The 1,113,697-nt window shown below is 38.6% G+C and overlaps 5 protein-coding genes, 5 long non-coding RNA genes and 1 other non-coding gene across 81 annotated transcripts; 6 read left to right on the top strand and 5 right to left on the bottom strand.

Moving 5' to 3' along the window:
- The first annotated feature begins 39,405 nt into the window (after window positions 1-39,405).
- Window positions 39,406-177,801, top strand: LOC147374562 (uncharacterized). Its single transcript, XR_015162909.1, has 3 exons — window positions 39,406-41,185; window positions 44,252-44,359; window positions 175,729-177,801. It is a non-coding gene; the product is annotated as an uncharacterized LOC147374562 (long non-coding RNA).
- Window positions 177,802-214,984: 37,183 nt separating this feature from the next.
- On the top strand, window positions 214,985-401,082 carry LOC147374561 (uncharacterized). 6 transcript variants are annotated; one of them, XR_015162890.1, is made up of 8 exons: window positions 215,005-215,145; window positions 372,474-372,545; window positions 373,414-373,524; window positions 385,448-385,530; window positions 391,715-391,795; window positions 392,824-392,976; window positions 399,500-399,648; window positions 400,397-401,082. It is a non-coding gene; the product is annotated as an uncharacterized LOC147374561 (long non-coding RNA). The 6 variants fall into 6 exon arrangements; XR_015162887.1 differs by lacking the exon at window positions 399,500-399,648 and having other exon boundaries at window positions 214,985-215,145; XR_015162892.1 differs by lacking the exon at window positions 372,474-372,545 and having other exon boundaries at window positions 215,038-215,145.
- On the bottom strand, window positions 375,253-402,158 carry LOC147374560 (uncharacterized). 12 transcript variants are annotated; one of them, XR_015162895.1, is made up of 12 exons: window positions 402,032-402,158; window positions 399,869-399,941; window positions 399,487-399,634; window positions 392,711-392,769; window positions 392,090-392,183; window positions 389,674-389,909; window positions 386,076-386,461; window positions 383,604-383,860; window positions 381,318-381,362; window positions 380,376-380,497; window positions 379,495-379,622; window positions 375,253-377,595 (listed from the first exon to the last, which is right to left on the bottom strand). It is a non-coding gene; the product is annotated as an uncharacterized LOC147374560 (long non-coding RNA). The 12 variants fall into 12 exon arrangements; XR_015162896.1 differs by lacking the exon at window positions 386,076-386,461; XR_015162893.1 differs by lacking the exon at window positions 402,032-402,158 and having other exon boundaries at window positions 399,869-400,403.
- Window positions 402,159-403,760: 1,602 nt separating this feature from the next.
- On the bottom strand, window positions 403,761-449,910 carry LOC147374559 (uncharacterized). 4 transcript variants are annotated; one of them, XR_015162906.1, is made up of 6 exons: window positions 449,131-449,910; window positions 409,824-409,924; window positions 408,657-408,728; window positions 408,404-408,552; window positions 404,251-406,730; window positions 403,761-404,007 (listed from the first exon to the last, which is right to left on the bottom strand). It is a non-coding gene; the product is annotated as an uncharacterized LOC147374559 (long non-coding RNA). The 4 variants fall into 4 exon arrangements; XR_015162907.1 differs by lacking the exon at window positions 408,657-408,728 and having other exon boundaries at window positions 449,131-449,414; XR_015162905.1 differs by lacking the exon at window positions 403,761-404,007 and having other exon boundaries at window positions 404,226-406,730.
- A 1,889-nt stretch (window positions 449,911-451,799) lies between these two features.
- On the bottom strand, window positions 451,800-840,262 carry CRPPA (CDP-L-ribitol pyrophosphorylase A). 34 transcript variants are annotated; one of them, XM_086397547.1, is made up of 13 exons: window positions 839,802-840,262; window positions 828,422-828,698; window positions 827,273-827,345; window positions 824,618-824,667; window positions 795,532-795,681; window positions 723,137-723,241; window positions 718,941-718,986; window positions 671,754-671,851; window positions 633,956-634,030; window positions 633,406-633,498; window positions 599,282-599,413; window positions 540,787-540,871; window positions 451,800-454,502 (listed from the first exon to the last, which is right to left on the bottom strand). In XM_086397547.1, the coding sequence occupies exons 1-13, from the start codon at window positions 840,056-840,058 to the stop codon at window positions 454,303-454,305; spliced, it is 1,641 nt and encodes a 546-aa protein (XP_086253673.1). In that variant the 5' UTR covers window positions 840,059-840,262; the 3' UTR covers window positions 451,800-454,302. The 34 variants fall into 34 exon arrangements, 27 of the variants coding, with proteins under 27 accessions (XP_086253673.1, XP_086253675.1, XP_086253683.1 ...); XM_086397549.1 differs by lacking the exon at window positions 540,787-540,871 and adding an exon at window positions 501,467-501,487; XM_086397557.1 differs by having other exon boundaries at window positions 840,189-840,262.
- Window positions 840,263-881,517: 41,255 nt separating this feature from the next.
- Window positions 881,518-885,707, bottom strand: SOSTDC1 (sclerostin domain containing 1). The gene is made up of 2 exons (XM_086397546.1): window positions 885,433-885,707; window positions 881,518-882,921 (listed from the first exon to the last, which is right to left on the bottom strand). The coding sequence occupies exons 1-2, from the start codon at window positions 885,635-885,637 to the stop codon at window positions 882,506-882,508; spliced, it is 621 nt and encodes a 206-aa protein (XP_086253672.1). The 5' UTR covers window positions 885,638-885,707; the 3' UTR covers window positions 881,518-882,505.
- A 47,964-nt stretch (window positions 885,708-933,671) lies between these two features.
- Window positions 933,672-1,014,439, top strand: LRRC72 (leucine rich repeat containing 72). 11 transcript variants are annotated; one of them, XR_015162878.1, is made up of 9 exons: window positions 933,672-933,882; window positions 964,936-965,005; window positions 984,955-985,036; window positions 985,740-985,850; window positions 995,914-996,003; window positions 997,256-997,408; window positions 1,002,557-1,002,584; window positions 1,004,994-1,005,068; window positions 1,014,297-1,014,421. XR_015162878.1 is itself a non-coding variant. In XM_086397536.1 (9 exons), the coding sequence occupies exons 5-9, from the start codon at window positions 985,829-985,831 to the stop codon at window positions 1,003,603-1,003,605; spliced, it is 459 nt and encodes a 152-aa protein (XP_086253662.1). In that variant the 5' UTR covers window positions 933,683-933,882; window positions 951,013-951,086; window positions 964,936-965,005; window positions 984,955-985,036; window positions 985,740-985,828; the 3' UTR covers window positions 1,003,606-1,003,671. The 11 variants fall into 11 exon arrangements, 9 of the variants coding, with proteins under 9 accessions (XP_086253657.1, XP_086253659.1, XP_086253661.1 ...); XR_015162877.1 differs by lacking the exon at window positions 1,014,297-1,014,421 and adding an exon at window positions 1,005,162-1,005,339; XM_086397536.1 differs by lacking the exons at window positions 1,004,994-1,005,068; window positions 1,014,297-1,014,421 and adding exons at window positions 951,013-951,086; window positions 1,003,440-1,003,671 and having other exon boundaries at window positions 933,683-933,882.
- ANKMY2 (ankyrin repeat and MYND domain containing 2) lies at window positions 1,007,310-1,050,006 on the bottom strand. 4 transcript variants are annotated; one of them, XM_086397527.1, is made up of 11 exons: window positions 1,049,759-1,050,006; window positions 1,041,195-1,041,259; window positions 1,034,999-1,035,137; window positions 1,032,044-1,032,142; window positions 1,025,760-1,025,920; window positions 1,020,479-1,020,693; window positions 1,019,464-1,019,599; window positions 1,015,209-1,015,337; window positions 1,013,153-1,013,282; window positions 1,011,510-1,011,745; window positions 1,007,310-1,007,532 (listed from the first exon to the last, which is right to left on the bottom strand). In XM_086397527.1, the coding sequence occupies exons 1-10, from the start codon at window positions 1,049,823-1,049,825 to the stop codon at window positions 1,011,558-1,011,560; spliced, it is 1,329 nt and encodes a 442-aa protein (XP_086253653.1). In that variant the 5' UTR covers window positions 1,049,826-1,050,006; the 3' UTR covers window positions 1,007,310-1,007,532; window positions 1,011,510-1,011,557. The 4 variants fall into 4 exon arrangements, with proteins under 4 accessions (XP_086253653.1, XP_086253655.1, XP_086253652.1 ...); XM_086397529.1 differs by lacking the exon at window positions 1,049,759-1,050,006 and adding an exon at window positions 1,048,873-1,049,214; XM_086397526.1 differs by lacking the exon at window positions 1,007,310-1,007,532 and having other exon boundaries at window positions 1,010,535-1,011,745.
- Window positions 1,015,331-1,019,179, top strand: LOC147374555 (uncharacterized). The gene is made up of 3 exons (XR_015162879.1): window positions 1,015,331-1,015,519; window positions 1,018,607-1,018,726; window positions 1,019,031-1,019,179. It is a non-coding gene; the product is annotated as an uncharacterized LOC147374555 (long non-coding RNA).
- Window positions 1,050,007-1,050,434: 428 nt separating the features above from the next.
- On the top strand, window positions 1,050,435-1,112,683 carry BZW2 (basic leucine zipper and W2 domains 2). 6 transcript variants are annotated; one of them, XM_086397520.1, is made up of 13 exons: window positions 1,050,435-1,050,536; window positions 1,067,417-1,067,481; window positions 1,073,680-1,073,863; window positions 1,077,820-1,077,996; window positions 1,084,393-1,084,496; window positions 1,085,917-1,085,982; window positions 1,089,556-1,089,691; window positions 1,093,629-1,093,738; window positions 1,098,292-1,098,462; window positions 1,100,511-1,100,657; window positions 1,102,099-1,102,237; window positions 1,111,339-1,111,461; window positions 1,112,219-1,112,683. In XM_086397520.1, exons 3-13 carry the CDS (start codon window positions 1,073,749-1,073,751, stop codon window positions 1,112,245-1,112,247), a joined length of 1,317 nt encoding a protein of 438 aa, XP_086253646.1. In that variant the 5' UTR covers window positions 1,050,435-1,050,536; window positions 1,067,417-1,067,481; window positions 1,073,680-1,073,748; the 3' UTR covers window positions 1,112,248-1,112,683. The 6 variants fall into 6 exon arrangements, with proteins under 6 accessions (XP_086253646.1, XP_086253647.1, XP_086253645.1 ...); XM_086397521.1 differs by having other exon boundaries at window positions 1,050,435-1,050,552; XM_086397519.1 differs by lacking the exon at window positions 1,073,680-1,073,863.
- Window positions 1,054,877-1,054,948, top strand: TRNAG-CCC (transfer RNA glycine (anticodon CCC)). Its single transcript has one exon. It is a non-coding gene; the product is annotated as a tRNA-Gly (tRNA).
- Window positions 1,112,684-1,113,697: the final 1,014 nt, after the last annotated feature.

Here is a 1,113,697-nt window from a genome sequence, read left to right as displayed (position 1 = left end):
GGTATGACGAGGAAAAGTTCAGAATATCACATGACGCCTCCCATTGTCTAAGACACATGAACTGCCATCGTGTAAAGGCAGAAGTTCACAGAGCTCCAGTGTCTTGAGATTTTCAAACACACTGTAGAGCTCAATGCTGCCTATTCTCCAGCTGATATCATTTTGGGAAATATGTTATTTAACTAACTGTGAAAATAGCACATTCAAATTTCTAACATGTAACCAATGGAGTTTTCTTTCGTTACTTGATAGTGAATGTATGGCACAAGAAAGCTTAATATCCCTGTGCAGTGAAGAAACATTCCCTCTCTCCCTTTTCCTCTCCTTCCTCTCCCTACCTGCTCCATCTCTGCTGCTGCTGCTAAGTCACTTCAGTCGTGTCCAAATCTGTGTGACCCCATAGACGGCAGCCCACCAGGCTCCCCCATCCCTGGGATTCTCCAGGCAAGAACAATGGAGTGGGTTGCCATTTCCTTCTCCAATGCATGAAAGTGAAAAGGGAAAGTGAAGTCGCTCAGTCGTGTCTGACTCTAGCGACCCCATGGACTGCAGCCCACCAGGCTCCTCCATCCATGGGATTTTCCAGGCAAAAGTACTGGAGTGGGGTGCCACTGCCTTCTAGCATATGACTTAGATACTGTTATTGGTATCTTTATTATTAAAATAACCTTGGCATCATAAGAGTTTAAGCCAGGCTGAATTCTTTGAAATGTAAAATGAACAACAAAAACTAGGGCTGTAAGAGAATTTAGAACTCATCTAGTTTAATCCTCTGTTTAAAGAAGAATACAAAAGGTATAGATGACTTGTGAATAATCCATAAGTTAAATTAGTTGTAATTTACTAATGGACTGTGACAAAATTTAAATCCCAGATAGTTAACAAATCTAATACAACATTTTAAAACAGCACTGATGTTTGCTATTATTGATTATCAACTTTAAGCTCTCATTATAGGGGCTTACTAGGTGGCTCTGTGATAAAAAAATCCACCCACCAATCCAAGAGACATGGGTTTAATCCCTGGGCCTGGAAGATACCCTGGAGAAAGGAATGGCAATTTGTTCCAGTATTCTTATCTGGAAAATCCCATGGATAGAGTTGCCTGGAAGGATATGGTCTGTGGGGTCTCAAAGAGTTGAACATGGCTAAGCACTCATATATGCAAAGATCTGAAGAGGTCTATCTCATTTTTAGTTATATTCTGTTTGACTGAGGAGGAATAAATATGAATATGCATGATATTAACAAATATATGAATCCTCAAATGCTAGATTAAATTCCTTTACAAATGATAGCATGCTTTTATGTTGTGCAAAAATTTTTATTGAAGTATAACATATATAAAAAAATAACATATATTTTGGTGAGAAAATTGTTTTAAGAATTTCCTTAAGATCATAGGCCCAATATCATTCTTTAGCCTTAAATGTTCTGATGGAAAAATGAGAAATATCAATTGAAATGTTCATTACTCATCCTGCCATTCTCTCCAGAGCCCATGAGAGCTTCATCCAGTCAGGCCATAAATGGCAGTCAAAGCAACATGATTCCTCAGCTGGCACTTGTTTTTGCTGAGGACTTAAATGTGATCACGGTCCTTGAAGAACTGTGATATCATGTAACATTGACATGGTAGCCAAACTCGTTTACAAGGGCATATATATACAACAACATGAGCTATATGATGTGTGTATAAAGGAATTTTATCTGGAATAATGAAAGTATTACTGGAGCAATTGCAACGTATTGCTTAATTACCATTGGTATCAGTTCAGTTCAGTCGTGTCTGACTCTTTGCCACCCCATGGACTGCAGCACACCAGGCTTCCCTGTCCATCACCAACTCCCGGAGTTTATGAGTCGATGATGCCATCCAACCATCTCATCCTCTGTCATCCCCTTCTCCTCCAGCCTTCAATCATTCCCAGCATCAGGGGCTTTTCCAATCAGTCAGTTCTTGACATCAGGTAGCTGAAGTAGTTTAGGCTTCAGCAGCGGTCCTTCCAGTGAATAACCGGGACTGATCTACTTTAGGATGGACTGGTTGGATCTCCTTGCAGTCCAAGGGACTCTCAAGAGTCTTCTCCAACACCACAGTTCAAAAGCATCAATTCTTCAGTGCTCAGTTTTCTTTATAGTCCAACTCTTACATCCATACATGACTACCGGGAAAACCATAGCTTTGACTAAGCAGACCTTTGTTGGCAAAGTAATGTCTCTGCTTTTTAATATGCTGTCACAGGGAGGCCTGGTGTGCTGCAGTCTATGGGGTCACAAAGAGTCAGACACAACTGAGTGACTGAACTGAACTGAACTGAACTAGGTTGGTCATAGCTTTTCTTCCAAGGAGCAAGCATCTTTTAATTTCATGGCTGCAGTCACCATCTACAGTGATTCTGGAGCCCCCCAAAATAAAGTCTCTCACTGTTTCCATTGTTTCCCCTATTTGCCATGAAGTGATGGGACCAAATGCCATATTTGATTTTTTAATGTTGCGTTTTAAGCCAATGTTTTCACTCTCCTCTTTCACTTTCATCAAAAGCCTCTTTAGTTCTTCAGTTTCTGCCATAAGGGTGATGTCATCTGCATATCTGAGGTTATTGATATTTCTCATGGCAATCTCGATTCCAGTTTGTGTTTCATCCAACTCAGCATTTCGCATTTAAGCATCCCTAAATGTCTTCTTCCCTAATGCTATTACTGCATATTTTACCTCTAAAATGCTAATTTTTCACGAGCACGCTTTTCAGTTGGAGAAAAATTCAAAGCAAAATGTGTTTATGTTTGATTAAATTACAGAGTTAATTTGGCTATTTGTAATGTGACTCATAATTTCTAAGTGGTTTCAGTTAACACATACTTACAATCTTGGAAAGAACTAATCTGATGATTGAGAAAAATGGACTGCCCTAATTCATAGCAAAATATATGTGACAAATATTATTATTTTATTGTCATCTTAAATTTTTAAAGATTTTTTTGTCTAACAAATGCTAACTAAAAGCAATTGTTCATAATATTCTTCTTGTAAAATACATACTACCAAGACACTATTATGATTTACCTTTAGGGAAAATGAATAGCAAATAACTTCTACTGGTGATAAATACATCTTGAAGTCATATCATCTACTATAGCATCAACATTACTATACTTTAAAAGAATATCTTCACACTGAAATAAACCATACGTAAGCAACGATTTTCTCATAAAATAATTTTGCTATGTAAAAGGGAGAGTTTGACCCATGATTTCTATGTATATTTTACTGTAAAATAATGAAAAATCCAAAAAGTTTATGGCAAAAATTGCAGTTTTAAAGATGAAAAGAAGCTCAAGATTCCATTAGTTTAAAAGTGTGTTAGAGAAAAACATATCATTTTATATTTTCTATCTGATAAATCTCATAGTATATTTCTCTTTTTGACTTTTTTGTTCTAATAAAAAAGTTTATTATATTTTATACAATTTCAGCTGTAGGTTAGTAGGAATATTTTTAAAAATACACCCGACACAAGGATGGGAATATGTGGCTCTAAAATAGTCTATATATTTCACTTTTAATAGGTCAGATATGGCTTAGATCCAAAGGTGAGTGCAATAAATTTACACTATAAAATTTGCCAGCAACTCAGCATTTCCAAATGAGGTGTCAAGAATATGAATATACACCATTTGTTTATTTTTCAAAACTTAAGATTATGTTGCTATCAGATAATAAGTCTTCACTGAAAACTTAAACAAGTGTGACATTTAAGTACATGTTCTACATGGGCTGCACAACCAGACAAACCAAGAGTTCAATGTCTGCTCCACTGTTTACTGTCAAATGACTTTGAAAGTTAACCTCTGAACTTCAGTGTCCTTCCTGAAGAGATCACTTGTATTAGGATTAAAAGAGATTGAGCATAGGAAAGATTTGTATAATATTTGGACTTTATTTGTCAGTCATGAAATTTTAGTTCTCCTCCTTTATTTTTATATTATCATTATAAGTTACATTTAGTCATCAAAATAACGACAGTGAAAACAGTGATTTTTACCGATGTGTTACATATATAGTTATGTAGTCACTCAGTATTTTTACAGGTGTATCTAATTTAATTACCTAATTTAAAATCTCATTTTGCAAGACTTCTACTCTTAAAAGTACATGTGTATACATGCTTATGTGAATGCACCCAAGATTTTCAAAGTGTTTCTTAATAAAAATATTTTCCCCTCTACTTTACGCATGTTAATATGAACATTCATAGAATGAGCTACAAAATTCAGATTAGACCGAAAAGATGCGAACATTTTTAGAAATTTATGTTTTTATGAACGCATGCTAAGTTGCGTCAGTCATGTCCGACCCTTTGCGACCCTATGGACTGCAGCCTGCCAGGCTCCTCTGTCCTTGGGATTCTTCAGGCAAGAATACTGGAGTGGATTGCCATGCCCTCCTCCAGGGAATCTTCCCAACCCAGGGATCAAACCTGCATCTCTTACATCTCCTGTGTTGGCAGGCATATTCTTTAACACTAGTGCCACCTGGGAAGCCCTTTTTTTTTTTTTTTATATATATAGATGGCTACAAATGTTTTCTTAGCATCATAGACTTTGGCGATGATATAACCAATAAATAACATTAACCATGTGCTATAAAAGGAAATTACACTTTTAATCAAAACATGTAAATATTAAGCAAGAATGGTTAATCAAAATTAAGTGAAAATCATTTTTCTATGTTTACGAAGACAAGTATTACTAATTTAACTGAGACAGAATGTACTTACAAAGCATGCATATTCTACCATTGTGCTATGCTCCATCGTTCAGTCACGTCCAACTCTTTGGGAGCCCATGGACTGTAGCCTGCCAGGATTCTCTGTTCACGAGATTTTCCTGTAAGAACACTGCCCTATTTTCTTCCAGGGGATTGTCCTGACCCAGGGATTGAACTGATGTCTCCAGGGTGTCCTACACTGGCAGGCAGGTTCCTTACCACCGATTCACCTGGGAAGGCCATACATTCTACCACTATGTTTCGTGAAAATGAAAACCACCCACTGAATTTTACTAATTTAATTCTATAGTGGAAAAATACAGATTAAACATATACAATACATAAAAGCTCAACAAATGTTGTTCAGTTGCCCAGTTATGTCTGATTCTTTGTGACCTGGTGGACCGCAGCACGCCAGGCCTCCCTGTCTCTCACCATATCCCAGAGTTTGCCCAAGTTCATGTCCATTGCATTGGTGATGCCATCCAGCCATCTCATGCTCTGACTTCGAATAAAAATAAATTTCTATCATTTAAAAACAGGAATTAGTGCTTAATTTGGTAGGCACTAAAGGATGCAAAGATTCTTACATTTGCCACATTTGGTTGCTTTGATTCTGGACTGAAATAAGTGACAATCAGTTAGGGTTAAGTAAAACATTAGAGATGTTTTTCTTCTGCTTTACCTTTTCAAATTTGATCTCCTTTTTAATTTTAAATATGTTATATGCAAATAATTGCTCATTCTGAACTAAAACATTTCCGTTTTAAACACTCCTCTAGTTTTACTAGAAAATTGTTAGCAATTCAATAATTCAGCTAAGCCAGACATGAAAAAAGCCCAAACAGCTCCAAAGAAGTACTTATCAGAAAGGTAATATTTTACAAGTATAGTCAGATTCCTGTCCTAAGAAATTTGTTGTATTTTTAGCAAGACAAGATTCATAGACAGGAGCAAGCTAAATAATAACACAAGAATACATAAAAAAATATATTCTTCTATAGGTTATGAATGTAAAAAAAAAAAAAAACTTTATGTATTGGAACTGCAAAGGTTCTATGGGCTTCCCTAGGGGTTCCGTGGTAAAGAAATCGCCTGCCAATGCAAGAGCCACAGGAGATGCAAGTTTGATCCCTGGGTTGGCAAGATTCCCTGGAAGAAGAAATGGCAACCCACCCCAGTATTCTTGCCAAGATAATCCCATGGACAGAGGAGCCTGGTGGGCTACAGTTCATGGCGTTGCAAAGAGATGGACATGGCTGAACATACACCTATGCAAAGGTTCTATAGGAAGATAAAACAGCATAAATTTTAGAGAAGTTTGAAATTTCATTTAAGGGAATGCTTATGTGTTGTTTGGACAGCAAGTTAGTAAGAATAGTCAACTGATTACTTTTTAGGATCAAGAAAGTAGTTATTAATAGTCATGGTGTCCATCCTTTTGGGACTAGGAGAATGTTGTTGTAGTTGACAGAACCAGAAACATCAAAAAAGTATTCCATTTAGAGGAAGGCGGTGAGGTTTATATTAAATACAAGGTATTTGAGCTGATTATTGCTTTCTGAATAGATCCCTTTATTAGATGAACTGGAGTATGCATTAAAGGTAAGTATAAAAGTGAGGCTTAGTTGCCAAGTGATCACTGATACTCTGATGATGAATGGGTTTCTGACAGTATAGGAGGTAACAATACAAAAATACCCATTCAGCCTTGATAGTCTCACAGAGAGAAAGAAAAGAACTCAAAACCCTATGGAAGGCTTATCAGATGAAATATTAGAGAGGTTTGTAGCAAACACAGCAGATATTCGGAAAGCCAAGAGAAAAGAAAGATTTTATGAATGGGTGATGGCTAGTTTCAAATAGAGTAGAGTTCCTGTGGAAGATAATAGATGAGAAAAGACTCAGAGAAGAATACAGTTAATAGCACGGTGAATGTTTCTGCAGAATATCCCTGGATCTGGAATGCAAAGGAAAGAAGGGAGTGCAGCAGTTTTCAAAAATTTGTAAATCACTCAGAAAAAAGAAAATAGTGCAGTTATCTAAAAGACAGGCAAAAGTAGTGGCAGTGCTTTTTTTTTTCCCTCACAAAGAAACAATTTTTTAGATGTTAAAGTAGGAGGAAAGAAGCTGATTATATTGTCATTACTCACTACATGTCAATATTGATTGAGTGGGTAATTGAGCATTAGTTGGAAACAGTAAAATTAAGCAAAAAATAATACTTCTTGGAAGTCAGAGAGGGTGACTACAAGTAAGGAGTTTATTTAAATGAAAAGAGAGATAGAAAGAAGTATACTACTTGTAAAATATATTTTAAAAGTCATATCTTTTCTAAATTTGGGATGGGATTGTGGAGTTTTAATAAAATAATTTGATATTACAGAATATTTATTAAAGAATAATAAAAATTTATAAATAATAAGAAATATTATTTGGAGGCCTTGGTTTACCTTTTCCATGTAAATTTTTCTTTCAGCCTTACTGCTTGAGGATGCTGAAATTTGATATACAGTATTCTGCTTATGGGGCTTCCCAGGTTGCCCTAGTGATAAAGAACCTGCCTGCCAGTGCAAGAGGCCCAGTAGATGAGGATTCAGTCCCTAGGTGGGGAAGATACCCTGGAGGAGGAAATGGCAACCCACTCCAGTATTCTTGCCTGAAGAATTCCATGGACAGAGGAGCCTGGTAGAGGCTACAGTCCGTGGGCTTGCAAAGAGTTGGACACAACTTAGCGACTAAACACAACAAAATATGTAATAATGTAATCAAAATATGAGCATCAACATTCTGACCAATAAGAACTTGGTAAGGAGAGACAACTAAGCAACTCTCTTATTAGGACCTCAGAAAGTGTTAAACATGCAATTTTTAGACATTATCAGAAGAAAGTACTTTGGACTTTAGGTCAGAATTCTGAAGACTCATGCTTTTACACAAATTTATAACTTGTTTTGTCAACCTTAAATTATGCTTCATCACTCTATGAAATGATCAAGAATTGACCATTAAGTTCAATAAACCTAAGTTCAACTCTCCTGTTTGCTTAAACTGAAGCTAGCATATTTTCTCAATATTATCTTAGAGGAAACAGGAAGACACATTTTGGATCTTTGAATTCTTGCATAGCACATATAGGTCACTCTCTTTCTTACTTTATTTTGAAATACAAACCACTCTCTTGAAAGACATATTAATCTACAGCTTCAATCAACAATAAAGTAAATGATAATAATTTAAATGCTTACAGAAATCATCCAAAAAGTAGGAAAAGATATCTAACACAGATTTAATTTTCTTCTGGGAAATAACCTCAGAATTACAAGTATTAGATATCTAATTAGGTTGCTGTAAAGAAGCCTTTTAAAAATTACTTTAAAGTAGGGAATGATTAAGTTGTGAGATCAAGAATATACATTTTTAGGAAAAGTAAAATAATGTCAATATTTTGCAAATATTTTGCAGTACATAAAAAGTGAGACAAAATTTCATGAAAAACAATTTTGCTGTTTTTAACAGTTCTATTTCTCAAAAGCATAGAAAGTGAGTATCATGTACTTTTGAAAACTATCTTGAAAGATTAGAAAAGTGGTCCCTGTATGTATAAATGCACTGGTGTCAAAATGTATATTAAAAGTGCAAAAATAATTGTGTAAATGCATTCCTAGGGCTGTTTTAACAAACTACAACAAATTAAGTGGTGTAAAACAGCAGAAATTTATTCTCCCAGAGTTCTGAAGACTAGTAGTCTGAAATCTACTATTGAAATCAGAGGTCACGCCCTCTGAAAGCACTAGGGAAGGATCTTTTGTTGCTTCTTCCTACCTTCTGGTAGGAGCCAGCAACCGTTGATGGTCTTTGGTTACAGATACATCACTCAAGCCTCCATCATTATGTGGCTTTGTTCACTGTGTCTCTTTTTTTCTTATAAGGAGACCAGTCATATTGGATTCAGAGCTCACTCTAATCTAGTATGACCAATAACATCTGTAAATAACCTATTTTCAAATAAGATCATATTCTGAGGTACCAGGTGGACATGAATTTTGGAAGGATACCAATCAATCTAATAGCAAATGAAAGCATTCCGTAAAAGTGGAGTGGAAAAATAGCAATATGTCTAATAATATTTTATATATTGTTTAATTTAAGCATGGTTTTGAAAACAGAAAGATTGAATAATATAGACAGAAATTCAGTCACATCTTTAGGTTCCACTTCTAATTCAAGTTCTCTTGTTAATTCCACCACATCTGCAGTTACTTCCTCCACTGAAGTCTTAAACTCAAAGTCATCCATGATGGTTGGAAACAGCTTCTTTTAAACTCCTGCTGATGTTGATATTTTGACCTCTTCACATGAATCATGAATGGCCTTAATGACATCTAGAATGGTGAATGCTTTCTGGAAGGTTTTCAATTTACTCTGCCAGAATCCATCAGAAGAAAGGAATTATGTATGAAATTCCTTTAAAAAATGTATTTCTTAAATAATAAGACATGAAAGTCAAAATTACTTCTTGATCCATGGGCTGCAGAATGGACGTTGTGTTAGCAGGCATAAAAACAACATTAATCTCACCATACATCTCCATTAGAGCTCTTGGGTGACCAGGCACACTGACAATACTGACAATATTTTGAAAGAATTTTTTTCCCCTGAGCAGTAGGTCTCAACTGCGGGCTTATACATATTTAGTAAACCAAGTTTTAAATACATGTCCTGTCATCCAGGTTTTGTTGTTCCATTTATAGAGCACAGTCAGAGTAGATTTAGCCTGATCCTTAAGAGTCCTAGAACTTTCAGAATGGTAAATGCGTACTGGCTTCTACTTAAAAGTTACCCACTGCATTTGGCCCTAATAAGAAAGTCAGTTCATCGTTTGACACTTTGAAGTCAGGTGTTGACTTCTCTCTAGCTATGAAAGTCTCAGAAGGCATCTTCTTCTAATAGACAACTGTTTGTTTAGTCTACCTTGAAAAATCTGTTGTTTCGAGTAGCTACCTTCATTGGTTATCTTAGCTAGATCTGGATAATTTGCTGCAGCGTCTACATAAGCACATGTTGTTTCACCTTGCACTTTGAGATTATGGAGATGGCTTCTTTCCTTAAACCTCATGAATGAACCTCTGCTAGCTTCACACTTTTCTTCTGAGGCCTACTCTCTGCCCTCATAGAATTGAAGTGAGTTAGAGTCCTTTTCTGAATCAGGCTTTGCCTAGGGAACGTTTTAGCTGGTTTTATTTTCTATCCAGACCACTAAAATTTCTCTTGTTGTTTAGTCATTAAGTCGTATCTGACTCTTTGTGACCCTATGGACTGTAGCCCACCAGGCTCCTCAGTCCATAGGATTTCCCAAGAAAGAATACTGGAGTGGGTAGCCATTTCCAACTCCAGGGAAGCTTCCCAACCTAGGGATTGAACTCCCTTCTAATGCATTGGCAGGCGGATTCTTTACAACTGAACCACCAGAGAAGCCTAAAACTTTCTCTATACAGGCAATGAGGCTGTTTTACTCTCTTAATCATTCATGTGTTCACTGGAGTAGCACTTTTCATATCTTTCAATGACTTTCCCTCTGCATTTGCAACCTGGCTAATTGTTTGGTGCAAGAGGTCTAGCTGTCAATCTATAATGACTTTTGACATACCTTTCTCACTAAGCTTAATCATTTCTGGCTTTTGACTTAATGTGAGAGACATGATTCTTCCTTTCACTTGAACACTTAGAGGCCATTTTAGGATTACTATTTGGCCTAATTTCAATATTGTTGTGTCTCAGGGAATATGTAGGCCCGAGGGGAGGGAGAAAGACTGGGAACAGCCAGGTGGTGAAGGAGTCAGACACATATACTTATTAAGTTTGCTTATTAATAATAAGTATACTTATTAACTAAGTCATTTTGTCATAGTTCATGGCACTCCCAATAGCAACATTAAAGATCTTTGGTGATAGAACACCATAAGCAATATAATAACGATGAAGAAGCTGAAGTTGAACGGTTCTATGAAGACCTACAAGACCTTTTAGAACTAACACCCAAAAAAGATGTCCTTTTCATTAGAGGGGACTGGAATGCAAAAGTAGGAAGTCAAGAAATACCTGGAGTAACAGGCAAATTTGGCCTTGGAATACGGAATGAAGCAGGGCAAAGACTAATAGAGTTTTGCCAAGAAAATGCACTGGTCATAGCAAACACCCTTTTCCAACAACACAAGAGAAGACTCTACACATGGACATCACCAGATGGTCAACACCAAAATCAGACTGATTATATTCTTTGCAGCCAAAGATGGAGAAGCTGTGTACAGTCAACAAAAACAAGACGAGGAGCTGACTGTGGCTCAGATCATGAACTCCTTATTACCAAATTCAGACTTAAATTGAAGAAAGTAGGGATAACCACTAGACCATTCAGGTATGACCTAAATCAAATCCCTTATGATTATACAGTGGAAGTGAGAAATAGATTTAAGGGCCTAGATCTGATAGATAGAGTGCATGATGAACTATGCAATGAGGTTTGTGACATTGTACAGGAGACAGAGATCAAGACCATCCCCATGGAAAAGAAATGCAAAAAAGCAAAATGGTTGTCTGGGGAGGCCTTACAAATAGCTGTGAAAAGAAGAGAAGCAAAAAGCAAAGGAGAAAAGGAAAGATATAAGCATCTGAATGCAGAGTTCCAAAGAATAGCAAGAAGAGATAAGAAAGCCTTCCTCAGTGATCAATGCAAAGAAATAGAGGAAAACAACAGAATGGGAAAGACTAGAGATCTCTTCAAGAAAATTAGAGACACCAAGGGGACATTTCATGCAAAGATGGGCTCAATAAAGGACAGAAATGGCATGGACCTAACAGAAGCAGAACATATTAAGAAGAGGTGGCAAGAATACACAGAAGAACTGTACAAAGAGATCTTCACAACCCAGATATTCACGATGGTGTGATCGCTGACCTAGAGCCAGACATCCTGGAAGGTGAAGTCAAGTGGGCCTTAGAAAGCATCACGACGAACAAAGCTAGAGGAGGTGATGGAATTCCAGTTGAGCTATTTCAAATCCTGAAAGATGATGCTGTGAAAGTGCTGCACTCAATATGCCAGCAAATTTGGAAAACTCAGCAGTGGCCACAGGACTAGAAAAGATCAGTTTTCATTCCAGTCCCAAAGAAAGGCCATGCCAAAGAATACTCAAACTACTGCACAACTGCACTCATCTCACACACTAGTAAAGTAATGCTCAAAATTCTCCAAGCCAGGCTTCAGCAAAATGTGAACCATGAATTTCCTGATGTTCAAGCTGGTTTTAGAAAAGGCAGAGGAACCAGAGATCAAATTGCTAACATCTGCTGGATCACTGAAAAAGCAAGAGAGTTCCAGAAAAACATCTATTTCTGCTTTATTGACTATGCCAAAGCCTTTGACTGTGTGGGTCACTCTAAGCTGTGGGAAATTCTGAAAGAGATGGGGATACCAGACCACCTGACCTGCCTCTTGAGAAACCCATATGCAGGTCAGGAAGCAACAGTTAGAACTGGACATGGAACAACAGACTGGTTCCAAATAGGAAAAGGAGTCCGTCAAGGCTGTACATTGTCACCCTGCTTATTTAACTTATATGCAGAGTACATCATGAGAAATGCTGGACTGGAAGAAACACAAGCTGGAATCAAGATTGCCGGGAGAAACATCAATAACTTCAGATACGCAGATGACACCACCCTTCTGGCAGAAAGTGAAGAGGAACTAAAAAGCCTCTTGATGAAAGTGAAAGTGGAGAGCGCAAAGTTTGGCTTAAAGCTCAACATTCAGAAAACGAAGATCATGGCATCTGGTCCCATCACTTCATGGGAAATAGATGGGGAAACAGTGGAAACAGTGTCAGACTTTATTTTTGGGGGCTCCAAAATCACTGCAGATGGTGAATGCATCTATTTAATTAAAAGACGCTTACTCCTTAGAAGGAAAGCTATGACCAACCTAGATAGCATATTCAAAAGCAGAGACATTACTTTGCCGACAAAGTTTCATCTAGTCAAGGCTATGGTTTTTCCTGTGGTCATGTATGGAGGTGTGAGTTGGATTGTGAAGAAGCCTGAGCGCTGAAGAATTGATGCTTTTTTTTTTTTCTTTTTAAGAGAATTTTATTTGAGTGGTTCTTACAAAGATTGTTGCAATATGAAAGTCATTTGTTTGATAGAAATATCAAGCTGTCTTGTCAAACACACTGAAGTAACCCAAAAATATATTTCAGAGCTCACAGAGCTTAAAAAGAGCAAAGATTATATGCAACCAGACAAAACCTATTTCTGCATTTCCTATTTCTTGCTCAGACTGCTTTGAATTGATGCTTTTGAACTGTGGTGTTGGAGAAGACTCTTGAGAGTCCCTTGGACCTCAAGGAGATCCAACCAATCCATTCTAAAGCAGATCAGCCCTGGGATCTCGTTGGAAGGAATGATGCTAAAGCTGAAACTCCAGTACTTTGGCCACCTCATGCGAAGAGTTGACTCACTGGAAAAGACTCTGATGCTGGGAGGGATTGGGGGCAGGAGGAGAAGGGGATGACAGAGGATGAGATGACTGGATGGCATCACTGACTCGATGGACGTGAGTCTGGGTGAACTCCGGGAGTTGGTGATGGACAGGGAGGCCTGGCGTGCTGCGATTCATGGGGTCGCAAAGAGTCGGACATGACTGAGTGACTGAACTGAACTGAAATAAATGATGGAAAAGCTTGAAATATGAGAATTACCAAAACGTGATACAATGACCAAAGTGATAAAATGCTGTTGGAAGAATGGCACCAACAGACTTGCTTGATGCAGGGTTGCCACAAGTCTTCAATTGGTAGAAAACAACAGTATCAGCAAAGTACAAGGACGTAAGGCATGATAAAGTATGCCGTATTTATTCTCAAGCAGTTTACCAGAGATGTTAGTACTTTGCCCAAGTTTGCAGGGTTTTCGGAGACAAGGACTATGCTAATGTCCAGTACTTTCAAACTGCAATCTGTGTATTTATGATAAAGTCTGTGTTGATTTTCTACTTTCTCTAAGTACTTTCAGCTTTTGTAATTGATATTATGGGACTGAAAGTGTTTCACAATAGTTGTTTCAGTTATCTTTCTCCATAGATTCCTATGGGAAGCAGCAGATTAATACATTTGGGAGCCCAGGGTTTAAGACCCTAGAACTGTAGCCTGGCTTAACTAAATTCTGTTCTGTGACATTGGGCACGATATTTTATCGCTTTGCACCTCAGAGTCTTCATCTGGAAAATGAAAAAGTATCAGAAGTATCATGGGAGTGAGAATTTAAAGAAGTAGTCTTCGTCAGGTAAACAAAGAAGTACCGGGCAGGCAGAGAGTAAGTCCTCAGTAGTCGTCAGCCATTGTTCTGTACCTCCTATTGCCCTAAAGCATTCAGCATGCAATAAGCATAATTTGCATACTTTCTCCTTTGTAACAGTTCTTTGAAATACCTGATTTGATATATAAGCTGCCTTAGTGTTGAGTGTATAATTTAACTTGAAAATTAACTGAAATATTATATCCCAAGTGTTATTTTAGTAAATTTGAAGTCCCTGATTAACAGTTCTTGAAGAGGTGGAAATATACATAATTTACAATATTTTTTTAAAAAACTTGGCTTTTAGTCACATTCTTTCAGATGTACCAATTTTAGCTCTGCTACTCAAACTGTATTAAATTCAAAAGTATAGTAACATGACAGATACAAGGTCTTGGGCTGGATTTCAAAAACACCATCTAATTCCACTGTGTTGGTAATGCTAAATAAAAGTCAATATTTAATTGTGTGAGATATGTGCAATATAAAGATATAGAATATAAAACTATGAAAACTAATATATGAGAAGAAATATACCAATGAAGTAATGCTATCTGTATTTCATTAACTAAAGGTAACGAAAGTTCCTATGAGGGAGAATTCCTATTTAAATGAAAATTGCATGAGAACTAAAAGTTGGGAACTGAGGTTATTGAAAATTATACACAATATTTTATACCTTTTGAAATAAAAATTTATCTAAGATGAACTATATAACTGGATTCTCTATCAAAGTTCACACACTTATAACAAGTAAAAATAGGTAAAAGGTATTTCACTTCTATTTACCATACATGCTCAACAGAAAAATTTCAGGGTCTACTCTCCTTGAAATTCCAATGAGATTTAGACAATGCATTTTCCTGGCTGCATGAAATCTTCTGATTTACAATTTAGAATTGTTGATCCTTATTTTACACACAGAGTAACTAGAAAACTTGAATAACTTTATTCCTGTAGTATTTGCTCTGTCAAAGTTAAGTTCATGATGAAAACCAGGACCAACCAGGCAGTGTTTCATACTCATCTCAAGCCTTTCTCATTTAGACAGTCAAATATTTCTAAGAAATAGTTTATTCTAGAATCTTCCATTTCTCTTAGCCATAAAAGTCTACCCATTGTCAAGTCTTATCAGTCTTAAATCCTGTCTTTTAAATATTCTTTTTCTTCCATATCATCTCTATTGCCAGTTTTGTAAAATAACTTCCATGTTCTTTTGATTCTAGTATAGGTGTCACCAAACCAACCTACATACTTACAGCCTGAAGAATAAAATCCAGATTTGTTTATAAGATTTTTTATACATATATAAAGCACACGAAAAATGCATACAGAAAGATCCCATTTTAAGGTAGAACAGTGTTATTTTCTTCTTTAAAATCCCCTTCCTAAATTGCCACAATACTTCTTGTCTTCAAAATAAAAAATCTTTTGCCTTGATTGACTGATGCAATGAGTTTGCTGCTAGAAAGTTAGACTCCAAGTTGCTTAACAAGAAGGCTATTTTGAATTTCAAATCATGTGGAGTTTAGAGGAAAGGGGGGCTTTGGGCTGGCAGGTACCTCAAAGGTCAAGCCCTGCTTCTCAGGTTTTTTGGCTCTACTTGTGTCAGTTAATTATCCTCAATCTGACTCCTTTCATGTTTGCAAGAGAGATCCCAGTGGTACCTATAGAACACAAGTCTCACCCTGCTTAGAGAAAAAGTGTTTCTCTTTTCCATGGAGCAAGGAAGTTTCTCTTTGATTTCCTGTTTAGACCCATTACTCCTAGGCCAATTACTAGAGGAAGACTGAAATTACTGATAGGTGTATCACTATCTGGGCTTCCCAGGTGGCACTAGTGGTAAAGAACCTACCTGCCAAAGCTGTTGACTTAAGAGAAGTGAGTTTGATCCCTGGGTTGGGAAGATCCCCTGGAGGAGGGTATGGCAACACACTCCAGTATTCTTGCCTGGAGAATACCATTGACAGAGGAGCCTGGCGGGCTACAGTCCATTGGGTCACAAAGAGCTGGACATGACTGAAGCAACTTAGCCTTCACATATCACTATCTGGAGTATAATGAATATTAAAGAGTCAATCATGTATTCTCTTCATATAACATATCTAACTTTTAGATGTTATAGTCTCAGTTTGCCTATACATAGTCTAAATGCTAATCACAATAAACTACCTCAGGTTTCCTAAATGCGCTTCCTTCCCATTAGGTACTTTCCCACTTTTGCATTCTTTAAAGGTTAACTCAAGTCCCATCTTTTCTGGATACGTTTCCTAATTCTACCAAGCTGACTTAAGAACACCTTTCTTATGATCTTGATTACCTCAGCACAGTATTTCACCATCTCTTGCACACTGAGATTACCTGGAGGATAATTTCAAAATACTGATGAGTGGAGACCATGCTCAAATACTCAAATATCCTGATTCAGTTGGTTTGGGAGGGAGCCTGGACATGGGAAATATTTTAAAACTTCTCAGTGATTCTAATGTGAAGTTATGGTTTAGAATCCTGCTCTAGTATATCACTTGCCCTCTGTGATAGTTACTACAAATTTGTTTTTCTCTTCTTGGCTGTGAGCTTTTGCGGGTAGGACTAGTTCTTCACCTTTGCAACTCAAGCACCTAAGAAAGTGTCTGATACAAAGTCAGTACTCAGAATCAGTTGATAAAAAAAGGCTGAGTTTTGAAAGACAATCATTTCAATTCAACTTAGCAGTGATTAGCTGAACCTTCTACTGTGTGCTGGACTCTGTTGGAGATATTGGTGTACAGAAGTAAACAATACAGTGCCAGCCTTGAGGGAAACGTAATTCAAAGGGGTGCTCAGAAATGAGCATACTGATAGTAGCTTTTTAAACTACTCCACAAGAATAACCAATAATCTCAAATGACATCAACGTGTCATTCTTTCCTTCAATCATACTCATTACTAAAAGTAACTGAATGCAAAATTTTAAAAAATAAGGTCTTACAAATATATGACTATGTAAAGGCTAACTATAAATAGTTCCCTTTCATATTTTCTTTATTTAAATATTTAATATATGTTTCTATTTTTATCTTAGCTCCAAAATAAATATACCAAAAAAACCCCTCTACTAAGTCTTACTTTGGCTCAGTATTCAAGCAAAGGCAGGTGTTCACTAAATAGAATGTGAAAATTAAAAGCAGTCTAACTGCAGAAAACCCTTTGAGCCACAAGTTTAAAATTTTTAATGGTTTTACAATCTTCCCAAGCTGTCAATGGAAAAAAGTGGCTTGACATTGAACACATACCAAGTCAGTAGCATAACTATTTTACAATGTCTGATTGGCCATTGAGAAAATAGTTTAAAATTCAATCCATGTGATGGAAATGCCACTTAGAAAAAGACCATTCATATTGCAGAGCTGCAGGAAAACTGTGGTTGTAACAGTTCCCTTTTCATTCAGCAACAGGATTCTTAAAGAATTACAAATGGAATGGTTCCTAGAATATTACATATTGGGTATTAGTAATATAAATTTTACCATCATAAACTTCATCATTAGTAAGAAGGAAAAAAATATTATTTTTCCATCCTATGGGTTAAAATGATTCCTCACATTAAATGAAGATTCTCAGGTTAATTTATGGGTTACCCTCTGGCAATGTCCATTCATAAATCCACTAGGATATTTGTACAGTAATTTAACTGAAATATACTGAACACTAGCTGTTCCTGTTTCTCACAGTAGATGTGGTTTTCCTAGTCATCCGTCCAACTTCCATGAGTATTAGTCGTAGATTCTGAATTCTATTTGGAAGTCTATGAGTAGATACAGATGCATTAGTGATTATAGGTTGCTGAAACAGAATTGGTTGCTTCATAGGGTTAGTATGTTGAATAACCCTCTATACCCCTTCTGTAAAAACAAATGAATATAATAAGGAACTAAATCAAATGGTGAATTTTAAAATTCAATATCTGCAAGGAAAATTGTTATGAAAAGCTAAGTAGACTTAACCACATTTAGATCAGATTCATCTTATATATCTCAGTACTAGACAGTTCCGAGGCCTGTAAACTTTTAAATTTGTGTTAATTTCAGCTACATGTAAACTGCCTAGTTTTGAGAAATCCAAACTAACTGATTTTCTTTTATGCCTATTTTCTTATCTACTTTTGGGCTTTTTTGTTCTTGATTATTAATAGCAGTTTCCAAAATGAAAAGGGGCAAAGAAAGAAAGCATTACAAGTCAAACAGGATTCACCATATCTTGGTTATCAGCTCTGAAAATAATTTTAGTAGAAGATTAAAATTAGTGGATAAAATTAAAAATTCAGATAATTTGTGTATTTTTAAGATCTCTTTTATCCATTTCCTGACCATTGCTCACATCAGCAATTAGTCCTACCAGATAATTGTCTGTTTATATAAAATGAATTTATATAAAATTCTATAAAATAAAATTAAACATTAAAATCTACTTTAATAATTATATGTTGATAACTAATAAAAATTCCTGTGAAGTACTGAGAGATTTTCAAAGACACAAGAGTTATGAGGTGATGTCCTTAAAGTACTTTGAGACCTGGAAAGGAAGCTAATTTATAGTTACATACATTTTCTGATATAATTTAAATTTAGTTAGTTCCTTAAAGAAAACATACCACTAAGGTTTCATTTTGCTTTTTAAATGGACTTTTTTAGGTTTACAGAAAAATTAAGCAGAAAATTACAGAGCACCCATTTAACTCTTGTTTCACACACACGGAGCTTCCCCCATTATCAATATGCCCCACCAGAGTGGTACGTTTATTATAACTGGTGAACATACATTGACACATCATTATCACCCAAAGTCTGTAATTTACCTTAGGACTCATTCTTGGTGCTGTACATGCTATGGGCTTTTACAAATAGGTAATGACATCTGTACACCATTACAGTATCACTAGAATAGTTTCACTCTCCTAAAAATCCTCTGTGCTATGCCTGCCCATCCCGCCCTTCACATAACCCTGGCAATTAACCACTGATCTTTCTTCTGTCTTCATAGTCTGTCCTTTATAGAATGTCATATAGTTGGAGTTATACAGCACAGCATCTTTTCAGATTGGCTTCTTCCACTTAATATACATTTAAATTTCCTCCATGTCTTTTCACGTTTTGGTAGCTCATTTCTTTGGGGCACTGAAAAATAGTCCAATGTCTGGACATAGCACAGTTTATGTATCCACTCACCAATGAAGGACATGTTGGTTACTTCTGAGTTTTGGCAATTATAAATAAAACCGCTATAAACATTTGTGTGCAGGTTTGTGTATAGACATAATTTTCCAATTCATTTCAGTAAATATCAAGTATTGTGATTGATGGACCATATGGTACCATGTTTAGTCTTCCAAAATGGCTATACCAGTTTGCAATGGTTGCTTACATTCTTGTCAGTATTTGGTGTTGGCAGAGTTTGGATTTTGCCATTCTGTCATATAGTTGTAACTTGTTGTTCTAACTTTCAATTTCAAATGATATAACGTGGAGGGCCTTTTCACATGCTTAGTTGCCATCTTCTTTATATATAAACTGTTAGGGCCTGCTATGCATGCATGCTTAGCTGCTCAGTCATGTCTGACTCTTAGCAATCCTCTGGGCTATAGCCTGCCAGGCTCCTCTGACCACGGGATTTTCCAGGCAAGAATACTGGAGTGGGTTGCCATTTCCTTCTCCAGGGCATCTTCCTGACCCAGAGATCGAACCTGGATCTTCTGTGTCTCCTACGTTGCAGGTCGGTTCCTTTACCTGATGAGCCATTGGGAAAACTGCAGGCTTCTTTGGACTTTCCAGGTGGCACTAGTGGTATCTTCTTTGGGGAGATGTTGGCTCAGGTTTCTGACCTATTTTTTAGTTGGCTTGTTTACTTTCTTAGAGTTTTAAGAGTTCTTTGTATATTTCAGATCACACTATTTTATCAGATATGGCTTTGGCAAATATTTTCTTAGTTTGTCTTATCTTACTCTTTTGACATTTTCATTCACAGAGAAGAATATATTTTTTTTTCTTTAAATTATAATGAAGTCCAACTTCTGAAGTCTTTGTTTCCTGAATCATGCATTGGGAACTGCAACTAAAAAGTCATCAACATACTCAAGGCCATCAAGATATTCTCCTGTTATCTTCCAGGAATTTTATAAATTTACATTTTATACATTTAGTTCTCTAATCACTTTTGGGCTATTTTTTGCAAAGCAGGTAAGGTCTATGTCTAGATTCATTTTCTGCATGTGGATGTTCAGCTGTATTAAGGTTTTAATGTTTGTATTGTGATCTGTGTATTTGTGATAACATCATTTAAAATTTCATTATATTTATTTACAAATATATTGTAAAGTTAACCTTTAGGAGGAGCTATGAAGGCAAAATAATAAATAATTATAAGCACAGCATTTATGAAATGAATATCCCTTATAAAGGCATGAGACATAAGAAATATAATACTTCTACAGAAATCAGCAGGAACATTGAAAACATTTCCCTATTATATTTTAAATTAAATCTTACAGAATTATATTTTCCTGAAGAAATAGTGAACAGTGATTTCACTATCCACTTGGGTAGTAATAGAAATCATTTATTAGATTAATTCATAAGCCAAACCTAATTCATAATGTTAAACCTAAGCCAAAAGAAATGCCATCTGTAAACAGGATTGGTACAGTTCCTATTTTAAAAACCTAGTCATTGTTTTATATAAATGATTGGAGAAAGGAAAAGCAAGGATGATAAACATCTAACATATTCATTTAACCTCTAATTTTAACAATTTATATGGCAACCACTATATCCCCATTTTAAGCATTACTGCTAAAAAATAGAATAGTATAGAAGCTTGCTTTAGAAGTTAATTATTCAACCTTTAACAGTGAAAATGAATGCACAGTTACCACAAAAATATGTGTGGCTTAAAGGGATTTTAAAAGTGATTATCTGTTATTGTAAAATATTAAATGTCTTTTCCTCAACAAATAATATCCTTTTTATTGTGTACTATTAAAATCAAGTGTTGAAAAGTCAAAAGCAGTGGTGTGTGTGTGTGTGTGTATGCATATGTATGCTATTTTTTCATGTATATGATAAAGTAAATAGAGAACTTTCTTTTCAGCACTTTGAGAATTACATCTTTACACCTCTTCCTAAATCAAGGGCACAACAAGATGGTGTTTTGTTTTTTTTTTTTAAGATGGTGTTAAAAGTGATGAAAAATACCCAGGAATGAGGGGAACAGAAATCACTGACAAAAACTTATGTGATATAGAGAAGAGAGTTAAATATGTGTGTAAAGAAGTTAAATCAATCAAGTTTTTCTTGGATATAGCTCCATGCACACACTATTTCAATAACTTGTTCTTTTGGGGGGTATAAAAGAACATATTTTGTTTTTTTCTCTTAGGTATGTTATTAAAATAAGCAGATTTCCCCTTTCTCTTTCCTCTCAATTTCTGATCCATTTTGCAATCCCCCACTGATTCCATGTCAGCATGGTCTGTTTTTGACTAGACAAATAGTACACAGATTTATTCCTACAGAAACCATCTCTGGTAAAATCATAGAGTGTCTGCTTAAAAAATACCCAAAAGTTAACTGCGTGCTTTCCACTGGCCAGAAATAACTCACAGTAAATGAATCCACAAACTGGTCAATGGAATATTATAACCCTCTTAGGGGAGCCATTGTACTATGAGAGAAATTTGAAGCAGTGAATCAGCCTTTACTACACACACACACACATACACACACACACTGTGTATGGTATTAACTATGGTAACAAAAGGACTGTAGATCTGTAAAAAATTTCCACTTGAAGCCACATAATGCTATCTTATATTTCTTTCATTTACACTGTAACATGGTGATAACTTTTAAAATAATTTTCACTTATTACTGTTGCAACACTGACGAAGATCTGGACTGCAATAATTTCAAAATAAGAATGGGCTGGTGTTAGATAAATATCTAAGAAGATATAAAACATCTTAGATATAAATCGGCATGGATTGAAAGTTGGTAATATGGGATATGTGTTGCTTAAACTAAATTCCAGAACTTATTTCAGGGGAAAAAAAATCTCACACTTTCAGTGCATACAGGGATTCTATATTTCTGAGATTAACTGTAAGAACTAATTTGACACATTTTTCACTAAAATCACTTTGGAATTTGGTGGCAAAGCTAGGGTTGCAAGTGTGGAAAAGTAAATATGGAAATAGAAACTTATAGAAGTAAAACTAAAATGTGCCACATGGGGAAAATAATTAATTTTTCAAGTCACAATCTTTGACCATTGTTATATCATGGATCTGCCAATGCATAGATTCATCGTGCTATGATGACATGTTGTGTTACAATTTTTGTGTTATTTTTGGAAGCTCATTTCGAAACTCTGTGATCATACTGGGAAAAGATCTAACGTGCCTGAAAACAAAGGAATGCAATTTTTAAGGAAATAAATGTACAATTAAAAGGAGAGACACACTCTCAATTTGCATCAATCCAATTTAAATATGTCCCTTAAATCTAAATGTCATAAAAATTAAGAGTGTTCCTTCCAGCCTAGGGAGTTGGAAAATCTTTTCCCCTTCCGAAATGATATTCCAGGGGATTTCCAGATCTTTCTACCCTATTATACTTGATTGCTTTCTATTTCATCACCTCAAAATCTGATGTTGCCTAGAATATCTATAGTGAAAGTCGCTCAGTCGTGTCCAACTCTTTGCGACCCCATAGACTATACAGTCCATGGAATTCTCTAGTCCAGAGTACTGGAGTAGGTAGCCTTTTCCTTCTCCAGGGGATCTTCCCAACCCAGGCATCGAACCCAGGTCTCCCACATTGCAGGCGGATTCTTTACCAGCTGAGCCACCAGAGAAGCCCCAAAGAATATCCATACACTTACACAAACATACACATGCTAACTACAATAACTGTATGGTTTTCTCTTTCACCCTTGTCGTATTTCCTACTTCATGTAAATCCTGGGCGAGGCACATTTCTCACTTCATCTGACTTCTGGGCTGGTTACATTTCTTCACCTCAGTTCTGAGTAAGGGCAGGATTTTACATGTCAGGATGGCGAGGAAAGCATACCCTTGCTTTCCACCCCTCCTGAGAATACAGATGTCATTCTCCTTCAGAGGTCATGCTTCCTTTGAGGTTCTTCCTTCAGAGGTGATGCTTCAAGGACTGTAAGGAAGTGATCAGATTCACTGCCCATTTGAGTGGCTCTGAGTACACAGGATCTTCCACAGGAATCTCAAATTTTCTGCACATTTTACAACTGTTATTCCCATGTGTTTGTATATCTCTACATTGTTAATGGGGAAGACAAACAGGGAAAAAGGGAAAAGAGTCACAAGGAGATATAAGTGGAGAGCCTTTTACACAGTCTCCTAAGACAGCTTTCCTTCCAAGCCATATTTCCACTTCCTTGGTCCTTTCAGAGCCCTTGTCCCAGACATGGAACCACAAACGGTTCATGAAATGCAAAGTATTGCAACTATGGCAACCCACTCCAGTATTCTTGCCTGGAGAATTGCATGGACAGAAGAGCCTGGTGGGCTATACAGTCCATGGGGTCGCAAAGAGTTGGAGATGACTAACACACACACACATTTCAGTTGCATGGCTGGGGTGTGACTGTGGCATCTCAGGACAGGATTGTGACTGAATTCTCCTTATGTTTAATATTTTTTTGTGATTTGGTACAAAGTTATTCTTTATGTACAATATATAGGCTAAACAAATACTGTGGGTCAGGTTAGAAATGCAACCAGCACTGACAACACTGGTTTTTATTCATTTGCTCAACAAATATCCATTAAGCACTATAAGGATGTATTCAAATTTGCAAGCTAATGAGAATATAAGGATCATAAATTTCTTAAATTGGCAATTATCTGGAATTAAACTCTGTATGCTGAAGTTATTCCTTTTGTCCTCTTCTTGAAGATGTTACAGAATAAGTTTTATTACTTAATCACCACTAGAGATTTAATATGATTTCTCCAGTTAGATGTCTTAGGGTAAGGTAGGGGAAGGTTTTTTACTTTCAAAACACGGGTAACTTATACCCTAATTTTTAAAAGAAATGAAAGATTGTCTGCCCCTCTCTGTCTTTCTACCTATCTATATAGACAAATAGATATGCATATCAGTTCAGTTCAGTCGCTCACTCATGTCCGACTCTGCAACCCCATGGACAGCAGCACACCAGGCCTCCCTGTCCATCACCAACTCCCAGAGTTTACTCAAACTCATGTCCATTGAGTCAGTGATGCCATCCAACCATCTCATCCTCTGTCATCCCCTTCTCCTCCCACCTTCAATCTTTCCCAACATCAGGATCTTTTCCAATGAGTCAGTTCTTTGCATCAGGTGGCCAAAGTATTGGAGTTTCAGCTTCAGCATCGGTCCTGATGATTATTCAGGACTGATTTCTTTTAGGATGGACTGGTTGGATCTCCTTGCGGTCCAAGGGACTCTCAAGAGTCTTCTCCAACACCACAGTTCAAAAGCATCAATTCTTTAGTGCTCAGCTTTCTTTATAATCCAACTCTCACATCCATACATGACTACTGGAAAAACCATAGCTTTGACTAGATGGACCTTTGTTGGCAAAGCAATGTCTCTACTTTTTAATATGCTGTCTAGGTTGGTCATTACTTTTCTTCAAAGGAGCAAGCATCTTTTAATTTCATGTATATGTATATACAGAGATCTTTATATATATATATATGTATATATATAAACACACTTAGATATATATTTTCTCTATATACAAATGTATATAGTTATAGATATCTATACTTATATCTAGTATTTATCTAATACTTAATACATGTCATAACTTCTGTGTAGAAATATCTATAGAGAACCTTTCATTTATTAATAATTAGGATATTTTTGAGTCCAGTCTCAGGTACAGAGAAATAAGAGGCATTTTATTGCTAATCATACAAAGTCAATTTCACATCTATGATAACTACTACATGATATTTAAAAATCTCTATATTATCACAGATAATATCAGCTGGGGCTTCCCAGGTGGCGCTAGTGGTAAAGAACATGCTTACCAATGCAGGAGCCATAAGACACGAGGTTCGACCCCTGGGTTGGGAATATCCCCTGGAGGAGGGCATGGCAACCCACTCCAATATTCTTGCCTGGGAATCCTGTGGACAGAGGAGCCTAGCGGGCTACAGTCCATGGTGCTGCAAAGAGTCGGACACGACTGGAGACTTAGCATGCATGCATGGATAGTATCACAAAAATAGATTAAATTATTTAATTTACTATTACTTTAATAATTTTTTATCAGTGTGTATTTTAAATTAAGACACTCATAAAGACTGAGTTGATTTTAAGAAGGAATGAATGGATGAGGAAAAAGAGGCTTCCCTGGTGGCTCAGTGGTAAAGGATCCATTTGCGATGCAGGAGACCTGGGTTTGATCCCTGGGTTGGAAAGATCCCCTAGAGAAGAAAAGGACATTCCACTCCAGCAGTCTTGCCTGGGAAATCCCATGGACAGAGGAGCCTGGCAGACTGCAGTCCATGGGGTCACAAGAGTCAGACACGACTTAGCAACTAAACCACCAGTACTACCAATATTGATATAGTTGAAGGTATATAGTCAGGCACTTAGAAGTACTAAGGAGAAGCACAGAAATTGAAACTGTAATCAGAAATCTTCCAGCAAACAAAAGCTCAGGTCCAGACGGCTTCACAGCTGAATTCTACCAAAATTTAGAGAAGAGCTAGCACCTATCCTATTTAAACTCTTCCAGAAAATTGCAGAGGAAGGTAAACTTCCAAACTCATTCTATGAGGCCACCATCACCCTAATACCAAAACCTGACAAAGATGCCACAAAAAAAGAAAACTACAGGCCAATATCACTGACGAACATAGATGCAAAAATCCTTAACAAAATTCTAGCAATCAGAATCCAACAACACATTAAAAAGATCATACCTCATGACCAAGTGGGCTTTATCCCAGGGATGCAAGGATTCTTCAATATCCGCAAATCAATCAATGTAATACACCACATTAACAAATTGAAGTACTAAGGAGAATTTCTACTTCTTGTTCAATTCTAATCAACAGTTTGGATTTTCAATTTTGAATATCTGAATATATAATATCTTAGTACATAAGTTTGTTTCAAAGACATTTTGACATTTCTCATAACAGTTTAAATTTTTTATATTTTAATATTCTGTTTCATACATTGAATCACAAAAAAGATTTCTTTGAATCAAGGTGAAAATAAAAGCCTTTTATTTTAATAAACCATATGTACAAGATTATCTTCTAAATTCAAGGTATTTAACATAGACAAGCCTATGATTTGCAAAGTAACAATCTAGCTATAACCTAACTGTAACTACATGCAGATAGTAATAACAAGCTCTTTTCTTGACAATGATAGTTACTTGCAGTTTCTAAATGACTGCATATTCCCCCTTTTAATTTCATTTATTCAGTGACATATTTCCAGTTATCTTTTCCATTAAGTCGGAGAAGGCAATGGCACCCCACTCCAGTACTCTTGCTTGGAAAATCCCATGGATGGAGGAGCCTGGTGGGCTGCAGTCCATGGGATTGCAAAGAGTCGGACACGACTGAGTGACTTCACTTTCACTTTTCACTTTCATGCATTGGAGAAGGAAATGGCAACCCACTCCAGTGTTCTTGCTTGGAGAATCCCAGGAACAGAAGAGCCTGGTAGGCTGCCATCTCTGGGGTCACACAGAGTCGGACACGACTGAAGCAACTTAGCAGCAGCAGCAGTTTCCATTAAGTATTTTCCATAATTTTAACTTTCATATGATTCTTAGCAGTGAATATAAACCATTTCACACTGCAAAACATTTCTTTCAACGTAGCAGATGTTAAGGATGACATATTTAACTCAGCTGCACCCATACATGGAAATACATTTTGAGCATTTGGGTTAAAGTTGGAAATAAAGGTAATCTACAGAAGGAATGAAAATATTTTAATAACATTATTTACTTTAGATGATAAAAATACTTTTACATTGTCCCTTTTTGTATTTTCATATTTTTGGAAAGAAATAAATACTTAGAGATCTCCTGGAATTGAATTTTTAAAATTAAGATATTAAACTACTTTTAAAATAAAAAATGTTAAAATGTTATATATTAAAATTATAGATTTTAATGTCCCAAATTTAGAAGGATTCTTGAGTGCCCCATTTATACATGGCCTATTATTAAATACTATGTGATCCTCACAGAGAAAAGAGTTGTAATCTTGAAGAATATTCCTTATCTATATAAAATAGGTAACCAGCAACCACCTCCTGCATAGCACAGGGATCTATACTCAATATTTTATAATAACCTATAAGGGAAAAGCATCTGAAAAAGGATATATATATATATATGTATATATACACACAGACACATATATTCACCATATATATAACTAAATCACTGTGCTATATATCTGAAACAAACATTATAAATCAACTATACTTCAATTTTATTAAAATTCAACCCCCCCCCAAAAAAAAACAAAATCTTTGAAGCTAAAACTTAAACAAAAATAGAAAAAAAATTCCTTATCTGCTTTTAATATGGAATGCCAAAAACTATATATTTAAGAGGGTCTTTATGGGATTTTTTTGTATAACCGTTAGGAAATGGACATCCTTAGGTGTCAGGCAAGCCCTGTTAATTTTGCAATCCTTTGAACAAAGACATTTTGCCAATTATTATATATGTACATTACATTAAAATATGTATTTTAAATATAGAATATAAAATAACAGTGGTAACTCCTTCAGATAACTACATTTTAATTTCTAGTAACAGAGTAAATCTAGGAAATAAACTTGTAAGAGTGTTTTGTTATTGTTGTTGTTATGAAATAACCCATAATATGTAGATGTGGAAAATCCCTATTTTTCCAGTGGTCAGATGTTTTGAACTTGTGTTGACTGAACCATGAAAATGGCTGATTCTAACACTCTATTGCTAAGGAAACTGGACCCGAAAGGTGTATTTCCTTGTTTTGTTCTTCTCCACCCCCCACCGCCCCTGCCCCCGAATTACTTGCTTTTCCTACAAACTTCATAATCCCTGCTCTTATATTTTAAAATTATTCATTGAACTGTCAAACAAGTGAACAAGACAGACTTAGCCAGTTATGTGGCTAAAAGGTGATAAAAAAGAATATTGTACAACATAATTTATAATAATTTGGCCCTGCATGATTTTAAAGGTTTAGATATTATGGAATTTAAAAGTTGAATTAGAACAGGATACAGTTATAGCTGCTGCTAAGTCACTTCAGTCGTGTCCGACTCTGTGCGACCCCAGAGACGGCAGCCCACCAGGCTCCCCTGCCCCTGGGATTCATCAGGCAAGAACACTGGAGTGGGTTGCCATTTCCTTCTCCAATGCGTGAAAGTGAAAAGTGAAAGTGAAGTCACTCAGTCGTGTCCGACTCTTAGCGACCCCATGGACTGCAGCCTACCAGGGTCCTTCATCCATGGGATTTTCCAGGCAAGAGTACTGGAGTGGTTGCCATTGCCTTTTCCGACAGTTATAGCTACAGACAAGAAATAAAGACCTTATTTCCTAAAAACTCACTACGGCCTATATGATCCACTATTGGGATGCAGATGTTGGGGGGAAAAACAAAAAGAAAAAAAAAAAAAACTTAAGAAAAATTGGAAAATATGCCTAAGTGTTGGAGAAGTGGAAGTCTATCAGAAACATCAGATTTAGACATCTTAATTATCTGCAACAACAGTCAACCAAAAGCATTTCACAAAATACAACAATGACATTTCTGAGAATTACTTGGAAAACTGATTCTTAATATGTGCAACACTGAAGAACCTTCCCTCAACAGATACTGCAAATATGGAACATGCTTTTGAAATTCTGAGGAAAGACTAGAACATTTTCATCCCAGACAACAAAGCACACCCTGTTAGCGCCACCTACCAGTTGCAGTTCAAACTGCAATGGAAGAAAAGATTGTAAAACAAGGCCTCTGGCTATAAATAACTCACTTTCTTAAACTATGTAATATACAGCTATGTCTAATATGAAATGCTTTATTTTGAACTCATCATTTTATACTTTTTATATGGCCTCATAATAAATGATGTAGGTGGTTTCCAGTTACCCAAAAGTATGTAGTCATATTGTCTATGGATCACTATATACAGATCTATGAAAAACACAGCTTTCTAAGCTAATTACTATGGAAAAATTTAATTAATTTTAATCAGGGCCAGTGTTTTCTCCAGGACAATATAGTGTTCACACTTTGTCAACGTCTTTCTAACTTGGATGAAGTGTCATGGCAGAGAAACCTTTTATATCTTTCTGTATCGCTGGCCTTCTCATGGTATTCCAGGGTACAGAAAAATTCTAAATTTTTTATTCCAGTACAAACTTGAGCTTTACATGTAAAGGCCTAAAGGTTAGCCTTTATTTTTCTCTTGTGGTACTTGAAAATAATTAAATGAAATTTATTACTAAATCATTAAAGTATTATCACAAGATATTTTTATATAGTCATTTGGTTTAGAGCCTGCAGAACAGGAGGCAGTATTCTAAATTTTGCCTTGGAACACTGCTTTAGTTAAAAGACATTAAAGTCTCTCATGGGCATGTGGTATAGGCTTTTCTTTCCAAAACTAACATTCAATTGGCTTCATTCTCATTTCCTACCCTCCCTTTCTTCCTCTTCCTTTTTCTCCTCCTCCTTTTCTGACAGAAGCAGGGAAATTATTTGAGCATTTTGAAATAAATGTCCTTTTGGGGCCCAACATGTCTCTCTTTTCACTACACAATTAGAAAAGCAGAAGAGGCTACGTAAACCCTGAGAACCAGTCCAAACTGTGAGGCTAAAGGGTAAGCAAGTTTCCAAGACGAAACACAAATGCTTCCATGGATAATTGAATTGGCTTTGGCAATTAAATCTATACTAAAGATTCAAAAAGACAGTTTGCTTATAAGCATAAACGTACAAAGTTGTACACATTATTGCCTCAAAGTATTTCTTCTTTCATACATAATCTCCATTATGTATTATAAATGAATGAAAAGAACATTTGCTGGATCATAAAGTTCTATCTGGTTGACTTTGTTAAAAACTTTATGAAGAATTTTAAAGGACTACAAATAATGTTCTGATTGTTTTACTTTTGGGAAGAAAGAATATTCAGTTAGCACTTGTCCAGACCTCAGCAATATAAAGGCCTTTTCCTTTTTGGAAAGGAAGCTTTTTTATACACTTGGTTGACTTCACAAAAAAACAATCTGGGACGCAAATGTAGGCAATTTAAACTAGTCGTTCGGGTGAAAATCTTTCTGTCTTCATCTCACTCAAAATATTACCTAAATGTAATCTGAACCATTTAAAGTAGCTCTACTTAAATCGTGTTATGTTTTCAGTAGTAAAGACTGATAACTTGATAGTTCCCAAGGGTTTGATTCTTACAGTTTAAGTATAGAGTTGACATTACATGCTATTTTTCTGAAAATCCCCAGGGCTATAGTAGAGATGAGATAAGTAAAGATATACGGAGCTGTTTAGAAATCTGGAGCTATCTTCAAGCCCAGTACTATTGGCCAGCATCTCTATAGATTTATTCATTCTTACATTAATATAATCTTAAAAACTGGTAATTAGAAGTAGATAATGAAACCTTGGCCTCTTAGTTCTAAATATATATGTATACATTATTTGTACTGTGAAAATGTCATTAAATATACTTAGTAGGTGTTATTTTTGGAGGTTAGGAGTTCATCTTTTCATTCTAACACAAAATTAAAATTTTATTACCAGAAAAGCTCTTAGTTCAGGCCATTACTTCTTCTCTTCCAAACAACTGCTTCATTCCTTGTGTCCCTAACTTCAACCACACATTCTTAAGTTTCCCTGAAGATAACCTTTCCACAGTTATCACATTGATCTTTTTAATGTAATTATCCCACCAGTTCAGTTCAGTTGCTCAGTTGTTTCTGACTCTTTGAGACCCCATGGACTGCAGCATGCCAGGCTTCCCTGTCCATCACCAAATCCTCAAGCTTGCTCAAACTCATGTCCATCAAGTCGGTGATGCCATCCAACCATCTCATCCTCTGTCGTCCCCTTCTCCTCCACCTTAAATCTTTCCCAGCATCAGGGGCTTTTCCAATGAGTCAGCCCTTCGCATCAGGTGGCCAAAGTATTGGAGTTTTAGCTTTAGCATCAGTACTTCCAATGAATATTCAGGACTGATTTCCTTTAGGATGGACTGGTTGGATCTCCTTGTAGTCCAAGGGACTCTCAAGAGTCTTCTCCAACACCACAGTTCAAAAGCATTAATTCTTCGGTGCTCAGCTTTCTTTATAGTCCAACTCTCACATATATGCATGATTACTAGAAAAACCATAGCTTTAACTAGACGGACCTTTGTCAGCAAAGTCAAGTCTCTGCTTTTTAATATGCAGTCTAGGTTGGTCATAGCTTTTCTTCCAAAGAGCAAGTGTCTTTTAATTTCATGGCTGCAGTCACCATGTGCAGTGATTTCAGAACCCCCAAAAATAGTCTCTCACTGTTTCCATTGTTTCCCCATCTATTTGCCATGAAGTGATAGAACCGGATGCGATGATCTTAGTTTTCTGAATGTTGAGTTTTAAGCCAACTTTTTCACTCTCCTCTTTCACTTTCATCAAGAGCCTCTTTAGTTCTTCTTTGCTGTCTGCCATGAGGGTGGTGTCATCTGCATATCTGAGGTCATTGATATTTCTCCTGGCAATCTTGATTCCAGTCTGTGCTTTATCCAGTCTGGAATATCGCATGATGTATTCTACATATAAGTTAAATAAGCACGGTGACAATACACAGCCTTGACACACTCCTTTTCCGATTTGGAACCAGTCTGTTGTTCCATGCCGAGTTCTAACTGTTGCTTCCTGACCTGCCTACAGATTTCTCAGGAGGCCAGTCAGGTGGTCTGGTATTCCCATTTCTTTAAGCATTTTCCACAGTTTGTTGTGATCCACACAGTCAAAGGCTTTGGTGTAGCCAATAAAGCAGATGTTTTTCTGGAACTCTCTTGCTTTTTTCAATGATTGTATGGATGTTGGCAATTTAATTTCTGGTTCCTCCGCCTTTTCTAAATCCAGCTTGAACATCTGGAAGTTCATGGTTCACATACGGCTGAAGCCTGGCTTGGAGAATTTTGAGCATTACTTTCCTAGCGTGTGAGATGAGTGCAATTGTGTGGTAGTTTGAACATTCTTTAGGATTGCCTTTCTTTGGGACTGGAATGAAAACTGACCGTTTCCAGTCCCGCGGCCACTGCTGAGTTTTCCACATTTGTTGGCATATTGAGTGCAACAATTTAATAGCATCATCTTTTAGGAATTGAAATAGATCATCTGGAATTCCATCACCTCGACTAGCTTAATTCATAGTGATGCTTCTTAAGGCCCACTTGACTTCACACTGCAAGATGTCTGACTCTAGTTGAATGATCATACCATGGGGTTTACCTGTGTCATTAAGATCATTTTTGTATAGTTCTGTGTATTCTTGCCACCGCTTCTTCATATCCCACCATCACTGCATAAAAAGACACACTGGTATTCAACAGCAGTTCCTCATGTTAAGACTTGCTCTCCTCACTTCTCCATCTCGAATCTGAAATTCAGCCACACTGAACTGATGCCAATTATTTTAAAGGCCATATACTTTCTCTCTCAGTCACTTACTCCTAATCCCAATATCATATATTTAGGACATATTCATATTTTAGTGAGGGATAGCATTTTACTAAATGCTTACTAATTCTATCTACTTTTTTGCGTGGAGGGGTACACACAGTGTGGCTTGATGGATAGTAATTCCCTGACTAGGGAACAAACCCTGGCCCTCGCTTGTGAAAGTACAGTCCTAACCACTGGGAATCTCCTGCCCTCTATCTACTAAAAGAGCATGTCTATGAGGTCTTTCTTGACCTCTTCAATGCTCTATTCATCTATCCAAGTTACCTACTCAAGGGTACTGTAACCACTTCTTAAGTAGTTTTCATGAGTCTATAAGATTTTAAAGGCGGAAACATACTAATCCACTTAGTTATCTTTCAGTTCAGTTCACTTCAGTCGCTCAGTCGTGTCCAACTCTTTGCCACCCCATGAATCACAGCACACCAGGCCTCCCAGAGTTCACTCAGACTCACATCCATCAGTCAGTGATGCCATCCAGCCATCTTATCTTCTGTCGTCCCCTTCTCCTCCAGCCCCCAATCCCTCCCAGCATCAGAGTCTTTTCCAATGAGTCAACTCTTCGCATGAGGTGGCCAAAGTACTGGAGTTTCTGCTTTAGCATCATTCCCTCCAAAGAAATCCCAGGGCTGATCTCCATCAGAATGGACTGGTTGGATCTCCTTGCAGTCCAAGGGACTCTCAAGAGTCTTCTCCAGCACCACAGTTCAAAGGCATCAATTCTTTGGCACTCAGCCTTCTTCACAGTCCAACTCTCACATCCATACATGACCATAGGAAAAAACATAGCCTTGACTAGACGGACCTTTGTTTGCAAAGTAATGTCTGCTTTTGAATATGCTATCTAGGTTGGTCATAACTTTCCTTCCAAGGAGTAAGCGTCTTTTAATTAAATAGCTGCATTCACCATCTGCAGTGATTTTGGAGCCCCCAAAAATAAAGTCTGACAATGTTTCCACTGTTTCCCCATCTATTTCCCATGAAGTGATGGGACCGGATGCCATGATATTTGTTTTCTGAATGTTGAGCTTTAAGCCAAACTTTGCACTCTCCACTTTCATTTTCATCAAGAGGCTTTTTAGTTCCTCTTCACTTTCTGCCATAAGGGTGGTGTCATCTGCATATCTGAGGTTATTGATATTTCTCCCGGCAATCTTGATTCCAGCTTGTGTTTCTTCCAGTCCAGCATTTCTCATGATGTACTCTGCATATAAGTTAAATAAGCAGGGTGACAATATACAGCCTTGACGGACTCCTTTTCCTATTTGGAACCAGTCTGTTGTTCCATGTCCAGTTCTAACTGTTGCTTCCTGACCTGCAAACAGATTTCTCAAGAGGCAGGTCAGGTGGTCTGGTATTCCCATCTCTTTCAGAATTTTCCACAGTTTATTGTGATCCACACAGTCAAAGGCTTTGGCATAGTCAATGAAGCAGAAATAGATGTTTTTCTGGAACTCTCTTGCTTTTTCAGTGATCCAGCAGATATCTGCAATTTGATCTCTGGTTCCTCTGCCTTTTCTAAAACCAGCTTGAACATCAGGAAGTTCACAGTTCACAGTTGCTGAAGCCTGGCTTGGAGAATTTTGAGCATTACTTTACTAGCGTGTGAGATGAGTGCAACTGTGCGGTAGTTTAAGCATTCTTTGGCATTGCCTTTCTTTGGGATTGGAATGAAAACTGACCTTTTCCAGTCCTGTGGCCACTGCTGAGTTTTCCAAATTTGCTGGCATATTGAGTGCAGCACTTTCACAGCATCATCTTTCAGGATTTGAAATAGCTCAACTGGAATTCCATCACCTCCTCTAGCTTTGTTCGTCGTGATGCTTTCTAAGGCCCACTTGACTTCACATTCCAGGATGTCTGGTTCTAGGTCAGTGATCACACCATCGTGATTATCTGGGTCATGAGGATCTTTTTTGTACAGTTCTTCTGTGTATTCTTGCCACCTCTTCTTAATATCTTCTGCTTCTGTTAGGTCCATACCATTTCTATCCTTTATCGAGCCCATTTTTGCATGAAATGTCCCCTTGGTATCTCTAATTTTCTTGAAGAGATCTCTAGTCTTTCCCATTCTGTTGTTTTCCTCTATTTCTTTGCATTGATCACTGAGGAAGGCTTTCTTATCTCTTCTTGCTATTCTTTGGAACTCTGCATTCAAATGCTTATATCTTTCCTTTTCTCCTTTGCTTTTTGCTTCTCTTCTTTTCACAGCTATTTGTAAGGCCTCCCCAGACAGCCATTTTGGTTTTTTGCATTTCTTTTCCATGGGGATGGTCTTGATCTCTGTCTCCTGTACAATGTCATGAACCTCACTGCATAGTTCATCAGGCACTCTATCTATCAGATCTAGGCCCTTAAATCTATTTCTCACTTCCACTGTGTAATCATAAGGGATTTGATTTAGGTCATACCTGAATGGTCTAGTGGTTATCCCTACTTTCTTCAATTTAAGTCTGAATTTGGTAATAAGGAGTTCATGATCTGAGCCACAGTCAGCTCCTCATTTGTTTTTGTTGACTGTACAGAGCTTCTCCATCTTTGGCTGCAAAGAATATAATCAATCTGATTTTGGTGTTGACCATCTGGTGATGTCCATGTGTAGAGTCTTCTCTTGTGTTGTTGGAAAAGGGTGTTTGCTATGACCAGTGCATTTTCTTGGCAAAACTCTATTAATCTTTGCCCTGCTTCATTCCGTATTCCAAGGCCAAATTTGCCTGTTACTCCAGGTGTTTCTTGACTTCCTACTTTTGCATTCCAGTGCCCTACATTGAAAAGGACATCTTTTTTGGGTGTTAGTTTTAAAAGGTCTTGTAGGTCTTCATAGAACTGTTCAATTTCAGCTTCTTTAGCAACTGGTTGGGGCACAGACTTGGATTACTGTGATACTGAATGGTTTGCCTTGGAAACGAACAGAGATCATTCTGTCATTTTTGAGATTTCATCCAAGTACTGTATTTCAGACTCCTGTTGATCATGATGGCCACACCATTTCTTCTGAGGGATTCCTGCCCACAGTAGTAGATATAATGGTCATCTGAGTTAAATTCACCCATTCCAGTCCATTTTAGTTCGCTGATTCCTAGAATGTCTACATTCACTCTTGCCATCTCTTGTTTGACCACTTCCAATTTGCCCAGATTCGGGGACCTGACATTCCAGGTTCCTATGCAATATTGCTCTTTACAGCATTGGACCTTGCTTCTATTACCAGTCACATCCACAGCTGGGTATTGTTTTTGCTTTGGCTCCATCCCTTCATTCTTTCTGGAGTTATTTCTCCACTGATCTCCAGTAGCATTTTGGGCCCCTACTGACCTGGGGAGTTCCTCTTTCAGTATCCTATCATTTTGCCTTTTCATACTGTTCATGGGGTTCTCAAGGCAAGAATACTGAAGTGGTTTACCATTCCCTTCTCCAGTGGACCACATTCTGTCAGATCTCTCCACCATGACCTGCTCGTCTTGGGTTGCCCCATGGGCATGGCTTAGTTTCATTGAGTTAGACAAGGCTGTGGAACTAGACAAGGCCTGACTAGAGGTAACCAGTAACAGTTTACTGAAAACATGAATGGATGACTGAATAAACAAACAGATCAACTGAACAACTTTAGAAACAAGGAAATTGAGAGATAGCTTGATTTAGAGACTTGCCTGAGACAACTTGTTGAGGAAAAACTGCATTATAATTTACCAGATGACAATTATTATTAATCATGCAGTGTTCCTCCCCTTCTGATATCTTGATAGTAGTACCAGAAAAATCTAAGTATCAATATCATTAGTTTATAACTAAATCTTAGCTACAATAGGCCAGTAAGAATAATATGTTATTTTATAATTTCTTTGTATTTCAACAAACTATGTACTTTGGCCAGCTGATACAAAGAACTGACTCTTGGAAAAAGACCCTGATGCTGGGAAAGACTGAAGCCATGAGGAGAAGGGGACGACAGAGAATTAGATGGTTGGATGGCATCACCAACTCGATGGACATGAGTTTGATCAAGCTCTGGAAGTTGGTGATGGACAGGGAAGCCTGGTGTGCTGCAGAGCATGGGGTTGCAAAGAGTCAGACACTACTGAGAGACTGAACTGAACTGAATAATTTGAATATAGTGAACTCTACCTCATGCCTAAGGTGGAGAACAGCTTTGGCAGCTATGATTGAGTGACAGCCCTTTTTATAAAATAACTACGCTGCCCACTTAGCCCTCTTCTCCACAGTTTCTTGAATACTTGAGTTTTCCTGATTTCCTCCAGTGACTTTTTGTTGTTGTTGTTGTTGTTAAGTTTGGAGAAGTACAGCCAGCTGGCCAGAATCTGCTTCCCATGTGTTCTCAATAATTTTTATTCCTCTAAGGGCTAGCCTATGCTCTCAAACCTAACTACACATAAGAATCACCAGGGTAATTAAAAAAAAAAAAAAAACAGGTAACACTATAAAGAAAGATAGTGACTAAATTGTTCAGGGGTGGCTCTTGGGCAATAATAGGTTATCAAAACTCCTATCTGATTCCAATGTGTGGTTAGACTTGGCCAAGTCCATTCTTCACTTTTCCAGGTGGAATACCAGAATGGCCTGACCTTTAATCTGATTTGCACATTTCTGCACACAGGAGATGATGCATGCCAATATATAATGACTATTCAAATGCAGAAAGAATGGTGCATTTGAAAAGACTGTTCTGTCCTTGTGTTTTAGTTTGGGAATGTAGCTTGTCAATAATGCCTATGGGGGCCAATGGGAAGATAAGGAAGTATTGGATTTCCTACCATCAATGTCTGACCTTGTCTTGGAAAGAACATACTGGAATCCTTTACAGATTTAGTTTTGGAAAGCCCCTCAGTTTCTCCTGGAAGTTGAGGCATGTGATGGAAGTGTCTGAATACAGAACAAAGAACCATTTCCCCTAATTTCTTTCCAATTCCTGCATATCTTTAAACTCAGTTCCCTACGGAGAAGGTAAAGGCACCCCACTCCAGTACTCTTGCCTGGAAAATCCCATGGATGGAGGAGCCTGGTAGGCTGCAGTCCATGGGGTAACGACTGAGCGACTTCACTTTCACTTTTCACTTTCATGCATTGGAGAAGGAAATGACAACCCACTCCAGTGTTCTTGCCTGGAGAATCCCAGGGACAGGGGAGCATGGCCGGCTGCCGTCTATGGGGTCGCACAGAGTTGGACACGACTGAAGTGAGTTAACAGCCCATTCCCCTAAACTCCTTGCACTGAATATGTGACCTGAATAAGTCCTACAGCAATGTTAAATGTTTAAAAAGATACTGTTTGTACGCAGCCCTCCAGAATCTTCAGTCATGGGATTCTCCAGGCAAGAATACTGGAGTAGGTGGTCATTCCCTTCTCCAGCGGATCTTCCCAACCCAGGGACTGAACCTGGGTCTCCCACATTGCAGGCAGATTCTTTATCCTTTGAGCCATAAGGGAAGCCCAGTATTAACACAGGAGATTAATGAAAAATGAACAATGAGCTATACTAAGGAGGCAAAATAGAGAGATAGTAGCACTCTAGTGCTTTGTTCTGTGCTAAGTCATGTCCAACTCTTTGCAACCCCATGGACTGTTGCCCCACTCCTCTGTCCATGGGATTATCCAAGCAAGAATACTGGAGTGGGTTGCCATTTCCTTCTCCAGGGGATCTTCCCAACGCAGGGATCGAACTCAGGTCTCCTGCATTGCAGGCCGATTTTTTACCATCTGAGCCACCAGGGAAGCCCCCCTCTAGTGCCTTACGACTACCTAATCAGTGATGATATCAATTCTGGTGTTGGTAGAGATTTAGGCAAAGCAAACTGCAACTAAGGTACCAGCCAATTCACCTGTCCTTTCTATGCCTCCTTTTCAGAGAAGTTGCTGTAGCTCATAGTATCTGTCGACTGAGCAGGGGGTCTGGAGAAACCCCCACCTCTGGCCATTGCTGACTGGACAAGAACAGACATTTGATTTAAAGCTACTCAGTTTATTGGTTGGCTACTGACCAACCGGCTTCTCTTCCAATCACTCATACTAATGGTGTCGGAGATATGAGGAGGGTTTTGGACACTGAAACCTTAAGGTTATACATTCTGTGGGCTAACGACCAATCTCACCAATGTGAAATTAAATGTTCAATAGTTCCAAATTAAATGTACAATGAATTGGGTATTTGGATTAAAGAGTGACAGAAAATCACCCAGTGTAACTCTCCATTGATATGACCAGGAGCGAGAGGGGAAGCTGAAGGGGACTGGCGTGCTCACCCAGCTCACTGCCCCCAGAACCCCATTGGCCTGAGCGAGCCGGGTCACCAGGACCCCACCCCTGCCGAGCCTTCCTGGCACCCACACCCCCTGGCCAACGACCTCAAGCTCATAACCCAAACCACGAGCTTCCACACTCTCCAGGCCTCTACACGGCACACAATCAGCCCTCGTGCCTCTGTGCCTGAGCACCCTTGGGCCACCTGGGCCCGAGGCCGCCATTTTGCGTCTCTAGGTCCCCCGGCTTGGTGCGGCGTCTGCTAGTAGGCAAGCGCCAGGCCGCCCCCAAGTGGATACCTGGTTAGCGGTCGAACGCTGCCAGCTTTCACTTGCCACCTCCTCGCAGCCTCTGTCTCTCATCGTCTCTTCTCTCCAGGCAGCTTCAACGGAGCTGAAACAGCCACTCCTGTTCCCAGCCACTATGCCGGCCCGCAGCCCATCGCCGGCACCGGAAACTCTGCTGCCTCCTCCCATGTCCTCTTCCCACTCAGAGGGACTAGTGCATTCCAGACCCCCGGCAGCCACGGGTCCTGTTGTCTGTGCACCATCAGGTTCAGTACCCCTTCCACCTTCATTGCCCACGAGAAGTATTACTGGTTCTCTCATGCCACGGAGCACGTGAAACGAGCCAGGCGCCACAGGATGGAGTGGTGTCCCATATACACAGCCCACTTGTCTCTCCAGCTTGCTCATAGGAATACAGAGAAGGGGCAGACCCTTGACTGCTAGGATTCTTGCTTCTGGAACATCATCAAGCACAGGTCTCGGTGGAAGGGTCCTCCTGGATCCTTGGTTCATAATAAAGATGTTCCGTTCGATGAACCAGCCTTAATGAACAGAAATTTTAGAGCCGTTCCTGGGGTTTTGATGACTCTGGTTGCTGGGAATCCTTCTGTGTTTCCTTCGAATTAATTTGGGAAATTCCCGTATTCATTTTTACCTCAGCTACTTTGGGTTCATTAACACTGCCCTTAATTACGGAGAAGGCGATGGCAACCCACTCCAGTGTTCTTGACTGGAAAATTCCAGGGACGGAGGAGCCTGGTAGACTGCCGTCTATGGGGTCTTACAGGGTCGGACACGACTGAAGCGACTTAGCAGCAACAGCCCTTAATTAGGAAAATAATGAGTTCAAGAAGGTAAATATCTGTACTTTGATTTTCTTTTGGCACAAAAAGATTAGGTTTGGATTGACAAATGTTCAAGGAAGGCTTTTCACCAGAAGATCAGAGTGGAACGAACCATAGGTTTATGGAGGGAGGAAAAAAGCAGGAGAACTTGAAAAATGAGAAAGGCATTTTGAAAGTTACTGGTACTTCATATCAGTAAGATCTTTCTCATATAAAACATCATAATTATTTTTTTCATGGCTAGAAATATTTTTTGATACTTTTAAAAGGCTACGTGGGTACACTGGTAAGAAATGCGTAAAAAAAAAAAAAAAGAAAAATGCTGTCATTTGAAAGAATGGTGATGATGGTGATGATAACAATTATTAATTACATGCTAGGCTCTGAGCCAAAACCATAAGGAACTTCATATGGAAGATAATGTTGAATTCTAACAGTAGTTTTATTAAATAAAAGTTTTATGAATATCATGCCTATTTTATGGTTAAGTAAAGCTGAAGTCACACAGAGTCCAAAATGACTGAGCGACTAGACACAGCATACCACAAAACTAAGCTTAGATTAAATCCTGTGTTTAAAGTCATATCGCTGGAATGTGGTTATGCAAATTCTGAAGGAATTGAGTCTGTTTAAGAGGCTGTGATCTTAACCACTCTGCTTTTATACTTGGAGGGAAACTTTCCTCAGTTTCTTGAGTTGGAACATTATCGGGCATAGTGGCAAAGCAAACAATCTAGAAAGGGAGAGGCTGGGAGTGTGGCTGTCTGACCACACAAAAAGCTGTAACATTTTGTTACAGCTGTGTTCTTGGCATGCATAGAGACTTTGTAAGATTTAATTTGAAAAAAAGATGATCTTGACACGTCTCAGGAACTTGATCAGGAAAAGAAAGGTAAGTCAGAGGACCACTTCAGTAATTAGAACAAAATAAATATAAGGGCTTGGGTTATGGTTGTCCAGGTTTGTGGAAGTTGGTAAAGGAGAAAAAGAGTTATTGACAATTTTAAATTTCGAGACTAGTGGACTGAAATATTATGGTGCCCTGGGGAGCAGTAGGAAAATTTGAAAGTGTCCATTGTTTTCTATGAAGGAAGGAAAAATAATTTTATTGGTTGTTAATTCAAATTGCAAGCAAAGATGTGAGATAGATCTTTCTTTTGTTCAGGTGAATTGTTTTCCTCTTCTGTTCTAGAGAAGTCTCCTGAGTGTGGGGCTCAGTATCTCACTTCAGTATTTAAGCTGGTCTTACTGTGGTCTTTGTCTTGTTCTCTGGGACTGTGATATTTCCTCCCTTATCCATATTTCAATAGCTGGATAGTATACTATTGTATGCCCTAATATCCTGTTCTGTTTCCCACAAGGATCCAAGTTTATGGAGATCTGTAGCTCAATACAATGGTTGGAGTTTCTAACCAGCAGTAGCTCTTTGGTGCCGACTTTATATATTGTTGGATCCTTTCTTACTGACTGGTATGCCTAGTTCTTATGATGTTGTATTTTTCTTACCATCCACTATATTAACTTGGTAACTGTTCCTAGATAAGCCTGAATATCATACATACCTATCTAGTTTCCAGAAAGCAACTATTTCTAGTGGGGCTAATTCTACTTGGGTCACAGTCCAAATATTTTTGTTCTCCCATTGGTACAGAATTCCTTGATTTTATTTAACAGATCAGATATAATGTGTTGCTATAAACCTATAGGTTAGTAGCCAGTGTACCGGTGTTTCCTTCCTCTTTTTAAACTTGTAGTCACAAAAAAAGGAAACCACCAATAACCTTAAATTCTTTTCTTTTTTATCTTATACAGTGAAAGTCTTTCTTATGTTTGACTTGACCAATTCTGTCTCCCAAATGTAACCACTACAGAATTTGCTAAGTGAATCTTTTCTGATTTCCACACATTGATACATATCTGCATATGTACTCTGATACATTTATTATAGTCATTAATTAGTTTCTTTGTTTATAAAACTAGAATCATGGTATGTATGTGGGTTTGGGCATTTTTATCCACTTAATTATTATATGTAAGCTTACAAATCAATATCTCATTTCATTTAATCATTTTATAGTACTCCTTGAATGAAGGTACCATATTTTTATTGTTGTTGTTATTTTACTGATGTTGAAACTGCATGTAATGTTTGCAACCAGTATTGTTCTGTGTGAGAGTGTGAATTGTGTGTGTGCTACTTAGGCTAATATAACTGAAGAGTAGATTCTTAAAGGCTAAATTATTGGGGCAAAGAGTAGGCAAATTTTAAAATTACATACACATTCCCAGACTACGCTTTAAAACTCCTATCTTTTTGCACCAAATATTTGAGTGCCCTTTTACCACAGACTTGCCAACATTGAATAATATCAATGGTTTGATTAGTTAGGTAGTTGTGTAAAAAAATATAATATTATTTTAATTAAAGTAATGAAGATGAGGATCTCTTTATGTTTGCTTAGACATTAATTTGCATCATCATTTATTTTATTCACTTATGTGTTTACTGAATTTTACTAAGTTGTTTTGGAAATTATTTACTAAGTTCTGTCTCCTAGATTTTACTAAACATTATAGGCAAGAGCTACTCTTTATTAATATGCTATTTGCAATTTTACTTTGTGTAATTTATTAAGATAAATACATTTTTCTTTTTGAATGCAGTATTTTAAACTTTGCATTTTAAACAGTGGTACCTAGAATGGTTAAAAATGCATTAATGTAACAACACTAGTTTTTTTGGATTTTGCATTAAGCAAGGACTACATGAAGAGATAGACTTCATTTATCTGAATGGACATACAACAATAAAAAACTCAACCACATGCACATACTCTTTAAAAACATGTAAAATATATCAGCTTTGTACAGTCTGCTCTTAATAATGGCAGTATGTTAAAGGAAATTTTAAAACTACTTAGCAGACATAAATGAAATATTTACAAAGAATTAAAAAATTGAGATTATGCTTGCCAGAAGTATTGTGGTATATACAGTTCTTCATATGCTATATTTTTAAGGCACAGCCAGTTTTTAGCATATTTGTGAGAGACATGTATAAACAAATTTGCTGTGTTATTTCCTTGCAAAGTATTGTTTTACAACTTCATATTGATTATGAATAGAATAGTGATTACAGTGACAATTTAGGGCTAGATTTACAGGCAACAATAAGATTTCAGTGAATGTGTTTTTAAAAGATGAAGACTGAGGCCTTGAAAGAGAAATAGAAGATGAGAAATTATCATTTCTGGATCTGGAGAGAGATGCTCAAGGAGCAAATCCCAGATTACTATGGGAATCAAGATAAAAGATATCAGACTAGGGAAACTTTCCTTCATTCATTTTCTCACCTTTCTTTCAGCTCACTTTCTTTTAATTCCTCTAGGAAAAGGAAATCAGTGGTAGAACTGAATATATGCCTCTACCCATGTATCAGTAGACATCTATATTATTCTTCTGTAATTTTTTTCCCTATGACTAAATCAACTGGAAACTTCCTTCACCACTCCAGATGATCTTGGGTTATGAAAAAGACATCTCTTAAGAGAATTTCAGAGGAGAAAAATTCTTGCTGTCAGAGAATTATAACCAGCACAAATGTCCATTGTCTCCTAAGTATGTAGTTGGTGTGCAGTCAGTTTAAACACTATATACATTAAAATCAATCAGTATCTGTGGATTGGTGAATGATTTATCCGGTATTTCTTGTGTATTTATGATATGCTAAAGAGTACAATGGTGAGTCAAACCAGCAAGTTTCTTTCATGAAACTCAAATATATAATACTATATAAAGAAAATAGTGGTATGGTATAAATCATGGTCTTTGGAGTCTCAGATATTTAGTCTTGTCCCAGCGTTGTCCCTTACTAGCTATATGACCTTGGACAGTTGATTTGACCTCTCTAAGTGGTCTTAATTATTTTGTCAGAGATTGTTTCCTCCTGTTATTCCAGAAGGTATAATGGGAAGAACACTGACCTAGAAGAATCTTGGCCTGTTGGCGTCCACTCCTGCCCCCTTTCTCCTACTCACTCTGGGCCTGGGAGAGAAGATTGGATAAGGTAAGCTACTTCTTAAGCTTCTTAAGGAAGCTTTCTTAAGCATCTTCCATTATTTTAGGATGCAAGAAATCTGTCTTCACACTAATTTCACATTCATGAGGTACAATTAGCTTTCCTGCTGCTGCTGCTAAGTCGCTTCAGTCGTGTCCGACTCTGTGCGACCCCATAGACGGCAGCCCACCAGGCTCCCCTGTCCCTGGGATTCTCCAGGCAAGAACACTGGAGTGGGTTGCCATTTCCCTCTCCAATGCATGAGAGTGAAAAATGAAAGTGAAGTCGCTCAGTCGTGTCTGACTCTTAGCGACCCCATGGACTGCAGCCTACCAGGCTCCTCCGTCCATGGGATTTTGCAGGCAAGAGTACTGGAGTGGGGTGCCATTAGCTTTCCTAGAGTTTCTCCATTCCTTTGTTTTTCAAGTTCTCTTGCAAGACTGTAGTTTTGAATCAAGGAACAAAGTATGTTGAAAGTTTTAAAGTTTCAAAATCATTTATTTACGAGAAAAGACCTTTGCCATTGGATTTCAAACAACGATAGGAGTGGTTTTAAGAAACGCAGTCTACACTATAACTTATTTCCCAAGGGCTCCAAAAGACAGACCTCTCCTTCTAAAACTTACATTTTTGGGAAAGGTGGAGCTGAACTCTCATCTGTAGAAAACATCTGTCAGAATACATGACTCATTGCCAGAAGCCCTCTTTTGGAATCTTTTCTTAATAACAACAATGTATAACAAAAAGACGCTTTGTATTTCAGTAATGCCTTTATTTAGACCTCCTTTCCAATCCATTTATAAACATGTCTAAGAAACAGGCTATGTCTAGACTACCAAACAAAAAAGGCACGAAAATCGAACAGGAAGAGTGTTGGAGCATTGCTGAACTGCTGTGTTCAGGAGTTTGAATATTCACAGTAGTTTATTCCATTTATAACTTTCATAAAAACGCTAAGAAAAAAATACAAATTTTACAGCAGCAGATTTCATTTAAATCCTTCTCTATAAATTTGGATGCATGTAAAACATCTTTGTTAATTATGATTGGGGCTGGTAATCTAAAGAAATGTAGGCTATGCCATGCTTACATACACAAAAAAGATAAACACAGATATAAGAGTGTCTTAAAGTAGTTTGCTGCTAAGTCACTTCAGTCGTGTCCGACTCTGTGTGACCCCATAGACAGCAGCCCACCAGGCTCCTCTGTCCATGGCATTTTCCAGGCAAGAGTACTGGAGTGGGTTGCCATTTACCCATTGTTAAATTGTAATATTTTCTAATTGTTGAATTGGGGGACCTCTTCATGTATTCGAGACACAAGTTTTTTCTCAGATACATGTCTTAGAAATAATTTATCCTAGTCCTTTGATTGCCTTTTTGTTTTTGAAAAGCAAAAACAAAAATTTAGTATTTGGAAAACTTTAGTATTTCCACGTAAATTTGGGAAACAAATTGTAGATTCCTAAAATAAAGTCTACTGAGATTTTGATTGGGATTGAATTGAATCTAAAGATAAATTTGTGGGAATTCCTTGGTGGTCCATTGGTTAGGACCTGGAGTTTTCACTGCAGTGGCCCAGGTTCAATCCTTGGTTGGGGAACTAAGATCCTACAAGCTTCACAGTGCCACCAAAAAAAAAAAGATACATTTGCAAAGAGTTTATGTCTTAGCAATATTGAGTCATCCAAGTTACAGATTCAAGATATTTCTCTGTTTAGTCTTCATTTTATCTCAGGTAAGTTTTGTAATTTTCCGTATAGGTCTTATATCTCTTCTATCAATTTTATACATAAATATTTCATATATTTGATGTTATTAAAAATGACATTTTCATAATTTTAATTTCCAGTTACTCACTGCTAACATAATAGAACTGTGATTAATTTTGTAAATTGATCTTGTACCCTTGCAATCTTATAAATTTATTCATTAGTTCTGATAGCTTTTTCGTTGATTTTATAGGGTTTTATATACAGATGATTGAGATGATTGCCTTTTATTTCTTTTTTCTATCTGAATGCATCATCAGCTAGAATCTCAAGTATAATGTTGGTAATAAAGAAAATTATAACCACCTTGCTTTGTTCCTAACTTTAAAGGAAAATATTTTCTCTTTCACCATTAAGTATGAGCTGGTAGTTTTTCATAGATGTCATTTATCAGATTGCAAAAATTTTATCATTATTTACATTTGAAATAAATGTAAATTTGAAATTTACATTTGAAATTCATCAGACTCCACAGAGCACACACATTTGAGGGTGGTGTTTAGAGGCAAAGGATAAGGTACAGAATGAAAAAGAAGATGCAGGCAGGCAGCATTATCTGAGCGAAATTCCACAAGGGAGTTCTGGTTCCTATGCATGTACCACACGTGTACCATGCTGTGTCTCCAGCTTGAATTGGCTGATGTGTGCAAGGATTGTTGGCTCCAGGGGAGTTCCCTGAGAAGCTTTCACTGGCCATTTAATCTGTCAAGCAAGCTTGTCAAAGTGGGTATGCTAGCGGCAGTCATCAGTAAAGAAAATGAGAAGATCATCAGAACAGTTTCCGACCTTAAACAGCACATCATATAGTCTGCTTCCTTTATCTGGTCCTAAAGTCACAAAGCAAGCACCCAGGCAGTCTGGTGAGATAAAGAGCTTTTCCAGTCCAATAATAAACCAGCTCATTGTCTTCTTATTATTGGAAGTTCACTTCTGTTCTTAGTTTGCTGAGAGTTTTTATCAGGAATTGATAGTGTATTTTGTCAAACACTTTTTTCAGCAGCTCTTCAGATGATCACATGGTTTTACCTTTTAAAGCTATTAATAGGGAGAATCACATTGGTTAATTTTCAAGTGAAATTACATAGGCACTCCTGAGATAAACCATATTGCTCATGATGTATTTTTCTTTTTTTACATATTGTTGGATTGAGTTGCTAAAATTTTTTAGAAATGTTTACATCTATGATCATAAAAGATATTCATCTCTAGCTTTCTTTTGTTATAATATTTTTATTTGGATTTGGGTCAGGATCATATGGTCATATAGAATTGGGAAATGTTCCTTCTTCAATTTTCTTGAAAATCTTTTGTAGAATTTATATTATATTCTCCTTAAATGTTTGGTAGAATTTTCCAGTGAAGCTGTTTGATCTGGAATTTTTGTTACAGGAAGATTTTTAACTAGTAATTTGATTCCATTTAGGGCTATTCAGATGACCTGTTTCTTTTTGAGTGAGCTTTATTGGTTTGAGTGTTTAAAGGAAGTTTTTCAGTTCTTCCAAATGGTCAAATTTATTGTTTTAGAATTTATTATATTCCCTCATTTTTTCAGTACGTTTAAAATTTGTAGTGACATCACCTTTCTTGTTTCAAATTTGGTAATTTGTACCTTCTCACTTATCAATCTGGTTAGAAGTTTTTATCAGTTTTATTGGTCTTCTCAAAGAAGCAATTTTCACTTTTATTTATTTTGCACTTTTCTATTTCCATTTATTTCTGTTTTTCACAGTTACTGTTTCATTTCTTCTGTTTTCATTGTGGTTAACTTTGTTAGATTTTGATAATTTCTGAATATAGAAGAAATGCTCGGTTATGTCTCACTCTTTGTGACCCCCTCCAACTAGCCCACCAGACTCCTCTGTCCATGGGATTTCTCAGGCAAGAATATTGCAGTGGGTTGCCATTTCTTCCTCCTCCAGGGGATCTTCCCAATCCAGGAAGTGAACCCACATCTCTTCCATCTCCTGCAATGATGGCATTTTTACCACTAAGCTGCCTGGGAAACCCATAGAAGAACAAACTACTGATTTGATAATTTTCTTTTATAATATAGATATGTAGTGCTGTGATTTCATCTTTTAGTGCAGTTTCAGCTGCATCTCAGACTTTTTGATAGGTTGTGTTTTCACTTTTCTTCAGTTCAGAATACTTTTTTTTCATATATTCTTTAACTTATGGATTATTTAAAATTTGGTCTTAGAGTTTACAAATATTTTGGAACTTCCCTAGTATTTTACTGTTACTAATTTAATTCGATTTTGGTATGAGAGCATACTTCATATAATTTGAGACCTTCTATATTGAGACTTCTTTTATGGATCTGAATAAAAACTTTCTTGGAAAATATTCTGGGTGTACTTGAAGTAAATGTGTGATCTGTTGTTGTTGAATGGAGAATTTCATAAATATCAATTAGTTCATGTTGACTGGTAATTTTGTTCATGGTGTTTATATCCTTGAGGAAATTCTTAAGGATGCTGAAGCTGAAACTCCACATTCAAAAAACTAAGATCATGGCATCCAGTCCCATCACTTCATGGCAAATAGATGGGAAACAGTGACAGACTGTATTTGGCGGGGGGGCTCCAAAATCACTGCAGATGGTGACTGCAGCCATGAAATTAAAAGACACTTGCTCCTTGGAAGAAAAGCCATGACCAACCTAGACAGCATATTAAAAAGCAGAGATATTACTTTGCTGACAAAAGTTCACATAGTCAAAGCTATGGTTTTTCCAGTAGTCATGTATGGATGTGAGAGTTGGACTATAAAGAAAGCTGAGTGCCAAAGAATTGATGCTTTTCAACTGTGGTGTTGGAGAAGACTCTTGAGAGTCCCTTGGACTGCAAGGAGATCCAACCAGTCCGTCCTAAACGAAATCAGTCCTGAATATTTGTTGGAAGGACTGATGTTGAAGCTGAAACTCCAATACTTTGGCCACCTGATGCAAAGAACTGACTCATTGATTGGAAAAGACCCTGATGTTGGGAAAGATTGAAGGCAAGAGGAAAGGGGGATGACAGAGGATGAGATGGTTGGATGACATCACTGACTTGATGGACATGATTTTGAGCAAGCTCCAGGAGTTGGTGATGGACAGGGAATCCTAGTGAGAGAAACTAGATTAGTGATTTCCTAGAGCTTGGGAATGGTGCAGAGTGTTTAGAGGAAAGAATTACAAAGAGGCCAGTGGGAAAACACTTGGAGTTGATGTATCAGTTTAACATCTTGATGGTGATGATGGATCCATAGATAGATAAATATTAAACACTAATTGTGAGCCAACTATATTAGTGAGAAAAATCAACACAAGGTATTTCATACTAAATTCAAAGTAGAAAGTGGAGGAAATCTTAATTGTAAGAGTTCCAAGAATTCATCATCTTTGAGACTGGGACAGTTACTGGTGGTATTTTAGAAAGTGTGACTTAAACTGTGTCTTGAAGTTAATGGTTATGTTCATGAAGAGAGTTATGGTTAAAGTGGACCCTGATTTTGGATAGTGATAAACATTAGTAATTTCCTGTAACTTTACACAGAAGGAATGTCTCCATATGGTACAAGCAGAAAACAATTGTATTCTATTTCCCCTTTGCCTGTTCGAACTTTTCCGTGGGGCTCATTTCCTGTTTTCGGTTACATGTAGGGTAGCCCTCATGTCTTGTCTAGTCTTATTTCAGTAATTAAAATGTCTAGACTCCTGTAACTGGCAAAACCTATGTCACTGAGAATCAATGATCTCCTCTCTCCACTTCCCCTTGTACCTGTTCAGGTGTGGGTTCTTTAGTAAAAAAAGAAATAAGCCTTCAGTTTCTGCATTTTTCCAAGTCATTGCTTCTTTCTTTCCAGCCTCTCCCCCCACAACCTGCCAGCTTGCCAACCCACATTTCTGCCCTCTCCAGCGATGCTGGAAGAAGAGAGTTCAGAACAGATCAGATCAGTCACTCAGTTGTGTCCAACTCTTCGCGACCCCATGAATCGCAGCACGCCAGGCCTCCCTGTCCATCACCAACTCCCGGAGTTCACCCAGACTCACGTCCATCGAGTCAGTGATGCCATCCAGCCATCTCATCCTCTGTCGTCCCCTTCTCCTCCTGCCCCCAAAGGCAATACCTAGTACTGTCAAGATCTCGTTTTAACAAGCATTTAACTGTTTACCTTATGGAGTGTTCTCCTGCATTTCTGGTTACTCAGGTAGTGTATCTTTTTGTTTGTCTCTTGCCCTCAGCTCAGGATTCTTCTCTCAGCCTTCTGAAGATACACTCATTTGGTTGGGTAGTATCAAACCTGCAGATGGTCCCTTTTAAATCCATTACTGGCCACCAGCTCTTTCTCGTTTGGCACAACTCTAGGTATAGGACACAGCCCATTTTATTGCAGGGATGTGTGTGATAGCTACCTCACTTCCTTCCACCTCTGTCTCTCCATCCTCCTATATTTCTCAGGCACTTGAGTGCTCTTCCTTCACTCCAGAGCACATATATCAAGGTCTCCAAATGGTTAGATTAATCCCCCTCTTACTGAATTCAGTTAAGAATAGAATACCATCCTTACTTTTCTGACACTTTGAGTGGAAGGCAGGAAAAAAAAAATGCCATAGGAGTTTGACAACTATATCCAAGGAAAAAAGGTTATTTTCTCTTAGCTTCTTCTTTTTTAAAAAATTTTTACTTATTTATTTTTTGGCTAAGGTAAGTGGCATGCGGAATCTTAGGTCTCTGAGCAGGGATCAAACTCATGCCCCCTGCAGTGGAGCGCGACCACCAGGGAAGTCCCTTTCTTGGCTTCTTAAACCTTGAAATGTTTGAGAGTATTTAACTAGGGCTTGTAAAACAGTTTTCATTTTTGTTTTCTTTGCCAGTCTGATGTAGGCAGTATTTCACCTCAGTGTGGAATGTGGAAGCACTTGCTCGTTATTGTTTTCTTCTTGGAATTTGAAATCTCAGCCAGAACTGAAACAGAAAGGTTTCCATTTTGACATTCTATTAGAAGACTATATACTGCCAAGGGTAGGTTGTAATTGAATTCTACTGTCAGAGTCTGTGGTTCTTAGAATATAGGATTGCAAAAGGCATCATTTATAAGCATCTTGAAAGAGGTGTGACTAGAGTTAGGTTATTTAGTTTTTTGTTGGTTTGCATTTATTTTGGACTATGTCAAGATGGTATTAGGATTTGAATAACAAAGCAAAGTTTTGTATAACATTAAAAATGACAAAATATCAGAAAACAATCTTATTAATATAGTCATTTCCCATGGAAGCTATCAGAATAAATACTATTTTGAAAAATAGATATTTCTTATAATATCATAGATTTATTTAGCTTGACATTAAAATTATAATTTACTTCTTGCAACTAATAAGTATGATTGATTCTTTTGGGTATGGGATAATATGACTAAATGCCCAAATAGTTTTTATTATATCATGAATTTATCAGTCAAAGCTTCAGGTTGAAAAATTTATAACAAGTTAAAATAATAAAGTCTTGTGTACCCCAGTGTTCATAACAGCACTATTGGCAATAGCCAAGGTATAGAAACAACCCAAGTGCCCATGAACAGACATTTGGCTTAATACGATATAATATATGTACATATAATGGAATATTATACAGCCATATAAAAGAATGAAATATTGCCATTTGTGGCAACATAGACATAGAGAATACTAGGTGAAATAAGTCATGAAAAAACAAATATGATTATCACTTACATATCAAATATAAAAATAATATAAATAAATTGATATACAAAACAGAAACAAACATGTAGAAAGCAAACTTATGGCTACCGAAGAGAAAGGGATGAGGCTAGGGATAAATTAGTAGTACATGCTTAACAGATATAAACTGCTACGCATAAAAGAGATAAGCAGCGAGGATTTGCTGTGTAGCACAGGGAGCTATATTCATAATTTTTTAATAACTGATAATGGAAAATAATCTGAAAAATATGTATGTGTGTGTATATATATGTGTATAACTGAATCACTGCTGTACACCTAAAACTAATACAATTGTATAAATCAACTATACTTCATGTTTAAAAGGTTGTTGTATCTAAAAAGGAAAAAAATGATAAAATCTTTAAAACTATTTCATAAAATGGAGATATTAATGTGTAAATTTGTTAGGAGATGTGTCAAAGACAAAAATCCAGACAAGTAAGGTAAGTGATTTTATCTAGGCCTAATAGAGAGAGCACCTCAGATCTGAATATTAAAGTTACTGAGCAGAGTGGTTTTCCTCTAAATGTGTTTAGGTGGGAATACACAGTTTATAGGCTTCTCAACAGTTGCATAACACAAAAGAGAAAATACTTTTGGGGGAAGGTATGGGAACACAAATGTCTGAGAATGGTTTATTCTTGAACAGGATGTACTTGGGAAGATCTACTTAATGTTCTTATAGAAGATAGAGGAAAAGATTGCCTGAATCCTTTCTGAAAAGACTGATTTGAACTTGTTACTGGATATGAATCACATCACTGAACCTGTATGTGGGAGCAAAGTCGATGTGTGTGTCAGGCAGTATGGCCTTTTATAGGCAGGATGGCTGATGAGCCAAGAGAAACAATTTCTTTATCTGTATTGTTCGCAAATCATCTGGTAGATTTGCTACCCAATTCTGAAGTCCAGTGAAATATTATAACTGAGTTTCAAAAAAGCAACTTATGTCTACTATAACAAAGTTATGTAATACATATTCTAGCAGATCAGTGATGTTAATCATATCTAATTTAGTCATATGTATTTATGGTAAATGTAATGAAACATTTATTCCATAGTCACCACTAAATAAGGTCAGTTTTAAAACTCTTGAGAAAATAATATATAATATTCTCTGATTAAACACATATTACACAAAGCATGAACAGATCCCACCAAAGTATTTCCCTGTGACACTCCGAGGTGCATGTGATTTTTATAAATACTTTCTTGCATTATATTGAGTTCAAAATCAGTGACATATGTTTAACATTACCTGTTGAAGAAATTCCAAGTTTACTTTCAATAGTTAAAGTAAGCAGATGCTTAGAAACTTCTTATAAACTGTCACTACCTAACTGTCACCTGTCAGTGTTAACATTTTAAAACTAACAGGAATTCACTCACTGGCTGGAGCAATCCCATGAAAACCGTGCCCAGAAAAAGTCTGGGGAAATGAACATAAAAATATCATGCAGATGAAAGAAGATAAAAGGAGATGGACTACTAAAATTTAGAGAGATCTCAACTGACCCTTTTCCTGCTTTGTTTGCTGCCTGTGTAGGATGGCTAGGAGCCATCCTGGGTTCTGAGGAGGGAGAGGGGGTTTCTGCCTGCGATGGTAATCTAGAGAGGTCTCTTTTTCTGAACTGGCCAATACATGTGGCACAGTAAATGTGTATGTTGCCAGTATGCCCAGAGTTGTCGGGATGTAAGAGCCATCAATGTATCTAGATTCTGGAGTATCGTATCAGTCAGCTTTGGCTGCCAGTTTATACAGGATGGTGCAAATGTTCCAGCAGGTGGTTGGTAAGGTGGATTGGCTATCACTTCTGTGGTAGCTCAGCTTGTAAAGAATCCGCCCTCAATGCAGGCGATCCCAGTTTGATTCCTGGGTCAGGAAGATCCCCTGGAGAAGGGATAGGCTACTCATGCCAGAATTCTTGAGCTTCCCTGGTGGCTCAGCTGGTAAAGAATCTGCCTGTAATGTCGGAGACCTGGGTTCTATCCCTGGGTTGGGAAGATCCTCTGAAGAAGGGAACGACTACTCACTCCAGTATTCTTGCTTGGAGAATTCCATGGACAGAGGAGCCTGGCAGGCTACAGTCCATGGAGTCACAAAGAGTCAGACACAACTGAGCAACTTTCACTTTTCAGTTTTGTTGGGGTTGGAGTGATTCTGCCTTTGTAGCTGGGATATTGCTATAGGCAGATTGCTGCTGGAGTGGACTTTTCTAACAGCAGTTTTGGAATTCAACCTTTTCTTGCTCCAACAATTTTCTTCTGGCTAGATATATTGAACCATCTGTCACCCTCCCATCTAGGCAAGAAGTAAGATAACGGATCTCTGGAAGATAACTGAAGTCTTACATAATTCAGACAGTGGGAATCTCTTCTTCCCCAAACTCTCTTCCCATCTTAAACCTGGAGGAATGTGGATGTTATATCCCTAATGGTTGCTCTCTGCCAACCTGTAGAGTCTGAGTGAATCAAAGTGTTGGCTTTACCAGTTACTGGCTAAGCAACTCTTCACCCTTGTGTGCCTTAGTTAACTCACGTAAAGCAAGCAGAGCGATCAAATTTGACGATAAAGATTCTGGAAATGGAATTCCCAGCTCTACTTTCTGGCTTAATCATCATTGGCAAATTATGTAACCCTTCTGTACCTCAGTTTTTTCATCTGGAAAATGGGGATCATAGTAGTAGCTACCTCATGGAGTTGATATGAAAGTTAAATGAGTATAAGTACTTAGAAGCTGGCACATAATAGACATCATGGTGTTTTCCATGATGATGGAAGGTTGGAGAGTTTTTGATATAATAATTAGATGTCAGTGCATTTGTTGGCCAGTGTGATCATGTAAATCTTGCATACAGGTGAAACTTCAGAAAACATAAGTAGATAGAGAAATAGTTAAGTAATGTAACATATATTATAGATAATAGTATTTAAGTGACATTTCAGTATTTCCAATGGGCTGTTTTTTTTTTTTTCTAACTACTCTATGTTCAAAAAATGTATAAATAAATGTATCATTTTAAAAAGTACAAACTTGAAAAAAGAGAGAGGGAGAATTATATAGGGAGAATTAAGAATGAATTTTATAAAGTTAAAACTTATCACAGTAACATTTTAGATTTGAACAGGACTAATGGAGTGGTGAAGTGAGAAGTTTGGTAAATGTTCTCCACAAAAACAACAAATATCAGCAAAACCAAGTATTTCAGAACTCTCAAGATTAACCAAAGGCTTCCAACAATCTGAAGAGGAATGATTCAAGAAAAACTACCAAACTTCAGTAAAAACACTGGAGTCTTTGATGTTTAAGTTGGCCTACTCCCATCTCCCTGTCCACAGAAATGCAATTTAAAACCGCAATAAGATGTCACTTCGTATCGCCTAGAATGCCTGTAATAAATGAGACGGACAGTAACAAATGTTGATGGGAATGTGAAGAAACATGCTGGTGGGAATGAAATTTGTACAGCCACTTTGGACAGTGGTTTGTCAATTTTTCAAAAAGTTAAAGTATCTACACAAGAGAATTGAGCACATTTGTCCCCACAGGGACATTGTTGTTCAGTTGCCCAGTCATGTCCAACTGTTTGTGACCCCATGGACTGCAGCACACCAGGCCTCCCTGTCCCGCACCATCTCCTGAAGTTTGCCCAAGTTCATGTCCATTGCACTGGTGATGCCATCCAGCCATCTCATCCTCTGAGGCCCTCTTCTCCCTCTGCCCTCAATCTTTCCCAGCATCAGGGACTTTTTTTCAGTGAGTCAGCTATTTGCATCAGATGACTAAAATACTGGAGATTCAGCTTCAGCATCAGTATTACAGTCCTTCCAATGAGTATTCTGGGTTGATATCCCTTAAGATTGACTGGTTTGATCTCCTTGCTGTCCAGGGGACTCTCAGGAGTCTTTTCCAGCACTGCAGTTTGAAGACATCAATAATTCGGTTCTCTGCCTTCTTTAAGGTCCTGCTCTCACAGCCGTACATGACCACTGGGAAAACCATACGGACCTTTGTCTTGACTAAAGACCTTTGTCAGCAGAAGGATGTCTCTGTTTTTTAACACACTGTCTAGGTTTACGATAGCTTTCCTGCCAAGAAACAACCATCTGATTTCATGGCTACAGTCACCATCCACAGCGATCTTAGAGCCAAAGAAGAGGAAATCTGTCACTACTCCCTTTCCCCTTCTGTTTGCCATGAGGTAACAGAGCCAGATGCCATTATCTTACTTTTTTTTTCTTTTAATATTTAGTTTTAAGCCAGCTCTTTCACTCTCCTCCTTCACACTCATAAAGAGGCTCTTTAATTTCTCTTTGCTTTCTGCCACTAGAGTGGTGTCATCTGTGTATCTGAGCTTGTTGATGTTTCTCCCGCCTATCTTGATTCTAGCTTGTAACTCATCCAGCCCAGCATTTCTCATGATACGCTCAGCATATAGGTTAACCAAACAGGATGATAGCAAACAGCCCTGTCATAGTCCTTTTTCAATTTGGAACCAATCAGTTTCCATGCAGAGTTCTAACTGTTGCTTCTTGATCCTCATACAAGTTTCTCAGGAGACAGGTAAGTTGATCGGGTATTCCCATGTCTTTAAGAGCTTTCCACACTTTGTTATGATCCACACAGTCAAAGGATTTTAGCATAATCAGTGAAACAGAGGTAGATGTTTTTCTGGAATTCCCTTGCTTTCTCTATGATCCAATGAATGTTGGCAATTTGATCTCTGGTTCCTCTTTCTTTTCTAAACCCAGCTTGGATATCTGGAAGTTCTTAGTTTGCATAATGCTGAAGCCTAGCATACAAGATTTTAAGTATGACCTTACTAGCATGGGAGATGAGTGAAATTGTCTGATGGTTACCACATTCTTTAATACTACCCTTCCTGGGATCTGGGATGGGGATTGGCCTTTTCTAGTCTATGGCCACTGCTACATCTTTCAGCTTTGCTGACATATTGAATGCAACACCTTGATGGCATCATCCTTTAGGGTTTTGAATAGCTCTACTGGAGTTCCATTGCATCCACTAGCTTTATTAACAGCAGTGCTTCAAAAGTCCCACTTGACTTCACTCTCCAGAATGTCTGGCTCTGGGTGACTGACCACACCATCGTAGTAATCCAATTCATTAAGATCTTTTTTTGAGGAGGGAATGGCAAACCACCCCAGTATACTTGCTGTGAGAACTTCCTGAACTGTATAAAAGAACATAGGAACATGCTCACTGTTAAATTACTCATCATGTCCCCAAACTGGAAATCTGGTGTCACTCTTGAGGAAGAAGTTGAATTGGCAACAGGAGGGAGGCTGGGTTAGTGCTTCTATCTGACTTGGGTGTATGATTCAGAGCTGTGGAATCTAACTATGATGCCAGAGCCTGAATCTCTCTTGGGGGCCTTTACTTTTCATAGATATAGTTTTACTCCCTGTGATCTATGGTTTGGCCAGCTTCTCCTTGTTTGAATAGAAGGAGCTGAGAGTCGTTAAAGGGATGGGGTGAAACAGCAGCTGTGTATTGAGTGGTTACCCACCACCCAGTGCTTTGCATTCCCTCAGTTGTTCTTCACAACAGCTGTGCCTAGGACCCCTTTGCTCCCATCTCCCTCTTGCCATAACTTCTGCTCATTTAGATTTGAGCAGAAGGAGGCTCAAATGCCTCCTTCCTTAGGGAATCATCTCTACTTACCCTCTACCACCACATTCAGTTACTCTTTACTGAAATAACTTTATTATATTTATTTCTTCTATGATACTTGCCTCATTTATTCCTTCAGAATAAATTCACGTTAATTATCTCATGTATTTGCTTGGTTATTATCTATCTGTCTAATGTGACATATCCATTCAATGAAATACTATTCAGCAGTAAAAAGAATTGACATTTGCTACAACATGAAGAACTTTAAAATATTATGCTAAATGACAGAAGCCAAGCACGAGAGAGGATATATTGTCTACTTCTATTTGTGTGAAATATCCAGAAAATACCAATTTTTAGAGAAATAAATTAATGGTTGCCTAAAGCTGAGAACAGGAATTAGCCATAAGTAGATAAGAACAATCTCACTGGAGGAATAAAAATGTTCTCAAAATGATCCATGGTGATGATTCCACCAGTCGGTAATATTAATAATCTTTAAAATTTATACTTCAAATGGGTGAATTGTATGATATGTAAAATATAGCTCAGTAAAATTTTTACAAGAATATTTTAGGCCAGCTTTTCCTCTCAGCAATCAGGGCATACTTTGCTGGGTATATACTCTGGGACCAATGGCCTGGAAGTCTGATTGGACAAAGAGCCAGAGTTTCAATTGCTAATAATTTGCAGTGCCTGGTACTGAAAGCAGGGATAGAGAGGAGAGTGTATGAAACAGTTTCTTGGAAAACCTTTGGATGAAAAATCCATATAAAGAAAAAAATGGAATAAAAAATTCTTTAAAAAAGAAATTATTTTTTTAATTTTTATTTTGGATTTTTATTTTATACTGGGACACAGTTGATTAACAATGTTGTGTTAGTTGCAGGTATATAGCAAAGTGATTCAGTTATCCATATACATATATCCTTTTTCAAATTCTCTTTCCATTTAGGTTATTACAAAGTATTGAGCAGAGTTCTTTGTGTTATCAGTAGGTCCTTGTTGGTTATCTATTTTAAATATAGCAGTGTGTGCATGTCAGTCCCAAACTCCCAATCAATCCCTTCCCCCATAGAAAGGGGGTTTTGGACGTGAAGTTAAATTGCTGGACAAGAGAGAGTATGTGAAAGAAGATTTGAGGCCAAATTTAAGAATCAGAACTCAGACACAGTTTTTAATGATAAAGAGATAGCTAAGTGGCCTTGGAGCTGTGTGTAAAACCAAGCTCATAGTCCCTCTCTTCCTAGATTTTCTCTAAGGAAATAAACATGGATGGGTAACCAAGGAAAAAAAACAAAGTAGAACTTCATTGTTATAAATAAGCATCTTTTATCATTGAAGCTGAACTTTAGGAAAATCCAAGTTACAATTGCAATATTTGTTTATTGAATACTACTGACTCCCATACCAATAGTATCGGGAAGGCAGAAGTTCCCTAGTCCTTCTCCTAGAGAAATTACTGAGGTCCTATTATGTGGCCCCATTGTATCTGTTCAGGCATTTGTTCAATAAGGATTTATTAAGCATTTATTGTGTGCTGGGCGCTATGCTAGTTGCTGGGGATACAATGGTGAACAAAACAGATACAATCTCCTTGCCCTCATGGAGCTCACATTCTAGTTGAGGAAGACAGGCAAAAAATAAGTAGACACATAGAATGAGATAACTGCATGTATTTCACCTTTCTCCCTTAACAGGTGGTAGGATGATGGCTCATAACTATTTAAAAATAACAATTATCAAGCCAGTATTACGCTTCAGGTAATCTAAGCTCTTGGGATATACCAGTAAACAAAACAGACCTCAAATGTTGCCTTCGTTGAGCTTGAATTCTGAAAGGGAAAGAAAAGCAATAGCACAGAAGTAAATACATCAGGTATGTCGTATACTAATGGTATTGGAAGACGTAAACGTAGAAGGGCATGTGCACTGCTGTGGGAAATGCGCTGCAATCATAGTTAGGGTGGTCAGGGATACTTCAGAGAGAAAGTGGGGCCGCTTTAGGTGTTGCTGACCAGGGTTCTTGGCCTCCTTAATCAGTAAAAATTGATAAGAGGCCAGATAAGAAATTCAGGCAAGGCTTTACTGGGACTCTTGCTTCAGCAGGAGGGAATGCAAACAAGATTCCCTTGTTCACTCCCAGGTGGTGGGTGTGGGGTGGGGTGAGCTAGTTCCTTATATGGGATGAGTGTAGAGGTGAGTGCAGAAGGAAATGGCAACCCACTCCAATATCCTTGCCTAGAGAATCCTGCGGAAGGAGGAGCCTGGTGGGCTGCCGTCTACGGGTCGCACAGAGTCAGACACAACTGAAGTGACTTAGCATGCGTGCATGCATGTAGGGGTGAGTTCAGGGGTTGCACTAGACGGGCAGCTTAGTTGGTCTTCCCACCTTCTTGGTGATTCTGTGTGCTTGGTGCAGTACCCTGCTTTTGCTGCTAACACCCTGCTTCTGCTGGGTTTTGGGTCTTTTTGTATCTTATTTTTTGTAATTAATCTCAACCGCACATCCATGCAGTTATTTTTAGTTCGCCATTACTTTCTTTGTGTTTTGCTGATGTAGAAGACCTTTTTCCAGGGGCAGGCACTTCAGCAAATGGTCCCAGGTCCCAGCCTGTCTCATAGGAAGGGACACAACCTTAGGTGAGTCATATTTCTATATCTGAGGCAGTCACCACAGTGGCTAACAGCTTAACACTACCCACCAACAGCAGTCTCAGCTACGTTGCCTAGTCCTTTCCTGAAGAGAGATCCAGGCCCATCATATAGTCCAGTGAGTGGACTGGACTATATATAAATATATAGTATTTTCAAACTATGGAATTACAGAATGAATCATTCATCAATTGTTATATATAGGTGTATGTATAGGTGTTTAAGTCCCAATATGGTCAAACCAGATGAGGACGTGATACCATTTTTCTTTTAAATCTATAGATGTATACGTCTATCTACTAAAGAAAAGATCTTAAGCCATTAGGGCTATACTACCTAACATAGGTTTTAAAAAGTGAAACAGTTATCAAAATAAACATAAGTAGAATACTTTAGTGCTAACTTTTTAGGTACAAAATATGTGTGTAAGAATTCAGAAAGTATAATAATAATAATATGGTGGAAAAAATCAAGAAGTGGATAGGTTTTCACCTGGGCATTTGCCATCTTTTTAATTCTTAGACTTAGTAAAAAATAATACTGTTGTTTTGTCTTCTTTTTTTCTCAAGTCCTTTATGATTTAAGCAAAAAGATGACAAAGTCATATGTATAAAGTTCTGTTTATTTCAAGTCTTCAACAGATTCTAGTTCTTTTACATTTAATCACAACCTGATACAAGGTAATTTAATCTAAATTGATAGTTATTTCATAAAGACTTTTCATGAGTGCATATTTTCAGAAATAGTAATAGCTATATTTATTTGAGTAATTTCTGTGTGTCAAGCATTATGTGGAACACTTTAACTATCTTAATTAATCCTATGGCATCCCTACCAAGAATATTCCAGTCTTAATTATCTTCATTAATATATGAGGAATCTGAGAGTTAGAGCCTCTAAATAATCTATCTAAGATTATCAGGTACTAAGCACATTGAAGATCCAGCCCCATCCTTGGGAATAGTTGCAAAAGTCATGAGAGCTTTATTGCAAATAATCCTGTCTGATGGCAACAGGTGAAACATTCCTGATATGAAATTGAGTATCAGAGATAGTAGTTATATATCAATGATATGAGTAGCACTCCTCAGTCTGGTCTCAAGCCCCAACGTCAGCTGCTGCTGCTGCTAAGTCACTTCAGTCGTGTTCGACTCTGTGCGACCCCATAGACGGCAGCCCACCAGGCTCCCCCATCCCTGGGATTCTCCAGGCAAGAACACGAGTGGGTTGCCATTTCCTTCTCCAATGCATGAAAGTGAAAAGTGAAAGTGAAGTCACTCAGTCGTGTCCGACCCTCAGCGACCCCATGGACTGCAGCCTTCTAGGCTCCTCCGTCCATGGGATTTTCCAGGCAAGAGTACTAGAGTGGGTTGCCATTGCCTTCTCCACCAACTTCAGCTCTTCACCTCAAATCTTGAATGGAACAGTCAATCACCATGTGACCATTCACTTTTTAAAAAAATTTTAATTGAAGAATAATTGCTTTATAGAATTTTTTGGTTTTATGTCATACATCAACAAAAATAAGCCATATGTACACCCATGTCCCCTCCTTCCTGGACCTCCCTCCCATTTTTGTGATGAGAAGTTAAAAAGCCAGGAGCTAAAAACCTGAGTAATGACATGAGAGGTGATAGTTATTTGGTAAAAACTAACAAAGATAATTCAGTTGCATAAAATTTCTTAGAAGAAGTATATGAGATGTGCTATGGAATAGGCTGATTCTCTGAAGATACATAGAAAAATCAGTCCAGCACCGGAGGAATGGAATGCAATGTTTAACACAAGCCAATTGCTGAAAATTGTCTTTGCAGAGAAATTCTGTAGTATGCAATTGCTTTAGCTGAAGCACATGGAGTTAATCATGCCATAATCGAGGGTTTTTTTCACTCTCCTTGAAATAATTAGCCACAAGACTGTAAGTGCATTTTTCATGTCAAATGGACAGTGGCTTCAAATAAATTGGAAAGCGGATGTGTAAGAGAGTGAGAAAAGAAGACTGACTTGAGGCATGAAAGACAAAATATCAACATCTCTTGTATAACCACTGAACATGTGTCAGCAAGTGTGAGGTCACTATTCACTGGAAATAGTAAAACTAAAATAGGGAGTTTATTAAGTAAGAGAAGCAGTAAAGTAGAGCTTATCTTGCCTATCAACCAGTAACTTGCAGAATATTGAGGACAGCACAGGGATTTACTTAACTCCGAATTCAAACAATATGAGTGAAGGTATGATAAAACTTCTAGAAAACCTAATGCTAAATATGATGTCTGCAGAAGAAGAACAAAAACCCAATTGCTTCCTTGATCAGATCAAAGTTGATGAGCTGTGTTCTGGTCAGCACAATAGTTGAGATAATGATGGCAGAGGAGGGTATGTTACAAGAACATTTATGTTCTAGAAAGCATAGATCTCTTATTCAAGACAATTAACCAGTAATACTAGGTTAGGTAGTTCTATTTTAGTTCAGAATATCAGTTGTATGACTTCTGCCTGTGGTCATCTGTATCTGAATTTTCAGTAAGGAGTAGTCATTGTATTTTTTGAATCTCAGTTGAGTTTCTGTCAGATTCTAGTTTCATGAATAAAAAAGAGGCACACTTCTGATTTGGTCATGCTAAGACTATTTACTGCCAAAACCTGTACAGTGTATCACCAACCACAAATAATAATAATATCAATTATAATAATTGCAGTGTTCTTGTAAGACAACTTTATATATCAACTCCTGTAACTGTCATAATACACTTTGAAATAGATCCTATTATATTCATTTTACTAATAAGTAAGCAGAGATGCCAGGGGGTTGGATGACTTTACTGCCTCACACAGCTAGTAAGTAGCAGATATCGAAACCCAGTTGTCTCTTCTTTAGGGTCTGTCTCTTAACCACGATATACTGTCCTATAAACTGTGACAGCAGTACTGAAACCACTTGGCTATCATACGTGCCACACTCTCCTTCTTGGATCTAACTAGAGGTTTCTCATTCACTACTGCTGACCATGGAGAATCTCTTTTTGCTTCTAGCATGCCATAACTTGCATGTAGCCTCTGGTGGAACCAAGTTGCTTTTCTTCTATATTATAGAACAAGGTCTTGGGAGGCCTAAATATAAGGTGAATGGAAATTTACCCAACTCAAAAGAACAGCATCCCATATATCATAAATAAGAATGCTCAGAGGGACTGTATCTAAGCTCTGCTTATATAAACTTGGACTAATGATTGAAAAATGTTTTTAAAAAACTCAAAAAAATGTTCTGAGCAGTTTTAAAATGAGTAATTGATGTTTGTGGTGTCCAGGGACAAATTAGTCATTCAGAAATTTAAGAAAGGAAGAAAAGCCCCATGGGTGTTTCTCCAAATCATATTTTTCTTCTTCTTTTCTTTCCTGTTGTCTCTGTTTATTGTAATGATCTGTCTGATTTTTGGATAGTTCCATTCTCTATGTAGCTAAGATCACTTAAGAAGCATGTGCATGTTATTGCATTTCCTGGGTATAGAAGCAGTCCTGAGGTTAGTCAGTGATACTATAAGAAGTTGGAAAGCAGAGAAGGTAGTCCTGCTAACCTAGGACTTCTCTCTCCTTATAGTCTAATAATACTCTGGATACATCCTCCTACATCTTAATTTTGTTTTTACAAGCTTAGCCATCCCATTATCCATGGCAGCAATATGTCATTCCTTGATTGTCTCTCTTTCTAGCCTAACACCTATTAGACTTCTATCTTTAGAATTAAATTATTTTAACCAAAATATTTAAGCTTCTGCCAATTCCAAATATTGATCTGCCCTAGAGAAATTGTCTTTTTAAACTCATCTGGGCTCATTCTCACTTTGACCTCTATCCAGAATCTCCTAATACTACTGTCATTTCAGCCACTATTTGTGTCCCGTTCTCATGGAGACTATTTTTCTGACCCATAACTTCATTGACATCTCTCACCCCTTGCTCTGTCCTTAGGCCATAAGCCCAACCTAGAACAGCTATTATTTCTGAGGGTCTCTGTCTTTATGCTCCTTCACATAGTAGAAACACAAACTCTTATTTTCAGTCAACCATGATACATTATTTGATGCCCGATTCACTAATTTCCTTTTTGAGGGTCTTTTTGTGATGCACATTACTTGGTGTATAGTGGAAACTCAAAATATGTGTTGAAAAGGGGAAGAAAAGAGGTGGGAAGAACATGAAGTCAAACATTCTTGTGTTCCAACTTCAACTTAACCTCTTCTTAGTTGTGTGAATGTGAATGAATAAATTAAGCTATGTGTAACTCATATTCCTCTCTATAATGGGAGACTAATAATATATTTCATGTAAATTAGGAAGAGGTAATAGTTTTTGCCTTTAAAAACACAGTAGAATATAGTTTAAGTATTGGAATAAATAAACTGAATTAAAAAGATGTACATATCATATGTAATTGTATATGATTTATATCATATATAATTGTATGTGTATATGATATATGTAATAACTGGGATAGCAGCTAATATGGAAATTTAATATGTTTCAGATCAATGTCTTTAGTACATTTGTTTTCTTAAATACCAGAAAACTGATACATGATAACTTGCCCAAAGTAATGTATATATTAGCAACATTATTTTTAATCAGTTAGTAGTATTTTACATGAAGTGACAGGAAAGCCAGTATTTACTATTTGTATTTTTTTAATTCTTAATTTTAAACTAATCAATGCAATTTTTATCTGTCATGCATGCATTAATTTCTCTTTTTGTGCAATAAATTATACTACTTTTCTAAGTATAGAAGAAGGAATATTAAAAAAAAAGTTTGAGAAAAGTTTCAGTTACTTTGAACTAATTCTTGATTACAATAACAATGCATGATAGAAGTATGGATGCAATATATTTTACACTGTCATGTTTCAAGGTCTCCCTAAAATGTTATGTAATTTGGCTTATTAGTTGCACTGGTCTATTTCACTTGTCCTCACAGCAAGCAAGGTATTGAAATAGGAAATTATTTGAGCCAAGTAATTTCATTGGAAGTAATTCAGTTCAATAGTAGTTTTTGAGTCTCTCCAGGACAAGTCAAAATACACCTTAACTTACAAATATCCAAAGTCCTGACCTTTTGATTTTTCATAGCTTTTCTTTATTGACATGAGTTATTCTTCCCGCCCTTTTCCAGTTAGTAATTTGGATTCTTTCCTGAGGAGGATTTTTCCATGCACACCACATAAAGCTATCCATCAGCTTCTTCCCATGGTTAGGTTTTTATTCATCTTACTAACACCAGTTTTTGTTGGAAACAAATCAGAAAGTCAGGAAAACTACAAATGGAAAAGATATGACATGTCAACCAGTATAACTTCCTACAAACGAGATTACTACTTATAATTTACTTTGTTTGTTTTATCATACCTGACACCATCACAAGAGCACCGTTATCCTTTAATCATAAAGTGAGAACATTTTTCTTGTTTAATGCTTAGTGTAATACTCAGTTTTATGTTTTCTCCCTTCCCAGAGTTGAAGGAAAAAATGAAGAGAAATATTTTGGCCGCATGATTCTCCTCCCATCCCTGCCCATGCCAAGTCTTTTCCTTTGAGCCCTGAACTGTTAACTCTCAGTGTACTCAGAGCCATTACTAAGCTAAAGGGGATTCTCCCCACCAGGGAAGAAAGCTATTTATCATTTACTGGAGAAGGGATAAAGAAAAAGTATCCAAATCTATTCTCTGGTTAAAAATGGCTAGCACCACGATCCTCTTAATTGCTATCTCCCTCTTCCAAACTTCCTTATCTATGACTCTCAACACTCTTACCCAATTATTCAGGCAACATTCAAGTAGTTCATACCATATGGCAAGCATTTTCCTAAGCATAGGGTTTAAAAAATTGAAATTCTGTAATTCTAACCCTAAAAGTGATGGGAAAAGAGATGGCAAACCACAATTACATACTATATGTAAAGTGATTTAATGGAGGAATGCACAAGAAGTGGTGAAGATATAAAAAGACATTACCTCTGGGATTACAGAAAGAGCTTCAGAGAAGGAATGATTGGTTTTGACTTGAAGAATGACTAGAAGGAATTCATTAGACAAGCTGGCCAAACAAAGGGAACAGAGCATGTAAAAATTGAAAGCTGTGAGTGAATGCAACACTCTTGGCACACAGTTCTGAGTCATAGGATGCCTGGAAGCAAATAGTGGATTTGGAACCAAACGTCATGATGTCTTTGATTTTTATTCAGAAAAATTTGATCCAAGAGTTTGGACGGTTTAAATTATAAGGGGTATGTCAATCAAGTTTGCATTTCTAAAACTTTATCCATCTTATTGGTATGGATCTTCTGCAAAGATCTATTTAAAATGTTTAGATGATGGTAACCATATTCTCTGGTGAAAAGAAAGGCAGGAAAAGCACCATGGAATGGCCATGTAAGGAATTCTGAAAATCCTTGCTTCCATAAAATAATGAAAATTAACTTTTCAAAACTCTAAAAATTGACCAGAAGTCTTACAACAATATTAGGAGCACTTATTTATGAGAAATGGATGATGTGGGAGTGATTTCAACAAGAGGCTATATAAAACATTCCTCATTGTTTCCCCCCTTCAACAACAATTTGGCATCCATCCACAGACAGAAGTAGCCCTGAGGGACCTGGGGATCCAGCACCATACACCAAGGCATCTGAGAAGACCCACCCTAGCAGTGGGTATTAGGTATACAGGCTTTATCTTGGTAGTGGACCCTGTAGTGGTATGTGAACTGGCTGCAGGTACTCTGTACCCCTCTCTGTGTTCTCTCCTAGAGAACACTATGTTAGATAGTTATTCATGGATAGGTGAGCTTTTATGGAAGTCCAGGAGAACTGCTGGCACTTAATTGGAACAGCAACAACAACAAGTTTGAAACCATTCAAGAGGGTGAGAGGAATCATTTGATTTTATCTATATCACCCCATTCCAAGGTGACATTCCAGTGCCAAGAGAGAACATGGCCAGAGATTTTTCCCAAGGAGGAAAGGAAGAACAGTTGAGTGCCCAGTTTTCCCAGCAGGGTGAATGGAATGCTGCCACAGAGGGCCATTTCTCTCTCCATCCAAAGCACCATGTGTGAGCTACAGCAGTTGGAGACAAAAAGAGGCTGGGAGAATGACAGGTAGGACACTCAGAGAGCATTAAAGGGACCTGGGTCCCACCATGAACTTTATGAGGAAGCTACCTGTAAGCCCCTGGGGATGCCTCATCTGTATACATCCTCATGGCTGATGGGCACCCGTGGTTCTGTGTTCCTCACCCACATGTTTGTGGCCCACTCCTTGTGCATACTCCAAATGGTGGCATAAGTGACCTTTGGTAGAGGACTAGTGAGCAGAAAGCTGACCTGAGTCCCCAAGTCAGGGAGAGACCACAATAAGATTAATGGCTGACTTTTCATCAGAAACAATGGAAACCAGAAAGCAATGAGATGATATTTTCAAAATTCTGAAAAAGACTTACCCAAGAATGAAGTATTTTACAAAAACATCCTTGAAAAATCAATTCATTTTCAGACACTAAAACTAAAAGACTATCATTAAGCAGACCTGCTATACAAGAAATATTAAAGGAGGTCCTTCAGGCTAAAATGAAACTAGGTAATAACTTGCTTCAATGTGAAGAAGTAAAAACCCTAATAAAGGTCATTACATAAATTAATACAGATTACAGTATATTTATCTTTTTCATAAATCTTTTGTCTGATACAAAAGATATGTATAAATCAGTAATTAAAAATTATATTTATAGCTTATAGAGATTATAATGTACAAAGATGTGATTTGTAGGATGATAGTATCACAAAGGAGTGGAGAGAGGGTGGAACTGTATTGGAGCAAAACCTTTATATAATACTAAAATAAAGTAGATACTTACTGAGCTAGATTGTTTTAGTTAAGATGTTAATTGTAATCCTAGGGCAGTCAGAGAATACATCAAAAAGTAATGAAACATAAGTTATAAAATAAAGTTGCTCAGTTGTGTCCAACTCTTTGTGACCCTATAGACTATAGAGTCCATGGAATTCTCCAGGCCAGAATACTGGATTGGGTAGCCTTTTTCTTCTCCAGGGAATCTTCAGTTCAGTTCAGTTCAGTTCAGTCGCTCAGTCGTGTCCGACTCTTTGCGACCCCATGAATCGCAGCACGCCAGGCCTCCCTGTCCATCACCAACTCCCGGAGTTCACCCAGACTCACGTCCATCGAGTCAGTGATGCCATCCAGCCATCTCATCCTCTGTCGTCCCTTTCTCCTCCTGCCCCCAATCCCTCCCAGCATCAGAGTCTTTTCCAATGAGTCAACTCTTCGCATGAGGTGGCCAAAGTACTGGAGTTTCAGCTTTAGCATCATTTCTTCCAAAGAAATCCCAGGGCTGATCTCCTTCAGAATGGACTGGCTGGATCTCCTTGCAGTCCAAGGGACTCTCAAGAGTCTTCTCCAACACCACAGTTCAAAAGCATCAATTCTTCGGCGCTCAGCTTTCTTCACTCTCCAACTCTCACATCCATACATGACCACAGGAAAAACCATAGCCTTGACTAGACGAACCTTTGTTGGCAAAGTAATGTCTCTGCTTTTGAATATGCTATCTAGGTTGGTCATAACTTTCCTTCCAAGGATTAAGCGTCTTTTAATTTCATGGCTGCAGTCACCATCTGCAGTGATTTTGGAGCCCAGAAAAATAAAGTCTGACACTGTTTCCACTGTTTGCCCATCTATTTCCCATGAAGTGATGGGACCGGATGCCATGATCTTAGTTTTCTGAAAGTTGAGCTTTAAGCCAACTTTTTCACTCTCCACTTTCACTTTCATGAAGAAGCTTTTTAGTTCCTCTTCACTTTCTGCCATAAGGGTGGTGTCATCTGCATATCTGAGGTTATTGATATTTCTCCCAGCAATCTTGATTCCAGCTTGTGTTTCTTCCAGTCCAGCGTTTCTCATGATGTACTCTGCATATAGTTAAATAAGCAGGGTGATAATATACAGCCTTGACGTACTCTTACCGACCCATAAATTGAACCGGGGTTTCCTGCATTGCAGGTGGATTCTTTACCAACTGAGCTATCAGGGATGCCCTAAAATAGTATGTTATAGTAGAAAATCTCTAACACAGAAGGAAGCATGGAGAAAGAGGAATGACATCAAGAACAGAATGAACAACATAAGATGTATGGAAAACAAGTAGAAAACAGGCAACTGCAAATGCTACTTTGTTCGTAATTGCATTAACTGTACATGGGCTAAGCTTAAATAAAAAAACGGAGATTTGCAGAATGGATTCTTTAAAAAAAAAACCAGCTGTATGCTGACAATAAGATACAGAGACATTAATTCAGAGGCAAAAATAAATTGAACGTACATGATGAAAAGATAAGTACCATTCAAACAGAAACCACAAGAGAGCTTGAATGGTCATACTAAAATCAGACAAAATACACTTTGAGACAAAGTTTGTTACTAAAGACAAGGGGAAATATTTTTTTGTTGACAAAAGAGTTTATTCAATCAAGATGAGAAAACAGTTACAAATTTATATACCCACTTAAGAAAGAAGAACCCCCTCCAAAAATGAAGCACACACAGAATTAAAGGGAAAGACATACATTTCAATGATATATTTGGAGACTTCCATACCCCCCTTTCAATAGTGATTATATTAACTGGGCAGACTATCAAAAAAGAAAAACAGTATAACCCAATTAACATTACCCACATCTGTTGATCACAGTCCAACATAACAGAATACATGTTGTTCTCTAGTGCACATGGGACATTCTCCAGGACAGATAATATGTTAAGCCCTTAAAAAAATTTCCACAAATTTACAAGGATTGAAACAAAATATGTTTTCTGACCACAAATGACAGGTAATTAATAGAATGATGAGTTCAAATCTGATATGATCAAAATATGAAGTCATTTTTTAAGCAGAAAGAAAAATTATGAACATTTGCTTTTAAGGAAAATTAATTTAAAAGTTTAATATTCAGTAGAAAAAACTATATAATCATATTCATAATGATAACTGGTAATGTACATAATCATATTAGATTGACCAAATTCAAGAATGATTCTAAGCACCTCATATTCATGAATATATTTTATCTTTCAGAAAACCTATGATAGAAGAGATAATATTATTATATTTCCATTTTAAAGCTAAGGAAATTAGGATAATGAGTAATTAAAACTTGTACAACATCACACATACCATAATTTATCAATTTATCAATACACATCAGGGTTGCTTCCATTTAAGAGCTATTAAGAATAGAGTTGTTATTAACATATGTATACGCTTGTATTTGGAACTCTGTGCTCATAATTCAATTCCTCTGAAACTCATACATTAAAATGAGATTAAGTGTGAAAAAGATTTATTGGCAAAAGTGATTATGAAAGATAAAGGGGAGAATCAGAGAAGATGGAATAGATTTCAGACCACAATTCAGATCTGATAGGAGAGGAAGGAAGGATGATTGCTAAGGAATTGTATCAAGCTACATGCTATTCTAACAAAGCTTTGGCCGAGTTAATGTAGGCCAAATTTGTTAACGTCATAAATCATATTAGTGAAGTTTCTTTGTAGTCTTTATTTTCTGATATTTTCTAATCATGAAAGGCATTACATTTTATCAGTTGAATTTTTGTGTCAACTAAAATAATCATAGTCATTTTTCTTTATTTTGTCTTCCCTGGTTGCTCAGCTGGTAAAGAATCTGCCTGCAGTGCAGGAGACCCTGGTTTGATTCCTGGGTTGGGAAGATCCCCTGAAGAAGAGATATGGTACCCACTCAGGTATTCTTGGGCTTCCCTTGTGTCTCAGCTGTTAAAGAACCCACCTGCAATGTGGGAGACCTGGGTTCAATCCCTGGGTTGTGAAGATCCCCTGGAGAAGGGAAAGGTTACCCAGTCCAGGATACAGTCCATGGAGTCACAAAAAATCAGACATGACTGAGTGACTTTCACTTTCACTATTAACATAGTGAATTACATTGATTTTCAAATGTTGAACCAGCCTTGTTTTCCTAAGATCATGATCCATTTTCTGATTTTCCTGGAGTATGAAAATCACTTTAAAATCTTGCCAGGTGACTCTTAATCACATTGAAGTTTTAGAACAAATGAGACCCATTTGTATACCTTCCATTTTCCTTTTCTATGGCTATAAGGTATACCGAGATAAAGTTATGAGTTCACATCAAAACGTCTAATTCATATGTAACAGAACAGTTTATCCAGCTTTCTCAATTGTGATATTTATAAATCCTTTCACATGCAGTGCATAATATACCCATTATCATTTATTTCTTTATTTACTTAAACATCTTCCCTGAACGTGAACAGTTTTTCATCCCTCTTGCTGTCACATCATGCTTGTGGCTACCTCATCACCCCATTGAGCTGTGACTCCCAAGGCATTGTCTACCCTCCTCCACACCAATGCTCTGTTTAGCTTTCTTGGGCTTCAACACCTTACGCTAGACACCTGCTCCGTATGGACATGATTCTCACCTTGCTCAGGCTCTGACTCAGGGCCACCTACCTTCTTGGGTAGAAACCCTTGTGAGCCCACTTGGGCTCCAGCAACTTTTGCAGGGCTGTGCTTCTACATGCATATCCTCCTCACCTTGCTTGGATTCTAACTGCCCACTCTCTTGGACATACTCTTTGTCCTTCTTAGGCTCTGCTGTCTCACACTAGGCTGTCTCTCTTCAAGAATACACTACTCACTCTGCTCTTTCTCTCCCTGCATTGGAACTCTGCTGTATGTATTCTTTCCTCATCCCACTCAGGCCCTGATACTGTAGATGGAGCAACCCTTCTAGTGGGATGCCCTCTCACCCTCATTAGGCTCTGATATCTCATGCCAGGCCAATCCGCATGTACATACCCTTGTTAACCCAGTAGAACTTAGACAGTCTTTCCAAGGTATTCCCGCCACATGGGCACTCTCCTCACCCCATCTAGATTTTCTGACACCCCTCTCTGAGCCTCATGTTTCACATTGTAATGCTGACATAGTCAGTTACCTTGATCTGCCTAGTCTAAAGCTTTCAAGACTAAATTATTTATTAAGATAAGTAAAGGGTAGAGAAGGCAAAGGAAGGAAAAGTGGAAGAGACAAAGAGGAAAATGAAACACTTAATGTAAAATTTTAGAACTAGAAGGAGGAATCAAAGTTGCTCTTTCTATGCTAGATGGAGTCCTGCCTTATAAATAGTCCTGCCTGAAAATAGTGTCACTGGATATACTGTCTGTGAACAGAGCTATCAATGTTAATTAACGGGGCCTTGGAAGATGCTAATTTTTTAAAAAAAGTATTGACATAAAATTCGCTTAAGATGAAATTCACCAATTTAAAATGTACAGGTCAGTATTGTTCAGTATTCACAAACCTCTGCAGTCATCCCTATCATCTAAGCTTTAGAACATTTTCATTACTCCGGAGAAACTCTGTACCTGTTAAGCTGTCAGTCCCCTTACCCCTCTACCCTCTGACATAGGCAACCACTAACTTCCTTTATTTTCCTAGAGACTTGTCTTTTCTGAATGTTTCATATAAACAGATCTGTATAAAATGTGTTTTGTGACTAGCTTCTTTTGTTTAGCTTAATGTTTGTTTTCAAGGCTTATACATGTCATCACATGTATCAATACTACTTTTTATGGTCAAACAATATTTCACTGAAAGTTATGACCAACCTAGAGAGCATATTGAAAAGCAGAGACATTACTTTGGCAACAAAGGTCCGTCTAGTCAAGGCTATGGTTTTTCCTGTGGTCATGTATGGATGTGAGAGTTGGACTGTGAAGAAAGCTGAGTGCCAAAGAATTGATGCTTTTGAACTGTGGTGTTGGAGAAGACTCTTGAGAGTCCCTTGGATTGCAAGAAGATCCAACCAGTCCACTCTAAAGGAGATCAGTCCTGGGTGTTCTTTGGAAGGAATGATGCTAAAGCTGAAACTCCAGTACTTTGGCCATCTCATGCAAAGAGTTGACTCATTGGAAAAGACTCTGATGCTGGGAGAGATTGGGGGCAGGAGGAGAAGGGGATGACAGAGGATGAGATGGCTGGATGGCATCACTGACTCGATGGACGTGAGTCTGAGTGAACTCTGGGAGTTGGTAATGGACAGGGAGGCCTGGCGTGCTGCGATTCATGGGGTCGCAAAGAGTCGGACACGACTGAGTGACTGAACTGAACTGACTGAATATTTCATTGTAGAAATATGCCACATTTTGTTTATCTGTTTATCAATTAATGGACATCTGTACTGTTACGAATAGTGCTTCTATGGAATTCTTGTGCAGAGATTTGCATATACATGTTTTTCGTAACTTGTATTAGTCTGCTCAGGCTGCTATAACAGAATACCACAGACCAAGTGGGTTAACCAACAGCAGTTTATTTTCTCACAGTTCTGGAGGCTGGAATTTTAAGATCAAAGTGCTGGAAAGGTTGATTTCTCATGAAATCTCTGTTCTCACTTGCTGATGACTATCTTCTTGCTTTATCTACACATGGACTGCTTTCTGTGCATGTATATTCCTGGTGTCTCTTCTGCTTCTTTTAAGACAGCAAGTTATTTAGATGAGGGCTTCATTCCTATGACCTCATTTAGCTTTAATTACTTCATTAAAGGCCTTACCTTCAAATTGAGACCTGTTGATGACTGGGGCTTCAACATATGGAATGGGATGGAGGACACAACTTGGTCCATAGCTTTCTATACTCTTGCCCCCTCCAAGTTCATATTCTTCTTGTATGCAGAATACATTCACCTCATCCTAGCAGCCTCCAAAGCATCAACTCCAAGTCCAAAGTTTTATCTAAGTATCATCTAAGTCAAGTGTAAGTGAAGCTCAAGGTATGCCTCATCCTGAGGCAAAATTCCTCTCAAGGTAGGAAGCTGTAAAACTAGAAAAGTTGCGTGTTCTTAGAATTACAGTGATAGGACAGGCGTAGCATAAATATTCCCACTCCAATGGGAAACTGGGAGAAACTATAAAAAATGGATAAGAGGTCCCTTGCAAGTCTAAAAATCCTGCTAGGCAAATTCCATTAGATCTTAGGATTTCAGAATAATCCTCTTTGACCAGATGCTCTGTCCTTTGGCTCCACCACAGAGGTGACCTGTGGTCACAGGCCTGCGGGAATGGGGCCTCGCTATCAGGGCACACGAGGCAGCAGTCCCATCCCGTTGGCTCTGACTGGTAGCCCTACCCTCTCAGGCATGGCCTATGGCCTTGCCCTTGTGGCCCCAGGCAGGAACACGAATCAGTCCTTAAAAGGTATATACCTAGGAGAGGAATTACTGGATCATATGGTAACTCTGTGTTTAACTTTTTGGGAAATCGCTAGACCCTTTTTCCAAAGTGGTAGAACTATTATATATCCTCAGCACTGAATGAGGATTCTAATTTCTCCCCATCTTCTGCAATCCTTGTTACTGTCTGAAGCTTGTCATTTTAAAGGAGCTCTTGAGCACAGTCACTGCTATCATAGTTTTAACCACAAGCCTCCCTAACATTCTTTCCTCTGCCCTTTGCTGACTTGTTTTCCTTTCTCTATCATTCTTTCTCATCAAGCTTATGCTGGCAGACTCCCTGAAAGCAAAACATGAAAGGGACCTTATGAAGCTATTTAAGGTTTTTATTTATTTATTTATTTAAACTTTGTTTTTGGTAGTATGACATTTGCCATCACTTAGTTACTATGGTTTTGCAAGGCAAGCTCTCTGAAGCTGGTTAGTTTTGCTGACTCTCCAGTACAGTTTCCATCCAGACAGTTTCTGATTGCCTAGAATTTAGCTAATTGAGCTTCAGGCAAGGACTGTCTAATGTCAGACCACGTAGGTACACCTTAGAGAAAAGTACATTTTAAAAAATCAGTATAACTAATTGATACAATAGCATAAATTAGGTAATTGCTCAGTAATTTGTGCTGTTTACCTAGCAAATTAGCCCATAGTTTTAAAACAAATTTATGCCCTTGTAATAACCTTTTCACAGGCACCAATGTGGGACACGTCTAAATACCAAGGGAAAAATAAATGAGGTAGAATAAATATTTTTTTATTCAGTTAACTGTGAATTTTCTTAATAGCCCAAGTAAAACTGGTGCTTCTGGTGTCCAGCTGTGTAGTCCTTGTCTGTGATTTTTTTAATGGTGTTGTTTTGGTTCACAGTGGTCACATAAGCCTGGGATATCCTTTTTTAACTTTCAGTTGAAGATTATCAATATCAGACTGGAATTACATCATGAAGGATTATTGACTGATTCACTAGAACTGGTGCTGTAATACTTCTTCAACGCATACAGTGCATTTACTGTGAAATCAGAGCTTCGGGGATTTTCTGAATACAGATTTTTCTATGGTAACAGAGAATATCTTGTCATTTTATAATTTTTTAGACTAAAGTAAGACCCAAGTGAAGAGAAAGTCAGCGGATGCTCACAATAGGAGGAACAAATTCCAGGCCACAACTAAAGACATTATAAATGCCTAAAATTACTCTCTTTATCTCTAAGGCAGGTGTTTCAAAACTGGATGGGTCCCAAATATTTTTATTTTATTTTTGGTTATTGTTTTTCTAGAAGTTGAAAAGGATGTTAAAGATAAGGCAGGTGTTAAGATAAAATTCCTCACTAGGAATGACTCATCAACAGCCAATCAGGGGTTCTGTATCTGAACATGACCAGGGGGTTGGCCTGGTCATGGCTATGAAAACTCCCTTCAGTCCAGGAGAAAACAATATTTTTAAACAAAAGTTTGAAATAATTCCCACTTAAGGAAGGAGAAATCTCCATAGCCACTTGATAACACCATTTAGATAACAAAGAAATGTTACTGTTACTTTGTCACTATAAAGTTAGCAGCTCTGATTTCAACCTTGCCTTTTACATTAATGTGTATTATATCTTTAATATTTAAAATTTTATAGGATGATAAATCTCTTACTACATCTAAATTGAGCTTATAAAAATGAATTATTAAAATATGTTAATAAATGATCATTAGCAAAAAGAAACAACCATAGAAAGTTTAAGGTGTTCAAGGCCAATGTCTTCCAGAGATACACCAAGTATTTTTTTCTAGGAAGAAAATGGATTAACAAATAGTACCAAGAAAGAAGTTTATTGGCCCCTTTTGTCATTTACCTCCTTTGGGAATTACGGCAAGGAACAGTTGCCCTTGTTAACCTGTGAACATTTTTCACTCCCATAGGTCACTGACTCTGGCTCAGGGGTCCAATTTTCCTTTCATTCATTAACTACATTGGGAAGCAAAGTTCCTAACCCTTTCCAGTCTAAATGTGGAACAATCACATCCCCTCACAATCAACTGCCAGTGTGCTGGAACCTTTACGTTTCACTGTGCTCTTGCAGTGACGCAAGTTTTTAACAATTGAAGGATATTAACTCAAAAACTTGTTTTCTAATTGGAGGAGCTCAAGGGATTTCAAATAAATGAGCTTGTATAAACTGGAAGCTTGTACATGTGCCTTTCCAATTATTTTTGTTCAAATTGGGGGAGAGGGCACTGCTAATCTCAGAAAGCAGATTTAAGAAATTATTTTAGCTATGAAACCAACTCAGGATAACAAAACTGAGCAGCTGTGAATTGTTTGGATAGCTGAGAAGACATAACTTTTTCTTTTATCTTAGTAAAGACATCATATATTCAAAATAACATAACTTAATTATTTAAATTTGTACATTTTTGTTGATCCTCTAGATTATTTCCTATTATTAGACCCATTGGAAAGAAGAAAAACAAGTGCCTGTTTAGTTGAATTTTAGACTTTTACCAGACCTTTTTCACCTTCCTCTCACTTGCATAACTTAATTGTGAATTTAGAAACCACACAGTATCCATTTGTAACAATTATTGTCTTTGTTAATAAAAGAGACGCTAAGAAATCTATATTGTTGGCAGTGTGAGGGACTGTGTTCCCACGCTGTTTGAATTAAATACATTCCTTTCTGGAGATTGATGGGAATGCATTTAACAGAGCTTTCTAGGAAACTTCAAACTGTATGCTAGCACGGTGAGTTAAAGAAATTTGGTTTGGAAGTATGATGGGGAAATCCTCTGTGTTCTCTGTCATTTCCTACTCCCCGCTAGACAAGTGAGTAAGAGAGAGAGAATGGGACATGGGGTGGGATGGTGATTCTAATGGTTAATTAAGCTTTTATTCAGATAATATTAGATATTTCTTGAACAAGATTTAAGCACGTAAAATCTGTACTTGATCTTCACAAGGGAAGATATTCTTTAATAAAATATTTGATCATTCAGGAATAACTTACGTAAAATGGTGTATTAATATATGAATATATTACAAAATTCAACATTAAGAACTTTCCAATTTTCACACACACACACACAAACACTCACACACATACACCATATCTCCTAAGGGAAAAGTGTCTTACCCTTAAATAAGACTTTTTTCAGTCAGCTCCTGGAATTGAGGCAGTTACTGGGTCAGTTGATAAAGAATGCACATTGGGGTGTAAAATTGAAATAATTAATTATTCATTTAGCTTTTTAAAGGTTTTTTAAATTACAGAAGTAATTCATAAAGACATATCTCTTATAAAGGATTCACACTATACACAAGACATGTGGGCAACCAGTTCTGAAAAATAGATTACCAGTAGTAGAATTTTTAGAAAAGAGGATATCTGTTTTTCACTCCCTTATTTTTTCTCCATTTATTTTGTAATATACTACAGATTACCAATTTACAGTTTCACAAAGTATATGTGAGAGTGCCTGTTTTTTATAACTATATTAAGATTCAATATTATCCATTACATTGTTTTCAGTATTATGGACAAAAATATTTTTATTGCTTTTTTGATTTACTTTTCTCTAAGTGAATTTGAGCTTCTTTCAATTTATTATTGATTATATATTACTTTTAATTTCTTTTTTTTTGTATACTTGTGTTCTTTAGATTGTATTTTTCCATTTACTTTTATCAGAGCTCATTACACAGTCTCAACTTGAGATAGTTGCATTAAATGGTTTATTTGTTCAACATATATTTACTAAGAGCATTTACTATAACTTGTCAGTCACTGTTTTATGTCTTAGGAAAGCAGTAATAAACAAGACAATCCAGTAAGGGAAGACAGATTTAAGAATAAACAAACAAATGGATACCTAAGATAATTACTGTGAAGAAAGCAGATTATAAAAGAAAATTATACCAGAAACTCTCATTGCTAGTGGCAACAGAAAATGGGACACCTACTTTTAAGATAGTTTGGCAGGTTTTTACAAAACTAAACATACTCTTACCAATGTGATTCCACAATAATGATCTTTGATATATACAAAAATTAACTGAAAATGCATGTCCACACAAAAGGATGGAGGTTTATAGCAACTTTATTCATAATTGCCAGAACTTAGAAGCAATCAAGATGTCCTTAATTGGTGAATGGATACATAAACTATGATACGTTCAGAAAGTGGAATATTATTCAGTGCAAAAAAGAAATGAATTATCAAGCCATGGGAAGACATGGAGGAAATTTCAATTTATATTATTAATGAAAGAAGCTGAAAAGCGTACATCCTGTATCATTACAACTATATGACATAATAGAAAAGGCAAAACTATAGTGTGGGTAAAAAGACCACTGGTTGTCAGGAGCTGTGTGGGGGTGGGGAGGAGGGATGGGGATGACTAGGGAGGACACAGCCTATTTGGGGGCTACTGGAACTATTCTGTCTGGTACCATAATGGTGGAAACATGTCATTACACATTTGTCAAAACCTATATAGTGTACAACATCAAGGATAAACCATAATGTAAAGTCTGGACTGTGGGAGATAGTGACATCATCTTAAGTTTTACCACTGTGATGACTGTGCCACCACTCAGGTGTGGGGTGTTGATAGTAAGAAAGGCTGTGCCTGTGTAGGGACAGGGTGTATGGAAACTCTATACTTAGAGCTCAGTTTTGCCGTGAACCAAAAACTACTCTAAAATAATAGTCTATTATAACAAATTATAATAGGTTATATATTTATATAGATATTATATATAATATATATTATAAATTTATATTACAAAATATTACATTTATATACATTTATATAATATATATAAATTATATACAAATTATAACAGGTTCTATATTTCTTCTATTTTATTTGTAATTTTGCATTATTATATACACTAAATACTATGAGGTAAGAGTACCCGGGTGGCTCAGACGGTAAAGAGTCTGATCCTGCAACGCGGGATCCCTGGGTTAGGAAGATCTCCTGGAGAAGGAAATGACAACTCACTCCGTATTCTTGCCTGGAAAATCCCACGGATGGAAGAGCCTGGAAAGCTACAATCCGTGGAGTCACAAAGAGTCAGACACGACTGAGCGATTTCACTTTCACTTTTTCACCTTCAAGTTCTAACTTAAATTTGTTAGATGGATGAGTTTCCATATGTTTAGTTTCATAATGATTTGGAGAGCTTTTGAATTCTCACGTTCACATGGGTCAGTATATGGACTCTGTACTATCCCATTACTTATATGTCCATACTTATGACAATGCCAAGTAGTTTTCATTATTTTGACTTTATATTTCAACATCAGGATGCATATGGTATAGGTCAAGGATGTGGACTCTAGAACGAAACCTGCTGCTGCTAAGTCGCTTCAGTCGTGTCCGACTCTGTGCGACCCCATAGACGGCAGCCCACCAGGCTCCCCCATCCCTGGGATTCTCCAGGCAAGAACACTGGAGTGGGTGACCATTTCGTTCTCCAATGCATGAAAGTGAAAAGTGAAAGTGAAGTTGCTCAGTCGGGTCCAACTCTTAGCGACCCCATGGACTGCAGCCCATAAGACTCCTCCGCCCATGGGATTTTCCAGGCAAGAGTACTGGAGTGGGGTGCCATTGCCTTCTCCGCAAATGAGACCACACAGTTACTAATGGTATATATAATTTAGGCAATATGTTTAGTCATCTAGTGTCTAAAACAACTCATCTGTCAAATTAAGATATATTAGGAGTTTTAATTATGTGTAATAATATATATGTAAAGCTTTTAGACGAATGCCTCACATAGAAGTGGCATTTATTACAGTGTTTACTGATTCTGCGATTGTAGCTGTCATGTGATAGCACAAGGACTCCTCTTTATTGTTCTTAGTTTTCAATAAACGTTTGTTCTTTTAATTGAAGTTAATTTTTAATTTGAAGTTAAGTTTTAATTTGATGTTCTGTATTCTGTATGATTTTGGAAAAAAACATTTGTTGATCATAAAAAAGATAAAATTTGCTGTCTTGATTTCTTTTGTAACAGGTTGCAATTGAATATGTATATGTTAACTTGTATTGAATGAGTGTTTTTAATTTATGTTGAATGAGTGTTGTCACTGTATTATATCTTTCCCTACAGAAATAGTGAATTTCTTCACTATTATTCAGCTATTTACACCCATTGGTAAATTTTTCTCCATATAGTGATGACCCTTTTTGTGCTTATTCTAAGACTGTTATTATTTTGTTATTGTTTATGGAAGCCACTCTCCTCCTCTCATTCTCTCTCCTTAGTTTTTAACTTTTAATTTTTGGTCTAAAGGAAAATAAATAATTGATATTGATATTATGTAAGTTCACCTTTTCAGCTTCCTTATTAATTCTATTGATTTTTCAGTTGATTCTATGTATCCCTATTTTTTCGGGGTTACAACTGGTATTTTGAACTGCGGTACTGGAGAAGACTCTCGAGAGTCTCTTGAACTGCAAGGAGATCTAACCTGTCCATCCTAAAGGAAATCAGTCCTGAATATTCATTGGAAGGACTGATGCTGAAGCTGAAACTCCAGTACTTTGGCCACCTGATGCGAAGAACTGACTCATTGGAAAAGGCCCTCATGCTGGGAAGGATTGAAGGCAGGAGGAGAAGGGGATGACAGAGGATGAGGTGGTTGGATGGCATCACCAACTCGATGGACGTGAGTTTGAGTAAACTCCGGGTGTTGGTGATGGACAGGGAGACCTTGCGTGCTGCAGTCCATGGGGTTTCAAAGAGTCGGACATGACTGAGCAACTGAACTGAACTGAAAAGTTATTTTGAGGTCTTAATTCTTAGTACCTTATAATGTGACCATATTTGAAAATAGAACCCTTACAGATGTTATTAAGCTAAGATGAGGGTGCTGGCAAGGGTTGAAACCAGTATGATTTGTGTCCTTACAAGAAAAGCAAAATACCAGGTGAAGGCTGGGGATTCTGTGTGACTACAGAGGATAAGATGAGAGTGATGTAGAGAAGGAAAATAAGGATAGAAAGTCACCACCAGAAACTAGGAAGAGATAAGAAAGCCTGAGAAGCATGTCCCTGCCAACACATTGATTTTTCACTTGTAGTCTACAGAATTGTGGGAGAATCAGTTCTTATTATGATACATGTTTCTCTAGTTTGTGGTACTTCTTTATAACAGCTTTAGAACACAGATACACTTATGAAGACATATGACATGCAAATAGAGTTTTAACCTTTTCTATTTATACATCAGTTCTTTTTTATTGTGTGATTACATTGCTTGAGATCTCCCCACAGTGCTAAAGAGGAGTGGAGTTAATGGACAATAATCTTATTCTTGAATTCAATGAGATTCTTGTTATTAATTTGCTAATAGTATGTTGCTTTCTGGAACTTTTATTAGATAACATTTATCAAGTAAAAAAGTTTCCTTCTATTGCAGTCTGGCTCACAAATTCCATTAATTGATTTTGGAAATTTGGGGGAAACCACTTATTAAAATGAAAATCATATATTTTTTCCTTCAATATTTTTCTGCAGTGACTTGATTTATAATACTCCCTCATGCAGAAACATTTTTATGTTCTTGAAAGAGTTATTTATAATGCATTGTTATTTTATTATATTACTTGATTGAATTTATTAACATTTTATATAGGATTTTTCATAGAAGTTTATAAATACAGTTGACTAATAGTTAAGTTTCTCTTTTAGTGTTCTTTTGGCTGATTTGTTTCAGGATTATGCTAGTTTCGTAAAATGAATTGGGAAGTTTTATATCTAGATGTTTATATCTTTCCTTTTCTCCTTTGCTTTTCGCTTCTCTTCTTTTCACAGCTATTTGTAAGGCCTCCCCAGACAGCCATTTTGCTTTTTTGCATTTCTTTTCTATAGGAATGGTCTTGATCCCTGTCTCCTGTACAATGTCACGAACCTCATTCCATAGTTCATCAGGCACTCTATCTATCAGATCTAAGCCCTTAAATCTATTTCTCACTTCCACTGTATAATCATAAGGGATTTGATTTAGGTCATACTTGAATGGTCTAGTGGTTTTCCCTACTTTCTTCAATTTAAGTCTGAATTTGGCAATAAGGAGTTCATGGTCTGAGCCACAGTCAGCTCCTGGTCTTGTTTTTGCTGACTGTATAGAGCTTCTACATCTTCGGCTGCAAAGAATATAATCAATCTGATTTCAGTGTTGACCATCTGGTGATGTCCATGTATAGAGTCTTCTCTTGTGTTGTTGGAAGAGGGTGTTATGACCAGTGCATTTTCTTGGCAAAACTCTATTAGTCTTTGCCCTGCTTCATTCCGTATTCCAAGGCCAAATTTGCCTGTTACTCCAGTGTTTCTTGACTTCCTACTTTTGCACTCCAGTCCCCTATAATGAAAAGGACATCTTTTTTTGGGTGTTAGTTCTAAAAGGTCTTGTAGGTCTTCATAGAACCGTTCAACTTGAGCTTCTTCAGCATTACTGGTTGGGGCATAGACTTGGATTACTGTGATACTGAATGGTTTGCCTTGGAAACGAACAGAGATCATTCTGTCATTTTTGAGATTGCATCCAAGTACTGCAGAGTTCCAAAGAATACCAAGAGATAAGAAAGCCTTCTTCAGTCATCAATGCAAAGAAATAGAGGAAAACAACAGAATGGGAAAGACTAGGGATCTCTTCAAGAAAATCAGAGATACCAAAGGAATATTTCATGCAAAGATGAGCTCGATAAAGGACAGAAATGGTATGGACCTAACAGAAGCAGAAGATATTAAGAAGAGATGATAAGAATACACAGAAGAACTGTACAAAAAAGATCTTCACCACCCAGATAATCACGATGGTGTGATCACTGACCTAGAACCAGACATCTTGGAATGTGGACTCAAGTGGGCCTTAGAAAGCATCACTATGAACAAAGCTAGTGGAGGTGATGGAATTCCAGTTGAGCTATTCCAAATCCTGAAAGATGACTCTGTGAAAGTGCAGCACTCAATATGCCAGCAAATTTGGAAAACTCAGCAGTGGCCACAGGACTGGAAAAGGTCAGTTTTCATTCCAATCCCAGCAATGCCAAAGAATGCTCAAACTACCACACAATTGCACTCATCTCGCACGCTAGTAAAGTAATGCTCAAAATTCTCCAAGCCAGGCTTCAGCAATATGTGAACCGTGAACTTCCTGATGTTCAAGCTGGTTTTCGAAAAGGCAGAGGAACCAGAGATCAAATTGCCAACATCTGCTGGATCATGGAAAAAGCAAGAGAGTTCCAGAAAACCATCTATTTCTGTTTTATTGACTATGCCAAAGCCTTTGACTGTGTGGATCACGATAAACTGTGGTAAATTCTGAAAGAGATGGGGATACCAGACTACCTGACCTGCCTCTTGAGAAATCTGTTTGCAGGTCAGGAAGCAACAGTTAGAACTGGACATGGAACAACAGACTGGTTCCAAATAGGAAAAGGAGTACGTCAAGGCTGTATATTGTCACCCTGCTTATTTAACTTATATGCAGAGTACATCATGAGAAACGCTGGACTGGAAGAAACACAAACTGGAATCAAGATTGCCGGGAGAAATATCAATAACCTCAGATATGCTGATGACACCACCCTTATGACAGAAAGTTAAGGGGAACTCAAAAGCCTCTTGATTAAATTGAAAGTGGAGAGTGAAAAAGTTGGCTTAAAGCTCAACATTCAAAAAACGAAGATCATGGCATCCGGTCCCATCACTTCATGGGAAATAGATGGGCAAACAGTGGAAACAGTGTCAGACTTTATTTTTTTGGGCTCCAAAATCACTACAGATGGTGACTGCAGCCATGAAATTAAAAGATGCTTACTCCTTGGAAGGAAAGTTATGACCAACCTAGATAGCATATTCAAAAGCAGAGACATTACTTTGCCAACAAAGGTGCGTCTAGTCAAGGCTATGGTTTTTCCTGTGGTCATGTATGGATGTGAGAGTTGGACTGTGAAGAAGGCTGAGCGCTGAAGAATTGATGCTTTTGAACTGTGGTGTTGGAGAAGACTCTTGAGAGTCCCTTGGACTGCAAGGAGATCCAACCAGTCCATTCTGAAGGAGATCAGCCCTGGGATTTCTTTGGAAGGAAGGATGCTCAAGCTGAAACTCCAGTACTTTGGCCACCTCATGCGAAGAGTTGACTCATTGGAAAAGACTCTGATGCTGGGAGGGATTGGGGGCAGGAGGAAAAGGGGACGACAGAGGATGAGATGGCTGGATGGCATCACTGACTCGATGGATGTGAGTCTGAGTGAACTCTGGGAGTTGGTGATGGACCGGGAGGCCTGGCGTGCTGCGATTCATGGGATCACAAAGAGTCAGACACAACTGAGCGACTGATCTGATCTGATCTGATCTGATATCTATTTCCAACTTTATTTCTTATTCCTGAAAACATTTAGTGGTGTTTTTGCCTTTTTTCATTTTCTTTTAGTTTTCCATTTTATATCTATTTAATGTAGTCTTTAAATGACAGTGTTCAACATTTTGATCATGACTACTCTTTCTTTAATTAAAAAATTATTAGAATATAGTTGATTTACAACGTTGTGTTAGTTTCTGTCGTATAGCAAAGTCTATCTTAAAAATTGTGCCCATCTATTTATTCCTTTTTTAAACTGTTTTATACAGTTTTTTCCTACTTTCTTCAGATGAAGCTTGGATAACTTCATTTTTACATTTTTTTTTTTTTAGTAATCAATTTATGGATAAATGTTTTCTTTTGAGCTTGACTTTGGTCACCTCCCAAAGATTTTGATATTAAGCATTCTTATCTTTATTTCTAAAGAGATTCTTATTTTCATCTTGATTTCTTTATTATCCCAAGAGATGAAATCAGTCAGTTCAGTTCAGTTCCTCAGTTGTGTCTGTATGTAGACATACTGATTGTGATTATTAGATAACATGTATCAAGTTAAGAAAATTTCTTTCTATCTCCATCTAACTAGCAAATTCCATTAAATTCCATTTATTGTTTAAAACTTATTTTTAGTTTTTTAGTGTGATTTAAAAAATAATGTGAGCTACATAGTCTCTTCTTTTTGGAATCTATAGAGATTTCGTTTATCTCCTAGTTCCTAACTAATTTGTGAATTCTCCAACTTTTTAAAAAAATTTTTGTTTGTAGAATATGGACACACACTTTTTAAAATTATATACACACAGGCATGTCTCGTTGTGTCTTAAAATTTCTCTATACATTTTTAAACTGTTCTTCTATTTTTAAGACTATTTTTTAAAGTTTTTCTTAACATTTATTACCATTCGGTGTTATTTATTGGATTTATTTTGTATTTTGTTGGGAATAATCTACTAGTTCTCTTTTGAAAGGTCTGTAATTACGAGTTTTTGAGTATTTATGTTTTATAATGTTTTTACGTTTTCTTCTATTGATTATTGGTTTGGGTGGATATAAGATTAAGACTTAAATTCACAAACTCACAGTCATATTTTCCGAACTTGATGGATATTGCTTCTTACGCTATAGCATCTGCCTTTGAGAAGGAAGTCGGATTCAGGTCTAATTCTTGTTCTTTTGTAGGCAAGGTGTTGTTATTATTATTTTTTTTCTTTTTGGTCTCTCAAGAAGCTTTTAACTTTTCTCTTTATCCTCATAGTTTTACATTTTACCATGCATTTCAATGTGCAGTTCTTTCTTCATCCATTCATGTTAGGATTTTGTTGTATGTACATTTAAGTGTAATATGCCAAATTTTATGGAGGAAATTTTCTTTCTTTTTTTTAAATTTTATTTTATTTTTAAACTTTACATAATTTTATTAATTTTGCCAAATATCAAAATGAATCCGTCACAAGTATACATGTGTTCCCCATCCTGAACCCTCCTCCCTCCTCCCTCCCCATACCATCCCTCTGGGTCGTCCTAGTGCGGAAATTTTCTTTTATGTTAGTGATTATTGGTTTTTCTTCATACATTTGGTAGTTCATTATTGTAAACTCATTGTTTTATTTGATAATACTTGTTCAAATTTTATTAGAACTATTTCTGATTGTATGAATTTGTATTATACCAGTATGAAGTGTAATTGTAGTTTGTCCTCTGAATGTGGGGCTCCATCTCCTTTTAAAAATATTGTCCAGATACCTTTGCTTCCTCTAGTAACCAAATCAGGAGATAGAGGAAAGCTAATTTGCATGAATTACAGTTTACAGTTAGTAATCTGAATAGTGGTTAATTAGACAACAGTGGTTATCATTCTGCTCCATAAGATTCAGTTACATTACTGTCTTCCATGACAGCTTGTCTGTAAGTGTTTTATACCATACTAAGGAATAGCTTCCCTCTCAACCTGAGTCTGCCTGCTTTCTGTTTTTGTAGAAATCCTCCTAATTTATAGAAAAACTAGTTTCTAATCCACCAGTGTAGGGTTTCTATATTATGCATGGTACCCTTGAGTCATGCCCTGCATAGCCTGTTAAGATATGTATCATCGGGCCAGGCAAGCATTATTTTCATTTTCCAATTTGTTGAGATTAATTTATCAAATTAGAAATTGTTTTCTTCTCTGTAAAGATGAACTTAAGAAGCAAGCCAGAAGTATTTTATTAGTTTAACATCTTCTGACAGATCTCTTTATTGACTTTATCATGTGATTGTTGCTGTCATCTGTCACTATAACCTAAAGTCTTCTCTTTTTTTTTTGAGTAGTAAAGATAGATCTTGCCCTGTCATGAACATAAGACTATTACTACATGTAATCAGATAACATAAATTTCCCACTTCTCTCTCTTTTGTGGGTGTGTGTGTGTAAGTGATGGCAGTCCACTGTTTCTGAGGAAATTCAGAATATGTTGACTGTAATCAAATAATTATGATCTTTAATTTTGTCTAAAAATTAGTAGAAAGCTATTTGGAAGGAATGATGCTAAAGCTGAAACTCCAGTACTTTGGCCACCTCATGCGAAGATTTGACTCATTGGAAAAGACTCTGATGCTGGGAGGGATTGGGGGCAGGAGGAAAAGGGGATGACAGAGAATGAGATGGCTAGATGGCATCACTGACTCGATGGACGTGAGTCTGAGTGAACTCCAGGAATTGGTGATGGACAGGGAGGCCTGGCGTGCTGCGATTCATGGGGTCGCAAAGAGTCAGACACGACTGAGCGACTGATCTGATCTGATATGATTATGAAAGTTATTCAAGAGATGCAATAAAGGAAAGTAATTGACACTCCTAGTCTTTTCAGAAAAGCCATGGCTTGTTTGATGTCTGAAATGATTAGTTGACATCAAAGGCTTTGCCTGGCTTATGTCCTGCCAATAGTTTCATCCTGAGTACAATATTTTAGGAAAGATAAACGTGGTTTTCTAGATTATTAGAAAACTTTTGCTCCACACAACGAATTACTGAAGTGAACTTCCCTCCATACACATTTCATTATTCTGTAATGTTTGACCACTAGTAACTCCATCTGGAACTTTATCTAGTCCCTAGCCAAAATCCTCCTCCTTCTTAAAGATATTCTGACCCTCCTCTGAGTTTTCATTTCCTCCTACTCTACCCAAGTGATGAGCTCTAACCTCTTCCCTCCAGATGTCAAACCCACCTATTCCCCTGAGATAAAATATATACAACAATTTTGCTTCACTGCTAACCATTCACCAAGGGAAAACTGAATTTTCATATGTCCATCTCAAAAAAACCATCAAAAGAACCCACTCCCACTGAAAAGAATTATATCTCTTTTGAAACTTATCCTTACTCTACCAAATAGATAATTTTGAACATAAGAAATTATTTTAGTTTAAACTGTTCATACAGTTTTTTGAGTGTGCACACATGTGCAGACATACACCATATTCATGATAAATTATATCCAAATGACCATTTCTGTATATTAACTTATAAAAAATCATTCTATCATGTCTGAACTATTTGGAGGTAGGATTCTTCCATATATCTCATATATGCCTTATATTTTAACTCTCCTCTTTATAATTTCTTATAGTAATGATTGCTTATAACACTAATAGAATTATCTAGTGTTAGCAATAGAAGAGAACACAGAAATTATCTAATATAGCTTCTTACTCCCAGCATAGAAGCTTAAATCTAATTTTAGATGCTTACTATTTTATGATAAAAAACTATTTTATTATCTTTGATTTAATAGCCTCTTTTTCAAAGTAATGCATTTGCCACCTTCCAGAAATACAAGGATCTTGTTTATTTTAACCTGTTTAACTATCTCCCTTTATTTATTTCTATTTTGGTAACATTTTAAATCTGTACATATATATATTTATGTATATATATATACACACATATATGTATATATATACATATACGTGTGTATAGAATGTAGGTATATATATATATTTTACACTGTGTAAGATACTGTTGCCATTACTTTCTGTAGACAATATTCACTTATATTTACCCTTATATTTAATCTTTCTATTGTTTTTCAATCCTTCTTGCATGACCATGTTTTAATCTTCAATCATGTTCCTCTGCCAGAAAAATCCCTTTTAATGTTTATTTTAATGCCAATTTATTGGTATTGCATTTTTTGGTCTGAAAATTATATGTATTTTCCCTTCATTCGTGAAGCTAGCTTTTGCTACTTTTGTAGAGTTGTAGGTTGTTAATGATTGCTTTCAAAACTTTAAAGATAGCATTTCACTATTTTTTGTCTGCTGCAAAGTCTGCTATTATACCTTGAAAGTCATGAGGTTTTTTTCCTGGCTGCTTTTAAAATAATCTCAGATTTTGGTGTTAAACAGTTTTTCTAGCTCATTGAGAGAAGTGGTTTTTATTGTATATACCCTGCTTAGAGCTCATAATATTTAATACCTAACTTCTGTTGTTGCATTTTCTTAGTTGTAGAATTTCCATTTAATTCTTTTTACAAATTCTACATTTATATTGAAGTTCTCTATTTTGTACCTATTTTTCTTGATCATATTAATCATAATTCTTTTAAAATTTGTGTCTGGTTAGGTACAGTATCTGGGTCACCTATGCATTTGTTTCTCTCATCTGATTTTTTTTTCTCCTGATTTTTAGTCATTTGGTTCTATCTCTGGGATACCTGGTAATTTTTTATTACATGCTAAACTTTGCCTAAAAAATACTGTGGAGTCTTTTCTTACCAGAGATTTAATTTTTATCCAGCAAAAATTAGAATATGAGTGGGTTAGTTTGTTTCAGGTAAAATTTTTAAATAATTTTTATTTAGTTTTGAAAGCTGGCTTACTTCTGTTGTGCTCTTAAACCCAGGAAGGATCTATTACTAGGTCCTCAGTTTATGAGGGCCTCTTTTCCTTAGAGGGCAGTAAAGTAATTTTTTCTCTCTGTAACACTGGGATTTTAATAAAAATCTGTTTCATTTTTTAACTCCTTATCATCTGCTTTCTAAATGTCTTTTTTTTTTTTTTATTGTAAATATGGCCCACACAGGAGTAGCTTAGGAGCTAGGAAATCCCATAAGGGAAATAGTACAGAGACTGTTAGGCTCATTTCTCTGTGATTCTCTTTATTATCTCAGATCTTGGAATCTTGAATTTTGGCTGCCTTGGTGGTCTAGAATTCCAAATTTTTATCTCCTTAACCTAAGTATTCTTGCCGGGAAAATCCCATGGACAGAGAAGCCTGGCGGGCTATAGTCCATGGGGTCACAAAGAGTCAGACACGACTGAGCAACTGAGCATTCATGCATGCAACCTAAGTTGATTGCCAAAATCTTTAACCTGTTATTTTCTGCCTTTTTGTGCAATGCTTCGAATTACCAGTTGTCCCAGGGGGAAAATAGCAGTGGCAAATATACATCTTCCTTTGATGCATTTCCTTTCTCTCCTAGGTCCCCTTGTTTGTATGCCAGTTCCTCTGTTGGCTGTGTTTTACATTTGTGTTTTCACGGTTTACATTTTATTCAGCCTTTTTTCAGCAGTTAGCCTTAGCAGCTCCCTTAGTCAGATAAAACCTACATTGTTACAGTAAGAAGCATTCCAATATTTTTTTTAATATATTTTAAAAGTTGGATTGCAGGTTTATGAGTTAGATTAAGAAGATCAAGTTTACTACTTTTCTGACTCCCAACTGCAAGCAAGTTAACCTGAGTTTCTTCATATGTAAAATGAAGATGACAGAGTTGCAACATCACAGAATGTGAGAAAGTATAGTTGGTGCTCTATATCTATAGGTTCTATATTCACAGATTCAATTGCAGATCAAAAATATTCAGAAAAAATTTCCAGCAAGTTCCAGACTGCAAAACTTGAATTTACCGCACACTCGCAACTGTTTATTACATAACATCGACATTGTGATAGTATTATAAATTATATAGAGATGATTTAAATATGCAGGGAGATGCATATAGATTACACGCAGATACTCTGCTGTTTTACATAAGGAACTTGAGCATCTATAGATTTTGGCATATGTAGGGTAGTGGCAGGGGGTTGTCCTGAAGCCAACCCCACACAGATATGAAGGGATAACTGTATAAGAGTTATATACTCAGTGTGCTAATAAGCATTGAGTGTGGCACTTGTGAAGCACAAAAAAAAGTTACAAACATAAATATCAGGTTCTGCTCTGAAGATATCACTCAGCAGAGTAGAGATGTCACATTGCTTTTTAAATTAACTCTTGCCAGTGCTTAGCAGAATCTATTCAGTGATTGTTGCAAAGTTTACTAAGTTATATTTAATTTTTTTTTCTTTTTAAAATCTTTTTTCTATCTCCTTTCTGTCTTGTGGCACCTCAGTTGTTCTGCAAAAAATTTCTTTAGTATTACCTGAAATAATAGTATATTGTCTGTGTTTATTTGGACACCGTTTGGCGTAAGTTTTATACTGTTGTCTGTTTAACTTGTACTTATGTTTTCTAACAAAATTGTATGTCCCTGATGGAAACCAGGAATTTTGCTGTTACTGTTGATAATACTCCCATGAGCAGAGTATAGAGCACATCATTGCCATTCAGTAATTATTCGTTGAATTTAGTTGGGGCATGAGTTGAAAGAAAGAAACTGGAAAAAGAGATTCCCATTTCAGTTTAAAAAGTTGCAAAAATGTACTGGAATTCATGGTTCTTAAGTCTGTGATTTCAAGAAGATATTTCTGTGCTCTTTGATCACCCAGAAGATGTAAAATGTTAAGTCTAGTAAAAGAGATCATTTATTTCATATATTCAAAAGATAGGAAATACTCCAAATTACATATTTATTCATTTCAGGGACAAATTATGCCTTATAATAAAAAAAAACATTAGCTTGTACTAACATATGAGAGCCATTGCACTATAAAAATTGCATTAAAGTCTTTTGTTACTTGAAAACAATTGATCTTAACAGTTTGGTTTTATGATTAAAATATCCAGGCTCTTTGGTAAGAGATAATTCCAGGAAGGCATAAACTATGAAAGCCTCTCTTTAAAGGCCTCTTAGTTGCAGGTCCATTAGACCATTCTTAAGAAAGGCCTGGCTTGTTAAACTAAGAGACTTACCTGAAACAGAACTTGATCTTGCTCTGTCTCAGTTCTTTGTCTAAGTCTACTTTTGATAAGGGCTTCTCTGGTGGCTCAGTGATAAAGAGTCCGCTTGCCAGCACAGAATATTTGAGTTGAATCCCTGGGTTGGAAAGACCCCCTGGAGAAGGAAATGGCAACCAACTCCAGTATTATTGCCTGAAAAATCCCATGAACAGACGAGCCTGGTGGGATACAGTCCAGGGGGTCACAAAGAGTGGCGTGACTAAGCAACTAAACAACAATAACAGCTTTTGATGAACTCCATGTGATTATTGGAGCATCTTACATTATCTGCATTTGAACTTGTTCAGATCTTCCTTGCTTTCAGGTTCTTTCCACGAGGGCTCAAGTTCACATTTTCTTCTTCTGTTCAGTTCAGTCGCTCAGTCATGTCCGACTCTTTGTGACCCCAAGAATCGCAGCACACCAGGCCTCCCTGTCCATCACCAGTTCCTGGAGTTCACTCAGACTCATGTCCATCAAGTCAGTGATGCCATCCAGCCATCTCATCTTCTGTCGTCCCCTTCTCCTCCTGCCCCCAATCCCTCCCAGCATCAGAGTCTTTTCCAATGAGTCAAATCTTCACATGAGGTGGCCAAAGTACTGGAGTTCCAGTACTTTAAAAGTTCCAGCTTTAGCATCATTCCTTCCAAAGAAATCCCAGGGCTCATCTCCTTCAGAATGGACGGGTTGGATCTCCTTTCAGTCCAAGGGACTCTCAAGAGTCTTCTCCAACACCACAGTTCAAAAGCAGCAATTCTTCAGCGCTCAGCTTTCTTCACAGTCCAACTCTCACATCCATACATGACCACTGGAAAAACCATAGCCTTGACTAGACGGACCTTTGTTGGCAAATGTCTTAGGCTCCCTCTATAATTCCAGTAAGTACCTATATGGGTTAATAATTACCTAAAATTCTCCATAGAAGCTTTTTTTCTCTAGCTTTTAAAGGATGCCTGGGCCACACCATAGCCTAAAAAACCAAACTTTCATTTTAAAAAGATGAACCCAAACCTATCTGAGGGAAAGATATAGGAGTGCTATTAGTAGTGATTTAAACACTGCATACTATTCTCAGTTTAGTCTTGGATTTGGATTGGCAAACAGAGTCAAGATATACAGTCAACTTCACCCAACACCAAGTGGCTTAGCTTTAAGAAGGAACGCGTTACAAGAAAAAATATAGCATGAAAGCAATAGCATAGAACTCCCAGGCACAGTCTTCCGTTTCCTAATATTTCACGTTTGTGTTGTGCTTGCAGTTTGTGTTGTTCATGAAAGATGAAACTAAGCCATCCTTCCGGGGACCTGTCATGCTTTATACCTGCTTAGCCACTCAGCCCCTTCAGAAGTATGTGACGCTCCTCTTTCTTCCTATTCTCTGGAGCATCTGTGTCCATCATCAGTAGCTTCCACATATTACTTGGTAACAAGTGCTTGGTAGCTCTTGGCCTAACTAATTTCCATTTATTTTAGCTTCAGTATAGATAATCTGCTAAAGCAGAATTGTCCAAAGATTAGGTGTCCTGAGACCAGAGGAACGCTACAGAACGAACTGTTAACCTACTTAACAGTGTTTACAAATTTATGAATAATGAACAAAACTAACATCTGAAAAGGTCAATTATTTTGTATTAGTTCATGATATTCACTTAAGGAAGAACCTATCATTTAATGTATTTTTGGCATTGAACTTGTAGCTAATGCAAGGATTTTTCATTCTTTTAGCTTGCTAGTTTAAATACAAAATAGGTTTTGTTATTAAATGTTGGAATCATATTTTTAAAAGAATCCTGTAGTGACTTCACATTGAAATTATTATGTATTTTACTAATATTAGCACAGGAAAGGTTTGATAGCAAACAAGCCAGTATGAATGGATTTCATTGTCTAGCTATGTCTTTATGTTCAAAATATTTGTACCAAATGAAGCTCAGAATGACAAAAAGTTTCTTCTTTACTTCAGTTATTGATAACAATAAACAATGTGAGGCCAAGGAGTGAAATTCTGAGCTTAGTTTTCTAGATCAAAGTAAAACAATGTGATCTGTCATAGCATGGTTAACAGAAAAATGTTTCAGTACTAGTGACATTTGTTATATGTTTAACTAACACATTCATAAATTTTTTAGTCAAAATACTGGGCTTCCCAGTTGGCCAATCCTAAAGAATCCTCCTGCCAATGCAGAAGATACAAGAGACACAAGTTCAGTCTGTGGGTTGGGAAGATACCATGGAGGAGGGCATGGCAACCCATTCCAGTACTCTTGCTTGGAAAATTCCATGGACAAAGGAGCCTGGCAGGCTACAGTCCCTGGGATCCCAAAGAGTGTGACATGACTGAGTGAATGAGCACACACACACACCCACACAATGAAAATATAAAGTACCATTAACTAGTCAGCATAATACTGCGGTACTCTTATTGCAAACTATAAAACTGTTGTCAGTTTTAAATTATTCTTCCATTACAATCATTCCAAGAAAGTGCCTATGTATTTGAGTCTGAATATATCATTATAGACACCTGAATAATCTGCTCATCATTTGATCAGCTTCTTCTGGAAGTCTTCCTAGTATTTGGTGGCTGCTGTTCTATAAGAAGGGGCATATAGAAAAGCCAGTTAGCTTGCCAGGGTCCATAAGTGTTTTAAAGCTTGTATTTAAAAGAGGCAAGTGCCTACTTTGATTTTTCAAATTTCACTAGGTGATAATTTCTCAGCTATCAGAATTAATGAAAATTCAGGAAATATCAAACTTCAGAGGATATAAAACCTCGCATAAGAACATTTTAGAAGAAGGATTCAGTAACCTTCCCATGTGACAAATCAGGCCTTTCTTTGTACACATTAGAGAAAAAAAGAGGTGGTAGAAGGTGTGGGTCATATGGGAGGCAAAGTTGGATCTAAAAGTTTCTGACAGATGTATCTTGATCAACTACTGCCCCTGAATATGGATCAGTCTCATTTAATTAACCAATCCTTCTCACATATTTTGTAGGAATGGAATACATGATAGAGCTCTTGGCAGATGTGATCACTGAAAGAATGAATGGAAGTACAGAGGAAGTAGAGTGATGCAGGTGGAGCTGGTGCAGCTTCACATGCATGCTAAGCTGCTTCAGTCGTGTGTCCAATTCTTTGCGACCCTATGGACTATAGCCGTACAGGCTCCTCTGTCCATGGGAATTCTCCAGGCAAGAATACTGGGGTGGGTTGCCATGCCCTCTGCCAGGGGATCTTCCTGACCCAGGGATCGAACCTGCATCTGTTATGTCTCCTACATTGGCAGGCAAGTTCTTTACTACCAGCTCCACCTGGGCAGCCCAGATAAGGTGTATGTCCATCCATGACCCTTCATAAGTCCTTATTTCTGGAAGGTACTGACCACACGTTAAGGAATACTGTTCTCACTGTATTAACCTTTAGGACCAGCATCTGTGAAGGTGATTGAAATAGTATATTAGAATGTTCCCTATAAAAGGCAGGAAGGAAAATACCTCTGGCATAAGTAGATTGATTTTTTCCTTTCCCCTAAGAAATGCAAGTCTCACTTAGTTAAAGAAAGAAACATTCTCTTTTGTAAACATCAGCTCTAATGCTTTTTTGAACTTTTCTTACTTCTGTGTCACTTCTGTGTACTTGGAATAATCCTTTGCGTATATCCCATTTCTCTCTGTGTCTTTATTGAGAAAATACCAAATTCTGGATATAGATGAATGAAGAGTTTTGAAGCACTGGTGCTTTGTATAGGTAAACCTTTGGAAGGTCATGCATTCATTTGAAACAGGTCATGCATCTGTCCATATATTTAAATTTTTTTCGCTTCATGATCTATAGGTTTCAAAACAAATTGTACTGATAACACTTTTCATCCATTTTTCACACTGCACTCAGAAACACAGCTTAAACTAAAACAAAGGTGACTCATAGCCAAGGGAGTCTCTTCTTTTACTAGGTCTGTCCTCTGGAAGCACTTTCCCCCCTTCCCTAAAGAGCTTATGCTTTTACCAGCTAAACTTAAAATGGGTCTCTTCCATGTCCATTTCCTGCATATTTTGTTCTTGATCCAAAATATTTTTTATCCACCTTTCATGTCAGTATTTTAAAAACCCTATTGTGCCTTAGTGAACATGTTAAATTATAAAATAAGAGAAGAGTAAATGTGTAAACGGAAAACTCAGCAAGCAACTGAAGATCCTAATACCCAAGTGAAGTAGGTCAAAAGGTTACAAAGGAAAAGAATATGGGTTTCTGGAAAAAGGCTTAAATATAAACAGCCCCCTGACCTTGGGTTCAAATACAGAATGAATAGAATGGTTGGACATATTTATTAAGGCAGATGATTTGAAAATTTTAATCCTATGCTAAACTGAAAAACATCCAAGGAAGGCAGTATTTGAGTGTCTGCCCTCAAGTCCAAGAGGAGGAACCTCTAGGGATTTTCTGGAGAGAAGAAACTCTATTACAACATTTTCCTGGCCTGTAAGCCGTCTTAGGAGGAAGTGAACAGAGCCTTTTGCCCCAAGGCCAAATTTCAAGAGGTTGGACTGCCAGGACATCCTACACACCGGACAGAGATAGTGAAGCCAAGACTACCCACATTCCCATGCTTTTAAAAACTGAGGAACCTCAAGGGGGTACTTGATTTATGTGGAATAATTGGCTTGCCCAAATATATTTTAGAAAGAAAACCTTTTCCATCACCCTCACCTGGGACGGAAAACTGGAAAATGGGGGTAGAAGAAGAAGGGCAAAGATTGAATTACTCCTTGGCTAATGCATTAGGACTCTTGGAAAAGAGTGCAATGTTGGGAAAATAACATTGACTAGCAGTTATTGAGCGATCATGTAGTTTTAAATGTAGCATCTGCTCTCATCCTCACAAAACTCCTACTAGGCATAGGCCATTATTATATTAAATTATTATATTAATTTTTATAAATGAAGAACCTTGAGCCTAGATTGATTACCTAACGAATCAGGAAGCATGCTATGATCATAAAATGAACAGCTATTAAGTGATAAAGCCAGGACCAAACCCTTAACTCTCTGACTTAGCGCCTGTATTCTTGACAACCTATAGCATTGGATGAATGAGCCACTGCAATAAAGATAATCATGAACTGGGAAACAAACTTATCACATATATGATGTGTATGATTCTTTACTCAAAGTAATGAATTTTATGAGTAAAAGATGTCAAAGACTATTTGGAATCCACCTATAGGTCAATAAGCGCTTAGAGGACATAACATTACACTTTTCATATTTATTTATATTGTAAAATTTGTAACCTCTATGAACTAGCCCTACTCTATTGCCAGCTGTTAGCAATCTATTGATACTGAAACAATGAAAAGTAAAATTTTAAATTAAATGTCTACAATATGTTGTTTCCCATGCTATTGCTATGTATTCATTCACACACGTTCTCTCTCTTAATCTAATGCCCTGCTCAGTGGTTAGCATAAAATATGCATTCAATAAGTATTTCTAAAATAATGAGGTAGGTGGTATTTCCCTCATTTTGCAGATGTGACAACTGACTCGCAGAGAAAACTTACCAAAGACCACAGGACCTCATGTAGGATTCAAATTTAGTTTTTCTAACTTCAAAAACCATACATTTGGTATAATATCAAAAGCCACAAAATTACAGAAATATGTTATTACAGAAATGAATAAAACAAGTGGAAAGGAGATTTCACTTGTGCAGGTTTCCCTTTCATGGAACAAGAATTGATTGTATATGGGGATGTGGAAGAGTGTGGAAGGAAGTATTCTTGGCCACTGCTTCCAGGTTTGTTTGTATCATATAATATTTTTATAGCATACTGTGGGAAGTGAGGAAATAATTGTCAGCTGGAGTGCCCTGGCCACCCATGACTCTGACCAGCTTACCACATGAGCTGAGAAATGCATAAGGTATTTTTTAGATCTTGAGATGTTCAGCTTGGTTTAGGAGATACGGTGGGAGATGATTTTGGAAGAGTAGTTTAGAGTCAGATTATGAAGACTTTTATATGCCATGTATTAGGATTATAAAATCATAATGAATATACAGAAAGCTAAAATAGTGCAATAATGGAAAAAAGTATTTTATCTGATTTTTTTCCCTCAATCATTCTGTATATTTAAACCTACCTTTATAGCTTAGGATTTCTTACTGTGATGCAGTTGATATTATACAAAACCTCCCATAGAAATTAACTATGAGAACTGAATAAAATGAAATAAAAAATAAAAGAGCAACTGTTTAAATTGTTCTTGGGACTTCCCTGGTGGTCCAGTGGTTAAGACTCTACACTTTCAATGCAGAGGGCATGGGTTCAATACCTGGTCAGGAAACTAAGATACCACATGCTGTATGGTTCAGTGAGAAAAACTGTTCTCCAGTAACTAAGGCAACAAGAAAACAAGGAACCAAATTCCTAAAGAGAAGGGAAATTCTTTAAAGTGAACACTACATTTGTCTCCACTTTTTCATTTTGGCTGCCAATACATAGCCCTGAAATAGAAACTAATCACAAATCAGCAGCCTAGAAGTTGCAGAAGGACAACAAATTGGACTTTAGGATTACCAGAAGAGCCATAATTTGAGGGGTGAAAATCAGGAGACCTCTGACAATCTACATATAATTTCTACTCTAAGCATTTACTGATTTTGATCTATGGAGAACACTGAGATTCTGCTCAGAAGTTTAAAAATACAGTGGAGATTTTGAGAATCTAATGGTGACATAGAGACAAAAAGCAGTGTTAGACCCCCAAATAAGAATGATCCCATTTACTCAAGTCTTTTCCACTGAAATTCCTGCAAACATTGCATATAAGAAGTAAGAACAAACTAAAAATAGGCTAGTTCTTCCTGGATAAATAGATCTAATGAAAACTGTAATACTTTGAAACCAAAATCTACAAAATCAATTCAGTTCAGTTCAATCACTCAGCTGTGTCTGAGTCTTTGCGATCCCATGGACTGCAGCACGCCAGGCCTCCCTGTCCATCACCAACTCCTGGAGCTTACTCAAACTCATGTCCATCGAGTCGCTGATGCCATCCAACCGTCTCATCCTCTGTTATCCCCTTCTTTCCCGCCTTCAATCTTTCCCAGCATCAGGGTCTTTTTAAATGAGTCAGCTCTTCACATCAGGTGGCCAAAGTATTGGAGTTTTAGCGTCAGCATCAGTTCTTCCAACGAATATTCAAGACAGATTTCATTTAGGGTGGACTGGTTGGATCTCCTTGCAGTCCAAGGGACTCCCAAGAGTCTTCTCCAACACCACAGTTCAAAAGCATCAATTCTTTGGTGCTCAGCTTTCTTTATAGTGCAACTCTCACATCCATACATGACTACTGCAAAAACCATGACTTTGACTAGACAGACTTTTGCTGGCAGGTAATGTCTCTGCTTTTTAATATGCTATCTAGGTTTGTCATAGCTTTTCTTCCAAGGAGGAAGCGTCTTTTAATTTCATGGCTGCAGTCACCATCTGCTGTGATTTTGGAGCCCCCCAAAATGAAGTCTCTCAACGTTTCCATTTTTTACCCTTCTATTTGCCATGAAGTGATGGGACCAAAATCTACAAAATAGTGTAAGAGACATCAAAGTAAACCAAAATAAATGCAGAAAAAGACTATGGTCAAAGACTGGTGGATTCAGCATTACTAAGATGCTAATTCTTTCTAAATTTATCTGCAGTTTCAACATAATTTCAGTTAAAATCCCAACTTTAAAAAAATTAACAATTTAAATTTATATGAGTATGCAGACCATCAAGAATAATCATGATAATCTTGAAGAACAAGTTTGGAAGATTTATATTACCAAATACCAGTTATTTTATAAAACTACCATACTGAAAAGTATGTGAAATCTCTGGTACACAAATACATAATTTGACCAATGAACAGAATAGAGAGTCTAGAAGCAGACCCATTCATATATACTCATCTGATTTATGACCAAATTGCTGTTAAAATTCAGTAAAGAAATGATAATCTTTGCAGTTAGTAGTAGTAGATCAGTTTAATTTTTATGAAAAATCTAATTTAAGTTTTAATTTATTCCTACCTCATACTTCATATACAGAATTCAGTCACAGTAAATTGTAGACCTATGAGTTTTTGTTGTTGTTTTATGTTTTGTTTTGTTTTTGTTTGTTGTTTGGTTGCCAAGTCACGTCCAACTCTTTGCGACCCCATGGGCTGAAGCCCGCCAGTTGTCTCTGTCTGTTGGATTTCCTAGGCCAGAATCTGGAGTGGCTTGCCTTTTCCTTTTCCAGGGGATCTTCCCAACCCAGAGATCAAATCTACATCTCCTGCATTTCTAGCAGATTCTTTTATCACTGAGCCACCAGGGAAGCCCAGATATAAATGTAAAAGGTAAAAAACATAAGATCATACAAGATCAAGGAATATCAATATGTTCATTTGGTAGAAAATATTTCTCACAGTCTTCCTAAAAATAATTTTTTAAGTCATAAAAAAATCTATCCAGAAAGAAAAGTATTGATATATTACACTTTATTAAAATTAAAAGAAATTCTGTTGATCAAAAGCATACCTCTAAATGAGTGAAAAAGACAAGTCACAGAGTTTGAGAAGACATTGGCAATACATATATTTGGTAAAAAGCATGTCTCCAGAATTTATTTTTAAATACCTAAAAATACTTAAGAAAAGGGTGTATGTGTATGTGTGTTCATGCGTGTGCTCAGTCATGTTCGACTCTCGAACCCCGTGGACTGTGGCCCACCATACTCCACTGTCCATGGATTTTTCCAGGCAAGAATACTGGAGTGGGTTACCATTTCCTACTCCAGAAGAAAAAGGTAGTCAGTTTTATTTTAGTGGCCATAGACGTGAATAGGAATTTTGAACAAGATAATTTCCAGCTGTCCAATAAATGTATCTAAATTTGCTCAAACTTGTTAGTGATCAGAGAAATAAAAATTAAAATCACAAGACAACCCCAAGTTTTGGTGAATATATGGATCCCTGAACTCCCGTACACTGAGTGGTAATGAAAATTTTTACAACTATTTTGGAAAACTTAAAATATCCACAGAGCTTAATGTTTGCATACTTTATGACCCAGCAGTTTCACTCCTAGCTGTGTAATCAAGAGAAACGCAAACCACTGTACACCAAAAAGCAGGTTTTGGAATATTTACCACACTGTTAGTCACAATAGAAACTGGACACAAATCTTCATCCACAATAATTTTTGTATATTTATATGATGGGATATTATACAGAAATAATAAAACTGTATGCAGCAACTAGATGACTCTTATTGATAGATGAGCCAAGATCCAGACATAAAAGAATACTTGTGTAGTGTAACTCTATTATTTAAAGCTCAAAACTGGCAAAACAAATTTCAGTTCAGTTCAGTCGCTCAGTCGTGTCCGATTCTTTGCGACCCCATGAATCGCAGCACCCCAGGCCTCCCTGTCCATCACCAACTCCCGGCGTTCACTCAGACTCACTTCCATCGAGTTGGTGATGCCATCCAGCCATCTCATCCTCTGTCGTCCCCTTCTCCTCCTGCCCCCAATTCCTAATGGTTAATATTTAGGGATATTTTAATGGATAGACTGTTGGGGAGGCTTTTTGGATTCTCTATATGTTGTGTTTTTTTCTTCTTGTTGTTACTTACATAGATTACCTTTGACAAATATTCATCGAGCTGTGCATGTCAAATGTGTGTACTTTATGTGGGTGACATTTCAGTAAAAATGTAAATGTATCTTTATGCATAGTGTACAGAAATTCTATACATTTTATTATACATATATTTAAACCATTCCCTTTTGGCTGAGTGTACTGCTATCACCCTAAACTAAGCTGTATAAACTTGCCTTGTCTTTGGTTTCACCTTCCTATGCACATCTTTCTTTCTCTTCCCTTCCTTGATCCTCATAGGCCATAAAAACCTGAAAAAAAAATAAATAAAAATAAAACTTTACACTTTTAGGGCTCCTAATTCTGTATATCTAAAATATAAAGTTCATGCTACTTTGCTTCAAACTTTCTTTCATTTTATTAAACCTTTTCTCAAACTGCTGCCACTCTGCTGCTGCTGCTGCTAAGTCGCTTCAGTCGTGTCCGACTCTGTGCGACCCCATAGACCGCAGCCCACCGTCCCTGGGATTCCCCAGGCAAGAACACTGGAGTGGGTTGCCACTTCCTTCTCCAATGCATGAAAGTGAAAACTGAAAGTGAAGTCATTCAGTCGTGTCCGACTCTTAGCGACCCCATGGACTGCAGCCCACCAGGCTCCTCCGTCCATAGGATTTTCCACTGCCACTCTAGTCTTCCTTAATATCACTTTCATTACTCCTCTAAACAAAAATTGTGACAACATTGTCAACAATAAATTTTAAAATATCTGCTTGGTTTTGAAGGCAGAAACTGTTCTCTGCCTGTCCACTCGTATGTCTGGTAGCTCTTAAGAACACCCATCTGTCCTATCTGCTGGTCCAGAATTCTCGTTGTCCCTGCGATTTCCACATATTCCATTATGTCTTCTTTCTCTCCCTCTCTCTCTCTCTGATTTCTGCTCACTGTTCATGGCCCCAATCAAGCCTTCTTTCTCCAATAAACATCCCTCATTGGTATGCCTATTTTCAAATACTTTACAGATAGAATGGTGTAACATTATGCTGTCATAATTTGCTCTACCTGTGACCATTATAGCCTCCCAAGAAGGTATCAGCTTTTTAAGGAGAGGAAATATGGGTCTTCATTCCATATCATTAATTTGGCATGTGTGGTCTCCTGATGTAAGGTATTTTCCCCGTTTCCGAAATGTGATTGACATATAGTCCTACATAAGTTTAGGATATACAGCGTAATAATTTGACATATATATATATATCAAGAAATGATTATCACAGTAAGTTTAATGACCATCCATCATCTCACATAGATACAAAAAAAGCCCAAAACAAATCTTTTTTTCCTTGTAACGAAAACTCATATTCTCTTAACAACTTTAATACATATCACTTTCATACAGAAGTGCTAACTATCATAAAGTTGTACATTGCATCTCTAGTATTTATTTATCCTATAAATAAATACTGAAGTTTGTGCCTTTTGACCACCTATCCCTAACTCCTCTTCCCACCTCCTTTATCTGTGTATGATTCATCTGCTTGAAGACTCAGTAAGATTCTAGAGGCCAGATTTCTAATTACACACTTTATTTCCTCAAAAGATGAGCCTAATGTCTTGCATAAAGAAAACCTTCAATACATACTCATTAATTGCTTTTTCCTGATTCTTTCAAAGAAACAGATAGGCCATTATGTTATGGATACACCACAGAATTTTCCTTTATTAAAATCTTCCAATCCACTCACCGTCTGCCTAAAATCCTAACTCTCCATTATTTTTACAGGCTGTATAGGATCTAGGCCTTGCCTTGCTCTCAGGCATTTCTGTCTTTGCATCTCTCCTATTGCTTCTTCTCAGCTTTTTTTTTTTTTTTTTCATACTGGAATATAGCCGGTTAATAGTTCAGGTGCACAACAAAAGGGCTCAGCCATATATATATACATATACATATATATAGAAATATACACACACATGTCCATCCCCCCCTACACTCTCCTCCCATCCAGGCTGCCACATGACATTGAGCAGAGTTCCCTGTGCTATACAGTAGGTCCTTGCTGGTTATCCATTTCAAATAGAGCAGTGTTTGGGATGGACATGTATACACTCCTTCTCAGCCTTTATTCTTACTCTTCTCTTGGCCTGGAAGTGCTCCTCCCCAGGTCATTACAGTGCCTAGTTTTCACAAATGTTACCTTCTTAGGGAGGTCATAATCCATCTCATCACTCCCTATAAACTATTTTCTTTTGTTTGTCTTCTTAACTTTACCTGTTCTCACCCCAAATGTAAACTACTCAAAGGCAGAGACTTTGAGTTTCTTATTTTTGGTATATCCCCAAGCCTTGCAGTACAATATGGTTAAGAAATCTGAGTTGAATAAACATATGAAGAAATGAACAAATGAAATAAACACCTACAAATTACGATTAAATCAAAGATAGTAAGTCAGAGTGAATTAAAGTGAATCAAATTAAATTCAGAGTGAATTAAAGCAGAAGATCCTGAGGGATAGAGTAGTAGATCAACCATACAGGAAAAAGGCACAACCTCAGAATATGTGAATATAATTAATAAAAATAGGGTGAATGTGAGTTGTGGGCAAATTTTTCTTACAAAATGACAGGATAAATGGTAGTGTTTTAAAATTTTTGAATTCAGCCTATATCAAATACTGAGCTACATGGTAAAAAAAATTAATAAAGTTGGCTATTTATGTCTAATTTTATTGTAAAAAGCCATGCATCTGGGGGCCAAATGACTTAAGAACACATTATAGACAATAACTCTTTAATTATTTGACATAGGTGGAGACAGAAATCATTATCTCATTTAGCAGATCTTAAAAATTGAGGCAGTGAAAACAAATGTTTGTCTAACATTTCAACACTAATTTTAGAGTATTATGTGGAATTTCAGTTCATAACTGCATGTTTGTTCTTGCATCTACTACAAAAATTATTACCAAACTTATACTGTGAACATACACTTCAACATGGTGAGAGAAGCAGCACACTCCACGTTCTACAATAGATTTCTCTTCTGTAATCATGCAATTATGGGTAACCAGAAAGGCCATGAATATAGCACTAGGTCTTAAATGTGGGCATTTCCCCCATCAATTTATTCAAAAAGTGCTGTATTCATGGTCAGGGAATTGGTTCAGGTTCAAGAATGGACTGACTATGGAAAGACATTAATTCAAGCCCAAATTAGAATCTTAAAGAATAGTGCCCCACAAAGCAGAGAAAGTGGGTTTGTGGTGGCAAAATTGTAGCACATACCAATTTGATGACTCCTGACAAATCACATAGAAGCAGTTTCTCAAAAAATTGTATCAGGATTTACAAGTAATATCAGTGGTATATGATCATTTTTCCCCTTGTGTGTCACTTCCTACAGATTTATGTCTTTACTTTTAGCTATTTTTTATTCTTGGATATCCCAAATTCCACTCTCCTCCCACTAAGAAAGTTCCAGCCTTCGAGTTGTTAAAGTAAAAACAATTGTTGTTAAAGTGGAAAATGGAAGCAATTTTTATCATTGGCCCACCACAGTTTGGCTCAGTTCTTCAAGTCTCTGCTCTCGTTGAGAATGAAGCCAGACCGCACACTGAGGCTGAATTACAACACTTCAAAAAGAAGAAAAACACTAATGGAAAAAGTCAAATGGGTTTCCAAATGGGAGGTGGTAGACGGTGCAGAAACGTCCCAGCACAGCTCTTATGAGGAGTATACTTTGAATCCAAGGCCCCAACACGTAATCATGAGTTTGCATTACCACGCTGCTGTGACTGCAGAGCAGGAAATGTCCATTCAGCTGCAGAGTGTACTAGAGTCCATCAGCCTCAGTGGGAAAGCCTGTTGAGAGCCTTTCACCCCAGTTCCCGCTTTTTGTGAGTCGATCCTGACATTTATGAAAATAAAAATGAGGGCTGCATGGAATATTTTTTCTTTAAGATTATTTCAGCAAGTGAGTGAATAAATTAGGGAGTGAATAATTGGAAAGAAAACCTTAAGTTGGTAGTGGCAGAGACACTTCTGATATCTTGGACACAAAGGCTGCTTTCTAAGTCCTAGAATCCAATTAAGTGTTGATAAATCAAATTGTGGGAAGGATAAGAGTGATGATGTATTTTAGGGAAAAATCAGAAAAGGTACTTGATTCCTTCTGGAATATTCTCCATCATTTGTGTCTGGCCCAGGCACTTGTTGTTTTCAACAACAAGACTCAGCCATGTTTGACTTTTTGCGACCCGATGGACTGCAGCAAGCCAGGCTTACCTGTCCCTCACCATCTCCCAGAACTTGCCTAGGCACTTAGGGTATAGTAGTAAGCAGAAGGAAACACTGTCCCTTCCTTCAGAGAGGCAGATCTGAATTTAAAAATGGCTACACAGATCCAAAATTAGGATTGCTGTGAATGCTAGAAAAGAGAGAGACCCATTAATATGAGGGTGTATAAAATGTGTGACTTGACTATAAGATTTTTCAGAAATTATAAAGGAGTTAACCTATACTGCGTGCCAATCACTTTCAGAATCATGAAGACTTTTATATCCTAAACACAGCCAGGCTGAGAAGGGTTTTCCAACACTGTATCTTGCTCAGACCTGAGAAAGTTAGGGTCATTTGGTGAGACATGTATGCTTTCATGGCTCTTTCACAAATATTATGCAAACTTTTGAAAATCTGGACCAAATTTGTGGAAGAGCACAAGAGCTCAGGAGTTGAGGAAGACGCTTTAAACTCACCAGAATAAATAAAAGGGAAAAATAGAGGAAAAAAGTGAAGGAAGAAAATGGACATTTTTAAGAAACTAGGTGCTCTGTATAAATTATCCCGTTTACTCTCCTCCATATACTGTGGATGTTGAGTGTAACTATCTACATTGTGTAGATGTGGAAACTGAGGCCTCCAAGAGTTCAGTAATTTCCTGACTATGACAAATCCAGTTAACAGATATGCTAGAATTTTAACACAGGTTGCTGGCTTCAGACTCATGCTCTTAATTTTTCCATACACAGTGCTTCTTCTCTAAAGAGAAGGCCACTAGGCCTTATCAGTGGATAAGATGTGTCATTCTAAAATAACCTCTGCCTCTAATCTAATTTAAATTAAGGGGAATACTCTTGAGAATTCAATGCAATTGCCATGATTCTAGGAGAAAATTTCCAGAGATTTGCCTTAACTCTGTGAGTCTTTGATACCATTGTTTTCTATCAATCTAGTCATGCCCTGACCTTTTTCTTATGAAAATAGATTGCCGGTCCCCTAACTATAGACATAGGCTCATAACCCAGGCTGGAAAACTATGCCTGGAGAACAAGTTTCTCTTCTGTGACACAGTATTGATCAATATGGCAGATATAGTGATTTGGTTCTGGTACTCAAACATAATCCATTCTTCTCTTCTTGACTCTATCACAGAATTTGGAAAAGGTGAACTTATCTTTATCCCAGTCTCCTGTGAGCTAAAAGTAGCCATGCAGTCCTTTTCTGCTCAATGAGATGTTTTTTTGCTAAATAGTAATTCTGTGAAAAATGTTGCTTCCTCAGTGAGAAAGAACAGACTATGTTGGCTTATTCCTTTTGCCTATTTGTTCTCTTTCCAATATGAAATTCGGTTGTAATACCTGGAGATGCAACAATTCTGTAACCAACAAGTGATGAGGACATGAGCCAACTTTGAGGGTATTTGGACAGAAAAATCGAGAGAGGTTGGGATTTTGAGTCACTTGCCTGGCTATTGACTATGTTCCCTTGGTTTCGTTACTGGGAAAATTCATGATCGTCTGATTGTTTCAGCCACTACTTTAAAAAAAAATCTTTTCTGTTATGGCTTATTACAAGCTACTGAATATAGTTCCCTGTGCTATACAGTAGGATCTTGTTTATCCATTACATATATAATAACTTGCATCTTAAGCCACTATGAGTCTAAGTGAACTCCAGGAGTTGGTGATGCACAGGGAGGCCTGGCGTGCTGCGATTCATGGGGTCGCAAAGAGTCCGACACGACTGAGCGACTGATCTGATCTGATCTGATGAAGATATCTTCTGTTTTACTGCCAAAAGCACTACAGACATATAAAGTCAGAGGTGCAGTCATAAAACCAGCTGGCCAGTAGGAAATCTTCCTCAACATTTTTCTGCTTGAATCAGAAGGGTGATACTCTTTTGAGTGCTTTGTCTGAAGGGAGTGGTCATGTTCCCTCTGATTGTGGCCACTCCACAGAAACAGAATGGACCCCCCAAAAAACTGAGTGTAGATGTCTAGATTGATGATGCCCTGTAAACCCAGTAAGGGTAGGAAAAAACTAGGGATAAATCAGACAAAAGATGTGCTAGACCTGTACAAAAACTACAAAATTTTACAGGAAGTAATTAAAGAAAGCCTAAATAAATGGAGAAACATACACTGAACAGAAGTTGGAGAATTCAATATTTTAATATGTAAATTCTCCCCAAATTAATTTACAGACTCAAACCAACAACCAAAATCCCAGAAAACTATTTTTGTAGTAAATGATAAACTGATTTTAAAAATTATTTAGAGCCCCGAGCACCTAGAGCCTGTGAGCCACAAGAGAAGCTACTACAATGAGAAGCCTGTGCACTGCAATGAAGAGGACCCCCTGCTCACTGCAGCTAAAAAAGCCCGCCCTAAGCAGTGAATCGGAGAAGGCAATGGCACCCCATTCCAGCACTCTTGCCTGGAAAATCCCATGGACGGAGGAGCCTGGTGGGCTGCAGTCCATGGGGTCGCTAGGAGTCGGACACGACTGAGAGGCTTCACTTTCACTTTTCACTCTCACGCATTGGAGAAGGAAATGGCAACCACTCCAGTTTTCTTGCCTGGAGAATCCCAGGAATGGGGGAGCCTGGTGGGCTGCCATCGATGGGGTCGCACAGAGTTGGACACAACTGAAGCGACTCAGCAGCAGCAGCAATAGCAAGCAATGAATACTCGATGCAACCAACAGATATCTCTCTATAGATATAGATATATAGGCTCAATACGTATCATAGAACTAAATTTGAACTTAAAAATATAAAACTAGAGAAGAAAGCATAGAAGAAAAGCTTTATGACATTGCATCAAGCTATTGTTTCTAAGATACGACACTTTTGCAGTGGATGGGTAATAGTATTTCATTGAGATTTTAGTTTTCATTTCCTTATTGATATGAAATGTTAAGTATCTTTTCATGTGCTTGTCATTTTTGTATCTTCTTCAGTGAAATGTTTGTTCATTTTTAGCCCATTTATAATGTTTTATTTTGTCTTGAGTTGTATGTTCTTGTATTCTAGATACAAGACATCAGATCATTGTTTTGTAAATATTTTTCTCAGTTTGTGGCTTGCCTTTGCACTTAAAAAAAAAAAAAAAAACAGTTTCCCTCCAAAACTAAAAATGATGAGTTGGCTTTATTCTAGGGATCAACTTTATATATCCTAAGAAACCTTTAATTCCCACAAGGTCATGATAATTTTATACTGTTTTCTTCTAGAAGTTATAGAGATTTACCTCTCTGTATGGATATTCAATTGACTCATCATCTGTTTGCTAAAAACACTGTCCTTCCACTCTTCACTTATCTTGACATATTTGATAAAAATTGATGGTTCATATGTATGCATTTCTGGACTCCCTGTTCTGTTTCGTTGGTTTGTTTGTGTACCCTTAATGCCCATATCACAAGTTTGATTACTGTTGTTTTGTTGGTTAGTCTCTAAGTTGCATCTGACTCTGCTGCAACTGCATGGACTATGGCCTGCCAGGCTGCTCTGTCCATGGGATTTCCCAGGCAAGAATACTGGAATGGGTAGCCATTTCCTTCTGCAGAGGATCTTCCCAGCCTAGGGATCAAAACTGCATGTCCTGCATTACAGGCACACCCTTTACCACAGCTGTTGTTCAGTCGCTCAGTCCTGTCCAACTCTTTGTGACTCCATGGACTGCAGCACGCCAGGCTTCCCTACCCTTCACTATCTCCCTGAGTTTGCTCAAACTCGTGTCCATTGAGTCAATGATGACATCCAACTATCTCATCCTCTGTCACCCGCTTCTCCTGCCTTCAATCTTTCCCAGCGTCGGGTCTTTTCCAATGAGTCAGTTCTTTGCATCAGGCAGCCAAAATATTGGAGCTTCAGCATCATTCCTTCCAATGAGGATTCAGGGTTGATTTCCTTTAGGATTGACTAGTCTGATCTCTTTGTGGTCCAAGGAACTCTGAAGAGTCTTCTCCAGCACCACAGTTTGAAAGCATCAATTCTTTGGTGTTCAGTTTCTTTAAGAAGATCCAACTCTTATATCCACACATGACTACTGGAAAAACCATGGCTTTGATTATATGGATCTTTGTCGGCAAAGTGATGTCTCTGCTTTTTAACATGCTAACTAGATTTGCCATAGATTTTCTTCCAAGGAGCAAGCATCTTTTAATTTCATAGCTGCAGTCACATGTGATTTTGGAGCCCAAGAAAATAAAGTCTGACACTGTTTCCATTGCTTCCCCATCTATTTCCCATGAAGTGATGAGACCAGATGCCATGATCTTCGTTTTCTGAATGTTGAATTTTAAGCCAGCTTTTTCATTCTCATCTTTCACTCTCATCAAGAAGCTCTTTAGTTCCTCTTTGCTTTCTGCTGATAAAGGTGGTATCATCTGCATATCTGAGGTTATTGATATTTCTCCCTGTAATCTTGATTCCAGCTTGTGCTTCATCTAGCCTGGCATTTCATATGGTGTACTCTGCATATAAGTTAAATAAGCAGGGTGACAATGATACAGCCTTGACGTAATCCTTTCCCAATTTGGAACCAGTCTGTTGTTCCATGTCCAGTTCTAACTGTTGCTTCTTGACCTGCATATATGTTTCTCAGGAGGCAGTTAAGGTGGTTTGGTATTCTCATCTCTTGAAGAATTTTCCACAGTTTGTTGTGATCCACACAGTCAATGGCTTTAGCATAGTCACTGAAGCAGAAGTAGATGTTTTTCTGGAATTCTCTTGCTTTCCTATAATCCAGTGGATATTGGCAATTTGATCTCTGGTTCTTCTGATTTTTCTAAATCCAGCTTTATATCCAAAAGTACTCAGTTCACATACTGCTAAAGCCTAGCTGAAAGGATTTTGAGCATGACTTGCTAGCATGTGAAGTGAGTGCAATTGTGGTAGTCTGAACATTCTTTGGCATTGCCCTTCTTCTGAGTTGGAATTAAAACTGACCCTTCTCAGTCCTGTGGCCACTGCTAAGTTTTCCAAATTTGATGGCATATTGAGTGCAGCACTTTAACAGCATCATCTTTTTGGATTTGAAATAGTTCAGCTGAAATTCCATCACCTCCACTAGTTTTTTTTTTTTTTGGTAGTAATGCTTGGAAAAAACTCTGATGCTGGGAGGGATTGGGGGCAGGAGGAGAAGGGGACAACAGAGGATGAGATGGTTGGATGGTGTCACTGACTCGATGACTGAACTCCGGGAGTTGGTGATGGACAGGGAGGCCTGGCGTGCTGTGATTCATGGGGTCGCAAAGAGTCGGACACGACTGAGCGACTGAACTGAACTGAACTGAATGCTTCCTGAGGCCCACTTGACTCCACACTCCAGCATGTCTGGTCTAGGTGAGTGACAATACCATCATGTTTATCAGTGTCATTAAGATCTTTTTTAATACAGTTCTGTGTATTCTACCCCCGCCTTCTTAATCTCTTCTGCTTCTGTTAGGTGCTTACGGTTTCTGTCCTTTATTGTGTCTGTCTTTGCATGAAATGTTCCCTTGGAATCTCTAATTTTCTTCAGGAGATAGCTAGCCTTTCTCATTCTGTTGTTTTTCTCTATTTCTTTGCATTTTTCACTTAAGAAGGCTTTCTTATCTCTCCTTGCTATTCTCTGGAACTCTGCTTTTAGATGGGCTTATCTTTCCCTTTCTCCTGTCTTTCGCGTCTCTTCTTTTCTCAGCTGTTTGTAAAGCCTCTTCAGGTGATGACTTTGCCTTATTGCATTTCTTTTTCTTGGGGATGGTTTTGGTCACTGCCTCCTGTACAATGTTATGAACCTCTATCCATAATTCTTCAGGCATTCTATCTACCAGATCTAATCCCTTGAATCTATTCATCACCTCCACTGTATAATCCTAAGGGATTTGATTTAGGTCATATCTGCATGACCTAGTGATTTTCCCTACTTTCTTTACCACAGAGCCAAGCTTTATTAAATTCTTGAATTCTGGTGTGATAACTTTGGCTTTTACACCAGCTGAATTTCCTTTTAGTTCAGCTGTACATTTCTAAAGAAAATGCTGTCCTTTTGTTCAACTTCCATTTCTTTCTTACTGTGATCACAAATTCCAGCCACCTTGGTTTCTCCAGACTCTGATGTCTGTCTTTTAAAATCTGCACTCCACAAGGCCACCAGACTCCTTCTGGGCTCATCCTTCCTACCCTGAGGCCTGGAAATTGCTTCCAGGAAGTACACTGGAGAGTTTACAGGACTGCCCTTGTTTGTTTCCTTTCTCTCAGGAGTCCCAGGTCTCTGCTGTCTGTTGTTCAATGTCTGGAAACATTTGTTACAAACATTTTACCCAGTTTTCTGTTTACATTGAGAAGGCACTGCCTGCAGCAGTTAATCCTTCATGGGCAGAAGCAGATTCCTGTCAGTCGTTTTAATTTTACCCCTTCTAGTGGATGTGTAATTTACCTTGCTGTGATTTAAATAGCTCATGATCTTGAGCAAATTGTCATGTGCTGGTTGTTCTTTCATATATCTTCATTTATGAAACGTTTTTCAAATATTTTGTTCATTTGTCTTATTAAGTCGTAGGATTTTTTTTATACATTCAAGATGCTCTTGTCATAAATATATATTGTAAATATTTGTAAATGTATTTTACAAATATATTTGAGATATATTGTAAATATCTCTAGGTCTTTGTCATTCTTAATCATGTCTTTTGAAGGGCAGAAGTTTTTAGTTTCAATAAAGTCCAATTATTGATTTTCTTCTTTTATGATTCATCCTTTTCCAGTATCAAGAAACCCTTTGCCTACCCCAAGGTAACAGTTTCTCCTATCTTATTTTTCTATAAGCTTTATAGTCTTAACTTCTATGGTTGCATCTATAATCCACTTAAAATTAATTGTGCAAATATAATGTAAGAATTGAGGTATATGTTTTTTTCAAATCCTAGTTGTATCAGGATCATATGTTGGAAAGAAAATCTGCTCTTATTATTACTTTAACATATTTGTTAACATTGATTAACCACATATGTAAGTATGTTCATTTGGGGGCAGTCCATTTTTTTCCCTTGATTTATATATTTATTATACTTGAAGTTAGGTAGTACAAGTCCTTCAACTTTGTTCTTTTTCAAACTTATTTTGGTTTGAAAAAAAGAACAGAATTTCACAAGAGCAAACTTGAAGTCGTTCATGTCTAATAGCCAAGAAGGAAAGAATTGGGAAAAAATTAAATAATTATAACATTGAATTTTAAACCATAAAATAAATATTTATGTCCCCATACTAATATAAGTAAAAATTTTATAAATGTGTATGGGGGGACAAAAGCTCTTCCATTTGGATTTTCAAGTAAATATAGAAAGGATGAGGGAAAATTCTGTAAGATTTTGCCATAAGTGAGTACTGAATTATGTCATCTTTTAAGGTGAATTATTTAGTTTGTGAACATACTGAATTAAGTGGTTGATCATTAATGTTAAAAAAGCAATATACTGATATAATAAATATTATGTATTGTTGTTGTTGTTTAGTCGCTAAATCATGTCAGACTGTTTCCAAGCTCGTGAACTGCAGTTCTCCATGCTTCCCTGTCCTTCACGATTTCCTGAAGTCTGCTCAGACTTATGTACATTGAGTTGGTAATACTGTCCAACCATCTCATTGTCTGTTCCCCACTTCTCCCCCTGGCTTCAGTCTTCCCGAACATCAGAATCTTATCCAATAAGTTGCTCTTCACATCAGGTGGCCAAAGTATTGGAGCTTCAGCATCAGTCCTTCCAACTAATATTCAGGGTTGATTTCCTTTAGGATCAACTGGTTTGATTATCCTTGCTGTCCAAGGGACTCTCAAGAGTCTTATCATCACCACAATTTGAAAGCATCAATTCTTTGGTACTCAGCCTTCTTTATGGTCCAACTCTCACATCCATATATGACTACTGGAAAACCATAGTTTGACTATATAAACCCTTGTCAGCAAAGTGATGTTTCTGCTTTTTAATACACCATCTGGATTTGTCATAGCTTTTCTTCCAAGGAGCAAGTGTCTTTTAATTTCATGGATAGTCACCATCTACAGTGATTTTGGAGCCCAAGAAAATAAAATCTGTCATTGTTTCCACTTTTCCCCATATATTTGGGGAAATGATGGGACTGGATGCCATGCCAGCTTTTTACTCTCCTCTTTCACTCTGATCAAAAGACTCTTGAGTTCCTCTTCACTTTCTGCCATTAAGGTAGTATCATCTGCATATCTGAGTTCTCCCTTGATTCCAGCTTGATTCCAGCTTGTGATTCATCCAGCCCAGCATTTCCCATCATGTACTCTGCGTATAAGTTAAATAAGCAGGGTGACAACATACAGCCTTGTTGTATTCCTTCCCCAATTTTGAGTCAGTCTGCTGTTCCGTATCGGGATCTAACTATTGCTTGGCCTGCATAACAGGTTTCTCAGGAGGCAGATAAGGTAGTCTGGCATTCCCATCTCTTGAAGATTTTTCCACAGTTTGTTGTAATGCACATAGTCAAAGGCTTTAGCATAGTCAATGAAGCAGAAGGAGATGTTTTTCTGGAATTCCCTTGAAACGTAAATAAATCTATAAGAACAATATATTTTATAAACACATATATATTATAGTATTATATATATATTAAGTTATAATGTATTAATAGTATAAAATATATTGATACCTCATTAATATATTTATGTTTTAATACTAATAGCAATAGCAATGATTATATTAATAATCATACAATGTAATATATGTACTTGATGTAATGACTTTATAATAATTTTTCCTGTTTATCATGATAGATCAAAATATAATTTTTCTGATATTAATATAGCTATTCCCACTTTCTGTTGGTTAGAGTTTAAATGTTATATCTCATTCCATTCTTATCCTTTTAAAACAATTCTAAGTAGATTTCCTGTAAACAGCTTATTGTCATATTTTGCTTTTTATGTACAATTTGACATCTTATTCTTTTAATTGGATTGTTTAGTCTATTGATATTTAATATAATTATCAATATTTTTTGTATAAACAGCATATTTTTACTAGTGTTCAACATGATACATTGACTTTGTGTTTTATTTTCCCTAAATTAACAGTATTTTTCCATATTCTATTTCCACTATTATCTCATTATATAAAGCATATTTAAAAATTTTTTTACCTTGTATTATGATTTCATCTATATGTATTTAACATCTCCAAATTTATGTACATATAGAAATCTTACTATGATATACTTTGATTTCTCCCTCCATTTATTTTTCAGTTGTTTTCATACATTTTTCCTACATGTGCTACAATTCATTGTTATTACATTTTATTTAAGCAGTTAATTATCATTTTAAGAAATTAATGTATTTTATATCAAAACCAGGTAGTTACAATTTCTAATTATCTTACTCTTATTTGTAGGTACAGTATTCATGCTGTATTTCCTCTTGCCAAAGAACCTTCTTTAGTATATAGTGTAGTACAGGTCTTCTGGCAACAGCTTATCTCTCTTTCATCCTTTGTTTTTCTTTACTTTCAGATGTTTTTATTGTGTTTACATTTTTTCAGTACTTTATTAATATGATATCATTGTTTACTTTCTTATGTTTCTTAAGAGTAGTATGCAGCCATTTTATTCCCTTGTATATATGTGCATTTTTACTTTCTCTTCTTGAAAAATTTCCCTTTGTTGTTGTTTTTTATTTGATTATGATATACTTTGATATTTGTGATAGGCAGAATAATGGCACTCCAAAGATAAACACACTATAATACCCAGAAGCTGTGAATATGTTGCCTTTTGTGGCAAAGGAAAGTTAAGATAGCCAGTGGAATTAAGGTTTCTAATCAGTTGACCTTAAACTAGGGTAATTATCATGGATTATCCGGGAAGATTCAGTGTATTCACAGGTGTTCTTTAAAGTTTAAGAGAGACTAGAGAATTATGGGAAGATGTGATTATAAAGGAAATTTATAGGAAGATACTTACTGCATTAATATGCCTGGAAAGAAGGGGCCATGAGTCAAGAAATATGAGTTGCCTCTCAGAGAGGGAAAGGGCAACAAAAAAATTCTTCTGTAGAGTTTTCAGAAAGAAATTCAGCCTGCTAACACCTTAATTTTAACCAAGTTAAGTGTGTGTTAGATTTTTGATATACACAATTTTAAGATAATAAATTTGTATTGTTTTGAGCCACTAAGTTTGTGATACTTTGTAAAAGCAACAGTAGAAAAATGTCAGAGTATAACTTTGTGTGTCTTCCTCTTTATGCTTTATTTATCTTCATGTGTTAGTGGAGTTTTTTTTTTTCTTCTTCTTTTTTTCATTAATCTTGGAAAATGGTGGTTATTTCTTTCAATCTTTCTTACATTTCTCACTTCTGGGACTCAAATAACACTGATGCTGCTACTAAGTCGCTTCAGTCGTGTCCGACTCTGTGCGACCCCGTAGACGGCAGCCCACCAGGCTCCCCCATCCCTGGGATTCTCCAGGCAAGAACACTGGAGTGGGTTGCCATTTCCTTCTCCAATGCATGCAAGTGAAAAGTGAAAGTGAAATCGCTCAGTCGTGTCCGACTCTTAGCGACCCCATGGACTGCAGCCCACCAGGCTCCTCAGTCCATGGGATTTTCCAGGCAAGAGTACTGGAGTGGGGTGCCATTGCCTTCTCCCAAATAACACTGATACTACCTCATAAATCCCTGAGTATTCTATACCTCTTTCAGTCCTTTTCCTATCTGGACATAACAGTATTTTTTTTTTTTTTTTTTTGTAGTTTCAATTGTTGTATCTACATACTTACTGATCTTTTCTTTTGTGGTGTTTAATCTGGTAATCTCATTGAGGAACATTTTTAACTCATGCATTGTATTTTTCTAAGTAGTTTTTACTTTCTTTTCTATAGCTTATATTTATTTTCTCATATGTTTATGGTTTCCTTTAAATACTTGAAGATATTTCTGATAATCCTTTTAAAATCATTATCTGTTATTTCATCTTTTCTGTTATTTTGGAGTTTGTTTCTATTACTGGTTATGGGTAATAATTTCTTGTTTCTTCACATGTCTCCTCATTTTTACTGGATGTTAGGCACTTCTAAGTTTTATTCTGTTATATTATAGGTCTTCAGAAATCCTTTTCAAATTGGTAGACTCTGGTCAGGCTTCCCTGGTGGCTCAATGGTAAAGAATCTGCCTGCCAACGCAGGAGACACAGGTTTGAGCCCTTAGTTAGGAAGATCCCCTGGAGAAGGAAATGGCAACCCACTCCAGTATTCTTGCCTGGGAAATCCCATGGACAAAGGAACCTGGCGAGCTATAGTGTATATGGTGTCACAAAAGAAACACATGCAACTCTGGTCTGGCATATAGTCTTACTTCTTTTGTGGCTTGCTTTTAAGTTTTTTTAGTGCAAGTTTAGAGTAGTTTTACTCTAGGGATGTTTAAAAGTCCTGCAAATATGTTCTTCTGCTGTCTTTCGATTGTCTTGAGTATTCAATATAATCTCTCAATTCTGGCTGGCCAAAACTCAAGTCTCCTAGCCTTGTGCAAGCTCAAAATACTTTTTATTTTATTGTCTCAGCTCTCTCTCTTCCTACACTAGTGGAGATTTTTCCTATCTGCTTGGACCTTAGAATTCAGCATCAGAATCAAGAATATTCTATGCAGATTTCTGGGACTTTTTCTTTGTATAGCTCCCTCTTTCTTAAACTCCAGTCTTCCCTGGTGGCACAGATGGTAAAAAATCTGCCTGCAGTGTGGGAGACCTGGGTTCAATTCCTGGGTTGGGAAGATCCCCTGGAGAAGGGAACAGCTATTCCCTCCAGTGTTCTGGCCTGGAGAATTCCATGGGCAGAGGAGCCTGGCAGGGTACAGAGTCCATGGGGTCACAAAGAGTTGGACACGACTGAGCAACTTTCACTTTCACTTTTTTTCCTTAAACTCCACTTTGCAGTTTTCATCGCCTTCACCTCTCTGAAGTTTTATCTTTGCCTCTTCAGATAGGCTACCATTATATAGCTAGGATTCTCCTCCCTACACATCAGAAAGTGTGATTCTCCTCCCTATGCATCAGAAAGTGCTTCTAGAGAGAAAACCCTGGGGAAGGAAATGATAACTCACTCCAGTATTTTTGCCTGGAGATTCCCATGGGCAGTGGAGCCTGGCAGGCTATGGTTCATAGGGCTGCAAAGAGTCAGACACAACTGTAGCAACTTACCATGCATGCACACACGCACTGTGTATAACATGGATAAGCAAGAAGGACATACTGTATAGCATGGGGAACTTTAGTCAATATCTTATAATAACCTATAATGAAAAAGAATCACTTTGCTGTATACTTGAAACTAATAAACACTGTAAATTAGCTATACTCCAATTCTTAAAACATTTAAATGAATAAGAATTTAATACATATATACATTGCAATTTTCAAGTTTGTGTAAATATTTTATCAAATAGTTGATTATTTTTTCAAGAGATAGAATTTCTAATATATGGGAAAAATTGACATTAAAACAATCTCCCCACTATTTTATATGTTTAATGCATTAGTAAATATCATAGTTTTGATGTCTTCTATAATCTATTTTTTAAATGTGTATATGAGTTCTTTTTGAAGCTGACTTCTGTCAGTGTAATATATTTTGTCATAATGTAATGTATTTTTAGCCTTGAATGATTTTGCTGACTTCTCTATTGTACCTTTCTGTCACAATAATAAACATTGATATTGAAAATTAAGCTTTTCCCTTCATTTTATTAAACATAATATCTTACATTTTAAAGTATTTTTATATTATTAGAATTTTTGATATTACCCTAAAAATTTATCTAAGTAGCATAAAATGCACATTCTGTTAAGTAATTATTAAACATTTACAATGAAGAATTTTTTATGAAATGCATTTCTTAATGAGATTGATAGATTTTGTTTGTTTTGTTTTAGGTTGTTTTTGTATCCTTGGATGAACATTTCTATTAGAATATAAAGAGTCTCAACATTTATTAGCTGCCCATTTCTTATTTTTATAGAACTAAGCCCTGAGGAATCACATACTCATAAATAAGAAAAGTGCAATGGAGGGAATTTTATTTTAACCATGTCATTCAATTCTTTGTACATCTTCTGAGTCACGTGTCAAAAATGACATGCTGATTTATCATTAAAAGTTACTTTTAATGATTCATAAGTGTATAACTAGATTATAGTCTAGGGTTTCACAGGTGGCTCAGTGTAAAGAATCCACCCGTCGAAGCAGGATCCATAGGAGATGTGGGTTTGATTCCTGGGTTGAGAAGATAACCCAAGGAGGAAAAAATGGCAACCCACTCCTGTATTCTTGCCAGGATAATCCCATGGACAGAGGACCCTGGTGAGCTACACTCCATGGGAGTTGCCAAGGAGTCAGTCTTGACTGAGCAACTGAGCATGCACACACAAATTATAGTCTACTTCAGTGTTCCTAATTATAAAGAATGTGGAGCCATCTAGTCTGCAAAGAAAGACTTGAAAATGTCAGTTTTCATTCTAGTCCCAAAGAAGGGAAGTGCCAAAGAATGTTCAAACTACTGCACAGCTGCACTTATTTCACATGCTAGCAAGGTCATACTCAAAATCCTCCAAGCTGCACTTCAACAGTGCATGAACTGAGAACTTCCATATGTACAAGCTGGATTTAGAAAAGGCAGACAAACTAGAGATCAAATTGCCAACGTCCTTAGGATCATAGAAAAAGCAAGAGAAACCCAGAAGTAGAAAAACATCTACTTCTGCTTCACTGACTACTCTAAAGCATTTGACTGTGTGGATCACAACAAACTGTGGAAAACTCTTCAAGAGATGAGAATAACAGACCACTTTTCCTGCCACCTCTGAGAAACCTGTATACAGGTCAAGAAGCAACAGTTAGAATTGGACTTGGAACAGCAGAGTGGTTCCAAATTGGGAAAGGAGTATGTCATGGCTATATTATTGTCACCCTGCTTATTTAACTTATATGCAGAGTACATCATGTGAAATGCCAGGCTGGATGAAGCACAAGCTGGAATAAGATTGCAGGGAGAAATATCAATAACCTCAGATATGCAGATGATACCACCCTTATAGCAGAAAGCAGAAAAGAACTAAAGAGCCTCTTGATGAAAGTTAAGAGGAGAGTGGAAAAAGCTGGCTTAAAACTCAGCGTTCAAAAAATGAAGAACGTGGCACCCGATCCCATCACTTCATGGCAAATAGATGGGGAAACAATGGAAACAGTGACAAACTTTCTTTTCTTGGGCTCTAAAATCATTCCAAGCTCCAGGAGATGGTGAGCATGCTCTGGGAGATAGTGAAGGACACGGAAACCTGTCCTGTCCTGTCTATGGGGCTTCCCTCATAGCTCAATTGGTAAAGAATCCACCTGCAGTGCAGGAGACCTGGGTTTGATCCATGGGTTGGGAGGATCCCCTGGAGAAGGGAAATGCTACCCACTCCAGTATTTTGGCCTGGAGCATTCCATGGACTATATATAGTCCATGGGGTCACAAGGAGTCGGACACAATGAGTGACTTTCACTTTCAAATCATTGCAGATGGTGACTGCAGCCATGAAATTAAAAGATGCTTGCTCCTTGGAAGAAAAGGTATGACAAACCTAGACAGCATGTTAAAAAGCAGAGACATCACTTTGCTGACAAAGGTCTGTCTAGTCAAAGTTTTTCCTGTAGTCATGTATGGATGTGAGAATTGGACCATAAAGAAAGCTGAGCACCGAAGAATTAATGCTTTCAAACTATGATGTTGGAGAAGGCCCTTGAGAGTCCCTTGGAAAGAAGGAAATCAAACCAGTCAAGCCTAAAGGAAATCAACCCTGAGTACTTGTTGGAAGGACTGATGCTGAAGCTGAAGCTCCAATACTTTGGCCACCTGATGCCAAGAGCCAGCTCTTGGAAGAGTCCCTGATGCTGGGAAATATTGAAGGAGGAGGAGATGACAGAAGACAAGATGGTTGGGTGGCATCACCGACTCAATGGACAGGAGTTTGAGCAAGCTCCAGGAGATGGTGAAGGACAGGGAAGCCTGGCGTGCTGCAGTCCATGGGGTTGTGAAGAGTCAGACATGACTGAGCGACTGAACAACAAATGGTTATTCATCTTCATTGATGTCATAACTCCAATATTTTGAAATTTTTTCAGCTCCCTAGATGTTTGAACAGCATTGAGAGTGAAAGTGAAGTCACTCAGCCATGTCCGACTCTTTTTGACTCCGTGGACTGTAGCCTACTGGGCTTCTCTGTCCATGGGATTTTCCAGGCAAGAGTAGCAGAGTGGGTTGCCATTTCCTTCTTCAGGGGACCTTCCTGACCCAGGGATCGAACCCAGGTCTCCCACATTGCAGGCAGACGCTTTATCCTCTGAACCACCAGGAAAGTAAAGCATTAGTTGTGAATTAAAGAATTAGTTGTGAGTAAAAGAAAGATTCAATCTTTCTGTTGTGATATAGATCAATGGAACAAAATAGAAAGCCCAGAGATAAATCCACGCACATATGGACACCTTATCTTTGACAAAGGAGGCAAGAATATACAATGGATTAAAGACAATCTCTTTAACAAGTGGTGCTGGGAAAACTGGTCAACCACTTGTAAAAGAATGAAACTAGAGCACTAGTACATCATGAGAAACGCTGGACTGGAAGAAACACAAGCTAGAATCAAGATTGCCCGGAGAAATCTCAATAACCTCAGATATGCAGATGACACCACCCTTATGGCAGAAAGTGAAGAGGAACTAAAAAGCCTCTTGATGAAAGTGAAAGAGCACAGTGAAAAAGTTGGCTTAAAGCTCAACATTCAGAAAACGAAGATCATGGCATCCGGTCCCACCACTTCATGGGAAATAGATGGGGAAACAGTGGAAACATTGTTAGACTTTATTTTTCTGGGCTCCAAAATCACTACAGATGGTGACTACAGCCATGAAATTAAAAGATGCTTACTCCTTGGAAGGAAAGTTATGACCAACCTAGATAGCATATTCAAAAGCAGAGACATTACTTTGCCAACAAAGGTGCGTCTAGTCAAGGCTATGGTTTTTCCTGTGGTCATGTATGGATGTGAGAGAGAGACTGTGAAGAAGGCTGAGTGCCGAAGAATTGATGCTTTTGAACTGTGGTGTTGGAGAAGACTCTTGAGAGTCCCTTGGACTACAAGGAGATCCAACCAGTCCGTTCTAAAGGAGATCAGCCCTGGGATTTCTTTGGAAGGAATGATGCTAAAGCTGAAACTCCAGTACTTTGGCCTCCTGATGCGAAGAGTTGACTCATTGGAAAAGACTCTGATGCTGGGAGGGATTGGGGGCAGGAGGAGAAGGGGACGACAGAGGATGAGATGGCTGGATGGCATCACTGACTCGATGGACGTGAGTCTGAGTGAACTCCGGGAGTTGGTGATGGACAGGGAGGCCTGGCGTGCTGTGATTCATGGGGTCGCAAAGAGTTGGACACGACTGAGCGACTGATCTGATCTGATCTGATCTGAGAACACTTTCTAACACCATACACAAAAATAAACTCAAAATGGATTAAAGATCTAAACGTAAGACCAGAAACTGTAAAACTCCTAGAGGAGAACATAGGCAAAACACTCTCTGACATATATCACAGCAGGATCCTCTATGACCCACCTCCCAGAGTATTGGAAATAAAAGCAAAAATAAAGAAATGGGACCTAATTAAACTTAAAAGCTTCTGCACAACAAAGGAAACTATAAGCAAGGTGAAAAGACAGCCTTCAGAATGGGAGAAAATAATAGCAAATGAAGCAATAGACAAACAACTAATCTCAAAAATATACAAGCAACTCCTACAGCTCAATACCAGAAAAATAAATGACCCAATCAAAAAATGGGCCAAAGAACTAAATAGACATTTCTCCAAAGAAGACATACAGATGGCTAACAAACACATGAAAAGATGCTCAACATCACTCATTATCAGAGAAATGCAAATCAAAACCACTATGAGGTACCATTTCATGCCAGTCAGAATGGCTGCGATCCAAAAGTCTACAAGCAATAAATGCTGGAGAGGGTGTGGAGAAAAGGGAACCCTCTTACACTTTTGGTGGGAATGCGAACTAGTACAGTCACTATGGAGAACAGTGTGGAGATTCCTTAAAAAACTGGAAATAGAACTGCCTTATGATCCAGCAATCCCACTGCTGGGCATACACACTGAGGAAACCAGAAGGGAAAGAGACACATGTACCCCAATGTTCATCGCAGCACTGTTTATAATAGCCAGGACATGGAAGCAACCTAGATGTCCATCAGCAGATGAATGGATAAGAAAGCTGTGGTACATATACACAATGGAGTATTACTCAGCTATTAAAAAGAATACATTTGAATCAGTTCTAATGAGGTGGATGAAACTGGAGCCTATTATACAGAGTGAAGTAAGCCAGAAAGAAAAACACCAATACAGTATACTAATGCATATATATGGAATTTAGAAAGATGGTAACAATAACCCTGTATACGAGACAGCAAAAGAGACACTGATGTAGAGAACAGTCTTTTGGACTCTGTGGGAGAGGGAGGGGGGGATGATTTGGGAGAATGGCATTGAAACATGTATAATATCATATATGAAACGAGTTGCCAGTCCAGGTTCGGTGCACAATGCTGGATGCTTGGGGCTGGTACACTGGGACGACCCAGAGGGATGGTATGGGGAAGGAGGAGGGAGGAGGGTTCGGGATGGGGAACACATGTATACCTGTGGTGGATTCATTTTGATATATGGCAAAAGCAATACAATATTGTAAAGTTAAAAAATATAATAAAATAAAAAAAAAAAGAAAGAAGGAAACAGGGAAAAAAAAAAAAGGCGGTATGAATTCCTTAACTATAGTCACTTTCTTAAATAGATGACTTTAGGGAAGACCGTAGATTGAAGTTCAGGATATGGAAATATGCACTGTTTTTGAATCTATCCATCTATTTCCATGTATTTACTTGGAAAATCTTCATGTACGCTATGTGGTCACGGGTCACAGGACCAGAAGGCTCTGGGTGTGTGCATCAGGACATTGTACAATATAGAGTGTACGATCTTTACTCCTCTTTCCTATAAGACTACCTTATTTGAAAACAAAAGACTACACAGTTAACTCTTTAATATACTATTCTTTTTTTTATAAATGAGACAGATGAAGCTCAGAAAAGTAATGTAGGATGTCCTGTTTCATGGGTGGTAAGTGTTGGACCTAGAACTCAAACTTGGGCTTCTGTTATTCCAGAGGCCATACTCCTTTTATGTATACTGTCTTTCAAGTGGGCAGAAAAATAAGTACGTTTGACAAACTTCATAAATGTAAGCTACTAGCTAAGAAGGTATTCACTAGAAGTGTACATAAAGAAAGAGAGAAAAAAACAAAACAAATTAAAAACTTGAGCTTGAAAAATGTGGAGGATTTCTATACGTAAAAACAAAGCAAAATAAGCTAGGGAACAGTACAAAGAAGTCAGGAATGTGTAATACACATTGTAGGGGAAGGAGACAAGGGGAAAAAAACTATATATGGAGTTTAATTGGACAACAGAGAAAATTGGCAAGTTGCTGTTGAGTGGAATATGGAAAAATCTTAATGACTCAGTCCTTAAGAATTAGGAGTCACTGATGGGTCGGAACAGGGGACATGATAAAAATCATGTTTTAGGAAGAATTATCTGGTAGTTGCCTGCAGTATAGTTTGAAAAAAGCTTTGACAAGACTACCTAAGTAGGCTGTTGTAATAATCCAGATGTGAGATTATAATGGAATAGGCTACAGTGTTAGCTATGGGAATATAAAGGGAAAGACAAATACCAGAGACAGTAAGAAGAAGGAAATCAGAGACTAGGGTAGATATTCATGTGGGGAATACTGAAATATTAGGCAAGAGTAACTGCCGTGGGTTGCTCAGACGTTTTAATGCAAGCTTAGGGCTCTGGATATTGTAAGTAGTGAGGAGCCAAAAAATTTTTTGAACATGAGAGTAAGAGTGTTTAAAGGATATTAATAGTGAAATAAGTATTTTCTCTTATTTTTCAGCAATAGCATTAGAATATACTTGTAAAATCTAGACATAAATAAAGCCTTAATTCCATAAATTATGAATTCCGTTCCTCAAAGGGTAATGTAAAGTTACTTATGTGTCATATTAAGTCACAGCCAGATTATTATTTCTTGTGTTTTGTGTTTAAAAGGTAGTGTAAGATGGTCAGTGAGACTTTATGATTGCTCTGGAATTGGCTTCTATCAGGAGACGAAGAGAATATAAACAGTTTGTGCTTAGACACATCTTCAGACAGTAAAGCTTGTTTAAGCAACGGCTCCTACTCCCAGCCCGTCACCACAAAACATGCTTCTTCCTGTCTGCTCATAAAGCCTTACTGGGAAGATAGTGATGAAAGGTGGTTTAGGGGTGGCAGAGTGAATTTGGTATTTTCCTAAGAAGATTGTAAGAGATCTGAATTTTTAAAGCAATTTAAATTTTTAAAGTAGTTTCACAATTTTGATGATTTTTAATTTAGATATACTTCCTAACTTCCTGACAATTTAAGCAATATTAGAAGGAAACTGCTAACTGTCCACAATTACAGGTTGTTTACATTTTATTTTATCATCATCATCTATCAATCACCTGAAAGTTGGAGATAATGAATCATTTAACCCTTAAATACTGCACTGTATGTATATTTTCTAAGACATCTGGTTCTTTTTAGAATGCGCCAGGACCAGCAATTTGTCCCTAATTTTCAATTCTAGTGATAAAATCCAGACCAACTGAAAAAGTCCCACTCAAGATCTTATTATGAAAGCATTCTTTGAAACATTTTTCTTAAAAAGCAAATAGATAAATAGTAATGTGAGGTAGATTTGTTATAACAGCTACTTACTGAGATTTTAAAATGTACTTGGCAATGTATTAGTCATTTTGTATTTGTAATTTGTTCCTCTCATCATATATTTCTAATCATGCTATTCTTCACAATGAACTTATAATGGAGGCTCTATTTGGACAAAGTAGACACAAATATGAGTTCACTGAATAAAGAAAACTGGAAGTGCTATAAATTAATATTTGATAAATGTAATTTATGCCCCTTTATGTTAGAAAGGATACATTTATATCCTATTAATAGAAAATATCATTAAGTGATGTAGAGCATGTACAATTTGTAGAAGACTGTATCAAATAGATTCTCAAGTTCTTATTGAAAGTGTTCACTTTGAGCAGGGAGTTTGGGTTGCTTTGTTTTTATATTTCCTTTACTTTGTCCTAGGCTTCTTCACTGGGTACCACTGAAGAAGTTTTTTTTTTTTTCCTTGAACATTAGTAGCTTTTTATTCTAGAATGTTACAATTGACTACTTGTTCACTTCTCTTCTGATGCCCCAGTGTTCATTTCCATCTTACTGTTTGTTCCGTTTCCTTTTCCTGATACTGTGTCTAGGGAAGCCTTTGAATCTAGGGGAAAAAAGAACTCAGAGGGTCCAATAACTGCAAAATTATTAAATCTTTTAAATAACCCAGAGTAGATCATTCTTAAAATAACTTCCATGTTAAGATTTGCCTATTCATTTCTTATAAATGAGAATTAACACATGATTAACACATAAAATATGATTAGTTTAGTGTCTTCTAAGGGTCATGCATTGTTTTGTCATTTTACATAATGCCGTTTAATCTTCAAAATGATTCTCCAAGGGAGTAATATAGCTAATAACTGAGAAAAGATTACTATTGAAAAATCTGTGATAGAATATAAATAAAATATTATATTATAATTAAATAAGCTACTAGAACAGAAATAATATGATAGAATAAATCTAAATAATAAAATAAATAAGAATATCTCAGCATTTGGGGCCCATTTATAAAATACTTATTTTGTTTCTGTTACTGTCGGGTGTCACTTTGAGAAAAACAATACTTAAAAGTTGTTTGAGATGCTTTTCCTTTCCCCACCTTACTCTGTATCTTCTCTTTCTGCCCTCTGGAACAGATAGTATGGCTGGAGCACTGGCAACCATCTTCGATCATAAAGAGATCTTGGAAATGGGAATCTTGTGCTAAACATGGTGGAGCAAGAAAAAAATAATTGCTGGTCATTAATGATATTGTGAAACTTCCGTATCAGCCTAAATCTCCCTAATCCAGACTTTTTCCATGTGGAACAGAAATTTAATTCTCCCTCTTGTAAGCAACTCTGTGGTATCATTTTTGGTTTTTCTGTTATTTAGAAATAAACCCAAACTCCTAACTTTAAGTACTTAAATATTCTGTATTATTTAGGTGCTAGGACCTTGTTTTACCATCAGCTGTATAGACAAAGTAAGAGCTGTTAGGCGTGGTAGAAGGAGATTAGATTTTTTGTTTCAGACTTTGCTGACTACAATATAGTGGATAATTTGGAAATAAACAAACAAACAAAAACCCAGTACTGGAAGCAGAAAACCAAATAGATTGTTAGAATCATCCAAGAAAAAGATAATGAAGCCCAATCTAGGAAAGTTGTGGTTGGAATAGGAGGAAAAGGAGAGATTAAACAAATACTTAAGATATAAAACTGCCAGGAGTGTAAGATTGGTTGGAATTGGGATGGTAGAAACTAAAACCTCTCTGAGTTTCTAAGACAAGTGGTGCAATCAATAGAGCCAGTGCACACTGGAAGAAGATATGTCAGTGGAAAAGTTGACTTTCCGAATGTTGAATATTAGTTATTTATGTTAAAGCCAAAAGGAGAGACACAGGATGCAACTGGATAAGAAGACGTTGCTATTGTTTAACAGAGGAATTTTGACTGGCAGCGTGTGGTAGGGTGAGAGATGGAGGGGGCAGGGGTGAGAACACAGATTATCAACTAGAGAACAGATACAGAGTGGGAAAATTAGTGAGCAGGTAATATAACCCTGGAGGTTCTCAGGATTAAGAGGTTGGTGGAGTAAAACAAGTGTCCCATAGGGGAGACAGAGAAGAAAAAGTGAATGAGAAACAAATGGATCCAAAAATCATTTCAACAAATGTCAGGTTGGAGTGAATAATAAAATGTGCACAGTACAGCAGATCATCACTGGATTGGGCAGTGAGGAAGTCATTATTGTTAATGAGCAGAATTCTGGTTGAGTTGTTGTTGGGTTGGGGCAATATTGCAGTCGATTAGGAATGAATGGTAAGTAAGGGTAGTTGACCATTCTTTAGAGAAGCTTCAGTTCAGTTCAGTTCAGTTTGGTCGCTCAGTTATGTCCAACTCTTTACGACCCCATGAATCGCAGCACACCAGGCCTCCCTGTCCATCACCAACTCCCGGAGTTCACTCAGACTCACGTCCATCGAGTCAGTGATGCCATCCAGCCATCTCATCCTCTGTCATCCCCTTCTCCTCCTGCCCCCAATCCCTCCCAGCATCAGAGTCTTTTCCAATGAGTCAACTCTTCGCATGAGGTGGCCAGAGTACTGGAGTTTCAGCTTTAGCATCATTCCTTCCAAAGAAATCCCAGGACTGATCTCCTTCAGAATGGACTGGTTGGATCTCCTTGTAGTCCAAGGGACTCTCAAGAGTCTTCTCCAACACCACAGTTCAAAAGCATCAATTCTTCGGCGCTCAGGCTTCTTCACAGCTTAGATGAATAGTAAAAGGAAACATTGAGTAATAGTGAACAAAATCTATGATACATTAGAAGGTGATTAAATGATAGCTGTTGTTTAGTTGCTAAGTTGTGGCCAACTCTTTATTAATGCTTTTGAATTGTGGTGCTAGAGAAGACTCTTGTGAGTCCCTTGGATTGCAAGGAGATCAAACCACTTAATCCTAAAGGAAACCAACCTTGAATATTCATTGGAAGAACTGTTGCTGAAGCTGAAGCTCCAGTACTTTGACCACTTGATGCAAAGAGCTGACTCATTGGAAAAGACCCTGGTGCTGGGAAAGATTAAATTATTATTAAATAGTGATGCTATCAAAATAGCATCACTGACTAAATGGACATGAATTTGAACAAATTCCAGGGGATAGTGAATGACAGAGGAGCCTGACACACTATAGTCCATGGGGTTGCAAAGAGTTGGTGACTTAGTGAATGAACAACAACAAAAATGACAGCTGATTTAAAAAAATAAGAGGATTGAAGTGTCATTATTAAATAATTGACAAGAACATTTGGAGTGGCATCAAGATAATGCTCACATCCTTGGTCTAAAGAAATACAGTCTTGGCTTTAATTGCTTTAAAAAGAGAGCAGCATCTCAATACACATTTTAAGTTCTATGTGATAATGGATGAGATTATTAGATAGGAAATATTAGATATTCAAGGTGTTGTTGTTGTTCAGTTGCTGAGTCGTTTCCAACTCTATGCTACTGTATGGACTGCCGCACGCCAGGCTCCCATGTCCTTCACTGACTCCGAGTTTGCTTGAATTCATGTCCACTGAGTCGGTGATGCTATCTAACCATCTCATTCTCTGAATAACTAAATTTTGGTTGGATTTTGTATCAATGAGAGAAAATGAAATAAATCAGGAAGACAGTGAGGCAAATGATTGGTCCACTAATATATTTTCATACTTCTGCTGGCGACTAGGAAAATGATGTACCAGTCACATCTGTACTTTTTCAGCCAGCCTGCAGATCCAGGAGTAGACTCTGAATTAGTTACCCCGAAGCCAGCAAGCCCATGCAAATGTTGTAACTCACGTTTTTGAATTTCACCATTTCCCAAAGCAAGTTGACCCAATGATCTATATTTAGTGGTGATTTTTATTCCCAGATGTTGAAAACAGCTTCTTTGCTGGCACTAGGTCCTTGAGGATGCATTTTCCCTAAGCTTTAAATAGCATACTTTAGGGAATTAGTATTACCCAAGATATAAAAAGATTAATAAGGATTTAAAGTTAAATAACCCCGGTAATTCCTTTAATGGATATGCATCTAAACTGTTTCCTTGGTTAATATTATCGCAGCTTATTTATCACCGCATTCCTAGGAGATAACTCTCTTAAGTCTGTGACCATAGTGTTTCAGTCATAATGCAGTGCCGAAGCCACAGGCCTGAATTCTTGGCACAACGTGAGCAACCTTGCATAAGTCCATGTGTGAGCATTTGGAGAGACTAGCCCTTTCGATACCCTGTGTAGTTTCTTTTTAAAGACATCTGAATTTTATCTGTGTCTTTCTGGCTTTCATTGAGAATGTTTATTCAATTCCATGTGAGAGAATTGAACTCTCGACAAGGAGCATGATGAATTTTCTAATTCAAACTGGGTACCAAGAGGTGGCCTGTCATCATTTTCCTTTTGTTGCACTGAAAAAAAAAAAAAAAAAATGAGTGAGTCTCCTTGAGCTCACTTCCCACTTCTGTTTCAAGTTCCCCCATCAAGTCATTAAACATTCTCTGGGTTTTGTCAACAGCCTGGTAAACATCCAGCGAAAGAATCAAAATAAGATCGTTTATTTAACATTCTTCTCCTCCAACTGCTGATTAGAATAAATAGTTTGGATAAAACTCCTATCTGATCCAACAATCACAAAAAGAAAACATTTTAGCTGTTGGGAGTTTAGATTGAGTTAGAAATACTTTAAACAGTGAAGAATTTTTTTTGCACACTTTGATATTTTCTTTATCTTCAACTCATCTTGTTAAGGCAATGTAAAAGCTAAATATTAATGTTGAAAAACTATTGAGAAAGCTTCTTAGCATTTAAGTAAGAATGTAGGCACTGATTTCCAGAACAAGCTATAGACGGGAAAGCCTCCGTGTTCCATTATAAGTAACTGAAGGAAGTTGAGTCTAAATAGCTGTTTCTGAAAACTACCTGAAAAGTCTGAAAAGACTACAGGTGAGATGTGTGCTGATTCTGTTTATCTCTGTTTAGAGAAGCCAGTAACAGCCAAAGGGGAAAAAATGTTTCTAGTTATCAAAAAGACTTTTAGACTTCTAGAATAGCAGATTATATTTTTAATGTAGCATTCAAGATTCTATAATTGTCCACAAAATCTCCTCCACCTCCACCTCCTTCCAACTTTGTTCTTATCAATTATCCCGTGCTTCAGATAAAATAGTATAAATACAGGCCCCACAGGATACCACACACTTCAGTGCAGTTCTGTCTTTCACAGCCCTCTGCCTCAGATGCTCTTTTCACTCTTTAAGGCTGATTATAATTCTAGCGTTCCTTCTGAATGACCTTAAATGCCACCATGGAACATTATCTTTACTCAAAATAATGATTGACTGACAAACTATGATTCTTCAGACTTGGACATTGGGCAAATGTTTCCTGGAAAAGGAATAAAATGAACCTGGCATTTTGAGAAAAACAACGAACAGTAATTGTGATAAAATTAGAGCTGTCAAAAGAAAGTGAGGGTTTTGGAAAACTTTTATTTACCATCATGAATTCTGTCATTTCCCAGTCCTTTAAACACTTTTGTGATGAAATTGGTGAGGACGTTAATGAATGTGACCTTTCGATAATGCATAATGAAATATGCCAGCCTTTGGAGGAGCAGTCTATGTCAATGATCTGTATCCAGAATGATGAATATGTGATTAAAAAATCAAAATCACATATGAGTAAAGTGTAAGAAAAACTAGTGATTTTAATGTGATGAGGTAAGAAAAGTTGATTTGTGTGATTTCAAGTTTTATATTTCAAATAACTTTTAAGAAACTAATACTTGTCTGGTTTTGGTACAGTATCAAAGAAGAATATTTGCAATTATCTGGAAATTCTCCTCCCTTTTCCAATTATTATCTGTGGAAAAAAAAACAGATTTTCTTTATATACTTCAACAATGAAAAAATACTCTATAAATTGGCTGCAGAAAAAAAAATGTAAGAATACAACTATCTTTGGTAATGACATCAAAGAGATTTCTATAAATGTGAAACAGTGCCACACATTTCACCAAAATTTTTCATATATGGTTATTTTTCAGAATAGCTGCCAGTAAGTATGTTTTATTGCTGCACGTGTTAATTTCTCCATGAAAAATGTAGATATGTAAGAAATCCAACTTTGTCAACTTTAGCCTGGTTTATTTTCTGTAAGCAAGCAAATTATTTGGTTGATGAAGAATAAATACATATATTTCCTAGTAGTCTCATTGAAATTCAAGAATTTCTTAATGGTTTTAGGTTTAATACAAATTATTTTCACCCCTTTCTTCCCATCTAAACTTGGTTATAGGAGGGGAAATGGGGATAGAGCCGGGCAAGTGCTACAACACTCAGTGAGGCAAGAGTGTTAATTTCTCAGTCTTGGGTGAAGGGAAATAAGATAACTATATGATGTGAGGAGAGCTATGAAAAGCATATCCACTGGAATTTTGATATGCTATCATCACCACATTGCTTTAAAGCCTAGCTTGAAGGATTTTGAGCATAACCTTACTAGCATGTTAAATTGTTGTAATTACTTACACTATAATTATTTCAGTGATGTTAGTAATGCCTGCCTGTTCTTTTGTTTGGTTACATTTACCTGTTCATTCTTTTTTTTTTTTTCTTTTAATTTTATTTTATTTTTAAACTTTACATAATTGTATTAGTCTTGCCAAATATCAAAATGAATCCACCACAGGTATACATGCGTTCCCCTTCCTGAACCCTCCTCCCTCCTGCCTCCCCATACCATCCCTCTGGGTCGTCCCAGTGCACTAGCCCCAAGCATCCAGTATCGTGCATCGAACCTGGACTGGCATCTCGTTTCATACATGATATTTTACATGTTTCAATGCTATTCTCCCAAATCTTCCCACCCTCTCCCTCTCCCTCAGAGTCCATAAGACTGTTCTATACATCACTGTCTCTTTTGCTGTCTCGTATACAGGGTTATTGTTACCATCTTTCTAAATTCCATATATATGCGTTAGTATACTGTATTGGTGTTTTTCCTTCTGGCTTACTTCACTCTGTATAATAGGCTCCACCTATTATATTCATCCACCTGATTAGAACTGATTCAAATGTATTCTTTTTAATGGCTGAGTAATACTCCATTGTGTATATGTACCACAGCTTTCTTATCCATTCATCTGCTGATGGACATCTAGGTTGCTTCCATGTCCTGGCTATTATAAACAGTGCTGCAATGAACATTGGGGTACACGTGTCTCTTTCAATTCTGGTTTCCTCAGTGTGTATGCCCAGCAGTGGGATTGCTGGATCATAAGGCAGTTCTTTGTCTATCATTATCTTATAAATATATTTGTAAAATAACAAATGCCAGGTTTTTATTTTTCTCAAATTTCAACCAAAAATTTAAAACTTATTCATGTATTTTTACAGTTAGTATCTAAGTTTGGACTTAATTATGTCATCCTCTTTGCTTTCTGTTTTTTTTTTTTTGGATGTAGGCTTTTTCCCCTCTTGTCTTTTGCTGTTTAAGCATGTTATGTTTTCTCTGCACAGTTTTTTAGTAATATGGATATTTTATTTTTAGCTTTATTGAAATTTAAATGATAAATACATTTTTAAGATATTTCAAGTTTATGACACTATGACTTGATATATTACATATACATGGTGAAAGGATTTCACACTTCAAGTTTAATTATCAAATTTATCACATTACATATTTACCTTTTTTTCTAGCAAGAACATTTATGTTCTAACTTTCTTAACAAATTTTAATTTAACAGTACAGTGGTATCAACTACAGTTGCCATGCTATATATTAGACCCATTATACTGTATTAATCTTATAACTGAAAGTCTTTACTATTTTACTTAGTTGTCCTTACTTCCCCCCAGCCCATAGCCCCTGGCATCCACTTTTCTACTTTCTGTAAGTTTGACTTATTTTCCACCATATTCCGCACAGGTGAAAAGTGATACCATGCAGTACTTGCCTTTTTCTACCTCATTTCACTAAGCATAATATCCTCTAGATTCGTCCATGTTGCCAAGACAGAATTTCCATCTTTTTAATGGCTGAATAATATGTCTAGTGTGTGAACAATCCTGCACTTAATATGGGGCTACAGATATCTTTTGGAGACATGGTTTTGTTCCCTTTGGATATATACCCAGGAGAGGGATTTCTGAATTCTATAGATAGAAGGATCTATTTTTGTTTTCTTAAAGAAACTCCATACTGTTTTCCACAGTGGCTGTAGCAGTTGACATTCTCACCAATGGTGTACAGGGGTTCCTTTTTCTCCACATCCTCATAAGTATTTCTTAACTCTTGTTCCTTTGATGATAGTCATCCTAATAGATATAAGGTGATGTCTCAGTGTGCTTTTGATTTACATTTCACTGGCGATTAATGGTGTTGAGCACCTTTTCATGTACCTGTTGGCCATATGTATGCCTTCTTTGGAAAAATGTTTATTCAGGTCCTTTGCCCACTTTTTAACTGATTTTTTTTTGCTATTGAATTATATGTGTTCATTTTATATTTTAGATATTAACTCCTTATCAGATATATGGTTCACAAATGTTTTCTCTCATACCATAGGTTGTCTTTTCATTTTGTTGATGTTTTTTCTTTTTTTGCTGTGCAGAAATTTTTTGTTTTAAAGTAGTACTGTTTGTTTATTTTTACTTTTTTTTGGCTTCGATTTTCATGCCAAATCCCCCCCCAAATCATTCCTAAGACCAATGTTAATTAGCTTATTACACATATGTTTTCTCATAGGAGTTTCAAGGTTTCATGTCTTTATTTCAACACTATAATCTATTTTGAGTTGATTTTTATGTGTGGTATAAGATAGGGTCTGGTTTATTTTGCATGTGGCACTATCCAATTTCTCCATCACCATTTAATAAAGGAAATATCCTTTCCCCATTGCATATTCCTGGTTCTTTTTTCAAAAACTGACTATATATGTAATGGTTTATTTCTGGGCTCCTTATGTTAAGGATCTGTGTGTCTGTTTTCATGCCATTACTATACTATATTGATTACTGTAATAATTAGTTCTGTAATATATTGAATATTGGGTAATTGCATTATTTTCCAATCTACCATAACAGGTATTTGGACCATCTTTACCAGATAAATGTGTGAGTGGCAGCCTTCCTCATCCCTTGTATATCTGGTGATGTCTACTTCCTCACCTTGCACATAAATAAATTTGGCTGCTCATAGAATTTTGCCACAAATCAAAACCATGACACCATTGTTTTCTGGCAGATGAACTTTTTTTTTTTTAATCTGGATGCTTGTAGTATTGAAAAATTTATCGTGTGTGTGTGTGTGTGTGTGTGTACTCAGATGTGTCCGATTCTTTACAACCGCATGGACTATAGCCTGCCAGGCTCCTCTGTCCATGTGATTTCCCAGGCAAGAATATTGGAGTGAGTTGCTATTTTATTTTCCCCGGGGGATCTTCCCAACCCAGGGATTGAACCTGCATCTCTCGGGTCTCCTGTATTGGCAGGCAGATTCTTTACCGCTGAGTCACCTGGGAAGCCTGAAATGTTTATCATCAGCAATCTAATAATTTCACTCATTGAAAAAGTAGCCTTTTGGTGACGTTTGTGTGACTGTTTCTGACATTCGCCTCCACAGATTTTGCTGTTCCTTCAGGGTATTTCCAGTGCACACAGTGCTTTAGCCTTCTGTCACCTGCCATCAGAAATGTTTCCGTGAGCTCCATTAGCTCTTCTTCTAAACCATTATGCACTAAAATTTTAGATTGGAAGTTGGCATTTTCTTACTCCCCTGAGACTGGTGGTATTTGCATAATCCCATCCCCATTTCTCCTCCTCTAAGTTTAGATGAGAGAAAAGGGATTAAAGTAGCTTAATATTAAACTCAAATTCATTTTGAAATCTCTCTAAAATATTGATTTCATCACTTAATATTCCTGGCTCAAAAACTGTCAGCACACCCAACATGCCTATTGGATAAAATGTAAATGTTGCAATTCATCATCCAAGGTTGGTCATAATATACTTTTTAAATAGTCTCTCCAGTTCCACCTCACGTATCTCCTCAACTCAGTTTTTTCTCCAATGAGATTGTTTTCTCATTTTTTTCGAGTTAAGCTATACAAGATTCTGCCCGCCCATGCCTTTCACACTGTATCACTGGTCTGAAAGGCCTTGTATCTTTGCAGTAAATTTTATTACTTGATTCCTAGCTTGAGACTTCCTTCTTCATTGAGCCCTCTAAAACCATAGTAGCTTATTTAGCATTTTCTTTCCTGTGTTACTCATGTTAGTGGTTAATTGTGTTGATTATTTTATACATAGAATGAGGAGTTGTCTCATCTCTTCTACTTTGATAATACCTTAGAAGTGGCACTCGGCAGTAATACTGTTTTATCTTCATTTTACTGCCAACATTATTTATATAGTAGTACTTAACAAATGCTTGCTATGTAAATGTGTAAACAGGGAAAACAAAAGAAGAAAGACCTAGTAGTTGGTTTTCATTTTAAGGTACTTTACACATCTTGGAAAAAAGTCTAAAATTCTCATTGAAAAATTCAGCTGAATTAGTTTATTCAGTAGTTTCCACAAAAACGTTTAAATTGGTATAGAAGAAAATTAAGCCACATTCAGATGGTATTTTGAATAACTCTCAATGCTGTCATTACTAGGGAGAGGTAGTGTTATTGTATCATGGAGGAAGACTGTTGAAATAGGCTCTGAAGTGAGGAACCTTGAATTCAGCTCTCTACTCTTTCACTATCTGATGGAGTCCTCGTAGGCTGTTTTCTAATTCCACTTGAGTCCTCTTGGGAAGTCTTCTAATTCCACTTTACAATTTTTTCATCCATAAAATGGCAGTAATAATGGTTCATGAGTGATATATCGGGAAATTAGGTGAAGACTTCAAAATTATTTCTAGAAGTACATTGTCTACCACATAGGAAATAATAAAAGTCTTATTTATTATGTTTCTATCACCCTAAAATATATTAATTCATCTGTTGTAACTTGATAAGACAAATCATATTATTACCTTAATCAAAGATGCAAAAACAGAGAGACAAGAAAAGTAATTGTCCAAGATCATATAGTTTTTAAAAACTATAGCGCCATGGGGTCATCCGAATCTTTGCGACCCCATGGACTGCAACCTGCCCAGCTCCTCTGTCCATGGGATTCTCCAGGCAAGAATACTGGAGTGGGTTGTCATTTCCTTCTCCAGGAGATCTTCCCAACCCAGGGATCAAACCTAGGTCTCCCACATTGCAGGCAGATTCTTTATTGTCTGAGCCACCAGGGAAGTCCCTTAAAAAAAGTAGTAGTACCAGACAAATCATATTGGGTATGTCCAGAGCTCATACTCTCGACTGCTAGGCTAATCTGTAAGGGGGGCTCCCCAGGAGGCACTAGTGGTAAAGAATCTGCCTGCCAATACAGGAAACAGAGGAGATGTGTGCTCGATCCCTGGGTCAGGAAGATCCCCTGGAGGAGGGCATGGCAACCCACTCCAGTATTCTTGCCTGGAAAATTCCATGGATACAGGAGCCTGGCAGGTTACAGTCCATGGGGTTTCGGAGAGTCAGACATGAACTGAGCATGCACACACACAGGCTAATCTGTTACTAAGATGTATAGAGATTCTTGGTATCTATTCTTACCCATCTTAACTCACATTGGCAGTCAAATTTCATGTAAGTTACATGTCTACTTTTGCAGAGCTGGTGTAAGCCTGTTGGGATGTTAATGGGAAATGATAATCCTCTATTTCTCTTGAGATGTGAACACGAGATGAGGGGATTTTAGAAAATATATCACATTGGTACAGAAAGTCATAAAATCTCTTTTCTGGCAATTTTCAACAATATTATTTGGAATGGTTAAGCTATTTCTGGATGAATTTCACATTTCATGGTCCCTTTTGAGCCTTATATTCATATAATTTGATTTTATAAATCCATTGATATATGGTACAGATAAGTTTTCCTTCATGTGGAAATGAAATAGCTAGTATCCTAAGCGGAAAAGAATTCATATTTCTAAATTAGGCTTCTGTTTATATGTATTTTTTTTGAAAAAAAAATTAATTTGATTATATATACATTTAAATTAGACTGTACCTTTTTTGTAGTTAATAAGATAACTGCATTCCAACAAGATTTTAAAACATTCAAGCTGCGAAATCTTTGTCATGGCTATGGTAGATTCTGTACATTTTAGTTAAAGTAATTAAAAGGTCGTCTTAGAACATTCATAGCGTAGACATATTAGGAGAGACAGAAGCAGTAACAGAGTAGGGAAGAAAAGTAAAGTAATAGGATAGCAATGGAAGGGCAGCTTGCTGGGCTTGAGATGCTGCTGAATATGTATGTATCCTCGCCTCAGTGTCCATAGCAGAACATGATGACAGTTCTAAAGGCAGCTCCCAAGATCTGCCAGACTTTTGGAAGTGGATGGCATGAGCATGAGTGGGTGTGTGAATGTTTTTTCCTAGCTGGACAGACATTTTCCTTCTGTTGCCAAAGCCTTGTTGTTTGTGTGCGAGATGAAGTCCCTGTTCCCGATGCTCCACCAGGAAGCAGTAGGAACACACAGGGAGCCAACTCCTATTTGGAAAACCAGACCAGCTCTTGGAAGGAAGCCTCAAAATATTGAGTTAATTTTTGTGAAGAAAATCATTTTTCTGTGGTTTGTATATCAGTTATTTAAATATCCTGAAACTGAGGTAGGGAGATAGCACATTACAAAAACCAAACTGAAATGACCTTAAATGCTCATTTGGACCGAGCCTTGTGATACTGTCAGAAAGCCAACAATAAGAAAATCATGCAGGATGGTGGCCAATCAGCTTCCTGAATGCAAAGAGAAATATCACAGTTTTGCACTTGTGAGGCCATTCCTACATTTTATCACCTTTCAGTGATGAAATGTTTCTTTACAAATAGTGAATATAGACACATTTGGGTTGAGATATAAAAGAGAGGAAAGAAGTGGGAAAAAATTGCCCTTTAAGTACTTTAACATCAGGCACAGAGAAGATGTCAATGAATACTAGTTCCTTTTCCTTTACAAAAATCCTCTCGATAACCCTTAAATATAAGTATTATACCCATTTTCCAAAAAGGAAACTAAATCCCACCACTTACAAATGACGGAGCTTGACTTGGTGTATTTGACCACAAATGACACAGACAAGCTTTCCACAACATCAGGATCTTTCTCCAATTGTACTGACTTTCCTATAACTATAGCAGAGATCCTTTTTTCCCTATTTAATTGGTGTAGTTTCTTCTCAAAATGTCTGATTTAATGAGGAAAACTTTCTCTCCCAAGCCATTATAAAGAAGTACTTAAAAGTTTGGGCCTCCAGAGTTAATCTGAGTTTAAAGACAAGTTCTGTCAACAACTATAGTATAATCTTGGAAATTACTTTAAAAGTCTCATGTTCAGAACAGTGAAAGGACATTAAGAACTAAGGAAATTTGAATGAAGTGTGGACTTTAGTTGAGAATAATGTATTCGTTCCTTAACTGTAACCATACTAATGTAAGATGCTAATTTTAATGTTCATATTACTTCTGGGCTTAGGGTATATGGGAACTCTCGCAGTTTTTGTGTAAATGTAAAAGTGTTCTGAACTGTGGTGTTGGAGAAGACTCTTGAGAGTCCCTTGGCCTGCAAGGACATCCAACCAGTCCATTCTGAAGGAGATCAGCCCTGGATTTCTTTGGAAGGAGTGATGCTAAAGCTGAAACTCCAGTACTTTGGCCACCTCATGCGAAGAGTTGACTCATTGGAAAAGACTCTGATGCTGGGAGGGATTGGGGGCAGGAGGAGAAGGGGACGACAGAGGATGAGATGGCTGGATGGCATCACTGACTCGATGGACATGAGTCTGAGTGAACTCTGGGAGTTGGTGATGGACAGGGAGGCCTGGCGTGCTGCAACTCATGGGGTCGCGAAGAGTCGGACATGACTGAGCCTGAACTGAACTGAACTGAAAAGTGTTCTAAAATGTAAAATTTGTTTTTAAAAATGCTGTGTTTCTCCTCTTGGTTTTCTTATCATAATTTGATGAATTACATACATGTATAGTACTTAGTTCCTGGTAAGTGTGAATATGCAAATAAGTGTTAACTATTTTTTAGCGTTAGCTATTTGGGGAAGATGTTTAGGAAAAGGCTTCCCTCATAGCTCAGTCAGTAAAGAATCTGCCTGCAGTGCAGGAGACCCGGGTCCAATCCCTGGGTGGAAAAGAGAGTGCTTTTGGTAGAGAAGGAAATGTTTTTTATTGGGCATCTTTATAGTGTGGAAAGAACCAGTAGTCAGACTAAAGGGTTCCTGCCTTCCTACATCAGAAGTTTGTATAGCAAAGTCTTATCAGGGATGTGGTTTTTAAGGTCAGCAAGTATCCTTATATCTTCCAAGAAGAATCTACCAGCCTGCTTCTCTCCAACCTGTCTCCAGTTACCAATAAGTGTTAGATAAGATTGAAGAGAAGAAACACATGAGAAAAATTAAACTAAGCATTAAAGAGAAGCACATGAATCCCACATACAAGTTAGGGATATTCTGCTTAGAATGGATCCAGTGTGACTGGTTGAACTGTGTGAAGCTCCATGTTGGAAACAGTATTCTGCTGCCTAAATTTCTCAGTTACCAGCTGCCAATCACCAGATACCTTTACCCCTCAATATTTGGCTGTATTGCCTTCTGTTACGATTTCCTTACATAGGATGAAAAATTCTGTGTCGTACCAAAGAAAGAAAGCATATGTGAAAAACTACCCCGTGAAATGAAACTAGGTGTCAGATGAAAAGAATGAACTAAGATGAATATCTGTGAATCATCTTGGGAAGCTCACCACATAAATTTGGGAGACAATGTTCCTGTCTTCTTCTTAACATGGTACTCATTTCATTTTCTAGTGTAAAACCAGATCCCAAGAGCAGTGAACTCCTAACTTCAAAAGATTTTCCTATAGCTGAAATTATACATCGATTTCCCCCAGTCTTGAATGTGCATCTCTAATAAATGTCTAGACCTTTGAACCACACTCAGTTGTGTAAAGTTATAAAGGAGACATACTACATTATGCCTGCACATGGCATTTGAACTCGATAAGGGCCAGCAGTTCTGTCTACCACTGGGTAATAAACTCTTGCATTCTAAAGTGTGAAAGTCGCTCAGTCGTGTCCGACTTTTGGCGACGCCATGACTATACCATCTATGGAATTCTCCAGGCCAGAATACTGGAGGAGGTAGCCTTTCCCTTCTCCAGGGGAGCTTCCCAACCCAGAGGTCAAACCCAGGTGTCCCACATTGCAGGTGGATTCTTTACTAGCTGAGCCACAAGGGAAGCCCAAGAATACTGGAGTGGGTAGCCTCTCCCTTCTCTAGTAGATCTTCCCAACCCAGAAATTGAACTGGGGTCTCCTGCATTGCAGGCAGATTATTTTCCAGCTTAACTCTCAAGTAAGTCTAAATATGTCTTCATTTTTTAAAAATATAAATGATTGCTTTAGTTCAATAATCTTTAATGCTGGCAATACTAGAGGGACTTGCAAATTGCCTCCTATGTAAACTATAGAGATTTTTATTTAGTTGGGCTTGTGCAGACTGGGAATTAATATTTTTTAAATCTTTCTAGTTGATTCTATCATGCAACCAAGATTGAGAACCACTGTAGAAGTAGATCAGCTTAATTAATGCCTTTTTCCTTTAGCTTTTCATTAGTTAGATTCCTCACATATCCCAAATGGTACTAAGTTCTGAGGCAAAACAAAATAAGCGGCCTCTAGCCTCTAGGATTCTGAAATCAAATATGTTTGAGAAATGCTGTCTACTGTACTTCTTACAGGTTTCCCAGAGAGCGCTAGTGATAAAGAACTTGCCTGCCAATGCAGGAGATGTAAGGGAAGTAGTTTCAGTCCCTGGATTGGGAAGATCCCCTGGAGGAGAGCGTGGCAACCCACTCCAGTATTCTTGCCTGGAGAATCCCATGGACAGAGGTGCCTGGAGAGCTCCAGTCCATAGCGTCACACAGAGCTGGACAGGACTGAAGCAACTTAGTACACATGCACCTTCTTCTTATCCCTTTCTTAAAGAATCACTGTGCATTTATTAAAACTACAGGTTGTCAGATTTTCTGTTGAATATGAGCAAAATCCCAGAACTGTGGGGCTGTCAGCAAGCTGATGGAAAATGGACTTTGGGCAGACATATGTGTCATTTACATGTCTATAGGATGTGTTTAAAACCTGCCCTACCAAAAAATGAACTAATCTCTAGAGATGACACTGAGAATAACGTGGGTGACAGTCTCCCTGGCCTAATTAAGGACATCGGTATCAAGTTTGTGTCAGTGGAAAGCACATTAAGATCTTTAAATAGTACCATCACAGCTGTTGTCCCCTTGCTTGTCGATCTGAAGGGAAGAGAAAATTTCAGAAATGTTATAAATAGTAGAAATACACCTTAGCTCTCCTTGGATCTGTGCAAGGAAGGAAAAGTAGTGTCTTCTGTCTGCAGTGTAGGACTCTGCATACAATCAGGACCAACTGCTGACAGATTTCTCCCTCACTCCACCCTTGGAACCGGGCCAGAAACTGGGCTTCAAAGTATATCTAAGTGAAAGTTCATTTCAGCTTTATCAACAAACATGACTGCTGCCAAGTCATTCTGAATTGCCCTTATATAAACAACGTTTATCTGTTATTTCCCTTTGAAAATAAGTATTGTGTTTTTTGAATAAGCCAATAAAATACTGTTTTTCTTCGTGATTCCTGACATATTTGTTTATACGAATTCCATCAGTAAAACCTACTTTTGAAGGTTCCCCAAATTGGAAAAACATTTCGTATTTTGCCTATGAATGAGAGTACGAGTACAAAAAGGGCTATTCTGCATAATGAAATATTCAACATTACCACATTGAATATTACTATTAATAAATATGACCACAAAGTATTCCCCTCCTTTCAAACTTTAGTTTCCTCTTTAGTAAAATGGAGTGGATCACACCTACCTTCGTGGTAATGAGGATAAAGTGAGAAAATATTCACTGTATTTAACAGCTTTGAAAGCCATCCTCTGTCAGTGGTTTGCTACCCGGCGCGTGACAAAGTCAAGTCTGTGCTGTCCTACATTCAGTTTGGCAGGACCCCGTTGGGGGTGGGGGAGATTGTAGTACACTGGAAAAAAAAAAAAAGATTAGTGCAATTAAGCTTAAAATAGGAGCTTCTTGAGTCTGCATTAGACTCAAGGGCAGAGATAACCCTTTCAGCTTCCTCTACTCTCAAACTCATTGAGATTCATTCTGCTTTTAATTAGTGCAAACAAGTACAAAGGGTTGTGTTTCTTTCTCCTTTTAGGTCTTGCTCAGTCATGTATGATTCTTTGTGACCCTATGGACTGTAGCCTGCCAGGCTCCTCTGTCCATGGAATTCTCCAGGCAAGAATACTGGAGTGGGTTGCCATTTCGTCCTTCAGGGGATCTTCCTGACCCAGGAATCAAACCTTCGTCTCCCGCATTACAGGCATTTACTATCTGAGCCAACAGGGAAGCTCTTTTAGGTCTTTACTGTTTAGAATCAGTGCTTTCCAAACTAGTTCTTCCAGAGCCCAAACACTTCCTCAGAAGTATTGGCGGGGGACAGAGAAGGAATGATCGCAGGTTCAAACAGATGCTTCCTCTTCCCACTAGAGCAGCTTTACTCCTACTCACTTATAATTACTTGCCCAGAACAAGATTTCTGGAGAGGAAAGAGTTCTTTAGCTCAGTAAACGTGGTGACCATTGCTTAAGGAATCACAGGAGATGGAGCACTGCCTAAAATGAACCTTCCTCCATCCAAAATAATAAGTGATTAAGTGACCTCCCATATTGAAGGAGTATGTTAAATGCCAATGCACATGTTAAATTTTGTTTCTGTTTACCTCCTATGTGCTTTCAGATGCTTGTTGTCACTAAAAAAATGTTCTTTGTTTTCCTACTGCTACTGCTACTGCTAAGTCGCTTCAGTCGTGTCCGACTCTGTGCGACCCCATAGACGGCAGCCCACTAGGCTCCTCTGTCCCTGGGATTCTCCAGGCAAGAATACTGGAGTGGGTTGCCATTTCCTTCTCCAATGCATGAAAGTGAAAAGGAAGTCGCTCAGTTGTGTCTGACTCTTAGCGACCCCATGGACTGCAGCCTACCAGGCTCCTCCATCCATGGGATTTTCCATTTGTTTAAAATACAGTATGTTAAATGTCATTTTATTGGAACATGATATTCAAGCCATCGCTCTGGACATTCAGCACTTAAAAATGTGCAGAAGTCAGATCAACAACAGATATGACTACGTGATACGTTTTCATGGGGCTGCACATGGAGTCTTTAATATGTGCTCTGAAAGTTTTTTATTTTTAAATTGTTGTTAATCTTTTAAAGATTATTTCTGCATAGCAGTTTTTTTCATATTTGCTAGCAGAGTAATTCCAAATACAGAGAGACACTCAAATAAACAAACCGGACTCCAGTAGCACGTCATTCAATGCAAGGATGTGAAAGTTCATTTAATAAATATGAATACAGTGAACTGACCTATTAGACATGTGCCCTACTAAAAGGTATATGAATCTCAAATACTACTGTTCAGGCACTACTGATGCTTTATTTCAAAAGAATTCAATTCACTAAATTTGATTCAGATCAATGTATAGATACTTGGACTGATTTCCCAGATAATCACAGGTGAAAAGGATTATGTTTGTTGTCAAGTCAATCTAAGTAGGTTTGGCAGAAGGTATGATTTATTTCTCTTTCACTAGAAGCAATGGAAAGAGAAAATATTTTTCTTTTCTCTCTTTTCTTTCTTTCTTTTTTGCCTAAATTAGTTCATCACTCTAGAGAGAGCTAGAGGAGAATGAATAAAGTCTATCAGTTATTTCAGGAAGTAAATTGTACTTTCCGTAGGCTATCATAAATAGATTTTTTCAGTGTTACTGAGGTTACCAAATTAATGAAAAACATTTTGAAGCCCTAATAGATCTCCCCTTTGCCAAAGTTTGTTATGAAGTGTAAATTGGAAGGATCTGACTTGAAATAGATATGTGAGGTTCCTTCAGGGATATGTAAGAAGATACCCACTGTAGCATCTTTTTTAGCGGTAGTGATTGGAGTCTCCTGGGACTCCACCCAGGAGAAAGGCTAGCTAAAATGTGGAGGATGCACAATGGGAGATTATAGAGCAGTTAGATACTATGGATCAGATAACGTGATGCAATGTAAACTGACCTTAAAGATGTGTGTGCTCTCACAGTCACACAGTCGCGTCTGACTCTGCAACCCCATGGACTGTAGCCCTCCAGACTTCTGTCTCTGTCAATGGAAATTTTCCAGGCAAGAATACTGGATTGGGTTGCCTTTTTCTCCTCCAGGGGATCTTCTTGACCCAGGGATCTAACCTGAGTCTCTTGCATCTACTGCATTGGCAGGCAGATTCTTTAGCACTGAGACACATGGGGAGTCCTGTAGAAGATGTAGTAATGGTAAGTGCGAAGGACAGAAGAGAGTGTGACACATAACACAGTACTGTGTAACTATGTATGTAAACTAAGTGTCTCTGCACCCTAAAACGCAGTATGTATTTTGCAAAAGTACATGTAAACGTCACCCCAAAATGTGCATTGATTGAAAAGTAAAGATTATTTCATTCAATCTTGTGCAACCACAGGCCACTGAAAAAGGGTTCATGATGTTAGTCCTCCATCATGTGTTAAGAAATACAAAGACTGACCTCCAGGGCTATCCGCTGGTTAGGGCTCTGCCCTTCCAACATGGGGGTTCAGGTTCAATCCCCGGTTAGGGAGCTAAGACTCCACATACTATGTACTGTGGCCAAAGCAATAATAAAGACAAATATAAGGGAAAGAAGCAGACAACTTAATGCTCTGTTATGCTTTTTCCCTTTCTTACATATAATTTTTTTACAAGAATTAATACTGTTTACAGGACTCATAAAAAGGTCAGGATTATTAGCTATCTTGAAGTTAATTTAATCATTATTTCTGATATTAAAATTCTCCTTATAGCATAGCTTTCAAGTGCTTGTCCAGAGTCCTCTTCATTTTTGAAGGAGCATGCTTTTTTGGAATGTACAAATTTATTCCATTAATAGGAAAACCAATAGCAGAATGAATAAGAATAATCTGAATTAGTATCTCAGGGTCTAAAAATTTGATTTTTTTTTTTAGTTTAGTATTTTTTATTGAAATATAGTTGATTTACAGTGTTGTGTTAATTACTGACTGCTGCTGCTGCTAAGTCACTTCAGTCGTGTCCAACTCTGTGCGACCCCATAGACGGCAGCCCACCAGGCTCCCCCGTCCCTGGGATTCTCCAGACAAGAACACTGGAGTGGGTTGCCATTTCCTTCTCCAGTGTTAATTACTACTGTATGGCAAAGTGATTGAGTTACATATACATACATTCATTTTTTAATATTTTTTTCCATCGTTATCTTAAACCATTGAAAATAATTCTCTGTGCTATGCAGTAGGACCTTGTTGTTTATCCATTCTATATCCATTCTATATACATCTGCTACCCCTAAGCTCCCACTCCATCCCTCTTCCAACAACCCTTCTTTAAGGCAACCACCAGTCTGCTCTCTATGTCAGTGAGTCTGTTTCATTTTCACAGATGGATTTATTTGTGTCATATGTAGATTCCACATGTAAGTGATATCATATAGTATTTGTCTTTCTCTTTCTGACTTCACTTAAGTTTGATAATCTCTAGGTTCATCCATGTTCCTGCAAATGGCATTATTTTGTTCTTTTTAACGGCTGAATAATGTTCCACTATATATATATGCACCACATCATTGGGCTTCCCAAGGACTCAGTGACAAAGAATCTGCTTGCCAATACAGGAGATGAAAGTTCCATCTCTGGTTTGGGAAGATACCCTGGAGAAGGATATGGCAACCTACTCCAGTATTCTTCCCTGGGAAATCCCATGGACAGAGGAGGCTGGTGGGTTGCAGTCCATGGGGTTGCAGAAGAGTTGGAAATGACTTAGCAACTAAATAATAACAACAGACACATCTTTATCCATTCATCAGTTGATGGACATTTGTTTCCCAGTCTTGGCTATTGTGACTAGTGTTGCCATGAACATAAAGATGTGCGAATCTTTTTGAACTAGTTTTGTCTGGATAAATGCCCAGGATCTTACAATAATTCTATTTTTAGTTTTCTGAGGAATCTCCATACTGTTTTCCCTGGTGTCTGCACCAACCTACATTCCCACCAAAAGTGTAGGAAAGTTCCCTTTCTTCCATACCTGCTCCAGCGTTTCTTATTTGTGGACTTAACGAAGTCTGTTTTGACTGGTGTTAGGTGGTACCTCGCTGTAGCTTTGATTTGCATTTCTTAAATGATTACTTAAATGATACTTAAATGATTGAAAATTTGAATTTTTAACAAGCTTCTTACCCCCATATCCACCAAGTGATTCTTATGCTCATGAAAATGTAAGAACTACTTAATAATGAAGCAACAATAAAGTATGCTTCACTCCACTCAAGTTCATATTCATGCTTGTGTGCACGCTCTGTCGTTTCAGTCATGTCTGACTCTATGACCCCATGGACTGTAGGCTACCAGTGTCCTTGTCCAAGGGATTTTCTTGGCAAGAATATTGGAGTGGGTTGCCATGCCCTCCTCCAGGAGATCTTCCCAACCCATGGATCAAACCCACATCTCCTGTGTCTCCAGCAATGTAGGTGCATTCTTAACCACTGAGCCACAAGGGAAGCCCTTGTTCCTATTTATAAAAAACATTTAAGATGTCTAGTGGTGAGCTACTTTGTATTTTTCCTGTATACTGAGTTCACACTTTGTTCTTCTTTTTAATTGTTCTAAGACATCAAATTCACAATGAATTTTAAAGTAGAGGAAACAAATTTATTAGCATTTTTAAATCATCGTCTTGTTATTGTTGAAGAAGAATTCAAAGCCATCAGGAATAAACTTAAAACATGATTAAACTTATGTTCTTCTGTCTTAAATATCCCTATAGTTATCCTGTTCAAAAAATCCTTTTCCTTTCAGTAATGTCAAAGTAAAACAAACAAACACTCATTCACTGGCAGAATTGAAAGAAGGCATTAGGGATAAAATAAGATCTGGCACTAAAGTTGTGTTTGTCACATATGCATGTCTCTTACTAAGAGAGACTACTACTTAAGGATTTTGAACAAGAGCAACACTATTTTGAAATCTGACTTCTGAAGCCAAAATTTTTTGCTGTGTGCTAATAAGAGGACCACTTTCCCCTTGTCATTCTCTCTTTTGTAAAAATCTGAAAATTTACACTTCATGCTAAGGGGAAAAACATAGGAAAAATCCACACGTTTTCGAACCACAGTTTGTTGAAATGGACAATATATTATCGGACATATAGAGATCAAGTTATTGTGGTTTTTAAGGCTGTTATCTGCCTCATTGATTTGACTTTGTTAATTTTAGAATTCTGGCAATGATGCCGGGACTGGGGACTTTTTTTCCTTCTATTCTCTCTCCAGAAGCTCAAAGAAAACCACTCATACCGCTGACATAGACACACTGACTACAAACTTGCACATGTGGGTGTGTGCATAAGCACGAGTGCATGCGCCGTGCAAACACACACAGCCTGTCCCTCTGAGAATAGAAATCTGTTCCTTTGAGCATTACAAAGAATACTAAGGGCCAAACCTCTTAGGGCTGGAAAATAGCTTATGTTCTTGCCAGTGAGTTAAAGCCGGAATATCCCCTTTGTCATAGCCAAATTTATGACATGGATCAAAAACTATAAAAAGCTATGTTGCATCCTGCCATTAAGGAGAATTAATATTTTCAGTGGTATGTTAACCAACGTTTTTCCAGTGTCTCTCGTTAAAAGCAGATTGTTGACTTTTCATCATGGTGTGCCAAACATTTTCATTGAAACCCTAACAAGACTTTCATCTTAGAACCATTATTTCTTAATGGACTTGGATGGGGCAACATAAAGGAATGGCTCTGCTTTGCAGCACGGCGGCATTCGGCGATGGCCATCATTAGCGTGTTGGGCCTTGCTGAATCATTACACATGTAGACATTTAAGGCATTTCCAGTGTGACTTCATTTTTTCCCTTGAAGCACGCTTCATGTTTTATCTATTATGCTTAAGCATCATAGGTTCTTTTTCTACTTTTATGTATCTTTATTATGATTCTTTCTGTTCAGATGTCCTGTAAAAAATATAATAAATCATTCATACACCCACAGAGCTTTTTTTTTTGTTTCTTTTTTTTTTTAACTAAGAATATCTATCTGTGCAGTTTTCTTCTATATTTAGGAAAACAGTGCATCGTTAACAACCTTCAGCCCCAATAATTTTTTAGCAATGAACTACATGACATCAATTGTTCAGATTCCCCAAATGTATATGTTCTCTTATATCATTGTCTGGATGTGAACTGGAAGTGACTATACCATGGCAAAGGAAGTCTATAGCCTAGATGACAAAGGGTGCTATGAAAGCAGAATGGACCTTCCATTTGGCCAAGTTTGGAAAATACATGATGTGAAAATGCTTATGATACAGCCACTGAGCTGATGCTGATTTGCTCTAATTTGCTCTAATTTCTAATCTCTCAAATACATATTCAGAGTCAATGACAATTACACACCGAGATGTAAATTTTAGCTTTTGGCGTGGGTTCTCACTTCACTGTGTTGGCCTGAATGTCTGTTGAGTGTTTTATGATGTGGTCAATCAAACTGTAAGATATGGCTATACACCACACTGCTGACTCCGAAACCAGCAAGCTGAGAGTCACCTGAAGTTAGCGCTCAAAGTCCGATAAACTTCTGAACTCCAAGCATGTGTGGAAGACGGCCATTTATGCAGGAAATAATGCTTCATTCTAGAAATCTAGGTTTTATTGAGTTTAATATGCCTCCCAAGAAGTTTTATGATTGGGAAACCAGCATGAGTTAAATATATATTACAAAATCCTTTATTTGGAATATAAGTATAGCTATTCAGTTTTTATTCCTAGGAAGCAAAAATCAACCCACTTGCTCTAAATATAGCATTTCAGTTCAGATGCTGCTGAATGCAAGTAACAGTTTTTCACAACGTAACTCGATTGAACAATGAAAGGTCATCCATCCCAGGTAGGTAACTGAGTAACTCAAGTTTGCAGGGTTCTGGTCAGCACTTCTGCCATTGGCTTTTCCTCTTACTTCCAAGACTATTGTAGCTCCAAGTATCACTTCCTCACACAACAATATTCAAAGCTAAAACAAAAGTAATTGAAGCTTTCTACTTACCTTTCCTTTTTCTCAAAGAAAAAATATTTCTCAAAACTGAATAGATTTCCCTTTAAGGTTTTGTTTATGTTTGTGTTTAGCAAGTTATAGCACTTATGTAAGGTAGATGCAAATATTTTAAAAGTTGTTTGAAGGAAGCTCAAATGATTCAAATATCTATTGTGTCCAAACAGACATGCTATTACACTATTTAATAAATTGTGCAACTTGGAGACTAACCAGAATAGATGTAGTGACCAATCAGAATGGTCAGGTGTATGACTCGGGGCCTATTCAACTGAGAACTGGCTGAATTGAGTTGTTTTTATTTTGCCTTACTAAATGTTTAGATTAAAGGGCTTTAAAATAGAAGGTGATGGAAACCCATGCTGTCATTACCTCCACCAGACTGTCAATTTTTTATTGTTATTCATTCACTAAATCATGTCCGACCTTTGTGACTCCATGGACTGCAGCATGCCAGACTTCCCTGTCCTTCACTATCTCATGGAGTTTGCTCAAATTCTTGTGCATTTATTCAGTGATGCGCTCTAATGATCTCATCCTCTGCTGTCCCCTTCTCCTTTCACCTTCAATCTTTCCCAGCATCAGGATCTTTTCCAATGAGTCAGGTAGACAAAGTATTGGAACTTCATTCTCAGCATCAGTCCTTCCAATGATTATTCATGGTTGATTTCTTTTAGGATTGATTGGTTTGATCTCTTTGCTGTCCAAGGGACTCTGAAGAGTCTTCTCCAGCACCACAGTTCAAAATCAACTCTTTGGTGCTCAGCCTTCTGTATGGTCCAGGTCTCAACATCCATACATGACTACTGTAAATACCATAGTTTTGATTATAGGGACCTTCATCAGCAAAGTTTGTCATAGCTTTTCTTCCAGGGAGCAGGCATCCTTTAATTTCATGGCTGCAGTCCCCATCTGCAGGATTTTGGAGCCCAATAAAATAAAATCTGCCACTGTTTCTGCATCTACTTGCCATGAAGTAATAGGATTGGATGCCATGATCTTAGTCTTTTGAATGCTGAATTTTAAGCCAACTATTTCACTCTTTTCTTTCACCTCATCAAGAGGTTCTTTAGTTCCTCTTTGCTTTCTGCCATAAGTGTGGTGTCATCTGCATATCTGAGGTTGTTGATGTTTCTCCCAGCAATCTTGATTCTAGCTTATGTTTCATCCAGCCTGGCATTTTGCATGATGTACTCTGCATATAAGTTAAATAAACACAGTGACAATATATAGCCTTGATGTACTCCTTTCCCAATTTGTAGCCAGTCTGTAGTTCCATGTCCAGTTCTAACTGTTGCTTCTTGACTTGCATGCAGGTTTCTCAGGAGGCAGGTCAGGTGGTCTGTATTCCCATCTGTTGAAGAATTTTCCAGTTTGTTGTGATCCACACAGTCAAAGACTTTAATGTAGTCAATGATGCAGAAGTAGATGTTTTTTCTGGAATTCCCTTGCTTTTTCAATGATCCAACGGATGTTGGCAATTTGATCTCTGGTTCCTCTGCCTTTTCTAAATCCAGCTTGTGCATCTGGAAGTTCTGTTGAAGCTTAGCTTGAAGAATTTTGAGGATTACCTTGCTAGTCTGTGAAATGAGCACAACTGTGTGGTAGTTTGAGCATTCTTTGGCATTGCCCTTTTTGGGATTGGAATGAAAACTGACCTTTTCCAGTCCTGTGGCCACTGCTTGCTGGCATATTGAGTGCAGCACTTTCACATCATCATCTTTTAGGATTTGAAATAACTCAGCTGGAATTCCATCACCTCCACTAGCTTTGTTTGTAGTAATGCTTCCTAAGACCCACTTGACTTCACACTCGAGGATGTCTGGCTCTAGGTGAGTGGCCACACAATCATGATTATTGGGGTCATTAAGATTTTTTTTTTGTATTTTTTTGTGAGTTTATTTTTTTGTTTTCTCTTCTTTCTTTAAATTTTAATTAGAGGCTAATTACTTTACAATATTGTGGTGGTTTTTTGCCATACATTCACATAAATCAGCCATGGGTGTACATGTGTTCCCCATCCTGACTCTCTCTCCCACCTCCCTCCCCATCCCATCCCTCAGGGTCATCCCAGTGCACCAGCCCTGAGCACCCTGCTTCATGATTCAAACCTGGACTGCTCTTCTTAATCTCTTTTGCTTCTGTTAGGTCTGTACTGTTTCTGTCCTTTATTAAGCCATCTTTGCATGAAATGTTCTGTTGATATCTCTAATTTTCTTGAAGAGATCTCTAATCTTTCCCATTCTATTTTTTCCCTCTGATTCTTTGCATTGTTCACTTAAGGCTTTCTTGTCTCTACATGGTATTCTTTGGAACTCTTCATTCAGTTGAGTATATCTTTGCCTTTCTCCTTTGCCTTTCACTTCTCTCATTTTCTTGGCTGACAACTATTTTGCATTCTTTCATTTCTTTGGGATGGTTTTGGTCACTGCCTCCTGTTCAATGTTGTGAATCTCTGCCCATAGTTCTTCATGCACTCTGTTTATCAGATCTAGTGTCTTGAATCTGTCACTTCAGTTGTATAATCATAAGGACCATCAGTTTCTTGAGGGCAAATAGTATGTTTTACTTATTACTGAATCCCTAATATTCAGCATAGCACTTGAAACTCAGAAGGCACTCAGCTATCTGGGGAATTATTAATAATCAATGACTAGATGTAGTCCAGTCACAGAATATCTGGATATGCTTACTATGAAGTTGCAGTTCTTTTTTTTTAACTCTTCTGTTACATTCTTTAATTTTCAATAGTTTCCTTTCTTTAAGCTCTTTCTGTGTTTTTATGGAGTATAACTATAGTTGGTTAGAATATTTTATTCTTGATATGATGAAATGCCTAACCATTTTATTGCTGATATAATAGAATTTAGTTACTCTGTAATTTTTGAAAGGAAGTAGAATTTGCTACCCGAAAATATGTCTCTCTGGGATAAGGATTATTTTAGGCTGATCTTTTTAAAGAAACAGCAGACCTAGAAAAAACCCTGAAAAATGAATAGAAGTTACTACTTTTGTAAGAGATATTTACATTTATAAGGGAAATCTTCATTTGTAGGGGTGTGTCCTTCCAATTTGGCTTCTCTCCTGGCTCAACTGGTAAAAAATGCACCTGCAATGTGGGGAAACCTGGGTCCTTCCAATTACTAGGAAGAGGAAGATGACTATATCTCTAGAAACTCTTATCAAAGGAGAGGGCAAGGACCTCAATCTGTATAACGACCTTATTCTTATTTACTGTGCTTTGCTTGATAATCTTCCATAACTGGCTCTCTGCCTCCCAACATCTTATTTTGTCTTTAGCTGCAGACGGTATTTAAGGAGATGGGTCATTCTGGGGAGTTACCAAGTTGAAACTTGACACTTTCTAGTGTGTACAGGAAGAATACATGCTGGTATACTTTTGTTTTTCTCCTGTTATTCTGATGTTCTTACAAGGCATGCCTCAGCTGAGAACCTGGAAGGGTAGAGGAAAGTTACTCTTCATCTCCTAAACGTTATTTTTGAATCAAATATGTGTATTATAATTGTTTCAAAGTAGGTATATTCTTCCTGGGACATATTTTGTTTCTACTATGATGGTGATTATGAGGTTAGAAATAATACTGCATTTTATGTTTTAGTACAAATTATTTGTTTTATGCTTCTTCTTTGGGCAGAGATTTACATTAGGTGAATTTCTTAATTTTGCAAAGTCCAAAATATACGTTATCTTTAAGAAGTACCTTGGCTAAGCATGCAAATACTGTGTGTCTTAAAATACATACAAAGGGAAGATTATGATAATAATATTATCTTAAAATCATATATATATGAAAGACTATGATTATTAAATTAATTCCTTGTTCAATAGGTCCAAAAAAGTCAGGGTACTTTTAAAATTTATACTTGAAAAAAAAAAAAACAACTGCACCAAAAGATAGGAAAAGCAAAACTTTCAAAATGTGCTTTTGAACCAGTGAACAATATTAATACAATATTTGAGGTGCTAAAATACTTTTAATTATTTCAGAATTCAAACTTACTTACTTATTTTGCTTACTTGAAATTGCATAAATCAAAAGTGCCTTTATAATTCAACCCAAATGGTATAGTACTTCAGTCAGCTGGTGGAACTGATTCAGGACATTAAAGAGATGCCTGCAAAGTTATAAATCGCTATTCCAATCGGAAGTGAAGAGGTTAATAATTCAAGATTCCACTGAAAAACCGACTAACAGAAAGGTTTCCAGCGAGATGCATTCGTTTGGGGTTTGTTCTCTTTTTTTCCCCCTCTACTCTCTCCTCTCCTGCTCTTTCTCTCATCTCTCTCTCTCCTTTTTTTTTTTTTTTTTTTTTACTCAGTAGGGGTTTAGAGAAGATGTTTAGAAGGGAAGGAGAGGGCTGGTTGCTGGCCCCCAGCATTCCCCCGAGCCCCGTTACGGAAGGGGGAGGGCTTCCTGCCCAGGCAGCCATCTGTAACATTCTGTGAACAGCAGGAACCCTGGGCTGCTCCAGTCAGTAAGCCAGGGTGAGGATTCTGTCTGCATGCAAAGAAAAGCCTAAAGGATTTTCCCCTCTTACTTCTCAAATTCTCTGTGCCTCTTTTCTTTTACCTGTTGCTGGTGAACAATGGAGCTGGCTTTATTAGGAGTTGCTCGTATAAATAAAATAGCATCTCAGCAATGTCAGGCCAGTACTGTTGAGGAGACTGGTATCAAAATACCCAGCCTGCCTCCTGGAATGTGCTGGCAGCAAGCTGGCAATGTCATCATTCAGCTAATGTCACACTGTGGAACTCTTTCTGGATTTAGTGGACGTGTGTCTGATGTTCCCTAAAGTTACTGCTTTCTAGGCTTGAGTCAATTAGAGCTGACTTTTTGGAAAGTGGTGTCATTTAAAACCTATTTTATGAAAGTTATTTTTGTGCCTATAATTTGGGGCTCACACGTCTGTTATTTCCTCCAGTCCTTGGCATGCACAATATGCTGCCTATGGAAAGCAGTAAAGAGTGACAATGGAAAAAATAACAAGGGCTTTTTTACTTTCAACATCTGGAGAAAATGCATTTAAGGAAATGTTAACAAATAGGTACAGGAATTGATAAAGTAAAAAATATACGTGCTTCCTTATAGAGGCAAAAATAATCAGAATAGATGGATATTTTTAATAATCAGTTTTAGACAAAGAATACATTACAGTTTAACAGTGAAAACAATCTTATTTAAGAAGATTCCTTTCACATCCTTCCCTGGGGTCAGCCACATGACTAATGTCAAGTCCCCAAAGCACATAGGCACAAAAATATTTTCTCAGAACTAAGGCACAAGGATTCCCATTTTCAAATTTTCCTGTTTTCCACTTGTCAATAAAGTTTTACTATTATATTTAGATTCCTGGCAGCAGTCTAGAGAAGCAAGCAAATTCTACCGTAGAATATGACACTTAAAAAAAAAAAAAAAAAAAACTCAAGAAGAAGCATTCCAATCCAGAGATAGATATTAGGATGAGCAATGTAGCCATAGTGTTATTGAGGAAAAAAATGTACACATCTGAAAGTATCCTATCTTTATACACCAAAATAACTTAAAGACAAAATATGCTTCAAGCAAAAATAAATCATCATGAATATCTACTACAGTCTTACTAAAAAAAATAGTAGATAGATTTCAGCATAGTTTTTCTACCTCCCTTTTTTCATTTTTATACCTTAAAGAAAGCATCAGTAAATATTCCCATCTGGTCTTTTTATTTTTGATGCTACATCACAGTCTTATGGTAGTATAGGCTAATTTATAAAGATATTGCATCAAAATTTGAAAACACAAAAATTCAAATTTAAATAATTTAAATTTATTAAAATAATTAAAATTAAATAATTTAAATCTTTTTTTCCTAGACTTAGCCATTGTTTAGATGAGAAAAAAATTTCCAGATCAGTATTTGGAGAAAAAATACGTCTTGACAAAATATTGTAACAAAACTTATTAAAACCTGCAGAATCAGATCTGTAGAAATGTTTAAGTTTTAGAAAATAAGTGGATTGCTTCCAAGTGCATAGAGTTAGTGCTTAAGGGGTTAGAATGCCCTTGTTGGGGGGGATGGGGGTGGGAGAAGCACTTCCTAAGACTGCTTTAATTCCTTTCTTGTGTCCAGTCATCCTAATGTCAGTATCTAGCATTAAGCTTGGAGTTTAAATGTCTCCGAACTTTTTTTTCTTTTTAATATTACAAAGGAAAAAGCCAGTTCCATCATCAGGAGTGTGAGACTGCTGTAGCATACCAGGAAAAAACAAATGATTACCATTTTATGACAAATAATTACTGTAAAAAGGAGGCTGCCCTGATTCATACAACCAGTGTTTCTTACCTGTCGTAAACCACCTAGGAATCCAACTAGCTGATGAATTGGCAATGAGAACATACTGTCCAGGATAAGCATGGTCCAAATTCTTGCCACCAGAAGAATGTTTTCTCCATTAAGGTAGATGTCACTTTTTTAAATGAATTAAAAAGTTGAATAATATTACAGTCTGGATAGGAGGTCCTGGGATCCATTTTGCCTCTTCAGGGAAAATATAAATATGTTGAATGTTATACAGTTCCAAAGTACAAGTCTCAGTGAACGGTTTTACCTTTGTCGGGTCTACATTTTCCAGGCACTTTTTATTTTATATAACTTATTAGTAATGACAGCACAGTTTTCTTCCATGTATTGACTGTTTTCAATGGCTATTCAAGAGAAATATTATTGTGAAAATCTAAATTAATGAGAGCCCCCATTTTTCTGGGCTAGAGCAAGATGTTCTTGAACCTTAGCCATATAGGTGCCAATAAAAGGCTGTGAAAGTTGTTGTGGAGACATCTACACCTGCTTAACCATTTTACACTGCCCCTGTGGTTAATACACAAAACCCTTGAGTCCGAATAATTATCCCTATTTTTCTGATAAGGAAACTCAACTTCACAACATTTTTTAGTCATTCCTCTAGTAAACACAACTTGAACTGCTTCTCTCTGACTTCTCAGATGGGCTACATGGTACTTCTCTATTTTGACCTATCCTTGGCTAAAGAAAGATAATGCCCCATAAACTGGCGATAGGTTCCTAGAGACCAAGAACCCTGGGGTTTGATTTATACATTCCCAGAAACTAGCACAGTGAAACACAAATAAGACCCTCAGTTCGTATTCGCTGAATGAGTGAGTGAAACAAACTCAATAAAGAGTTTAATTGCCGTGTTGAAAAGCTGTAAACTGCCTTGCATTTCATTAAGCTATTTCCTTCAAATTTATACTCATCTTTGAAAGATACATTTATTGGGTTTAAAGTGAAAGTTGCTCATTTGTGTCCGACTCTTTGCATGACAATTTTTGGAATTTTCATTTTATTTAGCTCTATTCCTTAGAATTGATAAGGTTAAGAAAAAAGACTTTTTATCTATATAGTTTAAAAATATAATCATAGCTCAACATCGCTAATTAAAGAAGTACACATCAAAGCTGCAGTGAGATACCATGTCACATGCATTAAAATGGCTACTATTTAAACAAAAGACAAAATAACAAGTGTTGCTGAGGATGTGGGAAAATTGGAACCTCTGTATACTATTGTTCAGAATGTAAAATGTCACAGCTGCTATGGAAAACAGTATGATGTTTCCTCAAAAAATTAAAAATAACATTACCATATGATGTAGCAATTCTAATTCTGGGTATATGCCCAGAAAGTTGAAAGAACTCTCAAAGAGATATTTGTACATCCATGTTCATAGCAGCATTATTCATAATAGTTGAAACATATAATCATCCCAAGTGTCCATCAACAGACAAATGGATAAGCAAAGTGCCATATACATACAATGGAATATTATTCAGCCTCAAACAGAAAGGAAATTTTGACATGTGGTACAACATGGAAGAGACTTAGGGACATTATGCAAAGTGAAATAAAGCAGCCGCCAAAAGAAAAATAATGTGTGATTCCCCTTACAGAAAGTAGAATGGTATTTGTCAGGGGATATATGGGAGAGACGGAATGTGGAGTTACTATTTAATGGGCACAGAGTTTCAGTTTTACAAGATGAAATGAGTTTTGGAGATGGATGGTGGTGATGGTTGAACAACTGTATAAATGTACTTAGTATCCATGCACTTTACACTTAAAAATGGCTAAGACGGTAAAGTTTAAATTTTCTGTATTTCACCACAGTAAAAAATTTTGGAAAACAATATGATTAGGGAAAACAACATTGGTGCATATGTATAAGCCCCTTTTGGGGTTCTACTCAGCATTACCTCTCTCATGTTTTTTATTTTATGATTAATATAGGGGCTTCCCAGGTGGCACAGTGGCAAAGAATCCACCTGCCAGTGCAGGAGACAGAGGAGATAAGGGCTTGATTCCTGGGGCAGGAAGAGCCCCTGGAGTAGGAAATGGCAACTCACTCCAGTATACTTGCCTGAAAAATTACACAGATAGAGCAGCCTGGTGGGCTACAGTGCATGGGGTTGCAGACTCGGACACAACTGAGAGATGTGCGTGTGTGCACACACACATTTTAATATAGCTGAGTTTTTTTTTAGAACTTTTTATTTTGTATTGTCGTTTTAATAATTAACTGTACTTTTTTATTATGAGGGAGAAGAAGAAGCTCTGTGGACCTTCATTAATTATTTAAGTGAATCTGGCATCTTTCAAATTAAAATAACCAGTTTATTCTCAGAGAGTTTTATAGAGCCAGAGCTTAGGTATTCAGAGGAAAATATTGCCAAGGAGTCTTAAGAAAACCAAGAATTGTAAGAATATCCAGTTCCTTAAAAAAACAGTACCACCGTAACATGAATTATTTATTAGCAAAAATTTTTAAATTATTGATTAAAGCACAGGCATAAAAAGACAGCAGCAGTTAATAAGCTGGACTCTTGCTCCACATTATATGGATACTGTGAATTGATTTTGGAATTTTAGCATCAGCAGTGAAGCTTCCATGGTCCAGATGATTCTTTATCTATTCATCCACCCATTAAAATATGTATTTTTAAAATTCACTTAGCAAATATTACTGATGACATTTGCTATACTAGCCCTGAGTAAGTAGGAGGGAATACAATTGTGACAAACATGGATATATTGAAATACGCATTTTTATAAAATAAAAATTCTGAAATTTAAAGTTATGCATATTGTACAGACTTTTTAAAAAATTTATATGATCCAAATTTCTAACATTGAATTAGAATGTCTAAAATATAGCACTGTAAATTAATTGACAAAATTTGCATATTGCATGCTTTTACAAGTGTTTACAAGTGGTAGTTGTCAAATTTACTCATTTATGGTTTAAAAAGATCTTTCATGGTTTTTGCTCTAAGCTGTTTAACGAGGTCAGTAAAATTCTCTCACTCTGAATTTTTTCTTCTGTGACTAATTATATAATTATATAAACTCACATATCAAAGAATTTAATTAAAGGCACCATTAAGGATGTGGAGATAATGTAGATAGAAGCCTCAGCAGTTATTCAGATCCTGAAGCATGCTTTTAGTTGTGGGACATGTTGTTTTGGATTTCCCTAGTGGCTCAGATCGTATAGGATCTGCCTGCAGTACAGGATACCTGGGTCCAGTCCCTGGGTTGGGAAGATCCCCTGGAGAAGGGAATGGCCACCCACTCCATTATTCTTGCCTGGAGAATTTCATGGACAGAGGAGCCTGGCGGGCTACAATCCACAGGATCGTAAAGAGTTGGACACAACTGAGCGACTAAGACACACACACACTGTTACATATTTAGAAGTCAGCAAAGTCTGTGTGGTGTACTGCCTTGGTTTTTCAGGAAACCCCTGGTGTCAGTGCCAGCAGCCTTTCTTAGGTGGCTGTAGGGGCCTTGAATTTCAAATAGAAAACTGAAGAGAAAGAACCTTAGCTGTTACAATTTTACACCCAAATCAGGTAGTCCCCAGAAGCCCCAAGAAATAACCAGGTAAAAAAATTTTAAAGGTCAACTCAAGTTCCTGTGGTCATGCATGTGAGAGGAAAACCTTCCAATTTTTGGCTTTAGTTTTAGGCTGGGGATATTTAGAGAAGACACACTTTACATCTCTCCCACTTTGGTGGTTCTTTACATATTCTTGTGTGCTTAGATACAGTTTCTCTAGGAGAACTATAAATGTCTTTATGGCTTGAATGGTAAAGCTTTTGTCTCTGTGGAAGTTCAGCAGATATATTAATAGAAGATGCTTTCATACAGGCAGCATAGAGCAGAGGAGGTTGAGAACCGAAGTAGCAGCATTCACTGCTGGCTTCTGATCACATATGTTTGGTAAAGGGTAACAGGAAGGCAATGGCACCCCACTCCAGTACTTTTGCCTGGAAAATCCCATGGACGGAGGAGCCTGGTAGGCTGCAGTCCATGGGGTCACTACAATCGGACACGATTGAGCGTCTTCACTTTCACTTTTCACTTTCGTGCATTGGAGAAGGAAATGGCAACCCACTCCAGTGTTCTTGCCTGGAGAATCCCAGGAACAGGGGAGCTTGGTGGGCTGCCGTCTCTGGGGTCGCACAGAGTCGGACACAACTGAAGTGACTTAGCAGTAGCAGCAGCAGCAGCAGCAGCAACAGCAAGGAATTCCCTGATGGTCCAGTGGTTAGGACTTCTGGCTTCCATTGCCGGGGCCCCACAGTTAAATCCTTGGTTGGGGTGCTCAGTCCCTGATTGGGAAAGTAAGATCTCACAGGTTGTGCAGCATGGCCATAAACAAGATAACAGCAAGTAATTTGTTGGAGGAAAAAAAAGATATGGCTCTTCATTGGGAGATGCAGATGAGTAGTTTTGAAGCTTCAATTGGTTATTAATGAAAGCAGTCATTCAGAGCTTTCAAGAAGTAACCAGTACCCAGTTTTCATTTTCTAATGGCTAGTTCTACCAAGAGTTTTGCAGGAAAACTAATCCTATATTGGCGGGAGCATAAAGATGAAAGGGAGATGTTTGGAATATGGGGATTTATTTCCCTTCTTTCTGGCTCAGATCAATCTTGCTGTCCCAGAGTGGTTTTATCCCAGCCAGGTAGCACCATCCAGAAGTGGCAGTGTGGAGTTGGGTTGGGAGCAAATGACAAGCTCCTCCCACAATACATACATTATAATGCTTTTCTTAAGTCAGAAGGAGAGGTGTTGAAATCTGATGTGTAATCTGATGTAATCTGATTATAATCTGTAAGGCTGTAATCTGATGTGGTAGTGATAGATTTCTCCAAAAAATGACACTCATCTTTAAGGCTTCCCAGGTGGCACTAAAGGTAAAGAACCTGCCTGCCAATGCAGGAGAGGTAAGAGATGCGGATTTGGTCTCTGGGTAGGGAAGATCCCCTGGAGGTGGGCGTGGCAATCCACTCCAGTGTTATCGCCTGGGCAATCCCGTGGATGGAGGAGGCTGGTGGGCTACAGTCCATGGGGTTGCAAAGAGTTGGACACGACTGAAGTAACGCATGCTCACACATATTCATACTTGATTTAACACTTGCAATATTTAGGCTATTATAAAACAAGTTAAATTGTGCGTATATTTTAGTTTATCCAGCTTATTACATGTACATATTGTGTTTCATGTATTTAAACATTCAGTTTCTTCTACACATGGGATATCCATTATAACAGTATTACCTGAAGGTGGGGGTAGGGGCAGGTGCCCTGGTTGGTGGTGATAAACTTATAATTATGATTATGCTACAATATGGGTAAAGCAACATTGTGAGCTACTATAATTTTTAACAAGGTAATTTTCATATTTGCCTAGTGACAGCTAGCGAATGGGATTATGAAATTTGTAAGAAATGAAAACAGTAATACAGAATAAAGTAACTTTTTTAGCATGGACTTAACATGACCTTCCCTGCCCTTCCCCACTGTTTCTTTGTACACTCACATGTTACCCCATTTGATTCCCACAACGATTCTGTATTAGCCCCAAATTATGGATGAAGAAACGAGATTTCACTCAGTAATACTGGAAGCAAATGAAGCTAGAACCAGGGACTAGAAGTCCAGGAGTCTGTGGGCTACTCACCAAGTAGGCTCTCAATAAACACATTTGTCCACAGAGACTGAGGGTTGCTTCCTGAATGTTCTTGTTTTCCTGAAGGACCTTTCAGCAAGAACTGTGCTAAAAAATAAATTGGGGCATCGTAATTGAATGCTCTTGTGTTGCTGTCTGCTCATTGTCTCTCTCTTAAACAAGAACACATGGCACATCCATTTCTCAGCAGCATCACAGAATATCACTACCTAATTTAGGCTCCATTCAGGAAATAAATAGCAGGTCCTAATAGGGCCTTGGGAGGCGCAACTACATGTGTATACATACCAGCGTGAATGTACATAAGTCCCTTTGCTCTGCTCAGTCACAACAATTACTGTGAAAGCTTCAGTAACTTCATTTTGGCAAACAGAATGATAGGTCTGTGAACCAAATGTTAGCCTTAAAAAGTGTATTTTTCTGTTAGATCATTAGGTTTCTTTTTTCTGTACTTAACAGATGTGTGGGAACTAAATGGGTCTGGAGTCACTGATATTTTATGAATATGAAAAGCACTGTCCTTCCTGTGAATAAAAACAACCATTATCCAGTTAATTGATCTAAATAAAATATTTTTCAGCATTAAAAAAAAATATTTCCTAATGCTCTTAATTTTACTCCTTATCCTCTTAATCTCTGGAAACCTGAAAATAAAAGCCTATGAGGCTATAAATGAGAGAAAACCCTTACTTTTGAATTTTTCTCCACTTGCCTGTAAAACTTGACTCATGTCCTCTTTGAGGAGGAGTGAGTGGCCAAGTTTGCAGCCCCCACTATTGTAAATAATACTGTAACGTGTACTATGTCATCACACACTAATCACTGTATGGAATAACAGGAAGGGACTTTGGCGATTACCTGATTTAATTCCCTTACTTTATAGAGGAGGAAACCAGGGTCTGGAGAGGGAAGTCCCCTGCACAAGGTCACACATATAATTAGGGGCAGACCATGTTTATTTATATTAATACAATTCACCCTTCACTGTTCTACAAGCAGCTGGTGGCTCTGTGACAGGAAAGGGGAACAAAATAGCACTGCTGCCACATACACAAACTTCATTTATTCAATTGTTAGCAAATATTTATTGAGCCTTCTGGCATGCTAAATGTTGGGGATCCAGAGCTGAACATACAAGCTGAGATCCCAGGAGACAAAAGCAATTCTCTGCTTCCATAGGCGACAATCAAAAGTTGTTCCATAATAAGCAAAGGCCATTGAGGACTCTTCACTGCATATGGGTATGGCTTAAAGATAATGGCTTCTAACACACAGAGTAAGAGAATTCAAGGGGTGGTACATTAATATTTCCAAAATTAGTAACAGCTGCCCCTTTCTGTAAGTAATGCGGTCATGAAAGATAATACATGAGGGCAAAAATAGAGTTGATGCTAGAACACTAATTCATGAACATCGCTGATTGTTAAATTGCAGTTTTCCTTAGGCTTCCTATGCTCTAAAATCATTTTTTAAATATTCTTTTAAGCTCTGGAATAGAGATCACGAGATTAGAACTTTCTGCCCTTTGGTAAATGTTCTCAAGAAGTTTAAAAAAAAAAATGACAAAAAAAGTTACACTCCTTTAAGAAAGTCAGACTACATAAAAGCCAGTGTCCCTTTCAGTTAAAACTTCTATTTCACGAACTATTTCACTTCATCTTTTGTAGAAAACGTTTTTATCATTAAAATTAAAAAACAAATTGAAACATATAATTTGAGTGATTTTTTTTTTTTTTTTCTATAACAGGGTTACACAGAATGGAAGAATCAGAAATACATTCCTAGAAGGTAGGGACAGTGTCTAGGATATCTGTGTAAAAGGTCATGCTGTTTAGTCGCTCAGTCATGACTGACTCTCTGCGACCCCATGGGCTGTAGCCCCACTGGGTTCCTCTGTCCATGGGATTTCCCAGGCAAGAATATTGGAGTGGGAATCCTTCTCCAGGGGATTTTCCCTATCCAGAGATTGAACCTGCATCTCCTGCTTGGCAGGCAGATTCTTTACCCACTGAAACCCTGGGAAGCACACATAAAGGCATAAAAAACGCTGAAAAATAGTGAGCACTCAGACTTTTGGCATATCTCAGGTAGGAAGGATTCAGTATCCTGGAGATAAAAATGAATAGAAAATATGGTTAGCTTCACATAGAAGATTGCCTTACTCATGATGCATCCAGTTAACTAAACATAGAAGACAAAGTGGCTCTGATTTCTAAATCTAAGTGGTACAGGGTGCTGGGGAAAATAGATCCAGTTTGAAATGCTTGTTCTGTCATAGTTTCAGTAAGATTCAAAAACATTAGAAACTGTGAAGATGAGGTAGCAAAGTTTTATGTTTTATATTCCTAAATTCAACTATCCTTCAAAGTGCAAATTTTTCATTTAACTCTAAGCAACATCTTAGAAATGATACCGTCTATATCTCCTGTAATTAGGCAGGATGCATTATTTACCCAATCCTGCAAATCCTTTGTCTGGTTTCCCTTCATTGAGATTTTCTACAGCCAGTTGTTATTTCTCTTAAAGACAAGGACAGTTAACAAAAAACAGATTAGAAACTGAAGTTCTTTAACTTCTTTAAGTTAACTGAAGTTAAAGAAGTGACAGAACCAAAAAGGATTTGCTTAATTGCTTACTTGATGTCAAAGCAGGCCTTGGGCCCTAAAGAGGAAAGTGAGTCTGTTTCCTAACAGGTAATTACTGGGAGGGTATTTTCAGTGACCATCCCACTGCCAGAAGAGTCAGCAAATTGGCAGCCGGCTTCTTCCATCCCTCTCCTCTGGTATTTCAGCAAGATAAGGTGGTGTGAGATCGGTTACCCCCTTCCTCTTGCCCTGGGCTTTCCATCTTTCTGTAGCAATCAAGGACAGTTCCTTTCCATGTTTCAACATCAATCACCCCTCACACGCGCCTCCCCTCTTTAGAAATCAGTGGAATCTGCCTTGGGTTAGGAAAGTTCCAAAATACTTCCTAGCAGAATCATGGAAATTAAAGATGTGGAGGACTTCACTGGATCATCTCCTCCATCTCTTTCCCATTAAGGAGTTTTCCAGATGGGCAACTTTTGTACACTGGATGCCTCCTCTCGTTTCTGCACGGCCTAAAGTCAAATTGTGAGCATCCAAGTCTAATGTGGAAAGGTGAATAAGGCCTGCATTCAATAATTTCATAGACAGAAAAGTGCCTTATCCCAAAGGTGTTATCATATTACAACAGCTTTTGGATGGAAATAGGTGACACCTCATCAGAACAGTTACGTGAGAGTGCTGTATGGTCTTCCCAGCTCTATGGCCTGACATTTTTTTTTTTTTTTTTTTTAGCAGAGAGCAGTGTTTGGTTGCTGTGAGCACAATGGAACCCATTGGGAACTTGGCCTTTTCATTTTCTCTCTCTCTCTCTCTTGCTTTCTTTTTTGTTCTAGTTTTCTACACATAAGAACCGTTCTTTCAGGGTTTTCCCCCCTCCCAGAAACCTCCTGAAAGATAGGAGTAATGCCTAATGGTACATAGATAAATATGCAGGAGGACATAGGTCAGTAATAGGTATCATTTCACCAGAAATTTATTTCAGACTCTTCCCCTTCATATATTTCCATCAGCTTCACACGATGCTGCCAAAAAGTGGTGTGAATTTCTTTCTTAGTGTTAAATTATTAAAGAACCACCTTAAGTAAGTGCCATTGTGGTTAGAAGACTATGGCCACATTAAGGCCAGAAGAACCTTCTGATTTTTCCTTAATACAAAAACCAAACTTTAATGTCAGGTGAGGTGGAATCCTGGCTTGCTTTTCCCTTAACTGAGTAAACTTGCATGAGTTATTTAGCTACAGTCTCAATCTAGTCATTTGTGCAATGATTTTTTTAATAAGGCAAAGTATATGTTAAAATATCTGGCCCATACTAAATGCAAAATAAATAATAGATTATTTTCTTCCTTTTTTTTTTAAAGGTAATTAATCTAAGAGACCTGGAGGAATCCCCAAAACAGGGGATAAATGTGAAAATGTTTTTCCCCGTCTCATTTTAAGGAAAAAAACAAATTAATTCTACATTTTTCTGGTAGCAATAGTGTGCTTCTGAGTACACAGTTCCTTGATACTATTTTTTAAAAGAAAGAAGAAAAAGAAATCTTGGCATTCATTATACAGTTGGCAAAAGCAGTTAAAAGAATTTTAGATACTAAACTTTTTAAATCCTCAGTATTCCATGATGCTCTTGCCCGTGACACATTAAAATATACCTTAAAATATTAATAACATTAGAATCATCAGACATATCATACTCATGGGTCAAAATGGTAAAGTCTCTTAGTTGCCAGTAGCAGGAAACAGCTTGAATTAATAAGCATAAAGGGCAACTTACAGGAATAATTTGGGGAGTATATTTCCTTGAAATACTCTTCCCTCAGATACTTCATTTTAACTTTTCTTCCTCATGCTGTTATTCAAATCTTACTTTCTCAGTGATGCTGTCCATGATCTTCCTTAATAAAATTATGATCCCCTTTACATCCCCAATCCTACTATATATGGATTTATTTATATTGTTTATTTCACGTCTACTGTCACTAAAGGTAAGGTCCACCGCAGCAGAAATTGTAGACTATTTTATTTATTGCTTTTGCCTTAGCAACTAAAATGGTACCTGGCATACAGTGAGAACTCAGTAAATATTTATTGACTAAGTGATTCTGAATCTCATGGAATCTGAGAAAGAAATTTTTTTTTAATTGGCTTCAGAAAAAGCCAGTCATGTTTTTTTAGAAGCAGGAGCATTTAGATTTTTCCCTTTGAAGCACTGCCATTAACATGGAAGTCCACTTTTATGGATAGAATGTGTCTTCTAACATGTCATTCTGTGTTCATTCTCTGTTAGCAAACCAAAGAATGCATTTGAAGGAGGGTATGACTGACTTGCCTGCCATTATGTCAAATGGCACCTCAAACATTTCTGCTTAGATTCTGGAGAAGTGGCCAACACTCAAACACTTACCAAGTAATATAAATGTGTGACGCCAACTGTATGTGGTCCACTAGAGAGCCGTGTACCCTAGAGCTGTACTTCAGGGGATAGTGTACTGAAGCAGAGAATAAATTTCCTTTTTAAAGGGTGAAGCCCCTTTTTAGTCTGGCTGAGTGCTGTGTTGGGCCAAAGCCCACTTTTTCCCAGACATTCTAATTTTCAAAAGAAGTGGCAAATATGGATCTTTCTATAAATTCTCCCAATTTCAAAATTGTGGCGACTACTTAAAATGTGTTAAAATACACTGTGAAGATCACGCAAGGCATATGGAGAGGACAGATGTGGTCAGCTTGCCCTGTGTTTGTAATGTCCGGTTTAGAGTATCTTTCAGTTCTAGTTATCTGAATTTCATAGCCTAAGCCATTTTCATTTAATTGTATTTGTAACATTTATAAAATTATTAATAAAATCCTCCATTTCCAAACTAGATTTCTCATGCACATAGTTTTCAACTTTCTCCTTCTAAAGGATTCTCCGTATTCCCTTAATTAATTTAATGATTTCCTTTAGACCTTTCTAGTTCATTGCATTTATATCTTTCTTGAGTATTTAAGGGAAATAGGTGAAAAATACTGAATCTGCATCAAGAACATCTAGGTTCCACTAGTGTCTCACTAGTTGTACAAGCTTGAAGCCAGTCATGTAAGGTATTGGCACTTAGATCTATGCCTTTGGACCCTTAAAATGAGAATGACAGCACTAATTCCTTTATCTTATGTGAGGCCATGTACTTGAAAGACTGTACAAACTATAAACTGCTTAAAATGTAAGACTTATTCAAATAGAATAACATCATAGCTTAGTATAGCTGTTGAGTCCCACTGAATACTTTGTGTCTAATAGAGTGCTTTATTGCCAATAAAATTCTTTATATCCTATAAAACTTAGAATGCATAATTACATGGTTTTGTTGTTGCTCCTGCCATCACAGCAACATTCTGAAATGTTTTCCAGACTCTTTGAACTTTTTCTTAGGTTGTAATTTATAATTAACAGTGTTCACTTCAGTTCAGTTCATTCGCTCAGTTGTGTCCACTCTTTGTGACCCCATGAATTGCAGCATGCCAGGCCTCCCTGTCCATCACCAACTCCCAGAGTTCACTCAAACTCAGGTCCATCGAGTCAGTGATGCCATCCAGCCATCTCGTCCTCTGTTATCCCCTTTTCCTCCTGCCCCCAATCCCTCCAGCATCAGAGTCTTTTCCAATGAGTCAGCTCTTCGCATGAGGTGGCCAAAGTACTGGAGTTCCAGCTTTAGCATCATTCCTTCCAAAGAATACCCAGGGCTGATCTCCTTTAGAATGGACTGGTTGGATCTCCTTGCAGTCCAAGGGACTCTCAAGAGTCTTCTCCAACACAACAGTTCAAAAGCATCAATTCTTCGGCGCTCAGCTTTCTTCACAGTCCAACTCTCACATCCATACATGACCACAGAAAAAACCATAGCCTTGACTAGACGGACCTTTGTTGGCAAAGTAATGTCTCTGCTTTTCAATATGCTGTCTAGGTTGGTCATAGCTTTTCTGCCAAGGAGTAAGCGTCATTTAATTTCATGGCTGCAGTCACCATCTGTAGTGATTTTGGAGCCCCCCAAAATAAAGTCTGACGCTGTTTCCACTGTTTCCCCATCTATTTCCCATGAAGTGATGGGACCGGATGCCATGTGTAGTAGTTTATAAATTCATTTTGCCCTCAACCTAGCTCATCACATCCCTTTTCTGCCTTCAAATCAGATTCTAATTATCTTTCTGTAGTCAATTATCTCTTTTGAGTCACCCCAGTTATATTTGTCATATTTAATCACTCTTCCTCATTTGTTATTCATTTAAAAATACCTCCCTTGTTAATCCCTATCTTTAAAAATCGCATCAAGACATTTTTAGCTGCTCAAATAAAATGTTTTTCTTTAAGCTCCCAATTCTTCCAATGAAAAATTATCTCTTCTAAACATTTATATAACTTTATTAATTTAAAACTTAATGCATTTCACTTTGATAAATATTTATTCATGTATCACAGTAAGTACAATGATTCAGTCTTGTTCACTTTTGTAACTCTTACAACTCTTAAAATAGGAGTTTGTATATAATAGGTACTCAAAATAAATTGGATAAGTGGATTTTTCTTTAATTTTATTACCTTTATTTTCCTACATCAAAGTTAAGTGTTATTCTTTATTTTAATTGCTTTCCTTATATTCCTGCATGTTATGCCTGTTAACCTAAACTTAACTGTAGTTAACCTACACTTAAGACCTTGGCAATTAGGAAAAAGAAAACTTAAAGAATTCTCTCTTTTTTTCTCAGCAATATATTTAACATGTTGGTTGAGACTGTGTTCCAGCCTCAACCCCCAGAGAACCCTGACACTAACTTTTCTAAGTAGAGAAATGATCATTTATTCCTACACATTGCTTCCTGTCATTAAGCCATTTCCGTACTTAAGACAAAACATTTTCCATAATAACAAGGAAACCAAGTGTTTTTCCTAAATTGTTGTTTGACCACCTATAGCATACACACACTTACTTTCAAAGTTTTCTGAAAGTAGAAATTCTCTTTTGTCAATATCAGCTCTGAGAAATCCGGGAGATCCATCTATTTAATGTCTCTATTGAAAACCTGCTAAGTGCCAGGCACTATGAGACACATGAAAGGAAATCCCATTTAGCCCTTGAGATGCTTCACCTTTGCAATTGGCTACCTGCTTTAATATGAGTACAAAGGAGTAATTTTACCTGGTAGGGAGGCCCATGAAGGTTTAACTGAAGTGGACATTTAAGCTGAGTCTTCAAAGACAATTTACTTAGTGGTCAAGGATCAGGAGGTACATTCTGAGAAAATGGAACAGTGCGTGTTGAATCATGGCTGCAGACACCAGCACCCAGTGTGATGATCTGCATGCAGTCTGTCAAGCTCTTCTGGAGAGAAGCCATATAGCAGATAAGACCAGAAGAGGCCTGTTGCAGAAATCCTTCTGAACTGTGGTTGTTGTGTTTGTTCAATCGCTAGTTGTGTTCAACTCTGTGACCCCACGGACTGCAGCATGCCAGGCTCCTCTGTCCTCAGGCTCCTCTGGAGTTTACTCAAATGCATGTCCATTGAGTCAGTGATGTTATCCAACCATCTCATGAATCTGTGAACTCATTTTCCATGAGCACTGTGGTGGAGAGTCCCTGTTTTATCCTGTAATCAAAACAGTCAATGTTTGCAACCAAGGAAGAGATCGGATAAGATATATCCTATAGAGTACTGTGAATGCTGGGATAAAAGATGTATATGTGGAAAGTGAGGCTATTTGCAGATTATTTGAAAACTTTAGTTCGATGCTCTAAGCTGTTAGAGCAGCAACAATGAGGAGAGAAGGAGACAAGCTATATTGTTTTGAAGGTTTAATCAAATGAAATATACAATTATAACTTGACTTCATTCAGTTCAGTTCAGTTCACTTGCTCAGTCGTGTCTGACTCTTTGTGAGCCCATGGACTGCAGCACGCCAGGCCTCCCTGTCCATCACCAACTCCCGGAATTCACTCAAACTCATGTCCATTCAGTTGATGATGCCATCCAACCATCTCATACTCTGTTGTCCCCAGCATCAGGGTCTTTTCCAGTGAGTCAGTTCTTCGAATCAGGTGGCCAAAGTATTGGAGTTTCAGCTTCAGCATCAGTCCTTTCAATGAATATTCAGGACTGATTTCCTTTAGGATAGACTGGTTGGATCTCCTTACAGTCCAAGGGACTCTCAAGAGTCTTCTCCAACACTACAGTTCAAAAGCATCAATTCATTAGTAAGGCATTATCTTCGCCTTGTAGAGGCCACATTACATATTTTTCCCAAAGTGATATTTTTCTAGGAATCCATGATATTATCATTCTTTCCAGGTGCTGCCATCCTGATGAGTATGAGGATACAAATCACTAGTCTGAAGTTCGCAGGTTTGCTTCCAGTTTCCTCCCAATGGACACTATGTACTGGAAACCATTAGTCTTTACTACCACAAGTCAGTTAAGCATGACAGTTTGCACATTCTAGCCAGAACTTCCACCAGGGTCCCTGATGATTTATTTATATCTAGTCCATCAATTAAATATAGAACATACTCTTGATTTACTCAGTACAACTTTGTTTTTAGATTTTTAACTTGCCATTGTTATGCATCCCTTGCTTTCCTTTAAAAATGAAGATCTTATCCCTCCTTTCAGAAATCTCTGCTCATCCCTCATTTTTCATTCTAGCTTGCTAACAGGAGCTGTGGTTGAGTTACTTTTTAAAATATGTGACACACATCTTCCCTGAGAAGATCGTCATAGGTGACTCCAGGCTTCCTGTGTTCCAATTTCTCTCTAAATGCTCCTTCTTTTCTTTACCAGTGTATGCCAATAAGTGAGGATAAAGAAATATGGGACAGAATGGAATTCTGATACATTATGTATCCTTTACCATGAAATTAAAACTGTTGGGTCTTAAATTATTTTATTTCTTGTAATCCCAGAAGTTTAATAAAGGTGCATACCAGTTGTTCTACTTATTCCATATATTCATCCTGTTAGTGTTTTTAAGCAAAGAAAAAAAATTGGAAATAATCACAGTAGACTAAAATTTTATATTTAATGACTCAGCTATGGTATATCTAGATAATGTACTAAGTAGCCATTTAAAAATGATTATTTTAATCTGGTATTTTGACATGAAAAACTATAGAATATTATATAATAAAAAAAAACACATTGCATAATTAGATATGGAGTATGATTTGATTTTGTGATAGATTTCTTTTTATATGATACAATTTGGGTAATAGAATTTCAGTTGAATTTGATTTAATTTTTACTGTTTTATATTTTCTGGTGAAGGTTGCCCATTGCAGATTCAGAATACTTGCTGTCTTTATTTAGGAATCTTGTCCTCTGTTTGAGGTTTGCTAACATTTTCAGAATAAAATTATTAGTAAATCTTGGTAATACAAATGATCCGTGGCATATTTTAAGAACGTTTTTGTGAGATGTCGCTAAACAAAACACAGTAAACCAAAAACCCTTACATCATTTCCTCTGAGTTACTAGTCCTTGTCTGAGTAGAGAGAGACACTGGGTCTCCCCTCTGCTTAAGCCCAATCAGGGTTAATTTCTTAGATGATAATGCCACCATGACTAAAACCAAGTTGACGACTCCACATTCACTATTTCTGGGATGATATTTAAATGTTAGAGAGAGAGAGAGAGAGAGAGAGCATTTTATATATTAAATTTACATACATGTATTTTTTTTAGATAAAAAACTGAGTTTTTTGTCTTGCTTTGTTTTGTTTTTCCTATGCTTTTTGTTGAAAGGATCTCAGCTCCTCTGCTCTCCAGTCCAGCATACCAGGGCACGATTTGGCATTATTATTCCATTCTTAGAAAAGGAAAGGACAGTGCTGGGCACGTTGACATTCAGTTCTGTATTTATTTTCTTGGTGGCACGTATCCTGACCTTTCCAACTTGATACCTCGGGTTGATAGACTGTGTGCAGTTTTCTTTTATTTTCCTTTACTTTGGCAAGTCTTCCAGGGAAGAAAGGATGACTTCTTCCAGTATCCAGTGCGGCTTTTTTATGTTTTTCCTTTACAATCTGGAAAATTTCATTATGAAATCTGAAACATAATATTTATGCCACCAACACATTTTGCATGTTAATTTCCCAAGAAGATAAATCCCATTTTCTTACATTTCCAGAATCTCAAGGATCATGGGGCATCCCACACTTGCTCCTTGGATGTTCTACGCTGGTGCTCCATCTGGTTTTCTTTTCTAAACGTGTTCCCCTGAGATCGTCTTTAATTTGAATTGTATTAAATTCATCAAACTTCTTAATGAGCCTTGGGCCTTGTTCAACTTGTGTGGCAGTCCCTCCTGGATAGTAGCAGAGGAGAATCTTAACTGCCTTTAGTATCTTTACTTCTGGGCGTTCCCATCAGGTCTAAGCGCTGTTTCACATTATGTGGATGTCATAAATAACTTGTTTGAAAGGGTCAATGTTTTCTTATCTTGAAGAGAGTCAAAGGGCAGTTTGCATTTATCTAGGAAATGCACCTCACAGATGCTGGTCTTAAAAGCTCCTCAGGGGATGGGTGGGGAAATACTATTATCCTTACATAATTCTAAAACCCTGGGGGGTGAGGGGGTGGACCAACTGCACAAATTCTTTCCTTTCCTCTTCATCAAGGCCACAGCAAAAAGAAACACACACACACACACACACACCCCACTAGTAATTTCACTTATCTTACAGCTCACAGTTTCTACTCAGTAGTATGTACTTGTCTTGTCACATCTTAGCTTGTTTCCTTCAGGATGTTTTTCACTTGTATACAGAGTGGCTTGTAAGAGGTTTACTTAAGTACTATCTTGGAAACAGTTTCAAGTACACCTCCCCAAGTCAGAAGAGCAGAAGCCAAGGATTTTTTGTTTTGTTTTGTTTTGCTATGATGAACTGGGACTTGACTTAAGAAATTGAGCCCAAATTAGGTTTTAAAGAAAAGGATTTGTAACTGTATTCTAAAGGCCCCCTACACAGTCTACAGCTGTCTGGATCTGTTCCTGAATGGAAATCATAGATGAAGTCTGTGATATCTCCCTATTGAATTTTCAGTCCACCACCCAGTTTTAGTTCATGCTATCTGTTCCTTGCCAAATTCCACTTCCTTGAGACTGTAACCCATATCCATTGATTTATGTTGTAAGTCTGGGAAAATCAGCTTCTAAACACTAAAGAATTTGAATACTATCAATTCACCTTAAAGAACAGACAAATGCCTGCAAAATTCCTCTTGAAACAAATATTTTGAGATCAATTCTACTTTATTATTGACTTCCATTACTGAATTAGAGATTCTTTTTTCTTTAAATCAACTTTGTTGAGGTACATTTTCCTGGAATAGAATGCACTTATTTTAAATGCACGGTTTGATGAATTTTCATAAAGACATATGAAGCCATAGAGCTTCCGATCCAAGCAAGATACAGAATAGTTTTATCTCCTTAAAAATCCCCCTATGCCTCTTCTAGAGTGCAGCTAGTGAAAAATTCCAAAGATGAGACTGAGTTTGGCGGGTATTGGGAGTGGAAAGAAAGCCGGTGCAGCTGGCTTAGTGAAGAAGTGGAGAACAACATGAAAAGAGAGCAGAGAAGCAGGTGGGACCTGATCTTGCATGAAGTAAAGTTTGACTCTATGTCCAGTATAAAGAAGCCCTTGGAATCTTGTATATCAAGGAGTATTATGATCTGAGCAGCATCTCATTTTCTTTCCATCGCCATCTGTCCATTCCTACAGTTTCCACCTGGCTGAGATCCCCTACTTCATGCTTTCCTGATCCCATCCACAGGAATTTCTGGAATTTTTTTTAACCCCTGAACTTTTACATTACACATGTCTTCCGCTGTTTACACCATTGCTTCTGCTCTACTGTCTAGCATGTAAAAGGGATAGAAGGAAATAAAGAAGGAAGGAAGGGTGTTAAAAACCTATTGCAAACTGATCACAATACCAAATTATATATTTTATAATATATGACTGCCCTAATTGGCAATTTACTGCTATTTAGGTAGTTTATGAAAAGTGAGACCAAGCAGAAAAACAACCATTTGCTAAATGCATACTATCTGGCATTAGTCCAGGCACTATAGCTAGAACTACAGAGTAGAGCATTTGATTTAATGACTACTAGGCTCAGTAGATGCTGCTTGCTTTAGCAAATGAAGAAATAGATTCAGAGAATTAGCTTTCCCTAAGTCACCTAAGTTGTAAGAGTGCTCAGATCTTTATGGTTCCATAAGCTATTCTATTGGAGAAGGCAATGGCACCCCACTCCAGCACTCTTACCTGGAAAATCCCATGGACGGAGGAGCCTGGTAGGCTGTAGTCCATGGGGTCGCTAAGAGTCGGACACAACTGAGTGACTTCCCTTTCACTTCTCACTTTCATGCATTGGAGAAGGAAATGGCAACCCACTCCAGTGTTCTCGCCTGGAGAATCCCAGGGACGGCGGAGCCTGGTGGGCTGCCGTCTATGGGGTCGCACAGAGTTGGACACGACTGAAGCGACTTAGCAGCAGCAGCAGCAGCAACCTATTCTATTCCCCTAATACATACTGTCTCCTCAAAATTAGCATTTCCTTTCTGATGTGTTAGGTGTGTTAGTCACTCAGTTGTATCTGACTCTTTGCGACCCCATGGACTGTAGCCCACAAGGCTCCTCTGTCCATGGAATTCTCCAGGCAAGAATACTGGAATGAGTAGCAATTCCCTTCTTCAGAGAATCTTTCCGACCCAAGGAGAGAACCCAGGTCTCCTGCATTGGCAGGTAGATTCTTTACCATCTGAGTCACTGAAATAATGTGAACATTTTAACTATGTGAACAGAGAGAGGGAAGGGAGCTGGTACTGTTTATTAAGTTCCTAATATATGCTGCTCATTAAGCTAAGTATCTAAAATTTTATCTGTTTTAATTATTCCAGCTATCCCAAAGAAAGGCTGAGAGAAGTTAAGAAGCCTTCTCTAAGTCATGAAGCTCACTGGGACAGAGCTGGGAGGTGATTCAGCTGTGTCTGGTTCTGATACCCATATTCATTGCCTCTGATGAAGCCACCGTTTGAAAGAAAAAGTTGGCCTCACCTCCCTAGGACTAAACTTAAAAGGTATATAATATACTTATTGTGTAGAAACTTTCAGCCAGAGATGAAACAGAAAAATCTATTTCTAGGAACTGGGGCTGGGGCCGTGATGTCCCTCCACTTCTGCACTGTCTGTGAAGAAGAACGTGGTTGTCAAGTGCCCTAGAATAAATGACACGTTTTGATAGACGCACAAGAGGGTCCTGGCTTCAGGGCCCACAGCAGCAGAACAGGAAACGCAGAGGTTTCCAGGAGAAATGAAGTTGCCTTCTCTAGGGAGAAACAAAAAGGAGCATTTGAACAGGCAGTTGATCAGTAGGAAAACTGCAAAGTGATAAAAGAACTGGAAGTCACAAAAGCCCTTGGCATACTAGTTTTAATAAAATGGTTTGTCCCCAGCTACACTTTATTCAGTGAGTGCCTTGACATATGTTTCTAAGAATTATCTTTTAACAATGCAGGTGTTTCCACTGAGCGCCAACCCCTGTCTTTACCAAGGATAAAAGAATCCCTTTGGACTATTTATCTGATTGACCAATCAAGATGTGCATTTATTTCTTTCAGTGATTTTAACCAGAGTTTTCACTGCTTTCTATTGTCTCAGGTGGACAGAATCTGCTACAGTTTTGGCTGTGTGACTTTTTACTAATTATTCATTTGGTTAAATTTGAAGCCATAATTATTAAGTATTTTAGTATTCCCCAAAAATTCCTTTTTAAAATTAGATTGCTACTTGGTAAAAAAAAATCCTAACAATTCTGAGTAAAATATTAAATGTTCCAGATTGGTTTAGCATGAGAAAACACATCTTAAAAATGTGAAGAAAGTTAATATATAACATTTTGACTCTTAGAACTCTTATAATATGCTTCCATATAATTTATTTTGTAATACTTAGATTAGAATCTCCAAACTAGATCATATAAAGGGGGTATAACAATAACATGCATTACGTGATCCATAATATCTCCTTACTGTGAATATATTACAAGATGGCACAGAACCATATTAGCTATGAAAGTGATTTTTCAGCTGAAAATAAATATAAGAATTGCTACTGAGAATTTGTGGATTGAAAAAACACTGGTTACTCTGGCACCAAATTATACATCTTGGTAATGAAAAAGAATAAAAATATCTTTGCCTGTGTAGAAACAGTTTTGTCACATGGTGAGACAAGCATACTGAAATTTTCTCTTTTTTGCTACTTAAGACACTCAGAACTAGCATTCACCTGGTATTTTGTAGGTAATTTATGATTTCAGTACTACTGTAAAACAGCCACTTCTCAAAACTAGCGTAAATGAACCATATGCCCCAGATATATATATATTTTTTTCTTCTGGAGTCTATTGGGAAACTATTTGTTCAGAAGAGTATGAAGAAATTCAGCCTCACATCAGGGTCCTTGTCCATTGTGAGTGACAATAAAATGCACTAGGCCAGTGTAGATGTCATGTCTAGTGGTTTCTGGGGGAGGAGGGCTGTGGCGAGTAGGTAGCAGAGTCCTCTGACTTTGTGGATTGGGATAAAATGGCTATGACTTGTGTTTATTGCTTCTATTCACAATCTTTTGGAAATACTGTCTAGAACACAGGAAGAGAATGAGACTCTCTCATGGACTGCTCTATCATAGATCAGCACATCAGAGTCACAGTGGATGCTTAGACTGGGTTAATCAATTGTTCATATACTTTGAACAGACCCAAATTACTAATAATTGAAAGTAGCTAAGAAATTTAAAAATAGATTGATGTAATTTAGTGTTAAACGTTTCTGTATCCATTTATGTATTTACTTATCCTACCCAAAGAACCTTGTGCCTGCTACAGCTCCCCTAAACATGTTTGCGCTCTTACCTACTACCATATTTTGTTGTTGCTGCTGCTGTTCTGTTGTTTAATACAATCATTCTCCCTTTAGAGTCTATGTGTGACTTTTTTCAGATCTCTAGGTATAGGGCTGACCGTGGAGAATATGTCAGGGACTGATTGCCTAACAATCAATTAATAATAATTGTAAATCAGTTATGATTAACTGATTATATAATTGATTAAGTAACTGAATATGAATAATCAGTTAACAATCAGTTAATGGCAAAGAGAAACAGTGGAAACAGTGGCAAACTTTATTTTTGGGGGCTCCAAAATCACTGCAGATGGTGACTGCACCCATGAAATAAAAAGACACTTGCTCCTTGGAAGAAAAGTTATGACCAACCTAGACAGCATATTAAAAAGCAGAGACGTTACTTTGCCAACAAAGGTCTGTCTAGTCAAAGCTATGGTTTTTCCAGTAGTCATGTATGGATGTGAGAGTTGGACTGTGGCGAAAGCTGAGCGCCAAAGAATTGATGCTTTTGAACTGTGATGTTAGAGAAGACTCTTGAGAGTTCCTTGGACTGCAAGGAGGTCCAACCAGTCCATCCTAAAGGAGATCAGTCCTGAATGTTCATTGGAAAGACTGATGTTGAAGCTGAAATTCCAATACTTTGGCCACCTGATGCAAAGAGCTGACTCATTTGAAAAGACACTGATGCTGGGAAAGATTGAAGGCATGAGGAGAAGGGGACGACAGAGGATGAGATGGTTGGATGGCATCACGGACTCAGTGGACATGAGTTTGAGTAAACTCTGGAAGTTGGTGATGGATGGGGAGGCCTGGTGTGCTGCAGTCCATGGGGTCGCAAAGAGTCAGTTACGACTGAGCAACTGAACTGAACTGATTGCCTAGCAGTCGAACAAACAAAAAGCCTCATAAAAATGGAAATAAATCATATTTAAGAAACTCCTTTGCAATTTGTCATCCTACTTGTTTCCATCACGTTAGCACTGCTCAGTGAATTGCATATAGAAAATGAATAAAAATATTTTTGAACTATCATTTCTTGGCATTGTCAATCTATGAACAAGACAGTTTTTTTTTTTTTTAATTTTCCATGAAGGGAGAGCATTTTCAATCTGCCATAACATATGCTCACCCATCTTTACCTTGAACCTACAGCATTTCACACTATAGTGAGCATAGATGATTCCTTTTTGACTTTTTTTATGCTGCTGGCAGAAGTCTTCTCGCGTTTGCTTTGAATCCAGTCTTCAGTGCATCTCTGTCTGCTTTTGCACAGATCCAGGAGTATAAGATGTAGCTGAGTCCAGCCTGTCGCCCGTACACCACCACGATGTCGCGAGAAAGGGCACAAGGACCTGTCAGTGTTGGCTTAGCCTTCTGCCCAGCTGGCGCAAGGTCAGGAACTACTTTTTCTTTGGGTTTATTTGCGAACTTTGATGGTGTAAAACAAGGTTCATATCTGTAATAAAAACAATATTGTAGTTTGAAGATTCGCAAATCCCCAAGGAAGTAATTCCTCAAGTATAAACATTGCTAGTTGCATTTATTCACTTGATTCCTCTTTATATGTTAAAAAGAAAAACAAACCCAACAGCCTTTACAAAAAGCATTTTCAGAGTGGCTTCATTTTTCTACAGAACATCAGTTAAAAATCAATAAAAGGCCAGGATGACACAAGATAGTGTTTATTTTTAAAGTTACCTCTATAAATGAATCTTCCAATTTAACATTTTTATGTTTCTCCTTTATGGTTAGTCTTTGGAGAAAATACAAATTAAAGAGTTTTTATTCAGTTGAAATGGAGGCTTTCTTTAGAAGAATTTCTTTCATAAAGCATAGATCAAATCTAAGCTCATATTTTGAATATGGAAATTCTCTTGGTGATGAAAGTTATACCGAGAAAATGTGGAATGTGTGCTTCATACTTTATGTGTTCTTGAAAATACTCACAGTGCCAGTGAACTTCAGGATGATGGAGTTTAATGGGCCCTGGAGTCTGAATAGATCTCATTTCTTGGATTAGCATATGAACTTGCAACCAGAAGTGTGTGTAGAATCAGCACAAATCTGCAGAGAGTCATGGCTCTGGTGGGAAAAACACGTGTGCCAGTCAAAGGAGCCCCTGGCTGCTGTAAGTGATTGAGGAATTGAAAACTTTGGCTCGCTCAGTGTGACTGGGTGCTAGACAGGATTCCACTAGGAAACTTGTGCTGAGATTAGACTAGTTTGTAAAGGATGCCAAGAAAAGCAGAGTTGTTGCTGCTAGGGCAGACTGAGGCATGAACAGTGAAGTCATTGGACGTTATAAAATACTCTAAAAGATGAGGAATTATCTAATAAAAAGTGTTGTCTTTAGTCTTTGGACCTGCTCTTTTGTTTTTCTTTTTCCTTCTCCTCCCTGTTGTGATCAGTCATTGATCTCCAACTAGGTTCAGTTATTTGGTTTCCCTGGCACAGTTGTCATCTGGTCTGGGAATTATAATTAATTATTTTTGTGAAATAGCGACTATCTTGAAGCAATTCATTTATACTGGCAGAAGGTCAAAGCTTGTTTCAGAGTTTTAAGTGCCTAAAAAGTTGAAAAGTATTCTCTTCTCATGTCCTGACAATGAAAGCAAGTAGGTAGTATCAAAGGGAACTGTGGGGTTTCTGGCATTATTGTCCTTTGCTTTGGTAACAAGAAGAAAAAAGAATGACTTGGAAAGACATAGGAAATTTAGCTCTTACCTGGGTGGATCATGTCAAGTTTCGGTTTTTCCATTTCCCTGTATTTCATTTATTTTTTGGATAGCGTTGTAATTTTACAAAGTGGTTGTGAAAACACTGCTGACAGCTGAATTTACATCCCTGGGTCATAATAGTCACCAGGAGATTGGGTCCACAGTGAATAAGCAGCAAGAAATCTGGGTAGAGGAATGGGGCATAGAGATATTATGTTAAAAACTCATTTAAAATAACAAAAGACACCACCCAATCTAACTTTTTTCCTATCGGTATAGCCATAAGGTAGTTCAGTCCTCAGACACAGTGTGGGGGATATGAAAAAAAGTCATTCATGTAAATTAACATCTTAAATGCATTATTTTGTCTTCAAAAATCTTTATAATTACATGAAAAATATATTAGTATATTTGAAATTTAGAATTAAAAGCTGACTTACTGCCAAATAATGAGCAGGCTATTTTATTTTTGAGAGTTAGGAGAAGGAGAAAATCAAACTAATGAACAAAAAACAATTATTTATTAAACAGTACTTTGTTGATAGAAAATTTAGGAATTAAACAAGTCATATGACCTATAATCTAGGAGCAAAGAAAATTAACCAGTCTGTTCCTTTCAGATTTTTTAAGGCTGTGCTCCTTTCTATAAAGAGAAGCGAAACAGACCAGTGTTTGCAGACTGTCTGCTTTAAGTCAGATGTTTTATACGCACTATCTCATACCCTCTGAATTAAATGCCACTCAGGGAAGCTTTACAGTCATCTTTTTAATGAATAAAAACATGAACCGCAGAGGGAAAAAAAATAAATCCACTATTGTTAGTAAGTGATGAAGTTCAAATTTTGAACCAGATCTATCCACAAATTTATGTTTGATTTACTTCACTGGCAAGCTGGAAGTGGAAACCAATTAAACATTTTTAAAAACCTGTATTTTTGTCATTAGTACCATGGGAATGAAAAAAAAAATCAATTGGGGGAAAAAAAAAACCTGCTTCATTCACATTTTATTCATTCAGTGAGAGTAGCTTGAAGCAGTGAATGACCATGGCTGGAGCAAAGAACTACCACATGTGCCTGAGCCTTCTCTACACCATCCTCTCTCTCTGGAAGAGCCTGGTGCTTTTGTATGGTTTTCCTTACGTGGTGGGCTGGCAGGTATGGTCACAAGAGGAGACACAGGAGAGGCTGTGGCAAACAAAGTTTCATACAGTCACACGTCTGAGAGATAGGAGGGCAGGCAGACCACATGGGAAAGACACAGGATGGTCAGGAGCCAGAAGATGGAGTGAGGGGAAGACTTTAAGCCTGAGTCTTGACTGGGGACAGCAAGGCAGAGTAGAAAGTACAGTTTAAAGTTAGTTGGTTTGAATCCTTTCAGTGGGCTTTCTAAAGCTATAGAGGTGGTTCCTAGTTGCCTGGTAGTCAGGTACAGATGAGAGAGTTGGACAATAAAGAAGGACAAGTGCTGAAGAATTGATGCTTTCAAAGTGTGGTGCTAGAGAAGACTCTTGAGAGCCCCCAGGACAGCAAAGAAATCAAACCTGTCAATCCTAAAGGACATCAACCCTGAATATTCATTGGAAGGACTGATGCTGAAGCTCCAATACTTTGGCCACCCAATGCAAACAGCCAACTCACTGGAAAAGCCCTGATGTTGGGAAAGATTAAAGGCAAGAGAAGAATGGGGTGTCAGAGTATGAGATAGTTGGATGGCATCATCCACTCAATAGACATGAGTTTGAGCAAACTCTGGGAGATGGTGAAAGACAGGGAAGCCCAGTGTGGTGCAGTCCATGGGTCACAAAGAGTTGGATACAACTTAACAGCTGAACAACAAGGTCCTGAGGTGATTAAAGCAAAAGAATAAAGAGTAAGGCAAAGAAGTAAAGAGTAAGGCAAATAGAGGATGTGTTGGTTCTGGCTTCGTTAGTGTGCATTTTAAAGGCACACTCCGGGCCGAACTCTGCTATCATCTCTAAGAAGTGGCTGACCCCAAGAGGGGCAACTTCTCCCCAGCTGGAAAGTATTTTTTCTAAGATATCAAAACATTATAATATATAGAAAAATTTAAATATATACACTGTACTTGTTTCACATGCCATGGTTATTGCTGTCCCTTGTCTTTCAAGTCACTATCCCTTCAGGTCTTGGGTTTGAGAATATAGTGAACATCTTAACCATCTAATTGGCAGGCATTCTTCCTTCCACAATCCAGAGAAGCCTGAGTCAGTTCAGCTTTCTTACTTCCTTCATGTAACCTACATGACTCAAAAGAAAGGTAACCATACCACCCTCTGCTCATGAGTGAGCCTGAATTATCAAAGGTCCTGCTCTTCTTGATTAGTAATTGAGTCAAGTATGGGCATGTGACTTTATCTTGACACCCCCACCCCACACACAGGCCAAAATAAAGATTTCTGAAGGGTTCTAGAGAAGTTTTCATAGATCTGCTAAAAGGAATACAGAAAACCTCTCATGTTGAACACTTCTGACCTTAATGCATCAGGCAGCCACTGCATGAATGCAAGGGAAAGAAATCTCAGGATGAAACCAGCCCTGCCTAGGACAGAGCAGAGAGTCAGCACTCGTGAACTAAAGGTAGAGTGGAGCTAGGGACTGACCAGTCCTACCTCTGCATGTCCAAACTCTGGATGACCTCTCAGTGTTTAAGCCAGGTTGAGTTGGATTTTTCTATTGCACATATGGGTCTTTGCAAAGGCTTGCTCCTGATACAGAAGTTTTAGATAAGAGAGAAAAAGCTTAAGAGGACCCCTACTACAACATTGGTTCTGGTGTTTATCCAGGACTTCTACTATTTGTTAGGTTTATGTGAATGTAATTATTATTTTTGGACCATGAATTTTAAATCATTATAACTAACCTCAAGCACATCTTTATTAGTAAAAACAGGAACCATTACAGTCAACACATTTTCGCCAATGAGAAAGATGTTTGTTTATTTCTATAGTGTAAAGATCCACGCTTCAGAATTAGACAAACTCTTGGAAAAGAATTTCTGCCTCCTGCTGTTTGTGGAAGCACTTTCCCTGTAAAAGTTGTTGAGATGCTTGAAGAAGTGGTAGTTGGTTGGCGAGAGGTCAGGTGAATGTGGTGGATGAGGCAAAACTGTGTAGCCCAGTTCATTCAACTTTTGAAGTGTTGGTTTTCCGATGTGTGGTCGGGCATTGTCTTGGAAAAGAATTGGGCCCATTGTGTTGACCAATGCCAGCTGCAGGCTTTGCAGTTTTTGGTGCATCTCATTGATTTGCTGCGTGTACTTCTCAGATGTGATGGTTTCGCCAGAATTCAGAAAACTATACTGGATCAGATAGTCAGCAGACCACCAAACAGTGACCATGACCTTCTTTTGGTGCAAGCTTGGCTTTGAGAAGTGCTTTGGAGCTTCTTCTTGGTCCAGCCACTGAGCTGATCATCACTGATTATCGTATAAAACCCACTTTTCATCACACCTCACAATCTGATGAAGAAACAGTTCATTGTTGTTGCATAGAATAAGATAAGACAACATTTCAAAACAATGATATTTTGAGTTTTGGTCAGCTCAGAAGGCACCCACTTACCGAGGTTTTTCATCTTTCCAGTTTGCTTCAAATGCCATTGACCATAGAATGGTTGAGTTCTTTGGCAACTTCTCATGCAGTTGTAACAGGATCAGCTTCAATGTGCTTTCAGTTGGTCATTGTCAACTTCCGATGACTGGCCATTGCACTCCTCATCTTCAAGGCTCTCATCTCCTTTGCAAAACTTCCTGAACCACCACTGCACTGTAGGTTCATTAGTAGTTCCTGGGACAAACACGTTGTGGATGTTGCGAGTTGTCTCGCTGCTTCATGACCCATTTTGAATGCAAATAAGAAAATTGTTCGAATTTGCTTTTTGTCTAGCATCATTTCCATAGTCTAAAATAAATATAAAATACACAGCAAGTAATGTCATTAGCCAAAAAAAAAAACCCTGCGAGAAATGCACATTAAAATGATGTATAATATAACACTCATTTAAGACTGTATTCCTATATCAAACGGCAAAGTTCAACAGTGCAAAACCACAATTACTTTTGCACCAACCTACTAAAGAGCCTCTTGATGAAAGTGAAAGAGGAGAGTGAAAAAGTTGGCTTAAAACTCAACATTCAGGAAACTAAGATCATGGCATCCAGTCCCATCACTTCATGGCAAATAGGTGGGGGAACAATAGAAACAGTGACAGACTTTATTTTGAGGGGCTCCAAAATCACTGCAGATGGTGACTGCAGCCATGAAATTAAAAGACGCTTAGTCCTTGGAAGGAAATTTATGACCAACCTAGACAGCATATTAAAAAGCAGAGACATTACTTTGCCAACAATGGTCTGTCTAGTAAAAGCTATGGTTTTTCCAGTAGTCATGTATGGATGTGAGAGTTGGACTATAAAGCTGAGCACCGAAGAATTGATGCTTTTGAACTGTGTTGAAGAAGACTCTTGAGAATCCCTTGGACTGCAAGGATATCCAACCAGTCCATCCTAGAGGAAATCAGTCCTGAATATTCATCAGAAGGACTGATGCTGAAGCTGAAACTCCAATACTTTGGCTACCTGATGCAAAGAACTGACTCATTTGAAAAGACCCTAATGCTGGGAAAGATGGAAGGTGGGAGGAGAAGGAGACAACAGAAGATGAGATGGTTGGATGGCATCACCAGCTCAATGGACATGAGTTTGAATCAACTCCAGGAGTTGATGATGGACAGGGAGGTCTGGTGTGCTGCAGTCCATGGGGTCACAAAGAGTCAGACACGACTGAGTGACTGAACTGAACTGAGTGGAAGCCCTTCTGTCCCATCTTGCCTTTCAGGTATTGCATTAGAAAGAATGAGTACAAAGGAAATCATTTCCAGGAAACTGATGTCCCAGAATTAGGATAACACAATAGGAAATTAGTTGAGCATTTCCACTGTATCAGTCACTCTTTGGGGCTGTAGAAATATACAAAAAGCAAGAAAAATCTCCAATAACAAAAGTTACTAACAGTTTTAAAAGAGGAGAAAAACAATCAACAAATTAGCAAATACGTATATAATATGACAAAAGGCATGAATATTTTCATCCCAATGCAAAATAAGATTCTCAGTAAATATTAGAAAATGCTGTGAAGAAAATTAAGAGAGAATAAGGCAGTATAGAATGGCTGTGCACATGGAGAGTACTATTTGATACAAGGAGCTAAGGGTCAATCTTCCAAAGAAAGGACACGAAAGCAGAAACCCCAAAGACTGAGAGAAGCAGTCATGGAGTTATCTGGAGGAAAACTCTTCCAGACATTAAGAACAGAAAATGCAAAATCCCAGAAATAGAACCATTCCAGGTGTGTTAGAAGACTATCAAGAAGAACAATTTGGCTATCATAGAATGAATGACGGGAGTGGGAGAAGATGAGGACAGAGAGGGGACACAGAATTTGTAGGCAGACATAGGACATCATTAGCCACAATAAAGACTTCAGACTTTCTTGTTTTCAGGAGCTTTGTGTGGAGTGTGACATTTTCACTGCAGTGAAAAAACAGGCTCTAAGGAGGTCTGGGGGTAGGGAGACATGTTAGGAGGCAAATGCAGTAGTTCAAACGAGAAAAAATGATGAATTTGGAAGACAACATGAAGGTAGTAAGAAATGCCAGATTCTGAATATATTCTGAATATTACCGAATGATTGACTATGTAGTATGAGAGAAAGAAAGGCATCAAGAATTATTCCATGATTTTGACCCGAAAAAATAGAATCATCTCTTTTCTACGATGGTGCTAACTACGTGATGGACTACTCATGTTGGAGGTGGGTAGAGTTACAAGTTCAGAATAGCAGTTTTCAAATTCAGAATAGGTGGAAAAAATTCAGATTTTTATAGACTTTCACAGAAAAGTGTTGAGTAAGAGGCTGGGTATCCAGCTCTAAAATTCAGAAAAGAAAGTTAAGATTAAAGACCCAAATTTGAAAGTTATCTGAATAAAAATGTATTGAAAATTGTGGGACAAAATTAAATCATTTGGAGAATGAATGCAGATGAAGATGATTCTTGAGCCCATCAGTGTTTAGCAGTCAGGGAATATGAGCATCACCCAGGAAAGGACAGAAGTGGATTAAAAGAGGAGACCAGTGAGTTTTAAAATGAAAAGGATGATCTGGAGGCCAATAAAGAATGTGCTTTAATGAGGAAGAAATGAGCAAGTGCTTCAAACACCACTAATTGGTAGAAAAAGATGAGAACTGGAAAATGTTCATGACTGTCTGAGAAAAAGGCCAAATTCAACTTGCTTGACTTTTCTTTTTTACAGGTACCACTTTATCATACTTCTTTAGCATTTGGAATGCAGACTAATTAGACTACTTATTTTTATAGAGATTATATTTGATTTCTTTTTGTTCAGTCCCTAAGTTATGTCCGAATCTTTGCAAGCCCATGGACTGCAGCACACCAGGCTTCACTGTCCTTCGCCATCTCTTAGAGTTTTCTCAAACTCATGTATATTGAACAGTGATGCCATGATAGCCAATAAGTGGTGTGATTAACAAGCTGAAAGCAGCTGCCTCTGTGTTTCTACCTAGACTCCAATTTGATGAGTAGCTTAGGAGTATTCTGAGGGTCAGCCTGCAGTAACATGGGAATCTTGAAAACATGCAAATAACATCTCTGCCAAAGCATTACATCGCTCATTGCACATTAAGATGCACATTTTCAAAGCCACCAGAAAGCTGTAAAACCAATCTGATTGGCTTTAGCAATAGTTGAAGAAAGAGGACAGCATATATTAATGCTTTCTGGCAAGCCATTTGGAGATTTTTATTTAACTTTCATTATATATAGGTGTTAAATTATCAAAATACCTCCTGCCAATATGATAGGGTAAGTCTTCCAAACTAAAGCATTTCTACATCTGTGAAACAGCTGAATTTATGTCAAGTTTGTGAATCTATATAATTATAAATTTAATTAAATTCCAAATGATATTTTTATGAAGAATTCAGGCCTCCAAAATGAGTATTTTGCACAAACTCTCTTTTAAGATTAACAGTAAAATATTCAAACTAAAGGCTTTGTATTTTATTTTGTAGTAGAAACAATGTCTTTAGGCTGAAGAGAGCTGATGGAGTGCAGTACAATGAAAGGAAGGCTATGCTGTTAAATAGCAGTTAGCAATTAACCTTATGCTCTTTCTTGATTATGTCTATATCATAGGAGTTAAAGCAATGCCAAGTTTTTTTTTTAAATTAAATTTCAGTTCTAACTATACTTTGTTTCAATGAGATTTTTTTGTCTTCTAATAAACACATGATTCACAGAAATCTTAGTTTTCATTATGTAGTGATTAGGCATTAGTGATTTCTGTGACTACAGATTTGAAAAATACCTCACTGACACTGAATGAATTCAATAAGACTGTATTGTAGACAATATGTTTATTACTAATTAGGGATAAATGTTAGCTTCCCAGGTGACTCAGTGGTAAAGAATCATCCTGCCCTTACAGGAGATGTAGGGGAAATGGACTCAAACCCTGGGTTGAGAAGATGGAGAAGGAAATGGGAGCCCACTCTAGTATGCTTGCCTGGGAAATCCCATGGGGAGAGGAGCCCAGCAGGCTACAGTCCATGGGGTCGCAAAGAGTCGGACACAACTGATAAACATACCCAGGGATAATGCTAGTTTCTGAAGCAAAGAATAAATCAACATGTCCATGAAAATATATGTAATCGTTTTTTCATGTTCCAGACACTGTACTAAGCTCTTCATTTATAATTCTTAATTCCTCAGACGAACTCTGAGGGATAGGACTATTTTACAGATGAACCCTGTTTTAAACAATGGAAACTGGGGTCTGGAAATTTTAAGTAATTTGGTGAACGTCACAGTAGGTATGTTGGCTTGCCAGGCTCTTAAGCACTACTCTGTACTGGGCCTTGATGTACAAGTACAAATCTAAAGGTTCTTCTAAAGCTTCTGTACCAAAGGAGATTAACAATAAATCAATAAATTTATGCAGTTTTTCCACATAGTTATCTCACAGTTTCTTAAGCTTTTATTAATATTTTTTTCACAGTGATGAATAGCTCTAATAGATACAAATATTGTCCATTTATAAAATACAAGACATGTATGCATTTTATTTAATTTATTAGTAAATGAGGAAACCAATAAAATATTAGAACATGTTAGTAAAGAATCCAGAGAGCACAGATATGCGCAGTCAAAAGCCGCTTGCTGAAGCAAATGTGTGAAAAACTGAATTCTTGGAGGTGTACTAGACAATTTTACTTTCTAGGAACAAGAATAATGTTCTTTGCTACCCATTTCTACAAATTATAAAGTTATAAACTTGCTGAAAGATAAGAAATGCAGATAAGCCAAGGGTGTGCTAGACAAGACACCGTGTCATTTTTTGCCTGTTCAAAGTCTTTAATATCTGACAGTCCATTCATCTTGTGATCATAGTAATCTCAAAGATTATTCTTGAGCATAAAAAAGGCACAATTAGATTTGACCTGATTATTTACCCAAGTGCAACAAGAGTGTTGCTGCTGCTGCTGCTAAGTCGCTTCAGTCGTGTCCGACTCTGTGCGACCCCATTGACGGCAGCCCACCAGGCTCCCCCGTCCCTGGGATTCTCCAGGCAAGAACACTGGAGTGGGTTGCCATTTCCTTCTCCAATGCATGAAAGTGAAAAGTCAAAGTAAAGTCGCTCAGTCATGTCCGACTCCTAGCGACCCCATGGACTGCAGCCTACCAGGCTCCTCCGTCCATGGGATTTTCCAGGCAAGAGTGCTGGAGTGGGGTGCCATCGCCTTCTCCACAACAAATGTGTTAATGTATCATAAAGGCTCTTTGAGTTTGCTTTGCATTTTCTGAGTCATACATACAGCACTGAACAGCTACAAAGGCCATAAATTAACCTCTGCCTAGATATTTTCATAAGGAATCTCAGATTTTGTGTTTTTAAAGGCCTCTATTCTTCTATCCCAAGGCCAGGAAGCCAAGCCCAAGAATCTCACTCCACTAGATTTTACTGGCAATACCTAAACATCTAAGTGAATTCTATCTTCTGGAAGTCTCCCAAATTTTTAAAGATTCCTAGTCTGCCAAGAACTTACTTACTAAACTTTAGAATAAGGCTGGGACCCTGTAAGCCAGGTATTGGACCAGTTTTCTTAGGAGAAGTTTGGAGGCATTGGCTCTATACTTTTCTTTCCCCTGAAAGGCAGCCTGTCACACCTGATTTTTTAAGAGTTTCAGTCTCTAATACAATACCCTAGGCAAAAATCTTGGAGAACAGATTCTTGTTGTGGCTATGCAAATATTTTCATGAAAGGTAGGGGGTCATACTAAGTTTCTGAATTCTTGAAAGAGGGGGTAAGTGGGTTGAGTTGCATCTGCCTGCCCCTGCTGCTGCTAAGTCACTTCAGTCATGTCCGACTCTGTGCGACCCCACAGACAGCAGCCCACCAGGCTCCCCCGTCCCTGGGATTCTCCAGGCAAGAACACTGGAGTGGGTTGCCATTTCCTTCTCCAATGCGTGAAGGTGAAAAGTGAAAGTGAAGTCACTCTGTTGTGTCCGACACTCAGCGACCCCATGGACTGCAGCCCACCAGGCTTCTCCATCCATGGGATTTTCCAGGCAAGAGTACTGGAGTGGGGTGCCATTGCCTTCTCCCTGCCTGCCCCACCCCACCCCTAAATACCTCAGAGTTCTAACACTTGCGAATGTGTATTGTTTGGAAAGAGGCTCTTTGCAGATTAATTAAGTTTTCTTATTCAGTCCCAGGAAATGAATTCTTATTCTACTGTATCTTGGACTAGTAGCCTGATTTTATGGCACTCTGGTTTGAAAGTTGTCTATGTGAGCTCACCTTCAAAGCCTGTACCCAAGAGTTTATTCTTTGAAGTGTCAATCATTAATTAAGAATTTCAAGACAAGATCATCCTAGATTTGGTGGGCCCTAAGTCCAATGACTGATGTTTTTTATAAGAGAAAGAAGAGGAAGATTTGGGATGCAGACAAATTGAGGGGAAGGCGGTGTGAGGACAGAGGCAGAATTGAACTGATAGGTCTACAAACCAAGGAACATCAAGGATTGATTGCCAGCTGCTCTCAGAAACTAAAAGACCTGGGACATCTTCTCCCCTCAGAACCTTCAGAAGGAATGATTTTTAAACTTCCCACCCTCAGAACTGTGGAGAATAAATTTTTGTCATTTTAAGTCACCCAATTTTGTGGTCATTTGGTATGGAAATCTTAGGAAGCTAACACAGGTAGTCAGTAAGAACTAAATATTATTTATAAATGCCATATTTCTGCTTTAAATGCAGATTTTACTAAATTGTATGCATTATAGGTAGCTTAAGACGAAAAAGAAAGGGCTTATTTATATGTCCAGAAAATAGAAACTTAAAACTGTACCAACTGTATTCCAAACAAATAATCACAAGAAAATTACCTTCACCACTTTTCATATTCAGCTCTAGGAAATAAATGCTTATTCCAGTGAATCTTGGGTTAGTGTCTGACTTCATGAAGCCGTCTAGCAGTGTGGTGTGAAAGTTGTCTGTGTGATGTCAGTTTCAAAGCCTGCACTTGAATTTATTCTTTGAAATGTCAATCATTTAAAGTCTCAGAGACCTTTTGTGTCCAAGATACAACTTTGCCTTGCAGCTTACAGTAGGGACTTTAGGTGAGAATTAGAGTAAAATAAAACTGTTTAGAGACTTAATGACCTTTGTTATTTTATCACCATAGTCGATAATATTATCATCATAATCAACAATATCAAACAAAAGAAAGTAAAATTCGCTATGGGGGTATAGCATATAACTACTTTATAGAAATTTTGATCAATTTTCCCCCTTAGGGTAAAACTGTATTATGGAGAAAAAGGGCACTGACAAATTTCCAGGGACTTCCCATGTTTCTGAAATATTTACATTAACAGCATTTCACCCCCACATACATTATCTAGAAAAAGCTGAGTGTCTCTTCCGAACTGATAACTTTTCTATGCGACTCTTCCAATAGCAATAGATCAAATAAACGTAAAGTTGTCTCATATTTCTTTTTATTAGGTGATAGAACAAAGCTTTGTGATTTCTCAGGAGACCTCTGGGAAATCTCAAAAATAGTTCTAGATGTAAAATATATCCTGAAAATATTTTCATTCTTTCCTCAATTCAGGGACAGTTTTCAGAAGACAAAAGCAAAAGAGTGGTCACAGGCTATTTGGACACTTTAAGAAAATAGAATAATAGGTATCTGAGAAACGATTTCTAGTTACCTAGTTAATCAAAGTGACAGTAAAAGATATTAAAAAAAACAAATCTAGAAGATAATATCTGTAGTGGATAGCCAGTCCCTTTTGCAAAGGATCTTCCCAACCCAGGGATTAAAACGGGGCCTCCTGCATTGCAGGCAGATTCTTTACCACTGAGACATCATGGAAGTCCCATTTAATCAAAGTGACAGTAAAAGATTTTAACTGCAAATTTAGAAGATAATATCAGTCTAAGAACTTTAGTTCTTTAATAGCTGAGGAATCGTTATTCTTTTTTGTTTGTTTCTGCTTAATTAAATAATCAAAGACATAAGAAAGTAAACATAAAGCACAGAAAATTGTTCTGAAGAGGCAGTATGTCCTGTGTAAGCAAGATAACAGAGAAAGTAAAAAAAAAAATCCTTTCATAACGTAGATGAAGGCATGAATCAGTTAACCAAGGAATTTAGCCCATCAAAAGTGAGCAAATGTGACTAAAATTTTAACATGCTTCATATTAAAAGCTTCTTTTCAGATTTAGTATTACATATAAACCAGGGATAATTAATTCCACCATGCCAAATTTTGTTCTATATTATACTCTTTCAATATTCTGGAACATGCTGACCTTTGGTTGGAGGACAACCTATGTTCTGAGGACCCCTAGGGAATTCTTCGCAAGTCTTTGAGGTCAAAACTATTTTCACAATAGCATTAAGATTTTCTTTTTCAATTTTCATGCTCTCACAAGTGTGCGTCGGGGTTTTCCAGAAGGGACACAGTGTGTGATAGTGCAGTAGGCTGCATGCAGAAGCCGGTTGAGAACCCAGCTGTCATCTATTATTTCATATATTAAAGACATTTTTTTTAATGTGTAGCAAAGTCACTTTTTTAGCAAAAATCCTTTTTAGTAAATAGTTATTTTCATAAAAATATGTTCTTTCTCTTAACATGGTTGATTTACTTCTTCTGTCTTTAAATAAATGAGTAAATTTATATTTTAAAAATCCAACCATTTTAGGCTTGCATATGGCAAATATTGACAGTTATAACCCACAAAATAATGCTCTTTGGGGTTGACAATACTTTCTAATAGCTTAAAGGTAGAAGTGAAAAAGTTTGGGGAAAGCTGCTTTAGGAAAAATGTACTCCTTTTCCCTAAAAAGGAAAAGCGCAGAGTTGTGTTTTCTTTCTACTGCTCCCTGTACTGTCTCAACCACTTACTAATTATTACTTTTAACCATAGTAACTAACTTCCATATCTAAAGTCATAGGAAGAAACGCATTTTTTAAAATGCAGTTTGAGGCCATTCTTTTATAGAATGGACTTCCCTGGTGGCTCAGACAGTAAAGAATCTGCCTGCAATGCAGGAAACCCAGGTTCAAACCCTGGGTCAGAAAGATCCCCTGCAAACTCCAGTATTCTTGCCTGGGAAATCCCATGGACAGAGGAACCTGGCAGGCTACAGTCTACAGGGTTATAAAGAGACAGACACAACTGAGTGACTAACACATTCACTTCGCTTTTTATAGAATTGACATAAAATATGAACTATACTGATATTTAACATCTAGATAAGAATAAGTAAGTAGCTCAGGATAATTAGAGGACTAGACACAGCAGAGCACGTTTTAGAGATTAAAAGAACTTCATTAAAATCACAAGTTATCACGTAGAGAAATTCAATATTCACCAAGAGACTGGCTCCCTATTTTATGAATGTAGTCAGAAAAATCTAACAAGAGCACAGGAAGGACAATCAGAATGGCAGCCAAAGCAAATATGCTTTAGTTAGAAAGACTCATGTTAGACCCACTGAATAGCTGTACACTCCCCACCATCCCACACCTCTCCTAAAGGGATGGGAAGATCCAAATTTATCTAGGAACTCACTGAAGATCTAATGACAGAGAGAAGCCACAGTGACCTTCTTTGTAAAAATTATTTTAGCTGAGGTGAGTTTTATTTGTTTTTTGCTTTTCTCTGGAAAAAATAAAAATAAAAAACTTATTATCAGTCCTGTTTTTTGTTCTTACTAGGAAATGGTGATGCAACAGCCAAGTACAATCAGAGTCTAGTGAATGGAAAGAAAATACATATGGATGTGAAAAGTCAACTTGATTTGAGGAATTTGTAGGAAACGTCCAGGCTTCCCTGGTAGTTCTGTGGTAAAGAACCCACCTGCCAAAGCAGGAGATGTGGGTTCACCCCTGGGTCGGGAAGATCCCCTGGAGAAGGAAATGGCAACCATCTCCATTATTCTTACCTGGAGAATTCCATGGACGGAGGAGCCTAGCGTGCTACAGTCTGTGGGGTCGCAAAAGAGTCGGACAGGACTTAGTGACTAAACAGTGACAACAGAGGGTATGTCCTGTGCAGTCAAAGAAGACTCTACACAACTGCTAACGAAAGCCGCCTGTGTGTTTCTTAGCTGAGATAAACTCTCCCATCTTGGCTTGTGAAAAACTTAATCGGTTTTTAATTTTGACTTATAGTCATTTAATTTTCATGAACGTACAATGACACTGAGATACTGTGTCAAGTTATAATATCATATTGGAAAGTATTAGAATGAGACTCACTATAGGCAATGCATTGGACTAGAGATACTCACATGTACTGTTCAGGAGTGTAACTCTGCATCTTTTCTGGAAGACTATTATAGTCACGGGAGAAGGCAGCGGCACCCCACTCCAGTACTCTTGCCTAGAAAATCCCATGGACGGAGGAGCCTGGTGGGCTGCAGTCCATGGGGTTGCCAGGAGTCAGACACGACTGAGCAACTTCACTTTCACTTTTCACTTTCATGCATTGGAGAAGGAAATGGCAACCCACTCCAGTGTTCTTCCCTGGAGAATTCTGGGGACGGGGGAGCCTGGTGGGCTGCCATCTATGGGGTCGCACAGAGTCGGACACGACTGAAGTGACTTAGCAGCAGCATTATAGTCACATAATTAGGGCTCTTATAACTGTGGCAGTCCTGTAAATCAGCAGTTCTACTTCTGGAAACTTGCCTTAAAGAAACACTCAGATGTTATCAGTGTTAATGTAGTGTGCTAATAATAATAAAGAGATAGAAACAAACAGAACAAGCACCCATCCAGAGTTGGTTGAAGAAATTAGCAGTTCATCCATGTAATGAAACAGTAGTTACAAATAATGATATGACTTCATTTATTTCTTCATTCACTCAACAAATATTTAAATGTAATATTCTAGGAACTACTGTATAAATTGGGCACATAGAAATAGACCCAAAAGTCCCTGTCCTCCAGGAGCTTACATTCTAGCTGGAGAGAGAAGCAGGAGTAATGGTGCTAAGACATCATGTTAGCACTAAGGGGAAAAGCAAAGGAGAGAAATGGGGAAGCTGAGGAAGGAGCCCCTGAGAGAGTTAAATTTGCATCAAGAAGTGAAATAGCTGAGAGAATAAACCACATAGATATCTGGAAGAGTAGGATCCTATACAGACGGAACAGCTGATACCAAAGCCCCTCAAGAACAAGGGGTCAGCACGGGCAGAGGGGATTTAGCAAAAAGACTCAGGTGGTGAGGTCAGAGAGGAAAGGTCTTAGGTGGTGAAGTCAGAGAAGAAAGGAAGTGCCAACGAAGAATTTGGCCGTTTTAGAAGGAACAGGTAATGTGATTTGTCTTACATTATAATAAGATTACACTAATGGCTATGTAGTTAGAATGGACATGGAGCAACAGACCGGTTCCAAATAGGAAAAGGAGTATGTCACCCTGTTATTTAACTTATATGCAGAGTACATCATGAGAAACTCTGGGTTGGAAGAAGCAATAACCTCAGATATGCAGATGACACCACCCTTATGGCAAAAGTGAAGAGGAACTAAGAGGACAGTGAAAAAAAAAAGTTGGCTTAAAGCTCAACATTCAGAAAACGAAGATCATGGCATCTGGTCCCATCACTTCATGGGAAATAGATGGGGAAACAGTGGAAACAGTGTCAGACTTTATTTTTTGGGGTTCCAAAATCACTGCAGATGGTGACTGCAACCATGAAATTAAAAGACGTTTACTCCTTGGAAGAAAAGTTATGACCAACCTAGATAGCATATTCAAAAGCAGAGACATTACATTGCCTACAAAGGTCCGTCTGTTCAAGGCTATGGTTTTTCCAGTGGTCATGTATGGATGTGAGTGTTGGACTGTGAAGAAGGCTGAGCGCCGAAGAATTGATGCTTTTGAACTGTGGTGTTGGAGAAGACTCTTGAGAGACCCTTGGACTGCAAGGAGATCCAACCAGTCCATTCTAAAGGAGATCAGCCCTGGGTGTTCTTTGGAAGAAATGATGCTAAAGCTGAAACTCCAGTACTTTGGCCACTTTATGCGAAGAGTTGATCATTGGAGAAGACTCTGATGCTGGGAGGGATTGGGGGCAGGAGGAGAAGGGGACGACAGAGGATGAGATGGCTGGATGGCATCACCGACTCGATGGACGTGAATGTAAGTGAATTCCGGGAGATGGTGATGGACAGGGAGGCCTGGCATGCTGCAGTTCATGTGGTCGCAAAGAGTCAGACACGACTGAGCGACTGAACTGAACTGAATTGCTATGTTGAGTATAGATGAGAATGAGCTAAAGATGGAAGGAAAAAGACCAGTTGTGAGGTTTCTTTAGTTATCTAAGCAAGTTATAAAGGGGTTTAGACCTGATTGTAATGGTGGAGTGGGAAGTGGTAAATTTGGGGCTTATTTGGAAAGACAACAGCATTTTTATTAAATCAGATGTGGGCTTCAGTAAAATAGCTAAAAGATGACTTCAAGACTTATTTCTTAAATAACAGGAAGGATGGCGTTATTTTTTGAGATTAGGAAAGAGGAGTAAGTTTGGCAGATAATATCAGTCAGATTTGAACTTGAACTTTGAAGTTTTGCATCTTAAGTTTGAGATGCCTATGAAGTCACCAGATAGAGATGTCAAACAGTCACTTGTATATATCAACCAGGAATTGAGAGAAGTCCAGGATGCAGATATATAATCGGCAATGCATCCTGTAAATGGTATTTAGGGCTTTCCTGGGATCTCAGTGCTAAAGAATCCACTTGCCAATCAGGAGACTTGGATTCAATCCCTGAGTTGGGAAGATCTCTTGGAGAAGGAAATGACAACCCACTCCAGTATTCTTGCCTGGGAAATCCCATGGACAGAGGAGTGGTGGGCTACAGTCGATGGGGTCAAGAAAGAGCCAGATAAGACTTAGCAACTAAACAACAGCCACAGTGAAATGGTATTTACAGACATTGGATTATATACGAACACAAAGGGTACAGGTATAGAAAGACAGGAGAAGAGGTGAACGGACTGAGCCTAATAACACTGCAAATGTTTCAAGACTGAAATTGAGGAGAAGTCAAAGAAACCAAGGGAATTCCCTGGTTGTCCAGTGGTTAGACCTCTGTGCATTCACTGCTTGGGGACCCAGGTTCAATTCCTAGTTAAGGAACTAGAATCCCGCAAGTTACACGGTGCGGCCAAAAAAGAGAGGAGTGGGAGGAGAGACCAAGAAGCAGCAGCCAGAAAATAAAATCAGAAGAGGCTCTGAAAGCCAAATGAAGACAGTGGTTCAAAAAAAGAAAGGGATCCGCAATGTCTAGTAAAGATCAAGTAAAATGAGGAATGAGGACTGCACATTGAGTTAGAAGTTAGAGGTGATCTTATGGAACAGTCAGTGGAATGTTTATAAATGTCTAATTGAATCTATATTTAGGTACTTTTTTTGAATCCTACTTAAAATAATGTTTAGGGTATAAAACAATACATGTTTGGAAAGTGTAGTATGAATTTATTAAATATAAATTCATATCTATTATTTTTTTCTTAAATTTTATTCTGAGACTGTACATTTTGTACCCATGACTTTTATTCTGTGACTGACATTTGTGCCTCTTAATCCCCCTCACCTATTTCTCTAACAAGTAGGTGGTTGCTAGAGTGGAGGAAGGGGCAAGATAAGAGAAACATCACTGTGAATTTATATGTATATGCATACTTTGGCCACCTGATGTGAAGAGCTGACTCATTTGAAAAGACCCTGATGCTGGGAAAGATTGAGGGCAGGAGGAGAAGGGGACGACAGAGGATGAGATGGTTGGATGGCATCATCAACTCAATGGTTATGGGTTTGGGTAAACTCCAGGAGTTGGTGATGGACAGGGAGGCCTGGTGTGCTGTGGTTCATGGGGTCACAAAGAGTCAGACATGACTGAGTGACTGAGTGAACTGATACATGTTTAGTATTAAAATGCATATATAGGAGAAGCATGAAATAAAGTCCACCAAGATTATTAACAGGGTCTGTTTCATCGAGTGATATATTAAAGCCTTTGGTTTGGGGACTTTCTCTATAGCTTTATTTTTTCTGAATGGGTATCTATTATGTTTGCATTGAGGGGAAAAAAAGCAAAGGTAAAAAAAATAAGGGATAAAAATAAACCACAAAAAATAAGATAATCTGCATTACGGTAAAACTCTTGGTAAGATAAAGATTAAGGTAAAAAAGACTGTTGATTCCTCTTAAGCTAGGAAATGTTTTAGAAAAAAGTTTAGTTGTAAAATGCATTTGTATTTAAACACTTGAAGAAGTTCATAGAACTCTTTCTTCTTACACAGTGAATTATTATTTAGTAAAGAGTGTTCTTTCACTTAAAAATAAAAATCTGATTTCAATTGTTCTTAATGGTCTAAAAACAAGATGTTGCGCTTGAAAGCTAATAAGAATATGCATTAGAAAGTTGGAATTTTGTTCTTTTTTTTTTAATTCACTCTTTTTTATTTTCCTATAGCTCAGTAAGTGTTTAATATAGCAAGACTTATATTTTACGTGTTTTAATAGTGATACTTTAGGAAAACCTCAGTTTACCAAAAGATCCTCAAACATAATCATGACCCAGGAAGCAGCTGTATTCCATTTCCAAAGAAAAAATTACACCATGCTGAATTGTTTAAAAGAAGTAATATAATGGTGATTTTTTGTGTGTGTGATTTAGTTTGAAATACTGTGCCTAAAATGCTGAGCTTGAAGTCCCATAAAGCTTGGTATGCTTTGCAAGAAAGCACTCCCAGCTTAATTTAGGCCAGGCTTCCTTTTGCTTTGAAGGAACAAAAAAGAAACATTAACTGTTCCTGGCCTTCTCCTTAGGAATTGACACAACATTTCCTCAGCAGTCATGGTGATGCTCATAGCAAGCTGAGCTAATACTTAAATGAATAGATGAATGAATGAATGAACTGTGGAAAACTCCAAAAAAAAGAAAAAAAAGTAAGTCACCTTTTATCTTAACAGAATGTAAATGGAAAGTCTTAGAAATGTGAAAGCTTCCAGTCAAAAACATTTTTATTTCATGTGAGGCAGTTTTTTTTCAAAACCATGGTAGCTTCAAGCAGGCACCACAGTTTTTAGATTAAGCCTCATTGTGTTGTATCACCTGTCTAAAATCTAAAATGAGATAAATTTTAAAATATTCATATATTTATTCCTCAGTACAAGTAACATAAATGGAGATTCAGTCTTGCTCAATATTTGTAGTGCCTGTACTTCTTATTGTCTCTCACTGCAAGAACTACCTTCTTCCCTTTTCTTGTACTCAGTCTGAAAATATCTTTCCACTATCTCTATAATCTGAGTTTAGAATACAAATTATTGGTGTCAAATAATCAAATATCTCTTCTACTGATCTTATATAAATGAAAAGTTCAAATTCAAGAAGTAATCCTATGGAATACATGCTCTAGTCTACTAAAGTAGAAACAAAAATTATAAAGCAATGAAGTATAGATTTAAAAAATAATTATGGGGGACAATATAAAATACTTGAAAATATTTGATTGTTCCAAAGAATCAGAGAAAAGAAAGAACAAAAGAACAGAAAACTTGTTGGGACAAATAGAGATAAAATATATGGTAAAATTAAATTCAGTGCCAACAATTAAATGTAAATGGACTAAACACTCCTGTTTGAAGGCATAGGTTTTCAGAATGTTTTCAGATATATTGCTTACATTGATAAAATTGAACAAGTTGGAAGATCTAACTATCTGACTTTAAGTCTTGTTATACTGATAACAGTATATAAAAAAGTGTGCCATTTGGTATTGACATAATAATAAATAGATCAATGGATCAGAATAGAGTCCAGAAATAAACCCAATTATACACGGTTAGTTTCTTTTTGAAAAGATAATAAAGCTATTTAATTTAGTGAGAGAAAATAAAATCTCTGTGACAAGTGGCACAAGAAAAGCAGATAAACGTATGGGAAAAAAATAAACCTTGACCCAAATCTTACACCACGCATAAATGAGTTGAATTGTCAGCCTAACTAATGTAAAAGCTAAAACTATAAATTCCTAGAAGAAGAAAATGAAAGAAATATCTTTGCAAACGTATGTAGGCAAAGATTCATTAGAAATTTAAAAGATAAACTGGGCTTTATAAAAATGTTTAAATTTTCCTCAAAAAAAATGATCACATGAAGAATCAAGCCATAGAATGGGAGAAAGTATTCACAATTAGCATCTTACAAGAACTTGTAGCAATAATATATAAAGAACTCTTAAAAATAATATTCAAGTAGTCTAAAACTAGAAATGATCAATGTCTTTCCACAGATGAATGGATGAACATATAATGATATCATTATTCTACATGGCAATGAATAAAAGAGAGCTGATACAGAATGAGCCTCAGCTATATTATATTGAGCAAGATAAGTGTGTGTACTGTATTTTCCATTAATATAAAATTCTAAAATGTCAAAACTAAAGTACTGTAATGGAGAGTAGAATAGATGTTCCCTGATGGTGAAGGGCAGGAAGGAACTTTCCAGGTTAGTGAAAATGATTTATGCCTTGATTAATTATTGATTACATGAGTATATACAATTGTTAAGAATCATTAAATTGTACGCCTAAAAGCCATGTATCTTATTGTACTTCAGTTATACCTCAGTTTGTAAAATGTGATCCTGTTGAGGAGCTCTGGCTGCTGGGATTCATCTACTGGGTTCAGGGGTATTAAGCAACACATTCTTTATTTTGCCCAGGAATGCTAAAGGTAACTAACTCTACCAATAGACTATATGGAGAGAATATAATAACCCTTTATAGTAATTCAGCACATAGAGTTTTAAAGTAAACATAACTCTCCTTTGGCCTTAAAATAATATCTTGAGTTAAGTAGGCAAACATCATTATTCCAAGTCATAAATGAGGAAAGTGAAGCTTTTTAGCAGGACCTAACAGTAGAAGGAGAATCTCAGTTTTTCTGACCATTAGCCAGTCCAGCTCTCTGGACCACTCTATCTGTATAGACCATTGTCATTTTAAGGCATTGATTGATTGTCCAAATTCAACAGTCATCCACTTATCTCCTGGCTGGGCTATTGGGTTTTAAAGATGGACACAAGGTCTCAATCCTCAAGGAGAACACAGTATGTACTTACTCTGCTGAAGTCCATTGTAGGAGGAGATCTATTTTGAACACCTAAACAGACGTCATGGGGCTTCCCAGGCGGTGCTAGTGGTAAAGAACCCGCCTGCTAGCACAGGAGATGTAAGAGATGCAGGTTCGATCTCTGGGCCAGGAAAATACTCTGAAAGAGGGCACGGAAACCCACTCCAGTATTCTTGCCTGGAGCATCCCCATGGACAGAGAAGCTTGGTGGGCTAGTAGTCCACACGGTCACAGAGTCAGAGACAAGTATGCAACTTAGCACACACACAGACACTAAGATGTGAATGCATTTTCCACATTACCTGATATGTTGGAATTAGACATCTTAATCAATAATCTATCAAAGTGTATTTATTAGGAACACATGCTTTTGGACTTCAAATTCATCGTATATCCAACTCTTCAAACCCTGAGGGGTAGTTTCTACTGCAGCCGACCAACCCACTACAGGCGTGTCTTTATTTCTAAACTGAAAGTGGAGGCCTCAAAACCCCAGTAAGGAAACATTTGTTTTGGCCTTTTTTTCTTTCAGCTGTCATATATTCATTGAGAATATACGGACAGCTAGGTGCAGGAAGGATCCTGTTAAGTTTCCATAAAACCACCAACCCTGACACCGTAGAACGTTTGTTCCTTTTGTTGGTTTTCACATTCCCTGAAAATTGGAGGGGTGACTATAAGAAGAAAGGCTCAACAGCAGGGCGATGGGAAAGTTACTATAGAATAATTTGAAGCTTGGTTCTCCTACACAATATCTTTTATTGAATGAAAGAAATAGTTTTAATTTCACTCTGAAACAGAATGAAATGGTGACTTTACCAAGGATGCCTTTCAGCCCTAATTTTATTTTTCATTATATCTTGATATTTAGGATTCAATGTTTATTAATTTTGCACTTTAAAATTAGCATAGAGGGACTTCCCTGGTGGTCCTGTGGCTAAGACTCTGCACTTCCAATGCAGGGGGCCTGGGTTCAATACCTCATCAGGGAACTAGATCCCACATGACACAATTAGGAGAAGACTGCAACGAAGACCAGCACAGCCAAATTAAATATTTAAAATAAAATAAAAGTAACAGTATAGACTAAATATACATATTTTAATATTTTAACTTATTTGGACATATTAGAATTCATAGCTTATAATGTTTAAGAAAAGTAAGATATTTTGACATTTTATATGGCATTTCTGACAGATTAAAAATATCCCTAATTACTGTATAAATAAGGAGCCGTAGAGCAACTGAAAGCCTCACTTGTAACTTTAATGAATGTCAAGAGTAATTCTTTTTTAATATTTTAGAGGTGGCTAATACCATATTTGTTGTACATTTTTCATATATAGTATGGTTTACCATTAGTCTTCAGAAAAAAAACTTAAGACTATAAATTTTACCATAAAAATCACAGAAAATGATCTTGGTAATAAAGATTTAAATATTATTCAGTAAGAAAAGCAGTAGGTGTTAGAATTATAAGATTTAATCCGAGATTACTATGAATGTGTCGAGTAACTTGTTAAATCTGAAGAAGAAACTCTGATCAAAAGGATAACCAGTTTCCATTCCTAGTTTTGCCACTAAGTAAATGTGTGATACTGGATACAGAGAATTTTAGAATAATATGAAGGCCCAAAGAACTCAGTGAAGAAATTTTCTCCAGTGGCAAAGACCATTACACGATCCTACAGTCTTTGATCACTTATATTAACAAGGACTCATGGCTTCATGAAGCAGATGTTAATTTTCTGTAAATTATCTGAGATTACTTAAGTTTAAATAAAGTGGTATAAGTGTGCATGTTTGTTTTAATCTGTGCCCTAGAGATAACATTAATTTACAGAGTCCTAATCAAGACTACGCACCCCAGGGAAGTTGAACTACTACTTGGAAAAATTTCATCAGAATCCTGCACTACAAAATTATGGTGATAATCAATTCAATGGTCCTAAGTGTTGATCCCTGCTAAATGTCAGATGGTATGATAATTAGCCTAAGGAAAGTTAGCAGTGATTTTTTATCTGTGATAAGACGAGTATTGTATGAAACAATATGGGCTGATCACTCTGCTCTTGGTCAAAAGAGGTATAAGCATCTTGGATTAGCTTGGTTTTTCAAACTGGTCCCCTAAACCTAGGGCTGTGTGCTCACTCTGACTAGCAGACTACAATAACTTTGCTACTGAAATGTTGTCACATTTGCCTCATGGGACCCTTTTATTTAATTTCATTACAAGAGTGCCCAAAAGAAGAAAGAAACTTTGTCAAGTTTGCAGGTTGCATTCCTCACATGAGGGTGCCTGTTAATGTGTGGCAGAATCTGGCCTGCAACTTGCTTTTATCATAACATACCAAGCGGCAGTAAAGTGCTGGAGGCTATCGTATCTACCCCCCCGCCCCAAAATCCAATAATTATTTATTTCTAACTTTATTGAGATATAATTGACATATAACATTGTGCAGGCTTAAGGTGTACAATGTGATGATTTGATGTATATATTTATTGCTAAATGATTTTCACAATAAGAGGAATGCAATTATTCTGAAGGACTACATCAGTTTAGGTAAGTTCACAACAGCAACTCATTCTGTTTTTATTTTTGTGTTAATGTCTCAGAATACTATTTATTAATTTGCAAAGAGAATATCAAATTTTAACTGAGCCAGAACATGTGTATTAGCTGATGAACACATTACCTCTTCTGGTTTTATAGTTCCCTTAGGAAATATTCTTTATATTTAGCTGACATTGACTTCTGTAAAACTTTCATGCGTTTGTCATGGTTTTTTACCTTCTGGGCCACACACATGAGCCTAATCCCTCTAAAGCAGAACTAAATTTTTAAACACAAACTCAAAACATGACTTATTTTTTTATTTTTTTTTCTGTTCTGATTGAGACCTCATTTACCTAACAGTATAAAATTCAGTCTCAGTCCATTTGAGTGTTTACCCTTTCCAACTCATGTGAAAACCCTCGAGTCTCACAGAAGATAGTCCATTCAAGGAGTCTTTGCTGTGTTCACTTCATGTTTCTGTCTTCTAAATTGCTCACTGCTTAAGATCCCCTGATGAAGGCTGTACCTTGTCGTGGTCCCACAGCCCTGGTGCTGAGACAGGGCCTCTCTAGTTGCAGTAGGCTGTTCTACTCATATTCTGCTGCTTTCTTGGAAGACAGTATCTTGGTAATCCATGATATTTCATAGAATTACAAATCTTGATCCTCTTCTCACCATGGGAAAAACAGCCTAGCTCCAGGAATTTCTACCTCCCCAATCTGCAAGGAATAGGCCCTCATACACTAGCACACGTTAGCTTTGTCCCACAACATTTCATCATTCCCTTTGCCACGAGTCTTCACCACCATCTTCCCAGAGGCGATTACTGTTATAAATTTTTTAAACCATAGATTAGTTTTGCCTGCTTTAAAATTTGTATAAACAGAATTGTATAATGTGTATTATTTTCCTGTGTAAGAAATTCATTCTTTTTTACTGTACTATAGTAGCATTTCATTATATGAATATGCCACTGTTTTAGGCATTCTCCTATTAAGTTGTCTCCAGTTTTTAACTACTATGAAAAGAGTATTTGTGGATGTATATTTAAACCTTTTTCTTGGTTAAATATATTGGGGTACAACTGCTGGGTCATAAGGTAGTTATATGTTCAGTTTTATAAGAAACTGCCAGACCTCTATTGAAAGAGACAGTACCATTTTACATTCACACTAAAACGAATTCTTCTACATCTTCATCAATATTTGGTGTTGTCAGTGTTTTTGTAACTAACCATTCTGTTGAGTATGTAGTTGTATCTCACTATGGTTTGAAGTCCATCTTGTCTATACTTTTGTGTATAGACATACATAGAAGTAAGCCACAGTAAAACCATCACTTGTGTATTCAAGTTTGGGATCTTCAAATATTTAGAAGTATCCCAGTTGAAAAGATAAAGATAAATATTCAAGTCTATTCCTAACAGATTCACAGTTCATCCTTGAGTGTTCTGGCCTCTATTGTTTCCCACCTTTGACTTCCTCCCACCACTATGGGGTTGCCCATTTATGTAGGTTGTCCAGGTCAGGCATCTGAACTTTGTTCTTCCCCATGCACAGCATCCCTTTGGGTCTAGGGAAGTGCACATCAGTGTCATAATCTGGAAGCAAGCCGAGTGGGTGAGGAATTCTGGGATTGCAAATAGCTGCAGGGTGGGCCACAGGGGAGAATGTGGACTTTAGGTGGACATAGGCTTTGATCCCCTACCCAAATCCTTGCTCTGTGGGAGAAGTAAGGATAGAGGCAGAGACCCCTCTTGTCCAAATCTGAGTATAGTAGTGTGAGAACACCCATTTCATCTGCTACTGAAGTTGCACTCTATTACTTGCCTGAGCGATACCAATTTCCACCTCTTTTGCTGCAATGGCAGATCCTAAAGGGCTCTGTCATTTCCTCAGCCACCTTGGTCTTTCTACAGTATTTGGCTGAGATGTAATGTTTTCACAAGAAAAACGGAAACTCAAAACCAACCAACAAACCCAGGAAATGCAAAAACACATATATGGATGTTTACCTACCTCAGAGAATTGTTTGTGGCTGATACTCAGAAATACATTAGCGATATAGCCAAAACATAACCAGAGCAAAAGAACTCACAGCCCCCTCCCACACACACAGACACACACCCCCTTGCCAGATTTCTGTACAGATGGATCATTCAGAAATGCCTCAGAAATATTTATCAATCATAGGTGAATTGAACACTGCTTATATATATGGTGGTCACTGCTCCAAGGACGCTACATACACTACTTATTTAATCCTTACACGACTTAGCAACTAAACAACAGTAACAATTATTATCTTCATTTCAGATGTGGAAACTGAGGCATAGCCAGATTAAATTAAAAAGATTGCTTGAGTTTACTCGCTAGGAAGTTGCAAAGGCAACATTCAAAGCCAGACAGTCTGGCTGCCGAATCCACAGCCCGGCTAGGAGGCTGTGCTGGGTAGGTCTATGTGTTAGGCGTTTTATGAGGTGTTTTATATAGATTAGCTAATTCAAACTGTGACAAAGGTATAATTATCTCTGCTTGACAGATGAGAAAACAGAGGCTAACTAAGTTGCCAAAATTATAAAACTAGTAAATGACTGAGCTGGATTTTACTAACTTGTCAAAATCCTATAACTAATAAGTGAGTGAGCTCAGTTTCAAACTTGATTAAATTATATTTGGGCCACATAGCGTCTGAAGGCAATATGTAATATTTTTGACATTTTTTGTGTGTTTTCATTTTCAATTTATACATGGAAGAGTAAAATTCAATTATCTGGGCATTTCTTTTACATGGAACACCCCAGCCTTTAACAATACCTGATAAATGAGGTATTACTGTACCCTGCTACACACAGGGAAGATTTGACTTGATTTCCAGTCCTGCAGCCTAAACCAAACCCGGGATTTTGAAAGTGGTGCTATAGTTGGCATTAACTGCATTTGATTTTTCTCTGAGAGAAAAAGAGTTCCTTTTTGGACTTAAAAAAAAAAAGAACCAATATATCCGTAAATATCAAACACGTTATTTCATTTCAATATACATTTATGGATAAGATAACTTAGTGATTTCATATTTCCCTGTGAGTGCAATAAAATCTGAAGAAAATTAAAGGAAAAAACGTCTACACCAAATCATTCAATATGCATTCCTCGATGCATTCCACAGCTTGGAGCACATACAGGAAAGTATGGAAAAAATGACTGCCTGAGCTCTCCTACTTAGAAAGATTTAATTTTCCTTCTGAGCCCTTAGTGTGAGCATAGGTGCAGCATTTATTGTACATCTGTCACACGTTTTCAAGTTGCCACTGAATTGAGCATGTGCTCCTTAAATGTAAGAGAGAGTGAAAAACCAGGAAAGGTTCCTTAAAGAAAGCAGTGCATTTTCTATCCCTGAGAAATATTTGCACATTTAAGCATAAACAGAGACTATGCTTTTTACCCAACAGCTTTCTTTACTTCTCAGTACACTGCTTCTACGATAATGAGTCTTACCTGAAGACATGTTCATTGACTAATTATTCTGATTAAATTATGCTTTGCAAGCTTCAGAGTAAAATTCACTTTTTCACTGATCTTGAAAATACTAGAAGGTCTGAGCAGAGAGGTGTTCCACAAATGGGGAATCTCCAGTAGCACTATTGGGCTGGTGATTGGAAAGGAAGAGCAAACACAACTGCAATAAACCATGCATGTGGTGTGTGTGTGTGTGTGTGTGTGTATTAGTTGCTCAGATGTGTCCAGCTCTTTGTGAACCCATAGACTGTAGCCCACCAGGATCCTCTGTCCCTGAAATTCTCCAGGCAAGAATACTGTAGTGGGTAGCTATTCCTTTCTCCAGAGGCTCTTCCCAACCCATGGATCAAACTCAGGTCTCCTGCCTTGCATGCAGATTCTTTACCATCTGAGCCACCAGGGAAGCCTGCAATAAACCCTATGACTCCTTTAAAATAAGTACCTCTGTGAATGTTACTTCTGACGAGAATGCCATATCGATATGGATCTATGTTGACTAAGCCTGGTGGTGGTGGTGTGCTTAAATATTAGCGGATGATAGTGGCAAGAGACGGCATCCTTGTCTTGTTCCTAATTTTAGAAGAACTGCTTTCAACTTTTCACCATTGAGAATAATATTTGCTATGAGTTTGTCATCAGTTCAGTTCAGTCGCTCAGTCATGTCCGACTCTTTGCGACCCCATGAATCGCAGCACGCCAGGCCTCCCTGTCCATCAACAACTCTCGGAGTTCACTCAAACTCATGTCCATCGAGTCAGTGATGCCATCCAGCCATCTCATCCTTTGTCGTCCCCTTCTCCTCCTGCCCTCAATCCCTCCCAGGATCAGGGTCTTCTCCAATGAGTCAACTCTTTGCATGAGGTGGCCAAAGTACTGGAATTTCAGCTTTTGCATCAGTCCTTCCAATGAACACCCAGGACTGATCTCCTTTAGGATGGACTGGTTGGATCTCCTTGCAGTCCAAGGGACTCTCAAGAGTCTTCTCCAACACCACATTTCAAAAGCATCAATTCTTCGGCACTCAGCTTTCTTCACAGTCCAACTCTCACATCCATACATGACCACTGGAAAAACCATAGCCTTATGGCCTTTATTGTGTTGAGGTATGTTCCTTTTATGTCTACTTTCTGGAGGGTTTTTAATCATGAATGAGTGTTGAATTTTGTCGATAGCTTTCTCTGAATCTATTGAGATAATCATATGGTTTTTCTTTCAGTTTCTTAATATGGTATATCACATTGATTGATTTGCCTACATTGAAGAATCCTTGCATTCCTGGGATAAAGCCCACTTGGTCATGATGTATCTTTTTAACCTGTTGTGGGATTGTTTGCTAGAATTTTGTTGAGGATTTTCGCATCTATGTTCATCAGTGATATTAGCCTGTAATTTTCTTTTTTTGTGGCATCTTTGTCTGATTTTGATATTATGGTGATGGTGGCCTCGTAGAATGAGTTTGGGAGTTTTCCTTCCTCTGCAAGTTTTTGGAAGAGTTTGAGTAGGATAGGTGTTAGTTCTTTTCTAGGAGTTGTGGTACATATACACAATGAGGGGCTTCACTGGTGGCTCAAACAGTGAAGAGTCCACCTGCAATGCAGGAGACCTGGTTTTGATCCCTGAGTCAGAAAGATTCCTTGGAGAAGGGAACGGCTACTCACTCCAGTATTCTTGCCTGGAGAATTCCATGGACAGTTCATGGAGTCACAAAGAGTCAGACACAACTGAGTGACTAACACTTCACTTTCATTTTCATACACAATAGAATATTACTCAGCTCTAAAAAGGACCACATTTGAGTCAGTTCTAATGAGATGGATACACCTAGTGCCTGTTATACAGAGTGAATTTAATTCAGAAAGAGAAAGACATATACCATCTATTAATGCATATGTATGGGATCTAGAGAAATGGAACAGACGATCCTGTTTTCAGGGCGGCAAAGTAGACACAGACATAAAGAACAGACTTAGGGTCACAGTGCAGGAAGGAGAGGGTGGGATGACTTGAGAGAATAGTATTGAAACATATACATTACCATATGTAAAATAGATAGATAGTGGGAATTGGCTGTATGATGCAGGGAACCCAAAGCTGGTGCTCTGTGACAACTTAGAGGGGTGGGATCGGGAGGGAGGTGGGAGGGAAGTTTAAGAAGGAAGGGACACGTGGATGCCTGTGGCTGATTCATGTTGATGTATGGCAAAAACCATCACTATATTGTAAAGTAATTATTCTCCAATTAAAAATAAAATTAAAAAGAAGAGGAAGGATGGAAAAAACAAAACTGAAGGAGAGAAAAATATCCTTTAATAAGAATGGACTTCTTAAAAATTCTTACTTCTAAAATTCAAACTGGGAAGAGAAGATTTAAACCAAGAAAGAACTCACGAGGGAATGACTCTCTATTTCACGAGTTCTACGTATCATCACCATAAAAAAAAAAAAAAAAAATTAGTGGTCGTGTTTTTACTTCCCCTGAAGCCTCCACACCACTGTGCTATAAAATGTCAATGCATAGTGTTGCAAAATTTATCTGTTTGTTTAGCTTTAGAACTTGACTTTCCAAGAATGCTTCAGCAGTGAATGAGAGCCCATGGTGAGAACAGACCCCACACAGCTGCTGGCACCATGGGTGCCTGGGCACAGCCCATACAGAGCAGGAAGTTGCTCCCACATATTTGGCAGAGACTGCCGGGGCATGGAGCCACTGGCAACCTGGCCTCCCCAGGGAGTGAAGTGAAGTGAAAGTCGTTCCGTCATGTCCAGCTCTTTGTGACCCCATGAACTATAGCCCACCAGGCTTGTAGATCTGTGGAATTCTCCAGGCAAGAATAATGGAGTTGGTTGCCATTCCCTTCGCCAGGATGTCGTCCCAACCCAGGGATCAAACCCAAGTTTCCTGAATTGCAGGTGGATTCTTTACCATCTGAGCCACCTGGGAAGCCAAGAGATTTTTTTCCTAAATGTCAGGGTCTCCTTGGGAGGATGGGAGCCAACATTGCCAGAGGCAAGACTTAGAAATTAGCAGGGAACAAAGGGAGATGCGAATGGAATAAAAAAAAAAAAAAAAGATTATGGCTTCTTTGCCAGCACCAACAGTGGATGGAGAAATCCGCTAAGTTGCTGGTTTGATAGATAGGGACTTCAAGGTGAAGAGTATTTTTCTTTTGTTCAGTGTTTGAACTCCACCCTGCTTTGATTTGTGATTTATAATTCACTTTGTTTTTTAATTGCTGTTGTTTGTAGCTATTTTTGTTTAAGAAACAAAATCAAATCCAATAAGAAATGAAAACAATTGATTACCTTCCAGACTATCATAAAGATCGTATAGAAAGTATTTTTTTAATTAACTTTTAAAAAATGTTGGGAAGGCAAATACACTCTCTTGAAGTTCTGCTATATGCTAAAGAATGTGCTAGATATTTAACACATATTATCCTGTTTGGTGCTCATAATAACACAGATAAAATATTTATTTTTGGCTCTGCTTTGCTGATGTAGAATTTAAGGTACTAATCTCTGGTGACCTCAGCCTGAAGCAGATTGAAGTGGGGCTTCGGTTCCCCATCCAGAGACTGAGGTTGGGTCATGGCAGTGAGAAGAGCAAACCCTGACCATTAGACCAGTGGTCAGTGAAAAGGCCCTGGCTCTTTGGCTTTGTAGAAAAAGGATTCCCATAAATATGAAAATAGTGAAACAAGTAAAGTCTTTATTAGGAGGAAAAAGAGTATAGTACTTGTGGATAGATACATGGGCAGACTCAGAGAATCGCTGAGTTGCACCCTCATGACAGTTTAAATCACTTATTTGGGGCATTTCTTCCAGTTTTCCTTTGGCCAATTATTTTGATTTGCCTGGTTCACAGTCCATATTTTGTCTATCTCAGGATCCTCCCTTGTGTGGGCACGCATTTCTTAGCCAAGATGGATTCTACCAAAGAGGCCTATGGGTAGTAACCATCACTTAGCTTCGCTCTCCTTTTGACTTCCAAGGAGGCTTTCTGTGCATGTGTAGGTAGGGAGGTCTCCTGTCTTTGAGAATGAGGAGTGGGTAGTCTCTTATCTTCTATCTAGACAGGGCCCAGCCTCCCCTCTCAATTGTCCTGCCATTCTCATCTTGGAGTATTGGTCCACAGGGAATGAATCTCCAGTTACTTTACCCTGGCAAGGGGAGGACATCTACCTCCTGCCTCAATACAAAGAAATAAAGTGACATGTCCAGAGTGGCACAGCCACAAATGTGATTTATGACTTGACCCTTGTCCAACAGAGAGTTCATTCCCTGTCCTCACACTGAAAAGCATTTCCAATGCATTTCTCCTCATTGTTAATTATGAAATAATTTTGTCACACAATAATATCTTATGCAAATAAGAATTTAGATGTTTCCAAGAAAATCCCATTGTCAGTTTTACATTCTGACTTTAACAGATTTCTGTAGAGATGTAAGTTTCCAACCTATTTGGTTGTGTGGATAGAACTAAATGTTACTATACAGAATCAAAAGAGAATTGAATTAGGAGGCTCTATAGATTGTCGTCATGCACTGTCCACAATTGTCACTAGCCACATGGGGCTTTTTAAAATTTAAATTAAAGAAAATTAAATGAAATGAGAAAAATGTAACCTTTTGTAAAAGTAGCTACATTTTGAGTTCTTGAATAGCCCCACCTGGGTGGCTGGTAGCTGCTGAATGGCACACAGCGGAGTATTACCTACTCATCTTTGCAGACAGTTCCACTGAGCAGTGGTTCTCTATTCTTTACCACTTCAGAGTCCAGAGGAAGAAGCAGATTTCCAGAAAGTTATTGTTTGTATAATAAATACCTCTGGTGTGCTTTCTCTTCCAGCCCTCTTGTCCCCACACTACACTGTCATGTAAGTTTTTTTTTTTTTTTTAATATGAGAACAAAAGTAAACAATTATAGGAAGAACTGCAGGAAATTTATTTCTTGTTTGTAACATGCCGAAGTGAGGGGAAATGATACTTTTTTTTTTTCAGGATCTTATTGTGAACTGTAGGTTTGTTGGCAAAGATAGAACTCAGGTGCCCCAAATCATGTTTCTTATGAAAATGCTTTAAAACCTTGAGAGGCCAAAAAAAAAAAAAAAAGGTCCTATGAAGCTTTGATTAGTAATGTCTTTTTCCTAAATGTGAATATCTGTAAGAGTTTCTAATGTTTAAGTGATGGTCATTTAATAAGGCATTTTCTTTTTTTTGTTGTTTTTGTTTTTGATGCTTTTTATTTATTATTTTTTTTTAAATTCAGAAATGGAAAATTTTAATGTACATAAAAGGGAGCTTTTATCTAGTGATTGACTTTAAATTTCACTGATAGTCCTAAAATGTTATTCTCAACATGAAAAAAAAATTTTTTTACAAATATGTTTCCTTTCACATACTAGTAAAGCCGTTAAGAATGAAATGTTGTTGCCATTTTGTTACTGTTATTGATTTTAATAATGTAACTTCACAATAGTTATCATATTTTAGTTTAATTCACTGTAATAGCACAAATCCAGGTGGTCATGACATGAACCAAAGTATAAGATAAACTCCAAATATAGGCCAAATAAAGGAAATTACCTGTTTTACTATAAAAAGGTAAAAACATAAATCAAAAAATTTTTTTATAAATAATAAAGCTCCTTTCAAATTGCATTAGCTGCATATCCTTGGCTCTAAGGTTTGCCTAATAGCTATCCTGTCCATAATTTTTTTTAATTTTATTTTATTTTTAATTAATTTTATTTTATTTTTAAACTTTACATAATTGTATTTTCAAATGCCTATTTTGTGAAAACATAAAGTAATCCATTCAATTATGCTTAAATAGTGAAATTTAAAATTGAAATGACCAATATATTTTGTGAAAATTAAAATAATTTCCGAAACATTTTAAACCTTAATTCTCATGGTATTTGGAAATTGTCATTTCTTCACTGATTGTTTCATGTAAATAATCATATGTAGATTGTACACCTAAATCTACACTTTTTTTTTCATTTGGATCTAAACGTCATCAAAAACAGTTGAAACACATATAAACAGGGGTCCCCAACTTCCAAGATCTAACGCCTGGCGATCTGAGGTGAGCTCATGTAATAATAACAGAAATAAAGTGCACAATAAAGGAAATGGGTTTAAATCATCCTGAAACCATCGCCCACCCCTCCCCGCACTGGCCCACAGAAAAATTGTCTTCTGCAAAACCAGTTCCTGGTGCCAAAAAGCTTAGGGACCACTGCACTTAAGGACATTTTGAGTGAGGCTCAAAAGACTTTTCTCTATACTTATTGAACGTTAACACGTGGAATCACTTTTCGTATAGTAGTTACAGCTGACTTTAAATAATACCTCACCGAGTCTTTGTGTTAATACTTGCACTTCTGTGTTCTAAGTCATATTCATTTATTAAGAAGGATTCAAAGTGCTTTAGTTATTACTTTCCTCACAGTATTCTCCTGGTGTAGGAAAACAACTAGCTAAATTCTCAGGAGGGAAAAATCAAGCACAAGGCTGTGATTATCCGAGAACTTTTTCAGTATACTAAAACCTATAGCAACTTGGTTGTTAGGTAACCTAGATCTGATGGCTCACAAATGATCACAGACAATGTGTGAGCATGCTAAGTCGCTTCAGTTGTGTCGGATTCTTTGAACTATAGCCCACCAGGCTCCTCTGTCCATAGCATTATCCAGGCAAGAATACGGAATGAGTTGCCACGTTCTCTTCTAGGGCATCTTCCCGACCCAGGGATTGAACCTAAGTCTCCTGTATCTCCTGCTTTGGCAGGCAGGTTCTTTACCACTAGCACAACCTGAGAAGCCCCCACAAACTATGTAAGCCTCTTAACTTCCACTCTCGTAAAATCAGTGTTATAGTTAAAGGACCCTGACAGATATAACATTTATGACTGTGTTCAGTGTATATGTGAGTGCATTTATCATTTAGGATGTACACCAGAGCGAATTATCTCTGCTAGATTCTGTGACTGTGACATAGATTGGGTGTGGGGTTAGGTCCTGATATGATTATAACATTTAAAGATACAGAAGTTTTCACTGTAACCATCCTAGACCATCTTGTTCCACCATTAGGGATATCTCATGAAAGAAGTTAGACAAACATGATTTGAAACCATTACCCTTCAATTCAAAAGTTTCAGTGTTTTTTTTGGTTTTGTTTTTTTGTGGGAACCTGGTTCCCCAACTAGGGATCAATCTGTGCCTTCCTACGGTGGAAGCTCAAAGCCCTAACCACTGGACCACCAGGGAATTCCCAGTTTCAAAATTTTTAAAGTTTATTGCCCACACTGTCTCTGTCTCATCCAAGTTCTTATTTCTTTTAGTTTCTTTTAGCTTTCCTCTCTATTTCTTTTCTATTTTTCTAAACAGATTTTAGCAAATCTTGGCAATTGTCTTATGTTTAAGGCATACCATGAAAAATGGATCAAGAAGGCAGACCCTGTACATGGGTAGGTATGAGCTGGCCACCCAAGATGGCTGTTCTCTTGCTCTCTGCCAGTCCCTTCTTCTACCAGTACCCACTTAGCCTACACCCTACTCACCTGACTGACCTTCCTACATACTTGCCTCAGCCCTAGCTAATGACTGTTCTGACCTTTAGATCAGAGCATCGCCACCTGATAGCCTATTTAAGGGGCGGTAAGGGGCGGCGGGCCTCCACTAGTTTCCCTGGTAACCAAGGAGCCAACCAGATAGCAATTCCCCCTACAAGTGGTACCTTCCCCCTCCCGGCGGGACCGACGCCTGCTGCTGGGTCCTGCCCACAGGCCTCTGCCGCGCACTGTGAGGTGTCCCTCCAGGACCTTGCTTCAGACGTGTAAGTTTGACCTCTCTGTCACCGACTCCAGGCTGTTTCTTTGGTCTCAAAGCTGGGCAGGGACTGGGCTCGCAGGCCTGTGGGATGCAGCCCAACAATTGACCGCACAGCCAGGAGACCAAGGAAGCTGCTGTGAGCGCTGGGGACGTTCAGGAAAGGGAAGTTGTGGGGGCCCTGCACTAACACCTGGGGCTTGAAGGTTGTGTGTGTGGAGTGGGTGAGGGACCTGAGGACGACCACCTACTGATGTGGGCCCGATGATAGCTGTCCTTGATGAAAGGAGACCACCCAGAGAGTACAGAGGACTCAGACACCCTCAGGCTGTTGCAGAGATGTGGCCGCCATTACAGTGGGAAAAAGTGGCCACAGGTGTGGTCTGGTTGCTGCTTTTTATATTAGGACCGCTGGTGCTGAGCTCACAGACCAAGTGAAGCTTGAATGCTGATCATGTTCCTCAGAAAGTAAGGTGTGGGAATGGGAGGGAATGATATGTACTATTGTCTATTACTGTTATTTGTTAAACTGAATTGGTGATTTAGAAATGGAAAAAAGAAAATCCCTGAAAAATGACCAAGATGGGAATCTTGACTTTCTAAGACTGATTTCTGTATATGCCATGAGAGGAAATGAGCTTTCTGAAAGGAATTGGTATTTCTTTTCTTGTGTTTTTGAGATGTAAATCATCTGCTTGGGATCTCAGGGACTTTATCAGAGAAAGGAAAAGAGACTTATTTATTTATGGATTACAGTTTTACAATGTGTTAGTTTCTGGTATATAGTATATGTGTATTATATATATTCTTTTTAATATTATTTTTCTTTTATAATTTACTTTAAGATATTGAATATAATTTTCTGTGGTATACCATCAGTTCAGTTCAGTCACTCAGTCATGTCCGACTCCTTGCGACCCCATGAACTGCAGCACACCAGGCCGCCCTGTCCATCAACAACTCCCAGAGTTTACCCAAACTCATGTCCATTGAGGTGGTGATACCATCCAACCATCTCATCCTCTGTCGTCCCCTTCTCCTCCTACCCTCAATCTTTCTCAGCATCAGGGTCCTTTCCAGTGAGTCAGCTCTTCGCATCAGGTGGCCAAAGTATTGGAGTTTCAGCTTCAACATCACTCCTTCCAATGAACACCCAGGACTGGTCCCCTTTAGGATGGACTGGTTGGATCTCCTTGCAGTCCAAGGGACTCTCAAGAGTCTTCTCCAACACCGCAGTTCAAAAGCATCAATTCTTCAGCGCTCAGCTTTCTTCACAGTCCAACTCTCACATCCATACATGACCACTGGAAAAACCATAGCCTTGACTAAATGGACTTTGTTGGCAAAGTAATGTCTCTGCTTTTTAATATGCTGTCTAGGTTGGTCATAACTTTCCTTCCAAGGAGTAAGCGTCTTTTAATTTCATGGCTGCAGTTATCATCTGCAGTGATTTTTGGAGCCCCCTAAAAATAAGTCAGCCACTGTTTCCCCATCTATTTGCCATGAAGTCATGGGACTGGATGCCACGATCTTAATTTTCTTAATGTTGAGCTTTAAGCCAGAATCTTGCTATTTATCCATATTCTATATAATAGAGTGTATGTGTGAATTTCAAGATCTTAATTTATTCCTCTCCTCAAGTTTCCCCTTTGATAGCCATAAATTTGTTTTCAAAGTCTGTGAGTATTTGTTTTACAAATTAAGTATATTTTTATAATTTTTAAGTTTCTGCATATAAGCAGTATCATATGATATTTGTCTTTCTTTGGCTTAGTATGATCTCTAGTTCCATCTATGTTGTGGCAAATGGTATCATTTCATTCTATTTTTATGACTAATATTGAATATATGTCCCACATCTTCTTTATCCATTTATTTGTCAGTGGATATTTAGGTTGCTTCCATGTCTTGGCTACTGTCAATAGTGCTGCTATGAACATTGAGGTGCATATATCTTTTCAAATTAGAGTTTTCTTGGCATATGTGCCTGGGAGTGATATTGTTGAATCATATGACAACTGTACTTTTAGTTTATTAAAGAACTTCCATACTGTTTTTCTGGAGAAGGCAGTGGCAACCCACTCCAGTACTCTTGCCTGGAAAATCCCATGGACAGAGGAGCCTGGTAGGCTGCAGTCCATGGGGTTGCTAAGAGTCAGACATGACTTCACTTTAACTTTTCACTTCCGTGCATTGGAGAAGGAAATGGCAACCCACTCCAGTGTTCTTGCCTGGAGAATCCCAGGGACAGGGGAGCCTGGTGGGCCGCCGTCTATGGGGTCGCACAGAGTCAGACACGACTGAAGTGACGCAGCAGCAGCAGCAGCAGCATACTGTTTTCCATGGTAACTGCATCAATTTACATTCCCACCAACCTGGTAGGAGGGTTTGCTTTTCTTCACACCTTCTCTAGCATTAATTATTTGTAGATTTTTTAATGAAGGCCATAAAAGAGGATTTTGTAAACTCTAGTGGGAAAACTGGGAGATCTGTGTTGACTGTGTATGTGTACCTTACAGTATACATTATAAATATAATGTTTCTCTACCTCCGAGTGGCATGGCCAAGATCATTAGGCATAGAAGCAGCAAGTGACTTCAAGTTAGTCACTAGGGGCGAAAGAACTTTTAATACCATTCAGTTATTAATGGTATTAATAAGTGACTGGGATAACATTTTTAAATAGTATAATTGCTTTACACTGTTGTATTTAAGTTTCTACTGGACAACAACGTGAATCAGCTATAAGTATATATATATATTCCCTCCCTCTTGTGGGTTAACATTGTTGAAGCCTTATGACTTCAGGCGGTACTCACTTTGATTTTGGAGGGGTGCTTTTCATTTCTTTCTTACTCATTCACGTCTTTTACTAAATATTGAGGCAAAAGGCAGGAATGAGCTATTAAACTGGAATAGCACCATGAAAAGAAGAAGATGGAGAAGAATGAGTTGGTTTTTCAGTTCAGTTCAGTCACTCAGTCATGTCTGACTCTTTGCGACCCCATGGACCACAGCACGCCAAGCCTTGCTGTCCATCACCAACTCCCAGAGTTTACCCAAACTCACGTCCATTGAGTTGGTGATGCCATCCAACCATCTCATCCTCTGTCATCCCCTTCTCCTCCTGCCTTCAATCTTTCCCAGCATCAGGGTCTTTTCAAATGAGTCAGCTCTTCACATCAGGTGGCCAAAGTATTAGAGTTTCAGCTTCAACATCATGATGTCCTTCCAATGAATACTGAGGATTGATTTCCTTTAGGATGCACTGGTTGGATCTCCCTGCCGTCCAAGAGACTCTCAAGAGTCTTCTCCAACACCGCAGTTCTAAAGCATCAGTTCTTTGGTGCTCAGCTTTATAGTCCAACTCTCACACCCATACATGACGACTGGAAAAACCATAGCCTTGACTAGACGGACCTTTGTTGACAAAGTAATGTCTCTGCTTTTTAGTATGCTGTCTAGGTTGGTCATAACTTTCCTTGCAAGAAGTAAGCGTCTTTTAATTTCATGGCTGCAGTCACCATCTGCAGTGATTTTGGAGCCCAAAAAAATAAAGTCAGCCACTGTTTCCCCATCTATTTACCATGAAGTGATGGGACCGGATGCCATGATCTTAGTTTCCTGAATGTTGAGCTTTAAGCCAACTTTTTCACTCTCCTCTTTCACTTTCATCAAGAGGCTCTTTAGTTCTTCTTCACTTTCTGCCATTAGGGTGGTGTCATCTGCATATCTGAGGTTATTGATATTTCTCCCCGCAATGTTGATTCCAGCATGTGCTTCTTCCAGCCCAGCGTTTCTTATGATGTACTCTGCATATAAGTTAAATAAGCAGGGTGACAATATACAGCCTTGATGTACTCCTTTTCCTATTTGGAACCAGTCTGTTGTTCCATGTCGAGTTCTAACTGTTGCTTCCTGACCTGCATAGAGATTTCTCAAGAGGCAGGTCAGGTAGTCTGGTATTCCCATCTCTTTCAGAATTTTCCACTGTTTATTGTGATCCACACAGTCAAAGGCTTTGGCATAGTCAATGAAGCAGAAATAGATCTTTTCCTGGAACTCTTGCTTTTTCTATGATCCAGCAGATGTTGGCAATTTGATCTCTGGTTCCTCTGCCTTTTCTAAAACCAGCTTGAACATCAGGAAGTTCACAGTTCACATATTGCTGAAGCCTGGTTTGGAGAATTTTGAGCATTACTTCACTAACGTGTGAGATGAGTGGAATTGTGCAGTAGTTTGAGCATTCTTTGGCATTGCCTTTCTTTGGGATTGGAATGAAAACTGACCTTTTCAAGTCCTGTGGCCACTGCTGAGTTTTCCAAATTTGCTGGCATATTGAGTGCAGCACTTTCACAGCATCACCTTTCAGGATTTGAAATAGCTCAACTGGAATTCCATCACCTCCACTAGCTTTGTTCGTAGTGATGCTTCCTAAGGCCCACTTGACTTCACATTCCAGGATGTCTGGCTCTACGTGATCTATCACAGCATTGTGATCATCTGGGTTGGTTTTGGGGACCCACAAATGCCCAATTTTTCTGAATGAGGAAAAACTTGTATAGTAATAGCAATCATGATGGTTAACTTTATGTATCAACTTGACTAGGCCAGTGTGCTTAAATATTTGGTCAAAAATTACTCTGGATAAAAGTTACATCTAAATCAGTTGATTCTGAGGGAAGCAGATTGCCTTCCATCGGGTGAGTGACTGTCATCCAGTCAGTTGAAGGCCTGAACTAAAACAAGGGCTAACCTCCCCTGGCAAGAGGGAATTCTTCAGCAAACAGCCTGTCCTGAGTCTTCAGCCTCATAGCCTTTCAGACTTAACCGTACAATCAGCTCATGGCTTGGTGTTCAGCCTTTCAGTCCACTATGCAGATAGTTGGACTTGCTGGACTTCACAATTGCATGGGCTATTTCCTTAAAATAAATGTCTTCCTATATATATACACACAGCTTATAGGGTCAGTTTCTCTGGACAGCTCTGATTAAGACAGTAATGAAAGAAAGGTAACAGAGGAAATTAGCAATAAGAGACTATTAGCAATTTTTAAGTGGAAGAATGATAAGATTGGAGTCATGTTTCAGGAAAATGAATTGTGGTGAGATGTAAATTGCATGGAGGGATGAAGCACAGTAGAGAAACATGTGGAGGGGGATGTAATAGAGGTTAATAAGTATTTGAGGACATGAGTGGCACTGTAATAAAGAGACAGCATAGATAATGAGAAAACATAGGTGGTGACGCTTCAGATTCTGGAAACAGACTGATCACAATTTGAAACCCCAGCTTTTTCCTTTCCTATTTGTTTGAACTCAAATAAGTTCCAGAAAAGCTTTCATTATCCGTAAAATATAAGTAATTGTATCTATTTCCTAGAGCCATTGGAAGATTCGAATAAAGGCATAAATACTCCTGTAATGTGTAACACAGATTCTGTGTTTCTTGTATAGTAACCACTGAACAAATACTAGTTTCGGATACCCATCTCCCACATACACAGGACAGCTAGCACATATATGGAGAGTTAGCCACATGAGAGCTAGCTTATTTATGTGTATACACACATATGCTGGCTCTACATATATATGCTAGCTATCATGCATATATACATGCGTGTGCATATATATAAAATGTGTATAAAGTACGTGGCACAAAAGCAGCAGTTCAGATAAGTTAAAGGGAGGAGGGGGATTCAAGCTTCTGTGACTTGAAAAAAAAATGGTACTGTTAACAGGAATAGCAAAATCAAAAGCCGTAGCTCTTTTGAGGTAAGAGACAAGAAAGGATAATAAACTCATTTATTTTGGAACATGTTAAAATTCATTTACTAAATGAGACCTGAGGAAAATCTAAGTGGTTAGAAGTGAAAGTTTAATAATATGTAATAAAGCAGTTGGAGAAAAGCAATATCTTAATTCCAAAATAACTGGAATGAAACTGAAGATTTTAATTTATTCACTATGTATATTTCTATTAAGATAATATTAAGAAAGTTTTAATGAAATGGGAAAATGCTATATTATAGCCATTTCTTTCAATATATATATTAATTAAAATATAGTCAATTCCATGGTATAAAATTATAATTCATTAATTTTGTTTGCATTCCAGTAATCTTACAGATGAACCTCTGCCTTTTAAAAGTGGGTGCATGTGTCAGATGCCAAGTACTATGCTTTATTAGCACTGATATTTGAAAATGAGAAATCATGGTCAGATGTACATACATATGACTGGTATTGATTACCTACTACATGTCAGGCTCTGTGCTGTAGTTACTTCTTCCTCAGAATATCCCTACTGGTTTGGACTTTATTCTCTAATCTATGGATGATGCTCTCTTTCCTTTGAGGACACAAAGCTAATAAGAATACAGTTTAATCCGAACCCAAATTTGATTTTACAGCACTTAGATGTGTGGACTGGTTACCGGAAAGCCTTTTTTTTTTTTTTTAACCCAGTGGTTATCAAAATTAAACCTTTTTATTGGTCAGAAAAGCTTCAAAAGCTTTCTGTGGCAAAAGGTTTTCTATGCCTTTTGGATTCTGCTCAATCACAGAGGAAGTTGTAATAAAAGTTCTCATGGTAAGACACTTATTTCACTTTAGCTACTGTCTCCTCCCACCTTCTATAAAAAGTTTATGTACCACACAGACTATAAAGAACACAACTGAAGGCAGACTCACAGGATAGGGCTGAGGCAATCTGTGCTCTGCACACACTCTTCCTCTACACATTTGGAGGAAAGCACAATAAGACTTTCCAGACATCTGTTTTTGAGGTTAACAAAAACCGAAAACATCAACAAGACTCAAATAGCTTTAAAATCTTTAACACACTCTGCCATGTTGGAAACTACCTGTCAAAACACATTCTCTCAAAGCAACCTATTCCTCTTTCATATTTTATTTGTAAAATTATTCTATTATCCATTAGCCTAGCACCAAATCCATTTACTGTATCTGGGGATACTTTTTAAAGTAACATTGTAAATTGACATATCCTGTGTATTTATTGCTCCTTCCCATTTTCAAGCTCTGACGAAGCCCAGGGCCAAGGCCTTTGAAGACAGTCTAGAATCCTGCAACCAAAGGGAACATGTCAGGAAATGGGCTTCCCGAGGAGGCGAAGCTGCTAGCTGCTCTGTAGCTAGGCCACAGCCTGGCTAATGGGCAGCAGGCAAGTGACCACTTAGAAAAAGTACTGTAACAGGTGACCAAAAAGGTGACTGGAACTAGAACCCACTTTGTTCTTATTCCATGAGCACTCATAGGTCAATCCATTTTTTTCTTACAGGTGGATTGATAGGGATTTCACCTAAATCCTTAAACCCATTTCATACCATGCTGCTGCTGCTAAGTCACTTCAGTCATGTCTGACTCTGTGCGAACCCACAGACGGCAGCCCACCAGGCTCCTCTGTCCCTGGGGTTCTCCAGGCAAGAATACTGAAGTGGGTTGCCATTTCCTTCTCCAATGCATGCATGCATGCTAAGTCGCTTTAGTCATGTCCGACTCTGTGCGACCCTATGGACAGCAGCTCACCAGGCTCTGTCCACGGGATTCTCTAGGCAAGAATACTGGAGTGGGTTGCCATTTCCTTCTCCATTTCATACCATAAAAATACCAAAATAAATATTGAAAAATAACAGCACAAGCACAAACTTTTGAAATACTCATTAAGTAAGTAAAATCAAACAGAATATAAAAACCACTTTGTTAATGTCCCCTGTGGTTAATCACCCTATATGAATAGAAAGGGCAAACAATCTTACAAGGCAAATCCAGTAAGTTGGAAATATTTTATTCTTTTAGAATTAGTAAACCTTCTTTTGGTAACCACTTGTCTTTGCACCAGGATCAAAATTAGATTCACCTTAAATTTATTATTTATTAAACTATGAAAACCTTTGCATTAGTAAAGCTAAAGGCAGGACTGCCCCTAATGTTTGCAGGGCCTGAGGCTTGCACTAGGCATGTCTGAGAATTTTAAAGTTATATATCAGACTATGGGGCTTCCCTGGTGGCTCAGTGGTAAAGAATCCACCTGCCAGTGTAGGAGATACAGGAGACAAGGGTTTGATCCCTGGATTGGGAAGATCCCCTGGAGAAGGAAGTGGTAACCCACTCCAGTGTTCTTGCCTGGAGAATCCCATGGACAGAGAAGCCTGGCAGGCTACACAGTCCATGGATTCACAAAGATTGGGATATGACTGAGTGACTGAGAACATACACATATATCAGGCTATAGTCATGATCATTCCAGGTTCCCACTAAGGCCCTTAGAACCTGCTTTTGCACTTTCCCCGCAGCTGAAGTGCAAGAGGTGTTGATCTCCCAGGCTGCATCAATCCCTGTAAACCCCAGTAGCCACCTGGATCTGTTGACACAGGGCAAGGCAGAAGCCGGTCCAGTACCCAGGATGCCCGGGCAGTCACTGGAATTACCCAAGCCTAAAGCAGTTCTGACCTGGTAAAGTTCCCCCAGTGCCAGGATGGCAAGATCTCCTCCCACTCTCTTACTTTTCTAGCTCAGAATTTCCTGGCAGTTCTAAGCACTTCCCAAAGCTGTATTACCCCAGGACGGGGAGGGATGGTGTTTAGTTGTTTGGAGCATCCAGTCTGACTCAACACCTACTTGCAGTGATTTGAGTCAACCGGCTTAAATAGAAGCAGCTCCATTCCCTGACTCCCAGGGAAGAAACCGTGATTTTTCTCCACTCGTGTGACTCACTCTCAAGACACACATCCTGTGTGTGTATGTGTGAGGCGGAGGGGCGGGGGGTGTCCCATACATTCCTCCCAAATAATGTTATTGGTGCAATTAGTTATTGAACTTTGGAAAACCTTCCTTAAAAGATCAGAAAGAAAAAAAATTGTATTTTGGTATTTGAGAAATGTGTTGATTCCCCTATAGCATGAGACCTAGCCCTGGAGCCTTTGAAGGCAGGACTTGCTCAGAAGAGAGAGATCTTCTTCATGCACTTTAATGTCCTCTTCATTGCTTTTCTCCAGTGTCTAGTAATTCAACCACATCTGCCAGAAAAACTAATTGCCTTATAGTCATTGTGTGACAGTTACAGTGTTACTTATGATAACAGTGTTTGGTATCAAAACTTTCAGATCTTTAAAGGTATAGTATCTCATATCTCATCACATTCTTATGGGTAGATTGCATTTCAGTAGGACCAAAACTTGCCACTGAGGACCCTTCTTCCAGCAGAGATGCACCCTTCTGCACCCCATGTGGTTCTTGGGGCATGGTCACTCCAGGGGCCTTACCCAGGATCTGGTTTCTGGGTCCTGGGGCCATGATTTAGGATTGGACAATCTGAGTGTCTCCTGCCCTGGCAACATGACCGGTGGCAAACGGGGCTATTCAGAGTCCAGAAGTGCTGACAGATGTTGGGAAGAGTATGTTCTTTTTCTCAGGAATCCAGAGCATGTTGGATTAGGGCTGTCTGTAGTCATCTTGGTGCCTCATGAAAAAAGCCTCTGAAATTGAAGTCAAACAGAAGGAGAGATGAGAGAGAGAGAGTCCTCAGGATGGTGTTTAGATCCCTGAATCTAGTTGTGCCTCTTGGAAAAGCCAATACATATTTTTATTTGGTTTATTTTGAACTAGTTTGAGTTGGAGTTGTCACTTGTAACACAAAGCCAACTGAATAACAGAATTTCTGAAAGCAACAATTGATTCTGATCCCAGGCAAATCCGCCCAGATGTTTTACAACCACATCATTTAAAAAACTAAACCTATCTGTTTATCTCCCTCTTGACAAATCTGCCTTTCCTACTGTATTCCAAAACCTCTGACCAAAAGATATCACTCCCCTTGAAGTTCCATCTCCGTAAGTACTGCCACACTTTGTCCTGAATATTCGTGAATCCATCTTCTCTTCTATTGTCGCTGTTTATTCCATAATTTTTATTTTTATTTTTTTGCTGATCTGTTGGAAGAACCTTTTTCTAACTGGTTTTCTGTACCTCGTTTTGCCCCCTTGCACACTGTATTTGATCTTGTTGCCAGAGTGAGATTTGTGACAAGTACTTTTAATGATGTGACCCCTGTGTTCCATCCCACCCCTGCAATGCTCTCTCTCAATTGCTCATCATTGCCTGAAAGGTAAAGCTCAAATACCTTAACACTGGTTAGCTAGCTCCTTTATAATCTGGCTGAAGCCTGAACATTTCTAAGCTGGCCTCCTGCCACTGCCTCACAAATAATCTGCGGTTCATCCATAATAAATTGCTCCAGTTCCTTGGGCAGTCATTTGTTTGCACATACTGTTTCTCCTTTATCTGAGAAGGCCTTTATATTTGTTCTCAGCAGAAAATTAATATGTGCTTTTCTAGACTCAATCAAACCTTGCTTCCTTCTAGTAAATGTAATCTTTCAAGGATCTGTACAGAATGGAAAGTCCAAATCAGTCTACTTCTTAAGCTTAGGGTTTTGTTTGTATCCATTATTCTTAAATTCACTTAGAGAATCTGTGAGGTATGATCATAGAGGAATGGGAAATAGTAGAATGGATCTTAGAACTTTGCTGTGAAGCGGCCATGGTTATTATCTGCTGTTACAGAAGCCAAGGCAAATGTAAATTTTTAGTTCTTTTGATTCTGTACTGTTTGGTTGGCTTAGTGTATCCACGGGTCACACACTTATAGTCCTGTAATATAAACCCACAATACACATTGGTGTGTGCTGAAAGCATAGGGTCATTCCATGTTGTCTATGACCTTTTTATTTCCATATAGCTTTTCTCCCAGAGCCCAATTTGTGTTTCTGTCTCTACACCTCTGAGTTGGAGATTTTCCTATATTTGCATCAGTGTTTTACATTGGACATTTCCTCAAGGTCTCTGACTTGGATTCCCACTCCCCCTACTTTGGATTACTTTGTAAAGTATATATATATGTCTGTATTGTAACTAGCCCATTGGAACCCACCACTTACACGTATGCCCCACTCTTGGGTATATGGGCTCTTCTTAATACTGACTAGAGTTTCCTTTTAAGTCTGGTTAGCAGGAAATATGAATGTTGGCTTAGTCATGAGCAAGGTTTAAAGACCCAATAGTAATCACAAAATCCAACTAGATTTCTTTTGCAGTTACTTAGCGCTCCTTCCTTTGTCTTGTTTTTTGGTCTCCAAGTGGAAGGAAACAAAAGTTCCTGTTTATTTCTCTAAAGTGCCTGTGACACTGATTTGTTCATTTCCAACCCGAAGGTAGTCGAAGCCAGCAATAGGGTGACTCATCCATTTGAGATATTTTTTTCAGTCCATCTCAGCAAACTGACTTGTTCCGGCTCCAAAGCAACAATGCCTGGGCAAAGTGGTTTATCATTAGCTCCCAGATTGCGTGATGCCAAATGCTGGATTTTTAGAGTCATGGGTGTTCTGCAAAACCCTCAATGCCCAGGCGAGACATGCTGGATAGATTCTGTGCATTCTGGGAAATACATCAAGGTAATAATTACTTCCACATTTCCCCTCTTAAATACACATTTTTACTCAGGGCCACAGGTTGCCCTTACATACACCCAATGCATTTCAGATTTCTGTGTAATTTAAAGAAAAAGCATTGCTGAGGTGAGCCAAATTTATATACGAGTTCTTTGTATAAGTTATTTCAGAGCTACAAAGGCTGTGGACCCGTGCTTACATACAGTTTGTTTCCTTGTTATGGCTTTCTGCCATCAACTGGAATACCTTTCTTATAGTGCTTTAGCTCCCAATATGAAAAAAGGTTACTTATTTTTTTATTAATTTTTTAAAGAAAGACTCCTTATGTATGTTACTAAGAGGACTGGTTTACATTTTCAATACCCTTGATCTGGATATGGTAGGAGAGGTGATATGTTGGAACGGAAAATTGTGAATTGCAAGTCCAGTGGAAAGAATGGGATCGTTTTCTGTGGGGGCGAAGGAGAACGTATATAATTTTTTATTCTGTGGAAACTGAAGGCAAAATGTATTGAAACATATCTTTATGAATTATAAATAGAACTCGCTTCTGTTGCGCTCATTTATTCCTTGTAGGATATATATTGTCGTTTAGTTTCATATCATTTTGAAATCTTTCTCAGAGTTAACATTCAGACTATTACTCTCTGTTCAGTATTGATAATGTCAATTACATTATTCATCTCCACAGATTTTTGTTTCATTACTGTTTGGAAATGGCTTTAACATTGCTTTGGTCATAGGTCTTTCATATAGAAATAGTTTTCTCAGTTTTAAGTGTGCCTTCTAATTATGTTTGATTAAAGAACATTTGGGACTTCATTTGGGGGTTCTCTTTGTATATTGTTTTTACATTTTCCTAAAACCACTGACAGTTTATAGATATATTAGGAAGTCACTAGATTTTTCTGTGTTTCTTACTGTTGTCCATTCTTTCTATTAAAATACTTATTTAAAATAGCACAATATTTTGTCTGTGGTTTTGGGAACATTAAACTTAAGTGCATTCTGTGACTCAAATGTGTGTCTGTTCAGAGACATTCAAAAAGAAAAGCAATTGAAAGCTCAAGTGCAATGTTGTTACGTTTTTATTGAAAGGAATTTTTAAAAAGCCAGATATTGTGGTGCCAGATACATTACTTTAATGGTTAACTCCTTGACAGTCTGTCAAAAGGTAGAACTTGTATCTGGGATAGCTTTATGGGATAAACATGTCATAGCTTTCATTTTACTACCTCTGACTATAGAAAATTGTTTTAACTGATTAAACATGTAAATGGTCATGTGTTCAGTACCATCCATAGAGCTTTTGTGGAGAAAGTATACTGGATATATCATTTTAGGGTGTCATTAGATTGTTTGAATTTGCTTTAAATTAAAAATGACTTGAATATCTTCAGTTCAGTACAGTCGCTCAGTCGTGTCCGACTCTTCGTGAACCCATGAATTGCAGCACGCCAGGCCTCCCTGTCCATCACCAACTCCCGGAGTACACTCAGACTCACGTCCATGTGATACCATCCAGCCATCTCATCCTCTGTCGTCCCCTTCTCCTCCTGCCCCCAATCCCTCCCAGCATCAGAGTCTTTTCCAATGAGTCATCTCTTCGCATGAGGTGGCCAAAGTACTGGAGTTTCAGCTGTAGCATCAGTCCTTCCAAAGAACACCCAGGACTGATCTCCTTTAGAATGGACTGGTTGGATCTCCTTGCAGCCCAAGGGACTCTCAAGAGTCTTCTCCAACACCACAGTTCAAAAGCATCAATTCTTTGGTGCTCAGCCTTCTTCACAGTCCAACTCTCACATCCATACATGGCCACAGGAAAATCCATAGCCTTGACTAGATGAACCTTTGTTGGCAAAGTAATGTCTCTGCTTTTGAATATGCTATCTAGGTTGGTCATAACTTTCCTTCCAAGGATTAAGCGTCTTTTCATTTCATGGCTGCAGTCACCATCTGCAGTGATTTTGGAGCCCCCCAAAATAAAGTCTGACACTGTTTCCACTGTTTCCCCATCTATTTCCCATGAAGTGATGGGACCAGATGCCATGATCTTCGTTTTCTGAATGTTGAGCTTAAGCCAACTTTTTCACTCTCCACTTTCACTTTCATCAAGAGGCTTTTGAGTTCTTCTTCACTTTCTGCCACAAGGGGGGGTGTCATCTGCATATCTGAGGTTATTGATATTTCTCCCGGCCATGTTGATTCCAGCTTGTGTTTCTTCCAGTCCGGCGTTTCTCATGATGTACTCTGCTGCTGCTGCTAAGTTGCTTCAGTTGTGCCCGACTCTGTGTGACCCCTGAGACAGCAGCCCACCAGGCTCCCCCGTCCCTGGGATTCTCCAGGCAAGAACACTGGAGTGGGTTGCCATTTCCTTCTCCAATGCATGAAAGTGAAAAGTGAAGGTGAAGTCGTTCAGTCGTGTCCGACTCTGAGCGACCCTATAGACTGCAGCCTACCAGGTTCCTCCATCCATGGGCATTTCCAGGCAAGAGTACTGGAGTGGGGTGCCATTGCCTTCTCTGCATATAAGTTAAATAATCAGGGTGATAATACACAGCCTTGACGTACTCCTTTTCCTATTTGGAACCAGTCTGTTGTTCCATGTCGAGTTCTAACTGTTGCTTCCTGACCTGCATACAGATTTCTCAAGAGGCAGGTCAGCTGGTCTGGTATTCCCATCTCTTTCAGAATTTTCCACAGTTTATTGTGATCCACACAGTCAAAGGCTTTGGCATAGTCAATAAAACAGAAATAGATGGTTTTCTGGAACTCTCTTGCTTTTTCCATGATCCAGCGGATGTTGGCAATTTGATCTCTGGTCCCTCTGCCTTTTCTAAAACCAGCTTGAACATCAGGAAGTTCACGGTTCACGTGTTGCTGAAGCCTGGTTTGGAGAATTTTGAGCATTACTTTACTAGCGTGTGAGATGAGTGCAATTGTGTGGTAGTTTGAGCATTCTTTGGCATTGCCTTTCTTTGGGATTGGAATGAAAACTGACCTTTTCCAGCCCTGTGGCCACTGCTGAGTTTTTCAAATTTGCTGGCATATTGAGTGCAGCATTTTCACAGCATCATCTTTCAGGATTTGGAATAGCTCAACTGGAATTCCATCACCTCCACTAGCTTTGTTCGTAGTGATGCTTCCTAAGGCCCACTTGACTTCACATTCCAGGATGTCTGGCTCTAGATGAGTGATCACACCATCGTGATTATCTGGCTCATGAAGATCTTTTTTGTACAGTTCTTCTGTGTATTCTTGCCACCTCTCTTTATATCTTCTGCTTCTTTTAGATCCATACGATTTCTGTCCTTTATCGAGCCCATGTTTGCATGAAATATTCCCTTGGTATCTCTAATTTTCTTGAAGAGATCTCTAGTCTTTCCCATTCTGTTGTTTTCCTCTATTTCTTTGCATTGATCACTGAGGAAGGCTTTCTTATCTCTCCTTGCTATTCTTTGGAACTCTGCATTCAGATGCGTATATCTTTCCTTGTCTCCTTTGCTTTTTGCTTCTCTTCTTTTCACAGCTATTTGTAAGGCCTCCCCAGACAGCCATTTTGCTTTTTTGCATTTCTTTTCCACGGGGATGGTCTTGATGCCTGTATCCTCTACAATGCCACAAACCTCTGTCCATAGTTCATCAGGCACTCTTGTCTATGTGATCCAGTCCCTTAAATCTATTTCTCACTTCCACTGTATAATCATAAGGGATTTGATTTAGGTCATACCTGAATGGTCTAGTGGTTATCCCTACTTTCTTCAGTTTAAGTCTGAATTTGGTAATAAGGAGTTCATGATCTGAGCCACAGTCAGCTCCTGGTCTTATTTTTGTTGACTGTATAGAGCTTCTCCATCTTTGGCTGCAAAGAATATAATCAATTTGATTTCGGTGTTGACCATCTGGTGATGTCCATGTGTAGAGTCTTCTCTTGTGTTGTTGGAAGAGGGTGTTTGCTATGACCAGTGCATTTTCTTGGCAAAACTCTATTAAATAATAGTCTTTGCCCTGCTTCATTCTGTATTCCAAGGCCAAATTTGCCTGTCACTCCAGGTGTTTCTTGACTTCCCACTTTTGCGTTCCAGTACCCTATAATGGAAAGGACATCTTTTTTGGGTGTTAGTTTCTAAAAGGTCTTGTAGGTCTTCATAGAACCATTCAACTTCAGCTTCTTCAGCATTACTGGTTGGGGCATAGTCTTGGATTACTGTGATATTGAATGGTGTGCCTTGGAAATGAACAATCTTAACATGACTTAAATTCCAGCCTAGACTTAATTGGCCTGTTCTCCAAATGCAAAGTCCAGAATTGAATAGAATGTCAAGATTTATTTATTAAAATATCTTGTACCTAGAGAATGAAGAGAAAGAGAAGGTGGAGTTACCAAATTCTGAGTACTTATTCATTTGGGTTGATGCATCCAATTATTTCTAGTTCTGTAGCTCTTCTTTGGGAAAAAGGAGTCAAGTGGTTTCAAGCATTGGCTTTGGAATCACATCAAAAGTGTTCAAATACTAGGTTTTCTATTTGGAAGTGTTCAAATACCAGACTTTATATTTGATAGTCACATGCACTTGGGAAAATTGTGTGTCCTCTCTGAGCCTTAATATTCCCTGGAAAATGAGTAAATTTTAACCTGTATCATAGGACAATTGGAAGGATCAAATGAGATTAATGCAAGCAAATTATTTATCTTAGACTCCTGACACATTGTAAGATTTGTTAAATCATTCCCTAAGTGTTCGAGGTGAGGTGGAAGTTAGGGAGTGGTCGCTGCACTGATGAATGGCATACTAATACCATTTGCTAATATTCTGATGACAGAATGAAAGTGACCAAATTTAATGTAGATCCATCTGTATCTTGCTATCTCTCTTAATAATTCATTTGCCAGATCTAATAAACTCAGAAGTGAAATTGACATTCTGGACTACCCAAAGACAGTGGCAAGCTAGGGAATGGTGACTATCTAGTAGCTCAGTAACTTCCCACACTATTGATACTGGAGATGTTCATGACTGGGCAGATGAGCACTTGGCTTCCAGTGGGACCATATCTGTCAGTTGCTCTTGATCACAATGCCTGGGAAAACGGAAATGTGAAAAATATGTGTAGTGTGTGTAATATGTGTAGTGTGTGTGCAGATTCACAAAATTTGCAAGAAGATGCAAGTCTTGCCTATGTTTCCCACCAAAGGAAAATACAGTAGCTATCAACCATTGTTGTTGTTGTTCAAGTTGTCAAGTTGTGTCTGAGTCTTTTGTGATCCCATGAACTGTAGCCCACCAGGCTCCTCTGTCCATGGGATTTCGCAGGCAAGATTACTGGAGTGGGTTGCCATTTCCTCCTCCAGAGGATCTTCCCAACCCAGAGACTGAACCCAAGTCTCCTGCATTGGCAAGCAGGTTCTTTATTGTCTGAGCCACCAGAGAAGCCCTTCTCATGGTTTTAGAGAAATTGTGTTGGAAAGATAATTAACTACAAATATATTTACTGAGTCGCTTCCTTCAGGAAAGAATGCATATCATTCAGAGGGCTAATGTTAGTATAATATAAAAGTGACTGTCAGGACTGTCAGTGTCAGGTAAGTACCCAGAATGTTTCCTTAAACAACTCACGCAGTAACTTCTTCTGCAGGAAACCCTGGTTCAATTCCTGGGTCAGAAAGTTCCCCTGGAGAAGGAAATGGCAACCCACTCCAGTATTCTTGCCTGGAAAATCCCATGGACAAAGGAGCCTGGTGGGCTACAGTCCATGGGGTCGCAAAGAGTCGGACATGACTGAGCAACTAATAACTTATCTAAGTGGATGTGGAATGAGGTTTGAGAGGGAACATAGTATTATAGCCCCTTTTTCAAAACAAGTCTGTGCACACAGTCTGAGCTGTAATTTCATGTTTCTGTTTCAGTCTTTGTTTCTCAACTCACATTTTAAATTATTTAGATACAGGGGACAAGTCTTGTCCTTTTGCGAAGAACAGTTCATACCAAATGACACTGATTTTAAAACGTTTTTCTTCTTCTGCCAAAATGTTGCTACTGAGGAATTACCATCAACTTAGTTAAGACCCTCCAGTGTGAATGGTGGTGCTGAGTCACCCACACTCTCAACCTGATCCCCTTTTTGATCACAGCAAACTTTTGCAAAATAGCTGGGTGGAATGATGGTTAGAGGCAGTGAAACCATTCAGCTCAGACTGGGACTTGAACCCATAGCCTGGGGGCTCAAACCTGGTTAAAACCCAGTTTGGGAATTGAACCCATGTGGCCAGGACTTGAACTCAACCAAATCCCACAGTTTTCCAACTGAGATCACAGACCTAGTTTCAAGACCTAATGAAGTTCTGGTTCTTGATGTCTCATCAGAGGAAGTATTCAGTGGGAGACAAAGTGATTAGTTAGAAACACATTCCACAGACAGAGTATATGGGTCATCTCAGAAGGCAAGAGCTGTCTTGGGAGAAACACACTTCATAGACAAGAGTGTCTGCTCAAAATGTGATTGGTTAGTTTTTATGGGCCAGGTAATTTCATACACTAATGAGTGGGAGGATTATTCCAAGCATTTTGAGGAGGGGTGGAGATTTCCAGGGATTGGGCCACTGCCCACCTTGTGGTCTTTGGTCAGCCTTGGAAATGTCTTGGCGCCTCTGGGTGTGTCATTTAGCTTGCTGATATATTCCAATGATCATATACTGAGGATCAAGGTCTAGTTGAAGTTGACATGTCTGCCATCTTAGACCCATTTGATTCTAATTGGTTTACGTTGTATCCTCGGGCTATGTCATTCTTTCAAAGGTTGTCCCCTGTCCCCTCCCTCCTGTTTCAGCAGCATGCGTAAAATGCTACATTTTCTGTTTTCGAACATGTTTCTAAAGGGATAAATACAACTCTGGCATCATTAACACTGTGTTCAGTAGAACCACTAAGCTGTATGCTGAAATGTATATTTGAATTGGGATGAAATTCACAGTGGCATACTAGACATCTACACTCATTTACACTACACTCACTGAGTGTAGTAATATCTATACTCATTTGTGTTGATAAAGCCAAATCAGAATTTCTGTGTGTATTTTGTGCCTAAGAAGTTGGTGGAGCCCAGGAGATGATTTAGGAGAAAGAAACATGGGTTCTAGGCCTAACTGGGTTGTCCTTTACTGGATTAGTAATTTTCCTTTGTCTCAGTCTTCATTTCTGAAAAACAAGGGTTTGGGCTAGATGGTTGTTTTCCAAATGTACTGGATCTTAAAGAAGCTTATCGCGTCCTAGCCAGTCTTAAACATCGCTATTCAGCAGGGCTATAGCCTGTAAATCTATTATATATATATAATCAAATACTCCGAGTAACTTATATAAACACTGGATTAGGTGTTGTTTGACTTCCTTGCTCCCCACTTCAAAAAGAGGTATAGGAAGTGGTAGTTATCACATTGTTATTAATGTCCATTTACAAATGGCTATGCTGAGAGATGGGCCTATCAACAGAAAAATCTAAGAAATAAAATCCTTTAAGGACACATTATTTCACTTTTATTTAACTAAATGACAAAATATACATTCATTAGTACACACTAATACATTGAAACCAACCAATAGAACATGGTGGTCATTAAAAGCGTGTGCCATCTTGTTGAATGAAGCCAGAGGAGAGGGAAAACAGTTTTGCTTTTCTACCCTCTAGTCTTATGTGTATTTATAGAATCTCTTTGCAACATGGTATTGTAGGGTCTAGGAGCATGACGAAGTGTTATAAAAATCATGGAAATTCAGGCTTGATATGATCACAACTGCAAAGATTCTAAGTATGGGCCCTATTAAAGAGAAGAGCGATATAAAACAATACAGTTCTATAACACAGACAACACCCTTGCTCATGCTCAAACATCCACACACACAAGCACACTCATGCCCCCACAAATATGAACACATGCACACCCTCTTTGGAACACATGCTGTGTCACACTCTCAGTTCTGGATTGAGTTTTTAGTTGATTAAACACACGAAACTGAAACTATCCAAATAAACTCTCTTGGCAGTTATTGAAAGTCTTTTGAAGTAAGCCAGAATGCCTCTGCAGTCCATGTTCCCATATTGAATCAGTCCCTGTCACAGTGATAGCATGTTTATTTTTTATGTTGGAACGTAGACTTCTTTCATTGCACCAGCTCTACGAAGATAAAAATAAAAGTCAATAATGCAAGGCTCCATGGGTTTGAAGACCTCCACTGTGGTGAAAACTTAGGCTCTAATTCTTTTTCAGTCTATTTAAAAGATTAGGCTGCTGCTACTTTGTAGCATTATTTTCAGACTTTTTCTCTCTCCTCTAAGAGGAAAAATAGTTTCTTGCTCCTATGAAGCAGTAAAGCTTCTTAATACTTTGGTGATTCCCTCATTCCTTTTATGTTTCTGGGGCCATGTGGTCTGTTGAAGCTTGTCATTTGTAACAGGAACTGACTGGGAGAGACCCATGTGGGAAATGCTAAAGGTAATTTTGAAGATTTCCCCAAAACCTTGTTCCTTTCTTCAGTGCCCTTTACTGCTCAAAAGCAAAATATTTTGAAATACCAAATTTGGAACTTGAACTATAAAGTAAAACAAAGTGAAATATGTCCAAAAATTAACTCATACACCCTGCATAAAAGCACCCTCTTCCCCCAAAGTCCCTGCTTTGCATAATGGTATCAACTGAAGTCTTGGCCTCTCATCCTGCCCAGTTGTTCTTCACATGCTGTGTTACCTACAAAACAGCTCTTAGTTCTCATTCTCTGGGCTTGTCTCATGGCTGAGTAGGATTTTGTTGAATATAATCTGTTAATCTCCCTGCTTCCTCTTCCTCAAATCCTAACCCTGTTGAAACAGTCTTCTAAAGTATGAATCTGACCTTGTCTTTAGAAACTTTGTAACTAGAATAACTAAGGAATGTTCTTCTCTTATGGTTATCAGCTCCTTTATAACCTATCTTAGACTCATTATAACCTATCTTAGACTCATATGCTATGATTTCCTTTAGCCCTTATTCAACCCCTCAGCCCCCTTTTAGGGACACTGACCTTCTTACCATTCCCTAAATAGGCCCTGTTGTTGTCTGGACTATCTCCGTAGACATGGCATTCCCCTACCTCTCACATCATGACACCTGTCCCAGGCTAGCAAACTCCAGTTCAACCTTCAATATTCATCTAATGTCATATTTCCTATGAGGCTTCCACATTTCTCCCTCCTAGAGTACTCCATTCATCCTCTATTTCCGATGCAAATCGTGCTATGGCTAGTATAATGAGTTGAATGTTGACCCCCCCACCAAAGGTATATCCACACCCTAACCCCCTCCAGTACTCTTGCCTGGAAATCCCATGGATGGAGGAGCCTGGTGGGCTGCAGTCCATGGGATCGCTAGGAGTCGGACATGACTGAGCGACTTCACTTCCACTTTTCACTTTCATGCATTGGAGAAGGAAATGGCAACCCACTCCAGTGTTCTTGCCTGGAGAATCCCAGGGACGGGGGAGCCTGGTGGGCTGCCGTCTATGGGGTCACACAGAGTCGGACACGACCGAAGTGACTTAGCAGCAGCAGCAGCAGCCCCCTGAACCTCTGAATGCCACCTTATTTTGAAAAAGGCTCTTTGCAGACATAATTAGGAATCTTGAGATGAGATCATTATGGATTACACGAATGGCTTTAAATCTGATTCAAGTGTCCTTATAGGACACATAGAGGAGAAACACACAGGGAGAAAGGGAGACTCTGTGAAGATGGAGTCAGAGATTGAATTGACCACAAGCTGAGAAACTCCTGGAGCCACCAAAAGCTGTAAAGATCCCCCTGCCCCCCGCCCTGAGACTTGGGAGGGAGCATGACCCTGTCGACCTCCTGATTTCTGGCTTTAAACCTCCAGAACTGTGAGAGAATACATTTCTTTCTTTTTTTTTTATAGCCACCAAGTTTGTGCTAATTTGTTGCAGCAAACCTAGGAAACTAAGGATGGTTATTTATACATCTGCCTCAAACTAGATCTGGAAATCCTAGAGAAGAAAAAAAAAATCACCATAGATTTTTCTTCGTAATTAATAGACATTTTGGGAGTGGATTTAGGTTAATAGAAAAATTGAGCAGTAAGTACAGACTGTTCTCATACACCCCTTCTCCCCCAGTTTCTTTTATTATTAACACCTTCCATTTTTGGTATATATTTATCGCAATTAATGAGCCAACATGTATACATTATTATTGACTTAAATCCATAGTATGCATTAGGGTTCAGTCTGTGTGTGGTATTTTCTGAGTTCTAATAAATGTATAATAACATGTATCCACCGTCATAGTATCTTACAGAATAGTTTCACTGTTGCTGCTGCTGCTAAGTCACTTCAGTCGTGTCCGACTCTGTGCGACCCCATAGACGGCAGCCCACTGGGCTCCCCCGTCCCTGGGATTCTCCAGGCAAGAACACTGGAGTGGGTTGCCATTTCCTTCTCCAATGCATGAAAGTGAAGTCGCTCAGTCGTGCCCGACTCTTAGTGACCCCATGGACTGCAGCCTACCAGGCTCCTCTGTCCATGGGATTTTCCAGGCAAGAGTACTGGAGTGGGGTGCCATTGCCTTCTCCGGAATCGTTTCACTAAGAAGCTAAAAAATAAAGCCCTAAAATGCTCTGATGCTCTACCTATTCATCCCTCCCTCTTCCCAAACCTTGAAAACCATTGATGTTTTTACTGTCTCCACCTGTCTTTTCTAGATTGTCAGAGTTAGGATCATAGAGTATATAGTCTTTTCAGATTGTCTCCAGTCACTTAACAATATGCACTTATCTCTCTTCATAGCTTGATAGCTCATTTCTTTTCTCAGTGGCTGTTACTCAGGGTTTCTGGGTTGGTTCTGGGTTCTTCCTTGCTTTGATGTGATTGTGTCATATCCTAAAGCCAAAGGACAAAGTGTGAACTGATCATGAAAAGGACACAGAAACACCTGCTGTCACATGAGAAAAAGGAGCCTTAAACCTCCAAAAGGTGTATAACTCATATTCATAGGTTGAATACATTTTGAGTTTTACAACTGGTAACTTTGACTTATTTATAAAGCAGTTAAAAAGTGACTCATGTAATAGTTATGAATCTTACTTAGAGTCAGATTTTAATGGTTATTCCCATGGCTGAATGGCTAGGATCAGTTACCCTTTTATTTTGCCCTCCCACCATCTCTTATTTAAGAGAAGAGTATCCTTCAGTAGCATTCGGTATGTATGAATGAATGATATGAAGTGGAGGTTTTCGGTTCAGTTCAGTTTCTCAGTTGTGTCCAACTCTTTGCGACCCCATGGACTGCAGCACACTAGGCTTCCCTATCCATCACCAACTCCTGGAGCCTACTCAGACTCATGTCCATCGTGTTGGAAGATGCCATCCAACCATCTCATCCTCTGTCGTCCCCTTCTCCTCCTGCCTACAATCTTTCCCAGCCTCAGGGTCTTTTTCAGCCAGTCGGTTCCTTGCATCAGGTGGCCAAAGTATTGGAGTTTCAGCTTCAGCGGAGGTTTTAAGTCACAGTAATTTTAAGAGGTCTTGGAAGGAGAGATACTGGGTTGGCCTAAGTGTTCATTCAGGTTTTTTTGTAAGCTGTTATGAAAAAATCCAGACAAATGTTTTGCCAACCCAATACATATGAAAGAAGCTGGGTCCTGAGGTGATAGTTGTTAAAGGTGAGTGATAGAAATATGAGGGCTTGTTTTATTCTCTAAATTTGTGTATTTGAATTTACTCATTTGAAAATAATACTGATAAAGAGAATTTCAACATAATTTTAGGCAATTATATTAATTGAACAGAACTTTGATCTCATCTCAAAGCAGAATTTTATATGCTGAAAAAAATTCTAAAAGAACAAAAATTTTGTATGACTGAAGCTACTTAAGGATCTGAATGCAAAAAAAAATGTAATATACATACATATGTGGGGGGTATGTGTATTGAATATCTGTAATATATTCTTAGAAAACATATTCCAATATAGTAACAATAGGAAATATATTTGAATTATATTTATGAAAATACTGGAAAAAAATGCTTGAACAAATACTGACAATAGATAATACATAGCCAAATGGAAACATCTTAGGTGCCAATTTAAAGTCTAAAAAGCCAAGTATAGAAAATTTTTTTACTATTAAAGAAAAGTTTCAAGAAAGGATATTTGAGCAGTCTCATAAAATTGTCATCTTATAATATGATTTTGGGTGCAGTTTGTGATAATTTCAAGGAAGACAGAGGTAACAAATCTATCATGCAATTCATAGTAAGTAATTTATGTTAATGTAAATAAATAATTTATGGATACATCACAAATGGGAAGGATTCCTCTCCCACCACATTGGGAACTGTCTTTAATTAAACTACAAATTCATATCATTCCCTTCTGAATAATGAAAATTTCCCTTCAGAATATCCTGAAAATATTGAACTGGAAAAAAGAAAACTCATATTTTGTTCACAATTTCAAATGGTTTTCAGTGTAAAGTCCTAAAACATAAACTTATTTTCATCAAACTAGTATTATTTAGCTTTGTTTTTAATAAATATATGTATACTTACACTAAGAAAATTCATTTAACAAAAGAGCAAAAGAAAAAAATCCCAGCCTCTTGTTTTCGGAAAATATATTAGTAGATGGCTCAAACATAGAATCTTGGTTCCCCATAGGACTCCAGCCAGCCCTCCCAGTACCTCGAGCTGTGGTCTTCTGATGCATTCTCCCCATTGTTTGTGATAAATATTTCTGGCACACTTATCATCTTAGGTAAAGTAAATTGTTGAAATCTGATTTACTGCCGGCTTTCGGGTGAAAATGCAAAAGGAGCTGAAATCTGTGTTTTGGATTAACATTTTATTATTTGGTTGATACTTTTCTTCTGCTTTGTAGCAGTGTTGTGATTTTGCTTGTTTTTAAGCTTCTTCAATTTTTGCTGCATATTTTGTCATTTGACTAATAGGAAAATGTTTGCTTCTTAGTCATCTTATGTCAGATGATTCATTTCTTCTCTTTTGGTTTTTTTTTTTTTTGATAACATCAGGCAACTTTAGTAGTGTTTCTAAATTTATCATGCAGCTGTTTAAAAAAAAATTCCCACTGGAATTCTAGCATGTATACTTGGGTGCTGTAATGAATATGCCTATTTAAAAATTTTAAATTGATACTTCAATGTATACAGACTACATAACAGCATCTCTAAATCCATTTCCTGTCCCAAGAGTAAGAGTAGGCTGCAAAAAATGACTGTTGTGGTATGATTTTTATGAGGATTAGGATTTCAAGTAGTCACTGACTCATTTTTGTTGGTTTTGTTTCGGTGCTATAATAATTTTCCCTTAGTCCCACACCACCTTCCTAGTCATTCATTTAGCTTAAATTTATGTATTTATTCAATTAACATTTTGTGACCACTGCTTATTTGCCATGCACTAGAGGTCCAACCAGTCCATTCTAAAGGATATGAGCCCTGGGATTTCTTTGGAAGGAGTGATGCTAAAGCTGAAACTCCAGTACTTTGGCCACCTCATGCGAAGAGTTGACTCACTGGAAAAGACCCTGCTGCTGGGAGGGATTGGGGGCAAGAGGAGAAGGGGACGACAGAGGATGAGATGGCTGGATGGCATCACCGACTCGATGGACGTGAGTTTGAGTGAACTCCGGGAGTTGGTGATGGACAGGGAGGCCTGGCGTGCTGTGATTCATGGGGTCACAAAGAGTCAGACACGACTGAGCGACTGAACTGAACTGAGGTTAAACATTGGAACCGTGAAATGAATAAGACATGATCACTACATACAAGTAGCTCATACATTGTGAGGGACATCTTTGTTCAGAAGGGGAAAAGAAACTTGTGTTAAGACAAAGAAAAATAAAAATAACATCTTTCTCTGACATAGGCATACCTGAAATGATAAAACTGTAATATTGACAGCTTTGGGGGGAAAAGACTTGCGGAAACACTTTAGATTGGGAGCAAACATTTGGATTTAAACACAAGGCTATCTAGAACTGACTTAAGTTGAATGACAAGGGTTTCTGGTGACATTTTTTGCTGCAATCTGCAGGCAAATGGTGCATATTTATAGTCTGGAGGTCATCAGGTGGAACTGCAGGGGGTTGGAGTGAAGACGAGGAGGAGAATTAGGAAACATAAAGGGAAAGTGAAACTATTTGAATATTTAGAAGTTGGAATAGGTGAGCCCTCCTATTGTTAATAGGGGATAAGAATGACATGTGTAATAATGGGTATTCATCTCATGTATCTGATAGTGTGGTGGTGGCTAAGCTGTAAGTGAATAATACTATAAATATGATAAATGTTGTTACAAATTAGTAGATTTAAAACTGTTTGATTATACAATAGAATGGCTTTTATTCACCCTATATGAGCAATTGATGAATAAGCTATAATTTTTCATAGTTGTGTTTGGTACAGTCTGCCTTATTCAATTATAATAGTATGAATGAATAGTAGGCTTAGGATCATGGATAGTGAGACTTGGTATAACACTGACAAGGGTGCAAGTTTTTGTCATGTTAGTAAGATTAACCCTGCTGTTACTGGGATACCTTGTAAATTCAGGTACTCAGAAGTCAAATGGTGATATCCTAGTTTTATGGTTAGGGCTAATGTTATTACTGTTGGTACTGTTGGATTAAAGATTTTTGTAATAGTTCATAGGCTGGAGTATAATAGGTTAATGATAACAGCTATTATAAGTAATATTGATGTGGTAGCTTGTGTTTGAAAATATTTAGTGCATGCTTCTATTACCTCACAGGTTAACTTTTTTTAATATAGGAAAAATGGCTAGTATGTTTATTTTGAAACGATTCAGATAAGTAGTCACTTCAGTTCAGTTCAGTTGCTCAGTCGTGTCTGACTCTGCGCAACCCCATGGACTACTGCAGCGTGGCAGGCTTCCCTGTCCATCACCAACTCCTGGAGCTTGCTCAAACTCATGTCCATTGAGTCAGTGATGCCATCCAACCATCTCATCCTCTGTCGTCCCCTTCTCCTCCAGCCTTCAATCATTCCCAGCATCAGGGGCTTTTCCAATGAGTCAGTTCTTTGCATCAGGTGGCCAAAGTATTGAAGCTTCAGCATCAGTCCTTCCAATGAATATTCAGGACTGATTTCCTTCAAGATGGACTGGTTTGATCTCCTTGCTGTCCAAGAGACTCTCAAGAGTCTTCTCCAACACCACAGTTCAAAAGCATCAATTCTTCAACACTCAGCTTTGTTTATGGTCCAACTTTCACATCCATACATGACTACTGAAAAAACCATAGCTTTGACTAAATGGACCTTTGTCAGTAATGTCTTTTTGCTTTTTAATATGCTATCTAGGTTTATCATAGCTTTTCTTCCAAGGAGGGAGCATCTTTTAATTTCATGGCTGCAGTCACCATCTGCAGCGATTTTGGAGCCCAAAAAAGTAAACTCTGTCACTGTTTCCATTTTTTCCCCATCTATTTCCCATGAAGTGATGGGACTGGATGCCATGATCTTGGTTTTTTGAATGTTGAAATTTAAGCCAGTTTTTTCACTCTCCTCTTTCACTTTCATCAAGAGACTCTTTGGTTCCTCTTTGCTCTCTCCCATCAGGTTGGCATCGTCTCCATATCTGAGGTTATTGGTATTTCTCCTGGCAATCTTGATTCCAGCTTGTGCTTCATCCAGTCTGCCATTTTGCATGATGTACTTTGCATATAAGTGAAATAAGCAGGGTGACAATATTCATCCTTGACATACTCCTTTCCCAATTTGCAGCCAGTCCATCATTTCATGTCTGGTTCTAACTATTGCTTCTTGACCTGCATACAGATTTCTCATGAAGCAGGTAAGGTGATATGGTATTTCCATCTTTTTAAGAATTTTCCAGTTTGTTGTGATCCACACAAAGACTTTAGCATAGTCAATGAAGCAGAAGTAGATGTTTTTCTGAAATTCCCTTGTTTTTTCTATCATCCAACGGATGTTGGCAATTTGAACTCTGCTTCCTCTGCCTTTTCTGAATCCAAACTTGAACATCTGGAAGTTCTTGGTTCACATACTGCTGAAGCCTAGCTTGGAGAATTTTTAAGCATCACTTTGCTAGCATGTGAAGTGAAGTCGCTCAGTTGTGTCCGACTATTTGCAACCCCATGGACTGTAGTCTACCAGGCTCCTCTGTCCATGGGATTTTCCAAGCAAGGGTACTGGAGTGGGTTGCCATTTCCTTCTTCCCAGCCCAGGGATTGAACCCAGGTGTCCCATATTGCAGGCAGACGCTTTACCATCTGAGCCATAGGGAAGCCTAGCGTGTGAGATGAGTGCAGTTGTGCAGCAATTTGAACATTCTTTGGCGTAGCCCTTCTTTGGGATTGAAATAAAAACTGACCTTTTCCAGTCCTGTGGCCACTGCTGAGTTTTTCCAATTTGCTGCCATATTGAGTGCAGCACTTTCACAGCATCATCTTTTAGGATTTGAAATAGCTAAGCTGGAATTCCATAATTTCCACTAACTTTGTTCATAGTGATGGTTCCTAAGGCCCACTTGAGTTTACATTCCAGGATGTCTGGCTCTAGGTAAGTGATCACACCATCGTGCTTAGCTGCATCATGAAGATCTTTTTTGTATAGTTCTTCTGTGTGTTCTTGCCACTTCTTCTTAATATCTTCTGCTTCTGTTGGGTACATACAGTTTCTGTCCTTAATTATGCCCATCTTTGCATGAGATGCTCCCTGGGTACCTCTAATTTTCTTGGTGAGATCTCTGGTCTTTCCCATTCTATTGTTTTCCTCTATTTCTTTGCATTGATCACTGGAGGAAGGCTTTCTTATCTCTCCTTGCTATTCTTTGGAACTCTGCATTCACAGGGGTATATCTTTCCTTTTCTCCTTTGCCTTTCACTTTTCTTCTTTTCTCAGCTATTTGTAAGGCCTCCTCAGACAACCATTTTGCCTTTTTGCATTTATTTTTCTTGGGAATGATTTTGATCACTGCCTCCTGTACAGTGTCACAAATCTCTGTCCATAGTTCTTCAGTCACTCTGTCTATCAGATCTAATTCCCTGAATCTATTTGTCACTTCCACTGTAAAATCATAAGGGATTTGATTTAGGTCATACTTGAATGTTCTAGTGATTTTCCCTACTTTCCTCAATTTAAATCTGAATTTTGCAATAGAGAGTTCATGATCTGAGCCACAGTCAGCTCCAGGTCTTATTTTTGCTGACTGTTTAGAGCTCTTCCATATTCAGCTGCAAAGAATATAATCAATCTAGTTTCGGTATTGACAATCTATCTGGTGATGTCCATGTGTCATCTTGTGTTGTTGGAAGAGGGTGTTTGCTATGACCAGTGCGTCTCTTAGCAAAACTGTTAGCCTTTGCTCTGCATCATTTTGTACTCCAAGGCCAAACTTGCCTGTTACTCCAGGGATCTCTGGACTTCCTACTTTGCATTCCAATCCCCTATGATGAAAATGACATCTTTTTGGGGGGTGTTAGTTCTGGAAGGTCTTGTAGTTCATCATGCTGCTGCTACTGCTGCTAAGTCGCTTCAGTCGTGTCTGACTCTGTGCGACCCCATAGACGGCAGCCCACCAGGCTCCCCTGTCCTTGGGATTCTCCAGGCAAGAACACTGGAATGGGTTGCCATTTCCTTCTCCAATGCATGAAAGTGAAAAGTGAAAGTGAAGTCGCTCAGTCGTGTCCGACTCTAGCAACCCCATGGACTGCAGCCCACCAGGCTCCTCTGTCCATGGGATTTTCCAAGCAAAAGTACTGGAGTGGGGTGCCTAGAACCATTCAAATTCAGCTTCTTAGGCATTAGTGGTTGGGGCATAGACTTGGGTTACCGTGATTTTGAATGGTTTGCCTTGGAAATGAACAGAGATCATTCTGTCATTTTTGAGATCATACCCAAGTACTGCATTTCAGACTCTTATTCACTATGAGGGCTACCCTATTTTTTCTAAGGGATTCTAGACCACAGTAGTAGATAGAATGGTCATCTGAAATAAATTCTCCCATTCCAGTCCATTTTAGTTCACTGATTCCTAGAATTTCAATGGTCCCTCTTGCCAACTCCTGTTTGACCACTTCCAATTTGCCTTGATTCATGGACCTAACATTCCAGGTTCCTATGCCATATTGCTCTTTACAGCTTGCACTTTACTTCCATCACCAGTCATATTCACAACTGGGTATTGTTTTTGCTTTGGCTCCATCCCTTCATTCTTTCTGGAGTTATTTCTCCACTGATCTCCAGTAGCATATTGGGCACCTACCAACCTGGGGAGTTAATCTTTCAGCATCCTATCTTTTTGCCTTTTCATACTGTTCATGGGGTTCTCAAGGCAAGAATACTGAAGTGATTTGCCATTCCCTTCTCCAGTGGACCACATTTTGTCAGAATTGTACACCATGACCCATCCATCTTTCATGGCCCTACATGGCATGGCTTATAGTTTCATTGAGTTAGACAGTGGGAGCTGGTTATTACAATTATGGTTCCTGAGATAATAGTTGTTAGGATGATGATCATAATGATGCAGTTTATTAGTATAGGAAGGAAAGGATATAAACCAACATTTTAGAGGTATGGACCAGATGGCTTATTTAGCTGACCTTGCTGTTGAGTCATGTCTGACTCTTTGTGAACCCACAGACTATAGCCCACCAGGCTCCTCTGTCCATGGTATTCTCCAGGCAAGAATACTGGAGTAGGTTGTCATTTCCTTCTCCAGGTGATCTTCCCAATCCGGAGATCAAACCTGTGCCTTCTGCATTGGTAGGTGGATTCTTTACCACTGAGCCACCAGGGAAACCCCTTAGCTGATCTTTCTCTAGAATATAGTGTAATGTGATGGCATGAAGAATTCTGAATTAAGAGTTCAATTCTTACAATTCTAGAAAGAAGAGAATTTAAACCTTTAATATTTACTCGATCAAAGCAACTCTTCTATAAGACATACTTGTTATTTTTTGGAGGAATACTCGATGTTATAATAGGTAGTGAGACCTGTCACGTGCACAGGCCTAGCATTAGTGGTAAAAAGACTTTTGAAGTAAATGTGTTAGTTGATCATATGGGAATTGTGTCAAATTGAATTCATAGGAAATAAATTGTTAGTAGTAGTGTTTTGATAATTGTGCATCGTTTTGATTTATATGGGTTATGGAACTCTCCTAGAAATAGGATTCTTGTGAAAATGTTCAGTATGACGATGATGGCATTTTCTGCTGAGAAAAATACGGTGAATGGGCCTGCTGTATATTCTATGGCTAGAAGAATGGGGATAACAAGTATTAATGTATTAATTGTAAACATTGTGTTAGGAAGAGAATTTGAACCTCAGGCTATAAAAGTGTGTTTCATGCAGACACACACCGAGTGGTAGAACACACGCAGTGGGCAGGCAGTCCTCTAGTATCACTTACACTAATGTCATGTTTTTGGTAAATAGGTGGAGTTTATGTTTGCTGAGTTCCTTTTACCTTTTTAAATCTTTCATTGACTGCATGCTTGTGTTTAATAAATAATGTTGAATTGTATTTATTTATTGTTAATGCTCTTGTTTAATAAATGAGTTGTATTTACTGTTAATTATCAGTGTGGTATTAGTTACTGATGCAAAGGTATGCAAGGAGAAATACTTCTTGTTATTCGTATTAACTTTATTGCCTCTATCGGTCAATAGACTAGTCAAGTATAAATCTTGAACTTGATTTACTTGTTGTTGGTTTTAGGGTAAAATTACTGTTGAGCTTGAGGTGGCAGCTTCTAAGCCAACTATGGTGGATATGGAACAACAGACTGGTTCCAAAGAGGAAAAGGAGTACATCAAGGCTGTATATTGTCACCCTGATTATTTAACTTATATGCAGAGTACATCATGAGAAACGCTGGGCTGGAAGAAACACAAGCTGGAATCAAGATTGCCAGGAGAAATATCAATAACCTCAGATATGCAGATGACACCACCCTTATGGCAGAAAGTGAAGAGGAACTCAAAAGCCTCTTGATGAAAGAGAAAGTGGAGAGTGAAAAACTTGGCTTAAAGCTCAACATTCAGAAAACGAAGATCACAGCATCCGGCCCCATCACTTCATGGGAAATAGATGGGGAAACAGTGGAAACAGTGTCAGACTTTATTTTTCTGGGCTCCAAAATCACTGCAGATGGTGACTGCAGCCATGAAATTAAAAGACGCTTACTCCTTGGAAGGAAAGTTATGACCAACCTAGATAGCATATTCAAAAGCAGAGACATTACTTTGCCAACAAAGGTTTGTCTAGTCAAGGCTATGGTTTTTCTTGTGGTCATGTATGGATGTGAGAGTTGGAGTGTGAAGAAAGCTGAGGGCCAAAGAATTGATGCTTTTGAACTGTGGTGTTGGAGAACACCCTTGAGAGTCCCTTGGACTGCAAGGAGATCCAATGAGTCCATTCTGAAGGAGATCAGCCCTGGGATTTCTTTGGAAGGAATGATGCGAAAGCTGAAACTCCAGTACTTTGGCCACCTCATGTGAAGAGTTGACTCACTGGAAAAGACTCTGATGCTGGGAGGGATTGGGGGCAGGAGGAGAAGTGGATGACAGAGGATGAGATGGCTGGATGGCATCACTGACTCAATGGGCGTGAGTTTGAGTGAACTCAGGGAGTTGGTGATGGACAGGGAGGCCTGGCGTGCTGCGATTCATGGGATCACAAAGAGTCGGACACGACTGAGTGACTGAACTGAACTGATGGTGGTGTTTGTCTTTATTTTCTAGTTAAGGTTGTATCCATTTCTGAAAAGCTGTGCCTTTTAGATTAACATTTTAAAGTACTTGAATATTTATAATTTGTGGTAATTCTTAAAGTTGAACTGAAATTCTTTTCCTAGACAACTAACCATCAGCAGGCTTCTTAGGCTTGTCTCCGTCACTCACAGATTTGCTCACTGTTCTGCTATATAGATGAGTCTGTTCTAAAAAACTGGTCATAAGTACCTCATCAATTTCAGGATATTTAACTTTTCTTTGTTAAATGTTTGCAACTTAAATCGTTATGAGAAAGATACAAGGGGTAAACTTTGCTTTTTGCTACTTTTAATGTTTCTTTCACCATTCCCTTAGTTCTATCAGTTCAGTTCAGTCACTCAGTTGTGTCCAACTCTTTTCCACCCATGGACTGCAGCACACCGGGCCTCCCTGTCCATCGCAACTCCTGGAGTTTACTCAAACTCATGTCCATTGAGTTGATGATGCCATCCAACCCTCTCATCCTCTGCCATCCCTTCCTTCTCCCACCTTCTATCTTTCCCAGCAACAGGGTCTTTTCAAATGAGTCAGTTCTTCGCATCAGGTGGCCAGGGTATTGGAGTTCCAGCTTTAGCATCAGTCCTTCCAATGAATAATCAGGACTGGTTTCCTTTAGGTTTTACTGGTTGGATCTCCTTGCAGTCCAAGGGACTCTCAAGAGTCTTCTTCAACACCACACTTCAAAACCATCAATTCTTCGGAGCTCAGCTTTCCAACCCTCACATCCATACATGACCACTGGAAAAACCATAGCCTTGACTAGACGGACCTTGTTGGCAAAGTAATGTCTCTGCTTTTTAATATGCTGTCTAGGTTGGTCATAGCTTTTCTTCCAGGGAGCAAGCGTCTTTTCATTTCATGGGTGCAATCACCATCTGCAGTGATTTTGGAGCCTCCAAAAATAAAGTCTCTCACTGTTTCCATTGTTTCCTCATCTATTTGGCATGAAATAATGCGACCAGATGCCATGATACTTGGTTTTCTGAATGTTGAGTTTTAAGCCAGCTTTTTCACTCTCCTCTTTCACTTTCATAAAGAGGCTCTCTAGTTCTTCTTCCCTTTCTGCCATAAGGTTGGTGTCATCTACATATCTGAGGTTATTGATATTTCTTCTGGCAATCTTGATTCCAGCTTGTGCTTCTTCCAGCCCAGCGTTTCTCATGATGGACTCTGCATGTAAGTTAAATAAGCAGAGTGACAATGTACAGCCTTGACCTACTCCTTTCCCAATTTGAAACCAGTCTGTTGTTTCGTGTCCAGTTCTAACTGTTGTTTCTTGACCTGCATACAGATTCTCAGGAGGCCAGTCAGGTGGTCTGGTATTCCCATCTCTGTAAAAATTTTCCACAGTTTATTGTGATCCACACAGTCAAAGGCTTTGGCATAGTCAGTAAAGCAGAAGTAGATGTTTTCCTGGAACTCTCTTGCTTTTTCCATGATACAGCAGATGTTGGCAATTTGATCTCTGGTTCCTCTGCCTTTTCTAAATCCAGTTTGAACATCTGGAAGTTCATGGTTCACATACTGTTGAAGCCTGGCTTGAAAAATTTTGAGCATTACTTTGCTAGTGTGTGAGATGAGTGCAATTGTGCAGTAATTTGAACATTCTTTGGCATTGCTTTCTTTGGGATTGGAATGAAAACTGACCTTTTCCAGTCCTGTGCCCATTGCTGAGTTTTCCAAATTTGCTGGCATATTGAGTGCAGCACTTTCATAGCATCACCTTTCAGGATTTGAAATAGCTCAGCTGGAATTCACTGGAATTCACTACCTCCTGCAGAGATACAGTCAGCAGCTGGAAATCACTTCCACTAGCTTTGTTTATAGTGATGCTTCCTAAGGCCCACTTCACTTCATATTCCAGGATGTCTGGCTCTAGGTGAGTGATCACACCATCATGCTTATCTGCGTCATGAAGATCTTTTAGATACAGTTCTTCTGTGTGTTCTTGACATCTCTTCTTAATATCTTCTGCTTTTGTTAGGTCCGTACTATTTCTGTCCTTTATTGAGCCCATCTTTGCATGAGATATTCCCTTGGCACCTCTCATTTTCTTAAAGAGATCTCTAGTCTTTCCCATTCTATTGTTTTCCTCTATTTCTTTGCATTGATCACTGGAGGAAGGCTTTCGTATCTCTCCATGCTATATTTTGGAACTCTGCATTCAAATGGGTATATCTTTCCTTTTCTCCTTTGCCTTTTGCTTCTCTCATTTCGCAGTTATCTGTAAGGCTTCCTCAGACAACCATTTTGCCTTTTTGCACTTATTTGTCCTGGGGATTGTCTTGATCCCTGCCTTCTGTACAATGTCACAGGAGTGGTGGCTGCACAGTGCTGGAGTGGTGGCTGCATGGCACTAGAGCGACTGTGAGGAAATACCCCATGTCCAAGGGCAGAGAATCCCTGGCAATATGGTAGAAGGGGCAAAATTGCATTTAGAATCAAACCCCATACCTGCCAGAGATGCTCAGAGAGCTCAAACAAACCTTGTGCCCACCAGGATCCAGAGACCCCACAGAGACTGAGACAGAACTGTGTTTGAGTGTCTCCTGCAGAGGTACAGGCCAACAGTGGACTGTCGCAGGGGCAGGGGCTCTGGGGGCAGCAGACCTGGGTATGGCATAAGCCCTCTTGGTTGAGGTTGCCATTAAACTCAACCATAGAGCTGCCAGAACTTACATAGGACTGGGGAAACAGACTCTTAGAGGGCATAAACAGAACCTTGTGCACACCAGGACCCAGGAGAAAGGAGCAGTGACCCCACAAGTGACTGACCCAGACTTGCCCATGAGTGTCCAGGAGTCTCCGGTGGAGGTGGAGGTCGGCAGTGGCCTGCTGCAGGGTTGGGAACACTGAGTGTAGCAGTGCATGCATGGGACCTTTTGAAGGAGGTCGCCATTATCTTCATTACCTCCACCATAGTTTGGCCTCAGGTAAATAACAGGGAGGCAACACAGCCCCACCCATCAACAGAAAATTCATTAAAGTTTTACTGAGCGTGGTCCCGCCCATCAGAACAAGACCTAGTTTCCCCCTCAGTCAGTCTCTCCCATCAGGAAGCTCCCATAAGCCTCTTATCCTTCTCCATAAGAGGACAGACATACTGAAAACTACAATCACAGAAAACTAACCAATCTGATGAAATCGACCACAGCCTTGTCTAACTCAATGAAAGTATGAGCCATGCCATATAGGGCCACCCAAGACGGACAGGTCATGGTGAAGAGTTCTGACAAAACGTGGTCCACTGGAGAAAAGAAAGGCAAACCACTTCAGTATTCTTGCCTTGAGAACCCCATGAACAGTATGAAAAGGCAAAAAGATAGGATGCTGAAAGATTAACTCCCCAGGTTGGTAGGTGCCCAATATGCTACTGGAGATCAGTGGAGAAATAACTCCAGAAAGAATGAAGGGATGGAGCCAAAGCAAAAACAATACCCAGTTGTGAATATGACTGGTGATGGAAGTAAAGTGCAAGCTGTAAAGAGCAATATGGCATAGGAACCTGGAATGTTAGGTCCATGAATCAAGGCAAATTGGAAGTGGTCAAACAGGAGTTGGCAAGAGGGACCATTGAAATTCTAGGAATCAGTGAACTAAAATGGACTGGAATGGGTGAATTTAACTCAGATGACCACTGTATCTACTACTGCAGGCAAGAATCCCTTAGAAGAAATGGACCCCATCATAGTCAACAAAAGAGTCCAAAATGCAGTACTTGGATGCAATCTCAAAAATGGCAGAATAATCTCTGTTCGTCTCCAAGGCAAACCATTCAGTATCACAGTAATCCAGGTCTATGCCCCAACCAGTAATGCTGTAGAAGCTGAAGTTGAATGGTTCTATGAAGACCTACAAGACCTTCTAGAACTAACACCCCCAAAAAATGTCCTTTTTCATTATAGGGGACTGGAATGCAAAAGTAGGATGTCAAGAAATACCTGGAATAACAGGCAAATTTGGTCTTGGAATAAGGAATGAAGCAGGGCAATTAGTGCCATGCTACTGCTGCTGCTAAGTCACTTCAGTCGTGTCCGACTCTGTGCGACCCCGTAGACAGCAGCCCACCAGGCTTGGCTGTCCATGGGATTCTCCAGGCAAGAACACCAGAGTGGGTTGCCATTTCCTTCTCCAATCCATGGAAGTGAAAAGTGAAAGTGAAGTCGCTCAGTCATGTCTGGCTCAACAACCCTATGGACTGCAGCCTACCAGGCTTCTCTGTCCATGGGATTTTCCAGGCAAGAGTACTGGAGTGGGTTGCCATTGCCTTCTCCAATAGTGCCATAGGGTATTTTAAATTTCTATCTTCTATGCTTTAAATGTTGAGTAAATGTTTTATTTAGCTGGCTTATACTTACTCTTCCCTGGTGGCTCAGACGGTAAAGTGTCTGCCTACAATGCGGGAGACCCAGGTTCAATCCCTGGGTCAGGAAGATCCCCTGGAGAAGGAAATGGCAACCCACTCCAGTATTCTTGCCTGGAAAATCCCATGGACAGAGGAGCCTGGTTGGCTACTGTCCATGGGGTCGCAAAGAGTCAGACACGACTGAGCGACTTCACTTAATTCTCACAGAATGGAGAGTGTTGGGCTAGATTTAGTTCAAAGTACTAACAAATTACAAAATCTAGGTGTAAACTAGGTGCTTTATTAAAGCTATGATTTGGTTTATCAATTTGTTGAATCTCGTCTCTTACATGATTAGGAAGTTATTACAATACTTGGAGTGTGACAGACGGTGTGTGTGTGTGCTTTGTAGTCTTATTCATTAACCACTTCTATTCTTAATTTACTAAATCCTCCTTTGGTTTTTAGTTTTCATAAAATCTTTTGAGTGGTGAGAAATATATTAAAGTAGGAAATGTAGCCCATTTATTCTGACCCATAGGTTACACCCTAATCTAATGTCTTTATGTGTAATAATTATGCTTGCTTTTATCTCTTTTAGGATTTAAACTGAATGTAGTATGTAGACTGAATTAGCAAGAGTTGGTGAGGTTTATTGGGTTTCATTGATTATAGAGCAGGCTCCTCTAGAGTGGTGTGAAGCACTGCCAAGTCATTTGAGTTTTCAGCCGTTGCTAGTAATACTCTGACCAATAATGTTATTTATTATAATTATTTGAGTTGAGGGCTAAGCATAGTGGATTATCTAATCCCAGTGTGAGTCTTAGCTGTTGTGTAATCAGGAAGTATTAAAGTCACTTTCATAGTAGATTTTTATTTTAGTTAATGGCTTTTTACAACTTAAAGTTTATTTTACATCACTGTTTAACATGCTTTGTGCTGAATTTCTATTAACTTGGGCTAATCATTTGACCGCAGTGGCTGGCATGAAATTTACCAATGCTAGTTAGTATAACTTAGTCAAACGTTCATTTATGGCTTAATTTTTATCACTGCTGTTTCCCGTGGAGGGTGTGGTTAAGCAAAGTGTTATGAGCTGCTAATAGTGGTGTGCTTGATGACTGCTTCTTTTAATCTTAATGATTCAGAGGGCTTTCTCATGGGGCCTGGATGATTGGATGTGTAATTTTATTTAAAACTAGTAGAAAGGCTGGGCCCCAAACATATGTGTTTATGGAGTCAGTAAACTCATCTAGGCATTTTCAGTGCCTTGCTTTAGGTTTTAAGCTATGTTAACAAGCTGTTCTTAACAATGAGAAGTAATATGTTTATAGTTGTTTTAAGGGATTTGCATTGAATTAAATGTTAAAATTTTGATAAAAATAGTAGATCTAGGGAGATCTGTCTATATAAATGTTAGATAAGTATCTCATTGGTACAATTATAGTTAGTTGGGTCTAATTTTGAGGATTAAGTTATTCATGTTTATTAGGTAGATGGCTGCATTCTATGTATTTTTATTTTTTCCTTGTTTGGGGAGTTTGGAATGTATTATAGTCAGGTAGAGCATGGGATTAAGTGGGGGTTGTGGGGTTTGTTAGAAGGCAATGGCACCCCACTCCAGTACTCTTGCCTGGAAAATCCCATGGACAGAGGAGCCTGGTAGGCTGCAGTCCATGGGGTCACTAGGAGTCGGACACGACTGAGTGACTTCACTTTCACTTTTCACTTTCATGCATTGGAGAAGGAAATGGCACCCCACTCCAGTGTTCTTGCCTGGAGAATCCCAGGGGCGGGGGAGCCTGGTGGGCTGCCGTCTCTGGGGTCACACAGTCGGACACGACTGAAGCAACTTCGCAACAGCAGCAGTGGGGTTTGTTAAGCAGGTCACTTACCTGTTCAGTGTGCCTGCATGTGCACGTGCGTGCTCATGTGTCAGTAATTTCCTTATGTCCTGTAACCACTGCCTGAATAACAGCTTATGGTTGGTGATGTTGGTAAATAATACTAAAATCCAACTACAATTTATTTGGCTGTGTTAAGGCCATAGATGGCCATAGCTGAGTCACAGCATCCCTTTAAAAATGAAAAAAATACCAAATGCATGAAACCATAGTTATGTATGAACATGGGCTGATTAGTCATTAGTCCATCAAGATGTAGGATGCAAGAGGTGAAACAATAGGTGATTTTAGGTGAGATGCTCCTAGGTAGTAATAAGATGCCTGATAAAGTTGGCTTAAAGCTCAACATTCAGAAAACAAAGGTCATGGCATCCGGTCCCATCACTTCATGGGAAATAGATGGGGAACAGTGGAAACAGTGTCAGACTTTAGTTTTCTGGGCTTCAAAATCACTGCAGATGGTGACTGCAGCCATGAAATTAAAAGACGCTTACTCCTTGGAAGGAAAGTTATGACCAACCTAGATAGCATATTCAAAAGCAGAGACATTACTTTGCCAACAAAGGTTCGTCTAGTCAAGGCTATGGTTTTCCCTGTGGTCATGTATGGATATGAGAGTTGGACTGTGAAGAAGGCTGAGTGCTGAAGAATTGATGCTTTTGAACTGTGGTGTTGGAGAAGACTCTTGAGAGTCCCTTGGACTGCAAGGAGATCCAACCAGTCCATTGTGAAGGAGATCAGCCCTGGGATTTCTTTGGAAGGAATGATGCTAAAGCTAAAACTCCAGTACTTTGGCCACCTCATGGGAAGAGTTGACTCACTGGAAAAGAGCTGGGAGGGATTGGGGGCAGGAGGAGAAGGGGACGACAGAGGATGAGATGGCTGGATGGCATCACTGACTTGATGGACGTGAGTCTGAGTGAACTCCGGGAGTTGGTGATGGACAGGGAGGCCTGGTGTGCTGTGATTCATGGAGTTGCAAAGAGTCGGACATGACTGAGCAACTGAACTGAACTGAACTGATAAAGTTCATTAATACTTAGGAAACTGCACAAGTAGTGGGCCTGAGTGAGAGGAGGGACACCTGCCAATGTGTGTGATCTGTTGGATATGATACACATGTTGACTTGATTTGATCTAATGTGCTATGTACAATCAATAACAATATGTACTATGTAATAATAATAATATAGTGTGTATGTTTATAAGCATGGGCTAAATAATTAATATATGACTATAAATATTGGTATTGTGTACCATCAGTAGAGTAATGTTCATGCTTATAAGCATGGGGGATATAATTAATGTTATATATGTAATGTATTATGTACAGTATGATATGTATGTACATAATAATGTGATAGTCTGTGTATGCATGAATTACATAAGAGTTTATCCTCTACCCAACTTGACAATATCTTTCATGTCTTTTACCAGAGATCTTTTATGTTCCCAATCTATACCTTCTTCATATTTGAGTTCATTCTTTCCCTTGAATTTAAGTATAGTCTATAATCCTAAATTTTTTTTTTTTTTGGCTTAACATTCTCATTGGAGTTCCATTTCCATATCCAGCTGCCTTGATATTACCATCAGGCATGGCACAGGTGCTGACTTGACTGTAGACTCTTCTAGAACTTCAGCCTTCACCTCCTTATATCACAACGCCATCCATCTAGTTTTCAAGCCAGAATGCTGTTCTAGTCTTTCGTGACACTTGCCTTTCCTTCAATGTTCATGTCTTATCCATGGTGAAGTCTTGTGGATTTTGGCTCTGTCACAAATTTTCTTTCTTCACTGTTCTTTATCTGCACAATCATTGAAAGTTCTCTCTGGTTGTATTCTGGCCAGTTTCCAAACAATTCTCAATTTTGTCCCCCCAAAGAGATCTTTTAAAAAAGAAAAAAAAAAAAAGCATAGAACTGATGATGTTACTGTGACTTCTTAAACTTCTTGACTCTTTATTCTTTAAGACTTCCCATTATGTTACATAAAAATTTGAAATCCTTAACAGGATCCTCCATGATCTAGCTGAGACTTATCTCTCTAGCCACTTTCTGCCTTGCCTGCTCCACTTCACAATGGATTTTTTTAAGTTCTTTGGAAGGACATGCTCTTTCCTAGTATCTGAACCTTCACACATGGTCTTATTTTCTGCCTGAAATCTCTTCTCTCACTATTTACTTTAATATTTCCTTTTTATATGCTTAATCTATATATTCCTTCACAAAACTATAAGCCTTACTTTGAATTCTCCTGTAATAAATGCCACGTACTTCATTCACATCCCCTTTTTGTCAGAGGTGAAGTTGATGCTAGAAATAGCGGATGTCAATTGCTCACATTTGTATATTTCAGTGAAAATGGTCATTTGCAGAGGGCTATGCCATGTCTAATGTGGCTATAAAAATGTCTGACCCTTTGCATCAAGTTGAGACAGCTGAGCTCCAGATATCCATGTAGGATTTATTCAGGCCTCAGTTGCATGACAGGTCAACATCTCTGTCTGTTCAGTGCTATCTTTCCCACTTCTTCACAGACATCTCCATAGAGCTCTTCCCGGTACACACATACACAACTTTTTTTTTTTTCCCCCCCTCAGAGTTTGTCTCCAGAGAACTAAACCTAAGATCATATCAGGAATAGTCCTAGGAAGTCAACTATAAAGTGAAAACCTTAGTGCCGAACTGTTCAGTGCCTGGAGGGTAATAAGACACCATCATCAATGTTAGGATGGGCGTGGATAGCCTCTGGCATTCTCTAGTTCAGAATTAAGCATTCACTGGTGATGAACTGGTAGGGTCCAATATCAGCAATAATATTTTTGGTACATGGGAGGGATGAGCAAATTAGTTAATGGCAGTGCCTGTAGAACTGGACATGGAACAACAGACTGGTTCCAAATCGGGAAGGGAGCACGTCAAGGCTGTATATTGTCACCCTGATTATTTAACTTATATGCAGAATATATCTTGAGAAATGCTGGATTGGAAGAAGCACAAGCTGGAATCAAGATTGCCGGGAGAAATATCAATAACCTCAGATATCAGATGACACCACCCTTATGGTAGAAAGGGAAGAAGAACTAAGGAGCCTCTTGATGAAAGTGAAAGAGGAGAGTGAAAAAGTTGGCTTAAAGCTCAACCTTCAGAAAACTAAGATCATGGCCTCCAATCCCATTACTTCATGGCAAATAGATGGAGAAACAATGGAAACAGTGACAGACTTTATTTTTTTGGGCTCCCAAATCACTGCACATGATGACTGCAGCAATGAAATTAAAAGACACTTGCTCCCTGGAAGAAAAGCTATGGCCAACCTAGACAGCATATTAAAAAGCAGAGACATTACTTTGCCAATGAAGGTCTGTCTAGTCAAGGCTATGGTTTTTCCAGTGGTCATGTATGGATATCAGAGTTGGACTATAAAGAAAGCTGAGCACTGAAGAATTGATGCTTTTGAACTGTCCTGTTGGAGGAGATTCTTAAGAGTCCCTTGGGCTGCAAGGAGATCTAACCAGTCCATCCTAAAGGAAATCAGTTCTGAATATTCATTAGAAGGACTGATGTTGAAGCTGAAGCTCCAATACTTTGGTCACCTGATACAAATAGCTGACTCATTTGAAAAGACCCTGATGCTGGGAAAGATTGAAGGCAGGAGGAGAAGGAGACAACAGAGGATGAGATGGTTGGATGGCATCACTGAGTCAATGGACATGGGTCAGTAAGCTCCAGGAGTTGGTGATGGACAGGGAGGCCTGGCATGCTGCGGTCCACAGGGCTGCAAAGAGTTGAACACAACTGAGCAACTGAACTGAACTGAACTGAACTGAAAGCCTGTAGAAAGAGGTGGCTCTTGATGAGTTCCATTTGATTTATTGTCAAGAGAAAATGTTAGGCTCAGAGTAATTATTCCCCAATAGATCGCAAGATGTAAAGGCTGCAGGGCATCAATTGCATTTAAAGAAATCCTAATCTCTTGATGTGGGAGGAAGAGGTAGCAGAGGATCAGGTACATGACTCTATCCTAAAAATAACAGAACTGTAGGTGAGTTTGCATTCTCACCTGGCAGTCTTCTGCTCTAAGATCAGAGCCCAAATAAGAAAAGAGGGGACCCTAAGATACAGAATGAGGATTTCTAAATGAATCCTGTTGAGAACTTCACACCCCCAAATTCTCCTGAACCTGCTGGACCTGAAAAATTGACCATATACTCTTTGTTAGAATTCAGTGGCTCCCCTGGTTTGAGGACTATGTAGATGCCTCAAGACACTTTGCAAGATGGTGCTTCTGTCCCCAGTGATCTCCTCCCACCTACCATTGTAGCACCATTTCAATAACCATATCAAAAAGAAAAAAGTCAAATCCCAGCATAGCCTGAACAAGAATGAGCCTGATCTGCCAGGAAAAGAGGTAGATTCTATCTTGAAGGATACTGAAGGAACTGCAGGATCTAGCTGATACATATCAGCAAGAGCCGGGAGACAGTGGAACTGGATTGTGAGATGTACTCAGGGAAACAAATAAATCTGATCAGGAAAGATTATTGATGTGGGCTACTTTTCCAGAGAATAAAAGTCTGACAAGTGTCCTAGGAGATAGTACTAATACATGGCTAAGGTGACTCTTGAAATTTGTAAAAAATTATGGTCTTCCTTAGTTAAAAAGTGTTAGTTTCTCAACCATGACCAACTCTCTGGGATCCCATGGACTATCGCCCACCAGACTTCTCTGTCCATGGAATTCTCCAGGCAAAAATACTGGAGTTGCCATTTCCTTCTCCAGGGTATCTTCCTGATTCAGGGTTTGAACTCGGGTCTCCTGCATCGCAGGCAGATTCTTTTGTAAAGTATAAATGTCAGAAATGCTGTAGCTGGTAGTGGAGTAAGGGTTTAAAAAGGTCCTGGAGATAAACTTTCTAGAATAGATGTACTCCCTTAGGCTGGAATAGGTTCCAGGGGAGGGCCAAGGGAACCTTCCATTTACCAAAGCAGTTAGAAATGCCCAGTGAGAGGGGAAGCAGCATCATTGGGAAGTTCAGTGAAGGGTTTCTTCTGTAGACAGTAGCTGATGATAGAACATTCTGCTCCTGTTAGGGCTTCATGACGGTGCTGGTGATGATAGGATGCTAGAATGAGGTGGTTGCACTTCACTGTTAGAAGCAATGGAGAATGTACTTTATACAGTAAGGAGCACAGTGAGATCACAGGGCTACTGTGAGAGAGGTATGGAGAATGCTAACGAAACAGTTTTCGTGAAATGAGTGAAAGTCGTTCAGTTGTGTCTGACTCTTTGCAACCCCATGGACTATACAGTCCATGGAATTCTCCAGGCCAGGATACTAGAGTGGGTAGCCGTTCCCTTCTCCAGGGGATCTTCCCAACCCAGGGATCGAACCCAGGTCTCCCACATTGCAGGCGGATACTTTACCAACTGAGCCACCAGGGAAGCCCAAATACAATATTCAGTTCAGTTCAGTCACTCAGTCGTGTCCGACTCTACGACCCCATGGACTGCAGCACGCCAGGCCTCCCTGTCCATCACCAACTCCCGGAGTCTACCCAAACTGAAGTCCATTGAGTCGGTGATGCCATCCAACCATCTTGTCCTCTGTCATTTCCTTCTCCTCCTGCCTTCAATCTTTCCCAGCATCAAGATCTTTTCCAATGAGCCAGTTCTTTGCATCAGGTGGCCAAAGTATTACTGTAGACTACATAGGCATCCAAAAAGGGTATGTCTTGGTTTTACAGTGTAGACTAATTGAGGGAAGAGGCTGGATATATGGCGGAAAATACAGTCTGAATTTATTTGTACAGCGTGTTAATGCCCACTAGAGAGCATGAACCTCAGAAGAGAGACTAATCAAAAAGGTAGAAATAATACCTTCCCAGTGGTGCTAGTGCTAAAGAACCTGCCTGCCAATGCAGGAGACGTAAGAGACACAGGTTGGACCCCTGGGTTGATAAGATCCCCTGGATGAGGGCATGGCAACCCACTCCAGTATTCTTGCTTGGAGAATCCCATGGACAGAGGAGCCTGGCAGGCTATAATCCATAGAGTTACAAAGAGTTAGACACGACTGAAGCAATTTAGCATGCATGCAGTGACTAAAACTGAAAGACAGCCAGTTGCTGTCATTGGTCAGCCCAGTACTGGGACAAGGGGAGCATAATAGAGATGCTATGGTGGCAGAGAGGGAGGTTATACACAGGCAGTGTCTGTAAGGCAGTTCAAGTTACTGCCCCTGCTGTATGTTTAACTGGCCAAAATAGATGCCATTACTGAACCTCTGATATGATGCCAACCCTAAAGAAAACTAGCCAACCACTTCGTGGAGAGTTAATTGTACTTGAAATCTCCAAGCTAGAAAGATGAGCAAGTAAAATTCATACACTGATTATACATTTGCCTTTCCTACCCACAAAGACTTGGCCATCCTCTCTATCTGAAAACATACAGAAAAAATTTTTATCTACTGGCACAGCATCCTGCATGTCTATGCCTTGAACAAAGGACTAGCTTTATTAGAGACCAAGATATGGCAGTGGGCACATGACCATGGGATCCCCTGAGCCTATAATATATAAACCTCCCAGAAGTTACTAACCTGCTGAATGGTAGAATGGGTCTGACCACATATGCATCAATTTGGTTTGAGAGTGTATTAATTTGCTTTGTTGAGTTGCTAGGTCATGTCTGACTCTCTGCAACCCCATGAACTACAGCATGTCCTTCACTATCTCCTAGAGTTTGCTCAAACTCACGTCCATTGAGTTGATGGTGCCATCCAACCATCTCACCCTGTCGCTCCCTTCTCCTCCTGCCTCATCTTTCCCAGCATCAGAGTCTTTTCCAATGAGCTGACTGTTTGCATCCAGTGGCCAAAGTATTGGAGCTTCAGCATCAGTCCTTCCAATGAATATTCAGGACTGATTTCCTTGTCTCTGTGGTCATAGGCTTAAATAACAGACATTTATTTTCTTTCAGTTCTAGAGGCTAGAGGTCAAAGGTAAAGGCAGGTTTGGTTCCCCCCGAGGCCGCTTCCTTGGCTTGCAGTTGGCAGCCTCTTGATACGTTTTCACGTAGTTAATCTCTCTGCCCAAGCACACCCTTAGTGTCACTGTTTTTATTTCCTCTTTTAATAAGGACACTGAGTTGGATGGGCCTCATTTTACCTTAATCATCTCTTTAAAGCTCCTCTCTCCAAATATAGTCATATTATATGATACAGGGGTTCATGACTTCAAAATAGGAATTTGGGAAGTCAGTCTTAAAGGTAATCAACCCTGACTGTTCACTGAAAGGACTGGTGCTGAAGCTCCAATACTTTGGCCACCTGATGTGAAGAGCCAGCTCATTGGAAAAGACCCTGATGCTAGGAAAGATTGAGGGCAGGAGGAGAAGGGGGTGACAGAGGATGAGATGGTTGGATGGCATCATCAGCTCAATGAACATGAGTTTGAGCAAACTCCAGGAGATGAAAGACAGGGAAGCCTAGCGTGCTGCAGTCCATGAGGTTGCAGAAAGTGAGACATGACTTAGCAACTGAAAAACAACACAGTTCAGCTTGTAACAGAGAAGGAAGGGTTCCATCCTCCAGAACACAGTATATACCTTGGATGAAGGAACTTTATACATTGGTTTGTCTTCAAGATCTCAAACACTTGCACTAGGAACCAAAAAGTTGGAAGTATCAATAGCCCCAGTTACTATCACTCCCAAGAACCCAATAGGAAAGTTTGAGCTTCCTGTCTTACCAAGGACACAGTAAGAGCCCCATTCAACTTTCAACCCTCCAGTAACTTCATACTCTTCACACCAAGGAAAAATCAGGAAAAACAGGGAATCGCCATCCCAACAGGTATCTTGGCAAGACACCTATCCTGATCATGTGCAAAATGGGACTAAACATGTGTTGTGCTCAAGGGACTCACTGGGGTATGCCTCTGCTTCCATGGCCAGTTTTAATAATAATGAACAAGCACAGCAGCCATTGTCTGAGAAGAGCATGCTAACTAGGGACTCGGATCCTTCAAGGACAAAGATCTCATTCACTTTACCAAGAAAACCACCTAGCAAGCAAGGGGGTTAGCTGAGAATGAGGAAAACGTGGAATGTATGGTGGAGCAGATTGATGAGTATTAGTTAGTTACTACTAAGTGGTCACACTTTATTTTTTTGGGCTCCAAAATCACTGCAGATGGTGACTTCAGCCATGAAATTAAAAGATGCTTACTCCTTGGAAAAAAGTTATGACCAACCTAGATAGCATATTCAAAAGCAGAGACATTACTTTGCCTACAAAGGTCCATCTAATCAGGGCTATGGTTTTTCCAGTGGTCATGTATGGATGTGAGAGTTGGACTGTGAAGAAAGCTGAGCACCAAAGAATTGATGCTTTTGAACTGTGGTGTTGGAGAAGACTCTTGAGAGTCCCTTGGACTGCAAGGAGATCCAACCAGTCCATTCTAAAGGAGATCAGTCCTGGGTGTTCTTTGGAAGGACTGATGTTGCAGCTGAAACTCTAATACTGTGGCCACCTCATGCGAAGAGTTGACTCATTGGAAAAGACTCTGATGCTGGAAAGGATCAGGAGGAGAAGGGGACAACAGAGGATGAGATGGCTGGATGGCATCACTGACTCGATGGACATGAGTCTGAGTGAACTCCGGGAGTTGGTGATGGACAGGAAGGCCTGGTGTGCTACAATTCATGGGGTCGCAAAGAGTCAGACACAACTGAGTGACTGAACTGAACTGAAGAGGTCACATGAGGCAGCAGTGGTTCATCCTATGGCCCTTCTTTTGTAAGTTTCCCAGGAAAGGTCAATAAGAGCCATGAAGGAGTTATTTCCAGAGATGGACAACTAATTGGAAGATACAGGTGGATCTATACCACTTGGTCATGGTCGTGGTTTAGTCACTAAGTCGTGTCCAACTCTTATGACCCCAGGAGCTCTAGCCTGTCAAGCTCCTCTGTCCGTGGGATTTCCCAGGCAAGAATAGCAGAGTGGGTTGCCAGTTGCTTTTCCAGAGGATTTTCCCAACCCAGGGATCGAACCTGGGTCTCCTACACTGCAGGCAGACTCTTTGCTGATTGACCCATCAGGGAAGCCCATACCACTTGGTAGTAGACTATGATCATTACATGATGATTCCCTCAGATACCCCCTTTAGGGCTGACGCACCAACCCCAGCTGTTGGAAAAACAGACTGCTAAGAGCTCACTGATAGACCTTCACTGTGAATTTCTTCAGTAGCCACAGGGAGCACCTTCCCCTCAGTGATAAATTCTTCCAGGGAGGCAGTCGGTAGCCAGTGCCCATGAAGATGCAAAGCTTTGTTTCCTTCCCTTAATTTGGGATAGCTTTGAAGGACTGTCTAGCAGCTAAACCTCCATAGGGTCCACTGAGAGCTCAGGTGCAACCTCATTGTGGCCCAGCCTCTCCCTCAACCCGATCCTGCTTCATCAGTGTCTCCACAAGTGTCCTGAGAGCACTCCACAATGGGTCTTCTCTGTGAAGCCACCACCCTGAATGTTTCCAGGATATCTGATCTAAAACATTCCACCCTCAGCCTTTCACCATATATCTTAGCTTTCTTTCAGAGCAATTAATATTATTGGTAGTAACTATACATTTATTGGAGAAGGCAACGGCACCCCACTCCAGTACTCTTCCTGGAAAATCCCATGGACAGAGGAGCCTGGTAGGCTGCAGTCCATGGGTTCGCTAGGAGTCGGACATGACTGAGTGACTTCGCTTTCACGCATTGGAGAAGGAAATGGCAACCCACTCCAGTGCTCTTGCCTGGAGAATCCCAGGGACGGGGGAGTCTGGTGGGCTGCCGTCTGTGGGGTCGCACAGAGTCGGACATGACTGAAGTGACTTAGCAGCAGCAGCAGCATACATTTATGAGGATTCATTTATTTCTATATCAGCTACTAACATGATTGAGGGCAGGACACGTATGTAACTATTTTGTCCACTCCTGTAACCCCTTATATGTGGTACATAATTGGTACTTATTAAAGAGTTCTTTCTACCACTAATCAAACTGGATAACATGAACTGTTTTTTTAAGTCCTCTGTTAGTAATATATTCACCTTACACTAATAAATTCTTCAGTTTCTAGAAGAACTCCAAGCATGAAGGAATGTATCTGTCTACCTTGTGCAGGATGCTACATTCTTCAGGAGAAAATAGGACCAGCTCCAAGATCATGCCATGAGCTGTAGCCTCTCCTTGTTCCTCAACACTGTTTACTCATCCGTTTAGATTCCCCTAAATCAGCTCCTTTCTTTTTCCCACAAATAGCTAATTCGGCCTTTCTAATCTGCCTAAACACCTCCCCCTTCTCTCAACCTTGCTGTATCATTGCAGGGGACTTGAAGTTCTTGACACTACATCCATTTACAAAACATAAACACTGATGCCTATATCTGTGTCTACCTTTTTAGTGCCAGATCATTAGGAGTATTTTTTGTTTAAGGTTATCAGCACTATTTTTTATTGACTTATGCCAATTTTATTGACTTATGCCTGCTTTATTGACTATGCTAAAGCCTTTGACTGTGTGGATCACAATAAACTGTGGAAAATTGTGAAAGAGATGGGCATACCAGACTACCTGACCTGCCTCTCGAGAAACCTGTAGTCAGGTCAGGAAGCAACAGTTAGAACTGGACATGAAACAACAGACTGGTTCCAAAGAGGAAAAGGAGTACATCAAGGCTGTATATTGTCACCGTGCTGATTTAACTTATATGCAGAGTACATCATGAGAAAAGCTGGGCTGGAGGAAGCACAAGCTGGAATCAAGATTGCCAGAAGAAATATCAATAACCTCAGATATGCCGATGATACCACCCTTATGGCAGAAAGGGAAGAAGAACTAAAGAGCCTCTTGATGAAAGTGAAAGAGGAGAGTGAAAAAGTTGGCTTAAAGCTCAACATTCAGAAAACAAAGATCATGGCATCTGGTCCCATCACTTCATGGCAGATAGATGGAGAAACAGTGGAAACAATGTCAGACTTTATTTTTCTGGGCTCCAGAATCACTGCAGATGGTGATTGCAGCCAGGAAATTAAAAGATGCTTACTGCTTGGAAGGAAAGTTATGACCAACCTAGACAGCATATTAAAAAGCAGAGACATTACTTTGCCAACAAAGGTCTGTCTAGTCAAGGCTATGGTTTTTCCAGTGGTCATGTATGGATGTGAGAGTTGGACTATAAAGAAAGCTGAGTGCTGAAGAATTGATGCTTTTGAACTGTGGTGCTGGAGAAGACTCTTGAGAGTCCCTTGGACTGCAAGGAGATCCAACCAGTCCATCCTTAAAGGAGATCAGTCCTGGGTGTTCTTTGGAAGGACTGATGTTGAAGCTGAAACTCTAATACTTTGGTCACCTGATGCAAAGAGCTAACTCATTGGAAAAGACCTTGATGCTGGGAAAGATTGAGGGCAGGAGGAGAAGGGGACAACAGAGGACGAGATGGTTGGATGGCATCATCGACTCAGTGGACGTGGGTTTGGGTGGACTCTGGGAGTTGGTGATGGACAGGGAGGCCTGGTGTGCTGTGGTTCATGGGGTCGCAAAGAGTTGGACACGACTGAACTACTGAACTGACTGATCAGCCCTAATTTTTTTTAGGATAACATTTATTCTTGCCCCTTCCCTTCATAGATGAGCCTCTTGAAGAGGTGTTACGTTTACTATTTCTGTTTCTTCACCTTCCAGTTTTTTCCCATCAATTTCAGCTTCCTTTGTGGAGCTCATCATTCCACTGAAATTACTCATAACAGGATTGCCAACAGTCTCATTGTTAATATATCCCAACAGAATCTTTTTCAATCTTCGAATTACTAAGCCTTTCCTAAGAATATATGACACTTGTCCTGTCTCCTGAAATGCCCTCTTTCTTGGCTTTCATGACACCAGCTAGATTTGTGTTCTCACCACTGTTCAGAATTACCATCTGGCAACTGTATTGACTCCTTGTCTTCTGGGACTCCTCTAATTATTGGTGTTTTACTGAGTTGTTGGCTCTCTTCTCTCCACATTTTATGATGTTCAAAAGATAACCCCGTTCAGTTCCTTGCAATAAATAACATCCATACCTTCAGTGCCAATCTCTATGTGAGTGTCAAATTCAACATTTCCAAACTCCAGTTTGTTATTTTTCTCACTCACTTCTCCACTTTCTGTCACTACACACACACACACTCCATTCACTCAGCAACACAAATGAGAAATTTAGGAATAATACTTGACTATTCACCACAGAGTTTTGTGAATTTGCATCTAATTATGTTAGTGCCTCACTTAAATCCCCTCAATAATCTATATAATGCCCAAGAAAAACCCCTATTTTGTTTATAAGACTCCTATACCTTTCATGGGAGAAGGAAATGGCAACCCACTCCAGTGTTCTTGCCTGGAGAATCCCAGGGACGGGGGAGCCTGGTGGGCTGCCGTCTATGGGGTCGCACAGAGTCGGACACGACTGAAATGACTTAGCAGTAGCAGTAGCATACCTTTCATGAGCTGAACTCCCTTTCACCAGAAATATTTTAATCATTCCCATCTCTTGTCTAGAAAGGCAAGATAATTCTAGAGAATAGAGCTGCCTAAATTTGAATTCAAGGTGTACCATCTGTATGACGTTTGTAATCTGTGAGAGGAAAAATAATTAATTTGTCCATGTCTCATTTTCCTTTAATGTTAAAAGAAATGAATATAGTATCCATTTATGTATGCATGAGAATTAATTCATATCCAACATGTAAAAATCTACAGTGGGTGCCTGGTAAGTAGGAACCACACAACAAATGTTACCTATATTTATTATTTTTATTACTAACAGCAGTAGTAGTAGTATTCTGGACATTAAGTTTCTTCATGGAAGGTACTGTGGTAGGCATATAATATATCTTAAATGTTCATGTATGGAAAAAAAAAAAAGAGTTCTTTAGAAAACCAACTCATGATACTATGGAATATTTTACTTCTTTAAATGCTGAAATAATTGCAAAATTAGCACATTTCAAAGAATTTCAGTAAGTGTAAACTCTGAAACTATGACAGAAAGAAAATATTCTGTTACATATAAATTGAAAAGGGTCATTATCTTGAGAGACACATATTTCATGTGTAAAAGCTTAAGAAGCAAGTATTTTCTGAAAGAATCAAAAAGAAAATGAAAGTTAAGCCATAAATGTATCATGCCTTTTGGCATAGGAAAAAGTAAGTTTTGCAAAATAAAGCTCAACCAAAGCTTACTTGCAAACTTTCTTATTTAAACCTTCTGGAAGAGACCGAAAACTCAACAACTTGGCTTATCAAAGACTGCAGTCAATATAGCAAGGCTTAAGAAAGATTGGAATGAACAAGCTGCTTCACAGACTCGGAATGTTATTAGAGTCAAAGCCAGCCACACCATATGGTTGCTGAAAAATCCACTCATCAGGAAGAGCCATAAAATTGCACTGTATTTCTTGAGGCATAAAACTCCTACCTATTAAGGTTAAAAAAAAAAAAAACAACACTCACAGAAAACTTGGAAGGAAAGGGAAGCAAGATTAGAAGACTTCCAAAATGTGCTTAGAGTATTCATGCTGTATATAGCTACATGGCAGACAGCAAAATAGGTCGTAGGTGCTGCAGACATAATATCAATGCACAGAAACTCCAGGCTGTTTGTGAATTGTCTGTAGAAGTTACCAATTCAGTACTCACCCATGACTGATAGATGCCCTTCCAATGGCCTTTTCACCCACTTCATGTCCTGATTCAACTACTGCCATGCATTTCCTTTTATTCCACAAACTTTTTGGAATGAAGCAAGTATTATGATCTTTTTAATAAAACAACCAAAACAACATTTAGGTATCAAATATACATATTTCTAAATCAAGATAAATTTGACTCTGAGTAACAGGTAAAAAAATTCTTATATTGCAGATTATCAGGTCCCCCAAATTATATAAAATCTAAAATTATATAAAGAAGTCCTCCAGTTTTTTGGGGGGGTTGGATTTCATTTTCTATTTGTCAGTGCATATTGATCATGTGGGACTGGTCCCCTGAGGATGGGAGGGACCACTGGTTTCTCACTAGGCTGGAGAGAGGGCATTTTGCCTAAATTTACAGCTTCAAAGTCCACCATCTGGTCTCCTAGGGATGTCCTGAAGCTAGTGTCTTCTGAGGTCCTACTTCTCCCTCCAGAGTAGCAAGAATCATGCACTGTAACTGTAAGAATTAAACTATATATTTTGTTTCCTGCAGCCTTATTAAGTCTTATGCAATGGTAGAATTCTTCCCTATTCTTGAATGAAAACCTGGATGAAATCGAAGTCCCTGCAATTTATGCTGTTTATGTAATCACACACACTGTCTTGTTTCAGTTATTAGCATGTCCAGACCAAGATTCTAATTAATTAGCATGTCCAGACCAAGATTCTAATTAAAAACTTGATTAAATATTAACATGTTCTCTAGCCTGTATGAGCTTGAGGCTGGAGCCTGCAAAGGGATTGCAAGACCAACTGATACTTGAAGTCAACTGAACTCCTGGCCTTGAAAGTGAACGTGTTCGTTGCTCAGTGGCATCCACTCTTAGTGGTCCCAGGACTGAAGATTGCCAGGCTCACTGTCCATGGGATTCTCCAGGCAAGGATACTAAAGTGGGTTACCATTCCTTCTACAGGAGATCTTCCTGACCTAGGGATCGAACCTGGGTCTCCTACATTGCACACAGATTCTTTACCGTGTGAGCCCCAGGAGGCTGTCACTCCTGGCCTTGGTCCATAGTTAAACTTGACTTTCTCTTTTGAAGTACTTGCATAGCCTCTTCAGGGACCCTCACCTGTCTGTTCAGTTCAGTTCAGATGATCAATCATGTCTAATATTTTGTGACCCCATGGACTGCAGCACACCAGGCTTCCCTGTCCATCACCAGCTCCCAGAGCTTGCTCAAATACATGTCCACTGAGTCCATGATGCAATCCAACCATCTCATCCTCTGTCATCCCCTTCTCCTCCTACCTTCAATCTTTCCCAGCATCAGAGTCTTTTCAAATGAGTCAGTTCTTCAAATCAGGTGGCCAAAGTATTGGAGTTTCAGCTTTAATATCAGTCCTTCCAATAAATACTCAGGACTGATTTCCTTCAAGATGGACTGGTTTGATTTCCTTGCAGTCCAAGGGACTCTCAAGAGTCTCCTCCAACATGACAGTTCAAAAGCATCAATTCTTCAGTGCTCAACTTTCTTTATAGTCCAACTCTCACATCAATGCATGACTACTGGAAAAACCATAGGTTGGACTAGATGGACCTTTGTTGGTAAAGTAATGTCTCTGCTTTTTGATATGCTGTCTATTTTTATCATAGCTTTTCTTCCAAGGAGTGCCGTTTAATTTCATGGCTGCAGTCACCATCTGCAGTGACTTTGGAGCCCGCCAAAATAAAGGCTGTCACTCTTTCCATTGTTTCCCCATCTATTTCCCATGAAGTAATGGGATTGGATGCCATGATCTTCATTTTCTGAATGTTGAGTTTTAAGCCAACTTTTCACTATTTTCTTTCACTTTGATCAAGAGGCCCTTTAGTTCCTCTTTACTTTCTGCCATAAGGATGGTGTCATATGCATATTTGAGGTTATTGATATTTCTCCTGGCAATCTTGATTCCAGCTTGTGCTTCATCCAACCCAGCATTTCACATGATGTACTCTGTGTATAAATTAAATAAGCAGGGTGACAATATACAGCCTTGACGTACTCCTTTCCCAACTTGGAACCAGTCAGTTGTTCCATGTCCAGTTCGATCTGTTGCTTCTTGACCTGCATACACATTTCTCAGGAGGCCGATCAGGTGGTCTGGTATTCCCATCTCTTGAAGAATTTTCTACAGTTTGTTGTAATCCACACAGTGAAAGGCTTCAGCATAGTCAGTAAAGCAGAAGTAGATGTTTTCTTGGAACTCTCTTGCTTTTTCTATGATCCAGTGGATGTTGGCAATTTGATCTCTGGTTCCTCTGCCTTTTCTAAATCCAGTTTGAACATCTGGAAGTTCACAGTTCATGTACTGTTGAAGCCTGGCTTGGAGAGTTTTGAGCATTACTTTGATAGCATGTGAGATGAGTGCAATTGTGTGGTAATTTGAGCATTCTTTGGCATTGCCTTTCTTTGGGACTGGAGTGAAAACTGACCTTCCCAGTGTTACTGGAGTGTGTAGCCATTCCCTTCTCTAGGGGATCTTCCTGATCCAGGGATCAAACTGGGTCTCCCACATTGAAGGCAGATTCTTTACCATCTGAGCCACCCAAAATATACAATTTCCCGTCAGTTTAATTTGGCTTTTAAATCCTCTATTCTTATATTGGAATAGGTAAGTAAGATGTAAAGAGCAGTCTTATATTTTTCTCACCAACTGATCCCACTATATGAATATTAAAAACGAAAGCAAGAGTTTCACATAACTACACAGATCAGTAACTACTGAGAAATAATACATGCCTCTTATATATAATTTCCCCAAAGTAAAGATATCTATGTATATGTGTATACATTTTAAAATTTTGTTCTCCAAATATCGACTGCATTTGAAAGCTCTGATAATCTGTGCAATGAGTGATACATCTTTAGTGCTATTGAAACATTCCTTGCACATACCATGAACATTCAACAGGAAATTTAAAACTTTTAGGGAGGATAAGTACAACAAAACTAATAATTAAAATTAACAATCTGTGTTCATTCTCACAGATCCTGTGACAGGTGAGAGCTAACATCATTCATCTCTAAGTTTTCTTTCCTCTTCTTTCTCTTGTTTTTGTCAATGATGAGTGTACCTGAGTCTCAGTTGTGTGCAGTTCTCAGTTGAGAAATATAAAGAATGCAGTGAAGAATCTCAAAAGAGGAGCCATTTATTTTTCAGTTAACGAAAGAGAAAGACAAGGACCAATCTGAAATACTTGACTGGGATCCCAGAGTTGATACTTGCACCTTAACAGAAATTTGAAATAGAACCAAGTATTGGAATAGAGAAGTATGTAGAAGATGACAGTGATCTCAATTATTTGCGTCATCAGGTAAAATACTAAGTGAAAAGCCCATTGGAGAAGGAACTCTACTATAGATGAGGTTATTGCTTTGCTGTCTTATACATAAGTTATTGCACGGAAAAGGCAAATATTTAAACTGCCCATTGAATAAGTAACAATAACACTTATCTCCCAAAAATACGGTGAACATTCATTTAGTTCAATTCAAAATTATTTTTTAGGCCTCATTGCTTTAGGTTGTCATAACATTTCTCTCTGTGTGTGTGTGCATGTGTAAATGCAGTGAGAGCTCATTAATGGTACGGAAGTAATTCAATTGATGAATCAAACTGGCAATGTGGGAGGAAGAGTGGGTCATTGTAAATGTTGTACAAGGTATGATATATTACCTGTGAGCAGAAAATAAGTTCTCTACAACAATAGGAATGTGTTTGGGGTGTGCTGAGTGACAGTTTTAAATGTATTGGAGTGAACAGTAACTCATATAATGATGTGTAATTAAGAGAAACACAATACCATTATGTTACCATTTTAAAAATGACAGAGCTGAGAATGTTTTCTTGGGAGAACCATATTCAATTGGACATGTAAGCTGGGGAACTTCAGTACTGTCTTCACATGTTTGAAACTACCATGTGGAACAGGGGATAGATCTTTCTCTAGGTGCCAGAGGAAAATGAGCAAAAGGTAAAGGGAGATCATGTTTGGATCAATTATAAAATGGGTATCTCAGAAGGAAGGAGGTTCTCTGCCATCTGAGGTGTTCTGATGTGAGATGTTAATCTTGTCTGAGTTAGAGTTTCACTTGGCTCATGTTTTTGGACTCAAGACTCCCTGTGCACCTCCTACTAACACATTAGACTGATATGGAACATAGTCTAATAGGTTAAAGAGGCAAATGTATAGGAATCCGCCTTGGCTCCCTACCCTAATTAGGGATGCCATATTATCTTAGCCTTGGGCTAAGAGGAGTTGGTATCCAAGTCACAAAATTCTTTTGCATCTTAGACCTTTCAAAACAGATAACTTCCTCCACTGGCTCTGAATCAGCTCTAAAGAATCCTGTATTTCTTTGTTCAATTAATCCATGTCTTCCTTTTTTTGTTTTCAGTCATGAAACTATTCTTTATGGATTTCATAACTTAAAAATTCCTGTGATACATTGACAGACCAAAAAAGCACTTTCTCTTTTCAACATCTGTACTATGATGATTTATGACCTCTCTTTATTTGGTTTGCTGTCCTACATTTTTTAAGCAGTAGGTAGAAGAATGAGAATCAGTTCTTTGAATTGTACTGTATATAAATATCTGAGCTGAAGTACAATAACAGGTCTGTTGTGCATCACGAAGTAAAACCAGTAAGGTAAATAATGTAGCCGCATAAAAATATCTTATTATTCATATTATAAACACCTCTGATTTTACCTAAACACAGTCAAATACAGAGTAGCCATATTATCTTGGTGTTGTGCGTAGCAACCATGAAGCCTATGAACTTCCAAGGGTATCTGTTTACAGTATTTTCTAATCAGTAAATGGAGGTTAGCATTGGTTCATCATTAAATTCAGAGCATTATTCTATACAGATGGTGCTTTAACATTTTTTCCCATATGGTGTCATATTTATTTCTACAAAGGAAAAGTGATGACAGAATTTTTTTGAAAAAAAAGTTCCAAAAAAATATGTATTAAAACAGCAGTAGATTTCCCATTAAGCAAAGAATTCAGTACCTCATTTTTCAGCCAGCTGAAGGAGCGCCGAGAATGTACTGGCTTTGAGAAAGATATATCTTTCCAGCCAAAACTCTTCAGAGAAGTTCAATATGAATAATTTCCATTCAGGAATTTCATCTTTCATATGCCAGGTGTCAGGACTGTCAAATCTTTGGACTGTTTAGTCTTATCAAACCTAATAAAACAATCATACATAACCACTAGGAAACATTTTGTTGTTCTTTTCTTCACAGCATCACTTTTAAGTTCATCTTGGTTTACTAAAAACCAGTTTCGCATTCTTAGACATCTTGTTCAGATTTCTAAAGAAAATTTTCTTGAAAAGTATGTCAATATAAGGAGTTATTCAAATATACACATAATACAAGAGTGATATTCAGATGTTTATATATTGAATGTAAACTATGAGACATGAAGTTTAAATGGTATTCTTTCTGAGGGAAAAGAAAAATCGATGGTAGAAACCTTTTAGTTTTACCTTACTGACAGTTCATGTGGAGCTGGATGATGTTGGCTGGATATTTCTTTGTACCAAACATTTGAAATTCAGTACAGAAAACGGGTGTGCAGATTGCCTCCTTGCACCGTGATTCAGTCTTGTGACACCAGGGTTTCCCTTGTAGAACTTTGAGTTCAAGGTGTCCTTATTTTACCTACTTCCCGTAACTTGTAGTTCTACAAAAGAAATGGAGTAGAGAGAATTTCTCAAATGAAATATCTTAAGTGTCACCTGCAATTGGTATTGTTAAAATCAGTTCCTTGGATTAATAATATTAAAGTCTGTTTTAATTTCTCCAACAATATATTGGTAAATAAAAGGAAAATATATTTTTAGAGGGGAAAAAGTGGAAATGTTAGTCACTCAGTCGTGTCCGACTCTGCAACCCCATGAATGGTAGCCTGTCGGGCTCCTCTGTCCATGGGATTCTCCAGGCAATAATACTGGCATGGATAACAATTCCATTCTCCAGGGGATCTTTCTGATTCAGAGATCAAACCCAGGTCTCTTGCACCGCAGGCAGATTCTTTACCATCTGAGTTACTAGGGAAGCCCCAGGGAACTGATGCAGTTGCTTAATGTTGCTCAAGAACAGGATGAAGCATGATATAGGCTGCATTTTCATAATCCTTTGCAGGTTAAATTTCTCTGGATATATGAGGGGATAATATAAATTGCTCCTTTGCATACCTATCCTGAAATGGTTGTGAATGATCTTAGCAGTTCCTGGATTCCATTTAAGAAGGATGTAATAACTTTATTGCCTTCCCTGGTGACTCAGTGGAAAAAAAATCCCTCCGCCAATGCAGGAGATGCAGGTTCAATCCCTGGCCTGGGAAGATCCCCTGGAGAAGGAAATGGCCCCGCTCCAGTATTCTTGCCTGGGAAATCCCATGGACAGAGGAGCCTGGAGGAAACAGTCCACGGGGTCACAAAAGAATCGGACACTGAGAGACTAAACAACAATGGTAATTCTGTTGACCAACTGCCAAATGATGGGCCAGGTACTTTTAGACGTATTATCTCCTCTGACAGTTTCAGTTGCCCCTTAGGTCTGTCAACCAGTCCTGCTTCTAGTTAGGAGGAAGTCTAAGCCATGACTTATTTTCACATCACTGGGTTCACTAGATCTTATTTGTCTATAAATTATAGTTCTAAATTCGAGGATTCTGTCTTAGGTTTAAAACCAAGTCCTTGACTATTAATTCAGTTTTATTAGGTGAGTGTGTGCTTTATTCTTTCAATACTGACCTGATACTTGAGTTCATCCAAGAATACATGGTTCTGTTGGCTTTACCCATGTTTCTCCAGAGACTTGAATTCAATCCAATAGTTCTGCCTCTGGGTCTTGATGTTTTATTGCTGACAACGAGAATATCCCGTCATTAATCTGTTGTAGCCTCTATGGTGATATTTGTTACTTTGGAATTATAACTAATCACTAGTGGGATAGAGATACTCAGTATAAACCTGTATATTCTTATAGCAGAGCAATGTGTTTGAACATTACCTATCATATTTGCCATTTTTAAAAAAACAATAGAAAATCATCAGTTGTAGGAATTATCAAGGCAGCGTCAAAGGACAGTTTGTCATCTAGATCCCGAGGACGTAAAATCTTCAAAGCCAGAAAGCCTATTTCATCATTGTATTCTTTGTGGCTAAAATGGGTCCTGCCCCAGATGCCTCTGTCCTGTCTTGAAAAACCAGGCAGGTCTAGTTGCTGTATTCTAATCCATTCCAGTCTGCCTCCAGAGTTTGACTGTAGTATCCGATAACTGTTTTGTTTGTTTGTTTGTTTCTCAAGAGCCTTAGGTGCTTAAATTCTTAAAAGTATTTAACTCAGATTAGCAGTTGCAGAAATTCATGGCAGAGCAAAGCGAAAAGTAAAGAAGTTGAAGTGAAAGGGAGAAGAAAGAAGATGTAACTAAGAATATCATAGGTGACTTTGTGATTGGTCATAGAACTACATTGACAGATAATGTTTAGTTTAAAAAAAGTTTAGTTTAAAAAATGGATATTTTAGGGGGAAAGATATTTTAGGGGGAAAGTTTTAGGGGGAAAGTTTTAGGGGGAAAGTTTTAGGGGGAAAGTTCTGACTTTTTATTCATTTTACTTTTAAAATTACTTTTTATTAGAGTATAGTTGCTTTATAATGTTGTATTAGTTTCTGCTGTACAGCAGAGTGAATCAGTCACACGTTTAACATAGATATGGGCTTCCCAGGTGGCTCAGCAGTAAAAAATGCACCTGCCAATACAGGAGACTTGGGTTTGATCCCTGGGTCAGAAAAATCCTGTGACAAAGGAAATGACAACCCGCCCCAGTATTCTTGCCTAGAAATCTCAGAGGAGCCTGGCAGGCTACACTTCATGGGTCACAAAAGAGTCAGATACATCTTAGCCACTCAACAACAACAGTATGTATGTATGTATGTATGTATGTATGTATGTGTGTGTGTGTGTGTATATATATATATATATATATCCCCTCCTGTTGAACTGTGTTCCCATTTAGGTCACCACAGTGTATTAAGTAAAATTCCCTGTTTTATACAGTAGGTTCCAATTAGTTATCTATTTTACACATAGTATCAATAGTGTGTATGTGTTGGGGGGGTGAGGAGAACTGGGACATATATATGTCATCTTCTTGAAGAATACTTAATATGCTTAAATTAGATTTTTGCACATCAGTTCTCATGGTAGTCGATGTTCCACACCTAACGCTGCATGGTCATATCCATGTTTCGGCACTAAGTCTAGAATTTTCTCCCCAGTAGTCAAGAAAACAAGGAAATGAAGATGACACCATACAGATGATGTGTTCTTGGTTCATGTCAAATCACTATTTAAAATAAAATTTATATTTATTTATTTTTAAAATTTACCAGTTCGACACATATACTGTTGATAGTCGGAAATGTTTAAACAAAAACAAACTTATTCATAATCATTATGAAATAACATATAAAGTAAATATTAACCAAATGTGAAGGTAAATCACTATACTGCTTAACATGTACAGTTGGAACACAGAAATATGAATTATCTAAGAGAACAAATAATTTTAGAAATGCAGGAGAAATCATTTATTGGGCAAGAGAAATATTTCATGTATTTTTAGAGACTGTATTTAGTCTGCTTTGGTTAATCAACCATTAACTGATCATGCATCCAGATGCAAAGGAAAATATTTTGGGAATATGCCAACATTTTATAAATTAATGTATCAGTTCAGTTCAGTCGCTCAGTCGTGTCCGACTCTTTGCGACCCCATGAATCGCAGCATGCCAGGCCTCCCTGTCCATCACCAGCTCCCAGAGTTCACTCAGACTCACGTCCATCGAGTCAGTGATGCCATCCAGCCATCTCATCTTCGGTCGTCCCCTTCTCCTCCTGCCCCCAATCCCTCCCAGCATCAGAGTCTTTTCCAGTGAGTCAACTCAGTCCATAAAAGAATTCTAAGTGATAATTTTTACATGGTGGTATACAAACATTCTTGTAGCTTACAGAACTCAGCAGTATATTATCCTTGTTGAAAAAAAATATACTTGAGTCTCAATAATTATTTACTGGATTATATAAGAATATTTAAAGCCAGTGGTGATACTGACTGTGAAACATATATATATATACACACACAGAGAAAGCATTTTTCAGAAAATGTATGTGCGTATGTGCTCAGTCATGTGCAACCCGCCAGGCTCCTCTGGCCATGGAATTTTCCAGGCAGGAATAGCTAAGCAGGTTGCCATTTCCTGCTCCAGGGCTTCTTCCTGACCCAGGGATCAAACCTGTGTCTCCTGCGTGTGCTGCTTTGGTGGGTGGACTTTTTACCACTGTGCACCTGGAAAGTCCCCAGAAAATGTCCACATGTAATAGACATGGGATTGAAAGAGCATTCCTACAGAAGATAGTTAACAAGAGGTTTATATTAACAAATTTCTTAGCCACCTGTTTTCACAGAATTTCAGTCACATCTATATCCTTATCTACTGTCTAAAATCTCCAGCTTTTCACCAAATAATTTTAGTTGAAGTTTTCACAGAGATTGAAAAAGCTGGCTCTGTGAGACTGTATGTGTGAAACACTTTTAAAATGGATGCCCTTAACACGATTTTTTTCTATGTTTATTTTACTCATATTTTTGCTCTTCTACTATTTTTTTACACATATTTTCCTTCCAACTTTGACCTGTATATCCTGAGGTAACTCTCCCCTACTTCCTGACACTTTCAAGTCAAAACTCTCTCACTCTTTACACCTAGTGGGGATCATGGTTTCTTGTCACGAGAAGGTGTGCTGTGAGATTCAATCTGTTGCCACTCAACGTAAACATCTTTCTAATCCCTGGTGATGGTCAGAGGTCTCGGTGGCGTACAGTACTGTCACCCACACCACGGTGAAGCACAAAGAATGAACCTTCGTATTCAAACGCTTATAAGGACATACACGATGACACAGTTGTCAGTAGTACTTGTGAGAATCAACTTAAAAACAAAAATCTCAGCTAGTGTATCTTCAGGAGATTTTTTCCATGTGTAAAATCTCCACATGTGCAATATTCTCAGCAGGTTGAAAACTACATTAATTGTTCACAAAAAGTAGCAGTTTGATACTTTTCTCAAACTTAGTGTTGAATTATTTTCACTTGTTTGAAATTATTTTCCTACTTTATTTCTATATTTCTCACGCCATCCACTGTCGTACTTAAACCTTCAAAAATATTTCACAAATATTTCTATGTATTATATAAATACATTTGATATACATCTGTATATGTCCATGCGTGTATGCGTGCCTGTATACACACACACACACACACACACGTATCTACATACATACACACATTTTGGTGAATAGAATATTTGTGTGTTTCTCTGTTCTGACTAGACTTTAATTTCAAAGCCTGTGTTTTGAATAAGACTGTGAGTGCCCTATTTGTTAAAATTAATGAAATACTCTTCATTTTTTTGCATGTACATACTCCTAAATGATGATGCTCATTTTGTAACTACCTTCTCTACTATAAATTATCATTCCAGATGGCATTCCATTGTTTCAAAACAGATGCCACTTGCCATCTTTTAGGAAAAGATTGTATTTAATAGGAAGTCTGGGCAGTGTTTTTCTACAAAAAGGGAGAGAGGGTGTAGCTTGAGGAACAATATTAGGCTTTGCAATTGAATTGTTCTTCTACGAATTACTTCCTAAAAACTGATGTAAGCAAATAACTCTTCCAAGTCTCTAAGAACTTCTTTACAGTAGGAAGTAGCTCCACAATTTGCTGAAAATATTTTCATCTCTCCACTCAGGAAGTAAGGATCAAAAGCGATTATTATTTCTTCTTCCTTAAACACATCATAGGTGCCATGTGTCATAGAATACACACCCTAGTTCTGGGTGTGTATGCGTGTTGGGAAACACTAGCATACTCTTACAAAGAAGCATCTTCCTCCCCTCCCCCCTAAAAATGTTCTTAAATAAATTAAATGTAAAGATTAGTGGGAATAGAGACTTTTGTTTACTACAGTTGTCTCAGTGCCTAGTTCAGGGTCTCACACAGATGCTTGATAAATACTAACCAGATGAATGAATGAAAGCTGTTTATAGCTTCAGCTACCAAGCAATAAACTCAGTGAACTAAAGGACTCCAGGCTCTCTCCTCACTCACTATATCAGCCCCATAGGTAAGAAAGATCTCAAGGATATCACAGACTCAGTTTACCCTTTCAGGTGATAAGAATTGTCTATGTGGTGCCTGGGAAACACCAAATATGGAGATAAAGGTATATCTTTATAGATAAAGATATAAAGGCCGTATAGAACATAAGGGGAAAAAAACCCACACCAGACTGAGCCAGGTAGTGAATGAATTATCACTAGTCTGTTGTTAGGTGAAGGGGGTGGTATCAGTGTCTGAATCTCTTTCAGGGTCTATATTCTATCATTCTATGAGCATTTTCCCCACAGTACACACTGTTTGCTTATATTCATGGATGTTCTGGTGCTAACAACCAACAACGCTAGAGGAGATAGCATCAGTCCATAGGGTTGCAAAGAGTTGGACACGGCTAAATGGCTTAGCATGCATGCACGCATGCATAGTAGTTAAATTCTGGTTCATCAATAAGCATTTCTTTTTTCCATTTCATTTGGACTTTTCAACTGGCACCCACAGTGCCCTAAAAGTCGTGGTACTTTCTCTTCTAATCAACACTGTTGGTCTAAATGTCCAATAAACTTTATTTTTAGTGAAAATAAGAATGACATGTTTCAAATTTAATTTTACATACTTGACTTAGATGGTTTCCATAACTTACGTAAGGGCATGCTATATAGGAATTATGAGCACTTCACTCGCATACCATATACTGCAAAAAGAGAAGGGACTGCTTTTCTCAAACCCTTGGTGATAAAGTGGAGCCGTTCATGTCTCCTTCACTTCCACTTCAGCTTCTTTCATTCACTTGAACTCTGCTGAGGGCCTTTGTGGTGAGCAACTATTGCTTCTGCCAGCCCAGCATCCATTCACCTTCTTCTGATATAAATACCCTGACTTTCCTCAGGGAGCCACCCCTCCCCAAGTCTCAGCCCTGTGGTTAGAAGGCACCTGGCATCACTGCTAGATTCCAGACTGGACTTGTAACCCACGTTTGTCAGATCATTACATCACATTGATACAGCAGTTTGTTCAAGGGTAGGTGTGTCACTCAAGCCAAACTCATAAAACTCAAATCTAGAATTTTATTCTCCATGGGGTCACAAGAGTCAGACAGGACTCAGTTTCAGTTTTTATTTTCACTTCGTACATATACATATAGGTAAATAGAAAAATATCTGTGGATATGTATGCATGTGTAGACATGTGTGCATGCATGAATTTGAGTGGGGTTAGCATCAGTGACATCCTATTAGCAAATCAGTTCACTCCATGCCCAGATACGGGTTTCTAAATACCACTCTCTAATAAAGAACAGAGCTCCTGGGAGAAATGGTTTTCTCTAGATGTGAGGCAGGAAAATATGAAATAAGCCTGGATCATTATACAGTAGCAGAAGTAAAGGAATGTAGGGAAAAAAGAAAATGAAGGAGGTCGGCATATGGAAGGGCATAAGAGCCAAACTGAAGGATCTCCAATGGACAAAGTTTGCATAGCTTGAATAACAGAATAAGTTACTGGGGTGTTTGAGATTTAAACCCCCAAAATAAAAATCTGTAAGAATTTAACAATGTAAATAAATTAATTACTGCATAAATAAGTAGGGAAAATTCAATGACTCTCCCTGCAGAAGAGTTTCATTTAACAAATTGAAAAGTACCAAGAGAAATTAGAAACCACCATTAGGACACTACAGTAAAAATTGCCACAGGCAAAATCCAAAGGTGAATGCTAAAGTGAGTGGGACAAAAGTTTAAGCTGAAACAAGATATTTGCACAGTATTCCTTTACAGTACTTAATAATCACAAGACAAAAGTAGTTCCGAATGAAAAGTCTTAGCAGTTATGTCCGTAGCCAAGCGGTTAAGGTTGCCGTTACCAGCATTGATTCATGTAGCCCCTGATACTAGGTACTGAAAAGGGCACATCACTTCTGTGATAGTCTTTTCATTAATCCTAGCCTGAAGCCAATCATGAGAAAACATGAGACAAACCCAAGTTGAAGGGCTTTCTACAAAATAACCAGTACTCTTCAAACATGTCAAGGTCATAAACACAAGAAAAGACTGAAGACTACCCCACATTGGAGGAGACCACATAGGCATGAATCCAGCATAGGAATCCTGGATTATTAGATTGGAACAGAAAAATAGCAGTATTTTTTTTTAAATGATAGTATTTGAATAAGGCCTGTACTTTGGTTAATACTCATGTGTCAAGGTTAATTTCTTGATTTTTGATAAATGTTTTATAGTTATAAGATGTCACTGTAACAGAAAGCTGAGTGAAGGGTAAAGGGGACCACGCTGCTTTTGCAATTATTTTATAAGTATTAAATTTTCCCAGTGTTAAAAACAAATCAAACTTCTTGATCCTTTAACCAGTAGTAGACTATCAGTGCTATTCATCCCATGCTGCCAATTTGAGTTTTTTTATTTAGAACATTTCCTAATTTTCCCCATTTTGTTTTCTGTGATCATAGAAAAAACGTGGAAATACCACAAAGCATCATGTATGTAATTTTTAAAAAATTGACTAAGCTCTTGTATCAAACAGACAGCAGAGTCAGTGACTGTAGCTTAGTTCTCCATCCAGAAGAGCACAGCGCGGGGCTTCCAGGGTATCAGGCAGCTTTGGTCTATAGAGTGATTCAGAGGTCCAGGTTTCATTCATATTTTTTCTTCACCATCCTCTATGGGGTCCTCCCTGTGTGTTACCGTCATATCCAAGTTAGAACTGTTGGGAAGTAGAAAGAAAAGCTCAGGAAGCTCTGCCAGGACTTAAGAAATTATCGTGGAAGTGGCACGTGTCAGTTCACTCATATAAACTGGAACATCTGTCAGGATGTCTAGGAACAAAATCAACTGCAATTCTGTTGCTATGGAAGAAGAGAAGAAAGACTTTGGTGGTTGACTACCAATCTCTAATACAAGAATAAAGAGCATTTTTAGGAGATTCCCAGTTCAGCAATCATTTACAATAATGAGGAACTTCAAATATAGAAAAGAATCTTTAAGCAATATGAATAGTGTCATAAATATTAATGATAATAGCTGACATCTGAATAGTAAGTTATATTTCAAAAATGTTTTTCCTGTGAATTGTCGCATTTAATTCTGTGAAACAAATGTATTAATCCTAATTTATAAAGGAAGAAATTAGAGCAGAGAGAGATTAAATATTAAATAATGGTGCTGTGGGAATACAATTCTAGATTATCTGACCCAGCATGGGAATTTTCTTTATAGACTGTGTTTGGATACCTTCAGTTTAATTGTTAAGAATGGTTTGAAAATTCAGAGGTAAAGTTTCACCTCAGTATTATTAAAATCACATTGTTAGAAAATTGTATACACTGTTTTCAGGGAATTAGGAGTTTAAGAATGAGTCAGACTCTCCTTCTGAACGTGACCTAACCATATTTGTTCAGTTCATAATGACTGAATGTTTTATTTAGACCAAAGAACCACTAATTTCAGGCTCTGGTTAAAAGCCAGACCTCGAAGTCTCCTATTATTCCAAGACTCCATTTCCAAATATTTTATTTCCTTAATTTGTCTCATGCACTGGTTTTGTCCCAGGCAGTTCTCATTCAACTCCAAGTTCAAACAAGAGCCTTCAGTTTCACAGTCTCTCTTCTCTCCCCCAATTTGTCTTGGCTGATCGCCTCCCACTGTGGCCACACAATTTCTCTCATTTGCACAGTTGATGCCGTGAGTCACTGCTGTTGGCAAGGGAGTACTTGAAAGGTTACGTTCCTTCATAGAGAGTGTGGTTAAAGGACAGAACCCAGAGCAGAGGACCCCTCCAGTCCATCACATTCCGTGATCAGTCCCCTCCTTGTGAAGTGATAAATATCACTCCTATACAGCTTAGGATTCTAAATAAGTATTCAGGTCGTTTCCTTTCCTGCCCATGTAAAATTGATGTCAAGATTGCAATGAAACTGCCAAAAATGCCAGTTTGATTTTTCATTAATGGAAGTGTAGGTATCTGAACAGAGGAGCTACTCTATGTCCTTGCTCTGTGATAGACTAAGCCAACCGGAAACTTTAAGTGGAAGTCATAGTCTCTTAGCTTAAGAGCCCTATCTATACCTGTGGACTGTTAGAGAAGTGAAAGGACTCAGACATTCCAGGAGGAATGAGAGAGGCTCTTACTAAGACTGGACAAGCATTGTCTCCAAGTATCTCAAAGGCAGCCTTGAACCATCCTTGAACAAGGCATGACTCTGCATTACCTAATAGAGAAAGCCCGACTTTGGTAATTATTAGAAATCATATCTTAGCTCAACATGGAGAAAAATAGGTGTAAACATCAGAGATGTCTGAAAAGGGAATGTCTGCAGTGAGCTAGTTTCTTACCCCTTGGAAGGCTTCAGGCATGAGAGCAGCAGTTTGAAAGTCTGTGGTTAAGAGAGTAAAGGCTGGCCCACATGGCCTGGCTCTGCAAACTTGGACACACTGTCCTTTAGCATCCTTGCAACATAAGTGGAATAACAATGCCATCCATCTTAAATAGATTTGTGACAGTTTATATGGAAAGTACTGAGATGAACTTTTAATGATACTAAAGTTTCAATAAATATTGTAAATATTTTTTAAGAGCCAGAACTGGAGAAAAATCTGTAAATGGGAAAAATAAAAAACACATGGGAGACTGAAGAGCTACATTGAAAATTATAACCAATTTGTATACTCTCCTTAAAACTCCAGACAGTCTGCCTTCTGTATTGTCTTTATTAAATAACAAACTATTAGAGGGCAGAGAATGTATGAAGACAATATCAGTTTGAAGCAAGTCAGATGCGTTAGTGCTTTACTTTTCCACCAATGTGTCTTGGCTTATTAGTGGGCTGTGAATGCCTTATGGGTATGGTTACAGGGGATAACAAAATTTAAAACAATTTTATAACCATTTAAAATGTATATCAATTACAATTATTGCATGGATCCATTTCAAGCATCAAAACATATTAAAAATTTACATTTATTTAGCAATTTAAAGTTGTTCATTAAAACTTCTGCAAACATTAACTGAGACTTTTTATTACTGATAAATAAAGTACAGAAACTATGATGTTTCTCATCAGGCTTCACATAGATCACCCCGAAATTACTTCTAAATGATGCCAGTGTGCCAATTAAAATTGTTTTCTACGTGTCATGACATTAAAATGTATGAGAAGTACTTAACTGCATTTTTTTTTTAAATACAGTAGTCCTTTGATATATGCAGCAGATTGGTTCCAGGACCCTCCCTACTGATACCAAAATCTAAAAATGTTCAAATCCTTTATATAAAAGGCATAATATTTCCACATAACCTATGCTCATTCTCCTGTATACTTTAAATTATCTCGATTATTTCTAATACCTAAAACAACGTAAGTAGTATGTACATAGTTGTAAATACAATGTAAATGCTATGTCAGTAGTTGAGAGCGTGTAGCAAGTTCAAGTCTTGCCTTTTGGAAATTTCTACAGGTTTTTTTAAAACATATGTTTTCCATTCATGATTGGTTGAATCTGGGGATGTGGAACTTCTAGATACAAAAGGCTGACTGTAATCTTTTTATTTATTTATATCTTTTACTAAATCTCAATATAAAAATTATGATAAAACCAAGTTAATCTGGTCAAAACCAAATTTTGATCAAACTTGGCATAAGATTAGCTAGATTTTATCCTTCCAAGGGACACAGTTTGAAATTTTTATAGAAACCACACTGCAGTGATCTTTTATGGTGTGGGCTATGATCTCCTTTTGGCAGAAAAAATTTCCCTGATGAGTGAAAATTTACATAAAATTCAAGTATGACCAAATAATGGTCAACTCCATGCAAGTATGTATTTATGTGTAACTTAGAATAACTCTTTAAAGTGAATTATTATACCTTACTAAATGTAATATTTATAAATAAAAATAATACATTCCTCTTATTTACTGTTGGTTTTTTCTGCAATGAAGTCTGGCTCCCAAACACATTCAACAGTGCTGCAATCTTGCTGTTGACTGGTACTCATATACATGGGTTGGAAATTTGGTAGTGTCCAAGAAGGCATGATTTGTTTTAGTCTTGAGTTGAATGTATTTTTCAACTGCTTTCTTGCTTTCTAATAAATTCTGCTTTTAAACCACTCTGGACAAATTTAGCTTTAGACTGTATTTTATTTTTATTGTAATTGCTCCTTCTTTCTCCAGCAATAAGGAAGTAGAAATGGAAAGTTTAAGTGGACTTTGTGTACCTAAATGTATTATTATCAAAATAGTTTGGGAGCCAGTAGTACAGTGAAAGAACACTAAAACTTGAGTCAGAATATCTGACTCTTAATTGTTAAATTACTTTAGACAATTTAGCCCCATTGAATCTGCTTTCTTAGTAATAAAGAGAGTAACGGCATGCCCATTAACTCTGTTACAAACGAGAATTGAAGAATTGATCTGCTGTAGAAGCTTAGAGATGTGAGTTATGTCTGTGTCTAAATGTTTTTAATGATCAGTTTAGTCTTAACATTGTTATTCTGGATTCCGAAAGGGACTACCAAACAGAAGCCATGGTAAACAGCCTCCAGTAAAAACAAATGACATGAAACAGGCTCTCCTCCAATAACTTTCTCCCAGAGCATCCACTGACCACTAGCCAGCTGTGATGTAAGCATTCATTTATAAATACATTCAGGCAAAGAGTATAGTGACTAGACAGCCGCAACATAGCTGACAAAGTTTATTTAATCATTTTAACCGTTGTCTTGGATTTCTAAATCTATGATAAATGTAAATAAAAGCTAAGGAAACCAATCGAAGCCAAAACTAATGGGAGGTGGGGAATAAAAAGGCAAACATGGATCAATTGCAAAATAACAAGGTATGCAAACCAATGTCCAGGTACATATCTTCCTTTGTGATTCCAGAGTACTACAGAACTCAACATGAAAGACCAAGAATGGTCAGAAATGTAAAATATTTAGCAGGCATTGATGGATATAAACTTGAATACAAATATACCTTGAATGCAATTGAAAAACTGAGAATAGAAGTCATGGCACACACACGGTTATGATAGATATTGTCAGAATACCTCATGGGCCGACAGGCGCACTGATGTTCATGGCCAGAAGTCAGCACTTCTCCTGGTCACGCTATTCCTAGCTTGGGAAGCAGAGATCAATAAATTCCATGAGAATAGTGAAGATTAGGGTTATTTGATTAGACTCAGAAGCAACATAAATAAGGAAGTCTTCTACAGAAAACCTTGATGTTCTACCCCTTATCTCAACAGTATTGTCGATCCCCACCCCCCCAAAGCAAGCAATAAGGAGGAAAAGCAACATTACATGAGGGGTGGCCTCAACTATGCCAAGGAGTATTTGTTATTCTTTCTTTCCAGAGCTGTTTCCTCTGATGGGCACCAGCAGTGTCATGCAGGTAGATCTGTGAGAAAGTGCATACAGCCCAGGGAAACTTTCCAAGCACTGGTTGGAGGGGATTGATTTTCTGTTTTTAAAGAAAAGTCTGTCTCTCTGAATCTTATGTCCATTAACTTCAGGTTACTTACTCGACTTTCTCTTGAGGTAGTGAATAGTCTGGAGTTATCATATGTATTCCAAGGTTGTGTTCACAACATGCTGGGGAGAGTATAGGACTATCAGTTACAGAAAAATTACTTTGATTTTGTTATATTCATTGTATACATGGTTTTCAAAGAGCAAAAAGCATAACTTTGTGTTCATATAAGTAAATAGAATTTATTAAGACCAAAGGATCCTTAAGAACAGAGGTTACACTTACATGAGCTCATGGTGCTTTGAAACGTAAGCTAAATCAGGCTGGTAGCTGATTAGTTAACTATCTTTACTGTGTTGATAATTGACCATTGTTGCTGAGTTGACAAGAAATCTAAATCTGCAACTCAAAGGGGCTTCCAATATTCTGTTAAAATATTTTTGAAATTTAAATCCCAATGTTAAGAAGATAAATAGGTTTCTTGTTGGGGATACAGTTTGGCAGAGAATCAGTGTCTCTAGAGCTTTGGATGCCTTGTTGAGATTTTAGCTTCTTTTGTCCTTTCCCTGTCAAGCAGGCAAGCAGCTCTATATGTAACCACTTTAGTAAAGATGTAGGGCAGGAAAGAGGAATGAGCCACAGGTCTATGTGAATTTTTTTTCTCTCAATTTTTAAGCTCTTGGGAGAACCTAGATAATTTTATGATGAAGCTAAATCTTCCTTGGTATCATAGGCATGAATTTCTGAACAGACAGGGAGGATTGGTTAGACTGTGAATAAGAAGAGACAGACAGAGGGACCAGGGAAGCCACATCTTGTTCTTTAGCAGTTCTGCTGCAGAACCGGCTGGCAGGCAGGCAGGCAGGCAAGATAGATAGTCAGGTAGGTAGATAAATAGCTAGATAGCTAGATACCTGGCCGTGTTATCCCACTGGGTACACATGATCCCTGGAAGGTAAGTGAAAGGATCCTGTCACGCAAGCATGTACAGGAAGCAGGAAGGAAGCAGCTGAATTCTAAGAGCCTGTGAATCCTCTACAAGGGTCATCCCCAAAGACTGGGGTCAACATCTAGGATGAGTCACCTGTCCCAGGTTACCTAGGATTGCCCCACTTGTAGCAGGAAATCTTCTCAGTCTCAGACAAACCAAGACATTTGTCCTGTTCTCTTACCATTCCTCCCCCAACCTCAAACACAGGTTTTAAGTATATGGAACGAGGGAACAAGTCTAAGATGAGTATTTCAGAAAGGACTGAGATTTTAACCTGACCTAAGGAATGGTCAGATCAGAAATTAAGATTATGAAATCAAAAGGAATTATGGAAAATATTCTATTTTTTATACACCAGAGCTTGTGTCCTAAATGATACCTAAAATAGTTGAATACTAGAAGGAAAGAATGTCAGCAGTTTTCCAATATCACTAGCCTTAAATTCTATACTGAGCTAAAACATTGTGTAGAGTGACCAAAGAAATATGTCATAATTACAAAATTCAGAAACTCTCATAGCATTCCTGAAAAAGGTACTTGAAGAACTACTAGTTGATACAGAAATGAATCAATAGCAAAACTCAAGAATTAGAAAATTGTGTAATAAAAATCACATGAAAGGCTGTAGAGTAAAATTATGTCTAAATAATGTTTGTAAAAATGATAGTACAAGTAAATGCAAAAAAGGTGGAAAGTTTTTGAAAAAAAATTGACACAAGAATGATAATTCAAAGATAACTTTCATCATTTGGGCCTTTACATATTGTACCTTCATATACAAATTGTACCTTCGAAGATGGGGAAGTAAGATTATTTTTTAATTTTTTAAAATTTTTATTGAAGTATGATTTATAATGTATTAATTTCTACTGTAGAACAGATTTATTCAGTTATACACATGTATGTATATTCTTTTACATTATGTTTTATCATAGGGTACTGATTATTGTTTGTGCTGTATACAGTAGCATCTTGCTGTTTATCCATTCCCTGTATCATAGTTTACATTTCCTAAGCCCTGCCTCCTCCTCCGTCACTCCTCTAACGCCCCTCCTTGGCAACCAGAAGCCTCTGTGCCCATGAGTCCGTTTCTGTTTCACAGATACATTCATTTGTGTCATATTTTAGATTCCACAGATAAGTGGTATCATATGGTATTTGTCTTTATCTTTCTGATTTACTTCACTTTAGTGTGATAATCTCTAGTTGCATCCATGTTGCTGCAAAAGGTATTATTCCATCCTTTTGACGGCTGAGTAGTATTCCATTATATTTATGTAACACATCTTCATCCATTCTTCTGTTGATGGACATTTAGGTTGTTTCCATGTCTTGGCAATTATGAACAGTGCTGCTATGAACATAGGGGTGTGAATGTATCTTTTTGGATTAGAGTTTTCTCTGGATATAAGCCCAGGAGTGGGATTTCTGGATCATATGGTAATTCTATATTTGGTTTTCTGAGAAGTCTTCATACTGTTTTCCAAGTGTCTGTGCCAAATTACATTGGGGAAGTAAGGTTAAAAGCATTCTCAGTTGTTTTTTTTTTTTAATTTACCAAAAATGTCAAAAGATTTGTTAAGAGATTTGATTTTATAATTATAAATATATGGTAAAAGAATTGTCCAGAAATCATAAGTATATTATTTTAGATGAAAGAAAAATAAAACCAAAAAAAGAAATAGGAACATAATATAAATGTGCTTAGTTGGCTCAGATGAAGAATCTTCCTGCAGTGTACAAGACCTGGGTTTGACCCCTGGGTTGGGAAGATACCCTGGAAGAAGGCATGGCAACCCATTCCAGAAACCATAAATAGATTATTTTAAATGAAATAAAAATAAAAGGCAAAAAGAAATAGGAAGGTAGTATAAATAGGATACACAAAACAATTACTAAAGTAGGTCTGGTCATATTGCATATGATAATGGAGGTTAATGAGTTAAACTCCTTAAATTATAAAACTCTCCATTTTCTTTGAAAAAAAAAACTTATTATTGAACATATGCTGTTATAAGAGAAATACCTAAGTTCAAAGGTGTCTTTGGGCTGTCCATTACTGCTGAATCTTGAAACCCTATTGTAATATCACTAAAGTGATTATTTTAAAAGACACAGACGCACAAGGATACTGAAAGTAGGAGTAGAGACGATAGCCACAGGGCTTTGAAGCCTGGGAAACGTGAATGAGAGGCCATGGCCTGATCTACACCACAGAGTCTTCAAAAGACTCAAGAACCAATGTCCACAGGTACCACAGTGAGGGCGAGGCTGATAAAAGAGCTGTTGGATGAGAGCTATTTGAAAAGCAGTTGTCTGATCCTATCTCCTTTCCCACTCTTTCCCCTAACTGCCCCTCCTTCACCCTATTCATTGTTTCAAACTCCATGGAAAATTGACAGACAGGATCTCTGGATGGAGAGATACAAGGAAAAGTTGAGGACAAGCGTGATATGACAAAAGAAAACCCATGGGCATCAAGAGTACACATGCCAACTACATAATGAGACTTCCTCCTCAAGTACCTTTGCCTTTTTACGGCCCTTCTACAGCCAGGACTTAACTTCTGGGTAGGGCCTTAGAGGGTTTTTCAGTGGGAAATGTGTACAGCCCCAAAGAAGGGGAATAAAGGCACTGGCACAGAGATGACACATGGCCCAGTCAGATCCCCTTGCTGTCATCTCAAGAGCAGAGGTCCCATAACAAGCACAGGGCTTGTAATCAGCTTTCAGGCCCTTCAGTCCTAAATACAGTAAAGAAACCAGGATTAGCAAGATTTTATGAAAGCCTCTAATGTGAAAGGGAAGGGATTGAAACAAACAGAAAACGAAAACAATTTGGAGGAAAAGAAAATTGTGAAAAGTGAAGGAATAAAGAATATCATAATCAGAGAGAAGTACTGAATCTCAAACTCAAGTATATTAGACTGTTATTCAAAAATGGCAAATCATATCTATCAGATCAGATCAGTCAGTCGCTCAGTCGTGTCCAACTCTTTGCAACCCCATGAATCGCAGCACGCCAGGCCTCCCGGTCCATCACCAACTCCTGGAGTTCACTCAGACTCCCATCCATTGAGTCAGTGATGCCATCCAGCCATCTCATCCTCTGTCGTCCCCTTCTCCTCTTGCCCCCAATCCCTCCCACCTCCCAGCATCAGAGTCTTTTCCAATGAGTCAACTCTTCGCATGAGGTGGCCAAAGTACTGGAGTTTCGCTGTAGCATCATTCCTTCCAAAGAAATCCCAGGGCTGATCTCCTTCAGAATGGACTGGTTGGATCTCCTTGCAGTCCAAGGGACTCTCAAGCGTCTTCTCCAACACCACAGTTCAAAAGCATCAATTCTTCAGTGCTCAGCCTTCTTCACAGTCCAACTCTGACATCCATACATGACCACAGGAAAAACCATAGTCTTGAATAGACGGACCTTTGTTGGCAAGGTAATGTCTCTGATTTTGAATATGCTATCTAGGTTGGTCATAACTTTCCTTCCAAGGAGTAAGCGTCTTTTAATTTCATGGCTGCAGTCACCATCTGTAGTGATTTTGGTGCCCAGAAAAATAAAGTCTGACACTGTTTCCACTGTTTCCCCATCTATTTCCCGTGAAGTGATGGGACCGGATGCCATGATCTTCATTTTCTGAATGTTGAGCTTAAGCCAACTTTTTCACTCTCCACTTTCACTTTCATCAAGAGGCTTTTTAGTACCTCTTCACTTTCTGCCATAAGGGTGGTATCATCTGCATATCTGAGGTTATTGATATTTCTCCCGGCAATCTTGATTCCAGCTTGTGTTTCTTCCAGTCCAGCGTTTCTCATGATGTACTCTGCATATAAGTTAAATAAGCAGGGTGACAATATACAGCCTTGACGAACTCCTTTTCCTATTTGGAACCAGTCTGTTGTTCCATGTCCAGTTCTAACTGTTGCTTCCTGACCTGCATATAAATTTCTCAAGAGGCAGATCAGGTGGTCTGGTATTCCCATCTCTTTCAGAATTTTCCACAGTTTATTGTGATCCACACAGTCAAAGGCTTTGGCATAGTCAATAAAGCAGAAATAGATGTTTTTCTGGAACTCTCTTGCTTTTTCCATGATCCAGTGGATGTTGGCAATTTGATCTCTGGTTCCTCTGCCTGTTCTAAAACCAGCTTGAACATCAGGAAGTTTACGGTTCACATATTGCTGAAGCCTGGCTTGGAGAATTTTGAGCATTACTTTATATCTATAATTACATCTAATTTTAATATCTAATGAAGGTTAAAAACAGTAATTATTAATGCTATAAAAGGTGTGATGTACTTTCCCAAACCTTGTAAGAAAGAAACCTGAAATAGTAAACCAAGATACATGAACATTTATCTGCATTTTTGCCCAGAAAACCCAGTTCTAGAAAATGATCTTGTGTAAATTATTATACATGCACAAATGGTATAAGGACAGTCAATCTGAAAGTATTCAGAGTAGCAGAAAGTGAGAAAAATTCCATATGTACGTGGAAAAGTGGATGGTTTGCATATAAAGTGACTCAAATTGTTTTAGTTATTAGGAATCATGTAACAATAATTGAAGACCGAACATTTTTGTAATATAATTTTAAAACTTATAAGTTGCAATTTCAGCTTTGAAAAAGTTTAGGCATGTGTGCATATGTGTTTAGGTATACATATAATTAATAAATGCTAAGAAATAAAGAGGACTGAAAAGTATATCAAAATTTAGCTGTTTATTTCTGAGTAATGGGGTTATAAATTAAACTTATTTTCTATTTTCATATTTTTGTTTATGTTCTTCAAATCTTGAAATTTGAAAATAAATCTGAATATTTTAAATCTTTAAATAGAAATTTGAAAGCCTCTGCAGTTGAATTGGCAAGTGACAAGTATGGAATGAACAGTTGTCCAAAGCATTTGATTGCTATTATAGACTTAGTGTTCCTACTGGCAGAAGAAGCCCAAAATAACCAGTAAAACTTGTTCACACAACTGTGCTGACAATGATATTAATGCCTAGAACAACACAACAGTTCACTAAGGGAAAACCATGTTGGGTTCAGCTCAGAACCAGAGGAGGGTAAAAGTGAATGGAAAAAGATGAGATTGACAGGGAAACCCAATGCTCAGTTCAAGCTCCCTGCCTGGGTGGGCAGTTCGAGTGGGAAACTAACCTCTCCAGAATTGGGGTTCACTGGCTGCAAGTAGAACAAAGGCTTGCAGAGCTGGCCAGACTGAAACAAGTAGCTGTAACAGCGTTCTGCCCTGTGAGTACCACCCTCAACATAATTGGCCACCTGAACAAAGGAAAGCAGGGCCCGGGGTTCTCCATTCAGGAAGCAAATCTGAAGAGCAGGAACTGGAGCCATGTGCCAACACTTCCCCAGGATCAGAGGCCAAGAAAATAGTGTAATATCTGAAAAACAAATCTGGTCAGTTTCTCATAGGACTTCCTAACTCAACTATTTTTGAATTGGCAGTATATTTCTAAGGGTCTGAGTATTGGTTCTATCCTAAAACCATGAGGTATTGTGAGGTTACTTTTACATGGTAACAGACTTTATTAAGTTATATAACTATCATTTCTGATATTGGAAAGAGAGCTAGTCTACCTGAATTGTTGGAATACCTATTACTTTAATACAAAACAACAATGGTATGTATATACATACATATATACATAATACACACACGTGTGTGTCTGTGTGTGTATATATAGAAGATAAATAGGTTTCTTCTTGGAGATACAGTTTGGCAGAGAATCAGTGTCTCTAGAGCTTTGGATGCCTTGTTGAGATTTTAGCTTCTTTTCTCCTTTCCCTGTCAAGCAGGCAAGCAGCTCTATATGTAATCATTTTAGTAAAGATGTAGGGCAGGAAAGAGGAATGAGCCACAAGTCTTTGTGGACTTTTTTTTCTCAATTTTTAAGCTCTTAGGAGAACCTAGGTAATTTTATGATGAAGCTAAATCTTCCTTGGTATCATAGGCAGGAATTTCTGAACAGAGAGGGAGGATTGGCTAGACTGTGAATAAGAAGAGACAGACAGAGGGACCAGGAAAGCCACATCTTGGTAAAGAGTCTACCTGCAGTGCGCAAGACCTGAGTTCAATCCCTGAGTCAGGAAGATTCCCCTGGAGAAAGGAATGGTTACCCAGTATTCTTGCCTGGAGTATTCCACGGACAGAGCAGCCTAGTGGGCTATAGCCCATGGTGTCACCAAGAGTTGGACGTGACTGAGCGACTTTCACTTTCATAAAAAAATATATGTATACATATATATATGAAAAAAATATATAGGCTTCAGTTCCTTTTTTTCCACTAAGCATTCAACCACTGTTCTTTATATATAAGATATTGATTATGCCTAGCTATTGAGTATTTAAAGACAAGTCCCATGTGTTGTTTTTCAAATCTAGTAGGGGAGGGGATAAAATTAATATATACATGCTTTACTTATGTAATTATATATAAAGGGCTCTTATTAGTCAGTATAGCTAGGAAATTTGCATTAATTAAAAAAAACCTTGTTATATCAATGACTTCATGTAATAAAACTTTATTTATCAATCATAAAAATCTAAAGAAGATAAGTTTTTTAGAGCAAAACTCCACCAAATGGTGACTTAAGAATATAGACCAAAACATAGCCTCCAAATTTGCAGTCAAAAAGAGATGGAAGTGGCACGCTGGCTTTTAAATATTTCATATCAGAAGTGATGTTTGTACCAAATATGAGAATGTGTTTGTGTGTTGAGAATACTTAAGATCGACTCTCAACAAATTTCATTTATGCAGGACAGTATTATTAACTATAGTTATCATATTTATGAATTCATGTCATAACTGAATATTTGTACCTTCTCACTAGCTCTCCTGACTTTCCCCTGGCCTCTGGCAACCACCTTTCCACTCTCTGGTTCTATGAGTTCAATTTTTTAAAGTTCCACGTATAAATGAGATTATGCAGTATTTATATTTCTGTTTGACTTTATTTCACTTAGCATAAGGTCCATGTTGTCACAGGTGGCAGGATGTCCTTCTGTTTTATGGCTGAATAATATCCCATTATGTGTGTGTGTGTGTGTATGAATGAATATTTACACATATATGTACACCCACCACATGTCTTTATCCATAGCCATCTCTTGGGCTCATAAGTTGTTGCCATATCTTGGCTATTGTGAATTATGCTTCAGTGAACATGAAAGGGTAGATTCCTGCTGGAGATAACTAATTTTATTTCTTTTAGATAATGCTCAGAAGTGAGATTGCTGGTAGTTCAATAGTATTTCTATTTTTAATCTTTTTAGAAATCTTTATACTGTTTTCCATAATGGCTGCACCAGTTTACATTCCCACCAACAGTGTAAAAATGTTCCCTTTCCTCTACATCCTCCCCAATACTCATTATCTCAAATCTTTTTGATAACAGGTATCCTAACAGGTGAAGTGATAGCTCATGGTGGCTTTGGTTTGCCTTTCCCTCAGAATTAATGGCAACCCAGTCCAATATTCTTGCCTGGAGAATCCCAGGGACAGAGGAGCCTGGTAGGCTGCCATCTGTGGGGTCGCACAGAGTCGATCATGACTGAAGCGACGCAGCAGCAGCAGCAGCAGCAGCAGCAGCAGAATTAGTAATGTTGAGTACCTTTGTATATACCTTTTGGACATTTGTATGTCTTCTTTGGAAAAATGTCTATTCAGGTCCTTTTTCCACTTTTAAATCATGTTAATTTTTTATATTAGCTGTATATGTTTTTTACATTAACCCCTTATTAGATACATGAAATGAAGATATTTTCTCCCATTCTATAAGCTGTCTTTTCATTTTGTTTACTGTTTCCTTTGCTCTACAGAAGCTTCTTAGCTTGATGTAGTCCCACTTGTTCATTTTTGCATCTGTTGCCCATGCTTTTGGTGTGCTACCCAAAAAAATCATTAAAAAGACCAATGTCAAAATCTTTTCCTTGCATTTTTTGGTAAGAGTTTTATAGTTTCAGTTCTTATATGTAAGTTTTTCATACATTTCAGTTTCATTTTTTGTTTATGGTATAAGACAAGAGTCCAGTTTTATTCTTTTGCACGTGGATATTGGGTTTCCCAAACGCAACTGATTGGAGAGACTGTCCTTTCCTCACTGTGTATTCTTGGCACACTTGTTAAAGATTAGTTAACTGTATATGCATGGGTTTATTTCTGGGTTCTCTGTTCTCTTCTATTGGTCTAGTGTCTGTTTTAATGCCAGTACCTCAGGGCTGTTTTAGGCTCTGCAGTTGGTTGGAGTTCAGTGGGCCTGCTTCCAGGGGCAAAGACAAGTGTTTCTCCCATCAAGTCTCTGGGCAGGCAGGACTTCTGTGACACCATAAGTGAGAGAGGCTGAGGTTCAGTGATAGAGCCATTTCTGGATCTGCTATCAGATTGAGGGTGGCGGCCTGCCTCAGGAGGGATGAGTATGGGGAACAGATGGGCAGAATTGCCTCCAGGTTTTAGCTAAGAGGGGCTGGAGTCAGGTCACAGGACCATACCCAGGACCAATGTCAGCAGGCCTGTTATCCAAGGCACCTATCGGCATGACTCCTGACCAATGTCAGCAGGCCTGTTATCCAAGGCACCTATCGGCATGACTCCTGCTGGGTCCCCTGGTGGGTGGTCCTGGCAGCAGAGCCAAGGCCAGTTGGGGTTGCAGTTAAGCCAGTTCTACAGGAGACGGAGCTATTTTTGGGTCTATATCTAGGACCATGGGCATCCCAGTTGACTCAGTGATGAAGAATCCACCTGCAAATGCAGGAGACACAGGAGAAGTAGGTTCTGTCCCTGGGTAGGGAAGATCCTCTGGAAGAGGACATGGCAGCTCACTCCAGTATTCTTGCCTGGAAAATTTCATGGACAGAGGAGCATGGCAAGTTACAGTCCATGGAGTCACAAACAGCTGGACATGACTGAGTAACTGAGCACGCATGCATCCAGGACCATGATTGGTGAGTCAGCCACCTGTGCGTGGGCCTGCCTTCTCAAAATACCCCTCCTTAGTCTTGGACTCCACTGGAGTTTCAGTCTCCTGCGTGGGTCCCAAAGTTCCCACAAAGATACTTCTATCTGTGGATGGCTGCCAGATTATAGTTGCTGAGGGCACAAAGGAGCCGGAGACCTCCTATTTTGCCAGCCTGCTGAAGTCATCTCTAATTTCTTATTTTTGTATTTAACCTAATAGCCTTGAGTGGGGGGAATGTTGATTATTTAAGATTTTGTATTTATTAATGTAAATGAAGGGAGCTTTGCTTAGCACAATGCCAGCACATAACAAGCTCTTCATGACTATTTTGACCCATTAACTGAGAAACAATAGTAAGAAAATTATTCTGTAGCAAGCACAAAATTATAGCCATGTATGATATGGTTAACTGTTTAAGAAATTCTCTTTAAAAATAGTAAAAAAGAACTGGAAGAGATAAGTCATCTGGTAGAGATTCTAGAAATATAAGATCAGCCCTCAGGCCCAAATCAACCAAAGTTCTAATCCAAATTCAGAAAACAAAGCTATTTAAAAATTCAGAACCATAGCAGACATAACAATTTAAGTGATCTTTTTCACAGATCTTTCTATCCAAAACTTTGTAGGAATTTCTTAACAAACTTTGTTTCAATCTTAATTATGTCTTTTCCTACTTTTTTTCTTCCCTTTTGTTGTTAGCTGGCTCCATTTTTGTTTAATTATGCTACTCTTATATGATGATTTCCACATTAGATGAGGCAGAGCTACTACAGTCTGTGATTATTGTTAAGGTGGGCTGTGGCTCAGTGTTTCCATTCCTTTTTACCCTTCCCTGACCATTACAGAGAGAATGGTATCAACTTTAAAATACAAAACACCTGGGTTTAAACAAACATCTCTGCTGCAAAATTACTGTTACTGAAGCTAGCTACAAAGACATGTACTAAGTTTAGAAGATAAAAATCCAAATAAATACATTAGAGATAGATCACACAGAACAATGTGCCTTGAAACTTGGACTTCTCTGATTCTAATGACTTCTCTTACTCTAACAAAGAAAAATTCTGAAGAGAAGTAACTTTCATAGACAAGAACTGCTGAACAAAATCCTAAATCATTGCTCCTAAGTATTTATGTTTTGGAAAAGGGGATGGCAGCATACTCCAGTATTCTTGCCTGGGACATCCCATGAACAGAGGAGCCTGGTGTGCTACAGTTCATGGGGTCGCAAAGAGTCAGACACGACTAAGCCACTAACACTTTCAAATATTTATGTTGACAGCAGCCAGAAAACAGTTCTCAATTGGCTGTAGCTGCCAAAACAAAAACCCATAGAGGTTATAAAAATCCAGGAAATTCAGTTCAACTGTTTAAAGCATATTTGGAGATACCTACTAAGTGCTGGGCACCACTGGCCTCTGGAAATTAAAAAATGTGTATGGTATTTTCATGCTGATACTGGAGTAAGCACACCTATTCAAACCCTGATAGCAAGTCTGGATACATTACTGTTATCTAAAGAATATTCCCAAAGGCATTCATTTACCTTATGACTCAGTCAACATTTGTACTTAAATAATAATTAATAGTCATTTATTAGGCTCCCACAGCATTCTAGACTCTAAAATCCACCTAAATATGTAAAACTCTCACTCTCAAGGTGGTACTGGGAATAATGGTCCTACTTTTCTAATATCTCTCATCCCTAATTCTTTATCTGAAAAAAAAAAAAAAGCACTATGTACATTGAAATGCTTTATTTCATTATATTAAATGAAAGTTTACACATGGAGACTGCTGAGTGCTCCATACATATGCTACACTATTTGTCCATAAGTCTAGGGATTTCCTTTTCTTGGCATGAATTATAGGAGAAGTGCCTCACACCCGGACTGAGTGAGTTATTCTAGCTTATGGTGGTGTTGGAGAGAAAAGCACATAAACCAGAGGATGTCATTAGACCAGTGACAATGGAGGAGAAAATATCCAGCGTTGACAGCCGCGCTCACTTGCAAGCTGATGGGTGTCAGCATGCCGAGCAGTACAGACAGAATGGCTTAGGAAGGGGTTTGCTGCATCTGGCGAGAAAGGAAGTGTAACAGCAAAAGAGAACAAAATATTGTATGTCTGTGTTTGCTCCACCTAGGAAAAGCAGACACAATGAATCCACAGTATGTATAGAGAAGGAACTAACCACATGTATTAATACGGTCTTTGTGCCTCGGCTATAAAACAGGTTCTGGGCTTGTAGTTAAAGTGGCTGCACAGATGGGGCCTTTTCCCCTTTCTTTGCAATATTCCATATTCTAATTATGACTTGCACTGCTTCTGGCACGAAAGCAAGGCCACTGATGTGGCCCCCAGAGTAGGCATGATAAAAAGCCAGGCCCATGAACTTGTGTGACTGCTCTTTTCCACTTCCCTTCTCCTCCCTTGGCTAATTCAGTCTGGTTTTTTTGTTTTTTTGATTTTTTTTTTTTTTTTTTTGGACAGCATTTGGAATTCTTCAAGCTGTCTCTGGTTGCTTTTCACTCACTGGGAAAAAAAAAAAAAAGAAAAAAAAGGATCAGATCTTCAGAAGTAACTCTATAGTTACTGGCAGGAGAAGAAGCCCAGACTACTTAACAGTGTGGTTGGTATAAAACCCCACAAGCATGTGAAGTGCTAATAATTGATTACAGTAAAGAGGACTGTGTAAGAGCTAGTGGAATTGTCCAGTGTTCTATGTAAAATCCAAGTGCAAATCTCCATCAAGGGTGACAGGTTTCCCCACTGCATATGAGACTTTATTTTGGCCCTAAAGGTTTAGGTTTTCCATTTTAGACCGTAAAAGAATAACATCATAAAATTAATGAAGATCACTAAATGAGATAGATGGTCTAAATCGTCTTATATTTTTGTGATGGCTAGTAGAGTCTCGTAAGTTTTCTCTTCTGTACAAATTGATTTGAACTATCGAACATTAGGCGATTCATTGAACTGTATCTTAATATTCCATCAGATTCTTATGAAGAACAGTTTTTGGTAACCATGAGTCTCAAGCTGTATAGCTGTAAATATAGGAAAGTATCTTACACAATCGGTACTTAGGTTTTAGCTCTTTGAATATAGTAATAACATAATTCTTAGGTAAAGGGCCTTTCGTTTTAATGTTATTTAAAATACTTGATGCTTTTTCCCCTCTTTTTCTTGCTTGCAGTCATTTTCCCCTGATATATCAATACTCTGTCATTTGATAATCATAAGCATTGTTGTATTCATTCACTCACTCACTTTTTTTTTCAATAAATATGCACTAGTGCCTGGAAGTAGAGTAGTTAACACAGCAGAATGAAACCCATACTCTCCTAGAAGGAGATAGGTAAAAGATAAAATAAATATATAGTAAGCTAGATATTGACAGAAATTATAGAAAAAATATATAAGAGGAATAGGGAATGGAATTTTAAATATGGTGGCCAGGGAATGCTTCTCTGAGAATGCTGTTTATACTTCAATAGAAACAGACAAAAATCCATTCATGTGTATTTATGATAGAATATGGTTTTGCTGAGAAAATGAATGCAAAAGCTTTGAAGGCAGGTTATTCATGGAGTGTGAGAAGAGGAGCATAATGGAGCAACCAGTATAACCAGAATGGAGCAACCAGTGAAGCTGACCATGGAGACATCACCAGGACCAGATTGTATAGACCAATGTAAGGACTTTAGTTTTTACTGAGTGAGATGAGAACCCTTTGGAGGGTTTATGTAGAACAGTGACATGTTTGAATTTATGATTTGAAAGTCAGTTTATTGGTAATAAACTGTTGGAGTGAAAAAGGCAGAAATGAGACTATTCGCTGCAATTATTCATTCAAAAAATGATGCTTTGGACTAAGCTGATACAGATGAAGTGAATACAGATGGTTGGATTATAGATGTATTTTAAAGGTAGATTGAGTGGTACTTGGTGACGGATTGAAAGCAAATTATAAGGAGAAAAATTTAGAGATTTGGGTGTTGGCAAATGAAATGTGGATTTGTCATTTACTGATATGGAGAAGACTCTGTGAAGGACAGATTTGGAGGGAATGGTAAGAGCGTGATTTTGGAGTTGCTGAACTTGAAATACCTATTAGATATCTAAATAGAGAGATGTTGAGTTTAGAGAAGAGGTCCAGGATGCAGTTATCCATCTGGGAGTTGTCCATGGAGAAATGATTTTTGAAATCATCTAAAAAAAAGATGTGATACCCGAAATAGTGTAGGGAGAGAAGGCTTTGGGGTCTTAGGCCTGAATCACTCCAGTGATTCCTGTCAGGGGGATATAGAGAAACCCTCAAAGGAGTATTAGCTGAAGCAACCAATGAGGAAAAGAGAAAACCTGAAGACTGTAGTATCCTGTAGTCCACATGAGGAAACTTTTGAGGAGGATGGGGAGTGGTCAACTGTATCAAATTCTGATGACGGGTCAAATGAGATGATGAACAAGAACTGGTTTGGATTTAGTAACATGAAATTCATTGGTGATTAGACAAGAAAAATTTCATTAGTGTGGTGAGTTCCAAAGCTTGACTGGAGAGCCTGTAAGAAAGAAAGATAGGAAAAGAGAGAAGAATTGAGGACTGTTAATTTAGACAACATTTTGAAACTTTTTTTTTTTTTTTTAGATAAAAGGAAATGGAAAATTAAGTGCTAGCTGAATGGGATGATAGAGTCAATAAAATCCTTTTCTTTTTTCAGACAGGAGTAATAGTGCACGTTTGTTATACATGATCTAGTAGGAAGTAGAGGAAAATAAAACAAGAGGGACAACAATGTCTAGGAGAGTAAGCAAACAGTCTCCTGCCCGGTGGAAGAACTGTCTTTAGATAGGAACGAGTTTAAATCATCCACAGTCCAGAGAACAGATACAGGTCGGTGGTTAGTTGTTATGGTAGGACCTTGTGGAAGCGCTCTTCTGTTTCTATTTTATCTGAAAACAAGGTCATCAGCTAAGAGTTAGCATTTAAGTAGAAGTATCATGAGTTTGAGGAGAGAAGCAAGAGTAGGAATTATTTTTCAGGGAGAGTAAAAGAATGAATGGACTAGGGAAATATAATATGATTGCCAGGCAACATTAAGAGCCCACTTGAGATTAGAGGTCATAAATTTAAAGGAAGACAATCGTTATGGTTGTGTTTTTCTGCAGTCATATTCAGCTGTATGGGAACAGATGTGGAGTAGGCAGAGAGATGGATTTAACCATGGATTAACCATGGGTGAAATTCTGCAAGACAAATGTAATCAAGGAGAGAGAGATGGACGGCAGGAGAGAGGCAGGAAAAGAGAGAAGAAAGGGAGAGAGGGAGAAATTAGAATGATGGGTCATGGGATATAAGGTAGGTAAATAAGAAAGACAGTTCATAAAATCATAAGGGTGACAATTAAAAAGTGGTATAATCAATCGATTTTGGTCCCCATGATGTATAAATAAGCATGAACTGGAAAGGCAAAAAATAATAGTCATGGAGAGAGATTCCTGAAAATGCAATTTTGGGAAGTTAAGTTGCTGTTCAGTTGCTCAGTCATGTTCGACTCTGCGACCCCATAGACTGCGGCACACCAGGCTTCCTTGTTTTTCAGTATCTCCCAGAGTTTACACAAACTCGTTTCCATTGACTCAATGATGCCATCCAACCATCTCATCCTCTAAGTCCCCTTTTCCTCCTGCCCTGTATCTTCCCCAGCATCAGGGTCTTTTGCAATGAGTCAGCTCTTTGCATCAGGTGGCCGAAGTATTGGAGCTTCAGCATCAGTCCTTCCAATGAATATTCAGGGTTGATTTCCTTTAGGATTCATTGATTTGATCTCTTTGCTGTCCAAGAGACTCTCTAGAGCCTTCTCCAGCACCACAGCTTGAAAACATCTATTGTTTCAGTGCTCAGCCTTCTTTATGATCTGACTCTCACATCCCTACATGACTACTGGAAAAACCATAAGGAAGTTAAGAGTTGTTAGTAAAAAGAAAAGAAACTATATGGTCTAACCTTAGTACTGTCTGTCTTACATAGATGGAAGGTGATCATTTTAGAGAGAGGAGGGCAGGGCACCAAGAAGTTAGACTGAAGGAGCATCTGCATAGATTTTGAAATCAGCAAGAATTAAGACAGGAGTAGTTTAGGAGAGAGTGACCTTTATCTAAGAATTAAATTCCAAAAGAAAAAAAGGGAAGTGACCTAACAGCCAGCAAATGAGTGCAACAGGGAAAGGTAACATGAGCTCTCACAGCATGAGGTTTAAAGTGGGAAGAATTGATGAAGGAGAAAGAATTGCTGAGAAATACTGACAAGGGACAAGTGCATGACCCATGCACAGGCCCAGGGGTAGGAGAGTGTGGAAAAGAGCCACCTGTTAAGGGGACTCCTGAGGAAGCAGTGTCCTCAAGGAAGAACCAACTGCAGTTACAGGGGTGGTTCTCAGCCTTGGCTGCTCATCTCATAAATAGATTAGGTAGATAATAGATAGGATGAAGGGCTACCCCAGTGGCTCAGTGGTATAGAATCTGCCTGTGATGCAGAAGACACAGGAGACCTAGGTTCAATCCCTGGGTAGGGAAAATCCCCTGGAGAAGGGCATGGCAATCCACTCCAGTATTCTTGCCTGGAGAATCCCATGGACAGAGGAGCTTGGTGGGCTATAGTCCACAGATTCGAAAAGAACTGGACATGACTGAAGCGACTGAGCACGCATGCTCAGGTTGAAAGTGAAAGTGTTAGTTGCTCAGTGATGTCCGACTCTTTGTGACCCCATGGACTGTAGCCCACCAGGCTCCTCTGTCCATGGGATTCTCCAGGCAAGAATACTGGAGTGGCTTCCCATTCCCTTCTCTGGGGAGTCCCAACCTAGGGACTGAACCTGGCATTCCTAAATTGCAGACACATTCTTTACCATCTGAGCCACCAGATAAGCCCTAGATAGGATAGATAGATATGAGTTTGTGGGGAAAGCTTTACAAGTGAAACTGAAAATTATTTATTTGAAATAAGTCTAAATAGAACAGTCTATCTATCTAGACTGTCAGTCTATTCTATATAGTCTGTTATCTAGACTTATTTCAAATAAATAAATTTCAGTTTCACTTGTAAGGCTTTCCCCCAAAATTTTCATGGAAAATCTGCCACAGGATTAAAACAAGTAGTTTTTCAATCAATTAAATTCCATGAAAGACATTACTTACATTCTCTATTATGTAGTGAAAAAAGTATCCAGGGTCATGCACATAATCAGTTTTCATTATCCCAGAAGATCTAATCAAACATAATTAGGCAGGAAGTAATCTCACTTAAACATTCTTTTGGTATGAAGAGTTCTCCAACAATAATAAAGACTAATCCTTCTTCACGTGTAACATTGAAGATATGGAATTACGTGTGTCACAATCCAAGATGGCTGTGCTACAGCCACAGGAAGCCCGTGGTGCTCTATTGAGCTGGTTGTCCACAGTGCCTCTGTTACAGGCACTATACCCAAGGAGATCTAGATATACAGCAGCAATCTACCCTGTTTGTGAGAAAAGCTGTGTTTCTATGATTCCTATAAGGTGGTTGTTCAGTTGCAAAGTCATGTCTGACTCTTTGTGACCCCGTGGACTGCAACATGTAAGGTGTCTGTGTCCTTCACCATCTTGCGGAGTTAGGTCAAACTCATGTCCATTGAGTCGGTGATGCCATCCGACCATCTCATCCTCTGTCATCCCCTTCTCCTTTTGCCCTCAGTCTTTCCCAGCCTCAGGGTCTTTCCCAGAGAGTCAACTCTTGTCATCAGTAGGCTAAAGTATCGGAGCTTCAGCTTTGGCATCAGCGCTTCCAGTGAATATTCATGGTTGATTTCCTTTAGAATCAACTGGTTTGATCTCCTTGTATTATGATTTATAGTTCACTGTGAATTAATGTATAATTAGTGCTAGAGAAAAAGTTAAAGTGCTTAATTATAAGAGACAAAAGAGCCAATTCAAACCTTTTTAAGGCTTAATGTTTTATTATTTGAAAATGTATTCATTTATTTCTTCAAACAACAGTTTCTGAGTATCTAATATGTATGAGGCACTCTACAGGCTAATGGGCACATGGCAGTGAAAGAAACTCAAACTTCCCATAATTTACATTCTTCTTCACTCTGGTGAAGAGTCTTTTTATTCACCACCCAAAAAGCAAGATGTATGAGTGTTTCCAGATAAATAGAGGCGGCAGGGATTAACTTTAAATTGGATATTTCCTCCTAAAATTATTTCCTGATATCCCTTGTGAAAATTTAAGATATATAGGAGTCTTACAAAACTTGGAATGAAAAGTCGCAAACTCAGGGAAAGCTAGTTTCTTAGTAAATCTCTTGTGATGTTCGTAATTTCAAAAATCAGAAACAAATGTTTCTGTCACCCCTAACAAGTGAACAGAGGCAGTTAAAATCAACTCATATATCTTAGATTTTTTTGTTAAAGATGAATACTAAGAACATAGATGAGACTTTAAAAGAACAGGAGAGATCTGAGGGTTTAAAAATAAAAAATGTAGCCATAATTCCTCTGAGAGGAAGAGCTAAGACAAAATAGAGTGGTGTTGCAGAAAGAAATGAAAATCCCCAAGGCAACCCAGCAAAGGAAGAAGAGGTTCTCTTAAAGTATAAATGGGCTTTTGTTGAATTTTAACAAGCCCTCAAAGGACAGATGCCCGGAGATGTCTGAAGTTCTTCATTTAATGTGAAAATACTTTACACTTTCCTTTAAACAAAGAAATCACCCCACTGGCTAGGAGCCAGAGCTTGCACATTTTTTGAGGCACCACAGGAAAAGAAAAAAGAAAGAAGCCAAGCATTTCCACATTCCCCCTAGGGAAAGAATATGCCCGGGTCCCAGATTCTCATCAGTGGCAGCTCTGGATCCCTGATTAATGAGTCCTTCCATGCTCCTGGCTTTGCCGCCCCCACCGCTGCGCTCCAGTTTCAATTTTCACCCCCTCTCTGGACGTGGCTCCTCAGTGAAGAAAGCCCAGAAATGATGTGGAGGGAATAAAAGGGAAATGCAGATATTAGTGCTACCTGACCAGCAGGAAATTTGAACTGTATCCGTTGAGATGGCCCAAAGAGCTGTTGAAATGTAAGATAAAGTTTAGAACAGGATTACTATGCCATGGATTATTTGTGGGGGAGCCAACAGAGTTTAAACTAGAACTTTATGAGTCACTGTGGCATACTATCACTGTTTCACTCCCTCCTTCTCTGTATGGGGGCTTCTTTAAGTCACAGCTGCAGTGGAGGCTTTTTATTTAACCTCCTGAAAAGGACTCTGTGTCATTTGGGTGGCTGAGCTGGGTTAACTTATCTGTGGGTTGTGATTTACTTGAGTATGTGACCGTGATAATCGTAGATACAGATAACCATAGCAATGACACCTACCTATCATACTATCTGGGTTCTATAAATATAAGATAAATACATCTCCACAGCATGGAAATATGGCACAGAAATGGAAGATATGAGATGCTCACGATTCACTCATGGTCCCCCAGCCAGGGGGCTTCCCAGATGGGCAGTGATAAAGAGTCCGCCTGTCAATTCAGGAGACCTGGGTTCAATCCCTGGTTTGGGAAGATCCCCTGGAGAAGGGAATGGCAATGCACTCCAGTATTCTTGCCTGAAAAACTCCATGGATACATGAGCCTGACGGGCTACAGTCTATGGGGTCACAGAGAGTAGACATGACTGAGCAACTCACCGTTTCACTTTTGGCCTGTTTCTGAGCTGTATGACCTTGGACAAGTAGCAGCCTTGTTAAGACTCAATTTTCTCATCTATTAATCAGGGTGATAATAGTAGGTTTAAAGATTAAATGAGATGATGCATAATAGATAAAACATAATCTGTATACTAACATTATAATAAATGACGGCAGTTAATTAGATGTCAATAACATGCCCCCAAATAGTGGTTGCACCCCAATGGAATCTAAAATTTCCACTTGTTTTACTCCCAGAATATATATTAAAAGGTTGTTTTATACAGCTCAGGGATCGGAAGATGGCAGGGATATTTTTAGTTACAAGAAAGAATTGTGAAAAATAATTTGTGTGTGTTAATCACTCAGTGTCTGACTCTTTGTGACCCCCATGGAGTGTAGCCCGCCAGGCTTCTCTGTCCATAGGATTCTCTAGGCAAGAATACTGGAGTGGGTAGCCATTCCCTACTCCAGGGGATCTTCCTGACCCAGGGATGGATCCCGGGTCTTGTGCATTGCAGGCAGATTCTTTACTGTCTGAGCCACCAGGGAAGCCCAAAAATCAATTTGAGCATATCTAAATCCTGGAGGAGAAGGAGACAGCAGAGGATGAGATGGTTGGATGGCATCACCGCCATGATAGACCTGAGTTTGAGCAGGCTCTGGGAGTTGGTGATGGACAAGGAAGCTTGGCATGCTGCAGTCCATGGGTCACAGAGTCAGACACAACTGAGCGACTGAACTGAAATCCTGGTAACAAGCTGACAACATGAAGCAAATAATTAAACTTAGAAGAAACAGAGAAGGGGCTGTCCAGGGTAAATCAGAACAAGCAATGCCTTCTTCTCGTTTTCTCCCCGAATTGTCCCTCAGTCTTGGATTTCTTCTGGGCTGTTTAGTTTATAGTCGGTGTGTTCTTGGAGCAGCAGTTGCTTGGAGCTCAGCATTGTGGTTTCTAGCAGCAAAGGAAGCTTTGTGACTGGATCACTCTAAGTCACTCTATTTCAAGCTGCCAAAGACTCTGGGGTTAAGAAGAATGGTAGAGGACCTCTATAATTTAAGACTAGTTTTCTTTTTTGTTTTTTGTTTTTTTCCATTGGAGCGATTCAGTGTGCATTGTGTGCACATGTGTTCCAGTACAGATGGAGACTCAAATGACTGTCAGACCCTTTGGTGTGAGTTCAAATTTCCTGAAGGTGTTGGAATGTCTGTAAAACATCAGATGCCCTTCTGCTTGAGTTTTTTTTTTTTTTAAGTAAATATATTTTAATTCTCTGCTGATGTGAAATCTCATTTTATTTAGGGAAAGGTTTGACAGTGTCTTTGAAAAATTGTTCATTAAAAAAAAAGCTTTTGAGTTTCTGGCAGGTAACTGATTCTCATAGTAAGAAGTTAGATCTGATTTGTCCATAATCAAAAACCAGGCATTGTGTTTGTGTGTCTTCCCTCCCCTGCACCCCAAAATCAAATATCTTTTTTCTTGTTCCAATACTATTAGTCATATTTTAAAGAATTATTGGTGAGCCGCTGTCATCACTCTTACAATGCTTTTTCCTACTTAAGCTTCAGAAAGTTTTTTGTTTTTTTTTTTTCAGGGAGGCTTGGATGACTTTATCAGTATTCATGCTGGGGTTTTATTTCTAAGCCTTTGGATAACTGTAGAGTAGCTTCCTCCAGCTTCATTTTAAACTAATCGCGTTTGTCAAAGAGCAAAGAAGCCTCCGCCATAGTTGTGCCTTCACTAGTGGGTCCTGCGGTCGGCAGCTTCCCCCAGCTACTTTTGTAGCTGAGAATCAAAATGTTAAGAAAATGCTGCGAAAAGGATTTGGGGCAGATAGAATCCTCAGTTCATAGTATTTCTGTCCTCAGCCAGAAACTGAAAATACAAAAATAACCATCAGTTAAAACATCAGCAGCAACTAATTTACAGGTGTGCTGAATATGTAGCTGCTTATTTAACATGCCTTGAGGTGTGTGTACAGTTTCTATTTAACCAGTTATTCCCCTGCATAAGATCTCTTGTTCCCTGTCCCATGGCAGACATTCTACCATTAGAGTCACTCCTGTGGATTCCAAACCAAAGACTAAAGCAACGCCACTAGAATGCTCCTGTGACAATGTGATATATGATACTAGTTCACTCAGGATTGGCTTGCTCATGCTGTGGGAGCAAAGTACCACCAAGTCACTTAAAGCAACTTCAAGCAACTTAAAATGATAACTGTTTTATATTTTCTTATGTGACATGTCCATCATGGGGACAGAGGGCTTCTACTCACCACAGACATTCAGGGAATTTTCTCATGATCATTCCAAAAGAAAAAAGGATTCCTAAAGTGATGTTGAAGTTACAGTTAAGTACTCAGATCTCCAGAGTGACACACATCACTTATAATTACAGTTCATCTGTCATCACTGGTCACATGGCCCCCATGACCACAAACACGGGCCAGCAAGTACATCCAGTGTGAAATGGTAGGAACTTGACAGCATTTGTTCAGAGCACTAATAACTCTCGACAGTTACCTCAAGGGAGGGGTTCTGAATTTGGAAACAGCCTTTGCCTTCTGGCTCCAGGAATTCTCAAGATGAAGTGCTGGATGAGCTGGGGGGAAGTAGGAGCAAGCCTCATTAGGTTGAAAGCCTTCATGGATGGAAGCCACAGGGAGAGGATCATGTTTGTCTGGAAGCAAATAGAGGATGTTAGGCAAAAACAAGAGCGAGATCAATTTACTGTGCAACTTTGCTAATATCAGTTTTGCTTACAACTGTATTGTTGAAATCAAAGTCAGACTTTTTAATGTAAATATAACATATTTTAGACATAACACAAAATAATAAATACTGTATGTGAGATCATCATAAAAAATGTTATATATTTGTGGACTACTACAAATAACAAACCAAGTCATTCACTGTATGCTTAGCATCAAAAGAAAATAGCTGAAATTTGAAATGTACATACACTAAAGTTTATGTGTACAAGTTTCTAAGTTTCCTTCAGTTCAGTTCAGTTCAGTCACTCAGTTGTGTCCAACTCTTTGCAACCCCGTGAATCGCAGCACGCCAGGCCTCCCTGTCCATCACCAACTCCCGGAGTTCCTGGAGTTCAGACTCACATCCATCGAGTCAGTGATGCCATCCAGCCATCTCATCCTCTGTCGTCCCCTTCTCCTCCTGCCCCCAATCCCTCCCAGCATCAGAGTCTTCTCCAGTCAGTCAACTGTTCGCATGAGGTGGCCAAAGTACTGGAGTTTCAGCTTTAGCATCATTCCTTCCAAAGAAATCCCAGGGCTGATCTCCTTCACAATGGACTGGTTGGATCTCCTTACAGTCCAAGGGACTCTCAAGAGTCTTCTCCAACACCACAGTTCAAAAGCATCAATTCTTCGGCTCTCAGCTTTCTTCACAGTCCAACTCTCACATCCATACACGACCACTGGAAAAACCATAGCCTTGACTAGACGGACCTTTGTTGGCAAAGTAATGTCTCTGCTTTTGAATATGCTATCTAGGTTGGTCATAACTTTCCTTCCAAGGAGTAAGCGTCTTTTAATTTCATGGCTGCAGTCACCATCTGCAGTGATTTTGGAGCCCCAAAAAATAAAGTCTGACACTGTTTCCCCATCTATTTCCCATGAAGTGATGGGACCAGATGCCATGATCTTAGTTTTCTGAATGTTGAGCTTTAAGTCAACTTTTTCACTCTCCACTTTCACTTTCATCAAGAGGCTTTTGAGTTCCTCTTCACTTTCTGCCATACGGCTGGTGTCATCTGCATATCTGAGGTTATTGATATTTCTCCCGGCAATCTTGATTCCAGCTTGTGTTTCTTCTAGCCCAGCATTTCTCATGATGTGCTCTGAATATAAGTTAGCTTAGGTAAGTGTTATTATAAGTATTCTCAGAATTGACTAATATGGAAAACTATTTGCCAGGAAATCAACTTTTTCTGTATAGTAAGAGGCCACTTACAGTTTGTTTCAATCTTAGGTGTTATTGTTTTGATTAATTGTGCATTTTGTGGTTAATTAATTGTTCATTTTTGTATAGTCACTCTTTCAAACCATGAACCACTCATGAATACTAGATGGCTTAATTTTTTCTTATTTGTGTCTCAGGAGTTCATTCCTTTTAATGTTGCATAGAATTCCATTATTTGGGTACATGAAATTGTTTATCAAATGGTCTGCTGAGGAATGCTTGAGTTGTTTCTGGTTTTTGGTATTACAGATAAAGCTGCTTTGAACAGGTAGGTACAAGTCTTGTGTGGACATATGCTTTCAGGGCTCTTGGGCATATACCTAGAACTGGAATGACTGGGTCATGGGAAAGTATATTTTTAACTTTTCAAGAAATTGCCAAACTGTTTTCCAAATGATTGTACAATTTTCTATTCCTGTGAGCATCATATGAGAGTTCTAATTCCTCCGTATTTTCACAGACACTTGGTTTAGCCAGCTTTTTAAATTTTAGCTGCTCTCATAGATGCATAGTACTATTTCATTGTACATTTAATTTTAATTTCTCGAGTATTTACCATTTAAAATACTTCGTGAAGTATCTGTTCAAATCTTTTGTTTATTCTTTGGGTTGTTATTTGTAATGAACTTGCAGGAACTCTACATATTCCTGATACAAATCTTTTGTCTGAGAATGTTGTAGTTTCTAACCAGCTGTTTTTGCCTTTTCATTTTCTTAACTGTGTCTTTTGGAAGAAGAAAAGACTTAAAAAATACAGGCAATTAACATTTTAGGTTAGAAAGTAACATTTCTAAAGGGAGAGACTGTCCTCAAAATTGTATCACAGTCCTTCTGGGGCTAAAACATGAGGCATTGTTAAGGTATGAACAGTTCAGAACTAAAGATAATCATAACAAAACCCAACAACCATATCCATTTCCTGAGTGCTGAGGCTGTGCCAAGCAATGGAGTTGGCTACTTAAATAGGAAGTGACTGAGACAGAAGCCCTCCCAACTACAAAATTATACAAATTTTTATCTCTGCTAAAGCCAGCACATTTCTGGTAGTGTTTCATAACTACTCCAACAGCTTAAAAAATAGTGAGTAAAAAATACACAATGTATTTTTTGTGTAGTGTAAACATCTACTTCTCTGACTTTCTTTCAAATACTATGATACTGAGATGGAAAAGTTGATGCAGGTGATAATCTCAAAATGCGAGATCAAATTGTTTTGCATTCATGTCCCTTTTTAAGAATTGAAACAATGATACAGCATTATATTAGATAAGAGGGGTTGTTTGCTTTATTTTTAAAATATTTTTATTAATAGTTACCTAAGTTATTTTTTAACTATTAAACTAGTACACTGTGAAGAAAATCTTATGGGTTTTTTAAGATAAAATATGACGTTTCTGGAAAATATCATTTTTGTGTTGGGTTATTTCAGTTGTACTTGGCACAGGATTCTTTATTCACTGGCTTTTGTCACGTGGTTCTCTCCAAATAAAACAGCCAATAACTGAGTTGCAAGTCAAAAGGAGTTTCATGTTTAAGTCTTAAATGGTGGTAAAAAGCTACGTATGTACCCCTGCATAGGGTAAGCTCTAGCTTCAATGTGACCAGTTTCAATTTTCAAGCAAATGAACTGAGATTAAATAATAAAAAGAATTCAAACCATAAGAGGTAGAAAGTAGAGTAAATATGTATGTAAAAATGTGGGAAATATAAATTTAAATATAAAATACAGATTTAAACATAAATGTTAGTAATTATACTTGGTGTTAATACATTAAATTCCCTATCAAAGTCAAAGATTTTAACTGAGTTTATCAACAACAGCAACAATTCTATACTTATAATAAGGGGCACAGCTAAATACAAAGTTAAGAAAATAATTAAAAGTAAAAAAAATATTTGATAAGCAGAAACTAGACACACACAAAGCAACTAAAGTGATAATAATATTGAGGTATATAAGTCAGAAAGTGTTAGCAGAGATGAAAAGAAAATTTTCATGATGATAGAAGGTTCAGTTGATCATGGTGATAAGAGGTTTCAATTCTAAGTACCTAATTATATAGCTTCAATTTTATGAGAAAAATTAACCAAAATTCAGGGAAATGTAAAAAATTAATATGGAATAGTATACAAATTATGATCACTTGGCTATAAAACAATAAATGAAAATAACATAAACCACAGTGTAAAAATTTTAAAGAAAAGATGTCAAAGCCAAATCTCGTGAGATTTAAAAAAAAAATTACAATCAGGAAGAGATTATTCAAGTTCTGCTACGTTGGTTCAGTATTTGAAAGCCAGTCAGTGTATTTAATTTAAAAAATATAAAATTAAAAAAAAAAATAAATAAAAATCCTGATTTTCTTTATGCATTCAGAAAAAAAACTAGACAAATTACAATTACCATTACTTATAAAAACTTCTGTAAAACTGAATTAAAAAAACTCCCTTCATACTAAAGTGTATCTTCAAAAATCTATAGCAAAATACAAAGTCATAAAATATTAAAGGCTTTCCCCAGTAGTGTCCTGTTTACAAAACTGCTATTCTACTTTGTATTGGGTTTCCTAGCTGTTACAAGAAAGGAAATAAAATGTACATGGAATGGAAAGAAAGAAAAAAAATTGTCACTCTTTGCAGTCAGGAGATCCAAAATAATCATTATATAAATGATTAAGTGGGTACATCAGGGTTGCTGGATATAAGGTTGTATCTGGGTTCTCCAGAGAAACAAAATCGAAAGGAAGTGAGGAAGATAGATGGGTTGAGTGGGTGGATGGACGGTTGGATGAACGGAAAGGCAGGTAGGTAAATAGATGGATAGATACAGGGGCAGAATTTGAGAAAATGTCTTACGTAATTGTGGGGGCTGGCAAGTCTGAAATCTGTAGGTTGGGCCAGCAGTCTGGAAATTCGGGTTAAAATTAATGTTGAATTCTTGAATCTGAAATCTTCAGGACAAGTCATCTGATAAAGTTTCCGATACTACAATCTTAAGGCGGAATAACTTCAGTCTTTGCTCTTAAGATCGTCAACTGGCTGGATATAGCTCCCCCATGTTATGAAGTGAAGTGAACTGAAGTCGCTGAGTCGTGTCCAACTCTTTGCGACCCCGTGGACTGTAGCCTACCAGGCTTCTCTGTCCATGGGATTCTCTAGGCAAGAATACTGGAGTGGGTTACCATTTCCTTCTCCAGGGGATCTTCTTGACCCAGGAATCGAACCCGGGTCTCCCTCATTGAAGGCAGACGCTTTAACCTCTGAGCCACCAGGGAAGCCAAAACGTCATCTCTTTTACTCAGTCTAATGGTTTAATCACACTTTAAAAAAATAGCTTCACAACAGCATCTTGACTGGTGTTGAAAATAGTTGGGCACAATAGCCTAGCCATGTTGATAGCCATTGCAGTCCACCCCTTGTCAATTTGGTACCCATACACATCTCCTTCGAACATACTTAATTTCTAAAGACATTATTAAAGTCTTACTTCTACTTGGTATGATACAACAATCCTGTATGAAACCCAAAGTTCACTAACCCTTTCACCAGAAGATGATTCAAAATCCTTGAGTGACAGTCTTCCCTTTATATTCTGTAACTCAAATACTCTGATAGAAAGTTAATAAAGCTTAACTACTATGATATAAAGTCAATACATCTCATATCATGATAAGAGAGGAAAGAAAAAATGTTATGTATATACACAAATATATTCATAATAAAATAAGGAAGACATACTTGAAATGATTACAGTTGTAGGTTCTGCAACTGGTCATGTGGCCGTGACTGGTATTTGAAATTACCTACTCCTCCATCCCTTCTGTACTGTCTTAGCCCTCAGAAAGTACCTCAGGTGGTTGTGGTCTATACCTGGTAGCATGATACAAATTTTATTCCTGAAGGTTCTAAGCCATTAGTAATCCTGCCTCAATTGGGTTGTTGTAGTTTTCTATTCACTTTAACCACAGGGCATGGTAGTACTAAGAGATGCCCTAAAGCAGGAGTCCCCAGCTTCCCAGATCTAATGTTGGTGATCTGAGGTGGAGCTGATATAGAAGTAAATGTAATGGACTGGACTCGAATCATCCTGAAAGTGTACCCCCCTCCCCAGTCCGTGAAAAAATTGTCTTCCAGGAAACCAGTCCCTGGTTCCAAAAAGGTTGGAGACTTTTGCCCTAAAGGAACTTGTGCATTACAGATATATTCTTCCTTACCTCCATTTTATAACAACAGTCCAATTTCTTTTTAAGTTTGTATTTTATATTGGAGTATGGACTTCCCTGGTGGCTCAGATGGTAAAGAATCTGCCTACAATGCAGACCTGGCTTTGATCCCTGGGTCTATAAGAGCCCCAGGAGAAGGGAATGGCTAACCCCTCCAGTATTCTTGGCTGGAAAATTCCGTGGACAGAGGATCCTGGTGGGCTACAGTTCGTGGGTCGGACACGACTGAAGGGACTTAGCATGCACGCATAGCCAATTAACAATGTTGTGATAGTTTCAAGTGGACAGCAAAGGGATTCAGCCCTACTAACTTCCCTTTGGTAGTCAGGATCAGCCCTCCTAGCCAGTGTAGTAATGCCCATATTTCCCTGTTGATTCAGAGGCATGAGGAGCCCAAAGTGGCCAGGTGGCAGTCTTCACTTCCAATTCAGTGGAATCATGCTGTATTTTCTGGTGGAAGCATTCCTTCCTTTGGAGACCTATAGACCAGCAAAACCAGCAAGATGATGAGGATAGGAAGAAAAATTTTTTTTACTGATGAACCACTCGCAGTAATAGTGATGTCACCTCCATTTTCACCCCTTGATCCCTGGACCCACGGTCCTGGATATGGGAGAAACAAACCATATACTGAGCACTGACTTTCAAGATTCCTTGATATTTATATCATATTATGTATGTGCTCAGTTGCTCAGTCATGTGTGACTCTTTGCAACCCCATGAACTGTAGCCCTCTAGGTGCCTCTGTCCATGGGATTTTCTAGGCAAGAATACTGATGTTGGTTGCCATTTCCTACTTCAGGGGATCTTCCTGACCCAGGAATCAAACCTATGTCTCTTGTGTCTCCTGCATTGGCAGGTGGATTCTTTACCATTAGTGCCACCCTAATGGGAAACCCTATTATATACACATACATCTAAATCCATGCATACATACATATATATCAGGGAATCTTGAAAAAACTAAAACACAATAAGTTATGAACTATGATACCATTTCATATAACATATGAAGGCATACATCACAGTATTAGTTTACACACATATAAATAAGCGGTTAAGTATTAAAGTCTGAACAGAAAAGATACACAAAGTGCAAGAATAGGGTTATTATTAGACAAAATTATATGATTGGAGAAATGTCTAAAGGAATTTTAAATTATAAACTTATTTTTTAAAAATTCTGAATCAAATAAGGCAAAACATGACATTTTTCAAAAGGGGCACCTGAGTCTATCCTATGGACTGAATTGTGTCCTTCCAAAATTTGTGTTTTGAAGCCCAAAACCTGATATAATGATACTTGGAAATGGAGTCTTTGGGAGGTAATTAGGTCTAGATGAGATCGTGAGGGTGTGGCCCTCGTGATGGAATTAGTGCCTTTATAATAAGAGACATCAGAGAGCTTGTTCTCACTCCATCTTGTGAAGACACAGCCAAAAGGTGATCATGTGTAGCCTGGAAGAGAGATCTAATCAGAACTCTTACCCTACTGGCATCCTGATCTCAGACTTCCAGACAGCGGAACTATAGCAGATAAACTTCTGTTAGTTAGGCCATGTTGTCTATGGTATTTTGTCATGGCAACCCAGGCTAAGATAATCTTTATTACCTTATTCAGAATATAATTCCTTATGTTTGAAAACTCACTCCCTTTAAAAAAAAAAAAATCCATTGCCATGTTGCCCAAAGAGTTCATAGAAAAGCAGAATACTAGAAAAATTAAAAGTAAGTGAAAACATTTTTTAAGTTTAAGTGACTATACAAGTATCAGATATTGTAAAATCCTTTAAGGTAGGAATTATGTGTATATCACCAAAGCCGAGTGAAGAATCTGCCACATACCAGTGCTTAATATCTGTGACATACAAAGAGTATATCAATCAAACAGAAAGCATAAAGCTCCACTAACCATTGTTCTTCTGAAATCTCATAATAAAGAGAGGGGGTTACAACAACCACAAAAACTTATCTTTTCAGGGACCTATTATCATGTCACAAGTTTTCAAGCTTTTAATGCTGCTATAAATAACAGGGAACCCTTGGCCTGCTTAAACCAGTTTCCTAATATTCTCTTTTCACAAATTACTAATTCTGGCTTCTACAGTTGTGATTAAGCCCTTTCCCTTGCTTTTTCTAATCTTTATTTTTTTTTTAGACTTTTTGCTTTATAATGCAGTATAACTGATTAACAATGTTGTGATAGTTTCAGGTATACAGGAGAGGACTCCACCATACATATACCTGTATCCATTCTCCCCCAAACTTCCCTCCCATTCAGGCTGCCACATAACATTAGGCAGAGTTCCCTGTGATACACAGTAAGCCCTTGTTGGTTGTCTGTTTTAAATATAGCAGTGTATATGTCCATCCCAAACTCCCTAATTATCATTTTCCTCAGTCCTTTTCCCCTAGCAACCATAAGTTCATTGTCTGAGTCTGTGGATCTGTTTCTGTTTTGTAAATAAGTTCATATGTATCATTTCTTTTTAGTCTGCTTATAAGGGATGTCATACAGTATTTATACTTCTCTGTCTGACTTCATTTAGTATGACAGTCTCTAATTTCCTCCATGTTGCTGCAAATAACATTATTTCATTCTTTTTAATGGTTGAGTAATATTCCTTCATGGAGAAGACAATGGCACCCCACTCCAGTACTCTTGTCTGGAAAATCCCATGGACGGAGGAGCCTGGTGGGCTGCAGTCCATGGGGTCGATAGGAGTCAGACACGACTGAGCGACTTCACTTTCATGCATTGGAGAAGGAAATGGCAACCCACTCCAGTGTTCTTGCCTGGAGAATCCCAGGGATGGGTGAGCCTGGTGGGCTGCTGTCTATGGGGTCACACAGAGTCGGACATGACTGAAGCGACTTAGCAGCAGCAGGAGCAGTGTTTATTGAGTACTGTAGATTATAGAAGGTTTCCATCTTTGTAAAATATTTTGTGGATAGCAGAGATTTCTTTTTCCATATAATACTTCAGTTCAGTTGCTCAGTCGTGTCTATTTGAGATCCCATGGACTGCAGTACGCGAGGCCTCCCTGTCCATCACCAACTCCCGGAGTTCACTCAGACTCCCGTCCATTGAGTCAGTGATGCCATCCAACCATCTCATCCTTTGTCATCCCCTTCTCCTCTCACCTTCAATCTTTCCCAGCATCAGGGTCTTTTCAAATGAGTGGGTTCTTCGCATCAGGTGGTCAAAGTATTGGAGTTTCAGCTTTAGCATCATTCCTTCCAAAGAAATCCCAGGGCTGATCTCCTTCAGAATGGACTGGTTGGATCTCCTTGCAGTCCAAGGGACTCTCGAGAGTCTTCTCCAACACCACACTTCAAAAGCATCAATTCTTCGGCGCTCAGCCTTCTTCACAGTCCAACTCTCACATCCGTACATGACCACAGGAAAAACCATAGCCTTGACTAGACGAACCTTTGTTGGCAAAGTAATGTCTCTGCTTTTGAATATGCTATCTAGGTTGGTCATAACTTTCCTTCCAAGGAGTAAGCGTCTTTTAATTTCATGGCTGCAGTCACCATCTGCAGTGATTTTGGAGCCCAGAAAAATAAAGTCTGACACTGTTTCCACTGTTTCCCCATCTATTTCCCATGAAGTGATGGGACCGGATGCCATGATCTTCGTTTTCTGAATGTTGAGCTTTAAGCCAAGTTTTTCACTCTCCACTTTCACTTTCATCAAGAGGCTTTTGAATTCCTCTTCACTTTCTGCCACAAGGGTGGTGTCATCTGCATATCTGAGGTTATTGATATTTTTCCCGGCAATCTTGATGCCAGCCTGTGTTTCTTCCAGCCCAGCGTTTCTCATGATGTACTCTGCATAGAAGTTAAATAAGCAGGGTGACAGTATCCAGCCTTGACGTACTCCTTTTCCTATTTGGAACCAGTCTGTTGTTCCATGTCCAGTTCTAACTGTTGCTTCCTGACCTGCATACAGATTTCTCAAGAAATCCTGGGTAATTTCATACTAAATAGGGGCATGTGATCGCTTCCTTCTTTTGAGCTAATCATCCCAGAGAGGGAATCACTCCTACTTTGTATCATTCCCCAGAGGTGAACTTCAACTTCTCCAGGAAAAGTGAGCACATTTTATTAACCTGCACCACATGAAGTTTGGGAGGTTTTTTGGTTAATAGACCAACAAGCTGTCATTGTAGAGAACAACTTCTAGCCTGTGGGCCTGGATAAAATTATAGAAATGGAGCTATCAGGGAAAATCTAAAAAGTGTGGCTCCACGTAAGAATTGTACGTATGGTTCTCTCTCTCTCTTTTTAACATCATATGTGTTTATACTTTCACTAAATTTCCAAATGTGTTAATTCAAATTAGTCTCCTAAGTATTCCCTTCTGTCGGTAGCATTTGGCTGTACAGTAAAATGAGCAGCTGCCACAAAGCATTCGCTAATGCTCCCTTCCTCAGAGGGAGATTAGTACAAATTTAAGTTTGTGTTAATCCCCACCTGTAGCACCATGATCTCTGTTGGGTTTTGCTAAGTTTAAATAATTGCTACAAAAATAATTTGCTCTTATTTGCATAATATAGGACTGTAGCAACAGTTTCTGCACTATATTATTAACCTGTTTTGTGGTAAATGGTGTTTACTTATGGCCTTGGACATGTGGTATCTATTAAGTAACATCTCCAAGAATGGATGCTTTCTTACTTGTTAAATGGAAACCAAAATGTCAAAAATAATTTGGGGGAATGTAAAAGTAAATGGCAAATGCTGACAGTCATGAGGCTTACTGAAGTTACCAAAAATGCAGATTGCTTAGACATTAATAAAAAATAATAATAACAGCTTTTGAGGCTTGACTGGGACCATTTATGGCATGATTTCAACATCACTTAACATGACGCATTCATATTTTCCCAGTGCCATTTCCAATTACAGTACAATACAAATTTTATTAGTTGTCTAGTAATACTGTTGACTCATTGGAAAAGACTCTGATGCTGGGAGGGATTGGGGGCAGGAGGAGAAGGGGACGACAGAGAATGAGATGGCTGGATGGCATCACTGACTCAATGGACATAAGTCTGAGTGAACTCCGGGAGTTGGTGATGGACAGGGAGGCCTGGTGTGCTGCGATTCATGGGGTCGCAAAGAGTCGGACACGACTGAGCAACTGAACTGAAGTAATACTGTAGATAATTTAAAAAGGCAGTATATGCTTTTTAAAATAGGGACATTGATTCTAATTCTACAAGGCTTTGATTTAAGAAAAAAATTAATGAAACATTTTTATATAAGGGAAAAATAATTATCTTCCATGGTTTTATTATTGAGTTTTTCACTTTACTTCAATTGTCTTAAAAATGGTTTGTAATGGCCTAGCATGAACATAATGAACATGCATTAATTACAAAATGTTTTCAAATGTAAATGATCAGGATCCATTTGGGAGATGAGTGTCAAGTACTTGGGCCCAAGAATAAACCTGGTATCTCACCAAATGTTTTCTGCTCTGAAAACTGGCATCTCCTGTGACTTCAGATCCCATATCAAAAATGTTCAGTCATTCTTCTCCAAGACCACACTGCTCAGAACTCAAGCAAAAATTTCTTCTTGGAAATTGTTCCGCTCAGTTTGACTACCTCATTAATAATCTGAAAGAATGATGGGAACAGAAACAATGTCAAAAAATGTTGGTACCACTGCTAAGTAAAAACTTTTGAGCTATATCACCACTCAGCCCTTAATGTGGGTTTCCAGGTGGCACCTGTCAATGCAGGAGATGCAAGAGACACAGGTTCGATCCCTGGGTTGGGAAGATCCCCTGGTGAAGAAAATGGCGACCCACTCCAGTATTCTTGCCTGGAAAATCTCATGGACAGAAAAGCTTGGTGGGCTACAGTCCATGGGGCCGCAAAGAGTCAGCATGACTGAGCACACACACAGCCCTTAACATAATGGAGTTTTGTAACAGAATTCCAATACCGAAGGAAGTCTGGAGAAGTACACTGTATCTATGGATAGGTAGAAGAAAGAACTAGGGGGAAAAAAGAAAAAAAATCCTGAAACTTTGGATCTTTAATTCTCCAATTTTCATTGATAACTCATAAAAAAACCATTAGACATTTTTATCTTTATGTTTTATTTAATCAAACTAGTTTCAAAACTGAGTTTCCATCGTGCCAGGCTGATGGAGGATTCAGCCTGAGATTTCCTGGTGCTTCCCCTACACAGAGGTGCCAGCACTGAGAAATGGGAACTCTCTTGCACCAGTGCTAACAGTTGCAACAGGCTGCTGCATGGCGGCCTTGAGGTCTTGTTGTTCTCAGGAGCTCTGGTGCTCCACTTGAGGCATCTTCAGAACAGCTGAGAAGCCGAGGATCTCAGTGAAGTACCAGAGGATTGTGTGATCTCTTGGGTTACAGAAATACCCCATATTTTTCTTGTTCTTAGAGGCACAACCCTCTCCCTTGCCCCCACGGGTTTCCAACACTGTACCTTCACTGATTTTAGGAGGAATCTGCTTTATGTATGTATGTAGCTTCTATTAGGTGGGTACTAATGGAATTGCAGTTTCAGACTGAATTTTAAATCATTATAACTGGGCTCAAACACATCTTTATTAATCAAAATAGGACCCATTACAATCAGTACATTTTTGCCAATGAGGAATAAGTTTGTTTATTCTGTAGAGTGAAAATCTGTGCTTTGAACTCTTGGAAAGCAATTTCTGCCTCCTGCTAGTTGTGGGAGCATTTTCCTTGCAAAAAGTTGTCAAGATACCTGAAGAAGTGGTAGTTGGTTGGTGAGAGGTTAGGTTAATATAGCGACTGGGGCAAAACTTCATAGCCCAATTCATTCAAGTTTTGAACGGTTGGTTGTGTGATGTGCTATTGGGCATTGTCATGGAGAAGAATTGGGCCCATTCTGTGACTTATGCCAGCTGCAGACATTGCAGTTTTTGGTGCATCCCATTGATTTGTTGAGCATACTTCTCAGATGTAATGGTTTCACCTGGATTTAGAAAGCTATTGTGGATCAGGCAGCAAACCACCAAACAGTGACCATGACATTTCTTTGGTGCAAGTTTGGCTTTGGGAAGTGCTTTGGAGCTTCTTCTCTGTCCAGCCACTGAGCTGGTCATCACCAGTTGTTGTGTGAAATCCACTTTTCATCGCACATCACAATCTGGTCAAGAAATGGTTCGTTGTTGCTTTGTAGAATAAGAGAAGATGAAAATTCAAAACAGTTATTTGATTGCAGTCAGCTCATGAAACACCCACTTACTGAGCTTTTTCACCTTTCTGCTGCTGCTAAGTCACTTCAGTCGTGCCCGACTCTGTGTGACCTCAGAGATGGCAGCCCACCAGGCTCCCATGTCCCTGGGATTCTCCAGGCATTTCACTTTTCTAATTTGCTTCAAATGCCAAACAACAATAGAATGGTTGACATTGAGTTCTTCAGCAACTTCTCCTATCGTGAGAGGATCAGCCTTGATGATTGCTCTCAACTGGTCATTGTCAACTTCTGATGCCCAGCTACTTTGCTTCTCATCTTCAAGGCTCTTGTCTCCTTTGGAAAACTTCTTGAACCACTACTGAACTATGTTTGTTAGAATTTCTTGGGCCAAATACATCGTGGATGCTGCAAGTTGTCTCCTCTGCTTTACCACCCATTTTGAACACAAGAAAATCACTCTAATTTGCTTTTTGTCCAATATCATTTCCCTAGTCTAAAATACACATAACATAAATAGCAAGTAGTAAGTCATTAGCAAAAAAACATAAAGTGAGAAATGTGCATTAAAATGATGTATTAAATAACCACATTTATTTAAGAATGTATTCCAATATCAAATGACAAAGTTCAACAATGCAAAATTGCAATTACTTAGGCACCAACTAATATTTTTCTGCTCTGCAAAAATATCCAAGGAAAGGAACAATAAATATCAGCTACCCACCTGGAATGAAGAGACTGGGAATTTTTTAGGGAGTGCAAATGCTCTATAACATAAAAAAAAAAAAAATTCTGCAATAAAAATGAGTTAAAAATGATTGCCAAAAAAGTTTGTCAGGAAATTTGAATTTTTATGGTAACTGAGCCAAAATTTGAAAATACTTCCATCTTGCCCCTTCAATGCACATCATTCTAAGAAGTCTTAAAACATGTGATATATATATATCTATATAAATATATATAGATAGATAGATAGATACTTTTTTCCCAACCATTTTTGTCTGATTTCCTATGAACTCAAACTAAAACTGACTTTCTCACTCTCTAGACTCTCCTCTCCAACCTCTCTCCAATCCAGTCACTTCTGTCTCATCTTGTCTTCACTGGGGCCCGCAATGCTGAGATAAGTCCTGAGAAGGAGTACATCTTACATGTAGTGACTCTCAGTATTTCAGAAATACTGCTTGACAACAGCTAGATTCTGTCACTACATATTCCTCCTTGAGTCAGCTGGTGATGCTTTTCTCAGTGTACACTGTTACTGGGTCCTCTTGATTTTACTTTTGTCTATGAATTTCTTTGTGTTGGCATTTTTATGATGCAGTGCTCGGGTGGCACTAGTGGTAAAGAACTCACCTGCCAATACAGGGGACATAGGAGATGTGGGTTTAATCCTGGGTCTGGAAGATCCCCTGGAGGAGGGCATGGCAACCCACTCCAGTATTCTTACCTGAGAATCCCGCAGACTGGCAGGCTACAGTCCACAGGGTCGCAGAGAGTCGGACATGACTAAAGCGACTTAGCACGGCTACCTTACAGCACTTCATCCAGAGCCTTCTCTTGAGAAATCTACCTGCCTACATGCAGATTTCCCTTCATTTCACCCAGTACAACATCACATGAGTCTTCTGACAATAGTTTTAAGTTGGTGTCCTTGGTCCTGTGCAGTAGTGTTCATTCTCTCTCGTCAGAAGGATGACTATCATGCTTTTCAGCGTGGCATTTTCCACCCTACAGAAATATGGACCCAACTGTCTTTTAACTTATTTCTTCTTATACCTCTTTTAAAAATTCAGTCAATCTAGGGATACCCTATGTTTCCTTCTTTGCAACCCACAGGACTCTTTGCCTGTTTTCAGGGTATCCCTATTGCTTTCCTGTATCTGATGTTCTTTAATTCCAGGTCAAGACCTGCCTTCTCCAAAAAAAATGCTGCATATCCTATTGTACAAACCAGTGGCTTCTCTTGTGTGAAAACTCCCAGGTTTTCGTTCCAGTAGCCATTCTTTATTTCCTTGAGTATATTCCCACTTAGACTTGTTGGTGCTCTTCTTGGATTTTTAAATCATTCATATTATGAATGAAGTTTCATCTGTGTAGCTATAGAGTGTGGGCTTTGTATGGGAAACTGTGGTTCTTCTGTGTAGAGATCAGCACAGAATAGGGAACTGTTTCACCCTGCCATAAAGATGTTGAAATGAGTGTATAGCCCTGCCTCAGCCTAATGACAACGGCAGAGTTTAGAGAATATGCTTGTAGTGAAAATTAACATAGAACAAATTGTGCCTAATGTGTGTGTGTGTGTGTGTGTGTACTCAGTCATGTCCGACTCTTTGAGACCCTATGGACTGTAGCCCACCAGGCTCCTCTGTCCATGGGATTCTCCAGGCAAGAATACTGGAGTGGGTTACCATTTCCTTCTCCAGGGGATCTTCTCCTCCCAGTGATCGAACCCAAGTCTCATGGATTACAGTTGGATTCTTTACCACTAGTGCCACCTGGGAAGCCCTGTGTGTGTATATATGCACGTAAGTATGTGTGTGTGTGTGTGTGTGTATGGAGGCTTCTGGTAAGAGATGCTGATTTGATCCCTGGGTCAGGAAGATCCCCTGCAGGAGGACATGGCAACCCACTCCAGTATTCTTGCCTGGAGAATCCCATAAACAGAGGAACCTGGTGGGTTACAGTCCATAGGGTCACAACAGGACTGAAGTGACCTCGCACGCATGCACACATGCATGCATATATATCTATAGGTTCTATTACAAATAAAATGGCTAAGTATACATCATGACTTTTGGAGAGATTGGAGAAAAGGATTCCACATTCCTCTGGAACAAAGAAAAAGGAAATTTAACTAGTGTAGGGGATGTCTGGCCTCCAAGAAAAAGGATAAACCTTCCTCCAGCAACCTGAATCCAATCTAACCTAAAAAAGTATTCTGTATGCATGTAAACGTGGATAATGTTTGAACTATCCATTCATCAAAGCATTAAAACCCCGAAACTCATTTCTGCTCTCCAGAATGGCGCCATTGCACATTTCTGCTCCAGAATAATTCGTGTGGACGGATCTGGCAGCCAAACATGAAAGTGTGGGTGCTGAACGGCTGGCAGCTGGCCCAGCAGTTAACCCTGCTGTTTTAGAATGCCATAAAATAAGCACAATTTAATCTTTCCAAATCATTTGGTCAGTGGCTGTGATTTCCGCAGAAAATAACTTCAAAGAAGACAGGCACCTTTGTTGATGCTTGTTTAAGCAGCCTGAGTGCTAGTATATTTAAGAATAAGAAACAAAAAACTCAAAGCCTGTGATAGATTCTTAAGAATCTGAACCAACAGGGTATGTAAACCAGCCTATTGATTTTCCCTGGTGGTAAGGATGTGCTCACATTGATACAATTAAGAGATAATGTCATCAGCTAAAAGGTCATCACAGGTAGATTCATACTGCTTATTGAAATCTATCAAAGTGTGGAGTCTTTGCCATAGATACAGAGAACAGATTGGTGGTTGTCAGAAGTGGGGATTATGCATCAGTGGTCAGTGAAATGGTGAAGAAAGTCAAAAGGTACAGACTTCCAGTTATAAAATACATGAGTTATGGGGATGTGATGTATAGCATGGTGACTTTAAATAATATTGTACTGCATATTCGAAAGTTGCTAAGAGTATATCTTAAATGGTCTCATCTTAAAAGAAAATTCTCTAAGTAAGGTGACAGATGTTAACTCGGCTTATTGTGGTGATCATTTTGCAGTATATAAAAATATCAAATGATGTACACCTGAAACTAATAGAATGCTGTGTGTCAACTATACTTCAATTGAAAAAAAAAAGAGAGACTTTGTTATGGGGAACACAAATCAGTACATAAAATTGTGATGTCTATTAAAGTAATGCTCAAAATTCTCCAAGCCAGGCTTCAGCAATACGTGAACCATGAACTTCCTGATGTTCAAGCTGGTTTTAGAAAAGGCAGAGGAACCAGAGATCAAATTGCCAACATCCGCTGGATCATGGAAAAAGCAAGAGAGTTCCAGAAAAGCATCTATTTCGCTTTATTGACTATGCCAAAGCCTTTGACTGTGTGGATAACAATAAACTGTGGAAAATTCTGGATGACATGGGAATACCAGACCACCTGACCTGCCTCTTGAGAAATGTGTATGCAGGTCAGGAAGCAACAGTTAGAACTGGACATGGAACAACAGACTGGTTCCAAATAGGAAAAGGAGTTTGTCAAGGCTGTATATTGTCACCCTGCTTATTTAACTTATATGCAGAGTACATCATGAGAAACGCTGGACTGGAAGAAACACAAGCTGGAATCAAGATTGCCGGGAGAAATATCAATAACCTCAGATACGCAGATGACACCACCCTTATGGCAGAAAGTGAAGAGGAACTAAAAAGCCTCTTGATGAAAGTGAAAGTGGAGAGTGAAAAAATTGGCTTAAAGCTCAACATTCAGAAAATGAAGATCATGGCATCCGGTCCCATCACTTCATGGGAAATAGATGGGGAAACAGTGGAAACAGTGTCAGACTTTATTTTTTGGGCTCCCAAATCACTGCGGATGGTGACTGCAGCCATGAAATTAAAAGACGCTTACTCCTTGGAAGGAAAGTTATGACCAACCTAGATAGCATATTCAAAAGCAGAGACATTACTTTGCGAACAAAGGTCCATCTAGTCAAGGCTATGGTTTTTCCTGTGGTCATGTATGGATGTGAGAGTTGGACTGTGAAGAAGGCTGAGCGCTGAAGAATTGATGCTTTTGAACTGTGGTGTTAAAGAAGACTCTTGAGAGTCCCTTGGACTGCAAGGAGATCCAACCAGTCCATTGTGAAGGAGATCAGCCCTGGGATTTCTTTGGAAGGAATGATGCTAAAGCTGAAACTCCAGTACTTTGGCCACCTCATGCGAAGAGTTGACTCATTGGAAAAGACTCTGATGCTGGGAGGGATTGGGGGCAAGAGGAGAAGGGGACGACAGAGGATGAGATGGCTGGATGGCATCACTGACTCGATGGATGTGAGTCTGAGTGAGCTCCGGGAGTTGGTGATGGACAGGGAGGCCTGGCGTGCTGAGATTCATGGGTTTGCAAAGAGTCGGACATGACTGAGCGACTGATCTGATCTGATCTGATTATTGATCTAATAAAAACACACACTTATTTAGGATACTCCCCACAATGACCTTACTTAATTTATGATACCAATCTGAAGTACAGATTGCATCATTTTATCTTATGATGACTTCAGTTCAGTCACTCAGTCATGTCCAACTCTTTGTGACCCCATGAATTACAGCACATCAGGCCTCCCTGTCCATCACCAAGTCCCGGAGTCCACTCAAACTCATATCCATTGAGTCGGTGATGCCATCCATCCATCTCATCCTCTGTCATCCCCTTCTCCTCCTGTCCCCAATCCCTCCCAGCATCAGGGTCTTTTCCAATGAGTCAACTTTTCGCATGAGGTGGCCAAAGTGTTGGATTTCAGCTTTAGCATCAGTCCTTCCAATGAACACCCAGGACTGATCTCCCTTAGGATGGACTGGATGGATCTCCTTGCAGTCCAAGGGACTCTCAAGAGTCTTCTCCAGCACCAAAGTTCAAAAGCATCAATTCTTCGGTGCTCAGCTTTCTTCACAGTCCAACTCTCACATCCATACATGACCACTGGAAAAACCATAGCCTTGACTAGACAGACCTTTGTTGGCAAAGTAATGTCACTGCTTTTTAATATGTTGTCTAGGTTGGGCATAACTTTCCTTCCAAGGAGTAAGTGTCTTTTAATTTCCTGGCTGCATTCACCATCTGCAGTGATTTTGGAGCCCCCAAAAATAAAGGCAGCCACAGTTTCCCCATCTATCTGCCATGAAGTGAGGGGACCAGATGCCATGATCCTAGTTTTCTGAATGTTGAGTTTTAAGCCAACTTTTTCACTCTTCTCTTTCACTTTCGTCAAGAGGCTTTTGAGTTCCTCTTCACTTTCTGCCATAAGGGTGGTGTCATCTGCATATCTGAGGTGATTGATATTTCTCCCGGCAGTCTTGATTCCAGCTTGTGCTTCTTCCAGCCCAGTGTTTCTCATGATATACTCTGCATATCAGTTACATAAGCAGGGTGACAATATACAGCCTTGACAAACTCCTTTTCCTATTTGGAACCAGTCTGTTGTTCCATGTCCAGTTCTAATTGTTGCTTCCTGACCTGCATATAGGTTTCTCAAGAGGCAGATCAGGTGGTCTGGTATTCCCATCTCTTTCAGAATTTTCCACAGTTTATTGTGATCCACACAGTCAAAGGCTTTGGCATAGTCAATAAAGCAGAAATAGATGTTTTTCTGGAACTTTCTTGCTTTTCCCACGATCCAGTGGATGTTGGCAATTTGACCTCTGGTTCCTCTGCCTTTTCTAAAACCAGCTTGAACATCAGGAAGTTGATGGTTCACGTGTTGCTGAAGCCTGGCTTGGAGAATTTTGAGCATTACTTTACTAGCTTGTGAGATGAGTGCATTTGTGCAGTAGTTTGAGCATTCTTTGGCATTGCCTTTCTTTGGGATTGGAATGAATCCTGTGGCCACTGCTGAGTTTTCTAAATTTGCTGGCATATTGAGTGCAGCACTTTCACAGCATCACCTTTCAGGATTTGAAATAGCTCAACTGGAATTCCATCACCTCCACTAGCTTTGCTTGTCATAATGCTTTCTAAGGCCCACTTGACTTCATATTCCAGGATGTCTGGCTCTAGGTCAGTGATCACACCATGGTGATTATCTGAGTCATGAAGATCTTTTTTGTACAGGTCTTCTGTGTATTCTTGCCACCTCTTCTTAATATCTTCTGCTTCTGTTAGGTGTGTACAATTTCTGTCCTTTATCAAGGCAATCTTTGCATGAAATATTCCTGTGGTATCTCTAATTTTCTTGAAGAGATCTCTACTCTTTCCAATTCTGTTGTTTTCCTCTATTTCTTTGCATTGATCACTGAGGAAGGCTTTCTTATCTCTCCTTGCTATTCTTTGGAACTCTGCATTCAGATACTTATATCTTTCCTTTTCTCCTTTGCTTTTCACTTCTCTTCTTTCACAGCTATTTGTAAGGCCTCCCCAGACAGCCATTTTGCTTTTTTGCATTTCTTTTTCTTGGGAATGGTCTTGATCCCTGTATCCTCTACAATGCCACAAACCTCTGTCTATAGTTCATCAGGCACTCTTGTCTATGTGATCCAGTCCCTTAAATCTATTTCTCACTTCCACTGTATAATCATAAGGGATTTGATTTAGGTCATACCTGAATGCTCTAGTGGTTTTCCCTACTTTCTTCAATTTAACTCTGAATTTGGTAATAAGGAGTTCATGATCTGAGCCACAGTCAGCTCCTGGTCTTGTTTTTGTTGACTGTATAGAACTTCTCCATCTTTGGCTGCAAAGAATATAATCAATCTGATTTCGGTGTTGACCATCTGGTGATGTCCATGTGTAGAGTCTTCTCTTGTGTTGTTGGAAGAGGGTGTTTGCTATGACCAGTGCATTTTCTTGGCAAAACTCTATTAGTCTTTGCCCTGATTCACTCCATATTCCAAGGCCAAATTTGCCTGTTACTCCAGGTGTTTCTTGACTTCCTACTTTTGCATTCCAGTCCCCTATAATGAAAAGGACATCTTTTTTGGGTGTTAGTTCTAAAAGGTCTTGTAGGTCTTCATAGAACCATTCAACTTCAGCTTCTTCAGCATTACTGGTTGGGGCATAGACTTGGATTACTGTGATATTGAATGGTTTGCCTTGGAAATGAACAGAGATCATTCTGTCATTTTTGAGATTGCATCCAAGTACTGCATTACAGACTCTCTTGTTGACCGTGATGGCTACTCCATGTCTTCTGAGGGATTCCTGTCCTCAGTAGTAGATATAATGGTCATCTGAGTTAAATTCACCCATTCCAGTCCATTTTAGTTTGCTGATTCCGAGAATGTCGACGTTCACTCTTGCCATCTCTTGTTTGACCTCTTCCAATTTGCCTTGATTCATGGACCTGACATTCCAGGTTTCTATGTAATATTGCTCTTTACAGCATCAGACCTTGCTTCTATCACCAGTCACATCCACAGCTGGGTATTGTTTTTGCTTTGGCTCCATCCCTTCATTCTTAATGGAGTTATTTCTCCACTGATCTCCAGTAGCATATTGGGCACCTACTGACCTGGGGAGTTTCTCTTTCAGTACCCTATCATTTTGTCTTTTCATACTGTTCATGGGGTTCTCAAGGCAAGAATACTGAAGTGGTTTGCCATTCCCTTCTCCAGTGGACCATATTCTGTCAGATCTCTCCACCATGACCCGCCCATCTTGGGTTGCCCCACGAGCATGGCTTAGTTTCATTGAGTTAGACAAGGTTGTGGTCCTAGTGTGATTAGATTGACTGGTTTTCTTTGAGTATGGTTTCAGTGTGTCTGCTTTCTGATGCCCTCTTGCAACACCTACCGTCTTACTTGGGTTTCTTACGTTGGACGTGGGGTATCTCTTCACGGCTGCTCCAGCAAACTGCAGCCGCTGCTCCTTACCTTGGACGAAGGGTATCTCCTCACTGCCACCCCTTCTGACCTTGAATGTGGAATAGCTCCTCTAGGCCCTCCTGGCCCTGGGCAGCCACTGCTCCTTGGAGGTGGGGTTGCTCCTCCCGGCCGCCACCCCAAGCCTCAGGCGTGGGGTAGGTCCTCCCGCCCGCTGCCCCTGGCCTCGGGCGTGGGGTTGGTCCTCCCAGCCGCCACCCCTGGCCTCAGGCGTGGGGTTGGTCCTCCCGGCCGCGGCCCCTGGCCTCGGGCGTGGGGTAGCTCCTCTTGGCCATTCCTGTACCGTCGCAGCCTGGCACTCTCCACCGCTGCCCCGACCTCAGACGTAGGGTAACTCCTCTTGGCCGCCTCCTCTCGGGCATGGGGTCCTTCCTCCCAGCTTCTGCCCCTGACCTTGGACGTGGGGGAGCCTCCCGCGCTAAATGTGCCAGTCGCAGCTGCCCACACATCTCCCTTTAAGATATATTTTAAATTAAGGAAACCAAACTTGAAGTGTTCTAGAAGGAGGAGACCCTGTCATCATAGTTAAGTAATTTTATCATGGTCAGTGGAACTTGGAGACATGGTTCATTAAGACCATCTCACTTTGTCTTGATTTTTAAAAAATGTATAGAAAACCAAAAATATATTATGTTCTCACTGCATTTATCTGACTTAGACTTAAATACAGAATAAAGTAGTTTAAGCCAAATTTACTTTTAATACCAATAGTGAATAGTGATAGTGAAGTCGCTCAGTCGTGTCTGACTCTGTGACCCCATGGACAGTAGCCAAACAAGCTCCTCTGTCCATGGGATTTTCCAGGCAAGAATACTGGAGTGGGTTGTTATTTCCTTATCCAGGGATCTTCCCAACCCAGGGATCGAACAGAGGTCTCCTGCATTGTAGGTAGACACTTTACCATCTGAGCCACCAGGGATTTAATATCAATACTACAAAGCAATTTATTTCTTATTTACCTTATCATCAAGAACTAACATAGACGTCACATCACATTTTATGAAGAACCCTAAGTTGCTTCGGAGAAGGCAATGGCACCCCACTCCAGTATGTTTGCCTGGAAAATCCTATGGACGGAGAAGCCTGGTAGGCTGCAGTCCATGGGGTCACTAAGAGTTGGATACGACTGAGCGATTTGACTTTCACTTTTCACTTTCATGCATTGGAGAAGGAAATGGCAACCCACTCCAGTGTTCTTGCCTGGAGAATCCCAGGGACAGAGGAGCCTGGTGGGCTGCCATCTGTGGGGTCGCACAGAGTCGGACACAACTGAAGTGACTTAGCAGCAGTAGCAGCTAAGTTGCTTTTCATCAATTTTGTCCATTATCTCTTGTGCAAATATTCTGTTTTGCTTCCTTTCTTTATATTTTCTAGTGACAACTTTTGTCTTACTAGTTAATAGTTCTTTATGTAACTCACCATGATTCATAGATTTTTAGTTCCTTGATCTGTACCTTTTATATGTTCATTGTCCATCTATACTTATATTCTTTCCTCCAAAAGTAGGATCCATGGTTTGTCCTAATACCACCCTCAAATTCCTTGCCCTTGAATATTCTTATTTTGTACTTTTTGGATTATTAATTTCTATCTCGGGTTTACTGCAAACAATTCAATTCTGTTATTTTTCCTTGGCTATCATTGATTACCAGGGGGAAAAAATGGCCTAACTCTGTAGTAAATGGCATTACAGACATGACATTGGATGGAACAATCTTTATGCTGATCCCCATTTCACCCAGAGATTGTTGCAGATGTTTACATTCCTTAAACCTACACCATTCAGTCTCTGCAGATGATCTGACCATAGAATAAAATTTTCTCCCCTCAAATCCTGTGGGGAGTAGGGTCTTGATCACCCCACCAGGAGACCAAGAGACCAGGAAACCAATAGACCGAGAGAACTGTTAATACAAGTGGAGAATGAGGGACATCTGAAAAAAAGGTGGTGGATGAGGGGTATTACTCACTCTCCAAAGGATGACCCACTCAATAGCCTCAGAATACTCCTAACACTTCCTGATTCCTCTTGAGCAAAACCCTGCTGCTGCTACTGCTAAGTCACTTCAGTTGTGTCCGACTCTGTGTGACCCCATAGACAGCAGCCCACCAGGTTCCCGCATCCCTGGGATTCTCCAGGCAAGAACACTGGAGTGGATTGCCATTTCCTTCTCCAATGCATGAAAGTGAAAAGTGAAAGGGAAATCGCTCAGTCATGTCCAACTCTTAGCAACCCCATGGACTGTAGCCCACCAGGCTCTGCCATCCATGGGATTTTCCAGGAAAGAGTACCTTTCCTTAAAGACTGATGTCAACACCTCTGCTACTATTGGGGACTCACTTGCTTTCCACACAGTCTTTAGCATAGGAGCCTGAAGTAACAGATTAATAGCTGTAGCAGAGAGCTATTTTAGTGGGATTATCTTTGTGTCCATTGGTGGAAGGATTCTGCTTTGGGAACTAGAACCTGTCAATCCACTGAACCTAAATCTGTGGCAATGAGAGGCACAATTCCCCCAAGTATGTCACTGGAGCAAGGGTAATTGAGATCATGGCTACTTCCACTACTTGGTTCCCAAACTCATGTACTCTTCAGATGATGGTATTTGATTTAGAATGTACACTCATTCCTGAAGATGACGCAGTCCTGGAGGAGAAACCTTGCAGGGTATCATATCCAAACTTGTGCTTCAACTGTACTTTCTTTTTTAAAAAAACATAAAAAAGTTCAGTCACTCAGTCGTGTCCGACTCTTTGTGACCACATAGACTGCATCACGCCAGGTTTCCCTGTTCATCACCAACTCCTGGAGCTTGCTCAAACTCATGTCCATTGAGTTGGTGATTCCATCCAACCATTTCATCCTCTGTCGTCCCCTTTTCCTCCTGCCTTCAATCTTTCCCAGCATTAGGGTCTTTTCCAGTGAGTCAGTTCTTTGCATCAGGTGGCCAAAGTATGGGAGCTTCAGCATCAGTCTTTTCAATGAATATTCAGGATTGATTTTCTTTACGATTGACTGGTTTGATCTCCTTGCTATCCAAGGGACTCTCGAGAGTCTTCTCCAACACCACAGTTCAAAAGCATCAGTTTTTCGGCACTCAGCTTTCTTTATGGTCCAACTCTCACATCCATGTTTCAGCTGTACTTAAAGAGGCCAAGGTACTATACTCCTGAGCTAGTGGTTTCTTTGTGGTCTTATATGGGAAAGAACCAATGGATCCCTTGGTCATCTTTCCACTGCCACATATTTCATGTAATTATCAAAACATTTGGTATTATGTGTCAGTGAATAAAACACTCTGTAAATCCTCAGATACTGGTCCAAACAAAGCTCTGCTGTCATGGAAGTCAATTCTTTACCAAGAGTATGTGTCAATTACAGTTAAACTGAATTGCTTCTGCTTTCAGAATGGAATGGTCCAACATAGTTAACCAGAAGCTGATTGGACTTGTCAGGGTTCAGTGCTGTCCTAGGGTCTGGGATTAATACCTTTGCTGACAATTTGGGCATTTAGTAGGGGCAGTCACAAGATTAACACTGGTGAAGGGGAGGCCATGTTCCAGAGCCCCACTGTAGCCTCCATGACTTTACTCTTCGTGTATCCATTGTGCAGCACCAGGATGGACAATGATGAAGGCTGGGTGATGTTTACTGGCCAAGTCTTTTGATAAAGAGACTTGGTTGGTTAGTGCACCTTTTGTGAATAGTGTGTGTATTCTCTGATAGATGTTGACAAAAATTTATGATCTTCCCATTTTGTGCTTAGTCCATAGGTCCAAATACATATCACTTCTCCAGACCTCCTTCTCCCCAACTTCCCATTCTTACTTTTTTTTGCCCTTGACCAATGAGCTGGGCTATTTAGCACTGTCCATGAGTTCATTTGTCCTTGGGCTATTTCTCTTTCCACACAAAGTAAATGTTAACTTCACTCTGAGCTCTACCTCTTGGGAGAGTTTTCCTACACTATTTCCTTTCAAGGAAACCCCTGAATTGAGCTGTAGTGAAGTAACCACCCTTTTTCAAATAACACTAACATACTATACCAACACTTTAGCAAACCCATCACTGGCGGATAGTCTTCTCCATCTGCTGGTTATAAAAGATCTTCAGTGCTGCCTTAGATGTGACTTCGGGGAAATCTGCCCATGTAACAATGGTAGATAATATGGGGGCACGGGCTGGGCCACCTGTTCATGCATTTCCTTTTTCTCTGTCTTCTTGCTTATGTCTAACTCTGGATGTACCACTTCCATCTTACGATGACTGCTGGGTTCCCCTGGCCATATTAACTCAGTAATCTGAGAGGACTCAGTTCATAATGGCCGTCTTTGGTTGCTTGGTCTCTTGATATCTATTCAGATGCTCTATTCCTACCAAGGCCCCTCTGCATACCAGGAAGTATGTAGCAGGTGTATTTTCAGGAGGTGTGTAGTTCTTGGCAACAAATTGTATGACCTGTTCCAGAACCGAGGGGTCTATGTGAATATTCCCATCACAGATGCCACAGTCTGCTGTGATTCTCCCATCACAGGCATGTCTGGTACCACAGTACAGTACGGCTCAAGAGGCAGCGGCTTTCCCCACATCATGCCTGTTTCTGCTCTGAGCCCTGCTAAAAACTAGGAGCCTTCCATGTTACCCAGAAAATGTGTTGGAACATTACCCCTAGTGCTGAAGATGATGACTGCAGAATTCAGAGTGTTGTGCTTCTTTTTTTAATATTCTCTCTATTCCACACTTTCCCTAAAAGCATTTTTAACTTTCTACCATCTCCAAATTTTGACTTGGTGTATACAGACGAGAATAGGAAAAATTTTACCTCTTTATTAAGCACTTTCTTTCATTATGTTCCCTGGTTATGTAAGCAATACGTGTTAACTTTGTCATTAATTGAAATCATGGATATTGTCATGGCAAATTATAGTTATTTCATTACAGTTATTTGTATCCTTCATTATATTAATATTGTGAGTTATAGGCCTGCTTGTGAGCTCTTGAATTTTTATAGTTTATAAGTACATATATTACTGCATCACAAATTCATGAACTTTTTAACATATTTGACATTACACCTCAATATAGTTGATTTCCCTTACGTCTCTATATACTAATATTATATATTTACAAATATTTTTCTGAGAAGGAATCCATCAGCTTCTTCAAAATTCCACAGAGGTCTCGTTCATGGCATATATTTTCGGAACCCCTGCCTAGACCAGGCTTCTCTGTCACACACGCTCCTTTATGACACAGAGGCTTCAGCTTACATGGCAATTCCTCAGAGGCCTCCCTGACCACCCGCCCAAAGGAAGCCTCCTGGGCACTTCTAAGACACACTATCCTGTTTTTCTTTCATCAGAGTATTTATAAATGCCTTATGTTTCCTTGTTCACATGGCTGTTTGTTGGCTTAGTCTGTCACACTTGATCAAGTTGACATTTCCTTCTTCAATGTCCATTCGAGTATTTCAGGCTTATCCCTTGAGATTTCCTTCAAGGGATAAATTTCCTTTAAATGATCATTTTTCTCAGGTTTTTCCTACTAACACTTCTTTCTTCTCTAATTCATTTTCCTACCTGGACAGTTTCACTCACTCCCACTAGTACAAACATCACCAGAAGTGTATTACTCCCGAGGAGATGTACAAGTCCTCAATCCTGTGTCCCCCATCCTGAAATCCATAAAGTTCCCTTTTCCTACTAAATTTATTAGCAGCAAAACAGTACCTGAATTAACAAAATAGCCTTTATTGATCTCAAATCCTGTGAATATTCATGCATTTCACCAAGAGAACTCAAGGTTTGGTATGAGTTACATGGCACTGCCCAAGATTCTGCTAAAGATACTACTTTTTATAGGACATGTGTGTGTATGAGTCTTTCAGTCATGTCTGACTCTTTGCAACCCTGTGGACTGTAGCCCACCTGGCTCCTCTGTCCATGGGATTCTCCAGGCAAGAATATTGGAAGGAAGGGTCGAGGTAGCCATTACCTTCTCCAGGTTATCTTTCCTACCCAGGGATCGAACAGAAGTTCACATTGCAGGTGGATTCTTTACCGTCTGAACCACCAGGGAAGCCCTTTTATAGGATGTAAATAACATATTACTTTTCAACTCTGAAAAACTGTGACATTGGAAGGGCTGAGATCATTTGTCTATTTCTAAACCATCTGTAGATTTTAAAAAATAGTTAATATTGTTAATGAGGGATATTATAAAGATCTTTAATGAGATATATATTTTCTTAATAATAACCCGTATTTACTGTCCTATGAGTATCAAATACCTCAGTGAGATTCCTTGCTCTTCTGCTTACAAGCCACATCTCCAATCATTTCTCTACAAACATCCAGTTTTTCAGCTACATCAGGCTAGGCTTATGCACGTACGTATGCACGTACCTCACTTCTCTATTACTTCTGCCCCTGGAAAGTAAATCCTTCTGTGTTCAGTTTAGTTCAGTCGCTCAGTTGTGTCCGACTCTTTGCAACCCCATGAATCGCAGCACACCAGGCCTCCCTGTCCATCACCAACTCCCGGAGTTCACTCAGACTCACGTCCATCGAGTCAGTGATGCCATCCAGCCATCTCATCCTCTGTCGTCCCCTTCTCCTCCTGCCCCCAATCCCTCCCAGCATCAGAGTCTTTTCCAATGAGTCAACTCTTCGCATGAGGTGGCCAAAGTACTGGAGTTTCAGCTCTAGCATCATTCCTTCCAAAGAAATCCCAGGGCTGATCTCCTTCAGAATGGACTGGTTGGATCTCCTTGCAGTCCAAGGGACTCTCAAGAGTCTTCTACAACACCATAGTTCAAAAGCATTAATTCTTCGGTGCTCAGCCTTCTTCACAGTCCAACTCTCACATCCATACATGACCACAGGAAAAACCATAGCATTGACTAGACGGACCTTTGTTGGCAAAGTAATGTCTCTGCTTTTGAATATGCTATCTAGGTTGGTCATAAATTTCCTTCCAAGGAGTAAGCATCTTTTAATTTCATGGCTGCAATCACCATCTGCAGTGATTTTGGAGCCCCCAAAAATAAAGTCTGACACTGTTTCCACTGTTTCCTCATCTATTTCCCATGAAGTGGTGGGACCAGATGCCATGATCTTCGTTTTCTGAATGTTGAGCTTTAAGTCAACTTTTTCACTATCCACTTTCACTTTCATGAAGGAGCTTTTTAGTTCCTCTTCACTTTCTGCCACAAGGGGGGTGTCATCTGCATATCTGAGGTTATTGATATTTCTCCCGGCAGTCTTGATTCCAGCTTGTGCTTCTTCCAGCCCAGCATTTCTCATGATGTAGTCTGCATATAAGTTAAATAAGCAGGGTGACAATATCCAGCCTTGACGTACTCCTTTTCCTATTTGGAACCAGTCTGTTGTTCCATGTCCAGTTCTAACTGTTGCTTCCTGACCTGCATACAGATTTCTCAAGAGGCAGGTCAGGTGGTCTGAGAGTCCCATCTGTTTAAGAATGTTCCACAGTTTATTGTGATCCACACAGTCAAAGGCTTTGGCATAGTCAATAAAGCAGAAATAGATGTTTTTCTGGAACTCTTGTGCTTTTTCCATGATCCAGTGGATGTTGGCAATTTGATCTCTGGTTCCTCTGCCTTTTCTAAAACCAGCTTGAACATCTGGAAGTTCATGGTTCATGTATTGCTGAAGCCTGGCTTGGAGAATTTTGAGCATTACTTTACTAGCATGTGAGATGAGTGCAATTGTGTGGTAGTTTGAGCATTCTTTGGCATTGCCTTTCTTTGGTATTGTAATGAAAACCTACCTTTTCCAGTCCTGTGGCCACTGCTGAGTTCTCCAAATTTGCTGGCATATTGAGTGTAGCACTTTCACAGCATCGCCTTTCAGGATTTGAAATGGCTCAACTGGAATTCCATCACCTCCACTAGCTTTGTTCGTAGTGATGCTTTCTAAGGCCCACTTGAATGTCAAGTCAAGTGAGCCTGAAAGAATGTGGTCCACTGGAGAAGAGAATGGCAAACCACTTCAGTATTCTTGCCTGAGAACCCCATGAACAGTATGAAAAGGCAAAATGATAGGATACTGAAAGAGGAATTCCCCAGGTCAGTAGGTGCCTAATATGCTGCTGGAGATCAGTGAAGGAATAACTCCAGAAAGAATGAAGGGATGGAGCCAAAGCAAAAACAATACCCAGCTGTGGATGTGACTGGTGATAGAAGCAAGGTCCGATGCTGTAAAGAGCAATATTGCATAGGAACCTGGAATGTCAGGTCCATGAATCAAGGCAAATTGGAAGTGGTCAAACAAGAGATGGCAAGGGTGAATGTCGACATTCTAGGAATCAGCGAACTTAAACGGACTGGAATGGGTGAATTTAACTCAGTTGACCATTATATCTACTATTGCGGGCAGGAATCCCTCAGAAGAAATGGAGTGGCCATCATGGTCAACAAAAGAGTCTGAAATGCAGTACTTGGATACAATCTCAAAAACAACAGAATGATCTCTGTTCATTTCCAAGGCAAACCATTCAATATCACGGTAATCCAAGTCTATGCCCCAACCAGTAACGCTTAAGAAGCTGAAGTCGAATGGTTCTATGAAGAACTACAAGACCTTTTAGAACTAACACCCCAAAAAGATGTCCTTTTCATTATAGGGGACTGGAATGCAAAAGTAGGGAGTCAAGAAACACCTGGAGTAACAGGCAAATTTGGCCTTGGAATACGGAATGAAGCAGGGCAAAGACTAATATGAGTTTTGCCAAGAAAATGCACTGGTTATAGCAAACACTCTCTTCCAACAACACAAGAGAAGACTCTACATATGGACATCACCAGATGGTCAACACCGAAATCAGATTGATTATATTCTTTGCAGCCAAAGATGGAGAAGCTCTATACAGTCAACAAAACAAGACCAGGAGCTGACTGTGGCTCAGATCATGAACTCCTTATTACCAAATTCAGAGTTAAATTGAAGAAAGTAGGGAAAACCACTAGACCATTCAGGTATGACCTAAATCAAATCCCTTATGATTACACAGTGGAAGTGAGAAATAGATTTAAGGGCCTAGATCTGATAGATAGAGTGCCTGATGAACTATGCAATGAGGTTCATGACACTGTACAGGAGACAGGGATCAAGACCATCCCCATGGAAAAGAAATGCAAAAAAGCAAAGTGGCTGTCTGGGGAGGCCTTACAAATAGCTGTGAAAAGAAGAGAAGCGAAAAGCAAAGGAGAAAAGGAAAGATATAAGCATCTGAATGCAGAGTTCCAAAGAATAGCAAGGAGAGATAAGAAAGCCTTCCTCAGTGATTAATGCAAAGAAATAGAGGAAAACAACAGAATGGGAAAGACTAGAGATCTCTTCAAGAAAATTAGAGATACCAAGGGAACATTTCATGCAAAGATGGGCTTGATAAAGGACAGAAATTGTGTGGACCTAACAGAAGCAGAAGATATTAAGAAGAGGTGGCAAGAATACACAGAAGAACTGTACAAAAAAGATCTTCACGACCTAGATAATCATGATGTCGTGTTCACTCATCTAGAGCCAGACATCCTAGAATGTGAAATCCTTCTGTGTAGTTCTTGTAATATCTACACATCTCTGCGATGTTTTCGCTAGCCTGCCAAAGCAAAATTACTGAATGTCATTTGGGGACACTTCTGACTGAATAATTATTGCTGAAAACTCTTACCACATTAAATTGCAAAAATGCACATTCTAGTATTTCTCTTGCCACTATGTGAGGAGCTCCACGAGTATAGATGTGGTGATTTAGTCACTAAGTCATGTCTGACTCTTGCAACCCCACAGACTGGAGCCCACTAGGCTCCTCTGTCCATGAGATCTCCCAGGCGAGAATACTGGAGTGGATTGCCATTTCCCTCTCTGAGCAATGTCATATTCCCACGATGATGCCTAGCTCTGTTCTCACAGTATCTACTAGATAAATTTACCATTTTCTCCAGCTCCCTCCTCCCATTGCATTCCCTGTTGCTGTTAATTGCACTAACAGGTATCTATTCACTCAAGCATCAGTCCTTCATTCTCCCTCCCATGATTCTCTTTAAGCATAACATTAGTCACTCATGCACTTTGAATTCATATTCTCTAGCTCCTGTGACACTGCTATATGCCCTCATTATCTCTCACCAGCATTTTGACATACTGTCCTGTTTCTCTCCTTGTAAACTAACTTTCTGTACAGTCTGTTATTATTCTAAAAGAATGGTTTAATTGTGTTACATGGTAATTTGAGATGTTTTAAAATGAGCTTACCCATACATTAGTATTGCACAAATGTCCTTAGAAGCTGCCCCCTAGTCTACTATTCAAGCACCGCTCCTTGTCTGTCAACCCTGAGTTTGTACTTCCCAGCAAATCTTCTGTGACTTGAATCTTTTGCTTTTTCTGGTATGTAAGCCTCGATAATGGTCCCGTGTCAAGTTTCACCTTATGTTAAATAGCCAGATTAAAAGCTCACCTTTATAAAAATATTCTCCAAGTGGAGAAGATGGACGTCTCAGCTCAGGGAGAGAGAGAGAATTCACCCTTCTTCTGCCATTGTGTTCTGTTTAGGCCTTCAGTTGATTGCATGATGCCCATCCATATTGGTGAGGGTAGATCTTTCCTGTGTCCACTGATTGAAATGATAATCTCTTCCAAAAACACTGTCAAGGACACACCCAGAAATAATGTTTAGCCAGCTTGTCTGAGCATCCCTTATGGTTGTCAATTTGACACAGAGACTTAAACATCACAGTTAGAATTAAGATAAGGGTATCTGTTGTCACCGGTATTGTTTAATTATTTCATAAAGTAGTCAACATATAGTAAATGCATAAAACAACAAAAATGAAACAAAAATTTAATTACTTGTAGATTATATGATAATTTGTTTAGAAAGGCAAAATAGCTGTTGATTTTATTAGAAATTATACTAAATTTCAAATATTGGATAAATATTTGCAGAGTTAATTCTTTGACAAAGTGTTACATAAAAAACATATACTCCATTTACACAGTTAATAAAAATATAACATACCTACAAGTAAATTTTAAAAAATAGTTATTATCTTTAATGAGAGATATTATAAAGATCTTTAATGAGATATATATTATCTTGCTGAATAATAAAACTTTAAAATATTTAAAAGTATCCATATTTCCTAAATTAATGTGAAAATTTAAGAAATTTCCAGAGAAAATAGACTTTTGCTTCTCTTTGTTCTCAAATCAAACATGATAAGACTGAGAAAAAATTTTGAAATACAAGCAGTGAGTGTGGCCTAGTCTTGTTCAGTCACTTAATTTTGTCAAACTATTTGTGACCCTATGGGCTAGAGCACCCAGGCTTCACTGTCCTTCACCATCTCCCTGAGCTTGCTCAAACTCATGTCCATTGAGTTGGTGATGCCATCCAACCATCTCATCCTCTGTCATCCCCTTTTCCTCCTGTCTTCAATCTTTCCCAGCAGCATCAAGGTCTTTTCCAGTGAGTCAGCTCTTCCCTTGTAGCTTAGTGTAAAGAATCTGCCTGCAGTGCAGGAGACCCAGGTTCAATGCCTGGGTTAGAAAGATCCCCCGGAGAAGGAAATAGCAACCCACTCCAGTATCCTTGCCTGGAAGATCTCATGGACAGAGGAGCCTGGTAGGCTGCAGTCCATGGGGTTGCAAAGAGTCAGGCACGACTGAGCGACTAACATTTACTTACACTTTATAGCTCTTTACATCAGGTGGCCAAAGTATTGGAGTTTCAGCTTCAGCATCAGTCCTTCTAATGAATATTCAGGACTGATTTTCTTTAGGATTGATTGGATTGATCTCCTTGCTGTCCAAGTGACTCTCAAGAGTCTTCTCCAGCACCAAAGTTCAGTTCAGTCGCTCAGTCATGTCCGACTCTTTGTGACCCCATGAATTGCAGCACGCCAGGCCTTCCTATTCATTACCAACTCCCGGAGTTCACTCAAACTCATGTCCATTGAGTCGATGATGCCATCCAGCCATCTCATCCTCTGTCGTCCCCTTTTCCTCCTGCCCCCAATCCCTCCCAGCATCAGAGTCTTTTCCAATGAGTCAACTCTTTGCATGAGGTGGCAAAAGTACTGGAGTATCAGTCCTTCCAAAGAACACCCAGGATTGATCTCCCTTAGAATGGACTGTTTGGATCTCCTTGCAGTCCAAGGGACTCTCAAGTGTCTTCTCCAGCACCACAGTTCAAAAGCATCAATTCTTCGGCACTCAGCTTTCTTCACAGTCCAACTTTCACATCCATACATGACCACTGGAAAAACCATAGCCTTGACTAGATGGATCTTTGTTGGCAAAGTAATGTCTCTGCTGTTTAATATGCTATCTAGGTTGGTCATAACTTTCCTTCCAAGGAGTAAGCATCTAATTTCATGGCTGCAATCACCATCTGCAGTGATTTTGGAGCCCCCCAAAATAAAGTCTGACACTGTTTCCACTGTTTCCCCATCTACTTCTCATGAAGTGATGAGACCAGATGCCGTGATCTTTGTTTTCTGAATGTTGAGCTTTAAGCCAACTGTTTCACTCTCCTCTTTCACTTTCATCAAGAGGCTTTTTAGTTCCTCTTCACTTTCTGCCATAAGGGTGGTGTCATCTGCATATCTGAGGTTATTGATATTTCTCCTGGCAATCTTGATTCCAGCTTGTGCTTCTTCCATCCCAGCATTTCTCATGATGTACTCTGTGTAGAAGTTAAATAAGCAGGGTGACAATATACAGCCTTGACGTACTCCTTTTCCCATTTGGAACCAGTCTGTTGTCCATGTTGCACCAAAGTTGGAAAGCATCAATTCCTAGGGATTCAGCCTTCTTTATGGTCTCTCACATCCGTACATGACTACTGGAAAAACCATAGCTTTGACTCTATGGACCTTTGTTGGCAAAGTAATGTCTCTGCTTTTTAATATGCTGTTTGTCTTAGCTTTTCTTCCAAGGAGCAAGCATATTTTAATTTCATGGCTGCACTCACCATCTGCAGTGATTTTGGAGCCCAAGAAAATAAAAACTGTCACTGCTTCTACTTTTTCCCCTACTATTTGCAGTGAAGTGATGGGACCTGGATGCCATGATCCTAATTTTTGGAATGTTGAATTTTAAGCCAGCTTTTTCACTCTCCTCTTTGACCATCATTTAGAAGCTCTTTAGTTCCTCTTTGTTTTTGTGCCATTAGGATGGTGTCATCTGCATATCTGAGGTTATTGATATTTCTCCTGGCAAACTTGATTCCAGCTTGTGCTTCTTCCATCCCAGCATTTCTCATGATGTACTCTGTGTAGAAGTTAAATAAGCAGGGTGACAATATACAGCCTTGACGTACTCCTTTTCCCCTTTGGAACCAGTCTGTTGTCCATGTTGCACCAAAGTTGGAAAGCATCAATTCCTAGGGATTCAGCCTTCTTTATGGTCTTTCACATCCGTACATGACTACTGGAAAAACCATAGCTTTGACTCTATGGACCTTTGTTGGCAAAGTAATGTCTCTGCTTTTTAATATGCTGTTTGTCTTAGCTTTTCTTCCAAGGAGCAAGCATATTTTAATTTCATGGCTGCACTCACCATCTGCAGTGATTTTGGAGCCCAAGAAAATAAAAACTGTCACTGCTTCTACTTTTTCCCCTACTATTTGCAGTGAAGTGATGGGACCTGGATGCCATGATCCTAATTTTTGGAATGTTGAATTTTAAGCCAGCTTTTTCACTCTCCTCTTTGACCATCATTTAGAAGCTCTTTAGTTCCTCTTTGTTTTTGTGCCATTAGGATGGTGTCATCTGCGTATCTGAGGTTATTGATATTTCTCCCAGCAATCTTGATTCCAGCTTGAGCTTCATTTAGCCCAGCATTTCACACGATGTAGTCTGCATATAAGTTAAACAAACAGGGAGACAGTACACAGCCTTGTCGTAGTTGTTTCCTAATTTGGAACCATTCTGTTGTTCCATGTTCATTTCTAACTATTGCTTCTTGACCTGTGTACAGATTTCTCAGCAGGCAGGTAAGGTGATCTAGTATTCCCATTTCTTGAAGAGTTTTCCACAGTTTGTTGAGATCCACACAGTTAAAGGTTTTAGTCAATGAAGCAGATATTTTTCTGGAATTCCCTTGCTTTTTTCTGTGATCCAACTTATGTTGGCAAATTGACCTCTGATTCCTCTGCCTTTTCTTTTTAATTTTTTTTTTAATTGAAGGATACATGCTTTACAGAATGTTGCTGTTTTCTGCCAAACCACAACATGAATCAGCCATAGGTATACATATATCCCCTCCCTTTTGAACCTCTCTCCCGTCTCCCTCCCCATCCCACCACTCTAGGTTGATACAGAGCCCCATTTGAGTTTCCTGAGTCATACAGCAAATTCCTGTTGGCTATCTATTTTACATATGGTAATGTAAGTTTCCATGTTACTCTTTCCAAACATCTCACGCCCTCCTCCCCTCTATCCATGTCCATAAGTCTATTCTCTATGTCTGTTTCTCCATTACTGCCCTGTAAATAAATTCTTCAGAACCATTTTTTTTGTAGATTCCATATATATGCATTAGAATATATTTATCTTTCTTTTTCTGACACACTTCACTCTGTATAATAGGTTCTAGGTTCATCCACCTCATCAGAACTGACTGAGATGTGTTCCTTTTTATGGCTGAGTAATATTCCATTGTGTATATGTACCACAACTTCTTTATCCATTCAGCTGTCGATGGGCATGTAGGTTGCTTCCATGTTCTAGTTATTGTAAATAGTGCTGCAATGAACAATGAGATGCATGTGTATTTTTCAACCCTGGTTTCCTCAGGGTATATACCTAGGAGTGGGATTACTAGGTCATATGGTTGTTTTATTCCTAGTGTTTTAAGGAACTGTCTTTTCGTAGTGGCTGTATCAATTTACATTCCCACCAACAGTGTAAGAACGTTCCCTTTTCTCCACACCCTCTCCAGCATTTATTGTTTGTAGACTTTTTGATGATGGCCATTCTAACAGATGTGAGGTGATATCTCATTGTGGTTTTAATTTGCATTTCTGTAATAATGAGCAATGTTGAGCATCTTTTCATGTGTTTGTTAGCCATCTGTATGTCTTCTTTGGAAAAATGTCTGTTTAGGTCTTTTTCCACTTTTTGATTGGGTTGTTTGTTTTCCTGGTTTTGAGTTGTGTGAGTAACTTGTATATTTTGGAAATTAATCCCTTGTCAGAAGTTTCATTTGCTATTATTTTCTCCCATTCTGAGGGTTGTGTTTTCACCTTGCTTATAGTTTCTTTTGCTGTGCAAAAGCTTTTAAGTTTAACCAGGTCCCACTTGTTTACATTTGTTTTTATTTCTGTTACTCTAGGAGGTGGGTCATAGAGGAGCTTGCTTTGATTTATGTCATTGAGTGTTCTGCCTATGTTTTCCTCTAAGAGTTTTATACTTTCTGCTCTTACATTTAGGTCTTTGATCCATTTTGAGTTTATCTTTGTGTATGGTGTTAGGAAGTGTTCTAACTCATACTTTTACATGTAGCTGTCCAGTTTTCTCAGCACCATTTATTGAAGAGGCTGTATTTGCCCCATTGTATATTCTTGCCTCCTTTGTCAAAAATAAGGTACCCCTAGGTGCATGGGCACCTATTTCTGGGCTTTCTATCGTGTTCCATTGGTCTATATTTCTGTTTTTGTGCCAGTACCATACTGTCTTGATGACTGTGTTTGTAGTATAATCTGAATCAGGAAGGTTGATTCCTCCAGCTCCATTCTTCTTTCTCAAGACTGCTTTGGCCATTTGGAGTCTTTTGTGTTACCATATGAATTGTGAAATGTTTTGTTCTAGTTCTGTGAAAAATGCCATTGGTAATTTGATAGGGATCACATTGAATCTGTAGATTGCAATCGATAGTACAGCCATTTTCACAATATTGATTCTTCCTACCCAGGAACATGGAATATATCTCCATCTGTGTCATCTTTGATTTCTTTCATCAGTGTCTTATAATTTTCTGTGTACAGTTCTTTTGTCTCCTGAGGTAAGTTTATTCCTAGATATTTAATTATTTTTGTTGCAATGGTGAATGGGATTGGTTCCTTAATTTCTCTTTCTGATTTTTCATTGTTAGTATATAGAAATGCAAGTGGTTCCTGTGTATTGATATTGTATCCTGCAATAAATTCACTGATTAGCTCTAGTAATTTTCTGATACTCTCTTTAGGGTTTTCTATGTACAATACCATGTCATCTGCAAACAGTGAGAGCTTTACTTCTCCTTTTCTAATCTGGATTCCTTTTATTTCTTTTTCTTCTCTGATTGCTATAGCTAGGACTTCCCAAACTATGTTGAATAGTAGTGAAAAGGTGGACAAGGAAGTGGACACTGTTGTCTTGTTCCCAATCTTAGGGGGGATGCTTTCAGTTTTTCACCACTGAGAATGTTTGCTGGAGGCTTATCACATATGGCCTTTACTATGTTGAGGTAGGTTCTTCTATGACCATTTTTTGAAGAGTTTTAATCATAAATGAGTGCTGAATTTTGTCAAAGGCTTTTTCTGCATCTATTGAGATTATCATATGGTTTTGGTCTTTCAATTTGTTAATATGGTGTATCACATGGATTAATTTGTGTATATTGAAGAATCCTTGGCATTCCTTGAATAAACCCAAATTGATCATGGTGTATGAGCTTTTTGATGTGTTGCTGAATTCTGTTTGCTAAATTTTGTTGAGGATTTTTGCACCTATGTTCATCAGTGATATTGGCCTGTAATTCTCTTTTTTTGTGTAGTCTTTGTCTAGTTTTGGTATCAGGGTGATGGTGGCCTCGTAGAATGAGTTTGGAAGTGTTCTTTCCTCTGCAGTTTCTCTAAAGAGTTTTAGAAGGATTAGCTCTTCTCTAAATGTCTGATAGAATTATCCTGTGAAGCCTTCTGGTCCTGGGCTTTTGGTTTTTTTTGGGAGATTTTTGATCAAAGCTTCAATTTCAGTGCTTGTAATTGGGTTGTTCATAATTTCTATTTCTTCCTGGTTCAGTCTTGGAAGGTTGAACTTTTCTAAGAATCTGTCCATTTCTTTCAGGTTATCCATTTTATTGCCATATAGTTGTTCATAATAGTCTCTATAATCCTTTGTATTTCTGCATTGTCTGTTGTAGCCTTTCTTTTTTCATTTCTAATTTTGTTGATTTGATTCTTCTTTTTTTCTTGATGAGTCTGGCTAAAAGTTTGTCAATTTTGTTTATCTTCTCAAAGAACCAGGTTTTAGTTTTATTAATCTTTACTATTGTTTCTTTCATTTCTTTTTCATTTATTTCTGCTCATATCTTAATGATTTCCTTCCTTCTATGAATTTTGGGGGTTTTTTTGTTCTTCTTTTTCCAGTTGTTTTAGGTGTAACGTTAGGCTGTGTATTTGATGTTTTTCTTGTTTCTTGAGGTAGGATTGTATTGCTTTAAACTTCCCTCTTAGTACTACTTTTGTTGCATCCCATTGGTTTTGAGATGTTGTGTTTTCATTGTCATTTGTTTCTAGAAATTTTTTTATTTCCACTTTGATTTCTTCTGTAACCTTTTGCTAATTTAGAAATGTGTTGTTTAATCTCCATGTGTTTGTGTTTCTTACAGTTTTGTTTTTTCTCTTGTAATTGATATCTAGTCTCATAGCATTGTGGTCAGAGAAGATGCTTGATATGATTTTAATTTTCTTAAATTTACTGAGGTTTGATTTGTGACCCATAATGTGGTCTATCCTGGAGAATGTTCCATTTGCACTTGAGAAGAAGGTGTATTCTTCTGTATTTGGATGGAATGTCCTGAAGATATCAATGAGATCCGTCTCGTCTAATGTATCATTTAAGACTTGTGTTTCCTCATTAATTTTGTTTTGATGACCTATCCATTGGTGTGAGTGGGATGTTAAAGTCTCCGACTATTATTGTGTTACTGTCAGTTTCTCCTGTTATGTCTGTTAGTGTTTGTCTTATGTAGCGAGGTGCTCCTGTGTTGGGTGCATATATTTACAGTTGTCATGTCTTCCTCTTGGATTGATCCCTTGATCATTACGTAGTGTCCTTCTTTATCTCTTGTAATCTTCTTTATTTTAAGGTCTGTTTTGTCTGATGTGAGGATTGCTACTCCAGCTTTCTTTTGCTTCCCATTTGCATGCAATATATTTTTCCATCCTCTCACTTTCAGTCTATATGTATATTGAGGTTGAAGTCAGTTTCTTCTAGACAGCATATATATGGGTCTTGTTTTTGTATCCATTCATCCAGTCTGTGTCTTTCGGTTGGAACATTTAATCCATTTATGGTTAAAGTAATTATTGATATATATGTTCCTATTGCCGTTTTCTTAATTGTTTGGGGTTGATTTTGTAGAACTTTTTTCTTCTCTTATATTTCTTGACTATATAAATCCCATTAACATTTGTTGTAAAGCTGGTTTGGTGGTACTGAATTATCTTAATTTTTGTTTATCTGAAAAGCTTTTGATTTCTCCATCAATTTTGGATGAGATCCTTGCTGGGTTACAGTAATCTAGGTTGCAGGTTTTTCTCTTTCAGTACTTGAAATATATCCTACCATTCCCTTCTGGCCTGTAGAGTTTCTACTGAAAGATCAGCTGTTAAGCTTATAGGATTTCCCTTGTATGTTACTTTGTTGATTCTCCCTTGCTGCTTTTAATATTCTTTCTTTGTGTTTAGTCTTTGTTAGTTTGATTAGTATGTGTCTTGATGTGTTTCTCCTTGAGTTTATCCTGTATGGGACTCTTTGTGCCTCTTGGATTTGATTGACTATTTCCTTCTCCACTTTGGAGGAATTTTCAACTATAATCTCTTCAAAAAATTTCTCATACCCTTTCTTTTTCTTTCCTTCTTCTGGGACCCCTATAATTTGAACGTTCGTGCATTTGATACTGTTCCAGAGGTCTCTGAGACTATTCTCAGTTCTTTTCATTCTTTTTACTTTATTGTGGTCTTCAGAAGTTATTTCCACCATTGTATCTTCCAGTTCACTGATTCATTCTTCTGCTTCAGATATTCTGCTATTGATACCTTCTAGAGTATTTTTAATTTCAGTAATTGTGTTGTTTGTCTCTACATGTTTATTCTTTAATTCTTCTGAGTCTTTGTTAATTGATTCTTGCATTTTCTCCATTTTGCTTTCAAGGTTTTTGATCATCTTTACTTACTATCATAATTCTGAATTCTTTTTCAGGTAGTTTGCCTATTTCCTCTTCATTTACTTGAACTTCTGTGTTTCTAGTTTGTTTTACTTCATGTGTGTAGTATTTCTGTGCCTTTTCATTATATATATGTTTTTAACTTATTGTGTTTCAGGTCTCCTTTTCCCAGGGGCTTCCCTGGTGGCTCAGAGGGTAAAGCGTCTGCCTGCAATTCAGGAGACTCGGGTTCGATCCCTGGTTCAGGAAGATCCCCCGGAGAAGGAAATGGCAACCTACTCCAGTGTTCTTGCCTGGAATGGATGGAGGAGCCTGGTAGGCTACAGTCCACAGGGTCGCAAAGAGTCAGACAAGATTGAGTGAATTCAGTTTCACTTTTCCCAGGCTTCAAGGTTGAATTCCTTCCTTTTGGTTTCTGCCCTCTAAGGTTGGTCCAGTGGTTTGTGTAAGCTTTGTATAGGATGAGATTTATGCTAAGTTTTTGTTTGTTTGTTTGTTTTTCCTCTTATGGCCAAGGCTGAGTGAGGTGGTAATCCTGTCTGCTGATGATTGGGTTTGTATTTTTGTTTTGTTTGTTGTTTAGATGAGGCATCCTGCACAGGGTCTGTTGGTGGTTGGGTGATACCAGGTCTTGTATTACACTGGTTTCCTTTGTGTGAGTTCTCACTATTTGATACCCACTAGGGTTAGTTCTCTGGTAGTCTAGAGTCTTGGAGTCAGTGTTCCCACTCCAAAGGCTCAAGGCTTGATCTCTGCTCAGGAATGAAGATTCCACAAGTGGTTTGTTATGACATTCAGTTCAGTTCAGTCACTCAGTTGTGTCCGACTCTTTGCGACCCCATGAATCGAAGCACACCAGGCCTCCCTGTCCATCACCAACTCCCGGAGTTCACTCAGACTCACATCCATCGAGTCGGTGATGCCATCCAGCCATCTCATCCTCTGTCGTCCCCTTCTCCTCCTGCCCCCAATCCCTCCCAGCATCAGAGTCTTTTCCAATGAGTCAACTCTTCGCATGAGGTGGCCAAAGTACTGGAGTTTCAGCTCTAGCATCATTCCTTCCAAAGAAATCCCAGGGCTGATCTCCTTCAGAATGGACTGGTTGGATCTCCTTGCAGTCCAAGGGACTTTCAAGAGTCTTCTCCAACACCACAGTTCAAAAGCATCAATTCTTCAGCACTCAGCCTTCTTCACAGTCCAACTCTCACATCCATACATGACCACAGGAAAAACCATAGCATTGACTAGACGGACCTTTGTTGGCAAAGTAATGTCTCTGCTTTTGAATATGCTATCTAGGTTGGTCATAAATTTCCTTCCAAGGAGTAAGCGTCTTTTAATTTCATGGCTGCAGTCACCATCTGCAGTGATTTTGGAGCCCAGAAAAATAAAGTCTGACACTGTTTCCACTGTTTCTCCATCTATTTCCCATGAAGTGATGGGACCGGATGCCATCATCTTCGTTTTCTGAATGTTGAGCTTTAAGCCAACTTTTTCACTCTCCACTTTCACTTTCATCAAGAGGCTTTTTAGTACCTAAAACAAGAAACCAAAGATGAACCCCAGACAAATGTCAGTTATAAAATCAGGCAAATAATAATTAAAATAATGGAATATTCACATATATATATACACCCATGGGCAAAGTCAAAACAGTCCAACAAAAATAAAGTACAATAGATTGACCTGGCAAACAAAGGAAATCAAAAATTATATTTACCAGTTAAGAACAAAACTAACTAAAGCACAAACTGGAAAAGAAAACTAAAGCAAGGTGCCGGGGGAGGGGGGGGGGAATAAAGCAATGAAAATAAAACAAATATGTTGAGAGGAAAGAAAGAAAATAGATATGCAAATTTAAATAGAGGTAGATAAAGATTTATATACATTAAATATTAACTGCAAGGGGAAAAGAACAGTAAGAAAGGCAAACAAAGGAATAAATGTAGAAAAAGTATAATAGGTTTAAGAAAATTAAAAATTAAAATTATAAAAAAGAAAAGGAAAAAAATGGAAGAAAGAAAAAAGGAAAACTCCACAGAACTGCAAAGGCCCAATGTAGAGGCAGAGATTGATAACAAGAATAAAAAGTGTGATTGAATATACACATATACACCCAGAAGCAAAATCAAAACAGTGCAACAAAAATAAAGTAAAATAGATTGACCTGGCAAACAAAGGGAACCAAAAATTATGTCTACCAGAACAAAACTAACTAAAGCACAAACTGGAAAAGAAAACTAAATCAAGGTGCCAATTGGGGTATAAAGCAATGAAAATAAGACTAACAACTTTAAAGGAAAGAAAGGAAGAATAGATATGCATAGTTAAACAGAGGTAGATAAAGAAGATTTATATATATTAAAAATTAACTTCAAGGGAAAAAGAATAGTAGGAAAAGCAAACAAAAGAATAAATATAGAAAAAAATAATACGTTTAAAAAATTAAAAATTAAAATTACAAAGAGAGAGAAAAGAAAACAAACTCCCCAGAACTGCAAAAGGTGAACATAGAGGCAGAGGTTTATAACAACAATAAAAAATGTGACTGAGAAAAAAAGAAAAAAAAAAAGCTCAAAAGATTGGTTAGATTTTATAGTGCCAATAAAATCGACAACTACAACAGAGTAGGGGGAAAAGGGGAAAAAAAGAAAAGAAAATCCAACAGAATCTATAGAACAAGTCAAAACATAAGAATAATAAATGTTTTTCCTGAGTCACTGCTGTTGGAGTTCTTTCCCTCGCTGGGATCACAGTCCCTTGGATGTGATCCTTGGATGCCCTCTAACACTGTGCTGATCTCTCGACCTGCTGTGGGGGCTGCTCAGATTCTAATCTGCTCCTACTCCTCTGTGCTCTTGCCTCCAGTGTCCACAGCTATCAGAACCAGTGTGTTTTCTTTCGTGAGAGCTCTCAATGACCTTTTACTTATTCCACAGACAGAGTGTCTGCCTAGTTGATTGTTTGGATTTAATCTGGAACTTGTACAGTTGGTGGGAGGGTTTTGGGTCTTCTTCCTTAGTCACACAGTGCCCAGGTTTCGATTGTGGTTTATTTCCACCTCTGGATATGGGTCATCCACTGGGGGGTAGCTCCTGAGGCTGCCCTGGAGGACTTGGATTTGCCCCTGTGAGGGCCAGGTGCAGAGGTGGTGCAGCTGCTTGGGTCACAAAGGTTCTGGCAGCACCAGGTGCTCAGGGGAGTTGGCGGCCAGGGCAGCAGGAAATATAGTGCTCTAGAAGGGTATGGCAACCAGTGTTGGCCAGTATGATCCAGTATTCTTGCCTGGAGAACCCTCCTCCCTGTCAGAGAAGCCTGGCAGGCCACAGTCCACAGGGTTGCAAAGTGAGACACTACAGGAGTGACCCTGCCCACATAGGCACAAGACTTTTTTTGCCTGTGGCAGCTCTGCCCCAGTGAGAGTTGAGTGTGAAGGTAGCGCAGCTGCTTGGCTTGCGGGGACCCTGGCGGCGCTGTGTGCTGGGAAGCAGACTGCCTCCGCCCCAGAAGTTATGGCCCTATCAGAGTCTTTTTTCGAGCCTCTTGTAGCTGGCGATTAGAAGGCCTCCTTGGCCAGTCTTTCTCCATAGCTCCGCTCCTTCAGGCCCTTAGAGGGCTTCCTTGCCTGGGGTCCTTCTCTGTTGTTTGGTGCATCAGGCACATAGAGGGGGGCCCCCTGGGTGGGGTCCTACTCTGTAGATCAGCATGTCAGGCACTTCAAGGGGCACCCTGGGAGGGGTCCTGCTCTGTAGTTCAGTGTGTTGGGTGTTTGATGTGCCAGCCTCTCTATTGTTCAGCTGCCAGTGCCTGCATCTTGGGGGAGAGAGGCTATGGTGATGGCTCAACCCCATACATGTGACTCACCAGTATCCCCTCACTTTCTCGGCTGCCTGGCTCTCCTCCACAGGCATTTCCCACCACAATCTCCTCTCTAACATCCTCTCTATCTGTCACATCCCCTCGCAGTCAACAGAAGCCCTTGCCCTGGGATTGCTCCACAATCCCTAAACTCCAGCTCCCAGCCACTGTGCCATCTGGGGTATATAAGGCTGCGGCAAGGAATGTCTGATTCTCATTCCATTTAGGCTGCCACAGATCAGCTGTTTCACTCTCAACCTTAAATGTTTCTCCTCTGACTCAGACAATTGTCCCAGTGTGGGCATCAGACCCCTGCTTCAGTTCCCCCACCCACCGAGGGCAGGTCCAGTTCTACTAACACTCCCGTTTCCCCCCCTTGTTCCTTCATCCTACTGAGTTTTCCATATATCCTTTCCTGCTGGTCAGGTCCTTCTGTCCACTCTCAGCTGGCATTCTGCATGCACTTCTGTGTCTGAAGGTGTATTCCTAATGTATCCATGGAGAGAGATGTACTCCACCCAGCTCCTCCACCACCATCTTTTTCTTCCTCCTCCTCTGCCTCTTCTTAATCCAGCAAGAACATCTGGAAGTTCTCAGTTCACATACTGTTTAAGCCAACTTGAAGGATTCTGAGTATGACCTTGCTAACCTGTGAAATGAGTGCAATTGTGCAGTAGTTTGATTAGATTAACCTTAAATTCAAGCTGCTGCTGTTGTTTAGTTACTAAGTCCTGTCTGACTCTCTACAATTCCATATACTGAAGCCCATCAGGCTCCTGTCTCCATGGGATTCTCCAGGCAAGAATACTGGAGTGGGTTGCCATTTCCTTCTCCAGGGGATCTTCCTGCTCCAGGGATCAAACTAAAATATTTTCAAGGGAAGATAAGAATGCTGTAGAATAAAATATAGAATAAGATCTATTTATGACTGACAGGTAGTAAATACATTAAGAACACATGCCTAAATAGAGCTTTGGAAATGCACAGAGATGGTAGCAGTGGATAGGGAAGAGAGGGCTATGTGAGTGGAGGAAAGACAGTGAAAGAGGCCAAAGAAAAAATAAAAATTGCCTTTTAATCTTATTATGTATAACTGTACACAATTTTTTTTTAGATTGGCATGTACTGTATTGTTTTAGAATGGAAAAGAAAAGGGAAAAGAGAAATTGTGATAAAATTCATGTTTGTGTTAGAGTAATTAAACAGGTGTCCTCTGACAATTATTACAGTTTTTTAGAAAGTATTTGTTAGCATCAATAAATTGAGTAATGTGCATAAACATTGAGCCAATAGTGGTATTTTCAAAAATTATATAATAGCCATATAAATTTAAGTATTCAAAATTGTTTATGAGAGAATGCTCAATGAAGAGTTGTTTCTAATAGATAAAATTGAGAAACAGCTTAAACACTTTATCAATAAGGATTGAAATCTTAAATAACATGATTTATTTATTAAGAGAATACAGTACAAAATTAAAAATTTGAAGCATATCTCTGTGTATTGGACCTAAAATTCCATTTAGCTTTTGTAAATGAATAATAATATTAACATAATAATAGGAACTATTAGTATATACACTGTTGGTATATATATGTACAAAATTATAATATACATGAGCCTATTAACATATATGTTGTATATAAATATACATAATCTTTTTATATTTGAAAAGTAAGATTAAGGGCTCTAAATTTTTGCTCTCATTGGTAAATGCTTTCAAATGATGATTTAATACTTTTAATATCAGAAAAATAAGAACTTATCAACTCAAAACCACCTAAAGCTTTTAGATGTCTGCAAAAATTACTGATATAAACACAACTTGGTGCAATTAAATAAGTTGTCTTCTTTGAAAAAAGAAATTAAAATTAATCTAATGAATGTAAAACCTTATCAATTTAATATCACTTGTTAAAATATGAATATCCAAGAGCTCAAACATTGCCTGTTTGCACGCATCACACCACTCATTCAAGGTAACCTTCAAGCCTAAGAAGACCAGCAAATTATTCTCACTAAAATTAGTTGATCTCTCTGCGGACTTCCCTGGTGGCTCAGATGGTAAAGCGTCTGCCTGTAATGTGGGAGATCCAGATTTGATCCCCGGGTCGGGAAGATCCCCTGGAGAAGGAAATGGCAACCCACTCCAGTACTCTTGCCTGGAAAATTCCACGGACAGAGGAGCCTGGTAGCCTCACTTTCTGTAGACCTATGCATCACAATGCCCATTTCCAAAAATCAATGTTGTTTTCTCATTTAGTAACATAAAAATCCTTCTCAATGACAAGGTTTTTCAGCCTTCCCTCCTGTGGGTCAAAGTTAAGGATTTCCTCTTGCACAGAACTCTGAATGTGGAAATGGATGAACTGTATTAATATCAACCAACCCATCATCTGTTTGATTTGTACACTCAAACAATTAGAGCTTATAACCTCTTGCAAAAAACTTTATTTCCAAAAGATACCATGATGTTGAAATTGAAATTCACAGAGATAATATTAAAAAGGAATTAACTATGTTTTCAGAGGATTTTATCTTATATTCAGGCTTTGGTCATGACCCATGAACAGTATGAAAGGCAAAATGATAGGATACTGAAAGAGAAACTCCCCAGGTCAGTAAGTGCCCAATATGCTACTGGAGATCAGTGGAGCCTGGCGTGCTGCGATTCATGGGGTCGCAAAGAGTCAGACATGACTGAGCGACTGATCTGATCTGATCTGATAGTCTCAAATCACTTGTAATTTGTAGGTTAAAGAAAATCATGAAAAATTTTAGTTTAGTAATGTACATTCTAAATATGAGAAAACAAAGTAATTTATAAACTCTAATATATTTGAAGTTAGGAAATATATGTTAAGCATCTAATTTACATTGAATTGAAAAAGGCAATAAAAGTCTGATTAACATGATCTCCTTAGACATATGTTGAATAAAAGACTACCTTAATGATGACAATCATATTTTATGCTTTAATTTGGAGTTAATTGTGGAAGTTTTAGTGTTTTAGATATACAGTATTTATGCATCTTAAAAATAAAATAATTTTCATTTTATATGAAATTCATAAGAAGGCAAAACTCTAAAAACGTAAAAACTCTAAAATCCAAGCTGAGTGAAAATAACACAAGATTTATGATACATATGCATACTTGTTGGCGGTTCTGTCTTATAATAAAGTCAGAGGTTGCAAAGAAACATATATGAATTACCATTTCCTTTTGTACTTATTTTATATATATAAAACACATATGCTTATTCCATCATATATGTATGTATACATATAATACCTATATATACATATAAAATGCACACACACACCCAACACTACATCTCCTGGACTCTAGAAGCAGAATGGCACCTCTCAACCACAGTCACCCTCACTTAACATTTTAAAGGCACAGTTACTACATCCTTTAATAAGGCTGTTTTTAAATTTTGAATCATTTCCTCTAGCTTTCCATGGTAAAGTATATTTTTTAATATTTTATATATATAAAAAAACACTGAATGACCTTATTAGCTGCAGGCTATAAATGCCACAAAACAGATTTAGAAATTGGAACATACCCAGCATAAATGGTTACCAACAGTGAACGGGAAGGCATACAAAACAGGGCAGTAAAGCCACCACACAATATGAGGAAAATCATTAAACGATCTGGAAAAGCATCAAGATGGCTGGCCTCTTTGTAGTTCCAGCACAAAGACTGAGCCTTATTTCTAAATATTTTCCCTGGTGGGGAATAACAGCTTGAAAATAATCCCAGATGTATTCATTTGTGTAACCATTTGCTTCTTGTAGCATATAGGCATGGAAAAATTATTGAAGGCTTCAATTCTGGACTTGTATTTTTTTAAATGTCAGGCTTTTGAAAAATAGCACCATTTTTCTTTAAAACCGTTCATTTACCTGGAATGTTGGCCAGCAGGCCTATAATATGGACTTGGTTTTGTTAAGATTGAAAAAATGCCCAATGGCAAAAGAGGAATGGGCAATTTCAGTGGATATAACTAAATGTGAACCCAAACTCAAATGAGCAAATGTCCAAGCAGGGTGAAAACCAGTGCTTTTATGATTCTAAGCTAGCCAAGGAATTCTAGATCCTGTTAAAGAAAGAGCAATTTAGAGAAACAGTAATCTAGAAATTTTTCTTTAAAGATATTGAAAGCAGACCATTTGAAATAAAGTTTAAAACAGTTGACTTTACACTCAGGGATTTTTTTTTTTTAATCATCCTTTCATTTTGAGATGATTCTAGATGTTGAGACAAGAGTTCCAAAAGCTACAAGTCATTTCTGAAAATCAGTTTTAAAACACAGTTAGATGAACACATTTTTTAGTTCTGTCAATTGTTGACAAATTCACTTGAACTTTTCGAGTTCTAAAAATGTTTAAATTATCTGCTAAGTATTAATTCAACTTTCTACATTTGAGTAAATGTTAATTTTTTTTAAAGTAGTGTCTCTGATAAGGGTGGGGCAGGTATGTGTCTGTGTGAGTGTGTGTGTAGGGAGGAAAAAGGGGAATGAGATTTTAATCAGTGTCATGCTTTTCTCCTCACTTGATCAGATTTTTGTTGTTGTTTTAAAGATCAGTAGGAAATAGCTCACATTTTTAGACATTGTAGTGCTGAAGTGTTGTTTCATTATTATTATAAACTAGACTGTTGTTTAGAATGTGAAGTGGTATGTTTGAACCCATCATCCATTTGACAGATATTTAATGAGCACCTGTGTTATGCCAGGCAGTTTCGCAACCACGGTTTCAGCAGTGGCAAGGAAAACTCTTGTGGCTTAGATGGTGTCACCAGTCCAGGTTCAATGCACGATGCTGGATGCTTGGGGCTGGTGCACTGGGACGACCCGGAGGGATGGTACGGGCAGGGAGGAGGGAGGAGGGTTCAGGATGGGGAGCACATGTATACCTGTGGCGGATTCATGTTGATGTATGGCAAAACCAATACAATACTGTAAAATTAAAAAAAAAAAAATGTTAGCTATAAAAAAAAAAAAAAAAAGAATCTCCAGCCTACAGTGCTGGAGACCCGGATTGGATCCCTCCATCAGGAAGAGCTCCTGGGGAAGGGAATGGCAAGCCACTCCAGAATTTTTGCCTGGAGAATTCCATGGATAGAAGAGCCTGGCAGGCTACAGTCCATGGGGTCGCAAAGAGTCAGACACCACTGAGTGACTAACATACATAGACACAAGGAAGTCTGAGTACATCATTCTTCAGACGGCTTCTTCAGAAAAACTAGAATCATAGTCCTGATTATCTAAGGAAAACAACCTGGGACGAGAAACAGAGTATTTTTCTCATTGACATAACTCAATATATTTTGTAAATATGACATCAGTTTTCTCATAATTGATGTAAAACATTTTTCATCTGAGTATGTATAACTGCTATCCTGTAGCTTAGAAAAAAATCTCTTTGATTCAAGTGATCTCTTGCCTTGAGATATACTATTATCCACAGGATGATGACACCAGAAGGAATGGATTGGATTAATTTTTTCAAGCGAAAATAAGGAACTCAATCTAAACTATGTAAAACTCACCTCACTATGATTTATTGCTTTTTTCAAACCATTGAAGCTGCAAATAAAATTTATGATGGAAGAACAATAAATTAGGACTGGATAAAGGCATAATTTTAGGCCTCAAGTTCCTTGTACAGTTAGATTTTAGCACATAAAATGGGGAGCATAATACTAACAAGTTAATAAAGTCAGCCAAGTGCTGACATGTAGGAACATTTTTTTTAAAACAATGGGTCGGTCCAGTCAGCCTTGTTGACAACCTGAAATTTCAAAACCTTCATTACTTACATTCAATGAACATTAAAAATGTAGAAAAGTTCATAAATACATGCAGCAGAGGTTCACTGGTCTTAGAATATATTTGGGGAGTGGGGGTGGGTAAGTTGCCTTTAAAGTCAAAACTGTAAAATTACCACATAATAAAAGCCTGTGCTTTGAACGCTAATTGCCCATTTATTTAAAAAAGAGGGAGGGGAAAGCTCTCTTCTTACAACTATGAGAGTGTGATGTAGAAACTTTCTTAGGTTTTCCTGAGGTGTGTTTTATGTATTTTTGTCTTTACTGCGCTTTTCCATTTATTCTTGATTTTAATGTTACTAATATGCATAGTATCAAGAAGGCATTATGTCTTTGAAGATTCCTACTGTGTTTTAATTGAGAGTAAATTGCCTTCAATAAATGGGGCTTCCTACTGGCCTGGAAAGCTGGCCCACCCTAGTGGCCAGGCACAAAAGGTCGTTTGAAGAGTTAAACCGAGGCACGATAGCCCACTTTGTCAGCTGCCTAGAGGGAAGTTGTCAAGTCTGGGACCCTGCTGCTTTATTCCTATAACTGTGTTTTAGAAACACCTCACAAGTGGAATTGTGGTTGCCTCATCCAGAAAATGTGGAAAGGATTAATGTGGCATGTAAAACAAATCACTCCTGAGCTCAGCTGAGAAAGTGGGTATTAAAAGCACTGCAGTCAAAAGGGCTTTAGTGAGAGGGTCACGGTGATATACAGTCCGCATATGTTGGGCTGGTAATGCTGCAGGGTGTTTGGAAATGGTAATGGTCCATGGGTGTAAAGTCTTTCAAGACCTCTTAAAGGCACATGTGTTTCTTGAGCATGTCCTCCAAACAAGGGCCTGTTATGGGCTAGACTCACTGAAGCTTTTAAACTTTATTGATTGGTTTGTGGGATTCCAGGTTCACTTACTGCTTAAAAAGAGAAGGAAAGAAAAAAAAAAAAAAAACAAACAAACCTGTTGATAAACATGGGCAAGAATCCCACTTTAATCTCAACCTTATGAATCAATAAACAGTGTGGGATGTTGCCTCCTCATCGATTACAGTATGCACTGTTTATTTTTATTATGGAAGTGCTTGCTAGTTTTCCGAGTTAATGGCAATAGATCTGGGTTGTTCTTCTAAATCCAGGTGCTTTGTAGATTTATTTTTGAGGGGGAAGGAAAGGGAGACGTGAAGATTTCTTGCTATTTGAAATACGAACCATGCTCTTAATAAAAACTTGTGGGTTTCAAGTTGAGAGAGAACAAATAAACGTGCTAAGGGTAATTTCATAAACTGAAATGACTTTCTTTGGTATTCCCACTTTAGGAATCAATTCATTCAGAGCTTATATTATAATGCAAATATGTAATTCTAGCCACAGTTGAATGAATGCTTAAATAAATAAAATGCAGTAGTTTTCTACATAGCAGTAAACTATTTTTTTTTTGACCAATTCTCCTCTGTTTGGTTTATATTTGCTCTTTTTTATGGGACACTTATATTTTTTCCCCAGAAGGTTAGACCTCATCCATTCATCCATTTTTCTAAATAACCTACTCCAAAGGATCATGCAAAATCTTTGAAAAGATGAAAGCACAGGCAAAGGTTGCAATAAATAAGGAATGATGCATTTAAATAGTTGTCAGCACATGGACTCAAAACAAGCATGTGTTTTTGGGTAAGACCTGATAAAATATCAAGACAGGTTCGCAGGAAGTACTAGTTAACTGACCTAAAAATCTCATCAGTGAAACTAAACAAATAAAAATATTATGTGAGACTGGAAAAAGGCAAGGTAGGGTGCTTTTGTGTTTGGGTTCAGTGCTCCTGAGTTTGGCCCCAACTTACAACCATGACTGCAAATATTTTTTCACCAACTTCAAGCATGACGTTATTCGCTACCTTTGCTTTACTGAAGGCCTGGTAAAAGTCAAGATCAATAATTTCTCAGGACCATTTCCACTCTACACTGAAATTACAACCAGCCTGAGGGACAGAGCAGATATAAAATTTCTTGCCTCCTCTGTAAAACTCATAAAGCATCTACATTGCTTTGTTTTTTAATTGAACTTCCCGTCTTAGTCCCATTGACGTCACTACTCTCTGACAAACACATTTGACCAGGGGTGGGGAGGTGTATGGTGAGCGCCTGTGGTCATTGTATTGGAAATGAAGTGGATGTGTACAGAAAGAAGATGGAAATGTCAAAATAGCTAGGTGGTAAGAACAAGGGAAGCTGCCAACATCATTGTATTTGGCTGTGCAAGCATGGAATACTATGGCTATGACTACTTGATATTCAGAGAAGCAACTAATGTTGCTGCTGTCCACATGCCCAGCTGTGGCTGAAAAGGACACTCACAGCCTTTTGTGCAAAATGCTCTGTATAAGAGTCACTGTTCATGCACCAGTTGTTCTTACTGCCTTTGATCTTCAGATCCTTTTATTTTATGCGAACAGTCTTCATCAGCCAGAAGCAAGCATGAGTCTACAGCCTTATCTTCTCAATTTGCTTATAATTACCCCTCCAAGAAATTTCTGCCTTAGATATAAATGGAAAATGCTTTAGATATTTGTGCTCTCTGTTAGAAGCCACCGCTTCCATATGTAAAACTACTCAAAATTTTCTATTCTACGTTTAGCATTTTTCAAATAATTTCCTGAATATGGTAAACATCCAGAGGGTCAAAGTGCAGTGCCTATCTGTTTCATTTTATTGGGATAGTTTCTTTTCCTACTGGAATGATGATAGCAAGTGGATGATCTTGACAACCGTCTTTCCTTTGTCGTTAGGTATGTGTGAGTCTGTACGTGTATGTGACATTTTAAACTGGAAAGGGTTCCGGGCCTGAATGATAGATTCTGAGACATCTAAGCAAGTTCTGAGTTGGGAAAATCCCTGTGCTCAAGGGTTCTGACTTGGACTGCTTCCTCAAACGCACTAATTGGGGACCTGGACTGTGTTGAGCTTTGCAGGTTTCCATGTCTCCCAGACACACTGCACGTGAGGGCAGACTAACCCACACCAGGATGTGCTGCACACCTGTACAACAGATGACCAATTTTAAATGTGCAAAGAAAAACCTCCACAGAAAAACATGATGTTTCCTTCACATGGTATACATACAATTCAGACAGCTCAGGGGCTAAAGCATGCCATTTCACTGTAAGTTTTCATTGCTAAAGACATTTTATAGGGCTTAAATTTTATACAGTCCAGTATCAAGTAGAACTCCTAATTGCGTAACTTCAAAGTAGACATGTGAGCCCAACTTTAATATTATTTTAGTGGCAATCACTGCCCTTCCAATTGTTCCTATGAGGTCCTATATTAACATTATTATTGGGAATTTTATTTAACTTCAATTTTAGTGAGACCTGTGCCTCCTCCTTTGAGTAGGAGTTTGAACACTTGAGATTGAATTGATAGAGAAAATCAAGTCTGAATCAGTTTATAGCCCAGAGGTACATTGTGAATCCCATAAAGCATTGTTGCAGGAACCTGGTTAGTGTTCTGTACACCTGCTTAATGTTTTTTTCATCATCACAAATGTCAAAGTGCTCAGTAAGTCACTGGGGTTTGAATGACAGCCGTGCGCTAAGCAAGAAGTTATGTTTTTTCACTACCAAATTGGACCATAAATGATGAAAAAGAGGTCAAAAAGGAAGTATGGAACCATACAAATTTGAAAGGGGAAACTGCTAATAGCCATAAACCCGGTGCAATCAAAGGCTTGGCAAGTCATTGCAAATTACCTGCTCTGTGAATTACTGATCGCACTGCATTATGATATAGAACTTTCTAACTCCTTTCATCTGTAGCAACAGGGTTTCTAATAGCTCACAGATCAAAAGCAAAACACTGCCAGTGGAATTCTGATACAAATAAGCCAAGGTTGCACAAGTATAATCCATGTGAACAAAATTTTAATATACATCCAATATTGCTTTTGGTCAGTGGATTATTTAACATAGTATATGTATTTTACAAACCACACTTAAACCAATACAATACTTAATGAAAGGGAAGATAGGTAAGGTATGCCTGACTAATATAAAAGGAGGAGTGAACTCTTACACGATACTTTCGTTAGGGACTAATGTAAGTTGGTGTGCCATAAGCCAGATCTTGGCAGTCTTTCAGATGGAAGATGTCAAGTCCCTAAATCTTTTTCTTCTAGCCCAAAACTCAGACATGTGGGAGTCAGGGGTACTAAAAATTACCCCTCCAAATATTTTTCTTATTAGGGAAAATATCTGTATCAATAAGTTTCTTTTGAAAAATATAAAATGCCCGTTAATGGAGAAGTCTGGCGGTCCTTTGCATGCCACTGTAATCAGATTGTTTTCCTCCAGCCTCTTTGCTGGAGATCAGGGGTACTGATTAAATGGACATATTTATTCTACATAAAAAAGGCCCAGGGAAAAGAACACACACACAAAAAAAACCTTGAACTATCAGATACATTATAGCAAAGACTTGGCTCAAGTGTTGCCAAGTGAGATTTTTGCGCTGATGCAAAAATACCCTGGTGCCTGGGAGGTGAAGAGGAAGAAGCAGATGAAGCAGACAGCTGCCAAGGAGAGAGTTTCAGTTATATTGTACTTGGATTTTTGTACTTGATAATAACTGACAGAGTCACAATTGAAAATTATTTCCTTATTGGTTCTTGGATCTAAGTTCTTATGTAACCCACTGCAGTTTTTTTGTAAGGATAATTTTTTTTATTTGTGATAATTATTCAATTAGTGTTACTCCCTGCCCTAATGTTGAAAATACAGTGAAATGAGAGCTAGCATTCTTATAGGAAATGCGTGTAAGTGGCCACACTGAGATAAACAAAGAATACAAATTGCAACAGTTCTATAAAGAATATAAACAGATGGCCAAGAAAGGTATTCTTTAATATTTATTTTTATTTATTTATTTGGCTGTGTCGAGTCTTAGTTACAGCACTCAGAGTCTTTAGTTGTAGCATGTGGGATCTAGTTGTTGCAATGTGGGATCTAGTTTCCTGACCAGGGATTGAACCTGGGCCCTCTTGTACTGGGAGCATGGAGTCTTAGCCACTGGACCAGGAAAGTCCCTGAGAAGGTATTTGAATAGGGCTGCTCCCTGAGGGAGAATGGTCAGGAAACGCTCATAGATGAAATGCTGTTTAAGCTGGGATTGAGTCAATATGAAAAAGCGAGATGTGTAAAGAGCAGGGTAGATGGGAAAGATATGACACAAAGAATAATAATACAGGTCCAAAATATGTGAAGGGCCAAGGGTAGTTGACGAAGAGCAAGAAATACAATGTGGCTGGGCCACAACAAGCAGGGGAGAATAGATGATGATGAGGGCAGATGATGTAAGGCTGTGAGTCAGAGTGAGGAAAAGAGCAACATGTTATAACTAGCTATTCTAGGAAGAACAAATGATCTGCGAGAAAGCACTGAAGCAAAACCAGCTAGGTCAACATTGAGGTGCCCAAGTGAGATGACGGTGGTTTGGATGAGGGTGGTGGCAGTGGAGGAACACAGAATTTAAAGCAATCTGACTCTGCACCCGACAAATCCCCAGAGAAGTTGTGAAAGGCTTCCTGTCATTGTGGCACAGTAGCCCAACCTTCTGGTTAAGGTGTCCCAGTGAACGATACTCTACCCCCAATCTCCAGAGGGTCTGCCTCTCTCAACAGTACACCCTTAAAATTGGTGTGAAAGTTGCTTAGTCGTGTCTCTTTGCGACCCCATGGACTGCAGCATGCCAGGCTTCCCTGTCCATCACCAGCTCCCAGAGCTTGTTCAAACTCAAGTCTTTCGAGATGGTGATGCCATCCAGCCATCTCATCCTCTGTCGTCCCCTTCTCCTCCTGTCTTCAATCTTTGTCAGCATCAGGGTCTCTTCCAATGAGTCAGTTCTTCGTATCAGGTGGCCAAAGTATTGGAGTTTCAGCTTCAGAATCAGCCTTCTAATGAATATTCAGGGTTGATTTCATTTAGGATTGACTGGTTTGGTCTCCTTGCAGTCCAAGGGACTCTCAAGAGTCTTCTCCAACACCACAGTTCAAAAGCATCAATTCTTTGGTGCTCAGCCCACTTTATGTTCCAACTCTCAGATCCATACATGACTACTGGAAAAACCATAGCTTTGACTAGACAGACCTTTATTGGCAAAGTAATGTCTCTGCTTTTTAATATGCTGTCTAGGTTGGTCATAACTTTTTTTCCAAGGAGCATCTTTTAATTTTATGACTGCAGTTACCATCTGCAGTAATTTTGGAGCCCCCCCTCCAAAATAAAATCTCTCTGAAGTGATGGGACTGGATGCCATGATCTTAGTTTTTTGAATATTGAGTTTTAAGCCAACTTTTTCACTCTCCTCTTTCACTTTCATCAAGAGGCTCTTTAGTTCCTCTTCACTTTCTTCCATAAGGGTCATGTCATCTGTGTATCTGAGGTTATTGATATTTTTCCTGGCAATTTGTCTTTATCTTTCTGACTTATTTCATTTAGTATGATAATGTCGAATTGCATCCATGTTGCTGCAAATGTCATAATTTCATTTTTTTGGATAGCTGACTAGTATTCCATTGCGTGTGTGTGTGTATCTTCTTTATCCATTCATCTTTTTTATCTTTATCCATTCATCTTTCAATGGACATTGAGGTTGGTTCCATGCTTTGGCTGTTGGACATTGTGCTGCTATGAACAATAGGGGTGCATATATCCTTTTGGGGGGTACATTTCTTTATTGCAGTATAGTTGCTTTGCAGTGTTGTGTTAGTTTCTGCTATACAGCAGAATGAATCAATTATACGAGTGTATATATATATATATATATATATATACACACATATATATATATATATGCACTATTTTATATTTCCTTCCCATTTAGGTCACCACAGAGCATTGAGTAGAGTTCCCTGTGCTATACGGTAGGTTCTTATTATCTGTTTTATACAAAGATGTGTATAGATGTGTATACATCTATGAGTAGAGTTCCCTGTGCTATACAGTAGGTTCTTATTATCTGTTTTATACATAGATGTGTATAGATGTGTATACATCTATGTGTATACATAGATGTGATCCCAACCTCCTGATCTGTCCCACCTCCCCATTCTGAGGCGTGCATGTATCTCTTTAATTTTGTCTGGATATGTGCCCAGGAGTTGGCTTGCTGGATCATGTGGTAATTCTTAGATTTTTAAGGAACCTCCATACTGTTTTCCGTAGTGGCAGCACCAACTTACATTCCCAGCAACAATGTAAGAGAGTTCGCTTTTCTCTACACCCTCTCTCCAGCATTTATTTGTAGACTTTTTTAATGCATTTACAAATTTTTTTTTCTAATTTTATTTTTAAACTTTACATACTTGTATTAGTTTTGCCAAATATCAAAATGAATCCGCCACAGGTTTTGAAGTACAGCTAATTACTATGCAAATCTCTTTGCTCTGCTCTGATGCAGAGCAAAGTGACTCAATTGTACACATGTAGACTTTCCTTTTTTAATATCCCTTTCCATTATGGTTTGAATATAGTTCCCTATGCTATATAGTAGGACCTTGTTTCTTATCCATTCTATGGCTAGTAATTTTCATCTGCCAACCCCAAATTCCCAATCCTTCCCTCTCCTACACCACCCTGCTTGGCAACTACAAGTCTGTCCTCTATGTACATGAGTCTGTTTTGTACATAGATTCACATGTGTTATATTTTAGATTCCACATATAAGTTATATGGTATTTGTCTTTCTCTAACTTACTTCACTTAGTATGATTTCTAGTTGCCTCCCTCTTGCTACAAATGGGCATTATTTCATTCTTTGAGCAGCTGACTAGTACTCCATTGTATATATGTGCCATATCTTCTTTATCTGTATGGACATTTGTCTCCATGTTTTGGCTATTGTGAATAGTGTTGCTATGAACATAAGGGTGCATGTGTCTTTCTGAATTATAGTTTTGTCCAGGTTTATGTCTAGGAGTGGAATTGCTGTATCATATGGTAATTCTATTGTTAATTTTCTAAGGAACCTCAATACTCTTTTCCATAATGACTACACCAACTTACATGCCCTCCTGACAGTGGAAGAAGATTCCCTTTTCTCCACAACCTCTCCAGCATTTATTGGTAGACTTTTTAATGATGGCCATTCTGACCACTGTGAGGTGGTCCTCAGTGTAGTTTTGATTTGCATTTCTCTAATAATTAGTGACGTTGAGCATCTTTTCATGTGCCTATATGCCATCTGTATTATTCTTTGAAGAAATGTCTATTAAGGTCTTCTGCCCACTTTTCATTGGGATTGTTTTTTGTCGTTGTTGTGAAAGACGATTCAGATTGTCAGATGGCTGAAGGTTATCACTTGGCCTTTCTTGCAATGCAGTGTTTGGGTGTCATCATCTATCTTGTTGTTCAGTCACTAAGTCATGTCCAACTCTTTGCAACCCCGTGGACTGCAGCACACCGGGCCCTACTGTGCCTCACTGTCTCCTGGAGTTTGCCCAAGCTCATGTCCATTGAGTCAGTGATGCTATCCAACCATCTAATCCTCTGCTGCCCTCTTCTTTTGCCCTCAATCTAGCCCAGCATCAGGGCCCTTTCAAATGAGTTGGCTCTTGAATCAGGTGCTCAAAGTATCAAAGGTTCAGCATCAGTTTTTCCAATGAATATTGAGGGTTGATTTCCTTTAGGATTCACTGGTTTGATATCCTTGCAGTCCAAGGGACTCTCAAGAATCTTCTCCAGCACCACAGTTCAAAAGCAAAAGCATCAATTCTTTGGTGGTCAGCCTTCTTTATGGTCCAACTTTCACATCCATAGATGACTACTACATAGCTTTGACTATATGGGTCTTTGTTGGTAAAGTGATGTCTCTGCTTTTTAATACACTATGTTTGTCATAGCTTTTCTTCCCTCATCTATGAATCACTTCAGTGTCATTTAGGGCAAGAGGCTGCTGAACCAGGATGCCAGCCACCCCAGGCCCACCTTCCAGGGCTGAGTGACTATCATGCTGTAAACCTGAAACTCTGCTGAGGCCATGTGCAGGAAAGTTCTAAAGAACAGTCCCTGAACCAGGAAGCTGCCTGTATACATGCACGCCACCCTTTAGACCATGTAAGCTCAGTCATGCTCCCAAACAAGTGTAAGTTCTATGATGCACTCATTCCCAACAGGGAAATGGGAAGGAAGTGGAAGCAAGGAGAAATAATAAACAACTGGCTTCCCATGAGGATTGTTGAATTTTATCATGAACATATATTTTGGCTAATATTTACAATATGGCATGTGCTGGCCTCTTTTTGAGGAAAAAAATATACAGAAATGCTCCTAAGTTCTTTTTCCTATCCTGCAGAAATGGAAAAAAATAAGTTCAGAAAGCACAAGTTCACTACCTGCCTCCAGTTCAGTCGCTCAGTCATGTCCGACTCTGCAACCCCATGAATCGCAGCACACCAGGCCTCCCTGTCCATCACCAAATCCCGGAGTTCACGCAGACTCACGTCCATCGAGTCAGTGATGCCATCCAGCCATCTCATCCTCTGTCATCCCCTTCTCCTCCTGCCCCCAATCCCTCCCAGCATCAGGGTCTTTTCCAATGAGTCAACTCTTCGCATGAGGTGGCCAAAGTACTGGAGTTTAAGCTTTAGCATCATTACTTCCAAAGAACACCCGGGACTGATCTCCTTTAGGATGGACTGGTTGGATCTCCTTGCAGTCCAAGGGACTCTCAAGAGTCTTCTCCAACACCACAGTTCAAAAGCATCAATTCTTCAGCGCTCAGCTTTCTTCACAGTCCAACTCTCACATCCATACATGACCATTGGAAAAACCATAGCCTTGACTAGACAGACCTTTGTTGGCAAAGTAATGTCTCTGCTTTTCAATATGCTGTCTAGGTTAGTCATAACTTTCCTTCCAAGGAGTAAGCGTATTTTAATTTCATGGCTGCAATCACCATCTGCAGTGATTTTGGAGCCCCCCCAAATAAAGTCTGACACTGTTTCCACTGTTTCCCCATCTATTTCCCATGAAGTGATGGGACCAGATGCCATGATCTTAGTTTACTGAATGTTGAGCTTTAAGCCAACTTTTTTACTCTCCTCTTTCACTTTCATCAAGAGGCTTTTGAGTTCCTCTTGCCATAAGGGTGGTGTCATCTGCATATCTGAGGTTATTGATTAGGTGATAAAATTAAATGTATAATGACAGAGAAACAGGCATATTAAAGCAATGAGGAAAGATTACCATTAATTTTGATTAAAACACCTTAATATTTCTTTATGAAACACGACTAGCTGATGTTCCTCAGTTAATGAATTTGCATATTTAAAATACTATCACAACCATTTTATCAGAGTGTAACTTGTCCAATATTGAGTTGGAATTTGAGTTCCTCTGATTTTCAGTCTCTGTTTGCTATTTGTACTCATTGCTAAATTCCTGTTTCATATTCACAGAATATATTTACATATTTCTCAATGCATGGGTAGGCCCAATGCATATCCAGAGGTGTCAAGAAAATTAATCAAAATCAAGAGAGTATGTTTTTGTGTATCCATACACGTATTGCACTAGTTTTGAACAACAGTCTGTATTTTTTTCAGTGTTTTTCCACAGTGTGTATTTTTCTCTGAAAAAGAGAGTTTGAAAAGAATTGCCAGATCTGTCTTGGAACTTCCATTTTAAATTCAAAACAGATTCCCAAACGTCTACTGGGATATATCTCCAAATACGACAAAGAATGTGCACCTGTGATTACCTAAACCGGCCAAAGAAGGGCACCAGTGCCTCACATAAATGTTGTCACAGATATTTTTTATTTGGTTATAGAATTTTATCAGAAATCCCATGGCTCGGTGGAGAATTCTATCTGTCCTACAGGTCTACTTCTTGCCTTTAGATAACATTTTACAGCAAAAACCTGACATATTGCTTCTGTCACCCTTTGGCCACTAAAGGAACTTAAAACAGCACAATGGGTGAATAATAAGGAGACAAAGGGAATTTTCTGCTCTTTTGGCTCAGTCCATGCATGTGGTCATAATTTTCCAACTTTATGACAATAAAGGGAATGAATTTCTCTCTCCACTGCTCCTTCCCCAGGTGACCTTCCACTGTTAAGTTTAGCAGTTGGCCGTATGTATTATAGAATGGTTAAATAAGCTAAAGGGTGACGAACGAGATGGCTACTTGAGATTTACAAGGAGATAATGAATGGTGGAGAAAGAGTAGCGCGTTTGAAGGGCAGGTTCAGAGAGGCACTAACCAAGGTGGATGATTATCTTACAGTTTCTGAGAGCCAAATAGAAAACTGAAGAGAGCCTGACAAGTCTCAGGCTAATTTGTTCTGTTGTGTGCTGTGGCTGATAGGATAGACCCACATCAGCCTGGAGTAACTGCAATAAAAATCTTATTTTCTTCTTTATAATTGTAGGCTACACCTTATAGTCCTTTACCTGATTTATCTATGAATTCTCCATACCATTTGGATGGTTTTTAAGACTGAGTTTTCAAACAACTACTTACATGACACAGTGATTTTACTTGTATTCAGTATTGCTCAGTTTTCAAAACCAGGCAAAGAAAACAGTCACATTAAAAAAAAATGTACAAAAATACTGAACAGAAGGATGGATAAACAAATTGTGGTATGTCCATACACTGGGATATTATTCAGAAATTGAGGAACAAACCACTACAACCCCATTGATAAATCTCCAAAATATAATGCTAAGTAAAAGATGAGTAGTTACTATGAGTAATTACCATGTGGTTCGTTTGAATGACCATGAAAACTAAAATGCCTGAAATTATGATATAAAAACTGGAACAGTAATTGTCTCTCTGGGCAGAGGGCTAGGAGGTGAGGGTAATGTTGGATTTGGCGTAGTAATATTCTATACTTTGAAAGAGGTTTTAGTTACATGGGTGTAGAAACACATCAAAAATCATCAAATGATACACAAGATATGTGCATTTTGCCTTATAAGTTGAACAAAAAAGTCATTCAATATTGAACCCTGGTTGATAATATTCATAGTTTTGAGGTGAACAGCACTGAGACTGCAATTAACTTTAAAATGCATCAGAGTAATGATATAGATTAGTAGGTAGAGAGGTGAAAAGTAAAGAAAGCAGAATTATAGAAACTGGATGCTAAATATATGGGTATTCACTGCACACCTCTTTCAAACTCTATTTGGAAATTGCCATAATTAAAATATTAGAAAAAAAATTAGGCATCACTGTTTTCCTTTTTTCTTTGTGTTGCTCCCGAAAACTTAAGAGTTGAAATGAAAAAACCAACAAAAATATTGGCTACAGCTCTCTCAATGAACAAGGCTCTGATGTTCTGCTTGCTATTCTGTTTAAGCCAGCACTCCATGATAATTTAACATGGAAGTGAATGACTTCCTTACCCAGAAAGGACTATATTCTCACAGTGAAGAACAAGCATGCAAAGCAATGATGGAAGTGCGCTGGCCAGGGATACATGATGAACCTGCTATATGAGAGCCCTGCTCACAGACCTTCCCCGTGGCAGCGAGCAAACAGTACGGGTTCTTCCTCTACAAAAAGGGACAAGGAGATATAGTGATTAACTACAAGGTTTTGAAGTCAGGGGCATGCATCTAAGTTTGCATTTGGGCTCTCCCTGCCATTAGCTTTCTTTCCCTATCAATGTTATTGAACTTTTTTCCGTGTTTTGGTTTCATCATTTACCAAATGGACGAATTATTTGACATTTACTCTTGAAGGTATTCTGAGGAATAATGAAGTACTGAGGTTATTATTATCACACGCAGACACACACAGAACTGGAGAAGAGAGAACAGAAATGGATTAAGTGTGATGGAATTTAAAGAAAAGTAAAGTTTTAGAGCAGAGGATAATGACAAAATAAGCTAGAAAGAATCAAACTATCAGACTGCACAATTCCTGGTTTTCCCATGACTGCTTTTTTATTTTCTTTTTTGTACTATGTGGGTTACAGAAGTACTTTTCCCCCTTGAACATTAAAGCGGTGACAGCAATGATTATTCCTAAGCACAGGTCTGAATAAAAAGCCATACTATGGAATATTTTACTCTCCCTGCAAATCTCCTCACAACCTTCTCATAAATAAATGGGGCTAGAGTCAAGAAAACTATGTTAAATCCCTCCTTTACTGTTTGGACTGTTCCCAAATCATTCATCATGAATACAGGAGGATGGGGGCTTCTCTTTGGCATATATCTTAGGGAGGTCTGGCAGGGTTAAGGGAAAGAGACAAAGGAGCCTGTGCTCAAATAGCCAGGGTATTTTTGCCAATCTAATGCTTTTAAAAATACATGCACAGTATACTTTTGTCAGGAAATCCTCAGGATGCTTACAGTGAAGGTGGTGAAAATTGCTTAGGCAGCTCAAAATCGTATCTAGAGCTTTTTGCAGAACAGTGTTCTGACAAGTGAAGATGAGAATATCCATCTCTAGATCTTAAACTCAGTGACCCTGAGAATTGGCAGTAATTTTTTTTAAATTGGATTGGAATCGAGTAACTCTTTAAATGTGAGTGGTATCTATTTCCATTCTATCAGTATTTCTGGGCAAAGAGGATGACGTTGTACAGGCCAATTTGAGGGCAAAAATATCTTGGTCCCAGGGAAACTAGGCATGCTGTATAAGAGTCACAAAATTCATGATAGATTGCTCTGTGCAATTGCTCTTAAGGATTCCATGTCCTATTTTAAATCTTTGAAATGAAACTTTATGCCACAGGGTCGTCAATGAGAGGAAAGGGTAAAGGAAAAATATAAAATAAGGCTGAAGCAAGACAGCACATCTGTTACGGTATGAATGGCTCTTACAAATTCTCTTCCTTTCACTCAGAAACGTCTTATTGTTAACTGTTTTATTTGGGTGGGGTATACATTATTTATGGGGTTTAGAGTAGAAGGCCACCATGTTTTATCTTTTTCTGGCTTTTATGCTTGAAAAAACAATGCTAAGTTGTGGTTGTGTCAAGATAACTTTAAGTGAAAAGTACATTTTAAAATTTCTTTAATTAAACATGATCAAAGGCACCCTTAAAGCATTTGAATGAGCATTTTGCTAGTTATATGGCACTGTCTATATTCTTTTAACATGGCTATTGGCTCAATGAACCTGTTGTTGGTTCAACAGTTCCTTCTGCTATGAACGACCAAAATTTTCCACTCTTTGAAACTTAGTGTTTTACTATATACAGATGAAACACACCTGTTTCTGATATACAACCACTTTCAATTTTTGTTAACTGAAAAAATTCATGAAATGGAAAAAATCTGTGTACTCCTTTCTGGTGTAAAATATAATTTGGAGATTCATGTTGTTGATTAAAAAACAGTGAGCACCTACTGTGCGCAGAAGGCACTGTGGGATTAATTCAACAAATCTGAACATGTTTATGGAGCACTAACTCTGGGCCGAGCCCTCTTGCACCATCTGAAAGGTGGGTTATGAAAATAAAACAAAGCAAAAATACAGAGACAAACACCAGTAACAAGCAGGGAAGGAAGCGAGATAGAGTGTGCTGGGGGGTGGCCTGACTATTAGATAGAATGACCAGAGCATTTGGTATTGGGGGAAACAAGATTATAATGGGGAAAGGTGAAGAAAGATTGGGAAGAAAATGAAGGTGCAGACAATATAGTTCATTGTGGAATTTCTTTCCCAACAGAGGGAGCAACAAGGGCCTTGAAGTGGAGGAACACTGAACACTTGAAGAAGAGGCCAGTGATGCCATAGCTGAACACCTGGAGTGGGAAGAAGCATAGATGAGTTCATAGAGGTAACGGGGAGCCAAATTATAGTAGGTCTTGAAAGCCATTGAAAAGGCTTTGTTTTTACCACGAGCAAGATAGGAGCCTTTGGAGGGGTTGAATAAGAGAAAGCATTATCTAAGTTTTTAAAAAATTACTTATTTCAATTAATTTTTATTGGAGTATAGTTGCTTTATAATGTTGTTAGTTTCTGCTGCTGCTAAGTCGCCTCAGTTGTGTCCGACTCTGTGCGACCCCATAGACGGCAGCCCACTAGGCTCCTCTGTCCCTGGGATTCTCCAGGCAAGAACACTGGAGTGGGTTGCCATTTCCTTCTCCAATGCATGAAAGTGAAAAGTGAAAGTGAAGTCGCTCAGTCGTGCTCGAATCTTAGCGACCCCATGGACTGGAGCCCACCAGGCTCCTCCGTCCATGGGATTTTCCAGGCAAGAGGACTGGAGTGGGTGCCATCGCCTTCTCCAGCAAAGTAAATCATCTATACACATATCCCCTCTTTTTTTATTTCCTTCTCCTTTAGGTCACTACAGAGCACTGAGTAGAGTTCCCTGAGCTCTACAGTGGGTTCTCATTAGTTATCTATTTTATACATACTATCAGTATTGCACATATGTCAATCCCAATCTCCCAATTCCTCCCACCAGCCCCCTTCACGTTGGCATCCATACATTCGTTCTCCACATCTGTGTCTCTATTTCTGCTTTGCAAGTAAGATCATCTATACCATTTTTCTAGATTCCATATATATGCATTAATATACATATTTGTTTTTCTCTTTCTGACTGGCTTCTTATTTGCTTTGCTCCGTATAACACTCTCTAGGTCCATCCATGTCTCTAGGCCCAGCTAATTTTGTTCCTATTGGAACAAAGAGGCTGAGTGATATTCTATTATATATGTAATACATCTTCTTTATCCATTCCTGTGTTGATGGACATTTAGGTCTCTTCCTTGTCCTGGCTATTGTATGCAGTGCTTCAGTGAACACTGGGGTGCATGCATTTTTTTTGAATTATGGTTTTCTCCAGGTCTATGCTCAGTAGTGGGATAGCGGAGTCATATGGTAGTTCTGTTTTTAGTTTTTTGAGGAACCTCCATACTGTTTCTTTATAGTAGCTATAGCAATTTGCATTCCAGTCAACATTGTAGGATGGTTCCTTTTTCTCCACATCTTTTCCAGCATTTGTTGTTTGTAGATGTTCTTGATGATGGCCATTCTGACCACTGTGAGGTGATACCTCATTGTAGTTTTGATTTGTATTTCTCTAATAGTGATGTTAAGCATCTTTTCATGTGGTGTTGGCCATCTGTTTGCCTTCTTTGGAGAAATGCCTATATAAAAGTCTCCTGCCCATTTTTTGACTGAGTTTTTTTTTTATATTGAATTGCAGGAGCTATTTGTATATTTTGGAGATCAATCCTTTGTCAGCAAATATTTTCTCCCATTCTGAGGGTTGTCTTTTCATCTTGTTTATGGTTTTTTTTGGCTGTGCAATACCTTTTAATTATTCCTAAATCAGTATAGTTGCCCTGTTGCATACACACACACACAGTAGTATGTGTATGTAGAGACAGAGAAATCAGTCAGCAAGCCACTGAGTATACCAGATGAGAGACAATTATGGCTTGGGTCAGGGTCATAGACATGAAATGCCTAGAAGTAGATTCTGGATATATATTTGAGATTTGCAGAATTTACTGAAAGATTGTATGCATAAATTAAGAGAGAGATGAATCAGTGATTCTAAAATGTCAGTTGCCATTTATTACAGAAGAGAAGGTAGGAGGTAAAGCAAGTTTTGAGGGATGGCAATGGGGGCAGGGATTGGGATTTCTGTTTTAGACACATTTCACAGGAGATGCCAAGTGAGGAGGCAAAGTGCAGATGACTCAGCATGTAGGTGGGGAGAACCATCGGGAGCTGAGGTCAAGGTCCAGGCTGGACACACATATTTGGGAGTCATCAGCATTGAGATGATATTTAAAGCTGTAAAATTCCATAAAATCATCTTGGGAGTGAGTGGATATTGATCAAGTACCAAAACGAAGCTTTACTAAATAGTGAAGAATCCAGACTGATAAGCTAGAACCCAAAGAGGGGGAGGGAATGAGACACCAAGAAGAAATGGCCAGTGAGCGAGGAGGAAAACTGAGAAAGCATGAGGTCCTAGAAGTCAAGTGGCGAAAAAAAAAATGGAATGAGGATTATAGAAACAATTCTTAACCTTATAAAGATACAATGATATAAAAGTATTCCAAATTTAGTAGAGTAAGTGGTAAGTGCTACAAAAGATCTGTATTTCTGGCTGCTACAGTCGCTTACAAAAGGGATTCCTGACCCTCAGTTCATGAGAGGCCTGCATGGAGTGGGCAGCATTTACACCCAATGTTGAGGGATGTGTAGAAATTTGATTGGTAGAAGTGGAGGAATAGAAGACAGTTGTATCAGAGGGAACCTTTTACTAAGAAGCTCAGAGAAGGGAAAGGATGAGGTATATTTGAGGAACAGCGAGTAGTCAAGCTGGCCTGGGGTGGAGAATATCCAGACCACTTGCTGCACACATCTAGGGCAGGTTGCCAGGGGCTGATAAAGATGCTCAGATTTTGTTATGTGGTTTTTGTTTCTTTACCAACTCTTCAAAGCAATGGGTATAAGAAGTCTTAACCCTGAACCTTTCTTTTCAATCCTTTCTCCCAATCTCTCACCTACCAAATCTTGTCTTCTCATCTGTAAATACAGTAACAGTCATGCACAAACTCTATCTGTTTAGCAACTGTGGAGTTCTTGTTCTAAGGTAACTCTGGTAGGAGAAAAGAGAGTAACATGTGCAAAAATAATCACTGTAGTAGGAGTTGCTTCTGTGTTCCAATTCTGAAGTTGGAGGAAAAGGGTAGAGAGAGAAATAAGAATAAGATAAGGCTCATTCTTTGAACAGTTGCACAAATTTCTGAGGTCACTTTGCCTTAATAGCTGGAAAATAGAAAATTCATGCTATATATTTGGAATTTGGCCCAGCACAATCTGACCTGTGCCCCAGTGCCATGGAGACGAGAAAGTTGTGTTGCCAGCATCCAGATACAAAATTCCTTAAAAATAACAGTCGTCACCTCTGGGGCCTGATCAACTCATGGCACTGAAGAAAAAGAAACATGAGGAGGAATCACATGAGATTTTCTTCTCAGTAACAGACAGGAAATATATTAACAGATTCCATGCCTCAAAAAAATGAACATGGTAAATTTTCTTATAGATATTTTCATGTGAATTTTAATTTTAGGGTCAATTTCATGAGTTTTCCCCCCTCATCTTTGTATTCCCAGTGACTTAGTGGGATGAACTGAGTCAGAGGACCTATTATCCATTTCGAACTCAGTCACCAGTTTAAGCCCCCTGGTCTCTTTGCACTTCATGGGTCTTATTTGCAAAATTAAGGGAGGGGACACTGGTATAGAAGAAAATGGGAAAGTCATCCTAAATCTGTAGGATTTGGAGTCATACATATTTGGTAGCTACAGGATGCTGTGCAAACTACTGAGTGTCTCAATTTCAGTTGCTGAAACACAGATCGGAAAGAATAACAGCTCTCACCCAGTGCTGTGATGAGGATTAAAAGAATTCATGTACAGAAAACTTCTGGCACATAGTAGATCCTTGAATAAATACTCATTTCCTTCTTTCTCTTAATTTGACCATTTTAGTTCCAATATAACGTCAAGCACTTATTTTGCAGAATATTTTTTGAAAGAAATTACAGAATTTACCACTATTTGTTGTTTTGAATTTTTAAGAAATGGCATCCGCAGCCTCTACGTTTAGGGTGAAAAATAAAGAATTTGCCCGGAGCGCGTACTACATGAACAGTGAGGAGAAAACTGGTATTCCCCTCGGGAGATTTAAGATTATTTGGGGAAAAAAGAGGAAGGAAGGAAAGGAGGAAGGAAGTTAGTTGATAAATAGTTTTAAAGTCTATAAATTTAAAATAAACCAAATAAGAGAAAGAAGAGTATTTGTTCCACTGTCCTTCCCATTAAGATGTAGGTTAGGTACTGGGGCTGGCATGACACAAACATCTATCTTCTTCCTAAAATGGAAAAACAAATTTTATGAAAATGAGTGAGTTAACAGCAGGAATGTCAGCTCAGTCAATGACTCAATGCTCTTGTAAAAGGAAGTGTATACTTTACTACTTTGGCCTTTCTATATTTTTCTTATTTTGTCTGACTACATATTGCAGACATTCTTTTCAGTTAGCAAGTAGTCTAATTTGCAGCTGCTTTTATAAAACCAAAGCTTACCTCCTACAAATGAAAATGTTCAAGTCCTTCGATCTCTAGTATCATAAGGTTTGTTATTTCAGACATGTAAAACACCCAGAGCACGAAGAAAACACAATGAATGGCCACCATCCCTCAGCGCCATCCATTACTCAGCCTTTTCAGTTTTGTCATACAGTATGAAATATAAATGGAGAAAGAGAGGAAGGGAGACAAAGCAGTAATTTACGCCTGTCTAGAAAGTTTGGCACTGCAGCCCCAAGTACAGGGAGCCATTTACAGGAGAAAAAGCGTAACCAGAGACTATGGAAGTGTGGAAGGTGAGATCATCCACCAGCAGCAATCTTTCAAATTCATAGACACTTGTGGATTCATGAGGTGAGAATGAGCAGTGCAGAGGACTGTGAAATTCATTTCCAGTGTTTGACTTTGTTAACACACATTCTCAAGCTGTCTTTGTTATAAGATAGCGCTCAACTTCTTAGTGAAAAAAAATCCGTATAGAAAATATCCCCATTAATTGGAAATAATAATAGTGTCAAACATAAAAAAGACCACAGGACTATTTATGTAATTCTAAAGTATTATTTAAAAGAGAAATATATATATATATATTTATAAATACATATAAAATATATAATATATATTCTTTTAAATATATAATTATATATTTTATATATTATATAATTATATCTCCTATATATAATTATATGTGTGTGTGTGTGCATATATATATATTTATTTAGGAGAAGTTTGCACTAATCATCTTTTTTTTAAAAAAATCTTTACCTGAATTTTTAAATGATTAATTTGAATTAACTAATTGTAATTTATTTGAATGTATTTGTCTTCATTAAGAATAATCAAAACTTGTCTTGAAATGTCTTTTAACTAAACTTTTTTCCAAGGCAGAAATAAATCTATCAGTGATTTAATAGGACAAGAAAAGTAATTTATGGAATGAAGCAATGATCCATTACCTTTCTCACATCTTTCTCACAAAGCCTTGCATAGATATTATGTCAATTTCAAAATCAGAAGAAGGAAATGCTAATATATGTTAGTAGTTTCTCTAGAAACTGGCAAATCAAAATCTAGGAATGAAACGATGAGAGTGTGAAAGTGTTAGGGGGTGAGAGAGGGAAGAAGAGGTAGCATCAATTATAGCTTTTGGGGTCTGAGTGTGTACCAGAAAAATTAAAATAACATGTGTCAGTAAAGTGTCATTTGTTCTGAAGGACTTGCCTGACAATTCAGAGATTTTAAAGTAGTTCCTCTTCTGGTGTCTGCTTCCTGGTGGGTGAGGTTGGTCGAGATTTGTGCCATTATCCCCTTGCTAGGGAGTCTGATTTGGAGAAGGCAATGGCAGTCCACTCCAGTACTCTTGCCTGGAGAATCCCAGGGACGGAGGAGCCTGGTGGGCTGCCGTCTATGGGGTCGCACAGAGTCAGACACGACTGACGCGACTTAGCAGCAGCAGCAGCAGGGAGTCTGATTGGTGTGGTGCTGACCAGAGCCTGCCAGCATGTAGCGCAGGGTCTGCTTTGCTCTGTGGGTGTCAATGCGCCTGTCAGGGGTGGGGTCTTGGAGGAGAGGCCTCCAGGTCTGGTGCTTAGCTGTGTCTGTGATCTGCAGCGAGGTAGGCAGATTGCAGCACTCCCCTGGGGAGAACAGCCACTGAGTAGTCCTCCCCTGGAGCTGCTCACCTGTGAGTGTGCTCTGCTGTGTCCCCATCACCCGTTGTGCCAGCTCACCAAGTGTGCTGTAAACATGCGGCCTTACGACTACACATGATTAATCCACGTGATTAAATTAGGGGTAAGATGAGGAACATCTGAAAGGATAAGCAAGGACTTTAGCTGTCTAATCCAGAGCTTTTCAAATATTAAAGTGCACAAGTCACTTGGGATCTCATTAAAATACAGACTACGAATCAATTTGGGGTGGGACTCAAGATTCTGTCTTTCTCCTAAGCTCCCAGGCCATGCCAATGCTGCTGATCTGTGAAGCACACCTTAATTAGCAAAGCCTCAGATCATGACATAGGAAGAAAGTTTATCAGAGAAATTGCATCTAGAGAAGTCTGAATATCACATGATCTTTCTTAGCACCGTTATTCCCACTCAGTTCTTTGCAATGGAATCTACTCTAAAAAAACATAAACAAAAGTAACATATTCAAATAAACACAATATGATATTTTTACTAAAGCAAATAAATGCATTATTTAGCTCAGTTCTCAAAAGAGCCTGTGAACTAAATGCTTTTATTGGGTTGGCCAAAAAATTCATTCAGGTTTTTCCATAACCTGAATGAAGAAATCTGAATGACGTTTTTGGCCAACTCAATATTATTTTGACTTTACAGAAAAAGAAACAGCCTTGGGGAATTTAATTAAGGCAAAACCACATATGCAAAATTTAGAAACAGTTCTGAATTTGGCAAATCTTCACTCCAGAGCCTAAATATTCTAGTCAGTTTTACTACAATTGTCAAATTATGCTATTGCATTCTTAGTTATTTTGCAAACAAAGCACTAGACAAAAGAGACAGTAGGGATACAAAGATGTAGGAACTTTGGGATATACCATCTTCATTGACAGCTTCTAGAACAGGAGGGGCACAGGAATAAATTACTCTTGCCATTAGCAATCTTACATGCGTGGTGAATAGAAGAAGCATTGATGCAATAAATCATCTCTTTCAAGACCTAGAATGAATACAAGAAGAGAGTAAGATACTGGATTCAGCTCTGTAAGCTAAAGAATGGACAAAAATATTCTAGATAAGGACATGCTGGAGCCTCCACAGCCCTGAACATATGGGATAACCCTTAAAGCTCCACGTCTGAAAAAATAGCCCTTAGATTTTAAAATCCCTAAAGGACTTTTACAATATGAAGGATTTACTATATGAAGGGTATACTATTAAACATTTTATGCATTCTGTTATTTTTAAAGAGTATAATCCTTCCCCTAAGGTGTGCTGGCTCCAGGGTCTTTGAACAAGTCTAGACAAGAATTAACCAGGAGCCATCATTTTCATTATAAGTATGTTATAATTATGTTTGCTTATTTCACACTGTTTAATATACTCCCTCCTGTTAAACTACAGCAAAGGCCTTTAGCACCTGTTGCTTATTTCTGCCAGACTGAAAGTATTCCTTTCTCTTTATTATTCGTGTGCAAGGATAAGATGGAACTTGCCAAGAGTTGTCATTCTTGAATGCACCTGCCAAGTGTCAGATACTTTAATAGCTGAAATGCTTATAGCATATGCTGTGGTTGCTGCAGCTACCAACTTCCAGTGCCTGGAATTTCACAAGAGATGGAATACATGCAGGATGACAGATTCATTCCTTGATACACACGTATGTGACTATGTGCCCATGGGTATACACCACACTTATATAACACATCCCCAGGTCAGCTTTGGAGGAGAATATTTCTTAAAGTAATTTACTACCTTACATCTTCAACTTAAAAAAAAAAAAAAAGAAAGAAAGAATAAATCCCTTGGACTATACTTACTTATTTGTTGGCAGTTGCTCGACCAGACTGGCATCAGCCTGAGTACTAAAAAAAATAAAATAAAATTGAGTTTTGGCTTACAAGGTAGTACCCCACGTCCTTTTTTGGTAAGTTCTTTTCTGGTGATGCCTAATACATTCCCCACTCTTCTGTTAGGTCTTCAGTCTATCCAGATAAAAGTGAGGACTGCACAGCCGCAGTGATTGAGGGGCGGGGCTGGAATAGATGTCTTATCCTCCATACGGAGGTCCCAGTGGGGTGAAGATGGAAAGGAATGCATCCTTGTTCCAATTTACTGTCTCCTGCCAGTTCTGTCAGATCTTATCAGAGGTGCCCAGTGGAAAGGGGAGAGGGTAGAAACGGTTTTCTAGAATGCTGACATGGGACTAAAGCCAGGAAAGATGGAGTGATGATGGTTCTGCGTTCCTTGCTTTACCACATTCCCAAGGACAAGTGAGGCCTTCCACGCTTTTTTCCAGTTTCCCAGGAGCCCATGTGTTTCATGCTTACTTCCCCTGCCCATGTATATATAGCTGGCAGAACATTAACCTCCCTCTCCTTGACAGATATTTTAAAAAAATCTATGTAACATACAAGAAAACAACTCTGCAGCAGGAAGCAGTCTTATTTTATGAACACCCTTCCTCAGGTAACATCAAGATAGTACAGTTTAGACAATTAATTTTCCCTTTAGAAACACTAGAGTGCAATATTCCTGGACCTCTTTCCCTCTCTTTCTCCCTCTTTTGCTTTCACTGTACCTCTCTTTCATGTATGAAATTACCACTCAGAGCTCAAGCTGCTTGATAATTAAAGAATAAATTAGACATCTCAAGGTCTTTAATATTTGAATAAACATGAGTTTAGTTCATGAATAGCAAGCTTTCACAAACCAAGTAGTCAAGAACCTTGTTGGCATAGCACCTGAATGGAACCAAGGGCTCTTTCTCAGAGGTAGAATTTCCCATATAAGTAAGTCTACAAACCTCTTCACTGATAATTCATTATACCTTCTGGAAAGGGCTGTCTTGCTGTGTAGGGCTATAGTCAAGCAATTTTTCTTTTCCTAAGTTAACTTATACCCTGGTAAGTAATCCTTCTTGGATGTGAGTCAGTCACAAGGAGGATTTTTCTCAGAGGTTCCTGGCACATTTAATTTATAATTGATGCCACCGATGACATAAAAACAGAAGTGCATTATACTTAAGGACAAAAAAGATTCTTCAGGTATACTCAGAGTGAGCTCATTTTTGCCAGCGAAGAAATAGAGCACCTGCAGGTAAGTGGTCTATGTTCCCATGGGCTCTGCTACCTGTTAATAATAGTATTATTGGATCATTACCTAGGAAAACAACCCTAGGAAAAAAGTCAAAGCTCATGGCTTTCAGCAGACTCAGAAAAACACATAGGGAGCAGAGTTCTAAACTCTGCCTTTCAGAGCCTAGGCTGCTGATCAAAGAATTCCAAAGAGAATTCTGTGCGCTGTCACTGATAAAATTTAAAAGGAGATTAGAGACCTGTTTCCAGCCGGAATAATTTGAAAGCTCTGACATGTACCATTATACTGTGTGATGAACATTTCCAGAAGAATAAGATGTCTGTTTTGACCTGTGCAGTGTAAAAAAACACGTTGAAGAGAAGGACAGAGGATTATTTTTATACAGATACCAGAAAGCTGCCCTCCTTATTGAGAAAGTATGGCAGGCTGAATTTTTGTCTTTAGTTTCCTTTGTAATTTGAAAGTCCTCCCAGATAAAACTTTGCGGTATACAACTTGGTTTTGACATCCTGGCTTTTTGCCTCTAACTGTTTATAAGTCATGCAAGGAAGTCATCTATCTTGACCAATATGGCTTAGACATATTTTCCATGTTAATTACACATGTTTGGACTGACATTGCAGTGATACAATTTCATTGTTTAAAACAACAGAGTGGATGGCTCTTCAGCTCAACAAGTATAGGTAAAAATTCTTCCTAGGGTAGATGGAACAAGTCTGGAAACTATATAGGCACAGGCACTAGTGGCTGAAACCCCAGGGACTAAGAAGCTGATAATTCTGCAATGATCCCTTGTTTCAATTAAAAGCATGTTGGAAAACTATGACATAGTTATCAAAAAAATTACAATTATAATAATATATGTGTTAGACACTCCCACAAGATTGGTATCCTGAAAATAATCAGCAGTTGAAAAGGAAGCAGAAGCATTTTAACTCCGACCCAATGGAACTATTCACATTTTGGCTGTGTTTTTGAGCAGGACCTCCACATTTTTTTACACTCACCAGAACACCAGCAGTTAACCCCGTAATGGCCAACTGCTAGTTATTACCCTACATTTGGTCCGCAGCTGCATGGCTCTGCTCACTTTATTGTCGTTTCAGCCCTCAGCCCATTAGATGCCTGGTGACCGCTTGCATGCAGAGGGGCCTTTGGTTAACTGAATCCCCATCAGGATCACAGCTGTTGTAAAATATGCGGTGACAAAAATATCCATGTGCAATGCATGGCAGATAAATCTGCAAGCCAATTTAAGCAAAACCTGAAAAACAAATGAGGGCACTAGTCAAACGCTCTGGCTTCTGAACATTACAAACTACATTTCCTTTATTTGGGGGGAATATGTTTCCTAAAATGCCAGCATTCCCCTCTCAGTGTAACAGATGACTGGGGCTAAATTTCAAAGTGATAGGCCCAGTTAAGCAAAAACTACACTTTTCCACCTTCCTTCACTCAGCAGTAAGAGAATGAATGTCATGTTCAATTATCCAAACAGATTCCTGACTTTGGCATAATGCTCACATCAGCATTAGGTATTTATTCACAGTGTGCCTCCACTCAAACACCAAACCCGTGTTTCAGTTTCTTTCCGCCTGGACGCCTAGCACAGGGGTTGCATATGTGCAAGCGTGTCCTTCCACAGCGGCTGGCAACAGCTGAGCTTCTGGTCCGGCCCATCACACAGCGGGCCCTGAAAGTAGCCTGCAGGTAACTATGGTGGCTGTTACAGTGTCAACCCATTGTCCAGTTGTGACACTGAGAGACTGTGCTCATTCTGTTTCATATTGCTACCTGCAAGCTTTAAAAATAGGAAGAAGACAAGGAAATAAACTACCCCCCAAACAGGATGAAATAGTTTCTCAATTGGTATCACTAAATGTCACTCCTTTGTCATTTTGTCAAAAGTGAAAATCAGGTAACAAACGTGACCTGAGACTCCCTTAGGTCTAACTAAATTTAAATTCACAAAGTGGGAATTGTTTCTGGTTCTAACTAATCTAAAATTTGGTTTGTACCTGCATGTGTTGATTGAATGAACTCCTCTCCCACATGTATTCTGTCCATTCACTCAATTGTTGAGATGTTCCTTAACAGATTTTTCTCCTCCATTAACTTATTCTGACATGTTGTAAGTACCCACTATGTGCCAGGCACTGGGGATGAAACACTAATGAGTCACAGCTCCTGCATGCAAAGAATCTAGCATTCAGAGGCATAGAATCTCTCAAATGTAGGAGAGGGAAGATTCTTTTTATTCCCCTTCCACCCATGGACAGAGGAGCCTGGTGGGCTACAGTCCATGGGGTTGCAAAGAGTCAGACACGACTGAGCAACTAACCACAGCACACATGAATGCTCCACTTCTCTGCTGCCATACATTACACAAATGAGAGGGAAGAGCACCATTAGTTATTAAATACTTTAGCTGTTTCCCCAACTTGGTTAGGTAGGAGAGAACTCATGGTTATATTACCTATGCACTGATGGATGGCCTGTTGATTTCTTAGTAATGGTCATTGGGAAAAAAGATTTTTTTAAAACTTAAAACTAAAAATTATCAGTTAGATACCTGGAGCACAGCCAATGTTTTATGTGCAGGGAGTTAAAAAATACAGTGTGATTTATACATTCTATCTTTAAGGAATAGCCTTGTCAGGTCAAACAAGGTTATGACAAATAATTTAAAAATAGAATGGATTACAATTCGTTTATCTGTATATCTATGTATGATGGGAAGAAGTATGCATATGAAAGCTCCTGGTTTTCAGCATTGTCAAAGTAAACTTAATAATTAGTTTAGATTCTCATAGTCTCACGTCATGTTGCTCTATTTCTTGCTGTTTTTCAGAGGCTCCCCTCCATCCATAAGATAAAGCACTGGAAGGGCTGTGTGGGGTCCATGGGTGAGTGCAGCTCTGCTACACGAAGCCGGTAAGCTTACCAAAGATTTGATCGAAGTCAGTGAATTCCAAGCCTCTTTGCTCTATTTCTCCCTTGTGAAAGTGTGTGGAAGTGTTAATCACTCAACCTAGTCACTCAGTTGTGTCTGACTCTTTGTGACCCTATGGACTGTAGCCCCCAAAGCTCCTCTGTCCATGGATTTCTGCAGGCAAGAACACTGGAATGGGTGGCCATTCCTTTCTCCAGGGGATCTTTCCAGGGATCAAACCCACGTCTCCTGCATTACAGGTAGATTCTTTACTGCCTGAGCCACCAAGGAAGCTCATTCTCTCCTTGGGCCCATATTTTTCTCCCCATATTTCAGTTTTCTTCTTGTGTCTCCTCTCTGTTGATTAATGTTATGCTGTTATTTGAAGGCAGATCATGGTTCATAAAATAGAGGTTTTCTATAAAGTTAACAAAAATAACTTTATGGATTTGAATGTGAACTTCTATCTGACCAAGAAGACTGATAAGATACATCCCTTTACACTAAATATATAAACTTGGAGCCAAGGGCTAGGGATTTCCCCCACCTCTAGTGAAATCAGTTCAGTTCAGTTCAGTCGCTCAGTCGTGTCTGACTCTTTGCGAGCCCATGAATCGCAGCAAGCCAGCCCTCCCTGTCCATCACCAACTCCCGGAGTTCACCCAAACTCATGTCCATCATGTCGGTGATGCCATCCAGTCGTCCCCTTTTCCTCCTGCCCCCAATCCCTCCCAGCATCAGAGTCTTTTCCAATGAGTCAACTCTTCGCATGACGTGGCCAAAGTACTGGAGTTTCAGCTTCAGTCCTTCCAATGAACACTCAGGACTGCTCTCCTTTAGAGTGGACTGGTTGGATCTTGCAGTCCAAGGGACTCTCCAGAGTCTTCTCCAACACCACAGTTCAAAAGCATCAATTCTTCAGTGCTCAGCTTTCTTCACAGTGAAATAAGAAAGTATAATAGTAAACACTTTCTGAACTTGTTTCAAGCTTTTAAGAAAATTACAATAGCTCATTTCTTATACTTATCATAATAGAGGAGAAACGAATATGTGGCATTCAGTGTAGTCCAAAAATTACTTATTGTTGTATGCATGTGTGTGTATATATCCTAATAGCATATATACATGTATTACTATATACAAACATATATGTATATACATTATTAGATATTTTAAGTACAAAGGAAAATGAGATACTCTTATACATAAAGTTACTACTAATCACAGGAGAAGTAGAAAATGAGCCAAGAGCTTAATCATGATACAGAAAGGTTCTAAGCAGAAGGAAAAGTATCATAAAATATATATATTGGAGAAGGGAATGGCAACCCACTCCAGTATTCTTGCCTGGAGAATTCCATGGACAGAGGAGCTTGGTGGGCTATAGTCCATGGGGTCACAAAGAGTTGGACATGTCTGCGTGACTAACACACACACATATATGTATATATAAGGATGAGCACCTGGCCCATACCAGATAAGCTCTCAAGAGGCAAGCAAACTAACTCTTAAAAGCTAAATTTAAGAAATCAAAGAAAAAGGCATATCATAGACTCTTACTTCCAAGGAAATAGTTTATGAAAAGAACAGACGCATAAAACATGTTGAATTTTAAGGAATCACAAATTACTCAAAACAAAATGCAAGAGATGGAAAGACGGAAGAGACTAGACAAGAGAGCTAGAACTGATCAAGAGGGCTTTAGATACCAGATTAGTAGGGTCTGGGATTCATTAGGTGATGAAGATGCATTAAGAAATTTATGAAAAAGATCATGATGAACTAATAAGGGCCTATGCTAAGCACTATTTGCCATGAGCAGGAAAAAGAAACATACTGAATATATTCAGGAAATAAAATCGATAGGATTTCACATAGAAAATATAGAGGAAAAGCTGGTATTAAATGTGATTTTCAAGTTTTGTCTTGAGTTAGAAGTTTGTTGATAGATTTTACTACTTGAAATAAGAAACGGAAAAGGAATCTGATCAAAAGCACAGGTGGAAGCTGAAGGCGTAAATGGTAATAAGGAGTAACATATCCAAAACTACTGAGGCAGTAAGAAAAAGTAAAAATATAAATGAGTTTGTGTACTCATCAATTTTCTCTCAAGTTAAATAGAGTTTTGCAGGCTGGCGGACAACATCTATCTAAAAGAAATTTAAATTGAATCTGAAAGTCAACCCTTTTAAACTGAAGAAATAATCCATATTCTAGGAAAGAATGATAACTAAGAAAAGTATTTTCTAAGAGTTCTAACTACAGCATTTTTTTGTTTTAGAAAACATTACATCTGTACCATTACCTGAAACTAGATTGTTTTTAAGTAACATATTAGCTTTGCATTCCACTTAAAAGTGAAAATACTATGCAAAAGAATCTTATAAATATTGGAAATTATACATTTTATGAGCTATTATCCAACCGTTAATTACAAAGAAAATTTATAGGCCTGCCATTTATATGAGAGGGAGAGATGAAATGGTAATAATATGAGAGAGAGACAGAGAATAATATGAGAAAATATCTATACACATTTAATAAAAATGAAAGTTAAAATAATTTGACATCATTGTTTATCAGTTGGCAAAGTTGAACAAATGTAAGAAAACAAGCACTTTTAAATACTCTCAATGGATATAAAGAGATTTCTTATATAGCAGTTTAAAAATATAGATTAAAACCTTTAAATTTTACACACCCTTTTTATGAAGCATGTTATTTATAAATTGAGTATATTCAAGAATTAAGCTGTATACACATATATATGTATGCACACACACACATAGATAGATCGATCCCTGTTATTAAAATGAATACATAGCATTTGTGGTGGTTTTAATCAGTGTTTTTTATATTTTAAAGAAAACATCTGATATTCAAAAATAAAAAATGAAAATTGTAAGGTTTCTCAAAAGGACTTAGGAAGGGTATTTTAGTCATACCCCACAGAACTTCTAAAAATCCTCTTCCTCCATTTATCTTCCCTAAAAGCCTCACTACAGTTGGGTAGGTTCTCCCACTGTCTCTGATTCTCTATTAAAATTCTCCAAAACCTTTTAATATAATTAAGCACTGGTCATTTCTTCTCTGTCACCTCTTTTCTCCATCTTTTCAGATCAACTTTTTTCTTGTCTTGCATGTGTCTTCCTCAAGTGAATTAATATAGCCTCTTAAACAGTGCTCTCATTCATCCATTTCCTGGATCAACACAGCCAAAACCCCAAGCCTTAAATTGCCAAAACAACGTAGCTTTCCTCTTTGGAAGGAAAAGAGAAGGCTTTAGAAGAGGGCAGCTGAAAATATGTATATGTTAATTTTTGAAAATATGTCATAGAGAATTTATCATATTTGTTCTGTTTATTACTGAAAATATTTGACATTCTAATTATCTAACAGCAGTTGATTAGTTACATTAATTATGCTAAATTCATTCAACAGAATTTGATGACATAGCTTTCAAATTGTTCGTTGTGTGTGTATGGGTACATATGAAATATATTTAATGACAATGATATTCATAGATTAAATTTAAAATCACTAGTTTAAATTAGTTTCTGTAGTTAATCTCTCCATTTTTTATTACTGGCTATGTTGAGATATCAAACTATTTCAGTGATTGAGTGAGTGAGTGAGTGAAGTCGCTCAGTCGTGTCTGACTCTTTGCGACCCCGTGGACTGTAGCCCACCAGGCTCCTCTGTCCATGGGATTCTCCAGGCAGGAATACTGGAGTGGGTTGCCATTTCCTCCTCTAGGGGATCTTCCTGACCCAGGGATCGAACCCAGGTCTCCTGCATTGCAGGCAGACGCTTTAACCTCTGAGCCACTTGTGATTTTCTTTTGTCCTATGTTTTCTAAATATCTTACAACAAACATTGGTGATAAGATTAAAACAGTGATTTGCAAAGGTGGAAGTCTTTACTGCTCTAAATAATATGTTAAACTCAGAGAAATGAAAACGTGTCTAATTTCATCCAAATTGAATTTTTTTCAAAAGCCTCTAATTGACACTCATTTGTTATCATGTATGCTAGTAGTTCTAAAAATGGATAGATGTGAGTTATTTTTAGGACTAAATTAAAAAACACAGAACAGTTTCCAACTCTATTACTTTGCTAGGGCTGCCATAACAAAATATTAATACCTAACATAGGTATCTTGAATAGCATAACTTCATTCTCACTGTTCTGCAGGCTGGAAGTGCAAGACCCAGGTGCTGGCAGGGTTCATGTCTTCTGAGGACTCACTCCTGGGCTTGCAGATGGCTGCCTTCTTGCTATGTTCTCACATGGCCTTTCCTCTGTTCACGTGCATTCCTGTAATCTCTTCCTTTTCTCATAAAGGCACTAGTCCTATTGATCCAAGATGACCTCATTTAATCTTGAAAAAGTAAAGTGAAACTGTTAGTCGCTCAGTTATGTCTGACTCTCTGCAACCCCATGGACTGTAGCCTGTCAGGCTCCTCTGTCCATGGAATTCCTAATTACTGCTTTAAAGGCCACATCTCCAAATTTAGTTATAGGAACTTAGGGCTCCAACATATGAATTTTGAAAGGAATATAATTCAGACCATAATGCCAACTAAAATATACTCTCAGTTAAAATAAAATTCAACTTAAATTCCAGAAGGTGGATATGAAGATAATAATAGAAAGATACAATTTATACAGTAGCACTACTGTATATTTTAGTATATTCTAATTCTTTGAAATGTGTACAAAGTAATTCTGTTAACTAAGAAATATAATTAATGAAAAATTCCCTTTTTCAGTAATGCTAAAACTAGAACGAGTCTGAATGTATTTTCTCTACTTTTAATCTAGCTGTGCCATTACAAGGTGTCACATATACAACTGTGCTAACAGATATAGTCATCTAGAATGCATAGCTGGAAAGGAAATCCTCTACTCCAGGGAGTGCCTTAAAAAAAAATAGGAGGCCTACTCATTAGTTGTCCTTTGTTTTCTACTTTGGGTTACATCAAACTGACCAAAATTCCTATTTATTACTAGTCCATTAAAACAAAAGCAAAGTTTAGACAGAGAGCATTAATCAATTCATATTTCCATAAGCACAAAGATTACGTCAGCCAATAAATCACTCAACCAGCTGTGTCTTTTTTAAAAAGGATTTGTAAATAATCAGTTTGACTGAAATTAATTGCATTTTTTTCTTCCCCCAATCCCTCACACATACAACAGTATGAAAGTATCTGGAGACAAAAAGTAAGCTGAGATTCTGTCATAAATAAGATAACCAATTTGGCTTATACGCCAAGTAATCCGTGGTGAGATCACTGAGTCCTTAGGTATAGAGCAACAGCAAAATGTAGTACTAAGAAATGCGATCACAAAATTTTCCAAGGAGCATAGTTTTTCAATGTGTAAAAAGTCATCCATATATGAGGACTTTTTTCTTTTGTGAAAGCACCATCACAATGATTTTATTTACCCAATTATATTTCATAAACTTTTATCAGATAATTTACCTAAATGATTTCTGACTATACACTTGTTTGAAATGTGGGTTTCAAGGATTGGCTACATGAAATAGAAGTCACCTCATGCCCATGGCTTCTACTTCATTCATCAAGTACAAACATCAACATGGCAAAAATCCATGTCTAGAAACTTCCTAAAGAATGAAGTGTCTTTCCTCTCTAGAAAGTAGCAACATGAAAGATGACTGAGAATGGTAAGTATTCAAAACTATACCTTACAGTGTTAACTACAGTCACCCTGCTTTACTTTAGATCTTCAGACTTTATTCACCTAACAGCTGAAAGTTTATACCCTTTTACCAAGCTCTTCCCACTTTCCCCAGCCTTCAGCCTTTGGCTACTCCTTTTCAGTTCTCTATTTGTATGAGTTTTACTGTTTTGTTTTTCAATTCCACATATATATGATACCTTACAGAGCAGAATTTGTCTCTGCTTGGCTTTCACTTAGCATAAAACCTAAAGGTCCATCCGTATTTTCACACATATCATGATCTCCTTTTTCCTCATGGCTGAATAGTATTCATAGGAGTGAGTATGTGTGTGATTCTTGAATATGATGTCCTGCGTTTGCATTTTGCCTTGGGCCCTGAAAAATTAGGTAGCCAATCCTAAGAATATGTTATCCTGAGGATCCCATATCAATTCAAACTCTTCTCTGAACATCATCTTTAACTTCTTACCTTAGGTCCTGATGATACTGTTTCCCTTGTCTGACACAGAGGATGTATTTTTCTAGTACACCCCAAGTAGCACGTACCAGAAGAAGGTAAGGCATTGGTTGTGTATCACCCCCCTCCCATTTGCAGCTTGCACCACCAGACTAAACCACCCACTACATCTCCTTCTTAGTCTCATATTTTGACCCAGTTACTCCCTTACATTTACTCTTGACTCATTCTCTTCTCCAGTTTGGTTCATGCCATCATTTTTGGTAACTGTAGGAGGCCTATGGATGAACTATTTCCTCTGCCTGTCAGAGCCCTTCCTTACCTTCAGTCACCTGTTCCTCCGCCCCCTCCCAGCCAGTGATGCTGGCTGTATCAGCAGTAACTCACCATACCTGAAATCTTAAAATCAGTCACTCCCTTCTCCGGCTGCCACCTGCGTTCATTCAGTTTTCAGTCTCAGGTACTCATTTTGCAAGAATTCTTCATCTTCAATAAAACATCAAACCATTGACTTTACTTTTCATTCTTCCAACCTACATATGTTTCCTTTTCCCCCTTTAACCAGGCTTTTAATCCATGTTTCCTAGTTGAAATAATTCCCTTTTAAGTATTTTACCTTCTTTGCCTCCTTTTTTCCTCTAGCATCTTCCCCTTGAAAACCGTAAACATTGGCTGAAAGCATCTTAAAACTTTTTCATGCCAGCATCTGAGAAGCTAAATGTAATTGTAGAGTAACAACTAGGAGGAATAAAACCACCTCACATTTGTGCTAAAAATTTTATACAGATATTGACAGGGAGGTCTGGTGTGCCGCAGCCCATGGGGTCACAAAGAGTTAGTCAGGACTTAGCGACTGAACAACAACAAAAACATACAGATATTTAACATTTCATACAGATATTTAAAACTTTAACCATGAAAGCTGGGATAATTCTAGTTTTGAACTAGAGAATTCTTCTGTAAAATATATACAAAGACTCATTTCTTTTTAAAATGTTTAAATTGTTTCCTACCTCTTTGAGAATAGCAACCAAACATCTTCCAGGGCTTATAACAGCGCTTCTCTATCAACCTATGGGGAGGAGAGTTTGTTTTAGTTTATGCTTTTGTTTCTATTCTGTTTCAGCATGGACTAAGACAAGGTCCTACTGCCTATGGTTGGAAGCAATCTGCAATGTGAGATGCACCATCCAAGTTCACACTCACCTGAACTGAGTTGAGTCTAGTGATGAAGGGCTGGAGTCTCTGCAATTTGAAGCTGTTGTAAAGGTTTTACATTGTAAGTACTTTAGTCTATTCGCTACCAGAAGTGGTTTAACCCAGACTATTACTAGTGGTAGTCTACAAGTCCCTGTCTCTCTGACCTTAATCCACACAAACCCATCCACTTGTCTCCGACACAGCAGGCGGCTGGCTTCCTTTTTGCCCTTCAGATGAACTATCAGGCCTCTGGACTCAGAAAATTCTTTGTCCAGTTCTCCACAATAAACCTTATTGTTATCCTTCAGGTTTCAGCTCAGACACTGTCCTCAGAGAGGCTCTCCCAAAGGCCCCCTTCTCGATCAGTGGTCTCCAATTATTCCCTGAATCATAATACAGCTTATTCCCTTTATAGTATATTCTAGAATGTTAACATATTCTTAAATTTTTGTTTTTTAATGCATTATAAATTTTGAAATTAACTGGATTAGTATAATAAGTAACCATCCTTTGCTTGGCAAATCTACCCTTTCTAATGAAACCAGAATTAATAAACAGGTATGCATAATCTTTTTGGTAAAAACACATAAAAACACACACACCTTTTTTTTTTTAAATGGACTCATTCTCTACATATTACTCTAGAATAATTTTTCACCTAAGAATATATTTTAGACATTTCTAAAGTCTAGAGACCAACACTTAACTGTTTTAAGAAACAGTTAAGCAAGTATATACATAACTCAGGTAGAGAGAGTTAAGTAAATGAGATTTTTGGTTATGTTTTTAATCTGCAAGGTTTGTCGCTGTTTGTTTGCTTTGCTACTTCTCTGTTTCCTTTCTTCACCTTCATCAATTCACCCTCCCCCATGAGGATTCTTTTTAAAAGTTCAGTGCCTGCCATTTTTTATAGTGTGTGTTGTGTGTTGTTCTGGTCGCTGTAGTGTTGTGTTCTGGTTGCTTTTCTGCATCTTGCTTTTCTCACTCAACGACTTGTTGTCATAATTACCCCAAGACAAATGGCATAGGTCTTACTCATGGTTTCTAATTGCTTCTCAATAGCCCATAGTGTGACTGTATCATATTTTTTTCTCAGTTGAAGGCCATTCATTCTTTCTGATTTTTGCCTCATAAAAAAAAAAAAGAAAAAGACAGTGAATATTCTCATATGTATATTTTTATACCGTGGTGTTTTTACTTCTGAAGAATGTGGTTGCTTCTAGGTTGTGGTTATGTACATTTTTAAAGGCATTGTTAAAAATTGTTCTCCAAAAAGATGGGGATAATTTATCATTCCAGTAGCAAAGAATGTATCATTTCCTTTATACTGACCAGCAATAGATTTACTGAAATTTAAAAATTTTGTCAGTTGGTGATGGTAAAATGATACATATTACATTGTTATTTTAAGTACAGGAAATTTGAGTTTACTCATTTGTGAATTCCCTATTCATATCTTTGATGTAATTTTCTATTGAGTAGCTTGTCCTTTTCTTTACAATTTGTAAGGATTCCTCCTATATTATAGACATTAAACACTCATCATCATTGTGTTGCAACCTTGTTTTTTTCCCCGTAATTCTTATTATCTGTCTGCTGACTTTGTTAGTATAGTGAACGTTTGTCATGTCTGTGTCTGTTCTAAGATCTACTGAACACTCTTTCTGTATGTGAATAACTTTCTACTCATGAGTTCCGTCTCCTCAACTAGAAAGCAGAAACTCATTTTCACAGGTTCCCTTGCAACTAGGGTACAAGAACATGCTCCTATCAAATTCACCTGCACATAACTCCAAGGTGGAAATGATGAAAGCAAGACAGTGAACCGTGGCTTCAGTGTCCTACAGAGGCAGCAGAAGTATCTTCTCAAAAGTAGTTCCTTGGTAGAGTTTGGGCACTTTTCCTACAAAATTGATTTTCTGAACATGTTGTTTCCAACCAAGAACCCTAACTGATACTGATATCAGTGTGTATACAAAAGTTATAATTTTAATGTCAAGTGTATCTTAATTTATTTTTTCTGGGCTTCTGTAATGTTATACAATTTCCCCTTAATCCCTATATAAGTAGCCTTTATGATTTTCTTCTATTTTTTAAATTTTAAATCAATAGGGAACTACTAAATGTACATGTACACATATATTTATATTCATTTTTTGTTTGTGAATATTTATAAACAATTGTTGTTTAGTGGCTAAGTCATGTTCGACTCTTTGTGACCCTACCAGGCTCCACTGTCCATGGAATTCTCTAGGCAAGAATACTGGAGTGGCTTGCCATTTCCTTCTCCAGGGGATCTTCCCCACCCAGAGATTGAACCCATGTCTCCTGCTGAGTTACCAGGGAAGCCCAATTTATAAATAATATACTGTGTGGATGACAACGAACTGGAAATTCTTAAAGATATGGGAATACCAGGCCATCTGACCTGCCTCTTGAGAAACCTATATGCAGGTCAGGAAGCAACAGTTAGAACTGGACATGGAACAACAGACTGGTTCCAAATAGGAAAAGGAGTACATCAAGGCTGTATATTGTCACCCTGCTTATTTTATTTATATGCAGAGTACATCATGAGAAATGCTGGACTGGATGAAGCACAAGTTGGAATCAAGATTGCTGGGAGAAATATTAATAACATCAGATATGCAGATGACAACATCCTTATGGCAGAAAGTGAAGAGGAACTAAAGAGCCTCTTGATGAAAGTGAAAGAGGAGAGTGAAAAAGTTGGCTTAAAACTCAACATTCAGAAAACTAAGATTATGGCATCTGGTCCCATCACTTCATGGCAAATAGATGGGGAAACAGTGAGAGACTATTTTTGGGGGGCTCCAAAATCACTGCAGATGGTGACTGCAGCCATGAAATTAAAAGACCCTTGCTCCTCAGAAGAAATGTTATAACCAACCTAGACAGCATATTAAGAAGCAGAGACATTATTTTGCCAACAAAGGTCTATCTAGTCAAGGCTATGGTTTTTCTAGTAGTCATGTATGGATGTGACAGACTATAAAGAAAGCTGAGCTGAAGAATTGATGCTTTTGAACTGTGGTGTTGGAGAAGACTCTTGAGAGTCCCTTGGACTGCAAGGAGATCAAACCAGTCTATCCTAGAGGAAATCAGTCCTGAATATTCATTAGAAGGACTGATGCTGAAGCTGAAACTCCAATACTCTGGCCACCTGATTCGAAGAGCTGACTCATTTGAAAAGACCCTGATGCTGGGAAAGATTGAAGGCAGGAGAAGAAGGGGACGACAGAGGATAAGACAGTTGGATGGCATCACCGACTCAATGGACATGAGTCTGAGTGAACTCCAGGAGTTGGTCACGGACAGGGAGGCCTGGCGTACTGCAGTCCATGGGATCACAAATAGTCAGACACGACTGAGCAACTGAACTGAAGTATTATATGGAAAAAGAGAGAAATCTCTGCTATCCACAAAATATTTTACAAATATAGAAACCTTCTATAATCTACACTACTCAATAAACACTGCTGCTGCTGCTGCTAAGTTGCTTCAGTCGTGTCCGACTCTGTGCGACCCCACAGACGGCAGCCCACCGGGCTCCCCCGTCCCTGGGATTCTTCAGGCAAGAACACTGGAGTGGGTTGTCATTTCCTTCTCCAATGCATGAAAGTAAAAAAAGTGAAGTCGCTCAGTCATGTCGGACTCCTAGCGACCCCATGGACTGCAGCCCACCAGGCCCCTCCGTCCATGGGATTTTCCAGGCAAGAGTACTGGAGTGGGTTGCCATTGCCTTCTCCGCAATAAACAAACACTAGCCCCACTTTAAAAAATATGACTGAAGCTGCTGAGAAACATCATTTTTAATTTAATTTAGATTAATTTCTATTTAAATGTAAATAACATCTGTGCCTGGTGGCTACAGCATTGAACAACACATAATAGGGACCACTGGCATTTTTACTATATTAATTCTTCCACATGAGTGGACCCAACTTAGTTCCCTCTGGTTAAACAGCTAATTGTCATCTCTATTTAATAAATAAGTCTTTCTTTTCCCAAAGAGTAGCTAATGTGACCATATATGAAAGTTTCATATACACACATTTATTTTCTAGATTCTCTTTTTTTATGGATCCATATGGCTAATACCATATTGATATTATTATAGCGACTTTATAGTCTGATGTATAAAGCATATTTCACAGCTTCTGACTCTATATCTAACTTTCCTTGGCTGTTTCAGACTTATATTCTTCCAAGTGAAGTTTTATATCATTGTATCCAGTTCTAAAAACAACCTTGATGAAGTTCTATTTATTAGTGCCTCAAATTTATTGAATAATTGGCATTTTTACTATATTCTTCCCATCCAAAATCACAGTATATTTTTCCATAGTTTAAATATTGTTTTATGTCTTTTAGTAGTCTGTGAATAAGATTCATAGATTTTTAAAAATATATGTCCTTTGTTTTCTTTTTTTAAAGTTATCTATGAAAATATTATACTCTTTATTATAAATGAATATCTTTCCACTTTCATTGCCATTGCTTACAGATAATATAAACAAAACCTTTTGGTCTTAACATATTTATTTTGTTTTTATCTTAAATTCTCTTATCCATTATTTTTCATTGGTTCTGATTTTAACTAGAATCTGAATTTCTAGATTAATATTGTCATTAGAAAAAAATCTATTTTCTAATATTTATACTAATATTTTTTACTTAGCATTCCAAAGCAATAGCAGCAGTAGAAATTTACATCTAATTTTTCATATTAACTTCAATGAGAATTTTCTAACTTAATGATTAATTTTAGGTTTATTATTTTGTCATAATTTATTCCTATTAATTCATATAATTCTTTCATAATGTACTGGTATTACCATATAACTTTTAAATAGATTGAGGTAAGTCATTATACTGATGGACTTTGGGATATTACAACTATCTCTTATTTTACAAAGATCTCTGTATCTGTATTTATATAGGAGTTCAGGCTACATTTTTGTTTTTATATGCTAACTTCATAAGGTTTCATATTAAGAATTTTTTCCAGTGGATTGTAGTAACTTAAATAACATAGGAATTATCTGTTTTTTATGAAGATTTGATGTAATCCAGCTGTGAAAATCTGTGGTCTTAGTGGCTTTTATTAATGGCAGATTTTTAACCTTCTCAATAACTTTTTTGATTATTTTCAAAAAATTTTTACGATGATTTTAGGAATTTAAATTTTTAGAAAAGCATCTATGTCACCTATGTCTAAGGTTTTCAGATCTGTTGCAAAAGACTGTCTTCACACATACTGTTTTATTGTTTTATGACTATTTTAATCACACCTCTAATTATGTCTCATATGTCACTCCCATTCTTGCATATTTTGTTCCTTTCTATTCCCTTAATCAGGCTTCTTTTTCTTGCTTCTCAAATCTCACTTGACTTTCAGTATAGTTCAATAATTGTAGAAAAGGGATCTCTTAACTCCAAATAGTTATAATGGTATGCTATTACAAAACATTTGTCACTATAAATAACAAATTCTCTGGTTACCTTCAGTCTTCACATATAGCTCCATCAGAAAGTCTATTTCCATTCAGTAATAAAAGCTGAGTACCCCTGTTATGCGGGGGCCTATTACATGGAAGAGATGAGGCACAAACTGTATTTAGTAAATGGGTGAGGCAACTATTTGTTGGCAGCCATCAGAAGAGGAAGGGAGCAAAGAGAACGAGACAGTTTTTGTGTGACTAGGAGCTGGTATGGTAATCCCTGTATGCTGCAGACACAGAGCTAACTCTCAGACTATTTCTTAGGTTCTTCAGAAATCTCCATCTCTATGGAAGAGGAGGGTTGATTACCAATTTGGCTGGTTAATACTCCTTCTATAGTCACTGAGAATGCTTCAGGGTCTGGGCCTCTTCAGTAAATCTCCCTTGAGATCACATTTCCCCTTCAGAGAGCCCTGAACCTACAGATGATCTCATGTAGGCTCTTTCTCAGGCATGGCCCATGTATGGTATGGGTTGAATCATTCAGGTGTCTTTACTCTGAGAACTTCTAAGCACAAGAATCCCTGCCTCCCCTCTCCTTAGGTTTCCCTAGTGGCTCAGTGGTAAAGACTCCACCTTCCAGTGCAGAAGACGCAGGTTTGATCCCTGGGTGGGGAAAAGCCCCTGGAGAAGGAAATAGCAACCCATTCCAGTATTCATGCCTGGAGAATCCCATGGAGAAAAGAGCCTGGCGGGCTACAGTCCATGGGGTCACAAAGAATCAGACACAACTTAGCAACTAAACAACAACCCCTCTCCTTGGCTTGTCTGTCAGCTGCCAGCTAGTTACTCATTTGTGACCTTTATATTTAACAAACTGAAGTCAGAGCCTAGGCTCTTGTGTCTCCCCCAATCTGCCACAGAGTTACATAAGATTCTCAATGTTCTCTTTAGATCTGAAATGAAGAACAAAGTAATCCCCACCCTTCTGCCTTTATACTCAGAATTTCACAGAACTGCTATTTCTGAATAATCACTTTACTAAATTATAACCATGGTCCAATCTCAGAAAAATCAACCTAACTTAAGCAATTTTAAACAGCAAAAGACGAATTGGTACTTACCAAATTGTTGCAGGGCAGGAGAGCTCTAAGTGGGCCTGAAGCACTGACTCCCAGAGCACCATTGCAGAAAGGACGGTCAGGCCTTGGTCACTTTTGCCACCATCAGAATACTTCAGTTGATGCTATGCGCCAGTCTCTATTGCAGTTCCTAAGGATACAATGGTAAACAACATCGGACAATAAATTCCTGAAACAATGAAGTTTTACTTTTAGGGATAAAGTGGAAGGGGAGACAGGGAGCAAGCAAGGTACATGTGTAAAATATACATTTATGTTACATGCTGATGATTGCCATGCAGACAGATACCAGAGGCAGCATGCGATTTTAAGCAGGTTTTTACGATTGGAACATTGTTGGTTTTCTTAAAAGACTGACACTTACAAATATATCTGAACACTTTTTGAATAATCCTTGATATTTTCTGCTCTTGGGATAATGCCCCAAGTCTCTCAGCCTGTAAATGGGGAGTGAGTATTCAAATTCAGGCCTGGGTGTCTCCAAAGCACATGCTCTTTCCACAACCCATTATTTTTTAATAGTAAAATATAAATGATTTCTAGATTTGCCACATCTCCATTCTTTTATTAATATACATGTAATTAAGAATTGACATATATACACTACCATGTGTAAAATAGATAGCTCATGGGAAGCTGCTTGTATTCACAGCTTGGTGTTCTGGGATGACCTAGAGGGAAGGGATGGGGGTAAGGTGGGATGGAGGTTGGGGTGGGAGGCAGGCTCAAGAGGGAGGGTGTGTGGATATACATAGAACTGATTTGCTTCACTGTACAGCAGAAACATAACATAACATTGTAAAGCAATTACACTTAATAAAAAAATTTATATTATTTAGAGAAGTCATTGAATCTAAATAGATTAAGGCAAATGTCTTTGTGTCTTTTCTAGCCATAAGGCCATTCCTGGAAAGTTCTGAACAGCTTCCTCAATGCATAATTATTGCTCAATCTGAAAACATGGTGTCTTGAGTTCTGCCTTGGAAGATGCTAAGCAAGATGGCTGCAGACGGCTGGTGAGGTGTGTCTGGTGTTATCTGTACATTCTCCCAGAACAGCTCTAGTTCTGCCAATTTATATATTGAAATGCTCAGGAGTAATCACCATTCTTAACAGACTGGATCTTGTCCAGGCCCAGATTCTTGGACTTCTCTGAATCTCACATGATGGCCCCAGAATCAAATTCTATTAACTGCTAAGGACCACCCAGGAGTAACCTTTAAACTGGATGTAGACATATCAAATTTCCCAGAGCTCTGTCAAGCTAAAGTGGGTCACCCAGACCACACAGGCAGGACAGGAGATCTAGTGGAGTTTTGGTTTGGACTCAACTTCCAAAAGAATGTGTGATGTCTTCTCCAGTCTTGAGAAAACAAGCCAGAGCCTGTGCACTCATGGAAACAGCTTGGATGCGGTATATCCTCCCACCACTTGGCTTCAGTAACATGCGTGAGTATCAGCTGTCCTCATCTGAGCATCACAGCTATGAATCCTCAGCTGTGAATTTTCCTAAAAATGTTGTAAAAGCCATCTCTCCAATCTCGCCTACCCAGTAGATTAAAGAAACCTTTAACTTTGTTTCTTCTCAGTTGTCTTTGTCGGATTCTTGGTAAATTCTGATTATTTTAATCAGTGTTTGTATATAAAATTAACTAGGTAATTATATATATAGTGCATTATAATTTTTAGGTGATATTTGTTATATATATGCAAGATTGACACTGCTTATCATTCAGTTTGTTTCTGTCCTTGAGTTTTGGGAACAACACAATCAGAAATATCTACAACATAAAGATTATATCTTTATGTGAATTGACAGCAGTAAATTGGGATTTGATACTTTTTTTTAAAGCCTGATCATGCTAGTACAGTAGTTTTAATTTACACCTGGTTGGGTGTCTTGTACATGAGCAAAAGTGGAAAGTGATGAATGAGCACACTGAACCATTCTCAAGCTGAGAATTTTTGACCTTGTGAGTATATATTACTACTGCCATGTTCTAAGCCTTTCTACTAACTCCCTTGAGCAACCCCAAATTGATACTGTTATTTAAAAGAAATTTTTCTTGTGTAAAGAGATACTAGTATAGTTACACTGCAAGTCACCATATAATCTGATCTAAGCAGAGACATGCCTCTGAAAAACCCGGGATGCTGCTTTCCCTCCGACCATCCATCAACCCCATGACCGAGAAGGTAAGGCAATTCTATTTATGAGACTCCACTTTCCCCCAAAACCAAGAACAAGAGGGTTCACCAGCTTATAAAATATTTAAAATTTCATCTAAGATAGATAAACTGATGTGCGAATGATAGTTCTATGGAGAAGAGAGAAAAGTCTGCTAATTTGTCTGTTTCTTGAACAAGAGGAGGGGCTAACCCAAGAGTCGTTCATCAGCCACCATGTGGAATCACTTATGCCAGACGGGGCCATCAATTACATTGGAAAGCACTCGCACTGTACTTTCTAGATTGTAGGGAAAAAATGCTTATATAAAGTGAAAAAGAGGGAGCAGTAAGACTGTACCTGGTTGATCCAATCCCCCGAGTTCCTCCAATTCTATTACCGTAGATTGTCTTTCATCACCTCCTGGATTTTAACCTACAAGTGCACTGCAATACTAGCATCCAGTTACACATCCATTGGTGAGCAGACACATGAAGAAAACTCTCGAATTTAGTCATTTATGTGTCAGCGAGCAGGGAGCCCCACTTCCCTCATTGCCAGAAAACTTCCTTCTACACCACTGGAGTCATGGCCAGACATTTACAAGCCATTCCCTTTGGCCGAAAATTTGGTTTTAAACCCTTAATGATGCATCTGCAACTACTGTTTTATTGAACTAATTTCAAATGCAGTCATGTTTCCAGTAGTCTATGACAGTTTTAAAAGTTTGAAGAGACCAGGAGTTGGAGACAACAGTAGAGCAGATGTGTTTCATTGGGATTTGTTAACATTTTACTAAACTATGTTATAGAGACATTTCAGAAGGCAAGCATCAGCTCAAGCAACAACTCCTCCGTAAACACATATAATTCCATGTCAACTGATAAAATGAGAATACACACGCCACCAAACTCCCAGCCCAATATGCAAATATATGTGTGTGTGTATGTGTGTATATATATATATGTGTATATATATATATAAAATTGCAGAATCTGCCTGCAATGAAGCAGACCTGGGTTCTATCCCTGGGTTGGGAAGATCCCCTGGAAAAGGGAATGGCAACCCACTCCAGTATTCTTGCCTGGAGAATCCCATGGGCAGGTAGGTCAGGTAGGGTCACAGAGTTGGACACAACTGAGTGACTAACACTTTCACTTTTTTATTCATTTCATATATATATATATATGTGTGTGTGTGTGTTTTACTCATTACTCACATACACATACACACAAATACACACACACACACACACACACACATACATACCGAGTAAAACATAGTCCCGTAAGTGCCACAATAGGTTCAGGTTATTAATTTTAAAGAAAATATACTTACTCATTTTAAAAAATGAAGTAACCATTGGGCATCTGTTATACAGCAGACAGCCTTAGGTTTTTGGGATTCATCAGTGACTAAGATATGTGAATTCAAGGAGCTTCTGTTTTAGGAGAAGGAGGTGGAGGCAGACTGAAGTAAAAACAATAAGTAAACTACAAATCTTCCTAGAAGGCGATAAGCATGATGATAAGATAAATAGGTGGAACAGGACTAGAGAGCTCTGAAGTACAGGGACCGGGGAGGGCTGTCAGGTCACAGAATGTGAGCAGTCAGTGGACTGCCTGACAAGGTGATATCTGGACAAACAACTGAAAGATGTGAGGGGATTAGCAAGTATTTTTTAAACAACAAATTATGAAATATGAAAGCCTAAAAAATAAATTTGATAAATTATACAACAATCTGATAAACAGAGCTGAAAACTAAAGTTGTCAGAGAGCAAGAATGATGGTAAAAATACACTTTCCTCAGTTACTTCTCACTCTGCCTCCTCTTCTCTTGTGGCTCAGCTGGTAAAGAATCTGCCTGCAATGTAGGAGACCTGGGTTCTGTCCCTGGGTTGAGAAGATCCCCTGGAGAAGGGAAAGGCTACCCACTCCAGTATTCTGGCCTGGACAGTTCACTGGACTGTATAGTCCATAGGGTCGCAAACAGTCAGACATGACTGAGCGACTTTCACTTCATTTTCATGCCTCTTCTTACTGCTGCTTTTCCATAAGTCACATCTTCCTCATTTCCTGCTTTGCTCTTTTCTTTCCCTGACAAATTCATGTGCTTCCTTGCTCTTTATACAGGTATTTTTAAAATTTATGAATAATTAGTGGTGCTTCCAAGAATACATTATTATTTTCCCAGGAAACCAACATGACCACTTACCTTATTCTTGCTAGAAATATCTTTTTTCTTTATTCAGGTTGTGATCATCAGAATCATACATTAATAGTAAACTCTATGGCTCATTTAATGATTTTAATTTTGTTCCTCAAAACCTTGTCCTAAAAGTGAAAAGTCATAAATTGAAAGCAAAGTTCCTTAATTTTAAAGAAATTACAAGGTATATCATCCCAATCCAAAATACTCAAAAAAATTTTATAGACTGGAATATATATATATATATATCTCTCTCTCAAGTGAACAATGAAAACAAGTTTATATAAACAGTGTGAATAAACACAAACCGCAGTGTGAAAGTAAAACAAAGTCTGAACACAAATTGTCATGAAGTTTACTTTACTCACTAAGGCAGGCGGAGCTTCAAGGATGGCAGTTGGTGCTTATCTTCAGACAGGAATTTGACATCACAGTTGGATATACTGGACATATTAGTTTCCTAGGGCTGCCATAAGAAACTAGCACAAGCTGGGTGGTTTGAAACAACAGACATTAATTCTCTCATAGTTCTGTAAGCCAAAGGTCTAAAATTAAGTCCAAAAGTCTTGGCAAGCTTTCTGGAGTCTCCAGGGGAGAATCTGTCCCAGGCCACTCTCTGAGCTTCTGGAGATTCCCTGTAATCCTTGGCATTCCTTGGCTTGTAGATGCATCATTTTATTCTCTGTCTCTGTCTTCCCATGGTCTTCTCCCTCTGTGTCCAAATTCCCCTCTTCTTAGGAAGACATCTATCATTTGATGAGCATCCACCCTCCATTATGATCTTATCATGAGTTGATTACATCTACAAAGACCTACTTCAAAATAAACTCCTATTCACAGGCACCAGAGTTCAAACCTTGACCTTGTCTTTTTGGTGGCACAATTAAATCCTGGAAAAGGATTTCTTTTTCTTAAGACTGTGACAAAAATAAAGGCTAAACCTAAAAACAGTGGAACATGTGGAGACACATGGGAACATGTACAGAAGAGACTAAAGATTCAAAGGATGCTACATCTTCTCACCTGGCATACTAACACAGAACAACAATGTTTTGTTTCATCCAAACATGATGCTCAATTTGAATTTGTTGCAAAAGATATTAGAAATGATTGTGTTAACTAAGTGGCAACTCTGTCTCTGGAAATGTACTATTTAGTATATAGTTTTCAGTATATTTGGAAATGAAAAAAATTTCAAAAAAGTGTTATTTTGAGAAAAGTGAGCTGTTATAGTCAACACTGGTTAATCGTACAGTTATAACATGAAGTAAATCTGTATCTTCAGAGTCAGGAGCAACCCACCTGTAATCTAGACTTACAGTATATTTTCATAATAATGTACTAAAAGCCGTATTTCCAATGTATGCTACTTAGTTGGCACTTAAAATGCTTAAATATCCCTATAGTATATCATTTCTTCATAAAATGGAGGGGAAAAAAAGGTTGTTTCAATGTGGAGGCTGCAGTTTCATTTTTCTGATTAAGCAATTTGCACACCAACTGTTACATATTGAATTATGTTCCCTCAAAAGTATATGTTGAGGTTCTAACTCCCAGTATGGTCTCATTTGGGAAGGGTCTTTGAAGATGTAATTAAGTTAAGATGAAGTCATTAGGGCCCTAATCCAATATGAATGGTGTTCTCATAAAATAAGAAATTTGCATGGAGTCAAACAGTATGTGAAGATAAAAGCAGGACACCATGTACAGATGAAGGCTGAGACCAGGGTGAGGCATCTATAAAGAACGAACATTAAAACTCCTAGAAATCCACCAGAATCTAGGAGAGAGATGTGGAAGAGACTGTCTCTTACAGTCTCGATTGCTCATAGGGAAGACAGTAAGATGTAAGCATATCTCATAAGGAAGATGTAATAAACAGTTGGATGAGACCTCTGGAAAAGTTTATTAAGCTGACAAAAACCCCTCCTTTTCTTCTTTTTCAAAAACTGCTGGTATGGTCCTGAGGTCTAGCAGCCATGTGGGGACTGAGTAGAAGGCTAAGAAATTTATCCCAGAATCCCTGACACTCATGTGCTACTGAACTCAGTGACTGCCTAGCTCTATACTTTGATTTACAAATGTATAACCACATATATTTAAATCACACAGGTCTGTCACTAGAAGCCAAATGCAATTCTTCACCAATATAAAAATCTATCCGAGGATCTATCCATCCTTGGTTTCCCAGCTTCCAGTTAGCTTACTCTGAACTTGTCACACTTTACAATGCAGAGTAATGCACTAACATTCCTCATTTTTGTCATGAAATAAACACTTGACCATGAGAATATTATTGCACATTTCAAGGAACATAATTCTAATGAAACCACAATATTTTTTCTTTTGAGCATTGTTCTTATTTTATCAGGAAAAAACTTGAGAGATAAAGAAAATTCCCCCTCAAAAACTCTTTACGTTACTATGTTTTTTTATTTATCATGTTAGTAATCATTTTTCAGTGCCACAAAATGAGTAAGACCTAACTTTTTGGTGTGAGCTTAAGAGAGTTTTAAATTTTGTGGGCTGCCAAAAATATATGAAGATGGCAATGGTTATTCACTGAGACCTCTTCAAATAGCTTTAATAGCAGAGGAGTGGGAAAAGTGGAAATCAAGAAAGGAAGAACTTGAGGGATTCTTAAAAGTATATTAGTGTTTTTTGCAACCCAAGTAATGTCTAAAGCATAATTCTAAGAGGGATACTGGTAGGTGTGATATGGAAAACACTTAAAAAATATACCACAGAACCACTTACCTGAGGACCTACCTGGTACGTCTGTTTTATTGATGTCGTGTAAGAGATAAATGGAAGCCATTTTTTGCTTTAAATGATCCTTCTTTCCTTTCTTCAAAGAAAAAATAAAGAAAAAAGAGAAAGAGACTATCATCTGAATTCCTTATAAACTGAAGCTACAGCATTGCCTAAAGTTAAGCTTATGTAATCTTCAATGTCATACAGTTAAAAGTATGTGGTCAAATGCTTAAGAAAAAAAAAAAAAGAAAATGAGGTTTTAAGAGATTTCCCCATGCTTTCCTAGTTAAAATGCTTACTAAAAACCTATGCCTAGTTGCCATCAATTTCCCCCTCAAAATTGTATTATTTCACTTAAGAAGTCTTAGCTCTATTTCATTACTTGGCATTGTTGCTTTGAGGGTCTCATCTTCCATGTGAAGAAACAAGTCCATAATGACCAAGCACCTGAGATGCTTTGGATGGTTTGTTTTTTCTTCTTGGCTACAGCATCTAGGCTCCACAAGACTGTCTTAGTCAAGGGCCCAAGTAAAAATATTTTTAATTGATTACCATTTGGGGGCAGGAGGAGAAGGGGATGACAGAGGATGAGATGGCTGGATGGCATCACCGATTTGATGGACGTGAGTCTGAGTGAACTCCGGGAGTTGGTGATGGACAGGGAGGCCTGGCGTGCTGCAATTCATGGGGTTGCAAAGAGTCGGACACAACTGAGTGACTGAACTGAACCATTACAGAAAAGTCAACCAATAAAGACTTTTAGGAAAAGTCTTCCCGGGCTTGTAAGTCACTCTTTGGCAATCTTAAGCAACAACAGGCTTCACTTAAGAAATAATACTGTAGTTCTTGGCCAGAGGAACAAAAATCACAGATGGATCCAGACCTCTCATCTTTGTTTCCTCCTAGTTGCAGATTTTCAGTTTAGGACTTCTGATTCTTACACTGTTATAGGTGCTGCTTCTTCCCTTTGAACCATCATTCTCTTACCTTCTTATTTTCATAGCCATTATCCTTCCAAATCCTGTTTCTGAATGACATCATTATTGAGTTCTTTTGACACTTAACCTTGATACTGAAGTGTAACATCTCAAACGTGTGTTGCATCTTGGAGTATAATGAGATGTCATGTTCATGACCTTATTTCTAAGGAAGTAGGTGAGGTAGGAAGGATCATAAATACAGAGTCTGACACTGAGGAGCAGAACAGCTATTTATAACTCAGTATCACATATATACTAAGTGACAGAGCTAAGACTAGCATCCAGTTCAACTTTCTCATCGAGTTCTTCCATTCACTCTGCTGCATTTCCACACTCACTTTTGAAATGGGTACTTTTGCTCCATCAACTAGGAAGGTGATTGAAGTGACTCGTGGGAGAGAGAATTCTCTCCCAGTCAGACATGTCTCCAAATTGAATTATTAACATTGGTGAAAGTTTAAGAAGCTACTAAGGCATAGAAAAATGTCATTTTGAAATAAGCAATTTACATTATGATACTCTCGACATTTACCAAAACTATAATATTCAATGCCACTCACTGCAAATCTAACATAAAGCCATTCTTGAAAGCTGAACAAATGACAAATGTTTCCAGAGGTATCCTTGGCCTGAATTATGTGGTTCCCATAGGGAATTTTATGAATCCAGGTACAGGATGTCATAACAGTGTCTGCTTGGATCAGACAGCCTTGCTCCTCGATTTACAGGACATTTGGCTTGTATTCTTTGTTCCTTAATCTCGTCAGTTATTTCTAAGGAGACCTACCATGCCTCCGTCTTAGAAAATGGTCTTCAGGGTAAGTGAAGGATGAATATTGGTGGCAAAAATCCAGTTTTTCTCCTCTGTTCTTCCAATTCCTACTTCATTTTAGCTCCTTTGCTCCATCTATAGCCGTGAGACTCAGCCGAGCACAACTACAAAAACAAAGTCGAGTGAGCACACCCAGAGCCTAAATCAATGAAACCAAACTTTGTAGGTGAGGGTGTAAGCACCTGGAAGCTTAGAAAACCATGTATACCTGTATTTTCTCCTGATTGTTTTTCTGTTTTCCTTAGCCATCTGCATGGAACAGATATTCTGAGTGTATTCACTACAGAAAAAAAATGTAAAAACTTATCTTATATTAAAAAGTAATTTGCTAAGTCAAGTATCCCTTCAGTAACTACCAACTGAGAGCTTGTTTTGAGAGACAGTAATTCTATGATAAGTGCTGGGGCTATAACATGAACCAGACAAGTTCAGTCTTGCCTTCATGAAGCTTATAGTCTGATGGAAATGTACAAAAATGAAAAAAAAAAAAGTAAGTATACAACAGTGAGAATATAAAATTCTATGAGAAACTGAGAACAAAGCATTCCCATGGGTATATCTGAGAGTGAATGCAATCTACTCTATATCTGGTTTAACTCAATTCAAACTTTCTCCTACTCATAAGAAATTACATAGAACTACAAATAAATAAGGGTGATATTTTGATAAGGATAACCCTGTGCTTGCTATACTACAGAGAAAAATGTAGATCATTCTTAAACTTGAATCTACTAATAAATTTTTATTAACTGCAACATAGTGTCTTATAATGCTATGTGATGTCATCTTTCTAAATATGAAGAAATTATTTTGAACATTAAAGTAAAATAAAATGACATGCTGTTTTATGCTAATAATTTTTTTTTTAACAGTAGGACTTCCACCTTTTTTGTGTCTTAAATTGGGTGCACTTATGGGTGTTATTCCATGAGAAAATAAAACCACCAAAAACCATGGTAGGAAATAGGTAGCTACAGCTAATGTTCATCTATACTTTCAATAAATTATAACTTATTATTATTTATTACTTTTAATAAAGAAATTATATTCTATAAGATAGTGCTTTAGTGTGATCATGCAAATATATCACATTTTCAATTTATTCACTTAAATTCATTGCTAAGAAGCTATGCATGATAGCTTGATGCTTAATAATAAAAAATAATGAACTGGAGCACATTACAGATTACTTTCATAACTCAACCAAATTTACATACTGTTTCAATGAGAAATAACCAAGAAACCTTGGCAAGATTCTATACTGTTTTATAATGTCATCCAAGGAAAGAACTTGCTGTTGGTAGAACCCCTAAACTTCCACTGCAAAACTCTCATCTCTGAGTTAAAACACCTTCTAAAAATAATAAATAAATACCTTCTACAGGACTTCTCTGGTGATCCAGTGGTTAAGACCCTGTGCTTCCCCTGCAGGAGGGATGGGTTTGGTCCCTGATTGTAGATCTAAGATCCCGTATGCTACACAGTGTGACCAAAAAAAAAAAAAAAAAGAAAACCTTCTAATTTCTCCATCTGGTAAATGTCTCCTAAAAGGCTACCAATTCTGACAGTGCTATAGCTATAGCCAATCCTAGTTTAGAGCTGACAGTAGCAAAAAAAAAAAAAAAAGAATAAATAAAAAAAGAAACCCGAAACAAAACAAAAAACCCACCACACACATATAATTTCTTTTTAATATTCACAGTTCCCAAAAGAGTAGTTGTCAACTGTCCAGGGAATGTGTCTATGTGGGCCAAACCCACAGAGAACTAGTCTTATCTAGTATGTATTTATTTTACTATTTGTTATATCATAAATATAATCCAGTTTCCCTTTCTTCATGAAATGTTAATGTATGTGTTCTAATCTGAAGCTGGAAATCTCTATCATACCAGTGCTCAGAAAAGAATAACAAAATTTCATATTATTTCCAGATATTTTGACTTAATACATTTTTAAAAATCTACAATTTATAAATTCAATGCAATCCCTATCAAGCTACCAACGGTATTCTTCACAGAACTAGAACAAATAATTTCACAATTTGTATGGAAATACAAAAAACCTCGAATAGCCAAAGCGATCTTGAGAAAGAAGAATGGAACTGGAGGAATCAACCTACCTGACTTCAGGCTCTATTACAAAGCCACAGTCATCAAGACAGTATGGTACTGGCACAAAGACAGAAATATAGATCAATGGAACAAAATAGAAAGCCCAGAGATAAATACACGCACATATGGACACCTTATCTTTGACAAAGGAGGCAAGAATATACAATGGATTAAAGACAATCTCTTTAACAAGTGGTGCTGGGAAAACTGGTCAACCACGTGTAAAAGAATGAAACTAGAACACTTTCTAACACCTTACACAAAAATAAACTCAAAATGGATTAAAGATCTAAACGTAAGACCAGAAACTATAAAACTCCTAGAGGAGAACATAGGCAAAACACTCTCCGACATACATCACAGCAGGATCCTCTATGACCCACCTCCCAGAATATTGGAAATAAAAGCAAAAATAAACAAATGGGACCTAATTAACCTTAAAAGCTTCTGCACAACAAAGGAAACTATTAGCAAGGTGAAAAGGCAGCCTTCAGAATGGGAGAAAATAATAGCAAATGAAGCAACTGACAAACAACTAATCTCAAAAATATACAAGCAACTCCTACAGCTCAACTCCAGAAAAATAAATGACCCAATCAAAAAATGGGCCAAAGAACTAAATAGACATTTCTCCAAAGAAGACATACAGATGGCTGGCTAACACATGAAAAGATGCTCAACATCACTCATTATCAGAGAAATGCAAATCAAAACCACTATGAGGTACCATTTCACGCCAGTCAGAATGGCTGTGATCCGAAAGTCTACAAGCAATAAATGCTGGAGAGGGTGTGGAGAAAAGGGAACTCTCTTACACTGTTGGTGGGAATGCAAACTAGTACAGCCATTATGGAGAACAGTGTGGAGATTCCTTAAAAAATTGGAAATAGAACTGCCTTATGATCCAGCAATCCCACTGCTGGGCATACACACTGAGGAAACCAGAAGGGAAAGAGACACGTGTACCCCAATGTTCATCGCAGCACTGTTTATAATAGCCAGGACATGGAAGCAACCTAGATGCCCATCAGCAGATGAATGGATAAGAAAGCTGTGGTACATATACACAATGGAGTATTACTCAGCAATTAAAAAGAATACATTTGAATCAGTTCTAATGAGATGGATGAAACTGAAACCTATTATACAGAGTGAAGTAAGCCAGAAAGAAAAACACCAATACAGTATACTAACGCATATATATGGAATTTAGAAAGATGGTAACAATAACCCTGTGTACGAGACAGCAAAAGAGACACTGATGTATAGATCAGTCTTATGGACTCTGGGAGAGGGAGAGGGTGGGGAGATATGGAAGAATGGCATTGAAACACATATAATATCATGTATGAAACGAGTCGCCAGTCCAGGTTCGATGCACAATACTGGATGCTTGGGGCTGGTGCACTGGGACGACCCAGAGGGAGGGTATGGGGAGGGAGGAGGCAGGAGGGTTCAGGATGGGGAACACAGGTATACCTGTGGTGGATTCATTTCGATATTTGGCAAAACTATTACAATATTGTAAAGTTTAAAAATAAAATTTTAAAAAATCTATATTTATATAACTAGCTTCAAATAATAATTATGAACAACATTAAAAAATAGAAAAGTATCCATCAGTTCAGTTCAGTCACTCAGTCCTGTCTAACTCCTTGAGACCCCATGGACCGCAGCACTCCAGGCCTCCCTGTCCATCACCAACTCCTGGAGTTTACCCAAACTCATTTCCATCAACTCCGTGATGCCATCCAACCATTTCATCCTCTGTTGTCCCCTTCTCCTCCTGCCCTCAATCTTTCCCAGCATAAGGGTCTTTTCAAATGAGTCAGCTCTTCACATCAGGTGGCCAAAGTATTGGAATTTCAGCTTTAGCATCAGTCCTTCCAATGAACACTCAGGACTGATCTCCTTTAGGATAAATTGGTTGGACCCCCTTGCATTCCAAGGGACTCTCAAGAGTCTTCTCCAACACCACAGTTCAAAAGCATCAATTCTTCGGTGCTCAGCTTTATTTATAGTCCAATTCTCATATCCATATGTGACTACTGGAAAAACCACAGCCTTGACTAGACAGACCTTTGTTGGCAAAGTAATGTCTGCTTTTGAATATGCTATCTAGGTTGGTCATAACTTTCCTTCCAAGGAGTAAGTGTCTTTTAATTTCATGGCTGCAGTCACCATCTGGAGTGATTTTGGAGCCCCCCCAAAAATAAAGTCAGGCACTTTTTCCCCATCTATTTGCCATCAAGTGATGGGACCGGATGCCATGATCTTCGTTTTCTGAATGTTGAGCTTTAAGCCAACTTTTTCACTCTCCTCTTCAACTTTCATCAAGAGGCTCTTTAGTTCTTCACTTTCTGCCAAAAGGGTGGTGTCATCTGCATATCTGAGGTTATTGATATTTCTCCCAGCAATCTTGATTCCAGCTTGTGCTTCATCCAATTCTTTAAATACATTTCAAATGAAAATATTCTAATTCTTATATTGAGTAATATACTTTCTATGAATTATCTTCATTTGGTATGTGGTATATAACACATGCTTTAAAAAGATTTTTTAATTTGTTGAAAAAACAAATTATGTATATACTTGTATACATATATCTAATCACATTAGCATAATGTTAACTGTTATATTCTAAACATTCATATATCCAGTCCAATATAGAAACCAGCAAAAGAGACACTGATGTATAGAACAGTCTTTTGGACTCTGTGGGAGAGGGAGAGGGTGGGATGATTTGGGAGAATGGCATTGAAATACGTATAATATCATATATGGAACGAGTCGCCAGTCCAGGTTCGATGCACGATACTGGATGCTTGGGGCTGGTGCACTGGGACAACCCAGAGGGATGGTATGGGGAGGGAGGAGGGAGGAGGGTTCAGGAAGGGGAACACATGTATACCTGTGGCAGATTCATTTCGATATTTGGCAAAACCAATACAATATTGTAAAGTTTAAAAATAAAATAAAATTAAAAAAAAAGAAAAAAAAAGAAACCCACTAATCTACTTAAAACCGCACTTTCAAAATAATGAAAAATATTCATTTTTAATAGTTACTGTCTTCCCTTTACAAAAAACAGTTTCTAACTAAAGTTTGACTTTTAATAATTTCTAGCTTAAGGCGTTTGAGCACACATATTTGCTTTCCTTTCTTGTAGAACCCCACCTAAAATCACAGTAAAACAATAACAACAAAAACAACAACAATAAAGAATACACTCATAACAGTGAAAGAAAGTAAAGGAGAATTTTAAAAGAACAACAAAAAGTGGGTGCAGAGAATTAATTTTGTGGCAGTTGGGCAGCCTAGATACCAAAACATAACTTGCCCTGAAAATAGCTAAAAATGCTGGATACAGTGTACACAGCATCAGTTAAATTTGTGGGTATGCTATTAAGAGATAAGGATTAGGTGAAGCAAAAACTTGGCTTTACCTTGAAGATATTTGTTAAACCCAGGTAATCTTGAACTACCGTTTTCAAGATTTCACGTCATGAGAAACTTAAAATAGACCCCAGAGCCAAGCCAATATGGAACTCTTACAGATGATTTTCCTACATAAACTGGAGAGACATGGTGCCATGTTCTTGATTAATATATAAGTGAACACTGTCTTCTACAATCTCATACCTCCCCGTCCTCACCCCACCCCTCCAACTTCTAACACCACCACCTACACCTTTTCTGCTAATGATAAAAATAAAAACTGCCTGAATTGACACTTGGTGCTGGCAGAGGAAAAAAACAACTCTCTTTATAGCACTGAAACATATACATTACCATATGTGAAACAGATAGCTAGTGGGTGGTTGCTGTATAACACAGAGATCAACCCAGGGCTCTGTGACAACCTAGATGGGTGGAATAGGGTAGCAGGTGAGAAAGGTTCCAGACAGAGGCGGCATATGTAAACCTACGGCTGATTCATGTTGTTTTATGGCAGAAACCAACACCACATTGTAAAGCAATTATCCTCTAACTTAAAAAAATTAACTCTCTTAAGAATTCGTAAGTACAAATAGTTTCTCAATGAATTTTACAAATCAATGATATATCACTTAGAAAGCAAAAAAATTTTAAGTCATGAATTTATTTTTAAGTGGTCCAACATTAGTAGTAAGTACAGGCAGTCAAAAACTTCATATCTTTTCTGAGGGATACCAATCATACTAAGGCCTTAAAAAATTTGAACTCATACTCAAAATCACCAAACACGTAGGAAATCAGGCACCATGAAGGAAAACCAGAAGAATCAACACGTAGCAGAATCAGACAAAAATGGGAACAAGGACAACTGCTAGAAAATGATGATGGACATGGTAGATATGAGTCAGACTCTATCAATCATCACTGTGGATGTGATGCACCAATCAAAAGATAGAGATTGTCAGAGTGGATCTATAAACACAGATCCTGTATATGCTCTCTACAAGAAAGCCACGTTTAATATAAAGACAAATATAAATTAATAGTAAATAGATGGAGAAAAGTATACCATAAAAACACTACTCAGAAGAAAGCAAAAGTAGGTATATTAATTTCAGACAGAGCAGAACTCAGCAACACCATCAATCAATGGATTATAATTAACATGCATATGTTACTTCATCCAACAAAAAAATACTCATCCTTCTCAAATTCACATGGAAACTTCACCAAGATAGATGATATTCGGGGCCATAAAACACACCTTTAAAATATATTTAAAAAGACAGGAATCATTAAATGCCTGCTCTTAGACACAATGGGATTAATCTAGAAATCAATAACACAAAGACATTTGGGAAAGATAACTGTATTTGAGGAAAGCCCAAAATATATGGAGATTACACAATATATTTCTAAATAACATATGGGTCAAAGAAGAAATCTCAAAAGAAATTTAAGAAGATTTCAAACAAAATGAAAATCCAGCTTATCAAAATGTGTGGGGATGCAGAAAATGTAGTGCTTGGAGGAAAAGTTATAGTATCAAATGAATATATTAGAAATAAGAAAGATTTAAAAATCAACCATCTAAGTTTCCAACTCAGCAGACTAGGAAAAAAGAGAAAATTAAAACCAACATAAGCAGAAAAAATAAATAAATAAAAGATTTCCGGAGGAGAAAGGGACGACAGAGGATAAGATGATCGGATGGCACTACTGACAATGGATATGAGTTTGAGCAAACTCCAGGAGACGGTGAAGGACAGGGAAACCTGGTGTGCTGCAGTCCATGGAGTCACGAGGAGTCAAACACGATGAGCAACTGAACAACCTCAGCAAAGAGCATAAATCAATAAAATTGACTTATGGAATAAGGAATCAATAGAGAATATCAATGAAACCAAAAGTTGTTTCTTTACAAAGAGTCACAAATGTATTTTCATTAAAACAAATTGTATTGGAATGTAGTTGATTTTGGAGCTTCCCTGGGGGCTCAGTGGTAAAGAATCCACCTGCAAACACAGGAGATGTGGGTTTGATTCCTCAGTCAGGAAGATCCCCTGCAGAAGGAAGTGGCAACCCACTCCTGTATTAAAGCCTGGTGGGCTACAGTCCATGGGGTCACAAAAGAGTTGGACGTGACTTAGAACTAAACAACAATAGTTACTTTAAAATGTTCTGTTAAGTGATTAATAAAATTGATAGGCTTCTATCCAGACTAAGAGTAAGAGAGATATATACTACTATTATCAGAAATGAAAGAGGAAGCACCAGTACAGATCCCGTGTACATTAAAAGGGTAATAAAGGAATACTATGGACAATACTACTCCCAACAGTTTGAAAACCAAGATGAAATGGACCAATTCCATGAAACACACAGTTTGCCAGAATTCACACAGACAGACCTGGATAATCTGAGTAGATTTATATCTATTTTAAAGACATCGAGTCAATCGTTAACAGCTTTCAAAAGTAGAAAGCACCTGGCCCAGATGGGTTCACTGGTAAATATTTCCAAACAGTTAAAGAAGAAACTATACCAATTTTCTATTATCTCTTTCAGATGATAGAAGAAAAGAAAGTACTTCACTAACTCACTTTTGAAGCTACTATTACCATAATTTTGAAACAAGACAAAGACACCTTAAGAAAACTAACGATCAATATTTTTCATGAACATAAAATAAATACAAAAATCCTCAAGAAAATATTAGCAATTTGAATTCAACAATGTATTAAAAGAATTATACACCACAACCAATTAGGATTTATCCCAGATATGCAAGGCTAATTCCACTTTTGAAAATCAATATAATCTATCATATCAACAGATTGAAAAATAAAAATTACATGGTTTTATCAATAGATACATAAAAAGGCATTTCACAAAATAACACCCATTTATGATAAAACTGTCAGTGAGTGAGGGGGTGAACATCCTTAATAAATAATCTACAAAAAAAGCCCACAGCTCGTATCACACTTAATGGTGGTTATTTACTCCTAAAAGTTGAAAACACATCCAAACGAATACCTGACACATATGTGCATAGAAATTTATTCGTTAATTTCTAAAACATGGAAGTAACCATGATGTCCTTCAGTAGGTGAATGGATATGTAAACTGCAGTACATTCAGGCAATAGATTATTACTCATTACTAAATAGAAATGAGTTATTGGGCCATGAAAAGACTTAAATGTGTATTACTAACTCACAGAAGCCCATCTGAAAAGCCTACATACTATAAAATTTCAATTGTATTGCATTCTGGAAAACGCAAAATTATGGAGATATAAAAAGATCAGTGGTTGCTATGAGTTGAGGGAGGAGAACGGATGAATAAACAAAGCACAAAGGATTTTTGCTGCTGTTGCTGCTGCTGCTGCTGCATCACTTCAGTCCTGTCCAACTCTGTGCAATCCCATAGATGGCAGCCCACCAGGCTCCGCCATCCCTGGGATTCTCCAGGCAAGAACACTGGAGTGGGCTGCTATTTCCTTCTCCAACGCATGAAAGTGAAAAGTGAAAGTGAAGTCGCTCAGTCATGTCCAACTCTTCATGACCCCATGGACTGCAGCCTACCAGGCTCCTCCATCCATGGGATTTTCCAGGCAAGAGTACTGGAGTGGGTTGCCATTGCCTTCTCCGAAAGGATTTTTAGGGTACTGAAAATCCTTTGTATGATAACATAATGATGCATGTCATTAAACACTTGTCGAAACCCATAGAATGTACAAAACCAAAACAGACTTTGGGTCATTATTATATGTTAATATAGATTTATCAATTGTGACAACTGTTCTAGTCTGGTGGGGATGATGTTTGTTAACAGGGGAGGCTATGTGTATGTGAGGCCGGGGTCTATGAGAAATCTCTATAACTTCCACTCAATTTTGCTGTGAACCTAAACTGTTCTTGAAAAAAATAATAGTTTTTTTTTTTTAAAGAGTAGGCTTAGGGAAATAAATGTTTTAGATTAAAAATAAGAACAAGTAGCAGAACACAAAATTAGAACCTCCAAGTAGCTGTCTCTTTGGAGCAGGACTGTGGGTAGAAAAAGACGTGGATTAGAAAACCACTGTTTTTCATTATAAACCCTCCTGTACTAGGTGATCTTTTTCCTATTAAAATGAACCACTTTCATCTGAATTGATGGATGGGTAAATAAATCACAAAACTGATATAAAATGACTCCTGTGCAGAACTTTTATCGTTCATGTAATTAATTAACTTGTGGCTGCCCAGCCTTGTCTGACATCCTCCACTCCACATTGTTTTTACTTCTTCATCAATAGATGCTATCCCATATCATGAGGTATAATGCTATCTCTTCTTCACAGGAAGAGCATCTAATTAAACACGAGAGCTGAACTGCAGGAAGTTTCTTCTACAGCTTCTAAAATATTTTATAATCATCACTACATGTCAACTGAGCTGCATGTCAATCATGGGCAGGACCAGAAAGAGGCAACTGAAAGTCCCTGGGATCATTCAGCCTAATTTATAGCCAGAGCACAACTGGAATTTAGAGATCCTTCCAGAGATTCAGAGATGGCAGCTCAGCCACCTGAAGAGTCGTACACCCTACTTGGAACACACCCACAGACAGACAAACCAGTTCCGGGTCTGGGGTTCATTCAGTGAACCTGGCAGAGACCCAGGACTACCTAGCCCACCTCATCTCTAAGCCAGTCCCCTTCTGTCCCTAGTTAACCTTGTATCAAGTTCCCTTATTATTTTTTAAAGAAGCTATACAACTGGAGGAAATTTGGGAGGACAAAATCCACCCCGCTTCATGTAAGATCAGGAATGGCACGCTGTAAAACTTGTCCCCGGGTGAGGGAGCATATGCCTCACTGGGTGCTTTGCTACCTATGCTATCAAAAGGGCACAGTTCCCCAGACTTTGTTGGGGCTTCCCTGATGATTGAGTGGTAAAGAATCTGCCTGCCAATGCAGGAGACGCAGGACACACAGGTTTGATTCCCTGAACTTGGAAGATCCCCTGGAGGAGGAAATGGCAGCCCACTCCAATACACTTGCCTGAAAAATCCCATGGACAGAGAGGCCTGGTGGGCTACAGTCCATGATGTCACAGAAAAGTTGGACACTTAGCAACTAAACAGCACCATACTTTCTCAAAGAGCATAAACTCATCAAGTGGCCAAATACATTCTCTTCCTCCTACAATTAAAAGAAGGAAAAAGAAAAGTTCCAATCTTGTCTTCGTATTGCTATTTGTAATTCAGTCTCCTCTCCGATTTTCTTTCCAAGTGACTCCTCCCAATACATAGCAACCCAGTAACATGGAAATCCCAAACCACACCTTTCTAAAACTATCCCACGTTGGCAAACAGTGCAGTAGGGAACTTCACTCAAGGGATGAATGATATCCCAGGTTTGATTTTTCTATGTCATGTAATTACCTCTTCACATTTTCCAATGTCTTGTCTTTCCTATATATTTTCTAAAGCTTTACTTTATCAGAACTGAATGAATCTTACATTTCATATCAAAGGTATGCAAAGAAGAGAAGAAAGAAGAATTTCACAGATGAGGTTTCCCCAAAAGAACAGATCAGTAAGAAATCATTGCCAACCTCATGATGAAATATATTTATAGGTTTGGAGTATTAAATATACATTAGCACAATATAGTCACTGCAATGATAACCACAAATACATCAGAATTCATGTTTCACTTCACTGGACCTGTCTATGCTTTCCATTCTCACACAAAGAGCAGACTTTCAAAGAACAGTTCATCTAAACCTGAATCGTAAATAGTACACCTTCGCATTTAGTGACAAAATTATGTTGGCAAAATATGGTATTTTATCTCATGCATTTTAAAGTGTGTTTATGTATGGAGGACAGGTGTGCCCTTGCACACATGTACAGATGGAGTTAATATACTCACAAACATACATGGCATGGACACTGGTCTTTGTGCTGTTATGCCAGCACACTATGTGTTCTGTTGGCTTGGGCTCATCATTTCCTGTTCCTCTGCCTGTCACACTCTCCTGCAGTCAGCAACATGCTTCGTTCCTGCCACAATTTTATGCTTTGCTCAAATTTCGCTTTCCTAGTGAGGTGTTCCCAGATCACTGAATTTAAAATTACAGTTCCTTCATCCCAGCAGCTCCACAGGCTTCTTCCCTGTTGTACTGTACTGAATGGGCTTTCCAGGTGTCACTAGTGGTAAAGAACCTCCCTGCCAATGCTGGAGACGTAGGAGACAGGTCAGACCCTTGGGTCAGGAAGATCCCCTGAAGAAGGGAATGGCAACCCACTCCAGTTGTACTACCAGGAGAATTCCATGGATAGAGGAGCCTGGTGGGCTACAGTCCACAGGGTTGCAAAGATCAGACACTGAAGCAGCTAACACACACACTCTGTATTTAATATCTATAATGTACTTATCTCCTTTGTTTTCTAACATCAATGTGTCTGACACATCAAGATGCTCAAAGGCCTTTTTTAAAATACTTGAATGAATTTGAAGATGATGCAAAGAATGTCAGCTTGGTATCCTAATAACCTTGAAAGTGTCAGTTTTCCACCATATCAGTGGAACTATATGTTCTTTCCAATTGCCAAATGTTTTTTCTTTTTTCTTAAGAGATTTATTAGCTTCCCCCATTTTCAACTGTTCTCACTGGCCTTCTAGTCTGTCTTCATCCAGTGTTTATTTGACATTTCCTAGTTTACTGAGGACTACCTCAACAAAAGGGGTTTTCCAAGCAAAAAAATTCCCACACACAAAAAAAATCAACTCTGCTACAGTGAAGAAGTGAAATTGCCACAGGAGGTCATGTAAACAAAGTGAAACATATCTGGGAATTACAGGCGAGTGGTCCACCCAGGACGAGTAAGAAATTGGACTGCCCAAGGAATCCCCTGTTCCCCTTCCTCAGAAGATATGTCTCTGGCAGGGGTCCATCTACCCCCACTCAACAGGCAATCATTTTCCAGGAGAGCCATTTGGACATGTGGCTACTTTCCAGTCACTTGAGAAGTTCTCCAGCAACTGTGTCCTGAGATGTCTATGGCATAGGTATGATTTCAGAAGACAGATCTGCCTGAATTATTTCTTGCCTGGACTTGGCTGGGACTTTTTTCCATCTATTCTAACTTTTTTTGGTCTAGATTTTTATGAGTATTGAATAATAAGTATTTTAGATGTCTCTAGTAGCTGAGATCAAGTCTTAGACAAAAGACTTCTAAGACTGAAATATAAATAGAGAAGAGTTCAGGATGACATCATGGTGTGTGCACACCAGAAGTGACCACAAATAACCTACAATAACCTTTAAAATTAGTTTTTTCCTGACTTCATAAAACAATATTTTATTTGGCAGACACACATTGGCAAACTCTTTCAAAAGCTCTATTTGTTTTCTGTATCCAGGAAGACACAACCAGTGTTTTCATATAGGTTTCCTTCTATGCTGCGGTTTTGCCATTTTCTGCTTCTTTATGAGTGGCGGTTACAGAGTATTTTTCTTTGAGACATTTATTAAGAGTAACAAGGACATGAATGAAAAACCATCCTTATAACAATACAGGGTGGGTTTCTGCTTCCACATGCAGTGCTGACCAAATCCAAAGGACAGAAGTTGAATATATCAACAGTGATACAGTTGCTTTATCCTGAGGTTATATAATAATATGCAGCTGGATAAAAATATATTATAGTATATTGCAGGGAAACAGTCCACGTGTCCTTTGATGTGTTCATGGAACCCAAGATTAGAAAGAGAACATTGCATCATGACCTAGTTTTTTAAAAAGGGGTGGGGGGGGGGGTAATAAAACTATCCAAGACAAACTGAGGTATAACAGAGAACAGGAAGAGAACTTCAAAGTTATCTCATAGGTATGCCAATTGTTCTGGTTTTTAAAAAATGTTCCTATTGCAAAAAAAAGTGATATTTTTCCTCAATATTTGAACAGGAAATCCTTCTGAATCTGATTAATTCCGTATCACTCAGGTTTTCAAATTAATTCACATCAGTTTTTCAGACTTCTACTATTCCTCAGAAGACCAAGATGGGTGTGTATCAATCCTTTCAGATATAATAAAAGCCAAATTTATATTTCCCAAATAAACAGCACTTCTAGAACAAGTCACCGTATTTCATTTTCTTCTTTGGGTTCCTATTAATCTTTTACCCTTACACAGGCAAAAGAGGAAGGTTCCAATAATTAACCTTGTGCTGTTGACCTAACCAAAATTAACTGGCTATGCAACAATTTAGTTGTCCATATAAAAACAGGAAGAGAGATTTCCCCAAGTAACCCTTATTCACCATGAGAAAAACAGCTGGTGCTCTGTCTTTCCATATGAGCCTGTGGGGCATGGATGAAAGGCTGTATATGTCTGATATCCTCTCTTGTAAATGGGTGGTTTTTTTCAGTGGAAGTATGCCAACATTGAATTCCTGAGAATCAGCCCCCCTGCGCCCACCCCATACCCCAAAAACAGCCTGGTCAAAATATTTAGAATTATATCTTCCTACGAGGAGGTCTGTGAAAATGAACCAAGTTTCCCCACCAGCGTTATATGAATAATCACTGCAAAATAATAGTGGAAACCTACACCTTCCCCTGCTCCAAAAGGAGGCAAAGATTAATAAGAAACACTGCCTCTGACAACAAGAATCAAAGTTTTCCTACCAGACTTCTCTGTGTCCTGTTTTCCAGTAGTTCTGCTACATTCCCCATAGTACACTGCTGGGAGTTTTGATTTTTTATTTTTGCTACGCATGCTCACACATCTGTTGCACATGTGTGATCAACCGACTCGATTCTCGAGCCAAATGTCCTGTTAAATGGACAGAGTGGGCAGAGCATTCCTTTGAGAGTTAGATTCTGCCTCTGGTGGATTGCCTCCAAATGCAATGGTGTAATAAAGCAAAGAAATCTGCTCATTGGAATTGCATTGAAATGAACTGTGTCCTCCCCTAAAATACCATATGGTCGTGATCCCTGGAGGTACGGCACATAACACCTAGGTCTGGCAGACTCCAGGGGAGGGCTGTAAACGTCCCTGCGTAGTCAGCCTGTGAAAGGCAAGAGAGTTGACAAGAAGCATGCCGGGTGAAACCAGAATCCTATCTGATGTTCCTCAATCAACTCGAAATGAAAGAAAGGAAACTGAACAAAGAAATTCTAGCAAGTTGTCGTGGAGAAATCCTCCTTCTCCCATTAAATAGCCGTTCTTGGATCTCACCTCCAGGAAAAGTGAAACCGTATGGAAAGAAAACTCTTTCACCTGAGCAGTAGCCAGAGTTTCTTTGCAGCAAATTATCCCAATAAGCCTCAAGTGTACGTCTGCAAAGCAAAAGGCCGTCTTCATAACCAAACCTCTACCAGAGCCAAGAGCAGAGGGACCAAGGAACTGGAGATGCTGGGAGTCGTGTCTCTGCTCTGGGTGATGCTCTCCGTGAACCTGACCTTACTGCAGGTAGTAGCTAGCTGGCCACCTGCATGCCAGTCTGTGAATCCTCTCAAAGGACAACAGCCCCCACCCACCCACCCGTACAAACACCATTCCTTTTTAGCGGGGAGTGAAAGTGAAGGTAACTTTGATGGTGAGGTACTGATATGTCTATATGCCAAATAATAGAAGAGAATAGCCTATCTTATCCTCCACAGTAGTCAGATTAAATAATTTCTATGGTATAAAAGTTCAAGTATGGAGTTTAACCACAGTAAAACCCCTGTAGCCATTGGTAGTTGTAACATTCTCACCTATATCATCGGTTCAATTCCAGTTTTCATTTGTCTTGAAAACAGACACATTTTCCATCAATCCCTAATCAAATATGTTTCTAGAAATAGTATAAGAAATTACCTCAAGACATGAAGTTACTCCTGCCTGAAATTTTTTTCTATCCTAATAATTTGATGATAATGATATATCTCTGCTAATGGCATGAAAGAATTTCTAAAACCCTAGTTTCTTCTCATCCCTCATTTTTCTTTCTCTAGGAGCTTTAACAGTAAAGCTTCTATCCATATATCCAAATTTAAATCATAGATTTATATACCTGTTCTTAACTTTCCTGAAAATTCAAGGTTTATTTTTCATGTCAAATGTTACTTTGTGTTTTGATTTTTACAATTCCCTTGTGATTAATTTTGAGGAAGCTCAGTTATGATGAATTATAAAATACAGCTATTGAGTAATGAATAGTATTTAGGACATATTAGGGCAGTTTTATCTTAAATAAGTCAATAGTAGGAAATTAGTTAATAGTCACTCATTTAATCTTAACCAGAATCCAACAAGACAAGTATTATTCTCCCTGTATTTTACAGATGAGGAAATTGAGGTTTATCAGGATTTTGTCACAGGGCTAAGGTCAGGAGCAGAAAATTTAGCTGAGGTATAAACCCCATCTTGTGTTTACAGAGCAGTGTTCTGAAATGACTATTACACCATCATGGTAGAAGGGCTTTTGGTTTTATTTTGCTGTTGAGATTCAGACTCTAGAACTGTCATTTCAGACATGTATTCTCCAGATTCTAAGATCATGAAATGGGAAACTCTGATTTACCTTCACAATCTCACAGTATTTTTAGAAACCATCATTTAACTAAATTTTTTCCTTCTTCAAATCTGAATCTTTTCCATGACTAAAGTATGAATCCATACTTTAAATTCTGCCTCTAATAATATCTAAAAAGCTTAACTTTTCTTCCCCCAATCTTTTCTTTCACAGAAAAAAAAAAAAAAAGTTTCGTTAATCTTACCAGAAAAGTCATCTTTTTTCCTTACTTTCTAAAGGAAGGTACTTTGCCAAAAGTAGAGAGTAAAAGTACACAAATAGATTTGATTTTAAAATATTTTGAAAGAACTAAGCGTGTTTAATTGAAGTTTTCCCATCAGTAAGGCCTTTTCCTCTCTGAACCATTTTTGCTTGAGGATCTCTATGAACATTGCAATCACAAAAAATGGCTCTTGGAAATCGGGCAGCAGGCAGCTGACATTTCCACTGATACCCATATTTCAGAATAATCCCCATAATATTAACACAGATGTTTCTTTTTTTCATTAACTGTAGTATCTTCAGATTTGATACTGAAACACCAAATAAATGTCATTTCTTCTTTGTTGTTGATAAAGACATCAGATTCTGAAGCAATACTCCATTCATATATTACAACCCTGTTTATTGTTTCAGCAGAGGAGTTCTGAGTGCAAAGTGTGTGGGAAGAATATTTATCTTATTTTTACAGATCAGAAAGCTGATGCATAGAGATTAAATTCTATTTATGAAGTCAATGAAAATATCAACAGAACTGTGATGAGCCAAGTCTGCATTCCACAGAAGTCTAAAAATAAAGTGGATTTTCAAGTCGTAAGTAACTAGAATTTCGAAACATAATGTAAAATTAAAGAATTAATATATTCATGCCTTACATTTCAGCCTTAGTCTAGGTCATCGATATTTTATCAGACTCACCAGAAATTCCCAGCACAGTTTGCCAACTGATCTAAACACATGAAGTCCAAAGGAGTCATATATGTGCATACATATAAATATATATACATATTTTAATTTAGAGGATGTATTTCTCTAAAATGTATAGTATCACCTGTGTCCAGTAAATATAAAAGTGCTATATGCTTTTAGTTGGGGACAAGACTGCAGAAACACAAATTCTCACACTTCTCAGTCCAGTTCTAAAAGCAATGTCTGGTCATGTTAATAATGCTGCTAATCGTCCAGGATGTAAATTTGGGTGTAGCTATATTTCTTTTTGGATGTTTGGTATCTTTCTTGTAATCTGATTCTTTGCCATCCCCTAGGCAAGTGGGCATTTGTTCTTGTGGGCACTCATATCAATACTCTCTCTCTCTCTCTTGCTGATTTTAAATGGTTGGCTTTGTTGCAGTGAAAACAGAGCATCTCCAAGAATTTGAGAAATAAGTTCCTATTCAGACCCAGAATCATGGTCTGATCATATTCTCTAAAATTATTTCTGCAGTTTCACATCTGAATTAAAATTAAGAAATTAATCAGAGAGAGGAAGGAGGGAGGAAGCATAGACGAGAGGCAGAGGGAGAGAGAAAAGCAAACAAGCCCAAAATAAAGACTGTGAAGACTAGCCTCAGACAGCTGTCGCAGAGCCTTTCTAGTCCAACTGCTGTTTCTCCAGTTAGCATACAAAGTGCCGCGTGTGAAAACACTCGTGTATAAACAGGAATTTGAGCTCAGCAACACTCCTGCTTACTTTCTCTTCCTCTCCCCTCCCTTCTCAAAGTCCTTTTACTTCCTAATCTGCCAAATCAAATGCTAAATCAGGAGCAATAGCCTACAATTAGCCTTTTCAATTAAAATGGGGAGTTCAAAGTTGACTCCAGAGTGAGTAATTGCTTTTGAAAACCACAGCCAGCAGGCAGCTGCCAGATGATTACAACAGTTTATTTAACCTCAAAACATCTGATCAATTTTATTATCTCAGCAGAAGAGAGATACCCTGGAGCTCCGGGGTCTGAAATATACTACTCATCCTAGATGTCTGAGTGAAAATAAAAATTCCTGCACGCTATAAATATCCTTTTGCCATCACCTTGCTGAGAAAACAAATGCAAGTCATACTTTCTTCATCCGAGGCTAAGAAACTGAAGGCGAAAGCACCCTGCTGTCAGCTGGGGCAAGAGGAGGGGGAAGGGGACCAGGAACAGACCATTTTCAAAATTACAAGGTTTAAAAACATTCAAACATCCGGCTCTTGATGTTTGGGGTTTTCATTATCCAGAAAGGAGACAGAGAGAGGGCCGCCAACCTCACCAAAACAAAGAATATCACGTTGCGAGCATCCTGGTTTGGCTGCCTCCTCAAGGCCGCCGACCTTATTTTTCTGAACTCCGCTCGGAGGCTCCAGGGATGAAGACAACTAAACTCTGCCTGTTTTACACGTGGCCTGGGAAGCCCCCATTCCCCTGCCTCCACCCAGTGAGGCCAGAGCACAAGCACAGAATACATATAACTCTCCCGGCCTCCACTCCTGGGGATTTCTCCCAGCCCCTTCTTCCAGACCTAGCCGTCTATCCTGTCTCTCCAGGCCTTCCTCCCCGACCTTTGGATTTATTTCCTCACTGCTTCTGCAAGCCCACTGGAACCCACTGCACTAGACAGGTGGTGTTGACCATTTCACCTTCTCAGCAGCTTTGTTGTGAAGACTGGTTACCATACATAAGGTGCTGAGAGCCAGCCTGACACATAGGGAAGTGCTGTGTAAGCTTTAGCCTTTTGTTTTGATAATTCTCTCAAGATTGGGACCTGGCCTCTGGGGCAATTCTACCCACTCTGAGGCCCAGCTCTCAGCTCCTGGACATCTCAGATAGTCTGGATGGAGGGTTCACACAGCTGGGTACCTGGGCTGATTTGGTGCCCCTACTTTGGTGTCACCTTATAAGAAAGCTTTGATACCATCATGTAGCTCTCATTTTTCAAGCAATTTAACCACCTTGAACAGTGACCCCTAATTATAGTTATTTCTGAAATACACCATCATTTCCAGCCACAGAGGGGTAGCTAGACACTAATTTCCATCACTGAATTTGAGGAATATTAGTATTGAATCTTTTCTGCCCATTGTAGGAACTGCCAAGTTCAAAGGAAAACAACATTCGAAGAACAAGTCAATTTAGGAAATGTTCATGGGAAATAAAACCACTCATTTCAACAAAAAGCGACTTCAGTATCCAAAAAATCATGAAAGCACAATCTCACTACTTATTCTTTGAGTTTGAGATGATTGTGTTTTATGTCTAGTCCCCAATCCCATTTCACTTTTCCTTTTAGAACCATGTTAACATATGTGATACCTTGAACTCCTAGAAGTTCTTGTGTAATAATGTTTTGTGTATATTTTAATATGAAGTGCATTGATTAAGACCTAATAATCTATCAAGGTTATTGATTTATTAAAAGTTTGGTTCATTTTAAAAATTATTTTCTTCATTCCACCCAGTGTTCTCACAATATATTCATGTCATTTCCTGTACATCTAGTTTGTTGCTTTTAGTTACTACAGAGTACTCTAAAGTGGGTGCTCAAGTCATTTTTACCTCACAACTCAATTCCTGCTATTAACAACAACATTTTTAACATCCAATAGTTTATCTCATATATGATCAACCTGATCTAAAGTCATACAAATTTTACTAATGCCCTGACGGGATTTTTTTTTTTTTTTTGAACTCCAATCTTAAGCTTTCCACCTGAATTATCAAAATAAATGTTCTCTCTTTCACTTTCTAGTGAAGAAATACTCAGATAAATTAGCAGTTTTTGTTCTGAAATCTGATTGTTGGCAATCAACCTGTTTTGTTGATAAAGGTAAACATCCTTCAGAGACACAGTGATGTAAAACACAGACGTCTTAAAAGCCTTGTGAAACTAAGCCACGAATAAAAAGTAAATAATTAGCCAGCCATGTTTTCAGCATCTATAGCGTTTTAACTACAAAAACGTAGCAAATGCTAAGATTCTAAAGACAATATTCAAATTCCTGCATTGCAGCACTATTTGATATAATGCAATACTGGAGACAATTTAAACGTCAATAGGAAACTAGAGTCTAAATAAAATACAGGTTTTTATGCAATTATAAAAAAGTAATTCCATAAGTACTGACACAGGAATATTTTAAAAATACATTGTTAGTTAAAAAGAAAAAAGGTTACGGACAAATATTTTCCATATGATTCCGTTTTGTTTAAAAAAAGGCAATAGAAATACACGTGTATAAAAATACATACACACACACACACATATATATACATACTGGTTTACATGTGCTAGAAAATAAGATTCAAATTGCACCAGAGGGATAACAAAACCTAAGAGAAGGAAAAAAATTGCCTTTTAGTATGTGTCCTTCAGTATCAATATTTACATATTACATTTTTGGTTGTTTACAAGTATGTATTAATGTCTTATAAATTTTTCTAAGTATAAAACAACAAAAGTATAACAAATAAGGCTGGCTTTTGAGGAAGGTTGGATATCGGTTTTATCCATATATACAGTGATAGAGGAGCTGACCTGGCACAGCCTCATCCAGGCAAGCAGAAGTAGACGGAAGAAAGAAGCAAAAGAGCATATCAAGAAGTCACCCCTACCCCAAGTCACTTGTTAGAAGGCAATCCAGAATCAAAGTGACTGTTTCCACACTGACATATCACCTGCCAGCATTTGTTTGTTTTTTAATTGCAATGGAAAAGAAAAAGAAGACTCTTATTTTAAACAGAAGTAACATTTTTCAATGAACTAGAGAAGTTAGGAAAACTAAATTTTGTGACCAGTGATGCTGACTGTAAGGTGATTTTTTAAAAAATCTGTTAGAAATGCATTTCAAGATGCTAAGAAACTAAAATATATATGAAATATATGTGTGCTTCTTTCTTGAAGAAGATTATGTAAATTCTAGTTTAGAATATATTTTACCAATAAAAGGCTAATATCTCAATTTTTCATACATATTTTACTTTGGAACTTTTGATATTTTAATGGTTAATGTTTCAAAATAAATATTTTTAAACTTTTTATCTTCAAATATTCAAACATGTAAAGTCCAATCCAAAACAGAACTTGGAGACTAATGTAAAAATTTAATATTTTAAGTTATTTACAGAAACTTGAAAAAATTTAAACAGAAATATGAAAAAAAGAGGTAAATGCAAAGCCATCTATACTAGAATGAGAATGAACATGCTTTTATCACTGAAAAACAGACATTTTTAATTTTTCTAAGACAGGCAGGCTTCATTCTTTAAGGATGAAACATTTGATTTTGATACTGTGTAATCATGTCAGTTGTCCAGCAAAACATTTTTACCTTAAATGTCTAGGAAAGCTATAACACAAAGTGGTAAATTACAAGGAAAATATGGAATTATATCCATGGCAAATAAAACAACAATAACAGGCCTAACAAAATGTTCTACTCCATGTAGAACCAAGATGTTTTACACTGATAACCACAAATAAGTGATCTGGGTTCTATTTTCACCAGTCATTTAAAATTGTGAATTCTTTACCTACACAAATAAAAATATTACTGTTAGATACTAAACTAATTATTTATGAAGACAACTTTCCTTGCATATCAAAATATCCCATAATATTTTAATGAGAAAAACATTTTTAAAAGTATGAAACAGATTCTAGAAATTTGCACTTGAATCTTGCTTTGCTGATGGTTTACCAGAAGGCAACAATCGAAAGGAAATATTTATGATGTTATACTCCCTCTAGTGTTGGAGAAGAAAATGGCAACCGACTCCTTGCCTGGGAAATCCCATGGACAGAGGAGCCTGGTCTGGTGGGCATTTTTTAAAAGGCAAAGTTCAGCTATCTCCTTATACACTCCAGGGCACTGTGAGCTTCAGGGTTCACCTGATCCTCAGTGGGAAGGGTCTTTGCACATTATTGTCAACCATGCCTGTGATACAGGAACCTCAGAGACATTACTTTGCCAACAAAGGTCCGGCTAGTCAAGACTATGGTTTTTCCAGTGGTCATGTATGGATGTGAGAGTTGGACTGTGAAGAAAGCTGAGCGCCAAAGAATTGATGCTTTTGAACTGTGGTGTTGGAGAAGACTCTTGAGAGTCCCTTGGACTGCAAGGAGATCCAACCAGTCCATTCTGAAGGAGATGAGCCCTGGGATTTCTTTGGAAGGAATGATGCTAAAGCTGAAACTCCAGTACTCTGGCCACCTCATGCGAAGAGTTGACTCATTGGAAAAGACTCTGATGCTGGGAGGGATTGGGGGCAGAAGGAGAAGGGGACGACAGAGGATGAGATGGTGGATGGAATCACTGACTTGATGGACATGAGTCTGAGTGAACTCCGGGAGTTGGTGATGGACAGGGAGGCCTGGCGTGCTGCGATTCATGGGGTCGCAAAGAGTCGGACACGACTGAGCCACTGAACTGAACTGAACAGTAGCAGAGGAACCCTGTGTGAAGCCAGAAGATCTCAAGGGTCTTACTGTCGAAAGGGTGAAGCAAAAACATCTGAACAAAGCAGCAGAACTTAGTCTCAGTACAGGGACAAGGGGTACCTACCGTGTACCCTCCAATTCTCCTGATTTAGACGGCTTCATACTGAAAGTCACACCATTGTGTTAATGTCCTTTGAACAGAAAATCCCTCCGCCCTTTGGCCCTTTGCGCTAGCACAAAACCTACAACTGAGCAGGCGCTTCGGCTATGCTCACTAGCCCTGAGGACGATGTCCTGGGTTTAACGCCGGCGTGCACCAATACTTACTAATTCCCATGTATACCAACTGACAGATTCATTTGCCTTTCAGATTATCTGCTGCTGATAGAAGTGTTCTTGTGGTCAGAGGAAGTTAGGAAAGGTGTGAAGCGAAAGGATGTTTAGGACAGCTCTTAAGCTGTGTCATGGTGAGGAAAACCTTGGAGACAGGGCACTGTCGATGAAGGAGGGAAGAGACATATTTAAAGAGAAAGGAACACGGAAAACACATATTTATCTAGTCCAGATCCACGAAGCCGCAGAAAAGGAAGCTCAGCCCTCTTCAGAAGCAAAGTGCCACCTACCCTAGAAGAGAATTATAGGACTTTATCTACTGTAACACTTATAATTGTATCTACCTTATGTTTGGGGCAGGGGGGAAGCCTGACTGTAAAATCATTATACAACTCGGGAGGGGGCAGGTGTGAGGCAGAGAGATGTGGGGATATAGACAACTAGAGAGCAGTGGTTTTCTTTTTAGGTTAAAATGTTTGAACATACAGTGGTGTTTGTACAAGTGAACAACAATATAAACACATCAAACAAGCTAAGCAACATTTCTCAGCCTGGCCTGTGATGTCACCAATGCATGTATCCAGTTTTTACAAAACAATTTCTATGGTGCAACCCAAGGCCTATCCAATTTGAATTTCTAGGGATGCTGTGTGATAAGCAACAGTTCAGTTCAGTTCAGTCACTCAGTCGTGTCCGACTCTTTGCGACCCCACTGACTGTAGCACGCCAGGCTTCCCTGTCCATCACCAAATCCCGGAGCTTACTCAAACTCATGTCCATCGAGTCGATGATAAGCAACATGCTGGTCTTTAACAAGATCCCCAGATGATTTTCTGTACAGACGTAAAAGTATAAGAATCCTAGCATCAGGGACTAAACACACTTCTTCACAGACCCTTATAAAGGAGTGGGGGTGGGGGAGGTAGGCTCTAAGATATCAACTTTGGGGGCAATCATGCACAACCCAAGTTCCTTATATATTGCCTTTTGAAGGTTGTCATGCCATCTCTTGATTCAATTTCCCTTCTGTGTGTGAAAGGTATTTGGTTTCTTTGAATAATGCTGTCTAACATTTAGAGGCCATATTGAAAAATACTTATCTTTACATTCTAGGATCACCTTGAGCTTGGAGAAATTACACTCTGAGAAGCCCACAGTAAAACCGAGACAACAAATCAACAGTTTTGTATCCTTCTTTTGGCTAAATTAGAGAAGGTGCCAATATATTGCAAAGATAGATGTATCCATCCATCTGTATATTGAGCAGCTACTATATATAATGTATTATGTTCAATGGCATGAATACCAAGACGATAAGTGAAATTAGTCTGGTCCTTACTAATTTGAGTTTGTTAAAATTTCTGGAAAACAGCATCATGAAAATTTATAAGCTCATGTGAGAAAGTTTTGTTTTCAGGTTGACACTTGAAAATTAATTCTAGTTACATGTACATGTAAGTGCCTGTCAATAACAATATATAGGCCAAGACAGTTGCTTATTGTGCTGTTGTTTCATGGAAAAATTTATGCAGCATCGGTCTTTGTGGGCTGCAAAATGGTTCAGTGGTTTTCTGGTTCAAAAACAACAGAAAAAAGAAAATCTTCCTAACAAACATCACGCATCTCAGAAGAAATAGCCAAGAGTGTGGCCAAATTGATCATAATCCAAGACATCCTCTAAAGTGTAGCCTTCCTGCATCTTAGATAAACCATGGCAAAAATCACTTTTATTATTTTAAGAATCTGTCCAAGTGTCATCTTAGAAACTATATATTCTATGGTGCAGAGACTAAGGGAATCTTGGGGAAAAAATAAAAGAAAGGCTGAGCTTTTTTGTTTTGTTTTTTGCTGCCTTCTACTTTGTGTTAGCTCTTTCAACTACAGGTCTCCTATCCGCCACCCCCTGCCTCCGTGACACACTGCAGAAGCACAGTTCCTTAACCATGTCCCCATGACCTTCTCTCTCTGCTATGGGGGAAGGAAGGGTTAAAACTGTGATTCTCAAGACAAGGGAGAGGAGAAGAAGAAAGCAGGAAGAATTGTGCATTGATCCAAAAGTTATGCTTTGGTATAATTTCTCTCTTAAAAAAAATTTTTTTTAATAACAAAAGCTTCAGAGAGCAAACTTCAAATAAAACATCTTTGCTGGCTTGCTAGTTTTTCATTCTTGTTATAAGAAATTACCATAAACGGGGTGGCTAAAAGCAGCACAAACATATCATCTTAACAATTTTATAGGATAGACGTGAGGGTCTATAATTACAGTGTAGCCAGGCTGCATTTCTAGAGGCAAATCTGTTTCCTTACCTTTTCCAGCTTCTAAAGGACATCAGCATGCCTCGATCTGTGGCCCCTTCTTTTCAAAGCCAGCAGTGTTGCGTCATCCTGATTACTCTTTCGTAGTCACACATCTATGACTCTCCTCCTGGCAGCTATTTCCACTTGTAAAGACTACCATCATAATAACGACGGTAGTCCTTATTATATAAGAGCCGACCAAATTCACCCAGGGTGATCTATTTAAGATCAGCTGACAAGCAGTCTTAATTTCATCTTCAATCCTAATCGTCCTCTACGATGTAATGTAATGTGTTCATAGGTTATGGCGTTAGGATAGAGCTATCTTTGCAGGGGGCTGTTATTCTGCCAACCAACCACAACTGGTGAGGAAAGTCAAAACATGGTCACTACTAACCATAAGAAGAGGCATCCTTTTAAAGGGAGATGCAAAATGCAAATCACAAAAGTGTAGGAGGATGAAAGCGGTTCATTAGACGGGGACCAGTTAGGAAGGCTGGGCAACACCAGCTTAGTGTAATACTCACTGTTCAGGAAGTGGTTGATTGGGTGGAGAAGGCAAATATATTGATGTAGGTGCCTAGATTTTAGCCTAACAACTAAAATACTCTCAAAGCAAAAATTAAATAGGTATAACTTCAGATATTTTTCATTCCAGGGGTTTATAGTTGAAGGAAAATGAAACCTTTGAAATTTCTCAGCCTGTAGTTAGGAAAAGTGCTGTTGTTGTTTAAGTAGTGTCCAACTCTTTGCAACACCATGGACTGTAGCCTTCCAGGTTTCTCTGTCCATGGGATTTCCCAGGTAAGAATACAGGAGTAGGTTGCCATTTTCTTCTCCAGGGTATCCTCCCAATCCAGGGATCCAACCCAAGTCTCCTGCACTGGCAGTTGGGTTCTTTACCACTGAGCCACCAGGGACCTTTTCCTTAAATATGATGCTGTTGGGAGTACACTGATGCCACCAGTGGGGTGCTCTGCAAAATTCCAGAGAAAGCAATTTACATCTTTCATTTGTGCTGTTTCTTTCACTTTTTTGATGGTTATTGATCTTTCTTCATTTTCAAAATGAAGAATGAATTCAAAATGAAGGTGAATTCAAAAATGAAGGTGAACTCAAAAATGAAGGTGAATTCAACTAGAATATGAATTTCTCAGATAGGCATCACAGATGAAGGAATGCCAGTAGTCATAAATGCCCATGCCTACAGAAGCCAGGCAATAAAAAAAAAAAAGGAGGCAGAATGTGATACATCAAGAAGAAGTGAAGCACCTGACCTGCCTCTTGAGAAACCTGCATGCAGGTCAGGAAGCAACAGTGAGAACTGGACATGGAACAACAGACTGGTTCCAAATAGGAAAAGGAGTTCGTCAAAGCTGTATATTGTCACCCTGCTTATTTACTTATATGCAGAGTACATCATGAGAAACGCTGGGCTGGAAGAAGCACAAGCTGGAATCAAGACTGCTGGGGGAAATATCAATAACCTCATATATGCAGATGACACTACCCTTATGGCAGAAAGTGAAGAGGAACTAAAAAGCCTCTTGATGAAAGTGAAAGAGGAGAGTGAAAAAGTTGGCTTAAAGCTCAACATTCAGAAAACGAAAATCATGGCATCCGGTCCCATCACTTCATGGGAAATAGATGGGGAAACAGTGGAAACAGTGTCAGACTTTATTTTTTTGGGCTCCAAAATCACTGCAGATGGTGACTGCAGCCATTAAATTAAAAGACACTTACTCCTTGGAAGGAAAGTTATGACCAACCTAGATAGCATATTAAAAAGCAGAGACATTACTTTGCCAACAAAGGTCTATCTAGTCGAGGCTATGGTTTTTCCAGTGATCATGTATGGATGTGAGAGTTGGACTGTGAAGAAGCTGAGCGCTGAAGAATTGATGCTTTTGAACTGTGGTGTTGGAGAAGACTCTTGAGAGTCCCTTGGACTGCAAGGAGATCCAACCAGTCCATTCTAAAGGAGATCAGCCCTGCGCGTTCATTGGAAGGACTGATGCTGCCGCTGAAACTCCAATACTTTGGCTACCTGATGCAAAGAGTTGACTCATTGGAAAAGACCCTGATGCTGGGACGGATTGGGGGCAGGAGGAGAAGGGGACGACAGAGGATCAGATGGCATCACTGACTCGATGGACATGAGTTTGAGTGAACTCTGGGAGATGGTGATGGACAGGGAGGCCTGGCGTGCTGCGATTCATGGGGTTGCAGAGTCGGACCCAACTGAGGGACAGAACTGAACTGAAGCTTATGGAAAATTAGAGTGTGCACTCCATCTAAAAAGGGTGCTTACTGCTTGGACTGAGATCACTAGATTTGTGATAAAAAGACCCCTCATCTTTAGACAGCTGCATTTTTATAATAAAATTTTCCAATTTTCAAACAGGGGCAACTATTTCATATTGTAGGAGAAGCATGAGAAAACACATCTGTGAGTAATGCAGCTACAGAGCTTCCAATGTATAAATTCTGGCTCATTTTCTGGTCTTTCTAAAGTTAAATGCTACAAAACACCACTCAACATAAAGGGTAAACTTGATACTGCTCCTGCTTGCGAGAGAGAAGAACATACTTCTGTACTGAGTAGAGGGCTAGACTATCCTGCTTTAAAATATCACTTGAGTTCATACTTTCAAACACCTCTCCATTTTATTTTTATAATTTTCTATGAATCATAAAGGCCTTTAAATATGCTTTGTTTACTACTAAAATATAAAGCAAGTCCTTTCAAGAAACAATTTTGGTATCAGACAGCGGTGGGGGAAAATATTTGGTTTGTGATGAGCACAATAGGATCATTCTGGTCATTGCTAAGAGTCTGAATATCACGAAATATTTATAATAATCAAATGCTGAAAGTGTGCTCAGTGGCTCAGGCATGTCCAACTCTTTACAATCATATGGACTATAGCCTGCGAGACTCCTCTGTCCACAGTATTTCCCAAGCAAGAATTCTGGAGCAGTTTGCCATTTCCTCTTCCAGGGGACCTTCCCAACTCAGGGACTGAACCCGCATCTCTTTCAACTCCTGTGTTAGCAGGCAGATTCTTTATTACTGAGCCACCTGGGAAGCTCCCAAATGCTGAATGCCATGTTCAAACTGTCAATGTCAGTAAAATAAAGAACAAGCATATTTCAGAATTTCCGTGACAGAGGAAACCCTGCAAAACACACACTCACAAACATATGTAATAATGTATATCTGCATTCATAAAAATGTGTACAAATTATTTCCCCCACTGAATTGATCTCATCGCACGCACCACAGTCCAAACAAGGAATCAAATTCTACCACCAGGTGGAGCTTAGCTTCCATTAAAGCAGCAGATGAGTAAAAAAGATCGCAAGAGCTTTTTTGAATTCTTCACAACCCTGAGGAAAAGACTGAAGTAAAAGGTAAACTAGAGTAGAACCTAACTGCAAATAGTAAGGTGTACTAAGACGCCAGGCCGGAGCAACAAATGGTGGATACACTTGCTGGAGAAGCAGGGAGAGAGCTACTGTAGAGTGTGGGTCAGGAAGGCAGATGAGAAGGCCTTATATTAATGGCTGATGAAAGGAAAGAAAATTTGGGAGGCCCATTCAGTATTAAGCTTGCCTAAATTCTTTATGTGGCACTAGCAGTAAAGAACCTGCCTGCCAATGCAGGAGAATTAAGAGACATGCGTTCGATCCCTGAGTCAGGAAGATCCCCTGGAGAAGGGTATGGCAACCCACTCCTGTACTCTTGCCTGGAGAATCCCATGGGCAGAGGTACCTGGTGGGTTACTGTCCATGGGGTTGCAAAACGTTGGACACAACTGAGAAACTGACATTTTTTAAAAATAAAATTATTTTATACCTGTTACCCACATTTAATAGCCAAAATTCAAAGAAAACAGAGATATGTATAGGATGCTCCTATTCTTAAGGTGGTAAGATACTATAAGTTCTATAATAGCAGATATATAATAGCTTATATATGACATAAGCATAGATGTAGAAGAAATAAACATGTGTAAAACATGTAGTAATAGAGCCCATCAGGCAGCAACAGCATGTTCAAAAGCATAAGACATAAAAGCAGAGTGTGATCAGGAAATGGTAAGTGGTTGGCTGGCGTGGGTGGCATACAAGGTGTGAGTGCCACACAGTGATGAGGGCATAAACTAAAGTGAGGCAGGAGAAAAGAAGAAGAAAGGCTCAATCTGATGGACAGTTACGAGGCAGGCAGTGACACAGGGAACAAGTTTAAATAAAAGGGGGCACAACTTCAAAAGGTAAAGAGCAGCAAGTTCTGGGAACACTGACAAGACATGAACTTGGGCAACACGTCAAATTTGGGGAGAAAGTATAACCTCAGGTTTTGATTAAGTTTAATGTAACTAAATATAAATAGTAAGATATCCAAGTATAAAAATGTTGCTCAGAAGGCAATTAAAGATAGGACAGAAGCCCATGTGATGTTCACTGGTTGGGGGAGGCATTTGGAACAGACCAGAAAACCGCACTGAAATGCACAGCCTTCACCAGCATCCTCATTTAATAATGTGTAGAAGCCTAGATTACTCGTGTAATTAATTTTTGTTGTGCTCTTTGTGCTTTTGCCTCACCCCTATATTCAGAGCCAGTAGCCTGGATCTACAGTTTGTTGCCACAGGGATTATAGAAGGGAGAAAATTTGGAAGAGCCTAAAATTACAAGTGCTGCTTGTTCTGGTGTAAAAGCCAAACTCCACTAGATTTACCAATGATCCCTGGGTAAGGGAAAAGAGGAAGGGCCTTTGAGGCAAAAAGAGAATAAGAGAGCGACCTGAAGGTCAAGAAAGAGGATGATGGGACTCGAGGATCTAGGGACCTACAGTCCCAAGGCAATAGAAATACAAACATAAAGAAACAAATGGGACTTAATCATACTTACAAGCTATTGCACAGCAGAGGAAACCATAAACAAAACGAAAAGACAACCTACAGAATGGCAGAAAATATTTGCAAATGAAGTGACAGACAAGGGCTTAACTTCCAAAATATACAAACAGCTCATACAACTCAACAATGACAAAAAAACAAACCACCCTATCAAAAAATTGGCAGAAGATCTAAATAGACATTACTCCAAAGACAAACAAAGGGCCAATTGGCATATGAAAAGATTCTCAACATCAATAATTATTAGAGAAGTGAAAATCAAAATGACAATGTGGTATCACCTAACACCGGTCAGAATGGCCATCATTAAAGACCTACAAATAACAAATGTTGGAGAGGGTGTGGAGAAGAGAGAATCCTCCTATGCTGTTGGTGGAAATATAAGTTGGGTGCAGCCACTATGGAAGACAGTTTGGGGTGATGCAGAAAACTGAAAACAGCATTACTATAGGATATAGCAAGTCCATCCCTGGGCATATACCCAGAAAAAACAAGAATTTGTAAAGCTACATCCACCCAAAGTTCATATAGCACTATTCACACTAGCCAAGGAAAAGAAACAACTAAATGTCTATCAACAGACGAATGGACAAAGAAGACGTGGTACATATATACAATGCATTACTGCTGCTGCTGCTGCTGCCGCTGCCGCTTCAGTCGTGTCCGACTATACAGCAAAATTGTCTGTCCTGGATTGGGGTCAGGGTGGGGCAGGGGAGCAAGCGAGCTGGGTGTGGGAGTAGTCTCCTTTAAGTAGCAGTAACAGAAATATCAATAACCTCCGATATGCAGATGACACCACCCTTATGGCAGAAAGTGAAGAGGAACTAAGAAGCCTCTTGATGAAAGTGAAAGTGGAGAGTGAAAAAGTTGGCTTAAAGCTCAACATTCAGAAAACGAAGATCATGACATCTGGTCCCTTCACTTCATGGGAAATAGACAGGGAAACAGTGGAAACAGTGTCAGACTTTATTGTTTTGGGCTCCAAAATCACTGCAGATGGTGACTGCAGCCATGAAATTAAAAGACGCTTACTCCTTGGAAGGAAAGTTATGACCAACCTAGATAGCATATTCAAAAGCAGAGACATTACTTTGCCAACAAAGGTCTGTCTAGTCAAGGCTATGCTTTTTCCAGTAGTCATGTATGGATGTGAGAGTTGGACTGTGAAGAAGGCTGAGCGCCGAAGAATTGATGCTTTTGAACTGTGGTGTTGGAGAAGACCCTTGAGAGTCCCTTGGACTGCAAGGAGATCCAACCAGTCCATTCTGAAGGAGATGAGCCCTGGGATTTCTTTGGAAGGAATGATGCTAAAGCTGAAACTCCAGTACCTTGGCCACCTCATGCGAAGAGTTGACTCATTGGAAAAGACTCTGATGCTGGGAGGGATTAGGGGCAGGAGGAAAAGGGGACGACAGAGGATGAGATAGCTGGATGGCATCACCGACTCAATGGATGTGAGTTTGAGTGAACTCCGGGAGTTGGTGATGGACAGGGAGGCCTGGCATGCTGCGATTCATGGGGTTGCAAAGAGTCGGACATGACTGAGCGACTGAACTGAACTGAACAGTTATCTACACTTCGTGCATTTAAAATTTGGTTTAACACCACAATAATGTCCTCTAAGTAGCGTTCCCTGGTGGCTCAGTGGTAAAGAATCTGCCTGCAATACAATGCAATGCAGGAGCTGCTGCTAAGTCGCTTCAGTCGTGTCCGACTCTGTGCGACCCCATAGACGGCAGCCCACCAGGCTTCCCCGTCCCTGGGATTCTCCAGGCAAGAACACTGGAGTGGGTTGCCATTTCCTTCTCCAGTCAGCCATAAAAAGAATGAAATGAAATAATACCATTTGCAGCAACATGAATGCAAACAGAAATGATCACACCAAGTGAATTAAGTCAGAAAGAGCAAGACAAATACCATATGACATCACTTTTATGCAGAATCTAAAATATGACACAAATGAACACAGAACAGACTCGGGGACATAGAGAGCAGAATGGTGATTTCTTAGGAACTGGGGATTAGTGGAGGGATGGTGTGGGAGGCTGAGGTTAGCAGATGTAGTGTCTGTAGAGTGGATAAACAACAAAGTACTACTGTAGAGCACAAGGAACTATATTCAATATGTTGTGATAAACCATGATGGAAAACAATATTTTAAAAAGAATGTATGTATGTATACTGTACTGTGCTGAGTTACTTCAGTCAAGTCTGACTCTTTGCAACCCAAGGGACAGTAGCCCACCAGGCTCCTCTGTCCATGGGATTCTCCAGGCAAGAAAACTGGAGTGGGTTGCCATTTCCTTCTCCAGGGGATTTTCTCAACCCAGGGGTCAAACCTGCCTCTCTTTTGTCTCCTGCATTGTCAGGCAGGTTCTTTACCACTAGCACCACCTGGAAAGCAATAATATATATGGAGAGTAACAATGACATATATACATTACCATGTATATACTGAGGCCACACACACACACATGTGAAATAGGCAAGGACTACTGTGTGTGCTCATTCAGTCGTGTCCGACTCTTTGCGACCCCATGGACTGTAGCCCACCAGGCTCCTCTGTCCATGGGGATTCTCCAGGCAAGAATACTAGAGTGGGTTGCCATGCCCTCCTCCAGGGGATCTTCCTGACCCAGGGATCAAACCTAGGTCTCTCGCATTGCAGGTGGATTCTTTACCGACTGAGCCACCGGGGAAGCCCATGGACTACTATATCCTGAAATCAAATCAACATTTAAAATAAAAGGTGCAGAGTCCTGGTCTTATTTCTACTCCTGATTGCTGGCCCTTGAAGGACAGTGGGGACAGATGGCTGAGGACTAGATGAGCAGTTCTGATGCTCTGATGCTTCTTGAGACCCACCAGGTTCTTTGTACATCCCTGATGAAAAAGGAGCCTGAACAATGCCAGAGATTGACTTTTATTCTAACCCCAAAGGACTGGGGATTGAAATCAGGGGTGAGGTTGTTTTTTTTTTTTTAAGATATTTCTGGACATGTGTATTTGTAAATTGAGATTCCATCACATTACAGATGGCTCAATGGATTCTTGGCTGTTTGATTTATATATTCTCTCTTGATAAACCAGGCTGGAAATTTCTCAACAATTTATATCCCAAGAAATAAAGGCTCAACTAAAGGATTGTTGATACTGCTACTAGACAGAAGTTAAATTCTGTACCTGAAAGGGACCTTGGCAGATTATCATCACATTTAATATAAGCTAGAGTTAATCAGACAGCTAAAATTTAATGCTTAACCCCAAGGAGAGTACATCTTTTTTAAAATTTTTAATTGCTGTATAATTGCTTTACAGTGCTGTAGTTTCAACTGTGCAACATGGGTCAGCTATATGTATACACACATCCCCTCCCTCTTGAGCCTCCCTATTCCCCCTGATTCCCATCTCACGCTCTAGGTCATCACTGAGCACCAAGTTGAGCTCCCTGTGCTATACAGCATCTTCTCACTGGCTATAATTTTACACATGGTAGTGTGCAAATATGTCAATGTGACTCTCTCAGTAACTGTCCTGAGGTCCATTTTGAGGTCTGAGTCTCTATTCCTGCCCTGCAAATAGATTCACCAGTATCAGTTTCATAGATTCCATATGTATGTGTTATTACATGGTATTTGTTTTTTCTCTTTCTGACTTATTTCACTCTGTATGACCATATGACCCAGTAATCCCATTATTGGGCATAATACCTGAGAAAAAACCATAATTCCAAAAGACACATGCACCCCAATGTTCACTGCAGTACTATTTACAACAGCCAGGACATGGAAGCAACCTAAATGTTCATCAAAAGATGAATAGAGAAAGCATACATGGAACATATATACAGTGGAGTATTACTTAGCCATAAAAAGGAAGAAAATTGGGTCATTCATTGTAATGTGGATGAATCTAGAGTCTACCCAACATAGACAAGGAGATTACATCTTAACAGTGAACAGAGGTATATAAAGAAAATATTTCAATATAAAATGTAACCAGTAAGTGAACTTGACATGTGCATACCCAAGCAGAAGATTTTGCTGCTCTGTAAGAAACTTTAGGGAAAGGATTTGTTAGGGGCTAACGTGAAATCTTGAAGCCATAATGAGACAGGATCCTCTGACTCAAATTCCCAGAGGTGCTCTCCTTTAAGTCCCCATCATTACCTAATGACACCACTAAGTTCACTTTCATCATGTCACTTTCCATTTTGTCACAATTTTCATCTGTTTCTCATCTTTCCAGCAAAAGTGCCACAGAGAATGGTTATCCTGCCTTTTCTCTTTCTGACAGTGAAAGTGAAGTCACTTAGTTGCGTTCGACTCTTTGCGACCCCAGGGACTGTAGCCTACCAGGCTCCTATGTCCATGGGATTTTACAGGCAAGTGTACTGGAGTGGGTTGCCATTTCCTTCTCCAGGTTTCTCTTTCTAGAGCCTGCCTATCTCCTTGTAGAATTTCCAGACAACCTAGAGGCCCTGAGCGTTAAGAGATGCCCGATAACTAGGGAGCAGGATATGGTCTGCTATGTTAAAGTTCTCGTCTTAATACTAGGAGACCCACATCTGCTGCTAATGACTAACTCTGCCAGATGGCAGAAAGCCCACAGTAGAATGAGAATTAAAACAAAAATACACAATTGCATAAGTAGATTCTAAATATTTTTATCACCATGTCTATTACTGGTCATTTTTTATTGTTATTTAGGATAATGTTTAGATCCTATTGATGAGCAGCTATGTAGTGGGGAAGTAACAAATACAGGATGGCAGCACTGCCTGTACCACTTACAAGCTGTGTGATCTTAGGATCTTAGGGGCCTCAGGCTCTTCTGAGAAATAAGGAAAAGTTCTCAAGAAAGTTACATCAGGTATGCAAATTTTATCTGGCAAAGATTAAACACATTCAATGGTAATTATTATGGAATAACTAGTTGGTCTCCGAGATACTCTTTTATGATAATAAAGATCACAAAGGAAAAAAAGCAGTCTTTCTTTTACATACTTTGCCCATACTTATGTTACCTTAGAGTGTTGTAAGTTGATCATGTCTAAGACTGCAAAATCCAGACCTTGGGAAATGTTATCAGTACTCACACTGTTTTGTGTTTAACAGCAACTTAGACACGAGCATTTCTCTTGAAGAGAATGGATGACGGTACTATCGCCCATTCTGGGGAACGTCTAACTGTAGAATAAGAAATAAGCTAAGTCCTTTGGATGGGCTTCCCTGGAGACTCAGATGGTAAAGAACCTGCCTGCAATGCAGGAGACCTAGGTTCAATCCCTGGGTCAGGAAAATCTGCTGGAGAAGGGAATGTCTATTAACTCCAGTACTCTTGCCTGAAGATTTCCATGGACAGAGGAGCCTGCGGGCTACAGTCCATGGGGTCACAAAGATTCGGACACAACTGAGTGACTAACACTTTCACTTTCAAGTCCTTTGGGTGGGGATGCAGTAGACACTTCTTGCCCTTTGGTCCAGGAGTAACTGGACCGAAACATCCAATAATCTACACTGCTTCCAGTAGTGGCTCAGGCTCTCTGAGTGAGCTGGATGAGCATTTAAGACTGATATCCTGTACTCAAGGACAGTCCCTCAACAGGGATTGTTCAGACTACAAACAGCTGTGCCCAGGAGAGTGGTTTTCTCATGAAGGTAATAACAGCAGCATGGTGACAAGACGAAAAATAAAGGGTAAAAGAAACTAAGATACTTAGTCTAGAGCATGCACAAAATTGCTGGGGAGGATACTGTGAATCAGGTTAGTTTCTTACAGAAACCATGTGGGTTCATGTATTAATAATCTGGGTTTAGGAAAAAACAAAGCATGTAAAATCATTTTCACATCACTGGCTAGTGAAGTCACCCATGTTAAAGTTATGCAGTCACTTGAAGATTGTGTTGAATCTGCATTGCCAAGGAGTATTGTTAAATGTGTATAATTACAAATAAATACTTTTTTATTATGTATAAATATGTACAACATATTCTCTATTCTCCCAGTTTAAGATAAACTTTGCCTAATCTGTAATACCTAATCTCTACAACTTCTCCTTTTATGTGTATATAAAAAGTAAGCTCACAATGCAATTGTTCAGAACTGTTTTAAGATAGTGTTGACATAAGACTCTCTCTCTCTCTATATATATATATATATTTATATATATCTTCTCTTTTACTGCATTCTCATTCTTTACATACATGCACACAAGAAGAATTAATAAAGCTATCATATGGTGGAATTAAGAGAAAAGTTTACGCTTAAGTTTTAACTCTGGGTCAAAAAAATTGAAAAGACCACAATTTGCAATTCATACACTAAGATAAAGAATTGAGAGAAGAGAAGAGTGTGTATCAAAAGCGCTCCAATGGAAAAATCCCCAATCTAACTCTGTTTTATTCATGGATGTGTGAAGAGAGTCATTAAGTGTATTAATTATAAAGATAAATAATTAATGCTACATATATTATGTATGCTAAAAGAGTATAAAAAACTGGCTTCAGAACTGAAGGTTTGTTTGATATGAAGCAAAATAGTAAATAAATAGTAAAATAAAAATAAAGTTCCATTGAGGCAACACAAATAGGTTTGGGAAGAAGTTTTACTACAAATAATGCCATAATTTATCCAAATCTTTTAATATCCTTTAAGATTCCTAAACCAGAGCCAAGCATATTTGGTCTAGAGTTGCTTCTTTCTGCAATCTTATTATAGTATAGTGCACTTAATCTTAAATTCCTGATTTATGGTAGAATTTACGGATATTCCCACTGGGATCCTAAAGCTCTTAATTTGTTTACATATTTTGGCATTTTTCCAGATTTATGTGAACAGTAACAGATCCAAGAAACAAAGAAAAGGAAATGTCTTTGAATAGCATTCTTTTACTATCAGGTCATACATACCTCCATTCAGTAAAACAGGCCACTGAATTCCTGAACTGGGCAGTTCAATAATACATTTTTTAAAACTCAGGTGGGATTAAAGAGAATGATTTTCTATTCAAACAAGAAAAGCAAAAGGAACTATGAACTTAACAGGGTCTTAAAAACACACACACAGGATGGAAAAAGAAGTCCTCCAAACCAGAGAAAAAAATTAGTAACACACAGATTTTATCATCTACTTCCTCCTTCTCAAAGGGATGTTTTGTTATCCTCTTAGACTGAAGAGCTTGCTCTCAATTAAATTAAGGGCTCAGATGTAAAGAATAGAAAAGGAATAAAAAAAGAAAAGGAAAGAAAAAGCTGACATACCAACAAACCAAGCAATTTCCATAGCCCATTTTATAATGAGGTAGAACAAAGAGCAAAATGGATGGTGCCAAAATGGCTAAGCTCCAGAAACCTCATTCAGTTAATCCACTATATGCTTTGCCAAACCTTATCCAAATAACCCAATTATTACAGTCCAAAGGCTGGTGGAAATTCTTACAAAATTGGCCTCCATGTGGAATCTCAAATCATGTTTCCACTCAGGTCAAAAAGATCACTAGGATTGTCTTGTGGTAGCTTTGGCCTCTGGCTTAACTGCAATTGTGCAAAATGGAAAATGAGGGAATGCATCCAGGTAGAATTCTGGATGTAGATTTCCACTGGATTCTTTTAAAACCTCAAGTATGGAACAGTCCCTCCTAGTTGTAATCCAGTTCCCTGAAAAGTGTCCAAAACAGAATCAGAAATTCTGAATTTTCAAACTGTGTTTGGCTTCTAGTGTTCTGGGTGATCAGGAACCCTTAATCTCTGTATCTATATTTTTGGAATTGTCATATCACAAGGTTGATACAAACCACCTTACAGAGACCCTACAAGGATTAATTAAGGTTAAACAAAGAAAAAAATGCATTAGACAATTCAGCCTTCATCTATGCTTCTAAATAGACCCAGATGTTTTATTAATAACAACTATTCAGATTATTTGGTAGCATCTTCGCTAAATAGAGAGTAACTTGCATAATGCATTTCAGCTGTAAAGACTTTAAAAAAAAATATCCAACTACTTTTAATTCTATATTACTTTCATTAGCAACAGAAAACCTATTTTTTTTTCTTCATACACACTAATGTGTTAAAGTCAGATCTTGTGTTTTGTGTGGTTCAAATTTAGATATGAATCTTTTATGTGGTGGACATAATGTAGGTTTTAATAAAGGCTTAAGAGTGAAGAAAATAAGCTCTTTATATAATAGAGTTATTTAAGAACTCATGATAAAATCCTGCACAATATTATTTACTTTTTAAATCCTGGCAATCCAGTATCATCACAAGTAGTTGTCAGAATCCTTTCTCAAGCTTCAAAGTAAGTACCGTTTGTAGTATTTCATGTACAGATGTGAGAGTAGGACCATAAAGAAAGCTGAGCGTGAAAGAATTGATGCTTTCGAATTGTAGTGCTGGAGGACTCTTGAGAGTCCCTTGGGCAGTAAAGACATCAAACCAGACAATTATAAAGAAAATCAACCCTGAATATTCATTGGAAGGACTGATGCTGAAGCTGAAGCTCAATACTTTGGCTACCTGATGTGAAGAGCCAACTCATTGGAAAAGATCCTGAAGCTGGGAAAGATTAACGGCAGGAGGAGAAGGAGACGACAGAGGGTGAGATAGTTGAATGGCATCATCGACTCAATGGACATGAGTTTGAGCAAACTCCAGGAGATATGAAAGACAGGGAAACCTGCTGTGCTGCAGTCCATGGGGTTGCAAAGAGTTGGACATAACTTAATGACTGAACAACAACAACATTTCATTTACCTAATCAGTATTTACTGAGCAAGATAAACTGATCAATGTATTTCATCGACTGCAAAATTCAGATTTTAACTCCACATGCTAAAAAAAAGAAGTTCAGATTATTTATCCATTCACCAAATAATGTCAAACACATATTTGGGACATGGGACAGTCTCATGACAAGAGAAGACTTCCTACTTTCTTCTGCCTAGATGTTCTCTAGACCTTCCTTTCTCTTGCAAAGATGATGAATGGATTTCAACTTCTCTTTTTAGGTCTTGTTGAGGCACAAATATCTGCAATGCAACTCTAGTTCATCAAGGCAATATTTCCTTCTACTTTTCTATGTTACACTTTTGTTATCCAGGTACGTTTGATCATTCAATGCCTGAGGAAATCCCATAACTTCAGAGCTCAAAGACTGCCATCTCTGTGACTGATAAAATTTTTATGTGTGTATCAGTCTTTGGCTTCCCTGGTGGCTCAGTGATAAAGAATCCACCTGCCAATGCAGGAGATGTGGGTTTGATCCCTAGGTCAGGAAGATCTCCTGGAGAAGGAAATGGCAACCCACTCCCATATTCTTGCTTAGGAAATCCCATGGACAGAGGAGTTTAGTGGACTATAGTTCAAGGGGTCGCAAAGAGCCAGACACAACTGAGCAACTGAACAACGACAACAAATCACTCTTTGTAGGTTTACTGGCACATACAAACCCAAGGATGTTCTAAAATATTGTCTGTGTGGAGTGGCAATGGCCAAAGGAAACAGAGAGTACAGCAACACTCAAAGGTTTTCCTTCTCATATATATACACACACAGACATACACACACTGTTGTGGACGTTATTTTGTTCTTTTTATGAGTGACTGAGCGACTAACACTAATTTACTTAATAAGAATCTGCATGCATTGGAGAAGGAAATGGCAACCCACTCCAGTATTCTTGCCTGGAGAATCCCAGGGATGGTGGGCTGCTGTCTATAGGGTCGCACAGAGTCAGACACGACTGAAGCGACTTAGCAGCAGCAGCAGCAGCATGTAGCACAGGGAACTCTACTCAATATGCTGTAATAAACTATATGAGAAAAGAATCAAAAAAATAAGAGAGTGGATATTTGTATATGTGAAACTGATTCGCTTTGCTGAACAGTAGAAACTAACACAACATTGTAAATCAACTATACTACAATAAAAATGTTTTTAAAATATGCCTTTCCATGGGAAAAATAGTGTGTTTTATAATACTATATAGAATCATGCTTAGGAATAACAGCTCCAAAGTTAGATAGTCAAATCTGAATCTCAATTCTTGCACCTGTGCTTGAGTGACTCTGTTACTTAAAGTTATTAAAAACGTACGTACCTCGGTTTCTTCATCTTTTAAATGGAGATTGGTATGCTACTGAGGACGTGAAGTTATTATAAAGAAAAAGTTATGCACATGAAAAAGTACTAAAAACAGTTTCTGGAACACGGTAATTCACTCAACAAATGTTAGCTATTTCTATAATCAGTATCATTTTAGACCCAAGAAAGTTTAACTTCTTCGGGAAACTTTTCTATAATATTCAGGTCTACTTTTCTCCTTCAGTAACAACTAATATGGAAGGAGGCATCCAGAGAAACTTCTAAGACTTTGGGATCATCGCCCTAACCAACAGGTCTCCTTATAAACTATTTCCTTTAGCAAAATGTGTGTCTCCAGATAGATTTTAGACTTTTGAGATTAAAGGTACCACACACTACTACAGATTCCCTTTCCTTGCTTACCAACTGGTGCTCAATGAAAAGATTCAAAACTCAGTAGTAGCAAAACAAGAAGAAAAAAAGCCCATAGATGTTTATTGAGTTCACCTGTCTGCTGGAGGCCCTGCCAATCAGCCGGGCTTTTTCATCCATTTGATGACTAGCTGGAGGTCAGGTGATCAGGCTGTTTTCTTTTGGAGGCAGCAGGCCAGGCTGAGCATGTGCATCTCACGGTGGGGTCAGAAGTGGGAAAAAGCAAGCAGCAATATGCAAGGTCTCTAAGGTCTTGTCTCAGCAGTGCTCTGCCACTTCTGAGTTGCTCTGTTGGCCAAAGAAGGTTTTGTGATGAATTCCAAGGTCAAGAAGTAGACATAAATTCCTCCTGTGGAAGCTAAGTGGAAGGAAAGAGTATTTCTAAACAGCAATTCAACCCACCACACCCATGCAGACATCATTAAGAGGACACAATATTTTTCCACTGTGCCCAATTACAGCTTTTATATCCTTAGCTGCCAAAGTAATTGCTGGGAAACCTGCTAATTAGAAGGGAAAGAAGAAAAAAAGCTAATTAAGACTTCTGGTTTTGTAAATTTTTAATATACTTTACAGAATATAGCTGAATCTCAAATTCGACTTGTATGCAATGTAAAACATCATACTGTTACAGTTTGAGAATACTGTATTTATTCAGTTGAGGCTGAGTCAGTTTGAAAAACAAATACATATACGCTAATTATCAAACTGTCATTAGATTTAAACATAGCAATAATTTAGTTATCAATTACCTCTATTTTGTTTTGTAAAGAGAACATTTAAAATATTTAATAGTAATTTCCTACTTTTCACTTTAAAAGATATATACGCTTTCATAATTGTGAAACTAAAAATACATGAGAATATATATAAATGTTACAGTGCCAAACACCACCTATACAGCCACTTCTAGCCCACTTATTTGAAACTATATTAATAAATACTAAAACAATATGTACTTATCATTTATTCTGCTTATTTTTAATTAAACTTTTAAAATAATTTCAAATCTTTATCTTAAATGGCTTTCTTAACCTTTTGCTAAAATACTATAATTTATGTTTCTTTGATATAATTAGTTTCAACATTAAAAAGAAGTAAAATTTACATATTTAACTTAAGAAATGTAATATTGCAAATTGACTTTTATAAAAGAAATACTGCACACACATATATAAAGTAAAATTTGATAGTTATAATTACAGATGACCCTTGAAGATGCAGGGGTTAGGGGCACTGACCTCCCCAGTAGTTGAAAATCTGTGTATAATTTATAGTCGGCCCTTTGCATCCATGGTTCCTTCCAATCTGAACATTCAACCACTGTGTAGTACTGCAGTAGATACTACTGAAAAAACTCACATATAAGTGGTCCAATGCAATTCAAACTTGTGCTGTGCAAGGGTCAACTGTTCAATATAGAGCCTTTTCATGGCAAGCCAATGCAAAATGCTTAAAGTGGCCACAGTAAGAATGGCTTTGGGTAGAATAGGGATCTGACTTTTATCTGTAGATGAGTATTTACAACAAGTCATCTCTCACACTAAGCACTTTCTTGAAAACAAACTACCTACCTCTTAACAATGAAGGTCAATCAAACCACTGATCACACTGTGTTAACTTCCTAAAAAGGCTAACTTTAAATGGCATGTAATTAAGTAGCATACATTTAAAAAGAAAACCATCTTTCCACAAATTTTTGCAAGTAGAAAGCAATTTCAGCAATCCTCAGGCATACTTTACCATTATTTTTAAAGGCACTTTGGAAAATAATGTGAAAATGGACAGTTTTCATGAATGTATGTTTCCAGAAATGAAGATGAAAATAAACCTGTAAAGTTGCCTCTGGATCTCTTAACAAACACAGCTGATTTACCTTTCTCTCTTGGGGAATATTTCTCTTTGTTCCCTTTATCCTTAGCTATGATTTCTGTATGTTGAAAAGCCAAAAGCCTCAGGACTTTCCTGTGCTCACTGGATGGACAAGTCCCTTTGCATCCATTCCTCCAATACTCACCCAGAGCCTCTGGTTCATGTCCCACAGCCTCGCTGCTGGATGTCCGTTGCCTGCAATCATTGCTATATAGGAAATAAGCTTAAAACTCATTCTTAGTACCCAAGTTTAAGCCCTGTTTTTTGCTACTAAGCAGACACATGTCTTTGGAGAAGTCAGTGAAGATCTCTGAGCCTCAGTTTTCAGTAAAGGATGTGAGGAGATTTCTTTAAATTATTTTCAATGCTGTGAATCAGTTTTCAAATTATAAAGAAAAAAAGTAAATGCCATAATGATGATGGGGATTTCAGACCCAACTTAATATTTTATCTAAATCTCACACCACTAAATGTTTACAACTGCCTAGGGTAACGGCATACGGTTCCCAGGTAAACAAATGGTCGTCTGGTATAACGTTATACCAGAGAAGAATTCACCTTGGAACAAACAGTACGTCTTTCAACTGAACAGTCCATCGTTCCATTGAAATCTAAGGTAACACAGCCAGCACTCAATAGATACACTGATATTGTTTGTGCCAGAGAAATGCCCAGTTTCCCACCATGTACCTAAAGACATGAATCTTTTCTTTAAAAATCTTGATAATTTTTCCCCTTTTGCCTTTATGAGCACTTTCAAATTCTTAAAACACTCACTTGAAGACATCAACAGGAATATCTATGACCTTTTACAATGCAGCCAACCCACCCTAACAAAGAGAGTTCTAACCAATATCCACACAATGCCCATATATTTTTATCCTCAAGATTTTTAATTAAATGATTTATTTATATTTCTTAACATCCCAAGAGACGGAGAGAGAGAAAATGGTGAGCCCAGGAATTTAGATTCAAGCCTACATTCATTCAAACCAACACAGTTCACCTAGGAGAATGCATTGCAACAATTATTTCATGTCTTTTATATTCTACTATTATTTAAATATAAAATATAAACTCTACAACTACTAAGGATACTTGGGAAATAAAGGGAAAATTACTCAACATGTTAAGAAGAGACTGCACAAGGCAGATAATTCACAGACTATCTGTAACTGAAAAAATTTTATGCAACTTTCACAGTTCCCACATGGCAGGTTAAGCTCTGGCATAACCCTAGTATGTTTCTATAAAGTATATATATAGAACAAAAAGCATCTCTAATGACTGAATTCACAGAATTATAAAATATAAGGCAAAGGGAAAATCATCAGCATCTAAGATGTATATACCAGCGGGAATTTGAAGGAGTAAGAACTTAAAAAGGTAGCAGTTATTAAAATTATTTGATGTACAATCAACTAGCCTTTGAGTGGATCACAATAAACTGTGAAAAATTCTGAAAGAAATGGGAATACCAAACCATCTGATCTGCCTCTTGAGAAACCTACATAAAGGTCAGGAAGCAACAGTTAGAACTGGACATGGAACAACAGACTGATTCCAAAGAGGAAAAGGAGTACATCAGGGCTGTATATTGTCACCCTGCTTATTTAACTTCTCTGCAGAGTACACCATGAGAAACGCTGGGCTGGAAGAAGCACAAGCTGGAATCAAGATTGCCGGGAGAAATATCAATAACCTCAGATATGCAGATGACACCAACCTTATGGCAGAAAGTAAAGAAGAACTAAAGAGCCTCTTGATGAAAGTGAAAGTGGAGAGTGAAAAAGTTGGCTTAAAGCCCAACATTCAGAAAACGAAGATCATGGCTGCTGCTGCTGCTGCTAAGTCGCTTCAGTCGTGTCCGACTCTGTGCGACCCCATAGACGGTGGCCCACCAGGCTCCCCCATCCCTGGGATTCTCCAGGCAAGAACACTGGAGTGGGTTGCCATTTCCTTCTCCAATGCATGAAAGGGAAAAGTGAAAGTGAAGTCACTCAGTTGTGCCCGACTCTTCACGACTCCATGGTCTGCAGCCTACCAAGCTCCTCTGTCCATGGGATTTTCCAGGCAAGAGTACTGGAGTGGGGTGCCATTGCATCCGGTCCCATCACTTCATGGCAAATAGATGGGGAAACAGTGTAAACAGTGTCAGACTTTATTTTTGGGGACTCCAAAATCACTGCAGATGGTGATTGCAGCCATGAAATTCAAAGACGCTTACTCCTTGGAAGGAAAGTTATGACCAACCTAGATAGTATATTGAAAAGCAGAGATACTACTTTGGCAACAAAGGTCCATCTAGTCAAGGCTATGGTTTTTCCAGTGGTCATGTATGCATGTGAGAGTTAGACTGTGAAGAAAGCTGAGCACCGAAGAATTGATGCTTTTGAACTGTGGTGTTGGAGAAGACTCTTGAGAGTCCCTTGAACTGCAAGGAGATCCAACCAGTCCATCCTAAAGGAGATCAGTCCTGGGTGTTCATTGGAAGGCCTGATGTTGAAGCTGAAACTCCAATACTTTGGCCACCTGATGCAGAGAGCTGACTCATTTGAAAAGACCCTGATGCTGGGAAAGATTGAGGGCAGGAGGAGAAGGGGACGACAGTGGATGGTTGGATGGCATCACCGACACAGTGGACATGGGTTTGGGTGGACTCCGGAAGTTGGTGATGGACAGGGAGGCCTTGCGTGCTGCAGTTCATGTGGTCACAAAGAGTCAGACACGACTGAGCGACTGAACTGAACTGAACAACTACCAGTAGTTTATATACTTTCAGAAGACTAACTTGAGATTGACCAGTGTTAATTTCATGACACTTTCCAGTCTTCCTTTAAAGTTATTCACAAAAATCAGAACCCTTTTCAATTAATGTAAGTCAAAACTATATTTCATAAACCGAGGAAAACATACAATTTTAAAACATTAGAAAAGCAGGAGAGTCTATCTCCTTTAGGAATCTAAGGTAATGTGAGGCTATTGGTGAAGATACTCAGATCATAGTTCCCTGCTATCTCTTTTTTGTCAAGGTATGAAAAATCAGAATGCAATTCAAATAACCCACAGAGAAAGGATACTGTTAGAATTAACAATAATCATTAATCTTAATTTTAGTCTCATTATACAGTGATTTGCTAATTAACATAGAGATAATAGTTGACATTTTCTAAACTTTCATTCCTTGGACAATTAGCTGACTACTCATTATTTCTATTTTACCCTTTCATGCCTTTGTGAAAAGATTCTTTATGTGAAGGCCATTATTTTCCACTTGTCTGTTCTTTTCCAATTTAGGGAATTTATATTTGGCACGCATAAAAATGTTTTTAAGTTCACCTAAGCATCATATCCTATGAATTATAAAAGACAACTTCAACATTCTACCATATACAATTTGCAGGGAAGCACAAAAGAAATACTTGGGGGAATGTTTCTAAGAACACAGCAGGTAATTTCCTCCATGTTCTTTATGCTACCAGTAGTTGACCAATGAGTCCAGAATTTCTTTCTTTGATTAAGGCAGAAATAATGGTGGTGCCTTGCCTTAAACTTTCCCGTAGCTTCTGTTCCTCCTGAAAGAAAAGAAAACAATATTTGTTCTAGAAATAACTTTTCTTTTTAAAAGAATATTTTTTAAAGAAACTTCCCCCCAACTTTATAGAGATATAAACCTAAGTATAACATTGTATAAATTTAAGCTATATGATGTGATGATGTGATATACATATATGTATGTGTGTGCATATATATATATATATAGCAAAATTATTACTCAAGAAAAGTTTGTTATCACATCACCTCATATAGTTAACAACTTTTTGGAAGGTGGTTAATAACATTTATGGGCTTTCCAGGTGGCTCAGTGGTAAAAAAATTCATCTGCTAGTACAGGAGACATGGGTTCCATCTGTATGTAGGTCAGGAAGATACCCTGGAGTAGGGAATGGCAACCCACTCCAGTATTCTTGTCTGGAAAATCATATGGACAGAGGAGCCTGGTGGGCTACAGTCCATGGGGTAGCAAAAAGTTGGACACAACTGAGGAACTGAGCATACACACATAAACATTTAAAGATCTACTCTCTCAGCAACCTTGAAGTATACAATATAGTACTGTTAACTTTTCAGCCACTAGGCTGTCCGTTAAATTCTCTGAACTTACTCATCTCCTAACTGGAAGTTTGTATCTTCGGACTAACATCTCCCCCATTTCCTCCACTTCTCAGCCCCTGGCAGCCACCAATCACAGACTCAGCCCCTGGCAACCACCAATCACAGACTCAGCCCCTGGAAACCACCAATCATAGACACAGTTCCTGGCAACCACCAATCATAGACTCAGCCATTGGCAACCACCAATCACAGACTTCAGTTCAGTTCAGTTGCTCAGTCGTGTCCAACTCTGCGACCCCATGAATTGCAGCACGCCAGGCCTCCCTGTCCATCCCAACTCCCGGAGCTCACTCACACTCATGTCCATCGAGTTGGTGATGCCATCCAGCCATCTCATCCTCTGTTGTCCCCTTCTCCTCCTGCCCCCAATCCCTCCCAGCATCAGGGTCTTTTCCAATGAGTCAACTCTTCGCATGAGGTGGCCAAAGTACTGGAGTTTCAGCTTTAGCATCATTCCTTCCAAAGAAATCCCAGGGCTGATCTCCTGCAGAATGGACTGGTTGGATCTCCTTGCAGTCCAAGGGACTCTCAAGAGTCTTCTCCAACACCACAGTTCAAAAGCATCAATTCTTCGGCGCTCAGCTTTCTTCACAGTTCAACTCTCACATCCATACATGACCACAGGAAAAACCATACCCTTGACTAGACGGACCTTTGTTGGCACAGTAATGTCTCTGCTTTTGAATATGCTATCTAGGTTGGTCATAACTTTTCTTCCAAGGAGTAAGCGTCTTTTAATTTCATGGCTGCAGTCACCATCTGCAGTGATTTTGGAGCCCAGAAAAATAAAGTCTGGCACTGTTTCCACTGTTTCCCCATCTATTTGCCATGAAGTGATGGGACCAGATGCCATGATTTTCGTTTTCTGAATGTTGAGCTTTAGGCCAACTTTTTCAGTCTCCACTTTCACTTTCATCAAGAGGCTTTTTAGTTCCTCTTCACTTTCTGCCATAAGGGTGGTATCATCTGCGTATCTGAGGTTATTGATATTTCTCCCAGCAATCTTGATTCCAGCTTGTGCTTCTTCCAGCCTAGCGTTTCTCATGATGTACTCTGCATATAAGTTAAATAAGCAGGGTGACAATATACAGCCTTGACGTACTCCTTTTCCTCTTTGGAACCAGTCTGTTGTTCCATGTCCAGTTCTAACAGTTGCTTCCTGACCTGCATATAGGTTTCTCAAGAGGCAGGTCAGGTGGTCTGGTAGTCCCCATCTCTTTCAGAATTTTCCAATTTATTGTGATCCACACAGTCAAACGCTTTGACATAGTCAATAAAGCAGAAATAGATGTCTTTCTGGAACTCTCTGGCTTTTTTGATGATCCAGCAGATGTTGGCAATTTGATTTTTGGTTCCTCTGCCTTTTCTAAAACCAGCTTGAACATCTGGAAGTTCACGGTTCATGTATTGCTGAAGCCTGGCTTGGAGAATTTTGAGCATTACTTTACTAGCGTGTGAGATGAGTGCAATTGTGCAGTAGATTGAGCATTCTTTGGCATTGCCTTTCTTTGGGATTGGAATGAAAACTGACCTTTTCCAGTCCTGTGGCCACTGTTGAGTTTTCCAAACTTGCTGGCATATTGAGTGCAGCACGTTCACAGCATCATCTTTCAGGATTTGAAATAGCTCAACTGGAATGCCATCACCTCCACTAGCTTTGTTCGTAGTGATGCTTCCTAAGGCCCACTTGACTTCACATTCCAGGATGTCTGGCTCTAGGTGAGTGATCACACCATTGTGATTATCTTGGTCTTGAAGATCTTTTTTGTACAGTTCTTCTGTGTATTCCTGCCACCTCTTCTTAATATCTTCTTCTTCTGTTAGGTCCATACCATTTCTGTCCTTTATCGAGCCCACCTTTGCATGAAATGTTCCCTTGCTATCTCTAATTTTCTTGAAGAGATCTCTAGTCTTTCCCGTTCTGTTGTTTTCCTCTATTTCTTTGCATTGATTGCTAAGGAAGGCTTTCTTATCTCTTCTTGCTATTCTTTGGAACTCTGCATTCAGATGCTTATATCTTTCCTTTTCTCCTTTGCTTTTTGCTTCTCTTCTTTTCACAGATATTTGTAAGCCCTCCCCAGACAGCCATTTTGCTTTTTTGCATTTCTTTTCCATGGGGATGGTCTTGATCCCTGTCTCCTGTACAATGCCCCTGGCAACCACCAATCACAGACTCAGCCCCTGGCAACCACCCATCATAGACTCAGCCCCTGGCAACCACCAATAACAGACTCAGCCCCTGAGTGAAGTCGCTCAGTCATGTCTGACTTTTTACCACCCCATGGACCATAGCCTACCAGGCTTCTCCATCTATGGGATTTTCCAGGCAGGAATACTGGAGTGGGTTGCCATTCCCTTCTCCAGGAGATCTTCCCAACCCAGGGATTGAACCCAGGTCTCCCACATTGTAGGCAGATGCTTTACCGTATGAGCCACCAGGAAAGTCAGTTACACTAAGCTATGTCTATATTAGATAGGTCAACAAACAAACATTAATATCAGGTATTTACTGGTTTATAAAAAACAGTTGGAATAAATAAAAATTTTAAACTCACTTTTCCCCATTTTTCCTCAATCTCAGGAGTTAGAGATGGTCTAGATAAGTGCTCCTGAGAGCCCTGGTCTCAAGGCACAGGGAAAGAAAACCAAGTTCTAACAAAATGGCAGCAGGTTTAAACCAAATGGTGGCCAGACAAAGCAAAATGGCCATCAAAAATCACAACACAGAACACAGAGATGAAACACACATACAGACTTGGCAGTCTTCATCAGACACTCTCTTAAATATAAGAATACAGTCTTTCAGAAAATCTCCTATAGAGACAGAACTTCAGATTCAAGTACTAACAGAGTAAATGAAAATATCTCAGGTCTTCAAACATTTCAAAGAGAGGAAAGGAAGCCAGCCTGAAAGGAGGAGGAGGAGGAGGGGTGAGAGGGGGGCAAAAGGGGTGGCCTTACAGACATCTCCTGCCACCTGCAGATACCCAGGCATTATGGGACTTTACCCTGGGCCTCTAGAGAAGGGAGGACTAGAACTTGGCCCTACCAGAAACCACACCAGAACTCAGTCGCTGGCAACCTCCAATCATAGACGCTCTGTTAGTATGAGTTTATGGAGTCACTCTGCACTGGCTTGCTGTTCTTTGGGCTCAGCATTGCTAGAAATCAGACTGCAGCCACTGGCAGGGACTTGGTGCCCCAGATAAAGGAGAAATGCTTTTATAAGCACTTTTGTTCTAGAAAAAATATATGCTGAAAGTACCAAGAAAAGCACTGACACAATTTCAAATGCTAATACTATGAAACAAAAGGTTATTTTCCCTGAATCCAATATCTGACCAACTTTGGTTTGGCTTTTTACTGAAGTGTGAGCATCTCTCTGATGATGCAATTCTTTTCTTTTTTTTTTTAGTGTTCTTCAACAACAGACTGTTATAAACTTTGAGAATTGGTGTGGAGGGGGGAAAAATCTTCTTGTTTTTTGAGTAAATTATCAGGCAGATTTGTGAAATGAATTACCTCACAAGTTGCTAAAATGTGGGTTTTGCCTTTGAAATCATATTCTTCCTTAGAAATTCATATTCTATGAAATTCTGTTTTTTTTTTTTTAATTATTTAGGCTTCCTGAATGCATGAAGGGATGATAAAATGAAAGAAAAATGAAAGTGGAAACAGAGTTAATACCTTAAGGTCCTCGGGTTATGAATTGAGCTATATCCAACGGAGAGATCTAGTGACCAATTTCCACACTTTGGCATCATCCGTAATGCCTTATCCCAACATTCAATCCATATATTCTACTCAAACTGCTACTGTCAGCATAATACCTTGGGCCCAAAATTACTGAAACAATCTTGTAGTCTCTCTAAAGTCTGTCCTCTTCTATCCTATTTCCTCCATAGCAATGAAAATACTGATTATAAATAATAAAAATCTGATCACATCATAATTCTGCCTAAAATCCTTTGAAGGCTATCTTTTATTTTTTTAATTTAATTTTATTTAACTTTACAATATTGTATTGGTTTTGCCATATATCAAAATGAATCTGCCACAGGTATACATGTGTTCCCCATCCTGAACCCTCCTCCCTCCTCCCTCCCCATACCATCCCTCTGGGTCATCCCAGTGCACCAGCCCCAAGCATCCAGTATCGTGCATCAAACCTGGACTGGTGACTCGTTTCATATATGATATTATACATATTTCAATGCCATTCTCCCAAATCATCCCACCCTCTCCCTCTCCCACAGAGTCCAAAAGACTATTCTATACATCAGTGTCTTTTTTGCTATCTCGTATACAGGGTTATTGTTACCATCTTTCTAAATTCCATATATATGCGTTAGTATACTGTACTGGTGTTTTTCTTTCTGACTTACTTCACTCTGTATAATAGGCTCCAGTTTCATCCACCTCATTAGAACTGATTCAAATGTATTCTTTTTAATGGCTGAGTAATACTCCATTGTGTATATGTACCACAGCTTTCTTATCCATTCATCTGCTGATGGGCATCTAGGTTGCTTCCATGTCCTGGCTATTATAAACAGTGCTGCGATGAACATTGGGGTACATGTGTCTCTTTCCCTTCTGGTTTCCTCAGTGTGTATGCCCAGCAGTGGGATTGTTGGATCATAAGGCAGTTCTATTTCCAGTTTTTTAAGGAATCTCCACACTGTTCTCCATAGTGGCTGTACTAGTTTGCATTCCCACCAACAGTGTAAGAGGGTTCCCTTCTCTCCACACCCTCTCCAGCATTTATTGCTTGTAGACTTTTGGATAGCAGCCATTCTGACTGGCGTGAAATGGTACCTCATATGGTTTTGATGTGCATTTCTCTGATAATGAGTGATGTTGAGCATCTTTTCATGTGTTTGTTAGCCATCTGTATGTCTTCTTTGGAGAAATGTCTATTTAGTTCTTTGGTCCATTTTTTGATTGGGTCATTTATTTTTCTGGAGTTGAGCTGTAGGAGTTGCTTGTATATTTTTGAGATTAGTTTTTTGTTTTTTGCTTCATTTGCTATTATTTTCTCCCATTCTGAAGGCTGTCTTTTCACCTTGCCTATAGTTTCCTTTGTTGTGCAGAAGCTTTTAAGTTTAATTAGGTCCCATTTGTTTATTTTTGCTTTTATTTCCAATATTCTGGGAGGTGGTCATAGAGGATCCTGCTGTGATGTATGTCAGAGAGTGTTTTGCCTATGTTCTCCTCTAGGAGTTTTATAGTTTCTGGTCTTACATTTAGATCTTTAATCCATTTTGAGTTTATTTTTGTGTATGGTGTTAGAAAGTGCTCTAGTTTCATTCTTTTACAAGTGGTTGACCAGTTTTCTCAGCACCACTTGTTAAAGAGATTGTCTTTAATCCATTGTATATTCTTGCCTCCTTTGTCAAAGATAAGGTGTCCATATGTGCGTGGATTTATCTCTGGGCTTTCTATTTTGTTCCATTGATCTATATTTCTATCTTTGTGCCAGTACCACACTGTCTTGATAACTGTGGCTTTGTAATAGAGCCTGAAGTCAGGTAGGTTGATTCCTCCAGTTCCATTCTTCTTTCTCAAGATAGCTTTGGCTATTCGAGGTTTTTTGTATTTCCATACAAATTGTGAAATTATTTGTTCTAGCTCTGTGAAGAATACCGTTGGTAGCTTGATAGGGATTGCATTGAATCTATAAACTGCTTTGGGTAGTATATTCATTTTCACTATATTGATTTTTCCAATCCATGAACATGGTATATTTCTCCATCTATTAGTGTCCTCTTTGAATTCTTTCACCAGTGTTTTATAGTTTTCTATATATAGGTCTTTAGTTTATTTAGGTAGATAGATATATTCCTAAGTATTTTATTCTTTCCATTGCAATGGTGAATGGAATTGTTTCCTTAATTTCTCTTTCTATTTTCTCATTATTAGTGTATAGGAATGCAAGGGATTTCTGTGTGTTGATTTTATATCCTGCAACTTTACTATAATCATTGATTAGTTCTAGTAATTTTCTGGTGGAGTCTTTAGGGTTTTCTAGGTAGAGGATCATGTCATCTGCAAACAGTGAGAGTTTTACTTCTTCTTTTCCAGTTTGGATTCCTTTTATTTCTTTTTCTGCTCTGATTGCTGTGGCCAAAACTTCCAAAACTATGTTGAATAGTAATGGTGAAAGTGGGCACCCTTGTTTTGTTCCTGACTTTAGAGGAAATGCTTTCAATTTTTCACCATTGAGGATAATGTTTGCTGTGGGTTTGTCATATATAGCTTTTATTATGTTGAGGTATGTTCCTTCTATTTCTGCTTTCTGGAGAGTTTTTATCATAAATGGATGTTGAATTTTGTCAAAGGCTTTCTCTGCATCTATTGAGATAATCATATGGCTTTTATTTTTCAATTTGTTAATGTGGTGTATTACATTGATTGATTTGTGGATATTGACAAATCCATGCATCGCTGGGATAAAGCACACTTGGTCATGGTGTATGATCTTTTTAATGTGTTGTTGGATTCTGATTGCTAGAATTTTGTTAAGGATTTTTGCATCTATGTTCATCAGTGATATTGGCCTGTAGTTTTCTTTTTTTGTGGCATCTTTGTCAGGTTTTGGTATTAGGGTGATGGTGGCCTCATAGAATGAGTTTGGAAGTTTACCTTCCTCTGCAATTTTCTGGAAGAGTTTGAGTAGAATAGGTTTTAGCTCTTCTCTAAATTTTTGGTAGAATTCAGCTGTGAAGCCATCTGGACCTGGGCTTTAGTTTGCTGGAAGATTTCTGATTACAGTTTCAATTTTCGTGCTTGTGATGGGTCTGTTAAGATTTTCTATTTCTTCCTGGTTCAGTTTTGGAAAGTTGTACTCTTCTAAGAATTTGTCTATTTCTTCCACGTTGTCCATTTTATTGGCATATAATTGCTGAAAGTAGTCTCTTATGATCCTTTGTATTTCTGTGTTGTCTGTTGTGATCTCTCCATTTTCATTTCTAATTTTATTGGTTTGATTTTTCTGCCTTTGTTTCTTGATGAGTCTGGCTAATGGTTTGTCAATTTTATTTATCCTTTCAAAGAACCAGCTTTTGGCTTTGTTGATTTTTGCTATGGTCTCTTTTGTTTCTTTTGCATTTATTTCTGCCCTAATTTTTAAGATTTATTTCCTTCTACTAACCCTGGGGTTCTTCATTTCTTCCTTTTCTAGTTGCTTTAGTTGTAGAGTTAGGTTATTTATTTGACTTTTTTCTTGTTTCTTGAGGTATGCCTGTATTGCTATGAACTTTCCCCTTAGGACTGCTTTTACCGTGTCCCACAGGTTTTGGGTTGTTGTGTTTTCATTTTCATTCATTTCTATGCAAATTTTGATTTCTTTTTTGATTTCTTCTGTGATTTTTTGGTTATTCAGCAGCGTGTTGTTCAGCCTCCATATGTTGGAATTTTTAATAGTTTTTCTCCTGTAATTGAGATCTAATCTTACTGCATTGTGGTCAGAAAAGATGCTTGGAATGATTTCAATTTTTCTGAATTTACCAAGGCTACACTTATAGCCCAGAATGTGATCTATTCTGGAGAAGGTTCCGTGTGCACTTGAGAAAAAGGTGAAATTCATTGTTTTGGGATGAAATGTCCTATAGATATCAGGATCAGTTATAAACCCTTTACCTGGCAGGTCTTTTATCCTTCCAACCCTCTTCTTATCATTCCCTTGAAATCACTCAGTTCTCCAAGCTATGTAGAACGGTTTAAGAATGCCTATACAAGCCATTTTTCAAGCTTTCATCCCTTTGCACTAACTAATCCCTTTGTCAGAAAAGCTGTCCCACTTGCATCCTAGCCTAGCTGACCCAACTAACTCTGAGGTTCAACTCAGGTATCAGTAACTCTTAAAATCTCTTTGACTGCTGTTCTCCAACTCAATTTGAGTGAGGTGAATATTTACTTAATTCTAATAGTCTTTCTAGCTGACCATCTATTCCACCAGATGATCAGTTTCTTTCTTTCACATTTTTAAAAGACTTTTTACTTTGTATTGGGGTATAGCCAATTAACAACGTGATAGTTTCAGGTGAGCAGCAAAAGGACTCAGCCATACATATACATGTATCCATCCCCCCCAAACTCCTCTCCCTTCCAGGCTGCCATATAACAAGATCCGTTTCTTTATGCAAAGAATATTTTATCTTTGAAGATGAAAAATCTAGTTCAATGCCTTACACACTGTAGCACTCCATAAACTAACAAATTCAAAGCACAGGGAGCTCTGACTCTGATGGACATATATTCACCCTTTCCATTTGATTCATTTATTAACAATAACAAGTATTGGATTACTTTGTTTACTCCTGTTTACATATTTACCCAGAAGTCTGGCAACTGTGCAAACAAGAATGCTATCTTATCGAAGCCTTCCCACTACCACCATGCCTACACTAGCCCAGGCTTAGGTTCCTCATCTTTGATGATGATAGTTAAGAGATTATCTCGGCCCCAGCTACTCTTTTCATCAGTTTCCCTGATTGTGTTCTAAGAGGTGGAGATAGGGAAGAGGCACTGGGGCTGAAGAGTGGCTACTTCACCTCTTGTGAGTGAGTTTTAATGACATTTCAATAATGGATTTCAAATTCTGTATCAGTTTCAAGAATATCAAATCACACTAACAAATCATTTAAAAACCAGATATGTTTGAGCTTAAAATGTGATTCACAGATAGGAGTAGATATCATTCGTGACACACCGTTCATAAATATAGAAATAAGTATTCTAAAACAGAAAAAACTAGAAAACAACTATAGACACATATTTGTCACTCTTAATGATTAATTAGTTACAATGTTGCAGGGTATGATACACATCTATTTCTAAGTCTTATTAAATTGAGATATACAACAGATGATGATAATAAAGATTTTCCATTCAAAAATAAACAGGAAAAGGTGATCTGCATAGTCTCTTTGAAACCAGTTTACCCTTATAATGAAAGCAGCACAGTAACAAAGAAATGAAGGCGGAAAAAAAGTCTGTTTAAGATTCTAGGGCTAGAAAAATCACATTTCTCTATCTTGGAATAAATCTTCCATGCTCATTTTGATTGCTCCATAACTTACATATCTAACTAATAATGAATTTAAGTAAGAATGTTCTTTTAAAGATTTGCAATTGTTTATAGGCATCATTTGCAAAGATTATAATTTAGTGAAAAGAACCTATGGTATTTCACTAAATATTTTTATCCCTCTCTGCCTGACTCAATCATTTCATCTTTGAAAAGCATGGAATTTTAAGAGCTGATTTACACAAGATGGTGAGACAGACACATACTTAGAAAATTCTAGTAGGTACACAGATTAGATATACAAATAATTTATGGATTTCAAACTCATCTCAAAACTCCATTTCTCTATAGAAGTATTGATAACATAAGTAAAAACAATGCAAATAAAACTTTAAAATGCATTTTCTGCTGAAAGTGGATTTGCAAAACAGTATTTTAACCCTTGATGGAGACAAAGATGTGAGGGACATTACAGGTGGACATTTTATTATCATTCATCCATATTTACATATATATATATATATATATATATATATATAGGCATTCATTCCTTTCTGTGTTCCAAATATTACAGGATAAAAAGTTTAAGGTTAAAACTACACAAGCAAGGTCAACATGAACACTGAAAAGTCATGCTGATGATATGTATTCTTGATTTTTTTTTGAATACTTTTTTGATGTGGACCATTTTTTTAAAGTCTTTATTGAATATTTTACAATATTCCTTCTGTTTTATGTTTTGGATTTTTGGCCACTAGGTATGTGAGATCTTAGCTCCCCAAGCAGGAATCAAACTCATACTCTCGGCATTGGAAGGTGAAGTCTTAACCACTGGACTGCCAGGAAAGTCCCTCTTGATAGACTTTACAGAATCTTTTTGGTAAGGACTAAACCAAGTAAGACATGTAAATCACCGACATCTAACAAATATCCTATTATAACAGCTGCTAGAGATATTTTTATGGAGCCACAACAGCGTAGCTGATATCACCTACTCACTAATTCACCATACACAACCATTAAACCTGAAAAACTCTAGGTAAAAATGTTGTTTACAGATCTAAGACAGTAACCAACACATATTTACCGTCCTTGAAAGCAGAGACCATTGGCTAACATTCACCCCAGATGTCTTGTTAAGAGAATTTTTCAAAACTTATGAAGAGGAGAAATAGAGCCCAAGAGAATGACGGTCTCTCTGGATGTTAAAAACAGAGGTTACAATTTAAAATTGCCCAAGTGGCTCCTATTGGGAAAAAAAATCCTTGTTAGGGGAGAGTTGCAAAGAATTTCTAAAATTCTGCTGAAAAGTCCACTTGTTTGACCAGTTCCTACTCAGTGCTTGCATAGGAAGAGACTCCATGGGGATTAAAAGAGAATAATTGCTGGCAAGCTGGAAGGAGGAGCAGAGATTTCAGAAGCTGCTCTGTACTTAGGAGGAGACTAGATGTGATTTAGGCTGGAACACGGAGACCTTGGTGAATATTCATGACCTTCAGCAGAGATATCTGACTGGCCATGCCTACAGCCTAGGAATAAGGACAAAACTGAACAAGAGCTGCCGAACCTCCAGAATAGCAAGTTGATTTCCCAATAATACAAGTTCTTGCCAGAACAAATTTTATTCTTTGTAAGAAGCTAAAATAAGCCAGAACTACTTTTATAATGTATTATAACTAATGTATGATAGGCAGTAAAATATTACTCGACAAGTAAAGAAGTAGAACACAAAGCAGGGAAAAAAAAAAAGTTCAGTCGCTCAGTCATGTCCAACTCTTTGCGACCCCATGCCCTGCAGCACACCAGGCCTCCCTGTCCATCACCAGCTCCCGGAGTCTACCCAAACCCATGTCCATTGAGTCAGTGATGCCATCCAAACATCTCATTCTCTGTCATCCCCTTCTCCTCCTGCCCTCAATCTTTCCCAGCATCAGGGTCTTTTCAAATGAGTCAGCTCTTCGCATCAGGTGGCCAAAGTATTAGAGCTTCAGCTTCATCATCAGTCCTTCCAGTGAATATTCAGGGCTGATATCCTTTAGGATTGACTGCTTTGATCTCCTTGCTGTCCAAGGGACTCTCAAGAGACTAGACTGTAGGTACTATGGCTATAGCTGGGCATAAGAGAAATGAGGGGATTCAGAGCATGGTAGGATCTCAGAAGGCAGGAATGGTTCCTCAGGGAGACAGAATAAAATGATGAGAGAAAGAGGAGGAAAATACTGCAGAGTTCCAAGATGGATAAGAAATATTTTGCGACAAGAGATAACTGATTCTTAGAGTGGCATATCAGTGTGATAAGCTAGAATTTATATAGGTATTGTAAGGAAAGTGTGCACCCAACAAAAAAGTAAGAAAAAAGTACCCAAATTAATCAACAGTTTATTTACAATGTGTAACTCTTGTTGTTCAGTTGCTAAGTTGTATCTGATGCTGTTGTGACCCCCATGGACTTTTAGCCTGCCAAGCTCCTCTGTCCATGGGATTTCCCAGGCAAGAATGGGTTGCCATTTCCTTCCCCAGGGCATGGATCTTCCTGAACCAGGGACTGAACCCACATTTCCTGCATTGGATGCAGATTCTTTACCACTGACTCACCAGGGAATCTCTATGTGTAACATTAGCAACATTCATTTCTAGGCTTCAGGTTTACCTTGATTTATACTCAGCAGTCAGAGAGAATAAACTGTGAACATGGCACATTAATGTTTATATAACACATAAAAAACAAAAGCATTAATTTTTTTTAATTAAACAAAAAATGGGAAGATATATAAAAAGATATGTTAAAGTCTATGGTATTTTCCAAGTAGCACTAGTGGTGAAGAATCCACCTGCCAATGCAGGAGAGTAAGAGATACAGGCTCCATCCCTGGGTCAGGAAGATCCCCTAGAGGCGGCAATGGTAACCCACTGCAGTATTCTTGCCTGGAGAGTTCCATGGACAGAGGGGTCTGGCAGGCTACAGTCCATAGCGTCGCAACATTTCTGCTTAAATCTAAATTATTGTCATAACAGGAATTACTTGTTTTACTTTATCACTCTATTCACTTAATAACAATGTCACATTTTGGAAAAAATATAATAATTGCAAACACTATCATCTCATAAAATAAGAATATAACTTCTAGCTGGAAAATACAACATTCACTTTTTTTATTGGTTAAAGCTATACTATAAACTAGAAACTGGTCATAAAGTAGCCAGGTTTCTTAAATTACTGGAAGGGAAAATATCAAAATGTAAACAAGAGTTATTCTTGGATGACAGATTTATGGCTATTTTTATTTCATCTTTATATTTTGCATTATTTTCAAAATTTTCAGAATAAACACATTTTATTCTAGTAAGAAAAGAAAGCTTTGTAAAACTTACTTTCAAGACTATTTAAATTCAAGGAACTAAATTTGATTTGTTATATAAAACTGATAATTCATAATATTGTATACATTTTTAGAGAACATTTACCCCCACCAAAATACTCAAAATCTGTACAAAGAAAACATTTTTGTTTGAATATTGCAATTTTCAATAAAAGATCACCAAAAGAATCATAGCAATAATTTACAAAGTTTAGCTTTCTGCTGATTTAGAGGTTAAGAAAGATATAATGGAAGTCAAGCTAAAAGTAACAACAGAAAAATATGTACTTAATTTTATTCAGCAGGTTAGCAATTTCTCATTGACATCTTGAAAGAGTCTCTTACAGCTGGATTTTTTTAAATATCAGGAAAAATATCAAATAAAATATCAACATAAAATTGCTATTTTAAATTTTTTATATCCTCAAACTGAATTATTTAGCATTAGAATTCACCATGGGTTTTAACTAGAAATTTGTCATATTTAACTATTTCCTTATCACTTTGTACCTTCAGGATTAGGATAAAATATGTTATTTTAAAAACAGTTTTATTTTATATTGAAGTATAATTGATTTACAATCCATAATATATATATATTTTTAAAACCTTATACAACTTAATAGAAAAGAAAACAAACAACTCAGTTAAAAAATGGATACAGGCTCCAAACAGACATTTCTCTGAAGAAATAAACTGTGTTTAGATGAAAGATTCATGAAAGTTCTGATTACTTTTATCTTTTAAAAATATAATTCTCAATTTACTCTAGAGTGTCTTTTGAGAAATTTGTATGCAGGTCAGGAAGCAACAGTTAGAACTGGACATGGAACAACAGACTGGTTCCAAATAGGAAAAGGAGTACGTCAAGGCTGTATATTGTCATCCTGCTTATTTAACTTATATGCAGAGTACATCATGAGAAATGCCGGGCTGGAAGAAGCACAAGCTGGAATCAAGACTGCTGGGAGAAATATCAATAACCTCAGATACGCAGGTGACACCACTCTTATGGCAGAAAGGGAAGAGGAACTAAAAAGCCTCTTGATGAAGGTGAAAGAGGAGAGTGAAAAGTTGGCTTAAAACTCAACATTCAGAAAATGAAGATCATGGCATCTGGTCCTATCACTTCATGAGATGGGGAAACAGTGGAAACAGTGTCAGACTTTATTTTTCTGGGCTCCAAAATCACTGCAGATGGTGACTGCAGCCATGAAATTAAAAGACGCTTACTCCTTGGAAGAAAAGTTATGACCAACCTAGATAGCATATGGAAAAGCAGAGATATTACTTTGCCAACAAAGGTCCGTCCAGTCAAGGCTATGGTTTTTCCAGTGGTCATGTATGGATGTGAGAGTTGGACTGTGAAAAAAACTGAGCACCAAAGAATTGATGCTTTTGAACTGTGGTGTTGGAGAAGACTCTGGAGAATCCCTTGGACTGCAAGAAGATCCAACCAGTGCATTCTGAAGATCAGCCCTGGGATTTCTTTGGAAGGAATGAGGCTAAAGCTGAAACTCCAGTACTTTAGCCACCTCATGCAAAGAGTTGACTCATTGGAAAAGACTCTGATGCTGGGAGGGATTGGGGGCAGGAGGAGAAGGGGATGACAGAGGATGAGATGGCTGGATGGCATCACTGACTCGATGGACATGAGTGTGAGTGAGCTCCGGGAGTTGGTGATGGACAGGGAGGCCTGGCGTGCTGCGATTCATAGGGTCACAAAGAGTCCAACACGACTGAGCCACTGGACTGAACTGAACTGAACTGAATTAAGTCTTATCAGTACAACCCTGTACTTGGAGGGTTTTTTTGTACTTACTGTATCTTTTTTTTTCTCTTTTTGGTTGATGGATAGGTTTCCTTCCCGTGATTATATCTCTTATTTTCAGTAGTGTAAAAACTTTTTCAATGCAAAAATTCTCATGGGGCTCTTTTTTTGGTTGCAACTCAGAGTTTTATTTGGTAAACAAAGGATAGTACACCCCCCAGGCATGAGAGCAGGCCAACCCTGAAGAAGAGGCCTATATCTTCTGCCCACTTTTTAATTACAGTTTTATATTGATTTCTATGAACTGTTTACATATTTTAGATATTAATCCCTTATTGGTTATGCTATTTGCATATATTTTCTCCCATTTAGTAGGTTGTCTTTTTGTTTTGTCAAAAGGTTTCCTTAATCTGCAAAATCTTTTAGGTTAAATTAGGCCCCATTTGTTTTTGTTTTTTTTAATTTTTTAAAATTAATTTATTTATTTTAATTGGAGTCTAATTACTTTACAATATTGTAGTGGTTTCTGCCATACATTGACAAGAATCATCCATGGGTGTACATGTGTCCCCCATCCTGAACCCCCTCCCACCTCCCTCGCCATCCCATCCCTCAGGGTTGTCCCAGTGCACGAGCTTTGAGTGCCCTGTTTCATGCACTGAACTCGGACTGGGGATCTATTTCACATATGGTAATATACATGTTTCAATGCTATTCTCTCAAAACATCCCACCCTCACCTTCTCCTACAGAGTCCAAAAGCATGTTGTTTATATCTGTGTCTCTTTTGCTGTCTTGCATATACGGTCATCGTTACCATCTTTCTAAATTCCATATATATGTGTTAATATACTGTTTTGGTGTTTTTCTTTCTGACTTACTTCACCATGTATAATAGGCCCCAGTTTCATCCACCTCATTAGAACTGATTCAAATGCATTCTTTTTAATAGCTGAGTAATATTCCATTGTGTAAATGTACCACATCTTTCTTATCCATTCGTCTGCCGATGGACGTCTAGGTTGCTTCCACGTGCTAGTTATTGTAAACAGTGCTGCAATGAACATTGGGGTACATGTGTCTCTCATGCGACTTTGAAGCCTTTGGCAAGGTCTTTGAAAATCAAGAGGAAGAGGATTTCTTTATTGCCACAGAAGACTGGGGATGAAGGGGGTACCTCATCATTCACAGCAGCTTTTCTTTTCCCCTGCTCCAAGACCTGGGTTCTATCTCTGGGTTGTGAAGATCCCCTCGAGGAGGGCATGGCAACCCATTCCAGAATTCTTGCCTGGAGAATCTCATGGACAGAGGAGCCTGGTGGGCTACAGTCCATAGGGTCGCAAAGAGTCAGACATGACTGAGTGACTAAGCACAGCACAGTATCACCATCCCCTTCACAATTTAGATAGGCATAGTCTGCCACTCCAGAAGCAAGTGATGAAGAAGTAACACATTGCAAGTGTACAAGTGGTCGATTTTCTGTAATGCCATATCCTCTGTAATGCTATATCCTTACTGATCAACTATCTCTTTCAGTTTTCTCAAAGGACAATTTTCGGCAAAACTATACCCAGTGTGAAAAGTGAAAGTGTCAGTGGCTCAGTCATGTCTGACTCTTTGCAACCCCAGGACTATAGCCTACCAGTCTCCTCTGTCTGGAATTCTCCAGGCAAGAATACTGGAGTGGGTAGTCATTCTCTTCTCCAGAGGATCTTCCCGACCCAGAGATCGAACCCAGGTCTCCTGCATTGCAGGCAGATTCTTTATTATTTGAGACAATAGGGAAGCCATACCCAGCGTGGCTAAACTTAAAGTACTTTTTTAAAAGGCATATTTCTAAATATTAAACCCTATTACGCTATCACACAATCAGTACTTGAATAAAGAGATATAAACAAATTTATGGTATGCTGTTAGAATCAAATTTATAGTACTTTTGTAGGATATTGTCTCAAAGAATGGCAGGAAAAGCTATGACATCACTGTTCTCCAAATCTTTATAGACAAATTAAAAGAAATCTTTTAGATATTTTCATCTTCCATGAATATCATTCCTAAAGAACACAATGTACCTTGTTAAAAGAAAATTTATAATTTAAAAATATATATATAAATATAGGCTTTAAATTTCTCAAGATATTATCCTTAAGGAAGGGTAAACATTACATTTTCTCAGCAAATTTCATACCAAAAGCCTAATTCAATTTCCATGAATGACAAAACTGTCCTGAAATTCAAGTGGCTTATATTTTGATATTAATATCTTTCTGCCATCCACCCTTGTTTTGGTGAACTCATGTAAAAATTATCTAAATGCTTCAAAATTTCAAGCATTCTAAACAAATAAACTCTGTATATATGTCTGCATATGTATCCATCCATACCACACAAAATACACAAAAATCAAAACTGTATACTTTAGAAATACTTAAATTTGTGTCACATGTATAAGATAATTAAAATCATATCCCAATAATCAGAGGCTAAATTTCCTTTCTGCATACAATTTGCTGATATGGAAGAAAAAAAATCTAATGGTAACACACTGTCCCCTAGTGGAAATGAAAATAAATGCCTGGTGTTGTAAATCTCCCAAACTGCAGGAAAAAAAAGCAGTCATTAACTAAGAGACTGAGAAAAACAAAACAGTTCTCTTCAAATGAAAAGAATTTGCCTCTTGCTCGTCTGAGTGAAACACATGTCTCCTGAAAAATACCAGTGAAAACGTACTTGAGTTCACTTATGAACACGGTCACCCCATAGCGCTTCTCATCTCCTTTACTCTTCAGGCCTGGCACAAGGCCTTGCACAAGTGAAGGTGCTCAGTGAGTATTTGTGAAATTGGATAATTAAGAAAAAAGAGAGAGCTGGTTAAGAATATCCTATGGGGGCAGCAGTGTTACTCTGCTGAATGAGAACAGAGAATAAAGATTAATACAGACCCAGTATTAATACAGTATGCAGAGCTCAGAGCCAGAACACAGTGGGGTAAAACACGGACAGCCAAAAGCACCAGACGTCTGGCTTGAGGAACAAGCAGCTCATTATTATGTCAATTAATTCTAGATCTGGGATTTGTCACACTGTCATACTGTACTTTGTTACAACATCATTCACAATATCAATTCCCCAACCTAATAAAGTTGAAAAAGCTGTCTCATACACAATGTCTCTTTTAATCAGCAAAAATGTTTTGATCGCGTACAACTCACGCAACAGTTACCACGTCCTGCTAGTTTTGTGTTGTGACATCCCTCGCCAGCTGTACTCCAACCACTCTAAGTCTAGTCTTTATCATTCTGTAACTAGATCCCGCTACAGTATCCTAGCTGGCTACTTCTTTCTGCTCTTGGCTACTGCACTAACCTTACTAGAACAATCATTTTCATGGTATTACTTTCAGCACAAACTTCACCTTAGAATTCAAGATTATTCCCAATCAATCCTCCTGAACATACTTTCCCTCCTTTACTATATAGAATCGGCTTCTGTGGCCATACTGATATAATCATTATTTTCTCCAGTAAAATTGTATCCCAATAATTGTCTTTCTAATTCACATGAATTTTCTAAGACCTGGCTGCGATGACTTCCTCTTATGAAGTCATCTATTTTATTGCACATCAGTAATTTACATGATAACAGTTTGCCTCACAATCTCTTACAAATATTTTGTCAAGTTTGTGTATGTATAAGATCCCATTTTCTTAACTAAACTGTAGAAAGTAAAAGGCAACTCTCCCAAATTAAATTTTAAAATCAAAGTACTATGCCTACAGTAGGTACTCAGGAAACGAACTAGATGAATTTGCTAATTAATTCTATAAAGATCTGGCTTTATATAAAACTGTTAAGATATATTTGAAGCATCAAAATTTTTAGATAAAGATACATCATTATAGAAATAACCTCCTGAAAATAAAAATAAGAAAAAAAACCTTGTATCTATACTTGAAAACTGGAAAGATGTCAAAAGCAAGAAATTTACACTACATGATTTCTCTCCTATGAAAAAAAAAAAGCCTGGTCTCAGAGATAAGTGTAAGGGACATTAATAAATTTACACTAATATACCCAAGTCAGGAGGATAAAACAGACAATTATGTAGGTATTCTCTTCCTTGAGGTGGTTGCATAAGCAAAAAATCTGTAGACTAGGTGTTGGTAAGCAATGGGTACTATTTCTGCAGTGGGTACTATTTCCACAATGGGTGAGAAATGATAGGATGGACAAAAAGATTATTCATAAGGCTATCTTGCTGAATGGATGGCTCAGGTGTTAGTAGAAAAATATACTGATAATTTCTCTTAGAACATAAAGCCTGGGTAAAATTTTTCCATAAACTTTAGATTCAAAATTTTAACTACAAACTTAAATAACTAAAATAGCCCAATTCAAACACAACTTCTTGATAGGAACATGTGAGTGGGCAGAGAGAATTATTGTTAAAATAGTTCTGAGCAGTTAAAAAAGAAAAAAAATGTCTAGTTCATGACCATTAGATTTCAATATTGGTTTAATGTGTGAGTAGTTAGTATCCAAAATTTTACTTGTAAAGTTCCACAGAAAAGTATTTACCTTTGTATTAAAAACTGTATATTCTCATAAGAATGAAACTCCTTTCAATGACTGTATTTCAAGAAGTTCCCTGATATTAACATATAAGGTATACATTAAGATATGAATGGATAGATGTTTTTTTCACTAAACAGAATATGTAGTTGGGCAAGTTAGACAAACGCATAAACACATATATGCACTCAAAATAGTAAGCTATGAAGAAAACAACAGACCAGTTTAGTTTCAAAATGAATCCAGCATTAGGATTTCCAAGCACAAAGTATTTTAAAACTATGTAAAAAAAAAAAAAATTCCTAATTAACAAAAACTGTTCTAACCTGATCAGAATGGTGCCAACTTGTATCAGCATTGACTAGCAGAAAACTAACCTGACAAAGCTCTCTCCTACAATGAAGAGCAGAGTTCTTTTGCATGGAGAACAACACACGGTAGAATATTATCCATAGAGCTTCTTCTCAATAAGAAGGTAGACAAAAATCAGCAGATATGTGAAACGATTTCTAGATGGAAAGAACTTTTTGAAATCATTAGAATTAACCACCTTTCTCTGAAATGATGCAGCAAAGTGAAAACAACAAGATTCAAGAAGATGCTTCAAACACAGAGGTAAGAACAAAGCAGGAATAATTTTGTGTCACTCCAGATTTCATACAGATATTAAATAAATGTATTTGAATTAAATATCTTATTTGAAGTGGCATACAATCTTTTCTTAGCTAATTTAACTTAGCTAAATGGAATACAGATTTGAAGATCTATAGAGCTCAGAAGAATAAAAGAGTAAAAATAATGAGAAGAGAATCAAGATACCAATTAAAGAACTAAATTACATATATTACTAGGCATCCTGGCTAACTGTAAGAACCCAAAAGGAGACACTGTGGGATATGCAGGGCTCTGAAAGCATACCTAACAATTGCGTTTTTTGTTTTTTTTTTGTTTTTTAAAAAGAGTATTTTAAAACTTATCTTACACGATCATGAAATAAATGAGTAAAAAATAAAAATGAGACTCCTTTCAGTGACTGTAATTCAAGGAGCTCCCTGAGATTAGCTGTAAGTTATATATTAAGATATGAATAGATAGATGCTTTTTCCACTAAATGAATATGTAGTTCAGCAAGCTAAACAAACAAACAGGTATATGCACTCAAAATAATAAGTTATGAAGAAAACAACAGATCAGTTTAGTTTCAAAATGAATCCAGCATTAGAATTTCCAAGCACAAAATATTTTAAAACTATTTAAAAAAATTCAAAATAAACAAGTATGGAATCACAAAAATAAGTAAAGGCCCTCAAAGAAGAGCAGGCTTGAAAAATAAATAGAATTTACAAATAAAAATGTTACAATTTAAACAAAATGTCTCAAAAGATGGGTCAAACATATTAGACTCACCTGAAAAGAGAATTACTGAAACTGAAGACAGCATTGAAGAAATTAATCAAAATTCCTATCAGAACATATAAAGAGAAGTTAAGAGATTTGGCAGACATGATAGCAATGTTTAATACATAATCAGAAAGTGAGGAGCGAGACAATGGGGATAAATAATAAATAAGTTATTGCTAAAAAATTGTGCAGAATTTATAGAATATAGGCATTCATTCATAAAGGAAACCTACTGAATTTCAAAGTGGGTAAAAAGGAAATTCAACAAGTAGACAAATTTCAGGGAAACCATGGAACACTAAACATAAAGACATGATCCTAAAGCAGCTAGAGAGAACAACCAACACAGGACTAACAGTTACGTTACATGGAAAACAGCTTTTCTCACAGCAATAACAGTGGCAAAAACATGACATATTTGCAAACTGCTAAGAATAAAAATAAAAAAGTCACCAAAAAACAAAACTTCCTTCCAAAAATACCTATCAACCTAGAATACTTATACATAATACCCCACGAACAGTATTTATTAAATGAAAACAGAAGATGGACTCCCTCAGATAAACATAAAATTTTATTCCTAAAAATACTCTGGCACTAAAGGCTGTACCTTAAGTAGGAAAAAAAATAATTTCAGAAAGAAAATCTAATAGGTTAGAAGGTATGGAAAACAAAGAAGTAGTTCTAAAATAAGTCTGTAAATCTAAAAGAAGAAGTGTCTCAGGGAAAAAATGTAACATTTAAATGTGGAAAGTATTTAAAAGAACAAAATACAAGCGCTGAGCAAAAACACCAGCACAGGGACTTGCCTGGTAGTCCAGCGGCTAAAGACTCCACACTCTGAATGCAGGGCCTGGGTTCAGAACCGTGATCAGGGAACTAGATCCCACATGCCGCAACTAAGACCCAGAGACGCCAAATCAATTTTTAAAAAAGAACCCTAGCATAAAAGGTGGAAGGCAAGTGATTAAACAAAATGTTCTGAGATCCATGAAAGTTTTGGCAGATTAAAATATTAAGATTTTCACATAAATAAGGAAAATAAAATTTCAAAAAATCTAAGAAATAGTCCATGAACAATAGAACAAGAAACTTAAATTAGTAGAGGGGAAATGGGATAAAAGATTTCTAGGGGTTTTCAGGGATCTAAAGCCAATGGTGACTGTCAATATTTTCTCCAAAAACAATAATTAACAATGAAACGATTAAAACACAAACACACAACACTTTCAGTGTTGAAGGGAAAGAATTTCCAAACTTCAAAATAACTGGAAGTTAAGAGATAAAAACAGAAAACCACCGAATTTCAGTGAATAATTTCTCATGTGCCTCTGCCCTGTCTCAAGCCTTCATGGCAGTTAATGGCAGTCTGACAAAAACTTGAAGGAAGTGGAAAGCTACTATGAACATCTAAAACCATCAACAGAGAGAATAAGCCTACTTTAAGTGTAAAAACAATTTTTTTAAGTATGTAAAAATAGTAAAAAAAAAAAAAAAAGTAAAAAATAGAAAAAAGTGCATGCATAAAAACAGCATGACCATGAGAACTGACTTTATGCTTGAATGGAAGTGACAGTCCTCTCCTGGAAGAGAAAAATACAAAAAGGAAAAGAGAAGTAATCTAAAGTAGTTGAGAGGTAAAGGGGAAAATTTAGGATACTTAAATAACAGAAGATTCCCCCACCATTAAATAAGAAAAATTAACTAAAGAATCTGCATTTTGCTACATTGACAGGGAAGGCAGCAGTAAGTCAGATTATCTTTAAACTAGCCAAATTCACAACAAAGAAACAAGAGTGAACTTAATACTTCCACACAGAGTTATTACACGAAAGAAGGAAATTAAGATTCAGCCACCTAAATTAATGAACCACCCTATATGCCGAAAAACAGAAAAAGAAATGAGGCAAAAGACTGTAAGGTAACACTCCGAACTGCATAGAAATTTTTCTTGGTATTAACCAGGATGAATGTAGGGGTAATTCAGAATGAATTATTAATAACATCAAATGAAGTAAAATATTTTATAAATAAATAATAAAACTGAAGAGGATGAAAATGAAAATAACCAACCTAATTATCTTTGGAGAACACTATTTTCATTCTACATTTTAAGACAAAGAACTACATACAGCTATTGTACTCTAATTAGTAAATTTGTTTTACCAGAGATACGTGCTAGCAATTCTGAAATCACACTTATATGTTTCCAAGAATGAACAAAGTAGTAAATATACTGCTGATAATAAAAGCTAGATTCCTCACCCTTGAAGAAAAGGGTAACATATAAGGAAAGGGAGAGGCTAGAAAGATCCCATGCTATTGGACTGGAAACAGATGTCAGTGTGAACTCATGGTTTAGTGTAGATAAAGTATACATTACATACAAACATATGTATATAAATATAGAAATAAGTGTATAAAAATACATACACTTCCTAGCAATGCCTACTCAAAGGGTTTACAAATAACAATGCTCCAGGAGCAATGAGCACCCTAAGTGCCCAGATCTTGGTTTCTAAATACTATTACCTAATAAAAGAAATTTGCTTTTCTTTAAGAAATTGTTGATTCCAAGGCTGGGAGAGGAAACAAGAAAATCTTAAAATATCTTTTGGTTCTAAAGAGTAAGGGATGCTCAAAATCTGATGAGGACAGTAAGTAACATGAAAGTCCTCTTAATGACCAAATTTGGCACAAATAAAGCAACAAAATAATAAAGTTATTCAGCAAAATTCATAAAATAAAGCTAATACTCATGAACTGACAGACAGGGAGAGAGAGATGAAAGAAGAGAGGAAGATAGAAACTCTTCCTTATTGTAAACTTTTAATTATTAAACTTGGAAAGAATGATGGAAATAAAATAACCACATTTTGACAAGTATCACCATATAATTGTTTCTAGCAAGAATCAGGAGAAGGCAATGGCACCCCACTCCAGTACTCTTGCCTGGAAAATCCCATGGATGGAGGAGCCTGGTAGGCTGCAGTCCATGGGGTCGCTAGGAGTCGGACACGACTGCTAGACTTCACTTTCACTTTTCCCTTTCATGCATTGGAGAAGGAAATGGCAACCCACTCCAGTGTTCTTGCCTGGAGAATCCCAGGGACGGCGGAGCCTGGTGGGCTGCCGTCTATGGTGTCGCACAGAGTCGGACACGACTGAATCGACTTAGCAGCAGCAGCAGCAGCAGCAGCAGCAGCAGCAGCAGCAGTATGAGACAGGATACTACCTTACAAAACCACCAGGGGAAAAGGGTAAAGAAAACATAACACATCCTATGGGGTAAATTCCATTAACTAGAAACTTAAAACCAAGAGAGCCTGAGTAACTTTTCCAAAGTCACACAGACAATAACTAAAAAATACAGACTTAAAATCAGGATTAGAATGTATTAGAGTCCAAGCATGTAACAGCATCAGGGATAATCTTATCCAAGAAAACAAGCTTCTAAATGACCGAAGTTTTGACCCATTAATTTTTATGCTCAGTTTAATATCAAATTAAAAAGATAATCCCTTTTGAAATTTTTATATGACTCAGCAACAATAAGCTGGCTGTGTGGTCTAACACACAGCATGGTACGTATGCTCTGCCCCTCAAATAGTAAAAGAGTAAATAAATAAAAAACAACCAAATTAATTTATGTTTTATGATGTGAATATAAACTGATGAGAGAATTAACTCTCTTGGGTCAATAATAATAAAAAGTCTAACTTGAAAACTGGGATACTGATTCCAGAATTGGTAACATTCAGACAAAAGGTAGGTTCAGTGAATACAGATGGAGGTATAAAGGAAGTTCTGTAAAACAGATGTAGGGGACATAACACAAATATTCACTGAGTCAAATGTCACTTTCTCTTATAGTTTATGTTGTCACACATATACACATGGCAAAGGTTAGCAGGAAGCCTTGTCCATTTCAGGAACTGTCATGCCATAAAATGATAAGCCATAGGGAACAACATATACCAGAGTCACGTTGCTAAAGCAAAGGCAAAAATAAAAATTGAAACCAAAACATACATTGATTTGACTGTCATGCTTGGTTGGTTTTGGCATGATCCCTGGCAGGATCTGGTTTTTATTGAGACATGATGAACGTTTGCTTGCTCTGCCGACATGTTTTCAGTGAGGTGTAGAGCATAGGAAAGGCTAGGCAACATTTTAATTATTTCTCCAGCATTATAATAAACTGAAAAAGATCTGGGGAGAACACAAATAAGCAGCGCATTTAAAAATCTCCTGTGGCACCCTGGAAACCTCACAAAGGAAGCACTGACATATTTTCCATTCACCCAGCCTAAGGCATAAATCTCTGGTTTCCTGGATGTACTAATTTCATAAAGAATAATTTAAGTGTTATATAGAACACACACAATCAAAAGGAAAAGAAAATCTACAAAACCTTTCTTCCTTTTAATTGTTTATTCATTCTGATTGGGATTGGAAGACCTTTAAAAGACAAATAAGTGCCTGACAGCTATAAATAATTAAAATACTAGCAGAGAGGAATAATAGTTGCAGGGGAGAAAATGTCTGTCTGGCTTATACACATGTTCAATGAGAAGAGCAACAGACACTGTTGTGTAGTGAACACTAAATCATGAAAGTAAAAATGATCGATAATCATGATAGGAATATATTAAAAGACATTTAAAAGTAAACTCGAGTTCAATGACAGGAAGTTCTTACAAGTCATTAGGTACATCATTCTTATAAGAAATACATCCCTCTCGCAGAATGAAATACTTATTTCTGTGACTTGAAAAATGAAAGGAAAACATGCACTAAAAAATCTAGCCTGCTTAGTTTGTTTTGTTTGGATTCACGCATTTTACTTGGAAATAAGTTCTCATCAATGCAGGCCAAAGACAAAAAAAAATAACAACAGAGAGATAACCTAAGACTGTTGCTTACGACGGCATTCTGGATATTGTACTTCTCAGTTTTACAATAAGTCTTCAAGAAAGGAGAGCTTGGGGAGGTTTTTCTAATTATTAGGGAAGAAGCCTTGTTCATCATGTTCATGATCTTGATATTCAATACTGAGGGGACATCCTGATTTACAATCATTATGTTCATTCTGAGGTAACAATTTCTTGTATATTCATTTATAGCATATTATCTTTTTGCTTTTAACTAGTAATGTGCTGTTTCAGTTCAGCTCAGTTCAGTCACTCAGTTGTATCCGACTCTGCGACCCCATGGACTGAAGCATGCCAGGCTTCCCTGTCCAGCACTAACTCCCGGAGCTCGCTCAAACTCATATCCATTAAGTCGGTGATGTTTAGAAGGGATAAAGTGGATATTTTATGAGAGAAACAAAACAGATTTGTTTAATCAAAGAGTAAAAAGAGTCCCTTGGTTTTGACTAGGTACATTGCAATTTTTGTTTCTCATTTAAAATATTTAATCATTAAAAAAGCTGAAATACAGTTAATGTACAATGTTGTGCTGGTTTCAGGTATACAGCAAAATGATTAAACATATATATGTGTGTATATATATATATATTTTTCAGATTCTTTTCCATTATAGATTACTACAAGATATTAAATATATCTTGCAGTATATTCAATAATATCTTGAATATATCTTCTCTGTCCTGTAAGTAGGTCCTTATTACCATCTATTTTATATATTGTACTATGTGTAGGTCAATCCTTCCCCAATAGTGTAGAGTTTTCAATATCTCATAACATTAGTCTGTTTGTTTATAATAGGTTTATTAATCCAAAAAAAGAGATTTATGGGAAGACTGCATATAGGTTAATGCTATATTTTAATATGCTTGACATTTAAACACTCTAAGAAATGACAGTAAGCTTCTCAGTACAATTCGTCCACCCTTCTAAGCAAAATAATTAATGGCCATTTCCTGCCATTTGCTATGTTGCTAATTCCTAGGGTGTATAAAACATCAACAAACCAAGTTATAGAAGAGGAATATTGACTATAGATGAGCTATATTTGAGTTGATTCAAATTTCAGATAAGTCCGAAGGCAAACTAGTTAGACTCATAAGGAATGACTTGTTTGTAGAGAAATAAGACAGAATCCTCAGTACCTAGGGCTCTGTCCAGAAACATCCACTTTCACACCAACCACAAGAAGCCAAGAATATGTTTTAAAAATAACTGTTTTATAGGTCTTAGCAGAGGACTGCCCGACATGCTAGGCCATAGGTACCACGGGATGATAATGATGAACTCTAAAATATGGATCGTATGCCAAGCTGTATGATGCTTAAGAGACATGGGAAGAAATCCCTATCCATATTCAACTATAAAAATCCATGGGGTGGGAATTTTAAAGGAATACAGAATTTGTGGGCTTTTTTTTTTCTTTTTAACTACGTACAGCTCTCTCCATTTTAGAAAAAAAAAGCTTGACAAATTGAGGGACGAATATGTAAAAGGTTTACTCTGGCACCAAAAATCTGACATTTTTACTAATAAAAACCAAAAAATTGTGAATAAATTTGACTTAAACAAGAAACACTTAAACACTCTTGTTTAACACACTTCAATAAGAAAACTGCTAATCATCTTTTTTTTAAGAGCCACTCAGAAAGCGAATATCTGAAATGGCATTTAAAACACAATCTCATATTTTCATTGTGGAACAGGGAGCTGCTGCTGCTGCTGCTGCTAAGTCGCGCAGTCGTGTCCAACTCTGTGCGACCCCATAGACAGCAGCCCACCAGGCTCCCCCGCCCCTGGGATTCTCCAGGCAAGAACACTGGAGTGGGTTGCCATTTCCTTCTCCAATGCATGAAAGTGAAAAGTGAAAGTGAAGTCGCTCAGTCGTGTCTGACTCTTCAAGACCCCATGGACTATAGCCTACCAGGCCCTTCCATCCATGGGATTTTCCAGGCAAGAGTACTGGAGTGGGTGCCATTGCCTTGGAAGCCACAAAAGAATAGGAGTTCCAGTTTTTGAAACTAAAACATGATCTTTTAAAACTAAATAAACACAGAATAGAGTTTTGTTACTTTAAATATAGTAACTATTAAATTTATTTTTTGCTACTAGTAAGACAGTATCAAGAATAGTCATCACCCTTTACTCTGGGCCATTGATGTTATGTCAATTCATCTGAAAATAGCTGATCTATTTCATGTAACCCAATAGAATAATTCAGAAGCTCATTAAAAATAAACCTAGTGAATCAACAAAAGTGTAATTACCACAAATTTGAAGATAATGTGAGAAAGATAACAGCCAGGGAAGGATGTGATTTCAAGTATAGGATTATGAATAATGAGAATTATCACTGTGGACTCTGAAGACCATCCTCCCCAACCCTACCCCTCAAAATGGAATGTTGTTATAAGTTCTAAGTACATTTTAAATGAAATCGACTGATTATTTTTTAATTGCATGAAGTAACCTGTCTAATGGATGATGACTTAAGAATGTAACAGAAGAACAAAGCTCTATTTAATAAGGATTTTTCATTTTAATAAATCACTGAGAAGTGGGATCAAGCTGGTAACCTGACAGCACATGCCCCCTCATTTTAAATTTCTGCAAAGGTGTCCTGGTAGTGATGGTGGGGTTAAGTGTGCTCTGGCAGTGCACATGTGTACACACAAACACATATAATGGTGATACTGGAAAATAAAGAATGCCATGAAGAGACTAGACATTTTGGAGAATTTCTGAGAAACAGGAAAAGATGGAATTAGACTGGAAACTAAAACCAAAGATCCCAGTACACACAAGGTAGGGCTCTGCAGATGACAATGTGGGATTGATTTCAGCCGAAGATGAATAAATTCCAGGAGCAGAAAAAAGATCTTGGGCCAATCTTTGGGGGTAACTCTTCATTAACTATATTCCAAGGAGTGGACAGGATGGCCTGTCTCCTCAATCCCCATCTACATTAAAGAACTGGCAATAAAGATGGTTATTCACAGCCTAAAGAGATCATGTGGACACTTGATCCAGAGAAATGACCATGCTGTAGTTGGCAAGAAGTTCTAAAAAGAAAGGGAGTCCTCTATAAGGAAAACAAACTATCAGAAGTAAATGACATTTATACAGTAATAGTACGTGGGAACAATACTGTGTTAATTAAAAGTTGTGAAAATATGGATACAATGTTCTCTCATCACAATACACTGGAAAAAAATTCTTTATATTAGGATTTCAAGTTTGCTTTCATCATGTGAGAATCTATTTTGATGTAACATGTTATGAAATTAAATGAAAAACACAATAGGAATTTTTAATTAGATGCCAAAGGCATTTAGTACTATTCAAACATATCCCTGAGTAAGAATACAAAAAGGGGGGAAAAAGTGGGAAGAAGAAACACTGTTTCATCATATTAAGAATTTCTCTTAGAGGAAGCACAGGATAAACTGCATCACTACTAAAATGCATCACTGTATTGGGTTTCTTAATCAATATAACAAAAAAAGAAACATGAAGTAATTAAATGTTAGAAAGTAAGACAATCCATCTTGCCTTTTAAACATAAAAAGTAATCATTTGAAAATATAAAAGAACTGTTAATAGCCTGTAGCAAGTAACCAGGTACAAGATCAATCCATAAAACAATGTGAGTTTTCCTACATAATAGCAGTAACTAGTTAGAAAATTTAATATTTTAAAGTATTCCACTTTATAAAATTTGATAGCTCCCAAAACATTGACAATAATCAATTGTGAATGTAATAAAGGAAATAATCACTAATAGTAAAGATGAAATCCCATGAAATGGTCATAATTTACTCTTGAACACTGCTAGATAAAGCACTGACATTTCCAAATTAAAACAGACTAATCAATGACAAAAATTCAATTGAAACTCAGAATAATTAAATTGACTCTGCATGTGTAGGATGTTCAAAAAGAATAAATAACAAAAATCTACTAAATGTTAAACATTACTCATCCAGTAGTTTTATAGCTAATGTTACTAATTTTCTTAATTTGGATTTATGTTATTGACTGGTAAAAACAATCAAGTGTCAAAAGTTAGTTTAAGATTTCAGTTAAAGGGATAATAAACTTATGCAATATTTGAAGCAATTCTATTCTTCAACTACAACTAAATCCGTTTTGCTATTCTTAGGTGCTTTATGGGAAAATAATAGGCAACTATTCTTTTATGTATGTAAATATTCATCTCAACCTCTCTAAACAATATCAGCGACTAAGGTCATCATTTCCCTTTATTTTCCCAAAGTGAAATGTAGAACTTTAAGAAAGCAAATCCATAGTTGGGGGATCAAAAGTGTGTTTAAATGAAAAGCCTACTAACCTGAGTTAGAGCTAATCTGTGACTTGCACATAGATGGTAATCAGAAAAAAAAAGGTTTTTCAATATAAAGAGAAACCAGAAGACAAATAAAGTCAAAGGAATAACTTGGCAAGAATGCCAGATTTAGGCCAGAACATAAAACATGGGAGTTTTTAGTGACAGAAAGAAAAAAGGAGACAGACACTAACGAAAGGAAGAACTCAGGCCAGATTCCAGCTTGGAAGGGACAAGGGAAAATTAGAAGCAAATAATATACTACCTTAGTAGGATTCTGTAATGGACAGAATTAAGAAAAAGCCAAATTTGTTACATTTTCAACAGAGCATGATAGTCATAGAAAAATTTTTTAAGTTTTTATATAAAATAAGTTAACTGATCAAAATCAACACAATTCATCACTATAAATGCATGAATTTTTAAATTACTTTTAAATAAATTTGAATAATGATCATAAAGTCATGCTCAGCAGCCAATGAATAAAACTTACCTTAGTCCCATCTTTTTAACATCTAAGTATATTAGAATATAAAGTGTGATTTTGACAGGATGGTTAAGGTTTACCCGTTACTCATCTAAGAACTTTTGAGTATCTTCTCAATATAAAAATCATAACATAAAAGCATGTGATGAAACTGTATAAAAATGAATTAATGGTGAATTAATAGACCCCATTCTATTTCTTCTGACTCTATTTTATTTGATTTTACAGAACAATCATGAAAACTTGAGTAAAATTGGTAGCCTAAAGATATTAGACAGCCTTTGTAACAGATGAGGATAACATCTTGTTAAGCAACAATCAAATAAATGAACCCACAGCCTAACAGCTGAAACTCTATGTTATTTGGCTTCTAATGGGATTTACCTTTTATTCTTCATATTGGTCAGCGTAACAGTAAGTTATTATGGTTAGAAATATGATTAGTGAAAGAGAAGAAAGGAGAAAGATATAAGGAGAGGGGTGAGCAATTTAAAAGCATCAGAAAATAATTATTTTTACTTCATGACTAAATGTATAATGTGCAAATTATTCTCAGGCTTACAGTATACTTATAAACAAGAAACATTAGTATATATTGCTGTAATTATGGTAGCTAAACCATAAGAGAGAAAGCATAAAAGGAAAGGATTCAAAGTTTTAGCAATCCATCTAATTTTAGTTAGTACTACCAAACTCATTATTTTTGGGGTAAACGATCAGATCAGACGGTAAAAGATCAGATGGGAATTCCATGGCTTCTCTAGTGGCTCAGATGGTAAAGAATCTGCCTGTATTGTGGGAGACCTGGGTTTGATCCCTGGGTAGGGCAGATCCACTGGAGAAGGAAACGGCAACCCACTCCAGTATTCTTGCTGGGAAAATTCCATGGACAGAGGAGCCTACCAGGCTACAGTCCATGGGATCACGAAGCGCTGGACACAACTGAGCAACTAATACATACAGAGTGTTTCTGTTTGAGCATTTCAGTCATTCTGAATCTCTGATATATCAATATTCCAACTCTCAGGACCCATTCTTTCCAGATTGATGACCTAGTTTCATGTAAGATGTAAGATCTGGGACAAGAATGTGAATGCAGTCAAATAAATATTGAGCTTTTAAAAAGTAAGTATTTACATTCTACCTCAGATCATCTCAGATTCTATCCATAGCAAGCTTATAACACACCTCAGAAAATCAGTTACTCTAATCAAATTCTTGACAGACATTATGTGTGATAAGAATATAACAGTGGAGTTATGATAATGTTAAAATATTAGCTACAATATTTTGGTCATTGGAAATAGATAATCTGTTTTGAAAGGAAAGAATTCATTATTTTTCATTAGTAGTGCATATTGGGATATTTTGCAATCAAGAAAAAACATGAGAGAGAGAGAAGGGGAGAGGGAAAAGGGCTCTTTTAAATAGTTTCCAGAAAATCTTTAGTTATGCCTCAGAGACCATCCCAACCATCTCTGCTGTATGGTTAATTAGGAAATGACGTTATTCAGTTCAGTTCAGTTGCTCAGTCGTGTCCAACTCTTTGTGACCCCATGAATTGCAGCACGCCAGGCCTCCTTATTCATCACCAACTACCAGAGTTCACCCAAACTCATGTCCATCGAGTAGGTGATGCCATCCAGCCATCTCATCCTCTGTAGTCCCCTTCTCCTCCTGCCCCCAATCCCTCCCAGCATCAGGGTCTTTTCCAATGAGTCAACTCTTCACATGAGGTTGCCAAAGTTTCAGCTTTAGCATCAGTCCTTCCAATAAACACCCAGGACTGATCTCCTTTAGGATGGACTGGTTGGATCTCCTTGCAGTCCAAGGGACTCTCAAGAGTCTTCTCCAACACCACAGTTCAAAAGGATCAATTCTTTGGTGCTCATCTTTCTTCAAAATCCAACTCTCACATCCATACATGACACTGGAAAAACCATAGCCTTGACTAGATAGACCTTTGTTGGCAAAGTAATATCTCTGCTTTTTAATATGCTATATAGGTTGGTCATAACTTTCTTACTTAAGATAAAATTGGGTTTCTGAAGGGAGGAGATGGGCACTTAGGAGACTCTGTCTTGCATGTTTTATTTAATCCTCATAAAAAAATTAAACAAGTCAATAAAAAAAATCATAACTGTAAATTCTTCCTTCTGTTCTACACAGCCCATTAGTAAACTGAGGAATGGATTTCCAAAGTGCTAGGGTCAACTTCCTAACAGTGAACCCAGCCCTTACTCTACCAAATTGCAATAACTGGGAAGTTCCCGGGAAACTTTCTTCCTTTTGTATACTGCTGAGGATTAATTTATGGGAACTAAGTAACAAATTCTATATCCTATTTTTTAAAAAATCAGGTCGAAATGGGATAATATCAGGAAGGTATTCCTATGAGTTTGAAGTTTAAAGGTGAGGAGGTTCCCAACTTTCAGAATGGAGTATATTCCCTGTTTTTAGTTCTTTTAGACAAACCTAGACATCGTATTGAAAAGCAAAGACATCACTTTGCTGACAAAGGTCCATACAGCCAAAACTATAGTTTTTCCAGTAGTCATGTATGAATGTGAAGTTGGACCATAAGGAAGGCTAAGTATCGAAGAATTGATGCTTTCAGACTGTGGTCCTGGAGAAGACTTGAGAGTTCCTTGGACTGCAAAATCAAACAAATCAATCCTAAAGGAAATCAACCCTGAATATTCATCAGAAGGACTGATGCTGAAGCTGAAGGTCCAATACTTTGGCCGACTTACTGTAAAAGACCCTGATGTGGGAAAGATTGAAGGCAAAAGGAGAAGAGGGCAGCAGAGGATGAGATGGCTCAATGGCATGGCTGACTCAATGGACCTGAGTTTGAGCAAACTCTGAGAGATAGTGAAGGACGAGGAATGCTGGTGTGCTACAGTTCATGAGGTCACGAAGAGCCGGACATGACTTAGTAATTAAACAACAACATAGTTCATTTTAGTGAATTTTCAGTGAAAAGCCATATATATTTACCTAGGTATTTATTTAGCCCTTATACTCTACAAACCTGCCTAGGTAGGATTCTGTCTTCTGCTTACGTTGTTTCTAGTACTACTTTTTATGACATGGCCATTTACACATTAACTAAATATCTATTGTGTATACACGAAGCGCTACACAGAAAACCAGGAGGTATATAGAAATCTATTAACAGGTAGTTTCTGTTATTAAAAATGTATACTCTCTAAAGATTTTTATGATGAAATATATATATCAAAAATTTAAAGAATAAGACAGAAGTTAACACCTTAATATTCTTAGATACACAGCTCAAAGTTTGCTTGGAAATAAGCAGAAAATCAAGGAAACTGAAGTGTTTCATTCTGATCAAGTAAATGAAACTTTGGTTTCATCTGTTTTATATAAAAGTCCATCCACTCCATATTAAATAATTTTTGTAAAATGGATTTCAGTGATAGAAACAACCTTTTTAAACCAAAGATAATAGTAGATAGGAGGAAATAAATGGTTATAAGTAACATACAGATAATGATGCGTGCTCATTGGACCAACTGTCTCATAAAAGTCAACCAAGCCTTCTAGGACTTGAGCTGGGAGTTTAGAAGTACAGAGAATACAATTCCCCAGAACCAAAGAAAGGAAAATGCTGTGAGGACCCCGAGGGCCTAAAATCCATGCTCTATTCTATGGAAGACACCATCACAACTAACAAAAGCCCTGGGTTGGGATATTATTAGTTGTACAAGTTTGAAACTGAGGTCGAAAATTTAAATCATATACTCAAGACAATACCCATGGACAATGACTCCTCAGGTGATTTATTCAATGAGAGAACTACTTTGAAAAGAACCATCTGGAGCAAGAATGATGGAAAGGGCTTAGAGCAGCATTTCTTAATCTAAGCATTACTGTCACTTTGGACTGATAAACTGTTATGCGGGTGTGATGTCCTGCGCTTTATCTGATGTTCATCATTATCAATGGCCTGTACTTACTACATGCCCATAGGACCACATCCTCAGTTGTAACAACTCCACCTGTCTCCAAATATTGCCAAATGTCCCCTGGGGGCAAAATTCCCTCTGGTTGAATACCACTGGATGAGAGGTAGAGAGAGCAATTATCTTTAGATATAAAGTGAGAGGGACCTTGACTCAAGTGGTGCAGCCAAGACCTATATGGGTCTTACATACATAATGAAGAAAACATATACAGAATTCGCTTATTGATTCAAACTTCTAGTTTCTATAATGGAAAAATAATACTCAAAAATGGAAATTAGAGAATTTATATTTTAATGAGGTGAGTGAAAGAGTGGAAAGAGAGATATTGGGTAGATGATCTCTTCATATGAAACCTAAGTCTACAGAGAATGCTATGCTATGCTAAGTCACTTCAGTCGTGTCCAACTCTGTGCGACCCCATCACCAGGCTCCCCCGGCCCTGGGATTCTCCAGGCAAGAACACTGGAGTGGCTTGCCATACAGAGAATAATTAACTATAAAAACCTTTTCTGAACTGTTGACAGATAAAAATGAAAATAGAAGTAAATGATATAGAAATGATCTGAAAATACAGGCAATCCGGTCATTCCTAAACTTGCTTTAGTAAATTATGACTGAATTTCAGCTAGATCAGATACAAATTTACCTCTTGTCAAAATATCAGAAATGTTCCTAAAATGATGCACAAAATTAAATCTAACCTAAAGCAAAGCTACCATGAGACATTCCATATTTAAGTGAACACTGTATCAAACTTTTCTGAAAAGTAAAGAGGGATTTTGCAGTTCACTTATATACTGTTTTCAAAGTCTGGATTTTTACATTGTATTTCCTCAATACACTATTAAAAAGAGTAAATAAATTCCACAAGGTGTCCTTGGCCTAGATCTCAAAACCACTTTATTTCAATATATCTTCGCAAAGATGAAGAATTTTCTGCCTTTTGATGATCATGATTTTATCGTTATTGTTAGGTGCTTTTGGTAATGCTCACAACGAAACAGAAAAGCTGTATGTTTTCAACAGGCATAATTTCAAATGCACAGCCAGAAGGTTTTAATAAATTAAGACAAGTACAGTGTCCAGCAGAAGGTTAATCTATACCTCTGTGAAGACCCTTGTTGGACAGGTCCTTGAATACTTTGTGGTTAGGTAAGACTATTATATAAACTATATATTGAGCTTCATGCCTTGCAATTACGTTATGTTATTTGTGAAAGCTCTTTCAACTTATTTGGAATTTTGCTTTCTCAACTGGCACCAATTACATATTCAAAGACCACCAGAAATAATTCTTCCATCCCTTTTGGGATCCACAAGCTTGTTATGAACACCTAAGCAACTGTACAGGAACGTTATACTTTGATAATAAACAAGGCCAGGGAGATGATTTCTTCCATTAGAAAAACTCCTGCTCATAAATAATTCAAAAATAAAAAGAGAAATGATAATTCCACCAACATAGGCAACATTATCTGAAATCAGAGCCACCCTGCGCAGGATTTTGAATTTTGAAAGCAACAGCTCACACAAATGACTACTGCTTGCCCTGTCAATACATTCGTCTAACAAAGCCTCCTCCATATGAGCAACCGCAAACATTTATGACTTCAGTTGTTAATCTCCCATGAAAAACTATTTCCATACTATTTTTAACTTGTATATGGAAATGATTATCTGTTTACCTCTGAAGCATGAAAACTCTTACAGCACCCTTTATAATGTATTTATGTACCATTTTCCTTCTCATGTCCTTGTCAGAAGTATTCACATCTTCCTCCCAGAACAAAAGTTGAAAAGCAGGCTGATTTCTTTTTTTTATTTTATTATTAAATTATTTTTTTTTTTTTACTTTACAATATTGTATTTTCAATCGGCTCCTTTTTGTCTTCCAAATTCTCATGCTACTGGACCTACTTCTCAATAGCTTTTCAATTCTACCGTCTTAGACAAAAAATGTAGTTAGTTGTGTGATACTTGGAAGAGTAGATTGTATGGCAAATGAAATTCATAATTCACCTGGACCACATATGTATAAAATTAAGTATTAAATATTTTACTATGTTAGAAATTGATATTTTAAAAATATAAGAAGCCTTTTAAGACAATTATGGACCTGAATGAAGATTTCTTGAATGCCCTTTTACCAAGTGTTTTAAATTAATTGTCACTTAATAACCATATGATATGAATATTATTTTATCTTTACAGATGAGAAAAATTAAGGATCTCATGAAAGTTAACAGAGCAAATAAGTGATGGTCCTGTGTATTAAAACTAGTTCTATCTGAATTTCAAAAATAACATTTTTTCCTATGATTCCAAATTCTTTTCTTTCTGAATTTAAGGACTCAGTGACCAATGAGACTGACTTCAAATAAGTAGAACCTGAAATAGAGTTATAAAAGCAGTTAATGCAAATGATTATGGAGAAACATATGGTATTTATTCTTAAGGAAACTCATAGTTTCACTTTGGAGACACTTTTATTTCTATGGTGTCTTTTAGAGCTGTCTCTATTGCATCAAATACATGGAACAACAGCACTGCACATAGATTTCACAGAAGAAAAGAGCTATCCATTGTTTATTACAATGGAATGAGATAGGATGGTGAATTATATGCATAACCAATAGAATCATATTATTACTGCATATAAAATATAATAGTATAATTGCATTAATATTTTATAGACTATATATTAATTTTAATTATAGTATTAATATATAACATATTATATAAAGATACATATATATACATATATGTGTAAATCTTTATAGATGATAAATCTTCTCATTAACCACACCTCACTCTACCTCCATCTATAATGGATACCTCCTTTCTTCCATGAACTCTTCTCTGTGAAGTGCTGATGTTCCATATATTTGATACACACACATAAATATTACACAAATATGTATATATTATATATGAAGTATCTATACATCATATATACTTTAATATATATGTATGCATATATACTATTTTAAAATCACAATCTGTGAAAGCAATTCTTACTATAAAAGTATTCCCTATGTCTGAGAGCTCTGATCTCTATAATTGGGGCCAAGTTTGAATTCACTAAGAAAACCTGATTAAGACACTACTTTATTTATTTTTTATAGTATATACACTTTTATTTTATTTTTTTTTTACTTTAGAATATTGTATTGGTTTTGCCATACATCAATATGCATCCACCACGGGTGTACACGTGTTCCCCATCCTGAACCCCCACCCACCTCCCTCCCCATACCATCCCTCTGGGTCATCCCAGTGTACCAGCCCCAAGCTTCCTGTATCCTGCATCGAACCTGGACTGGCGATTCATTTCTTATATGATATTATACATGTTTTAATGCCATTCTCCCAAATCATCCCCCCACTCCCTCTCCCACAGAGTCCAAGAGACTGTTCTATACATCAGCGTCTCTTTTGCTGTCTTGCATACAGGGTTGTCATTACCATCTTTCTAATTCCATATATATGCATTAGTATACTGTATTGGTGTTTTTCTTTCTGGCTTACTTCACTCTGTATAATAGGCTCCAGTTTCATCCACCTTATTAGAACTGATTCAAATGTAGTCTTTTTAATGGCTGAGTAATACTCCATTGTGTATATGTACCACAGCTTTCTTATCCATTCATCTGCTGATGGACATCTAGGTTGCTTCCATGTCCTGCCTATTATAAACAGTGCTGCGATGAACACTGGGGTACACGTGTCTCTTTCAATTCTGGTTTCCTCAATGTGTATGCCCAGCAGTGGGATTGCTGGGTCATATGGCAGTTCTATTTCGTTTTTTAAGGTTATCTCCACACTGTTCTCCATAGTGGCTGTACTAGTTTGCATCCCCACCAACAGTGTAAGAGGGTTCCCTTTTCTCCACACCCTCTGCAGCATTTATTGCTTGTAGACTTTTGGATCGCAGCCATTCTGACTGGTGTGAAATGGTACCTCATTGTGGTTTTGATTTGCATTTCTCTGATAATGAGTGATGTTGAGCATCTTTTCATGTGTTTGTTAGCCATCTGTATGTCTTCTTTGGAGAAATGTCTATTTAGTTCTTTGGCCCATTTTTTGATTGGGTCATTTATTTTTCTGGAATTGAGCTGCAGGAGTTGCTCATATATTTTTGAGATTAGTTGTTTGTCAGTTGCTTCATTTGCTATTATTTTCTCCCATTCTGAAGGCTGTCTTTTCACCTTGCTTATAGTTTCTTTTGTTGTGCAGAAGCTTTTAAATAATTAGATCCCATTTGTTTATTTTTGCTTTTATTTCCAATATTCTGGGAGGTGGGTCATAGAGGATCCTGCTGTGATATATATAGAAAACTATAAAACACTGATGAAAGACATCAAAGAGGACACTAATAGATGGAGAAATATACCACGTTCATGGATTGGAAGAATCAATATAGTGAAAATGAGTATACTACACAAAGCAATCTATAGATTCAATGCAATCCCTATCAAGCTACCAACGGTATTCTTCACAGAGCTAGAACAAATAATTTCACAATTTGTATGGAAATACAAAAAACCTCGAAGAGCCAAAGCAATCTTGAGAAAGAAGAATGGAACTGGAGGAATCAACGTGCCTGACTTCAGGCTCTACTACAAAGCCACAGTTATCAAGACAGTATGGTACTGGCATAAAGACAGAAATATAGATCAATGGAACAAAATAGAAAGCCCAGAGATAAACCCACGCACCTATGGACACCTTATCTTTGACGAAGGAGGCAAGAATATACAGTGGAGAAAAGACAATCTCTTTAACAAGTGGTGCTGGGAAAACTGGTCAACCACTTGTAAAAGAATGAAACTAGAACACTTTCTAACACCATACACAAAAATAAACTCAAAATGTATTAAAGATCTAAACATAAGACCAGAAACTATAAAAATCTTAGAGGAGAACATAGGCAAAACACTCTCCAACATACAAGACACTACTTTGGAAAAAAGAGAACTGAAATTCAACTCTAGTGACCTGTACTGAACCTTTTTTATGTGGTTAAGGAGTGGAAAGGGCTTCCCTGATTGCTCAGTGGTAAAGAACCTGTCTCCCAAAGCAGGAGACTTGGGTTCTATATCTGAGTGGGGAAGATCCCCTGGTGAAGGACATGGCAACCGACTCCAGTATTCTTGTGTGGAGAATCCCCATGGATAGAGGAGCCTGGCAGGGTACAGTCCTTGGGGCACAAAAGAGTTGGACACAATTGAGCGCTAAAAGAACAACAAGGAGTGTAATGGATAAATACCAAAGGAGAGTTGAAATTTAGAAACAGCTAAACACAATCTCATGTTATTAGAATATGATTAAAAACACTATATAATATTTAAATTTTCCAACAAGATTTAAATCCAACAAGATTTAAGATTTAAATCTTATTCCAACAAGAGGTTTAACTTTCTAACTTCAACTGACACTATATTTGCGTTTTTCACTAAAATATTTGATTCTATTATTTCCTATAAGCATTTCAGAAAATGCTTGAGAAAACAGAAAAACAATTGGAGAGTAAATCTAATGAATAACGCTAAGCAAAATTTAAAGACAACTATGATCTTTGCTTTTTCATTACCATATTGTATGAAGTATACAAACAACGCATGATGAATTGTAAACTGCACATCTGCAATTATAATCTTGCATAAAAAATGAGCACTGAGTGCTGAATAAACTAGCAATGCTTTATTAAAACTTCAGGAAACTATCCTGTAGGAAACAATGTTTCACAACATAAGCTTTATTTATTTTTGAAGTGGAAAAAAAATATGTAAATTTAAAACAACAGTAAAACCAATATGCTATAAAAATATGCAACGTTAATAGAACATGAGCTGCCAACTGTTCATATATTTCTGACGTATTTCTCTAAATGTACTGCTTATAGCTGAAGATGTTTATGTGAAAACAAGATCACTATTTCTAGAGAATATCTGCAGTTTACCTCCTCTCCCTCACAATAATCTTTCAGGTAAGACAAATCACCTGCAAGCTAAAATACCTAAAATTTCTGAAGAAAAGGATTTGGCTATTCAAGAGCAGAACTGACAAAGGTACTATATTTTGGGGTGAGTGGAAAAAGTTAAAACTATCCTTGAGTATAGCCCAAGAAATATTAAATAATACATTTTCAGTACCTTCAAAAACTATTAACCAAGAATGGTTTAGAATCATTCAAGAGTTTTTAAGCGATCATCAGAAGTTATCCAGATTATACCCCAAGTCCACAGTTACCTGTATTAAACTGTGTTTCATGTTTTATCTTATATCACTGAGGTGTGAAAACTCATTATAACTGCAATCTTACACAAGCTCCAAAACATAAACACAAGGGAAAAAATATAATTTGATGACCTTAATATACTTTTCCCAGGGATTTATACACAGTCCCTGGTGGCTCAGAGGTTAAAGCGTCTGCCTGCAATGCGGGAGACCTGGGTTCGATCTCTGGGTCAGGAAATTCCCCTGGAGAAGGAAATGGCAACCCACTCCAGTATTCTTGCCTGGAGAATCCCATAGACTGAGGAGCCTACAGTCCACGGGGTCGCAAAGAGTTGGACATGACTGAGCGACTTCACTTTCACTTTCAATACACTTTTCTAGTGATAAAAGTGTCTAAATATTGTGAAATCATTTTTAAAAATAGAGGGTCTTCCTTAAAATGATGTTTTATTTGAATGGTATAGAGTAAGAATCATAGTAGTTAAAGAAGCTACTAAAAAATTTAAGGGACCTATTTACTCTCTTTCTGAGCGACTTCCTTCATATGAGAAAGTTGTCAGGTCATTAACTGAGGAAGAGTCAATGTAAAGTATTAGAAAGAATATAAGGAGGAGGAACTGACAATCTAGGTGAAGATCTGGGATGTGAAAACATTGTGACCTTTGGCATCTCATTTAGCTTCTCCAATTCTTATCCTAGAAGAGAGACAACAAATCCTAACTTGTCTACTGCTGAACCTGTCTCATCTACAGCCAGAAGTTTTCTAAAGTGCAAATGAGAGTTCTAAGAAAGCCCTGATCAAATACAACATTTTATGAAGTTAATGCTCATATATGTTTTATCACTGATTCTCTTTATACTACCATGGAAAAAAGTTTAAAAATAAATACTACTTTATATCATGTTTTTTTTCCCTAAGCAACTATTAATACTAAAGTGATTTAAAATACAAAGGTGATACCAAAATCAGATACTTTTTCTTTCTCTTGCACTTAGACTACACTTGTCCTTAGATCCATGGTGCCTGGCATATAGTAGGCACTTAACAAAAACTGATCCATAAAGGAAGGAAGGAATACAAGTTGTTACCTCTTGTATTACCCAGACAGAAACTTGCTATGTGCAATAGTTTAAGAGTTAACATAATTAAATATTCCCAACCTAGATACAGGCATAATTTTCTATTTTGGAATTCTAAGACTAACCATATATAGTTGCTGTGTTTTCCAGAGCAGAAAGTATGCTCCAAAATACAGAGAAGTGCCATGGCTACCAGACTTATATAGTCTGGTCAACTGTACTTCCCCCCAGACATAATTAGCTTAAAGTTTACTACTATTTTGCCATTATTAAAATTCTTTGATTAAAAAAAAAGTCAAGTAGAGTTAATGCTCTTAATAAAGTATACCCAAAGGAACACTACACAGGTTAGAACAAAATAATTAAAATGCATGTACCATATTTATGTCATTCATTAATTTACTATCATATGACTGGTTTTTAAGAAGCATTATCTTATTTCCTTTATTCATATAAATTATTATGCAGAGACATAAAAAATAAACTTTCAACCTAAATCGCCTCAGTTAAGAGCCAGGTTAGGAGGACAGAACTGAAACTTCTCTGGCCCACTTGCTACCCACAAAAGTTCCAGAAGGGACCTGTCAAATTTTTCTGTAGAATGTAAACCACAACCTTATATAAAACTTTTATCTCAATCTTGTAAGAACAGCCTTTTCTAATTCATAGGGAAACATTAATGAGGTTTTATATTTCCCAGCATTTCCTGTATATGTTTCAATAATCACATTATAAATTTTTTATAATAAAATACGCATTTATTATAAACTTCTGCCATTTTTAACAACTAAAATGTCTTCATATTTGGAATGTTAAGCAGTTAATAGTGCCTGAGAACTGTTCATTCATTCATTTTTTTAAACAGCTAGTATTTTAGTACCTAGTATACCTTAGGCACTAAAGACAGGTGTAAAGTATTTCACAAGGAAATGGAACCAAAGCACATTTTGGTTATTAACACCTAAGACTGGTCAACGAATCTTCAATTCCAAACCTTTGCTTAGTTGGTCCTCCTCGCTTGGTCAGTTAGTTCCACCATCTCCTCTTTCCACTTCAGCTGCAATCTTACACTAGGGGTCAGCAGACTACGGCCCTCAGAGCAAATCAAGGCTACCTCTTGTTTTGCAGTTAATATGTCATTGGAACGTGGCCATTTCATTCATTTGTTCTTTGTCTATGGCTATTTTGTGCTACAATGGCAGCATTAAGTACCCATAAAACCCCTATATCATCTTTCATCTTTTATAAGAAAACAATTTATAAAGAATATTTTGACACCTAGGCTTTAATTATACATTTTATTAAATATTTAATCAAGACTTGACATCTGAATTTTATGCAAAATACTAAGAAACAAACTTCTCTATATTTTCTTTTCTAATTTATGTAAATTAGTTAAGAAAATAGACTAAATGAGCCAACAGCTGTATGGAACTTTCGATATAGTAACCTACAAAGACTAACAAATCTAAAATATTAAACACAAGAGATTAAAGTAAGCTATGTAAATATAAATATTAAAATACTTCACTTTAAAGGGCAAAATAAAAAAGCATCATATGTATTCTACCTTTCAGTATAATTCTTATCTTTTCCAGGCTAGTAATTATCACAGTGTTAGGAAGATTATTTATTGCACTGCATCTGAAAATGCCTGATAAGAAAACCCCCAGGGAAGCAACTGTGTAAGTAAAATAGGCAAGCCTGGATCTTCCACTGAGTGCAAAGTATGCATGCACCTATCAACTGGGTTCTACATTAAATACTGGAGACCCTGGTGGCTCAGACAGTAAAGAATCTGCCTCCAAAGCAGGTTCAATCCCTGGGTGTGGAAGATCCCCTGGAGAAGGGAAAGGCAACCCACTCCAGTATTCTTGCCTGGGAAATCTCATGGACAGAGGAGCCTGGCGGATTACACTCCATGGGGTTACAAAGAGTTGGACATGACTGAGCAACCGACACTTTCACTATACTTAAGATGGAAAAGTCTTTAATGTCAAGAATAATGTTCTATATTTTATTAAACACACTGTATAGGAAAAGAAAGACTTTAAACATTGATATGTAAATTTAAATATGAATAATGATAAAACTGTTGATTTAGTCTTAGATAAACCATTCTTACAAAATAATCCCATTTCTTAAAGAAAAGTAAAATCCATGAGAAGAGTTTTCCTAGGTTTGTATTCACACACTGATATTTTAAATTTCTTTGGCTTCCTTCCTAGGCTACTCAAAATGCAACATGTTGGAGAAGACTCTTGAGAGTCCCTTGGACTGCCAGGAGATCCAGCCAGTCCATTCTGAAGGAGATCAGCCCTGGGATTTCTTTGGAGGGAATGATGCTAAAGCTGAAACTCCAGTACTTTGGCCACCTCATGTGAAGAGTTGACTCATTGGAAAAGACTCTGATGCTGGGAGGGATTGGGGGCAGGAGGAGAAGGGGATGACAGAGGATGAGATGGCTGGATGGCATCACTGACTCGATGGACGTGAGTCTGAATGAACTCCGGGAGTTGGTGATGGACAGGGAGGCCTGGCGTGCTGCAATTCATGGGGTCGAAAAGAGTCGGACACGACTGAGTGACCGATCTGATCTAATCTGATGTTATAAATACAAAGGTGTAATAAATCTCCTCTTAAGAATAATGTATAATTCAAAATTCCATTGTGTGTTAAATTCTAATGAGGTTTCAAGCACTTTTAGATTTTAGCATGTTAATGGGTTATAAAATCGCCAAAGAGGAATGAATTTTAACCCTGCCGCCGCTGCTGCTGCTGCTAAGTTGCTTCAGTCATGTCCGACTCTGTGCGACCCCACAGACAGCAGCCCAACAGGCTCCCCCGTCCCTGGGATTCTCCAGGAAAGAACACTGGAGTGGGTTGCCATTTCCTTCTCCAATACATGAAAGTGAAAAGTGAAAGTGAAGTCACTCAGTCGTGTCTGACTCTTAGCGACCCCATGGACCACAGCCCACCAGGCTCCTCTGTCCTTGGGATTTTCCAGGCAAGAGTACTGGAGTGGGGTGCCATTGCCTTCTCCGATTTCAACCCTAGCTCACCTATAATTTGGTTTCTTCATGCTCAAACAATGATTGTAATAAGATTTCACCAAACTGATTTAAAGATGAATAATAAATGCCTGAAATACATCAAGAAAATAATTGTGGTAAATATTTGTAACTGGGTAGGCTTGGCAGTTCTACACTTTAGTTCGATCTCCTATAAAAAATGATGGGAAAAAAACAATGTTGGGAAAATTTTTTAAATAATCGTCATCTTGTAACTGGCTGTGTTAATGTGTACAGAGCACTGAGAATAGTGCATGGCATATGGCAAGCGGTGTACAAAGTCTAAATCATGATCATTACCACCACTATCATCCCATCTTAGAAATAAAACAGCACAAACAAAACAAACTCATCTAGAGACAAATTTCCTCTCCAGGAGTGAAGCACTTGAAAGTAAAAGTGGCTGAAATGTATGCTTCTAGGTATTAAAAACCTGAAAATTGCCACTATTCAGGAAAGCTTTTATGCTAAGACATCCAGAGGATTAAAAACTTCTCTTATTTTGAGACCAAATACTGTAGAAAAATGAGACCAAAAACATGTAGCACAAAAATCTGAGGGTTTTTATGAGATCCATTTAAGGAAGAGGTAAGAAGGATGGTAAGTATTTCTCCGTGAAATAAGGTCTGTGCTGTGCTTAGCCGCTCAGCAGTGTCTGCCTCTTTGTGACCCCAGGGACTGTAGCCCGCCAGGCTCTTCTGTCCAAGGGGATTCTCCAGGCAAGAATGCTGGAGTGGGTTGCCATGTCCTTCTCCAGGGGATCTTTTCAATCCAGGGATTGAACTCAGGTCTCCTGCGTTGTAGGTGGATTCCTTATCATCCGAGCCACCAGGGAAGCCCAGAAACAAGGTCATGGCTACCTAAAGAGACCTACACATAGGTCACTGGATATGTAACATCAAACACTGAACATTTAATTCTAGGTGAAGTATTACAAATAGAGTGTACTTCTCTCTGACAGACGGATGACTACCTATAGTTTCCCTAGTCACATGCAAAGCACTAATGTATCAATCGCTCACTTAATGGTAGCATTGTGCCAATGGTATGAGCAATAGAATCAGATATGGTCAGATATTTTAGCTGTGGTATGCAGACAATTTTTAGAAAAGACATAGTAGGGGAATGACCTAGGAAACTACCCCAGCTCCTGCCTTATAATGATCACAGCAACAGTGAAGAAAGAAAGTGCGAAACACCAGTAGAGTCAGAATTCAGAGCGTTTAGTTACTGGCTCTATCTGGAACATGGAGAATAATTAGAAGTGATGCTTGGATTCAGGTAACTGGAAGAACAGTGGCTCCCCTAAAAAGTAGCAGTGACGGGAGAATACAACAGTTCAGATTCCTTATCTATAACACTGGAAGGAATGCTACATCGTGGAAATATCATAAAGCATGGAGGGGTGGGAGTTGGGAGGGAGGTTCAAGAGGGAAGAGACATATGTATACCTACGACGGATTCATGTTGATGTATCACAGAAACCAATGAAACATTGTAAAGCAATTATCCTCCAATTAAAAATAAATAAACTTTTATTAAAAAAAAAAGAAAGATAAAGCATGAAGACTAAGCAGTGTGGCATACAAAAACAAGGTTTCAACCTGCTGGCCAATACTATCTAAATGGAACTAATGGCCCTTGAGCAAGGTAACTATGGAAAAATTTGCAATCAAGGGCAAGTTGATTCATGTAGCTGATTTACAGTCTCATATAGTATATAAACTTTACATACAATTTGTTCTATAGATAAATGTCACAATATTCAATCATCATCTATTATACATAACTGAGTAAAATGGGCAGAACTTTTGAACCTCATCTAAATGTTCCTATTATAGTATGATTTTGGACACAAACATAGTTCTGTCGAGTCATTAGTATGTGTTCAAAATAAATGAGAGCATGCACAATTTTTACGAGAGCTACCATGAGTACTTTGGAAACAGGCTAGTTAGAATCAAATGGCACATAATAGTAGTAATCATAACAATAATGATAATAATTAAATAAAAAATAAACTTATAAAACTAAAGATGCTGAGAATTCTTCCTAAATCCCTCCAAATATAATAAAAATCTTACCAAACCTCTGTTGTTCTCTACCTGCAAAATGTAAAGAAGAAAATAAAGGGTTTAATTGGAGATTTTATCCTCATAAGGCCTCAGTACATCTGTAAATTTATGTCTGAAGACATTTTTCCAAATAACATTCCATGATGTATATAGTGTATTCTGTGATAAAAGGGAGTCATGGTCAACAAAACATGGGAAATAATGAATTAACCTAACTTTACTGCCTCCCTACCCAGAATCTTTTATAAGCCAATATAAATTGTGAGTCTCCCCAAGTGGAATACAGTACTATCATTGCGCAAATCAATTTGATCATGAAGTAATTCCCTTTTAGGGGAAGTGAGGTGGAGAAAACACTATTGGGAATCAATGCCTTAGGTTATTTCACATGAGTTTCAAGACAGTACTTCATGTGAGCTTCACAACAATCAGAGAAGAAGGCAGAGCAGATAAGGATCCAACTGGTGATAAGAAAATTTAAATTCAAAAACATAATGCAAGAAGCCAATAGTGAGATTGACCGATAGATTTGTTCAGTTTTAATCTAGCAACGTGGTTTTATTAACCAAGACAATTTCTGATCTCAAGGAGAATACCACCCACAAGCTGGAGAAACTAATGTCTATGCCAAATATGGCATACTCTTCTACACTGTAAAACAGTCATGGTACAGCTGACTTACTCTCAAACTTTGTGATATTAAGCTATTTGAAAATATCTTTTGTAAGTTAAGTCTAAATGGGGAAGCAGTCAAAGTTATTAAAGCATGTGCCAAATGAAGTTTTGATATCCCAGGAACTTTCTGTGATATCAAGACTTAAAATTCTCTTGGTAGAGACAAGAAGTTTGTGTGGTAGTTAGCCACACGACAGAGGAAGGCAAAAATAGCATCTTTCAAAGAGAAGTAACATTTCTGAAACGACAATCTACTGCTAGTTCTTCCACGACAACCTTCATGAGAGACCAGTTAAAATGCCTGAGAAATTATTAACTGCACATTTGCTTTAAGAGTCAAAATGCAGTTTGCAAATGTCTCATATTAAATCATAAAATATATATATAGTCATTCATTATCTTATGTAAGAAACCCAGCCCCAACAACAACAAAAAATCTTCCTGGGAACTTCAAACCAGAGAAAATAATCCATATTTTGTTAAAACACATACCCTACATACACAGACAGACACACACAGAAACACAGACTTCATTATGAATTTTAGGAATCTGAAGAATATACAAAGGATATGGAATATCTCTTCACCAAGATCATGATCTATAGAACATGACCCACCAGATTCAAGGTACTTTATTATACTGTTAATATCTAATTAATCTAGGTAGTGGCATATTTATAATCTTGTTACCATATTTAAAAATACATATATCTCCCTTATGGGCCTCCCTCATAGCTCAGTTGGTAAAGAATCCACCTGCAGTGCAGGAGACCCTGGTTCAATTCCTAGGAAGGGAAGATCTGTTGGAGAAGGGATAGACTATCCACTCCAGTATTCTGGCCTGGAGAATTCTATGGACTGTATAGTCCATGGGGTCGCAGAGAGCTCGACACAACTGAGCGACTTTCACTTTCACACTTTTCATATCTCCCTTTTGGGCTTCCCTGGTAGCTCAGATGGTAAAGAATCCACTTGCAGTGCAGAAGACCTGGTTTCAATCCCTGGGTTGGGAAGATCCCCTGGAGGAGGGCATGGCAACCCACTCCAGTATTCTTGTCTGGAGCATCCCCAAGCACAGAGGAGCCTGGCAGACTACAGTCCATGTGGTCACAAAGAGTCGGACATGATAGCAACTAAGCACACAAAGCACATCTCCCTTTTATACTCCTTAAGTTACATGACAAACTTACTTCATTTTTGTTTAACATTGTTACTTAATCTGCAAGAATTTAAAAAATGTTTAGTACACAAAGGTTTTTATTTAATATTATGTACTTGCATCTATTCTAAACAACAAGATCATGATTTAAACTTATGAGGTTAATTCAGTGCTCTGTGGTGATCTAAATGAGAAGGAAATAAAAAAAAAAGAGGAGATATATATGTGTAACTGATTCACTTTGCTGTATAGTAGAAACTAACACAACATTGTAAATCAACTATGTTGTTGTTGATATTTAACTACTAAGTCATGTCTGAGTCTTTGCAACCCCATGGACTATAGCCTGTCAGGTTCCTCTGTCCATGGGATTTTCCAGGCAAAAATACTGGAGTGGGTTGCTATTTCCTTCTCCAGGGGATCTTCCCAACCAAGGGATCAAACCTGAGCCTCCTGCATTGGCAGGAGGATTCTTTACCACTGAGCCACTATACTGCAATCAATACAAATTAATTTTAAAAATAAATAAATTTATGAGATTAAATTTTAACATTTTTCACATCTGTTTGTAACTTCTTATGTCATTAATATATAATACTTTCTTTCAAGCTTCTAACAATAACCTGTAAGTGATCCTTACCACTATTAAGTGCTTACACATTAGTTGCCTATTTGCTGCCATAACAAATTAACACAAATTTAGTGGCTTAAAACAATACAAATTTATCTTAAGAGTTCTGCAGCTGAGAAGAATAACACAGATGTCACTGGGATAATAGCTCTAGCAGAGAACCCATTTCTGTGCTTTTGACAGCTTCAAGAGTTACCCACATTCTTTGGCTTGTGGCCCCTTCCATCTCCAAAGCTAGCAATACCTGGTAAAGTCTTTTTCTCACTTCCTATCATTCTGAAAATTGATTCCCTCTTCCACTTACTGAAACATACACATTACCAAATGTAAAATGAGATAGCCAGTGGAAATTTGCTGTTTGACACAGGGAGCTCAAACCGAGTGCTTTGTAACAACCTAGAGGGATGGATGGAACCAGAGATGGGAGAGAGGTTCAAGAGGGAGAGGACATATGTATATCAATGGCTGATTCATGTTGATGTATGGCAGAAACCAACATAGTATTAGAAAATATTTATCCTCCAATCAAAATAAATTAAAAAAAAAACAACAACACATTGGGCCCACTCAGATCACTTGGCATGACCTCCCTGCTTGAAGGTCAGCTGATTAGCAATCTTGTTTTCATGTGCAACCTTAATTCACCTTTCCCATTTCAAGTATCATATTTACAGGTTGCAGAAGTTAGACCCAGGACACTTGGTGGGGAACCACTATTCTGCTTACTAGAGTCAGCCACAAACTCCTCCTTCGCATGCTGTCAATCAGTATCTGTCTTTAGGTGTTTCTACTTAGGACTTCCCTGGTGGTGTAGCAGTAAAGAATCTGCCTGCTACTGCAGGGAACACTGGTTCCTGCTACTGCAGGTTCAGTCCCTGGTCCAGGAAGATCCCACATGCTGCAGGGCAACCATGCCTCTGCGCCACAGCTGCTAAGCTTGTGTGCCGCAACTACTGAAGGTCACGTGCTTAGAGCCCATGCTCCACAAGAGAAGCCACGCAACGAGAAGCTTGCGCACCGCAACTAGAGAGCAGCCCTCACCTGCCGCAACTAGAGAAAAGCCTGCACAGCAATGAATGCTCAGCACAGCCAGAAATAAGTTAATAAAAAATTGTAAAAGGCATTTCTCTTTAAAGAATGTTTACTAAAGTCTTCAAATAATAGCAAAAGAGTAGATGGTTTGTTTATAGAAAATCAAGGATGAAAGCCTTAAGTGACTCAATTAAGACCTTCAACATAACTTATCATTTCAGAAATGTTAATAGAACACAATGAACAAATTTGAAATCATGAAACTAGTATGATCTAACAGGTGCCATTCCTACCTTCTCTCAAAAAGAAGCAATTCCCTGGCTTCCATAAAAGCATCTGCTTGATGCCTGCCACATGCCTCTCATCTGTCTCCTTTATAAACGCCCAAGGATTCACCTTTTAAATTAAGCCTTCTATCAGTAGCCTGATATAAATACACACGGTTACAACATCCCCACAGTCTTTTGTTCGTGACTCTGCCAAGCATAGTTATTAAGACTGATGTCATTTGTGCAGTAGCTGCTTAATGACCTATATTGAAAAATTAATCAAGTAACAGAACTTTGCTTTTAAGAAAAATAAAACATGAATTTTTCTCACCTAAGTTATACTCTAAGCTCCTTGATGGTCGGAACATGTTTGTCTTAGTGTATATCACAGGTTCCAGCACATAGCACGGATCCAAAAAATAATTGTTCGAAGAATAAATGAAGACGTATTAACATGTACCTTAAGCCTTCTACCATTTTTGTCCTTACTTGCCTAACACAATCTCCTAGAACTCGCATTATATAAATTTTGCTTTAGTTAAAAATCCAACATTCAGTCATAATTTAGAAATATTTACTGAGTGCCAACTATGTGTCAGGCTTGTCAGAGTCCTTATTAATACCGTGGCAGTTTAGTTCCTGCCTTCATGTCTATAATTTGTGGTCTTTCAGAATTTTCCACCTTAGTTGATGTTGATATCTATTTGATGCTGATATCTGTTCCAAGAATTATTTCTCAATCATCTCAAGCAGAAACGACCTGTCTTTTCCAGTCCTCAATATTGCCTATTCAATTCACCATTTACACTGCCTCACACAGAAATTATTTATATGAACATCTCATCTCTCCCAGTGCAATTTCTTATAAAGCCCCTCGTAAGTTATTGTACACACACAATAGTTGGACACATGTTTTTCCCTTAAAAGTATAACCTCTACAAAAACTTAGGAAGGATATTTTCTCATTTTCATTGACATAGTTATTTTATTTTTATTAACAGTGAAATATTTATGAATTTTGGCCAATAGAAAATATTTAGACTGTGTGATTATAAAGAAAAACTACAGTACTGTGGGTGAATGTACAGTCATTACTTATGTGCAGATAGATAATATTTATTTCAATCATCCCTATATACCAAAGAAACTACAATACACAAATTTCTCCTCCAAGGGCCAACCACTGCAATCTGTCTATACTAATTTATGTCTTTGGGCTTCCCTGTGGTAAAGAACCCACCTGCCAAGCTGGATACGCGAGTTCAATCCCTGGGTCAGGAACATCCCCTGGAGAAGGAAATGGCAACCCACTCCAGTATTCTTGCCTGGGAAATCCCATGGACAGAGAAGCCTGGCGGGCTGTAGCCCATAGGGAAGCCCCAGTACTTTGGCCACCTAATGCAGGGAGCCGACTCATTGGAAAAGACCCTAATGTTGGGTAAGATCAAAGACAACAGGAGAAGGGGGAAGCAAAGGATATGATGTTTAGATAGCATCACCAACTCAATGGACAGGAATAACTCTGGAAGGCAGTAAAGGCCAGAGGAAAGTGCTGTGTTGCAGTCCATGGGGTCAAAGAGCGTGACACGACTTAGTGACTGAACAACAACAATGATGTCTTTGCATTGGCTGACATTTGGAGCAATTGTGATATTACCAAGAGATTTATCCTATTATACCTTCCATCACAAGGAAAGTGAGAGAAAGCCAGTGCAAGATATACAATTAAAGATAGAATTCAAAATAAAATTCAAAAACTATATTTTATATGCCAATTTATGTTTTTCTATAAAGTAAATGGAGATTTGTAATATTTTGTGTCATTAATACAACAACAGTACAAAAATTTTGCACATGCATGATAGGAAGGAGTGGCCCTTGGTACAGTATATTTGAGCTTAAAACATTAAGTGACAATAGATGTGTGGGCCAGATTAGGTAGAATGTGCCCAAGAGAATGTGGCCACAGTTGGCAAGTGAACTAAGACTTGATCTGGAAATAATCATCACCTCTCACTCCTAAACCTTTCTAATAAGTAACACCATCTCCTCAAGAAAGGGTACTGATGCAGACCTATGGAGTATGGTCAGTTCTTCAAAAAGTGTCTTGCCAACTAACATTTTTAAAATGCTCCCCAAACCTTCTGAAATAAACAAGCCTGCCAAATACAATAAAAACAAGTTGATATGCTACAGTAAAACAAGTGGATAAGCAATAAAGTACATGAAAAACATTTCACATTATGCATAGGAGAAAACAATTTCAATGGTAAACAAAAATCAAATGCTGTCTCAGTTAAGTTTTCAAAACATCTAATGTACCCTTTAGGCTTGAGGCAATTTGTATCCAGAAAAATGAATACTGTCTGATAAGGATCAGTAAAATCTCAAATTTATTTTTAAAGTTAACTATTTCCAAGTTTGAAAATTCCTTCTATTTTATTTCATTTATACTTAATCCCCTGGAGAATGGCAACCCACTCCAGTATTCTTGCCTGGAGAACTCCATGGACAGAGCAGCCTGGTGGGCTACAGTCCATGGGGTCAGAAAAAGTTGGACACGACTGAGTGGCTAACATATGAAACCTACATAAAGGAAGAAAATGCCTTAACTTTTACACTGCCTCTCGATTCCCTGAGCTGCCTTTTGTAAGAGTCACTGTAATTGTAATATCATTGCTATAAGCAAAGGAAAATCAATAGCAGATTCAAGTCATAATTTCATACATTAACCATGAAACCAGATTTTAGAAAAACAAAGATGGAATTAAAAATAATTAGTTATATATGGATTCCCTGATAGCTCAGATGGTAAAGAATTCTTCTACAGTACAGGAGACCTGGGTTTGATTCCTAGATTGGAAATAACCCCTGGAGGAGGGCATGGCAACCCACTCGAGCATTCTTGCCTGGAGATTATCATAGACAGAGGAGCCTGGTGGGGCTACAGTCCATAGGGTCACAAAGAGTCAGACACTTCTGAACAACTAACACATCAACAAATGGATTATTTTACTAACTCGCCAAGAATCAATCATTGGTGATTTGGAAGGAACTGAGTCAATCCACATTCACCTAGAATTAATCCCAGGAATCACTCTTTTTGAATGCTTTCCAGAGAAGCCCTGAGTAGCCAGGCTGGGCTCTTGCTAGTCGAGATCACATAGAATGTAAAGGGTTTAAATGTTGAAGAAGTGGAAACTTCTCTTTGTATCCTATCCTGCCACAGCACAGAAAGAGAGCCCCGTCTATGATAGTCTTATAGAATGCAGGATCTAGAACAACATTCTGCAAGGAATGTGCAGGAAACATGCACAGCTCCTCTTCATGCTATCACCAGTGAAATGACCACTGACAGAGGAATGGATAAAGAAGTGGTGGTACATACAGATACAACAGAATACTGCTCAGCCATTAAAAAGAATGAAATGATGCAGCAACATGGATGGACACTGAAATTGTCATACTGCGTGATGCAAGTCAGAGAAAGACAAATACATAACATTGCTAATATGTAGAATGTAAAAACTAAAAAAAGACACAAATGAATTCATTCACAAGGACAGAAACAAACCCATATGAACTTATGGTTACTGGGGGGAAGGAGGGATAGTTAGGGAGTTTGGGATTGACATATACACATTACTATATTTAAAATAACTATCCAACAAGGACCTACAGTATTCAAAAATGGAGATGGGATAAGAGAATGATATAGCTGAGATGAGCCTGGCTGTGTGCTGATAATTCTTAAATCTAATTGATAGATTCATGAGGATTTATTACAGTACTCCTTCTAATTTGTGTATGTTTGAAATTTTCCATAATAATAAAGTTTTTAAAAATTGTATTACTACATGTACAGGCATTGTATCAATACTGAGGAAATCAAGGCCCTTATTTTGCATTCTCCATTTTTTCAAAATTTAGCATTCAGATATAACAGTGTTTTTCATTAAAAAGATAATATGTGGTATCCCTATATACTAAAATAATTTCTTAGGTTACCAGAATATTCATCAATTAAAAATTACAATTAAGTTTTAACTATATCTATAAAATCATTTGGCCTCCTAAAGAGAAAAATCAAGTATTACTAGAAGCTTAGTTTATCTTATGTAGAATTATCACTTGATAATTCTACATAAGATAAAACAGGTGCTATTTGATGAAGTATTTTATGCCATAACTATGTAAAATCTTGTATACTTAAATATTTTAATAAAATAAGTAAAACAATTTTTAGTGATTATATATTTATCACAAACCGTATGCTACACAATGTCAATGGGATATTTAGGGGACTAGGATTACTTGATTTTTTCCTCTAAGTTGATGGATACTCAGCAACTTTCTTTTTACTTTAGCACTTCTAAAATTTATTTTAACTAGTCAAACAAAACCTCTCTGTCTTATTAAAGATACTGTTAAGATTAATATAAAGACTTTTCGGTGGAGGATGTTGAAGTGATTCTGATGCCAAATCACCATTTTTAAGGATGCTAAATGCCAGGACTAAACCTGCAGGGATCCCTTGACACATTCTGAAAACACGAACCCTGGCTTTTTAATAACTTTTCATCTCATATTGAAAATCTGGTATAAATAAGGAAGCACATTCTGCCATTTTTAGAATTAAAAAAACACCACAAAAGAAAAAAACTATGAATGAGAGTTAGGACTGTCAGTAAGCAAAATTTCCTGAGTGAGCACCATATGCTATAAAAAAATACTAAGGATCCCATATTCCAATCACTAATAAGAAATAATCAACAAATAGTTGCTTTCTTAAAATTCTGTTAAAGACACAGTTCAAAGAGCGGTACAATAAGATAGTGTAAATGGGATGGGTGTGGTGTCTCAGCACCTACATGAAATTGCCTATTTGTTAATTTGTTGTCCCTTTCAAGAGAACAGTTTCATTCATAACAAATATAAGACAAAATAACTTCAAAAATTTAAAAATCACCATCTGAATCCATCAACTTGCCAAAACCAAACTTGGGAGCACTCAATTTTTGTTTGCTTTGCTTAATAATCTAGATATATTTCTTGTAGATTTTGAAGGAATAGGCAAAAAATTATAAACTGTATGATTTTTACATAATACATATACACACACATAATGCACACTGTAGTGGGTGCACAGGAAAATAACCACTATCCTGACCACCAAGAGCCTGGTTTTGATTTGTACAGCACTAATATTACCAATTCAATAAAAATCTAATTATATATAATGCTTTATTCAAAATATCTGCAGAAATATTGATTGGGTTTACTAATATTTTGTATATTAAATTATTTTTAAATTTCTAATTAATATATGCATCCTAAGAGAAGGCAATGGCACCCTACTCCAGTACTTTTGCCTGGAAAATCCCATGGATGGAGGAGCCTGGTAGGCTGCAGTCCATGGGGTCGCTAAGAGTCGGACACGACTGAGTGACTTCACTTTCACCCTTCACTTTCATGCGTTGGAGAAGGAAATGGCAACCCACTCCAGTGTTCTTGCCTGGAGAATCCCAGGGACGGGGGAGCCTGGTGGGCTGCCGTCTTTGGGGTAGCACAGAGTCAGACACGACTGAAGTGACTTAGCAGCAGCAGCAGCATTTGTATGTTCTTCTGCATAAATTCTACTCTGTATTTTATGGTGTACTTGTTATTGCCTAAATTCTCAAAATAATTGGATTTTACATATTTAGAAATTCAACATTTAGGGCAAAGGAACACTTCCTTAGTAGCCTGTCTTATTTATGTTTAGCTTTAAATAAAACAAACAATATACATTTAGGTTTATACACTAGATCTATTAGCCTACCAGAAAGATTTATTGTCAATTTCTTTTCATAATTTCTTGCATAAACTACCTATAAGGTATTTAAACTATTATAATATGAATGTAAGTCAGTGATCAGCAAACTATTAGTGAGTCAGATCTGGTTTTGTGGCCTATTTTTCTTCAATCTATAAGCAGAGAATTATTTTTATATTTTTAAGGGGTTTTAAAATAATGGAAAAGAACATGAGGCAAAGATTGTATGTGACCCATGAAATCTAAACTGTTTATAGTCTGTTTCTTTATTGAGTACATTTGATGACTACTAGTATAAATAATTTCCTATCATTCTTTAAAATTAAAAACCTTATTTAGTCAACTCTCAGAATTTATTTACTGTATAAAGCAAGGCAATCCCCTAGAGAAGGGAATAGCTACCCACTCCAGTACTCTTGCCTGGAGAATCCCATGGACAGAGGAGCCTGGTGGGCTACGGTCCATGGGGCCACATAGAACTGGACGCGACTGAGCACGCGCACACACACAAAGCAACGCAAACTGCAGGCAAACGGCAGGCACAGATGCATCTACCAAGTCATATTTCTTACCCTCACCACACACAAAGGACCCTAACTTGACCCATGCATCACAGATACCCAGCAGGTGCTACACAAGAGGTCTCACACTGACTTAGTTGTCTTTAAAATGGCCTCCTCCTCCTCCTTGCTTCTCCTGCTCAGAGTTCCTGCCTCCAGCTGCCAGGGGGGACAGCCAGCCAGCAGCAGGAGGGGAGCAAGAGAACTGAAGGAGAGCCAGTTTCCCCAAAATTGGACTTCTCAGAACCTTTAATATGCTAATGTGCATTGTGAATCTCCAAGAGGGGGATATGATATGCAGCATTCTTGAATACTTCTATTGACAGGGAGCCCACTACCTCATAAGCTGCAGTGAGAAGAGGAGTTTGTTATTTTAAACAAAGGCTGAAGAAACTGTAGAATTAGCAGACATAGAAAAAGTGGAGAAGGTAGAGGATGGAGTTGCAGACTCTACAGGAGGCTCTTAAAGTGGAAATTCAGGTTCACCAGAAACTGGTTGCTCAAATGAAGCAGGATCCGCAGAATGCTGATTTAAAGAAAAAGCTTCATGAACTCCAAGCCAAAATCACAGCTTTGAGTGAGAAACAGTGATCATGTATGGATGTGAGAGATGGACTACAAAGAAAGCTGAGTGCCGAAGAATTGATGCTTTTGAACTGTGGTGTTGGAGAAGACTCTTGAGAGTCCCTTGGACTGCAAGGAGATCCAACCAGTCCATTCTAAAGGAAATCAGTCCTGAATATTCATTGGAAGGACTGATGTTGAAGCTGAAACTCCAATACTTTGGCCACCTGATGTGAAGAACTGACTCATTCAAAAAGACCCTGATGCTGGGAAAGATCGAAGGCGGGAGGTGAAGGGGACGACAGAGGATGAGATGGTTGGGTGGCATCACCAACTCAATGGACATGAGTTCGAGTGAGCTCCAGGAGTTGGTGATGGACAGGGAAGCCTGGTATACTGCGGTCCATGGGGTCACAAAGAGTTGAACACGACTGAGCCACTGAACTGAACTGAAGTCATATTAGTTGCTAAGCCCTAATATACTATAATGAGTACTCTATTTTACTCTCAAAATCATCTTAGATGGCACAAGGGCTCTGGTACCCCAAGCTTTCTCCCTTCTTACCTTTTTAAGATCAGTACCCACAAATTATGTTTTCTACTTATATTGCTAAATAATTTTGGAATAAAAGAATCCTTTAAAAAAAAAAAATAAAATAAAATGGCCTCTTGTCACTGAAATTATGATGGACATTTTATGGAGGAGGAACAAGAACTTCTGGAAGGTTAAGTGATTTTTATCTAGAAAAAAATAAATTGTGTGTAAAATGTGCTAATTAACATTTTCACCTTAAGTAACAATCAGATCAGATCAGATCAGTCGCTCAGTCGTGTCCGACTCTTTGCGACCCCATGAATCGCAGCACGCCAGGCCTCCCTGTCCATCACCAACTCCCGGAGTTCACTCAGACTCACGTCCATTGAGTCAGTGATGCCATCCAGCCATCTCATCCTCTGTTGTCCCCTTCTCCTCCTGCCCCCAATCCCTCCCAGCATCAGTCTTTTCCAATGAGTCAGCTCTTCGCATGAGGTGGCCCAAGTACTGGAGTTTCAGCTTTAGCATCATTCCTTCCAAAGAAATCCCAGGGCTGATCTCCTTCAGAATGGACTGGTCGGATCTCCTTGCAGTCCAAGGGACTCTCAAGAGTCTTCTCCAACACCACAGTTCAAAAGCATCAATTCTTCGTAACAATATAGCCCCCTAATTTTGAAATTTTCGACTTTCCCCAAGGGATAAATTCAAGGTAGAGGTGAGAAGCAACTACTGGAATTGAAATATGGAGCATCACCAATTTCTTCCAGTGTTGTATTCTAATTATTTAATTAAAATAATGCCAATCTGAATTGTATTTTATGTAGCAGAATGCAGACATTTAACCACTCAACTCATAATTATAATTATAGACTTGCATTTGAGACAACCGTATCTGGAAAGCCTTTCATTGAGTAAATTGTTTAAAATTTAATGATATGTGGCTCTCAAGTGATTTATTACATTTAAGTAGTCCAACCACAAGTGGCAATAAATAACTTCATGGGGGTGGTGGCCTGCTGCCCACTACTTGTATTGGGGTGTGCCAAAACCAAATAAAAACTGTATTCAAGGTTTTATTTCCAGAACTTGAATATAAATAAATTTTTTGAGCACTGGCTAAATATTATAGTCTTGATTCCCCACATGAATTATATAATGAATGTGAAGGAATGCTTATAAGGAGTGTATCACATCTAAATACTCAGAACAACAAGATTAAACATTTGTCATAAGACTCTAAGAGTAAAAAATACATGCCTATATATTAAAATATATAAATAATCACTGATATATCCATTTCTTCTGAGACTCAATGAGTAGAGTAGAACTAGAGATTACATTTAAAATTTTCTTGTGTTTGAGACTTTCTAACAAAACATGCAAGTGTTTTTAATGCAGTTCTCTTTAATTAACACTGATATTTTACTATTGATTCTTAAAGTTTTTAAAAATGCTGTTATTGGTCTTGAACAGTAATGCACTGCTGCATGGTGTCCATTGTTCTATTTATTTCTTCTACCAAACCATGGGCCAGCTATTTATATCATACATAATCAACATAAATCAACTGCCCCCTCATTTTAATGGTACAAAGATGCCTCCAAATTATATTACTTTAATATCCAAGTGTGTGATGAGAGGACTCATCTCACTGAACAAACTATTGACCAGTTCAGATACTACAGAATTTCAAGTGTTGAGTCACATGATGAGCTCCTTAACAGATGTACAATAGAAACATGATGATAGATTTCGGGGAATTATAATTTAATAAAACCAAAGAAAGAAAGAAAGAAAGAAAGCTGAGGGCCTAAGAATTGATGCTTTTGAACTGTGGTGTTGGAGAAGACTCTTGAGAGTCCCTTGGACTGCAAGGAGATCCAATCAGTCCATCCTAAAGGAGATCAGTCCTGGGTGTTCACTGGAAGGACTGATGAAGCTGAAACTCCAATACTTTGGCCACCTGATGCAAAGAGCTGACTCATTGGAAAAGACCCTGATGTTGGAAAAGATTGAAGGCAGGAGGAGAAGGGGATGACAGAGGCATCACCAACTCAATGGACATGGGTTTGGGTGGACTCCTGGAGTTGGTGATGGACAGGGAGGCCTGGAGTGCTGTGGGTCATGGAGTCACAAAGAGCTGGACACGACTGAGAGACTGAATTGAACTGAAACAAACAAAAACATAAAGAGAAACAGAAAAGGGTTCTTTAACCTCAGTCTGAGAAGCAATACTCCACAGGATATGGTAAGAATATGAGGGAATGTCAAAGGGAGGGGGCAACACAAATAAGTGTGATTAAGATCAACATAGATAATGTATACGTTTCTTAAAGACTAAAATGTTGTTTTGTCATTAATGAGGCAATACAAATGAAGCTAAACTCTGTATACTCTCAAGTTACTGAGAAGCAAAAAGTACCCACTACATAATTAAGCTATCTGGAATCAAGAAGGGTGTCTGGGTTGGTTTACTGGAGCTTTGGCCAAGGTTCAGACTCAAAAATAGCTCTAGGGTCAGCACTCACTCTCAATTTATCGCACTTGGTTCATCTCAGTGACTGTCTTTGCTCTGAGTTAGACAAGCTTTGGGCCAGTTTTCCCCACACTTGTACTTTGCAGCCAATTTGTGTGTCTAGGAAGGCAGTGGCACCCCACTCCAGTACTCTTGCCTGGAAAATCCCATGGACGGAGGAGCCTGGTGGGCTGCAGTCCATGGGATTGCAAAGAGTCGGACACGACTGAGCGACTTCACTTTCACTTTTCCCTTTCATGCATTGGAGAAGGAAATGGCAACCCACTCCAGTGTTCTTGCCTGGAGAATCCCAGGGAGAGGGGAGTCTGGTGGACTGCCGTGTATGGGGTCGCACAGAGTCGGACACGACTGAAGCACTTAGCAGCAGCAGCAGGACAGACATTGGCAGCTTTTTCAAAGGACTGTGCCAAGGGTTTAACATCCTTTCTTGTGGTTTTCGTGAAGGGAAGAAAACCTAAATATGCTCCTAGTCTTGAGAGTCAAGTCTTGACCACACACAGCATCCTTCTGGTGACCTCTGTAACTTCACTTATTCTCCCCACCCCATCCCTCCCACCAGATGCTGGGACTTTATTCACGCCATCTTAGAAGATGGCAAAGGAACAAAAAGATACAGCATGACTCAGGAATGAATGTGTAAAATGACAGGTCTATGTCTAAGAAAATTCCATACTATGTCATGTGGAATATTTTCACTGCCATCAAGAGATGGAAGCTTTACGACGAAAAAATACAGTTCTGATTTTAAATTATCATAACAGTGGGTTTTTTAAAAACTTTTCTTGGGTGTCCTAGATCTCTAAGAATCTAATAAAATTTGTAGACCCTGTTGTAGGAATATGCACCAACAGATTCAGGACTTTCTAGGTCATTTGACAGAGTTAATGGATCACCTGAAGTAAGGTCAACAATCGCGATTTAAGAAACTCTGATCTAATTCAATCCTTTAATTGTATAAAGAGTACAATTAAGCTCTAAGGAGATAATATTTTTTGCCTAACACAACATAGCAAGTTAGCAGCAAAGACATACAAGTTTTTGTACTCCAAATCTAATGCCCTGAAGAGACTCATAAATTAATTCTTTTGATAACAAAGACTTCAAAGCAAACCACAGGAAGCTACTGATAAAGAAGAGAAATACTTTGAGTGTTTTTAAGATACGGGGAAATCTTTCAGAGCACATATCCTGTTCTTTTTTTTCCCTTAAAGAGACAAGAAGTGAAATTCATAAACTTGCATTTGTTACTCTGATTTGAAGAAACCGAAGCTAGGAAGATAAGCAAATAGGGTTAAAGAACCCTGAAGGACGGGGCTTCCCAGGAGGCACTAGTGGTACAGAACCCGTCTGCCAATGCAGGAGACCTAAGAGACACAGGTTCTATCCCTCAGTCGGGAAGATCCCCTGGAGGAGGGCATGGCAACCCATTCTAGTATTCTTGCCTGGAGAATCTCATGGACAGAGGACCATGGCGGGCTACAGTCCATAGCGTTGCAAAGAGTGGGACACGCCTGAAGTGACTGAGCATGCATGCAAGCACCTGCAAGGTGCAAGAGTTGGGGAAAGTCCTCATATGGGAACTTGATTCTGCACCACGTGTGTATTCATTTCAATAAAAGCAAGTTATCCTGAACATTATTGTAATTATATTAATCAAAGAACATTAATTAAGATTGTAAAGCAAAACATGCTTCGACTTCCTCTCGCCTAGTGCCCTCCCTAGTTACCATCACCTTCGTCTACACTGACTGCAGCTTAAAACCCAAGTCGCCCCAGGCTCCTCCCACTCCTTTGGCCCCTCATTCTCTAAGACTCATCAGCTCACCACTATGTGGGTCTCTTGACTCCATCACGTGATATCCTCTCCATCATTCCTGCAGGTCTCAAGCTCTAGCCACCTCTTGCCTGGCTTTGCTTTCTTTTCACTTATGTCTCTTTCTATCTCTATTTCTTTCCAATTCAACTACCAATCTGCTCTGAAAGAGCCCTTTCTACAAAGCAAATCTGATCACATTACTCTCTGACTTGACCCCTTTCAGTGGTTGTTACCTAGAAGCGTCCTTTAAAAACTTTTGTTGAACTTCTGAAATATTTCCTAAGTGCTATATGATAATAACATTTTCATTTTACATGGTTTAAGATAAAAAGAATGCTTACTTTAAATTATATTATCAAAGTTTATATAAAGAGTTGCATATGTTATATATGTATATATACATAAAGTTATATGTAAAAGTTATCTTATATCACCTTTAAACTCATTTTATACATAGAAAAGGAAGTTCTTGCTACTGTCATTGAAAAAAGATGAATCTTGTTTGTATTGCTGTATATTTATTTAAGAAAACAAGATTTACAGCATATTGCATATTAAAATGTAGAATGAACTTATTCTATTATATAATGAAAAGTAAATAATACTTACACCCTAAAGTTTCATCTTCGTAATTTTACCTTAATGAATTAAACCAGTCAATCCTAAAGGAAAACAGTTCTAAATATTCACTGGAAGGACTGATGCTGAAGCTCCCGTACTTTGGCCACCTGATGAGAACTGACTCCTTAGAAAAGACCCTGATGCTGGGAAAGACTGAAGGCAGGAGGAGAAGGGCACGACAGAGGATGAGATGGTTGGATGGCATCCCCGACTCGATGGACATGAGTTTGAGAACACTCTGGGAGCTGGTGATGGACAGAAAGCCTGGCGTGCTGCAGTCCATGGGGTCGCAAAGAGTCAGACATGACTGAGTGACTGCACTGAGCTTAATACATCAGCCGGCTTATTTTTTATGATGGTATGTCTTGTGCTGCTGCTGTTGTTCAGTTGCTGAGTCAAGTCCAACTCTTTCCTGCCCCATGGACTGCAGCACACCAAGCTTTTGTCTCATGCTTAAAGCTAGGAAGAAAAGAGAAAATATCCCACAATACCATTTGTAAAGACTCCTCCACAGTGATGAAAGTCGGAGGGACACGTTCACCTACTTCAGGGGTTTCAGAATCATTAAATGGGTCATGCTGGGTTACCAGCATAGCATCCAAGGTTCTTCTGAAGAGACTGCTCCACCTCTGGGTCCTTCACTCTATTTACGTCAACTAATTTGGAGTTCTCCAGAACCATGCCCTCGAATATGCCATTTTTAATTCCTGTAGTATTCCTGATTACCCTTTTAGTAAATGTAGACATTTCCATTCATCCTTTACACCCCAGAGTATGAATCATCTATTCTCTGAGGCCTTTTCTGAAACACTTTGTTCTCTTGCCATCCCTCTGTTACTTGTATGACACATTACTGTCAACATATGCATTTCCCTTCTGAACTCTTAATCGCTGGGTAGTATGACACTTACTACCAAACATGGTAGGGGGAAATACATATTTATGAATAAATTCATAAATTAAATGAATAGTTAATTTAGGAAAATAAAGCAACTGGAAAACAGAACAGGTACAGGTAGAAATTTTCTCAAGAAAATGTATTTTTCTTATCTAATGATATACTATTAATTTTCCTTCAAGCTTTTTTGAGGGGTAGGGAGGGGGTGGAGAAGATATCCAAAACATGTTACATGAACTTCAGGTATTGTGAGTGAGTCTACAACAATACAGATATATCTGGCATAATATTAATGTGGGACAAACCAAAATTTTACTTTTGTAACACCTCTTAGTGAGTGCGATGATGCTCTTAAAACACTGCATTTCTCGCTATACATTCAATTGTATATATGTCTGATATTGCTAAATGTCTACTAAGGACTTTCTCCCTGCTCCTCAATTATAGTAAAATGTGTCTGAGAAATGGATTCTGGCTGGAGATTGCATTTCCTAGATCCCTTTGCTACATGTATGTTGCTGTTCAGTTGCCCAGTCATGTCCGACTCTTTGCAACCCCATGGACTGCAGCACACCAGGCCTCTCTGTCTCTCACCATCTCCCAAAGTTTGCCGAGTTCATGTCTATTGCATCGGTGCATGTATGACCATGTGACTAATCCCTCATTGCTAACGGAACAAAAGCAAGAACAATATGAGCAACTTCTATTTGACTTGCTTCAAGGAAATCTCTGGCCCAAGGCTTCTGTTCTTTTCTTTTCACTTCTATTTGGAGTTGTTGCAAACAGTGACTTTGGAAGTTGGGCCCCCAAAATGGCAGAGGCACTGCCTGCATGAAATAGAGCTGCTAACACACCTGGAGGAGCCATCTGGACTGTTACCCAAGAGAAAAATAAACTTCTATCTGGTTTCAGCCACTGAATTTGAGATGTGTCAGAGCAGTTTAGAAAACTGCAAGTCTTTTATGGTTCTACATCTACGATATATGTTTATCCAATTTAAATCAATTCTCAAAGCAGGTCTTTTAAAACTAGCAAATGTTAGTATTTACAATGAGAAACTCATCTTCTGAACTGCAAACTTTTGGAAAACAAATTTTATAAAACCTGATCTAAAGAAGCTAGCTTTGTGTCTACATTTAGAAGTGAATTTGCTGACAAAAATAAACCAACTTTTATGCAAAATGGATATAATAAAATTTCCTGTTATGAGGCCCTACAGAAAGGGAAATACAAAAGAGCTAAGAGAGAGCTATATGGTGAAAACCCCAAATGCTGATGTTTTCCAAAAGTGGCTGGATTCCATTAAAAATTCTGAATTTGAGTATACTTCCTGAATCATTACATAAAACTAGGAAGACTGCCAGTTTCTTTTGTTACATGTGGGATAGTTAATTATTAATGGAATCCTAGTTTCTTGTGAGACAGAACTAAGAATATAAATATGAGGTAGAACCATTATTTAAAACCTAGTTTCCGCTAATTTTCATGTTGACTTCAGAATAAAAAGTTTCGGTTTGTTACAATCATACATATTTTATAATTCATTATAGAAATGAACTCTATAGTAAAGTTTCTCTTTGATTTTTATTGCCAAAGGGCACTCATGAAAAAAAAAAAAAAGGTCTGTCAGTAAAAATTAATTTCCTGTAGGAAAGTATTCAGAGGGAATTCTGTAGTGCTACAAATAAATAGGGCTTCCCTGGTGGCTCAGACAGTAAAGAATCTGCCTGCAATGCAGGAGACCCAGGATCCATCTCTGGATCAGGAAGATCCCCTGGAGAAGCGAATGGCAACCCACTGAAGTATTCTTGCCTGGAGAATCACATGCAGAAAGGTATAGTTCATGGAGTCACAAAGACCTGGACATGACTAAGTGACTAACACTTTCAGTTTTTCACAAATAAATGGGTAAAGAGATACTTTCTGAACATATATGCATATACAGTATATATAATATATGATATATATTATATATACTTATATGAGTTCATATACTTATATGAATATATATATATATATATATAAGTGTATATATATTTTCCAATACTTTGGCTACATGATGTGAAGAGCTAACTCACTGGAAAAGACCGTGATGCTGGGAAAGATTGAAGGCAGAAGAAGGGGATGACAAGGATGAGATGGGTAGATGGCATCACAAACTCAATGGTCACGAGTTTGAGTAAACTCCGGGACATGGTGAAGGACAGGGGAGCCTGGTGTTCTACAGTCCATGGGGTCATAAAGAGTCAGATGTGACTAAGCCACTGAACAACAACCATGCCCTGTATATCCCATGACTCTGGATGTACTGATGCTGTGCAGAAGCCCCTCTCTCTTTTATATCACCACCTTCTTAACTTCTCCTTAACATCAGCATGGTTTCCCATCATAAAACAAGAAACCTCTACGTGGCCAGTCTCCTTCAGGGCCTGCACTTCCTTCCTGCCCTCTTCACAGGTATCATCACTGTCTTCAAATTGCCACGTTCTCATTAGACTTCAGAGAAGCAATGGCACCCCACTCCAGTACTCTGGCCCGGAAAATCACACGGATGGAGGAGCCTAGTAGGCTGTAGTCCATGGGGTCGCTGAGGGTCGGACATGACTGAGCGACTTCACTTTCACTTTTCACTTTCATGCATTGGAGAAGGCAATGGCAACCCACTCCAGTATTCTTGCCTGGAGAATCCCAGGGACGGGGGAGCCTGGTGGGCTGCCATCTATGGGGTCGCACAGAGTCAGACACAACTGAAGTGACTTAGCAGCAGCAGCATTAGACTTCATCTTACTGCCATCTGATTTCCTGCTAGACTAACACCGTCACAGCCCTTGTCATGGTTACCACGTTCCTACATTTTAAAACAAATGCTTTAAGGTCCTTTCCTTACTTGACACTGAGAGTCTGAGAATTCCCTGCATTAACCTACTCCATGTACACCACTCACTCTGTAATGCATGAACATGGGACAGGGGTTCTACCTACACAGTCACAAGCTCATGGTGGCACTTGGAGGTGTGAAACCTAGCAAACTGCTTTTTCCTTTGTGTCTGGTAGGGTGAACCAATTCTTCCTTCCCTTGAATGTCCTTTTATCTTAGTGTCTAAAATATCATACTTGCAGCATGGTTCAGTTCAGTTCAGTCACGAAGTCGTGTCCGACTCTTTGCGACCCCATGAATCGAAGCACGCCAGGCCTCCCTGTCCATCACCAACTCCCGGAGTTCACTCAGACTCACGTCCATTGAGTCAGTGATGCCATCCAGCCATCTCATCCTCTGTTGTCCCCTTCTCCTCCTGCCCTCAATCCCTCCCAGCATCAGGGTCTTTTCCAATGAGTCAACTCTTTTGCATGAGGTGGCCAAAGTACTGGAGTTTTAGCTTCAGCATCATTCGCTCCAAAGAAATCCCAGGGCTGGTCTCCTTCAGAATGGACTGGTTGGATCTCCTTGCAGTTCAAGGGACTCTCAAGAGTCTTCTCCAACACCACAGTTCAAAAGCATCAATTCTTCGGCGCTCAGCCTTCTTCACAGTCCACCTTTCACATCCATACATGACCACAGGAAAAACCATAGCCTTGAGTAGACTGACCTTTGTTGGCAAAGTAATGTCTCTGCTTTTGAATATGCTACCAAGGTTGGTCATAACTTTCCTTCCAAAGAGTAAGTGTCTTTTAATTTCATGGCTGCAGTCACCATCTGCAGTGATTTGGGAGCCCCCAAAAAATAAAGTCTGACACTGTTTCCACTGTTTCCCCATCTATTTCCCATGAAGTGATGGGACTGGATGCTATGATCTTCATTTTCTGAATGTTGAGCTTTAAGCCAACTTTTTCACTCTCCACTTTCACTTTCATCAAGAGGCTTTTGAGTTCCTCTTCACATTCTGCCATAAGGGTGGTGTCATCTGCATATCTGAGGTGATTGATATTTCTCCTGGCAATCTTGATTCCAGCTTGTGTTTCTTCCAGCCCAGCGTTTCTCATGATGTACTCTGCATAGAAGTTAAATAAGCAGGGTGACAATATACAGCCTTGACGAACTCCTTTTCCTATTTGGAACCAGTCTGTTGTTCCATGTCCAGTTCTAACTGTTGCTTCCTGACCTGCATACACATTTCTCAAGAGGCAGGTCAGGTGGTCTGGTATTCCCATCTCTTTCAGAATTTTCCACAGTTTATTGTGATCCACACAGTCAAAGGCTTTGGCATAGTCAATAAAGCAGAAATAGATGCTTTTCTGAAACTCTCTTATTTTTTCCATGATCCAGCGGATGTTGGGAATTTGATCTCTGGTTCCTCTGCCTTTTCTAAAACCAGCTTGAACATCAGGAAGTTCACAGTTCACATATTGCTGAAGCCTGGCTTGGAGAATTTTGAGCATGACTTTACCAGCGTGTGAGATGAGCGCAATTGTGCGGTAGTTTGAGCATTCTTTGGCATTGCCTTTCTTTGGGATTGGAATGAAAACTGACCTTTTCCAGTCCTGTGGCCACTGCTGAGGTTTCCAAATTTGCTGGCATATTGAGTGCAGCACTTTCACAGCATCATCTTTCAGGATTTGGAATAGCTCAACTGGAATTCCATCACCTCCACTAGCTTTGTTTGTAGTGATGCTTTCTAAGGTCCACTTGACTTCACAGTCTGGGACATCTGGCTCTAGGTCAGTGAGCACACTGTCGTGATTATCTGGGTTGTGAAGATCTTTTTTGTACAGTTCTTCTGTGGATTCTTGCCACCTTTTCTTAATATCTTCTGCTTCTGTTAGGTCCATACCATTTCTGTCCTTTATCGAGCCCATCTTTGCATGAAATGTTCTCTTGCTATCTCTAATTTTCTTGAAGAGATCTCTAGTCTTTCCCATTCTGTCGTTTTCCTCTATTTCTTTGTATTGATCACTGAGGAAGGCTTTGTTATCTCTTCTTGCTCTTCTTTGGAACTCTGTGTTCAGATGCTTATATCTTTCCTTTTTTCCTTTGCTTTTTGCTTCTCTTCTTTTCACAGCTATTTGTAAGGCCTCCCCAGACAGCCATTTTGCTTTTTTGCATTTCTTTTCCATGGGGATGGTCTTGATCCCTGTCTCCTGTACAATATCATGAACCTCATTCCATAGTTCATCAGGCACTCTATCTATCAGATCTAGGCCCTTAAATCTATTTCTCACTTCCACTGTATAATCATAAGGGATTTGCTTTAGGTCATACCCGAATGGTCTAGTGGTTTTCCCTACTTTCTTCAATTTAAGTCTGAATATGGTAATAAGGAGTTCATGATTTGAGCCACAGTCAGCTCCTGGTCTTGTTTTTGTTGACTGTATAGAGCTTCTCCATCTTTGGCTGCAAAGAATATAATCAATCTGATTTCGGTGTTGACCATCTGGTGATGTCCATGTATAGAGTCTTCTCTTGTGTTGTTGGAAGAGGGTGTTTGCTATGACCAGTGCATTTTCTTGGCAAAACTCTATTAGTCTTTGCCCTGCTTCATTCCGTATTCCAAGGCCAAATTTGCCTGTTTCTCCAGGTGTTTCCTGATTTCCTACTTTTGCATTCCAGTCCCCTATAATGAAAAGGACATCTTTTTTGGGTGTTAGTTCTAAAAGGTCTTGTAGGTCTTCATAGAACCGTTCAACTTCAGCTTCTTCAGCATTACTGGTTGGGGCATAGACTTGGATTACTGTGATATTGAATGGTTTGCCTTGGAAACGAACAGAGATCATTCTGTCGTTTTTGAGATTTCATCCAAGTACTGCATTTCAGACTCTTTTGTTGACCATGATGGCTACTCCATTTCTTCTGAGGGATTCCTGCCCGCAGTAGTAGATATAGTGCTCATCTGAGTTAAATTCACCCATTCCAGTCCATTTTAGTTTGCTGATTCCTAGAATGTCTAGCAGCATGGTTACTTCTCAGCAAAACCACATTCCTTTGCCTACCTCTTAAATGTTAACTTCCCTGGGACTCTATTCTAGGCTTTCTTACATCCTATTAAATCTATGGTTTTAATTTCCTACTTATTGATAACACCTACATCCAAATCCTAAGAGTAATAATGATAATAGATAGTATTTCTGTTACTCTTACATTTTACCATTTTTAATGTGTGTTTTATCATCACAATTGCATGAGGAAAACACTATTTTTATTCCAGTTTCAAAGATGTGAAAAGTTAAGTTCAGAGAGATTTAATCTAACTGTCCATGGCCGCAGTGCTGTTTGGCAGCAGAGCCAAGATTTGGACCAGTAATTTGTCCTTCAAGTTTCCTTCGGATGCTGCCAACACTACTGCGTACCACCAGACTCAAGCCTATACAATAAGCCTTACCCACACTGCCTCCTGGACTTGATATACTCATGTATGACTACTGGGTTTTTCTACCTTTGTGTAGCTGATGTTTCAGTATTGACAATCATATGACTGGCTAGGCCTGCACATGTAAACATTTTGGTCAACAGGGAACTTCAACTGAAACCAACTAATCATCCCCTGGCCAAATAAGACCAAGATGAAGGTGACTGAGTTGGAGAAAAGTATGTTCCTACTTTATTTATACAAGTATGGCTTAAATGAAACACAAAACTTAAATATAGACATAATTCCAACTTTTCAAGTGAAAGATTGTGCCTTGGGGAAAATTCACGATGCTATACCTCTGCACAATTATTTACAGAAAATACTTTACATGAAAATGTAAAATACATGTAATCTTCATTTAAGAATGTGATTCACTCAGAGATGTTTGAACCATTCAGACCACATACTAACCAATCAGAACATAGCAATACCCAGATCAAAGGCCATTCACAAGATGAGATATGTATTTGCTCCAACCCTATAAGAAAGTTTTCAAAAAGATGTACATTTTAGGTACCACAGATATATGAAAAAGTGACTTATTCATGGTAGCTGCTGCTGCTGCTAAGTCGCTTCAGTCATGTCTGACTCTGTGCGACCCCATAGATGGCAGCCCACCAGGCTCCCCGTCCCTGGGATTCTTCAGGCAAGAACACTGGAGTGGGTCATGGTAGCTGGCAAAACAATAATATTTTACCAATAATAGGTATGCATGTAATAAAGGCAGAAATTCTTATCACTTTATGTTAAATGAGACCAGTGATAATTTGTGCCCTGTGCATAACTTCCACTGAGCTCTGATGCTCTACAGTTCCTTCAGTCTTGAATTCATTATACCCAGAATGGAACTCATCACATGTTCCCTTGAACCTGATGCCCACCTCATGTCAGGACTGCAGTGAAAGACTCCATCATGAAACAGTGGTCCAGTTAGAAACACGGGCATTATCTTTGGTTTCTCCCCCTTGACAACTTCCAAAATGCTTTTGTAATACAATCTCATGCAATGTTTTGATGAACGCAGTCCTGTGAGGCTGTATTTTATAAATGAAGACATTTATATTCAAAGAGGTTGACTTACCCAAAGCCACAGACCTAATAGTTAAGATGTTTAATTTATGGTACCTCAGTTAATATATTTGTATACATGTTATCAACCAGTCCATTCTAAAGGAGATCAGTCCTGGGTGTTCTTTGAAAGGACTAAAGCTGAAACTCCAATACTTTGGCCACCTCATGCGAAGAGTTAACTCATTGGAAAAGACTCTGATGCTGGGAGGGATTAGGGGCAGGAGGAGAAGGGGATGACAGAGGATGAGATAGCTGGATGGCATCATCGACTCGATGGACGTGAATTTGAGTTAACTCCAGGAGTTGGTGATAGACAGGGAGGCCTGGTGTACTGCGATTCATGGGGTTGCAAAGAGTCAGAAACGACTGAGGGACTGAACTGAACTATCTCATATAATCATTAGAGCATTCCTGTGATTAAACCCTTTTTTCTAAAATGAGGTAATTAAATACAAGGAGAGATTAAGTCAGTCACTATAGAATTGAAGCCAAGATTTGAACTCAAGTCTGTCAGGCTTAAAAAAGAAAGCAAAAATGTTAGTTACTTAGTGGAGTCCAACTCTTTGTGACCCCATGGACAGTAGCTTGCCAGGCTCCTCTGCCCATGGAATTCTCCAAGAATACTGTAGTGGGTTGCCATTTCCTACTCCAGTGAATATTCTTGACCCAGGGAATGAACCCACATCTCCTGCATTGCAGGCAGTTTCTTTACCCTCTGGGGGCCACCAGGGAACGCCCATCAGGCTTAAAACCTCCTCTTAATTACTCTTGCCCTCAGTAAATTACAAAGTAGGTGTCTAAATCCAATTTATTATCCCAGTAGGTGATTATCCCACTGACCAGCTGTCCCAGTGATGGGACATTTTCCTTAATTTGTGTCTAATAGCATTATAATAACAACTGTTATACTTTAGACCTTTTTCTTGAAAACGATTTTTAAAACTTTTGTATACACATTTACTTTTCCAGAGACCATTAAATCTAAATGATATTTTAGTGACTGAGAAATTTATGATGCATTTAAAGTTGTCCTTATTAAAAATAATTTTCCATAACAGAGCTGGAGTTTTCTTTATTAAAAAAAATCAGAACACAAAGAAAACCTAACAATAACCAGACTCTAGAAACAATAATACTTTCTTTACAAATACTTGGATAATTCTGTTTTCTTACCATTTCCTTTCTTGTCTAAAATAAAGATACATAACTTTTCTCTATTCATCTTCTGTCACATTCTCCAAGAAAAACCCATTCTGGATATTTTTAATTAATAAAACCAGTAAATTTTATGCATAGTACATATGAAAAAGGAAAAAGACTGAGAGATTAAATGATCTGTTTAAATTTTTAAAAAATGGACTAGCAATAGCACTAGGAACATAACATATTTTAATTTGTCTTGCGAACTAAACCCAGAGACTTGGTTTTTGACATCTGGGAAAAAGAACCACACTTCTGAAATATGTTCAGCCTTCATCAGTTCTAGGAATTAGATCAATGCCATAATCGTATTCCTGCCATAGCAGAGCAACACAAGACTATGCTATAAGCAGCAACTAGATGTATGGAACCATCACACATGGGAAGAAACAATCAATTAACTAACTTCCTATGTTCATTTTGCCAGATGGAACCCACGTGTAAATATACAATTTAAAATAACATTTTTTCCTTAGAAGACACTTAGAAGAAATTTTTGAAGATGCCATAGTTGCTTTCTTCTCTCCCTCTCTCTATCCTTCCTCTCCCAGCCACTCCAGTTAGACTGCTGTAAAAATCACTAGTGCCCAAACATGAAAAGAATGCATAGCTCATGTTGGTAAACTGGCTCAGGTAAACTTCTAGAGAGGTCCTGCCAGGTGTGCTGGAAGAATATCCTATAGACTGAGGGATCAGATTTGCCTATCTTCACATTGTATAATCTTCAGGATGAACAATGCCACGAGGTTCTAACTACTTCATCCTCACTCATTTCCTTCATTTAAAAAGTGCCGAAATCCCACACTACATTTTCTTTAATTGAAAGAAAGTACACCATTCCCCTGATTACATTCTGTCTGAATATGAACACTCTGTGGCTCCCCTTCATTCATCACCTCTTAAATGTTATAATATCTTTGTTTGTATACAAAATTAAACCTGTGTTTCTATTCAACAGGCTTTGTTAATTACACAAGTACAATTTAAGAAGAAAGATGTAACTGATAAACATTGCTCTATTTAAATGGTTCTTTTTAACAACACCAGAGCAGACAGTTGCATGAATGTCTCTGACCATTGTTATAGCCTAAGCCATTTTTAACAAACCACAGATAAAGGAGAATCTACAACTTCTGTGAGTTATCAAATGGTTAAAAATACAAGGCCTTCTCAAGAGCCTCCAGTGTTTCTAACTACTGTGCCAAGTTTAAATTCTTTGAACTACTTTTCAGGAGTCACAGCATGGCCTTACTAGGTCTCCACTGTTCTTTGATAGGAACAAACACCCCTTTGCTGAAGGTGTCATGCTCTTTTCCACCTCTTCACCTTTCCCAATACCCTTCTATTTGCCTATTTTTAACATAAAAGTACAGTCCTCAAATGGTTTGTTATCTCTTCAAAGAAAGCTTTCTCCATCTTTTCCAACCTACTTCCATCACCAACCTCTCCATGTTTATAGAAAATTTGTAGGACATAACACAAAACGGCATTTATTTATATACTGCTTCCTAGCTGATTGTGTTGGCAAAATCAAATCTTTTCATCTGATTTATAAACTCTGAAAGCACAGGGAATGTTATATATATATATATATATATATATATATTTTTTTTTTTTTTTTTTTTTTTTTTTGCGGGGGCGCGGTGGAGGGGCGGGCATTTCCTAACAGATACTGTCTATACAGTAGGTGATCAATAAACTCAAATTTTCTAAGAGATTAAAACATTTTCTGTCCCAGGTTTCCTAAGAAGGGTTATCCAGTCTGGAATAAAGGCATGGGGTCCAAATAGCCAAGTCCATTGCTTATCAAGGGCTTCCCTGGTGACTTGGATGGTAAAGAATCTGCCTGCAATGTGGGAGATTCAGGTTTGATCCCTGGGTTGAGAAGATCCACTGCAGGAGAAAATGGCAACCCACTCAGATATTCTTGCCTGGAAAGTTCCATGGACAGAGGAGGCTGGTGGGCTACAGTCCATGGGATCACAAAGACTTGAACATGACTAAGCATGCAGGTATATGAATTGCTTATCAAGGTGTTTCCATCACTGAGGTCATGTGGTACATGTTGGAAAAGGAATGGGCTAGTGGATATTCCAGGTTTCTACTTACTAGCTGTCTTACATAGGCAAGCAAGTTAATCTCTGAGCCACTGACACCTCTGTATAAAGTCAAGGATGAGTACACTTATATCTCACTGATTTCTTTGTTTCCTTTGAATATCCTGTGCATATCCTGCGTCAAGGCTCTTTCTTCTGCTTAAATATTTCTTCCCCATCTCTTTATCTAGTGCATATCTATTCTTAAACATCACATTCTTATAGAAGCTTTACTTACTTGCTTATCATTTTGTTTTGTTCAATGACTATCTTTTTTAGTTAACTGTACTCTGATAGAAAAGGCTTCTCAATCAAAGAGGACACTAATAGATGGAGAAATATACCATGTTCATGGATTGGAAGAATCAATATACTGAAAATGAGTATACTACCCAAAGCAATTTATAGATTCAATGCAATCCCTATCGAGCTACCAACAGTATTCTTCACAGAGCTAGAACAAATAATTGCACAATTTGTATGGAAATACAAAAAACCTCGAATAGCCAAAGCTATCTTGAGAAAGAAGAATGGAACTGGAGGAATCAACCTACCTGACTTCAGGCTCTACTACAAAGCCACAGTTATCAAGACAGTATGGTACTGGCACAAAGACAGAAATGTAGATCAATGGAACAAAATAGAAAGCCCAGAGATAAATCCACGCACATATGGACACCTTATCTTTGACAAAGGAGGCAAGGATATACAATGGATTAAAGACAATCTCTTTAACAAGTGGTGCTGGGAAATCTGGTCAACCACTTGTAAAAGAATGAAACTAGAGCACTTTCTAACACCATACACAAAAATAAACTCAAAATGTATTAAAGATCTAAATGTAAGACCAGAAACTATAAAACTCCTAGAGGAGAACATAGGCAAAACATTCTCTGACATACATCACAGCAGGATCCTCTATGACCCACCTCCCAGAATATTGGAAATAAAAGAAAAAATAAACAAATGGGATCTAATTAAAATTAAAAGCTTCTGCACATCAAAGGAAACTATTAGCAAGGTGAAAAGGCAGCCTTCAGAATGGGAGATAATAATAGCAAATGAAGCAACGGACAAACAACTAATCTCAAAAATATACAAGCAACTCCTACAGCTCAACTCCAGAAAAATAAATGACCCAATCAAAAAATGGGCCAAAGAACTAAATAGACATTTCTCCAAAGAAGACATACAGATGGCTAACAAACACATGAAAAGATGCTCAACATCACTCATTATCAGAGAAATGCAAATCAAGACCACTATGAGGTACCATTTCACACCAGTCAGAATGGCTGTGATCCAAAAGTCTACAAGCAATAAATGCTGGAGAGGATGTGGAGAAAAGGGAACCCTCTCACATTTCTGGTGGGGATGCAAACTAGTACAGCCAGTATGGAGAACAGTGTGGAGATTCCTTAAAAAACTGGAAATAGAACTGCCATACGGCCCAGCAATCCCACTGCTGGGCATACACACTGAGGAAAGCAGAATTGAAAGAGACACATGTACCCCAATGTTCATCGCAGCACTGTTTATAATAGCCAGGACATGGAAGCAACCTAGATGTCCACCAGCAGATAAATGGATAAGAAAGCTGTGGTACATATACACAATGGAGTATTACTCAGCCATTAAAAAGAATACATTTGAATCAGTTCTAATGAGGTGGATGAAACTGGAGCCTATTATACAGAGTGAAGTAAGCCAGAAAGAAAAACACCAATACAGTATACTAATGCATATATATGGAATTTAGAAAGATGGTAACAATAACCCTGTGTACGAGACAGCAAAAGAGACACTGATGTATAGAACAGTCTTACGGACCCTGTTGGAGAGGAAGAGGGTGGGAAGATTTGGGAGAATGGCATTGAAACATGTATAATATCATGTATAAAACAAGTTGCCAGTCCAGGTTCAATGCACAATACTGGATGCTTGGGGCTGGTGCACTGGGACGACCCAGAGGGATGGTATGGGGAGGGAGGAGGGTTCAGGATGGTGAACACATGTATACCTGTGGTGGATTCATTTTGATATTTGGCAAAACTAATACAATTTTGTAAAGTTTAAAAACAAAATAAAATTTAAAAAAAATTTAAAAAAAAAAAACAAATAAATATTTTCCAATTAAAAAAAAAAAAAGAAAAGGCTTCTTAGGTGACACCACTGGTAAAGAACCCGCCTGCCAATGCAGGAGACGTAAGAGATGCAGGTACAATCTCCAGGTCAGAAAGATCCTCTGGAGAAGGGCATGGCAACCCACTCTGGTATTCTCGCCTGGAGAGTCCCAGGGACAGAGGAGCCTGGCGGGCTGCAGTCCACAGGGTCAAACAGAGTCAGATATAACTGAAGTGACTTAGTGCGCATGCATGCACTCTGATAGAAAGCACAGATTGCACTGTGTAATTCAAACTACATATCCAGTACACTATATAAATAAGCAAATGTTACTTACTCAATAGTTGTTTCCTTTCCTCTTTCCTCTTATTATATTTGATTTGTTTGTAGTTTAGATCCTGTAAGTAACTTTTCTTATTCCTTGATGTGCTCTTAGCATTTGACTAATCACCACACAAAAATGTGAAATGAAGACACACCAAAAATATGCTATTTACATAAAGAAATCAACAAGGTCAAGCAAAACAAAAAATATGGGTCCATATCTCCTTTGTATGAACTGGCTAAGCAGAAGATTCACCATAATTTCAAACCTAGCTGCTTACCTGGACACCAGTAAATAGTTCTTACAACTGGATTTACTTAGATAATATTTTCTTAACCCACTAATATGAAACTGTTTAAAATTAAGTGTACAAAGATAAAGCATCTCATGATGGAATATGAAAAGGTTAATCTGGAAATCCTTCTTTGTACCTGAACTCTTGGAGCTTCCCAGGCGGCACTAGTGGTAAAGAACCTACCTGCCAATGAAGGAGACATAAGAGATGCAGGTTCAGTCTCTGGGTTGGGAAGATCCCCTGGAGGAGGGCACGGCTACTCACGCCACTATTCCGGACTGGAGAATCCCATGGACAGTGAGCCTGGTGGGCTGCAGTCCAGTGGGGTCACAAAGAGTGGACATAAATGAAGCAACTTAGCATGCACACATGTACCTGAATTATTACTAATAGGTACTACCATGGAATAGACTTCTACAATGGAAAACATATAAATATTAAATTAATAGGTATTGTTATTTTCATGCTTAGTATCAGTGGTTTGTCCCATTAAACCTGCATTAAGAATCCAGGGCTTTCCAGGGCTCAGTGAAAAGAATCCTCCTGTCAATGGAGGGGACGTGGGTTCGATCCCTGGTCTGGGAGGATCCCACAGGATGCAAAGTAATTAAGTCTGTGCACCACAAACACAACTGGTCTGTGCTCTAGAGCCCGGAGGCCAAATTACTGAGCCCATGTGCTGCGACTACCGACATGCCTGCACCCTAGAGCCTGTGCTCCCCAACAAGAGGACGCCACAATGAGAAACCCACGCATTGCAAAGAAGACTAGCTCCTGCTCTCTGCAACTAGAGAAAAGTCTACACAGCAACAAAGACCCAGCACAGCCATAAATAAATAAATATTTTCAAAAATCCGCATCAGAATCCAGACCAATACAAGTTATTAAGAATGAAGGAACACACACACAAATCATTGATGTAGTACTGAATGAGATCCGACAATGACATTCTCACTGAAGCAAGAAGACACTTGTTATTAAAACAAGAGAGGTCTTATTCCATTTAGTAAGAAAAAGTAGGGTGTTTACCTAAAATTAAAAACAAACCCTCGAAGGCTGTACAAATAAAATCTCCTGTTCAATTTTTTCAGACTGAAGGTTAATGCTAACCAGTACACCCTAAAGGGGGGAAAAAAAAAAAGTATACTACGTGGCTTTATTTACACAACTGCTAAAGAAAGTCAAGTTTCTCAGGAAACAGGTAGTGACGACTGCTCAAACAGTGACAATTAGATTTGGCTGGCAGTACCTGGTGGAGCAATGGTCCCTGAGGGGGCTTCTCAAGTAAAATTACAACCCCGCACAGCTAAGCACTTGCAGTCAGTGCCAACATACATGGAATGCAGGATTAAAGAAACTGAAACCCAAATCCCAGAAACATGACTTTCTGTACTCCTCAGAGGGCAGAATTATATCATCGTGCCTGCCTCACACAAATAAGAAAAGACCATGAAAATATAGCTTATTTCCACTCTAATACCTGGGTTACATCTTTCCTAATTTATAAAAGGCAAGATGTCATTCAAATGGATAAAAATATTACTGGAGCACATTAAAAGGTATACGTATTATGTGAACAAAAAAGAAAAAAAGGATGGGAACTCGCAAGGGAAAAATATTGAATCCATTCATATATGAAGAAATAAAAGTTTTTTTGAAAGATAAAACAATCTTTGGCTGCACACTTGTCTAACACATTTTGTCTAATAATTTCATAATTTAACATTGTCAATCATAATCTTAATACACTTGTAGCAAGATGGCAGAGTAGAATGACGTGTGCTCATCTTCTCCTGTGAGAACTCCAAAATTACAACTCACTGCTGAACAACCATCGACAGGAGAATGTTGAGTCCACCAAAAAGAGATACCCCATGTTCAAAGGCAAAGGAGAAGCTCCAGCAAGACAGTGGGAGGGGCGAAATCACATTTAGAATCAAACCATATACCCGCCAGAGACCCTAGGCAGACTCCAACAAAATCTTGCACACACCAGGACCCAGAGACCCCACAGAGGCTGAGCCAGACCTGTGTTTGAGTCTCCTCGGAGGTACGGGTCAGCAGTGGCCTGCTGCAGGGGCAGGGGCTCTGGGTGCCGCTACCTGGTCACACAGCCTGGGGCATAAGCCCTCTTGGAGTCGCCATTAACCCCACCATAGAGCTGCCAAGCAGACGACCCACAAACTGCAGAACAATTATACCAAAGAAATTCTCACACTATTAAGAAAGTTCTAAGACCCACAACAGATTTCTCAACCTGGGTATCTGCAAAAGGGACTGAGAATCCCCCGGGAATTTAACTTTGGAGGCCAATGGGATTTGATTACACAGCTTACACAGGACTGGGGGAACAGACTCTTGGAGGGCACAGACAAAACCTGGTGCACACCAGGACCCAGGAGAAAGGGGCAGAGACCCCACAAGAGACTGACCCAGACTTGCCTGTGAGTGTCCAGGAGTCTGCAGTGAAGGCGTGGGCCAGCGGGGCCTGCTGCAGGGTCAGGGGCACTGAGAGCGGCAGTGTATGTACTGGACCTTTTGAAGGAGGTCGCCACTGTCTTCATCACCCCCACCACAGTTTGGTCTCAGGCCAAACAACAGGGAGGGAACAGAGCCCCGGCCATCAACACACAATTGGATTAAAGATTTACTGAGCAAGGCCCTGAGCATTAGAACAGGACCCAGTTTCCCCCACAGTCAGTATCTCCCATCAGAAAGCTTCCATAAGCCTCTTATCCGTATCCCTCAGAGAGCAGACAGAATGAAAGCAACAATCACAGAAAATTAATCAAACTGATCACGTGGACCACAGCCTTGTCTAACTCAATGAAACTATGAGCCATGCCCTGTGGGGCCACCCAAGACGGTGGGTCATGATGGAGGGTTCTGACAAAACGTGATCCACTGGAGAAGGGAATGGCAAACCACTTCAGTATTCTTCCCTTGAGAATCCCATGAACAGTATGAAAAGTCAAGAAGATAGGATACTGAAAGATGAACTCCCCAGGTTGGTAGGTGCCCCAATATGCTACTGGAGATCAGTGGAGAAATAACTCCAGAAAGAATGAAGAGTGAGAACTAAAGCAAAAACAACACCCAGTTGTGGATGTGACTGGTGATGGAAGTAAAAGTCCAATGCTGTAAAGAACAATAATGCATAGGAACCTGGAATGTTAGGTCCATAAACCAAGGCAAATTAGAAGTGGTCAAGGAGGAGATGGCAAGAATAAACACTGGCATTTTAGGAATCAGTGAACTAAAATGGATTGGAATGGGTGAATTTAATTCAGATGATCATCATATCTACTACTGCGGGCAAGAAATCCTTAGATGAAATGGAGTAGCCCTCATAGTCAACAAAAGAATCTGAAATGCAGTACTTGGGTGCAATCTCAAAACGACAGAATGATCTCTGTTCGTTTCCAAGGTAAACCATTCAATATCAATCCAAATATATGCCCCAACCAGTAATGCTGAAGAAGCTGAAATTGAACGGTTCTATGAAGACCTACAAGACTTTTTAGAATGAACACCCAAAAAAGATGTCCTTTTATCATAGGGGACTGGAATGAAAAAGTAGGAAGTCAAGAGATACCTGGAGTAACAGGCAAATTTGGCCTTGAGTTAAAATGAAGCAGGACAAAGGCTAACAGAGTTCTGACAAGAGAATGCAATGGTCATAGCAAATACCCTCTTCCAACAACACAAAAGAAGACTCTACACATGGACGTCATCAGATGGTCAACACTGAAATCAGATTGATTATATTCTTTGCAGCCAAAGATGGAGAAGCTCTATAAAGTCAGCAAAAACAAGACTAGCAGCTGACTGTGAATCAGATCACGAACTCCTTATTGCCAAACTCAGAATGAAATTGAATAAAGTAGAGAAAACCACTAGGCCATTCAGGTATAACCTAAATCAAAACCCTTACGATTATACAGTAGAAGTGACAAATAGATTCAAAGGATTAGATCTGTTAGGCAGAGTGCCTGAAGAACTATGGATGGACGTTCATGACATTGTACAGGAGACAGGGGTCGAGACCATCCTCAAGAAAAACAAATGCAAAAAGGCAAAATGGTTGTCTGAGGAGGCCTTACAAAGAGCTGAGAAAAGAAGAGAAGCAAAACGCAAAGGAGAAAAGGAAAGATATACCCATTTGAATGCAGAGTTCCAAAAAGTAAGGTAAGAAAGCCTTCCTCAGAGATCAATGCAAAGAAATAGAGGGAAACAATAGAATGGGAAAGACTAGAAATCTCAAGAAAATTAGAGATACAAAGGGAACATTTCATGCAAAGATGGGCACAAAAAATGACAGGAATGGCCTGTACCTAACAGAAGCAGAAGATTTTAAGAAGAGGTGGAAAGAATACACAGAAGAACCGTACAAAAAAGATCTTCATGACCTAGATAATCACAATGGTGTGACCACCCATCTAGAGCCAGACATCCCAGAATGCGAAGTCAAACCGGCTTTAGGAAGCATCACTACGAACAAAGCTAGTGGAACTGATGGAATTCCAGTTGAGCTATTTCAAATCCTGAAAGATGATGCTGTGAAAGTGCTGCACTCAATATACCAGCAAATCTGGAAAACTCAGCAGTGGCCACAGGACTGGAAAAGGTCAGTTTTCATTCCAATCCCAAAGAAGGGCAATGCCAAAGAATGTTCACACTACCACATGATTGTACTCATCTCACACGCTAGTAAGGTAGTGCTCAAAATTCTACAAGCCAGGCTTCAACACTACATGAACTGAGTAATTCCAGATGTTCAAGCTGATTTTAGAAAAGGCAGATTAACCAGAGATCCAATTGCCAGCATCCACTGGCTCATCAAAAAAGCAAAAGAGTTCCAGAAAAACATCTACTTCTGCTTTATTGATTACACAAAAGCCTTAAACTGTGTAGATCACAACAAACTGTTGAAAATTTTTAAGAGATGGGAATACTAGACCACCTTACCTGCCTCCTTCATTCTGTTGCTTCAGAAACAACAGTTAGAACCAGACGTAGAACAACAGACTGGTTCCAAATTGGGAAAGGAGTACATCAAGGCTGTGTATAGTGACCCTGTTTATTCAGCTTATATGCAGAGTACATCATGAGAAATGCTGGGCTAGATGAAACACAAGCTGGAATCAAGATTGCCGCGAGAAATATCAATAACCTCAGATATGCAGATGACATCACCCTTATGGCAGAAAGTGATGACGAGCTAAAGAGCCTCTTGATGAAAGTGACAGAGGAGAGTGAAAAATCTGGTTAAAAATCAACATTTAAAAAACTAAGATCATGGTATCTGGTCCCACAACTTCATGGAAAATAGATGGGGAAACAGTGACAGACTTTATTTTTGGGGCTCCAAAATCACTGCAGACTGTGACTACAGCCATGAAATTAAAATACACTTACTCCTTAGAAGAAAAGCTATCAACAGCATATTAAAAAGCAGAAACATTACTTTGCCGACAAAGGTCCATGTAGTCAAAGCTATGATTTTTCCAGTAGTCATGTATGGATGGGAGAGTTGGACTATAAAGAAAGCTGAGTGCCAAAGAATTGATGCTTTTGAACTGTGGTGATGGAGAAGACTCTTGAGAGTCCCTTGGAATGCAAGGAGATCAAACCAGTCTATCCTAAAAAAATCAGTCCTGAATATTCATTGTAAGGAATGATACTGAAGCGGAAGCGCCAGTATTTTGACCACCTGATGCGAAGAACTGAATCACTGGAAAACATCCTGATGCTAGGAGAGATTGAAGGCAGGAGGAGAAGGGGACGACAGAGGATGAGATGGTTGGATGGCATCACTAACTCGATGGACATGAGTTGAAGTAAGCTCTGGCATTTGGTGATGGACAGGGAAGCCTGGCATGCTGCAGTTCACAGGGTCACAAAGAGTCGGACACAACTAAAACTAAAGTGATTCATAATCTAAAACTCAGAGTCAGGAAATGAATTATACCTAAGTGGATGATTTCTCATAATGCAGTAAAAGATTACTTCACTTTATTATTTTATAATATATTAAACATTTACAAGAGATCAGTGTTACTCAGATAACAAGAACATAGGTAGCCTAAGGATGACATACTAAGGCTTCAAAATTCAAGAAAGAAAAACGAACTTAATGATATTTAGTGTCCAGCTAACTGACAGTGTGACTCAGTTGCCGAAGAATAACTAGGTCCTGAGCCAAAGATTTTTCTGCCCCCAAATGCATCACCGTTTCACTAACATCTTTCTCAAGGATGGCATCAGGAAAGGAAAACATAGGGAATTCCCTGGTGGGCTGGTGGTTAAGAGTCTGCCTTGCAATTCAGGGGATGTGGGTTCCATTCCTGGTCAGAAAACTAAGATCTCACAGGCCACTGGGCAACCAAGACCTCATGCCGCAGAGACGGAGCCCTCACACTCTCGAGCCCGAGTTTCCCAACTAGCGCGCCTGCGGGCGGCAGCTACCAAGCCAGCGCGCCACAGTTAGAGAGTCCTGGTGCCGCACATGATGCAACTGATACCTGACGCAATACATAGATTTTTTTAAAAAAGAAGAAACATGGTCTTTATAAAAAGGAAAGTAAACCATAAAATTCACATGCTTCTTCTGAACGACTGGCTAAAACAAGTTTATTTGCAACAGTAGTCTTTTTGCCTGCTTAGATAAAGGAAAAGAATTCTCCTTAGATTCAGAAAAATGAGTAGGGCTGGACTGAGGGAAAATAAAGACAAAGACAAATGTTAATAATAAATTAGAAGCAAGTAATTATGACTTTCCCAGTAGAGATAATAATATACTTCTTTTAGGAAGCTTTGAATTTCTGTGACCAGCAGCTAACATGTCTAATTAGTCCATATATTAAAGAGAATTTTCACACCCTCAATTAAAATATGCTATTAGAACCAAATAAAATATGAAAGTATATATCATGGGTATCCTATAATGTAGGGTGTGATTACTTTTTTTAATCCTGTTATTTAAAATTTATTTCTTTTAGGTAGTCAGTTAATTCATTTTTGGCTTCTCTGGTGGCTCAGTGGTATCCACCTGCAGTGCAGGAGACTTGGGTTCAATCCCTGGGTTGGGAAGATACCCTAAAGAAGGAAACAGCAACCCGTTCCAGTCTTCTTTCCTGGGAAACCCCATGGACACAGGAGCCTGAAGGGTTACAGTATATGGTGTCGCAAAAGAGTCAGACACAAATTACTGACTAAACAACAACATTTGTGGTTGTCATTACTTCTGTTAACTTATGGAACTGATTCTTTGTCTTCCTGCTTAAAGAGTGCTATCTGCCTGCATTCTCCCATTTCCTTTGCAGGGGCAGAAAGCAAACAGGACTGTACATAACTTATTAGCAAATGATTAGAAACTGGCAGGCAGAGGAGAAATACTGGAACATTAGTAAACTTTTACTTTAGTAACAATTTTTTATTTTAGAATATATTTTTAGCTGAAAGGACATCATCTTTAAATCTCTCCCTACTGAGTATCAAGAGGCACCTGTACAACATCACCAAACACTGAAAATGTTACTCCTACCTTTTATGTAATTCAGCACTGACTGCCAAGCCCATTATAATTAAAATCTAATTTATATTAAAATTTAAACAATGAAATGTTTTGAGTATTTTTATATACTTGTCCGTTTTGCAGAATTTGCTTAATTTTGATTTAACCTCAAAACTTTATCCACCCCACTCCCCAACAAAGGAGAACTTTCTCTTAGAAATGGTGCTTTCTGTCAGTAGTCCTGTATGATTTTTTTCCCTTGCCAAAGACATTTAAGGCATGGTACACATTCTTAACTTTGGGCTTCCCTGGTGGCTCAGACGGTAAAGAATCTGTCTTCTGTGCAGGAGACCCAGGTTTGATTTCTGGGTTGGGAAGATCTCCTGGAGTAGGAAATGGCAACCCAGGCCAGTATTCTGCCTTGGAGAATTCCATGGACAGAGGAGCCTGGTGGCTATAGTCCATGGGGTCACAAAGAGTTGGACATGACTGTATAACTAACACACACCACACACACAATTTCTTAACAGGTCCACTTGTTCTGTGGCATCCTCCTGGCACCAACCCTGTTGATAATCCTGATAAAAATACTTTCATGTAGTCTACTTAGACAATAAAGGTGAACTCAGACGGTAAAGTGTCTGCCTGCAATGCGGGAGACCCAGGTTCGATCCCTGGGTCGGGAAGATCCCTGGAGAAGGAAATGGCAACCCACTCCAGTATCCTTGCCTGGAGAATCCCATGGACGGAGGAGCCTGGTAGGCTACAGTCCATGGGGTCGCAAAGAGTCGGACACGACTGAGCTGTATTGGTGTGCTACAAATAGTACTGCAGTTTCCCTCCTCTCCTACTGCAAACACCCTTTGAGTACCTTTCTTCACCTCCCTCCTCAAACTGGCAGAGGAAGTTTGCTCTTCTACACACTCTTATTTGGGTAAAAATGGAATTTGCCAGGCAAGAGTACTGGAGTGGGTTGCCATTCCCTTCTCCAGGCGATCTTCCTGACTCAGGGACTGAACCCACTTCTCCTGCATTGCAGGCAGATTCTTTACCGTCTGACCCATGACAGAAGCCCACATTAGAAAGGATTGCTTGCCAACTCCCCTCCCATCATAAATCAGAAAGTAGAGACACTGGGGAACTTCTCTGTAATCATACGAGGAGGAGTGGCCAGAGGGGACACTGAGAAGCCTGAGGGTCCATTGTTCTGTAACTGGGGCTGCAGTTAGGGTGGAAAGGGTGGTTACCAGGCAGTTGCAGAGGTCGGCTCCATCCTCGGAGTGTGGAAACTGAGGACCAAGCAGTGTGGCATGTGATACGAGGACTGCGTGCCTAGGGACAAGAAAGGGTAAAGAGCAGAGGACAGGAATGCCTTCCAACACATGGAATCTGAAACAGTAATTCTTCTTGCAATGACAGCCTCCTCACCCAAGAACACGATCATTGAAAAGATGGTGTTTGGATAGATGGTGTTTGGATATGTGACATTTCTATGTCAGGTTTTTAAAATAGCAGTTTGCTAACATTTAGGTGGTGAAGAAACCCACATTCTGATAATGTAGACAAATGAAGACCCCTTAATAGCTTTCCTTTTCTGAATTACTTATGTGCAGTTATACATGTTTTGACCTGTGGCACTCATATTTATCATGTATCACCTTCATAGGAGATCTAGAAAAGGTATGCAGGTGATGGATAAAGTATATTTAACCTGTCAGTCTCAAACCCAACTCATTTAAGGAACACTTCAGAGGAACGTAACAGTTCCTGGGGTGAGTAAAGACGTTTTAACAAGTATCAATATAGTTATCAAGCAGTCAGCAGTATACCTAACATACAACAGAAATGCTTTTCTTGCTAGGAAACTAAAACTGTCTTCTAACATTGAAATTCATGCTATCCATGATGTGCTTTGTTTTTAGCTAAAGAAATCCACAATGCTCTGTAGTACTATCTGTCTGCTCCTAATGCAATGTAAGTTATAGTGAAGTTAAAAAGTTCTGTCTTATTTTTTCCATTTTATCAGTTTTGGTGGGTTTTTTAAACTATTTTGTCTACTATTGTACCTTGTAAGTCTCTAACATTAAATATAATGAACAATAAGACATTTCTAAATAAACTAATAAACAGATGTTATATCTTAAGCAATACTGCCAGGTTTTTAGGTTAAAAGTACATGTAATATTCTTAGGTAAATCAAAAGATTACCTTCTCTACAAAAACTACTTACAAAATGGGCATATATGCATTGGAATATCTCTGTAACAGACAATCCATGAGTTACAATAGCTCTACTTAATCACACCCTATGAATTTTACATCCTCTCTTATTATACAAAAACATGGCAAACAAACAAACAAACGCTGCTTTTATGTAACCTAAAAACTACAAAGATGAGCATAACAAAGTTTGATTAAATATTTATTGAATTAATAGATGAAGTTAAAGCTAGGCTGCCAATTTAACAAAGTCAACATAATAAAAAGATGTAAGAAGGTGGTAACTGAGATAAATGTTCTTTTCAATGGCAACAATACAAAAATCAGGCAAAGTGAATATATACTTCTAAAATAGCAGCAGTCTTGGCAATAGCTTAAATTCTTAGCTATAGAACCAGTGAAACACTGCAAACAAACTTTCAGTTAAAGTAAGTTATGGCTTGATAGCAACATCCTGATGTAACTCAGAAAACTGAGTTATATAATAATTCCAAATGTAGGAGAAAATGCAAGAGTCATGATTGGAAACCTTCATCTTACAGAGTAAGGGTGAGCAAATCCTTTCTGTAAAGAAGGATGTCATAAGTATTTTGTTTTATGAGCCAAATGATCTTTGTTACAACTACCAACTCTGCTCTTAACATGCGAGTTGCCATAGGAAATACAAATGAATGAACGTAACTGCATTTCAATAAAACTTTAGTTATTAAAAACAAGCACTCTTCAGATCTTGCCCATGAGCAGTGATTTACTAATCCCTATTCAAAAATTTGCTTCCAACTAAAATCAGCTATACCTCAGAAGTCACCAGTCTTTCATGCATATAATCACAAGGAAAAATTATTAAATGAAAAAGAGAAACTGAGTTTTAAAGAGTCACACAATTAGAGGAAGATAATAGTACCCAGTTCTAATTTTATTTTTTCCCATGAAGTACCCAAGCAACTACAAAGTCCTTAAATTGCATAATTTTAATTTTTAAAGTGGAAACCATGGATGTTTATATGGAATTCTTTAAAGAAAAAGATCAATGAATTTTAATTATTTAGAAGACATATCTTTCAATTAATACATTCCAAACAGGATTTCAAAGTAGCTCTTACATTATTCAGCAAAAAAATTCAGGTTAAGGACTTCCCTGGTGACCCAGTGGTTAAGAATCACCTGTCAATGCAGGGGACGTGGGTTCAATTCCTGGTCCTAGGGGTTTCCACAGCTGCGGAGCAATGGGTCTCAACTACTGAGCCTGTGTCCCAGAGCCACAACTACTGAACCCCGGGAGCTCCAGAGACCATGCTCTGCAACAGAAGTCACCACAATAAAAAGCCTGAACACCACAACTAGAGAAATCCCACGGGCAGCGATGAAGACACAGTGCAGCCAAAAAGAGAAAGTTCAAGTTAAGATCAAAATAGTCTATAACATAATATTCATTCTACTTGGTTATGGATAAAATAACTAAGTTGTAAACATTTCTATACATTTTAAAAACAATTATAAGATACACTTCAGGTCTCCAACTGAGACAACAGGAGATAATTTTTGTTGTTTTTTGAACATCTGGGAATTCTTTATAGTTATACGCTCATACGGCTTGGTGGAAATGTACTGTATTTTTAGGCAGTAAATGGAAACCAGTGGAAATGGTTTTCACAGGCACAGTTTTAACATTAGAGTGAACAAAATGGATTTGTAAACATACATAAAGGGAAACTGAAAAACTGGAAGAATTTTAAAGCCTGATGTTGAGAAATCTGAAACTGCTCAGTTTTAAATATAACAAACTCAAATCACAGTACTCTCTAAAGTATCCTAATTTCATCTCCATTTCTACTGAAACTACAAAGAATTCCATTAGGATAATAAAATATTTAAATCGAAGAAACAGAATGACAGCTTAAACAATGGGGAAAATCATTTTGCCTGTTACTATGAGTCATTCTGGACTAAAAGTTATTGAATTTTTTTCTAATCAACCCCAAAGCTTCTGAACTTTGACTTCATCCAAAACAATACTATGTCTCAAATCCAAGGTTTATACAAAACCAGACTTTGCTTTAACATAGGCAGTTGTATCATTTTCCATATTCTCATTATTGGAAAAATGAACTCACCAATTAGGTGGAAGTTGTGTTTTTTATCCTAAAAGTAAATTATCCTAAAAAATCCATATATAAGATTTACTTAACAGATATATTTAGAATTTCTACAATGTACACAAATTTCATATAAATGTTTCTTATGAATATTTTCCTTTATCCAAAACTCAGCAATAGGGCTTCCCAGATGGTGCTAGTGGTAAAGAACACGCCCACCAATACAGGAAACTTAAGAGATGCAGGTTCAATCCCTGGGTCAGGAAGATCCCCTGGAGAAGGAAAGGGCAACCCGCTCCAGTATTCTTGCCTGGGGAATTCCACGGGCAGAGGAGCTTTGCAGGCTACAGTCCATAACGTTCCAAAGAGCCGGACATGACTGAAGCGACTTAAACACCCGCATGCACACATAACAAAACTCAGCAACAGCAATCGAAGTCTTTACCCTTTGGACCTACAAATTCACAGAAGTCCCTGAGAGCCAAGAGTGCAAAGAAACCACACAGATGACAGAGGGGGAGAAAGAGAGTCCCCTCTAAACCTGTGTATAATGTCCTGGTAAACTCTGAAAATTGCACATGTATATACTGACTCTAATAAACACTGCAAAAGATTTGAAAACTGAACTTTGATGCAGAACACTGCTCAGGTCCCAGACTTTTCCCAGACTCACATGCGATGGCACACATGTGAGATGACTGGATAACACTGCAAAAGCTTCAAAAACTAAACTGACTTTGAAACCACAGCCCTCAGGAGGCAAGGTAGGATTTGCAATCTGAATACAACTAGATGGATACACTGTCAAAACAAAACAAATCAACATTTTTGGCAGCATTTCAGTGGGATACAGAATGCCACAGTATAATACTTAAAATATACTGAATGCAATAGAGAATTTCAATGGATATGAATTTGAGAAAACTCTGAGAGATAGTGAAGGAGAGAAGAACCTGGTGTGCTGCATGCGGTCCATGTGGTTGCAGAGTCTGACATGACTTAGCTACTGAACAACAACAGGAACTCAAGAACTCAGAGAGGCAGAAAAATCTCAAGAACTGTCAAGACAAAAGAAAATAAATAGACACCAACATCAAGATGACCCAGAGGGTGGAATTATCAAAAACTTTTAAGCATGTATGACAACCACATCCCATAAAGTGGGAATAAAAACTCTCAAAATGAAGTGAATGATATATATCTCATCAAAGAAACCATAAACTGCAATTCAACTAAAACACAGGCAAAGAACTTGGACATAGTTCCAAATATGTGCAGATGGCCAATAAGCACATTGAAAAGATGCTAACCATCAGAGAAATGAAAATCAAGACCAAAGTACGACACTAATTACATCCATTAGGAAATCTATTAGCAAAAGATTAATAAACATAACAAGTATAGGTAACGATATAGAGAAATTGGAATGCTTGTGCACTGTCAGTGGGAATATAAAGCAGGGCAGCTGCTAGGAAGAGTGGTGTAGCAGTTCCTTAAAAAATTAAAAATATGATCCAGCAGTTTTATAATGCTTATGGTTATAGTACACCCAAAATGACTGAAAGCATAATCTTGAAGTGAAGTGAGTGAACTGAAGTCGCTCAGTCGTGTCCAACTCTTTGCGACCCCATGGACTGTAGCCCACTAAGCTCCTCCATCCATGGGATTCTCTAGGCAAGAATACTGGAGTGGGTTGCCATTTCCTTCTCCACGGTATCTTTCCGACACAGGGATCGAACCCAGGTCTCCCGCATTGCAGGCAGACGCTTTAACCTCTGAGCCACCAGGGAAGCCCATAATCTTGAAGAGATAGTTATATAACCATGTTCATAACAGTATTACTCACAATAATAAAAGGTAGAAGCAACCATCAACAGATGAATGGATAAATAAAATGTGATATATACCTACAACGAAATATTATTCAACCTTAAAAAGAAAGGACATTCTGACACACACTACAACATGGGTGAACCTTGAGACATTATGCTTAGTGAAATAAGCCAGTCATAAAAAGAATACTACTGTATGATTCTACTCAGACAAGGTAGTTTACAATGGTCAAATTGATAGGAATAGAAAGCAGAATGGCTGTTGCCAGAGGTTCAGGGTAAGAACAATGAGAGGTTAATATTTAATGCATTAGAGAGTTTCAGTTTTCCAAGATGAAAAATGGAATGCAAGGATGGCTGTACAATAATGTGAATATACTTAATGCCACAGAGGTGCATACTTAAAAATGGTTAAATTTTGTGCTGTATATATTTACAACAAATTTAAACAATAATTAAAATAATTTTTAAAAAGGGAAATTTTGTAATTTAAAAAAACAAGAAAGGAAATTTGGTATGGATGGTGGTGGTTTAGTCGCTCAGTCATGTATGACTCTTTGCGACCCCACGGACGGTAGCCTGCCAGGCTCCTCTGTCCATGGGATTCTCCAGGCAAGAATATTGGAGCGGGTTGCCATTTCCTTCTCCAGGGGATCTTCCCAACCCAGGAATTGAACCTGGGTCTCCTGCATTGCAAGCAGAGTCTTTACCAACTGGGCTGTAAGGAAAGACCTTGGGGTGGATGAGTTCAACTTAAAAAAAAAAAAAAAAAATCAAGGTCAGTAGAGCAAAGACTTACTGTGGAGATAGATTACTGAAATGTTGAAATCTGAACAAAAGAAGGAATATGACTGAATCATGACAGTAGAGTCTCAGGAACTTGGTGGTGGTGGTTTAGTTGCTATGTTGTGTTCAACTCTTGTGACCCCATGGACTATAGCCCTCCAGGTTCCCCTGTCCATGGGATTCTCCAGAAAAGAATACTGGAGATGGTTGACATTTCCTTCTCCAGAGGATCTTCCCAACCCAGGAATCAAACCTGGGTCTCTTGCATTGCAGGCAGATTCTTTACCGACTGAGCTACAAGGGAGGCCACCCAGAAACTTGGAGGACAATATAAATATGAAATCTGACATGCGTATTCTTAGAGCTCTAAAAGAAGGAGAGAAAGAGACTGATGCAGAAAAAATATGTATATTTTAGAAAAGAATGACTCTCTAAAACACTTGAAACTAGCACAATATTGTAAATCAACTATACTTCATTAAAAATGTTTTTAATAAAATATAAATTAAATTGGAATGCTAACAAATTCTTAAACAATCCAAATTAATGTATAAAAGAGTAAAAAGAATCAAAAAATGATATTCAAACACAAAACAATTATAAGTGGTAGATGCAAGCTTGGCCATGTCAGTAATTGCATTAAATATAAATGGTCTACACAAACAAAAAAGAAAATAAAACAATTTGGATTTTAAAAAATAAGTAAATAAAATACTGCCTACAAGAAACCAATATTAAATAAAATAATATTGTTAGGGTAAAACTACAATGAAGGGCAGAAAAAAATCAACCATGAATACACCAACCAAAAGGAAGCTATAATAACAGTATTAAATCCAAATAAAGACGACCATGTTTTGTTGAGTCAATAAGTCATGTCCAATTCTTTTGTGACCCCATGGACTGTAGTATGCCAGTCTCCTCTGACCATGGGTTTTCCCAAACAAGAATACTGGGGTGGGTTGCCATTTCCTTTTCCAAGGGATCTTCCCAACTCAAGGATTGAACCTGGGTTCCTACATTGCACATGGATTCTTTACCACTGAGCCACCAGGTAGAGGAAAATTCCCATAAACAGGGCATTACATAGCGATAAGGAAGTTGATTCACCAAGAAGATATATACCACATCCCAGGTCCTCAAATAAACTTTAAATATTTTGAAAAATTGAAATCATGTAAAGTATATACTTTGCCTATAATTATACAAAAAAAAAAATCATTGGCTGACATACATCTTGAAAATCCCCAAATATTTGGATATTAAATGTGGTCCACTAGAGAAGGGACTAGCAAACCACTCCAGTATTCTTGGCTCGAGAACTCTATAAACAATATGAAAAGGTTAAAAAAAAAAAAAAAAATGACACTGGAAGATGAGTTACCCCAGGTTGATAGGTATCCAATATGCTACTGGAGAAAAGCTGAGAAATAGCTCCAGAAGGAATAAAGAGGCTGGGCCAAAGCAGAAATGACACTCAAATGTGGATGTGTCTTAAGACTGATGCTGTAAAGAACAATTTTGCATAGGAACGTGGAATGTTAAGTCGTGAATCAGAAAACTGGACATGGTCAAGTGGGAGATGGCAAAAGGAGATATCGTCACTTTAGGAAAGAGTGAACTGAAATGAACAGGAATAGGTGAATTTAATTCAGATGACCATTATATTTACTACTGTTGCCAACAATCCCTTAGAAGAAATGGAGCGGTCCTCACAGTCAACAAAGGGTCAGAAATGCAATACTTAGGTACAATCTCAAAACCGACAGAATGCTGTTTCCAAGGCAAACCACTCAACATCACAGTAATCCAAGTCTTTTCCCCAACCAGTAATGCAGAAGAAGCTGAAGTTGAATGGTTCTATGAAGACCTACAAGACCTTCTAAAACTAATACCAGAAAAAGATGTCCTTTTCATCATAGGGGACAGGAATACAAAGGGAGGAGGAAATCAAGAGATAACCTGGAATAATAGGCAAGTTTGGCCTTGGAGTACAACATGAAGAGAAGGGCAAAGGCTAACAGAGTTTTGCCAAGAGAACACACTAGTCATAGCAAACACCCTCTTCCAACAACACAAGAGAAGACTCTACACGTGGACATCACCAGATGGTCAATACTGAAATCAGACTGATTATATTTTTTGAAGCCAAATATGGAGAAACTCTATACAGTCAGCAAAAGCAAAACCTGGAGCTGACTGTGGTTCAGATCATCAGCTCCTTCCTGTAAAATTCAGGCTTAAATTTAAGAAAGTAGGGGAAGGCACCAGGCCATTCAGGTATGACCTAAATCAAATCCCTTATGATTATACAGTGAAGGTGACAAATAGACCCAAGGGATTAGATCCCATAGACAGAGTGCCTGAAGAACTACGCACAGAGGTTTGTTACACTGTGCAGGCGACTCAAACAATCACCAAGAAAAACAAATGCAAGAAGGCAAAGGGGTTGTCTGAGGATGCTTACAAATAGCTGAGAAGAGAAGCAAAAAGCAAAGGAGAAAGGGGAAGATATATCCAACTGAATGCAGAGTTCCAGAGAAGAGCAGGGAGATAAAAGAAAGCCTTTTAAGGTAAACAATGCAAAGAAATAAAGGACAATAATAGAATGGGAAAGACTAGAGATCACTTCAAGAAAACTGGATATACCAAGGGGACATTTCATACAAGGATGGGCACAATAAAGGACAGAAATGGCATGGACCTAATAGAAGCAGAAGAAATTAAGAACAGATGGCAAGAATACACTGAAGTCTATACCAAAAAAATAAAAAGTCTTAATAACCCAGATAACCACAATGGTGTGGCCACTCACCTACAGCCAGACGTCATGAAGTGTCAGGTCAAGTGGGCCTTAGGAAGTATGACTAAGAACAAAGCTAGTGGAGGTGATGGAATTCCAGTTGAGCTATTTCAAATCCTGAAAGATGATGCTGGTTAAGTGCTGCACTCAGTATGCCAACAAATTTGGAAAACTCAGCAGTGGCTACACAGGACTGAAAAAGGTCAGTTTTCGGCCACTCCCCCAAAAGAGCAATGCCAAAGATTGTTCAAACTACCATACAATTGCACTCATTTCACATGCTAGCAAGGTAATGCTCAAAATCCTTCAAGCTAGGTTTCAACATTACATTAACTGAGAACTTCCAGATGTTTAAGCTGGATTCAGCAAAGGCAGAGGAACCAGAGATCAAATTGCCAACATCCACTGAAACAGAAAAAGCAAGAGAGTTCCAGAAAAACATCTACTTCTGCTTCATTGACTATGCCAAAGCCTTTGACTGAGTGGATCACAACAAACTGTAGAACATTCTTAAAGAGATGGGAATACCAGACCACATTACCTGACTCCTGAGAAACCTGTATGCAGGTCAAGAAGCAAAAGTTAGAACTGTGACATGGAACAATGAATCAGTTCAAAAATGGGAAAGGAGTACATCAAGGCTGTATATTGTCACCCTGCTTATTTAACTTTTATGTAGAGGACATCATGTGAAATGCTGGGCTGGATGAATCAGAAGCTGGAATCAAGACTGCCAGGAGAAATATCAATAACTTCATATATGTAGATGATACAACTCTAACAGCAGAAAGAAAAGAGGAACTAAAGAGCCTCTAGATGAAAGTGAAAGAGGAGAGTGAACAAGCTGGCTTAAAACTCAACATTCAAAAAAACAAAGATCATGGCATCTAGTCCCATCACTTCATGGTAAACAGATGGAGAAAAGTGGAAACAGTGACAGATTTTATTTTCTTCAGCTCAAAAATCACTGCAGATAGTGACTGCAGCCATGAATTTAAAAGACACTGGATCCTTTTCCTTGGAAGAAAAGGTACGATAAACCTGGACAGTGTATTAAAAAGCAGAGACATCACTTTGGCAACGAAGTCTGTATAGTTAAATCTATGGTTTTTCCAATAGTCATGTAAGAGTTGAACCATAAAGAAGGCTGAGTGCAAAGAATTGATGCTTGAAACGGTGGTGCTGGTGAAGACTCTGGAGAGTCCCTTGGACAGCAAGGAAGGAGATCAAACCAGTCAATCCTAAAGGAAATCAACCCTGAATATTCATTGGAAGGACTGATGCTGAAGCTCCGATAATTTGGTTACCTGATGTGAAGAACTGACTCATTGGAAAAGAACCCGAAGCTGTGAAAGATTGAGGGAAGGAGACAAAGAGAGTGACAGAGGATGAAATGGTTGAATGGCATCATCAACTCAATGGACATGAGTTTGAGCAAACTCCAGGAGATAGTGAAGGACAGGAAAGTCTGGCATGCTGCCCTTCATGGAGATACAAAGAGTTGGACACAACTTAGCAACTGAACAAAAACAACAAAAAAGTTCAAAGGCAAATGATTTAAAAACCCAGAACACTTAATTTTGAAAACACTCCCTAAAGACAAAAGATGCTAATTAAGTTTCTTCTTCACATAATCTCTTTCCTTTTAAATAAAACTATAGTAGGAGATGGGCTTCCCTGGAAGCTCAGCTGTTAGAGACTCCACCTGCAATGCAGGAGACTCCAGTTTGATTCATAGCTCAAGAAGATCTTCTGGAGAAGGGACAGGCTACTCACTCTAGTATTCTCAGGATTCCCTGATGGCTCAGATGGTAAAGTATCTGCCTTGCAATGAGGGAGACCTGGGTTCAATCCCTGGGTTGGAAAGATCCCTTGGAGGAGTGCCTGGCGACCCACTCCACTCTTCTTGCCTGGATAATCCCCATGGACAAAGGAGCCTGGTGGGCTACATACATACAGTCCATGAGGTCCAAAAGAGGTGGACAGGACTGAGTGATTAAGCACAGCACAGTAAGAGCTAAATAGCAACAGTAAATACATGATAATTTTATGAAAGCTGGGAATCTTTTTACATGGGTCATCAAATGAAGAGTTATTTTGTTCGGAATTTTTGTGGACGTGTTAAACAATTGTGGTTTTCCAAGCACTGCAACTACCAAGTAAATTTTGTTGTATCTTTCTATACACCGACTATACTAACTTCTTCCATCAACTCATAAGAGAGAAGATATGTTCAAGAAAATATAAACAGTACAGAGAGGAGATTAACAAAGGTTTCTTGGCTGTTGTCCAGTAGAGAGGGGGAAGAAAAAGACCAACTTCCAATTTGACTCGAACTTGTTTAAAACATCTGAATGCTTTTAAAGGCAGCTTTGAGATCCTCTCTTTGGCTGCTGATGAAGCAGTGTGGCTGCTGAATTTAGGAATGGAGTAGTTACTTGGAAGACTCTGGCACCTAAGAAACAACGCAGAATGTACCACAGGACAGTGACAGATGAAACTGACATACACGAAGAATAGTATGGCACTTGCAATGATTGTTTTTTTCCCTGCTGGCACCTGGGGATGTTTAGGGAGGAGCCCAAAATGGGATATTAGTTATTCCAAAACCATATGAAGTACAGTTGTGAGCAGAATATCTGAAGATTCATACTTATGCCTATAATGCTTTAGAATTTAAAGAACTGGTGGAATATGAAGACTAATGAAAACATCCATGCAAACACACACGATCTTACATGAATTACTGGGAAAATAGTGGGATAAACCATTTTCCTTTGGTTTTAAGGGAAAAAAATGTAGTATATATACAGTATTATCAAAAACTTTTTATTCTCTGAACCAGAATCATCTTTGGGATCTCTCAGAGCACTTTTAAATTTCCTTCCTAAATAGGATCTTATATACCAGTTGAAGGCAGAATATCAATGACTTGTTTTACATAATTATATCTCCCTCAGGATATTACTAAGAGTATGTGACACATAAAAGTATTCAGTGAGCGTATGTATATTAGAAGATACATCTATCTACCAAGAGACAGTAATTTGCTATTACTAAAATGTCTATGTAAGCATTTTTAAAGATAAAGCTGCTAAACTACTGCCAATGATAACTAATATTTATTGTGCATTTGGTACAGTGGTAAAGAATCCACCTGCCAATGCATGAGACCTGGGCTTGATCCCAGAGTTGAGAAGATCCCCTGGAGAAGGAAATGGCTATACCCTCCATTATTCTTGCCTGAGAAATTACATGGACAGAGGAGCCTGGCAGGCTATAGTTCATGCAGTCACAAGAGTTGGACATGACTTAGCCACTAATAACAACAACAACATCATGCACTCATTATACTGTTATAGCAACATGAAGAGCATTAATTTCATTGCATGACCTAGGCATCAAACCCTACATAAATCTGGTTCAGTCTCCATTTATGACAAAGGATATAAAGACATGGATAAGGAATTATAATCATTGTGTGTATCTTGGAGTGTCTCAAGTCTTACATCAATTTTGACACCATGTTGGAAAATCAAACTGTAATTGCATAGTGAAACAGTAAAAGAAGTAATACAAAATAATGAATTAAAATATTTCTATTTGATTCAAAGTTTTCAGATCACATTATACAGTTCCCTGAATAATTTTTCATTTTGTTAAAGCATTTTTTTTTTCCTGTCATGCTCTCCGTTAAAACTCTGTGCTGTGCTTAGTCACTCAGGCATGTCCAACTCTTTGAGATTCCATGGACCGCAGCCCACCAGGCTCCTCTGTCCATGGGGATTTTTGAGGCAAGAAGAATGGAGTGGGTTGCCATGCCCTCCTCCAAGGGATCTTCCCAACCTAGGAATCGAACCAAGTCTCCTGCACTGCAGGCAAATTCTTCACCGTGTGAGCCACCAGGAAAGCCCAAGACTACTGGAGTGGGTAGCATATCCCTTTCTCCAGGGGAACTTCCTGACCCAGGAATCGAACTGTCTCCCCAGAATTGCAGGCAGATTCTTTACCAGCTGAGCTTCCATTTCTCTTTGTTTGTTTCTTAGCATTGTATTCTTTGATAAACCAAAAAAAAAAAAAAAAAAAGCTGCATTTTGAAATTAAGAATTTACAAAGTCTTAATTTGATATTAAGAAAATAACTCAAAGTTGCTAGTGGTAGACTGTATCATGTTTCCTAAAGGTGCCCTTATTCAAATTCTAGAAATTGTGGATTTGCTAATTATTCCTTTACATGGCAAGATGTGCTTAAATTAAGGATCTAAAAATGGGAAGATTCCCCTAGATTATCTGGCTGAAGTGAACGCAACCACAAGAGTAGTTACAAGAGGGTAGAAAAAGGTTTAGAATGAAAGGTGTGTCAGTAGAAGCATACTGAAGCAATGCTCTTTGAAGATGGAGGAAAAGCCCACAGCAAGGAAAGCAGGAGGCCTTCATATGCTAGAAAAGCAAAGTCAAGACCCTCCCCTAAAGCCTTGAAAAGAAACATAACCATGCTGACACCTTGATCTGAGGACTTCTGGTCTTAGAAACTATAAGATACTAAACAGTGTTGTTTTAAGTCTCAAAGTTTTATGCCATTAGTAGCTAGTTACATTAGCAATAGGAAACTGCAAGTGAAAGTCGTTCAGTCATGTCCGACTCTTTGTGACCTCATGGACTACACAGTCCATGGAATTCTCCAGGCCAGAATACTGGAGTGGGTAGCCTTTCCCTTCTCGAGGGGATCTTGCCAACCCAGGGATCGAACCCAGGTCTTCCACATTGCAGGCAGATTCTTTACCAGGTGAGCCACTAGGGAAGCCCAAGAATACTAGAGTGGGTAGCCTAGCCCTTCTCCAACAGATCTTCCTGACCCAGGAATCGAAAATAGGTCTCCTGCAATGCAGGTGGATTCTTTACAAGCTGAGCTATCAGGGAAGTTCAGCAATAGGAAAGTAATATATTTTCCCATATATTTGTGTGGTAAATAACATCTAGAGCTATTTCAGAAATCTCTTTAAAAAACAAACAAACAAACAAACAAAAAACCTATTCTTGATGTTAATTTTCATCAGCAGAGAATTCTCCATAGAATGACCAGTAATAGTGGCCATTACAATTTGGAAAGACTGCATTCATTGAACATATTTATATGAAAAAAAGCTATGCTTTCTGAACATCAGCAATAAAATCATAAGGTTATAAATCAAAGGAAAGGTTGTTAAAATTTTTAGGTTTTTAAAAAAATAAATATATAATTCACAGAAGTATATAAAGTTTTAGTCAAATGAAATGTTATAATAATAACTTTATAAATATGTTGGACCATATAGACTGCAGGTTCTCAACCCATGCTGCACATTATCATCACCTGGGGAATTCGAGCGATAAATTCCATTTCCTGACCCTACCCTGAGAGACTCTGATTTAATGGTTTGGGGTAAGACCCAAGACCCAGACATTAGTATACCTTGAAAGGCCTGCAGGTGATTTTAACATATAGCTAGAAAGGGCTGAGAAAAAGCAATATAATCTTTTATACAAGTCTATAACCCTTAATTAGTAATAAAATTCAGTTGAAAGATGTAAGAAGGCAACAAATACGTTATATAAGAGTGTACCTGCTATGCTCTCTGTTATATTCGAGAATGCTGTGCTTCATATATAATGATAATGGCAGATTTATTGATCAAATCATAAGTGTTTGCCTAATTTTTCTAATCTCATTAGGTGCTTATGTGGCAATGTTACTTACTGGTTGAGGTATATGGGAAGTATTTTAAAGAAACTATTACATTAAAATTTAAGACTTTCTTAACCAAAAAAACTGAATATGAACTATAGACCTTAAAGACATATTTATTTTCCAATTAAAATATATTAATATGAATACTTAATATCCAATAAAATGTTCTAATAAATAATTAGAATCTGTCTTGTTATCACCACAACTAAATTTACAGGGGTAAGAATACACAGATAATGATAAACAGGTCAAATTCATGAATTTTGTTAATCATCATGTGTCTTCACCAAGTCTCAAGGTTTAAGATATAAACAAAACAAATTATGTGGTATCAAATGCAACAAAACAAAAACAGAAACTTAATGGCATGAAATTGGCAATTTTCACTGCTATAGTCCAAGCTTTTTCATTATGGTACATTTTTGTTTTTTCAAAAAAACATTCCATTTGAAAATAGAGCACTTTTCCCGAGTCAAAAAAAAAAAAAGCATAAATTATTAAATTAGTGCAAGAATGTGATACTTGTTATTCCATAACCTATGTATAATTATCTTCCTTCACACATGTAACAACGTTTCTTTATACTAAGAAACATTTAGAAATAGTATAAACACTAAATATTAGCAAACCAAAGACCAGTGCTCATATTCTTCAACAAATATCAATTATTTCTTAAATCAGACCATTTGTTTACATTAAATAACTTACACAGATTTTTAATCTATTCCATATAGAGTGCATACACACAGAAACAATGTAATTAATCACTAACAAGCAACAGAACTAGTGTAATTTTGATTATCATCAATATTTATTTCTCAGTCTGTAACCTAATGTTCAACTGCTAGAAAGGATGGCAAACATTTACCACTGAACAATAAATAAAAACATATGTAATCCATACTCTACATCTGTTTCATAAAATATCTCTTGACATGTAACTGAAATACATTATTTAGATTCTTCTATAATTGTCTAACTAATTGGTATTAGCCAACCTTAATAGGGATAACAGGAGAAATACCTTCTCTGGGTTAAGTTATGTCAATGATTATATGCCTGAAATAATTTTAATTAGTATTAAAAAGTTTAAAATTTTTTTAAAGTTTATGACATAATTCCACAGTGATCAGAGAACAGCTCTGTATGATCTTAATAACTTTAGAGCATAAAATTTTTTCACCTTGTTTTATGTCCCTGGATATGTTCCAGCATCTTCTAGTTTATAGTCTAGGAGAATTTGAATAGAATTTATATCCTACTGTTGTGTGAAAATTATATAAATTTTAATTATGTTAATTGGTTCATGGTACCTTTCAGGTCTATTATATGCCTCTATTTTTCTGTATATTCATTCTATTAATTTTTGAGAGTTTTATATGGGAAGTGAAAAAAAAGTGAAAGTTAAAGTTGCTCAGTCGTGTCCAACTCTTTGCAATCGCATGGACTATACAGTCCATGGAATTCTCTAGGCCAGAATACTGGAGTGGATAACCTTTCCCTTCTCCAGGGGATCTTCCCAACCCAGGGATCGAACCCAGATCTCCTGCATTGCAGATGGATTCTTTACCAGCTGAGCCACAAGAAACATCAACTAAAAATATTAATTTATCTACTTTAAAAATAATTTTAATATATAGTGGAGCTATATGTAACTTTGTCCTGTATTTTCCAAGTCTCCTGTAAATATGTTACCATACTTTCATAATTTAAAAACTAGAAAAAAAATTTTAAGTTTATGATAATATAAAAGGGTTTCAGGCCTTTCAAGGTATTTTTAGGAGGTGGGTGGGTAGATGAGGTAAATAAGTCACAGTAAAATTCCTTGTTTCAACAGAAAATAAACAGTATAGACTGTCACTGTGGTTTATAAACATCATTTCAATAACATCCTAAAAATCAGCCCACTGGGAACAAAACCTCTCTGTAACAAAGTATTAAATAGATAAGTATGCCATAAATTATTCAATAGAAATTTCTAGTGTTACTCAAAATAATCTGGATATAGATGGGACTTCAGAGAGCATCTACTCCAGACTTCTCATTTTAAGAAGAGGAGATTGATGTTCAAAGAATTATATTTATCACTTTCATAGCAAATAAATACATTACTAGTGAAGCATCAGTACTAGTGAAGCATCAGTACTGGCTTCCTGATTTCCATTTCCAAACTCGACTCACCCATAGCACTTTTTAAGCAATTAGAACTCATCCAAAGTTTAATTGTGAGTTGTGCTGAGATTTTTTTTTTTCTTACCCTTTTGAACTTCTTCAGGCAATCCTATGTCCTTCCACTTTCAACACACTGCTCTACCTTAAGTCAAATATATGGCAAAACCAATACAATATTGTAAAGTTAAAAAATAAAAAAAAAAGAAGAAAAAATAATTAGAACCAAATAGGGTCTGATGATCCATCTTTACCCTCGTTAACTTCCATCCTGTGCCAGTGACAGAGTTGACAAAGTAACAAAAATTCCTTGAGATTTATTTAAGCCCTTTATGTATCTGTCCAAAGAAAGAATTTGCCAGAAAAGACTGATAAAGAAAATGCTAAATCAAGTCTTAAACAATGAGGACATTATTGTCTCAATCTCCCAAGTGCTTAACAATCAAGGTCCCGGTTCCCTGTCTCAAGAATGCGGGGTTTCTGCACCATTTTCATTTGCTGTCATCAGTGTGGACTTCATCTGGAGGTTAGTTTGGTTTTTGTTGATATAGAAGGAATGGAGACTTTCCTATTTTCCTGATGGGAGTGAAAATGGTTTTCCTTAGGCTTCTCTAAGAGTCTAAAAAAATTTCCCTCAAGCCTCCAAAAAATTTCTCCTTGCATCCCAACAGCCAGAATTCAGTCATACCCCTAAAGCAATCATCAGCAAGGGAGAAAAGACTATCTTTAGACCAAACAGTACATCTCTGAAACAAAGGACAGGATGGTTTTCCCTATGACACATGACTTTATGCAACAAGATGCTGAACAGCATGTAGGTTCTATGAGAAAAGGAAGGAGGGGACCATAGTCGCTGAGCAGTCAGCCCTCAAAGTTCATTACTCCTTTAGCTATAAAATTTCCATACACAGCCTTATTGCCTTATTTTCAAAACTCCCAGGCCTACCCACACGCTCCTATCCCTTCCCTAAAGGAGAAGACTCAGCGTCTCATATGGTCCCTGCATTAAGCTTCAAGTCCAGATCCTTAGGTAATGGCCACTATCGCCAGTAGGTCCAAATTGCTTAGTGAACTCCATCTAAATGATAAGGTATCTACACCTTCATATCTACACACCAATTAACAGTGGAATAAGACCAGCAAGCAACTATAAAATGCCAGAAAGAGGATCAATAAAAAGCAATCAAAAGTAACCATGGGTCCAAAGTGTGCTCATACTCTCTTGCAGGACAGGGGAAGAACAGATTTCCAGTCTGCAAAAGGAACACGTTCTTGGGTGGCCCACATTTCCGCTCTCTACCCTCATCCGTTTTCCATATGGACACACTGCTGAACGTGGCTGTCACGTGCATGCTCAGTTGCTTCAGTTGTGTCCAACTCTTTGCGACGCCATGGACCATAACCCACCAGATTCCTCTGTCCATAAAACTTCCTGGCAAGAATACTGGAGTGGGTTGCCATTTCCTCCTCCAGGAGATCTTCCCAAGCCAGGGATCAAACCCTCATCTCCTGCACTGGCAGGTGTATTCTCTACTACTGAGCAACCTGGAAAGCCTGAATGCAGCTATCAGGCAAGATCTAAGAAATATTTTTAATATTCTAATTTTAGTCTATAATTTACTATTTTTTTCTCATGTACAAGAAGTTGTAAATGAAGTATTTAAGTGAAAGAAAGCTTTTGTTTCATAATTTCCACTCTTCAGAAAAGGTTTTCCAGTTACAATTTAGAGAGGATGGTATAATTAGTCAATAGAAAGAAAACCTTTCTTTTTTCAATTTCATAATGATAGAAAAGTTAAAAACAAAATTTCAAATAGCTTTAATTTATATAATCAAATGTTATTCAATGATGTAGAGACTAAATGACAAAGATGAGGTTATCATTGCTCAGGTATTACCCTCCTGCTACGAAGCTTATTACTTTAGGCCCTTTGAGCATATGGACCTTATGGTTTCCTTCCTGCTTTACTCGTATGTGTTTAATTAGTCATGGTACACTGAAAACACAAACCCAGTCACTAAGCAGATTTCTAGGGTATTTTCTGTTCCCAAAGCTGGAACTTCATGATAATATTTCTGGACTATGTCCCAATAAGTACATTAACAGCTTTTTGCTTAGTTTAGACAGAAAGATGCTTTATTAATATTTTAATAACCCATGCTAGAACAGAAGAAACATATCAAATAGGTCATTTTCGTGATTCCTTTTCATGTCTAATTTCTGTGAATTAACTTTATAACTATACTAGCTATTTCGTTTTCCTCTAAACTTAAAACACCTAAAGCAACTCATTAAACAAAGAGCAAGTATCAACAGTAATCAGCTCAATTATAGCTATCGTGAAGGAAATACAAATACACAAAACGTTAGGAAAACCCTCAAGGTTCCATGTAAAAAGAAATACAACCACAACTTGGTATATACATACACAATCTGATAGTTTAGAGAGCACATGGAATGAAGCAAAAATTAAATAATAATTTCTTAAGAACTGGGGAGCAAATGTAGAAGATACATAGATTGATGAGAGGCTGGAGAGTCAAATGTTTTCCATGGAAGCCAAACCAGGAAGAACATCAGGAAGGATCTTGAGGTTTGTATGGCTGAAGCAGATACTTGTGTTGGAGATCAGTGAGCATGTGTAAAAGTTGGGAAGTGCAAATACCCAGCATGACCCACTTCAAGCTGCAATGTGACCTAGCTTGTGATCTTAGATAAATGAAGAGTTCTTCATTTGAGGAACATTTCATCATGTGAGGAGGAAACACATGATTTTAGATGAAGTCATTATTTCCATCTATAAGTAATATTTACTTTATGTTATTTTATAGCTAGGGAAATGAGAACAATTGTGTGGTGTGAGACAAATATATGGCAAAGCAGAGGAGTGTTGTAAAAAAGAGATTAGCATTAAAGTACATGTTCAATGACACAGATATTGGTATGGTTTCAAAACCATACTCAGTGATTGAAATGGTTACTATATATCTGCTGCTGCTGCTGCTAAGTCGCTTCAGTCGTGTCCAACTCTGTGCGACCCCATAGACGGCATCCCACCAGGCTGTTCTGTCCCTGGGATTCTCCAGGTAAGAATACTGGAGTGGGTTACCATTTCCTTCTCCATCTATACATCTATGTATATATAATACATTCAAACAATGTTTCCTACAGTATTGCAATTGTTAATATTAGAGGACTAGATATCAGACTGGCTTGAGAGTCTATTCTACATCTGCTTCTGATAGCGGCAAGACCATGGCCCACTTACAGAAACTCCCTAAGCCTCAGCTTCCTCACACCATGGTGATAACTCCCTAACAAGGTCATTGTAATCGTAACATTGGCTTCCCGGGTAACTCAATGGTAAAGAATCTGCCTGACAATGCAGGAGATGTGGGTTCAATCCCTGGGTCAGGGATACTACTGGAGAAGGAAATGGCAACTGACTCCAATATTCTTCCCTGGGAATCCCAAGGACAAAGGAGCCTGGTGGGCTATAGTGCATGGAGTTTCAAAGAGTCAGACACAACTTAGCAACTAAACAACAGCAGAAACAACAATCATAATATCAGGTAATGATCCTAGAGACCTAAATTCAGTGTTAGAACATCGTGCTTCCTTAGTAAATAATAACATTACTTGTCATCAACTGCCCAACTTCTCAAGAACAGTATAACTGATATTAAATTGCATTTATTTTCATGCACATTTCAAAAGAAGTATCTCATTTTACAAAGATAATCTGAAGATAATGACAATTGTGTCATATTTTCCAACCCAAATGTATTTTAAAATAACAATTGACTAATATATGTCAGGTCTTTCAGCTCTATAAGAAGTTTCTAAATAAGTTCAAAGAACCATTATTTCAACTTTTCTAGTAATAATAATGAAAAAAAAGTAGAAAAACAGAAAAAGAAAACAAAAAAAGGTCAATTTAAATGCGATTGAGTGACTTCCACATAAACATTTAGTATGTCTCAACACCATAATCTCCTGGCTCCTGGAGGATAAACACATGAATAATCATGTAGATTTCAGTGGTTGCAGTTTCTTAGGTCATCAGGACCAGAGTGAATCTTAGCAGGAGCATAAATGAGACTATCTGACTAGCAACCAGTGTAGTAACAAGGGAAGATATCCCCGAAAGGTGAATAAATGCACAACAAATGTACTGATAGAAACCAGAGGACTCACAGAAGCCAATTAACAACAGGAGAGCCATTTTGCTGCAACCGGATCTCATTTAAAGGTCTCAGAGATAAAAAGTACCCCAAATAAATGTATAATGTGCATCCATTCCTGCCCAGACAGTAATACTGTCTGGAAAACTGTGGCTGCATATTTACCATCTGGCAACTGGGAAACATTAGTAATGGAGCAGCTAGCTGCTTGAGCAAGAGCTACCACATACCCACATGCACGGAAAATCTGAATCAGCAACGAAGTCAGAAGCATATGTCCTGCCAAAGAACGAATATTCACAGCGTTGCCAGTACCACACAGGTTGAATTAAATGCAAACGCCAACAACTCTTACAATTCTATATTGATATTCTGCCTGACAGCAACATCAAAGATCAAAACATAGCAATGATATAGGATAATTCCTCAAGGGTTTGTATATAGTTAGTGTGAGGAAATGAATCAGAGACTAGTTATAATCTTCAGAGTAATGGCTTTTCTGAGCAGGAAAGACTACTGTAAAGGAAGAGAATACACATCACACAGAGAATCCCCAAGTACACGTATACGAGGCAAAAAGGCTCTGGAAATCCTTTACAAAGAGGTAATGGCTTTAGCCTTTAAAATCTGAGTATGTTGATTTCTGTCTCTCTCAAGTCTTAAAATGTATGTATTGCTACCCTAAAACCATTCAGCATTAAGTATCAGTAGAAGGATTCTTTGATACTAAGTAAATATTCCCATATCTCTCATACAACTGTTCTTTGCTTTATCATAGTCTATATCAAGATCAAATTTAAAAGTTCAAACAGAGAAAACTAGACTTGCAAACATGAGGCTAAAATGAAAGTTCATCCAAACATATAAACATCAAATCAGCCTGCAGACATGTAAACCAAATGCTTCCCTCCTAGCATATGCATTTACCCTGACAAGGCTCTGTTTTCATTGCTCCCACTGTTTCATTTCAAAGTATCTGGCCAAGGTTAAGCTAGAAACCTATTTTTAATTGCTGACTTTTGATAGAAGACATCTCTAACTTGGAAATACTGCTTCAAATAATGTATAATGCAGAGAAATTATGGTTTGAATTTCTTGTAAGCATCTTGTAAGAAACAAAGAATTAGGTACAGTGCAGTTTGGATCACTGTGTTACCAAATGAACCAAGTAACTGTAATTAAACAATAAGCATTCCTCAATAGATTTATTCCATTTGGCTTCGCCTGGATAATTGACAATAAAAAGAAATCCTCCAAAAAACACAGGTCTGATCATGCTTTTTCTGCAGTTGCAAACTTTAAAAGGCCTCCCTTGTCTTTAGAAGCAGCAACTATTAGTGTGGCTTTTGGGGCCAACATCAATCTGGCAATCTCACAATGAAGAGAAGAGGTTTTCCCAACATTGCTAAGAATGAGGAGGACCCTTATCAACTTCACAATTGCTCACAGACTATACACCACCCTGCATAATTGTAGAACTTTCAGTAGTTATCACCTGAAGAATGCATAATAAGAATTAAATTAGTAATGACTTTATCAATTATAACATCTACATACATATGAAAATAGTATGTATAATTACTATCTACACAAAATTTTGACAGCAGAAGAGGTTTGAAGACCCCTATAGTGGCTTTCTACTCCATAGTTGAGGCAAACTCTTTATGACCCCATGGACTGTAGCCAGCCAGGCTCCCCTGTCCAGGAATTTTCCAGGCAAGGATACTGGACTGGGTGGTTATCCCCTTCCCCAGGGGAATCTTCCCAACCCAGGGATCGAACGTGGGTCTCCTTCATCACAGGCATATTCTTTACCACCTGAGCCACCACGGAAACCCTGATAGTTAAGGAACCACTCATATAGTGAACAGAATAAGAAATGAGGAATTCCTTGGGCACTGTTGTTGCTCCACTGCCTGGCACTATGCTTGCAGGAAGTGTGCCATGTTTATTTGCTAAGAGAATGAAATAGGTCCCTTGCTGCAGCAACACCAGTGAGACCAGCAGGACTGTAGGCTTGGAGCGTAACCTCTTGGATTGTTTTAAGAAAATGGCAGACAAGCTGGACATGGGGGAAATGGCCAGCTTCAATAATGCCAACCTGAAGATGAAGACGCAGGAGAACACCCTGCTGGCCAAAGAGATCATTGATTGAGTAGGAGAAGCAAGCAAAGTGAAATTTCCTAAGGACCTGAGGAATTCTCTACCCCTTCACCTTAGAGAGCTCAGTCATGATGTAGAGGAAGAGTCACCTGCAAGATGGAGACAAGTGACAGGTTGTGCTGTGAATCCAGGTACTCCATGCCAATGTCACTGGCCTGTGGGGCTTTGAGGGGATCCTCCAAACAGACTGCTCGGTGTAGGGTGTTTGAATAAGGATGGCTACAATAATAATTGCAACGTGGCTGAAAAGAATGTTCAATGAGTGATTTTAGGTCTGTTTAATGTAAGCAAACTGCTAGTTATGAGTTTGCCAGACAGAAAAACACTTCCCTGGTTTGACCTGATATTATAAAAAAGTATTTGTATGACTAATGAAAATAAAACACATCTCATGACAAAAAAAAAAGAATGAATGGCTTTAGATCACAGTTTCAGTCATAGTTACTAAGCTTTGGGACTCTGGATTAGTTGTCTCCTCTAGTGGACTGCTCACTCAGGTATCCACAAGGCTCTTTCCATCAGTTCCCTCAAGCCTCTGCTTAAATTCCATCTTTTAAATGAGGCAAACCCCCATGCAGGATTCTTAAGACCCTCTCACTTAGTTCACTGGATTTTCTTTCCTCTAGCACTAATCACTCTCAACGATTCTCTAAATTATTATCGAATTTTTTTGTTATTATTTTTCCTTTGTCTCCCACTCACTAGAAGCCAGTAGAGAGGTTTTCTGTGACTTCTTCACATTCTAAAACAATGCCTGGAAGGGACTTCCTCAGTGGTCCAGTGACTCAGACCTGCCCTTCCAATGCAGGGGGTGCAGGCTGGATTCCTGGTTCAAGAACTAAGATCCCACATACCATGTACGGCCAATAAAAAAACAAATGCATGTGTATGTGTATATATATATATATATATATATATATATATATGTGTGGGGGGGGTGTGTGTGTGTGTACACACTATGCCACGTGGGAAGCCCTCATATGTGTGTGTGTGTACACACACATATATACATATACATAAAACAATGCCTGGCATAATGACATTTTAACAATGATTCAGTCTTTGGATAAATCATGTCTTTTTGTTGATGCTGATCCTTCCTCTATTAAAAAAATAAGGAATAAAACTTCTCCTACTTCATTTACAGAGTGGTTTGAGAATCAAATGAGTGATCCAATCACTGTTCTGAAATAGATGTAAGTAGACCTGTAATTCTTTGACATGGGATGATGCAAGTGAAGCAGGTGAGAGAAATAAGACTACCCTCTCCCTCGTAGAGGCCCCACAGTTTGGGAATGATACTTCACTGACATGACTGAGAGTTGTAACTAGAAAGACAGGCTACATGTTTTAATTACAAATTATAAGCCAGCCTGCTTTAACTTGGAACCTTTTTTTTTTTTTTTTTTACCTAAAACACCTTTAGTTTCCCAACTGAGTTCAGGGTGGTTCTCTACCATCATAGGTATGATGGTTAGCTGTGGCTAGGCTAAGGTGCCCTAGTTTGGCAAAAACTAGTCTAGATCTGGATGTAAAGCTATGTTTGAGACACGATTAACATTTACAATCAGTTTATGATAGGCAGAGCAGATTATCGTCCATAATGGGTGGGCCTCATCCAATCAGTTAAAGACCTTAAGAGCAATGACAGAGGTTTCACAAAGAAGGAATTCTGCCTCAGGACTGAAATCTGCCTGGGCTTCCTAGTCTGCCTGCTGCCTGCCTCCCATACAGATTTCAGACCTGCTGATTCCCACAATCAAGTGGCAACCTCTCTCTCCCCACACATATATACTTTTGGTTCTATTTCTCTGAAAAGTCCTAACTAATAAAATAGAGTTCTCATGACTGAAGGTTTAGAAACAATGCTAGTGATATATCTTCTTAAGAGGAAAAGCAATATGCTCAATTTCATTAACTTATTGCTTCTGGAAACTAGATTGATGTACTTAATGCACAGATTTTAAGTGTAAAGGTTCAGTTCAGTTCAGTTGCTCAGTCCTGTCTGACTCTTTGCGACCCCATGAACTGCAGCACGCCAGGCCTCCCTGTCCATCACCAACTCCTGGAGTTTACTCAGACTCAAGTCCATCGAGTCAGTGATGCCATCCAGCCATCTCATCCTCTGTCATCCCCTTCTCCTCCTGCCCCCAATCCCGCCCAGCATCAGAGTCTTTTCCAATGAGTCAACTCTTCGCATGAGGTAACCAAAGTACTGGAGTTTCAGCTTTAGCATCATTCCCTCCAAAGATATCCCAGGGCTGATCTCCTTTAGAATGGACTCGTTGGATCTCCTTGCAGTCCAAGGGACTCTCAACAGTCTTGCCAACACCACAGTTCAAAAGCATCAATTCTTCGGTGCTCAGCCTTCTTCACAGTCCAACTCTCACATCCATACATGACCACAGGAAAAGCCTTGACTACACGGATCTTTGTTGGCAAAGTAATATCTCTTGTTTTGAATATGCTATCTAGGTTGGTCATAACTTTCCTTCCAAGGAGTAAGCGTCTTTTAATTTCATGGCTGCAGTCACCATCTCCAGTGATTTTGGAGCCCAGAAAAATAAAGTCTGACACTGTTTGCACTGTTTCCCCATCTATCTCCCATGAAGTGATGGGACTGGATGCCATGATCTTCATTTTCTGAACGTTGGGCTCTAAGCCAACTTTTTCACTCTCCACTTTCACATTCATCAAGAGGCTTTTTACTTCCTCTTCACTTTCTGCCATAAGGGTGGTATCATCTGCATATCTGAGGTTATTGATATTTTTCCCAGCAATCTTGATTCCAGCTTGTGTTTCTTCCAGTCCAGCCTTTCTCATGATGTACTCTGCATATAAGTAAATAAACAGGGTGACAATATACAGCCTTGATGTACTCCTTTTCCTATTTGGAACCAGTCTGTTGTTCCATGTCCAGTTCTAACTGTTGCTTCCTGACCTGCATACAAATTTCTCAAGAGGCAGGTCAGGTGGTCTGGTATTCCCATCACTTTCAGAATTTTCCACAGTTGATTGTGATCCACACAGTCAAAGGCTTTGGCATAGTTAATAAAGCAAAAATAGATGTTTTTCTGGAACTCTCTTGCTTTTTCCATGATCCAGCAGATACTGGCAATTTGATCTCTGGTTCCTCTGCCTTTTCTAAAACCAGCTTGAACATCAGGAAGTTCATGGTTCACATATTGCTGAAGCCTGGCTTGGAGAATTTTGAGTATGACTTTACTAGCATGTGAGATGAGTGCATTTGTGCGGTAGTCTGAGCATTCTTTGGCATTGCCTTTCTTTGGGATTGGAATGAAAACTGACCTTTTCCAGTCCTGTGGCCACTGCTGAGTTTTCCAAATTTGCTGGCATATTGAGTATAGCACTTTCACAGAATCATCTTTCAGAATTTGGAATAGCTCAACTGGAATTCCATCACCTCCACTAGCTTTGCTTGTATTGATGCTTTCTAAGGCCCACTTGACTTCACATTCCAGGATGTCTGGCTCTAGGTCAGTGATCACACCATCGTGATTATCTGGGTCGTAGAGATCTTTTTTGTACAGTTCTTCTGCATATTCTTGCCATCTCTTCTTAATATCTTCTGTTTCTGTTAGGTCCATACCATTTCTGTCCTTTATCGAGCCCATCTTTGCATGAAATGTCCCCTTGGTATCTCTAATTTTCTTGAAGAGATCTCTAGTCTTTCCCATTCTGTTGTTTTCCTCTATTTCTTTGCATTGATCGCTGAGTAAGGCTTTCTTATCTCTTCTTGCTCTTCTTTGGAACTTTGCATTCAGAGGCTTATATATTTCTTTTTCTCCTTTGCTTTCTGCTTCTCTTTTTTCACAGCTATTTGTAAGACCTCCCCAGACAGCCATTTTGCTTTTTTGCATTTCTTTTCCATGGGGATGGTCTTGATTGCTGTCTCCTGTACAATGTCACGAACCTCATTCCATAGCTCATCAGGCACTCTGTCTATCAGATCTAGGCCCTTAAATCAATTTCTCACTTCCACTGTGTAATCATAAGGGATTTGAGAGAAACCCAAGTAAGATGGTAGGTGTTGCAACAGGGCATCAGAGGGCAGACACACTGAAACCATACTCACAGAAAACTAGTCAATCTAATCACACTAGGACCACAGCCTTGCCTAACTCAATGAAACTAAGCCATGCCTGTCGGGCAACCCAAGACGGGCAGGTCATGGTGGAGAGGTCTGACAGAATGTGATCCACTGGAGAAGGGAATAGCAAACCACTTCAGTATTCTTGCCTTGAGAACCCCATGAACAGTATGAAAAGGCAAAATGATAGGATACTGAAAGAGGAACTCCCCAGGTCAGTAGGGGCCCAATATGCTACTGGAGATCAGTGGAGAAATAACTCCACAAAGAATGAAGGGATGGAGCCAAAGCAAAAACAATACCCAGCTGTGGATGTGACTGGTGATAGAAGCAAGGTCCAATGCTGTAAAGGGCAATATTGCATAGAAACCTGGAATGTCAGGTCCATGAATCAAGGCAAATTGGAAGTGGTCAAACAAGAGATGGCAAGAGTGAATGTCGACATGTTAGGAATCAGCGAATTAAAATGGACTGGAATGGGTGAATTTAATTCAGATGACCATTATATCCACTACTGCAGACAGGAATCCCTCAGAAGAAATGGAGTAGCCATCATGGTCAACAAAAGAGTTGGAAATGCAGTACTTGGATGCAATCTCAAAAATGACAGAATGATCTCTGTTCGTTTCCAAGGCAAACCATTCAATATCACGGTAATCCAAGTCTATGCCCCAACCAGTAACACTGAAGAAGCTGAAGTTGAACAGTTCTATGAAGACCTACAAGACCTTTTAGAACTAACACCCAAAAAAGATGTCCTTTTCATTATAGGGGACTGGAATGCAAAAGTAGGAAGTCAAGAAACACCTGGAGAAACAGGCAAATTTGGCCTTGGAATACGGAATGAAGCAGGGCAAAGACTAATAGAGGTTTGCCAAGAAAATGCACTGGTCATAGCAAACACCCTCTTCCAACAACACAAGAGAAGACTCTACACATGGACATCACCAGATGGTCAACACCGAAATCAGATTGATTATGTTCTTTGCAGCCAAAGATGGAGAAGCTCCATACAGTCAACAAAAACAAGACCGGGAGCTGACTATGGCTCAGATCATGAACTCCTTATTACCAAATTCAGTGTAAAGGTTAGTAAATTTTGAAAAAATACAACTGTATATCTACCATCTCCATCAAAATACAGAACATTTCCATCATCACTCTTGCCTTTTTCCACTGTTCTGATTCCTATTACAGAAAAATATAAAGTTTTGCCTGTTACAGAATCTCCTATGTAAAAATTCATGCAGTGCTCTTTTGAAAATGGCTTCTATTACTTAACCATGTGTTTGAGATTCAACCATGTTGTCAAGTATATCTATAGATTTAATTTTTAACTTTTACATTAGGTTTCTGATCACCTTGAATGTTTGTATTAAGTAAAAAGTGGAGGTTGAAGTTCACCGCTGTCTGGTAACTCTTCCCAAATGTTCTAGAACCATGTATTGAAAAGATTTTCTTTTCCCTATAAATAACTGAGAGGTCTTTGTAAAAATCAATTCACTATGTATGTCTGTGTCTATTTTTGACTCTCTAGATTCTTCAGTTCCTCTTACATCAATTTCACATACGTTTAATTTTGTACTCTTAGGATTCTTTAAATCAGCTGGTATCAGTCATGCAATTTTATCATTTAAAAAAAATAGTTACAGCTATTCTAAGCCCTTTGCATTTTCCATATATATTTGGAATCAGTTTTTCATTTTAAAAAATCAGTGCCTGTTGCTACTTTGATTGGGATTGTACACAATTAAAGCTCAGTTGGTAGACAGCTCTTCATTTTGTCAGTCCAGGAACATGAAATGTATCTTCAGTTCAGTCGCTCAGTTTTGTCCAACTCTTTGTGACCCCATGGACTGCAGCATTCCAAGCCTCCCTGTCCATCAATACTCCCGGAATTTACTCAAACTCACATCCATCGAATCGGTGATGCCATCCAACCATCTCATCCTCTGACATCCTCTTCTCCTCACACATTTGATTAGGGTCTTTTCAAATGAGTCAGCTCTTTGCATCAGGTGGCCAAAGTATTTGAGTTTCACCTTCAGTATCAGTCCTTTCAATGAATATTCAGGACTGGTTTCCTTTAGGATTTACTGGTTGGATCTCATTGTAGTCCAAGGGACTCTCAAGAGTCTTCTCCAACACCATACTTCAAAACCATCAAATCTTTGGAACTTAGCTTTCTTTATAGTCCAACTCTCACATCCGTACATGACTACTGGAAAAACCATAGCTTTGACTAGATGGACCTTTTTTGGCAAAGTAATATCTCTGCTTTTTAATATGCTGTCTAGATTGGTCATAACTTTCCTTCCAAGGAGTAAGTGTCTTTTAATTTCCTGGCTGCAGTCACCATCTGCAGTGATTTTGGAGCCCAAAATCACCTTACTTACTAGGCACTAATTAATTTCTCTCAGTAATATTTTGTAATATTAAGTATAGACATCTTAAAGATTTTTCTAAACTAATATTCCTGAGGCTCTTATGTTTTATTAGTGATAGTTTAATTTTTAACTTTAGTTTCCAAGTCGTGGCTAGAATATGAATAAAATTTTTCTGTATTTTCTGTATATTTAAAATATAAAAAACAATATTCCTCCAAAGTTAATTAGCTCTTGGACTTAAAAAAAATACATATTAAAAACCCATGAAATTAATATTCTACATAGCATAATGTAGAAAATGTTGCTTTACTTCTAAGGTAAATTTAACTCCAATAAATTATAATTTGGAATACACTAATTCTCTCAACCACAGAGACTCCCATAGGTCAAAACTATAAACTTCATCATGATCTTAGGTCACTGCACTTATAAGCATGGGCTTCCTGGGTGACGCTAGTGGTAAAGAACCTGCCTCCCAGTACAGGAGACACAGATTCCTGACTTGGAAAGATCCTCAGGAGGAGGACATGGCAACTCACTCCAGTATTCTTGCCTGGAGAATCCCCATAGACAGAGGAGCCTGGCGGGCTACAGTCCGTGGGGTCGCAAAGAGTTGTAGATAGCAGAAGCAACTTAGTACATGCTTATCTACTTGGGAATAAATGCAATAAATACTCTAGTATAACTGCCGTAATTAAAAATGATGTCAAATATCAATCTTATTTTTCAAAAAAACTTTATAAATCAGTGCAGAAGCACTGCTTTTGCAGAGGCAGGACACAGAGACTTCAAGACACAACTCTTCTGTGTGGTCCACCCCATGGTGTAAAAATGGTCAATTCATGTAGCATTTTCTTCTTCATTTATGCAGGATCCTCCCTCTCTACTCTGTTTGGAACTTAGAACTCTCCCAACCTCTTCACCACCAACACCAAACTTCTTCTCCTTCAACAAGTAGCAGTGAATATGAGTTTTCATACTTTGGGGCAGATTGATTGCAATCAGTATGTTTAAGAACCCAATCTTCAGTACCCACTTTTACTTGGGAGCGAGATTACTGGCTTGACTGCTCTCTCCCCCTTTGGACTCTCCTTTTTTTCTACCAGGTCGCTTCTATCTCCTCCCTCTCCCTTTTCTTCTCTACCCAAATCTGTGAATCTCTTTGTGTGTTCCAGACTGCAGAGAACACTTAGGGAACTGATTACTGGCTGGATCTGTATCTCTCATTTTGATTCCCCCCTTTATCCCTCGGGCCACCTCTGTCTTTTTCCTCCCTCTTCTCTTCTCTGTGTAACTCTATCAACATCTCTGAGTGGTCCAGACTGTGGAGCGCACATAAGGAAGTGATTACTGGCTAGCTTGCTCTCTCCTCTTTTGATTCCCCTCTTCTCCTCCTGGTCAGCTCTCTCTCCCTCCTCCATCTTCTCTTCTCCATGTAACTCTGTGAACCTTTCTGGGTATCCCTCACTGTGGAAAACTTATCATCTTTAACCTAGATGTTCTATGAACGGTGCTGTATAGATGGAGAAGTCTTGAGGCTACTGTAAAAATAAGACTGAAAACCAGAGGAAGGAGCCTTAAGTCCAAATCCTGAGAACATCAGAGAACTCCTGACTCCAGGGAACATTAATCGATAGGAGCTCATCAAACGCCTCCATACCTACACTGAAAACAAGCACCACCCAAGGGCCAACAAGTTCCAGAGCAAGACATACCACACAAATTATCGAGCAATGCAGGAACATTGCCCTGAGCTTCAATATACAGGCTACACAAAGTCACATCAAACCCACTGACATCTCATAACTCATTACTGGACACATCATTGCACTCCAGAGAGAAGAAATCCAGCTCCACCTACCAGAACACTAACACAAGCTTCCCTAACCAGGAAACCTTGACAAGCCACCTGTACAACCCCACCCACAGCGAGGAAACACCACAATAAAGAGAACTCCACAAACTGCCAGAATATAGAAAGGCCACCCCAAACACAACAGTATAAACAAGATGAAGAGGCAGAGGAATATCCAGCAGGTAAAGGAACAGGATAAATGCCCACCAAACCAAACAAAAGAGGAAGAGATAGGGAATCTACCAGATAAAGAATTCCAAATAATGATAGTGAAAATGATCTAAAATCTTGAAAACAAAATGGAGTTACACATAAATAGCCTGGAGACAAGGACTGAGAAGATGCAAGAAAGGTTTAACAAGGACCTAGAAAAAATTAAAAAGTCAATATATAATGAATAATGCAATAAATGAGATCAAAAACACTCTGGAGGGAACAAACAGTAGAATAACAGAGGCAGAAGATGGGATAAGTGAGGTAGAAGATAGAGTGCTAGAAATAAATGAAACAGAGAGGAAAAAAGAAAAACAAATTTAAAAAAATGAGGATGATCTCAGAGACCACTGGGACAATGTTCAACACCCAACATTCAAATCATAGGAATCCCAGAAGAAGAAGACAAAAAGAAAGACCATGAGAAAATACTTGAGAGGATAATAGTTGAAAACTTCCCTAAAATGGGGAAGGAAATAATCATCCAAGTCCAAGAAACCCAGAGAGTCCCAAACAGGATAAACCCAAGGTGAAACACCCCAAGACACATATTAATCAAATTAACAAAGATCAAACACAAAGAACAGATATTAAAAGCAGCAAGGGAAAAACAACAAATAATACACAAGGGGATTCCCATAAGGATAACAGCTGATCTTTGAATATAAACTCTTCAAGCCCAGAAGGGAATGGCAAGACATACTTAAAGTGATGAAAGAAAATAACCTACAGCCCAGATTACTGTACCCAACAAGGATCTCATTCAAATATGAAGGAGAAATCAAAAGCTTTACAGACAAGCAAAAGCTGAGAGAATTCAGCACCACCAAATCGGCTCTCCAACAAATGCTAAAGGATCCTCTCTAGACAGGAAACACAGAAAGGGTGTATAAACTCGAACCCAAAACAATAAAGTAAATGGCAGTGGGATAATACATATCAATAATTACCTTAAATGTAAATAGGTTGAATGCCCCAACCAAAAGACAAAGACTGGCCGAATGGATATGAAAACAAGACCCCTATATATGTTGTCTATAAGAGACCCACCTCGAAACAAGGGACACAAACAGACTGAAAGTGAAGGGCTTGAAAAAGATATTCCAGGCAAACAGAGACCAAAAAAAGGCAGGAGTAGCAATACTCATATCAGATAAAATAGACCTTAAAACACAGGCTGTGAAAAGAGACAAAGATGGACACTACATAATGATCAAAGGATCAATCCAAGAAGAAGATATAACAATTATAAATATATATGCACTCAACATAGGAGCACCGCAATATGTAAGACAAATGCTACCAAGTATGAAAGGGGAAACTAACAATAACACATTAATAGTGAGATACTTTAATACCCCACTCACACCTATGGATAGATCAACTAAACAGAAAATTAACAAGGAAACACAAACTTTAAATGATACAATAGACCAGTTAGACCTAATTGATATCTATAGGACATTTCACTCCAATACAATGAATTTCACCTTTTTCTCAAGCACACACGGAACCTTCTCCAGGATAGATCACTTCCTGGGCCATAAATGTAGCCTTGGTAAATTCAAAAAAATTGAAATCATTCCAAGCCTCTTTTCTGACCACAATGCAGTAAGATTAGATCTTAATTACAGGAGAAAAACTATTAAAAATTCCAACATATGGAGGCTGAACAACACGCTGCTGAATAACAAATCACAGAAGAAATCAAAAGAGAAATCAAAATAAGCATAGCAATGAATGAAAATGAAAATACAACAACCCAAAACCTGTGGGACACTGTAAAAGCAGTGCTAAGGGGAAGGTTCATAGCAATATAAGCATACCTCAAGAAACAAGTCAAATAAATAACCTAACTCTACATCTAAAGCAACTAGAAAATAAAGAAATGAAAAACCCCAGGGTTAGTAGAAGGAAATAAATCTTAAAAATTAGGGCAGAAATAAATGCAAAAGAAACAAAAGAGACCATAGCAAAAATCAACAAAGCCAAAAGCTGGTTGTTTGAGAGGATAAATAAAATTGACAAACCATTAACCAGACTCATCAAAAAACAAAGGCAGAAAAATCAAATCAATAAAATTTGGAATGAAAATGGAGAGATCACAACAGACAACACAGAAATACAAAGGATCATAAGAGACTACTTTCAGCAATTATATGCCAATAAAATGGACAACTTGGAAGAAATGGACAAATTCTTAGAAGAGTACAACTTTCCAAAACTGAACCAGGAAGAAATAGAAAATCTTAACAGACCCATCACAAGTATGGAAATTGAAACTGTAATCAGAAATCTTCCAGCAAACAAAAGCCCAGGTCCAGACAGCTTCACAGCTGAATTCTACCAAAAATTTAGAGAAGAGCTAAAACCTATTCTACTCAAACTCTTCCAGAAAATTGCAGAGGAAGGTAAACTTCCAAACTCATTCTATGAGGCCACCATCACCCTAATACCAAAACCTAACAAAGAGGCCACAAAAAAAGAAAACTACAGGGCAATATCACTGATGAACATAGATGCAAAAATCCTTAACAAAATTCTAGCAATCAGAATCCAACAACACATTAAAAAGATCATACATCATGACCAAGTGCACTTTATCCCAGGGATGCAAGGATTCATCAATATCCACAAATCAATCAATGTAATACACCACATTAACAAATTGAAAAATAAAAGCCATATGATTATCTCAATAGATGCAGAGAAAGCCTTTGACAAAATTCAACATCTATTTATGATAAAAACTCTCCAGAAAGCAGAAATAGAAGGAACATACCTCAACATAATAAAAGCTATATATGACAAACCCACAGCAAACATTATCCTCAATGGTCAAAAATTGAAAGCATTTCCCTTAAGGTCAGGAACAAGACAAGGATGCCCACTGTCACCACTACTATTCAACATAGTTTTGGAAGTTTTGGCCACAGCAATCAGAGCAGAAAAAGAAATAAAAGGAATCCACATTGCAAAAGAAGAAGTAAAATTCTCACTGTTTGCAGATGACATGATCCTCTACATAGAAAACCCTAACGACTCCACCAGAAAATTACTAGAGCTAATCAATGAATACAGTAAAGTTGCCAGATATAAAATTAACACACAGAAATCCCTTGCATTCCTATACACTAACAATGAGAAAAACAGAAAGAGAAATAAAGGAAACAATTCCATTCACCATTGCAACGAAAAGAATAAAGTACTTAGGAATATATCTACCTAAGGAAACAAAAGACCTATATATATAAAACTATAAAACACTGGTGAAAGAAATCAAAGAGGACACTTAATAGATGGAGAAACATACCATGTTCATGGATCGGAAGAATCAATATAGTGAAAATGAGTATACTACCCAAAGCAATCTATAGATTCAATGCAATTCCTATCAAGCTACCAACAGTATTTTTCACAGAGCTAGAACAAATAATTTCACAATTTGTATGGAAATACAAAAAACCTCAAATAGCAAAAGCAATCTTGAGAAAGAAGAATGGAACTGGAGGAATCAACCTGCCTGACTTCAGGCTCTACTACAAAGCCACAGTCCTCAAGACAGTATGGTACTGGCACAAAGAGAAATACAGATCAATGGAACAAAAGAGAAAGCCTAGAGATAAATCCATGTACCTATGGACACTTTATTTTGACAAAGGAGGCAAGATAATACAAGTAGAGAAAAGACAATCTCTTTAACAAGTGGTGCTGGGAAAACTGGTCAACCACTTGTAAAAGAATGAAACTAGAACACCATACACAAAAATAAACTAAACTGGATTAAAGATCTAAACGTAAGACCAGAGACTATACAACTCCTAGAGGAGAACATAGGCAAAACACTCTCCGACATAAATTACACCAGGATTCTCTATGACCCACCTCCCAGAATATTGGAAATAAAAGCAAAAATAAACAAATGGGACCTAATTAACCTTAAAAGCTTTTGCACAACAAAGGAAACTATAAGCAAGGTGAAAAGACAGCCTTCAGAATGGGAGAAAATAATACCAAATGAAGCAACTGACAAAGAATTAATCTCAAAAATATACAAGCAACTCCTACAGCTCAATTCCAGAAAAATAAACGACCCAATCAAAAAATGGGCCAAAGAATTAAACAGACATCTCTCCAAAGAAGACATACAGAGGGCTAATGAACACATGAAAAGATGCTCAACATCACTCATTATCAGAGAAATGCAAATCAAAACCACAATGAGGTACCATCTCATGCCAGTCAGAATGGCTGCGATCCAGAAGTCTACAAACAATAAATGCTGGAGAGGGTGTGGAGAAAAGGGAACCCTCTCACACTTCTGGTGGGGATGCAAACTAGTACAGCCACTATGGAGAACAGTATGGAGATTCCTTAAAAAACTGGAAATAGAACTGCCTTATGATCCAGCAATCCCACTGCTGGGCATACACACTGAGGAAACCAGAATTGAAAGAGGCACATGTACCCCAATGTTCATCACAGCACTGTTTATAATAGCCAGGACATGGAAGCAACCTAGATGTCCACCAGCAGATAAATGGATAAGAAAGATGTGGTACATACACACAAAGGAGTATTACTCAGCTATTAAAAAGAATACATTTGAATCAGTTCTAATGAGGTGGATGAAACTGGAGCCTATTATACAGAGTGAAGTAAGCCAGAAAGAAAAACACCAATACAGTTTACTAACACATATATATGGAATTTAGAATGATGGTAACAATAACCCTGTAAGTGAGACAGCAAAAGAGACACAGATGTATAGAACAGTCTTTTGGACTCTGTGGGAGAGGGCGAGGGTGGGATGATTTGGGAGAATGGCATTGAAACATATATATTATCATATGTGAAACGAATCACCAGTCCAGGTTCAATGAATGATACAGGATGCTCGGGGCTGGTGCACTGGGATGACCCAGAGGGATGGAATGGGAGGGAGGTGGGAGGGGGGTTCAGGATGGGGAACACGAGTACACCCGTGGTGGATTCATGTCGATGTATGGCCAAACCAATACAATATTGTAAAGTAATTAGCCTCCAATTAAATAAATTTATTATTAAAAAAAAACTATAAATCAGTGCAGAAGCACTGATTTTGCAGAGGCAGAACACAGAGACCTCAAGGCACAACCCCTCTGTGTGCTCCACCCCATTGTGTGAAAATGGCCAATTTATGTAGCATTTTCTTATTCACTTATGCAGGATCCTCCCTCCCTACTCTGTCTGGAACTTAGAACTCTCCTAACCTCTTCACCACCAACACCAAACTTCTCCTTCAACAAGTAGCAGTGAATGTGAGTTTTCATACTTTGGGGCTGATTGATTTCAATAAAACTGAAATTTATCAATGGCAAAATTTACCAGGAGCAGGCAAGTTAAGCCTTAATAATAGAATCAAACACCTGTTTATCTATGTAAAATATATATATATATAAGCGAACAGATGAAGAGCCACAGTGACAGAAGGCAACAAACTGGCCTTTACATCACATTGGGAATTTACCTGGAAGAAATCTAATTTAGGCCTTTCACACTATGTTGTAAAGCAGAGAGGACTGTGAACCTACATCTTTATTGTCCAGACACAACACTATTGTCCTGAGATACACAACACAGAGTTTTCACTAAGTGGATGAAATAGGACACTTTCATCTCTGACTCCTTCTAGAATATGGAGACCCCTGTGTCCAAGTAAGAACATAGAGGGCTCATTGGAGAGCTTCTCTGTACAGATCACTCTACTCTGCCCCCAAAGACATTTTACACACATACATACTTTTGTTAATGATGAATTTCCAAGCTCCCTTAACCATGTCTATCCACATCCTTTTTGCCTCCCAACCTTTCCCTAAGTTTGATGATGAGGCTTCTGACAAAGTAGCACATTGTGGAATTAAAAGCTCTCTGTCAACACAAACATAAAAGTCTTATCAGAAAAGAGAAAATTCTATAGGAAATTTTTCTCTACCTAGAACAAGCTAGGTGAAGGAAAACACTAACTGGATTTACTTTTTGTTTTATTTTGCTGCGGTTTTCATGAAGAAGCTTTTGTTTCTCTGTGTGTGTTTAACTGAGTTGCAAGAGTATAAGGTATACTTTCCCTTAAGGTCAAGATAAAGAGGATCCTACAGATAAGATGACCAGATAGAACAAGAATCAGTGGTCTGATCCACCTTAATACTGAGAAACTTGTGCAAACTCAGAAACTCTGCTCTGTGAGTTTAAGACCTTTCTTGCTCTGTGAGTTTAAGACCACTTTTGTTTTCTTTCTTGTGTTTTGGTGGAGGGGTAGGGGGTCTTAAAGTATGGCATCTTTTCTAGGGATGTTGTTGGGGAGGTGGCATCTGGGAATCAGTGGGATGAGAGACTGGAAAAGAGACTTTGCAGTCTGAAACATCTACCCAGATCATTCTGATGGGGTGGGTTTCTGCACCAGCACTGTGATTACCCCACCCCCACAAAGACTCATGGGGGCAAATTATTAAAAAAAAAAAAAGGCATGAAAAACACTGTTTACAATGTTCTTCATAATATACAATTAGAAGTCCAACCCAAAACAAAGTAAGCTACAAATGATCCCTAGAAGCAAAGTTAAGCAGATAATGAAGGTGAATGCTATTACAGAAACAGTGTTCTGGCTCCCTAGCGCTCTCTGGAATGTACGCCCACTAAGCCAACTCTCAGTGAAACACAGCAAGCACCTAAGAACAATTCTTTCTGGAACCAAGTATTTCCATAGAGACTTTGTTTGCTTGTTTTAACAGGGTTAATTTTTAACCTAACTTCAACTTTTATTCTGTTTCTTTGCAAACTTCAGTTTTTCAAATACAGCCCCACCTGCAGCTGATCAAGGCAGCCCAGCTCAGGAAACTATCTATCTAGGTCTCAGTGATGCCACAGCCACTGTCAGATGCAATTGCACTGAGAGGGACACTTCTCAGAAGTGCAGAGAATGGCCTCAGCTGAGGAGTAGTCGTCAAAGTTGCTCAGTTGTGCCTGACTCTTTGCAACCCCATGGTCTATATGGTCCATGGAATTCTCCAGGCCAGAATACTGGAGTCGGTAGCTGTTCCCTTCTCCAGGAGATCTTCCCAACCCAGGGATCGAACCCAGGTCTCCCGCATTGTGGGCAGATTCTCTACCAGCCGAGCCACAAGGGAAGCTCAGCTTACCCCATTTAAAATGATGCAGACCAAGTCCTGGGAAGTCTTTAACTTCATTCCAGACAGGAGTTAGGACTGAGAAAGTACAGTGATACTGAGACGGGAAGGGGCCAGGGCACAACCTTTAAAAGAATGGCACTGCTGTTGAGGATGCAACATAAACTGGTTAGAAATAACTAGGTCCAAGATGGAAGAGCACTGCCTTCCACTAGACCTTGACCTCCTTATACACTCTTTGTAATATACTGGCATATGCTAAATGACACACCAGTGCCATGTCACCAATGCCACGACAGTTCCAAGTGTTAGTCACTCAGTTGTGTCTGACTCTTTGTTCTGTCCATGGAATTCTCCGAGCAAAAATAACTGGAGTGGGTAGCCATTCTCTTCTCCAGGGAATCTTCCCAACCCAGGGATCAAACATGGGTCTACTGCATTGCAGACAGATTCTTTACCATCTGAACCATCTGAGCCACCAGGGAAGTTTATGACAGTTCCAAAACTGACCATAAAAAGACAAAAAGTGGGTGGTGGCCCAATTCCTGGAAATCTCCTCTCCTTCACCCAAAATAGCTGGAATATTCCTCCCACTCATTAGCCTATATAATTAACCACCCCTATAAAAACTGACTACCCCATACCCTGGGGCCTCTTGTGCCTCTCTTGCCTTCTGAGATGACCCACAATCTCTCTTTGGAGTATCTCCCTGAATAATCATTCTTTCACTTTACTATGGCTCACTCTTGAATTCCTTCCTGCACAAAGCCAAGGACCAAGATTTGACGGCCATAACCTTGGACGTGACCTGGGAGGTGACCATTGTCTCATGTCCCACTTTTTTCCCTGCAACAATATAATAGAGTGAGGGCTCTACTATAAAAAGCTTCTTCCCTCCAGAGGACTTTTTTCTCAGGCAATGTCTTCGGGCTCTGCTCTGCATGCCCCCTCCTACCCTTGCACATCCATTCTTGTCATTCCATGGATACAGACTATTCACTTGGCCTGCATAGCTTGCTCTTCACTCCTCTGTAAAAACTAAAGATGAAGTCTGGTCCTGGGTTTCCAAGACACCCAAGCAAGGATTCCTTTGGTTCATATGCCATTCTCAAGGAAAGACCTGCCAAGCTTCGTGGTCTGCAACATTTCATCCCTAAACAGTCAAGAAGTGAAGGCTGGAGCATAGAGTAACCTGAACAAGAATATCAACTACTTAATCAGAAGTCCACTGAATGTTAATAATTTAACATTTTGGACAGCGTGTATGGAATTTTTTTTTTTTTTAATTTAAGAATCTCTTCTACAAAAGTCTCACTGAGTAGGTGAACACTATGGTGCATCTGAAGTCCAAATCCAGTTCAGCTACTTATTAGCTTATGGTATAGGGGAGTTAAAGTCTGTGGGCCTGGGATTTCTCACCAGTGTATGGTGGAACTAGTACCACAAACATCACGAGACTCTTCTGAAGTTTCAACAAGAGTGTATATGAATGTGCCTAGCACATGCAGTGCTTAGAAAGTATAACCCTCTTTCCATACTACCTGAATGGTTAATTTTAACAAATGCCCTTCGTTTTGCAGATTTGATTACATAGACACGGACAGTAGAAACTAAAAAAAAAATATATATATATATATAAAGAGAGTTCATGGAGTTATTTTAGGCTGAGAAAAGAAATGCTGTAGGTACAATCAATATAAAAGCAGAGGTATTTTCCAAAAGAACATGAAAGACTGAATTTTAAAAATGCAGAGTCTCAAACCTGAACATTTGCAAAGAATTCTAGAAGTCAGTCATAGTTAAAAAAAAAAAAAAAAAGAGTTATCTTTACTGATCACGGAAGAAGATCTGTTCCTATCACATCAAACTTTCTGGTGACAGGAAAGCAGACATCACTCAGTTTCACCTTCTGGGAACAGCAAAGACAGTGATCACAGAGATGACTCAGAGCTTTGCTGCCATCTTCACAGTAACAAGTCTCTTCATAACCTAATGATACATGTTATTTTAAGACACAAAGTATGCCAACCCTGCTAAGTACTCAAATGCTGACAGTCATGTTTTAGTGAAAGACAATAGCACTTTGTTCATCTGATAACTGTTGGGAAAACCCCTTAAAAAAAAGCAAAATCCTACCCAGGTCGAACAGAATAAGGTAAACATGATCAATGTGACACGCCCACATCATGAATACACCACTGTGAATCCGAGGACAATTTCAGGTACAGAAAGGAAAACCTAGTTATGAAACCGGATCACACACCTGAGAAGAGCAGACGCTACTGGCAGGGCAGTGGATGGGGACCAGGCAGGAGGCTGGTGCAGCGGCAGCAGGCTTCCCGCTGGGCACTACAGTTTAAGTTTAAAACCATGAGAATTCGCTTTTTCTCAAAAAAAATCAAAATGTAAACACAAATCTACAAACCTTGGCATCATCTCATATGCAAAAAAACTGAGCCTTCAATTCAGCTTAGTCATCTCCTTCATTCCTTTAGATGTCAAACTTTCTAGTTTCTACTGTAAAATTAGGGGCTTTTTTCTTTTGAATTTTGTACAGTATAAAGTTATGAGAACTGCAGAACTCTTGGCACATAAAGACAGTGTACAAATCTCTGTACTAAGAGATGATAAAATTCTAGCACGACTTCTAGCAGGAAAAAAAAAAAAAACACTGCCAGTAGAACATACCATTGTTACAGTCAATACAAGGGGATAAGCCCCCATCTCCTTAACCCTTCCCCACTTCCTCATTCTCCCTTTAAAAGGCCGAGTTACCTAAACACAAATTGATTGGAACTCATTTGCTCCTCCTAGTATTCAGTCAGTAGTTACCGAAAAAAATCTGTTTTCATAGCTTAAGCTAGTGTCTGGCATTTTTAAAAAAATCTTTGACAGCAGTGCCTTTGATATGTATAAAGAATATGTCCAAAGACCCTAATTAATTCTTACAACCTTGTTTAGCATCATAGCACAAAATTGTCCCAGTTAAATGAATTAGAATAAAAGAAGTAAAATATTTAATTGATGCCCTTAAGTCTTCCAACAATTCTATAAACACACATACACCAGTTGAGTCTAAGTTGGAAACCTTCAGAATGAGCCAAGAAAAACAAAGAAAACATTAAACCTGTAAACACACACTAAAATTATTTTTGTATCACCATTAAAATAAAATTCAATTTCCATGGAGAATTTGTGTTGTTTGTTTTTCCACTATTTGTATTGTTTTTGCTTTTATATTATTTGTACTTGTTTCCTGAGTATATACTCAGAACATGAAGTTTTTAAACTTCAGGAAAGGTTTTTTTCTTACCTTGTGTCTTTGCACTGACTAGAGAATTCATTAATGTAGATCCATTAATGGTGTTTCTGGTATCCAGATTTTGTTAGTTTCACAATCTAACAAACAATCAGACATTTCACCCTAATTTATTCTAAAACCATCACCTTAAGATTTCTCAATTCCAAAAGAAATGCCTTTCCTTCTGTGGGCATTGCTACTTTTCTACAAATTTCTGCTACCTCAGATGAGTTCCTGTGCAAGGAGCAAACTGCTATGCTTTAGTACTTAATAAGGGGCATATTTCTCATCATCATAGTTACTCAAATGAATGCCTCTGCATAACTACAAACTGTTAAGGGTTAAGGATGTTGAAAAGCATTCTCTCACACTAGAAATTGGAAACGTTACATATATATATATATATAATTTATAATTAAATTTAAATGTATATATAATTTATATATAAATATATATATAAACGTATATATTTACCTCAAGACCAGTGTTCAAACACAGGAATAGCTAAATTTGCAATAGATATCTAGAAATACTATGAACACAATCTGCATTAAATATTTTCTGCATGGCATTCATATCCTTACAAATTCAAAACACTTATGGAATTCAAGAACAATTTGAAGCCTAAAGATTCAATTAACAATGTAAGTTGATGCCTAATTCAATTTCTGCACACCATTAATCAAGATGCAGCTACCTTATATCTTAAGATGTCTTATAAGTCCATTAAAATTTTTCTGCAAAAATTTTGCAAAAGCAAAATCACAAGGTTTTTTCCAAAATGTAAATATCACATACATTTAAATGCCTAACATTGTGAAAGATTAATAAATTGGCATGTCATCAATTCCCTTAAGCAATAAAGCAGGTACCTAACAGACAATGACTGTTCACACAGCAGTGTGGTGAGAAAGCTTGCAGAAACCTGAAACAGAAACATCTAGAACATAGATATAAAAAGCCATTATTGCTTAACAGAGCACTTTATTGCTGAACTCTTTCAACTCAAAAGGAATTGCATTCTTGGTTTTTAATTTCTGCTTTTAATTGTACAAATGAACTTATTTACAAAACAGAAATAGAATCACAAATGTAAAATATAAACTTTAAGTTACCAGAGGGGAAAAGGATGGGAGGTGGATAAACTGGGAGGCTGAGATTGATACATACACATTACTATATATAAAATAGATAACTAATAAGAATCCACTGTCTATCACAAGGAACTCTACTCAATACTCTGTAATTGCTTATATGGGAAAAGAACCTAAAAAAGAGTGAATATATGTATTTGTATAACTGATTCACTTTGCTGTATAGCAGACACTAACACAACATTGTAAATCAACTAAACTCGAGTAAAAAATAAATTTTAAAAATCTCTTTTATATTTTTCTATACATTCGTATCTCAATATTTTTGAGCTACTTCTCACAATGGCCCACATTAAAAACTGTATTAGAACCTATTAGAACCTGGGTCTCCTGCATTGCAGGCAGATTCTGTACCAACTGAGCCACCAGGGAAACCCTTGGCTTAAACAGTAAATATTTCTCACAGTTTTGGAGGCTGCAAAGTCCAAGATCAAAATGCAGGTAGATCCAGTGTTTGGTGGGAATCCGCTTCCTGGTTTGAAGATTGCTATCTTTTTCTTCTGTCCTCTTGTGTTACAGAATATAAGGGCACTAATCCCATTTATGAGAGCTCTACCCTCATGATCTACTACTTATCTATCTCTGAATACCATTACACTGTGTTGGGATTTCAACATATGATTTAGCAGGGACACAAACACTAAGTCCATAACATGAACAGTTAATAATCTATCATTTGGACCTGTCCAGCATCTGTTTCTCATGTTGTGGGGGAACTGTTACCACAATTTTCTTTAGGGAATGCATGCAACCCTAGTTTGGGTGAGCTAACCTGGCATCAAAGGTGAGCAACTTAATTCTTAACTCTATGGTTAACAGAATGAACATTCACATGTGCCAAAGGAATTGCATCAGAAAATAAAGACATGTTTTACAAATGAGCTTGATAAAAATAAGAGCCAAGACTTTTAGTGAAAAAACTGGGATACAGACATTTTCTTTCCATGGAGTTTACTAAACTTATAGAATATAGAACTACAACAGCTGGTGCTTATGTTTTATACTATTCAGAAAACCACGTGAGAATAAAGACTTAAATTATTGGGTATATACTGAACTGGAGAAGAGACAGCCAAGAAAGAGAAAGAGACAATGCCCCTTTGAGCATCTGGGGTCCTATAAAACATAAAGCTGGGATCTTGGGTTTTCAGCTATATTGTTAAATCGGAATTGTGCTATTTTCTGACATTTGCAATTAAAATTTCCCAACTGATAGGCCAATTAGTTTCCCAATTAATTCAACTGGCTTAAAAATTCCTGGTGTCTAAATCTCCCTCCAGTAAATTTAGTTGAAACTGACATAAATGCTACATTTTTTTTAAGTTTTGAAATGATCATAAAATTTGTTCAGGAATCAAAATACTGAAATCTATACATTAACATAAAACTACATAAAGTAGATTTGCACACATTTATTAAGACAGCATATCTGTCTTAATAAGCAGAGACATTACTCTGTCAACAAAGGTTGGTCTAGTCAAGGCTATGGTTTTTCCTGTGGTCATGTATGGATGTGCGAGTTGGACTATAAAGAAAGCTGAGCGCCAAAGAATTGATGCTTTTGAACTGTGGTGTTGGAGAAGACTCTTGAGAGTCCCTTGGACTGCAAGGAGATCCAACGAGTCCATTCTAAAGGAGATCAATCCTGGGTGTTCACTGGAAGGACTGATGAAGCTGAAACTCCAATACTTTGGCCACCTCATACGAAGAGCTGAATCATTTGACTCTGATACTGGGAAAGATTGAGGGCAGGAGGAGAAGGGGACAACAGAGGATGAGATGGTTGAATGGCATCACCGACTCAATGGACATGAGTTTGGGTGAACTCCGGGAGTTGAGGATGGACAGGGAGGCCTGGCATTCTGCGGTGCATTGGGTCGCAAAGAGTCAGACACAACTGAGTGACTGAACTGAACTGATTAATAGATAATATATGTCAGAGACAAAAAAAATCACTATTTTCAAATTTTCAACATAACTAAAAAAACTGACAGAATCAATTCACATATTTCTGTTATATAACAAACTATGGCAAGTGTACATTTCCTTTCTAGCTCATCAAAAATTCTCAATTTATTTACCTAAGTTACAACTTTATAATTTACAAAGATTTCATAGTCTATATTTTCCTTTATCAAATAAAAATCTTAATGAATTTGGTATTCTGACTAAAAACGTTCATGTTTCCCATCTAAAATAAAAGTACTGGACATTATTCAAGACATTTGAATTGAGACAAAGGGGAATCTAAATCAAATTCATATCCAAATAATATAAACCAACTGAAACTCTGATCAAGAAGGCTAGAAACTAGCAGTGATTTAGCCACCATATCTGAGTCAAACTTTGGATGCTTGATGAGGCAATTACAGAATTCTAAAATTTCCATTTAAGCACTTAGAGTTAAATAAAATGTCCTGGAGAGAAAAATTCCCTGTCTTTCTTCAGTTCAGTTCAGTTCAGTTCAGTTCAGTCGTTCAGTCATGTCCGACTCTTTGAGACCCCATGAATCGCAGCACGCCAGGCCTCCCTGTCCATCACCAACTCCTGGAGTTCACCCAAACTCATGTCCATCGAGTCGGTGATGCCATCCAGCCATCTCATCCTCTGTCATCCCCTTCTCCTCCTGCCCCCAATCCCTCCCAGCATCAGGGTCTTTTCCAATGAGTCAACTCTTCGCATGAGGTGGCCAAAGTATTGGAGTTTCAGCTATAGCATCATTCCTTCCAAAGAAATCCCAGGGCTGATCTCCTTCAGAATGGACTGGCTGGATCTCCTTGCAGTCCAAGGGACTCTCAAGAGTCTTCTCCAACACCACAGTTCAAAAGCATCAATTCTTCGGCACTCAGCTTTCTTCACAGTCCAACTCTCACATCCATACATGACCAGTGGAAAAACCATAGCCTTGACTAGACGGACCTTTTTTGGCAAAGTAATGTCTCTGCTTTTGAATACGCTATCTAGGTTGGTCATAACTTTCCTTCCAAGGAGTAAGCGTCTTTTAATTTCATGGCTGCAGTCACCATCTGCAGGGATTTTGGAGCCCAAAAAAATAAAGTCTGACACCATTTCCACTGTTTCCCCATCTATTTCCCATGAAGTGATGGGACCAGATGCCATGATCTTCGTTTTCTGAATGTTGAGCTTTAAGCCAACTTTTTCAGTCTCCTCCTTCACTTTCATTAAGAGGCTTTTTAGTTCCTCTTCACTTTCTGCCATAAGGGTGGTGTCGTGTGCATATCTGAGGTTATTGATATTTCTCCCGGCAATCTTGATTCCAGCTTGTGCTTCTTCCAGCCCAGGGTTTCTCATGATGTACTCTGCATATAAGTTAAATAAGCAGGGTGACAATATATAGCCTTTACATACTCCTTTTCCTTTTTGGAACCAGTCTGTTGTTCCATGTCCAGTTCTAACTGTTGCTTCCTGACCTGCATATAGGTTTCTCAAGAGGCAGGTCAAGTGGTCTGGTATTCCCATCTCTTTTAGAACTATAGAAGCTATAGTAGTAGAAACAAATATATTAATTTCTTTCAGTTTTCTAAAACATTTTTAAAAATTATAACTTGGTAAGCTTTTTGCTATTTTACTGATTTTTTTTTTTTAACATCAGGAAATTTACTATTCTTAATGGTGTAGACAAGAAAGCTCTCCCTCGTTTTACCATAGCACATACGTTTTTAAATGAAGTTCCAAAGATACACTAGCTGAAAAGATATGTAATCTCCAGTGTAATATATAAGGTTTTAGAAGTACAGGCTTTCACAGAATCAGCCTTGCTGGTAGCAAAAGGCATGGGTAGCTGTTTTTCATTACTTACTTTCATGAATTCACCACAAGGGCCACATTTGCTATTGCTAAGCTAACCATTGGGAAACATACCTTTGGAAATAATTAAGCTCTAAAAACCTGAAGTTATGCATTTATAACATCCAATTAACTTGCTGTAGTTTCTTCAGTAAAACCTCTCCCTGAGGGGGAAGGTCAGGTCTCAGCCATCATCTGACTTTCTCAAGATGCTTTACAAAGGCCCCTGCACACACTTAAAAACAAAGACAAGGTCTTATAACACTCAGCAAAAATCTGAGGAAAGGTAGGAAACGTTCCGGAAAAGGAAATGGCAACCCACTCCAGTATTCTTGCCTGGAGAATCCCATGGACAGAAAAGCCTTGAGGGTTACAATCTGGGGGGTTGCAAAGAGTCAGGTATGACTGAAGTGACTGATCACACACGCAGGAAATGTTCACTTGTGATTTACTTAACTTGAGAAAGCATATTTGTAAAGAAAACTCATGTTCTTGTGACAGTGTGGCAAAGCTAGATGATCCTTTAGTTTATGAGAAAAACAGTAACTACAAAGTAAGAAAATAACAGGGGTTTTTTAAATTATACTGACCAGGTCATTTGTTGAAAACTATTAAGCCTCTTCCCAGTCATTTACCTGGTTATTTTTAGGGTAAGTACAAGCCTTCATTATTGAAATTGCTATCAAGTTTCAGAAATGTTTGCCATTGTGTGTTTTAACTGTTACTCTATGATCAGTATGTATTTTTTTTAATTTTTGTAACATTTCCATCTAAAAAAATTAGATTTAGGGATCATGTGTATTCTTTCACGGGTCAGACCTGAGAATTCAATAACTAGATTTTTAGCAATTTCCTATCCAGGTTTTTAGCCTATTTCTTCTCATGAAGGTCAAAAAAGCCTAATAATGTTGTGTTACTGCTGGACTTTTCTTAACAGAGAAGAGACCACCCGTCTTGAAGAGCTTAAATCCTTTAATCGCATCAAAACATCTTAAATATGAAGTCAAAAACTTAATGCAGGGATAAGAGGATTAAGATGGTGAAGTATATGGCACAATCATTGTAAACCCTAGTGTGTGTGTGTGTGTGTGTGTGTGTATATACTGAGCAAAACTTAACTATTCCTATTTAAAATTCAAAACTAAACATATTAAGTCAAAATCAAAGATATCTAACCATGATGTATGGCAGAAACCAATACAACATTGTAAAGCAACTATCCTCCAATTAAAAATAATTTAAAAAAAGAAAAAAACCTAGGCATTAAAAAAAAAAAAAAAAGTATCTATGTAGCAGGCAAGCAAGAAATGGCCTGACTTTTCACATGAAAGTAACTTGAAATATATAGCATAATATAGATGCATTAGAAAACCACAAATCTCTACATTTATACATTTAAATCATTTTACCTATAACTTGGTATTTAGTTAAATACAGCTGATCTTTTCCAAGCAGTATATTCTCACTAGAGAATCAATTTTTTTAATTGACTTTATTAGCAAGAATAGAGCATAAGGTCGGCTCAAACCTATAAACTAAATATAAGGACATATCAGTAACTGCTATATAAATTACTTTAGTGGTCTCTGTTTTAATACATTCCAAATCGCCCCAATTTCAACTTGCAAGCCTATGAATAGAAATTAAATTTCCTTTCTTTGAATATTTTTAATGAAAAAGCCTTTATGGTAAACAATAAAAAAGTAAAGCATGTTTCCTATAATAAACATTAAATTTTTGTGTTCCTGAATCCTCTTCTAAAAAGCTTATCTGTGGCGTAGTTATGAAACATTATGATTCAGAAGCTTTTAGGCCACAGGTACACATGGAGAATCGTATTTTTATAAAGGAAGTAGAGTAAAAATGCAAAAGATTAAAATATATTTTTTTAGCTGAAAAAAATGGTAAATCATCTGTGGTACTACTGAACACTCTTTCCTTATATTCTTGCTGATGCAGAATTTCAGCACAGTACAGTGATTAGAAACATGCAAAATATAAACAATGGCCAGAGCCTAATAATCATCATGAATGATGTCTTTGTAAAACATCTGTGTTTTTTCTGTCCATTAAAATGCAGATCCCAAAGAGTGACTGTAGATATGTTTGTTATTAAACCAACTCATCTAATAGCATTACTATATAATTGCCATTATGCACTCAGTAAGAGAAAGTTGAAGCTTAATTAAAATATATTTCCTTACCAGTTGTCAAAGGTGAATAATGAGATGGATGGAAAACTAATAAACTTCACTGTTTTCCATACACAAATCTTTATGCCAAACATTACTCATATCTTCCTGTCAATGGAGAAGGTCTCTCTGTATTTCCTTAGTGATCATAATAAATAAGGTTGATAGGATTCTCAGAGACAATAAACACACGTTTATTTACAAACTATTGTAAATTTACAAACTGTTATCTTTGCTAAATCCTGATGGTTTAGGGCAGAAAATAAGGAATTTACATAAAACTAACTCTCATTCCTGGAACACTGTCCTTGGGTAGTTCCAGATTTTGGAACTGTTACCCTTAATCTAAATGGCATGCAATATCTAATAGTCAATAAGCCCCTAATATTTCTAAGTATTCCGATTTATTGCCATTGGCTTAGAATTTTAAATCTTAATTATCTTGACTTTCCATTTCTTCTTTCTCGTTTCCCTTCCCACCCTGCTTGATGTTTCCAAGACCCCTAGCATGCACATCGTGTTCTCTACTTGATTCAGTTAAACATTTCAATTTTAGAGTTCTTTGCACAGCTGCTTCTGCAGTTTGGATAATTAGTGTTCCATAAAATGAAAATAAACAGAGAAAGATACCTCCCTCCCTCTAATGTTCTTTAAAGAAATTCTACATAAAAACTGCTGTGATATATATATATATATATATACACATACATACGTATATCAGTGACCACTATCTACTGGTTTCCATGCCCTGTGTTGTCACCTCATCTGCCTGTGGGCAAAATCTTGTCATTTGCTTCCAATGAACAGAATACAAGGAAAACTGGCAGGATGTCTCTTGGCGATAATGTTACAGAAGACTGTGACCGCGGTCTTGATTCTCTGACTGCTCTGCTATTGTAAAATGCTCTGTGAACAGGCCCCCATGACAAGGAATAGAGACAGGCCTTCAACCATGAGCTTGTGAAGAAGTGACACCTCAGTGCCATAGCACAGAGAAACTGATTCCTTCCAACAGCTAGCTAAGTGAGCTAGGAAGAGGATCATTCTCAGTGGAGCCCTGACAAAGGCGCTGACCCAGAGAACCACAGAGACTGTGAGATAATCTATGTAGTCTAAGCAACTAATTAAAGTGAAAGTTGCTCGGTCATGTCCGACTCTTTGCAACCCCATGGACTATACAGTCCATGGAATTCTCCACGCCAAAATACTGGAGTGGGTAGCCTTTCCCTTCTCCAGGGGATCTTCCCAACCCAGGGATTGAACCCAGGTCTCCCACATTAGGCAGATTCTTTACCAGCTGACCCACAAGGAAAGCCCTTAAGCAACTAATTTCTGGGGTAATTTGTTATGCAGTAACAGCCAGCTAATACACTGTGCAAAGGATTTACTTCATTAAGAATTTTCCATGGCCATTTTCATGCACAATGGTGCTTCTTTCATTCACAAAAATTAAGTGGAGATCTGCAGCAGAAGTTTGAATCTAATAATCCATTTCATTTAGATATATCTAAGTAAAATAGGTTACTGCTGCTCTCTCTAATGACTTGGCCAAGTAAGCTAACCAAACTCCTTGAAGATAGCTTCAGTTTTTCAAACGTGCAATTTTGAAAAGACATTATCTTTTATAACCTTATTTTCCCAAAGAATGACTAAAGCTAAACAATAAAAGCCAAAACAATTTTGAAAGTGAAGAATATTTAGTCTCATCAACACTCCCACATCAAAAAGCCTGATTGCTCTGAACAGGATATTACAGGTTTCTGGAAACAGATCTGGTGCTGCTTCTTTACTGTACATGCCATACGATTTGATGGCCTGGATAGACATGTGAGTTTTGCAAAGAATTCACAGTTGAAGTCCAAGTAATTTCTCACTTCAGGACTTCAGGGAATAGAGTTTTAAGCCTAATCTCTCCAAAGATTTTCATTAAAAAAACAAAACAAAACAAAACTGTGTTCAGCTACTTGATAGCACACACCTATTTGTTCTCCAAGTGATCACACAGACTTGAAACTCTGAGAACAGAAGAGCAAATGGGGCGCATCTGAGAGGGAAAGACTGATGTCAATTGTGTCCTACCAATTAAGGTCTTTCATAAAGGCATCTGAGAGCATTTGAACCTGTTTATATAGTTCTTAATGTTTCATTTGGAATTTCCTTAAAGTTATTACAAAGTGATTCATTGTCAAGAATGTTTTCTGGATGTCCTTTACAATAGATCCAAAACCTTCAAAACCCAGACAACAGAGAAAGAATAGGATTTCTTAACTCATCAAGTAGAGAGATCTGGCTTATGCCTTGGACACAAGATCAGTTTACACATCTTTATCTAATTTACCGTTTTGCCAAACAACTTTCACCATTTCACATCCTATTTTTGGAAGTTTATAAAAAGCTCCTCATAAGTCTTTTACAAATAATTTTTCTTTAAAAAACAAAAAATTACAGAACTGCTTTGGTAACTTTCTTCCCTTTTATGTGTCTCTCAGAGCTCTTGTTATTCTTGTAAGAGAAGCTGTTGTTGTAGTTGTTGGAAGAGAAGAAACAGTTGTATTCAGGAGCAGACAGAAGATACAATGAACGTGAAAAATGTTAATCACTCAGCCATGTCCAACTCTTTGTAAACCCATGGATCGTAGCTCTGCCCATGGAGTTCTCCAGGCAAGAATACTGCAGTGAGTTGCCATCCCCCTCTCCAGGGATCTTCCCAACCCAAGGATCAAACCTCTGTCTCCTGAATTGCTGGCAGGCTGTTTACCATCTGAGCCACCAGGGAAGCCCAGAAGATAGAGGGGCTCTCCTAGTTTACCCCTTGACCTCTCCAAGACTTGTTTTCTATAGGTCTGTCTGACGTAGTCCCTTCCCCCATCTTATGAAAATACCAAGCCAAATTAATGCTTCCCAAAGTCCAATTTCCCACTGTATCAAATGCAGTGGAATGCCAGTTCAAAGGAGAAGAAAGGAGACAGAAGATAATGAACAGACTAACATGGCACACACTCCCTTTCTTGCTAACATGCTTTACATTTCCTTAACCTTTCTCTGATGGATGTTAATTCCTTCCCTGTTACGGACTGAATCTTTGTGTCCCTCCCCCAGATTCATATGTTGAAATCTGAACTCCTTTATGAAGCTTTAGGAAGTGAGATGTTGGATTAACTCATTAGAGTCCTTGTCAATAGAACAGGGCTTTTAGAGGCCTCACCCTGTCCCTGCCATGTGAGCACCCAACAAGAAAATATCGCTTAGCCTCCAGGAAAGGAATCCTGAGAACTCAAACATGCTGGTGCCTTGATCTCAGACTTCCAGCCTCCAATCTGCAGTAGCAGCAGACAGACTAAGACATCACCTTTGTCATCTACTTCACTGAGGTATCTAACCAAAAAACAGAGAGAGAGAGAGAACAGTTCCCGCTCTAAACTAGAATAAAACATATGAACAATAATGAGTAAGCCTCAGTAAAATAAGGGAAATAATAGTATAGTGAAGCTTACAGTCTGCAGGGAGAGGACAGAAAACCCAGGCCCAGTTCCCGCGTTGCTCTGTGTCAGACTGAGAGATGGTCAACATATAACCTGATGCAGCCCGCACGCCTCTAGTGTGTCCACTTTCTCATCCAACAAAGGCTTTAATGCAGAAGTTCTGATTGCATTTGTAAAAGTGCATTTCACAAATGGAGAATCCAAAGCCTAGGAAGCTTACACATGTGTGCTAAGTCACTCAGTCGTGCCCAACCCTTTGCAACCCCATGCATGGGGTTCCAATCCTCTGTCCATGGGATTCTCCAGGCTAGAATACTGGAGTGAGTTTCCAGGCCCTCCTCCACTAGAAAGCTTATATCCTTTATTTAAGGTCTTATACCTAGTTTGTCAGTTAACGGGGAAGATACTAGTTCAGTTTAAGAAATAACCAGTTACAATAGCTTTTGGAAGCATTTTAACCATGAACCTGTGTCATCTCTAAAGCCCTGAGCATGTAAAATGCACAGATTTAATACAAAACTTCTACAGATAATAATTTTATAGACTTTGCCAAATTCTTATCATAAAAGTTCATACGCAAAATAGTACTTAAAAATGTATAACTGCAGTAGACACCATATGGAAAGCCTACATAGAGACAAATACCAAGCTCGTAAAGACAACTCATTAATGGTGCTCTGTCTGATTTCATTTCGATCCAAGACAAGACTCCACATGACATAGATGGGACTGATATTGCAAAGTCAAGCAATGCCTGTCCTAACCATAACCCAGTTTTCATTTCTGTGCAATAGTGACTGCAGAGTAAAAAACCAAACTACATTACCCCAGATTCTATAATATCTAAATGCTATAGGTACTGTTATGCATATGAAGAGACTTAGAATGTAAAAGTGGCACCAGAAACAAAGAGACTATATCTAGGAAACCCTTTTCATTTCCTGGATCGGCTACAGTAGAATTTCTACCCATGGTTCATCGCATATCATGTACCCAGAATCAGTAAAGGAAGGCATTTTTCTCAGCACAGTCCTACACTGTGGTTGAGCATGTCTGTCAACTGCCCTGCTCCTGGATACACAGTGCCCAATTCTGGTTCTGTGACTCTTGAGAAATTCTATACAACTACAAAATACCTTTTAAAAATCTGTCTTGTAAAAAAACAATGAAACATTTTTTTTTTGTTTACAACTAAGAATCCTTAACAATATAACTGCTCTATTATACTGAATGTTTTTGAGTGTTTAGAACAGTAGTCATTAATGAACAAAGAGACCCGATTTCAGTTACCTGAGAAACCTTTTCAAATGGCCATTCTTCACTTACTTACCAAACGTAATCATCATTCTAGTCTACTACTGGCTAAACCTTACCTGCCTCCTGTGAAATCTGTATGCAGGTCAAGAAGCAATAGTGAGAACCAGACATGGAACAACAGACTGATTCCAAGTCTGGAAAGGAGTACATCAAGGCTGTATATTGTCACCCTGCTTATTTAACTTATATGCAGAGTACATCATGCAAAATACTGGACTGGATGAAGCAGAAGCTGGAATCAAGATTGCCGGGATAAATATAAATAACCTCACATACACAGATGGCATCACCCTTATGGGAGAAAGCAAAGAGGAACTGAAAAGCCTCTTGATGAAAGTGAAGGAGGAGAGTGAAAAGGCTGGCTTAAAACTCAACATTCAAAAAACTAAGATCACGGCATCCCGTCCCAACACTTCATGGCAAATAGATGGGGAAACAATGGAAACAGTGACAGACTTTATTTTCTTGGGCTCCAAAATCACTGTGGACAGTGATTGCAGCCATGAAATTAAGACACTTGCTCCAGAGAAGAAAAGCTTTGACAACCTAGACAGTGTTTTAAAGCAGAGACATTACTTTACTGAGAAAGGTCCATAGAGTCAAAGCTATGGTTTTTCCAGTAGTCATGTATGGATGTGAGAGTTGGACTATAAAGAAGGTAGAGTGCTGAAGAATAGATGCTTTTGAACTGTGGTGTTGGAGAAGACTCTTGGGAGTCTCTTGGACTGCAAGGAGATCAAAGCAGTCAACCCTAAAGGAAACCAACACTGAATATTCATTGGAATATTCATTGGAAGGACTGATGCTAAAGCTGAAGCTCCAATACTCTGCCCACCTGATGCAAAGGGCCGACTCATTGGATAAGAGTCTGATGCTGGGAAAGGTTGAAGACAGGAGGAGAAGGGGATAACAGAGGACAAGATGGTTGGATGGCACCAATGGACACGAGCTTGGGCAAGCTCCAGGAGATGGTAAAGGACAGGGAAGCCTGGCATGCTGCAGTCCATGGGGTTAGAGAGAGTCATACACGACTGAGTGACTGAACAACAAACACAGAAAGCCCTATGCTGTTGCTGCTGCTGCTGCTAAGTCGCTTCAGTTGTGTCTGACTCTGTGCGACCCCAGAGACGGCAGCCCACCAGGCTCCCCTGTCCCTGGGATTCTCCAGACAAGAACACTGGATTAGGTCGCCATTTCCTTCTCCAATGCATGAAAGTGAAAAGTGAAAGTGAAGTTGCTCAGTCGTGTCTGACTCCTAGTGACCCCATGGACTGCAGCCTACCAGGCTCCTCCATCCATGGGATTTTCCAGGCAAGAGTACTGGAGTGGGGTGCCATTGCCTTCTCCGAGAAAGCCCTATACATGTGTGTAAAAGAACTCTGTACAAATGCAGAGGTTTGAGAATATCTTGTGTTTAAAAAGAAAAAAAAAAAAAATCTATGTAATTCTATTTAAATATAAACACCTTGTACATCAACACTGTGAAGGTTTGGCCCAAAATCAAGACCATCTACATTACCAGAAGCATCACAAACAAAACAAGGGAGGCTTTCTTTAAGCCAGAAAGAAAATATATATAACACAGATACAGAAAGTCAGTTCAGTATTCTCTCTTCCAAGTAGGGGCTTATTAACAAACCAAAGTGAAAGTGAAAGTGAAGTCGTGTCTGACTCTTTGCGACCCCATGGACAGTAGCCTACCAGGCTCCACCGTGCATGGGATTTTCCAGGCAAGAATATTGGAGTGGGCTGCCACAAAACCTACCCAAAGAAGAAGCTCTTGATGCTAATGTTATAAAAACAAGTTTAAGAAATCTAGAAAGGTTTAACTGCTCAGAGGCTTAAAAGTATACATGATAACTACCTACAAAACACCTAATGGCTCGCACAGAATCAGATTTAGGGAACAAAGTCTAGTGTATGAATACTATGAAAAGTTGTGTCTCACAGCACCATGGAAAGCACAAACCAACAGTCTTCTCTGAACAGTGAATAGAAGCTCCACCTTATACATCTTCATACCCTTGGTCTTTAGAGTGTCAAATAGGCATCTGATGCTAGACGTTCTGCTTCAACCAAATGGGAAAATTAGTACAGAAATATAAAAAGACTGTGCAGGAGTAGTGGTTACTTATGGTGTATTTGTGAGCAGTGTTTCTCAAAGTGTCTTTTAGGGAACATGGAAGGAATGATGCTAAAGCCGAAACTCCGGTACTTTGGCCACCTCATGCAAAGAGTTGACTCATTGGAAAAGACCCTGATGCTGGGAGGGACTGGGGGCAGGAGGCGAAGGGGACGACAGAGGATGAGATGGCTGGATGGCATCACTGACTCGATGGATGTGAGTTTGAGTGAACTCCAGGATATGGTAATGGACAGGGAGGCCTGGCGTGCTGCGATTCACAGGGTTGCAAAGAGTCGGACACGACTGAGTGACTGAACTGAACTGAACTACGTCCCATGATTTATCTATGGTTAAGTGTTACAGGAGAAATGGAGAATGGCATAGCCCTTGTTGCTAGTTTGAAGTTATGAAATGATAATCAGTATACTAAAGGTTCATGAGAAGCCCTCATTAAAGGAGTCTATTCAACTCTATTCACTGCCACTTCCCCAATTTTTTAAGCACAGCTCTTTTTCAAATGGCATATCTAACAAATATCCCAGGAGCTTTTGGAAATGCTCCTTAAGGTGGAATTATGCACTAGAAAATGTGTTGGGCAAAGAAGAGTCAATTCACATTTCTGTCTTTAAGGATAAAAGTAAACCCTACATTTTAAACATTCTCACATGCTTGAAACATCTCCATTATTATATTGTCAAGAAGAGACAAGCAACGCTAAAGTAAGCTATCTTTGCATCCTAAAGTAACGAGAGACGGATCTTGAAGCCATTGCAGGACCATTTTTTTTCTAAATTACTTTTGGTGATTTAGCAGACAGCTGGCTTAGGAGATCCAAATTTGCTTGAAACAGCAGTCAGATACTAAGCAGAGGGCTGCAAAGGCTCCTCCTCTTCAACGAGGCCATTTTTCCAATCAGGTACAGTCACATAAATACTCACTGGACTCTAGTTCATAAAAGTATAGAGCATGTCACATATGGGAAAATTAGTACTTTTTATGTAAACGCTCTACATGTGTTACCAAGTTTAGCACATAAAACAGAAGCTAACCAATTATACTTGAAATTCAGAATAACAAATACATTTTTGTGCAAATATGTCCCATGTAATATTTGGGACACACTTATGCTAAAATATAATTTTTGTCTGAAATTTAATGTTCTATTTCATCTGGCAACCAGGCCCTCCCCTGGAATGCCAGCTACAGACCCTTTGTGCTTAGTCTAAGTCATACGACAGAGAGTTCCAGAACTGTGTGTGCTCCACCATTCCCTGCTTGTAAGGTTTCCCTGAGTCATCTCTATTTCATATCTGCAAAGCACAGTATTAGTCATGAGCCTCCATGACACCCTCGCATGGCACAAGAGAAAGAACTGACTTATTCTTCCCACCACGACAACCCAGAGTATAACCAAAGACAATGCATTGAAGAGGAAACGTTCCTGAAGGAAGACACAGACCCGAGTTCTTACTCTTATTCTGCCAGTTTCATAACCTTGCGCAAGTACATGCAGCTCTTCAGGCCTTGGTTGTGCTGACTTCAGGAACCCTACAGGACTGACATTTTACAATTCCACGATCCTAAGTGAACTAAACTTTGCCATGTCCTTGTGACCAACTGGAGGTCATGCCTGTCTATGTTGAAAACAGAGGAAACCACCTCAAAGTTAAAGAAAAACAAGGGATTGGCTAAAAGATGACCCTTAATTAAAATCCATTTGTTTCAAGAGAAATGTTACTTTCAGGCTAAAAAAGTCACCTTAAATATTTCATAAACAATATATGTTACTCATCAACCATATAACTTTAAATACCTCTCATACCCTGGACAGTCAGTACCAAATCACTTTTATTCCAGACCATTAAAAAAAAAAAAAAAGCAGTCGACTATTTTACTCCCCTGAGTTCTGTGTGGTACAACCCTAAGACATCATAAAGCATTCTGCTAGTTCCATAAAAGGTGTCTATGCACGACAAAGGGCAAATCCATTTTCTCTAACAGATTCTCGAAACAATTTGATTTAAATAGCATTTCTCTGCACAAAGAATCTCTAACGCTAATTCATTTTGCCTTCAGCTTAAGTCACTTTCTATTAACAGACAGTGAAATAAGAGTTTTTCTTTAGTTAAATACCATGCCCTCATGCAATCTGAATGCCAGCCACTGCTTTCAAGGGATTAAAATCTTGATTACCAACATCCTTAGCATAGCATCAAAGAAATAAATATATTAAATTATACAAACGGCTAAGAATCATGACTTTAGGGTTGCCAGCTAAACACAAAAGTCCAGTTAAATATGAAATTCGAATTTCAAACTCCAACACTGGGATGTACTCAAAATTAATATTTATTTGAAACTCAAATAACTGGGGATTGTATTTTTTTGTTTCCATATCTGGCAATTCTATGTGGGCTACTCCGTATGAGATATTTGCCAATTTTCATTTTTTTCCCCCCAATCAAAACACTCATTTTGATTTTTAATTTTTCCTTAGAGTCAAGAGTTTCTACCTGCTTCAGAATATGAATAGATAATAATTTTCCAACCCAAAATTTCATTAATATTTCTTTGCTTTAAAAAAAATCAGGTTCCACCAAAAAAAAACTGTAGTCTACAGAACATACAATCTTATCAATATTTTTACCTACCTGTGGGAAATATATGAGAAGGCCAGATAATAAAATATTTCTTTTTTTCGCTTCCTTGGCAAACTCTCTAATCTGCATTACCTTTTCCATTTTCTGACCTAATGGTACTGATTCATAATCAAGAAAATGCACCTGAAAAATAATATAAAAGGTAACAATTAGAATACCATTCACTTTTCCTTGATTAACATGATATTAAAGAAGCTCAAAACACATACAGAGAGAACAAGATGGCAGAGGAGTAGGTGGACGTGGAGTACATCTCTCTCCACGAATACATCAGGAATACACCTTCAGACTCAGAATTGCATCAGCAGAACATCAGCTGAGAGCAGACAGGAGGACAATACCAGTGGAAAAGAATATATAGAGCCATGCAAAACTCGGTAGGATGAAGGAACTAGGGGGAAAAACAAGAGTGTTTGTAGGACTGGACCTGCCCTCAGCAGGTGGGGGAACTGAAGCAGGGGTCCCATCCCCACACTGGGGCAATTGTCTGAGTCAGAGGACAAACGTTTAAGGCTGGGAGTGAAGAAGCTGATCCATGGCAGCCTAAATGGAATGAGAATCAGATAGTCCTTGCTGCAGCCATACATACCCTGGACAGGGACACAGGTCCCCTGGAAGGTGCAGCAGCTAGGACCTGGAGTTTAGGGATTGTGGAGCAATCCCAGGGCAAGGACTGCTGTTGACTTTGGAGAGATGGATCAAGGGGATGTGAAGCAGGAAACTGTGGTGGGAAATGCCTATGGAGGAAAGCTGGGCAGTCATGGAAGCAAGGCAGTACTGTTGAGTCATGCAAAGCAGGTGGAGCCATCACCATACCCTCTCTCTCCCCACACGCCAGCATCGGCAGCTATTGTTCAATAGAGAGGCTAGCGCATCAAACACCTGATGCATTGAACTACAAGGCAGGACCCCACCCAGGGTGCTGCTTTAAGTGAGTGATATGCTGATCTACAGACTAGGACCCCACGCAGGGTGCTGCTTTAAGTGACTGATATGCTGGTCTACAGACTAGGACCCCACACAGGGGGGCCCCTCTATGTGACTGACATGCTAAACAACAAAGAAGGACCCCAGGCAAGGGAGCCCTCTAAGGGCCTGAATGCGCAGAGCTACAGAGGAACACTGGCCAAAGAGGCCTTCTGATTGCCAGCTACAAGAGGCTCGAAAAAAGACTCTGATAGGGCCATACTCCTGGGGCAGAGGCAGCCTATGTCCCTGCACACTTTGTGCCGCAGGGTCCCTGCAAGCCAAGCAGCTGCCACACCTTCACGCTCAACTCTCACTGGGGCAGAGCTGCCACAGGCAAAAAAGAAAATCTTGCGTCTATGCACACAGGGTCGCTTCGGTCATGTCCAACTCTTTGTGACCCTGTGGACTGTGGCCTTCCAGGCTTCTCTGTCAGGGGTGGCTCTCCAGGCAAAAATACTGGAGCATACTGGGCAATACTGGTTGCCATATCTTTCTAGAGCACTATATTTCCTGCTGCCCTAGCCGCCAACTCCCCTGAGTACCTGGTGCTGCCAGAATCCCTCGACCCAAGCAGCTGCACCACCTCCACACCTGGCCCTCACAAGGGCAAACCCAAGTCCTCCAGGGCAGCCTCAGGAGCAAACTCCAGTGGATGACCCATACACAGAGGTGAAAATAAAACCACAATTAAAACTCAGGGGCAGGGTGGCTAAGGAAGAAGACCCAAAACCTTCCCACCAGCTATATGAGCTACAGATTAAATCACACGATCAACTAGGCAGATTCTGTGTCTATGGAATATATAAAAGGATATTGAGAGCTCCCACAAAAGAAAAGGCACTAGTTCTGATAGCTGTGGACATTGGAGGCAAGAACAGACAGGAGTAGGAGCAGATTAGAATCTGAGATGCTCCCACAGCAGGTCCAGAGATCAGCAACAGTTGGAGGGCATCCTAGGGAGGTGAGGTGGACTGTGCTCCCAGCGAGGGAAAGGACTCTGTCAGCAGAGACTCAAGAAAAACATTTATTATTTTTATGTTTTGATTTGTTCTGTAGATTCTTTAAGATTTTTCTTTTTCTTTCCTTCCTCCCTACCATCTGTTGTAGTTGTCGATTTTATTGGCACTATGAAATCTAATTAAGCTTTTGAGCTTTATTTTTTTTCCCCTGAGTCACATTTTTTTATTGTTGTTATAAATTTCTGCCACTACATTGGGCTTCTACAGTGCTGTGGAGTTTTTTTTTTTTTTTTTTCTTTCTTTTTCCTTTCTGTGAAAAGACAACCCTCAGAATGGGAGAAATTAATGGGAAATAAAACAAATGACAAAGGATTAATTTCCAAAATATACAAGAACCTCATACAACTCAATAACAGAAAAACAAACAACCCAATCAAAAAGTGGGAAAAAGACCTAAACAGACATTTCTCCAAAGAACACATACAGATGGCTAACAAACACATGAAAAGATGTTCAACACTGCTCCGTATTAGAGAAATGCAAATCAAAACCACAATGAGATATCACCTAACATTGGTCAGAATGGCCATGATCAAAAAGCCTACAAACAATAAATGCTGGAGAGGGTGTGGAGAAAAGGAACACTCTTGCACTGTTTGCGGGAATGAAAATTGATATAGCAACTATGGAAGGTGATATGGAGATTCCTTAAAAACCCAGGAATAAAACCACCATATGACCCAGCAAACCCACTCCTAGGCATACACCCTGAGGAAACCAAAATTGAAAAATACACATGTATCCCGTTGTTCATTGCAGCACTGTTTACAAGAGCTAGAATATGGAAGCAACCTAGATGTTTATTGACAGATGAATGGACAAAGAAGTTGTGGTACATATACACAATGGAATATTCAGATCATATCAGATCAGTCACTCAGTCGTGTCTGACTCTTTGCGACCCCATGAATCGCAGCACACCAGGCCTCCCTGTCCATCACCAACTCCCAGAGCTCACTCACACTCATGTCCATCGAGTCAGTGATGCCATCCAGCCATCTCATCCTCTGTCGTCCCCTTCTCCTCTTGCCCCCAATCCCTCCCAGCATCACAGTCTTTTCCAATGAGTCAACTCTTTGCATGAGGTGGCCAAAGTACTGGAGTTTCAGCTTTAGCATCATTCCTTCCAAAGAAATCCCAGGGCTGATCTCCTTCAGAATGGACTGGTTGGATCTCCTTGCAGTCCAAGGGACTCTCAAGAGTCTTCTCCAACACCACACTTCAAAACCATCAATTCTTCAGCGCTCAACCTTCTTCACAGTCCAACTCTCACATCCATACATGATCACAGGAAAAACCAGAGCCTTGACTAGACGGACCTTTGTTGGCAAAGTAATGTCTCTGCTTCTGAATATGCTATCTAGGTTGGTCATAACTTTCCTTCCAAGGAGTAAGCGTCTTTTAATTTCATGGCTGCAGTCACCATCTGCAGTGATTTTGGAGCCCATAAAAATAAAGTCTGACACTGTTTCCACTGTTTCCACATCTATTTCCCATGAAGTGGTGGGACAAGATGCCATGATCTTCGTTTTCTGAATGTTGAGCTTTAAGCCAACTTTTTCACTCTCCTCTTTCACTTTCATCAAGAGGCTTTTGAGTTCCTCTTCACTTTCTGCCATAAGGGTGGTGTCATCTGCATATCTGAGGTTATTGATATTTCTCCTAGCAATCTTGATTCCAGCTTGTGCTTCTTCCAGTCCAGCGTTTCTCATGATGTATTCTGCATATAAGTTAAAAAAACAGGGTGACAATATACAGCCTTGACGTACTCCTTTTCCTATTTGGAACCAGTCTGTTGTTCCATGTCCAGTTCTAACTGTTGCTTCCTGACCTGCATACAAATTTCTCAAGAGGCGGATCAGGTGGTCTGGTATTCCCATCTTTCAGAATTTTCCACAGTTGATTGTGATCCACACAGTCAAAGGCTTTGGCATAGTCAATAAAGCAGAAATAGGTGTTTTTCTGGAACTCTCTTGCTTTTTCCATGATCCAGTGGATGTTGGCAATTTGATCTCTGGTTCCTCTGCCTTTTTTAAAACCAGCTTGAACATCAGGAAGTTCACGGTTCACGTATTGCTGAAGCCTGGCTTGGAGAATTTTGAGCATTACTTTACTAGTGTGTGAGATGAGTGCAACTGTGTGGTAGTTTGAGCATTCTTTGGCATTGCCTTTCTTTGGGATTGGAATGAAAACTGACCTTTTCCAGTCCTGTGGCCACTGCTGAGTTTTCCAAATTTGCTGGCATATTGAGTGCAGCACTTTCACAGCATCATCTTTCAGGATGTGGAATAACTCAGCTGGAATTCTATCACCTCCACTAGCTTTGTTCGTAGTGATGGAATATTACTCAGCCATAAAAAGGAATGTCTTTGAGTCAGTTCTAATGAGGTGGATGAACCTAGAACCTATTATACAGAGTGAAGTAAGTCAGAAAAAGAAAGATAAATATCGTTCTAAAGCATATATACAGAATCTGGAAAAATGGTACTGAAGAATTTACTTACAGGGTTGCAGTGGAGAAACAGACATAGAGAATAGACTTATGGCCATGGGGAGAAGGGAGGAGAGGGTGAGATGTATGGAGAGAGTAACGTGGAAACTTACATTACCATATGTAAAATAGATAGCCAATGGGAATTTGCCGTATGGCTCAGGAAACTCAAACAGGGGTTCTGTATCAACCTAGAGGGGTGGGATGGGGAGGGAGATAGGAGTGAAGTTCAAAAGGGAGGGGATATATGTATACCTATGGCTGATTCATGTTGAGGTTTGACAGAAAGCAACAAAATTCTGTAAAGTAATTATCCTTCAATAAAAGATCAATAAATTTATTTAAATAAATAAAAAATACAATTAAAATATTGCAATTATTTTTATCAATTTATATTAACTTCTAGTTAATTGTTTCCAGTGATAAATACTTAATAAAATGAATCATTCTTTATAAACACGGAAGTAGTAAACACTCACTAACAAATATAAAATGCTATTTCCATTTGTGCCAGTCAATGCATAAAGACTATATAGTTACATCAAGTCATTCAACTTTCTTCATAATTTGTAATTTGAAACTAGACAAGACAGAAATAAATGAATCCATAAGAAATTACCACTATTAATAAAATTCAAGGGACTTATCCAAGTATATAAAGGTTTTAGAAGAATCCCTTTCAAAGTAATAATTGGAATTTAACAAATAATCATCTACTTCTTAAAGTAAATCCAGAAGAATTTTATATAGAATTCTTTTAGCTGTGTTAGTGTTTTTTATTGAAATTGTTTAAGTAATTAGTTTAAGCATTATTTTTCATTTAAATTTAAGGTCTCAGGTGATTTGTGCTCTTTTCATCAAAGTATTGAGGTGATACAGTACTATCTTTCATGGGACATAAAAACTAAAACCACAATAGCTTCAAACTAAGATATTTAAAATAAAAATGCACATATACAATTAGCATAAAGAAATATATGTATTCCTTTGCAACATCAAATTTTTAAAACTCAAGAATTACTTGTTCAATTATGTGTTTATTAACTAGAAGCATTTTAAAATAGACTCCACCTTGTATACTAATACTAATCCCTTATACCAATCATGTACTAATCCCTTCCTCTCTGTTCACTCATATGGAAATGTGCTCTTTGAAAAATCAGACAACAAAACACCTTATTATGTTCTTTCTATAAAACAAAGGAGTGAGTTTTTTCACCCATTATATTTCATTTTGCTCTTCCAGGGAAAATTACCTTTATTCCATTTTTAAATTATGAGATAATGCACAATGCATATTAATTTAATAAACAGTTAATAACTTTCTTGGAACTTTTCATTACCTATTTATTGTTGTTCTTTAGTCACTAAGGCATGTCTGACGCTCTGGAGGAGACCGTACGGACTGCAGGCTGCCAGTCTTGCCTGTCCATGGAGTTTCCCAGGCGAGAATACTGGAGTGGGTTGCCATTTCCTTCTCCAGGGGATCTTCCTGACTCAGGGATCAAACCAGCATCTCCTGCATTGACAAGCGACATTCTTTACCACTAAGCCAACAGAGGAGCATTATGTATAGTCAGCTGAAAATGTTTAGCTGCTTCCTTTTGAAATCTAAGGTTACAATAAAGACTTTTTCCTTAAAAATGTTCAATTCATTAAGAAATTAAAAGAACAAAGAATAAAAGCAAAATAAAATTTTAAATGTTTGGTACATATAGACAATGGAATATTACTCTGCTATAAAAAGGAACAAAATTGAGTCCGTTGTAGTGAGGTAGATGATCCTAGAGTCTGTCATACAGAGTGAAGTAAGTCAGAAAGAGAAAAATAATTATTGTATAATGCATATATATATATATATGTAATTTAGAAAAATGATATAGATGAACCTATCTGCATGGCACGAATAGAGACGCAGATGTAGAGAAGAGACTTTTGGACACAGTGGGGTAAGGACAGGGTGGGGTGAGCTGAGAGAGCAGCACTGACATAGATACAGGACCATGTGTAACACAGAGAGCTAGCAGGAAGCTGCTGCTCACAGCTTCCCGCTAGGGAACGCAGGGATCCCAGCCTGGCGCACTGTGACAACCGAGAGGTGTGGGATGGGGGAGGCAGGAGGGAGGCTCAAGAGGGAAGGGACATGTGTACATCTATAGCTGATTCATGTTGTTGTAGAGCAGAAACCAACACAACATTGTAAAGCAATTATCCTCCAATTAAAAATAAAATTTTCAAAAATGTTTGGAAGAAGAAAAGCAGAAAGAAAAAGTTACAAGTTTTTCTATCTGCTGAATAACTGAAGAAAAGACAACGCAAGCCTGAAAGCCTGGGCTCACCTTCCCCTAAGCTCTGCTTTCTTTAAAACTTATCAAAGTAAAACTTCAGGTGTTTTCCCAGGCAACATCACTTATGGGAACTCCTGACTAATGAACCACACACAGGCTGGAAGAACTGTGAATGAACTAACAACACTAGATTCTCCTTCCAAGTAATTTGCAGCCAGGCATCCCCTAGCCAGGACCTGGAAGCTAATGACTATCAGCAACTGCAAAAGATGTCAGTCCCTGTTTGTAGCTTTGTTGTTTTTGCCATTGTTGAGTTGCCAAGTCATGTTCAACTCTTTGTGACCCCATGGACTGCAGCACACCAGGCCTCCCTGTCCATCACCATCTCCTGGAGTTTGCCCAAGTTCATGTCCATTGAATCGGTGATGCCATCCAACCATCTCATCTTCTGTCACCCACTTCTCCTGCCCTCAATCCTTCCCAACATCAGAGTATTTTCACATCAGGCAGCTAAAATATTGGAGCTTCAGCATCAATCCTTCCGATGAACGTTCAGGGCTGATTTTCTTTTGGACTGACTGGTTTGATCTCCTTGCTGTCCAAGTGACTCTCAAGAGCTTAAGTCTTCTAAAAGGATGGCTCCCATACCACCTCTGGAATCACCTTCCCTCACTCTGGAGAAGCCAAGGTAGAGGGAGAAGTGGGTAAAGAAAAGCTGCCCCTAAACGAACAAGAGATGATAAGCTCAGGAGCTAAGGCAGAGGCCATGCCCACCTCTGTCCTGTCTTTCCCCCTGCCCTGCAGTCTCTCACAAAGTTGATAAAACTAGCCCTATATAGTTTGACTAGAGCTATAAGGCTTCTAGTCTTATGAGTTTTATGTATCTAGCTGAGCCTAAAATCGCTGTGTGCTTGCTACAAAAAGCAGGCTAATTCCCTCAGATTGAGGCAGTTTTGGAAACTGCAGTCGTGATATAGATCTGAAGCCAGGAGGGTGAGAGTCTCTCCTGAGCCCGTAAGGCCAGATCCCTATACAGCCCCCTACCAGCTGGACTAGCGAACAACACTGCTATTCAAAGTTAAAAGCCTCACAGGACTATTTAACTTTTCAACTGTGCAATTTTCTACACTAGTCAGATACCATGAAATGCCAGAGGCCACCAAGCCCAACACATTCAGGTGAATGGAATGCCTTAGAAATTTTGCAGTACACAACCTGGGCAACCGTACTGCCAGCCTAGATTGACAGCCACACAGACACACATTTCTTGTGTAATACAAGTCTGCTGACAAATTTTGAATTCAGAAAAATCTCACACCAATGTAAGAAAACTGGGTGGTAGGGAGAGAGCTTGTGTAAAAATAGCACAAGGAACAGAAAAGACAAGAGCATCATACTTCGTAATTATAGCTTGCATAGAAACATAAAATGCACAGAAATGAAAGAGTGGAAATGCTGGCAACACATTAATTAGAGAAGGAGTGATGACTATGGTACAACTGGGACTGGATGTCTGCACCAGGAAACCGCCATTAGAGTTGGCCCAGGAGGAAACGCGTGCTGCCAGGACCTGGGGAACTTCGATGCGAAGTCAGAGCTGGGAGCAAGTGCTCATTTTTAATTTTCCTAAGACAGTGTCCTAAAAGACAGTCTAAAATTAATTTATAAAATACCAGTTAATTATATTAATTATTAATTATAAAAGTAAATGATAGGACTTCCCTGGTAGTCCAGTGGTTAAGAATGTGCCCACCAATGCAAGGGACACAGGTTGGATCCCTGCTCCGGTAAGATTCCACATGCTGCAGAATAGCTCAGCCAGTGTGCCATAACTACTGAGCCCGAGCTTCAGGGACCAGAAGCCTCAACTGCTGAGCTCATGTGCCGCAACTACGGAAGCTCTCATGCCCTGGAGCTTGTGCTCAGCAACGAGAGAGGCCACTGCGATGTGAAGCCCACACACTGCACATGGAGAGTCGCCCCACTGCCCTGAACTAGAGAAAGCTGGAGCAGCAACAAACACCCAGCACAGCCAAAAATAAATAATTTTTTTTAAAAAGGAAATTATAACTTCAGCAATGAAAAAGATATAAAAACTAAAACTCTAGACAAGAACATATTATATTGTAATGAAAACATTCAATAAATAAAGTGTGCTGAGTCTTTTTTTTTTTTGGACAGAAAGTAGAGACCTTACATGTGGTTAACTTAAAGCTAATTATGTATATTAAAAAGTAATACTATTTAATTAAAGCTATATATAATTATATCTTATAGTTTCCCAACCTGCAGAGTGACTAAAGGATTATCTGTATCAATGCAGCAAAGTATAGGAGCAAAGTCAAGTAGCAAACAAAATGACTGGCCAACATCAATAGCCAAAAAAATAAGCTTGTAGAAAGAATCCCAAACATAAAAATAAAAGATAAATGTAATACTTTTAACTATTTCTTAAGTGAAAGATTTATCAGATTGCTTTTTTAAGAAAAATCTAACTCTAGGCTGGTTAAAATATAAATGTCCAATGAAAACTACCCTGAAAATATGTATTTTACGGTTATGATAGTTTTCATTAGACATTCATGTATGTGCTAGTATGAAAAACTGGTATGCAAATGCTACCAAAAATGAAGGTTGTATCAATATAACACAATATCACAAGGTTTAAGATAAAAAAAAATTAATACAGATAAAGAAAAACAGCACATACTAAAAAGCAAAACATAATAATCATAACTTTATTACTAAGAAAATAGATTTTAATACACAAAGCAAACAAATGACTGAATAATGAGAAAACAATATCCAAATCCATAAACATGGGAGAATATCTGACTGCATGTCTCTCAGAAACTAACTTATCAGATCAAAATTTTTTCATGTCTAAAGGCTTCTGCACAAGGTAGGTTGAGGGTATTTCCTTTTCCTTTCAAGGTTATTGTTTTACTTTTTGTGGCTGCTTTTATCTAAGAGAAGTTGCACATGAGCTGATACTACTTCACATTAAATGGACCAAACTTCCTTATTTACTGATCAGATAAAAGCTAATTTTTCTTACAGAAACAGGTGTTGTAGCAGAAAACATCTAGGTTGAAGTGAAGGCTATGGTACATGTACAATGATTTTTAAAAGTCCTTATCAAGTCATGAGATTCTAAACTAGGAACAGAAGACTTTCAACCCCAGCCACTGGTCTGTAAGATTCAACATACCCTAGCTCCTTGAAAACAAAAAATGTTAACACTTAAATAAATCAGTAGGCCTAAGCTGTTCACCAGAGAGTCCATGAAATTAAGGAAAAAGTGCATGAAAAGTGAGCTCTGGGCAAACTATCTATATACCGACAAATTGCCTATGGATCCCACTGTTAACCTAAAATAAAGATGGTGACCTGGCAAATCCCACAGACAGAGGAGCCTGGTGAACTACAGTCCGTGGGGTCACCGAAGAGTCAGACACAACTTAGCGACTAAACAACGATGGGTTGTTTTGCTTGGGCTCAGAAGAGAACTGTGAGTTGGGGTCTGTAACCATGGTAAGCCACATGCAAGTTCCCACACAAGAAAAGGAGAAGGCTTTTACTGAAGGAAAAGAAAGTTGGAGGGCTTTCTCTTCTGGGAGAAGAGTTCATGGCTTTCCATTCACTGAGTCGGATCAGGAAAGAAGTGTTTCTTCTCCCTGTTTGCCTCTGCTATAATCTCAGGCCATAAGAGCTCACCCTTCTCATCTCCTTACTCTTTTTAGTAGAGGTTTATGTTTATAGAGGTTATTCCCTTCATGAATCTCAGCCTTGCCCTGGCAAAGGTGTTTGCATAACTCAATGAAGCGATAAGCCATGCGATGCAGCATCACCCAAGATGAGTCCTAGTGAAGAGTTGTGACAAAACATGGTTCACTGGAGGAGGGAATGGCAAACCACTCAAATATTTTTGCCACAAGAACCCCATGAACAATACAATATTATAAGACAAAAAGACATGACACTGGAAGACGAGCCCCCCAAAGTCAGAAGGTGTTCACAATGCTAATGGGGAAGAGCAGAAGGTAATTACTAATTCCTCCAGAAAGAAGCCACTGGACCAAAGTGGAAACAATGCTCAGTTGTGTAGGCGTCTGGTGGTGATCCAATGCTGTAAAGGACCCTATTGCAAAGGAACCTGGTATGTTAGGTCCATGAATCAAGTAAACTGCACATGGTCAAGCGGGAGATGGCAAGAGTCAACATCCACATCTTAGGAATCAGTGAACTAAAACTGATGAGAATGGACAAATTTAATTCAGATGACCATTATATCTACTACTGTGGGAAAGAATCCCTTAGAAGAGATGAAGTAGTCCCATAGTCAACAAGAGTCCAAAATGCAATAATTGGATACAATCTAAAGGAGAAAGAATGATCCCAGTTTGTTTCCAAGGCAACTCATTGAATATCACAGTAATCCAAGTCTATGCCCCAAACACTAATGCAGAAGTTGAAGTTGAACAGTTCTATGAAGACCTCCAAGATCTGCTATAACTAATAACAAAGATGTTCTTTCATGATAGGGGATTGGGGTGCAAAAGTAGGAAGCCAAGAGATACCTGGAATAACAAGCATGTTTGGCCTTGGAATACAAAAATGAAGCAAGGCAAAGGCTGAAAGTTTTGTCAAGAGCACATGCTGGTCATAGCAAACACCTCTTTCAACAACACAAGAGACAATTCTACACATGGACATCACCAGATGGTCAATACTGAAATCAGATTTGATTATATTCTTTGCAGCAGAAGATGGAGAAGTTCTATACAGTCAGCAAAAACAAGACCTGGATCTGATTGTGGCTCAGATCATGAGCTCCTTATTACAAAATTCAGGCTTAAACTGAAGAAAGTAGAAAACCATAGGCCATTCAGGTATGACCTAAATCAAATCCCTTATGATTATACACTGGAGGTGATGAATAGATTCAAGGGATTAGATCTGGTAGACAGAGTGCCTGAAGAACTATGGACAGAGGTTTGGAACACTGTACAGGAGTCAGTGACCAAAACCATACCAAAGAAAAAGAAATGCAAGAAGTCAAAGTGGTTGTCTGAGGAGGCATTACACATAGCTGATGAAAGAAGAGAAACAAAAAGCAAGGGGGAAAGGGGAAGACATACCCAACTGAATGCAGAGTTCCAGAGAATAGGAAGGAGAAATAAGAAGGCCTTCTTCAAAGAAAAGTGCAAAGTAGAGGAAAACAATAGAATGGAAAAGCCTAGAGATCTCTTCAAGAAAACTGTGGATCTATCAGGCAACATTTCATGCAAGGATGGAGATAATAACGGACAGAAATATCAAGGATCTAACAGAAGCAGGAGATTAAGAAGAGGTGGCAAGATTCACATAAGAATTCTACAAAAAGGTTGTAATGACCCAGATAACCACAATGGTGTCGTCACTCACCTAGAGCCAGACATCCTGGAGTATGAAGTCAAGTGAGCCTTAGGAAGCATTACTACCAACAAAGCAAGAGGAGGTGATAGAATTTCAGCTGATCTACTGAAAATCCTAAAAGATGATACTATTAAAATGCTGCAGTTAATATGCCAACAAATTTGGAAAACTCAGTCATGGCCACAGGACTGGAAAAGGTCACTTTTCATTTCAATGCCAAAGAAGGGGCAATGCCAAAGACTGTTCAAACTACCATTGCTCTCATTTTCCATGCTAGCAAGGTAATGCTCAAAATCCTTCAAGTTAGGCTTCAACAGTACATGAACAGAGAACTTTCAGATGTACGAGCTCAGTTAGAAAAGGCAGAGGAACCAGAAATCAAATTGCCAACATTCACTGGATCATAGAGAAAGCAAGGGAATTCCAGAAAAACATCTACTTCTGTTTCAGTGACTATGTAAAAGCCTTTGACTGTGTGGATCACAACCAACTGTGGAAAATTCTTCAAGAGATGGGAATACCAGACCACATTACCTGCATCCTGAGAAACCTGTAAGCAGGTCAAGAAGCAAGAGTTAGAATTGGACATGGGACAATGGACTGGTTCAAAACTGAGAAAACATACATCAAGACTGTATATTGTCACCCTGTCACCTTATTTATAAGTTAAATAAGCATTTAACTTATTTGCAGAGTACATCATGAGAAATACTGGACTGGATGAATCCCAAGCTGGATTCAAGATTCCCGGGAGAAATATCAATAACCTCAGATATGCAAATACTACTACTCTAATGGCAGAAAGTGCAGAGGAACTAAAGAGCATCTTGATGAGGGTGAAAAAGGAGAGTAAAAAAGCTGTCTTAAAACTCAACATTCAAAAAACTAAGATCATGGTATCCAGTTCCATCACTTCATGTCAAATAAATGGGGAAAAACTAAAAGCAGTAACAGATTTATTTTCCTGGGCTCCAAAGTCACTGGATGGTGACTGCAGCCACGAAATTAAAAGATGTTTGTCCTTGGAATGAAAACTATGACAAATGTAGACAGTTTATTAGAAAACAGAGACATCACTTTGCCAACAAGGGTCCATATACTCAAAGCTATGGCTTTTCCAGTAGTCATGGCTATGAGAGATGGACCATAAAGAAGTGTGTCGAAGAACTGTGGTGCTGGAAAGATTCTTGAGAGTCCCTTGGACTGCAAGGAGATCAAACCAGTGAATCCTAAAGGAAATCAAGCCTGAATATTCATTGGAAAGACTAATGCTGAAGCTGAAGCTCCCATACTTTGGCCACCTAATGCAAAGACTCTTTGGAAAAGACCCGGATGCTGGGAAAGACTGAAGGCAAAGGGAGAAGAGGCAGCAGAGGATAAAATGGTTAGATAGCATTACCAACTCAATGGACATGCATCTGAGCAAACTTCGGGAGATACTGAAGGACAGGTAAGCCTGGCATTTTGCAGTCCATGGGGTCACATTGAGCTGGACATGACTTAGGACTGAACAACAACAAACCATGTACTTAAATTACAGGGCAACTTTAAGATATGAAGTAGTAAAACATAGGAGAAAAAACACAGCTCCTTTCCTGAATACTTACTATGTGCTAAACATGTCAGTTTTAAAGGATGAGATAAGGATGTTGACCTTGTTGTTGTTCAGATGCTAAGTTGTGTCTGACTCTTTGTGACCCGATGGGCTGCAGCAAACCAGGCCTCCCTGTCCTTCACCATCTAGAGTTTGCTTAAACTCATGTCCATGGAGCTGGTGATGCCATCCAACCACCTCATTCTCTGTTGCTTCCTTCTCTGCATGTCAGAAATTTTTCCCAGCATCAGGGTCTTTTCCAATAAGTCAGCTGTTCACATCAGGTGGCCCAAGTATTGGAGCTTCAACTTCAGTCCTTCCAATGAATATTCAGGATTGATTTCCTTTAGGATTGACTGGTGTGATCTCCTTGCTATCCAAGGAACTCTCAAGAATCCTCTAGCATCACAGTTTAAAAGCATCAATTCTTTGGTGTACAGCCTTCTTTACAGGCCAACTCTCACACCCATACATGACTACTGAAAAAACCATAGCTTTGACTCTACAGACCTTTGTTGGCAAAGTGACGTCTCTGCTTTTTAACACTCAGTCTAGTTTTGGCACAGCTTTTCTTCCAAGAATCAGGCATCTTTTAATTTCATGGCTGCAGTCACCATCAGCAGTGATTTTCAGGTTGACAAAATTTGAGCACAAAGAAATAGGATGCATCTCAAAACTCTCTTTCACCACGTGAGAAAACCTGATGGCATCATGAAAACCAGAAGATAATCTCCAGCAGATACACTTCCTAACACCAATAACATAAAATTTAAGCATATACATAACACTCTGCTACTAATTTTGAATTCTAAAATACACCAGCTACTTCTGAGGTCTAGAAAAACATTCAGTTGCTGCAATGCAATCACTTTTAATTTTAAAAATAGGGCAGATTTCTACAACTGCAGTATAAGGCTGAAAAATGGTCATGATAACTGGAGAAATATAAATGTTTTGCCTTCATAAAACAAACTTACAGTTTGGACAGGCTTGTATCCACTGAAATACAGCAGAACATTTTATCTAGGTTGAGTTCTGCAAACGTGCTTAAACTTCCACCAAGGAAATATTCTTTGGTCTCTTCTTGAACCACTCACTTACCACATTTAAATTATAGTAAGAACAATATTAACCAGTGAGGATGCCATTTCTAAATGTTCTTTTTCATGTATACATAACAAAGATAAGGCTGTCTTCCTATCCCCCACCCAAAATAAAATGTAATTTCATCTTTTATTTTTTTAAGGTAGCAAATTCACTGCTATAAAATAGTAAACTGCTTAAACATTTAACATGTGGGTAACTTCATGGCTTTGTGGGTGGGCGAGATTTCTGGCACTTAGAGTTTAGTTTTTGCCTCTTTGCCTCATGTCATCTACATTCAGTTCTACATATGCTTCATATTTGTCTTAGAAACCATTTAATAAACCCCTGGTCCCGGTGAACTCCAATTACTTTTTTATATTTTCAACTGTGAGTTTTCACTTGTCTCTGAAGACAGGTACATTAACTAAAGGACAACGGTTAATATCATGTACAATACTCTTTAAAACATCAGGAATGCTCCATGACATCACATTTAACACTTCTATCTCATTTCGGAGTCCATGTTCACAGGAAGGCCTGAGAAGGGAGTCGGGATATGTGGTAGAAGAGGAAAGATTCTTTGTTTATTTGACTAAGAAAAAAGTTAATTTGTGGAGCTCAAGTATATATCAAAGTAACACATTGCTTAATGGCCACCAAAGTAGAAGGAAGGTTGGTCAAAATTAAAGTTCTGGTAATTATCAAATAATTGAGTTAGAAATAATTGGTAGATAGAAAGAGGTTCCTTGAATCCACACAATAGATACTACAAAAATTATCAACATATGTGTACAGAAAAGTAAATTGTGTGAATGAAGTCCAACATCTTCAAAACATCACTTTTCAAAAGCACTATGAGGGAAATCTAATAACCAATAAAACTAGCCAATATGATACAGATCAAAGTGAGAGTTTATCTTATGGATTAGGGAAAAAAACCCCAAAACTTCAGAAAAACTTTCATCTCACTTCAACTACTTATGAACTACGTGAATTCTATTAATGACAATTACTTTAATAAATTGTACTTATAAAAAGAAAAAAGAACAAGTTTTTAATAATGAATCACTTCATTTTAGAATAAATTTAAATCAATGCCACGATGAAATTCAAGTCATAATTCTGATGAATAGAAACTAATTAAGTTTTAAGCTATCATGGAAATTCAGAGCAAATGCCTAATAACTTATTTGTAAATCTTAATAAAATAGCAGCAAAGCTAGTAGGTTGGGAAATAATGGCATTTAAAAAGTGGTAGTAAATAAAATAAAATAGTACTTTGCATTAAGACACTAACTATACAAGAAGTTTCAAAATTCTAATGATTCAATGAATTAAAAAGTAAATGAGTTTTATATTACCAGTAAATAGTTTATATTTGTGTACCATTTTTTTTCATATCCTTATTTAAAAAGATCAAAGTAATGGAATAAGAACCTCATGTTTTAAGCAGTCGATATAAAAACCTAGTATAACTTTAAAACATTTAAAAAATCATAAAATGAACATTTTTTTCAGATTATTTCACAAGATTGATTTTCTTCTAAGGATATAATTCTGTCACTGCTGTATTATGTTTCAATCATCTGAAGCATTATATACAACTACAATTAACTTAAGTAACATCTATATCATCTGTAACAAATTCTAAGGACCAAAAGTTAAAAGCAATCATAATATGAAGGACTGATTTGTTTAGCTAGTATTATCTGAAGCATTTAACTCTTCATTTATTTATTGATATATTTTTCTGTTGGAGAAAACTGAGAAAATTGACAGAAAATAAAAATCACTGAAGAAGTTAAACAAAGAAGGTATGTGATTTCACTGAGTTTAGTACATTACCTTTATACATTTTACTGTCTTGTCAAAATTTCATCTTACATGGTAAAATTTATTACTGCTTAAGCAACAATTATTATTAAGACTGTCTGCAGGCCACTTAGATCAGCATTTTCTGATTTTTTTAAAAAGTTATTTTTGGAGTTCACAAGTAAAGGCACCCTATGCATTGGGGCAAACCACTACAAAAGTCCGTCATAATACTTTGAATTTGGAAGAATAACTGATTCTGTTTTCATTTGCCTATATTTTCAAGTGAAAATGTCAAGGCAAGTTCAAGTCAATAAACATTTCGGAATGCCTACACAAGCTGTCTTGAAAAGGGAGCACACGAGTGTAAAGGAAGAATTCCAAGAGGAAATATTGTCACTCGTGCTTTATGGATAATAGGAGTCAAGCAAGCGCTAGAAAAATGGTCTCTCAGGTAGAAAACCTCACCAGGGTAAACAAAGATGCGTCAGGTAACATGGTACTGTACAGAACTAGCTCAGATTACCTGAGGGCAAACTGCTCAGTGAAGGAAGAAGAATCAGGATGCCAAAATTAAGCAAGAGCCAACCAGACTAAGGCTGTATGATCTGACTGAGTTTTGTCCAAGAGGGGATGAGGAGCGTCTGGAAGGTTCAGATAATGATGGGATTCAGGGCAGGTCACCCCAAAATATACCACTTTGACATACTGATTGTTATGAATTAAAGTTACTTGAGAAACAATGGGTACAGGACACTCTGACCCTCCTCTATGTCCCCCTGAAAGCGGGAAATCAATTTCCCGGGTGGAACCTACCTTCCCTGCACCAGGAAGAAGAGAGACACTCTCACAGCCAGAGACGGGGGATTCAGGGCCCACGGGCTCTGCTTAGTGTTTTCACTCATTAGTGTTCAAGACTGTTTCTTTGTCTAGTCAGTTCTTCATAAATGTATTACTATTATTTTTTTGTCTAAAAGGGCATATCAACAGCCTGCATTGATCACTCTTGAGACCCTTGTTCATAAAAAATTATTTTTTTTCCTTCTGTTAATCTGCCTGTGTCAAATATTAGACCAGGCAAAAGAATCTATAAGGATACAGGGAAAAAAATTTCCTTCCTGACAAGGAGAGTCTGTAGGTTTGCAATGAGCACCAAAGAATTGATGCTTTTGAACTGTGGTGTTGGAGAAGACTCTTGAGAGTCCCTTGGACTGCAAGGAGATCCAACCAGTCCATTCTGAAGGAGATCAGCCCTGGGATTTCTTTGGAAGGAATGATGCTAAAGCTGAAACTCCAGTACTTTGGCCACCTCATGCGAAGAGCTGACTCATTGGAAAAGACTCTGATGCTGGGAGGGATTGGGGGCAGGAGGAGAAGGGGACGACAGAGGATGAGATGGCTGGATGGCATCACTGACTCGATGGGCGTGAGTCTCAGTGAACTCCGGGAGTTGATGATGGACAGGGAGGCCTGGCATGCTGCGATTCATGGGGTCGCAAAGAGTCGGACACGACTGAGTGACTGAAATGAACTGAATGTTAGCTATGATGAGGTCAAAACTGAAAAAAAAAAGAGACACTTTTGGGAGGAGCAGTTCTTGGAGGGAAGAAGATGAATTCAAACTTTTTAAACACCATGCACTTAACATTTTGCACATGTCAAAGTGAAGGAATAATGAAGATTAGATGCAAAAACGTAGGAATTGGCACATAAGTAATACTTTACATCATGAGACTTGGTGACCAGACCCAGAGAGTATATGTCTAGTAAAGAAAGTGGTGCATGTTAAGTCACTTCAATTGTATCTGATTGTGACCCCAGGGACCACAGCCCACCAGGCTCCTCTGTCCATAGGATTCGCCAGACAACAAAACTGGATGGGTTGCTGTACCCTCCTCCAGGGGATCTTCCTGACCTGGGGATCAAACCCACATCTCTTACATCTCCTGCATTAGCAGGTGGATTCTTTACCACTAGTACCACCTGGAAAGCCCCATTAAAGAAGGTCAAACAGCTATTTTTCATAAAGGTACTAAGTAATGGTGGCAAATAGATCATTTCAGATTGAAAATATAAGCCAAAGTTCAAGAAACTATAGCCCATGGGTCTCCAGCCTCCTGCCTGTTTTCTGTGAATGAAGCTTTACAGAAACACAGCCACACCCATTCTTTGACCTCTCTGTCAAATAGCTATGGCACGTATGTCTATGGCTGCTTTTGCACTACAGCAGAGTGGAGTGGTTGCAACCAAGACCAAGACAGGGGTCCAGTATTCTTGCCTGAAGAATTCCATGGACAGAAGAGCCTGGCAGGCTACAGTTCATGGGGTCACAGAGTCGGACACAACTGGGCAACTAAAACTTTACAAGAAAAACCTGCCATACCTAATATAAAAAACTGACCTTGGATCAAAGGAAAGAAAATGGCCCAATTATCTCTTGTAAAATGAGAGTATTCTACTAAACAATTTCTAAGATCCTTTGCTTCTTTAACAACTTCTTGCTACTCAAAAGAGCAAGTATTGACATCCCTGACAAACGTCATGTGATAAAGTGAAATGAGCACAGCACTTATTCTTGAACTGAGGATAATAACATCTGTGATAATCAACTCTTAGGGCTGCTCTGAAGATTAAATGGGATCATTTATTTTAAAAGAAAAGGATGATGACTCATTATTTCAAACATTCAATGTGTCTGTTATTATTAACATAATTACACTATTAATATGTATTAACAGGCCATATTTGGGGTGAGAGTTGGGTTCTGAGAATTATAAATGTAGTGAGTGTTGCATTTCTTACAAATGGGAAGAACAAGAAAAACAAGATCAGTTATATTCTCATTGGTTGAGCCAAAATCTAAGAACTCAGTTATTACCATAAACACATTAAGTTTTTCAAAAAGACAGGTACAGTTATTTCTGAAAGGATCAAGAAATGGGGATAATACAGTACTCAGAAGAGAGATGCAGACTTAACAATCCTGTCATTCCAAAGTAAGAATTTTCCATTACTGACACTAGAATTATCTTGGCAACACTAGTTCATTCTACTTTAGCAGGTACCAGTGGATAAAATATCCCAGCACTTGACTACAGTGAGTATCAACTTCAGAATCCCATAAAATAAAACCTGTGGTGCCTGGAAAATTGAATCATACTATACTTTTCAAAAGGTTCACATATAAACTTATTGCAAGTAGCGTTCAAGCCAAAGCATGTTTGGAACAAGAAGCTTTTTTCACTGATTCCATCATCTTTTCATTCTTTCAATAAAAGAACTGTTGAGTTTCTAGAAAACTGCGAAAGTAATCTATTTGTAGGTAGCTATAGATTTTCATCCCAAGGGAACAGTGTATAGGCTTGGGAATATTCTTACCATCTTCCTGTCTCTAATGAAGCAAACCACAGACAAGAATTTGTTTTATTGTTTTTGCTTTTTCTCAGAATATATAGCATTAGAACAGAGAAAATTTTGAAAAAAAATGACACATCATACAAACACTATAAAAGACTTGGCAAAAGCATTATAATATGAAAGATATTTTAAATTGTGCCTATAACCTGAATTCTATCACAATTCTACTATTAAGGAGACCTTGGAGGAAAGTGGCATGCCTTCTCAAGTAGGTTTTAGGATTAATAACTTCTGTACAAACACACACACACATATAAAACACCAACACACAAACGCCTGGAAAGCTTTTGGACATGAGTGAAATCTTTCCAATTATTTCTGCCAACAAATTCATGATAAATCATCTGCCTATTCAGCTTTCAGAAACAAAGCAAAAAATCCTTCTCTAACGACACCTATTTTGCTTTTATTCACTCAATTTCACATCACATAAAATTGGAGATTATACTGCCTTTCTTATTAAAGAAAAAAAGTGAAAGTGTTACTCAATCATGTCCGACTCTTTGTGACCCCATGGACTGTATGTAGCCCACCAGGCTCCTCTGTCTACGGAATTCTCCAGGCAAGGGTATTGGAGTGGGGAGCCATTCCCTTCTCCAGGGGATCTTCCTGACCCAGGGATCAAATCTGGGTCTCCTGCACTGCTGGCAGATTCTTTACCATCTGAGCCAGCAGAGAAGCCCCTATTCACTAAACCTTAGTACTTCTATCTCTTAAATATATCTTGATTGTATCACTTCTGCCCATTCACTGTACAACTCCCCTAGTCCTAGCCACCACCATTAATTTTGAGACTCATTGCCATAGCCTCTAAATGAAGTCAAAGGCACCAAGGAATCCCCCTGGACCACTTCAGCCCATTCTCTGTGCTGCATCCAAAATGATGAACACAGCGTAGAGCTGATGACATCACTCTCCACTGTGCAGCGCTCCGTTACAGCTCAAACCTGACCTGCGCCTGTGTAGTTCACATCACAACTCTCCCCAATGTGTAACTCATTCTCTGCTTCTGACATGCTGGCTCTTTCCAGTCAAACCACTCTGTGTGCTACTGTTTCCAAATAGAAATGCTCTTCCTCTTAGTCCTCAGAAACTCAGACCTCACTCAAATATCAGTTTTCAAATTTCAGCTTTCTCCCTTATACTTAAGATCTATCCTGACATTCTACTCTGGACTAAACTGCCCCTTTCTCAAACAGACCAAGTTAAAGTTCTTACCTTGGGGTAGTAGACAGATAGTGACCAGGGTCCTGTGACCTCCCAGCCACTGGGTCACTTTCTAGGCTAATTTCCATCATTTAATTAATTTCTTATTATTAGGAATCTTCATTTACAAAAACAAAAATACCAAAACAAAATTATTACCTTACTTAATAAAATCTAGAAAATTAGCACATATGGAAATTCCTCATTTCTAAAGATGTAGTTTTTAAACATGTTATTAAATAAGCTACACGTATGTCAAAATACCTGACAGAGATATTCAATTAATGTTATATGAATTTATATTAAGCAATTAATTAATCAAGAGAGTAGGATAGTTCCCTGTAAAGTGCTTTTTTTTTAGTCACTAAGTCCTGTCCAACTCTTTTGTGACCCCATGGACTATAGCCTGTAATTCGCCAGACTCCTCTGTCCATGGAATTTTCCAGGCAAGAATACTGGAGTGGGCTGCCATCTCCTTCTCCAGGGGGTCTTCCCAATCCATGAATCAAACTCACAGCTCCTGCACTGGCGGGGGGGTTCTTTACCACTGAGCCACCAGGGAAGCCCTGAGGTACTACCTAGACAGCACTTAAAGCAAGTTTAAAATGAATTCCTAAGAAACAGCACTAGTGTGAGTTTTAATGATTATGAAATCACTTTCTGGCAGGAGCTGGCTACACATGGAGGGACAGATTCCTTGAGAGATGGGGAGAAAAATTAATCTTGCAACTCTTGTTAAAGAGACAAAAAAAAAAAAAGAGAGGTAGGTGACAAAACAGAAGGGCTAGACTTAACCCAATTTTTTAAAAAAGCCAGATAATGAGAACAGGAAGATAAATAAGAGAGAAATAAATACAAGAGAAACCATTTTTAAAACTCCATGAGTCTTGTGATAAGGATTAAAGTACAGAGCGATCAATAATCGCTCAAAAAAGGAATATCCTACCACCTGATTCATATTTAACATGACTATGCTGCTACTGCTAAGTCGCTTCAGTTGTGTCCAACTCTATGTGACCCCATAGATGGCAGCCCACCAGGCTCCCCCGTCCCTGGGATTCTCCAGGCAAGAACACTGGAGTGGGTTGCCATTTCCTTCTCCAATGCATGAAAGTGAAAAGTGAAAGTGAAGTCTCTCAGTCCTGTCTGACACTCAGCGACCCCATGGACTGTAGCCCACCAGGCTCCTCCGTACACAGGATTTTCCAGGCAAGAGTACTGGAGTGGGGAACATGACTATAATCATCCAAAATTGCTCTACCATATCGTTATGTAAAAGACATCCACTGTGGATCATACAAAAGTAAAAAGATGTCATAAAATCCTGTAGTATAGACAATATTTTTAGAAAGAGAAACTACTTAGATGCAATCAAGCACATCCCATTCTTTTACAAATAAAAATTCTGCCCTGAAGTTCACAGACATGAAATAACTTGGCAAGGTCAATAGGTATGTTATTTACTCATCTAATACTTGTACCTTAATAACACTCCAAGTTCACTTCTTTACCACACCAAAAATCTAGAACTTAAAAGCCAATTCTTTCTATTCAACATCTCCCTTATAACAGTATAATTTATATTTCTCCATGAAGTAAAATTTTATTAGATATTATAAACAAAGCCAGGTTTGGCTATGTTCATATTAACATCTATATTAGTTAATTTATAATTAATTACTGAAGTATGACATGTAATTTTAAAATAATGAATGATACTGAAATACATTTGGTCCCATCTTTGTAAAGAAATAGCATAACATAAACTAAAGGCCATTTCCACTGTTTAGAACAGAATCCAGTGCGTGCACACACACACACACAAATCTAGTAAAAGAAATCCCCAGGCATATTTTTTGAAAAACTGAATTTGTCATTCAATTGTTAATTTCCTTTTCAAGAGATAAAATTCATGTAAGCCTCTTAATAAAGGCAGCTACTTTCATTTACTTTGCTCCTGTGCATTTCATGTTAAATTCTATAAACTCATTTACTAGAACAGCAGCGCCAAATAAATTCACAAACAACTTTGCTCATCTGACCAAGTTTAGTAAACTACTTAAAATAGGTAATTAAATTGTGACTCCAAAACCCTGTAGTTAATCAATAAAAAAAAAAAAAAATATTAATCAGAAAACCAAGCAAAAGTCCTCTGGAATTCATTCTATTTGTACATCCATTGGAACATCATTCTATCTGAAAATAAACAACCTTTATTCATTAAAAGAAAGACTACCAGAAAGTATGTCCTGTGAGAATCAGTTCTTTATACATCACAAGTTACACGTCCATCACAATTAATCTTAGGTAATTTCCATACCCCATAACACAAACTTTCCAGTAACCATTTGGCCAGAAGCAAATATCTCCTAAAACTTACAAAAACAGTCAATTCTTTCTATTCAACACCTCCTACAAGAATGACTTCATCATTTCTCATCTTTGTGTTAGACATGAATCCCATCATGACTGAAATTGCTAAAAGGTTCTAAAGGTATTTTAAACTAGTATTTATTTAGATTTTATTATTGATTTAGACAGGAAACACCTGAGACTCACTATATACAAAGACAACAAATGAAAACATTTGAAGAATTCTGTGGAAGTGATTGCACTTTTACCACAGAAGCTGTGTATAAACCTGAGAGAAACTTGACTGTATCTAAACTGATGACATCATAAACATTTAACATGATAAAGTTAGAATTTTCTAAGGGAAAAATCAAGGTATCCATAAGGCTACAAGAGCAACATGGTTAAGAAAGGAGTAAAGAATCTACCTGCAATATGGGAGACCTGGGTTTGATCCCTGGGTTGGGAAGAACCCCTGGAAAAGGGAATGGCTACCCACTCCAGTATTCTTGCCTGGAGAATTCCATGGACCGAGGAACCTGGCGGGCTACAGTCCATGGGCTTGCAAAGAGTCAGACACAGTTGAGTGACTAACACTTTCAGTTTTCACTAAGAAAGGAGTAGAAAGGGGAATTGGGCTGAATCCCTAGGTTATTCATTGGCTACTAAACACTCAAACACACACACACACAAATCCATTCAAAAATAAATATAAATAAACTAGAGACCTGAAACATACATAGCTGGTTCTTGAAAAATGTGGGAGTTAGGGGTGCCAACCCTTTGTATAGTTGAAAATCAACACATAACTTATAGTCCACCCTCCAAATACGTGATTCCTCCTCTATCCCATAGTTCCTCAGCATCCACACATTCAACCAGGTAGGATGGTGCAGCATTACAGCATTTAACTACTGAAACAAATCCGCACAAGTGGACCTGCACAGTTCAAATCAACATTGTTCAAGGGTAAACTGTGCCTGGGGAAAAGCAAACCCAAGATGGAGGCAGGAAGAATTACAATAGGAAGTGCTCTCTCTGTTTGTCTTGTAAGAAATTTTACCTCAAAAATAAATCTTCTTAACAAAAAACACGTCTCACACCTTCTTAGTCCGGTAGTTGTAGGGTTAACAGGATGAACTATATAGAACAAGAAGTGAAAGTGAAAAATATACATGATAGGTTCTGTTAAGAAATTTAACAAGATCACAGATTTTTATAACTTAACTTCAATAAAGGATCAGTACCCTGTGAAGCTAAAGAAACTACTAGCATTTAAAAGAAGGAATCAGTATGTTTTTCCAATTGTCATTTGTTCTTTATTAGGAAGAAGTGTTAAACACATATATTTGGGTATATGTGTATTTTTAATCTTTTTCCATCTTATTATTTAACACATTCATGAGAGCATAAGAGTAACAAGTGTATATGATAAACTGCACATTGGATTGATTCTGTTCCTGGCTCTGCCCCTGGTGAGCGTGGAACCTTCTGGAAACAATTTACATCTGTGACAGTTCCCCAGATGTGAATGTATCAAGTGTCGATTGATGTTGGCTTTCTATTTTTTTTATTTGCTGACATGTTCAAATACTAAACATTTTGAAGTATTTTAAAGATCATGTATTCTGATCTGTTATGTCAATAAGCTACTTCCTGAGAACCAGAACTAAATTAGGCACTTTTGAAAGTTTATTTATGTTTTTCAAAGCATTAAAATTCCATATGGGAATTTATGTTTTTTGCTTAAGTAAATTCATGAAAAGATTCCTATCTTTTCTACAGCACCAATAAAATGACTGGCTGCACTGTCAGAGGAAAGTAGAATCCTACAGTAATCATCCAGATAATTACCATAAAATTTTTGCTCTGGAAAGTGATAAACTGTTCTATCAAGTAAAATTAAAGAGTTTGCTTGGTTTCTCAATTTTGAATTTCCATTTAGATTTGTAGCGAATTTTCTTCTGCTTTTAAAAATTAAACATTTCTCTAGTGCCTATTACATGATCAGCTATGTTTATGCAGAAAGTAATAATATACTATCCTTAATCTCATCTGATGGGGCTTCCCCTGTGGCTCAGCAGTAAAGAATATGCCTGCAATGCAGGAGAGCCATGAGACTTGGGATCGATTCCTGGGTGGGGAAGATCCCTTGGAGAAGAGCATGGTAACCCACTCCAGTATTTCTGCCAGGAGAATCCCACGGACAGAGGAGCCTGGCAGGCTGAAGTCCATGGGTTTGCAAAGTCAGACACGACTGAAATGACTAAGCATGCACGTAATCTCATCTGATAGTGGTATTAAAGAATGTTTTATAAAAATCTTGCCAGATCCAAATAAATTAGAATCTCTATTTTACTTTCTGGACCTGGAAAATATTTTTTTTGACAGTTTCACAACTGGCTTTACACAAACTTGGATGGAAAATTGCTTTGGTTAGTTCTGTCTCCTTGAACTATCTTTTCCATTGTTGGGGAAAAAAATACCTCTCTGATCATTAATTTCAAAGCAGATTCAGGCTATGATTCAAGATTCTTAGCACTTTAGTTTCTTATACAGTTTAAGTAAAAGCCTATGTAGGTTTTTTTTTTTTGAAGTGATTTTTATATCAGAAATTTTGTGACTTTACCTTTTACTAGTTTGCTACTTTATTAAAATAGTAAATTTTAATAAACATAATAAATTTTAGCAAATTTATTTTATTGCCTTTTCTAAATATTTATCATTATGTAAGTAGTGAATAAAAGTAAACAATAGGAGTAGAAAACAAAGAAATGAACATGTCCCACGTTGAAAGCTAGTATTTCGGATGATTCCAAAAAGAGTTTGCAGATGACTCTCTTGACAGCTGCATTCTGAAAAAGGTACTACCAGTACTATATACTCCCTGGTAACCACAAGAAAGAGAAGCTAACAAAAACTTCAGTCAACTCAGGATAAAAAAACTTGGCCCCTTGATAACTTACGTGATAGACTAAACAGCATCAGAAATCACATCTGAGAAGGATTCTTAAACACAATTCCTACACAACTTTATGAAAGAAAGCTTTTTTTTTTTTTTTTTACTGTTCATAAGTTTTTTCTTCTTACAAAACACAGAGAGGGATCTAAATTTTTTAAATTCCTTCTTGCCAACCAGTTTCTAGTTTAGAAAAGATTTTTTTCTTCTTTCAGGTACAGAGTAGACTGGTACAAGATGTGCTTATTATCCAAATATGTGTTCCTAGGGGCTCATAGTTGAAAGGTGGCATAGGATAACAAATGCCTAAGGCACACAGACTCACTGAGAATTCATACAAAGTGATCCGCCCGACTATCTCTGCCCATTTTAATGCTGGCACCTCTTTTGCCATCTGTCACTCTCCAGTTGGCTACAGAAATCTGGAAAATTCTAATAATTGACTATAATTACAATTAAGTTATACCTACCAAAACAAAAGGTTTTCTAAGTTGATCAAATTAACATTGATTAAACTCTTTAAATCATACTTAACATCATCCTGGAGAAGGAAATGGCAACTTCCTCCAGGATTCTTGCCTAGAGAATCCTGTGGACAGAGGAGCCTGGTGGGCTGCTGTCCATAGGGTCACACAGAGGGGACACGACTGAAGCAACTTAGCATGCATGCATGCCTAACATCATCGACAATTAAGAACCTGGCAAAATTAGGCTACTTAAAATACATAAAATGAATATAAGAAGGATGACCAAATAGATAGTCCAAAAAAGTATTTTGAACACAAAAGTAATAAATACTTTTTAAAAAACTGAAAATATTCAAAGATGTCCTTGAAGGAAGTCATTACATATTACCATATAAATGTTTACAAGGTCATTCAAAAAAGTTTATTTTTGCAAACATAACCTAAATTTTAAAAACAGAAGACAAAATTATTTTAATAAATATCTTAGTTCTTCCAAAATAAAACCCCAAGTACTTGTCCTACTCTTCATGCTAAAATTTTGTTCCTTTCTTTACATAGATCTTAAAGCAGCAGCCTCTACCTGTGCCAGTTTATCTTAAATAACAAAACCCTCCTACACTAAGTATTCCCTAACTCATTTTGCTTTCATAAATGCCAGGGAGAAGTTAATCTTTGAAAAACCAAGACTCCTGCAGAACTATGTGAAATCTTAAAAAAATAAAAATAAAACCTAAGAGTCTGATGCTGGGAGGGATTGGGAGCAGGAGGAGAAGGGGACGACAGAGGATAAGATGGCTGGATGGCATCACTGACTCGATGGACGTGAGTCTGAGTGAACTCCGGGAGTTGGTGATGGACAGGGAGGCCTGGCATGCTGCGATTCATGGGGTCACAAAGAGTCAGACACGACTGAGCGACTGAACTGAACTGAATCATCCTAAATACTTAGAACCCAGCACCATTACCTATCCATTCCTTTAGTAGTTAGCTCCCTCCAAGAGGTAAATACTCCAGATGAAGCTCCAGATGAAGGAAGCCACATATACCTTTGGAATGACTACTGAATGACAGCTAACAGGGAATTCCAAAAATACTGTCTGTGTCTACATGAGAATATAATAGAAGAGACATGTGGGCTTCATCAATTCTGTAGGTCTGACGTCAGTTTTTTAGCACTGAGAACATGACCTAATGTTTTCACCAAACAAATGTCCCAGCTAAACTGACCTTCAGTTCTGTTTCTTCTGCATACTCATCCCTATACAGTAAAACATGATGACACTGCAAACAACAACCTTAACTAGATAGTCTCTTAGTTGAAAAGCTCTCACAAACACCTACTCAACCACAATTTTACTTTTCATCTGGCTGATTCCTACCAAGTCTTCCCCTCTTCAGATGGACTGAAAATCAAAGTTGATAAACCTTTCTACAGAAAAAAGGAATCCTGTACTAAATTTCAGCCAGACAAAATAGGACTGTAACCATTTACAATGTGCTCTGTGCTCAGTTGCTGAGTCATATCTGACTCTTTGCAACCTCAGGGACTATAGCCCACCAGGCTCCTCTGTCCATGGAATTTTCCAGGCAAGAATACTAGAGTGGGTTGCCATTTTCTACACATGGATTCAATAACCATTGAATCACACTGTCCCAGAATAAAATTGGAGATACTTTTCTATGATTCTAATTGTCATTTTGCATTTATTTTCTAATGAATAAAATCTATCAGTTGAGGGAAGCAAAGGAATGGACTATTCTTAGAACTTAAGAGTACTTAACAAAAGCCTTATAGAAAAAAAAAAAAAAAACCCATGGTAAGGTACTCTTTGTCATGGTTTAATCTTCTAGAGAAGTAATTCAGATAGAAGCAAAGTAGACACACCATAGCCTCGGAGCTGCCTGGTTCACATAACGGTGGATTGCAAAGTCATGTCCAACTCTTGTGACCCATGGACTGTAGGCTGCCAGGCTACTCTACACATGGGATTTCCCACGCAAAAATACTGGAGTGGGGTTGTCATTTCCTCCTTCAAGGAATCTTCCTTACCCAGGGATCAAACCCACATCTCCTGTGTCTCCTGCATTGCAGGTGGATTCTGTACCCATTGAGCCACCACAGAAGCCAAAAGGTGGTTCATATAATATCTTTTGCAGACATATATACGTATATTGCGGAGAAGGCAATGGCAACCCACTCCAATACTCTTGCCTGGAAAATCCCATGGACAGAGGAGCCTGGTAGGCTGCAGTCCATGGGGTGGCGAAGATTTGGACATGACTGAAGCAACGCAGCAACAGCAGCAGCAGCATACATATATTAATGCTTATGAACTCTGGTGTTGGAGAAGAGTCTTGAGAATCCCCTGGACTGCAAGGAGATCAAACCAGTCAATCATAAAGGAAATCAGTCCTGAATATTCATTGGAAGGACAGATGCTGAAGTTGAAGCTCCAATACTTCGGCCACCTGATGCAAAGAGCTGACGAATTGGAAAAGATCCTGATGGTGGGAAAGACTGAAGGCAGGAGGAGAAGGGGACAACACAGGCTGAAATGGTTGGATGGCATCACTCATCATGATTAAATGGACATGAGTTTGAGCAAACTCTGGGACATGGTAAAGGACAGGGAAGCCTGGCATACTGCAGTCCATGGGGTCGCAAAGAGTTGGACGTGACGGAGAGACTGAACAACAACAATACATATATGTGTAATTGAAAAAAAAAAAAAGGTTCACATAATATCTTTTCAATTACATATATATGTATATATGTCTGCATATATATTTATACTTACATACCCACACACTGTATCTACCTGTGTGTATATATTTTTCTCTTTAATGTGAAAATTATGTCCCCAGATATCTATACTCTTTTATTTTACAACTATAATATTTTCTGCACAGCTATTGATATTTATTTGGGGAATATTTGAATGGCTCTGCCAAATTTTAAGTCACAGGGAAACTGAAGTGGCCTTTTGACAATTTGGAGGCAAAGGAGCATCAGAAGGAAAACAGATGAAGCCTTTAACAATCATTCACAGGACAATTCAAAAATCTGGTGACAATTTACTTGGCTCTCAAAGAAGGCAGCATTCTTTACCTTTCCAGTGGTTTGTTCCAGCCCAAGGATTCAGATTCTAGATGTGTTCTTACGACATTTTCCTATGAAGTTTAATAATAACCCTAATATCACCATGCTGACTCTACCTATACAATGGGAAAATAGTGGGTAAGCAAATATTATAGAGTGAAAGTGAACAATGTACAATTTTTATGGTAAACTGACTTATAAAAATACTATCCTAAAGCTAGTTCTCTTTTGCTGTCTCATACACAGGGTTATCGTTACCATCATTCTAAATTCCATATATATGGGTTAGTATACTGTATTGGTATTTTTCTTTCTGGCTTACTTCACTCTGTATAATAGGCTCCAGTTTCATCCACCTCATTAGAACTGATTCAAATGTGTTCTTTTTAATGGCTGAGTAATACTCCATTGTGTATATGTACCATAGCTTTCAGGGTGGGAAGATTTGGGAGAATGGCATTGAAACATGTATAATATCATGTATGAAACGAGTTGCCAGTCCAGGTTCGATGCACGATGCTGGATGCTTGGGGCTGGTGCACTGGGACAACCCAGAGGGATGGTATGGGGAGGGAGGTGGGAGGAGGGTTCAGGATGGGGAACAAGTGTATACCTGTGGCAGATTCATTTCGATATTTGGCAAAACTAATACAATATTGTAAAGTTTAAAAATAAAATTAAATTAAAAAAAAAAAAAGAAAAGAAAACATTGCCTGGACAAAGCACTGATTTCTGTGTTTGATTTGTAAATAACATTTATATAGAATAGTTCAGAAAAAAATTTTAAGGTAGGTCTCATACTTCATGGTGTACAATGCATGAATTCCTTTAACCATGTTGGAACTTTTTGCCTCGTCTAAGAATTAAATGCAAAACCCAGCAACTGTGACTGAACTTACAGCATTTCACATACTCTCTCCACACTTGATCCTGGAACAGAGTTTATGTCTAAGAAACCAGTGTGAAAACCTGAATAAAGAAAACACCAGAAAATGCAACTTAAATAAAAAATAAATAAAAATAAAGCTAGTTCTTGTAGATGTTTCCTTCCTAAGTAGAAGACTGTCCATCTTTTCCCTTAGCTTGATAAAGAATGCTAGGTAGCCAAAAATACCTAGCATTTACTAGGATGAAATGGAACTTTACAGAGATCAACAGAAAACTGAATTCAAGTATGTATGGAAGTAATACATAGGACTTAGATTGAGATACAATTGTTGCAATAAACTGCCAGTTCAGTTGAGTGGCTTAGTCATGTCCGACTCTTTGCAACACCATGGACCGCAGCATGCCAGGCCTTCCTGTCCATTACCAACTCCTGGAGTTCACTCAAACTCATGTTCTTTGAGTTGGTGACGCCAACCATCTCATCCTCTGTTGTCCCCTTCTGCCTTCAATCTTTCCCAGCATCAGGGTCTTTTCAAATGTCAGTTCTTTGCATCAGGTGGCCAAAGTATCGGAGTTTCAGCTTCAGCATCAGTCCTTCCAATGAACACCCAGGACTGATCTCCTTTAGGATGGACTGGTTGGATCTCCTTGAAGTCCAAGGGACTCTCAAGAGTCTTCTCCGACACCACAGTTCAAAAGCATCAATTCTTCTGCGCTCAGCTTTCTTTATAGTCCAACTCTCACATCCATACGTGACTCCTGGAAAAACCATACCTTTGTCTAGACAGACCTTTGTTGACAAAGTAATGTCTCTTCTTTTTAATATGCTATCTATGTTGGTTATAACTTTTCTTCCAAGGAGTAATCGTCTTTTAATTTCCTGGCTGCAGTCACCATCTGCAGTGATTTTGGAGCCCAAAAAATAAAGTCTGTCACTCTTTTCATTGCTTCCCCATCTAGTTGCCATGAAGTGATGGGGCCAGATGCCCATCGTGACATTGTACAGGAGGCAGGGATCAAGACCATTCCCAAGAAAAAGAAATGCAAAAAGGCAAAATGGTTGTCTGAGGAGGCCTTACAAATAGCTATGAAAAAAAGAAAAGCAATAAACTATAAGAATTAACAATTTAAAAACTTTGAGAGAGAGAGAGAGAAAGAGAGAAATGTGTGTGTATTTGATTAAGAGAGGCAGAGGAAAGGAGGAGAGGAAAATTCAGTGATGACACAGATTCCCACCTGGGCAACTGGCACAATTGTACTGCTGCTAAGAGAAGTCAATTGATGGGGAATGTGTTTTGTGATAGATCTGATACGCTAGCTGTGAGAGGACAGTCAAGTACTCAAATGGAAGTACCTAATAAAATGCTGAACAATGTAGAACTGAAGCTCAGGAATCAGATTAGAGCAGCAGCAGTGAGCTTTGATTCATCTCATCCAAACTGGAAAGAGCAGGAGCTAGGCTATTAAATGAAACTAACACTGCATGGCTGCCAAAGGCCCAAGACTGTAACATGAACTATATTTAATCATTTTAACCCTGACAATAAAGTAGGGCTATAGTAGCCTCATTTCTAAAAGGAGGAAAGCAAGTCTCAAAAAAGTGAAGTCACTTGACCAAAGAAACAAGGTATTCTGAATTCAAGTCTTTCCTCTCTCTACAGTACCATTCTGCCTCTTTAGAAGAGTATCTGGGTACATGATACAAATGAGGCTTCCCAGTGGCTCAGAAGTAAAGAATCTGCTTTCCAAGGCAGAAGACACAGAAGATGCAGTTTTGATCCTTGGGTCAGGAAGATCCCCTGGAGGAGGAAATGCCAATCCACTCCAGTAGTTTTATCTAGAAAATTCCATGGACAAAGGAGCATGGTGGGCTACAATCCATGGGATCACAAAAGAGCTGGCCAAAGAGTTGATATGAATGAAATTTCTAAGCAAGTGAACATGGAGAGACGAACAGGGAGCCAAACAGAACTTTGACTTTATCTCCATCCTATAGAGCCTTAGAGACCTCCAGCACTGGGAACACTTCCTGATGTTCCTAAAAATCTCAATGAAAACATCCATATTTCTGTTAAAATCAGTCACATGAGGAATTTGGATTTCCACAGTCAGCAGCAATTGTGGAACTCACCTTTAGGGCATGAAGTCAAATACAACAGGCCCATGAAATAATCAAACTTCCCCCAACTGCTAATTCAATTCTACATGCACGGCTTTGTTGACAGCTACTTATTTTTAGTGCAAATTTTCTTTATTCTGTATTAATAATCTCATCTAACAAAAGGTAAATTTCCACACTATGGGACAGGCCTGAGCATTAGAATTCAGCAACTGCTAAGCAATTGTTTCGAGAACTTCATGTTTGGAATCCCTTCCCTCAGCAATGCTGCTGACTGCAGATTCTTATCAGCTGGTTCCTCAGGCCTGGGCTCTGATTTTATTACTTCTCGGTTTTGCTCTCTGAAATTCTTCTCTGCCTCACAGTTTTAAAAGCCAATAAAAGTAAATTCTGTACTAAACATAGAGCTTTAGTCTTTCATAGAAAAAAATCTCTCAAACTTTCCTGGGTGATTTTTCTAGGACTTCTCTCTCATTTGTTGTTCATTCTACTTTTGCTGTCCATGGGACAGAGAAGATGAAAAAAAGTAAGAGTATTTTATTGGATATGATTTTTCCCCATTTTTTTTTTATCTTTGGGATTTATTCTCTAACGGCACTCTGATGATACACTACAATAAAGTTCTTTCACATTATCCAAACAACTGGTCAACTCAGCAATAAATTCTGCAATTCAAATGAAGGAAAAGACATGAAATTTTTGCTAGGTTGAATTAAATTGTTTTTCAAACCTGTCAGTTCAACCAAATAATTGAAATACTAAGTACCTGCAGTTAGAGAAGTCAGAGCGAGAAAGTACATTCAAGAATCCACCAAGAAGAATTTCTTCATTTAGGTTTAGTTCGATTTAAGTTGGGTGAAATTTTGTTAAAAAGAAAAGTTCAATTTCAAAGAAAAAAGCATAAGTTGAAAAGTGAATTAATTAACTTACTGAAATAACCACAACGGGATATAAAATGGAAAGATTACTCTCTTCCAGCATATTCAGTAACCTCTGGGTTTCTTCAAAATCAGAGGTCATAACCTGAAAGACCAGAAAAATAAAAGAAAGTGAAAAGAAGTTAAGTGATTTAAGAGTTAATTCAAGGAGAAAAATGCAGAGCTTTTAAATATTTAAACATTCAAAATATCTATCAAGCTTAATTTTAAATTTTCAAACAATGCTGATACCCATAAGATTATAGCTATTAAAATTTAAAGAATTCATTAATTCAAACCTGTCTTTTTATCTAATTTTTATCAGAAACTTGAAAATACTGTCTAAAGAAATATCACTCTCTTCTCATTATGGGAACTAGGTTGTAAGAAAATGTTATTTCCTTATTTCAAAAGACAAAAATAGCATATTGAAATAAACATTGAGTAATACAACTCACCTATCAAAATCTTAAATATTTAAGAATCAAGAAAACTAAGTACTCTTCCACATTACATTCACACAAATTCTCAAGTACATTCAATCACTTGTATTGACTACTTACATTCACACAAACAAAATTGTAGCATTGCTCTAAGATGATTTGCTGAAGATCTTGGCCAGATGTGACTTTTACATGCTAGGACAAAGAACATACAGGAGAAGAGAGTTTACAAACTACACAGAAAACCAAACATGAAGATAGATAACTATATGAACACAAAATTTCTATAGGTACATAAAGCCAAGGACCATATATAAAAGCAAAATAACTCTGACTTAAGTTTCTGAGGCTAAAAAAGAAAAGCATTTGAAATAGTCCATAAATAGTTAATATTATTGTAGCAAATAAGGATATAGGAAATTGTTTTAGATAAAAAGAGGTAGAAAAAGCTGAAGATATATTCAGGACTAGATAAATCATCTGGCTTTTTTTATATAAAAATATACTGCAGAAAATAACTGAATAAAATTTAAAAGTTGGTTAGATGAGATTTGTTAAAAGATTCTGGAAGCATGTTAAATACTACAGTTACAAAGAAGAGATTTCACTAAATATGGAATGACTAGAAACAGGGAAAGCAACAAGAAATTATATCATAAGAGGGCTTATTCTGAGGGTCAGAATAGGAAGACCCTGAGCTCACCCCTCCCATGAAAACACCAAAACTACAGATATATATAGAATAATTATCTTTGAGAATGAGTTGAACATTAGCAGAACAGACTTTCTACAACCAAGGATATAAAGAAAAGGCTGCATCAAGACAGGTGGGGACAGGCAGAGGGTCAGTCTGGTCAGAACCCCCACTCCTGGTGCCTCACTCCATATGCAGGAGGAATACTGCAAACGTGAAGGTCCCGCCGGAGGAGCTTGGAGTCTGAGCCCCACACTGGATTCCCCAGCCTGGGGCAGAGGGGTCTGCACCAGGAAGAAGAGCTGCTATCATATCTGGCTTGAAAAAACAACATATGAAAACTTCCTAAATCTGGGGAAGAAAATAGACATCCATGTCCAGGAAGTATAGAAACTACAAAACAAAATGAATCCAAAGAGATGTATACCAGTAGGGACACATTATAATTAAAATGTCACAATTCAAAGATAAAGAGACAATCTTAAAACCAGCAAGAGAAAAATCAATTAGTTATATACAAGAAAAGCTCCATAAGACTATCAACTATTTTTTTCAGCTGAAATTTATAGCCCCAGAAGCAACTAGCATGACATATTCAAAGTACAGAAAGGAGAAAACTTACAACGAAGAATACTCTACCTGGCAAGATTATGATTCAAAAATGAAAGAGAGATACTCGAGTTTTCCACAAGCAAAAGCTAAAACAGTCTGTCACCATAAAACTGGCCTTACAAGAAATGTTAGAGGGAATTCTTTAAATGTAAAATGCCATAGCTAGAAATCAGAAATTTGTGAAGGAAAAATCCACTACGAGGCAAATATATAGTAAAGGTAGTAGATCAACCACCTATATACGTAGTATGAAGATTAAAAAACAAAAGTAGTGGGGAGGAGCCAAGATGGCGGAGGAGTAGGACGGGGAGAATGCTTTCTCCCCCACAAATTCATCAAAAGAGCATTTAAACGTCGAGTAAATTCCACAAAACAACTTCTGAATGCCGGCAGAGGACATCAGGCACCCAGAAAAGCAACCCAACTCTTCGAAAGGAGGTAGGAAAAAATATAAAAGACAAAAAAAGAGACAAAAGAGGGAGGGACGGAGCTCCGTCCCGGGAAGGGAGTCTTAAAAAGAGAGAAGTTTCCAAACACCAGGAAACCTTCTCACTGCCGAATCTGTGCCGAGCTTTGGAAGCACAGAGGGCAACATAACAGGGAGAAAAAATAAAGAAACAATTAAAACCCGCAGACTGCGAACCCTACGGTAACTCCCCCAACGGAGAAGCAGCGCAGACACCTGCACAGCCATTAGCAAGCGGGGGCTGGGCAGGGAGGCACGGCGTGGGCTACATCGCTCAGAGTAAGAATCTGGCCTGAATACCCTGAGCACTATCTGAGCGAAATAATTTGGGCTAGCAAACCAGACTGTGGGATATCTACCACGCCAAAAGCCAGCCCATACCTAAGACACCGCCAGGCCCGCGCACGGAACAAAGGACTGAACAGAGATAGCTGGCTGCAGACCTTCCCCCTCCGGTGACAGGCAGCCAGAGCCAGAAGGGGACAATCGCAGCCCCAGAGAGACATTATCTATAAAACTGTAAGCAGGCTTCTTTGCTAACTAAAACTTCTTGGGGGTCTGGACGGTCAACATCTGCCTGAGAAGGTGCGCCGGTTTTACACCCAGATAACCGAGTGGCGGGGAGGCGATAAGTCGCAGCAATCGCGCGCTCGCCAAACACCTCATCACCTGAGCTGCTCGGACCTGGGAAGAGCACAAAACGCAGGCCCAACTGAGTCCGCGCCTCTGAGGACTACCCGAGTGCCTGAACCTGAGTGGCTTGGACCTGGGAGGTGCATGCAGCCCAGGGCCGGCCTCGGATTGTTCCCGGCAGAACAACCTAGAGTCTGAGCAGTGTGGGCAGGGAGGCTACACGCGCCGTGAGCGGGGGCAGACCCAGGGTGGCTGAGGCACTGCGAGCTCACGCCAGTGTTATTTGTTTGCAGCATCCCTCTCTCCCTCCCCACAGCGCGACTGAACAAGTGAGCCTAAAAAAAAAAGTTTCCCCCACCGTCCCCTTTGTGTCAGGGCGGTAACCAGACACTGAAGAGACCAGCAAACAGAAGTTATAACAGAGGGAAATGCCTTGGAAGCTACAGGCAATAGATTAAAACCCCGTGGTTACTACGGACTACATAGGAAGGGGCCTATAGATCTTGAGAAATATAAGTTGGACCAAGGAACTAGCCAAAAATGAACTGAACCCACAATACTCACAACAAAACCAGAGAAAGTCCTAGATATATTTTCACTATTTTTACGATCATTCTTTCTTTTTTTTTTTAAATTAAAAAAAAATTTTTAAGTCCTCTATTGTTCCTTTAATTTTCACTTTTATAACCTATTACTTTGCAAAAAAAAAAAAAGACCCTATTCTTTTCTTCTTCAGCAAACTTCATATATATATTTTATAATTTTTGACCTTGTTTTTTTTTTTTTTTTCTTTTCTTCTTTTCCTTAACATCGTATTTTTGAAATTCCAAACTCTACTCTAGTTTTTTAATTTTAGCTTTTTGGTATATGTTATCAATTTTGTACATATAGGTTTTTTTTATAATTTCTGTGACTTTTTTTTTTTCTGTTTCTTTCTCTTCTTCTTTTATATAACATTGTATATCTGAAATTCCAAACTCTACTCTAGATTTTTAATTTATGCTTTTTGGTATTTGATATTAATTTTGTACCTGTATTTTCTTTATAATTTTTGCGACATTGTTTGTTTTTGTTTGATTGTTTGTTTTCTCTCTTTATGTCTCTTCTTCCTTTTTTTTAACATTGTATTTTTGAAATTCCAAACTCTACTCTAGATTTTTAATTTTTGCTTTTTGGTATTAGTTATCAATTTTGTACCTGTATTTTCTTTATAATTTTCGTGACCTTGTTTGTTTTTCTTTGTTTGTTTTTTCTCTCTTTTCCTTCTTCTTTTCTTTAACATCATATTTTTGAAATTCCAAACTCTACTCTAGATTTTTAATTATTGCTTTTATGTATTTGGTACCAATTTTGTACCTTTAAGAACCCAATCGTCAGGACCCATTTTTCACTAGGGAGCGAGATTACTGGCTTGACTGCTCTCTCTCCCTTTGGACTCTCCTTTTGCTCCACCAGGTCGCCTGTGTCTCCTCCCTAACCCCTCTCTACTCTACCCAACTCTGTGAGTTTCTGTGTGTTCCAGACGGTGGAGAACACTTAGGGAACTGATTACTGGCTGGATCTGTCTCCCTCCTTTTCATTCCCCCCTTTTATCCTTCTGGCCACCTCTGCCTCCTTCCTCCTCCTTCTCTTCTCCGTATAACTCCGTGAACATCTCTGAGTGGTCCAGTTGTGGAGTGCACATAAGGAAGTGACTACTGGCTACCCCACTCTCTCCACTATTGATTCCACCTCATCTCATTTGGGTCACCTCTAACTCCCTCCTCCCTCTTCTCTTCTCCATGTAATGCTGTGAACCTCTCTGAGTGACCCTCACAGTAGAGAACCTTTTCATCTTTAACGTAGATGTTTTATCAATGGTGCTGTATAGAAGGACAAGTTTTGAAACTACTGTAAAAATAAGACTGATAACTGGAAGCAGGAGGCTTAAGTCCAAACCCTGACTCCAGGGAACTCCTGACTCCAAGGAACATTAATTGACAGGAGCTCATCAAATGCCTCCATACCGACACTGAAACCAAGCACCACACAAGGTCCAACAAGTTCCAGGGCAAGACATACCAAGCAAACTCTCCAGCAACAAAGGAATACAGCCCTGAGCTTCAAGATACAAGCTGCCCAAAGTCACCCCAAAACCATAGACATCTCATAACTCATTACTGGACATTTCATTGCACTCCAGAGAGAAGAAATACAGCTCCACCCACCAGAACACCGACACAAGCTTCCCTAACCAGGAAACCTTGACAAGCCACCGGTACAAACCCACACACAGCGAGGAAAAGTCACAATAAAGAGAACTCCACAAACTGCCAGAATACAGAAAGGACATCCCAAATTCAGCAATTTAAACAAGATGAACAGACAGAGGAATACCCAGCAGATAAAGGAACAGGATAAATGCCCACCAAACCAAACCAAAGAGGAAGAGATAGGGAATCTACCTGATAAAGAATTCCAAATAATGATAGTGAAATTGATCCAAAATCTTGAAATTAAAATGGAATCACAGATAAATAGCCTGGAGACAAGGATTGGGAAGATGCAAGAAAGGTTTAACAAGGACCTAGAAGAAATAAAAAAGAGTCAATATATAATGAATAATGCAATAAATGAAATTAAAAACACTCTGGAGGCAACAAATAGTAGAATAACAGAGGCAGAAGATAGGATTAGTGAATTAGAAGATAGAATGGTAGAAATAAATGAATCAGAGAGGATAAAAGAAAAACGAATTAAAAGAAATGAGGACAATCTCAGAGACCTCCAGGACAATATTAAACGCTACAACATTCGAATCATAGGGATTCCAGAAGAAGAAGACAAAAATAAAGACCATGAGAAAATACTTGAGTAGCTAATAGTTGAAAACTTCCCTAAAATGGGGAAGGAAATACTCACCCAAGTCCAAGAAACCCAGAGAGTCCCAAACAGGATAAACCCAAGGTGAAACACCCCAAGACACATATTAATCAAATTAACAAAGATCAAACACAAAGAACAGATATTAAAAGCAGCAAGGGAAAAACAACAAATAATACACAAGGGGATTCCCATAAGGATAACAGCTGATCTTTCAATAGAAACTCTTCAAGCCAGGAGGGAATGGCAAGACATACTTAAAATGATAAAAGAAAATAACCTACAGGCCAGATTATTTTACCCAGCAAGGATTTCATTCAAGTATGAAGGAGAAATCAAAAGCTTTTCAGACTAGCAAAAGCTGAGAGAATTCTGCACCACCAAACCAGCTCTCCAACAAATACTAAAGGATATTCTCTAGACAGGAAACACAAAAACGGTGTACAAATTTAAACCCAAAACAATAAAGTAAATGTCAACGGGATCATACTTATCAGTAATTACCTTAAACGTAAATGGGTTGAATGCCCCAACCAAAAGACAAAGACTGGCTGAATGGATACAAAAACAAGACCCCTACATACGTTGTCTACAAGAGACCCACCTCAAAACAGGGGACACATACAGACTGAAAGTGAAGGGCTGGAAAAAGATTTTCCATGCAAATAGGGACCAAAAGAAAGCAGGAGTAGCAATACTCACATCAGATAAAATAGACTTTAAAACAAAGGCTGTGAAAAGAGACAAAGAAGGTCACTACATAATGATCAAAGGATCAATCCAAGAAGAAGATATAACAATTATAAATATATATGCACCCAACACGGGAGCACTGCAGTATGTAAGACAAATGCTAACAAGTATGAAAGGAGAAATTAACAATAACACAATAATAGTGGGAGACTTTAATACCCCACTCACACCTATGGATAGATCAACTAAACAGAAAATTAACAAGGAAACACAAACGTTAAACGATACAATAGACCAGTTAGACCTAATGGATATATATAGGACATTTCATCCCAAAACAATGAATTTCACCTTTTTTTCAAGTGCACATGGAACCTTCTCCAGGATAGATCACATCCTGGGCCATAAAGCTAGCCTTGGTAAATTCAAAAAAATAGAAATCATTCCAAGCATCTTTTCTGACCACAATGCAGTAAGATTAGATCTCAATTACAGGAGAAAAAGTATTATAAATTCCAACATATGGAGGCTGAACAACACGCTGCTGAATAACCAACAAGTCACAGAAGAAATCAAAAAAGAAATCAAAATTTGCATAGAAACGAATGAAAATGAAAACACAACAACCCAAAACCTGTGGGACACAGTAAAAGCAGTCCTAAGGGGAAAGTTCATAGCAATACAGGCACACCTCAAGAAACAAGAAAAAAGTCAAATAAATAACCTAACTCTACACCTAAAGCAACTAGAAAAGGAAGAAATGAAGAACCCCAGGGTTAGTAGAAGGAAAGAAATCTTAAAAATTAGAGCAGAAATAAATGCAAAAGAAACAAAAGAGACCATAGCAAAAATCAACAAAACCAAAAGCTGGTTCTTTGAAAGGATAAATAAATTTGACAAACCATTAGCCAGACTCATCAAGAAACAATGGGAGAAAAATCAAATCAATAAAATTAGAAATGAAAATGGATGGATCACAACAGACAACACAGAAATACAAAGGATCATAAGAGACTACTATCAACAATTATATGCCAATAAAATGGACAACGTGGAAGAAATGGACAAATTCTTAGAAAAGTACAACTTTCCAAAACTCGACCAGGAAGAAATAGAAAATCTTAACAGACCCATCACAAGCACGGAAATTGAAACTGTAATCAAAAATCTTCCAGCAAACAAAAGCCCAGGTCCAGACGGCTTCACAGCTGAATTCTACCAAAAATTTAGAGAAGAGCTAACACCTATCCTGCTCAAACTCTTCCAGAACATTGCAGAGGAAGGTAAACTTCCAAACTCATACTATGAGGCCACCATCACCCTAATACCAAAACCTGACAAAGAGGCCACAAAAAAAGAAAACTACAGGCCAATATCACTGATGAACATAGATGCAAAAATCCTTAACAAAATTCTAGCAATCAGAATCCAACAACACATTAAAAAGATCATACACCATGACCAAGTGGGCTTTATCCCAGGGATGCAAGGATTCTTCAATATCCGCAAATCAATCAATGTAATACACCACATTAACAAATTGAAAAATAAAAGCCATATGATTATCTCAATAGATGCAGAGAAAGCCTTTGACAAAATTCAACACCCATTTATGATTAAAACTCTCCAGAAAGCAGGAATAGAAGGAACATACCTCAACATAATAAAAGCTATATATGACAAACCCACAGCAAACATTATCCTCAATGGTGAAAAATTGAAAGCATTTCCTCTAAAGTCAGGAACAAGACAAGGGTGCCCACTTTCACCATTACTATTCAACATAGTTTTGGAAGTTTTGGCCACAGCAATCAGAGCAGAAAAAGAAATAAAAGGAATCCAAATTGGAAAAGAAGAAGCAAAACTCTCACTATTTGCAGATGACATGATCCTCTACATAGAAAACCCTAAAGACTCCACCAGAAAATTACTAGAACTAATCAATGACTATAGTAAAGTTGCAGGATATAAAATCAACACACAGAAATCCCTTGCATTCCTATACACTAATAATGAGAAAACAGAAAGAGAATTAAGGAAACAATTCCATTCACCATTGCAAGGGAAAGAATAAAATACTTAGGAATATATCTACCTAAAGAAACTAAAGACCTATATATAGAAAACTATAAAACACTGGTGAAAGAAATCAAAGAGGACACTAATAGATGGAGAAATATACCATGTTCATGGATTGGAAGAATCAATATAGTGAAAATGAGTATACTACCCAAAGCAATTTATAGATTCAATGCAATCCCTATCAAGCTACCAACAGTATTCTTCACAGAGCTAGAACAAATAATTGCACAATTTGTATGGAAATACAAAAAACCTCGAATAGCCAAAGCGATTCTCAGAAAGAAGAATGGAACTGGAGGAATCAACTTACCTGACTTCAGGCTCTACTACAAAGCCACAGTTATCAAGACAGTATGGTAGTGGCACAAAGACAGAAATATAGATCAATGGAACAAAATAGAAAGCCCAGAGATAAATCCACACACATATGGACACCTTATCTTTGACAAAGGAGGCAAGAATATACAATGGAGAAAAGACAATCTCTTTAACAAGTGGTGCTGGGAAATCTGGTCAACCACTTGTAAAAGAATGAAACTAGAACACTTTCTAACACCATACACAAAAATAAACTCAAAATGGATTAAAGATCTAAACGTAAGACCAGAAACTATAAAACCCCTAGAGGAGAACATAGGCAAAACACTCTCTGACATACATCACAGCAGGATCCTCTATGACCCACCTCCCAGAATATTGGAAATAAAAGCAAAAATAAACAAATGGGACCTAAGTAACCTTAAAATCTTCTGCACATCAAAGGAAACTATTAGCAAGGTGAAAAGGCAGCCTTCAGAATGGGAGAAAATAATAGCAAATGAAGCAACTGACAAACAACTAATCTCAAAAATATACAAGCAACTCCTACAGCTCAACACCAGAAAAATAAATGACCCAATCAAAAAATGGGCCAAAGAACTAAATAGACATTTCTCCAAAGAAGACATACAGATGGCTAACAAACACATGAAAAGATGCTCAACATCACTCATTATCAGAGAAATGCAAATCAAAACCACTATGAGGTACCATTTCACACCAGTCAGAATGGCTGCAATCCAAAAGTCTATAAATAATAAATGCTGGAGAGGGTGTGGAGAAAAGGGAACCCTCGTATACTGTTGGTGGGAACGCAAACTAGTACAGCCACTATGGAGAACAGTGTGGAGATTCCTTAAAAAACTGGAAACAGAACTGCCTTATGATCCAGCAATCCCACTGCTGGGCATACACACTGAGGAAACCAGAAGGGAAAGAGACACATGTACCCCAATGTTCATCGCAGCACTGTTTATAATAGCCAGGACATGGAAGCAACCTAGATGTCCATCATCAGATGAATGGATAAGAAAGCTATGGTACATATACTCAATGGAGTATTACTCAGCCATTAAAAAGAATACATTTGAATCAGTTCTAATGAGGTGGATGAAACTGGAGCCTATTATACAGAGTGAAGTAAGCCAGAAGGAAAAACACCAATACAGTATACTAACACATATATATGGAATTTAGAAAGAGGGTAACAATAACCCTGTGTACGAGACAGCAAAAGAGACACTGATGTATAGAACAGTCTTATGGACTCTATGGGAGAGGGAGAGGGAGAGGGTGGGGAGATTTGGGAGAATGGCATTGAAACATGTAAAATATCATGTATGAAACGAGATGCCAGTCCAGGTTCGATGCACGATACTGGATGCTTGGGGCTAGTGCACTGGGATGACCCAGAGGGATGATATGGGGAGGGAGGAGGGAGGAGGGTTCAGGATGGGGAACACATGTATACCTGTGGTGGATTCATTTTGATATTTGGCAAAACTAATACAATTATGTAAAGTTTAAAATGAAAATAGAATTAAAAAAAAAAGTAGTAAAAATCATCTGTTTCTAAAATATTTAAGTGATACCCAAAGTAAAAAAATATAAAGTATGGCATCAAAAACATAAAACACGGGTAAGAATAAAATGCTGTGCTAGAATGAATTTGGACTTAAGCCACCATCAACTTAAATAGACTACTACATACATAGTTTGTCATATATGAATTTCATGGTAACCACCATGAGCCTGATGGGCTTCCCTGGTGGCTCAGTCAGTAAAGAATCAACCTGCAATGCCAAGACCCAGGTTCAATCCCTGGGTTGGGAAGATCCCCTGGAAAAAGAAATGGCAACCCATTCCAGCGTTCTTGCCTAGTAAGTCCCATGGACAGGGCAGCCTGGTGGGCTACAGTACATGGAGTCACAAGAGTCAAACACGACTTAGCAACTAAACCACCTAAACCACCATGTAACCACAGGCCAAAAACCTCTAACAGATACACAAAAAATAAACAGAAAGGAATCCAAACATAATGCTAAACAGAGGCATCAAATAACAAGGGAAAAGAACAGGAGAAGAAAGAGAGAAAGAACTACAGCCCAATCAGAAAACAACAAAATGACAGTAATTGTATACCTAATCAACACTCATTTCAATCTAAATGGACTAAATGCTACAATCACAAGACACAGGGCGGCTGAAAGGATTAAAGAAAAACCAAACTTATCTACAGGTCACCTTCAAGTGACTTATTTCATATCTAAAGACACACACAGATACACACAAAGTAGCAATACTCATATCAAACAAACTATGTAACAAACTGTACATTTTTTAAAACAAAAAATGTAACAAGAGAAAAAGAAGATCATTATATAAAGATAAAGGGATCAATCCAGCAAGAGAATATAACACTTGTAAATATCTATGCATCCAACAAAGGGCCACCTAAGTACATAAAGCAAATATTAACACATATACAGGAAGATACCAACAATAATATGATAATAAACTTTAACACTCCACTTACACCAATATTTAGATCAGAGAGAATATCAGTAAGGAAATATTAGCCATAAAGACACAATAGACCATATAAACTTAAATAGGTATGTACAGACCTTCAACCACCCAAACAGAAGAATACACATTCTTTGTAAGTACACATGGAACATTCCCCAGGATAGATCACACATTAGATCACAAAACAAGTCTCAATAAATTAAAAACTAATTCTTTTCTGACCCAAACAGCATAAAACTATAAATCAATTACAAGAATAAAACTGGGGTGGGGGGGAAACCACAAAATGTGAAGCCTAAACCAAAAGCTACTAATCAATCAGTGGGTCAATGAAAAAAATCAAAGAAGAAATCAAAAATTAATCTAAAACAAATTAAAATAGAAAGACAACATTCCAAAGTCTAAGGGATACAATGAAAGTGGTTTTAGGAGAGATACTTACAGTAATGCAGGCCTACTTCAAAAAGCAAGAACAACCTCAAATAAACAATCTAACTTTGCACCTAAAGGAACCAGGAAAAGATTAATAAAAGAAACACAAAGTTAGTTGAATGAAGGAAATAATAAGTCTAAAATACAATGCTTGTTCCGTAATAAAACCGGAAACTCTGTAACTCAAAAAGCATTGTCTCTTCAGTAGATCTCAGCTTTAATTCTACCTAATTTTGACAAGGTATTTGAGAAAGAGAAGTATTTGAGAAAGAGAAGTAAAGGTTTGAGGTCTTGGCTATGCTATAGAAATTACGTGGCTCATAAATTTCAAAAATTTTATTTTTGTTTAAAGTTTTTGAGTAGATATTTCAGAAAGAACATTAATTTTTAAAAAAGACAGAAACAAAATACTGCCATAGTAAAATAGAGAAGAAAACAGCTTGCACTGTGTAACACTTAGTTTGTTCAAGAAGTTTCATCTTCTAGACGTTACAGGGAGATTATTTTTCAGGGGTCTCTCCTGTATCCAAACATTTTTAAAGGCATGAATAGCTAGTATACACCAAATTGACTTTTCAAGGATGTTCATATAGCAGGCAGACTTTCAAAAACAGGCAAAACCTTATTGGAGCAAATTTGCTTGTGTTCTAGAAAGTAGAGACATCTCTCTCTACAGAGAAGATCTGCTTGGCATTCTAGAGTAATACAGACAACGTCTCTCTTGTAAGAGGAGGATGGGCTGGTTTGCCAGCAGTCCCAGTTTAACAGCAGTGCTTCTCAATAAGAAGATTCTTTTTAACGTGCTCCACTGCCTAACAACATCCATCTCTACTGACATTTCCCTGGAGGAATTGCAATTCAGAAAATCAGTGCTGCTCTGTTATTCTCCTTACTGCTATAGTCCTAACAAACTCTTTTCACTGACTCTGGAGTTTCATGTCTTTTGCCAATATTTACAACATTGACATGTGTGTTAGCATACAAAATGATTATAATCCTCAGATCCTGCCTAGTTTCTGACTTGACAGATAATGAAATAAGGCAACTATGTATCTTAACTTCAGCAAATATGAGTGAATTCTGAACTCAAAAAAAATGACTTACTTAAAAAATTTTTTCCTTTGGAGATACATAAAATAAGATCTAGGACAAGAACATGAGGGATATTCCAATTTAGCTTTTCAAGTATTAAAAGTGATAAAATCCTTGGGAACAGGGAATGGGGTCTCTGAGGACAGAAACATGTTTGTAAACACTAGCACATACTCAACAAATAGGTTTTTAAAATTTAGCAGTCTTGTTCCCCAAAAAAGAAAAAAAGGATATGTTCTTAAAATCAACTACATGGAAGTTTTTTAAAAAGGTAAAAAAAAAAAACCAAATCCAAAAATAACACTACCTAGAAATAATCACCCTGAGCATTGGATAAGTATCATTTCAACAGTCATCTATTAATAATACATGCAGTAAGCTGCTAGGACAAAAGGACGAAGGAACAGAAAAAAAAAAAACACAATCATATGCACGTCATTTAAAAATTCTTTAGTGTTAGCAAAAAAAAACAAAAACAAAAACCCTTAAACATAATAAACCTGAAATTGCTGCTAAACTTAAAATTATTCTTCACCTCCAGGGAGCTTTTCCTAAATGTTAAGATGTCATGAACCAGGGGAGGACACTGGACTTTCAATGGCAACACACTGCATGTATAAGTCAGTGTTAACTGATTTCCTTCTAGGATAGAGAAAGAAATAGCATATTGTAATTCTGCCCACAGCCTGGTTCTGGTCAATCATATTTCTACCCTGACAAGGCTTGTTAGATTCATAGCCAATTCTATAGCCATAATTCACACAAGTTGACATAATATATGCTCAAGACAACAGCTTTAAACAAAATCTCTCCATTTATAAATTCATATTAATTCACTTCTCTATTTGATGAACTTCAAATGCAAGTAGTTTTTCGTTTGTTTTTTAATACAAGCCTCAACATTTTTACATTCATTGAGTGTTTCCTTCTATTCTGGAAGAATAGCTTATCTGGGAATAAAAGTTCAGTCCATACTTTTCCTCAAAGATTTGTAGTCTCTGCACAACTATATTCAAACACAGAGCATTGTCCTGATGCTTTTTTTTTTTTTTTTTGTGCTTAAACTTCTGAGGATTCTTTTTTTTTTTTCTAATTTTATTTTATTTTTAAACTTTACATAATTGTATTAGTTTTGCCAAACATCAAAATGAATCCGCCACAGGTATACATGTGTTCCCCATCCCGAACCCTCCTCCCTCCTCTATATTCAAACACAGAGCATTGTCCTGATGCTTTTTAAAGTCCGTACGTCATTTACTCACTCTCTAGTCACCATTTTTGGGGGGTAGATTTCAACTTCAATAGTTCTAATAGAAAATAGACACAGAAGTTACATGAAATGTTTTCCTGTTGTCTAATTAAATGACAACTTGGCTGGTGGTAATATTCTTGAATTTCACTTTCCTTCCCTCCAAAGTTCACAGACGATGATTCATTGTATGTATTTGAATGGTAAGTACTATGAAGGTGTAAGCGGTCTGGCAGAGTGTCCTCCTTTCTGTAAGTTTTGTTTTTGTGTTTTGCTCCTAGGTACCTACCTGAAGAATTCTTTATGAGGAAGTTCAAAATCTTAATTAGAATCAGACCATATTTACATTTTCAATTGCTGTTCCTATTTTTTTATTTTTTTTTGCTGTTCCTATTTTTTTCTGAAAATATACCCTTTACATTTTACAGAACCAATTAGGCATTTCAATGAAACTTTTTTCTAACTTTCCAAATAATATCATTTGTCTACTTGACATATTACATAAATATAGTCCATATATTGGATGCTTTTATCATTATTCACATCTATTCTCTATTATTTATCATTTAATTTTTACTTTGAATAGACTGTTATTATCTCAAGTTTCCCTGTGATAATAACTGACCTTTGCTTCTATGTCTAATGTACTAATTATTTCTACTACATTGTTGCTCAATTGTCTCCATAGTTCTCATTCCATTAAACTCTTCAAATACTGTCTTTTGAATTTTTAACCCTCTTGAATTCAGATTTTTACTTTGTTTTTCTACAGAACCAAAAGGAGAGAGAATATTTTGAGAGGTAGGAGAGTCTTGAAGTTTCTTCCAAGTTTTTAAAATCAGATTTGTGTGTGTTTTGATTTTCAGTATGCATTGTAGAGCTTATTAATTATTATTTTTTACAAACTGATGAGTTTTAAAATGATAAAATGATGGGCACTGACAGTATTCCCTGCCTCTGCTGAAGCACCACGGAGAATTCAGGAATTTGCCCACTTTTCCAGACCTTCATTTTTTTAACCCACTTAAAAAAAAAAAAAAATCAAATTACATTTTTTTTCCATCTTGAAACTGAGACTCTTAAAATAATCGTTTCCAGTGAAGTTTAATTCTTTTATTTGGTCATACTGCTTTCCTCCCAAACAGAAAACAAACAATATTTTCCATGCTTGAGTAAAGAAACTTAGATTTTACCTAAATATAGCAGAGGAGACTTTGACGCCTTTAATAAACAAAGACAGTATTAGACAATGCTATTAGGTTGTTTATGAAAATGTTCTATGGCATCATCTTAAACTGTCATTCCTAATGTTTCCACTTTCAAACACAACAAATGGAACAATCTGCTGGCTAGAACTCCTTGATCTGTAAATACTTTGGTTCAAAGAACATTTAAACAAAATTTAAAACAACCTTCCGATGTGTTTAGTAAAATTTAAAAAGCATACCCCCCACTCCCCCCAACAAAAACCACCATGAAATATTTTCCTTACATCATAAAAAAATAAGAAATTCAGAAATATTTACTACTAACAAAATAGAAACATCTGCATATTCAAAATACTATTTAAAGTAGGGATCTTAGGAAGGAAGCTGGGTTGCCAAAAAACGTTTTCCATTTCAAGAATAGTTAAGGCTTAACTAAGGATGAAAGGCTTTGGTTTCAGGTCCCATGAGTCAGAGGTTCAAAAATGTGTTTCTGAAAGTCAGCCCTCTTTTTATAGACTATATTAGCTGGATCATTTCTTACTCTGAATCCATTAATTTCTCACCTCCCTCCCATTCAAACAAGGGCACTAATGTGGGTATATGTGGGTATACACAAGGGAATAAATGGAGAAGGAAATGGCAACCCACTCCAGTACTCTTGCCTGGAAAACTCCTTGGATGGGGGAGCCTGGTAGGCTACAGTCCATGGGGTCGCAAAGAGTTGGACACGACTGACCGACTTCACTTTCTTTCTTTCTATAGTTCCTTTTGGAGAAGGAAATGGCAACCCACTCCAGTGTTCTTGCCTGGAAAACCCCATGGACAGAGGGGCCTGGTGGGCTATAGTCTATGGGGTTGCAAAGAGTCATTCACGACTAAGCAACTAACAAGCAAACACACACAAGGGAATCAGAGACAGATGAACTCTTCACTATGGAGACAACACATTAATAATTTACAATCCTGTGTTGGCTAGTGGGTAGGGGAAATGGGGCAGATGTTGGTCCAAGGGTACAAAGCTTCAATTATGCAAAATGAAAATGTTTTGGGGATTGAACGCATGGTTCAGTTCAGTCACTCAGTCATGTCCGACTCTTTGAGACGCTGTGGACTGCAGCATGCCAGGCCTCCCTGTCCATCACCAACTCCCGGAGTTTACTCAAACTCATGTTCATTGAGTCAGTGATGCCATCCAACCAACTCATCCTCTGATGTCCCCTTCCCCTTCCACCTTCGATCTTTTCCAGCATCAGGGTGTTTTCAAATGAGTCAGTTTGTTTCATCAGGTGGCCAAAGCATTGCAGTTTTAGCTTCAGCATCAGTCCTTCCAATGAATATTCAGGACTAATTTCCTTTAGGATGGACTGATTGGATCTCCTTGCAGTCCAAGGGACTCTCAAGAGTCTTCTCCAACACCACAGTTCAAAAGCATCAATTCCTCGACGCTCAGCTTTCTTTATAGCCCAACTCTCACATCCATACATGACTACTGCAAAAACTATAGCTTTGACTAGACGGACCTTTGTAGGTAAAATAATGTCTCTGCTTTTTAATATGCTGTCTAGGTTGGTCATAGCTTTTCTTCCATGGAGCAAGTGTCTTTTAATTTCATGGCTGCAGTCACCATCTGCAGTGATTTTGGAACCCCAAAAAATAAAGTCTGTCACTGTTTTTGCTGTTTTCCCATCTATTTGCCATGAAGTAATGGGACCAGATGCCATGATCTTAGTTTTCTGAAGGTTGAGTTTTAAGCCAACATTTGTACTCTCCTCTTTCATTTTCATCAAGAGGCTTTTTAGTTCTTCTTTGCTTTCTGCCATAAGTGTGGTGTCATCTGCATACCTGAGGTTATTGATATTTCTCCCAGCAATCTTGATTCCAGCTTGTGCTTCATCCAGCCCAGCATTTCTCATGATGTACTCTGTAAGGCTGCATATAAGTACAGCTTTGATGTACTCCTTTCCCGATTTGGAACCAGTCTGTTGTTCTGTGTCTACTAACTGTTGCTTCTTAACCTGTATACATATTTCTCAGAAGGCAGGTCAGGGGGTCTGGTATTCTCATCTCTTAAAGAATTTTCCATGGTTTATTGTGATCTACAAAGTCAATAAAGCAGAAGTAGATATTTTTCTGAAACTCTCTTGCTTTTTCAATGATCCAAAAGATGTTGGCAATTTGATCTCTGGTTCCTCTGCCTTTTGTAAGTCCAGCTTGAACATCTGGAAGCTCATGGTTCACGTACTGTTGAAGCCTGGCTTGGAGAATTTTGAGCATTACTTTGCTAGCATGTGAGATGAGTGCAGTTGTGCGGTAGTTTGAGCATTCTTTGGCATTGCCTTCCTTTCGGATTGGAATGAAAACTGACCTTTTCCAGTCCTGTGCATAGCATGGTGGCTATAATTAACAATGGTATATGGTAAAACCAAAGTTTACTTAAGAGGGTAAATCTTAAGTCTTCTCACCCCTACTTCCCAAAAATAAAACGGTAATTATGTGAGGTGATGGACTTATTGGCTTGACTGTGGTGATCACTTTAAAGTGTGTAACAAAACATCAAGTTGTATACATTAAATATGCACAATTCTTATTGGTCAATTAAACCTCAATAATTGGACAGCAAGGAGATCAAACCAGTCAATCCAAAAGGAAATCAAACCTGAATATACATCGGAATGACCGATGGAATGCTAATGCTGACGCTCCAACAGTTTGGCCATCTGATGCAAAGAGACAACTCACAGGAAAAGACCCTGAAGCTGGGGAACATCGAAGGCAGGAGAAGGGGACAACAACAGAGGATGAGATGGTTGGATGATATCACCGAATCAATGGACATGAGATTGAGCAAGCTCTGGGAGACAGTGAAGGAGGGGAAGTCTGGCACGCTGCAGTCCATGGGGTCGCAAACAACTGGACACAACTTAGTGACTGAACGACAACAAAATATCTCAATAAAGCTGGGGTGGAAAGTATTTCTACACTGCAAATCCAGAGAATTTAGGTAGCTACCACTTCTGCCGAAAGATGGCTGAGTCTGGGCCATCAGTTCCGCAGTTGCTGCCTTTATCAGTGGAGTGGCTTCTGGCCTGTGGGTGCTGTCCCTGGACCTCCAGTCTAAGGAGAAGAGCCCAGAGCCTCCTCACCCTTCACTCAGTAGTATTCACCTGAGACGCACCTTTCAGAAGTATTCACTACTTCCAAATTCTGAGTTGCCAATTAATATTTGCTTCATGGCTATTTTCAGACTTTTGTGGTGGTTTTGTCCACGTTTCAATGCACATTTACTCTCTTATTTTTTAGAATCAGCTCTAAAGCTCTTTGTAGTTACAAACAAGACACCTAGAGCCAAGATCCCTTGGTGTTAGAATCTAGCTTTGCAAAAAATTTGCTGTACGACATTGGGCACATTGCTTAAGTCCCATGGCTCAGTTCACCCATAGGTAAAGGGAATACTTCAGAACTGATGTGTTTGTTAAATTAATATGTGAGAGTTAAGAATGAACTTTTTCAGTACTTATTCCTTACTGGCTGGTCTCTAGGAAAGCTTCAAAGGAAAAAGCTATAGCTTTAACACAACGAACATTGGTAGAGTTTTGAGGTGGTAAACATTCATAAATCATGTTACCATTATACCATGTTCTAACATTTATGTTAAAACATCTAACATCTCTAACCACAAACACTGAGCTGGGGGATCATATCAGTGGCCCTCCACTTGTTTAGCTGCCACCACAAGACTCAGACCCTAGCCTGTCAGACATATCAAAGTCTTGACAGTGTCTTCATCCTAAATGCTGGGCAGGCACAGGAATACTAGAACCAAGGTTCTGCTACACTGTAATGGTGTTGGATCCCAGGCCTTTATAATACCCAGGAAAGGGCTGGTTCTCCTTTAATTATGTACCTTAAAAGCCACAGTGCACAGAGATAAGAGTCTTATAATGCAGTGAAAACTGCCTTTGTTCTAGAAAGTCCCAAATCTAGTGTGAGTCCTGTCATGTCTTTCATCTTTATTTTCTTGAATTTATGTAATGCCCATCTTTGCATAGAGCATACATTTAATGTTTGCTATTATTCCACTCACTTATTTAACTTCCACTTTTAAATGACATTGTGACACATCACCATATCCCTTATCCATTATCCCTTTACATTTTAAATATTACATTTATCGAGGTTTCACTATTCATCAGACACACTGTGCTTAGTCATGTCCAACTCTTTGTGACCCCATAGACTGTAGCCCACCAGGCTCCTCTGTCCATGGGGATTCTCTAGGAAAGAATACTGGAGTGGGTTGCCATGCCCTCCTCCAGACGATCTTACCAACCCAGGGACCAAACCCAGGTCATCCACATTGCAAGTGGATTCTTTACAATCTGAGCCACCATGAAGCCCAAGAATACTGGAGTGGATAGCCTATCCCTTCTCCAGGGGAACTTCCCAACTCAGGAATCGAAGAGGGGTCTCCTGCATTGCAGGGGGATTCTTCACCAGCTGAGCTAATCTGTGCTAAATACTTTAAACAAATATCTGAAACCACACAACATACGTCTGAGTACACTAGCATTATACGCATGTTACAGATAAGGAAGGAAAGCACAGAAGTCACAGAGCCGATCTGAAATCACACTGCCTGTGAGCCGTAGTACCCAGACTAAGCTCTGTGGGACCCTCAACAATGTTAATCCCTCATGTAGACAGGGTGTTGGTTTACTGCGGGTCACTTGTACTATGTCATGGAAGCCACAAGACTTTTACTCAGATGACAGTGACACTACAACTCCCAAGGTCAGCTCAAGAGAAACAACTCATTCGGAGGAAGTCATCTGAGTACTAAAAAGTTTAACTGCCACCTCTGACAATCTCCTCAGATCATTTTTCTGGGTTCTGGACAGAAAACAAAGTCTCTGAAGGCAGATATTCAGACTCGATACTGGTAGAGTATCGGAGTCACTGAAATCAATATACACCAAGCAGGTGATGGTACCATAATTATTGTCATCAGTTCAGTCTACCTGACTCAGTTCAGTTCAGTTCAGTCTCTCAGTCATGTCTGACTCTTTGCGACCCCATGGACTACAGCGCACCAGGCTTCCCTGTCCATCACCAACTCCCGGTTTTATTCAAACTCATCTCCATTGAGTCGGTGATGACATCCAACCATCTCATCCTCTATGGTCCCCTTCTGCTTCCACCTTTAATCTTTTCCAGCATCAGGGTCTTTTCAAATGAGTCAGTTCTCATCAGGTGGCACTGGACTTTCAGCTTCAGCATCAGTCCTTCCAATGAATATTCAGGACTGATTTCCTTTAGGATGGACTGATTGGATCTCCTTGCAGTCCAAGGGACTCTCAAGAGTCTTCTCCAACACCACAGTTCAAAAGCATCAATTCTTTGACTCTCAGTTTTCTTTATAGTCCAACTCTCACATCCATACATGACTACTGGAAAAACCATAGCTTTGACTATACGGATCTTTGTTGCAAAGGAGAATCTCTGTTTTTTAATATGCAATCTAAGTTGGTCATAACTTTTCTGCCAAGGAGCAAGTGTCTTTTAATTTCATGGCTGCAGTCACCATCTGCAGTGATTTTGGAACCCAAGAAAATAAAGTCTGCCACTGTTTCCAGCGTCTCCCCATCTATTTGCCATGAAGTGATGGGACCGGATGCCATGATCTTAGTTTTCTGAAGGTTGAGATTTAAGCCAACTTTTTCATTCTCCTCTTTCACTTTCATCAAGAGGCTCTTTAGTTCTTCTTCGCTTTCTGGCATAAGGGTGGTGTCATCTGCATATCTGAGGTTATTGATATTTCTCCTGGAAATCTTGATTCCAGCCTGTGCTTCTTCCAGCCCAGTGTTTCTCATGATGTACTCTGCATATAAGTTAAATAAGCAGAGTGACAATATACAGCCTTGACATACTCCTTTCCTGATTTGGAACCAGTCTGTTGTTCCATGTCCAGTTCTAACTGCTGCTTCCTGAGCTGCATACAGATTTTTCAGGTGGCAGGTCAGGTGGTCTGATATTCCCATTTCTTTAAGAATTTCCCAGTTTGTTGTGATCCACACAGTCAAAGGCTTTGGCATAGTCAATAAAACAGAAGTAGATGTTTTTCTGGAACTCTCTTGCTTTTTCCATGATCCAGAGGATGTTGGCAATTTGATCTCTGGTTCCTCTGCCTTTTCTAGAACCAGCTTGAACATCTGGAAGTTCATGGTTCATGTACTATTGAAGCCTGGCTTGGAGAATTTTGAGCACTACCTTACTAGTGTGTGAGATCAGTGCAGTTGTGCAGTAGTTTGAACATTTTTTGGCATTGCCTTTCTTTGGGATTGGAGTGAAAACTGACCTTTTCCAATCCTGTGGCCACTGATGAGTTTTCCAAATTTGCTGGCATATTGAGTGCAGCACTTTCACAGCATCATCTTTTAGGATTTGAAATAGCTCAAATGGAATAGCTCAACTGTAATCCCATAACCTCCACTAGCTTTGTTCACAGTGATGCTTCCTAAGGCCCACTTGACTTCACATTCCAGGATATCTGGCTCTAGGTAAGTGATCACACTATCATGATTATCTGGGTCATGAAGATCTTTTTTGTACGGTTCTTCTGTGTATTCTTGCCACCTCTTCTTAATATCTTGTGCTTCTGTTAGGTCCATACCATTTCTGTCCTTTATTTTTCCCATCTTTACATGGAATATTCCCTTGGTATCTCTAATTTTCTTGAAGAGATCTCTAGTCTTTCCCATTCTATTGTTTTCCTCTATTTCTTTGCACTGATCACTGAGGAAGCCTTTCTTATCTCTCCTTGCTATTCTTTGGAACTCTGCATTCACATGAGTATATCTTTCATTTTCTCCTTTGCCTTTTGCTTCCCTTCTTTTCACAGCTATTTTTGTAAGGCCTCCTCAGACAACTGTTTGCCTTTTTACATTTCTTTTTCTTGGGGATGGTCTTGATCCCTGCCTCCTGTACAATATCATGAACCTCTGTCCATAGGTCTTCAAGCACTCTATCAGATCTAATCCCTTGACTCTATTTCTCACTTCCACTGTATAACCATAAGGGATTTGATTTGCAATCAATGCAAAGAAATAGAGGAAAACAACAGAATGGGAAAGACTAGAGATCTCTTCAAGAAAATCAGAGATACCAAAGGAACATTTCATGCAAAGATGGGCTCGATAAAGGACAGAAATGGTATGGACCTAATAGAAGCAGAAGATATTAAGAAGAGATGGCAAGAATACACAGAAGAACTGTACAAAAAAGATCTTCATGACCCAGATAATCACGACGGTGGAATCACTGACCTAGAGCCAGACATCCTGGAATGTGAAGTCAAGTGGGCCTTAGAAAGCTTCACTATGAACAAAGCTAGTGGAGGTGACAGAATTCCAGTTGAGCTATTCCAAATCCTGAAAGATGATGCTGTGAAAGTGCTGCACTCAGTATGTCAGCAAATTTGGAAAACTCATCAGTGGCCACAGGACTGGAAAAGGTCAGTTTTCATTCCAATCCCAAAGAAAGGCAATGCCAAAGAATGCTCAAACTACCGCACAATTGCACTCATCTCACACGCTAGTAAATCATGCTCAAAATTCTCCAAGCCAGGCTTCAGCAATATGTGAACCGTGAACTTCCTGATGTTCAAGCTGGTTTTAGAAAAGGCAGAGGAACCAGAGATCAAATTGCCAACATCCACTGGATCATGGAAAAAGCAAGAGACTTCCAGAAAAACATCTATTTCTGCTTTATTGACTATACCAAAGCCTTTGACTGTGTGGATCACAATCAACTGTGGAAAACTCTGAAAGAGATGGGAATACCAGACCACCTGACCTGCCTCTTGAGAAATCTGTATGCAGGTCAGGAAGCAACAGTTAGAACTGGACATGGAACAACAGACTGGTTCCAAATAGGAAAAGGAGTACGTCAAGGCTGTATATTGTCACCCTGCTTATTTAACTTATATGCAGAGTACATCATGAGAAACGCTGGACTGGAAGAAACACAAGCTGGAATCAAGATTGCCGGGAGAAATCTCAATAACCTCAGATATGCAGATGACACCACCCTTATGGCAGAAAGTGAAGAGGAACTAAAAAGTCTCTTGATGAAAGTGAAAGAGGAGAGTGAAAAAGTTGGCTTAAAGCTCAACATTCAGAGAATGAAGATCATGGCATCCAGTCCCATCACTTCATGGGAGATAGATGGGGAAACAGTGGAAACAGTGTCAGACTTTATTTTTCTGGGCTCCAAAATCACTACAGCTGGTGACTGCAGCCATGAAATTAAAAGACGCTTACTCCTTGGGAGGAAAGTTATGACCAACCTAGATAGCATATTCAAAAGCAGAGACATTACTTTGTCAACAAAGGTTTGTCTAGTTCAGGCTATGGTTTTTCCTGTGGCCATGTATGGATGTGAGAGTTGGACTGTGAAGAAGACTGAGCACTGAAGAATTGATGCTTTTGAACTGTGGTGTTGGAGAAGACTCTTGAGAGTCCCTTGGACTGCAAGGAGATCCAACCAGTCCATTCTGAAGGAGATCAGCCCTGGGATTTCTTTGCAAGGAATGATGCTAAAGCTGAAACTCCAGTCCTTTGGCCACCTCATGTGGAGAGTTGACTCATTAGAAAAGACTCTGATGCTGGGAGGGATTGGGGGCAGGAGGAGAAGGGGACAAGAGAGGATGAGATGGCTGGATGGCACCACTGACTCAATGGACGTGAGTCTGAATGAACTCCGGGAGTTGGTGATGGACAGGGAGTCCTGGCGTGCTGCGATTCATGGGGTCGCAAAGAGTCGGACACGACTGAGCGACTGATCTGATCTGATCTGATCTGACCACCTTAATGAAAGTCTTCCTTTACATGTCCCTGTGTTTCAGTGTTAAAACTTCCCTTGGAGGTCAGTTATTTTCTGATGCAAAACCACAAAAATTGTGGAATTGAAGATACAGGTCCTAATCCTAACAAACTTGAGAACTATCACAAAGAATTCACGACTCCCATTTTATTATTCAGATTATACATTCAAAGATAGAAAGGTTCCAGGAAAAAGGCAAAGCCACCAAATCTGCTCAAGCTTATCTTTCCACCGAGTTTTACTACAGAATGTTACACTATATATAACTAATGGGAAAATCTGTAGTATGTAGGCACTAGTTCACACAAATCATATTTGGCAGGCATATTTTATAAATATTATCCATTTTGTATATGATAAAGGATGATATGTTTTAAAAAGTATGCACGATAATATGACCACCCTACATTTCTTAGGCTTCCCTTGTGGCTCCGCTGGTAAAGAATCTTCCTGCAATGCGGGAGACCTGGGTTTGATCTCTGGGTTGGGAAGATCCCCTGGAGAAGGGAAAGGCTACCCACTTCAGTATTCTGGCCTGGGGAATTCCATGGACTGCAGCCTATGGGGTCGCAAAGAGTCTGACACAACTGAGTGACTTTCACTTCACTTAACGTTTCTTAGTAATATATAAAACATTTGCAAGCTGAGAATTGGCAAGCTGACATAAACAAATCTAATCTGTCCTAATTTAAAATTTTGTTCAAGTCACAAAAAGTAGGGTACCCTATCTATTGGATTAGCACAGGTTAGAGTTTCATTCACTCAACCGATAAGTATTAAGGACTCTGAACGTTGAAACCATACCAACAGACCAGACAGTTTCTATCGTCAAGGAGACCATGCTGGGAAAATAAAATTAACCGAAATGAAGTTAAGACCTGTGCTTCTCCAAGTTTGATCTGCATAAGGAATTCTGGGAATCTCATTAAAAATACAGATTTTGATTCCTTTCATGTATTGGAGAAGGAAATGGCAACCCACTAGAGTATTCTTGCCTAGAAAATCCCAGGGACAGGGGAGCCTGGTGCACTGCCATCTATGGGGTCACACAGAATTGGACACAACTGAAGCAACTTAGCAGCAGCAGCAGCAGCAGATGTGGAATGGGAGCTAAGAAACTGCATTCCTAACAAGCTATCAGGCAATGTTGCTATACCTGGTTCATGGATCACACTGAAGAAATGAGCGGTTATATAATCTGAAAGTCCTGTCTCATTCTCAGTAGATAAATTCACCAAGGAATGTACCTTCATTACTTTCATCTAACCAACAGAGAGTAACCTTGACTCAACTGAAGGTACTGTGTTTCTTAAGCATCTAAAATAAATTACCTATGTCTTTTATTAAATCAGTATGGCAAACTAAGTAACAAAAATGAAAGAATTCGTTATTTCAACTGTATTTTCCCTCAAATCCTTACCAAATTTACAGCATAATAAAATTTATACTTATAAAATTTTGACTCTAAGTAACACAGACACTGCTCAGATATATACAGAGTAACATTAGCACCTAGTTTCCATATAACCATGCACTAATTAAATATGTACAATTATGTTCTAGTCAAAATGTCATTAATTTGAAATTAATAGAATCCACACAAAACACTGCTTTCAGTTTTATAAATGATATAAATAGTCTAAAGGTTACAGTTTATTATATTAGCTATGCATTCATTAGAAATTATATATAAAAAGCCACACACATATATGGCTTTATCCCCAAGTAATTATAAAATGTCAGTGTGTATGAAACAAAACAGTTTACATTAGCAGCTCTTAAATGTGGGGAACTGTCCTCAGAGGCAGCCCAGCAACATCAGGAGACACTGTCAGTTGTCAGAATTGGATGGGAAAGTAATACCTGTGCCAGTTAGCAGAGGACGTTCCTGTGCTCAGTCGTGCCCGACTCTTTGAGACTGTGGATTCTAGTCCACCAGTCTCCTCTGTCCAGGGGATTTCCCAGGCAAGAATACTGGAGTGGGTAGCCATTCCCTTCTCCAGGGGATCTTCCTGACCCAGGGATCGAACCTGCATATCCTACATTGGCAGGTGGATTTTTTTTTTTTTTAATCACTGAGCCACCAGGGAAGCCTAAGACAGGGATGCTATTACATATTCTACAATGCACACACAGGCCAGCCCCAAGAACAAAGAATTATCTGTACCAAAATTTTAATAACATAGCAACTGCAGTATCCTGGGTTAGATGGATAGTTCTGGTTTTCAATCTTCAATCAGTAGCTGACATTAAAAGAAATAACACTCTAACAACTTGAAGACTTAAGTAGAGTTACTTGGAAACAAGAGAATATTAAAATTGTGCTTTAAAAAATGTATTTTATCAGACAGGTGTTTAAAATAACACACCACAAATATAGCAAGTGTGTTCAAAATGATTAGATAAGATCTATGTGATATCACTTATTATATGTGGAATCTAAAAAAAAAAAAGTATACAAATAAACTCATCTACAAAATGGAAGTAGAGTCACAGATGCAGAACACAATCTTAGGGCTACCAAGAGGAAGAGGGGGAGGGAGTTTGGGACTGACTTATACACGTGCGTGCATGCTCAGTCATGTCCAACTCTTTGCAACCCCATGGACTGTAACCCACCAGGCTACTCTGTCTATGGGATATTCCAGGCAAGGATACTGGAGTGGGCTGCCATTTCTTTCTCCAGGGGATCTTCCCAACCTAGGGATAGAACCCGTGTCTCCTGCATTGGGAGGTGGATTCTCTACCAGTGAGTCACCAGGGAAGCCCGAAAGATTCAGTACCAACTGTGAAAAGTTTGAAATAACAGGTTAAAATGTATAGACTTTGACTCACTTGCAGTGAACAGTCACTGAGCGAATGAGAAGAAAGAGATTTTTAACCTAAGCAGACAACTATGTATAAGGCTTTGAAAACAAGTTCTCAGGTACCAAAATACCATGGATAATTTATTCTGACCACAAGTTCAAAGGAGTACATTTGGTTCAGTTTCCCTAACACAACAAAAACCTCAGAGCTGTTACATTCTTAAAGTCACCAGAAGGACAGAATAATCTACTTTATGGTGTTACTAAGTATAGTCATGCTTCATGCAAACAGTTGAAACACATCGCCCAACTCAATAATTCTGGGAAACATTAATAAGTACAAAATGATTACTTAAAAATATTACTTATCCTCTATTCAGAACCAAAAAGAAATCAATAAAATGAAATGAAATCAGTGACTAAGCTTTAAAATTCTATCTCAGTTTAAATAGCATGAAAAAAGTAGTGTATACATATTCATGAAAATCAACAGTTGAGGGTTAAAAACTATAATCTACATGCCAAAGAACAATTTTTTTCAGCTTTTTATAAAAATTCTCTCTCTAAACATGTTTACCATGTGTGTAAAATCAATTTCCTGAATTATAAGAGGAGACTTGATTTTTACAAATATATGCCCAAAGTTAGACTAATGGCTATTCTCTCAACTTGTTTGTTTTCAACTTAGCATAACATAACTAGAACTTGTGTGCAATGACTTCATGACTAACCAGACAAGGATTATCATTTTTACAAATTAACCATCTGGTTTCTTTAGGGAAAATAATGTTTCAATATGTCCTTATGTTTCAAAAATATACACAGATACAAAAGGTGAAGACATGTTAAGTACACAAAGAAAAAGTAGAGAAAGTGCCATTTAGGGACGATTATCCTTACTCTCTCATTAATAACCATATTCTAAAACTTTGACAATCCATATAATTATAAACTGTTAATTTTATTAAATAGAGCATGAACATAATTAATACCATCCCAACCAACTAGGTGGTCCTGTAACTTTGGACCTTTCTACCTCTGGAAAACTGATCAGAAAAGCTGGCTAACATCCCAAACTAAACGGATTTTGTTGGATGGCCTTCAGCTAATTTCTATAGCCTTGAACATACACCAAAACCACATACTCTAACTGAATTAACTGTGTTGGCATTGTTTAGAGTCAGAGGTCCAAGAAATCGTGTTCACAGTGTTATTTTACTATTATACTGTACAGTATTCAGCTTCAAAAAAATGAAAAATCGCTATTTTAAACATTGTTTAAAACTACGTTATGTATTAAAATAAGCAAGAAATAATCTGTGAGGCTTCCCTGGTGGCTCAGACGGTAAAGAATCTGCCTTCAAGAGAGACCTGGGAGACCTGAATTCGATCCCTGGGTTGGGAAGATCCTCTGGAGATGGGCATGACAACCTACTCCAATATTCTTGCCTGGAGAATCCCATGGACAGGGGAGCCTGGGGAGCTACAATCCACAGGGTCACAAAGAGTTGAACATGACTGAGTAACTTAACACTTTTCACTTTCAGCCCTATTTTGAACAGGTCTTAAAACTCTAAGATAACTGAGTTTGTTCTATTTCTTTAATTTCTGCTTTTCTTCTTACTTCATTTGCTGTTTTGGATGTTTGTTTGGCCCTAACCCTAATACTCCGAATTCAGTTAGGTCTATAAGAAAAGGCACAGATCCATACACTGGACAAAACCCTGAAGGCATTAGGAAAAATAAACTAAGTACCCCAGACAGCCTCAATAAAACCAAAGCATGCCTTTCACCCAGGAAAACAAATAATTTTCAGTTTTATCCTGTTTGTCATTTGTGGTTACATTAAACAATAATTAAATTATATGCTCCAGGAAACAGGTAGGGGTGGATAAGCGAAATACAAAAAAGCCTCTATGGTCCTTGTTTGTTCAGATTATAGATCAGCATTCTTCGGGAGGTGCTTTTCTTTTATTATAGGAACAAAAATTGAGTTGAAAACACTTGTGATTTTAGGGGTACTGTGATGTATAAAAACATTAAATGCTTCCTTTTCCTATAGAATTTTACTTTTAAGGAGCAACAGCCAACAATCTAGTTAATCTGGATCATGGCATTTTCAGCTGAAGTCTTCCACCACTTCATTTTGCTTTTAGCACAAAATATAAGCAATGGTAGTGGTCACAGTAGCAGTGGAGTTGGTAGCAGTCACAGTCATCTAACGAAACCTACAAGACGCCATTTAGACCCGTCCTAGTCTCTTGCCCTCACCTCCCACCAGTCCACCTCCAATCCAGTCATACAAGTCTTATTTCGGAGCCCGTGAACGGAACTCTTTGAGGGTTTTCACATGTTGTCCCTTCTGTATTTCTCTTTAAATAGCTAACTCCTGCTTACCACAGTCCGTGTGTTAGTCACTCAGTCATGTCTGACTCTTTGAGACCCCATGGACTGCAGCCCACCAGGCTACTCTGTCCATGGGATTCTCCAGGCAAGAATACTGGAGTGGGTTGCCATGTCCTTCTCCAGGGGATCTTCCCGACCCAGGTCTCCCAGTCTCTCTTAAAGGCAGATTCTTTACCATCTGAGCCACCAGGGAAGCCTCATTACCAGTCTAGCCTTAAATGAATGCCACATCTGCCAAGAGATTCTCATTTACTGCTCTCTACTCGTAATTTAAATCACTGTCCAGGGCTCTTTTACATTAAGGACAGTTTAGTTGTTCCTTAGCATAGTTATCACAATTTGTAATTAAACATTGTTTATGTATTTGTTTACTGTTTTATCCCCAACTGTACAGTATGCCCCTTGAGAATAGGGAACTATACTTGCTTAGTTCAACTGCCTAAATCCAGTGCTTAATCTTTTTTTTCATTTTTCTTATTTTTAATTGGAGGATAATTGCTTTACAATGCTGTGCTAGTTTCTGCTGTACAACAGCATAAATCAGCTATGAGTATACATATATCCCCACTTTCTTGAGTCTCCTTCCCACCCCAACCCCAGAAATTAAGTCTTGATAGGCATTTAATATTTGGTAAAGACATTCATGAACTAAGGAACTAATCAAAGACTAACTTTCCTACTTACAAATCCCTTACTATTCTCAGCACGGTATATAGCATGAATTATTTTTCAGTAAGAGTTGGGAAGAAGGGGAAAGTCCCTTCCATTACTGTCTACTGCCCTGATGTGTCCTCTGGAGATCTCTGTCTCTGAAGTAGCTTGGTTCTGTGAAATACTTTAGTCTCCTTAAAGAAATCAAGCCTGATAATGAAGACTTGAAATTTTACTTACAGTGAAATGTGCACATGAATGGAGGGTGGAAGAAGGGTTCTCTATTCAGTTAATTCTTTATTTCACCTTTTAGCTACCTCTTCCATGTGTTTGGCGTGTATCATTACATTTGAGTTGAGATATTCAATACACTGAAGTATGGCTCACAATCTAGCATGGATAATTATAATAAGCATACCCAACCTCTTCCTTTAGTTTCATGAGGAAATTTTCTTTCTTTTCATGCCAATAAAACAATCTTCCTATTGTGCACTGAGCAACTCCACACCTACACGGATCTACCCTACAGACGCCTGGATTTCAGTAGTGTGACTTCACCCTTTATATATGTTCTTTTCAAAATCAGACAAAAGCTCTGGGGGTAAAAATATTAGAATATGTGGCATTTTGCATCTGTAAGTTATGGGCTGAAAATGCTGTAAGGTAAATGTGTCCTTATAAAGGGAGAGAAAAATGACAGAAAATTGCTAATTACTTTCCCAAGGAGACTTCTTTCTGACCTTAAGTATAAGCCTTCTGTCAAACTTAAAATTCTTTTCTTTCATCTTTTCTTAGAAAAATATTCAGTAGTATAAATCATAATGAATCAAGCAGCACCTACACTCAATGAGTTACATAATCTTATGACAAAGTATTAAGCCATAGATCTCCCCATTTTTATTTGTAAAATGAGAAGGAAGGTCATAGGTTTATTTTAAAGGATTAAGGTACATATTATTCTCTCTGGAACATGAAGGGCACTCAATAATTGTTAGTGGTATGACTGTTTATAACAGAAAACATTCTGATATAGTCCTTGTGGGGTTTAATAGTTTTTAGGCAAATTTAGGTGCCAGGGCAGATTTAGCAGAAAGGAATGACATCTCCTCTTAAGGTCAACCAAGACTGCCTGAGTCAGTTAACAGGACACACGAACTTCCAGTTTACAAGCTATATCTTCATTAGGCTCATTTCTTCTGAAATTCAGTCTATACTCGGTATGTTTCATCAGATTATACAACAGGTTTTAGGGCTATACTATGGACTGATCATCATAAAAATATCAACAAATTAGTCTTTAATTTTTTTCTTGGTTGGAATCTGAAAATTTGTTAGGCTGGCTTACATTGGACAGACATTTAATTCAGGAGATTATATTCATTCCTTGGAGAGAGTATGCCCTCAGGCCATTAGTACTGGCTAGTTGGTGTTCCTTGTCTGGCACTGATTCCAAAACTATTCAGCATTTCGTGATCAACTCTGCAATTTTTATACAGAATTTCTGTAGACTTAAGTACTAAAGACTAGATTCCATATATTAATAGATTGTACCTGGCAACCCACTCCAGTGTTCTTGCCTGGAGAATCCCAGGGAGGGGGGAGCCTGGTGGGCTGCCGTCTATGGGGTCGCACAGAGTCGGACACAAATGAAGCGACTTAGCAGCAGCAGCACACTTATTTGACTAGGGAGTTATAGTTGAGATGGCTAATGTTCCCAGTGAGGAAATGTTAGGTACAATAAAGCAAATTTCCAATGTTCAGAGGAGACACAGGTCTATATATAGTCTGCCTCACAGGCCACAGATAAGGAGGATGGCAATACTAGTGGGCATTTTCTTTTTTGCAACTTAGTAAGAGATTTATTTTGAGATAATAAGTTTGTGATAATCAGTCTCTAATACACACCCCACAATGATATCCACACTTCTCAATATGCACAATCTTGTAGGATTCCCTCCTCTTGAGTGTGGGCTGGACATACAGACTTGATTCAAATCAACAGAATACCAAAGACACAATGGAGTGTCACTTCTAAGATTAAATTACAAAAGCACTGTGCCTTCAATCCTGAGTGTCATGTGGTGAGGCAGCCCTGTGGAGAAGCCCATATGCAAGTGATTGAGACCTACTAATAACCAGATAGGTGTGAGAGCAGAATCCACTTCCACATCAAGTCTTCAGATTCGACTGCAGAGGACAGTCTACAGAGGTCAGACAGCTTGACTGAAATCAGATGAAAGACCTTGAGTCAAAGGAACCTGGCTAAACTGTGCCTAGATTTCTGACCCACAGAAACTGTGACAGAGTAAATGTTTGTTAATTAAGGTCACTACATTTTGGGGTAACTTCTTATGCAGCAAACATGGTACAATATGTAAGACAACGTTCAGCTTAGTAATAAGAAGTTATGACCGTTTATCTATTCATTTATCTATTCAACATTCTATAAATGTACGCCTTTTATCAAGACTGCATCATGATTTGGGAAGACGTCACATGGGGCTGTAGAGCCTCCACAGAACAAAAGAGAAGGATACATAAACCAGAATTCAGGGAAAAACAAGCAGGAAAAGCTTCCTGGGGGAAATGACATCATGGATGAAGGCCATGAGGCAGAAAGTACTATCGCATTTGAGAAACTACAGAAAGTAAAGCTGGTCTGAAGAGGGCACGGTTATAGAGTGCAGGGCTCTTTGGCCAGGGTACCAGTTAAGATAGACTTGGTGTTACCCGAGTCCAAGTTCACGTCCGTGTACCTGTGCTGCCCCTTCAGAGCAATGTTAACGAGAACCATTTAAACATCCCCTCTATGTCCCAGTTCTTTCTTCTGGAAAATAAGGATAACAGTACACATTTCAAAAGGTTGTTAAGGGCATTTAAAGCTATGGCACCTAACACAAAATAAGTGCTGAAAATTGGTGGCTGTTATTATGGCCGTTTTTGTTATTTTTATTAGTAGTACTAGTAAGATGTGAGAGATCTTATGAGACATACCAAGGAATTTTCTTACTACTTTAGAAGCAATGGAAAACCAAGAAACAGATTTGACTGGGGGATAATATCATAAGATAAATAGTTTATAATCATCAAACAGCCCCATAAAGAATAAATATGAGAAGAATAAACTGAAGGCTGGTGGGGAGTTAACAGACTGTTACAATAATCTGGACAAGAGCCATGGTGCATAGCACAGTGGCCGTGGTAATCAAGAGCAAAGGAACGCAGGAAGGATCATGAGAGGCAGAATTCAAGTGCTTTGGAACCTGATTTGCTTCATGAGTGAGATAGAGAATGAGTCATACCTTACACAAGGTTTAGGTAACTAAGTAAATGATACACATTTTCAGAAACTGATACCCCCAGCAGATGGAAGATTGGCTGGAAAAAGAATCTGTGAATGTGAAATATCATCTATTTTTAAACAACTTCTGATTGAATATACAGATCTGACATTCAGGAAAGTGGTTAAACTCAGGGCTAGAGAATATTTTGTGTCCCTAGCAAATAATAGATACATGAAGCCATCAACTTTTTTTTAAAAAAAAGAAATACACTTATCTATGTACAAAAATCTAAAAATCATCAATAGAATCTCGAATCTTGCAAAAGAAACTTGGAAGAAGAAACCAAAAATGAAAAAGGTTAATAAGAAAGACAAGATGTTACAGAATCCACTGCATAAGATTCCTTCTAGGAAAAAGAGTATCATACAAGAGAGTCAAGGGGTACAATAGATAAGGTAAGAGCCAATAGGGATCTTATGGATTTCCCACAGAACAGTCGGTCCCTAAGGACCTCACTGAGAGCAGTTCCCGTGGACGGGTGGCGTAGAAGCCAGGGTGTAATGACTGACGAACAAGAAGATAAATGATCCTAAGATTATGCAAGATTACTACAGGGTAATCTTGCATTTAGAACTATTTCTTTGTTTTTGTTTTAATGGAAGGAACATGTATCAAGGGGGAGGGAGAAGAGAAAAGCAAAATCAAAGCTCAGGAGAGGAAATAGTTTTAATGAAAAGATGGCTACAGAAGCAAGATTCTTGAAAGATCGGGTGCTTGGAAGATAAGAATGTTCTCATATTTGAACATGTAATTACACTCTGAAGCTAGAGACAAGATCATATCTAAGAGCGGAGGTACTAATGGTTGGGTTGGACCAGTGATTCTCAACTGGAGAGTGATTTTGCCCCGCTCCAGGCAACCTTTAGCAATGTCTGGGAACACTTTGCTTGCTACAGCCAGGGGGTATAATACTGTCATCTAGTGGGTAGAAGACGGGTATGCTGCTAAACTGTACAAGGTACAGGAAAGTCCCTCGCAATATATAGTCCAAAATGCTGATAGTGCCGACATTAAGAAACCTGGGTTAGACATTTAAGGAGAGAGGAAGAAGGTTAAAATATCCACTGAGGAGAACAGGGAGCTGACGATGGAATCATGGTACACTTACTTTACAATATTCAGTGCTCACTGCAGAATGAAAACCATTATTTTTAAATGACAATAATCTGCACTTCTGTGTAATTTTCTCCAGCAGTATTAAGATGAAATATAGGCTCAGAGAAGTGAAAAGTTAAATCGACAACATGAACAAGGTTTTACAAAACAGGTCTTAATAGAAGGACAAGAGAATTAGAGATACTGATAAAAGAGCCATGATCCACTAAAGTGAAAGATCATGGTATCCAAGTAAAGAAATGTATGAAACAAAAGGTAGCTGAAAGAGAGAAGGTAGCAGGCTTTGAGTTTTCTATGAAATTTTAATATGTGCATTGAGAGTAATTGAGCAAAAGTAAAGGAAGATAAAACATTGCAGCCAGAAGTTAAGAAATAGCCTTAGTATTTATTTTTCAGCAGTTAGGATGATGGCAACTCATATCCACATGAGACCCAACAGGCAGACAGATGAAGAGCACTGAAAATAACAGACACTGGAACTGAGGATAGGATGTGAGAAGCTAGGGTGATGGGGGAAAAAATCACACAGTGCCAGTTATACACCACTGAGTATATACCTAAATTTCATGTCATATCATTATTTAAACAATGATTCAAAAAGATAATGGACCCCAATGTTCACTGCAGCACTATATACAATAGCCAGGGCATGCTGCTGCTGCCAAGTCGCTTCAGTCGTGTCCGACTCTGTGCGACCCCATGGACTGCAGCCTACCAGGCTTCTCCGTCCATGGGATTCTCCAGGCAAGAACACTGGAGTGGGTTGCCATTTCCTTCTCCAAGCCAGGGCATGAGAGAAACCTAAATGTCCACCGAAGGAAGAATGGATAAAAAAGATGCAGTACATACAGAAAACAATATTACTCAGCTATAAATAATAAAATAATGCCATTTGCAACAATCTGGATGGATCTAGAGATTGTTACACTGAGTGAAGTAAGTCAGATAAAGACAAGTATCATATGATATCACTTATATGTAGAATCTAAAAAAAAAAAATGCTACAAATGATCTTAACAAAATAGAAATGAGTCAAAGATGTAGAAAACAAACTCATGGTTACCAGAGGGGAAAGAGGGGTGCAGATAAATTGGAGATTGGAATTGACTATACACACTATTATTAAAAAAAAAGGCCCTAAGTCATGTCCAACTCTTGCGATCCCATGAACTGTAGCCTGCCACGCTCCTCTGTCCATGGGATTCTCCAAGCGAAAATACTGGAGTGGGTTGCTATTTCCTTCTCCAGGGGAACTTCCTGACCCAGGATTGAACCCAGGTCTCTCTCGCACTGCAGGCAGATGCTTTACAGACTGAGCTACATGGGAAGCCCCACTATAAATAAAACAGATAACTAATAAGAACCTACCGTACAGCATAAGGAACTCTACTCAATAATCTGTAATGACTTATAGGAGAAAAGAATCTTGGAAAGAGTGTATATACATATATGTATAACTGATCCACTTTGCTGTATAGCAGAAACACAACATTGTAAATCAACTATACACCAATAAAAATTAAAACAACAAAACAAAAAGCAATGAATAAACAGAAATTTCTGTTAAAACAGAGCTGGGAGACCAGAAGCGAGAGATCTCACAACCTGCTACTACAGTCTGTTCTACAAGAGCAAACACTCATCTTTCCTGGAGAGGACTCAGCACATGGAAAACCATGGTCTGTCTGTTCACTCTAGCCCTCCCAACTTCCTTTTCCCTTCTACAAAAGTGTTCTTCCCTTGCTATGGGGGTACTTACATGTGGCTTGTCATGGTTGCAGACCACAAATTTCACTTCTCTGTTTACCCCCAAAGAAACGTATCTTTGCTGAAGAAAGATATAGCAGTCTGTTTTAGGTCAATAATTACCAAACATATACAGGAAAAGCAGGAACAAAAAGAGACTACCACAACAATTTTTAACAAAAAGGACTCTTTGTAGTATCTAACCCTGAGAAGATCAAGGGATAAGTCACAAAGGATCCAACAGTTGGGTGCTCAACAAGAGTGTTGAACCCATTTTTAGAACCCAGCTTTCTAAACCAAGGGTTGATAGCCAAAGTTCCAGTCACAGTCTTCCAGGGTCCCATCCTATTGGTTTCTGCACTGAGTGGGTAGAGCATGAATGAAATTATCCAAGAGTAGAAGACTATTTTTCAGGCAAAACGTTGCCAGTGTCCGAACTATTGCCTCAGGAGGTCAGACAATGGGAAATTATCTACACTTAAATATCCCCCAGGATACAGCAATGGAATTAGGGCACAGAATTTAGAAACAGATTCTTAGCAGTAAATTCAAGACACAAAACAAAGAACAAGGTGCTAAAATTTCCAGCAACAGAAGTAGAATACCTAAAGTCTACAGATAGAAGCAACATGAAAAAGAAGAATGTAGTATATAACCTTCAAACTCAAGAGACAGCTGAGATAGCTGCCATTTCTTTTCAGCTTTAGATTGTTGCTCCAAATGCTGCTGGTAGAATTTAGCACTGACTGCCGTCAAAACCACCAAGGGGACCTTGTTAAAAACTGACATTCTAGAAATTATCCCAGATGATTCACTAAATGTTTATACATTTCAGGAATTTATGCATTTAGCAGTTCATGGATTTAATACAGGACTGAAATTTGGAAACTAGTAGTATTTATTACTTGGACATGTAGTCAATGAACATGAAATTGGGCAAACTCTGGGATATAGTGAGGGACAGGGAGCCCTGGCATGCTGCAATCCACGAGGTCTCAAAGAGTGAGACAGGACTTAGTGACGTGACAAAAACAAGGATTTACTACTTAATATTGTCACACCTTCATCTCAACTCATCATTGTTAAGTCTATTTTAGTCCCTATTCATTGAAAACTTATGATATGGCAGATGCTTTTCTAACTGCATTAAAATACAATTTTAAAGTTCAACTGCCCCAACAACTTTACAATGAAGATATCATTAGCATTTTCAATTTAAGGTAGAAAATTAGGCAATACAAAAGTCATCTGAGCACCAGCAGCCTGATATCAGAGCCTGTTCTCTGTACTGTTACCATGATAAAACTAGCCTACTAAAATAAACTTGTTCCTTTTACTTTCAACTAGAATTATGTATGTTGTTAAAAAGTCCTCATACATTGACCATAAACCTGGGCAATTACACAGTTTAATGAAAACAAGAAAACTATGGAAAACTTAATACAAATCAGTTTGGCAAGCGAAACGTTTCAAAACACAAGATGATCATAAAAATAATGGATGTCCTTATGGGTAAAAGTAGTACATCATTTCTATACACGTCCTCACACCCACTACTACTTCTGCATTTCCTAACCCTAATATTAAATATGAGGTTAACTTGGACATTGACCAGTCCAGAAAAAGGAGGTGGCAGCAAGAAATACACATTCACCTCTTCAGTATCACAATTATCCTATCTTTTGCAAATGTGTCTGTCTCTTTTTTCTCTCAGTCTATTTTCTTCTTGTTTTCAATGAATTTTAGTCAAGTATGTAGAATGCACTAGACATTGTGGCTCTCAAGACAAGTGTCCAGCTCACAGGGCCCAAGTGTACCAGGGCAGGGGGGTTTCTAAAGCAGTCACACTGGCTCTAAATTTTAAAGGAGAAATAGAGCTCAGAGGATGAAGTTAGGGAGGAAGACCAGAAGAGAGTAGATGAAAGGAATGGACTGTATTTCAAGTCAAAAGTGTAGGAAAAACAAAAAATTTTGTTGAAGTGAAATAAGAAAATTAGCTTGAAAGCATTTTTATGCCTTCCAAAAGAAGCCATCTTTGTACAAATAAAGTATGTGGCAATCTAATATCATTTATCAAACTGGATCTTTGAATACTTACATTTAATTCAGTTTTTAGCATTTCTTCAAGACAATGACCTACATGTTCTTCATCTTCTTTTGTGTCCATAACTACACAAACTTTTTGTGAAATTCTTTCTGAAATAAAAAAGAGATAAAATTTTAAGCTTCAAACAGATTATGAAACAAAATCCTAGTACACTGAAACCTATACTTACCTGCTATTCATAAGTACTGAATAGGGGGTTGTGGGCTTTGGGCCAAGTGAAGTGACCTATTCTTGACTCATTAACCAACCAAGCCAGTAAATCTATGTATTTAACATTTTGTGGGTGGATAACTGGGACATCATGTAAGCAACAGAAGTAAGAGATCTTCAGAAACATCTGAAGAGAGTAACTGGAGGTGACAGCTATTTTGCTCGACTTCAATCCTTCTGTTTACAAGGAATCTCCCAGGATCTGATAGAATCCCTTCTCTCAAGCAGATCCTCTCTTTAGGCCATCAGATAGCTCCTGCATACAGTTCACTGTGCCATCTGGTACCTTGATGACACACAGCATTTTCCTTGCCATTCCTTTAGGTTCAGTCAATTCAATTAAATTCCTGCCTCTTTAACTATTATTGCACGTTAAAATAGCCAAAAATAGATATTCTCCAAATGTGGAAGGCTTGAAATTATATAATTTAAAATCATAAGCTGTATGACATAGAGATAGTCACCTTGGTAAACCTTGGATACACTCTCACAAAATATACACAGTCCTCCTTTATAGCAGATATAAAATACTAAGAAAAGGCTTTACTACTACAAATTTAAGAAAATATTTCATGGTATTATGTCAAGGACTTTTTAAAAAAGCCTAATTTTAAATAGGAGTCCCAAATCAAAGTAGGTTTAACACTTAACCCAGCTGCTTCTTACGCTGGTAACTCCATATAACAGTCTTTCTATAAACACTGTTCTAGCAATAGTTAATGATTCGTCCAAACAAAGCTGAGAATGACAAACCATTTAAAATAACGTCACCAGTTAATGGTACTCCTATTACTATCCACTTCCCACTTATCAAGAGTATTATATGTTCCAAGAGTCATACCCTATATTCACATCAATTCTCATGATGATCCTGCAAACACTATTACTGTGAATCTACATAACAGATTAAGGAAACTTTACTTCAGAGAAACAAAGTAACTTGCCCAAGATCACAGGGTTATGATTAGAAGAAAAAGAATCAAATCCAAAGAAATTAAGCATACGAACACACAGCTATTATACAGCCCTAAAATGAAAAGAGTTATCTGACATAAACCGAACATCAAGGATTTTCCTATGAAAGTTTCTAATGTTTCATAGTCATTATCCCATTTAATGGCTCAAAATAAATATGGATTATTAGCTAAGTATTATAATTCCTGTTTTTATTCATCACAACATACTTAAACCCAGGTCTTTCCAAACCTTGTGCTTTTTCTATCATGCTGTCTACCTTATAATAATTACTTATAATAATTATAATTATAATCATTCTTTTACATCCTACAAATTCAAGAACACTAATACAGGCACAGTAATTTAAATGGATTCAGAGGATACTTCTATACTGAAAATAGACCTGCTATAATTATAATATCTTAAAATCATTTTATCCTTTTAGGACTGTGTTCACCCATCAGTAAGACTCCAACCAAGTTGAAAATGTCTATACTTTTAAGTTACATGAGCCAAGACATGGAAGCAACCTAAACGCCCATCAACAGACGAATGGATAAAGAAGATATGCTACATATATACAATGGAATATTACGCAACCATTAAGAAGAATGAAATAAAGCCATTTGCAGCAATGGTGAAGAGACCCGTGGATTGTCATAATGAGTGAAGGAAGTCAGAAAAGGAGACATATTGTTTGACATCCCTTATATGTGGTATCTAAAAAAAAATGATACAAATGAACTTATTTACAAAACAAAAACAGACTTACAGAAGAAATTTATAGTTGCTGGGGGTATGGAGGGAAGGGAGAGTTAGGGAGCCTGGGATGGACACATACACACCGCTATATTTAAAATGGATTGCCAACAAGGACCTACTGCATAGCACACGGAACTGTGTTCAATGTAATGTGGCAGCCTGGAAGAGAGTACACTTTGGCGGAGAATTGGATAACTTTGTATGTATGGCCGAGTCCCTTCACTGTTCATCTGAATCACAACATTGTTAGTCAGCTGTACCCCAACACAAAATAAAAAGTTTTAAATACAGGAGCTGTCAGGAGCCATGTTAGGCATTACTGACAAAATGGAGACATGGCCCCAACCCCTTCTCCTCATCTTGCAGGCATGGCCCCGGGATGAAGGAGTTAGGCCTTGTGATTCTGACTTGTTCTTTCCTTTCTTTGGTTGAATTGGCTGGAAAGAATATTAAGGTGCTTGAGAGAAGCATGAGAAAGCACAAAGCCTTCTGCAGTTGTGCCCAGAAAATAATCTATAAAATAACCATTGACATTTGTTCAAGGATCTTTAAAAAGAATGTCCCAGGATAAGCCATGGGAAGGATTATTTTCTGAGACCTGTTTGTGAGGGAATGTTTATGGCAAAAGAAGTTTGCTGAGTTTCGGTTCAGTTCAGTCACTCAGTCATGTCCGACTCTTTGCGACCCCATGAATCGCCGCATGCCAGGCTTCCTTGTCCATCACCAACTCCCGGAGTTCACCCAGACTCACGTCCATAGAGTCAGTGATGCCATCCAGCCATCTATCTCATCCTCTGTCGTCCCCTTCTCCTCCTGCCCCCAATCCCTCCCAGCATCACAGTCTTTTCCAATGAGTCAATTCTTCGCATGAGGTGGCCAAAGTACTGGAGTTTCAGCTTCAGCATCATTCCTTCCAAAGAAACCCCAGGGCTGATCTCTTTTAGAATGGACTGGTTGGATCTCCTTGCAGTCCAAGGGACTCTCAAGAGTCTTCTCCAACACCACAGTTCAAAAGCATCCATTCTTTGGCGCTTAGCCTTCTTCACAGTCCAACTCTCACATCCATACATGACCACAGGAAAAACCATAGCCTTGACTAGACGAACCTTTTTTGGCAAAGTAATGTCTCTGCTTTTGAATATGCTATCTAGGTTGGTCATAACTTTCCTTCCAAGGAGTAAGTGTCTTTTAATATCATGGCTGCAGTCACCATCTGCAGTGATTTTGGAGCCCAAAAAAATTAAGTCTGATACTGTTTCCACTGTTTCCCCATCTATTTCCCATGAAGTGATGGGACAGGTTGCTGAGTTTAGGGTTTAGGAGCAATTAAGAATAGCTAGAACCCTTTTTAGGAGAGAGTGATCTTAAGATGCTAGGGGAAAACAGGATTTAGAAAGATAAGAAATAAACTGAGGAATGTAGCATGAGTTACAATGTAATTACAAGTTAAGTATAGGACACATAAGGGAAAGTAGATAATAGATAGTAAAGCGGATTCTGAGACAATCGCTGAAGCAGGAACTCTGTTTGTAGGACAACAATGATTTCTGGAGACAATAAATCTGGGTGGGGAAAACTAAAAATGTCAAACCTCTGACCTAATGCTTTTGTCAAAGTATAAAAGAAAATCTGAAGCTTGAAATAAACATGTAGTTCTGTACCATGAGTCAGAGGCTACATCATTGTCCGCCAACACCGCTCACCCCTTCAGGCTGATTTGCTGGCTGCTGGAGCTGGACTCCGGAAAGGAGCCTAATTAAATATAATTAAGAACATAAATGAATGGTCAAAATAGTAAGTACTATGGAGCATCACTGTGATTAGAAAGATAAACTGGTTGACAATATTATATAATTCTTTATACTAACATGAGCTAGGGGTTCACTCTTGAAAGATGAGTAAGCCTTGCTTAGTGGAAGCAAGGGGCTTTGAAAGCTATGAAGAGAAACAAGATTTTTTTTAAAAAACTTAATGTTTTGGGGGTAGAAAGATTATAAGCATGAAGTTTCTGTGATAAGATACAAGATTTTGATAAGATACAATAAGCACTCAAAAAAACATGGAATGATTCAGCAATGAACACTGTGAAGCCAGATCGTAATGTCCTGAACACTTGAGTGTCCTGAAAGCTTTAGATCAGAAGGTTATAGTTATTGCTTGTAACTATAATACAAGCAATAGCTTTTGAAAACCAAGTTAATTCAAATATGTGCTATATTCTCTCAAATATTTGGAGAAATATTTGGAATTTATAACATCCTAGTAAAAGTCTGATTACTATTCCAAATGTTTCTCTCACATACCAAAAAATTATAATAAAAAATCTAATGTGTAAGCATCAAGTAACTCACTACATATACAATGAATATGATGGCACCACAATAATTCTTACTAATTTATAAAATAATGCATAAACAACACTTTTTAAAACAAAACACAACATATGCAGATATCCCTTCTTTGTTGCATCATATATCCTTTACCGAATTCCGAGCTCTATCAAGTGTAAATCAACAATAAATTAAAATTGACATTATCTCCCTTCAAAAATGAAGTACAGTTAGCCCTTGAACATGGGTTTTATCTGCAAAGGATCCACTTATACACAGTTCTTCAACAGGAAATAGTATAGTTCTTAGTTCAGTGCTATACAATCCACAGTTTGTTGAACCAACAGACAAGGAGGATCAACTGTAAACCACAAGTGGATTTTCAGTTTTGTGGAGGGTCAGTGCCTCTAATACCCATGCTGCCCAAAGATCAACTGCATAAATAAAATGGAGTAATTCAAAATCTATGATATTAATTTTATGCCATGTGTCAGCTGTTCTAAAAAGAAAGCTTTTTTTTTGGGGGGGGGAGGTGGTGGATCTTTGCAATAAATTTTACAATAAACTTGCTCAAAATCACCTGCTTTTTAGACAAAAATGACAACTTTAAAATATCAAGGTTTTCAATTATAAATATGATATATTTCTCTATTTATTAATATCTTCCTAAATTTTTCTCAAAGCTTTATAAACTCCAGTAGAGAGTCCTTTAGTAATTTTTGCTACATATCTAAACAACTTTGTTGATGCTATTGCAAATAATATTTTATTACATTTTCTCTTTGTTGATACACAAAAATACATTAAGATTTTTATACAGTTTTTGTATTCAGTAACTGTGCTAAATTCACTTATAAATTCTAAGAGTTTACAACTTATTTCCAATTTTTTACATATAAAAACATGTCAATTGTGAATAAAATTTTATCTCCTTTTTTCTAATTCATAATATTTCAATCTGATAATGCAATCTTTGGAATATTGCTCCTATGTTTATGATAAAAATTAGCCTGTAATTTTTTTCTTCGAAGGTCATTGTCAGATTTTTACTAAACATTTACACTGCCTTCATAGGATGAATTGGAAAATTGTTCTCTCTTTCTCTACTTTCTGGAAAAATGTGTTCAGTTCAGTTCTGAGGCAGAACTACCTAGGCAGGTTGATAAGAAGTCTAGGGGTCCCCAAGGAGAGAGGGGTCTGGAATTCTCAAGGAGGAAGAAAGGACAAACTCTTTTTTTTCCTCTACATTCCTTAGGATAATGTATCCTGCCTGAAGACAGTCTCTGGATTAAACTTGGCTAATCCTGTTATCTTAAAATGTAAATTATGGGAGTAGGTCTGGTGAGGTCTTTACAACCTCCAGACATTCTTTGGATTCATTGGAGAGTATATAATTCTATTGCTAACACTAGCAAGTGGGTACTCTTTCTACCCTCTTCTGATGTCTATGTCAGAAGCTTTCTCTATCTCCTTTATACTTTAATAAAACTTTATTACACAAAAGCTCTGAGCAATCAAGCCTCATCTCAGGCCCCAGACTGAATTCTTCTCCTCCGGAGGCCAAGAGTCCCAGCGTCTTTTCCTGATCTTTTCATTGTTCAGCAACAGCCTTTCAGTTCAGTCGCTCAGTCGTGTCCAACTTTGTGACCCCATGGACTGCAGCACGCCAGGACTCCCTGTCCATCACCAACTCCTGGAGTTTACTCAAACTCATGTCCATTGAGTCAGTGATGCCATCCAACCCTCTCGTCCTCTGTTGTCCCTTTGTCCTCCTGCCTTCAATCTTTCCCAGCATCAGGTCTTTTCAAATGAGTTAGTTCTTCTCATCAGCTGGCCAAAGTATTGGAGTCTCAGCTTCAGCATCAGTCCTTCAGTTGAATATTCAGGACTGATTTCATTTAGGATGGACTGGTTGGATCTCCTTGCAGTCCAAGGGACTCTCAAGAGTCTTCTCCACCACAGTTCAAAAGCATCAATTCTTTGGCGCTCAGCTTTCTTTATAGTCCAACTCTCACATCCATACATGACTACCAGAAAAACCATAGCCTTGACTAGACAGACCTTTACTGGCAAAGTAATGTCTGCTTTTTAATATGCTATCCAGGTTGGTCATAACTTTTCTTCCAAGGAGTAAGTGCCTTTTAATTTCATGGCTGCAGTCACCATGAAATTGACATTGTTTGACATAAATTGACATTATTTCTTCTTTTTAATGGTTTTGTAAAATTCACTGGTAAAAGCCAACTAATTTTGTAGTAGCATTTTCAGTTAGATTTATGTCTTAAATGGATAGACTTTTCCTAGTTGTATTTGCTTATGAATGTGTGTTCATTTGATCTAAATTTAAGTCATTTAGCATAAAGCTGTAGACTGAATGTTTGTGTTCCCTCCAAAACTCATATTGAAGCTTTAACCCCCAATGTGATAGTATTAAGAGGCAGGGTCTGTGGGAGGTAAATAGGTTTAGATAAAATTATGAGAGTGAAGTCCCCATGATGAGATTGCTGCTGTTGCTGCTGCTAAGTCACTTCAGTCGTGTCCGACTCTGTGCGACCCCATAGACTGTCCACCAGGGCCCCCTGTCCCTGGGATTCTCCAGGCAAGAACACCAGAGTGCACTGCCATTTCCTTCTCCAGTGCATGAAATGAAAAGTGAAAGTGAAGTCGCTCAGTCGTGTCCGACTCTTAGCAACCCCATGGACTGCAGCCCACCAGGCTCCTCCGTCAATGGGATTTTCCAGGCAAGAGTACTGGAGTGGGGTGCCATTGCCTTCTCCACATGATGAGATTAGTGTCCTCATAAAAAGAGAAAAAGACACCAGATTTTCCTCTCTCATCCATGTAAGGATTCTGCAAGCCCAGACGAGAGCCCTTATCTGGGAAATAAATCTCCTGGCACCTTGATCTTGGATTTCCCAGCTTCCAGAACTGTGAGAAATACACTGTTGTTTAATCCACCCAGGCTACAGTAGTTCATTATAGGGCTTCCCTGGTGACTCAGACAGTAAAGAATCCGTCTGCAATATGGAAAACCCAGGTTCGAGTCCAGGGTCCAGAAGATCCCTTGAAGAAAGGAACGGCTATTCACTCCAATAATCTTGCCTGGAGAATTCCATGGACAAAGGAGCCTGGGAGGCCACAGTCCATGGGGTCGCAAAGAGTCAAACATGACTGAGCAACTAACACTTTCACTTTAAGATGACCAACAAAGTGATTTACAACATCTCACTGCAATGTCTATGAGTTACACCAATGCTCTCTTTTCATTTCTGATGATAATTACTTGAGCCTTCAATATTTTTTATGTTGAATTTTGCCAAGGTTTTATCAAGTTTATTAACATTTTCAAAATAAAATTTTATTGACTCTATCTTAGGCTTATTTTCTAACTCATGAATCCTTACTATTTTCTTCAGTATCTTCTTCATTCCACTATCTTTGGGTTTAATTCACTGTTGCAATGTCTTACAAAAGACACTTAAATAGTGGGCTCTCTGCTTTTCCTTTTTTTCTAATACAGTCAGCCCTTGAACAATACAAGTTTAAACTGTGAGAATCCACTTACAGATGGAGTCTTTCCATATATACATTCTACAGTACTACACAACTGTGACTGGTTAAATCTAAGGAGGCAGAACCTCAGACACAGAAGGTCAACTGTAAAGTTATCCATAAATTTTACACTGTGTGTAAGGTGAGGCTCCAGCCCCCGTGTTGTTCAAGGACCAAAACTTGAGGCTGTAAATTTTCCTCTGCTGCTGCTGCCTCTAACAGCTTAATTATATACATTAAGCTTTGTGATATTTTTTCAGTTGTTTAAATTATTTCATTTTCATTTTTCTAAATGTATACACTTCTAATTTCCACTGTGATTTCTCATTTGACTCACGCATTATTAATTTTTATTGTTTTTATTAGTCTGCTATTGTACAATGAGTGGTCAAAAATTTAGCAGCTTAAAACACCAACTAATTAATTCACAATTCCATAATGCAGACAGGAAAGAGAGAGAAAGAGCAAAGGAGAACATGAGCATGCCCAAGGGAGCTCACATATAGAGAAACGATAAAGCAACAGGGGCAAGATATAAAAAATCAGTGAAATGCTGATCTGCCTAAAACACAGATGGAAGTTATATGCACTATTCTTACATCTTTTAAGGGATTCCCTGGTATCTCAACTGGTAAAGAATCCACCTGCAATGCAGGAGACCCCAGTTCAATTCCTGGGTCAGGAAGATCCCCTGGAGAAGAGACAGGCTACCCACTCCAGTATTCGTGGGCTTCCCCAGTGGCTCAGCTGGTAAGGAATCCGTCTGCAATGCGGGAGAGTCCTGGGATTCGATCCTTGCATTGGGAAGATTCCCTGGAGAAGGGAACAGCTACCCACTCCAGTATTCCAGCCTGGAAAATTCCTTGGGGTCGCAAAGAGTTGGACACAACCGAGTGACTTTTACTCAGTCTGCATAAAAGACAGATGGAAGTTATATGCACTATTCTTACATCTTTTAAGTTTGAAAGTATATTAAATATTCAAATCCCCAAAACAAACAATACACAATTAAAAAAATTTATATACACACATATACATATAGTCAGAGACTTTAAAATTCATCTAAAATTTTAATTAAGTGAGGTGATGGATCTGTTACCTAACCTTATTGTGGTAATCATTTCATAATACATACAATCAACAAATATGATTGTATTTCATGTACAACTTAAAATGTTTTAGGTCAATTATATCTTAATAAATTCTCCTCTCTGTTCATTAAAGATCAACTGAGCAAAACATAAATAAGGACCTAGATTCAAGACAATGTAACATAATAATGAACAAAGTGAATCATGTGGTTTCTGCATTGTCTGCTGATCTCCATAATTCTCACTTATATTCTACACAGAGGTCTGTCCCAGTTGGCCACTTTCTTACAGTTTCTACAGTCCATATCAATGTCCTTTACCACCAACAATGATTAATTTTCTGCCTGGCTGTGGTCATTTAAAGTCTAAACTAGGTTCAATTTGTTCTCAACCATGGTTGCACACAAGAATCAACTCTTAGTACTCTTTTTGCTTTGCCTTTATATTTTTAAAATACATATGTGTATAACTCAGCCAACAAGGTTCTTGCCTCTATTTTCTGAAGCTCCAAAAGTGATTCTGATGCTTAGCCATGGTGAAAATCTCAGCTTACTCACTGTACTAATTTGCTATATTGTGAGACTTATAAAGGTTTCTGTACCTTTAAAAACACACAAATTACCTACTATAGTTGGTTAATTCCCCCAAAATGGTATAAGTCTTTTTGAGTATAATCATTTGGGGGTACTTTTTCAGTTTTCTATCATGTGCATATTGTGGTCATTGGAGAAAGAAAAGTTTAATGAGGAAAAAAGGTGCCGAGTTACTCATTTCCCTTTGATATTTGGGGTGTGAAACTTTTAAAGAAACCCAAATCCACCCAACTCCTACACTGATCTGCATGACTCACTGGGGTTTACAATTTAGCCATTTCTTGCTCAATACTGTAAAGGCAATACCATAAGAATAAAATGCCATGTTTATATTTCAATTACAGGTATGAGTCACTTCTTGGTGTCTGATATTGGTTAAATTGCTGAGGCAAATGCAGTTTTTCAAAATTTTACACAGATTTTGTATCTGAAAAGATTCTAAAAATAATATAGTCTTATTTTGACAGCACTTTACATGTACGAAATGAGAAAAGGAACTAACAATTTCTATGTAAAGCCATTTTTTCTATTAATATAAGGAGTCTGCTCTGTGCTTAGTCGCTTCAGTTGTGTCTGACACTTTGTGACCCCATGGACTATAGCCCACCAGGCTCCTCTGGCCATGGGATTCTCCAGGCAAGAATAATGGAGTGGGTTGCCATGCCCTCCTCCAGGAGATCTTTCTGACCCAGGGACTGAACTCACATCTCCTGCGTCTCTTGCATTGCAAGTGGATTCTTTACCACTGAGCCATCAGGGAAGCCCAATAAAGGAGTTTATAAGTATCTAAAAGAAGACATGGGAATAATAAAAGATCCTATAGGAGGATTAATGAAGACTGTATGAGTTAACATATGTAAAGTTATGCAGAATGCTTTGTACAAGTACATCCCCGATAAATATTCACAGAATAAATGCTTTTATGGTCATATACATTCAGTAAGATATAAATTAAGACTCCTTTTATGTTATCAAAATATGGCCTACCTCTAATTCCACATAGTGTCTTGTGGTCTTCACCTTTCAGAGTTTAATAAACAATCCCTATCAACTTTGCCCCACTTTTTTTCAAGTTTCAAAGTTTCACCAAATATGCAGTAGCTCTGTGTGGTAATGGAATACGTATCTTTTTTTTTTTTTTTTTGCTTATGCCAGGTAGCATGCAGAATCTTAGTTCCCTGATCAAAGATCGAACCCAGGGACCCAGGAATGACAGCACAGAGTCCTAACCAGTGGATCACCAGGGAAGTCCGGAATACACATCTTAAGTAATAAATAGTACCCTGTTTTCACCACTGAAGTCTTCTAAAGCTAAAATAGATACCTTCTAATTCTAATTACTCATGTCTTAATTTGTCCACCAGACCCAGGCTAAAGCATCTTGTGTTTGTGCTCAGTGGCTCAATCATGTCCAACTCTTTACAACCCCACAGACTGCAGCCCACCAGGCTTCTCTGCACATGGAGTTTTTCAAGCAAGAATACTGGAGTGGGTTGCCATTTTCTATTCTAGGGGACCTTCCCTAACCAGGGATTGAACCCATGCCTCCTGCATCAGCAGGTGGATTCTTCACCACTGTGCCACCTGGGAAGCCCCATGTTAAAGCACCTTATATGATTTCTATTAATGATTCCACAAACACACACTGACAACCTTAACTGACAATGTTGATGCACTTAAGATCTTTATCAACAAAAGACATCTTCTATGACAGACTTGTGCCATGCAGATGGAAGGCTAAAATGAGAAGGCATGTAGCTATAGGAACAGAACTCAAATAAACTGTACCTCCTCAAATCCACATTTATTCTAGTATTCCTCAACTCAGGAAGAGGGGAGAAAATGAACATATTTTAAACTCACTTTTTTCAGGAAGAACAAAACACTTTCTCAACATAATATGATTAATCCTTATTATTTCTCAATGCAAACAAAGTATTTAACAACTTCCTTGAGGTTAATGATGAAATCAAAAGAAAAACAGAAGCCTTTAGAATTCTTAATCTACTGTTCTAACTATTAATAAAGCACTTCTTAGAAGTTTTTAGAGGTTAAAAGAAAAACAATAGCACTGGGGGAAAAAACCATAAAATCATTTGACTTCCCAGAATCATAAAAACACTCACACAAGAATCTATTCTTTGTTCTCTCCCCCTAAACAACCTACGGATAAATTGGAAAACCACTGAAATTTAATCATACCTGTCCAGTCAACTTGATGACTAATATTATTCTGAGTTTCAATCTTCATACTATCCTCTTTTATAAACAACTTTTAAAAAATCTTTCTAAAAGGCATCTGTGTCATATGAGGAAATATTTTGATATCTAAACCAGTGGGGTACATCCCCCTAAAAAATCATTTTAAACATGTACTTGAATTTATACTGAATAATTTGATTTATATATCACATTTGGTGTCACACAGCTCTCAAATGGACTTAGCATAAAAAACTGGAACATAACTTGGAAATCAATAGGTTAGTATAAAAGCTGTAAGCATTAACAAACTCAAAATTTTCAGTTTGAGTGGCATCTTCCTCCCCATGCATGACAACTTGTAAATGGCCAAAGTATACATACAATTGCCAATAATTAATAATAATGCCAAAAATAATGTGCAACTTGATTTTACTTTACTGGCTATGGTGATTAACTGTCAACTTGATGGAGTCGTAGGATGCCCAGATATTTGGTCACACATAATTTGGGTGTTTGCTGTGGGTACTTTTAGATGAGTTTAACATTTATATCTGTAAACTAAGTAAAGTTCTCCCTAATATGGGTGGGCCAATCACTTGAAGACCCAAATAAAACAAAAGGCTGACCCTCCCACCAAGTAAGAAATGAATCTTCTGTGTAACAGCTTTACACTGAAACCTGGCTCTTTATGATTCCACACAAGTCTGCTGGCCTTTGGACTTGAACTGGGATACTGGCTTTGTAGATTTCGGATTTGTCAGTCTTGATAACCTATAATCATGTAACCCAATTCCTTATTGTGTGTATACACATCTCATTTATTGTGTTTCTCTAAAGAACTCTAATACACTGGCAAGAAAGCATTTTTCAACAGATAATTCAGTATTATAAAGTCCTCACTAGAGGATTCCCATTCCCTTTATTTTACATGGGGCAGCATATGATCACCCCCAACCCCTTAGGTTTTACACCTTATTCTTCAGTCACTAAATCATAGCACCTCCAATTCCCTGGACATATCATGATCCTTGTGCTTAACATTCATGATCCCCCTGCCTGCAGTGCCATTACATTTCCTTGTCTAATTCTCCAGTAAGGGCTACAGCAAGTATCACCTGCATTAGTAACTATAGGCAAATGTTTTAGATGTATTTTGGTGGTAAGAGGAAAAAAGGAGAGATAGTAACAGAATCACCAGGAAGACATTTTTGAAACTACAGTCCCCCATCTCCAAACCTCCAGTTCTGATACATGAAGATATCTCTCTCAAACACATATAACCACACAACTACGATCCTCCGCATATCCAAGTATGAATCACCACATTGCTGAATCTAAGTATTCCTGGGGAAAGGTCTCTCACCACAGAGTTTCCGAACAGGAAAGAAATCCACATGTACTGTGACCCTAGTAAATCTATCCACAAAGCATATGGTCAGGTGGTAGACACCAACAGAGCTGTATCGGTTCCATATAGCCAACCATCATTCTGGTGGTCAGTGCATTCATTTTGATTTCTTAGTACTCCTGCCATTCTATAATTATTTGTAGTATTGTACTGCTTTTTATTATGGTAATACTTTTATACATTATTTCATTTAATCATTCCAAAAACCAAGGAGAGCAATTCCTCATTTTACAGATGAGCTAAATGAGGCTATAAAGCCAGTTAAGTTGCCCAAGATCATACTGCCATGCACTGTGAACTTCAAGCTTTCTAACTCAAATCTATGGAAGGTAGAATCCTAAATGATATTTCTCTCTCTCATACTGTTTTGCATTTTATTTTGCCTTCATTATTATTTTTATATTGGATTATATTATCTATTTGTTCTTTTCACCCCAAAATCACAAACTCCTAACTCTGTAACTTACAATTTTCTAACACCAACCCCAGGTTTTAGCACAGGGCACCAAGAAGGCATTGAACACTGATTAGTCTCTAAGCTCTGTGCGAGGACCATAACCAAGACACTGTTAGTGGTGTCAACTGTGTCACGCTCAAAATGTATCTGTTGGACCTCTAAGTCCCAGTTCCTCAGAATGTGGCTATATTTAGAGATATGAACTTGAAGAGGAATCAAAGGTAATCAATTAAAATGAAGACATTAGGGTGAGCACTAATTCAATATGACTGGTGTCTTTGTAAAAAAAAAAAAAAAAGAAGAAGAAGAAGAAGAAATCTGCACACAGACATGCACGGAGGGAAGACCCTGTGAAGACACAGGTAGAAGATGTTAGGCCAACCACAAGTCAAATACACAAGCCGCAGAAAAACCTAGTCCTGCCAAAATCATGATCTCAGGCTTCCAGCCTCCAGAATCGTGAGAAAGTTCATTTCTGTTGTTCAGGCCACCCAGTGTTTGCACTTTATTATGGCAGCCCTAGAAAACTAATATACAAATTCTCTGTCTTAAATTTGTTGAATAAAAATTACCTTTGTTCACATCTCATCTCATTTTTTAGACCAGGATGCAATACAAATTTGCGAATATAAAGAATTAAATATCTAGAATGAGAGATCAGAAATTATATCAGGAGAATCTAACTTTAGAGAAAGGAATTAAAAAATTGTTGTTTTTAATTCCTATGTCTAAAGTCAGATTCAATATACAAGCAGCTTATGCAGCTCAATACCAAAAAAACAAACAACCCAAACAAAAAATGGGCAAAAGACCTAACCAGATATTTCTCGAAAGAAGACATACAGATAGCCAACAAACACATGAAAGGATGCTCAACATCACTCATTACTGCTGCTGCTGCTAAGTTGCTTCAGTCGTGTCTGACTCTGTGTGACCCCACGGACTGCAGCCTACCAGGCTTCTCCGTCCATTGGATTCTCCAGGCAAGAACACTGGAGTGGGTTGCCACTTCCTTCTCCATCACTCATTACTAGAGAAATGAAAATGAAAACTACAGTGAAATATCATCTCACACCAGTCAGAATGGCCATCATCAAAAACTCTACAAACAATAAATGATGGAGAGGGTGTAGAGAAAAGGGAACCCTCTTGCACAGATGGTGGGAATGTAAATTGATACAGCCACTATGGACAATAGCATGGACATTCCTTCAAAAATTAGGAATAAAACTACCATATGACTCAGAAATCCCACTACTGGGCATATATCCTAAGAAAACCATAACTGAAAAAGACACATGTACCACAACATTCACTGTAGCACTTATTTACAACAACCAGGACACAGAAGCAATCTAGATATCCATCAACGAATGAATGGACAAAGAAGTTGTCCGTTCCATCTATACAATGGAATATCACTCAGCCATAAAAAGGAATGAGCTTGAGTCAGTTCTAATGGATGAACCTAGAGCGTGTTATACAGAACGAAGTAAATCAAAAAGACAAAAACAAGTATCATATATTAATACATATAGATGGATTGAGAAAAATGGTACTAGTGGACCTATTTGCAAGGCATGAATAGAGACACAGACATAGAGAGCAGGCTTGTGGACACAGCATGGGAATGAGAGGGTAGAATGAACTGAGAGTGTAGCACTGAAACATATACATTCAGTTCAGTTCAGTCGCTCAGTCGTGTCCGACTCTTTGTGACCCCATGAATCATAGTTCGCCAGGCCTCCCTGTCCATCACCAACTCCCTGAGTACACTCAGACTCACGTCCATAGAGTCAGTGATGCCATCCAGCCATCTCACCCTCTGTCGTCCCCTTCTCCTCCTGCCCCCAATCCCTCCCAGCATCACAGTCTTTTCCAATGAGTCAACTCTTCACATGAGGGGGCGAAAGTACTGGAGTTTCAGCTTTAGCATCATTCCTTCCAAAGAAATCCCAGGGCTGATCTCCTTCAGAATGGACTGGCTGGATCTCCTTGCAGTCCAAGGGACTCTCAAGAGTCTTCTCCAACACCACAGTTCAAAAGCATCAATTCTTCGGCGCTCAGCTTTCTTCACAGTCCAACTGTCACATCCATGCATGACCACAGGAAAAACCATAACCTTGACTAGACGGAACTTTGTTGGCAAAGTAATGACTCTGCTTTTGAATATGCTATCTAGGTTGGTCATAACTTTTCTTCCAAGGAGTAAGCGTCTTTTAATTTCATGGCTGCAGCCACCATTTGCAGTGATTTTGGAGCTCAAAAAAATAAAGTCTGACACTGTTTCCCCATCTATTTCCCGTGAAGTGATGGGACTGGATGCCATGATTTCGTTTTCTGAATGTTGAGCTTTAAACCAACTTTTCACTCTCCTCTTTCACTTTCATCGAGAAGCTTTTGAGTTCCTCTTCACTTTCTGCCATAAGGGTGGTGTCATCTGCATATCTGAGGTTATTCATATTTCTCCCAGCAATCTTGATTCCAGCTTGTGTTTCTTCCAGCCCAGTGTTTCTCATGATGTACTCTGCATATAAGTTAAATAAGCAGGGTGACAATATACAGCCTTGACGTACTCCTTTTCCTATTTGGAACCAGTCTATTATTCCATGTCCAGTTCTAACTGTTGCTTCCTGACCTGCATACAGATTTCTCAAGAGGCAGATCAGGTGGTCTGGCATTCCCATCTCTTTCAGAATTTCCCACAGTCTGTTGTGATCCACACAGTCAAAGGCTTTGGCATAGTCAATAAAACAGAAATAGATGTTTTTCTGGAACTCTCTTGCTTTTTCCATGATCTAGCGGATGGATGTTGGCAATTTGATCTCTGGTTCCTCTGCCTTTTCTAAAACCAGCTTGAATATCTGGAATTTCACGGTTCACGTATTGCTGAAGCCTGGCTTGGAGAATTTTGAGCATTACTTTACTAGCGTGTGAGATGAGTGCAATTGTGCAGTAGTTTGAGCATTCTTTGGCATTGCCTTTCTTGGGGATTGGAATGAAAACTGACCTTTTCCAGTCCTGTGGCCACTGCTGAGTTTTCCAAATTTGCTGGCATATTGAGTGCAGCACTTTCACAGCATCATCTTTCAGGATTTGAAATAGCTCAACTGGATGTAAATCAAAACCACAATGAAATATCATCTCACACCTGTCAGAACGGCCACCATCAAAAAGTCTACAAACAATAAATTCTGGAGAGGGTGTGAAGAAAAGGGAACCCTCTTGCACTGCTGGTGCAAAGAAAAACTGGTACAGCCACTATGGAGAATAGTGTGGAGATTCCTTTAAAAACTGGAAATAGAACTGCCATATGACCCAACAATCCCATTGCTGAGCATATATACTGAGGAAACCAGAATTGAAAGAACATATGTACCCCAATCTTCACTGAAGCACTGTTTACAATAGCTAGGACATGGAAGCAACCTAGATGTCCATCTGCAGACGAATGGATAAGGAACTTGTGGTACATATACACAATGGAATATTACTTAGCTATAAAAAGGAATACATCTGAGTCAGTGCTAATGAGGTGGATGAAACTGGAGCCTATTATACAGAGTGAAGTAAGTCAGAAGGAGAAACACCAGTACAGTATATTAACACATATATATGGAATGCACTAGTAAAGTAATGCTCAAAATTCTCCAAGCCAGGCTCCAGCAATATGTGAACCATGAACTGCCTGATGTTCAAGCTGGTTTTAGAAAAGGCAGAGGAACCAGAGATCAAATTGCCAACATCCGCTGGATCATGGAAAAAGCAAGAGAGTTCCAGAAAAAAACATCTATTTCTGCTTTATTGACTATGCCAAAGCCTTTGACTGTGTGGATCACAACAGACTGTGGGAAATTCTGAAAGAGATGGGAATACCAGACCACCTGATCTGCCTCTTGAGAAATCTGTATGCAGGTCAGGAAGCAACAGTTAGAACTGGACATGGAACAACAGACTGGTTCCAAATAGGAAAAGGAGTTCGTCAAGGCTGTATATTGTCACCCTGCTTATTTAACTTATATGCAGAGTACATCATGAGAAACGCTGGGCTGGAAGCAGCACAAGCTGGAATCAAGATTGCTGGGAGAAATATGAATAACCTCAGATATGCAGATGACACCACCCTTATGGCAGAAAGTGAAGAGGAACTCAAAAGCCTCTCGATGAAAGTGAAAGAGGAGAGTGAAAAGTTGGTTTAAAGCTCAACATTCAGAAAACGAAGATCATGGCATCCGGTCCCATTACTTCATGGGAAATAGATGGGGAAACAGTGGAAACAGTGTCAGACTTTGTTTTTCTGGGCTCCAAAATCACTGCCGATGGTGACTGTAGCCATGAAATTAAAAGACGCTTACTCCTTAGAAGAAAAGTTATGACCAACCTAGATAGCATATTCAAAAGCAGAGTCATTACTTTGCCAACAAAGGTTCGTCTAGTCAAGGTTATGGTTTTTCCTGTGGTCATATATGGATGTGAGAGTTGGACTGTGAAGAAAGCTGAGCGCCGAAGAATTGATGCTTTTGAACTGTGGTGTTGGAGAAGACTCTTGAGAGTCCCTTGGACTGCAAGGAGATCCAGCCAGTCCATTCTGAAGGAGATCAGCCCTGGGATTTCTTTGGAAGGAATGATGCTAAAGCTGAAACTCCAGTACTTTCGCCCCCTCATGTGAAGAGTTGACTCATTGGAAAAGACTGTGATGCTGGGAGGGATTGGGGGCAAGAGGAGAAGGGGACAACAGAGGATGAGATGGCTGGATGGCATCACTGACTCGATGGATGTGAGTCTGAGTGAACTCCGGGAGTTGGTGATGGACAGGGAGGCCTGGCGTGCTGCGATTCATGGGGTCGCAAAGAGTCAGACACGACTGAGCGACTGATCTGATCCGACATATATGGAATGCATTATATATAGAGAATATATATATGGAATTTAGAAAGACAGTAATGACGATCCCATATGCAAGGCAACAAAAGAGACATAGATGTAAAGAACATACTTTTGGACTCTGTGGGAGAAGGCGAGGGTGGAATGATTTGACAGAATAGCATTGAAACATGTATGTAAAATAGATTACCAGTTCAAGTTCCATGCATGAAGCAGGGCATTTGAAGTCAGTGCTCTGGGACAACCCAGAGGGATGGGATGGGGAGGGAGGTAGAAGGGGGTTTCAGGATGGGGGGACACATGTGCACCCATGGCTGATTCATGCCCATGTATGGCAAATATCATCATAATATTGTAATTATTCTCCAATTAAAGTAAATAACTTTTTAAAGAAAGATACAAACAGATAAAAAAGTTCATGAAGAGATAGTTAACACTATTAAATATCAGAGAAATATCAAGGAGATTCCTCTACATGCCTTTCAGTATGACTAAAATAAAAAATACTGACAATGCCAAGTTCTGGCAAGAACACATAGCAACTAGGCTCTAAAATCTTGCTGTTGGGAATGCTAAATGATTTGCCCACCTTGGAAAACTGTTTGGCAGTTCCTGAAACAGATAAACACATACCTACCATGAACCTTTTCATACTGTTCATGGGGTTAACTGTGGTGCTGGAGAAGACTCTGGAGAGTCCCTTGGACTGCAAGGAGATCCAACCAGTCCATCCTAAAGAAAATCAGTCCTGAATATTCATTGGAAGGACTGATGCTGAAGCTGAAACTCCAATACTTTGGCCACCTGATGTGAAGAACTGACTCATTTGAAAAGCCTCTGATGCTGGGAAAGATTGAAGGTGGCAGAAGGGAACGACAGAGGATGAGATGGTTCGATGGCATCACTGACTCAAGGGACATGAGTTTGAGTAAACTCCAGGAGTCGGTGATGGATAGATAGGGAGGCCTGGCGTGCTGCAGTTTATGGGGTTGCAAAGAGTCAGAAACAACTGAGTGACTGAACTGAACTGAACTATGAACCTAGTAATTCCACTCTTGGGCATTTACCTCACAAAAATGAAAGCGTATGTCCACACAAAACCTATACATGAATGCTTACAGAAGCTCTACTGCTGCTGCTGCTGCTAAGTCGCTTCAGTTGTGTCCGACTCTGTGCGACCCCATAGGTATCAGTCCACCAGGCTCCCCCGTCCCTGGGATTCTCCAGGCAAGAACACTGGAGTGGGTTGCCATTTCCTTCTCCAATGCATGAAAGTGAAAAGTGAAAGGGAAGTCCCTCAGTCGTGCCCAACTCTTTGCGACCCCATGGACTGCAGCCCACCAGGCTCCTCCGTCTACTAGTAACTATTAAACACTGGAAACAACCGAGATGTCCTTTGATGAGTGAATGGATAAAACCTCCACACAAAGGAATACAAACGCAGCAATAATCTATCAATAAATGCAACAGTCTGGATTAACACCAAATGCATTATGCTGAGTAAAATATGTAAGACTTACAAGTTTTTTTTAATGCAACAGTTTTGTTTCAAAACAAATAACTTTAAATACAAAAACATTCCTAATTATCAAAAAGCCAAAAGAAAACATTTATCTTAAATTTTTATTTTCTAGAATAAGAATTAAAAAATAAGGTCAGCCTTAAGAAAATGTCTTCAATATAATGTAACTCCAAGTTTTGTAGGCTTAACACTTAAGAATCATTTTTACCTGAGTAGGTACACACACAGATTGTTTTCTATTTGATAATACACAAATATACATACATTTACTAGCTTCCATATGGAAAGAGGTAGAAAATATTCAATTATGCATATGAAAGTGACTTATGATTAAGAGAAATTTTTTGAAAGAAACACCTCATTTGCAAAATTTTGCTCAATACCAAGAGAAAAAATTATTTAAGAGAGAAAAAAGAGAACTCTTGAAAAGTGGCAATGACAGTCAAGGAACACTTATTAAGAATCCCAATATAAAAACAAAATTGGATGGTAAAACCAAGAACTCATGGACAACATTTTCAATAAGCTTAGATACAAAGGTAATATAAATAATCTTCACAATGCAGTCAAACAAAACGAACCCATGATATAAGACCTGAAACACTGTACACCATCTAGGAATCAATAAAAACAGGATGTCTAACAGATAGGATAATAGAAAAAACTTAAAGTTTGCCACAGTCAATAGCCACCCTAACTGGAGGAGTTTTATACATAAAATAGCTTCATACAATACAAGAGAAACGGTGCTAGTAGTAAAGGATCCACCTGTCAACGTAGGAGACATAAAAGATGTGAATTCAATCCCTGGGTTGGGAAGATCCCCTGGAAGAGGTAATGGCAATCCACTCCGTATTCTTGCCTGGAGAATCCCATGGACAAAGAAGCCTGGGGGGCTACAGTCCGTAGGGTCACAAAGAGTCGGAAATGACTGAAGCAACTTGGTACACATACACAATGCAAGAGAACTTGGTTAGGTCTGAAGGAACGGCGTACATACTATGAAAACTGATACAACAGAGACCCCCTTCAGCATGGGGTCCAACTAAAAGAGAAACTGGAAGTGGAATCAAAGTTACACAGGACAGAAACAGAGTCAAAAGAGAGAAGATCCACATGAAAGTATGAGAGAAGAATAGGGTCAGAAAAATATTAGAATTGCATTTCCCTATTTGTAGACACCATGAGACAGCAACAGAAGAGGAAGCTTTTTGAGTTATTGTGACACCTTTCTTCATCTTCAAGTTTAAGAAAAATGAAATTCACATCCATAAAATGGGAAAATATTCAAGCCAAACCCCAGAAAAAAATTATTATAAGCAAAAAGAAAACAAGGACCATAATAATACCTCTAAAAATAATGAGAGCATGCCAGAAAGATGTGCCTATCAAATCAAGCCAAACTGTAATCTATTTCAAAACAAGCTATAAAACATTACTAATGAAATCAAACATGAAAGAGCCACTTAATTTGGAATTTAACAGACTCAAATTAAGTTGCAGAACTCCGGAAAGAATGCAAAATAGAAGAAAAGATTATTTAAGAAATGAAGACCACATTAGAAAATGACGCAAGTATAAAACCAACCAATAATACTTTAAGAGAAAATGTAACAATAAAATTTTTTGAAGATAAACATTCAATATAAAGTAATAAATATTGAAGTTAGGTAAAGATGATCCAACATAAACATAATAGCTTCTATTAAAAAAAAGACATTACTAAAAACTACACGTAACACCTATACACACACAAGTATATTACATATCAATATTTACAAATATTTACCAATAAAAATCAATATGAAGACATTTTCTAGCAAAATTAATAGACTTATAAAAAATAATTCCTTTGGGCACAGAGGCAAAAAGAATAAACAGATAAGGAAATAAAATGAGATAATCTAGGACTTTATACAAGAAAAACAGAGAAACACACTTAAGTTATGCCAGGGAAAATACATGAGCCAAGGATTTTATATTCAGTAAAACTAACTTTCAAGAATAAAGCACAAGCAGTTATTAATGTGAGTTAAATTCAATTTTCCCAGGGACCTTTCCCAAGAAATGTACAAGAGCTCATGCTTAAGATAACTAAGTCTAGAGAGACATGAACAAAATTATTGATGAACAGTGTAAAACAGTTACTAGCAGAACTGCAACTGTATAAGAGATCAAGTTAAAACAGTACAGTGTATAACAGCTATATAATCTGAAAACATACAATGTAAAAGAAATGGAATAGGAGAGTAACTGGGGACAGTACATGTATGAAAAAATTGTTTAAACTTTTATGGAAATAATATTAGTTTATAACATTAATATTGGCACTTTGAGACCTAGGGTGTGCACTGTTGAATACAACAAATGAGTATTTATATAATATTCTATTATTCCCTCTAGCTTTGAGAACCATGATTCTCAACATGCTGGAAATAAGATACAACTTAATACTGAAGTGACTTCCCTGGTGGGTACTTTCCTGGTGGCTCAGATGGTAAAGCATCTGCCTACAATGCGGGAGACACGGGTTCATCTCTGGATTGGGAAGATCTCCTGGAGAAGGAAATGGCAACCCACTCCAGTATTCTTGCCTGGAAAATCCCATGGACAGAGAAGCCTGGTAGGCTACAGTCCATGGGGTTGCAAAGAGTCGGACACGACTGAGCGACTTCATTTTCACTTTCACTTTCAATACTGAAGTATCACTATGAACTCATGAAATATTTCATCTTCATGTAAAAATGCTATTCATAAAATAATTGCTAACTTTGGATAATGAGAAACCGATAAAGGAAAATAACCAAGCATTTACTTTTGTCATAGAAACTGTACCACTAGACAACTGAACAGTAGATAGAAGTGTTTCTTTGTGAATATAACTTAACTAATACCTGAAAACTAATTAATAGAATTAAAATACATTTCATGATTTTGCAGGCCCCCTCAAACCTGGTGGCTCAGATGGTAAAGAATATGCCTGCAACGCGGGAGACCCAGGTTTGATCCCTGGGTTGGGAAGATCCCCTGGAGAAAGGAATAGCAACTCACTCCAGGATTCTTGCCTGGAAAATTCCATGGACAGAGGAGCCCTGTGAGCTACAGTTCATGGGGTTGCACACGCCTGGGCGACTAATACTTTCACTTTCCAAATCTATTAACAAATACAAGCAATGAGTAGCAGCGCTGCTATTACCACACTACAGAGCAACCAGACATTAGGTGTCCCAACAAAACACTCACACCGCCTCTGGTCTTGCAAAAAAAGAGATGAAACTAAATCCAGTCAAGCTTCTAGGTCCAGTTATGATTTTGTAGAGGACAGAAAAACATACAGAATTGTATCATCCATAAATATGCACTCATCAAAATTCAAAAGAAGCACTACAAGTCAAATGGCCCAAGTCTAGAAAAAGACCAAGTGTAAGCAAAATAAAGCGATAGGGAACCTGTAGACTGAGATTTTAAATGTCATTTTAAACATTATCACAACCAAACCACAGACTCTATGGATGCACATATGAGTGATAAATGTTAAAAGAAATATTAGGAGATTGCTACAAAATCTGGATTGCCACTACAACTGTGTAAAACAGAGGAAAAGGCTTTTGTGCAGTGGGTACAAAGTGACTTGATTTGAGTGACTTTATGCAAATGTGTGCATTATTCTTTAAGTTACAAATTTGTTTGGTTTAGGTTTCTGTCTGTGGGTTATTTGACAATAAAAAGTTAAAAAAAAAAATTACCTGAAATTAGACTAGTCTTCTCATCTGTACTTCTATTCATTCAAAAAGTATATTTATAGATGATCAAGGGACAAAATAGGGTCTTCAGTATAGCACATAATGGTACAGAAGGGTCTAAAACACACTGTTAAAGCAATCAGTAAACTTAAAAAAAAATTTAACTTAGAAAAAAACTGCCAATAACATGAAAAGAGAAGAGCAATGGTATTTTTATTTACAAAGCATGAAGCTTTAAGAGCTCAAAATATCTTAGAGTCCTATAAATTCTGATGAATCAATGCAATATTTCTAATAAACAGAAAATATTAGCCTCCTTTAACGTAAAAAGCAACTGAGGCCTAGAGTAACTCAGCCAAATCAGTGGATTAGTTCTCACTGAGTGACGATTATTATTAGTATTATATTATTATTATAAATATATATTAAATTCTGACAAAACTATAGCTGGCAAAATCATCCTAGCCTCTTCAGAGATGATGATACAAATGACTTGCCCGAGGTTGCACAGCTAGTAACTGCAGGAGCCAGCATTCCCATCAAGCAACCTGGGGTGGAGTCAAGGCCCTCAACCACCCCACGTGCCGATCGAACTGATACACAACACAGATAATTCCCTAATTCAGCATTTTACCCAGGAGCTTCCCGATCTTTTACTTTTTCAATTGAAACAATACATGAATGGCAGTCTCACAGGTTCATGGAGTAAAAAGGATTCTGTGCAGTTTCTGGCATACCCTGTTATCTCCCAAACATTCAGGCTAATAGAATGTAAGAGAAAACGACGTCACACTGAGGTGAACACAGTCTTCTCTTGAAGCCTGTAATGAAATAACTGGCAAACTTTCACTACCGAATTACTGTATTTCATGAATTAAAACTTTTGTTTTTCCTCTGTAGAACTTCTTTGGAATAGGGATGGCATCATAACATTGCTGATCATCAGGACCTTATGAAGACACACTTAACCTCTATTAGCATATAGTAAAATTACCGTTTTGTGTGTACACTTGTGATTTCTGCAGTTGTGGCATTACAGATTTGCATAACCACCACCAGAGTCAGGATACAAAGCAGTTCAATCCCTCATGGCATCTTTAATATCACTGTTAATTAACTACATTCCAATATACAATAATTCTTTAATTTTAAATATTAAAACCATAAAAAAACAAAATAGATAACCAAAAAGGACCTACTGTAGAATACAGGGAAGTCTGCTCAACATTCAGTAATAACCTAAATGGGAAAATGGTTTTAAAATATATATATATACATGTATTTGTGTAACTGAATCACTCTGCGATACACCTGAAACTAACACGACATTGTTTTTTTTTTTTTTTCTTTCCAATTTTATTTTATTTTTAAACTTTACATAATTGTATTAGTTTTGCCAAATATCAAAATGAATCCGCCACAGGTATACATGTGTTCCCCATCCCGAACCCTCCTCCCTCCTCCCTCCCCATACCATCCCTCTGGGCCGTCCCAGTGCACCAGCCCCAAGCATCCAGCATCGTGCATCGAACCTGGGCTGGCAACTCGTTTCCTACATGATATTTTACATGTTTCATTGCCATTCTCCCAAATCTTCCCACCCTCTCCCTCTCCCACAGAGTCCATAAGACTGTTCTATACATCAGTGTCTCTTTTGCTGTCTCGTACACCGGGTTATTGTTACCATCTTTCTAAATTCCATATATGTGTGTTAGTATACTGTATTTATGTTTTTCCTTCTGGCTTACTTCACTCTGTATAATAGGCTCCAGTTTCATCCACCTCATTAGAACTGATTCAAATGTATTCTTTTTAATGGCTGAGTAATACTCCATTGTGTATATGTACCACAGCTTTCTTATCCATTCATCTGCTGATGGACATCTAGGTTGCTTCCATGTCTTGGCTATTATAAACAGTGCTGCGATGAACATTGGGGTACACGTGTCTCTTTCCCTTCTGGTTTCCTCAGTGTGTATGCCCAGCAGTGGGGTTGCTGGATCATAAGGCAGTTCTATTTCCAGTTTTTTAAGGAATCTCCACACTGTTCTCCATAGTGGCTGTACTAGTTTGCATTCCCACCAACAGTAACACGACATTGTTAATCAACAATACTCCAATATAAAATAAAATTTTTTTAAATATCATAATAAATGGAATCATCCAAATTATAACCTCTGGAGATCAGTTTCTATCATTCAGTGTGATTCCTCTGAGGTTAAGTTATTTTATAAATGGACAATTCATAGATTTTCACTTGAATTGCCTTCCGTTTGTATAGAAGTAACAGTTCATCAATTCATCCACTGAAGAACATCTGCATTGCTCCACACTTCTGATGATTATGAATAGAACTGCTATAGACATTTACATACAGTTTCCTGTGTGAAAGTAAGTTTTCCTTTCTCTAGAGAATTTGCATTGGAATAGAGCTGGATCATACAATAAATGTGTTTTTCTTACTATCAGAACTTGCTATCAATACCATTTGGCATTGTCACCAGCAATTGTATAACATTTCCAATTGTGTTTTCCTTTTTTTCTTGCAGTCTTATGATAGGTTTATTCAGTTTTATTAATCTTTTCAGAGAACCAGCTTTAGTGTTTTTGTTTTTTTTTTTCTCTAACATTTTGTTTTCAACATCATTAATTTCTGCTCTTTATCATTTCCTTCCCACTGCTTACTTTGGGTTTACATTGCTCCTCAACACAGGAACTCAGATCATTGATTCAAGACTTTTTTCCATCCTTAATACAAGCATTTAAATGCTATTAAGTTCCCTCTTAGTACTGTTCTAGCAGGATTCTATAAAGTGTGATGTCATTTTGTTAGAAGTATTTTCTAAGTTATCTTGAGACTTTCTGTTGGACACAGATGGTTTAGTGTTTATTTTCCAATTGTCTTTTTTTTTTATAACCTATTATTGATTTCTAGTTTGTTTCCATTATGGTCAGAGAACATACTTTGCATGCTTTCAGTTCTTCTAAATTTGTTAAGATTTGTCTTATTACCTAGGGTACATTCTGTCTTGGAGAATGTTCTCAGTGCACTTGAGAAGAATGTTTATTCTTTTACTACTGGATGGAAACTTCTGTGTAAATTAAATCAAGTTACTTGGTGACACTATTCAGTCTTCTTATATCCTAGTTTATATTTTATTGATTCCAGCAAACACAGAAATATTACATTTTCCAACTATCATTGTTGATTTATCTAATTTTCCCTTCACTTTGGTCAGTTCATGTTAAATATATTTTCAGTCTCTGTGGTTAAGTGGAAACACATTTAGAACTATGTCTTCCTGGTGAATTTTTCCCTTTATTATGTAAGGTATGTCTTTATTACTTTGTCTGATATTTATATGGCCACTCCAGCTTTCTTTTTATTAGTAAATACATGGTATGTGTTTTTACTTTTATTTACTTGTAACCTTCATTTAAAACATTATATTAGAAATGAACTCTTATAGGCGGCATACAGTTGGGTCATATTTTAATATTCATCCTAAAAACTTTACCTTTTAATTGGTATGCTAAAACCACTGACATTTAATGAAATTACTGATGTACATGGATTTAGGTCATTTACTTTATTATTTATATTTTTTTTCCCTCTGTTTTATGTTCCCCTTTTCTCCTTTCTCTCTTGCTAACATCCTTTGGATCACAGAGAAAGCTACAGAATTCCAGAAAAATATCTACTTCTGCTTTACCGACTACACTAAAGCCTTTGACTGTGGATCACAACAAACTGTGGAAAATTCTTCAAGAGATAAGAATACCAGACCACCTTGCCCGCCTCCTGAGAAACCTGTATTCGGGTCAAGCAGCAACAGTTAGAACAGGACACAGAACATCAGACTGGTTCAAAATTTGGAAAGGAGTACATCAAGGCGGCATAATGCCACTCTGCTTATTTAACTTACACGCAGAGTACATCATGGAAAATGCGACTGGATGAATCACAAGCTGGAATCAAGACTGCAGGGAGAAACATCAATAATCTCAGATACGCAGATGACACCACTCTTATGACAGAAAGCAAAGAGGAACTGAAGAACTTCTTGATGATGGTGAAAGAGGAGAGTGAAAAATCTGGCTTAAAACTTAACAATCAAAAAAAGAAGATCATGGCATCTAGTGTCATCACGTCATGGCAAATAGATGGGGAAATAATAGAAACAGTGAGAGACTTTATTTTGGGGGGAACCCAAAATCACTGCAGACAATGACTGCAGCCATCAAATTAAAAGACACTTGCCCCTTGGAAGAAAAGCAATGACAAACCTAGACAGCATATTAAAAAGCAGAGACATTACTTTGCCAACAAAGGTCCGTCTAGTCAAACCTATTGTTTTTCCAGTAGTCATATATGGATGTGAGAGCTGGGCAAGTAAAAAGGCTGTGCACTGAAGAAATTGATGCCTTTGGACTGTGGTGCTAGAGAATGCTCTTGAGAGTCCACTGGACTGCAAGGAGCTCCAACCAGTCCATCCTAAAGGAAATCAACCCTGAACATTCATTGGAAGGATGCTGCTGAAGCTGAAGCTTCAATACTTTGTCCACCTAATACAAAGAGCCAACTCACTGGAAAAGACCCTGATGCTGGGAAAGACTGAAAGCAGAAGGAGAAGAGAATGATAGAGGATTAGACCCTCAGATGGCATCACTGACTCAATGGGCATGAATCTGAGTAAGCTCCGGGAGATGGTGAAGGACTGCGTGCTGCAGTCCACAGGGTTGGAGAAGAGTCGGACATGACTAAGTAAATAAACAACTCCTGGTTTAAATTTTTTTATAGTATTCACGTTTATCTCTTCTGTTTCTGATCAAATCTCTATATTTTTTTAAGTGGTTGCTCTAGGGACTTCAATATTCATATCTACCCTTTTAGAGTTTAAATAAAATATTTTACAACAGCAAGTAAAATGTAGAAACCAACCTGGAATTAGAGGTCCCTTTACCCTACCACCTTTGTGCTGCATTTACTTATCCACAACACTGCAGCTCTCTCATACATAGGAAAACTCATCAAAAAATATTATCTATAATAGTTTTTAAATGTAAAAGAGAACTACATGAGTCTAGTCCACTGATTGGTTCTATAGTTGTTGTTTAGTCACTAAGTCGTGTCCAACTCTTTTAGGACAGCACGGACTTTAGCCCATCAGGCTCCTCTGTCCATGGAATTCTCCAGGCAAGAATATTAGAGCGGGGTGCCATTTCCTTCTCCAGGGGATTTTTCTGACCCAGGGATCAAACCTGCATCTCCTGCTTGGCAAGCAGATTCTTTACCACTGAGCCACCAGGGACGCCCATTGATTCTTTTGTTCCACCTTAATTCCTGATTTCCAAGATTCCTTCTGGCATCATCTCCTTTGTATGAAAGGAGATATCCTTTCAGAGTACATCTTCTGGCAACAAAATTATCTTTGTTTCAATTACATGAGATTGTTTTTGTTTTACCTTTATTCCTAAAGTATATATTTTGGTTGGATATAAAATACTGAGTTAATACTATTTGTTTTTGGAACTGTAAAAATCTTGTTCTACTTTCTTCTGGTTCCCATGTTTTCTCAGGACAAATTTATAGTCTTTATAATTGTTGTTCCTCTATTAGCAGTGCATCCTTTCTCTCTGGCTACTTTCAAGAGTACTGTCTTACTTTTCAGCAATTTTGCTTACAAAGAATCCATGTGTGGATATCTTTGGGTTGAAAGTGAAAGTTAAAGTGTTAGTCACTCAGTCCTGTCCAACTCTTTGTGACCCCATGGACTGTAGGCCACCAGGCTCCTCTGTCCATGGAATTCTCCAGGCAAGAATATTGGAGTGGGCTGACATTTCCTTCTCCAGGGGATCTTCCCAAGCCAGGGATCAAACACAGCTTTCCTGCACTGCAGACAGACTCTTTAGCCACTGAGCCACCAGGGAAGCATAATCTTTGATAATCTTTGGGTTATCATGTTGTAATTACCTGAGCATCTTGCATCTGCAGTTTTATATCTTTTATCAAATTTGTGAAGTTTTTATTCAAAATTTCTTCTACATTTTTTTTCTAAACTGTACTTTTTCCTCTCCTTCCAGGATTTAGATGACCTGATACTTTCCCACACATGAGAAGCACTATTAATTTTCTTTCCCAATTTTTTTTCATTCAGTAGTTCAAACTGAAAAACTTTCAATGATTTATTTTTAACTTCAGTGGTACTCTGCCATTTCCATTCTGTTATTAAGACCATCCAGTAAGTTTGTGGGTTTTTTTGATTACCTTTTTTTTTTTTTTTTCAGTTTTAAGATTTCTATTTGGTTCTTCTTTATATTCTCTATCCTTTCATTGACTTTTCATCTTTCAAGAACATTTCCCCTTACTTGTTACAGCATTTATGTACCAAGCACTTTAAAAGTATTTTTTATAAAATTTTAACATGTGTGCCATCTCAGCACGGGTATCTATTAGTCATCCTTTCCCACGGGAGTTTAAATTTTTCTCACTCTTTGTATGTTTCAGAACAGATCAGATCAGATCAGTTGCTCAGTCATGTCCGACTCTCCGCGACCCCATGAATCGCCGCATGCCAGGCCTCCCTGTCCATCACCAACTCCCAGAGTTCACTGAGACTCATGTCCGTCGAGGCAGTGATGCCATCCAGCCATCTCATCCTCTTTCATCCCCTTCTCCTCTTGCCCCCAATCCCTCCCAGCATCAGAGTCTTTTCCAATGAGTCAATTCTTCGCATGAGGTGGCCAAAGTACTGGAGCTTCAGCTTCAGCATCATTCCTTCCAAAGAACACCCAGGGCTGATCTCCTTCAGAATGGACTGGCTGGATCTCCTTGCAGTCCAAGGGACTCTCAAGAGTCTTCTCCAACACCACAGTTCAAAAGCATCAATTCTCTGGTACTCAGTTTTCTTCACAGTCCAACTCTCACATCCATACATGACCACAGGAAAAACCATAGCCTTGACTAGACAGACCTTTGTTGGCAAAGTAATGTCTCTGCTTTTGAATATGCTATCTAGGTTGCTCATAACTTTCCTTCCAAGGAGTAAGCGTCTTTTAATTTCATGGCTGCAGTCACCATCTGCAGTGATTTTGGAGCCCAAAAAAATAAAGTCTGACACTGTTTCCACTGTTTCCCCATCTATTTCCCATGAAGTGATGGGACCAGATGCCATGATTTTTGTTTTCTGAATGTTGAGCTTTAAGCCAACTTTTTCACTTCCCTCTTTCACTTTTATCAAGAGGCTTTTTAGTTCCTCTTCACTTTCATATGTTTGAGTGACCTTAGATCATGTTATGTATATTTAAGTAATAGCCTTTCTCATCCCAAACTCTCCCTGCACATTCCATTTCTTTAGTGCACTTCTCTTCAGCACTCCTACCAGGAAGACGGGGTCCCATTCACCCCATTTTGTACACATTTCCCATGACTGCACCTGTGCCCAGTGCTAAAGAACAAGAGAAATTAAAAACAGCACCAGTGCTCTCACCCCACCTCTTAAAACTACAGCAACTCTGGTTTCCGGTTTAAGATGGTGGAATAGAAGGACATGTGCTCACCTCCTGTGACAGCACCAAAATTGCAACTAGCTGTTGAACAACCATCGACAAGAGGACACTGGAACCCACCAAAAAAGATACCCACATCAAAAAACAAAGACGAAACTGCAACAAGATTTTAGGAGGGGCACAATCATGATAAAATCAAATCCCATACCCACCAGGTGGGTGACCCACAAAGTGGAAAACAATAATACCAAAGAAGTTCTCCCACTGTTGTGAAGGTTCTGAGCCTCATTGGCAGGGTTCCCAGCCTGGGGATCCCTGGAAAAGAGGACTTGGGAATCCCCAGGAAATCTGACTTTGAAGGTTACCAGGATTTGATTACAGCACTTCCACAGGACTGAGGAAAACAGACTTCACTCTTGGAGAGCATAAACAAAATCTTGCTGAAGGGACAGAGGCACTGGTAGCAGCAGTCCTGGAAGGGGCCCCTTGGTATAAGCCCTCTTGGAGATCATCATTAATCCGACTAACAGGGAGGGAGCACAATGCCACATTTTATCAGCAGATAATTGGATTAAAGCTTTACTAAGCACAACCCTGCCCACCAGGGCAAGACCCAGTTTTTCCCACAGGAAGCTTACACAAGCCTCTCAGCCTCCTTAATCAGAGGGTAGGCAGAAGAAGCAAGAAGAAGCACAATCCCATAGGAGCTAGAACAAAAACCATATTACAGAAAGTTAATCAGAATGAAAAAGCAGAAAGTTAGGTCCCAGATGAAGGGTCAAGATAAAACCTCAGAAAAACAACTCAATGAAGTGGAGATAGGCAACCTTCCGGAAAAAAGAATTCAGAATAATGACAGTGAAGATGATGCAGAATCTCAGGAAAACAATGGAGAAGAGAGAAGAAATGTTTACCAAAGACCTAGAAGAACTAAAGAACAAACAAACAGAGATGAATAATACACTGGAAAGAATCAGTCGCACAATAACTGAGGCAGAAGAACAAATAAATGACCTGGAGGTCAGAACAGTGGAAATCACTGCCACAGAACAGAATACAGAAAAAAGAACGAAAGGAGATCAAGACAGCCTAAGAGACCTCTGGAACAACATTAAACACACCAACATTTGCATTTTTCGGGGCCCCAGAAGAAGAAGAGAGAAAGGACCTGAGAAAATACTTGAAGAGATAATACTGAAAACTTCCCTAACATGGGTCAACCAAGTCCAGGAAGCACAGAGAGATCCAGGCAGGATGAACACAATGAGAAACACACTGAGACACATAGTAATCAAACTGACAAAAATTAAAGATAAAATATTAAAAGCAACAAGGGAAAAAGGACAAGTAACATACCAGGGAACTCCCGTAAGGTTATCAGCTAATTTCTCAACAGAAACTCTACAAGCCAGAAGGGAATGTCATGATGTATTTAAGGTGATAAGGCAGAAGAACTTACAACCAATACTTTACCCAGAAAGACTCTTGTTCAGATTTGATGGAAAAATCAAAAGTTTTACAGACAAGCAAAAATTGAGACAACTCAGCACCACCGAACCAACTTTACAACAAACGCTAAAGGAACTTCTCTAAGCAGGATACACAAGAGAAGGAAAAGACCTACACAAAATAAACCCAAAATGATTAAGAAAATGGTAATAGGATCATACATATTGATAATTACCTTAAATGTAAATGGATCAAATGCAAGAACCAAAAGACAAAGACTGGCTGGGAAGATGAAAACATATGCGTGTATGCACCTCCACTTACCACATCACACTATTTAACCCCCTAAATTGTATATAATTATTTTATATTGCTAGGTTAATCATGTTTTCATTATGGCTTACAATTGTAATGATCTTTTAGGTTTTGTATGGCTATTGATTGTGAAAACTAATAAATGTTTCCTACTACTGTGATTTGTGCTTAATACAATAATCATATCATGATTGGTCAAAAGAAAATAACAGAATATTACTAAAACTATCATTTAATAGAAAAATCTGTAATCACTTTTCAAAATCCAGAAGGATATCAGAATTATCTTGGAATTTTTTGAAAAATACAAATGCCCAGGTATTGTTTTTTTCCTCCAAAGCTCCAGATGTGTTTCTAATGAGAAGCTATGTTTAAAAACAACTGGACTATATGATGATCCTTTACTTTTATCTAGTTTGTTTCACTTTTTTTATTTCATACTCAGTGTTCCCATTTCATTTAGTTTATGTTATCCAGTTTCTCCATCTTTTTTTTTTTTTTTTGATCTTCATTCTCCAGCCTTTACCAAGCATAGAAGAAAATATTTTGTTCATATATATACAAAATATATATATATATACACAAAATATTTTGTGTGTGAGTATATATATATACACACACACAAATATATATACATATATATGTAGTATATACACTATATATTTTAGAAAACTTATGAATTTTTGCCTAGCTAAAAATTTCTGATATTTTGATTCTACTTGTTTGACTTAGTATGACTAGAATGCTAGATTTCTAAATTATATTCACTCAAAATTTTGATGTAATTCCATGTATTTGGGCATCTAGTATTACTGCTAGAAGTCTACAAAGTTTATCATCTTAATGATTAAAAAAAACTTGAATGAGGCCTGAAACTTCCAATCCCATTCTGAGAATATAAGGACATACTATGCTGTTAAAACAAACAGGCAATTGACATGGGATACAGTCTCACTGACTCAAGTGCAGGCTGAGCTCAGATCTCACAGAGTGTCATGCTAGTGTCCCTCATTTGTTTCCATACCTTATTCAAGACTCCACACTGTATTTAGTTCAATTAAGCAGCTTCAGCTTCATGCAACAAATTCTGGTTAAATTCTGTTTGGAAGCTTCATGCAACAAATTCTGGTAAATTCTGTGTGCATTTATTTTTATTCTATGACAAATATTTTCTAATTTTCCTTGTTATGACTTCTTAGATATACCCCTCATTTAAAAGCAGACATTTAATTTCCAAATACATGGAATTTTTAAAAGTATGTTTGATATTAATTTATTTTATATTAATTTATCATTTAGATGGTTTCTTCTCCGCAATCACCCTCTGAGTTTTTCCAGTCTTCTAACTTTATTGAGGCTTTTAATGGCTAAGTCAAAGATCTAGCTTAGTAAATGTCACGTTGCACTTTAAAATATATGAGTTATTTTCAAATTTCTTTTGATATTGATTTCTAACATAATTCCACAGTAATAAGAGAATGGATTCTGTATGATTTCAATACCTTTAGACCATGAAATTTTTGTACCTAGTTTTATGTCTCTGGATATGTTCCAGTGTCTCCTAATTTATAGTCTATGGGAACTTGAATAGAATTTGTATCTTACTATTGTGTGAAAATTGTATAAATCCTAATTATGTTCAATTGGTTCATAATGCTTTTCAGCATATATTCTTCTACTTCTCTGTACATTCTTTCTATTAATTTCTGAGAATTTGACATTGAAACTACAACTAAAAATCTTAATTTATCTACTTAAACAATCTTACATACAGAACTATATGTAATTTTATTCTGTATTTTCCAAGTCTCCTGTAAATGTGCTATCATATTTTCATAATTTAAAAAATAAAAAAGAAGCAAAAAATACATAATAAAGTTATGTGTAGAATAGAAATTCTACATTGTGAAAGGGAGCTACAGAAATTTCACTTTACCATTTTAAGTTCCTTGTATACTTCTAATGCTAATTGATAAAAACTGTAATATATGAAGCATTTTCATAACTTAGTATTTCTAAAATTCTGTGATTTAGGAGGCATATTCTTAATTGTAGCCATCCATGCTGCTGCTGCTGCTAAGTCGCTTCAGTTGTGTCTGACTCTGTGTGACCCCATAGACGGCAGCCCACCAGGCTCCCCCATCCCTGGGATTCTCCAGGCAAGAACACTGGAGTGGGTTGCCATTTTCTTCTCCAATGCATGAAAGGGAAAAGTGAAGTGAAGTCGCTCAGTCGTGTCCAACTCTTCGCAACCCCATGGTCTGCAGCCTACCAGGCTCCTCCGTCCATGGGATTTTCCAGGCAAGAGTACTAGAGTGGGGTAGCCATCCATAGAGCAGTGGTAATTACTGATTTAATGTAGTTTGATTAATTATACTGTTTTCTAAAAAATATTTTAAGTATTTTTCAGCAAAGTTGAGGAAAAAGGATATTTAATCATTTCCCATATAATCCCTGCCCCACACATGCATAGCATCTCCTATTATCAACTAACCACCTGCTGCTGCTGCTGCTGCTAAGTCGCTTCAGCTGTGTCCGAGTCTGTGCGACCCCATAGACAGCAGCCCACCAGGTTCCCCCATCCCTGGGATTCTCCAGGCAAGAACACTGGAGTAAGTTGCCATTTCCTTCTCCAATGCATGAAAGTGAAAAGTGAAAGTGAAGTCGCGCAGTCATGTCCGACTCTGTGCGACCCCATGGACTGCAGCCTACCAGGTCCTCCGCCCATGGGATTTTCCAGGCAAGAGTACCGGAGTTGGGTGCCATTGCCTTCTCCGAACTAACCACCAGAGAATGGCAAATCTGTTACAGTTGATGAACCTACACGGACATAACAAAATCATCTGAAGTTCATAGTTTACATTAGTGGTTCACTGTTTTTGTTGTATCTTCCATGGTTCTATGGGTTTGAATAAATCTATGACATGTACAGGCTACAGTCCATGGGGCTGCAAAGAGACATGACTGAGCGACTAACGGACATGCAATATATATCTATCAAAAAAAAAAAAATCACAGTGACTCTAATCAAAGAGAAATGTTCACTTCCCATAGAATTTTAGACTTCTCTGAGCCCCCATTTTTCCCTTTGTCAGTGTTACTACTGCCATATGATTGCATGTGGCACTGAAACGCTTGTTGAGTAAGAGCAAAGAAGAAAGGGGAGATATCTTCACTCCCCAAATACTGAGAAATTCCTTTCCTACTTCTCTTTTCTCGGAGCTCTGTCAACTCCAACTGCCACTTCTGGATTTTGGGCTACCCTGGACCCAGATCAAGACACAGAAGACTGTGACATAATTCACTGCCAGTTAGGCAGCACTTCAAATTCAGGTTTTATTCATTAACCCACCTTTACTATTTACTTTGAAGCCTGAAACAGCTGTTCTATGTATTCTGTCCAAGTTTTACAATGTCATTCAATAGGAGCAACGGAGGGGAGTGATCTTGCTCCATCTTATCCAGAACCAGAACCTTGCCTGCACTTTTCTTTCTCAATGGTATAAAAGTAACATTGCTTCTTACAAGCAATGCCACCTTAAACTCAATGAATCATGGTAGAAATGAAATACCTGGCCACATGCCTCCCTAATCTCATAACAAGACCACGTTCTGGGTGACAGCTGCTTAACAACATTGTCCACCTTATACCAAAATAGTAGAGACCATCTAAACCTTTAAACTTTGAAAGCAAAGTCACACTGTCTATCACGTGCATACTTAATTAGGCAAGAGTTAATAGTCTACAGCGGAACCCTAAATCAGATGCTTGTGGACATGTGTGCTCAGTGGCTCAGCTGGGTCTGATTCTTTGCAACCCCATGACGTGTAGCCCATGAGGGTCTTCGTCCATGAAATTTTCCAGGCAACAATATTGGAGTGGGTTGCCATTTCCTACTCCAGGGGATCTTCCTCGGTTAGGAGACCTAGGGATCAAACCTGCATATCTTGTGTCTCCTGCAGTGGCACGCAGATTCTTTACACTGAGTCACCTGGGGAGCCCAAATCAGATGCTTAGAGACTTAGAAAGTAATATAAAAATCTCAGCTGAGTCACTAGGTCACATGTAGTAGAGAAGACAACAGTGTCAATACCAAATCCAAGTAAGCATTAATCAAAGCCCATAATGATATAAGGGCTTCCCTGGTGGCTCAGACGGTAAAGAATTTGACTTCAACGCAGAAGACCTGGGTTCAACCCCTGGATCGAAAAGATCCCCTGTAGAAGGGAATGGCTACCCATTCCAGTATTCTTGCCTGGAGAATCCCAAGGACAGAGGAGCCTGGAGGGCTACAGTCCATAGGGTCGCAAACACAACTGAGCAACTTTCACATTCACTTCACTTTCATTTCACATAATGATATAATATAGAGACAACAGCTCAGAAGGTCAGCTGTCTTTGTGCAGAACCCTACAATGCTACAGCTACATATCATTAACTCCAAGAGGAAGAAGTGAAAAAAGACATAAAGGTCCGTCCAGCAAAGGATCCTCCTCTGCCTCTGTTTATCTCTTTGCTTTCCCAGGAGTTGATAGTAGCAGAGAAGAACATTAACACATTTCCAACCCTCCACCCCGGAAAAGGCGATGGCACCCCACTCCAGTACTCTTGCCTGGAAAATCCCATGGACAGAGGAGCCTGGTGGGCTGCAGTCCATGGGGTCGCTAAAAGTCGGACACGACTGAGCAACTTCACTTTCACTTTTACGCATTGGAGAAGGAAATGGCAACCCACTCCAGTATTCTTGCCTAGAGAATCCCAAGGACGGGGAAGCCTGGTAGGCTGCCACCTATGGGGTCGCACAGAGTCAGACACAACTGAAGCGACTTAGCAGCAGCAGCAGCAGCAACCCTCCACCCTGGGGGTGCATCAAAGGACTCCTAGCATGGTATCTGGAATTTACCCAATTCCAATTGATAAATGTATTTTTACCAATTTTGGGGCAATTGGGCAAATGTATTTTGCCCAATTTTTCAATGTTTCACAGCTTCATTTGTCAAACTCTTTTGAAATTCTCTCAAGTTTCAATCAAGTTGTAAGTACAGAGGAATATCTTCAAAGCTTTCAATCCACTAATTTAATGTGCCTTGAAAACTACAATTAGCCCCCTTTGGTTAGGATATATAGTTTTAACAAAATGTATTCATACACAATGTCTTTTCTAACTAAATTCCTATATAGGAGATATAAAATATGAATCTCAAAGCTTACAAAGCTGGCCAAGATCTAATTTGTAGTATCAGTTCAGTTCAGTCACTCAGTCGTGTCCGACTCTTTGCGACCCCATGAATTGCAGCACACCAGGCCTCCCTGTCCATCACCAACTCCCAGAGTTTACCCAAACTCATGTCCATCAAGCCGGTGATGCCATCCAGCCATCTCATCCTCTGTCATCCCCTTCTCCTCCTGCCCCCAATCCCTCCCAGCATCAGGGTTTTTTCCAATGAGTCAACTCTTTACATGAGGTGGCCAAAGGATTGGAGTTTCAGCTTCAGCATCAGACCTTCCAATGAACACCCATGGCTGATCTCCTTTAGGATGGACTGGTTGGATCTCCTTGCAGTCCAACAGACTCTCAAGAGTCTTCTCCAACACCACACTTCAAAAGCATCAATTCTTCGGCGCTCAGCTTTCTTCACAGTCCAACTCTCACATCCATACATGACCACAGGAAAAACCATAGCCTTGACCAGACGGACCTTTGTTGGCAAAGTAAGGTCTCTGCTTGTTAATGTACTCATCTTCTAAATATTCTTCTAACTGCTCTTGAGCATTAGAACTCTTGGTATATATAAAGTATCAGGTGTTCCTTGAAGGGTTAGAAAACAAGTGCAATTTGGAGACTTCATTCAAATTCATAAAACAGTAATACATAAAATCTTTAATATACACAGCTTCCTGCACTACTGTTATTGTTGTTCAGTCTCTGAGTCGTGTCCAACTCTTTTTGCGGCCCCACTGAATGTAGCCGGCCAGGCTCCTCTATCCATGGGATTTCCCACGCAAGAATATTGGAGTGGGTTGTCACTTCCTTCTCCAGGAAATCTTCCTGACCTAGGGATCAAACCTGCATCTCTTGCATTGGCAGGCAGATTCTTTACCACTGAGCCACCAATCCTGTTTACTGTATGAAAAACCCACTGACACATTCATAAAGAGTAAGGAATACCTAGACATATGTTTCCACTAATTAATCATGAATAGGCACTCATAAGTGGTCAGAATGGTGTTTGTATTTTACAAAAAAACTTCAAACACAGTGGTGAAGAGAGAATACTAAATTAGTTGTATAAGCAAGTAGACAAAAGATCCAGAAGTCGGTCTTCAATTTTCTTAGAAACATCTAACATGATGATTTCCATCAGGCTTTATCCAATATATTGACCTCTTCAGTCAAAATTTTAGTGTAAGAAAGAAAGAACTAAATCAAACCCAAAGAGAGTCATCTCCAAAAGATGTCAAGCCCTAATCCATTCAAAGTGAGAGCAGTCATTTTCTATTCTCCTGTTCAGTCCACTGAACCAAAAACCAATCTCAGAGGCTATTTTTGGTCTTATATGAAAAATTTTAAAGGAGTCCTAAACAGAATCACCATTGCCAAGCAGTGAAATAGCCATGTCAGTTCCACCTGTACACTGATGCCGGAGGTTCCTCTGAACACCTTGCTAGAGGAAGTGTTTACAACAGTTAAGGGAGGAGGCAGGCAGCAAGGAGAAGCAGTCACCAAGTCATGACTACAGGACAAGTGGACAACAGGGACAGTAAATACGGACTGGCGAAGGAAAACACAGAGACCCATGCTGAAAGGTCGAAATGGGCTCCTCAAAGTCAGCTTTCTTGTCAACTGTGTATGTTTTACCTGGAGAACAATGGTATGTAGGCAGACTTTTTTAAAAGACATTTTATATCAGATGTTAACCACATTTTTAAATGAGTCACTGAATTCAAATGAAGTTTCCTACCTTGCTTCTAAAAATAAAGAGCAGACGTGTGACATCTTATCTCTTGCACATTTTCACATGCAAGGATATTACTTTTTTCCAAGTAAATGATGCAATACTTTTCAAAGTATATATTCTTTCTTAATTAAGAGAAGTAAATCTAAAGGAAATGCAATTTTCTAAGGCTAGTGACTCATCAGGATATATATAAAATGCATTGTATTGTTAATTAAAACACAAATATCATGTTTTCATTTTTTATTACTTTTTTCCTACCTACATCAGAGTTAAGCATAACTGCCTGGCTTTTGTCTGTTATCAAGTCTTATTTAGCTAGTCACTTAATACCTCATTGTGACCTTAGATTTTGAATATGACAGATTTACTTGCTTATGCTTGAATAAGCCAGAGCTTGACTGTGAAGAAAGCTGAACACCTAAGAATTGATGCATTTGAACTATGGTGTTGGAGAAGACTCTTGAGAGTCCCTTGGACTGCAAGGAGATCCAACCAGTCCATTCAGAAGGAGATCAGTCCTGGGTGTTCTTTGGAAGGAATGATGCTAAAGCTGAAACTCCAGTACTTTGGCCACCTCATGCGAAGAGTTAACTCATTGCAAAAGACTGTGATGCTGGGAGGGATTGGGGGCAGGAGGAGAAGGGGACGACAGAGGATGAGATGGTTGGATGGCATCACCGACTCGCTGGACATGAGTTTGAGTAAACTCCAGGAGTTGGTGATGGACAGGGAGGCCTGGCGTGCTGCAATTCATGGGGTTGCAAAGAGTCGGACATGACTGAGTGACTGAACTGAACTGAATAACAAATTAAGGAAATTATAAAGTTAAACAAAAAAGCAAACTTCACTTTATCTAATCTCCACCCAAATATTAATTTTCCAACTTACATTTTTTCCAGTAAATTCAAAGGAAAACAAACTGCTATTAAATCATACTGCAGACTTCTTGTTCTTGCTAATTAAAGCTTGACGCCAATGCCCTTACAGATTCATGTAAGATACAGTCAGTACTATTCAAGACAGTAAGGAACAAACAGTGAATTATTTACAAAGTAGTTATGGTATTAATGTGAAAATTTGGAAAATTAAATACCATTGTCAAAAGCCAGACACATCAAAAATTACACTTTCCATGTAAATCTTAGTTGTCATTTTGCATTATCCAAAAAGCATGGTTAATAATAAAATGGCATCATCACTGACTAGTGAGAAAAACCTGATGAGGATGTACCACAGATGTACAAAACTGAAGTACTTTGCAATATGCTTGAAAAGACTTGAAAGTAACTATGTACTTGAAATGTCATTATTTTAAATGAAAATAATAAAGAATCACTTAAAAACAAAAACATTAGTTTCTCCATATAAAGCACACGTGACACTATGCGTTTTCCTAAGCTCAGTAACACTGAATCAGTTTTATTCACATGTAATTTGATTCTATTCCTTTCAGCACCAGAGCCAACTTAAAAGTATATTTAGCTACTTTCAATCAGTTCAGTCGCTCAGTCATGTCCGACTCTTTGCGACCCCATGAATCGCAGCACGCCAGGCCTCCCTGTCCATCACCAAATCCCAGAGTTCACTCAGACTCACGTCCATCGAGGCAGTGATGCCATCCAGCCTTCTCATTCTCTGTCGTCCCTTTCTCCTCCTGCCCCCAATCCCTCACAGCATCAGAGTCTTTTCCAATGAGTCAACTCTGCGCATGAGGTGGCCAAAGGATTGGAATTTCAGCTTTAGCATCATTCCTTCCAAAGAAATCCCAGGGCTGATCTCCTTCAGAATGGACTGGTTGGATCTCCTTGCAGTCCAAGGGACTCTCAAGAGTCTTCTCCAACACCACAGTTCAAAAGCATCAATTCTTCGGCGCTCAGCCTCCTTCACAGTCCAACTCTCACATCCATACATGACCACAGGAAAAACCAGAGCCTTGACTAGACGGACCACTGTTAGCAAAGTAATGTCTCTGCTTTTTAATATGCTGTCTAGGTTGGTCACAAACTTTCCTTCCAAGGAGTAAGCGTCTTTTAATTTCATGGCTGCAGTCACCATCTGCAGTGATTTGGGAGCCCAAAAAAATAAAGTCTGACACTGTTTCCACTGTTTCCCCATCTATTTCCCATGAAGTGATGGGACCGGATGCCATGATCTTCGTTTTCTGAATGTTGAGCTTTAAGCCAACTTTTTCACTCTCCTCTTTCACTTTCATCAAGAGGCTTTTTAGGTCCTCTTCACTTTCTGCCATAAGGGTGATGTTATCTGCATATATAAGGTTATTGATATTTCTCCCAGCAATCTTGATTCTAGTTTGTGCTTCTTCCAGCCCAGCGTTTCTCATGATGTACTCTGCATATAAGTTAAATAAGCAGGGTGACAATATACAGCCTTGACGTACTCCTTTTCCTATTTGGAACCAGTCTGTTGTTCCATGTCCAGTTCTAACTGTTGCTTCCTGACCTGCATACAGATTTCTCAAGAGGCAGGTCAGGTGGTCTGATATTCCCATCTCTTTCAGAATTTTCCACAGTTTATTGTGATCCACACAGTCAAAGGCTTTGGCATAGTCAATAAAGCAGAAATAGATGTTTTTCTGGAACTCTCTTGCTTTTTCCATGATCCAGTGGATGTTCTAAGTAAAAAAGAGTTCAATTTCTTGCCAGCTTGTATGATTTCTTTAAAAAACTGTATGAAACATAAAAAAGCAGGCATATGGGGATTTGTAGCTGATTGTGCATAAATACTTGACATTGAAAGAAATCACCTGGATCAATGATATTAAAAATAAAAATCTATTTTCAGAATAAAGTCTAAATTTCTGAATGAAAAGGAGATACTGTAATTCCAAAAAATCAAGTTCCTTTCAAATACAGTGCTTAGCAAATGGAAAGCATTATATAACTTGGAAAAGATGTGAATTTTATAGATATTAATATTAATGTTCATAAAAATATGAATATTACTATTTAAAGTAATATTAACTAAAGCCCATTAAAAATTAAATGATTATCAATTTTACCTATTCTTTCCACTTTTATATAAAACACCATAAGGCCTCTTTATAGCACTAGCTTATTTGGGTTTATATAATCATAATCAGGAGAGAACAAAACACAATTATTTTTAAAATACTCCAGCCACAAAATTAAAAAATATTAAAAGATGAGATCAAGGATGATGGTAGAAAATAAATGCAATATTTTAGTTAGAAATCCCTTGCTGCTAAGTCACTTCAGTCGTGTCCGACTCTGTGCGACCCCATAGATGGCAGCCCACCAGGCTCCCCCGTCCCCAGGATTCTCTAGGCAAGAACACTGGAGTGGGTTGCCATTTCCTTCTCCAATGCATCAAAGTGAAAAGTGAAAGGGAAGTCGCTGAGTCGTGTCCGACTCTTCATGACCCCATGGACTACAGCCCACCAGGCTCCTCCATCCATGGGATTTTCCAGGCAAGAGTACTGGAGTGGGGTGCCATTGGGGCTTTCCATCCTAGAAAATTTTAGCATATTGAAACTTTTACCATGATATGGTCAGTCTATTCAATCAAATTTAGGTTTGGGACTATTTGACTGATATATGCAAATGTAGATAAAGTATGTTACTGCTGTAATCACTTTAATAGTCTGAGTAGGTCTGAGCAGGTAGAGCAGGCTTGGGTGGGCTCAGCCAGCTTGTGTGACAAAAGTACAATATCTCTTTAAATGGCTGTTTACAAACTTATCAGTCAATCTACCTATTAACCACATTAATCCCTAGAAAAGTTTATATTTTAAATTTCACACACAATAGAACCCTAAGAGAGTTAAAATTAAAGAACAATGACCAAATCCAATTCTATACGTCAGAAGGAGTATCAAAAATGCTTTGCTTTGAATAAAAGTAAATTTGTGATTCACTATACATTTTTCAATGCTATGTTGTCAAAGACTGTAAAAGAAATGTGAGAGTACTACTTATATATGTTTCTTATTATTGAACAGTTCACTATAAATGGAAATCCATATAAATACACTGATGGTAAAATAAATTAAGCTTAAAAAAAAACTTCTCTAATAACATAAAATAAGTCAGATTCTGAGACTTGCTATAAATCACAATTTGAAGATTTCAGTAAATCTCTAAATTATCTGTTTACATACAGACAGATTAATTTCTCTGAGAATTGTCATTCAATTGTTCAGTCGGGTCTGACTCTTTGTGGCTCCATGGACTGCAGCATGCCAGGCTTCCCTGTCCTTCACTATCTCCCTGAGTTTGCTCAAACTCATGTCCATTGAGTCAGTGATGCCATCCAACCATCTCATCCTCTGTCATCCCCTTCTCCTACCCTCAATTTTTCCCAAGATTAGGGTCTTTTCCAATGAATCGGCTCTTTGCATCAGGTGGCCAAAGTATTGAAGCTTCAGCATCAGTCCTTCCAATGAATATTCAGGGTTGATTTCCTTTAGGATAGGCTAGTGTGATCCTCTTGCTGTCCAAGGGACTCTCAAGAGTCTTCAACACCACAATTCAAAATCATCAATTCTTTGGTGCTCAGCTTTCTTTATGGTCAAACTTTCACATTGATACATGGCTACTGGAAAAACCATAGCTTTGACTAGACAGATCTTTGTCAGTAAGGTGATGTCTCTGTTTTTGAATATGCTGTCTAGGTTTGTCATAGCTTTCCTTCCAAGAAGTAAGTGTCTTTTAATTTCATGGCTGCAGTCACTATCTTCAGTGATTCTGGAGCCCAAGAAAATAAAATCTGTCAGTGCTTCCACTTTTCCCCCTTCTATTTGCATGAAGTGTTGGCCACCTGATGCAAAGAGCTGACTTATTTGAAAAGACCCTGATGCTGGGAAAGATTGAGGGCAGGAGGAGAAGGGGACGACAGAGGATGAGATGGTTGGATGGCATCACCAACTCAATGGACATGGGTTTGGGTGGACTCCGGGAGTTGGTGATGGACAGGGAGGCCTGGCGTGCTGTGGTTCATGAGATCACAAAGAGTCGGACATGACCGAGCGACCGAACTGAACTGAACTGAACTGATGGGGCCAGATGCCATGATCTTAGTTTTTGAATGTTGAGTTTTAAGTCAGCTTTTTCACTCTCCTCTTTCACCCTCATCAAGAGGCTCTTTAGTTCTTCCTCACTTCTACCATTAAGGTGGTATTATCTGCATATCTGACATTATGGATACTTCTCCCTGCAATCTTGATTCCTGCTTGTGACTCATCCAGCCTGGCATTTTGCATGGTGTACTCTGAATATAAGTTAAATAAGCAGGGTGATAATATATAGCCTTAACGTACTCCCTTCCGAATTCTGAACCAGTCCATCGTTCCATGTCTGGTTCTAACTGTTGCTTTATGACCGCATACAGGTTTCTCAGGAGACAAGTAAGGTGGAAAAGTAGAATACTAGAACATGTTAACTAAATAAAACAATTTCTCTCTGCAAACAATTTCCAAAACTAAAGCCCCTGTGATTATACTTAAAATGTAGGCTTTTACATGATAAAGCCTACTCTTGACATTAATAATATATAGGCAAAGTATTGAAATGTGTTGAATCCTCACTGAACCATTTACTAACTTCTTGCAAAATAGATCAGTTCCATTTTACCTAGGTACTAGAGATAAGACTTTACAAAGAAACCAAACTAAGTTTTTAATTTCCTTCTGTTGAGAACATAACCAACTACATCACGGTTTAGGCATCTTCTCCAGAGTCATGTTTATACATTGCCTGACTCATATGTAAATATGTGTCAACATTTTGATTTATAGCTATAGATCATCTGTTTGCATACACACAGATGCCCAAATCATTACATTAATAGTTTGAAACACAATACTGTCAAAGCACAAAAAAATATAAAGATAAAATACAAATACAGAATGTCACACACAGAGAAGAGATTTCAGTTTTCTGAATGTGAAGCCAGATGATTGCTGAACAGGCTTTGCATAAAATAAGATTTTTTAAAAAATGTTGCATTCACAATTCCCACTCAGTGTTTTTTTTTTTTTTTTTCAACTTCAATCAAGGTCACATCTCAGTCAGTATCTGAGTACATCATTCTGTCCTTAATCTAGTTTTGAAGGAGTAAATTACAAACAGATTGTAAAGTACCACACTTGCTTCAGTACTGGGGGCGGGCCCCTCTGATTTTGGCTAGGACCGTATACACACATACACAGCAACAACAACAGTGCTGTCCAGAGACAACTGATGGTCACAGCGGGGAAGGGAGGGAGGGCAGAGTGCCGCCAGCGCCTATGAAGTAGAGATCATGCAACTACTATGATGCCAAACACAGATCCCTGAACAAAGAAGGACCCAGCCCAAAATGCCAATAATGCCAAGGTTCAGAAATTGTGATGGAAACTGTGGAGGCTGCAAAAATACAGAATGAACACATCTCGTGCATCATCATTTCATTCCTAGCACAGTGTCAAGCACATTTAATAAATATTTATTGATTATGAAATAAACCACTTCTGTGCAGTTGAGCTACGAGAGATTAAAAAAATGAGACAAGGATTATTATATATATAATACCTAAAATCACAAAGCAAAATCAAAGTCATTGTCAAAACTAAAAGGAACTAAAGATCATTCAGACCAATTTCTCTTTTTCAGAAAAAATTTTTTCAGGCAAAAGATGCTGTCTAATGTAACGTGTTGGCAAGTGTTGAGAGGAAATAGTTTTCTGAATAAAAACAAAATACATTTACAAATCAAAATGTCAGTTTTCACTTCTAAAATGTCAATGTCACCTACTTTTTTCAGATTAATAAAATATTTCCTTCATAAAAGTTAAACCAATGTAACATAAAGCATGTATGATAGTCGCTCAGTCATGTCCGACTCTGTGACCCCACGGACTGCCGCCCGCCAGACTCCTCTGTCTATGGAATTCTCCAGGCAAGAATACTGGGGAGGGTTGTCATTTCCTTCTCAGGGGATCTTCCCAACCCAGGGACTGAACCCAGGTCTCCCACATCGCAGGCAGATTCTTTACTGTTTGATTACCAGGGAAGCCCCAACATAAGTCATAATAAGTGATATTTCAAAGCAGGAAATAAAATAAAGGTAATTATTTTTCAAAAAACCCAAATCACAGACCTCCCTGGTCTACAAGATTTATATTTCTGAGAAGTCAGGGCTTTAAAATGTCATGAGAAATTCTGAACTGGCTTACAGTTTTGAAACACAGGAACTGACAGTCACAAGGCCAAACATACCCTTAATAATCGATTCAGCTGCATACAGATCTCGTTTGTAGGTCACCTAGAGAACAGATAAACTTCATTAGATTTAACAGAGAAGAAAGGAATGTTAAAGCAATAAAATAATGCCCCCAAGGAAATTCTTGATTTTGGAGAAACCATAAACACACAACACTGACAAGTTTTAAATTATAACAACATCAGTTTATTCAGAAAAAAATATATTTTACTTCTACAAATGCTTGAAAATCTGTTTTTAAATCTTTGAGTAAATTGTTGTGTGGCAGTTGTTACCAAAGTCTTATTAATATAAGCATCATATCAAAGAAAATGTGGTAGCATTTACATACAAGTATTAGAATTATTATTTAATGGGTTTTTTGTGGGAGGAAATAAGGAAAAGAATATATTTGAAAATTACCAAATTGCATGTTCAGTTGAAATGAGATGATTCTCAAAGACCAGTTCACAGTGAGGGTCTTCTGAATTGAGTTTATCTGTGTACCCTCAGATAAGGCTCACCTTTTTAATATTTTTACTAATGCATGACTGACTGACAGCCTGGAGGCTACCATCATGAATGTCAGAACAATCGTGATCTTTGCTTAAGAACATACAGCCTCTTTGCAGTTATAACCTGTTCCTTGTTATATAACCTGCCACGGTCCTACAGCAGATAGTTCTCAGACCACACGCAGTGAGCTCAGGAACAGAACATGTCAGATGCATTGCACTGTAGAACTGCTTTTCCTTCACCACAGAACTCAAGAAGAGAGTAAATAATAAAATCTATTAGTAAGTACTCTAAGGTCTTAGGAGCTTATCATTCAAGCGCTCAGATGATTATGATGCCAGTGTCTCAAAACCCGCTTTGAGAAATAATTAATACCTTTCCATATCAATAATTTGGACAATTTTTCTCCAGATTATCTCCGAACTAAACTTGTGCAAAAACTGTTCAGCTAAGTGGTTCACGGCACTTCCACCCAAATAGGTTTCCCTGCTATGCCTAGATCCCGGCAGGTAAACCACCCTGGCCCAAAATCTATATCTTACAACTCAGAACTAATGTAGTAGCTGACTTGGATGACAAATGGAACTTTTCTCAAGCAGTCAACCAATCTATTAAAATCAAGTATGACATTGTTAAATTACCCCTAAAACAAGCAATGCCAACCAAAACCAGTACTACAGTTACTGATCCAAAATATAGCTGTATCATCTGGGGGAAAAAAAAAGTAGTAAACAGACACTTAAAGCTTCAGACTCTGCATTTTACCAAATGAAAGACTGCATTGATCTCATTCGCTCATGTAATAAATATATCTCAAATACCGCCACATCATAGGTCCTGTTCTAACGGCTGCAATAGAGCAATGAACACAGTGAGCAAAACTCAACCTGCAGAATCAACGTTTTAGAGATACACTTCTCTTAGAAGAAGTGAATAAAATATATTTGTTTCCATGAAAACCCAAAGTTAACTAGACAGCTGAAATCAGCACTCAATATTTGCAATTTAGATGAGAAAAGGCTTTTATTCCCTTTAACTGTCTGCTATGTAAGGTAAACTCAAAACAGTAATTAACGGAAAGATGCCTAATTACTATAGCTGATTTTTCATTCCTTCCCGCTTTCTTTGAGGAATATAACTGCATTCCAAATTTACACAGAATAATTGTGAAAGTGCTTTATTCTTTTTTCAAATAAATCTATCTTAACAATGGGGTTTTTTAAATAAAGAAAATTTGGTCTCAAATACTAAAATGACTTTTCTAGCATACTTGCAAAACAACGCTTATGCATTGAAATCAGCCTTAAAAATAAAATATATGTATTACTACCCAAAGGTCCTTGGGTACTACACTAATATTCAAAAAGAAACTATATAACGAAAGACAGTTAACGTTCTTTTTTTTTTTTTGGCTGCACTGCAAGGCTTGCAGGATCTTAGTTCCTCAATTAGGGATTGAACCTGCACCCTCAGCAGTGAAAGTGGTGTGGAGTCCTAACCACAAGACTGCCAGCAAATTCCCCTAAAATTTGAATTTTTTTTTTTTTGGTCTACATTTTCCTATTGGCTATCAGCTCAGTTGCTCAGTCATGTCCAATTCTTTGCAACCCCAGGGACTGCAGCACACCAGGCTTCCCTGTCCATCACCAACTCCCAGAGCTTGCTCAAACTCAGGTCCACTCAATCAGTGATGCCATCCAACCATCTCATGATCTGTCACCCCCTCCTCCTTCGGCCCTCAGTCTTCCCCATCATCAGGGTCGTTTCTAATGAGTCACTTCTAGTGGGGAGCGGGACACAATTCAACCCCCAGCACCACATGTGAAATGACTCAGCAAGGGAATGAAGAGAAGCACTTGGAAAGGCCAGCTTCCACTCAGCGCACTGACATTTGTCGCACATACAACGGAAGCAAGCTCCAAGGTGTGAGGACTAAAACCGTGCTCTGTGTTGCTGGTGGAAGCAGTGAAATTTGAGATTTAATGCAAAAGGCACTGAAGTATATCTATGGAGTTCAAGTGGAAAATTCAAAGAGCTTTCTTTCTACCTGAAGACCTGAGGGTGCTTCACACATTTAAAGAAGGCTCAGAATACCCATGAGAAACAGATAATAACACAGCCCCCTCAAAAAAAATGAGCAAAGAAGCCAGAGGGTGTTGACATGTTAGTAGCAATAAATGTCTTGAGGTTTCATTTATTTATTTTTAACATAGCCTGTAAATTAAGTTTAGCAGATCTGTAGTGATGTGAGTCAGAGAAGGCAATGGCACCCCACTCCAGCAGTCTTGCCTGGAAAATCCCATGGATGGAGGAGCCTGGTAGGCTGCAGTCCATGGGGTTGCTAAGAGTCAGACACAACTGAGCGACTTCACTTTCACTTTCATGCACTGGAGAAGGAAATGGCAGCCCACTCCAGTGTTCTTGCCTGGAGAATCCCAGGGACGGGGGAGCCTGGTGGGCTGCCGTCCACGGGGTCGCACAGAGTCGGACACGACTGAAGTGACTTAGCATAGCATAGTGATGTGAGTCAGGATCTTTCACAAAACACCTAATTGGTAATTACCCTAATCCTCCCAATGAATATGTTTATCACCATCTGTCATATATAGATAAAAAATAAACAAAAAGAATAAAATATTGACCTGATGGATTAGTGACATTTGGAAACTCTTAAAAGAGCAATAATACTGCATTAATTTTCTCTACCAGGCAATAAATCAGGCATGTCAATATCCTGTAATCTTGTAACAATTTAAATAGTATGAGACAATCTTAGCACGTAGCAAGGCCCATCACATGATTGTACAAAATACCTAACACATAAGGCTTCTTTTTGTTTTTATGTCAATGAAGAAATATGCTTTTGGATTCATATTAGCTCAGAATTAGGATGAATGTTTACTAGCCAGATTTAGATGGATGCTTTATAAAGATTTCATCCAATATTTCCAAAGGAGCAGTACTTATTCAAAATTATGATATGACCCTACAATTCTATTTCAGAATACACTGTTCAGTTTACCCCATTTCTACCCAATGAAACACAGGAGAGTCACGCTGTAAAGCACTCCAGCCTCAACAGGAACATGCAGTATGATAATGCTACAACCACTTGATTCCTCCTAAAGAAAGAAGTCTGTCATGAAATCAGTCAAGCCTGACCACGGGAAAGAGCACAATGCCTCTTGGAGGTGGTGAGTTCTTCCAGGCACCAAGCCTACTGGGTCAAAACTACTGCAGATATGTGTTTCAATAACACATTAAGTTGGAGCTACCATCCGAGGGACTGAAAGGAAATGTTGTTGCTGTGAGAAGCAGAGTGGTGCCCTCAATCCAGCTGAGAGCAAGGCTACACAGAAAAACATTACACACCAAGAACATACACAAAAATTGTGAACAAAACAATCTTACTGGCTAAATGGGACCTGTTTGAGTAAACTATCCCAACATGAATTTTCTTGCAACCGAGCAACAGAAATGATACCATAATTCGATGGATCAGAAAACCCACTGAGACTCTTAACACCTTTAATGTATATGTACACACATACTTTTATTCCTGGAAATACTGTTCCGATATGAAGCCCAATGTTTTTAGACTTCTCTATTTTCTAAAGCACCTGGAAAGTGTCAGTACTTGCAGAGCATATCTTCAGGAATGACACATCAATACAGAGCTAAGCACCAACTTCCTTACCTTCCAGAGGTCAGGGGATCCTTCCACAAGTTTTGCTTTGATATGACTGTATTTTAGAGCCAAATGCAAACACTCAGTTCCAAATTCCAAGTCATAGTCACTACACTGGGTAGGAAGAAAAAAGAATTAAGAAGTTAAAATATAATATTAAATAATCTTTCAATTTCATAATCAACTACATCTAGAAAAGAACCCAGAGAATTCACGAACTCTTTAATTAGCCACTGATTAATCAAGTTAAATTAATCTTCTTCATGCCCTAAAAGCCAAATGAAACCAATAGAAAATAGAAATATTGCAATCATGTTTTTAACTTCCTAAAGAGTTTCAATGAAAGTTGCTCAGTCATTTCTGACTCTTTGAGACCTCATAGACTGTAGCACGCCGGGCTCCCCTGTCCATTGGAAGCTCCAGGCAAGAATACTGGAGTGGGTAGCCATTCCCTTCTCCAAGGGATCTCCCCAACCCAAAGATTGAACCTGGGTCTCCAACTTTGCAGGAAGATTCTTTACCATTTGAGCTCAGGTGTCAGATAAATACAATACTTTATTTCCTTTGCTCAAAAACTACATTTCCAAACATGTTTGTAAAATGCTTAAAGGTATGACTGAGGATTACCATATCAGAACTTAATTTAACAAATATTCAGTTCAGTCGCTCAGTTGTGTCCAACTCTTTGCGATCCCATGAATCGCAGCACGCCAGGCCTCTCTGTCCATCACCAACTCCCAGAGTTTACTAAAACTCATATCTATCAAGTCAGTGATGCCACCCAGCAATCTAATTCTCTGTTGTCCCCTTGTCCTCCTGCCCCCAAGCCCTCCCAGCACCAGAGTCTTTTCCAATGAGTCAACTCTTCACATGAGGTGGCCAAAGTACTGGAGTTTCAGCTTTTCAGCATCATTCCTTCCAAAGAACAACCAGCACTGATCTCTTTTAGGATGGACTGATTGGATCTCCTTGCAGTCCAAGGGACTCTCAAGAGTCTTCTCCAACACCACAGTTCAAAAGCATCAATTCTTCAGTGCTCAGCCTTCTTCACAGTCCAAGTCTCACATCCATACATGACCACAGGAAAAACCATAGCCTTGACTAGACGAACCTTTGTTGGCAACGTAACGTCTCTGCTTTTCAATATGCTATCTAGGTTGGTCATAACTTTCCTTCCAAGGAGTAAGCGTCCTCTAATTTCATGGCTGCAGTCACCATTTGTAGTGATTTTGGAGCCCAGAAAAATAAAGTCTGACACTGTTTCCACTGTTTCCCCATCTATTTGCCATGAAGTGATGGGACCAGATGCCATGATCTTAGTTTTCTGAATGTTGAGCTTTAAGCCGACTTTTTCACTCTCCTCTTTCACTTTCATCAAGAGGCTTTTTAGTTGCTCTTCACTTTCTGCCATAAGGGTGGTGTCATCTGCATATCTGAGGTTATTGATATTTCTCCTAGCAATCTTGATTCCAGCTTGTGCTTCTTCCAGTCCAGCGTTTCTCATGATGTACTCTGCATATAAGTTAAATAAGCAGGGTGACAATATACAGCCTTGACACACTCCTTTTCCTATTTGGAACCAGTCTGTTGTTCCATGTCCAGTTTTAACTGTTGCTTCCTGACCTGCATATAGGTTTCTCAAGAGACAGGTCCAGTGGTCTGGTATGCCCATCTCTTTCAGAATTTTCCACAGTTTATTGCGATCCACACAGTCAAAGGCTTTGGCATTGTCAATAAAGCAGAAATAGATGTTTTTCTGGAATTCTCTGGCTTTTTCGACGATCCGGCAGATGTTGGAAATTTGATCTCTGGTTCCTCTGCCTTTTCTAAAACCAGCTTGAACATCAGGAAGTTCACAGTTCACATACTGCTGAAGCATGGCTTGGAGAATTTTGAGCATTACTTTACTAGTGTGTGAGATGAGTGCAATTGTGCGGTAGTTTGAGCATTCTTTGGCATTGCCTTTCTTTGGGATTGGAATGAAAACTGACCTTTTCCAGTCCTGTGGCTACTGCTGAGTATTCCAAATTTGCTGGCATATTGAGTGCAGCACTTTCACAGCATCATCTTTCAGGATTTGAAATACCTCAACTGGAATTCCATCACCTCCACTAGCTTTGTTTGTAGTGATGCTTCCTAAGGCCCACTTGACTTCACATTCCAGGATGTCTGACTCTAGTTGAGTGAGCACACCATTGTGGTTATCTGGGTCGTGAAGATCTTTTTTGTACAGTTCTTCTGTGTATTCTTGTCACCTCTTCTTAATATCTTCTGCTTCTGTTAGGTCCATACCATTTCTGTCCTTTATCAAGCCTATCTTTGCATGAAATGTTCCCTTGGTATATCTAATTTTCTTGAAGAGATCTCTAGTCTTTCCCATTCTGTTGTTTTCCTCTATTTCTTTGCACTGGTTGTTGAGGAAGGCTTTCTTATCTCTTCTTGCTATTCTTTGGAACTCTGAATTCAGATGCTCATATCTTTCCTTTTCTTTGCTTTTCGCTTCTTTTCACAGCTATCTGTAAGGCCTCCCCAGACAGCCATTTTGCTTTTTTTGCATTTTTTTCCCATGGGGATGGTCTTGATCCCTGTCTCCTATACAATGTCATGAACCTAACAAATATACCTATCCATAAAACCCCAAATCTCTTATATTTATACCAAAACACTGGCAGGTCACAGCTTTCTTATTGATATTTTAAATAACAACAGATCTTTTTAGATGATATATTTTGATTCTGAACATGGTACTGTATCAGTCTTCCATTATGAGAAAAAAAGAAAAGTGAACGCCTATCAAATTTAGTAAAATACAAATAATATTTTTTAACATTTTAGGCAGAACCATCCAAATGACCAACATAACGCAATTAAATAATGGTCACTGGGTATCTATCATGTCCAAGGTTTCTTTTAAGTACCAGCATATAAAGATAAATGAGACATGTTTTGTGTCCTCAAGGAACTCAGGTTTAAAAGAGGAAGCCGATCTATAACAAATATTTTGTAACAGAATGTGATAGATGGAGCATTAGCAGAAGATTTACAAGTAGACCAGGAAATACAGTATTTAATTCTACGTAAGGGTACTAGGGAAGCCCCGTTAGAGGAAATGGTCTCTCGTCTCTTTCTAAAGACTGAATCGGGACTTCCCTGGTGGTTCACTGGCTAAGACTCCACACTCCCAATGCAGGTGCGCTGAGCTCAATCCCTGGGCAGGGAACTAGATCCCACATACTGCAACTAAGACTTGGCACAGATAAATAAATACAGATTTTTTAAAAATAAAATAAAGACTGAATAAAACTCAAGGATAGGAATACTTTTCAGGCAAAAACTGCCCAACAAAGATACAGAAATTGTGGACATCTGCTGGATTTGCATTTTACCAACAGCACAACCATGACTTACCTGGTGGTTCAGATAGTAAAGAATCTGCCTGCAATGCAGGAGACCAGGGCTCAATCCCTACTTTGGGAGATCCCCTGGAGAAGGAAAAAGGAACCCACTCTAGTATTCATGCCTGGAGAATCCCACGTTCAGAGGAAATTGGCGGACTACAGTCCATGGGGTCACAAAGAGTCGGACATGACTGAGCAAATAACACACACACACAAGAGCATATCCATTTAAGAGAGACTGCAGGAAGGCAATAAATATGAATATGACATTTAGAACAGTTGCCAATCTTTATTGGAAATTACAAACCCTACATTTTAATGATTTGTGAAGTTAATATGACAAAATATATAACCAGCAAGTATATATCAGTTCAGTTCAGTTCAGTTGCTCAGTAGTGTCCGACTCTTTGCAACCCCATGAATCGCAGCACGCCAGGCCTCCCTGTCCATCACCGACTCCCAGAGTTTACTCAGACTCACGTCCATCGAGTCAATGATGCCATCCAGTGAGTCAGTGATGCCATCCAGCGAATAGAGTCCCAAATTAACGAGAACTATTTCAGTTTAAACCTCTATTCTTATAAACAACATAACATGACATTTTTAAAAAATGTCATGATATGTCCAATATACTATATAACATGACATTGAAGAAATCTAATTTCATCTTTAATATAGTATTATCAACACTTCAGTTCAGTTCAGTAGCTCAGTCATGTCGAACTCTTTGTGACCCCATGGACTGAAACATGCCAGGCTTCCCCATCCATCACAAACTCCCAGAGCTTACCCAAACTCATGTCCATCTGTCGGTAATGTCATCCAACCATCTCATCCTCTGTCATCCCCTTCTCCTCCCACCTTCAATTTTTCCCAGCATCAGGGTCCTTTCCAATGAGTCAGTTCTCCCCATTAAGTGGCCAAAGTATTGCAGTTTCAGCTTCAGCATCATCCTTCCAAAGAATATTCAGGACTGATTTCCTTTAGGATGGACTGGTTGGATTACCTTGCAGTCCAAAGGACTCTCAAGAGTCTTCTCCAACACCACAGTTCAAAAGCATCAATTTTTCAGCACTCAGCTTTCTTTATAGTCCAACTCTCACATCCTTACATGACTACTGGAAAAACCATAGCTTTGACTAGACAGACCTTTGTTGGCAAAGCAATGTCTCTGCTTTTTAATATGCTGTCTAGGTTGGTCATAACTTTCCTTCCAAAGAGCAAGGGTCTTTTAATTTCATGGCTGCAGTCATCATCTGCAGTGATTTTGGAGCCCCAAAAAATAAAGTCTGTCACTGTTTCCATTGTTTCCCCATCTATTTGCCATGACGTGATGGAACTGGATGCCATGATCTTAGTTTTCTGAATGTTTAGTTTTAAGCCAAGTTTCTCACTCTCCTCTTTCACTTTCATCAAGAGGATTTTTAGTTCTTCTTCACTTTCTGCCATAAGGGTGGTGTCATCTGCATATCTGAGGTTATTGATATTTCTCCCTGCATCTTGATTCCAGTTTGTGCTTCATCCAGCACAGCATTTCTCATGATGTACTCTGCATATAAGTTAAATAAGCAGGGTAACAATATACAGCCTTGACGTACTCCTTTCCCAATTTGGACCCCGTCTGTTGTTCCATATCTGGTTTTGTTGTGTCTTGACCTGCATACAGATTTCTCAGGAGGCAGGTCAGGTGGTCTGGTATTTCTATCTCTTGAAGAATTTTCCACAGTTTGTTGTGATCCACACAGTCAAAGGGTTTCACATAGTCAATAAAGCAGATACAGATGTTTTTCTGGAACTCTCTTGCTTTTTCAATGTTCCAACAGATGTTGGAAATTTGATCTTTGGTTCCTCTGCCTTTTCTAAATCCAGCTTGAACATCTGGAAGTTCACAGTTCGTGTACTGTTGAAGCCTGGTTTGGAGAATTTTGAGCACTACTTTGCTAGTGGGTGAGATGAGTGCAATTGGGCAGTAGTTTAAACATTCTTTAGCATTGCTTTTCTTTGGGACTGGAATGAAAATTGACCTTTTCCAGTCCTGTGGCCACTGCTGAGTATTCCAAATTTGCTGGCATATTGAGTGTAGCACTTTCACAGCATCATCTTTTAGGATCTGAAATAGCTCAACTGTAATTCCATCACCCCCAATAGCTTTGTTCATACCGATGCTTCCTAAGGCCCATTTGACTTTGCATTCCAGGATGTCTGGCTCTACGAGAGTGATCACACCATCATGGTTATCTGGGTCATGAAGTTATTTTTATATAGTTCTTCTGTGTATTTTTGCCACCTCTTCCTCATATCTTGTGCTTCTATTAGGTCCATACCATTTCTGTCCTTTATTGTGCCCATCTTTACTTAAAATGTTCCCTTGATATCTCTAATTTTCTTGAAGAGATCTCTAGTCTTTCGCATTCTATTGTTTCCCTCTATTTCTTTGCACTGGTCACTGAGGAAGGCTTTCTTATCTCTCCTTGCTATTCTTTGGAACTCTGCATTCAAATAGATATGTCTTTCCTTTTCTCCTTTGCCTTTAGCTTCCCTTCTTTTCTCAGCTATTTGTAAGGCCTCGTCAGATAACCATTTTGCCTTTTTGAATTTTTTTCTCTTGGGGATGGTCTTGATCACTGCCTCTTGTACAATGTCCCGAACCTCCATCCATAGTTCTTCAGGCACTTTGTCTATCACATATAATCCACTGAATCTATTTGTCACTTCCACTGTATAATCATAAGATATTTGATTTAGGTCATACCTGTAGCTACATACAAATAAATTATGCTTTAGTAAACTTTACCTGTCTCCTGAGAAACCTATATGCAGGTCAGGAAGCAACAGTTAGAACTGGACATGGAACAACAGACTGGTTCCAAATAGGAAAAGGAGTACGTCAAGGCTGAATATTGTCACCCTGCCTATTTAACTTATATGCAGAGTCCATCATGGGAAATGCTTGGTTGGATGAAGCACAAGCTGTAATCAAGACTGCAAGGAGAAATATCAACAACCTCAGATATGCAGATAATACCACTCTAATGTCAGAAAGCAAAGAGGAAATGAAGAGCCTCTCGATGAGGCTGAAAGAGGAGAGTGAAAAACCTGGCCTGAAACTCAACATTCAAAAAAAATTAAATCATGGCATCTGGTCCCATCACTTCATGGCAAGTAGATGGGGGAAAGGTGGAAGAAGTGACACTTGTTATTTTCTTGGGCTCCAAAATCACTGCAGATGGTGACCACAGCCATGGACTTAAAAGAAGCTTGCTCCTTGGGAGGAAAGACATGACAATCCTAGACAGCATGTTAAAAAGCAGAGACATCACTTTGCCAATAAAGGTCCTTATAGTAAAAAGCTATTGTTTTTCCAGTACTCATGTACAGAGGTGAAAGTTGGACCATAAAGAAGGCTAAGGTAAGTCACTTCAGTCGTGTCTGACTCTGTGCGACCCCATAGACGGCAGCCCACCAGGCTCCTCCGTCCCTGGGATTCTCCAGGCAAGAACACTGGAGTGGGTTGCCATTTCCTTCTCCAAAAGAAGGCTAAGTACTAAAAAATTGATGTTTTTGAATTGTGGTACTGTAGAAGACTCTTGAGAGTCCCTTGGACTGCAAGATCAAACCAGTCAATCCTAAAGGAAATCAACCCTGAATATTCATCAGAAGGGTTGTTGCTGACACTCCAATACTTTGGCCAACTGATGCAAAGGGCTCACACATTGGAAAAGACCCTGATGCTGAAAAAGACTGAAGGCAAAAGAAGAAGGAAGCAGTAGAAGATGGGACGGTTAGATAGCATCACCAACTCAATGCATATGAATCTAAGTAAACTTCAGGAAATTGTGAAGGACAGAGAAGCTTGGCATACTGCAGTCCACGAGGTAGCAAAAAGTTGGACATGACTTAGTGCCTAAACAACAACAAAATCTCCACATTCTATTAATAATTCCAACATCTGCACAATCTCATCTAGTAGTATGCAAGTAAGGCCAATCTACAGTTAAAATAACTATTTTTGGTTAAATCCCAAAGTGAAGTGAAAGTCACTCAGATGGGCTTCCCTGGTGGCTCAGATGGTAAAGAATCTGCCTGCAATGCATGAGACCTGGGTTCAGTCCCTGGGTTGGCAAAGGCTAACCACTCCAGCATTCTGTCCTAAAGAATTTCATGGACTGTACAGTCCACGGGGTTGCAAAGAATTGGACATGACTGAGTGACTTTCACTTCTCTCTCTCTCTCTCTCTCTCTAAACTCCAAAGAAGACTACCAATAACCCTTTTCCTGCCTCTCTTTCCAGATGCAGAATACTGAACATATTCATGGACAGCCTTAGAAGTGCTCACAAAGTGCATACTGAGAAAAACAGCTTCTTTCTTCCCATCTCAGGAATGAGAAGTACTTGATGCTGTGCTCCTGCCAGTCACATGATGCACCAACCAAGAATGGCAACAGTTTACCAAGTGCAAGAAGTCTTCAGGACTCCAATCAACAGAGCCAGTAGGAAACAAAGGAAATGATGGATCAGATACTTCCAAAGCATACACCAAAACAGAAACTGAGCGATCTTGGCAGAAATACTCTGAATCTGTCATTCACTGTATAGAATAAGTTTACAACTATTTATGGGGTTTGGGGGCTTTCCTGATAGCTCAGTTGGTAAAGAATCCACCTGCAATGCAGCAAACCCCAATTTGATTCCTGGGCTGGGAAGATCCACTGAAAGGATAGGCTGCCCACTCCAGTATTCTTGGGCTTCCCCAGTGCCTCAGATGGTAAAGAATCTGCCTGCAAAGCAGAAGATCTGGGTTCGATCCCTAGGTTGGGAAGATCCCCTGGAGAAGGGAAAGGCTACCCACTCCAGTATTTTGGCCTAGAGAATTACATGGACTGTAGTCCATGGGGTCTCAAAGAGCTGGACACGACTCAGCAACTTTCACTTCAATTATGGGGTTTTGGTAATGTTTTTGCATTAAACCTTACTTCTATGGTTACCTCAAAAAAGTGCATACTTCATGACAAATTAAAATCTGAATTTGTTTCTCAAGAATGTGGATGATGATTTCTACTGCCTAGGATATGAAAAGCTAGCGAAAGTGATGCTCATTTCAAGAACAAAAGAAAAAAGCAGATAAACTACAAAAACAGAACTTTTTCTTGAAACCATCAGAGCTGAGGTCACAGGATAACTGAGTAGCACTAAATCTAAGAAAAGGCATCCTCCTCCAAGAAGTAGAAGATGCCATCACCAGCTCACCTACAGCAGAACACAAAAGGGAGAAACATCAGGTCCCATACAGACAATAAGATAAAATCTCCTAAAAATTTCAACAAACTATAAATACTGAATAGAGGCAATTAGGAGAATATAGAACCTCTGGGAAATACAAACACAACATGAGCTAATACCCCATTCAGACTTTTCTTTAGCAACCCAACTGGGTGCTCATCAAATTCTAAACTCAACGTAATCACTAGACAAATGCTTTATAAGGTAAGAGTAAGAAGTCAATAGGAATAAAAGGGAGTCATAAAATGAAAAATACAAAGGCAGACAGAAAAAAGAAAAGGAACAAAAATAAAGCAACCAGCAAGATGTTAGATTTTAATCAAGTAAGTTCAGTTTGTAAATCATCCTCCTGCAATGCAGGAGACCTGGGTTCAATTCCTGGGTCGGGAAGATCCCCTGGAGAAGGCAATGGCAACACACTCCAGTATTCTTGCCTGGAGAATCCCATCGACAGAGGAGCCTGGTGGGCTACAGTCCATGGGGTCTCAAAGAGTCAGACAAGACTGAGCGACTAAACTACCACCAAATTAATTAAGGTGTAGCTGCACAAAATGTGGACATTATCCAGCATGGGGGCCATAGTGTTATCACTGATCACATGAAAAACACACAAATATGTAGATGCTGAGAATCCTCTGCCTCCCTAAACCAGGAGCTCAAAATAGCATTAATAATATTCTCCTATCAATAACCTCAGATATGCAAATGATACCATCCTTATGGCAGAAAGCAAAGAAGAACTGAAGAGCCTCTTGATGAAAGTGAAAGTGGAGAGTGAAAAAGTTGGCTTAAAGCTCAACATTCAGAAAACTTAGATCATGGCATCTGATCCTATCACTTCATGGCAAATATATGGGGAAACAATGGAAACAGTGACAGACTTTATTTTTGGGGGCTCCAAAATCACTGCAAATGGTGACTGCAGCCATGAAATTAAAAGACCCTTGCTCCTTACAAGAAAAGTTATGACCAACCTGGACAGCATATTAAAAAGCAGAGACATTACTTTGCCAACAAAGGTCTGTCTAGTCAAAGCTATGGTTTTTCCGGTAGTAATATAAGGATGTGAGAGTTGGACTATAAAGAAAGCTGAGCACTGAAGAATTGACACTTTTGAACTGTGTTGTTGGAGAAGACTCTTTAGAGTCCCTTGGACTGCAAGGATATCCAACCAGTCCATCCTAAAGGAAATCAGTCCTGAATATTCATTGGAAGGACTGATGCTGAAGCTGAAACTCCAATACTTTGGCCACCTGATGCGAAGAACTGACTCTTTTGAAAAGATCCTGATGCTGGGAAAGACTGAAGGCAAGAGGAGAAGGGGAGGACAGAGGATGAGATGGTTGGATGGCATCACCAACTCAATGGTCATGAGTTTGAGTGGACTCCGAGAGTTGGTGACAGACAGGGAGGCCTGGTGTGCTACAGTCCATGGGGTCGCAAAGAGTTGAACACATCTGAGCAACTGGACTGAGCTGATATTATCCTCAGGTATAACCCCTTGGCACACTATTTACTGTCCAGCCCAGTCACCTTAGAATGAAATTCACAATCAACAGCCACTCCCCACCATAAAACTCACAAAGTACAACCAATCACCAACATATACACATGAACAGAAAAGCCACTTATAACTGAAATGCAAGGTAAGACTAACATTAAAGATAAGGTCAAAATGTCAAAAAATGTTTTGGAGAAACTAGAAACTACACAGTCAACAAAGGTTTAACAGTCCCAGAATAATAGTGTTTATACTTGTAAAATAAGGATAATATTCAGAAGGGTAGAAAACAGAAAAACATAATGAGTCAAAGTCCAATATGTTAATAAAAATCAGAAGAACGTAAAGGTCTGGAGAAGCAAACAACCAAATAATTTTTAATTGCAGTAATAAGGAACGAGTCCTCAAATTTAAACAATCTTAAAGAATATAGATGCCAATAGATGAAAACACACCAAATCCAATTAACAAAAACAAAACGTCTCTTGTAAAGAAGCAGGAATCCAAACTGGACAAGACTACTTAACAGCCAACAATGAAAATCAGATAAATAGTGGAAGGGTTTCTTCATAATTTAGAAGATAGTGATTGTCAATATAAAATCAAAAAGCTATATATCCTGTCTGAAGGCAGAATATGGACTTACAGAAACACTGAAAGTCTCAGTAGAATTTTAGTTCCTATGTACTTTTTCAATCTAGGTTTCTTAACAGGCTACTTTTTTTTAAGAGTTTTAGGTTCAGAGCAAAATTGAGCAGAAAGTACAGCTAGTTCCCATATACTGCCATCCCCACATATACATAGGCTCCCTCGCTAACAAAATCGTACACCAGAGCGGTGCACTGAACCTACATACTACTACTACTAAGGCTGACTCTGTGCGACCCCATAGACGGCAGCCCACCAGGCTCCCCGTCCCTGGGATTCTCCAGGCAAGAACACTGGAGTGGGTTGCCATTTCCTTCTCTGATGCAGGAAAGTGAAAAGTGAAAGTGAAGTCGCTCCTACCTGAAGCCAACAGTTTACATTAGGGTTCACTCTTAGTGTTTCACATTCTACACATTGTAACAAGTGTATAGTGGCATGTACCCACCACAATGGTAACATATAGGATACCTTCACTGCACTAAAAATTCTTTGTTCTCCTATTCATCCTCCTCTGTTCTCCCAATTCCGTGCAACTAATTAACTCTTTCCTGTACCGATAGTTTTGTCTTTTCCAGAAGTCACATATCTGGAATCAAATAGTATGTGGTCTGCTCAGACTGGTCTATTTCACTTGGTAATATATATTAAAAGTGCCTCCACGCCTTTCATGACTTGAATTATTTTTAGCACTAGATAATATTCCATTATCTGGAAGTACCACAGTGTCTGTGTGTATAAGGAAATCTCGGTTGCTCCCAAGTTTTGGTGACTAGGAATAAAGCAGGTACAAATATTGAAGTGTAGGCTTTTGTATAGATACAAACTTTCCACTTATTTCAGTAAATACAGAGAAGTGCAACTGCTGTATCATATGCTAAGAGTATGTTTAGTTTTGTAAGAAACTGTCAAATTGTCTTCCCAAGTGGATGTGCCATTTTGCATTATCACCAGCAATGAATTCTGTATGAAAATGTGAATTAAAAGAACAATGAGATATCACTATACATCTATTAGAATGGCTGAAATCCAGAACACTGACAATATCCAGAGTTGGTGATGAGGTGGAGTATCAAAATCTCAGGTTCAATACAATCCCTATCAAAATACCAATGCCATTTTTCAAAGAAAGAACAAATAATTTAAAAACTCCTATGGGAACACAAAAGACCCTGAATAGCCAAAACAACGTTGAGAAAGAATGGCAACGCTGGAGGTATCATACGCCCTGATTTCAAACTATATTACACAGCTATGGTAAAAAGAAAAAAAAGAAAAAAAAAAAACCAATATGGTACTGGCATGAAAACACCTAGTTTAAAAGAACAGAATAGCGAGCCCAGAAATAATGATAGTGATAGGCTGTCACTATCATTTAATTGACGCCAAAGAAGACAATAATATACAACGGAGAAAACACAGTCGTGCTGGGAAAACTAGTCAGCTACATGCAGATGAATAAAACTAGAACATTTCCTTATACCATATACAAAAATAAACTCAAAATGTATTAAAGTCTTAAATGTAAGACTGGAAACCAAAAAACCTCTAGAAGAAAACATAGGAACACTCTTTCACATAAATTGTGAAAGCTTTGGGTTTGTTTTTTTTTTTTTCCTCTACCTCCTAATGCAAGGAAACAAAAACAAATAAACTGGACCTACTTAAACTTAAAAGCTTTTGCACAGCAAAGGAAACTTTTGACAAAATTAAATGACAACCTCCTGAATGGGAGAAAATACCTGCAAACAATGTGACTGATAAAAGGTTAATATCCAAAATATATAACCAGCTCATATAAACCATCAAAAATTCAAACAACTCAATTTAAAAAAAATAGGCTGAAGACCTGGAGAGCCATTTTTCCAAACAAAACCTATAGGTAATCAACAGGCACAGGAAAGATGCTCAGCATTGCTGATTAGAGAAATGCAAAACAAAACCAGAATGAGATATCACCTCACACTTCTCAGAATGGCTATCATCAAAAAGATTACAAATTACAAACTGCTGGCAAGGATGTAGCAAAAAGAGAACTTTGTGTGTTGTAGACAGGAATGTAAATTGGTATAGCTACTGTAGACAACAATAAGAAGGTTTCTCAGAATGTGAACATAGAACCACTGTGAGTGTGAGTGCTGAGTCACTTCACTCGTGTCTCTTTGCAACCCTATGGGCTGTAGCCCGCCTGGTTCCTTTGTCCATGGGATTTTCCAGACAAGAATACTGGAGTGGGTTGCCATTTCCTACTCCACTGTGTCTGCCTGTTTCAAGACACCAATCTGTCCTGTTATCTCACTTCTCCGTTAGATTTAAGACACGTTTTTTATTTTTCAGTTTGTTTAGCTTTGTACTGTTAGGATAGGGTGATCATTTCTAAGTTCCTTACACGCCTGGGAAAGCAGAAGTTCCCCACATACTCTTTCTCAGAAGATGGGGATGTGCTCCACAAACTTGGGGAGCACAGTGAGAAAAGGGAAGACATAGGATGCAGGAAGCAAGATATTCTAATAGGTGAGGAAAAAAGAGAATTGCCAGGAGAGTGGGGAGGAACAGTCTCAAGGCAATTGCTATGCAGGAGGCAGAGTGACAAAACAGGTAACGGGAATTGTAGTTCCGCAGATGGATGCCTGCAGATGGAAAATAAAAGGTTAAGAATGAATCTGCATCCCTTCAGAAGGTCTCAGGAGAACCTGTTTGCCTCTGAGAAGAAAGACTAAGGGACAAGGTTAACATGAAGATTTAATTTTCACCCTTGACATGTGCACATGGTCCTTGCTCTTACTGGAAAAAAACTTGATACAGTATTTATGTAGTATAATAATAATATGCAATATAATTGTTATATTCTCAAGAAATATATGCTTTCAAGAGTTAAGATTTTGTTTCCAAACATATATATTTAATGCTTTCAGCAAATCAATCTGATGTCCTGGTAATAATTAAGTTGCAGAGCATTTAAAGCTCTGAGCATGCAGATCTAAAAACAATATGTCTACTATAAAATATTAAATCTGGTTAGCATCATGATAAACATGGGATAGTTCTCCTCAATTTGTTCCCATTCTTACTTTTTTTCTAGCAGTAATTTAAAGCAATCTGCAAACTGTGCATTAAGATTCATAACAAGTCCATAGATGGGGCTGTGCTTAATTAATGAAAGTATATGTGTACTTGACTGAACTTGATGCATTGTTGCCAAGTGGTTAGGAGCATTGATGTTGAAGTCAAAAAGACTTGGGTTCCAACTCTGTTCTTCTACATAACAAGTTATCTGACTGGAGAGAAAATACTTAAACAAGTCTGTACCTCAAGCTTCTTCCATTTTCAGAAGTGGAGAATAAAAACTACTGAAAAGAACTAGCATAATAGCCATGTGAGGTGTCTGGCATAGTGTCTAGTCTATGGTTATTCCTTGATAAAGTCTAGATAGTTAGGGGCTATAAATATAGTTAACCATACAAATTAAGGGCTTCCCTAGTGGCTCAGACAGTAAAGAATCCGCCTACAATGCGGGAGTCCTGGGTTCAATCCCTAGGTTGGGAATATCCCCTGGAGGAGGGCATGGCAACCCACTCCAGTAATCTTGCCTGAGAATACCCATGGACAGAGGAGCCTGGTGGGCCACAGTCCACAGGGTCGCAGAGAGTCAGACACGACTGAGTGACTAAGCACAGCACGTACAAATTAAGGTTTGAAAGCGAAACTGAAACTGTTAGTCATTCAGTCATGTCCGACTCTTTGTAACCCCATGGACTATAACCTGCCAGGCTCCTCTGCCAACAGAATTCTTCAGGCAAGAAAACTGGAGCTGACTGCCATTCCCTTCTCCAGGGGATCTTCACGACCCAGGGATCAAACCCAGGTCTCCCACACTGCAGGCAGATTCTTTACTATCTGAGCCACCAGGGAGCCCCAAATCAAGATTTAAAAAGTAGTTACTCAGTAATAGCTATTCAGTAATATCTAATGGCTATATAGGGTTCTATGTTTTCTGTAGTGATTCTGGGGGTAACTCTGAAATTGTGTACAACCTTTTCCTTCTACTTTCCTCACGCTTAGTTTCCATTAAGAAAAACGGAAGACACACTGGCAGTGAAACTGGAAGAATAAAGATAAAATCGAAAAAAAAAAAAAAAAGGTTTAAAGTATAATTTTATTCTCACTTGTGGCAATGACAAACATAGGCTCTTCTCATTTTGTTTCATTCTATAAATCACATATAGTTGGTAGCTTTTGTTATGTGTATATTCTTTTTCCATCTTTTCTATGTAGTAGTTAAGTGACTACTGTCAAATAGCTTGCAATATACCTCTTGCGCTGTTCAGCCAGTCTCCATGGACCATCATCCTGGAGTTAACTACCTCCTCCGCTGCCCATTCCCCTGTACCATCCCGTTTTGCTGCAAATTCATTACTTATAGAGTCCTCACTTCCTAGATATGAAAGAACACCCATTTCTCACCATCACTCTCAAGTGCTTTCTCCTGATTTTCCCAACCACCACTACTTCAGGCAGGATTAACATTCCAGACCCTTGCACCTCTCTTGCTGTGCAAACCCTCTGTCCCTCCAAAGTGCGCGCCATCTCAACAAATCTTCCAGTCTTCAAAACTGTCGTCTGTCACTACTTCATAGGCTCTGCCATTTCAGACATGTGGGATCAGTCCTCCATTTTGCTCAAATTACCAACATTATACTGGCTGAATCCAAGGTCCATGTGCACAAACTTTAAATATTCTAGCCATTTCCTTGCTAGACTTTATTTTCACCTGAACAACTAATTTCTGTTGTGGAGAACTTTATTTTTACCTTCAGCTGAGACTCCTCTGAAACTTTTCATTTCATAATCCAATCTGACTGGAACTTTCAACCATCATTTCTCTTACTCTCCTCTCCCAGTGACCCTGAATGAGGCATCCAATCCTGTAAAACCTCCACTGGTTCTTGATTAGCTCATGCTCATTTTTCTAGACTGTCCTTCATCATCCAGGAGACTATGGTTGAAGGCACAGAAAATTTTATTACTAGCACCCCAACTGCCTTGATCATTTGTCCATCCACTAGATTTCCTCTATAAACTCCAAGTACAAAATCATGTCATCTGTTTTCTAAATTTTTAGTTCATAGATTTCAGTTATCAAAGTACATAGTGCAAAGAACCAACTATCTCTACCAGATTTGTTATGAAAAAGTCAACCTCACTCCCTTTGCTCTACTTTGTCTTCACCATAGGCAATCACTTTTCCTTCTTTCAGTTAAGCCTCTAATATTCATTTCCATGTGTAACAAGTCAACTACTGTGTGCTGTGCTTAGTCCAACTCATTGTGACCCCATGGACTGTAGCCCGCCAGGCTCCTCTGTCCATGGGGATTCTCCAGGCGAGAACACTGAAGTGGGTTGTCATCACTTCCTCCAGGGGATCTTCCTTGCCCAGGGATCGAACACAGGTCTCCTGTGCTGCAGGCAGATTCCTTACCATCTGAGCCACTGGGAATTAACAAATATACAAATCTCAGTAGCACACAGCAATCGACTTCTTTCTCACACACAGCTGTGGGATGGCTGAGGCTGACTGTGCTGTAAACTGCAGGACTGTAGGTTGGCTGTGGCACTTCTGATCCGTGGGTCACACACTACAGGTCACACTGGAGGGACAGAGACCAGACTGTGCCTTCCTTAGGACAACAGATGCAACAAAGGGCAAACCCAACAGCAGAGGCACATTTATGCCTCTATCTACATCTCCTCTGCAAAAATCTCAAAGCAAGCTAGCAGGCTCAATCCAGAATCAAGGAACAGAGAAAGACTTCACTTACCAGGAGGACACAGTAAAGGTAAAAAGCAGAATACTGTCAGGCCTGAACAATTGAAATAGTTTACTATCACACCATCTCTCTAAAGAACATACAGCTCTATTTTCTGAGTTAGCCCGCAGATATAGAAGAATTGTGTCTCCTCTCCTCCCCGCATCACAATACATACCAACACTTCCTGTTTCCCATGCCTTCAGTATCTTAATTTTTGGTTACATCGAGTGTTTACATTAGTGACTATGTCATCATCACTCATAGCTAAGTTCTACACTGAAATTCCTTTCCTGCACCAGTCTTTGTTTTTCCTGGAGTTACAACTTCTCTTTTGCTTCAACTGTTTAGTTTTCAATATACCTATGAGTCATTCAACAGCAAATAACTATTTGTCTAGATCTACTCCGAAGATATTCAGACAGGTAAGGTATTCACCAACTTTGTATTCCTGAAGCAGTCGCCCTTGGAGTCTTCTGACCTTTTTCCTCAGGGACTGGTGACAGTGACACACAGCCATCCTCCTGAGAACACCCTACACCATCGTCCTGGGGATACTCTTCATCTTTCTCCTGCCATGAATTTCCAACGGCCATGTAATTTTTTTGAATAACTCTCTGTACACATCCTCTAGTGGCTTTCTGAGAAAAGGACTTCAAGAGGTAAGCTTTAAAAATACTTTTTGTTCCATTATTTCTTTGATATTTCTTCCTCTCAATTTTCTCTTTGGGAAAGTTTTGTCATCGAATGCTTACTTTTTTTTATTGGACTTCTAATCTTCTTTTCTTCACTGTATTTCATCTTTTAATATTTGGGGGAAAGATCCTCAGATTTTAACTCCAGATGTTGTTTTTATCCTCTGAACATTAATTTGTTTGAGCATTCTGATCTTAGTTCATGTTTGCAATGAAGTTTTACCTCTGTAATGATATTAACTTTTTAAGAGTTTTCCTTTCTCTGCATATTCGCTGTTTTCTCATGGTATGCTTTTCTCTTTGTTTTGGTCTCTATCTTCCACGGTAAGTGCATTCTTCAAGTGGGATGGTAAACCTATTCAGCAATGAGTGCAGGAGTGGGGTTTGTAAACCATGAGCTTCACTACAGGGTGATGGGGTTGAGATGATTACCAGGGAATCTCTGAGGTTAGTACTTTTAGGTCTTCATTCTTAGACTAAACACATTATTCAAATAAAACATTTCCAATGTCCAGCCAGGAGAGAAAACCAAGCCACCAAGATATTTGCTGCTGAGTGGGAGAAGACGCCAAGGGCTTCCCCCATCAAGTAGGCAGGATGCACATGGTCTGTTAGTCATTGTTTGGGGCAAGGCACTCCTTCCTTCAACCAGTGTTCTCTTCCTAACGGAGGGAGCTCTTGCTCCCCACCTGCTTCTGTAGTGGGGATGAGAAGGGTCAGAGTAGATAAGGTGATCTAGAGATCAGACTACTTTTTAGTAGTTTTTACATTCCACTAAAGTCCCCTAATTTTGTCCACTTCACTCAGTTCTATGGGTTGTTGTTGTCCAGTTGTTAAGTCATGTCTGATTCTTTGTGACCTCATGGACTGCAGCACACCAGGCTTCCCTACCCTTCACTATTCTCCTAGAGTTTGCTCAAACTCATGTCCACTGAGTCAGTGATGCCATCCAACCAGCTCATCCTCTGTCTAGGGGTACCTGGGGCTACTAGTTTCTGAACTTTTGAGAAATTCTATTGTAGTCAATTTTAATTCTTAGCTTTCCCTACAATTCCCTGCTAATTCAGCCTTCTCAGATTCATTGCTGTTAGTTACTATTCATTCACTTTCTTTCTAGTTATTTGTTTGCCATCACCACTTTTCATTCTCCTTATTCCTATGGGTTCACATTGTTTTTAGTCCCTTGCTAAGGGACTTTAATGAGGTTTTGTTAGTAAACAAAACTAGATTCATGTTCCATTGGTTATCTTTGCCCTGAAACAGGAATATGTGCATTCTAATTAGGTAAGTAATTCTAAATTGTCACCCACTGAGATCGCTTCAATTTACATTTCCATCAAAAACATATGAGAATGTGGCAGAGTTGTTAACATGAGGTAAATGAAAAGGACTCAGAGGGACTGGAAAAACCTCTAAAAATATTATTTTGTGTATAATGTGGTTATTTTTCTGGGGAGGGATTCAACAAGTGTCAGAGCTTTTGTAACACAAAAAAGTAAGGGACTGTTGTTTTATGGTGATCATGTAATGGTTCACGGTTACAAATAATCCAATCATGTATCTATTTTTCCAGCTTCAGCATCACTTGCAGTTTTATTTCTGCAAAGCAGCCTGGGACACTTGCCCAACAAAGAATATATGCACTGGAGAAACACTAAACCAAAGGCATGCATGCACAAGTTTCTCACTCTGCCATTACAGAATCCTACTCACAATGTTTCAAGTAGAAACAAAATAGGCCATCTTACAATGAGGTAAATAATGAACACCTGCACTCAATTTATCATCTGAAAAATCAGACTTGAAGCTTTTGCATACATTTACATTGTTTGAATTATGCAACGTATTTTAGAACTACAGGAGAGACAGTTGTCCAAGAAGCTTTGTTCTTACAATACATCCAATCATTGTATGAGTAAATAAACAACTCAGACTAAGTCCATATGAGGTTGATAACATGGATGCAGTCCTCAGTCTTTAGGAAACAAAGTGTAATGACCTGGCTAAGGACAGGATTTCTTCTAGTACAAATTTTTAGATGAGTTTATATAGAATTACATTACAGAAGGCTTTCAAACACCAGTTTTAAAAATACTATCACTTTATTCAGATTTTTTTTGCCAGTGCTACTGAGCTTATAGACAAACACCACCCATATACATCAGTTAATTATTACCTAGAAGGTGATACTTTTTTTGCTGCATCCAGATAATTAGAGATGAAAATAACATGGAAACGTGAATTTCAGTGGCAATTTTATATCTGTTTTTAGCTATTTCTGTTGACCTTCACAATCAAATATTGTCAAGCTTTATTAAAAACTATGAAGTTCACTGGAGTATTTTACTTTTATGTAACTTCTTTGAAAAAGAAAATGATCAAAGTTATCAAATTAAGAAACTGAGATGCTACCCAGAAACCCACTGAGTAGACATATCACACATGCATTATCCAGCCTCAGTGTCAACAACTAAGGGAAAAACTGAAACACTAAATCAATATCCAACCTCAAAGATAAGGCAACTTTAAATTCACGCAGGGAGAACTGTTAGATGGCTGCTGTTGTAATCTCATCAAGAGATCATGAAGATCTGAAATAAATCTAGGAATAGAGAAGGGAAGGACTGGAGCTAGAAGCTATTTCAGCATCAATAAGGTTGGAGACGCTATTACCCCAATTGGAAGGTGCAGAAAAAGAGAAGAGGTCTGTTGATCAGATTCAAGGCATCAGTTTAAGTTCCCTGTAGGACAACTAGTAGGAATACACAAAAGAAGTTGGAAATACATGTCCAACACTTATGAGAGAAACAGATAAAGAATAATTAGAAAACTTGGGGAATATCTACCCAGATACCATAGCTAAGTTAGTAAAGAATCCACCTGCAATTCAGAAGACCCTGGCTCTATTTCTGGGTTGGGAAGATCCACTGGAGAAGGAATAGGCTACCCACTCCAGTATTCTTGGGCTTCCCTTGTGGCTCAACTGGTAAAGAACCCGCCTCCAATGCAGGAGACCTGGATTTGATCCCTGAGTTGGGAAGATCCCCTGGAGAAGGGAAAGGCTACCCACTCCAGTATTCTGGCCTGGAGAATTCCACAGACTATATAGTCCATGGGGTCGCAAAGAGTCGGACATGACTGGGCAACTTTCACTTCACTACCCATATACTAAGCAAATATCAGTGGAAAATTTACCATGCACCCTTCTCTAAAAGCACTGAGAAGGATGAATGAGGCTGGGGGAAATTATACAAGCAAATCAAACGTAAGGAAATCAAATGTGTGTGTTCACAGGCTGGGAGAAATGTAGAAAAGCACCAATGACTTCATGATATTAGTTTTACTTTCCCTTGACTGATACAAGTTGCACAAATTTAACCTGAGTTTAGTGTAATATTTAAAACTGTAACAATATACTGTAAACCCCAGTCAAAAAGTATCTCATTATCTCTTCTGAAACCAGTTTTAAAATTATCCCACCTTCTCAACAACTTGCCCAATACCTTTTGTTGACCCACTCTTTAGACTAATTTCGGTACCTTCAGTCTTCTCCCTGGTTCGCATACTTCATGTGATGTTTTAAATATTTCTTCCAAGTCTCACTTTACAATCTAGTTCCCCCAGCATCAACTTTTCACTTAAACACTGTGAAACTGTTTCCAAGTTTTCTAGGAAACTCTGTGGCTCCTAGAAAGAAAGACAATGCCGAAGAATGCTCAAACTACCACACAATTGCACTCATCTCACACACTAGTAAAGTAATGCTCAAAATTCTCCAAGCCAGGCTTTAAGAGTCCATGAGCCATGAACTTTCAGATGTTCAAGCTGGATTCAGAAAAGGCAGAGGAACCAAAGATCAAATTGCCAACATCTGGTGGATCATCAAAAAAGCAAGAGAGTTCCAGCAAAACATATACTTCTGCTTTACTGACTATGCCAAAGCCTTTGACTGTGTGGACCACAACAAACTCTGGAAAATTCTTAAAAAATGGGAATACCAGACCACCTGACCTGTCTCCTGAGAAACCTGTATGTAGGTCAGGAAGCAACAGTTAGAAATGGACATGGAACAACAGACTGGTTCCAAATAGGGAGAGGAGTACATCAAGGCTATATATTGTCACCCTGCTTATTTAACTTACATGCAGAGTACATCATACGAAATGCTGGGCTGGATGAAGCACAAGCTGGAATCAAGATTGCTAGGAGAAATATCAATAACCTCAGATATGCAAATGACACCACCCTTATGGCAGAAAACGAAGAACTAAAGAGCTTCTTGATGAAAGTGAAAGAGGAGAGTGAAAAAGCTGGCTTAAAACTCAACATTCAGAAAACTAAGATCATGGCATCCTGTCCCATCACTTCATGGCAAATAGATGGAGAAACAGTAGAAACAGTGAGAGACTTTATTTTGGGGGGCTCCAAAATCACTGTAGATGGTGACTGCAGCCAGGAAATTAAAAGACCCTTGTTCCTTGCAAGAAAAGTTATGACCAACCTAGACAGCATATTGAAAAGCAGAGACATTACTTTGCCAACAAAGGTCTGTCTAGTCAAAGCTATGGTCTTTCCAGTAGTCATGAAAGTTGGACTACAAAGAAAGATGAGCACCAAAGAATTGATGCTTTTGAACTGTGGTGCTGGAGAAGACTCTTGAGTGTCCCTTGGACTGAAAGAAGATCCAATGAGTCCATCTTAAAGGAAAATCAGTCCTGAATATTCATTGGAAGCACTGATGCTGAAGCTGAAACTCCAATACTTTGGCCACCTGATGTGAAGAACTGACTCATTTGAAAAGACCCTGATTCTGGGAAAGATTGAAGGTGGGAGGAGAAGGGGACGACAGAGAATGAGATGGTTGGATGGCATCACCAACTCAATGGACATGAGTCTGAGTAAACTCTGAGAGTTGGTGATGGGCAGAGAGGCCTGGAGTGCTGCAGTCCATGGGGTCACAAAGAGCTGGACACGACTAAGTGCCTGAACTGAACTGTGGCTCCTAAAAGCTATTCTCTACAGCCTAACCTACATCTTTCAATCATGAAAAGTCATAGCTAAGAGAACAGGAGTTAAATCTGCCTCAAAACTAGGCCACTAAGGCTAAAACTAACAGCAATAAAAAGGTACTCAGCAATAAAATGAACGACGGACTGATCTGTGCAACAACATGGATGAATCTCACCATCATTATGCGTTAGCCTAAGAAGCCAAACACAAAAGACTACAGATTATAATTCCCGTTTATGTGACATTTTAGAAAAGCAAATTCAAAAGGAGGCGAAAACAGATAGGTGGTAGCTAATCTTAGGGGTGGGAGAAGGTAACTGACTACAGATTTGGACATGTGATTTGCCCTTTCCAATAGAAGACAGCAATGACAGTGTGCCAGTGGCAAGTCTAGGCTTTAAGAAACCTCATGTGTTCCCATCCTTTTACACCTCTTTCATCTCTATGAGAAGACCATGCCTGGACAGACTGCTAGTCAAACAAAGGTGCAAGAATGGAGCAGAGCTGTCCAGCCAGCATACACCCTCAGTGCAAAGAAGAATGGCCTCAAAGCACAGCATATGAGCACACGAATAACCACACCCACCCCCCCTACACACACACACACACACTGATGAGAGACTAGACTGAGGCCTACAGGTCCCTCTCTCACCGTCAGAGAGCTAGGCTGAGGTTCCTGGGCAGGATGAAACCATAGCCCCGTTGCAGACCAGTGAGCAACTACTTAATAGGATTGTCTGGGGACACTGGGATGTTAACCAGGAACAGCTGGGTTGCAATACTTCTGTAATAGGTAACATCCTATACTAAGAAATTTAATAGATCTCCTTAGCAATAAGGAATGGGGATCATTTTGTTTGTTGTCAACAAGCATAGAACAAGTGAGTAAAAACACAGCCCAGGAGGGAGGTCACTTTCCTGCTCCTTTTTGGCACTTTCTATGGACTTCAGCATAGACCAGCAGAGCACGCCACTGGCAAACACCAACTCCTCTGTGCCACACCTCACTCAGTGCGCCAGCCTTTGATGGACTCAGACCCTGTGTTCAAAATGAATTACACTGGCTCTTGCCACCGCTAGTACAGATGGAGGCAAATACATGTTGCACTGCTATTCACAAGGCCTAGAGACAAAGAACACTCTGCTCTACACATTCACTACCCTCATTATCCTATCACTATGTAATCCATCCAATGTTGTAACAACTGAATTATAAAAAGCACAAGATTTTAATTTCATCCTTCTCATTTTTATCACAACAAAGTGCCTGAAACAATGTAGGATTTTCTGGCTTCACCTGAATTTATCTGCTTCTGTTTCCATAATTTAGGCATCATTGAGATACTGTAGCTGAATTTTTAAATTATTAGATGCTTGACATGCCCTCATCTCATTCCCCACCCCCTGCTCCTTTTATTCTAAGGAAATGTCTGATCTACAGTCCTGACCAAGAAAGCATCAACCTTGTTTCATTTTTCCTGTCATATCCCTCTCTTCCCAAACCCGCTTCATAGAGCCTCCTGACTGGTCTGGACCTACCCCCAGAGTAGCCAATCAATCAGATGACCAGTAGCTTATGATCTGGATGAACTGGCTGATGGAGGTTCTGTATCCCAGAAATTTGAAGTAGTACATAACCAAAGAATTTGAGCCAGTTGAGAAAGGAAGTCAAATCTACTACAGCATGCATTCTTCTTGGAGCTCGAGAGGTACGACAACTAAATCTGAAGTTACAGGAAAAGAGAAATCATAAATTTAGCAGGTGGTGAAAGAAAGTAGATTAATCACAAGGCACCAAAATCCCTAAAAATAACTTGGGGCCTCAACAGCTTGCCAGTTACCAGTCAATTATCTTTTCCCAATCACTTATGTATCTTTCTTGGAAAACTTTGAATCTCTCTTCCTTACAAACTCAAGATTTAATCAGGAATGTTCCATGGATATTGGAAAGTTCTAGTGTCGATAAAAGTTCCTGATAGAGACAATTCTCTCAAAATCCTTCTGAAAGATTTCATGACTACCAGCATCACTGATAATTACTTGTAAATATGATGAACTGCCCAAAAGCCTTGCCCATACCATGACAAGTACAAGACTGACTCATCTCTGTGAGGATGCGACACAGGTATCCCTTTCACAACACATGTGAAGTCTCCAGAGACTCAGTTCATTACCATCAAACTGAAAACTCTTCTTCCATGTACCAAACATTCAAAAAATTCCATCTTTAACCTTAAAGTAAACCTGTACAATGGAATACATCAACCATACAGCCAACATCAAAAGGAATGGCCCTCCTTTTTGAACCATATTTTGGGAATATATAGTGAACTTGGTAATAGGTAAGTGACTGTCTGTCTGAAACCTACTATGAAAATATTTAGTCTTGATGCTCAAAAAGCATAGCGTAGTAACACCTTTTTGCAAGATCGGGATATGTTTTAAGAGGAGCTGGGGAAAAAAAAAAAAACAAAGAAATTTCAAGGGATACCATGAAGGACAAAGCACACGACTCATACCCAACTCCAGCTCTCAGGCCTCAGAAAGAACTACACTCCCTCCTGGAGTAATAATTATTTCCTGAATGCTGACATCTATTCCCTGTTACTCAATGTAAGCGAAAGGATATTCTCTTTCCAAAAGGATTATCATGATATTAAACAGACATCCAACATATGAAGGCCTAGATGAAGTACCAAAAAAAAAAAAAAAAAATTACAGGAAAAGAAACAGCTCTGATTAGGTTTCACTGTGAAAATATCAAGAGTAGGAAACATATGTAGCTATCAAAGAAGGAAATCCCTCTTAAAATGTGGATGTCCTGGGATCAAGAGAGATCATCTGTCCTTACAAAGGCTGTCACAGAGGTCCTGTTCTCCAGGGAATCCTCCTGTTAGAAGATTTAAGAGCCATCAAGTCCAGTATGAGCTAAAATTACCTTTATTTGTAGGCTTTGGAACCACAAAAAAAGCTGAAGCAATAGTCCTGAAAGAAGCAATTAATCTGTGTTAAATACATGTAATCAGTTCTGCATGTGTTACGTTTTGAGGTCAAGAGAAAGATTCGAAACATTCCTAAAAATTCTTGCCAAATCTTGTGTAGTTTGTTAAGTGGTGTGATTTTCTTTTCCAGGAAGTACGATGCTTCTGAAAGATCTCTGGGTGAACAGCACTGAACACTGAAAGCTATCTCTTGATTGTTCAAATGCACAGTCGCAGGATAGCTTCCTTCCCTCATGTAACTCCAATTAGGATGGACTTTATCTACTGTCTAAACCATCAAATCCCAAACACGCCACCCTATTTGCCCCACCCAGGGCCAGTTTTGGTGCCTTGCTTCAACTGTCAGAGAAAAAGGAGCTGGAAACTGATGTTTTCCAGGTTAGAATAAAATGAAAACCAACACCTTGAATAAGACATTCCAGTTCACTTTTACCATGTTTAACTCTTTCCTGGTTTTCCTAAAAGAATCTAAGTATTTTGTAGCATCCCTTCAATCATCACCTCGAAGAGACAGCAGTTCTTTTATTTTCTCCTTTCCTGAGAGTGGAGAATGCTCCAATTCATTCCAGGTCAAACTCTGATTACCTTAAACGACCTCGGCTTTGAGGAAAAGCAAGGGAAGGTGGCCAGCACTCAAGTATCAAGCAGCAAGCACCTTAACACTTTTGTTTATAGTGCATCTTGTGCAAACAGAAAAATGGTAACTCTAAGGGAACAGCCACTGGAAAGGTCCATAGACTCTCTCCAGCATAAAATACTTTTTATTTCATACATTTAGTTCACTAAAAATTTTAAGTTAAATGATGATTTTTATCCTAAAAATGTATGTTTATTAAGAAAATATATAGCAATATATATGCTCGTGTGTGTGTGTGTGTGTGTGTGTGTGTGTTATTCACTCAGTCATGTCCAACTCTTTGCAAGTCTATGGACTGTAACCCTCCAGGCTCCTCTGTCCATGGGATTCTCCAGGCAAGAATATTGGAGTGGGTTGCCACTCACTTCTCCAGGGGATCTTCTTGACCCAAGGATAGAACCTGGGTCTCTCACACTGCAGGCAGATTCTTTACTGTCTGAGCCACCATGGAAGCCCATCTATGCTCATATCAGTACATATATATCAGCATCTATGTATGATAATTCCCCTGGAGGAGGAAATGGCAACCCACTCCAGTATTCTTGTCTGGAAAATCCCATGGACAGAGAAGCCTCATGGGCTACAGTCCAAAGGGTCGCAAAGAGTTGGACGGGACTGAGGACAACACCATACACGTATCAACATAGGCACTAACAAGGGGGCGCTCCACGGTTCAGCAGTAAAGATGCAATGTGCAACACACCCCCTTGCTTTGTATAGAGTGGAAATTCACCGCACCTGACCCAGGTGTGTCCCACATCATTGATTTGCAACAAAATACTAGGCCAGATTCACCACACATTGTCTTTGCTTAATGCTAAGAAACTGTATAATGCCTTTTATTTTAGTTCTCCATAAAATTCAGATTACAAAGGCTCCTGCTGTAACTTCTCATTTTATCTAGTATTTTTGAAAGCCACATATATTTCACCTTAGAAGATGACACTAACTCACATGTTCACTCACCGTAGAACCTTGAATGAGAAAATATCTTAATATGTCCAGGATATTTTTAGAGGATTTTTTTGTTTTTTAATGGTTTCTTCTCCTATTGTTTATTCCTTGCTATTATTTTCCTCAAATCTTTTCTTAAAAGATTTGAGAGCCCTGACTTAATTTTTAACTGAAGAACTTAGATATCTAGACGTTTCATTGTGCAAATAAGCTGGTTAAATACAGAACAATTTAAGTAGTAGACTACATTCAAAACACTAGTCTTACTTCAATTTTACTGCAAATTAAAAACACTACATAGCACCACAGTTAGATTAAATCATAATATTCTTATAAACGAATTCCTAACTTTCTGCTTTGCTTATAAGAACTACAGACAAGTAACTCTACCTTTAGTTTTCAAAATGGAATGCTTCCAACTGTGTTTCAAGAGAGAATGTGTGGTAATTTAGGGTCATTTTTAACATGATAGCCTGCTAACCAAACAACACACTTCAGGCCGCAGTAGGAAAACTGAATCCTTTACCAATGGCTTTCTGAGCAGCTTATCTACAAGACCTGGAGTTAAATTATCAAAATAATTAAAACATTATAACCCTACTATGGGAAATTTCAAAGTGTAACTTTTAAAATAAATGATTTTTCATACAGTTTTAATCACTGATTATATCCAAGAGGTAGGTCAAACCTATTCAAGGCCCTATGCAAAATGAATTTAGCACTAACAAAAGTTAGGAGCTTGTGAAATACTGAATTTATTATTCCATCCATTATTTATTTGCTAGCATTTCTACCTGTGCCTGATAAAAATGCAAAGGAATTTGTAATCAAAGATAGCATATTTTCAAACTATATTCCAGAGGTATCAAATCCCTACTAAAATTTAGTGTCAATCATATGGCTCTAGAAACCACATACTACCACCATCTGGATTACCTGAGAATAGCTTGTCTGCACCAATTTTTAATCTAAGACTGCTTTTAGAGTAGTCAGGCCTTTCACTGTCCTTAGATTATGTACAAATAGTATTTGACTAATGATTAAGGAACAGTGACTTCAATAGGAGGGCATTATATTAAACATGTGGAAAATTAACTCCTTAGGTACTGCTTTATCCACATGCAATCTTTTCTTCTCATCAGTTAAACTGCAAAGTAATAGTATAAACAATCCTACACACACAACATACACATGCACACACAAAAGGCCAGGGATTTCACAATCAGATTAAGCCCTAACTTACGTATTTTCATAAGGAATTTCTTTAGTTTAAAAAAAGGTCTAAATAAAATTAATTCTCCTTTGGTTGCAGTCACAAAAGTCATAAAAAGGAACAAGTCCCTAGAAACCATGAAGTCAGCCACAAGTAAAAGAAATATTGCATTCAACTCCAAGGAATTTTTAGATCAGGTTAAACCAGCAGGAGCTTCCCTGGTGGCTCAATGGTAAAAAACCCACCTGCCAATGCAGGAGAAGCGGGTTGAATCCTGGGTCGGTAAGATCCCCTGGAAGAGGAAATGACAACCCACTCCAGTATTTTTGCCTGGGAAATTCCACAGACAGAGGAGCCTGGTGGACTACGTCCCCAGGGTTGCAGAGTCAGACGTGACTTCAAGACTGAGCACACAAACAAGCAGAAGTTCCTGCTTATTTCAGAAGTTTTCAACAGCTTTCCCTCAGTTTACCAAATTAAAAAAGGTAAAGCGCAGTCACCAAGGATCAGGAGCTGAAAATAACTCATTTTCCTCTAGCTTTAAGTAATAAACTCCATGAAACCATATTATCTTAAGCAGTGGTCCCCAATTTGTTAGGCACCAGGGGCTGGTTTTATGAAATACAATGCTTCCATGGACTGGGGGTGGAGGTGGGGAGGTAGTGGTAGACACCCCTGATCTTAAAGATCACAATAAAAACAAATGCACTCATCCATTACATACACACTCACAAATTATCAACTGCCATAGGTCAGGAACTGTGCAAAGTAATAAGAACCAACTCACCGCATTCTAAAAGTTCTGTGTCACAAATAAGAAATTTTTTTAATTTTGTCTATTTTTAAACACTTCATTATCCACACTATTTTATGACATACCTTAGTGAAAACAAGTATATTTCTCCTCCCCAAAAAAAAGATTCAGCATAAGACTGTCATCTTTACTTGCCACCACTCCTCACATAATATACCCTTATCTCCCCTTTAGCTTTAATTGAAAAACAAAAATACATTAAAAATTGTCTCCAAGTCCATCAGTTGCTTCTGCAGAAGTGCAGTGTGTTCTCTGAGTGTCACTAGCTGTGATCCACAGCAAGTGTTCCTTCTGCAGATAAGTTCAGGAAATGCTAACTTCCACAAAGTTCAGCAACTTCATTTCAGAGACTTTGGTTTACTAATACACATTTTGAATATTCGAATAGGGGTTATCATGTCTAGCATTTCCCAAGTATATTTCACCAAGAAATCTTTTCCCAAACCTTACTATTCTCAAGAACAAAGTTCCATGGACTACAGCTTGAAAAATTATGATTTAACCCTTCCTAGTTCAACTTTTCCACAGAACATGCTCACAGTCCATCTCCCTCTTCTAGTCTCTCCCTCTGTTTTATTTTGTCTCTGTTCTGTCTTTATCACTTTCTCTATTTTTCCTCTCCCTCACCCCACCCTCATATCTGTATCTATTTCTTTCTCATCCTTTCCAGCTCTCCCTTCCTTTCTTTCTCTCTCTCTCTCCCCACCCCTATACTTCTTTCAGAAAAATCTAACCACTGGTTTCATGCCAACCATAGCATCTATATATTAATAATAAGCCCATGTTTAACAATCAAGACCTTGATTATGCACCCTAAGATTTTATTTTCAAGTTACTAGTTCAAAGTCGGAGAAGGCAATGGCACCCCACTCCAGTACTCTTGCCTGGAAAATCCCACGGATGGAGGAGCCTGGTAGGCTGCAGTCCATGGGGTCTCGAAGAGTTGGACACGACTGAGCAACTTCACTTTCACTTTTCACTTTCATGCATTGGAGAAGGAAATGGCAACCCACTCCAGTGTTCTTGCCTGGAGAATCCCAGGGACGGAGGAGCCTGGTGGGCTGCTGTCTATGGGATCGCACAGAGTCGGACATGACCGAAGCGACTTAGCAGTAGCAGCAGCAAAGTATGTATGTGCTTTGTGTTAGACACTGATTTTCTTATTTCCAGAAACATCTCTCAAGCTTGTCCACTTTACCTATTTAATCAAAGGGCAGTAAGACACTAATTTCATCTAATGTGAAAATTATCTACTAGTCTAATGGGAGAAAATATGCCTGATCTGTCAATTTAGCATATCTATTGAATCATAATGAAAACATCAAAGTAGATATAAACACATTTTAGAGACAGATATTTCCAATTTAAAGAACAAGACATTTAGAAGATATTTATTTAGTACTTAAATATAATTTAAAATAATTAACATGATAGATACAACATGTAAATTGTATACATAGTATCAACTTTAACATATTTGGTTCTTGCATATTTGACACTGATACTCCTAAACTCAGGCATAACTGACTTGCAAAAATTAAGTAATGCAATTACTTGATTTAAAATTACTTGTTGAGAGGGCTAAGCAAAAAAAGCTAAGTATTCCAAAAATTCCTTTTTCCATAAGAACAACAAAATCATTAGCAGATATTATGAAAATCAACTTTTTAAGAACTCTGCAAAGTAAACATAGGCATGTGACAATCTGTAGAACTGTTCTAATACATAACATCAAATCTTGGTAAAAATAGATGTTGTACAATTTTAATATACTCTGCTCTGCCACACACTCTCTTCTGGGCATAACAGCCTTGCAAACCAACTGCGTTCAATGACAACAAAAACCAGAAGGTTAGAACAAAAGCAAAACAAGGTCACAACTTCTCAAATCCATTTCCCAGATAACTGTCATAATCCGACCTGTCCAGAAGCTCCCTGAAAAATCCAAAGCCCAAGGTTTGTCTTTATTTGACTAGAGTCAGAGCTTTCCAGTGCAGTGCTTCCCTGGGAGCAGCTGTCTAATGAAGTTTTGTTAAAAAGATCTGTTAAAACTGTTAAAAGATCCAGTTTAACAAAAATATAACAGATATACAAAGAAAATGAAATATAAGTAGAGAATAATTATGGGAAAGAAACTGTCTGAAGAAGCTGAGACTTTGGACTTACTAGACAAAGACTAAGTTTTTTAAAATATGTTTAATGAACTAAAGGAAACCATGTCTAAAGAATTAAAGTATTAAAAAGTTGCCTTGTCTGTTAGAGGATATTAACAAAGTAGAAATCACTAATAAAAACCAGATTGAAATTCTGGAACTGAAATAGAATTTGAAACTGAAAACTGTAACAGAAATGAAAACTTTACTAGACAGACACAACAATATGGTTGAGCAGTCAGAAGAAATAACTGGCTCAATGAAGACAGGTCTCCTATGTTGGTATGCTTGATGAGGTCCCACCTAGGAGAAAAGGGGCAAAAAAGAATTTGCAAAGAAGTAATGTCTGAATACATCTTAAGTTTGATGAAACATGTTGATATACACATTTAAACTCAATGAGCTTCGAAAAAATAAATAGGAAGAGATACACATCTGGATGCATGACAACCAAACTGTCAAAAAAACCCAACAAGAATCTGGAAGGGAACAAGTAACTTATGCACAAGACTCATCACTCAAGTTAACAATTCTTCAGCAGAAACCATGGAGGCCAGAAGGCAGTGGGAAAATATATTCATAGTGCAAAAAGAAATTCAACCAAGAATTCTGTAGCTAACAAAGCAGTCCTTCAAAAATGATGCAGAAATTAAGGCATTCCCAGGTAAGCAAAAAGTGACAGAATTTGTGGACAGTACGGTCTACAAGAAACACCAAAGGGAGATCCTGAGGCTAAAATGAAAGGACGCTAGACGGCAGCCTGAACCTACATAGAGAGTACCAGTAAATATATCTACACACAAAGGTAAGCCTAAGTGACAGTATAACATATTTTTGGTTTAACTTTTTCTTCTTCTTATAAGACAATTGCAAAGAGCAATAATTATGATTGAAGGGCATGCAGTGTATAAAAATGCAATTTATATGACAATATAGCACAAACTAGTGTATAGAAAGTAGACAATGGAAGAGCACTGTTGACTCTTGTATTGTCTAAGAAGCAAATCAAGGTAATTCTTTTAATGTCAGAAAAATTTCAATAAACAATTATGTAGGACAGACAAACATATCTGCAGGCAGTACTCAACCATTAGGTCATCAGTCTTGGAACTCTGCTGTAATGTTGCTCTCAGTACTATAAAACTAATAAATATGTACAATTACCCCAGTTTATACAAAGAAAATTCACTCAAAGTGTAAGCATGCCCATGAGTGTCCAAGTCATCAAAGCTGAAACCTTTACTCACTTATTTGCATCAGAACCCAAATGATTTCCTTTAGTCCTCTGCATCATTATATGTAACTTAACAAATATTATATATAAAGGCTTCATTTGCTTGTTGCTAAGTTAACTTCCCTATGAAAACACTATTATTTATTCTGTATTATATAAGTAAGTGCTCTAATGCAGTATTTAAAAATGCTTGTAGTAAACTGCCACATCAAAATAAGATACTCTAGAAAATAGTCAATTTCAGCTAAAAATATAAGCCTATGTCCATCATTTCTTCCAAATTGTTTTTTTTTTTTTTAAATAAGGGACTTTTTTTTTTTTTTTTTTTTAACAGAGTGGCTATTCCATGCCAGGCACTGGGCTCAGGACTAGGGTAACACAGTGAACAAGACAAAGTCCCCTCCTTCTTAGACTACAACTTACAGGGGCGATAAAGGTAACATTTACCCCACCATAGAGCTGTCAGAACTTACACAAGACTCGCTATTAACCCCACCATAGTTCCACCAGGACTTACACAGGACTGGGGAAACAGACTCTTGGAGGGCACAGACAAAACCTGGTGCACACCAGGACCCAGGAGAAAGGGGCAGAGACCCCACAAGAGATGACCCAGACTTGCCTGTGAGTGTCCAGGAGGCTCCCGCAGAGGCGTGGGCCAGCAGGGCCTGCTGCAGGGTCAGGGGCACTGAGAGCCGCAGTGCATGCACTGGACCTTTTGAAGGAGGTAACCATTGTCTTCATCACCCCCACCACAGTTTGCTCATAGGTAAAACAACAGGGAGGGCACACAGCCCCGCCCATCAACAGAAAACTGGATTAAAGATTTACTGAGCACATCCAAAAGCTGAATAAGCTGAGTTGAACAATTTTATGAAGACCTATAAAACCTTCTAGAACTAACACCCAAAAAAGATGACCTTTTCATTATAGGGGACTTGAATGCAAAAGTAGGAAATCAAAAGATACCTGGAATAACCAGGGCAAAGGCTAATAGAGTTTTGCAAGAGAATGCACTGGTCATACCAAACATTCTCTTCCAACAACTCAAGAGAAGACACTAAACGGACATCACCAGATGGTCAACACCAAAATCAGATTCATTATATTCTTTGCAGCCAAAGATGGAGAAGCTCTATACAGTCAGCAAAAACAAGACCAAGAGCTGACTGTGGCTCACATCATGAACTGCTTATTGCTAAATCAGACTTAAATTGAAGAAAGTAGGAAAAACCACCAGACCATTTAGATATGACCTAAATCACATCCCTTATGATTATACAGTGGAAGTGACAAATAGATTCAAGGGATAAGATCTGATAGAGTGCCTGAGGAACTATGGATGGAGGTTCGTGACACTGTACAGCAGGCAGTGACGAAGACCGTCCCCAAGAAAAATAAATGCAAAAAGGCAAAATGGTTGTCTGAGGACGCCTTACAAATAGCTGAGAAAAGAAGAGAAAGGCAAAGGAGAAAAGGAAAGACATATCCATCTGAATGCAGAGTTCCAAAGAATAGCAAGGAGAGATAAAAAAGCCTTCCTCGGTGATCAGTGGAAAGACATAGAGGAAAACAATAGAATGGGAAAGACTAGAGATCCCTTCAAGAAAATTAGGGATACCAAGGGAACGTTCCATGCAAAGATGGGCACAATAAAGGACAGAAATGGTATGGACCTAACAGAAGCAGAAGATATGAAGAAGAGGTGGCAGGAATACACAGAAGAACTGTATAAAAAAGATCTTCACGACCAAGATAATCACGATGGTGTGATCACTCACCTAGAGCCAGACATCCTGAAATGTGAAGTCAAGTGGGCCTTAGGAAGCATCACTATGAACAAAGCTAGTGGAGGTGATGGAATTCCAGTTGAGCTATTTCAAATCCTAAAAGATGATGCTGTAAAAGTGCTGCACTCAATATGCCAGCAAATTTGGAAAACTCAGCAGTGGGCACAGGATTGGAAAAGGTCAGTTTTCATTTCAATCCTAAAGAAAGACAATGCCAAAGAATGGTCAAACTACTCCACAATTGCTCTCATCTCACACACTAGCAAAATACTGCTCAAAATCTTCCAAGCCAGGCTTCAACAGTATGTGAACCATGACTTTCCAGATGATCAATCTGGATTTAGAAAAGGCAGAGGAACCAAAGATCAAATTGCCACCATCCGTTGGATCATCGAAAAAGCAAGAGAGTTCCAGGAAAACATCTACTTCTGCTTTATTGACTACGCCAAACCCCTTGATTGTGTGGATCACAACAAACTGTGGAAAATTCTGAAAGAGATGGAAATACCAGACCTCCTTACCTGCTTCCTGAGAAATCTGTAGGCAGGTCAAGAAGCAACAGTTAGAACTGGACATAGAACAACAGACTGGTCCAAATCAGGAAAGGAGAACATCAAGGCTGTATATTGTCATCCTGCTTATTTAACTTACTTGCAGAGTACTTTATGAGAAACGCTGGACTGGATGAACCACAAGCTGGAAACAAGATTGCCAGGAGAAATATCAATAACCTCACATGCAGATGACACCACCCTTATGGCAGAAAGTGAAGAAGAACTAAAGAGCCTCTTGATGAAAGTGAAAGAGGAGAGTGAAAAAGTTGGCTTAAAACTCAACATTGAAAAAACTAAGATCATGGCATCCAGTCCCATCACTTCATGGAAAATAGATGGGGAAACTGGTAACAGTGAGAGACTTGATTTTGGGGGGCTCCAAAATCACTACAGCCTGTGACTACAGCCATGAAATTAAAAGACGCTTGCTCCTTGGAAGAAAAGCTATGACCAACCTAGTCAGCATACTAAAAAGCAGAGACATTACTTTGCCAACAAAAGGCCATCTAGTCAAAGCTATGGTTTTTCCAGTGGTCATGTATGGATGTGAGAGTTGGACTGTAAAGAAAGTTGAGCACGAAAGAATTGATGCTTTTGAACTGTGGTGCTGGAGAAGACTGTTGAGAGTTCCATGGACTGCAAGGAGCTCAAACCAGTGAATCCTAAATGAAATCAGTCCTGAATATTCATTGGAAAGACTGATGCTGAAGCAGAAACTCCAATACTTTGGCCATCTGATGCGAAGAACTGACTCATTTGAAAAGACCCTGATGCTGGGATAGATTGAAGGCAGAAGGCAAAGGGGATAACAGAGGACAAGATGGCTGGATGGCATCACCAACTCAATAAACATGAGCGTGAGTAACCTCCAGGAGTTGTGATGGACAAGGAAGCCTGGCGTGCTGCAGCCCATGGGGTCACAAAGAATCAGACACGTCTGTGTGACTGAACTGAACTGAAAGGTACCAGACATGTAAACCAGACCAAGTAGACAATTACAGATTACAATCAGTAACAAGACCAAGCATAGTAAGAGCCATCCAGTCAAGCCTGGTTTATATCAACCAACACTCATCCAACATGCAATCCATTCAAGTGAGAATGACTGTTTTTGCATGCTGTGGGGTCTTGGGGGGAATATTTGTACCAAATAACAGCAGACAAACATTTGTAACCAACAGTTGTAACATCAGGCACTGTATTAGAAACTTTACATGTGTGAGCTCATCCAAACCTCGCATTGATCCTTCGCCATAGGTAATATTTTTAGCCCTATTTAACCAATAAGGAATTGAGAGTGACAGGTTGAATTACCTGCTTACAGTCACACCATTAATGACTGTGAGAACCAAGAATGAAACCCAATCGGTCTAATTTTAAAGTTCTGTGGCTCCTCATTACTTTGATGATGCCCTTTCTCCTAAGTTGGCTCCAGTGTGCTAACAACAGTATCAGTATGTATATCCTTGTGCTATTTCTTTTCTAGCACTTACGAACGTGAATTATAAAAAATAAACTACAAACTCGAATTGGTGTTTCCAGATTTACTTTCGCTGTTCCTGCCCTATTGGGACCTACTTTACCTAGGTACAAACTGAACAGAGTGCTACCAAGCTTTGATACCATTTTAAATGATCATACTGTTTCATCTTCCAGAAAGTGAAAGCAAGCAGTTATACCAGCAAAGTAAATGTAACTATTTATCATTTACATTAGATAAGAAAAAATTTTAAGAAAATTCAGTTTTTACAAAAAGTCTTACTGAAAATATTATTTCCAGATTTGATAGTGACAATATCCTATTGGAAAATAAAGTATCATGGCAAGAATATTTATTTTAGGAATATACTGAATTTAGTAAATTCCTTTATCTGAATCAAGAAAGCCATGGTAAGTATCAAAAGTGAAATTTATTTAAATGCAGCACTCAACGCACAGTTCATTTTTTTTACATAATTTTATACTGCTTTTTATACCACAAGGACATGACATAACGTGGTGATTTGTACTATGGTTGAAAACAAAGGGCATTTATGTGTTCCACAATCCATCAGACTTAGGTATGAAGTAGACTACCCTACTTCTAATGACAGGAAGTCTGTGACTTCCTGAAACTCCCAGTTCCACTTACTGTTTTGTGGTAGGGAACACACAGACTGTATGAAAGGATTTATCCTATCTTTGTCAGCCTAAGGAAGCTTTGGACATTTACTATTTTTTTTTAATTTACAAGGAAACTTGAGATTACTTTAAGGAAAAGGGAAAAAAAATAAGTCTGGCCAAAGTATTGTAGAATTTTTAGTTTTTCTTAGAAATGGAGGATATAAAGTTTTTCCTTGAAGCTTTCTTATTATCCTAAGACAATAATGGTTAAGGGTGTGTTTCTAAAAAAGGAATTTAGTGTCATTAAACACGTACGTTGAATAGAGTGTTTCCTGAACCTCCCCACTGAATTACAGACATCAGATACTAACATCCTATTTATTGCTTCTATTTCAAATATGGGATTCCCTGATAGCTCTGTTGGTAAAGAATCTGCCTGCAATGAAGGAGACCTGGGTTTGATTCCTGGGTTGGGAAGATCCCCTGGAGAAAGGACAGGCTACCTACCCCAGTATTCCTGGGCTTCCCTGTGGCTCAGCTGGTAATGGGTCTGCATGCAATTCAGGAGACCTGGGCTCTATCCCTGGGTTGGGAAGATTCCCTGGAGAAAGGAAAGGCTGCCCACTCCAGTATTCTGGCCTGGAGAATTCCACGTATAGACCATGGAGTCTCACAGAGTCGAACACGACTAAGTGACTTTAACTTTCACTTCAAATATACTCATTCTCCTATGGCATATATGTCTAAAACCTATTCAACATTAGAACCAAATCTCAAAGTGAAACTGAAAAGATGAAAACCACACAGGTAAAGAGACAACATGCTAATAAAAACTGACTGCTCAATATATTCACAACTGAGCTAAGGACATAGTCTCTAATCTTTTCCTCCTAGGTTATCAAACCTTATTAAAAGATACTTGCAAAAGAAATTATACTTTATTATGGGCAATTTATTATCAAAATGAATTAGAATATAGCACACCACTGTGTAAAGAATCAGTTTCAGGAAACCCCACAGGTACTCGGGCTGTAATGTTTATCTTGTTTTTGCTGTTTCATACATATGAGCGCTTTTAAGTACCTTGACTTCTTAACTACCAAATGGGAAGATCACCTACCAGTTACGCTGCTTTCCACAGGCTACTCAGTTAACTAGTTTCCCTTTCCCTCTGCATGAATAAAAACTCTAATGTGAATTTGACCAAAGTCCTAGGATGAGGCCAAGGAAAGTGAAAGAAAATGCAAGTGAAAGTCACTCAGTCGTGTCCAACTCTTAGCAACCCCATGGACTATACAATCCATGGAATTCTCCAGGCCAGAATACTGGAATGGGTAGCCTTTCCCTTCTCCAGGGATCTTCCCAACTCAGGGATTGAACCCAGGTGTCCCACATTGCAGGCAGATTCTTTACCAGCTGGGCTACAAGGGAAGCCAAAGAGGACATTTTAAATCATTTTCAAAGGACCAAATAGCCTTAAAGACACCATACACATCTGCCAGATCAATTTCCATTCAAAACACATTTCCAGCTCACACAGCTGTAAGGAACAGATATAAACACCTGCTCAAAGTGGATGCTTAGACCAACAGGCACCCAAATGAGAAGTGTCAAAGCCAAGAGCAAGTAGCTCCAACCCAAGTAATACGATTCATCACTTGTTCAATGAGTACATTCTAACATCTAACTGTTATGTAGAAATTTTAAAAGAAGAAATACGTCATTGAACAGAAATGTGATGTGATTAAATCTGTTTCAGTTCTGTAAGCTAAAAGATCAATTATTATTGGAGCTTTGCATAAAGACCAGTAATTTTCCCCACTGAAACAAACTTGTTTTTTCCCCCTACTAAATTAAGCCTGAAATCTCTTTCAAAGCAACTGTTTCTTTTCTAACACAATATAAAATATCCCTGTGGTGATTCATCTGGTAAACGCATTTACCACTAACTCCTCATATTTTTAACTCCATCCTTCCGTCAGCTCAGTCTGCTTGGGCTGCATTAACATCCCAGGCCCGTTTATGCTCATGAAACCAAGCAAATTTCCACTGGATGATCTTTTCAACCTCTATTCATCTCGCTGACTTGACAATTTATATACTCCAGAAGTGAAGTAGCTCATTCGTGTCCAACTCTTTGCAACCCCATGGACTGTAGCCTACAAGGCTCCTTTGTCCATGGGATTTTCCAGGCAAGAGTACTGGAGTGGGTTGCCATTTCCTTCACCAGGGGATCTTCCCGACCCAGAGATCAAACCGGGGTCTCCTGCATTGCAGGCAAACGCTTTACCATCTGAGCCACCAGGGAAGCCCCTTATATACGCCATCCAAGCTCAAATAACAAAATATAATCTGAACAACAACAAAATTTCAGGGAAAAAAGTATAGGTTACTTCCAAATCTTAACATTACGAAAGTTAAAGAAATTAAGTTTAAAGAATTAACAACAAGTTTTTTACAAGTAAAGGACAGGGAAGCCTGGTGTACTGCAGAAAAGGGGGTCACAGAGAATCAGACACAACTTAGTTTCTGAACAACAGTAAGTTTTTACATGGGAACACTTCACTAGGGAGTGAACAAACTGAAGCCAACAATGGATTCACAGCAAGGTGCAACTTCCACTAATCACTGCTGCTTCTATTTATTTCTTCTGAACAATCCAACAAAGATCTTTTCCCTTTTCATGGTCAAAATTACCAAGACTCAGAAAAGTATAGCAAATGACTGAAAATAAAAGTAGCAGAAACTAAACACAAACAGGCCTGGGAGATTCCACACTTCTTACTTTTACAACATGATGATTGTGGTGGATTAAAGAGAGACACAATGGCACCCCACTCCAGTACTCTTGCCTGGAAAATCCCATGGACAGAGGAGCCTGGTGGGCTGCAGTCCATGGGGTCGCTAAGAGTTGGACACGACTGAGAGACTTCACTTTCACTTTTCCCTTTCATGCACTGGATAAGGAAATGGCAACCCACTCCAGCGTTCTTGCCTGGAAAATCCCAGGGACCGGGGAGCCTGGTGGGCTGCCGTCTCTGGGGTCTCACAGAGTCGGACATGACTGAAGTGACTCAGCAGCAGCAGCAGCAAAGGGAGACATAAATTCTTTGGGGTGGGGTGGCATTGTTTTCCCTCTCCTTAAATATACGAGCTGGACTCTAACTATTCTGACAGATAGACAACAACGGAAGTGGTGGTGCTTCAGACCTGGGCACAGGCTGTCACAAGACCAGCAGCTTCCACCTTGATCTCCTGGAACCCAGGCTAACCTCAAGTTCACAGTCCCACTCTACAATTCACTGTTGATCACAGTCTGTAGATTCATTACAGGCTTTTTAAATCCAGGATATATTTCAGTTCTCAAATGTTCGTTTGATTTTTCAACCCTTTCTGTATTTGTCTTGAAACTCCTCACTCACCCATTCTATGAACTTTGTATGTCAAACCACGTCTTGTAGATTCTTCAATGTATTTGTCATGGTTATTTTAAAGTCACACTGCTTTCCCATCTTGGGGTCTTTTTCTTTAAACTTTTCCTAACCTGAGTCACTTTTACCTTTTTAATTGTTTAATGGCTTGAAACACATACTAGACACTGTAGAGGACGTATTTTATACGAACTATAGATTACTGTTCTCCATGGTGTTTCCTGGGGAGAGGCACTCCTAAAATGTAGTCCTCCTAGAATACTGATGAGAAGCCAGAGGTGTTTACCAATTCCCTTTAGCATACCAAGACACTGACTCCAAATCCTGTCTTCCTTTAGGGTGAGCAGCTGAGGTCTCTCTGTTCATGTCCTTCAGGCTTCCCATTGATGTTTTCCCCTGAGACTCTAGAATACTGTGAATACTGCACAATGCACAGCCTGGAAGTCGGCAAAGGCTTGAGGATATTTCATACGCGTGTTTCAGGCCTGCCTCCTCTGTGGCTCCCAACATTTTGGAATAGCCCTTTCAATGGCCAACTTCCTTCGCAACCCAAACTCCACCATCTAATTTCTCAGGACCAAAAGAAAAAAAAAAAGTTCTCGGGCTGACCATTTCAGAGACCAAGAAGTTACCTCAGGCAGAAGCACTGCATGCATCAGTCGGGAGTCATCAACTACACAAAGATTTCAATAGGAGAGATTTAACATATAGTGTTATTAACTATGTACAATTGTTATACTACAAATGAGTACAACAGAACTCTATAAAACATACCAACTCTGAGGGAACACACCCAAGGAAGGAACAACTTGGAAAAAGGAGAGGGTAGGGCCTCAATCCAAGGCTGAGATTGCAATCTCACTGGAGAAAGTATGGCTGTGGCCCACTGTATGGTGGAGGAGTTTAGCCTCTTGACCTGGGCCAGAGATGGTACACAGTCAACAAGCTAAGACTGGCATTTCAGAAACCACGAGCAAGGAGGACTGGCAAGCTAAGAGCCCCTCTGGATGGCCGGGAGCCTGAGACTGATGAACAAGGAAATGCAGACAGGGACTGACAAGCCCAAATCCTCCTGCTGGAATGCCAAGCAACCAACATTGGCATGCACACAAGTGCGGTCCAGGACTGCAAGCAGGAATCCTCCAGCAGCCTGTCAGCGGGCAGAGAACGGCAGGCCAGAACTCGCATCAAAAGCTCGTTCAAGAGTGAGTGGCACTGAGTGCCACACACTCTCAGGTGGCAGCTGTGTATCTAGCAGGAATGAAAGTACACCAGACTCAAGAAGAAAAGCCTTTTCCTCCTGCAGTGTGTCATTAGCACGCTCTGCAGCAAAGGAGAGATGTCCACGTCTATGGGATCCAGCAATGCGGTGCAGACTGGATTTAGAGCCGAGTACCACACCGTATGGGCCTCCCCAGTGGCTCAGCAGTACAGAATCCACCAGTAATGCAGGAGCTGAAGGAGATGTGGGTTTGATCCCTGGGTGGGGAAGAACCCCTCAAGGAGGGCATGACAACCCACTCTAATATTCTTGCCTGGAGAATCTCTTGGCCAGGGAAGCCTTGCAGGTTACAGCCCATGGGGTCACACAGAGTCAGACACAACAGAAGAGACCTAGCACGCACACACCACACTGTATAAATATGTATCTTACCCAGCCCGATCCCCTTCTTTCAAGGGTTGAATTCTTTCCCACTTTTGCATGTCTTTGGTCCTCATTCCCTTTACACAAACACACATATATACATATGTATCTCATCTCTCTTTCTCTACCCATGTCTCTTTCTCAAGGAAGATTTGGAGTTTATCGTTTTTGAATGATAAACTGAAGAGCTGTCTATTCAAGGAATTCTGTTCTGACTAGGAACCAAGAACCCTAGGAAATGATTTGACACAGAACCTGGAGAACATCATAAGCAGAGAACCACCACTATGTCGTTTCAGATTACCTACTGGGAGGTTTATGACATGTATGGCCATCTTGGCATTTTGCAGTGCTCCTAAGTTTCACTAAAACCCTGTCCAAAATGATCTCAGTTAAAAAATAATAATAATAATAATTCCACTAATTATAAAAGAAATTCAGTTTATTAAAAACCTATGACAATGTCTCCTTTAATGGCTGAGATAATGCTAAACTACATCTCGAAGTTATATTTGGAAATATCAAACTCTTTCTCAAGACATTTATGCCCACAAATAACAATGTCCATAAAATCATGACAAACTTTGAAATCATGTGTAGGGCAGAGATTAAATTTTTATTTGTTAGAAGTCCACAAAAATATATCAGAACATGTTGAAGGGCACATAGTCTGAAGGGTTGGCTCCACACAACTATTTCAGACACAGCTATTCTCTACAACAAACATGGCTCCTAAAATGCCAGATTAAGAATCTTTTTTATGTCACTATACATGACTTTTCAATGTTCTAGGCAACAGCCCAATAAAACAAAAGCCTGCCGGAAGCACTTAAAAGCAAAACTTTCCTTCTGGTTCTTTTGGCAATGCTTTGTGAAACACCCAAGAAGAAAGCTATATTACAAACACAAACAACTTTGGCATCAAAAAGCATGTGAAATTATTACTTTATAAGAGACAAATGCATCTTTTTAAAATGCTAAGAGAATAATTAAGCAACAACACAAAACAGTAAGAGTTGCTTGTACAATATGTAAGTGGACACAGTCTGGACAAAACTCCACACCAGAATTAGATGTACCAGTCTGAGGAGTAACATGTGATACGGGGTTACAGGAATTAGACTTCAGGCTGTGTGTGGCTGGGGAAGATGTGCACTGGACATGCAGGCTCAAGGATCAGAGAAGGCAACACTGATCAGTCAATCTCAGTAGACAAATACGCCCTGCCACCGAAGGGGGATGCTGAGGGGAAGTCGCGGAGAGGTCTGTGTAGCTACGGCCTCAACTGGCCCCCAGTCCAGTGTCTGTCTTGTGGTGAACTGGGGCTAGTAACTGTCAATGGCATTATTAGTCAGATAGACAAGCTAGGTGGAGGGACATGGGGAGGACAGGGTGCAGCTACCAGGCATCTTTGCGTCTGTTGGTCAATCTATCTGACAACAAAAAGACTTCAGGAGAAAAATGCCTTCTGCTTTCCTTCAGCCTTCCAAAACTCATTCATACTGTCCTTTTGGCCAATCTAACATAGAAAAATAGTTTCCAATTTAGCCAAACTGATCCTACAATGCCTACCACAGATGGGTATAATTCAGATACCCAATACAAGAGGACATAATTCAGAGATGCACAGAAAAGAACAGTTATTAATTCACCCACTTAACAGAACATACAGTTTGACAGGTGTGAATGAAATGCTATGAATTTTAAAATTTAAATTCCTTCATGATAAAGTATGTACTCCAAATAGCTCACTATATATTTTCCCATCATTCTCTAATTTTCCTAAAAGGAAAGAGCCTCGGGAGGGATAAATTGGGAAACTGGTATTGACATACACATACTACTACAGATAAAGTAGATAACTAATAAGGACCTACTGTGTAGCACAGGGAACTCTACTCAGTACTCCATAATGGCCTATATGGGAAAAGAATCTAAAAAGGGGGATAAATCTATATGTATAACTGATTTACTTTGCTGTACACCTGAAAAAAAAAAAATTGTGACTCAACTATGCTCCAATAAAAAATTTTTTTAAAAAGACTCTCACATAAGAGTTTAAGTTCTTAAATCTGCCTCCAAAGCTTTTTTGCCCATGAGCTGGTAAGTAAACACCCAGATGCTAATACATATACTACACAAATTAACATAAGTCCAAGAACTAAATGAGATCAAAATTTAATTCATCATCTGATTGTGGATGAACCCAAACCTTACAAGGCTTCCTTCTACAGTCAAGTGAAGCAAGAACTTTTTCATTCTGAATCTGATTTCTTCCCTCTAAATAACAGCATCTCTTTGCTAGTACACAGTATGGTCCATGATGTGATCATGGAATTGCTTGGTAGTCAGGAAGTCTGTCGCTTTTGGAAGAGCGTAAATCAGAAGGACTGCCTGTGGGCTGCTGTCGGTCATCTCCTGTCACAACCAAAGCCTGGAACTGGACTGTCAGTTACGTCTGATTCTCCGGTGTCCATGTAATTTCTCAAACCTTCTTATAAATCCTGCCCTCTCCCAACAGTCCTCCAGAAGTCAGCTCCTACTGTGAGATGCAGACTCTCGTAGTAAAAGGTCAAAAAGAGAAAATACTATATCTCTTCAGTTCATCTGTTTACTTAAAAAAAAAAAGCAGCTTATCTTGCCAAATTCTGTAACCAAAAGATCAGGATTTTAGAGATAAAACAAAAAGCCTTTGACAGCTCCAAGAGGCCCTCTGCCTACTGCTCAGAACAGAGCACATATTTCCATTGGATGCCTCTTTCCTCGCATTCCATTCCCCCCCCCTCCACCACCTTTAACTTTCTTACCAGAAAGGTACAAACACAGCAAAGATTTCCAGTAATCTCCCAGACTGGAAATTTTTTTTTCCTACCACCTTATTTTTCCATTACAATGTCATGAACTCAGGACAAACTACAGGAAGAAAGTAACAACCCTATTGTTTTTGTGATCCCCTCTTCAGTCTGATTCTATGTCCCATTTGCCTCATCTTTTGTCTGCCGTTTGTTTTTCTTACAAACAATTGTAATTAGACTGCCTCCACACTGCATTTTTTAAAACATTACCTAACACAGGTAAAGACAGATATTCATATCTTATTAATACACTTTCCTAAAGAATAGGTATGAACCAGGGTAAGAGCATGAAAAAACTTTATATATTCTCTAAGGTTTCTACACTAAGTATATAATATAAAATATACAATGCTCTTACAATTTATTATACCAAGACCTCGCAAATTTTAGAATTCTCACAACAACATGCATTAAACATCTACTAGATTTGAGGCACTTTGCTAGACAATGAAAACAAAAGAAAGATTCAGAGTTAAATATGTTTAGAGGCTTCCCCAGTGCCTCAGTGGTAAAGAATCCACCTGCCAATGCAGGAGACATGGGCTCCATCCCTGGGTAAGGAAGAATCCCTGGAGGAGAAAATGGCAACCCGCCCCAGTAATTCTTGTCTGGAAAATTCCATGGACAGAGGAGGTTGGCAGGCTACAGTTAATGTGGTCACAAAAAGTCGGACACAACTGAAGCGACTAAGCAGCAGAGCAGCAGTGGAGACAATTACATTCAACACTGCATGATCACCCCAAATACCCAAACAACCCTAGAAAAAAAGAAATTCTCACATTTTGTGATTTCAAAACATACTAAACAACTATAAAACTTAATGCAAAACTACAGTAATCAAATCAGTGTGGTCCTAGGATAAAGACAGACAAACAGACCAGTGGAACAGAAATAGCCCAGAAATAAGCCCTTACATTTTTGGTCAAATTATTTAGTCCAAAGACTATTTAATGGGGAAAGGACAGCATTTTCAACAAATGATGCTGGGGAAAATGAATATTCACATGCCAAAGAATCAAGTTATACTCTGACCTAACACCATACACAAAAACTAACTCAAAATGAAACAAAGACTTAAGTGTAAAAACTAAAATTGTAAACCTTTTAGAAGAAAACATAGAAGGTTTCAGGACACTGATTTTTCAATGGTTTCTTGGATATGGCACCAAAATACAGACAAAATTTGATAAATTAGAGTATATCATAATTAAAAGACCCATGCATCAAAGGGTACTATCACCAGAACTGAAAAGGCAGTCCACAGAGTAGGAGAAAATATTTGCATAGCTAATCTGGTAAGGCATTAATATCCAGAATATATATAGAATTTCCACAACTGAACAAGAACACAATCCAGTTTTTGAAAGGTGCAAAGGACTTGAATAGACATGTCTCCAAAGAAGATATATAATTGGCCGATTTTTATACAAATAGCCTCTTCCAATAGATAAAAATTAAAAATAATATGTCAATAAATTTGAAATATCAATAAACAGATAAATTTCCAGACAAACATAGTATGTCAAAATTGGCACCAGGAATATGACAAAGCTTTGATAGTTCAATAACCATTATAGACACTGAAATGTTAATTAACAATAGCCATCAGGTTCCAGTCCAATTCAACATTATAAAATGACCTAGAACTAATCTCCTCACATGGACACACCAAGTCTACACCTACACACCGAGCACTTCCTCCTGAAGAACTGAGGGCTGATTGAACACATTCTTCACAACAAGTAATAGAAAGACCACACAGATAAAGATGGGTAGGAGAGATGGTATCAGTGAAAATCACACCCCACAATGTGTCAACTTGCTGTAAGGAGGGACATCACCAAGGGGCCTGTGCACAGATCTGCCTGTCCTGGGGCGCCATGGAAAATAAACAGTGGTTTAAAGGACACCTATACTACATGAAGGAAATGCATTTACTAACCAAAGAGCATTTGCCAAATGGAAGGCATAGGGATAGTGAGGAACAGCTGAAAATCTCTCTGGGATCAGAGTCACCACAGACTGCCATTTTTTGCATTCCTCAACCTTGATGGCACAGGTGGGAACACGGTCCAGGCACTCAATTGGCCTGCCAATGCTGCCACAGTGCCCCCATAACCTCTGAGCCCATACCAGCTCCGGGCATCTTACCAAGTCAGCTCTCCTATAGTAACACCAGAACCTCACAGTGCCCATTCAAGTTCCAGTGGTCCTTCCAAGGTAGCCCCATCACAGTGCACCTAGAGACCCTCCAGCCCAAGACCATTCCAGCCCACCCCTCCAAGTCACCCAACCCACAGAGGCTACACTAGGCACACTCCTAAACAGAGCTAGGCCCTTAAGACCAGGTGCATGTGTGAGCTTAGTCATTCAGTCATGTCTGACTCTTTGGGACCCCATGGACTGTAGCTCACCAGGCTCCTCTGTCCATGGGGATTTTCCAAGGAAGAATACTGGAGTGGGTTGTCATGCCCTCTTCCAGGGGATCTTCCCAACCCAGGGATCGAACCCAGGTCTCCTGCATTGCAGGAGGATTCTTTACCATCTGAACCACCAGGGAAGCCCAAGAATACTGGAGTGGGTAGCCTATCCCTTCTCCAGGGAACTACCTATCCCAGGAATCACACAGGGGTCTCCTGCATTGCAGGCAGATTCTTTACCAGCTGAGCCACCACGGAAGCCCTAAGACCAGAAAAGGCGCTATTCTGCTTAATTCAAAGATATGCAGAAATTAAAGAACAAGATAAACCGGCTCTCCCCAAGTCTAATGAAACAGAGAGAACTTACCTAATAAAGAGTTAAAAGTAACAGTCATAAACATGCTTACCCAACTCAGGACAAAAACAGAGAAAAGACAATTAACAAAAAGTTACAAACTGTAAGAAAGAACTAATCAGAACTGAAGAACACAACAATTGAAATGAAAAATACACTAGAAACAATCAATAGCAGATTAGATGATAGAGAAAAATGTATCTTCAATCTAGAAGACAAAATAGTGGAAATCACCCAAACAATATCTGTCAATACGTATCCATCATTTTTAACATAAATAAACTAAATGCTCCAAAAGACAGACCAGCTGAATGGACAAAAAAAATGAGACCTATCTATAAGCTGCCTACAAGAGACTAGTGTAAGATATAAAGACACAAAAAGATTGAAAGTGAAGTGATGGAAAAAATTCCATACAAATGGAAGCAAAATCATACAGTTGGGGATAGCAACATGCATACTCAACAAAAAAGACGGTAAAAGAAAGACTAACTGAAGACAAGGGCATCAAAGAGTAATAAAGAAGTTAATCCAAAAGAAGATAATACAAAAATATTTGGCGCACCCTGGCGGTCGGAGCGGAGCGGCTAGATTTCTGTGCAGCCTTGGGTGGCGGGTCCCGGGTCGGCGCCACGTGGTCCCGGAAAACAGTGACAGCACAGTTTATTGCAGTTTACAGCGCTCGACACACTTCACTCATTTAACGACGACGGACCCGACCGAAGGGGTAGCTGCTATTATGCCACTTTAAAAGATGGGAACAGAGAGAAGATGGCGGAGGAGTAGGACAGGGAGAACACTTTCTCCCCCACAAATTCATCAAAAGAGCATTTAAACGTCGAGTAAATTCCACAAAACAACTTCTGAATGCCGGCAGAGGACATCAGGCACCCAGAAAAGCAATCCAACTCTTCGAAAGGAGGTAGGAAAAAATATAAAAGACAAAAAAAGAGACAAAAGAGGGAGGGACGGAGCTCCGTCCCGGGAAGGGAGTCTTAAAAAGAGAGAAGTTTCCAAACACCAGGAAACCTTCTCACTGCCCAATCTGTGCCGAGCTTTGGAAGCACAGAGGGCAACGTAACAGGAATAAAAAATAAATAAACAATTAAAACTCGAAGATTGCGAGTCCTACGGTAACTCCCCCAGTGGAGAAGCAGCGCAGACGCCTGCAGGCGCCATTAACAAGCGGGGGCTGGGCAGGGAGGCGCAGCGCGGGCTGCATCGCTTAGAGTAAGAATCTGGCCTGAATACCCTGAGCACTATCTGAGCGAAATAATTTGGGCTAACAAACCAGACTGTGGGATATCTACTACGCGAAAAGCCAGCCCCAACCTAAGACCGCTAGGCCCGTGCACGGAACAAAGAATTGAACAGAGATAGCCGGCTGCAGACCTTCCCCCTCCGGTGATAGGCAGCCAGAGCCGGAAGGGGGCAATTGCAGCCCCAGAGAGACATTATCTATAAAACTGTAAGCAGGCTTCTTTGCTAACTAAAACTTCTTGGGGGTCTGGACGGTTAACATCTGCCTAAGAAGGTGCGCCGGTTTTGCGCCCAGATAACCGAGTGGCGGGGAGGCGATAAGTCGCAGTATTGGCGCTCGCCAAACACCTCATCACTTGAGCTGCTCGGACCTGGGAAGAGCACAATACTCAGGCCCAACTGAGTCTGCGCCTCTGAGGACTATCCGAGTGCCTGAACCTGAGCGGCTTGGACCTGGGAGGTACATGCAACCCAGGGCCAGCCTTGGATTGTTCCCGGCGGAACAACCTAGAGCCCGAGCAGTGTGGGCAGGGAGGCTACACGCGCAGTGAGCGGGGGCAGACCCAGTGTGGCTGAGGCACTGCGAGCGCACGCCAGTGTTATTTGCTTGCAGCATCCCTCCCTCCCTCCCCACAGCGCGACTGAACAAAGAGAAGAAATACAGTTCCACCCATCAGAACACTGACACAAGCTTCCCTAACCAGGAAACCTTGACAAGCCACCTGTACAAACCCACACACAGTGAGGAATAGCCACAATAAAGAGAACTCCACAAACTGCCAGAATACAGAAAGGACACCCCATACTCAGCAATTTAAACAAGATGAAGAGACAGAGGAATACCCAGCAGATAAAGGAACAGGATAAATGCCCACCAAACCAAACAAAAGAGGAAGAGATAGGGAATCTACCTGATAAAGAATTCCGAATAATGATAGTGAAATTGATCCAAAATCTAGAAATTAAAATGGAATCACAGATAAATAGCCTGGAGACAAGGATTGAGAAGATGCAAGAAAGGTTTAACAAGGACCTAGAAGAAATAAAAAAGAGTCAATATACAATGAATAATGCAATAAATGAAATTAAAAACACTCTGGAGGCAACAAATAGTAGAATAACAGAGGCAGAAGATAGGATTAGTGAATTAGAAGATAGAATGGTAGAAATAAATGAATCAGAGAGAATAAAAGAAAAACGAATTAAAAGAAATGAGGACAATCTCAGAGACCTCCAGGACAATATTAAACGCTACAACATTCGAATCATAGGAGTCCCAGAAGAAGAAGACAAAAAGAAAGACCATGAGAAAATACTTGAGGAGATAATAGTTGAAAACTTCCCTAAACTGGGGAAGGAAATAATCACCCAAGTCCAAGAAACCCAGAGAATCCCAAACAGGATAAATCCAAGGCGAAACACCCCAAGACACATATTACTCAAATTAACAAAGATCAAACACAAAGAACAAATATTAAAAGCAGCAAGGGAAAAACAACAAATAACACACAAGGGAATTCCCATAAGGATAACAGCTGATCTTTCAATAGAAACTCTTCAAGCCAGGAGGGAATGGCAAGACATACTTAAAATGATGAAAGAAAATAACCTACAGCCCAGATTATTGTACCCAGCAAGGATTTCATTCAAGTATGAAGGAGAAATCAAAAGCTTCTCAGATAAGCAAAAGCTGAGAGAATTCTGCACCACCAAACCAGCTCTACAACAAATACTAAAGGATATTCTTTAGACAGGAAACACAAAAATGGTGTATAAATTCGAACCCCAAACAATAAAGTAAATGGCAACGGGATCATACTTATCAGTAATTACCTTAAACGTAAATGGGTTGAATGCCCCAACCAAAAGACAAAGACTGGCTGAATGGATACAAAAACAAGACCCCTACATATGTTGTCTACAGGAGACCCACCTCAAAACAGGGGACACATACAGACTGAAAGTGAAGGGCTGGAAAAAGATTTTCCATGCAAATAGGGACCAAAAGAAAGCAGGAGTAGCAATACTCATATCAGATAAAATAGACTTTAAAACAAAGGCTGTGAAAAGAGACAAAGAAGGTCACTACATAATGATCAAAGGATCAATCCAAGAAGAAGATATAACAATTATAAATATATATGCACCCAACACGGGAGCACCGCAGTATGTAAGACAAATGCTAACAAGTATGAAAGGAGAAATTAACAATAACACAATAATAGTGGGAGACTTTAATACCCCACTCACACCTATGGATAGATCAACTAAACAGAAAATTAATAAGGAAACACAAACTTTAAACGATACAATAGACCAGTTAGACCTAATTGATATCTATAGGACATTTCATCCCAAAACAATGAATTTCACCTTTTTCTCAAGCGCACATGGAACCTTCTCCAGGATAGATCACATCCTGGGCCATAAAGCTAGCCTTGGTAAATTCAAAAAAATAGAAATCATTCCAAGCATCTTTTCTGACCACAATGCAGTAAGATTAGATCTCAATTACAGGAGAAAAACTATTAAAAATTCCAACATATGGAGGCTGAACAACACGCTGCTGAATAACAAACAAATCACAGAAGAAATCAAAAAAGAAATCAAAATTTGCATAGAAACGAATGAAAATGAAAACACAACAACCCAAAACCTGTGGGACACAGTAAAAGCAGTCCTAAGGGGAAAGTTCATAGCAATACAGGCACACCTCAAGAAACAAGAAAAAAGTCAAATAAATAACCTAACTCTACACCTCAAACAACTAGAAAAGGAAGAAATGAAGAACCCCAGGGTTAGTAGAAGGAAAGAAATCTTAAAAATTAGAGCAGAAATAAATGCAAAAGAAACAAAAGAGACCATAGCAAAAATCAACAAAGCCAAAAGCTGGTTCTTTGAAAGGATAAATAAAATTGACAAACCATTAGCCAGACTCATCAAGAAACAAAGGGAGAAAAATCAAATCAATAAAATTAGAAATGACAGTGGAGAGATCACAACAGACAACATAGAAATACAAAGGATCATAAGAGACTATTATCAACAATTATATGCCAATAAAATGGACAACGAGGAAGAAATGGACAAATTCTTAGAAAAGTACAACTTTCCAAAACTCGACCAGGAAGAAATAGAAAACCTTAACAGACCCATCACAAGCATGGAAATTGAAACTGTAATCAAAAATCTTCCAGCAAACAAAAGCCCAGGTCCAGACGGCTTCACAGCTGAATTCTACCAAAAATTTAGAGAAGAGCTAACACCTATCCTGCTCAAACTCTTCCAGAAAATTGCAGAGGAAGGTAAACTTCCAAACTCATTCTATGAGGCCACCATCACCCTAATACCAAAACCTGACAAAGATGCCACAAAAAAAGAAAACTATAGGCCAATATCACTGATGAACATAGATGCAAAAATCCTAAACAAAATTCTAGCAATCAGAATCCAACAACACATTAAAAAGATCATACACCATGACCAAGTGGGCTTTATCCCAGGGATGCAAGGATTCTTCAATATCCGCAAATCAATCAATGTAATACACCACATTAACAAATTGAAAAACAAAAACCATATGATTATCTCAATAGATGCAGAGAAAGCCTTTGACAAAATTCAACACCCATTTATGATAAAAACTCTCCAGAAAGCAGGAATAGAAGGAACATACCTCAACATAATAAAAGCTATATATGACAAACCCACAGCAAACATTATCCTCAATGGTGAAAAATTGAAAGCATTTCCTCTAAAGTCAGGAACAAAACAAGGGTGCCCACTTTCACCATTACTATTCAACATAGTTTTGGAAGTTTTGGCTACAGCAATCAGAGCAGAAAAAGAAATAAAAGGAATCCAAATTGGAAAAGAAGAAGTAAAACTCTCACTATTTGCAGATGACATGATCCTCTACATAGAAAACCCTAAAGACTCCACCAGAAAATTACTAGAACTAATCAATGATTATAGTAAAGTTGCAGGATATAAAATCAACACACAGAAATCCCTTGCATTCCTATACACTAATAATGAGAAAACAGAAAGAGAAATTAAGGAAACAATTCCATTCACCATTGCAACGAAGAGAATAAAATACTTAGGAATATATCTACCTAAAGAAACTAAAGACCTATATATAGAAAACTATAAAACACTGGTGAAAGAAATCAAAGAGGACACTAATAGATGGAGAAATATACCATGTTCATGGATTGGAAGAATCAATATAGTGAAAATGAGTATACTACCCAAAGCAATTTATAGATTCAATGCAATCCCTATCAAGCTACCAACAGTATTCTTCACAGAGCTAGAACAAATAATTTCACAATTTGTATGGAAATACAAAAAACCTCGAATAGCCAAAGTGATCTTGAGAAAGAAAAATGGAACTGGAGGAATCAACCTACCTGACTTCAGGCTCTACTACAAAGCCACAGTTATCAAGACAGTATGGTACTGGCACAAAGACAGAAATATAGATCAATGGAACAAAATAGAAAGCCCAGAGATAAATCCACGCACATATGGACACCTTATCTTTGACAAAGGAGGCAAGAATATACAGTGGATTAAAGACAATCTCTTTAACAAGTGGTGCTGGGAAATCTGGTCAACCACTTGTAAAAGAATGAAACTAGAACACTTTCTAACACCATATACAAAAATAAACTCAAAATGGATTAAAGATCTCAACATAAGACCAGAAACTATAAAACTCCTAGAGGAGAACATAGGCAAAACACTCTCTGACATACATCACAGCAGGATCCTCTATGACCCACCTCCCAGAATATTGGAAATAAAAGCAAAAATAAACAAATGGGACCTAATTAAACTTAAAAGCTTCTGCACATCAAAGGAAACTATTAGCAAGGTGAAAAGACAGCCTTCAGAATGGGAGAAAATAATAGCAAATGAAGCAACCGACAAACAACTAATCTCAAAAATATACAAGCAACTCCTACAGCTCAACTCCAGAAAAATAAATGACCCAATCAAAAAATGGGCCAAAGATCTAAATAGACATTTCTCCAAAGAAGACATACAGATGGCTAACAAACACTTGAAAAGATGTTCAACATCACTCTTTATCAGAGAAATGCAAATCAAAACCACTATGAGGTACCATTTCACACCAGTCAGAATGGCTGCGATCCAAAAGTCTATAAATAATAAATGCTGGAGAGGGTGTGGAGAAAAGGGAACCCTCTTACACTGTTGGTGGGAATGCAAATTAGTACAGCCACTATGGAGAACAGTGTGGAGATTCCTTAAAAAACTGGAAATAGAACTGCCTTATGATCCAGCAATCCCACTGCTGGGCATACACACTGAGGAAACCAGAAGGGAAAGAGACACGTGTACCCCAATGTTCATCGCAGCACTGTTTATAATAGCCAGGACATGGAAGCAACCTAGATGTCCATCAGCAGATGAATGGATAAGAAAGCTGTGGTACATATACACAATGGAGTATTACTCAGCCATTAAAAAGAATACATTTGAATCAGTTCTAATGAGGTGGATGAAACTGGAGACTATTATACAGAGTGAAGTAAGCCAGAAGGAAAAACATAAATACAGTATACTAACGCATGTATATGGAATTTAGAAAGATGGTAACGATAACCCTGTGTACGAGACAGCAAAAGAGACACTGATGTATAGAACAGTCTTATGGACTCTGTGGGAGAGGGTGGGAAGATTTGGGAGAATGTCATTGAAACATGTGAAATGTCATGTATGAAACGAGATGCCAGTCCAGGTTCAGTGCACGATGCTGGATGCTTGGGGCTGGTGCGCTGGGAAGGCCCAGGGGGATGGTATGGGGAGGTTGGGAGGGAGGAGGGTTCAGGATGGGGAGCATGTGATTTTTTTAAAAAAAAAAAAAAAAAAAAAATTTAAAAAAAAAAAAAAAAAATCTAGAGATAGGCAGTCCAGGGCGAGTATGGCATTTCTGCCCCACACAGCCCTCAGCAACCCAGCTCATGCCTCCATCCTCCATAAGGTGTGGCCCTTACCCAGTGGTCCAAGGAGGCAGTCATAGCTTCAGCCACCACGTCTCCATTCCAAGCAGGAGTCTAAAGGAAGAGGCGCACATACACACACAAAATCAAGTACAAAGGATACACAGTATTACCTTTTTTTGGCAGGTGGTTTTTGGGATCTTAGTTCCCTGGCCCCAGCTCTTGGCAGTGAAAACATGGAGTCCTAACCACTGGAATGCCAGAGAATTCTCAACCAGTTGCCTTTTAAGGGAGCTATAATAGAATGAGGCAGAATGTGGCAAAGATGAGCTGGAGGAGAGAGAGCTGGGGAGGGCCCAGGAGTGAGGACTCAGTGCCAGTTGTGGAAAGCAGGGAAGCCTTCATGGAGGAGATGGCATTTGATCTGAACTTTGTAGGATGTATGATGGTTTGCACGTTGGGGAGGAAGGAAGGAGAAAACATGGTCCGTATTCCACCTCACTGTCTAACTTGTCCCTGCTGCCCCTGCTGGTTCCTGTCTTTGTTCTCAACCATCATCAGGGTGGCTCTCCACCTTCTGACTCTTATCTTCAGAAGACAGTGGCTAGTTGGCTTCCCTCTTCTGACTGATCATCTCTTCTGGCCATTTCCTGTTTTTTTTTTCCTCACCCTCTTACCTCCCACTCCCAACCCTACTATTAATGGCCTGGACTCCTGAATCCTGCATTTCAGATTTTGGTCCTCATCTGCTAATTAGCTGGGAAAGATCAAAGGCAGGAGAAGGGGACGACAGAGGATGAGTTGGTTGAATGGCATCACTAACTTGATGGACATGAGTTTGAACAGGCTCTGGGAGTTGGTGATGGACAGGGAAGCCTGGTGTGCTGCAGCCCATGCGGTAGCAAAGGTTTGGACACGACTGAGTGACTGAACTGAACTGACTGAATTCTTTAATCCATCCATCTGCTTTTGCAATCAGAGAGCCTCTGGCAGCCTCCTCTGCCCTCAAGTCAACCATGTATCTGTACTTTATTTATATTCTCTTTATTTTACATATAAACTTCCAAGTAAACACTCATACACTCATATATATATGTCAAGTTCATCAGTTTTTTTTTTTTTTGGGGGGGGGGGTGGCTATGCTGTGTGGCTTTGGGATCTTAGTTCCCTGACCAGGAATTGAACCTAGGCCCTTGGCAGTAAAAACATGGAGCCCTAACCATTGGACTTCCAGGGAGTTTCCATTCCCTTTAAATCAGTTGTAACAGACCACATGTAAGCCCTTGGTCCAGGCAGTCTGGGTGACCTTTGGATTCAGGCAGTCACAGGCTCTGGATTCCAGCAATTGGAAATGACTGTTGATAATATCATGCCCTGTTACATGGCGTCTGGAGCCTTTCTCCCATTTCCTGGTTGCCCTCAGGCAGACTCAGAGGAAGTGTTTCCAGAAACTTTTCTGAGCTCAGAAAAGTCAGCCCCCTGGGCTCCAGGTAGATCCAAATATTTATTGGATTCTCCTGGGTGAAAGGGGGCAGGAATGTCTAATAGTGAGGAGATCCTGAGTCAAAGAAATTTTTCACTGTACTCAACCCTCATCATTGTTTGTATTATTATTTTAAAAATTACTCTTACCACACAGCCAGGAATTCTGCTGGAGTTCCAGCTGCCTGGAACTGAGCTGGAGAGAGCAACAAAGACAAAACTTCGCTAGCAAATCAATAACTCCTCTCAACCCAAAGGCCCACACTCCATCCCAATGCAGTTGTAGATCATAGAATCTAGAAACTGAAAGGGCTTTCAGAGCTCCTTTAAAAAAGAAAAAAAAAAAAAAAAAAATATTTATACACCCGATATAGGAGCACCTAGATACATAAAGTAAACATTAATAGACATAAAGTGAGAGATGTACAGCAATATAGTAACACTAGGTGACTTTAATACTCACAACAATGAACAGATCATCCAGACCAAAAAAACTGATCTAGAAACAATGGCCTTAAGACACATTAGCCCAGATAGACTGGATACGGAACTTTCCATACAAAAACTATATAATACACATTACTTTCAAGTGCACGTGAAACATTTTCCAGGATAGACACCATGTTAGGTAACAAAACAAGTCTCAATAAACTTAAGAGGACTGAAATAAAATCAAGCATCTTTTCCAACCCATGAAACTAAAGAGCAGCTCCAAGTAGAAAACTGGAAAAAACAAATGTAGAAACTAAACAACATGTTATTGAGCAACCAATGGACAAGAAAATCAAAGACAAAAGTAAAATACCTTGAAACAAAGGAAAATGTAAACTATCCAAAATCCATGGGAGACAGCAAAAGCAGGTCAATTCTTCATTTATAAAAACAATTTGTGCCCCCCTATCTTTCCTGCTTTTCCTTTTTTTTATTTATTTTTTAAAATTATTATTTTTTTTACTTTACAATATTGTATTGGATTTGCCATACATCAACATGCATCCACCATGGGGGTACACATGTTCCCCATCCTGAACCCCCCTCCCACCTCCTTCCCCGTACCATCCCTCTGGGTCATCCCAGTGCACCAGCCCCAAGCTTCCTGTATCCTGCATCGAACCTGGACTGGCGATTTGTTTCTTATATAATATTATACATGTTTTAATGCCACTGTCCCAAGTCATCCCCCCCCCCCATAGAGTCCAAAAGACTGTTCTATACATCTGTGCCTCTTTTGCTGTCTCGCATACAGGGTTATCATTACCATCTTTCTAAATTCCATATATATGCGTTAGTATACTGTATTGGTGTTTTTCTTTCTGGCTTACTTCACTCTGTATAATAGGCTCCAGTTTCATCCACCTCATTAGAACTGATTCAAATGTATTCTTTTTTAATGGCTGAGTAATACTCCTTTGTGTATATGTACCACAGCTTTCTTATCCATTCGTCTGCTGATGGACATCTAGGTTGCTTCCATGTCCTGGCTATTATAAACAGTGCTGCGATGAACATTGGGGTATACGTGTCACTTTCAATTCTGGTTTCCTCAGTGTGTGTGCCCAGCAGTGGGATTGCTGGGTCGTATGGCAGTTCTAGTGCCAGTTTTTTAAGGAATCTCCACACTGTTCTCCATAGAGGCTGTACTAGTTTGCATTCCCACCAACAGTGTAAGAGGGTTCCCTTTTCTCCACATCCTCTCCAGCATTTATTGCTTGTAGACTTTTGGATCACAGCCAGGTATTTTTCACAGAGCTAGAACAAATAATTTCACAATTTGTATGGAAATACAAAACACCTCGAATAGCCAAAGCAATCTTGAGAAAGAAGAATGGAACTGGAGGAATCAACCTGCCTGACTTCAGGCTCTACTACAAAGCCACAGTCATCAAGACAGTATGGTACCAGCACAAAGACAGAAATATAGATCAATGGAACAAAATAGAAAACCCAGAGATAAACCCACACACCTATGGACACCTTATCTTTGACAAAGGAGGCAAGAATATACAATGGTGAAAAGACAATCTCTTTAACAAGTGGTGCTGGGAAAACTGGTCAACCACTTGTAAAAGAATGAAACTAGGACACTTTCTAACACCATACACAAAAATAAACTCAAAATGGATTAAAGATCTAAACATAAGACCAGAAACTATAAAACTCTTAGAGAAGAACATAGGCAAAACACTCTCCGACATACATCACAGCAGGATCCTCTATGACCCACCTCCCAGAATATTGGAAATAAAAGCAAAAATAAATAAATGGGATCTAATTAAAATTAAAAGCTTCTGCACAACAAAAGAAACTATAAGCAAGGTGAAAAGACAGCCTTCAGAATGGGAGAAAATAATAGCAAATGAAGCAACTGACAAACAACTAATTTCAAAAATATACAAGCAACTCCTGCAGCTCAATTCCAGAAAAATAAACGACCCAATCAAAAAATGGGCCAAAGAACTAAATAGACATTTCTCCAAAGAAGACGTACAAATGGCTAACAAACACATGAAAAGATGCTCAACATCACTCATTATCAGAGAAATGCAAATCAAAACTACTTTTCCTTTTCAAAACTCCATGTAATGTGAGATTTCCTCTGAGACTTTATTCTAAGGCTCTTCCTGATCACTCCAACTCCAATCCAGGCCTACCTAAACACTGAGTAGGGGAGGAGAAGGAACGGGCAAGCACATCATGTTAAAAATGGCAATACAACAGCTGAGAAGTGTACTGCTTATGGATATAAGGAAAAGACTTCACAAAATTTCATGTTCGAAATTGGTTTCTTGTTAACTCAGCATTTAAAGCCTAATGTGTTAATACCCAGTATAAGATACAAGTCTTAGTCATTCTAATACGTGTGGGGGGTGGGCAGGATACATATTACAAAGGGAAATTCCTGTTATATTCCTTTAATTGTATGACTGTATTCTTGGACCTAATTAAGTGACAGGAATCTTTAAAAATCAAATGGTTGTTTTAGGCATGTTTTTAAAAGATGTTTTTTTTTCCTTTCAAATTAAACACTCGTTTTTATTAAAATACTCTTAATGGAGATTGAGAAAATTTAACACATTAATCTCTACAGTAAAGTCTATGATATCAAAGAGTACATAGTTAACACCAAAAGAACAATTCTGTCACTAGTTGAGACCTGATGTGTCTTCCATGCGTGTGCATTTTCACAAAAATTTATCTTCTAAGATTCTCACTGAAAACTTAAACATTTGTGTTAGAAATGAGGCCAGGTCTCTCAATAAAGTTTAGAATACCATCTGTACCTACCATATCAATTTTCCTCAAAAAACTGATTCATGTAATTTTAAAAGCTTTTGTACAAAATTTTTCAAAAGCAGTATAGAACATGATTATGTATTGAATATCCAATAAGAATACTCTGAACCAATCTAGTGCTTTCCCTCGTGTTTCTATAGACTGCATAATTTTCACTGCTGAATTTGTTTGTTATTCTTTAGCCATCTTCTTCTTTAGCAGCTGCTTGACGTCATCAAAAATTCAAAGAATGAAAGTTTTTTTTAATCATTTCTAAGCAACAATAGCTTTATTAACTATGCCAAAGCCTTTGAGTGTGTGGATCACTATAAATTGTGGAAAATTCTGAAAGAGATGGGAATACCAGACCACCTGACCTGCCTATTGAGAAACCTATGTGCAGGTCAGGAAGCAACAGTTAGAACTGGACATGGAACAACAGACTGGTCCAAATACGAAAAGGAGTTTGTCAAGGCTGTATATTGTCACCCTGCTTATTTAACTTATATGCCGAGTACATCATGAGAAACGCTGGGCTGGAGAAGCACAAGCTGGAATCAAGATTGCCGGGAGAAATCTCAATAACCTCAGATATGCAGATGACACCACCCTTATGGCAGAAAGCGAAGAAGAACTAAAGAGCCTCTTGATGAAAGTGAAAGTGGAGAGTGAAAAAGTTGGCTTAAAGCTCAACATTCAGAAAATTAAGATCATGGCATCTGGTCCCATCACTTCATGGCAAATAGATGGGGAAACAGTGGAAACAGTGGCTGACTTTATTTTTCTGGGCTCCAAAATCACTGCAGATGGTGACTGCAGCCATGAAATTAAAAGACACTTACTCCTTGGAAGAAAAGTTATGACCAACCTAGACAGCATATTCAAAAGCAGAGACATTACTTCACCAACAAAGGTCCGTCCAGTCAAGGCTATTGTTTTTCCACTGGTCATGTATGGATGTGAGAGTTGGACTGTGAAGAAAGCTGAGCGCTGAAGAATTGATGCTTTTGAACTGTGGTGTTGGAGAAGACTCTTGAGAGTCCCTTGGACTGCAAGGAGATCCAACCAGTCCATTCTAAAGGAGGTCAGTCCTGGGTGTTCATTGGAGGGACTGATGTTGAAGCTGAAACTCCACTACTTTGGCCACCTGATGCAAAGAGCTGACTCATTTGAAAAGACTGTGATGCTCGGAAAGATTGAGGGCAGGAGGAGAAGGGGACGACAGAGGATGAGATGGTTGGATGGCATCACTGACTCGATGGACATGGGTTTGGGTGAACTCCGGGAGTTGGTGATGGACAGGGAGGCCTGGCGTGTTGTGGTTCATGGGGTCGCAAAGAGTCGGACACAACTGAGAGACTGAATTGAACTGAACTAAGCAACAAAATCAAGTACATTGGAAAGTCCAAAACCAATCAAAACCAAATACTTAGTATTAATATATCTTAAATGTATATCACATCTATAGATTTTTAATGACTTCAATTACTGTCACCTCAGTCACATGTCAGTATTCACATATCCAACTAGTTTTCCTACTGTGTGTATGTACTCATACACATACATTTGGACATGTAAGCATAAAAACACATTATATAGAGCTAACAAATTATATTAATATCATGAGCATATTCATGCTCCATAAAAACTCCCTCAAAACAACTTTAAGTGACACTTTAAAATTACTAATTAAACTAGTCTCTAGAAATAGAGGACAAATATAATTTTTCACATTTACAAAAATGTTGCAAATCACCAGCTTTAAACCCAAATATCTGTCTACATTTCTGATTTCTCAGACAAATTTCTTGAAGGTTTTAGAAAAGAATTCAGTATGTACATACACATTTATAGTGTCCCCATGCAAAGCTTTTTATATAATAACTGACCTGCTGCTGCTACTGCTAAGTCGCTTCAGTCATGTCCGACTCTGTGCGACCCTGTAGACAGCAGTCCACCAGGCTTTCCCATCCTTGGGATTCTCCAGGCAAGAACACTAGAGTGGGTTGCCATTTCCTTCTCCAATGCATGAAAGTGAAAAGTGAAAGTGAAGTCGCTCAGTCATGTCTGACTCTTAGCGACCCCATGGACTGCAGCCTACCAGGCTCCTCCAACCCTGGGATTTTCCAGGCGAGAGTACTGGAGTGGGGTGCCATTGCCTTCTCCAAATAACTGACCTAAGTGATAACTGACCTAAGTGATAACCTAAGTGATAACAAATAAACATATACCTATGTATACCTATATATGTATAAAATTCTTATATTTGAAAATATTACAAACTTCACAGAAGCCATGAACTCTTCCAGGTGCTAGAGATAAGACAAAATCCCTGCTCTTATGGAACATTCAGGAAAGAGAAAAAACCTACCAAAAATACGTCAGTGATACGAAACTAAAACAGAATAAAGCATTACATGATGAAGAATATTATTTTATATGAAGTTATCAGTGGAAAGCTCCTTTAATGAGGTAACATTTGCATAGGCATCTAAATGCAGAGTGGAAACAGTGTTAATATCTTGAAGTGGCCCAAAAGAACCAGTACGTTGGAGATTTTTCATATTTATATGCATATTCTTTTCTGTTCCTCCACTGAACATATATGTACTTGATACTAACAATGTGTCAGGCAAGTTACTAAGACAGATACCATCCCTACCTTCACAGGGCTCATGGTCTAGCAGGAGAGTTGGACATTTCATAATTGATTTCACAAGTAATTATTCCACTCTAATTGTGATGCTGGGCAGAAAAAACAGGGCACTTGGAAACGTGTAGTAGGCTGGTCTAACCCAGTGGATGTGAGGGTGGACAGTAAAGTCTTCCTTAAATGATAATCTACTTACTATCTAAAGGATATATAGCAAGATAGGAAGTAAACTTCTAGACCAAACTTGTATTTGAGGAAATAAGGTGAGCATAACTAGAGCACATAGAACAGGAGAATGATGAGAGCAGATGAGAAATGGTCGGGAAAACAACACAGCAGAGCCACGTACAGAACTTGCGTCCTGACATCTATAAGCGCCCAGCACCACGGAACCATTTGAGGAGGAAAAGTCATCCATAATCTCAAATTTTAAAAAAATGAAAATAAAAAAACCTTTTTGGTCATGGCCATATGACTCTAGATCAGATTAAGATGTGTTTCTTCTGCATATAATTCAATCTCATGTGACCTGTTAGACTTACAACTAACTAATTTCTGATGAACTCAGGAAATGATTAACACTATTATGTATTTTCTATATGAGTTCCACAAAGGAAAGTTACACCCTTGATAATATATAACAACTTCACAGGTCAAGTACATATTTCAAGGTCACATTAATGACTGACCCATTTAGGTGGTTTTTCAATCCAATATTTCAATTTTCCACAAATGCCCAGAAAATAATCCTTGAATATAGATGTATTTTTTTCCTTGGGACAGCTTTGTGTTTTCCCTTGGGACAAGTTTTGTATATTTTTAGCTAAAGTATAAGAATTTAAGAACACAAGACAGTATTTACTCTTTCAAACCTTCTCTTTCCTAAGCCTAGATACCACCCCTCCCTGGGTCTCACCTAATACTTGCACCCCATATCACTGAGAAGATAAAAACCAGACTACAAATTCCACATCTTCCCTACATCTATTAATTTATATCTATACCCAAATATGGCCTTAGCTCCTGTCTCTGTAGCCTTATACGATACCCTATCCCTTCTCAATACAGTATCAGTCAGTCCTGAATATTCACTGGAAGAACTGATGCTGAAGCTGAAACTCCAATACTTTGGCCACCTGATGCGAAGAACTGATTCATGTTAAAAGACCCTGATGCTGGGAAAGATTGAAGGAGGGAGGAGAAGGGGATGACAGAGGATGAGATGGTTGGATGGCATCACCAACTCAATGGACATGACTTTTAGTAAGCTCTGGGAATTGGTGATGAACACGGAAGCCTGGCATACTGCAGTCCAAGGGGTCACAAAGAGTTGGACACAATTGAGTGACTGACCTGAACTAAAATAATTACATCAGCATATCAATATGTTAATGCAATAACTGAATGCAGAATGCCAAAGAATAGCAAGGAGAGATAAGAAGGCCTTCTTAGATGAATAGTGCAAAGAAATAGAGGAAAATAAAAGAATGGGAAAGACTAGAGATCTCTTCAAGAAAATTAGAGATACCAAGGGAACATTTCATGCAAAGATGGGCAAAATAAAGAACGGAAATGGTAAGGACCTAACAGAAGCAGAAGAGATTAAAAAGAAATCACAAAAATACACAAAAGAACCATACAAGGAAGGTCTTAATCACCCAGATAACCACATGGTGTGGTCACTCACCTAGAGCCTGACATCCTGGAGTCTGAAGTAAAATGGGACTTAGGAAGCATTATAACAAACAAGGCTAGAGGAGGTGATGAAATTCCAGCTGAGCTATTTCAAACCCTAAAAGATGATGCTGTTAAAGTGTTGCAGTTAGTATGTCAGCAAATTTGGAAAATTTAGCAGTGGTCACAGGAGTGGAAAAGGTCAGTTTTCATTCCAATCTCAAAGAAGGGCAATGCCAAACAATGTTCAAACTACTGTACAATTGTGCTCATTTCACAAGCTAGCAAGGTAATGCTCAAAATCCTTCAAGGCTTCAACAGTACATGAACCGTGAACTTCCAGACGTTCAAGCTGGATTTAGAAAAGGCAGAGGAACCAGAGATCAAATTGCCAACATCCACTGGATCACAGAAAAAGCAAGGAAATTCCAAAAAAACAACTACCTCTGTTTCACTGACTATGCTAAAGCCTTTGACTGAGTGGATTACAATAAACTGTGGAAAATTCTTCAAGAGATGGGAATACCAGACCACTTTACCTGTCTCCTGAGAAACCTGAATGCAGGTCAAGAAGCAACAGTTAGAACCTTTCATGGAACATGTGAATGATTCAAAATTAGGAAAGGAGTATGTCAAAGCTGTATATTGTCATCTTGTTTATTTAACTTATATGCAGAGTACATCATGCAAAATGCCAGGCTGGATGAATCACAAGCTAGAATCAAGATTTCCAGGAAAAACATAAACCACCTCATAAAAAGAGATGGTATCACTCCAATGGCAAAAAGTGAGGAGGAACTAAGGAGCCTCTTGATGAGGGTGAAAGAGGAGAGTGAAAAGGGTGGCCTGTAACTCAACACTCAGAAAATTAAGATCACGGCATCCGATTCCATCACCTCATGGCAAATAGTCCGGGGAAAAAGTGGAAGCAGTAACAGATTTTATTTTCTTGGGCTCCAAAATCACTGTGGATGGTGACTGTAACCTAGAAATAAAATGTTTGCTCCTTGGAAGAAACGGTGACAAACCTAGACAGTGTATCAAAAAGCAGAGACGTCATTTTGCCAATGGTTTGGTTTGGTTTGGTTTTGCCAATGGTCTGCCATAGTCAATGCTATGGTTTTTCCAGTAGTCATATATAAATGCGAGATTTGGATCATAAACAAGGCTAATCGCTGAAGAACTGATGGTGCTGGATAAGACTCTTGAGAGTCCCTTGGACTGTAAGGAAATCAACCCAGTCAGTGCTAAAGGAAATCAACCCTGAATATTCATTGGAAGCACTGATGCAGAAGCCCCAATACTTCGGCCACCTGATGTGAAGACCCCAATTCACTGGAAAAGACTCTAATGCTGGGAAAGATTGAGGGCAGGAGGAGAAAGGAGCAACAGAGGATGAGATGGTTGGATGGCAGCACTTGAGTTTAAGCAAACTCTGGGGATAGTGAAGGACCACAGAAGCCTGGCGTGCTGCAGTCCACAGGGTCACAAAGAGTCAGATATAACTTAGTGACAGAACAACAATAACTACAGTCAATATGCTACGTCATCCACCTTCACAAAAAAAATTCTTAGTTTATAACCCCTTTCAGTTACGCCCATTTGTCTCCTCCATATGCATGGAAGTTCCTATAAAGAGCGGCCTCCTATTCACTAGCCAATCAATTGCACCCAGGCTTCTGTTACTACTCCTCCCCTTCAAACACCACTCATCTCACATTAGTAAGGCTTATGGTCAGTTCTCAATCCTTTCTTCTGTTTAAACCATTATGGAGCACTGAATCATTCTTGAACTCCTTTACTAGGCTCCTGGAACATTACCCTCTTACTCTGCGGCCACTCCTCTTCTGAAAAATCTTCTTCCCAAGATATCTATTTCCTAATTCCCAGAATCTGAGTATGTCCATTAATATGGTAAAGGGACTTTGAAGATAACATTAGAGACTTTGAGACGGGAAGATCATCCTGGATGACCTAGGTGGGCCTGATGTAATCACTAGAATTCTTCTCAGAGGAAGGCAGGACACAGAAGGCAGGAACACTGAAAGCAAGAGTAGTACGAAGGACAGGCCAGGAGCCAAGAATGAAGTGGCCTCTAGAAACCGGAAATGTCAAGGAAATAGTCTCCACTGCAGTCTCAAGAAACACAGCCCTATCATCTTGATTTTAGATTTCCGATCTCCAGAATTTTAAAGTTCTCTTTTCAGTTCTCTGAGAGTGTGGATTTGTTTCAACAGTAACAGGAAACTAATACATCTTTTCATACTCAGAATCTGTGACTGCCCCAGGATTCAGCCTTTGTCCCTCCTATTTTCTCTCTACCAGTTTTTCTACTTATCTCAGTCAATGCCACAGCATTAAATGTCTGAAAGATGATAATTATCAAGTGCCTATCTTTTTATTTTTTTATTGAAGGATAATTGCTTTGCATAATTTTGTTGTTTTCTGTCAAACCTCAACATGAATCAATCAGCCAGAGCTATACATATATCCCCTCCCTTTTGAACCTCCTTCCCATCTCCCTCCCCATCCCACCCCTCTAGGTTGATACAGAGCCCCTGTTTGAGTTTCCTCAGCCATTCAGCAAATTCCCATTGGCTATCTATTTTACACATGGTAATGTAAGTTTCCATGTTACTCTTTCCATACATCTCACCCTCTCCTCCCCTCTCCCCATGTCCACAAGCCTATTCTCTCTGTTTCTTCATTGCTGCCCTATAAATAAATTCTTCAGCATCATTTTTCTAGATTCTGTATATATGTGTTAAAATACAATATTTCTCTTTCTCTTTCTGACTTACTTCACTCTGTATAATAGGTTCTTGGTTCATCCACCTCATTAGAACTGACTCAAATGCATTCCTTTTTATGGCCTAGTAATATTCCATTGTGTATATGTACCACAACTCCTTTGTCCATTCATCTGTTGATGGACATCTAGGTTGCTTCCATGTTCTAGCTACTGTAAATAGTGCTGCAATGAGCAATGGGATACATGTGTCTTTTTCAATTTTGGTTTCCTCACGGTATATGCCTAGGAGTGGGATTGCTAGGTCATATGGTGGCTTTATTCCTAGTGTTTTAAGGAATCTCCACACCGTCTTCCATACTGGCTGTATCAATTTACATTCCCACCAACAGTGCAAAAGCATTCCCTTTCTCCACACCCTCTCCAGCATTTATTGTTTATAGGCTTTTTGATGATGGCCATTCTGACCAATGTGAGGCGATATCTCATTGTAGTGTTGATTTGGATTTTTCTAATAATGAGCGATGTTGAGCATCTTTTCATGTGTTTGTTAGCCATCTGTATGTCTTCTTTGGAAAAATATCTGTTTAGGTCTTTTTCCCACTTTTTGATTGGGTTGTTTGTTTTTCTGGCATTGAGTTATACGAGCTGCTTCTATATTTTGGAAATTAATCCTTTGTCAGTTGTTTCATTTACTATTATTTTCTCCCATTCTGAGGGTTATCTTTGCACCATGCTTATAGTTTCCTTTGCTGTGCAAAAGCTTTTAAGTTTAATTAGGTCCCATTTGTTTACTTTTGTTATTATTTTTGTTACTCAAGGAGGTGGGTCATAGAGGATTGTGCTTTGCTTTATGTTGTCGGGTGTTCTGCCTATGTTTTCCTCTAAGAGTTTTACTGTTTCTGGGCTTACATGTAGGTCTTTAATCCATTTTGAGTTTATCTTTGTGTATGGTGTTAGGAAGTGTTCTAATTTCATTCTTTTACACGTAGCTATCCAGTTTTCCCAGCACCATTTATTGAAGAGGCTGTTTTTGCCCCATTGTATATTCTTGCCTCCTTTCTCAAAAATAAGGTACCCAGAGGTGCATGGGTTTATTTCTGGGCTTTCTATCTTGTTTCATATTTCTGTTTTTATGCAGGTATCATACTGTCTTGATGACTGTAACTTTGTAGTAATCTGAAGTCAGGAAGGTTGATTTCTCCAGCTCCAATCTTCTTTCTCAAGATTGCTTTGGCTATTCTTTTGTGTTTCCATCTGAATTGTGAAATTTTTTGTTCTAGTTCTGTGAAAAATGTCATTGGTAATTTGATAGGGATCACATTGAATCTACAGATTGAGTTTGGTAGTATACCCATTTTCACAATATTGATTCTTCCTACCCAGGAACATGGAATATATCTCTCCATCTGTTTATGTTGCCTTTGATTTCTTTCATTAGTGTCTTATAATTTTCTGTGTACAGTTCTTTTGTCTCCTTAGGTATGTTTACTCCTAGATATTTCTTTTAGTTGCAATGGTGAAAGGGATTGATTCCTTAATTTCCCTTTCTGATTTTTCACTATTAGTATATAGAAATGCAAGTGACTTCTGTGCATTCATTTTGTATCCTGCAACTTTGCTATATTCACTGATTAGCTCTAGTAATTTTCTGATACTATCTTTAGGGTTTTCTATGTACAGTATCATGTCATCTGGGAACAGCGAGAGCTTTACTTCTTCTTTTCCAATCTGAATTCCTTTTATTTCTTTTTCTTCTCTGATTGCTATAGCTAGGACTTCCAGAACTATCTTGAATAATAGTGGTGAAAGTTGACACCCTTGTCTTGTTCCTGATCTTAGGGGGAATGCTTTCAGTTTTTCACCATTGAGAATAATGTTTCCTGTAGGTTTATCATATATGGCCTTTACCATGTTCAGGTAAGTTCCTTCTAGGACCATTTAATCATAAATGGGTGTGAATTTTGTCAAAGGCTTTTTCCTGCATCTACTGTCTACAATGTGAGAGACCTGGGTTCAATCCCTGGGTTGGGAAGATTCCCTGGAGAAGGAAATGGCAACCCACTCCAGTACTCTTGACTTGAAAATCCCATGGATGGGGGACCTTGGTGCCGGCTACTATCCATGGGGTCACAAAGAGTCGGGCACGACTGAGCGACTTCACTTTCACTTCCACTGAGATCATATGGTTTTTATCTTTCAATTTGTTAATATGGTACATCACATTGATTGATTTGCATATATAGAAGAATCCTTGCATCCCTGGAATAAACCCAACTTGATCATGGTGTATGAGCTTTTTGATGTGTTGCTGAATTCTGTTTGCTAAATTTTGTTGAGCATTTTTGCATCTATGTTCATCAGTGATATTGGCCTATAGTATTCTTTTTTTGTGTTGTCTTTGTCTGGTTTTGGTGTCAGGGTGATGATGGCCTCGTAGAATGAGGTTGCAAGTGTTCCTTCCTCTGCAACTTCTTGAAAGAGTTTTAGAAGGATAGGCATTAGCTCTTCTCTTTTTATTAATTTTTCACTGGAGTCTAGTTGCTTTACAATGTGTTGGTTTTTACTGTACAGCAAAGTGAGTCAGCTATATGCATATATCACCTCTTTTTTGGATTTATTTCCCACTTAGGTTACCACAGAGCCCTGAGTAGGGTTCCCTGAGCTCTACAGGAAGTCAAGTGCCTATCTTTATCTGGATCTTTCCACAGAATTACAATTTCATATATTCAACTATTGGAGAAGACAATGGTACCCCACTCCAGTACCGTTGCCTGGAGAATCCCATGGATGGAGGAGCCTGGTGGGCTGCCGTCTATGGGGTCACACAGAGTCGGACACGACTAAAGTGACTTAGCAGCAGCAGCAGCATATTCAACTATCTCCTTCACATTTTTTACAAAGTCTACAGGAAATCTCAAACAGTACAACAGAAGCAAACTTTTGATCTAATCATACAAAAACTCTCTTCCCTAGCATTTCCTATCTCAATAAAGGACCACTGTGTTCTAGTTATTCAGAGCAAATCCTCGGACCCATTGGTCTTCCCATTCTGAAATTTCCTTGACATTTCCGGTTTCTAGAGGCCACTTAGTCAGACAGGCCATTTAGTCTACCTGAACAGGATAGACTAAATGGCCTAGCCTCACTTTACCTCTAAATCTCTTCAGAACACAAACACTTCACACCAAATACTATATTGCACAAATCGCCCTAATTGTCATCATCTTTGCCTTGATCATCACAATAGCTTACTTCTTCCCTCACCTTCTGTAAGGTACCATCCCCACAAGGGATAGGGTGGCCCCATAGAAGTAGGACTTCACACAGCACCATCTAAAGTTCCCCTTTCATTCAAGGTAAAACCTAAAGCCCATATCACTGCCTTTAAGACGCTACAAGATACCACACACAGGGCCTCCCTAACCACATCTCCTACTTCCCTCCATGATGTCATTCTTCTCTAGCCTCATGCCACCTTTTTAGATTCTGCATCCTGTACCTAAAATAACGCTCTCAGTTACCGGCATGACTTATCTCCTCACTTACTTCCCAATGCTGGCTTAAATTTTACCTTTTCACATGGTACCTCTGACCAATCTATAGAAAATGACTTCCCACCCCTGGAATTCTGTCCTGTTTTACTCTTCTCTACTTGTTAAAACCAAAACATATATATACACAAATAGTATAGATAAGAGAAAAATATTTTATACAAACTTCCTTATGAATGACTTTATGATCAAAAATGATTTTCATAAGAACTTGCATCAAAACCTCCAAAATGCTGTGAGCATTCCTCATCTGAACCATAGAAGAGTTGGTTTTGTGTGACTCCATTCTCAATTCTCCCAAGAATGCAACAGAAGAGACTTTACCACATACAATGAATACCTTAGGGATGTATGTGGTAAATTTTGGTTCCCAAAGATCGCTCAGTCACTCAGTCGTGTCTGACTCTTTGCGACCCCATGGACTGTAGCCTACCAGGCTCCTCTGTCCATGGGATTTTCCAGGCAATAGTACTGGAGTGGATTGCCATTTCCTTCGCCAGGGAACTTCCCAACCCAGGGATCGAACCCGGGTCTCCTACATTGTAGACAGACGCTTAACCATCTGAGCCATCAGGGTTAATCAGGATCACATGACAGGCTTGTTTGTTAAAACACAAATAGGTGTTTCCATTCCCAGAGTTTCTAACTAAGTAGGTCTGAGGTGAAGGCCCAGAATTTGCATTTTAACAAGATCTAAAACATGCTTAAGGTTGCTGGGCTGGTAACCATAATTTGAGAATCAGTACCTCAGTGCTTTAGGGCTTAATTCTCTATCAAAAATTGTTGAAAAATACTACTCTAATGTGAGGCTCACAGGATTATATTAAATTTTCTAAAATAGAGCTAACATTTATTCTTCTTAAAGTGAATGCTCACATAAAGATGAACAAATTCTTTCATTAATCTTAAAAAATATTAGAAATATCAAGCAGATGTCTAGCTCAGCAAGATTTAGGCTTTTATGATTTTTAATAGGGTAACATTTGATTAATGACCAAATGAAGGTAAATTTCTGTGTAGCAAATTTTAAGAAAACAAACCATGGTCAACTATTCATACCATGAAAACTGGTTCTCATTTACTGAGAATTCAATATTTAAAACAGTAATTGATAATCAAGATTGACTCATTATGTCATTAACTACTTTTTATCCAAAATGTGGGCTTTCCTGGTGGCTCAGTGGTAAAGAACCCTCCTGCCAAGGCAGGAGACATGAGTTTAATCCCCGAGTTGAGAAGATCCCCTGGAGAAGGAAATGGCAACCCACTCCAGTATTCTTACTTAGAAAATCTCATGGACAGGGGAGCCTGGTGGACTATAGTCCATGGGGTTCCAGAAGAGTTGAACATGACTTAACAACTAAACAAAAACAACTATCCAAATTGTGGTATTCTTTTATTATAAAATGTCAATATTTATGTTACTATTATCTCATATATCTCTACAGTCCATCCATCTCTAGTTACTGATTATTTAACATCAACCAAGCCAAGCACTGCTTTAGCTGTTGCAATGATCCTTTTTCACTGGAAAGTTTCTGTCAAGCATGATACCTGATATTTAATAACTGTTTAATGAATAAACACAGAAATGAATAGCAGTAAAATTTACAGGTACAAAATGTTTCCAAAACATGAAAACAAAGATAATGTAGTATAACCTAAACATAAATGATTTGGTATTTTGAAATCACTTACCTTTAAAATTTTAACACAATGTCTCTACAGCTGTGCAGATTGTTTACTACAGTAGGGCTAAGACTGCTTAACTTTCAAAGACCCACTCACCAGGCAGGCCCTCAGCCAGCGTCAGGGAGTTTGTTTCTTGGCGTGTTTCCAGGGATAGTTAACTGATAAGAGTGGTTCACTGTGCCTAGACATCCATGTAAACAATATGGTTTACGCTGAACACCTGCTTTCCTCCTGGGAATCTGAAATTTATGTGCAAGGCAGAACTATCTACATGACCAACCCAATGCCTTAAGACACCAAGTCTCCAATGGGCTTCCCTGGAAAGAAGCATCACACCCATGCTGCTGCCTTGTCATTGCTGGAAGGAAGGTGTGCCTGTGTCACCCTGGAAGGGACAGATCACGAGGACGATTTCACATGGACTCCTCCAGACTCTGTCTGGGTCTTTTTCACATACGAACCAACTTCACTCTAATTAATTTGAGCCTTGAGTTCACTCTAGAGCACCATGAGTTCTTCTAGCTAATCTCCACATATGGGAGTGATTCTTAAAGATGCCCAATATGGCAGATTTTTAAAAAGCCAAGATTCTTACCTGCTGATATGCGTCATAGATCACATCAAATAGAAAGGCCTGTGGCATTTCACTTGCCCTGTATCTGGCACGTTCCAGTGAGTGGTCTAAGCAGCTGTCTGCAGATGGACTGATGACAGTAGATACAAGAGGTCGGATTGCTCCTGAGGCCTAAAGAACAGAGATGCAAATGACACATTTACATGACCTAAAAAATATCTAAAAGTTAAATTCTGAACTCTGGATCTGTCTTGAAACGGATCTTATACCTTCAACAAGCTACCTCAAGAAAATATTCAAACAAGTCTTTATTTTGGCTCATAAATAAAATCATTTACAATCAAAAACCAGTCTCAATACTTCCCTGGTGATGCAGTGGATAAAAATCTACCAATGCAGGAGACGTGAGTTTGATCCCTGATCCAGGAAGATTCCACAAGTCGTGGAGCAACAAAGCCTGTGCGCCACCGTTAAGTCCATGCTCTAGAGCCCTGAAGCCATAACTCGTGAGCCAGCAAGCTACAACTACTGAAGCCCATGTGTCCTAGAACTCATGCTCTACGACAAGAGAAGCCACCACAATGAGAAGCCCGGGTACCGCAACTCAAGTATAGCCCCTGCTCGCCACATCTAGAGAAAGCCCACGTGCAGCATAAAGACCCAGTGCAGCCAAAAAGTCCCCACCGATCTCAAACCACTGCAGTTCTATATAGTAAGAGATATAAATAATTTTTCATTATGGGTCCAAAATCCTTTTCATCACAGGCTGTTGAAGTCAAATACTAAGAAAGGATGCTCAGATAAAATTGGACCCTCCCTGAAGATGAGAGACAGAAAGAGACTATTGTCCAAGAATGAAATGGGTTACACATGAACATTTACTTGTTAATGTGCCTTCAAGTATTTAATTTACATATTAGATCATTAAGGAAAAAAACACATTCCCTAAGATCTCCAAAATGAGCTCTGCCACCACCCAAATGACAATGAATTTCTGCCTTGCTCTAATTCCTGTGAAAAATAGCTCCCTTCAAACACAGCATCCATGTGAAGCTCCCAGAGGCAAAGCGTCCACTGATTTCAACTGCTCTGGTGAAAGCTCTGTCTCATTAATAGATGCATCTAAATTTTAAAAATACACCTTATCTGACAGTTTTTCCCTTTACCTTTAATAAAGTTACACTGTAATATAGTCTTGCAGGTCAATACCATACAGCTACCTTGGTGAAGTAGCCTTAAAATGAAGTTCCCAGTTAGGATAATTAACCCAACTGTCCTAGATTAACTGTAAAATGTCTTATCTTTCATATAAATACAGCATATAACATTAACACCTAAGAAGAATTTGGTCTCCAGGAGACCACATCTGAGAAATATAGACTGTCCACAAACTAGTTTACAAAAGCCAAGGGATTGGCTGAAAATCAAAGCTAATGTGTGAGCCAAGTAGACAGTGTACAAACTGTGTCACCATTTCCAATGACTCAAGCAGAGATTTGGAGCCTAGGCATAAAAGCAAAAGTGAAGAGAGAGCCAGGGCTGATAGGGAGTGATCATGTCCAAGTGGATGAAAGACAGGTAAAGAGCAAGCCCATTTGGTAGCTCTGTTTTTAGTTTTTTAAGGATCCTTCATGCAATTCTCCACAGTGGATGTACCAGTTTACATTGCCACCAGCAGTGTAGGAGGGCTGCCTTCTCTCCACACCGTCTCCAGCATTTACAATGGGTAGACGTTTTGATGATGGCCATCCTGACCAGTGAGAGGTGATAACCTCATTGCAGTTTCGATTTGCATTTCTCTAATAATTAGTGATGTTGAGCACCTTGAAAAGATGAGCTTTCTAGCCATCTGTATATCTTCTCTGGAGAAATCTTTTTCTTTTAATATTGAGCTATTTGCGTGAGCTATTTGTGTATTCTAGCGATCAATCCCTTGTCAGTTGCTTTGTTTGCAAATATTTTCTCCTATTCTGAGGGTTTTTTTTTTTTTCATTTTATGATTTCCTTTGTTGCACAAAAAGCTTTTAAGTTTCATTAGGTCCCATTTGTTTATTTGTGGTTTTACTTTTATTACTCCAGGAGGTGGAACCAAAAAGATCTTGCTGTGATTTATGTCAGAGTGTTCTGCCTATGTTTTTCTCTAAGAGTTATATAGTATCCAGCCTTTAATCCATTTTGAGTTTATTTTTGTGTATGGTGTTAGGGAGTGTTCTAATTTCATACTTTTACATGTGCCTGTCCAGTTTTCCCAGCACCACTCATCAAAGACACTGTATTTTCTCCAGCATATATTCTTGCCTCCTTTGACATAGATTAGCTGATCCAGCAATCCCACTTCTGAGCATATATCCAGAGAAAACTACAATTCAAAAAGATACATGCACTCCAATGTCCACTGAAGCACTATTCACAATAGCCAGAACATAGAAGCAACAGAAATGTCCATCAACAGAGGAATAGGTAAAGAAGATGTGGAACATATATAAATGGAATATTACTCAGCCACTAAAAAAGAAAGAAAGATGCCATCTGCAGCAACATGGATGGACCTAGAGAGTGTCATACTGAGTGAAGTCAGACAGAGAAAAACAAATATTACATGATATCCCTTATATGTGGAATCTAAAAAAAGGGTACAAAAGAATTTATCTACAAAACAGAAATAGAGTTACAGATGTAGAAAACAAACTTACGGTTACAAGGGAGTAAGGTGGGGCGGAGGGATAAACTGGGAAGTTGGGATTAACATACACACACTATATGAAACAGATAACTAATAAGGACCTACTATACGGCACAGGCAGCACAGAGAACTCCATCCAATACTGTGTAATGACTTCTATGGGAAAAGAATCTAAAACAGAGTGAAGAGATACACATATATATGTGTGTGTCTGATTCACTTTGATGTACACCTGAAACTAATATAACATTATAAATCAACTATACTCCAACAAAATTTAAAAAAGAGAGAGAGAGAGCAAATCCAACTTGTCAAGCTAGCACCTATTAGCAGAGGTTTTGGAAGACAAGACAGGAAAGGAATTCACACATGTACATAGTGCTTTTTAAGGGAAAAAACATAGTTCTATTTCAACTACTTACAGTTCACTCTACGCCAGACTATGTCATAACATTAGAAGAACATGAGATACACAAAATGTCACCAAGAGCTGTGCAGAGTCTCTTCCCAGCAAAACAACTGTAACTAAAGAAAAACATTTTTCAAAAACAACCATTTAAAGTCTTTGAAAATTGTCCTAAGGGCATTCAACAAATTAACATTTAAGAATCTCTCTTAAATCTTGTAAAGCCTGTGGTACTAGAACCATCATCCATTTTTTCCTTCATTCCACAACACCCAGCTCAGTGTGACTAAAGTTCCACTCAGAGTAGGTGTGACCAAGAAGACAGGCTTCCCTGTACTCCTAGCTCCCAGTGGGAGGGGCAGAGCGGAGCATTTCCCAGCCCACTCAACTCCAAGACACAAAGGCTCAATTACAGACAAGTGTGGCCAAGAGGTGGTAAGAGAGTCCTTCTCCCACAGAGTCTCCCACAGTCTCCACCCACAGAGTGAACACCTACCCCTTGCATGGTAGGCAGAGAACACTGCGGCCATCACCCTTGGCCCAGTTCACACAGAGGGCAGAGGTTCTGTGCTGGAAGAGGCAAAAAGAAGAGGAGGCTATTGCCTCTAGGCAGCACCTTACTCATGAAGAAGTGATGTCGCTCGCACAGCATGCCTACCAATAGCCCCAAAACACAGGCATGGTGACTTTGCACAGGGAGAAAGACAAGTTCTAATAACAGACAACTATGAAGCTCGCCCCAAGGGAATTCACTTAATTGGAAGTGAGTGTGAGAAAGTTTAAGGATAAGTACACGCTCAGAGATCAGCAATGATAAGCAATTAAGAGGAAGGTGATCACTTCATGAGAGCAAAAAGCTGAACCATAGGCAAGCTAGTTTATCGGAGACAACGAGAACAAGAGACAGCTAACAAGAATCTCCCACCAATCCCTAGAGTCAGAGCAAACCTCAAATACTGGCTTCACAAACTATCCCTGCCAAGGCGCCAGAATTTAATTGGATGGAACCATAGGGCACTCTATGTACTGGGCACTGGTCCAAAGTAAAACAGTTAGCAGGCAATGAATGGAACTTGTCAGTTGGGTGTCAGAGGCAGGCAGTATAACAAAGAGATCAGACTGCTAAAACCACTCTTATTCTCTGATGACTAAACACACATCTAGAACCCCACCCTCTGTGAAGTGACTTCAGAGGTTTTGCCCTGTACAGGAACAAGACTGTGACTTTTCTGGTTTATTTTAGTAGCCAAGAAAATAAGCCCTACAGAGATAGACAAAATACATTTTCTAAAATATGCATTTTTCAACAACAAAAAAATGGAAAGACATGGATCCAAACAGGAAGGTGAATCTATACAAAGAAAAAAAAAAATCAAGGAACAGAAACTGCCTGCGAGAGGACCAGATATCACACTTAAGCAGGTAAGACGTCAAATCAGGTATTACAAACATGTTCAAAGAACAAAAGGATACCATGTGTAAACAGAGTATGATGACCATTAGTATCATCAATATTAAGAAGAGATATCTTAAAAACTGAGTAGCAGTTTTAGAATTAAATGTAACTATAATGAAAAATTCACTAGAGAGGTTCAATAATAGATTTGAACTGCAGAATACCTGAATTTAAAGTTATATCAATAGATTCTACAAAGAAAAAATGAACAGATTCACCAAGATATGCAGGACATCATTACAGACATTTCTGTAATAGGAATACCAGAAGGAGAATAAAGGCAAGAAAGGAGCAGAAAAAATATTCAAACAAATTATGATTGAAAATTTCCCAAGGAAAACAATCTCCACACTCAAGGAGATCAATATATTCAAAGCAGAATACACACAAAGAAATTTATATCCAGACACATCATAGTAAAAAATGAAAAAGCTAAAATTACAAGAAAAAACGTTGAAAGCAACCAGAGAAAAATGTTTTATCATTAACAAGAGAAAAATGTTTTATCATTAACAAGAGAACAAGAGAACCAATAAGATTAAGAACAGATTCTAATCAGAAACAATGGAAGGAAGAGGGCAGGTAGGTGATATGATAACTTCTCAAAATAAAAACCTGTTAAACATAAAGTCCAGCAAAATGAGAATTTACAAAAATCAGATCAAAATAACTCAGAGCAAACAAGCAGATTTCATGTCTAGCTGATTCACCCTACAAACTTCAAGCTGAAAGAAAGCCAAGTGTAGACAGTAATTCAAATCCACATGAAAAAAAGACCACCATTAAAAAAAAAAAAAAAAAAAGAAAGAAATAGTATAAATGCCTATTTCTCCTGTCTTATGAGGTTTAAAAAGAAACTATAAAATATATAAGTAACTGATCAACCTATAACATTGAAACATGTATTTGACAAAAACAGCATAAAAGATTAGTAAAAGTGTATTATAAGAAGAAAATAATGGTACCTTGAGTCCACAGTAACAAGTGAAAACTGAAAATAGAAAACAAGAAGGTTAATATGACATTGGGCTTCCCAGGTGATGCCATTCCTTATAAATACAGCTCACCTTTCTTCTCAGCTTCTGTAACTGTTGTAAAATAAAATGAGGTGATAACAACAGTGGACTATTTGGGTTTCTAACATACATGCGTCTAACATTAAATAACACAAAAAGGCGGAAGAGGGAATAGAGCTATTTAAGGGTAACATTCCTGTATCTTCCTAGATTTTAGTTAGCATATATCTGGATTATTTTAAGATATATACTATAAGCCATGGAACAGTCACTAAGAAAATAAAAGTTGAAATGAAAAAATAAGCAAATTAATGTTCCAATAGAAAACATTATTTTAATATGAAAGAAAGCAGTAATGAGGAAAGACACACAAGAAACAAAATAAACTGGCCAATGTAAACTCAAAAATATCAGTAACATTAATTTTAAGTGGATTAAACAATCTAAAGTCATACCGTCAAACTGGACTAAAAACCCAACCGTATGCTATGTATAGGAAACAAAAATCTGAGACTCAAAGATCAAAATACACTGAATACAGAAGGATGAAAAGGATATATATCAAGCTAACAGTAACCATAAGAAAGCTGAAGTAGCTATATCAAAAAAAAAAAAAACAGATAAAATCCTTTTGTAATCAAAAAAGAAAGGGCAATTCAACAAAGTATAAAAATTTATCTAATAGATCCCCAAGTACATGGAGCAAAAATTGGTGGGACTTAAAGGAGAAATAAATAATCCAACCATTGGAGACATCAACATCCTATTTTCAATAAAGAGTAGAACAACTAGGCATTATGGAAATAAGACTTGAAAAGCACTATAAACCAACTATACCTAATGTATCAAATACTCCACCAACAAGAATATGTTCTTCTAAAGCATACATGGAGAATTCTCCAGATCAGACCAAATACTCAGCCATAAAAAAGACACAGTAAATTTTTAAAAATTAGAGTCATATTAAATATGTTCTCCAACCTTAAAAGTGAAATTAGAAAACAGTAGTGCAGCCAAATGGCTGTCTGAGGAGGCCCTACAAATAGCTGAGAAGAGAAGAGAAGAGAAAGGCAAAGGAGAAAAGGAAAGATATACCCATTTGAATGTAGAGTTCCAAAGAACAGCAAGGAGAGATATGAAAGCCTTCCTCAGCCATCAATGCAAAGAAATAGAGGGAAACAATAGAATGGAAAAGACCAGAGATCTCACCAAGAAAATTAGAGATACAAAGGGAAAATTTCATGCAAAGATGGGTGCAATTAAGGACAGAAATGGTATGGACCTAACAGAAGCAGAAGATATTAAGAAGAGGTGGCAAGACTACACAGAAGAACTATACAAAAAAGATGTTCATGACCCAGATAACCACAAGGGTGTGATCACTCACCTAGAGCCAGACATCCTGGAATGCAAAGTCAAGTGGGCCTTAGGAAGCGTCACTACGAACAAAGCTAGTGGAGGTGACAGAATTCCAGCTGAGCTATTTCAAATCCTGAAAGATGATGCTGTGAAAGTACTGCACTCAACAGGCCAGCAAATTTGGAAAACTCAGCAGTGGCCACAGGACAGGAAAAGGTCAGTTTTCATTCCAATACCAAAGAAAAACAATGTCAAAGAATGCTCAAACTACTGCACAATTGCACTCATCTCACACACTAGCAAAGTAATGCTCAAAATTCTCCAAACCAGGCTTCAACAGTATGTGAACCATGAACTTCCAGATGGTTAAGCTGGATTTAGAAAGGGCAGAGGAACCAGAGATTAAATTGCCAACATCTGTTGGATCATCAAAAAAGCAAGAGAGTGCTATAAAAACATCAACTTTTGCTTTATTGACTATGCCAAAGCCTTTGACAGTGTAGATCACAACAAACTGTGGAAAATTCTAAAAGAGATGGGAATACCAGACCACCTGACCTGCCTCCTGAGAAATCTGTATGCAGGTCAAGAAGCAACAGTTAGAACTGGACATGGAACAACAGACTGGTTCCAAATCAGGAAAGGAGTACATCAAAGCTGTATATTGTCACCCTGCTTATTTAACTTATATGTATAGTACATCATGCAAAATGCCAGGCTGGATGAAGCACAAGCTGGAATCAAGATTGCAGGGAGAAATATCAATAGCCTCAGATATACAGATGATACCACCCTTATCACAGAAGGTGAAGAGGAACTAAAGAGACTCTTGATGGAAGTGAAAGAGGAGAGTGAAAAAGCCAGCTTAAAATTCAACATTCAAAAAACAAAGATTATGGCATCTGGTCATTTATCTGGTGCAAATAAAAACACAAACTCAAAGATACCCACTCCTTTGTTCACTGTAGCATTACTTATAATAGCCAAGACATGGAAATCTAAATGGCCACATGAAAGAAAAGATAAAGAAAATGTAGAATACATACAATGGAATATTAATCAACCATAGAAAGAATGAAATTCTGCCATTTTCAATGACATATGAAGAACTCCAGGTTCTTCATATGTGCTAAGTGAAATAAATCAGACAGAAAGACAAATACTGTATGATCCCACTATGTGGAACCTAACCAAAACAAAAATAGCTCATCAATACAGAGAACAAGCTGTTGGGGGGAGGGGGAAAAACGTGTGAAGGAAGTCAAAAGGTACAAGCTTCCAGGTATGAAATAGGTCATGGGGATGTACTACAGTTAATACTATAATGCATATTTAAAAGTTGCTAAAAGAATAGATCATTAAGTCTCTTCAGAAGAAATTCTGTAACTATATATGGTGATAAGATACTGACTTATTGTGGTAATTTCTCAATGTATACAAATGTTGAAACATTATGTTGTATATCTGAATCCAGTATGATGTATACGTCAAAAAATGTTTTAGAGAACCAAAAAGTAATGTGGGAATTAAGAACACAGCCACTGAACAACAGACTACTAAATGAATCAGAGAAGTCACTGTGAAAATGATATTTTGAGAGCAGCAACATACACAAGGCAATGTAACCTGAGAATGCAGCTAAAGTATTTACAGCTGGGATTGTCCATATAAAAAAGACATTTTCCAAATCAAAAACCTAACCTTCCACCTCAAGATACTGGAAAAAGAGAAAGACTAAAGTTAACAGGGCACAGTGAACATAAAAGCAGAAAATGGGAAAAGGAAAAAACAAAAGCAAAAGTTGGTTCTTTGAAAAGATTTAACCACTTTTTTCTAGTTTAGCTAAAGGTTTGCAAAACTCAAATAAGTAGTATCAGGAGTGAAAGTGTTGACATTTCCACTAACCTTGTAGAAATAAGGAGTAAGAAAATTGCAAGTGTATTTTAACACATTAGGTTACAGATAAAATTACAATGATCCAGAGAGACACAACCAAAATTACTTCAAAGATAGAAAATTTGAATAGACTTTTAATAAATTTAGGCATTTTTTAATTTCCCACAAAGAAAGCCCAGGCCTAGATGGCTTCACTGGTTATATATAATAAAAGAAAAAAAACTGTAAACACCAATTCCTCACACTATCCCAAAAGGCAAAAAAGAGAAACACTCTCCAACACATTCTTTAAGACAAGTATTACCAAAACCAGAGACATCACCAAAAAACCTAACTACAGATAAATATCCCAGAAAAGTACAAAAAAAAAAAAAAAAAACCCCACAAAAGTCAAGATAACAAACCAAATTTGGCAACAAGTAGTATTATGTACCATGACCAAGTAGGATTTATCCCAAGAAATTTAATATTAAACATACCCAAAAAAAAAAAAAAAAAACCAATGTAATACATCATGTTAATAGAATAAAGAACAAAAAGACACAAACAACTCAAGAGACTTAGAAAAAGTATCTGACAATATCCAACACTCCTTCAAGAAAAAAGCCATGCAACAAACTAACAGCAGAGAACTTGCTCCATCTGATCAAGGGCATCTACAAAACGTCCACAGTTGACATCATACTTAATGGTGTGATGACTCAATGTTTTCCCTTCAACATCAGGAACAAGGATGTCCACTGTTTCCACTTTCAATAAAAGCACTGGAAGTTCTCGTCAGGGCAGTTACGCAAGAAAATCTAATACAGGCATCCAAGAAACTAAAACTGTCTTCATCTGCAGATGACCTAATCTTGTATACAGAGAATTCTAATGCATCCATTAAAAAAGTATTAGACAAATAAACTAGTTCAGCAAGAACGCAGCGGACAAGATTAATACATAAAAGTGTATTTCTAAATATTAACAATGAACAATCCAAAAGTAATTCATTTACAGTATCTTCAATAAGAACACTTAGGAACACTTAAAGTATATTTAACAAAAGGATAATATATTTAGATATAGTCAGTATGTGCAAAACATGCTAAGAACTACAAAAAAATTTCCTACCTCTTATAGAAAGGCCAACATCTCCACATACTTACAGGCATCCATTCCTTCCCATGTAGATCTTCATACAATAGTCTGTCCTGCCTCAATTTTTATTCTTTTATTAAATTGTCTCCATTTTTAGAGACAAACTGCTTAGAATACAAGCCATTTGTGACACCTCCCATCATTAAATCAGTCTTCCATCGATCATACATCTGCCAGCTATTATCAAATTTCTCCACACCAGTTTAAAGCAAAACTCTTTCAAACAATTGTCTGTACTGTACTACTCCTTATCTGTAATTTCTCTCTCCTCTCATGCATGTTATGGTCTACTTTTATTAGGATTTTATCTCCACAACTCCACAAAATAAATTTTTCAAGCTCACAATGAACCTCCACATTGCTCTTTATCTTCTTGAGAATGTCTGTTCACTTGGTTTTCAGAAACCGTTATCACCAAGGAAACCCTCTTATCTTTCCACACTTGAAATACTAGATCCTTAAATCCTCCTTCTAAGTGGAGAGTACTTCCAGAGCTCAGACCTCAGACTCCCCTAGCTACATTCATTCCATAGATGACCTCCTCAACCCCGTAGCTTCAAGTATCAATACCATCTTACACTAGACCATGCAAATCTATACACCCAACCCAGAAAGTTCTCTTTAAATCTGGACTTGTACATCCAAATACCTATTTAACATCTCTGTTCATTTCAAAACATACATCTGGACTATAAAATCAAAGTTCTGGTTTTACCCATACCACACACCCTAAACTGGCTCCTCAACAGACTTGCCCATCTACATACACATCTATTCTTCTAGTTATTCTTACCAAAAACCTTGAAGGTCATTTTTTTTCTGCTGTCTTACATTTCATCATGAATCCATCAGCAAAACATCAGTTTCAAGTATTACAAATCTGCCCAACGTTTCAGTTTCTACTGCCACAGTCTGAATCCAAGGCACCTATGTTCACTCTCTCAGCTCCCACACATGAAGCAGTGATCATGAACGCATTATAGCTGCGCAGAGTCACATGAACAGGTTTCTGCCAACATACTGTGCAAATAACATGCCATCAAAATATACGTAAAGCACTTAAAAATCTGGTGACTGTGTGAATTATACCTCAACCAAAAAAATAAAACCAACTAGTATGTTCTTTAGGGATACATGCTACAAAATTGAACAAAAGGGCAAGAAAACAAACTTCAAGATAATGTTTATCTGTCTAGGACAAGTAAGCATAATCAAGGCAGGGACAGAGTATCTAGTTGTGTTATATTTATTACACCACGTGTTGTATCTTCAAGTGTCTGAAGTTCTCTGCATGTTTTCAGTATTTTTAAACAGAGGATTTCTAAGCTGTATATCTATGGACCCTCATTTTGATTACTGAAAACTAACATTAAGAGCAGAGATCATTCAGAACTTAGATATCATTATGGTAGGACTGGTGTGTTCCAGAAATTACTAGGTTGTTTTCTATGGAAGCCAGAATATCACTTGGAAAGTAACACAACATAAAGACAATTGAAAGCAAAAGGTGGCCACCAGCTTCCTAAGTCCCACTAACAAAAGGCCCGCGAAAAGGGTAACAAGTGAAAATAACTCCTCTGTTAAAGTATGGGCAAAGTCAGTTGCCTTTAAAATACAACTGAAAAGTTTGTTATGAAACATAATTGCCAAATTATCAAACATACTGTCTCCGTGGGAATTAGCCTAATAAGCTCTGAATGGAAGCTTAACAGCTCAGCACCACAGTGATTACTTGCCTCTCAGGCTAATCTATCAAATATTTCCACATGTCAATGCATGGAAATCATCATAGATACAAATCATTCAATATGGAATAATGAACCCCACCTCTACAGTTTACTTTTAAAAGCAAAATTGAACAATGCTTATCATCCATCCACACAGCAGGTACTAACATGCATTCCTCCTCAGGCATCTGCATTCAAGCTAATTATGACACTCTACAACAGAAACCCTGACTAAGTAATTACCATTTCAGTTAGCTGAGTTGTCTTTATTCAGAGACTACTTAATAAATGTTTACAGAATAACATCTTCAAAGCTGATCATTGTAAGTTATGAGATTTTTTACTATTTAACATTTTTATAGTAGAATACTTCCAGTCTCCTTTTACAAGGAAAGAATCTATAGCTTATTCAGTACAGAAATATAAATTTTAGGAAAATCTGTACAAATTGTCCTATCACTACAAAGTATCCCTAAACTTGAATATGCAACAAAAAGGAATAAGGAGCCCCCATTGTATATGAAACTTTGATTCTGGAAAATTGGAGTAATACCATTTGTATAAAACTTAATGTGATCAGAGATATATTTGGATATCCACTAAAGTTTAATTCCTAGGTATACTTATTTCCCCTTGGTCTATCCTTTTGAACAGATATACAAGGGCAGATAGTTTCAGGTAATAAAACAAAACAAAGTCACCCACAAAGGATTAATCTCCAAAATATACAAACAGGTCATACAACTCAATATCAAAAAAACAAACAACCCAATCCAAAAATGGGCAGAAGATCTAAATAGACATTTATCCAAAGAAGACATACAGATGACCAAAAGGCACATGCTCAACATCAATCACTATTAGAGAAATGCAAATAAAAACTACAATGAGATATCACTTCACACAAGTCAGATGATCATTATCAAAAAGTTTACAAATAATAAATGCTAGGGAGAGACGGTCTGGGGGCTTCCCTGGCGGCTCATCTGGTAAAGAATCTGCCTGCAATGTGGGAGACCTGGGTTCAATTCCTGGGTTGGGAGGATCCCCTGGAGGAGGGCATGACAACTCACTCCAATATTCTTTCCTGCAGAATCCTCATGGACAGAGGAGCCTGGTGGGCTACAGCCCATGGGATTGCAAAGAGTCGGACATGACTGAGTGACTAAGCACAGAGAGGGTGTGGAGAAAGAAAACCCTCCTACACTGTTGGTGGGAATGTAAATTGGTACAGCCACTGTGGAGAACAGTATGGACTTTCCTTTAAAAAGAGCTATCATATGATCCAGCAATCCCACTTCTGGGCACATATCCAGAGAAAACCATAATTTGAAAAAATACATGCACCCCAGTGCTCACCCCAATACTATTTACAACAGCGAAGAAATGGAAACGACTGTGAATGTCCATCGACAGGTGACTGGATAAAGAAGATGTGGAATATATATACAATGGAAAACAAGTCAGCCATAAGAAATAATGAAATAATGCCATTTGCAGCAACATGGATGAACCTTAAGATGATCATACTAAGTCAGAGAAAGAAAAATATCATATGATATCATTTATATGTGGATTCTAAAAAATAATACAAATGAACTTATTTACAAAACAAACACACTCACAGACTTTGAAAACAAACTTACGGTTCCAAAAGGGTAAAGGTGGTAGGGGAGGGATAAATTTGGAGGTTGGGATAAACACATACACACTATGATATGTAAAACAGACAATCAACAAAGGACCTACTGTAGAGCACAGGGAATTCTACTCAATACTCTGTAATAACCTATATGGGAAAAGCATGTGAATGATAGATATATGTATAACCGAATCACTTTGCTATATGCCTGAAACTACCACAACACTGTAAATCAACTATACTCCAATATAAAACAAAAATTAAATAAAACAGTCCAGAACACATTGCATAAAATTATGAAACTGGGTAAAGTATATTCTCAATATACATACATATTAACTTCAACAGAATTTCCAAAGTGTTGTTCATCACTGCTAAATAATCATGCTGAATAGTTCTAAGAGATTCCACATACAACCCATGCCAAAGTTTCTCATTATTTAAATTCCACTGTTTCTCTTCAGATTAACATTTTTCTAACAAAAATTAATGCCACAACTATCCTACAGCACATGGACTTCAAAAAATAAAGAATTATCTTACTCAAAATGTCTATCATGCTAACATTGAAAAACCTTGTGCCTGGTTGATATTCAAATATGGCCTAGAGCCTGGTTTCAGACACAAAAATCCTTGTTTTATATATTGCAAAAATCCAAAACAGGAAGTATAGGAGACCTTGTTTTATGAGAAAAGATAAACCATAAACCAGGTCGGAAAAGGTCCCAGGCAGTCATACCCCTTAGATAAACACTCTTTCCATAAATAGGTCTGCAGAGATGTGGCAAGGAAAAAAATCAGTGCCAAAACCCTAATTTCACAGAAACTTGGAGGCAAGGATGCAGGAGGGCAGGAACACGGGGATTTCAAGAGAAGAGATGACGCCTACTGCCAGGGAAGATAAAAATTAAAAGCACACAAAATACATATCCCCTGTTTCCTGTGGCTCACATACCATACTAACAGTCAAGTCCAGTCAGTCCAGTTCCCTGAACATTTTAGTACTATCTACTTCCCTATCCATTTGGCTTTAATAGACTTCGTCATCATTCAGCTGCATCATTACTATAGATCCCAAACTAATTTCAGTTCCCTTGAACTCTTCCTTTAGTCAACCTACCAAACCAGGCAGACAGTCATCCTTGTAGAATTCAAGTCTTATCATTCCCTGCTCAAAGCTCAGTGGCTCCCTCTTACCTATGGACAAAATCCAAGGAAAGCAATCAGTGAGGATTAGTTAATTCCAATCTACAATGATTCCAGAGACACTGAAAAAGTCAAATTTAAGTGGTTCTATCCAATTGAACAGGGCAGGTCTGCAATTCAGAAGCAAGAAGCCCAAGAATAAGAGAGATTTGGGCCAGTGTTTCTGTGGGAGTTAAAACAAGTGCATACAGATGTGTTGTACCCATCAAAATAATAGTCTTGGAGGGGCGGTCCTAAGATGGCGGAGGAATAGGACGGGGAGACCACTTTCTCCCCCACAAATTCATCGAAAGAACATTTGAACGCTGAGCAAATTCCACAAAACAACTTCTGAACACTGGCAGAGGCACCAGGCACCCAGAAAGGCAACCCATTGTCTTTGAAAGGAAGTAGGAGAAAATATAAAAGATAAAAAGAGAGACAAAAGAGTTAGAGACCAAGACCCGTCCAGGAGAGGGAGTTGTAAAAGAGGAGAAGTTTCCAAACACCAGGAAATCCTCTGACTGGCCAGAGGAAGCTCAGAGGGCAACATAATTTGGAGGAAAAATACATAAATAAAACCCACAGATTTACGTGCCTAATGGCAACTCCCAACGGAGAAGTAGCCCAGACGCTCGCATCCACCACCAGCAAGCAGGGGCTGAACAGGGAGGTGCGGGCCGCATTGCTTAGGGTAAGGACCAGGCCTGAATGCCCTTAGGACAATCTGAGGGAGCTAAGGTGAGATAGCAACTCAAACTGTGGGATAGCCAGAGAGAGAGAGAGAGAAAAGAGAGAGACAGAGAACTTTCCCGAGAAAGGCCTTAACCTAAGGCACTACTGGCCGCTCACAGAACAAAGGACTGAGCAAATATCAGAGGAGAGCTAGCCGCTGCAGACCGGCCCATCCCCTGCCAGAGACAGGCAGGCGGGCGACAGCCAGAGCTGGAAGGCAAGGGGCAAACTCAGCCCCATAGATGGCATCCTCCACCAAACTGCGAGCAGGCTCCCAGTTGCTAACCAAGTCTTCCTGGGATCCTGGACGGTTGACATCCACTGGGAGGGTCACAGCCAGAGATCAGCTCCCCAGAGGAGACGCATGGCACACCTGAGATGGTACTCCCAATGCGCACCCAGGAAACCAAGCAGCTGGGACTGGGGAGGCGATAAGACACACCAAACACCTGGTCGCCTGAGCTGCTTGGACCTGGGAAGGGCACAAAACGAGGCCCAACTGAGTCTGCACCTTTGTGGAGTAACCCAGAACCTGAACCTGAGTGGCTTAGACCTGGGGAGTGCACACAACCCAGGGCCCGCTTTAGACAGTTCCCCTGTAGAGCAACCTGGAGCCTGAGCAGTGTAGACTGGGAAAGCACACACGCCATGAGCGGGGGCAAACCCAGTGTGCCCCAGACACTGCAAGCACTCCTCACACATGCCAGTGATATTTGTTTGCAGTGTTCTTCCCTCCCCACAGCACAACTGAACAAGTGAGCCTAAATAAGTGACCACTTTCACTCCCTTGTGTCAGGGCGGAAATTAGACACTGAAGAGACTTGCAAACAAAAGAAGCCAAAATAAACAGAGAGAACCTCTTTGGAAGTGACAGGTGTAACAGATTAAAACCCTGCAGTTAGCACCGACTACATTGGAAGGGGCCTATAGATCTTGAGAAGTATAAGCTGGAACAAGGAACTATCTGAAACTGGACTGACCCCACACTGCCCACAACAGCTCCAGAGAAATTCATAGATATATTTTTACTATTAGCATTTTTTAAATTTTTTAGTTGTTTTTTTATTTTTAAGTCCTCTATTATGCCTTTAATTTTCATTTTTATAACCCACTATTACCTTGCAAAAAAAAAAGACCTTATTTTTAAAGCAAACTTCATATATATTTTCTATAATTTTTGTGATGGGGTTTTTTTAATATTGTATTTTTCAGAGTCTAACCTCTACTCTAGATTTTTAATCTTTGCTTTTTGGTATTTGTTATCAATTCTGTACCTTTAAGAATCCAATCAGTACCCATTTTTACTTAGGAGTGTGATTATTGGCTTGATTGCCTTCTCCCACTTTTGACTCTTCTTTTTCTTCCCTAGGTCACCTCTATCTCCTCCCTCCCCCTTCTCTTCTCTACCCAACTCTGTGAATCTCTTTGGGTATTCCAGGCTGTGGAGAACACTTATGGAACTGATTACTGGCTAGATATGTCTCTCTCCTTTTGACTCCCCCACCCTCTTCTCCTCCTGGTCACCTCTATCTCCTGCCTCCCTCTTCTCTTCTCTATGTAACTCCATGAACCTCTCTGGGTGTTCCAGGCTGTGGAGAGCACATAGGAATTTGATTACTGGCTAGACTGCTCTCGCCCCTTTTGATTCCCCCTCTTCTCCTCCTGGTCACCTCTATCTCCCTCCTCCCTCTTCTCTTCTCCATGTAACTCAGTGAACCTTTCTGGGTGTCCCTCAATGTGGAGAATCTTTTCTCCATTAACCTAGATGTTTTATTATCAGTGCTATATGGATGGAGAAGTTTTGAGGCTACTATAAGAATAAGACTGAAAACCAGAGGCAGGAGGCTTAAGTCCAAAACCTGAGAACACCAGAGAATTCCTGACTTCAGGGAACATTAACTGATAAGAGCTCATCCAAAAGCCTAATACCTACCCCAAAACCAAGCTCCACCCAAGAGCCAACAAGTTCCAGAGCAAGACACACCACACAAATTATCCAGCAATGCAGGAACATAGCCCTGAGCTTTAATATACTGGCTGCCCAAAGTCACACCAAACCCATAGACATCTCAAAACTCACTACTGGACACTTCATTGCACTCCAGAGAGAAGAAATCCACCTCCACCCACCAGAACACCGACGCAAGCTACCCTAACTAGGAAACCTTGACAAGTCACTCGTTCAACCCCACCCACAGGGAGGAACCTCCACAATAAAGAGGAACCACAAACTGCCAGAATATAGAAAGGCCACCTCAAACACAGCAATCTAAACAAGATGAAAAGGCAGAGAAATACTCAACAGGTAAAGTAACATGATAAATGCCCACCTAACCAAATAAAAGAGGAGACAGAGAGTCTACCTGAAAAAGAATTCAGAATAATGATAGTAAAAATGATCCAAAATCTTGAAAACAAAATGGAGTTACAGATAAATAGCCTGGAAACAAAGATTGAGAAGATGCAAGAAATGTTTAACAAGGACCTAAAAGAAATAAAGAAGAGTCAATCAATAATGAATAATGCAATAAATGAGATAGAAAACACTCTGGAGAGAACCAACAGTAGAATAACTGAGGCAGAAGATATGATAGTGCAAATAAATGAAGCAGAGAGGAAAAAAGAAAAAAGGAATTAAAAGAAACGAGGACAACCTCAGAGATCTCTGGGACAATGTCAAACACCCAACATTTGAATCATAGGAATCCCAGAAGAAGACAAAAAGAAAGGCCATGAGAAAATACTTGAGTAGATAATAGTTGAAAACTTCCCTAAAATAGGAAAGGAACTAATCACCCAAGTCCAAGAAACCCAGACAGTCCCAAATAAGATAAACCCAAGACAAAACACCCCAAGACACATATTAATCAAATTAACAAAGATCAAACACAAAGAACAAATATTAAAAGCAGCAAGGGAAAAACAACAAATACCACACAAGGGGATTCCCATATGGATAACAGCTGATCTTTCAATAGAAACTCTTCAAGCCCAGAAGGGAATGGCAGGACATACTTAAGTGATGAAAGAGAAAAACCTACAACCCAGATTACTGTACCCAGCAAGGATCTCATTCAAATATGAAGTAGAAATCAAAAGCTTTACAGATAAGCAAAAGCTGAGAGAATTTAGCACCACCAAACCAGCTCACCAACAAGTGCTAAAGGATCTTCTCTAGACAGGAAACACAGAAAGGATGTATAAACTCAAACCCAAGACAACAAATGGCAATGGGATCATACTTATCAATAATTACCTTAAAATGTAAATGGATTGAACACCCCAACCAAAAGACAAAGACTAGCTGAATGGATACAAAAACAAGACCCCTATATATTCTGTCTACAAGAGACCCAACTCAAACCTAGGGACACATACAGACTGAAAGAGAAGGGCTGGAAAAATGTATTTCACCCAAATAGAGACCAAAAGAAAGCAGGAGTAGCAATACTCATATCAGATAAAACAGACTTTGAAATAAAGGCTGTGAAAAGAGACAAAGAAGGACACTACATAATGATCAAAGAAGATATAATAATTATAAATATATATGCACCCAACATAGGAGCACTGCAATATGTAAGGCAAATCCTAACAAATATGAAAGGGGAAATTAACAATAAAACAATAATAGCGGGAGACTTTAATACCCCACATCTATAGATAATTAGCAAGGAAACACAAACTTTAAATGATACAATAGACCAGTTAGACCTAATTGATATCTATAGGACATTTCACCCCAAAACAATGAATTTCACCTTTTTTCTCAAGTTCACACGGAACTTTCTCCAGAATAGATCACATCCTGGGCCATAAATCTAGCCTTGGTAAATTCAAAAAAATTGAAATCATTCCAAACATATTTTCTGACCACAATGCAGTAAGATTAGATGTCAATTACAGGAAAAAACCATTAAAAATTCCAAAATATGGAGGCTAAATAACATGCTTCTGAATAACAAAATCAAAAAAGAAATCAAAATATGCATAGAAATGAATGAAAATGAAAACACAACAACACAAAACCTATGGGACACTGTAAAAGCAGTGCTAAGGGGAAGGTTCATAGCAATACAGGCTTACCTCAAGAAACAAGAAAAAAGTCAACTAAATAACCTAACTCTACACCTAAAGCAACTAGAAAAGGAAGAAATGAAGAACCCAAGGGTTAGTAGAAGGAAAGAAATCATAAAAATTGGGGCAGAAATAAACGCAAAAGAAATAAAAGAGACCATGGAAAAAATCAAAGCCAAAAGTTCATTCTTTGACAAGATAAATGAAATTGACAAACCATTAGCCAGACTCATCAAGACACAAAGGGAGAAGAATCAAATCAACAAAATTAGAAATGAAAATGGAGAAATCACAACAGACAACACAGAAATACAAAGGATAATAAGAGACTATTATCAGCAACTATATGCCAATAAAATGGACAACTAGGAAGAAATGGACAAATTCTTAGAAAAGTACAACTTTCCAAAACTGAACCAGGGAGAAATGGAAAATCTTAACAGACCCACCACAAGCATGGAAATTGCAACTGTAATCAGAAATCTTCCAGCAAACAAAAGCCCAGGACCTGAAGGCTTCACAGCTGAATTCTACCAAAAATTCGGAGAAGAGCTAACACCTATCCTACTCAAACTCTTCCAGAAAATTGCAGAGGAAGGTAAACTTCCAAACTCATTCTATGAGGCCACCATTACTCTAATACCAAAACCTGACAAAGATGCCACAAAAAAAGAAAACTACAGGCCAATATCACTGATGAACATAGATGCAAAAATCCTTAACAAAATCCTAACACACAGAATCCAACAACATACTAAAAAGATCATATACCATGACCAAGTGGGCTTTATCCCAGGGATGCAAGGATTCTTTAATATCTACAAATCAATGTAATATACCACATTAACAAATTGAAAGATAAAAACCATATGATTATCTCAACAGATGCAGAGAAAGCCTTTGACAAAATTCAACATCCATTCAACATCCAACATCTGGATAAAAACCCTCCAGAAAGCAGGCATAGAAGGAACATACCTCAACATAATAAAAACTATATATGACAAGCCCACAGCAAACATTACCCTCAATGGTCAAAAATTGAAAGCATTTCCCCTAAAGTCAGGAACAAGACAAGGTTGCCCACTCTCACCACTACTATTCAACATAGTTTTGGAAGTTTTAGCCACAGCAATCAGAGAAGAAAAAGAAATAAAATGAATCTAGATTGGAAAAGAACAAGTAAAACCCTCACTATTTGCAGATGACATGATCCTCTATATAGAAAACTCTAAAGACTCCACCAGGAAATAACTAGAGCTAATCAATGAATATAGTAAAGTTGCAGGATATAAAATTAACACACAGAAATCCCTTGCATTCCTATACACTAATAATGAGAAAACAGAAAGAGAAATTAAGGAAACAATTCCATTCACCATTGAAATGAAAAGAATAAAATACTTATTAATATATCTACCTAAAGAAACAAAAGACCTATATACAGAAAACTATAAAACACTGATGAAAGAAATCAAAGAGGACACAAATAGATGGGAAAATATACCATGTTCATGGATTGGAAGAATCAATTTAGTAAAAATGAGTATACTATCCAAAGCAATCTACAGATTCAATGCAATCCCTATCAAGCTACCAATGGAATTTTTCACAGAACTAGAACAAATAATTTCACAATTTGTATGGAAATACAAAACACCTCGAATAGCCAAAGCAATCTTGAGAAAGAAGAATGGAACTGGAGGAATCAACCTGCCTGACTTCAGACTATACTACCAAGCTACAGTCATCAAGAAACATGGTACTGGCACAAAGACAGAAATATAGACCAATGGAATAAAATAGAAAGCCCAGATATAAATCCATACACCTAGGGACACCTTATCTTTGACAAAGGAGGCAAGAATATACAATAGAGAAAAGACAATCTCTTTAACAAGTGGTGCTGGGAAAACTGGTCAACCACTTGTAAAAGAATGAAACTAGATCACTTTCTAAAACCATACACAAAAACAAACTCAAAATGGATTAAAGATCTAAATGTAAGACCAGAAACTATAAAACTCCTAGAGGAAAACATAGGCAAAACACTCTCTGACATAAATCACGGCAGGAACTTCTATGAGCCACCTACCAGAATATTGGAAATAAAAGCAAAAATAAACAAACGGGACCTAATTAAAATTAAAAGCTTTTGCACAACAAAGGAAACTATAAGCAAGGTGAAAAGACAGCCTTCAGAATGGGAGAAAATAATACCAAATGAAGCAACTGACAAAGAATTAATCTCAAAAATATACAAGCAACTCCGGCAGCTCAATTCCAGAAAAATAAATGACCCAATCAAAAAATGGGCCAAAGAACTAAACAGACATCTCTCCAAAGAAGACATACAGAGGGCTAATGAACACATGAAAAGATGCTCAACATCGCTCATTATCAGAGAAATGCAAATCAAAACCACAATGAGGTACCATCTCATGCCAGTCAGAATGGCTGCGATCCAGAAGTCTACAAACAATAAATGCTGGAGAGGGTGTGGAGAAAAGGGAACCCTCTCACACTTCTGGTGGGGATGCAAACTAGTACAGCCACTATGGAGAACACTGTGGAGACTCCTTAAAAAAAATGGAAATAGAACTGCCATATGACCTAGCAATCCCACTGCTGGGCATACACACCAAGGAAACCAGAATCGCAAGAGACACGTGTACCCCAATGTTCATCGCAGCACTGTTTATAATAGCCAGGACATGGAAGCAACCTAGATGCCCATCAGCAGATGAATGGATAAGAAAGCTGTGGTACATATACACAATGGAGTATTACTCAGCCATTAAAAAGAATACATTTGAATCAGTTCTAATGAGGTGGATGAAACTGGAGCCTATTATACAGACTGAAGTAAGTCAGAAATAAAAATACCAATACAGTATACTAATGCATATATATGGAATTTGGAAAGATGGCAACGATGACCCTATATGCAGGACAGCAAAACAGACCCAGATGTATAGAACAGTCTTTTGGACTCTGTAGGAGAAGGCAAGGGTGGGATGATTTGAGAGAACACCATTGAAACATGTATATTATCGTATGTGAAACAGATCGCCAGTCTAGGTTTGATGCATGAGACAGGGTACTCAGGGCTGGTGCACTGGGATGACCCTGGGGGGATGCGAAGGAGACGGAGGTGGGAGAGGATTCAGGATGGGGAACACATGAACATCCATGGCTGATTCATGTAAATGTATGGCAAAACCACTACAATAATGTAAAGTAATTAGCCTCCAATTAAAATAAATTAAAAAAAATTTTTTTTAATTAAAAAAAAAGTCTTACAAAGTTACATGTTGCATGATTCAATTTATGGAATTCTAGAAAAGACAAAAATATAGGAGCAGAGAACACATCAGTGGTTGACAGGAGTTATTAGAGGAACAAAGGTCTGAATAATAAAGACAACAAAAGGAAATTCTCTAGAATGTTAGAAAAGTTCTGTGTCCTACCTGGGGTTGTGATTACAAGAATCTTTACAGGTGTTAACACTCTGATTGTACATTCCCCCAAGGTGACAAATGTAGATTTAAACAATATAAATATTCTATCACACATAGATTTAAACAATATTAAGTATTATGCAGATGGTGACTGCAGCCATGAAATTAAAAGATGCTTACTCCTTGGAAGGAAAGTTATGACCAACCTAGATAGCATATTCAAAAGCAGAGACATTACTTTGCCAACAAAGGTCCGTCTAGTCAAGGCTATGGTTTTTCCTGTGGTCATGTATGGATGTGAGAATTGGACTGTGAAGAAGGCTGAGCGCCAAAGAATTGATGCTTTTGAACTGTGGTGTTGGAGAAGACTCTTGAGAGTCCCTTGGACTGCAAGGAGATCCAACCAATCCATTCTGAAGGAGATCAGCCCTGGGATTTCTTTGCAAGGAATGATGCTAAAGCTGAAACTCCAGTACTTTGGCCACCTCATGCGAAGAGCTGACTCATTGGAAAAGACTCTGATGCTGGGAGGGATTGGGAGCAGGAGGAGAAGGGGACAACAGAGGATGAGGTGGCTGGATGGCATCACTGACTCGATGGACGTGAGTCTCAGTGAACTCCGGGAGTTGGTGATGGACAGGGAGGCCTGGCGTGCTGTGATTCATGGGGTTGCAAAGAGTCAGACACGACTGAGCGACTGAACTGAAGTATTATGGGCATGATTTAGATTGCTCAGAAATACTTTGTTCCATGAAAATAAAAGTTAAAGAAATCTTATTTAAAGAGTAGGAAGGAGTATCTGAAAAGCGAGTGATCAAAAAAAAAAGGAAAGAGTAAAGTCATAGAAGCCAAGGCAGGGGCAAGATTCCAAGGAAGAGCTAGTGAACACTATCAAGTTTAAGACATTCTGTATACACTGTGTCCTCTAAAGCTCAACTCTTGTGTCAGTCATCTGGAGTTGGCATAAATGCATGGTTCACAGCCAGACTGCCATTACTTCTGACAGCAGTGGGGTGCCCCAGGCCACCAACACTTATGACCAACTGACTCCAAATTCAACAGGTTCCCACAACTCCTTTTAAGTTCAGTAATTCACTAGAAAGTGAAGTCGCTCAGTCGTGTCTGACTCTTTGCAACCCCGTGGACTGTAGCCTATCAGGCTCCTCCGTCCATGGGATTTTCCAGGCAAGAGTACTGGAGTGGGTTGCTATTTCCTTCTCTAGGGGGTCTTCCTGACCCAGGGATCGTACCCGGGTCTCCCGCATTGTAGGCAGATGCTTCTTTGACTGTGTGGATCACAATAAACTGTGAAAAATTCTGAAAGAGATGGGAATACCAGACCACCTGACCTGCCTCTTGAGAAGCCTATATGCAGGTCAGGAAGCAACTGTTAGAACTGGACATGGAACAACAGACTGGTTCCAAATAGGAAAAGGAGTACGTGAAGGCTGCATATTGTCACCCTGCTTATTTAACTTCTATGCAGAGTACATCATGAGAAACGCTGGGCTGGAAGAAGCACAAGCTGGAATCAAGATTGCTGGGAGAAATATCAAAAACCTCAGATATGCAGATGACACCACCCTTATGGCAGAAAGTGAAGAGGAACTAAAAAGCCACTTGATGAAAGTAAAAGAAGAGAGTGAAAAAGTTGGCTTAAAGCTCAACATTCAGAAAACGAAGATTGTGGCATCTGGTCCCATCACTTCATGGGAAATAGATGGGGAAACAGTGGAAACAGTGGCTGACTTTATTTTGGGGGGTTCCAAAAATCACTGCAGATGGTGACTGCAGCCATGAAATTAAAAGATGCTTACTCCTTGGAAGAAAAGTTATGACCAACCTAGATAGCATATTCAAAAGCAGAGACATTACCTTGCCAACAAAGGTCCGTCTAGTCAAGACTATGGTTTTTCCAGTGGTCATGTATGGATGTGAGAGTTGGACTGTGAAGAAAGCTGAGCGCCAAACAATTGATGTTTTTGAACTGTGGTGTTGGAGAAGACTCTTGAGAGTCCCTTGGACTGCAAGGAGATCCAACCAGTCCCTCCTAAAAACCAGTCCTGGGATTTCTTTGGAAGGGCTGATGTTGAAGCTGAAACTCCACTACTTTGGCCACCTCATGCGAAGAGCTGACTCATTTGAAAAGACCATGATGCTAGGAAAGATTGAAGGCAGGAGGAGAAGGGGACAACACAGGATGAGATGGCTGGATGGCATCACCGACTTGATGGACGTGAGTTTGAGTGAACTCCAGGAGTTGGTGATGGACAGGGAGGCCTGGAGTGCTGCGATTCACGGGGTTGCAAAGAGTCGGACATGACTGAGCAACTGAACTGAACTGAATTCACTAGAATTACTCAGAGCTCAGGAAAATGCTTATTAGATTAATATGATTATGATGACTTCCATTACAGTTTTATGACGAAGGATGCAAATCAGACTAGATCAGGGAAGAGACACATGGGTGAGACCTGGGGAGACCAGAACACAGAGCTTCTGTGGTGCCCTCGCCCCTATACACTCAGGCAGCACCACGTTTCCAGCATATCACTGTGCACCAACCAAGTGGCTCCTCCCTGCGCTTCAGTATCCAGAGTTTATTGGGATTTCACTCCCTAAGCATGATTGACTGAACCACTGAGCATGTGACTGAGTTCTGTCTCCAGCAGTATTCCTCTCACCCTGGAAGCCCAGCTGGTTCAAAGCCCCAGGGGTCTTTCTGATAACCAGCCTCTATCCTGAGTCATCGCATCATATTAGCATAAACTCAGATGAGATCCAATGGGCTCATGCAAAATGAAGACTCTGGACAAATTTCAAGGATTTATTCTCCCTGCAAGGAACCAGGGACAAAAGCCAGTTGAACTCCTGTACTATACAACAGACTATAAGTGTATTTAATCAGGAATTGGAAAGTTACAGTGATTTTAGAATAGTCAGAGGACAAAGAGGCCAGACTGCAAAGCACTGAGAAGTAAATTGGAGATGAATCAAGAGAAGCAATAAATGTAATTTGTTACTGTAAGTTGATTAGGGAGAAGAGGATAAAACATCATTAGAGATGCAAAAGCAGAGGGCTTGGGAAAGAAACATATGCTAGTAACTAAAATCATCCCTCAGGAGCAAGTCTTTCAGGGGTTGCTGTACTGATAGCAATGAACTGAAAATGAGACCCTTACTGGCAGTTCTTAGAGTATATGTAATAACTAATTAATCCTTTTAAAAAGGATTCTCCCTATATCTTTACTTTTCAGTGTTCCAATTTATTTTAGTCTTCTAACGCATCCTTTATAACAATGTCCTTAAAACTACATCCATTTGTGCATACTAAGTTGCTTCAGTTGAGTCCAACTCTTTGCAACCCTATGGACTCTAGCCCACCAGGCTCCTCTGTCCATGGGATTCTCCAGGCAAGAATTCTGGAGTGGGTTGCCATGTCCTTCTCCAGGGGATCTTCCCAACTCAAGAGATGGAACTCAGGTTATCTCCTGTGTCTCCTGCATTAGTAGGCAGGTTCTTTACCCCTAGAGCCACCTGGAAAGTCCCCTTATAAGTACAAAATGAAGTGAAGTGAAGTTGCTCAGTCATGTCCAACTCTTTGCAACTCCATGGACTGTAGCCTACCAGGCTCCTCCCTCCATGGGATTCTCCAGGCAAGAGTATTGGAGTGGGTTGCCATTTCCTCCTCCAGGGGATCTTCCTGACCCAGGGATCAAACCCAGGTCTCCCACATTCCAGGCAGACGCTTTAACCTCTGAGCCACCAGGGAAGCCTGAGACTTCATCTCTTGACTTAAAACCGTGCAGAAATACACAAGTACTTCATACTTGTAAAGGACTCCTATTTTGGCAATATGGCAGACCACAGACCTTACAAAATCTTTTACAATTCTTTAAATGAAGAAATCATAAACAGCTTTTTCTAAGTAATTTTTAAAACTGCCTTTTTAGAAATGAAATTTAAACTATGACCTAAAACTAACATAATAGCAGCCAGAGGCCAAAGAAGTAAGATGGCAGAGAGTCTTGGGTTAAAAAGAGGCATTAGTTTTAAAAAAAGAGAAGTAATGAGGAATTGGATCTTGAGTCTCTGCTATTTGCTTCCTTAGAATTGTAGCCTCAAAGATCTGTGAGAAGCTATCAATTTAGTTAAGTCACTCAGTCTTGTCGGACTCTTTGCGACCCTATGGACTGCAGCACACCAGGCTTCCCTGTCCATCACCAACACCCAGAGTTTACTCAAACTCATGTCCATCGAGTCAGTAATGCCATCCAACCATTTCATCCTCTGTCATCCCCTTCTCCTCCCGCCTTCAATCTTTCGTGGCATCAGGGTCTTTTCCAGTGAGTCAGTTCTTCACAACAGGTGGCCACAGTATGGGGGTTTCAGCTTCAGTCCTTCTAATGAATATTCAGGACTGATTTCCTTTAGGATGTCCTGGTTGGATCTCCTTGCAGTCCAAGAGACTCTCGAGAGTCTTCTCCAACACCACAGTTCAAAAGCATCAATTCTTCAGTGCTCAGCTTTCTTTATAGACCAACTCTCATACCCATACATGACTACTAGAAAACCCACAGCTTTGACTAGATAGACCTTTGTTGACCAAGTAATGTCTCTGCATTTTAATATGCTGTCTCGGCTGGTCATAGCTTTCCTTCCAAGGAGCAAGCATCTTTTAATTTCATGGCTGCAGTCACCATCTGCAGTGAGTTTAGAGTCCAAGAAAATAAAGTCAATCACTGTTTCCATTGTTTCCCCATCTATTTGACATGAAGTGATGGGACCAGATGCCATGATCTTCATTTTCTGAATGTTGAGTTTTATGCCAACTTTTTCACTCTCCTCTTTCTCTTTCATCAAGAGGCTCTTTAGATCCTCTTCACTTTCTGCCATAAGAGTGGTGTCACCTGCGTATCTGAAGCTATTGATATATCTCCTGGCAATCTTGATTCCAGTTTGTACTTCATCCATCCCAGAGTTTCTCATGATGGACTCTGCATATAAGTTAAATAAGCAGGGTGACAGTATACAGCCTTGACGTACTCCTTTTCCTATTTGGAACCAGTCTGTTGTTCCATGTCTAGTTCTAACTGTTGCTTCCTGACCTGCAAACAGATTTCTCAGGAGGCAGGTAAGAAGGTCTGGTATTCCCATCTCTTTAAGAATTTTCCACAGCTTGTTGTGAGCCACACAGTCAAAGGCTTTGGCATAGTCAATAAAGCAGAAGTAGATGTTTTTCTGGAACTCTCTTGCTTTTTCCATGATCAAGTGGATGTTGGCAATTTGATCTCTAGTTCCTCTGCCTTTTGTAAATCCAGCTTGGCCATCTGGAAGTTCACGGTTCACGTACTATTGAAGGCTGGCTTGGAGAATTTTGAGCATTACTTTGCTAGTGTGTGAGATGAGTGCAATTGTGCAGTAGTTTGAAAATTCTTTGGCATTGCCTTTCTTTGGGATTGGAATGATTGAATCCAGTCCTGGATCCACTGCTGAATTTTCCAAATTTGCTGGCATATTGAGTGCAGCACTTTTACAGCATCATCTTTTAGGATTTGAAATAGCATTTAAAGAGCAGACTGTACTCAAAGCAAAGACAATACAGCAAAATTGTCTGTCCTGGATTGGGGTCAGGGTGGGACAGGGGAGCAAGCAAGCTGGGTGTGGGAGTAGTCTCCTCTAAGTAGTAGTAACAGTAGTAGTAGTAGTGTCCTCAAAGTAGCGTTCCCTGGTGGCTCAGTGGTAAAGAATCTGCCTGCAATACAATGCAATGCAGAAGCTGCTGCTGCTAAGTCGCTTCAGTCGTGTCCGACTCTGTGCGACCCCAGAGATGGTAGTCCACCAGGCTCCCCCATCCCTGGTATTCTCCAGGGAAGAACACTGGAATGGGTTGCCATTTCCTTCTCCAATGCATGAAAGTGAAAAGTGAAAGTGAAAGTGAAGTTGTGTCTGACTCTTAGCAACCCCATGGACCGCAGCCTACCAGGCTCCTCCATCCATGGGGTTTTCCAGGCAAGAGTACTGGAGTGGGTTGCCATTGCCTTCTCTGCAGCACAGGAGACATGGGTTCAATCCCTGGATCAGGAAGATGCCCTGGGAAAGGAAATGGCAATTCACTCCAATATTCTTGCCTGGGAAATCCCATGCACAGAGGAGTCTGGTAGGCTACAGTCCGCAGGGTCGCTGAAGAGTCAGACATGATTTAGCAATTAACAACAATGTCTACAAAATCTCAACCCCAAAATTGCCCAAAGTTGCTACATATTGGAAAAGTCCTTGGGATCCCTGGCAGAGGGAACACAAATTCACATTTCAGAAACATACCTTTATCCCATGTCCAAAGGATTCCTGTTCAGAGTCCTGCCAAACATGGGCTTCCCAATACAAATTGCAAAAGAGGATACAAATCATGAATAAAAGTAAATAGAATTGAAGAGAATTAAACTATCAAGAATTACTGTTATCTATAATATATAAAATATGTTTAAATATTGAAAAGCAAAATAGGAAAAGACTAATCACATTTTAAACATATATAGAACTCCTAGAAATTGATAATTAATATGATTGCAAAAATACTTTAGGAAGAGATTAAAGCTAAAGAATGGAATAGAAAACTGAAATTACCCAGGACTCAGCCCACAAGAACAAATTGAAAGTATTAACAAGTTGAGACATGAGGACAAGAAAAGGTTTATCCTACATAGATGTATAAGGAGAAAAAGCAGCAAAAGAGGGGAAAAGCTGTCAGGTGGCAAATGGTACAAGGTCAATATTCAATAGGATAATCACTCCGGATTTTCTAGAATTCATTTTAAACAAAATGTAAAATTCATAAAGAACAATAAATCCAAAGCATAGGGGGGAAAATCATATCTTGACATACCAGAGACACTGCATAATAGCTTAAAAATTCTTACATGCAATCAGACAGAAAAGGAAGATTACTTTCAAGGGATACCATTATATTCATTAGCAGAGTTCACAAAAGGTGTATTACAGTCAGGAGATAATTACATAATGTATTTTCAAGGTACCAGGGGAAAAAAAGCTATACACTTAGAATTTTATACTCTGACAAACTATCAAAAGTAAAAAAACTAAAAGAAAATAAAAGAAAAGCAAAAAAAAAAAGATTAACAGCTACCCTACTAAAGTCACCTTGCCTCTACAGAACCCAAGAACAAGAACGCAGCATATACAGATAAAAGAAAGGAACTGGTGTCCTGGCAACACTTCTGAGCCCCCATATGCAGACAACCTAATTTTACCCTTAATTTGGAGAATCTTAGTCTCTTAAAATAATACATCACCATTAATTGGGATTTTAAACCAAAATGTAATGTAAGTTAAAACATCAGAGTTATCTGAAGCCTGTACACCCACCAAGGGTCTGTCACAGCCTCAGAAAATCATTCAGGAGGTGATTTATCTCCAGGGACCCTTGGGAAGGGCTTGAAAATTAAGAGGCAAGAAAACAGGTGATCAGTTAAACACAATTTAAAATAACAAAGGAGAATGAGTTCAAAGGAATCCCAGGCAAACATAGTCAGGGTGTTCCAAGCACAATCTTTGATTCAGACTGGGCTTCTGCAATTTACCTCAGGTTAAAAACAATGCCAATTTTTCCCCCAATTCAAGAACTTCAACTACTAATAGTGTAAGTCTCAATTAATTGCTATTTTGTTTTGTTTTTATTAGAATTTAGAACAGTGTAGGAGAGGTGACAGGAAATGTCTCAGTTTCCTGAGGCTATTTATTGGGTCACTCCCCTCAACATTCTAAGGAAATTAGAATGAGCAAAATAAATTGCCCAGTCAAAAACTGTACTGTTTAAAGCAAACTGTTCTTGAGTAGCAGAAACTAGCTTTTCATTGCCCTTGAGCTTTTTTACAACTCTCATAAATTATAGATAACTGACAGTAAATCAAAAATCATTGCTGCCTATACATTTGCCAATAGATTTTGCCCAGTTCAACTGGCACCCCACACGCCATGGACAAAAATACAGCTTTGTCTATTTGTGAATTCATTTCAGCATTCCTTTATTCCACATAAATTTGTTCTTCTCTGCATTGTAACATCTGTCTGGTTCCTGATGGCAGTAAAATCCTTAACATGCTCCTTATATTTTTATGAAAATAATTTTATACTCGTGAAAATTATCCCTTAACACCAGCAAAAACAATGCTGTATTTCTTAAGAGACCAAACTTCTGAAGTTTTCTTAAATTCGTTGTAAAGATTTAGCTTTAAACCAACTTCTTAATGTCATCAGAAAGTTTCAGATTTAATTAAAATACAATTTACTTTACTTAGAATGCATAATGAGATTGAATCTTACAAGTTATATTCTGATTAACACACTTAAGAAAATTAGAGTCTAAAAGGAATTCTAACAAAACCGCAACTAATAAGAAACCACTAACTGCTCCACATTTTTATGTTTTACTGGTCACCTTTTTTAGTCACCTGTTACATGACATTCTCAGCACATTAAATAGCTTAAATTAATATTTTGCCTTTCAGATACATTACCAAAAGGATCACTTTATAAACAATCTTAGAAATTCTCTGAATACTCAAAAAAATCCAAATGTTTGATCTTCACAGTGAGTTTAAGTGATATTTTTCCAAAAAGCAAATAGGCAAAGAGCCATAATTTTATTTGTACTATGGTATGCGTTAGACTTTGCATCTGCCCAAATTACACAGACCTTCCTAAGAACTTTTAAACTTGTAAAGTTTTACTCGAATTCTTAAGAGTTATAAATCTTTGGTCCTTTTATTTCTCCTTGTCACCCTTGTACCTGACCACACTGCTTCTACCACAGTCGAAGAGCATGGAGAGGAGCAAGAGCTCACAGAAAACACAAGAGCCATGAGACAGTCGTCTGGTCGCTAATATTCCTGCAACATAATTTTCACTACATCAAAACACCACCTAGAAGTTGAAGATAAGAAAAATGTTTCATTTTACCTATGGAATTCTCATATACATCTGAATTGTAAAGAAGTTCATGTTGGAGAGGGATGAAATAAGGAGCAATTTCCTGAAAATTAAAATCCAAATACATATAGATAACTAAACAGAAATCAAAGATTGTCTTTCCCAACTGAGTATAACTTCCTGCCCACCCAGATGGCTAAAAAGCCTGCAGTGACTCCTCCTGTTGGGTCTACAATCTTTGGAGGAAACTACTATCTTAGATACTGTAATTCTTACAGTAATAACACTTTAAATATTTAGCACTTTACTAGGGGTCGCAAAGAAGTCGGACACGACTGAGCAACTGAACTGATGCAGTTAATATATGCATAATTTCCAATTCTAAAAGCAACCTTACAAGTTAGCATCTATATCTTTAGAAGGAAAATGAGCTCAAAGAAGTTGAGAGAGTTGAACATACCATACTACTAATAATTAGAAAAACAGAATTGGGCGTAAGTCTGTTCAACTCCACAGCAAGTCTGGGCCATAAATTTTCACTAAGTCTCAAATTTAGACCACCAACTTAAGTTTAGTAACTATTATGCTATTTATAGGATTTTAGCCTATCAGTCTATAAAAAACAAGTATGTCCCAAAGATTACAAGAGGCCTTCTGCTATCCTGTGTTTATTTTGGTGAAATAGAAGTGAACACAGCATTTTGTCATCCTAAGATTATTCACTTTAGAGGATGTAAAAATCTTGCCTGGCTGTTTGTGCCACAAAATAAACCACTTTTGAAGACTGAAAAATTGCGTGAAATGAGCCAGGGTTGTTTTTTTTTACATGATACGACTCCTAGACTTTTACAAGATTTCTTAGGCATTTTTAGGTAAAAGAATGGAACTAAATGTGCAGCTAAGGCCCACCCATTCGTATCTGTACTCTAGCGACTTTACTGCATTCTTCTCCAAATAGCTCATATTATGATAAATGACTACATAGCAAAAGAAATACCAGAACAGTCTCAGAATCTATAATAGTATAGACTTCCTAAAACAAATTAGCACAATGTCTTAGGTAATCTTGCCCATTTTAATTAACTTGACATTTAAATCCAATTCCATCAAAATCTAGCAAATCATTGTGTGCTAGTGTTTGCCCCTTTTATCCATTCTCAAAAGTATTCAAATACTTACCCCATGTTCCTGAGCAGCTGTGACAACTTTAAGGAGGACATCTTCCTCAACAAATGGTCTCACAGCATCGTGGATGATCACTACTTCTGGCTTTGAGAGTCTACAGTTGGGCTGATCCTCTGCCAGCGCTTTCAGACCATTAAAAATTGACCTGTGGCGGGTCACTCCGGCTTCAACCAGTGAGATACGTTTATGCTGGTACCTCTGAATAATTCCCTTCATTGTTTCCATGTTCTCTCTGGTTACTGCCACAATAATGTCCTTTATCCAAGATACTCTGCAAGGAAAAGGATGCACACATTTCGTATCAGTTGATTCTTAAACAACGGAGTTAGTAACAAAACTGGGTTACCAATAAGTACAAACACATCTTCATAAGGACATTAAAAACTCAAAGTTATTAACTAACTCAATTTCATGCATTTTAATCAGGTCTAGTAAAAGGGTTAAGACTTTGAATTTTTCATACTGTAGATAGAAACACAAATATAAGTTGTGTTTTTCAATGCATAGTGTGAAAGTACCTTTATGATGAAACATAGATGTACCTTTATTGTAAATCAAAGATAAGATATATATATATATATATATATCATGCATTTCTTAGGGTAAAATTAAATAATTAGAATATACATCAGTAGATTGAAATAAAAAAATGTAAAACTATGCTTTTAGGTTGCTCTTTTTTCCTCCAAATAATTCTCTTCATTGCATAGGAACAATTCAAAGCACTTTTGAATTCTAGAAGTTCTGTCTCTTTGAGAAGTCCATCGAGTCAGCAACAAAGTTGGATCACTGAACTAAATTTGGCTTACATCAAGGTGAAATATTTTAGCTTAAATAGGGAAACGCAGCTAATTAAATCTGTTTAAGTATAAATCAGGCTTAAATAAAACAAAACATATATTAAGGAAATATAAAATTAAAGGAATTCATCTGTTGAGTTAGATACAAAACAGACCAGTTTTGTTCTGTTCTGAAACACTTTCTTCAAGACCGAGTGACACACAAACGCTCTCCATCCACGGCACTGAGAGGCGGTGGCTGCAGGGGGGCTGGGCAGACCTCTCTGGAACACCAGTGCTAAGAGAGGCAAATACCATTACACACTCAGAGTTCCACAGCCGGCAGGCCCAAGCCAGGAAAACTGCCTCTGGCCGGTGTCATCAACTCTGATTAAAGGTCACTGTAAAATCTAAAGGCATTCTTTGCCTGTGAGATCCTACATGTTCATGCTAGACAGTTAAGTCTTATACTCACTTTTAAAGAGACGGAAGAAGGGTCTCAAAATGACTGAATAATGAAATTAACTATTGAACAATGAAAAATACTGGATTGCTTTGCTCATTAACCATCTCCTGCCTTCTGCTATTGAACAAACCCACCCTGAAACCCAGAACTCCATTCTGCCTGTGGCTACAACAACACTGCACTGACGAATACAACCAAAACTTTACAGGCACACTATCCTTTCGTTTTAAGTCCATTCCCTTAACAAATGTTTGTTGAGCACTGAATAAATGATCAGCCTTGAGTACACACTGGAAATAGTTACAGAGGACACAAAGAACACCAGCAACTGCTAAGCTGCCGTCGAGAGGTCCAGACTTTAGGACCGCACGCATTCCATTTTGACCAGCGTAGCGAAGGCCAAGATGATGGTCCCTAAGGAAGCAGAGTTTTCTCAAGTGGAGAGAGGCAGGAAAACAGACAAAAGGATTTGAAAGGAGAATGAGAGGGATAGTTTAAGCACAGGCCAAGCCAAGGTCCTGAGGAGCTAAGAGGAAATTCCCATGAAAAGGCCCAGGCAAGTGACAGGCTGGCCTACTCCACGGAATCCTCCAAGGCCACGTGAGAGGTGTTGGTCTTCAATCTTAAAAAGACCTCCAGGGGTGACCTCCCTGGAGGTCCAGTGGTTAAGGTTCCACCTTCCAATGCAGGGGGTGCAGGTTTGATCCCTGGTTAGGGAGCTATGATCCCACATGCCTTGAGGACAAAAAAACAAAACGTAAAACAGAAGCAATGTTGTAACAAAATCAACAGAAGACTTTAAAAAGATGGTCCACATCAAAAAAATTCTTAAAAAGAGAGAGTAACAGGAATCCTTAGAAAAGCTTTATGCAGGACATTTACACCCAAATTAACAGTCACTTCCCCCAGGGTTCTAAGCACTGTTCAATGACAAAATGGAAATCGTGGCAGTCAAAATAATAACTCTCGAATGACATCATCTAACTCCCAAAACCGAGAATATGTAACATTACCTAAAAAAGGAACTTTGCATATTAATTAAGTTAAGGATCCTGAATTGGAGAGACCCATCAGGGCTATTTGGTAAGTCCAACAAAACCACAAGAATCCAACAGGGAAAGAAAGACAAAAGGGTTGAGGGACAAAGTGTGGGAACAGAAGCATCAGTCATTATGACATAGGATCATAAGTCCCAGCGGGGCTTCCCTGGTGGTTCAGTGGTCAAGAATCCACCTGCCAATGCAGGAGACACAGGTTTGATCCCTGGGTCAGGAAGATCCCCTGGAGAAGGGAATGACAACCCACTTCAGTATTCTTGCCTGGAGAATCCTATGGACAGAGGTGCCTAGTAGGCTACAGTCCACGGGGTCGCAAAGAGTCAGACACTACTTGGCAACTAGGCAACAAAAAAAAGTCCCAGAATCTGAGAGAGCAAATGGACTGCCACCTGGCAAGTGAACAGACTGTACCTAAAAGACTCCAAAAAGAGCATAGCGCTGCTAATACCTTTATTTTAGCCTTATGAAACTGATTTTTTTACCTCTGACATCCAAAAGGTTAAGAATGTATTTAATATTACTTTAAGCCACTGAGTTCATGGAAATGTTTATAGGAGCAACTGCTACTGCTGCTGCTAAATCGCTTCAGTCGTGTCCGACTCTGTGCGACCCCAGAGATGGCAGCCCACCAGGCTCCCCCATCTCTGGGACTCTCCAGGCAAGAACACTAGAGTGGGTTGCCATTTCCTTCTCCAATGTATGAAAGGGAAAAGTGAAAGTGAAGTCACTCAGTCGTGTCCGACTCTTAGTGACCCCATGGACTGCAGCCTACTAGGCTCCTCCATCCATGGGATTTTCCAGGCAAGAGTACTAGAGTGGGGTGCCATTGCCTTCTCTAGCAGCTACTAATTTAACAGCATAAACTTTACTTTACCTGACTGCAAGATGGAGAATAGATTGGGTAGACAAAGGATGCAGATAGACTAGGTTGAAGTCTATCTGAATAGAGGCTCCTGCTGAAGTCTGGTGCAAGACAATAATGGTAGCCTGGCTATCAGATGGAGGTTGTGGATGAGAGATATTAATAGTAATCTTCCTGATTTAGTGGCAATAATCCTCCTGAGTCAGTAAGAAAGATGGGCAAAATAAATCATTTATCATGTAACATGAAATAGCTAACATCGATTAACTTACTAAGTCTTAAGCATTAGTCATCTTTTAACTCACATAATCCTCATGCTGTATACTGTCTCACATGGGACAGAAACATCAGAAGGAGCTGATACTCAAATATCTTTATTTTCCTATATTGCCATCTGATGCCAAAAACAACCTGAAAACAAAAAATTACCATTTTCCATCAAAATACAGCATTCTATCTTCTAGAATGTAGGCTCCATGACAGCAAGGACAACATGAGTTTTGCCCATTGCTTTGCACCTAGAAGGTACTTGATAATTATTTGGTACTCAATAAAAATTTTGGTCTGACACATCTACCAGGATCTTACAATAAAGCATAGTTCCAAGGATTATGAAAACACAGAAAGCTCTCCTCATCAACCTGAAGAGAGAATGAAAAGCAATGAAAATGCCTTCATGGGCAATGTCACTTGTTGCTTGTTTTGATGAGTCTGACTCTTTATTCTGATTTCTAGATTCTAAGGGTTCCAAGGGGCTTCCCTGGTAGCTCAGATGGTAAAGAATCCACCTGCAATGCAAGAGACCTGGGTTCCATCCCTGGGTTGGGAAGATTCCCTGGAGGAGGGCATGGCAACCCACTCCAGTATTCTTGCCTGGGAAATCTTATGGACAGAGGAGCCTGGCAGGCTACAGTCCATGGGGTCACAGAGTCAGACACAACTGAGCAATTAACACTGTCACATACCATCACTGTCAAAGATCCAAGGATGGCTGGGACTACTAATGATTTGTCAGGCACCTTGGGGAAACTGTAATCACAAACAAAGCAAAGCAACAACCGTCACAGAATACAGACCAGAAAATATGCAGTTATCTGTGTAGGCAATAAGGAGGATTGTGGAAGATGACTAAGTATGAGTTGATCTGGGCTTCACCAGTGGCTCAGCAGTAAACAATCCACCGCAATGCAGGAGCTGCAGGAAACTAGGGTTCGATCCCTGGGTCAGAAAGATCCCCTGGAGGAGGGCATGGCAACCCACTCCAATACTCTTGTCTGGAGAACTCCATAGACAGAGGAGCCTGGCGGACTATGGTCCGTGAAGTCACAGAGAGTCAGACACGACTGAAGCAACTTAGCAAGCATGCAGGCATGGGTTGCTCTTTGTTTTGTAATCCATCTATCCCCAACCTATCGCTGCAAACTTGGCAACTGTCAGAACTTCCATCCTAAATCTTACACTGTTGACTTCCCTGGTGGTGCAGTGGATAAGAACCTGCCTTGCAATGCACAGGACACAGTTTCAATCCCTGGTCTGGCAAGATTCCATATGCCACAAGGAAACTAAGCCCAAGCACCACAGCTACTGCGCCTGTGTGCCCTAGAGCCTGTGCTCTGCAAGGAGAAGCACGGCAGTGAGAATCCAGCTCACTGCAACGAAGACTAGCCCTTCATCTCCTTCACTAAGCTGCCAACTCACAGAAAGCAAAGGCGATACCCCAGAGTGTGGCTCATACTAAGCTTTCAGTAATATTAATAGGAGCAAAAGCAGCTAAGATATATTCACTGTTTACTAAGTGCCATACACTATTTGGAGCCTGTGCCTCTAATAGTTCACTTAATATTCACATCGGCTCTGAATGAAGTCACTATTATCTTCATTTCACAGATGGGGCAATGACCTGCCCACAATGATACAGCTATAAAGTGACAGGACTTGGGTATACCCCTATCTGACTTGGGAGCTCACACTCTTAATGTCTATAAAAGCGCTAACACTGAGCAGTCATAAAATCCATCAGAGGAAAAAAAAGTCATGTCTGGATCACCATGTCCCCAGAAATTCATTTACTGTGAACATTACCGCTGCATTTGTAGTCAAAAATGGTCAAGTTTATTTCTTAAGATTTAAGCAAATCTCAGTATTTCTTCTTTCATTCATTTAGTCATTCATCAAACATCCAGTAAGCATCTGTCATTTGCCAGACATTAAACTAGACACTGGTGATCTGGTAACAAAGAATTCCTGACCTCACAAACTATATACCAAGAAATATCTGTTAAATGAACCAGTAGATAAGAGAAATCTTACACTATTAGGAATTAAAATATGCTCTTGAATTTTATTAGGGGGACATCACATTAAGTTTGCTTTTTTAAATAGAGAAGTTTTAAGTACAAGTTCAGCTGTATCAGTGAACAGGATTTTCTTCTACGACAAGCGCTTAACCTACTCACCTTTTACCTTCCATAGTCTACTCTACCAAAAAGTTTAAAGCAACTTTTAAAGAAATGTTGCTTTTTTGATCAAAAGTCACATGAGATTAAATGTTAAAACAGAATAATTAAGAGGGAGAAAGACAGGACATTACTTGACAATTGTCATTCAAATATATCTGTTGTGAGTTAATGAACTCCCACAGGTAAATCCCAATTTTAGTAGAATGCCTTAAAATAGCTATAAAATGATTACCTATGTTCTATCTATAGTATCAAATGGAAAGGAGTCCAATAAAGTAAAATGTAGATTATGCAGATATACTTGTGGCCTTAGATCATTCCAAACAATTTTTATGAGGTTCTGAACAGAAAAACGTCTTAAACGAATATTTCTCAAACTGCAGATTTCAAAACCCATTAGGAGCAGGAGTGCAAGCTCAGTCATGTCTGGCTCTTTGAGACTCCATGGACTGTAGCCAACCAGGTTCCTTTGTTAATGGAATTTTTCAGGCAAGGATACTGAGTGAGCTGCCATTTCATACTCCAGAGGATCTTCCCAACCCAGGGATCGAACTCAACATCTCTTGTATCTCCTGCAGTGACACGTGGATTCTTGAGCACTGGTGCTACCTGGAACCCGTTAAAGTATCATCAGATCAATTTCCTAAGTTTAGCCCAACAGTTTTGCATAAATAGTAATTAATAGAAAAGTGAAAACAGAATGTATAGCAAGTAATAAGGATAAATACTGTTCATGAAATTCTCTCAAATTTGTTGTATGCAGTCACGGATGTGTCATTAAATCATGAGCAAAATCTTGTAAGAATAGGTCACAATGAAAAAGTTCAGAAAAATGTTTTAGCCAGCTCTTAAGAGATAATGGGCTTGTTATGCTGTTTTGTTCAGCAACCAAGCATACACCCAGCACTTGCCAGCCCTTGTAAGTACTGTTTGTGTTTCAGAGGATTTATTCACATACTTTTCTAGTTATAGAATTAAAAGCCTTTTACAGTATTAAAATTTAATAATGTAGAATCAGGAGACTAAGAAAGGCCTTAAGTACCTCACACAGTGCACACTGAACAAATATTTGCTGAATAAATGGATCTGGCCGACCTCCTTAGCTGAAGGCAAGTCCACACCGAACCCCCTGGGTAGCTGGATTTTATCAAGTTCTGAATATTTCCTTCCCAGCACATTCCATAGGCAATTACAGACCTAACCTCAAGTTTCATTACACCTACAGACATTTTGAGGAAAAAACACAGTATGCCAGATATTATTTTCTCTCAGAACATTTTAAGAGTATATTGAAATATATTTCTATCAATATGTGTATTATATTTTTAAAAGAAGTATTACAGGTAGATTCTGCTCAGACAGTTCAGCAAGATCAGTTGAAAACAGATTTAAACAAATGCTTTTTAAAAACAGGTGGAAAAATCAGGCCCTGTTAATACCCCTTAAGTGCTCTCACCCAGGCTGCAGAAGTTTGGCCCCCAGGGAGAGGGGCAGCTGTGACTCATCGCCCGGACACTCACCATGGAAATCAGGCCTCGGGATCGTCCTGTGGCCATCATTCCTCCTCTTCCTAATCCATCCTGATATTTTATTATTTTTTTTAATTTAAACTTATTTATTTTAATTGGAGGCTAATTACTTTACAATGTTGTATTGGTTCTGCCATACATCAACATGAATCCACCACGGGCGTACACGTGTTCCCCATCCTGAACCCCCCTCCCATCTCCCTCCCCATACCATCCCTCCGGGTCATCCCAGTGCACCAGCCCCAACCCTGATATTTCACAAGTAAAATACTGAATTGGTGTGAAGGGGCTGGCTCCTCACTGCCTTGACACATCTCTTTAACGTGGCCCATGAAGGCTTCCAGTGGTCAAGCCCAAAATACCAGTCCTGGTCTTCTCTCTTGTCTCACAGGGGCCCCGGGGGAGCCGATGGGAATGTAAATCTCCAATCACCTGATCTCTTCAAAACTCAATCCCACTCCGTTTCTTCTAAGATATAGGCCTCTTCCTTCACCTGATTCAGACTTAACCTTTTCATTAATGAAGCACTCAGACAAAAATTTTAACTCAAATTTAGGTATCTGAGCAATCACTCAAAAGCACCCTTAATTCATCTCTTTTTCTGAATCCTTAATACAACTAATCACTAAAAACTGCCAATTCCCGTCTTCAAAATATTTCTCCTATGCTCCCTACTCCATTCCTACTTTCAGCTTAATGAAAGCTATCCATATTGCTCATTTGGATTAACAGTTATTGCTTTCTATTCTCTTACTCTAACAGTTTGTAGTGGTTTTCAGGAATTCAGTGGGACAGAACAATTTTTTTAAGTACACAAAAAATATTAAAGAAAATTTCAGAAGATCAAATAAGCCAGACGTTAACACATTGAAAAACACCATGGAGTCTTAAACTATTACTAAAAACGGACTTTCATCAATCTTTCAAGTAATAAAAAAGCAAGCTAGTCTCAATCACAAAATCCATGGTTGCCATAACATACAAATTGACAAAAGGAATTTTTCATCTGGAGTTATCAGACTCATGGAGACCAACTCATATTAACCAAATTAAAAGGCTCTGAAACATGAATCTGAATGCCAACATATTAATATACAATGATATACATTACTACCACAATGTCTGGAAAACTGTTTGATCAACGCAACAGCAAATTTTCTTCCTATAAAAGATTTCTATGGAAAGCCAATTTATAATAATGTTTTTTGATGAGCATGAAACCTTATCAAGGAACATCTTAAGCAGTGTCCTCAAGAACTCAGGAAGCCTCAGGAGCTATGGAGAGAGAGAAGTGTGCCTGAATTTGTTCAAATCTATGGTCACAGGAATTTCTACCCAGCCCACCATCAGCATGAGTCTGAATAAATATGGCCAAAGTTTGCTTCTCTTTTTTGCTTTCATTGTAGTTGTCATTTGACTCTATTTAACTATTCCAGGTTAACTTTCTTTAAGTATTTGAAGCCAGAAATTAGAGTGCTAGCCGGAATTTTTACTTTCTCTTTCAGACCTGGGAATATATATTTTTTAATCAGTAAAATGTAGATATCACTTGATCCATTGTGAGTAGATTCCACAACTTAATTGTCAGAGCTTTATGCCCCTGCCAATAATACCACTATCACATGATTTCTTACAGCAGTGATTCCTTTTACAAACTCAGGTTATAGTTATATAAAGGATAAATACCCTTGACCTCAGTATCTCATTAACAAAAAGGAAAAAAAATCAAAGTTCTCTTTAAGTTATAATCTGTGATTCAATTTATATTTTATTTCCCCCTAAAAAGCCAAAGAAGGCAATGGCACCCCACTCCAGTACTCTTGCCTGGAAAATCCCATAGATGGAGGAGCCTGGTAGGCTGCAGTCTATGGGGTCACTAAGAGTCCGATGCGACTGAGCGACTTCACTTTCACTTTTCACTTTCATGCATTGGAGAAGGAAATGGCAACCCACTCCAGTGTTCTTGCCTGGAGAATCCCAGAGACGGGGGAGCCTGGTGGGCTGCCATCTATGGGGTCACATAGAGTCGGACATGACTGAAGCAACTTAGCATTAGCATTAGCAAAAAGCCAGAATGAAACTTTAAAACTTCTAAAAATGTTTTTAATCAACTTCTGAAAGACCTTTGTTCTTAGTAGAACCTACAAATTATTTTACATTTGATCCTTTCAGTATAATGTCTATAATGCAGAGATCTGAACAAGCTGTATAATCTCGGTATACTAAACACATATATACTGCTACACATATAAAGGCTAATTGTAATATACAGCCACACTAAACTAGTTTGGATAGACGTGGAGCCTCCATCTCACCAGTTAAAGCCTTTCATCAATATGTCTGAGATCTGTGTGAGTTCAGGGATTCTTTTAAATCTCATTTAATCTGATCATTAAAGAAATTTCAATGGCACACAAGTAAAAGGTGGCTAGACTAGAAAAAAAAAAAAAAAAGTGTATTTTCCCAATTTCAACTGAAGCAGAAAAACAATATGAAGTCCCAGACGGTTCACAAGGCAAACCTCTCAATGTCTCCTCCAACGTCTCAATTTTGCAAAGATAGGTGCTTTAATGTGAAGCATGTTTGAAAAGTAAAGTACTTCCTTTAGTCCGCCCTTGGCGCTAAGGATCTCATTGGAAAATGAGACCCTTGCTCTTAATTTCTCTATGGCCATGGAGCACTTCACTTGGCCACTGGTGATGCCTCCAGTGTTCTGACAAGTATCTATCTGGCAGTCTAGTTGCTCTTTTGAAGGTTTCAACCAGCTGTCTCTACAACTGGACACAGTTGCTATCTCTCTGCCCTGTCTTAAACAGTACTTTTAATTCCTGGGCCTTTCCAGGGTTCTACGACTTCCATCAACTTGTTTCCTTCACAGCTCTTCTACCTGACAGCTGTGCCTCCACTTCCTTAGGCCCGCTGAAATGTATGGGTTCTAGACTGCCTTTCTTCCAGAGATTGTTGTTCTCTTCCCTGCTCCCTTTCGCTTTCATGTTTCCATTGTGGGGCCATACAGTTTCACTTCCTTTGGGTAGATAAGTCGACATGTAATCAATGTTTACATGGCATTGTTCCACTGAAAACTAAACTAGTCATGCTTCTTAACATTTCCCTATCCTATTTCAGGGCCAAACTTGAGGGGTGGGGCCTCCTTCTAAGTCCTCATCGGTTTGTCTTTAAGTTGGTCCTCAGGACCAAAAGACAAGAGCTTCCATAATTTACCCTTCGGGATGAAATGCCCTAGGTCTTTAGCACCATGCTCTAGGAAAACTATTATCAGTCTTGTGGAACCCCATTCTTTAACCAATACAATGGCTTTCATTTGGCAAACGGCTAGGAAGCACCCATATATACCCCCCTGTAACACAAGGTTTCCAAGGATCTCCTGAGACATACCCCAACATAATCATATTCCATCAATTCTTCTCGCACTGTAATAGGACCAAGAATGATCTCTGTTTCAAAATGGAGGTTTTGATTAGTTATTATTCCTATTAGGATTTTATTACTGCTGTGACCGAATTGGGCTTTCCTGATGGCTCAGTTGGCAAAGAATCCTACCTGCAATGCAGGAGCCCCAGATTCATTCCCTGGGTGGGAAGGTCCCCTGGAGAAGGATACTGCAACCCACTCCAGTAATTCTTGCCTGGAGAATCCCATGGACAGAGGAGCCTAGTGGGCTACAGTCCATTGGGTTGCAAAGAGTGATCGAATTAAGTAAAAATCGAAAAAAAGTCTTATTTTTAATTCAACAAGGCCGTCCCAGAATTCTTTTTCTTTAAAATTGATACTTTTAAAAATATACACCTAACTCATTTCACGTTGGCTTCTGGAAGTTTAACCACCACAGCAACACTTATGTGGACCTTTGTACTTCTCCCCCACTTCCAATCCCTCCAGCTGCACCCCAAAATCCACATCACGCACACAGGGCCCAGAGTTAGAACTAAACGTCCCCAGCCCTAACCCAAGCACTCCCGAGGGCGACTCCACAGGCCGGCGTCTGTGGGGCCTCTCCAGGCTCCCGTTCCGTGAAGGGCTAACAGGAATGGCCCCCGAGCTGGAGGGTCCGAGCCGGGGGAGTTCAGCCCTGCAGTCCGCCCAGGGCGGGCGCCAGCGCGAGCGCAGCCCCAGGGGTAGGTGCGGCGCGCGGGCCGCCCTAGGCGGGAGGGCGGGGAGCGGCGGGCCGGGGACCGCGAGGCGAGCCCGGCGCCGCCTTACCTCTCCAGGGCCTGCAGGGTGTAGCTGATGAGCGGCCTCTCCAGGATGGGGCAGAACTGCTTCGGGGTGGGGACGCCCATCCTCTCCCCGCTACCCCCCGCCGGCAACACGGCCGCCACAGCCGGCGCGCGACACCCGGCTTCGGCCCCGAAGCGGCTCAGCGAGGAGGCCGAGGCCGCCGCGTCCGCGCCGCGCAAGCCACGCAGGCGAGGCCCCGGCTCCGCGGGCCCGGAGCCGCCAGGCGGCCCTAACTCCATGGCGGCGGGCGGGCGGCGCGGCGCGCCCCGCTCGCCGGGTTCCGCTCGGGGCCTCGGCCGGGGTCGTGCGGGAGAGGCCGGGCGGGGGCAGAGCGGGCACACGGACAGCGCCCACCCGAGCCGCGCGGACCTGGCCGCCCCACGTCCCCAGGGGAGGATCTAGCTGCCAGTCTTCCCTCTCGGCGCGTCTTCGGCCTCAGTCCCGAGCCCAGCGCCCCCGGGAGGGCTGAGTTTCCCGGCTCTCGCCTTCTCCGGCAGGCCCAGCAGCCCCCGCAGGTGTCAGCTCTCCCTAAGTGCCTACGGGTCTCCTTAACCTAACAGCTGTGCTCAGGCCGTAGAGGTCAGGTCTCCCTCCCATTCCCTCTCTCCTCGGAGAGATTTAAAGAGATTTGGATGGGAGTCACGAGATGGGCCAGAGAGATGTAGATGTACATCTCGATTATCTTTCATTCCGCTCGTGAGGCTTCCTGGCTCCTCAAGTAAAGACAGGTGGACGGGCAAATATGAAATATCATTGAGTCAAACTGCCGCGGTTACCAAATTTGTCTGCAAATCGGAAACACCTGGGGAGCTCAAAAAACGCTGACTGGTATGTCCCACCCTCAGAGACTGGGTTTAATTGGCCTGAGCTTTGGAATGATTTTAAAGATCCCCAGGTGGTTCTAATGAGCAGGCACGATTTTTTTTGAAACCACGAAGCCAAAGCAGTAATACTAATAATTGCTGAGTAGTCGGCACACAGTATCTCATTTAATCTCCAGGAGAACCCATCTATTGCCATTCCACTTATACACAGGCGGAAACAAAGTTCACTGTTTAAATAACTTGTGTAAGATTGCACCCTTAATGGCCTTTGCCCAAAAGTACAGCCAGAGTTGAAGAATTCCAGGGCCAAAGCCTATCATGCCCTTATTTAGTTCTGTCTTTGATGGCAGTGTTTACCTTGAAAATGTACTGAAGTATTTGGAGTGTCGAAGCAGACTGTATTAGGTCTCTGGAATGTAAACTCCTTGAGGGCAGGGTCCTTACTTTTTTGGTTTGGGTACTGTCCTGGAATATAAGTGAAGCTTAATGAATACTTACTGAATAAGCTACAAATTCAATGAATGATAGTCGAAGTATATATAATTAAATATTTGCTAATTTATGTTTATAACTAATCTTATATTAGTTAATATAAGATTCATTAAAAAGGAATCTTTTATATATTATCAGGTTATAATATTCCAATTCAGTATTTTTAGCCATTTTCTCGGTTTAGAATAAAGCATACAAAATTAAGATTTACCTTTCTACTCTTATTGTCTTTTATTTGATCTTATTATTAAAAGCACTATCAGTTTCAGATCGGTTGCTTTTATTATAATTAATCTTTAGCTCTGTTCTACTTAAATTTTGTCAGGTCACTAACTCTTAGCCAAAAAGTAGGCTTCATAATACACTTGACTTTGTAGCACTACCACTCCTGTGTCTAGACTACAGTATGCATTCAATTAATATATGTTGACTAATTGGGTGGATAAATGAATAACTGAGTCTATCTACAGAGACAAAAAAGCAAATCAAATTATTGTTTCTATTAATATTGATCTTTAAACCTCACTTTTTTAATCTAATGGTGGAGCTAATGCTATTCTTCATTTTCTTAGTCTTAAGCAAAAATATCATAGTAATAAAATTCTTGTTATATTAATTTCTATATAATCATTAATATAATTAAACTTTGAAAATTTAACCAGAATATTATTTTATTGATTTAGTTCTCTTCTTCAAGTAACTTTGCTCTGATCACTGTGAACTCATAGATCTTACATACTATACCGTAATGATGTTTAATAGACAGACTTGTACTGAACGAAAAAGGACAGACTTTATTTGTATATAGCAATATGAGAAGCAAAGATGAGAAGCAAAGTTTTTGTTCTATGTCTTTCTATATAAATATAAATAATTAGTTCTTTATTTTATATTCTTTGCATAGGGGATGTAGTTTCCATGTTGCTTTATACTGAAGGGGAGCAAAATATGCCACTTCAGCATATTGACTACTTTAAAGTTACTTAAGAAATATCATGAGCAAGACGGACATTCTGACCCTCATTTGTCCTCCTGAAAGCAGGAAATAAATCCCTCATATGAAAATACCTTGTAGCAGCAGAGAGACATCCTTATCACTCTAGGTAGGGAATTCAGGGCAGAGAAGAGTATATAAACACACCTGGTTACTTCTTCATTAATTAACTTTTCCAAGCCCCTCTATTTTGTCAATTCCTCACAAATGTATTGCTCCTCAGTCTAAAAGGTATGGAAGCTGCTTTAGTTACTTCTTACTACTTTGGGGTTCCCATACATGCAAAATTAAACTTGGTTTTCTCCTGTTGATCCATCTTAGGTTAATTTAATTATTAGGCCAGCCAGACAACCTAGAATCGATGAAGGAAGAAGTTCCACTAAAAGTTATAGCAGCCACATTATAAGACTATTTTCCCTGTAGTAGATATTTAATAATGTCCCTCCTTCGTATCTGAAGGTTCTGCATCTGCAGAGTCAACCATTTCATCAAACTCCAAACCTGTGGATACAGAGAAGGGATTGTATCCATCATTTAATATAAGGAACTGGAGCAGCTGCAGATTTTGGTATTTGTGGGGTCTGGAACCAATGCCACGTGGATACTGATGGACAACTGTACATACCCTGGAAAGTAAGATCCTCTGTGATACATTGGTAATAAGTACTGTAAGAGTTTAGAAAAAATAAAACCCAAACTGTATAATAGGACTTCCCAGGTGGCGCTAGTGGTAAAGAACCCACTTGTCAATGCAGGAGACGTGAGAGACACAGGTTTGATCCCTAGGTGGGGAAGATCCCCTGGAGGAGGGCATGGCAACCCACTCCAGTATTCTTGTCTGCAGAATCCCATGGACAGAGTAACCTAGTGGGCTATAGTCCATGGGGTCACAAAGAGTCAGACACGACCAAGAACTTAGCAGGCACACAGGTATTATAATGTAGAGTAAGCAGAAGGGAGCAGTTCTTGGCATGGTTTTTTGATTTGGGCTTCTGTGATAATAGCGGCCTCCCAAAGATGTCCGTGTCCTAACCCCTGATACCTGTGCAGGACACCTAATAAAAGGGTCGTGCAGCCGAGCAAGAACTCAGCTCAAGTTCTTGCCATGGAAAGAATGTTCTGGATTATCCTTGTGGGCTCAATGTAAACCCAAGGGCCCTTATAAGTGGGAGGTCAGAACTAGAGAAGGAAGTGTGAAGATGAAAGAGAGTGTTGGAGTGATACAGGGCTAGGAGCCAAGGCATTTGGAAATCTTCTGGAAGCTGGGTTAAGTAAGGAACCAGATTTTCCTCCTAGAGATTCTGGAGGAACATGCATTCAGAACACTAAGGTGATAAATTTATTTTAAGTCACAAAATTTGTGGTAATCTCTTACAACAATTAGATACTAACATGACTTCATACTCGGGGAGCTTCACATATATACATTGACTATCATCTCCAAATGAAGTTATGCTGCTGCTGCTGCTGCTAAGTCGCTTCAGTCGTGTCCAACTCTGTGTGACCCCGTAGATGGCAGCACACTAGGCTCCCCCATCCCTGGGATTCTCCAGGCAAGAACACTGGAGTGGGTTGCCATTTCCTTCTCCAGTGCATGAAAGTGAAAAGTGAAAGTGAAGTCACTCAGTCATGTCCAACTCTTAGCGAGCCCATGGACTGCAGCCCACCAGGCTCCTCCATCCGTGGGATTTTACAGGCAAGGGTACTGGAGTGGGGTGCCATTGCCTTCTCCGAAATGAAGTTATACATAGTTTGAAATACATTGATGTGAAAAAGGAAAACTGTTTATTCTACTTTATGTCCCATACCTAGGCCCTAAATGCACTCTGCCTTTTAAAAATTATTTATTTATTCATTTTTGGCTGCAGTGAGTCCTCATTGCTGCATGGACCTTTCTGGAGTTGTGGTGAGCGAGGGCTACTCTCTAGTTGCAGTGCACAGGCTTCTCATTATGGTGGCTTCTCTTATTGTGACGCACAGGCTCCCTGCGCACAGACCTCAGTAGTTGTAGCACATGGGCTTCGATGCTCCACCACATGTGAAATCTTCCCAGACCAGGGATCAAACCATGTCGCCTGCATTGGTAGGCAGATTCTTTACCATTGAACCACCAGGGAAGTTCCTGACTTTTTAAATAAATCCTGTAATTATCTTTAATTATAAATCCTGAATAACACTTTGCAACCCCATGAACTGTATAGTTCGTCCAGGCCAGAATACTGGAGTGGGTAGCCTTTCCCTTCTCCAGGGGATCTTCCCAACCCAAGGTTCAAACCCAGGTCTCCCACACTGCAGGAGGATTCTTTACCAGCTGAACCAGAAAAGCTTTATGATAAATATATACCACAACTTCATGACCTCACTTTGACTTGTCTTTTTCTTTGAATGAATATAAAATTACCCATTAAGTGGAAGTGGCTCTCCTCTTTATATTTGAAAGGCCTAAAATTCTGTTTTCTGGGTTGTTTCTACTTGTCAGTATACCACAGAATATTTACCTAGGGGAATTTATTATTATTATTCTTGCAGAATTTTAGATCAAATTGGGTTAATTTGTCTAGTGTTAATTGAAGCACAATTAGCACTGCCAGTCACTCCCCACCTCCCCAACCACATTGTTTTAATAGCATTTCTAGAGGTTATTTGGGGTGTCGCTCATAAGTGCTAATGAACATGGCTTATGCTTTAACTGTGCTGAAATCAGAGCCAAACAAAATAAATAACAGGTCAGCCCCAGCATTTCTGTCAGCCCCATGAATTCCATTTCCTGTTTTTCTATTGTGTATCTTATGTAAATGAGACAGTCCATCAACCTCTGATCTTTAACTCATTTTTATACATAAGAAACATAATGCTCTGAACTGAGGTCCTTCTGTGGATAATTCAAAGTAAACACCACATGGCAAAAAATTATTTTCTTTGACTTTCTCAATATTTCTTACAAAGTTATTTATCAACTGTCTCAACTCTTTACTTTGTTTCCTGAATAGCTAAAAAGTAAAAGAGTGGTGAATATTTAGCCTTAGGACTGAATGATAAATTTGACATCATTAATGCTACTGAAGTTTAACTTTTTGTAAAAATAATTTGGGGACCATTGCTAATATATGTAGTATTTCTTGTATCGTTTATATAATATAATCATTTCAGTTCGGTTCAGTCGCTCAGTCGTGTTGACTCTTTGCGACCCCATGAATCGCAGCACACCAGGCCTCCCTGTCCATCACCAACTCCCATAGTGCATTCAGACTAACGTCCATCGAGTCAGTGATGCCATCCAGCCATCTCATCCTCTGTTGTCCCCTTCTCCTCCTGCCCACAATACCTCCCAGCATCAGAGTCTTTTCCAATGAGTCAACTATTTGCACGAGGTGGCCAGAGTACTGGAGTTTCAGCTTTAGCATCATTCCTTCCAAAGAAATCCCAGAGCTGATCTCCTTCAGAATGGACTGGTTGGATCTCCTGGCAGTCCAAGGGACTCTCAAGAGTCTTCTCCAACACCACAGTTCAAAAGCATCAATTTTTCAGCACTCAGCCTTCTTCACAGTCCAACTTTCACATCCATACATGACCACAGGAGAAACCATAGCCTTGACTAGATGGACCTTTGTTGGCAAAGTAATGTCTCTGCTTTTGAATATGCTATGTAGGTTGGTCATAAGTTTCCTTCCAAGGAGTAAGCGTCTTTTAATTTCATGGCTGCAGTCACCATCTGCAGTGATTTTGGAGCCCCCCAAAATAAAGTCTGACACTGTTTCCACTGTTTCCCCATCTATTTCCCATGAAGTGATGGGACCAGATGCCGTGATCTTCATTTTCTGAATGCTGAGCTTTAAGCCCACTTTTTCACTCTCCACTTTCACTCTCATCAAGAGGCTTTTTAATTCCTCTTCACTTTCTGCCATAAGGGTGGTGTCATCTGCATATCTGAGGTTATTCATATTTCTCCTGGCAATCTTGATTCCAGCTTGTGTTTCTTCCAGTCCAGCCTTTCTCATGATGTACTCTGCATATAAGTTAAATAAGCAGGGTGACAATATACAGCCTTGACGTACTCCTTTTCCTATTTGGAACCAGTCTGTTGTTCCATGTCCAGTTCTAACTGTTGCCTCTTGACCTGCATACAGATTTCTCAAGAGGTAGGTCCAGTGGTCTGGTATGCCCATCTCTTTCAGAATTTTCCACAGTTTATTGTGATCCACACAGTCAAAGGGTTTGGCATAGTCAATAAAGCAGAAATAGATGTTTTTCTGGAACTCTTTTGCTTTTTTGATGATCCAGCAGATGTTGGCAATTTGGTCTCTGGTTCCTCTGCTTTTTTTAAAATCAGCTTGGACATCAGGAAGTTCACGGTTCACGTACTGCTGAAGCCTGGCTTTGAGAATTTTGAACATTACTTTTCTAGCATGTGAGATGAGTGCAATTGTGCGGTAGTTTGAGCATTCTTTGGCATTGCCTTTCTTTGGGATTGGAATGAAAACTGACCTTTTCCAGTCCTGTGGCCACTGCTGAGTTTTCCAAATTTGCTGGCATATTGAGTGCAGCACTTTCACAGCATCATCTTTCAGGATTTGGAATAGCTCAACTGGAATTCCATCACCTCCACTAGCTTTGTTCGTACTGATGCTTTCTAAGGCCTATTTGACTTCACATTCCAGGATGTCTGGCTCTAGGTCAGTGATCACACCATCGTGATTAATCTTAGAAAATATATTACTGGCACATTTGTTGTAGGAAGGGGACCCCTTGAAGGACCCAAGAGTGAGCTCTTATCCAACACTCAGAAATGAATTATATGAGGAGATACACATGAAGACAAAGCAAGACTTTATTGTGAAGGGGTGTCCAGGCAGAGAGCAGCAGGGTAAGAAAAGCCAGGAGAGCTGCTCTGCCAAAATGGCTCACAGACTCAGGTCTTCTGGTAATGGGGTTAGTTTCCGGGTTGTCTCTGGCCAGTCATCTTACTTGACCCACAGTCTCACTCAGGGTTCTTCCTCTCAGCATCTCCCAAGATGGATTCCAGCACAAAGGATTCTGGGAAGTTGGTCATCTCCTTCCTCTTTTGTCCCCTCCCAAATTTTCCCGGTTAGTTTTTGGCAGCGGCACTATGTTCCTTATTGGTACCTCCTGTTGTAAGACAACTCAGACAAGTGGTTATCATCATGCCTGGCCAAGGCAGTTGGTTTTGATCAACAGTCCCCACCACAGCGGTCCCCTAATACCTTCTGACAGAACGTTTGCTTCAGTAGGTCTGGAGTAGACCCACAATGCTGCATTTTTAATAGGCTTCCTTAGGTCCTCCTAATGTAGGTTGGACCCGACTCATATAAACCCTGAATTAAAAAAGAATTACACCCCAATTCACTTTATATCCAGTGTATTTTAATTTCAAGACCTAAAGCAAAATGCACATGATATATTAAATGTGCCATATAAAAAGTGCATAAGAAATCCATTAAAATGTCTGTTTTATTTTCTCGTTAATTTATAAGAAGGGAAACATGAGGGGGAAATGTTTAAGTGCCAGGAATTTAAAAAAAAAGATGGTAGAGACCTGGAGAACCTGTGCTATTTCTACAGACATGTTGTTAAAAAACACATCACTCACCTCTGAGAGCCATCAAAGGCCATATCCTTGACCACCGCTTAAGCAAAATTGAAATCATTGCCTGGAACTCTGCCCTGAGCATAGAACTCAAGGGTGCGATTCAATTGAGGGATGACACATACCTGCAGAAACTAAAAGAGGGGAATGACCTCTATGCATAAGAAATGTGGGAGAGGTGATATCTTTGATGGGTTTATTTAGGAAACAAATGACTAGCCTAGAATTGGTGGTAGCCAATTTTCATAATCTGTGGAAAAGAAGAACATTCAGAATCATCAATGAAGAGCAACTGTTAGTCAAGGAAGATTTGTCAATTCCGCAGGGAAAGATCTTGGCAGCAGTTATTCCTATATATTAACTGCAACTCACTACTAAAACAAGATTTAAAGAAGGAAAAAACCCTAGTCTTTAAGAAGAAAATGCTCCCTGAAAATTCAAAGTCATATCTTTTTACTGAAGAATAAGAAAAGAAGAATGTGGATATTTGAATGTGCCATTATTACCACAATCATCACCACTCTCCCTGCTGAGCATAGAGTAAATATAAATTATGAGCTGTGCATTAGTCTGAATGTGGAACATCATTGCCTTATAATGCCTTACCAAGAGGGTACCAAGCCTGGATCTTAAGCAGATCAAAAGGGACTATGATGGAATAGCATACAGAGAGGCAAAAAGTCAAAATAAAGGGAGAGAGAAGACTGAGACATGAGGATACAGTCTCTTCAGTGATATCTAAAGAATATGAAGATACAAACTTTTAATTTTTGTTTAGGAAAAAAGAGTGCTTCACTGCTTTTTAGCATGGGGCATTTACTGGACTAGCCAAAAAGTTAAAAAAAAAAAAAAAAAAAACAGTAGTTTGGGTAGATGCTGTAAGATGTAGTTAGGAGAACAATTAGCTAAGGTGGTTTGGACAGGAAGCACTTAGTGGTGATGGAAGGACCATAGAGAAATAAATTGTGGTATATTGCGAAAAAGAAGAAATGAGCTCACTGTGTTGTTTATGCTGTGTATGATTAGAAACGTTCAATAGAAATTAAATACTTCCACTCGTCACTATGGCTAATCACTAATGATGTAAGACATAAGTAAAGGAATGAATAAGTGAAATAATGTTCAATGTGCCAATGAATATAACTAAATGCGTGAAGACCAATTTACACTTAGTCTTCAGAAAAATCTGGATGCTTAAAACTCTTCCCAAAAGAAAAAGTTGCTTTGATTTAAAGTTGCATAATCCTCTTTCTTCTTCTCCTATTGTTATTCCTAAAGGACCTCAAGACTTTGACAAAAGATTAAAAAAAAAAAAAAACTTTCCCTTTTGTCAAATCTTTCCTTAGCAATTATTTTCTCTGAACTTCATAAAAAATCTTTGATTATTAGCTGCTATAGTACAATAACATATTATGCACAAAATTAACTAATACTGGTCCTGGGCAAAACTTCAAATTTCGTTGTTTCTCTTTGGCTCTCCTGGCCTCCTGTGTTCTGGTCCTTTTTCCTTTCTTCTTATCATCTCCTGAATTGGCCATCTCACTATCAGGTCTGCTGATCAGAAGTTCATCTGTGGCTTTTACCTGTGGATTTAACCCTTTCAGCCCTGACCAGAACAGGCAGCTCCAACCTGTCAGAGGGTTGCATCTGGAATTCGTCTTATTGCCTAGAGGAACTGCCCTACCATTCACAGGGTACACCCACCTCCTGGAAATCTTCCTCCTGACCTCTACTCCACTTGACCCAGGGCTTATGATTGACTCCTGCTTGGAATCCCACCTCTCTTTGGCATAAAGTAGGCAATGGCACCCCACTCCAGTACTCCTGCCTGGAAAATCCCATGGATGGAGGAGCCTGGTAGGCTGTAATCCATGGGGTCGCTGAGGGTCAGACACGACTGAGCGACTTCACTTTCACTTTTCACTTTCATGCATTGGAGAAGGAAATGGCAACCCACTCCAGTGTTCTTGCCTGGAGAATCCCAGGGACGGGGGAGCCTGGTGGGCTGCCGTCTATGGGGTCACACAGAGTCCGACACGACTGAAGTGACTTAGCAGCAGTTCTCAGCCAAGCTACACATTTGTGGATACAAACTGCATCAGATGCAAATGCTGTATCAGAATCAGATGAGAGCTTGGAAGTGTTTATTATCTTGAGCTTCTACATTGCTAGATCACACATGAAACCTGGCTGGGCGTGTGTGTGTGTGTGTGTGTTAGTTGCTCAGTCATGTCTGACTCTTTTCGATCCCTTGGACTGTAGCCCTCCAGGTTCCTCTGTCCATGGAATTCTCCAGGCAGGAATACTTGAATGAGTAGCCATTCCCTTTTCCAGGAGATCTTCCCAACCCAGGAATTGAACCCGAGTCTCCTGTATTGTAGGCAGATTCTTTACCATCTGAGACACCAGAGAAACCCCTGGCCTAGTTTAACAACTCGTAATTGACCAGGGTGAACAGAAGAGTTACTGCCTGATGGGACTGAATGTTAAATCAAGGAGTATGGCCGCTTTCACTCCATCGTGATATAGGTTTGTTGAAGAATTATTGCTAATTGTATGCATTGCATGTTAGGCACAGTATGGTATGCATATATCAATAAATCTTTTGGGTCTCACAGCTGCTTTTGTGAGACAAAGGTCATAATTCCTCCCATTTTACTGATGTGGACCATGAAATTTCTGACTTGCAAAAGGAAGCGATGGGCTGTTATGCCAGGTCTGTCTAAATACTGACCTCCGATGGAGAGGACAGTGTTTCCAATTTGTCATCAGTACTCTTCAGTGTGAGGTTTAGCTCTTTAATGCCTATCTTGACAAAATATAACAATAAACTACTTTTCAGTGAACAGTGAGCAACATTTCCTACAGCAAACTTTCCTGGATGAAACTGAGATGAACTAAGGGAAGAAGGTGCTGCCAATTATAACATGCCATTGAAATTAAAATTTCTTATCGTGAATGATGGCTCTTCTGTCACCATCCTACAATACAAATTAAATTTTTCCTAAATATTGTTACTTCCTCATTTTATTAACTGACTTCAAAATCTTCTATTATTTTGAACTTCTCATTTCAAAAATTTTCTGACCACAAATATTCCATTTCAAAACTGTTCTGACCACCACAATTCTTCTCGAATAGAAGGGTAATATAAATAAATAAATTGAAACTGAGCCCCCTATTGGTGATGAAATATTCCCCCCAAATGGCATAGTAACTTAATTTTTGATGGTCTTTGTTGTTAAACTTCAGAAAGTTTTTTTAAGCATCAAATATGTTCAATTGGTTTTTCAAAGATCCCTAGTATAACGCAGAGACATATTACCTCTTATAAAAACCATATTTTCGTTTCCCCAATAATCTGTCCTAGCTTAACACTCAAGGACCAAGGCCACAATCTTGCAAATTTTCAGGAGAAACCATGCCCAGAAAGTATATTGTAAACTTGCTTCCTGAAGTTCGGTAATGCAATAGTGGAGACAAAAACTTTTAATTATTATTCCATTGCTGGTTATTAACTAATTTTCAAAGAATGTGGGAGTTTTTGTGTGTGTTAGGTTTAGGAGTTTTTAAAACATGATGTTATGTGCCTAAATTACATGTTTTAGATCTTCGAAAGAAAGGATGAATTAATATTTGCTGATTATTTTTCCTGGTAAACACTATTCATTGAGTGAACATCTTAAAAAATTGAATAATTTCAATATTACCATAAATTTGAAGTGGAATTTTTTTTTTGTAAAGGAGTTTATATAAATTATTTAAAAAGTAATTAAACTGGACCTCAACTAAGGAGTTTATTGTAGGAAGGAAAGTGATCTCTTCATGGATGGAAATTAAATGCTTTCATAAAGTGATGTGTTGTAGTTATTGTGACAGCACAAATTATATTAATAACTAGTTGGGAATTGAAATAAAATGTTACCAAGTTTCAGAGACTTGACTTTTAGTTGAGTTTTGTGTGATTGCTACATGAATGAAATGAAATCTAAGTATTTCTCCTAACACACACATATATGTTTAGAATTCATTGTCTACAATAACAGTAATCTAAAAAAAAAAAAAGTACCCTCAAGAGCATGCAAGAAAGTAAATATTAAAGCTTCTATTTGTATTGTTTTATTTTTTATTCTCTTCTTCTTAAAATGTAATTTTTATGAATCATCTAATATATTGACATTGATAAATGTGTATAATATTTAAAATTTTTAAATATATATTGCTAGTGGATGCTCAGTTTATTTCAGTTCAGTCACTCATGTGTCGGGCTCTTTGCGATCCCATGGGCTGCAGTACACAAGGCTTCCGTGTCCATCACCAACTCCCAGAGCTTACTCAAACTCATGTCCATCGAGTCAGTGATGCCATCCAACCATCTCATCCTCTGTCATCCCCTTCTCTTCCTGCATTCAATCTTTCCCAGCATCAGGGTCTTTTCAAACAAGTCAGTTCTTTGCATCAGGTGGCCAAAGTATTAAAGTTTCAGCTTCAGCATCAGTCCTTCCAATAAATATTCAGAGTTGATTTCCTTTAGGATTGACTGAGTTGATCTTGCAGTCCAAGAGACTCTCGGGAGTCTTCTCCAACACCACAGTTCAAAAGCATCCATTCTTTAGCTCTCAGCTTTCCTTTTAGTTCAACTCTCACATCCATACATGACTACTGGAAAAACCATAGCTTCCACTAGATGGACTTTTGTTGGCAAAGTAACATCTCTGCTTTTTAATATGCTGTCTAGGTTGGTCATAGCTTTTCTTCCAAGGAGCAAGTATCTTTCAATTTCATGGCTACAGTCACCATCTGCAGGGATTTTGGACCCCAAGAAAGTAAAGTCTGTCACGTTTTCCATTGTTTCCCCATCTACTTACCATGAAGTGGTGGGACCAGACACCATGATCTTAGTTTTCCTGAATGTTGGGTTTTAAGCCAAGTTTTTCACTCTACTCTTTCATTTTCATCAAGAGGTTCTTCAGTTCTTCTTTGCTTTCTGCCATATAGGTGGTATCATCTGCATATCTGAAGTTATTGATACTTCTCCCAGCAATCTTGATTCTAGCTGGTGCTTCATCCAGCATGGCATTTTGCATGATGTACTCTGCACATAAGTTAAATAAGCAGGGTGACAATATATAGCTTTGACATACTCCTTTCCCGATTTGGAACCAGTCTGTTGTTTCATGTCCAGTTCTAACTGTTACTTCTTGACCTGCATACAGATTTCTCAGGAGGCAGGTCAGGTGGTCTGGTATTCCCATCTCTTTCAGAATTTTCTACAGCTTGTTGTGATCCACACAGTCAAAAGCTTTGGCATAGTCAATAAAGCAGAAATAGATGTTTTTCTGGAATTCTCTTGTTTTTTCAATGATCCAACAAATGTTGGCAATTTGATCTCTGGTTCCTCTGCCCTTTCTAAATCCAGCTTGACCATCTGGAAGTTCATGGTTCACATACTGTTGAAGCCTGGCTTGGAGAATTTTGAGTATTACTTTACTAGTGGGTGAGATGAGTGCAATTGTGCAGTAGTTTGAACATTCTTTGGCGTTGCCTTTCTTTGGGATTGAAACGAAAACTGACTTTTTACAGTCCTGTGGCCACAGCTGAATTTTCCAAATCTACTGGCATATTGAGTGCAGCACTTTCACAGCATCATCTTTTAGGATTTGAAATAGCTCAACTGGAATTTCATCACCTCCACAAGCTTTGCTCGTAGTGATGCTTCCTAAGGCCCACTTGACTTCACTCCAGGATGTCTGGCTATAGGTGAGTGATAACACCATCATGGTTATCTGGGTCATGAAGATCTTTTTGTATAGTTCTTCTGTGTATTCTTACCACCGATTCTTAGTATCTTCTGTTTCTATTAGGTCCATACAATTTCTGTCCTTTATTGTGCCCATTTTGCATGAAATATTCCCTTGGTATCTCTAATTTTCTTGAAGAGTTTTCTAGTCTTTCCCATTCTATTGTTTCCCTCTATTTCTTTGCACTGATCACTGAGGAAAGCTTTCTTATCTCTCCTTGCTATTCTTTGGAACTCTGCATTCAGATGGATATGTCTTTCCTTTTCTCCTTTGCCTTTCTCTTCTCTTCTTTTCTCAGCTATTTGTAAAGCATCCTCAGACAACCATTTTGTCTTTTTGCATTTCTTTTTCTTGGGGGTGGTCTTGATCACTGCCTCCTGTACAATGTCACAAACCTCCATCCATAGTTCTTCAGGCACTCTATCAGATCCAATGCCTTGAATCTATTTGTCACTTCAACTGTATAATTGTAAGGGATTTGATTTAGGTCATACCTGAATGATTTAGTGGTTTCCCTACTTTCTTCAATTTAGGTCTGAATTTGGCAATAAGTAGTTCATGACCTGAGCCACAGTCAGCTCCCGGTCTTGCTTTTGCTGACTGTATAGAGCTTCTCCATCTTTGGCTGCAAAAATACAATCAGTCTGATTTCAGTATTGACCATCTGGTGATGTCCATGTGTAGAGTCTTCTCTTGTGTTGTTGGAAGACGATGTTTGCTGTGACCAGTGCACTCTCTTGGCAAAACTCTGTTAGCCTTTGCCCTGCTTCATTCCGTACTCCAAGGCCAAATTTGCCTGTTACTCCAGGTATCTCTTGATTTCCTACTTTTGTATTCTAGTCCCCTATAATGAAAAGGACATCATTTTTGGGTGTTAGTTCTAGAAAGTCTTGTAGGTCTTCATAGAACTGTTCAACTTCAGCTTTTTCATCATTACTGGTTGGGTCACAGACTTGGATTACCATGATACTGAATGTTTTGTCTTAGAAACAAACAAAGATCATTATGTCATTTTTGAGATTGCATCCAAGAACTGCATTTTGGACTCTTGTTGACTGTGAGGGATATTCCATTTCTCCTAAGGGATTTTTCCCCAATGTAGTAGATATAATGATCATCCAAGTTAAATTCTCCCATTCCAGTCCTTTTTAGTTCACTGATTCCTAAAATGTTGATGTTCACTCTTGCCATCTCCTGTTTGACCACTTCCAATTTGCCTTGATTCATGGACCTAACAGTCCAGGTTCCTATGCAATATTGCTCTTTACAGCATCAGACTTTACTTCCATCACCAGTCACATCCACAACTGGACACTGTTTTTGCTTTGGTTCCATCTCTTCATTCTTTCTGGAGTTATTTCTCCACTCTTCTCCAGTAGCATATTGGGCACCTACTGACCTGGGGAGTTCATTTTTCAGTATCCTACATTTTTGCCTTTTCATACTGTTCATGGGGTTCTGAAGCCCAGAATACTGAAGTGGTTTGTCATTCCCTTCTCCAGTGGAACCCGTTTTGTCAGAACTCTCCATCATGACCTGTCTATCTTGGATGGCCCTTTGGCTCTACAGCTTGACTCATGGTTTCACTGAGTTAGACAAGGCTGTGGTCCAAGTGATTAGTTTTCTCTGACTGTGGTTTTCATTCTGTCTGCCCTCTGATGGATAAGAATAAGAGGCTTAGGGTAAGTGGATGCTCAGAATTTGTTTAATGATGGAGATTCATATCTAACAAAGTTTAGACCTAATGTTCTATTGTTCTGCACTTATTTTTTAACACTTAAGTAATGACTAAGTCTTCTCGGGCCTCTACTATCTTTATGATCTTAGCTGAGTTATTAAATTCCTCTATGTGCAAAATAGAACTAATAATGATATGTTGCAGTAGCTGCATTGGAGAGGGAAATGGCAACCCACTCCAGTGTTCTTGCCTGGAGAATCCCAGGGACGGGGGAGCTTGGTGGTCTGCCGTCTATGGGGTCACACAGAGTCTGACACGACTGAAGCAACTTAGCAGCAGCAGCAGCAGCTGTAGTGATGATTGTATCATTTGTAACATCTGAGAACTGTTTTGTAAGAGACAGAGTGTTATTCAAATGTGTGGGAACACCTTGAGAGCAGATAATAGTCCATTTTTGTATTTCCAGGATTTTTCACAGTAGCTGGAAAATAGAATATGTTTAATAAATAAATGAATGAATGAGGATCTACATATATGATTAACATTCTTATGTGCAAAAGCAAGATGTGGTGGAAAACATAAATGATCATAAATGAGAAAAATCAAATTAAGTTTTGCTCTATCTATTGACTGTGATTTTTATTTTAAACAAATCATTCATTTTTGCTGAGTTCAGTTTTTTCCCTCTATAAACTAAACATAATAATATTTTCCCATCCCACCTCACAGAGTTGTTTTTCGAATAAAATTTATGTGAACTATATATGTGAAAGTTTATCATGAACTCTTAAGAAATTTCTCTGCTAACACTGGTGATGATTTCCTGTGGCTCTATCATCTCCTGCTAAATTGCACTTGACTAGAAGGAGAAGTTCCTCCCTGCCTTATGCTCTTGTTACATTCCTTTCTGCGCCTAACACAATGCTTTATCCATAATAAATTCTTTATTTTATTTTATTTAAAGCCATGTTAAGGAATGGTGACCTTCTGTTTTCAAACCTGCCCATGCTTTTGAGAAAAACACTGGTGGTGTTTGAGGGGTTCCGACCAGTACCAACTTGTGTCCCCCCAAGCACTTTTTATCAGTGAGAAGACAAAGCATGTAACTGAAGAGAACGCTTGATTTATACCTGTCTAGGCAATCAACCTGCCACCCATAGAAATGCTGGAAGTTTGGCAGTTAATCAGCAAGGCAATTTTTGTCCTCTATTCTTCATTGACGATCCTTTCCGTTTGTTCCATAATGGTGCTCCTTAGTCATTATGTCCTGTAGTAAAAGCTGTGTGAATAAGGACTTTGTCTCTACAGCCAGAACAGGGCCTGGTATATCCTGGATGTTTAAGAAATACCTGGGGGAAGAATGAATCAAGAATTCATGGAATGAAGAATATGTATGCTCAATTAAAATTTTGAAGTATTTACCCAAATGTTGATTTGGTTTAATTCAGTAAAAAATTTCCCCAATTTCCATCTTTATAGAAGATTTAAAAAACTAAAGCTTATGCTGAATTCTTGCAATTTCACTCCTGTGTTTATGTATATGCATGTTTTCAATGCATATGAATAATGGACATATTTTTTATTAAAACTCCTATTTTTTCTGAAGATTGTAATTCCACATTCAAGAAAAATCAAAAATAACCACTATGTTTCAACATAAATACATCCATTCTTAAGCATATGTCTTTCTTAGGGCTAATTACACCTTTTTTCCAAATATATAACCCAAGAAATAATTTTCTACACAAACTAAAGAGGTTACAGAATGAAAATTTAAATTGAACCATTCAAAAAATCATTATATTTCTTTTAGAAGTTACATCACATATTTGAGTATTAGAAAATAATCACATTTTCAAATCTGATAAAGTGTGCTTTCCCAAGACTTGAAACGTAGGTGTAATTTTTTCTCACTCTCCAATATAGTACAGAACTTTTATTTTATTTTTTTAAGATTTATTGATTTATTTACTTATGTGACTGCACCAAGTCTTCGTTGCCGCACACGAAATCTTCCTTGTTGTGGCAAGAAGGATATTTTGGTTTGTTTTTTAGTTGCAACATGTGGGATCTAGTCCCCTGGCCAGGCATCCAGGGACTGAATCCAGGCCCCTGCATTAGGATTGTGCAGCCTGAGTGACTGTGCAACTAGGAAAGTCCCCAGTATAACACTTTCCTAAAACACTTGAATATTATCTCTGCAAGATTTATAGAGTAAGAAAACTGAGGGCCCAGATTTTGTATCGGCTTGCTCAACTAACCATATAAATTCCTTCTCTCACCTTGCCCACCTTCTGGTGGGTCAACTGATGAGAAATTAATTGACCAAAAGGCAAGGAGTAGGGAATGAAGGGCAAAGTCCTGAGTAAAGAGAACTGAATAATTAAACTCTGAATAGTCAAGAGTTAACTTAAAATACCAGGATTCCCTGGTAGCTCAATTGGTAAAGAATCTGCCTGCAATGCAGGAGACCCTGGTTTGATTACTGGGTTGGGAAGATCTGCTGGAGAAGGGATAGGCTACCCACTCCAGTATTCTTGGGCTTTCCTAGTGGCTCAGCTGGTAAAGAATCTGCCTACAATGTGGGAGACCTGGGTTCTCCCGCAGAAAGAATCTGCCTGCAATGCAGGAGACCTGGGTTCGATCCCTGGGTTGGGAAGATCCCCTGGAGAAGGGAAAAGCTACCCACTCCAGTATTCTGGCCTGGAGAATTCCATGGACTGTATAGTACATGGGCTCCCAAAAAGTCAGACGTGACTGAGCGACTTTCACTTTCAACTGAAAATAGCTTTTTACAAAGGAGAATTCAAATTGCTGTCTCCTTACCAGATGGAGAATTCAGTTTGTCAAGATGAGTTGATTCCCCAGCAGATGATGTAACCTGTATGTTGTTAACTGTAACAGGGGTCTGGTAACTAGGCCAAGAAATTGATAATAGAGAGTAAGTAGTGATGAATCTTTTTCTAATCAATGAGGACTACGTTTCTTAGAGGTTGTTTAGTCTATGCTGTTACACATTAACAGCATATGTAACACATTACATATTTTAAACACATTTTCTGCTTTTTAAATTGCTATAATTATAAAAATGGATTGTTTTTGCTCATAAATTATTACAGGAAAAAGTGATGATCAAAAGTGTACTTATTGACTTGTGTTCATATCCTAGAATACCAAGACTATTTCACAGACAGATTGGCATAATTCAGATTCCTTTGAATGGTGGCTAAGTTGGACTCAAGTAGAATTTAATTTAGAGTTTGATCTATAAATAGTGATTTACTATAAAACAGTAGGGCAGTTTAGGTGACAGTTCTAACTCTCATTATTAAATATATATAAAAAGTTTCTGAGATGCCTTAAGAATATAACCAAGGGGAAAAAGTTCTTTTGGAGATTGAAAAAAAAAAAAAAGATTCATGCACTATCTGGATCTCAGCTAATAAAAATTAATTAATCAATAGGTCTAAATTATGTCTGTCCACAACGCAGCCAGAGTACCAGTTTCCCAGATGTTCTTAAAGTCACCAGTCCCATCATAATTCCTCAAATGCAGACAGTATATCCTTGGGGGTGGGGGAGTTATAAAAGAGAACAGATGCTAGTGGAATAAGGAAGTGCAATGGTAGGTATGTTGGGTAGAATAATTATAGTTGTTAAAGAAAGACTATTCAAGGAACAATGCATAATTGTACATCACCAAAAGTCACAATGATCAACTGATCAGTCTACAACACCCTCCACTAGAGAGGAGTGCCTGCTTTTCAATAAGTACCCAGAACACTGGAAGGCAAATGGCATTTCTGAACAGCCATCTCTTCTGCATATGGTGACTATGTTTATCAAACAAGGGATCCTTTTTTTCAGGGTGCCTCCTCCATTGGAGATACTTGGCTAATCTTTGCTATACTCTTAATTTCCTTTGGGGCTTCCCTGGTGGCTCAGATGGTAAAGCATCTGCCATTCATCTATTTTCTGGTTTGCTTATTTGTCTCCCATTCTAAACTGTAAACTACCCATGATCATTTTTCCTGAGAGGGAGATAACTTTTTATTAAATTATAATATTTGTGCAGGAAAGTTCACATATCCTTAGTGTAGAGGTCAATGACTGCTCACCAATTGGACACAACTGTATAACAAGTTTTCAGATTAAGAAGCAGAGGAGCAGCAACACCCCAGAAGACTCTGATACTATGTTCTCAGTTCAGTTCAGTTCAGTCACTCAGTCGTGTTCGACTCTTTGTGACCCCATGAATCGCAGCACACCAGGCCTCCCTGTCCATCACCAACTCCCATAGTTCATTCAGACTCACGTCCATCGAGTCAGTGATGCCATCCAGCCATCTCATCCTCTGTTGTCCCCTTCTCCTCCTGCCCACAATACCTCCCAGCATCAGAGTCTTTTCCAATGAGTCAACTCTTTGCATGAGGTGGTCAAAGTACTGGAGTTTCAGCTTTAGCATCATTCCTTGCAAAGAAATCCCAGGGCTGATCTCCTTCAGAATGGACTGGTTGGATCTCCTTGCAGTCCAAGGGACTCTCAAGAGTTCTATGTTCTAGGTTGTTATATTCTAAAAGTAAACGTTTCCTGACTCCAAAAACTGTGATTTCTTTTGCTTTTCTTGAACTTTCTATAAATGGAATTATATAGTATGTAACAAGTATGTGCCTGACTTCTTTTGTCCAACACAATGTTTATGAAATTTGTATTGTTGTGTATAGTTGTAGATCACTCTTATTGCTCTCTGGCCTTACTTGTTTATCCATTCTATTCCTGATTTGCCTTTTCAATTTCTAGTTGGAACTATTCCAAATAATACTGTTCTAAATATACATTCACAAAAAGTATAAATCCTTGGTAAACATGTGTACTTATCTCTATGGTGTATATATGTAGTAGCATGATTTGTGGAGAAGGCAATGGTGACCCACTCCAGCACTGTTGCCTGGAGAATCCCATGGACGGAGGAGCCTGGTAGGCTGCAGTCCATGGGGTCACTAAGAGTTGGACACGAATGAGTGACTTCACTTTCACTTTTCACTTTCATGCATTGGAGAAGGAAATGGCAACCCACTCCAATATTCTTGCCTGGAGAATCCCAGGGAGAGAGGAGCCTGTTGGGCTGCCGTCTATGGGGTCACACAGAGTCAGACACGACTGAAGTGACTTAGCAGCAGCAGCAGCAGGGCATACATATATTCAGTTTCATTAGACATGGCAGACAGTTTTCCAAAGCATTTAAGCTAATTTCCACTTTTACCATCAGTGTGTAAATGAGAAATAATATTTGGTTTGTTCACCACGTTATCTCCTCCACATGTCACAGTGCTTAGCACCATGTAGGTATTCAAGAAGTCTTGGCTGAATAAATTAAATTGATCTATGTTATAAGCATCTAGATGACTATTATCATTTCATCAATCTTCAGGTTTATAAGAAGCCAAAACAGTTTGCTGGCCCACTTCATAATTTTACCAAAAACCACCTGACAAAAAAATACCTCTTCATTGAATGCTATTTTCTAGGACAAATGGCTAACTCAATGGAATAAACAGTATCAAAATAATGAGGCTATTAACCATCTGACAACATATTAAGTTTAGATAGTTTAGCAGAGAAAGGCACTTTAGTCTCAACTTTCCCAACTCCTCTTTATATAATTAAGGACAAAGAGGCCTAAAGAAATCATGTTAGGTGCCATAAGTGGACATATTCTTCGTTTTCTTCTTTAAAACTTTGTGATAAATGATTATTTATATAAAATAATGTGCCTTGCTAAGAACAGACTGAAACATTTATTTTATTGGTAAAACTCATGTTTTTTCTGTGACTACTCCCAAAAATGCTTTTTTTCTTTTCATTACTTAAATAGAACAAATTATTTTTGTCATTATGTAAAATTGTTCAGATTTTATCTTTCAGCTGAGATTGCTCTCTTTTTTATATGGTCTGATTAGAATCAGTTCTGAGGTTCAGTGGTTTTTAGCAGGGACTTTTTATTTGTTTATATGTTTTTACCAAATGCATCTAAAAAATAAAACCATGTGGAAGAATAATAAGGCTTTAAGCCTTTCATCTAAAGAATAAGTACTTTATTGTAAATACAATGAAGATGGAGAGAAATTCAATTCAACATTTAATATGTTTCTACTAATAATTGCAAATATTCTGAGGAGGCTGAATCACTGCAGTGTTCCAAGGTCTGGGACAAAGACTGGATTTGGATGAAGATATGCGTATTGGAGAAGGCAATGGCGACCCATTCCAGTACTCTTGTCTGGAGAATCCCATGGACGGAGGAGCCTGGAAGGCTACAGTCCTTGGGGTCGCTAAGAGTGGGACATGACTGAGCGACTTCACTTTCACTTTTCGCTTTCATGCATTGGAGAAGAAATGGCAACCCACTCCAGTGTTCTTGCCTGGAGAATCCCAGGGACAGAGGAGCCTGTCGCACAGGGTCGGACATGACTGCTGCGACTTAGCAGCAGCAGCATGCATAATGGTGTGGTGCAAGATCCACCTGCCAATGCAGGAGACACAGGAGACATGGGTTTGATCCCTGGGTTGGGAAGATCCCCTGGAGGAGGAAATGGCAACTGACTCTAGTATTCTGGCCTGGAGAATCCCATGGACAGAGGAGCCTGGGGGGCTATGTCCCATGGGGTTGCACAGAGTCAGAAACGTCTGCAGCGACTGACTGCGCATACACACACGCATGCCACAGCCCAAGCAACTTGTCAGTAGATATGAGGCTAATTCAAGTTAGAAGTAGAGAAAGTCTAAAAAGAAGGACTGAAGTTCAGCAAGTAAAGAGCTTAGAAGTCACACTCTGTGCTAACAAGTAAAAAACTAAACAAACTGAAACATCAACAACTCTTCTTACTTTAGTCAGAGAAATGAGGTCTCAGGACAAACCACTGGCCCCCAAACGACTTTTTTACAATGTCTTATAGTTCAGATGTGGGATTGAGCCTCCAGCACTGAACTCCTTCTCTCCAGTGAATCTTACTTTAACACAATTTACACGCCATGTTTTGTCTTTCCAGAAATTTAGATCTTGCCTAAGAGTAAGCTACTTACTCATCTTAGGCCATTGCTAAGGCTTATTAAACCTCAGGTCTTATCCGTAGGGTGTGTGTGCTTAGTCACTCAGTCCTGTCCGACTCTGTGACCCCAGGGACTGCAGCCCAACCGGATTCTCTGTCAGTGGGAATTCTCCAGGCAAGAATACTGGAGTGGGTTGCCATGCCCTCCTCCAGGGGATCTTCCCGACCCAGGGATCAAGCCGAGGTCTCCCACATTGCAGGAAGATTCTTTACCAACTGGGCTATAGTGGGAAAAAACAACTTTTTCAAGAAATAACAGATTGTAAGAAGTAGAAGTAAAATGAAGGGCTTTCAGCTCTCTCAAGTTTTCACCAAGTGAAATGAGTATGTTAATATTGACACCTTTTTGGATAGTTTTGAAAACAGTTTTTGCTATGAACATCCTTAAAACGAGCTTAGGCCCAGGCAGGGAGAGATAAAGCAATCAAAATATAACTACCTGACTCAACAAACTCCATTTTGATGTAAAAGAAAGTTATATCAAAGAGAGCAGGCATCAGTTAGATTTGCACAAAAACCTACTTTGTTTCATTCACATTCTTAAGATTTTTCTGTTTCATCAGACAGTGATTCTTTGTGTCAGAGGCAGAGTGTGTACACTAACTAGTCATCTCTCTGAGCTTCAAAAACCTGCTTGGGATACTGATTTCATCTACCTAAAGGACTGAATTACAGAATCAAGAAATACAGTAAAGAACTGAGAATGTGACATTGAGTTGAAATAATTAATCTGAAAAAGAAGTCAGAAAAAAAGAAACATGAGCAAAAACACCATCTACATAAAACAAACTTCCTAAAAATCCCTGAGGAAAGCTGGATTCATGCTTTATATTGAAATGCCTCTTCCAGACAGCCTCACCAACACTTTTCATTTTTCTATTAATTGCCTTACAACTGTCTATTAGCACTCATCTGCTACAACAGGATCTTAGGCATCAGGGAATCAGAGATTGTGCAAGACCCACCATCATCCATGCCGCCTTGCCATGGCTTGGAGACACAAGCCATGGTGGGAAGAATAACAGGCAGCACTTCTGTCCATCTTGATATCTAAGGGTCTCAACACCTGTCTCATAGCAACAGTCAATCCCAACTCCCTCACCCACAAAGAAATGCTCTGCTTTGAAAAAGCAAGATGAAGTTTTCTTCATTAAGAGGGTATCAAGCTATTATGTAAGAGCTATCTATGCATGCATGCTAAGTCACTTCAGTCATATCCAACTCTGTGACCCTGTGAACTGTAGCCCACCAGGCTCCTCTGTCCATGGGATTCTCCAGGCAAAACTATTGGAGTGGGTTGCCATCCTGTCCTTCAAGGGATCTTCCTGACCCAGGGATAGAATCCGTGTCTCCTTATTGCTTCTCTTATGTCTCCTGCATTGGCAGGCCGTTGGTAAAAAACTTAGTTTACCTCTCCAAGAAATTTCAATCTAATTAAAGAAAAAAAAAATGATGTAAACAAAACCTAGAGCAATGAAGTAGTCAATTAGGCATTTCAGATTATGAAGTCAACAGACTAGGTCAGCATCCAGTGATAAAAGAGTTTGATTGTTAATCCAAGATTTATGTGCTGCTGTTGTAATAGCTGGGCTTCCCTGGTGGCTCAGTGGTAAAGAATCTGCCTGCCAATGCAGGAGACATAGGTTCATTCTCTGGGTCAAGAAGATTCCCCTGGAGGAGGAAATGTCAACCCACTCCAGTATTTTTGCCTGAAAAGTTCCATGGACAGAGGAGCCTGGCAGGCTACAGTCGTTGGGGTCACAGAGTCGGACACAACTGAGCGACTGAGCACATATGCGTGTTGTAATAGAAACAACTGACTAACCAGAGCCGCTTTAACTTGTGTGTGACAGTAATTTCACCTATGAAAAGCAAATACTAAACAGAAAAGAGGGATAGATAGCTAACTACTATTTCAAAATTACCAAGTCATAACTAGTTTCTAGCATAAAATACTAAAAGAAAGTTTTTTCATCTTTAGAAATGAAAACTTTAATGTTTCTAATGAGCTTTCCTTTTCTATTATTAATAAAAGACACAAATGAAAAGTTAATATCCATATTAAATGCAGGCATTAATTAGAAATATAGTGTTCCTAAAGAATATAAAACAAATTTGCCAAGTATATTAAGGTTATCCTGGCATAAGAAAGTTACATCACTTTTTAATGCCAGTGAACTATGTTGAAAGAATCTTTAAAAACAAAATCTTTATTTATACTTCTTCTAAATATCTTCTTGTGAGGTCAAGGATAAAATATACTTCCAGATACAGCAGGCATGTTTTCCTGGAATTTTACCATTGATTTTTATAATGGTGTTAAATATTTTATTTCCACTTATGTTACTGTCTTCCAGATTTCCCCCTACTAAACCATCTTGGCATATAGAAGAAAATATATATGACAAAGAATTTAGTAAATAAGGCAATGATTAATCAATTTGTAATCTCAAAAGAGACTATAATTTGTAATACACAATTACTGATAACACAGAGCATTTAAAAGGGAGTAATATAGGATTGAGAAATGCTTAAATAAACAGTATAAAATCCTGTGCAAGTTTTCAAAACTTATATGGCATTTATTATCTTCAGAGAATATAGTCAAGTCCACTTACTTTGTTTGTGTATTACTATGTCTTTCTATATTTTATAAATATTATTATATTTTTGTATAATATCTTTTGTATTATTATTATAATTTAAGCTTTACTGATCCATTGGACCACAGGAAGAAAATCTGCATTTCAATTTTATCTCATTTTATTCTATTTCTTTTTTAAATATTAATAATATACAGAATATATTAATAGAGTATACATGTAAATAAATAAATGTATTTTGGAGGAAAGTTTCCCAAAATCTTTTTTTCTTGTGTAAACATGTTCAAAAATTTAGAGAATGACTTTAAGCCATCAGTTAACATAAGTTATGTAAAGAAAAAACAATAACTTGGACATTTAGGAGTGGATTGACGTATTTCATTGGAGTTATGAGAAAGAAAAACTGAAATTGAAAGTTGCTCATTCATGTCCGACTTTTTGCGACCCCATAGACAGTCCATGGAATTCTCTAGACCAGAATACTGGAGTGGGTTGCCATTTCCTTCTCCAGAGGATCCTCCCAACCCAGGGATCAAACACAGGTCTCCAGCATTGCAGGCATCTAGATTCTTTACTAGCTGAGCCACAAGGGAAGCCCAACGAGAAAGGAGGAAGAAAGCAAAAGAAAAACTGCTCTTCTCCTTTTACTGAAGAAATGAATGAAAGCATGAACCCTGAAGTGACATATTGGAAAAGTAAGCAAATTCACCAGGTGGTTCTGTGGTAAAGAATTCGCCTGCTGATGCAGGAGACATGGGTTCTATCCTGGGAGGAGGAAATGGCAACTCATTCCAGTATTCTTGCCTGGAAAATCACACGGGCAGAGAAGCCTGGCAGACTACAGTCCATGGGGTTGCAAAGAGTCAGACAAGACTTAGCAACTGAGAACTCTTGCAAGCAAATTCAGCAGCAGTCAAGATTGAGCATAGAGCCAAAAGGAGGATAAAAGCGAAAATGTTTCCTACATCAGTTTTCGATTCACACAAATATGTGAAATGGGTGAGAAATGACAGCATAGCCAAGAAAGCAAACCAAGGGTGATTCAAAAGGAAATGAGTAAAGGCATTAACACTTTACTCATTAACACGAGTGACGGAGAGAGAGAGACTCTTTGAAAACTACCAAGATGCCAAAGCTATTTTTTTTATTTAAAATTAACTAAGATCAGTCCAGAATATCTTTCTAAGATGTGTCTGCCCTCCACCTTGCATCCCCCACCTTGCTAACTCTTGCTTCTTTGTCTGCTTCCCTCTGACCAACTCATGGTCTACTTTCTTGACCAAGGACTTGGGGAAGATGAAGTCCTTAGCCAAGCCTGAATTCTCCTCTACCTAACTAGCTGGTCTGCACTTAAGAAACATGATAATAACAACAGTAATAGCAGTAGCAACTAACACTATGAGCCCACACATTGAGGAATTCTTGAAATTATAAATAATTATCCCATTTTACAGATGAGGAAATTGGGGCATGTATTGCTCAAAGTAGTCCACAAGTAAGGGCAAGATCAGGATTCAAACCCATGTATTTGGGCTCCAATATCTATGCTCTTGATTACTCTGCAATACTATCCACCAGCATATGAAAGAAAATACAGTGAATTTTGAATGGATTCCTCAGATAATCTTTCCTTTGTATTCTCATTTCTAGGATCCCAACATTCTAAAACCTTTGCTTAGATCAAGTAATATTACCATTTGTGGATTAAGTGCAACATATGGGTGTTCAAGTGTAAGGGAGTAGAGTAAGGGAGAAAGGAAACTACTCCAGTTACAGATGTTATTTCTATGCATTCAGACATAGGTGAAAAAGAAATTGCGAAGTTGGCAGTGCTTCTTATCCTTTGTACATCTAAAGGCTGTTCTCAGCAGTGTAACTGCTAAGCAAAGCCTGGCACAGCTGTTCATTCTTTCTCATCGTCTTTTATCTGTGTAGTGCTTTCCTCTTAATGTGAGGCTTTGAAATTCTGAAAGCCAAGTGCTTCATTTCCCATCATACCACACTGAAGCCAAGTTTCTAAATTGGCTTTGATGTGTATTTAAAATGGCTTGGCATCCTGCTGTCATCATTCCCTGGATCGGTCCCACTATGTGAAACTGTGATATGGTTATCACTGTCCCAAGTGAGGAGACCAGCTGCATATGGAACCATGATGATGTCCTTCTGCAACTTTACGTGGTTCATGGGTTATACTGATGACTGCTGGAGAGTGCAATGTGAACAGGTAAGAGTTACACGTTTTGAAATCATGTGGGAGTAGGTAGATACCTTCCTTTCAATCCACAGACCTTCAGTCTTAAGCTTTCAACTCTGAAGCTTTATTTTCATCATGGATTACAAGGGCAGCCAAGCTTAAACACTGCCACATTCAAACACTTTCTTTTCTAAGGTTGAAGAATTTGCTTAACATAGGATATACGTTTATATTCTAGATAACACCTTTTGGTGAGAATTATCATATTAAGTCTATGCCCTGACCAGTAATGCTGAAGAAGCTGAACAGTTCTATGAAGACCTACAAGACCTTCTAGAACTAACACCCAAAAAAGATGTCCTTTTCATTATAGGGGACTGAAATGCAAAAATAGGAAGTCAAGAGATACCTGGAGTAACAAGTAAATTTGGCCTTGGAGTACAGAATGAAGCAGGGCAAAGGCTAATAGAGTTTTGCCAAGAGAAAGCACCAGTCATAGCAAACACCCTCTTCCAACAACTCAAGAGAAGACACTACCCATGGACATCACCAGATGGTCAATAAAAAAATCAGATTGATTATATTCTTTGCAGCCAAAGATGGAGAAGCTCTATACAGTCAGCCAAAACAAAACTGGGAGCTGACTGTGGCTCAGATCATGAACGCCTTATTGCCAAATTCAGACTTAAATTGAAGAAAGTAGGGAAAACCACTAGACCATTCAGGTATGACCTAAATCAAATCCCTTATGATTATACAGTGGAAGTAACAAATAGATTCAAGGAATTAGATCTGATAGACAGAGTGCCTGAAGAACTATGGACAGAGATTCGTGACATTGTACTGGAGGCAGTGATCATGACCACCCCCAAGAAAAAGAAATGCAAAAAGGTAAAATGGCTGTCTGAGCTGAGAAAAGAAGAGAAGCTAAAGGCAAAGGAGAAAAGGAAAGATATACCCATTTAAATGCAGAGTTCCAAAGCAAAGAATGTTAAGAAAGCCTTCCTCAAATGATCAATGCAAAGAAATAGAGGAAAACAATAGAATGGAAAAGACTAAGGATCTCTTCAAGAAAATTAGAGATACAAAGGGAACATTTCATGCAAAATAGGCACAATAAAGGACAGAAATGGTATGGACCTAATAGAAGCACAAGATATTAAGAAGAGGTGATAAGAATACACAGAAGAACTATACCAAAAGATCTTCATGACCCAAATAACCATGATGGTGTGATCAGTCATCTAGAGCCAGACATCCTGAAATGTAAAGTCAAGTGGGCCTTAGGAAGCATCACTATGAAAAAAGCTAGTAGAGGTGGTGGAATTCCATTTGAGCCATTTCAAATCCTAAAAGATGATGCTGTAAAAGTGCTGCACTCAATATGCCAGTAGATTTGGAAAATTCAGCTATGGCCACAGGACTAGAAAAGGTCAGTTTTCATTCCAATCCCCCCCAAAAAACAATGCCAAAACATGTTCAAACTACTGCACAATTGCACTCATCTCACCCACTAGTAAAGTAATGCTCAAAATTCTCCAAGCCAGGCTTCAACAGTATGTGAACCATGAACTTCCAGATGTTCAAGCTGGATTTTGAAAGGGGAGAGGAACCAGAGATCAAACTGCCAACAACCATTGGATCATCAAAAAAGCAAGAGAGTTTCAGAAAAACATCTACTTCTGCTTTATTGACTATGCCAAAGCCTTTGACTGTGTGGATCACAACAAACCATGAAAAATTCTGAAAGAAAGGGGAATAGCAGACCACCTGACCTGCCTCTTGAGAAATCTGTATGCAGGTCAAGAAGCAATAGTTAGAACTAGACATGTAGCTACAGACTGGTTCCAAATCAGGAAAGGAGTACATCAAGGCTGTATATTGTCACTCTGCTTATTTAACTTATATGCAGAGTACATCATGTGAAATGCTGGGCTGGATGAAGCACAAGCTGGAATCAAGATTGCTGGGAGAAATATCAATAACTTCAGATATGTAGATGATACCACCCTTATGGCAGAAAGTGAAGAACTAAAGAGCCTCTTGATGAAAGTGAAAGAGGAGAGTGAAAAAGCTGGCTTAAAACTCAACATTCAGAAAACTAAGATCATGGCATCTGGTCCCATAACTTCATGGGAAATAGATGGGGAAACAATGGAAACAGTGAGAGGCTGTTTCCTTGGGCTCCAAAATCCCTGCAAATGGTGACTGCAGTCATGAAATTAAAAGATGCTCACTCCTTGGAAGAAAAGCTATGACCAACCTAGACAGCATATTAAAAAGCAGAGACATTACTTTGCCAACAAAAGTCCATCTAGTTAAAACTATGGTTTTTCCAGTAGTAATGTACGGATGTGAGAGTTGAACTATAAAGAAAGCTGAGAGCCAAAGAATGGATGCTTTTGAACTGTGGTATTAGAGAAGACTCTTGACAGTCTCTTGGACTGCAAGGAGATCCAACCAGTTAATCCTAAAGGAAATTAGTCCTGAAAATTCATTGGAAGGACTGATGCTGAAGCTGAAACTCCAATACTTTGGCCACCTGATGCAAAGAACTGACTCACTGGAAAAGACCCTGATGCTGGGAAAGATTGAAGGCTAGAGGAGAAGGGGATGACAGAAGATGAGATGGTTGGATGGCATCACCGACTTGATGGACGTGAGTTTGAGTAAGCTCCAAGAGTTGGTGATGAACAGGGAGGCCTGGAGTATTGCAGTCCGTGGGGTCGCAAAGAGTCGGACAGAACTGAGCAACTGAACTGAACTGATCATATTTGGTGAGCAGTTCTCAGTTAATATGAAATGGATTTATGGAATAGATAGTGCCTTTTTCCAACTAATATAGTATTTCAAAGTTTGAAATGCTGTCATAAAAAATCCCAAATAGAAACCGATTTGTAGTTAATCATTCACCTATGACTGCATGTCTAATGACATGGTCATTATTAAAGCAGTTAGCAGCAATAATAGCAAAAATAAACACCCAATTCCTATTCCCCACTGTATCCAAGGGGCTTTCTAGGTGGTACTAGTGGTAAAGAACCCTCCTGCTCTCAGACTTTCTCCCAAAAGTCTCTTTTAGATTCTCATCTCAAGCTGGAAATGGGAAGATCACTGCTAGAAGAGACTTTGGATCTCAATCCTTACTATTTAGACATTTTAGACATGGTATAAAAAGAGAACGATTGTATAATAATTCAGCACCCCCTAAATGCAGTACACTGTTCCAGATGTTGTAAAGAAAAGGATGCCCAGGCAGGTATGTTTGACTTTCTTTTATCTTATTTAATTTAAACTTTTTATTTTCTACTGGGGGTATAGGCAATTAACAATATTGCAATAGTATCAGATGAACTGTGAAGGAACTCAGCCATACATATACATGTATCCATTCTCCCCCAAACTCCTCTCCCATCTGCTGCTGCTGCTGCTAAATCGCTTCAGTTGTGTCGGACTCTGTGCGACCCCATAGACGGCAGCCCACCAGGCTCCCCCGTCCCTGGGATTCTCCAGGCAACAGCACTGGAGCGGGTTGCCATTTCCTTCTCCAATGCTTGAAAGTGAAAAGTGAAAGTGAAGCCGCTCAGTCGCGTCCAACTCTTCACGACCCCATGGACTGTAGCCTACCAGGCTCCTCCGTCCATGGGATTCTCCAGGCAAGAGTACTGGAGTGGGGTGCCATCGCCTTCTCCCATCTAGGCTGCCACATAACAGTGAGCAGAGTTCCATGTGCTATGCAGTAAGTCCTTGGTTATCCATTTTAAATACAGCAGTGTGTACATGTCCATCCCAAACTATTCCTTCCCCTCATCCTTGCCCCATCAACCATAAATTCGTTATCTCAGGCTGTGACTCTCTTGCTGTTTGGTAAGTTCATTTGTATCATTGCTTTGACTTCCCCTATCTATCCTCTACTCTTCCACCCTGTCCTCTGCCATGAGGCTCACCTGTACAGATTATATTCACCAGCTCCCAAGCCTATGGCTTCTGATGGGGTCAGCCCATGGGAGCCCTGGCAGAAGATCCATCAGAAGGATAAGGGAGAAAGGAGAGTGATGGGGTATTTTCCCCTGGACCCCTGACTCGGCAGGTCCTTCTGGTGGTCTGCTTGGCTTGCCTGCAGCCCACAGCTCCTCCCCATGTGTGCCCCCACCTTCCAGTCCCCCCCTCAGCCCCATCTTTCCCTCTTCTTAGGGCCTGGGGTTGTGACAGTGCTGCTGTTGCTGGCCTTGGGCTCCTGCACTAGGCTCTGTGCTTTCCCTATTCCCCACCCACACTCTTATAATGAGTCCCCTTGTAAATAAATCCTCTTTAACTCACCCTGAGTAAGCTGTCTGTTTCTATTTGGATGCTAACTAGTAAGTACAGAGATGTCAACTCAGGTCTCAGAAGTCTACAATTTAGTTGCATTTCCCAAGGCCGTTCAGAAGTAGTACACTGGGGATTCGAATTAAATTCTCCTGACTCTAAACTGGGGCTTCCCTCGTGGCAAAGAATCCACCTGCCAATGCAGGAGACTCAGGTTCTACCCCTGGATGGGGAAGATCCGCTGGAAAATGGAACGGCTTCCCACTCCAGTATTCTTGCCTGGAGAATTCTATGCACAGAGGAGCCTGGCATGAGTTCATGGCATGAGTTCATGGCATGAGCCATGCCAGAGTTCATGGCATCGCAAAAGAGTCAGACACTTAACAACTAAGCAAAAACAACTTTAAACTGAGAGATCATTTGAGTACTCAATATGGCCCATCGTGCCTCGTGTGTGTGTGTGTGTGTGTGTGTCCAACTCTGTGTGACGCCACGGGCTATAGCCTGCCAGGCTCCTCCGTCCATGGAATTTCCCAGGCAAGAATACTGGAGTGGGTTTCCATTTCTTGCTTCAGGGCATCTTCCCGACCCAGGGATGGAACCCGTGTTTCCTGCATTGCATGCGGATTCTTTACCACTGAGTCACTGAGGAAGCCCATCATATGGCCCATAGACCACTTTAAACAAACACAACAAAAGGGCTGCTTTTTAAAAGCTTATCAAAGCAAGCTTTTTAAATCTACTGGTAGTAATTGATGAATTAGGAAAATTCATATAAAATACTTCTATTTCTGCTTGAGTATTTTTTACTCTGTGTGGGAGCAGATATGAAACTAGTGTTTTTAGGCATGGCTTTTTTTTTTTTTTTTGTAGTCCCATTTCCCTTTCCCTTGCTTCACTGTCAACCTACTGGTCCTAGTGAGGTTCCAAGCCTTATCTTGATGTGTTTTCTCTTCCGGAGAGGTATGTATCTGAGAGGAATCAAAAACCACCAACAGAAGGTTAACAAGGTGTTGGTAGTTATGGAGGAGCTGGAGAGAGGATTTGTTTGTTTACATGTTTGTTTGTTGCTTTTACCAGGGAAGAGAGCAGCAGAACTTCTGATAGTCTGGAGATTACACAGTGTTGGAAGGTTCCTATTTTGGGCAGCAGAGAGCCTGCCACAGTCTCCTGAGAGACTGTGGTTTTCAGAAGTCATTCCAGAGGTGCGCTACAGTGCTGACTGTGTTCTCACAAGCCTCTGCTCCCCGTCACCAGCATTTCCAGCTCTTTATTTCAGCTCAGCATAGAGCGGCTCTGGTATTGTGGTCATCTTCCCCTTGAACATGCTTATCATTACTACAGGTCATAAAAGAGATCATAAAACACAATGGAAAATTCATATAGCCCAGAATGTCCAGGAACCACACCTGTTTTAGCTTAATAATATCAGTGAATCATAAAAGCCTTAACTCCAAAAGAACACAATAATAAAAAAAGGGGGGAAGGGGAAGGAAGAGGTTGCTCCAACTCAAACATCTGCTGAAGGCATTCTCTTGGATTTTTTCCCTCATTCGTGAATTAAGAAATGAGAATAAAATATACATTTACACAAATACAATTCCAGTTTTTTTTTTAATTATTACTCTCAAATGTATGTTAATGACTGAAAACCAATTTAAGTGATAAAATGTCAGCGTGATTGGCCTGATATAGCAATCATCTGGTGTGATCCATAAAATTCTCTGTATTTTTGGAGATGGTTTTGCTAGGACTTTACCATGTATTGCCAGGTAGATCATCCTATCATTACAGGCTCTTGTCAAGAGCAAATTGACTACCATGGCATTATTTCAAAAGTATACCGTTACTTTAAAACGTATATGTAAATGTTGGGTATAAGCAATGTTCAGTGTCCTAGTTGCACAAATCTCTACAAATTTTGTTTGCCAGCATCATCTATAGCTCTTTCCTTTACTCTTGCCATCACCAGCAATAAATGGCTTCACCTAATGTAGAGAAATTATCAGGAAACTGGAAATGGTCCATGGGAAGTGCCTGGTAACAGACTATAGTCTCAGCAATCCTGGAGTTGGATCTCCAATTTCATCTTTGATAGCATGCCTTGATGAGGTATTGATGAAGATGGAAAATGCCAGTTCCATAGCAAGTCTGACCAAAATCTTAATCTGAAAGTTCACAGTGGAGTGCCCTGGAAGCACCATCTGAACTGAAGAATGGGTGGTGGTGGTTTAGTTGCTAACCCATGTCCCTGTCCTACTCTTGCGACCCCATGAGGGGAAGCCCACCAGGCTGCTCTGTCCAGGGAATTTCCCGGGCAAGAATACCGGAGTGGGTTGCCATTTCCTTCTCCAGGGGATCTTCCCGACCTATTGAAACCCAGATCTCCTGAATTGCAGGCAGATTCTTTACTGACTGAGTCACCAGGGAACTGAAGAATAGTACTCGTTAATCGGCCTTCTTTAGTGGCAGATATGGGTGACTGAAAATATGGCTATGTTGTTTGGGATAAGAGAAAGTGAATATTTTAGGCTGGAAGATACTTCAGACATTATCGAGTTATATGCCCTTATTCTATGGATAAAGTAAATGAACCTTAGAAAGCCTAAGACATAAGTGTGATTTCACCCAACCAGTTAGTAGCAGCACATTCTAAACCATATCCCAGGTCTTCTCTTCCCAAGTTCCCATGTCTGGCAGTCATTTGTATAAAATTGCTACATAAGACAAAAGCAGATAAGTTGAACTGAAATATTTTTATTATTTGTTCAAAATGTCAAGCTATGTCATTGACTACATGCAAAATATTTCTTCACTAGTATACATCGTGAATAAAATTCATCGAGTCTTAGTGTCAATAAAAAGGCAAAGTGGTAACTCTTCACTGGATTATTAAATGCATTTGGCAAATTTTGTCTTTGGTTTACAATAAGACAATTGGTGATAAGAAAGCTGTTGTTTAACTCTCTAAGCTTGAGGAAATAATACAAACATACAACATAAAGAAAATATTTTATAATGTATAGACCATATATGAAAAAGTAAGAGAGGAAACAAGGCAAAAAAGTATACCAAAAACTCTAGTTAGTAAAAATTGTGAACTATTCTATATGAAGTGTCAGATCAGATCAGATCAGTCCCTCAGTCGTGTCCGACTCTTTGCGACCCCATGAATCGCAGCATGCCAGGCCTCCCTGTGCATCACCAACTCCCGGAGTTCACTGAGACTCATGTCCATGGAGTCAGTGATGCCATCCAGCCATCTCATCCTCTGTCGTCCCCTTCTCCTCCTGCCCCCAATCCCTCCCAGCATCAGAGTCTTTTCCAATAAGTCAGCTCTTCCCATGAGGTGGCCAAAGTACTGGAGTTTCAGCTTTAGCATCATTCCTTCCAAAGAAATCCCAGGGCCGATCTCCTTCAGAATGGACTGGTTGGATCTCCTTGCAGTCCAAGGGACTCTCAAGAGTCTTCTCCAACACCACCGTTCAAAAGCATCAATTCTTAGGCGCTCAGCTTTCTTCACAGTCCAACTCTCACATCCATACATGACCACAGGAAAAACCATAGCCTTGACTAGATGAACCTTTGTTGGCAAAGTAATGTCTCTGCTTCTGAATATGCTGTCTAGGTTAGTCATAACTTTCCTTCCAAGGAGTAAGCATCTTTTAATTTCATGGCTGCAGTCACCATCTATAGTGATTTTGGAGCCCAGAAAAATAAAGTCTGACACTGTTTCCACTGTTTCCCCATCTATTTCCCATGAGGTAAGTGGTGGGACCAGATGCCATGATCTTCGTTTTCTGAATGTTGAGCTTTAAGCCAACTTTTTCACTCTCCTCTTTCACTTTCATCAAGTGGCTTTTGAGTTCCTCTTCACTTTCTGCCATAAAGGTGGTGTCGTCTGCATATCTGAGGTTATTGAGATTTCTCCCGGCAATCTTGATTCCAGTTTGTGTTTCTTCCAGTCCAGCGTTTCTCATGATGTACTCTGCATATAAGTTAAATAAACAGGGTGACAATATACAGCCTTGACGAACTCCTTTTCCTATTTGGAACTAGTCTGTTGTTCCATGTCCAGTTCTAACTGTTGCTTCCTGACCTGCATACACATTTCTCAAGAGGCAAATCAGGTGATCTGGTATTCCCATCTCTTTCAGAATTTTCCACAGTTTATTGTGATCCACGCAGTCAAAGGCTTTGGCATAGTCAATAAAGCAGAAATAGATGTTTTTCTGGAACTCTCTTGCTTTTTCTATGATCCAGCAGATGTTGGAAAATTGATCTCTGGTTCCTCTGCCTTTTCTAAAACCAGCTTGAACATCAGGAAGTTCACGGTTCACATATTGCTGAAGCCTGGCTTGGGGAATTTTGAGCATTACTTTACCAGCGTGTGAGATGAGTGCAACTGTGCGGTAGTTTGAGCATTCTTTGGAATTGCCTTTCTTTGGGATTGGAATGAAAACTGACCTTTCCTGTGGCCACTGCTGAGTTTTCCAAATTTGCTGGCATATTGAGTGCAGCACTTTCACAGCATCATCTTTCAGGATTTGGAATAGCTCAACTGGAATTCCATCACCTCCACTAGCTTTGTTCGTAAGGATGCTTTCTAAGGCCCACTTGACTTCACATTCCAGGATGTCTGGCTCTAGGTCAGTGATCACACAATCATGATTATCTGGGTTGTGAAGATCTTTTTTGTACAGTTCTTCTGTGTATTCTTGCCATCTCTTCTTAATATCTTCTGCTTCTGTTAGATCCATACCATTCCTGTCCTTTATCGAGCTCATCTTTGCATGAAATGTTCCTTTGGTATCTCTGATTTTCTTGAAGAGATCCCTAGTCTTTCCCATTCTGTTGTTTTCCTCTATTTCTTTGCATTGATCACTGAAGAAGGCTTTCTTATCTCTTCTTGCTATTCTTTGGAACTCTGCATTCAGATGTTTATATCTTTCCTTTGCTCCTTTGCTTTTTGCTTCTCTTCTTTTCACACCTATTTGTAAGGCCTCCCCAGACAGCCATTTTGCTTTTTTGCATTTCTTTTCTATGGGAATGGTCTTGATCCCTGTCTCCTGTACAATGTCATGAACCTCATTCCATAGTTCATCAGGCACTCCATCTATCAGATCTAGGCCCTTAAATCTATTTCTCACTTCCACTGTATAATCATAAGGGATTTGATTTAGGTCATACCTGAATGGTCTAGTGGTTTTCCCTACTTTCTTCAATTTAAGTCTGAATTTGGCAATAAGGAGTTCATGGTCTGAGCCACAGTCAGCTCCTGGTCTTGTTTTTGCTGACTGTATAGAGCTTCTCCATCTTTGGCTGCAAAGAATATAATCAATCTGATTTTGGTGTTGACCATCTGGTGATGTCCATGTGTAGAGTCTCCTCTTGTGTTGTTGGAAGAAGGTGTTTGTTATGACCAGTGCATTTTCTTGGCAAAACTCTATTAGTCTTTGCCCTGCTTCATTCCATATTCCAGGCCAAATTTGCCTGTTACTCCAGGTGTTTCTTGACTTCCTACTTTTGCATTCCAGTCCCCTATAATGAAAAGGACATCCTTTTGGGGTGTTAGTTCTAAAAGGTCTTGTAGGTCTTCATAGAACCATTCAACTTCAGCTTCTTCAGCGTTACTGGTTGGGGCATAGACTTGGATTACTGTGATATTGAATGGTTTGCGTTGGATACGAACAGAGATTATTATGTCGTTTTTGAGATTGCATCCAAGTCCTGCATTTCAGACTCTTTTGTTGACCACGATGGCCACTCCATTTCTTCTGAGGGATTCCTGCCCGCAGTAGTAGATATAATGGTCATCTGAGTTAAAGTCACCCATTCCAGTCCATTTCAATTAGCTGATTCCTAGAATGTTGACATTCACTCTTGCCATCTCTTGTTTGACCACTTCCAATTTGCCTTGATTCATGGACCTGACATTCCAGTTTCCTATGCAGTGTAAAGCTAATTAAAGATTATATGCAGTGTAAAGCTAATTAAAGATATGAAGTGTAAAGCTAATTAAAGATTGGAAAGGATTTTTTTAAAAATCGTGGTTATTGAGTTCAATGTTTTAGGCTGTCTTTGGAAGGCAAATTTAAACTAATACCTCAATAAATAAAAGGATTTAAATGATCATTTTGCAAAAATTCACCAATATTATAATATGAAAGATTAAAAAATTTGTGCAAATTTAATGACAATAAATTTTTTAGGATGAATTTCTTCCTACTGAAAAAGATGATGTGTGTTTGTGTGCTCAGCCATGTCCAACTCTTTGCAACCCTGTGGACTGTAGTCCACCAGGTGCCTCTGTCCATTGAATTTTCCAAGCAAGAATACTGGAGTGAGTTGCCATTTTTGACTACAAGGGATCTTCCCAGCCCAAGGATCAAACCTGCATCTCTTGTGTCCCCTGCATTGGCAGATGGATTCTTTACCACAGAGCTACCTGGGAAAGAAAACGGCGACATTATATTTTAACAGTAACTTACATTTAAGCCTATCGGGCATTTAATTAGTTTTATGAACAATGAACTTCAGCTGAATATGTTTATATCACGGACAATGTCATTCACTTTAGACATTGTCTCAGATTCATGCATCTAATCCCATCATTAAGAAATTAAATCAATAATACAAGGTAGCCCTTGGTTTGCAGTTACTCAAATTCAAAAGAAAATATTTAATTTCCTTCTTAAATCTCCCAAGCTGTTTCAGTCTTCATTTGTAACAGAAAATAAATCCTTTAGCAGGGCTGCAATGCAAATGATAAACTATCATCACTCAGTCTGATTTGCACTGGAAATAATTACACAGCTTGGCATTAATTCATTTTAATCAATTTTTGAAACTGGAAGTTGAAACATCTTCCCACTAGGATTTTTGGAGTAGTTGTTACCCTGTAGTTCTTTGAGATGATTTGCAGAATATGCAGGCAAAGGCACCAAACACCATAGATGTTAACTATGGAATTAGAAATGATGGACAGACCAATATATTGGCATATCTATTCTAGTAGGTCTCTCTCTGTGGATGTAACAAGGATTTCTAGTGGCCGTATGTATACTCAGTTCACAAATCTAAACTAATTTTAATTTATCATAGAGCTATATTTTAATAGGTTCGAATTAAACCAAGGTGCAAATCATCACTATCTGTCCTCGAGGGAAGGAGACAGTCTAACAATAAGCTGTAGCACTGAAGACTTCAGTCATTTTCCTGAGTGTCTACAAGGATTTTATCAAAGTTTTGCCTTGCATTTTATGTTTCATTTGAACTGTGTGACTATAGAAAGTATATATAAATGCTGAATTTATGGTATGCAGTGAATTGCCACATTAGTGCTAAAAAACATTTTCAAGAGTTGTCTAATCCAAACTACACTTTAATTCCAAATGTAATGAATTATATTTTGATACCTACATTTCATGGTGATTGAAAAAAATTTTTTCAACACACTAAATTTAAACTTTTAAAGGCTTTGATTTACTCAACAATTTGGAAGTTTCCTGGCTTTGCTTAAGCTAAGTACTATTCTTTCCATTCATGACTACTGAGTATAACCTACTGAAAGTCTATTAAAATAAATATGATACAAAATAGATAGATCAGGTTATACAATTTTAAAATGTCATTCTAGTAACATTGGCTGAATGACAGCAAGATCATCTGACAAAAACTTACTAAGTTTATACAAGGCAGGAAGGATTAAGATTCAGTCTTTTTAAATAAAAAACATACTCTAATTTTCATTGTTTTTCAAAAAATATACAGTAAAATAAACATGGCTAACAGAGTATTGTCAATTAGTGGTTATTTGCAACTAGCCTAAGTGAATAAATGCAAATGATTTGTAGTTAAAATACTAATTTTTTGCAAATGGATATTTCTGAAGCCTCTATGTCCTTACTTAGGTGTAACATACTATATGTATTCTTTATTTGTATATGTGCTATCAATTTTTCTTTCATTCTTGTTATTGATTTAAAAAATAACTATATCTATATAAATATCAATATCTAACTATATATCTACCTATCTATCTCTCTATCAAGCTATCTTCTAGCAGTAAAGCTACTTGAAAAAAGCTCTTTATTCATATTGGCCAAAGTGAATTTGGTAAGTCTTTTATGGATAAATATTATGATGTGAGCTAGAAGTCAGGCTTTGCCAAAATTATCACAATCGCCATTTTGAAATGATAGTTACTAAAACAAGAATACAATTATGCAGAGTTTAATTAGACTAGAAAATGTGAATTAACTGTAAAAAAACAAAAACTGAAATATAATGAGCAATTAAGATGCAAGTACTTTTTAGCATTTTAAAATAATAACTACAAAGCTGCATTTTCTGTTTAAATTTTCATTTCACTGACTGCCTGATTGTATCTTAGGCTTGTCTTATTGACTGCTGACCTTTTCCTGTCATTGGATGTTAAATACCATGTAATGAATGCCTCACAATATAATATGGCCTGAAGTGGATCAGTAAGTTGAATGTGACCATAAGAAATGGATCCAATTCTTGACTTAGCAGAGACTAATCTTATTTATAAGGTTCCTTTATTCCATTTCATTTTTTTCTAGTATATTCACTTACTAAACACTATTATTAATCAAGTTAGTGGTGATTTTAGTATTTTATCATTGTTTTAATGTTTCATTAGTAAAAGGCAACAACATAATCTTATTGACTGTGAGGCTATTGTCTGGTCAATTCCTTTTTAAGCCTCAGGCTTTAGGACACACTAGTTTTTAGATCCTCTCTAAGACCGTCGACTTCACTTTCACGCATTAGAGAAGGAAATGGCAAACCACTCCAGTGTTCTTGCCTGGAGAATCCCAGAGATGGGGAAGCCTGGTGGGCTGCCGTCTATGGGGTCACACAGAGTCGGACACGACTGAAGTGACTTAGCAGCAGCAGCAGCAAGACCTTCTATAGAGGGTGCTATGATGTTAAGAAAGAAATGCCCAAATCGTCTTAAGTCCTCTGTTATGTCAAATATCCCAAATTGAGAGATGATGAGCAAGTAAAGTAGGCATAGGAAATAATACATTTTTGGTATATTTTACCTGTGATGTAATTATTATGAATGTTCCATGTATAATGATATTATATGTAGTTTAAGATCCAGTTAGTAAGACTGGAAAATAAATCAATATGGACACCGAATCATTATTTTAATTGAATGATACAATAGTTAGCATATTTAAAATTGAGAGATGTTTTCTTGTCCTCATGTACGTTGAGGCTCTCCTCCCTTTCACAGGGAAGGGACAACATTGTGTCCTTTATTTAGCTTACTATGGTTTATGTAATACACATGTGACTTTTAGACTTGTGGTTACAGAAAAGAACAATCTACAAAAAAGCAGTAAGGACTCCATCACGCTCAGGATCCAAAAAAAGAAAATCTAGATCTTATCGATCCATAATCAAGCCTCTTTGGTTTTCTTCACTTAGGGTGATGGAATCAGTCAATGATTAAATTGACAAATCAGTGAGTTAACTGTATAATCTTGTTCAAGACTGATCACGTTGGTTAATAAACATGTCAAACTTGAAAACACCGAAAAACTTGTTTTTGTTTTCTTTGCTGTTTTCTTTCATTTTAGTTTTTGGTTTGAGGACCATGCAAGAGTAGTCAGTTTCCCAACATATGGCAGTGATTGTTTTCACAATTCCTTTCTCAGACTTAACTGCATATTAGAATAACCTGAAAAACTTTAAAAACTGCTAATATCTGAGTCCCACGTTCAGAAACTCTGATGTAATTTGGATGGCAGCCTGGTTACTGGGTTGCGTACTATCTCCCCCAGGTGATTATAATGGGCAGCAGATTTGGCATCCACAGGTATATATAAATATGATATTCTTCTTACAACTCACTGCTGGGTTGTCATCCAACTTTTTCAAGCATCTTATTTACCAACTAGATGGTCTCCCTCTCTCTTTCTTCTTACTGTAGATTTTTCTATCAAAACTTGAATGTGCCTTATATTTTTAAAAACTAATGATTCTGATGTGCTTCTTCTGTAGTTTGTGTGCTTATTCTGTACCATTTTATACATGTTCAAGGCAAAGACAATAACATTTAGCCGTGTTTATTTTTGTTAAAAGAAACTCATTGAAGGTCTAGTCACCTTCTGATTGCACAGATTAAATCGGAAACTGTTACCTATTTCATCTTTACAAAGCATCTTACTGATTTTTAAAGATCTGTACTATTGACAAAGTTCATGATGAAACATATATGTAACAAGGAGACTAAAATAGTTATTTTACATATCTACAGTATGTATTGTCATACTTCTAGATCAACCACAAATTATACAGGAAAATATTTAGGTACATTAAAAAACTTTGAAACATAAAAAATTAACATTTTGAAAACAATCACTTGTGAAAGCTCATTAAATAATAACATTGACAAATAAATAGTTAATCAGCTTTACTTATTAGCTGCTGCCATGCATTTCTGGCATTCCATTCCAAGCAAGGGTCAGCATGCAGGGTATAATTTCATACTATGAGACTGTAAAAAGCTACAGGGCTTATTTTTGAAGTGAAATGTCACAAGCTCTTTCACTCTTTCAAAAGGAGATCACTCTTGGCAGCTAAACTGTTCCCATGAAGATTACCAAAAAAACACCCTTCTGAACTGTTAACCTGAAGATTCATGGCAACAACTCTTTAAAAAAAATTTCAATTTCAAAGAAGTTTTGTTGGGTGTGGGGTGGAGAGGATGGTTTGGGAAATGAAGGGTTACTGAGAAGCCCTTTTCCATGTTAAAAAGATTCAATGATGGGTATATTCAAGAACCATGGGGAATTAATAATACAGGATGCGTGGAATTTAAAGGCAAATCGCATCCATGGATGCTCATACATCTTGAAAAACTTGAAAAATCTATCTCCCAAGAAGCTCCTGATACTCAGGACAGCTGGCTGAGTTTGATCAAAGCAGAAAGCATATATTTTCAAGTAAGAAAATAGCAGTGGCAGGCTCGAGTCGTCCAAGCAATCAAATCTGTAAAGTAGATGGTTCCTAGTCAGTCCAGTTTGGAGGTCTGGATTCTAACTCATGCTGTGCTTGCTGGGTTTGCCAGCTCTCTTGCGCTCTCGCTGATGCTGGGCTGGCTTGGCAGGCGACAGGCTCTCGAAGTTGTGACTGGACTCGTTGTGCTGCCGCGTGTACCTCTTGCACTTGCAGGCGGTGACCACGGTTATTTTGTAGGTGCGCGTGCTGCCGTCCTGGCACTGCAGCTGGATTCTCTGGGTACGCGTTTTGTCATTGACACACCTCCACTCCTGGGAGCTCCTCCGGCTCCAGTACTTTGTTCCGTAGCCCCCTCCGATCCAGTTAGGCAGCACAGGCAGGGGCAAGCACTCGCCAGCACACACCAGCTCTTTCAGAGGGCTGATGCTGGTGCACTGGCCGTCTGAGATGTATTTGGTGGAACGCAGTTCTCGGCAGCCTACTTGAACTCGAGCTGCAGGAAGCAGGAAAAAAAAAAATATATATATATATATATATATATATATGCATGAGAGGCACAGGCAAACACTCAAAAAGAAAAGTAATCTGCATTGGCAAAAAATAATGTCCAAATGATAGCAAATTCGCCAATAGGAAGTGAACTCTTATTTTGTTCTCACAATGCAAAAATCCACCTGGATGGTTATAGAGAAAGCTTGCATGAAAATTATCAGTTATGGGATAAAATAAACTGAGCCTGATTTGTTTTTTCATGTGTAACATTAGCTAATTGCTTACTGGAGTATTTGAAAATCCCATTTTCTTAGTTTTACTCCCCTGATAAGTATTAAGCAGTTCTAAGTTTTATGTATGAATATTCATTCTTTAATGAGCTAACAGGCAGTATATGTTCATGTTCTTCACTCACAGGTCTATTAGTTAATGTCTACAAGTGCTTTTAATTAGGTTTTTCAAAAAAATCTACTGAAAAAATGTGGAAAGAATTTGAATATTGTGTACAATGAAATCCATAATATTTTGTTTCAATTATAAAATTCAGCTGCAGAGAATCATATATACATATGTGTACAATGTCTGACATTTTTGCATCTCAAACTTAATAACTACACTTTAAACATAAATTCCCAAACTATCTTTTAAAAACACAAATATTAAAATGCTTGAAATGCAAAATGTCACTACAACTGAACATTTAAGGAATATAAAAGCTCCTAAATCAGGAACGTATGGTTGCCATAACAACTTGGCTACATTTCCATGAATTTTATGGCAGAAAAATGCCTAACATGTTTGATTTACAACTGCAAAAGGAACCACAGTGTTTGTTTCCTGAATATTGGTCATGGCAAACTTTGTTTAGTCATTTGAATTTGATAAGTATGTTCTCTAATAGATTGTTTCTTGTTCCATGCCTTAGGTAATTAAAGCAAAAATTAGTCTTAAATGTTTGGGTTTTCTTTTCCATTGCTTTGTTATCTCAAATTGAGGAGAATTGTCTGTAATAAGCTTGGGGAAAAAATCCAGCCTTGTTAACCAGAAATACATATATATATATATTTCAAAGTACAGACTGCTGAGATTAAAAAAAATAAAGATTATAAGGGACATTGAAGTGGTCTCGCATAAGATATTGAAAGCTAATATGAAGTAGATATTGAATTAGGAGTGTTACTTTAGCACTGTGCCCCTAGAACTTATGAGGTAAAAGATATAGTCTAAAGGGATGTGATAGTTGTGGAAAAATGTAATTATATGTTTATACATATAATTATACATACACATCTGTACGGATATGGAGTGTGAGATTGAAATTAAAGTGTAACCTAGCTGGCCAGTCAGCATACTCTGCCTGTCTAATTCTGTCTCCAGCTCACCTTCCTGCAGCTGCCTTAAGAATGCACCTGGAAACAGCCGAGAGGATTTTGACCTGCCTAGCTTTTTGTTCCTGTGTATATAGAAATTTGGCATTTTTGCAGTGACAGTTCATTGACAATGAATACCCACCGCCTTGCTTGGTAATCTTAAATAATCAGATAGTTCTTGTATATGTAAAAGCAAACATCTTCATGTAACTTAAAAAACACCGTGCTTTTCTTAGAAAGACATAAACAGTCATATTTGCTTTGGTTTTTCAAAGGTTGAAACTCTTTTCAGCGCTTGAATGGAGTTGAAGGGAAGATTTCTTGTGAACTCTTTCTCTGTTTCTCTCTTAAAGTCCAATTACTAGCATGTGAAAGGAGTGAAGCAAAAGTTAGGAAAAGACATTTGAATCCCTCCAACTAGTGGTCAACAAGTATGTCGATTAAGCAAACAGAAAGGAAGAAAAATAGTTTTTATACAAAGTTTTATTGTATTGTCATTATTTTAAATCTCCAAACTCATAAAAGTTTCCCTGGTCTTTCACAGAAATCTACAATAACCTACATTTTGATCCGGTGAATAAGAAGTTATTTCAGAAAAATATGATTCTCCAATGTTTAGTTTCATCCCTCTTTCTCAAAGACCATCTCCAAACTTCACTTATTTCACTAGATATTTTTTAGAAATTGGTGTGAGCCTTTTTTTCCCCCTCAGAAAGCTTCTTTTTTCCCCCCTTGTGATTTCCCATGTGTGCTTTGGTTATTTACCTTTATACACTCTATCAGAACTGCACAGGTTTTGAAATAAACAGAACACAACCTGAATTTAAGCTATCTAGAACAACACTTCATGAAAAAAAAAAAATCTCATTCTGCATTTCAAAGAAGCAACACTTTAATTCCTGGAAACATTTTCTCTTGGAATGTTGGAAAACCAAAGCCTGTGCCTACATTATCAAATCACTGTTTTAGTTATGTTAACTTTGTAGGGAAGAATGCCAGTCTACACATGCAGCGGATTGCTCCCAGATTGTTTAGCAAAACATGTATGGTTCAGGTTAGTTAGCAATGAAATAATTCGACAGGAATGTGAGTTAATGCTACCAAATAAGAACACCAAATTCATGCAAGTAAAACACACTTACTGTTCCGATCCAGTCCAGCGTTACTGAAATGCCTGCCTCCATTTCTGGCTTGATTCATTGTGCTGTTGCTGCTGGGGTGTGCTGGAACAGGTTTAACCACATGTGAATAAAGGATTTCTGTGGCATCATTTTTAAAAGCCAAACAGCTTTTCATTAGGATGCATGCAAGGGGAATGAGAGAGAAATGAATGGCAGGAGGAAGCATGGTGAGTGGAGGATTTGCTTGGCTGGAGAGCTGGTTAATTCCTTTCCCTCTGCTTCTGCACTGTAACTGTGAAATTCCTCCTCAAGGTTCCCTTTATATATCCACTGAGGTTTGGCGTTCATTCAGGTGTAAAGTTGTGTAGCGCTACAGAGTGAAAACACGGAGAAGGGGTGGGATCCCTACATGACCCTGCGAAAGAATTTTACCAATGGAAGAGAAGACTACAGAAAAGGAGGAGCCTGGTATCCAAATTGCCTGAAATTTCAGAGTTGGACTTCATCAGTTGTCTGAGAGCTGAAGCAGCCAGGCGCATTCTATAGCAACTACAGCCCCTCTCGCTCTCTCTCTTCTCTCTCTCTGCCATTTCCTTTCCTAAATCTAGTTCACATTCAGGTTTCATTTAAATGAAAATACACTGCTGTTCATTTGAAGACATTTGCATTCCCACAGTTGTTTTGTATTTGTAGTAGGGAGGGGCCTCACCCCAGATAATAGGAGGAATTCAGGAGTTTAAATATTGTAGGGCTCGAATGAAGCACCTAATTAGTTAAACATTTCTCGTTTGTCAAGATACAAACCACCTTTTTTTCTTTTTTTTCCTGAAAGTATAAGGCACAGAGCTAAAAATCTGCCCCCTGGACACACTTAAATAATGCAGCTTTGATCTGCATGAACTGCTGCGCTCCTAGGTAAATTATTGCCAGGGGTTCTGTGTGGAGAGTAATGAGCATAGCTCTGTCTGCATTAAAGTAACTAATATCCATTTGCATCTTAAAAATATGACCCAAGCATTACCGTTCATAGCATCATTTTACATGAAAGCCATTTCTGACTGATTATTTTGCAAATTCAAGTTAATTTTTGCAAGGTTTTTCATGGGCTGCAGAACACGTATTTTACCTCCATTTACTAAACATTCTGTTCATGACTTCCTTTGGCTCTGCTGCTCACATAAGAAACAAGGTAGTCTTCTGTTTATCCACACATGACACAGATGTTCCATTGACTACCAGGGATCTCTAAGGGCTTCCCAGGTGGTGCTCATGGTAAAGAACCCGCCTGCCAATGCAGGAGACATAAGAGACACAGATGCGATCCCTAGGTTGGGAAGATCCCCTGAAGGAGAGCATGGCAATCTACTCCGTATTCTTGCCTGGAGAATCCCATGGACTGAGGATCCTGGTGGGCTAACAGTCCACAGGGTCGCAAAGAAACAACTTAGCATGAACACACACAAGGATCTCTAGCCTTAAAACAGTAATGAAATTCCAACCGATTGGTGGGATATCTTGATTGGAATCAAAATTGTGAAACTGTTGTCAATTTTAATTCTATTTTTGCCGTTTGTGTGGCTATTAAACTGACCCTGTAGCATGGATATATCTCACCTCTTTATAAACTTTGACCTATTGTTACTGCTCTTTGGAGCTTCCTAGGTGGCTCAATGGTAAAGAATCCACCTGCCAAAGCAAGAGATGCGGGTTTGATCCCTGGGTTAGGAAAATCCCCTGGAAGAGGAATAGGCAATGCGCTCCAGCAAGCTTGCCTGGAAAATTCCGTGGACAGAGGAACCTGGTGGGCTACAGCCCATGTCACAAAGAGTCAGACACAACTGAGTGACTAAGCACACATATACAGCTGCTATTCCTATCTATCTGCCCGTCACCTGGGCTTTTCCACAGTGGCACTGTGGGCATTTTGGAATAGACACTTATTTGTTACGGGATGCTGTCTTGGGAGTTTAGCAGCATACCTAGTTTCTACCCACTAGATGCCAGTAGCACCCCCAGTTATAATCAAAAATATGTCCAGATGTTGCCAAATGTCCTCTGTGAGCTAAAAAATCACTCCAGTTCAGAACTACTTTTTATCTATCTCACTGTTCAAAGAAAGTACACTTAAGAACAAAACATTAATGATTTAGTAGTGCTAAGAAATTACTGTATCTTTTAGAAGAAAAATGATACTGTGGTTTTATGTAAAAACAACTGCTTCTCTTTTAGAATTAAATACTGAAATATCCTTAGATGAAATCACACGATGCCTGGAACAAAACTTCAAAAACAACATAGGAAGTGCGTTTGGATGGTGCTTGATTTGATGGTTGCTGAGGCTGGATTCTGGATATTCCTTTTTGTTTACTTTTGTGTATGTTTGAAATTCTACATAATCAAAAAATGTTTTAAACCTGAATTCAAAAATCTCAATGTACACGTACTGCCAATCACATCTCTATCTTAAGACTATATGTAGTCATTTATTCTAACATTCTTCCTGGAAAATTATGTATGTGCACATAGAGATTATAGATCAGACATCCTTCTAAAATAGTAACTATGAAAAACTTTTTTTTTTATGCTTTACAATATTTTCTGTTTGTTTTTTATTGGGGTACAGTTGCTTTACAATGTTAAAATAGTAACTATGAAAAACTTTTTTTTTCTGCTTTACAATATTTTTTGTTTGTTTTTTATTGGGGTACAGTTGCTTTACAGTTACTGCTGCAGGGTGAAGTGAATCAACTATATGTATACATATATCATCTCTTTTTTGGATTTCCTTCCCATTTAGATCACCACAGAGCATTAAGTAGAGTTCCCTGTGCTATACAGGAGGTTCTCATTGGTTATCTATTTTATACATATTAATGTATATATGTCAATCCCCATCTCCCAATTCATCCCACCATTTTTACCCGCTTAGTATCCATATGTTTGTGTCTCTATTTCTGCCTTGAAGACAGGTTCATCTGTACCATTTTTCTAGATTTCACATTATGCACTAATATATGATATTTGTTTTTCTCTTTTTGACTTATTCTTTCTGTATGACAGTCTCTAGTTACACCCACATCTCTACAAATGACCCAATTTCATTCGTTTTTATGGCTGCTAATATTCCATTGTGTATATGCACCACACTAAAGAGTGTCTTATCCTGCTTATCAGGGGACTTCATGTTCATGAAGTACGTTAATATTAACTGTTGACTGGTAGACCCAATGCCTAAAGGAAGTAACACGGCCAAAATAGCTAATTTCTTTCCCTATACTATTTTTTATGCCTGGTGTGTGTGTTAGTCACTCAGTCATGTCCACCTCTTTGCTACCCCATGGATTATATAGCTCACCAGGCTCCTCTGTCCATGGAATTCTCCAGGCAAGAATACTGGAGTGGGTTGCCATTCCCTTCTCCAGGGGATCTTTCTGACCCAAGGATCAAACCCAGGTCTCTTACATTACAGGCAGATTCTTTACCATCTGAACCGCCAGGGAAGCCCCACTCAACAGCCTCTTTTTTTTTCCCAGTTGCCTAGAGGTGCCGTGCTGTGCCAAGCTGTTTCGCTTGTCTGACTCTTTGTGACCCCATGGACTGTTAGCCCACCAGGCTCCTCGGTCCGTGAGATTCTCCAGGCAAGAAGACTGGAGTGGTTTGCTATGCACTCCTCCAGGGGATCTTTCTGACCCAGGGATCAAACCTGTGTCTCCTGTAGCTCCTACATGGCTGGTGGATTCTTTACCTTTGAGCCACTGGGGAAGCCTGTTTTTTTATGCCTGGAGGAGGATATTACTATTATTATTGTTGTTCTTATTATTTTGGCTACACTGCATACTTGTGGGATCTTAGTTCCCCAAGCAGGGATTGAACCCAGGCCTAGCATGGAGTCCCAACCACTGGAGGAGGAGGGGATCATTAAAATTTCAGTTTAATTGTTAGATTGTTAATCAACTTGCTCAGACTAACTCCTAAATGTTAAATATGCTCTGTCCCTAGTATTCTGTATGTGCAGCCTTAGGATATTATGTCTGGCAGAAGCGAAATTAGGAATGAAGACAATGTGGTTGTTATACATGGACAGGAAATTCAACATTCAGATGTGACTTCTGTGACTGGGTTACCAAAACACTGTGACTCTCAGTTTTGCTTGCCTGCTCTAGCTGTCTCACTCGTTTCTATGAACATCAGCTTCCATAATGTAAGCTTTCCTATGTAGAAGCCCCAGTGGCACGAAACAGGTGTCTCTCACCAGTAAGGAATAGAAGCCCTCAGCTGAACAACCCATGAGGACTTGAATTTTATCAACGACCACAAGTGTGAATTTGAAAGCAAATATCCCCACAGCCAATTCTTCACATGAGACTGCAGCCCTGACTTAACACCCTGAAATGATAAATGTTTTAACTAAGTTTTACACAGCTGTAAATAATTTACACAATATTATCTGCTTTAAAATGAAGATATAATCATTAAGCCATTCATTTTGTGAAAAATGCTAGAGTTTTGAAAGATCAGATATGGAATCATTCAATATGGTGACTGAGTAACTTTCATTCTTTGGGCAAGCTTTGACATTTATTTCCCAGTCCTCAGCTGACTCATCAGTATGATGCCATTATTAATAATCAAATAACATCAGAATTAGAGTTCCCTGGTGGCTCAGACAGTAAAGCGTCTGCCTACAATGTAGGAGACCTGGGTTCAATACCTGAGTCGGGAAGATCTTCTGGAGAAGGAAATGGCAACCTACTCCAGTATTCTTGTCTGGAAAATCCCATGGACAGAGGAACCTAGAAGGCTACAGTCCATGGGGTCTCAAAGAGTCAGACATGACTGAGTGACTTCACTTCACTAATATCAGAATTACTACTGTTGGTCTGATATGCAAAAGCTTGAAAGTAACTTTAATACTCAATTGTTACTCCTGGCACTAAGAAAACCTGAATTTGAATCTTATTTCTGCCATTATAATCTGTGTGAACTTGGATGTATTTCCTAAAACTCTTTAAAGTCAGTTCCTTCAACTGTAAAACATGACCAAATTTACCTACCTCACAGAGAAATAAGAAAATGTGAAAGTGTCTAGCACAAAATCTGAAATGTAGGGAAAAAAATAGTCTTTAAAAATGAGTCTAAGACTATTGTTTCTCATTAGAATCTTTTTTATATATAATTTTGTTTCTTTCTTTATTTTTGGCTCTACTGGACCTTCATTGCTACATGGCTTTTTCTCTAGTCGTGGCAAGCAGGGGCTACTCCCCAGGTGAGGTGCATGGGCTTCTCATTGTGGTGGCTTCTCTTGTTGCAGAGTATGGGCTCCAGGCCCGCAGACTTCAGCAGTTGCAGCCCATGGGCTCAGTAGTTGTGGCATACAGGCTCAGTTCCTACAAGGCATGTGGGATCTTCCTGGACCAGGGGTCAAACCCGTGTCTCCTGCACTGGCAGGAGGATTCTTTACCACTGAGCCACCAGGAAAGCTCTCCTTAGAATCTTTGAATTTAAAAATGACCTTGAAAAAAAGATAAAAAATTCTCAAAAAAGTGCAATTACTGTATTTAAGGTGTGGAACGAAGAGCTACAAGAAATGATCAAATATTAAATATTTTCTTGTTTAAGAAAATAATTAGCCTGACTGTTTTTTATCTTTGAAAGGAGAAAAATCAGAATAAGTATAAGCAAAACATATTTACTGAATGCAACAATGAAGTATATCTGGTCCTCTGTGGACTTTAATTATTTTCAGAGAGTTCCAGTTAATAAGATAGACCTTGTACAGTGGAAAGGTAACCATCATTAGTTTAGAAGAAAATTAAAACTACTTACAGAATCTTCAAAATTCTTAACAATAGGATGGGCTAACATCTTGGATTTATTTCATATCAACACTTGAAACCAGTGTTTATCATGGATGCTATAGTCCAGGGACTGTAGAGTCGAATGAGGCATGGAGCCTATGCTCTTCACTTTCCTGAAAGTTTCTATTTAGAATTCCACTAAAGGAACTCCCTTAACCTGATCGTTCTGTACTATTTTCTTCCTTCCTCACCACCTTTCTTAGTTGTCTCTTTATTTTTATTTTGCTTAAATGCTTTTGGTTTAATAAGTAGAGCAAATATTATTTTTCTTACAAGCTGCTTCAACAGAGATAATATTAATTTAGACAGTGCTGATTATAATCCAGTGTGCGTGCTAAGTCACTTCAGTCATGTCCAACTCTTTGTGACCCATGGACTGTAACCCGCCAGGTTCCTCTATCCATGTGATTCTCCAGCCAAGAATACTGGCGTGGGTTACCATGCCCTCCCCCAGGGAATCTTCCCAACCCAGGGACTGAACTCACAACTCTTATATCTCCTGCATTGGCAGGTGGGTTCTTTACCACTAGCGCTACCTGGGAAACCCAAAATCCAGTGTAACTTGATACAAAACCCAAGTGGAAATTTCAAACCCCATGGATATATTTCCTGGTAGAACTTCTCAATCTTGGCTCTACCACGGACATTTTTGGCTGGATAACCCCTTGTCGTGGGACCTGTCCGCTAAGTTATAAGATGTTCAGCAGCACCCCTGGGCTCTATCTGCTAGATGATGTTTGCACCCCCCTCACCCAGTGATAACAATCAAAAACACCTTCAGACATTGCCACGTGTCCTCTGGTGCACAAAATTGTCCTGGGTTTTAAACTACTGGTTTAGGCAAATTCTCCAGTAAATTTCCTTAAAATGGCAGCATGGTACTGTTAAGGAAAACTTCACATGTAAGCTCTAGAGAGCAAGTTAGGACAGTGGGGCTATGGTTTCCATCCATCTGATTCTATACTAGGGAGAGAAGGAATTTGTCCTTTTTTTTTTTCTTGATGAATATTTATTTATTTGACTGGGCTGGGTCTTAGGTGCAACATGCTTGATCTAGTTCCCTGACCAGGGATCAAACCTGGGCACTCTGCACTGGAAGCCCAGAATCTCAGCCACTGGGCTCCCAGGGAAGTCCCAGTTTGTCCCTTTTCACTGGCATTTTGCTATCTTGCTCCACAGAGATGTCCTCATTCTGTGCATTTAGCGCACGCCAAGTCCCCAAACTCAATTTGATCAAGGTTGTAGCATATTAAATATCCTATCCCCAAGGTGAGAGCTAGAATTAGTTTTGTTCCACAAACCTGATAGTTCTAAAACTGTGTTTTACCTGGGTGTTAGTTAGATATGCAACTTCTGGGCCTGACCTCAGGCCAGAATCAAAATCCCTTGGGGTGGAACCCAGGACCTTGTGTTTTAACAAGCTCTCCAAGTCATTTTTATACATGCTGAAGTTTGAGACATACTGTTCTTGAATCATGTGTGCCCTCCTAACTGTGGCCTGTCCCCATGATTTCTACCATGGTTGCCACATCTATTTTAACTGGGCTTTTACTTCAGACTGGTGCTTCTGTAGTGGCTCAGATGGTGAAGAATCTGCCTGTAATGCAGGAGATGCAAGTTCAATCCTTGGTGTGGGAAGATCCCCTGGAGAAGGAAATGGCAACCCATTCCAGTATTTTTGCCTGGAGAATTCCATGGACAGAGGAATCTCGTGGGCTACAGCCATGAAGATGCAAAGAGTTGAACACAACTGAGTGACTAACACTACTTCAGATTTGTCCAGTTTTCACAGTCAGATGGAAGTCCTGCCCTAAAGCTCAGCCCAGCTGGACAAAACCCAACCCCATTTCCTCTTCCTGCATTTATTTCTCCCTACTGACTGGATTGTCTTAGTGTCCCCCCTGACTTTAATGTTTTGTCCAATGGAGATGATTACAACAACTACTGCTACGTTGATGTCATTGCTCACTAGAAATTGTGGCAATCATATCTGATTCTCTCAGATATCAATGTGAAACTAGACTTAAGCAAAACACTTCAACCACTGTAATTTTAATTGTTTTCCACCAGTCCCAGGCACATCCCACAGCCACATTAGGCTCCTAGTCCTAGCAACATTCAGTCTGGCTTCCCTCTTTCTTTAGGAATCGCTTAGTGGGCATCATGGCCAACCCAAAGATGGTAAGGAACTTATATAACCAATAGAGACTTAACAGTTGATAGTTCCCTCGTAGGTCAGAAAATTGGAGAACAATAATAACAAAGTATTTAGCAGAGCATTTGGCCCAACAACACCACAGTCTTTTCTGTAAAATACAGTTGTTATGTGCGTGCTAAGTTGCTTCCGACTCTTTGCTGACCCATGGACTGTAGCCCGCCAGGCTCCCCTGTCCATGGGATATCCCATGCAAGAATACTGGAGTGGGTTACCATTTCCTTCTCCAGAGGACCTTCCTGACCCAGGGATCAAACCTGAGTCTCTTGCATCTCCTGCATTGGCAGGCGGGTTCTTCACCACTAGTGCAACTTGGGAAGCCCAAAGTTGTTATTTTTGTTGTTCAGTCGCTCAGTCATGTCCAACTGTTTGCAACCCGGTGGACTGCCTACACCAGGCTTCATTGTCCTTCACCATCTCCCAGGGGTTGCTATAGAGGTTTCTAATTTCAATTCTGGTTTTTTCTGTTTTTGGCCTCAAGGCATGTGGGATCTTAGGGATCGAACCCACACCTTGTTCATTGGAAGCACAGAGTCTTAACCACTGGACTGCCAGGGAAGTCCCTCTGATATTTTTAATGAAGTAATGTGCCTCTAAGTTATGTACAGATAGAAGCTGTGGTATAGAGGATCCCACAGCAACAATGTAGCTGGAGGGAAGGGAATGTGACCAGGGAATATTGGGGAACAAGTTTGACCACATTGATTAGAAAGGTAGATTGGAGCAGATCATGGACTATAATCCTGCTTTGTATGTTTAGAAGTTTGGGCATTATTTGGTGAGCAGTAGAGAGCCATTGCACCCCCACTCCAGTACTCTTGCCTGGAAAATCCCATGGACGGAGGAGCCTGGTGGGCTGCAGTCCATGGGGTCGCTAAGAGTCAGACACGACTGAGCAACTTTGCTTTCACTTTTCACTTTCATGCATTGGAGAAGGAAATGGCAACCCACTCCAGTATTCTTGCCTGGAGAATCCCAGGGATGGGGGAGCCTGGTGGGCTGCTGTCTATGGGGTCGCACAGAGTCGGACATGACTGAAGCGACTTAGCAGTAGCAGCAGCAGCAGAGAGCCATTGAACGATACGTGTATGTTTGTGTTAATTTTTATTTTCACTAAGTATAAAACACTGTGTAACATATACCTATGTAAAGTGATAGGCTGTTTCCACTACACAGAATTTCCCTTTCTGTCCTTTCCTTGTAACCAGTTCCTGCCTTCTCCCTAAAAATAAACCACTGTTCTGATTTCTGACACAGGTTATTCATCTTGTCCATTATAAAATTTGATTTAGAAATGACTTTTTACATTGTTGTGTACTACTATATTGCATGAACATACACAGTGTATTTATCCAGTTGGACTGGAGTGATTCCAGCTTTTGGCTCTTATGAATAACACTTCTATAAACACTCTTATACCTGTCTTTTGATGCATATAGGCATACCTTTTGGGGGTTATATATCTAGTTGTGAAATAAATGAGATATAGGATGCATGTACGCTCAACTTTAGTAGATAATACCAAAGAGTTTTCCCATGTGATTTTATTAAATAAAATTTCTATCAGCCCTGACGTAGTTCCCCTGACAGAGAAAGAAGATCAACACGATGTTTCAGGAGACTGAATCCAGTTGCAATGTATGAGATGGTTTAGATGTTGTCATACGGCAATACACTTCACAGGTAGTGCTAGTGGCAAAGAACCCACCTGCCAATATAGGAGACATAAGAGACACAGATTCCATCCCTGGATCAGGAAGCTCCCCAGAGGAAGGAATGGCAACCCACTCCAGTATTGTTGCCTGGAGACTCCCACGGACAGAGGAGCCTGCTGGACTACAGTCCATTGGATTGCACAGAGTTGGACACAACTGAAGCGACTTAGCACTCACACACACCTACTGCAATATGGAAAGGGGAAACTGCAAGAGTTCAGGTGAAAAATAAGACCCTGAACTTAAAGGAGAGAGGAAAAGCTAGAAGAGAGATTAGACACACTAGGGAGATAGCTTGGAGGGTGTTTGGAAATGAAAGTAAATGTAAAAATAAAGTTTTAATGCTGGGTCACAGAGAGACTGAGGTGTCAAGAGAACCAGAGTTGGCAGAGTTTAGAGTTTAATAATGAATTGGGGCTGAGTTAGAATAAAGTTAGGGTGTTTACAGGAACCCAGAAGGAAGTGCCTAAGAGACAACTGTAATCAAATCTCAAGAAATCTGTCGGGGCTTCCCTGGTGGCTCAGTGGTAAGGAATCCACTTGTCAGTCCAGAAGACACAGGTTTGATCCCTGGTCTAGGAAGATCTCACATGCCACAGAGTAACCAAGCCGGCAAGCCCTAGAGCCTGTGCTCTGCAACAAGAGAAGCCACTACAATAAGAAGACCAAACACTGGACTAGAGAGTAATCCTGGCTTGTCGCAACTAGAGAAAAGCCCGTGCAGCAGTGAAGATATCCAGCACAGCCAAAAATAAATAAATAAAATTTAAAAGAGAAATCTGTCCCTTGACTAACAGGAATTTCACTAGGGTGCTTTCCTATGACTTTATCACTATAGAACTTGATTTAGAAACGCTCTGTCAAACAGCACCAAGACTTTCATTTATATATCTATTGTCATCTAATCATGCCCTGGATAAAAATCTAACTCCCTACTTTCAGGGGCTTCCCTGGAGGCGATAGTGGTCAAAGAACCTGTCTGCCAATGTAGGAGACACAAGTGACTCGGCTTCCATCCCTGAGTCGGGAAGATCCCCTGGAGAAGGAAATGGCAACCTGCTCTGGTATTCTTGCCCGAAGAATCTCATGGTCAGAGGAACCTGGCGGGCTACAGTCCACAAGGTCACAAAGAGTGGAACACGACTGAAGTGACTTTACACGCATTAAGTATTATATAGATATACTTGTGTTACCAACCCTCCCCACTCTGTCCCCAGTGAGGGTCCTCCTGCCCCGGTATTGGTGAAGCCAATAGTATGAGACGGTTCAATTCAGAAGCAAAGGAAAGTTTCATTTTTCCCTCAGAGAATGGAAATATTGGAGCTTCCGCTCTAAAGCGCACGCTCTCTCTGACAGGCTGGGGGCGGAACTACTTTATAGGATACAGGCAGAGCGGAAGGAGAGGAGCTCTCACGAGAAGCCTACAGCTCCTGCAGGATAGCTGCGTAAGGCTCAGTGTCTGCACATGGCCCGCCACCGCCATCTTGAATCTCGGAGTCATGCGCAGCTGAGGGGTTGACCGCAGCCTTTCCTGCTCGGAATTCTGGCCTGAAACGCCAGGTTCCACCCCTCTGCCCGCAGTATTGTGTGAGCAAGTGAAACTACACTGAGCACAAAGTAAAAGAAAAAAAAGGTTAGACTTTATTTTACTACCTAAAATCTATTTTTATTTTTGCTTCCTGAGAATGCTAAGGGGCTTTGCCAGTAACATTTGTGTAGGCTTAGCAAACAAACGCCTTGCATTTTATGTGGAACTATAAATAATAAACATCCCTCAAAATTTCTTCTTTTATTTCCTACCAAAAAATCACTAGCTTAGTTCGTTTCTATCATTATTTTCCTGAACTACCTTACCATAATTTTTTTTTAAGCCATATTTCTTGTTTTCTATTCTCTTCACTCTCCACAGTGACGTCCAGAGTTATATTTTTTTTAAAAAAGGAGTCTAAATGTCTCATTTGAAAGTGTCATTCTTTCCTTTTACTTGAAGAATAAATACCTTTATAAGCCAGCTACCCTCATTTCATGCCACCCTCTTACAGTTTATACCTTGGGAGTAGTTTCTCATGCTCATCATTCGATTTAATGTTTTCATGACTTTCATTCCTGGAAGTGTTACTTTCATAATTCAAAACTCTGCCCTTCACAGTCTTTCTTAAATATATATACTTAATCAAACACTGGAAAAGAAGGAAAAGGACAGTCGAGGCAAAGGAAGCTTTTCTGAACACGTGAGAGATGGACCTCTGAGGGTTATGTACTAGTGTTTAAAATAATATAAAGACATTCATTTTAGTTTCAATATATTGTGGGATTTCATTTCCAGCCCTAGCATACTGCAAAACACATTTAAGATCAGTAAAATACTTTAAAATCTAATAATAAGAAGCATTCAAATAATAGAAGAATGCATGCAGATTTTCAGCATGCAATACTTAATTTATGAAGCTTGCCAGAGAATACTGATTTAAATTTTCAAATACATCTTTTTAATGCTCTCATGCCATTAACAAGAAAATTAGCATGAGTACTTAATATTTACGCTCATTTTAAAATGTATTGGACAAATACAAAAACTATTGTATTAACCTTGTCAGATTTCTACTCTTTCAAAAACTGGAGTTATAAAATTGTGAAAATGTCATATGAAAATGTAAAAAATGTCAACAGTTCATTAAATATAAGGAACAATTCATTTCTTCCCATCCCTCCTTCAGTCTTGTTCTCTGATGATAATCACAGTTAAGAGTGTCTTGTAATATTTTCCAATATTTTCTGCATTTATAACCACAGTTACAACCACATGTATATACATACAAGTATATTTTTAATTTTTTATAAAGACTGGATCATGATGTACATATGATTTTTCAAATTACATTTTGTAATTACCTGTCATGTACATTTTTCTGCATCAGAATGTATAGATTTAACCTCATTCTTTTTAAACTTTGCATTGAGTGAGTTGTATGGTTGTGGCACAAATGATTCATCCAGTTCTCTATTAATGTATATTTAGATTCTTTTTAGGCTACCTCCTTTATAATTGTGGCAGGAGGTTTGTTTCATACAATTATTGTTTTCAGCCCCCTTTTTCCTCTTTTCCTCCATCCAGATAGTTGAGGAGAGGGTAGAATTGGGAATGGAAGAGTAAGGTTGGTTATAGGTACTTCATGAAAGACCAGAGAGTTAAGTCATTCTGTCGTGTCCGACTCTTTGTGACCCTGTGGACTGTAGCTCACCAGGCTCCTCCATCCATGGGATTTTCCAAGCAAGAGGACTGGAGTGGATTGCCATTTCCTTCTCCAGGGGATCTTCCCAAACCAGGGATGGAACCCAGGTCTCCCTCATTGCAGAAAGACCAGAAGCCAAGCCTTACACCCTGACAGCATCCCAGACAGGTGTCTAGGCTTCAGAAAAGTGTAATAACCACATGCATTTCAGATCTCAGCAAGAAATATAATTCCATAGCCTCTGGATCTGAAGGAAGTATGTAGACTGGACATGAACAGCTTGGTAGTGACCAATGGGAAATGATTGCTAATGAACAGAGCCTAGAGGAACCTCACCAGTACCTTGGCCATATGGAGGAAACTTTGCAAAGTTCTTAATAGGAAGCGGAATGGGATGGGAGTGATGAAAGGAAAGTGAGGGCCGGAGTTCTAAATTAAACTGATTTTAAAATATGAAGAAATACAATATATATGTTTTGCACAAATGAGCTTCTAGGTGAGAATTCATAGCATTTTCATAAACAGTTTATCTTGGTATATTTAAAGTTGCACTTTGATTTTGGAGGCTTTTTATTCATGGAGTACAATTCTGTTTCAATGATTACAGGAAAAATCCCCACTGGAAATAGTGTTTTTTAATCTTGACGTCATTACATGTGGAATTTTGTGATATCCATTTGTTCTTTCAGAATATAATTTCAACAAAAATAAGTCATGTATTTATTATGGCCTCAAGTTGTTAAGGATTTATTCTATGATTTGGATGTCACACAGACATCAAGCATGGTTTAAAATACATAATACAAAACAATAAAATTTAAGAGTTTGTTTTGAAGAAAGAAAAAAATTTCTTTATGGAAAAGCGACGCTTATACTATGACCATTACATTTTAGTTTGCCTTTGCTTTTACCTTTAATTGGTACTTTTGCAATCTTCATTGAAAGCTTTAGCCTTAAAGGTTGGCAAAAGATTAAGTCAATTAAAAATCTCATGGAAACAATTTAACTATTATTCTCTGATTAAGAAGCGTTGATTAAAATTGCTTTTAGAAGGAAAGACTGAAAAGATCCTTAAAATGTCTTATGGTTTAGAATTTTACTATGTCAACTAACAGTTTATATTGTCTTCAGGCCTAATTCTCTAGCATGTTTATACAGCAGTTGAGGGCTGTTGGTCTGACAGTGCCTGGGGAGGCGAGGCTCCTCTGACAAACAGCCAAAGAAGAACTTGAAACAGACAGACAGGGGAAAGTCCACTCCTGCCAGGACACTGCAAGCTGCTTAGTGACCCTTTAAATGTTCTGCTAGTTTTGTTGCCATACTTGGTAGTCCTGGGAATCTGGCTAGTCTCAGAAGCTGAGCTAAACAAAATACAACTGTGCACAGCCACGCCCTAGGGTGACTGTCTCCAAATACCATACAAGTCCGAGGCTGAAGCACTTGAAAGGCTTGTATCTCTGCAGATCAAATCTTCATAAGACTGAGCCTTTAAAGACAACCCTTAAGCACATAAATGTTGTCATTTACGGCACTGTTTCAGCGCTATTTTACCTTTCCAATTATGAAGGTGGCTAATGCACATGATAATTACAGTTCCTTAAAATTTATTCACTCTTGAGCAGATCAGCTCAGAAATGTTGGCACAGTTTCAGGGTTCCTTAACAACTGCTTGCCAAACCTCTCTTTGATCCAGTGAAATCATCATATGATTCAAAACAAGGCCTAGAGCCTTTCAAGAATTCACATCTTAAATCCTCATCTTCATCGCCCAACCTCCCTGTGTTCAACCTAAAACTGATTTTTCCTTATCAATGCTAACGAATAAGTTTTTCTTTCTATGGGATTTATAATATGCTTTCTTTGTTCCCTTTCATGTAGTCACCATTTTAACTAATATTTGTTAAGTGCTTATGCAGTAGAGATTGTGGCTTAGCCTGTAGTTTAGAATTAAGTTACCTACCCTAAATTTACTACATATGATAGAGGCAGTCAGTTAAACAGATAACCACCATAAAGAGGTCTAAGTCAGGGTAGCATAGAGTAGGAAAAGGAACTTTGGGCTCAAAGCCTCTGCTGCTAAGTTGCTTCAGTCGTGTCCAACTCTGTGCGACCCTGGAGACGGCAGCCCACCAGGCTCCCCCGTCCCTGGGATTCTCCAGGCAAGAACACTGGAGTGGGTTGCCATTTCCTTCTCCAATGCATGAAAGTGAAAAGTGAAAGTGAAGTTGCTCAGTCGTGTCCAACTCCTAGCGCCCCCATGGACTGCAGCCTACCAGGCTCCTCTGTCCATGGGATTCTCCAGGCAAGAGTACTGGAGTGGCCTCTGGTGAAGGTCAAAAAGATTCCCAGTAAAGATAATTCTGTATGGAGCATTGAGGAAAAATAAAAATAGGCAAATGATAAAAGCAAGTGGGTGGGGGTATTCTAGACAGAAAAAATAGTGTGTGCATTAAGGTATGGCCGCCAGAGAAAACATGGCAAATTTTAGAAACAAAAAACATTTTGCTGACTTAAAATCCTGCCTGTGGAGAAACTAGAAAAGAGGTAGGAGACATAGGCATGGCAGGAATTTGAATACCATTTTTTGCCCTCCTGTCGCTGTTCAGTTGCTAAGTCATGTCTGACTCTTTGTGACTCCATGGACTGCCGCACACCAGGCTTCCCTGTCCTTCACTATCTCCCTGAGTTTGCTCAAACTCATGTCCATCGAGTCAGTGATGCCGTCCAACCAGCTCATCCTCTGTCACCCCCTTCTTCACCTGCCCGCAATCTCTCCCAGCATTAGGGTCTTTTCCAATGAGTTGGCTCTTCACGTCAAGCGGCCAAAGTATCGGAGCTTCAGCATCAGTGCTTCCAAAGAATATTCAGGGTTGATATCCTTTAGAAATGACTGTCTTGATCGCTGTGCTGTCCAAGGGACTCTCAAGAGTCTTCTCCAGCACCACAATTAGAAAGCAGTAATTCTTTAGTGCTCAACCTTCTTTATGGTCCAACTCTCACATCCGTACAAGACTACTGGAAAAAAAATGTAGCTTTAACTAGATGGACCTTTGCCAGCAAAGTGATGTCTCTGCTTTTTAATATGCTGTCTAGATTTGTCATAGCTTTTCTTCAAAGGAGCAAGCATCTTTTAATTTCCTGGACTACAGTCCGTAACCGTCTGCAGTGATTTTGGAGCCTAAGAAAATAAAATCTGTCACTGTTTCTGCTTTTACCCCATCTATTTGCCATGAAGTGATGAAACTGAATGCCATGATTATAGTTTTTTGAATGTTAAAAGCCAGGCTTTTTTTCTTTTGCCCTCCTAAGGAGTTTGAATCTCATTCTAAAGTCAGTGTCGACTTTTAGAAAAATTGTGAACAAGAAGGTGATTTGACCAGTTTGGAGTTTTGGGTAGATGACTTGAAGGGATTGTAGGGAAAAACCTTAATTCGGGAATATTAATATATAACATATAGTGCATGCGTGCATGCTCAGTTGCTCAGTCGTGTCCAACACTTTGTGACCCCATGGACTGTATGTAGCCCACCAGGCTCCTCTGACCATGGGATTTCCCAGGTAAGAATACTGAAGTGGGTTGCCTTTCCCTTATCTAGGGAATCTTCTTGACCCAGGGATCAAACCCAAGTCTCCCTCATTGACAGGCAGGTTCTTTATCATTGCACCGCCTGGGAAGCCTTGAGGGGAGTATCTGAACCTCAGGACAGTGCTGACAAAAACAGACTGAACTATCACTCCTGTGGGTCAGGAATATCATAAAGAAAGAAAAAGAGGAAAAACTAAAAGGGAGAGGGAAGAAAAAATAAGGGGAAATGAAAGCTGTAGGGAAAAGAGAGAAAGGGGGAAAGGCAGTGGAGGTGATTTGGAAGCAACACTTGTTGCTTAAATCCTAGCTTTCCAACCAGGATTGAAAAGCAGGGAGGAAAGAGTCAGAATATGTTGATAGCATTCTATTTCTTTTTGAAAGGTGCAATTTATTTTCTTTCTTTAAAAAAAATTTTTATTGAGGTATGATTGACATACAAAAAGCTGTACATGTGTAATGTATCCAACTTGTTAAGTTTGAGGGTAAGTATGTAGCTGGGAAACCATCACCACCATCAGGGCCATAAACATCCATCATTTCCGGAAGTTCCTCTCTGCCTCTTTTTGTGTAAAGGTTTTGACAAATTATTTTCTTTTTCACCTTGATATCCCAATGACTCACATCAGTAAAAATTCATGCTAATCTGGCCTGTTCTGAAGATAATACATAGCAATTCATATAATTTCTTTAAGCCTTCCATGATTATAAATTGAATATCATATCCAGTTGATTTGATCAAAAACTCTTTGATGACTTTCTTCCTATCACATAGATTTCAAATCTACCAACAATTGTCTTCTCTTCCCTCAAATACTATTCAGAGTCCACTCACTTCTCACCATCTGAGCTACAACATGCTTGACCCAAGCCCCTGTCTCTAACCTGTACTCAGCTCCCTCTACTATTGACACCCTAAATGCTGCTAACTCTCCAGTGGTTTTCTATCACTTTGTGATGATCCAGAGACTGTGAGTAATCTGGTCCCTTGCTACCTTTTTGTCTCCATCTCCTCCTACTTTCCCCTCTTCTCTCTCTGATCCAGCTACATTGAGCAATTTTTTGTCTCAAATGCATCATTTGTCCCAGGTCCGTTTGCATTTCTGTTATCCCTCTGCCTGGAACGTCTCTCCCCCAGATATCCTTTGTTCAAATGGCACCATAATTGAAAGGAATTCACAATCACAATCACAAAGTTAATGTAGTATTTTTGTCATCATTTACATTTTATATTGTTTATTTTGTTTTTCACCACCCCACACCCCTCCCCCCCAACCAGAATACTCCTGGAGAGAAAGGGCTTTATTTTATTCGCTGTTAGCTCCTACATGCCTAACTGTATCGTTTTAGTCACGTCAGATTCTTTGCAACCCTATGGACTGTAGCCCACCAGGTTCTTCTGTCCATGGGATTCTCTAGGCAGCAATACTGGAGTGGGTTGCTCTGCTCTTCTCCAGGGTATCTTCCCGACCCAGGGATCAAACTTGCGGTCTCTTACATTTCATGCATTGGCAGGTGGATTCTTTACCACTAGTGCCACCTGGGAAGCCCACAGGCCTATATCTGGGTTAAGGTTGGTGCTCAGTATTTCTAAACTAACCTGATAAACCAATGAGTATATAACTGTCCCCTGAACAGTTCTTTTTTGCTTTATGTGATGCAAAGTAAGCATTATTATTTATGAGAGTTGTAGTCAAGAACTCAGTCCCTTCTCTTTACATATAAATATTCCAACATTGCCAGCATCCTAGAGGATAAACATTTTTAGCATGGAAATGAAAATGGCAGTTACTCAGCCATGGTTTTAGGCTAAAGGTTAATTAAACTGAACTAGAATTTTGACATCTTTTCAGGATTCCCAAGTAACCTAAGGATTGGCCAAAGTTCTGCTTCACTCAAAGTGACAGTTTTTCAAAGGAAATAACAACTTAGTGATGGGACAACCCAGGGATACTTAAGGAGAAAAAACTTCAAAAATATCTTTAAATACCAAGTGATAACCCCAGTTATCATGGAGTTACATCATTGATAATTTGATTGATATGATATTTATTGAATGATAAATTAATTAGAGCATTTACCTGAAATCTTTACAATATTTACTCTTTATTCATTAATTTTGTCTCTGTGTTACATTTATTTTTGTACTTTAGTCCCATTTTATAATTTCTTTATATCTATGTATTTTTTAAACTTAACAGAGGTATTTTATATTTTAGACTGCTGTTAAAATGGGATTTGCTTACATGATTTTTTCTTAATATTTGTTGAAAAACTACAGATAATTGGTAATTGGTAATTGATCTTGTATCTGACTGCAGTACTAATACTGTTAAATACTTTTTAGTTGATCTCAGTACTTCTTGGTAATCACATCGTCTTCCAATACTGATGACTTTGTGCCTCTTTTTTCAGTGTTCTATATTTTTGTTTCCATCATCTATTGTTTTTTATTCTACTGGTTAAAGCTTTCCACCAACTTAATTTATATCCGCAACGACAGGTAATCTTCTATTGTTCCTGACTTAACTAGAAATGAATTTCACATTCATTAACTTTGGATATTTATGTTGTGTTTCAAATACACACTTTTTTGTTGTCTTTTTCCTTGATAATTCAAATACACTGAAGCAAATACTTTTGTCCATAAATATTTGTATTTCTTATTGTTTCCTAAATATGATGTTAAATTGTTTCCAGAGCTTCATGTACAAATTATCTGCAGTATACAAGTCCTATTCTTATCAGCATTTGTTATGGTTGTTCAGTCTCTAAGTAATGTCTGACTCTTTGTGACCCCATAAACTGTAGAATGCCAGGCTTCCCTGTCCTTCTCTATATCCCAGAGTTTGCTCAAACTCATGTCCATTGAGCTGATGATGCCATCCAACCATCTCATTCTTTGTCGCCTCCTTCTCCTCCTGCCTTCTGTCTTTCCCAGCATCAGGGTCTTTTCCAGTGAGTTGGCTCTTTGCATCAGGTGGCCAAAGTATTGGAGCTTCAGCTTCAGCATCAGTCCTTCCAGTGAATATTCTGGATTGATTTCCTTTAGGTTTGACTGGTTTGATCTCCTTGCAGTCCAAGAAATTCTCACGAGTCTTCTCCAACACCACAGTTCAAAACCATCAATTCTTCAGTGCTCAGTCTTCCTTATGGTCCAATTCTCATATCTGTACATGACTACTGGAAAAACCATAGCTTTGACTACACAGACCTTTGTCAGCAAAGGTCTTTTTGCTTTTTAATACACTGTCTAGGTTTGTCATAGCTATTCTTCCAAGGAGAAAGCATCTGTTAATTTGTGGCTTCAGTCACCATCCACATCAGCATTTAGTATTGCCAATTTAAAAATCCCAGCAATTTAATTGATAAAGAATTTTTTTTAATCTAATACTGTATGTTTTAATTTCTTTGCTCATTATTGCTTTCAGGGTTTTTTTTTTTTTTTAATTTCTTAATTGGCCATGTTTATTTATTCTGAAAATCCCATAGTTTTATTTAGTCATGAGTTCTGAAAATATAGTGAAGAGAATAATTCCTTGATTATTGTATTGCTCATTTTAGCACGTTTGTGAATAAGACCAAGTTGCTTTCAGAAATATTATCTTGGATAATCTTAAGCCACATGTGAAAGGATCTGTTTCTTTCTACTCACCCCAAACATGAGAAGAAGAATTTTTTTATTGAATTGTCAGTTCAACAGATGAAAATTGCATTTCTTAAATATATCACTTTCATATCTAAGACTGTGAATAAATAAGACCATTTTTCATGTTTATCATCAAATTTTTTCTTTCTGTATTATTTGCTCTCCTCTTTAAATTGTATTTACTTTATTCTTTCTATATATTTGTGAAAGGTCTTTGCCTATGAAGTTATTTCTATAAACAGGAAGTATTTTTCAGTTTGATTTGTCATTTAATTGTGCTTATGGTTCTTATTTATTTTCTGTACTGTCTCTTGTGCCCCATCTCAAGTATTCTATCCTCACCTTTTATTCCAGCCTGTTGCAGAATTCAGTTCCCTGCTAGCTTCACCTTGCTTCTCCTGGGTGCAGTCTGAGCACATTTGCCTGAAGCCCTTGTCCCAAACCTCTTGCTTCCTGACTTCTCAACAGGACACACAGGAACTCACTTGTACCCATTTTTATATCCTGAAATTATAGAGGAATCAAGGACTTTCCTGGAGATCAGTGGTTAAGACTCTGTGCTCCTGATGCAGGGGGCTTGGGTACTATCTCTGGTCAGGGAACGAAGATCTCACATTCTGTGTGGCAAAAATATAGATATAGATAAGATATAGATATAGAGAAGAATCAACAGTCTCTGATTATTGCTACCTCTGACTATTGAGGTCTAGGGGAAATGAAGCTTCTCTTTTATTCCTTCACGTGGACCTTGAGTCATCTCAGCACATCCCTAGGGACAGAGTAACCTGACACAGAGAGTGGCCAACAAGATCATATATCTTTGTATTGACTCTTTCTGTCAACCTGTTTCTCTCTTTCTGTCACTCATTCCTGCTGTCTGGGATCGTATTCCCAAATAAACTACTTACACATGGATCTTTGTCTTAGACTGTACGTTGAGACTGTCATACATGCTTTTTACACATAAGCTTTGTCTATGTCTGTGTGTGGTCATGGGTATGTATGACCCCATATATTCCTCGTGTATTTCACTGTTTTTATTTCTTCATGCTTATAAAGGCTTTCTCTAACCCCAGGGTCAGATGAATATATTTGTGTACATTTTAGTTCTTCATGATTCATTTTCTTATCTTCCTTATTATATAAAGCATATTTGGTAAGTAAAAAGCACATCACTTATATCTTTTAAAACATCATCAGCTGTCTTTTTCAAATATCAAGTGCTTAATATTTCAAAGTGGATTTTCTTCCTAAATTTCTTTTCTTGTATATTTAGTGATTCTTGGCTGATGTTGCCTATATATGTAGAATATCACAGTAGATATCAGTTAAGTGATTTTTTTATTAAACATAGCTATTAAATTATTCAAAGGCAAAAAAGTTTTTTTCTGCAAGGTAGCGATCTTTTTTTTGTTATTTGTCCCAAATAACTTTTAAACAAAATTTTAAATAAAGTTGACTGAACATCTAGCCTTTTCTCACTGACTTTGTCACTTAACTTGTCAGAGTTTCAAGAGAATTACAGATTAACAGGAAGAGACTAATCCACATATTCCTACTCTTCTTTGCACACGATTATAATTTAATTAGCCCAGAATACAGACATATAAATATCCACAGAAGAGGAGCAGATGCATATCAAGATGGTTTTTCTGTGTTTCCAAACTGGACTTACAGCTGCTGGTGATGCTCCACATAGAGGCTTGTCACAGCAGAGTAAACAGCCGAACTCTAGCTTTTCCGTAAGTCTTAAATATTTAGGGTTTATATCCTCATTCCAGAAAAACTTATATCAACAATCTAATTGCTTCCATTTATGTACACGTCTGTGAACGTGAAATTATCCAGATTTTTTTAAACAAACCTAATCATAAGCAAAGCCACAGCCACATGAGGGTGGGCTGTGAGAAACAGCACTCTAGTGTTCTTGAATGAAATCATTGCCTTCGTCTTCCGAGTATCTCAAAAAACAAACAAAACAAAAAGCAAACCGTTCCCCCACAATCATGTACTAAATGTTTATGTGTACAGGAGGCTGTTTCTCTGGCTTTCAGATCCTTATCATTTTGAACTTTCAGTCTATTCCTATGACAGAACTACCAATGATTACTGAAGCTTTTCAAATATGTTTCAATACCTGACAGAGCAAATCCTTTTTCTTATTTTCCTTTTTCAAAAATGTATTGGTTCTTCTTGTTTGCTTATTCTTCCAGTTGAACCTTATTTTCTTTTGTCTGCATCCCACAGCTTGTGGGATGTTAGTTCTCTGATCAGGAATTGAACCCATGCCCTCAGCAAGTGAAAGCATGGCATCCTCACCACTGGACTACCAGGGAATTTCCAGTTGAACTTTAAAACCACTTTGTCACATTCTTCCAAAATGCGGTGGACATGGAAACCCATGATCCAGAACCCCCAAGGAAAGGCTTGTTGCCCAGCTGTGAGGACTATGTAGGTACCTTCCAGCTGTCAGCCCCTTCAGGGTCTCGTCCCTCCAGAGACCACGTCCATCAGGTACCTGGCAGAGGAATGATAAAAGGATCAGTTATTTCAACTGGCCTGGGATGACTCTGTGGAGCAAACAGCCCCAGGTGGTTAGCTGAGGCTTTTGGCATCTACATCTCAGTCCATTACTCCTTCTAGTAATAATTCTATGAACTACTATGGGATGGGCCAACATCTTTATTAGAATGGCCATAATAACTTACTCAGAGAGAGATTCATTTTAAGAAATACTTACTGATCAATTCTGCTGCTTTCTCCTTCATTTCCCCATATGTCAATTCCTAATAAATGTCTTATATTAGGAAATCAACCTGCAACAAATTTAACTGCAATAGTGCCAAACTTAGCAATTGTGAAAAATTGACTTTCTTTTCGGCTTTTCTGGTGGCTTAGTGGATAAAGAATCTGTCTGCCAGTGCAGGAGATGAAAGTTCAGTCCCTGAGTCGGGATGATCCACAGGAGAAGGAAATGGCAACCCACTGCAGTATTGCCTGGAAGATCCCATGGACAGAGGAGCCTGGCAGGCCACAGTCCATAGCGTTGCAAAGAGTCGGACATGATTAAGCACGCACATTGTTGTTGGGCTTTCTTTTATCTCAGTTTTTCCATTTAGGAACAGGAGATGTCTCTAAATTTATTAAGTCTCCTTATATTAACATATTTCTTAGCAAACCTCTCCTCATATAGAGTTACAGATTTCTTTTTAAGGTTTTTCATGGTTGCCTTATATTTATGGCTATTATTGGTTTCTCTATTGAATCAAGCTCTTCCATTGTATCTTCAATGTGACCTGTAATATTATAAATTTATTTATAAATCATTTTGTACATGTTATAAAACATTTTTAATTGGAATTTTACTGAGTTCACTTGCAAAGTATGCTTATTTAAAACATTGCCTGCATTTTTCTGTCAGGTTTTCTCTTTTCCTCCATGATAATTTGTACCTGGCTTAATGAAATTATAACCAGATATATCTAAAAGACTTCAGTTTTCCATATTTTAAGAGTAATCTTAATAATGATAGCATCTATTGAGTTCCTCTAAGGTATCGAGCTTTGGCACTTGAATGGTCTGGTGATATAACCTACAATCTTAGCAGCCACTCTACATTATAAGCTATGCTTTTCAAAGAATACATATAACTTACCCATTAGTTATTGCTTGCAAGTTATGAGTCAAACCCTAAACTTAGTACTTTAGCTCTGAAGTAAAAAAAAAGAATTATGTATAAAGACTTTTCCCTCCAGCAATATAACCAAACCACACCTTCCTAAGTTCATTTTTATCATATATAAATATTTAGGTATTTAATAAATATAAGTAATTTATATTTCAATTTTGATAATATGTATTTTAACTTCATGACACATACATATGTAAAATCCATAAGTAATTTCTGAATGCATATTCTTTATATAGCATTCAAATGTAAATAAGCATATGGACTAAAAAGTTAAATTTCACCTTCACCTTATTCCCTTCCAAACGCTCGCCCTTCTCTAGAGGAAACTACCATTAATGATTTTCCATATATCTTTGCAAACATTTTCTATTAATTTATACATTCACATGAGTTTACGTATATATATACACCAAGCTAGTATGTATAAATTTCTTTGTGTGTTTGTTAATTTATTGAGTTTATACTTTATGCATTATTTTGTAATTTGCTTTTCTTACTTAACGTCCTCAAGCCTTTCCATGTCATTGTGGAAAATCAACTTTTTTTCTTTGTAAGCTCTTCAGGACCACCTGATTAGCACTGAAGCCCCCTGAAAGTCCAGACCTGGATTAGGCAAGGGCTTGATACATGAGTAAAACTGAAGCTGCAAAACCAAGTAGAGAATTGAGGGTAATTATTTTGAAGATCTGCTGGAGAAGGGTTAGGCTACCAACTCCAGTGTACTTGAGCTTCCCTTGTAGCTCAGCTGGTAAAGAATCTGCCTGCAATATGGGAGACCTGGGTTTGATCCCTAGATGGGAATATCCCCTGGAGAAGGGAAAGGCTACCCACTCCAGTATTCTGTCCTGGAGAATTCCACGCACTATAGAGTCCATGGGGTCCCAAAGAGTCGCACTCAACTGAGTGACTTTCACTTTTCATTTTGAAGACAGATCTTTAAATAACTAATACATACATACATACATACACATACATATATACATATGTTATATAAGCCAAGCATTCCCATCTTACATTGATTTAGTTCATTGAAAACTTAACAGATTCTTACCATATTTTTGTCACCAATAACATTTTATCTTGGACATTGCATTATTTAGAATAAAGCTTTGTCTGCATATACTATAAATCCAAAATCACAGTGAGTTAGATAAGATGGATTTTTATTCTCCTGTTTTTTTATAATATTTATTTATTTTTAATTGATTGATGATTGCTTTAAAATATTGGTTTGATTTCTGTCATACATCAACATGAATTAACCATAGATGTACATATTCTCCTGTTCTTAACAACACAGTCTGAATTGTGCACATCACTTCTACTCACATCTCATTGATCTTAAAAATCTAGTCACATGGCCACATCTATTAATAGCTCAAGAGTGTCTGGGAAATATAATCTGGGCCATCATGAGCCCAGCTGAATATTGTTTGGCTAAGGATGAAGGGGAGAACTAGTAGACTATTACAGGCTGTTCTCTATAATCTCATGATTCAGTTTAGAAAAGTACTCAAACAACCACTTTTCTAGGGAAGCTTCCCTTATTTTCTTTAAATGCTTGATCTAATCCCATTTGAAAAACTAATTAAAATTGAATTGAAAATGCTGGTAACCCAATACAGCAAATCTAATTTCATAAGTTTCTTTACTTAAATCTATTAGCCATTGTTAGCCATTATGAACCAACATCTTTGTTAGACTGGTCATAATTACTTACTAATAGAGTCATTCATCCTAACAAATATTTATTGACCAGTAAGTTCTTACATCAGTCCTGAAAAACACACCCGAAATAAAGTAACAAAGATATCCCCCAGTATGTGTTTATCTGTGTTACTAATTTCATCGAAATCAAGTCATGTGCATGGATAAACATTAGTGAAGAAATACAAGACAGTTTACCTGTGTTACTTCTATTATACAAAAAAAATCTTCTATATCTGACTTCATTTAACATTTTGTTAAAGGAGTCAGAATGTAAGGTCTTTGTTTTTACAATAGTGAAATAAAACAAAAAGGAAGATTAATGTTCCAACAATCTTATAGCCAAGAAATTCCTCACATTTATTTGAGTAATGCATCTGATGAAGTGAAATATATTACACACCAAAGTTAACCTCTCTTTTACTTGAAAGAATAGCATGAGGGTAGAGCAGAATGAAAAATGAGTTTGAAAATGAACTTCAGGAATACAGGACACCCAATTGATAACTGTCTATCAACCCAGTTCTTTGAGGAGAGGTATTTCTTGATACTAGTTTGGTTTATCTGTATATTGAGGGTGTATGTTGATGACAGGTCACTAGAAAAGGTCCCTGGGAATGAATGACAAAGTACTAAATCACTTTATCAAACCAACTTTCTAGCATAACACAGATGCCTTAAGCTCTTGAAAATTTTTCCAGCAGAGACTTCTTTAGTTCTGAATCATTGTAACGCAACATACTATGTCAGGTGACTTTTGCCCTAACATTCTTGGGGCCAACAAGACAAGGATGAATTTATATATGTTTCTTTTGCTTAGTCTCTTGCATCCTATGCGTTTCTTTAAGTAGATGAATTTCTGACGCTAGCATTTACTTTCTTAGAAAAGAATATTCAGATAGTAAAGTATATGCCTTTCGGATTGAAAATAAAATCTTCCAAGGAATACTCTAATCAGAGTATACAAAATATACCCATTTGTCCAAAATACATGTCCCGTCTGTTCCTTACTGCCCATTTGCAGGTAGCGATTACTGACCCGGAAGCATAGTGCTGCAGTAGCCCACTGCGTGGTGGAAGGTCAGCAAAGCTCACAGTAAACATATTAACGTCTACTCTGGAGTATTGCCGGGGGAATCCATAGCCCCAGCCAGAACGCCAAGAAAGGTCATGTCGTTCTAAGAAACATGAACAACCGAGGAATCCTATCACAGCTTTTCCTATTCCTGTTAGTCCTCTGTAGTAGCAACCTCTTACTCTGAGAATGATGACATAGAAGAAAAGGAAAAGTTAAGGCAATCCATATCTCCTTTTCTTTTCAGTTCTTTCCTGCTCATCAGCATGCCAAAGGTAGAGAGTGTTGGTAGAATGCCCTGTTTCAAGAAGCAAAGTAAAAACAGTTGAGATGGTTTTGAGCAGTTTCTACTCTTCTAGTGAGGACAAAATACATAAATATATACAAGATATGACACATGAATTGTGCTAATTTCAATAATTTTACATAAAAATGAAATGGTCTTATATTTGCATTTAAGACTGACATTGTACACCAAGATGAGTAACAAGATTCATATTGCAATTTTTTAATTTGCTTTTTACTTACTGAAAACAACATGAAATAAAATCATCAAGACAAGTGGAGAGACTGCAGAAAAAAGGAAAGACCTCTACATTTTTTTATCTTTAATGAAAATTGCCTTACTTTTTGAAAAACTGGCCCCATACTTTCACTTTACACTGAGCTCCACAATTTATGTGGCTCCTGTGTAAGCTCAGTATATGTACCCTCTGTGGCCTCTGCAACCTGACTTAGGCGTTGTCCTTTTTAAGTCACTTCCGAGTCTGATTCTCTGTCCCTTCTACCTCAAGAATCTCAGAGCTACCCAGTGACCTTTAACAGATTCCTTTTCTGTTTACTCTAGCTGGGTGGAGTTCTATTCTTTGCAGTCAAGCACAGTGACTGATAATAATAATAACCAAAATTCATAGATTCTTACTCTATGCCTAGTGCATATTCTCATAATATTGAGATAGGTATGATCAGCTACATTATCCAGATAAGAAAATCTAGGGTGAAAAAATCAAATAAACTGTCTGATTTCACCAGCGAATACATCCAGGGCCAGGATTCAAACTCAAGTGTCTGATTCCAATCCTACGTGGAGCCACATTTACTGTCATTTGTCCTTTTAAACTTTGTTGATCCCTATGGCAAGTTTTGACTAAGTTCTGTATAGGCACTGTGCCACCTAAACAGCCATTGTTAGAATCCGAGACAGTACATGTTTGATTCATCTTGTTGCTAAAAACATAATTCTTAGGAAAGATCCAGTAAACTCTTTTCTGAGAACCACATTGGTGGTAATCAAGAATGTTCAATGGTTTTTACATCTCTGGGATTCATTATCTCTGAATTTTACTTCCCTCAATTTTATAAAATTTTACTAACCTAGGATTACATTGATTAGGAAAGGCAGACAAAGTGAGGACCTTGGATGGCTTTAAATACAAATATTCACCTCTTTTCCTGTTTATCAGAGGTGTTAAAATATTAATAGCTTTCCCAGCAAGTTGTTTTCATACTGCTTGTGCTATTTATTGTGTCTCTGATCGAAGTCCACACAGACATCCTGGCAGGAAGCAAGATTTTGCAATTACAATAAATTCTTGGAAAGTTCTGCGTAAATAAACAAGGGACAGAAAGACTGAGCTTGATGGAATTTGGAAGTTTAGATAATACCTACCTGTACAAAGTTGATCATTCTGCCCTGAGTCCTATGCTCTGTGAAAATTAAATCACTAATTTAGGATGCATGTTGTTTCAGTTTTTAGATGTTCCCAGTTTTTGCTGGTGCAAGGTAATAAAGACATGGTGCTTTTTAAAAAAGTATACAATGTACTGTTAAAAAAAAAAGAAAAGAAACATGTAATGTTGGCTAAATGGTGCAAGTTAAAACACTACAAACCACAAAGGTGAGGATTGTAGGACAAATATTTCTTTACCAGCTATGGGTGGGATGGTGTCTTTATGATTTATTCTGAAATAACAAAACAATCTGAAACAATGAAGTGTTTCTCTGTGTGCCTCATGAATATATATGAATTCACTTCATGATAGAACAAGTCATTGGCTGCCTCTGCCAAACAGCCAGAAGGGGATGATTGATCGTTTTATGCAGAACCTTTCACAGTCTAAAGGGACTTGAAATCTGTAGTTGACAAAATGGGAAACACTGCCAGAAAGGAATGTAACTCTTCAATAGTATCACAATATTTATACTGATGACCAGAAGTACTTAAGAACTAAAAATCACAAACTTCCCAAATCCACTACAGATTTGTTTACATAAACTATGTTTCTATTACTTCTTTAAATAAAAACACTTATTGCCTTTAAAGTACGTATACTAGAAAGTAGATTTGGTTAGCCTTAGTTGCTCACTTCATACATACTGGAGAGTTACTGTTTTCATGAGAAAAAAAATTTTTTTTTACCTTAAGTGAATATGAGCAAATGATTTATTTTATTCACAAATAAGGAGAATGTCCCTTCCTGAAATGTAAGTGGTATAAATTTTTTTATTTACTTAGAATCTAAAATTATATCTTCATATAATTAGGTGATCATTCACTACTGTAAGCTCATTTTTCAAATTTATGGCTACTTGAAATTATTTGGAGGGAAAGGGATTACTTATACTTGCTTCTATCCGTAAAAATGCTGTCTTATTGTAGATTCCCCCAAATGTGAATTCCAAGATGTGGAGTTAGATTTATTTGAAGGGTAATCACAGGAATCAGAAGTGAATGAGCAGGAAGAAAGAGAATGGAAGGAGAGGCCGGTACAGGTGTGCATTACTGAGACTGCTGCTGGAGGGAACAGGGACTCAAAACTGCAGGAAACAGAAACAAGCTCCACTGGAAGGACACGTGCTACGTGCCAATCCCCAGCTACTGTCCTCCACTGGCTGAGGGTTACTCTCCTGGGGACATCAACTCCCTTCCCTGCTGGGCTCATGTGTGCAGGCTGAGGGTGCTCCCAGGGCTTCAGAGAAAGCTCTGCAACAGAAAAGTGGAGACTCTCCTGCCTAGAGGTGCAACAAAATGCAAGATACCCAGTTCAGTTAGGGTTTCAGATAAACTGAATTCTTTTTAAATTATAAATATTACATGAAGTATACTTTCACTAAAAATGATTCTTTATCTAAAATTCACATGTAGCAAGGCATCCTGTGGGTTTTTTTTATTCCCTTCTAAATCTGGCAACCTTACCACTAGCTAAGTGCTTGCGATGGGTTGGTGTGAGTCTGAACTTGCCCAGAACTGTTTGTCTCTGCAGCAGCTAAAATCAGAGGTGAGCTGAGGGCAGGTAAAGCAGGGCACCCAAAAGTGGCTGCTACACGTGGGAATTCTTAGATAAAGAATCAGTCTAACTTCACCAAAAAGATCACATACACTCATTCTATCTGTGTCGTTTTTCTAATTAACACTTTTTTTATTTCTTTTTGCTACAAAGAGGTCTCCATTTAACATCCTCATAAATCAGCTTTTATTCAACTCTGTACAGCACCAGTTTGTTTAACCAGAATTATGCAACAGATTACTTATCTCTTGAATCTTAAGTCCTCTTAGGCTTGCTTATGCCGGTTTCTTGCCACACTGTGATCATAGATGGTTTATGTGCTACCAGTAAATGTTAGTCCAGGTCATCTGAGAAGCAGATAAAAAGAGAGGACCAGCCATGCATGAGATTTATGAGGGGCAACAACACCTATGAGAGGAATATGAGAAGGTTTGACCTGAGAGAGGCAAAGAAAAGGATGGATAGAAGACGGTTAAACTGTAGTACAGTTTTAAGAGATCTATGTAGGGCCTTGGGAAAGGCAATGGTACCCCACTCCAGTACTGTTGCCCGGAAAATCCCATGGATGGAGGAGCCTGGTAGGCTGCAGTCCATGGGGTCGCTAAGAGTCAGACACGACTGAGCGACTTCATTTCCATTTTCCACTTTCATGCATTGGAGAAGGAAATGGCAACCCACTCCAGTGTTCTTGCCTGGAGAATCCCACGGACGGAGAAGCCTGGTAGGCTGCGGTCCATGGGGTCGCACAGAGTTGGACACAACTGAAGCGACTTAGCAGCAGTAGCAGCAGCATGTAGGGCCTTGGGCAGTCAGCTTTCAGAGTTGTGTGTCCTTTGGGGGCAGCAGTGCTGCAGTGGTGACCCTGGCACACTCAGTCACTGACCAGGAATGACTCCTGGGAAGCACGGCCTTGGCGTGGACAACAGTGGACCTCAGCACAGTACCCGGTGCCTTGTCAGTTGGGTTCCCTGCTATCATGAAGCTCACTTTCATGGGCAATTGCTCCTCAATTTCACAAGAAGAGGTACAAAACACACCTGCTAAATATACTCATTAACTGACTGAGTACCCTGTTTAGAGAGAGCCTTGAAAAATACTTAACATTCATATTCATAAAATTAAAGTAACTGTGGAATCTGATTTATAAAGATATTTTAGGACAGGGAAATTTTGTAGCATTTTTTCCTTATCATTTTTTCTTAGACAAGAGCCTATTTCACCAGTTTAGGGCCTATTGGCAAAATATAGTAATAGTATCTACTTCTTAAAGCTATTGTGAGGATTATATGAAGATAACTCAAATAGAACCCTTAGCATATCACTGCCACTTGATAAAAGTTCAATTAATATTGGCTATTGTGTCAGTCGCTCAGTTGTGTCCAACTCTCTGTGACCCTATGGATTGCAGCCTGCCAGGCTCCTCTGTCCATGGAATTCTCCAAGCATGAATACTGGAGTGGGTTGCCATTTCCTTCTCCAATTGGCTATTTGTGAATAATTATTAAGAGCCAATATGGCATGGAAAGTGGCTTCCTAGGTGATGCAATGGTAAAGAATCTGATGCAGGAAACCTAAGAGATATGGGTTTGATCCCTGGATTGGAAGGATTACTTTGAGTAGGAAATGGCAACCCACTCCAGTATTCTTGCCTAGGAAATCCCATGGACAGAGGTGCCCAGTGGGCTACAGACCATGGGGTCACACGACTGACTAAGTACATACACATGGCATGGAAAAAATGTGACACATGTAAAACTGCCTTGCTTTGAATATTGTCCCTAGCTCCACATTCCCAGGGAAGAACACAACATCTCCCTTCCTAGGGCCAAAGAAACTGGGAAAATATGGGAGATGATGGATGTGTTAACAAACCTTATTGTGGGAATGATTTCACAGTATATACGTATATCAGATCATCACATTGTATACTACACCAAGTTATATGTCAACCATATCTTAAAAAGCTCAAAATATTAAAAAGAAAGAAACTGAGAGGAATGGGTCACCAGGATTGATTCTGTTACTTGCTTTAAGTCATAGAGGCCATGACTCTTAAGTCTACCAACTCCATTTGTCTTGTCATCTACTTCTACCTAATAAATCACCACTAAAACTTAGTGGCTTGAAACAATACATAAACATTTATTACATCTCGAGTTCCCCTGGTTGAGAACTCAGGAAGGAGTCTTATGGGCAGTTCTCATTTGGAGTTTCTCATTCAGTTGTAACCATATATTTGCTGGTCCTGCAATTAACCTGATGGAGAAGGCAGTGGCACCCCACTCCAGGACGCTTGCCTGGAAAATCCCATGGACGGAGGAGCCTGGTAGGCTGCAGTCCATGGGGTCGCTAAGAGTCGGACATGACTGAGCAACTTCACTTTCACTTTTCACTTTCATGCATTGGAGAAGGAAATGGCAACCCACTCCAGTGTTCTTGTCTGGAGAATCCCAGGGATGGGGTAGCCTGGTGGGCTGCTGTCTATGGGGTCGCACAGAGTTGGACACGACTGAAGTGACTTAGCAGCAGCAGCAATTACCTGAAGGCATGCCTGAGTTTGGAGGATCCATCTCCAACATGGCTTTCATTAGACTGGCATGATGGTGCTGGCTGTTGGTTGGAGGCCTCAGATCCTCTACACAGCAATGTTTGAGTGTCCTTGTAGCATGGCGCTGGCTTACTGGAGAGACAAAGGTGAAAGCTACAAGGCTTCCATGACTAAATCACACACCATCCCTTCCCACAATGGCTCACACAGGGCTAGCACACAAGGATATGAATATTTGGACACAAGGATTATTGGGAATTGTCTTGGAGCTAATACGTTAACTAAAACCTACAGAATATAGAATAATTGTAATTGTATAATTGTAATATAAATAATTATAGGAATAACTGCCTTTAATAAGAGTGCTTCTAGCCCTGGAGAATTCAGACAAGAATCATCTTTCATCAGAGCTAAATTGAGTCTTGGTTTTTTGTTTGTAAATATAGGCAAACGCAATCTGACTGCCATATGCTCCCCTTTTGTTGTTGTTGTTTAGTCGCTAACCCATGTCTGACTTTTTGCAACCCCATGGACTGTAGCCCTCCATGTTCCTCTGTCCGTGGAACCAGGCGAGAATACTGGAGTGTGTTGCCATTTCCTTCTCCAGGGGAGCTTCTTGACCCAGGGATCAAACCGGTGATTGTCTACTGCTGAGCCAACAGGGAAGCCCATGCTACCCTTTTTGAAAGCAAGGCTGTAAGTGGGCAGCTTTCATGCAGAATTCACCCCCAAAGTTATATTTGGCTTGGCCTAAGCAGTGCATACAGTGAATATGCAATTAAATGCCTTTAGAGCAGCATTTGTTCTCCACTTTGCCACCACGCTCTACTCTTTTAAATCATACAAGTGATATATTGTCTACTTGACCCCTGAAAGGCCCCAGAAATCCCTATCTTAAAGAAATGGAATTTCTAAGTGTAGAGAACAGAGGGCCAAGGGAAAAGAAGACTAGACCAAGAGTTCCTAAAGCAAGCTCACTCAGCTGTCCTCCTCTATGCAGAGGAGTTTATAAGAACAAATGACTGTCTTGGCAGTGTCATGAAAGATTTAACATAGGCAAAAGAACAGTGCTCTGAGAGTAAAGTCTGTTTAGTACTAAAGTACGGAAATGGAAACTTCTGCGGAGGTCTTTAGAAGTAGGAAAGATCCTAATCTGCCTGGAAGAATTTAGGTGTGGTTTTTCTTGGGGGTAAATGGATTGGTTTATATAACTTACAAAGTTTCTTCTATGATTTTTTGAGCCCCTTCTCTGACTTTTTAAAGAGTTATCCATCCTCCCTCCACCCTTCCCACACACAAAGTCCCCTTAGGTGCAGAGTAAGTCATGACTCTCTCATGAAGCTCAGCAATCCACTCTTCTGGGAAAGGGGAAGACCACCCAGGCAAACAGTGATCGGCCGCCCTCTATAACCTATGTATCTGACTTGCTATAAATTGTCTATCATTTCGCTCTTCCATTTGTAGAATTATTTTCAAAGTCTGGTCGTTAGCACTATTAATTTTCAAAAGTTTCTATTATTTTGTTTCCTTTTTCCCCTAAAAGTATTCTCCATGCAAAAATATTCTGATTTTAGTATATCCAACAATATATGCATATCCTTAAAGTTCAACACTTTCAACTAAAGAACAAAGTAGTCTGTAATTTACGCTTTATCCAAACCCCAACATTTTCAATGTGTGTGTTCTCATGTGAAGAAATCCAATGCTTCCAACATATTCTTTGAATGTTATGTTTTCTTTTCTAAACAAACAATGTGATGATCAATTTCAACCTTATGCCCAGGCTTCTATCCAAGTGTGTTTCCCATTAAAGTTCATCATAACTTTTCCAAATGTGTTTCTCAAACAAATCAAGATTCTTTTATCCCTATATAGCTAAATAGTCTTGATTTAATTTGAAAGAAATTTCACATATCAAAGGTCAACAGAAATTGTAGCTTAGTGCCACCGTTAAATTTTTCATTGCAATTGGAAAGATTAAAAAGACATAATATACATCACTTTATATTCTCAAAATTTAGAAACTTCTTAACTCCTTTTTTCTCTTGTGTTCATTCAGTGAAGGTTTTTTTTTGTTTTTTTTTTAACTTTATTCAGGTATAATTGACAAATAAAATTGTAAGATAGAGTTCACGGTGATGTTTTGTTAGATACATTTTGAAAAGATTCTCCCCATCAAGTTAATCAACACATTTGTCACCTCATATATTTATATTTTTTGTTGCTGAATTCTACTGTTTTAAAATTCAATTACGTAATACAGTGTTATTGACTATAGTCACCATGTTATACATTATATCTTCCGACTTTATTCACCTTCGAGCTGGAAGTTTGTATCCTTTTTTACCAACCTCTCCCTGTTTCCTCCATCATGCATCCCCTGGAACCTGTTTTTCTAGTTGTTTTTGTGAACTTGACTTATTTTTTAAGATTCCACATATAAATGACTTGTTGTTGTTATTCAGTTGCTAAGTGAGATCTGACTCTTTGTGATCCCATGGACTGTAACATGTGAGGCTCCTCTGTCCTCCACTATCTCCTGGAGTTTGCTCAAGTTTGTGTCCATTGAGTTGATGATGCTACCAAACTATCTCATTCATGCAGTATTTGCTTTTCTCTGTCTGGCTTATTTCACTTATAATGCCCTCAAGATCGATCTAAGTTGTCAAAAATGGCAGAATTTCCTTCTTTATCTTGACTGAATAATATTTCACACATATACCTATGTGTGTGTGTGTGTGTGTGTGTGTGTGTGTGAGTGTTGTGTGTGTAGATATATATATAGAGAGAGACAGATTGTTTTCAAGTCTTGGCTACTATGAATAATGCTGCAATGAATATGGGAGTACAGATACCCTTTGATATCCTGTTTTCATTTCCTTTGGATATATACCTATAAATGAGATTGCTAGATCATGTGGTAGTTCTATTTTAAAATTTTTAAGGAAAATCCATATTACTTTCCACAGTGGCTGCATCAATTTACATTCCCCAGCAGTACACAAGGGTTCCCTTTTGTCCACATCCTCACCAACATTCTAACAAGTATAGGTGAAATCTCAGTGTGGTTTGGATTTGCATTTCCGTGATAGTTACTGATTTGAGCACCTTCACATACACCTGTTGGTCATCTCTATGTCTCCCTTGGAAAAGTGTCTATTCAGTTCCTCTGCCTGTTTTTTAAATAGAATTGTTTGGGGGATTTTTGCTGTGTGAATTCTTTAATTTTTTTGCATATTAACTCCTTATCAGATATATGATTTGCAAACATTTTCTTCCATTCCGTAGGGTGAGGAAATTTGGATATGAAATGAATAGTAGATGACAGCTGTATGCTAAGTTGCTTCAATCATGCCTGAATCTTTGCCACCCCATGGACTGTAGCCCTCCAGGCTCTTGTGTCCATGAGATTCTCTAGGCAAGAGTATTGGAGTGGGTTGCCATCTCCAAGGAATTTTCCTGACCTAGGGATTGAACCCACATCTCTTATGTCTCCTGCACTTGCAGGCAGGTTCTTTACCACTAACTCCACCTGGGAAGATTTAGTTGATTTAACAGCATTGTGAATATGTTTTAAAAGTCCAATATCTTAGTTATATACTATGAATAATGATACTTGGGGTTAACTTTAAAATATTCTAAAAAATTATGGAGGGATAGACAAAACAAGATTAATAAGAATTCTCTCTACATATATGATGTTTGAATTTTGGAAAGACTAGAAAAATGTCATCAGGAGAGGTAATTATAAAGGAAGGCACATGAGGAAGAAAGAATAGAGTTACCCATGGTTCATTGGCTTTAAAATATACATTATACTTTTAAAAGCTCAATAAAGAAGAATACGTTGAAAAATTATGTTGAGGTTGTATTGTATATGTGGGGGTGTATATGGTAGTCTCTTAATACCACATTAAGAATTTAATTATCTAATTTGTAATAAATATGGACCCAGTGAGTAATTTTACACTGAACAGCAATTAACCTTGTTTTGAAAAAACAATGTTACTGTTAAAATTTTTTTTGATTTAACAAATATGAAATCACTTGAGCATAACTTTCTTTTTTCAAACAACTTTCTTGTTCACCTATTCAAAAATATACAAAAATCTTATAGTAGTTACATGTTTTAAAACAATTTTCTAACTCCCAAGATTCTGAGATGTTCTATATTCTCTCTCTCCAACCCCTACTCTCATCATTAGGTTGAGAATTTCCATGTAGTGTGTGTGTGTGAGTATATGTGTGTGTGTATGTGAGTGTGTGTGTGTGTGCATGCACTGTGGGGCAGATAGCAGAGAGAGGGCAGAGAAGCAAGAGATCCTGGGGCACCAAAGGGTTCAAAACAGAGGCGAATGAGTTGTGGGAACCGCCGCCAACCTCTGCTACCTGAAACCTTGCCATTTTTCCCACTGTACAATATAGAAATGAAACATCAAGGAAATCATGCCCAGACAGATTTCTGGCACAGTCTGGCCTTCAGCTGGAATGGAAAGAAGAAGGAGATGGTCTGTTGGATCCAGAGCAAGAGATCAAGGAGTGGAAATAATGAAACTCTCAACTGGGGTTTGCAAACTTCAAGTTCAGGGAGTACCCAACCACTCTGTCAGCCTCCTTAGGCAAGCAGGAGCTTTCCCTAAACATGGAAGGCTCAAGTGACTCATTTTGTGGGAATGCTAAACAAAACTGCTCTGGGTAAGTCACTGTAAAGAGTTTTGGCAGCAGCTTCAGGCTTCACAGGGCATTTGTGAAGGCAGCAGAGGAATGAGGTCACATGAGTTAGGAAAAAACCTCTAGACAGAGACAAGGATTCAAGATCAGAGAACAAACACAAGTGGCAATAAGAGTGGTATTGATTACAGGGAATAAATTAATAGGGGCTAGAGCAAATATGCCCAATCTGCTGATCTGGTGGTGGGAGTCACCGTGACAGGCTAGGGACCTTAAAAATGCAGACAGCAAGAAAAGAATAAGAAAGAAGAGAGTGTGAGGATGAAAGAATATTATCAGGAGAAAGGAAAAGCAAGCAAGCATGAGAGTGGATACTTACCCATTCTACAGAGTATCTTTACTGCAATACTTCAGCCACCTGGTGCGAAGAGCTGACACATTGGAAAAAGACCCTGATGCTGGGAAAGATTGAGGGCAGGAGGAGAAGGGGGCCAGAGGATGAGATGGTTGAACGGAATCAATGACTCAACAAATGTGAGTTTCAGCAAACTCAGGGAGACCGTGAAGGACAGGGAAACCTGGCATGCTGCAGTCCATGGGTTCTCAAAGAGTTGGACATGACTAAGTGACAGAACAACAACAAAGGTATAACATGGGATTCCCAGGTGACTGGAACCGTGGTACAGAATCTTTCTGCCAATGCAGGAGGCACATGTTTGATCCCCGATCCAGGAGGACCATGGAGAAGGAAATGGCAACTCCAGTTGTCTTGCCTGGAAAATTCCACAAACAGAGGAGCCTGCCAGGCTACACTCGATGGGGTTGAAAAGAGTTGAACATGACTTAGCACACACATGAGATATAACATTTACTCCAACATACTGGCACAAGCTGGAATCAAGATTGCCAGGAGAAATATCAATAACCTCAGATATGCAGATGATACCACCCTTGTGGCAGATTGAAGAAGAACTAAAGAGTCTCTTGATGAAAGTGAAACAGGAGAGTGAAAAAGTTGAGTTAAAACTCAACATTCAAAAAATAAAGATCATGGCATCCGGCCCCATCACTTCAAGGCAAATAGATGAGGAAACAATGGAAATAGTGACAAATTTTTATGTTCTTGGGCTCAGAAATCACTGCAGATGGTGACTGCAGCCATGAAATTAAAAGACACTTGCTCCTTGGAAGAAAAGCTATAACCAACCTAGATAGCATATTAAAAAGCAGAGACATTACTTTGCCAACAAATGTCCATCTAGTCAAGGCTATGGTTTTTCCAGTAGTCATGTATGGATGTGAGAGTTGGACTATAAAGAAAGCTGAGCTGAAGAATTGATGCTTTTGAACTGTGGCGTTGGAGAAGACTCTTGAGAGTCCCTTGGACTGCAAGGAGATCCAACCAATTCATTCTGAAGGAGATCAGCCCTGGGTGTTCTTTGGAAGGAATGATGCTAAAGCTGAACCGCCAATACTTTGGCCACCTGATGTGAATAACGGACTCATCTGAAAAGACCCTGATGCTGGGAAAGATTGAAGGCAGGAGGAGAAGGGGACGACAGAGGATGAGATGGTTGGATGGCATCACCTACTCAATGGACATGATTTTAAGCAAGCTCCAGGAGTTGGTGATGGACACGGAAGCCTTGTGTGCTGTAGTCCATGGGGTCACAAAGTGTTGGACACAACTGAGTGACTGAACTGAACTAAACTGAACCATGGAAGAATAATATTGAGGTAGCCTATCATAGTGAACTCAGGTTACCTTCTCCTTAACATGTGCCATTTTTATAAGACATTCCACAGTTTGGGTTTTTTAATCTCATAAATAAACAATATTCTTATCCTAAATCAGTTGTAACATAGCCATCAACTACAGTTCAAGAAGAATAAATAAAGAAGCAGTTTTACTTGACGTTTGTTTTTATTACATGCTCAAATATTGGTTCAGTTCAGTTCAGTCACTCAGTGGTGTCCGACTCTTTGCAACCCCATGAATCACAGCACACCAGGCCTCCCTGTCCATCATCAACCCCCAGAGTTCACTCAAACTCACGTCCATTGAGTCTGTGATGCTGTCCAACCACCTCATCCTCCGTCGTCCCCTTCTCCTCCTGCCCCCAATCCTTCCCAGCATCAGATTCTTTTCCAATGAGTCAACTCTTCACACGAGGTGGCCACAGTATTGGAGTTTCAGCTTTAGCATCATTCCTTCCAAAAAACACCCAGGACTGATCTCCTTTAGAATGGACTGGTTGGATCTCCTGGCAGTCCAAGGGACTCTCAAGAGTCTTCTCCAACACTACAGTTCAAAAGCATCAATTCTTTGGCGCTCAGCTTTCTTCACACTCCAACTCTCACATCCATACATGACCACTGGAAAAACTATAGCCTTGACTAGATGGACCTTTGTTGGCAAAGTAATGTCTCTGCTTTCAATATGCTATCTAGATTGATCATAACTTTCCTTCCAAGGAGTAAGCGTCTTTTAATTTCATGGCTGCAGTCACCATCTGCAGTGATTTTGGAGCCCAAAAAAATAAAGTCTGACACTGTTTCCACTGTTTCCCCATCTATTTGCCAGAAAGTGATGGGACCGGATGCCATGATCTTCGTTTTCTGAATGTTGAGCTTTAACCCAACTTTTTCACTCTCCTCTTTCATTTTCATCAAGAGGCTTTTTAGTTCCTCTTCCCTTTCTGCCATAAGGGTGGTGTCATCTGCATATCTGAGGTTATTGATATTTCTCCCAGCAGTCTTGCTTCTAGCTTGTGCTTCTTCCAGCCCAGTGTTTCTCATGATGTACTCTGCATAGAAGTTAAATAAGCAGGGTGACAGTATACAGCCTTGACATACTCCTTTTCCTATTTGGAACCAGTCTGTTGTTCCATGTCCAGTTCTAACTGTTGCTTTCTGACCTGCATATAGGTTTCTCAAGAGGCAGGTCAGGTGGTTCGGTATTCCCATCTCTTTCAGAATTTTCCACAGTTTATTGTGATCCATACAGTCAAAGGCTTTGGCATAGTCAATAAAGCAGAAATAGGTATTTTTCTGGAACTCTGTTGCTTTTTCCATGATCCAGTGGATGTTGGCAATTTGATCTCTGGTTCCTCTGCCTTTCCTAAAACCAGCTTGAACATCTGGAAGTTCACGGTTCACGTATTGCTGAAGCCTGGCTTGGAAAATTTTGAGCATTTCTTTATGCAGTGGGAGTGAGAAATGGATTTAAGGGACTAGATCTTATAGATAGAGTGCCTGACAAACTATGGACAGATGTTTGTGACATTGTACAGGAGACAGGGATCAAGACCATTCCCATGGAAAAGAAATGCAAGAAAACAAAACGGCTGTCTGGGGAGGCCTTACAAATAGCTGTGAAAAGAAGAGAAGTGAAAAGCAAAGGAGAAAAGAAGGTATAAGCATCTGAATGCAGAGGTCCAAAGAATAGCAAGGAGAGATAAGAAAGCCTTCCTAAGCGATCAATGCAAAGAAATAGAGGAAAACAACAGAATGGGAAAGACTAGAGATCTCTTCAAGAAAATTAGAGATACCAAGGGAACATTTCATGCAAAGATGGGCTCGATAAAGGACAGAAATGGTATGGACCTAACAGAAGCAGACAATACTAAGAAGAGATGGCAAGAATACACAAAAGAACTGTACAAAAAAGATCTTCACGACTCAGATAATCACAATGGTGTGATCACTCACATAGAGCCAGACATCCTGGAATGTGAAGTCAAGCGGTCCTCAGAAAGCATCACTATGAACAAAGCTAGAGGAGATGATGGAATTCCAGTTGAGCTATTTCAAATCCTGAAAGATGATGCTGTGAAAGTGCTGCCCTCAGTATGCCAGCAAATTTGGAAAACTCAGCAGTGGCCACAGGACTGGAAAAGGTCAGTTTTCATTCCAATCCCAAAGATAAGAAATGCCAGAGAATGCTCAAATATTGGTTACATTTTCAAAATATGTCACATGTCGTCTCCCATTTCTTCCCTGCCCAGGCTCATCAGGTCCTTTGAGGGTGGCTGCCTCAACAAAGGAGATGGTCTCTTCAGCCTACTTATACAATTGTGTGTGCCATTTCCTCCTGCCCTCTTACCTGTGCTCTTCCCCAATTCCATTTCAGCATTTTTGAAACTTTAGGCTTTGCCTCTCTGTTATCAGACTCAATACAATTCTGTTTACCTGGCTTCGGCTTTTAAATATTTGCTAGTTTAGGGGTAGCTTTTCATGTTCTAGCTAGAACAGAAGAGAGAAGAAGCTAACAAATAATAGAGTCCTGGCAGCCTTCAAATGTGTCTAACCACAACTTTGATGGATGCTAAAAATAGCATTTATAGCAAGTGAGCCTTTGCTGGGAGGCCCTGCAAAACTACACCTAATTCTCTTCTCTGTCCTTCTGCTGTTGATTCTCTTGATTTCCTGCTTTCAACTGATCCAGCACTAAAGTCTGAAAGAATGAGTCTCAACTTCAACTGCTTACTAGAGCCAACTGGGTGACTTTAGCAAACATTGATGCTGAGGTCCTAGCCTCCATGATTTCATTGTCATCAGCCTGGGGTGCTGCCTGGGCTCTGGGATCTTGCAGGTTCTCTCATGTAATTTTATCATACAGCCAATTAAAAAAAAAAACAAAAACAAAAAACTGCCCTAGAAACAGACCCCATAGTTCTGGTTGCCTAAGTGGTATTCCAATCTGACCAATCCCAGTTTATTCAAATTGAGGAGGAAATGGGACTGAAAATATGATAACTGAAGTGTCATTTACTACTAAAGTACTAGTTCTGAAAAGGATAGAGCCAATCTAAGTGTATCAATATGCATTGGAACACTGTAGCATTTTCTTCAGTTCAGTTCAGTTCAGTCGCTTAGTCACGTCCGACTCGTTGTGACCCCTTGAATCGCAGCACGCCAGGCCTCCCTGTCCATCGCCAACCCCTGGAGTTCACTCAAACTCACGTCCATCGAGTCAGTGATGCCATCCAGCCACCTCATCCTCTGTTGTCCCCTTCTCCTCCTGCCCCCAATCCCTCCCAGCATCAGAGTCTTTTCCAATGAGTCAACTCTTCGCATGAGGTGGCCAAAGTACTGGAGTTGCAGCTTTAGCATCAGTCGTTCCAAAGAAATCCCAGGGCTGATCTCCTTCAGAATGGACTGTTTGGATCTCCTTGCAGTCCAAGGGACTCTCAAGAGTCTTCTCTTAGCTCACTGAAATAAGGTCATCCAGACTGAATCCAAGGAAGATGTTCATGCTACATTTGGGACAATGTAGAGTATAGGAAGACTTAAACCAGAAATATGTAGTAGTTGTAATAGACATTCAAAGCCAGATGCAATTCAAGAGGTTTACAACAGACTGGTTCCAAATAGGAAAAGGAGTATGTCAAGGCTGTATATTGTCACCCTGCTTATTTAACTTCTATGCAGAGTCCATCATGAGAAACACTGGGCTGGAAGAAGCACAAGCTGGAATCAAGACTGCTGGGAGAAATATCAATAACCTCAGATATGCAGATGACACCACCCTTATGGCAGAAAGGGAAGAGAAACTAAAAAGCCTCTTGATGAAAGTGAAAGAGGAGAGTGAAAAGTTGGGTTAAAGCTCAACATTCAGAAAACGAAGATCATGGCATCCGGTCCCATCACTTCATGACAAATAGATGGGGAAACAGTGGCAACAGTGTCAGACTTTATTTTTTTGGGCTCCAAAATCACTGCAGATGGTGACTGCAGCCATGAAATTAAAAGACGCTTACTCCTTGGAAGGAAAGTTATAACCAACCTAGATAGCATATTAAAAAGCAGAGACATTACTTTGCCAACAAATGTCCATCTAGTCAAGGCTATGGTTTTTCCAGTGGTCATGTATGGATGTGAGAGTTGGAGTGTGAAGAAAGCTGAGCGCCAAAGAATTGGTGCTTTTGAACTGTGGTGTTGGAGAAGACTCTTGAGAGTCCCTTGGACTGCAAGGAGATCCAACCAGTCCACTCTGAAGGAGACCAGTCCTGGGTGTTCTTTGGAAGGACTGATGCAGAAGCTGAAACTCCAGTACTTTGGCCACCTCATGCAAAGAGTTGACTCATTGGAAAAGACCCTGATGCTGGGAGGGATTGAGGGCAGGAGGAGAAGGGGACGACGGAGGATGAGATGGCTGGATGGCATCACCAACTCAATGGACATGAGTTTGAGTGAACTCTGGGGGTTTGTGATGGACAGGGAGGCCTGGCATGCTGCAATTCATGGCGTCGCAAAGAGTTGGACACGATTGAGGGACTGAACTGAACCGAACTGAACAGAGTGTATAAAGAGAAGGTACCAAGCGCTGAAGAGAAAAGGAACCAGAGCTACAACCTGGAGCCAACGATTAGGAAAAGGAAATAAAAAAGGCAACATGAGACATTTACTAGTTGATTCCAGTTAATTCCAGTGGAAGGAGTGTACAAAGCCTGGTCAATATTTGTCTAATTGTGCTGTGCAAGTATAACTTGGCAAGCTTTCCAGGTGGTGCTAGTGGTAAAGAATCCACCAGCCAATGCAGGAGATGTGAATATGATCCCTGGGTCAGGAAGATCCCCTGAAGGAGGGGATGGGAACCCACTCTACCACTCCAGTATTCTTTCCTGGAGAATCCCATGGACAGAGGGGCCTGGTGGGCTATCGTCCATAGTGTTGCAGAGTTGGATACAACTGAAGCAACTTAGCATGCAAGCAGGCAAGTATAACTTGGCACCTACTTGCTCACAGGTCCTAATACAAAATTCTTCACTCTGTTCTCCTTTGAACATATTGTATCTGTCCATACAGACTGAGCTACACTGCAGTAAAAAAGTTTGCCTTCCCTATGAAACCTCAGAGAATCAATACCACAAGTGTCTCAGTCACACACCGCGTCCCCCAGGAGGAGGTAAAAGTCATTCAGGAACCCAGACTGATGAAGCAGCCACCATCTCAGAGGTTGACCTCCTCATGTCAGAGCAAAAGAAATGTCATGGAGGATCTTGCACTGTTATATAAATGCTCCCATTCAGAAATGACCCAAATTATTTCTATTTGCAGCTCACTGGCTGTAGCTAGTGACCTGGCCCTGTGCAATGAGAAGGGACCAAGGAAGTGTAATCTAACCATGTGCTGAGAAGGTGAGAGGACCAGAAATATGATGAGTCCCTCAAATGGTACCTCATCATCATGGAGAAACAGTCAACTTTTCTTTTTTATCATGGAAACAGCTATGGATAAAGATAGCTCTATCCATAGACAAACCCGTACAGCTTATTAAAATCAGAGACATCCCTTTGCTGGTAAAGGTCCATCTAGTCAAAGCTATGGTTTTTCCAGTAGTCATGTATGCATGTGAGAGTTGGACCATAAAGAAGGCTGAGTGCCAAAGAATTTATTCTTTCGAACTATGGTGCTGGAGAAGACTCTTGAGAATCCTTTGGACTGCAAGGAGATCAAATCAGTCAATCCTAAAGGAAATCAACCTTCAATATTCACTGGAAGGACTGATGCTAAAGCTTCAGTATTTGGCCACCTGATGTGGAGTTTACTCAAGAGACCCTGATGCCGGGAAAGATTGAGGGCAGGAGTAGAAGGGAGTGACAGAGGATGAAATGATTGGATGGCATCATCAATTCAATGGACATGAGTTTGAGCAAACTCTGAGAGATAGTGAAGGGCAAGGAAACATGGTGTGCTGCAGTCAGTGGGGTCACCAAGAGTCAGACATGACTGAGCAAATGAACAGTAACAGCAACAATATCATGTTATATAGCTGAGTTGTACCCACTAAAATGTAATGAAGGAAAGAAATTTTCTCTTTTATTTTTCCTGATGTGTCCCTAAGGCCTAAAATAGTTCTTTAGCATGAAAGAGTTTAAACAAATATTTTTGGGAAATAAAACTCTTGTGAGAAGTAAGAATAAGAAGAAAGAGAGCTAAGAATGTTATCATTTATCAGAAGGACTATGACTAACTTGCTATTAATCTTTTCAAAATCACCAAGTAAGACACTTCCATAGTCAAATGATTCACTAACTTTATTGAAATGATGCTGTCATCACTTTATTAAATTGCTTCAGAAACCTTACCTCAATTAAGATCAAGTACAAATCCCATCTATGTCCAATATCACGTATTTATTTATTTAAAACATGTATTTATTTGCTTTTGGCTGTGCTGGGTCTTTGTTGCTGTGCACAGGCTTTCTCTAGTTGTGTTGAGCAGGGGCTCCTCTCTAGTATGCATGGGCTTCTCATTTTGGTGGCTTATCTTATTGCAGAGCATGGGCTCTAGGGTGCAAGGCTTTCAATACTTGCAGGTCGTGAGCTCATTGGTTGTGGTGCACAGGCTTAGCTGCCCCGAGGCATGTGGAATCTTCCCAGACCAGGGATCAAACCTGTGTCTCCTGCATTGGCAGATAGATTCTTAACCACCGGACCACCAGGGAAGTCCCAATATCACATGTTTAACAAATAGCCATCAGTTAAAAAAAATTTTTTTTGTTAAGAGGAAGGGCAAATGGATGGCCTTCTCCACTGAGTTAACAATCTCAAGAAATAGGGTAACATTTCAAATTCTCACACCTGCATGGGAAGTCTTAATCATGTATATTGACCTGGATTTTCCCTATATTAATCTATAAATTTAGTGCAACCCAGTCAAAATTTCAATTGGACTTTTTTCTGCATAAAATTGTTTCCATTTTAATTTCATCAGGTTCCTAACTTCCATAAGTCACTGAGTTTCACCCAAAATGTCTTTGACATTTGCTGGAAAGCTGGATTGGTTTAGGAAAATGCTTAACATCAGTGAAACTCTCTGGTGAATTTGCTAAGAAGTAACACCATATGATGATAACCATCATGTCATCTTGGGAGATTCCCTGATGCCCTATCCTCTCCCATCCTGGGGCCACCCTCAGAGTGCAGCAATGGAGAATCTAAGCATGGTGACCTTCTTCCTTTCCCAGACCCCCAGATTCTCCCCAGCATGCTCTGGACATTGTGACCAGTTAGAGAGAGCTGCCCAGAGGAGCCAGGCTGAGACTTCCCTTGATCCTGGGCACATGGCCCGGGATATGTGAGGACAGGTTCTGACCATTTTACAGTTTAAGTCCAGCAGGGAAGCCCAGTGTTACCCATATGGTGACAGATAATATTAGTCGGTGACTGGTGCAAAAGTAGACGAAGCCAACATGGCAGGAGAGGTTCAAGTCTCTGAGCCTTACCCAGGTGGCTCTGCATTCTGGATGGTGTCTTTACTCATGGTCAGAAAGAAAATGTGGCCTCTCAAATGCAATGACACAAGGTTTAAAGGCAGCGGACTGGCAGATTAAGCCTGGCCACTCACTAAGTCAGGCTAGGAACTGAGTCTCATTCCGATGTTCACCCCCAGCATCAGCCTCCTTCCTAGTACGTGATGGAGGTTCTTGGGCTTCTCCTGAAGGAAGTTAAATAGAAAGCAGGTCAGGATGTTCTCAGTAGACCATTCATGATTAAGGGGTGGTTAATCTGCAACATGGCTTCCCAGATGGCACCAGTGGTAAAGAATCTGCTAATGAAGGAGACGAAAGAGATGCTGGTTCAATCCCTGGGTCAGGAAGATCCCCTGGAGGAGGGCATAGCAGCCCTCTCCAGTATCCTTGCCTGGAGAATCCCATAGATAGAGGAGCCTGGTGGACTTCTGTGTCTCTTACTTGGCTTTGAGTTGTTCTGTCTAGTGAGAGACCCATAATTTACCTATCATAGGCTGAAAGGCAGGGGTGCCTTTTAACCCTAAAATGGTGAAGGACCCTGGTGAGCACGCCTGGCCCAGGTATGCTTGACATCATCCGGGAGTTGATTTGGGCAGCTGATTTCCCTGCATGCAGTTGAGGCAGGGGAGACCTCAGTTTCTGGCCTGTGGAATTCACCCCACTCCTTTGGTGGGGTAAACCTCCTGGGTGTTCCTCTCTCTCTGGTGGCCTGTTTGACCTCCCCTTTCTGTGCTGTGTTGAGTTACCCCCACCCCCTGAGATTCCTCATCTCAATCCAAATTCTGTTCTCTCATAATTGAAATTCACTTCCCAAGTCTGCTCTCCCAGACTGACACTGTGGACAATTTGCTGGGAATCTTTCCAGTCCTGCTTGGGGCATTTATAGGTTTATACAAACACTCTCTTTGTAATCTGTAGATGGTCCTGACTCAGTTTTTACAGCAAACATTGTGTGATAAACTAAACATCTTTCCTCATCGGTAAATGTGACTCTATTGCATCATTCTTTTACAGCTGTTTAATTTCCACGGGACAGATGATTCAAAAATCCTTTCCCCTCTCCGGTTGTTTCTTAGATTTCCCTTATTAGAGATAATATCACAGTCATGTACTTTGTCCCCAGATGATCATACATGAGGAATTGTAAGGGCAAGGGAGCTAGGCCTCATGGGGGTGGGTCCTGCCTGTCCCTCTTACAGCTGTGTGACTCTGGACCCGTTACTTAAATGTCTGTGCCTCAGTCTTCACATCTGTAAACTGAGCCTGCTGTGGAAATCTTGCAGGTAATACAGCAACATAAAAGATTTATCGCCACTCTAAGCTGCCTTCTGGTCACAGGAGTGATGAAATTGTGGTAGGGGACTGATCAGAAGTACCATGACACTAACCCTTTAAAAGGGTTCTATTTTTAATTTATTTATGGCAAAACAGGGTCAGGTACTTATTTTTATATTTCCAATTGATAAATATCACTACATAGGTTTTACAGTTAAAACGTCATTTTAAATAGCTACTTTCTGTAACTTAAGATATTTCTGATAAGATGGAGAAATGGTTATATATGTTTTAACTTATGAAAACCACCTGTATTAACTGTAGGGACTATAGCACCAGTGTGCATGCAGCGTCACAGCTTTCTGTTCTGACAACTCCCATCTTTTTTTCCTCTGAGTGGAAAAATCTCATAGCTTTTTTTTTTTAACTTTGTACATAGCTATTTGTCATATCAACTTGCTTCTTTAAATAGACTGCTATAAAAGTTGCATCTGAGCAAGGTTTTAACTCTTGTTGGAACAGACTGTCACTGGGTAAGCAGTCAGTCTCAGTGGGGTGACGGAGAGCAGGGGTGTCAGAACCCGAACTTGGTGACAAACTCATTGGTGCATGAAGTGGGCCTATACTGAGGATTCAGAGCCTCTCTCATTTCTGGAGAAGCCTCGTGGAATGGCCGGTGGGTGCAGTGTCAGAGTTCAAGCCAGGTAAGGAGCGTGTCCTTGTGGAAAGAGGCAGCCTGGGGGTGGTGTAGGAGTTCCAGCAGGGGGAGGTGGGCATCCAGCAGACCCGTGTGGACCGTCAGTCTCCAAGCTGAGTGAAGGGAGAGTCCATCTTGCAGGGCCACCTGGGCTTCAAGGTGGACCTTAATTGTCCACGAATGATAGCAGTACCACCCCACTGGCCAGCGTTTAGGAAGGCATTGTGACACCATTCAGGCCCAGGACACCCACAAGGATGCATTCAGGAAAGGAGAGACTCCTGGAAAGGTTTTCACTCTCAGAAGGTGATGATAAAAGTAGCCCCTCTTATTCCCCTCAATAGTAATACATCAAAACGTGAAACTTGGAGCTGCCACTGCTGTCCTGTGACAGAAGGAGGCGACCTGAAGGGAAGTTGACTTAGAGGAGTATAGCATTTAAAATGAGCAGGGTTCTGGAGCCCTGGTCCTGACTGTATAGAGCGCAGAACTGCTCTTCCTTTGGGCTTCTGTTATGGAGGCAAGGCATTTCTTAACTGTTTGAACAAGTAGAGCCTAGTGTCCAGGTGCCATAATAAAAGACATCCTACCTGATAACTATACCTTTCCTCCATACTTAGCACCTATGACTGCCAACGAGTCTGCTAGTGGCTCTGTGCCTGACAAACCAGAAGGACCAAGACACTGGGTGGTTGGAAGCAAAACCCAAGATCATTTATAGATAAACAATATAAGATCCAGGGCTTAGAAACTGTCCTGGGAAAAACCCACAGCCAGGCTTTATGATTTTCCAGTGGGTCGCTCTTATGTGGAACTCCAGACAACTGCCTCAGGGTCATTCCACCAGTTAAATGAAGCTTCTTAAATGTTCTTCATTAATACAGAGTGTGAGCTTGTTATGTTGCCATGGCTACCTACAGTTTAGGTGTGATCCATATCTAAGTAACAACATGAAGTTAAAAAAATAGCTTATTTGATTAATAATTGTATAGGAAAAAAATATGGCAGGAGGGAACAAAATGGCCATAGGGTGAGAAGTTAAGCTGTGGAAGCTATACTTTTTTTAGCAAAGAAACTGTCAAGTTTACCAATCCAATAATATTCTTAGTAAATTTTCTTGTCAAAGGACTTCTGACAGGGAATTCCTGAACTTTTAGCGAAAACAGAACCCCCAAATACCAAGGGATCATGTCAAAGAACAGAATAATTTTGATAGTAGAAGTCATTTTCACCGTGGGCCACACCAAGATAAACAGTTAATGGGCGTGCACTTGTAATACTTTGAGTCATTAATTTGTAAACGACAAAGATCGGAAATAAGGGATTTTCTTCACCCCAAAGACATCCTACTTACTAAGGCCATAATACAAAATATAACAAAACTCAACAAAAGGAAATTGAAAAGGAATGTATGTAATCATACCAAAGACAGGATGCATGACATTTCCCACCAACTAACACCACAATAGGTAGCTGAATCAACTAGCTATACAATCTGACTTAGAAAATATAGAAAAGATTATTTAAAATAATGTCATATAAAGGGCTTAGTTGACTTCCTTTGTCGAATGGTATTCACACTTTAGTGACAGTATTTTAAAAGTTTGTTAGTAAAGGTAGGAATGCAGTAGAATATTTTTAGACCACCTACATTTAGCATACATTAAATTACACAACACATTCCTTTTAGTAAATGCTCCTTTTATAACATTCATTCCTGTTACTAATAGAAACTGCAAAGAGGATTATGATATTTAATTAATTCACAAAATGCAGCTGTACTTCAAGCTCTTGGCATCTGTCCAATATTTTTAATGTAAATTTTTAGAGAAAAAAGAGGAATTATTTCAATTTTTTCTTATTCTTAATTTGGGGGAGGAATGGGGCAAGTGAGATCAATAGAGGAAAACTCTGGGCAAGTGTTGCAGTAAAAATCAGAGTCAGTGTGGGCAGGATGTAGATCCAAGAAATCCCGTGTATATGTGAAAATTCCATGACGTTATAAGGTACACCTTCAGGATAATACTGCCACATCAACAAACTTGGTAGTATTCTTGATTTAAAGTACTTGGTAGTATTCTTGATTTAAAGTAGAGAAATCTAGTATAAACCAGCTTAAACAGAAAGAAAAGTGTATTGACCCACATAACCAAACTGCAGTGGAAACAGGCATAAAGCTAGCTAGCACCAAGAGCTCAAATGCCATTAGACATGATCTTCTCTTGCTCTGTATGTTAGTTGTTTTTTTTTTTTTTTTTAAGTGAATAAAGGCTTTTTATTTAATTATTTTTTGGACATGCTGCATGTGGAACTTCCCTGAACCCATGCCCCTTGCACTGGACCACCAGGGAAGTCTCTGTCTGTTAGTTTTATTTTCTTCTACTGTAGATCCACTTTCTATATAGAAAGAAGCATGGGTGGTGGCAGTCTCTAGGCTCATACAATAACAGTTTAATGATAGTGAAAAGATCCTAGGAAGGGATTCTGATTGGCCTAGCTACTGTGATGGATCAATAATTGTGGCTAGAGTTGTGAGGTCTGGATAAGCTTAAATCCCCACCTTTAGACCAAAAACTATAAGCCAGGGAGGTAAGTTAGGCAGACCCTATTCTAACAGTGGCTTTTAACAAAACCTCTCATTATAAGAGTAGGGTAGAAAAATGAATACTTAAAACTAATACATGTAGGATGAGTTCTAGTTAGCATTATTAGAAGAGTAGAAATAGTCAGTAGAAAAAAACCATCAGATTATAATGACAACCAATAGAGTGGAAGAATATACTGCAAGCCACGTATCTGACAAGGGTATAGTATTCAGAATATGCAAGAACCGGAACAGCTGAAAAACAAACCAATCAAGAAGTGGGCAAAAGTCTTGAATACCCATTTTTCCAAAGAAGATATACAAATGGCCAACAGGCACATGCAAATGACACTCAACGTCACTAGTCATTGCTGTGCTGTGCTGTGCTCACTCACTCGGTCGTGTCTGACACATCATGACCCTGTGGACTGTAGCCCACCAGGCTCCTCTGTCCATGGGATTTCCCAAGCAAGAGTGCTGGAGTGGATTGCCATTTCCTACTCCAGGAGATCTTCCTGACCTTCAACCTGAGTCTCCTAGGTCTCCTGCAGTGGCAGTTGGATTCTTTACCTCTATGCCACCTGGGAATCCATTAGTCATTCAGTTCAGTTCAGTTCAGTCGCTCAGTCATGTCCGACTCTTTGCAACCCCATGAATCGTAGCACGCCAGGCCTCCCTGTCCATCACCAACTCCCAGAGTTCACCCAGACTCACGTCATTAGAGAAATGAAAATTAAAATCATAATGAGTGTTGGTGAGGAGTAGAAAAATTCAAACCCATATGTTGCTGGTAGAAGTGAGGTGGTGCAGCCACTGTAGAAAACAGTTTGATGGCTCCTCACAAGTTAGTTTGGACCGTGGGAGGGAGCAACCAGAGGCTGTGGGAGGCAGGCTTTGTAGGAATAAGAGGGTGGGGTGCCTTGGTTCCCACACAAAGATGTGATTAGATTGACGAATTCTGCGGGCTGGCAAGGAACTGAAATCTGCTGCTTAGGAGTAAGTAGTAATTGTGCCTGGTCTGCTTGATAAGGAGGATTGCTTGACCAGGGGACCTTATCTGTGAGGGCAAGCAGGGAGGAGAATGTACACTTAGGTCATTTGAGGGCTTCCTGGTTTCAGGTATTGAGGCAGCAAGTGATACTAATTCCAAGTCTTATACTGCATAGATTTACCACATTCAGAAAGAAATCCTCCTTTCCCCCTTAGTTCCAATTATTCTGCTTAGCCTGTCTCAGATCATGTACCTACCCTTAATGCCAGAGGTTTGAAGATTATGATTATCAGCCTCACTGGGCCATAGGATTGGGAATGAAGCTGTGCCCCAATGAAGAACATCTCCTTTCAAAAGAGTGATCAAATGACAACATAATTCCTAATCACAATGTGTTCCTTCCCTCTGCTCGCCTACTTCCTTTCTCTCTCACTTTTTTCTGTTTCTTTTCCCTTTTTTCTTCTCTTTATCTCCTGCTCCTCACCTCCTCTCTGCAGCTTCCCTCCCATTCTCTTTATCCCCTCCCCCATTTTTTTACTTTGTTCTGTTCTCTCTCACTTGCGTCTCCTTATCCCCTCACCTGTTTTTAATTGTCCATGCCTGCAACAGCCCCCAACATGTATCACCTATATAGTGCCCCAGTGGCTCAATGGTAAAGAATCTGCCTGCAATGCAGGAGACACAGGTCCAATCCCTGGGTCAGCAAGATCCCCTGGAGGAGGTCATGGCAACCCACTCCAGTATTCTTGCCCGGAGAATCCTCATGGACAAGGAGACTGATGGGCTACCATCCATAGGATCGTAAAAAAATCAGACACTACTGAAGCAACTTAGCACACAGGAATCTAGTGGCCTTCAGCTGGACTCCTGCTCCTTACTGCTTTAGTCAGATCTCTAAGTAAAGGAAGAAGAATTAGGCAAAGCCAAAATTAACTGTTAGTCTACTTTTCCTATCCAAATTTACAAAAACTGGCCAAATTTCATGGAAAGTATACCCTAATTGGGAAAACCAATTTTTCCTTTGTTATAATCTAAAATGAGTTCATGAAGCAAAGATCAGTTTCTGAAACTCTAGATGTACTTTCAATGCAAAATCTGTCAATGACTTTATACTTTTTATGAAAAAGGTTTTTCTGAACTGCTTTGCAATACATAGTATCTCTAATTAAAATAATTATTGATCTTTTGTCTTTGTTTTGTGGGAAAAGGTGGTAATGAAAGCATTGCTAGTAAAATACCTAGCAGCTGAATAAAGGCTACAAAGAGTACACAGTTAATATGGTCAATAACACAGTTTGGAATTATTTACAAAGGTAATTGAAACACTTCACACTCTAAGCAAATAAGAGTAGTGGTTTTAATGATCTACTTGAATGCCAGGTAATATCAGAGTAGAACCAACTACAATTAATGTGTTTAAAGCTGTAGATACCCATGAGATTGCTTCCTAACAACCGTTTCTTGGAGTGAATCTCATTCACATCCTCTAGTCCATGGCAGAGTGTGTAGCTTATGGTAGGGACTCTGTCAGTTTCAGTGCCTGACTGGCTAAAGGAATGAATACATTGATAAAGGACATCAGATCATCTGATGTAGCTACCTCATGCAGTGAGACTGCACTTTAAATGGCTTGATTGCCCAAGTGTAGCCTGTGGGTAACTCAGGCTTCTTGGAGCTAGTTTGGAAGTCTCTCTGCCACTTTGTAGACAAGAGCAACAAAGAAACTGTCTCCAGGAATCCCAGATGCCACTGCTAACACTGATCTTCTGCAGAAATAATCCAGGTCAAAAAGGGATATGACTTTCAAGCTGAGTCCTTATTCTGAAATGTTTAAATTATGGGGGTGTGAAGAAGAAAATTCCAGCAGGTTCAGATGCTTGAGTTAGAAAGAGTCACAAAGAAGCCTATATGTTAACAGAGGTGAAACCCAGCTCCAACATAACACCTCAAACTTGAGAAAATAATAGTGCTTCCATTGTCCCACTACATTTTTTTAACATACAGCACATTTGAAAAAGTTTTCATGTAAGAAGATGAGAAAATATTTATTGACTTGGTAATAGCATTTTTTCTGGCAGATGGTATTTTTTTTATGTCAAAACTCAATTTAGATTAAGTTGTAGTTTAATAACAACCCTCCAACTAAATCATTGTCTATTATGATAAAAGAGTTAAATTTATTTTTACATTTAAACATGTAGTTGCATGCAGATAACATTCCAAAAATATATCTGTCTTTCCAGATTTAAATATTAATTTGAAATTGTCAGGATGGAAATTTTGTCAAGTGTTTACAACATAAGGTGACAGGAGCAAGAATTCTTTTGAGAAAGATTGAATTTGATTATTTAAATGTATCTTTCTGGTCTTCTGAGATTTTAAATTGATATTGATATTGATGTCTTTTGTCAGTTTTTAAAAATTTTTTATGTATATATCTTTAATTGGCATATAATTGCTTTACAGTGTTGTATTAGTTTCTGCTATACAACTATATTGATATTTATATATAATGTGCATATTATATATAATACATACATGTGTGTGTGCATGCTATGTTACTTCAGTCATGCCCAACTCTGTGTGACCCTTTGGACTGTAGCCCACCAGGCTCCTCTGTCCATGGGATTCTCCAGGGAAGAATACTGAAGTGGGTTGCCATGCCTTCCTCCGGGGGATCTTCCTGACCCAGGGATTGAACCTGTGTCTCTTGCATCTCCTGCACTGGCAGGAGGGTTCTTTACCACTAGCACCACCTGGGAAACCCCAATAATATACATTCATGTTTATAATGACCTATTGCTGCATGGCAAATTACCTCAAAACTTTTGCAGCTGAAACAGCAAACATTTATTATCTCCATTTCTGAGTGTCTGGAATCTGGGTGTGCCTCCACTGGGTAACTCTGGCTGAGTTTCTCAGGAGGCTGCATGGCTGTGACCTTCTCAAGGCTCCAGTCTGGGGGATCTACTGCCAAGCTGGCTCATGTGACCATTGCAGGCTTCAGGTCCACTCTGGCTATTGTCCAGAGACACCAATACCTTGCTATAAGGGCCTCCCTATAGATCAGCTCACAACAGGACACTGGTTTACCTCAGAGTGGGCCAGAGAAAAAGGGAGAAGGTGCCCCAGACAGAAGTCACAGTCTTTTTGTAACCTGCCCTCAGAAGTGATAGCCTGCCCTTCTGCCATATTGTTCATTCAGAGTGAGTCCAAAGTCCAGCCTACACACGAGGGGAGAGGATTAATTACACAAGGATGCGAAAACCAGTAGGATCACTGGGGGCATTGTGGAGTTTGCCTGCTATGTATGTGTGTGTGAGGGGGAGGTGCACACATGGGTGTACATTTGTATGAATATATACATACACGCATGCACACACATGCATTTACATGTGCATGCACACATATGCTGGGTTTCCCAGGTAAGTGTTAGTGGTGGAGAACCTGCCTGCCATTGCAGGAAATGTAAGAGACACAGGTTCAGTCCCTGGGTCTGGATGATCCCCTGGGGGAGGGCACGGCAACCCAGTCCAGTGTTCTTTCCTGGAGGATCCCATTGACAGAGGAGCCTGGCAGGCTGCAGTCCATAGGATCACACACAGTCAGACATGACTGAAACGACTTAGCATGCACACACACACACATAAATATATATACACACATATATATACATGTATATAGAGCCACACATTTATATAGAGACTTTATGCTTGAAATGCCTGATTGCTACATCATATGTGTGATAAAATGCAATATTCCTTTTTATATTCATCTATTTATTATTAATTGAAAGATAATTGCTTTACAATACTGGGTTTCTGTCATACATCAACATGAATCAGTCAAAAGTATACGTATGTCCCTTCCCTCTTGAACCTCCCTCCCACCTTCCACCCCATCCCACCACTATAGGTTGTCACAGAGCCTCAGTTTGAGTTCCCTGAGTCATACAGCAAATTACCACTGGTTATCTATTTAACGTATGGTAATATATATGTTTGCATGCTACTCTCTCCTTTCATCTCACCATCTCCTTCCCTCCCTGCTGTCTTGTCCCTAAGTCTGTTCTCTATGGAAATGCAGTATTCTTAATAGCATTAACAAGACTTCTCTGCCAGCTTAAGATAAACGTCTATCAGTAACTCATCAAGTCAAAACTGAGCAAAGCAACAGAAGGGTTAGTAATTTCGATGACATTACACAATGAAGTGCTATAATGAAAATTAATATTTGTGAGTTGTGTGAATTCCACCCACTACCACCTCTAATTTCAGGCAAGGGGGCTTCTGCCCTAGGCTCCTTGATTTAGAGGACACTGCTCAAGTCGTCTACTGGACTCATGCCCCACCACTCTCATGCACTCCACCGAGGGACAAGTGGATGAACCCACCTGGAGTTCTTGCCCCCTCTATGACCCTAATGGACATGTGATGCCCTAGGTGTAAAGGATAGTGAAAAGGTAGTTATAGGAGGGGATGGGCAGAACTTAGGTTCTTGGGAGAAGATGTGAAATCACACTGAAGCAAATTCAGGTTTGGAACTGATTATATCATTTGATTAAGCTGGGACTTTGTCTAGAGGTTTCTAGCTTTTCCAGACAATATAGGATGTTTCCAAACTTGAATCATTTCTTATTCCTATACAGGAAGGTATTTTGAGGGTTGTATGTGAATTCTGAGAGAAAACAGGTATGTAAAGATGAAGTGGAAAGGGCTGCATCACTTAAAGCATCAAGTGGTAGCATTCTGGGCATGGACCTTGGATGTCAGTGAAGGGGTGCTTTTGGAGATAGATTCAGAAATGACGTTTATTCAAAGTCTGGAGGCAACAGCCATTAGCCTGGGAGAAGAGAGCAAAGAAGACAGCTTTGAACTTCCCAGGGGGTTCCGTGGTAAAGAATGGCATCATATATCATAAAAAGATATACATATAAGAATGCAATTTGATAGTAACTGATATATTATTTATTCTATGGTCATTGTATTCAGTAGGAATGGGTGGTAATTATTCAAGACAAATTAAGAAGAGAATTTTTTAAAAAATTATGTCGCTTTCATGATGGCCATTACATGCATAATTTTTTTCTTACACACTTTTTACTAGCAAATTATTCTTGAAAAACAATTATATGTCAACATCTCAATGAGAACCTTTTATTCTGTGAACAATACATTCTACCTGTCTGGGAGAGTGTAATTAAATAGTGGATTTTTTGAAGTAAACTTTCAGCTTCTTTATTTTACTGTTGAAGAAACTGAGGCTTAGAGCCATTAAGTGACTAGAAGGTGGCCAACAGATAGTTAATTTCAGAACTGAGACTAAACCCCACATGCCCTGACTTGGAACACAAGGCTTTTTTTTCTTATCCAAATCCACATACATGATATGATAGAGCTTTCAAACTGGGATATGCATAGCCCTGCAGGCAATGGCAGCATGCCAGGGAGGCAAAGCCACAGGATAAACACAGGGTGTCTTGCTTCAATGTAAATATTACTCAAAGATTTGAGGGGAGTTAGGGGGAACCACTTTATTTTTATATTAAAACAAAATTGATTATAAAGGAGAATGTACATTTTACATGAATTTTTAAAATTTCAGTTTGGATTCCTCAGGCTATAATCCCATCAAATGGAGGTAAAAGTTCTCTCTGTTCACTTGGCTAGGGAGGGGTACCTCTTCTGTAGCTCCCAGTGTATGAAGACATCTAGGAAGAACCTTTTATACAAGGAGTGCCTTCACTAATTCCCATCTTTCACATTTCATTTTAAACTTGCATTAATTTAGTCCTTGCAATCAGTTAATGGTAAATTTTTCTTGAAGAGGGAACATGTAAAGACCTCTTAATAGATGAGTCTCTGAGTTCCTTTCCTAAGAACAGAGCTGTCTGTTTAAAATTTATTTCCTCCTCTGAATCAGTGTAAAGTGAAGAGATTTCAGAATAAAATATTTAAATGCGATTTTACTAGAAATTAACTGGTTAGTAGTTTACTTCTATAAGACACTCTCTAAAAATAAATAGCCTATGGTTGTAAACCTCACATTTGTGTAATGTACAAAATTGACCAAGGAGTATGCATTTCCATTTTTCTATGTAGCATATTAATAAATGATATCTGGAAAGTTGTAATACATATTAACAGCAAAGATGGGAGACAAGATGCTAGTAAATTATTTTATACCTTTTCTCAGTGGACCATTCCTCTCTGATTTTTATTCCTGGGTTAAAAACTATTTAAACAATGGTTCTTAGATGGTTACTTTCCCCATGGTACCGAGAAGAACTGTTATCCACCTACCCCAACAGGCTCAAGTACTTATAAAAAGTATTTATACTCAAATATTTATAAAAAGTTCTAGAAATAATATATTTTGACTTCTTCACTGAAACCTTTTTTCAATGCTCTATTCCAATACCAACACTTTTTAATGCAAGTAGCTTGATCCATTTCAAAAAATTACATTTAATTCCTAGATTTCAAGTTCAAATTTGGTGCCAAGAAACCAACCTATTGAATTGAATCAATTTTTATTAAATGCAATGTGTTAGGTCCTGGCCAAAAAAAAAACACAACCCTCCAGCCTCCAAAGTTTTCCAAGCTAGAGGAAAACCAAATTCATATAAATAAAATCATCAAGTCTTCAAGATTGGATGAGACTGGCCAAATAGTGGCTCAGCTTAACAAAATAAATCCTAATGCAATATTTCTTTTCAGAAAATAAAAATTAATGCAAAACATACATGATAAACAAAAATGTCAAATTTTAAAATAAAGACAGTCTCACTAGTATTGATTTTTTCCCCCTCCTTTTGCGTTAAGCTCCAGGAGGACTCCACCAGGCATAGCTTCACTCCTACCCTCCACAGGTGGCTGGTGGTTTCCACACACATCTACTTTTCAGAAACCTAAATAATATTCATATCTCAATAGAGTTATTATTACTGGGTGACTTCAGTGGGGCCCTCTGATACACTCGTGGTCTCTGGTCTCTACCCGATCGCGATCCCTCCTTCATCCGCGGTATGCAGCACCCCGCGCAGGAGAAACACTAGAGACCTGAGGTGCGCCGCAGTGGCTGTTGCAGGGCCACAAGCGCAAACGTCACAGAAGTCCGGATTTGGCTTCACATCTTCCCTACTTCGGATTGGCTTTTAGTCCACAGGGCGGTGGTAACTCTTGGTAACCGCCAGAACAGTCAGCCGCAGGCCAGGCTGGGTCGATCACAGGTGCTGCTGAGTGCCTGGGTGTCCTGATGGCCAGGGACCCCAATCATCTGCCGCGTGCCTGCCGACCCCCAGCAATCCCAGTGAGGGTCGCAGAAGCTGCCCTGGAAATCAGCCGTACGGTAAGCATCTCCCTCTTCCCCAGACCACGGAGCGTTTCGGGGGATCCTGACAGATGCTCCAGTCCGCTAAAGGCCACCCCGGGGTCCGGGGCGAAGGGATAATGCAACCAAGGTCCCCAGGCAAACCTTCCACTGAGGCTAGAAGCCTGTAATCTCCTGAATGGGGTTTGGGGACTGCCCGGATCCACACTAATTTACTCTGACCCTTTGCCATTTAATATCTCCTGCATATACAATTGGAGAAGGAAATGGCAACCTACTCCAGTGTTCTTGCCTGGAGAATCCCAGGGACGGGGAGCCTGGTGGGCTGCCGTCTATGGGGTCGCACAGAGTCGGACACGACTGAAGCGACTTAGCAGCAGTAGCAGCAGCAGCAGCATATAGAATTATGGCAGTTTATAGAGACTAACCGGAGAAGGCAATGGCACCCTACTCCAGTACTGTTGGAAAATCCCATGGATGAAGGAGCCTGGTGGGCTGCAGTCCATGAGGTCACAAAGAGTCGGACATAACTGAGCGTCTTCACTTTCACTTTTCACTTTCCTGCATTGGAGAAGGAAATGGCAACCCACTCCAGTGTTCTTGCCTGGAGAATCCCAGGGACGGGAAAGCCTGGTGGGTTGCCGTCTATGGGGTCGCACAGAGTCGGACACGACTGAAGCGACTTAGCAGCAGCGGCAGCAGCATAGAGACTAACAGGATTTCCCAGGTGGCGCTAGTGGTAAAGAACCCTCCTGCCAATGCAGGAGAGGTAAGAGACACGGTTCGATCCCTGAGTCAGGAAGATCCCCTGGAGAAGGGAATGGCAACCCACTCCAGTATTGTTGCCTAGAGAATCCCATGGACAGAGGAGCCTGGTGGGCTACAGTCTATAGAATGAAGGAAGAGTCAGACACGACTGAAGCAACTGAGCATGCCCGCTGGCACACAGAAATTAAGACCATAAATTTGAAATCTTGACCCTCCAACAGATATATATACATGTAGAGCCCTGAAATGTTGTTTCCCTAAAGTGCAGATTGACACACTGGGAGGAGAAGTTGTTTGAAGGACAATACAAGCAGAGTTGAGGACAGTTTGCCGCTGCTGCTGCTAAGTCATTTCAGTGGTGTCTGACTCTGTGCAACTCCATAGACATCAGCCCACCAGGCTCCCCCATCCCTGGGATTCTCCAGGCAAGAACACTGGAGTGGGTTGCCATTTCCTTCTCCAATGCATGAAAGTGAAGAGTGAAAGTGAAGTCGCTCAGTCGTGTCCGACTCTTAGCGACCCCATGGACTGCAGCCCACCAGGCTCCTCCATCCATGGGATTTTCCAGGCAAGAGTACTGGAGTAGGGTGCCATTGCCTTCTCCTGAGGACAGTTTAGATAATGACTAAAAGAATCCTTGAGTGGGAAATGAAAAAAGTCACAATTGTGTTGTGCCATTTAGGACCTAACAAGGTGTTCTCGAGTTCTCACACTTATCTAGAAAGGCTTGGAGCTATGATAATTAATCAAGGCTGAACGTTCTATAATGAATTGGAAACTTCACACTAAATGCTAACTAACTCGTGGTACATGTGTATTGCATGAAGGTATAGGAATGTATCATTATAGTAGATAAACCATCAAAGTGAGGATATTTTCTTCTATAGACCTTAATAAAGTCTTCATTCTTCTAGGATGTAGTAGTCCCACAATTTTCAAATATGTTATTCTATTTTATCTAGATCCCAAGGTATCTGCAGTGGAAGTAGCTGCTTTTTTTCTTCTCTATGCTAAAACGATCTACATCTAAGTTTTGTGCTGGGTTGTTTTTATTTTCCTGTTTCATCAGTCAGTTAATTTGAAAGCTAACATTTCCCCCTTTTCAGATCCTGAAATTACTCTGCAAATTGAATACCTTTTCTGTGTGATATTCTCTACCATGCTACACAATATTGCAGATTCAAATTCTACCTTCTTGAAACCCACCCTCCCTGCTCCCATTGTCTTTTTGCTTCTCTTCATAACTTTATAACAATCCCTCGTGTATCTTCTTGTGCAGCTTGGCTCTCTCCTCCTCCATCCAAATGTAGACACTTCAGGATGATCTTCCCTGGGTCCCACTCTCTCCTCTGTGCTGGCTGACGACCAGGCTGGACATACCTATCCTGACACTCTGGTGAGATTCACTCTCCCACTTGCAACTTTCTGGTGGTCACCTTGACCTCTTCCACCAGTGCCTCAATTTCACCCTTTCTCAACTGCATGCATCTTCCCTCCCAGTCACCTTTCTCATCATCATGTCATCACATTATTATCACCAGTGGCTTCCCTTGCCCTTATTCTCTGCCTCCAGTTACTTGCCAGTTCTCATCAATTCTCTCTGTATCTCACATGTCATACCTGTTCACTGCTCATTCTCACTTGCTTCTGTCCCTGAGGCAGGCTTATCAGATCTTGACTTGATTTTCCAGAGGCAACCTTGCTTCCTGTCTGCAGTTCAATCTGCACCCTAGGCCATGAGATATGGTATGCTTTGTCACATCTTTTCTCCTGCTTAAAAATCCTATAATACTTCTCTGCAAACTTCCCAGAGTTGAGTCCATTGATGAATTACCCAGTTGTTATTAAGTCCATTCTTTTACAGCCCAACAAAGCAAGGGAACCAAAAGAGAAGGAGGAAAAATGATTTTAAAATAACTTGATATTGGATATTACTTAAAAGCATTGATATAGTTGTCATGTGAAAAATCAGAACTTTGTTGGACTTCCTTACACTGATTTCACCATGCTGATAGTATATATATTTATTGTATATATATTTAATTTATATATATTCAAAATTAAATTTAATTTTATATTACATAAAATATGTGATTTTAAGTTAGAGTTCTTGACCCATTAAAGTTTTCTTTAAGCAGTAGGTACATACTTCTGAGCCTAAATTTCAAAGTGAGCACAAGTATATGACCCCAATTCACCTTTTAAAATGGATCCCTCACAGTTGCTTGCTGTATTCCTTTTTCCTGCAGCCAAAGAATGTACAGCCCTAATGCCTTGTACGTTCTTCCCTTGCTTTTCCTCCTTTGTGTACTTACTTCACTTTGACTAAAACACTCATCCATCAAAATCTTTGTCTAAATTGTCCTCATCGTTCAGACTGAGTCCAACTGTCAGTCTTGCCCTAAAATCCTCTCAAAGTTCCCAAGGTTGACAGTACTTTCTTATTCCTCTGAATTCACTAGAGTGGTATTTTTCTTTTCTCATAGTGCTTAACATTTGCAACCTTCTTTTGAAACATTGTGTATCCTTCCTTCTCTTATTCAAAGTTTACTTATAGGGAATAGACATCTTACCTGATTCATTGCTACATTTACTAGCTAGCCATAGACTAAACTAGTTACATCCTGAACCACAGTAGTTTGTGGTTCAATAAATAGCTGAATGATCTGTTTGGACAAACTTTGGTAGAAATGTTCATGTAAAAGTATGCTGTTGTGTGCAGCTATAGTAAAAAATAGTATGGCAATTCCTCAAAAAGTTAAACATACAATTATCATGTTATCCAGCAATTCCACTTCTGAGTATTAATATATACTCAAATGAAGTGTAAACAGGGTCTCAGATATTTGTACACCCATATTCATAGAACCATTATTCACAACAGCCAAAAAGTAGAAGCAACCCAAGTGTCCACTGATAGCTAAATGGAAAAACCAAATGTGGTATACACATACAATGGAATATTATTCAGCCTTAAAAGGAAGTAAATCTTGACACACTACACCTAGGTAATTCTTGAAGACATTATGCTAATCGAAATAAGCCAGTCACAAAGAGACAAATGCTGCATGCTTCCATTTATATAAGGTACTTAGAGTAGTCAAATTTATGGAGACTGAAAGTAGAAGGGTGAGTGTCAGGAACAGGGGAGAGAGGGAAAGAAATGAAGAGGCAGTGTATAGTGGGTACAGAAGTTCATTTGAGATAGATGAAAAACTTCTGAAAATGAATGGTGGTGATGGCTGCACAGCAATGTGAATGCACTTAATACCACAAAAATGTACAGTTAAAATAGTAAATTCCACATTATGTATATATTACCACAATTAAAAAAAAAAAAAAACAGTTCAGGGAAAGAATTCTTGTGTCTCTGTAGATGAAAGGAATATGCTGCCAGTGAAGTTGTTTGTTGATTGGGAACTGGAACTGTTCCACCACAGATTCACTGAAACTTGAAACTTCTTGGCACATTTTCGAGTTCTTTGGCATTTTGACACTTTGGTGTTACCAGATTCTTATGAAAGTTTTGCTTGGAAGGAAGTATGCCATGATAAAGAGCTGTGTAAATGAATAATTAATTACATCAGTGATTTACATATTGTGAGTTTAAATTTCCCTTTTTCATCTTTTTATTTTCAAAATTTAAGTCTTGAAATATTCATTCCATGGGTAAAATGTTCAGAATGTATACTAATTTCTGATTACTAAGTTAATGTCATAAAATATTCAAACATTATTGAAAAATGAATTTCCAAAAAGTGACAGTCCCTTATAATCTCAAGTAATAACTGGTTAATGGTTTGGAGTGTGTGCATTTTGTGTGCATATAAATGTCATTAGTAACAAAAATATTGTTACATATATAAATATTATACTGCCAATGGCATTTTTACTTAAAAATATATTTTGGATATATTTTTTAGGTCTAGATATCCATCTCTCTCTGTTTTTAAGCTATTGCATATGTCCTACTGTGAAGTTGCATCTTACTGTAACCCCTATTCCAATTAATTGGGCATATTTCACAACTACAGACAATGTATGTATGAGATGAGCAATGATATTCACATTTTGCTTGTGTGTGTATGTACTGATGTATTTCTGAGTGTTAGATGTGAAACTGTGGGATTAAGTTAGAAGCCAGCTTGCAATTTTAAAAGGTAGCTGCAAAATTTTAATTATACTTTGACTAAGCCTTAACATTCAAAACACTTTGGCAAAACTGAGATTGACTGTGTTTAGTACAAGCTGATGGTTTTGATGTTTAAATTAAAATACCCAGATGTGGATGTCTAATGGGTTTTTCTAAACTCCAAATTCAGCTCATTTATCATGGTCAAAAAATACCCTAATGGAAAAGGCCTACACCTGAACCAATAAATTCTCCAAGCCCCAAGATCCAACTTGTGTAACAGGGTCACAAAGAAAGTTTGGGGTATAAATTAGCAGCTGTTCTCCATCCCTGGGATATCTGTCTTCCTCACCTCTAGATACTTGTTCATCCCATTAAATCTAACTTTTTCATGTCCCCTACTAGGTAACAAAACCAATGTCAAAAATCCATAAATCACTTCCTGACAGTATAACCTCACCACCCACAACAAATTCAGGTTGAAATTTCTGAAATTTGGTGATTGCTTTGACCCTGATAATTACAGTGTTTGTCAGATTCCAGAAGTGCAATGATTATACTTTCCACTTCTGCTGTGTCTTGTTAGCTTTACTCCTTCATTGACAAATTATAGACGGTCTTTAATTTTTCCATATCATCTTAGGCTACATGGCCTATAAATGTTATTTTGTAATTTAGTAAAGGATCTTAAGAAGAAAAAGCAAAGCAGTGAAATAGCTGTTGTTGGATATGTATTTTCAAACAAAAAACCTATGGGAATAAAAATTGCTTCTTCTCCACCAAAAATTCCCATGGTCCAAGTATATTAGTAATTCTCAAAACATGAAGACACTATTTCTTTGCAGAGGAAAAAAAATAACATTCATACACTCATTCATTCATTTGTCCGACATCGAGAACTTATAGGGTGCATTATACTCCCTCCATCTCCAGCCTTGACACTGTCTTCTGTAAAAATGGAAATCCTACCAAATATCAGTCCTTCATGCTTAAAATAAAGGAATATTTACAGATATTTAAAGACCAAATTACTCTTCCTCATGGAGAATAAAAAGCTTGTTTTTGGTATATAAGCACACATGCACATTTTTTTTCTCTTGATTAAAATTTATTTACACATCTGTGCCCGGGATTAAGGATAATGAAATTCAACCACAAAAATGATTAAGTAATGTTGAATTGTAGTGTTGGAATTTATCAGTTTAGAGTAGTTGCCTCCATATTCACCTTTCTTTTGATCTTTTTGTAGACATTATTGTTATTGACTGCAAATGTCTCAGTATTTTTGCTCAGTGGAATGTGGCTTGACAGATTAATTATATGTTATCAGGCAATTGAAGAGCAGCTAAAGATATGTGGCCACAAGAAGGATGCTGATGTCTTTGAGCTGTTTCTTTCTCAAAAGTAAGTGTACTTTATGTAAGAAAGAGAAGGGCATCATGTTATGTTTTATAGATTCAAATGTTCTCTTCCCTTGTTTTCCCCTTGTGTGGACTGGCTTTCACATGGTTTTTGGCATTCACAGTCTCTATTGGAGAGGCAGGATCCTGAAATGGATAAAAACAAAGATTATGGAGTCAGGCTGAGTTGGAATCCCAGTTCTGTCTCTTCCAACTAGATGATCCTGGGCATGTCATAAACCTATTAGGGCTGTCAGTTTAGCCAATATAAATGTAGAATACCAGTTACATGTGCATTTCAGAGAAACAAATGAATATAAGTCTTTTAGCATAAATATGCCCCACATCACATTGGGACATTTGTTGTTTCTCTGAAATGCACATGTAACTGTGGATCCTGTATTTTATCTGGCAAACCTATTGCCTACATATAACAGTACTACCTGTTTCACAGGGTCATTGTGAAGATTAAGTGAGTTAGTTGAGAGTAGGGAAGGGTCTGGTACACAGTAAACAATCAGCATTAGTGCAGTTAATATTACTACTGTGATTAAAGGATAATGACTCATTATAGCACTGTACTAAAATGATAGCCCCTATTATACTATAACCACTACCCAATAACCTTCATACTAACTTTACTGGTAAGTAGGAAAACTTCTGCCTTATGTTACAATTTCCTTTCATTCCACTCTAACTTCTCAACGTGGCAGGCAGCAAAGTGAGTCTGTCAGTAATGCCTAACGCGGCTCCCAACTTCTTCTTCAGAGCAAGTCACAGTGCCTGAGGTAGAGCCCAGGTGGAAGACAGAGTATGTGTTCAATTGGATGCTGACAGCACAGGTTTTACTACTGCACCAGTGATGCCTATGTAGAAAAGAGGCTTATCATATTTCTACTTGTACTTAATATTCAGAACTTAGCTACTTTTTAAAGAAAATGTCCTACTTTATCAATGAAGTTAATCACTTTTTCCCTGGTGATTTGAGGAAATCCTTTATTAATAAACGTATTTATTTTGATAAATATTAATATGTTCTAGTTCATTAGTGCCATGAATAATAGTTATCTTTGTAATGACCCTGAATTTCTTAGTGGTAAGAGAATAAATAGCTAATAAATTTAAGATTTTTAAAAATAAACTTTTTAGAATGGAGCAAGTATGATAGGCAATTCTGACAAACTTAAGGTCATACTTTGATCCTCTCTATAGACCAGTTTGTTTTACAATAACAATAAATATTTTTTTTGTCTTCAAAAGATTGCATCTCTAAGCCTTTCATGATTTTAACAACTGTATACTATTGATCATTAGGATAAGTAGATAACAATAAGAAATGCTTTAAAACAGTAGCAAAAAGGAAATATTGATTTTCTGACAGTGGATAATTAGTGGTCTTCTCAATTCAAGGATAATACATTTTATATCCTCAGAATACTAAGTTATCATTTAATACATCTAGGTACAAAAAATGTTTCACAGTCCAGATGCCAATAAACTGGGTAAATTAGGTTATTTGCCTAAGTCTTTGTTGTGCTTGGAAAATGGAAAGGATCATATCCATGTTTCCTTGAGAAATCATGGAGAACATATACTGTAACAACAGAGTTAATGTATCATTGTCAGCATGAGTCATTGTCATCAATAGTAGTCGAATTTCTTTCTTTTTTTTTTAAATTTTTTTTTACTTTAAAATATTGTATTGGTTTTTCCATACATCAACATGAATCCGCCACAGGTGTACATGTGTTCCCCATTCTGAACCCCCCTCCCATCTCCCTCCCATCCCATCCTTCTGGGTCATCCCAGTGCACCAGCCCCGAGCATCCTGTATCATGCATCAAACCTGGACTGGTGATTTGTTTCACATATGATATACATGTTTCAATGCCATTCTCCCAAATCATCCCACCCTTGCCCTCTCCCATAGAGTCCAAAAGACTGTTCTATACATCTGTGTCTCTTTTGCTGTCTCGTTTACAGGGTTATTGTTACCATCATTCTAAATTCCATATATATGCGTTAGTATACTGTATTGGTATTTTTCTTTCTGACTTACTTCACTCTGTATAACAGGCTCCAGTTTCATCCACCTCATTAGAACTGATTCAAATCTATTCTTTTTAATGGCTGAGTTGCCGCGATTCATGGGGGTCGCAAAGAGTCGGACACAACTGAGCAACTGAACTGAACTGAACTGAACTGAATACTCCACTGTGTATATGTACCACAGCTTTCTTATCCATTCATCTGCTGATGGACATCTAGGTTGCTTCCATGTCCTGGCTATTACAAACAGTGCTGTGATGAACATTGGGGTACACATGTCTCTTTCAATTCTGGTTTCCTCAGTGTGTATGCCCAGCAGTGGGATTGCTGGGTCATATGGTCGTTCTATTTCCAGTTTTTTAAGGAATCTCCACACTGTTCTCCATAGTGGCTGTACTAGTTTGCATTCCCACCAGCAGTGTAAGAGGGTTCCCATTTCACCACACCCTCTCCAGCATTTATTGCTTGTAGACTTTTGGATAGCAGCCATTCTGACTGGTGTGAAATGGTATCTCATTGTGGTTTTGATTTGCATTTCTCTGATAATGAGTGATGTTGAACATCGTTTCATGTGTTTGTTAGCCATCTGTATGTCTTCTTTAGAGAAATGTCTGTTTAGTTCTTTGGCCCATTTTTTGATTGGGTCATTTATTTTTCTGGAATTGAGCTGCAGGAGTTGCTTGTATATTTTTGAGATTAATTCTGAGTCAATTGCTTCATCTGCTATTATTTTCTCCCATTCTGAAGGCTGTCTTTTCACCTTGCTTGTAGTTTCCTTTGTTGTACAGAAGCTTTTAATTTTAATTACGTCCCATTTGTTTATTTTTGCTTTTATTTCCAATATTCTGGGAGGTGGGTCATAGAGGATCCTGCTGTGATTTATGTTGGAGAGTGTTTTGCCTATGTTCTCCTCTAAGAGTTTTATAGTTTCTAGTCTTATGTTTAGATCTTTAATCCAGTTTGAGTTTATTTTTGTGTATGGTGTTAAAAAGTGTTCTAGTTTCATTCTTTTACAAGTGGTTGACCAGTTTTCCCAGCACCACCTGTTAAAGAGATTGTCTTTTCTCCATTGTATATTCTTGCCTCCTTTGTCAAAGATAAGGTGTCCATAGGTGCGTGGATTATCTCTAGACTTTCTACTTTGTTTCATTGATCTATATTTCTGTCTTTGTTCCAGTACCATACTGTCTTGATGACTGTGGCTTTGTAGTAGAGCCTGAAATCAGGCAGATTGATTCCTCCAGTTCCATTCTTCTTTCTCAACATTTCTTTTGGCTATTCGAGGTTTTTTGTATTTCCATACAAATTGTGAAATTATTTGTTTTAGCTCTGTGAAAAATACCATTGGTAGCTTGATAGGGATTGCATTGAATCTATAGATTGCTTTGGGTAGTATACTCATTTTCACTATATTGATTCTTCTGATCCATGAACGCGGTATATTTCTCCATCTATTAGTGTCCTCTTTGATTTCTTTCACCAGTGTTTTATAGTTTTCTATATATAGGTCTTTTGTTTCTTTAGGTAGATATATTCCTTTTTTTTTTTTTTTTTAAGGTAGATATATTCCTAAATATTTTATTTTTTTCATTGCAATGGTGAATGGAATTGTTTCCTTAATTTCTCTTTCTATTTTCTCATTATTAGTGTATAGGAATGCAAGGGATTTCTGTGTGTTGATTTTATATCCTGCAACTTTATTACATTCATTGATTAGCTCTAGTGATTTTCTGGTGGAGTCTTTAGGGTTTTTTATGTAGAGGATCATGTCATCTGCACACAGTGAGAGTTTTACTTCTTCTTTTCCAATTTGGATTCCTTTTATTTCTTTTTCTGCTCTGATTGCTGTGGCCAAAACTTCCAAAACTATGTTGAATAGTAGTGGTGAGAGCGGGCACCTTTGTCTTGTTCCTGACTTTAGGGGAAATGCTTTCAATTTTTGACCATTGAGGATAATGTTTGCTGTGGGTTGGTCATATATCAGATCAGATCAGTCGCTCAGTCATGTCTGACTCTTTGCGACCCCATGAATCGTAGCACGCCAGGCCTCCCTGTCCATCACCAACTCCCGGAGTTCACTCAGACTCATGTCCATTGACTCAGTGATGCCATCCCGCCATATGTTCCTTCTATGCCTGCCTTCTGGAGAGTTTTTATCATAAATGGATGTTGAATTGTGTCAAAGGCTTTCTCTGCATCTATTTAGATAATCATATGGCTTTTATTTTTCAATTTGTTAATATGGTGTATTACATTGATTGATTTGTGGATATTGAAGAATCCTTGCATCCCTGGGATAAACCCCACTTGGTCATGATGTATGATCTTTTTCATGTGTTGTTGGATTCTGATTGCTAGAATTGTGTTAAGGATTTTTGCATCTATGTTCATCAGTGATATTGGCCTGTAGTTTTCTTTTTTTGTGGCATCTTTGTCAGGTTTTGGTATTAGGGTGATGGTGGCCTCATAGAATGAGTTTGGAAGTTTACCTTCCTCTGCAATTTTCTGGAAGAGTCTGAGTAGGCTAGGTGTTAGCTCTTCTCTAAATTTTTGGTAGAATTCAGCTGTGAAGCCGTCTGGACCTGGGCTTTTGTTTGCTGGAAGATTTCTGATTACAGTTTCAATTTCCATGCTTGTGATGGGTCTGTTAAAATTTTCTATTTCTTCCTGGTTTGGTTCAGTTTTGGAAAGTTGTACTTTTCTAAGAATTTGTCCATTTCTTCCAAGTTGTCCATTTTATTGGCCTATAATTGCTGATAGTAGTCTCTTATTTTCCTTTGTATTTCTGTGTTGTCTGTTGTGATCTCTCCATTTTCATTTCTAATTTTATTGATTTGATTTTTCTCCCTTTGTTTCTTGATGAGTCTGGATAATGGTTTGTCAATTGTACTTATCTTGTCAAAGAACGAGCTTTTGGCTTTGTTAATTTTTGCTATAGTCTCTTTTGTTTCTTTTGCATTTATTTCTGCCCTAATTTTAAGATTTCTTTCCTTCTACTAACCCTGGGATTCTTCATTTCTTCCTTTTCTAGTTGCTTTAGGTGTAGAGTTAGGTTATTTGACTTTTTTCTTGTTTCTTGAGGTATCCCTGTATTGCTATGAACCTTCCCCTTAGCACTGCTTTTACAGTGTCCCACAGGTTTTGGGTTGTTGTGTTTTCATTTTCATTCATTTCTATGCAAATTTTGATTTCTTTCTTGATTTCTTCTGTGATTTGTTGGTTATTCAGCAGCGTGTTGTTCAGCCTCCATATGTTGGAATTTTTAATAGCTTTTCTCCTGTAACTGAGATCTAATCTTACTGCATTATGGTCAGAAAATATGCTTGGGATGATTTCAAGTTTTTTGAATTTACCAAGCCTAGATTTATGGCCCAGGATGTGATCTATCCTGGAGAAGGTTCCATGTGCGCTTGAGAAAAAGGTGAAATTCATTGTTTTGGGGTTAAATGTCCTATTGAAATCAATTAGGTCTAACTGGTCTATTGTATCATTTAAAGTTTGTGTTTCCTTGTCAATTTTCTGTTTAGTTGATCTATCCATAGGTGTGAGTGGAGCATTAAAGTCTCCCACTATTATTGTGTTATTGTTAATTTCCCCTTTCATACTTGTTAGCATTTGTCTTACATATTGTGGTGCTCCTATGTTGGGTGCATAATATTTATAATTGTTATGTCTTCTTCTTGGATTGATCCTTTGATCATTATGTAGTGTCCTTCTTTGTCTCTTTTCACAGACTTTGTTTTAAAGTCTATTTTATCTGATATGAGTATTGCTACTCCTGCTTTCTTTTGGTCTCTATTTGCATCAAATATCTTTTCCCAGCCTTTCACTTTCAGTCTGTATGTGTCCCTTGTTTTGAGGTGGGTCTCTTGTAGACAACATATATAGGGATATTATTTTTGTATCCATTCAGCCAGTCTTTTAGTTGGGGCATTCAACCCATTTATGTTTAAGGTAATTATTGATAAGTATGATCCCGTTGCCATTTTCTTTATTATTTTGGGTTCGAGCTTATACACCCTTTTTGTGTTTCCTATCTAGAGAAGATCCTTCAGCATTTGTTGGATAGCTGATTTGGTGGTGCTGAATTCTCTCAGCTTTTGCTTGTCTGTAAAACCTTTGATTTCTCCTTCATATTTGAATGAGATCCTTGCTGGATACAGTAATCTGGGCTGTAGGTTATTTTCTTTCATCACTTTAAGTATGTCCTGCCATTCTCTCCTGGCCTGAAGAGTTTCTATTGAAAGATCAGCTGTTATCCTTATGGGAATCCCCTTGTGTGTTATTTGTTGTTTTTCCCTTGCTGCTTTTTATCTTTGTTCTTTGTGTTTGATCTTTGTTAATTTGATTAATATGTGCCTTGTGGTGTTTTGCCTTGGGTTTATCTTATTTGGGATTCTCTGGGTTTCTTGGACTTGGGTGATTATTTCCTTCCCCATTTAAGGGAAGTTTTCAACTATTATCTCCTCAAGTATTTTCTCATGGTCTTTCTTTTTGTCTTCTTCTTCTGGGACTCCTATGATTCGAATGTTAGGGTGTTTAACATTGTCCCAGAGGTCTCTGAGATTGTCCTCATTTCTTTTTATTTGTTTTTCTTTTTTCCTCTTTGATTCATTTATTTCTACCATTCTATCTTCTACCTCACTAATCCTATCTTCTGCCTCCGTTATTCTACTATTTGTTCCCTCCAGAGTGTTTTTGATCTCAATTATTGCATTATTCATTATATATTGACTCTTTTTTATTTCTTCTAGGTCCTTGTTAAACCTTTCTTGCATCTTGTCAATCCTTGTCTCCAGATTATTTATCTGTGATTCCATTTTGATTTCAAGATTTTGGATCATTTTCACTATCATTATTCTGAATTCTTTATCAAGTAGATTCCCTATCTCTTCCTCTTTTGTTTGGTTTGGTGGGCATTTATCCTGTTCCTTTACCTGCTGGGTATTCCTCTGTCTCTTCATCTTGTTTATATTTCTGTGTTTGGGGTGGCCTTTCTGTATTCTGGCAGTTTGTGGAGTTCTCTTTATTGTGGAGTTTCCTTGCTGTGGGTGGGGTTTCACGGGTGGCTTGTCAAGGTTTCCTGGTTAGGGAAGCTTATGTCGGTGTTCTGGTGGGTGGAGCTGGATTTCTTCTCTCTGGAGTGCAATGAAGTGTCCAGTAATGAGTTATGAGATGTCAATGGTTTTGGAGTGACTTCGGGCAGCCTGTATATTGAAGCTGAGGGCTGTGTTCCTGTGTTGCTGGAGAATTTGCATGGTATGTCTTGCTCTGGAACTTGTTGGCCCTTGGGGGTGCTTGGATTCAGTGTAGGTATGGAGATGTTTGATGAGCTCCTGTCAATTAATGTTCCCTGGAGTCAGGAGTTCTCTGGTGTTCTCAGAATTTGGACTTAAGACTCCTGCTTCTGGTTTTCAGTCTTATTTTTACAGTAGCCTCAAGGCTTCTCCATCTATACAGCACCATTGATAAAACCTCTAGGTTAAAGATGAAAAGTTTCTCCACAGTGAGGGACACCCAGAGAGGTTCACAGAGCTACATGGAGAAGAGAAGAGGGAGGCGGGAGATAGAGGTGACCAGGATGAGATGAGGTGGAATCAAAAGAGAAGAGAGCAAGCTAGCCAGTAATCACTTCCTTACGTGCACTCCACAGTTTAGACCACTCAGAGATGTTCACGGAGTTATACAGAGAAGAGAAGAGGGAGGAAGGAGACAGAGGTGGCCAGGAGGATAAAGGGGGGAATCAAAATGAGGGAGACAGATCCAGCCAGTAATCAGTTCCCTAAGTGTTCTCCACAGTCTGGAACACACAAAGAGATTCACAGAGTTGGGTAGAGAAGAGAAGGGGGAGGGAGCATATAGAGGCGACCTGGTGGAGAAAAAGGAGAGTCCAAAGGGGGAGAGAGCGGTCAAGCCAGTAATCTTGTTCCCAGTAAAAATGGGTACTGAAGATTGGGTTCTTAAAGGTACAAAATTGATAACAAATACCAAAAAGCAAAGATTAAAAGTCTAGAGTAGAAGTTGGATTTTCAAAAATACAATATTAACAAAAAAGAAAAAAAATCACAAAAATTATTTAAAAAAATATATATATATATATGAAGTTTGCTTTAAAAATAGGGTCTCTTTTTTTTTTTGCAAAGTAATAGTAGGTTATAAAAATGAAAATTATAGGCATAATAAAGGACTTAAAATTTAAAAAAAAATTTTTTTTTTAATTAAAGAATACTAGTAAAAATAGTAAAAATATATCCAGGACTTTCTCTGGTGGTGTTGTGGGCAGTGTGGGTCAGTTCATTTTCGGATATTTCCTTGATCCGGCTTATATTTCTCAAGATCTATAGGCCCCTTCCTATGCAGTCGGTACTAACTACAGGGTTTTAATCTGTTGCACCTGTCACTTCCAAGGAGGTTCCCTCTGTTTTAGCTGCTTCTGTTTGCTGGTCTCTTCAGTGTCTAATTTCCACCCTGACACAAGGGGGCGGTGGTGGACACTTTTTTAGGCTCACAAAGACACCCCACTCCAGTACCCTTGAAAATCCCATGGACGGAGGAGCCTGGTAGGCTGCAGACCATGGGGTCACGAAGAGTCGGACACGACAGAGCGACTTCACTTTCACTTTTCCCTTTCACGCATTGGAGAAGGAAATGGCAACTCACTCCAGTGTTCTTGCCTGGAGAATCCCAGGGACGGGGGAGCCTGGTGGGCCGCCCTCTATGGGGTCCCACAGAGTCGGACATGACTGAAGCGACTTAGCAGCAGCAGCAGCAGTTCAGTTGCGCTGTGGGGAGGGAGGGACCCTGCAAACAAATAACACTGGCGTGTGTTTGCAGTGTCTCAGCCACATTGGGCCTGCCCCCGCTCATGGCGCATGTGCCCTCCCTGCCCACACTGTTCAGGCTCTAGGTTGCTCTACCAGGAACCCTCCGAGGCCGGCCCTGGGCTGCACGCACCTCCCAGGTCTAAGCCGTTCAGTTTCAGGTACTCGGGTAGTCCTCAGAGGCGCAGACTGGGTTGGGCCTGCGTTTTGTGCCCTTCCCAGATCCGAGCAGCTCAGGTGACCAGATGTTTGGCAAGCACAGTCGCTGTGACTTAGTGCCTCCCCTGTCCCTGCCAATTGGTTTTCTGGGTGTACAATGGGCGCACCTTCTCAGGTGGATGCTGACCGTCCAGAATCCCAAGAAGTCTTGGTTAGCGATGAAACCTGCTTACAGTTTGGTAGATAATGCCTCTCTGGGGCTGCGATTGCCCCCTTCTGGCTCTGGCTGCCCTCGCCTGCCTGTCTCCTGTGGGGGATGGGCCGGACTGCAGCCGGCTAGCTCTGCTCAGTCTTTTTTTCTGTGGGAGGGCCTGACGGTGTCTTGCTGATGGAGTGGGGTGCCATTGCCTTCTTAGGTTAGGGCTTTTCGCATGGTAGCTATCCCACAGTCTGGTTTGCTAGCCCAAGTTAGTTCCCTCAGATTGCCCTTGGGGCATTCAGGCCCTGTCCTTACTCTAAGCAAAGCAGCCCATGCCTCCCTGCCCAGCCCCAGCTTGCTAGTGGCGGATGCAGGCGTCTGCGCTGCTTCTCCGCTGGGGAGTTACCGTTGGGCAGGTAATCTGTGGGTTTTAATTATTTATTTATTTTTCCTCCCAATTATGTTGCCCTCTGTGGTTCCAAGGCTCACCACAGACTCATCAGTGAGAGTGTTTCCTGGTAGAAACTTCTCTCTTTTTTAAGACTCCCTTCCCAGGACCTCTGTCCCTACCTCTTTTGTCTCTCTTTTTGTCTTTTATACTTTTTCCTACCTCCTTTCAAAGACAATAGGCTGCTTTTCTGGGTGCCTGATGTCCTCTGCCAGCATTCAGAAGTTGTTTTGTGGAATTTACTCAGTGCTCAAATGTTCTTTTGATGAATTTGTGGGGGAGAAAGTGGTCTCCCCGTCCTATTCCTCTGCCATCTTAGGACCGTCTCCAGTAGTAGAGTTTGTATCATTGTCTTCCACTGCTGCTGCTGCTGCCAAGTCACTTCAGTCGTATCCAACTCTGTGCGACCCCATAGACGGCAGCCCATCAGGCTCCCCTGTCCCTAGGATTCCACTAGCCTCACTTTAAAATGTAATAACCTGTTATTAATTTAGGACAAATTTATATGCAAAATAAACCGTTCTGACTTAAGCTAAATTCTCCTCAAAAGTGAGCCATTTTATTATATTATCTATAGCAGAGTGTAAGTACAACTATTACAAGAAAATTAATTTGACAGTGATGTGACAAAGTTGATATTTTATAGCATTAATATATGAAAATAACTTTTCTGGGAATCCTTGTAGAAACACTCTAAATGGGGCTTGAGTTTCTCTGCTGCCATGTAGTGGCTGCTTTATTTTTCACAGAAAAAAAAGTGGAGCTGACGTACCAGCCTTGTTGTCCAGTGCAATAAGTGTGTCAGTGTCCGAAATTAGCTGCACATCTTCAGTGAAAGAGGAGAATGCATTATGTATATGAATATATTACAAGTTGCTTTGAAAGAACCCAGAATATTTTGTTGTGTCAGGGAAGTTCTTGAAGACTAATGGCACCTGTCAAAAGGACAAGGTGGTCTACTTGAAAAGCCTTCTGTTTGGGATAACCTGAGAATAATTTTTTTTAATTGATGAAAGATTAAGAAAAACTCTTCAAATCTGAGAAGGATAAAGATGAGAAGGAATGAGAGAAAGAAAGGGGAGAAGTGGATCTTTTTTTTTACCAAGTACCAGCTAATAAATGTAAAAAGAATGAGAGGATTAGAAACATTACCATTTCATAATCCCAAACATACTGATTCAGGTCAATATTATTAATCAAAGCTAAAGCCATTGAATAAATAGTTATTGAGAACTACCAATCTGTTCTCTGCAGGTTGGCAGTTACCAGAGGGGAGAGGGATTTGGAGGTAGGGCATGAAACAGGTGAACTTGATCAAGAGGTACAAACTTGTTGGGCATGGAATATATGAGAATACAGTTAATAATATTGTATTAACTTTGTATGGTTTAAGCAACTGGATTTCATCTGGTGATCATTTTGCAGTATGTCCAGTGTCAAATCACTCAGAATTTTGCCCCAGATATTGCTTTTCAATGATAAAATATGTAAATACTTTCACAATGAAGAAAACTGGAAAATACAGCCTTAGCCAAATCACTGAACTTAGCTTCACCAATAGGGTGAACAGGTGGCTCAGTGGTAAAGAATCTGCCTGCCAATGCAGGAGACATAAGAGATCCCTGGATCAGGAAGATCCCTTGGAGGTGGGCATGGCAGCCCACTCCAGTATTCTTACCTGGAGACTCCCTTGGAGAAAGGAGCCTGTAGGGCTACAATCCATGGGGTTGCAAAGTGTTAATCACGACTTGGTGACTGAGCACAAACACACAACCTTTACAAAGAGTGGGACAAAGTGGCATCATTTTGCCTCCTAATGTGTAGTAATTACCACTGTTGTAGTTAAAAAATTATCTACCTTAAATTTAATCATGAGGTAGCAATCAGACCAATCAAGAATGTGAGAAATTCTATCAGACAACTGTCCTGGACTCTTCAGAAAGTAAACGTTTGAAGGCAATAAAGGAGAGAAGGTGACTATTTTTAATTTAGGAAGACTAATGAATTATACAGAGTATATCATGCAAAGTACTGTGCTGAATGAACCACAGGCTGGAATTAAGATTGCTGGGAGAAATATCAACAACTTCAGATACGCAGATGATACCATTCTAATGGCAGAAAATGAAGAGGAACTAAAGAACCTCTTATGAGGGTGAAAGAGGAGAGTGAAATATCTGGCTTAAAACTCAACATTCAAAAAACTAAAATCATGACATCCAGTGCCATCACTTCATGGCAAATAGATGGGGAAAAAGTGAAAAGAGTGACAGATTTTATTTTCTTGGGCTCCAAAATCACTGCAGATGGTGACTGTAGCCATGAACTTAAAAGACACTTGCTCCATGGAAGAAAAGTTATGACCAAGTTAGATAGCATATTAAAAAGCAAGAGATGGCTTTGCCAAAAAAAAGGTCTGTATAGTGAAAGCTATAGTTTATCTAGTAGTCATGTATGGATGTGAGAGTTGGATGATAAAGAAGGCTGAGTGCCAAAGAATTGATGCCTTCATATTGTGAGACTCATGAGAGTCACCTGGACTTCCCTGAATATTCATTGGAAGGAGATCAAACCAGTCAATCCTAAAGGAAATCAACCCTGAATATTCATTGGAAAGACTGATACTGAAGCTGAAGCTCCAATACTTTGGCCACCTGATGGGAAAAGCCAACTTGTTGGAAAAGACCCTGATGCTGGGAAAGATTGAGGGCAGGAGGAAAAGGGGTGGAGGCAGAAGATGAGATCATTGGATGGCATCACCAACTCAATGGCCATGAATCTGAGCAGACTCTGGGAGATAGTGAAGGACAGGGAAGCCTGGCATGCTGCAGTCCATGGGATCACAAAGAGTCAGACACAACTTAGCAACTAAACAACAAACAATGGGTTATACCAACTGAAAATGGGTTATACCAGGGCATCAATGTTGATGCAATTCTGGGTTTAAACAAGCAAAAAATCTATAAAAGAAATGTAGGGACAACAGGAACAATTTGAATATGAATAGCAGTGTATTAGATGATATCATTGAATTCAATTTTAATTTTCTTAGGTTTGATATTGGTATGGTGGTTAAGCAGGAGACTGTCCTTATTTGAGGGATGTGTGTGCTGAAGTATTTATGAATCAGAGCCCTGGAGTCATGTCTGCAACTTATTTTCAAACGATTCACCAAGAAACTTATCAACTAGCAAATAGGTAAATTGTGTCTACAGATAAGAGAGTGAACATAAATGTAGCAAAATATTAAAAATTATGGACTTCTCTGGTGACTCAGTGGTAAAGAATCCCATGGACAGAGAAGCCTGGTGGGCTACAGTCCATGAGATCACAAGAGTTGGACATGACTGAAGTGACTTAGCACAGACACATATGATAATCAATGATGGGAGAATAAAACACTTCACTCACTCTCTGCCTCTTTGGGTCCTGCAGTTTCCATGTCTTAAATCCAGTTTGGCCAAGATCTGGACAACCTCAAACTAAAGACCATGTAGGCAGCGTTGAAGCAGGAGCTGATGCTGTTTCCCACATTGACCTTAAGTCTGGTGTCTTCTGCTCTTACTTTTGTTCCTCTGGCCTCTCCTCAGTGAAGTCTTTTAAAATAGAACAGTCTTTCGGACTCATGGGAGAGGGAGAGGGTGGGGTGATTTGGGAGAATGGCATTGAAACATGTATAATATCATATATGAAACGAGTTGCCAGTCCAGGTTCGATGCACGATACTGGATGCTTAGGGCTGGTGCACTGGGACGACCCAGAGGGATGGTACGGGGAGGGAGGAGGGTTCAAGATGGGGAACACGTGTATACCTGTGGCAAATTCATGTTGATCTATGGCAAAACCAATACAATATTGTAAAGTTAAAAAATAAAATAAAATATGTAAAAAAAATAAAATGAAAGTCCCAATAAATTCAGTCATAATGAGGTATAAATTCTACTAATGTGATAAATTTCCTCCTTTTAGTATTTGCGTTAACTGGCTAACAAAAATCTTAATCCAAGAATGAAGTTTTAAAGGTGGAATGTAGGAAATTAGCCTGTATAAACGTGACAATAATTTTGAAAGGACAGAAAGCGGCCTTTTCTATTCTCCCCAAGTCATACTATATAAGCAACTTTAGACATGAATAAATTAATTGTTGCTAATACTCACTTTCTCTTTTCCTTTCTAGGGAGCTGACAGAGGTCATTGATCTTTCTAGGTTTAAAAAATTAAAATACTTATGGCTACATCATAACAAGGTAGTGTGATATTTGATCTTTACATGGTTGTATGATTAAACTACAATCTTAATTTCATGTTTTAATAGAACTGGTCATTAAAAATATTAATATTTTATACTCCTAATTTTAATATAGGTAAGAAACTATATGTATATACAAAGTGGTATAGCGCCAGTGGTAGAGAATCTGCCTGCCAACACTGAAGACTTAAGAAACGTGGGTTTGATCCCTGGGTTGGGAAGATCCCCTGGAGGAGGGCATGGCTACCACTCCAGTATTCTTGGCTGGAAAATCCTAATGGACAGAGGAGCCTGGCGGGCTACCGTCCCCAGGGTCGCTAACAGCCAGAAACAATTGAGGCGACTTTGCACACATGCATATTGAATAGGTCAATTTGTGAGATGTTGTCAGATGGGAGCTTTACTTTTTCCTCCCATGTTCTTTCAAAATTGTTCAGTGTAAGCTGTTGCTTCCCAGTTTCCTGGAAGAAAACTTGTGCAGTCTCATGACTTTTTTTTTCTCTCTCTCTTTTGTAGTCCAGGAGCTTTCAGTCCATTTTAAGCTACAGTCTTAGGCTCAGTTCAGAAATGAGAATGTGGAGATGAATATGAGACACATCCCCCATCTCTCCTCTCTTATTCAGCTAGGGCTGACTGCGGATGGCCATCTGCCTTCTTCATTAGCAAGGGGATGTGGTTGGTTGTTTTCTGGCCTTGCATCTCTACCCCAGCCTTCACAAGTTAGTGTGGAATGGAGAAGTGCGGAGGCAGTGGAAAAGCCAAGGAAAAGCAAAGTTCTTTTTCAGTTTGCACCCACTGGTATTAACAATGTTCAGAGTTTATTTTTTTCTCCCATTGGGTTATTCAGAAACCCCCTCTGCTAGGTTTCTTCAACTCTGATTCCTCTTTGCTGGCCACTCCAGACCTCCCCTAACCTTGTATCCCAGTCGTTCTTACATCTGAGCATCTCCTCGCCTTGGCAAACTGCCCTCTTGGGCAGGATCCTTTGTAAAATGCCCTAGATCAACATTCCTCCAAAGGTCCTGCATGCATTCCCCAGAACTCACACACATTGTCCTGCCATGTGAGGGACTGATTACCTCCCAAGCTGATCTTGCTTCTTCAGGAAGTGCCAGGCACTAAGCCATCATGTCACCAGCTGCCAGGAATGCTCATCAAGGTCACTGAATGTGGCCCTTGAAGCTGCTCTTAGAGGCCAGGGTTAGTTGGCAGAGTCTTCCCACCGCTTCCTCCATAGTGGGGCCTGACTGGAGCTCCAAGCTCTCTTCAAGTCAAAGAGCGGGACTGAACTAAAATTCAAGCCAAAACAATTACTATAGTTAGCTAGTCAGTCATTCTCAACTTTCTGAAGTGTGACTTTCCAACAGCTTGTATTTTGTTCATTATAAATTGATGATCCAGTCTTAGCATTCTAAATTTAAACTTTCTAACACCAGCTGATTGAAAAATAACAATTTGAGTTTTTGGTAGTGGTCCGCTTGTCAAGCAATAGTCCAGATTTACAGCACTGAATCTTTAAGCAGCCATGTTTATGAAAGTATTTCAGTATTACATTGCAATTTGTCTGTTTTTTTAACCAATTAAGTGGAAAATGGAAAAAAGTTATTCTAGTATTAAGTGCAAGCATAAGTTGCATAAGCTTGAAATAATTTCTAGGAGAACAAGCACAAATACCTTCAAGGCCCAGGCAGCTAACAACTGAAATGGAAAGTGTACAAACTACTTAAGGGCATACAGGTTCAAAACTCTTTTAAACAGTCTGCCAAAAATTATCCTGGGTCACAGTGTGTGACCTCCAATTAGAAAAAGATGGAACTCATCAAGCATGGCAAAAGTGACTAATCTTTGTTTTTCATGTGTGTTCGTTGTGGTGTTCGGTGTTCAGTGTTCAGCTTTGAAGGAAAGAACATGTACAAATGTTGGCAGTATGTCTAAAGGGAGAGGTGTGATTAGGGATTTTTAATATTTTTTTTGGCTTTCTTGTAGTGGACACCGTCCCACCTTCCGGCAGTCACTGAATTTTCATACAGTTAACTTACAGATGCATTATATACATAGGAAAGGATTGCACACACTGTCAACTATTGTACTTTGGTTTTGAAGGGGGATTGGTGGAGAAAGGGTGCGACAAAAGGGCTAAATTCTCTTCTAGTGTTCGGTTATTTATGTTTAACAAACTATATTCTTTCCCAAATAGCCATCACTTAACTTTGTTCTTTAAAAATAGATTTATTTAGATTGTTAGATGGCATCATCACCAAGTCAATGGGCACGAATTTGAGCAAACTTTGGGAGATATTGAAGGACAGGGAAGCCTGGAATGCTGCAGTCCATGGGGTCACAAAGAGTAAGACATGACTTAGCAATTGAACAACAATTCCATATAATCCTGAAAAGATATCATATTCAAATAAATTTTAAGTGGTCACGAGATGAGTGAATAGGCCAATGTGAATTTTTGGGTTGATCAATAGTTGACTGGTTGCTAAGTTGTCAGAGTATTCACACTCCATGAAAAACTGAAGTCTTATTCAGCATCTAAAACTCTAATGGGCATATTAGCTATGATGGTACTTCATCAAAATTCCTATGGAAAAAATGTGAGTATTAGTTTTCTTTACAATCTAGGTTACACTGGGTGAACTACTATCAGGAAGTTACTATGCCAGTATAGAAATGATATGGAGAATCTTGGTGAGAAACATCAACAGTGACAAATGAACATAAATATTTAGAATTATAATGTTTTGCTAACAATGGTTTGAATCCGTGACCAGCATTGTTCTTACATTATTGTAGAACATAAATAAATGTCCTTAGATTTATTTCCTACCCTCTGTTTAGGAAAAACTAAGGCATAAAATGAACACATCTTTTTTGTTTATTCATTTATTCAATCAACAACTTTGTGGAGGCAAATGTACTGATCATTTTATGGGTTGTCTATTGATTATCCATTATCTTCCTTTACCTGGATAGCAGAATCTGAGTTTGTGTTTTAGTACACACTTGTTGTTACTCAGGTAGGTGGTCCCATTCCCACTTCCAAAGCGTGGAGCCTGAACTGTTTAAACCAGTCAGGATAACCCCATCCTCCTTGTGAGTGGCTAGTCAATGAATGGGCTCATAATCCAATTGTTGCAATAGAGACAGTGGAGGTAGCTCCTGGGAGACTTCTGTGAAAGGTTTCCTTATTCCTCAAAGCACACTGGAAGAGAGGTCCGCTGTTTCCTCTGGACATTTTCTGGCCTGACTTATAAGCCAGAAACCATCCTTCCAACTTGTGGATATATCCAACATTTTGAGAAAAGCAGAGCTCAGAGAATCATTGAGATTTGGGGCTCTTAAAACTTCTGGACTCCTAGATATGTGAGATAATGAGTATTTGAATTTATGTGCCAGTTTGAGTTGAGCTTAGAGATTACTTATAGTCAAAAGCATGCTATCTAATATGGTTTATTCTGTACTTGTTTTAGGCCACTGATAGACTATAACAATGACTATGACGGTACCTGCCCTAGAGATAGAATTGGGGATTGGCTATACTCCTGGTGAGGGCGTTGTGGTTGCAAACTACCTGGAATGGAATGAGAGAAAGCAGTGGTTTGGGGAGACAATGAATGAGTGTGGTTTGGTGTGTTTGGAGCCGAACATGCTTAAAGGGTGCACACTTCTCCCCATTATTATGCAATGGGTGATAAAACTGGAGCTTCTAGTCTGACCTTGAACCAACAAATTAAATAGGTACAAATTGTTTCTAAGGATTTGCAATGCCCCAACTCTCCTAGGTTTGTTCACGCTATCCTGCTTCCTCCTTCATTATGCTCTCTAGGGCTTGCTTTCTCCTTGTATTATGTAGATATTCACTAGTTCTGTAGCAACTCTCTTTCTGAGTCATCTTTCTCTCATCTCCACTGATGTAATTAGTGAGAGGCAGCTGCTCTTAGGTGTTTATAAACTGAAGCCTTCAAAACACTCTCTCTTGTCTCATCTTCCAGTGAGCCTGACTGAGGGAATTTTAGGTCACAGTTCATCTTTTCTAGCTTTCCTAAGAATCTGGGTCTGCTCGGAAGAGTGATCTAAGTAATTTGCATGTTGTACTACAGTTTCAAATGGTCTGTATACATTTGATCTATTTGTGTTTTGGCTCATTTCCTTGAAAGTTTTTTTTGAACAGATGTTTAATAATGAGTGTATTATAGTGCCACAATGCTAGTGTCTTTCTGTTTCTGGAAGATCTAGCAGTACTTGGGTATATTCTATTTATCACAGATTACAGTAAGCATTTGATGAGAAACCTGTATATAATGCCTCACCAAGCAACTATCCAAAATACAATCTGAGTTTCCACCGCGTATCAAAAACTGAATAGTTGACAACTCTTACTAAGTAAATTTAAATAAAAATACATCTTCTGACAAAGTCATACTTCATCATCTAAAAAGTAACGAAAATATTTATAACAACATTTTCCACACTAAAATAAGCAAAATCATTTCAAGAAAGAGTGAGCTCATTCTTCTGTACCATAAAGATACGTTGTTTTTCCCTATCTCCCAGACAGGCAGCACATTCTGCAAATTTGGTAAAGGGCACGCATGTGTGTATTTTAGGAAGGCATATTGATGTACAAAACTAGCAAGTCACAATTTGAAAATTAAAATAATTATTTGTAACGTACAGTTTTAAATATTTGTAAAGAACTCTTTGAGCAGAAATGCTTTTTTTTTTTTCAGGTAGTTTTCACAACATGCTTTGCCTCATGAAAGTTTAGTTGATTCCTTTAATCAGGTTTAGGTATATATACATTTATCTATTCATTTATATATGCCATACTTTGTTCCAAAAAACTATTTAGAGCACTTCAAACCCTGTGGTAGAGTGTATGATAAATTAATGAATAAAATGAACTAGCATATATTCCTTATAATTTGGGCTCTTAGGTGTTTCTGTTATCTCAGTGTAATATTAATTATCTCTCATGTCAACTTTGTTGAAAGAATATTTTACCAAATATTTAAAACCTCCTCAAAAAAGTAACCTAAATAAGATTTCAGTGCATGGTTGTGAAATTCATATACACTATATATCTAGTTGCTTCCCAGGTGGCTCAGTGGTAAAGAACCTGCCTGCCAGTGCAGAAGATGGGCTCCATACCTAGGCTGGGAAGATCCTCTGGAGAAGGAAACGGCAGCCCACTCCAGTATCCTTGCCTGAAGAATCCCATGGACAGAGGAGCCTGGCAAGCCATTGTCCATAGGCTCGCAAAAGAGTCGGACACGACTAGCAACTAAACAACAACAATATTTATATGATCCAAAAAATGTAACCTATTTGGGGGAAAAAACGTATATAAAAATGTCAAGAACATGGAATAAAGAGGGAAAAACATGAGAATGAAGATCTATTTGCATTGTACAAAAACAGTTATTTCTCAATATTTTTAAAGTGTAGATTTTATTTCCAAGTATTGTATACATTTTAAACTGATTCAAATGAATGCATCATGTCCACTTATTGGACAGGAACACCATATACATGAACTTAGAAATCCTAAAAGTACACTGAAATTTTTCTTTTTTTTCCTCCTATATAATTCAGTGTATATTATTAAAATTGTTCCCAACTAATACTTAAGAATTTCATGTAAATTTAGGGCTATTGTAATTATAATATCAAACGTGATAATATACTCCTTTAAATAACACATAATTATAGAATTTTTCAGAATTGTGTCATGTCATTTAATCTCTGGTGTAGGGGTCTTTAAAGCCCCAAGGTTTTCAATTCTGATACTACCGACCTTCTGAACTGGATCATTCTTGGTTGTGGGGGTGGTATTGTGCATTTGGGGATATTTAGCAGCATCCCTGGCCTCTACACACTATATATCAGATTTCTCCCCAGAAGCAACAACTAAAAATGTTTCTAGACATTGTCAAATGCTCTCCGGGGTACAAAATTGCTCCTCACTGAGAATCCCTCAAAGACAGAGTGATCTGTGGAAATCTAAGTCAAAACATGTTACTCTTCTACTCAAAATCTCTAATGGTTACCTATTATTTTCAGCTGAGTTCTTTCAGTAGCCTAAAGGCTCTGCATACATAGTCTGCCAGCTTACCTCTCTGACCTCAATACCTCTCCTCTCCCTAACTCACTGACCCAACAGCACCATGCACCCTATTATCTCTGGACCTATATACACTGGCTAGCCTTCAAGTGCTCCTGCATAGATATTCTCATGGCCAGCTCCCTTTTCCTCATCAAGAATTTGTTCAGCTATTACCTGCTCTGTGAGGTCTTCCTGACTAGCCCATTTGAAATATAACATTATCTCCCTGTTGGCACCCCCAATCTCCATGCTTAATTTTTTCCCCATACCATTTATCAACTGATTCCATAATACACAATTTACTTATTGTAAGTATTATTTGTTTTCTCTTTCCCTGCTAGAAAAAAAGACAGGGTTTCTGTCTGTTTTTTTTCATAGCTATACCACTGAATTTAACACAGTGCTGGCACACAGTAGCTGCTCCACAAGTATTTGTTGAATGGAAAAATGTGTACATAAACATTCTAATATTTTCTCATAAATATATTTCCATTTTGTCAGTGAATCATGAAAGTCATGTAATGGATCATAAATTATAAGTTTGGGGAGGGTAACGACAATATTTTACTTAATGTGATACTTTTTTGTTCCTTCAAAAATAGTTTCTAGGTTTTGTTTTTTCAGTTTCTGTTTTGTTTTGTTTTTTAAGCATCATAGCTAGGTCTGCCAAGTTGAACTTTTCTTTGCAAAGGTGCTAGCTAAGGTAAACAGAAGTTCACTTAACAGAAGCATACTTTAGCTGAGTTAAGCAGGAAAGTAATATATTGAAATGATACTGGGTGAATATTAGGTAGTTTAGGAATCAAGTGTAGGAAATTCTTAGGATCAAAGAAGCCATGGCCACAGCCATATCACAGAAGTGGCTTTCACACGCACTGTTGACTTGCCAATCAGCAAGAGAAGCCCCCACCCGTGCTGCTGTTTTCCTGTCCCCATTCCTGCTGCCACATTTCCACTGCAGTGGGGAATGAATATTGCTGTCTCCTTCTCTGCCACCACCAGATTTAACACAAAACTGTCTCTACCTCTTTGCATTACTTGTTTCTGATTTTTTTAAATTAATTTTTATTGGAGTATAATTGCTTTACAATGTTGTGTTAGTTTCTACTGTACAGCAAAGTGAATCAGCTATACAGATACATATCTCCCCTCTCTTTTGGATTTCCTTCCTTAGGTCACCACAGAGCACTGAGTAGAGTTCCCTGTGTTAAACAGTGGGTTCTCATTAGTTACCTATTTTATACATAGCAGTGTATGTATGTCAGTCCCAATCTCCCAATTCATCCCACCCCCTTTTTTCCCCCTCCCCGCTTGGTGTCCATACATTTGTCCTCTACATCTGTGTCTCAATTTCTCTTTGCAAATAAGATCATCTGTACCACTTTTTTTAGATTCCACATATATGCATTAATAGGTGAAATTTGTTTTCTTCTTTTTGACTTACTTTACTCTGTCTCTAGGTCCATTCACATCTCTATAAATGACCCTGTTTCTTTCTTTTTATGGCTGAGTAATATTCCATTGTATATCTGTACCACATCTTTATCCATTCCTCTGTTGATGGACATTTAGGTTGCTTCCATGTCCTGGCTATTGTGATTAGTGCTGCAGTGAACACTGGGGTGCATGTGACTTTTGGAATTATGATTTTCTCTGGATTGCATTACTAGTTCCTGATTTAAAGTTTAGAGTGGATGTGTAGGATTGCATCCAGCCTAGTCATGTGTCCACACATTACCTGTCAGGAAATCTAGAAAAGCGAGTATTTTGCCTAATGAGGAGTAAGTCCTAATACCTACCAAAGCTCATTAGATAAAGAATTCCTTGAATTGTGGGGAAGATGATTCAGTGCCAGGAAGCTAAAAAATAATGACTCATCTGTCTTATATTTAATAAGATAATGTTTAGAAAGATGAAAATCCAAAGAATAATACCAATAGTTACATAATAATTCCTGGCAGAGTCTGGAACTCTGGATACTGAAAGGGGAGCTCAGGTATAGTTATAATCCTGTTACTAATAAGCTGATAATATCTAGCAAATATTTGTCTAGAGCTCTGATTCCTCTTACATAATATGCATGTATGCTAAGTCGGCTCAGTCGTCTCCATCTCTTTGTGACCCGATGGACTGTAAGCTTACTAGGGTCCTTGGGATTCTCCAGGCAAGAATACTGGAGTGGGTTGCCATGCCCTCCTCCAGGGGATCTTACCAACTCAGGGACTGAACCCACTTCTCTTACATCTCCTGCATTGGCAGGCGAGTTCTTTACCACTAGCACCACCTAGGAAGCCCCCTTATATAATATACGGGATATTTATTCTTCATAACTAAGGGGTGTCATGATGGAGAAATTTGATGGCATGTGTGAAGTACTGAACAAAGAAGCACATACAGTAAGCATGGAATGAATATTAAGAACCTACTCTTTTTAAAAAAATTGTTTTTAACAGCTATATGTATCACTATTATAATAATTTAAAGAATTAGCTAATTCTATACATTAGCAACATTTCTGCACACTCTGCCCTCGTTTGTTAGCCCCCAGATGCAACAACTTTCAGTTTTTTAAGTAATCTTTTGTTGTTTAGCTGCATATCTCAAAGTCACATTCTGGTATTGTTGCCACTTGATTTTTCCCATTTAGACAATAGCTATTGAGTTTCCACAAAAATGAGGATTTAATGCTTTGTCTTTCCTGCCTCCACTTTCATACTTTCCATACACAGGCATACTTTCCAATTCCCATTCCCCTGATGTGGCAGTATTGTGATTTTGGTTAAATCAATATTCACTGGGTATGTTATTATGACAACCCATGCTCTTCAGAGTTAAGCCATGTGTTAAGGTCTAGCTACTTTCCCTTTATTGGATTTCCTCTACTTGCCTGGATTTTATTTTCCTTTGATTTGTTAAGTAGTTTTTTGTTCTGGGTTGAATTGTTTCCCTGCCCCAAAATTTATATGTTGAAGTCTTAGACCCCACTGTCTCAGAATGGGACTGTATTTGGATATAGGGCCTTTATGAAAGTGAAAGTCACATAGTCGTGTCTGATTCTGCGATCCCATGGACTGTAGCCCGCCAGGCTCCTCTGTCCATGGAATTCTCCAGGCGAGAGTACTGGAGTGGATTGCCATTTCTTTCTCCAGGCGATCTTCTTGACCCAGGGATTGAACCTGGGTCTCCCACGTTGCAGGCAGATTCTTAACCAACTGAGCTACTAGGGAAGCTGCTGCTGCTAATAAGTCGCTTCAGTCATGTCCGACTCTGTGCGACCCCATAGATGGCAGCCCTCCAGGCCCCGCCATCCCTGGGATTCTCCAGGCAAGAAAGCTGGAGTGGGTTGCCATTTCCTCCTCCAATGCATGAAAGTGAAAAGTGAAAAGTGAAAGTGAAGTGGCTCAGTTGTGTCCGACTCTTAGCAACCCCATGGACTGCAGCCCACTAGGCTCCTCCGTCCATGGGATTTTCCAGGCAAGAACACCGGAGTGGGTTGCCATTGCCTTCTCTGACTAGGGTAGCTACTAGGACTTTTATATAGAGGAAATGAAGTTAAGATGGGGACATTAGGGTGGGCCCTAATCCAGTGTGACTGATGTCATCATAGAAGAGGAGATTAGGATAGAGAGGGAGAGGAGAGAGAGAGCAAGAGTAAGAGTGAAAATGGAAGGGAGGAGGGAGAGGGTCAAAGGGGAAGAGAGAGGGAGAAAGAGACGAGGAGGAGGAGAGAGAGAAAGAGAGAGAGAAAGAGAGGGAGAATAGACATTGCATACAGATAGAAAGTCACATGAAGGTATCAGAAGGGGCCATGTACAAGTCAACGAGAGAGGCCTCAAAATGTAACCAGTCTTGCCAGCACCTTGATCTTGGACTTCTAGCCTCCAGAGCTATGAGGAAATAAATTTCTGTTGTTTACGACACCCAGTCTGTGATATTTGTTATGCAACCCAAACAAACGAATATACTTTTTGTTAGTTACTATTACTTATTCAACCCAAATTCTCTCCCAGTTGACCAAATCTATTCAATGAATCATTCCGTAGCTTTTATTTCTTGAAGAAGTATGCCCAGAGCCTTCTGACGTGCTCCACTCTGGACTTCTGCCCGGTATCCCTCTGTGCACAATTTTAATCACCCTTCATAGCCATACCAGGGACTCCCTTTGCCCCCTCTTATTTCTTGTATTGTGTGTCTTACATTTTTCTGAACTGCATTCTCCAGCGGCTTTGTGAGAAAATGTTCCATGTGGTAATTTTTTTTTAAGATTGTGTATGCCTGCAATTGTGTATATTCGGTGTTCATATTTGGACAGATATTTTGGCTCATTGGGTTGGTAGAATTCTAAGTTAGAGATAAGGCATCACTCCACTGTTCTGTATTTTTTCAGCGTAACTTTTGAGGAGTATGAAGCCATTCTTCGTTCTGATCCCTGATCCTTGAATATGATGTGTGTGTGTGCACATGTGAGCACATGTGTTCTGTCTGAAGGACAGTGTTCTGACATGTTACAGTGATGTGCTTTGGTACAGGTCTGTTTTCAACCATTGTGATGAGCTTGGGGAAATTACAGTCAAGAAACTCATATCTTTCCATTTGGGGAATTTTTCTTGGAGTGTATTGTTGATTTCTTTCTCTTTTATGTCCACCATTCTCTTTCTGGAACTCCTACACAAATGTTGAACTACTGAACTGGCTCTCTAATTTTCTTTTATTTTCTCCATTTTCTATTTTTTTGGTCAGATTGCTCTACTTTCTGAGAATTTCTTCAGCATTCTCTTCCAACTCTTTTATTACATTTTAGACTACATTCATGTTTTTAATTTCCCAGGGCTCTTTTACCCCTCTAAATGTTATTATTATATTATCTTTATATATAGCAGCATTAAACTATAAAGATCTGGCTGCCCACATTCTGAGAGCCAAGCTGGGAAAAGAGGTCTGGGAACCCTCAACATATAGTGTACATACATTCCCTTAATCTCAGTTTTCAGTGGGAACCTCTGTCTTTACATCTGTCTAGCGGCTACTTGACCAGGAACTCTTGTCTTAAAAGAGTTCCCTTAAAAGAGTCCCTCATTCCACCCAGGGAATGAATCTCTAGTCTTTTGAGGTGGTAGGGGAGAAGTCCAGTTGCCATATGGTTATACTGGAAACATTATTAAGAAATAGAATTTCTCTGTTCAGTTACTCCTCTCCTCTTTATCCTCACATCCAGTCTTTGAGCCTTTTTAGAATTTTGTGGTATAAATATAAGGTTGTTTTCTGGTTTAGAATCTGAATTTCTTGTTTCTATTAATTCTATTACCCCTAGATCATATACTTCCCAAAACCATATTGCTATGGTCTGATTTTCTGTTCTCCCTCTCTTTATGAACATACATCTTTTGAAACAATTATTTTATTGTCATTTTAGATAAATATTTGGCTGGAAAAAATTAAATCTGTGTTTATAATATGAACTTTTAACCAGAAGTCATTTTCCTCACCAGCAATCATGTGCATAATTCTTAAGTTTCCTTCCAAGTCTGTGATCTTGTTTTACAACAATAGATGTTTTTTGAAGACACTCTTTATATTGATGGCATTATTCAGATTTAGTGAACATAGTCTCTAAAACTGATTTTACAAGCTGTATCCTAGGGAGCTATTATGGAACATAATTCGAGAGACACTCGGAAATCTTCTCAGAGCACAATACCTATTCAGACTGACCTGAAAGTCAGCAATTAGAGAGTCATCGATCATAATCCTCTAATTGAAAAGAAATAGCAGGACTTCCCTGATGACTCAGCTGTAAAGAATCCACCTGCAATGCAGGAGACATGGGTTTGATCCCTGGGTCAGGACAATCCCCTGGAGAAGGAAATGGCAACCCATTCCAGTATTCTTGCCTGGAGAATCCCATGGACAGAGGAGCCTGGCACACTACAGCCCATGGTGTTACAAAAGAGTCAGACACGACTTTGTGACTAACAGGAGCAGCAGCGACTGCTAGCAGACAGTGTTCTAAGAGAAAGGGGTAAAGTAGTGAACAAAATAATTTAGAAGAAACACCTTTGGGATGGCTATCTTAAGCCTTATCAACAATATAGCAGTTTACCCCTACCTACCAATCTGCAGAAATGGGACTCTAAAGCATGTTGAAAGGGCTTGAAGCGGGGTGTTCAGGGGTAAGAGGATGCCAGGAAAAAGGAATGCTGAAAAGCAACGTGGAGGAAACCAAGAGCAAGTGCATTTACTTGCATATTACTTTGCTTCACACCAATGTTGGGTGGTTCTTTTAGTTTGGGCTGACTGGCAATCAGATGCATCTGTCTAGTTTCTGCTGGAAAGTCATTGATAAAACTGGAGAAAAACTTCCTAAGGGTTGGAGACATGAGAGGACAGTGCCTGGGACCCAAAGTTAGCCTAAGATAGTGGCAACCAGACTGGAGCAATTTTTGAGAGAAACCCAGATCCCTTGAGATTCAAGATTAGATCAGATGGATGGGACTAGTCAAGCCAGTGACTCAAGCTGCATCTGGGAATGAGCTTCACAGCTCAGCTTCCTACCCTGGGTGGTAATAAAGTTCAGTGGTTCCCAGCAAGGACACTGGAGTCTGGGCCAAGCTTCAGTTCCTCTATATACTAGCTGTGTAGCCCTGTGAACAAGTTACTCAACCTCTCTGTGTCTGTCTTATTGCTTAAATAAGGTAATCTTATTTGTGCATGCATGCTAAATTGCCTCTGTCATGTCCGACTCTTTGTGACCCCATGGACTATTTCTCACCACGCTCTTCTGTTCATGGGGTTCTCCAGGCAAGAATACTGGAGTGAGTTGCCATACCCTCCTCCAGGGGATCTTCCCTACCCCGGTATCAAACCCACATCTCTTATGTCTCCTGTGTTGGCAGGCAGGTTTTTTTTTTAACCATTAATGCCACCTGGGAAGCCCATATATCTATGTAAATATCACATATATATGTATCTTCAGAAGACATTCATAGAAGGCAATGGCACCCCACTCCAGTACTCTTGCCTGGAAACTCCCATGGATGGAGGAGCCTGGTGGGCTGCCGTCTATGGGGTTGCACAGAGTCGGACACGACTGAAGTGACTTAGCAGCAGCAGAAGACATTTGTACTTTGCCATATGTGTATATATCTCGAGATTATTATAGTTCTCTTCTTTTTTCTCATTTGATGCCAAATATTTTGGGGTATATTTTAAGCATGTTTTTTGGTTATTGCTGATATAGTAGAAAAAAATAATTGTGGAATATTTTTTATTACTCCATATTTTCCATTACTCAAACTAATAATATTTTCCATTATTTGAAATTATATTCAAGTTAAGGAAGAAATATCAATAACTTCAGATATGCAGATGACACCACCCTTATGGCAGAAAGTGAAGAGGAACTCAAAAGCCTCTTGATGAAAATGAAAGAGGAGAGTGAAAAAGTTGGCTTAAAGCTCAATATTCAGAAAACTAAGATCATGGCATCTGGTCCCATCACTTCATGGGAAATAGATGGGGAAACAGTGTCAGACTTTATTTTTTGGGGCTCCAAAATCACTGCAGATGGTGACTGTAGCCATGAAATTAAAAGATGCTTACTCCTTGAAAGGAAAGATATGACCAACTTAGATAGCATATTCAAAAGCAGAGACATTACTTTGGCAACAAAGGTTCGTCTAGTCAAGGCTATGGTTTTTCCTGTGGTCGTGTATGGATGTGAGAGTTGGACTGTGAAGAGAGCTGAGCACTGAAGAATTGATGCTTTTGAACTGTGGTGTTGGAGAAGACTCTTGAGAGTCCCTTGGACTGCAAGGAGATCCAACCAGTCCATTCTGAAGGAGATCAGCCCTGGGATTTCTTTGGAAAGAATGATGCTAAAGCTGAAACTCCAGTACTTTGGCCACCTCATGCGAAGAGTTGACTCATTGGAAAAGACTCTGATGCTTGGAGGGATTGGGGGCAGGTGGAGAAGGGAACGACAGAGGATGAGATGACTGGATGGCATCACTGACTCGATGGACGTGAGTCTGAGTGAACTCCGGGAGTTGGTGATGGACAGGGAGGCCTGGTGTGCTGCGATTCATGGGGTCGCAAAGAGTCAGACACAACTGAGTGACTGAACTGAACTGAACTGAATGTCTTCTGGATGGTTTATATAGAAATTCCCCCAATTTAATGAACCACATGATGCACTATATGCCAACTTTTGATCTGAGAATCAGGCAGTCTTGGATTTGAACCCTTGCTCTATTATCTTGAGAAACTGTTTAGCTTCTCTAAGCCTCAGTTTCCTCCTAAGTAAAAAAAGAAATAAAACAAATACCATGGTCTACTGTAAGAGTCAGATGACGTTGGTGAAAACATCTAGCTTAGTTCCTGGGTCATGATAAATGTTTAAAAGATATGACTTTTCCCTTGAGTCTAAATCAGTAATTCCCAATCAGGAATGACTTCTCAACCCCTCTCCCACCTCACATATAAAAGGGGAATATGTGGCAATGTCTGGAAACATTTTCTGTTTTCACAGCTGGGGTGTGTATGCTACTGACTTCTAGCAGATAGAGGTTAGGGATGCTGCCAACCATACTACAATCCACAGAGCAATTCCACCAACCCCAACAAAAATTTATCTGGCCTCAAATGTCAATAGTTGTAAAGGTTGAGAAATCCTGCCCTAAAAGTATGCCTCCTTAACTTTAAAATCATGCTGGCCTAAAAATTTCCCCACTAGTACATCAGTGCTTACCCATAAGAGCTTTATCTTAAATGTAAGTGCTCTCCACTCTATCAAAAGTAATAATGGTTAGGGAGTAAATAATAGCAGCTATTGTTTATTGACCACTTGCTATGTGCCAAACCCTGAGCTAAGATATGTTGGTCTTGTTTAATCACTAAGTCACATGTGACTCTTCGCCACTCCATGGACTGCAGTATGCCAGGCTTCCCTGTCCTTCACTATCTCCTGGAGTTCGCTCAAACTTATGTCCACTTAATCATGATGAGTGATGCCATCCAACCATCTCAGCCTCTGTCTCTCCCTTCTCCTCTTGCCCTTAATCTTTCCCAGCATCAGAATCTTTTCCAATGAGCTGGCTCTTCACATCAGATGGCCAAAATATTGGAGCTTCAGCATTAGTCCTACCAATGAATATTCAGGACTGATTTCCTTTAGGATTGACTGGTTGGATATTCTTGCTGTCCAAAAGACTTTCAAGAGTCTTTTCAAGTGCTCAGCCTTCTTCATGGTCCATCTATCACATCTGTACATGACTACTGGAAAAACTATGACCATGTGGGCCTTTGTCGGCAAAGTGATGTCTCGGCTTCTGAATATGCTGTCTAGGTTTATCATATCTTTTCTTCCAAGGAGCAAGCGTCTTTTAATTTCATGGCTGCAGTCACTATCCGTGGTAATTTTGGAACCCCAAATCTGTCACTGTTTCCACTTTTTCCCCATTTATTTGCCATGATAGGATTGGATCCCATGATCATAGTTTTTTGAATGATGAGTTTTAAGCCAGCTTTTTCACTCCCCTTTTTCACTATCATCAAGAGGCTCTCTAGTTCCTCTTTACTTTCTGCCATTAGAGTGGTATCATCTGCATATCTGAGGTTTTGATATAATTTGTGAAATGTCACATTCTAATATAAATTTTATGGCAATCCTTAAAATTGGTAGTGTAGATTTTTCTAAGTGGAAAATTGTAATAATGTTTTACTTTAACAATGGTCTGAGTGTCAAAATAATCAGCAAGTCTTTCAACTCCCATTTCTGGATCTTAACTTCAGCAACTTGGTACCTTGCAATGTCTATAAGGTCCTGTGAATTTTACCTTGGAACTATCTCTCAATTTCCTCTACTTTGATCTTCTTCCATGGTCATTACTGTACTCTGGGATCCATATATTCTTTTGAATTAGCATAACACCATTTTTGTTAATCTCTTGTCATTACTGTCTCTCCTAAACAGTACTCTTTCCTGCCATTTTCTTTCCAAAATAAAACTGGTAAATAACACTTCTCTGTACAAAATCTTTTAATAGTTCCCCAAGGTCCTCATGATCTGGCTTTATCTCCTTTCACTCCATTTCCCCCAAATCATTTCATCCCAACAAGTAGTGCAATCTTAAAATTCCAATAATCATGATTCAGAGATGTTAACGCTCTTGAGAAAATTATTATTCTATAATCAAGATTAAATGGTTTGAGTTTATTAGTATTCTTGTGTTAATGCATAATGCAAGAGAAATTAAGACCTCAACTAACTAGTAATGTTCTGTCAATGTTGGGCAGGCAACTGGGGAAAAAAAAAGAGAAGAAAAAGTCATGATTTGCCCTGGTGTTCTCTTTCCATGCTGATGTTAAGTGTGGCTATCATTAGATTAGGGATTGGTGAGGGGAAAGACAAAAAGGTAATGAGTGGCTGTCAGGAGGTTAGCAGGAAGAGTGGAAGGGATAGGAAGCAACTGGGACCCACCCCTTGCTGTGTCAATGGTCTCTCCTACTTGGCACAAACTTGGCTCCTTTCAAAAAGCTGAAGTGAAATTACTAGTGTTTCTCCTTCACAAGTGCTGATGTAATTAGGTACAGATAAGACTGAGAGAAAATGAGGTTGAGCAGAACATGTGCATTTTATAGATTCATAATTTGGGACTGTTGCAAGTATAAGAAAAAATTAAATTTGCTAAGGAAACCCATTTTCAAACAGAATATAAGTCTAAAATAGCTTTTCTGAGTTATGAGAGGGCATGAGTAAAATTTCTAATAAATCCTCACTAAGTCAGATAAGTTGGCATCTGTCTACCTAAATCAATCCATCAAAAGTTAAAACAGTTTTATTTAACTGATGACAGTATTTCCCGTGATAGATTTTAATAAACATATAAAACTAATTTACAATCATGAGCACTTATTTCTGTATATATAAACCAGTAAGCACTTGATCAAAACTGTTTCATGAGATTCTTCTCCCTGCTACATCCTGTATTAAGCTGTAAAGTGAGCATTGTTCACATTTAACTTAAGCACTGCTTTTAGAACTTATCTGCCCCACCCTGTGACTCTACCATATCTCATCCTCATAACTCAAATCTGTCAAATTTTATCAGGGTTATAAAATCAATATTTTTCTTTAAAGTAGTGGGATTCTCCTTGCAGGGTAACAAACATTTCTGAATTCAGATCAGAGTTAAATACTCCTATTACATACCCTAATGGTTCATTAGAGGAATTATCAAGAGTGCTTTTGACTATTTCCAATTCATATAGCACACGAAATTTCTAATCTCATCTTGAAAGTAAGATCGCACTTCACCGTGTAGTTAGGAGAATGGAGAGATGGGAAGGATCAGAGACTGAAGAAACATGGTTTCTTTCCTTAAGGAAGACACAAAACCAGTGATCAAGTAATTGCACAAGTCTAAGAAAGTGTTGGATGTGGTCAAGAAAAGGAAGGTTCATGGGATTCGGAGTTATCAGGAAAGGACTTATTAAAGAAAGATGAGCTGTAAAGTAAGAGGATTGTGCTGTATCTTGTCTGCTTCTTGGAAATGGTGGCCAGTTGAGCTGTTAGCCCTGGGTCTGATCTCCTGAATGTATGCAGATTACAGAGTCCTTGGTTCAACTGAGATCTGTTGACATGAACGACAGAGAGCCCGAGAAGAGGAGATGGCTCATAGACTGGGGTATAAAAAAGAGAATTCAGAATTAGGCCTTCTTGGGGGAGGGGGAACAGTGGTGAGAGGGGGAAGGTATACCTCAGCGGAAGGGCGGGTGGGTGGCATGTAGAGCATTTAACTACTGAACTAAACTATCTCTCAGGAAATCTGACTCAAAGTCCTGGAGCATGTGGAAGTTTAGAGAAACAAAATGTGGGTCAAAACAAAGCAAGAAGACAGCACTGAGATGCAAAGAGATCAAAGAACTGTCTCAGTGAATCTCTGGAGCAGTGGAAACGTGTTGTGGCAGCCTGCTCAGGGATGGTGGGAGAGGCATTGCCAGCAGGGCAGATCCTTGAGAATAATCAGAAATGTACCAGGAAGAAAAGCCATTCAGGCAAAGAGAAACCATGACTCATACACAGATGCAGAAACGGCTTAGCATTATCTGGGGAGGGAGCCCTTGGCACATAATAGCCACTCAGTAATATGTGGTGGTGAATCAGTGGATATATGGAGCCAAATCCAGTGCTATGACATGGAGCAGAACAACAGGAAAGGTTGTCGAAACAAAGGGCTGGACCAGATTCCAGAAGCTTTGAAAACCACACAGTTGAGAGGGGATGTGGTAAGAAAAGTTTGTACTAAGTCAGCTAGTTCAGTTCAGTCTCTCAGTCGTGTCTGACTCTTTGCAGCCCCATGGACTGCAGCATGCTAGGCTTCCCTGTCCCTCACCACCTTCCAGAGCTTGCTCAAACTCATGTCCATCACATCAGTGATGCCATCCAACCATCTCATCCTCTGTCATCCCCTTCTCCTCCTGCCTTCAATCTTTCCCAGCATTAGGGTCTTTTCCAAGAAGTCAGTTCTTACTATCAGATGGCCAAAGTATTGGAGTTTCAGCTTCAACATCAGTCCTTCCAATGAATATTCAGGACTGTTCTCCTTTAGGATGGACTGTTTGGCTCTCCTTGCCATCCAAGGGGCTCTCAAGAGTCTTCTCCAACACCACAATTCAAAAGCATCAACTCTTCGGCACTCAGCTTTCTTTATAGTCCAACTCTCACATCCATATATGACTACTGGAAAAACCATAGCTTTGACTAGACAGACCTTTGTTGGCCAAGTAACGTCTCTGTTTTTTAATATGCTGTCTAGGTTGGTCATAGCTTTTCTTCTAAGGAGCAAGTGTCTTTTAATTTCATGGCTATAGTCATCATCTGTAGTGATTTTGGAGCCAAAAGAATAAAGTCTCTCACTATTTCCATAGTTTCCCTATCTATTTGCCATGAACTGAGGACCAGATGCCATGATCTTAGTTTACTGAATGTTGAGTTTTAAGCCAACCTTTTCATTCTCCTCTTTCACTTTCATCAAGGGGGTCTTTAGTTCTTTGCTTTCTGCCATAAGGGTGGTGTCATCTGCATATCTGAGGTTATTGATATTTTTCCCTGCAATCTTGATTCTGGCCGGTGCTTCATCCAGTCCAGCATTTCTGATGATGTACTCTGCATATAAGTTAAATAGGCAGGGTGACAATATACAGCCTTGATGTACTCCTTTCCTGATTTGGAACCAGTCTGTAGTTCCACGTCCAGTTCTAACTGTTGCTTCTTGACCTGCATACAGATTTCTCAGGGGGCAGGTCAGGTGGTCTGGTATTCCCATCTCTTTCAGAATTTTCCACAGTTTGTTGTGATCCACACAGTCAAAGGCTTTGGCATAGTCAATAAAGCAGAAGCAAATGCTTTTCTGGAACTCTCTTGCTTTTTCGATGATCCAACAGATGTTAGCAATTTGATCTTTGGTTCCTCTGCCCTTTCTAAATCCAGCTTGACCATCTGGAATTTCACAGTTCATGTACTGTTGAAGCCTGGCTTGGAGAATTTTGAGCATTACTTTGCTAGCGTGTGAGATGAGTGCAATTGTGTGGTAGTTTGAACATTCTTTGGCATTGCCTTTATTTGGGATTGGAATGAAAACTGACCTTTTCCAGTCCTGTGGGCACACACTCTTTTTATCACATGTACCTTCAAAGGCAATTCAGTAGCCCAGGCAAGAAGTTGCAGATAATTAATAAAAACACCAAATGTTAGCTCTTAACTAAATTTATATATGTGCATATAATTATGTATAGTTTTTGTAGTAAGTATATTGTTCTCTAACTCTCATTTTCAGCTCCATGGAATAACATTTCTAACCAGAAACTATTGTCTGGCAGAATTATATCTAAACAACAATGCAATATTTGATATTGAAGGTATGTCTTAAATTTTCTCTTTTAATTGAAAAGATTTTCAATTAAATAATAACTTTCAACTATGGTATTGCTGAGGAGGACATGGCAACCCACTCCAATATTGTTGCCTGTAGAATCCCATGGACAGAGAAGCCTGGTGAACTGCAGTCCATAAGAGCTACAGTACAAAGAGTTAGACATCACTGAAGCAATTTAGCACATATACATGCATGGTATTGCTAATGGTGTGGAAAACTCTGTTTTAACATTTCCATTGAAAATATATGATAGAAACTTAATTTTTAATGTTCTTATGTATATTTCATTTAAGATGTGCTGTTTGATTATGGTTTTAGCTCAATATTATCAAATGTCTTATCCAAGATGTTAAAGAATCTTTTTTTTTTTAACATAAAAATTTTGCCATTCTACTGCATCATTGGACACAAACTAGATATTGTGGAAGCAAATTTTTTAATGTTTGGGAGCATTAATAAAAATAATGACTTCATAAATAATCTTAAATGTTTTTACTGGTTATATTTTTTCCCAGTCAAATCTGTGTTTCACTCTGAGTTAATTTTATATCTGCAACAATCTCTAAACTGATAATTACAAGCCAGGTATTAAAGTACTTGTATACTATTATCATGAGTAGTACAAAACATTTTTATTCATTTAAAAAAATGTTTTAAATCTTACACAAATATTTTATTTTTTTCAGGCCTGCACTATTTGCCTTCACTGCATATACTCCTGCTACATCACAATGAGTTAATAAACCTTGACGCAACAGTAAAAGAGTTAAAGGGAATGCTAAATCTGAAGACCCTAAGTATTAATCTGCACTTTAAATGTCCATAATTTAAAAGTGATAACACACTATTTCATGTTTTGAATTTAAACTAGATCAGTGTTTTTAACAAAACTGCTTAGATGTTCCTGAAAACAAGACTAGATCTTAATCTCTTTAAAAATACATTTTAAAAAGAACAATAGGTAGAAAAAACTTTTGTGAAATGATACAGTATGAAAATGACAAAAGTGACCCAAAAGAAGTGTTACACGTTACATCTGTGTTTTGGGTTTTTACCTCAAAAGGAAGTTTTGGCATTTATTATATGATTCCACTTGTTCATATAAATGTCCAGAATGGGCACATTGATCAAGATAGCAACACTGAGAGGTAACTGCTTTTAAATAGATTAGTGTTTAACCCAGGGTTGGGGGATGAGGGTCTGTGGAGTGATAGCCTGGCATTTCTTTTTGGGGTGATGAAAATGTTCTGAAATGGAAGGTGGTAATGATTGCACATCATGCAAAATACCAGCCTGGATGAAGCACAAGCTGGAATCAAGATTGCTGGGAGAAATGTCAATAACCCCAGATATCCAGATGTCACCACCCTTATGGCAGAAAGTGAAGAGGAGTTAAAGAGCCTCTTGATGAAAATGAAATGAGGAGAGTGGAAAAGTTGGCTTAAAACTCAACCTTCAAAAAGTGAAGATCATGGCATCCAGTCCCATCACTTCACAGCAGATAGATGGGGAAACAATGGAAACAGTGACAGACTATGTTCTTGGGCTCCAAAATCCTTGCAGATGGTGACTGCAGCCATGAAATTAAAAGATACTTGCTCCTTGGAAGGAAAGCCATGACCAACCTAAACAGCATATTAAAAAGCAGAGATATTACTTTGCCAACAAAGGTCAATTTAGTCAAAGCTGTGGCTTTTTCAGTAGTCACGTATGGATGTGAGAGTAGGACCATAAAGAAAGCTGAGTGCCGAAAAATTGATGCTTTTGAATTGTGGTATTGGAGAGGACTCTCAAGAGTCCTTTGGACTGCAAGGAGATCAAACCAGTCCATCCTAAAGGAGATCAGTCCTGAATATTCATTGGTAGGACTGGTGTTGAAGCTGATGCTCCCAATACTTTGGCCACCTGATTTGAAGAACTGACTCATTGGACAAGACCCTGATGCTGGGAAAGATTTAAGGCAGGAGGAGAAGGGGACAACAGAGGATGAGTTGGTTGGTTGGATGGCATCATTGACTCAATGGACATGAGTTTGAGCAAACTCTGGGAGATAGTGAAGGGGAGGGAAGCATAGCGTGCTGCAGTCCATGGGGTCTCAAAGAGTTGAACACAACTGAGTGACTGAACAACAACGATTGCACAATTCTGTGAATATACTAAAAACTATGAATTGTGTATTTAAAATTAGTGAAGCCTATCATATGGAAATTATATTAATAAAGCTGACACCCACCCACCCCCCACAAAAGAGCATATTTTAATGGAAGTTTTCCATTGGGTAAACCACAAACTTAATTCATAGATAACCAGGAACTGGCCTCAGTATTTGGAGAAAGTGTGAGATGGGTTGGAAAAATAAATAATACACAGTTCCTACTCTCAATAAGCTTATAGTGTTGAAGAGTAAATAAACTGGTACATGATGGCAATTCAGAACAAATGTTTCTAGGTGGACCAAGGGAAAAGAGTCAGAGCAGTGAATGGGTTTTCAGATTTCAGAGTTTGAAACTTCTTTCAGTTCAGTTCAGTTCAGTCACTCAGTTGTGTCCGACTCTTTGCGACCCCATGAATCACAGCACGCCAGGCCTCCCTGTCCATCACCAACTCCCGGAGTTCACTCAGACTCATGTCCATTGAGTCGGTGATGCCATCCAGCCATCTCATCCTCTGTCGTCCCCTTTTCCTCCTGCCCCCAATCCCTCCAAGCATCAGAGTCTTTTCCAATGAGTCAACTCTTCGCATGAGGTGGCCAAAGTACTGGAGTTGCAGCTTTAGCATCAGTCCTTCCAAAGAAATCCCAGGACTGGTCTCCTTTAGAATGCACTGGTTGGATCTCCTTGCAGTCCAAGGGACTCTCAAGAGTCTTCTCCAACACCACAGTTCAAAAGCATCAATTCTGCGGCGCTCAGCTTTCTTCACAGTCCAACTCTCACATCCATACATGACCACAGGAAAAACCATAGCCTTGACTAGATGGCCCTTTGTTGCCAAAGCAACGTCTCTGCTTTTCAATATGCTATCTAGGTTGGTCATAACTTTCCTTCCAAGGAGTAAGCGTCTTTTAATTTCATGGCTGCAATCACCATCTGCGGTGATTTTGGAGCCCCCAGAAATAAATTCTGACACTGTTTCCACTGTTTCCCCATCTATTTCCCATGAAGTGATGGGACTAGATGCCATGATCTTAGTTTTCTGAATGTTGAGCTTTAAGCCAACTTTTTCACTCTCCTCTTTCACTTTCATCAAGAGAAACTTCTTTATACAGTGTCAAAATATAGATATTTTCTTTCCCCCCTATTTATTTTGTATTATTTTCTCAGAATTGCCTGAGACAGTGCTTTAAATATGTGTAAACTGCTGTTGTTGGTGGAGGTCTTGATCAGATCAAAACATAATTATTAAAGTTTTTAAATATTTTCAGTGTTGATTAGTTATAGCTACTGTAAGGAGAAATTATTTAAGTGCTTATAGGTAGGTTCTTAAACTATTAAGATTACCCTAAGTTCATGGGAATTCAGTGCTTATTTTTGAGATGTAATAAGGTCTATTAAAGACTTATCAGGATTGACATGCATATTTGTATCTGGCCCTTCTGTGCTGAACAGGTGCTTCTGTGATTAAGAGACTGGTTATGCAAGATCTACTCTACCTTACCTTCACTTTTCTGTAAAATGGGCTAATAGCTACCTCTCAGAATTGCTTCAAATATTAAACTAATTCTGTAAAATACGTGGGCTTTTTTTCCTTTCTTTTGGCTGCTCTGTGTGGCTTGTAGGATCTCAGTTTCCTGACCAGGGACTGACCCCAGATGTAACAACAAAAATATTATTTTACTATGGATTGTGTAAAGTTGGATAAATTAAGATGCACATGGTCTAGAAATTCTGCTTATTGGTAAAGAGATTTTTTTTAATTGACATTTTAAATAATCATTATAATAACATGTTTGAATGTTGAGAAAATACTTTCTTATAATATTCTCATTTAAATCTTCATAACAATCCAATGATGTGATTAGCATGATGTGATTAGAATTATTCCCTCTTTAATGGTAGAAATGCAGGGCTCAGAGCTTTAACTAGACTACTATGGAATGTTAAAACTTAAACTCATACTGTGCTTCTTTTATTTATCATTCATTCATTCAATAAATATTTATCATGCATTCACTGAGTGATACTCTTCTAGATGGGGACATAAAGGTACACAAGAAAGACCCCATCTGGATCTGTATGGAGCTTACAGTTTTCTAACAGTCAACCTTTGTATTTCCCGAAGACCTGAGGTGCCTGAATGCAAAACTAATTGGACAATTTGCCAAATATAAGAGCTCGATAATTTAAGCAAATTTATTTTACAAGGCAAGATTTGGAGGTTAGCAATCAAGGTTGCCATCATAGTCAACAAAGTTATGCCCTAAACAGAAGTGCCTGGTGGGGGCAGGGGATGGACTGGGGTGTGAATGGAGTCTGAAATTCAATTCAGTGCCTGCCTCCCATAGGAAGCCTCTGTGTGGCCACAGAGTAGTGTCAGCCCTGAGGTGGGGTGCAGGAGTGCCTTTTCCTGCTCTCTGAAAGTCTATTAGCTCAGCCTGGTAGTGTAAGGTCCATACCATTGCCTGTCACAACATTTTAAGTGACCTCTACTTAAAAATCATAGTGATGTAATTCATTATATAAATTGTTATAACTGAGAATCTTAGAGGGATTTTTTTTTAATAGAGAAAATGGTGTGTATAATTGCCCCTCCCCCCAAAAAAAAATTTCTGAAAAATTTTAGTACCAAATATGCAGTTTGAACCCTTACCTCATTTTGGTTAAAGATATTATATTTTTAAAAAATGTTGGCATTTACTAGCTACTCAGCATTTGGTCCCATCACTTCATGGGAAATAGATGGGGAAACAGTGGAAACAGTGTCAGACTTTATTTTGGGGGGCTCCAAAATCACTGCAGATGGTGACTGCAGCCATGAAATTAAAAGACGCTTACTCCTTGGAAGAAAAGTTATGACCAACCTAGATAGCATATTCAAAAGCAGAGACATTACTTTGGCAACAAAGGTCCGTCTAGTCAAGGCTATGGTTTTTCCAGTGGTCATGTATGGATGTGAGAGTTGGACTGTGAAGAAGGCTGAGCACCGAAGAATTGATGCTTTTGAACTGTGGTGTTGGAGAAGACTCTTGAGAGTCCCTTGGACTGCAAGGAAATCCAACCAGTCCATTCTGAAAGAGATCAGCCCTGGAATTTCTTTGGAAGGACTGATGCTAAAGCTGAAGCTCCAGTACTTTGGCCACCTCATGCGAAGAGTTGACTCATTGGAAAAGACTCTGATGCTGGGAGGGATTGGGGGCAGGAGGAAAAGGGGACGACAGAGGATGAGATGGCTGGATGGCATCACTGACTCGATGGACGTGAGTCTGAGTGAACTCCGGGAGTTGGTGATGGACAGGGAGGCCTGGCGTGCTGCGATTCATGGGGTCAGAAAGAGTCGGACACTGCTGAGCCACTGAACTGAACTGAACTGAACTGAATTATATTTGTGCAGTAATGTCCCCAAATTAAGTTTCTATAAGATTCATTTGCAATCACAGAATAGACTCAGCTCATTAACTAAAATGAGAAATCCATGTATTTTCAAGTGTTAAGAATTTTGTCTTTTCAAGTTGTAAAAACTATATAAAATGCTAAAATGTTATTATTCCACTTCAATTACTAGTTCTTTAGAGGGTGAGAAAATAGCCTGGAGGGTAAACCTCTAGTCCATTTCAGCACTGCACCCTCCACTGGCATTTATGAAGAGAACTGCCGAGAGATTGCCCAAGATTGCTCCCATGGCTGGGAGCTTCAGGGAGGCCTAAAACTGCTGCAGAGTGTGAGGTCCTGGAAACTGGAATTCCTGACTTCCAGGCTGAGTCAGGCAGGACACACCTTTTCTCTCCAGGCAGTCTTCCTTTCCACACCCTTCCTCTCTTGCTCCATTTTCCTCTTCCCTTCTCTCCTCCAAACTCTTTCTAAATCTGTACTGGTGTCGAAGACCTGCTTTGTGGCTGCAGACTTTCACTGACCTTCAGCCTCCCTGCCTCTTTGCCTACATGGAAAAAAACATTCCAACAGCAACAAAATGCTGAACCCATTCTGTTTCTAAATCTTTAGTCTCCCCATTTCTAATTGTCTCTGTGTTTCATGAAGCTCCACTATTAGAAGGTATATTTGGATTCCCACATTCCAGAATTGTTAAGACTTGCTTTCCTTGCAGTCTTTAAGGATTCACCATTGGAGACAGGAAATGCCCCTTCTCAAAGGTGCGATCTCCAGCTTTTACAGATTCTGATCTTAAGCATATCCTGTCCCGCCCTTCCCCAGTTGGCCGCAGTCCACTGCTGATGGCAATAGTCAGGGAGTGAAGAGGGATGCTGAGAGGTCATTGTGGGATCATGGTCTCAATGGTCTCTTTATTTATTTACTTGGCCAAGTCAGGTCTTAGTTGTAGCACACAGGGTCTTCATTGTGTCTTGTGGGATCGTTCCTCATGATGCACAGACTCTCTAGTTAGTTGCTCCATGGCTTGTGGGATCTTAGTTCCCTGTCAGCTACAAATTGGTGCTTGCCAAGATGGTTGCCAACGACTGAACAACCAGGGCATTTGCCATGGCCATCAGAGACTAAACCCCGCACTGTTGACCTTCAACACCCCCTGAGAGAGTTCAGGGTGGAGTAAGGCACTCTGTGCTTCAGGCAATCTTGTGGGACAGGACTTTAGATAGAAGTTTTAGGAACAGATTTTACGATCCCAATTCTTGCATCTCCTCATATCTAGAAAAGCCCTAAATTCCTTCATGGTGACATCAGGTCCTAGCAACAAACTTTTTCTAAAATGAATGCTTAATGGTATTGAACTCCCCCTTCATCAAAATCCTCTATATTGACCTTCTCCTACTACCTCTTTGGAGCAGTCTCTTAGAGCTATCTGCGGTGCTGCCTCCCGGGCTGCAGTCCTCATTTTGCCCCAAATAAAACTTAATTTGCAACTCTCAAGTTGTACATCTTTTTAGTCAACATGATCAAGGATTGACCCTATGGCCCCTGCATCGCAAAGCAAATTCTTAACCATTAGATCACCAAGGAAGTCCCTCAATGGTTACTTTATCTGAGACTCTTTACCCTGAAATGCCCCTCGAGGTTAGGACTACTTCTCCCATACAATGCAGTAGAACAGTCCACTCTATTAAAAAGCCAGCTGGATCTTTTATTGCTATTTATCCTGAAAGAGCATCCCTCACTCTCTTAACCCCTGGTTTAGTTCAAGTTTGTCTTTCAAAAATCAGGTATCACTTCCATATTCAGGACAAGCTGTGACCCAGAGATTTTAGTTGAAATGGTAACAGTGGAAATTCTGATCTTGTAAATAACCTTGAGCCAGAACCTCTGTCTGATTGTTGACAGCTAAGCTTGGAGAAGGCAATGGCAACCCACTCCAGTACTTTTGCCTGGAAAATCCCATGGACAGAGGAGCCTGGTGGGCTGCAGTCCTTGGGGTCACTAGAGTTGGACACAACTGAGCGACTCACTTTCACTTTCATGCATTGGAGAAGGAAATGGCAACCCACTCCAGTGTTCTTGCCTGGAGAATCCCCAGGACCGGGAAGCCTGGTGGGCTGCCGTCTATGGGGTCGCACAGAGTTGGACACGACTGAAGCGACTTAGCAGCAGCAGCAGCAGCAGCAAGCTTCCTTCCACAGGCTTCTCTGTACAGACACAGATGGAACTGCTTTTAACTTCTCTATATCATTTCCTCATCTATTAAAATGAACATGCTGACACATTATTAATTACATCAGCTTTCTTCAAAGATGATCTTAAAAATATTCAGGTTCATTTAAATGGGATTTTACATTTTGCTTTAAAAGTTAACTGGTGCTAATTATTTAGATAAATTTTTTTTTCCTCTTCTGTTTCCATAAATAGCTTCACACATGTGACTCATGGAGCTCAAGCTTGTGCAGTAAAGTAGTAGAAACATTTTGATATATTATTGGGTAGATGTAAATTGCTTAGACTCAGAATCCCAAATTAAGATAAGCAAGACAGTGCTGGCGCCATCAAGGTGTACTCTGTAAGTAGCCTAGAGGAAAGGTGGATTAAATAGTATTAACCTACTGAAAGTGAAAGTGTAAGCAATTTCACTTCATAGTTCCTGAAAGAATGTACCCATACATCATAGAAGGCTTTCAGAACTTTCAGACACAGGAAACTGATATCATATCTTTGAAACTTTATTTATGGTAATTTTAGTAGCATCAGTCCAAAACTCATAAATCCAAAATATTTAATGCTTGATAGTATGGAGGGGAAAAAAGAATTAAAAATAAGATTGCTTCCTTCTAAAATTTGAGTAAGAAAAAAAGTGAATAATAAAAACAGAATAATTTTAAATTATTTAATTCTATTTTTTAAAGTTAACTTAGAGACTGAGAATAATAGCCCAGTTTTCTGACTTGCTACCACTTAGATTTTATGATGAGATGAATGTTGAACCACAATAAGCACGAGCTTTTAGTATTATGACACCTTTTTAACAAGCAATATTAGTAGATCCAAATTTGGTGATTCGTTTAGCAAAAGCCAGAAGTATTACAATACATAAATAAGTTAGTTAACCAAGCACTAGGAAGAAAACCAAGAGAAGGAATTAAATAGTAATGTTCTCAGAGGGAAAACAGACTATGAAGGGTATCCCCAAAGTAAACGTCATTGTAAGATGCTTGTGCATTTTCCACTAACATCACATGCAAAGGCAGACTCTGCTCCTAGCTGCTACAATGTAGGACAGGGTTATGAGGTGTCGGATGTGATTCTCCAAGTCAGTTACCACAGAGCAGCCTTATGCACAATAGTGCGTGTGAATTTTTCTTCCTCCTAAACTCTCATTAAAAACAACAGTGCTTTGCTTTTATATTCTTGAAGGTGATCGCTTTCTTCTTTTTCTGGCTGAAACTACAATGCATGATCACTGTGGATCTTTTTAAATCTGTCCTTATTACTGGTTTAATATACATCCATTCTATTCCCCATCCTATAGTTATAATTATTTTGTTATGTTAAATTCCTTGTCTTTTAAGATTAAAATTCAAACCAGTTTTGTCACTTAAGAAATCTTGAAAAATATCCATTTTATTTTTCCTCTAGTTTCCCCCAATACATACATATTTCCTTTCTTTTAAATTTTCTTGTTGCCCCTGGCTCTACATTTTCTTTTACGCCTTTCCTCGTATAACTTTTGTTTATTATGCACCAGGTGTCTTCCATTGCCTGCTTTAAGTCCCTCTAAAGCTCATGTTTTCCACAGGGAATAGCTATATATAACGATTTTATTAGCCGGAAAAGTTAGTGTTTATACAACAAATATCAGAATGTTTTATTTCCTGCAGAAAAAAGCATGCAGATAATTAGCTTCTTCAGTTTTTATCTAAACAGTTTGTTTTTCAAGCATGCCCTCTGCCCCTGTCTTCTTTATGTTGCAAACTCTTCTTTATAAATATTAATCAGTTTTTTCCTGGGTTTCCAGTGCTTAATACTTTCATGCTTTTATCAAACTTAGTATTCTATAAATAGTCAAATGCTACAGCTAAATGTACATTAAATGAGCCTCATTTTGTTGAGTGATATTTGTACAATAGCTGGAGCTCTTTCTGTTACTGCCATCTAGTGGTTCTCCTCACTAGGTATATTTTCCAGAATCATTTTCTAGAAATTCCATGTAGGCAGAATCCAATAGCTAAAGATATCCAAGTGAAAATTATAAAAGACTGTATTGAAATAACCCTGCTTAATATTATCTAAAGAAGGAGAGGGAAAATATTCTACCTTTTCTCTGGAAAATAAAATACAACTTCCAGTTGAAGATTTTTTAAATGTTGATGCATTTTTTAAAATCTTCTGATGCCTAAGGGATGTCATGAGAGAAATGCCAGGAGTTCTTCTGCATTAGCATGCCTCCCACCTCCAGCAACTGGATTAGCGAGCATGGTTCTTTAGGTATCCTAGCACCTCCACACAAGGAAATCCGAAGCCCCCGTGCTTGGCCAGAGGCATGCGGGGTGCAAAACCAGCATCTGTTCACCTCTGCTCCTGCTGAGACCTGAAGCTGCTACTGGCTTTACATATTCTGAACTAGGCACAATGGTGGGAAGCCAAGAAAGAAAACTCTATTCAAACGGTGTACCACATCTCAGCTCATCTCCTCACAGACACCAATGTGACCTTTGAGAGGGGAAGAAGAGAACCAAATGAGCAAATCCTTTAATAAAGAGCAGCAGCAGGAACCCTCTTTTATTGCTGTTCAGTTGCTCAGTCATGTCCGACTCTGCAACACCTGGACTGCAGCACACCAGGCTTCCCTGTCCATCACCATCTCCCAGCGTTTGCTCAAACTCACGTCCACTGAGACAATGATCCCATTCAACTATCTCATCCTCTGTGGTCCCCTTCTCCTCCTGCCTTCAATCTTCTCAGAACCCTCTAGAGCTGATATTATGTTCTTCCTTTACTGATTAATTTATGGACATGTTAAAAAATTTCCCATTTGTGGCAGATTTGGGTCACAGATACATCCTCAGCACCTAGCACAGTTCCTAAAAGATAGTAAGCATTCCAAAAATTTTTGTTGAATGAATGAATTTAACAGATAGAAAAAGTAAGTCCTGCAATGAATAGGTAAGGTTTTGATGAAACCAAAAGTCTGTGAAGCAGGGCTTCATATATACTTACGTTTCATATTAATCTTGCGATTTTTCTTATAATGTGTTAAATGAAACTGATTTCAAAATCTGACATCTTAATTTGGCTTCTTTGTTTGCAGCTCTCTACCAAAACCCTTTATGCCAGTATAACCTGTATCGTCTGTATATAATCTACCACCTTCCAGGAGTCGAGTTGCTTGACCGAAATCGTAAGAGCATTTCTTCTTGAAGAGAAATATTGGAGAGCCAGTCTTATAACTCAGTGGTTTAAAATGCTGATGATCTTTGATCTTTGAAAATAACTGTCTTTGTAAATGAAAGTTTTTCAATTATTTATTTTTGAAATTTTTGCTGAATGAAGTTTGCTCTAGTTTAGGAGCTTGTCTGTTGACGACTTCATAGGAAAGACCATCTAACAGAGCCTGGAGAAAGGTCTCCTTTTGATTCTAGCTTTGTCAATAATACATGTTTTTCCTTATTCTTTTTTAAATTTTTATTTTTTTTGTCAGTTATGTATTGAATACTCATTCGCTGACCCCCTGGCACTCTTTTAATTTTTTATTTCAAAAATGAGACAATTGGACTAAATCTCTTAAGGCTTAGCCTATTTAAATTCTAAAAGTCATATTCATATGTGAAACAAATTGCCAGTCCAGGTTCGATGCATGACACAGGATGCTCAGGGCTGGTGCGCTGGGATGACCCAGAGGGATGGTATGGGGAGGAAGTGGGTTCAGGATGCGGAACACGTGTACACCTGTGGTGGATTCATGTTGATGTACGGCAAAACCAATACAATATTGTAAAGTAATTAGCCTCCAATTAAAATAAATAAATTTATATTAAAAAATAAATAAGTCATATTCTTTGAAATTCTGCAAGTATATATGCATATATATATACTAAAACATGTAATCAATCATAACCTCTTTGTGATATATTTTTAGACATTGCAGACAAACTAGTATGTCTGATTTGTATAAGCCACAAAAAAATAATCAACCTCAGTGCATTATATTTTACATTTTTTAAGGTCTCTTTTACCCATAAGTGCTATTTACCTACTTACCTACTCACCTTTCCACAGATGTGAACATTCTTAATCATTTGTAACTGAGTAACTTCTTAATGAGGATATATTAAAACCATATGTTTATTCTTCTTTTTCCTCATAGCCTTGAGGAAAAGAAGAGATGTAGCACAGTTGTAATTTCAATCATCCATGGTGATGCATTAGAATGTCTGGATGAGATAAGATAGATCTGTGCCCTGTGACATGAGGGACATATATTGAGCTTGTAAGATTTAGGAATTAGCTTGGTAGAGTTTTTACAAATTGATTATGACAGGATGTTTACATACAACGTAATTAGGACAAATCCATTTTTGACAGAAATTCTATTTTTTTACTCACTCTGCATATAATGCCATGCAATAACATTGCTTTTTTGCATTTGTCAGAAGTTACAGAAAAGGAAAGAAGGTCGATGATTACGCTTTTTAACCATAAAAAGGCTCATATTGTTCAATCAATAGCATTCAGAGGAAAAGTTGATGCCTCATGGGATCCTCGATCACCATTTAAGCAAAAACCAGCGCAGAGAGTACCTTCAGGTATTTTGAAAAAAGAAAAAAAATGTAATTAAAACTGCACAAGCTTTTGGTTAATTTGATTATAATAACTTCAATTTACAGTAAGCTAAGCACTTACGTACTGAAATATTTTTTAATTTTATTAGCCTAATTAAGTATGCAACCTTCATTTGTGTATATTAAATTAAATAAGATAATGTGATAACAATAACACATTGACGTCCACACCCCAATATCTAGCACAACATAAAGGGCTCAGTGAATAAGCTGCAATTGCTACTATTATCAATGACTCTGGACAATTTCATGAATTAAGGCTATACGTTTTTGATAATATAGAAAAATATTAAAAATAAATAAAGATCATTGCAATTCCTGCATCCAGAAATAAACATTGTTATTTGGTTGTACTCTCATACACTGTGATCATATGTGATCATATGTAAGTATAACTTGAATATCTTCAGTAATGTATTCATTAGTTGGAATTTAACTTTCTTGTATGTAACAGAAATCCAACTACAGTGACTTAAGCAAATAGAGCTTTACTTTACTCACACAACAAAGAGTGTCCAAGGTTAATATAAAGTTAAATGATGTTTTCGGTGTTTGAGAATACATCTATCTTTTGTTCTGTGATTCTTAATCTGCTTTATGGTTGCCAAGTGGTTATTGTACCATCAGGTATCACATGGGGAGATGAAAAATGGTGCAAAGACAAAAAGCCTTTTCCTCATGACATTTTGCCAATGAGACAACATATATTTGAAAAATAACCAAATAGATTCTCTAGAAACAAAGGGGAAAGATATTAAATTGGAAAATAGTTTTGAAGAAATTACCCAGAATGCAACATAGAAAAATAAGCAGGTGATAAGGAGACATTTGGAAATAATGTTTACTTCCTATATAAATTTAGTAATAAATGTTGTAATCCCACAGGGAAAAATAGAGAAATTGGGCTGAAGGTAATGTTTGAAATGGTAATGGCTGGCAATTTTCCGAATTTGTTTAAATGTTATAAATCCTTAGATTCACCAGACACAATCAATTCAAAAACATAAAAGACATAAAGCAGCAACAAATATCCACACCAAAGGCAAAATGAGGTTAAAATAGAGAGAAAATTGTAGATTACCTACAAAAGAATAATTTATAGATTTACAACACACTCAACTGCAATTATGGAAATCAGAAGACAGTGATCTAATACTTTTAAAATACTAAGGAAAATAAATAATCAACCAAGAATTCTGCAACCAGCTAAATTATTATTCAAGAATGAGCAAGATTAAAAAAAAGGCAAAATCAAAATGAAAAGTCAACTTTTTATCATGAAGTTTTTCCAACAGAAATGGTTGAAAAAATATTAAACACTTATACATGTCCCTATATATTCAACAATTAATATTATACTGTATTCACCATCATCTATGGAGAAAGCAATGGCACCCCACTCCAGTACTCTTGCCTGGAAAATCCCATGGATGAAGGAGTCTGGTGGGCTGTAGTCCATGGGGTCTCGAAGAGTCAGACCGACTGAGCTACTTCCCTTTCACTTTTCACTTTCATGCATTGGAGAAGGAAATGGCAACCCACTCCAGTGTTCTTGCCTGGAGAATCCCAGGAACAGGGGAGCCTGTCTATGGGGTCGCACAGAGTTGGACACGACTGAAGCGACTTAGCAGCAGCATGAGGCTTTACTTCTTATGTAAACTCAAAAATATCAAGTATTGATGAACCATTTAAATGCTTCAGTAGCAGACATAATGAAATTTCCTTCCTAAATAATTTGGCCTGTAAATTTAAAAAATAAGGACATTCTTCTATAAAGCCACAATGCCATAATCACACCTAAGGAAAACAGTGTATTTATATTTAATTTTTATATGTTATTTAATATATAATCCATATTCAAATTTCCCACTTGTTCCAAGATGACTTCTACAACTGCTTTTCCAAACCAGAGTCCAGTCAGAGTTCACAATTATGTTTGGTTGTTGTGGTTCTTCATTGTTGTTTAGTCGATAAGTCGTGTCCAGCTCTTTGCGACCCCATGGACTGCAGCATGCCATGGTTCCCTGTCCTTCACTTCTTCTGGAGTTTGCTCAGACTCGTCCATTGAGTTGGTGATGCCATCCAACTATCTCAGTCTCTTTTAATTTAAAATAGCCTCCATTGTTTTCCCATGACTTTTTGAAGGGACCAGGCCAGTTACATTATAGAATGTCTTGATTTGTATGATTGTTTCCACAGAGTATAATTTGACATATTCCTCAATCCCCTATATATCCCATAGAATAGGAGAAATACCTGGAGGACATGTTCTGGATGCAGAAGGCTATAGTGTAGAGCAATGATTATCAAAGTGTAGTCCCCCAAATCAGCAGCAGCATCAGTTAGTAACTTGCTGCAGATGCACATGCCCAGGAAGCTATGTTTTAACAAGCCTTTCAGGTGATTCTGATGCATACTCCCACTAAGAGAACAACCAGTGTAGAGGCAAGAAACAAGTTTTAGGATCAGATTCTCCTGGATCTAAACACCAGCTCTGCTAGTAATTACACGTTTTGTTTTGGACATGACTTTGCTTCAGCCTCCTGATTTTTAAAAAGCGGATGATATCTTCTTTTGGCTGTCAGGATGCTTATTACACAAACCATTGCACCACCTGATTTGACACATAACAACTGCATGATAAGTTGGACTGTTCTATTGGTTAGCCACTTGGTTTTTCTTTTAGTTCATGTAAAAGCTAATACTCAAACTAAATGCTACTGGATTAGTGGCGGGGCAGGGCGATAAGCCATGCTGTAGTAGAAAAGGAACCTCTGGAGAGAAAATCCCCACTCTTAGAAACAACCAATGCACCTATTAACAAGCAATATAAGACCACCCCCATCTGTTTATCATACGTAGAGTGTTTTCCAAGTGTGAGGAGGATAGCTGACTACTACCTTTAGAGCTTTACATTTCTTTCATATCAAATCTCCAAAAACAAAATTAGGGAAGAAAGGATAGAGAGAGTATTTCATTGCATTTGAAATCTTTCTTCTTAATCCACATTCTTAATTCATAGATAGGTTGACTATAACCCTCCCCCAAATTGGCAGCATGACCCTAATTAATCTCTCAATCTCCATTTTCCACAAACCAAACATTTATAATGAACTTAGTAGAACTCCCTATGTAAGCTCTTAAAATTGTGCCTTATAGTTTTATAGTTTCTGTATTTGTTCTTACTGTGATGTGCACATTGAGGATGATATTCTTTCACTGGAAATGAACTATACTTGAAAATGTTTATAGAGCAGTTGTAACACCACATTTTGATTTTATTACTCTTTGCCCTAAATTGAGAAAGAAATCAATTGTATTCCAAATAGCTTGAGAAGCAAGGACAACTTGAAATTTCTTCAAATCCCAGGAATAAAATTAAAAAACACAACTGGAAGAAATATTTGCAGTATATACAATAGGCAAAAGTTAATGCCCATTATATCAAAGGATCCTATAAATCAATTTGAAAACTAGTGACAAAAGATGTGGACATTATAGAAGGAAATAAATGTGACATCCAACAATCAGCCCCACTAGTGAGCAAGTAAGTGCAAATTAAAGCAATGAGATGCCATTTTCATCCTGCAGTTAGGCAAACACTGGAAAGGCTGGTGAAGTGGAGGAGAGACAAAAGCATAACTCATACATAATTGGTGGGAGTGTAAATTAGTTCAACTTTCTTGCAAGGTCATATGGCAATGTGACAGAACCCATGCACATACAAAATATGCAACCTATTCAACACAGCAACTAAATTTGAAATCTCTCTACTACAGAAGTATCTGCACACACACAAACAGATACATGTATAAAGTGCTAATTGAAACATTTTTTGTAATAGAAAAACAGTAGAAAGTCTAAACGGTCACTCATAGAAAGTTAACTTATGGCACATCCTTACAATACAAACTATTGGATTAAAGAATCATTCCATGATAAATCTTGAATACAAAAAAAAAAAAAAAAAGATGCATTTTGAGTAATATAATGCATTCCCTGCTCTAGGGGATCTTCCCAACCCAGGGATCAAACCCAGGTCTCCTGCACTGAAGGCAGTTTCTTTACCAACTGAATCACCAGGGAAGCCCAATATAATGTGGAGTAATGACAAAATTCGAATTCTGTCAGCAAATAAATCTTTTTGTATATGTATGTGAGTACACATGTATACACACACAGGAGGCTGGAAGCATACATACAGAACACTTAATAGTGATAGTACTGATAATGAGGAACTGGAAAGGTCAAAGGGGAATTTCACTTTTTACTGTTTTCTTATTTATATTCATCATAAGCAAAATGTGAGCTTTTTGTAGTCGAAAATGTAGACAGAGTCTGGGGAGATCAGCAAAGAAATGGAAGACTTGCACCAGCCACTTGTAATGGGAACGATGCCTTGAACCCCTCTCCTAAGGCAGAGTGTCCCCGCTGCCTGTGGGTTGGCAAGAGCTCAGACTGTGGGCTTTGCTGGTCCAACAGGTGTTGGTACATTCCATCACTAGCCTGGCACTGGGTCTCTGGAGAGGAATAAACAAAGCAAGGACAGTCTCGAGAAGATACCATAGGAAATCCAAGCTTTGAGGACTAGCCTTTGAGCTCCAAAGCTAGGGAAGATGTAGAATCTTATGACCTAGGATTTGTTTATTCTGTTTCTTTGAAGTTAATGCCAAGAATCCAAGTGGCTTAAACTGCCCTAAATATTTTTTCCACATTTGGTCTATTAGTCCATTTACAGATGCATGTGTCTATCTGAAAAAGAAAAAGGCTCTGTTTCTGCACATGAGACTCAGTATCTTAATTATAAAAATCCCCACATGGATTCCATTGGTAACCAAATTGATAGAGCATGTTGTTCTCAGTTTTGAGACATGTATTATAGTAAAGAATTTGCCTCAAGACATTAGAAACACCTAAGGTTCTATACCTGAGAGAAAATTTCAGTTTGGGGTTAGGCATCATGGCAATTTTGATGAACTGAACTATTTATCTGAAAGACTGCTCAAAACCCAGAAACATATGCTCTAGACTTTTTCCTTTATAGCATTATTTCATTGCTTTAAAATGCTGAATAAACATTTGAGAAATACTAATTTAGAATTTCTTTTTCAGACTTTGCATTTGCAAATAATGTAGACAAGTAAGTGATTTTTAAACTTTACTTTTATTATCATGTTATTTCATAATTGTGGTGGTTCCCTAAATTATTCCCATTTCCCCAAATGAATTTTAATGACTTAAAAAATGACTAACCCTTTGATAGGAAAAATCACACTGTCTTCCTGTGATGAATGATTTGAAGCTATATATTTATATTTGATATATTTAGGGTTTTTAATATTATTATTATAACCTAAAATAGATTAAGAAATGGAGTGAGGTGGAGGGAGAAGTTAGGAAAAAAGTTATACCTGATATTAAAAATGAAGGTCCTTACTTCTTTTTTACTTTTCCCCCATTTATGTTCAGTGAGCACGATAATATTTTTAAAAGAAATGGTTCATAACTGAAAAAAATCTTAATTTATGAATATTGATAAATTTTTAAAATCATCATTCTTTACATTTTGCACTAAGGAATTTTTTCTTTGGTTCAGTCTTGAAAAATATTATCTCCAAGCACTTTTCATAAAATGTAGCATAATGCAGAGAAATAATAACCTTTCAATAAAATGTATATAATATACTAATATGTATCATAGCTATAAATATTTTAATCATTTCATTTAACCACTGACTTTAAATGTGAATGCAAGAATAGTCACATCTATACTGACATCTATTATAGCTGATCCCAAATATGTCCATTGTATTTTTAAAATATACAATAAAAACAGCGTTACTTGTCCTGAAAGTCATTTGTCAGTAGGGCTCTAAAGTTACTTGTCAGTGGTATTATACTACAAATAACAGAAAAATATGGCACTATGCCTTTAAATTAAATATGTGTTTTGGTCTAATTGATTTTTTTCCTGACATAATTGCCATTTTTGCAGAACTATGTTTGATGACCCAGAAGATGCTGTTTTTGTAAGGTCCATGAAGCGATCGGCAATGGCTATTACCTCTCTGAACTGGGACACGGTGCCAACACGAGAGGAAAAATACCTTGAAGAGAAAGACACAGGACCTGCCCAAATGCTTACAATCACACTGAGATAGCCCCTGGGGTTTCTAGAAATCTTAGTAGTTTTCAGTTATATATTAAACTTTACTGTGATTAGCATATTCTTTATTTCAGTTCAGTTCAGTTCAGTTCACTCAGTCGTGTCTGACTCTTTGCAACCCCATGGATTACAGCACACCAGGCCTCCCTGTCCATCACCAACTCCCAGAGTTCACCCAAACTCACGTCCATCGAGTCAGTGATGCCATCCAGCCATCTCATCCTCTGTCGTCCCCTTCTCCTCCTGCCCTCAATCCCTCCCAGCATCAGAGTCTTTTCCAATGAGTCAACTCTTCACATGAGGTGGCCAAAGTATTGTGGTGTTATTTGAAACATTAGGATGTAAACAGAAACACCAAGGAAAAATAATTCCTACATTTTCTCTTCAGTTTCTTTTGAAGTTAAACATGGATATAGAAATATATGCAAATTGTTTTAACAAATTAAAAAAAAAATGAACATGTACATGTAACTATCATCCTAGATCAAGAAATAGAACATTACCAGTACTCTAGAAACCTCATTCCTGTTACCAGTCCAATGACCAGTTACTACATCATCCTGGTTTCTAAACCATGTATTATGTTTCTAAACACATATATTAGATATTAATATACATTAATATCATTTCTAAACAATATATTAATGTTTTTGAAAGGCATATAAATGGAATCATAGAAGCTGAATTATTTTTTCTGGCTTCTTTTACTCAACATTGTAAAATGGACACATGTTGTTGTTAGTAGCAATAATTCTTTGTTGTGCTCATTGATATACATAGTATTCCACTGTATGACGATGACACAGGTATAACTTTGACTCTCACCTTTGGAAGCATTTATCAGTTCTGGGTGTGAGCTTATGATCTGTGGTTGGCCTACCCAGAAGCGCTCTATAAGAGGGAAGCAAAAACAGAAAAGTTTTCAGCAGTTTCCTGGTGCTGAGACAAAAACTGGACATGTAAGGTAACTCAAAATATATTGCTGATCTTCTCCAGCTAAGCTCAAGAGCTAGATAAAAGCTTACAAAAAGCAGAGCAACATGTCCCCTTACCTGATGGTGCCTAGATATTACCACACTGTACCACAGACACACTGTACAAGTGGGGCTGAAAGCAAAAGCAAGAGAGGAAAACCCGAGAGGGCGTAGTGAACCGTCGCCAAGAATCTGTGACCTCCTTTTACCTCTGGGCACATAGGATTCTGTGCACAGCTAGAATCTGCAAAGTCTGGTATGGTGGCTGGCAGGTTACAGCTGAGGCAAAGAAAAAGATTTTCATGAGTGGCTGATATAAAGGCAAAAATGATGGCATGTGGCTTCCAAGATGACTTCACAGGAAGAATCAAAATGTTCTCTTCCTCTCTCCTTCTCACTTAACCTGCAGAAGCCAGCTGTCATGACACTTACACAGTCCTCTGGAGAGACCAACGTGGTGAAGAACTGAGACCTACTTCCAGAAGTAAGTAAGGAAACTAAGTCCTCTGCTGACAACTATGTGAGTTACAATTCTTCCCCCAGACCCAGTTAATCACTTTGCAAGTGGGTCTTCCAGATCCAATTTAAGCCTCAGAGGACTCCAACTCTGGTTGAAAGCTTCCTAACACCCTCCTGAGGACCAAGCCAGAACTGCACCATCAAGCTGCTTCTATTTTTGGCCTGCAGGAACTTCATGAGATAATGCTTACTGAAGCGTCAAGCTGATAAATTTTGGGATAATTTACTATATAATACAATGTGTGTGTGTGTGCTCAATCGCTCAGTAATATCCGACTCTTTCCTTATGGACCGTAGCCTGCCAAGCTCTTCTGTCCAAGATATTTTCCAAGCAAGAATACTGGAGTGAGTTGCCATGCCCTCCTCCAGGGGATCTTCCCAACTCAGGGATTGAAACCGCATCTCCTGTGTCTCTTGCATTGGCAAGGTGGATTCTTTACCGCTGAGTCACCCGGGAGGCCCCAAGTAACACAATAACCCAGCCTAATCCATAATGTTACAAGTATTTGTTGTAAGTAACGGTATCTTGTAAAGCCTCTGGCAAGCTGAGAGGGCTTACAGTGCGGTCTTCAAGGGTCACAGCATCAGCAGCAGAGAGCTCGTCACTGATCAGTTCGAGGAATGCCACTGCATTCATTCTAGAACTGGGAGCCTGAGCTGAACTCATCATGAACTGAGTACCATGAGACCCACCAACCGATAATGTTGGGTGGGCAGAGCAACAATCTATTTCAGGATGGAAATGGTGTATTTTGACTCAGATTTAAGATGGCTCATAAACTGCACAAGCAGTATTACTTTTTAATTAGATTGCAGTAAATGGAGGATGGGGTATTGCAATACTCAGGTTAACCACTAAAAGAATAGTAAAAAAAAAAAGTTGTTTTTAACCCCACAATCACTAAAAAGGAAGAAAAATGTATTCCAATTGCAAAAATATGGCTAACAAGAGGCTCTTGTTAGCCATAACAATATGGCTCTCTAATTGTTTTAGAGAACTAATGGAAATATATATCATTTGTATGAAAAAGATTTGTTTCAAAATGCACTCCTCAATACTGGGTACTTCTGGTTCAGGAATGAAGGCCTATTAGTTCCACGACAGGAAAACATTACATTAAATACCATTTGGAGAAAAGGACAAAATAAAATACATGATCCTTACCTAAATAATCTAAAACTCTACCAAAATGGAATACACAATTGAGAGTCTTTAATTATTTGCTTCAAAAAACAAAGACCCATTGAAGTGGGTTCGAGAGGAAGCACATTTATTTCAGGATCCATCACTTGATGTTTTAACTAGGGAAGAGAAAACCCTGATACACAGATTTGTGGAGGGCTGTGGTTCTAAGCTAGAGCTCTGGAATTGGACAATCTAGTTTAGTTCTTCCACTTACGAGTTATGTTACTTGGACAAGTTAATTTCTATAGAGGCTTTAATTTCCTCTTCTTTAAAATAATAAGTTACTTCAGGGAGTTTCAAGGATTATACTTGATCATATATGTAACATGTTAAGTAGAGTGGCTTTCTCAAAGTGCTCAATATGTGTCATCTATTACAGTTGACCCTTGAACAACTTGGGTTTGATCTACATAGATTCACTTGTGGGCAGATTTTTTTCCAATAAGTAGCATGTAGCACAGTACTACATGCTCTGTACTTGGCTGAATTCACAGATGTGAAACTATAAATACGGAGGACAGACTGGAAAGTTATACTTGGATTTCAGGGAGGGTGGGCACCCCTAACCCCTGTGTTGTTCAAAAGTAGTTGTGCCCCTTAGGAACTATACCTAGCATCAGAGACTGATGTTTGTGTTCATTGAAAATGTACACATTGAAATCTAATTCCCAGTGTGATGGTACTTGGAGGTAAGGCCTTTGGGAGGCAATCAGGTCATGAGCTTGGAGCCTCATGAATAATAGGATTAGCAAGCTTGTAAGAGGCCAGAGAGGTAGCATGTCCTTTCTGCTAGTGAGGACACAGTACAGTGGCCCTCTGTAAACCAGGAAGAAGACACTCACCAAGAAGTTGACCATGCTGGCACCCAGATCTTGAACTTCTAGCCTCCAGAACTGTGAGAAATAAATGTTTGCTGTTTAAACCACCCTAACCCATGGTAATTTGTTTCAGTAGCTCAAACTAGGACATGTAGTCTATTAGGGTTCTTAAGAGATACAGAATCAACTGGGTACATGCATATTTACAGAGAACAATTTATTTTAAGGAACTGCCTCATGCCGTTGGCGCGGGCAGGGCTGGCAAGTCCAAAATTTGTCGGGTAGGCTGGTGCAGACTTGAAATCCAGGTATGCTTTGGTGTTTCAGCTTTGAGTCCAAAATCCACAGAGCAGGCATTTGTCTGTTGGACCTTATTTTTGCCTCTGATTGTTGTTTCCATGTTACTGGCTTCTTCTGCCTCAAATCTGTGATATACGAGGCAGAAAGAAAACACAAAAAACCAAGTATCATTGCTTGGTCCTGAGGGGCCTAGCCCATCTGCCTTCTTCTGTTTGTTTTATATGTAATGTCCAGGGTTTTCAGTCTTACTTAGGAGGAGGAATAAGGAAAAGTATGTATACACTATCTTCCCAGAAGTGTTCAGATTTTTTTAAAAATGTAGCTGAACTAGTTTCACTTGTGGCTTCTGAGTTTAGTGTCATATTTAAGAAGGCCTTCTTCATGCCAAAGTCACTAAGAATTCATTCATGGTTTCTTCTGGAATTGACAATTTTTTCACATTTAAAATTAGTCATTTGGCATCATCCCTGAGATTAAGTAGTTTTACGTAAGTGTATGAATTTGCTAGCTACACTGCCCTGAACTGATCAATTACATAGCTACCTGATTCATCGCAAATTAAGATCACCATTCAAAAAGATGCCTTTATTGATTTATAAAACTAGAATTTTGTCTTTAAAGGACATAGAAGCTAGGCTAGAGCCACCTTTTGGGGGGAAAATCTTTATCTGCTAAAGTATTCAATCATTTTTAGCAGGAAGAAGAAAGTTGTTTTTACTAAATTAAGATCTTGCTTTTTGTCCATGCAAATGATGCTTTAATATTATCAGAGCTTACATAAACATTATTAATTTCTATACAACTGCAAACAGATATGCTTTTCCAAAATAAACATTAGGAGATGAAAACCACCTTGTAGTGGTAGCTTCTTTTCCAACCAAAATGGTAACTGTGATCCAAAACCTGACCTGCCTTTGTACTTTTTCTAAGAGCATCTAATCTCAAAACTTTCATGTGCCTTCGTTTTCCTTTTAATTATATTTATATACATTTAACTTTTGAAATTTGATCCCATTAAGTTTTTCAAGGAGGTCTTAATAGTTCTTTGCTTTGATTTATAGAAAGCCAAATGAGAAATCTGCTCACGTAACCAAACAAAGCACACCCAGTGTGGACCACGTCAGAGCCCAGTGAATTCGACACCCTTCCCTCCTTGTTTCCCTCTCTTATCTGTATCTACTCAGTGGCTGCATTCTCCTAGGTACCTCTACATGTCAGCTTCTGAACTGAATCCTTATAATTTATGATCATCCCAAGGGAGAAACAAACAAAAACCCTCCCTCTTTGGCTTCAGGAAGATAAAATCTCTGAGAGGTACTCTGATGGGCCTCGTTGTGGCCAAGGAAACAGGTCACTACTGATGGTTATAAAACTGGGTGACTAGGAAGACATCTATCTCCCACTCAAGAAGGGAAGTGATTTGCTTCAGAAGCAGGGGAGATGGTCCTGAGAAGATAAAAACACTGCAGAACTACTTCAAGTATTTCTGTTATGTTTAATATCCAATAATATTAAAACTCGAGTAAACTCATAAACATGATGGACGGCTAAAATCAGTCATCTTTTTAAGGGCTGAGGGGTTACCCACCACATCCTATAAAATAATGGCTTGTCTACAGAGCTCTACTATTATCTCATGTCTGCAGAGAAACTACAGCAATGGTAACATATTAAGAGTATACAATGTTGTAGTCAAACTGCAGACCTTGCTGAGTTCCAACTCTGGACTCTTGGATGATTGAGTGGGCCTTTTTAGACTTTAACTATCTGTGCTGTGAGGGGATAAGAATAAAGCCTAATTCATGGGGTTGTTGTGAATATTAAACAAAATAACTTCAAGATACAGTAGCTTTCAGTGTTAGCTATTATTATTACCTAGTTGGTAAAGAATCTGCCTGCAATGCAGGAGACCCAGGTTTGATCCCAGGGTTGGAAAGATCCCCAGGAGAAGGAAATGGCAACTCACTCCAGTATTCTTGCCTGGGAAATCCCAAGGACAGAGAAGCCTGGCGGGCTACAGTCCATTGGGTTGCAAGAGTCAGACACAATTTAGCAACTAAGCCACCACTGGGTCAAACAGCACAATCCAAGTTTTGAATAAACCCATTGGCTGATTTAATATTTTATTATATCAGCTCTGAGTACAAGACACTACAATAGTAAGACTATTCTATTCTAATCCTTTGGGTCCTGTTTTTGAGAAAAGTTTCTTGATGGCATATTGAAAATAATTCAATATGGTGAAAAAAAAAAAAAAAGGGTAGCTGGATGACCACCTGTTTTGATGGTGTTATAATGGAATCATCTATTTTTGGTTATTTATGACAAAGAGAGTACCATCAGAACCAACCTCATTTTTCTTAAATTCCATTTTCTAACCAATCCTTTCCTGAAATATATCTATAGAACTTTTGATACTGACATGGCTTATATCTGAAGTCCTCTTTGTCCAGCTGGAAAGTTACTATTAGTGCCAGCTGTAGCTGTGTTGGAGTTCTGACTCATATTAGCATTCATTTCAATAAAGAGAAAATCACCTCTATGTTGCCACATCTCGATTCTCCTACACCCTTTGGCTTTTTCATAACCTTTCATGCTATCTAAAAACAGGGACCATGATGATACCACATACCCAAAAAATAATTAAAATCAGGGAACTCGGGTTAAAAATTTACTTGTGGAAGGGGAAGGCCTAAGAGGACCATTTTTCTAGTCAAAAGATAAACGTTTAGCATTGTGTGTAGATTGAGGGATTTCAATGAGAGAAGGGGGGCTTGTCATGATTCTCAAGTGCAGGAAAAATCTGCCTGTTGAATTCCTACCCACTTAACCCTAAACAGTGATTTACTCACAAGAAGGCTTCCTACAGCAGCATCGTACAGGGTATACAGAAGATGTACGTGTTGGGGCTGGGAGAAAAGTAACTGAGTGTAAGGAAGAGAAAAAGCAGCAAGACAGAAGAATCTGATCAGTGAAGTGAGGTGAGAATTCTTGTCATACTGACTTACAATTGTAAATATTAAAATAATTATTACTGTGTTCTCCAGTGTTTCCTAAAATGTTTTAAGTTCTCTAATATTTCTTTACCATTTGCCACCCGCTAACAGCAATAAACTATGAAAAAAGATTTAAATTGGCTCTATTAGTGGGCACAATTTATTTTACAATCAACACAAAGGAACTTTGAAACACAGCACTATCTTCAAATCTCACTCTAGCTCGATTTAAATACTCAGACACTAAAAACTGATGCCAGCACAGCCTATAAAGGACAGTTATAAATCAGACAAGTTATATAATCAGACAAATCTTTCATGGACAAGAAGAACCCCGTGAAAAGCTTATAGGAAGGTCACAGCCTTTCAAGTGGAAAATGGCACATAAATCAGTTTTATAGTAACCGTGGACACAGTATGTTTAGCCTTTGTTTAACCAACAATTTCATCAAACATCTTTTTTTAATGCACATGCTGAGATAACTGTGGCTATACCTCAGTTCCTCCTGGGGGATTTGACATTTCTGAAGGTACAAATACTGTAGATAAAATGTCACTGCAGGAACTACATAAAGTTCAGTCTGCTCAGGATAAATTCTATAGAAAAGTACAATTAGCTGAACTATGTCAGAGCTCCTTTAACATGTAGCTTTTCTTCATTTCATTGCATCTTAATAAGTAGCACTTTACCATAAATGCTATTTATATAAAGCATTTTATTTACATATAAGTTATGATTCTAACTACCCATCTCTGTGGCTATAAAATTTTTCTTTTCCTGAAAGTCTCCTCTCTCCTACAACTGTTCTGCTTGCCTCTTTGTTCCCAAGAACATATATTTCTTTTTTAAAAGGAAATTTATTTTCCTTTGAGAACAACTGCTGGGAAGCCTGCCTCAGAAAAGGAACAGAAATGTTTCTCCTGCATTTTGAAAAAACGTTTTTCTCTCCAGGAATATCTGTCTTATTATAGAACAGAATCGGAATGAAGGGCGTGGTGGACAGGGTCTTGTTGGAAAGCACGTATTCTGTGAAATGTGGAATCCCGCCACAGTCCCAGGCAGGTATGGAGCCAAGTAGGACGCAATCATGTGAGTTCCCAGCTACCTGCCAGGTGAGGACTGTCTGCGCTTGCTCGGACACTTGCTCTGGCCCTTACTCCTCAGACACCTGCGGACCTACTGCAGCCTCCTGTAAGCCTTCCAGCCCAGCATCACTCTGCAGAGATTCTTTCTCGCCTTCCTCAGAATCCTTAGGATTGTCATTCTTTTGGCAGATTCTCGTTTCAGCCTCCTCCGGCCGCTCTTCACCAACACAATTAGAATTGACATCAAGTTTGCTATCTGATAAAAAGAAGAAGAAAAAAAAAAGTCATCTGGCTCTTACCATGTGCCAGACACTTCTAAGTGCTTTGGTGTATTAAATCATTTAATCCTCATAACAACCACAAGGGGGAGTTTTCTATTAGCATTATTCTTTTACAAATGGGGAAACAGAGAAGAGAGGGGGTTTGTTAACTTGCTCATAGTTGCACAGCCAGCGAAAATAAGAGAACTGGCATTTGAACTCAGGCCTTGAAATCAGGATTGCAGACAAGCAAAATCCACATTCGAATACAGCTTTGCCATGAATTAGCTTGACATGCTTGGTTAGGTAAATGCCTATCCAAGGCTGTCTCCTTATAAAGTGGGGGATAATAAAGCCTATCGCACATTTGTGGAGAATAAAGGAGTAGAATAGTGTGTGGAATGGACTGATGTCTAACAACCAGGAGTTCTCATCCACTGACAACCCTCCCATATGGCTTCTTGAGTATGTGACCAGCTATTATACACCGCTTTCAACACACAGGATATAAAGGTTTGGTCCAGCAAACACAAGAAAGCAAGACAGTCAGAAAGCCTGACTGTTCTATTAATAATCTATTTATACCAGTTTATTTTGTATGAATGCAGGTTTGTACAAATCATCTATTTCCATTAATATGTTTCTCCACCAGGTGGCAAAGGGACATGGTCCTTTGAGGAATAGAGATGAGCATGCTTAGTATCAGAATCACCCAGGTAACCTTTTGGCAACCTATCACTTCCCAGAATGTGTGATACATATCCTATATCCTCGGGTGGGACGTAAGAGTGTGGGCGGTTCTCTTCTCCAATACGTGAATCATTGCCCAAGCAACTCACTGTTTCTGATGAAAATGAGTCATACATTTTATGAGGAAAGGAGAGGAAAAATAATATGGAACTCCCTGCCCTCACTCTTGTGGAAAGTTAAGCTGTGCAAGTTAACTTGTAATTTATAAATTTACTCCATAATTTTACCTGCAGTTTCATAATTAAGAAAGTTAAAGGCTTCCAATCTTAAAATCTTCACATAGCCATTAGGGGAAATTTATTTCCTTATTCAAAGACCTTAAAATCCTTTGTGAGCAAAATATAAGTAAACTATTCAGTAAGAGTCATATGGCTCCAGAGCAGTCTCATGAATCACAAAGTAGAAAGGGGAATAAACACCATTCCTCAGAATTCCATGTTTTTCATTTTCTAGTGCTATCTAGGCTGACTATAGTCTGTACATCACCCCAGAGACTCAAAAGAAGGATATATTTAAGTGTAATCCTGATGTTGGTTACCCCAGTCTTCCTTGGTTCCCTGAGAAGACGCAGTTCCTGAGAGTCCTGTGTTAATATAATTGATCCTTCCTCTTCCTGCTGACAAGTATTACGGTCTCGGTTTTTATATACTTACTGTTCTCCTCTTCACTCTTTGCCTTGGCAGCCTCCAACTGTTGCTTCTCATAAATGTCCTTGAGATTCTTACAGATTTTTTTATGGGCAAACCAGTGTGTTTTCTGGCAGGTCTGATCACAATATATTACCTGAAGGCAATTGTAGGTTTATTTTCAAGAGGTGTAGTCACATGGTTTTTCAATTACAACATTAAATCAAGTACTGTGCTGTAAAAATATTAACTTGACATGGCATCCCTGGTGGCTCAGATGGTAAAGAATATGCCTGGAATGTAGGAAACCCAGGACTCATCCCTGGGTTGAGAAGATCCCATGGAGAAGGAAATGGCAACCCACTCCAGTATTCTTGCCTGGAGAATGTCATGGACAGAGGAGCCTGGCGGGCAATGGGCTCACAAAGCATCGGACATGACTAAGTGACTAACTCCCAATGTGCTTTATTTTAAAACCATGATGTATGAATGTGTATTGTTTACCTTTGCAATTTTTAGCTTACACTTTTAAACAACAATGGATATCTAACACATGGTCTACCAAAGACTCTAACATATGATTTATTTAAGAGACTTCTGTGTACCAGAATTGATATGGTACAAGGACAAAGAAAATACAATTGTTGTCCCAGAGGAAGCTGGAGCAGGATGGGGCAGCACGGATGGAGGCTAATAATTAACAACATGATTTATATCCTAGAACAGGACGTCACAGCAATGGGAACACAGAGGAAGCAATGACTCACTCTAAATAGAAGGAGTCAGTAGACAGAGAAACAGGAAAGAAGCATTCCAAGTGGATGGAATAACTTGTACAAAAATGTAGGAATAGGAAAGTGAATGCTGTGTTTAGGACAGCAATACATTTGTGTAAATAGAGCTTAGATTTTTATAAAATGATATGCCAAGCACTGGGCTAGGATGCTATACATAGAAGGTATTACAGACTATATTACTGGCCCCAGTTCTTCCCTCTTCCCTGCACCCACACATTTTCCCATGTGACTTCAACGTTCTTTTCTCTGAAGGGGAGGAGAATTAACTTTAAATATAACCATGCAACTTGTTTTGGCCAGAGAAATGAGACAGCATGGCAAGTTCAAGGCTGGACCTCAAAAGACCTTGTATGTTTCTACTTGCCTACTTATAGCTCTACCATCACCATGAGGACATGTCAACCCTGGCCTGCTGGTCCAAGGAGGATGAGAAACACATGGAACAGATGTGCCCCAGCCAACCACAAACATGAGGGGAAAAAAAGACTTGTTTTAAGTAATGAATTTTGGAGTGTTTTTATATGTGGCCATATTTAATCATTATAGATGGTCTCATTTAGTTCTCACAACTCTAGCCCCATTTCACACATAAGGAAACTGAGGCTCAGGGAAGTAAGTAACTTAAGGTAATGAAACTGGAAAAGAAGTTTCTAGCAGAACATGACGGGTTACAGAAGAATGTGCTAAAGAATTTCAGCTTTAAAAACAATAGGAAATTAACATGATCTATAGGGTAAAGTGAATGTACAGATGCATGCATGTGGGTAGTATCTGTATGTGAGAAGAATCCATTCAGATATGCTCTTTATAAAGATAATTCTGGCAGAAGTTGGTAGCAGTACAGAAAGCTTAAAGATTGGTGACAGTGAGAAGGGAGTGAGAGCTTTACAAGGAAGAGCTGATGAAGAGAGAGTAGTTGAGTCAACATTGGAAGATTTAAGACTGCATATTTATGAACTGTTGTAGGTTCTCATATATGCACCAGTCTCAGTCCCCTGTGAATAAGTTTTCTCATAACAATTCATTCATTCATACTCTCTTTTTTGGGTGTGGTCAGCATAGAAGCTGGGCAACATGTGAGCTGGACAGAAGAGGGAATAGAACTACATGTATCCTATAGCTCTTTTTCAAAATTATTTTAAAATATTAGATTCAATACTTCATATCTAATATATTAGAATTTATTAGAAAAAATGCCAACGATTACATTTATAGAATATTAAAACTCAGTTACCAACTTCGATGAAATCTAAACCAGATGTCAATGAACTTAACTTCATTCTTACCATTTTGCACACTGAACATCTTTTACTTGCTCCTTTTTCTCCACAGGTAGTGCAAAATTCAACATCCACAAAACCCACCTGACCAGTGATGGCTTGGGTAAGCACAGAGAATGCAGTGGGATCAGAACCCTAGAGGAAGTAAGAAGAGAAAAAAAAAAACTCTGAAATCACCATGGACAGACTACAGAGAAGACACTTTGAGAAAAAGAGACAAAATCATTAAGGTCATTAAGGCGAGAGACAGCCTGCACAGACTTTATGACACATACACCTTTCTGAGTACACCTTTTTCTGCACCAAGTACATGGCAGGTAAGTCGTGGATCCAGATGTTGAGAAAGAAAAAATTTGGCTCTATTCTAGAATAAATGTATTTTTCAACTGGGATTATTCAGTAAGCATACAAAGATTTCAGATATAGGACAGTGAACTCAGAGTGGAATTTCCTTCTAAGAATTAAGACAATATATAATACATATTCTGAGGGACAATTTATAGGATACATCACAAATATTTATCATAATTCTTAAAAGTTTAATGCAACTTAAGTGTTTTAAAGAACCTGTCTATTTAAAACTATTTACTTGATGTAGATCCACAATTCTAATAGATAAAAATTATCACCTTTATCACTGAAATGCTCCAAACTCTTAAGATTAAAGGGCTATACGTGTGGTTGCATTAGGTTATTAAGAAAAACCAAAAATATGAAAATTATACAGTTATTGAAAATCAGAGTGGCTTGCTAAAGAGGATTTATGAAATTTCTTAACAGAGGAAATTATAAGGGCAAATATTTATCTGCCTGGGATAATGCTATTAAGATCTATTTAAATATTTTTCTGCCTGGGATAATACTATTAAGATCTACTTAGAGCAATTACAGGGTATGGAGCTATCATACCTATTCACAACAGTTCTTGTTTCTGAGTTTTTCAAATTCGCTTCTTTATTCTTAACTAAAAATGTAGAAATTTTCATAATTTATATTTTTATTTTTATTTGCTTTTCCTTTCTAAGAGCATTTATTTTACCAGTTATACATAACAAATAACCACCTTAGAACACTGTTTTACACGGGACTCATTTCAAAACCACTTTACTCCTCCTGAAAACAATTACGAAGTTTCTTTTTAGTTCAAGAGTTAAGAATTCTCTTTTGGAATGAAGATAATATAACAGTGAGAAAAAAGAGCTAAAATAAAACCTCAGATACTAGTTACAAGTTAATAATTTCATCAGGAATGAATGGCTATGGCAGTTGTGCTGAAATGACAGTGTATCAGATAGTTTGTTCAAAAGTCAGATCCATCTACACTTTCTAAATTAGAGTCTCTAAGGATGTGGTCCATGTACCTGCATTATTACAAGTGATTCTGAAACATACGAAAAGTTTGAGATTTACTGGTACTTAAATGTTTTTACAATTACATGTTCATGTTCAAATGTTCTTTTCATAAACATGACTGAGACAGGGTTTCCCTGGTGATCCAGTAGTACAGAAACCTGCCTGCCAATGCAGGAGACGTGGGTTCAGTCCCCGGGTTGGGAAGATCCCAGATGCCTCGGAGCAACCAAGCCCGTGCACCACAAACAATGAGCCTGTGCTCTAGAGCCCAGGGCCCACACATGCCGCAGCTACTGAACCCCACACACCCTACAGCCTGTGTTCCACGACAAGAGAAGACACCACGATGAGAAGCCCGTGCGCTGAAACTAGAGTAGCCTCCGTTATCTGCAGAATATCTGCACAGAATGAATGTCTATGGCAGTTGTGCTGAAAAGAGGGTGTGCATCAGAGCTTGTTGAAAATTGCCGCAACTACAGAGAAGCCCTTGCAGCAACGAAAACCCAGTGCAGCCAAAAATTAAAAATAAAAATTAAGGGGGGGAAAAAAAAAATCATGACTGAGACATGTTCAAAATCTTCCCCAAGATGGGACTTTTGGAGGAGTCACAAAACAATGATATTCTCACAAATATACCAGAAGTAAAACTAAAATATTTTTTGCTAGAAGTATGGCTATTAATGTGAACTATTGCCTCAGAAAAAAAAAATTGATGGTACAGCAGAGTAACCATGTGAAATCTTTGTCACAGTTGAGTGATAAGAATTCTTTCTTACTATAGAAAACCTTTGTCATCTACTTTGTTAAATATGTATCCTATAAAATCAGAGACCTTAGCTAGCCTTCCAGAAGTTAAAATATACACCTTCAAATGATAAAGCAAAATATCTTTAACAGTCTCATGTTACAATGCTTGAGCAGCATTTCTTAAATAGAGCTATGCCTCACGCTTCCTGCTGACCTCTGTGACAGGCAGAAGCCAGAGTTCCACGACAGGCAGAGGTTTGGGCTCAGACACTAACACTGTCAGGAAATACCACAGGTGATCTTCATGGCAGCCGGCCGCGAGAACCACCATGTCATGGGACAAGGTTAATACTGCTTCAGAGGCTTCTGAACTTGCAGAATACTGGAATCTGTCAGGCAGTCAACACTGGCTATCTGGCACAACCACAAGCATTGCAGATCAAGTCTTCAAGAGAGCATAAGTTTTTAAAGAGAGAAATGTTTCTAAAATGCCTTAAACAAATATTATCTTGATTACTGGTGACTCAGATCACTAGGATAAACATCAGTCAAACACCATACTAACTACACTGTTCTATGATATAGGGCTAAGATGGATTGTTGAGTCCTACACTGACCTGCTTTGACTTTTTAAAAAGTACTCCGACCTGCTATTTTTAGTTTTTCTGTTTTCTCCCTTAAAGGTACAATGTCAGCTACACTTATTAGTGCTGGATATCACTCAGCAGCCACTGTTAATTGCTTCTCTGATAAGCTTATGCTTTCCAGCTCTAGACCAATTTTATTTTGTTGCCTGCCTGGGACAGGAATATGAGTTTGGAGGAAGAGCATTAGATGCCTTGCAACTGTGAGGTTATTAGCATGTGCATGATAATCCATATGGCTAAAGAATACTGGGTGGGAAAATGGGAAAGGATTTGGGCCCCTAGTTCACTGTACCAGACTGGGTCTGCCTTCCCCTGGGCACATATTTAATATGTGGATTAAGTAAGCTCTGATCTATTTAATTCATAGTTGGCTGGAGTATGATATGCACAGCCAAAACACATTCATAATTGATAAGCTACCCTCATAATATGCTAACTTTAAACTTCCAAAAACTTAAACACCAAATAGCCAAGCGTATTAAAGAGCAAGCGGAAAGAATCTCTATGTGAAATCATGGTGAACTCTCAGAATCAATGCATGCACTTCATGAAATCATCTTGTCTGCTTAGGCCTTTCTTCTTTAATGGTTCTGATTGGATGACATCTTAATATATAAAAGGAGCACCTGGAACTCATTTTTAGTCCTGATTTTTCAGGCTGAGAATGATACAACAGCCTAGAGAAGGCAGAGAAGAACCGACACTGCCGGAGGGAGGAAGGAAGGCATGGATGGTAACAGTGTCAAGATCAGTTTCTTGCCTAATACACAAAGGCTGGTAAGGGATTTCATTGAAATGTATAAAAGAAGGTCATCTGAAAACTATCCAACAGGGAAGGCAGGGAGTGTCTTTAATACCTCTTAAATAAATACATGACGGAAGTAAGTAAAGAACAGATAATAGAGTTCAAATTTACTTCCCATAACTGTTAAGTATAAATAGACTTTTTTTTAATGTGTGGAAAATTTATAAAATCAGAGGCATTAAGGGAGGATCTAAGAAGCAGGACATACTTTAAGACTGTTTAGCAGGATACACAATGAGCTTTCCTGTAACTCATCCTCTCACATCCTCCGGACAGGAAACCATCAAGGTAGACATTTAATTCCTACTTCCATCTAGTACGGGATTTTATGCTGGTTTTTCACAAGCTACGTTTGAAAACACGTGGGTCTGTATTACGTACTGGATGTGATCCTCCCATTGAGGTTTCACCGAGTCATTAAAAATGTAAGTATTCACTGTAACTATAATATCTATATTCTGATCTAAGGAAATACTGTGTATTAAACCATGAACTATATAAATGAAAGAAGAGGACAGAGGGAAAACACATAAACAGAAACAGTGTTAGCAGGCAAATTTATCTCCATGTTTGTTTCTGAAATTTTCCTTAAGATAATTATGCCTTTATTAGGTAACTAAATAATGCTAAGGAGAACATGCCTCTAATTGTATAAAATATGGTAATTAGGTTTTACTGATGGAGTTAACCTAGTTAGGAAGAGCCTTACGATTTCGACAGGAGCAATGCTTCGCACCAGCTGCTGCAGGAGAGTAGCTTCACAATAAGGAAATTTTCTGATACTTTCTCGAATGATCTTTTCTTGATATACTGGAAAGCCATCAGAAGCTCGGCCTTTTAACAAGCTGAAAGATAGTTTTAAAAGAGTAACTGGAATTGAATTACCAAGCATTTCCTCCCAGCTGAACACATGAACTTTGAGTAGTTCCTTCCTTGCTCCATGGGCCTCCCTGGTAGCTCAAAGGGTAACAAATCTGCCTGCAGTACAGGAGACCGGGGTTTGATCCCTGGGTTGGGAAGATCCCCTGGAGGAGGGCATGGCAACCTACTCCAGTATTCTTGTCTGGAGAATTCCATGGGCAGAGGAGCCTGGCGGGCTACAGTCCATGGGGTTGCAGAGAGTCAGACATGAGTGAGTGACCAACACTTTCACTTTTCTTTGCTGCTTAAGATTTTCACTGTGTAGTCACATCATGAGGATTGATTCAATTCAAATTGCTATTCCACTTGCCCATTAGGCCAGGTCTTATCAGGTTTAGGAGCCCAGGGATGTATTTTAAAAGGTGACCCCTGACGTAAAACATACTAGACGTTTATCAGATTAGCTAGTTACTTATTACCATGGCAGTTATTTGAACAAAGAATGTAAATGCTGATTAAGTCACACCCTTCCGACTTAGTTCTCTTTTCTTAGTAAAATCATGAGAATCTGACCCTGGACTTGGGCTACCTTCTAGCTGTATGCTTTTACAAATGCTTTTTAACCTCTCCAAACTTCAGATTTCTCAACCCATAATTTAGGATGGCAAAAATGTTGTAAATGGTACAGAATGGAATAGTCAATCTAGTTTTAATAGGGCCCCTGGTTTCTGGCAGATTAAATGTGATCTCAACAATAACAGCTGCTGCTAAAATGTTTAATTTTTAAAGCCATAATGAGATTTCATATAATAAGACATTATCCATTTGAGTGTATTTTATACATGACATGGTAAAAACTGTACCTTTTGATCAGAGTGTCCAATTTATTTTCTCTGTCTTTTAAGAAGTTAATACATTTCTGAAATATACAGCTGATGTAGTGCATTTTCATAGCCAGTACTTCATTCATGTCTCTTTGCTTCATACATTTCTCACAAATCAAATCCATCACCTTGTAGCATTTATTCAGAGCTGCTTCTTCTGCCAGCAGAGGATTCTCATTTATAAGCATCACAATCTAGAAGAAACCCCAGTGAGCTTAGAAATTCCATGAGAGATTTTTCCATGCTCAATTTAGGCTGTCAGTTTTGATTACCAAATAAAGTCTTTCTCATGGTCACATATTTACTATGTTAATTCAAATAATGCAAATTGCCACTGATCAAGTTGTGAAACTAATAACAGAAGGACATCATGAACTCTCTTGAACTCTGTATCAAAGTTATTGTGTGATTTGTCATCCAGTTAAACTAAGTATTAGTTGGCCACTTGGAATCATGGTTTCTATATCTGTTAAAAGCACTTTTACTCAAGATAAAAGTGTCAGTCACTCAGCTGTGTCCGACTCTTTGCAACCCCATGAACTGTAGCCCATCAGGCTCCTCTGCCCATGGGATTCTCCAGGCAAGTACTAGAGTGGGTAGCCATTCCCTTCTCCAGGGAATCTTCCTGACCAAGGGATTGAACCTGGATCTCCCATATTGCATGCAGATTCTTTATGGCCTGAGCTAGGGAAGCTCTCTTACTAAAGATAAGCATGGCATATTTGCATACCCTTTATATACAGAAACAAATCACACAGCAATCACTGCTTTTTGCTAACATTACTGAGTGTTAGGATTTCATGGCTAGGAGAACCACAATTCTCATTCATTCTTGTTAATTATAAGGAAATGAGGTTTTTACAGGCGGAAGTCTAAAAATAAAAGGTGTATTGCTTACTAACTACATTTCTCTGTGGAAATTTTCCTAATATACTTCTAATCATTATTATGAATAGATGAAAGAGGAAAGCAAAAATAGCTTTAAAAAGGGGATAATTAAGAGAGTTATCCAATATGATGCATTATGAGTCCTACACTTCCCAAATATGCACAGATTAAGCCCAAATTCAGTGTAAGAAGGAGTATTTTCTTCTTTATTGATTGCATAAGGACACCTGTACAAATCCGTATGACATAACACACCTGTACAAATCCGTATGACATAACAGTAATGTAAATATGTGGGAAACAGAGGCATAACTGTATTCTCAGAGCAGAAAGTCATTCAGTATTCGTTAACCTACGTGTCACAGTAAAATGTGATCCCAGGTAACTGAAACATTAGGAAACAACAGACGGCAGATTTCATGAATCAGATCCTTGTCTTTAGACAAGGAGCAAGGTAATTGTTAACTTAAGGAAAACCCATGCCCAAGCCTCCTATGTGAAAATTTAACATAAACTAAATGTTCTTGTTAAATTAAAATAAGACTTTTACTTATTTCTGACCCTACTGATACACAGCCCAGTATTTTACTTCAAATATAGCACTCAATAACAAACTAGACTTCATGAAATAAGTATAATCAGAATCCTTATTGATAAATTTGCTGGCAACTTCCCCTACCATTATATAATTCAAAAGTTAACTTGTGGCAGAGAAGAAAAGAATCATTAATTATTTATATTTCTCCTATCAACTGCCATCATGTGATGCTGTTTGCCCAATATTTTGTATACATTATGAATCAAAGCAGAAGATCTAAACTTGCATGTGAGAATTCTTAAAAAAAAAAAAAACACCCCAAATAGAACCCAGGTTAATGATTTTTTTTGTTTAAGACATTAGACTTTATTTACTTTATAATATATATCAGTAAACCCCATGGACTGTAGCCTGCCAGGCTCCTCTGTCCATGGAATTCTCCAGGCAAAAATACTTCAGTGGGTTGCAATTCCCTTCTCCAGAGGATCTCTTGGACCCAGGGATTGAACCCAGCATATTCTTTACCATCTGAGCCACCAGGGAAGCCCAAACACAATGAAAAATGATACATATCCACAGCTTAACAATGAGCTCATGAAAGCATTTATCATAGCTGCACACAAAAGAAAGAATACTTGAATTAGTTTCCTTCCTTTAGTCTCTGAAGCATTATAAAGGGAAACATTAATAATTACTGAGGATGAATAAATAAATTCTGGGATTAAAAATCATGTTAATAATCAAAAAACGGGATCACTTGCACACGTCTCTCTTCTGATCGCTTACGGACCCTGCTAACTCTACTGTCATTCTTCCTTTTGCCTCTGCTTTTCTCCTTTGTAAACGTCTATATCCTGGCCATCAGCACAATTCCCTAAGTGCCTGTTGAAAACAAACATCCTTATTGCTATAGCAGCCACTTAACCTCCTCATAAATGTATCTGTGTTAGGTACACTGTGGCAGAAGGTGCCCTGTTGGATCAAGTGCTGTACTGAGCTTATTTTTAAAGGTCTTTGATTTGACTGGTGGCATTTAGTTACTCTTTAATAATATGCCCTCTGAAGACCCATGCCAGCTTGAAAAGGGGTAAAGCAATGAAAATGGCCCATAACCAAAGCAACTGGGCAGCTTTTAACTAAAGTGTGGATAAAGAAAGGTTTTCAAGCAAATAGACTATATCTACAAAAGGCGAGGTCTGGTCTGAAAGAAGGTACTATAATCATAGAGTAGTCGCTCATAAAACCAAGTGCTCTAAAAAATAAAATGTAGGCTATTTTAGTTTACAATTTGTCTGTATAAATATACCCCTTAATCTAACTTACGCAAAATATGTGCCTTTAAAGATAATTGCAGATATAATAATTCTTGGGATGTTTAACCCTGAGAGACTAGGTTCTGTGTAAACATCAAAAATTACTCTACAGACCCAATTGTCACAGTAACTGAAATTACTGTCATCTCAAAGGGTGGAAACAGACATAAGACACAGTGAATCAGAAACATACAGAAAACATCTTTAAATCAATCCAACCCAAGATATCCTATAATGCGGTGGTCCCCAACCTTTTTTGGCACCAGGGACTGGTTTTGTGCAAGACAATTTTTCCACAGGGGAGAAGGGGGTTGGGGAGGAGATAGTTCCAGGATGATTCAAGTGCGTTACCTTTATTGTGCACTTTATTTCCATTATTATTACATCAGTTCTACCTCAGATTACCAGGCATTAGATCCCAGATGCTGGCGACCCGGGTCATGCTCGGACTGGAGGGGGAGTGATGAAGGCCTTATAAAACCACACACATTCTCTACATTGAGAAATGCTGGATGCCTAGGGAAATTCCTGTTTCCCCACCCCAGCCCGCTCCACTCCTAATACAAAGAGTACCACAGAGACATGTCATCATTTCCAACAGTTCTCTCTTTCCTGCATGTGCTGGGAGGGAAAGAAAGACTGAAACAGAAGAGACTAAGTATTTTTCCAACGGTTAAATTCTAAGTCCTATACAATTTCCACGAGAAACACAAACCCCTGCTCCACGGCAGAATTTCTTTTTTGCCCAGCGAGGATCACAAGTGTTGCATGTAGTGGTCCTTCCAAAATGTCGAGTAAAACATCTGAGTTTTGAAAAATAAAAACAGAACAGACTGCACTTGTCTGTTGTGTAGGAAAGGATCTGCTACTTTGTCATCTCTCTTGATGGCCCAGAACACTATTAATAACTTGGGGGAAAGGCCACATGAAAGGTATTATTTGATCTGTGTGTCCCTCAAGCTTCAAAAGACCATATGCCAAGGGATGCAGCAATAAAGTAATAACATTACATATAATTTATAACTTATCTTTAAGTGTGTGTTAGTCTTCAAAAGAGTTACTTCATGAGAGCTGTCCACTTACTCTAATGACGATCAGTATATTCCAGATTTTTCTTTTGTAACAGACTAAGGAAATCCATTTCAGTACATTATAATAACACCTTGCACTAAGGGGAAGCTTCAGATTTTGACCCAACATACATCTTGCTCAACAAAGAGTTCTCAGGACTTCCCTGGTGGTGCAGTGGCTAAGACTGCACTTCCAACGCAGGGGACTCAGGTTCAATCCCTAGTCAGGGAACTAGATCCCACATGCCGCAAATAAGACCCAACACAGTCAAATAAATACATAAATATTAAAAAACAAACCAAAGAAACCCCCAAATAGCTCTGAGTTACTATCAAATCTATACATTATGAATGAAGGCATGTGGCAGACACTGAAGCCTGAAAAAGGTCAGTGCTGTTTCCTGACTCATGAAAAAATTATATTCATTTGGATTAATTTTTCAAAACATAATCATTTTATAAGCAAAAAGGTCATATATAAAGTATGAAGAAAATAGCAGTGGGAATAGTTCAGGATAACCCTTGAAGTTTCCCAGGTATGCTATGCGAACTTCTGAGTTGGTTTACAAAGTTTGAAAATCTGTGTGATTTGACTATTTACTGGAAGAACTGTACTACTTAAATGCATCAGATACCTACTTGCAGGAAAGAAATGTGTTCATGATTACACTTCCAAACACTGCCTGGAAGGATAATTATTGTACTGGATGCTGTTGGTCCCTCACCCAGAGCCTCGTTACCAGGCCCATATACCAGATTCCTGCAACTGGGACTTTTGGCTGAAATGGCTCAGAGCTGCCTCCTTCCTCGGGGAACTCCCTTCATCCAGAGAGAACCACCTCGCTTGGCACCATCTGGGCGGCTGTCCTTTCCCCCAGGGACAGACTTCAACCATGACGTACTGATACGGGAAACCCTGGTTTCCTTGCCTCTCTGGAGCCACTCATGAACAGAGCTCACTGTGAGATGAAGTGGAAGCTAAGTTGTGGCTGAACCCACCTCTCTGCCTTGGTCTTCCTCTTGCTCTGGTCTGTGTCCCCCACTCTCTTATAGGTTTCAAACAGGAGCACTACTTCACTGTATCAACTGAACGGGAGAGCCTATCACAAGTTTTACATCAACAAAAAGCAACCCAAGACAATTAGGACCCATATACTAAGAGCAGTTTAAATTCTAAAGCAATATATAAATGGGCTTCCCTGGTGGCTCAGATGGTAAAGAATTTGACTGTAACGCCGGAGACTGGGGTTCCATCCCCAGGTTGGGAAGATCCCCTGAAGAAGGAAATGGCAACCCACTCCAGTATTCTTGCCTGGAAAGTTCCAATGGACAGAGGAGCCTGGTTGGCTGCAGTCCATGGGGTCGCAAAGAGTAAGACACAACTAAGCACACACGCACGCGTGCACACACACACACTTTAAATAGACAGCAAATACGATAAACTACAGTACCTTGACAGGATGAAGATTTGTTGTAGTGATAATTTTGTGCAGTGGGCCTGCCAACTTTGGGGGCAGTTTCGGTTCTTTATCCAGTCCCTGGGGCTTAGTGTAATAATCCAGTTTCTCTCGAGGAAAGAAATTGTTGATTATAGTCACACAATCATGTTGACCTTTTAATAGGAAAATAGGAAATGTATTGTTTTATCATTCAAAATAAGACATTTTCCATTTTTTCATTATGTTGTTCTGTTTTCTCAAGTCAACATGTGTCAGCGTCCTTAACTTTTAGGAGAGTAGAGGAGGAAGGGGAGAGGTCAAATATTTTAGGAAACATCTGTAAGCATGCTATTCGAAGCCAAGAAATAATCCCCTTTTAAAGACACAAAATCTACAATACATAAGAAGATTATGCGGATAACAACAACAATAATAAAAAAGCAGTGTTCTACTTAAAATTGGCCCTAAATATTTAATAAAAGTTGTGCATAATTTAAATGTTTCTTCTTCCACTCCTACACAAATGATGTTCGTTCTTCCCTAATCACATCTGGCTTTCTTTACACAAAATTTAAATTTATTCTGTATTAAGTTTCTTATTGTCATTATAATTACTACCCATTTTGTTAAGCTAATCTCTCCTCCCCTTGGATTTGAGAAAAGCTTGGCCTTTTTGTGAAATGAAAGAGAGAAAAAGGTTTTGCTTCCATAAGCTTGGAATCCACACGCTTGGAATCCACACTGTAGCTCCTCATAGATCCCTGTGCCACTTCTGGAAGCCAATCCCCAGAGGTAAAAACTGTTCCAGGAAAGCAGAACCTTCCCTGGAGAAGCTGGCGGCCTGACTGTGTGCCCCTGCTGCTTCCTCCCCGCTGGCTCCCTCTCCACTACTTCTCTGGAGCAAGGAAGTGGCCCCTCTGGACAAGCAGGGCACATCTGCAATTGCAGGCTTTTCCAGGAATCTCTGCAAGACAGACGTCTTCCTCCTTTCTGCCTGATGAGGGCTGAAAGAGTTCTGCGGAGCAGACCCAGATGCCAGGGCTCCTGGAGAGGGGTCTGCTCTGGGTGGCACGTGTGGCCTCTGCCCACTTGTGTATGGTCCAGGGAGCATCTGCTCAATCCTGCTGACAACAGGTGACTTGCAGGGGGACTGCACTGTGGTCCAGGCGGATCTTTGAGGCTGGTCAAGTTCTCAGCTTGCCCAAGAGTTTGAGGATAACCCAAGAGCTGTGTCTCAGCAGAGGCTGAAATATTTCCTGGTTTGTTGACCCTGGGCCCAGAGGTATAGAGAGATGGCACAGCCCTTCATGGCCCACAACCCTGTCAGCTTTACCTGACTGCCTAGGAGATGCAGACCCAAGTGGATCCAATCTCGAAAGACTACACAATGTCTCCAACAGAGGGCCTCTTCCGTGGAACATGTACTATAACATCTACTACAACCACTCCACAACCAAACCATAAAGAAAACCATCAAAGAATACTTAAGCAGCTCAATTACTGTATGTAAAGAGACTCTCATGGACCACAGAGAGATTCCATTTTTAAAAGGTAATAGACAAACTGAGAAGGGTAATCCTGGTTACAATGGAGAACTAAAATAGTAATGCAGAAGATGAATAGATAAAATATCTCAAAATAGATTAAAAATTAGGATACAGAAATCACTACGGGAAAGATGAGAGAGCTGGAAAAAACAGATCCGGGGGGAAAAAAGAAAAGAAAAGAAATGGATGGAGAACTAATAATTAAACAAATGATAAAAACAGCACAGTCATGATTTGAAAGCAAATTTTAGTAGCGATCACGTATCATTTTGGTGTTTGATGCTATTTGTAAGTACTGAGACATCACTTTCTTTTTCTACACCAGAAATCTCCATTATATATACCTTGAGAAGTCAAACAGTAACAAGAAATACTAAAAAATATAAAGTGTTCTGTTTGGAAAGATTATTTCTACCTACATAATTTTCAAGAAGGGAGGAAAATGACCATCAAGCAAATATATTGCAAGCAGCATGAAAACATGACACAGATAACAGAGTGCAGGAATTCACAGCTGTGCGTGAAGCAACTACAGATGAAGACAAACTGCACTGCTTTTTTAAAACACCAGGGAAGCTCTAAAACACAGCCAGCTTCAATAAAAAGATAGATGTTCCCGTTTTAAAAAAAAAGATACTCTAAAAAAGCTTCTCAATATATAAAGAGACCTAGGAAAATTTGAAGTTAAAAGAATCAGAGAGAGAGAAAAACATAGACTTAGCTTGTAACTTACATCTTCTCAGCAGTCCCCTAATGAGGATACTCAGAAAAAGCCTTGTTAGCAGTTGGAAATATCTGTGCGTAAAAATAATGGCTATATAACAATGACACTATCACAGGACTACGCATTTCTTAAAATTACACCTTCGTGAGAAGGAAAAAAAATGTTGTTTTTTTTCAAGATTTATCTTTCTCATTTTAGATATTGCTTAGGTTATTCTGATATTTTAAATAATCCATCAATAATTTCTGTTAGCGTGATATACAGGAGAAGGCAATGGCACCCCACTCCAGGACGCTTGCCTGAAAATCCCATGGGAGGAGGAGCCTGGTAGGCTGCAGACCATGGGGTCACGAAGAGTCAGACATGACTGAGCGACTTCACTTTCACTTTTCACTTTCATGCATTGGAGAAGGAAATGGCAACCCACTCCAGTGTTCTTGCCTGGAGAATCCCAGGGACCGGGGAGCCTGATGGGCTGCCATCTCTGGGGTCGCACAGAGTCGGACACGACTGAAGCAACTTAGCAGCAGCAGCAGAGTGATATACATATATATTTAAAGTTTATCTTTATAAGTTCTTAATGTATATTTCATTTTTTATAACTGAAATTATTAAATATTTAGCTTTATTAGTTTTTAATTTATGAATTGGGAATACACGCAAATAAAACAGTACTATTAATACAGAAAATAAGTGCTGGGAGTGGGAGCTGGGTGGGGACCACTTTGTGTTCCATCATTACTGTCACTGGACTTGAGTCTTCTAGACTAAATGGGCTCACTGAGTCAGTCCTAGGCAGGATTAATGAGAACATAAATACAATCAGACACATCCAGTACAATTTTTTACTTTCAAGGACAAACTGAAATTGAAACACACTTCTAGCATAAGAAACAAAAAGCTGACAAAGACAAATCACATTCGCACTTGCAAAACCAGGATTTAGAAAACTGTGGAGTCATGTTTACATATAAGAGAGCAGAGCAATGATACAAGAATCATGGAACAAGCCAAGATAGAACTTGCATTTCAGAGAAAAAGATAGGTTTGGTTATGATGGGTTTCAAATCATGTGCGATCTGAGAAGGTCCTATAATCAAACGCTAAATGAGAACAATGATCAAGATGGAGCAAGGAGAAAAGAGAGTGTGGAGAAAGAACAACAGCCCTTGGTAGCAGAGACAGTCAATCCCAATGGGTGGAGACAGCATGACAAGAGAAATTACACTGTAGATGGCGGGGACTGCTAAAGGAGAAAGAACACACCGTGGATGACATTCTAATGATACATTGGTACTAAAAATTCTAGACTGTCTCAGCCAAGGCCACACCTCGTGGTAGTGGTGGAGGAGGAAAGGAAAGTCCAGATGCCTGACAAACACAGGGAATGTGGAGAAATAAATTGAGTTTTAATGATTTAATCTTGTTGGGGTTGCTAAATGGGCAAATATAATACCTTAAGGGTGAGGCACCAGCTACAGTTTTGTTCATTTCTAGATAATAACTAAGAAATACAGGTTCAACTGGGAGCATTGTGAATAGGAGAGTATGTACTAGTAGAACAGAAAAGCATTCTTGATTTTTAAGTTAATAAAAACAGAAAGGAAATGTACTCTAACAAGGATAGGCCAATCACATTAAGGAAATACCAGAAAACACACAAGCCATCACGTAAGGGACTTCCATGGTATACTGGCAGGAAGAGTGCTGGAAGAATATATTTCTATGACCATATTTTGAAAAGATTAAAAAATCTTGCACATATGAATACAAATGTATATGTATCGACCTGATTGAGGGAAATAAAAGTGGGAGAATGAGTTTTTAATAAGACTAACTGTAAGGAAAATATAATGTCAATTTGAAAGGGTGCAATGCAATTTTCTATGAAATTAGTCTAAATAGATTAAAATGGAATGAAAACATTACCCTCACTCTAGGATGGAAATGAAGACATTTGTACCTTAGATTTTTATTAACATGGTAGTATTAAAAGAAAAAAAAAGGAGAAAAAGAAAACTATTCTATTAATGGTTGAAACACAAACTCCTCCAGTACTTTCAGCCCTGTGGTCTGGGGAAAGACACTTAACCTCTATCTGAGCTCTATTTCATTACATCGTGGACATAATGAAAACTTGCAGAGTTAAACAGAATTTCAGATCATGTAATTCCCTGGCGTCACTGTACATATCAGAAAACTGAAGATGTGGCAGTGAAGGGATTTGCCTATGATCTTGGAAATAATTAGGAGCAGACATGAAGTAAAATATGAGTCTCACGATTCCTAGTTTAATGTTCTTTTCTTACTACACTGACACCCTTAAAATTAGCTGAGAGGTGAGGTGGTGGCAACCAGGGAGCCCTTAACTATGAGAGACAAATATTTCTCTGCAATTTGCTCAGCAAGGTCATACCTTTCTCAAATCTTCCTGAAAATGAGTTAAAATAAAACAAGAATATTTGTTTTCATAGAGCTGTGAAAAAAAGTGACTCTGTGACTGTTTGACTTAATCAACTGTACCTATTATGAGTAGCTTTAAGTAACACAATAATAAATTTTAATACCATATACAGTTAACTGTCCCCCATACCTGATTAATTCCCCCTATGCTGCTGCTGCTGCTTCAGTCGTGTCTTGACTCTGTGCGACCCCAGAGACAGCAGCTCAGCAGGCTCCCCCATCCCTGGGATTCTCCAGGCAAGAACACTGGAGTGGGTTGCCATTTCCTTGTCCAATGCATGAAAGTGAAAAGTGAAAGCGAAGTCGCTCAGTCGTGTCCGACTCTAGGGACCCCATGGACTGCAGCCCACCAGGCTCCTCCGTCCATGGGATTTTCCAGGTAGGAGTACTGGAGTGGGGTGCCATTGCCTTCTCCGAATTCCCCCTATATCTCAGCTTAAAAGTAATTTCTCTCTTGACATTCCCTTGGAATGGGAGAGAAGATCCCTCCCTTTGATGTATTTCTATGGAACCCTTAAGTCATCCACCGGAGTGTATTTTCACAGTCATTCCTATTAGCCACTTAGTGCCATAAATACACAAATATCCTGTTTTATTCACCAAAGCATCTAGAGTGGTGCATGATCTATAGGTTGTGAATGTTAAATATCTGTTTCATGAATCATTAGGTCTCACAAAGCTATTTACTGTATTCCCAATAAATCAGATGTTTCTGATTTTGCTTTTCTATCAGTGGACTCTGCTAACTGCCAACTCAGTGGGGCCAAAATACCAAATATCAAATATTCATTCCCACTCTCTTCTAAACCCTCTCTATCAAGTAACAGGATTAACATACCAAGAAATACTGGACACATACAATAAATGTTGATGGTTGCTGAGGATGATACTGAAAGAGCTGTATGTTGTATTATCATTAATACTCATTCTTAATCATTGTTATAATTATTATAAATAGGAATAACTGATGGCCTTTATTGAGAGCTACAGTTAAAGCTCTTTAGGTCTATCATTTCATTTAATCCTTTTAATGATCTGCTGCTGCTAAGTCGTTTCAGTCGTGTCCGACTCTGTGCGACCCCATAGACGGCAGCCCACCAGGCTCCCCCGTCCCTGGGATTCTCCAGGCAAGAACACTGGAGTGGGTTGCCATTTCCTATTTTAATGATCATGTAACCATTATATTGAAGATCAAAATCATTAAGTAACTTCGTACTAGGTGGTACAAACAGAATTTCAACCCAGATCGTTGACTCCACAGTTCTTATTCTTGAATACTAGGTTTAACTACTTCCTTAGAGGAGTAAACTATTCTCATTCGAGCATTTGACTGCAACAGAAAGGCCTCACCACACTCTCTATCTCAGAGTGGAAATTTGAAACAGCTTGTTCATGTTCTCCAAAATGTCATTAGGTGTTTCATTAAGTTAGACAAAACCGTAAACGTTTGCTTTTGAAAAAGGACACGTGACAGATATACACTCTGAGAAGCAAAGTGGCATTTTTTTTCCATGGGGGAAATTTGGGGTATAACCTAATGTAAAACTGTCCTAAAAACTCACCCACAAAGGCTGCCATCTGAGCTGCTGTTCTTCCTACAGAGTTGACAACATCTGTTTCGGCACCAGCTTCTAGCATTACCCATGTGATGTCTTTATTACCTAGAGTTAAAAAGAAACATTTGTTAAAAATAAGGAATGCCCAATTCAAATACTGCCTTTTAAATAATCCACACTCTTTTTTTCCCCAATTAGTTTCAGGTTTCTATCTGGTGAATATTTTCATTTTTCCCAAAATATTTATCATAACTACAGTAAAAAGTAAAATGCGACAGAACCCACAGAGAAATCAACCTTATTTTCTAGAAAAGAATAGAAAACATGAAGTAGTACAAAAATGGCACAGAACTGAATATCACTTTTTTAAAAAACAAGACAAAGTATGTTTTTCCTTGCTTAGTATAAAGTCAAAACAAAATAACAAAAACAAAGAGAGAAAAAAGAAAATGAATCAAAGTCCTCACTAATGTCCTCAACTCATCCCCTCCCTTACTCCTAGAGGCCCTGAGATAACTGCTGACGGTTGAGGACCTATCTTTCTACGCTGTGTCCTGTTTAAACATTCACGGTTATTTTATTTGCATTCTTTGACTATAGGAATGATTATAGATCATTTGCTATTATAAACTATACTCAGTGAATAGCATTTTCCATTACTTTTTGCAAGTTTGAATTATGATTTCCTTAGGAACAGTTCCTGGAAAACACTGTAGGATCAAAGGTTATGTATATTTTAAATGCATTTTACCAGGCAGCCTCCCAACAAGGTTAGGCTTATGTGCACTTCCCAAAACAGTGCACAAAAAGTTCCCACGCCAATGCTGGGCTTCATCATCCTCCTTAACCTCTGCCAATACTGTAAGTGAAAAACTAGCATTTGTTGTCCTAATCTGATGTTCTCTGTTCGTGAGAGTGGTTTTGAGTTTTTTAGTCAGTTGTATTTCTTTTGTTCCTGTTCAATTTTCTAATTGTCTACTGTAGTATTTGTTGTTTTCCAATTGATTTATAAGAACCCTACATATATAATGATATCACCCATTAAGATATTCAAGCTGGATTTAGAAAAGGCAGAGGAACCAGAGATCAAATTGCCAACATCCGCTGGATCATTGAAAAAGCAGGAGAATACCAGAAAAACATCTACTTCTGCTTTATTGACTCTGCCAAAGCCTTTGACTGTGTGGATCACAACAAACTGTGGAAAATTCTTAGAGAGACAGAAACACCAGACCACCTGATCTGCCTCCTGTTAAATTTGTATGTAGGTCAAGAGGCAACATTTAGAAGTGGACATGGAACTACAGATGGTTCCAAATTGGGAAAGGAGTACGTCAAGACTGAATATTGTCAACCTACTTATTTAACTTCTATGCAGAGTACATCATGAGAAACGCTGGGCTGGAGGAAGCACAAGCTGGAATCAAGATTGCCGGGAGAAATATCAATAACCTCAGATATGCAGATGACACCACCCTTATGGCAGAAAGTGAAGAACTAAAGAGCCCTTGATGAAAGTGAAAGAGGAGAATGAAAAAGCTGGCTTAAAACTCAACATTCAGAAAACTAAGATCATGGCATCTGGTCCTCAGTTCATGGCAAATAGATGGGGAAACAATAGAAACAGTGACAGACTTTATTTTTGGGGCTCCAAAATCACTGCAGATGGTAATGGCAGCCATGAAATTAAAAGATGCTTGCTCTTCAGAAGAAAAGCTATAACCCACCTAGACAGCATATTAAAAAGCAGAGACATTACTTTGCCAACAAAGGTCAATCTAGTCAGAGCTGTGGCTTTTTCAGAAGTCACATATAGATGTGAGAGTAGAACCATAAAAAGAGCTGAGCCCCGAAGAATTGATGCTTTTGAACTGTGGTGTTGGAGAAGGGACTCTCCAACCAGTCAATCCTAAAGGAAATCAGTCCTGAATATTCACTGGAAGGACTGATGTTGAGGCTGAAACTCCAATATTTTGGCCACCTGATGCAAAGAACTGACTCACTGGAAAAGACCCTGATGCTGGGAAAGATTGAAGGCAGGAGGAGAAGGGGACGACAGAGGATAAGATAGTTAGATGGCATCACAGACTCTATGGACATGAATTTGAGTAAGCTCCAGGAGTTGGGGATGGACAGGGAAGCCTGGCGTGCTGCAGTCCATGGGGTCACAAAGAGTCGGACACAACTGAGTCACTGAACTGAACTGAACACCCTTTAAGACATGTAATAACTATTTTCCATATTGTTTAATTTATATTTTAATTCTATGTAGGGTATTTTCTACATATGGAAATATTAAGATTTTATGTAATCAAATTAGGCACTGTTGCCCTTTTTGAAGCCTATATTTTATGTTATGCTTAGAAATGCCTTCCAGTTCCAGGATTAAAAAACTACAGATTACTGCTTTCAAAGCATGATAATATTATATTACATATTTCTTAAAAACTGTAACAAGTACAAATAATTCCACTTAATTTTAGATACTTCCCAAATTGTCTTCATTCTACAAACTATAAGAAACATGAATCAGAGTAAGTTTCTAAACAGATCACCCTATTTCATACAGAAATGTCAGTGAAGCAAACTGCTCTATCGTAGCAGCTATTTTGTCAAGAGAACAACAAAGAAGCTTCAGTATTACTTCAAAATATAAAACTATAGAACATCAAAGGAACTAACTTGTAAGAATAAAAGATCAAGCTTCATGGCTCTAAACAAAGCATACCATCAACAGAATCAGTTGATTTAAATAACTAAAGAAACATCACCAAATTAACTGTATAATGTATTTCATACATTGTACCTTTTCAAAACCAATTCCCATCATGTCTTTCCATAAGACATGATCTTAAAATTACTACAACAAAAACACACTTAATGAAAAAATATACATAAACTTGTAACAAATTGGTATAGGTGACTATTATTACTGTATTAGAATACATGCGAAAAGTTCACCAGAAAGTGCAGCAAACATGAGGGCTGTGTATCCATGTTCATGTTGATGACAATTTACATCAGCTCCATGTCGTAAAAGTAATTTGCACATATCAAGTTTTCCTTTATATGCAGCATGCATTAGAGGAGTCATTCCATTCTTTAACAGAAAGGGAAAAAAATATTAATTTTACTTATTTACCTTTCCCCCGCCTATGAACAATTTATGCAATTAAGTTAGAACACAAAATAAAATGAATTAATAAAACCATCTTTATAATCTACATTTTTATACTCACTTGCCACTTGGATCTTCTATAAACTGCTGAGGAAAAAAGATAGTTTCACTGGAGCCTATTATACAGAATGAAGTAAGCCAGAAAGAAGAACACCAATACTAACACATATATATGGAATTTAGAAAGATTGTAATGATAACCCTGTATGCTAACACATATATATGGAATTTAGAAAGATTGTAATGATAACCCTGTATGCGAGACAGCAAAAGAGACACAGATGTATAGAACAGTCTTTTGGACTCTGGGAGAGGGAAAGGGTGGGATGATTTGGGAGAATGGCATTGAAACATGTATATTATCATATGTGAAACGAATCGCCAGTCCAGGTTTGATGCAGGATACAGGATGCTTGGGGCTGGTGCACTGGGATGACCCAGAGGGATGGTATGGGGGGGGAGGTGGGAGAGGGGTTCAGGATTGGGAACATGTGTACACCCGTGGCGGATTCATGTTGATGTATGGCAAAACCAATACAGTATTGTAAAGTAATTAGCCTCCAATTAAAATAAATAAATTTATATTAAAAAATTTAAAAAAAATTTTAAAGAAAAAAGATAGTTTCATTACTTCAGCTTTTCAACAGATTAGCAAACAGATTCAGAGAAGAATTGCTCAACCTCACTTAACTAATAAAATGGCCAGGGCAAGACTGAAACTAAATTTATCAGAGCTCTCATCCCGCCTACACATAGCTCTTGAAGAAACAAATGGAACAAAGAGATACAAATGCACTACAAAAGAAAGAAAAAAGTAAGGAAAAACCTTAAGATAAATAGCATACATATCAAGGGGAAAGTTGAATACAGTATATCCATAGCATGGAATATTATTATGTATTGATTGAATTCATCTGTATCTACTGAATTAAAGAGTTTCATGAATTACTACTGCCAATGAGAACAAGAAGATGCAGGAAATGCATATTAAAGTACCCTCAATTTTAAAACAATGATCCTCAAAATCACATTTATATTTCAATCCTAAATATGATTTGGTCATATATGTGATTATATGAATATGGAGAAATGGTCAGTAGTGTTTACACCAGGCCACACTGTTTAGTCTCCACATGTTTTGTCCATATCCAATGAACATCCAACCGTATATGTTAATTATCTAAAACCACTTGGTGGATAAATAAATGAGCTGTTTCCTATAAGTAAATTTTCTCAGAACCCAGGAGAGACTCTCTGAGTGCTGGAATTTCAGTTGTTTTGGGTAAAAACCTCTCTAAAATATATAATCTCATTTTTGGAAAATTTTAGAATACTAACATAATTTGAATTGTTTTTAATGATTCTAGACTATTCTTATGAACATAATCCTCAATATTATCAGAGGTTATGTTGACATGAGAATTATTGGGAGGTTGTACAAGAGGCAAATTAGTAGGAGTAGTCAAAAGTTTCTTGGCAGTAGTAATGGGAAAATGATAAGGGAGTAGTTTTAAAAACTTTAGATATGATGACATTAAAAATAATTAAAGTTTCTCTCTCGTAACTCTTAAAGAATTCATCAATATTAGTCTACTAAGTTATAATCCTATTATCATTAAAAAAAGCATTCATTCAGCAAATACTTACCGAGTGCCTAAGCTATGTCAGACAAACCTATGCACTGTGCGTAGCAATGAACAAAGCCCAAGCCCCTGAAGTCTAAGTCCTGGGCACTTAAATTTTAGTAGGGGTCACAAGGCAGATGGTGATAATAAGCGCTATAGGGAGACAACATTGCATAAGCTGAGAGGGAATGCCACTAGGTTAGAGGAGGTTATTATCTTTAAAAGTACCGTCAAAGAATATGGCTCTGACAAGGTGGCATTTTGAACAAAGTCCTGGAGGAAGGATGTAAATATTGAATAACTAGAAGAATGGGCTCCCTGAGTGGTTCAGTGGTAAAGAATCCTCCTGCCAAAGCAGGAGATGCAGGTTTGATCCCTGGGTCAGGAAGATCCCCTGGAGAAGGAAACGGCAACACACTCCAGTATTCTTGCTTGGAAATCCCATGAATAGAGGAGCCCGGTGCACTACAGTCCGTGGGGTTGCAAAGAGCCGGACACAACTCAGCAACTAAACAGAGAAGAATGCTCCAGTAGAGAGACTGCAAGAGTAAAACTCTTTGGCGTTCTGTGTTCAAGGAATACCTAGGAGGCCAAATCTGTGTGCAGCTGACTCACAGAATGTCCAGGACCTCTCTGTCTCGATCCTAGTGCTCCGTGTGTGTGTTAGTCACTCAGTCGTGTCCAACTCTTTGTGACCCCCATGGATGGTAGCCCCCTAGGCTCTTCTGTCCATGGAATTCTCCAGACAAGAAGACTGGAGTGGGTTGCCATTTCCTTCTCCAGGTTTAAACATATATAGGATAGTATAGTATAGGAGTGTATCTAATGTTTTTTTTTTTTTTTTTCGTGTTAAAACCAGATTTTTAATACAATATAGAGAAGTCTACATTTTCCATAAGCTCCCCCTACCTCTCTATGCACCCTATAGTTTGAGAGCCACTCAGCTAGTTTTTTTTTTTTAATTTTATTTTATTTTTAAACTTTACATAATTGTATTAGTTTTGCCAAATATCAAAATGAATCCGCCACAGGTATACATGTGTTCCCCATCCTAAACATTAAATAGGATGCCAGTGCTTGTGGAGGGTTTCCAGAAACTTATTCTTTTATTAAGCTACAGAAGAGCCATTCTACCTTAATCTGTTAAAGAGTGTTTACCCTCAGTAGCTAACTTTTATCAAATACATTATAATATCTATTGAGATGATCTATATATTTCTCTTTTACTTTGTAAAATAGTGTTTTACATAAGATTTTCTAATTTGAATCATCCTGTCATCTTGGAGAAACCTTACTTTGTTAAGTCTTATTATTCTTTTGTTACACCACTGGATAAAGTTGCTAGTATTTTATATAGTGTTTCTGAATCCTTATTTAAAAAGTGCATTGAGCCCACAGTTTGCTTGGGCTTCTTCCTATTTTGGCATCAGCATTAAGATTATTTTATCAAAATGAGTTGGGCATCTGCCCATATTTTTATAAATTAATGGTACAATCCGTGTAAAATGAGAATTAAATGGTCCTTGAACATTTTGTAAAACTTACTCAGGTCTATAGCTTTAAAAGGTAGTTGGCAGTTAGATACATTTACACAAATATTTTATTTTCCATTTTTATACTTCTATATGAGATGAATATGTTCATTTTAATGTTTCTACAAAAATCACTACTTTCATATAGGTTTTCAAATGAATTAGCTTAAATATAAAAGTTATGACAATTTTTTTTTTCTCACTGCAGTTATGCTCTCACTTACTTCCTTGGTGTTTATACATATAATTTTCTTGCTTCTACTTTCCTAATTGTCTATGTTTTGGAGGGCAGGGGATCTTAAATTGATAACTTTATCTTTTCTTTGTAAACAATTTCATTGTGATATGATTTACCCATTTAACGTTACAGTTATATAATTTTTAGTAGTTTCAGAGTGGAACAACTATCACCACAATCAATTTTAGAATACTTATGTCATACCCAAAAGAAACACCATGCCCACTGACAGTCATTCCCACTGGCCCCCACCCAATCCCATCACCCAGCCCTAGTCAACCACGAATCTGCTTTCTGTATCCTGGACTTGCTCATTTCTGAATTTTCCCATAAATGGAATCATAATATTCACAGTCTTGTTTGATTGGGTTCTTTTACTTGGCAGAATTTTACCCGACATTCACCATGTTGTAGCATGCACCAGGATGTCTTTCCTTTTTATAACTGAGTAATACTCCATTGCATAGATATACCAAACTGTGTTTATCCACTTATCAGTTGACTAATGTTTTGAACTGTTTCCACCTTCGGCACTTTGGCTGTTACGAATAATGCTGCTATAAACATTCAAGTTCAAAACTTTTGTATTGCCATATGTTTTATTTTTCTTAGTTATATACCTAGGATTGCTGTGTGATACGATGACTCTTATGTTTAACCATTTGAGGAACTGTCAACCCATTTTAAAGAGCAGCTGCACCATTTTACATTCCCACCAGCAAAGCATGAGGGTTCCAGTTTCTCCACATCCTCACCAATACTTGTTATCATCTCTTTTATTTTCACCATCCTAGTGGGTATTCCATGCATTGGAGGAGGAAATGGCAACCCACTCCAGTGTTCTGGCCTGGAGAATCCCAGGGACGGGGAAGCCTGGTGGGCTGCCGTCTATGGGGTCACACAGAGTCCGACACGACTGAAGTGACTTAGCAGCAGCAGCAGTAGCAGTGGGTATAAAGTAGCCTCTCACTGTGGTTTTGATTTGCACTCCCCTGGCAGCTAATTTTGAGCCTTTTTTCATGTGCATATTGGCCATTTGTATGTTTTCTTTGGAGCAATGTCTATTCAGATCCTTTGCCCATTTTTAAATAGGGTGATTTGTAATTTTTATTATTGAGTTGTAGGGGTTCTTAACACATTTCGGTTACAAATCCCTTACCAGATAGGATCTGTAAAACCATTCATTCTGTGGGTTTTCTTTTTACTTTTTTGGATGGTGTGGTTTGAAGTACAAAGGTTTTCATTTTTGTTTTTTCTCTTGTTGCTTATGTTTAATGACTTTTAAAATTTTTTATTTCGATTTTTTCTTAATTCATTTCCTGTATTTTCTGAGAATATTATTTTTCATCTAATTTCATGAGCTGAAAGCACAGACCACCACAAAGATTTAAAGTACAATAATAAATGCTACGAAATTTCCTCTGAATATGATTTTGGCCACATGACACCAGTTTTTGATCAACAGTAGCTTTTGATAAATATCGTGCTTTCAGCTGTAAATAGTAGGTAAATTCTACTTCTATTTCTTCCTTTAGCCAAGAATTATTCAGAATTTTAACACACATTCAGGTTATATGTTTTATTATTTGGATCAAATTTTTATTTTCAGTGTTATATTACATTTGGTGACCTTGTTCAAAATTAGCTACAATTTTCCTGTACAAATTAGTATCATTCACAGGCAAATTTTTACCAGTGTTCCATGTAAAATGGGGATGTACTGTATCTGTCTTATACACAGTGCAGAGACTGTTAGGTTATCCAATTTTCCAACTCTTGAATACTTCTACTTAACCAGAAGATGCTTTTGTGGTCTTACAAATTTCTCCTTTGATTTCTGTCTTTTTCATTTTGAACCTCAAAGCTTATAGGCTTATTAGTGAAGGCTTAAGGCTGTCATGTTCTTGGAGGATTCTTAATGATCTATAGCAAAGAGTCTTCATCTTTTTGTTTGTTTTTTGCTTTTGCTTTATTTTGTCTGATATTAGTTTTGCTATCCATGTGTGGGTAAGGGGTTAACAAAACACTTCCTTTTCTGCGTGAGAAACAGAAATTCAGTTAACTGTCTGTAGTATTAGAACTGCCCTGCATAATTGTGTAGCTACTAGCCACACATGGCTAATGGCTGCCATTCTGGACAGCTTGGAAGAGAAATTACCATCATCTCAGAAAGTTATTTTGGACAGCAACTGTTCTATAATGTAGAGTTTAGATTCAGTTAACCTTCCCTAGGAGAATTGCTGGATCGAAGGTATGCATGTTTAAAAACGAGAAATATTCTAAAAATTTTTTTCAGAATGTGATGTCAATTTATACCTAATCCATTAGCATATATAAGTCCAGTATTTCCCATACTTCATAAGAAATGATATAGTATTGGTTTAATTGTCACTTATTTGATTGCCAGTAAAATTAAACATTTTTTACATGCTATTTGTCTTTTGCAACCTGTATTGCTGATATTTGCTTTAGAGCTTAATATAACTTGAGGACAAATGCTAGAAAACAACTCTTATTATTAGATTTTATACATTATCTATTCTCATAGGAAGTAAAACATCTTATTAAACATTTTAAATTTTACCTCATCCAAGCAGTTGACACGAACATTCTTGCTGCCTAACAATGTTCCAGCTTCTTGGACAGTACCTTAAAAAAGGAAAGAAAGAAAATGCAAAGTATTTATCTTTAGAAAAGAATCTAATGCCAAGGAAACAAACTTTAAAGGATTATCTGTGAAACTAAGATGAGTCAGGTTAGGTTATTAAGAAATAAAACATCAATCACATAGTAGTTCTTCCACAAAGTAATTATTCCCAAGAACAGATTCATAGAGCCTAAAATAGCTCCATCTTGCTTTTACTTCCACTGGCCTCAGAGTATATTAAATTGGCCGCATTTTCCTTTTGGCAGTAATACAAAAACCACAAGGCCTAAGACTTTTAATACTGAAACAATCTTAAAGGGCATCTAATCCAACCCACCATCTAAAGCTTAAACTGCAGTCAGTGTAATAACTGGGGTTCAAAATCCAGTCAGTATTTATATACCTTGTCACCACTAGGCCCTGTGAATTGATGGCATTCTTGTAATAGAATTCTTGGTTTGGAAATGCTGAGGTAAACGTTATCTTTAAAGCCCGGTACTGTATAAAAGTGCCGTTACAGCCAGGATTCAGACTCTCATACTGAAAGTCATCTGATATAAAACTAAAGGTCAGTTTCTGTAAATTTGTAAATACGCTGTAATTGGGCCACAACTGTCAGGTTTTCCAGCCGTCTATAAGACACACTGACAGAAGCAAGCAATCTCAGGAGAAAATGTTGCTATTATCGTCATTAGTAGAAGCCAACCACACGTTCTGCCAAAAAAATTCTAGTGTGAAGGGGAACAGGATAATGAAATTGCACGTTCTCAGGGAGAAAGGATGAGCTAAGCCTCTCCTCTGAAAGGACATGGAAGAACTGAAGCATTCTCAATGAGGAATTATTTCTTCTTTTTAAATTTAGAATTATAGTTCAAGAATATGCTAAACTCTGCAGTTCTTCCAGAGTTAAAGGTGGAAAGCAGAATCAAGTTTAGCCTGCTTCTTTCTACCTGATCTGCTTCTTAGGCACATTATCTGAGTGCTCCTCACCAACAGAGGGGAGACACAGAAATGTCTCCTAGACTGAAGCTGCAACAGCTCGGCTGGGGAAATGTCAAGTGAGTGATCTGCACGGCCCTGGACTATGACAGCTATTCTCTCAATAGTTCGTTTGTCTGATCCTGCGGTCCATCTGAGGGCCAGTTGGTATCACTGGTTGAATGGCTATGGCTACAGAGAGAGAGGGGAAAGCCTTCAATCATGCAAGCAGGTTCTGTACAGAACCTTATCCATACCCATGGTTTCTCACCAGAGACTCAAACATCTTTGGAAAGGAATTAGAACAAACTCTAGCATCCCAATTTCACTTGAGGAAGATGCTTCAGTTGAACCTCATTATCCACTGAGGAATAACTGAAGTTACTTTTCATCCAACCAAGAGATGTTTATGCAGTAAAGGGAGAATACTATAGGGACTGTGATCATGCCAAAGCCTGCTATATGTTAGGGGGAAGATGGGAATTACAATCATAAAACCTTGGCTCAGGTTAGGGAACAGGCCAATAATTCTATAAAAGTTGAGCCCAAGGGCTAACAATGCATGTTGAATCCGTCCAGTCACAGGGCAATTTAAAAAAAAAAAGATGAGGCATTCACTCACACGCCATGGAATACCAGTTAGTCTTTTGAAATGCAGGGACCATGGTTAGAAAACTTTTCTCAAATGGTTTGGGAATCCAGAGAATGAAAACAGATTTTGGAAAACACATGAGCACAATACCCCCAAGAAACGAAACTTCCAATGATTTCTAATTTGGTGTTCCTAATTTAATGACATTAGTGGGAAACTGTACAAGTCTACAAAGCATGGAAATGGGAGACAAATGGTTAACGCAGAAGGATTTTTTTTTTTTTTTGGCCATTCCTCACTGTGCATATAGGAGACTCTCAAACAATATTTTGCAATTAAGTTTAAAAGATTAATTGCTTTCCTCGAGAAAGAAATGTGTTAAATCTCAGTTAACAAACTCTTAAGATGAAGAAATGTGGTACTAAAAGAGGGATAGGAAATGAGACATTTCACTGGAGACAAAAATGAACAGACCTATAATGAAGAAAAGTAATATTTAATGATTTGGTTCCCTTGTGAGACTTTCTCCAAATTACTCCAGAGAAGAAAACACAACCTAACCTGCTCCATTAGGGTGGGACTGATAACTTATCTGGATGGACCAGCATTTTAGCAGAAAAGAGATCACGGTAAGTGTGATAGTCTCACTGTTACTGCCCTCTCTTATACCACACCACAGACCTTTTAGCATCACTCTAAAAATGAACAAGTCCTATAAAACCCTCAGTGTTCCCATCGATGAAACAGAAATAATAACATCCATCCCATACAGCTCTTAAGACTAAGGGCTTGTCTTGGTGTAGGGTAGAGAGTACAACTTCTGTGCACACTAGATGCTCCTGTTATTTGTATTTAGAGCAGCATAATAAAATTTATTGTGACACTCCTAATTTCTAGTTTGGGACTACTGGTCTCACTGAGCACAAGAAGTTGCCAAAACAAACAAAAAGGGAGAAACAAACATGACATCTCTGTTCCCAGCAACCCATCAGATGGTCATGAGATCTGGATATGTGTGAGTTCTAGGCTTCCCTGGTGGCTCAGCTGGTAAAGAATCCACCTGCAATGTGGGAGACCTGGGTTAGATCCCTGGGTTGGGAAGATCCCTTGGAGAAGGGAAAGGCTACCCACTCCAGTATTCTGGTCTGGAAGAGACAGACATGACTGAACGACTTTCCCTCCACTTCCCAAAAAGAATGTCTTTTTGTGAGGAAGCTGTATCAAAGTTAAGTATTTAAAAAAACTCTTTGACTTGTTAGTTGCTATAACATTTATGTGTAAGTAAAATCATGTATAAAATAAAGTGTCTGGATTTTAAAATAATATGTGGATACAGATTTAGTCATAAATACACAGTTATAAATGTATTTTTAAATAGACTTTTAATTACAACATGCATTTTGAAATACTGACTCTGTTTAAGTGTAAAGTTTCTAAATTCTCCTACTTGTATCTATTTTTAGACTTTGTAACCAAATGTCCTTAAGTTAGGATTATGAATCACTGCATAAAAAAAAAAATAGAATCTAAAAGAGCTGTTTTGTAAATGAACACAAGGAAGCCCATAGAGGTTATAAAACCTGCCCAGTCATATAGTTAACAGTTTCTATGTATTTGAATTTAAATTTGTTTTTGAACTCTATGCTATAATTGATTATTAGGAGACCTGAATCTTTATCAAATTGCCAACATCCGTTGCATCATTGAAAAAGCAAGAGAGTTCCAGAAAAACATCTACTTCTGCTTTATTGATTACGCCAAAGCCTTTGACTGTATAAATCACAACAAACCATGGAAAATTCTTAAAGAGAAGGGAATACCAGACTACCTCACCTGCCTCCCGAGAGATCTGTATACAGGTCAAAAGGCAACACCTAGAACTGGACATTGAACAGATTGGTTCCAAATTGGGAAAGGAGTACGTCAAGGCTGAATATTGATTGTCACCTGCTTATTTAACTTATATGCAGAGTACATCATGTGAAATGCTGGGCTGGATGAAGCACAAACTGGAATCAAGATTGCCAGGAGAAATATCAATAACCTCAGGTACGCAGATGACATCACCCTTATGGCAGAAAGTGAAGAAGAACTAAAGAGCCTCTTGATGAAAGTGAAAGAGGAGAGTGAAAAAGTTGACTTAAAACTCAACATTCAGAAAACGAAGATTGTGGCATCCAGTCCCATCACTTCATGGCAAATAGATGGGGAAACAATGGAAATGATGAAAGACTTTATTTTGGGGGGCTCCAAAATCACTGCAGATGGTAACTGCAGCCATGAAATTAAAAAATGCTTGCTCCTTAAAAGAAAAGCTATGACCAACCTAGACAGCATACTAAAAAGCAGAGACATTACTTTGTCAACAAAGGTCCGTCTAGTCAAGGCTATGGTTTTTCCAGTGGTCATGTATGGATGTGAGAGTTGGACTATAAAGAAAGCTGAGCGCAGAAGAATTGATGCTTTTGAACTGTGGTGTTGGAGAAGACTCTTGAGAGTCCCTTGGACTGCAAGGAGATCAAACCAGTCCATCCTAAAGGAGATCAGTCCTGGATGTTCATTGGAAGGACTGATGCTGAGGCTGAAACTCCAATACTTTGGCCACCTGATGCAAAGAACAGACTCACTGGAAAGGACCCTGATGCTGGGAAAGATTGAAGGCGGAAGGAGAAGGGGATGACAGAGAATGAGACGGTTGGATGGCATCACTGACGCAATGGACATGAATTTGAGCAAGCACTGGGAGTTGGTAATGGACAGGGAAGCCTGGCATGCTGCAGTCTACGGGGTCACAAAGAGTCAGACCCAACTGAGCGACTGAACTGAACTGAATCTTTCTATGTATCAGAGGCACTAGAAATAACCGTATTAACTCCACAGGACCTTAGAGCAGGATCTTTTTAACAGTCCCAAATTGGAAATAACTGAAATGTCCCTAAGTGTGACCAGATAGGCACATAATGATACATCTATACACGGGGAATAAAAAAAGAAAATAAAAAACAAACTGTTGGTACCATACAGATGAACCTCAAAATCATGATGCTGAGTGAAAAAAGTCATGCAAAAAAAAAGGGGGGGGATTATTTACTGTACTTATTTTATAATTCCACTTTTATAAAATTCTAGAATAAATAAATTTAACCAACAGTGACAGAAACCTATCGGTGGTTGCCTAGAGACAGGGTTGGAGGGAGTGGCAGATTATAAAAGGTATGCAGAATCTTTTGAGGTAACGCAACTGGTCATTGTGTGGATTGCAGTGAAGGTTTCGTGGATGTATACTTATGTCAAAACTCTCTTTTAAAAAATGTGCATTTTAAATATGCATCGTTTATCATACTTAAATTATACTCCAGTAAGACTGGTAGAATAAACCTTATTGTTCAAGCCTGTTTCATAGCTCCTTTAACACAAATAATGGAAAAGGAGAAAAAGAAAAGAAAGTACATTACTTTCTCGTGAAATCAGCAATACTGACTCCAGGGATTTCAAGTATTAACAAGATAAGTAATGAAAGACCTTCTAGTTTATATTCTTAAAGGAGGTTTCATTTATTTTGAAACAGTGCTTCCTCAGTGTTTAGTGAAAAAGATATCAGAACTTGGAAGAATGGCTCAATCTACAAGTAATATAAGCCACTAAACTGTGCTTCAGTGATTTCATTTCTCTTCTGAAATGTTGTGAAATGGATGCTGTCAGTGACTATAATTTAAATGGATATGTGAGAAACAGCTTCTCAGTTTCATCTGGAACTTCTTCTTGGCATTCCAACAAATAAACAACCTGTAGAGTAGCTAGCATATGAATTCACTCAAAAGAAGAAATTGTTCTTAAAGTGTCCAGTGCCATATGTGGTATTCTCTGGGCTATAAGTCCCCCTTACAATCTGCTTAACTTTTGGAGGGCAGTGATTAGCAGAATGGAGACATTCAAAACTTTGCTGAGCTTATTTCAGACTGGCCAAGGTGACAGGTCACACTTGGCTAGAAATTTATTGTTAATTTCACAGACTAGTACTGACTAATCCAGTGCTTCTCAAAGTCGAGAAATGTACCAAAAGGAGGAAAAATATCAGAACTGTACTCACTTCTTTAAAAAAAAAAAAGGCTTCTTATAAGTACAAATAAAAGCTCTGTTATATGACCTTTGTTCGGCTATAAGCCAACAATTTTTTTTACAAATTGTTGTTTAGTTGCTAAGTCATGTCCAACTCTTTGGGACCCCATGGACTGTAGCCCACCAGGCTCCTCAGTCCATGGGATTTCCCAGGCAAGAATACTGGAGTGGGTTGCTTCTTTCTTCTCCAGGGGATCTTCCCAAACCAGGTATTAAACCCACTGTCTTCTGCTTGGCAGGCAGATTCTTCACCCCTGAGCCACTTGCACACAAAACTACAAAATCACTTACAATTAAAATTAATTTAACTTGACAGAAGATAATATTTTAATGCAATTACCTTACAGAGTGAGTAAGATATGGTATGGACTGCTATGGTGTTGATTTCATTTTTTCATTTTTTTGTTTAGTTTGTTTTCAAGTCCACCATGTTTCTACAACTGTGGGCCAGATGATATCTCTGCTCTGCCACTTATTACCTGTGTTACATTGGGCAAGCTATTTAACTTTTCAATTCCTTGGTTTATTATCTATCAAATAGAGACTGCCATATTTACCATAATCATAGCCAACACAATATCTTAAATACTTTATATATACTAACTCATTTAAAATGTTGTAAAGTGTTACGTGTGTCTTAGTTGCTCAGTCGTGTCCAACTCTTTGCGACCTCACAGACTGTAGCCTACCGGGCTTCTCTGTCCATGGAATTTTCCAGGCAAGAATACTGGGGTAGATTGCCATCCCCTTCTCCAAAGGAACTTCCCAACCCAGGGATCGAACCCTGACCTCCTGCATTGCAGGTAGATTCTTTACCTTTTAAGCTACAGAGAAGTCTGTATTCCTAGCTTATGAAGATTAAATGCACGGATACATCTAAAGTGCTAAGAATTATGCCAGACCCATGATAATAGTCGGTAAAGGTCAGCTACAGTTTTCTCATTACTTTTTGAAGAGTACGGTGATGTCCCACCGACCTTCACTTGACAAGAATGTATCACATACTAAGTCCATCACACTTCTTTCCTCATCAGCTTGCACCCAATAAATAGCTGAAAGAGGGTCCATGTAATTTGTTGAACAATGTGAGCCCAGTAGAAAAAAAAAAAAAAATCACAGGGTTAACCAGGCTAAATTCACATCAATTGTTTCATTTAATCTTTACAAACAAAAACTAGTGGACACTCAGTAATTTATCCAAGCTTTCCCCTTCCCACACACACACACACATACACACACACACACACACACACCCCATCTACACCTTTCAGAGACCCACTTTACAAAACTGCTCTCTTGTTTACACTTTTGAGAGAAGGTGATAGCCCTGGACTGCTTAAAAACAGCATTTGTATCCCAGGTGGATTGTAAATTGATCCTTTGTCTCCTTTTTTGCCCAGCACTGTACCTGGCACAGAGCTGAGACTCACATGGTTGGGGAGCTGAATCCCAGAGCCACCAAAAGCACGGAGAAATTAACCAGAGATAGGCAGAACAGAAAGACTGCGTGCCAAATAGGTCAGCGAGAACCACGCTGAACAAACACATTGCACTAACTCCAAGGCCCACAAATTCTGGGCAAAGAACACTTATCATGACAAACACACAGCTGTGACTGACTTAAAATTCTTGAGGTCACATCGGGTGGGCTCAGGTCATCAGCACCTGTTGAGTTCCAATCTGATTTTTCTCTCTTTTCCGAGTGGACTTTCCTTGTCAGTATAAAGTTTGCCTTCCTCTCTCTCTGTAGGTCTAGATCTGAGCCATGTTACTTAGAAAGACTGGAAATTGGGAAGCTTTTTATGTCATTATGACCAGCCTCTCTGCCGATCCCGATCTAGGGCAAGCTCATTCTTGAGCTTAAAACAGCCACGTGAACAACGCCCGCAGTTCCCACGCATCCCCATCCCCGCGTGGTGACAGTACCGAAGCAACGTATTCATGCTGTTGTCCCCTGCCAGGTAACGGGACTTGGCAATAAACTCTTCTGGGATATCCGCTGGGGGACTGAGGGGACACATGGCTTCTGGCTCGTCCCCGGGGCCTGCGTCTCCCTCCTTAGTACCATGAGCGGTGGAATTGGGACTCGCGTTCGGAGAACGGAAGAGAATGCGCGCAGAGAGCGATTACCAGATCGCAGCCCTGCCCAGAGCGCCAAGCGGTGTGGACGCCTCCTCAACCCCTTCGCTTTCGCGCGAGTTTTCTGCGGCGGTCGGGGCTTCTGGAAGGATGCCAGGGAGGCCTTGCAGGCAGAAGCCTCAATGAGGCAAGTTACAGATGTCGTTTTGTGCCCTTATAAAGAACCCTGCTCCTTAGGAGCTCTCTCCACCCCCCAAAAGGGGGCGGAGACAGCCAAGGGATCCAGATCATTCGGCCCCCGGAAGTCGAAATGGCCCTGTAGACACCCGTCTATGAGCCTGAAACTTTACGGCCACTATCGCCCAGGCGGACTGTGGTCAATTCACCTGAGGAGTTTTGAAGAATGCACATTCTGAGGCCCCACCCCCACGTGGCTCTTTATTATCCGATGTGGAGCCCGGAAAGGTGCCGCCTTCTAAAAGCTGATTCAGAGGACGAATGTCTGCAACCTCCGCTCTCGTCCCAGCTGCGCTTCTCCCTCCCCACCTCTCCGCCTCCGCAACTCGTCCCAGACCAAAGGGAGGAGCGCTGTTTCCCGGTGGTAGGGTGTCAACCTCGGAAAACCGCAACCTGGGGTCAGCCGGGCCTGGGGCGCGGCAAGGGCTCCGCCACGCCCCTCCCTCCCCTCCCCGGCCAGGCAGGCAGAGCCCCCGTCGCAGCCCAGCACCCACACCTTTTCCGATGACTTCCAGCAGCTCCTTTTCCTCCTGGGTCAGCTCGCCTTTCTTTATGTGAACCATTGCTTCCGCCAGCTTGACGGCTATTCTGTGTCTTCGGGAGTACTAAAAAGAAACGACGTGTCTGTATTAGGAAAGCCAGCCGCAATATTAGGCAACTTGCGACTAAGACACTAAGTAGCCAACCGCGGAAGCATTCGAATACTCTCCTCCTTCCAGGCGCTGGCGAGCAGCGGGCGAGCTCGGGCGAGCCGGGCGGGCGGTCTCCTTAGGCCCAGCGGTAGTCCCGGCCCCCCGCGCCTCGTTGGCCCAGTAAGGAGGAGGAGCTGCAGGAGGCAGCAGCGAGGCTGTCCCATTGGAAGAGCCTGGGGAGGAAAAACCAAATGGAGAAAAACACTGGGGGGTAATTAAAAGCTTCTTGCACGTTTCCCCCAAGCCACTCTTTCCGGTTCAGATATTTAAGGGCACACAATAATTAAATTCTCTATCTGGAACTTCTATGTTCGAAAATTTCTTCTTGGGCCTGCATCTCCCTGGTTCTCGCTATACAACCTCCCCCCTTTATTTCCCTGGAAGTGGAGCGGCCCGGGCCGGGGGCGGGCTGGGAGGCGGAGCGGCGTGGGAGGCGGGGCTGCGCCGAGCTCCGTGTGGATGTCAATGTGTCTGTCCTTCACTCCTCCATTGTCTGCCACCACCGCTGCCGCTTCTGCCACCGCCGCTGCCGGGATCGCCGCAGCCCCCAGCCTCGCGCGTCGCCGCTACCTCCTCGGACAGGTGAGAAGCAAACCAGGTAGGGCAGGGGAGAGCCGGGAAGCCTTAGACCACTGGAGCCAAAGCCCGACTGGGAGCTTCCCCTCCGGCCGAAGCTGCCCGGGAGGAAGCATGTGCCTGCTCGGGCGGCTTCCTGCCTCTCGGTGGGGAAGCCTCCCCTCCACCCCATTACGATCGCTTATACAGCGTATCGGTGCCCTAGAGTAAAGACCCACCGCTCGCCACGTTTGGCCGCCCCGAGAGACCAAGAGCGGGCAGGGGCTGGCCACGCGGTGGGAAGTGGCGGGTGCACAGCGTCTCGTGCGTGGCACCGCCAGATGCAACTCCTGAGGAAGCCAAGGTTGAGGCTCTGAACTACGGGTGGGGAGGAAAGGAGAGCTCCCCATTACAAGCGAGGTGAAAGCATGTAAGAATAAGTCTCTTCTGGCAACCTACCCCTCGCCCCCACTTGTCATCTCCTCCGGCTTCTGTGGAAGCTGTAGAAGAAAACCGGATCTGATCGCCCTGTGTGCCTGTAAAGGGTGTTTGGAAGCAATTTACATGTGCACTAATACTTGATTTAGGAGAGACAGTCAAGGGGGAGAGGGGAGGAAGGGCCTCTTCACTCTGCTAGAGTTCCCAGTCTCTTTGTAACTCAGATCTTGAGATTTATGGAAATAGGGAGGGGAGGGGGAAGGGGCGGAGATTAAATTGGTGTTGCTGTCTATATATAGCATTAGATTAGCCTCTTAATCCAACCTTCATTCAACTGTAATATGTAACCTCAAGCTTTCACTATGGGAAGCTAGGAGATAAATACAAGTGTGCACCTTCCTGTGGCTCAGCCACAAGACTTGCTTGCTAATATGAAGTCAGTCATTCCTCCCGAGTGCTTATCCATAATATATTTACAGCATTGGTGAAAGCTTGTTTAGAAATTAGTGTTTACTGTTTTTCTACAGTCTAGTATTAGTGTTTCTCCTAAGACCCTTCTGCTTCCAAGAGAATTATTTGAATGATTACGTAGATTTTTTTTTGTTAAGCATCCCTCCCCACCACTCTTTCTCCCTTCTTGTGCCATATATGAAGTGAAATGTATTTTCTTCTGGCCTTACACCTTCATTTCTTGGAAGCATTCACTAACACTTCTGAAATCCTGGAAGATGTTCACCCTTATTTCCTGCCTTTAACAAACCCCCCCCCCCCCCCAATCCCAGATGTTTTCTTGTCTAAGGCTTCATCTCTGCAGGCTGGGACAAATCTGAGCCAGAACATCTCACATGAAAATGGTCTGAAATTATTCAACTCAATGTATAACAAAGAAACTTTTGTTCAGGGATGCTTTAATAATGATGTGACTGTTCAAACAAGTAGTAAGGCTTTTGAGTGACCCATCTTTTGTAACACTTAGAATGCTGCTATTGCCACAGTTACAGCTGATTGAAAACACAGTCTCATGAAGGAGCAACCCACAAACCTAAGAAAATGCTTACAGAGTAACCTTTCCTTACCAGGTGATTTAACATTCTATAAATCTGAAACTCCAATACTTTGGCCACCTCATGCGAAGAGTTGACTCATTGGAAAAGACTCTGATGCTGGGAGGGATTGGGGGCAGGAGGAGAAGGGGACGACAGAGGATGAGATGGCTGGATGGCATCACTGACTCAATGGACATGAGTTTGGGTGAACTCCGGGAGTTGGTGATGGACAGGGAGGCCTGGCGTGCTGCAATTCCCGGGGTCACAAAGAGTTGGACACGACTGAGCGACTGAACTGAACTGAAGGGATATTACAGAATTGGGTGCTTCATTGCCAGAATTTCCATCTCTTCTGCCAAATTGGGGCCACGGTTACTTGAAGGTCACACCTGTTTGTCTCACTGAGGTTGTCAGTTTCTGAAGGATAGCAACTTATTACTTGTTTTCCTGGTGCCTTGTTGATATTTAGTCCTCTGTGACTACGTTCATTCAGTAAATCTAGGCAGCTAGAAATAAAGCAGCTAACATCTGCCTTGAAATGCATGTAAATAACATGTTAATTCTAAATTTCTAGATAATGTAATGGGTAGTGTTTATCATATGGGTTACATTCATTGTTTTGTACAGTGTTAATATTGAATGTAGGAATAGGACTGGCTAATGAGCATACCTCAGACTTGTTCAAGGAACTTTTTTTGTATGAAGAATGTGTTCACATCAAAGAAGTTTTGTTGGTAATAAAACAGCTACTGCTTACTGGGTATTTAGTCAGCACCAGATAGTCCACCAGAAGCTTTGTATAGGATTAGTTTAATCGTTGTTGTAATGACCCAGAAATTAGCCAATATTACCCCTGTTTCTGAAAATAAGAAGACAGAAACAAAAAGAAGTTAATTTGCCCACAACCCTACAGTTAGGAAGTATCACAGCCCAAACTGGAACCTCGATCTGTCTCCAAAACCTTTTCTCTTTGCGTTATTCTCTATTTACGTGGCTGGAAGTAAGGGGGAAAGTATATATTCTTATGTGGTTCAGTGTGACAAAGATAGAAAAAACTCTCCAGCCTCTTCCCAGTTTTTCTCCATGTCCTACAACCCACAGTGTCTATTTTTCTCCTACCTTTACTAAGAAATTGTATGTGTTTATAACTTGCAGGTGTATTTCCACTTTTTTTTAAACAAATGAAAAGTGTGCTAACACACTTGCACACTGTGTAATGGAATTTATATGATGCTTTGGTTTCTTTCCTCTTCTGTGGGGAAAAAAAAAAAAGATGTCTGAAATGTCTGAAATTCTCATATGTGTCCCTGTCAGCCCTTTGCCTACTCCTAATACCCTGGACTCTCCGCCGATTGCAATGGATTCCTAAGTAGCTTGCTTCCCGTCCGGCTCATTCAAGGCACCACCACCAATAAACAGTGAGCGCTCATCATCTACTGAAGGGTGAGACACGCTTTGTAAAGACAGAACTGATTCCCTTAAAAACCTGTCGGTGGCTCTCCACGGGCCGCAGAGAAGAGGCTCTGGTCTGGGCTGGAGGTCTACTTCCAGTTCCTCCCCATGAGCCGCAGAATAGAGGCCCAAGTCTGGTCTGGGAGGCTCTGACTTCTGGTCCCAGCCAGCATTTCCAGTCAGCCAGCCCTTCCCACATACTCTGCTCTAAGGTCACCTCACTGCTGATTCCCTAACATGCCAGTAACTTCTACCCCTCTGTTCCTGCTTTTCTGTCTTCTTGGAATGACCTCCCTTGGAAAAACACTCCTCTTTACTGAGTGTTTCTCTCCTTCCCAGATCTGATCAAGTGTCAACTTTCAAGAAACTTTCTTCTACCCTATCCAGGAGGGGAGTACAGGCCCCAGTAAACATGTTTATTCCTGTCCATCAACAAGGGTGATAAGGACAGTCTTTCCTCATGAGTTGCTGGTACAATTGCTGACATCCTCTAACGTTCTCCAATCTCCTTGTTAGCCCTGATCCCTCCCCGCACCCCTAAATTAACGTCTTTGCTGCTTCATCTAGAGCTCCATGAAATACCCTAAAGCCAGCACCTTTTCCACGGCTTTCTAGTTCAGCGTTTGTTAATCTATTTGACCCGTTCTCCTCCTATACTATAAATTAACTAGTATTAGTTTACTTTTGCTTCTCGAGACCGTGACCCAGTGTCTTGCGCTTAGTGTGTGCTCAGTGCGTACTGAGTTGAATTCAGCTTGATCTCTAAGTTATTTTAGGTAGATTTATTTCCCTACTTGACTAATCCTTCCTGGCAATGTGAGGTGATGTGGCACTAAGCACACATAGTCGTAACCAAGGGCAGAAGGTCTTTAAATGTTTTCAGTCTCAAGCTGCTTGACATTCTGATGAATGCTATCAACCAAGAAAAAAAAAAAAATTGTTCGTATGTACGTGTTACAAATTTTGCAAACCATTCCTGGATTCTCTTTGAAACCCTTGACTTCCAACTGTGTGCTTTAAGAGAATGCTATTTGTGTTTTATTGCAGGGGAATAGCTCATTTTTGAGTGTTGTAACTTTGGGGGTAATGTTTTCCTTGACATTTGACTCTCTTGTCTTAGGTACACTTCTTGACTGAGTTGGATATTTGATGATCTTAAGGAATTTCATTTTCCTTTAGGTCTGAAACTAATATTATGGTTATATTTTAAAATATCCCTTATCTTTTAGACACGGGTACTGAATTATTTCTAACACTGGCTTTAATCTAATTTTGTGACAGTGAGGGCAGAGACTGAGTAAGAATATTAATGAGACAAAACTCACCATGCTGTTAACAGTTTAAACTGGGCAGTGAGTACATAGACTTCGTTAGACTTATTCTCTTCGAGATTTTTCCGTAATGAGGTTTTGAAAAGGAAGGTTTGAGACTTCCCTGGTGGTCCAGTGGTAAGACTCTGTGCTCCCAATGCAGGGGACCCAGGTTTAATCCCTGGTCAGGGAACTACAGCCCACGTGCCACAATTAAGGCATCCTGCATGTAGCAAGTAAAATCCTGTGCAGCCAAATAAATTTTAAAAAATAAAGAAATAAAAAGGAAGGTTTGGAAGTATTACAGCCTCTTAAGAAATTGTTGTTTCAGTTTTTTAAAAAAAAGAAAGCAATATGGATACAAATGTTCTTTCTCTGTTCTTGGAGTTTAGCTTATGCAGTTATCCATTTAATGTTAAAACAGTTACACCTAAATCTGCAAAAGATTGTCTTGTGAACAATGCATTTGCATAAACTGTTCATGTCACACTTTAACTTCTCCCCCGAATGAAGAAGGGGTAGGTGGCATATCTCAGCACTGTGTCACAGGCTTATGAATATCCTGATGTCAGTTAATCTTCATCCTTTTTGAACTCTGACAGAGTAATTTGCAGACAAGTCTGAACAAGGGGTACAAATGTATTTCGTTTAACTGAGAAAATCAAGATATGAATGAAGTAGAGAGACCGATTTTCTTCTCCGTCTCATAGACCACGTCAGAAGACGTTTCCAAAGAAGGAGTACTTTGGTAATGTTGTGAGCAGCATCAGTGTAGTTAGAACAAATATCTCAGTGTAGGAAAATGAGGACCACACTCAGGTGTGCCTGACACACCCGTCCTCAGGGTTTGCTTAACTAAATGCTCATTTTGACACCTGCTTTCTGAATTCTAAAACTTTATAACTTGTGTGTCCTGATGTTTACATTTCTTGTATGATGTTTTGGACTTTTGAAATGTTAATATATCCAGAGGCCAACATGAAATATTTTGGTATCATTTATAATCTTGCAGATTTTTTTTTTTGGAAAGGTTTTTAAAGCATATTTAGTTAAGCTTTAAAGCCAAGCCTTCACAATATCTAAGGCAATGCAGCCAATCCAGTCTCATTGCCAGGTCATGTTGAAGTACACACTCGGGTGCTTCCAACTTCAACTCATATGTATTTATATTAGCTAGGTCACTGTGGAATTTAAAACTCTAGGCTGCTGCCTTTTTATCTCTGAGTATAGTAAAGCAATTGCAATAATTAAAAATAGAAAGCTATTTCTGCATCAGAAGGGAAAGGTAGTGTTTGCCTTCCCAATAAATACATTTAAGGTAGAAAATCGGTGTTTTTACGTCTTGTTATCTGATTGTCTTTTGCTGGGTTTTTAGAACAACCCAGCAGACAAAGCAGCCCTTAAAACTACATTCATCAGCCTCTGAGTAAAATCTCTTCCTGGTCTGTTGATTGTGGAGTATAGCAGTCCCATTAAGTAGCCTCTTCTGACCTGGTGGGAAATGATTATGGATGAGCCCTGGGAGACAGCCAAGCACAGCCCCATAGCCCTGAGAATTAGAGTGGCAAAGCCAAGGCTCTGTGATGAGGTGGCTTTTCCAAGGCAATCTCTCTTGCTTTCACTTTGTTCATATATAAAACAGGGATGGTAACCAAACTTACATGTGACTTTGAGGATTCTTGAGGATGCCCTGTGAACTATAAAGTGTTATATAAAAACTAATTGATATTTTTAGGGCCAATTCTCCCTGTTTTTACAGTTGAGAAGTAGATGAATAACAGTTGTAGGCCTAGGTAATAAGTCATTTTAAAGTAAAATTGTATAGAAATTAGTATTCATATAAGCCCTTCTCCCTACATTTTGGAAGAGATTCATTTTTCAAGAGAGACTTTCATAAAAGATATAATTCTAATAACTATCTCAGGATTAACATTATTTATATATATATATATGTGTATGTATATATGTATATTGATAAGAAAGATCTTGGTGCGTATCTGTTGTTTTCAGCAAATCCCAAATGATATATGTGATCTTTGTCTTCAAGAGGCTTCCAGTGTCCTCTAGGAGACCTGCCAGTCTCTGACACAATAAGGACTAGAGTCCTTTGCCTGTTCAAGTGGCTGTCTGGCTCCTTCCAGTCTTTCAACTTTAATTTGAACAATGTGGTTATTCCCCTATCCACCCACAGGTTTCCTGCTCCCAGAGTGCCCTCCTCCACACATTTCTGCATCACATTTTACTCAAATCCTTCTCAGCTCCTCCTTCAAACAGCCTTCTCCAATGCCTAATCTGAGCAACACAGTCCACATGTGTAGGTTCCCGAATGGGTGGCGCTCAATGGGAGGGTCAGAGAAAATGAGATTCTGAACAGAGTCTGGAAGGATTGGTGAATTTGAGCAGGTGAGCCAGAAAATGGAAAACATTCCAGGGAGAACAACCCCTAAGAAAACAACTCCATAATATACTATAACATAAATATTTATAAAATAAATATTGCCTATAATTTTCTGGCTGACCGTCTTAGAACTAGAAATCTTTAAGTCGTAGAAGTGGTAGATTATATTTTAAAGCACACTGGGTTTGTTGTTGTTCTCAAGTAGTTTATGACATCACATGTTTTCGACTAAACTGAAAATTATAAAGCAGTATCTTTAGAATTGTTGGTAGCAGGAAAGTTAATAATGGACATGAAGCAATGGAAGAAAAAAATCATATACTTATTAGAATATTGTGTCCTTGAATACAAACTGATTCAAAATTATCCAAAATAGTTAAAATATCAATAGTCAAAACATCTAGACAATCAAATGAGTAGGAAATTGTTTATGAAATTTATTTTGCAAATGAAATATAATCCATGGAACCTGTTTTTATCTATACAGTACCTTTAAAGAATTTTATTCTCTGATTTTTTTTCCAATTGGATTGTTCTGATTTTTTTCCTACTTTTATTGACGAATGGAATAGACTGAAATAGTTAAACCTGAGAGATGCAACTCAGGGATTTAGTAATCAGATTAATGTGAATCATTTTAATGCGGGATTGTGATTGTCATTAGGAGTTTCCACAACATTTTTTCCTTTATATCTACTGGGGAAAAAAATTTGTGATAATTTAAAATAATTTCTAAATTTTTTAAAATATAAAATCTACCACTATCAGCAGTGTATACAAGAATATTTTTCATTCTTAGCTCACTCTGATTTCTGTGCTGGGGCCATGGGTCTCTTCAACAAGTATCTTTTGGGCAGTTAAATACCAGCTAGAATGAACTGACCTGTTCTAAATTTGGCATGTGATGAGTGAAGAGTGCCAGAAAATGTTCTGATAGTCATATTTGTAAACTATTTTGAAAATAAAAGGTTTAGATAACTCACCGAATGACCCATTCTTTTGACAAACACCAAAGAGAGTGCGTTCATTGTTCTTGCCTGATTTTTTAACTGGAGGTGTAGCCTTTGGTATTTTTTGTTTTGTTATCTTTAATTATCTTAATTACAGAAATGATGTATTAATAGGAAAACAATAATAACAAATTTGTGAGAGATGTAGAATTATGTTTCCTCTTCTCATAATCCAACTTATTTTTATGTTAGATGACGACTTTCAGAAAATAATTGTTAGATGCACTGTTATTTTGAGGAGTACTAAGTAAATCTGAAGACAACCACTGGGCAGAGAAGGGTAACAGTAATGAATATTAACTCTTCGCACTGTGGAGACTTTATCATAAGCCACTGCGAGGTATGCAATTTTATAATATTCTACTGTTATCCTTTTTCACATATTCACACAAAAGACTTGAATGGTTTTCAAACCAGCCTCTATGGCTTCCTGGATTTGTGACCATTTCTAAGAAAAAAAAAGAACAGGACATACGTTCTTCTCAGTATACAAGGTAATAGAAAGGGGTTATTGTAAACAGGAAGGAGAAGCCCGTGTTTCTGGTACAGAGGAAGCTGCTGGCTAGAGGAAAGGATGCCACTTCTCCGAGTGGAGGAGTGTGAAGATGGTGTTTACATTAGGGTCGAGCCTCTGCAGGAAGCAAGTTGAGCACTGGCTCCCATAGTACCAGAAACCAGGGAGCCATAAATTTCCTACTATTTACATGTCCATGAGAGTCAGGATTTCTGTTAAATCCTCTTGCTAAAGATGAATGTGTTTGTCCTTACTAGAACTCCACAGAGAACTATTTGGCGTTTTGGAGGTAACATATGCTAATTTAGTTTATCCAAGTGCTGAACTAGACATTAAAATTAATATTTATGCTTCACTTTCTCTTAACTCTAAACCCATAAAATCCATAAGGCAAATAATGAAAAAGCTGCCGTCAAGGATCGTGTAAATTGTTACCCTACAATTTTGGTTGGTTCTTTGGAGGAAGTGCATTCTGAGGAGACAGTTGATGGGTTCTGGCCCTGGCTGTTCTGTGTTTGATTTTTCCTCTTTGATCTCTGCTGTTATCACCAAGGTTAGAATGGAATGCATGGCCTCAGACAAGTGGCATGACATCTCAGAGTCTTATCAGAGTCTATCAGAGTCTTAAGCTTATCAGAGTGGGTCTGGGTTTAGTTCTTCGGGTTTCAAAGTGTTCCAAGCTTCATGGATAGCCATTATAAGTTAAAAAGTAAAAAACAACAACAACATACATCGAATTGTTAAAGCATTACTAAACACAATTTGAAACTCAAATTCATCATGTGATGGACTTTAACATACTGGAGACCATTCCTTCTTAACTCACACTGCCAGGTAATTTTGTGCAGTGCGTGGCTCAGAAGTCCACCTGCTAGAAAGTGAGCACCAGGCCTCTTATCTATGCATCTTGTCTGGTCCCCACTGCATCCCTATTGCCCAGAACCAGATAGGGCTTCCCGGGTGCCGCTAGTGGTTAAGAATCCGTCTGCCAGTGCAGGAGACGTTAGAGACTTGGGTTTGACTCCTGGATCTGGAAGATCCTCTGGAGGAGGGCATGGCAACCCACTCCAGTATTTTTGCCTGGAGAATCCCATGGACAGGGGAGCCTAGCAAGCCCCAGTCTACAGGGTTGCAAAGAGTCAGACAAGACTGAAGTGACTTAGCACAGCACAGTGTATGTGTAATAAGTGAATGCAAAGAAGTTATTCTCTATATATTTAGGCTTTTTTAGAAAGTATACATGAGAGTTTGTAATTGTGCTCTGGTCTTCTTTCCCCCTTTTAATTTGAGTTTGTATGCTGCTGCTAGGTCACTTCAGTCGTGCCCGACTCTGTGCGATCCCACAGATGGCAGCCCACCAGGCTCCCCCGTCCCTGGGATTCTCCAGGCAAGAACACTGGAGTGGGTTGCCATTTCCTTCTCCAATGCATGAAAGTGAAAAGTGAAAGGGAAGTCGCTCAGTCATGTCCGACTGTTTGCGACCCCATGGACTGCAGCCCACCAGGCTCCTCTATCCATGGGATTTTCCAGGCAAGAGTACTGGAGTGGGGTGCCATTGCCTTCTCCGTGAGTTTGTATGATTCACTCCTTTAAAATCGTACCTGGGAATGCAGTCTCATATAAGTGTGCTGTGTCCCATAAGTCCCAGGGCTAAGACTGGATACTTATATCCAGTGTATGCTCTCCTCATTGTGAAATAGGCATGTGTAACTTTGTGTGTGTGTGCAACTCTTCAAATAAAGCTTCATCTGCTAGACAGGCTTGGGCAGGTTCCCTCCTGGGAGAATGGGGGCAGGAGTGGCCTGGGAGAACTCACAAGTGAGAAGACATTTGGATTTCTGCCCACCACCAAGTTTGACCTTCAGGTCCATTCCCATGTTTTTTAAGCCACTGCTCCAAAGCAATATTCTACCACTAGCTACCAGTCTTTTTTGTTTTGTTTTTCAGAAAATTCTGTTTTCTTTTCCTTGATTAATATGCTAAGAGAGGAACAGATTTCAATCCCCCTTGCCATAATAACTTACCATCTAATCTTCTGTTTGTACTGATAGTCATAAACATTCCCATCACTTTTGTGTTTGATACAAAATTAGCCTAAATCAACTGCGCCCTGGCATTTGACACCACTCCCTGCTAATTTTTTAAACTTAATTTTTTTCGGTTCACATCAAAGTTAAGGGTACAGAGATTTCGTATATACCCTCTGCCCACATACATAGCCTCCTCATTATCATCACTCCTCACCAGAGCTAATCAGTGATACATTTGTTTTGTCTAAAACTGACATTATTGTTTGGCAAACAAAAATAAATCACTCAAGGAAATATCTGCCTGATTGCTGCTCTGATATGTGTAGACCCCTGTGTACAATTTTCAGTTCTTGAGAGCAAGGCCCATCTTTGGCTTTGCTTGCCTTTTTTCCTCTGTAGTATGGGGTCTTCCAACCTTGACACTGGAAATTTTGAACCAGATAACCTTTTGCTGTAGGGGGCTCTCCTACAACATTATAGATGGTTCAACAGCATCCCTGGCCTCAACCTACTAGATTCCAGTAGCACCCCAATCCTCCCAGCATGACAAACAAAAATGTCTGCAGACACTGCCAAATGTCCCTTGGGGAAGAAAATTAAATTAACCCTGGAGTGAAGCCACTGCTGTGGCGCAGTGCTTGACACAGAGTAAGCTCCCCTCAAATGCTTGATAAATTAATAAATATGTTTAAACCACAGCTAGACATTTAATCATTGGGTATTTCTCTGTTTCATGCTACCATTTCCTCTAAATTCTCCGAATTTACAGCTTGAAGTTTCGTAGTAGGTATGCAGCTCTTATCACCATCCTCTTGTAGATAAAAATTCTAAGGGTCTCATCTAGCACAAAGGTTTTAGGACATTTTGTTAGTAAAACACCCTGAGATGTTATGTTTGAGGGATGGCTTTTCTAAAAACTGAAGTATATACAGTGTGTGTAGTTGAAGGTGTGTTTGTGTTTTTCAGAGTGTTGAGATATAAGAATGACATCAGCAAGATTAGGCCATCTGGGAAGCTGAGAGGGGTGGTCAGTTGCTGGGGGAAGGGAAGGGCCCAGGAGAGATTGCATCTGGGGAAAGTGGAAGCTCCCAGAGAAGGAGGTGTGCTTGCCCCAGGGACTTTGTATAGAGTTCATTAAATAGATAGCATGAATGGATAAGCAGAGTGAAACTATTTAGGAGTTATTTATACTTCTTGGGAGTTTTTGAAAATAACTTCATTGAGATGAAATAAAGGACATGATGTAATCATCTTATTTCAATGAAGAGGTTGTACAGTGATACTTAAAATGTAATTTCTGAAATATTTTAATTAAAAGGGAAGCAAAAATACAGTATTCAAAAACAAGATAAAGTTTAAGACATGAAATAGATTTGGAAATGTTATAATGAAAATTTAATCCTGATGCTTGTATGTCTTCTTAAGGAAGATTTAGATGAACATAATTAACTCTTAGTGTATTTTTTTTCACAGCACAATTCCTTAGGCTTTTGATCCCTCTTTCTTATAAAGTCATTGCTTAGCACAATTTAAGTTCCAACTGTTAATGTTCCTCACTGGAAACTATTGTTGTAAAATTTTGAGAAGACAACTGTAGTTTATTGTTTTGTACTTTTTAAGATAAATATTTTTGTTCTTTGATTTCATTGATTATAAAAGTAAAGAGGATATGATATGAATATAACAATAATATTTATATTAAAGAATATTTGACTGTATTTAAAAACATTCTTCTTTTATAGATAGGCTACTTAGTTTAAATTTTAATGTTATTGCAATTATTATAAATACTGAAAGTTATGTAGAATTTGCTGGGAGATAGAATGAAGCTTGTTGTAGAGGCTGGGTGATTTTGATTCCGGAGAGGAATCATGATAAAGATATTGACCAAACTAATGTTATGCTGGGCAACAAAATTGTGTATTATTATTATAGGTATATATTTAGTTTATTGCTTTAGAATGTTCATAATTTAAGGTTTCACAGAGCAATTTAATTTCTTTTCTTTTGAGAGAATGATGCTGCAGTATTATCAACCCAAATGATCCCAAGACAATGTTTTATACAGGATTTTATGATGTTTGTTCTTGCAGTTTTAGCTTTAATGGAAGGGAGAATAGTTTATAATTATGGACATATTTTTAGTTCTTTTTATGGAAATTATTTTACCTATTTGGAAGATAGAATAAAAGGTAATTCTTGAAACTTGCTCCTAAACACAGAGTATTTCCCTAGAATATTGCAGTGAAGTGGCTCAGTAATATTTTGAGTTTTGTGCGCTGGTGTTATTGCATCTTTACAACACACTTTATTCTTTGGGTATAATTTTGTAGGGCAACAGTATTATACCCAAAGGATAAAGTGTGCCTGGGAAATCCCATGGACAGACGAGCCTGGTGGGCTGCAGTCCATGGGGTCACAAAGAGTCAGACACAACTTAGCGACTAAACAACAGCAAAAATAATTTTTAGTATCAGAATCAATCAGAAGTCTTTTTGTTTCCATTGTCTTAAGTAATATTGATTGTACACAGAGAGTTTCACTTTGGAGTTTGGTATTTTTTCTTTTCTTTCCTGCTGTAGACACATAGTTTTGAAATTTGGGCAGAATGCTCTGCAGTTACTTTATTTGAAAAATGCTAAGTGAAAAACTGCCTTTCTTTGAGTATATTTTCATCTTCTTCTCAAGTTTGTGTGTTGAGCCATGGGGAATGCTTTGGAACTGCATTCCCTGTCATGATAGCCACTAGGCATGTTGGCTGTTTCAGTTTTAATTAGTAAAAATTAAATAAAACGAAGCACTTTCTTCCTCATTCACACTAGCCACACTTCAAGGATGCTACAGGTGTCTAGTGGCTACCATATGAGACAGTGCAGATACAGAACATTTTCACTGCCATACACAGCAGTGTTAGGTACACCTTTCCAGGATGGGTGTGGGCAGACTACAGCCTGGAGGCCCATTTTGAGCTTGTATTTATTTTGTAAATGAAATTTTACTGGAATGCAACCAGGACCACCTCTTTGCATTTTGCCTGTGGCTACTTTCAGGCTGTAACAGCGAAACTGAAGTTAGACTAGAGACCTGGTAGCTCGCAGAGCCTAAAATACTACCTTTCTGTCCCCTTCTGGAAAAAGATTGTGACCCCACTTTAGAGGATCCATATTCATAATGTCGAGGTTGTTTGAATAGCAGTTATTCTATGTGTAGAATATATTAGCGGTATTAAATGCCTTACATAAAATAGGTTATCATACTTGAGAGATGAGCCAGACCAGGACAGGCAAGATCTCTTAATTACTAGTTGAGAACAGGCTTCCCCTAGGAGGGACAACTGGAAGATATGTCTGTCTCTGATTGATCAGACACTTTCCAAAATGGAGAGAATTAAAGAAGAGTATAAGGGAAGGCAACACACCAGGTGTCAGTCTACTCAAGGTGGGCAGGGCAAGTGGCAGAATTAGTCTACAGTAGCCGTGAGACCCCTCAGTGCTGCCGGCCCCTCGTCACACTGCTGCCCAGAGTCTGGTTGGAAGTGAGAGATGGAATGTGAAAAGGGCGTGAGATCAGTTAGCCATTTAGGCTCAAATAGAAATTGGTTTAAAATTGTTATTTCATTAATAGAGGACCTGGTCTCTAATGTTTGATTAAGTGGATCATTTTAGTATTTTTATGACCTCATCTTCTAACATTTCCAATTTTACATACAATTTTTTAAAAATATGTACTGTTTTAAACCATGGAGTATTTCCATTTTGGTGGGACATGAGCTTATTTTTCTCTGTGAATGTTTGAGTTACAGTGTTCTGAATGGAAGCCAAATTATCATGCTGTTAGTGGATATCAAGTTATAAATTGTAATGCAGTCTTATAACTGTGAGCTTTTTTGGTTGGCCTAGGAGAACTGCCGTTGTTGCTCTTCTGCTGTGACTTGCCCAGGTTTAGGCTGGTGGAGTTTCTTAGTCTATGTGTCCTTGCTCTTCTTCGGCCAGGAGTCAGTGAATGCCTTATAAAGGCTGACCCTCTCTGGAGCAGATTATAATGTAGCACCGGAGCTAAATTTAGAGAAAAGCCAAGCCTCTGCTCCAAATAGTAACAGCTAAGTGATAGAAACTTTTGGTGAACAGAATATCTTCTCTTAGTCTTTCAATACCACTAGGTGAATCTCTATTTGTGTGTGTTTGTTTATTTTAATTTTTGATGTTGTGTATGTCAAAAATCTTTGCATACTTTTTTTAAACATTTATGTGTTCTTAACTTATTTTCCACATAGAATATGTTCAGGTTGTATAAAACAAGCCCACATAACTGAACTTTGAAGATACAAACTTTCCTGTTTAAAGCTAAAGAAGGTATTATAAACAGAGCTAAAGAATTTTTAAAATAGAGTAATTCACTCCTAGGTAGGTTGTGTTTGGTGGTAATTCTCCATTAGCAGGAAAATTTAAATAAGATAATAAGGTAATTAGAGAATTCTATGTATTTATACTGTAGACTCTAATAGAAGGGGCACACACTTTAAAAATATTTTTAAATTCTGAAATAAAAACATCTTTGGCAAAGGGTAATGCCTTCCTTACATATTCAGCTACTGGAGAAGTTTCAGGCTCTATTTTTGGTTTTTGTATCTCAGTACAAGACCCAAACCCTTTAACAGGTATTTTTTTCTTTGCTAACACAAGAAAATATTTTGTATGGCATTTGTTGTGTTTGGGGAGGTATGGAAACATTAAGGAAACCACATGCACACTTAGGTATATTCATTACTTGTGCCCCAGTGGAAACGTTTGCTGATCTAGAGTGAATCTGTTGAAAATGCCAACAGGGAAAATCCTGAATGAGAGAATTTTTCTGTAAATATTAGAAACTCTATTTCCAGTGCCTCTCAAGTGAAATAAGGTTTCACTGATTAAGGTTATTGCATTTGTAACTGTTTCACTATGCAGCTGCTGCCGCTACGCGTACACCTGTCAATCCCTCCTCTACTCTTGACCTAGGGGAGCCCCACTGTTGTTTCACCTGCCTCATTGTTCTGTAAATGTTTGTGTTTTATCTCTGCTGGACTCTGTGCCTTTTGAGGGCTTGGAATCTAGCTTAGTCACCTTTATATCTAAAAGCAGAATGTAGTAAGTTCACTTTATAAGACTGGTAAAAATTCTCTCTCTTTAACCATGAAAGAAATTACTTCTGGGCTTTGTTACTTTATTTTTAATGAATTTCACTTGTGAAATGGCGATTCAAGTTTTTCCATGATAAATAGATTGCTTTCTGTGTGAAAGTAGATGTTTCTCTTCTTTCACGGGATGGGTGGGAAGAAAGTTTTGGTACATAAATTGAATAATAATTTTTCCACATTCTTGAGAATGTTTTTTAATTATAATTTTTAAAAACTTTGAAAGAGAAATAATTTGCTTGACATTATCTTGAATTGTTTGGTCTTCATAACTTAGGCAATCTAGATACAGTTTCAGATTGTAATATTTATGTCAGCAAGGTTATTCTCAGTTTGTAAAAGCTCATTTTAGAGCAGGTTTTTCACTTTTTAAAAAGATAATTTATGATATTTTAAATTATTAAGTCCAGTAGAAGAATTAAAAAGCCCACGTATGCATCCTCTGAAGTAAACAAACAAATGAAAAACTGTTTCTTGTCTCATTCTTAAATGTTCCTTGCCTAGAAAAGCAAATATTACATGTACCTCCTTTTAACCAAAAAATTATGCTTTGCACTCTTTTATTCAATTTGCTTTTTTCCTTCACAATTTCCCTTGAACATCTTTCTCAGTATGACAGCTTATTGACAATTATTTATTCAATACTTGCTCTCAGTGTTGTTTTAGGTGCTAAAGATACAATTTTGAGTAAAACCTGCGAAGTCCCTGCCCACGGGGTGGTTACACTGTCATCAGGGGAATAGACCATGGCAAACAAATACTAAAAAATGCCAGGGGCTGCTATGAGCAATGAAGAGAAATAAAGCTAGAGAAAGACACGGAGCCTTGTTAGTCGGGATGGCCTGGGAATTTCTCTGAAAAGGAGGTGTTTGTGTGCAGAGAGTAAAGCCACATGAATGCCTTGGGAAAGAGTCTTCCCAGAAGAAAAATGACCTTCCCTGGCCCAGTGGGAAAAGCAGAGGGCTGGGTGACTAGAGGGGTGAGTGATGGGAAAACATAAGTGTAGGAAGCTTGATCAGAGAGGTAGCAGGGCCGTATGTAGTACATTTGCATCTAATTCATTTTGTAACGCTTCATAGTTCCATTCAATGGCTTATTATAACTTATGGAACCAGATACAGGTTTATGGGTATTTGACTTTTTCATTTATTTATGCATCCAACAATGTTGCAACTAAATCCTTTTATATACACATGCGTATATTTACATACGTGGGTATAACTAGAAGAAATTCCTTGTAAAGGAATTGCTGGACCATAGGTTTTGTACATGTAAATATTTATATTCACCAAATGCTTTCCAAAAGTATTGCATGGAGTTTATCCCTTATGCCAAAGTTTATGTCTATGGTTATTATCCTTGTGTCTTTTGTCAACACTAGATATTATTAAACTTTAAAAGTTTTGCTAGTTCAGTAGTTACAATTATCTCATTTTGAAAAGTATATTTAGATGACTAAAGTCAAACATACTTACTGGAAATATATTATATGGGCTGTTTATTTGAAGCACATAATCTTTATTTTTTTGTTTTCAGAAATTTTATGAATAAGCATCAGAAGCCAGTGCTAACAGGCCAGCGGTTCAAAACTCGGAAAAGGGGTAAGTTGTGTTGTGTTTGTGTGTGTATGGCGGGGGCAAGGAGGGCAGGGAGGTGAGGAATGTTATTTAAAGTTCTAATCAATATATAAGTTTGGAGATTGTCAAATTTAACAATATAAAACCAGTTATTTTACTAGCAAAGGCCAGTTTCTTCAGGAATAGCCCAAAGAAATTGCAATTCTGGATATTTGAACTATGGGGCAAATCAGAACAAGGATGAGGAACTTGCTCTAGTAGAGAAAAGAGGGAAGCTGAGAGGGGCTGTAATAACCCAAGAGTCACATTAGGAAGCTGGAAGTCCAAAGTATGGAGGCTTCTCATAGGTTGCACTGGTACACTCTCTGATTGGCTGGGCTTTGGTTAGGTGGAGAAAAGTTTTCTTCTTCCTTCTGGATAGTAAAGTAGGCAACAGCTTTCTGTTGGAGACTAGAGATGAGGGCATTAAGTCTCTTCCTGTTTGGAATAATTGATGGTGCATGAGAGGGTGTAAGAGCTCCTCCTACAGGCATGTCTGGACTCCAGTTGTAGCTGAAGTGAAGTGAAGTGAAAGTCATTCTGTCATGTCCGACTCCTTGCAACCCCATGGATTATACAGTCCATGGAATTCTCTGGGCCAGAATACTGGAGTAGCTAGCCGTTCCCTTCTCCAAGGGGATCTTTACCAGCTGAGCTACCAGTGAAGCCCACTTCTATGTGAGGTTTCTTAATTCCACAAAGAAGAATTAGTATTATCTTTGTTTCCACCTAACCTCACTAATTCCTGTCTTTTGAGCTCTGACTGTAAAATCTAAAGTTCTGCATTCCAGCTTCAGAACTGCCAGTTATTTAGGAGTTTGATTTTTGAACAAGGCATTTAACTTGTCTGAGCTTTGTGTCTTTAGCTACAAAATGAGGGTAATTATGTCTGTTCAGGTTGCCTTAGTCTCATGTGAGGCTATGAAGGCAATTGATAAACTTCACTATTTTTGACATTTGCCTTTGCACTTGTGGTTTTTGCTTTATTTATGTTTTTAAGAAAATGTTCATATGCAAAGATAGTAAAGCTAAGAGATGTAAAAGGAAAGAGATATAAAAGAGCTGTAACCATTTCAGAATTTTAGAAAGTCGAATGAAATTTACCTAAATATCTTTAAAACTTTAAAATTCATATTTTCAAGTGTCTTTTATTGTGGGAAAAGTAGTGATAAAGCCAGTTTGATGGTGGCTGTTAAAACATCTGTATGTGAGTGACTCCTTTCATGTTCATCTTACCATTTCTCTGTATAAAGAATTTTTAAGTATTCTAAATATTTAACCAGTTTTGCATAATTACACAGAAATCCTCTTGGATTTAAGAATAGTTGAGCTAAAACTTGATTGGAAAACTTTTCAAAGTATGAAATATGGCATGACTAACACTGAGGAGAGTGACTGAAAAATATTTAAGGAAGTATCATATGTAAAGATAAAGTGTGATTGAGTATCTTTGTGAAGGCCTCACTGCTGATTATGAAACAGAAGCTATGTAATGGTTGTCTAGCACTAAATTATTGGATTGTTAACCTGTGTCAGATGCCTTTGGCATTCCCCACCAGTGTCTGTAGCTGAGGGTCTCTTGTAGTGCTGTCTGTGTAAGAAGCAGCCAAGTGTGGTCAAGTAGAAAGAAAAGGTTTCTCAATACAATGGGTCAATTGAATAAGAAGAGATTATAAGAATCACTCAGTAGCAGTAAGGCTAAATTTAACTATAAATGCTGCCTGCCAAAAAACTTCACATTCTCTCTAAAAAATGAAAAAAAAGTTTTAAAAACCAAAAAGGTAGTTATTTTGTACAGTATTTCTGTCTTATATGCTTTTATGTTTTTATTTTTTGCATCCTTGACTCATCCCCATAAACGAAGTACAAGTATAGCCTGAACCACCGCCTGTGTTTAGTCCTTTTAGAAACTGTGTCCCCACTTACACAATGAGGATTGAAATCTGGAAGCAGAGAGCCATCCAAGGTGCCGAAACCAGTATGCATTCTTTGTCTCATTGTGTAAAGCAGTCTTGGGAAAAAAATAAATAAATAAATGACGTCGTTGATTTCCAAAGGACTTAATCAGAAATCTAGTCACAGTTAAGGTATTCTTGCTCCTGGTAATGTGATAATATTTAACGTATGCCCCACTGTGAGGTGAAGAAAGGTTTGCCACCACCTGCCCACTGAGGGAACGTGTTAATCTCAGACCTGGATCTTCAGCTCAGGCAGCTTTCTTAACGTGACGCTGATTCACGGTAGCTGAGCTCCAATGCCAGGAGAGGGCCTTAGGATGGATTGCACAAGAGCTAACATGAGTCAACGAGTAAACTGGCCCTTACAGTCGGTCAGTTCTGAAACGGAAAGGTTGCCTCTCATACTGAACTGGTTTGCCTCTGATTCATCTGATGGGCAAGATTGTGCCTGCGTCTCATTGCTTCAGGAGTACGCACAGAGAGCCACCCAGAAATATGTTATCTATAATTTGCCAGTTGATCTAGATTTATATAACTCAGGTCTGTTGGGGATTTAAAGCTCCATTTGAGCTATTTTGTGCAAACTGCTGACTGGGGGAAAAAATGGAGTCAGCCTCATTTTCTGCTTTTCATAACAGTGAACTGCCTCCTGACAATTCATCGTGCTTTGGCTTTTCTTTTGCTATTATGATGGGGCTGACTTCAGATAAATGGTTGGCAATTTCGTAGAGCTGAGAAAATAAATCTGCAGAGGATATTTCAAGGTCATTTTAATAGGCTGTCTTCTGAAGCTCTGTCTTCAGTTTGTAACTATTCCCTAGCACAGCTAATGCTCTTCCCTGCCAAGTCAGTCTAAAAATGTTTTGTTCTTTTTTCTTCTTCTTAACATCAAAATGAAATATTATGGTGTGTGCATGCTAAGTTGCTTCAGTCGTGTCTGACTCTTTGTGACTCCATGGTCTGTAGCCCGCCAGGCTCCTCTGTCCTTGGGGGTTCTCTAGGCGAGAATATTGGAGTGGGTTGCCATGCCCTCCTCCAGGGGATCTTCCCAAACCCAGGGATCAAACCCGTATCTTATGTCTCCTGCATAGGCAAATGGGTTCTTTAACATTAGCATGACCTGGGAAGCCCAAACATTATAGTGGGGCACATCATATAGAACTTATCCTTTATGAAATATGCACATCTTATAAAATTTTCTCCAAAGAAATTATGTTTTCTACTGTGACTTTTGGGAATCCAAGAAGGATGAACACTTCTCACCTGAGCCATTGTTATGCTTAGATGAAATGAGCGAGATGAAATGTTTAATAATTCAAGTGATCCCCCTCTAAATTTTGTAGAAAAATACAATTAAAATTAGTGAAAATAGGAGTGAGAAAAAATGACCAAACATCAGGCATCCAGAGTGACCACGTACTCAGGTTTCTCTCTGAGGCTTTAGATCTGAGTTGGCGGTTTTAAATAACTCTTTAAGATTTGTAATAAATGGTGTTAGGAACTAATGAAGTGAATCATTTAAGGTAATATATATTGGAAGTCAATCTGTGTGTATGGTTAGAAAATCCATGATACTTCGCATTTTTTTTCTCTACCTCAGTGACCTGCAGAAAAAGATGGTAGCTTATGTTATTTTTGTCACTATGTTGGGATATCTTCCAGTTACCATAGTTCTTTGAGAAAGCAATAGTATTTAGATAACTTATAAGCACGTCAGAAAAAGACCTGTTTCTCTCTGTGCCATAGAAGGGTGATTATGACTAACTCCTCAGTGTCACACTTGTAATTCACCAACACAGACCCTAAACGTTCCCACCTCAGGGGAGCTTTGACCTGCCAAATGGAAACTCAAGGGAGCAATGTCATAATTTTGTTAGAATTTTGTTGATATTTCTGCTGCACTGTCCTCAAATGAAATACATATCATATTTACTGTTGGTTGTTTAAGGTGAAAAAGAACCTTTGGGTAAAATATTGTCTTGTTTCCCCAAACTTCCATTAACGTTCTTGCCATTTTCCTGTACAGGAATTTTAAATTCCTGCAGATGAACACTTAACTTAGCACGTGGGAGTTCTGCTCTTCATCCTGCAAGAGAATTATTAATCCTCCCAGGCCGTCATGACTTTTTAAGATTCCCAAGCTATACATGAGCATCTTGACCTACTGCAGTATTACTCACTGTTGAAATATCTCTGGCTGTAATATACTGCCTTTCTCTCCCTTAGCAAGTCTTTTGAAAAAGTATAACTGGAGGGTGAAGGCCTTTTCACAAGCAAAAGTTTTTAAGTTGTCTGTTAGATTCAAAACAAAGCTGTCTGTATTTCTAGCTTGGTCTGAATTGTACCTTCTTGACCAATTTATATTTTCCAATGCTTCAAATTTATAATTTCAAACCATCAAAAAAGTCTGTTCTGCCACCTGAGTCAACATCCTAATAATGGGGTGCCATTATGTGGGTGGCCTCAGTTGATTTTGGGAGCTGGTCACAAGTTTCAATAAGCTTAATAGGCTTCCCTATTGGCTCAGATGGTGAAGTATCAGCCTGTAATGCAGGAGACCCAAGAAGGAAGTGGCAACCCACTCCAGTATTCTTGCCTGGAAAACTCCATGGACAGAAGAGCCCGGCTGGCTACAGTCCATGGGGTCACAAAGAACTGGACACAACTGAGTGACTAATACTTAGTAAGCAACCTGTGGTCCTTTTTGACTTCTCGCGTTTTTGCATTAAAGGAAACAGAACTTTTTCCCAAGGTGGGAGGAGAATTACCCTTTAGCTGGGCGCCCAGCAGGGGGATGACACTTGCCAGTGAGTTTGTCCTTCTGGTCACAGTTGCCTGCCCCTCCCACACCCATGGTCTGTTCTTGTAGGGTGCCCATTCTCTCCCTCCCCCGCTTCACAACAAGACCCTAATTATGTTTTCCCCTGCAGTCAACATTTGCATGTTCTTGTCTGCATAATGTTTTGCTTATGGAATCAAAGGGACTTTTATCACTTGTTCATGACAAATAGTGTTCAAGTTAATTTACATCTGTCTTCGTGGAATCCTACGCTGCGTGACTGTGACTGGTACTGGGAATGCCATTCTTCTCTGCTTCTGAGGTTGTGGTATTAACCTCTTACAACACATCCTTTCTGTTACACCATAGGTAGGCAGTCTGTACAAACCAGATAGCTGCTGTCTGGTTTAAAATGTAGTTTTTAATTGTATCTAAGTCATGCACATACATGGTTTGAATAGTCCACACATACATGGCTTAAATAGTCAAACCATTCTGCAAAACATGTTGCAACAGTAGCAAGTCTGCTTTCCAGCAGTATTCTTTCTAACCTTTAACTGCTTCTTTTAGCATTTGCATTTCTATGACCACATAGCACTTCTACTTGGCTGTTTCTTGATGTTTCTGTTGGAGAGGTGTATTATGGATGCACTTTCTGCTGTGGGATACGAGGATTCTTTCACACCCCCCCACCCACCTGCAAAATCCTCTTCTTGGTCTGTGTTCTTTCATTTCATCAGTTTTAGCTAGACTCTTAATTAGGGGTTATATCATTGTGACCTGGTACATGGTCTTCAGGGCTAAACTATTATTTATGTTTCTGAACACCATTTTCACTTTGGATTAAATGAGTTTATAGTCAATGATTTTAGCTTTCTGTACCATAAAACTAGGCAGCACCACACTTTCCTTTGTTATGTAAATCTCTTCATATAAGCAGTTTTGGAATTCTAACAATGATATTTTATTGAAGGAATTCTAACTATGTATCACTTCATACTGTATGATTGTATTGGAAAACACTCTTCCATTCAGTTTGTTCTTTAGACCAGTTGTCTAGCTGTTAACAGTACAGCTTGAAATGTCCCTTTTCCTACTATCCTGAAAAGTACTGTTGTCTGTCTCTTAGATTTTTTTCTCTTTTTCCTGGGATCTCATAACTTAATAAGATTGTGAAATCATGAGTTACTCTCCTATTTTGGTGGAGTGTCTGTTTCAACTGCTTTTTAAAAAGAGTGAATGAGAAACATAATTTTTGAGGCCTTAAATGTTTTAATATATGTTTAATCTGCTGTTACGTAGCAATGGGGACAATAAAGGACAGAAATGGTATGGACCTAAAAGAAGCAGCAAATATCAATAAAAGGTGGCAAGAATACACAGAAGAACTATACAAAAAAGATTTTAATGATCCAGATAACCACAATGGTGTGATCTCTCACCTAGAGCCAGACATCCTGGAGTATGAAGTCAAATGGGCCTTAGGAAGCAACACTAGGAACAAAGCTAGTGGAGATGATGGAATTTCAGCTGAGCTATTTCGAATCCTCGAAGATGATGCTGTTAATGTACTGCCCTCAATATGCCAGCAAATGTGGAAAACTCAGCAGTGGCCACAGGACTGGAAAAGGTCAGTTTTCATTCCAATCCCAAAGAAAGGCAATGCCAAAGAATGTTCAAACTACCACACAATTGCACTCATCTCACACGCTAGTAAAGTAATGCTCAAAATTCTCCAAGCCAGGCTTCAACAGTACTTGAACTGAGAACTTCCAGATGTTCAACTGGATTTAGAAAAGGCAGAGGAACCAAAGATCAAATTGCCAGTATCTGCTGGATCATCAAAAAAGCAAGAGAGTTCCAGAAAAACATCTACTTCTGCTTTATTGACTATGCCAAAGCCTTTGACTGTGTAGATCACAACAAACTGTGGAAAATTCTTCAAGAGATGGGAATACCAGACCACCTGACCTGCCACTTGAGAAATCTGTATGCAGATCAGGAAGCAACAGTTAGAACTGGACATGGAACAATAGACTGGTTCCAAATTGGGAAAGGAGTACGTCAAGGCTGTATATTGTCACCCTGCTTATTTAACTTATATGCAGAGTACATCATGCAAAATGCCAGCCTGGATGAAGCACAAGCTAGGATCAAGACTGGTGGGAGAAATAACAATAACCTCAGATATGCAGATGACACCACTCTAATGGCAGAAAGCAAGAGGAGCTAAAAGAGCCTTTTGATGAAAGTGAGAGAAGAAAGTGAAAAATCTGGCTTAAAGTCAACGTTCAAAAAGTGAAGATCATGGCATCTGTTCCCATCACTTCATGGCAAATAGATGGGGAAACAATGGAAACTGTGACAGACTTTATTTTCTTGGGCTCCAAAATCATTGCAGATGGTGACTGCAGCCATGAAATTAAAAGACCCTTGCTTCTTGGAAGAAAAGTTATGACCAACCTAGACAGCATATTAAAAAGCAGAGACATTACTTTGCCAACAAAGGTCCATCTAGTCAAAGCTATGGTTTTTTTCAATAGTTCATGTATGGATGTGAGAGTTGGACTATAAAGAAAGCTGAGCACCAAAGAATGGATGCTTTTGAACTGTGGTGTTGAAGAAGACTCTTGAGAGTCCCTTGAACTGCAAGGAGATCAAAGTAGTCAATCCTAAATGAAATCAGTCCTGAATATTCATTGGAAGGACTGATGCTGAAGCTGAAGCTCCAGTACTTCGGCCACCTGAGGCAAAGAACTGACTCACTGGAAAAGACCCTAATGCTGGGAAAGACTGAAGGCAGGAAGAGAAGGGGACGACAGAGGATGAGATAGTTGGATGGCATCACCAATTCTATGGGCATGAGTTTGAGCAAGCTCCAGGAGCTGGTGATGGATAGAGAAGCCTGGCGTGCTCAGTCCATGGGGTCACAAAGAGTCAGACTTGCCTAAGCAACTGAACTCCACTGACCTATGTTTAATTAATAGTGTGACCAAACACTGGAATTCTGGGTTGAAAATTGTTTTTCCTTGGAATTTTGAAGGAATATCTTCTGGCTTTTGGTATTTCTGTTGGGCAATTCAAGGTTGTTCAGTTTCTTGATACCTTGTATGTGATTTGGTTTTTTGCGCTTGAAACTTCAGAGAGTTGCTTTATTCTGCAGTTTCACAGTAACGAATACTCCTTGTGGATCCACTTTCAGTCCTTGTGCTGTGTCCACAAATAGTCTTTCATTGGGAAACTCACATCTCCTTTAAAACTGAAATTTCTTGAAAGTTTTAAATCCTTCCCTTTTTAAGAAAATTATCTTTTTATTCACTTGTTTGGACATTTGACTAGTCTGCTCTTTTTCTTATCTTTATGCTTCTATTATGTAGGTGTTTGACTTTTCTGTCAGTTTCTAAGAGATACTCTCAGCTTTCTCTTTTAACTCTTCAATTGAGTTCTTAAGTTTTTCTATCATATTTTTCATTTCCAAGAACTATTTTTTATTCATGTAATGTTTCTTTTTTCCATAGCATTCTCTTCTCCTCCTCTTTCTTCCTTTAAAAAAAAAAAAACAAAACAGTTGCAATATCTACTTCTCTAAAGACATTTACGATAGAATATTCTGGGGGGATGTCATCCTTTGCCCCTTTTCCCCGTATGCCGACTCAGTCTTTGTAAGGGGGAAAGGGTGAAATTCTTTGAACTGAATGTTAGATCCTTTGTCTTATCTAGTCATTTTTTTTAACTCGTCATCTGACATCTAGTTTGTTACCTTCACTTTTTTTCAAGTGATCCTTACTTTGTTCAAGATTTTACTCCAAAGTGACCTTCCACAGAGAAGTCTCTCTATTAGAGAGACTCTAGAAGACTCTAGAAGTCTAGAAGTCTCTCTAGAGTATGCTGAGGAGAGAAAGTTACATAGTATCTGTATCCTTAAATCCTCTGAAATAATTCAGGGCATCTACAAAATTCAAACTGTTTTCGTAATAAAATACCAAGATAATATTTTCCCCTTTCACACATTCTCTCAGGAGTTTAACAGTGGTTTCAGGATGTGTGATACTGCAACAAATTGGACGCAGTACATTTGAGAATTTGTCTATCTGCCATTACTCCAGACTTTTAAAGAAATGCAAAAGTGTAAAACAGTGCCTGTCTTCTCACTAATATCTTTCATGTAATAAATAGTTTTAATTTTATTTCTATAAAATAAGTTTCCATGGATGTAATAATCCATAAACACAAGAGTTCTTTGGAAACTTTAGTACTTTTGAAGGTTGTCAAGGGGTCATGCAACCAGGAAGACGTTGTCAACGTCTTCTCTGAAGCTGGATTTATAAACATATAGCTCAGATATTTATTAAATATTTAAATATTCTGGAATAACTTATCTTGTTAAAAAAATATATATCCTTCCAGGAAGTAACAGGTGTTGGTGAGGATGTGGTTAAAGGAGAACCTTTGAACATCCTTGGTGGGAGTGTAAATTTGTGCAGCCACTATAAAAAACAGTATGGAGGTTCCTTTAAAAAATTAAAAATAGAACTACATATGACCCAGCAACTACACTTCTGGGTATTTATCTGAAGAAAATGAAAACACTAACTCAAAAAGATACATTCACCCCAGTGTTCACTGAAGCATTATTTATAATAGCTAAGATATAGAGACAACCTAAGTTTTCACTACTCAGCAATAAAGAGAAGGAAACCCTGTTGTTTGTGACAACATGGATGGATCTGGGAGGAATTATGTTAAGTGAAATAAGAAAGATGAATTCTATATGATCTCTATATGTGAAATCTTAACAATAAAAACAACAAAAAAGCTCATAGGTAACAGATTGATGGTTGCAGGAGAGGGTATGAAGAGGCGGGCCAATGGGCGAAAGTAGTATTCAGAAAGAACAAGCTTCCAACTGTAGAGTAAGTAATGAGAATGTAATGTACAGCCTGGTAACTACAGTTAATAATACTGTGTTGCATACTTGAAATAAGATCTTGAAAGTTCTCATTACAAGACAGAATATATGACTGTATATGGTGATGAATGTTAACTAGACTTAATGGTGATCATTTTGCAATATGTACAGATACCAAATCATTAAACTAATATCATATATCAATTGTATCTCAATTAAAAATTTTTTTAAAGAGGTACCCCTCTTTATTTCCTCCCTCCCAGTCTTTATTTTGTTTGTTTTTATATTCTCCCTTATTCTTAGATGATTCTCCCAGAGTCATTTTCTTTTTCTATCCTGGATAGAACAAATTTTTTAAACTTTTGATTGTTATATTTTATTTTTTATTAGAGAGTTAGAGTTAATAGTTACACTGGCCTACCCTATGAGTGATACAAATGATTGATCATCAACTTTTTAATGTGTTAAAGTGTGGCCCCATTTAGCGGAAATCAGTTGCTTAAATGAATATTTAAACAAGGGCTTTAACATGAAAAATTAGTGCAAAATCTTAATTGTCTTTCAACTTTTAAATAACCATGCTATCAAATAAAAACCAGTGAGCAAAGGAAATGTATGGTTGCATTTGGCAATATGATGTATAAGTAAAAGAACCATTGTATTATCTATTATTTTAGATGAAAAAGAGAAATTCGAACCCACAGTCTTCAGGGATACACTTGTCCAGGGGCTTAATGAAGCTGGTGATGACCTTGAAGCTGTAGCCAAGTTTCTGGACTCTACAGGCTCAAGATTAGATTATCGTCGCTATGCAGACACACTCTTCGATATCCTGGTGGCTGGCAGTATGCTTGGTAAGCCATATACTAGAGCATCTTATAGTATTATGTACTTTCAATTCTATTGAAATATTTTCTTATGAGACAGAATCTTTATAAGCTTTACATGCATGATAGTTGATTTAAAAAAAATACAAATGGGAGTCTGTAAAACTTTTACCTAGATTATGATTTGGAATGGTGTTGATGTGGCTGTGAAATGTTTGTTGGTTAAGAGAGGCATAGCACTGAGAACTTTTGTTGACAGACAACATGGTTGGCCACTTTGCTGTAGCTAAAAGCCAACTTTCCTATGTGTCCCTAATCTTTGAATGTTTCTGGAGTGGATTTAGGAGGGGTAATTTCTGCATTATAGTTGGGGATCGTCTAGATCAGGGGTCCTCAACCCCTAGTCTGTGGGAAAGTTGTCTTTCGTGAACCCAGTTCCTGGTGTCAGAGAGGTTGGAGACCACTTATCTAGATCATCGCAGTAGATTTAAGGGGCTTACCTAGTGGCTCAGACAATAAAGAATCTGCCTGCAAGTTAAATCCCAATTGCCATCGCACCTTTCTTTTTAGTCCCATCCACCCTTTTTTTTGGTACAATGAGCAGTGAGATTTAACTTTGTCAACAAGTTTAAAAAGAAGTTCCAGTGTTTCATTAAATATCATTTCATCAATCAATAATAAAATGCCTAAGAAATATAGTTTGTATTTAGTTTTTAAAAAATCCTCACAATTGTGAGTGTGTAACTAAAAGGATTAAAGATAGAAGTTTGGAAATTATTAAAAATAGGTAAAAAGCAAAATAAAAACTGTGTCTTACAGAGCAGGGGCATCAGGGGAAAAGGTTTCAGAATACTATTTAAGTGTCCTGGTGTGTTGATCTAAATGTTTATTAGGTATCACGACCACTCATTTTTCCTCTCATAGTTGTTCTTAGAACTTGGTTTTGGTAACTACTTCCTATGGTAATCGTAAATCACTGCAAGTGGTCAGATCCCCAGGTCAGTGGTTTTCAACCACCTGAAGGACAAATGCAAACATATGCAAGTGTTTTGGTTGTCACAAAGACGTGGGAGTGGAGGCCGGGTATGCCACCTACTCTGCTGTGCAAGGAACATTCTGTACAATCAAAAATTGCCCTGCACAGCATAGTGTAAGTGCCTTTCATTGAGAAATGTTGCTTAGGCCAACCTACTGTAAGACAGGGTATATACAACCTTTCTAGATAGTGCTGTGCTGTGCTTAGTCACTCAGTTGTGTGCGACTCTTTGCGACCCCATGGGCTGTAGCCTGCCAGCCTCCTCTGTCCATGGGGATTCTCCAGGCGAGAATCCTAGAGTGGGTTGCCATGCCCTCCTTCAGGGGATCTTCCCACCCAGGGACTGAACCCAGGTCTTCTGCCTTGCAGGTGAATTCTTTACCATCTGACCCACCAGGGAAGCCTATCTAGGTAAAGCTACCCTTTAATTCTTCACTCTGAGCTCTTATATCTATCTGTGCTGGTCCATGGCCCCATTGACTTCCAGACTCCTTTTTGATTTGAACTGCTGGCTTTCACTATGTGCCAAGTTTATTTTTATTGCTACTTTTTATGAAAATCTCATTATCGTTATAGGTAATTCAAGTCCATGTATAAAAGCACTTTGTAGTGTGCTCAAATCCCAATACTCAGAAATTGCTGTTGTTGTTCAGTCACTAAGTCATGTCCTACTTTTTGTGACCCCATGGACTACACTACACCAGGCTTCCTGTCCTTTATTATCTCCCAGAGTTTGCTGAAACTCATGTCCATTGATTTGGTGATGCCATCCAACCATCTTATCCTCTGTTGTACCCTTCTCCTTCTGCCTTCAACCTTTGCCAACATCAGGGTCTTTTCAAATGAGTCAGTTCTTCGCATCAGGTGGCCAAAGTTTTGAAGCTTCAGCTTCAGAATCAGTCCTTCCAGTGAATATTCAGGATTAATTTCCTTTAGGATTGACTGGTTTGATCTCCTTGCAGTCCAAGGGATTCTCAAGAGCCTGCTGTAGCCCCACAGTTCAAAAGCATCAGTTCTTCAGTGCTCAGCCTCCTTTGTGTTCCAGTTCTCACATCCATACATGACTACTGGAAAAACCATGGCTTTGACTAGATGGACCTTTGTCGGCAAAGTGACACCTCTGCTTCTTAATACACTGTCTAGGTTTGTCATCAAAAAGCAGAGGCATCACTTTGCCGACAAAGGTTTGTCATAGCTTTCCTTCCAAGGAGCAAGTGTCTTTTCATTTCATGGCTACAGTCACCATTAGCAATGATTTTGGAGCCCAAGAAAATAAAATCTGCTAGTTTTTCCCATCTGTTTACCATGAAATGATGAAGTGATGGGACCTGATGTCATGGTCTTAGTTTTTTGAATGTTGAGTTTCAAGCCAGCTTTTTCACTTTCCTCTTTCACTCTCATCAAGACACTCTTTAGTTCCTCTTCACTTTCTGCCATTAGAGTGGTATCATATGTATATCTGAGGTTGTTCATGTTTTTCCCAGTAATCTTGATTCCAGCTTATGCTTCATCCAGTCCAGCATTTTGCATGATGTACTCTGCATGTAAGTTAAATAAGCAGTGTGACAATGTACAGCCTTGATGTACTCCTTTCCCAATTTGGAAATAGTCTGCAGTTCCATGTCCAGTTCTAACTGTTGCTTCTTGGACTATATACAGGTTTCTCAGGAGACAGGTAAGGTGGTCTGATATTCCCATCTCTTTCTAAGAATTTTCCACAGTTTTTTGTGATCTACACTGTCAAAGGTTTTAGCGTAGTCAATGAAGCAGAAAGTAGATGTTTTAAAACAAGTATAATCACTGCAGATGGTGATTTTAGCCATGAAATTAAAAGACGCTTACTCCTTGGGAGGAAAGTTATGACCAACCTAGATAGTATATTAAAAAGCAGAGACATTACTTTGTCAACAAAGGTCCATCTAGTCAAGGCTATGGTTTTTCCAGTAGTCATGTATGGATATGAGAGTTGGACTGTAAAGAAAGCTGAGCACAGAAGAATTGATGCTTTTGAACTGTGGTGTTGGAGAAGACTCTTGAGAGTCCCTTGGACTGCAAGGAGATCCAACCAGTCCATCCTAAAGGAGATCAGTCCAGGGTGTTCATTGGAAGGACTGATGTTGAAGCTGAAACTCCAGTAATTTGGCCACCTGATGCGAAGAATTGACTCCTTTGAAAAGACCCTGATGCTGGGAAAGATTGAGGGCAGGAGGAGAAGAGGACAATAGAGGATGAGATGGTTGGATGGCATCACCAACTCAATGGACATGAGTTTGGGTAAACTCCGAGAGTAGGCAATGGACAGGGAGGCCTGGCGTGCTGTGGTTCATGGGGTCACAAAGAGTTGGACATGACTAAGCAACTGAACTGAGCTGAAGTGTGCTCAAATGCCAATACCCAGAGATAACTATTGTTAATATTTGGTTAATTCTTTTCTACAGATCTTCTTTACCTAAGTGCATAAACTTTTGAGGATGGGATGATATTATGCAAACACAATAACTCTCTCTGCTGTTTTGTATTTACTCTGCAGTATGTTGTTGTCTTTCTTACTATAATAAGTGTTACCTCAAACGATTCTGAAAAGAATGAAAACCATATTAAGAGTGAGATTGAACCTTTCCTGTTGTGATTATTGGCTTTTTCAATTTCCTTAACTATTATAAACTTTTACTGATACACTGGTAAATTGTGTGCAAGGAAAATCTTTGGTCAGTTTTGGTTCTTGTCAAAGTCACAAATGACTTCACCCGTCAATCTGGGGCACCCTTTTCAGCTCGTAGTACCTTCCTGGCAGCACTGTTGACCCTTTGATCATCCTTGAAGTGTTTCCCTTTCTTTCCTTTCATAGACCATTTAGACTCCCTACTCCCTCTCTCAGTGCCACTTCTCATATGGCTCAAGGTTTCCATATTTGCCACCTCACATATGTTCAAAGTTATATGCTTTGCATTGATTGTCTCAAGACTTCATTTACCATCTCCATAATGATGATCAGCAAATTTATAGGTACAGCCCATACTAGGATCACAAGGTCTGCAGCATCTTGCCTCTCTCTTACTCATAGAACTTAGAGTTCAAGGGGAGATTCCTTTACCACCACCTTCATTTTACAGACACACACATTGAGCGCTCTTTGTCAGTCTTTCCACTGTTAGGCTTTTTTCCTAATAAACCACATATGTTTGAAAAAAAGAATTCATGTTTTCACGCCACATTCATATGTCCAAAACAGCGTAGGACAAAATGTTTGGTACGGTGTATGAGCACAGTTAGTATAACCCCAGATATCTACCGAGGCCAGACCTATGATGTAATGAAAAAAGTTAGCCACATTATTTTTATATAAACATTTTGTTTGCTAATTTAGTATGTAAGAGTTTTCTTCACATTCACAAAAATATTTAGCTTCCACTGCTATTCTTGAGACAATAGTTATCTTGGCTTTTCAATTGTATACTTTGAAGAGGAGATACAAGAAACACCTTACTTTTCTTCTATTTCGAGAAAAACAGAAAATTTCACAAAATTTTTAGAAATGGCAATTAATACTTGGTCCCACTATTGGGGGAAAAAAAGCGAGGTGTGTTATTATTATTGTGTACACATATTATTAATGTGTAACAAATATTTTGTTTTGTAAGAGAATGCAGTTTTTAATTTTTACCTCTTTAAAGACTGTAGTTTCCAAATCAGACTTTTCAGTTGTATAACCTCTATCAGATAGGAATCATTAGTCCAGAGGTTTTAGAAGATTATCCTCTTAATAAAATTTTGTTCCCCTCCCCCCAAAACAAATTTGTTCTAGGTGGTTGTATTCATTATAAAGGGCTAATTGAATTGTGCATAAATTAATTGCATGAGAACAGACTCCTGAAGGAGCTGACTTTTCTAACAACGAATTTACTTATAAAACTGTAAGAAACAATTGGCTATTTGTGGCTCATCTCATCCAAAGGTATGAAATATGACTCAAATCAAAACACTAAAATATGGCCTGTACAAATATCTACTCAACAAATATTTGAGTGTATAGTAGTTATTAACCTAATTTGACTTGCTCAAATTTCCACCCTAATTCTGATGAAGTAAAATCAGAAAACAAAACTACCTAGTGTTCTGACTCTGGTCTTCTAATCAACCAATGTTTGTAATGGCCACCATTGAAACTTATAGGAGGAGCCTTTGAGCATGTGTGTATGAGTGTCTGACTTTTTGCAGCCTCATGGACTGTAGCTTGCCAGGCTCCTCTGTGTGTCCATGGGAGTTCCCAAGCAGGAATACTGGAATGGGTTGCAATTTCCTTTTCCAGGGGATCTTCTCAACCCAGGGATTGAACTTGCATCTCCTGCATTGGCAGGTGGGTTCTTTACCATTGTGCCACCTGGGAAGCCCTCTGAATGAGGAAACTTGAGTGGTAGAAAAAAGGCGTTCTTTTGTTCTAATCCATTTATTTGTCCATTTCTTCCATGATACTATATAGGGTATGGGGGCAAAGATGAGCAACAATAAAATACACTCTTTCCTAGCCAATGCAACTGCTGGTGATCAAATATAAATGACAAGGGGTCAGAGTGTATACTGATCAACACTGTGTGGATAACTGGGTTAGTGAGGAGGAAACATTCTTGATACCTACTGAAGTGGAAACCATCAAGATCTACTATAAAAGCCAGGTCTGGAGAGTACTAGTGCTGGTGAACTGGAGTCCAGCAAAATATTAGTAACAAACCTGGAAAGTGAACCATGTTCTGACGCGGGAAACATCAGGAACTACATTGAGAATAATCGAATTAAATTCACTGAGTAAATGTTATTGTTTAGCTATCGTGGTTAAGGATACACTTTGGCAAGAACCAGACTTACAGGGTCCAGTGAAGTCAAGTATGTAGATCAACAGTCCCATACCCTGTGGTAGGAATACACATTCGAATAGCCATTTTGCATTATCATAGAAGTATAAACAAGGGCGGTGCAGTGGTCAGGACTCTGCTTCCAGTGCAGGGAGCATGGGTTCAGTCCCTGGTTAGAAAGCTAAGATCCTGCATGCTACACAGCACAGCAAAAACACAAACCAAACCGTACAAACATCTTTTATAAGTGAATTAGTTTTTGGAAAAGTTAACTCCTTCACGAGTCTATTTGGATGCAATTAATTTATTCATAAGATTTAATTAGCCCTTCATAATAAACACAACCACTTGAACGCAATTTTTACTAAGGTGATAATCTTCTAAAAAACTCTGTATCTACACATGTACATCATTCTATGAACGTTTATGTGACACCTACTTTTACTGTTTTCCTAGATGTGCAAGAATTGATCTCTTGTACACATGCTCTTCTGATTTCAGTGCTGCCCTAATGGTCATTAACCGTTCTCTTACTAGCCCCTGGAGGGACACGCATAGATGACGGTGATAAGACCAAGATGACCAATCACTGTGTGTTTTCAGCAAATGAAGATCATGAAACCATCCGAAGCTATGCTCAGGTAGGGCCTGCCGCTGAGAGATTGTTGTGCTAAAAGGGAAACCTTTAAATAAGATTTAAGAACAGTTAAGATTCAGAAATTCTTCAGGTCACTTTTTTAATAGAAATGTTCAGTAGCTCTTAAACATATGGAGAGATACTTAACTGCACTCGTAATAAGACAGTGATCATTAAACTTCAGGAAGATAGAGCGTTTTTACCTTTCATCCATAAGAGACATGAGGAATCATAATTTCTGTTGGAATATAAGTTGGTCCCAGCTTTAGGGAGAGTGAAGTGAAGTCAAGTCAAGTCGCTCAGTCGTGTCCAACTCTTTGCGACCCCATGGACTGTAGCCTATCAGGCTCCTCCATCCATGGGATTTTCCGGGCAAGAGTGCTGGAGTGGATTGCCATTTCCTTCTCCAGGGGATCTCCCCGACCTAGGAATCAAACCCGGGTCTCCTGCATTGCGGGCAGACGCTTTACCGTCTGAGCCACCAGGGAAGTCGTTTAGCACTATCCTTCAAAACTAAAACATCAAAGGATGAAAATCCATAGGTCTGGAAATCCATAAGTCGATTCACAGGCTACTGATTAAGTAGAGCTTGGTAATTCCTGTTAATAAACTATCAGGTAGCTGTTCAAAAGAAAGAGGCAAGGAGATACTTGTAATACATAAAGCCTATAAAGGATTTATATACAGATTAAATAAAGAACTGTAAGTCAAGAAAAAAAGGACAAGCAGCCTATTAGGAAAGGAGATGATTCAAGTGCATCACATTTATTGTGCACTTTATTTCTATTACTGTTACATTAGTTCTACCTCAGATCATCAGGCATTAGAGCCCAGAGGTTAGAGTTACTTGGGGGTAGGGCCTCAGTGTATGAATTTAGGAGGAACACAGATGTTGGTCCATAACAAGCATCATTCCTCTTTGAAAAACAGTCCAGGATTCCACTGACACACTGCGAAATCCTGCTTGAGAGTTCTAGCTGGATGGTGGGGGCCAGTAGTCTTTATTGCTCATCTGCTGAAATCATGTTTGTATTCACCTGGAGTATAATCTCCCCTAAACTCTGATCTCCTCCCATCATGTATCTCAGTGATTGTATCTGTAATCCCCTTTGTTTCAGTTATTAATATTTTCCATCTCTGTGTCACACAGTTTGAAAATTATATTCCTTTTATTTTCATCAAAGTCATTTTTTGTTTTCTCACCTATTATATTCTCAAATGGATTTGTTTTTTTTTTTCTACGTGCATTTTGATCCTGTTTTATCCCCCAGGTCATAATAACTCTTTTGAAATGTTTGTGGTTCTCATATCACAGTAGGAGAATGTTTAACTACATGTTTTTATTACTGTAGACCCGTGTAGTTGAGGTGAGTTTGCCTTTTAAAATTGTTTACATAATATTGACTGGTTTCTGTTATGCTTAGGTCTTCAACAAACTCATCAGGAGATATAAGTATTTAGAAAAAGCATTTGAGGATGAAATGAAAAAGGTAAGAATTCAGATGTAATATACTCTGTTTGCTACAATGATGACAGGAAGAGGGACGAAATTTTTGCTTTTATAGTGGTAGTCCAGAGAACCACAGACCTCTTTAAGCTTTTAATAAATGCTTGTTGAGTGAAGAAATGAGTATGACAGATCATTAGCTAATAGCTGTAGAAAGAAATACACGATTAGCCTAGAACTTTTCCTTCATGTTTAATGTAAGCCAGCATGCTTTGTTCAAAGGAATATTTTTATAGAATATATAATTAGCTAAAGCTTATGAAAGAGCATAGCACAGCAGCTATTAATCACTAAAATTCTTTAATTTTAGAAGATGCTGTTTAGCAAAGGAGATAGAAGCATGCCTTTGGAATTAGTATCTGGGTGTAAATCTCATTGGTTTTTCTCATCTATAAAATAGCTGCAATAAAAATATGGACTTTATGTATGGTTGTTGTAGGGATAATTTCTATGAGCTGTAAGGTACTTAGCACAGTAATTGACCTCTAATAAATAGCCAAATAAGCAATAGCACCTTATTAAAGAAGCCCTCTTTTCAGAAATTGCAGTATGTTCCTTTCTAGTTTGTAGCTCCTCTTTATTTATATATGGCAGTTGCAGATTTGTATGCTGCTTTGCCATCACTTCTGATTTTAGATATCTGCCTAAATTATAAACCAAGGGAATAAAGAAACCATCAACTTTGTTACTTTGCAACATCTACTTTGTTGCTTACCCACTCTTGCTTCCCTTTGTTCAAAATGGTTCCATATATAGCAAACATTTAAGCAGCAAAATCATTTTTTTAAATCTGTATTCTCCGTGGCTCTACTTTTGTACAAAAAAATCCTTCAGCATGAAAACATACAACTATATATGCATACAGATGTTCATCACAGTATTGAGACATAACATAAATTTTCATGGTGGGAGACAGGTTCATTAAATCGTGGTTTCTCTCTATAGTGGGATACTATGTAGTCAGTTAAAGAATGAGGCATAACCACATGAATTGATGACAGGAAATATCTATGATAAATTGTTAAGTAAAAGAGCAACCATTTGGCAGAAGTTTAACCTTAGCAAGTTACTTAATTTCTTTGTGCCTCAGATTTCTTTGTTGAAAGCCAGGATCAAGACTTTCATAAATAGTCATATATACATACTGCTGCTGCTACTGCTAAGTCGCTTCAGTCGTGTCCGACCCTGTGTGACCACATAGACGGCAGCCCACCAGGCTCCCCCGTCCCTGGGATTCTCCAGGCAAGAACACTGAAATGGGTTCCCATTTCCTTCTCCAATGCATGAAAGTGAAAAGTGAAAGTGAAGTCTCTCAGTTGTGTCCGACTCTTAGCGACCCCATGGACTGCAGCCTATCAGGCTCCTCCATACATGGGATTTTCCAGGCAAGAGTACTGGAGTAGGGTGCCATTGCCTTCTCTGCGTATATACATAAAGTGTTCAGAAAACTTTCTGCTCCACTCAGTGAGTTTGAGCTGTTATCAATGTATAGTTCAGTAAAAGCATGTGTATACATGTAGTTATTTATAAAATGTAGGCATATAGAAGTACATTTAAGAATCTGAAAGGACACATCTCAAACTGTTAATAATGTTTATTCTAAGGAAATAGGATTAAAGAGATTATTCACATTTTTATATTATTCTATGTTAGATTTATTCTACTAGCGTGTATTACATTTTTTTACCATGGAAAAACATTTGAATGGATTAAAGTGGTCCATTATTTGGCTAGATGCTTAGAAAATAAGAAGTGTGTCATTAAAATAGAGGGATAGATAGGACCAAAAAATGATACTAAAGCATTCAAATAAACATCTTACCACTATGCCCAATAATATCACTCATGGTTTTCTTCTCCTAGTTCATTTGAACCTTGAAAACTTTCTACTCGATTCATTTGATGAATATGCTTTCAAGAATTATTTGTTTTTCAGAGTATCCATTTTTTACATGTAGTGTCTGATTTTAATACTTATTTGTATAATTGAACAATATGGATATTTTAAGAAAAGCTAACTTTTGCATCATTTTGCTAATATAATTGAGTTTTTGATGAATATGTTAATGTTCTTAAATAGTGTTAATATTTTTATCTTGGCAGTTTTTCATTATTTACTTGTATCTTTCTTATTTTGACAATGAGGAAAAAGCCAGATTGATGTAAAGTATCTAGTTTTTATTTTCAGTTTTTTTCTTACCTCATTCCTGCTGCGCCCTGGAGCTTTAACCCCAATTTCTTTCACTCCCTCTTTTCTTGTGAGCTTAGAAAGTGAGCTTAGAAAGTCTTTAAATCATTGAGACTTTAAAAGGCATAAATGGGGAGTGAAATGGGCTAGTTTGATTCCAGTTCTGCCACTTACTCATCATATAAATATTTGGAGAGTCACATAACCTCTCTGTAATATAATAATTCTGTAACTGTTGGGGATGGTACATTAATATAGCCCTATTCACTGCACAGAGCTAACAGAATTTCATTGGCCATAAAGCACTTAATAAGTCTGTATTTATGCCAGTGATTTTTTTTTCATCGGTATGGGGTAATGAATAAGTCTGGAGAGCCCCAGTCGTGATTTTTGGCCCTGGGGAATCTCAGTAACATGCCTAAAGTCTGTTGAAACAGAGAAAAGTAGCCATGAAATACAAATATAGTACGGTCAAAACACTAGGTGGCTAGGAGGGTTAGGAAAAAGGAGGGCATGGATACTCTTAGAACTCACACTGGCAAGTGGGGTTTAGCCCCTTTGCTTTGCGTTCCCTTCCAAGTTTTCTGGGGTTGCTGCTTTGTCACTTCCTCTACTGCTGGGATATGATGTTGGCAGCGCTGCAACCCAGAAGGACCCAGACAGCATTATCACTTTCTCATTACAATTGTTCTTTCCAACCCACAGCAGTGGCCTTTTCTCCACTCGTAACTTTTCTTTATCTTATATCCTCCATCACCTCATCACCGGGGTTGGTGGTAACACTCTATGATCTAAGAAATACCTAGTTTGAAGCTCACCATTTTAAAAAGAGGCATCAAGAACCTTGAAAACCCTTTTTTACCCAGTCTTGTTTTAAAAAAGTATGCTGTGGGCTCAAAAAAGTATATGCTAGATGTCAAAGCTTATTGACTTCTGTTTTGTTATAATGCAAAGAAAATGGGTGGGGTGGGGGTGTGGTGGGGGGCGCAGCACTAGGGGAGCATACAAAGAAATGAAAGGTAACAGTGTATTCAGAAGACACTTGATAATGTTTACCCTTTGTCGTATACAAATTGAAGTTATTTATGTGACCTGTTTACACTGTTCTCCAAATGCCTCTTTTCCTTCCCATGAATGTTATCTGTAGCTAAATTGTAAGGAAATTTGGGAGGAAGGAACAAGGCCTGATAAAGTCCCTTTCTATAGCGCCCAGTTTATAATGGGACATATGTGTGTGTCTCCAGTGAGTAAGTGTGCTGCCCATGAGCCGTCAGTTGGGAGCCACCTAGCTGTGGATGTGCATTGTTTGCTATTTTCCTACTTTAGTCCTTTGCTTTATAGACATGGTTTCTTTTGTTTGACCCGCAGCTTCTCCTCTTCCTTAAAGCCTTTTCCGAAACAGAGCAGACAAAGTTGGCGATGCTGTCGGGGATCCTGCTGGGCAGCGGCACCCTGCCTGCCACCATCCTCACCAGTCTCTTCACTGACAGCTTAGTCAAAGAAGGTACGCATGTTCATTTTCTTACCAGTCAGCTGGGAAAAGAAAGCCAAAGAGAAATACCAGTACCTCTTCTTGGCGTTCTCTGCTGCCCATCCGTGCTCCATGTAAGAGACTGTGTGTGTATGTTCAAACAATAAAAGGATTGTATGTGTTTCTTGTAGGAATTTAGGAGAAAAATATGCACACCTATACAAAGACAATCAAAGAATAATAATAAACTAGAATTTTTGGCATAAGTCTCAGTCAAAGACCCTGAAATTGATCAGTTCTAAACTGTTTCTCTCAACATAGACGCTTACTGACATATTTTGCTGGGACAGTGATTCATTGTGCAGGACTCTCTATTCTTTGTGGGACATTTAGCCTTTTTTGCCCTCAGAAACAGAATGCCAGCCTAAAACACTTGCCTCCATTTAGTAGAACAGCCAAAAATGGGCCTTCACATTCCTAAATGCCCCCCAAACTCTTACTTCACTGGTTTGGGCCATTCTTCTGAACTGTTCCCCTTCAAGATCTTGTGCTCAGAGGTTCGTTCTGATCACATTTTTAAAGTATTCATTATGTCTGTTTTAGAAGTCCAGACGGCTGCCTAAGACTTTTGCTTTAATTTTAACGCATTAAGAGTTTGATGGGCATACATACAATTACATGGTTATAGAATAATACAGAAGTGGGCTTTTTTTTTTTCTTGTAGGAGGATAATGATATTCAAGTTTTAACTGCAGTTAAACAAAGAGTTATTTTTTTTCTTAAAGACAAATTAAAAGAGCTTTTGTGAAAACATCTGTTTCTTCTTAGAATTGGGTTTTACTCCTACAGATGTGAAGTCCCAGCCTCATTCATGCCTGCAGTGAAATGAGTTATACTTTTCTTATAACTGAGAAAAGAATAGTAAATCAAGAGTCAAATCATATTATTTAGAGATTCTCTATAGTTTTAGACTCTCTAATTGTTATTAATATATTGTTAAAATATTATAGCACTTTAGAATGTTTTCCTGAAGAGAATTCGTGATCCTTCATGTTTTATTTATGGTACTAGCCATTTTATACTAGGAGAAAAAGATAAAATGTAAACAGTAAGTGTTAATTAACATCAGACTTATCCCTAGCATTTATAACAGAAAATAATTCTTTCTGGTTGTATTAAGAACTTAAATGATGTATGTAATTTCTTTTGAAATGTATTAAAATTAAATTATTAGAAAGATAAATGGACAAATGTGATAGAGCAAATACAGCAAAACATTAACTGCTGCAGAATCAAGATGGTGAGTACATGAGTGTTTACTTTTCAGTTTGTTCAGTTCTTCTGTAAGAAGCTCTTCTTGAAATTTTTTATGGTAAAATGTTAGGAGGGGTAGGAAAGTATACTTTTGCGATAGAAGTGACATAGTGCCTCTGTCATATGGTTCTTCCTTATATTCCACCATCTTTAGAAACTAAAGTCTTAAACTTTTTCTTCCCAAATAGGAAAGGGTTATGAAATTATACCTTTTCCCCAACTTCCCACCCAACAAATGGCCAAGGGGAATCATCCACTCATCAGAATCTCAAGTACAAAGTTTCTCCAATCCTTCCACCAGGAGCCACGTTTAATGCACAGTGATAGGTTTGAGCCTGATTTTTTTTTTTAGACTCCTAGTTTCAGGCATACTTTATTTCTCTTACTTACGATGAGGATTACAAGATCCTTTTTAAAAATTTTAATTACATTAAAGACAGCATTCAGATTCTTATCAAAAAGGAATTGAGACATCAGTGTTTCCTTTTACTACTCTAGATTCATGAGAATTCTATATTCAAAGATTGAAAGATTATGACACCTGAGTTTAAAATTTAATTACTTGCTAATTAAGCTGATATTAGCTGTTAAAAGAGTTGTGAAAATATATTATTCTTAGAAATCCTGTAAATTATATTCTTCATGGAAGTGATAATAACAATAGTAATTTATTGAATACTCTTGTCTCATAAATATGGCTGTGGATGAAATATGTTAATTTAGTAAATCACAACTGTGTCATCATAAGAATTTTCTACATTTGTGATCCCTACAAATGTCTGTTTTAATTTCATTAAAAAATGATATAAGCAAAAAAAAAAATTTTAATTACGTAAGTTTATATTAAATTTTATATTGACTATGAAGTAATGATAATATTAAAAATCCAGGTCAACAAGTTGACAACATAAAATTCTCTAGCTCATGTTTATTGTGTTAGTTTGAGGCTGGAGGGGCTTAGTTTCTCTGCTATTCAAAAGAAAAACATTGGGTAAAGCTGGTGTCTGTATTAGTTGGACTTGTTTACCTGTAAGTAACTGGAAGACAGGACATAAATTTCTGTGTCAGGGCATTTCTTCTTTTTTTCTTAAATTTTATTTTTTACATTTTTTTAATTGAAGCAAATTTGATTTACAATGTTGTGTTAGTTTCAGGTATATAGCAAAGTGATTCAGATGTATATTCTTTTTCAGATTCTTTTCCCTTATAGGTTATTACAAAATACTGAGTATAGTTCCCTGTGCTATACAGTAGGTCCTTGTTGGTTATCTATTTTATATAATAGTAGTAGGTATGTGTTAATCCCCAGAGAAGGCAATGGCACCCCACTCCAGTACTCTTGCTTGTAAAATCCCATGGATGGAGGAGCCTGGAAGGCTGCAGTCCATGGGGTCGCTAAGAGTCGGACATGACTGAGCAACTTCACTTTGACGCTTTGGAGAAGGAAATGGCAACCCACCCCAGTATTCTTGCCTGGAGAATCCCAGGGACGGGGGAGCCTGGTGGGCTGCCATCTGTGGGGTCGCACAGAGTCGGACACGACTGAAGCAACTTAGCAGCAGCAGCAGCAGCATGTGTTAATCCCATAATTCCTAATTTATTCCCTCCCCCATTTAAAGGCATTTATTTCTTATGTAACAATATATGTAAAAGTTGAACAGACTTCAGAGTGAACAGCAATATCATTCAGGGCTCAAATTTTTCCCTCACTATTAATCATTGCAGAAGGAGGGTGGTGCCAGGGCTTAGACTAATTAGAAGTCACCTGGCCTCAGGAAGATGGGAATTCTCTTAGGAAAGGGGACTAGAGACTGCTTTTAGACCACCAACAATAGTGAAGTCTTCAGTTCAGAAAAATCACTTTAATGTATCAACTACTCCTTAAATTTTCATTAAATAAATGCAACATTAATTTAGACATTTAGAGTGTTCACAGAAAAGCTGTCTATTAGTTATCTGATTACTTATATTTAGAAATAAATCCTGTTATAAATGAGTATGTAATTGAGTGGATTCCTGATTAACATAGCAATGTTTAAAATCTCTTTAAAAACATCCAGAAAAGATTTCAGCTGAAAACAGAACTGACATTTTTATAGCTTAACTCATGAATATTTTAAAATGCTTTTTACAAAAAGTAAAACTGTAAAGTAAATGATGCATGTAAATAAATATAACTTTATTTATTTATACCTGTCACTATTGATGTTCTTGCGCTGGCATCATTTATCAGCAGATTAGTTGACATGTTGACATTTCAGTCGTACGACTCATGATTTATTTGTTGCACCTCAGGATAACTGTTATAAACATGGAATATTGGTGAACCACAGAGTGAAATAGAGGCAAAACACTATAACATCCTTGGCTTTGAATATGGTTTTGGCCGTGGTAAAAATAAACTTACAGTTAAAACAGGTTGGAATTCGGGAGTCCAAGTTAGAAAAGTACTGTAACTTCTTTTTTTCCTTCTCATGAAAATATTCTTTTGAGTAATGAATAGCCTAGAGAACTTTCCATTTTTCCTTTGTAACAAATCAAGTCTCTAAGTTATTTAGTCATTTCAGGGCACCTAATGGGAAATGTTGCCTTATGCATTATCACAAGCAGTTTTTCTTATAAAAGGTTTACTCTCTCTCTCTCTTATTTTTAACAGGCATTGCGGCCTCATTTGCTGTCAAACTTTTTAAAGCATGGATGGCAGAAAAAGATGCCAACTCTGTTACCTCCTCTTTGAGAAAAGCCAACTTAGACAAAAGGCTGCTTGTAAGTGTTGTTTGGGCAAAGGGTTATATGTTTCATGCTTCTGCCATGGCTCTGTCAGTGTGTGCAATGTAATACACAAGTGCCCGAGTCTATGTCAAATTGGAACATGGTTCCTTTTATTTCTGTATTATTGTAAGATAGAAACTAATTCCAGTTTAATCTTTGTTGCATAAATAAATGGAATGATAAAATTAAAGAGTCACAGGGAATATGGAGACTTTCAAATTTGGAAGTTTGTTGACAGTGAAAAAATTACCTCTGATGCAGCTAATAACTGTAGAAATTTGAAGTTTTAATATGAAATTTGAGGTCACATTGATCTCACCTAATTAGACATTTATGGATATCTTGAGTCATAATTGAATAACACTGATCTCAAATACAGTTAGTTTCTTAACAAAATAAAAGTTTAAACAAGATTTCTTGTTTATACCAAGATTCCTGAGAAATGCTTAGATACCTATGAAAGTGAACAAGTTAATTGTAGTTAGTTTGAAACTTTCATTATCATGATTGCTTGATTATATTTTTACTTCTGTATCTTTGTATTTTTCAAAGAAAATCAAGAAAAATATTTGCTCTAATAATTTCTATCTGCCCCCTATAATTTCTTTCTGCTAGAAGCCACAGCTGTGACAGAGATTGCTCCAAGTGAAATTGCCTTTACAATTTTAGGACAAAGTCTAAAGTTGAAAGACATGCTTGCCATGTTCTCTTTACCTAGTTTCTTATCTGTTTTCTCTTCCAGCGTGTCCTACTGTGCAAGGGTATTGATCCATGGGATAAGTCTAAATCTGGCTCATTGTAAACTCTTGTATTTTCAAGGACTTAAAATTCCTTTATCTTTTGCAATTTACCTTAAAATAGCTCCCTTGAAAGTCTTTAGAATTTGATAAAGAAGAGAAATTTAACTCTAGATTCTTGTTGATTTTTGCCACTGACAATACTTTTCATTTTAGTGTGTATTTATTAAGTGTCTGCTTTGTGCCAGGCTCCAGCCTAGAAGTTGTAGAGTCAGTAGAGACAGGATAGAAAAGTTTCCTGCCTTTGTGGAACCCACTCATAGCAATGTAGGGTGTCTGGAAGTCACTGAAGACAAGTGAATAGGTTGTGGATGTCAGTGGAAGTTCATATGAAAGTGTGTGTTCTCGTCCCTGAGCCTGTGGAGTAGCTGTATCTTAGCTCAGCAAGGCCCACTGAGATCTACATGCCCTTTCTTTCTGGGACCCATGGTGAAGGAACAGCTCCAACCAGAGCCCTTCTGTCCTCATGTCAGAGGACAGGAATACAGGACAGCAAAGTGAGCCCTTCTGGTGTTGTAGAAGCTCGCCTTCTTTGGCCAGAAGAAGTCAGTGAGAAGCCTGCCAGTGGGGCAGGAAGATTTAATCCACTCATGGGCTACTTCTCCACCTGTGAAGATAGGTACAACAAGGAGGGGCTTCACTGAACACTTGTTTAAAGGAGACTGGGTGAATTATTAGGAAAAAAGATATAGTCGAGTACTACTTAACGCAGGACTCAGTTATTTCTCTTTTTTTAACTTTTATTTTGTATTGAGATATAGCTGATTAACAGTGTTGTGATAGTTTAGGGTGAACAGCAAGAACTCAGCCATACACATACATGTATCCATTCTCCCCCAAACTTCCCTCCCATTCAAACTGCCACATAACACTGAGCAGAGATCCGTGTGCGATACAAATAGGTCCTTGTTGGTTATCCATTTTATTTTTTTTATACCAATTTATTTTTTATTCATTCATCCTTACAATTTTATGCTTATTATCAGGTGTTTTACAAGGCACTGTATGTGAGTGTGGGTTAGGGGGTAAAAGTGAACCTTTCTTTCCCATATTAAACTTTTGAAAAAGCTGTGCTCTTCTAACTGAAAGTATGGTTCCTTAAAGACGGAGAAGGCGATGGCACCCCACTCCAGTACTCTTGCCTGGAAAATCCCATGGATGGAGGAGCCTGGTAGGCTGCAGTCCATGTGGTTGTGAAGAGTCAGACACGACTGAGTGACTTCACTTTAACTTTTCACTTTCATGCACTGGAGAAGGAAATGGGAACCCACTCCAGTGTTCTTGCCTGGAGAATCCCAGGGACGGAAGAGCCTGGTGGGCTGCCGTCAGTGGGGTCGCACAGAGTCGGACACAACTGAAGCAACTTACCAGCAGCAGCAAAGACACCAGTAATCACAGCTTGGTTAACTTGATTAGGTTACTTCATTTAAAAAGTGTTTAATGTATTTCCTTTTTGAAAAACACATATCATTTAAGTGTTCTTACTAGGTTTCTTTGTCTAATGTATTTTGAGCATGAAAAGCTTAGGTAACAGTTTCTACCAGAAACTCGATGAGGACAGGGTGGCTATGTCTTAGACCATGCCTGCATGCTGTTTGCTGACTTACAAATGAATGAGGAACTAGAGTGTCAGTTCCACCATCTAGGAGGAAATTTTTGTTTCACTAAGCTGTTTAACAAAATTCCCTCTGCATTAGCACATTTGGGGGAAAAATAGCATATTCTCAAAGTTTAGCAATTACCTACTTCTGTAATACAGAAGCAAGAAAAATATATAGCAACTCCCAGAAGAGAGGAGATGGGAGACATCATTCTCCCATCAGTGGAAAAGGGAGCAGTGATCAAGATATTGAGCTGAAGCTATTGAAGAAAGTCAAACAAGCAACCTTTGTCTTTCTCGGGCTTATAGTTTATTGCAGGGGAACAGGCAATAAGCTGAATAATTAATTTAAATGTGTAGTATAATAAAAAGTGAAAAGTGCTCTGAGAGGAAAACCAAGTAGTGAAACAGTGAGGTGTGTCTGTGGTGTGGGAAGGCCTGTCATAAGGTGACGTGCATGAGGAAGCTAACTAGATATATTCAGGAAGAGTATTTCAGGCAAAGCCTTTGAGGCACGGCATGTTGGGAACAGCAAAAGAGAGAATTTAGTATATTACATGTCATTCATAAGGATTATGGTTATAGTTCATAAAAGTAAAAAATCACTTTTGATGACGTATTACTCTGAACAGAACTTGCAATCAGACTTTGCAGTCACATTCTTCCTAAATTGAATACAGAATGCTGGCACAAATAGTTACTGACTTTGGAGTCATGCAGCCTAATTAGTTGTTTAACCTTGTTGAGGTTCAGTTTATTTTTCTGTTGTGTACAATTATTAGCAAAATACCTCATATCTGGATTCATAGAAGAAAGTAAAAATTAAATTAGGCCCCTGCCCCCAGCAAATTCAGAAGACCTCTTGACAAATATCAATGACAGAACTTCAGTCAGTTTTGAAATGTTTGCCTAACATGGATGTATGTTTTAATGCCACTCCCACCAACTCTGTTCTGACATTTTGAAACTCATGACTCAGCTCAAGGCAGGTTATGGGATGATGGTACACAGAATATTGAAATTTGAATCATGACAGAAGCCATCTGGCCACGTCCCTATACTTGGTGGCAAACTCATTACAGATCTTTCTTCAGAGATTTTTACTGAAGCCCATACAGCCATTGGCCAATATATATATGCAAATCTAGCCATCATAAAAGTCTGGATCTGTTTTGTAGACTCTTCAACAGTCTGAAAAATGTGAGAGCTTTGAAAACTGCCTTGCTTTCTTAGTTGAGTGCTGGGAGTCACACAGGATTAGAACATGACTAAGTGTTCCTAAGCCCCTGCCAAGCTGTATAAGGTGAAATGGAAATGAGGTAAAAATGTAAGAGCAGCCATGGTGTACTGCGCTTTTTAAAAATTTCCAAAAGAATTATGTAATGAATTAAAGAGCTGGTAGGGCAGGTTTAGATTAGATCTCACCATGAACTTAATTTAGAGCCACCATCATTAAGAGATACAGCAAAAATTCCCTGTAGTGAAGTCTCTCAGTCATGTCCGACTCTTAGCGACCCCATGGACTGCAGCCTACTAGGCTCTTCCATCCATGGGATTTTCCAGGCAGGAGTACTGAAGTGGGGTGCCATTGCCTTCTCTGAGCTATTTTAGACTAATAGCAGCATTTTCTCAGAATGTGAATCGAGGTCTATGAGATGATAATAGTCAATATTGTTTTTTTTTTTAAATAGTATCTCAAATCATTTCAGCATTACTAAAACTGGTTTTTGTCTATTAACTCATAGTTAAGTAAACAGTATGATTAATAATTTCCATTTTCTTATTGGTTTAAAATAATCCCAGCCTTACTCAGTTATCACCTCATTTGTACTTAGTTTAGCAAACTTGGCTGTTTTTGCATATGCTACACTTCAATTAAAGTAAAAGAAAAAGTAAATAGTGGTTCCAAATGAGTGAAACTAGTTTATGTAAGTTGATTAACATTTTTTATTCTTTGTCAAATTGCCTAATTTTGAAAGGTGTCTTAGCAAGCGCTCAAGAAATATACCTTGAGATGTATTCTTTTGAAAAATCAATCCTTATTCTTTTCTTCATGAGATAGTCTAAGTGCTACTTTAAGAAAATGTTCTTTATGCTTTCAGAATGTGAATGGCTTATTGTATGACAGTCTCTCGTCTTTTCTCTCTCAGGAACTCTTCCCAGTTAACAGACAGAGTGTGGATCATTTCGCTAAATACTTCACTGACGCAGGTCTGAAGGAGCTTTCCGACTTCCTCCGAGTCCAGCAGTCCCTGGGCACCAGGAAGGAGCTGCAGAAGGAACTCCAGGAGCGTCTTTCTCAGGAATGCCCGATCAAGGAGGTGAGGACCATGGGCTCACTTCACTGCAAAACCACGGGCGAGGGGCATATCCTCGACTGTGCAGTACACACTTTACCGCCCGTAAAGGAGACTGCCCTTTGTTCATTGCTATGAACTTGAGGTCCTTTTCATACCATATAAATGGGCTCAATATCAAAAACATCCTCCAGGATGTTCAGAAAATAATGATTATTTCCATACAAATGACTTATTTACCAGGTCACTATGGTTGTCAAAATATTTCATCTGCCTAATAGATTCACTGTCCACTGCTATCCACTAGCATTATACCTCAGTTTAGGGTGATTTTTCCCATTTTATTGCAGATTATATAATATGGTTAAGTATTAGCTTAATGTATGTAGACTTCGATTTTAAGACAAAAAAGGGGTGGTTTTGCATTCACGTCATGGATAAAGACCAGTTGGACCAGTGACTTGCTGGCTTCCACTTGCAATAACTGGGTATCTGCATAATGTAAATACTATATTTTTGTATAGCTATAGTTCTTGTGGCTATGACTGTATTTTTTTTTTTTAAGTCATACCTGAAGAAAACTTCCCATTTGAACTTTAAAAAAACTTTTATGTAATAATTCAAAAGTTGCATTAAGAGTCCTTTCCTTTTGCCACTTACTCTCAGGTCCCAAACCCTCACCACGCTGCTTGCTTAGAGCCTTGCAAGGTACCATGTATGGTTTAAAATTTGAGATTTCAAGATGGTTTCTGGCCAGCAGGTGGAGGCGTTGGTCCTAAGTCTCATAGCATTAAGGCCAGCAATATATTCAGTAATCTTTATCCAAGCAAAAATCTTGAACATGATTTTCCATGGTGAAAAAAAGCAAACTATAACGAACACTGTGATACTTTCAGGGATAGAGATGTCACATTTCTTTGCAGCTTTTCCCTGTCAGCTGGAGGACTGGGACTCCTCCGTTCCTTCTTTTCTCGAAAGCTGGTTTCCCCGCTGCAATCCAGGCTGTCAGGAAAGAAACAGTATACTTTCATTTTAAAAAGGAAGGGAGAAAAGTAGTTGTACTGTTCACAAAGTGGTACATTAAGATGCGTTATGGTTTTTAATTACTTCTTAAGCCCTCCAGGTGGCGGTAGTGGTAAAGAATCCATCTGCCAAGGCAGGAGACTTAAGAGATGCAAGTTCAATCCCTGGGTCGGGAAGATCCCGTGGAGAAGGAAATGGCAACTCACTGCAGTATTCTTGCCTGTAGAATCCCCATGGACAGAGAAGCCTGGTGGGCTACAGTCCATGGGTTCACAAAGAGTCAGACACGACTGAGCGACTTAGCATACATGCATGCACTGAAATCCTCAGCTCTACTTGGGATTTTATTTCAAAAGGAGAAAGATTTTTTTTTTTCAAACAAGTTTAATATAATACACTGTTAATATAATACACTGTTAGGCAGAATTTATTCTGTATGATCAGGTTTTTAGGATACATTAGCATATTTAAAAGTATTTCTGAAGGGAAAATAGCCTGCTGAGGGTTGCAACATTGATATATACCATCTAAAAGAAGTCTTTGTACTTTACAGTTTATTTACATGAGGCATGAGGATATTCAAAAGTGATAATTAAAGAATAAATTGTAGTTAGTGCCTCATACCAACCCAAGATATTTTTCATCAAGAGGTTTTAAGTTGAGGATTGGAAGTAGACATTCACAGCTCTGTTGCTTTCTTCAAACCCCAGAAAGTCAGACTGGCTTAAATAATCCTTGCCCTGCTGGACTCAACAGGGGTCCTGCCTGTAAAAGACTAACCCTGAGAAACCAAGATTCGCTGTTATTTTCTATTACCCAGCAGCTCCTGGCCAGAGCTAAGCCTATTAATTTGGGGACTAAAAATAAATCTGCTCTGAGAACAAATCATTGTGTTCTCCTCTGCCTTGGAACTTGAGAGCATATGCCAGGAAGGGAGGGACTGAGCAGCGTATCTGTCTGCCCCAAACCTTTTACTGACTAAGCACAGAGAGAGGGGAATCTCCTCACCTGCGTGTTCCTCTTTTAACTCCTTTCTTCGTGAAATGTAGGTGGTTCTCTATGTTAAAGAAGAAATGAAAAGGAATGATCTTCCAGAAACAGCAGTCATTGGACTTCTGTGGACCTGTATAATGAACGCTGTGGAATGGAACAAGAAGGAGGAGCTCGTGGCGGAGCAGGCCCTCAAACACCTGAAGGTACAGGGTCCCTGCAAGGCTGTCCAGGCTGCAGGCCAGCTGCAACTCTAACAGCGGGGCAGACGGGTTCTAATCATAATGCTCCCAGGTTCAGTCCAAACGTACATTTCCTAATGTTTTTCCTTTCAAATATGCCACCACCTAAAATGTTTGAGATGTAAGAGCTTTTGAAGTACCTGAGGGTAAGTTCTTATTAAAAACAACATCAGAAAATCCACAGAATAGTCATATATTCAGTATTAGTTAAAGAGGAATATAGTCTGTTAGTTTTCCTTCTACCTGACAAAAATTTTTAAGGAATATTTTGTTTAAGTAAGCTACAAGTTGACATTAGAATTTGAATAGTGAGTGGTGGAAGAAATCAACTGATTGTATAAATTGTATATTTTTGTACGGGGATATATATGTGTTTGCCTTTATCATCCTCTCCGTGTAAAACTATTAAGAAACGTAGAAAACTTAGAACCTGCCTTCAGAGTTTACACTTGAATTGGGAAGCGAGCACCTACATAGTATAAATTCGGTAGGATATAAATCAGATAACTCTTCAATATTTAGGAGAACAGAGCAGTGAGTATCCTATACAGGCAAGGATCAAAGGAGGAGTTTGTGTTGAGCTCAGTAACTCTTAGAGAAAATAATAGCAAACATCAACATCTAGGGGCTTCCCTGATGGCTCAGATGGTAGAGAATCTGCCTGCAATGTGGGAGATCTGGATTTGATCCCTGGTTTGGGAATATCCTCTGGAGAAGGGAATGGCAACCCACTTCAGTATTGTTGCCTGGAGAATTCTGTGGACAGAGGAGCCTGGCGGGCTACAATCAGTGGGGTCCCAAAGAGTCAGATAGGACCGAAAGACACACACACACATCAAGAACGAGAAGCCAAGGTCGTTTAAGACAGAAGAGCAATATGAACAAAACCATAAAGATGTTTTGTGAGGGCATCTGGGAAGAGACCTCTGCTCTTCCAGCGGCAGAGCCATACTCCAGGAGTGGGGGAATCACAGCAGGCCTGGGAACCTTCACAACTTAGGATCTCTGTCTCATTTTCACAATATCCATTAGACGAACACAGTAGCATAGCAGTTGTCTCTGACAGAGTCAGGAGTTCCTATTTGGTCTCTTTTAGTAGGTACAATGAGAGAAATCTGATATGATGCAGGGATAAAAAATTCATTTTGGTTGGACACAAAATTATAATAAAATAACCCTCAAAGTGGACGTTTTCTAAGCAAATCTCCAGGCGGGTACAATGAGAGAAATCTGATATGGTGCAGGGATAAAAACTTCATTCTGGTTGGACACAATATTATAATAAGATAATCCTCAAAGCAGAAGTTTTCTAAGCAAATCTCCAGGTGACCGCTGTGGTTCAAGTGGCATCAGCCCTATACCTCCCAACAAAAGTGAACGGTCTTCCTCCCCACTCCTCTTCCAGCAATACGCTCCACTCCTGGCTGTGTTCAGCTCCCAAGGCCAGTCAGAGCTGATCCTTCTGCAGAAGGTTCAGGAATACTGCTATGACAACATCCATTTCATGAAAGCCTTTCAGAAGATTGTGGTTCTCTTTTACAAAGGTATGTATCTATGTTGTTCTGCCACTATGCTTCCGTGTTTTGTTGAAGCTCTTTTTGGGCCACAGCAAGGGGAAATAGATGGGGAAACAGTGGGTGACTTTATTTTTCTGGGCTCCAAAATCACTGCCGATGGTGACTGCAGCCATGAAATTAAAAGACACTTACTCCTTGGAAGGAAAGTTATGACCAACCTAGATAGCATATTCAAAAGCAGAGACATTACTTTGCCAACAAAGGTTCGTCTAGTCAAGGCTATGGTTTTTCCTGTGGTATGGATGTGAGAGTTGGACTGTGAAGAAGGCTGAGCGCCGAAGAATTGACTGCAAGGAGATCCAACCAGTCCATTCTGAAGGAGATCAGCCCTGGGATTTCTTTGGAAGGAATGATGCTAAAGCTGAAACTTCAGTACTTTGGCCACCTCATGCGAAGAGTTGACTCATTGGAAAAGACTCTGATGCTGGGAGGGATTGACGGCAGGAGAGAAGGGGATGACAGAGGATGAGATGGCTGGATGGCATCACTGACTTGATGGACGTGAGTCTGGGTGAACTCCGGGAGTTGGTGTTGGACAGGGAGGCCTGGCGTGCTGCGATTCACGGGGTCGCAAAGAGTCAGACACGACTGAGCAACTGATCTGATCTGAAGGGGAGATGCAGAGGGGGACATGGGTTTCTGCTCATCTCTGAATTTTAGTGAGGCAGCCACATTATGTAGAGAGAGAAGGTATTAATATGAACCCCATAGACGTCTGTGGCCCCAGGTCCCGGTCTGATTAGGCCCCTGTGCACTTCTCATTGATGGAAATGGCTAGAAGACTGGTGATGAACTTACAATTTTGGGAAGTGGGAAGGGAGGGTGGTGAAAAAGACTGTAATTACTAAAAAGAAGGTCTGTGTTCGAATTGTAAGGATTAGTTCTAACAACAGTGATCACCAGAAGCATGTTCAAACCTTTCAGATACCATCAAGCTGGTTCTAAATTAGCTTTAAACTTAGTGTTTTAGTGATTTGGCTCAACCAGTCTCCTGTTTGCCCAGGAAATGACTATTTTTAGATTTTCACATTTACTGTCTGTTCATTGTGTTTATAAGGATTAGGTTGCCATGACAACTGTTACTGCCAGTTTATTAAAAAATGAATGCTCTAGGGTTTTAACTGATCTCAATGTCTATACCTATAGTATATTTTTAAAAAATGATCCTAGACTATTCTTTGGTATAGCTTTGTGTAGTTTTATGAGGGGGGGGAGCGGGAGTATTTAAACAATGATACATTTTGAACATGATGAAATGTTTATTAGAATTACTGCTATCTTAAATGGCATAACACAGAAGAAAACTAAAGTATAAACTAATGGACTTCCCTGGTGGCTCAGACGGTAAAGAATCCGCCTGCAGTGCAGGAAACCCGAGTTCAATCCCTGGGTCTGGTAGATCCCATGGAGAAGGGAATGGCAACCCACTCCAGTTTTCTTGCCTGGAAAATTCCAGGGATAGAGGAGCCTGGCAGGCTACAGTCCATGACATCACAAAGAGTCAGACACAACCGAGCGACTAACAGACACGCATACAGCAAACACATAAATGAGTACCAGTCAAATGTTTCTTTTCTTTTTGATGCGTTCTTAAATTTGTCTGTTTTGAATGACAGTTTGGAATGTAAAAATTTTACATCATCGGTTGCTAGCTATTTGGGAAAAAATGCGTGATAGCATTTCACAGTTTTAATTGGCTCTGCAGATTCTTCAAATGCTTTCATCTTGCCCACAAGTGTGTGGGTGATATTTTTGCTTTCTCAGCACTAAGGTATTCGGGCACAATTTTTTGTGTCAGTGGGAGACTGTGATGACTGCAGAGTCCCATTTGAAGTTCAGTAAAAGATGTTTTTGTTTTTTTTTTGGGGGGGGGCCAGGTCTGTCTTAGACTCGCTTGGATATGGTTGTGAGATAGCAACGTCCTAAAACTAGGGTTTACATGATACCCCAGGTCATGAGATAGCAATGTCTTAATGCTAGGCGACCCATCAGAACCAGACCTGCAGGTCCCATGGCAAACATACCTGTGGTGCCCAGTGCCCAAGACAAACTACTTACTAATCAGTAAAGGCATTTAGGTGGCATATTAACTTTTAACGTCCTATTCTTCAGATTTCTCTTTTTAACTGTTAATGAATATCAGCAACTTTCCCCATTACACTTTTTATAACAAACCACTAACAGCTAGCAAAACTGGCGGCTTTGAGTTATTTCCTATTTTTCAGCCCCAAACGCTAAGGAACAGTGACCTGGCATTATAGCCAAGGAAGGGGCACCAAGAAGTACAAAGAAGAGGCATTAGCTGTTCCTTAGGCAGTAGATTAACCAGGTGGTCAGCTTTTAAATAGATTGTTTCAGTTAGTACAGTCTGGTGAGCATGAGCAGGCCCAAGGGAACATGGGAAGATAAGTGTCAGCATCAGTTCTATTCTGGCCCAGCTGTTTTTGGAAATGAAGTCAGGAAACTTGCAAATAGAAACCTAAACTATATTTTACTGAAAAGTTAAAACTGAATATCATTTTCTAAGTAACTTCACAATTTTCCACAAAATTATACATATAGGCTGTTTTTCTGAATAAAATAATTGCATTTCTTTCTCTTGAGAACATGGAATCCCTGAGGAACGGTTGTTCTTTATGACTGTTAAGAGAGTTACTGTGTTTACCTTCCTTTCTATAGTAGTTTTTACCTTTGCCTTATTTCATTCAGCAAACACTTGTGCACCAGTAGACAAATATTTCCTCTGTCTTTCTATGGATTTGGATGTTCTTGTCCTGTGTTTCATATGCCTAGGAAGACTTGAGGACTGTGTTTGTTAAAACACTCCTTTTCCAGTGCCTGTGTGCGTGTGAATCACCGGGGGAACTTGTTAAAACAGATTCCCCAAGGATTCTGATTCAGTGGGTCCAGCCTTGGGCCCTCAGATTTTCCTTTTAACAAATTTCCAGGTGATGCTGTGACTGTTGGTCTCAGATCACTGATTGATCTAAAGGATGTTTATTGAATGCCAGAAGTGACAAATCCCATGAACTATAGTAACATGGTTAAGATTATGCTTAACCATTAATTCCATATACACATATACATTTTATAAATATCAAATAGTGTTTTGTCTGCCTCTTTTATCTAGTGATGGGAAGCCCTTTACGTTTTGCTTTAAAGCCAGTTTTCAAAAATGTAATGGAAATCATTTCTCCTTTCCCATTTTAGAAGTCGCTCAGTAAGTGTCCGACTCTTCGTGACCCCATGGACTGCAGCCTACCAGGCTCCTCCGTCCATGGGATTTTCCAGGCAAGAGTACTGGAGTGGGGTGCCACTGCCTTCTCCGAATATCTCTATTACATACACTCATCTTCCTGTATTGCTAGAACTTGAGGATAACAGAAACTGTGGGATATGACTCCCTATGTCCCCTCTGGAAACCTAATTGCTTAAAAGAATGCCATTATTAAAATTTTTATTTTTATATATTTTATAGAAAAAAAATAGTGGAATGAAAGTGAATAAACTTTGAGTAATGCTTTGCAGCAATGAAAGGAGAAAGTGGTGATTGGTCACTTACTGAAGATTTACATTTTGTACTAGAATCTAGATTTTTATATTTCTAAGGCAGTAAGGAAAATAGTAAGTGCCTCACTACTTTTCTAACATTGCAGTATTCACTTTCTAAAATAAATTTCTTTCTTCCTAAAGCTAGGTACTGTATTCTCAGCATGTAGGTTTGGAAAAATATAAAACTACCGCCTCAAGTACTGTTAGTATCTCTATTATGGCTTTTATTGTTTGTGGATATATCTTAGATTAAATTCTGTTCCTCACACACATTTTTCTAAAAGAAGTTTCTTATTCTAAGAGATTTTTGACCTTCTCACATATAGTCCCAGCTTTCTTAGGGTAAATTATATTTGACTCATGTCCCTATATGACACTGCTCATAAAAAGTACTGAATTTTATGTTTCAAGTGACATCGTTTTCAACTTAAATATTTAAATAACTGACATCACCTAACACTGTGCAGTTGTCATAACACTCTTAGGATATTGTCTCTTTGACCCTCGTGAAAACCCAAATTTTGAACTAAAATTCTACACATTGAGACATATTTAGTTTTTCTCATCAGGTTATTTATTATACATGAACTGAGTGCAAACTAGCTGTCAAGTCTTATGTTAAATGCTGGAAATGAGATGAACAAAATAGTCCCTGACTGCCTGGATTTCAGAGTATAGAAGAAAATCCAAAATTATAATCACAATGTGTCTGTGTATTCATTCACTCAGTCATGTCTGATTCTTTGCGACGCCATGGACTGTAGCCTGGCAGGCTCCACTGCCTGTGGTATTTTCTAGGCAAGAATACTGCAGTGGGTTGCCATTTTCCTCTCCTATAATCACCATATCAGTGGCAAAAATAAGGCTGGTACCAATAAATGATGATGAGAAGTGGAAGGATGACAGCAGAGGGGCCCCTAACTCAGAGCTGAAGCTAACTTGGTGAAGGAAAAGGGAAGGCTCTCAAGGGACCAGAGTATTTTCCCAGAGGTGATGAAGAAGTTGGCCACATAGAAGGGAGAGAAACACACTGTAATATGAGGGGCCTTAGTGCAACTGTGGAAAGTCTCCTTTCTTACTGTACTTTTACTGATTGTCTGTATTCCTAGTAGGTAGTTGGGGGAGATTCCAACACTTTGTCATCTCCATCTCCCGGTTATAATGAACTCTTCTCCCTACTTTTCCTTAGTGGAAAACACAAGTTCTCTCTCTCCTACATTTGTCAAGGAGCTCCTTCCATTTGTGATTAGATTTTTTCCTACACAAAAGTTAACTTTCTTTTTGATATTCACACTTTGCCTCAAAGTTGCCCTGTGTCATTGCTTCTGTCCCTTCTTTATCATTTATTTCCCTAGAAATTTGGTCTTGCCGCAGGTGTTTATTATTAAATTCTTCCACGAGCTCAGCTCTGCACAAAGTTGGTCTGATTTTTCAGTAGATGATATATCTGGTAAGTTTTACCTGTCATGTACAGTCCTTTTCACAAGCACAGTCACCAACAAGGATTCTAGTACTTGCATGGTCTCTTTTGGCCTCTGTGGGGCAATCAAATGCAGGAGTGAGCTTCATAAGGAAGACACGAGACAGAGTGTCACTAAGCTACACTCTGTCGCCTTTGCAACCTGTACATTGTATCATAACATGATTTATTATGTGAGAAGAAAAAATAGAATTTCCCTTTAATTATATATTTTATTTTATAACGTTAACAGTAGTAGTTGTTCAGTTCAGTTCAGTCACTCAGTCGTGTCTGACTCTTGGCAACCCCATGGAGTGCAGCACACCAGGCCTCCCTGTCCATCACCAACTCCTGGAGTTCACGCAAACTCATGTCCATCGAGTCGGTGATGCCATCCAGCCATCTCATCCTCTGTCATCCCCTTCTCCTCCTGCCCCCAATCCCTCCCAGCCTCAGGATATTTTCCAATGAACACCCAGGACTGGTCTCCTTTAGGATGGACTGGTTGGATCTCCTTGCAGTCCAAGGGACTCTCAAGAGTCTTCTCCAACACCACAGTTCAAAAGCATCAATTCTTCGGTGCTCAGCCTTCTTCACAGTCCAACTCTCACATCCATACATGACCACAGGAAAAACCATAGCCTTGACTAAACAGACCTTTGTTGGCAAAGTAATATCTCTGCTCTTAAATATGCTATCTAGGTTGGTCATAACTTTCCTTCCAAGGAGTAAGTGTCTTTTAATTTCATGGCTGCAATCACCATCTGCAGTGATTTTGGAGCCCCAAAAAATAAAGTCTGACACTGTTTCCACTGTTTCCCCATCTATTTCCCATGAAGTGATGGGACTAGATGCCATGATCTTAATTTTCTGAATGTTGAGCTTTAAGCCAACTTTTTCAGTCTCTTCTTTCACTTTCATCAAGAGGCTTTTTAGTTCCTCTTCACTTTCTGCCATAAGGGTGGTGTCATCTGCATATCTGAGGTTATTTGATATTTCTCCCAGCAATCTTGATTCCAGCTGTGCTTCTTCCAGCCCAGCATTTCTCATGATGTACTTTGCATATAAGTTAAATAAGCAGGGTGACAATATACAGCCTTGACGTACTCCTTTTCCTATTTGGAACCAGTCTGTTGTTCCATGTCCAATTCTAACTGTTGCTTCCTGACTTGCATATAGGTTTCTCAAGAGGCAGGTCAGGTGGTCTGGTATTCCTATCTCTTTCAGAATTTTCCACAGTTTATTGTGATCCACACAGTCAATAAAGCAGAAATAGATGTTTTTCTGGAACTCTCTTTTTTCCATGATCCAGCGGATGTTGGCAATTTGATCTCTGGTTCCTCTGCCTTTTCTAAAACCAGCTTGAACATCTGGAAGTTTATGGTTCACATATTGCTGAAGCCTGGCTTGGAGAATTTTGAGCGTGACCTTACTAGTGTGTGAGATAAATGCAATTGTGCGGTAGTTTGAGCAATCTTTGGCATTGCCTTTCTTTGGGATTGGAATGAAAACTGACCTTTTCCAGTCCTGTGGCCACTGCTGAGTTTTCCAAATTTGCTGACATATTGAGTGCAGCACTTTCACAGCATCATCTTTCAGGATTTAAAATAGCTCAACTGGAATTCCATCCCCTCCACTAGCTTTGTTCGTAGTGATGCTTTCTAAGGCTCACTTGGCGTCACATTCCAGGATGTCTGGCTCTAGGTGAGTGATCATACCATCGTGATTATCTGGGTCGTGAAGATCATTTTTGTACAGTTCTTCTGTGTATTCTTGCTACCTGTTCTTAATATCTTCTGCTTCTGTTAGGTCTAACTCAGTGAAACTAAGCCATGCCATGTGGGGCCACCCAAGACAGGAGGGTCATGGTGAAGAGGTCTGACAGAATGTGGTCCACTGGAGAAGGGAATGGCAAACCACTTCAGTATTCTTGCCTTGAGAACCCCATGAACAGTAGTTGTTAGTACATGCATATAGTTTGTAAACCAAAAAATATACATATGTTAGGAGTGTATGTGCTCAAAATTGTCTTGCTGATAGGAGAACATGATGAAAACAGTTTGGAAGTTAGTAGTATAAATCACAGGCATGTTAAAGATGTCATAAAAACAAATTCTATAAAAAGGACTTTTAAAATGCATGTTTGAGATAATTAGTGTTCCTGGAAATTTTCTGCAAAGCATTCTTACCCAGTAACAAATCACTTCCTCGAGTTGTGAACCATCTTCTTCCTATGGCTATGAAAACTGGGCTTTGATGGCCAGAGCTAGGAAAGTTCTTTCATCATTGTGAGTGGAGAGTGCAGAGCTGGAAACATGAGAAACTCAAAGACTAGAAGCTAAGAGTAATTCCTTAGGACTCTTAATTATAATTTCTAAGTCTAGTCCTTATAAATGAATAAACCCAGATTTCTATCTTCCTTTGCAAAACGTAGTGTATTTAATGATCAAAATAAAAAATAAAACACACTTTTATATTTTCTAAAACCAATCATGTGCATTTTTAGTCAATTTAATCTCTTCAATTGAATCTGAGAGCCAGTTATTAATTTTAAAAAACAAGACTTTTGTTATGAAAAGATCAGTGATATTATGAATGAAAACAATATCAAATCATTTCTCTTGTTTTTATAAGTTAAAGGTATATTTTAACTACAAAAACATCGTTAGAATGATTTATCAGCATTTGCAATGGATTGGGTATATGCTTTCTATTTCATTTCACACTCCAAAACCCCAAAAGACAACCCATTACAACATTGGCAAAGTATAGGCTATTGTTTCCACATTCCCCTTTCTATTCTTAACATTAACTATTCTGAATTAATGATAACTTGAGAGTATCAAGGTATATTTGTGGAATTTAGAGTTTTAGGTAGTAGATATTTAATAGATACGGAGAAGGCAATGGCACCCCACTCCAGTACTCTTGCCTGGAAAATCCCATGGACAGAGGAGCCTGGTGGGCTGCAGTCCATGGGGTCGCAAAGAGTCGGACACGACTGAGCAACTTCACTTTCACTTGTCACTTTCCTGCATTGGAGAAGGAAATGGCAACCCACTCCAGTGTTCTTACCTGGAGAATCCCAGGGACGGGGGAGCCTGGTGGGCTGCCGTCTATGGGGTCGCACAGAGTCGGACACGACTGACGCGACTTAGCAGCAGCAGCATTTAATAGATAACACTTTCTCTTAAAAGCCTGTAGGAAGTCTGTCTAACACGTCTTTCTCTCTGAATAGTGTATAAGGAAACTCATGTGATTTAGATATTGTGGGAAAATAAATTTAGGACAGCAATAGAATGATGTAGAACTTTGGATTCTGTGTATATTGGTCCCATGGTATACCCAGGAAGCTCATCTTTATATTTAATCATTAATATTATCATTATTGCATTCTATCTACAATATATATTTTTTCGTTTGCCCTTTTTTTCTCCTAAAGTAAATCCCCTTAAAAGACCAGTCATTTGAGGTTGCTGCTTAATCAAGATGTGTTTGAAACTGGCAGGACAAAGGGTATTCTGAAATGCTAGAATTGCTGATTCATTGGCAAAATAACCCAGTTTCCTCCCAGCAAATTAACACTCTAAGATTTCCAAGTCCCAGCCTCACCATCATCACTAAAGTACTGACGGTCCTATCTACTGGGCTTCCCCAGTGGCTCAGAAGTAAAGATCCCACCTGCTAATGCAGGAGACAAGGCTTCCATCCTTGGGTCAGGAAGGTCCCCTGGAGAAGGGAATGGCAACCCACTACAGAATTCTTGCCTGGGAAATCCCATGAACAGAAAAGCCTACAGTCTGTGGGGTCACAAAAGAGTTCGACACCACTGAGCAACTAAACAACATCACCACCCGAACTGCCAACATACTCAGGACACTGTGCTGTGTGGAAACAAGCTTGGTTCTTGTCTTCTGATAAGTTTCAATATGCGTTTCTTTTATAACAGAATTTTAATATTTGAAGTGATTGCTTTCTATTAAACTGTAAGACATGAACTTGCTTTGAAACATGATATGTATGTAATAACTTTGAAATGTTTGATTTGAAATTGCAGCTGATGTGCTGAGTGAAGAAGCGATACTGAAGTGGTACAAAGAAGCACATGTTGCCAAAGGCAAAAGTGTTTTCCTTGACCAGATGAAGAAATTTGTGGAGTGGTTACAAAACGCAGAAGAAGGTATGATTGTATTTAACAGCCCTGGTGGCCATTTAGCGGGTCCTTTCTCACTGTAATTCAAAATAGCTCCTCCCTCCACAGATTTTTTTTTTTTTTTTTGGCTTTGTTAAACTGAAGTTCTGAGCCTTCATTTCTGAATCAAGGCAATGAAAATATCTGCATGATAAACAAAACAAAATCTCTTAAATTATCCCTGCTGCTGCTAAGTCGCATCAGTTGTATCTGACTCTGTGCAACCCCACAGACAGCAGCGCACCAGGCTCCCCCGTCCCTGGGATTCTCCAGGCAAGAACACTGGAGTGGGTTGCCTTCTCCAATGCATGAAATTATCCCTAGTGGAGGACAAAGAGGAAGAAATAATCAGATGTGAAAGGAAAAACATAATTACATTTATAGGATTGTATAAATTTTTTATAGTGCCTTTACTGGTTGACGTGCTTACGTGCTTAAAGTGGGAATACAAGTTGGAAGAGCAATAATGATGAGACTTAATCCAACTAGGCATGAGAAGTTGATGATCCAAGTAGTTATAGTCACCAGTAATATTTCTGAGTATGTTGCCTTTTTAGAAAGTCAATTTCATTTAAAAATCAAAAAGTTTGCTTTCTGCCCTGTCTATGAGTCTCTTAGTCAATGGACACCCAGGCAAAAATGTCTTTTTTTAGGGGACAGGGAGATAAGAGTAGAAACTATTTCCTGACCTCGTTTAACAGTCTCAGAAGAAAACGACCTGACTTGTCTCTCTCTTCTCTTGTAGAATCTGAATCTGAAGGTGAAGAGAATTAGGTGGCTCCAGAAGCACAATACCCAGGTCACCACACAACACTTTTATTGGGAATGCTGAGCCATTTGAGAAGAGAAACTTGGCTTCCGTTTTCACAAAGGAAAAAAAAAAAAAAATAGGATAGGCTTCCCTTTTGCCGAGGGGGAAATGGTTTTTTGTTTTGTTTTGTTTTTAAATGGAGCCCTGAGGCATCAGCGATTATACTTGGGACTCTACCTCTCACTCACTATTCGCTAACTTAAAGCCATTCAACAGGGAGTCCAGTAGGTATCTGAGGCGAAATACTCCACAGACTCCCCTTTTTTTAGCTGTATTTTTCAGGTACTATGTGGTGAACGCCCCACTGGTGTCTATTACAGGGCCACTTTGGTAGTTGTGTATCTGCTCGTGTATGTGATTTGACAAACCAGTTTTTTAAAATAAATGGCTTTTTAAAAATCTGGGCTTATATTTTCAACGCTTTTATTTCTTTACTGTCCTGACTTCTGTACAGATGACATTTCAGTGTCAGGCTTTCTTTCCCATCCAAAATGCTGAATGGTTCTTGTCGATCAAAGCACTTCTACTCCTTGTATCACTGGTGAATATATTTCACTTACCTTTGTAGTGTAATAGAAATCCACCCAAAAGTATAGGCACACTAGCACCAATGCCATGAATTGATAATAATAATATTATCTGCGTGTGAGGATGTCATTTTCATTATGCAGGAAATAAAAAGGACAAGAATAACTACCCAAGAATAATTAGAAGTCATAGGATAAAGAGCTTTACAGCCCCTTGAAGTGACTAGCATACCCCAGGGGGCGCTTATATATTCTTTCCTAAGATTGTTCTCCTGGAAAATGCTCCTCTTTCATTCTGGTTTTTCCTTTCAGTCTGCATCTTATTTCTTCCAGTCCATTAGTTCATGGCAAGCCTCCATCTGCCCCTCCTTCTGCCTATCTAAAAATGAGAATTATGAAGTTAAATGGTATTCACATCATAGAGTGCATATTCAATGTGTTTATTTGAAATGAAAAAAAATGAATAATTTTTATTGAAAGCAAACTTGGCAAACTAATTTGACAAGTCCTGATTGCCAATTAGTATACATGGCAGGCACACTCTGCAAGTTAAATCTTCATCTCTGATGTTTTGACAGATTCAGATAAAGATTAAAATATTGAAAATTACATTCAATTTGTAATAACAATTTCATATGTCAACTTTTATGTATTTTAGATTTAAGTTTAAATCAGCATGTTCCCTGTCATTTTACGGATCTTGAGTAAGATGTGTGAAGAAGATATTTGACTTTGCCCCACTGTTTCCAAAGTATCCACACTGAGACCTACTGTCCTAGGTCTTAGTGACCAAGTTAGTGACCAAGATGGAGCTAAAAGTCCCATTACTGAGTTCCACACCTGTGCCCTTTTGTCCCTATTTTCTGCTGTCAAATTATAATAAAAT

The sequence above is a fragment of the Bos grunniens genome, chromosome 4 (genome assembly GCF_055505025.1).
Source record: "Bos grunniens cultivar Pamir isolate PY7600 chromosome 4, Bosgru_T2T1.0, whole genome shotgun sequence".
Lineage (NCBI taxonomy): Eukaryota > Metazoa > Chordata > Mammalia > Artiodactyla > Bovidae > Bos > Bos grunniens.
This window is presented reverse-complemented; position numbering and strand designations above follow the sequence as displayed.

Excerpts from the sequence above, each read along its gene's own strand:
- CRPPA (XM_086397547.1), bottom strand. The coding sequence starts at position 840,058 with ATGGAGTTAGGGCCGCCTGGCGGCTCCGGGCCCGCGGAGCCGGGGCCT. Across the intron at positions 723,242-795,531 it reads TCTATGACGCATATCAGCAG|TGTAGTGACTATGACTTGGA; the intron begins GTAAGAATCTTG and ends CTTCCTACCCAG. Across the intron at positions 671,852-718,940 it reads AGCTGAATCGATTATTAAGG|AAAGAATTTCACAAAAAGTT; the intron begins GTATGTTTGGCC and ends TTTTTATTTCAG.
- SOSTDC1 (XM_086397546.1), bottom strand. The coding sequence starts at position 885,637 with ATGCTTCCTCCTGCCATTCATTTCTCTCTCATTCCCCTTGCATGCATC. Across the intron at positions 882,922-885,432 it reads CGCTGGACTGGATCGGAACA|CTCGAGTTCAAGTAGGCTGC; the intron begins GTAAGTGTGTTT and ends TGCTTCCTGCAG.
- LRRC72 (XM_086397539.1), top strand. The coding sequence starts at position 944,708 with ATGGCCAGGGACCCCAATCATCTGCCGCGTGCCTGCCGACCCCCAGCA. Across the intron at positions 996,004-997,255 it reads CGAGTTGCTTGACCGAAATC|AAGTTACAGAAAAGGAAAGA; the intron begins GTAAGAGCATTT and ends TGCATTTGTCAG. Across the intron at positions 997,409-1,002,556 it reads AGCGCAGAGAGTACCTTCAG|ACTTTGCATTTGCAAATAAT; the intron begins GTATTTTGAAAA and ends TTTCTTTTTCAG.
- ANKMY2 (XM_086397527.1), bottom strand. The coding sequence starts at position 1,049,825 with ATGGTTCACATAAAGAAAGGCGAGCTGACCCAGGAGGAAAAGGAGCTG. Across the intron at positions 1,041,260-1,049,758 it reads GCTGGAAGTCATCGGAAAAG|GTACTGTCCAAGAAGCTGGA; the intron begins GTGTGGGTGCTG and ends TCCTTTTTTAAG. Across the intron at positions 1,015,338-1,019,463 it reads GCATTGCTCCTGTCGAAATC|GGTTCTGATCCCACTGCATT; the intron begins GTAAGGCTCTTC and ends TACTTCCTCTAG.
- BZW2 (XM_086397520.1), top strand. The coding sequence starts at position 1,073,749 with ATGATGGAATTTCAGCTGAGCTATTTCGAATCCTCGAAGATGATGCTG. Across the intron at positions 1,098,463-1,100,510 it reads AGGAATGCCCGATCAAGGAG|GTGGTTCTCTATGTTAAAGA; the intron begins GTGAGGACCATG and ends CGTGAAATGTAG. Across the intron at positions 1,100,658-1,102,098 it reads AGGCCCTCAAACACCTGAAG|CAATACGCTCCACTCCTGGC; the intron begins GTACAGGGTCCC and ends CTCCTCTTCCAG.